At 45.1% G+C, this 1,108,799-nt stretch overlaps 8 protein-coding genes and 1 pseudogene across 16 annotated transcripts in view; 3 read left to right on the top strand and 6 right to left on the bottom strand.

The window, feature by feature from the left end:
* Positions 1 to 35,146: 35,146 nt before the first annotated feature.
* Positions 35,147 to 186,014, bottom strand: LOC138751994 (uncharacterized). Of its 3 annotated transcripts, XM_069915123.1 has the most exons (31): positions 185,954 to 186,014; positions 168,969 to 169,099; positions 164,477 to 164,670; positions 162,583 to 162,692; positions 159,791 to 159,865; positions 144,314 to 155,267; positions 134,412 to 134,630; positions 133,350 to 133,430; positions 130,619 to 130,778; positions 123,575 to 123,800; positions 119,588 to 119,800; positions 118,092 to 118,298; positions 110,906 to 111,087; positions 95,901 to 96,033; positions 91,614 to 91,667; positions 85,635 to 85,754; positions 81,071 to 81,296; positions 78,717 to 78,850; positions 78,378 to 78,575; positions 74,382 to 74,533; positions 65,936 to 66,095; positions 64,474 to 64,582; positions 63,409 to 63,542; positions 58,275 to 58,386; positions 54,095 to 54,321; positions 51,273 to 51,306; positions 50,672 to 50,785; positions 48,969 to 49,144; positions 40,044 to 40,264; positions 39,113 to 39,166; positions 35,147 to 36,962 (listed from the first exon to the last, which is right to left on the bottom strand). In XM_069915123.1, exons 2-31 carry the CDS (start codon positions 169,076 to 169,078, stop codon positions 36,896 to 36,898), a joined length of 15,156 nt encoding a protein of 5,051 aa, XP_069771224.1. In that variant the 5' UTR covers positions 169,079 to 169,099; positions 185,954 to 186,014; the 3' UTR covers positions 35,147 to 36,895. The 3 variants fall into 3 exon arrangements, with proteins under 3 accessions (XP_069771224.1, XP_069771223.1, XP_069771225.1); XM_069915122.1 differs by having other exon boundaries at positions 133,350 to 134,630; XM_069915124.1 differs by lacking the exon at positions 133,350 to 133,430.
* An 83,906-nt stretch (positions 186,015 to 269,920) lies between these two features.
* hsf1 (heat shock transcription factor 1) lies at positions 269,921 to 425,853 on the bottom strand. Of its 4 annotated transcripts, none has more exons than XM_069915120.1 (14): positions 425,776 to 425,853; positions 392,003 to 392,111; positions 361,655 to 361,791; positions 357,336 to 357,460; positions 343,355 to 343,430; positions 335,197 to 335,258; positions 313,959 to 314,055; positions 308,601 to 308,734; positions 303,794 to 303,997; positions 293,646 to 293,729; positions 284,009 to 284,114; positions 276,387 to 276,452; positions 274,206 to 274,269; positions 269,921 to 270,707 (listed from the first exon to the last, which is right to left on the bottom strand). In XM_069915120.1, the coding sequence occupies exons 2-14, from the start codon at positions 392,031 to 392,033 to the stop codon at positions 270,496 to 270,498; spliced, it is 1,398 nt and encodes a 465-aa protein (XP_069771221.1). In that variant the 5' UTR covers positions 392,034 to 392,111; positions 425,776 to 425,853; the 3' UTR covers positions 269,921 to 270,495. The 4 variants fall into 4 exon arrangements, with proteins under 4 accessions (XP_069771221.1, XP_069771222.1, XP_069771219.1 ...); XM_069915121.1 differs by lacking the exon at positions 425,776 to 425,853 and adding an exon at positions 425,440 to 425,712; XM_069915118.1 differs by lacking the exon at positions 425,776 to 425,853 and adding an exon at positions 425,440 to 425,614 and having other exon boundaries at positions 308,601 to 308,731.
* bop1 (BOP1 ribosomal biogenesis factor) lies at positions 425,837 to 698,885 on the top strand. The gene is made up of 16 exons (XM_069915117.1): positions 425,837 to 426,147; positions 471,266 to 471,475; positions 479,153 to 479,287; positions 634,472 to 634,626; positions 636,673 to 636,790; positions 651,074 to 651,175; positions 653,399 to 653,611; positions 658,858 to 659,019; positions 660,572 to 660,652; positions 663,768 to 663,837; positions 667,189 to 667,321; positions 679,315 to 679,495; positions 687,155 to 687,443; positions 688,246 to 688,330; positions 690,221 to 690,328; positions 697,928 to 698,885. The coding sequence occupies exons 1-16, from the start codon at positions 426,061 to 426,063 to the stop codon at positions 698,079 to 698,081; spliced, it is 2,283 nt and encodes a 760-aa protein (XP_069771218.1). The 5' UTR covers positions 425,837 to 426,060; the 3' UTR covers positions 698,082 to 698,885.
* On the bottom strand, positions 542,975 to 563,112 carry scxa (scleraxis bHLH transcription factor a). The gene is made up of 2 exons (XM_069917471.1): positions 562,344 to 563,112; positions 542,975 to 543,446 (listed from the first exon to the last, which is right to left on the bottom strand). The coding sequence occupies exons 1-2, from the start codon at positions 562,833 to 562,835 to the stop codon at positions 543,408 to 543,410; spliced, it is 531 nt and encodes a 176-aa protein (XP_069773572.1). The 5' UTR covers positions 562,836 to 563,112; the 3' UTR covers positions 542,975 to 543,407.
* Positions 698,736 to 843,264, bottom strand: mroh1 (maestro heat-like repeat family member 1). Of its 4 annotated transcripts, none has more exons than XM_069915113.1 (43): positions 843,184 to 843,264; positions 826,384 to 826,604; positions 809,305 to 809,450; positions 808,600 to 808,728; positions 808,009 to 808,171; positions 807,034 to 807,132; positions 806,260 to 806,411; positions 802,669 to 802,809; positions 801,967 to 802,059; positions 798,936 to 799,014; positions 796,601 to 796,714; positions 795,228 to 795,304; positions 786,563 to 786,685; positions 784,086 to 784,196; positions 782,965 to 783,094; positions 780,133 to 780,170; positions 773,182 to 773,323; positions 772,534 to 772,586; positions 771,112 to 771,222; positions 762,756 to 762,875; positions 762,128 to 762,250; positions 761,481 to 761,627; positions 749,327 to 749,353; positions 747,527 to 747,649; positions 743,916 to 743,995; positions 742,666 to 742,801; positions 732,824 to 732,919; positions 731,667 to 731,771; positions 731,301 to 731,436; positions 730,145 to 730,257; positions 725,360 to 725,512; positions 711,235 to 711,389; positions 709,729 to 709,894; positions 709,025 to 709,212; positions 708,114 to 708,251; positions 707,099 to 707,213; positions 706,152 to 706,298; positions 705,529 to 705,717; positions 705,110 to 705,265; positions 704,441 to 704,575; positions 703,131 to 703,233; positions 701,446 to 701,511; positions 698,736 to 699,577 (listed from the first exon to the last, which is right to left on the bottom strand). In XM_069915113.1, the coding sequence occupies exons 2-43, from the start codon at positions 826,403 to 826,405 to the stop codon at positions 699,495 to 699,497; spliced, it is 4,923 nt and encodes a 1,640-aa protein (XP_069771214.1). In that variant the 5' UTR covers positions 826,406 to 826,604; positions 843,184 to 843,264; the 3' UTR covers positions 698,736 to 699,494. The 4 variants fall into 4 exon arrangements, with proteins under 4 accessions (XP_069771214.1, XP_069771215.1, XP_069771216.1 ...); XM_069915114.1 differs by having other exon boundaries at positions 826,384 to 826,607; positions 843,184 to 843,205; XM_069915115.1 differs by lacking the exon at positions 843,184 to 843,264 and adding an exon at positions 827,924 to 828,015.
* LOC138754239 (CLIP-associating protein 1 pseudogene) lies at positions 750,737 to 751,770 on the top strand (annotated as a pseudogene).
* Positions 843,265 to 887,798: 44,534 nt separating the features above from the next.
* On the bottom strand, positions 887,799 to 912,857 carry hgh1 (HGH1 homolog (S. cerevisiae)). The gene is made up of 8 exons (XM_069915112.1): positions 912,785 to 912,857; positions 910,286 to 910,856; positions 900,355 to 900,455; positions 898,982 to 899,080; positions 897,213 to 897,304; positions 895,864 to 895,986; positions 893,540 to 893,733; positions 887,799 to 888,005 (listed from the first exon to the last, which is right to left on the bottom strand). The coding sequence occupies exons 2-8, from the start codon at positions 910,825 to 910,827 to the stop codon at positions 887,852 to 887,854; spliced, it is 1,305 nt and encodes a 434-aa protein (XP_069771213.1). The 5' UTR covers positions 910,828 to 910,856; positions 912,785 to 912,857; the 3' UTR covers positions 887,799 to 887,851.
* A 32,527-nt stretch (positions 912,858 to 945,384) lies between these two features.
* Positions 945,385 to 956,209, top strand: cfap20 (cilia and flagella associated protein 20). The gene is made up of 6 exons (XM_069915111.1): positions 945,385 to 945,513; positions 948,369 to 948,448; positions 950,276 to 950,387; positions 951,690 to 951,878; positions 954,824 to 954,934; positions 956,037 to 956,209. The coding sequence occupies exons 1-6, from the start codon at positions 945,430 to 945,432 to the stop codon at positions 956,037 to 956,039; spliced, it is 579 nt and encodes a 192-aa protein (XP_069771212.1). The 5' UTR covers positions 945,385 to 945,429; the 3' UTR covers positions 956,040 to 956,209.
* Positions 956,210 to 966,645: 10,436 nt separating this feature from the next.
* LOC138751987 (diacylglycerol O-acyltransferase 1-like) overlaps positions 966,646 to 1,108,799 on the bottom strand; it is a 174,960-nt gene continuing 32,806 nt past the window's right edge. The window contains exons 3-17 of the mRNA XM_069915110.1: positions 1,052,584 to 1,052,624; positions 1,041,971 to 1,042,056; positions 1,033,812 to 1,033,864; positions 1,023,515 to 1,023,620; positions 1,019,716 to 1,019,844; positions 1,010,251 to 1,010,322; positions 1,006,691 to 1,006,794; positions 1,002,606 to 1,002,644; positions 997,956 to 997,997; positions 996,147 to 996,191; positions 986,710 to 986,822; positions 980,436 to 980,501; positions 973,195 to 973,282; positions 971,620 to 971,682; positions 966,646 to 969,348 (exon numbers count right to left, since the gene is read on the bottom strand). Coding sequence (XP_069771211.1) covers positions 969,202 to 969,348; positions 971,620 to 971,682; positions 973,195 to 973,282; positions 980,436 to 980,501; positions 986,710 to 986,822; positions 996,147 to 996,191; positions 997,956 to 997,997; positions 1,002,606 to 1,002,644; positions 1,006,691 to 1,006,794; positions 1,010,251 to 1,010,322; positions 1,019,716 to 1,019,844; positions 1,023,515 to 1,023,620; positions 1,033,812 to 1,033,864; positions 1,041,971 to 1,042,056; positions 1,052,584 to 1,052,624 — 1,194 coding nt within the window. The 3' untranslated portion in view covers positions 966,646 to 969,201. The remainder of the gene's footprint in view (positions 969,349 to 971,619; positions 971,683 to 973,194; positions 973,283 to 980,435; positions 980,502 to 986,709; positions 986,823 to 996,146; positions 996,192 to 997,955; positions 997,998 to 1,002,605; positions 1,002,645 to 1,006,690; positions 1,006,795 to 1,010,250; positions 1,010,323 to 1,019,715; positions 1,019,845 to 1,023,514; positions 1,023,621 to 1,033,811; positions 1,033,865 to 1,041,970; positions 1,042,057 to 1,052,583; positions 1,052,625 to 1,108,799) is intronic.

Raw genomic sequence — 1,108,799 nt, 5'->3', positions numbered from 1 at the left:
CATTCCACACTCCCACCGCTCTCTGTGTGAAGAAGTTCCCCCTCTCACATTCCCCCAAATGTTTCCCCTTTCACTCTTAACCCACGTACTCTGGTTTGAATCTCACTCGTCCTCAGTGGAAAAAGCCGACCTACATTTACTCTTTCTATCCCCCAAATAATTTTAAATACCTCGATCTAATCTCCCCTCATTCTTCTTTGCTCCAGGGAATAAAATAGAGCATTACACCACAGCACAGAACAGATCCTTTGGCCCATGATGTTGAGCAGACCCATATATTCCCTTTAAAAAAGGTACTAAACCCTCCTTACCCCGTAACCCTCTATTTTTCTTCCATGCATGAGTCTGTCTAAGAGTCTCTTAAATGCCCCTAATGTTCCAGCCTCCATCATCATCCCTGGTGAGGCATTCCAGGACCCCACAACTCTCTGTGTAAAAAAACTTACCCCTGACATCTCCCCTAAATTTTCCTCCCCTCATTTTGTACTCATGTCCCCTGGGAAACAGATGCTGCCTGTCCACCCTATTGATGCCTCTCAGAATTTTATCAACCTCTATTAAGTCTCCTCTCATCCTTCTATGCTCCAGGGAAAAAGTCCCAACTATTTCACCTTTCCATGTAACTCAGACCCTGATGTCCGGCCAGCACTTCTGCTCTCTTTCTATCTTATTAATCTTGATTTTTGAGATCTTTGTGAACCTGACATTTGTTTCCTTGTCCATCGAGGTTCCAATTAACCCTCAATCTTTCCAAACATCAAGAGAAAGGAACTACATTGAGGGAAGCCCGTGGGGGGGGGGGGTTCCATCAGGGAACATGGACGAGGGTCATTTTCATCATCATGAGACCCTATTTTTGCTGACCTACTGCCAGAACAAACTCCAGGTGGAGATGTTGGCTGCTTCGTGCTGGCATTTCTAGTTTTTTCACAGGGAGGTGCTGGACGGACTCGGCCGGTCTCGCACCGTCCATAGGAGGTAAAGATGTACCACTGACGTTTTGGGCCTGAGCCCTTTCTCACCTTTCACAGAGATGGGACTTGCTGATTAACCCCTGGCCAAGTACAGTGGGGGGAGAGCCCACCGGAGCCAGTAACGGAGCAGCTCCAGGCTGAGTGTTGGGAGATGCTGACACTCGTGTTGGATGCGAAGGATGACTGCAGAGGTGTTGGGAGCTGCTGGGCACTCTCAGCTGAAGGACAGCCTGCCCATGGCATAGCCACATCATCAATTACTTCATTTTCAGGAGTTCTCCACCTGAGAGACTCCCAAGCCCTGTTCGTGGAACAATACAGGGCCTTCAGCCCTCAGTGTTGTGCTGGCCTTTGTAAACCTACACCATCAATCTAACCCTTCCCTCCCTCACACCCACAGCCCTCTATTTTTCTTCCATCCATGTTCCTGTCTAAGAGTTTCTTAAATGTCCCCAATGTTTCAGCCTCCACCACCATCTCTGGCAAGGCTTTCCAGGCCCCCACACCTCTCTGTGTAAAAATCTGATACCTCCGCAAAACTTTCCTCCACTCACCTTAAACAAACGTCCTCTGGTTTTGGCGATTGTCGTTCTGGGAGAAAGGTTCTGCCTGTCCACCCTACCTGTGCCTCCCAGCTCTTTCTGTTGGCTGCTGTGAGCAGGGTTTGGTGCTGGGAGAGCCTCCCCTTGGGAAAACGCTCAGCTCAGTGGATGAAATCTCTTCACCAGGGTACATCACTCGCCCAAGCCCAACAACAACGTGAGCAGTCGTAGTGTCTGAGATACAGCCCAGAGATCAATTCCAGCCAACAATGTCCCCAGCAGGTCCCCGCTACCATCGGTCACTTCCCAGGGCTTTACTAGACCACGTGAGGATGCAGTTTGTGTCAGTTTCAACTGTGCACGGAACATGAGCTACACTCATGTCGTTAGCTGTATACTCCAGCTCTGAACAAATTACCTGTTTTTACTTGGCAGCATAAGTTCAACATCAGGGGTTTGAGGTTTTCTCCCCCACCACCACCACCACTGTGGTTAAGCACAGCAAGAGGAGATTGCAGGTGATTGGTTCCTGGTGACTGTGAATATTGTCGTATCTCAGCTCCTCAAGATCTTCTCAGCTCTGTCAAACAGCAGCAGGTTCACTGGAAAGGAAAATCAAAAATTCCACTCTTTCCCACAGAATCCTAGTCCATTCAGCCCATCTTGTCTCAGCAGAAACCGAGGGGAAGCTCTCCAATTGGCTTGGCTGACATATCGAAGGAGCTTTGCAATTGGTTCAGCGCAAACTCGTCCCCAGTAACTGTCTTAGCACAATCCGTCACCCTCCAGGAGGAGCAATGTATAAACAGGTGTTGGAGGGATATATCAGTATCATCGATATCAATAATGTGGATGGAAATGTGGTCAATTGGATCAGCAAGTTTGCAGATTACACTAAGATTGGAGGTGTTGTGGAGAGCGAGGAAGGTTTTCAAAGGTTCCAGAGGGATCTGGACCAGCTGGAAAAATGGCTGATGGAATTTAATGCAGACAAGTGTGAGGTGTTGCATTTTGGAAGGACAAACCAAGAAAGGACATACATGGTAAATGGTCGGGCACTGAGGAGTGGGGTAGAACAGAGGGATCTGGGAATACAGATATGTAATTCCCTGAAAGTTTTGTCACAGGTGGACAGGGTTGTAGAGAGCTTTTGGCATCTTGGGCTTCATAAATCAAAATGTTGAGTACAGAAGTTGGGATGTTATGTTGAAATTGTATAAGACATTGGTGAGGCCACATTTGGGGTATTGTGTGCAGTTCTGATCACCAAACTACAGGAAAGATATTAATAAAATAGAAAGAGGGCAGAAAAGATTTACTAGGATGTTTCCCGGACTTCAGGAACTGAGTTACAGGGAAAGGTTGAACAAGTTAGGACTTTATTCCCTGGAGTGTAGAAGAATGAGGGGAGATTTGATCGAGGTATTTAAAATTATGAGGGGGACGGACAGAGTAAATGTAAGTTTTTTTTCCACTGAGGGTCGGTGAGATACAGAGGACATGGGTTAAGGGTGAAAGGGGAAAAGTTTAAGGTGAACATTCAGGGGAACTTCTTCACACAGAGAGCGGTGGGGGTGTGGAATGAGCTGCCAGCTGAGGTGGTGAATGTGGGATCAATTTTAACATTTAAGAAGAATTCAGACAGGTGAATAGATAGGAGAGGTATGGGGGACTATGTGTTGGGTGCAGGTCAGTAGATCTAGGCAAAAAAAATGGTTTGGCACAGACTAGAAGGACCACAGAGGTCTGTTTCTGAGCTGTTATGTTCTATGGTTCTGATCAGAGGTAGGTAGGGAGGTCAAACAGGCTTTCATCCAACAGCCTTCATCAGTCAGAGTACTGAGTCTGGAAGTTGGGAGGTCATGTTACAGTTGTATATGACGGTGAAGCTCTGTTTGGAATGTTGAAGGTGCAGAGAAGATTTACGAGGATGTTGCCAGAATTGGGGAGCTCAGCTACAGGGGGAGGTGGAGTTGACTGTGGACATTCCTCGGAGCACAGGAGGATGAGGGGTAATCTCAGAGGCAGACAAGATCAGGGGAGCACACAGAGTCTTTTGGCCAGAGTGGGGGAACCAGTAACCAAAGAGTTAAGGTGAGGAGGAGAAATTTAACAGGTATCTGAGGGGTAACAATTTTTACACCGACGGCAGCGAGTGTGAAACGGGCTGGAGGAGGGGCTGGATCAGGCAGGTGCAACTGCAATGTTTAAGAAGCGTTTGGATACTTACATGGATAGGATGGGTTTAGGGGGATATGGACCAAACACAGTCAGGTGGACACTGGACAGGATGGGCCAAAAGGGCCTGTTTTAAATGCTGGGTGACCCTGTGAGTGTTTCAAAGCAGAGGTGGGGGGAGCAGAGTTGGAGTCGCCAAGACAGTTGGGTCATACGGGGCTATGATTCGACCACATTTGACAAATGCAACACAAAACTGCTGGAGAAACTCAGAAGTAAAAGGCCGTTCACATTTGGGCCCGAGTCTGTCCTCGGCAACCTGCTGAAAACCAGGCACCTGAATTTGTGGGTTCAATATTGCTTTGCCCAAATCACTTTTAATAGCTCTGTAAAACATCGAAAACAACCTTGTACACATTATACAGATCTACGATCTGCTGGTTTCATATTTTCACAAAAAAAACCAACACACACATACACCAATGTTCCCACACACCCTCAGATACCCGCTCGGACACCCCCCCCACCCACTTCTGCCCACCTTTGCCAATAGAATCATCAGTATGTTACCGATTGTACTGGTACAGCCATCTCACCGCTAGGCTTTTACTCCGAAACACGTAATTCCAAGAAATAACTCACAAAGGATTTGCATTCAGGGACAAATTTTCTGGTGGGCCTTTTTAACGTGGATTTAATTTTCTCCAGTTTAATAAGGAAACTGGTATCCTTTATCTGCAGAACATTACAGCACAGAATCAGGCCCCTTCGGCCCTTCTAGTCTGTGCTGTTGAGAAATCATAAAGTTTGACCATGAATCAGAAATATGAGCGAAGCCCCCCCCTGCTGCCAAACCATGTGGCTGAGCTTTCACCTTTTAAATTTAGACATATAGCACGGTAACAGTCCTATGGGCCCATGCCACCCAATTATGCCTGATTGACTTACGCCCCCGGTACGTTTCGACCAGTGGGAGGAAACAGCAGGCCCCAGGGAAACCCACTCAGACACAGGGAGAACGAATGAACGAACTCCTGACAGACAGCGCGGGATTCGAACCCAGGTCCCGATCGCTGCACCGACCACTATGCCAACCAGCACAAACCCTCTCGGAACCAGACAGCCAACAGCCTTGGCCTTTAATGTACTCAGTGACTGACCCTCCATCGACCCCCTCAGCTGCACCGTTCCACATATTTGACATTCCTCTGGATTGAAGAAAGCGTTCTCCCAAAGCGTCAGCTGGACTTCTCCGTCCCTGCTGCGGTCAGGTCAAGCCCCATTGGGATCACATCCTGCAGACAGTAACAACCCGGCCTATAGCACAAACTGCCCTGCCAGCCATTGATCTGGTGATCTTTCAGTAAACTTCAGCCAGAGAGAGTGAATCTGCGGAACTTGCTGCTGATTGGAGCAAGAGAGGTCAGGTGACCTGAGGAGCGGTGGCACTTGGAATTTAAAAAGGGCGAGGCAGATTGGAGGAAGAAGCTGAGTACCCCTATAAAAATAAGTGACTGTAGCGGAGTGGTCATCGTTGGAGTGGACTGAGTCAGCGTGGTAAGGCTTTGGCTCAACAGGGTTCTGCAAGAACAGGCAAGAGGCGAGGGACAGTAAGGAGTTGGGAATTAAGAAGGCCCACCCTTTGCAAGGAACAAAAAGGATTCAACAGGTAGGCACAGGTAAGGGCAGGTTTTAGATACCATACATTTTGTTCCTCTAGTCAACCAGTGGGAATAGCAGCCAAGGCTGGAGAATGTTCCTCTTGCAGAATGTGGGTCAGGGAAGCCAGGAGTATCCCTGACGGCTTCATCTGTGAGAAGTGCATCCAGCTGCAGCTCCTGACAAACTGAGTTAACAAATTGAAGCTGGAGATGATGGACCCCAGGGGGGTGATAGACAGGAGTTACAGGGACAAAGGGATCTGGGAGTTCAGATACATAATTCCCTGAAAGTGGCATCATAGGTGGACAGGTTTGTCAAGGGAGCTTCTGGCATCTTGTCCTTCATAAATCAGAGTATAGGAGTTGGGATGTTATGGTGAGTTTGTATGAGGCATGGGTGAGGCCAAACCAAATTTGGAGTATTGTGTGCAGTTCTGATTGCCAAACTACAGGAAAGATATCGATAAGATTGTGTTACAAACTAACAAGCCTTTTAAATTTTGTTTGGGACTAAAGGGTCTTTGTTAGCACTAACACAGGAACAGCAATGGAACATTCACCAGACAATGGTAAATTCAAAATAACAGTTTTTAAAAAATAACATTTATCTCTAAATTTTACTGTAAACTTAACCCTACTATGTGCAAATGTTAGTGTGTGAGAGTGCATGTGTGAATGTGTGTGTAATTAAAATCCCACTCTGAAAAGTCAATCTTTTAAAGATCAGCATCATTTTAGTCTTGCTTGAAGGCCTTAAATTCTCAGTTTAGAAATAATTATAAAGCATCTTTACTGACAGTGTGGTTATTTTCTTCCACAATGAAGTCACAAACCCAGACAAGGGTTAAACGAAGTGGTAGTACAAAAATGGACCCAGGAGAATTCTGACTTCTTTTCCAAAGAGACTGTGAATTGATTTTCCTTATTTCAAAAGCCACTGATTCTGTGTTCCCCTTTTCTCAGGAGTAACACACAACAGCACCTATTCTGGTCGTTGTAATTCAACCCTGTCTTTCACAGGGTTTTGACTTCTGTACTCTCCAAAACTGAACTCTGTCTCTCATTTTGGTAATAATGTTCCAGTCCATTTCTCATGTCACATGGTTTGTCTTTGAAGCTCAAAAGGTCTTTTCAACCTGAATGTGCTAAAGCATTCAAGTCCACGTCTCTGAGAAGTCTGCTTTCCTCCGAACTAAAATGGCCGTGCGTTTACACAGGTGTTTCTGAACTAATATCTTTTGTTTCCAATATCTCAAGAACTAACACAAATCCTTTTCATCTTCTTGACTCTTATTTCAATCAGCATCTATTTTCATCTCAAACGTGCTTCAGTCTTCTATCTCAAAGAACCATGTGTGTTGAAAATGCTGATGTGTTGTCTTTGTGGCCCTGTAACCACCCAAACTAACTTACTAAGAATACAGATATGATATTTTATCTCTACAATTTGCTAAGACATTTTTATATATGAGAAATATAGTTAACATTAAATTCAAGATGAACACAGATCAGTTACAATTGAAAGAGAGCAGAGAGACTTTACTGTAATGTTGCCGGGTCTTCAGGAGTTGAGTTACCAGGAAAGGTTGAACAAGTTAGGACTTTATACCTTGGAGTGAAGAAGAATGAGGGAAGATTTGATCGAGGTTTACAAAATAATGTAAGTAAGTAATTTATTGTCATTACACAAGAAAACACAATGAAATTTTTTTTTAAACCCATCTAGCGGTACCCACAAATATCACATATAAGGGCAAATAAACAATTAAAAAATAAACAGTCGCATTAAAAACAATACAAAAATACACTAATTGGCTCTGGGATAGAAACTATTCTTGAGTCAGTATGATTTCATGGACCTGTATCGTCTACCCAAGGGCAATACGTCAAACAGATGATGGCCAGGGTGAGTAGAGTCTTGAAGGATTTTGGCTGCTTTCCCAATACAGCAAGATCGAAATAAATAAAGGGAATCCCCATGACCTTCTGGGTCATATTGATCACCCTCTGAAGATCTGTCTTATCTGCTGTTGTACAGCTGGCAAACGGCACAGGAATGTGGTAAATCAGCATGAGATATAACCGGTTACAGCGCAGAAACAGGTCATGTCGGCCCCTCGAGTCCGCACCGGTTCACTTGAACAACTCTACTAGTCCCCCCCCCCCTGCTCTCTGCCCATAACCCTCCAACCCCTTCACCTCCATGGACACATCCAACCTTCTCTTAAATGATAGAAGGGACCCTATACAACTATCTCCTCTGGAAGATCAGTCCATTCTGCCACCCCTCTCTGAGTGAAAAAAGAACCTCTAATATTTCTCCTAAAGTTTTGCCCCCTTACCCTTAACTCATGCCCTCTTGTTCCAACCTCCCCTGCCCTCAAGGGGAAGAGTCAACTCATGTCCAGTTTTATCTATTCCCTTCATAATTTTAAATACCTCTATCAAGTCCCCTCTCAGCCATCTACGTTCCAATGAATAAAGTCCCAGTCTCCTTAATCTTTCCCTGTAATCCAGATGCTGTAAGCCAGGCAACATCCTTGTAAACCTTCTCTGCACCCTCTCCATCTTGTCTATATCCTTTCTATGATTTGGAGACCAGAACTGAGCACAGTACTCCAAACCTGGCCTCACCAATCCCTAAACAGCTGTAGCATCACCTCTCAGCTCATCTACTCTATACAGTGATTTATAAAGGTCAGCATACCATTCGCCTTCTTAACATGGGAATCCACCTTCAGTGAACTCTGTACCATAACTCCAAGATCCTTCTGTTCTACTGCGTACCTCAATGCCCTCCCCTTAACTGCACCCTTCTCTCCTCCTCCTGCCTCCAAGGTGTGATAGAACACTACAGCACAGAAAACAGGCTGTTTGGCCCTTCTAGTCTGTGCCAAAAACATATCACTAGTCTTACTGACCTGCACCCATTCCATAACCCTCCTATTTCGGTTATTTTTTCAAAAATCCAGCACCTCACATTTGTCTACATTAAATTCCATCTGCCATCTTTCAGCCCACTCTTCCAAACAAACCAAATCCTCTGCAATCCAAGAAAACCTTTCTCACTGTCTACCAGTCCCCCTATTTTCGTATCATCCGCATATCTGCTTACCCAGTTAACGACCCCCTCCAAATCATTAATATAAATGATAAACAAGGGACTCAACACCAATCCCTAAGGCACCCCGCTCATCACAGGCTTCCATCCTGACAGACAATTGTCCACCATGATTCTCTGCTTACTATCTCCCAGCCACCTCTGAACCCATCTCACTATTAATCCCTAGTGTCTGAACCTTATTAACCTTCCATGAGGAATTTTATCAAAAGCCTTACGAAAATCCAAATAGATCACATCCACCTCTCTACCTTCATCCACTTTTCTTGTCATCTCTTCAAAAAACTAAACAAGATTCGTCAAACATGACTTTCCCTTCTATGAAGGGTATAGACTGAGTAGGCACTTTCCACTGAGATTAGGAAAGTTAAATAAGAGAGCACATGGCTTTAGGTTGAAAGGGGAAAGGTTTAGGGGGGACATCAGGGGAACTTCTTCACTCAGAGAGTGGTGGGAGTGTGAAATGAGCTACCATCTGACATGGTAAATGTGGGCTCATACTTAAATTTTAAGAATAAATTGGATGTGAGAGATCTGGAGGGTTATGGAATGGGTGCAGGTCAGTAAGACTAGTGATATGTTTTTGGCACAGACTAGAAGGGCCAAATAGCCTGTTTTCTGTGCTGTAGTGTTCTATCACACCTTTGAGGCAGGAGGAGGGGAGAAGGGTGACAGTGAGCAGCAGGAAAGGGAATAGGCAAGCAGTTCAGGACTCCCCTGTGATCATCCTCAATAATTTATACCTCTTTGGATACTGTTGGGGGGAAAACCTATCAGGGACAAGCCACGGCAATCAGGTCTCTGGCACAGAGTCTGGTCCTGTGGCTAGGAAGTGAAGGGAGGAGAAGAGGTGAGCTGTTGAGATAGGATATTCCATAGTTAGGGGGACAGATAAGAGGTTCTGTGGAAGAGATGGAGTATCCCAGATGTACATTGCCTCCCTGGTACCAGGGTTTGAGATATCTCAGATCAACTTCATGGCATTCTCAGGAGGTAAGGTGAGCAGCCAGATGCCGTGGTCCATGAGGGGACCAATGACGTGGGTAGGAAAGGTGAGGAAGTCCTGGAAGGAGAGTTCAGGGACTAGGTGGAAGGTCAGGACCTCCAGGGTAGTGATCTCGGGATTGCTGCCTGTGCCACATGCTAGTGAGGTTAGAAATAGAATAAAGGAGCTTAACATGTGGCTAAGACATATGGAAGGAGGTGCCGTTCATGTAATCATCGTGGTACACAGATGTGACAGTCGTGTCCCAGTCCTGCTCCCCTGACCTGGAACATCTGGTGACCAAGTGTCGCCAATTCTACCTGCCAAGGGAGTTCACCGCCATCATCCTGGTCCAGCGTACATTCCACCCCAGGCTAACGTCAGGTTGGCACTGGAGGGACTGAGCACTGTGATTTACGGCCAAGAGACAGCACATCCTGATGCCTTCCCCATTATTGTGGGGGATTTCAATCAGGCCAACCTGATAAACTGATAGTCTCTGATAAACTACCACCAACGCGTCACAGGCAAGACCAGGGGAGCCAACACACTCGAACACTGCTCCACCACTATGAAGAACACATACTGAGCCATACAATGACCACATTTCAGCAAATCTGATCATCTGGCTGTGCCTCTACTCCTGGCAAACAAGCAGAGACTGAAGACCACAGCACCAGTGGCGGAGACGGCGAAAGTATGGTCAAGGGAGGCGGAGGAGTGTCTGCAGGTCTGCTGTCTATCAGTGGACTGGAGCATATTCAAGAACTCATCCATAGTCTTGCCTCACAACTAGGTGCCACCAACTTCATCAAGATCTGCATGGATGAGTGTGAGCCCACGCACATATACTGAATGTTCCCCAACCAGAAGCCCTGGGTGAATCAGAGAATCTGCAACCTGCTGGGGGTGAGAACAAGGGTGTTTAAGGCCAGGGATCAGGATCTTTATAAGTCCAGGTGTGACCTGCAGATGGGCATCTCTGAAACAAGGTGGAAATTTTGGAGGAAGCTAGAGACAGAGACTGGTACACGCTAGCTATGGCAGGGAGTGCAGGCCATTACGGCTGACAAAGTGAGGGCGAACACTATAGATGGGTGTGATGACCGATGACCTAGAGTGTAACACCTCCTATTCCTGCTTTGAGAAGAAGAACCAACCCGTGCCTATGAGAATCCCTGAAAAGGCCGAGGGCCCTGTTATATCTGTCTCTGAGGGCAACATCAGAACTTCATTCAAGAGGGTGAACCGGGGTGGGGGGTGTCATGATGATGTAGGTGGGTGATGTGAAAATATGCCTCTCCCAGCAGAATTAATTAAAAAATAACTAAAAATTCTTTTTTTTTTTCAAGTTTTCTTAAACTTAAAAACTTCAGGAATTTATTTATAAATTGATATACTATGGCTTCAAGGAAAGGGAAAATCCAAACGTTTATGAAAGCAGTTGCTGAAGAGATCCATACAGCTGAAGAAGTTGGGTCTATCTTGGGCTCAAGTTCCTCCTCCCCCAGGAGGAACCCACGCTATAATGGATGGATCCATAGGACCCTGGTGCCACCTCTCGGGGTGGGGGGGGGGCGGCGGGGAAGATGGCGCTGGGGTCCAGAAGAAGACAGTTGAACTACAGATTTCACAGATCGTGGGCACAACGGAGCAACCTGTTTCTCTATGGGGAACAGCTGAGTCAATCAGGGCTGTGGTTACTAGTGTTGCCCTGTCAGACCCAGCTGTTGATTCCATTGGATATTGAATCAGGAGGCATTTGGAAGTGACTCAGACGGAGAAAAGAATGAAGATCAAGTGAACGAGAATTGAGTAAAATAAAGAGAAAACTACGCAGAATTCTTATTAATAGAATTCTTATTAAAATCATTAATAGAATTCAAAATTGTTACTAGGAAGTCGCCTGTTTTGAAACATTTGATTGAAATACAGAGTGAAATAGATCATGAAGTGGGTAGAAAAGGTTTGATTTCTCGAAATTTTTTTTTGGAGAAAACAGTTGGGGTGAAACTCCCACAGGAGCCGCTGTGATTTTTGTTGGGTAACATTAAAGGGTTAGACCCAAGCTGAGGTTAACCATGTATCAAATTGAATTTTTCCGTTGCTTTAGCCGTTTCTAGGAAGTACTTTGCAATGTACGTTGGTTCGCCAACGTGAGATCCCATCCGCGCATGCGCAGCCATTACATCTGTTGACTTGTGAGGAGCAACACTCGTTTTTTAGCGCGGGAGCAAAAGCGCGGAATCAGTGGAGAATCGCAGTAGATTGATCCCAAAGAAAAACGCTAAATTAGTGGGCCTGCAGGAGCCTTGAGGGAGATCACAAAATGAAATTGAACCCCCCGAACGAGCCCTCCAGAGAAGGAGGGGAGTGGTAAAAATTCTGGGATTGCTGGTGGGAGGGTCCCGGTGAGGGGAGGCCCCAATGTAGCCCTCTGGGGGCAGAGGTGTACTGTAAAAGGTCTGGGACATCCAGCAGGAGGTTCCCAGGTCCCAATGAGGGGCTGGGGCAGAGGCAGGGAGGCAAGAGCCCGATGAAGAAGACCTTCAAGTAGATCCCCCGTAGCGCTTCATTAGCACCAAAAATCTAGCCGGCCTGCCAGGGTGCAGAGTCCCAGCTGAGGAGCAGTGATGCCGATCTACCTCCATTGGGGGTGAGATCAGGTAGCAGTGACCTACCTTTGTTGAAGGTGGGGCTCAAGGCTGGCTGCACTGACCTGGCTTTATGGAAGTCGGGGCCTCAAAAAGTAAACATTGATATCGTTATGCCACTGCATGTGACGATTGGACCTCAGTACATCAAGTGGCAGTGAAGGGGAGTACCCAGCACAAGAGCAGGTAGGGCCTGATTCAAACATAACACATTGCGTAGCGAAGCCGCCCACTTGATGGGCATGAATAACCTGAAAAAGTTCGAGGAAGGAATGGTCTCTGTCCGACTGGAACCCGCTCAATAGGGGTCCAAAAGAAAGGCCTGCCAGAGAGCAGAGGCCTTGACCAACAACGAAATTGTAAGTCGCCTGGAGAAATTGGAGGAACTGGTGACAGCCATGGTGAGCAGGTTTCCTATACCATCAGAGCAGGGGAGGACATTTATGATTATGCATGGGAAGATGATGAAGGGCTGGTAATGGAGGCCGAGTCACCCAAATCCCCATACACTGCTCAGGTCGACCAGGAGAATATACCGGCTATTGCCGCAAAGTTTTTGAAGTACCGAAGAGTATCGGCCAGCCACTAGAGGATGATATTTGTGGGGTCTATGACATAGATTGTGTCGAATGCTTTTCAAGAGACGGTACTAGAAGAATCCATCAAGAGGTACCCCTGCTCTGTTAATTGCCCTCTGTAGGACCATGCGATATGGGACAATTTGAAGGTTCCCACAAGACCTAAAATTGCAAAGACTACAGGGGTCACTGGTTAAAGGTATCATTGCATTCGGACAAACGCTCTCATGCGATTTATCGGAGACCCAACAAGATGGTCTGGGGCTGTTATCCCATGCAAACTACGAACTGAATGCCTTCAGGAAGGAGCAGATCAAGCTCGACCTAAATGTAAGATCCGCTCATTTGCGCAGGCCATCTGACCCTGTAACAAAATTTGTATTTGGTGATGATCTCAGCAAACAGGTGAAAGAATTGAATGAGCAAGCAGAAGGTGGAGGCTGGCGTGGTCAAGAGGTTCAAGAGCGCAGGCAAAAAAACCTGTGACGTTTCACCCCTACCGCAGGTATGTGAGGTATTTAAGCGCGTTATCCGACGCGGTTTCACGCTCCAAGTGGCTACAGCCAGCAGATGGTGTAATATTACCACTGATGCTTCTATTCGGCAGATAGTGAAGGGGTATAACATTGAATTTGATCCACAGAAATCCCCTCCGAGAAGGAGGAAGGGTCTATATACACAGACTGCAACTGACGGAAGCTGTACATGCCCAGATCATGGCGTTTAAAAAAAGTGTTATTGAACATTGTAGCCATAAAAAACATGAGTTTGTATCAAACATCTTCACACGACCTAAAAGAAGTGGCAGCTCTAGAGTGATACTAGATCTTTCGGATTTTAATGAATAAGTCTTATACAGGCATTTAAAAATGGAAAACATTATTCCATGATGGCGCTGCTACATGGCCTCGATAGATTTGCAAGACGCATATTCTTCGGTCGCGATCTGCCCACAGTGCAGGAAATTCTTGAAATTTTCCAGGAAGAGAGAGTTATGGCAGTATAAGACTTTGCCGAATGGGCTGAGCTTGGTGCCCAGGGCATTTACCAAGCTACTGAACCTGGTGTTTGCAAGGCTCAGGAAAGAGGGGCACATGGTAATGGGTTACCTAGTCGATACCCTTATCTCAGGCAGATCATTCGAGGAAAGAGAAAGGGCAGTAGCAGCCACCTTGAGATTAAGCCATGTGGGATTCTTATATATCCCGAGAAATCTGTGCTGGTGGCTACTAAGAGGTTAAAATTCCTCGGCTTCATTATTGATACAGAAGACATGAGACTTACCCTGCTAGAGGATAAAGCAGCAGAGATCAGGACAGCCTGCAGAGGGCTCATGACAGAGATTTGTCTCTCCATAAGAAAGGTGGCCAGGTTGATTGGGAAACTGGTGGCTGATTTCCCAACAGTACAATATGGTTCTCGAAATTATAGGTTCCTGGAAAGGGACAAAATATCAGCTCTGAGAGCAGCCAGGGGACATTTTGACAGGCCCATGAGGCTAACTAGTGAGGCCAACTAGTGAGGCCAGATACAACCTGGTATGATGGATCAACCATATCTCGCGGGCTTATGCGAGGATCGAGCTCTGAAAGGTGGACCTGCAGATCAGGTCAGACACTAGTGGAGAAGGTTGGGGAGCCATGAATCTCTACTGTGGGCAGGTCCAAGCTTAATGCCCAAGTTCTGAGGTTCGTGTCCTGTCTGCCGGATATCCTCCACCAGGTGGGATGGAGTAATGAGAGAACCTTTAATAGGTCCTACAATAAACCTTTAAATTCAGAGGGGTGGAGTTTCACGGCTTCCATCCTACATGCAGCAGATTGAATAAGGCTGCAGAAGGGGTACCCATTGAAATGATTATGGTCTGTCGGACCACCCGGAGGGGATAAGCCACTGAGCTACAAACTCTCATGTTGGTGAACCAATGTACATTGCAAAGAATAATGAAGAGTTAAACAAGTACCTGTGTGAAGTTTGATGATTTGAGTCACGTGCCCACTCTCCCTCCCCTCTCTTCTCTTGTTTATAGATAAAGATGTTTTGGTTGGAATAAACATGTCCAGTCACAGGTTCATGTTAGGGTTGGTTGGTTTAATTTAGCTCATTTAAGTTCAGTGGCTTCTCCCTTCCAGACTGTGAAGGAACGGCTGCGTGTGAGCGGATGGGATCTCGCAAAGACTCACCAACTCCCATTGCTCGAATAATAATTATCAAAATTCGCACAGGTAAATGCTCGTTTATCTTTTCATTACTTGGAAATCAGAAACAGATTTAGGGATGGAGAGATGGCACGCTGAACTACGTGGTGGTATTCCACTTGAGAAAATTTATATAAGTGTCATTTTTTTTGGAAAATATGGAACCCATAGTTCCTGTGGTGCGCTGTTAGACAGAACCAGACACACACAAGGTAAGGACTGTACAACAGGCTTTAATCCACAAAGACTTCCACAAAGCCAGGCTGGCTGTAGCTGCAGCAACTCTGAGTGAGACTTTGGAGGCCGGCACAGGCTTATATCCCGGAGGGTGATTGACACCTGACCGGGTGGGGCTTGATCCATTTAGGTCAACTGATTGACAGCCAGACAGGTGTTGTTCTGTCCCCCTTACACTCCTGCAGGTACAGAGGTTTCCCCCTGTAGTGGGCCGGTGATGTAGCACCACACTTCCAACATGTTGGTGTGAAAATCTGAAAGGCGTCCTGCTGGTAACCTCCCCCCCCCACCCCCCTTGCTCCATTATTACTAGTATTGAGACTTTATGGGATTTTTGACATTCTCCAAATTTTCTTTCTTTTCTTTTGGTATATTCAGAGGGGGAAGGTGGGTGGAGGGGGAAGGGAAGGAGGGAGGGGAGTTTATATATCTTTGACGGCACACCTGGAAGGATGCCAATAATCTGTGCCAACCAACTAGCCGGAGTGTTCATGGACATTTTCAACCACTCATGTGGCAGACAAAGGTTCCCACCAACTTCAAAAGGGCATCAATCATCCTGGTCCCGAAGTAGAGTAGTGCGGGCTGCCTCATTAACTACCACCCACCAGCACTAACTTCTGTGATGAAATGCTCTGAGAGGCTGGTCATGGCCAGAATTAACACATATCTAAGTAAAGGTCTGGACCCACTGCAATTCGCCTGTCATCACAGTCACTCCACAGCAGATGCAATATCGCTGGCTCTCCACTCAGCTCTGGATCACCTCGAAAACAGCAATTCATACATATGAATTCGTTGGATGGGAGGTGTCAGAGAGTAGTGGTAGAAAATTGTTTGTCCAATTGGAGGCCGGTGACTAGTGGAGTTCCTCAGGGTTCGGTCCTGGGTCCACTATTATTTGTTATATATATTAACGATCTGGACGTAGGGGTGGAGAATTGGATAAGCAAGTTTTCGGATGACACAAAGATTGGTGGTGTTGTGGACAGTGAGGTAGATTACCGTAGATTAAAAGGTGATTTAGGAAGGCTGGAGGTGTGGGCTGAGAAATGGCTGATGGAATTTAATACAGATAAGTGTGAGGTGTTACATTTTGGAAAGGCCAATCTAAATAGGTCATATGCATTAAATGGTAGGCTATTGGGGAGTGCAGAGCAACAAAGGGATTTAGGAGTTGTGGTAAATAGTACCCTCAAGGCTGATACTCAGGTAGATGGTGTGGTGAAGAAGGCATTTGGAATGTTGGCCTTCATAAATCGGAGTATTGAATTCAAGAGTAGGGAGGTTATGATGAAATTGCACAAGGCATTGGTGAGGCCAAATTTGGAGTACTGTGTACAGTTTTGGTCACCGAATTATAGGAAAGATATAAACAAAATAGAGAGAGTGCAGAGAAGGTTCACGAGAATGTTGACAGGATTTCAGGGTCTGAGTTACAGGGAAAGGTTGTGAAGACTAGGGCTTTTTTCTCTGGAGCGTAGAAGATTGAGAGGGGATTTGATAGAGGTGTTTAAGATTTTAAAAGGGACAGACAGAGTAAATGTGGATAGGCTTTTTCAATTAATAGTGGGGGAGATTCAAACTAGAGGGCATGGTTTAAGATTGAAGGGGGAAAATTATAAGGGGAACATGAGGGGAAATTTCTTTACGCAGAGGGTGGTGGGGATGTGGAATGAGCTTCCGGCAGACGTGGTTGAGGCGGGATCATTGGTTACATTTAAGGAAAGACTGGATCGTTACATGGATAGGAGGGGACTAGAGGGGTATGGACCGGGTGCTGGTCAGTGGGACTAGGAGGGTGGGGATTTGTTACGGCATGGACTAGTAGGGCCGAACTGGCCTGTTCTGTGCTGTAAGTGGTTATATGGTTATATATGGTTATATGGCTGTTCTTCATCAACTACAGCTCAGCCTTCAACACCATTATTCCCTCAGGGCTGGACAAGAAGCTACATACTCTAGGCTGCTATACTCCTCTCTGCAACTGGTCCCATGACTTTCTCATTGGACAATCACAGTCAGTTCGAATTGGAAACATCTCCTCCTCATTAGTTATCAACACAGGCCAAGAATGCGTGCTTAGCCCACTACTTGTTATTGTTACAGGCTATATTTTATATTATATATGAATGTCTTTAAAAGAGATGGATTGTAGGGGGTTTAGTGTAGGTCACATCACAAACAGACATTATCATTTCACAAAAGTCATCTCCGTTGAAATGCAAGAGCTATACATAAACAGAGACTTCATGTCCACAGTGACTTTACAGAAACTTTGAAGGATGCCTATGGAGACTTCACAAGTAGATGTTAATTGCACTGATGCTGTGGAGTAAATGGGTGATTGTTGTTAAAGCAACAGATGCCCAGGCAGAAACTGATTCTGTCTGGCAGCATTTTGCTATTCGAGGAGGGGGGGTCATGTGGTTTTGCAAACATAGAGAGAGAGAGAGAGAGAGAGAGAGAGAGAGAAAGAAATGTTTCTTTGGAGACAGATAGAGAGAACTGAGTTCTACAGTTGCCTTTGGAGGCTGTAACATGCCAAGCTGGCAGCTTGTTGAAAATCCCATTTTGAAGACAGGTTGAGTTCTGAATTCAGCCTGTTTAAAAAAAAAACTCTAGTAGTCCTTACTACTAGAAATGGCTGGCTAGATTGTTTCTCCAGAAATAAGGGAAACAAGAGGAACTCTGTGGTGACCTGGAAGAAGAGGTGATCATTTGGAAAACCCTGATGGGGCAAATCTCTTCGGCAAGACATTGAAGTGGCTGATTGGAGGAAATCAGTTTGTGTCCAATGAGCAAAAAATTTCTCTCTGAAACCATCAAGTAACTTCCTGAGCGGTAACCATTTAACATTAAGCTCCAGAGCCTGGTGAAAATTCATAAATGTTAAATTCTGTGCACAGTAGAAGAATTGCTTAATGCCAGTGAACTTGGAGAAGTGAGAAGTAAATAATTGGACTATTAAAGCAAAGAACTTTCCTGAACATATGCACATTACATACACGTGCACTCCAAATTTGCGGATGTAATATCTCCAAATTTGCAGATGACACTAAACTAGGAGGGGTTATGTGCACGGAAGAGGGGGTCAGGAAGCTCCAGTGTGATTTGGATAAATTGAGGGTCTGGGCAGATCCATGGCAAATGCACTACAATGTGGATCAATGTGAGGTTATCCACTTTGGTAATACAAACCGGAGGGCAGATTACTATTTGAATGGCAATAGATTAAGAGATGGGGAAGTGCAGAGAGACCTAGGGGTACTTGTACATCAGACTCTGAAGGCGAGCATGCAGGTACAGCAGGCGGTTAAAAAGGCAAATGGTATGTTGGCCTTCATATCAAGAGGGTTTGAGTCTAGGAACAAGGATACCTTATTGCAGCTGTACAGGGCCTTGGTGAGACCCCACCTGGAGTATTGTGTGCAGTTTTGGTCACCTTATCTAAGGAAGGATGTTCTTGCAATGGAGGGAGTGCAGAGGCGATTCACCAGGCTGATACCTGGAATGGCAGGAATGACTGATGAGGAAAGATTGCGCAAATTGGGATTGTACTCGCTGGAGTTTAGAAGATTGAGAAGGGATCTCATAGAGACCTATAAAATTCTGGCAGGACTGGACAGAATGGATGCAGATGGGATGTTTCCATTGATGGGAAAATCCAGAACCCGGGGCCATGGTTTGAGGATAATAGGCAAACCATTTAGGACCGAGATGAGGAGGAATTTCTTGACCCAGAGGGTGGTGAATCTGTGGAGTTCATTGCCACAGAGGGCAGTAGAGGCAGGTTCATTAGATATATTTAAGAGGGAATTAGATCTATTTCTTCAGTATAAGGGTATTAAAGGTTACGGAGAGAAGGCGGGGATGGGGTACTGAACTTTAAGATGAGCCATGATCTCGTTGAATGGCGGAGCAGGCTCGAAGGGCCGAATGACCTCCTCCTGCTCCTATCTTCTATGTTTCTATGAATTAGAAGGGATTTAAGTTAGGTTAATAGCAATAAGTTAAAGTTTGATCCTGTTTTCATGTTTAAAGATAATTAAAAGCAACTTTTGTTTAAGTAACCATTTGTCTTGGTGAATTTTTATTGCTGCTGGGTTTTGGGGTCCTCTGGCCTTTTAACAAAATGGGGGCTCATCTTTTCTGATTGAAATATTTGCAGTTTTGGGATCTTAAACTTAATTGATTTTTCCAAGCTAATTTAAAGCTTGTGTGTGCGGAAAACAGCAGCGAGGGATGTTAGTGGAGCTGCAGAGCCAGACAAAAGAGGAACTGATGGTCATGGCTAAGGAATTAAAGCTGGCAAAAGTCGAGCATTGGATGAAGAAAATACAAACACAGGATTATAGTGAAATATTATATAGGTGAGGGAAAATTTGTTGAGAGAGACTTAGATAATGTTTCAAAGGATTGATCTTTTGAATTGGAATTGGAGAAATTGAAGGTGGAAGCAGAAAGAGAGAAACGGGTTTGAATTGCAGAGACAACAATATGAGACGAAGCAAGCTGAAAAACAAAGACAATATGAGGGAGAAGAGAAGCACCGCTCGTCAGGGAAAATATCCCAGCTCTGCTCTGGCAGGACAGACCAGAAGGCTCGTCTACTGAGGCTACATGGGTGGAGCTGAGGAACGGGAAAGGTATGACCACGCTCATGGGGCTGTATTATAAACCCCGCAATAATCAGCGAGAATTGGAGGAGTATATCTTTAGAGAGAGAGCAGACAGATGCAGGAAACAAAGTTGTGATAGGAGAAGATTTTATCTTTCCACTATTTGAATGGGGCTCCCATACTGTAAAAGGGCTGGATGGCTTGGAGTTTGTCAAATGTGTTCAGGAAAGTTTTCTAAATCAATACATGGGATGTATTCATTTTAATGCGAGGAGCATAGTAAGGAAGCTGGATGAGCTAAAGGTGTGGATTGACACGTGGCATTATGATGTTGTGGCCATTAGCGAGACGTGGTTGAAGGAAGGTTGTGACTGGGAGTTGAATGTTCCAGGATTTCGCTGCTTTAGATGCGACAGAGTTGGTGGATTAAGAGGGGGATGTGTGGCATTACTTGTCAGGGAGGATATTACAGCAGAGCTGAGGCAAGATAGACTGGAGGGCTCATCGAGGGAGGCTGAACAATAAGAAGGGTGAGGTAACTATTATAGCGGTATACTATAGGCCTCCAAATGGGGAAATGGAACTTGAAGAGCAAATGTGCAAGGAAATAGGTGAGATGTACAGTAGGAATAGGGTGGTGTTGGTTGGGGATTTCAATTTTCCAAACATAGATTGGGAAGCACAGTCAGTAAAAGGACAGGATGGCTTAGAGTTTATACAATATGTTCAGGATTGCTTTTTGCAGCAATATGTTGAGGCGCCAACTAGAGGGGAAGCGGTGTTAGATCTGTTGTTTGGGAATGAAATGGAGCAGGTGATGGAGGTGTGCGTTGGCGAGAACTTCAGATCCAGTGATCACAGGTCCATTAGCTTTAACTTAATGATGGAAAGGGATAGGTCGGGTCCGAGGTTGAAGGTTTTCGAGTGGGGGAAGGCCAGATTTGGAGAAATGAGAAGGGTTTTGCAGAGAGTTGTGTGGGCTGATCTTTTTGCCGGAAAGGATGTAGAGGAAATTTGGGGGACATTTAGGGATGAGATTTTGAGAGTACAGGATCTTTATGTTCCAGTCAGGCTGAAGAGGAAGACTAAAGGTTCGTGGTTTTCTGGTGAAATTAAGAAGATGGTTCGGGACAAGAGGGAGGCCTATTCCAAATATAAAAAACAAGGGATTGAGGAGATGTATGGTCATTAATTAGATTACAGGAAGAACCTTAGGAGGGAAATTGGAAAGGCAAAAAGATGGTATGAGGTGTCCATAGTTAATAAGATGAAAGTGAATCCTAAAGGTTTTTACAGATACTTGAACAGTAAAATGAGGGTTAAGGATAGAATAGGTCCACTGGATGATGGGACCAGTGAACTATGTCAGGAACCGTATGAGATGGGAGAAATATTGAACAATATTTTCTCATCCGTATTCACGAGGGAAAGGGAGATTGGGCTCTATGAGATAAGAGGGGCAAAGGGCTTAGTTATGAAAAGGACAGGGATTAGTAAAGTGAGAGGTTTGGAGCTTCTAGGGTCAATTATGGTGGGTAAGTCTCCTGGTCCTGATGGAATTTTTCCCAGGACTTTAAGGGAGGTCAGGGAACAAATAGCGGGGGCACTGACAGTGATTTTTCAAAGATCACTGGAGGAGGGGTTGGTACCACAGGATTGGAGAGTTGCAAATGTAGTTCCGTTGATTAAAGAAGACATTAGATGTCGGCCAAGTAATTATCGGCCAGTAAGTTTAACTTCAGTGGTGGGGAATGCTACGAGATAGATACGCATATCTGGATGGGCAGGGATTGATTAGGGGCACCCAACATGGGTTTGTCAAAGGAAAGACATGTTTGATGAACCTTGTTGAGTTTTTTGAGAAAGCGACAGAAAAGGTGGATGAAAGTAGAGCGGTGGATGTGATCTATTTGGATTTTAGTAAGGCTTTTGAGAAGGTTCCACATGGAAGGTTAATAAGGAAGGTTCAGTTACTAGGAATTAGTAGAGAGATTGTGACATGGGTTCAGAGGTGGCTGGGAGATAGACAGCAGAGAGTTATGGTCTGTCAGGTTGGAAGCCTGTGACAAGCAGGCTGCATCAGGGATCGGTGCTGGGTCCCATTTATATTAATGATTTAGAGGAGGGTGTGGTTAACTGGGTAAGCAAATATGCGGATGATACGAAAATAGGGGGAGTGGTGGATAGTGAGGTAGATTTTCTTGGATTACAGAAGGATTTGGTTTGTTTGGAAAAGTGGGCTGAAAGATGGCAGATGGAATTCAATGTAGACAAGTGTGAGGTGTTGCATTTCGGGAACAATAACCAGAATAGGACATATGCAGTTAAGGGGAGGGCATTGTGGCATGAAGAGGAGCAGAGGGACCTGGGGGTTATGGTAGAGAGTTCATTGAAGGTGGGTTCCCATGTAGACAGGGTGGTTAAGAAGGCGTATGGTATGCTGGCCTTCATAAATCATAGTGTAGAGTATAGGAGCTGGGAGGTGATGCTGCAGCTGTTTAGGGATTGGTGAGGCCAGGTTTGGAGTACTGGGCTCAGTTCTGGTCTCCAAATTATAGAAAGGATATAGATAAGGTGGAGAGGGTGCAGAGAAGGTTTACAAGGATGTTTCCTGGCTTACAGCATCTGGATTACAGGGAGAGATTAAGCAGGCTGGGACTTTATACATTGGAATGTAGACGGCTGAGAGGGGACTTGATAGAGGTATTTAAAATTATGAAAGGAATAGGTAGACTAGACATATAACCATACAACCATTTACAGCACAGAACAGGCCAGTTCGGCCCTACTAGTCCATGCCGTAACAAATCCCCACCCTCCTAGTCCCACTGACCAGCACCCGGTCCATACCCGTCCAGTCCTCTCCTATCCATGTAACAATCCAGTCTTTCCTTAAATGTAACCAATTATCCCGCCTCAACCACGTCTGTCGGAAGCTCATTCCACATCCCCACCACCCTCTGCGTAAAGAAATTTCCCCTCATGTTCCCCTTATAATTTTCCCCCTTCAATCTTAAACCATGTCCTCTAGTTTGAATCTCCCCCTTTCTTAATTGAAAAAGCCTATCCACATTTACTCTGTCTGTCCCTTTCAAAATCTTAAACACCTCTATCAAGTCCCCTCTCAATCTTCTACGCTCCAGAGAAAAAAGCCCCAGTCTGCACAACCTTTCCCTGTAACTCAGACCCTGAAATCCTGTCAACATTCTCGTGAACCTTCTCTGCACTCTCTCTATTTTGTTTATATCTTTCCTATAATTTGGTGACCAAAACTGTACACAGTACTCCAAATTTGGCCTCACCAATGCCTTGTACAATTTCATCATAACCTCCCTACTCTTGAATTCAATACTCCGATTTATGAAGGCCAACATTCCAAATGCCTTCTTCACCACATCTACCTGAGTATCAGCCTTGAGGGTACTATTTACCACAACTCCTAAATCCCTTTGTTGCTCTGCACTCCCCAATTGTCTACCATTTAATGCATATGACCTATTTAGATTTGCCTTTCCAAAATGTAACACCTCACACTTATCTGTATTAAATTCCATCAGCCATTTCTCAGCCCACACCTCCAGCCTTCCTAAATCACCTTTTAATCTACGGTAATCTTCCTCACTGTCCACAACACCACCAATCTTTGTATCATCCGCAAACTTGCTTATCCAATTCTCCACCCCTACTTCCAGATCGTTAATATATATAACAAACAATAGTGGACCCAGGACCGAACCCTGAGGAACTCCACTAGTCACCGGCCTCCAATTGGACAAACAATTTTCTACCACTACTCTCTGACACCTTCCATCCAACCACTGCTGAATCCATTTCACTACCTCCTTATTTATACCTAATGCCTCCACCTTTTTTCCTAACCTCCTGTGGGGAACTTTGTCAAAAGCTTTACTAAAGTCCAAATAGACAACATCCACAGCTTTCCTTTCATCAACCTTTTTTGTGACCCCCTCGAAGTACTCAATCAGGTTTGTCAAGCATGATCTACCCCTGACAAAACCACGCTGATTACTCCCTATCAATCCCTGTACCTCAAAATATTTGTAAATACCATCCCTCAGAACACTTTCCATCAACTTGCCCACCACAGACGTCAGACTCACGGGCCTATAATTCCCAGGTTTACGTTTGGACCCTTTCTTAAACAGCGGAACCACATGCGCCACACTCAAATCCTTTGGCACCACCCCCGTGGCCAGTGACATCCTAAATATCTCTGTTAATGGCCCCACTATCTGTCCACTAGCCTCCCTGAGTGTCCTTGGGAATATTTTGTCCGGTCCCGGAGATTTATCCACCTTTATCTTTTTCAACACAGCCATCACTACCTCCTCGGTTATCCTTATATGCTTCATGACCTCCCCACTATTTTTCTTTACCTCAACTGGTTCAATATTTTTTTCCCTAGTGAATACCGAGGCAAATAAATCATTCAAAATTTCCCCCATTTCCTCAGACTTCTCACTCAGCCTACCCTCGCTATCTACAAGGAGTCCAATTTTATCCCTCACTAATCTTTTACTTTTAATGTACTTATGGAAACACTTTGGATTTATTTTTACTCTGTCTGCCAAAGCCTCTTCGTGCCTTTTTTTGGCCTTTCTAATTTCTTTTTTAAGATTCCTTCTAGACTCCTTGTAGTCCTCCTTCAACTTCTCAGCTCCCTGCTCTTTATACCTCTTGTACACCTACTTTTTTCTCCTAACCAAATTTCCAATATTCCTCAAAAACCAAGCCTCCCTATGACTTCCAGCCATTCCTTTGATCCTCACTGGGACATATCAACTCTGTACTCTCAAAATTTCTTTTTTGAATATCCTCCATTTCTCATTTACACCCTCACCTGAAAATATCCTGACCCACTCAATACACCCCAAATCCCATCTTATTCCTTTGAAATTTGCTCTTCTCCAATCCAGAACCTCAACTTTAGGCCCCTCCTTGCTCTTCCCTAAAACTACCCTAAAACTAACAGAGTTATGATCACTAGACCCAATTGGAACTCCAACATTAATGTCCGATACCTGACCTAGCTCATTGCCTAACAGGAGATCCAGTATTACACCGTCCCGAGTCAGTTCTTCTACTAATTGATTTAGAAAACAATCTTGAACACATTTAATGAACTCTAGCCCATCCAGCCCTCTAACTGTACGGGTATCCCAATCAATGTGAGGGAAGTTAAAATCTCCCATGATCACTACCTTATGATTCTCACACATATACGTTATCTCCATACAAATTTGTTCCTCTAATTTTCTTGGCCCATTTGGTTGTCTGTAATACACCCCTATTAGCACCCTCATGCCTCCTTCACCCCTCAATTCCACCCAAACAGCCTCACTCTTTCCCCTGAGGGCAGGGGAGGTTGGAACAAGAGGCCGTGAGTTAAGGGTAAGGGGGCAAAACTTTAGGAGAAATATTAGAGGTGGCTTTTTCACTTAGTGAGTGGTGGCAGAACGGAATGAACTTCTGAATGAAATAGTTGCAGCAGGGTCCCTTCCATCATTTAAGAGAAGGTTGGATGTGTACGTGGAGGTGAGGGGGTTGGAGGGTTATTGGCGGAGAGTGGGAGGTTTGAGCTAGTGGAGTTGTTCTAGTGAACCTCTGTGGACTCGAAAGGCCGACATGGACTGTTTCCACTCCGTAAATGGTTATCTGGTTATAGAGGTACCAATGAGAGATAATGTAATACTGGATATCCTATTAGGGAACAAGACAGGACAGGTGACAGAAGTATGTGCACACTTTGGATCCAGTGATCATAATGCCATTAGATTCAAGTTAATTATGGAGAAGGATTGGTCTGGGCCTTGGGTTGAGATTCTAAATTGGATGCATGGATGGTGTTAGATTGTTTCTGGCCAGGATGTTCATGGTAAATGGAGGGCCTTCAAAGGTGAAACTTTGAGAGTACAGAGTTTGTTTGTTCCTGTCAGGATTAAAGACAAGGTTCACAGGTAAAGGGCATCTTAGTTATCGAGGGATATTGGGGATCTGGTTTGGGAGGGGCATAACAGGTAAAGGCAACATGGAGCAAATGAGGGTCTTGAGGAGAATAAAAATACAAGAAAAACCTCAGGAAGGCATTAAAAATACATGAGGTTACTTTGGGAGACAATGTGAAGGAAAATCCTCAGGGTTTGTACAGGTATATCAAGAGCAAAAGGGACAAAATTGGTACCATTGACAATCAGAGCGGTCGGCTTTGTATGGAGACAAAAGAGATGGGGGAGATCTTCAATTTTCTTTCCACCAATTTTCACTCAGGAAACTGCAGAGTTGTAGAAAGTCAGGAAAACAAGCAGTGAGGTAATGGAACCTGTACAGAATAAAGAGGAGGAAGTGGTTGATGTCTTAAAGAAATAAGGGGGGATAAATCCCCAGGGCCTGACAAGGTATTCTCTCAGACCTTGAGGGAGGCTGGTGTAGAAATTGCATGGGCTTTGGCAGAAATATTTAAAATGTCATTTGCCATGGGTGAGGTGCCGGAGGGTCACCTTGTTCCTTTCTTTAAAAAAGGCTCCAAATGTAGCCCTGGAAATTATAGGCCGGTGAGCCTGACATCAGTAGTACGTAAATTATTGTAAGGTGTCCTAAGAGATCGGATATACAACTATTTGGATAGCCATGGACTGATTAGGGATAATCAATGTGGGGCTTTGTGCATGGTAGGTCATGTTTAGCCAATAGTCTTTCGAGGTTACCAGGAATGTTTATGAAGGAAAGGCTGTGGATGTTGTCTACATGGACTTTTGTCAGGATTTTGACAAGGTCCCACATGGGAGGTTAGTCAGGAATGTTCATGGTGAAGTAGTGAACTGGATTCGACAATGGCTGGACGGGAGAAACCAGAGAGTAGTGGTGGATGATGCTTCTCAGACTGGAGGCCTGTGACTAGTGATGTGCCTCAGGGATTGGTGCTGGGACCATTGTTGTTTGTTGTCTATATCAATGATCTGGATGATAATGTGGTGAATTGGATCAGCAAGTTTGAAGATGACACTAAGATTGGAGACGTTGTGGACAGCGAGGAAGGTTTTCAAAGTTTGCAGAGGGATCTGGACCAGCTGGAAAAGTGGGATGATAAATGGCCGATGGAATTTAATGCAGACAAGTGTGAGGTGTTGCATTTTGGAAGGACAAACCAAGAAAGGACGTACACGGTAAATGGTTGGGCACTGAGGAGTGGGGTAGAACAGAGGGACCTGGGAATACAGATACATAATTCCCTGAAAGTGGTGTCACAGGTGGATAGGGTTATAAAGAGAGCTTTTTAGCATATTGGCCTAGATAAATCAAAGTATTAAGTGCAGGAGTTGGGATGTTATGGTGAGGTTTTATAAGACATTGGTGAGGGCAAATTTGGAGAATTGTGTGTAATTTTGGTCACCAAACTACAGGAATAATGTCAATAAGATAGAAAGAGTGCAGAGACGATTTACCAGAATGTTGCCCAGACTTCAGGAACTGAATTACAGGGAAAAGTTAATCAGGTTAGGACTTTATCCCCTGGAATGTAGAAAAATGAGGGGAGATTTGAGATAGAGATATTTATAATTTTGAGGGGGACGGACAGAGTAAATGTAGGTCAGCTTTTATCCATTTATGGTAAGTGAGATACAAACCAGAGGACATGGGTTAAGGGTGAAAGGGGAAAGGTTTAGGGGGGTCATGAGAGGGAACATCTTCACACAGAGAGTGGTGCCAGCTGAAGTGGTGAATGTGGGCTCAGTTTTAACATTTAAGTATTATTTAAGAAAAGGTTGGACAGGTCTATGGATGAGAAGAAGATGGAGGGTTATGGGCATTGTGCAAGGAGGTGGAACTAGAGAGGGGTGTTTGGTTCGGTGCGGACTAGAAGGGCCTAATGGCCTGTTTCCGTGCTGTAAATTGTTATGTTATTATTATGTTATTAAGAAGAATTTAGACTGGTACATGGCAAGCAATGGATGAGGAAAATACAAATACAGAGGATTATAGTGAAATATTATATAGGTGAGGGAAAAGTTGTTGAGAAAGACTTAGACAATTTTCCGGAGGATAGATCTTTCGAGTTGCAATTGGAATTGGAGAAATTGAGGGGGTTGGAAGCTGAGAAACAGAGTATGTGAAGGCAGAGGGAGCTGCAAAACAGAGAGGATTATAAAAGACAAAGAAAATATGACGGAAAAGATTGAAGGGGACAGACGGTTACAATTAGAGAAGTTAAAAATTGAGATGGAGGGAGGTAAGACAATTGAGGCTGTAACTCCTGGGGAGAGGTTTTTGACTAATAGAGAGGTAGATCTAGTTCCTCCTTTTGATGAGGGAGATATATATACATATTTTCAGCTTTTTGAAAAGGTTGCTGAGAGCTCAAGGTGGCCAAAAGAAAAATGGCCTCTTATGCTCCAAAGTGTATTGAAGGGAAAAGCACAAATTGCATCCTCTAGTTTGACTACAGAGCAAGTGGCAAATTATGATCCTGTTAAACAAGCAGGATTGAAAGCTTATGGGTTGGTTCCAGAGGCATATAGACAAAAAATTAGGAGTTTGGTGGAAACATGGAATCAATCTTATATGGATTTTGCTCTGGGAAAATCTGTATGTTTTGACCATTGGTGCGCCTCAAAAGGAATAAATAATGATTTTGACAGATTGAGAGAATTGATATTAATTGAGGAAATTAAAAAGTATGTTCCAAATAAGATTAAATTATACCTGGATGAGAGAGATGTGGGTCATGGCAGCAAACAGCGAGGTTAGTGGATGAATTTGCCCTGAGTCACAAAAATACATTTCAGATTAGTAAGCCTGTTCAGAGGGTTAATGTGGAACAGATTAATAAACCCCTGAAATTAAATCTGGGGAGAATGTTAAGGGAAAAGGTGAAGGTAAGGTGGGAAAGGACAGAACTCCTGGATTTGTATGTCATTTTTGTAAGAAACCTGGTCATGTTATTGTGAATCGTTTAGTGTTGAAAAAGAGATGAGAAAAGGAGGTTTTACCAGAAGCCTGTATTCAAACAGTTGAGTTTAAGGAGAACAGATGTTCCAAACCTAGTAAGGATGTTATGGATGTTTTCAAACCTTTTGTGTCAGAGGGCTTGGTTTCAGTAAAGGAGGGAGAATCACAGGTTCCAGTTAAAATTCTTGGAGATACTGGGGCTGCTCAGTCTCTGTTGTTGGAAAATGTTTTAACTCTGGATCAAAGGACTGACACAGGGGAGACAACTTTGATTAAAGGTGTTGGAGGTGAGGTAGAGTCAATATCTCTTCACAACATAGTACTGAATTCAGAATTAGTTAAAGGACCTGTTGTAGTAGGAGTAATTTCAAAGTTACCCATGCAGGGAGACTCATTTTTATTAATGTGGTGGTACACCACCGGCCTACTGCAGGGTCAGCCTCTGTACCTGCAGGAGTGTAAGGGGACAGGACCACACCTGGCTGCTGTCAATCAGTCAGTCTGAATGGATCAAATCCCACCCGGTCAGGTATCAATCACCCTCCGGAACATAAGCCTGTGCCGGCCTCCCGAGGCAGCCACTGCCAGCCTGGCTCTGTGGAAGTCTTTGTGGATTAAAGCCTGTTGTATCTTTGTGTGTGTCTGATACTGGCTATCAGTGCACCACAATTTAATCCACAAAATTTTCCCACGGTGCCTATAGAAAAACGCCTGTGCGCAGGGAGCCTTGAGGTCGACCCACGCCACCCGGAAGCCCAGACACGCTTCGAGATCTGGCAGCACGTGGTCAAGGCAATCATCGAGGCACACGAGGGCGACATCCTGGACTCCGATCGGAAGAGGTTGGACCTACTCTGGTTAAAGCTGGGTTCCCACACCTTCCAGGTAACCAAAGGCTGCTCCGTGTACAAGAAAGCAATGGACACACTCGAGAACTTGTACAAGCCCCCCATGAATGTGGTCTGTGCAAGGTACCTCCTCAACACCCCGAGCTCAGCAACCCAGGGAGACGGCTGAGTCTTACCTGGGACACTTACGAGAGTTGGTCCGACCGTGTCTGGCTGAACCCAGGGTAGGTGTAGAGGAGGTCGAGAGGCTGATCCGGGACGCCTTTGTCCAAGGGCTACGCTCGAGGGCCGTGCAGCAGATGTTGCTGGAAGACAACATCTATGCCCTAACCAGGACTGTGGAAGTGGTCGAAACCCTGGAAGCAGCAGCCCTGCACATCGAAGCCTTTGATTCCCGGTTCCCTCAGGCTCCCTCATGGACCCTCTCACACTGCAGCCCCAGACTGAGCTGGGGAGGAGAATGTCGCTGCGGCAGGCGCCCGGAGCTCCTGTAAGTACTGTGGGTCCTGGTGTGGGTCAGATCGACAATCGCACCAAAACTGCCCAGCTAGGAACCAGTATTGTTCCCGATGCGGCAAGAAAGGACACTTTGCAAAAGAGTGCCTCTAAACCTGCCGGCAGCTCAGTGGCCCTCTATGACCTCCCCACCTCCCCCGCGGACCCCTCCACATGCACATGCTGGGTGGCACCATTGTCCCCGCGGTGACTTCCTCCTTCCCTGACTTCGACTGTGCAACATCCAGCGCCGCCAGCGACTGTCAGAGCGTGTGCCCCGAGCATCTGCACCAGCCCCCGACCTCGCCGGCGCCGCTCACTGAGAACTACAGCGATGTCACTTCCGGCTGATGTAACGACATCACTGCCACAGACTGTGATGACGTCACTTCTCCTGGCGCAGTGGACACAGCTGGGAAAGGAGGCCAGTCATGCAACAGGCCCCCACGTGCCGCCGCCATCTTGGACCAGGCAGAGCCAGACATGGAGAGCACCCGACGACGTTGAGAGTGACGAGGTCAACCCGGGCGATGACCAGGCCACCCTACCGACACTCCCCACACCTCCGGGTGCCATCAGCTGCTGCACACTGCACCCAGCAACCGATGGCAACATGGTCAACACAGTCGATGACCAGGCCGCCCTACCGACGCTCCTCATGCCTCCGGAGGCCATCAGCTGCTGCACACTGCACCCAGCAACCGATGGCAACATGGTCAACACAGTCGATGACCAGGCCACCCTACCGACACTCCCCACACCTCCGGGTGCCATCAGCTGCTGCACACTGCACCCAGCAACCGATGGCAACATGGTCAACACAGTCGATGACCAGGCCGCCCTACCGACGCTCCTCATGCCTCCGGAGGCCATCGGCTACCGCATGCTGCACCTCATGACTGATGTTGACATGGTCAACACGAGCGATGAACAGGCCGTCCTATCGACACTCCCCATCCCTCTGGATAGTGACGACTCCGACTCCGAGACGGTTCTGGCCACCACCATGCTGACCAGGGACATCCTCCACGATCTCGGGCGCTCGATGATGGACATCTGAGTCAATGGGCAGGTAACAAAGTGCCTGTTGGGACAGTGGCAGCATCGAGAGCTTCATTCACCCGCGCATGGCCCACTCCCTAAGGTTAAAGGTTCACCCCACCACCTGCTCGATTGCCCTCGCTGCCAAGGATAAGACTGTTGGTACCCTCGGGCGGTGCTCGGTCGATATAATGGTGGGAGGGGAGACTTACACATGATTCAGGCTCCTAGTCATGTCCAAACTCTGCGCACCACTCCTCCTGGATTTACAGTGTCACCCTTGCCTTCGGGAGCCCCAACCTCCACTCACAATGCACAGCACGCCAACCTACCAGCCCCAGCCAACTTATGGCCTCTCCACTGCACATCACCCCACTGGCACTCTTTCCACATCTTGTGCTAGGCTGCAAGCCGATTGCCACCAGAAGTAGACATTTTTGCGCTGCAGACAGGGAATTCATCAAGGCGGAGGTGCGGCGACTCCTGGCGGAAGGCATTATAGAGCTCAGTGAGAGCCCTTGGAGAGCCCAAGTCCTGGTAGTCAAAGGGGGAAGTAAGCCGAGGATGGTTGTGGATCACAGCCAGACCATTAATCAGTACACCCAGCTGGATGCCTCCCCCCTGCTGAGGATCGCCGATGTGGTCAATGAGATAGCCCGCTACCAGGTTTTCTCCACGATTGACCTGAAGTTGGCATATCACCAAATCCCTATCCACCTGAACGACAAGCCCTGCACCGCCTTTGAGGTGGACGGGGGCCTGTACCAGTTCAGTCGGGTTCCTTTTGGGGTTACGAACTTGATCTCCGTCTTCTAGTGGGAGATGGATCGTATGGTAGACCGGCACAAGCTGTAGGCGACGTTCCCATATCTGGATAACGTCACTATCTACGGCTGTGACCAGCAGGACCACGCTTCTTCCGCCCCCCCCCCCCCCCCAGGCCCACATTGTAAAGGCTACTCGGCCTTTCGAGTGTCTCGGCATGGACTTCAAAGGGCCCCTGCCTTCCACAAACCGAAACGTCTACTTCCTCATGGTAGTGGACGAGTACTCACGCTTCCCTTTCACCATCCCTTGTCCGGACACCTTCACAGCCACCATCATCAGGGCCTTGGGGCAGATTTTCACCATGTTTGACTACCCCGCCTTCATCCACAGCGACCGGGGGACTAGTTTCATGAGCGACGAGCTGCGCCAGAACCTGATGGTGAGGGGCATTGCGACCAGTCGCACGACAAGCTATAATCTGAGAGGCAACGGGCAATTGGAACGTGAGAATGGGGTGGTCTGGAAGGCAGACCTCCTGGTTCTCAGGTCAAAAGGGTAGGCCATTGACTACTGGCAGGACGCTCTGCCCGAGGCGCATCATGCCATTCGGTCACTGCTGTGCACGGCTACCAACGAGACCCCTCATGAACACCTGTTCTCATTCCCCAGGAGGTCGGCGACTGGAATGTCCCTCCCAGTAAGCACATATGGACACACAAGGCCGAACCCCTGGTGGAGCAAGTCTTCCTCCTTCATGCAAACCATAACTACACTTATGTTAGGTTTAGCAGTGGCAGGGAGGACACCGTCTCAACCAGGGACCTGGCACCAGCAGGAGCACCCACTACACAACACCATCCTCCAGCCCAAGATGATGCTGACCAGGCATACATCCCCATTCCCAGGCAGCTATGGGGCATGCAGGGCCTCCTCGACCACTAGGGGCCCGCTTCAGCCTTAGGAGACGAACCCGCCCCCCCACCCATCCAATACAACCCGCATACGTTGACCCCAGCCCCCCTGGCCACCTCTCCGCACGGCACCACACTAGCCACACACACCCCTGCCGCCAGCCCCCCACTTCCCCTCTGACCAGTGACCAGGAGCCAGTCCGACAATGGTCACAGAGTCCCCGGTGGCCGCCGAATCGTCTCAACCTGTAAATATTGTATGTACATAGTGGGTGTGATTTCTTGTTACTGCCCCCCCCCCACCCCCAGGAAAATTTTAAGGAAGGGGGTGAATGTGGTGGTACCCCACTGACCTACTGCAGGGGGCAACCTCTGTACCTGCAGGAGTGTAAAGGGACAGGACAACACCTGACCGGCTGTCAATCAGTCGGCATGAATGGATCAAGCTCCATCCGGTCGGGTGTCAATCACTGTCCGGGATATAAGCCTCCCGAGGCCTCACTCAGAGTTGTTGCAGCCTGACTCTGTGGAAATCTTTGTGTATTAAAGCCTGTGGTACAGTCTTTACCTTGTGTGTGTCTGATTCTGGCTAACAGCGCACCACAATTAGGGAATGATTTGGCAGAGGATAAAGTTGGGTCAGTTTTGAGATTAACAAATCGGCCTAGTAAGGCTGTGATTAGAGAGGATGGTGAGATGTATCCTGCACGTGCTGTAACAAGGTCTATGACGAGGAAAATGATGACAGCTGAAGAAAACCAGTTGATAGACTGGATTTGCCCAGTACTTCTGAAGTACTTTTGAAAGAACAGGGTCATTGTGAGAGTGAGGATTTCTCCTTGTCAAGGAAAGAGTTAATTCAGCAAAAGAAAGTAGATACAGATGTTGGAGGGAGAAAGCAGTAAGTGAACAGGAGACTAAAGAAATGGCTGGTAGATATGACTTGGAAAGTGAATTGATGTTGAAACCTTATCAGAGGTGTCGGCTGTTGACAGAGTGGAGGAAGTGGTGGATCATGAGATTATGGAAACAGAATCTTGTGAGGGTAACCTTAAAGAAACCATGGTTCCTGTGCACCTGACAAACTCAACAACTTTGGAAAATTTGGAGAAAAAGTTAGACCATCTTAAGTCACAAGAGCAGATGCAGATGAAAGAATTACTTTTGAAATATACAAATTTGTTCCCTGATGTTCCAAAAAGGACATCAGTGATTCACCATGATGTCGATGTAGGAGGAGCAAATCCCATAAAACAGCCCCCATATAGAATAAATATTTAGAAGAATAAAATCATGGATCAGGAAGTGGAAAATATGTTGAGGAATGACATTATTCGACCTTCGAACTCAGATTGGAGTTCTACTTGTATTCTGGTACCGAAACCAGATGGAACTGTTAGGTTCTGTACAGATTATAGGAAGGTTAATTCAGTAAATAAAACAGATGCTTATCCTATTCCGAGAATAGATGACTGTATTGATAAACTTACTAAAGTTAGATTTGTTGAAGGGTTACTGGTGTGTGCCTTTAACTGAGAGAGGAAAGAATATTTCAGCTTTTGTAACTCCATCCCATTTCTACGAGTATAATGTGTTACCTTTTGGCAAGAAAAATGCCCCTCCAACATTCCAGAGGGCGATTAGTTCTATAATCCAAGGGTTAACTCGTACAGATGTTATATTGATGACTTGGTCACAAAAATGACACATGGGAAGAACATCTAAGGCAATTGGACAAATTGTTTGCAAGATTATCCAAAGCAAACTTAACTGTTAACTTAGCAAAGAGTCAATTTGCAAATGCTACTGAAACGTACTTGGATCATGTAGTTGGTCATGACAAAGTTGCACCTATTTAAGCTAAGGTGAATGCAATTTCTGAGTTTCCTATTCCCAAGGGCAACAAGGTTTTTAGGAATGGCAGGATATTATAGGAAGTTTTGCAGAAATTTTGCTCTTCCTTTAACCAACCTCTTGAAGAAAGGGGAGAAATTTGTCTGGACTAAAGTTTGTCAGGCAGTGTTAGAAAATTTAAAGGAGATGCTATGCCATTGCCCTGTGTTAAAATCTCCTGATTTTGACAGACCATTTTCTGTAGCAGTGGATGCCAGTGAGGGGGCAGCGGGTGCAGTTTTATTGCAAAAACATCATGAAATTGACCATCCAGTTGCCTACTTTTCAAAAAATTTCAATGTTCATCGAAGGAACTATTCCACTATTGAGAAAGAACTGTTAGCGATCATATTTGCTCTGCAGAATTTGGACGTGTATCTTGGTACCTCTCATGAACCAATTGTGATATTCACTGACCACAAACCTCTGGTGTTTTTCAATAAATTGAAAAATAAAAACAGAAGATTGTTAAATTAGAGTTTGATATTACAAGAATATAATCTGCAAATTAATCATATCAGAGATACAAATAATGTCATAGCAGATTGTTTGTCAAGATGATATAAATGATCATGTATAGAAATATATTCTCTCAACATTGAATTAGTTTATTATAACGTTATATATATTGTGTATGTTATCTCTAGTGATTTTAAAGACAGCTTAGTTATAACTGAATTTTAACTCAAGAGTTAAAATTGTTTGTAGGTGGAAAGTGTGACAGATTTTGTTGTGCTTGTATCGATATGGTTATGAGTTTTGGATCCTCTGGACTTGTAACACTGTTCAAAACCCTGTGGTCCTTACAAGAGGAAACAGCTGGCGAGAGTGTTTCTCCAGAAATAAGGGAAACAAGAGGAACTCTGTGGTGACCTGGAAGAAGAGGTGATCATTTGGAAAACCCATGATGGGGCAAGTTTCTTCGACAAGGCACTGAAGTGGCTGATCGGAGGAAATCAGTTTGTGTGTGTCGAACGAGCAACGAATTTCTCTCTGAAACCAACAAGAACCTTCCTGAACGGTTACCATTTAATGTTAAGGACCAGAGCCTGGTGAAAATTCATAAATGTTACATTCTGTGCACAGTAGAATAATTGCCTGATACCGGTGAACTTGGAGAAGTGAGAAGTGAATGATTGGACTGTGAAACAAAGAACTTTCCTGAACATATACACATTACATACATATGCGCTTACATAAGGGAGTTAAGTTAATAGTATTAGTTTGTTTGATCTTTTTATTATATTTAAAGAAAATTAAAAGCAACTTTTGTTTAAGTAACCATTGTCTTGGTAAATGTCTATTGCTGCTGGGTTTTGGAGTCCTCTGGGGTAGTAACAACAGCAAGCCCACCAAATTCTCCACACCCATGGACTTCAGGTGTGTGTCGAGTTCAGACTGGGAAGACTGCACTCTGCCAGCCATATTTAGTCCCTGACCAACGAGCCATTGTTCATTGGCAGGGTTAGGCCCTCAGGCCAGCCCATCTTCCTGAACATTTCTGACAGGAGAGAGGCAAGAGCAAACACACTGCTGCCCGTTATTGCAGATGCTAGATGGAGGACGGCCATCGGCAGGATGAAGCCCCTAGACAGCAAGGCTAGCACTATTTGCCTTTACCCCAATATCAGAGGAGACATTTGGACTGAAACACAAGGCAAACATGAATGGAAGAGATCTATGCCGGGCATATAGAGGATTAACTCGGTCAGTCTGTAACTTGGTATGTGTCAGTTAATGTCCACGAAACGTTACGTTGTGCGAAGAGGCAGTACTAAGTTGGGGTGGGATCACAGTGTAGCTGTACAAGATACTGAACTTAGGCAAAATTAAACTTTTTAAGTTTTTTTCCACTTTTTAAACATTTATGTCAACACTTTCTTAGCCGATATCACACACCATTTAACAAAGAGGATCACTGTTCTCCACTTCCTCATTGTGTTCCACTGGAAGATTTCCAGGTGGATTAACCTCCACTGATGAGCTGTTGCTCTGCACTGGCTGAAGACCTGGCTGAGGCTCCTCTTGCAGAGATGCTGGCTTCTTCAGCAATAAGTCCTGTGTTGTGTTGTTTGCCTAGTCTGCTTTCTTTTCTTTATATTTACGTTCGGTTACATCCACTATGTCGTGTTCTCTGATCGGGATTTGTTGAACTCTACGGGACCACAGATAACAGACGTACAAGGGGACAGATGTTGCCTGGACGGACACCTGTATACACATCAGAGACTGTCAAAGTCCTCCTCTGCAGAATCGCAGAACTCCTTCTTTAACACCGGGAGCTTCAATCTGCGGAGAGGAAAATTAAACATGCAATCAAATCTTCAGGGTGAAGTATTTACAGTCTCACTGAGACCACAGCATTGCTGATCCCCACTGAGGACTGGATGAAGGTCACTGTTGTAGCTCATCAGTCAAAACTCACCCCTGGGCCAGAGGGAAAGTCCAGCTCCAGAGATCCAACACAAAGTGTACAGTATTGACCCAACGCTGCACTGTAGGAGGGGCAGTACTGAGGGGGGTATCACTCTGGGAGGGGCAGTACGAAGGGGGTCACACTGTGGGAGGGGCAGTACTGAGGGGGGTCACACTGTGGGAGCAGCGATGGGTGTTGGGAGGGTGGAGCAGCCCCAACTGTGCTGAGGCTCGATCACCCTGTGGTGCTGGTCAGGCCCAAAGCTCGACGGGTTTTGTGGGAGCTAGCCCGACAGAACGTGAGCTGCCCTGCGGTGTTTTCGCTGCATCGTTCTGGGATACCCCAAAGCGGTTCCAGTACAGCCTGCTCCTGCACACCTTTCACTTCCTCCCCCTGTCAGTTGTGCAGACTCAGGGTCTGCATCAGGGTGGGGGGGGTCCCCAATGGAGATTCCTGTACACAGAAGTCCTCCCCCTTTACATCGTGGACCTGCAGCGAGCAGTGCCAAGTAACCACTTCCTGAGTCGGTTCACTGACACCTTAACCGCCTGTCACTTCTGTGGGCCGGAGGACACAGGGTTACCACATCTTTGTGGAGTGTGTGAGATTCCAGCCCCTCTTTGCCCTCCTGGAGGGGCTGCTCCTCCAATTCTGGTTGCACTTCAGCCCCTCGATCCTGATCTCCAGGTGCCCAGTATAGAAGGGGGCCGGACGTTCAGCGGATTTCCTTGTGGGGTTGTTGCTGGGTCTGGCCAAATTGGCTATTCATGGGTCGAGACGGTGGGCAGTCGACAGTGACTGCCTGTCTCTCTTTTGGGGTTACATCCGGGCCCATGCAGTGTTGGAGCGGGAGCGTATGGTGTCCGAGGGGACAGTGCCCCCCCCCCCCCAGGGGATTGCATGCATGGCTGATGGTGAAAATCGTGTTTTCATTTGATGTGTAACACTGTGTCATAGAGAGGTGGTCATAATTACTGCTTCTCGTAGCTTCATTGCCACAGTTAATGGTAGTTTCTGGTTTTAGCTGTAGCTCTATGTGTATTTTGTGTTTGTAATGTTGTAGTTGGAATAAAGTTTGTATGTTTAAACAAAAGGGGCAGTGCTGAGGGAATGTCATACATGAGAGTGCCACACACCTGAAGTACAAGCTCTCCGTTGGGATCTCCTCAAGTATTGCATCCAGTTCTGGTCCCCATATTTAAGAAAGGACATACTTGCTATAGAGGGAGTGCAGTGCAGGTTTACAAGATTAGTTCCCAGGATGGCAGAATTGTCATACGTGGATAGGTTAGAAAGACTTGGACTATATGCGATGGAGCTTAGAAGGATGAGGGGAGACATGATTGAGGTATTTAGGATTATCAAAGGGCTTGAAAGGGTGAAATCAGAGCACATATTCCCAATGATGGGGGAGACTAAGACTAGAGGGCATAGTTTAAGAATACAGGGGAGGCCATTTAACACAGAAATGAGAAGAAATTTTTTTACCCAGAGAGTTGTGGGTCTCTCAACACAGGACTTATTGCCACAAAGGGTAGTGGAGGCGGATTCATTGGATAGATTTAAGAGAGAGTTGGATAAGGCTCTTGTGGGCAGGGGAGTTAAGGGTTATGGGGATAAGGCTGGGATTGGTTATTGAAAGAGAAAGATCAGCTACGATCTGATAAATGGCGGTGCTGGCTCGAAGGGCCAATTAGCCTACTCCACCACCTATTGTCTATTATCCCAAGCCAGTGTTGGATCAGGGCAATGGTCCGTTTCTGCAACCTCCAGCAACACCATCGCATCAACATTTGGGATCTTTCTTTCTCCAGTTGCTTCGTACAACAGGGAGTCCATTCCTTGTGGGGAGCTCTGGGACTCAAGGCTCTACATAGACATCCAAGAGAACTCCTCTGGAGTGCTCGACTGCCATCAGCTCTGGTCTGTGGATGGGAGTGTGGGCAATTCCCCCAGCCTGTGGAAGATGAGGGGCAGAGCATTCCTCAGACAGACCCTCCCAGTTTGGTAGATTAACACCTACCTGTATTCACAATCCTGAGAGTGACGGGAAGCTTGCCAATCTCTCTTCTCCTTCCTGTGGGGTGAGAAGACAACAGGGTGAATCCTCAGCAGTGTTCGGGGCAGTCATTCCTCAGCCCAGTGACCCTGCCCTGCACACTACCTGCACAGGATTCTCAGGGTGTGGGGACATCGGGGCACTTCTAAAATACTTGCCAGAAAGCACCAAAAGAGTTTGGGGATTTTTATTTTAACCATGGCTGTCGGATCCCATACCAGATCGTCCACACATCTCAGACCCACCCTCTCTATATGCTGTTGACGCCATGGAGAACAAAAGCACAGAGTTGTTTCAAACTGTTCTCACTGGCCGCCCACCCACCCTATGCCTTTCATAATCTCGTCCTCCCCTATCAAGTCTCCTTTCATCCTTCTACGCTCCAAAGAGAAAAATCCCTTGCATCTTAAGACTTATTTTCTGATTAAGGCAACATCCTGGTGAATCTCCTTTGCCCCCTTTCCACATCCTTCCTGTAATGAGGTGACCAGAACTGGACACAAGTGTGGTCTCACCAGCGATTTGTGGAGATGCAACATGACCCCACTACTCCTGAACCCTATCCCCTTATTAATGAAGCCCAGCATCCCATAGGCCTTCTTAACTCTCCTATCAACCTCTTCAGGATGTATCGATTTGAATCCCAAGATCCCTCTCTCTATCCACGTGACAGAGGGAACTCAGGGGGAAGAAGATTTAGGGTAAAGGGGAGTGCTTGGGGGGAGAGAGTCAGAGTTCAAAGTGGAGAGATCTCAGGGAAGAAGAGGCTTGGAAGAAAGAGCATGGGGGAGAGAGGGGTTCGGGGTAGGTTAGGGTCAGGAGGAAAGCATTGAGAGAGGTGTGAGGACAATGTGGGGCGATGAGGAAGAGCTCTGGGAGGAGGGGTGATACTCACTTTAGTTGAGGAGGCTGTGTTTGTATCTCTTCATTGATCCATGACCTCTGTCCCCAGCTAGAGGGTCCCTGAGGAACAGAGAGGACTCCTGGTGGGTCCATTTCACCCCACTGTCTCTTTCTGCTCGGAGGGAAATTGCCGACAAAGACACAGGAGGAGGAGGAAGAGTCCTCATTCGATCTTGGCCAAACACACGACACCTCCTCCTCTTCATTCGGGTCCTGGAGAAACAGGAGCCAGGTCTGATGAGAGATTTATTCATGGACCTTTGACACACCAACAAGTACTGGATTTGTTCAAGGGCCACCCATCTGTGGAACTTGTTGCTGTGGAAGTGAGGTCGTTGGGTGTATTTAAGGCACAGGTACAGTAAAATCTCCATTATCTGGAAGTTGACCAACCCAAAACTCAAACCAACAGCAAAAATAATGAGGAAATAAATAAATCTAAGGAATAAGACTGGGTGGCTGGACCCCATGGGTGAGCGCAAAGACTTCGTTGGACATGCAGATTTGCCCCACTGAACTAGTGATGTCCCTCAATGCACATGCATTCTATTTGCTTTTGCCAATGACGTGGAGGTGAGTCGGGTTGTCAGTGTGAGGAAGGTGGCCGAGGGCCTGATCCGACACTGCGTGGAGGTGAGTCGGGTTGTCAGCGTGAGGAAGGTGGCCGAGGGCCTGACCCGACACTGCGTGGAGGTGAGTCGGGTTGTCAGCGTGAGGAAGGTGGCCAAGGGCCTGACCCGACACTGCGTGGAGGTGAGTCGGGTTGTCAGCGTGAGGAAGATGGCCGAGGGCCTGACTGGGACACCAGGATGAAGAGCCGGCCAGTGCTGCTCACCGCTGGGTGACTCTCTGAAAGTGTCTCCCTATCCTGCCAGGTAAGAGTCTTTATCTTTATTAGTATTAGGTATGAAGGCTTTATCTCTAAATTTAGAAGGGGGGTTAACTATGACGGTGGCTCAGCTGGTGCAATTGTTAGCGCAAGGCTGTTTCAGTGCCAGAGACCAGGGTTTGAATTTAAATTTAAATTTTGTAAGTTACCAGAATTACTTGATTAAAGTGAACTTTACATAATTAAAAACTGGAATACAAGTTTTTAAAAAAAATGATGTTACATTTTGCACTGTCTTTTAAACATAGAAACATAGAAGATAGGAGTCGAAGTAGGTCATTTGACCCTTCGAGCCTGTTCCGCCATTCAACGAGATCATGGCTCATCTTAAAGTTCAGTCCCCCGTCCCCGCCTTCTCTCCGTAACCTTTAATACCCTTATACTGAAGAAATAGATCTAATTCCCTCTTAAATATATTTAATGAACCTGCCTCTACTGCCCTCTGTGGCAATGAATTCCACAGATTCACCACCCTCTGGGTCAAGAAATTCTTCCTCATCTCGGTCCTAAATGGTTTTCCCATCCTTGGAAACATCCCATCTGCATCCATTCTGTCCAGTCCTGCCAGAATTTTATAGGTCTCTATGAGATCCCCTCTCAATCTTCTAAACTCCAGCGAGTACAATCCCAATTTGCGCAAGCTTTCCTCATAAGTCATTCCTGCCATTCCAGGTCTCAGCCTGGTGAATCGCCTCTGCACTCCCTCCATTGCAAGAACATCCTTCCTTAGATAAGGTGACCAAAACTGCACACAATACTCCAGGTGGGGTCTCACCAAGGCCCTGTACAGCTGCAGTGAGGTATCCTTGTTCCTAGACTCAAACCCTCTTGATATGAAGGCCAACCTACCATTTGCCTTTTGAACCGCCTGCTGTACCTGCATGCTCGCCTTCAGAGACTGATGTACAAGTACCCCTAGGTCTCTCTGCACTTCCCCATCTCTTAATCTATTGCCATTCAAATAGTAATCTGCCCTCCGGTTTGTATGACCAAAGTGGATAACCTCACATTGATCCACATTGTAGTGCATTTGCCACGGATCTGCCCAGTCCCTCAATTTATCCAAATCACACTGGAGCTTCCTGACCCCCTCTTCCGTGCACACAACCCCTCCTAGCTTAGTGTCATCTGCAAATTTGGAGATATTCCATCCAATCCCCTCATCCAGATCATTAATGTAAATTGTGAACAGCTGGGGTCCCAGTACAGATCCCTGTGGTACCCCACTGGTCACCGCCTGCCACTCAGAAAACGAGCCATTTATCCCAACTCTCTGTCTTCTACCTGCCAGCCAGTTCTCAATCCACATCAATACTTTGCCCCCAATCCCATGAGCCTTGATTTTGGAAGCCAGTCGTTTATACAGGACCTTATCGAAGGCCTTTTGGAAGTCCAGGTACACCACATCCACTGGCTCTCCCCCATCTATTTTACCTGTGACCATCTCAAAGAATTCCAATAGATTTGTCAAGCACGATTTACCTTTTGTAAATCCATGTTGACTCCGTCCGATCCCTTCTCTGCTAGTCGTATGCTCCGCTATTACATCCTTAATAATGGATTCCATCATTTTGCCTACTACTGATGTAAGGCTCACCGGCTGATAATTCCCCGCTTTTTCTCTATCCCCCCTTTTTAAATAGTGGGGTAACATTAGCTACCCTCCAATCCATGGGTACTGATCCTGAGTCTATCGAATTCTGGAAAATAATTCTTAAAGCATCTGCTATCTGAATGGCCACTTCCTTGAGTACCCTAGGATGTAGATTATCAGGCCCTAGGGATTTATCTGCCTTCAATCCCATCAATTTCCCCAAGACCATGTCCTTAGAGATACTGATTTCTTTCAGTTCCTCCCTTGCATTAGTCTCTATGTTTCCCAACATCCTTGGGAGGTTATTTGTATCCTCCCTTGTAAAAACGGAACTAAAGTAAGAATTTAATTGGTCTGCCATTTCCTTATTCCCCATTATATATTCCCCTGATTCCGACTGCAAAGGACCTACTCTGGATTTCACCAATCTTTTCCTCTTGACATATCTATAAAAGCTTTTGCAGTCGGTTTTTATATTTGCCACAAGCTTACTTTCGTTATTTATTTTTGCTCTCTTGATTAATCCCTTTGTCCTCCTTTGGTGCATCTTGAATCAATAGATACTTGTCTAAATGAACTTCAATCTGGCCTTTGTCAAAGTTCTGCGTGGTAGTCTGGTCCAATAGGCATCCAGGCCAACCTAATAGAGGTAGAGAGGGATCTTTCTGATTGGAAGTTGGTGACCAGTGGGGTATTGCAGGGATTGGCAAAAGCTACTAAATTAGCTGAAGCAATGGCAGACGGAATATCATCTAGATAAATGCCAGGTGATGTCATTTGGGAAGTAAAATAGGTTAGCTTGTAGACATAAATGGTGGGACCCCAGGAAGAGTTCATGAACATGTCGTGAAATTTGTTGTTTTGCGGCAGCGTCACAGGGCAAACATTGATATAAACCACCTTACAACAATAAATAAAAATAGTGTGTGAAAAGTCAAAGTGAGGCCGTGTCCTTGGTTCATTGATCATTCCGGATTCTGATGGCACAGGAGAAGAACCTGTCCTTGTGCCGCTGGGTGCTCGTCCTGTATCTTTTACCCAATAGTAGCAGAGTGAAGAGGGAGTGGCCTGTGTGGTGGGGGGTCCTTGAGGATAAAGGTTGCTTTCTTGACACCGCCTCTTGTAGATGTCCTCGATGGAGTATGTTCTTGACCTGAGCATTGGCACCTCCATTCCAGTCAGTGATGCAACCAGCCAGAATGTTCTCCACCTGTAGAAGTTTGAATCTTCGGTGACAGACTGAATCTCCTCAAAAGCCTGACATAGTTAATGGACAGAGAGGGGTAGACAGAAATAGCTTCTTCCCACAGGCAGCGAGACTGCTGAATGACTGAATTAACTGCTCACACTAACCTCCGAGACTCTCTTCTTTTTCTCTTTGGCTTGGCTTCGCGGACGAAGATTTATGGAGGGGGTAAATGTCCACGTCAGCTGCAGGCTCGTTTGTGGCTGACAAGTCCGATGCGGGACAGGCAGACACGGTTGCAGCAGTTGCAGGGGAAAATTGGTTTGTTGGGGTTGGGTGTTGGGTTTTTCCTCCTTTGTCTTTTGTCAGTGAGGTGGGCTCTGCGGTCTTCTTCAAAGGAGGTTGCTGCCCACCAAACTGTGAGGCACCAAGATGCACGGTTAGAGGCGATATCAGCCCACTGGCGGTGGTCAATGTGGCAGGCACCAAGAGATTTCTTTAGGCAGTCCTTGTACCTCTTCTTTGATGCACCTCTGTCACGGTGGCCAGTGGAGAGCTCGCCATATAACACGATCTTGGGAAGGCGATGGTCCTCCATTCTGGAAACGTGACCTACCCAGCGCAGTTGGATCTTCAGCAGCGTGGATTCGATGCTGTCGGCCTCTGCCATCTCGAGTACTTCGATGTTAGGTATGAAGTCGCTCCAATGAATGTTGAGGATGGAGTGGAGACAACGCTGGTGGAAGCGTTCTAGGAGCCGTAGGCGATGCCGGTTGAGGACCCATGATTCAGAGTCGAACAGGAGTGTGGGTATGACAACGGGTCCGTATACGCTTATCTTCGTGAGGTTTTTCAGTTGGTTGTTTTTCCAGACTCTTTTGTGTAGACTTCCAAAGGCGCTATTTGCCTTGGCGAGTCTGTTGTCTATCTCGTTGTCGATCCTTGCATCTGATGAAATGGTGCAGCCGAGATAGGTAAACTGGTTGACCGTTTTGAGTTTTGTGTGCCCGATGGAGATGTGGGAGGGGGGGGGCTGGTAGTCATGGTGGGGAGCTGGCTGATGGAGGACCTCAGTTTTCTTCAGGCTGACTTCCAGGCCAAACATTTTGGCAGTTTCCGCAAAACAGGACGTCAAGCGCTGAAGAGCTGGCTCTGAATGGGCAACTAAAGCGGCATCGTCTGCAAAGAGTACTTCACGGACAAGTTTCTCTTGTGTCTTGGTGTGAGCTTGCAGGCGCCTCAGATTGAAGAGACTGCCATCCGTGCGGTACCGGATGTAAACAGCGTCTTCATTGTTGTGGTCTTTCATGGCTTGGTTCAGCATCATGCTGAAGAAGATTGAAAAGAGGGTTGGTGCGAGAACGCAGCCTTGCTTCATGCCATTGTTAATGGAGAAGGGTTCAGAGAGCTCATTGCTGTATCTGACCCGACCTTGTTGGTTTTCGTGCAGTTGGATAACCATGTTGAGGAACTTTGGGGGGCATCCGATGCGCTCTAGTATTTGCCAAAGCCCTTTCCTGCTCACGGTGTCGAAGGCTTTGGTGAAGTCAACAAAGGTGATGTAGGCTCCTTTGTTTTGTTCTCTGCACTTTTCTTGGAGCTGTCTGAGGGCAAAGACCATGTCAGTAGTTCCCCTGTTTGCGCGAAAGCCGCACTGTGATTCTGGGAGAACATTCTCGGTGACACTAGGTTTTATTCTATTTAGGAGAATCCTAGCGAAGATTTTGCCTGCAATGGAGAGCAGCGTGATTCCCCTGTAGTTTGAGCAGTCTGATTTCTCGCCTTTGTTTTTGTACAGGGTGATGATGATGGCATCACGAAGGTCCTGAGGCAGTTTTCCTTGGTCCCAGCAGAGCTTGAAAAACTCATGCAGTTTGGCATGCAGAGTTTTGCCACCAGCCTTCCAGACCTCTGGGGGGGATTCCATCCATACCTGCTCCTTTGCCACTTTTCAGTTGTTCAATTGCCTTATATGTCTCTTCCCGGGTGAGGACCTCATCCAGCTCTAGCCTTAGGGGCTGTTGAGGGAGCTCCCCTCCACGTCCTCCCCCTCCACGTCCTCCCCCTCAAAAGATGCTCACAAACTCAAGCTAGCATGCTGGAACATCAGAACCATGCTAGACAAGGCTGACAGCCACCGACCTGAACGTCGGTCTGCCCTCATTGCACATGAACTCCTCAGACTTGACATCGACATAGCCGCTCTCAGTGAAGTCCGCCTGGCAGATGTAGGCAGCCTCCAAGAACGTGGCGCGGGCTACACACTCTACTGGTCTGGCAAGCCTATGGATGAACGACGCCTATCTGGTGTAGGCTTCATGGTCAAGAACTCCATTGCCTCCAAACTCGAAAACCTCCCGACAGGCCACTCGGACCGGATCATGTCCATGCGACTCCCCCTTCAAAACAAGCGTCGCATCACCCTCATCAGTGTCTATGCTCCAACCCTCCAGGCGGAACCAGCAGAAAAGGACAAGTTCTACACTGACCTGCGCAACCTCATTCAACGCACCCGTACAGCCGACAAGGTTGTCATCTTTGGCGACTTCAACGCTCGCGTCGGCAAAGACTCAGAAACCTGGCCAGGAATCCTGGGCAAGCATGGCGTCGGCAAGTGCAACGACAATGGGCGCCTCCTGTTGGAGCTCTGCGCAGAACAGCGGCTTGTCATTACAAACACCCTTTTTCAGCAGAGGGACAGCCTTAAGACCACCTGGATGCATCCCCGATCCAAACACTGGCACCTCCTGGACTACATCCTGGTGCGAGAAAGTGACAAACAAGATGTGCTCCACACCAGGGTCATGCCTAGCGCGGAATGCCACACTGACCACCGGCTGGTTCGCTGCAAGCTCAACCTTCACTTCAAGCCAAAGTTCAAGAACAGTAAAGCCCCCAGAAAGAGGTTCAATGTTGGAAACTTGCAGTCAGATGAAGTGAGAGGAAATTTCCAGGCAAACCTCCAAGCAAAGCTCGAGGATGCAATCCGCCTCACGAACACATCCCCTGAAACCCTCTGGGATCAGCTGAAGACTACCATACTGCAATCCACTGAAGAGGTACTGGGCTTCTCCTCCAGGAAAAACAAGGACTGGTTCGACAAAAACAGGCAGGAAATCCAGGAGCTGCTGGCAAAGAAGCGAGCTGCCCACCAGGCTCACCTTGCAAAGCTGTCTGGGTGGTTGTGCCGGCATGTTTTTGCACTGAGGACCAGGGAATGCGGATTCCTCAGGTTGTACTTGTACAATCAGATGAAGAAACAGGCATATGGGATACTTTCCTTTGCTAAAGTAGTACAAACAGAGGAGCTGGGATGTCATGCTGCAGTTTTATAAAACTTTAGTCAGGCCTCACCTGGAGTATTGTGAAACAAAAAAGTCTACAGACATCCTGACTGTAGTACATACAGAATGCGGTGTCCACAGAAGAGTTCAAGTTTACTCCTATCCAAATATAAAAGTACAACCTGACCCCACAGCGTTCTCCAGCCCTCAGTGCAAAACACGCATACACCAGACATAACGCACAGACAAATGATACATATGGTGTGTGTGTGTAAAAATAAATATTGTTTAATAATAGTAGCCTCGGAAGGTCAGTGGGAGCAGTTCCTTTGGTCGTTCAGCGTTCTCCCTGCTCGTGGGAAGAAGCTGTTCCTCAGCCTGGTGGGGCTGGCTCTGATCCTCCTGTATCTCTTCCCCGATGGGAGCAGCTGAAAGATGGTGTGTGTGGGGAGGAGGGGGTCCTCAATGATCTTGCGCACCCTCTTCAGACAACAATCCCGATAGATCAGTCAATGGGAGGGGGGGGGTGGGGAGGGAGACTCCAGTGATCCACTCTGCCACTCTTCTGGTCTTGTGAATTGACCCTGATCCATTTCTTTGCAGTAACCGTACCCCACTGTGATGCAGTCGGCCAGGACGCTCTCGAGAGAGCTCCGGTAGAAGGTTGTCATAATGGTGGCCGGTTGCCTCGGCCACTTCAGTCTTCTCAGGAAGTGCAGTCGCCGTTGCGCCTTCTTGACAAGTGAGGAGATGTTGTGTGTCCACGATAGGTCACTAGTTCAATGAATTCCAAGGAACCTTATGCTCTCCACTACAAAGTTGTTGATGTGTACTGGAGGGTGGTTGTCCCTGGGCCTCCTGAAGTCCATGATCGTCTCCTTCGTCTTGTCCACATTGAGATTCAGGTTGTTACTTTCATACCGTTTCACGAGATTTTCCACCTCTTCTCTGTAGTGCAACAGATCGTTGTTGTTGACGAGGTCGACAACTGTTGTGTCATCTGCAAACTTAATGGCACTGTTGGAGCTGGATGTTTTGGGCCTAAGCCCTGTATTTACCTCAATTATTGTGTCTACTCTGGTCACCTCACTTGGGGTTTAATGTAACTCCCCTGGAGAGGGTGCAGAGGAGATTCATCAGGATTAGAGCATCTGATTTATAATGAGAGGCTGGGTCGGTTTTCCCCAGAGTAGAGAAGGCTGAAGGGAGAAGTAGTGGAAGTAAAGACTTTATGAAGGGGCCAGGTAGAGGAGACAGTCTGAATCATTTTACCATGGTGAGATACAAGATGATGCAGGTTTAAGGTGAGATGAAGGTTTCACGGGACCTGAGGGGGAATTTTCACACGCAGAGTGGTTACAATCTGGAACTCACTGCTTGGGGAGGTGGTGGGGCAGTCACTCTCACACACACGTTTCCACTGAGGTTGGAGAGATACAAACTGGAGGACGTGGATTAAGGATGAAAGGGGGAAAAGTTTATAGGAATCATTTTCATGCAGGGAGTTAGGGAAGTGTGGAGCGAGCTGAAGTGGTGAGTGTAGGCTCAATTTTCAAAAAATTTGGACAGGAACATGGATGGGAGAGGTAAAGTCTGAGTGCAGGTCAGTGGAACCAGCAGTTTGGCACAGACCAGAAGGGCTTGTTTTTGCACCGTAGTGTTCTAAGGTTCTAAGCATCTACGCCAGTAATTGAATCATAAACTCCGAGAAGATTCATGGCAGATCAAAGGGATTGGTTTCGAGGAGAGGAGGCTTCTGAACTGGCGATTGTCCAGTTTCCCCTATGCATTGTTGCATTGGATAATAACAATGGAGCCATTTATCTCTCAGTGAGTGGGAGGTGGCGAGAGGTCTAACTTTGTAGTGAAGGACCGTGATACTAGGACCCTACCGGCTCTCAGCCTGGGCACAGCTGGCTCCTGGATATGGCGTGGCAAATGACAGATATGGTGCACCTATTTACCTTGGTCTCCGAGCCCTGGTAAATCACGTGGAGGAAATGCAGTCTCTCCACGGCCTGCACCACCTCAAGGCACCTGAACTCCAGCTGTCCCTGCCATCGCTCTGCCACTGCCTCCATCCACTGGCCAAACATGGCCTGGTCTTCATCCAACAACACCACGTCTGTCCGCTCCTTACCTGGGGGAGGCAAGAATATGTCAGAGCAGAAAGAGCCTCGAGAAAATCCTCGGTGCTTCTGTGGGCAGCAGACAGTCTTGAAAACCTGGGAGACTCTCTGCCCCTATCCCTGGAACCACATGCCCCTATCCCAGGAACCACATGCCCTATCCCAGGAACCACATGTCCTACCCAGGAACCACATGCCCCTATTCCAGGAACCACATGTCCTATCCCAGGAACCACATGCCCCTATCCCAGGAACCACATGTCCTATCCCAGGAACCACATGCCCCTATCCCATGAACCACATGCCCCTATTCCAGTAACCACATGCCCCTATCCCAGGAACCACATGCCCCTATTCCAGGAACCTCATGTCCTATCCCAGGAACCACATGCCCCTATCCCAGGAACCACATGCCCCTATCCCAGGAATCACATGCCCCTATCCCAGGAACCACATGCCCTATCCCAGGAACCACATGTCCTACCCAGGAACCACATGCCCCTATCCCAGGAACCACATGCCCTATCTCAGGAACCACATGCCCCTATCCCAGGAACCATCCCTATCCCAAGAAGTATCCTGCATGATGAATCCCAAGTCCCTTTGCATCTCCAAATTTGAATTTTCTTTCCATCCAAATAATAGTCTGCCCTTATGTTCTTTCTATCACTGTACATGTCCAGAGGGCAGTATGGTTGGTGTAGCGATTAGCTCAATGGCTTCACAGTGTCACTGACCGGGACTGGGGTTTGAACCCCGTGCTGTCTGTAAGGAGTTTGTACGCTCTGCCCGTGTCTGCATGGGTTATCCCCAGGGCCTCCGGTTTTCTCCCACTGTTTGGAATATACTGGGGGTTATAAGTCAATTTGGTGGCACAGACTTGTGGGCTGAAATGGCCTGTTACTGTGCTGGACGTCTAAATTTAAAAAAAAATTAAAAATACACTTTCCAACATTGTATTTCATTTGCCACTTTGCCCATTCTCCTAATCTATCCAAGTCTCTCTGCAGCCTTTTCATTTCCTCATCATTACCTGCCCCACAAACTATCATCTGCAAACGTGGCCACAAAGCCATTTATTCCACAATCTATGTTGTTCATACAATGTAAAAAGAGTGACTCCAACACTGACCCATGTGATGTAGCCTAACGAGAAGAGGATCCTATTAAACCCACTGTTTCCTGCTCCTTCCTCTCTCCATCCTGCATGCCTCAGCCCCATCCTCTTCCTCCCATCTGCTTTTTTTTTCCTTTGGCTTGGCTTCGCGGACGAAGATTTATGGAGGGGGTAAGAGTCCACGTCAGCTGCAGGCTCGTTGGTGGCTGACAAGTCCGATGCGGGACAGGCAGACACGGTTGCAGCGGCTGCAGGGGAAAATTGGTGGGATGGGGTTGGGTGTTTTACCTCTGCTTTACCTCATCAGATTCTCCTCTCCCTCACTGCATCATCTCCACTCCACCCCTACTTCACCTCTCATCTCCGTGCCCTCTCCCTTCCACCCCCCTCCCCACCAACCATTCCCGCCCATTCCACTCACTTTTGTATTTCTTCTTGTAGGTCAAGATGAGGAAGGGTATGCTGGGGCAGAACTCACAGGCGGACAGGCACTGGAATGGAACTGGTTGCTCACAAGGCGTCTGGGTATCTGGGACTGCAAGGAGAGAAGAGTCAGAGCAGGATACTGTTAATCCTCATCCACCAACCTGTATCATCCACCAAACTGCCCCACTGAGTTCTTTCTCTCCTCAGACCACCCCATCTGGTCTCAGACCCATCAAAACACCCCGATCCCAGCATGGTACGTCAGATCTTTCCGGGGAGAGAGCTCCCCTCATCACACCCTACACAGATGAACAGTAATTACATTTAAATTTTTAAAATTAAATTTAGACATACAGCACGGTAACAGGCCATTTCAGCCCACAAGCCCTTGCTGTCCAATTTACACCCCCCTGGTACATTTCGAATGGAGAGAGGAAACCAGAGCCCCCAGGGAAAACCCATCCAAACACGGGGAAAATGTGCAAACTCCCTACAGACAGCACAGGATCTGGACCCAGGTCCCGATCGCAGGCGTTGTAACAGTGTTATGCGAACCGAGCCACCCCAATTTGGCTCATAGTAAAATGGAGACTGACCTTTGTATTTGAGGAGCAGTTTATCCATCAAAATCTAAAGGGAAGAGGTAGAAAAATACAAAGTGACTGAAATGAAAAATATTTCGAATGCTGTCCAAGTTAATTCCACCCACATCACCAGGTCAGGTCCAGCACAGGTCACATCTCAGCTCCACTCAAAGACTGCAGCAAATGGTACATCACAGGAATAGGCCTTTAGCCCACTGTGTAGACTTACCCACGATGCCATTCTAAACTAATGTCATCTCCTGCAATGACTTGGCCAACCACTGAAGTCAGGCTAACCAGCCCGTTCTTTTGCCCCTTTCCCATCTTAAAGAGTGGAGAGATATTTGCAATTTTCCAGTCCTCTGGAACCATTCCAGACTCCAGGGATTCCTGAACACTGTGAATGTGTTCACAATCTCTTCAGCTCACTCTGTCAGAACCCTGGGGTGTAGTCTGTCCGACCCAGGTGATGTCCACCTTCAGCTTCCCAAAAACCATCCAGGTAATGTCTGTCAACTTCTACTAACGTGGCTTCCCCTCCACCATCGTCAACTCAGTCCTCACCCACATCTCCTCCATTTCCCCCTCATCTACCCTGACCCCCTCTGCCCCCATACCTAATAAACACAAGATTCCCCTTGTTCTCACCGACTACCTCACCAGCCTTCACATCCAACACATTATCCTCCAGAATTTCTGGCACTTACAACAAGACCCCACCACCAGTCACATCCTCCCCTCTCTGCCTTCTGTAGGGACCTCTCCCTCCATGACTTCCTCGTGTACTCATCCTTCCCCACCATTATCCCCACCCCGACACCTTCCCGTGGCCCCTGGAAGTGCCACATCTGCGCCCACATGTTCTCCCTCACCACGGTTCAGGGCTCCAAACAGGCCTTTCAAGTGAAGCAAGATTATACTTATGTATCCTTAGGAGCAATCTACTGCATCCAGTGCTCCCTTGTGGCCTTCTCTACATCAGAGAGACTGGGCACAGACTGGGAGATTGTTTCACTGAGCACTTTCGCTCTGTCTGCATCAGTGACAGGGACCTCCCAGTGGCCAACCGTTTCAATTCTGCGTCTCACTCCCATACTCACATGTCTGTCCGTGGCCTCATGTATTATCCCATCAAGACCATCCGTAAATTGATTTTCCAACTGGGCAATCTCCAACCGGATGGCATTAACATTGACTTCTCCGGTTTCTGCTAACCTGCTCCTCTTTCACCCTCCCTTCCCCCTGTCAGCTCTCCACCCCCTTTCCTGTCTAGTCACCTCGCCATCCCTCCTCGCCCTGCTTGCTGCTGTGTCCTCCCTCCCTTCTCCATCTATTACCCCCTGCCTTTCGGACCATGCTCCTCCCTGCATTACCTTTTTGTTCGGACGCGAGCCTGAAACATTGGCTATGTCTCTTTATCTCCTATATAGAGGAAACTATGACCTGCCGAGTTTCTCCAGCGTTGTGTTTTTACCTCAACTACGTTGTCTGCAGATTTTCCTGTTTTATTTCTCCTCAGTAATTATGATTACACTCTCTTCTTCCCTTATCCTCAAATTTCTCTTTCATCACTCATGCCTTCCGCAGTGAAGATTGATGCACAATACCTATTCAGTTCATATTAGTAAATACACAAAATTGCTGGAGAAACTCAGCAGACCCTGTAGCATCCAGAGGAAGCAAACAAATATAGCCAACATTTTGGGCCTGAGCCCTATGAGCAAAAAGCACCTGGATATATTTAGACACAGTAACAAGCTATTCCGGCCACGAGCCCGTGCCCCCATTAACCTACAACCCCCTTGTGTTTCGAATAGTGGGAAGAAACTAGAGCACCTGGAGGAAACCCACACAGATTTGGGGAGAACGTACAAACTTACAGACAGCGCCGGATTCGAACCTTGGTTACTGGTTCTGTAAGAGTGTTGCCCTAACTACTAAACTATCTGAGCTGCCTGTGAAGTTACGAGGAGAGATTAGATTGGCTGGAGCTGTTTGCCCTTCAGTAAAGGAGGCTGAGGTGACCTGATAGCTGATGAGAAAATCTTTGGGGACAGCTATCTGAACGCTTATGACTTTTTAATCGAGGGTGGGGAATCCCAGAACTAGACAGCATGGGATTGAGGGAGGAAGGGAGATCTGAGGGTAGAAAGGGGTTTGTGTCTGGAATGAGCTGTCAGGGGAGGAGGCAGGAATAAAAAGCATCTGGACTGGTACTCGAATGATCAGGGCACAGACAGATGCTGAATTAATGAAGTGGAACAAGTTGGCATGATGGTCAGCATAGACATGGTGGGCCGAATGGCTTGTTCCAATGCCGTACAACACCATCGATTCAGGTGGGTGCCTGGAATGCTTTTCCAGGGATGGTGGTGGAGGCTGAAACATTTGGGGCTTTTAAGAGACTCTTAGACAGACACATGGATAGAAGAAAAATAGAGGGTTACGAGGTAGGGAGGGTTAGTACTTTTAAAGAATACATCATCAAGGGCCAAAGGGGCTGTAGTGTTCTTTTCCTATGTTCCATGTAAAATCTACTCACAGATCATAAGGAGGTCAATGGTCAAACTCCGTCCATTGGCTCACGTGGTCACCTCATCCACAGGTCACATGGGCATCCCCTCCCAGTCACCTCAGGGAGAGCAGCTGTGAGCAAGATGATACCCAAGCACCTTGCAATGAAGGCAGAAGGAATGGGGTAAGATGGGAGAGGGTGGCGGTCAAGACATCTTACAGGGTGGAGAAACGTAAAGATTAGGGAAGGTGGAATGGTCGGGATTGAACGAAGTGGTTTGTCAGCAATAAACAGTAATGGAAAAGGCAACTGCAGGAACCTCGACAGGAGCTGTGGGAGTTACTTCCACATTATTGATCTTCATAATCTTGACTCTCCCTAGGAATTTCTTCAGCTCCTGGAGTGGTGGTGTCCCAGATCCCAGAGGTTTCCTCAGCAACTTGGCTGGTCCTGGTTCTTCATTATCCTCTTCGAACTTGGGCAGAGTGAAGTCAATGTGGGATCTCTGACACACGGCAGTTGTCGTCCTACAGATGTTCACCAGCTCTACACAGAGGAAAGAAATGAGCAATCAGCGACTGCAACAAGGTGTTTCTAGCAGAGAAAATGAAAACGCGAGCAGGAGTCATTTCAAATACATTACACCCTGACAGACCACAGCATACACACATAATACATTTCTTGCACATCACCTAATAATCACACACATTCATAGAAACACCGTAAAACCCCTGGTATCCGGCATCGATAGGGATTGGTAGATGCCAGATAAGTGAATTTTCCACTGGCTTGAGACTGCGTGCTGCGTGGATTGGCAAACTAATGGCTCTCGTCTTTCTGAACGAGTTTCTCATCGGGGACCTTGTCAAGTGCCTTTCTAAGATCCATGTAAACCACACCTACCACCCTACCCTCATCAATTTCTTTTGTAACCTCCTCAAAAAACGCAATTAATCTCATGAGGCACGACCTTCCCTTCACAAAGCCACGCTGACTATCCTTGAGTAGACTGGACTTCTCCAAATGTTCATAGATCCCATCTTTAAGAATCCTCCCCAATAGTTTACACCCCATTGACGTAAGACTCACTGGTCTATAATTCCCAGGATTTTCCCTATTACCTTTTTTAAACAAGGGGACCACATTTGCCATTCTCCAATCCTCCGGCATCTCCCCCGTGGCCAAAAAGGATTCAAAGATCATAGCTACTGCTCCACTTATCTCTTCCCTCCCTTCCCACAATAACCTGGGGTATATCATGTCCGGCCCCGGTTTTGATGTTTTTAGGATGATCCAACACTTCCAATTCTTTAATCTCCACATTGTCCAGCACTCAAGCTTGTTCTATTCCAACCTCACCCTGATCAAGGTCCTTTTCTCTTGTGAATACTGAAGCAATGTATTCATTTAGGACCTCCCCAACCTCCTCCGCCTCCAGATACATGTTGTCTCCTTTATCCTTTAGTGGCCCCACCTTCATTCTTGCCATTCTTCTGTTCCTCACTTACGCATAGAATGCCTTGGGGTTCTCCTTAATCCTACAGCCAAGGCCTTCTCATGCCCCTTTTGAGTTCTCCTAAGTCCTTTCTTAAGCTCCTTCCGGGCTACCACATACTTCTCATGTTCCCTTAGTGTCTCCTGCTTCCTGTATCTAATATATGCTTCCTTCTTCCCCTTGACCAGCTGCCTCACCTGCTTTGTCAACCACAGTTCCTTTTTCCTACCATCTTTTCCCTGTCCCAGTGAGACAAACCCATCCTGAACCCAATCCCTAAACTTCCACCACATTAGATCTCTGCTTTCACCCTTGAACATCTGTTTCCAATTTACTCTCGCTAGTTCCTGCCTCATCCCATTGTAATTAGCCCTTCCCCAATTGAACACTTGCCCATTTTCTCTGCTTTTAACCTTATCCATCGCTGTGCTGAAGCTTAGGGAGTTGTGGTCACTCTCACCTGAATGCTTCCCCACTGAGAGGTCCACCACCTGACCAGACCCAGAGCAAGATCCAGTCCGTCCTCTCCTCTCGTCGGCTGGTCCACAGACTGTGTCAGGAATCCTTCTTGGACACACCTGACAAATTCAGCCCCATCCATCCCTCTTGCAGTCAGGAGGTGCCAGTCAATATTAGGCAAGTTGAAATCACCCATAAATTACAACCCTGTATTTTCCACCATTCCAAAATCTACCTGCTGATCTGCTCCTCGATGTCCTGAGAGTTATTTGGGGGCCTATAGACGACTCCCAGCACAGTGAGAGCTCCCTTCCTATATCTGACACCCACACTGACTCAGGGGACCCTCCCTCTGCAGCATTCTCCCTTTCTAGAGCCGTGATACTATCCCTGATCAGTAACGCTACTCCCCCCACCCTGTCTGTTACCTCCCATCCTATTCCTTTTAAAACCCTAAACCCCGGTACCTGCATCAGCCGATCCTGCCCTTCCTCCAGCCAAGTCTCTGTAATGGCCACAACATCATACTGATCCAGGCTCTAAGTTCAGCCCCTTTATTCCTAATACTCCTAACATTGAAATAGACACATTTCAACCCCTCTAACTGACTACAGTACATTTATGTTTTGTCCTTTAGTACTCTGGTCAAAATTTATGGATCCCCCTTCCCTGTGAGGCAGTGAATTTTTTGTTTCTTCTATACTTCTCTCCTGCCACTACATTAAAAAAAATGATTGCGTGAGGTGAAAAGAAGGCTTTTACTTAAATGGTCTGTCCCCCGCAAGGGGAGGGATGTCCAACTTTTTAATTTAGACGTGCAGCATGGTAACAAGCCATTTCAGCCCACTCGTACATACCAGGGGTGTAGGTTCATGGGTGTAGATTCATGGGCTGAAATGGCCCGTATGTCTAAACTAAAAATTAAAAGGGTCCTTCTCAAGGACCCGAGTCCCTTTGCACCTTTGAATTATGAAGTTTCTTCCTATCCAAATAACAATCTGCCATTTTGCTCCTTCTACCAAAGTGCATGTCCATACACTTTCCAATATATCTCATTTGCCACTGCTTTGCCCGTTCTCCTAATCTCCCTGCAGCCTCTGTTTCTTCATCATGGCCTGACCATAAAACAATTTACAGTACGGAAGGCATCGGCCCTTCTAGTCCGCACCGATTTACGAGAAACTCCACTAGTTCCACCTACCCACTCCCTGTCCATAACCCTCCAACTCCCTCTCATCCAACCTTCTCTTAAATGACAGAATTGACCCTGCTGTAACTACCTCTTCCGGAAGAACATTCTACTCAGCCACCCCTCTCTGAGTGAAGAAGCGTCCTCCTATACTACTCCTAAAGTTTTACCCCTTAACCCTTAACTTATGACCCCTTGTTCCAATCTCCCTACCCTCAGGGGTTAGAGCCTATTCACATCTACTCTGTCTATCCTCTCACAATTGTAAATACCTCCATCAACCTTCTACGCTCCAATGAATAAAGTCCAAGTCGACTCAATTTTTCTCCGTATTCAAGATACTGCAATCCAGGCAACATTTTTGTAAACCTTCCTTGCACCCTCTCTATCTTATTGATATCCTTCCTCTAATTTGGAGACCAGAACTGCACACAATATTCCAAACTTGGCCTCACCAATGCCTTGAACAGTCTCAACATCACCCCCCAGCTCCTTTATTCTATGTTATGATTTATAAAGGCCAGCACACCAAAAGCCTTCTTCACCACCCTATCTACATGGGAATCCACCTTCAAGGAACGATGGACCCTGACCTCCCACTTACTTTTGTGTCTTCTGATATAAATGGATTTAGAGCATAAGACATAAGAGCAGAAATAAGCCATTCAGCCCATCGAGTCTGCTCCACCATTTATACATGAACTGATCCACAGCCACAGCCCACTGCCCGGCCTTCTCCCCAAAACCTTTGATGCCCTGGATAATCAAGAATCTATCAATCTCGACCTTAAATAGATCCAATGGCCTGGCCTCCACAACTGCCTGTGGCCACAAATTCCATAGATTTACTACTCTCTGGCTGAAGAAATTTATCTGCATCTCTGTTCTAAGCAGACACCCTTCAATCCTGAAGTCTAGGCTCTCCCACCAAGAGACACATCTACCATGTCCATGCCTTCCAACATTTGGAATGTTTCAATGAGATCCCCCCCTCATTCTCATTCTGATCAATGAGGGATTCACAGCAAAAGGGCAGGGAAATGGGAAAGGAATGTTAGTCTAGCCTTGAGCCTGTTAAATGCTGAGTCGGCTCAAGGATTGAATGACTCTCTCCTCTTCCCACCTCGCCGATTTATGGGAGGAAGGAGTGGTGGGGATGGTGACAGAGGAGAGGACGTGGGGCGGTGGGTGGGGGGGGGGGGAATACCGCTATGGTGCACAGCCACTCTCCAGGGATGCATCACTGCAAACTCTAATTCTATTTACGCTTTATATTTAGGAATGCCCGACCGTAGAGTCACACAGCACAGAAACAAAGCAATTTTGTCTGCACTGGGACTGTGCCCTTCTACTTACTGGGGATTATTTCATCGATTATCTTTAATGGTTTCAGAAGAGGTTCAAACTGCACCAATAGTTCATTGCAGATTTCATCCAGGAAGAGCTTAAGGCGAGAGTGTATTTCTTGCTAAACAGTAACAAAGAAGGAGAAATCAATGTCATTTCAGTGCAAACCTGTACTCCTTCTTCCCACTACACTGTGGCAGCATTCACCAAACACCTTCCCATCAACTTGAGGACTTGTTAGAAGTGTTTGGTGAAAGTTTTGCCGGTTCAGGAGACCCTGCAATGCCCTGCAGCCAAAACTGCTGTTGTGTTACACTGCAGGAGACACAGTTGCCAACTTGTACACATCATGGTCGTGGCGTAGCACTTAGAGCAACGCTGTTACAGCGCCAGCTATCAGGACTGAGGTTGAAATCCCGCAGTCTGTACGTTCTCCCTGTGTCTGCATGGGTGGGTTGTAGGTTAATTGGGTATAAATGCGGTGGCTCAGACTCATGGGCCCAAATGGTCTGTAACCGTCCTATATGTAGATTAAAATTACAATCTCGAAAAAGCAATTGAATAAGGACAAGCTGGAGCAAAATCCAAGCAGTGTCCTTGAAGAGAGAATGGAGATCCTCTAGTGATAAAGGGTCCCGACCCAAAACGTTGACTGTCTCCGTAGCTGCTTGATCCGATTCACAGGATTCCACCACTTGCAGTTCTTGAGTTTCCCCACAAACAGCTTGTTGCTCTAATGAACTCACAGCCAAGGCAGCAGGAGCATGGACACTCGTGCCCTCATCCCTCCCCACCCATTGCATCCCTGGCATCTTCCCCTGTGCCTGCAGGAGCTGCAACACTTGTGCCCTCACCTCCTCTCTCACCATGGTTTGGGGCCACAAAAAGGCCTTTCATGTGAAGCAATACTTTATTTGTACAGCCAGAGAGAAGTATTGACTGCATCCTTTGAGGCCTCTACGTCGGAGAGACCAGTCACAAACTGGGAGATTGCTTCGCTCAGCACCTCTGCTCCAATCGCAACCACAGTGACCTCCCAGCGGCCAACCATTTCAATTCTGCGTCACAATCTCGTGCTCACACATCTGTCCATGGCCTTGAGTACGGTGACCACCCGCAGATTGGAGGTGTGGTGAGATGTAATGATACCACTAGGTCACCAGGGGGCATCCCAGTGACCTTGTCTATAAAGGAGTCCAGAGCTACCGTCTAGCCTTCCAGGTTGGTCTTGTGGAGAGACGAGACCCTCTTAGTGTCCATATTAGTTTATTAAAGCTGTCTTATACTCGCACCGCTGGTGGGGTTATTGTCAGTACAGGAGGAACAACATCTTATTTTCCATCTGGGCCCCCTCCAGCCAGATGGCATCGTGAGAGATGAGAAAAACTGATATTGCAATATGAACATGAAGAAAATAAAATTGATACCTAAGTAAATGAACGAAGCCAGTACAAACAACATGAGACGTGGATATTAGAAGGCAGGAAGCTGACACTGACTGAGTAAGGTAAGAATTTCCTAGAGAATCAGCAAGTTCACTAACTGAAGGAGAGAAGGACAGACAATTGATGATAGAAGTAGAGTTAGTCTGAACGAGATAAGGGTCTCCAAGCCCCAGATAGAATTAGCAAGGCTTGCATAAATAATTAGAAAACCTTAGACAGTATTAGCCAGTTCTACATATATAATTAGTAAGCCATACACAGATTTATCAAGTTATGCATATTTAATTAGTAAACCTTAGACAGGATGAGCCAACTCTGCAGATGAAGGGACTCTGAGAGTTGGAAAGGTGTGAATGGGGACAAGGGCAAGGTTGTGAATAAGGACAATGGGGATAATGACATGAGAAGACACCGACAGGACACCCCCTGGTCCTCCAAGTCCGCTGAAACAGCACGTAGGCAGGAAGGATTGCCTAATGCCAAACCTCTCCAGCAGGAGGCAGAAGAATGTAAGGGGGGGTTATTCCTATACTGAGATAAACTGTATAAAAGTTGGGTGAGCCCCAGTGTGTGTGTGTATTCCCAGGGTAAGGGGAAGCACCCAACTTTGCATTGTTGTATAATAAATGTTCTTTGTTCTCAATTTTTGTCTCGAGCAATTTCTTTAAAGGTAATTCTGTTTCTAACAGCATGAACATTGATTTCACTGCTTTCCACTAAACCTGCTCGCCTTTTCTTTCCCCTCCCCCCTTTTCCTGCCTTTCCAGTTATTTCACCCACACAACCCCACCATACTCCCTCCCCCTCATTGCTGCTGTCCCCTCCCTCCTGTCTTCACCTATCATCTCCTGCCTTGCCACCTTCCTCCTCCTACTCTTTTGTTCAGACGCTTGCTAGCATTTTCTCAAACTCTGATGAAGGGCTGAAGCCCGAAACGTCGGTTCTGTAGCCTTTGCTACATAAAGGACATTGTTTGGCAGTCACCACTTCATGGATGGGAGAGGTATGGAGGGCTATGGACTGAGTGCAGGTCAGCGGGACTAGGCAGAAAAATGGTTTGGCACAGACTAGAAGTGTTGAAAGGGCCTGTCTGTTTCTGGTTCAGCTGGAAGCTCGTTGCACAATGTCAGCACGGTCTGTGTGAAGAAGTTTCCCCAAATGTTCCCTTTGAATATTTAATTTTTCACCCTTAATCCATGCTTCTAGTTCTTGTCTCACCCAACCTCAGTGGAAAGGCCTGCTTCAGCCAACATTCTGAAGCATCCATCCATCCCTTTCTGCCAACCTTGGTCACACTCTCCTCTCTGCGAACCTTGCTCCTTTATGACTGACAGAGCTTTTCTCTTTGCAGTGATAGTGAGAATATAACTCCAGAGGACAGGAGTTAATCGTGAAAGAGGAAAAGTAAAAGGGGTTGATAGGATAGTTAAGAAGACCTTGGGGATACTGGGCTTCATTAATAGGGGGATTGAATTCAAGAGTTGAGAGGACATGATGCAACTCTACAAATCTCTGGTAAGACAACATTTAAAGTATTACATTCAGTTCTGGTCACCTCAATTATAGGAAGCATGGAGAGAGTGTAGAGGAGATTTACCAAGATGTTGCCTGGATAGGAAAATAAGTCTTATGACACAAGGTTGGCAGAGCTGGGACTTTTCTCTTTGGAACATAGAAGGAGGAGACTTATTAGAGGTCTACCAGATTATGAGAGGCATAGATAGGGTGGACGGCCAGCACCTGTTTCCCAGGACAGGATCAGCCAACACCAGAGAATATTTGTACAAACTAAAAGGAGGGAAGTTTAGGGGAGACATCAGGGTTAATTTTTTTTTTTACACAGAGAGTCCTGGAATTCATTGCCAAGGATGGTGGTGGAAGCTGAAATATTAGGGGCATTTAAGAGACTCTTAGGCACATGGATAGAAGAAAAACAGAGGGTTACGGGTTTAGTATTTTTTTAAGGAATATATGGGTCGGCACAACATCGAGGGCTGAAGGGCCTGTACTGTGCTGTAGTGCTCTTTGTTCTATTAGGGGAAACTACTTCACAGTGGTGGGAGTGTGGAACGAGGTTCCAGCTGAAGTGCTGACTGTGGGCTCAGTTTTAACATTTAAGACGTATTTGGACAGGTACATATGGAGGCCTATGGTCCGGGTGCAGATTAGTGGGACAGCAGAATAATAGTTTGGAAGAGACTAGAAGGGCTGAATGGCCTGTTTTCTGTGCTGCAACATTCTATGGTTCTATCAAGGATGAGAAGTGACTTAACAGAGGTCTACAAGATTATGAGGGGCTTTGATAAGATGGACAGCCAAGATATTTTTCATGGGGTGACAAGAGCAAGTACCAGAGGACAGCAATTTAAGGTGAGTGATGGAAAGTTCAGGGGAGACGCCAGAAGTAGTGTGTTTTCCCTCAGAGATTGGGGGGGGGGGAGGGCGGGTGCCTGGAATGCATTGTCGGGGATTGTGGTGGTGGAGGCTGGTACAATAGAGATATTTAAAAACTCTCAGATAGGCACATGGATGTTAGAAAAATATGTGTGAGGAAGATTTAGATTGTTGTGGAGCAGGTTTACATAAGTCGGCACAACATTGTGGACCAAAGTCCCTGTACGGTCCTGGTATGTTCCATGCTCTGTTTCTCCTATCATTATGACCTGGGAATACAGATACATAATCCCCTGAAATTGGTGTCACTGGTGGACAGGGTTGTAGAGAGAGGTTTTGGCATCTTGGCCTTCATAAATCTAAGTGTTGAGTCCAGGAGTTGGGATGTTTTGGTAAAGTTGTACAAGACATTGGTGAGGCCAAATGTGGAGAATTGTGTGCAGTTTTGGTCACTGAACTACAGGAAAGATATCAATAAGATTGAAAGAGTGAGAGAGGATTTACTAGGATGTTGCCCGGACGTCAGGAACTGAGTTTCAGGGAAAGGTTCAACAAGTTAGGACTTTATTCCCTGGAGAGTAGAAGAATGAGGGGAGGTTTGATGGAGGTACTTAATATTCTGAGGGGGACGGACAGAGTAAATGTAGATTGGCTTTTTCCACTGAGGATGGGTGAGATACAAACCAGAGGTCATGGGTTAAGGGAAAAGTTTAGTGAGGGGGATCCTCTTCACACGGAGAATGTGGAACGAGCTGCCAGCTGAGGTGGTGAATGCGGGCTCAATTTTAACATTGAAGAAGAATTTGGACAGGTACGTGGATGGGAGGGGGATGGAGGGCTATGAACTGGGTTTAGGTCAGGGGGACCTGGCAAAAAAAAGGCTCAGCTCAGACGAGAAGGGCCCTGTTTCTGTGGTTTTATGTTTTGAGAGTGTGGGAGTGTGTTCCAAAAGGCGGAAAGACTGTTTCAGCCCATAGCCACCATCGAATGAACCCCTCAACAGTGCCCTCATACAAGGAGGAGGAAGGGGGAGCAAAATACAGATTCTGTCGTTCCATGAGGGTTGGAAAAGATTGCACTGATTTTTGAAATGATTTTGAGTTTGTAAAAAATCAAAATGGAATATTCAAAAATAGCGGTGATCTCATGCCGGCCCAGCTTCGTGCTAATTGACCTTCCTTTCCATTGTAATGCCACACTCTGTACATTGTGATCTTTATATGGCTGTATGAAGGCTAGAGCCTACTTGCAGAAGAATTCTTCTTGCTGTACCCACTCCAACCCCTCAACCTCCATCCCCTCACCTTTAAGAGGTCGAGCTGGTCTCCGAGTTTCCTGCAAGCGGTAGTGAAGAGCTGTTCCTTCTGGAAATGCATGTGCTGCTCCATGCAGGACTTCATCTGCACAAAACAGCCCGGTCCGGATTCTGACGCACACTCTGGGAGCGATGGGAGAGTTAGGGGATCAGTTGGCTGCTCAGCAACATCTCTCAGCTGCAGCAGATCCGAATCAGATCCACAGTCAATGATCTTCAGTCGGTCTAATGAAAGGTGGCAGCCAATTTAATGGCGTAAGCTCCCACAACCTTCCACCAGTGCAGCCTCACACTGTACAGTGGGATCTCAGCACGGTCCCTCCTGCAGTACCGTGCTCTCTCAACACTGCCTTTCCATGGCCCGGCATTCCTGCACCATCACCCACCCCCCCCTCCCATGGCGTTCCTGCACTGCCACCCCCCCACAGTGTTCCCGCACCACCCTCTCACAGCATTCCTGCACCGACCCCCACAGCAGTCCCACACCGTCCCCCCCTCAGCGTTCCCACACCGTCCCTCCATGCCATTTCTGCACCACCCCCTCCCTCACAGCATTCCTGCACCGTCCCCCCACAGCAGTCCCACACCGTCCCCCCCTCAGCGTTCCCACACCGTCCCTCCATGCCATTTCTGCACCATCCCCTCACAGCATTCCTGCACCATCCCCCCACAGCAGTCCCCCACCCTCGGTGTTCCCACACCGTCCCTCTATGCCATTTCTGCACCACCCCCTCACAGCATTCCTGTACCGTCCCCCCACAGCAGTCCCACACCGTCCCCCCCTCAGCGTTCCCACACCGTCCCTCCATGCCATTTCTGCACCACCCCCTCACAGCATTCCTGCACCATCCCCCCACAGCAGTCCCCCACCCTCAGCATTCCCACACCGTCCCTCCACGGCGTTTCCGCACCACCACCCCCCCCCCCCCCCCCCCCACAGCTTTTCCATGTGTCCTTCTCACAGTGCGGACTTTTTCTCTTTAACCACAGATTCTGCTGGGCTCACTCAGACACTGCGTATTAGTATTTACATGGCTGGTTAGGGACCACTTACTTAAATAGGCGGGCATCATCCCACTCTGCACGGCTGGCGTCAGAATCCTGGAGATGCTTCGCTGCCGTGCTGAGATGACATCCAGAAGCTTGAGGGCAAAGTTCTCCAGCTGAATGTGTGGGGGAGAGACAGGGAGGGGGAGATGATGGGGATGGACGTGTGTGGAAGAGGATGGAGCAGAAATCGGGAGAGGAAGAGATAGAGAGGGAAGAAAAAAATCAGAGATAACAGATCTCAACGGACGGGACCAATACAGAAAATAAACTCAGATGAAAAGCCTGATCTTGCTTCGTAAAAGAAGAATGGGGCAGCCGGTAGAGACACTGCCTTGTTTTCCAGAGCCTCAGGCTTAATCCTCTCTGGTTTCTTCCCACATCCCAGAAACATGCTGGTTAGAAGGTGCCAGTGAATGGGAAAACCTGGGTGAAGTTGGGGGGAATGTGTTCAAAGTTCCGATTTATTGCCCGAGAAAACATGACATCACGTACAATCCTGAGATTTTTTTTTCCCTGTGGGCCAGGCAGATGGTGGTGACAATAAAAGTGGATTAGTGTAGAAGGATGGTTAATATACAGTGTGGATCTATTTCTGTGGTGTACAACTCTACGTCACATTGCTCCAGCACTAACAATTCTATAAGACCTTAAGTCAGAAATAGGCTATTCAGCCCATCATGTCTACCCCTCCATTTAATCATGAGCTGATCCATCATATCACTCAGCTCCACTGCCCTGGGTTCTCCCCATAACCTTTGAACCTAGCAATCTCTGCCTTAACTACACCCAATGACCTGGTCTCCACAACCATCTGTGGTTGAGTGTATGATGATACAAAGGCTGGAGGAGTTTGGATGGAGCTGAATGTTGTTAAAGGTTACAAAGGGATGGTGGCAGAAAAGTGGAAGATGGAGTTCAATCCAGACAAACTAGAAGGCTAAGTACAGGGTTAATGGTTGAGAATGTGGATGTCCAATTCCATAAATCCCTCAAGGTCGCTGTACAGGTTGATAGGATAGTTTAAGAAGGGTTAGGGTTAGCGTTAAACGTACCTGAGTCCTCACAAACACCTGTGAAGCTAAATGTCCCAAATATTATGGTGCCCTGAAATGGGGGAACTATGTATAAAAAGTGCTGTAATTTCTACATGGTCAAACCAAAATGTAAACCAATATCCTTGAATGAAATCTGGGATGTGCACTTTAATGACATGTGAATTGTTTGATTACAAATTTAAAACTGTGGAGCACAGAAACAAATTAAGGAAATAAAAGTGTCTGTCCCAAACATTATGGAGGGCACTGTACCTCCCACCTCTTTTACTTCTCCAGCAGACGCAGCACAATATTCGGGCTGTTCGTGCTCACACGAGCCAACTTGGAAGTGGGAAGCTCTGGACCTGGTGGCTCAGGGGCAGAGGGACGTTGTGCAGGACTGGGGTGGGGCTGCCGACTGTGGTCACTCACCTTGGCACGCACAGCATTGAGCTGCTGGAGCAGAATATAATTGACAGGTTGGGTGTCTCCCTCAATCCATTTCAGTCGCTGCATTAAGTCGTTGAAGAAATACTCCAGTTTCCCCAGAACATCAGCTTTAAATCTGGTCAGATGCTGTGGTATTGACACACTGCGGGGGGAAGGAGGGGGAGCAAGCAGGGGAAGGTGGAGTGAGATGGGAGAGGTCAGGAGGAGGGGGATTGCAGGAAGGGGAGTGGGGATGAGAAGAGTGGGGATGGTGGGGAGGGGTGTTGGGGTGGGAGTGGAGGGGAGGTGGGGGAGAGGAGTGTGGATGGTGGGAGTGGAGGGGAAGAGGGAAATTTGGGTGGGAAGTCGAGGAGTGGGAGGGAGGAGAGTGGTGGGAGGGAATTTGGGGTGGAGAGTGAAGGAGTGGGATGGAGTGGGGGGAGGGGTGTTGGGGTGAGGAGTGAAGGGGAGGAGGAGGGGAGAGGAGTGGGAGAGAGGGGAGGGAAGTAGAGAGTGCAGGGAGAGGAGGGGAAGGGAGCATGGGAGATGGAAGTGATAGAGAGGGAGTGAAGGGTAGAGGGGAGGGGAGTGGGGAGGAGTGGGGGAGAAGGGAGGGGATGGAGAGGGAGGTATGGGTGGGAGTGAAAGGGAGGAGAGGGAAGCATGGGAGAGTGTCAGAGAGAGTGGGGGGAATCCAACGTCAAAGTATGTTCAGGAGGTGAGGGGAGAGGAAATGGGAGGGAAAGTCAAGATGGGTGGTGGAGAGAGAATTGGGAACAAGGGGGGAGGGAAGGAGCAGCAAGTGCAAATGTGAGGAGAAGAAGTGAGAGGGTGGAGGGAGAAGAAGAGGCCAGCAGTTGGAACAGGGAGGGAGAGAGCAGACCAGTTATAGGCTTAACCAAGAAACGAAGCGGACGCTGTGAATGTAATGTACTACACAACCGTGTGGGAAAAACTCAGCAGGCCATGCAGCGTTCTCTATGGCAAAAATACATTTCGGGCCTGAGCCCTTCATCAAGGTATGAGCAAAGAGTAAGCAGGTGTCTGAATAAAATGGTGGGGGGGAGGGGGCATAGCTTCACAGGCAAGAGGTGGATATGGGTGGGAGGCTACAAAAGAAAAAGGCTGAGAAGTGAGAGGTGGAGGGGATGACTCTGTGAACTGGGAGGGAGAAGAAGAGACAGCAGTTGGAACAGGGAGGGAAGGGAGTGGAGAGCTGGAGGAAAGGAGATAGGGAAGCAGAGAGATGGGGGAGAGGCCCAGTGGAAACTGGAGAAGTCGACGTTAATGATGTCTGGTTGGAGAGTACCGAGACGTAATATTAAGTGCCTCTCCTCCAATTTATAGGTTGCTCTGGTTTGGCAGTGATTGAGGGCGGTGGGCAGACGTTGGCACAGGAGTGGGGTACGAAATTGAAATGGTTGGCCACTGGGAGATCCCTGACACTAATGCAGATAGAGTGAAGGTGCTCAGCAAAGCAACATCCTAGTTCGCATCTAGCCTCTCTGATGTCGAGCTGTAGGTGCAGGGGCCTCTCTCCCTTGTCCTCTCTCCTTTCCCACTTATTTCCCCCTCGGTACTTGCCCTTGTGACTGCAAGAAATGCTTCACTTGCGCCCACACCTCCACCTCACCAGCATTTGGGGCCCAAAACAGTCTCTTCCAAGTGAGGCAACCCTGTGAATATGCAGGGTCATCTACTGCATCTGGTGTTCCCATGGTGGCTTTCTCTTCATCGGAGAGACTGGGCACAGTCTGGGAGATAATTTAGTTGAGCTGCAACAGTGGGCATCTCCCAGTGGCTAACCATTTCAATTCCATGCCCCTCTCACACGCCAACATGTCTGTCATTAGCCTCATGCACTGCAAAACCAATCCCACCTGCAAATTGGAGGAAGACTTAATATTCTATCTGGGCACTCTCTAACCAGATGGATCGACATCTCCAGGTTACCGTTAAGCCATTTCCCTGTATCCCTCTGTCTCCTTTCCTCTCAATTCAGCGAGTTATCCTCCACCCCCTATGACTTCCAAGCGTTTTTCTCTTCTGGTTGTATGGGAGAAGCCCAAGAGTGGTACTGGAGGCCTGTGGAAATGGCCACCCACACGTTGCCATCGGATTCATCCCAGTCTCAGGAATCAGTGCTGGGTCCATTCTTGTTTGTCATCTATATCAATGATCTGGATGATAATGTGGTCAATTGAATCAGCAAGTTCAAGATTCCTTTATTGTCATGTAAGAGTACCGAACATGTCATATGACATGAAACTGTCTTCTACCTGCTGTAAGGCAGATTCACCATTAGTATTGCTTGGCGCCCCTTAGTATAAGAGAAAAGAGAAGCAAAAGAGAGTCCCTGCAGAGTCACTGAGTGTCCTTGGATTTGCCTCCAGTGCTCCCGCAGCCTCTGCAGCCACACAGACTCCTGTTCGATCCATCAGCGACCCGAGCTCCAGATCCAAACCTCTGGCACAATCAGGAAGCCTTAAGTGCCTGATACTCATCAGGAGCCCTTCTTGCTGTCAACGCCCTCTTGAGTCCCAGTTCCGATACCTAATTCCCATGAGCTAGTCTCCAGCAGACCACGGCCTGTGTGAGTCCTTCAGCTGCTGAGCCCCTCGCTGCCCTGTGGCGCCCTGCACTGGTCTGCTACCCCCCCTAGAGTCTGCAACCCCTCATGGCTGCCGCCGAGCACAGGCAACGTCATCTTGGGCACAGACCCCGCAGTTGCATGATTTTAGTTTAAAAATACCGTCTGCTCCTCTAAAAGGCCACTTAATGCCTGTATGAAGCTGCCAGCATTCAGTCTATGTGGTTGAACCCTTCGGAACAGCCCAACCATTGGAGCAGTGCTGGAAACGCTGTCATTTTGCACATGACACAAATATTGGAGGCTTTGCGGACAGCGAGAAGGGTTTTCAAAGCTTGGACCAAATGGAAAAATGGGATGAAAAATGGCAAATACAGATAAGTGTGAGGTGCTGCATTTTGGAAAGAGAAACCAAGGTCAGACGTACATAGTAAATGGTCGGACACTGAGGAGTGCGGTAGAACAGAAGGATCTAGGATTACAGATACATAATTCCCTGAAAGTGGCGTCACAGGTGGACAGAGTTGCAAAGAGAGCTTTTGGCATATTGGCCTTCATAAAGTATTGAGTCCAGGAGCTGGGATGTTATGGTAAAGTTGTACAAAACATTGTTGAGGCCACATTCGGAGAATTGTGTGCAGTTTGGTCGGCGGACAGATATCAATAAGATAGAAAGAGAGCAGAAACGATTTGCAACCACACCTCCCGGTAAAAACAACTGAAATAACTCTTAAGATCTGTTACAGGAGACAGAATCAAAGTGTTTGGAAAAAGTAGGGTCCAAGTACAATACAAACAACAGCAACCAAAAGCACTCTACATCGTAGATACCCAGGGACCAGCTCTCTTCGGGAGAAACTGCCGACAACACATTCCCCTAGACTGGCTGGAAATCGGTTCAATACTAAATGTAGACCACACGGACACCTCCCAGCCAGAACTTGATCAAATCCTCAACAACCACACAGTGGTTTTCCAACAAAAATTGGAGAAAATCAAAGGTGTTCGGGCCAAATGCAATTAAAAGATAATGCAGAAGCCAGAAAAATCTCATTTGCTATAAAAGGAAAAATTGAGGCTGAATTGAACAGACTAAAACATGAAGGCATATTAGAACCAATACAATACAGCGATTGGGCAGGGCCCATCGTACCCGTACGAAAAGCAAACGGTGAAATTCACATTTACGGCAATTACAAAGTCTCCATCAAACGGAGGGCAAAAATTTACAAAACTAGATTTGTCACAAGCATATCAACAGATAGAATTGGACAAAAAAAATCAAAAGAATACGTGAGAATCGATCCCCACCTGGGCCTATTCACCTCGACACGGGCCTTACAGAGTTTCAGCAGGCACCTGTGATTTTTCAAGCAGCGATGGCCAAATTACTACATGGACTCTCAGTTGGGTGTTACCGAGGTACGAATGAAAGCACTGACCCAGATGCATGTCTGGTGGCCCTCCATAGACATCGAGACAACAGTAAGAGAATGCCATGCAGCCAAAAATGCCACAAGCCGTAGCTAACCCATGGAAATGGCCACCCACACCTTGCCATCGGATTCATGTAGACTTCGCTGGACCATTCACGGGTGAGACTTTCCTAATAGCTGTGGACGCACACTCCAAATGGCCAGTAGATTCACAGCTGAAAAATACCATAGCAGATCCCACAATTGATTGACTACGAGCTATCTTTGCTACTGAATCAGTTATGGACAATGGGCCTCAATTTACATCAGAGCATTTAAAAAAATTTATGTGTGACAACAAAATAAGACGTACTTTGTCCACACCCTATCACCCCAAGTACCAATGGGGAGGCAGAACATTTTGTACAAATATTCAAAAAAGCGAAGAAAACCATGAAACTTCTAAATGCCTCCTGGACACACAAAATCGCAGATTTCCTATTGGGATACAGAAACACGCCGCATTCTACCACAAAACGCACCCCAGCAGAACTAATGTTTGGCCTCAACCTGCGGACCAGGCTGTCCACAGTTCATCCAGATCTGGGTCTCCAATTGCAAAAAACAGCATCGCCACAGACCTCACCTAGAACATTGGAAGTGGGCAAGAGAGTTCTGGTACATGATTATAGACAATATAAAGAACCATGATGCAGTAGGAGTAATCTTTCAAAAACTGAGCCCCTGCTCATACACTGTTCTAGTCGGGGACAGATTGTGGAAGTGACGCATTGACCAATTACAAGCATTGCCTGACACTAAGGTCCATGAATTGCCTCATGAACTGGAATAGGTGGAATCAGACCTGATGTGGCCTGCCCCGACCATCCCACCCCTCAGACTGAGTGTGTGTGTGGGAGGGGGGGCAGAGACGGTTGCGGAGCCCCGCAGTCGAGTGAGGAGTCCAGTAACTGAAACACGCAGCCAGGAGGGCAGTGAAGATGGGCAGTTGCCACCAATGCGACTATCTACAGGTCCCAAGCAGAGACTGGCACAGCAAACCACACCGAGGCGGTCCAAAAGAGAAAGAAGACCACCTGAACGCTTCAGGGATTATGTACCCTGATCATTATTGAATACTTTCCCTTTTATAATTACTCATGAGATGTATTCTAATTTTCGCTTGTAGTCCTGGGCCCAAGTAATCTTATTAGTTTGAAGGGGCCCAGTCAGCATTTACTGCATGGAGGGGGGGGGGGGTGGAGAGTGTTGGGTATAAACCCGCCCTCTGGATAGCATAACGGCCACTTCATGATGTCACCCTTCCATATATATCACCGTGTGTCAGTAGCCAGGTTAGTCTAATAGAAGTAAAAGATGGGAAACCATTACATCTCCAAGTCTTAATTGTGTGAGTGCAAACACAACACTTATATCATCAATTAAAGAGACTTTTGGATCCAAACAAAACTTAATTTTCAAAATATCTTGTAAAAATTCCTTAACCCGAGACCAAAAAGGTTTAACTTTTTCACATAACCATATTGAATGTAAAAAGGATCCCTCATCCTTCTTACATCGAAAACATAAATCAGAAGAAATCAAATGTTCCGGGGATGAATATCTGACCTATATCGAACATCACTAAATCTTTGTCATGCGATAGTTTTCCAAAGATCTAGATTAAATTCACTCCTAAATCCTTTTCCCATTTTACATTTCAGATATAAATCCTTTCTTTCCACCTTCCCATGTTCAAATTTTTCCTGTAAGAGTCATAAAACAACGATTTAATGTGATAATAACCAAGAAGCGATGGGTTGGTATTTGATATCTTTCTTTCAAATGATTTGATTCATAACAAGTATTTACTGTCTTTTAATCCCTTTCTGATCCGAAATTGTAAGATGATAAATAACCATAACCTGATGCAGAGGAGGATATCTGAATATTTGACCTTGAGTACCCATTTCTTTATTTATCTTATCCCATATTTCTATCAAATAAGATAATATTGGAGACTCATATGGGCACAGCAATTTAGTATTCCATTTATAAACAAATTGATCCCTTCTATTTTCATTAATTCTATTTAATTCTATATCTGCCCAAGTCAACAAACTATCAGAATCAAACATTTTGATAATGAATTTTAACTGAGCAGCTTTATAATGATTTTGAAAATTTGTAAGTGGTAAACCTCCTCGTCTGTATTTCCATTTTAATTTCTGAATGAGTACTGTTGTCATTTTACCCATCCATAAAACTTCCTAACTACTGTATTCATATCTTTTAAAAAATTTTAGGGATTTTACATGGAATAGATTGAAAAATATATCCAAGACTTGGAAATATATTCATTTTAATACAATTCACTCTCCCTATTAAAGTTATTGGTAAGTCTTTCCATCTAACTAAATCATCTTTAATTTTAGAAAACAAGGATAAATAATTTAAAATGATTCATATATCTATCTATTTTAATACCTAATTATATAATTTGGTCTGTCCATTTAAACCATGCTACATCTTTACAAGCTTGTTGAAAATGACCATTGGAGGATGACCAAGTTAGTAAATGTTAGGTACAGACTTATAATTTTATACATCAGTTATCTTTGACCCCGGAATGTTTGAAGAGATATAAGCTGAGTGCTTCAGATTTGTGTTTCCATGTAATGACCAAAAGGGTACATTTTTACACTCAGTATGGTCTTGTGATAAGGTTAGGGTTTTTTGGTGTAGATTAAGAGATTGTCGACAAATCATTTTGAAAATAAAATTTTCTTGAGATCCCAAGATTTTTAAAATCGGTGATATTAGTGAAATGGGTTTAATATATAAATTTCAAATGGCATTTTTGAGATGAGCCTTAGCAGTGACAAGGAAATATATAGCCATTTCATGGAAAGATCAAATGGATCTTATTTTACAAAGATGGCATTTGGAAATTAGATTGTGTATTCCAATGGAAAAAAAATCACTTAGAATTTAAGGGATAAATATTATGTATTTAAAAGGATTTGGAGCCCATACTTGGTTGTCATCGCTGCGGGTGAGGCGGACCATTACTTGAATCCCCCGGATCCAGCTCTGAGGTAGGCCTCGCTTCTTCCAAACTTACCGAGTTTTAAAATCGGTTTCTTCATTGTTTGAGCTCTAGTTTGCTTCATAATTATTTCTGCTTCTGAAAATGCTTTCATAAAACTTTTATACTGTGTAAATGGGCTTTTCTTTAATCTGTTGGGAGATGTCCACCCACGTCTCTTGCCTACGCCATCACTCCACGCCCCCCATGTTGCCAGGACTTGAGGAACTATTATTCTCTGGAGCGTCAGGGAATTTGATAGAGGTAAACAAAATTATGAGGGGTATATATGGAGTAAATTCAAGTAGGCTTTTTCCTCTGAGGGTAGGCGAGATACAAATTAGAGGACACGGGTTAAGGGGGAAAGGGGAAATGTTTAGGGGGAACTTCTTCACACAGTGAGTGGTGGGAGTGTGGAACGAGCTGCCAACTGAGGTGGTGAATGAGGGCTCAATTTTAACACTTAAGAAAAATTTGGATCTGTACGTGAATGGGAGGGGTGCGGTGGCAGAAATTTTATGAAGATTGACACCGTCAGTAAAATAATCTGTAATCTGCTTTGACATTGACACTAAAGATAGTTGATAAACAGCTGTTTTAATACAACATCAATTCAACGAGACATTATTTAGAAGGTAAGCCTTAACCCTAGTCAAGGACACTAACAGTGGTTTATTGACTCCATCTCCTGCATATTAGATAAAACTAAGATTTTAATACATAAAATATAATAAAGCTCATAATGTTGGTTTCACTGGTTTAATCCATGTTGCAATCCTATTTCTGTAACAGCTTGTTTGCCTCTCTGTGCTTATAGAAGTAAACTTCAGAGTCGGACAGCAGTGGAAACTACATTCCATGATATATCATGTGAAATAAAGTCTGTCTAACGATACTCAAGGTCTCCGATCAGTTAATTTCATTCACAATTTGGACTGCATGCAGGCCAGGGGAACTATGGCCTGTTTCTGTGCTGTAATGTTCTATGGTCCTGTGGTCCTTCCCTTGCCACTCTCCTCCACCATTTTATTCAGGAACCTTCCTGTTTTTTTTTTCATTGCTCTTACCTTAACAAAGGGCTCAGGACCATAACACTGGTTATGACCTTTGCCATAAAGAATGCTGAACGACCCGCTGAGTTTCGACAGTTTTGTGAACAGTATTAAGACACCAGTAATGGGAATTTTTTGCCCCATTATTCACCATCCAACTTCATTTTCAACCCCCTCCCTCCAACACTTGTCAGCCAGCCGAGAACTTCCACCCTCCCCCACACGCTATGCTACCTCTCCTACCCCCCCCACCATTCCTCCTTCGCCACCCTTCACCCTTCCCTGCCCTCCACCTATCTATTACCTGAACACTTCGTTCCAGATCACCTGCACGCTGGTGAGCAATGGGTGGCTCAGCTCCTCATTGAAGTCAATGCTTCCACACGCGGAGGAGGAGAAGATCCCATTACGGCTGCAAGTCGCCTTGTAGGTTGGGTATGGGTATCCAATGGGGAGCTGCTCAGAGAAAAAAAAAATGCAAGTGCATAAAACTTAACAGCACAGTACAGGCCTTTCGGCCCATGACGTTGTGCCGACCTATATAAACCTACTCAATAAATTAACCCTTGTAGACCTCTATTTTAAGTCTCCTCTCATCCTTCTTTACTCCAAAGAAAAAAAGACCTATCAATACTAACCTTGCCTCATAAGACACATAACTCCAATCCTTCCTCCTATCAGGTGACTAGAAACAAACATACTCTTCCAAGTATGATTTAAACAGAGGTTTCTAGAGGTGTAACATTACCTCATGCTCTTGAGGTTAGAAAAAAAAGGATAATGTAGCTTAACACGCAGCTAGAGATATGGTGCAGGAGGGCTTCAGGTTTCTGGATCACTGGGCTCTCTTCCAGGGAAGGTGGGACCTGTTCTGACAGGTCAGTGTGTACTTAAATTGGAGGGAAATTTTGGTGGTACTTCTCCAGGGAGGTTTAAACTAGATTTGCAGTTGGATGGGAACCTCAGTGCCAGAGTAGATAAGGAAGTGGAGGACGGAAAAGATTGCACGTAACGTCAGAAGTCAAAGGGTTCTATGTGTTGCAAGAATTATTGTAGGAAAGGTAGAAAAGCTTAGAGAATGGATTGGCACATGGAATTATGACCTTGTGGCCATCAGTGAGATTTGGTTGCAGGAGAGCCAGGAGTGGTAACTCAATGTTCTGGGGTTCCATTGCTTCAGACCCGATAGTACAGGGGGTGATGAAAGGGGGAAGAGTGGCATTGCTCATCAGGGAAAATATTACAGCTGCGCTCAGGCAGGATAGACCAGAGGGCTCATCTACTGAGGCTACGTGGGTGGAGCTGAGGAATGGGAAAAGTATGACCACACTCATTATAGACTGCCCAATAGTCAACGAGAATTAGAGGAGCAAATCTGTAGAGAGATAACAGCCAGCTGCAGGAAACAAAGTTGTGATAGGAGGAGATTTTATCTTTCCACATATTGACTGGGAGTCCCACACTGTAAAAGGGCTGAATGGCTTGGAGTTTGCCAAATGAGTTCAGGAAAGTTTTCTAACTCAATATATAGAGGTACCAACTAGAGAGAATGCAATACTGGATCTCCTATTAGGGAATGAGACAGGACAGGTGACAGAAGTATGTGTTGAGGAACATTTGAGTTCAGTGATCATAATTCCATTAGCTTTAACTAAGTTATGGAGATGGATGGGTCTGGACCTCAGGTTGAAATTCAAAATTGGAGAAAGGCCAATTTTGAGGTTACAAAAAATAATCTAGAATGCGTGGATTAGGATAACTTGTTTTCTGGAAAGGTTGTGTGAGGTAAGTGGAAGACCTTCAAAGGTGAAGTTTTGAGAGTACAGAGTTTGTGTGTTTCTATCAGGATTAAAGACAAGGTTAACAGGCACAGGGAACCTTGGTTTTTGTGGGATATTGGGGATCTGGTTCGGAAGAAGAGAGAGGGTATAACAGGTATGGGGAATATGAAGCAAATGAGAGACTTGAGCAGTATAAAAATATGCATGAAAAAACTCAAGAAAGAAATCAGGAAGGTTAAAAGAAGAGATGAGGTGGCTTTGGCTGACATTGGGAAGGAAAATCCTTAGGGGTTTACAGCTACATTAAGAGCAAAAGGATAGGAAGGGACAAAATTAGTCCCCTTGAAGATCAGAGTGGTCGGCTATGCATGGAGAAAGAAGAGATGGGGGAGATCTTCAATGGGTTTTTTGCGTCAGTATTTACACAGGAAACTGGCAGAGTTGTGGGAAGTCAGGAAAACAAGCAGCGAGGTCATGGAATCTATACAATTTAGAGATGAGGAGGTGCTCGCTGTTTAAAACTAATATGGGTGGACAAATCTCTGGGGCATGACGTGATATTCTCTCAGGCCTTGATGGAGGCTAGTATAGAAATTGCAGGGGTTCTGTCAGAAATATTTAAAATGTCCTTAGCCACAGGTGTGGTGCCAGAGGATTGAAAGGTAGTGGAGCACAATGAATATGATAGCGGTTGCGCCACAGGTAGTTCATGTTACATTGTTTTAAAAAAAGGCTTCCAAAAGTAACTCTGGAAGTTATAGGATGGTGAACCTGACGTCAGTTGTAGGTAAATTCTTGGAAAGTGTTCTTAGGGATCTAGTATACATGTATTTGGATAGCCAGGGACTGATGATGAATAGTGAACATGGCTTTGTGCATGGTAGATCGAGATAACCAATCTTACAATGTGCTTCCACCACATTGTCTGGTATCTCGTTCCATCTTCTCATGTCTCTTCTATTCCCACTCCCTCTCCTTGTAGTTATGCCCCACTGGTCTTAGATTCCTCTTGTCTAGGAAACAGACCATCACTATTCATCTGATTTGTGCACCTCATAATTTTAGAGACCTCTCTCAACCTCTGACACTAAGCACGGGCTGAGTTTTCACACTAACTCAACTTCCTTTATCCTGGCAATAACTTTGTCAACAACTTTGGGTCGCATGGTTTCCATAGAAGTTACAATGCCAGCCATCAGGGCTGGGGTTCATATCCCATGCTACCTGTAAGGAGTTTATACATTCTCCTCACGTCCACATGGGTTTTCCCCGAGGGCTTTGGCTTCCTCCCTCCATTTGAAATGTACTGGGGTGGGGGAGGGGGGTGTTGTAGGTCAATTGGGCGACACTGACCCATGGGCCAAAATGGCCTGTTATTGTATTGCCTTGGGTCTTTTTAATCCTCTTCCTTATAAAAATTGACTGATAATCTGATAATTATAAAAGGTTTGAGAATATAGGCACAGTTTAGAAGGTTCTTTGGATTTCAGAATTTTTCTCTTGACAACCCTATTGAATCTAATCATCTTTTTCAATCTTCTTTGTTCGATTCTGCTTTTAAGGACTGGCATAGATTAGGTATTCAAGGTTTTAAAGAGCTTTTCTTATCCTAAACTATTTTGCTTCCTTGGGAAAATTTAACTTACCAAACACTCTTTTTTTTAGATATTTACAAATTAGGCATTTTGTTCAATCCTTGATTTTCTGCAAATCCCTGAGGCAAACATCCTTGATTTACTTTTTGATTTACAGCTTTCTCATAAAGGTTCAATATCTATTATTTATAATAACTTGTTGGATTTAAGAATAGTCTCGCTAGTTAAGATCAAGAACGATTAGGAACAGGTTTTGAATTTATCATTTTCGGATGTTGTCTGGGACTCTATTTGTAATCTGATTAATACGGCCACCTTTTGTGCACGACATTGTTTGTTGCAATTTAATGTGGTCCATAGAGTCCAAAGTTAAACTATCTCGTTTTTATTCAGATATAAATCTTCTACGTGATAAATGTAAAATTGCTGAGTCTTCTTTGATTCCTTATGTTCTGGACTTGCTCTAGTTTAGAAAAATTTTGGGAAGATATTTTTCAAACATTATTGGTGTTTCTCAAGGTCAAATCAGAACCTTGTCCTTGAATTGTTTGTTCTATTCGGATTATTTCAAGATGAAATCTTATAGACTCCAACTCAAAGTCGAATTTCATGTTTTACTTCTTTTGATAGACATGTCATTCTGATTAAATGAAAGATATTACTCCACCATCACACACACAAGGGCTAAAATGATATATTGTCTTATCGAAGTTAAGAAAAAATTAGATATGCTATTAAAGATTCAAAACTGAACTTTCAAAAGACATGGGGCCCATTTATGGACTACTATTACCATAATCTAAAGAATTAAGGTCATCAAAGTATTTTGCTGTTGTACTGCTCCAGGATGGTGTTACTTGATACCCACGTATCATTTCTTAATCTTGCTTAGCGGTAGGGGTTATATAAAAAAAATCAACTGACCCGAGACCCCCAGCGTAGCACAGTGCTCTCACAGATCCTCATGGCCTTCTTCTTCCCCGTGTTTAGATGCATCCTGATGGTTGTAAAGGAGTTCTCAATATCCCGGCTGCAATCCTCCGCTGCCTGCTGGAATAACTCTCGGACACAGGACAGACAATCCTGCAAGGCCTCCTGTATCTTTGCCTGGTAGTTGGCGTTCTGAGGAGAGATGGTACACAGCCACACTGAAGCATGACTGGGAGCCTTTGCAGTACACCCTGTTTCATCCTCCACTCTCTGTCATGTCAATTGCTCTCCGCTGCCCTCCCCAACTCCTGCCACACCCCTGGGGTTGCGTACCTGGGCTCTACGATTGGTCAGGTAGTTGACAATGTGACTGACGAAGGTAGCCAACTGGCGGATGACCACCTCGGTGCCGAGCGCTTTCCTTGCTAGGGTGATCTGATGGACGAATTTCTGCACTGCAGGAATCTCTGCAGGAAATCAAAGGAATGTAAACTGGCATCAGTCTCCCTGCATCAATATTCCCTATCCAATATTCCCTATCCGGTCATGGGAAAGTGGATACACGGCACTGTTCCGTAGGGTCCTGCTGCACGGTCTTGATGCTGATGGCTCCAGGCAGGCTTTAAACAGCCTGTTAAAGGAACCTACAATTTAAAAATCCTGCAGCCACATGGGAAAGTGGAATCACGGCACTGTTCCGTAGGGTCCTGCTGCACGGTCTTGATGCTGATGGCTCCAGGCAGGCTTTAAGCAGCCTGTTAAAGGAACCTACAGTTTAAAAATCCTGCAGTCACAGAGATCTGTGATCAAGATGGCAGCGCCTGTACTGGGCAGTGGACCAAGAGGGGGTTGCAAACTCTGGGGGAGCCGCAGGGGACCAGAAATGGGAGAACAACCCCTCCCCACCAACTCCACCCCATTGAGAAGGAGAAGCAGAGGAGAAGACCCTTCAGGAAAGGTGACCATGGCAGTGGACCAGCGAGGGGATCAGTGGCTGAAGGTGCCGCATAGGCTGCAGGCAGTTGAAGACCTGTGATCGAAAGACTCGCAAAGGCCACAGGCTGCAGGATGCTGGCTCTTGTGAACCAGGTATCGGAACCGAGATTCGAGAGTGTTTTGAGGGCAAGAAGATGTCCTGAAGGGGCCTCAGGAATTGAAATCTTCCTGATCTTGTGGGTGGTTTGGATCTGGAGCTTGGGTTGTCAATGGATCGAATAGGAGTCTGTGCGGCTGCAGGAGGGCTGGAGGCGAATCCACGGACACTCAGTGACCCTGGACTCTCTTTTGATCCTCTTTCTCTTATTTTCAGGGTTATTGGGCAATGCTCATGGCAACTCTTTGAGTTACAGCAGATAAATGTTGAAGTACATCATGTATATTACATTTTTATGTATTGTTACATGACAATAAAAGGAGCATTGAACTTTGGATGTTCATGTCCAAATGACTTCATATTCAAACTTTTTCCTCCTCATTTCTCCCAGAACTCTCCACAGGCTCTTCTGACCCTGAGCTCAAATGAGCTCCTCCCTCTGTCACCTCATCTGATCTCCACTTCCGCCTCACCCTCTCCCATGTCCACTGTTTATAAAACGTTTCAATTTCCTCAGTCCAGCCTCCAATCCTCAGATTGCCACTCTCCCTTAATTCTGGCCTCCTGGCTACAACCAGGTTCCACAGAAGGGACTCAAGCCCTGGACCTTCCTTCCTAAACATGTCTGTGTGGTGATATGACCACCAGCCAACTGCAGGGGCCGATCTCTGTACCTGCAGGAAGATCACCTAAGGAGCTGACTCCACCTGGCCGGCTATCAATCAGCCGACCTGAATATGGACATGAGCTGGTTCCTCCTGAGCCAGTCACACGGGAGCCACCAAGGCATGAACTGGTGTTCAGACTTTTACTGGAATAAAGCCTGTTGTACAGTCTTTTGAGTTTTGTGTTTGCTCGCTGCTACCTCAGTGCACCACAGTCTGCCTCTCCCTTCTTTCTGAAGATGCCGCTTAAAGCCTCACCCTGCCCAATATTTTCTCGTGTGGCGAGATATCACTATTGAGATCATCTGCAGGGAACGCTGCCGTCGGAGAGCAGCAGGAATCATCAAAGTCCTACGCCACCCAGCACACGCTCTGTTCTCGCTGCTGCCATCAGGAAAAAGGTGTAGATCCCACAAGTCTCGCACCACCAGGTTCAGGAACAGCCGCTCCCCCTCCACCACCAGACCCCTCAACGACAAACTCAATCAGGGACTTGTTTAAGGACCTTTACTTGTGCACCTTATTGATTTCGATTTTTATTTGTTCTCTCTGTCTTGCAGTTTGTTTGCATTCATTATCTGTTTTACATTCCTTGTTTACATTCTTTTTCGCACTGCCAATAAGTGGTCATTCTGCCTCGCCCACAGGAAAAGAATCTTAGTGTTGCCATATGGATGTCCATGTATGTATTCTGACAATAAATCTGAATGCAAGGAGCAGGAGAAAGAATGGTGGGTGGGAGGGGGGGTGGTGGGTAGTGGCAATAGCGATGACAAGGTTAGATCTGAGACTTCGACCTGGACATAAACTCTATTACTCTCCCACAGATGCAGCCTGACTGGCTGAGCCGTTTTGATTTTAAAATTCCTACTGCTCCCCCACCACATAGACGAGGCTCGCTAATGATAACAGGTGCAGGTAGACCCAACCTGTGTCCTCGATGTTATGGAACACCCGTGGAGGGCCGTCGCGTTGCAGCTTGTCTCTCAGCTTCAGGTACTCCGTGGAACTGACTGTGAACACGGGGAGATGTGACTCCAAGCAGGGGTCTGCCATCGAAGGATGCACCTCATCATCTTCGACCCCGTCATCATCAGTCTCATCCTGCTCTTCATCGGAATCTGTATCTTCAGCTCTGGCCTGATTTTTCAGATCCTAAAAAAACCACAACAAGCCAACAATGAGATTATAGTCTTTGAGGGGGGAACAAGCCCAGGGAGCTGGCGGGGAGAGGTTGGAAGGAGGAGTCAACCTAACACCCACTGTACACCTCAGACTATCTAAATTCTTGAAGTCAATCCAACAGGTACTGAAAAGCACAATCATTGCTTTAATGCAGCCATTTCTGCACCGTCTTACAACCATAAAACATAACAGCAAAGAAAACAGGCCCTTTGGTCCTTTAGTCTGTGCTGAACTATTACACTATTTGATCCCACTGATCTGCACCCAGTCCATAGCCTCCCAAATTTTTCTAACTTATTAAAATTGAGCCCACTTCAGCTGGCAGCTTGTTCCACACTCCCACCACTCTGTGTGAAGAGGTTTCCCCTCATGTACCCCCTACACCTTTGCCCTTTCATCTTTAACCCATGTCCTCTGGTTTGTATCTCACCTACCCTCAGTGGAAAAAAGCCTATCGACATTTACTGTCTATCCCCCTTGCAATTTTAAATACCTCTATCAAATCTCCCCTCATTCTTCCATGCCCCAGGGTATAAAGTCCTCATCTGTTCAACCTTTCCCTGTAACTTAGTTCCTGAAATCAGGGCAACATCCTAGTAAATCTTCTCTGCCCTCTTTCTACCTTACTGCTATCTTTCCTGTAGTTCGGTGACCAAAACTGCACACAATCCTCCAAATTTGGCCTCACCAATATCTGATTCAATTTCACCATAACGTGCCAGCTCCTGTACTCAATACTTTGTGAAGGCCAAGATGCCAAAAGTGCTCTTTATCAGCCTAACGGAACCTTTTTCTCTGTAACACTAAATTCTGTTTTTCAGAAATAAAATTTTGCAGCATTGAGACAGGTCTTTTGGCCCAACCTGTCCATGCTGACCAAGTTGTGTATCCAAGCCAATCCCATCTGCCTGTGTTTGGCTCACATCCTCTTCGTACTTATCTTTAAATAGCATACTTATACCTCTCTCCGCCACTTCCTCCAGCAGGTCGAGTCAGAAAAGCTCTTACATTTAAAAAAAAATTATTTACATTTTTAAATTTAGACATACAGCATGGTAACAGGCCCTTTCAACCCACGTGTCTGTGCCATCCAATTTACACCCAATTAACCTACAACCCCTGGTACATTTCGAACGATGGGAGGAAACTGGAGCCCCCGAGGAAATCCCACACAGATACGGGGAGAACGACCAAACGCTGTAAAAGCTTTGTGCTAACTGCTATGTCAACCGTGTCACCCCCTTCAGGTTCCATTTCAATATTTCCCCTTTAACTATCGAACTTTGGTATAGGTTGATTTGGCTGGATAGCACCAAGCACAAGGTTTTCACTATATCTTAACATATATATATATTATATATAAAACATATCATAATTACAGCACGGAAACAGGCCAATTTGGCCCTTCTAGTCCGCACTGGTCCAAGTCCCCTCCTCTAATCCCACTTACCACCACTCTGCCCACATCCCTCCACCTGGGTCCCATCCATATACTTATCCAACTCTTTCTTAAATGACAAAATTGACCCTGCCTCCACCACCTTTCCCGGAAGCCTATTCCACACAGTAACCCCTCTCTGAGTAAAGAAATTCCCCCTCATGTTATTCCTAAACCTTGGCCTGTCAACTCTCAACCCTTGACGTATCCCCCTCTCCTACTCTCAATGGGAAAAGCCTTTCCACATCAACTCTATCTATCCCTCTCATTATCTTAAACACCTCTATCAAATCCCCTCTCAGCCTTCTACATTCCAAGGAATAAAGACCTACTTTGCTCAATCTTTCCTTGTATTCCAGATGCTGAAACCCAGGCAACATTTTTGTAAATCTCTGCACTCTCTCTATCTTGTTAATATCCTTCCTATAAATCGGTGACCAGAACTGCACACCGTACTCTAAATTTGTCCTCACCAATGCCTTGTACAGTTTCATCATTACTTCCCAACTCCTATATTCTATGCACTGATTTATATAGGCAAGCATACTAAAGGCCTTCTTCACCACCCTGTCCACATGCGCTCCTACCTTCAGGGAACAATGCACCGTTATTCCTAGATCTTTCTGCTCCACTGCGTTCTTCAACGCCCTCCCATTTACCATATATACCTTGCTTTGATTATTCTTTCCAAAATATGAAGCACCTCACACTTATCAGCATTAAACTCCATCTGCCATCTTTCTGCCCATTCCTCTAAGCAGTTTAAATCCCTCTGCAATCTTTGAAAACCCTCTTCATCATCCACAGTTCCCCTATTTTAGCATCATCTGCATATTTACTAATCCAATTTACCGCCCCATCCTCCAGATCATTAATGTATATGACAAACAGCAACAGTCCCAATACCGAACCCTGAGGTACACCGCTTGTCACCAGCCTCCATCCTGACAAACTATTATCTACTACTACTCTCTGGCACCTTCCTTCCAGCCACTGGTGAATCCATTTGACTATCTCCAAATTAATACCCAGGGACTTAGCCTTCCTAATTAACCTCCCATGGGGAACCTTATAGAAGGCCTTACTGAGGTCCATATACACAACATCCACTGCTCTACCCTCATCAACATTCCTAGTCACCTCCTCAAAAAATTTAAAAAGATTGGTCAAACATGACCTTCCACGCACAAACCCGTGTTGAGTGTTCCTGATCAGACCCTGTCCCTCCATAAACTTGTATATACAATCTATAAGAACGCTTTCCACCATAGACATCAAACTTACAGGCCGATAATTGCTAGGCTTGTTCCTCGAACCCTTTTTAAACAAAGGAACCACATGCGCAACACACCAATCCTCCGGCACGATACCCGTCTCTAATGACATTTGTAAAATCACTGCCAGAGCCTCCACTATTTCCTCACTAACTTCTCTCAAGGTCCTGGGGAAAATCCTGTCAGGACCTGGAGACTTATCCACCTTTATATGTTTCAAATGCTCCAGTACTACCTCTTTCTTAATTACTATAGTCTCCATATTTACCTCCTTTGCTTCCTTTACCCTCCACAGTTCAATATCCTTCTCTTCAGAAAATACTGAGGAAAAGAAATTGTTCAAGATCTCCCCCATCACTTTTGGCTCCACACACATTTGTCCTTTCTGACTCTCTATTGGACCAATTTTATCTTTCACTTTTGCTATTTACATATTTGTAGAAACCCTTTGGATTTATTTCCACCCTGCTTGCTATAGCCACCTCATACCTTCTTTTAGCTTTTCTAATTTCTTTCTTAAGATTCTTTTTACATTCAATATAGTACCCAAACATCTCTTTTTTTCCCTGTTTCTTATATTTATTGTAGCATTCCCTCTTTTTTCAAACCAAGTTTCCAATATCCCTTGAGAACCACGGCTCTCTCAAACTTTTGACCTAACCTTTCAACCTAACAGGTATATAAAGATTTTGTTCTCTTAAAATCTCTCCTTTAAAAGACCCTCCATTTCTCTATTTCATCCTTCCCAGAAAACAAATTTTCCCAATCCACCCCTTGTAAATCCTTTCGCATCTCCTCAAACCTAACTTTTCCCCACTCAAAAACCTCAACTCTGGGCCCAGACCTATCCTTTTCCATCATTACCTTGAAGCTAATGGCACCATGATCACTGGACCTGAAGTGCTCCCCCACACATACCTCTGTCACCTGACCCATCTCATTCCCCAACAGTCAATCCAACACAGCTCCCTCTCTAGTTGGTACCTCCACGTATTGATGTAAAAAGCTATCCTTTACAAACTCCAACCCATACAGCCCTTTCACGGAATGGGTTTCCCAATCAATATTCGGAAAATTAAAATCTTGATCCACATGACAATTCATTTAAATTCCACAAAGGGGACCCTGTACATCTTGTCCCTCCCAGCAGTCTCTGTAAGATCCTCAGCACCATCCTTCCAAAGGAGCAGTACTCTCTGAGCACCTTCTGGTTGACAGTAGTCCCTTGTGCAACACTTCTTTGACATAGCCTCTATAATTGTGTGGCTCTCTCCCACTACCACCTCCCGAACAGTGTGGGTCTCTCTCTCACCACAACACTTCCCAGTGTGGCTCTCTCTCACTACCGCCTCTCCCACAGTGTGGCTCTCTTCCAGCACCATCTGCCCCCCAGTGTGGCTCTCTCCCACAGTCTGGCTCTCTCCCACAGTAGACATTCCCTTGGCATTGTCTCTCCTGCAGCGAGGTGGATGTTATTGTCGGATCAGATTTTATCGGTCTCTTGCCCTCTGGAATCAGAAACCTCAGGGTCAGTCTTGTGAGTTTCAATGGTTATCCCAGGCTGATAGTGAACAGGGTCTGCACCTTGGCACTCACCTGCAGTCCCCTTTTGAAATTCAGGTAAATCTTTTGCTTGCAGAAGAAATTTCTGGCCTTGATGGAGTTCAACGAGAGTTTGCTTTGGTTCATGCTCACTTCACTGTGGAGTTTAGTTAACTGGGAGAAAGAGAACAAGTTTCGCAACTTCAGATCAAATCCAACGAAACACAACTGAATGAAAGAAAGAACACAAATTCCTCAAACTTCTCCTGCTCCTAATCAATGCCAGGGAATGAGGCCTGTGCCTCCATCAGGTTCTTTCATTGAGATTATGTAGAAAGAGGTAAAACATGAAAGCCTGCAGACGCCGTCATTGAAATAGAAACACGGTGCTGGTGAAGTTCAGCTGGTCAAATAGCATACCTTATATAGCAAAGGTAAAGATCCATAACCAATGTTTCATGCTTGAACCTTCTCCTTGAGCCTCGCACCACCACTGTTTGTCAGCCTGTGCTCCTTCCCCTGCCCCTCCTTCCCACCATTTTGTTCAGGCACCTGCCAACATTTCGCTCAGAACTTGATGAAGGGCTCAAACCTGAAACGTTGGTTACGTACCTTTATCTTTGCTACATAAAGTCCACTGACCTGCTAAGCTCCTCCAGCATTTTCGTGTATTTTCTACAATCGTAGCATCTGCAGAATTCATTATTTCAAAGAATACAAGAAACTGGGCTTTGGCTTTTATTTAACTTGTTCCTGCTGACCAAGTTGTCTAGTTCCATTTGCCTCTGTTCAGCCCATATCCCTTAAAACATTTTCTATCCATGTACTCATTCACATGTCTTTTAAACATTACAACTGCAACCCCCTCTACCACTTGGTCCACAAATCCACCGCTCTCTGTAAAGAAGGTGCCCTTCAGGTCCCTTTCAAATCTTTCTACTCTCACCTTAAACCTTTACCCTCCAGCTTTAGGGTCCCACACCCTGGGAAAAAAAGACAATGATTTATCTTATCTACACCCGCCATAATTTTATATGCCTCTGTATACCTCCAAGGACCTAGATGCCTCCTCTGTATGCCTCCAGGGACATAGATAGAAGGGATGAAGTCCTGAAGAGTTAGGAAAGAAGTTAAAAAGCAGGACCTCAAGGGTGGTAATCTAAGGATTGTTGTCGGTGCCATGCACCATAAAGGGTAAGAACAGGAAGTTGTGGCAGATGAATTGATTTATTTTTGGCATCATCCCAATTGGAGGGTAGGATAGTGGAGACCGAGTACAGAGCTCAACTACTGTCTGACCATTCACCCTTCACTCTGTCCATTATAATGCTAGATAAGCAGACTACCGTGTATTGATGGTGCATTAACTTGTCGCTGTTGGGAAACCAGAATTTTGTAGCTTCGTAAGAGCTCAGATAGTATTGCTCTGTGAGACTTCCTAATATGGGACACACTGAAGGCTTATTTAAGGGGCCAGACAATTGGATATACCAAAGATGTCAAAAAGGGGCATATGAAAAGAGATTAGCAACTTGGAACCGGAAATAGCCCAATTGGAAAAAGATTATCAAAGATCTGGTTTGGAAGAAAAATACAGGAATTTAATTAATAAAATGTTCAAATATAATACAATGCAAGCACGTAGGACAGAAAAGTTGATCTAAGCAGTATCATAAGCTGGGGAAATGCCTATAAAGTCTCTTCTTGGCAGGTGAGGGTGGAAGAGGTCTCAAGAACAATCAATGTGAACCAAACGGGGGAAGCAAGATTTCACATAAACCAAAGGAAACAAACAAAACATTTAAAAAGTTCTAAAAGTTCTATAAAGAGCTGTATGAATCAGAGTTGGGTGTGCGGGGCTGGGGGGGGGGGGGAGGAGGGGGGGCGAGACCCTGCTAAAATAGATGATTTCTTCCTTACATTGGAACTACCAACTTTGGATCAGGAGGATTGAGAGGGGCTGACTGCCCCTTCTCTGGAGAAGAGATTGAAAGAACCCTGAGCTCCTTGTAGGCTGGTAAATCACCAGGGGAGGATGGTTCCCCTGCTGAATTTTATAAAGAGTTCATAGATCTTTTAATGCCCCTTCTTATGAAGGTGGTGGATCAGGTGGCAGAGACACATTCCCTCTTGGAGTCTTTCTCAACAGCAATCATCTCAGTGATTAAAAAAAAAGACAGGGACCCATTGAATCCCTCCTCCTATAGGGCCATTTCATTATTGAATGCAGATTATAAAATCATAAACCAATAGGTTGGTGGAATATTTGCCGAAATTAACAAATCCAGGCCAAGCTGAATTTTAAGATCAGCCACGATCTCGTTGAATGGCGGAGCAGGCTCGAAGGGTCGAATGACCTACCCCTGCTCCTATCTTCTATGTTTCTATGTTTCTATGTTTGTACAAAAGAGGCAATCGGCAGACAATATAGCTAGATTGCTTAATATAGTACATCTGGCAGGAATATTTGGGTCAGCACAACATTGACGGCCAAAGGGCCTGTACTGTGCTCTACTATTTTGCATTCTATGTACTCCAGGGACAAAAGATCCAGTCTCTCCCTATGAAATTTTTTTTAAAAAGTGTAGAAGTTGGCCATTCAGCCCTCAAGCCAGCACCTATCCAGTACCCACAACACCTCTTCATTAATTGGAAGGCACAGCAAGCCCTACACATCCGGCCTCCATCTTGACTACATTTTACAGAAGCGCAATTGGGAATGTCCTGTCTGGCTGCATCATTGTGTGAGAGGGTAGCTGCGAAACATTGGACGAGAAGTCTCAACGTAGGTTCATCAAAACGGCTGAGAAGATCACTGAGGCCTCCCTTTCCTCCATTGACAAAATTCACTGGGAGTCTTACTTAAATAGGGTTCAAAGAATTATTGAGGACCCTTTCCATGTCTTTGATGTACTACCATCAAGAAGGGGGTACAGGACCATCAAAGTCAGAGGTGACAGGTTGGGAAATATCTTCTCCCTGCAGGCTCTGTGACTGATGAACAATATCCTGTAACCGAATAACTCCCAAAATACTTATATATTTATTTTCAATGATATCTTTATGTGTTTATTATGTACTGTGTGTTGTGCTTGGGAGAAATGCTGTTGAATCCATCTAATGAACTGGCCTCAACAGCTTTCTATGGCAGGGAGGGCCACAAGTTCACAACTCTCTGAGTACAGAAATTTCTCCTCTTCTCATGACTCTCTCGGATGAGAAGAGAGTGCGGTCAAGATCGTGAGGGAGAGAAGTTTGGGAAGCTAAATGGTCTAAAGGTAGATAAGTCTCCTGGAATGGATGGAATGCACCCTTGGGTTCTGAAGGAGGTTGCTGTAGAGATTGTGGAGGCATTGGGAACGGTCTTCCAGGAATCAATGGAATCTGGAGGAATGCAAATGTGGCTCTGCTGGTTAAGAAGGGAGCGAGCAAAATTGTAACAGCCTGGATGCCGTACAGTACAGGCCCTTCAGCCCTCGATAAAGTGAAGGGAGGGAAGTTTAGGGGGAAAGTCAAGTGTGAGGTTTTTTTTGCACAGAGAGTAGTGGGTGCCTGGACTACCTTGTCAGGGATGATGGTGGAGGGTGAAACATTATGGGCATTTAAGAGACTCGTTGAGAGGCACACAAGAAAAATTAGGGTTGCCAGGTAGGGAGGGTTCAGTACTTTGGGCACCGGTTATCAGGCCGTGACAAATCTTTGTTATATTCCCAACCTTTGTTGTAAGTGTTTTTAATGTTGTTTGTAATTGTGGTCTGTCGAGTGTGGGGGAAAGGTGGGGGAGGGGAATGGCTCGGACTCAACTGCGAATCTTGTAATTTTTTACTGATTACTGGAAATTGTTTGAGTTTAAAAATGTATATATAAAATAATTTTAAAAAAAGGGAGCAAGGCAGCAGAAAGGAAATTATAGACCTGCAAACTTAGCCACTAAGCCATTTATTCTTCAACCCAAACCATTAGCATACAATGTATAAAGAAGTGGCCCCCAACCCTTGTGGAACACCACTGGTAGCCAACCAGAATAGGGTCCCTTCATTCCCACTCTCTGTTTCCTGCTGTTCAGCCAATGCTCTACCCATGCTGGTATATTTCCCATGATTCCATGGTCTCCCATCTTGTTAAGCAGCCACATGTGTGGCACCTTTTGAAAATCCAAACATGTAACATCCACTGCATGTTCTCTCTATAGCCTGTAGGTGGTTTCCTCAGAAAAATGCAGTAGGGCTTGTCAAGCAAGATGTTCTCTTGAGGAGATCATACTGACTTTGGCTTTTCTTGTCACGCACCCTCCAGGTACTTTGTAACCTCATCCTTGACAATCAACCCAGCATGTTCTCAATGTTTAGCTGGCCTGGAGATTGCCCGGTCGGTTTCTTTCTTCCTCCTTTTTTGATGCCTTGAGCGATTTCAGATAAAAGTCAGTATTCACAAGAGAAAAGGGCCTTGAGCAGGGTGAGGTCAGAATAGAACAGGCCTGTGTGGTGGACGATGAGGAGATTAAGGAAGAGAAAGTGTTGGATCGTCTTAAATACATCATGATTGATGTCCCTGGGGCCAGACGCGATATACCCCAGGCTGCTGTGGGAAGTGAGAGGAGAGATAGATGAAGCAGTAGCCATGATCTTTGAAGCCTCTTTAGCTATAGGGGAGGTGCCAGTGGATTGGGGAATATAGTCCCCTTGTTTAAAAAAGGGTAATAGGGAGATTCCTGGGAATTATAGACTACTAAGTCTTATGTCAGTGTTGTGCAAACTATTGAGGAGGATTCTTTAGGACAGGATTTGTGAGCTCTTCAAGAAGTGCTGTCTACTCAAGGATAATCAGCATGACTTTGTGAAGGGAAGGTAATGCCTCACGAGTCTAAACATAAGTTGATAAAGGTAAGGTGGTAGATGTGGTCTACATGGATTTTAGCAAGGCATTTGACAAGGTTCGCCACGAGAGACTCGTTTAGAAAGTCATGAGCACGGGATCCATGGAACTTGGCTGTTTAGATAAAAAATTGGCTTGCAGGTAGAAAGCAGAGAGTAGTAGTGGAAGGAAAGTGAACTGCCTGAAGAGGTCAATGACGAGGAGAGTACTGCAAGGATCTGTCCTAGGACCCCTGCTTTTTGTGATTTTCATAAATGACCTGGATAAAGAGGTGGAAGGATGGGTAAGTAAATTTGCGGATGATACAAAGGTTGGAGAAGCTGTGGATGGAGCTCAAGTTTGTCGAAGGTTGCAAAAGGATATAGACAGGATGCAGAGATGGGCAGAAAAGTAGCAAATGGAGATCAATCCGGATAAGTGTGAGGCGATGCGTTTTGGAAGGACAAACCAGAAAGCTGAGTACAGGGTTAATGGTCAGTTACTTAAGAGTGTGGATGAATTGAGGGACCTTGGGGTCCAAATTCATACATCCCACCACAATTAAGAGTATTGTGTTGTTCTGGTCACCTCATTATAGGAAGTATGTGGGAGCTATGGAAAGGGTATAGAGGAGATGTACCAGGAAGTTACCTGGATTGGAAAATAAGTCTTATGAGGCAAGGTTGGCAGAGCTGGAACTTTTCTCTTTGGTGCATAGAAAGACGAAGAAGAGGTCTACAAGAATATGAGAGGCTTAGATAGGGTGGAGATTCAATACCCATTTCCCAGGGCAGGATCAGCAAACACCAGAGGACATGAGTACAAAGTGAAGGGAGGGAAGTTTAGGAGAAATGTCAAGGGTAAGTTTTTTTTTACACAGAGAGTAGTGAGCACCTGGAATGCCTTGTCAGGGATAATGGTGGAGGCTGAAACAATAGGGGCATTTAAGAGACCCTCAGACAGGCACATAGATGGAAGGAAAATGAGGGCTACCAGGTAGTACTTTTTTTAAGGACTATATGGTTCAGACAATATCGAGGGCTGAAGGGCCTGTACTGTACTGTACTGTAGTGTTCTATGTTCTAAAAGGAACCATGCTCAAGAGAAGAAAGATTGCAAGAGGCCACAGATTTGTGGTTGAGGCTTGGACAGAAAATCTTGAATAACCACATTACTCACGTTCACTTCCAACTGTTTGATGGCCATTTCCAGCTGTTTGGCCCTTTCTCCATTCTACAAAAGAGACCACAAAAAACGAGATCATTGCCGGAATTCATGTAGGGAAAGAAATGTCCCCAATACCCCTCTCCTTTAGCCTTAGCAAAGCGAAGGAAGAAGTCATCAAATTCAGGAAGTAGGTGAACCATGTGTGCATTCAATATTACTGAGGAGGACCTGGTGGAGGACCTGGTGGAGGACCTGGTGGACCTGGTGGAAGACCTGGTGGAGGACCTGGCGGAAGACCTGGCGGAAGACCTGGCGGAGAGCTTTACATTTCTAGGTGTAAATATCACCGACCATGTTCCTGATCTGACCACATTGACAGTACAGTCAAGAAAGTAGCTCAAATCAGAGCAGAATTCCAGGACTTGAGGAACTGTGTTACAGGCAAAGGTTAAACAGGTTAGGACTTTATTCCCTGCAGTGTAGAAGAATGAAGGAATATTTGATAGAGGTGTTCAAAAATGTGAGGGTGTCGTGTTGGAAGAGTTATCAGGTTCGGTACTTGATTACCATTTCACTTAAGCAATGATGCAGACATTCACCTTGGATCTAGGGTGGACTCCGACAAAAGTGAACCTATACTCGACCCACTCACACACTTGAGTCCACACACCGGTTCCCTTAGCAATGGGGGTGCGGCTCTCTGCAAGTGTTGATCTATCGCAATACTACGGCTCAGCTTCAGTGTAATGTATACTTCCAGCAATAGCCGCAGTAGTGGCCTAGCATAGAGCGATATCCAGAGCTTGGACCACGAGGCAGAGAGGAAGAATGTGCTGTGTGTTCTATGCAGTGCTAATCTGTACTTCTACCCAATAATGACCTTGGGTGATTTAAATTAGCCAACAGCAAGGTGTGCACTAATGGGTGGCCGATGTCCAACCTTGATTGACAGGTGATACGACTTCTGAATAAGTTTCAGTCAGGGAGGACACGTGACCACCCACAATACACAAATTTTAGACAGGCCGCATTTCCTCCACTCACAACAGAGGGGTGTTGATAGAGAAACTGCATTCAGGCTTTGTCCACTGAGGTTAGACGAGATGAGAATTAGGACATGGGTGAAGATGAGACATTCAAAAGGAACATTAGGGAGAACGACTTCATGCAGAGAGTGGGGGAAGTGTGGAACAGGCTGCCAGCTGAAATTGGGCTAAATTTTAATATTTAAGACAACTTTGCATAGGATGGTGGTGTATGGAGAGAAATGGACAGTGGATGGAGAGATATGGACAGTACGACTTGGCAGTAAATGATAATTCAGCACAATCTAGATGGGCAGAAGGGCCCATTTCTGCTCTGTAATGTTCTAAATGTCACCATTTCTTCAGAAGGCTAAAGAAATTTGGCATGTCCCCAATGCCTTTTACCCATTTTAGTTGGTGCACCATATATGAACACCATGTCTGGATACATCATAGCCAGGCATGGGAACTGCTCTGGCCAGTATGGTTAGCAAGCCAACCAGCCTCCCCTCCACTGAATCCATGCACTCTTCCCACTGGATTTCCTCCATAATCTTCCTTCTTCCATCAGGCAGAAGATATACGAGTTTGAAAACACATTCCCCTAGAGTGAAGGACGGCTTCCTTTCCGCTTTCCATTTGATGTTTGTCGTCAAATGCTCCAACGGTGCAGTGATATAGGTCATTTTTCGATTAGACATCTTATATGAGTTCAAAAGATAAAGACAGTGCAGGGTGCTGTTGTAGAGAGAGATCAGTGGGTACAGAGTGAAGGCAGCATAAGTTTTCTTCTCTGAGATTCATTAAGGATACAGTGGGAAGGAAGCTATCCTTGAATTTTGTGGAACATAATCTCATACTTATGTATCTTCCTTCGGGCAGTGAGAATGCAGAATGACCTGAGGAATTGCTCATGCTGACCATCCGAGACGTTCATATTCATGAAGTAATATTTGTTTATTTATTTGTATATATTAATACTTGTCCTGCACAACAGGGAATGTCTGGTCAGAAGGGCTGAAGAGCCTGTACTGTGCTTATAGATTTCTATGTTCTATATGTATTGCCTGTCTGTACGTGTGTAATGTCTAGCTGTGTATCAGCATGTTTTGCCCCAAGGACCGGAGAATGCTGTTTCGTCGGGTGGTACTCATACTCGAAGATGAGAATAAATTGACTTCTTCCTGACTGGGGGGGGGGGTGGGGAGAGTGTGGTCAGGGTGGGATGTCCTTTAATATGTTGGCAGCTTTGCCAAGCAGCAGCAGGAGTTGAAGGGGAGTGGGATGTGATGGTCTCAGCCGTGTTCACAATTCCCTGCGGTTTCTTGCAGTCTTGGGCAGAGCAGTTCCCACCCTGAAGAAGATTTTAAGGGACAGAGATGACATTCCAAATTTCCTCAGACCTCTGGGGATATAGAGAAGCTGGTCTTTGCATTGACATGGGTAGACCAGGTCAGTAAATTTGCAGATGATACAAAGAGTTGTGGAGTTATCAAAGATTAATTAAATTAAATAAATTAAATCAATAAATTAATAAAATAGATCAACTAATAAACTGAATTAATAAATTATTAAATTGAATTAATTAAATTAAATTAAATTAAGATTAAAGGCAGATGGAATTTAAGTTCAAATTTTAATTTTTAAATATTTAAACTTGCCTTATGCTGCCTCTAACATACCAACTAACCTACATTCCCCGTACGTTTTTTGAAGGGTGGGAGGAAACAAGAGCATCCGGAGGAATATATTTTATACAGGAGAAGTTCTGGAAGAAGATACCATAGCGTTTAAGGGGGTTCGAGATAGGCACGTGAATATGTAAGGGACGTGTATCAGGTGCAGGTAGTCTCTCTGGCTGAAGGACCAGTTCCTCTGCTGTAGTCTCTATGCTCTATGTGACAAGAAACACTCATTTCATCATTATCAGGTCATCCGGTGAACTATCAGTGGACAGGGATTGAGACAGAGTAAGAATGAGGGGTTTACACACTCTCAGTATAAGGGCAAAGGAGAAGATGTCTGAGCAAGGGTGGGGGTGAGGGACAACAGTGTCAGTCAGGGTGGGGGTGAGGGAATAGTGTCCAGGCAGGGTGGGGGTGAGGGAACAATGTAAGTCAGGGTGGGGCAGTGGGACAACAGGGTCAGTCAGGTTGATGAAGGCAGATGGACATCTCATACCTGGTCTAACAAGTGAGACAAATCCTACAGTGCAGAGTTACAGAGAGAGATCAGTTTGTTCCGAGCAAAGGCAGTGTAATTATAACTTGCACAAGGATGCTGAAGAAACTCAATAGGTCACGCAGCGTTCTTCCTGGCGCAAAAAATCAACATACTTAACCAACCTTTCGGATCTGAGCCCTTCATCAAGGTATGAGTCTTTATGAAAATGGTGGGAGAGAAGCAGGGAAGGAGCACAGGGCCACAGGCAAGGGATTGGTGGTGGATATGGGTGGGAAAGCACCAGAGAAAAAGGCTGAGAAGTGAGAGGGTGGAGAGAATAGCTCTCTGAATGGAGAGGGAAGGGGTGGAGAGCTGGAGGAATGGGGGCAGAGGATGGCGACAAGAGGGAGGCTGAGAGAGGCCTCATGGAAACTGGGGAAATCGATGTTAATGCCATCCGGTTGGAGAGTGCCCAGACGGAATATTAATTGCTCTTCCGATTTATGGGTGGCCTTGGTTTGGTAGTGCACAAGGGCATGGACGGAGATGTTAGCACAGGGGTGGGGCACAGGATTAAAATGGTTGGCCCTGGGAAATCTCCGCCATTACTGTGGAAAGAGTGAAGGTTCTCAACAAAACGTGCAATTACGTTATTTTGAATCTGATAATGGCAGGAAAGAGATTATTGTTGAATCAGATGGGGTGCGAGATCTCACAGTCAGATATCTTCTTCCTGATGGGAGGGGTTGAACAGAGCATAGGCGGGGTGGAGGTGAGTTGTCAGACTCTTGAACAGACCTCTAAAACGTAAAGCATAATCTCATGTTCTCTCCAAACTTCTTCACTCCTGATGTTAAACTGTATTCTTGTTATACTGTGTAATACAGGGTGCTACTGTTGTGCTATCTGCTTACTTCAGAATGATCCAACTTGCCTGGATAGCGTGAAAAACAAACTTTTTCACTGTATCTGATTGTCATGAACAATTCAAGAAGAGAGGGCAAGGTCTGATGGTTTATGTTGGCTACTGTCCCTATGCTCTCATGCAGAGGCCTTTGATCAACAGTGCACGCAAGATGTTCAGTGTCATTTCTGGGAGAGTCGTGGTTACCTGATTGCTGCGCCGTGCCTTCTCCAGATCTGATGTCCAGTTCTTATGGTCAACCTGCCGCTGTTCAATCTCATTCCTGAGCTTGGCAATCTGCTCTTCCAGAGGGTTGCATTCATCAGACAGAGACAGAGCACTGCAAGGAAGAGAACATGTCACCCAGCACCGAGCTTCACACGGTTCACCTTATCCAGAACCACACCATGTCCCCAAACCTTCATTTACAATCCCTTCACAGCTTCACTCCATCCTTCTGTCTTCGAGTTGAGTGAGAGCAATTTTTTGTATTTATTCATGTTTATGCTTCTGATTGGAACATTTCAGCCAGAGGTGTCAGGCGGATGGTCCTTGGTTCCTCCAGTGGCCTCCAGCATCATAGATGCTGATCTTCAGGCAAATCAATTCCCTCCGTGAAAGATGTTAAGAAATGGCTGAATACATTAAACGCTACAAGGTCATGAGCCCTGACATGCTGGCATCATACCGAAGGCTCGTTCTCCTAGAAACTGCTACACCCTTGGCCAAAGTGTCCTAGTACAGGTACAATGCCATCATTTCCCTGACAATGTGCAAATTTCCATTCACCCTCCCCACCAATTGCTCCCTCCTCCACCTCAGTACCTTCCCATGTGGCTCCAGGAGGTGCCACCCTTGCATCCACACCTTCTACCTCACCACAGTCCGGGGCCCAAAACAGGCCTTTCAAATGAAGCAACATTTCACTTGTGTATCCGTAGGTTTAATTACTGGGGCTCCCTGTTTGGCCTTCTCTACATTGGCGCAGACATGGAGAGCACCTTCGCTCGTCTGCACAAGTGACAGAGATCCCTCAGTGGCCAACCATTTCAGTTCTGCATCACACTCCCATACTCTCATGTTCATGCTCTACCACCAAGACCTGTGTAAATTGAAGGAATAACACCTGATTTTCTGTCTGGGCACTCTCCAGCTGGATGGCATTGACATCGACTTTTCTGGTTTCTGCTAACCTGCTCTCCTCTTCCCCCTCCCTTCCGTTCCCCCTGCCAGCTCTCTATCGTCTTCCTTCTCTATTCACCCAGCCATCCCTCTACCTCTTGCTCGCTGCTGTGCCCTCCCTTCCTTCTCTGCCTATTACCTCCTGCCTTTGCTTTTCTTTTTAAACTATTTTTATTGAGTTATGTACAGTCTTCTAATTATAACATAAATCACATCATATCGCACAAAAATTGTAAATCGGAAGTATAGCCATAATTATTTACTTATCCCACTCCAAAAATCAAATTATAGTAAATTAATAGTTAATACATTCCTCATAATATAGACAAAATTAATGTTGAGTAGAAAATAGATATAATTAAGATTTCCTTATATATATATAAAAAAAGGGATTTTAGATTTCTCAGGTATATTTGTTTTATTCTGTGATTTGATCAATATTAATAATCATCTTTGCCGAGTTTAATTTTACTAATAAAAAAATTTTAAAAAGAAAAAAAAACCCAATAATCCAACCCCTCCCTCTAAACAAGGCTAACTTGTATAAATTATATAGATGTGAATCAAATAACGAATTTCAGATACCAGTCAGGGAGTCTCTGGAGCATCCGTACACCTTAAATTTTCCTGTGATAATAATCCATGAAATGGACCCCTCATCTTATCAAATTCAAACTTTACATCACTGATGTTGTATCTAATTTTTTCCAAACTTAGGTAAGACATGATATCATGTCAGACATGATGTGAGTGGGTGAAGAATTATCTTTCCATTTCCTTGTCTAAGCTATCAGTGAGGTAAAAGCTAAGATTACCTCCTGCCTTTGCGACCACACCTCTCCCCCCCCACCCCCACCGCCACCCTTTTATTCGGATGCCTGCTGACATTTTGTTGTACCTTGATGGAGGGCTCAACACCAAAACATCGGTTCTGTATCTTTATCTTTGCTGTCTAAAGGAAACTTATTTGACCTGCTGAGTTTCTCCAGCCTTGTGTTTTTACCTTAGTGCAAACTTCCACTCATTTGCACCGAGGACTGGAGAACGCTGAGTTGTCAGGTTGTACAGATGACAAAGAACTTGACTTGGACTTTCTCGGCTGTGCCCTGTCCACAAAAAAAACAGGACCAGCCCAACCCTGTAAACGCCATCCCATGAATCTTCTCTTCCTCATCAGCAAGATAACAGAAGGGATCATCGATGGAGCACTTGCCAAGCAACACCCTGTTCAGTTTGGGTTTGGCCAATTTCACTCAGCTCCTGGCTCATCCCAACCTTAGACCAAAGGTGAATGAAACTCTAGGGGTGAGGATATAAATAAGACAAAAAGAGGGCAGAGAAGATTTACCAGGATGTTGCCCGGACATCAAGAACTGAATTACAGGGAAAGGTTAAACAGGTTAGGATTTCATTCCCTGGAGCGTAGAAGAATGAGGGGAGATTTAATTGAGGTATTTAAATTAGAGGGGTCAGACAGAGCAAATGTAGTCAGGCTTTTTCCACTGAGGGTAGGTGAGATATAAACCAGGAGACATGGGTTAAACATAGAACATAGGTTTAGGAGTAGGCCATTTGGCCCTTCAAGGCTTCACCACCATTCATTATGATCATGGCTAATCAGTACCCAGTTCCTGCCTTCTCTCCATACCCCCTAATCCCCTTGGCCACAAGGGCCAAATCTAACCTAGACTTAAATATTGACAGGGAACCAGCCTCAACTACTTCCCGTGGCAAAGAAATCCACACATTTACCACTCTCGGAGAGAAGAAATTTTTCTTCATCTCAGTCCTAAAAAACTTCCCCCTTATCCTTAAACTATGGTCCCTGGTTCTGGTTTTTCCCAGCATTGGAAACAACTTTCCTGCGTCTAGTCTGTCTAAACCCTTCAGAATTTTATAAGGTTCTATAAGATCCCCCCTCAATCTTCTAAATTCCAGAGAATACAAGCCTAGTCTATCCAACCTTTCTTCATATGCGAGCCCCTCCATTCCCGGTATCAGCCTAATGAACTTTCTCTGCACCCCCTCCATGGCGAGGATGTCCTTCCTCAGATAAGGTGACCAAAACTGCACGCAGTACTCCAGGTGTGGTCTCACCAAGGCCCTGTACAGCTGCAGCAGGATTTCCCTACTCCTGGACTCAAATCCTCTCACTATGAATGCCAACATACCATTAGGCCTCCTCACCGCCTACTGCACCTGCACGCCCACTTTCAACGACTGATGCACAGCAACACCCAAGTCTCGCTGCATCTCCCCTTTTCCTAAACAGATAACATTTAAATAATAATCCTCTTTCCTGTTCTTACCTCCAAAGTGGATAACCTCGCATTTATCCACATTAAACTGCATCTGCCACATCCTGGCCCACTCGCCTAACTTCTCCAAATCACCCTGCACTCTCCTAGCGTCCTCCACACAGCTAACCCTGGCACCCAACTTCGTATCGTCTGCAAATTTCGAGATACTGCTATCTATTCCCACATCTAAGTCGTTGATATATATCGTAAACAACTCCGGCCCCAGCACTGAGCCCTGCTAGTGACCCCTCTGGCTGCCATTCTGAAAATAACCCATTTTTTCCTACTCTTTGCTTCCTGTCCCTCAAACAATTCTCTATCCACTTTAATACCATACCTCTTATACCATTAAAAGTGAAAAGGTAAAAGTTTAGGGGAAACATGAGGGGAAACTTCTTCACACAGAGAGTGGTTGGAGTGTGGAATGAGCTGCCAGCTGAAGTGGTGAATACAGGCTCAATTTTAACATTTAAGATGAATTTGGAAAGGTACATGGATGGGAGAGGTATTGAGGGCTATAAACTGGGTACAGGTCAGTGGGACAAGGTTAAAAAAAATGGTTCGGCACAGATTAGAAGGGCCAAAGGCACCTGTTTGTGTGCAGTAACTAAGGAGCCCTGGCTAAATTGGAATCAACAGGAATCAGGGGGAAACCCTTTGCTGGCTGGAATCAGAATGAGAGGAAGATGGTAATGGTAACTGGAGGTCAATCATCTAGGCCACAGGACATCTCTGCAGGAGTCCTTTAGGGTGATGTCCAAAGCCCACCCATGTTCAACTTTTCATGAATGACCTTCCTTCAATCATAAGGTCAAAAATAAGCATGCTTGCTTCTGAACCCTTGCAAGGCTTCAGGCCCTGACATTGTACCTGGAAGGGTACTGAAATCCTGTGACAACCATCTAGCAGGAGTGTTCAAAGACATTTTCATCGTCTCACTCCTACAGTCAGAGGTTCCCACCTGCTTCAAAAGGGCATCAATCATCCTGGTGCCCATGAAGAGTAGAGGGAGCTGCCTCAACAACTATCACCCTGTAGCACTAACATCTACTGTGATTAAATGCTTTGAGAAGTTGGTCATGACCAGAATTAACACATACCTAAGCAAAGGTCTGGACCCACAGCAATTCACCTATTGTCACCCCAGCAGATGCAATATCAGTGGATCTCCACTCAGCTCTGGATCACCTCGAAAGCAGCAACTCGTACTGCTCTTCACCGACTGCAGTTCACTCTTCAACAACATTATTCCCTTTGTGTTGATCAAGAAACTCCAAACCCTGGGCCTCTGTACCCCCCTCTCCAACTAGATCCTTGACTTCTCATTGGAAGTCAATATGAATTGGCAACAATGTCTCCTCCATACTATCAACACAGGTGCACCTCAAGGATTCACTGTACAATGATGACAGTCTGATCAGGCACAATTCCAATGCTATCTACGAATTTGCAGATGACACCATGGTTGTTGGCAGAATCACAGACATCAATGAGGAAGCGTACAGGAGTGAGATAGATCAGCTTGTTGAATGGTGTCACGTCTTGCACTCAATATTGGCAAAAACAAGAGGACTGTGGACTTCAGGAGGCAGTCAGAACACAATCCAGTCCACAACAGGGTTCAGTAGTAGAGGACCAGGAACTTCAAATTCCTGGGTGTCAACATCTCTGAGGACCTGTCCTGGAGCCTCTATGTCGATGCAATCACAAAGAAGGCTCGCCAGTGGCTATACATTGTGAGGTGTTTGAGCAGATTCGATATGTCACCAAAAGACTTTAGAAAACTTCTCAGGTGTACCGTGGAGAGTATTCTGGCTGTTTGTGTCATTGTCTGGAAAGGAGGTTCCAATTCTCAGGACAAAAGAAAACTCCAGAGGGTTGTTAACTCTGCCTGCGACATCACAGGCACCAGACTTCACTCCATTGAGGACATCTACAAGAGGTGGTTTCTTAAGAAAGTAGCCTCTATCATCAGGAACCCAACCACCCAGACCGTGCCCTCTTCACTCTGCTTCCATGGGAAAAAAGTAAAGGAGCCTGTGACAGAGAATTTTGAGGTGGTTTGGGAGGAATTGTTAGAGCAGCTAGCACACAGTCATTTCAAAACAGAATTTTTGCAGGACTTTTGCAGTGTGCTTTTTGCAGAAAGAGTAACCAAGTTGCAGAATACAGCTGGCCTGGGAGAGCACATGGTCTTTGCAGGCAGACTCAGATCAGTTTTGCTCTCAGAGAGGGAGGGAGTGAAACAGAGAGAAACGACACATAAATCAGTTCCAGAGGGACAAAGCTGGCAAACCTTTGGAAGGCTGTCTGGTGAAAGGAGAAGACTAGCTGTCTGCGGTGACCCAAAAGAAAGAGGATCGTCTGGAGAACCCTGAAGGGGAGCAAGTTTCATCAGCAAGACTGATTGAAAAGGAATCAGGTGCGGATGTCTTAGAACAAAAGGACAAAACCAGCAAGAACCCTCCTGAGTGGTAACTATTTGCCTGTTAAGCACCAAAGACTGGTGAACTTTGTTAATGCTAACTTCAAGAATTGCCTGCAACCCGAGATTGGACTGTGATCCAAAGAACTTTTCTAATCTTAAATATATATTACACACACCTGCGCTTAGTATTAGAGGGGGGATTAAGTAGGTTAAATAAGTAGGTTAAGTAATAAGTTAAAGTTTAATTCTGTTTTCTTGTTCAATTATAATTAAAATCTACTTTTGTTTAAATAACCCTGTGATGTGTTGCATATCTTTTACTGCTGGTTTTTGGGGTCCTCTGGAGGGCTCGTCCTTTCGGATTTGAACATTGCGATTTGGAGATTTATTAGTTAATTGGGTTCTTTTTTTGCAAGCTAACTTAACGCTGGTGCTTGGAATAACAGCAACCATGAATGTTGATACATTTTTCTTACAACGTCATGTGTAGAGCTGAAGAGCAAGAGAAAAGAGGTCCGGACTGATGGTTATTTCTAAGGCATTAAAACTGACTGAAGTCGAGCATTGGATGAGGAAACTACAAATTCAGAGGACTCTAGTGAAATATTATACGGGGGAGGGTAAATTTGTTTAGAAGGACAGAAGATTTTCCAGAGGATAGATCTGGTGAGTTGCAATTGGAATTGGAGAATTGAGGGTGGAAGAGGAAAGAGAGAAATGTAATTTTGAGTTGCAGAGACAAAAATATCAGGCAGAGGAAGCTGAAAAATGCAGGAAATATGAGTTCAAGTTTGCTGAAAGACAGTTTAAATTAGAGAGGATGAAATTTGAGAGGGAGGTAAGAAAGCTGAGGCTGTAACTCCTGGGGAGAGGTTTTTGCCTTGTAGAGAGGTAAATCTAGTCCCCCCTTTTGATGATGGAGATATAGATACCTATTTTCAGCTTTTTGAGAGCTCAAAGTGGCCAAAAGAAAAATGGTCTTTAATGCTCCAAAGTGTATTGAAGGGAAAAACAGAACTTGCATCCTCTAGTTTGACTGCAGAGCAAGTGGCAAATTATGATATTGTTAAACAAGCAGGATTGAAAGCTTATGGGTTGGTTCCAGAAGCATATAGACAAAAATTTAGGAGTTGCAATCAATCTTACATGGAATTTGCTCTGAAGAAATCTGTATGTTTTGACCATTAGTGCATTTCAAAAGGAATAAACAATGATTTTGAGAGATTGAGAGAATTGATATTAATAGAGGAAATTAAAAGGTGTGTCCCAAAGGAGATTAAATTATACCTGGATGAGAGAGACATGGGGATGTGACAGCAAACGGCTAGATCAGCAGACAAATCTGCTCTGATTTACAAAAGTACATTCCGGAATAGTAGGCATTTTCAGACAGCTAATGTGGAACAGATTAATAAACCTGTTCATAAGGTTAATGTGGAGTAGGATAGTAGGCTTGAAATTCTTCTTTGGTTTGGCTTCGCGGACGAAGATTTATGGAGGGGGTAAATGTCCACGTCAGCTGCAGGCTCGTTTGTGGCTGATAAGTCAGATGCAGGACAGGCAGACACGGTTGCAGCGGTTGCAGGGGAAAATTTTGTTGGTTGGGGTTGGGTGTTGGGTTTTTCCTCCTTTGTCTTTTGTCAGTGAGGTGGGCTCTGCGGTCTTCTTCAAAGGAGGTTGCTCCCCGCCGAACTGTGAGGCGCCAAGAAGAACGGTTGGAGGCGATATCAGCCCACTGGCGGTGGTCAATGTGGCAGGCACCAAGAGATTTCTTTAGGCAGTCTTTGTACCTCTTCTTTGGTGCACCTCACCACTAGACAGATGAAACCAGCCGGCCAAAATGGCGCCGTCGGGGGTTTTCCCTTCCACCCGGCATGGGGCTCAGATGCCCGCGTTGGGGGACCATGTGACACCTAGGTGACGTCAGCGCCCTCCAGTGCGGTTCTCAGCCACAGGCTGGGAGTATAAGTGCAGCCCAGCAGCCTGCAATAAACTAGTCTGCTCACTGAGCTCAACCCGTCTGGTTGTGTGTGTTCCTTCAGGAGCAGGTGTAGCTGTCCTCTACAATGAATGACCCCGACTGGTTCAAACATCTTTGAACCCATCATGAGCAAGCCTGAGATCAATGCTACAGCCGTGAAACTGCCTGAATTCTGGGTTCAGGAGCCAGAGACCTGGTTCGTCCACGTGGAGGCTCAGTTTCACCTCCGCCAGATTTCATCCGACACGACCAAATTCTACCATGTGGTCGCTGCTCTGGACCAGGCCACTGCCAGACGTGTGTTGCACCTCGTTCAGCACCCACCCGCCAAAGACAAATACGAGACCATCAAGCGAGTGCTTACCGGATCCCTCGGACTATCCAGACACCAGCGTGCCGCTCGGATGCTGTACCTTGACACCCTGGGGGACATGTCCCTGATGGAGCTGATGGAGGAGATGCTTGTGCTCATGGGTGAGTACACCAACTGCCCTCTCTTCGAGCGCATTTTCTCTGACCATATGCCCGGGGACATCCAGCTGCTGCTGGTCCAGGAGAGCTTGACCAACCCGAGGAAGGTCACCCAGAAGGCCCAAGAGCTATGGCTTGCACGATTCCCAGAGGGCTCAGCGGTCCAGCAGGTCACGAGGCACGGGCATGTCCATGCCAAGCCTACCCCTAGCGCTGCAGTAGAGCAGCCGGTCCCTGCAGAGGCCCCCAAGAGCATAACCGAGGCCACAGCATCCGCTCCAGGCCTCTGCTTCTACCACCAGAGCTGGGGAGCCAAGGCTTGGAAGTGTCGTCAGCCCTGCTCGTTCCAGCAAAATGACCAGACCCGGCCGCTGTTAATAGCTGCAGTGGCTGCCAAGGACACAGCCTCCTCTACCTGCAGGACTCAGTCAGCGGCAGGCGGTTCCTTGTTGACACTGGAGCCAAGATCAGCATCATCCCAGCCACGGCCGTAGAGTCCAGGAACCTACCTCGTGGACCTCCCCTTCGTGCGGCCAACGCCACAGAAAAACCGGACGTATGGAGACAAGACAGTCCACTTCCAGATCAGCCAATGAATTTTCGCTTGGTGGTTCACCGTCTTGTCCCTCCCGACTGCCATCCTGGGTGCAGACTTCCTCCTCGCACATGGGCTTCTGGTGGACATTCGAGGTAGGTGCCTGGTAGACGCCGTACCTTCCAGGCCGTTCGCCTCAACGCCTCCCGCTCGGAGCAACTGCAGCCACGATCAGCACGCCCAGAGACAAGTTCCAGCGAATCCTGGACGAGTTCCCGACGCTCCTCAAGCCACAGTTCTCTGCTGCCTCGCTGCGCCATGGGGTGTTCCACCACATCTCCACCCAGGGCCCACCCATTCATGCCAAAGCACGATGGCTCCCGTCTGACAAGCTCCAGATGGCGAAGGAGGAGTTTTTGCTCCTGTTGGAACTGGGGATCATTCGGTGGTCCGACAGCCCATGGACCTCGCCGCTCCACCTGGTCCCGAAAGCCTTCGGCGGCTGGGGTCCTTGGAGAGACTATCGATGGCTCAACGAGGCAACAGTTCCTGACCATTACCCCATCCCTCACATCCAAGACTTTAAGGCCAACCTGCACGGTGCGAGGGTTTTCTCCAAGGTTGACCTAGTGCGCGGATATCACCAGATCCCGGTGCACCCTCAGGACATACCCAAGACGGCCATCATCATCCCCTTTGGCTTATTAGAATTCCTGCGCATGCCATTCGGGCTCAAGAACGCCGCTCAGATCTTCCAGCGCCTCATGGACTCTGTGGGCAGGGACTTGGATTTCATCTTTATTTATTTGGATGACATCCTCGTCGCCAGCAAGGACCAGGCACAACACAAGGCCCACCTACGCGCCCTTTTCTCCTGGCTGGCCAATTTCGTCCTTACCATCAACCCGGCCAAGTGCCAGTTTGGGAAAGAGTCCATGCAGTTCCTGGGCCATACCATCACGGCCGAAGGAGCCATGCCTGCCGCTGCGAAGGTCGCCGCTATCAGAGAGTTCCCAAGCCCGGATAGACTCAAGGGGCTGGAGGAGTTCGCAGGTACGGTCAACTTTTACAACCGCTTCATCCCGGGAGCAGTGCGCATCATCCAGCCGCTATTTGCCCTCATCGCAGCCAAGCACAAAATGCTTGCTTGAAACCCAGAAGCCTGCACCACATTCGAGCCCACCAAGGACGCCCTCACGAAGGCCACCATGCTCGTCCACCCGCATACCAACCTGCATATGGCACTCTCTGTCGATGCCTCTGCCACAGCTGTCGGTGCCGTCCTGGAGCAGCAGGTGAATGGGCATTGGAAGCTGCTGGTATTCTTCAGCCGCTTGCTCTGCCCGCCGGAACGCAAGTATAGTGCCTTTGATTGCGAGTTACTAGGCATGTACCTGGCGGTGTGGCATTTCCGCTGTTTTTTGGAGGAGAGGACTTTTACCATCTTCACCGACCACAAACCCCTCACCCAGGTGCTTGTGATGGCAAAAGATCCCTGGTTGGCCCGTCAGCAGCGTCACCTCTCCTTCGTGTTGGAGTTTACCACCAACATTCAGCACAAGGCGGGGAAGGACAATGTGGTTGCCAATGCACTCATGCGACCAGCCATCTGCACGCTGACTCCCAGCCTTGACTTCGACCTGCTCACCCGGGACCAGAAGTCTGATGAGGAGATGAGAGCCTTCAAGACTGCCATCAACGGCCTGCGGTTCCGAGACCTCCCGACTCTGAGCGGCGAAGGCACCATCCTGTGCAATATCTCCATGGGCACCCTGCGACCAGTGGTTCTGCAGCAGTGGCGCAGGCAGGTCTTCCGTCATATCCACGACCTTTCATATCCGTCCATCAGGTCCACGGTCCAGATGGTGGCAGAACGGTTCATATGGCATGGGCTGCGGAAGCAAATCGTGGGCTGAGCCAGAACATGCACCCATTGCCAGACATCAGGGCGCCCGTACAGGAGTTTGAGCACATCTGGGAACAGTTCAGCCACATTCACGTGGACATCGTCAGGCCCTTACCCATTTCCTGGGGCAACCGTTACCTGTTTACGATGGTGGACCGCAGCACTCGCTGGCCTGAGGCGATCCCGATGCTAGACGCCTCCACCGACTCCTGTTCCCGAGCACTGTTGCATGGTCGGGTCGCTCGGTTCGACATCCCGGGTCACCTCACCAGCGATCAAGGTGTCCACTTCACATCTGCACTCTGGGCACAGCTCGCCAGCAGGTTGGGGATCCAGTTACACCGCACCACGGCCTACCACCCGCAGGCCAATGGACTGGTCGAACGTCTGCACTGCCACCTTAAATCAGCACTCATGGCCCGCCTCACCAGTCCCGACTGGGCAGATGAACTGCCTTGGGAGCTCCTGGGCATCTGGTCCACTCCCAAGGAAGATTTGTAGGCGTCATCAGCTGAGCTGGTCTATGGTGCACCTCTGGCACTACCTGGTGAGTTCGTCAACGCACCTCACAATCCCCAGCACGAACTACTTCCTCACCTCAGGGCACGCTTAGACTTGTTCGAACCCCCACTGCTGCCCAGGCATGGCACCCGCCCGTCTCACGTACCTGGTGAACTGCTTTCGGCGGAGTACATTTCGTCCGGCAGGGCACGACCACGGCACCTCTACAGCAACCGTACGAGGGGCCGTACAGTGTTCCAGCTCTACGTTCACGTTGGACATTGGCGGCAGGTGGGAGCTGTTTACCGTGGACAGGCTGAAGTCAGCGCACCTCGATTCCACCAAGCACGTAGTCATAGCCCAGCCCAAGGAGCGAGACCGTCCGGCGAAAAAGGATTTTGGCGCCAGTTCTGGGGGGGGGATCGGGACTGTGTGGCGGCTCACCACTAGGCAGGCGAACTGGCCCCGCTTGTAAGCCACACGGCGGGGCAGCCGACCAAAATGGCGCCGTCGGGGGTTTTCCCTTCCTCCCAGCATGGGACTCAGAAGCCCGCGTTGGGGGACCACATGATGCCTGCATGACGTCAGCGCCCTCCAGCGTGGTTCTCAGCCAGGTCCGGGCTGGGAGTATAAGTGCAGCCCAGCAGCCTGCAATAAACTAGTCTCCTCACTGAGCTCAACCTGTCTGGCTGTGTGTGTTCCTTCAAGAGCAGTGTAGGCGCCGCTACAAGATGAAGGAAAGGTAGGAAAGGACAGAGCTTCTGCATTAGTATATCATTTTTGTAAGAAACCTGGTCATGTGATTGCGAATTGTCTAGTCTTGAGAAAGAAAAGAGAAAACCAGGTTTTACCAGTTGAAGTTTGTTAATAGAATGATGGCTATTAAGTGGCACCCTAGTTGGGCTAAAGTGGAATTAGCTTGTATTTCTGAACTTGAAATTCATCAGTTTATATATAAATGGAATCCCTGTTTACTACAGGCATTTCATATTAAAACACTTATGGAGTCATAGAAATGTTGTTATTGGTACGAAGGGTAAATGACCAGGTCACATCTCCAGAATGGAGGACCATCCCTTCCCAAGATCGTGTTATATGGCGAGCTCTCCACTGGCCAAAGTGACAGAGGTGCACCAAAGAAAAGGTACAAGGACTGCCTAAAGAAATCTCTTGGTGCCTGCCACATTGACCACCGCCAGTGGGCTGATATCGCCTCAAACCGTGCATCTTGGCGCCTCACAGTTCGGCGGGCAGCAACCTCCTTTGAAGAAGACCGCAGAGCCCACCTCACTGACAAAAGGCAAAGGAGGAAAAACCCAACACCCAACCCCAACCCACCAATTTTCCCCTGCAACCGCTGCAATTGTGTCTGCCTGTCCCGCATCGGACTTGTCAGCCACAATCGAGCCTCCAGCTGACGTGGACCTTTACCCCCTCCATAAATCTTCGTCCGCGAAGCCAAGCCAAAGAAAAAAGAATGGACTGACACGGGGAGACAACTTTCATTAAAGATGTTGGAGGTGAGGTAGAGTCAATATCGCTTCACAAGGTTGCACTAAATTCAGAATTAGTCAAAGGACCTGTTGTAGTAGAAGTAATTCCAAAGTTACCCATGCAGGGTGTCTCACTTTTATTGGGGAATGATTTGGCAGAGGATAAAGTTGGGTCAGTTTTGAGATTAACAAATCGGCCTAGTAAGGCTGTGATTAGAGAGGATGGTGAGATGTATCCTGCACGTGCTGTAACAAGGTCTATGACGAGGAAAATGATGACAGCTGAAGAAAACCAGTTGATAGACTGGATTTGCCCAGTACTTCTGAAGTACTTTTGAAAGAACAGGGTCATTGTGAGAGTGAGGATTTCTCCTTGTCAAGGAAAGAGTTAATTCAGCAAAAGAAAGTAGATGCAGATGTTGGAGGGAGAAAGCAGTAAGTGAACAGAAGACTAAAGAAATGGCTGGTAGATATGACTTGGAAAGTGAATTGATGTTGAAACCTTATCAGAGGTGTCGGCTGTTGACAGAGTGGAGGAAGTGGTGGATCATGAGATTATGGAAACAGAATCTTGTGAGGGTAACCTTAAAGAAACCATGGTTCCTGTGCACCTGACAAACTCAACAACTTTGGAAAATTTGGAGAAAAAGTTAGACCATCTTAAGTCACAAGAGCAGATGCAGATGAAAGAATTACTTTTGAAATATACAAATTTGTTCCCTGATGTTCCAAAAAGGACATCAGTGATTTACCATGATGTAGATGTAGGAGGAGCAAATCCCATAAAACAGCCCCCATATAGAATAAATATTTAGAAGAATAAAATCATGGATCAGGAGGTGGAAAATATGTTGAGGAATGACATTATTCGACCTTCGAACTCAGATTGGAGTTCTACTTGTATTCTGGTACCGAAACCAGATGGAACTGTTAGGTTCTGTACAGATTATAGGAAGGTTAATTCAGTAAATAAAACAGATGCTTATCCTATTCCGAGAATAGATGGCTGTATTGATAAACTTACTAAAGTTGGATTTGTTGAAGGGTTACTGGTGTGTGCCTTTAACTGAGAGAGGAAAGAATATTTCAGCTTTTGTAACTCCATCCCATTTCTACGAGTATAATGTGTTACCTTTTGGCAAGAAAAATGCCCCTCCAACATTCCAGAGGGCGATTAGTTCTATAATCCAAGGGTTAACTCGTACAGATGTTATATTGATGACTTGGTCACAAAAAGTGACACATGGGAAGAACATCTAAGGCAATTGGACAAATTGTTTGCAAGATTATCCAAAGCAAATTTAACTGTTAATTGAGCAAAAAGTCAATTTGCAAATGCCACGGTAACATATTTGGGTTATGTAGTTGGCCATGGCACCTATTCAAGCTAAGGTGAATGCAATTTCTGAGTTTCAGTGAGAAGGTTTTTAGGAATGGCAGGTTGCTCTTCCTTTAACCAACCTTTAGAAGTAAGGGGAGAAATTTGTCTGGATTAAAGATTGTCAGGCAGCGTTAGAAAATTTAAAGGAGATGCTATGTCATTATCCTGTGTTAAAATCTCCTGATTTTGACAGACCATTTTCTGTAGCAGTGGATGCCAGTGAGGGAGCAGCGGGTGCAGTTTTATTGCAAAAACATCATGAAATTGACCATCCAGTTGCCTACTTTTCAAAAAAATTCAATGTTCATCGAAGGAACTATTCCACTATTGAGAAAGAACCATTGTCTATATTTGCTCTGCAGAATTTGGACGTGTATCTTGGTACCTCTCATGAACCAATTGTGATATTCACTGACCACAAACCTCTGGTGTTTTGAATAAAATGAAGAATAAAAACATAAGATTGATAAACTGGAGTTTGATATTACAAGAAGATGATCTGCAAATTAACCATATCAGAGGTGGAAATAATGGGATTTGAACTCTGGCTTCTAGATCCATTGCCAACAGTTCTGGCTGCTAGTCTATCAACAATCACCATTCTACTGCACCTCTTCTGTGCGTTGCAGAACCAAAGCTGATTGAGCCCACTTAATATGCAGATCTAAATGAATTGGTAGGACAGAACATAAGAAATAGGAGCTGAATTTGGTCATCTGGCCCATCGATCCTGCTCCGACATTCAGTAAGACACGGCAGTCCACTTTCCCATGACCCTTAATTTCCCTGTTCTTCATAAAGAAAGGGCCAAAGTGCCTCTTTGCCCACATGCACATCCCATTCCTCTAACTACCACCCTCCCTTCGAGTATTCGTGTTACAAGCTATGCCATCACCCACCTACAGCCCATGTTCAGTGATTGCTTCCAGATGGCTTGGCCCACACCTTACTCCACACTCTCCCCCTTCAAATCCTTCTGGTCCCTCCCTCCCACTTAGTCCTGACTGTTGATCAACAGATGCTTCTGCCCATACCTCATGATCTCCGTGACATTATGTGAGTCTGTCTTGGTGCAGATGAAGGCAATGCAGCCAAATTGACCATCCATCAGCAACTGCCTACGGAGGCTCTCATCCAGCGTCTCCTTGGCTGTCTTATCGTCCACTGCTCGGGTAACGTTGGCCACAATCCACACTGCGTCACACGTCTTCAGGTACTGAGCACAAGAGATGCACAACAGAGTTATGATCAACCGTTAGTCACGACCTGTAGCTCTTACTCCCAAGAGACATTTCAGGTCCTTGACCTTTCACCTCAGAGATGAATGCATAAACAGCTCAACTCTTCACAATAGATTTAAGAAATAGGAGGACACTTAGCCCCTCAAGACAGATCTGCCAAAAAATGAGATTTGCTTCAACATCATTTTTTTCCCCGTCTTCATAGAACATTATAGCTAAGTACAGACCCTTTGGTCCATGATATTGCGCCACCCTATATAACCTACTCAACAAACTAAACCTTCCCTACCTCGCACCCATCAACCTCTCATTTTCCTTCATCCACATGCCTGTCCAAGTCTTTTAGAAGTCCCTATTGTACCAGCCTCCAGCACCACCCCTGGCAATGTATTCCAGACACCCATTACTCTCTGACGTTGTCCTCTTACTTTCTTACTTTCCTCCCCTCATCTTGTACAGATGTTCTCTGGTATTTGCTACTGTTGCTCTAGATAAAAGATACTGGCTATCCACCCTGTCTCTGCCTCTCATAATCTTGTAGACCACGCGCAACCAAGAATGCTACTTCTGTGGAGAGGCACAGCACCCCTGCACCCAATGCCCCGCGAAGCTCCAGATGCAGTACGCGAGGGCACCGAGTGAAGGTCTGCCGGGCTAAAGGGAATCCAAAGAGGGCAACCGCATATGCAACCCCCCCGAATCGTCGTTCAATCCATGCCTGAGTCCTGAAGTGCCGGCCTCAGCCTCTCCATGATGCTCACCGCCAGCATCTTACTGTGTATCGTGGCGAGACCCACCACCGGAAGTAAAGCATTGGTGGAAGCTACAGCAACCATCTTGCTGTGCCTCGAGGTCGACGCCACCTTATCCTTCTTTGGGTCAAGATGGAGGGCGGCCATCTTGCCGCACCAGGTGGTTGATGCCATCTTGTCTGCCCGCGGGCCAAGAGGAGAAAGTTGACATCAGCATAGGGAGCGATGGGGTTTCCAGAGCACTGGCATCAGTCATCCTGGATCAGGCAATACCTCACCAACTGAATAACTTGACAATAGAGGTGAGAGTAAACGGACATTTAACTGATTGCTTGGTAGACACTGGCTCCACTGAATGTTTTATAAATGCTGCGACGGCTCTGCGGTACAACTTAAGAGTGTACTATCGTATTTACCAAGCTTCACAGTTGTACTCTTGCGACAATCCAGGGAATTGTATAGTACATCTAACTGTAAAAGGAGGGGAATTTTATAAGTTCCGATTGTATATACTGAAGGATTTGTGTGCCCCTGTGTTGCTGGGCCTGGACTTCCTGTGCCACCTTAAAACTGTGACCATGGAGTATTCTGGTCCACTTCCTCTATTCACGGTGAGGAACATGGGGTCCTAAAAGCCGGATGCCACACGTGTCCTCTCCACCCTAAATATTGATTCCACTCCCCTCTCCCCAATGTTTCCGAATCTGACTCCCAATTGCAAACTAATAGCTACAAAGAGCAGGCGATACAGTGCGGGGGATCAGGAATTTATTAGAGCCAAGACACAGCGGGTGCTCAAAGAAAATATCATTGAGCCTAGCAACAACCCATGGAGAGCCCAGGCGATAGTCGTGAAAGGGGAAGAAATTTCCAGGCTGCAGACAAACAATTAATCATTTCACACTCCTGGATGCATAACCCCCTCCCTCAAATTTCAGACATGGTAAACGGAATTGTGCAGTATTGAGTGTCTATTCGACCATACCATCTGTAACCGATTCATTCCAAGGACCGCCCCTACACAGCATTTGAGGCAGACAGATGGCTCTTATCAATTCCGGAGGATCCCTTTTGACATGACTAATGAGGTCTTGGTCTTCCAGAGGCAGATGGACAAAATGGTTGATGAGTACAGGTTTAAGGCCACCTTCCTTATCTTGACAGCTTCACTATTTGTGGACACTCTCTGGAAGACCATGACACCAACCTCCAGAGGTTTCTCCACACAGCCAAGGCCCTGAACCTCACATACAACTCCAGTAAGTGCGTGATCCAGACCAAATGTCTGGTGATCCTGGTCTATGTGTTGGAAAATGGCACCAATGGCTCTGACCCCAATCAAATGTGCCCCCTGTTAGATCTCCCAATCCCGAAGACCATGAAGACCTTAAGGAGGTGCCTGGGCTTCTTCCCCTACTAAACCCCCTCTTAAAATTCACCTCCTACCCATTATCGGCTGAAGCCCAGGCAGCTTTCAACTACGTTCAGAGCTACGTTGCACCATGCATGCATTGGACAAGAATGCGCCTTTCTAGATGAAAAACGATGCACCTGACATAGCTCTGGCCACTACCCTTAACCAGGCAGGCAGGCCGGATGCCTCTCTCTATGGCACCCTACAAGGCCACAAGCTTCGGAACCCATCAGTGGAGAAAGAGGCCCAAGCCATTGGAGAGGCCATCAGGCACTGGAGGCACTATCTGGGTGGCAGGAAATTTACACTGCTCAGCATTCACGTTTAATAATGTAAAAAGGGGTGAAATAAAGAATGATACGATTGCTAGGTGGAGGATCGAACTCTCCACCTATAATTATGACATAGCATACAGGCCAGGTCCTCTCAATGAACCTCCAGGTGCCCTGTCAAGAGGATGTTGTGCCTCTGCTCACACCGGCCAATTGCGGTCACTGCCCGATGAGCTTTTCCACCCGGGCATCACTCGTATGGCTCACTTCATCAAGGCACACAACCTGCCCTACTCTGTTGAGGACATCTGGGAAATGACCAGGTCCTGTCAGGTCTGCACGTAGTGCAAGCTACACTTCTACCACCCCGACAATGCGCACCTGATAAAGGCATCTCGCCCTTTTGAACGACTCAGTGTCGATTTCAAGGGTCCTCCTCCCTTCCACCAACGTCATCGACGAGTACTCATGTTTTACGTTCGCCATCCCTTGCCCAGACACCTCCACCACCACAGTCATCAGGGCCTTGCTCTCTATTTTCAAATTGTTCAGGTACCACAGCTATATCCATATCATTTATAAGCGAAGAGATACACCAGTACCTACTCGTAAGGGGCATCGCCTCAAGAAAGACGACTAGCTACAATCCCCGGGAAATGGCCAAGTTGAAAAGGAAAATGTGATGGTATGGAAGGCTGTGAAATTGGCTCTCCGATCTAAAGGCCTTCCAATCCCATGCTGGCAAAAAGTCTCACCCATGGCGTTCCATTCCACAAGGTCGCTCCTCTGCACAGCGACCAACGCAACTCCTCACAAGCTTATGTTTACGTTGCAGAGGAAATCCATGTCTGTGACCATTCACCCCACTCGGCTAATGGCACTGGGGCTAGTCCTGCTGAGAAAGTAAATGACGAGGAGCAGGACAGACCCCTGATCGAGAGGGTGCACCTACTGCACACTAACCCAACGTAGGCCTACGTGGCATACCCTGACAGCAGAGAGGACACCAGCTCAATCAGAGACCTGGCACCCGCCGGAACTGAGGATCCAATGCCTCATCAAGCCAAGAACTACCGAGTACCCTACTCACGGTCCTGGAGGATACTGCTTGGGAAGTGGTTCAATCCACTCCATGACCAGAGCCCTTGAGACCCAGTAACCCTGTACCGCAAGGGGTCCAGGAAGTTCAGGAAGCCCAAAGTCCTGCAGTTATGCGGCAGTTGACCAGAATTACTAGACTGCCTGACAGACTTAACTTGTAAATATTTGTAAACTATTAGCTTTTTTTTTAGTGAATGGTCTCTGGTTTTCATCCACAGGCTCTATTCTGAAGGAAGGTGAATGCAGTGAACTGGAATTCACTGTCTATGTATTGTTCTGATGGCTGGTTTCTCCCTTGGCTCCACCCTCCCCTATGCCTATATAAACCCTGGTTTTCCCGCCTTACCTCAGATTCACTTGAGGACTATTGTGTCTATCGGGCATTGATTGTAAGCAATTAAAAAAGTGTTTGTACTCTACACTTGTCTCTGAGAGCAATCAGTCGTGTTACACATTCCAAAATGCATCATCTCACACTTATCTGGATTGAACTCCATCTGCCACTTCTCTGCCCAACTCTGCATCCTGTCTATATCCTGTTGTAACCTTCTACTACACTCCTCCAACCTTCGTATCATCCGCAAACTTACTGACCCAACCCTTTACTCCTTCGTCCATCATTTATAAAAAAACTCACAAAGGGCAGGGGTCCCAGAACAGATCCCTGCAGATTCAACTAGTCCACTTAGATATCTAAAGTATCCAGAAATTTGACTCTCCGAGTGAAGGAGTTTCTCTACATTTCAGTTCTAAATGGTCTACCCATCACTTTGAGACTAATTCTGGACTCACCAGGGAGAAGAAAAATCCTCCCTACATTTATCATCTTAACCCACTAAAAATTCTTCTAAACTCTAGAAAATTGAGACCAAGCCTTATCAATCTCTTCTCAGCATGTAATGAGTGTATAAGTTCAGAAAAGTTCTTTAATTCACAGTCTAATCTCACTTCTCACTCCTCCAAGTTCACTGGTATCAGGCAAATCTTATTCTGTGCACAAAATTTAACATTTATGAATCTTCACCAGGCTCTGGTGCTTGAAAGGTAAATGGTTACTGCTCAGGAAGGTTCTTGTCAGTTTTCAGAGAGAGATTTGTTGCTCATTGGACGCAAACAGATTATTTCCGATCAGCCACGTCAATGTCTTGCCAAAGAAACTTACCCCATCAGGGTTTTCCAGATGATGACCTCTTTCTTTCAGGTCACCACAGAGTTCCTTTTTGTTTCCTTTATTTCAAGTGAAACATTATACAGCCAACCATCTCCTCTTGTATGGACCACCAGGGCTTTGAACAGGCTGAACTAAGAACTCACAACCCGTCTCCAAAATGGGGGTTTTCCACAAGTTTGCCAGCTTGTCCTGTTCCAGTCCCAGCTGCTGCTGCTGAACCGTAGAACTGATCTCTCTCTCTCTCTCTCTCTCTCTCTCTCTCTCTCTCTCTCTCTTTCCCTCTCTCTCTCTCTCTCTCTCTCTCTCTCTCTCTCTCTCTTTCCCTCTCTCTCTCTCTCTCTCTCTCTCTCTCTCAGAGAAAACCACATGACCCTCTTAGAACAGCCAACTGCACTCAGACAGACTGCAGCACCGGACCCAAACTTCCGAGTCTGTTCATCTGTTGTTTTCCAAAGCAACAATCCTTTACTCCCCACCATGTCCAATTAACACCTACTTGTGAAGTCCTTATAGGCATCCTTCAAAGTTTTTGCAAAGGCACCCGGAGCCTGGACTGTCTGGCTTGAGCAGAGCTCTGGCATTTTAAATGCGATCTGTTTTGAAGTGTTTGTATGTGACCTACACTAAAAATCCTGCCACAATTTATCTCCTTTAAATCATATCTATTTACAATTTAAAATATAACATAATCTGTCACAGTATGCTCTCCTCGTGTCTGCGTAGGTTTCCTCTGGGGGTTCCAGTTTCAACCCACTGTTCAAATTGCATCGGGGTGTAGGCCAATTGGGTGTAATTGTGCAGCCTGTGGGGTGAAAAGGCCTGTTACTGTGCTGTATGTCTAAACTTTAATTTTTTTTTAAATAATTCTCTTCCAAAGTGAATCAACTCTTATTTTCCTACTTCATTTGCCATGTTTGCTCCTCACTTGATCAACTTGTTTATGTCCCCTTTTGAAGCTGTTTCACATTCTCTTCACTACTTCCCATCTGGAGTATGTTATTAACATACTTGGAGATATCACATCAGCCAATCCATGGCCTGTGTATATGTGAAGCCCAAGAATGTGGTATCCTGCTCATCACAGCCTGCCAACCCATTTATTCCTACTCTATTCGATCTGGCTCTACACAACCATATTATTATTTTCTAGGTGTCTTGATACAGTATTCTTTATGACAGATTTGAGGGTTAATGAAATATTTTGCTTTAGAACTCCTTTGGAGTTTTGAAACCATGCACATAATGAGTCAATGAGGTACGATTAAAAGAGTGGTTTACAAACTTTTTCTTTCCACTCACAAACCACCTTAAGCAATCCCTAATCACAGAGCACCTATAGCATAAGGATTACTTAAGGTAGTATGTGAAAAAGTTTGAAAACCACTAGTTTAAATGCTGTCTAATGTCTGCAGAGAGTTCTCCCTGTTTTCTCTCTCCCCCTTTCTTCATCAGTGCCGTGCCATTTACAACCATCTGTAGGAGCCATTGTGAAATGTATATCTTGGTAAGTGGTAACCAGAGAATCCACCATCCTCACAGCCATCTCTTTAAAAACTCTGGGATGCAAATCATCAGGTCCTTGGGAAGTATCAGACTCATTAAGTTTGTCATAACTTTTTTTTCAAAACTTGTCCTATTTTTAAAAATTTCCTCTTTTAACTGGGCTTTTGGTTCACAGCATTGCAGCCCAATGAAACACTGGAGCCTGCCTCATTAAATTAACCTAAGACACAGTTAGATAGATTAATAAATTATACATGAATTAAAGGTTTGAGGAAACAGGTCAGTCCATGTCCAAATCAACCACGTTCTTATTGAATTGGCAGAGAAGGCTTAATCCGTCAGATGGGCTAGGTTCTTATGGAACACTCGTAAAAATACAAAAATGCTGCAGAATCTCAGCAGGGCTCATAGTATCCATAGGAGGTAATGATATATAATTAGCATTTTGGGCCTGAGTCCTCTTCAAGGTACATTGAAGACACTGAGACCTGTTGAGTTCCTCCAGCATTTTTGTATAATTACTGCAATCACAGCATCTGCAGACTTTCTTGTTTCACTGGGGCTAGATGTAAATCACTGCAGTAATCAACAGCAGCTAGTGAGCACGTTCTTCCAGACTGTTCACCTCCCAACAGGCTAACAACCAACCCCCACCCTCTCTCCCAGCTCCCGAGGGCTTGAGGAAGGTTGACATAGGCTCCATCTTCCCAGGTTTTTAACCTAAGCACTCGTAACCACTCTCCGATCCTCAGTCACAGTTGCTCACCTCCTTGGCCACTGAGTTCCTTGCATCGTTGGAATCTCTGACCCCAGGCAGATCGACCAGGACAGCTCCAGTCTGTAGCACTGAAGATTTTGGCACTTGGATGCGTACCCGCTTGACGATAGGCCAGAACTCTCCACCTCTGCTGCTCGAGAAATCGTTGATGCGGGTGTCGATGAAACACTGCACTTTGGAGCGGAATTCACTAGCCTGAAGGTTAGAAAGGGCAGTTTTTTTTTAAAAAGCCCCATAAATCAGGCATATGAGGAAAATGAAGGTGGTGTGGGTCATTACAGTAGGGATTCAAAATATTAATGGAGTAATTGAAGAGAAATAGTTTCAAGAAATTTGGTGACAAAAATATTTCAAAGTTCCAGGTTCAGATTTATTGTCAGAGCCCATACAGACATACCATACAACCCTGAGATTCTTTTTCCTGCGGGCCAGGCAAAATTTCTACTTCTCGGTAATGCAAAGAGTGTACTTAGGAATGGATATGGATACAAGAGCGGAATGGATATGTATACAAGAGAGGAATGGATATGTATACAAGAGTGGAATGGATATGTATACAAGAGAGGAATGGAGATGTATACAAGAGCGGAATGGATATGTATACAAGAGAGGAATGGATATGTATACAAGAGTGGAATGGATATGTATACAAGAGAGGAATGGAGATGTATTCAAGAGAGGAATGGATATGTATACAAGAGAGGAATTGATATGTATACAAGAAAGGAATGTATATGTATACAAGAGAGGAATGGAGATGTATACAAGAGAGGAATAGAGATGTATACAAGAGAGGAATGGAGATGTATACAAGAGAGGAATGGAGATGTATACAAGAGAGGAATTGATATGTATACAAGAAAGGAATGTATATGTATACAAGAGAGGAATGGAGATGTATACAAGAGAGGAATGGAGATGTATACAAGAGAGGAATGGATATGTATACAAGAGAGGAATTGATATGTATACAAGAAAGGAATGTATATGTATACAAGAGAGGAATGGAGATGTATACAAGAGAGGAATGGAGATGTATACAAGAGAGGAATGGAGATGTATACAAGAGAGGAATGGATATGTATACAAGAGAGGAATGGATATGTATACAAGAGAGGAATGGATATGTATTCAAGAGAGAAATGGATATGTATACAAGAGAGAAATATAAATAAGAAGGAAGGAGCAAACAGGAACTGAGTTACTTGGAAAGATTAAAAAGGAGAGGAATTCATTCCCTGGAGCATAGAAGAATTAGGGGAGATTTGTCAGAGGTATTTAAAATTATGAGGGGACAGAATGAGTAAATAGGCTTTTTACACTGAGTGTAATTGAGATACAAACCAGAGGTCATGGGTTAAGTGTGAAAGAAGATAAGTTTAGGGGGAACATGTATTGTGTAGCTTTGAACCTGCTCTTAACAAATCTCCACAAACAAGACCAGAAATCCTGAGTAGGGCAGAAGAGCCTGAGCTGTCACACACCTGCATTTCACAGATGGTTGTGGTTGTTCCCAGGTACTGCGTGACTTCCTGAAGCTGCTTTAGTTCCTGGTACAGGAGAATCTTTCCATAAACTGCCTTGACACGGCTGTAAGCCATGCTGGCCTCAGAACCAGGGTCTGGACGCCGCCGCCTCAGTCGCCCATATTTGTCAGTCATGTCGCTGAGCAGCGAAAGGAGCTCCTTATTCCACTCCTGCATGTAAAAGAATACACAGGTGTGAATGATCAACACCAGCAGGGGTGGCTGACCAACAGGAGAAGAGGCATCTCAGTTTTATTGTCAGAGTACAAACATGACATCACATACAACCCTGAGATTCTTTTACCTGTGGGCCAGGCGGAATTACCACTTACTGATAATGCAAAAAAAAACTGCACACAAAACACACATGTAAACAAGTAAAGAAATGGAAAACAAAATGACTGTGCAATACAAAGAGAATTTTCAAAAAAATCTATGGTGCAAAAGTCTGAGTCCTTGAATGAGTCCCTGATTGAGTTTGTCATCGAGGAGTCTGATGGTGGAGGGGGAGCAGCTGTTCCTGAACCTGGGGTACGAGTCTTGTGGCACCGATACCTCTTTCCTGATGGCAGCAGCGAGAACAGAGCGTGTGCTGGGTGGGGTGGATCCTTGATGATTGCTGCTGCTCTCTGATGGCAGCGTCCCCTGTAGATGTTCTTGATGGTGGAGAGGGTTTTGCCTGTGATGTCCTTGGTTGTGTCCACTACCTTTTGGAGGACTTTATGCTCAGGGGTATTGGTGTCCACACACCAGACCATGATGCAGTGGGTCAGCACCACTTTCCACCACACCTCTGTAGAAATTTGCCAGGGTTTCTGATATCATACCAAACCTCCACAAACTCCTGAGGAAGTAGAGGTGCTGAGGAAGTTTATGTAAGTTGGCACAACATTGATGAGATGAAGGGCTTGTATTGTTCTATGTTCCATATATTTTAAAATAAACCACTGTTGGCTCCTGTAACAGGCCATTTAAAGCCTGTGCAGAGCCAAAAGCAGTCAGACTGGGTGGATGGTCCCCGCAGCACAGCACGGAGTCTTCGTTGATAACTAACGGGCATTAAACAGATGTAATGAAATGGTTCCTGGAGTCAGGATTGAGAAAACTCTCACCCAGAAAGAAAGAATTTTCAAAGTGTGTGTGTGTGTGTGTGTGTGTATATGCGTCTGTGTGTTTCCGTGTGCACCCATATGTGTATGTGCCTGTGTGGGTGGTGTGTTTGTGTGTGTGACTGTCTGTACAAGCTCGTGTGTGTGTGTGTGTGTGTGTGTGTGTGTGTGTGTGTGTGTGTGTGTGTGTGTGTGTGTGTGTGTGTGTGTGTTTGTGTTTGTGTGTGTACACAGGGATATGGAAATGTTGGGGGGGCGGTGGTGCCTAATAGAAACTGAAGAAGTTGGTGTTAATGCTATCAGATGCAGTTGATGAACCATCTTGCAGTAGACATCCGGTTATGGTCTGCATCAGATTAACTGGACTCAGACTTGAGCACCTAGTAGCAGGGCACTCCCAGTGGCATCCCTTTTCAATTTGCAGTCCTATTCCCTTGCCGATAAGTGGTCTCATGCACTGCCCACCCGCAAATAGGAGGAACAAAACATTATACTCTATCTGGGCACCCTCGAAATATATGGCATTAACATTGACTTCTTCAGGTTCTGTTACCTACCCTCCCCACACGCGTTCACTATCCATCCCTATGTCTCCTTTCCATCAGCTCCCCTCTCCTTGTCTCTCTCTCTTTCTTCTAGCTCTGCACGGACAGACTTACCTTCCTTCCCCATCAATTCTTAGCTTTTCCCTCCTATTCATGACCACCTGCCTCCTGGAGAATGTTGGAAACAACCGGCATTTGATCAATGGAGTTTTGCTGTGTTTTTTCATCCTCCTTCCCCTACCTGCCCTTTTACTCGGTAAAAATGATGAAGGGCTCAGGCCTGAAAAATTGGTTACACATCTTTCCTTCTATGAATGCTGCAGGGCCTTTTGAATTTCTCCAGCAATTTTGTGTATTTCCTATGGAACACTGAACACTACAGCACAGTACAGGCCCTTAGGCCCTCAATGTTGTGCCGATCCATACATTCTTTAAAAAAAAAGCCTCCCTACCCCGTAACTCTCTATTTTTCTTCCATCCATGTGCCTGTCTAAGAATCTCTTAAATGCCCCTAATGTTTCACCTTCCATCGCCATCCCCGGCAAGGCATTCCAGGCCCCACAACACTCTGTGTTAAAAAAAACTTACTCCTGATGTCGCCCCCTAAACTTCCCTCCCTTCACTTTGTACAAGTATCCTCTGGTATTTGCTACTCCTGCCCTGGGAAACAGGAGTTGGCTGTCCACACTATCTATACCTCTCAGAATCTTGTGGACCTCTATCAAGTCTCTTCTCAACCTTCTACACTCCACATTGCCACATGTTTTCCAATCCAGGCAACATCCTGGTAAATCTCATCTACACAGATTCCACATCCCGCCTGTAATGAGGCAACCAGAACTGAACACAATACTCCAAATGTGGTCTCACCAGAGATTTGTAGAGTTGTAACATGACCTCTCTACTCCTGAACTCAATCCCCCTATTAATGAAGCCCATAGACCTTTTTAACTTTCCTATCAACCTGACTGGCGACCTGGAGGGATGCATGGTTTGAACCCCAAGGCCCCTCTGTTCATCCATACTCTTAAGTAACTGACCATTAACCCTGTACTCAGCCTTCTGGTTTGTCCTTCAAAAATACATTACATCACATTTATCCGGATTGAACTCCATCTGCCACTTTTCTGCCCATCTCTGCATCCTGCCTGTATCCTCTTGTAACCTTCGACAACCTTCAGCTCCATCCACAACTCCTCCAACCTTTTGTCTTATCCACAAATGTACTGACCCATCTTTCTGCCTCTTCATCCAGGTCATTTATAAAAATTACAAAGAGCAGGAGGGTCCCAGAACAGATCCTAGCGACACTCCACTAGTCACCAACATCCCGGCAGAAAACTTTCCTTCCACTACTACGCTTTGCTTTCTTCCTTCAAGTCAATATTTTATCCACAATTTTTAGACCCAAATCTGCTAACCTTGCCTCACAAGGATTATTTTCCAATCAAGGCAACATTATGGTAAATCTCCTCTGCACCCTCTCCATAGGAGTTAATGGAAAATGTTGGAATCAACCAGCATTTGATCAATGAAGTTTTGCTGTTGTGTTTTTTATCTATAAATGTGATAAAGAGTGAATATGAAATAGAGTGGGTGGGATGCGGGGGGTGTTATAAGACTCTTCATGTCCTGGGATCTTTAGCTTTGCACACTTTCTGGTTTCACACCTGTTCTGGGCATTTTTACATAATGAGCAAGAATAAATATTGGCAAAGACACCACCTTGTTCTTTTTCAGGGTAGGACTATGAAATCTTTCCCTTCCATGCTCAACATCCACTCTAAATTGAGGTACATGCAGTGCCCGGGTTACGAACAAGATCCGTTCCTGGGTTTGTCTAAGATGAATTTGTAGATTAGTTGGAACAGGGACATACGGTTCTTATTTAGTCAAATGTTTGTCTTAATATAGATTGTAGTACATATTTTACCTTTCCATGCAGAGAAAATTACTGGAGTCAATTTCTTGAAGTAGGCACGTGTTAACACCAACTTAAAATGGCGGACAGTGTTCTCCTTACTCAAGCCAATGCACAAGAAGCCACACCTAGTCGTTCGTAAGTATGAATTGTCAGTAAGTCAGGCGTTGGTAACCTAGGTACTGCCTGTACTGGAGATTGGCCCCAGAAACTCCAGCTGAGGCTCAGCTAGCACTTTCAGGGAAGTTTAATAATATCTGTCTTTCTACTTCAAGTGAAAAGCCCCACATATAAAGGGTAGAACATGTTGAGAACCTAAGTGAATATTTCATTTTACATGTAGTTAAGGCAGGCACAGTGCCCAACATACCTCCTCAGAGAAGAACTCGACATCAGCCCTGTAGTGGTCAGACTTGGTGTTGAGCGAGACCTCGACAACTACAGCAGTGCAGGCTCTCATGGCAGATGTGGGCAGGATACCTTCCTCATCCAGCAGGGCATTCAGTAGACTGCTCTTCCCTGAGCCCGTGTCTCCCACCACAGCTATGTAGGTTGGAGGAGGCACAGTCTGTTTCTCCAGTTCCTTAATCTGCTCTCTGTAGACAGGTAGAGTAGTAAGTAAGAATGGGAGCAGATGTCAGTGAAGGTACAGGAGAAGCCACAGGCACCATGGAGATAGTGTAAGTGTTCTAACGAACCTGTGGAGTCTGTCCACTCCTGCACTATTCTGGCATATCTTGGAGTTCCCCAGTATGGATAAAGGGCCATGCCGACCAAGTTATCCACCTGAGCTCCTCCCATTTGTCTGCAGTTGGCCTATATCACTGAAGCATTTATCGTCCTAACTGACCAAATATCTTTTAGATGTCAGAATTGTGTCTGTGCGGTGGTCCACCACCGGCCTATGGTAGGGAGCAACCTCTGTACCTGCAGGAGTGTAAGGGGACAGGACCACACCTGGCTGCTGTCAATCAGTCAGTCTGAATGGATCAAATCCCACCCGGTCAGGTATCAATCACCCTCCGGAACATAAGCCTGCGCCGGCCTCCCGAGGCCTCACTCAGAGTTGCTGCAGCCACAGCCAGCCTGGCTCTGTGGAAGTCTTTGTGGATTAAAGCCTGTTGTACAGTCTTTACCTTGTGTGTGTCCGATTCTGTCTAACAGTGCACCACAATTTAATCCACAAAATTTTCCCACGGCTGCCATGGAAAAACTCCTGTGCACAGGGACCCACGCCACCCGGAAGCCCAGACGCGCTCCGAGATCTGGCAGCACGTGATTGAGGCAATCATCGAGGTACACGAGGGTGACATCCTGGACTTCGATCGGAAGAGGTTGGTCCTACTCCAATCAAAGCTGGGTCCCCGCGCCTTCCAGGTAACCAAAGGCCGCTCCACGTACAAGAGTGCAATGGACACTCTCGAGAACTTGTACAAGCCCCCCCATGAATGTGGTCTGTACAAGGTACCTCCTCAACACCTGAGCCCAGCAACCTGGGGAGATGGCTGAGTCTTACCTGGGACACTTGCGAAAGTTGGCCCGACCGTGTCTGGCTGAACCTGGGGTAGATGAAGAGGAGGTCGAGAGGCTGATCTGGGATACCTTCGTCCGAGGGCTACACTCGAGGGCTATCCGGCAGAAGCTGCCCTAACCAGGACTGTGGAAGTGGTCGAAACCCTGGAAGGCACATCGAAGCCTTCGATTCCAGGTTCCCCCAGGCTCCCTCATGGCCCTCTCATACTGCAGCTGCAGCCCCAGGCCAAGCTGGGGAGGAGAGCATCGCTGCAGCAGGTGCCCGGCGCCCCTGTAAGTACTGTGGGTCAGATCGACCATCGCACCAAAACTGCCCAGCTAGGAACCAGTATTGTTCCCGATCCGGCAAGGAAGGCCACTTTGCAAAAGTGTGCCTCTCTAAACCTGCCGGCAGCTCAGCGGCCCTCTATGACCTCCCCACCTCCCCCGTGGACCCCCTCCACATGCGTGTGCTGGGTGGCGCCATTGTCCCCGCAATGACTTCCCCTTCCCCGACTTTGACTGCGCCACATCTGGCCCCGCCAGCGACCGTTACAGCGTGTGCCACGAGCATCTACACCAGCCCCGCCCTCACCGTCGCCACTCACTGAGAACTACAGCGATGTCACTTCCGGCTCATGGTGTCACGTCACTTCTGGCTGATGTAACGACATCACTGCCGCCGGCCGTGATGATGTCACCCCAGAGCAGCAGACACGGCTGGGGAAGGAGGCCAGCTCCCCACGTTCCGCCGCCATCTTGGACCAGGCAGCACCCAACATGGAGGGCCCCCGACGACATTGAGAACGACGTGGTCAGCCGCCCTAACAACGCTCCCCACGCCTCCGGGTGCCATCAGCTGCCGCACCCAGCAACCGACGGCAACGTGATCAACATGGGTGATGACCAGACCGCCCTACTGACGCTCCCCACACCTCTAGAGGCCATCGGCTACTGCATGCTGCACCTCATGACCGGTCAACGTGGTCAACATGGGCGATGACCAGGCCACCCTATCGACGTTCCCCATCCTTCCAGATAGTGACGACTCTGACTCCGAGATGGTCCTGGCCGCCACCACGATCTCGGGTGCTCGATGATGCGTGTGCGAGTCAACGGGCAGGTAACAAAGTGCCTGTTGGACAGTGGCAGCACCGAGAGCTTCATTTACCCGAGCGTGGTAAAGGTCCACCCCACCACCTGCTCGATCGTCCTCGCCGCCAAGAATAAGACTGTTGGTACCCTCGGGCGCTGCTCGGTTGATGTAATGCCCAAACTCTGTGCACCACTCCTCCAGGGCCTGGATTTCCAGTGCCACCTGCAGAGTGTCACCCTTGCCTTCGGGGGGCCCCAACCCCCACTCACACCAACCTACCAGCCCAGGCCAACCTGTGGCCTCTCCACGCTGCGCATCACCCCACAGGTGCTCTTTCCACATCTTGCACTAGGCTGCAAGCCGATCGCCACCAGAAGTAGGTGCTATTGCATTGCAGACAGGGACTTCATCAAGGTGGAGGTGCGGCGACTCCTGGCGGAAGGCGTTATAGTCCCCAGTATCAGCCCTTGGAGAGTCCAAGTCCTGGTGGTCAAAGGGGGAAGTAAGCCGAGGATGGTCGTGGATTACAGCCAGACCATTAATCGATACACCCAGCTGGATGCCTCCCCCCTGCCGAGGATCATCGACATGGTCAATGAGATAGCCCGCTACCAGGTTTTCTCCACGATTAACCTGAAGTCGGCATATCACCAAATCCCTATCCACCTGAAGGACAAGCCCTACACCGCCTTTGAGGTGGACGGGCACCTGTACCAGTTCTGCCGGGTTCCTTTTGGGGTCACGAACTGGATCTCCGTCTTCCAGTGGGAGATGGATCGCATGGTAGACCGGCACAAGCTGAAGACGACGTTTCCATATCTGGATAACATCACTATCTGTGGCCATGACCAGCAGGACCATGATGCTAACCTGGAAAAATTCCTCCAGGCAGCCGGGGAGCTGAACCTCACTTACAACAAGGAGAAGTGTGTGTTCAGCACCTCCCACCTCGCCATCCTGGGATACATCATGGCCCATGGAGTCGTCGGCCCAGATCCAGAAAGGATGCGCCCATTAATGGAGTTACCCCTCCCCCCATGCTAAAGGACCTCTGCAGGTGCAGTGGGTCCCTTGTTTCTCAGACAAGGTCCGCCCACTGGCCCAAGCCACATCTTTTCCCCTCCCACCTGAGGCGCAGGCAGCCTTCACCCTCATCAGGCAAGACATCGCGGACACCACGATGCAGGCTGTGGATGAGGACTCCCCCTTCCAGGTGGAGAGCGATGCCTCCAAGGTGGCCCCCGCTGCTACCCTCAACCAAGGGGGGGCGCCCCGTCGCCTTCTTCTCCAGGGCCCTCCACGGCTCCGAGCTAGGGCACTCCGCCATTGAAAAGGAGGCCCAGACGATTGTGGAAGCGATCCACCGCTGGCGCAACTACCTGGCCGGCAGGAGATTCACACTCCTCACAGACCAGTGGGCTGTGACGTTCATGTTTAACACTACCCACAAGAGCAAGATCAAGAATGACAAGATCCTGCGCTAGAGAGTCAAGCTGGCAACCTACAGCTACGAATCCTGTACCGCCCCGGGAAGTTAACGAATCCCCTGATGCCCTCTCTCGCACCTCCGTGTCTATGCATGACGACGACAGGCTGCAGGCAGAGCATGAGTCCCTCTGCCATCTAGGCGTCACCCGGTTGCACCATTTCGTTAAGTCCTGAAATCTGCCATACACCATGAGGGACGTCAGGGACATGACCGAGGCCTGTCGGGTCAGTGCGGAGTGTAAACCCCTCTTCTTCTGCCCCCCCCACCCCATGCCCACGTTGTAAAGGCTACTCGCCCTTTCGAGGATCTAGGCGTGGACTTCAAAGGCCCCCTGCCTTCCATGAACCGAAACGTTTACTTCCTCACAGTAGTGGACGAGTACTCACGCTTCCCTTTCGCTATCCATTGCCTGGACACCTCCACAGCCACCGTCATCAGGGCCTTGGGGCAGATTTTCACCATGTTTTGCTACCCCACCTTCATCCACAGCGACCGGGGGTCTAGTTTCATGAGCGACGAGCTGCACCAGTACCTGAAGGCGAGGGGCATCGCGACCAGTCGCATGACATGCTATAACCCGAGAGGCAACGGGCAAGTGGAACGTGAGAATGGGGTGGTCTGGAAGGCAGTCCTCCTGGCTCTCAGGTCAAAACAGTGGGCCTTTGAGTACTGGCAGGACGCCCTGCCCGAGGCGCTCCATGCCATTCGGTCGCTGCTGTGTATGGCGACCAACGACTCCCCTTACGAACGCCTGTTTTCATTCCCCAGGAGGTCGGCGACTGGAATGTCACTCCCAGCATGGCTGATGTTCCCGGGACCGATGCTCCTGCGTAAGCACGTACGGACACACAAGGCCGAAGCCCTGGTCAAGCAGGTCTTCCTCCTAATGCAAACCACAACTATGCCTACGTTAGGTTCGGCAGTGGCAGGGCACCGTCTCAACCATGGACCTGGCACCAGCAGGAGCACCCACCACACCATGCCACCCTCCAACCCAGGACGACGCTGACCGAGCATACACCTCCATCCCCAGGCAGCTATGGGGCACCCAGGGCCTCCTTGACCACCAGGGGCCCGGTTCAGCCTTAGGAGACGAACCCGGCCCCCCACTCATCCAATACGATCCGCATACGTCGACCCCGGGCCCCTTGGCCACCCCTCTGTGCAGCACCACACCAGCCACACACACCCCTGCTGCCAGCCCCCCCACTTCCCCTCTGACCAGTGGCCAGGAGCCAATCCTACGACAGTCACTTAGACCCCGGCAGCCGCCGAATCATCTCAACCTGTAAATATTGTATGTACATAGTGGGTGCGATTCCTTGTTACTGCACCCTGCCTCCCCACCACCCCTGGGACAATTTTAAAGAAATGGATGAATGTGGTGGCACCCCACTGGCCTACTGCAGGGGGCAACCTCTGTACCTGCAGGAGTGTAAGGGGACAGGATAACATCCTGGCCGGCTGTCAATCAGTCGGCGTGAAGGGATCAAGCCCCACCCGGTTGGGTGTCAATCATCGTCCGGGATATAACCCTCCCGAGGCCTCTCTCAGAGTTGTTGCAGCCTGACTCTGTGGAAATCTTTGTGGATTAAAGCCTGTGGTACAGTCTTTACCTTGTGTGTCTGATTCTGTCTCTATACTTCCTGACAGCTCATTCTTAATACTCATCACCTCTGTGTGGAAATGTTGCCCTCTTAAATCTTTTCCCTCACATCTAAACCAATGACTTTTCATCTTCCTGAAAGACTGTGACAATTCATCCTTATCAATCTTCCTTATGAATTCGTATATTTCTATAAAGTCACTCCTCAGCCTACATCACCCAAGTAAAAAATTCCCAGTCTCTCCTTATAACTCAAGTCCTCCAGTTCCAGTAAATACCCTCTTGGATCCCTTTGAAATCCATTCCAATTTAATACCCATAGCAGGCTGACTGGAACTACACAGAATATTCTAAATGTGACCGCAGTCTTGTAGGGCTGCAACACGATGTCCTAACTTATGAATTCAGTGCCCTGACCAAGGAACCAAATCCCTCCTTCACTGCCCCAGTAACTGTGGCCCTAAGACCTCTCTGTTCTGCAACACTCCACTTCGTTCATCCATTTACTGTGTATGTCCAATCCTGATTTGACTTACCAAAATGCAACGTCTCATGCTTATCCGAACAAAACACGATCTTCTATTCCCCAGCCTGCCAATTTAGTTGATCAAATTCCATTGTAATCTTACATAATCTTCCTCAACTTCAGCTATACTAAATTGTAATGTCATTCGCATCCAGAGTTAATATCAACCCAGCATCTATCCCTGTGAAACACCATTGCTCACAGGCACCAATCTGAATATCAACTCACCACCACCATTCTGACTGTCAAGCCAATTTTGTGATCAGGTTACACTTGATCACACGTAATCTAACCTTCCTGACCAGCCCATGTGACACTTAACAAAGGTACTGAATTGGAAAAGTTAGCTGTGTCCCTTCAAGGAGAACAGGCGGAATTTCTTCAGTGTCCTGTTCACCCCACCTGGTGGCGAGCCGCTGGGGACTTGTGATCAAAGGACTCACACCAAGGCTGCGGACTGGCTGAAGGTACCAGGTATCAGAACTGGAATGCGAGAGGGGGCCGAGGGCGGGAAGGGTTCACGAGGGGCTTTGGGCACTGAAAGCTTCCTGATCATGTTGGAGGTTTGGATCTGGAGCTCGGGTTGCCGATGGTTTGACAGCTGCAGCTCAATTGACGACGTGGTTAGTGCAACTCCCTCACCCCGCCAGCGATAGGGACCGCGGGTTGAACCCCGCGCTGTCTGTAAGGAGTTTGTATGTTCTCCCTGTGTCTGCGTGGGTTTTCCCCAGGGACGCCAATTTCCTCCCACCGTTCAAAACGTACCAGGGGTTGTAGGTTAATTGGGTATAAATGGGGTGGCACAGGCTCATGCATCAAAATGGCCCGTTACCGTGCTGCATGTCTAAATATTTAAAACATTTTGAATCCACGGACACTCAGTGACTCTTTAGCTTCTCTTTCTCGAACTGAAAAGGGCACCAGGCAATTTCTGCCGATGGAAAATCTTGACTGTGGCACAGTTAGCACCAGTGGCCATGGTTTGAGTCCAGTGCTGCCTGTTTCTTTGTGGGTTTCCTCTGGGTGCTCCAGCTTCCTCCCAGCCTCCAAAACATATACAAGTTGTATATGTACCAACAGGCTGCCTTGATTCTCCCCACATCCAAGTGACAATTTACAGGGCTGTCCACCCTCTCAAAGCCACTGAGGCAACACAAACGCTCCCCGGTCATTACTGGCACTCACTTCCAATCTGCTACGTGCTCCTCGGCAACACCCTTAGCCTGTAGTGCCTCGGAGATATCCTGCAGCAGGAAGTGGCACTCTCTCAGCTGGCTCCGGATGACTTGGTCTGACGATGCCCAGTGATGCTCTGGTGATTGCAGGAGGAAACGTGCGCTGGGTGCTAGCAAAGCAAATATGAAAGATCAAAGAACTCCTCAGCCACAGATTTTCACTAGTAAAACAGGACAATCTGCAAACACTGTGTGTGAAGTAAAAACTCAAAGCTGGAGAAACTCAGCAGGTCAAACAGTGCACTTTATACAGCAAAGGTAAAGATACATCACCAATGTTTCGGGCTTGAGTCTTTCTCCAAGGTGTGGAAAAATGCAGGCAGGCGCCTAAACAAAATGGAGGGGGAGGGGAAGAGAGGCAGGGGGAGGAGCACAGTCCCATAGACAGGAAGTTAGTAGGTGGATAAAGGAGGGAGGGCATACCAGCAAACGGGGCAGGGGGATGGCTCTGTAAATAAAGAAGGAACCTACTCTCCATTCTCCTTCCCTTTCCTTTCCTTTCTTTCTCCTAGCTCTCTACATCCTTCCCTCTGCGAAAGGAGAGGGAAGTGGGTGGAGAACTAGATGAAAGACAGAGGGAATGGGAAAGGAGGCAGAAGGGTAAATGGCTAGCAGAAACTGGAGAAATTGATGTTAGAAGTTGGAGCGTGCCCAGATGGAATATTAGGTGTTGCTCCTCCAATTTACGGATGGCCTTGGTTTGACAGTGCATGAGGCTACAGGCAGGCATGTCAGCACGGGAGTGGGGCACAGGATTGAAATTGAAACAGTTGGCTACCAGGAGATCCTGGTCACTAACACGGACAGGGCAAAGGTGCTCAGGTTACTAACAGGAGCACTGGATGCACTAGATGACTCCCTCAGATACACAGGTTTCTCTAAGTTTCTCCAGCATTGAGTTTCGACACAAATAAAGTTTTGCTTCACTTGACAGGATTGTTTGGAGCCCCGAATGGTGGTGAGGGGGGGAGGAATGGCTGAAATGTGGCCACAGAAGATGGCAAAGGGGCGATTAATGGGGACGGATGTCACGGAGGGAGCGGTTCCTACAGAAGGCAGAGGGCAAGATGTGTCTGATGGTGGGATCACATGGTAGGAGGAGGAAATCACAGAGGATAATGAGTTGGATGCAGAGGCTGGAGGGGTGATGACAAGGGGTATCCTGTTTTCCGGGAAAATTCTGTTTTGTCAGATTGTATACGTAGTCAGATTATAATAAACTTGAAGGGGCTCTGGCAGAAATATTTAAAATATCCTTAGCCAAGGGTGCAGTGCCAGAGGATTGGATGGAGGGTAGTTCGCGTTGTTCCATTGTTTAAAAAAGGCTCCAAAAGTAACCCTGGAAATTATAGGCCAGTGAGCCTGACGTCAGTAGTAGGTAAATTATCTAAGAGATCAGATATACAATTATTTTGATAGCCAGAAACGAATTATGGATAGTTAACATGACTTTGTGCGTGGTAGGTCACATTGAACCAATCTTACAGAGTTTTTCGAGGAGATTACCAGATGAAGGAAAGGCTGTGGATGTTGTCTACATGGGCTTTAGTAAGGCATGGGATGTTAGTCAGGAAGGTTCAGATGCTTAGTATTTATGGTGAAGTAGTGAACTGGATTCGACAATGACTGGAAGGGAGAAGCCAGAGGGTAGTGGTGGGTGTTTGTTTCTCAGACTGGAGGCCTGTGACTAGATGGAATTTAATGTAGACAAGTGTGAGGTGTTGCACTTTGGAAGGACATACACGGTGAGGGCACTGAGGAGTGGGGTAGAACAGAGGGAATACAGATACATCATTCCCTGAAAATGGTGTCACAGGTAGACAGGGTTGTAAAGAGAGCTTTTGGCATCTTGGCCTTCATAAATCAAAGTATTGAGTACAGGAGTTGGGATGTTATGGTAAAGTTGTCTAAGACCTTGATGAGGCAAAATTTGGAGAATTGTGTACAGTTTTGGTCATTGAACTACTGGAAAGATATCAATAAGATAGAAAGAGTGCAGAGAAGATTTACTAGGATGTTGCCCGGACTTCAGGAACTGAGTTACAGGGAAAGGTTAAACAGGTTAGGACTTTATGCCCTGGAGCGTAGAATGATGGGAAGATCTGATAGAAAATTATGAGGGGTATAGACAGAGTAAATGTAGATAGGTTTTTTCCATCAAGAGTCGGAAATACAAACTAGAGGACATGGATTAAGAGTGAAAGGGGAAAAGTTTAAGGGGAACATGAGAGGGAACATGTTCACAAAGAGAGTAGTGGGGGTATGGAATGAGCTGCCAGCTGAAGTGGTGAATGTGGGCGGAATGTTACCATTTAAGAATTTGGACAGGTTCATGGATGGGAGAAGTATGGAGGGCTATGGACTGGGTGCAGGTCAATGGGACTAGGCAAAAAAAAATGGTTCGGCACAGACAAGAATGGCCAAAGGGGCCTGTTTCACTGCTGTCAAGTTCTATGGTTCTATGGAATGTGGACTTGAAGTCCAGATAATAGTGCGGCTGGAGCTGGGAGAGATTCGTGCGCAACCAGGAACAAGTGAGTGAGAAACAGAGAGAGATCAAAGCAGATCACAGAGGATCTCTGGATGGTATGGAATAGGGGAAGGGAAGTGCGAGTGGAAAGGTAAAATGTCGTCTGGGAACGAAGTCCGGTCACTGTGAAGGAGTCAGCCATTTCTCTTACCCCAAGGCTTGCAGGTTTCCATGCTCTTTTCTCCCTGGTGTTTTGGCAACAGAGACCTTTGTAGACCTTCAACAGTTCCTGCTGAGTGACATTTAGTTTTCACTATCGCTTCACTCCTGGAAGGAGTCCAGCTGGAGCAGGGATCACATTCACTCGGGGATGAGTCGAGTTGGGTTCGGGTGTCCCCATTGCCCTCCCCATGCCTGGGGTGGTGGCTCCCTTTGCTGAAATCCAAGTCTGACCCCAAAGATGAGACACCACAAATGCCGGAGGTGTAGTCCCGAGAACTCTTTTGGTCCAAGTTCCCCTTGGAATACAGGACCTGTTCCACTGCAGCTGTTGGCAATTTCACTTTATTGTCAAAACCACAGGAAAGGGGTTCATTCGGAATGTGAAAAGCCCGGGAATCTGAGTGAAATGGTGGATCCTGGGATATAACAGGTAAGCTTTGATCCCTAGTGTCAGAGAGAAGGCCAGACTCAGACTTGCACCTGGGCTGGGCAGAAGAGCTCTGAGTTGGCTGAGGATGAAGAGCTTCAGTGGGAGTGGAAGATGAATTCCTCAGGGCAGGAAATCTGACACTGGGATTTTCAAGGGGTGAAGGCATGTCATTCCATTCCAAGCTCCTCCAGGAGGTGGCATCTGGAGCAGTCTCTGGCAGTGAAGGGTTGTGGCTGGAAGAAGGGGGAGCCCGAGAGGGTGGGGAAAATCTGGTTGTAGGCGCAATAAGACCATTCCCAACACCAGAAGCAGGGGGAAGGCAGTCAAGTTGGGCCAAGGAGGAGGTGGCTCTTGACCATTGCCCACAGACATGTTCTCCAATCTCCCTGTCGCTCCCATTTTTCTCATTATTGGCCTTCAGCCTGAGTTTATTCTCCCTGTCAACTCTCTCACAACCCATGTAACCTACCCTGGTACCCGATTCACCAATGCCCCTGCTGATCGACAGCAAGAGGCTTGTACGGGCTGGCTGCTGACCCCCTGCCACGTTTGGACAATCAGGTGATGAAAGCCAGCCATGGGGGGAAATCGCCTTGGCAACCCCAGCATCAAGCCTGGTACCTTCCACCATTTGGTGAGTTGGCTGTTCGCTCATGGCAGGTCTTAGAGCACCCTGGGGATCTGTCAACACGGGGGACATGTCGCGGTGCTTGACCAGCATTTCAGGGCAATCCCTGGCCCGTGGCATGCCCATAGGCAGGAAAGGGTCAGGTGAACTACAGTCCACCCCATCAGCAAGACCACAGCCTTTCTCCGTCTTCACATCTTCTGCAAAGGGCACTGTGAAAAAATAAAAGGGAAAACAAGTTCAATGGGAATGAGAAGCGAAAATAAATCTGTGGATTTATTTTTGATTTTTTTTCAAAAATTATACATAGCAACATTCTAAATATACAATATTTTAAAATTTTTCTCACAAACACAACAAACAAAAACAAAACAGTCCCTCCTCCCTTCCATACGTAACAGATCCGTTCACCATCAGAGCTTATTAAGCATGTGGAGTACAGTTGGGGAAACTACGTTTTGTATGTATAATAGTTAGTTTTATACACTTTTTGATCTTTTTTATTACTGTATCTAGGCCCCTACGTGGTCCAGGTGTGGCTGCCAGACCTTTATAAAAGTCTCATATTTCTTTACGTTATATGTGATTTTTGTTTCCCCATAGGTTTACAGCTGTTCATTTCCACAGTCCATCGTGCTATGAGAAGGGAGTCGGACTTCCACGTGATCGTGATACATTTATTTTTGCTACCGCCAGTGCTATTTTTATAAATGAGATTTGATATTTGGTCAATTTGTTATTTCCTTAAAATTACCTGGTAGATAAAGCTCCAGGTCGCCCGTGAAGGCCACTCCTGTTATCCTGGGTAATTTTTCTGCGATTTCTTGCCAAAATGGCCTCACTTTCACGCACGACCACGTGGCATTGAGAAAAGTTCCTGTCTCAGACCCACATCTGAAACACATCTCTGAAATTTCGACTTTTGATCTGTGTAACTTTTATACAGATATAATTGGTGTAAAAAAATTATACTGAACCAGTCCATGTCTGGCATTTATAATTGAAGTCATGGTGTCCTTACACCAATCTGACCAGCTTCTTTCTGAAATCACCGCACCCAAGTCCGACTCCCATCTTTCTTGAAATAAAAACTGAATGTGAAAATGATCAGGTTGGGCAGTATCTGTGGAGAAATAATGTTTCTGCTCCATCTTTTAGAAAAGCTGGAAAACAAATGAATCTTAAGTTGTAGAGAAGGCAAGGAATGGGAGGAGGTGGAGAGAGTGGAGAGCACCAAGTTCCTTGGAATTCACTAAACTAGTGACCTATCGTGGGCACACAACGTCTCCTCACTCGTCAGGAAGCTGAAACAGCGACTACACTTCCTGAGAAGACTGAGGCGGACAAGGCTACCAACTACCATCTATAGGATCTCTATAGAGAGCGTCCTGGCCAGTTGCATCACAGTGTGGTACGGTTGCTGTAGAGTATTTGGTCGGAGGTCACAGGCCGTGCTGCCCAATTTATACCATTACCAGCTCCCATTTTAGTAAAATAGGGATAATATAGACAGGAGGGACTGAATGGTTACAGTTAACATTTGACATTTCTCACAAGTCACAGTCCAGTGATAATTCAAGACATTGGAGAAACTGAGGGAAGGTTTGTCACAGTCAGTTCCTGAATACAATACTTTTGCAAAGACATTGTGATTTTGCAAGGGAGAACCATCCTGACACTGGAGAGGAAACAGGTCTTTGAAAGCAGCTCTTGTGGACAGCCATTTTGGTAGAACTCAGAGGGAAGCGTACTCTGTGAATGACTGGGCCTTTTCGGTGCATTGACCTGTGCCAGGAGGGTCTTTTTGGGAAGCAAAGGGGTTCATTTTGATGGTGACCAACAGGGGTTGGAGAGACGGCTTCATTATAAGTGTGATTAGCAGTGAAGGTCACTTGGAGACACCGGTCCCAGGGTCTTGGAAGCTTCGTGCAGGCCGCCCCGTTCGAGTCTTGCCTACAAAAGGACCAGGAGCGTTATGACCACAGCACATGTGGATGGACATTTCTTTGAAGGCAAACGCAAGAATTCATGAGGTCTGTAGCAGCCACAACTCCAGTTTTCCCATCAGTTCATCATTAATTCTGGGCGTTGTTAATATAAGTCATGATAATGTCAACTACTTTGTAAACGTGTAAGAATACACCTTTCTCACAGTAGTATTTGTAGTGTAATTGTAGTGCATCACTGTGGGGCCTATATATATATATGTGTGTGTGTGTGTGTGTGTGTGTGTGTGTGAACAGTTTCCTGAGATGGTGGAAGGCATCAGTAAGTAAACTCTCTTTGGTTATTTGCATCTTGCATCTCTAGTTATTAAAGAAGCCTCCCAAGTAACACAGAGACATAACAGGCATCAAATTACAAAGGCCTATGCTTCAACACTGAACTTTCTAGATTTTGGCCTGGACTGTAATGGTTTGGGTCTATATCACACACATACTAGACACCTGCGCATAGTTGGGAATGGATTGAGTGTTCAGGATAGTTTAAGAATAAAAAATAAAATTAGTGTTTTAAAATTAAACAGCCTGGCTCAGAGCCAATTGCTTTCATTGCACAGTTCATAATCCAATTAACCTACACCTCCGCTACGTTTCGAACGGTGGGAGGAAACGAAAGACCCTGGTGAAAACCCATGCAGGCACAGGAGAACATACAAACTCTTTACAGAGAGTATGGGATTTTAACCCTGATTCTGATCACTGATGTCGTAAAGGCATTGCGCTAACTACCTCGCCAACATCCCACCCCAAAATGTGCTTTGTCTGGTTGTGTGTCTGCACGTTTTGCACTGAGGACCGGAGAACCCTGATTCCTGGAATGAAGGGATCAGCATATAAGGAACCTTTGACGGCTCTTGGAGTTCAGAAGAATGAGGAGGGTCCTCACAATAAGTATTTTTAAGGCCTGGATAGAGTAGATGAGGCAAAGTTGTTTCCCATGGTAGGGGAGTCAAGCACAAGAGGACACAACTTCAGGATATTGAAAAGTGTCCATTTAAAACAGAGAGGCAGAGGAATTTCTTAGCCAGAGAGTGGTGAACCTCTGGAATTTGCTACTAAGGGTGGCTATGGAGGCCAGGTTGTTGATGTATTTAGGTGTCTGAATAGTGAGGGTATCAAAGGTTATGGGGAGAAGGCAGAGGAGTGGGGCTGTGGAAAAATGGATCAGCTCATGATGGAATGGCAGGGCAGACTCGATGGGCTGAATGGCTCCTATATCTTTCAGACTTATCTGCTGTTTGGTAGATCACGGAAAAGTTGAGGGAGATGATGAGTGATTAGTCAGAGACCTTCCCCTCTCTCCTCACCCAGCCATCCCTCCTCCCTTTGATCACTGCTGTCCCCCCCTCCCTTCTCCACCTATCACCTCCTGCCTTTGAGACCAGACCTCCCCCCACTCTTGTTCGGACGTCTGCCAACATTTTTTCATACCCTGATGAAGGGCCCAGACCAAAACCCATCAGTTATATATCTTTACCTTTGCTACATAAAGGACACTGTTTGACCTGCTGAGTTTCTCCAGTGTTGTGTTTTTACAGTCGATATGGTTTTGCCAAGGGCAGAGTCTATCCGACCAGTTTAAATAAATACTTTGAAGAGGTAATAGTGTATCATTTAGAGCAGTGTAACAAATTAGATTTACATGGAATTTTGCAAGGCCCTCTGATAAAAGTCCCACACTGAGGTACAGGACAAGATGGCAAACTGGATCCAAAACCTGGCTTTGCAAGAGGAGACAAGAAGGTGATGGTAGTTTTTCCAATTGGATGCCTGTGTCTTGTGGGGGTCCACAAGTATTGGTGCTGGTGCCTGGACCTTTTGCCACATTTTTTGGACATGGATGTACGAGGCATAATCAATGGAGTGGAGCTGTTGACAGCATGGAGAGAGGTCTTAGGCTGCAAAGTGATTCTGATGTGTTGGTGAAATGGGCTGGGAAATGGTAGGTGTAGCTTGATCCAGACAAATGTGAAGTGATATATATTTGAAGTAAATCTATCTATACAGCATGGGAACAGGCCATTTCAGCCCATGATTCAGTGCTACTCAATTACACCCAATTGACCTACAACCCCTCCCCACCCACCCCGGGAAAGAAAAATCAGACAGACATGGGGGAGAACATACAAACTCCTTATAGAGAGTGTGGGATTCCATCCTCGGTCCCCATTATTGACGCTCTAACAGCTTTGCGCTAACTGCCATGCCATACTAATGAGGCTAGGATGTACATTAAGAAACGGTATCGTGAACCCCGCACACAGCATCTTTCAGCTGCTCTCGGTGGGGAAGAGATCCAGGAGGATCAGAGCCAGCCCCGCCAGGCTGAGGAACAGCTTCTTCCCGCGGGCAGTGAGAACGACCAAGGGAACTGCTCACACGAAACTCATTTTCATGAAACAATAATTTGTTTATTTTTCTGTACATATGAATACTTGTCCTGCATATGTATTGGTATTATCCAGCATCTACCAATCCCCATACAAGCCAGATACCAAAGGTTTTTAACTGTATATAGACTTTGTCAAGGTCCCGCATGCAAGTTAGTCTGAATCAGATGAGAGCTAATTGGATTCATAACTGGATTTGTGGAAGGAATCAAAGGGTAGTTGTGGAAGGTTGCTTTTCTGATTGGAGGTGTGTTAACAGTGGTGTGCCGCATGGGTCAGTGCTGGGTCCACTGCTGCTTTCATCGATATTAATGATTTTGATGTCAATGTAGTGAATACAACTAGAAAATGTGCAGAAAACGCCAATATAGTAGACCCTGAGGGCCGAAATCTACATTTACAACAGGATCTAGATCAGTTGGGAAGGTGGACCAAGGAGTGGCCAATAGAATTTAACTCTGACAAGTGTGAGATGCTGCACTTTGATAAGTCAAACCACAGTAGGACTTGCACAGTCAGTGGAAGGGCCTAAAGAGAGTTGTAGAACAGTCAGAGCTCGGGATACAGGTGCATAGTCCCATGAAACTGGCAACTCTGGTGGAAAGGGAGGTGAAGAAGGTGTTTGGCATGCAAGCTTTTGTTAGGTGGGTTATTGAGTACTAAAATTTGGACTTCATTTTATCAAGGCGTACTGCGTTGGTGAGACCACACTTTGCAGTTCTGGTCACCCAGCTATAAATTTAAATTTTAACTTTTTAAAAATAAAAAAACATACAGGCTATTTCAGCCCATGAGTCCATGCCACCCAATTAACCTACACCAACAGTGGGAAGAAACTAGAGCCCCCAGGGAAAAAACCCCCGCAGACACGAGGAGAACGTACAAACTCCTTACAGACAGTCCAGGATTCGAACCCCGGTCCTGATTGCTGGCGCTTTAAAGGCGTTGCACTAACCATTACACCAACCGTGCTGCTGTAGGAAGGATATTAATAAGTTGGAAGGGTACCTATGAGATCCACCAGGATGTTGCTGGGTCTGGAGGGCTTGAATTGTAGGGAAAGATTGGATAGGCTGGGTCTTTAGGGCGAAGTAGGCTGATTTTATGGAGGTTTATAAAATTATGAAGGGCATGGATAAAATGAATGCTCACAATCTCTTCCCACTAGAGCCAGAGGGTGAGGGGAGAGATTGAAGAGGGATGTGCGAGGAAACATTTTCACTCAGATGATGATCTGTATCTGGAACAAGCCGCCACAGGAGGCTATAGAAGTGGTAGAACACTAGTTTATTGTGCACTTGGACCAATACGCGCACAGAAAGGGCTGAAACGGGTATTGTTCAAATCAAGGCCAACAGGACTTACCCAGAATGCTAAATGCGTCAGAATGGACAAGAAGGGCCAAAGGGTCTATTCCATGCTGCCTGACTCTAAATGTCCAGATGCCTCGTAAATGTTATTACTGTTCCTGCCTCCATCTCCTCTGGCAACTCATTCCAGATAGCAACTGCTGTGTGAAAAATGCACCCCACAGATTCCTCTTAAATCTCCTCTCTCACCTTAAATCTTCAAATGTCCTTTCTCTCTACTTCATCCTAGTTTTAGAAACAGCTATCCTCGAATAACTTTCAATATCTCATGTTACCTCTCAGCTTCTTTTGCTCCAGCGAAAACAGACCCACTTTATCCAATCTCCAATTTCATAATCTCCCCAAGTCCCGATATTTAATTATATAGTCTTAGGGAGTATTGAGGAACAGAGGAGTCTTTGAGTACTCGTACATAATCTTTGAAGGCGGCAACACAGGGATGGAACGTGATACTGGATACTAGCCTACATTCGTTGGGGTATTAAATACAGAAGTAGGAAAATTATAAAACCTTGATCAGACCTTAACAGGAGTACTGAATGGAGTTCTACATTTACAACAGGATGTCTATTCAGAGAATGAGATGCTGTTTTCTGAGCTTACGCCAAGCTCCATTAGGACTGAGTAAGGAGTCAAAGGTGGTGAGGTCAGCTTCGAGACAGCAAGAGATAGTTCTGGTACCATTACTGTCCATTATACATTGGATATGACAGTAGATATGATTGAAACAAGAAAGGCTGCAGACTCTGTGATTATAGTTAATACATAAAAGTGCTGGAGAAGCTCAGCAGACCGCCCCCCCCCCCCCCCCACCACCCCCCACATCCATAGGAGGCAGAGATATTACATAACTGATGTTCAGGCTTAAGCTCTTCATCAAGGTACGAGCAGAGAACAGGTAGGTGTCTGAATAAAAATGCGGAGGGAGGAAGGAAAGAAAGGGCAGGTGGAGGAGCACAGGCCAACAGCCAAGAGGTCATAGCGGTACATCAATAAGAGGGCAGAAGAGAAAAGCTGAGAATTGATTGGGGGAGGAAGTAGCTCTGTGAATACAGAGCTGGTCGTGGGAAGAGGGATAGGGAAAGAGAGAGAGACAGAGGCAGAATTAGAGAAAAGAATACATAGGGATTGGGAAAGGGAGAGACGGGGTGTGGGTGGGGGAACGGAAACGTAGAGAAATCAATTTTAATGTCAACTGGTTGGAGGATGCCCAGACGGAATATAAAGTGTTCCTCTGTTTTGCAAGTGCATGAGACCATGAACAGACATGTTGGCATGGTAATGGGGAGAGGAATTGAAATGGGTGGCCACTGGAAAATTCCTGCTATTGAAGAGGATAGAATGAAGGTGTTCAATGAGGTAATCTCCCGGTCTGCGTCCAGTCTCTCCGATGTAGAGGAGGCCACACAGAAGGACCAGATGCAGAAGAGATGACCCCTGCAGATTCAGAAGTGTTGCTTCACTGGGAAGGACTGGTGTCTGAAATTACGGAGGAGGGTATGTTGGATGCAGAGGCTGGTGGAGCAGTGGGTGAGGACAAGGGAAATCTTGTTAATGTGTCTAGGGGTGGAGGGAGCCAGGGCAGATGCACAGGAAAAGGTGGATAGAGAAGTAAGGGCTGAGTTGATGGTAGTGGAGGGGAAGCCATGCTGTATGAAGGAGAAGGACATCGCGGATGTTTGTTGAAAGTAAGACAAATAGTCTCAGAGTACAGAATGGTATTCATCAATTGGTAAAATGGGCTGAGCAAAAATAATGCTGATAAGTTAAAACTGGAGCAACACACAAAACACTGGAGGCAACGTCCATGGAAGGCAACAGTCCATCAACTTCTTGGACTGAATTCCTCGACTGTCTATTGCCTTCCACAGGTTCTGCCTTATCCACTGAGTTCCTCCACCATTTTACATGTGGCTCCAGAGATCCAGCAAGTTTCTTGTTTGCCCCCCCCACCCCGAAATCAGAAATGATGCAATTTTTGAGGATTTGCACAAGATGTGGTGGGGCCGAGGGAGCACTGAGGATCCTGGATAAAGCCTTCATTACTCAAGAAACTGAATACAAGAATGTGGGGCTTCCTGGTCCATCTTCACACACAAAAAAACATTGCTTAGGCCCCAGCTAGTCTATGGTGTGCAGTTGTAGTCACCACTGACCAGCAAGGATAGGACTACCCAGGAGAGGCTGTAGAGCAAATTCACATGACATTACCTAGGATGAAGAACTCTAGCTACAGTCCACAGGACCATAAAAGAATCAGAGAGGATCAGTGGGGCCTCCCTTCTTCCCTTCCCACCCCCAATCAATGGGATTTACTGGGATCGTTGTTTAAAGAGGGCTCACAAAATCAGGGAGGACCCCTACCATCCCGCACGCTACATCTTCCACTTACTCCTGTCGGAAAAGAGATACAGGATTATCAGGGATGAGGAACAACTTCTTCCCACAGACAGTACTGAATGACTGCCGAATCAACTCTCCATGCCTCTACTATTTATTATTTTAATATATGTACATATGTACTCGAGTATCTGCATCATTTGTCTGTATGTGTGTTCTGCACCGTGGACCGGAGAATGCTGTTCCATCAAGTTGTACTGGTCGATGTTAATCCCATTCAGTTGCAGGGTGCTCAGATGGAAAATGAGGTGGTATTCTTCTAATTCGCAGGTGGTTTCAGTCTGGCAGTATATGAGACCACAGACAGACATGTCAGTAAGGGAATGGGATGGGGAATTGAAATGGGTGGCCACTGGAAAATCCACATTATTGAAGCAGACAGTGCCAAGGTGTTCAATGAAGTGATCTCACAGTCTGCGCCTACTCTCTCTGGTGAAGAGGAGACCACAACAGAAGCACCGGATGCAGTAGATGACTCCTGCAGATTCACAAGTAAAATATTGCTTCGCTTGGAAGGACTGTTTAGGACCCCAAAAGGTGATGAGGAGGGAGGTGTGGGCGCAAGTAGAGCATCTCCTGTGGTCCCAGGGGTAGGTCCCAAGGGGACGATTGGTGGGGTGGACAAGGGAGTCACAGTGGAAGATGGAGAGGGAAGGAGAGGGGAATACGTGTCTAGTGGTGGGATTACGTAGTAGGTAATGGAAAGTTTGGAAGCCGAGGCTGGTGGGGTGGTAGGTGAGGACAATGGGAATCCTGTCCTTGTTGCATGTGGGAACGGAAGAGGTAAGGGCCGAGTTGATGGTGGTAGAGGGAAAGCCACGTTGTTTGAAGGAGGAGGACATCTCTGATGATCTGGGTGTCCAGGACCACAGCTCATTGAAAGGAGCTGCATAGGGTGGTAAAGAAGGCATATGCTTGGCCTCACTGTGTCGGACACTGAGTATAAAAGTAATGAGATCATGTTGCAATGTATAAAATGTCGTTAGCCCACACTGGGAATATTGTGTATAATTCTGGTCGCCCAATTACAGGGAGGATGTGGAAGATTTAGAAAAGGTACAGAAGAGGTGTTGTCTGGTTGAGAGGGAATGGGGGAGGTTGAACAAATAAGTTGTTTTCCCTGAAGCGTAGGAGGCTGAGGGAGACCTGATAGAGGTGTATAAAATCATGAGAAAAATTATAGAACACTACAGCACAGTACAGGCCCTTCGGCCCTCAATGTTGTACCAACCCATATCGAGTTGACAGTCCAAATCTTTCTTACCAGGGTAAAGGCATCACATGCTAGAGGACATGTTTAAGGTGAGGGGGAAGAGTTTAAGGGAGTTGTGTGGGCAAATATTTTCCACAGAGCCTGGAACAGGCTGCTAGAAGAGGTGGAAGCAGATGCAATCGTTGCATTCATGAGGCTTTTGGATAGACACGTGAATATGAAGGAGAAGAAATTATTAGGTACAAGCATCAGATTTTTTAATTGATTTGGGGATCAGGTTCAACACAAAGAAGTGGGCTGGAAAAGCTTGCTCCCATGCTGCACTGTATCTCTGTCCAGAATCTGCCTTCAATGCCCTTTCGGACAGCGTGTTGAAGCTCACATGGAAAAACATTATCCAACAGATTCCATCCTCCACTCAGCTCTTCAGGGAGACTGAAGTGAGTCCACTACATTCTCATAGCCCAAGATGTTGAGACCTACCGCCCTCCAATCAATAATTCCAAGACTGTTCCTTACCTGAACTAGCTGGGAGGCTCTCTCCTGCTGTTTCGGCGGCCACTTGAGACTCAGGAAAGACTTCACCATGTGCTCGCCTGTCAATATTGAACCTGCTTCTGTGGGCTCCAGCAGCTCTGGACATCTCCAAGTAAGGTTTCTCCATCGATTTGAAGCTTCCCACGCTTTTCCACCTCTCGCTGCAGGTTGGATTCTTTGCCATGGCACTCTGTGATCCCGGGCCTTCATGATTTTTGACTTCCAGCCCAGATAATTGGTTGGCAGGTAAATGGAAGGATTCTGCCATTCCGGATTGATGCTCCCTTGCACTGCGTCCGCTCGATCTGCAGCCCACCATTCCTGCCTTTCCACCAAAGTCTCTACGCTGGTCTGGTCGCGGAGGCCCTGGCAGTTCCAAGAACCGTCTTCCCCCAAGATTCTGCCCCAGCTCCACGCGGTCGCTGTGGGCCACCTGCAGTGCAGTCTCAGCATCCAGCAGACGACTGGGGGATCTCTGCAGCTCTGTACTCTGCCCGAGAGGAGATGCTGATTCTCGACCCGTGAGACTGGTTGGAGTATCGTGGGCCAGAGCTGATGGTTCTGCTATATTAACGCTGTTCATACCTTTGTCTTTATAATCCAGATCGTCGTAGGTAAGAGCTAAATGCTTTGCACATTCCAGCTCAGTGCTGCTATAACTTAGGTTATTATGGTCAAGGAGTTCCTCATTCTCAGGTTCAACCCCATTGTCGCCATCGCTACGAAGAGCAGATGATTCTGCTATTTTGAGCCCAATCTTGCCATCGTTTTGACCTACTATTTTGTGATGGAGAACTGATGGTTCCAAGACATTAATAACTTCAACCTTATTATTGCTCCTGGAATTGAAGGATGTATTGTCAGGTTTAATTTTATTATCAGTGCAAGCCATTTGTGCCACATTAAGACCATCCATGCTATCGCACTGAAGCAGCTTTCTGCAGCCAAGAGCTGTCGGTTGTACGTTCATGACTTTGTAGCACTGATCTTGATTGTGTCCAGGATGGCACAGATCTTCCTGAATTCGACTGGCCTCGGCAAGGTCAGGAGGTTGAATGTCCAGAATCAGGGCAGATGAATCTGAGCTGGATCTGCCATCATGAAGCACTCCTGCCACATCAGCATCCACGACCAAGTCAGCAAGCAGGTGAGCTGGAGAGGAAGAGCTCCTCTCGTCTGTCCTGCCCCCTTCGACACATTCAACTCGGGCAGAGCCACATGGATTCAGTGGTGAATTAGGCATTTCCAATGACAAAGGTTCTCTTCCGCCACAAGCCATCTCCTCAGTTCCACCATCACAAGAGGTGTCTTTCTGTCCCAATCTCTGGCTCTCACCATATGTGTCATCCCCTGGCTGCTCCAAGGATTCAACAATGGAAGGACATTGAGGAAGGAGCAGGGGCCCCATCTCACGTGCACAGAAAGCCTCAGCTTTTTCTGCAGAAACCTTTTCATCGTGAGTAAGCCAAAAGGAGAGACCAAAATCCTCAACTGCAGGTTCCTGGACGTCTCCTGGGGCGATGGCAGATGAGATTTGATCAAGGTGGGTAGAGCTGCTGAGAATTTCTGACTTGGTGTGCCAGCTCCTTTCTTGCATGGTGTCTGATTCTTTGGCAACACCACTGCCCTCTTGCAGAGGGCATGTTTCTGAATCACTATCAACTAGATCTCGCCAACTTGTCTCACTGGATGGGCCTGCTGTCTTTGAGAAGCTGGCACCACCAGGCCCATGGGTACGGGCAAGCCCCTGACCAATCAAACCAGGACTTTCAAGTTGCGCATCCTGTTTCTGATGGGAGGACTCATCGCCTTCCCTTGACTCCTGGCCAAGTTCTGAGATCAAACCCATGGATTGCTGACTAGCAATGGGCTTCACTCTCTGCTGTGACTTATCAACTGCCTTAGCTTTGGACTGGATGCTGAGAGCTTCGAAGAACTTTTTAACTATTATTTCCACCTCATCTTTTCTGTTAACCACTACAAGCTTAGGAACCCAGCGCTTCCAAGGCTGTGTATACTCAGTAAAAAATTGTTGAACCAACCTGCCAATGTAGTTGGCTTGCACTTGCCTCAATTGTTTGGAGAAGGACTGCAGGCTCAATTTTATCCCCTCTGCTGCTCGCAGCCCCACTGCCCTAGTCTGCCGACATGTGCGTGATCTTTTACTGGGTTTTGTGGTCCTGAAATTCGAATCTGCTACTTCACTTAAACGAGGTCTCTTTAAAGTTCGGATACCAGAATGGCTAAGGGCGTCTGATCTCCAGCTGCCTGCCCCGTTCTCCTCCTCTGATTCCGATTCTGAAGGCTGTGCGTTCAGACACTCCAAGCTCAATTGGATATTTGTGGAGTCAGCTCCAAGACCCAGATTGACTTTATTATAATTTTCAACCTTGTTTCTGCTCAGATCTTGGTGAGACACTTCTACTCTTTCCAATTCTACATCACTGTCTACAGATACAGCCATGGGCTTGCCCCAAGAGACCTCAGCGAGGGGTACCTCAGGGAGTGAAGATTCTTTTCCTTCACTGGGTTGAATGACCTTGCCCTGCTGGCTGTCCTGTTCAAACGCACAAACTTCCACACGTTCAGTCCTGGGCTGCCCAACTGCATTAGGAGATCTGCACTTTTCCAAAAGATCTTCATTTTGAATTTCTACTATCGATTGTTGTTGCAAGTTTTTGTCTGTACCTCTCGGGTTATTGGAAAGGTGAGAGCAATGAATTGGTGTCTCAATAGTCCCAATGCTCTCTTTCAAGATATAGGTGGGACTATGACTTGTCGCACACACTTCATTCTTACCTAGCGTCCCCTTTGTGGCTCCTCTGTCTAGTTCCGACTTGATCCCAAATTCCTTACTGCCACTTAATTCCCTCGCATTGAACTCTTCAGCAATACATTGAGGGTCTACTTCAGCTTGTTTGGAGAATCTTGGTCGCTCTAGGAGGTCAGAGTCCCTTGGGAGACCAGGTAGACATGAGTTGCAGTTTTCCTCTGGCCGCCAATCCTCCAATTGCAGGTCTTCAGCTGATTCTCCCACTGGAACTGACGTCACTTTAGAACATCGTGTTTGAGGGCATGGGTCTAGAAGGAGCTCCTTGGTTGCAAGGTTTTGCCCATTGGCTCCCACAGCTGCTAAGGTCTGGCAAAGATTGACACCAGCCCCAGTGGCTGGGTTGGTAATACTAGAGATGGCCATTTCTGTAACAGTCTGGTTGTATGATACTGGCAAATTGGATTCAGTACTGGGTCCGAAACCATCAGCCCTCATACTCAAACCGTCCCCCTGCTCCAACCTGGTGGCTTCATTCTTTGAGTTATCTGGAACCTGGTTGCCCAGGATCCATCCCATGCTCCAGGCTTCTGAAAAGTTGGCCGAGTCATCTCTCTCAGTGGAGTCCTTGTCCACTTCCTGCCCCATCTCATAAGGTGATCTCAGGCCTACAGAAAATATAGTGTTACTCACTAAATTAGTTCTTTCGTCCAAGCCCTTCTGCCCATCCAATCTCTCATCTTCTAAGGCATGAGGCTTTATCAGAGCCAATGGTAGCACTGCCTTGCTGCAGGCCTTGGTGTGTAGCTGTTGATTGTCAGAGACAGGTGATGCCCTAGGTGGCTCTTCCTGTATACCAGCTGTCCAAACCCTTGGCATTTGCAGGGCCTGTACAGGCGATGGTCGGGAATTCCATTCCGGAGCTGGAGACTCTTTTGATGTCTCATGCCTTTCGCCCACAGGTTCCTGATCTTCTGAACCTCTGGGCTTCTCTCCAGCACCACATGTCTTGCAGATGCTTCTTGCATCTCCAGCTTCCTGCACAGTGATGGCAAAAGAAGAATGATCCACTCTCTCCTCTTGGGTATTTGGATCCCCAGGACACGAGCAACTTAATTCTGTTTCCAACACACACCCAGCAACACTGAGGTCACTGGGGTGAACTCGGGCTGACAGCTCATTGCTCCCCACGGATCTTTGCTTGGAGCCACGACCACTTCCACTTTGTTGGCCTTCTGCCCGCTCCTTCCTAGGAGAGGCATCCACTTGTCCGGGACCACTTGCAGAAAGTGCTTCCAATTGGTCTCCACCTTGCAACAAGCTGTGATATTCCAGGTGTCTGACTGCAGCATCACTCAATACTGGTACTGACTCTCCACGCCTCCCTTCATCCTTCTCTGCACCCCAGGATGTGGTTTGGTCTGCCTCCTCTTGGAGCTCAGCCCTCTTCCAATTGGGTGGTTGGTCTCCCACCAGCTCTGCAGAAGTCAGCACTTTAATGCAACCTGATGGGAACTGAGAGCTCTGAGATACTGGCGATTTGTTCACTGCACCTCGGTTGGCCTCTTCAGCACTCGTTGGCCTTTGCTTCATTTGCTTCCTGTATCCTGCTATCAGACAGGCACTGTCCTTAGTCAAAGCTGGCTGATCCCCCTCTTCCCCACACAACTCTCCCATCAGTGTGGCGTCCGTAAGCAACTGCTTTTCTGAAGATAGGAGCCACTCATCGGGAGCTATGTCATCATTCCGCTCGGTATTAGGGCAAGAGGCATCCACCGTTACCTTCTGCTCAGCCATGGTCGGTACAGCAAGGACTGCAGCACCCAGCAAACCCTGGTTCTGCTGGAAACCACTTCCACCTCCATTACATGCAGCCACCAGAACTTCCTTCCCAAAACCTTTCTCCCTTATGTCAACAGGACCCTGCAATAGGGCGGCCCCCTCAGGGACAGTGTAACCCTGTGAGGCAGGGAGGTCAGTTTCCCCCTCAGGGACAGTGTAACCCTGTGGGGCAGGGAGTTCAGTTTCCCCCTCAGGGACAGTGTAACCCTGTGGGGCAGGGAGGTCAGTTTCCCCCTCAGGGACAGTGTAACCCTGTGGGGCAGGGAGGTCAGTTTCCCCCTCAGGGACAGTGTAACCCTGTGAGGCAGGGAGGTCAGTTTCCCCCTCAGGGACAGTGTAACCCTGTGGGGCAGGGAGGTCAGTTTCCCCCTCAGGGACAGTGTAACCCTGTGGGGCAGGGAGGTCAGTTTCCCCCTCAGGGACAGTGTAACCCTGTGAGGCAGGGAGGTCAGTTTCCCCCTCAGGGACAGTGTAACCCTGTGGGGCAGGGAGGTCAGTTTCCCCCTCAGGGACAGTGTAACCCTGTGAGGCAGGGAGGTCAGTTTCCCCCTCAGGGACAGTGTAACCCTGTGGGGCAGGGAGGTCAGTTTCCCCCTCAGGGACAGAGTGACCCTGTGGGGCAGTGATGTCTGTTCCTCCCTCAGGGACAGATTGACCCTGTGGGGCAGTGATGTCTGTTCCTCCCTCAGGGACAGATTGACCCTGTGGGGCAGTGATGTCTGTTTGAAGCCCTGGGGCAGTGATGTCTGTTTCCCCCTCAGAGACAGAGTGATCCTGTGGGCCAGTGATGTCCATTTCCCCCTCAGAGACAGATTGGTCTTGTGAGGCAGTGATAACTGTTTCTCCATCAGAGACAGATTGACCCTGAGGGGCAGTGAAGTCTGTTCCCCCCTCAGGGACACTGTGGCCCCATGAGGCAGTGATGTCTGTTTCCCCCTCAGGGACAGAGTGACCCTGTGGGGCAATGAAGTCTGTTCCCCCCTCAGGGACAGTGTGGCCCTGTGGGGCAGTTATGTCTGGTCCCCCCTCAGGGATAGAGAGACCCCATTGTGCAGTGATGACGGTTCTATGCCCAGGGGCAATGATGTCTGTTTCCCCCGCAGGGACAGTCTGGCCCTGTGGAGCTGTGATGTCTGTTTCCCCCTCAGAGACAGATTGGCCCTGTGGGGCAGTGATAACTGTTTCCCCTTCAGGGACAGATTGAACCTGTGGGGCAGTGAAGTCTGTTCCCCCCTCAGGGACACTGTGGCCCCATGAGGCAGTGATGTCTGTTTCTCCCCCAGGGACAGTGTGGCCCTGTGGGGCAGTGATGACTGTTTCCCCCTCAGGGTCAAAGGGACCCTGTGGGGCAGTGATGTTTGTTTCCCCCTCTGAGACAGATTGACCCTGTGGGGCAGTGAGGTCGGTTCTAAGCCCAGGGGCAATGATGTCTGTTCCCCCCTCTGGGACAATGGGACCCTGTGGGGCAGTGATATTGGTTCCTCTCTCAGGGACAGGACCCAGTGGGCCAGTGTTTTCTGCTCCCCCCTCAGTGACAGTGAGATCCAGTAACATTGGAATCTCTGTTTCTTCCTCAGGGACAGGACCCTGTGGAATAGTGATGTCTGCTCCCCCTTCAGGGATTGAGAGACCCAGTGACATTGAGGTGTCTGTTCCCTCCACAGGGACAAGGGGACCCAGTGACCCTGTGCTGTCTGTTCCCCCCTCAGAGACAGGACCCTTTGGAGCAGTGGTTTCTGTCCCCCCCTCAGGGACAGGGAGACCCAATGACATTGGGGTGGCAGCCGCAGTCAACCAGCCTGTTGGGACGTTCCCCAGTGGCGTCAGTGGGCTTCCTGCAATCTTTGCCTCTTTCACCTGACCACACCCATTATTAAGAAGTGCTGAAGGTAAACTGAATCTTTCAGTCTCTGACATACCCAAGGCAGCAGGATGCATCCACTGGACCAAACATAGTTCTTGGTTTCCTCCCTCTGTAGCTTCACATTTACTGGTCTCCATCACGCAGGAATTACTGCTGAGATCCGTTTTACCTGTGACAGTGAAATCCTCTCTGTGCCCTCCCAACACTGTAGTTCCAGGCACTGTTCTGGTTGTTAGGTTCTGACAGACCAGGTAACTCTCTTCAGCTCGCTCACTCTCAAATGTACTCACACCTTCTCCGTCTTCAGGCATTGCGGGGGAATGGCCTTCCGCATTCTGTCCCATTGGGGGCTCCTCTGTGAGGGATAGTCCTGAATCCTCTCCCAGGCAGACCACGTTCTCTGATCCAGGTGGTCCCATCAGGAACCGTAGACTGCTATCATCTCCCAGGCCAACAGTAACACTGCTTGGAACACTGCATGTAAGCCGTTTCAAGGCTAAATGCTCTCTGTGCCTTTGCTCCCCTGCCCTTTCCGTCCAGGCCTGGCTTGGTCTTTCAGTCTGTGTGGGTGAGCTGGCAGTAGCACTGGTGGGAAGGGACACACACGAGGGTGGAACTCCAGCTACACTAACAGGGGCTGCAGCTGCATCCAGTTTTACAAGAGCTGCAACTGGATCTCCAGCTGGCATTAACAGGTCAACTGCCTCGCCGACTTGCATGCCCGAAGAGTGGAAGGTGACCGTCAAGGCAGAGCTTCCTGGCCACACTCCTCCATCCTCACCTCGATGAGGTTTAGGCTCAACACACTCACTTAGCCAGGGAGGCATGGCCAAAGACTCCGTCTGCTCCAACTCAGAGTGTGCATCCACTCTTCTATAGGGAGAGACTTCATGTTGCAACTCCATATCTGCGCTCACAGCTACAGACGTCGCCAGTAACTTGGGTTCATTGATAACGTCACGCTCCAAAATGGTTGACGAGGTAGTGACTTCCACCTCTGGTGAAGGAACATTCCTTGCCACTCCTTTTGGGTGAAGATTGATAACATCCATCTTCCCACTTACGCATTCCGGCACTAGATCAACTTCCACATTCTTGTCCATTTTGGCAGGATCTCCAAGTTCCTCCGCATCAGCTTTTGGAGAAAGATAGAGCATGGCAGAAGCATCCTTGATATCAGAGTCTCCTTCTGCCACATGAGGGCCGCATTGTTCCACACCTATCCCAATGTCACAGACTTTTTCCATGCGCCCAAGTATTGGAATCATAGACGTCTGGCACATTATCTGTTCCAAAGGTGGCAGTCCACTATCACATCTCAGGCCATCACTTTGCTCACACAAGTCCGGCACCCATGACACACCCATCTCCAGCTCTCCTGACGCACCTGTGTCCATCCCTGATACACTCATCTCCAGCTCTCTGGACACACTCGACTCCATTATTGACACACCTGTCTCCATGCCTGTCACATCCGTCACCATCTCTGACAAACCAGTCACTGGCTCCCCTGACACACCCGTCTCTGGCTCCCCTGATACACCCATTTCCAACTCTGACACACCCATCTGCGGGTCCCCTGACACACCTGTCTGCAGCTCCCCTGATGCACCGGTCTCCAGCTCTCCTGACGTACCGGTCTCCAGCTCTCCCGACGCACCGGTCTCCAGCTCTCCCGACGCACCGGTCTCCAGCTCTCCCGACGCACCGGTCTCCAGCTCTCCTGACACACCTGTCTTCATCCCTGACACATCTATCACCATTTCTGACACACCTGTCTCTGGATCCCCTGACACACCCATCCCCAACTCTGACACACCCATCTGCGGGTCCCCTGACACACCCATCTCCAACTCTCTGGACACACTCGACTCCATTATTGACACACCTGTCTCCATCCCTGACACATCCGTCACCATCTCTGACACATCCATCTGCAGCTCCCCTGACACACCCATCGACAGTTCTCCTGACACACCCGTCTCCATCCCTGACAGACCCATCTCCATCTCTGACACACCCGTCTCCATCCCTGACAGACCCATCTCCATCTCTGACACACCCGTCTCCATCCCTGACACACCCATCTCCATCTCTGACACACCCATCTCCATCCCTGACAGACCTGTTTCTAGCCCCCTTTGGTTAGTCACACATACACAGTGTCCCTCCATGGGTTGTCCAGCTGTACTAATGTGCTCCTGTGCTCCTTCTCGATCTACAAGACCAGATCCCACAGGAGAAGAGCACAGCTTCATGTTGGGCATCACCCATTGATCATTTCCGTTCTTTGCACCTGTGTTTGAAGAGCCAGACATTGAAAAGGTGTTCACTGGAAAGCTGTTGTTGTGCCCGGTCATTTCAACTGCCACCTTTGGCTCAGGTTTGGCCTCCGCCACACAGGTAGAAGAGTCAGCCTTTGGCACAGAATTGTCCAATGTAGAAAATTTGGCCCAAAGTGTATCAGAAACAGTTGGTGGCAATTGCACAGAGGACTTCCCATCTTCCATTGGTTTTCTATCCTGAGAACACCCCACAGAGAGAACCTTCTGTTTGTGTGAAACTTGTGACTCCACCAGGAACCCCAAACCTTCTGTTGTTTCTGAGTGAATCAAATTCCCATCTTTTCCCATCTGTTTTGTGAGCAAGCTTGAAACAGCTTCAGGAAAAGAATTATGAGCCTGTGTCCACAAAGCCAGAATGCTTATGGTTTCCTGTTTATCGCCCACTATAGTGCAGCTATGGGAATGATCTGGCAACTGCTGCTCTCCATTCTCACAGACTGACCTCCCAGCAGGTCGAATATAATCTCCACCTGCAGTTGCCTGAGCTTCATCGAGATGGTCACCATCCAAGCTAGCACCTATAGATTCCCCATTCAAAGCCGTGAACTCTGCATCCACGGTTATAGGGTTTACAGCAACTGTACTCAGAGGAAGCTCCTCCTCCGCCCAGGCAGGATCTGCAAGTAACCTCTGAGGGTCCCCAGGAAACCTTTCACTCTCTTTGTTTCCAATGTATGTGGTTGCAAGTCTACCTTTGAGGGGCAAGTCTTGCCCTGGAACGTCTCTGCCCTGATAAATAACTTGCAGCTTTTTGCTGAGGTTCCCTGAACATTCTGGAGTTTGGGTACGAGGTGATTTGTTGGATGCAGAGTAATGTTGGGCATGAGTGTTCTCTGGAGAATTTCCCATGGCATCATGTTGCCTCTTTCCGAGGGGGGCTAGGGTGACAGTTGCACTGGTATTCTCAACAATTGACCAGGTAGGACAGTCCTGTCCCTGGGCAGCTTTGTAGAATGAGATGGAGCCCATTACCAAATCTCCTCCCCTACTTAGTTGAAGGTGGCAGTCTTCATTTTGGACATGAAGTTCATTCTCCCTCATTTGACAGTTAGATGAAACTGAGTCTCTACAAGCCTCCCTGATAGAAGACCCAGAGTTTTCCAAATCTTGTGTGTCTTGCACTGTGAACTCAGTCAAAGTGTCCTCTCCCTGACAAAGGTTAAACTGCCCAGTGGTATCTAAATCCAGTCGGGGACCTGCAGCTTCTGTGGCCTTGCTCACCTTAGTATCATCTGGCAGTGCGGCATCTACTGCACCAGTATCATTAGGCAGTGCCTTCTTTGTGGCAAATGCCCGTTCCGTTCCCATCACCGGTTCCCCACCGCTGTTTGCAATGTTCATGGTGGTGCCCTGGATCTTCCCCTGAGTTTCATCCTGTGCATCTTGTACAATGTTTGGACAGGATAAGGGGCTGGTACAGATTCCCTCCTGCAGAGTGCTTGCATCTGCAGGTAAGGAGGCTTCTCCCTCATGCTTGCTCCCGTCCCGGTGGCAGCGGGACATGGACAGTGAGGTGAAGTGATGGTTCGCTCCGGCACCACCACCCTGCCCAGAGGGAGATGCTCGTGTCTCCAAGCCTTCTGAGAGCAGCTGACCAGCTTCTCTGGAACTGAGCCTTTCGTCTGAGTTGGCCAGTTGCCTCCTGGATGATTCACCATCCCCTGATGCAGTGGGCTCATTCAGGCGTTCATTCCAAACGGCCAAGAGCTCTGGAGGAAACGGACCACGTCCCTGTGTCTGAGAATGAAGATGCACCCCAACTATAGATCCACTGGTGATGGGGTTAACACCAATCACTGAAATAGGCATGAGGGAAGGCTGTGCCAATGTCACAGGCAAAGGTGCATCAGGATCGGTTGAATCATTACCCTGACTTGCCAATTCCATCCATTCTGGGCTGCAGTGTGCAAATGGAAGCCACTGAACCCCATTCGCAAGTGGTGGATGGTTCTGAACCTCTGTGACTGCGGTGGGCTTTCCCAAGTCATGCAACGCTGTCTTCCCTCCAGTGTCCCCCGTGGAGCTCAGCTGTCCTGGCATCAAGCCTGAAGCTGTTCCCAAAAGTAAGGCAGGAGTGGAAAATCTTGGGAAAGCTGCAGACAAGACCAACGGGGTCTGCATTTGGTAGAAAAAAAGATAGACACATGACCATGGGAGGATTGGAGGGTTATCTATCACACGCGAACAGCAGAGTTTTAGATTGATTTACACATCATGTTCGGCACAGGTGCATGGGTAGAACATGTTCCATACTGTGTCTGAACTCTTGCTATTTCACTTTTAAAAACCTCCTACTTTCCTCCTCTACCTGTAAACATCCTCTCCCAATCAACTTCTCCAAGTTCCTGCCTAATGCCTCCAAGGTTCACCTTGCCCCAATTTAGGACTTTAACTTGTGGACTAGTTCTTCCTCCATAACTATTTTTAAATTTAATTTAGACACACAGCACAGTTGTAGGCCCTTCCAGCCCTCGAGCCCATGCCACCCATTGACCTACAAACCCTGGTGCGTTTTTAAGGGTGGCAGGAAGCCAAAGCACCCAGAGGAAACCTACGCATGAACAGGGAGAACGTACAAACTCCTTACAGACAGTGCCAGGTTTGAATCTGGGTTGCTGCACTAACAACTGCACCAACCATCCCACCCTGTTAAAAGTCACTTGTCCCAAAGTGCTCCCCCACTTACACTTCAGTCTCTTGCCCTATCTGGTTCACTAAGAGGATGTGAGAGATAACAGAATATAGGAAGTAAAGCTAGTATGAATGAAATAAGGAATACTAGACTGGACTAGAGGTAGTCAAGTAAGTGCTGAGTAGGGATGAATTCCGATAAGAGTGTGAGGAAGGGTTCGCAAGTACAATAGAATAAGGGTCTTAGTGATAGAAAGAATTAGCAAGTTCTGATATAGAATTAGTAAGTCCTGGGGGTTGAGATGTGTGAATAAGGGCAAAGGCAGATTCATGAATAAGGACAATGTCATGATGGGACCCAGACAGGATACCCCATGGTCTTAGGGGAGACAGAATTACCAAATGCCAAATCAATCCAGGAAGCAGAAGAATGTTAGGGGGTGGAGGGTACCTCTGCACTGAAATGAACTGTATAAAAGTTGGGTGAGCCCCAGTATGTGTGTGTATTCCCAGGGTAAGGGGAAGCACCCAACTTTGCACTGTTGTACAATACATGTTCTTTGTTCTCAATTTTTGTCTCGAGCGAAATCTGTTTCTCACAAGGATGCCCAGGGTTGCATTCACTCTGGAATATTTCCTTAAAATATTAAATGAGGAAGCTTCCTTGGACATATATAACAAATTCCACCCCATCCAAGCCCTTTCCACTACAGCAGTGGTTTTCAAACTTTTTCTTTTCACTCACATACCAACTTAAGTAATCCCTATGCCATAGGTGCTCTGTGATTAGTGGAAAGGAAAAGTTTGAAAACCAGTTTTAATCGAACCTAATTGACTCATTTCCACGGTTTCATAACTCTAAAGGAAATGGGCCAGTGACAATTTTTCTCAAGCAAAATATTTCAGTAACAATTGGGTCTAGAGCAGTGGTTCTCAACCTTCTTTATCCACTCACATCCCACCTTAAGTAATTCCTTACTAATCCCAGAGCACCTATGGCAGAGGGATTACTTAAGATGGGATGTGAGTGGAAAGAAAAAGGTTGAGAACCACTGCACTAGTCAACATTGGGTAAGTTAAAATCAGCCAGCAAAACTTCTCTGTTATTGTAATAGCTTTCTCCAATCTCCTTACACATCTGTTCCTCCAATTCCTATAGACTATTGGGGAATGGGGAGCTATATAATACAATCGCATCAAAGTGATCCTTCCCTCTTGTTTCTAAGTTCTGCCCATATAGCCTTATTCGCTGGGCCCCAGAATATTGTCTCTAAGTGCTGTTGCTATGGTTTCCCTTGTCAAAAAGGTCATCTTCTCTCTCCTCTCTCTCATGGATCTCTATCAAGTATGTGCCTCTGTATTCTGGCACATTGAGCTGCCGCTCCTGCCCTTCTCCCAGCCATATATAAGAATATAAGAACAGGAGCAGGAGTGGGCCATCCGGCCCGTCGAGCCTGCTCTGCCATTCAATGAGATCATGGCTGATCTGATGATAGGCTCTTCACCCACCTACCTTTTCCCCATATCCCTAACCTTGATGAAGGTCTCAAGCTTGAAGCGTTGGCTATGTATCTTAATCTTTGCTATATATGAAGTATATTGTCTGACCTGCTGAGTTTCTCAAGCCTTGTGTTTTTAATTCAATCACGGTGATTGCAGACTTTCATGTTTTAACAGGATGTAGCCCTGGACTGGAGAATGGGTTGAACTCTTTTTTTGCTTCTCTTTCTCTGACTGTAGGGGGATCCTTCAACAATTTCTGCTGATGGTGAATCTGTCTGCCTTACAGCAGACATAAGTCAATTTGACACTGTTTTTATTACATGACAATCAATCTTGAATCTTGTGCCTTATGAGGCAAGGTTAACAGAGCTAGGACTTTTCTTTTTGGAGCAAAGAATGAGAGATGACCTAATAGAGGTCTACAAGATTATGTGAGGCATAAATAAGGTGGACAGCCAGCACCTTTTTTTTCCCCCAGGGTGAGACTGGCAAACCCCAGAAGACATGGGTACAAGGTGAGAGGAGGAAAGTTTTGGGAAGATGTTGGAGGTAAGTTTTTTTTGTGTGCCTGCAATGCGCATCCAGGAGTGGTGGTGGAGGATGGTACAATGGGGACAATTAAAAGTCTCTTGGGCATATGGTTGAAAGTAAGATGAAGGGTTATGGGTATGAGAGAAGGTTTAGGTTGTTGAGTAGGTTTATATAGTTTGGCACAACTTTGTGGGCCAAAAGGCCTGTACTGAGCTGTAAAGTTCTATTTCACTGCAAGCATGTGAATTTCCTAAGTGCTTTAGCTTCTTGCCAAAGACGTGGTGGCATGGAATTCTTAATAATACAATTTTTTGATACTTCAAATAAGAGCATATCTAAGGGACAAACTGGGGCCTACAATGTTTTTACCAAACTATAGTAATGTGGAGTGCTGGATCCGAAAGGGAAATGCAAAGACATTTACTTCAACGATATATCTCCAAAACAGGGGGTTCACAAGTCCAGGCAGAGATGGGAATCAGACTTAAATGTAAAAATAGGTGAGCAAACCTGGTCTGAAGTATGTCAGGATCGTATGACTAACACGATAAATGTAAGATAGAGATAATTTTTTGCATCAGTTATATCTCACGTCACAGTAACTAAATAAATTAAATTCAGACCTATCAGACTGCTCTTTTAGCTGTGGCGAAGAGGTATGAATCCTTCTACATTCAACTTGGTCATGTTCTAAAGAGAGATCTTTTTGGGTAGATTTAGGACATTTCTTAGAGCAGGTTACAGGAATTCAATTTCCACAAAACCCAGAATTATTTTGACTGGGAAATATTATAGGAATAAGACCTAAACTGTAACGATCCAAACATCAAATGGAATTTGTTAAAATTGTGTTGGCAGTGGGTAGAAAATGTATCGGAGTTACTTGGAAGTCTGATTCACATCATGTTGGAACATGGAAATGCATAGGTGTATTCCCCTTGAGAAGATTATCAAAAACTTAAGAAATAAGTTTTACGACAAGTTTTTACAAGTCTGGCGTCCATATTTACAAATCTCCAGTGTAAATCTTTAGTTGTGCCCTTCCTCGCCCTCGAGACCTGCATTGATCCTCTCCAAAGAAAAATTAAGTAGAATTTGAACTTATAAACAGCACTCTTCAGCAGTCTATTTTCCTTTTACTTTCTTTTCTATTTTTCTATCCTTTTCTTTTTCTCCCTCTTCACTTTTTCTCTGTGTTCTTTCTTGGGGGATTGGGTTATATCCACCACGGAGTAAAGGCTGGAATTATTTTTGAACTCGGACTCTTTAACTTTGTATTTGGACTGCGTGTATGGTCAAAAATTTTAAAAGAAATATTTTAAAAATGTGCTGATAGGTGAATTCTCCTCTATGCATCCCCCCCCCCCGCGCCTACCGCGAATCCCCCCTCAGTATCCATTCCACAATAACCTCAGCGCCCACTGCACATCACCCCCGCGTCCGCGGCACATCCCCCTGCGCCCACTGCAAATCCTCCCTTTTCCACTGCAAATCCCCCCGTGTCCCCTGCACATTACTCGTGTCCACTGTGAATTATCCTTCAGTGACCACTGTGAATCCCCCAATGCCCATTGTGAATCATCCCCCATGTCCACTACAAATCACCCCCTGTATCCACTGCAAAACCCTCCAGTGTCCACAGCATATTACCCCTCAGTATCCACAGCGTATTACCTAGTATCTACTGTGAATTACCTCAGTGTCCACTGTTAACTACCCCTCCATGACCACTATGAATTGCCCCTCATTGTTCACTGTGAATTGCCCTTCAGTTTCCAGAAATGGCAAAACAAATCAAAGGAAATCTTTTTAGGAAGAGCAAATGCCAGAGATAGAGGGATAGCAGGAAAAGTGGAAATAGAACGGATCCGATTGCAGTGGGAGGTCATACGGTCAACAATATGGGTCGCATAGCCTGCGTCACCATCATACATCAGCAGTTTGGTACGGTTTAGCCGAGCTTGACTTCTTACCAGCGGTGTGGTGCAGAGCCTGAGCTCCTGACCTTGTTCCGTGCCTTGTCCTATCTTGCAATCACACAACTCAAACTGAGGAAAAAAAACCACAAGACAATATGATCTGGAGCCACCTTTCAAATCCCAAACTTCACACAAAAAAGGTACAGTATGGTTAGGTTATGGGACTAGCATCAAATTCCGGACTGTTAATCCCGTGGTTTAAATCCTGCTTCATTAGTTGGAAATTTAGATTCAAAACATTAAGTAAATGACCATTCTCTTCAAAGATTACCCTCAATAACAGTAACATGGATAAACTTATTTGGTTCATCAATAATGTTCAAAAGAAGTAAACCTGCCACCCTACCCAGTCTGGTCTATCTGTGATTCAGTTCGTTAGTGAACTGGAAAAGAGAGCTAAGGTATATGGGGACACGGTTAGCATGGTAGTTAGCACAACGCTACTACAACATTAGCAATTAGGACTGGGCTTCGAATCCCACGCTCTCTGTTGGAGTTTGTACTGTTCCGAACCCAGCAGCAATAGATATTCACCGAGACAAATGGTTACTTCAACAAAAGTTGCTTTTAATTAAAACAGAATCACACTTTAACTTATCACTATTGACTTAACTAACCCAACTTAACCCCTTTCTAATTCTAAGCGCACGTGTATGTAATGTGTGTGTAAGTTCAGAAAAGTTCTTTGATTCACAGTCCAATCTCACTTCTCATTCTTCCAAGTTCACTGGTTGCAGCCAATTCTTAGACTGTGCACAGAATTTAACATTTATGAAGTTCACCAGGCTTTAGTGCTCGAAAGGTAAATGGTTACCGCTCAGGAAGGTTCTTATCGATTTTCAAAGAGTGATTTGTTGTTTGCTGGACATCCACAACTGATTCCTTGTAACCTTCAACTTCAGTGTCTTGCTGAAGAAACTTGCCCCTTCAGGGTTCTCCAGATGATAATCTCTTTCTTTCAGGTCACCACATAGTTCCTTTTTGTTTCTCTTATTTCAAGTAAGACATTAGGCAGCCAGATCTCTCCTCTTGGATAAACCACAAGAGCTTTGACCAGGCTGAACTAAGGAATCACAACCCATCTTCCAAATGGGGTTTTCCACAAGCTTGCCAGCTTGTCCTGTTCCAGTCCCAGCTGCTGCTGCTGACAGTAGAGCTGCAAAACTGAATTAAGCCCCTCTCTCTCTCACACACACACACACACACACACACACACACACACAGAGAAAGCCTGTTTGACTCTCTCTGCTTGCAAAACCACATGATCCTCTTAGAACAGCAATTTCCACTCCAGATAGCCTGCAGCTCCGATTTCTTTCATCTGTTGCCTTTTTGTAAACAACAATCCATTAGTGAAGTCTCTTGAACACTCTCCAAAGCTTTTGCAAAGGCTCTTGACGCCTGACTGTCTAGCATGAGCAGAGCTCCAGTATTTTAAATAAGATCTGTTTTTAAAGTGTTTGTATGCGACCTACACTAAAAAAACTGCCCCAATTTACCTACCAAAAACATATTTATAATCTATCACAGTACATTCTCCTCGTGTCTGCATGGTTTTCCTCCGGGTGCTTCGGTTTCTTCCCATGCTTCAAAACGTATGGAGGATTTGTTGATTGGGGTATTTGGGCGGCATGGACTCATGGGTTTTAATGGCCTGTTACCATGCTGTATGCCTAAATTTAAAATAATAACACAGAAGGTGAGGCGCCACAATTCGGTAGGTACACCAAGGCAGGGCCTACACAATGAACGGTAAGGCAATAGAACATTAGAGCACAAAAACATGCTCTTCGGCCCTTCTAGTCTTTGCCTCAATTATTTTTCTGCCTCGTCCCATTGACTTGCACCCAGTCCATAGCCCTCCCATCCACGTACCTACCCAAATTTTTCTTAAATGTTAAAATTGAGCCCACATTCACCACTTCAGCTGGCAGCCCATTCCACTCTCCCACCACTCTCTGTGAAGGAAGAAGTTCCCCCTCATGTTCCCCCTAAACTTTACCCCCTTCACTCTTAACCCCTGTCCTCTAATTTGTATCTCACCTACCCTCAGTGGAAAAAGCCGACCTACATTTACTCTGTCTGTCCCCCCTCCTAATTTTAAATACCTCTATCAAATCTCCCCTCATTCTTCTACGCTCCAGGGAATAAAGTCATATCATAGCTGATGTGTCTTTCCTTTCAACCCCATTCTCCTGCCTTCTCCCCATAACTTTTGAGGCCTATACTAATCAACTTCAGCTTCAAATCTACCCAATGACTTGGGGGGGTGTTGGTTAATTGGGCGGCACGGACCCATGGGTCAAAATGGTGTGATACCCGTGCTGTATGGATAAATATTTAAAAATTAAAATCAACAAGAGCCTTTATAGCTTATTCTGGTTCCAATTTTTAATTTTACAAACCGAGTTGAACCCTTCCAGCAAGGACCATATGCAGGTATGGTCTTTTAAAAACAATTTAGACATGCAGCATGGTAACAGGCCATTATGGCCCATGAGGCCATACCACCCAATTACACCTGACTGACCTATGTCCCAGTACTTTTTGAATGGTGGGAGGAAACTGGAACCCCTAAGGAAAAACCATGCAGACACAGGGAGAACATACAAACTCCTTACAGACAGCGTGGGATTCAAACCCCAATCGCCGGCGCTGTAACAGCATTGTGCTAACCGCTACACCAACCGTGCCGACTTCGGTTCTGTTATGAGCTTGTGAACCCCCAGCTTTATTCCACAGTTTCTGGTTCACAGGACATGATGCTATCTATAAGCCACATTTACCAAGAAGTGAAATTCTGAGTTAGGCTGGCGAATCCTCTTGCCTTGATCCAGACAGGAACTCTGGGGATGCCCAAAGGTTACAGTGTCCCCTTCTCTAAGGATAACATCACCTGGAGATGAAAGGCAGAAGCATGAAGCAAGTCAAACAAATTTCTCTTTTGATTTTCACCCTTCCTGAAAGTACAGTGGATTTGTTGTATGTAAAATTACAAAATCACAAGGTTGCAGACTCCAGGAAGCAATGAACTGGCACAGGGCGCCAGAAACGGGGAGACCACCCCCGCCTGAGAAGGAGAAGCAGGGGAGATGGCCCTACAGGGAAGGTGGCCACAGATTAGAAGCGGAGGGACCTGCGCAGGCTGCAGGCGACTTGCAGTTTGTCGGCTGACGGAGACCGGCTGATGGAGACCAGGTATCGGAGCCAGGATTCAAAAGGGCACTGAGGGCAAGAAGGGCTTCCAAAGGGGCCTCGGGCGCTGAAGACTTCTTGATCACGATGGAGGTTTGGAGCTTCAGTTGTGGATGGATCAAACAGGAATCTGTGGGGCTGCAGGCGCGCTGGAGGAGAAGCTACGGACACTCAGTGACTCAGAAGGGACTCTCTCTCTTCATGTAAGGGGCACTGGGCAACATTAATGGTGACTCATTGCCTGCCTTATGGCAGGCAGAAAGCAATTTCATGTAATACTACAGGGTCTGCACTAATTACACAACAATAAGGGAAACTTGAAAGTACTGAATTTTCATCATTCTTCAGTGGATCTAACAAAACAGGCATTCAGGTTTAAATGTCACATAATACTGAGTTCAGTGAGAAGGCTTTTTCTCCAGTTTGCTTTAAGAGGTTCAAGGAGTTTAAATCATTAGGTCCAAAACTTTTAAAGTCTGCCACCCCCTTGGCATCCAGGCCATATCTTGAACACCTCCCCACATACAACAGCGCTGGTGGGGGGGGGGGGGTCGTGAGAGGAGGTGCTGGGGGGGGGTGGGGGGTGTGGTGATACGACCACCAGTCTACTGCAGGGAGCAATCTCTGTACCTGCAGGAAGACCACCTAAGGGGCTGACTCCATCTGGCTGGCTGTCAATCAGCTGACCTGATTATAGACCTGAGGTAGCCCCTCCTGACCCAGTCACACAAGAGCCACCAAAGCATGAACTGGTATTCAGACTTTTACTGGAATAAAGCCTGTTGTACAGTCTTTAGAGTTATGTGCTTGCTCAGTGGGGGAGTGGAGGGTGGTGAACGGTGGTGCTGGGGGGGGGGGGGAGGGTTGAGCAGCAGCGCTGGGGGGGGTTAGCGGCAGTGCTGAGGGGGGGTTAGCGGCGATGCTGGGGGATGAGTGGTTGTTGCACTGAGGGGGTGGTAGTGACGCCAGTACAACATGGCGGCCACTGAGACCACCCCTTGCGAGAACACCATGTCACCGTTTATTTTGCTCACTACTGCCACCCCGGATCTGGCCAGAAAATTACTGCACTGGCTTCTTCATTAAACTTCGTAGCAAACTGAATAATAACGAGTCTGAAGGTTTGGAACGCCCCCTATTTCCTCACTGCCCCCTTTTGCCTCAGCGTTCCCTTGGATCCTTCCACCATCCACAGGGGTGGCGGCAGCGCCCACTTTGGGAATCACTAGTTTAAATGAAGAACAGTCAGTAAACCTGGCTTGGGTTACGGGCGAGAATGTAATCAAGGGATCTGCAGGATCATCTATACAACAGAAACAGCGGGGTAAAACAAAGGCCTGGGAGTCAGTTACTGGCTGTAGGCTGTAGCACTCAAGGTTCAAAGTGATCATTGAAATGAGATGTGTTTTGTGGAAGAAACCATCTGTAGAAGTGGCAATCTTGTATTATGATATGGACACCACCTGCCGCCGCTGTCTAACGCACCGTCCTGCCTTCGGTCATTGATGTAAACCCCAGTGAAGCTCGAGTCAACCAGCCGGTGCCGGTTGCTTGGGAGAGCACGGATGACACGGGCATGGATCCTCGAAATGCTCCTGTTCTGCACCTCATTGGCAGTGTTCAGGACGTAATCAACCACCTCTCTGTTCCGACCAATCAGGGTGATCCGCTTCTTGAAGCTTCACGGGTGGTGGTGGTGGTGGGTGGGGGGGAAGGGGAAGGGGATTGGAGAGAAACAGAGAATGCATCAGCTCTCACATTATCGACTATCGAGACCTTCACTTCAGTGTCAATTTGAACTAATCCTATCCCATCAACCGCGGCACATATCCTCGTCCACTGTGAAACTTAAAAGTCCGCAGACGCTGCGATTGTGATAAAAACACAAAAATACTGGAGGAACTCAGCCAGTCTTGCACCATCCATTGGAAGTAAAGATACTCAGGAACCTACCTGCATTTTGCTCATATCTTGACAAAGGGCTCAGGCCTGAAACATTGGTTATGAGTCTTTATCTCCTATGCACGCTGCAAGACTTGCTAAGTTTCTCCAGTATTTCTGTTTTCACTTCAGTTTGCTTGCAGGAGCCAGAATCTTCCATCAAACACAGAAACAGGCCTTTCAACCCATCTAGACCATGCCAACCATTATTGTGCCCAGTCCCATCAACATCCACCTGAACCATAGTCCTCCATACCCCTCCCATCCATGTACCTATCCAATCTTCTCTATGTCAAAATCAAGCCCACATTCACCACCTCCACTGGCAGCTCATTTCAAATTCTCACCATCTTCTGAGTTAAAAAGTTCCCCCAAATGTTTCCCTTAAACACCTCAGCATTCAACCTTAATCTATGTATGTCCTCTCATTCTTGTCTCACCTAACCTCACTGGAAAAAGTTGACATTTTCTCTGACAAAACCCCTCATAATTTTGTATACATCTATCACATTTCCCCTCATTCTTCTACACTCCAGGGAATAAACTCCAAACCTGATTAACCTTGTAACTCAGTTCCTCAAGTCCTAGCAATATCCTAGTAAATCTTCTCTGCACTCTTTCTATCTGACTTAGAACCTTAAAATCATAGAACATTCTTTCTTTGGCTTGGCTTCGCGGACGAAGATTTATGGAGGGGTAAAAGTCCACGTCAGCTGCAGGCTCGTTTGTGGCTGACAAGTCCGATGCGGGACAGGCACCTACATTACAGTTCAACAAACAGGCACCTTGGTGATTCTAGTCTGTGCCAAACTATTATTCTTCACTCTCCCACTGACTTACACCCAGCCCATAGCCCTGCCAACCTCTCCCATTCATGTTCGTGTCCAAATTCTTTTTAAATATTAAATTTGAGCCCGCATTCACCACTTCAGCTGGCAGATCATTGCACACTCCAACCACTCTCTTTGTGAAGAAATTTTTCCTCACGTTCCCCCTGAATTTTTCACCTTTCAGCCTTACCCCATGCCTTCTGGTTTGTATCTCACCTACCTTCAGTGTAAAAAGCTTACTCACATTTACTCTGTCCATCCCCCTGATCATTTTAAATACCTTGATTAAATCTCCCCTCATTTAAGTCTTAATTGGTTTAACCTTTTCCTGTAACTCAGTTCCTTAAGTCTAGGCAACATCTTAATAAATCTTCTCTGCCCTCTTTCTATCTTGTTGATATCTTTCCTGTAGTTCGGTGACCAAAACTGCACACAATCCTCCAAATTTGGCCTCACCAAGGTCTTAGACAACTTTACCATAACATCCCAACTCTTGTACTCAATACTTTGATTTATGAAGGGCAATAAGCCAAAAGCTCTCTTTACAACCTTATCTACCCATGACACCACTTTCAGGGAATTATGTATCCGTATTCCCAGATCCCTCTATTCTACCGCACTCCTCGGTGCCCAACCATTCACCATGTACGTCCTACCTTGGTTTGCCCTTCCAAACTGCAACTCCTCACACATGTCTGTATTAAATTCCCTCTGCAATTTTTCAGCCCATGTTTCCATCTGGTCCAGATCCCTCTGCAAGCTTGGAAAACCTTCCTCACTCTCCACAACGCCTCCAATCTTAGTGTCATCTGCAAACTTGCTGATCCAACTTTCCACTTTATCATCCAGATCATTGATATAGATGACAAACAACAATGGTCCCAGCACCAATCCCTGAGGCCCACCACTAGTCACAGGCCTCCAGTCCGAGAATCAATCATCCACCACTACTCTCTGGATTCTCTCATACAGCTAATGTCAAATCCAGTTTACTACTTCACCATGAATACCTGGCATCTGAACCTTCCTGACTAATCTCCCATGCAGGACCTTACTAAAATCCATGTAGACAACATCCACAGCCTTCCCTTCGTCAACTTTCCTGGCAACCGCCTCGTAAAACTCTATAAGAATACCTACCATGCACAAAGCCACATTGACTGTCCCTAATCAGTTTATGGCTATCCAAATAATTGTACATCCAATCTCTTAGAAAATAATTTACCTGCTACTGATGTCAAACTCACCAGCCTATAATTTCCAGAGTTACTTTTGAAGCCTTTTTTAAACAACGGAACAATGTGAGCTCCCCTCCAATCCTCCGGAACCATACTCATAGCTAAGGACATTTTAAATATTTCTGCCAGAACCACTGTAATTTCTACACTAGCCTCCCTTGAGGACCAAGGGAATATCTTGCCAGGCTCTGGGATTTATCCACCCTTATTTGCTTTAAGACAGCAAGCACCACCTCCTCTTTAATCTGTATAGGTTCCATGACCTCACTGCTTGTTTTCCTACTTCCCAAGTCTTTGTGCCAGTTTCCTGATTGAATACTGATGCAAAAAATAAACATTTCAGATCTCCCCTATCTTTTGGCTCCACCCATACATTCTAGATCCTTTCTCATTCCCTTAAAATTGACCTTTCTCCAATTTAGAATCTCAACCCGAGGCCCAGACCCATCCTTCTCCATAATTAACTGGAAACTAATGGCATTGTGGTCTCTGGACCCAAAATGTTCCCCTGCACATACTTTTGTCACCTATTTTCTCATTCCCTAATAGGAGGTCCAGTATTGCACTGTCTCTTGTTGGTACCTCTATATGTTGATTAAGAAAACTTTACTAAACACATTTGACAAACTCCAAGCCATCCAGCCTTTTATAGTTGGGGAGAGCCAGTCAATATATGGAAAGTTAAAATCTCCTCCTATCACAACTTTACCTTTCTACCTATCCTGTATTTGGTGACCAAAACTGCACACAATTTGTCAAAGTTGCCCTCACCAATGTGTTACACAACTTCAACAAAATATCCCCATTCCTGTACTTAATACTTTGATTTCTGAAGGCCAAAAACTGTATAAGATTAGTTGGACATGATCTCTCTCATGCACAAAAGCCATGATAATTATCCCAAATATGGTCTCTTTGGATACCTTTCAAAACTTTACTCACTCCTGATGTCAGGTTCACTGGCTATAATCACTAGATTATTCTTAGAACAAAGGATCTTGGGGGTTCAAGCCCATAGATCGCTTAAGGTTGCCATGCAAGTTGCCTGGGACGCACTACCTCGGAGGACCTTTCCTGGCCCAACATGCTCATGTCATCGTGAAGAAAGCACGTCAGTGCTGCTACCTCTTCAGAGGTTTGCAGAGACTCGGTATGACATTAGAACCCTTGGCAAACTTCTACAAGGTTAAATGTGAAAGGGGGTAAAGTTTAGGGGGAACATGAGAGGGAACTTTTTCACACAGAGAGTGGTGGAACGAGCTGTCAGCTGAAGTGGTGAATGCAGGCTCTATTTTAACATTTAAGAAGAATTTGGACAGGGACGTGGATGGGAGACTTATGGAGGGCTCTTGTCTGGGTGCAGATCAGTGGGACAAGGCAGAAAAATGATTCAGCACGAACTAGAAGAAACAGAGGCCTGTTTTGCAGCTGTAATTTTCTATAGTTCCACCATTCTAGATGTGTGATGGAATGTGTGCTGATTGGCTGCATCATGGCCTGGCAGGGGGGCACCAATACCCGCTGAGTGAAAAGCCCCACAAAGGTAGTAAACACAGCTAGTACATCACAGGCAAAACCCTCCCCACCATCAAGAACAACTATATGGATCACTGCTGTCAAGAGGGCAGTAGCAATCATCAAGGATCCCCACCATCCAGGACAGATTCTGTTCTGGTTGCTGCCATCAAAAAGTAAAGATGTCACAAGACTCAAACCACCGGGTTCAGGAACAGTTGCCACCCCTCCACCATCAGTCTCCTAAACAACAAAGTCAATCAGACTTGTTTAAGGACTCTTCCTTTGCACAGATCCATGATTACTGTTGCACTCCGACGGCAGGGTTCCAGGCATATTTTCTCAATGCTGCGGAAAATTTTGCCTGTGATCTTTCTTCCACACTTTAATATTTTGCTCATTATTGACGGAACAATCCCTCACTCCTCTTTGATCTAGCGGTGCTTTACTTACTCAATGAAGTTGGAGACATCTGGCCGTGAGGGTCTGCGACCTATCCGCCGAAGGTGATACTGAGGAAGGCCATCATTATTTGCCTGATGTGACACCATGGTTCCAGTCATAAGCTGTTAACCCCACAGAATCTACAAAAGAGATTGGTGTCATCAGACCATTCCACATTCAGTTGCAACGTGATTCTGCGTGCCCGATTCATATCCCCGATACCCTAACCCAATGGGAATCAGCATAAAAAATCAAGGTAGGACATACACAGTTAAAGGTAGAGCAGTGAGGAGTGCAGTAGAACAGAGGGATCTGAGAATTCAGACACAATTTCTTGAAAGTGGCATCACAGGTGGATAGGGTAGTAAAGGGAGCTGGCATATTGGCCTTCATAAATCAAAGTATTGAGTATAAGAGTTGGGATGTTATGATAAAATTGTACAAGAGTTGGTGAAAGGGGGCGTGGCGTGAAGGTGTGAGCAAAAGTCATGGGAAAGTGCCTCCTCCCCTGGGAGAATTCATTAATATTTTAAGCCTTGCCTGTACAGTTTGACTACGGCTGCGAGAAAGCCTCCAACAACTAGAAAATTAGTTTTAAAAAGTTACAAGATTTGAAAAAATTGGGCCTACTTCAACAACAGAGCCTCGGACTGGATTTTCTCCTCCTCCACGGGTGACGAGAGTGACGGCAGCACGAAGAAGTTGGCGCTGGCGTCCCGAAGGAGATTGTGGAACTACGTTTACTAGAACAAGAGTGCATGCATGAACTTGCGTGCCTGCGCTGAACGGATCGATTGGAATTGCAATGGGAGACTGAAAAGTCAGCGCAAAGGTTGAATTTCAAGACCTGCCTCCTTTATATCCCGTGGGAAGGTTTATATTGTAAATTGTCAAATTTATTCTGAAGATTGGACTTTGATGATCATTTATGCACCAAATATAGATGATGAAGGGTTTATTAGGGATACATTTATGTATTTAGCAGAGACACACCAAAAAATATTGGTAGGAGGGGATTTTAATTGTGACGTTACCTAATCAAAGCAAATTAAAATTACTGATTTCTAACACTACTGTAAATAAATTTATTTCAGTAATGTATAACTTACTTCAGACCAAGGCCCACAAAATTGGGGTGCATAAATCAAGATTAAAATGGGAAATAGATTTAAATACACAAATAAGTGAAAAGGGTTGGATGGAGTTGTTTAAGAATAATATGGACTAAACTTATTTCAATATAATTTTTTACATCAATTATATATGTCTCCACAAAAATTAAAGATTAAATCCTGCCATATCAGATTTATGTTTTAGATGTAGATCTGAGGTTGGAACATTTTTTCATTCAACTTGGCAACGTCCTAGACAACTTTGCTTAGGGGTAGGTAATTTTTTGGAACAAATGACTGGGGCCAAATTCCCACAGGACCCGATGTTATTTTTATTGAGTAATATTAAGGCTATAAGACCAAAATTAAAATGAATTATTTATCAAATTGAATTTGTGTTAATTGCTTTAGCAGTTTCTAGGAAATGTATAGCAATATCATGGAAATCAGAAATTGATTTAGGTATGGAAAGATGGCACGCAGAACTTCATAGTTGCATACCAGTAGAGAAAAAATACATAATCTGCAAGATAAATATCGTTTTCTGGAAAATATGGAGCCCATATTTACAAATTTTGATTTCATGTACGATTGACTCTTTGAAGACCTCACTTCTTGGTAACCTCCAATAGATTTTATTGTATAAATGTTTTATTTTCATGACATTCTCCAGATTTTCTTTCTTGTTTCCTTTTCTGTGTTTTTTTGAGGGGTGGGGGATGGGAAGGTGGGATTATATGTACGACATGTGAAATAATTTAGAATTGAATGCAACTATTATTGTCATTTAAAAATTTATAAAGTATTAAAAAAGAGGCCAAATTTGGAATATTGTGCGCAGTTTTGGTCACCGAACTACAGGAAAGACTGTAAAGAAGATTTACTGGCATGTTTCCCGGACTTCAGGAACTGAGTTACAGGGACTTTATTGGAACTTTATTAGGACAGTAACTGGAGCATAGAATGAGGGGAGATTTAATAGATGTATTTTAAATGATGAAGGGGACAGACAGAGTAAATAACAAAGTAAGTGTAGAAACACAATGTTGGAGAAACTCAGCAGGTCACAGTGTCCTTTATATATCAAAGGTAAAAATACATAACCCTCATTCCAAGCTTGAGCCCTTCATCAAGATAAACATAAATTTGATACCTCGATGAAAGGCTCAAGCCCGAAACATTGGTTATATGTAAAGGACACTGTGTGACCTGCTGAGTTTTTCCAGCGTTGTGGTTTTACTTCAACTACGGTATCTACTAATTTTTGTGTTTTACTACAGAGTAAACGTGGATCGGCTTGTTCCACTGAGGGTGGGTGAGATACAAGCCAGAGGACATGGGTTAAGAGTGAAAGGGGAAAAGTTTAGGGGGGACGACTTCAGAGAGTGGTGGGGGTGTGGAACAAGCCTCCAGCTGAAGTGGTGAATGCGGACTCAATTTTAATATTTAAGAATAATATGGACAGGTACGTGGGAGAGGTATGGAGGGCTATGGACTGGGTGCAGGTCAGTGGGACGAGACAAAAAAAATGGTTCGGCACAGATTAGAAGGGCCGAAGGGACCTGTTCTGTGCTGAAATGTCTATGGTTCAACATACATCTCCTCCTCTTCCCTCACCCCTACCCCACTCCCCTACCCTTCCTCCCCCTCACCTTCTCCTCCCCTCACCCCTACCCCTCCTCCCTACCCTCTCCCTTACCCTTGCTCTCCCTCATCCCTTCTCCCCTCACCCCTACCCCTCCTCCTTCCCCTACCCCTCCTCCCTCCCCCAGCCCTACCCTTCCTCCCCCTCTTCCCTCACCCTACCCCTCTCCCCTTCCTCCCCTCCTCCTCTTGCTTCGTCTTTCCTCCCCTCCTTTTCCCTCATGCCCTATGTCCCTACCACGCTGAGCAACGCTCACCACTCGATGCGTGCGCCTGCCCCACAGGGCTTCCCGTCCAGTCCCGCTGCTGTGAGGCTGCAGTGCAGGCCATTGCCTTGCTGCCTGGCCGTCCCAAACATTCCTTTTCTAGTGCATGTTCAATGTTTAAAGCAGCAGAACCTCGCTGGGGCCGGTAAGTGTCTCTGACCTGCTCACGATGGGTTAAACTGGTGAACCTTAGTGGCCCTGCACCACCAGTAAAACACGAAAGTCTGCAGACACGGTGATTGAAGTAAAAAAACAACCAGCTGGAGAAACTCAGCAGGTCAAACAGTGTCCTTTATACAGCAAACGAAGATACAGAACCAACGTTTTGAGCTTGAGCTCTTAGAATCATAGAACACTACAGCACAAAAAAACAGGCTATTTAGCCCTTCTAGTCTGAGCCAAAACATCATTCCGCTAGCCCCATTGACTTGCACCTATTCCATAACCCTACAGACCTCACCCATCCATGTATCCAATTTATTTTCAAAACCTGAGCGAGCCTGCATCCACCACATCAGCTGGCCGCTCGTTCCACACTCCCACCACTCTCCAAGTGAAGAAGTTCCCCCTAAACTGTTCCCCTTTCACCCTAAAGATATGTCCTCATATTTATCACTCTAAGTGGAAAGAGCCTACTCCATTTACTCTGTCTATACCCCTCAATTTTGTAAACCTCTATCAAATCTCCCCTTGTTCTATGCTCCAAGGAATAAAGTCCTAAACTGTTCTATCTTTCCCCGTAACTCAACTCCTAAAGACCCGGCAACATCCTAGTAAATTTTCTCTGCACTCTTTCAATCTTACTTATCAAGTCATGGAAAAGTGTTGGCAGGCGCCCAAACAACATTGGAGAGACTGGACGCAGACTGGGAGATTGCTTGGGTGAGCACTTTCGCTCTGTCTGCATCAGTGACAGGCATCTCTCGGTGGCCAACCATTTCAGTTCTGCGCTCCACTCCCAAGCTGACATTTCTCTCTATGACCTCATGCACTGCTAAACTAAGACCACCTGTAAATTGGAGGAACAGCACCTAATATTCTGTCTGAGCACTCTCCAGCCGGATGGCATTCACAGTGAACTCTGGTTTCTGCTAGTCCACTGCCTGTTCTCTCTCTCTTCCCCATCCCTCTGCCTTCTTTCCACCAACTCTCCACCCCCTTCCCCCTCGATTCCCAAAGCCACCCCCCCTCCCCTTGTTTGCTGCTGTGCTCTCCCTCCCATCCACCTAATACCCCCTGCCTGTGGTATTATGCTCCCTTGCCTCCCCCCTTCCTATTTTGTCTGTGTGCCGGTCTACATTTTGTCCATACCTTGATTAAGGGGTCAAGCCTGAACCATTGGTTATGTATCTTTATCTTTGCTCCATAAAGGGCACTTCTTGACCTGCTGAGTTTTCCTCCAGTGTTTTGTTTCAACTTACACCACAGGCTCTTCAGCCCCCAATTTTTTTTAATAACAAAAATATACTTCAGTTACAATAAATTACTTAACAAAAAAAAACCATTTCAAGTCTCTGCCCACCCTTAGTTCATATCCCCACACTTCCATCACTGTGAAAGAAATTGGTGGAACATAGAACTCTACAGCACAGAACTAATCCTTTGGCCTTCAATGTCATGACGACTTATATATTCCTTCCAAAAAAAAGTATTGAACCCTTCCTACCTCAAAATCCTCTATTTTTCTTTCATCCATGTGCACGTCTACAGCCCCTTTTACACTTGCATCCCACTACATTGGCCGTTCAGTGTAGGAATGGCGTGTTCACACTTGACCACTCTTAACCAGGACACCGCAAGAAGCCATCCCTGTGATTAGGACTATTCCTTTTACTGGTGAAGTCATGACACGTCGAGCGATGGTGGACCTGCCCTAAATCCTGATCAAAGTATTATGATCTTATATTTGAACAAAATTAATCATGCCTAAGCTTTTTTTTTTATTTTTTATTTTTCACACCAACTCAGAGAGTGATAGACGTGTGGAATGAGCTTCCGGGAGAAATAGTGGCGGCGGAGTCAATTGTAGGGAGGTGGGACTAGAAAGGGGTGTTTGGTTCGGTGCGGACTAGAAGGGCCTAATGGCCTGTTTCCGTGCTGTAATTGTTATGTTATATATTATGTTATGTTATGTTATAAATCACATTAACCATGGTAATCATGCCTAAGCTTTATGTACAGCACAGTAGGAGCCCTTCAGCCCCTGTTGTTGTTGAGCCGACCTATGTAAACCTTAATAAAGGAGCGTGGGAAAGTCCTAGCAATAAATAGCAATAGCGGACGATTTTTAAACAGCACGGGAAAGTTGGTAGCGCTATCGTGCACGATATATAAAGACTGTGTGGCAGAGAAAGAGCTGTATGCACGGCTGCATGCATGGAGCACTCATGGAGTGGTTTCTCTGCCGGATGGTATTCTGGGAAGTTAGGTCCACCATCGCTTTTTCCCATGGTCTTTATAAATTGTGCGCTATAGCACTACCAACTTTCCCATGCTGTTTGAATATGGTCCGCGAATGCTTTTTCCTCTCTCCATCCCCAACTGTGACTTTCCCACAGCAAAGTTTATACCTTCCTTTTAATCTTTTCTTCCTTCATATTCTTGCACTCATGCAAAAATTTGGGTCATTTCCATCCCAGAATGCAACTGACTGATTGCAACACCGGCGTCTCCACACACCGGGGATTGTACTAGAGGTCGAGGCAGTCTATCCCCAGCATGGGATGACATCATTTCATGCTGGCATTGAGAAGATTTTCCTTTCACTCTAGACCCTTTTTAGGCTGATTGGCCATTAATTCCTGGGACCACTTGCAAGTCTGAAAGGGGCTTGAGAGTCTATTAAATGCCAGTAATGTTTCAGCCTCTACTACAGCCTCTGCAAGGCATTCCAGGCACCCACACTCCCTGATGTCTCCCCTAAATCTTCCTCCCTTCACTTTGTACGCATGTCCTCTGGCGTTAGCTACTCCCACCCTGGGAAAAAGGCGCTGGCCTATCTATGCTTCACATAATCTTGTAGACCTCTATCAAGACACCTCTCATCCTTTGCTCTACTAACATGGAACAATACAGCACAGTACAGGCCCTTCAGCCCTCAATGTTATGCTGACCCATATATCCCTTCCCAAAAAAATTAAACCTTCCCTACCCCATAATCCTCCAGTATTCATTCAACCATGTGTTTAAGAGTTTATTAAATGTCCTCAATGTTTCAGATTCCACCACCATCCCTGGCAAGGCATTCCAGGCCCCCACACCTCTCTGTGTAAAAAACCTACCCCTGATGTCTCCCCTAAACCTCCCTCCCTTCACTTAGTGCACACGTCCTCTGGTGTTTGCTGATCCTGCCCTGGGAAACAAGTACTGACTGTCCACCCTATCTATGGCTCTCATAATCTTGCAGACTTATACCAAGTCTCCTCCCTTCCTTCTACGCTCCAAAGAGAAAAGCACGAGCTCTGTCAATTTTACCTCATAAGACTTGTTTCCTATTGTGAAAGGGATTAGCTGATTTTGCGTCAATATTAATTTTGGTAGTTGATAATTTATTTTATTCCTTTCTACGTGAATCTTCTTCCAAATGTTGAGCAGATGGTGCAGTTCTGGTGAATTCCTATGTTGAACCAATTTTTCATCCCATTTATATAAAATATGTTCGGGAATCTTCTCCCCTATTTTATCTAGTTCTAATCTAGTCCAATCTGGTTTTTCCCTTGTTTGATAAAAATCTGATAGGTATCTTAATTGTGCTGCTCTATAATAATTCTTAAAGTTGTCACAAATAACCTTTCCTTCAGAGAATGGGAGAGAAAAGGGATCAAAAGAATAGAAAATTGTTTTTTGGGAAATAAATTATTATCTTTTGAACAAATGAAGGACAAATATGGAATAACTCACGGTACAATGTTTGCATATCACCTACTGAAAACCTACTTAAAGGACAAATTGAGAAGCAGGCTGAGGTTACCAGAAGGAAGCAGCTTTGAATAGGTGATTACAGACACAAAGATAATTAAAAGATTTATAACCAACATGTACATCAAACTGCAATAGAAAGAGAACGAGGAAACAAGCTATAAACCTAAACAAAAATGGGAACAAGATCTAAACATAAAGATAAAGAATGAAACATGGGAAAAGCTATGCTCCGGAAACATGAGAAATACAATAAACACGAGGTTACGCATGATACAATATAATTGGTTACACAGGCTATATATCACGCCCCAAAAGTTAAATAAATGGGACCCAACAGTATCAGATAGATGTTTTCGCTGTAAGAAGGAAATGGGAACAACACTACATGCAATTTGGGCATGTGAGAAAGTGGAAACGTTTTGGGAAGATCTAAATCAGGTATTAAATAAAATCATAAAAATAACATACCAAAAAATCCAGAGATCTTTCTTCTAAGTAATATAAGAAGTAAAGAATTTGGCCTCAAACTGGATGAAGTGCAAAAAAGATTTATTATGATAGCCTTCGTTGTAACAAAAAAATGTATAATGTCAACCTGGAAATCGGAAGAGAGCCTGAGAGTACAGCAATGGTATTTAGAAATGAATAAATGTATTCCATTGGAAAAAATAACATATAATTTAAGAAATAACATCACAGTATTCGAACAAATATGGGAATCGTACATGGAACACAACAGAGAAATCCTACCACGGACCTCCACCCCCTAAATTGACAGAAGGAGAAGACAACGAAATGAACTGACCCAGTATGTAAAAGTAGATGACACAAATTTCTTGTTTATTTGTATTAAGTGATGACATTGTTTAACGGGTTTAATGTATCATATAGATTGAACTTTGAATAAATGGGGAGGGGGGTGAGGGAGGGAGGGAAGGAGGGGGAAAAAAGGGGAGAAAATGAAACTGTATATATTCAAGAGAAAAATGTCTGTATGTATTTTGGTCAGTATGGTTCATAGTGTGAAAAATAAAAAGTTTTTAAAGAATAAGACTTGTTTCCCAATCCATGCAACATCCTTGTAAATATCCTCTGCAATCTCTCCGTAGCTTCCACATTCTTCCAAACATGGGGTGACCAGAACTGAACACAATACTCCAGGTGTGCTTTCACCAGAGATTTGTAGAGGTGCAACATGGCCTCTACTCCTGAATTCAATCCCCTTATTAATGAATCCCAGCGTCTCACAGGCCTTCTTAACCTGTGCGGCAACCATGAGGGGTGTATGGATTTGCACACCAAGTTCTCTTTGTTCATCCACACTCAAGTAATCGACCATTAATCCTATTCTCAGTCTTCTGGTTCATCTTTCCAAAGTGCATCACCTCACACTTATCCGGATTGAACTCCATCTGCCACTTTTCTGCCCAACTCTGCATCCTGTCTCTATCCTCTTGTAACCTCCGACAACCTTCAGCTCCATCCACAACTCCTCCAACCTTCGTGTCTTCTGCAAACTTACTGACCCATCCTTCCGCCTCTTCATCCTGGTCATTTATAAAAATGACCAAAACAGATCCCTGCGGCCCCTCCACAAGTCACCGCTCTCTAGGCAGAATAATTTCCTTCCACTACTACTCTCTGCTTTCTTCCTACAAGCAGATTTTTTTAATGCTTACATCCCAAGTTCCACAGATCCCATGCCTCATGACTTTCTGGATGAGTTTCTCGTAGAGGACCTTGTCAAATATCTTGCTAAAATCCATGTAGATCACATCAACCCTCCAACCCTCATCATTTATTTTGTTTCCTCCTCAAATAACTCAATTAGGCTCGTGAGGCACGACATTCCATTCACAAAGCCATGCTGACTATCCTTGTGTAGATGGCACTTCTCCAAATGTTCATAGATCCAATCCTTAAGAACCCCTCTCCATTAGTTTGCACACCATTGACGTTAGACTCACCGGTCTATAATTCCCAGGATTCTCTATTACCTTTTTTAAACAAGGGGACTACATTTGTCATTCTCCAATCCTCAAGCATCTCCCTTGCAGTCAAACAGGATTGAAAGACCATAGCTACTACCCCAGCTATCTCTTCTCTACCCCAGCAGCCTGGGGTATATTGCACTTATCAATCTTGATGTTCTTAAGAAGGTCCAACACTTCCTCTTCTTCAATCTCCACATTGTCCAGCACACAGGCCTGTTCTATTTCGACCTCCCCATGATTAAGGTCCTTTTCTCTTGTGAATGTTGATGCAAAGTATTCACTTAGGACCTCCCCAACCTCCTCTGCCTCCGGGCACATGTGGCCTTCATATCCTTTAGCAGCCCACCTTCATTCTTGTCAACCTTGCCTCATAAAACTTATTTTCAATCCAGGCAAATCCTGGTAAATCTCCTCTGCACTCTCTCTATAGCTTTCATATCCTTCCTATAATGTGGTGACCAGAAAATAACACAATACTCTAAGTGTGGTCTCACCAAAGATTTGTGGAGTTATAACATGACCACTTGACTCTTGAACTCAATCCCCTTATTAATGAATCCCATATCCCATAGGCCTTCTTAACTATCCTATCGACCTGTGCGGTGACCTGAGGGATGCATGGATTTGGATCCCAAATTTCCTCTGTTCATCCACACTCCTAAGTAACCAACTGTGACAGAATATGTTGTGTTTTATATTGTATATCTTCTTCTTTGGCTTGGCTTCGCGGACGAAGATTTATGGAGGGGGTAAAAAAGTCCACGTCAGCTGCAGGCTCGTTTGTGGCTGACAAGTCCGATGCGGGACAGGCAGACACGATTGCAGCGGTTGCAAGGGAAAATTGGTGGGTTGGGGTTGGGTGTTGGGTTTTTCCTCCTTTGCCTTTTGTCAGTGAGGTGGGCTCTGCGGTCTTCTTCAAAGGAGGTTGCTGCCCGCCAAACTGTGAGGCGCCAAGATGCACGGTTTGAGGCGTTATCAGCCCACTGGCGGTGGTCAATGTGGCAGGCACCAAGAGATTTCTTTAGGCAGTCCTTGTACCTTTTCTTTGGTGCACCTCTGTCACGGTGGCCAGTGGAGAGCTCGCCATATAACACGATCTTGGGAAGGTGATGGTCCTCCATTCTGGAGACGTGACCCACCCAGCACAGCTGGATCTTCAGCAGCGTGGACTCGATGCTGTCGACCTCTGCCATCTCGAGTACTTTGACGTTAGGGGTGTAAGCGCTCCAATGGATGTTGAGGATGGAGCGGAGACAACGCTGGTGGAAGCGTTCTAGGAGCCGTAGGTGGTGCCGGTAGAGGACCCATGATTCGGAGCCGAACAGGAGTGTGGGTATGACAACGGCTCTGTATACGCTTATCTTTGTGAGGTTTTTCAGTTGGTTGTTTTTCCAGACTCTTTTGTGTAGTCTTCCAAAGGCGCTATTTGCCTTGGCGAGTCTGTTGTCTATCTCATTGTCGATCCTTGCATCTGATGAAATGGTGCAGCCGAGATAGGTAAACTGGTTGACCGTTTTGAGTTTTGTGTGCCCGATGGAGATGTGGGGGGGCTGGTAGTCATGGTGGGGAGCTGGCTGATGGAGGACCTCAGTTTTCTTCAGGCTGACTTCCAGGCCAAACATTTTGGCAGTTTCCGCAAAGCAGGACGTCAAGCGCTGAAGAGCTGGCTCTGAATGGGCAACTAAAGCGGCATCATCTGCAAAGAGTAGTTCACGGACAAGTTTAGATACAGCAATGAGCTCTCTGAACCCTTCTCCATTAACAATGGCGTGAAGCAAGGCTGTGTTCTCGCACCAACCCTCTTTTCAATCTTCTTCAGCACGATGCTGAACCAAGCCATGAAAGACCCCAACAATGAAGATGCTGTTTACATCCGGTACCGCACGGATGGCAGTCTCTTTAATCTGAGGCGCCTGCAAGCTCACACCAAGACACAAGAGATATTGTATATAGATATGATTTATATAGAGATAAAGTGTGGCAGGTTTTTTTTAGTGTAAGTCACAGACCAACACTTCAAAACAGATCTCATTTAAAATCCTGGAGCTCTGCTCAAGCTAGACAGACCGGCTCCAAGAACCTTTGAAAAAGCTTTAGGGAGTGCTCAAGGGACTTTGCTAATGGATTGTTGTTTTGAAAAGCAACAGATGAAAGAACTTGGAGGATTAGGTTCGGAGCCGCAGTCTGTGAGTGGAGGTTGCTGTTCGAAGAGGGTCATGTGGTTTTGCAAGCAGAGAGGGTAAAACAGGCTTTTCTCTGAGAGAAAGAATACAGTTCTGCAATTTTTACAGTTCAGCAGCAGCAACTGGGACTGGAACAGGACAAGCTGGGAAACTAATGGAAAAACCCCATTTTAAAGACAGGTTGTTAGTGCTTAGTTCAGCCTGGTCAAAGCCCTTCTGGTCCATACAAGAGGAGAGGACTGGCTGCCTAATGTTTTACTTGAAATAAGGGAAACAAAAAGGAACTCTGTGGTGACCTGAAAGAAAGAGGTTATCATCTGGAGAACCCTGAGGGGGCAAGTTTCTTCAGCAAGTCACTGACGTGGTTGAATTGGGATCAGCTTTGTGGGTGTCCAGTGAACAACAAATCTACTTCCTGAGCGGTAACCATTTACCTTTCAAGCACCAAAACTTCATAAATGTTAAATTCTGTCCACAGTATAAGAATTATCCTGACACCAGTGAACTTGGAGGAATGAGAAGTGAGATTGGACTGTGAATTAAAGAACTCTTCTAAACTTACATACACGTGCACTTAGAGTTAGAAGGGGGTTAAGTAAGTTAATAGTTTTTTAAATAATTTTTTATTTGATACTTCACTGTGAATTCATCATTAAAATGTACACAGTGACATTTTAATTTTTCCCCCCACCCTCCCCACCCCCATAATGTAAATACGAAGAAAAATAAATAAACAATTAAAGAAATTGTGTCGTCCAAAATTCCATATTTAAGTATTATCGTACTTATCCCTTTAAGAGATGGCGGTCTGAAATTGGCAGTTTCCAATAAACCCTATGTACGGTTCTAATTTTAGATCTAATTCTTTGTCTTTCATATTGTTTAACAGGAAGATATCTTGGTATCTTATTTTTTTGTAATTCTATTTAATATTAAGTTTACATCCTCCCAAAAAGTTTTCACTTTTGTATATGTCGAAATTGCATGTAATCTTGTTCCAATTTCTTGTTTACAATGGAAGCAACTGTCTGATATTGTTGGATTCCACTCTTTTAACTTTTTAGGTGTAACATATAGTCTATGGAGCCAATTGTATTGTATCATACGAAACCAAATATTTATTGTACTACTCATGGTTCCTGTGCATAGTCCTTTCCATGTTTCATTTTTTATTCGTATATTTAAATCTTTTTCCCAACATTGCTTCATTTTCCTTGTATTGCAATTTGCTAATCATGTTTGTAATAAATTATTTTATTATTGCCGTGTCTGTAATTAAGTATTCGTAACAGCTACTCTCAGGTAATCTTAGGCTAGTTCCCAATTTTTCTTTTAAATAAGTTTTCAACTGATAGTATAAAAAATTGTACCATGTGATATTCCGTATTTGTCTTTTAACTGTTCAAATGTTAATAAATTATTTCCCAAAAGGCAATCTTTTATTCTTTTAATTCCTTTTCTCGCCCATTCCTTAAAAAATCAATTGTCCATTGTAAAAGATGTTAATGGGTTTTGCGTCAGTTGGATTTTTGGTTGATAATTTATCATCTTTCGCTCCAGATGTATTCTCTTCCACGTTTTTAATACATGATGTAGTATCGGTGAATTGTGTTGCACCAGTTTCTCATCTCATTTATAGAGTAAATGTTCCGGGACTTTTTCTCCTAATTTGTATAATTCTATCTTGAGCCAATTGGTTTTTCTCCCGTCTGGTAAAATTCTAATCGATATCTAACTGAGCTCCAAGTTTTCACAAAAAAGGACAATTATCTCGTAAATTATATGTTATTTTCTGTAAAGGAATACATGATCTCGTCTCCACATGCCATCGTTGAATATTCAATTTAATACCATTTTTCCATGTAACTGCAAGGCATTTCCTAGCTACTGCTAAAGCCAACCTTATAAAAGCAATTTGAAACTTATCTAATTTTAATTCCAAACTCAATGCTTTAATATGTACCAATAAAAAATATAGGTTCAAATGGTTAAACTTCAACATAACTTCTAAAAATTCCTTAATTTTATTCCAGAAAGGTTTAACCATCTCACATAAACAAACCGAATCTAAAAAAGTTCCAACTTCTTTATGACATCTAAAACATAGATCTGAAGTGACATATTTGAATTTCTTTAATTTCTCTGGAGTCAAGATGAATAAAGTTATAATGAACCAATCTATATCTTACATTCACAATTTTAGTCATACCATCCTCACCTATCGACATCCAGTCATCAGGACATCCTAGCCATTTAGACATCCTAAATCATTTTCTCATTTCTCTCTAGTTTTGTCAACGCCCGGTTTGGGCATTTTGATTTGCAATAAAGTATACATATCCAATATAAAACTTTTCTACCAACATTAGAGAGCAAAATCTCAAATTTAGATCTTCTAGAAAGACTCAAAGTATGTCCAAAATGATCTAATAATACCAAAATATTTAAACTTCACAAGTTGTCTACACAACGAATAATCCATATCAGCTAGAGTCATAATTTCACTCTTCTTCCAATTTTACTTTATAACCAGACAATGCTCCATATTGTTCCAAACATTTATGGAAAGTCTCCGAAGATTGCAGGGGATGTGTTAAATATATCAAAACATCATCTGCAAACAGATTAATCTTATATTCTTCAGAATTTACCTTAATACCTTTATCTTGCCTAATCCTCTGTGCCAAAGGCTCAATAACCAATGCAAACAGAGCTGGTGACAAAGGACAGCCCTGTCTGGTCTGGTCGATCTAGTTAATGTAAAAGGCAAAGACATTTGCCCATTTGTTACCATGCTTGCAGTGGTATTTTTATTTAAAGCCTTAATCCAACCAGTAAAAAGAGGCCCCAAAATTAAACTTTTCCAAATCCTTAAAGAAAAACCCCCATTCTTTCTTCTTTCTTTGGCTTGGCTTCGCGGACGAAGATTTATGGAGAGGTATGTTCACGTCTGCTGAAGGCTCGTTGGTGACTGACAAGTCCGATGCGGGACAGGCAGGCACGGTTGCAGCGGTTGCAAGGGAAAATTGGTGGGTTGGGGTTGGGTGTTGGGTTTTTCCTCCTTTGTCTTTTGACAGTTAGGTGGGCTCTGCAGTCTTCTTCAAAGGAGGTTACTGCCCGCCGAGCTGTGAGGCGCCAAGATGTACGGTTGGAGGTGAGATCAGCCCACTGGCGGTGGCCAAAGGCCTTTTCAGCATCCCAAGAAATTATCATCGGTTGGTCAGATTGCTCCCGAGAAATATTAATGAAAGAAATCAATTTTACGACATTATCTGCTGAATAACGGTTCTTGATAAAACCTGCCTGATCTACATGAACTAAATCAGGTAAATATTTAGCCAGTCTATTGGCCAGAACCTCAGCTACTGTCTTGTAGTCCACATTTAACAAGGAACTGGGTCTTTGAGACCCTGCCTTCAAAGGATCTCTCTCCTTCTTAAGAAAAAGAATCAGGAAAAGAACCAGTTTTCTCTGTCTGATCTAAAATCTCCATCAACAAAAGAACTGCCTTATAAAATTCTGAAGTAATCCTGTCATCTCTGGAGATTTACCACCCGACATAGATTGAAGTGTATCCATTATTTCTTTGGTAGTAAACCAAGCATCCAATTCTTTAACATCCTTATTGTTTAAGGGACAAACCAGATTCATCAACTTGTTTACTCCTCTTCTTGTTGATTATTTGGTGATCGGTCTGCAAAGTGACGAGCTTCTTCTGGGGATCTGAAAACAGTCTATTTTGCCCACCAGGAATGAATGCCTTCAACACTTCTGGATGTCACAACACAAAGTTAAAACCTTTTTTCCCCACAGTACAGTTTTTGCTAAATTAAACTCCTGTCATTTCTTTAAAACCAAAGCTGATATCTGGATTTTAAAAATTCCATTGTACTCCAATGGTTCACTCTTTACATTGCCAGTTCCAATATTTTCTCTCTCGTATAATGTATATTGTTGCATTTTTATTAGAATGGAGCACGGTTTCTGCTTTGCCGCCAATGCTCCGTGGGCTCTGTCAATTTCTATTTCTTCTTGGAGTTCTTCCACTCCCAAGATCTGTGCGATCCATCTTTTTATAAATCCTTTTCTATCTGCCCCTTCCTCACCTTCTTTCAGGCCCACCATTTTTACATTATTAATCTGCTAAAATTCTCTAAAATGTCCATTTTTTGGGCTAATAAATCTTGTATTTTCTTAATCTCCTTATCTCTATTTTCCAGTTTTTCTCTTAACTCATTCACCTCCATTTCCATGACGTCCCCTGGGGCGGTCTCGAACTTTGGCTTGCAGAGACCGAGAAGGAAGTGCCAGCGCGCATGCGCGAGGAGTCGCGCAGTACGCATTATAGCAGGGACGCTGGTGGAGACGGACACAAACAGCGGGATGCTGAAGCGACAATTGGAGAGGCCATAGAGGAGACATCTCTGTCTTCCACATCATCACCTCGCTTTCTCATGTCTACCATAGAATTCTCCATTCTTTGCATTTTTAAATCTGACTCTTGCATAGTTTTTATATAGTATTGAACTCAGTCATTATTGTGTCCATTAGTATCTTTATTTGACTGTCAAAGTATTCTTTATCAATCATCTGCTTCTGTTTTTTCACCTTGTATTTTTTCTTGTAAGTCTTTATCTTCCTCCCCATCTTCTTTCCCTCGCTCCATTTCATGGCTGCGTGTTGCTCCTTCTTCTACTGATGTCTCCTCTATGGCCTCTCCAATTGCCGCTTCAGCATCCCGCTGTTTGTGTCCGTCTCCACCAGCGTCCCTGCTATAATGCGTACTGCGCGACTCCTCGCACATGCGCGCTGGCACTTCCTTCTCGGTCTCTGCAAGCCAAAGTTCGAGACCGCCCCAGGGGACGTCGCCGCCCAGCTGCCCGCTCACCGATCAGGCCATCCTCTTGGGGAGAGCTCCCTGCTCCTGGATACCGATAAGGCCTTCCTCTTTTTTTCTCCAGCGATTTCTTTATCTCTTCTTTGCTTGACATTGTTGACTTTTCCTTCTTTGGTGTCATCTTCAAGTTCTTCTTGTACTTTTTAATCTTGTGATTTTTTTTAATACTTTTCTTCTCTGCCTTGTTTTTTTTAACTTTTTTTTCCAACTTTGTCTGTGGAGGGCTGTTTATTCCCGACCAGACTCTACTCCCGGTTAAGTAAGTTAAAGTTTGATCCTGTTTTCACGTTAAACAAAAGTTGCTTTTAATTACCTTTAAAGTAACCATTTGCCTTGGTGAATTTATATTGCTGCTGGGTTTTTGCGTCCTCTGGGCTCGTAACATTGTAATCAACCTTCTGGGTTGTCCTTCCAAAATGCATCACCTCCCACTTATCCTGACTGAACTCTATCTGCCATCTCTGCATCCCGTCTTTATCCTTTTGTAACTTACAACAACCTTCAGCTCCATCAACAACTCCCCCAACCTCTATCATCCACAAACTTATTGACCCATTGTATGGTTAGTGCAACGCTATCACAGCGCCAGCGATCCTGGTTCAAATCTCCCTGTGTCTGCCTGGGTTTCCTCGCAGCCTCCAAAATGTATTGGAGTGGTGCAGTTAAAAGGTTAATTTTTTAGCAAATCAAACTGCAGGTTCAAAAATAGACAATGTCTTTCCCTATCTCCACCAGTCTGAGCTCCTGCAAATCTGTTTACCAGCAAATCGGAAGTTTCAATGCGCCTAGGCCCTAAGTTCTGGTGTTCCTTCCCTGGCCTCTGCTCCTCTCGATCGCTTTCGCCTCAAACAAGATGCTTTATAATTTTTAACTTTTGGCAACTTTTCTATCTGCTTAAGTGGCACCGAGCCAGTGTTACAATGTTATTCCTGTTAACTCCACTGAACCCACAGTAAATAAGATCGAGTCAGACTTACATTCTAATTCACTCTCCATGCATCTTTCACCTCATTTTCAGCTGCATTCTTTTCCTGTCATAAGCAACGAAACTGAAACTACTTTCAGCTTGCTGTGGGGAACATGAGTCATACAATATCGAACAAGTTCTTCAGCCCAACTAGCCTAGACTGACCATTATGGCATTCTGAGCTAATCCTATTTGCCTGCACTTGGCCTGCATCCCTCCAACTCCTTCTTGTCCTAATGTCTTTGGAACATTACTATTGTACCTGTGTGATAGTACAGATTCTATCACCAAAGTGTATATGTACAGATGGTCGTGTCGGATGACTGTGATTGGTTGAGAGTGTAGCCTCACTTACTGGCAGGTCTTAAAGGGTTGCTCCTAGCCAGACCAGGTCATTCTGGACTGGTCGATCTACTTGTGATACGCCCCAGTCTTCTAGTTAATAAAAGCCTTGGTTTGGATGAACGTCTTTGGTTCTTTCGTCGTGCTCTACAACCTGCTTCTACAGTTTCCTTTGGCAGCTCATTCCAGATATGAATTCATCTCAGTGAAAAAAATGCCCCTCATGTCCCTCCTAAACCTTTCCCCCCCTCATCTTAAACCTATGCCTTCTCGTTCTAGAACCACTTACCCTGAGAGGAAGACTGAACATTCACATTATCCATGCACCTCGTGATTTTATAAACCTCTGCAAGATCCCCCCCTCGGCATCTTTCGCTCAAGGGAATAAAGACCCAGGCTTACCAATTTCCAGTCTTAGCAACATCCTGATGAATCTGCTCTGCGCCCCTTCCAATTTATTGATTGCCTTCCTCTAGTCCACCCCTTTCAAAATATTTGGGAGGTTTCAATGAGATCTCCCCTCATCAGAAACAGAATTTATTGTCACGAACAAGCCTTGAAATTTGGCAGCAGTAATCATAGAGCAAACGTTCATATTATAACCATCTTACAACATTATTATAAAAATTTTAAATAAAATTGCACGAAAAGTAAGGCTGTGTCTTTGGTTCATTGATTATTCAGGAATCTGATGGTAGCGGGGAAGTAGCTGTCCTTGTGCCGTTGAGTGCTTGTCTTTAGGCTCCTGTACCTTTTTGTCAAAGGTAGAAGGGTGAAGAGGGCATGGCCTGCGTGGTGGGTCTTTGAGGATAGAGGCTACTTTATTAAGACACCGCCTGCCTGTGTAGACAACTATATGTTCCTGATGTTTTGGGCCCGAGCCCTTCTTCAAGGATTAAGCAGAATGAGCCGGAAGCAGAGAATCTCAGAATTCAAACAATGGGGGAGGGAACGGTTTAACCACTACTGCATAGCCCATAATATTATTGAAGCCCCAGTAAACCGAAAACGTGCCCTATTCCTCAGTATTATGGACAGCAGGACATTCAATCTCCTTAAAACTTTGCTATCCCCAGAGGACACAGGGACAAAGACATACACCGAGTTATGCACTGCAATGGGGAGCCATTTAATCCCCAGACAACCGGCTATGGCAGAAAGATAACGATTCTATAAAAGGAAACAAATGTCGGGGAGGTAGTTGGTGAATACCTGGCAGCGTCGTGTGAACTGTCCAGGCACTGTCACTTTGAACAGTTACTAACCCAAGCACTTCAAGACAGATTGGTGATGGGGTTGGCAGATTGCCAAGCAAAAATTACTGGCAAGAGATGACAAAGTCACTCTAGAGATTATTTATGGTACTGCCTGCAACTCAGGAATGGCAGACAAAAATTTGGATGTGGGCCAACAAGACCTGCTGGTCGGAAGGTTTTCCCGCCATGGGGGAAATTCAACCATCGTCCAGAAAACTGTTTCTTCAAAAATTCCAAACGCCACCGTTGCCAGGACAGATCAAAGCAAAATGTCCAATTGTGAGAAATGAGTAAAACTGATATGAAAATATGAAAGATGAAGAAAACTAGTCTGGATATATGTGTAATGAATAAAGCCAGTATGAATAGGATAAGGATAGATAATAGAATGTAGGTAGAGGAGAGGAGAGGAGAGGAGAGGAGAGGAGAGGAGAGGAGAGGAGAGGAGAGGAGAGGAGAGAGGAGAAGGACAGAAAAGAAAAGAGTCCGGGGCAGGTAAGAAAACTTTTTAAAAAGTCTCTTACCAGGGTCTGCGGGGAGGAGTCGGCGTCAGAGGCGGCCATTGGTCGAGCCAGCGTACAGGAGAGTGTGACGGGAAGGTAAGGTCTTTTCAAAGACTCTTACTGGGGACAGAGCCTAGCAGTAGGGAGAGGAGAGGAGAGGAGAGGAGAGGAGAGGAGAGGAGAGGAGAGGAGAGGAGAGGAGAGGAGAGGAGAGGAGAGGAGAGGAGAGGAGAGGAGAGAGGAGAAGGACAGAAAAGAAAAGAGTCCGGGGCAGGTAAGAAAACTTTTTAAAAAGTCTCTTACCAGGGTCTGCGGGGAGGAGTTGGCGTCGGAGGCGGCCATTGGTCGAGCCAGCGTACAGGAGAGTGTGACGGGAAGGTAAGGTCTTTTTAAAGACTCTTACTGGGGACAGAGCCTAGCAGTAGGGAGAGGAGAGGAGAGGAGAGGAGAGGAGAGGAGAGGAGAGGAGAGGAGAGGAGAGGAGAGGAGAGGAGAGGAGAGGAGAGGAGAGGAGAGGAGAGAAGGACAGAAAATAAAAGAGTCCGGGGCAGGTAAGAAAACTTTTTTAAAAGTCTCTTACCAGGGTCTGCAGGGAGGAGTCGGCGTCGGAGGCGGCCATTGGTCGATCCAGCGTACAGGAGAGTGTGAAGGGGTTAATTGGTAAAAGGCCAATAAATAAGAGGGACAGCGAGCGGCCCAGCGAGTGAGTGGCCCAGTGAAGGAGTGGGACTTCCAGGCTTTGGCTCATGGCCCAGTGAAGGAGTGGGACTTCCAGGCTTTGGCTCATGGCCCAGTGAAGGAGTGGGACTTCCAGGCTTTGGCTCATCAGGCTTCGGCGAAAGCAGGCGGAGAGAAAGCTAATATAGTCTTTATTACTTCTTCATTGGGGTAAGGGATGAGTGTTAAGGCTGTGTGTTGTCGGGAGTGCCGGATATGGGAGGTCCTGGAGTATTCCAGACTCCCGGATGTCCATATCTGCACTAGGTGTGTCGAGCTTCAGATTGTCAGGGACCGTGTTAGGGAACTAGAGCTGCAGCTCGATGACCTCAGGCTGGTTAGGGAAACAGAGGTAGTCATAGACAGGAGTTACAGCCAGGTGGTCACGCCAGGGCCACGGGAGGATGAAAGGTGGGTAACTGTTAGGAGAGGGACAAAAGAACGTAAGGTGCCAGAGACGAGCCCTGTGAATGTAACCCTCAGCAATAAGTACGCCTCTTTGAGCACTGTTGAGGGGGACATCAAGGTTGGGGGGAGTGACAGTGGCTGTGCCTCCGGCACGAGGTCGGCCCCTGTAGCTCAGAAAGGGAGGGAAAGGAAGAGGAGGGCAATTGTGGTAGGAGACTCCATAGTTAAGAGGACAGATAGGGGATTCTGCGGACGCAGCAAGGAGAACCGGATGGTGGTTTGCCTCCCTGGTGCCAGGGTCCGGGATGTTGCTGCTCGTGTCCTGGATATCCTAAAGTGGGAGGGACAGGAGCCAGAGGTCGTGGTACATGTAGGTACCAATGACATAGAGAGAATTAGAGAAGAGGTCCTAAAAAGTGAGTACAGGCAGTTAGGTAGGGAGTTAAAAAGAAGGACCGCAAAGGGGGTAATCTCTGGATTACTCCCTGTGCCACGTGACAGTGTGAATAGAAATAGAATGAGGTGGAGGATTAACACGTGGCTGAAGGGGTGGAGTAAGGGGCAGGGTTTTAAGTTTCTGGATAACTGGGACCTTTTTTGGGGGAGATGTGACCTGTACAGTAAGGACGGGTTACACTTAAATCCCAGGGGGACCAGAATCCTGGCAGAGATATTTGCTAGGGCTACTCAGGATCCTTTAAACTAGAATGGTTGGGGGGAGGGAACAAAATAGTACAGAGCAGTAAGGAGAAGGTTAGAATGCAAACAAAGAAAGTTTGTAGTAAGTATTTGAATATGGATGGGCAGGTGATAGAGAAGGGAAATGCTCTGGAAGAAGATGAAGGGCAATTGGCAGGAAAAGTAAATAATGTTGTTCTTAAAGATGAGGGAAAACAGGGATTAAAAATTGGGAAATCTCTGAAATTCATCTATTTTAATGCCAGGAGTATTGTAAAAAAGGTGGATGAGCTGAAGGTGTGGATTGATACTTGGAAGTATGATGTGGTAGCGATTAGTGAGACATGGTTGCAGGAGGAATGTAATTGGCAGCTGAATATCCCTGGGTTTCGTTGTTTTAGGTCTGATAGAGTCGGAGGGGCAAGAGGAGGTGGGGTTGCATTGCTTGTCAGGGAAAATATTACAGCGGTGCTTAGGCAGGATAGATTAGAGGGCACATCCACGGAGGCTATTTGGGTGGAACTGAGGAGTGGGAAAGGAGAGGTTACACTTGTAGGGGTGTATTATAGACCACCCGGAGGGGATCGAGACCTAGAGGAGCAAATCTGTAGGGAGATAGTAGATATTTTTGATAAGCACAGGGTTGTAATTATGGGAGATTTTAGTTTTCCACATATAGATTGGGAAACACATTCTGTGAAAGGACTGGATGGGTTAGAGTTTGTGAAATGTGTGCAAGATAGTTTTTTACAACAATATGTAGCGGTGCCGACCAGAGAAGGAGCAGTGTTAGATCTACTGTTGGCAAATGGGATGGGTCAAGTGACAGAGGTTAGTGTTGGCGAGCACTTCGGGTCCAGTGATCATAATGCCATCAGCTTCAATGTCATTATGGAAAGAGAGAAATCAGGGCCAAGGATTGAGGTTTTTGATTGGGGAAAAGCTAGATTTGAGGAGATGCGAAAGGACTTGCAGGGTGTGCATTGGGACAATTTGTTTTATGGGCAGGATGTAGTAGAGAGATGGAAGTCTTTTAAAGATCAGATTTTGAGAGTGCAAAAGCTTTATGTTCCTGTTAGGTTAAAAGGAGGGGCAAAAGGTTTGAGAGAGCCGTGGTTTTCAAGGAATATTGGAAACTTGGTTCGAAGAAAAAGGGAGGCGTACATTAGATATAAGAAGCATGGAGTTAAGGAGATGTTTGAAAGATACATTGAAGGTAAGAGGAATCTTAAGAGAGGAATTAGGAAAGCTAAAAGAAGGTACGAGAAAACTATGGCAAGCAGGGTGAAAACTAATCCAAAAGAGTTCTACAAATATGTTAATGGTAAGAGGAAAGCTAGAGACAAAATTGGTCCCTTAGAAAATCAGAGCGGAAAACTGTGTGTGGAGCCTAGAGAAATGGGGGAGATATTGAACAGTTTTTTTTCTTCGGTATTCACTAAGGAGAAGGATATTGGGAGATGTGAGATAAAAAAAAGCAAATTGGGTAAATATGGGGAATATAGAGATTACAAAAGGTGTAGTTTTAAGGCTTTTGAAGAATATAAAGGTGGATAAGTCTCCGGGACCAGACGGGATCTTCCCCAGGACATTGAGAGAAGTGAGGGAGGAAATAGCAGAGGCTCTGGCGGTAATTTTCCAAATGTCATTAGATATGGGGATAGTGCCGGAGGATTGGCGCATTGCGCATGTGGTTCCGTTATTTAAAAAGGGTTCAAGGAGGAAGCCTGGCAACTATCGGCCTGTAAGTTTGACGTCTGTGGTAGGTAAATTAATGGAGAAAATTCTTAGAGATAGTACTTATAAACATCTGGATAGACAGGGTCTGATCAGGAGCACTCAACATGGATTTGTGGGAGGAAGGTCATGTTTGACCAATCTGATTGAATTTTTTGAAGAGGTGACTAGGAATGTGGATGAGGGTAGCGCAGTGGATGTTGTCTATATGGACTTCAGTAAGGCCTTCAATAAGGTACCACATGGAAGGTTAGTTAGGAAGGTGCAGTCTTTAGGTATAAATTTTGAGATAGTCAAATGGATTGAACATTGGCTGAAAGGGAGAGGCCAGAGAGTGGTAGTGGATAATTGTCTGTCAGGTTGGAGGCCGGTGACCAGTGGTGTGCCTCAAGGATCTGCATTGGGCCCATTGTTGTTCGTTATATACATTAATGATCGAGATGATGGGGTGGTGAATTGGATTAGTAAATATGCAGACGATACTAAGATAGGTGGAATAGTGGATAATGAAGAAGGTTTTCAAGGATTGCAGAGGGATTTGGGCTGCTTAGAAAAGTGGGCTGAAAAATGGCAGATGGAATTTAATGCTGATAAGTGTGAGGTGCTTCATTTTGGTAAGAAGAATCAGAACAGGACATACGTGGTAAATGGGAGAGCATTGAGGAATACAGAAGAGCAGAAAGATTTAGGAGTGACGGTACATCGTTCCCTGAAGGTAGAAACTCACGTGAATGGGTGGTGAAGAAGGCTTTTAGTATGCTGGCCTTTATCAATCATTGCATGGAATATAGGAGTTGGGAGGTGATGTTGAGATTGTAGAAGACGTTGGTGCGGCCTCATTTGGAGTTCTGTGTGCAGTTCTGGTCGCCTAATTATAGGAAGGATATAAACAGAGTGGAGAGAGTGCAGAGAAGGTTGACCAGAATGTTGCCTGGGTTTAAGCATCTGGAGTATGGGGAGAGATTGGACAGATTGGGTGTTTATTCTTTGGAGCGTAGAAGGTTGAGAGGGGATTTGATAGAAGTATTTAAGATTATGAAAGGGATAGACAGAATGGATGTGGATAGACTATTTCCGTTAAGAGGAGGAAAGATTGAAACAAGAGGACATGAGTTAAGAATTAAGGGGCAGAGGTTTAGAGGTAACATGAGGGGGAACTTCTTTACTCAGAGAGTGGTAGCCGTGTGGAATGAGCTTCCGGGAGACATAGTGGCGGCGGAGTCAATTGTATTATTTAAGAAAAGGTTGGACAGGTATATGGATGAGAAGAAGATGGAGGGTTATGGGCATTGTGCAGGGAGGTGGGTCTAGAGAGGGGTGTTTGGTTCGGTGCGGACTAGAAGGGCCTAATGGCCTGTTTCCGTGCTGTAATTGTTATGTTATGTTATGTTAAGAAAGTTAGTTTGAATAAGATAAGGGTCTTAGACAGAATTAGCAAGTTCTGGGAAGGTGTGAATTAGAACAAAGGCAGGTTTGGTGAATAAGGACAATGACATGATGGGACACAGACAGGATACCCCCTGGTCCTCCAAGTTCACAGAAACAGCACGTAGGCAGACAGGATGCCTAATGCCAAACTCATCCAGGAGGCAGAAGAATGTAAGGGGGAGGGACTTCTATACTGAAATAAACTGTATAAAATTTGGGTGAGCCCCAGTGTATGTGTGTATATTCCCAGGGTAAGGGGAAAGCACCCCTTTGCATTGTTGTATAATAAATGTTCTTTATTCTCAATTTTTGTCTCGAGCAAATTCTGTGAAGGTACTTCTGTTTCTCACAGATGGGGGCTCATCCGGGATCCCACTCCCTCCACTGACAGAGTGCCCGACGACGGGGGTAGGTGCACCCCAGCTGATTCAGCTGGACTCACGGACGGCGGGTGACTGGGCAGTGGATGAAGCGAGTGATATCCGAGAAGAAGCATTGAGAACAAACAACGGGAGGTCGTTAAGGAAGCGCGCTAGGAATAGCTACTGGATCCCGGTAAGAGGAATTTTATTTACCTGTTAGTATGGGAGGTGTGAGTAGCAAGGGAAATAGTCCTAAGGAAGGATAGGACAATCAGATAACTAAGCAAAGTCCATTAGGATTAATGCTATCTGATTGGAGTCCGGGGAGAACCCGTGGGAAAGACAAACTGACCATGGTCAGGTATTGCTGTCTGGAATGGGTTAAAAGTCCGATAAAAGGGAATTCGGTATATTGGCCAAAGCTCAGATCCGAGGAGGACTGGATGTGTCAGGCATTGAACATCTGGCTCTATCAAAACCAAAGAGATAATATTGAGAGCAGAGAATATGCAGCCTGTTGGCTCAGTGGATCGGTTGATCAACTGGTTTTGAATGAAAAAGAATGTAAGGACAAGAAGGATGAGGAACCTTTTGTCCCTGAAACACAAGGATGGGATGTGTTACATTCCCTTCCTCCACCTTATGCTCCTCCTATGCCGGCTCCTATCTTTCCCCTCTCTCTTATGCTCTACCCTTCTGCACCTTCCCCTCCTCCCCCACAGCTAAAGAAAGGAGAAGAAAGTAGGGGTGGTATGATGACCTGTTCACAAAGTACTAGATTACCACCTCAATTGACAAGAGAGGGAGGAGACTTTGATTCAAAACAGTGTGAGACCCTCCGGGAGGGAAGGGCAGAACCTTTTGATTCATTTCCCGGAGAGCAGGAATCTAGACATTATAAAGGAGTGGATAAACCAGAAATTAACTGGATGAGACCTTTACGGGAAGTTCCCATGGGAGGGGGGTCTCGGTTTTGTAAATGTGCCCCTGACTAGTACGGAGGTGAGTAATTTTAAGAGAGAATGCTCAAAAAAAAAAGGAAAGGCTAAGATTTTGATGCAGGCAGTCAAGGAAGTCGTGGAGGGACAGCAAGGAAAGGGTAGGGGCAGTGTGCCAGCTCCTGGACATTGGGAGGAGCTCCAGGAGTGAGGAAGTAGAGACCAGAGCAGAGGCAGGGGTAGAGGAGAATTCCGGGGACGACGACCGTTCCCGGGACCCCGTGGTAATCCCGGTAGGAATTGGGAAACAGGAGCATTAGTTTGCTACCATTGTAAAAGGAGGGACATTTTAAGAGAGAATGCCCAATGCGAGCCAGGGAGATGCGACGTTACGCACTGATGTGTTGGAATATAGGGGTTAATTAATCATAGAAAATATGTAGAATATATGCTTATGTACTATTCAGTTTGTATACATGAATTCAGTACTATGTAACAATTTAATATTTACCTCATGGTGAAGGGAAAGAGTAATGTAAGTAAAGGGCAGCCACAGTATGTAGCAAAGTTGGCTGATTACAGTAGGTTTAGAATTGCCTGCTCCCAAAATACAAAAGAGAATATGTATGAAACAATTTAGTAGGAATGTTAAGGCAAAAGGAGGTGTTGATTAGCACAAACAAAAAGAATCCTGACAGAGACTGTCAGAAACAAAGAGAATGGAATCAGTAAGAAGCTAAGACAGAAGGAGGTGTTGAGTAGAACAGAAGAATATGGCCAGATGAGAACAAAGAAATAATTAGAAATATCTGGGGTATGAATTGATTTCTGATCAAAACAACAGGATATTCTGACCTTGAGGATTAAGATGGGAGCTCTACACCCCAGATAACTGCAGAGCAGGAAATTACGTGATAAATCTTATGCAAGAAATCTAGCAAAGGAAGCCAACTTTTGTTCTGTATAAGGTTGAGCTATATAAACTGTAGAGACTGGACAGTTGAGGTCAGTCTTGGGGAATAGCTCACTGTGCAGGTGACCTATGAACTAACGACTGAACCAGAGCTCTGTTAAGCTTTATTCTTATGCTGTGTAATAAACTGATTCTCCTATCACTTCATTTAACGAACACGCTGGTCTCAGACGACACATAGACTAAATTAAGGGTAGGGTAAAGCCAGAGTCTGACAGATGGAAGCAGATTATGAATAGGGGGGGTCACGGTTCTCAGTCAATACACACCGTGGGGCTGGACGGAGAACCATTGGTAAATTTAAGCATAGAACCCCACAGTGACAAGATGACCTTTTTAGTTGATTCTGGGGCAGCCCGGTCTAGTATTTTACAACCACCCGAGGGTGTTAAGATAGAGGGGACGGTGATGATTTCGGGAGTAGGAGGAAGAGACTTTACGGTCCCTGTATTAAGGGATGTAAGAATACAAATGGGAGAAAAGATAATAACAGAGGATATTTTACTAGTTCCCCAAGCTGGAGTTTGTTTGTTAGGACGTGATTTACAGGACCAATTGGCTATCGGTACCAGACCACAGGAATCGGGTATCGGGGTTCAATTGTATGTATTAAGCGAGGAAGATCGGGAACTAATAAATCCTGGAGTATGGGCAGAAAGAGGCAATAGAGGAGTGTTAGATATTCTTCCCCTGCAAGTTACTTTAAAAGATCCTGAGCAAGTAATTAGACGAAAACAGTACTCAATTCCGATGGCTGGCCGAAAGGGGCTGCAGCCAGTAATTGACCAGTTGGTGAAAGATGGTATACTCGAACCTTGTATGTCACCTTTTAATACCCCAATTTTACCTGTCCAAAAACCAGACAGTACCTATCGATTAGTGCAGGACTTGAGGGAGCTGAACAAAATTATTCTCACCCGTCACCCGGTTGTACCTAATCCCTATACGATAATGGGTAAAATCGATCCCCATAGTAAATGGTTTAGTGTGATTGACCTCAAAGATGCTTTTTGGACCTGTCCGTTAGCAACGGAGAGCAGAGACATGTTTGCCTTTGAATGGGAAAATCCTTTTACTGGATGCAAGAATCAATACTGGTGGACGGTCCTTCCCCAGGGCTTTACAGAATCACCAAATTTATTCGGTCAAGTCTTAGAACAAATACTAGATGAGGCTCCTCGGAGAGAGAATTGTCAGTTGATACAATATGTTGATGATTTGTTAATTACGGGAAAAACATATGAATTAGCTAAACAGTATACTGTTGAACTTTTGAATTTTCTGGAGAATAAGGGTCTCAGGGTGAGCGAATCCAAATTACAATTTGTTCAATCAGAAGTTAAATACTTAGGTCATCTGGTAAGTCAGGGAACTAGGAAAATAAGTCCAGAGAGGATACGTGGTATTCTACAGATCCCACCTCCCAAGAATGCCCAAGAACTTAGGAAATTCCTTGGTTTAGTGGGATACTGTAGAATCTGGATTGAAAATTATTCTAGCCTGGTCAGATTTCTCTATGATAAACTCACGATTCTAGGGGGCAAAGCTGTTGTCTGGACAGAGGAAGAGATTAAAGATTTTAACTTGGTGAAACAGCGCCTTATTAGTGCCCCAGTGTTGGCTTTACCCGACCTAAATAAGCCATTTGACCTATATACCAATGCGAAAGGAGGTGTAGCCACCGGAGTACTAACACAAGAGAGGGCAGGCTGTAGACAGCCAGTTGCTTTTCTGTCAAAAGTTTTAGACCCTGTTTGTCGTGGTTGGCCAGAATGTGTGCAAGCCATCGCAGCCACTGCTATTTTAGTTGAGGAAGGACGAAAGATTACGTTTGGTGCCCCGATGATAGTTCACACCCCTCACACAGTCCGCAATATTCTCTTACAACGTGCTGGAAGGTGGCTCACAGATTCTAGAATTTTAAAATATGAAGCGGTCCTAATGGATAGGGATGATTTGACCCTGATTACGAATAAAGAACACAATCCAGCACCTTTCTTGGTTTCTCCAAATTCTGACGATACCATAAATTAGTTAGAGCATGTATGTTTAGAGGTAATAGATTTACAGTCCAAAATTAGAGACGATTTAAGTGATGAGCCTTTACAGGAGGGTGAAAGGTGGTTTATTGATGGATCTTCCCATTGCATTGATGGTACTCGCTATAGCGGGTATAGTGTAGTGGATGGGAAAGAAGGAGTGGTGATTGAAGCCGGTCGCCTTCCCGGTCATTGGTCAGCACAATCTTGTGAATTGTATGCCCTCTGTAGAGCTCTCCAGGGTCTAGAGAACAAGGTGGGCACGATCTACACAGACTCAGAGTACGCTTTTGGTGTAGCGGACACCTTTGGGAAGATCTGGAAAGAGCGGGGAATGATAACTGGAAAAGGACAAAAGTTGATCCATGAAAACTTAATTGTCCAATCTCTAGATGCTCTTACATTACCTGAGGAAATAGCTGTAGTTCATGTACGAAGCCATCGAAGTGGTGACAGTCCTGAAGCACAGGGGAACAGACAGGCAGATGCAGCTGCCAAACAGGCTGCGCTCACGGAGAAAATAGACATGCAGCTGTTACTGCCCACCCCTGGAGTATCCTATTCATTCTATTAAACCTGGTGATTGGGTATATGTAAAAGCATGGCAAGATCACTGTGAGAGATGAGTAAACTTGACATAAAAATATGAAAGATGGGGAAACTAGTACAGACACATGGAGTGATGGATTAAACCAGTATGAACAGGTTAAGCATGGAAATTAGAATGCAGAAAGCAGAGTCAGCCTCTGTAAGATAAGAATCTTCTAGTCCTTTCGACAGGATCAGTGAGCCCACCGTATGAATAAGATAAGGAGAGGTAAGGAATAATAGAATGTAGGAAGTTGAGATAGTCTGGATGAGATAAGGGTCTCCTAGCCCTAGACAGAAGTACCAAGTTCTACATATATAATTAGTAAGCCATACACAGATTTATCAAGTTATGCATATTTAATTAGTAAACCCTAGACAGGATTAGCGAACTCTACATATGAAGGGACTGTGAGAGTTGGAAAGGTGTGAATAAGGACAATGGGGATAATGACATGAGAAGACACCGACAGGATACCCCCTGGTCCTCTAAACAGCACGTAGGCAGGCAGGATTGCCTCTGCCAAACCCATCCAGGGGGCAGAAGAATGTAAGGGGGAGGGTATTCTGATACTGAAATTCACTGTATAAAAGTTGGGTGAGCCCCAGTGTATGTGTGTATTCCCAGGGTAAGGGGAAGCACCCAACTTTGCATTGTTGTAAAATAAATGTTCTTTGTTCTCAATTTTTGTCTCGAGCAATTTCTGTTAAGGTACTTCTATTTCTAACAATCACCAACTAAAACCTGTCTGGGATGGACCTTATTGTGTACTTTTGATTACAGACACTGCCGTGCGAACGAAAGAAAAGGGATGGAGCCACATCCAACGAATTAAACGAGCTGCTGATCCACGGACTAAAGACATTGATAATCTACCCTCCACCGGGCTTGCTGTCCTTCATCCTTCTGATCTGAAAATTACACTACGCTGGGAAAAAGTGCTGTAATGTTGTTTTTACCATTTGCTGTTTGTTTACTTGTTGGTTCCCAATTTTTGGGAAATCACCAAATTACTCACGATGTATTAAGTCCTCCTGGAACAGGGGCAGCAGAGGTGACAATTATTTACCTTTAGAATGTAGACAGGGCGCAGGTATAGAGTATAGTCATAGTGGGGTATGGGTTAATATAGGATCCCAACATGGACCAGGGGAACAGATCGGCCCGAGGGAAGTAGATTTGATTTGTATTTTGGCCTCTACAGGTATTAAAAAGAGGAGTTTTAAAGGGATAGCACAAAGAAGATGGTGGGACAATGACAGACAGAATGTTAGTCAGGATTGTACATGTAGCAGAGATAGAGTGAATACAGATGCTAAGGTTCACAGACAGGCTGTAAGGGGAGTTCCAGTTGTAAACGACGTAAGCTGTTCCAGAACACCACAGCTGCTTGGCATTTAAATCATTTAATCAGACTCCAGGCAGTCTTGGAGATCATCACTGAACAGACAGCGATGGCCCTGAATTTATGGGCTGAAGAAAGACGACAGATACGAGCCACAGTTCAACAAAACCGCCCGGCTCTCGATTCCTCGTTGGCTGCTGAAGGCAGCGTTTGTGAAAGACTGGTTAATGACAATGCTCACAACGGTCAGGCGGTTAAAGACACTTCTTCAGGAGTTCGAAAATCTTCCCACGCCCAGGTTCAGACTTGGCAACCTCGGTCCGGTGTGGGATGGACTAGACTTTTTATTGGTAACTGGAGTCTGATACCCACAGCCCTTATAGCAGCTGGACTCGCTATTCTGGCCATTATGGTGCTCCCCTGCCTAAAGACTTGTGTGCAGTATTTAATTCCACGGACCCCTCGTCAGATCACTAGTACCCAAAGGTTGTATGCTTCCCAAATTCTGTCTGATGATGCTGAGACTGCAGTTCGTTTACTGACCCGCTGGGAAAAAGACCAAGTTTACAAGTAATACATTCCAGTTGAGAATTCATGAAGCGAAGCTAAAATAAAAGTGAGGATTGTGAGAGATAAGTAAAACTGATATGAAAATATGAGAGATGAAGAAAACTAGTCTGGATATATGTGTAATGAATAAAGCCAGTATGAATAGGATAAGGGTAGATAATAGAATGTAGGAAGTAAAGTTAGTCTGAATAAGATAAGGGTCTTCTAGCCTTAGACAGAATTAGCAAGTTCTGCATATAAGGTGTGAATTAGAACAAAGGCAGGTTTGTGAAGGACAATGACATGATGGGACACCGACAGGATACCCCCTGGTCCTCCAAGTTCACAGAAACAGCACGTAGGCAGACAGGATCATGCCAAACTCATCCAGGAGGCAGAAGAATGTAAGGGGGAGGGTACTTCTATACTGAAATCAACTGTATAAAAGTTGGGTGAGCCCCAGTGTGTGTGTGTATTCCCAGGGTAAGGGGAAGCACCCAACTTTGCATTGTTGTATAATAAATGTTCTTTGTTCTCAATTTTTGTTCTCAAAATCTGTGAAGGTAATTCTTTTTCTCACAATTGGGGGCTCATCCGGGATCCCACTGCCTCCACTGACAGAGTGCCCGACGACGAAGGTAGGTGCACCCCGACTGATTCAGCTGGACTCCCAGACGACGGGTGACTGGTCAGTGGATGAAGCGAGTGATATCCGAGAAGAGGCATTGAGAACAAACGACGGGAGAACATTAAGGAAGCGCGCTAGGAATAGCTACTGGATCCCGGTAAGAGGAATTTTATTTACCTGCTAGTATGGGAGGAGTAAGTAGCATGGGAGATAGTTCTAAGGAAGGACGGGAGGATCAGATACCTAAACATAGTCCGTTAGGATTAATCTTATCTGATTGGGGTGCGGGGAAAACCCGTGGAAAGGATAAACAGACCATGGTCAGGTATTGCTGTCAGGAATGGGTTAAGAATCCGATAAAAGGGAATTCGGTATATTGGCCAAAGTTCGGATCCGACGAGGACTGGATGTGTCAGGCATTGAACATCTGGCTCTACCAAAATCAAGGAGGTAATACCGAGAGCAGAGAATATGCAGCCTGTTGGCTCAGTGGATCGTTTGATCAAATGATTTTGAGCGAAAAGGATTGTAAGAACAAGAAGGATGAGGAATCTTCTGCTCCTATCTCCCCCTCTCACCTACGCTTTACCCTTCTTTACCTTCCCCTCCTCCTCCACAGTTAGAGAAAGAAGAAGAAAGTAGGGGTGATATGATGACCCGCTCACAGAGTACAAGATTACCGCCTCATTTGACACGAGAGGGAGGAGACTTTGATTATGAGGGTCATTCAGAACATCATAGAGGGGGCGATAAGCCAGAAATTAACTGGATGAGACCTTTATGAGAGGTTCCCTTGGGAGGGGACGTGGGGGTCTTGGATTCATAAATGTACCTATGACCAGTACGGAGGTGCGCAACTTTAAGAAGAAAATGACCTCTCTGATAGAAGACCCTCAGGGATGTGCAGAACAATTAGATCAATTTTTGGGACCTAATATATATACCTGGGATGAATTAATGTCTATCTTTAAGACTCTGTTTACTTTGGATGAGTGTGGAATGATTCGCCAGGCAGACACGATCTTATGCATTGATGGAGACAGATTATGAATAGGGGGGTCACGGTTCTCAGCCAATACACACCGTGGGGCTGCACGGAGAACCATTGGTAAATTTAAGCATAGGACCCCACGGTGAGGAGATGACTTTTCTAGTAGATTCTGGGGCAGCCCGGTCTAGTATTTTACAACGGCCCGAGGATGTTAAAACAGAAGGGACAGTGCTGGTTTCAGAAGTGGGAGGAAGAGATTTTACGGTCCCTATACTAAAGAATGTAAGGATACAAATGGGAGAAAAGATAATAACAGAGGATATTTTACTAGTTCCCCAAGCTGGAGTTTGCCTGTTGTGACGAGATTTTCAAGACCAATTGGCTATCGGCACCAGACCACAGGGATCAGGTATCGGGGTTCAATTGTATGTACTAACAGAGGAGGATCGGGAACTAATAAATCCTGGAGTATGGGCAAAAAGAGGCAATAGAGGAGGGTTAGATGTTCCTCCCCTGCAAGTTACTTTAAAAGACCCTGATCAAGTAATTAGACGAAAACAGTACTCAATTCCAATGGCTGGCCGAAAGGGGCTGCAGCCAGTAATTGACCAGTTGGTGAAAGATGGTATACTCGAACCTTGTATGTCACCTTTTAATACCCCAATTTTACCTGTCCAAAAACCAGACGGTACCTATCGATTAGTGCAGGACTTGAGGGAGTTAAACAAAATCATTCTCACCCGTTATCCAGTTGTACCTAATCCCTATACAATAATGGGTAAAATCGATCCCCATAGTAAATGGTTTAGTGTAATTGACCTCAAAGATGACTTCTGGACCTGTCCGTTGGCAATAGAGAGTAGGGACATGTTTGCATTTGAGTGGGAGAATCCTTTTACAGGACGGAAAAATCAATACCGGTAGACGGTCCTTCCCCAGGGTTTTACAGAATCCCCAAATTTGTTTGGCCAAGTTTTAGAACAGGTACTAGATGAGGCCCCTCGGAGAGAGAATTGTCAATTAATACAATATGTTGATGATTTATTAATCACGGGAAAAACGTACGAATTAGTTAAACAGTATACTGTTGAACTTTTGAATTTTCTAGGGAATAAGGGTCTCAGGGTGAGTGAATCCAAATTACAATTTGTTCAATCTGAAGTTAAATACTTAGGTCATCTGGTTAGTCAAGGAATTAGGAAGATAAGTCCAGAGAGAACACGCGGTATTTTGCAGGTCTTGCTTCCAAAGAATGCTCAAGAATTTAGGAAATTCCTTGGTTTGGTGGGATACTGTAGAATTTGGATTGAGAATTATTCTAGCCTGGTCAAATTTCTTTACGATAAACTTGTGACTCTAGTGGGTGAAACTGTTGTCTGGACGGAGGAGGAGATTAAAGATCTTAACTTGGTGAAACAGCGTCTTATTAATGCCCCAGTTTTGGCTTTACCCGACCTAAATAAGCCATTTAATCTATATACCGATGCGAAAGACGGAGTGGCCATGGGAGTATTAACTCAAGAGAGGTCAGGCTTTAGACAACCAGTTGCCTTTCTTTCAAAAATTTTAGATCTTGTTTGTCGTGGTTGGCCAGAATGCGTGCAAGCAATTGCAGCCACTGCTATTTTAGTCGAAGAAGGATGAAAGATTACGTTTGGTGCCCCGATGTTAGTTCATACCCCTCACACAGTCCGCAATATTCTCTTACAACGTGCCGGAAGGTGACTTACTGATTCTAGAATTTTAAAATATGAAGCGATTCTCGATTATAAACAAAGAACAGAATCCAGCCGCCTTCTTGGTTTCTCCAGATTCTGATACTGTCCCCATTGATTTAGAACATGTATGTTTAGAAATGATAGATTTACAGACAAAAATTAGAGATGATTTAAGTGATGAACCTTTACGGGAGGGTGAGAGATAGTTTATTGATGGATCTTCCCTCTGCATTGACGGCATTCGGTATAGCGGGTATAGTGTAGTGGATGGGAAGGAAGAAGTAGTGATTGAAGTTGGTCGTCTTCCCGGTCATTGGTTGGCACAATCCTGTGAATTATATGCCCTCTGTAGAGCTCTCCAGGGTTTAGAGCACACATGTCAAACTCTGGCACGCGGGCCAGATTTGGCCCGCGATATAATTATATTTGGCCCGCAGATCATTTCAAAAATGTATTAGAGGTGGCCCGCTGGCCGCCGCGCCAGTATAGCGCATGCACAATAATACTACAAATCCCAGAATGAACTTTAATCTCAGGATAAAACGATCTTCCAATAGTTTCATGTCACAGTGATCAATATATTCCTGGTTAAAAATGATCCTGCACCTGGATACAAGCTCATTAGGCATAAAACTTGAAAGTGTGTAAATCAAAGGATATCTGTACCAATGGAAAAAGGGCATGGCAAATAACCCTGCTAGAGTTCATGCCCACAATCAGTCACCCATTTGATTGTTTCAGGAATCATGTTATTCTCCCACATTCTCAATAGCCCTCAGATTTTACTATTCGACAGCACACTAGCAACATTTGACAAATCCTCGAAAGAGAAATATTATTTATTGAATATTTTATTTCTCATTTGTTAATGCTTCTGGGAAGAGTTTATCCAAAACTATTATTAAACATTTATTTTAATAAGAAAAAGTTTAACATTACATATGTTGAAAGAAGAGAAAACACTCAGATGTTGTTGAAAATTTTCAATAAATATTTAGTTCGGCCCTTGACTTAGTCCAAGTTTTTAATTTTGGCCCTCCGTGAATTTGAGTTTGACACCCCTGGTTTAGAGGGAAAGGTGGGCACAATCTATACCAACTCAAAGTATGCTTTTGGTGTAGTGGACATCTTTGGAAAGATTTGGAAAGAGCGGGGAATGATAACTGGGAAGGGACAAAAGTTGATCCATGAAAACTAAATTGTTCAATCCTTAGATGCTCTTATGTTACCTGAGGAGATAGCTGTAGTTCATGTACGGGGCCATCAAATTATCGACAGTCCTGAAGCACAGGGGAACAGACGGGCAGATGAAACTGCCAAACAGGCTGCGCTCACGGAGAAAATAGACATGCAGCTGTTACTCCCCACCCCACGAGGTTCAAAAGACTCCCATCTTTTCACGGGGAGAGGAGGTTTATATGAAAGACCAGGGAATGCGTCAAACTGCCGATGGGTTGTGGTGGACGGCAGAGGGACGCCAAGTACTGAACAAAGCCTTGGCTCATCAGATTATTGATCAGCTCCACCAGCAGACACATTGGGGAACACAGGCACTTGTTGATGCTTTTGTACGGTCCTTTAATTGCTCGGGAATATACACCATAGCCAAGCAAAGTACTCGGGGATGCTCAATCTGTCAGCGAGTGAATAAGAAAGTCATGCGCCAGGTAATGCCTGGCGGTCGCGATATAGCCGTACGCCCGTTTCAACGAATACAGATTGACTTCACGGAATTACCTAAGTCAGGGGCTTATAAATACCTCCTGGTGATGGTGGATCATTTTACTCGATGGGTTGAGGCTTTCCCCACCCCTAATGATCGTGCTAGCACCATTATCCGGATATTACTAGAGTCTGTTATTCCGCGTTATGGCATTATTCAAACCATTGACTCAGATCGAGGTACACATTTTACCTCTCAGGTACTCCAGGGTGTGTGTAAAATACTGGGAATAGATTGGCAGTTACATACCCCATGGCTCCCCCAGAGTTCAGGCCGTGTTGAATGGATGAATCAGACCCTGAAAAATCAACTCACTCGACTTCATGAGGAAACTGACCTCTCCTGGATTAAATGTTTACCCTTAGCTTTAATTAGGACTCGCACAGCTCCTCGTAAGGACCATGCTGTCTCACCATATGAAATGATGTTTGGTCTTCCTTACATGGGATTCCACACTGATACCCCTATCCCTGAGGCTAATGACCAGTACATATCTAAATATTTACAGGGACTTTCTACTTCTCTCTATGACTTACGACAGAAGGGTTTATTAGCTCAAAACCCACTCCTGGACTATCCTATTCATTCTGTTAAACCTGGTGATTGGGTATATGTAAAAACGTGGCAAGACCATAAACTAAATCGATATGGGACGGCCCTTATTATGTACTTTTGATTACAGACACTGCAGTGCAAACAAAAGAAAAGGGGTGGACTCACATACAACGCATTAAACAAGCTAACCCACGAACTAAAGACGTTGATAATATACCCTCCACCTGGCATGCAGTCTCGCATCCTTCTGGTCTGAAAGTTACGCTACGCCGGGAAAAAGTGCTGTAATGTTATTTTTATTATTTGCTGTGTTGTTTTTCTGCTGGTTCCCAATTTTTGGGAAACCACCCAATTGTACACAATGTATTAAGTCCTCCTGGAATAGGGGCAGCAGAGGTGATAATTACTTGGAGGAATGGACAGGTTTACCTTTAGAATGCAGACGGGGCACAGGTATAGAGTGTATTCACAGTGGGGTACCTTATTTAGAATGGTTTAATTTAAGATCCCAACATGGACCAGGGAAACAGAACTGCCCTAGGGGAGTGGATTGGGTTGGCGTCCCGGCCTCTACAGATATTAAAGAGATGAGTGCTAAAAATATGGTACAAAGAAGATGGTGGGAAAATGATCGGCAGAACATTCGTCAGGGCTATACCTGGAGTCGGGATAAAGGGGGTGTATATGCTAATGCTCGCAGACAAGCTGCTACTCACAGGTTAGGTAACAATAAACGCCCCCCAACTTGGCATCTTGTAAATCATCCTTTGGGTCACGAATACATTTGGAAGGCTAAAGGCCATCACTATAAGGAGAATTCCAGTTGTAAACGGCTCAAGCTGCTCCAGAGTACCACAGCTGTTTGGCATTTAAACCGGGCAGTTTTGGAGATTATCACCAAACAGACAGCGACGGCCTTGGATTTATTGGCTGAAGTACAATGACAGATACGAGCTACAGCTTCTCAAAACCGCCTGGCTCTCGATTACTTGTTGGCTGCTGAGGACGGAGTTTGTGGAAGATCGATTGATGACGACGGTCACAGTGGTCAAGCGGTTGAACTTTTTACTGGTGACTGGAGGTGGATACACACAGCCCTTATAGCAGTTGGACTCATTATTTTAGCCATCATGATACTTCCCTGCCTAATGACTTGTGTGCAGTGTTTAATTCAACGGACCCTTCGTCAGATCCCTACAACCCAAAGGATGTATGTTTCCCGAACTCCGTCTGAAGATGCTGAGATTACAGTTCGTTTGCTGACTCGCTGGGAAAAAGACCAAGTTTCCAGTTGAGAATTTACTAAGCGTAGCTAAAGAAAAAGTGGGGATTGTGAGAGATAACAGAATATAGGAAGTAAAGTTAGTATGAATGAAATAAGGAATACTAGACTGGACTAGAGGAAGAAGTGCTGAGTAGGGATGAATTCCGATAAGAGTGTGAGGAAGGGTTCGCAAGTACAATAGAATAAGGGTCTTAGTGATAGAAAGAATTAGAAAATTCTGCATAATTAGTAACTCCTGGGGGTTGATATGTTTGAATAAGAACAAAGGCAGAAACTGCACGTAGGCAGACAGAATTACCAAATGCCAAATCAATCCAGGAGGCAGAAGAATGTTAGGGCGGGGAGGGCACCTCTACACTGAAATGAACTGTATAAAAGTTGGGTGAGCCCCAGTATGTGTGTGTATTCCCAGGGTAAGGGGAAGCACCCAACTTTGCACTGTTGTACAATAAATGTTCTTTGTTCTCAATTTTTGTCTCGAGCGAAATCTGTGACGGTCCTTCTGTTTCTCACACCATGTAGAAATTACATGTTGAATAAAATGTAGTCTCGGATGGCTGGTATGATCAGTTCCCTTGGTCGCTCAGCATTCTCACTGCCCATGGGGAGGAGCTGTTTCTCATCCTGGTGGGACTGGCTCTGATCCTCCTGGATTTCTTCCCCGACGGGAGCAGCTGAAAATGCTGTGTGCAGGGTGGAAGGGGGTCCTCCATGATTTTGCAAACCCTCTTCAATGATCCTGGTAGATCACGTCCATAGTGGTGAGGTAGGGGAAGACCCCAGTGATTCACTCTGCCACTCTTATGGTCCCACTACTACCAACCTCACCACACTGTGATGCAGCCGACCAGGACGCTCTCGATAGAGCTCCTGTCGAAAGTCGGCAGGATAGTGGCCGGTCGCCTTGCTCACCTTGGCCTTCTCAGAAAGTGCAGTCGCTGTGCCGCCTTCCTGACAAGTGAGGTCACTTAACAATGATGGTTCACTGAAGTCATATACTGGCAGAGAACTGCAGCTGAACTCCCATGTCAAAAATCCTATACTTGAGGGAGGTGAGAGAGGCTCCGAAATTACTGTCTGTATTCATCAGAATGAGGCAGCAGTTTTAGAACCCAGTGGTGTGCTGTGGACACAATCCATGCTTTGTGGACCAAGTATATCAGCGTTCCGTGGAGCTGGACTCCGTGACTAATCCTCAGCACCTGTCAATTGCAAAAAATTGTACTGACGGTTTATTACTGCTTCTCTCAGGGTTTCAACCAATTGGGTTTTTTTTAATTAAAAAACTGCAGATGGAAATCTTTAATAGGAAATGGTGCAATCTCTGCATAAGGAGAAATAAATTTAATCTTTCAGGTCACAATTTTTTTTGGAACTGGGGGAGAGAGAGAGAGAGGAGAGAAAGGGTCCTAAGTTGCAGAGAGGAAGGGGGTGTGTGGGACTAAGATGGGGTTGTACTCATCAGCATGTTCCCTGGATTTGACGACTTCAAGATTCCTTTATTGTCATGTGTAAACATTACAAAACGTGTAATGTTACACAAAGTTGTTTTCTGCAAGGGAAAGGGTCACCATTAGTGTTGCCCGGCGTCCCTCATAGTAAGAGGGGTAGAGAAGAAAAAGAGAGTCCTTGAGTGTCCATGAATTCCCTCTTGCAGCCTCTGCAGCTGGCACAGACCCCTGCTCGATCCAGCGGCCACCCAAGCCCAGATCCGAACTCCTGACACGATCAGGAAGCCTTCAATGTTTGAGGCCCTACAGGAACCCTTCTTGCCCTCAGCACCTTCTTGAATCCTGGTTCTGATCCCATGAGCCAGTCTCCAGTCACCCACAGCCTGCATGAGTCCTTTAGCCTCCGAGCCCTCACTAGTCTGCTGCAGTGGTCTCCTCTGCCTCTCTTTCTGTAATGGAAGATTTAAACTGTTTTTTTTACTTTTGCAACCTTTGCTTCTGCAAGCCTGAGAACCTGCTCGTTTTTTAGAATCAGTAGACATAATCTAATTTACACCATGGGGCCCAGGGATGCATATGAATCAGTAGACATTATCCAACTTCCACCATGAGGCCCAGAGATGCAGTTGTCTTTTGTTGGTCGCAGACTGTCAGGAGACCTTGAAGATAATTAAATCATTTGTTCAAAGAGATAAGATCTGAAGTAAACAACTTTTGGGTAATATAAGCCATGGTCCCACTGCTGAAGTTTGAGACTCTCCAAGAGGTGGCAACATCTCTCAGCAAGAAGAACTTCAAGAGTCCAGCTAATGTCCCAGTCGAGGGAGGTGGAGAAGCTGCTACCGGTGCCCCGACAACCTACAAGTATGCAGTCGTTGCCTCGCTTCGGCAGTTGGGACCAATCCAGGTGTTGATAAGTGTAATTGAGAAGGGCTTGCATATTGTAGTGTGAATTCAGCTTTAAATTTAGTAATAAAGATTTGTATAAACTGAACTGCTCTCGGTGTGTGTGTCTGTTTTCTTTCAGTAGCTCAAACACTGTGACCAATCTAAAACGAACAAAGTGAGAGGTACAAGTTTACCAGGACAATTGGCGTAGTCGGCAGGGTTGGTCTCAAGATGTTTCTCTGAAAAAAAGAGGTGAGCCCTGAGCAGTTCTTGATTCCGGGATGGACTTCCAAAGACGATGGGTTTGGCATGTTGGCCAATACCATGTCTTTGTTGGGACCACCCCTCAGTTGGGATGAGGTTAGATCCATCAAGTGCGCCTCTGGGAGAGCAGGTTGCCACTCTCCTTCGAGAAAGTAAATTTCCTGTTAAAGAGGGGATGCTGACGGACGGTTTTTGGCTGCTGGCCACAGCCTTATGCCGCGCCATTCAGCGTGAAGCAGAATTAGTTCAGCGAGAAGTAGAATCTCAGCATAAGAGAGAGCAACTAGAGGAGGAGGTAGAAGCCCTGCGACAACACTGTTCCATGATGAGCGAGATTGTTCGCACCAGTCAGGATGGGAGGATAAGCACGTCCAAACGATCTGCCATAATATTAAACTCCGGTAGCAGCTCTGTGCAGATAAAGAAAGGCATGGAGTAGAACCCAATCCATATCGTATTCGTGCCATGATAAGGAATGGTGACGATCCTGATGTAATTGAGGATTGGGATGGGAATATCTGGAATGACCATGGTAATAATGCAGATACTCCTCAGCATGTGCCTAACATACTGCCCTCTCCACCCGCTGTTCACACCCGCCCTATAAGGCAGCAGATTTCCCAAACAGACGGAAGGGGGGATGATGTAAGGGAAGAGATTGAAGGGATAGATACCCTGATCTCCCAAGAGGACCCAGGGGAAAATACCCAAACCCCTGCTGATGCTCTATGGCCAACCCCCTCTACGGGATGGCCTCGGAATCATCCCCTAGACTGGGTGGAGGGCCCTGCGGGCCAAAGTGGGAACAGGGGTCGGAAGCCGTCAACGATACGTGACTTCTCTGTAAAAGAGCTGGCTGCCATTGGAGATCGATTTAGGCAAAAGGCAGGAGAAACTCTGGCAGCCTGGCTCCTGCATGTTTGGGAACAAGGAGTGGGTAATGTATATTTAACTCCTGAGGAATTGTTGGGATTAGGAACATTGTCTACTGATATCAGGGTCACTGCTGAGCTGCGGGATAGAGGGAGAGAGATGGATTACTTACTTGCCACTCTAGGCGATGCCCATCACCAGTAGATTGGGATTTACATTTACAGAACAATTTGAGAACCCCAGAGGAGGGTATAGCAGTAATTCGTCAACAGGCCCTGGCCTCTGCCTTGTATGCAGGGTGTTTGAGGCTGTGGATACATGGGGGGAGCCCTGATGAAGAGATATTCACGGCCGGAATGCATACCAGATTGGTTCGTTCCGCCCAACCCACTACACGGGGGCTGGTTCTGTCCGTAACTAGTCCACTAATTGGGCACCCTGTGTCTGAGGCGGTGCACGCCTTATCTGGGTTTAGAGTATTAGAACTGGGAGGTAAAATCCACTCACGTACAGCCCAGGTTAAATCAGACAAGTAGGATGAAAAGAGAGGGGCTGCTACTAATAACGGACCGACAAGAAAGGACCTTTTTCTAACCTTGTAAAGTTAGGCGTACCTAAAAGTGATATTGATGGGAAACCTACCGCGGTTCTTTATGCCCTTTATAAGATGAAGGCAGGGGAACATCATCCCCAGCTGTTGAATCCTCCTGGTCCAGCTGTGCCCTCTGCTCCCCCTGCTACTCCCAGTGAGCCAGCTTCTCTTGCTCCAGTTACCCGTGATGAGATACAACAATTGGTTAAAAAGGATCTTATGGATAATAGTGGCATGTGGGCCTGGAAGCCCCCGAACCCTACATGAGGGTGTGGGCAGGGCCCCCGTGTCTACTCCATTGAGATACGGTGGATATATGGGGACCCACAGCCCTACATACCGTTAACAGTCCATTGGGGTGGGGGTAATGACCACCAATATTTGGCCTTGGTCAATACCGGTGCGGAGCATTCGGTGATTCCGGCTAACCCTGACCTCTGGACTGGACTGACATTTTGAATAGAGGGGATGGGAGGAGCGAACACTCTGGCGAAGGAAATAAAAGTCCGCACCACGGTGGGTGATGGTCCTTCCCCTATATAACTATATAACCACTTACAGCACAGAACAGGCCAGTTTGGCCCTACTAGTCCATGCCGTAGCAAATCCCCACCCTCCTAGTCCCACTGACCAGCACCCGGTCCATACCCCTCTAGACCCCTCCTATCCATGTAACGATCCAGTCTTTCCTTAAATGTAACCAATGATCCCGCCGCGACCACGTCTGCCGGAAGCTCATTCCACATCCCCACCACCCTCTGCGTAAAGAAATTTCCCCTCATGTTCCCCTTATAATTTTCCCCCTTCAATCTTAAACCGTGCCCTCTAGTTTGAATCTCCCCCACTTTTAACTGAAAAAGCCTATCCACATTTACTCTATCTGTCCCTTTTAAAATCTTAAACACCTTGATCAAGTCCCCTCTCAATCTTCTACGCTCCAGAGAAAAAAGCCCCAGTCTGCACAACCTTTCCCTGTAACTCAAACCTTGACATCCTGTCAACATTCTCGTGAACCTTCTCTGCACTCTCTCTATTTTGTTTATATCTTTCCTATAATTTGGTGACCAAAACTGTACACAGTACTCCAAATTTGGCCTCACCAATGCCTTGTACAATTTCATCATGACCTCCCTACTCTTGAATTCAATACTCCGATTTATGAAGGCCAACATTCCAAATGCCTTCTTCACCGCACCATCTACCTGAGTATCAGCTTTGAGGGTACTATTTACCACAACTCCTAAATCCCTTTGTTACTCTGCACTCCTCAATAGCCTACCATTCAATGTATATGACCTATTTAAATTTGCCTTTCCAAAATGTAGCACCTCACATTTATCTGTATTAAATTCCATCAGCCATTTCTCAGCCCACACCCCCAGCCTTCCTAAATCACCTTTTAATCTACGGTAATCTACCTCACTGTCCACAACACCACCAATCTTTGTATCATCCGCAAACTTGCTTATCCAATTCTCTACCCCTACATCCAGATCGTTAATATATATAACAAACAATAGTGGACCCAGGACCGAACCCTGAGGAACTCCACTAGTCACCGGCCTCCAATTGGACAAACAATTTTCTACCACTACTCTCTGACACCTCCCATCCAACCACTGCTGAATCCATTTCACTACCTCCTTATTTATACCTAATTCCTCCACCTTTTTTCCTAACCTCCTGTGGGGAACTTTGTCAAAAGCTTTACTAAAGTCCAAATAGACAACATCCACAGCTTTCCCTTCATCACCCTTTTTTGTAACCCCCCTCGAAGAATTCAATCAGGTTTGTCAAGCACAAGGACAGCTTCTTCTCCACTGCCATCAGATTCCTGAATAATCAATGAACCACAGGCACAGCCTCACTTTGACTTTTCATGCAATATTTTTATTTATTGTTGTATGTGACGCTGCCGCAAAACAACGAATTTCGTGACTTGTTCACGACAATAAATTCTGATTCTGATTGGCCCAAGAAATTCCAGTGAGCCGGTTGTTGGGTCCTTTTACTGGCTGGTTCACACCAGCAGATCACTCAGAAACCAGCTGCCTTCCCAGATCACATTGCCTGATTATCAGAATCTCAGTTTCAAGGCTCCCCTCCCCCCCCACCCCCCAACACCACAGTCGAATGACGCAGTCTTCATCAGACTGTGGCTCATTGTTCCCCGCTGAGTTAATCTCACACTTCAAGAGGACCTGGTTTTGTGTGGAATCCGTGTGGAACATAAGCTGACACCTGACACTGGTATTAGCTGGCAGTGGAGTGAGCTCACACACAAAGCCCACTGTCCCCTGCACTATAAAGAGGCTTCACTCTCTGATGGGAAGCCGATCCGTTACACTTGCTTCAGCTCACAGACTGACACCATGGTATCCAGGTGAGTGCCTCCCACTGACCTTGGGAAGCAGGGACGGAGAGAAACTCTCCACTCTGCGCTGCTTGAGACAAGAACGAGAGGTCATGGGTGAAAGGTGAAATGTTTAAAGGGAACACTCAGTTGAACTTCTTCACGCAGAGAGTGAAGAGAACTGCGGGCTCCATTTTGACATTCAAGAAAAATTGGGTCAGGTACATGGATGGCAGGGGGGCGTGGAGAGATGGTCTGGGAGCAGGTTAATGGGATGAGGCTGAAACAGTTCAACATAGATGAGATGGGCCAAAGGGCCTGTTTCTGTGCTGCAGTGTTCGATGGTTGTCTGGGATCAGCGTCATGAGCTTGAGATTGAAGGAGCGGACTCAATGGGTTGAATGGTCGACTTCTACTCCGGAAAAGCCTCGATACCCATGAGGGGTGGCCCTTCATTCTAAAGCTGAGGCTGTGCAAAGATAAGGGAGGAAGGTTTTCAAACCTTCCATAGGGATCTGGACCAGCTGGAAAAATGGGCTGGAAAATGGCCGATGGAATTTAATGCAGACAAGGGTGAGGTGTTGCAATTTGGAAGGACAAACCAAGAAAGGGCGTAAACGGTAAATGGTCGGGCCTGAGGAGTGGGGTAGAACAGAGGGATCTGGGAATACATAGTTCCCTGAAAGTGGCGTCAGAGGTGGACAGGGTTGTAAAGAGAGGTTTTGGCATCTTGGCCTTTATAAATCTAAGTATTGAGTCCAGGAGTTGGGATGAATCTCCAGAAACAGACCAGGTGCTCCCACAACATTGTGGGAAGGCAGGTGGGAAATGGTTGGGACCATGATAGGCATGCCTGATGACAGGAGAAATTCTGGAGGATGGCAAATGTAATGCTGTTTTTTAAAAAGGGGCTGTACAGATAATCCAGGAAGCTGCAAACCTGTTAGCTTGATGGCAGTGATAGGAAAACTGCTGCAGAGGATTCTGAGAGATTGAATTTATCAACATTTGGATGGCCTAAGGAAAGCCAGCATGGATTTATGTGTGGGAAATTGTGTTTGATCAAATTTATTTTAAAGAGGTAACAAAGAGTGTAGATGAGGGCAAGGAGTTGATGTTATTGGTATGGGATTTTATGTGTGGGAAATTGTGTTTGATCAAATTTATTTTAAAGAGGTAACAAAGAGTGTAGATGAGGGCAAGGAGTTGATGTTATTGGTATGGGATTTTATGTGTGGGAAATTGTGTTTGATCAAATTTATTTTAAAGAGGTAACAAAGAGTGTAGATGAGGGCAAGGAGTTGATGTTATTGGTATGGGATTTTATGTGTGGGAAATTGTGTTTGATCAAATTTATTTTAAAGAGGTAACAAAGAGTGTAGATGAGGGCAAGGAGTTGATGTTATTGGTATGGGATTTCAGTAAAGCGTTTGATATGGTTTCGCACGGAAGGTTGGTGTGGACGGTGGGGGAACATGGGATAGGAAGCCAGCCTGCCAACTGGATAAACAATTGGCTGAGTGATAGGTTCAAGGAGTGGTTGCAGAGGGTGGTGTTTCAGACTGGAGGCCCGTGAGCAGTAGACTGCCTCAGGGTTCAGTAGGGGAACTGCAATGAGGGATGGAGAAGTACAAGGCACTGCATTTGGGTAAACCAGGGCAGTATTTCCGATGTTAACGGCCATGCCCTGAAGAGTGCTGCGGAGCAGAGCAACTGAGGGGTGCAGGTTCTTTAAAGATGGCAGCACAGGATGACAGAGCAGTGGAGAGAGTGTTTGGTAATCTTGCCTCCTGTGCTTGGGACATTGAATACCAGTGTTGGGACATCATGTTGAAGTTATATAAGATGGTGGTTTCCATAGGCAGGAGACTGGGGATAGGAGAGGCCAGAGTAGGGGACTTGAGGAAAATTACTGTCACACAATTGGTGTTTGTGATGAGATTTACTGACCACAGGGCTGTGGAACTGAGCAGAGTAGGAGCTTTCGAAAAGCATTGAAGGGCTATTAAGGTCTAAACGAGATTCTGCAAACACTGTGATTGTAGTTTACACAAAATCAGCAGGTCACACAGCTTCCTTTATATAGCAAAGATAGGCAACATTTCAGGCTGGAGCCCTTTACCAAGGTATGGAAAAATGTTGACAGGTGCCCAATCAAAATAGTGAGGAAAGGGGAAGGGGTGACGTAGGAGCACAGGCCCAAAGGCAAGTCGTCGGTGGATGTGGGTTGGGCGAAATTATTGGGGAAGGGGGATAGCTCTGTGAATGGGAAGAGAAGGGTGTGGGGAGTTGAAGGAAAGAAGGCAGAGGGATGGGGAAGAGAGGGAGAATGGGGAGTGGGTCAACAGAAACCAGAGAAGTTGATGTTAATGCCGTTCGATTGGAAAGAGTTCAGATAGAAAATTAGGTGTTGCTCCTCCAATTTATGAGTGGCCTTGGTGTGGCAGTGCACGACACTGTGGATGGACATGTCGGTGCGGGAAATTGAAGAGGTGGTTGCTGGGAGACCTTCGCCAATGCTGCAGACAGAGTGAAAGTGCTCAGAATGAAAGCCTCCTGGGAGCGCATGACTGATTGGTTGGAGACATTTTGGCAGGACAGTTTGGATCTGGGGCCTCTCCCCACTGTGTGGAATGTGCAGATGTTGTTCTGATTCGTGACTCCAGCATCTACCCACCGTTATAATGAGGCTCTTCTTCTGCAGGTCGGTCCTCTGCTGTGTCCTGTTGGTTCTCCTGGGTCAACGCCAGGCTGCTGCTGGGGATGGTAAAGGACGAGACCAGTCAAGTTACAGAAAAGTGGTGGCCCTCCCCCAGCATCCAACCTTCCCCTATTCCCAACAGCCACATGTAAAACCAGCACCCCTTCCCACTATAGTCCCAAAACACTCCACCCAACACACTTCCAACACCCAACACCCCCTCCACACCCCATCCTAGTACAGTCCCAAAACCCCCCTCCCAACCCCCTCCACACCCCAACTCAGTACAGTCCCAATTACCTCCACTCAACACCTCCAAAACTCATACACCCCAACCCACTGAGTACAGTCCCATTAACCATTCAAAACCTCTCCCTTTACAGCCCACCCACTCCACCCCATCCCAGTCCCAAAAACCCACACCCAACACCCCTCTACTACTAAACACCTTTCCCTACACCCCTCTTAGTCCCAATAACCCCTCCCAACACACCACCACCATCCAACACTCCCCTTCCACATCCACCCCAGTACAGTTCCAATTACCCCCAATCAACACTTCTACCCCAAACCCCACCCCAGTACAATCCCATCAACCTACACCCAATACCGCCCCCCACCTACATCTCTCTTCCACACACCCGACTCCACCACAATCCCAATAACCCCCACCAAAACCTCTCACCCACCTTATTGCCCTCTATCCTATCCAGTCCCAACCCACGACCACCCCTCCCTTGATCTCCAACACCCACTCACATCCCTCCTCCCCTCCCTGGGAATGGGTGGGCAGGATGGGTTGGGAGAGTGTGCATGAAATGAGTTGGGATGGAATGGGAGGGGTAGGAGGATGGATTGGAATGGTTTGGGAATGTAATGGGTCTGGGATGAATGAAGGGTAGAGCAGGATGGACATGGGTAAGGGGGCAAGATGATTTGGAATGGGGTTCGGATGGATAGAAGGGTGGATTGGGAAGGATGGAATGGGAGTGGGTGGAGGGGAACTGGAGGGATGGAATGAAATGGGAAGGGGTGGGGGGAATGGATGTGGACAGTGTGCATGGAATGGGCTTGGATGGAATGGGATTGGGGTAGAATGGGAGGAGTAGGCAGGATGGATTGGAATGGAATGGAAGAGGTTGGGGTTGAATGGGAGGGGTGGGCAGGGTGGATTGGAATGGGATGGGTAGAAATGGGGTTGGGATGGATGAAAGGGTGGCATAGGATGCATTAGGGTAAGGAGGATGGGTTGGAGTAGAGCTTAACAACATCTAATAAAGATGTACTGTTTTTCAAGCTGTTGCAGACGAGGTTCACGAGGTTGATTCCAGAGATGGGGTGGGTGGGGGGGGGGGGCTATCTTTAGGAGGAGAGATTGAGTCAACTGGGTCTGTACTGGCTGGAATTCAGAAGAATGAGAGGGCATCTCATGGAAACAAATAAAATGAGGAAAGGAATAGATAAGATAGATGTAGGAAAGTTGTTTCCACTGGCAGACGAGACTAAAACCAAGGAATAGAGCCTCAAGATTCAGGGGAGCAGATTTAGGATAGAGATGAGGAGAAACTGTTTCTCCCAGAGAGCAGTGAATTGGTGGAATTCTCTGCCCAAGGAAGCCTTAGAGGCTGCCTCAGTGAATGTGTTTATAATGCAGGTAGATAGATTTATACATAGGGGAATTAAAGATTATGGTGGAAAAGGCAGATAGGTGGAGCTGAGTCCACAGCCAGATTGACTCAAAAGTAAACCTGATAATTCTGGGCCTGTGAGCCTGACGTCGGTGGTGGTAAATTAATGGAGAGTTTTCTTAGAGATGGTACATACAATTACTTGGAAAGACAGGGATTGATTAGGAGTAGACAACATAGATTTGTACATAGTAGATCGTACTTAAATCTTACAGTTTTTCGAGGAAGTTACTAAGAAAGTAAATGAGGGGATGGTTGTGGATGTTACCTATAAGGACTTTAGTAAGGCCTTTGACAAGGTTCTGCATAAGAGTTTAGTTAGGAAGGTTCAAGCATTAGGTATTGATGTTGAAGTAGTGAAATGGATTCAACAATGGTTGGATGGGAGATGCCAGAGAGTAGTGGTGGAAAATTGGAGGCCGGTGTTGAGTGGATTTGCCTCAGGGATCAGTACTGGGTCCATTGTTATTTGTCATATATATTAATGATCTAGATGGTAGGGTGGTAAATTGGATCAGTAAGTATGCAGATGATACGAAGATTTGTGGTGCTGTGGACAGTGAAGAAGGTTATCAACACTTACAGTGGGATATAGGACAGTTAGAAGAATGGGCTGAAAGATGGCAGATGGAGTTTAATACTGATAAGTGTGAGGTGCTACATTTTGGTAGGACTAATCAAGAAAGCTTCATAAATCAGAGTATAGAATACAAGAGTTGGGATGTCATGTTGAAATTGTATAAGGCATTGGTGAGGCCAGATTTGGAAATCTGTGTGCAGTTTTGGTCCCCAAATTACAGGAAGGATATAAACAGTATAGAGAGAGTGCAGAGGAGGTTTACAAGAACGTTGCAGGGGTTTCAGGGTTTGAGTTACAGGGAATCCTTTTCCCGAGGTAAAAATGTGTGTTTACGGTGAAGAGGTTGGAAGGTTTAAGGAGCAGGTTTTCCTATTTTTGACAATTTTATTTCATTTCACATGCATTAAAAAAACTTTTACATAATTTTCTTATTCAAAACTAATATAAAATTAATACATAGTGATTTAAAACATCAACCCCTTCCCCTACCCCCCCCCCAAAACCCAATAGAAAAGAAGGGGAAAATGAAAGGAAAAGAGGAAAGAAAACACCTGGATACTAATTATAAAAACTCACTAAAACTATCAAATAAAAATCAAACATATCTTAATTTTCTTGATTTTAGAAGTCGGAAGGTTCAGGTTAGGCGATTACAACCTAATTCCTACAATTTGTAAATATGGTTCCCAAATTTTATCAAAAATTCCAAATTTGTTACATAAATGATATGTAATCTTTTGAAGTGGTGTCCAACTCCCTCTGTCACTCTGGCCACCTGCCCGTTCCCAAATATACATCTGACTTCTAAGTTACTGCCATACACTTCCTAGCTTGGGCTATTTTAACAAATTCTTTTTGATATTTATTTAATTTCAATTCTGTATCAAATTATTTCCAAGTAAAAAAAATTTGGATCTTGAGGTAACTTTGCTTTTGTAACTCTTTCCAAAAATAATTCCATTCGAAGGGATCTTAATTTTGAACATTCCCTCCTAGAGTGTAAAAAAGTACCTATTTCTTTATTACATCTAAAACATTTATCTGAAAAATTAGAATTTAATGCATTTAATTTCTGTGGAATAAGATATAGTTGATGTAGAAAATTATATTGTGCCGTTCTATACAGGATATTAAGGGCAGGTTTTTCTTTGCACAGACTGGAGGTTGCCTGGAACAGGCTGACAGGGGTATTGGTGGAAGCAGATATTCCAGTGGTATTTCAGCGGCCATAAAATGAATACATGACTATGCAGGAAATTGCAGAAATGCTGGAGGAACTCAGCAGGTCTCACAGCGTCCATAGGAGATAAAGAGCTATTACTGACGTTTCGGGCCTGAGCCCTTCGTCAAGGTGTGAGTAAAAAGCAGGCAGGGCTCCTGAATTAAAAAGCTGGGAAGCAGGGAAAAATGGGCGGGGAGAGGATAAAAATCAAGGGTGTTAATTGGATGGGACACAGAAGAGAGGAAAGGTGAAAATTGACAGGGAGAGGGGGGTAGTTTGTCCTTGGAAACAGAGCTGGGGGAAAGGAGACAGAGGGAAAAGGGGGCAGAGAGAGAGAGAGAGAGAGAGAGAGAGAGAGAGAGAGCTGGAGGAAAGGAGTCATAAGGAAAGATTGGGGAGAGGTCAGTTAACTGAAACCGGATAAGTCAACATTAACGCCATCCAGTTGCAGGGGGCCCAGGTGGAAGATGAGGTGTTGTTCCTCCAATTTGAAGGTGGGTTCAGTCTGGCAGTGCACGAGACCATGGACAGACACGTTGGCATAGGAATGGGATGGAGAATTAAAATGGGTGGCCACTGGGAGATTCATGCTATTGGGGTGGACAGAGCCGAGGTGGTCAACGAGGCGATCTCCCAGTCTCTGTCCAGTCTCTCCGATGTAGAGGAGACCACAATGGAAACATCGGATGCAGTAGGTGACCCCTGCAGCTGCCATACCACACTATAATGCAAGCCAGGCAGGACACTCTGTATTATGTTCCTATTGGACATTGATAGGACGGTGGCTGGTAGCCTTGCCCTCCTCAATAGTACTGAGAAGATGTTGTAGGTCCAGGACAGGTTGTCCTTTAAAAGGATGCCAAGGACCTCTGTGCTCCCCACTCTCTGTGACGGAGCCAGTGATATGTAGTGGGGAGAAGTCCTTCGTCCTCCTAAAATCCACAATCATCTCCTTTGTCTTGTCCAAGTTAAGACTCAGGTTGTTACCATTACACTACTGTACAAACCTTTCAGCCTCCTACTATTATAACACAGCTCAGGCTCCTTTGGGCCTCGATGTTGTGCCGAGCCATATATTCAATTAGTTGAAGAACCAACTCGGGACGGTGTAATACTGGATCTCCTGTTAGGGAACGAGCTAGGTCAGGTAGCGGACATTAATGTTGGAGAACCAATTGGGTCTAGTGATCATAATTCTGATAGTTTTCGGGTAGTTTTAGGGAAGAGCAAGGAAGGGCCTAAAGTTGAGGTTCTGGATTGGAGAAGAACAAATTTCGAAGGAATAAGAAGGGATTTGGGGAGTATTGAGTGGGACAGGATATTTTCAGGTAAGGATGTTAATGAAAAATGGAGGATATTCAAAAAAGAAATTTTGAGGGTACAGAGTAGTTATGTCCCAGTGAGGATCAAAGGAAAGGCTGGAAGTCATAGGGAGGCTTGGTTTTCGAGGAATATTGGAAATTTGGTTAGGAGAAAAAGGGAGGTGTACAAGAGGTATAAAGAGCAGGGAGCTGAGAAGTTGAAGGAGGACTACAAGGAGTCTAGAAGGAATCTTAAAAAAGAAATTAGAAAGGCCAAAAAAAGGCATGAAGAGGCTTTGGCTGACAGAGTAAAAATAAATCCAAAGGGTTTCTATAAGTACATTAAAAGTAAAAGATTAGTGAGAGATAAAATTGGACCCCTTGTAGATAGCGAGGGTAGGCTGAGTGAGAAGTCTGAGGAAATGGGGGAAATTTTAAATGATTTCTTTGCCTCGGTATTCACTAGGGAAAAAAAATTGAACCAGTTGAGGTAAAGAAAAATAGTGGGGAGGTCATGAAGCATATAAGGATAACCGAGGAGGAAGTGATGGCTGTGTTGAAAAACATAAAGGTGGATAAATCTCCGGGACTGGACAAAATATTCCCAAGGACACTCAGGGAGGCTAGTGGACAGATAGTGGGGCCATTAACAGAGATATTTAGGATGCCACTGGCCACGGGGGGTAGTGCCAAAGGATTGGAGGGTGGCGCATGTGGTTCCGCTGTTTAAGAAAGGGTCCAAATGTAAACCTGGGAATTATAGGCCCGTGAGTCTGATGTCTGTGGTGGGCAAGTTGATGGAAAGTGTTCTGAGGGATGGTACTTACAAATTTTTGGAGATACAGGGATTGATAGGGAGTAATCAGCATGGTTTTGTCAGGGGTAGATCATGCTTGACAAACCTGATTGAGTTTTTCGAGGGGGTTACAAAAAAGGTTGATGAAGGGAAAGCTGTGGATGTTGTCTATTTGGACTTTAGTAAAGCTTTTGAAAGTTCCCCACAGGAGGTTAGGAAAAAAGGTGGAGGCATTAGGTATAAATGAGGAGGTAGTGAAATGGATTCAGCAATGGTTGGATGAGAGGTGTCAGAGAGTAGTGGTAGAAAATTGTTTGTCCAATTGGAGGCTGGTGACTAGTGGAGTTCCTCAGGGTTCGGTCCTGGGTCCACTATTGTTTGTTATATATATTAACGATCTGGAAGTAGGGGTGGAGAATTGGATAAGCAAGTTTGCGGATGATACAAAGATTGGTGGTGTTGTGGACAGTGAGGTAGAATACCGTAGATTAAAAGGTGATTTAGGAAGGCTGGAGGTGTGGGCTGAGAAATGGCTGATGGAATTTAATACAGATAAGTGTGAGGTGTTACATTTTGGAAAGGCCAATCTAAATAGGTCATATGCATTAAATGGTAGACTATTGAGATGTGCAGAGCAACAAAGGGGTTTAGGAGTTGTGGTAAATAGTTCCCTCAAAGCTGATACTCAGGTAGATGGTGTGGTGAAGAAGGCATTTGGAATGTTGGCCTTCATAAATCGGAGTATTGAATTCAAGAGTAGGGAGGTTATGATGAAATTGTACAAGGCATTGGTGAGGCCAAATTTGGAGTACTGTGTACAGTTTTGGTCACCAAATTATAGGAAAGATATAAACAAAATAGAGAGAGTGCAGAGAAGGTTCACGAGAATGTTGACAGGATTTCAAGGTGTGAGTTACAGGGAAAGGTTGTGCAGACTAGGGCTTTTTCTCTGGAGCATAAAAGATTGAGGGGGGACTTGATAGAGGTGTTTAAGATTTTAAAAGGGACAGACAGAGTAAATGTGGATAGGCTTTTTCAATTAAGAAAGGGGGAGATTCAAACTAGAGGACATGGTTTAAGAATGAAGGGGGAAAATTATAAGGGGAACATGAGGGGAAATTTCTTTACGCAAAGGGTAGTAGGGATGTGGAATGAGCTTCCGACAGACGTGGTTGAGGCGGGATCATTGGTTATATTTAAGGAAAGACTGGATCGTTACATGGATAGGAGGGGACTAGAGGGGTATGGACCGGGTGCTGGTCAGTGGGACTAGGAGGGTGGGGATTTGTTACGGCATGGACTAGTAGGGCCGAACTGGCCTGTTCTGTGCTGTGTTATATGATTATATGGTTAAAGAGACACTAAACCCTCCCCACCTCGTATCCCTCTATTTTTATTTCATTCATGTGCCTGTCTAAGAGTCTCTTAAATGCCCCAAATGTTTCACCAACCCTGACAAGGCATTCTAGGCACCCATTTACCCCTAAGTCTCCCCTAAACTTCCCTCCCTTCACTTTGTACATATGTCCTCTGGTGTTTGCTGATCCTGCCCTGGGCAAAAGGTGCTGGTTGTCATAATCTTGTGGATCTCGATCAAGTCTCCTTTCATCCTTCTGCGCTCCAAAGAGAAAAGTCCCAGCTCTGCTCACCTTGCCTTATGAGACTTGTTTCCCAATCTAGGCAACATCCTGGTAAATCTCTTCTGCACCCTCTCCATAGCTTTCACGTCTTTCCTGTAATGAGGTGACCAGAACTAAATACAATACTTCAAGTGTGGTCTCACCAGAGATTTGTAGTGTTGCAACATGACCTCTCTATTCCTGAATTCAATCCTCGTATTAATGAAGCCCAGCATCCCATAGGCCTTCTTAATTATCCTGTGCAGTGACCTTGACAGATGTATAGATTTGGACCCCAAGGTCCCTCAGTTCATTCACACTCGTAAGTAACCAACCTTTAACCCTGTACTCAACCTTCTGGTTTGTCCTTCCAAATTATATCACCTCACACTGATCCAGATTGAACTCCATCTGCCACTTTTCTGCCCATCTCTGCATCCTGTCTATATCCTCTTGTAACCTTCGACAACCTTCAGCTCCATCCACAACTCCTCCAACCTTCATGTCATCCACAAACTTACTGACCCAACCTTCCGCCTCTTCATCCAGGTCACTTATAAAAATCACAAAGAGCAGGGGGTCCCAGAACAGATCCCTGCAGAACATGATGATTCTGGAGGAGATAAAATTTATTTTTTTTTAAATTTAGACATACAGCATGGTAACAGCCCCTTCCAGCGCACGAGTTCGTGCCACCCAATTTATACCCAATTAATCGAATGGTGGGAGGAAACTGGAGCTCCCGGTGAAAACCCAGGCAGACCCGGGGAGAATGTACAAACTCCTTAGAGAAACCCCAGGATTTGAACCCCAGTCTTGATTGCTGGTGCTGCAAAGGCGTTGCGCTCACCACTACTCCAATCGTGCCGTCCAGATTGAGCTGTCTGGGTTTGTATTTTTAGAGCAGAGGTTCTTGCCCTTTTATCAGCCACAGTAAGTTTTCCTTTCCTTTCTGTGGACCACAGAACCCATGGACCACCAGTGGGTGAGTTGGGGGGTGGGGTGGGGGGTGGTGCTGGAGAACTTGAACCCCTACACAGACAACCTAAGCTTTCTTTTGGTGAGAACATTTTTTGAGAACTGTCCAGATTTTGTCGGCTGAGTTTACGTCTATTATATCAGTAACATTTGTCTCCCACATCACCGTGGGAGCCGTGGACTTCCAGTAGTCCTCAGACCATGGGCTGACAAACACTGTTCTCAAGTTTGGGATAGGGTGGGCCACAATTCAGGAGCTATAGGCTGATTTGAGGAATCCCTGGAGGCTGGAGAATCTCTGGAATTCTCTGGCCTGGAGTCCATGGAGATTCAGTCACCCAAATCAGTCAAAGTTGAGAGGGGTGGGGGGTGGTGTCTGGGCCTTGAGGGAGCTGTGGGAGGTGGTGCTGAGATGGATCAGCCACCCCTGGGTTGTAGGGACTTGATGGAGAGGAAGGAACACTTCATTTGTGAATCTACAGGGGTCATCTACTGCATCTGGTGCTCCCGTTGTGGCCTCCTCCACATTGGAGAGACCGGACGCAAGCTGGGAGATTTGTTTTGTTGAGCACCTTGGCTCTGACCACCACAATAGTGGCGATTTCCCAGTGGACACCCATTTTAATTCCACTCCCCAATCTAGCCCATCGGTCCATGGCCTAATGCACTGCCAAACCAAAGCCATCCCAAATTGGAGGAGTAACACCTAATATTCTGTCTGGGACTCTACAACCAGACAGCATCAACCTTGCCTTGTCCAGTTTCCATTAGGACATTCCCCTGACTCTCTCCCCAATCTCTGTCTTCTTTCCTCCCCATTCAGTGAGCGCCCCCCTTCTCCCTATCACCTCATCTTTTTTTCTCTTCTGCCCTCACCCATATCCACCTCTTCACTGTTGGCCTATACTCCTCCCCCTGCACCTTCCCCCTCTCCCCCACCATTTTGTTCGGGCGCCTGCCTACTTTGCTCGTACTTTGATGAAGGGCTCAAGCCCGATAAGTTGGTGATGCCATAGAGATCGCTGTGTGACCTGCTGAGTTTCTCCAGCACATTTTCTCTTCACTGTCCTCGGAGTGAGGAACCAGGGTCATGACCCACACGTTAATACATTCAGGGAGCATGCAGTGGGATTCAGAGCCAGAATATTGAGGATTAGTTGGGGAGCAGAGGCATAAAAGACGAGTCTATTAGCTCGGATGGAGAGGAAAGCCCACAGGGATCAGGCAGCCAACGGCCTGTCTCTATATAGGATCGGATCTGTCCAGAGAGGGGTGGGAGAGGAAGGAATGAAGAGGGCAACTTACCTGGGTCAGTTCTTGATGAAACTTCTATGGGTTGCAGGTCACGAGAGGCACCACCGGTCAGCTGATTGCTGTGAGTATTGCCTCCATTATCCTCCGTCTTGGGGTTGGGAGAAGGGAACAGCCCTCCAACAGTAGACCAGCCATTCTCAACTTTTCTTTCGGCCCCTTCCCTGTGAAGCCGTCAAGTTTAGTTGGTTTCTTCTGTACTTCTCTCCTACCCTCCTGGGGACCCTCTTTCAGTCTGTGCCCGCCCCCCCTTAAATGTGCCTTATGGTTCCCACTGAGAAGAGACAATCATATCCCATAATCATAAAGCCATAGGGAATAGTAGCGGAGAGCCATTCAGCCCTTCAAACCTGCCCCATCATTCATGGACGACCCAACCTGCACCTCAGTTCCCCGCCCTGTCTGCATTTGCCAGGTATTGAGAATACTGACATGTGCTGCTCTGACATTCTAACTTGGTGCAGCTGAACAGGTAACTTTGTAAAAACAAACAACTAGAAACACCTTCAATTATAAAATAGGAAATGGGGTGGGGGCTGGGGTATATTCCCGGGAGCAGAATTTGATGGTGGATTCCTGGCACGGATTCCCATTGCTGATTACCCGGTAATATTCCCAGGGCGAATTTTTCCCAGAAGATACTGTGGGTTGGATTTATACTGGGACATTTCCTGGTTGATGCCTCGGGATGGGGATGGGGATGGGGTGGTTGGGGGGGGGGAGGTGAGAGTTCTCAGAGAGGATTGCAGGGTCGATTCTGAGGATTAGGTCTGGCAGAGAATTTCAAGGATAGATTCTGGAAGGGTGGGAACTCAGGGGATAGACTGCAGGAGGAGAATTCGGGGATAGATTCCTCTGGAAGTATTCCAAGCATGGATTTCCGGGGATGGATTCCAGGGATGAGTTTCTGGGGGAGGAATCCAGGGGAATGGATTCGAGGGATGGTTTTCAGGGGGGAGAATTCCAGGGAATGGATTTCCAGAGATGGATTCTAGGGATGAATTTCTCGGGGGTTGAATTCCCGGGATGCATTCCCAGACCGTCTGAAGGGGTGTGTAGTATTCTCAGGGGAAGATTTCTGGGGCTGACACATGATGTTTTCTCCCCTGCAGCTTCCTCGGAAGGTTGTCTGAGCTCCTCGGCTGGTAGGAATTCACCTTCGGTGGCACTGGGATATTTGCTGGGAATATAATCACGTCACTCAGTGACAAGATGAGCCCTTCCCCCAGAACTGCAGATGTGCAGAGTCTGATCCCAGCTGGCACTGCTCCCCTTGACCAGGAGAACTCCAGGCTGGAGCCAGGTCTGGGCAGTGAGTGATTTCCCCCAGATCACCCAAGAGTGAAGGGGGTGGGGATTCCCCCCTGGGGTGAGTGTCAGAGTGTGAGTGGGGGAGGAGGAACTGTTCATCTGGAGTTAGGGGTGGAGGAGCTGCAGTGGGAATGAAGGGTGAAGGGTGTAGGGGCATCACCTTGGTCTCAATCTGGGGTTGGTAAGTGAAGGAGGGAGGGACTGTTCACCTGGAGATTGGAAGTGAGGTTTCCACCGGGGTGGGTGTTCAGGTTAGAGTGGGGGGGGGTTGAACTGCCTCTGTTCACCTGGAGTTTGGATGTGGGGTCTCCCCTGGGGTGGGGCAGGGGTAGAACTGCCTCTGCTCACCGGGTTTTCTCTCTGACAGATGTCTCATATGGACACTACATCTACCATGACTTCCTGGGAGGTACGTTGTGCACCTTGTTTAGCATTCTTGAGGACAGGGATCTGCCCAGATACTGGAGGCAGCTGCTCTGGGCTGTGTGCAGGAAGCCTCGGGGGCTGTGCATCAGCAGAACTGCCTGGCACCCACCCACGGACGCATCAGGGAAGATAGTTGGTCCATCCACTCTGTGTTAGATCCTGTACGATTCAGTTTCCCTCTTCTCAATGTTTGTACTCTCCCTTCACCCTTTGTTCACCCCCTCTCTCTCACTGCTCCCTTGAACCCAGAAATTTAATACTCTCTACAACTTATCCCCCTTGCAACCTGGGCTTCACCCTATTCCTCTTTTATTTGAATATTTTATTTTAAAAGACTTAACCAAATATATACAAACAATATAAGACATTTTCTTATCACACAATATAACACCCACATATAATATAATAAATATAAAGTATTTTCCCCTTTCCCCAGTGTGATAGTACAGATCTATCACCAATGTATATAGTATATATAGTTACAGTATCTAGACTGTGCTTACAACGATTGACTGAGAGCTTAGCCATGCCTACTGTCTGGGCCTTAAAGGGTTGTGTCCCTAGCCAGGTCGGATCATTCCGGACTGGTCGGCCACCTGTGAAGAGCTCCTGTCTTTTGCTAATAAAAGCCTTGGTTTGGATCAACAAGTCTTTGGTTCTTTCGACGAGCTCTACAATTCTATTAGCAAAAAGAATTTTTTTTGAAAGGGATGGAGCGTTTAACTCGGCCAGAAAAACTTGACATCGACCCACAGTCAGCTACAGCCTTCAAAGCCTTTAAGTTCTGGCTGCTGAACTTTGAAAACTTCCTGAGATTCATTCAGGTAGAGGAGGATAACCAGCGTCTAACAGCATTGCTGTCTATGGTGTCCTTGAGAGTCTACGAGAACATCCAGAATGAGACCACTTACACCGCAGCCATAAAGGTACTGAAAGGACTGTATAATCAACCGGTGAACAGAGTTCATGCCCGGCTCGTGCTTGCGTCGAGGAAGCAACAGCCCGGCGAGTCCAGCAGGGCATATTTACCAGTATTAAAGGCGTTGGGCAAGGACTGTAACTGTGTGGACAAAACTGCTGCCGAGATCACAAACGATCTCGTCCGGGATGCCTATGTGGCCGGGCTCCGATCGAACGAAGTGAGGCTACGCTTGCTCGAGCAAGGGGTAGAAAAACTAGAGGACGTGGCCCGGATTGCAATCACAATGGAGGATGAAGCCTTAAAGTCCACCGAGCTCTCTAGGGACTGGACCCCTCGTTCTGATGTGAGTAAGTGCCCTTCTACCCTTTCTTCTTCTTCTTTGGCTTGGCTTCGCGGACGAAGATTTATGGAGGGGGTAAAAGTCCACATCAGCTGCAGGCTCGTTGGTGGCTGACAAGTCCGATGCGGGACAGGCAGACACAGTTGCAGCGGTTGTAGGGGAAAATTGGTTGGTTGGGGTTGGGTGTTGGGTTTTTCCTCCTTTGTCTTTTGTCAGTGAGGTGGGCCCTGCGGTCTTCTTCAAAGGAGGTTGCTGCCCGCCGAACTGTGAGGCGCCAAGATGCACGGTTTGAGGCGATATCAGCCCACTGGCGGGGGTCAATGTAGCAGGCACCAAGAGATTTCTTTAGGCAGTCCTTGTACCTCTTCTTTGGTGCACCTCTGTCACGGTGGCCAGTGGAGAGCTCGCCATATAACACGATCTTGGGAAGGCGATGGTCCTCCATTCTGGAGACGTGACCCACCCAGTGCAGCTGGATCTTCAGCACCCAACCACCCCCTGATACTGACGGCCTGTCGGCTGCTGCTACCCTGCCCCGTGCGAACCCGAAATGTTATTTCTGCGGGAGGGACAAGCACAGCAGGACCCAGTGCCCAGCAAGAAAAGCCAGGTGCCAGAAGTGCCTTAAAAACGGCCACTTTGCTGCAGTCTGTAGGTCTAAAATGGCCGCCGGCAAACACAGTGCCTCGTGTGAAGCCCAACCGCCACTATCCCATTCAAACTCTTCTTCCCCAGAGCTCTCGTCCAATGAGAGCAAGGGCTCTCCTGCACGGCAACGGCTGACGTCACGGAGACGCCGAACCCGGAAGGGGCATGTCTAAAATGGCCGCCGGCAAACACAGAGCCTTGTGTGAAGCCCAACCGCCACTATCCCATTCAAACTCTTCTTCCCCAGAGCTCTCGTCCAATGAGAACGAGGGCTCCCCTGCACGGCAACGGCTGACGTCACCGAGACGCCGAACCCGGAAGGGGCAGGTTTAAAATGGCCGCCGGCAAACACAGTGCCTCGTGTGAAGCCCAACCGCCACTATCCCATTCAAACTCTTCTTCCCCAGAGCTCTCGTCCAATGAGAGCGAGGGCTCCCCTGCACAGCAACGGCTGACGTCACGGAGACGCCGAACCCGGAAGGGGCAGGTCTAAAATGGCCGCCGGCAAACACAGTGCCTCGTGTGAAGCCCAACAGCCACTATCCCATTCAAACTCTTCTTCCCCAGAGCTCTCGTCCAATGAGAGCGAAGGCTCCCCTGCACGGCAACGGCTGACGTCACGGAGACGCCGAACCCGGAAGGGGCAGGTCTAAAATGGCCACCGGCAAACAGTGCCTCGTGTGAAGCCCAACCGCCACTATCCCATTCAAACTCTTCTTCCCCAGAGCTCTCGTCCAATGAGAGCGAGGGCTCCCCTGCACGGCAACGGCTGACGTCACGGAGACGCCGAACCCGGAAGGGGCAGGTCTAAAATGGCCGCCGGCAAACAGTGCCTCGTGTGAAGCCCAACCGCCACTATCCAATTCAAACTCTTCTTCCCCAGAGCTCTCGTCCAATGAGAGCGAGGGCACCCCTGCACGGCAACGGCTGACGTCACGGAGACGCCGAACCCGGAAGGGGCAGCCCACCCTCGCAACCATGGTGTTGGCCCGCCTCTCGCCCCCGTGCGGAACACCCGACGCTACCGCCGCCGCTGCTGCCGCCGCCACAGACAGCCCCGGGGCCGCCGCTGCTGCCGCCGCCACAGCCACCCCCGCGGCCAACCAGGTGCTCACCCTAGCGTCCATCGCTGACGACTGCCAGGGCCCGACCGCCGCGACCAACGACCTACCCACCGCCAATCGCGAGCAACTACAAACCCCACTACTTACCATTCACCCGCCGACGCCGCCACAACAGCACTTCCGGGAGGTCCTCCAACCTCCTCCTCGAGCGTTGACTACGTCACCCCGTTGCGTGACGTCATCCCATTGCGTGACATCATCGCGCAAAACTCCCCTGTCAACTGCTTCAATAACACTAAACCAGCAATGCTCTCATCCCCTCACCAGAGCAATGGAACTGATTAAAGTGCATGGACACTACACCAATTGCTTATTTGACTCTGGGTCAACTGACAGTTTTATCCAGCCAGATCTGGCCCTCCGTTGGGGACTTGACATTATCCCCACTACCCAGAGGATCTCATTAGCGACGAGGTCGGAGTCGACTGGATAAAGGGGTTTTGCATCGCCACGCTGGAAGTACAGGGCGTGACGGTCACCCACTTCAAATTATTCGTCCTTCCCCAATTGTGCGCCCCAGTGTTGCTGGGATTAGACTTCCAGTGTCAGTTCCGAACGGTGTCCCTACACTTTGGGGGACCCCACGCCCCCCTCTCGGTCTGCCGTCGCCCCACCCCCGAAGCACCCAAGCAACCCGCCCCGTGTCCCGGGGCCAATCCTGCGGCCTTTCCACACTCCGGATTGCCCCGCCAGCGCTCTTCGCAAACCTCACCCCTGGCTAGAAGCCTGTGGCCACCAAAAGTCGGCAATATAGTTACGAAAACAGGCAATTCATTAGGAGTGAGGTGCATAGATTGCTGGATGAGGGCATCATCGAATCCAGTTCAAGCCCCTGGAGAGCCCAGGTGGTGGTTGTCAAGAATGGGGAAAAACTACGGATGGTGGTCGACTATAGCCAGACCATTAACCGCTTCACGCTCCTGGATGCGTACCCCCTGCCATGCATCACGGATGTGGTGAACCAGATCGCCCAATACCGCATTTTCTCCACTATTGACCTACGTTCGGCCTACCACCAGCTCCCGATCCGCTGCGAGGACCGACCATTCACGGCCTTTGAAGCGAATGGGCGGCTATATCAATTTCTCAGGGTACCATTCGGGGTCACGAATGGTGTCGCGGTCTTCCAGCGGGAAATGGACAGGATGGTGGATCAGAACGGGCTAACCGCTACCTTACCGTATCTGGACAATATCACCATCTGCGGCCACGACGTGCAGGACCACGACGCCCACCTAGACAAATTTCTTCAAACTGCCCGTCGGCTGAACCTGACTTACAATTTGGACAAGTGTGTCTTCCGGACCACACGCCTCGCTATTCTAGGTTGCGTGGTGGAGAACGGGATAGTCATGCCAGATCCTGACTGCATGCGTCCCCTAATGGACTTACCCCGCCCCCCCCATACCCAGAAAGCTCTCAAACGCTGCCTGGGCCTTTTCTCGTATTACACCCAATGGGTTCCACACTACGCCGACAAGGCACGTCCTCTTATCAAGACCACCTTTTTTCCCCTCTCGACCGAAGCCACAGCGGCTTTCGATCGAATCAAATCCGACATCGCTGCTGCGACGCTGCACGCGATCGATGAGTCTGTCCCGTTTCAAGTCGAGAGCGATGCATCCGACTTCGCCCTGGCAGCCACCTTGAACCAGGCCGGTCGGCCTGTAGCCTTCTTCTCCAGAACCCTCCAGGGTCCGGAGAGTAGACACTCCTTGATCGAGAAGGAGGCCCAGGCCATAGTTGAAGCGGTGCGTCGTTGGAGACATTACCTCGCTGGGAGGCGCTTTACACTGTTGACTGATCAACACGCGGTCTCCTTCATGTTCAGCAACACCTAGCGTGGTAAGATAAAAAAAATGACAAAATCGCCAGATGGAGAATCGAACTCTCCAACTTTAACTATGACATCCTGTACCGGCCTGGTAAGCTCAACGACCCGCCTGACGCGCTCTCCAGGGGGACGTGCGCCAGCATACAGATGGACAGACTACGGAAACTCCATGAGGCGCTCTGCTATCCAGGGGTCACTAGGTTTGCTCACTTTGTCAAGGCGCGCAACTTACCCTATCGAGGAGATCCGCTCCATGACCCGAGCCTGTTCGGAGTGCGCTGAATGCAAGCCCCACTTCTTCCGTCCGGATAACTCCCACGTTATCAAAGCCACCCGCCCCTTCGAGCGTCTTAGCGTAGACTTTAAGGGACCCCTACCGTCGACCAACCGTAATACCTACATCCTTACGGCCATCGACGAATACTCCCGCTTCCCATTCGCTGTGGCCTGCCCAGACACCACTGCCACCTCAGTGATACAGGCCCTTCACAGTATTTTCACCATCTTCGGGTACCCCAATTCCATCCACAGTGATAGGGGGTCCTCATTCATGAGTGCAGAGCTGCGACAGTACCTTCTGGAGTGTGGTATTGCTTCAAGCAGGACCACGAGCTATAACCCACGCGGTAACGGCCAGGTCGAGAGGGAGAATGCCACCATATGGAGAGCGGTTACACTGGCTCTCCGGTCTAAAGGTCTCCCCACCTCTCACTGGCAGGAGGTTCTCACTAGTGCCTTACACTCCATCCGCTCCCTCCTATGTACTGCAACAAATGGCACCCCCCACGAAAGGATGTTCCTTTTCCCGAGGAAATCCAAATCAGGAACCACTGTACCGCCATGGCTCACCGTCCCTGGCCCCGTCCTTTTGCGACGCCACGTCCGGCACTTAAAGAACGACCCCTTGGTCGACCGAGTGACTCTACTCCACGTTGAGTTCCCAGACGGGCGGGAGGACACTTTCGGTGCAGGACCTAGCTCAGGACGCGGTAGACCCAGCAAACCCCCCAACCCAACCTTCCCCAACTCCTTATTCTCCAGGCCCCGTGCTGCAACAGAAGGACCAACAGCACCCCAATGACCCGGGCCACCCTCCCGACAACACGATTGGGGAATTGAGCGACGGAGCAGTCGCACCCGACGAGCCTGCTGGCGACACCACTCCAGCGACCCCAATCCCGGCACCACGGCGGTCATGCCGGATGGTCAGACCCCCTGACCGCTACAGTCCTTGACCTACCCCTTCCTTTCATTCTCTCCCTCGTTTTTGTTTTTTTTTTCCCAGGGTCAATTCTCCAAGAAGGGGTGAATGTGATAGTACAGGTCTATCACCAATGTATATAGTGTATATAGTTACAGTATCTAGACTGTGCTTACAGCGATTGGCTGAGAGCTAAGCCACACCTATTGTCTGGGTCTTAAAGGGTTGTGTCCCTAGCCAGGTCGGATCATTCCGGACTGGTCGGCCACCTGTGAAGAGCTCCGGTCTTTTGCTAATAAAAGCCTTGGTTTGGATCAACAAGTCTTTGGTTCTTTCGACGAGCTCTACACCCAGATATTAAAAAATTAAAATTAAAACACAAGTCGTCTGTTCCACAACCTTAATTCAGTCTCTTCTTTATTTGTCTGTCAGGATTTTAATCTTTTTCTTAAGTTGGGGGAGAGGGTATAGATCATCTCTGTGACCACACTTTGATGAACATATCATCCTTCCTTCTCAAGTTGTAAGTGACCTTCTCCAGGGGAATGCAGCCCTGTATCTTCGTACTCCATCGCGTAATACTCAGTTGAGGGTCGGACTTCCATGAAATCACTAAACCGACAAAGCGTTGTCCACAAACTGAATTTGGTGTCTGGACAATCTAAACTGTACTTCACCAATATCTCCCAGAAGGAACAACTCTGGGTCTTGTGGAAACTCCATTCAGTCATTTTTTTTAAGATGCCCCCCAGGTCTACCCAGAAGGATCTCACCTTCGTACATAGCCAGGTGGAGTGAATAAAGGTTCCAACCTCTACACCGCGTCTGAAACAGATCCAAAATTTCTGACTGTGATTTATGTAATTTTTGCGGTGTGAGGTACGACTGCACCAGTATATATCTGGTGTTGACAATCCCTGTCATGCTGTTCAGACACAAGTCTTCCCACCAATTTTCATTAATCGTTGTACCCAAATCCGGCTCCCGTCTCTTCCTCGACCAGTGTAATTCCAGTTTCAGGCCCTCACTTTGGAGTATGAAATACATTCCTATTCCTCTTTGTCCTATCACCCATCTTCTCTGCAACTGCGAAAAAAGTTCTTTTTCCCTGTTCTAACAAATTATCTTCGACTGGCCTCTATCTCTCTCCGCAGATGCTGCCTTACCAGTTGATGTTTTATTTCAGATTTCTACCAATCTGCAGTTTTTTGGCTTTGCTTTCTCCAGTTTCTCTTTCACAAAATTGCCAAAGAGTTACCATCAGTGCTACCCCGCGCCCCCTACAATACGAGAGAAAGAGAAGCAGAAGAGAGTCCCTTCAGAGTCACTGAGTGTCCGTGATTTCGCCTTCAAGGCTCCCACAGGTCCACCGCTATGGTCACCCTTCCTGTAGGGTCATCTCCTCATCAGGGGGTGGGAGGGCAGATGTCCCCCCCCCCCCCCCCCATATCTGGTACCCTGCGCTGGTCCTCTGCTCCCCCCCGGAGTCTGCCACACAGGCGCCACCATCTTGAGTATGGACCTCACAGTGGCAGGATTTTACTTACAAACACCGTCAATTCCTTTAACCGGCTGCTGACAGCCTGTACGGAGCCTCCGGCATTAGGGCCGGGTGGTTGAACCTTTTGGAGCAGCACTGGGTCTCCACTGTCCCGGATCCAGCCCAGTGGCGGCCCTGCCGTTATATCAGCGTATGTGAAAGGGAGGTCATTTCCACTGGGAGGTGAGACAAGTCCTCCAAGGGAGCAGAGATGAGGAGGAAATGTTCCTCCCAGGGAGAAGTGAATCTGTGGAATTCTCTGCTCACTGAAGCAGTAGGGGTTGTATGTTTTGAATGTATTTAATGTACAAGCAGAGGTTTGAAAAATAGAGGATTGTTATGGGAGAACAGGCGGGTAGCTGGAGTTGAGTCCACGACCACATCAGCCATCATCGTACTGAATGGGGGAGCAGACATGATGGGCCGAATGGATGGCTGACTCCTGCTCCTGATGTTCTTATGAGTTGTCAATGCCAGCAGTGGAGGGCGGGTGGGGGGGGGGGGGGAGGCAGAATGTACCAGGGGAGAAATGATGGCAGTCAGACAAGGAGGTGTGATTTTTATTGGGGGGGAGGTTAAGGGATCAGGCAGCGAGTACAGTTTAGGCAGTAACCATGGTGTCTTTTCAACCTGCAGGTCACAGGAAATCTGCACGCTCGTGGAGACGCTGTGAGTAGCAGGGCTGAACCAGACTGTACGATAGAATCAAGACCTTTGGACAGATACATGGAGAGGAAGGGCTCAGCATATGCACCAAACGCAAATGAGACAGGCCAGAATGCCCTTGGTTGGGCCAAATGGCCTGTTCTGTGTTGTGTGACTCAATAAGATTACTGGAGCAGAAGGAGGACATTCAGCCCCTCAAAGTTATGCCCTGGACCTTGTCTCCTCTTCCGACCCAGTTCCCATTGGTCCCCAACTTTCTGATAATCCTTTACAATCCTGCTTTCACAACCCTTTGGGATCAGAATTCCCAAGGTCCCCACCCCCGTGAGGGTTCCAACGTAACTCTGCACACTCTCCCCAGTGGAAGCATCTCAACATCTGCTCTTCCCCCTATGATCTTTCAATGGGACCTCAGAGAGAATGGGAGGTGAATGGGGCAATGTCCGAGCTCACCCTCACCCACTTCCTCCCCTTCCCTTCTGCAAGTGTGGGTTAGGAGGCTCCCCGTGTCTAATGCCTAATCAGCCCCGTCACCACCTTAGTGAAGAACATAAGGGGCAGCACGGTTGGTGTTGTGGTTAGTGCAACGCCTTTACAGCGCCAGCGATCGGGACCAGGGTTCGAATCCCACACTGTCTGCAAGGAGATTGTACGTTCTCCCCGTGTCTGTGTGGTTTTCCCCGAGGGCTCAAGTTTCCTCCCTCCATTCAAAGCGAAGGTTAATTGGGTATAAGTTGGGTGGCCTGTTACTGTGCTGTATGTCTAAATTTAAAATTTTAATTTTAAAGATTACATTAAAGAAACAGAAACATCGAGCCTGCTCTGCAATTCATGGGTGACCTGATGATAGGCTCATCTCCACTGATCTGCCTTTTCCCCATATCCTTTAATTCCCTTATGTAGAAATCTATCCAACTTTCTCTGAAATATATTTACTGAGGTCACCTCCACTGCTTCAATGGGCAGTAAATTTCACAGATTCACCACCCTCTGGGAAAAGCAGTTCCTCCTCATCTCCATCCTGTTCTGGTCTCCCCCGCACATGGAAACAACTTACTGACCTCTATCTAATCTGTGCCTTTCATAATTTTATACCGGGTATCACCCTGGATCTTAATTGTGCCTCTTCCCATGTCCACCAATTAGGGTTTGAGCTCACATGTACAGAGCAGGTCCTGGGTGGGATGCACAGAAGAGGTGGGTGGTGGAGTGACCAGGAAGTCAGGGGCTAAAGGTTGAGCACTTGACGAACTGATCTACAGACCTCATTGCGAAGGGGGTTAACACAAATGGACAGGGTCTCCAAATTCCTGGCTGGTAGAATGTCCACAAGGTTGTTGGATGGGACCTCAAAAGGTTTTTTCTCTTCCTGCAGCTGGAACCTTGGCCATTGATCATCACATCTTAGAAGACGGTAAGACTCACTTCAACATATCACGTAGAAGACAATGTCTTGATCTCACCAACCTTACCTCATCAAGGGTTTTGTTTTGCTCTAACCAGTCATTTTTCTGCAACACAAAACTCTGCACTTCTGTGTTACCTGTTCTGCTAATGTACGGACTAATAAACCAATCCACTAAATGAACACAGTGGGCCGAGCAGCATTTGGGCAGACTATTATCTAAATGGGGAGAAAAATGAAATTACCCAAATGCAAAGGGATCTGGGGGTCCTCGAGCAGGACGGCCTGAAGGTAAACTTGCAGGTTGAGTCGACGGTGAAAAAGGCAAATTCAACACTGGCGTTCAATTCACGAGGAATAGAATATAAATAAGATGTGATGTTAGGGGTCTATAAGGCCCTTGGGAGACCTTGTGGAGTATTGTGAGCAGTTTTGGGCTCCTCATTTCAGAAAGAATGTGCTGACATTGGAGAGAGTTCAGGGGAGGTTCACAAGGATGATCCTGGGAATGAAAGGTTTATCATATGACGAGTGTCTGACAGCTCTTGGCCTGTACTTGTTGGAATTTAGGGGAATGAGGGGGAATCTCACAGAAACATTTCAAATGTGGAGGATTTTCTTCAGCCAGAGAGCTGTGACTCTGTGCAATTTGTTGCCACAAGCGGTTGTGGAGGCTGGGTCACTGGGTGGATTTAAGTCTGAGATTGACAAGTTTTTTTACATCTTATTTAGAAATTTTAAACCACAGTAATAATTACATTAATGAAGTTATACATGTGGTGTATAAATCCACCCCCCCCCCCCACCCTCCCATCTCTCCTCTCCCCAAAACCCCTGGAAAGAAAAAAATAGAAGGAGCGGAGATTACTGAGGGAATAGAGCGTTTATATCATAGCATCTAATATTGGAGGTTACCAAGAAATGAGGTCTATTAAACATAAAACCCCACATTTTGTAAATATGGGTGCCATGTTTTCCAAAATACAAGATATTTGTTTCGTAAACTGTAAGTAATCTTCTCAAATGGTTTACAACTACAAAGTTGTGCTTTTCATCTGTCCGTGCCTAAACCTATTTGTGACTAACCATGATATTGCTATAACATTTTCTAGAATCTGCTGAGGCAATTTGTACAAATTCAATTTGATACATAGTTCATTTTAATTTAGGTCTTATAACCTTAATAGTTTTCAATAAGAATAACATTGGACCCTGTGGGAATTTGACCCCATAATTCATTCCAAAAAAGTTACTGGCTTGCAGCCAAAAATATTTAACTTTAGGGACGCTGCCAAGTAGAATGTGAAAGTAGATCCAATCTCACGTCCATCCCTAAAACATAAATCTGATCCAGCAGGATTCGATCGATTTAATTTGTGTGGAGTCAAGTATAACTGATGCAAAAAATTATATTGAACTAACTTATACCCAACGTTTATAACTGTTGTCATATTATCTCACACAATTCCATCCAAACTTTCTCATTTTTTTGTCTGTTTAGATCTAATTCCCATCTTAATCTCGATTTATGCCCCTTATTTTGGGGGATTTCCTTTGGAGTAAATTATACATTACAGAAATAAATTTACTTACATCACTATTACAAATCAATATTTCCAGTTCTCTCCAGCGAGGTAACGTCAAATGGACATATTTTATCAGTCAAAAATGTATTAACTTGATAATAGCAAAGGAAAGTATTATTAGGCAAATTAAAAGTATTCTTTTTTTAATTTTTTAAAAATTTTTCACACTATGAACCATATTAACTAAAATACACACAAACATTTCCCTCTTGAATATACACAGTGGCATTTTCTCCCCATTTCCCCCTCCCTTCCCTCCCTCCTTCCCACCCCCCCTCCCCACCCACTCAACGTTCAACATATACGATACATTAAACCCATTAAACAATGTCGTCACACAATGAAAATAAACAAGAAATTTGTGTCTTCTACTTTTACACACTGGGTCAGTTCATTTCGTCTTCTTCTCATTCTATCATTTTAGGGGATGGAGGTCTGTGGTAGGCCCTCTCTGTTCTGTTCCATGTACGGTTCCCAAATTTGTTCGAATACTCTGACTTTATTTTTTAAGTTATATGTTATTTTTTCCAATGGAATACATTTATTCATTTCCATGTACCATTGCTGTACTCTCCGGCTCTCTTCTGATTTCCAGATTGACGTTATACATTTTTTTGCTACAGCGAAGGCTATCATAATAAATCTTTTTTGTGCTTCATCCTGTTTGAGGCCTAATTCTTTACTTCTTATATTACTTAGAAGAAAGATCTCTGGATTTTCTGGTATGTTGCTTTTTGTGATTTTATTTAATACCTGGTTTAGATCTTCCCAAAACTTTTCCACTTTCTCACATGTCCAAATTGCATGTTCTGTTGTTCCCGTTTCCTTCTTACAGCAAAAACATCTGTCTGATACTGTTGGGTCCCATTTATTTAACTTTTGGGGCATGATATATAACCTGTGTAACCAATTATATTGTATCATGCGTAACCTCGTGTTTATTGTTTTTCTCATAGTTCCGGAGCATAGCTTTTCCCATGTTTTATTCTTTATCTTTATGTTTAGATCTTTATCCCACTTATGTTTGGATTTATAGCTTATTTCATAATTTTGCTTTTCTTGCAGTTTGATGTACATGTTTGTTATAAATCTTTTAATTATCTTTGTGTCTGTAATCACCTTGTTTGTACCATTCTGTCAATTTCTCCCCTTTCCATAAGAATTTCCTTATTATTCTCTTTAGTTCATTGAACAATTTCTCTGTTAAGGGAATTGGTAATGATTGAAATAGCTATTGTATCCTTGGGAAGATATTCATTTTAATGCAATTTACCCTCCCTATCAGTGTTAGTGGTAAATCTTTCCAATGTTCTAAGTCATCTTGTAATTTCTTCATTAATGGCTGATAATTTAATTTGTATAGATGGCCTAAATTATTATCTAATTTAATACCTATGTCTCAGATTGCTTGTGTTTGCCATTTAAATGGTGATTCTTTTCTAAACTCTGTGTAATCTACATTATTCATTGTCATCGCTTCACTTTTATTTGCATTGTTCTTGTACCCCGATATTTCTCCAAATTCCTTCAATTTCTTATGTAGTTATTTTATTGATATTTCTGGTTCTGTTAAGTATACTATGATGTCATCTGCAAATAGACTGATTTTATATTCCTTCTCTTTTATTTTTATTCCTTTTATTTTATTTTCTGTTCTTATCAGTTCTGCCAATGGTTCTATTGCTAAGGCGAACAGTGAGGGAGATAGTGGACATCCCTGCCTCATTGACCTGCTTAATTTAAATTGGTTCGATACATATCCATTTACTGTTACCTTCGCCAATGGTCCATTATATAATGCTTTAATCCAATTAATATATTTCTCTGGTAGGTTGAACCTCTGTAATACTTTGAATAAATAATTCCATTCTACCCTGTCAAAGGCTTTCTCTGTGTCTAAAGCAACAGCCACTGTTGGCATCTTATTTCCTTGTACTGCATGGATTAAGTTAATGAACTTACAGACATTGTCCATTGTTCATCTTTTCTTAATAAATCCAGTTTGATCTAGTTTTACTATTTTTAGTACACAGTCGGCCAATCTGTTTGCTAATAGTTTTGCTATTATCTTATAATCTGAGTTAAGTAGATATATTGGTCTATACGATGCTGGTGTTAGTGGATACCCGTCTTGGGTATTACTGTAATTATTGCTGTTTTACATGAATCTGCCAAGTTTTGTGTTTCTTCTATCTGGTTCATTACTTCCAGGAGAGGAGGAATTAATAATTCTTTAAATATTTTATAGAATTCTATTGGGAATCCATCCTCTCCAGGCGTTTTATTGTTTGGTAGCTTTTTTAATATATCCTGTATTTCCTCTATTTCAAATGTTTTTATCAATTTGTTTTGCTCCTCTTGCAATTTTGGTAGTTCAATTTTAGCTAGAAACTCATCTATTTTGTCTTCTTTCCCTTCGTTCTCAGTTCGATATAATTGCTCATAGAATTCCTTAAAGTTTTCATTGATCTCTGTTGGGTTATATGTAATTTGTTTGTCCTTTTTCCTTGATGCCAAAACCGTTCTTTTAAGCTTGTTCTGTTTTAAGTTGCCAGGCTAATGTTTTATGCGTTTTTTTCTCTGAGCTTGTAATACTTATGCTTTATTTTCATTATGTTCTTCTCCACCTTATACGTTTATAGTGTTTTGTATTTTATTTTTTTGTCTGCCAATTCTCTTCTTTTTGTTGTATTTTCCCTTGTTGCTAGTTCTTTTTCTGTACTTACTATTTCCCTTTCCAGCTGTTTTATTTCCCGATTGTAGTCCTTCTTCATCTTAGTTACATCGCTTATTATCTGCCCTCTGATGAAGGCTTTCATTGCATCCCATAATATAAATTTGTCTTTCACTGATTCCGTATTTATTTCAAAATACATTTTTAATTGTTTTTCAATAAATTCTCTAAAATCCTGCCTTTTAAGTAGCATGGGGTTTAATCTCCATCTATACATTCTTGGAGGGATGTCCTCTAACTTTATTGTCAATATTAAGGGTGAATGGTCCGATAATATTCTAGCTTTATATTCTGTTTTTCTTACTCTATCTTGCATACGAGCTGATAACAAAAATAGGTCTATTCTTGAGTATGTTTTATGTCTAGCCGAGTAATATGAATATTCCTTTTCTTTTGGGTGTTGTTTCCTCCATATATCCAAAAGTTTCATTTCTTCCATTGATTTAATTATAAATTTGGTTACTTTGTTCTTTCTGTTAATTTTTTTCCCAGTTTTATCCATATTTGAATCCAAATTCAGTTTGAAATCCCCTCCTATTAGTATGTTCCCTTGCATATTAGCTACCTTCAAAAAGATATCTTGCATAAACTTTTGATCTTCTTCGTTAGGTGAATATACATTAAGTAGATTCCAAAACTCCGAATATATCTGACATTTTATCATTACATATCTCCCTGCTGGATCTATTATTTCCTCTTCTATTTTAAATGGCACATTTTTACTAATTAATATAGCTATTCCTCTTGCTTTTGAATTATACGATGGTGCTGTTACATGTCCTACCCAATCTCTCTTTAATTTCTTGTGCTCCAATTCAGTTAAGTGTGTTTCTTGCACAAATGCTATATCAATTTTTTCTTTTTTCAGTAAATTTAGCAGTTTCTTCCTTTTAATTTGGTTATGTATTCCATTAATATTTAAAGTCATATAGTTCAACGTAGCCATTTTATACTTTGTTTATCTTCCCTTTCCGTTTCTCCATCATTACCTTTCCTTCTTATCCATTTCTGTTTTTTTGTTTTGAACCCTTTATAAGACAACATTCCTAAAACATCAAACATTTTCCTTATTCTCCTATTTAAAACTTCTTTAGCCCCAATCTCCACTTCCCCTCCTGAGTTGTCCTTTATCCCTTGTCGGACAACCACATCTCCCCTCTCCATTTGGGTTTGCGAATTCACTCGCAAGTGTCAACTGATTTTGCAGTGACCGTAACACCCCCCCACCCAGCCCCCCCCAGAAAAGATTTCACTTTTCATATGTAACAAAGGTCACTCTTTTAATTCCCTCCTTATTCTCTCTATTCCATTACCTTCCCTTATTAATTCTTGTCTATACTATCTATATTTTCCTCTAAGTACAGATACATTCACGTATGCACATTATACCTATACACTCTTATACCTCTTTACCCACATACATATCAATCGTGATCATTTTTACTCTCATTACACGTCTTCATCCCTCAGTCTATTTTGTAATTGTTCTGCAAATTTTCGTGCTTCTTCTGGATCCGAGAATAGTCTGTTTTGTTGTCCTGGAATAAATATTTTCAATACCGCTGGATGCTTTAGTATAAATTTATACCCTTTCTTCCATAAAATCGCCTTTGCTGTATTGAACTCCTTTCTCTTCTTCAGGAGTTCAAAACTTATATCTGGATAAATGAAGATTTTTTGCCCTTTATACTCCAGTGGTTTGTTGCCCTCTCTTACTTTTTCCATTGTCTTCTCCAGTACCTTTTCTCTTGTAGTATATCTTAGGAATTTTACTAAAACAGATCTTGGTTTTTGTTGTGGTTGTGGTTTAGGGGCCAATGCTCTATGTGCCCTTTCTATTTCCAATTCTTGCTGTAGTTCTGGACATCCTAGGGTCTTAGGGATCCACTCTTTTATAAACTCCCTCATATTCTTGCCTTCTTCATCTTCCTTAAGGCCCACTATCTTTATGTTATTTCTTCTGTTATAATTTTCCATTATATCTATTTTTTGAGCTAACAGTTCTTGTGTCTCTTTAGTTTTTTTATTAGATTCCTCCAATTTCTCTTTTAAGTCTTCTACCTCCATTTCTGCTGCTACTGCCCGCTCTTCCATCTTGTTCATTCTCTTTCCCATTTCTGTTAAGGTCATATCTATTTTATTCATTTTCTCTTCTGTATTGTTTATTCTTCTTCTTAAATCATCAAATTCCTGCGCTTGCCATTCTTTAAATGACTCCATGTATTCTTTAATAAAAGAAAGTAAATCCTTTATCTTGCCTTTCCCTTCTTCTTATATTTCACTGTATTCTTCCTCTTCTTCTTCCTCTGGGTTGGCCATCTGTTGTTTCTTTGTTGCCCTTTTCTTCTCTTCTTTCTTGTTTTCGTTGTCTTCTATGTTCTCCTCTTGCTGCAGGTGTTCTGCAGCTGTCGTTGCCGGCTGTGGAGATCGACTCCCCAGCTGGTCCCCCCTCCCGTCGGTGTGTTTTTTTTCATGCGCATCGCGCATGCGCGACTCCTCGCGCATGCGCGGTTGCGCACTTTTACTCGGCTCAGCGAGCCATTTTTGTAGTCCAATTTCTACCGACCTGAGGGAGCGGGTTTCTCACTCCACCGCGGGCGTCTTCGAGCAGGTAAGGCCTTTTCCTTCATCTTCCATTGTCTTCTCTTCCTCTCTTCTTACCGTTGATTTCAATTTTTCTTTTTTTGTCGCCATCTTCTTTCCACCTTTATACTCACTTTTCTTTAACTTTTATTTCTGTGCCTTTGTGTTTTCCTTTGTTTTTCCCGACTTTTCTGGAGAGGGCTGGAGTTCACCGTCCGGCCACTACTCCATCACGTGACTCCTCCATTCCGTATTTCTTTCAAAGTACATTTTAATTTGGGGCTCAATAAATTCTCTAAATTCCTGCCTCTTAAGTAACATGGAGTTTAATCTCCATCTAAATGTTCTTGGTGGGATGTCCTCCAGTTCTATTGCTAATAACAGGGGTGAATGATCCGATAACAATCTAGCTTTATATTCCGTTTCCCTAACTCTCCCTTGGATATGGGCTGACAACAGGAACAGGTCAATCCTTGAGTATGTTTATGTCTACTCGAATAATATGAGTATTCCTTTTCCTTTGGGTGTTGTCTCCTCCATATATCCAAAAGTTGCATTTCCTGCATTGATTTAACCATAAATTTGGCTACTTTGTTCTTTCTGCTAGTCTTTTGTCCAGTTTTGTCCATCTTTGAGTACAAATTAAGGTTAAAGTCCCCTCCTATCAATATATTCCCCTGCGTTTCTGCAATCTTCAAAAAGATATCTTGCATAAACTTTTGATCCACTTCATTAGGTGCATATACATTGACCAAATTCCAGAATTCTGAATATACCTGACACTTTATCATTACATAGCTCCCTGCTGGATCTATTATTTCCTCCTCTATTTTCATTGGTACATTTTTATTGATTAATATAGCTACTCCTCTGGCTTTTGAATTATATGATGCTGCCGTTACGTGCCCTACCCAGTCTCTCATTAATTTCTTGTGTTCCACTTTAGTTAGATGCGTTTCCTGCACGAATGCTATATCTATTTTTTTCTTTTTTCAGTAAATTTAACAGCCTCTTCCTTTTGATTTGGTTATGTATTCCATTAATATTTATAGTCATATAGTTCAACATGGCCATCTCATACTCTGTTTACACTTCATTTCCGCTTCCTCATCATCACCTTCCCCCTTTTCCCCATTTTCATCTCTCAGTTTTCCTTTTTTGAACGCACTGTATGACAACACTTCTAAAACATAAAATACTTCAACCACTCCCACATCTAAAATTCTCTTAACCCCAAGTGTCGCCCCCCTCCCCTCTCTGAGTTGCCCCTTGCCGGGCAACCACAACTCCCATTCCATTTGGATTGCGAACCCGTTCGCAAGTGTCAACTGATTTCGCAGTGACTTTTATTCTCTCCCACCCAACCCCCTCCAGAAAAGACTTTTATCTTCACATTAAAACAAAGCTCCCCCTCTTTCCTTCTCTTTTTCTTTTTTTAACCCCTCCTCTTTTTTTCCCCCCTCTCCCTTACTTCCCTTTTCTTCCCTCCTTTAGTTCTTATTTGTACATTATTTTTACATCTTTATATGTAGTTTGTCATCGTTCTTCGTTCTTGTTACATCTCTTCATCTCTCTTTCTGTCCTGCAGGCGTTCTGCAAATTCTCGTGCTTTCTCCAGATCCGAGGACAGTCTGTTTTGCTCCCCCGGGATAACTATTTTAAGCACCGCTGGATATCTTAACATAAATTTATAGCCTTTTTTCCTTAGGATCGATTTTGCTGTGTTAAACTCCTTCCTCTTTAGGAGCTCAAAACTTACGTCTGGGTAGAAAAAAAATTGACCTTTGTACTCCAGTGGTTTTTTGTCTTTAATTTTATTCATTGCCTTCTCCAATATATTTTCTCTGTCGTGTATCTCAGAAATTTTACTAAAACGCTTCTTGGTTTTTGCTGTGTCTGTGGTTTTGGGGCTCGTGTTCTGTGTGCCCTTTCTATTTCCATTCCTTCCTGCATTTCTGGCATTCCCAGGACCTTTGGGATCCATTCTTTCATAAATTCTTTCATAGCTTTGCCTTCTTCATCTTCCTTTAGGCCCACTATCTTTATGTTGTTTCGCCTACTATAGTTTTCCATTATATTCATCTTCTGCGCTAACAACTCCTGCGTTTCTTTAACTTTTTTGTCACTTTCTTCCAATTTTCTTTTTAAGTCATTCACTTCCATTTCTACTGCCATTACACGTTCTTCCACATTTTCTAATCCTTTCCCTATTTCTGTTATGTCCAGCTCTATTCTACTCACTTTTTCTTCTGCGCTTTTCATTTCACTAAATTCTAGTGTCAGCCATTTTTTTAATGCTCTCATTTGTTCTTGAAAGTTTTTTAAAATCTATGTACTGTCCATTCATTTTACCTCCTATTCCTCTGTGTAGAGCTTGGTGTTCTCCTTCTTCTTCTTCTGTGTCTGCTCTTGGGTTTGTATCTTCTACTTCTCTTCCTTGTATCTGTGTCTCTTCTGACTTTCTTGTTGAGCTGCTTGCCTCAGTTTGTTGGGGGTTTTTTTTCATGGCTTCTTGCTGCTGGTCCTCTTCTTTTGGTCTGGTTATCTGTTGGGCCTCCTGCTTCTGTTTTTCTTTCTCATCCCTCCCTTTCCCGTTGTTTTCTTTAACTTTCAGCTGGGAGCCCTGCTGTCGGGCCTCTCTCCGCTGTTCGTGTTGTGGAGTTTCACTCCACAGCGGGCCCCCCTCCCATCGGAGTTCTCCTTGTCGTGCGCAGTTGCGCACCTCTGTTTGGCTCCGTGAGCCATTTTTGCAGTTCCACTGTCGGTAGGTCGCAACCCTGCACTGTCTCCACTAACCTCAGGGAGTGGGCTCCTCTGTCCACGGTGGATCCCTGCTTTTTCATGCAGGTAAGACCTTCACTTTTCTCTTCTGGCATCTTTCTTTCTTCTTTTCTTCCCATTGTTTTTGGTTTTTCTTTCTTAGGTGCCATTTTCTCCGCACCTTTATCTTTTATTTGTTGTGATTAGTGTGTCTGGGGCTTTGCTTTTTCTTCACTTTTTTTCTTCTTTTCTGGAGACGGCTGGTATTCTCCTATTCTATCATGTGACTCCTCAATTAAATGTATTTTTCATTCACACAAATGTAATAAATCTTCTCACTTCAAAACAATCCTCCATCCTCTCAATACCCGTCCACATCCAAGTCCTCAAGAATTAATTATCTCTAGAAAATGGAATGTCTGTTTTGACCAAGGGGCATTTTTCATGAAACTAAACCTTTCCAACCTATTTCATCATCAATATTATTCCATAATTCAATCGTGTTTCAAAATAGTTGGTTCCTACTTCCTCCCAACAATTTATTTCTCCATTTATAGATAAAATCCTGTAAATTTTCTAAGTTCTATATTAATCCAAGCAAGAAGTGTACTTAAACTAAACAATACATTAATAAATCTCATTTGAGCAGCTTTATAGTAATTCTTAAAATGGCGAAGTTGTATCCCACCCCAATTCATACGTCCAGGTTAATTTTTCCAAAGAAACCCTCGCCATTTTCCCTTTCCATAAAAACTTCCTAACAATCACATTTCACCCCTTAAAACATTTTTGAGGAATTGAGATGGGGATTGCCTGAAAAAGATATTAAACTCAAAGAAAAATATTAACACAATTTAACTTCCCTACTAAAGTACGAGGCAGGGTATTCCATTAACAGAAATCCTCCGCAGTTTTATTAAATAAAGGTGAATAGTTTAATTTATATATACATTTTTAAAATCATTATCAATTATATTTAATCCTAACATCTAGTCACCTAAATGTAGTGGCCATTTTACACCCTAAACTAAAGGCAGAATTTCACTTTTTTCCCCAATTAACTATATCCAGATACTTCCCCATATTCTTCCAATCTTGCATGTAATTGAGACAGAGTTTATAGGATCAGTCAAATAAACCAAAACATCATGAGCAAATACATTTATTTTATATTCCTCTTGATCAACCTATATACCCTTAATCTTGTCTGCTAAGGGTTCTATGGGGATAATAAAGAAGACTGGTGATAAAGGACAAGCCTGCTGACTCAATCTAGTTATGTAATTGAAAAGAAATCACCACTCTTGCACCAGGAATTTTAATATAAGGCCAATATATAAATATAACCCAATTTATAAATGTCAACCCAAACTTTTCTAATATTTTAAATAAAAAATCCCATTCTAATCTATCAAAAGCCTTCTTTGCATCCAAGGCTTCTGCCACAGTTAAATCTGAGCTAAATGAATTCGGTTAATTAAACTAGCAACATTATCAGCAGATTGCTGCTTTTTGACAAAACCTTTTTGGTCTATATGAATTAAATTTGGTAAATATTTAGCTAATCGAGTTGCTAAAATTTTTGCAACATTTTTATAATCTACATTCAGTAATAATATCGGTCGATAAAATGCTGGATTTAATAAATCCCTATCGAGATTGATAGTTTCTTGATGAGCCAGGGCATCCTGCGGAGAAGGCTGGGCAATGTGAGTGAGAAAATGGATCAGCTCATGATTAAATGGCGAGGCAAATGATGAGTAGCCTATTTCTGCTCTTATGTCTTCATATTAGTGGGAGAAAAGGAATGGTTGATGTTTCAGGCTGGAACTCTTCACCATCTCTTTATCAACAAGTGACCCTTATTCCTCATCTCCCACTGATGCTGCTCGATCCTACTGAATCCTTCCAGCAAACTGTGTTCAGCTCCAGATTTCAGCATTAAGGTGATTAACATAATTAAAGTTCCTTTTAAAGGTAAAGGCTCCACTATTTCCATTTAGAAAGTAACATACATGAAATTCTTTAACCTTGTCTACCATAAGGCTGTCAAAGAGTCGCCACTTTGTCCAGTGCCCCTCATAGAAACCAACAGCACCTGTTGATCCTAGGCGGTCTCCCCTCCAAGTACTGACCAGGCCTGAGCCTGCTTAGCTTCCGAGATCCGACAATCTCAGATGTTTTCAGGCTATCAGGCTTCAATTGTCACATAATGATACATAAAAATATAATTCAACTTCATTCTGCCATCAGGCAAACAAAGAGATACCGTTAGCATTGCCCCTAACAATAAGAGAAAGAGAAGCAAAAAAGAGTCCCTTCAGAGCCACTGAGTGTCCGTGGATTCGCCTCCCGCAGCCTCTACAGCCGCACAGACTCCTGTTTGATCCATCGGCCGCCCGAGCTCCAGGTCCAAACCTCTGACACGATCAGGAACCCTTCTTGCCCTCAGCACTCTCTCCAATCCCAGCTCTGATACCCGGTTCCCATGACCCAGTCTCCAGCAGACCATGCGGGACCTTCGACTGAAAGTCGCCCGCAGCTGTGTGGGTCCCTCAGCTGCTGAGCCCCCTCGCAGGTCCGCCGCCATGGTCACCGTCCCTGCGAGGTTGTCTCCTCACAATGGAGGAGGGGGGTTCTCCCTATTTCTGGTGCCCCCCCAGAGTCCTTGTGGTCAATGCCCAGCACAGACGCCACCATCTTGGCACAGACCCCCGGTTGCAGAATTTAAAAAAGACACCGTTAGCTCCTTTAACAGGGCATTTAAAGCCTGTACGGACCCATTGGCGTGTGCACCAGGCAGTAGGACCCGTCAGAGCAGTGCTGTGTCTCCACTCCCTGCTCTCCTGGGTCCATTACAGTAGCTCTGACAGTGCCACCACTTTTTTGTGTGTCTCCTGCTTTAGAATGTGTTGACTTGCCTGGATAGCTTGCAAAACTAAGCTTTTGACTGTGCGTCAGCACATGTGACAATAAATGAACAATTTAATGCACATTGGAATAGATTACAAAGTGAGAGCTAAACACTCTCCACTGATCAGAGCCGTTGTTGACATGGTTCCAAATAAGCCCATGTATGTGGAGAGTTTCTCTGAATATCCACCTCCAATCACTGAGCTGTCCGTGACACGAGGCGGGATGGCTGTGGTGTGATCGAGGCAGTGGCAAAGAAAGAAGTTATTTCAGGAGGCTGCCGCTGCTGCTAAAGTATTAAAGAATCAGAATTTAGTGTCACGAAATACGTTGTTTTGCGGCAGCGTCACAGAGCAAACATTCACATAAACCACCTTATAAAAATAATGCTTGAAAAGTCAAAGTGAGATCCTTCAGGAATCTGATGGCGGCAGGGAAGAACTTGACCTTGTGCCGCTGAGGGCTCGTCTTCAGGCTCCTGTACCTTTTCCCCGATGGTAGCGGAGTGAAGAGGGCGTGGCCTGGGTGGTGGGGGGTCCTGATGATAGAGGCTGCTTTCTTAAGACACCACCTCTTGTAGATGTCCTTGATGGAGTGAAGTCTGGTGCTTGTGATGTCGCAGGCTGAGTTAACAACTCTTGGAGTTTTTTCTTGTCCTGTGCATTGGCACCTCTGTACCAGGCATTGATGTTTTCCACAGAACACCTGTAGAGGTTTACGAGAGTCTTCAGTGACATATCGAATCTCCTCAACCACCTCACAAGGTATAGCCACTGGTGAGCTGTCTCATATCTCAAGGAACATAATATATGAGCAGGGATGTAATGTTGAGGCGCTATCAGGAACTGGTGGAGCCTCACTTGGAGTTCAGGGAACAGCTTTAGGCCTCCTCATTTAAGAAAGGATGTGCTGACATTGGAGAAGATTCACAACAGTGATTCCTGGAATGAAAGGATTAGCATTTGAGGAATGTTTAATGGCTCTTGGACTGCACTCCTTAGAGTTCAGAAGAATGAAGAGGACCTCAGAGAAGCATTTGGAATGTTGAAAGGCCTGGACAGAGTAGATGTGGCAAAGTTATTTCCCATGGTATGGGAGCCAACTTCAGGATTGAAAGGCACCCATTTAAAACAGAGATGGAGAGCGATTTCTTTCGTCAGGGAGTGGAACTTGCAACCACGGGCAGCTGTGGAGGCCAGGTCGTTGGGTGTATTTAAAGCAGGGATTGATAGATATCTGAATAATCAGGGTATCAAAGGTTACGAGGAGACGGCAGAGGAGTGGGATCGAGTGGGAGAATGAAGCAGCTCATGATGGAATGCTGGATCAGACTTGATGGGCCAAATGGCCTGCTTCTGCTCCTTTATCTCAGGGTCTTATAGACATGATGGACATTCTGGGATATCTCCATCCTGACCTGTGTCCAACCAGAGGTCTGGACGAGGAGACTCCCGACTCTGTTGTCTGTACTTTTGACGGGGCTTGGCTTTCCTGTGTCTTGGCAGCTGGTGTGGTTGGACTGCATCTCACTGCCCACGTGGGTGAGGTCTGTGTGGTGGTACTTTGGCATCCAGCTGCGGGAGGATGGCGATTCCGGACTTCATGCCACTGGTTTGGGACAACATAGAGAAAGAAGGAAGCAGGCTTTGGTGGATAAGGGTCAGAAGGCATCAGGATTAAACAGAGGGACAGGGGTCTGAGATCGAGAGATGTAGAATGGCCTGGTCCTAAACCAAGGGTGGACTGAGGGACCTGATGCTCTGGAGGTTGCCAGGTGCCAGCTTGAGGTCACTGGTATCACCTTCAGGATGGTACCCGATCTCTCTAAAAATCCAACAATGGGGAACACCTATAGGAAGGCATGAGGCCTCGACAAGGGGCTCCTCCACAACCTTCCTCTTGGTGCTAACCCTCACGCCCGGAATTACTCATCGGACCTAGAACCCGTGTTCTCTCAGGAATCGTCCCACACCGTGCGAGTGGTCTCGAGGAGATGCCCTTTGTGCCACTTCGGATTGTGGGGAGGTGGAATGCTCTTGCACACCATCCACTTCCTCGCCTTTGTCTGCTGTCCAGACACGTCATGGTGCTCTGTCCAACACCGGTAGCGAGAGGGATCCTGCTGGACTTCTCTACCTATGGGTAATATAAAGCTGTACTTTGTTATTGGTTTCTTAGTCGATTCACGGACTCAACAGCCGCCTGCCAACTCTACTGCATAGGTAGTGTTTCACCTGTTCAAGGTGTGTCCAAGGTTGCAGTCTCTGCTCGTGGGTTTGAAGGGGTTGCCCCTCAGGTTCTGGCTGCATTTCAGCCCCACGCTCTTGATCATTGTTCATTCGGTAAGGAGGAAGGGTTGGTGGAGGGTTGACCTCGTTAGTCTGGTACTGGGTCTAGCCAAGGTACTGGGCAGCTGAGGGTTCAGCTCAGCCTGACTGCCTGCCCCTCTTCCAAGGTTACCTGCATGCCCGTGTACCCCTGAAGGAGAAGAATTCAGAGCTCACGGTCACCTTGGAGGGTTTCCAAGAGCCTGGGATCCGCAGGGGTTTGACAGTACCATTGGTAGGGATAATTATGCTGTAATTTGAAATTTATGTTCTGAGTCCAGAACCCGAATTGAGGAATACTGCAGTACTTGAAATGTTTGGATTCAAAGAATAATAGAAAGGATCAGGCCCAGAGTGAAGCTCCCTCTACACCGTCCCATCACACATTCCCGGGGTCGGACACAGGGTGAAGCTCCCACCGCACTGTCCCATCACACACTCTTGGGGTCAGACACAGAGTGAAGCTCCCTCCACACTGTCCCATCACACACTCCCAAGGTCAGATACAGGGTGAAGCTCCCTCCATACAGTCCCATCACATACTCTCGGGGTCAGACACAGGGTGAAGCTCCCTCCGCACCATCCCATCACACACTCCCAGGGTCAGACACAGAGTGAATCTCCCTTTACACTGTCCCATCATACACTCTCGGGGTCAGACACAGAGTGAAGCTCCCTCCACATCGTCCCATCACACACTCCCAGGGTAAGAAAGAGTGAAGCTCCCTTCCCACCATCCCATCACACTCTCCAGGGTCAGACACAGAGTGAAGCTCCCTCCCCACTGTCCCATCACACATTCCCGGGGTCAGACACAGAGTGAAGCTCCCTCCGCACCGTCCCGTCACACACTCCCAGGGTCAGACACAGAGTGAAGCTCCCTCCACACTGTCCCGTCACACACTCCCAGGATCAGAGACAGAGTGAATCTCCCTTTACACCATCCCATCACACACTCCCAGGGTCAGAGATAGAGTGAAGCTCCCTCCGGGGCAATTGTGATTCCCACATGGTCTGTATGGGTGAGCTCCTAATGATTTCACATGTGTAATCCAATCTGTTCACCTGAGGGGGAGGAGGTAGAAGCTGTTGGTTGGCGGAGGGAACCAGAAGAATGATGACTAAATGTCCTTGTTATAAATCAGGGGTGGCCAAAACGTGGCTTGCGATCCACATGCGGCTCTTTGACCTTTAATATGTGGCTCGCTGCCGGTCTCCCCTTCACCCGTCCGACTCGCGCTACCAGTCTCACCCCCTCGCCCACCCGACTCCCACTGCCAGTCTCTCCCCCTTTCCTGCCCGACTTGTGCTTCTGGTCTCTTCCCCGCTCTCGTATGACTCACGCTACCGGTCTCATGCCAACCCACCTCGCACTGCCGGTCTTTCCCCCTTGCCCGCCCGACTCGCACTGTCAGTCTCTCCCCCTCACCCTGCCGGTCTCTCCCCCTCGCCCACTCGACTCATGCTGCTGTTCTCTCCCCCTTACCCTCCAGTCTCGCACTGCCGTTCTCTACCCCTCACCTGGCCTACTCGCGTTGCCAGTTTTCCTCACCCACCCAACTCGAGCTGCCAGATTCCCTCGCCTGATGCCGGTCTCTCCACTTCGCCTGCCCGATTCGTGTTGCCAGTCTCCCACCCCCTTGCCCGCCCGACTTGTGTTGCTGGTCTCCCCCCCCTCGCCCGCCCGACTCGCGTCTTTAATAGCCTGATATTTGTAGCATTGTATTTTAGTCATAAAAAATATGATTATAATAAGATTAATAAGAATTATAATAAGAATAAGGTGGAAATTTGATTAAAATATCTCTCTTTTTTTGGTTTATCTTTTTTTACATATTTGTGTCTTTTTGATTATTGAAACTAATACAAATTAACAGTTTAAAAACTGCAGACAGGAATAAATATTATTGTATTTAATATGCATTTCTTAATTTTGTTAATTTTGTGAATTTTGTTCCTGTCCTGTGGCTCTCAAGCATCTGAGGTTTATGTTTTGTGGCTCTTACATTAAGCAAGTTTGGCCACCCCTGTTATAAATCTTTCGTTTTTGTTTCCCTGCAGAAGATTAAGGTCACAAGTACAGAAGGGTAAGTAACGTTTCTAATCTGAATCAGAATTTATTGTCGTGAACATGTCACAAAATTCACCCCTCTGTTGCAGCATTACTGGTGCAAAGGCTGCTCTAAATTACATTCAAAAAATTGTGGTAAAGAACAGAGAGTGGGGGGGGGGGGGGGGGGGTGGTATCTGTGGTTCATTGTCCAGTCAGGAATCTGATGGTGGAGGGGAAGCAGCTGTTTTTCTGCCGCTGGGTGCCGTCTTCAGGCTCCTGGACCTCCTTCCTGATGGTGGCACTGAGAAGAGGACATGGCCTGGGTGGTGGGGACCTTGATGATGGAGGCTGCTTTCTTAAGACACCGCCTCTTCTCGACGCCCTTAATGCTGTGAAGACGAATGTCCAGGATGCAGATTTGGGTGGAAAAGTGGCAGATGGAGTTCAATCGGGACAAGTGTGAGATAATGCATTTTGGAAGGTCAAACCTAAAGGTGGAATACCTGGATAACAGCAGGATTCTTAACAGTTTGGAGAAACAGAGGGACCTTGGATCCAAATCCATAGATCTCTCATGTGCTGGCTTTCATTAGATTAAGTTCAAGAGCCGTGAGGTCACGTTGCAGGTGTACAAGTCTCTAGTGAGACCACACTTGGAATATTGTGTTCAGTTCTGGTCACCTCATTACAGAATGGATGTGGAAGCTCTGGAGAGGGGCAGATTTATCAGGATGTTGCCTGGATTAGAGAACATGATTTATGAAGCAAGGTTGACAGAGCTGGGACTTTTCTCTTTGGAGCAAAGAAGGATGAGAAGAGACTTCATAGATTTATAAGATTGTGAAAGGCAAAGACAGAGTGGACAGACAGTGCATTTTTCCTGGGGTGACAGTAACAGATACCAGAGGACATGTGTTTAAGGTGAGGGGCAGTGCCTGGACTGCATTGCTGGGGGTGGTGGTGAAGGCTGGAAAAATAGGGGTATTTAAAAGAGCCTTAGACAGGCACATGGATACATGAACAATTGCGGGTTATGGGTGCGAAGTAAGGAAGGTTTAGATCGTTGAGTAGATTTATATAGAAGGGCAAAATATTATGGGTGGAGAAGGTCTTGTACTGCGCTGCAATGTTGAACGTTAGGAATGTGTCAGGTAGTCTAGACTACCTCAGGATGTTCCAAGCCTAATACAATCAGTCAGCCGTCCCCAATTAAGCCCAGGATCAGTCTTGTCCTTTTCCAGAACTGTCATGAAAGATACAGTTATGGCCACTATTCTTCACTGAAACCCTGAGCACCTGACCATGTTCATTTCCTGAAACACATCTAACATGGCCCCTTTCCTGCTCAGGCTATCAGCAAACTATTTCAAGAAACTCTGTCCCAGCTGATGCTCTGACATTAAGTCCCAGTCAATATTGGGAACACTGTCACCCTCTACAATCACCTTCTTGCTTTCACATCTTATCAACACCTGCCCACATATTCACAAGACAGAACCAGGCCACTCGGCCCATCGAGTCTGTTCTGTAGATCTACACTAAGCTACTCTACACTAGCTACAATTTCCAGCCTTTCCCCCATATCCCTTGATACCCTCACTAATGAGATACTTGCCTATTTCTTGTTCGTCTCCCTCCCTCTGACCTTTGGGAGGCCTACTGTATAATCCTGTCATCAGGATTGCATCTCTCCTCTTCCGGAACTCTACCAAAATCACCTCACTGGCTGATTCCTCCAGGGGCATCATCTCTGTCACTGTGACCTTCTCCCTGGTCAGTAGTGTAACCTACATCCCTCTACACCACATCGGAACCCTGGGATGTTGAGCTGCCGGTCTTGTCCTTCTCCCTACCAACTCTCTTTCATGGCCACATCACCACACTTCTCTCAACTGTGTTCTTTGTCCATTTCTTGAACATGGTCCTGCTGGACCCAGAACCACTCTCGCAGCAGGTAAGACAAATCTAGAATTCAGTGAGCCCAAAGTTTTTGAAGCTGGATGGAAGGAAATATTAAAAAAAAGGAGGTAGACACATTTTAAATGATTGAGCTGTTTGGGCTGTGGGGAACTGTCAAAGAGATGAGGCTTGGGGTAGGTCCACCATGAATTGTGTGCCAGGCCTGAGGTTCCACTAAACTCATTCCAGCCTGGTTAGTAAAATAAAACCTTACCCAGGAAGTCAGGACCAAAGTGAGAGGCCTCTCTGTGTTAGAAAGGGACCAGGATCAACGTTGATTGGTGCTTCTCATTCTTGTTTCAGAGAGACCTCTTGGAGCATCTCGCGCTGTGAGCTTTTGCTGTTGATGCTTTCACTCGCTGCTCTCTGTAACTGAGCATCATTCAAGCTTCAGTCAACTCTGACGAGAATCACCACAGAGCCCTTGTCATCATCACTTACACTGGCCGCAGCCCCCCCTACAGATAAACACCCAAGGACAGGGAGGCATGGAGTGTGGCTGTCACTGCAAGGTCAGCATTAGTTGTCCACCCCACAAATAGCCGCTGGCTTACTTCCTCACTGTTGGTCTGGGCTCATACTTGGGCCAGACTAGGCAAGGTCAGGTTTTCCCTTCTGAAAGGCATTGGTGGACTATATCTATATATATATATATATATATATATTATATATAAAAGGCAAAGGAGGAAAAACCCAACACCCAACCCCAACCCACCAATTTTCCCCTGCAACCGCTGCAACTGTGTCTGCCTGTCCCGCATCGGACTTGTCAGCCACAAACGAGCCTGCAGCTGACGTGGACTTTTTACCCCCTCCATAAATCGTCCGCGAAGCCAAGCCAAAGATATATCTCTCACTATATAAAAACTGGAGTTTCTGAAATAGACACTCATTTAAGTGGCAGAGGTGGGAATAGAACTCTATTCCCTCGGTTTTTGTTAGATATACAGCACAGTAACAGGCCCTTCTGGCCCATGAGCCCATGCCACCCAAATACACCAATTAACCTATAAACCTCATATGTGGGAGGAAACTGGAGCCCCTGGGGAAGCACAGACAGACACGGGGAGAACGTACAAACTCCTGATAGACAGCGAGGGATTCTAACTTGGGTCTCTGGCACCGTAATAGCGTAGCACTAAGCATGACACTGACTATGCTACCGAGATCACCGGATACCACTGCATCCATTATAAGATACATTCAATAGCAACTCAGAAGGTGTCTTAGCCGCCTGATCACAGACAACAGCAAAGAGCCAGACCGTCTGTGAGCAGCAGACTGAGTGTGAAAGAGTGGAGTAACAGTCTGAGTGATTTTAACTGCGATCGATGCTGTTGAGCTCTGTTGTTGGAGTTAATTAGCATGCCAGTGTTTGGGAACTGTTGACGATTGAGGCTTGCACCATCTACTGGACTCCAATGGTGGAAGTGCAGAGGTTGTCTGTCGGTCTTTACTGCACATATTCCTGCCTCTATCGCACTCTGCTTTAGCAATAAAAGATACTCATGCAACAAAAACATTTCCTTGGTTGGAAGTTCAATTTCCCTGGCTCTGCCTCTGGTTTTAAGGTTATGTCTCAGTCTTACTGCCAGTACCAGGTCCTCAAACGTCCTCGGGGCAAGAGGAAGTAGTGGGTCTCTGCCGCAGTTTCTGAGTCTCTCACTTCCGGAAGGAGTTGGTGACCGGTGCTCTTCCTGACGTAGGCGCCGACTCTCCACCATCGCAGCCTACAGGTACACTTACATCTGACGGTTTGCTCTGGTATTGTTCAGGGCAGAAAGGCTTCTGAATGATGCACAGCACCCAGCGGCAGGCATTCCCTTTTGGCAAGACCTTTAGCGTCTGGGATACAGTTGCCTCCATTCAGATTCAATGCAGTGTTGGCTACCTAACCACAGGAAGGATATCAATAGGATTGAAAGAGTGCAGAGATTTACAAGGATAGTTCCGGGATTTGAAGAACCGAGTTGCAGGGAAAGGTTAGAGGGTAGAAGAATGAGGGGAGATTTGATGGAGGTATTTAAAATTATGAGGGGTATAGATAAGGCAAGCAGGCTTTTTCCGCATTGAGGGGAGGTGTGAAACAAACCAGAGGACATGGGTTAAGGGCGAAAGGGGAAAGGTTTAGAGGGAACAGCATGGGGAACTTGTTCACGTGGTGGTGGGGTATGGAACGCCAACTGAGGAGGTGAATGCATGCTCAATTTTATCATTTAAGAATAATTTGGACAGGTATGGGAGGGATATGGAGGGCTAGGGACTGGGTGCAGGTCAGTGGGACAAGGCAGAATAATAGTTCAGCACAGACTAGAAGGGCCGAGGGGCCGATTTCTGTGATGTAATGTTCTATGGTTCAATCTACCCCCTTCTCCCCCCCCCCAACTGCTGGTTGATGAGAGCATTCTGGCTGTCAGGGTTGACAGACCTGGGGCAAAAACACAGTAGGTCAGGGCCCTTATTTAGGAAAGGTAAAGATACTGATCAGGGGATAACAAGATTTCAGGCCAAGGTCTCCATTAGCTCCGCAACTATTGAGTGGTGAGGGGACTTGGTGGGGCAATCCCCGTGCAGCTGACCCCTGCTCTGCTCAGAATTCAACAAGCACAGTCTCCGAAACCCTCCTTGGGCACAGGCCCCACACAAGTTGAGCCAGAGTTCACTAATTCCCTCCTTTGTTCCACACCAAGGGAGAGAGGATTCTTTGAGGTGTTTGACAAACTTGTTAGGATTCTTTGAGGATATAATGGGTGCGGTGGATAGAGGGGAACAGGTTGATGTTGTCTATTTGGATTTCCAGAAAGCGTTTGATAAGGTGCCGCACAAGAGATTTCTCAGTAAGTTACAGGAAAGTGGAGTCGGGGAAGTCTATTGGCCTGGATTGAAAATTGATTGTCTGACAGGAGGCAGAGAGTTGGGATAAGTGGGAGTTTTTCAGGTTGGCAGAGAGTGGTAAGTGGGGTGCCGCAGGGGTCGGTGTTAGGCCCACAACTGTTCATCATTTACATTGATGACTTGGAGGAGGGGACAAAATGTGGTGGAGCCAAGTTTGCGGATGACACCAAATTGAGTGGAAGAGCAAATTGTAATGAAGATGTGGAGAGTCTGCAGAGGGATAGAGTTAAGCTGGATGAGCGGGCAAAGGTCTGGCAGATGGAGTACAGTGTTAGTCAGTGTGAGGTTATCCACTTTGGCAAGAAAAATAGAAGAGCTGAATATTATTTAAAGGGTGAAAAACTACAGCATGTTGTAGTGCAGAGGGACTTGGGAGGGCTTGTGCATGAATCGCAAAAGGTTAGGTTGCAGGTGCAACAGGTTATTAAGAAGGCAAATGGAATGTTGGCCTTCATCGCTGGAGGAATTGAATTCAGGAGTAGGGAGGTCATGTTGCAACTATATCAGGTACTGGTGAGACCGCACCTGGAGTACTGTGTCCAGTTCTGGTCTCCATATTTGAGGAAGGATATACTGGCTTTGGAGACGGTCCAGAGGAGGTTTACTAGGTTGATCCCTGGGATGAAGGGGTTGACTTATGATGAAAGATTAAATCGTCTAGGATTGTATTCGCTCGAGTTCAGCAGAATGAGAGGAGATCTTATAGAAAAATATAGGATTATGAAGGGTATGGATAGGATAGATGTAGGAAGGTTTTTGGAGCTGGCCGTGGAAACTAAAACGAGAGGACACAGTCTCAAGATTCGGGGGAGTAGATTTAGGACAGAGATGAGGAAAAATAGTTTTTCCCAGAGAGTAGTGAATGTTTGGAATTCTCTAACCAGGGAAGTGGTTGAGGCTGCCTCATTAAACATATTTAAAATTTGGTTAGATCAATTTTTACATGATAGAGGAATTAGGGGATATGGGGAGAAGGCAGGTAGGTGGAGTTAGGTCCTAAATTAGATCAGCCATGATCGTATTGAATGGCGGAGCAGGCTCGATGGGCCGAATGAGGTGATAGAGGAATTAGGGGATATGGGGAGAAGGCAGGTAGGTGGAGTTAGGTCATAAATTCGATCAGCCATGATCGTATTGAATGGCGGAGCAGGCCTGATGGGCCATTTTTGGCCTACTCCTGTTCCTACTCCCTATGTTTTATGTTCCTTCTCTGCTGTAATGGCCTACTGTGGTGGGCAGTTACAGGACCCAAGCGCAGGTCTCTCGAGTTCAAGAGGATTGTCATCTGATTGTACATGTACAATCAATGAGCACATTTCTGGCCCATAGTATACATCTACACACAGTGCACATAAACAGCATATACACAGTGACCAAAATAAATATACTGTACATAAAAACAATTGACAGTTTTCTAGGATTGTTCAAACAAGAAAAAGTGGTTTCCCAGCCCGGCAGTCCTGCTTTTTGTGCTTCTTGAAGGCACTGCTGGTTGGATTGGAAGGGTATTCAACAATTTTCCGACTCCCTCTTCTTGTGAGTCTTTCCTCTTCATATTGGAGTTGTGGGGTGCAGATAATTTAACTGGTTCGAGGACTCAAAGGCTGCCTGTCCTTTCTGTGATCCAGCGCATGTCCTGTGGGCCCATGGAGCTTTCAGTTGCTCTGAGCAGAGAGAGTTTTCCCATTCATCTCTGCTTGCTCTTCGCTTGCAGGCTCCTGGTTTTTGGGAGCCCCATGCAGAAATTAGGAGGTGTTTTGGGAATGGAAGGTCATTCAAGGGCCTGCCTGAGACCTGCTGGAGGGCCTGGCTCTACTTCACCAATCACGGTTTCAGGGAGTGGGCTGTTGGCTAACTGCCCCATATTTCTGAGAGTATAACCAGGCTCTCAGATGTCATCAAGGGTCAACCTTTCCATACATCTCCTCTCATGCATTACCTTGGAATCAACTGGAATCAAACCTTGGAATCTACTGGAAACAAACCTTGGAATCTACTGGAAACAAACCTTGGAATCTATTGGAATCAAACTTTGGAATCTACTGGAAACAAACCTTGGAATCTACTGGAATCAAACCTTGGAATCAGTGAGGATTGGTAAGAACATCTGCTCCACAATCTCCATCAGTAACAGAATACCACAGGGCTGCGTTCTTAGCTCCCTTCTCTACTCACTTTACACCTATGACTGTGTGGCTCGGTACCATAATAACACCATCTACAAGTTCCCTGTCGATACGGCAGTAGTGGGTTCGATAAAAGGGGCGATGAGTCAGCCTACAGGAGGGAGAATGAAAACTTGGCTGAGTGGTGCATCAACAACAACCTCGCACTCAATGTCACCAAAACCAAGGAGCTGATTGTTGACTTTCGGAAGGAAAACTAGAAGGGTACAATCCAGTGATCGTTGGGGGAATCAGAGGTTGAAAGGGAAGTAGATTTAAATTCCTGTGAATCACCATCTTAGAGGACCTTTCCTGGACCCAACACATAATTGGCATTAGCACCTCTACTTCTTCAGAAGTTTGGAATGACATCGAAAACATTGGCAGACTTCTATAGATGTTAGAGGGTGGCACATTGGCATAACGGTTGAAGCAACGCCTTTACAATGCAGCAATCAGTACAGGGGTTCGAATCCCGGGCTGTATGCAAGGACTTTGTACGTTCTTCCCATGTCTGTGTAGGTTTTCTTCAAGGGCTCTGGTTTCTTTCCACTCTTCAAAACATACCAGGAGTGTAGGTTAATGGGGTGTAAATTGGGTGGCATGGACTTATTGGCCAAAATGGCCTGTATTTGTGCTGAATGTCTAAATTAAAATTTATGTGAAGTGTGCTGTCAGGCTGCATCATGACCTGGTATGGGGGCACCAATACCTCTGAACACAAAGCCCCTCATAAGGTAGTGGACACAGCCCAGGGCATAACAGGCAAAACCCTCCCCACTATGGAGTGCATCTACAGGGAACGCTGCCATCAGAAACCAGCAACAATCATCAAGGATCCACCAGCCCCCGCTCTGTTCTCGCTGCTGCCATCAGGAAAGTGGTATCGGTGCCTCAAGACTCGCCCCACCAGGTTCAGGAACAGCTGCTCCCCCTCCACCATCAGACTCCTCAACAACAGGCTCAGAGACTCATTTAAGCACTCTTGCTTTGCACATTATTTATTACTGAATATTTATTTCTCTGTATTGCACAGGTTGTTTACATTTCTTTCTTTGCTTACATTTCTCTCTTTTGTATACGTATCTTTTCGAGTTCAGTTTTACACTACCGATAAGTAGAAATTCTGCCTGGCCCGCAGGAAAAAGAATCTCAGGGTTATATGTAAGTACTCTGACAATAAATTTGAACTTTGGTGGTATTTAAATTTAGACATACAGGATGGTAACAGGCCATTTTGGCTCATGAGTCCATGCCGCCCAATTTACACCCCCAGTATATTTCGAACCATGGGAGGAAACCGGGAAAACCCACACAGCCACGGGGAGAACAAATTCTTTACAGACAGCATGGGATTTGAACCCTGTTCCCGATCAGTGGTGCTGTAAAGATGTTGCGCTAACAGCTACGCCAACCACACACACCAGGAGGATTAATAAGACAGAAATCTTTCACTTCTGTTGGTATCTTTCACTGGATGTCACACAGTTCTCCACAGCTACCTATGTACGGTGCATTAGTTGTGTAAGGGATTGTACATAATTGTACCGTGTCTAATCACTGTTCAGCAAGCAACTTACCATGAAAGATCATCCTCAGAAACATAGAAACAGGCCCTTCGGCCCAACAACAGTCACAGGGAGGACTTGCAAACTCCACACAGGCATCAACAGAGGGCAGAATTGAATCTGGATGTAAGGGGACGGAGGCCATAGCTGCACCATTGTGCAGTGAATGTAGTTGAGGAATAAATACCAACTGTGACCTCAGGAGCACAATTTCCTTTACTCCAAAACTGAGGATTTACTTTACACAACATAAAAAATGTGTCCATTAAGTGCATCTGGCTCTCCACAGAAAAAAAAGAACCTGGCAGCACAGTACAGGCCCTTCGGCCCATGATGTTGTGCTGACTGATCTATACCTACCCCCAAAAAATCCCCCCCTACTTTATAACTCTCTATTTTTCTTTCATCCATGAGCCCGACTAAGTCTCTTAAATGCCTCTATTGTCCCAGCCTCCACCACCACTCCTGGCAATGCATTCCAGGCACCAGAACTTACCCTTGAAGTCTCCCCTAAACTTTCCTCCCTTCTGCACAAACATCCTCTTCCACAGGCCCATCAGCACCCCTTTGATTCTTGCATCACCAACCTACACTAGAGATAATTTGCAGAGGCCAATTAGTAAGGAAAACGTACAAACTCCTACCGACAATGCCTGAGGTCAGGAATGAACTCAGGTCTCAGGAGCTGTGACACTGTGCCAGGATAGACGTCTGGCCATGCAGGCAACGAACCCTTTGAACATCATGTCCGAGCATGAGATGAGCTTGGATGGCAACAAAGGTGTTTTCCTTTGTTATAGATTCCTTACCCATCAGGAACTGGGTACTTGCTGTTCGTGCACAACTCTGCTCAGGCAAGAAGGACAAGCTAGATCCAAAACCGGAGTAGAAGGTCACAGGGTACAATCTTCTATATCAGACCATTTAAAGTCAATAATTATAAATTAGAAGAAATGTCAGGCAGCATGTTATGATTTTTTTTTCCTTTATGAATCGATTATAATATAAAATCATCTTTATTATCCAATAAAACAGTTCCACTTACAATTTATCTACATTTCAAAGTCCCTTCACTCACTAGAGTTCGGGATTTAAAGCATTTAAATACAATATTGAAGCCCGAGTATCTGATAATATATACTTGCCAACCGCCACGGTGTGTGTGTGTGTGTGTGTGTGTGTGTGTGTGTGGGTGTATAGCAGTATGGCCAGCTTGCGAAAACTACCAATGGAAGAATGTGGAGCAGGAACAAATCTGCTGCAGGAACCCATGCGGGCTGCAGTGACTGGAGTCAAGGATCTCACACCAGGCTGGAGACTGGCTGAAGGGGTACTAGGTATCAGAACCAGGATGCAAGAGGGTGCCGAGCTCGCTGGAGGCTTCCTGATTGTGTCAGAGGTGTGCATCTGGAGCTTCGGTTGCTGAGGGTTTGGACTGAAGGCTGCAGGAGCGCTGGAGGCAAGTCCATCGACACTCTGACTCTGGGGGACTGACTTTTGCTTCTCATTCTCTGACTTTAAAGAGCACCGGGCAATTTCTGCTGATAGCGAACCTTTGTCTTACATTAAGGTAAAGAAAATTTCATGTAATCTCACATTTTTGTTTTATGACCCAACAATAAATTGATCTTGAATCAATGGGAGAAAAAGTGCATTCAATGTTTCAAGTTGGAAATGTTGATGTTTACAAGAACACATTAGATTTTAAGAATCTCAAATCACCAGAATAACATTATTAATTTTTGGACTGCAGGAGAATCAAAGACTTCAGGGATCTGTTTGTAAAGTGGAACAGAGGCTGAGACCTGCCCAAGCAAGTCTTCCCCATGTGAGACAGGCTGAAGGGGTCAAACAGCTGACTCCAGATGTTCTCTCACCCCAGGAAATAGGTCCTGACTGTCCACTCTATCTAAGCCTCACGTAATCTTGTAGACCTCTATTAAATTACCTCTCATCCTTCTTCACTCCAAAGAGAAAAGTCCCAGCTTTGTTAACATTTTCCAACCTCTGCACCCTCTCCATAGCTTCGACATCCTTCCTATAATGAGATGATCAGAACTGAACACAATACTCTAAGTGTGGTCTCACCAGAGATTTATAGAACTGCAACATTACCTAATTTGGAGTATCCAGAATAAGGATATAAAATTATATAAAATTGTTAATATTATGGCCCATTCAGGATTGAGATGAGAATATTTTTTTTTAAAAATCTCCAAGTTTATGGCTCACCTCAGACAAATATCTTGGAATTTCCCATTCTGGAGGTTGAGTATTCAAAACAGATCACTAAAGTTTCAGGTGAGGGCATTGATGAAGAAATAAGCGCTGGCAAATGGTCTACTCCAACCTCTTTATTTTGGACCCAGAGAGTGGTGAATCTGTGGAATTTGCTGCCTATTGAAGCAGTGGAGGTCAGTAAGTATATTTAAGACCAAGTTGGATAGATTTTTACATAGCAGGGGAATCAAGGGACATGGGGAAAAGACAGGTCAGTGGAGATGAACCCAACATCGGATCAGCCATGATCTTATTGAATGGCAGAGCTGGCTCGATGGGCCGGATGGCCGACTCCTGCTCCTATTTCTTATGCTGACCCCTGTTGGGTTCATTCTGGAATAAGATCAAAACTACACCTGATCTTCCCAAATCCTACTTAGCTGAAGCAGGATTTCATTTCTCTTGGACTCCAAACCCCTTGCAAAAAAGACTGGGATTTAATGTGCCAGTGAAATTGCTTGATGTACTGACATACCTACTTCTATTTCCTGTGGGTTACCAACAGATAAGCTACCATTGTGGGCTGAAGGGCCTGTTCCTGTGCTGTACTGTTTCGTGTTCTAGACCCTCACAAGTTTCAGAACTGGAACCTGGTGATCAGCACAGCAATGGAATGTCATTCAGAGGAAGAGAGGATCCCCAGTTTGCAAGTGCAGCTGACTAAAGCAGGATGACGGGGGAGAGTTGTTGTCTATTGGCAGAAGGATACTAGAAAGTGACTGAATATTCAAGTCTGACCAAACATGAACTCACATGTAGATTTAACAGCACTGGCGCAACAACTTAGGAGGAAGGGTGGACAGTTGGGGGCGGTAACTCCAATTAACACTGGCAGTCAGGTTATTGGGCATTAATCCAGAAGGCCTGGTGCTGATAGAATGATCCAAACCACATCTTACTTATCCTCATCACTCCCCTCCCTGCACAAGGGAATCCTGATCCCCTCATTGCTCTTAACAAGGATGTTAATTCCCCATGAGGAATTGGGATGCACTGTATATCCATGGGTCAGTGCCAGGGGTCTCCATACTGTCAGAAATAACATCTCATGGATAAGAGTTAAACCATTTGTTTGACCAAATGTTTGGAAAACCAAGTATCTATGGCACTGTGAAATTTAGATTTCAGATCACTGAGAAAGGCTGGATTGAAAAGCTTGCCTCAGTAATTATGACCAGAATTTTTTTGTTTTGTTTGTTACAGAATAAAGCTCCTTTGCACTGTCCCACCAAACATACCTAGAAAAGGGTCAGAATGGAGTAATGCTCCCTCTATGCTCGTCCTGTCACACATCACACACTATTCCATCCCAGCAGCAGAATGCATTACAAATTGGCCGAAACTCAACTTCAGACTCACATACAACTTTAAAGATCAACAACAAAAAGCAATCTGCTGGAGGAACTTGAGGTAAAACAGGAAAGTCTGCAGACACCGTGGTTGAAGTAACAACACGATACTGGAGAAACTCAGCGGGTCAAACAGTGCCCTGTTTGTAGAGTATATGGTTTTTGACCTCTTGAATTTCTCCAGCATTTGTGTTTTTTGCTGGAGGAACTTAGTGGGTCACGCAGGATCAGGGGGGAGAAAAATAACTGATGATGTTTCAGGTCAGAGGACGATTCCTCAAGTCTATTGAGGGGTTCCAGACGGAAACATCAACCATTATTTTCCTCGCATGGATGCTCCTCAACCTGATGAGTTCCTGCAGTGGAACTGGCTCTATATTCCACCATCTACAGTCTCAAATGCCCAACTCTCAGGAATCCCATCCACCAACCTGAAAATGTATTCTTCCACCAATGCACTGTGCAGCCTCTTCACGATGAGCTGCACGGTCTTGCTAAGGCTTCTATGACACCACCTTCCTCTGCCAAGGCCACGAAACGCAGGGGCATGACACCACCACTTTCAGGATCCCCTCAAAAGCACACACCATTTCAGCTGGAGTTTAAATCCTGAAAATCCCAAACATTATAGTATGGGTCTTTAGCCTTATGAACCACAAATACAAGGAGGCAGCTCATCCTCAAGACGAATTAGGGGCCTTCATTAAGCACTGATTTTTTTTTCTCTATAATTTGGGGTGTTGCTGGCAACCACAGGCCATCCAGCTCAGTTCCCAATCACAGTGTTAAAATAATTGGCAACAACTCCAGATATGCTTATCCCACCTGACTGTCCAGGGACTATTAAACATAAGAACATCAGAACTAGGAGCAGGAGTCAGTCAGCCAGCCATCCAGCCCATCAAGCCAGCTCCGCCATTCAATGAGATCTGGTGATCTCATGACAGACTCATCTCCACCCACCTGCCTTTTCCCCAAATCCCTGAATTCCAGAACTTTGTAAAAATCTATCCAACCTTGTTGTAAGTATATTTACTGAGGTCGTCTCCTCTGCTTCAATGGGCAGCGAATTCCACAGATTCACCCCCCTCTGGGAAAAACAGTTCCTCCTCATCTCTGTCCTAAACCTACTCCCCTGAATCTTGAGGCTACGTCCTCTAGTTCTAGTTTCCCCCACCAATGGACACAACTTATCTATATTTTTAATAAATATGTTTCTGTTGACACTGTGGTGTGCTTCTTGCATGTATCCTCAATCCCTCTGCACCCTTGTCCCACACACCCAAAGACCTTCAAATATTTAATTTTTCCATCTTGCTAGTATTAATCACCCACCTCCTCTTCTCACAAGTTCCTATTAAATTTGGGCCCCAATGTAAAGCAGATTTTTCTGTCACCTCAATAAGTCTCATTGCTTGAGGCAGGAAAAGTTTCATACTTTTTATTTTACAGATTTACTAGCAGACTAGAAGTTATGTTCTGGGCTGGCAGCATAAGTTTGCTAAATTAACATTCTGCTGTGACAGTCTGGGGAAAAAGAACAAATTTGTTAAATTCCAATTTCTGGCCCAACACGAAATGAAATAACAGTATGTGGTTCCAAGCTGTAGTAAAATCCCAAATGATTCGTTACCCGCTCCCCTTTCTTGACAGATGTACATACCCAACTGACCTGCAGTCTTTAAGAGAACTTGTCAAGGAGTGCACCAATCCCTAATCATCTAGGAGCTGGGGAAAGCAGCACGGTGTGAGGTGGAGAGGAGAGAAGAGTTAATATCAGTATGCTATACAGCTTTGACATTTTACGTGCTATTGAAACATTTGCAAGAACTACTCTGCAGGTGGCATTTAAATCGTATGCTCCAGAAGCATTTCATTTTTTCGCGACAGAGCTCATGATTTCAGACACAATGCTGTTAGGGCCAAGATTTGAGGATGTCAACATCCAAAGCTCAACATTTCTGACCCCTTATTAAGTACACCAATGGTGAGAGCTCCATGCGTAAACAAAGGGCAGAAGAGCTCACTCGTGCCTCAACCCATCCACATTTCCCCAAGCCTGTGGCAGCCAATAATGAAGCAGGTGATTGAGTTGCATTCCTAAATGGCTTCCAAAACGCTTGGGAAATGTGAAACGGTCGAGGCAGGAGTAAACTCTTCATCAGTAGAGTATGTAAACCGACATCAGGATCTTCTCTACATTGGTGAGAGCAAGAGATTGTGTGACAGCTTTGCTGAACACCTGCCCTCTGTAGGTCCAAGCTAGAACTCCGGCTTGCCAACCTGTCTACTTCTCACCATTCCCACAGACATTTCTGCCTTCGGTGCCCTCCATGGTCAAGGCAAGAACAAACATAAACCTGAGGAACAACACATCATATTCCTTGACAGCCTTAAACCTAATGGCACAAACATCGGTTTTTCTAATTTTAGGCGATCTCCACCTTTCTCTGGTTCCAATGTTTCCATCTCGTGGGTTTTCTCCGAGGGCTCCGGATTCCCCCCTCTGTTCAAATTGTACCGGGGGGGGGGGGGGCTTAGGTTAATGGGGTGTAAATTGGGCGGCACGGACCTGTGGTCTAAAATGGCCTGTTATCGTGCTGTAGGTCTAAATTAAAAAAAAATCTCATCATTAACTGCTACTGTTCTTCCTGTTTTCATCCTCCCTCCCCTTCCACAATGACCCCTCTTCTCACCTTCTATTTTATTCTCACCCCCCCCAACCCCAAATAGACGTATTTACCCCTTCCTACTTTAGTCTCGGTCTCAGTAAAGGTCCTGACCCAAACTGACCATTTCTCTCCACGGATGCTGCCTGTCTTGCTGAGTTTCTCCAGCAGCTCGGTTTGCTCAGGATCTTATTCCAGGCCATCACCACCATCTCTGCATAGCCAGCTCTGGCAGGAACACCAAGCCATCGGCACATCTGACACCGGATTTGTGAAACAGGTGCTCTGAACTCTTCTCATGAGTGGGTGATGGCACAGTTAGCCTAGCAGTTCGCACAAACCTGTTACAGCACCAGTGACCCAGGTTCAAATTCATTCTGTAAGGAGTTTGTATGTGCTCCCCTTGTCTGTGTGGGTTTCCTCCAGGTGCTCCATTTTCCTCCCAACCTCAAAACATACAGGAGTTGTAGCTCAATTGGGCTGCATAGTTTCGTGGGCCAGAAGGGCCTGCTACCGTGTGATATGTCTGAAAAAAAGATTTCCAGGACAGAAAATCTTGAAAAAAAAGTGTGACATTATCAGTGACTTACTCTTTGCCTGGGATTACCTTACATAGAGGAACCACCTCGTAGGTGCTGAGAACTTCGAGAATGTTTGACAGAGGCCAAGCAAAATATAGCGGGAGTGCAAAAGCAACCACCCACCAAGGTTCTCCTGCCGTATGATAAATGGGAAAGCCTGGAGTAGAAGCAAGCCATCTTCAAACTCACAGGGCTGGCCAACGTGCCAGCCAATTGCACAAATATGACTGAGCAAAACAAAAAATTAAACAAAATAGATGATCTGTTTCATTGATATCTGCGTACGTTAAATTTTGGGTGAGACAGTGCAAGAAATGTGCGTTGAAAAATGACCCTGAAGGTCATTCTCACCTACCCAAGCAGGGCTAGCAGCTTATTTGAAAGATTGTACTTCCTCACAAGTGTTGGAGGATCAGCAGAGATTATGCTTTCTAAGGTCTAATAAAGCACATTCAAAATACCATCAGACATGTCCCTTCGCTCCCTTGAACTAATCTAGTTCTGGAAAGAACAGGGAGTTGAGTTCAATGGATGGAACTCATCTCCACTGTTGATAACTTCATGTGTTTGAGAATTAGAAACAGAGATGAGATGTGCCTTGGTTAAAAATTGTTGCAACAGATTCCAACACCGTCCCCATTCCAATTTCTGATTCTTCACAAAACCTTTTTACAAGCTTCCAAAATATAATGTATAAAAAAATAAACCTCCTTTTGACCACAGCTTCACAGGCTTTCGAGTACATCTGCAATATTAATGACTTTTTTAAAAACATTTTTTTAATAATATATGAATCAAAAATACATCTTCAGTAATCTGCAACTGGATTAATGTGTAAATATACAAAAAAAAAACCAAGGACAATGAAGGCAAGGTGGAGACAGGGCTTGGGGAAGGAGGGAGTGGAGAGGAAGGATAGCTCAGAAGTAAATTAAACCCAATAGAAGAATTGTCTCTCTTCACCGAGGTCAAAAATCAAGAGTGGTTTCAGAATTTCCCTCAGATAGGACCTGGTTAAGATGCTATCCATCTTCCCCAGAGGAGGATGGTAGGAGGGGTGGGCAATCTGCAATCAATCATTTTTTGTCCTTAATCACAAGTAACAGGGGGAGAAACGCTATGATACTCTTCTCTGTCATAGTACCTGGGCTGATTTTGTCATGAGAGTATCAGGTTAGTAACACAAACTGGTCGTCAAAATTAAATATTTAAAGATAATGTTTCACTCTTTCATACTGCATCCTTGCCTGAAGCAGAAAGCTGTGGCCCAAACAAGCATTTCAGCAACTGGCATTTCTGGGGGAAGGAGGGTGGAGAAATTTTCTCCTACAGTTAGGAGATGGAAGGGTCCTTTGTGTGCGACAGGTTGGTGCTCGAGAGGAGGGAGAGTGGATCATCGTCTGTGGGGTCCAGGTTCAGGTTCTCTTCTGGTGGAAAGAATGGAGAGTCTCCAGGTTCAAATAAGACGGGGAGGTCTTCTGTGTCGTTGGAGTTGGAGTCGACCAGCAGCAGAGGTGGTGCACTGTACTGGACGACCTGTTTTCCTAGACAAATGGGGCATAAAACAGAAATTACTGCATTGAAGAAGGAGGCATTTCTGGAACAGATGAAGAGAAGGTGGGTAGCAACAGTATGGTGATAAGTGAGAACGTTTGGTGTGGTCACCTGTTACATATCAGTTTGAAGTAAAAGGAAATTGTACCACTGAGAGCATCACTGCAAATAATACTGGTCAACAAAGATTTTACATCCTGAACACTTTTGGGTGTGTTTCTGGATTTGAGCTGCTAGTCACAAAAGGCACCGTAAAATTTTCCTTATTACATCCGGTTTTTATATTTCTGTGATTTCATGTCATATTTTAAGTTTACGTCAAGCACACAAAAACCGTGAAGTGCAACGTGTCATTGAAAATTCATTTTCTGAATTTGCACTTGGACGTCTTCCCGGCTGATCTTGGTGCCGTCAGTGTCTTCCCGGCTGATCTTGGTGCCGTCAGTGTCTTCCCGGCTGATCTTGGTACCGTCAGTGTCTTCCCGGCTGATCTTGGTGCCGTCAGTGTCTTCCCGGCTGATCTTGGTGCCGTCAGTGTCTTCCCGGCTGATCTTGGTGCCGCCAGTGTCTTCCCGGCTGATCTTGGTGCCGTCAGTGTCTTCCCGGCTGATCTTGGTGCCGTCAGTGTCTTCCCGGCTGATCTTGGTGCCGTCAGTGTCTTCCCGGCTGATCTTGGTGCCGTCAGTGTCTTCCCGGCTGATCTTGGTGCCGTCAGTGTCTTCCCGGCTGATCTTGGTGCCGTCAGTGTCTTCCCGGCTGATCTTGGTGCCGTCAGTGTCTTCCCGGCTGATCTTGGTGCCGTCAGTGTCTTCCCGGCTGATCTTGGTGCCGCCAGTGTCTTCCCGGCTGATCTTGGTGCCGCCAGTGTCTTCCCGGCTGATCTTGGTGCCGTCAGTGTCTTCCCGGCTGATCTTGGTGAGGTCAATGATGAACATGGTGAAAGGTTTCACCAGGACATTGTGACCATGGAAAAGCGGGATCAGGGCAACTGGAATCCATCGATGCCGGCCGACCATTGACAGACACTGACACGAGAGGGATCAGGTTCTGAGTACAAATGAAAATCAGCAGGAAAACGTTTTTAGCTCAGTTGACCCAACACAACGTGTCAGCGTCATTACGGGATTAAACCTGCTAAATTCAATAAATGTTCATTTAATGTTTCTCCAACTTCCTATGTTAGACAGCAAATCTGAAATAATCTTTGTGTTGAGCGAGGTTATCGATATTAATCCCCAATTTATTTTCAGGAAGCTTTTGAAAAAAAAATTGTTGTCCAGTGTAATCACCAAGGATGACATGGGCATCTAAAAGCTCTGTTCCCATCCTGGATCACCTTATCTACCATTCTGAGGCAAAAAAAACAGCGTGTCGAAAGAATCAAAGGCTTGTTGATCCAAACCAAGGCTTTTATTAACTAGAAGACTGGAGCTTATCACATGCAGGTCGACCAGTCCAAAATGACCTGGTCTGGCTAGGAGCAACCCTTTAAGACTTGCCAGTGGGCGTGGCTACGCTCTCAGCCAATCACAGTCGTCCTACACGGCCATCTGTACATGTACACATTGGTGATAGAATGTGTACAATCACACTCTTCTCTGATGTTCATCCCTAGAGAAGTGAGGACAGGTGGAGCAGGAAGAGCCCTTGAAGCCCCTTGACCCTTCAGAACAAGATCATGGCCAGATGATATCTGAATTCTATTGATCTTTCTTTGCTTCATTTTCTGATGGTTTCAGTTGAGGGTGACATGTTGATCAGGGCACGGAGACAACTCTAAACACTTAGGAGCTCCGAAGTGAAGTTTCTTCAAGGGACGCAGATCCTGAAGAAGTTCTCCTCCTGACTTGACACCAGCAATCTGCAGACTTTCTTGTTTAACTCTATTCAAGGCAGGCATCTTCTTGAACATTAACTGTTTGGACTCCAGACATTTTTATCATATGGATCCAGACTGGATCCATATGTAAACCTTTACAGTATTAAAGTGCAGTAAGTAATTGGGTATAAAATCAGTCTGGAAACTGGGACACAGAGTATACGAACTCGTTGGTAATCTCGAAACACCAGGTCACAGATTCCAAAGTGTTTTGGGAATCAAGAACATGGGGAAATGTGAAGCAAGGCACCTTGGAGTTCAGAAGAATGAGGGAAGAACTCACTGAAGCATTCTGAATGTATGGAGGTCTGGGCAGAGGAGATGTGGCAAAGTTGTTTCCTGTGGTAAGGGACAAGAGGGTACAACTTCAGGATTGAAGGGCACCAGTTTAAAACAGAGATGGGGAGGAATTTCTTTAGGCAAAGAGTGGTGAACCTCTGAAATTTGCTGCCATGGGTGGCTGTGGAGGCCAGGACATTGGGCATATTTAAGTCAGAGATTGATAGGTATCAGAATAGTCAGGGAGTCAAAGGTTATGGGGAGAAGGCAGGGGAGTGCGGCTGAGTGGGAGAATGGATCAACTTGTGATGGAATGGTGGAGCAGACTCAAGAGGTCAAATACTCTACTTCTGCTCCAATATGAAGTGAAAAACGAAAATCTGCAGATGCATTGATCGAAGTAAAAACACACCAAAATGCTGGAGGAACTCAGCCGGTATTTTCAGCATTCTTAAAAAAGCAAATATATATATTGCTGACATTTTGGGCCTGAGCCCTTCTTCAAGGAATACGCAGAATGAGCCAGAAGCAGGAAATCTCAGAAAGTCTCAGAATTCAGACAATACTAGCTGGGGGAGAAATCCTATATCTTATGACAGTGGGAAGGTAGAATGGACACAAGATATTGTATGGACTGCTCTTGATGTCCTCCCTGATGCATCTCCATACTGTTTCCACCTTCTTCTATAACAAATACTGGTATAATCGAGAAAATCCCATTTAATCCATGCGTTCTTAGCTGGTGTTCATGTTCCACTCAAATCCCTGCTGAGACCTGTAGTGCATTTTTTTTTTTTTTTTTGCTCAGGCAAAAGTCACCGAAGAGGGGAGAAAGGCTTTTAAAAAACATATGGGAAATGCAAACTGAAGAAACGAACCTTGAAAACATCATGCTTGAATTTGGGCCTACAGTTCTAAAGGGTTAGGCTTTGTCCCAAATGCTCAAGGTTTGAATCAGAATTTCTTCAGCTGGAAGTAGATTCTTGTGGGGGGCAAGACTTAAACTTTCAAAATGATAAAAGTAGAAAGAGTGCACTATTGAAAAAGGAAGCCTGTCCAGTAACTCACTCTTAAATCTGTACAAACCAGTAGAGAAGGACCAGTTATTGATCTTACTCTGGATTATGGGAACTCACTGATACACAAATAATATGTCTGGATATTCAAGTTAATCAGTAGTTGTGTAAATCTGTGCAGGTGTAATACTTTGGGAAGGAGAGAGGAAGTCTTGCCCCCCACAAGAAACCACTATCAGTGGAAGAAATCCGGTTTTAAACTTGTGAGCATTTGGAACATGACCTGACCCTAGAATTAGCTGGTTTTACATTACCTGCATCTATTTCTGTCGGTGTCTCTAAACATTTCTGTTCCTGTGAGCCCAATAGATCTTGCATCTGTCAAGGGAATTAGTAAAAAGAAATAAAGATAATAGACAACATTATTTTGAAAAACCCTTAAACACTTCTCCATAAACTGCAACAGCAAAGTGTCTGGGGTGGGTCTACTCCCATTTATATTAAGATAGGGCAAGAATCCTGAAGGATTGTCTTGGGCTGAGGGGGAGGGAAATCGAACTGCTGTTGACTGCAATCTCGAGACACATTATTGAAACAACAGTGCTCAGGTTGCTTGATTGGTAGTGAATGAATGCACAGTATCAGCAGAATGGCCGTAGATCAAAGCCAAATCAGGTATTTGAAAAAGCAAGAAAGACCAGGCATTAGGTACAAGATAGTTTCAGGCAATATTGCTTAGAAAATTATCTCCAAACTTTAGCAACAAACCACAGCTTACATTTATGAAGCCACTTTAACAAAGTAAGAGGTGCTCAACAAACTTTAAAGCATGCCAAAATAAAAGGACATATTTGAATGGGTAACCAAAAGATAGGTCACAGAGATAGGTCTAATGGAATTGTTGGGGGGGGGGGGGGAGGGGGAAACAGTAAAACCCCTGATATCCAGTACCAATGGGGATTGGTAGATGCCGGATGTAAATTTTCCGGTTGCTTGAGATTGCATGTTGTGTGATTAGTGAACTAGGGGCAAGGCACGCTAATTTTAAACCTGTATTTTTACCTCTTTTTTTTGGCCGGTTACTTGAATTCCAGATAACAGGGGTTTTATTGTATTTAGGGCTCTGGGAAATGAAGCACAGATGGACTCAGATTAGGCAGCATCCAAGGAGAGAAATTAACAGTCAATTTCTGTCTGTGGAATGTGCTCGACCTACTAAGTCCCTCCAGCGTCTCACCCTGCTTGCTCACGAATCCAGCATCTGCAGTTCTTGCATTCTTCTGTCCAGCAATTAAGCTCAGAAACATTCAGTAAGTCAAATGTGAAGCAGTGCAAATGATCTGATGGCTGAGGTTAGTCGAGTTTTGGACTGAGGAATTGGCAGGTGAAAGATCAGTGTGAGGCAGCATGCACAGTCTTGATAATGGGACTCCAATGGGCACAAAGATTGGGGCGAATTCAAGTTCAGAGAGTGGAAGGGGTCAATGCTGTAGCTGAATGAAATAAGTCTATAAAGGAGGCGAGGCAGAGACAGGCATAATAGGAGCGGGCAGTCTCGGTCGCAAGGAAAGAATGGCCTGGGTGAGGTGAGATGGCTCAGGCAGCAGAGAGTCCATACATCGCAGACATTCTTTGCTCACTGAAGTATAGTGCGATTAGCATCACACCCCTCTCAAAGGCTCAAAAGCAAAAAGCAAAAAGACAGAAAGAAGGAAATTACAGGGCAGTTATCTTTATGTCGGTCCCAGGGAAAATGTTACAAATTATAGATATTATAGCAGGCCACTTAAAAGTGAATCAATTGAGGTTTCAAAAGGGAAGTCATTTGGATAATTTACTGAAGACCTTTGAAGAAATCTCAAAGAGAAAATGGTGCCCGAAGATCTCCAGAATATTTTCTTTGTGGGCGGCACAGTAGGTGTAGCAGTTAGCACCACACTATTACAGCGTCAGCAATCTGGGTTCCAATCCAGCGCTGCATTTGTACATTCTCTCCATGACTGCATGAATTTTCTCCAGTGTTCTGGTTTCCTCCCACCCTTCAAAATGTACAGGGGCTCTGGGTTCATTGGGGCATTTGGGCTTGACCATGCTATATGTCTAAATGAAAACATTTAAATCATAACTATTTCAGTAATTAAAAGGTTGTGGTGTAGGAGCAAACACATTAAACAGACAAAAAAAATTGACTGATTAAGACAATGGCCTTTAAAAACAGTGGAGCCCAACACAAGATGCTGAATAGTCGACTCCTATTCCTAATTTGTATTTTCATGTCCTGCTGCAATGCTTCACCCACTTTCATCCAAAGTATATGATCAGGAATGAAACAAACACAGACAACGGCAAACATTATGCAGTGAGCAGGGGTGGTCACAGCTCAGCGTTCCAGTGGTGGCCAGAACCCAACACTTTGCACCATCTGCCTGCCCACTTTATCTGCCTTTCCCTTTTTGTATTCGAACAAAGCTTGAACCAAACTACTGATTACTTACTGCAGCAAGGTTACCTTCCACATCTGGCAAATTCAGATCGACAGCGGACAGTGATGGGCTGAACAGCTGCAGATAGGAGAGCAATAGATAATGCTATCAATTAAAGAACACCCAAGATTTGATTCCTACTTTGATTTTCTTTTGTAAATAAAAAATGATTTACAGAAAGTGGACATCATTGACCAAGCCAGCCTGTTTTGCCCTTCCCAAAGTGCCCTTGTGAAGGTTGAACTACAGGCCTTCTGGTCAAGATGACTCCACAGTATTATTGGGGAGAGAGTAATCGGGCATTAAACTCAGTGGCAGCAAGGAACAGCTATGTAGTTTCAAGTCAGGACCAAGATATACAAGTACACAGTTCCCTCAAAGTGATGACATCGGTAGACAGATTGGTAAATGCACACTTGCCTTCATTACTCAGGTGTTGGGGCATCAGGTTACAACTGTGCAATTATGAAGGCCTTGATGTCATTAAATGGAAAAAGGTGCAAAAAAAAAATAAAAAAATTCACAAGGATAGATTTAAAAAAAGTTCATGGGGATTCAGGGCAAACACTTATTTGACTGGAAGAATCTTAAAGGAACATGGATGTCAATTTACAGGCCAATCATCCCCAACCACAGGACAGTGCTGAGTTTTTCAGGGCAGCGTGATATGGCTATAATTTGATTAATGCTACCCTTTAGCCCTTCCGAACAGGGAAAGACATAGAAGCTTAGAAATGTACAAAGTCACCTATATTTCCATTTTGCCTTTTACACCTTAGAGCACACATATCAAACTCAGGCCCGCGGGCCAAATTTGGCCCGTGATATAATTATATTTTGCCTGCAAGATCATATCAAATATGTATTAGAGCTGGCCCGCTGGCTACTGCGCCAGTATAGCGCATGCACAGCTAATACTACAAATCCCAGAACGCTTTGCAAATGCGTTGGCGCCAGCCCGTCAGCCCGCTAATCGCCCCCACCTCCTATGTTTCCCTTCATTAGCATCTGCGACCTGTCGCCTAACTCACACGTAATAAACCCCTTACGAAAAATGGCCAAACGAAAGACAGAAAACAGGACCTTTCAAGACAGGTGGGAGGAAAACTCTGACCCCAGAGTTTGATGAACTTGCATCCAAGAAGAGATGCCAAGTATCTGGTTTAGACCCAGGTGCATCAGAGTAAATCACAGTGGAGCAAGCTAAGCTTGGATTCATATTTTCTTTGGTTCACTTTGGACTGTTCATAGTTGAAAGATTGGATTTTCATTGAAGCAAGTTGTTATTTTTTTGACTTGTTGGCTTATGAAAAAAAATACATTTAAAAGGAGCTTAAAGGCTAGAGAGAAATATTCATTGAATATTTTATTTCTCATTTGTTAATGCTTCTTCTGGAAAGAGTTTAACCAAAACTATTATTAAACATTTATTTTAATAAGAAAAAGTTTAACATTACATATGTTGAAAGAAGAGAAAACATGCAGATGTTGTTGAAAATTTTCAATAAATATTTAGTTTGGCCCATGACTTAGTCCAAGTTTTTAATTTTGGCCCTCTGTGAATTTGAGTTTGACACCCCTGCCTTAGAGAGTCTGCATTTTAATTGCAAACTGCAGCCACTGCTGTCAAATTTTGGAGTGAGATTTGAACCTGTGACCCTCAGAAGAGAGTGCTTATACTGAACTCTAGGAGATTCTTGGTCACTTTGCAAAATTTTGTTCTTGTGCTAATGGCAATGACAGCATTGCCAGAATTTCTAATGCCCTTGAGATATTGGTTAGAATATCCTGTATATTCTGTAGTTGTTGAACGATATGGCAAATTGTCACAATTGTTTTCTCAGTAAGGGACAAAACTGGTCCCCTTGACGATCAGAGTGATCGGCTTTGTATGGAACCAAAAGATGGGAGAGATCTTACATTTTTTCCCCAATCAATATTTACTCAGGAAACAGGCACAGAATCGAGGGAAGTAAGGAAAACAAAGAGTGAGATCATGGAACCTAAACAGATTAAAGAGGAGAAAGTGCAGCTGTTTTAAAGCAAGGGTGGATAAATCCCCAGGGCCTGACAAGATATTGTGACAGAATATGTTGTGTTTATATTGTATGTAGATAGGTTTTTGGGAGATAAATTAGGACAGGTTTTTTTAGTGTAGGTCACATACAAACACTTCAAAACTGGTCTCATTTAAAATACTGGAGCTCTGCTCATGCTAGATAGGCCAACTCCAAATATTTTTACAAAGGCTTTGGGGAGTGCCCAAGAAACTTCGATAGTGGATTGTTGTTTTGAAAAGCAACAGATGAAAGAACTTGGAGAACTCAGCAGTCTGCCTGAGTGCTGCTTGCACTAAGAGGGTCATGTGATTGCAAGCAGAGGGTAAAACAGGCTTTTCTCAGAGAGAGAGAGAGAGAGAGAGAGAGGATCCAGTTCTGCAATTTTTACAGTTCAGCAGCAGCTGCTGGGACTGGAACAGGACAAGCTGGCAAACTTGTGGAAAAACCCAATTTTGAAGACAGGTTGTCAGTGCTTAGTTCAGCTTGATCAAAGCCCTTGTGGTCCATATATGAGGAGAGGACTGGCTATCTAATCTTTCACTTATACAAAAAGGAACTCTGTAGTGACCTGAAAGAAAGAGGTTATCATCTGGAAAACCCAGGTGGGGCAAGTTTCTTTGGCAAGACACTAACGTAGCTGATTAAAAGGGATCAGTTTGTGTCCAGGAACAACAAATCTCTCTCTGAAAACTGACAAGAACCTTCCAGAGCGGTAACTGTTTACCTTTCAAGCACCAAGGCCTTGCGAACTTCATAAATATTAAATTCTGTGCACAGTATAAGAATTGCCAGATACCAGTGAACTTGGAGGACTGAGAAGTAAAATTGGACTGTGAATCAAATAACTTTTCTCAACTTATATACGTATGCGCTTAGAATTATAAGGGGGTTAAGTTAGGTTAGTTAAGTTGTTAAAGTGTGATTCTGTTTTCATGTTTAAAGATAATTAAAAGTAACTTTTGCTTAAGTAACCATTTGTCTTGGTGAATATCTATTGCTGCTGGGTTTTGGGGTCCTCTGGGCTCGTAACAATATTCCCTTAGTCCTTGAGGGAGGCTAGTGGAGAAATTGCAGGGGCTCTGGCAGAAATGTTTAAAATGTCCTTACCCAGAGGGTTGGAAGGTAGTTCACATTGTTCCATTGGTTAAAAAAGGCTCCGAAAGTAACCTTGGAAATTATAGGCTGGTGAGCCTGATGTCAGTAGTAAGTAAATTATTGGAAGATGTTCTGAGAGATCAGATATACAATTATTTGGATATCCATGGACCGATTAGGGATAATCCAAGATGGCTTTGAGCATGTAAGGTCGTGTTTAACCAATTTTAGATTTTTTTGAGGAAAGTTGACGAAAGAAAGGCTACGGATGTTATCTACGTGGTCTTTAGTAAGGCCTCTGACAAGATCTCGCATGGGAGGTTAGTCAGAAAGGTTCAGACGCTAGGTATTCATGGTGAAGTATTGAACTGGATTCGACAATGGCTGGATGGGAGAAGCCAGAGAGTAGTGCTCGATAATCGCTCCTCAGTCTGGAGGCTTGAGACTAGGGATCGGTGCTGGGACCATTGTTGTTTGTCATCTATAATAATGATTTGGATAATAATGTGGTAAATTGGATCAGCAAGTTTGCAGATGACACTAAGATTGGAGGCATTGTGGACAGCAAGGAAGGTTTTCAAAGCTTGCAGAGGGATCTGGACCAGCTGGAAAATGGCCAATGGAATTTAATGCAGACAAGTGTGAGGTGTTGCATTTTGGAAGGACAAACCAAGAAAAAACGTACACGGTGAATGGTCGGGCACTGAGGAGTGGGGTAGAACAGAGGGATCTGGAAATACAGATAGATAATTCCCTGAAGGTGGAGTCAAAGGTGGACAGGGTTGTAAAGAGAGCTTTTGGCACATTTTTGGCCTTCATAAACCAAAGTACTGAGTACAGAAATTGGGATGTTATGGTAAAGTTGTATAAGACATTGGCGAGGTTAAATTTGTAGTATTGTGTGCAGTTTTGGTCATCTAACTACAGAAAAGCTATCAATAAGAAAGAAAGAATACAGAAAAATTTTTCTAGGATGTTGCCTGGACTTCAGGAATTGAAATACAGTGAAAGGTTAAATAGGTTAGGACTTTATTCCCTGGAGTGTAAAAAAAAAGAGGGGAGACTTGATTGAGGTATTTAAAATTGAGTGGGATAGACAGAATAAATGTAGATAGGCTTTTTCCACTGAGGGTAGGTGAGATACAAACCAGAGGACATGAGTTAAAAGTGAAAAGGGGAAAAGTTTAGGGGGAACATCTTCATGTAGAGAGCGGTGGGGGTGTGGAACGAGCTGTCAGCTAAAGTGCTGAATGCAGCTCAATTTTAACATTTAAGAGGAATTTGGACAGGTACTTGGGTGGGAGAGGGATGGAGGGATGTAGACTGGGTGCAGGTCAAGGAGACTAGGCAAAAAAAAAAGGTTCAGCACAGTCTAGAAGGGCCGAAAAGGTCTGTTTCTGTGCTGCAATGTTCTATGGTTCTCAGAGTAGAGGTGTATAACTGGATGACATAGGATGTAGGTGTGGGTGGCACAGTTGGTGTAGCGGTTAGCACCGTGCTATTTCAGTGCTAGCGACCCGGGTTAGAATCTGGTGTCCATAAGGAGTTTGTATGTTCTTCCCATGTCTGCATGGGTTTCCTCTGGGTGCTATATAGAGAATAGAGGGTGTCTGGAATGCATCGTCAGGGTTGGTAGTAGAGGCTGGTACAATAGGGGTAGTTAAAAAAATATTAGGCAGGCATATAAATGAAAGAAAAATAGAGGTTATAAAGTAGGGAAGGTTTAGTTTCTTGAGTAGGTTTATATTGTTTGGCATAACATTGTGAGCTGAAGAGCCTGTCCCGATCACCCTATTTCCTGCACCTGTAATGTATTTGAAAGTCTCCAAAGTGCTTACTAGTATCAGACAACTGGATGATAGTTCATGCCACAGGAAGTAGTTGAGGCTGGTTCCTTGCTAATATTTAAGAGTAGGTTAGATTTGGCTCTTGTGGTTAAGGGGATCAGAGGGCATGGGGAGAAGGCAGGAACCGGGTACTGATCAGCCATGATCATATTGAATGGCGGTGTAGGCTTGAAGGGCCAAATGGCCTCCTCCTGCACCTATTTTCTTTGTTTTTCCATGTTCAAAAAGGGGAGTAACAAAAAGAAAACTACAGGCTGGTGAGTCAGGGACTGATTAGAAGGGGCCAGATCAAATCTCTGAGAGTAAACCTGCAGAAAGAAAATGGCCCCGACTAAGGCCCTGGATATGCTTTCTGAGCCTGTCCAGACCAGCTGGTAGGAGGATTGAGAGGCATCCTCTTCCTGCTACTAACAGAGGTACGTACCTGCTTCATGAAAGACATCATCACCCTCACCCCAGAGTTGTGATGGGCCTAGGTGAACACTCCCTGGTTTTCTCTGCCTCATATCAACTCCAGCCTCAACCCACGCAGCAGGATGCAGATCAGATGGATGGACGGAGCCATGGAAAATAGAACTTCATCCTGATCAGTGCGAGGTCATTCTCTTTGGGAAAGGGACTTTGGGAGAGCTGATGTACACAGGGACCTTAGAATGAACGTTTAAAGCTACATGAAAGTGGTGGCACAGATATATCGGACAATGAAAAAGGCAATTGTAAGGTCAAGGCATTGGGGCATCACATTGCAGTCTTTCTGGTCACCACACCACAGAAAGGATGTGGTTGCGATAGAGAGAGGGATGAAGAGAATCAGCAAGTCAATGCCTGGAATGGAAGGCTGTAGTCATAGGGAGAGATTGGATAGGTTGAGTTTTTTTCTCAATGGAACACAGGAGGCTGAAGACATTTTCTATTCTATGCCATGTTTACTACATTACTTTCCTTATCTAATGGGAAGAATTTGCCATTAGACAGGTCCTCAGAAGTTTATATAATTATAAAGGGGATAGAGAAAATAGATGGATTTTTCCCCCCCAATCTAGAGGACATGAGAACTAATTGGTACAGGCTTAAGGCATGAGGGGAAATTTAAAGGAGTTCAGAGGACTAAACTTTTCCCATGCAGAGGCTGTTGAGTGTGTGGAATGAGGTAATGGAGAAAGATACCATTTGGAGAGGTACTTGAAAAAGAAAGACACAGAGAGTATACTGGCCCACTGCTAACGGGATTAGCATATTAGCATGCACGAGGTGGGTCAGAAAAGCTGTAGATTCCTACGATATTACCACAATCCTGTATTTTGATCTATCCAAGAGCATGTGACATTTGCTTCAAGAACTTTACTGAGCTTGTGAAATGGATGATAAAATATCGAAGCCACTTTAAGACTTGGTTGGTCTGATGGAGTTAGGTTTTGACTGGTTTAGAGTGGGAGAACCTCAGATTCACTACCATTGCACAACTTCAGATAGAGAGATGTCAACAGCATTTCATCAGCTACTCAGAAAACCCAAGGTTTTCAATAATCTGGCGAAGGATAAATCAAAACTCAGATTGGTTGCACTCCTGGCAAAGGCTCGACATGAGTTTCATATCAGTGTAGTTCAATGACCTGCTGAATTCTTGCTGTCCAGAATAGGAAGAATGAGCAACTATTAGAGGATTTTACATATTTCAGAAACGTCACTGGTACGGAAGATTTAAACCATGTTTTTTTACTTTTACAGCCTTTTCTTCTGCAAGGCTGAGAACCTGCTTGTTTTTTAGAATCAGCTGACATAAGCTAAATTCCACCGAGGGGCCAGAGATGCTGTCATCTGACGAAAGGACATCTGTTTACCAAGAACGTTTAATCTTCCTGCTTGCTTTGGTCAGACTGTCAGAGGCCTAGCCTTGATGTAGAATAAACCATTGTATTCAAAGTGATAAGCTGAAAATTATGTTATTTGATTGAAACCTAGCATGCTAGCTTGCTCGCTTATCTTTCTTGCTGTGCTGGGAATAGGTGCTTGGGTAAGCAGTTTTTGGGTAATGTAAGCCATGGTCCCGCTGCTGAAGTTGGAGACTCTCCGAGAGGTGGCAACATCTCTCAGCAAGAAGAAGAACTTCTAGAGTCCAGCCAACGTCCCGGTCGGGAGAGGTGGAGAAGCTGCTACCGGCACCCTGACATCCTACTACAAGTGTGCAGTTGGTGCCTCGCTTCGGCAGTTGGGACCAGTCCAGGCATTGATAAGTATAATTGGGAAGGGCTTGCATAATGTACTTTGAAATCAGCTTTTGAATTTGTAATAAACATTTGTATAAACTGAACTGCTCTCGGTGTGTGTGTCTGTTTTCTTTCGGTAGCTCAAACATTGTGACCAATCTAAAACGAACAAAGTGAGAGGTACAAGTTTACCCAAGACAGTCACAGCACCATAATGGGAAAGATGAGAGCCAATATCTGCCAGCATTGGTCTGGATTATGGGCTTGTGCCTTTGCAGTGACCTCAGTCTGGTTGAGAGAGGTAAAACACAGAGTCACAGCTCAAAACTTCCCCTCTCAGAGAGGTGATGGTGCTGGATGGCTGTGGATTCCACTCTTCCCTCCCCTCCAGCTATCATTAAAATCCCAGAGAGAAACAAACTTACATCTAAAAGTGTGCTGGATTCCATGCTGAAAGATTGTCCCGATAGTAGGTTCTGTAGGTTATCCAGACTGGAATCAATTCGATCCAAGTGGTTGTAGAGATCATTTCTACACACACAAAGAAAAAAAAATTCTTTAATTTAGGATAAATTCTTGACATTTTCCATTCTATGCCAAGTTTACCACATCACTCTCCTCATTTTTAGGATTCCAAGAAGCAAAATAAAAAGGCCTATAAAACTAAAGTAGCAGCCCCGTCCAGCTCATTACACATCTTTCCTTGCAATGTGCTGCAATGGGCCAGTGGCTGAGGGAGAGAGGTCCAAGCTGTATTCCAGGCTGCAAATATCCTTTCTTCCTCAGACTGCTCCTTCTTTATCCATGGTGCAGTCTTCCTTAATTTAGAAAATGCACAATCCTGAGCCGAATAATGGAAACCCAGCAGATGGCAGTAACAGAAAAAAACCCCCAAAACTTTTGGAGGAACACAGCGAGTCAGGCGGCACCCATGAAAAGATATGGATAAATGACTTTTTGATGGATGGAACCAGATGGGGGAAGTTTTGAAAGAGAGGCAGAAGAGTGCGGCTTTGGATACTGTTGGGGGGAACACCCTATCAGGGACGAGTCGTGGGGGTCAGGTCTCTGGCACAGGGGCTGCCCCTGAGGTTCAGAAGGGAAAGAAGGATAAGAATAGGATTCTTGTAGTTGGGGACTCATTAGTCAGAGGGACAGATAGAAGATTTGTGGGACGAGATCGGGGATCCAGGTGGGTCTGTTGCCTCCCTGGTGCCAGGGTCAGGAATATCTCTGATCGAGTACATAGCATTCTGCAAGGGGAAGGAGAACAGCCAGAAGTCGTGGTCCATGTGGGGACCAATGACTTAGTTAGAAGTGGGGATGAGGTCCTGAAACAGGATTATGTAGAATTAGGTACAAAGTTAAAAAACAGGACCTCCAAGGTAGTAATCTCTGGATTGCTGCCCGTGCCACGAGCTAGTGAGGGTAGAAATAGGAGGATGTGGAGGATGAATGCGTGGCTAAAGAGATGGTGCAGGGGGCAAGGGATAAGATTTCTGGATCATTGGGATCTCTTCTGGGGAAGGTCGGACCTGTACAAGAGGGACGGACTCCACTTGAACTGGAGGGGGACCAATGTGCTGGCAAGCAGATTTGCTAGAGCTGTGGGGGAAGGTTTAAACTAGTTTGGCAGGGGGGTGGGGAACAGAGGGTGAGAGCAGTGGCCACCTAGCTAGGAATAAAAAAGATAAGAAAGGTAGGATGGAGATTAGGGTAGAAGGTAAAAAAGAGAATATATGTGAGGGTCATTCTCTGAGATGCATATATTTTAATGCAAGAAGCATAGTGAACAAGGTAGATGAGCTGAGAGCATGGATAGATACTTGGGGTCACGATATTGTGGCAATTAGTGAGACCTGGCTACAGGAGGGGCAGGACTGGCAACTTAATGTTCCAGGATACATTTGTTTTAGATGTGATAGATCAGGGGGTAAAAAAGGAGGAGTTGCTCTGGTTGTTAGGGAGGACATTACTGCTGTGAGGTGGCAGGATGGTATGGAGGGATCGACCAGTGAGGCTGTTTGGGTGGAACTGAGGGGTGGAGGAGGCAAGAGGATGCTAATAGGGGTGTATTACAGACCACCAAATGGGCCAAGGGAATTAGAGGAACAAATTTGTAGGGAGATAACGTATATGTGTGAAAATCATAGGGTAGTGATCATGGGAGATTTTAACTTCCCACACATTGATTGGGATACCCATACGGTTAGAGGGCTGGATGGGCTGGAGTTCGTTAAATGTGTTCAGGATTGTTTTCTAAATCAGTTAGTAGAAGAACCGACTCGGGATGGTGTAATACTGGATCTCCTGTTAGGGAACGAGCTAGGTCAGGTAGCAGACATTAATGTTGGAGAACCAATTGGGTCTAGTGATCATAATTCTGTTAGTTTTAGGGTAGTTCTAAGGAAGAGCAAGGAGAGGCCTAAAGTTGAGGTTCTGGATTGGAAAAGAGCAAATTTCGAAGGAATAAGAAGGGATTTGGGGAGTATTGAGTGGGACAGGATATTTTCAGGTAAGGATGTTAATGAAAAATGGAGGATATTCAAAAAAGAAATTTTGAGGGTACAGAGTAGTTATGTCCCAGTCTGGATCAAAGGAAAGGCTGGAAGTCATAGGGAGGCTTGGTTTTCGAGGAATATTGGAAATTTGGTTAGGAGAAAAAGGGAAGTGTACAAGAGATATAAAGAGCAGGGAGCTGAGAAGTTGAAGGAGGACTACAAGGAGTGTAGAAGGAATCTTAAGAAAGAAATTAGAAAGGCCAAAAAAAGGCATGAAGAGGCTTTGGCTGACAGAGTAAAAATAAATCCAAAGGGTTTCTATAAGTACATTAAAAGTAAAAGATTAGTGAGAGATAAAATTGGACCCCTTGTAGATACCGAGGGTAGGCTGAGTGAGAAGTCTGAGGAAATAGGGGAAATTTTGAATGATTTCTTTGCCTCGGTATTCACAAGGGAAAAAAATGTTGAACGAGTTGAAGTAAAGAAAAATAGTGGGAAGGTCATGAAGCATATAAGGATAACCGAGGAGGTAGTGATGGCTGTGTTAAAAAAGATAAAGGTGGATAAATCTCCCGGACCGGACAAAATATTCCCTAGGACACTCAGGGAGGCTAGTGGACAGTTAGTGGGGCCATTAACAGAGATATTTAGGATGTCACTGGCCACGGGGGTGGTACCAAAGGATTGGAGGGTGGCGCATGTGGTTCCTCTGTTTAAGAAAGGGTCCAAATGCAAACCAGGGAATTATAGGCCTGTAAGTCTGACGTCTGTGGTGGGCAAGTTGATGGGAAGTGTTCTGAGGGATGCTATTTACAAATTTTTGGAGGTACAGGGATTCATAGGGAGTAATCAGCATGGTTTTGTCAGGGGTAGATCATGTTTGACAAACCTGATTGGGTTCTTCGAGGGGGTTACAAAAAAGGTTGATGAAGGGAAAGCTGTGGATGTTGTCTATTTGGACTTTAGTAAAGCTTTTGAAAGTTCCCCACAGGAGGTTAGGAAAAAAGGTGGAGGCATTAGGTATAAATAAGGAGGTAGTGAAATGGATTCAGCAGTGGTTGGATGGGAGGTGTCAGAGAGTAGTGGTAGAAAATTCTTTGTCTAATTGGAGGCCGGTGACTAGTGGAGTTCCTCAGGGTTCGGTCCTGGGTCCACTATTATTTGTTATATATATTAACGATCTGGATGTAGGGGTGGAGAATTGGATAAGCAAGTTTGCGGATGACACAAAGATTGGTGGTGTTGTGGACAGTGAGGTAGATTACCGTAGATTAAAAGGTGATTTAGGAAGGCTGGAGGTGTGGGCTGAGAAATGGCTGATGGAATTTAATACAGATAAATGTGAGGTGCTACATATTGGAAAGGCAAATTTAAGTAGGTCATATACATTGAATGGTAGACAACTGAGGAGTGCAGAGTAACAAAGGGATTTAGGAGTTGTGGTAAATAGTACCCTCAAGGCTGATACTCAGGTAGATGGTGTGGTGAAGAAGGCATTTGGAATGTTGGCCTTCATAAATCGAAGTATTGAATTCAAGAGTAGGGAGGTTAAGATGAAATTGTACAAAGCATTGGTGAGGCCAAGTTTGGAATACTGTGTGCAGTTTTGGTCACCGAATTATAGGAAAGATATAAACCAAATAGAGAGAGTGCAGAGAAGGTTCACGAGAATGTTGACAGGATTTCAGGGTCTGAGTTACAGGGAAAGGTTGTGCAGACTGGGGTTTTTTTCTCTGGAGTGTAGAAGATTGAGAGGGGACTTGATCGAGGTGTTTAAGATTTTAAAAGGGACAGAGTAAATGTGGATAGGCTTTTTCAATTAAGAAAGGGGGAAATTCAAACTAGAGGACATGGTTTAAGATTGAAGGGGGAAAATTATAAGGGGAACATGAGGGGAAATTTCTTTACGCAGAGGGTGGTGGGGATGTGGAATGAGCTTCCGGCAGACGTGGTTGAGGCGCGATCATTGGTTACATTTAAGGAAAGATTGGATTGTTACATGGATAGGAGGGGACTAGAGGGGTATGGACTGGGTGCTGGTCAGTGGGACTAGGAGGGTGGGGATTTGCTACGGCATGGACTAGTAGGGCCGAATTGGCCTGTTCTGTGCTGTAAGTGGTTATATGGTTATATGGAGTGAGTGGTGGAAGCAAATAAAATGGGAAAAAGGCAAATGGAGTCAATAAGGGGAAGGGACAGTAAAGGTAGAGGCAGTTGTTGAAGAAAGGAGATAGGTGGGGCCCTTTAAGGGAGAGATGGTGACCAGATGGGGACAGTATGGAGAGGGATGTATGTGTGGGTGGAAAGTAACAGTGAGGGGGGGGGGGGGGGGGTTAGAAGGAAAGGGGTGCGCGAAAGGACCTTGATGGATGAGGAGAGAGGAAGGGACCATTGGGGAAGTGGGTTACTAGCAATTGGAGAATTCAACGTTTGTGCCATTGAGTTGTAGACCTCACAGAAAGAATACAAATGCTTCTCTTACAAGTTGCACTTGGCTTCACTCTTTCAATGGGGAGAGGGGAGGGAATTAAAATGAGAGAATCAAACATGAAAGTCTGCAGACATTGTGATTGCAGTAAAAATGCAGAATTGCTGGAGTAACTAAGCAGGTATAGCACTGTCCATAAGAGTTAAAGATATATTACCGACATTTTCTTAAAGGAACAAGCAAAGAGCAGCAAGGCATAAGAATAAAGAGACTGACGACTGGTTGCGGGAGGAGCCCAGACCATCAAGAGGTGTTAACACATGGCCGTGGAGGCAAATCTGGGTGAGAACATGGTCGTACAGCTTGAGAGAAGCAGGGAGTGCAGATAGTCAGCAGTGAGAGAGACTGTCACAGGACTCCCTTTGAAGAGAGGAGAACTTCAGAGTAGGCATCCCTTGAAGAGATTTTGCTGTGGATCAAATGAGTGGAATGAACCATGAAAGTCAGCAGAAATTAATATGTCCAGTAATGATGACCTGAGGCTGGAGTGCAAGGACAGGGTGCTGGCAGCAACGGCAGCATCTTTCTTTCCCCTTTTCTAAGTTGACACAAAATCCGATCATGAGAAATAGGCTGAGAATATGGGTTCAATTTAGAAAATGTTTTGGTTATAATAGTTGCTCTCTTGCCAGTTCCATTATAGAGGACCATCAGGCTTTAAGGAATGGCATAAATTAGGTATTAAAAGTTATAATTTTTATTTGAGATAATGTTGCCTCTTCTGAACAATTATCAGCTAAATTTAATCTTCCTAAATGACATTGTTTTTAGATATTAACGTTAGACATTTTGTTCAGTCCAAGCTTTCTGATTTTCCTTGAATCTCAGATACAAATCTTCTTGATTTACTTTTTGACTTAGTCGTTCATGGTGGATTAATATCATGTATTTATAATGACGTACTAGATTTAAGATCATGGGAATGAGATTTGAACATAACATTTTCAGATGAAGATTGGTGCTCTACCTTCAGCTTGATTAAAGATTCCTCATTTGTGCAAGGCATGGTTTTTAATACAATTTAAGGTGGTCCATAGAATATAAAATGTCCAGACTCAAATTCTCTCATTTTCATGCAGATGTTGATCCATTATGTGAGAAGTGTAAATTTTGGAAGCATAATTGATCCATACGCTTTGGGAGTGTTTAGGAAGATTTTGAGACAATATTTTCCAAATTTTATCAATGATTTATAAGGTCAAAATAGAACCATGCCCTTTAATTGCCTTGTTTGGTTTTTCTTGTGAACCAGATATACCTCTGTCCGCATCCTAAGAGAAGGTTTTGGCTTTTATCACGTTGATAGCCAGACGAGCAGTTTTAATGAAATGGAAGTATGACTTCTTCACCTACTAATACAATGGTTACATGATGTAATGTCCTATTTAAGTTTGGAGAAAATTTTATACAACATTTAACATGGAAAGTTTCAATTTGAAAAGGTATGGGGCTCATTCAGAGAAAACATTCATGATTGGAAGATTTAATAAGTTTGGATGCTCGAGAGATTCTCTGTCTTGTGTCTGAAGGTCGCTATTGGGCACTGGTGAAGAATAAGACAGCTATTCGATCTATATCTTTACAATTTTTACAAGGTAACCTTGATTAGAGGGAGGGGATAGACTAGATTTCTTTTCTTTTTTTGTTTAACTTGTTAAAATATGGTTGTCATCAATCATATCATTAAATAAGACAAAATTTACCATTTGTTTAGATCAAGGGATTGTTTAATTTAGTCTTACTTATTTTCTACCCAGAACCATTTTGAAATATATTAGAAGAAAGAGATGGATGGGTAATTACTATAGTGACAGAATTTAATGTTTTAAAAAACTATTGTTAAATAAACAAATATGGATAGGCTTTTGATTTACATCTATATTTAATTTGTGACATGTATATATGTATATATGATCTGTTGTTTGTTTATATTAGAAGACTTGTATGTAGGATTTATATGTTAATCTCAATAAAAATATTTTAAAATGAAAGAAAAAGCAGGTCTTGCAGCACCCACAGGAAGCAAAGAGTAACCAACATTTCAAGCTCGAGCATTGGTTACTCTCTGCTTCCTGTGGATGTGTGATCGGCTGAGTTTCTCCAGCAAGTTTGTTTATTTTACTTGACTCCAGAGTCTGTAAACTTTCTTGTTTAACTCCCATCATGCACCTTTGCCAGTGCAGATTTGTGAGTGCGCATCTAGTGATCGAGTGACAAAAATATGACGTAGAGTGCTTATTATTAAGTAGAAGAGTCGTGTGTGTGTGTGTGTGTGTGTGTGTGTGTGTGTGTGTGTGTGTGTGTGTGTGTGTGTGTGTGTGTGTGTGTGTGTGTGTGTGTGTGGTTCCTTCTGCCTAATGCCATTGAAATCACTGAACATTTTGGCAATAATGTGTCAGAAAAATATATCCTTCTCTTGGATCAATGTCTGGAATTCAGCTTGTCAGTACAGAATTTAAACCAAAATGACCCCAAAGGTCAAAGTCACGCATTAATGAAGTAAAAGGCTGGGGCTGTGCATTTAATGGAGCACTGTGGAGAAACAGAGTCTTGCTCTCAATGTCCTTCCTTTGGTGAATTGCTACCATCCCTGGATTGGGCACTGGTGAAGACGAAGACAGGTAAAATTCAGAGGAAGCAGGATATCTTCTCTCAGCTGCCGAAGAAGAATGAATTGCGCACTCCAAAAAGAAAGCATCTTAACTTTATGCAAGGAAAAATGTGAATGTCAATGAAGTTAATTATATTAGGAGAAAAGAATCAGGATTTATGTCATTCCTGGATGCAGTTTATACAAATGCAAATGAGATCGAAAATGTTGCACTGGCATTAAAAGTGGATTTCATGCTGGACCTCCCCCACCCCCACAGAAACATTGGGGCAGGACTCCTCCGGCAGAAACGTCAGGGTGGGAACCCCCGCCCCAGTGAAAACACCAGGGCAGGCCCCCTCCCCACGGAAACGTCGGCGAGGGGCACCCTTTAGAAACATTGGTGGAGGGTATGCGGGACATCCCACGGAAACATCGGTACAGCAGCGCAAAGCTCAACGAGATAAATGCCGGCACAACTGTGATGAAAGAGGGTTAGCCTGATGCTAGTACAGAGTTAGTGACTGGGGTACGAATCTCACACTGCCTATAAGGAGTTTGTACACGCTCCCTGTGTCTGTGTGGGTCTTCCCTGGGTGCTCCAATTTCCTCCAATCCTTCAAATTGTATGGGAGTTGCAGGGCAGCAAGGGCTTATGGGCTGGAAGAGCCTATTACCATGCTATATGCTTAATTTTTAAAATGGAAAAAAAAGTAATTGGGCTGCATGGATTTAAATGGCTGGAATCGGCTTCGAGCATGCTGTAAATGGAAAAAAAACAAGAAGTACACCAGTCATTCTATAGAGTTGTCAGAATACATACAAAGCACACACTAATCACATCTGGGGAAAAAAACCACAACACAGGAAATACGCTCTTTCTCTTGATAATACACCACCGTGTCTATTAGAGATTGCAGAATATTCTGTACCATATAACCTTAAAGAATCACTGAAGCTAATTATAGATGTCTAGAATTTCCAAATAGATTAGGTCATTGTCTTTTTCTCAGCGTAAGGAAATCTTAAACAGGGTTTAAGGTGAGAGGGGAAAGGTACAAAAGGGACCGGAGAGGCATCTTCTTCACAGAGAGTGGTGGTGTTTGGAACAAGCCACCAGAGAAAGTGGTAGAGGCAGACAATTGTAAAGTTTAAAAGATATTTAGACAGATGATACGGGTAGGAATAGTTTAGAGCAACAGTTTTCAAATTTTTTCTTTCCACTCACATACCATGTTAAGTAATCTCTATGACATAGGCGGTATGTGAGTGGGGAAAAAAAGGGTTGAGAACCATTGCTCTAGACCCAATTGTTACTGAAATATTTTGCTTGAGAAAAATTGTCATTGACCCATTTCCTTTGGAGTTATGAAACTGCACATAACGAGTCAATTAGGTACGATGAACACAGTGGTTTTCAAACTTTTTCTTTCCACTCGCATATTATCTTAAATAATCCCTATACCATAGATGCTCCGTGATTAGAAAGGAATTAAGGTGGTATGTGAGTGGAAAGAAAAAGTTTGAAAACTACTGGTTTAGAGGGATATGGGCCAAATGCAGGCAAATAGGACTAGCTTGGCTAGACAACTTAGACAAGACAGGCCAAAGGGCCTGTTTCCATGCTGTGAAACTATGACTAACAGTATTTAAACTCAGTGATATGATTACAAATTTTATTATCGAGGGTTCCCGTGGAATCTTGACAGAGGAATAGAATGTAACAGCAGGTTTCACTGGTGAAACCTCACGAGTATCGAGAGCAATTTTTGGCTCATCATTTAAGAAGGACGTGCTGCTGTTAGAGAGGGTTTAGAGAAGGTTTGCAAAGATGACTCCAGGAATGAAAGGATTATCATGTGATGGATGCATGATGGCTCTTGGCCTGTACTCGTTGATATTTAGGAGAACGAGCAGGGGCCTCATTAAAACATTCTGAAAGTTGAAAGGCCCTGACAGAGTAGATGTCTGTTTCCCATGGTGGGAGAGTCGAGGACAAAAGAGAACAACTTGAGGATTGAAGGGCGGCCACAGAACAGAGATGCGGAGGGATTTCTTTATCCAAAAGATGGTGAATCTGTGGAATTTGTTGCCACAGAGACAGCGTAGAGGCCAAGTCACTGGGTATATTTAAGGTTATGGGGAGAAGGCCAGGCAGTGGGAAAATGGTTCAGCTTATACTTGAATGGTGATGCAGATTCGATGGGCTGAATGACCTATTTCTGCTCCGATCTCATAATCCTTATGGTGTTATAAAAGCTTACAAGGGTCACTAGTGGGATGAAGAATTGAGGGAGTCTACAAGCTTTAATGTCATTTCTCTTCCTATATCTGCCAGCAGTGTATGATTAAAAAAGCTTAAATCGGTGAAATGAGTGCACTGTCCCCCTTCCTTTTCAATCCCCAGTGCACCCAAGCAAGAGGTTTTCTCCTGAGACACGTTGTGCTTATCTGTGAGACAGCGGTATAATAGAAATGCTAACCCTATCAATGCTCTAGGACGAGTAGAAGAGGGAAGACTGGAGATAACACAATTGACTTCTGACATCTGCTGGGCTTGAATCAAACTGAAAGATAGAAACAGAAGATCATGCGTGGCACTAAACTGCACAGATAACAGCCACCAATTCCCAAACGACATCAACATCCTACATTCAAAAATATTATTTCTCAGTTATAAATATATTTGTAAGATTGTTAGAGTTGTGCAGCATGGATGCAGGACTTTGATGCCCTTTTTTTGTTATATGGGACATACGTATACACACACACACACCCCCCCCACCCCCCCCATGAGCCTGAGCCACCTCAATACACCCATAAGACCAATTAATCTGCTAACCATGTAGGCCTTTGGAACGTGGGAGGAAACCAGGGCACCCGGAGGAAACTTATGCAGTCATGAGGAGAATGTACCAACCTCTTACTGACATTGGTGGTGCTAACTGCTCCACGACCGTGACAGTAATTGTTCATTTCTTTTGCACTACCAATCAGTGGTAATTCTGCCTTGACTGTAGGAATAAGAATCTCAGGGTTGTATGTGATATCATGCAATGTACTCTGATAATCAATCTGAAATCAGAAATCTGAACCTGGACATCACAAGCAAGTGCAGTCTTTAACACCATCCCCTGGTTGGCTCTTCTTCAGCTGCTGCAGTCTGCGCAATACAAATGCTACAAGCACAGATACAGATGGAGGGGTATGCAGTGCTCGGGTCAGTGAGACTAGGGAGAATGATTGGCACAGACTAGAAGGGCTAAATGGCCTGTTTCTGTGCTGAATTGTTTTTGGCTCCAGAGCGTTGGCACTTCATGAGCTGCATATCCCAGATTCAATGTTCAGGAGTCACGCAGTTGAACAAACGGGTTAAGAGGCGTTAAAAGAGCTAGATCACCTTTAAAGACAAGTTGGTACAGAAGATGCACGCCAACCTTGTCAGCAGAACCCATATCTGTTAATGAGTATGTGGGCTGTAAAGATGAAAAACACCCAAGATGGCGGCGCCTATTAATCGGCAGCAGGCCATGAGGAAGGCTGCAGGCTCAGGGGAAGTGGAGGACTGGAGCAGGGCACCAGTGGATGGGAAGACCAACCCTCGTCTGAGAAGGAGAAGCAGGAGGGAGATGACCCATGGGACTGTGACCACGGAGGTGGACTAGTGAGGGGGCTCTGCGCCAGGCTGCCTGTGACTCAAGGTGAAGAACCCAGGAAGCTGCAGGAGACTACTGTCGGGAGACTCGTGTCAGGCTGCAGACTGCTGGAGCCTGGCTCGAACTGGCCAGAGGGGTACCAGGTATCAAAACTGGGATGTGAGGAGGTTCCGAGGGTGACAAAAGGTCCCTGACCATGCCAAAGATTCAGATCTGGACCATGGAAACTAAACAGAAAGTCAAGAGGCTAGAGCTATTAAGAACACCTTCACCACTTGCCCATTACGGGAAAGACAATCAGCAAAGAAGCACGAAAAGAAGCGACACTATCAAAAGTCCTATATTTTATATTAAATGGACTCTGGGTGGCTGCAGAAGCACTGGAGGCAAATCTATGGACACTTATTCACTCGGGTGGGGGGGGGGGGGGTGACGCTCCCTTTTCCTTCTTCTCTGACTGTAAGAAATGTAAGAGATGCCTAGGTAATTTCTGCGGGTGGCGAATCTGTCTGCCTTGCAGCAGGCAAAAGGGGATTTCATGCAATAGGGCCCTGTTTTATTACTATGACAATAAATTGAATCTTAAATCTGGAGGTTTATTTTTGTTTTAGAGAGTTGTGGGTGTCTGGAAAGCATTTCCAGGGATGGTGATGGAGGCTGGGACATTAGGGGCATTTAAGAGATTCTTAGACAGGCACATGGATGGAAGAAATATAGAGGGTTATGAGGTAGGGAGGGGTTAGTTTTTTTTGGATAGGTATAGATGGGCTGGCACAACATCGGGGATTGAAGGGCCTGTACTGTGATGTTACATTCTATGTAACTATCATTTACCTCATCATCTCCCAAATATGTTTGCCACACCCCCCCCCCTCTAAAACTTCCTACCCTTTGCAAATGGCTTTCAAATGTGCAAATGCACGGGTTTTCCCCAGGGGCTCTGGTTTCCTCCCACTGTTTGAAACGCACCGGGGTGTAGGTTAATTGGGTGTAAATTGGGCGGCACAGACTCTTGGGCCGAAATGGTCTGCTACCGTGCTGTATGTCAAATATAATTTAAAAATTAAGAATTAAATTTATAAATGCCTGTCAACAAGCCTCCTCAAGCCGGTTCCCTGTCAATATTTAAGTGTAGGTTAGATTTGGCCCTTGTTGCCAAGGGGATTGGGGTATGGGGAGAAGGCAGGAACCAGGTACTGATTAGCCATGATCATAATGAACGGCAGTGTAGGCTTGAAGGGCCAAATGGCCTACTCCTAAACCTATTTTCTGTTTCTATGTTTTTTACTATATTGTATATCTGGGTGCAGGAAGTCAGAGGGCAGTAGCAGAGTGTTGTTTCTCAACTTGGTGACCTGTGATCAGTGGTGTGCTGCATGGATTGGCGTGGAGTCCACTGTTGATTGACATCTATATTAACAATCTGGATGGCAATTTAGTTAACATGGTAAATTTGTGGATGACGACAAAGTTGATTTCATTGTAACTATTGTAAGGTAAAACATCATGAGATGGGAATGTGTAAGGAGTTACCCTGTACAGGGCTGTAACAAGATGTGAATGCATCCTTGTACTTACAAGATAAGAGAGACATTGATGGATTGAGAGGCAGGAAGCTAGCAGGGAAAGGATAGCAACAGTTTTAGTCATTGGACAAGTAATGATATGATGATGTTCTAAGCACGTATCCAAGGGTATAAAAAATCACCATTTTGCTGATAACGGCAGAATGCATTCTCCGACTAACATGGTTAGTTGCAAGTGTTACAATCCGGTAATAAAGAACAAAGAACCCTGATTTCGACTCAGTCTGGTGTTTGTCTCACTCATTCATGAACAAAGCAGACCTAACACTATTCATAATCTAGGATTACGAAGGGATCTTGATCAACTGGGGTAGTGGGTCAAGAAACAGCAGATGGAATTCATCTCATACAAGTGAGTACCTTATTGCATTTTGGACCACCATACCAGGACAGGACTTAGAATGAATGGTAGAGCCTTAGGGAGTATTACTGAACACAGAAGTATGAGGACACAGGTACATCATTCTCTGAAGGTGCAGACATTGGTGACATGATGGTGAAGGCAGCAGATAGCACTTTTGTTTTCATTGGTCAAAGGTTCCTTACATTGTCTCGTAATAATACGTTAAAAATGTAATATACGTGATGTACTTCAAATTTTGTCTGTCGGAAGGCAAACAAGAGCTGCCACAAGCATTGTCCAGCACCCCGTACAATGAGAAAGAGAAGCAAAAGAGAGCCCCCCCTCAACCAAGTCACCATGTCCAAGAGTTGAATTCACTTCCAGCGCTCCTGCAGCCTCTCAGACTACTATTTCATCCATTTGCAACCTGAGCTCCGGGTCCAAACTTCTGATGCAATCAGGAGCCTTTCTTCCCTCACATAGCCTGCACGAGTCCTTCGACCGCAAGTCACCAACAGCCCACAGCCTGTGTGGGTCCTTCAGCCACTGAGTTCCTCGCTGGTCTGCTGCTGTGGTCACCTTCCTGCAGGGTTGTCTCCCAGGATTCTCCTTCTCAACAGAGGAGGTGGGGGGGGGGGGGGGGGAAGGGGGTGGTGTTAACCCTGTTTCTTGTGCCCTGTGCTCCCTCATAGTCTTCAACCCATCGTGGTATACTGCCTTGCACTGGCATTACCATCTTAAGCACAGATCCATGGTTGCTAGATTTTAAAAGATCAGTTCCTTTAACAGGCTGTTTAAAGCCTGTAAGGACCGCAGGCATTTGGACTGGGCAATAGGACCCTGAAGAGCAGTGTTGTGTCTCTGCTCCACACTCTCCTTGGTCTGCACCAGTGGCAGTACTGCCATTGCAGCAGCTATGCAGTGCTGACATTTTTTAGGACATTAAATACAGACAATGATGGAGGAATAACTAAATTAGCTCAATATTACGAGAGACGCAGAAGAGAAAATAGGAGGGCCTTGTTTCCCTTAGCTGAAGGTCAAAAACTGAGGGGCGCAGATGGCAGGAGTAGAAGAAAAATAGGGAAAGAAGAAAATCAGTTAACTATAAGTTTTAGAGCTCGCTTCTTAAAAAGCTGGTGAAACAAGAATCACTCACCAAATTTAAAAAGCATTGAAACACAAAATTGCAGATGCTGGAACCTTGAGCACACAATGAGTAGCTGCAATGGGCTGGGCAGCATCCATGGAATGAAAACATCAGTCATACATTTGCCTCAGGATCCTTAATTGACACATTTAAAATGTGCCTGCAAGAGTACCTGACAAGCCACAATCTGCAGATTTTGGGATGAAATACCAGGGGGTAAGATTAAGTTGGGCACCTCTTTCTTGACTGGCATAGATATGGACTGAATGGCCCAGTTCTGCATTGTAATTTTTCTGCAACAAATTTCACTGATGTATTTGTCATGTATATACGCCTGCATGCGTATGACATCATCATTCATATACACTGTGTGCTGTGGGGAACCATATTCTATTTGTATTGAACAATGAATGAAGCATCGCTTTTCCGTGGGTAGTGTATTTCTAAATCTAAATACATTTCAGATTGGCGACAAGGATCGAAACGGACCTCCTCTATGCTCCAAATGTTGGAGTGAAGATTTAAAAAGGAAACGCAAGCTCAGTCACAGAGAACAAAGAAGATTCAAAATGGCAGAGACACAGTTTGGAAAATGTGGGGACTCTGAAGAAAACTGGTATGACTGTAGAAAGATTTGATCATCACGTTCTTGCTCATAATATTACTGAGACTGTGCTTTTCCAATCACCTGTTATGGCAGAGAAAGATTTTATTACAGAAAACAGAGAACAGGCAAATCAGTAAGTGAATTATTGACTGAATTACGTAAACTCTCACAAATTGGTGAATTTTTTAAACGAAGCAGTGAGAGATTGATTAGATATGGGTTTAACAGAAGTTTTCTTTCTTTGGCTTGGCTTCGCGGACGAAGATTTATGGAGGGGGTAAAAAGTCCACGTCAGCTGCAGGCTCGTTTGTGGCTGACCAGTCCGATGCGGGACAGGCAGACACGATTGCAGCGGTTGCAAGGGAAAATTGGTTGGTTGGGGTTGGGTGTTGGGTTTTTCCTCCTTTGCCTTTTGTCAGTGAGGTGGGCTCTGCGGTCTTCTTCAAAGGAGGCTGCTGCCCGCCAAACTGTGAGGCGCCAAGATGCACGGTTTGAGGCGTTATCAGCCCACTGGCGGTGGTCAATGTGGCAGGCACCAAGAGATTTCTTTAGGCAGTCCTTGTACCTTTTCTTTGGTGCACCTCTGTCACGGTGGCCAGTGGAGAGCTCGCCATATAATACGATCTTGGGAAGGCGATGGTCCTCCATTCTGGAGACGTGACCCACCCAGTGCAGCTGGATCTTCAGCAGCGTGGACTCGATGCTGTCGACCTCTGCCATCTCGAGTACTTCGACGTTAGGGGTGTAAGCGCTCCAATGGATGTTGAGGATGGAGCGGAGACAACGCTGGTGGAAGCGTTCTAGGAGCCGTAGGTGGTGCCGGTAGAGGACCCATGATTCGGAGCCGAACAGGAGTGTGGGTATGACAACGGCTCTGTATACGCTTATCTTTGTGAGGTAAAAAGAAAGGACCAATATATATGAAAAGCATCCCACCAGAGTAAGAACAGTGGTGAAGGATGAAAGCCCTCGCACTGAAACAAATGACTCGGAGGAAGACAAGACAGTGAAAGTCATGTATGTCCATAGATTAAAGGATAAAAAATTGGAATTCTACGCTGAGGTGAAAATCAACAATGAACCCCTTCAAATGGAGGAGGATACAGGGGCAACAGTTTTGTTAATGCCATTAATTTAAAAAAAAATGACAGCTACCCCACCTCACCATTAAAGGTGCATGGAAAATGCAACGCAAATGTGAAATATACAGAACAAACACCAAAAAGATGACCCTTTCACATCATTAACACCAAGGGGCCGGCATTATTTGGAAGAAATTGGCTATCACCCATTCAACTAGATTGGATGGAAATTGGATCCATAATGAACTTATGCCTGGAAGATAAGGCCAAGCCAAAGCTAGAACCAGTTCTCAAGAAATACCAGATGATTTTCAGAAAAGGCCTGGGAAAAATCCAAGGAGTCCAAGCGAAATTACACCTGAGATCAGATGTTGAACCCAAGTTCTTTAATCCCAGAGTGGTAACGTTTGCAATAAAAGGAAAGATTGAATCGGAACTTAACAGATTGAAAAACGAGGGAATACTGAAAAGGAAAGATTGAATCGGAACTTAACAGATTGAAAAACGAGGGAATACTGGAAAGAATCCAATACAGTGAATGGGCAGCTCCCGTCGTGCCAGTGCAAAAAGCCAATAGAGAAATCCAAATTTGTGGTGATTACAAAGTCACCATTAACCAGGCTTTATTCTGGGCCCTGAACAGGAGAAAGAAATTCACAAAGCTGGATTTATCACAAGCATACCAAGAAGAATTGGATGAAGTCTCAAAGAAATATGTGGCAATCAATAATTACTTGGGGTTATTCACCTCTACCCAAATTCCATATGGACTCTCAGCAGCCCTGGACAAATTATTACATGGCATTAATGTAGGATGTTACCTCGATGACATTATAATTACAGGTCAAGACAACTCCGAGCACCTATCTAACTTAGAAAGAGTCCCAACCCGATTGCAACATGCATCTCTACCTTCTGTAACATATTTAGGTTTTACAATTAACAGTGAAGGGGTCTGAATGGACACTGCTTGTACTGAAGCTCTCTGCAGAGCACCCTACCCAACAAATTGAGCTGAACTGCAGTCGTTTCTGGGTCTGGCTAACCATTATTGGAAGCACATTACAAATATGTCCATGCTGTGCAGCCACTAAACCAATTGTTAAACGACCAGAAATGGTGCTGGAATGAAGAGACTAATAACATAGTGGATCATTTGAAAGAACTGTCAACGTCAAGTCCATCTACGACTCAGAAAAAGAAGTGACCCTTGTGATGGATGCTTCGCCAGTAGGATTAGGAGTGGTGTTGTCACAGGTAACGAGAAAAGGGGAACCGGTGGCTTATACCTCCCAGTCCTTGACGAATTGTAAACATAGTTATGCACAACTAGAAAAAGAAGGGCTTGCCATAATATTTGGTGTCAAACAATTCCATTCATACCTCGATAAAAGAAAGTTTTTCTTAGTTACAGACAACAAACCACTGAATTTGATTCTAGGCCCTAAAAAAAAAGGAAACCAGTGCTAACTGCTACAAAGGTGGCCCAGGACAAATGTGCTGTGTGTAAGAGGGGTTTTTCTTAAAAAAATGAGGGGGGGGTCAGTGGCGGCACTGAGGGGGGGTGTCAGCGGCGGCACTGAGGCGGTGTCAGCGGCGGCACTGAGGGGGGTCAACGGCGGCGCTGAGGGAGGTCAGCGGCGGCGCTGAGGGGGGTCAGCGGCGGCGCTGAGGGGGGTCAGCGGCGGTGCTGAGGGGGGTCAGCGGCGGCGCTGGGAGGGGGTCAGCGGCAGCGCTGAGGGGGGGTCAGCATAGGATTATGATTTGCAACACAAAACAGCTATGCTGATGCCCTATCTCGCTTACCTCTACCGGAAACTGAACAGAAAGAAGAGATAATTAAATGGACGGCGGAGGTGACAGCTATTAATCAAGAACACCTTCACCACTTATCCATTATGGAAAAGACGATCAGCAAAGAAGCACGAAAAGAAGTCCTATATTTCACATTAAATGGGTGGCCAGAGGCCGAAGCCATCTCTGAAGAACTAAAGCCTTATTATACACAACGCCAAGAGATATCAATTGAATAAAGTTTCTTTTTTATTGTGGGGGACCAGGACAATTATTCCTACAAAATGGCAGACAGCCATGTTATCAGAGCTCCACAACAACCACCCAGGGATGGTTCAGATGAAGGTGCTGGCATATTTGCATGTCTGGTTGCCCTCATGCAACCCAAAGTCCTACAAGCTGAAGTGAACCCATGGAAATGGCGATCACGACCATTGTACAGGAGTCACATTGATTTCGCTGGTCATTTTATGGGAGAAAACTTCCTCATTGCTGTCGATACAACTCTAAATAGCTGCTGTATCAAACATGAGAAAAACAACAATAAACCAGACAATTGAAAGACTATGAAGTATATTTGCAACATATGGATAACCTACTGAACTGGTTTCTGATAATGTCCACAGTTTGTATTGGAGGCCTTTAAGGTATTCCTACGCAATGACACTATACGACATTTCTGGTCAGTTCCCTACCACCCAAGCAGAACATTTTGTACAGACTTTCAAAAAGGCCATTAAAACTAAAACTCCTCTACGTATCATGGAGTCACAAAAATGCATATTTCCAATAGGATGTAGAAACATGCTGCATCTGAGAACCAAACAAACACCAGCTGAATTGATGTTTGGACGTAATTTAAGAACAAGAGTTTCCATAGTATATCCTAACATCAGCCTTCGAATAGAACAATCAACGTCTCCAAGTAAACCTACCAGATCTATAGAAGTTGGAGAGCCAGTACTGGTTAGGACTCCCAGGACAATGTGCTGTGGGTAAGAGGGGTTTTTCTTAAAAAAATGAGGGGGGGTGGGTCAGTGGCGGTGCTGAGGGCGGGGTCAGCGGCGGTGCTCGGCGCTGAGGGGGGTCAGCGGCGGCGCTGAGGGGGGGTTAGTGGCGGCGTTGAGGGGGAGGTTAGTGGCGGCGCTGAGGGGGGTTAGAGGCGGCGCTGAGGGGGCTAGTGGCGGTGAGAAGGGTTGGTGGCAGCGGTGCTGAGAGGGGGTGGTTGTTGTGCTGAGCGGGTGGGTAGTGATGCAAATACAACATGGCAGCAACTGAAACCAGCTTTCGCGAGAACACTTTGCCACCATTTATTTTGCTTACTACTGCCATCCTGAGTTTGGGCAGAAAATTACTGCACTGGGTTCTTCATTAAAGTTTGCAGCACACTGAATAATAGCAAGACTGAAGGTTCGGAACGTCCCCTATTTCCTCACCGCCCCAACTGCCCCATTTCCCTTACCACCCATTTGGATCTTTTCACAGCCCATGGGGTGGGGGGGGGGTGGGCGCCCACTTTGGGAATCACTAATCTAGTCCTACATAAGTGTAATTGTAACCCTCACCATTAGAATAGGGGCACCTCGCAGATATCATCGTTTAGTACAAGTGCTGCCCATATGTTTTCTTCACAAAGCATTTATTTTGGGGGGGGGGGGGTGGCGAGTGTTATGTGCATATGATGTCATCACAGTGGGAATGATGACATCACCACTCATATATACTTTGTGCTGCAGGGAACCAGATTAGATCTATATTAAACAATGAATGAAACAGTGTAAACTTAGAATACATAATAGTATTAAATTCAGAGATGGGGAGGAGGGCTTATGAGGAAGCTCGAAGCCTTGGATTTCATCTGTGAACTGGAAACACAGATCCTAGACGGTCCACCCCCATTTGGCTTAAATAGCCAAATAATATCCAAAAATGGAAGGAATTTATATCATGAACCATTAATGCGACTCCCATATTAAAATACAGAATGCATATACAGAGTTAGATGGGAGCCTCTCACCTCCCTCTGACTTTCACAGCTCCTGTATTCTTAATGCCACTAACTGCAGAGGTACAGTTCTACTCCCTTGATGGCCTAACTTATTGGTCATGTATGGTTCAAAGTCTTAGTTACTCGCTAAAGGAGGATCCAAGTTCAGCCTGGTCCAAAAGCCAAACATGTATTCTTCCAGTAAGCATTCCTGGTGACAAGGGAGGAAAAATGAAGTCTGGTTTATTTTTCACCCCTCTCAGAACACACAGCAACTGAAATCTATGTGGTGTTGATACCATGACCCTTCACCAACTGCGCAGAGATTGTTTGCTGAGCCTGCCTTATAAACATTGTGGAGAGGAGAACTGCAGTCAATGAGACCAATTGCTGGGCAGGGAAATGTTTCTTCCATTTTGTCCTTACTTGTCAAGGCATGCCACACTGAGACACTGGTCCTCAGGCTGTGGTTGTGTAGTGGTGGCGTCATTGTCTTCCAGGATGGAATCGATGAAGGTTGATGGAGACAGGGGTTCTTCGGTGCCCGTAGCAACAGGACTGACCACCTCAATGTCTGGCTGACCATTTGGACTTGGAGGCTCTTCTTTAATATGGAGCAGAGGACTAGTTCTGGAAGAGACAAGAGAAGGTTGGGAGAGGAGGAAAAAGAGTCCACTTCAATGCCACATACAAGAGAAGGTCCAGTTTGACTGCCTTTGCACCCTTACCTGCAATTGACAGGACAAGTTAAGAATATTGCTTAAAAAGAACGCTTACAAGAATACAAGAGATCTTTGCTTTTTTTTAAAAAGAGCAGAATGGATTAAAAGGCTGTATCAATATTTTACTCTATAAATCCAGAAAATGATAGACTATGGGTTTTGAATAAATATAATTTGAGACTGATGAAAATACAGAAGAATCAGCAATTTAAGAAACAAGAGTTTTTAAAAAAATGCAGCAAACCTGGATTTAGAACTATAAAACATTACGCCCTTCTAGTCTGTGAAATACTGTTCTGGCTAGTTCTTCTGACCTTCCCCTCTTATGCATGTTCCTGTCCAAATTTTTCTTCAATGTTAAAATTGAGCCCACATCTCCTCGTTCCATATTCCCATCACTCTCTGTGTGAAGAAGTTCCCAATATTCCCCCTAAACCTCTCCCCTTTAACCCTTAACCCATGTCCTCTGGTTCTGATTTCACTGCCTATCATAGCGTTGGATGCAGATTCACAGATTACTTTTAAAAAAAAGAATTGAAAAACAAGAAGAAAGTGAATAAATAATAGAATTATGAATAGTATTTCCAAGCCAGCCACAACACCCTGAATTTGCTTAACCAAAATCACTTCTTAAAGACAACAATTAGCCCTTTAAATCACAAAATTAACACTGCTTGCTATTTAAGATAATTATGTACTGTTACAAGCCCAGAGGACCCCAAAATCCAGCTGCAATAGATATTCACCATGACAAATGGTTACTTCAACAAAAGTTGTTTTTAAATTATCTTTAAACATGAAAATAGAATCACATTTAACTTATCACCTGACTTACTTAACCCCCTTCTAATTCTCAGTGCACGTTTATGTAATGTGTGTGTAAGTTCAGAAAAATTCTTTAGTTCACAGTCCAATCTCACTTCTCATTCCTCCAAGTTCACTGGTTGCAGGCAATTCTTAGACCGTGCACAGAATTTAACATATATAAAGTTCACCAGGCTTTGGTGCTTGAAAGGTAAATGGTTACCGCTCAGGAAGGTTCTTGTCGGTTTTCAGAGAGAGATTTGTTGTTCCTTTTTAATAAGCCATCTCAGTGTCTTGCTGACGAAACTTGCCCCTTCTACCTTTCCACTAATTTTTAGTTCCTTGTATGATGACTTCTTTTGCTTTCCCATTGACCTCTTTCTTTCAGGTCACTACAGAGTTCCTTTTTATTTCTCTTATTCCAAGTGAAACATTAGATAGCCAGTCCTTTCCTCTTGCATGAACCACAAGGGCTTTGACCAGGCTTTCCATAAGCTTGCCAACTTGTCCCGTTCCAGTCCCAGCTGCTGGCTGTAACACTGTACAAGTGATCTCTCTCTCTCTGAGAGAACACCTGTTTGACTCTCTCTGCTTGCAAAACCACATGACCCTCTCAGAACAGCAAGTTCTCCTCCAGACAGTAGTGGTTCTGACATGCTCTTTCATCTGTTGCCTTTTGTAAACAACAATCTATTAGTGAAGTCTCTTGAGCACTCTTCAAAAGCTCTGGAGCCAATACGTCTACCATGGGGCAGTGCTCCAGTTTTTTAAATAAGATCTGTTTTAGTGTTTGTATGTGACCTACTCTAACAAACCTTTCCCAATTTATCTCCCAAAAACATATACTCTGTTACAGTACCATGTCTGCAAGTCTGTAGATTGTAAAACAATGACATATTTCACCCTGGGGTGCCAGTGCCGAGAGGAACTGAGATTATCATGAAAATGGATCATTATTTTTGTTGTGCATCAAGTGTTGATTGGATTGAAGCTCAATGAACAAAGGCCATATGTATCATAAGACATAGCAGTAGAAGTAGGTTATTCAACCCACTGAGTCTGCCCCGCCATTCAATCATGAGATGATAATTTTCCTTACTCAGCCCCATTGCCATCCTTCTCCCCAAAAGCCTTGATGCTCTGGCTAAACAAGAACCTAAACTTGGTCTCCACAACTGCCTGTGGCAACAAATTCCAGATTTACCACCCACTGGTTGAAGAAATTCCTCTGCATCTCTGTTCTAAGTGGATGCCCTTTAATTCTGTAGTTGTGCCTTTTTGTCCTAAACTCTCCCACCATGGGAAACAACCTTTCTACCTCTACTTTATCCATGCAATTCCCCATCATTCTTCTCAATTTCAACAAGTACAGGCCAAGAGTTGTCCTTGTATGACCACCCTTTCCTTGTATGACCACCCTTTCATTCCAAGAATCATCTTAGTGAAGCTTCTTTAAACCCTCTCCCACACCAACACATCCTTTCTTAAATGAGCCCAAATCTGCTCACAATACTCTGAGGTCTCACCAGTGTCTTATAGAGCCTGAACATCATATCCCTGCTGTTCTGCTCTATTTCTCATGAAATGAATGCCAGCATTGCATTTACCTTCACCTCTACCACTCTACCTGCAAGTTTACCTTCAGGCTATCTTGTGCAAGGATGTCCAGGTCCCTTTACATCTGGGCATTTTCAATTTTCTCCCCATTTGAAAAAGTGTGCTAATTTATTTTTTCTACCTTTTGCAGCTCAGTGTTTCTTCTATACAACCTGCTCCTCCACCTACCTTTGGATTATCTGCAATCTTATTAAATGCCTTTGGAAAATCCATATACATATACCCACTGCATCTCCCTTATCCAGCCTGCTGGTCATCTTCTCAAAGAATTCCAATCGGTTTGTCCAGCAAGATTTTCCCTTAAGGAAACCACAAGATCACAAGGTATAAGAGTAGAAGAAGGCACAAACCAATTGGTTGTTGGGTCTGCTCTGCCTTTTAATCATGAGCTGATCCTCATCACTCAGTCCCATTCCCTGGCCTTCTCCCTATAACCCCTGATGCCCTGACTAATCAAATACCTGCCAATTTTTTTCTTAAATACACCCAATGACCTCACTTTCACTACCCCCTAAGAATTTCTCTGCAAATTAATGCCCTTTTATTCTGAAATTGTGGGTCTCTTGTCCTAGACTCACAACAAGGGAAACGACGTTGTGACATCTACTGTCCAGGCCTTTCAGCATTCTAAATGTCTCTGAGGCCCTCCCTCATCCTTCAGTAGTCCAATGAATGCAGACCAAGAGCTGACAAACATTCCTCATGTGCTAACCTTTTCATTCGAGTAAATCTTCTTTGAACCTTCTCCAATGCTAGCACATCCTTTCTCAAATAAGGTGTCCAAAAACTGTACACTTTACTCCAAGTGAGGTCTCACTAGTGCCCTAAAGAGTCTCAACATTACATCCCTGCTCTTGTATGTGATTTCTCTTGAAATGATTTCCAACATCACTCCTGATTCAACCTGGAAGTTAAGCTTTAGGTATCCTGTATCAGGACTCCCAAGTCCCTTTGCACCTACAAATGTTGAATTTTCTCCCCATCTAAATCATACTCTGTCCATCTATTCGTTGAACCAAAGTGCATGACCATCCACTTCCCAACATTGTATTTCATCTGCCATCTCTTTGTCCGTTCTCCTCGTCTATCAAGGTCTTCCCGCAGCCGCCTCTCTATGTCCTCAGCAGCATCAGCTATTTTAGTGATATCCGCAAAGCTATCTAATCCATTATCCAAATCATTTAATGCAAAAAGAAATGACCCCTGCAGAACACCACAAGTAAAAGGCAACCAACATGAATAGGGTCCCCTAATTCCCACTCTGTTTCCTGCCTATTAACCAAAGCTCTACCCATGCTGGTATCCTTCCTGTAAAACCATGGTGGGTTTGACTTATTCTGTCTTGTGTCTCCAAGTACTGAGTGACCTCATTATTTACAAATGACTCCAACATTTTCCAAACCACTGACCAGTCAATAATTTCCTTTCTGCTGCCTCCCTCTGGGACCATGCCAGAATCTATGGATTCCTGAAAGATTATTACCAATAACTCCACAATCTCTACCGCTTCCTCTTTCAGAACCTGAGGGTGCAATCGATCTAGTCTGGGAGATTTATCCACCTTTAGATCATTCAGCTTTCTGAGCACCTTCTCCCTTGAAATAATAACTTCACTCGCTTCCCTTCCTTGATACCCTTCAACATCTGGTTTGCTACTTGTGTCTTCCACAGTAGATCCTGTGCCATCTCCTTGTCTCCCATTATTATTTTTCCAGCGTCATTTTCTTCTGGTCCTATCTTTTATTCTTTATATACTTGAAGTTTTTGTATCCTCATTGATTTTATTTGCCAGCCTACTTTCATACTTCATCTGTTCCCTCCTTAATGAATTTTTTTAGTTATGTTCTACGAGTTTTTAAAAACTTCCCAATATTCTATCTTTCCACTAATTTTTAGTTCCTTGTATGATGACTTCTTTTGCTTTCCCTTTGGCCACAATGGTGACATTTTTCCATTGGAATATTTCCTTTTTTTGGTATGTATGTATCCTGCATCTTCCCCATTTCTTGCAGAAACTCCATCCATTGCTACTCTGCCATCTTCTTCAATGGACAAAGATTCAGACAAACACTTAGTGGTGACACACTTACCTTTCCAGTTTAAGAGATGGGGAGGTTGAAGGGCTGCACTGTGCCAGGTCTGTGATATCTGAAATAATTGGACCAGACAACAAAGGGATGTCTGGTGAATAGCAACTGTTTCCTGGAAAGTTTGCAGAAGTCTGCTGCAATGAAAAGCAGGGACAAGAGTAAATATTCCGAGGACAATTAACAGCAAGCAGAATATCATCTACACTATTTGTCTGCTTCCCATTCCCTTTTCTCAAGTCTTTTAGATAATTTGTCTTTATGTTCTCAAACTTGCTGTTTGAGGGTACAGTTGAGACATGTTTTGTCTGGTGTGATGGTCAGGATGTAGGCACTAGTATATCACTTGCATCAATGGTCCTGTGCTCTGAAGAAAAAAAAACGAAGTGCACAAAGTCAATTTAACTACTTATGCAAGCGTAATCACAAATGGGAGATTTACACAACTGCACTTTGCTTAGAAGTTCATGAGATGCCATGAATGTACAGGAGGCCATTTGTTCCTTCTTCAGCATTCTTGGGACTAAGGATGACATGCAGTCACTTTAGGCCATGGGACATGGGCACAGAAATGGACTATTCAGCCCATCGGGTCTGCCCCACCCTTCAATCAAGAGCTGATCCATTTTCCCACTCAGCCACATGGCCCAGTCTTCTCCCCATAACATTAGTTTGAAGGTAGCTGATGAGATGAATGTGAAACCTGTAGACCCTTTCAAAATAGGGCTGAAGGTGCTCATCAGGATGGGTAGGCATACAGTTTTGGGGCTGACACTTCTTCAGCCACATAATGGGCTCCTGGTAGGCCTCAAAAGGAACAGAGCATCTCAGCACTCCAGATACCCAAATGGTAAAAGGACTTTCAATAATTGGTGGGCATGTTGAACTTTATCAAGGACATATTGAGAACTGCTGACCATTAATAAAAGATTAAGCCTTGCACAAGATGAAGGAGATGATCGTGGACTTCAGGAGGACCAGGAACAACAACCCTCCACTACACATTAACAACTCTGTAGTAGAGAGAATGGAGAGTACCAGGCTCCTTAGAGTTCACTTAACTAGTGACCCATCAACATCTCCTCACTTGTCAGGAAGGCACAACAGTGACTGCACTTCCTGAGAAGACTGAAGTGGATAAGGTGACCGGCCACCATCACAGCAACCTTCTACTGAAGCTCATCACAGTGTGGTATTAGATGCAAATCCACAGGACCATAAGGGTGGCAGGGAGGATTACTGGAGTCTCCCTCCCCTCCATTGACGTGATCAACTGGGATCTTGTCAGAAGAGGCCGTGCAAAATCATGGAGGACTCTTTCCACTCTGCACTCAGCATCTTTCCATTGCTCCCGTCGGAGAAGCAATCCAGGAGGATCAGAGCCAGAACCACCACCCAGGCTGAGGAACAGCTTCTTCCCACAGGCAATGAGAATGCTGAATGACCAAAGGAACTGCTCAGACTAACCCTCCGAGACTGTCATTTGCACAAAACATTATTTATTTATTTTATAAATTTAATACTTGTCCTGCATATGTATTATTTGTCTGTATGTGCATGATGTCTGGTTGTATGTCTGCATATTTTTTGCACTGAGAACCAGAGAATGCTGTTTCATCAGGTTGTACTTGGCCTGTTAAAGGAGCGGAGAGTGTTTTTATTTTAAATCCTGGAACTGCGGGGGGACTGTCCTCAAGATGGCGGTGCCTGTGCTTGCAGTGGCCTTAAGGGGATACAGACTCCAAGGAGCAGCAAAATGGTGCAGGGCACCAAAAATGGGGAGAAGGAAAAGCATAGGAAGCAGCCCTACAGGACGGTAATCGGCAGATGAGGAAGAGACTCAGCAGCTGAAGGACCTACAAATGCAGTGGGCTGATGGCCCCATGAGGTCAAGGACCTGCACACGCTCACGGGAACCAGGTATCGGAGCTGGGATTCGAGAGGGTGCTGAGGCAAGAAGGGCTCCCAAAGGGCCTTGGATACTGAAGACTTCATGATCGTGTCGGAGGTTTGGACCTAGTTAGAACAGGGGTGTGTGCGGCTGTAGGAGCGCTGGAAGTGACACTGCGTGAGTTTGAAGGGACTCTCTTTTGCTTTTCTTTTTCTTACTACTAATAGTGACTCTTTGCTTATGGCGGGCAGAAGGCAATTTCATGTAATAACATAGCATAACATAACATAACAATTACAGCACGGAAACAGGCCATTAGGCCTTTCTAGTCCGCACCGAACCAAACACCCCTTTCTAGTCCCACCTCCCTGCACAATGCCCATAACCCTCCATCTTCTTCTCATCCATAGACCTGTCCAACCTTTTCTTAAATAATACAATTGACTCCGCTGCCACTATTTCTCCCGGAAGATCATTCCACATGGCTACCACTCTCTGAGTAAAGAAGTTCCCCCTCATGTTACCTCTAAACCTCTGCCCCTTAATTCTTAACTCATGTCCTCTTGTTTTAATCTTTCCTCCTCTTAACGGAAATAGTCTATCCACATCCATTCTGTCTATCCCTTTCATAATCTTAAATACTTCTATCAAATCCCCCTCAACCTTCTACGCTCCAAAGAATAAAGACCCAATCTGTCCAATCTCTCCCCATACTCCAGATGCTTAAACCCAGGCAACATTCTGGTAAACCTTCTCTGCACTCTCTCCACTCTGTTTATATCCTTCCTATAATTAGGCGACCAGAACTGCACACAGAACTCCAAATTAGGCCGCACCAACGTCTTATACAATCTCAACATCACCTCCCAACTCCTATATTCCATGCAATGATTGATAAAGGCCAGCATACTAAAAGCCTTCTTCACCACCCTATTCACGTGAGTTTCTACCTTCAGGGAACGATGTACCGTCACTCCTAAATCTTTCTGCTCTTCTGTATTCCTCAATGCTCTCCCATTTACCACATATGTCCTATTCTGATTCTTCTTACCAAAATGAAGCACCTCACACTTATCAGCATTAAATTCCATCTGCCATTTTTCAGCCCACTTTTCTAAGCAGCCCAAATCCCTCTGCAATCCTTGAAAACCTTCTTCATTATCCACTATTCCACCTATCTTAGTATCGTCTGCATATTTACTAATCCAATTCACCACCCCATCATCTAGATCATTAATGTATATAACGAACAACAATGGGCCCAATACAGATCCTTGAGGCACACCACTGGTCACCGGCCTCCAACCTGACAGACAATTATCCACTACCACTCTCTGGCCTCTCCCTTTCAGCCAATGTTCAATCCATTTGACTATCTTAAAATTTATACCTAAAGACTGCACCTTCCTAACTAACCTTCCATGTGGTACCTTATCGAAGGCCTTACTGAAGTCCATATAGACAACATCCACTGCGCTACCCTCATCCACATAATATTACATTTTTTTTTGTTTTATCACATGACAAGAAAAGAATCTTGAATCTTTGTTCCAGAGCAAACCACGAGAAGCTGGAGGGACTTAACAGGTCATGTAGCATCCTTAGAGATATAGTAAATGGTCAGTCAATTTTATCCAGATGCTGAATGACCCCCCTTCTTTGCATGGAGGGCATCTGACTTGCTGAATATCCCAGCTTCTCATTGTTTGCACAAAGATTTCAACATCTTCTCCTGCTTCTTTGCAGTCTGGTGGAAGACATGCGATTGATAGGACTTGCACGCTGGAGTTAACGGAATACGATTCCAAAAGTCTACATCAAGGGGAGATAACATTGGCCACATAATTTCAAATGCTATGATGTATCTGCTGTAAGGGGCCCCAGGCATTAGAATATAGGGGAGCAATGAACTGGCTTCAATCCTGACCGTGGGTAATGTGCAGAGTTTGCACTTGATCCTTGTGGTTACCTGGGTTTTCCTTCCACATTCCAAGCCTATCCTAATTGGTATTATTAGTGTCAGAAGGAAAATCAAGGATTATGAATGAATACAGAAAAATAAGTTGGGGTATGGAATTGATAGGATTACAGATTCACTGGGCTGAATTGCCTTCAACTTTGGAAAGAACTATGACAAATGAATTGTATGGTGGTTTTAGGCCTTGATCAGATAGCCAAAGGAGGAGTTAATACACAGAAGATGATGGGGAATTTAATTATTTACATCTGCCTTCACTGAAGTGGAAATGGATCAGGATTTTCAGGGCGTTTTTCAACATAACTGAAGCCCTCAATATTGTGGGTGTTTTTGTGAACCTTTATTATTCAAGGACATCGTTGTACAGCAGGGACAGGTTGGATCTTTGAGTCAGGTTGGGACAGAAAGGTTTCTTCATTTGCAGCTGCAAGCACAAAGCCCATTCTCCTATTTCTGATTCAGGTACAAATATGGCCCAAAAGACCCATGTACACAAGCATTACCCATGCAATGCAGTAGGTTCGAATGTGCCCTGTGCCAGATTGAACAGTTACCTTTTTGTTTTGTGGATTAATTCTGCACATGCCAACAGGAAGCTAACTTAAAGTGAGCTTCAACATCGCAGGAAGAGATTGAGAAAAGCAATGGTGCCTGTCATTCGCCAGAGATGGATCTGTTGGGTGCCCAATGTTAAACTCACAGCTCAGATGCCATCCCGTGGAAGATGATGGCATGCAAGCCAAGCGTTCCTTCAGGACTTTGACTGAACTTCGCCCCACTTGCCCAATTATTGACACAATCTTTTAACTATGCACTTTATGTGATTGAGCCATTATGGCTAGATTTGAACTGTCTGCAGATCAATATTCTAGCCTCTGGATATAATCTAGTCACGATCACTAACGGTCCCAGTGTTCATTTCAGTCACCAACTTCTTAAACTTTCATTTTTAATTTAGAGATGCAGCAGGGCAACAGATGCTTCTGGCCCGTGATCCCTCCTCACTGCCCAAATACTCCTACATGATCAATACTCACTGCCCAAATACTCCTACATGATCAATACTCACTGCCCAAATACTCCTACATGATCAATACTCACTGCCCAAATACTCCTACATGATCAATACTCACTGCCCAAATACTCCTACATGATCAATACTCACTGCCCAAATACTCCTACATGATCAATACTCACTGCCCAAATACTCCTACATGATCAATACTCACTGCCCAAATACTCCTACATGATCAATACTCACTGCCCAAATACTCCTACATGATCAATACTCACTGCCCAAATACTCCTACATGATCAATTCACCTTCAACCCCAAACATCTTTGGAATTTGGGAGGAAACCTACATGGATGGGGAGAACTTACAAGCAGCACCCAATTTGAACCCAGACTGCTAGAGCTTGGTGCTAATCATTGCAGTAACCTCGCTGCTGACAACAATGCAAGTTCTGCATTAATAAGATGCATTACTTACGGTCAGCGCTACTGATTCCTGCCGGGGTTCCAAGGAGTATGGGCGACTGTACTTTGGCATGGAATGCGTAGAACTACTATCGTTTAACATCAAAGGCCTGGAAGAGAGCACAAATATCAACAAAAGTGAATATTTGAGTCTATCATTCTACTTGTTTTCGTTTACAAAGTACCTGCTCAGCTGCGAGACAAAGTTCTTTTGGTACACATTGTATAATGTTTATGACAATAAACGTCATTATTGAGATTCAAATGTGACACGTACATGCAGGTAAACATCAATTTTGGTGTTCAATTCAAACTAAAGGCAGTCATACAGTGTGGAAGTAGGTCCTTTGCCCAACTTGCCCATGTTGACCAAAATGTCCTACCCATACCAGTCCCATTGCCTGTTCCATCTACGTGTCATTCAATTTTCCTGAGAACGATGCAATAATACTGGAATCATTCCTCCCCTCCAGCAGCCAGTTCCATACACTTACCACCCTTTGTGTAAACATTTTGTCCCTCAGGTTCCTGTTAAATCTCTTTCCCTTCACCTTAAACCTGTGTTTTCTGGCTACTGATTCCCCAACTCTGGAGAAAAGGCTCTCTGTGTTCACCCAATCTAATCCTTTCACGGTTTTGTACATCTCTATGAGATTACCCCTCATCCTCCTGAACACCAAAGAATGAAGCCCTAGCCTGCTCAACCTCTACCTGTAGCTCAAGCCCCCTGACCTGAACCCCGCCCCCCCCACCCCCACTAGTCCTGGCAACATGCACGCAAATCTCTGCATTCTCTCCAGTTTAACAACATCTTTCCTGCACCATGATAATTAAAACTGAACACAATACTCCAAATGGGGCCTCACCAACATCTTCTACCACTGCAAAACGATCTCTCAAGTTCTAACTCAATATACTCAGTGCTGAAGATCAATGTGTCCCCCCAAGCCTTTTTGACAGCCTCAGAAAACTAGGCTCATTGGCCAACAGTTCTCAGGAATTTCCCTGCAACCCTTCTTGAATAGAGGTAGAACATTTGCCACCCTCCAATCTTCTCACATCTCACCTTTACTTATTGCATTTGCTGACATAAATAAAAAATAACTAAATTGTGAAATTAATTTTCACTGCATTGGCTTTGAATGTAGAAAATTTTAAAAAATGAAGTAGCAACGTCGATTCAACAGGGAAAGTTAAATCACTCACAAGCCTGTTCTGACATTCATTCCGCTGAACTGGAGTTCAATTTACCTGCTAGTGGAGGTGGTAGAAGCAGATATAATCGCAAAATTTAAGGGATGAGCACATGGACAGGTAGGGATGGAGATGATGAAAGGAGAGTTTATTGTTACCAACACAACTGCAATGCAAGTTGCACTAAAATACTTATTTGGAGCAGCCAAACAGGTTGCAAGATTCACCAATAATAGTAATAAATTAAATTACCACAACATGCCAAAACAAAAAAGGATAATAAATACAAAAGGATATATAAATAAATATTCAGTTCCATTAGTAAAACTTGGTTGCGGAGGGCAGGACTGGCAGCTCAATGCTCCATTGCTTCTGATGTAATAGAAATGAGGGGGGGGGGGGGGGAGGAATGAAAGGGGAAGGTGTGGCATTGCTCATCAGGGAAAATATCTCAACTGTGCTAATGCAGGACAGACCAGAGGGCTCGTCTACTGAGGCTATATGGGTGGAGCTGAGGAAGGGGAAAGGTACAACCACACTCATGGGATTGTATTATAGACCGCCCAATAGTCAATAGGATCAATTCTGTAGAGAGATAGCAGACAGCTACAGGAAACACAAGGTTGTGATAGGAGGGGATGTTAATTTTCCACATATTGTCTGAGACACCCATACTGTAAAAGGGCTGGATTGCTTGGAGTTATTTTCAGGAAAGTTTTCTAATATATAGAGGTACACAATCCTTTATCTGGAAACCTTGGGGGAAAGTGTGCTCCAAATTTTAGATTTTTCCAGATTTCAGAACAAAAGCCAGTTGCTCCAGATTTAAACCCACCCAAATTGTTCTGCCGCATCGGCCCCTTTCCAGTCGCACTGCCGTCTCTCTCCCCTCCCCTCACCCACCCAAGTCGCGCTGCCATCTCTCCCCCCCCACTCCGCCCACCCGAGTCATGCTGCCATCTTTCCCCCCCGCCCAACCTAGTCACGTCTCTCTATCTCAGCACCAGGGGGAAAAAAATGCCAGTTTTTGGAGCTTTCCGGATTTTAGACGTCCGGATAAAGGATTGTGTACCTGTACCAGCTAGAGAAAATGCAGTACTGGATTTTCTATTAGGGAATGATACAGGACAGGCGACAGAGGTATGTGTACATTTTGGGTCCAGTGATCATAATGCCATTAGTTTCAAGTTAATTTTGGAGAAGGACAGATCTGGGTTTGGGTAGAAATTCTAAATTGGAGAAAGGCTAAGTTTAAGGAAATGAGAAAGGATCTAGAATCTGTGGATTGGGATCAGTTGTTTTCAGGCAAGAATAAATGGAGGACTTTCAAAGGTGAAATTTTGACAGTATAGAGTTTGTGTTCCTGTCAGGATTAAAGGCAAAGTTAGCAGGCATAGTGTGACAGAGTATATAGATATCTCTCTCTCTCTCTCTCTCTCTCTCTCTCTCTCTCTCTCTCTCTATTTATAGCTATATATGTGTTTTTGGGAGATAAATTGGGAAAGGTTTGTTAGAATAGGTCACATACAAACACTTTAAAACAGATCTTATTTAAAATACCGGAGCTCTGCTCCATGGGAGACAGATCGGCTTTTGAAGAGTGCTCAAGAGACTTCAATAATGGATTGTTGTTTGCAAAAGGCAACAGATGAAAGGGTTTGATGGAGATGCTGCTGTCTGGAAGAGAGCTTGCTGTTGTAAGAGGGTCAAGTGGTTTTGCAAGCAGAGAGTCAAACAGACTTTCTCTCAGAGAGAGAGACACACACACACACACACAATCACTTGTACAGTGTTACAGCCAGCAGAAGTAGCTGGGACTGCAACAGGACAAGCTGGAAAGTCAGTTTGGAAGACAGCCTGGTCAAAGCCCTTGTGTTTCATGCTTGAAGAAACGACTGGTTGTCTAATGTTTCACTTGAAATAAGTAAAACAAAAAGGAACTCTGTGGTGACCTGAAAGAAAGAGGTTACCATCTGGAGAACCATGAAGGGGCAAGTTTCGTCAGCAAGACACTGAAGTGACTGATGGAAGTACATCAGTTGTTGATGTCCTGGAACAGCAAATCTCTCTCTGAAAACCGACAAGAACCTTCCTGAGCGGTAACCATTTACTTTTCAAGCAGCAAAGCCTGGTGAACTTTATATATGTTAAATTCTGTGCACAGTATAAGAATTGCCTGCAACCAGTGAACTGTGCAACAGTGAATGAGAAATGAGATTGGACTGTGAACCAAAGAACTTTTCTGAACTAGCACACACATTATACACGTGCGCTGAGAATTAGAAGGGGATTAAGTTAGGTTAAGTAAGTTAATAGTGATAAGTTAAAGTGTGATTCTGTTTTCATGTTTAAGGATGATTAAAAGCAACTTTTGTTTAAGTAACCATTTGTCCTGGTGAATATCTATCGCTGCTGGGTTTGGGGTCCTATGGGCTTGTAACAATAGGGAATCTTGGTTTTCAAGGGATATTAGGATTCTGGTTCGGAAGAAGAGAAAGGTGTAGAGTAGGTATAGGCAACATGGAGCAAATGAGGTACTTGAGGGGTATAAAAATGCAAGAACCACTTCAAGAAAGAAATCACGAAGGCATTAAAAAGAGACACCAAGTTGCTTTGGCAGATAATGTGAAGGAAAATCCTCAGGGTTTCAACAGATATATTAGGAGCAGAAAGACAGTAAGGAACAAAACTTGCCCCTTTGAAGATCAGAGTGGTCGGCTTTGTATGGAGCCAAAAGAGATGGGGGAGATCTTAAATGGTTATTTTTTTCATCAGTATTCAATCAGGATCAGGGACAGAGACATGGGAAGTCAGGCAAACAAGCAAAATGGTCATAGAACCTATACAGATTAAAGAGGAGGAAGTGCTTGCTGTCTTAAAGCAAATAAGGGCAGATAAATCCCCAGGGCTTGACAAGATATTTCCTTGGACCTTGAAGGAGGCTAGTGTAGAAATTGCAGGGGCTCTGACAGAAATATTTAAAACTTCCTCAGCCACGGGAGGATGCCGGAGGATTGCAGGTAGCTCTCGTTGTTCTGCTTTTTTAAAAAAAGGATCCAGAAGTTACCCTGAAAATTATAGGCAGGTGAGCTTGAAGTCAGTAGTAGGTAAATTATTGGAAGATGTTCTAAGAGATCTGAGATAGAATTATTTAGATAGCCAGAAACTGATTGGGATAGTCAATGTGACTTTGTGTCACCTTTAACCAATCTTATTCAGTTTTTCAAGGCGATTACCAAGAAAGTTGACAAAGGAAAGGCTGTTGTCTACAAGGACTTTAGTAAAGCCTCACATGGGAATTTGGTCAGGAAAGTTCAGATACTAAGTATTGATGGTGAAGTAGTGAACTGGATTCGACAATGGCTGGACAGGAGAAGCCAGAGAGCAGTGGTGGATGATTGCTTCTCAGGCTGGAGGCTGGAGGTGTGCTCAGGCATTGGTGCTGGGACCATTGTTATTCATCTTCTATATCAATGATCTGGATGATCATTATAAACATCTGGATAGACAGGGTCTGATCAGGAGCACTCAACATGGATTTGTGGGAGGAAGGTCATGTTTGACCAATCTGATTGAATTTTTTGAAGAGGTGACTAGGAATGTGGATGAGGGTAGCGCAGTGGATGTTGTCTATATGGACTTCAGTAAGGCCTTCGATAAGGTACCACATGGAAGGTTAGTTAGGAAGGTGCAGTCTTTAGGTATAAATTTTAAGATAGTCAAATGGATTGAACATTGGCTGAAAGGGAGAGGCCAGAGAGTGGTAGTGGATAATTGTCTGTCAGGTTGGAGGCCGGTGACCAGTGGTATGCCTCAAGGATCTGTATTGGGCCCATTGTTGTTCGTTATATACATTAATGATCTAGATGATGGGGTGGTGAATTGGATTAGTAAATATGCAGACGATACTAAGATAGGTGGAATAGTGGATAATGAAGAAGGTTTTCAAGGATTGCAGAGGGATTTGGGCTGCTTAGAAAAGTGGGCTGAAAAATGGCAGATGGAATTTAATGCTGATAAGTGTGAGGTGCTTCATTTTGGTAAGAAGAATCAGAATAGGACATATGTGGTAAATGGGAGAGCATTGAGGAATACAGAAGAGCAGAAAGATTTAGGAGTAACGGTACATCGTTCCCTGAAGGTAGAAACTCACGTGAATAGGGTGGTGAAGAAGGCTTTTAGTATGCTGGCCTTTATCAATCATTGCATGGAATATAGGAGTTGGGAGGTGATGTTGAGATTGTATAAGACGTTGGTGCGGCCTCATTTGGAGTTCTGTGTGCAGTTCTGGTCGCCTAATTATAGGAAGGATATAAACAGAGTGGAGAGAGTGCAGAGAAGGTTTACCAGAATGTTGCCTGGGTTTAAGCATCTGGAGTATGGGGAGAGATTGGACAGATTGGGTCTTTATTCTTTGGAGCGTAGAAGGTTGAGAGGGGATTTGATAGAAGTATTTAAGATTATGAAAGGGATAGACAGAGTGGATGTGGATAGACTATTTCCGTTAAGAGGAGGAAAGTTTAAAACAAGAGGACATGAGTTAAGAATTAAGGGGCAGAGGTTTAGAGGTAACATGAGGGGGAACTTCTTTACTCAGAGAGTGGTAGCTGTGTGGAATGATCTTCCGGGAGAAATAGTGGCGGCGGAGTCAATTGTATTATTTAAGAAAAGGTTGGACAGGTATATGGATGAGAAGAAGATGGAGGGTTATGGGCATTGTGCAGGGAGATGGGACTAGAAAGGGGTGTTTGGTTCGGTGCGGACTAGAAGGGCCTAATGGCCTGCTTCCGTGCTGTAATTGTTATGTTATGTTATGATAATGTGGTCAATTGGATCAAGAAGTTTGCAGATGACACTAAGATTGGAGACGTTATGGACAGTGGAGAAGGTTTCCAAAGTTTGCAGAGGGATCTGGACCAGCTGGAAAAATGGGCTGAAAAATGGCCGATGGAAATTTAATGCAGACAAGTGTGAGGTTTGGAAGGACAAACCAAGAAAGGATGTACACTGTGAATGGTAGGGCAGAGTGTGGTAGAACAGAGGGATCTGGGAATACACGTACTCCCTGACTTGCGACCTATGCGACTTGCATCCATTCATACGTACGATCGAAAGTATGTTTAAAAAAAAAAGAAAAAAAATATTAAATTTACATGGTTTATGTTGTATTTGACAAAGTATAACAGGGATACAAAAGCCAAAATATGTGTACTTACCTTGTTAGTCAGCGTCCTGGGGTCCATAGGCTGTGCTTGGCCGCAAGCACATAAGAAATAGGAGCAGGAGTTGGCCATCCAGCACGTAAAGCCTGCTCCATCGTTCAATGAGATCATGGCTGATCTGATCATTGACTTAACTCTACCCACCTACCTTTTCCCCATATCCCTGAATTTCTTTTTTCTAATGTAAAAATTTATCTAACTGAACCTTAAATATCTTTAATGAAGCAGTCTCAACTCAACTGCTTCCATGGGCAGAGAATTCCACAGATTCACTACTCTGGGAAAAAGTTTTTCCTTGTCTCCATCTTAAATCGACTCCCTGAATCTTGAGGCTGTGTCCGCTAGTTCTGGTCTCATCTACCAGTGAAAACAATTTTCCTGCCTATATCTTATCTATTCCTTTCATAATTTTATGTTTCTATAAGATCTCTCATTTTTCTGAATTCGAGTGAGTATAATCCCATGCAATTTAGTCTCTCCTCGTAGGTCAACCCCCTCATCTCCAGGATCAACCTGGTGAACCTCCTCTGGACGGCCTCCAAGGCCAGTCTATCCTTCCTCAAGTATGGAGGCCAGAACTGCACACAGTACTCCAGGTGCGGCCTCATCGGGACCTTGTACAGTTGCAGAATGACCTCCCTGCTCTCGAATCCAATTCCTCCAGTGATGAAGGCCAACATTCCATTTGGCATCTTAATAACTTGTTGAACCTACAACCCAACGTTTTGCGATTCATGCACAAGCTCTCTCAAGTCTGCAGTTTTTCACCATTTAAATAATAATCTGCTCTTCTATTTTTCTTGCCAAAGGGGATGACCTCGCATTTACTAACATTGTACTCCAACTGCCAGAATTTTGCTCACTTACCTAACTTAACTAGATCCTTCTGCAGCCTCTCCACATCCTCTATACAATTTGCTTTTCCACTCAATTTAGTATCAATCGCAAACTTGGCCTCACGACACTCTGTCCCCTTTTCCAAATCCTCAATATAAATGGTGAACGGTTGCGGGCCCAGCCGACCCCTGCGGCACCCCACTTCCCACTGTCTGCCAATCAGAAAAACACCCATTTAACCTGACTTTCTGCCTTCTGTCAGTGAACCAATCCTCAATCCCTGCCAATATACTTCCCCCGACTCCATTCATCTGTATCTTAAGATACAGGATAAGTATCTTGTGTGGCACCTTATCAAATGCCTTCTGGAAATCCAAATATTCAACATCAACCTGTTCCCCTCTATCTACCACACCCATTATATCCTCAAAGAACTCCAGCAAGTTTGTCAAACAAGACCTGCCCATTCTGAATCCATGCTGCACCTGCCTGATGGAACCCTTCATTCTAAATGTCTCATTATTTCATCCTTAATGACAGCGTCAAGCATTTTCCCGACTACAGAGGTTAAGCCAAAAGGTCGATAGTTACCCATCATCTGCCTACATCCCTTTTTAAAAAGTGGCGCGACATTTCTGTCTTCCAATCTGCTGGGACCTGCCTGGAATCCAGAGAAGTATGGTAAATGACTACCAACGCATCAACTATAACTCCCACCATTTCCTTCAGTACCCTGGGATGCATCCCATTGGGAAACGCGGGAAATTGAACTGCATCCAACACAGGTTTTTTTTTCTGGGCCTATGACATCACTTCCTGCCCATGTGACAGAAGCAGTGAAGTACACAAGCCCAGCATGCAAGCCTGGAGTGTCAGTCTTGCACTAGACTCCACAGCGTGTACATCGACTTCCCAGCCTATACGTCAACTCAACAATGTGTACAGCGATTCCACAATGTGTACACTGACATCTATAATAGCTCAGTATAGAATACTTTGCTACGTTGGTGATCCCAATGGTCCCATACGATATTTGGACCCCAACATTGGAAAATTTTTCTTTCATGGATGCCGTGGCTCTGAAACTGCCGACGATATGGACTTCACAACCATGTGTATGGTTTGACCAAGTAGAAGCCAATTCCAGTTGAGGCAGGTAACATCTGATTCCATGCAGAACTACTACGTAGTAAGTGCCCTGATTCAAGAGACGGCCTGCCGAGTTTCCGATTTCTGCCGCAGTCTCCGGAGGTGGGCAAGTAGATGACGCTCAAGAGTCCGCTCATCCATACCTTTGGCCTCTTATGACGTGACCGAGCAGGGTCACCAACGTAGCAAAGTATTCTATACTGAGTTATTATAGTTGTTGGTGTACACATTGTGGAATCGCTGTACACTTTGTCGAGTTGATGTATATGCTGGGAAGTTTACTTCACTTGGACGGCTTGGGATTCAAGACCCCTTCCATGCTCATGAATGAAATGCTGGCACTCGCGGAAGGGCATAGTCTTTCTTGGAGCTGTCACCAGAAGATATCCACATGCTGCTGGTCAATGAGGATTTCAGTGTCAGCCCGTGCTGACATTCTATGGTTGGCTAAGCAAGAAAGCGTGACATCTGAAGGACAGGTCACCAGATCCCGCTCACAGCAGCAGGACCATGCAACATTAGACCAGCAGCAGGGTCGATCAAATCCATTGTCAGACAGCCAGTCAGCCAGCACCCATTGGTGTTTCTACTATCAATGATGGGGCGCAGAAGCTTGCTGCTGCCAACCTCTCTGTGCGCTTCAGGGAAATGCCGGGGCCAGCCATCGTTAATGGCTGCGGCAGCTAGCCATTGAGACAGCCTTTTATAGGTCTGGAATAGACATTCTGGATGGCATTTCTTGGTGGATACAGGGGCTGAGATCAGCATGCTTCCCCCTTTGGGATGTGGCATACATAACAGAAAAGCCAGGACATCATTAAAAGCCACAAACTTCAGTACTAGCCAGACATTTGGCACGTATAGGATACGGTTCAGTGATACTAAATTCCCATGGACGTTCATATTAGCCACGGTCGCACAACCGCTACTGAGAGCTGATTTTCTCAGAGCACATGGCCTGCTGGTTGATCAAGAGGGACGAAGGCTCGTTCATACCAATATTTTCCAGACTTTTGCCTTTCGCGAGGCCAAGCTGCCAGCCCTGCATTTAGGCTACGTGACTCTTTCAGAGAATGAATTCGTCAGGTTGTTGGCAGAATTCCACATAATAATTACGCTGCAATTCTAGGCGATGCCGAAACATGGAGTGCAACACCACATACCAACTGAAGGGCTACCGCTGCATGCCTGAGCTTTCAGGCTCCCTCTAGATAAACTTTATCTGGCCAAAGAGGAGTTTGAAAAGATGGAGGAATGAGTATTCAACAACAGTCCAATAGCTCCTGGGCCTCCCCACTCCACATGGTACCCAAGATTGTAGGCGGATGGAGATCCTGTGGTAATTACCGCAGGTTGAACGAGGTTACCACACTGGATTGCTACCTGGTACCGCATTTACAGGACTTCCATGCAGGGAGCCCACATCTTTTCCAAGATGGACCTGGTTGGGGGTATCATCAGATCCCAGTCCATCCGGATGATGTTTCAAAAACAGCTATTATTACACCCTTTGGGCTTTTTGAATTCAGAAGGATGCCTTTAGAGCACAAGAATGTAGCACAGACTTTCCAACGTTTAATGGACAGAGTGGGACACAATCTCGACTTTACCTTCATATACCTAGACGACATACTTATCACTAGCCGGAGTCGTCAGGAACATCTGTCCCACCTGCGCAAGCTTTTAACTCATTTGAATGAGTTTGGGCTGACCATCAACCTGGCCAAGTGTCAATTTGGGTTAGTGACCATTGACTTTCTGGGCCATAGAATTGACAAACATGGAGCAAAGCCACTACTGGCAAAGGTCGAGGTGATCCGGGCATTCACTAAACCCAGCACAGTTAAAGGCCTCCAGGAGTTTGTTGGAATAATGAACTTTTATCGCCAGTTTCTACCATCGTCGGGTCGCATCATGCGCCCCCTCTTTACCCTGGTGTCAGGCAAGGCAAGGGCTGTCACTTGGGACGAAGAATTGTCAGTAGCATTTGAGAATGCCAAGGATGCACTGGCTAATGCTACATTGCTGGTTCTCCCAAGAATGGATGTCTCCACAGTACTGACAGTGGATGCATCCAGTACGGCAGTAAGAGGTGTAAAATATGGATGAAAATGATTAAACTCACACCATTCTGTGAAAAGTAATGGAATGCAAAGTGTGTAGATAAAAGCTTGAGAGTAGACAGTACTGGCTAGTGGGCCCCTTCTTCTCAGGAGCCTCAAGGATGCAAGGATCTGGTTCAGGCTGGCACCATGACCTAGGGTATTCCATAGCTAGTACTCCACTTGCTTAATAGAGACACGAATATTAACTTAGATGCCCCTAAGGAGGGAATGAACTAATTAACATAACATGCGATGTATGATGAGCGAGGGACTGAGTGATACGTGGATTGATGGAAGGGAGAAGGAGAATGTATTGGGATACTGATTAGAAGAAGGTAGATGAAGGTGGGGTGATGTGAGCGCAGGACTGTACAAAAGAGTGATGATTCTGAACCTCCGGTGTATCTCCAGACCAGAGGCACCCGACTCTGCAGGCTCGAAATAAAGCTGAACCTGTTCTCCAAGACTTTGTCTCCAATGTAGTGATTGTGAACACTTTATATTTCACAAGCTTGGGGGCTTGTCCAGGATCTTCAACACCCACCGCTTGGCGACTGGCTATCAAAGAACGAGAAGGTGCACCCCACTGATTTCAGTGGTCTCCGATTTTCTTGTTTGCTGTCAGCGGTTTGAGCGAGTGATATCCGGACAGGAGACTCTGGAGAACAGGACCTAGGAAAGGTCCGATAGAGGGAGTGGAACAGAATGAAGGGACTCCGGTAGAAGGAGTGGTTCGGTAGGGGCAACTCTCGTGCACGAGACCCAGGTAAGAAAAATTGACTATTAGGTACTACTCGAGCGACCGGGATTCTGTCAGGAGTGAGTGATCTGATATGGGTAATAAGAATATCCGAGAGAAGAAGGGACTCCAGAGAGGAGGTCCCGGGATTGGCATCCAGCCCGATAGTCCATTGGGGCGGATGTTAGGAAACTGGGGTCAGGGAAGGACCCAGGGAAAGACTAAGGAAACTATGGTAAAGTTTTGTTATTACAAATGGCCTCAGACACTGATCCTGGGGTCTTCGGTTTGGTAGCCCAAACTGGGGTCAGATGAAGATTGGATATGTCAGAAATTAATTTATTTGTAAATGAAAGAAGCCCTCCAGACCCGGAGGAGTCAGATTATGCAGCGTGTTGCCGAATTGTTTAAGGTCACTGTGAGAAATGAGGAGGAAGACATACCTCCCTGGGATCCTTTGAAGCACCTGCCCCCGCCTTATGATAATCAGAGGGGAGGGGAGGATCACCAGTAAGCTGGTGATATCCCTCCTGGGAATCATCGATTGGTGAGGGAGCCAGTTGGAAGGGTAGAGGCCAGTGCCCCTGAGCCTGAGGAGGCAAGAGAGGGGCATGGACGGGCCAGAAAAACCCGAGAAAAAGAGAAGGGAAATACTACAGGATGATACAAAATCCTTTCTGTTGGAGAGAAAGGAACAGAAAGATCAAGCCGATTGGCAAATGTTCCCTTTGAGGGAGGTTCCGATAGGAGAAGGGCGTTGGGATTCGTCAGTGTTCCTCTTACCAATACAGAAGCGAGTAACTTTAAAAAGGAGATGAAAAGTCTCTTAGAAGATCAATTCTTGGGACCTAACATTTATACCTGGGGTGAAATGCAATCGATATTAGGAACTTTATTCACTGCAGAAGAAAGACAAATGGTCCGTCAGGCAGGAATGAGAATTTGGGAGAGAGAGCACCCACCCCACCCCGCCTCCGCACCACCCCGGAGACCACCAGGGAGCTGCCGCAGAGGCTAAATTTCCAGACCGGGACAAGCAGCAGGAGGAGGGAAGGAGGAATATGCGGGATTTAAGAGATCTAATAACAAAAGGAATTAGAGAAGGCTGGCCGCTGGGGGGGTACTTGCGATGATGAATTCATTAAAGAGCTCATTGGAAAGTGGCGCCTGTTAGCAGAAGAAAGAAAAGAGAAAGGCTTGCAGGTTGCCAAACACTCTAAAACTGACTGAAGGGGGGGCCAGTAAACCTATGGATGTCCTCCAGAAAGAATGTGCACATAGAAAGGAGCAGGACAGGAAAAATCAGGAAAGGAAAAAAAGCAAAGGGTAGGCAGGAGAAGCCTCCTGCACAGGAGGATAAACAAAGACTACATAGTCAAATGGAAGTCCTAAGGCTGATGGAGGAGGGAGAGACGAGTGACCCTGAGTACTCCTCGGGGACCCCCTAAGGACCACCACTAGCATATCATCTGCCTATATCTAGACCCCTAGCCAGCAATACCCAAAGTATATTCGGATCCTGTTAATGCTCGATCCCAGAGCCATGATAAATCACTGTAACAAAGTGAAGATTTAAAGAAAGTTTGTCTGTGTTAAATTCTAGAAGCTTTTGTTAAAACACGTTTGTTTGCATTTGCACAGTTTAAAAATTCAGCTGTTCTCAGTGAGGACAGAGAGAACTCAGCAGGAAAACATAAGATACCAGCCAGGCAAATTGGCAGGAAGCCCAGAAGAAGAGATAACACAGCCAGTTTGTACAGAATACTACAGAGCAGAGAACGAAGACAGCTAGGTAGGAATACCCTTAAAGGGGCCACGCAAGATACCAATTTGTTTGCAGTTTAAAGTTGAGCACATACCCATGATAAAGATGTGATTTCTTAACTTAATGAGGCAGCAGATAAAGTATCTAAAGGGTTATCAGGATTGGGACCCCCAAAGATTTAGTTCAACATGAGTCTTCCTCATCGAGCCTTATACCTTCCATTTAGGAGATTAGACTCCATCAGAGGGACGCCTCCGATAGAGAAATTGAGTGTTGGAAATGTTCCGGTTGTTATTATGTTGATGTACTTGAGTTTTGGGTAACCCCGGCAGGCAGGGTGTTACTACTGTGGGAAAGTGGGACATTTCAAAGAGGAATGTCCCGAATTAAAGAGGAAAAGGGATGCTCTCCCTCTGATGACTTTTGGGGAGGATTAGTGGGATCAGGGGTTTCTTCCAAGTGGGACCCAACAAAAAGGATGCTGTTTTTCTGGTGGACACAGAGGCCACTAGATCATCGTTAAACATTATACCGGAGGGAGTTAGATTCACTAGTCCACAATTAAAGGTATCAGGGGTAAAAGGGGAAGAGTTTTCTGTACCTATTTTGGAGCTCATTATGATCGGAATGGATCTTGAGGAAGTGATGTGGCAATTATTATACATTCTGGATATTGGAAGTAACCTCCTGGGTTACAACTGGGGTTAGAAAAGAGGGTAAAATATTTGGGATACTTAATAAGTAAGAGTAAAAGGAAAATGAGTTCCGAAAGGATTAAGGGGATATTGGAATTGGTTCTCCCGAAAACAAAGACGGGACTGATAGGTTATTGTCGACTGTGGATAGATTCATATGCACAAAAGACTAGAAACTTATACTTCACCTCTAGGAAACTTCAAGAAACAATGCAGTTAGAAATAACATGGGTTTTCATACCCCATGGCGTCCCCCTTCCTCAGGATGGGTAGAACGAATGAATCAGACATTGTCCAAATTGGTGCTAGAAACAAAGTTACCCTGGACTAAATGCCTGCCTATAGCATTACTGTGAATCCAAACAGCATCTCGAAGGAATGTCGGATTGTCCCCTTATGAGATGCTCTTCGGACTGCCAATTTTGGGAAGAGAAGGGGAATTGCCAACTGTTGAAGTCACTGACAAATTTCTAAGGAACTATGTCTTGGCGCTCGCTTCTTCTTTATTTGATCTTAGGAAAAAGGGTCTGTTGGCCCAGACACCTTGCTCGAAATTGCCGTTCATAACAGACATGGAAGGACGCCAAGCTTCATCCAAGTTGGGAAGGGTCATTTCTAACCCTCCTGACCACTGAGACAGTGATAAGAATGGCAGAAAAAGATGGACACATCACACCAGAGTGAAAGGACCGGTGAGGACCCCTGTTGAGCCGTCAACTTTGCACATACATCCCACCTAAAACCCGCTCAAGATCCAGTTGAAAAGTCATTGATGGTCATTAGAACACGACTTTGAATAGTTTGTGAAACATAAGTTAAATATCTATGTACAACCCTCCTCCTTCAGTAGAAAGAAACATGAGATGGTGATGGATATGCTGAATAGAGTTGGTAAATGGGAACCAGGGTTGGGCTGACGGGGTTCATACCCCAGTAAGGAGAGGATTGGAATCCATTGTCAAGCCCTCAGGGCCAGTAAAGTTCACCATTACCATTCCTGAGAGTTCTAAACCGCAGGTGATACGGTTCGATGCTTGTAGTTCAATAATCGTAGAAGGATCAAAGACTAATCCGAAAATAGTACAGATGGTAGAGTTAGAGGACCTTAGACAGATGATTAAGAGTGAGACAGGATATGGGGATACCAATGCCTGGGTAGAATGGGTAAAATATACGGTGAAGAGTTTAAACAAGAGCAATTGCTATACATTTGCTTCTGGACGGTTCTACCTCTGTTGGGGTGAGGTAAAAACAAACAAGAAATGAGGTGCATGGTGGCTTTGAATCTGGATAGAGAGGCCTGGGGTAAACAGTCCTGCAAATCTGTCCTTGATGTTCCCTCCTCTGAAGAAGAAGGATGTCTGAATTCCGCTGGCATTCTGGGTTGTGTCAGGGAATCACACAGCCTGCATTTCAAGACAAGGAAGACAGTTCACAAAGGACCAAGGAAAGCTACAACTATGCAGAAGAGCACAAGACATGACAGAGGAGAGGGGAGGGAACCACTCAGCCTTGAATGTACCTTGATCGGATCTATGGTGGTTTTACGGAGGCAGGATTCTTAGACCGATTCTTCCTCCCAACTGGAAGGGCACCTGTCCAATCATTCAATTGGCCATTCCCTTCACCTTGGCATTTGAACGGAAGAAGGTAATAGGGATAAAGAAAAGTAAGAAGGAGTTCCTTCAATAACCAAATTTATATTGATTCAATTGGGGTATCAAGGGGAGTACCTAATGAATTTTAGGCATACAATCAGATAGCAGCAGGGTTTGATGCAGTTTAATCAGAAATACATGGTAAAGAAAAAAAAGGGAGAATTGTGAAATATGGATGAAAATGATTAAACTGTGAAAAGTAATGAAATGCAAAGTATGTAGATAAAAGCTTGAGAGTAGACAGTACTGGCTAGTGGGCCCCTTCTTATCAGAAGCACTAAGGATGCAAGGATCTGGTTCAGGCTGGTACAGTGACCCAAGGTAGTTTATAGCAAGTACTGCGCTTGCTTAATAGAGACATGAATATTAACTTAGACGCTCCTAAGGAGGGAATGAACTAATTAACATAACAGGCGATGTATGAAGAAGGAGGAACTGAGTGATACTTGGATAATGTACTAAGATTCTGATTGGAAGAAGGTAAATGAAGGTGGGGTGATGTTGAGTCTAGGACTGTACAAAAGAGTGATGATTCTGAACCTCCGGTGTGTCTCCAGACCAGAGGCACCCGACTCTGCAGACTCGAAATAAAGCTGAACCTGTTCTCCAAGACTTTTTCTCCAGAGTAGTGATTGTGAACACTTTATATTTCACAGAGGGGTGCTTGATGGGAATTGGAAACCATTGGCTTTCTTTAGGAAGCACCTATGACCACCAGAACTCAAGTACAGTGCTTTTGATAGAGATTTGTTGGTACTGTACCTAGCTATCAGACATTTCAGGTATTTTCTAGAAGGCAAGTATTTCATGGCTTTTACCGACTACAAGCCGCTTACAATTTGCCTTCACTAAGGTCCATGGTTGCCTCGTCAACAGAGACATTTATCTTTATAATTCTGAGTTCACGACGGTCATCAAACACATCTCAGGAAAGGCCAATGTAGTGGCAGATACGCTATCTCGCCCGGCCATACAATCCATGCAGACCTTAGCCCAAGGGGTGGACTACGTTGAGTTTGCGAAAGCACAATAGGCAGATGAAGAAATACTGCGTTATGGAATAGTAGATTCGAACCTGCAGCTGGAAGAAATTCCAGTAGACCCAGGTAAGCTCAAGCTCCTGTGTGATGTATCTACAGGTCGTCCTCGCCCAATTGTTCCAGTGGTCTGGAGGCAACAGGTATTTGACGTGGTACCACCTGAACAGCTGTTCAGGTGGTAGCCAACAGACTTGTGTGGCATGAGCTTCAAAAACAGGTCAGCAATTGGGTGAAGACATGCATTCGTTGCCAGACATCCAAAGTCCAGTCACACACAAAAGCCCTACTACAATCTTTTGTGTCGACATATTGGAGGTTTGACCACATTGTAGGTCCCCTGCCAGTGTCACGTGGTTCCCGTTTTCTTCTCACTATAGTGGATCAGGCCACGCGATGGCCAGAGGCAGACATAACTACCGACACCTACGTCAGGGCCATAATTTCTTCCTGGATAGCATGTTTCAGTCTGCCAGCACACACCATGTCTGACAGGGGTGCCAAATTCACGTCAAGTCTGTGGTCAGCAAGGGCCACCTTACTTAGAACCAAGTTGCATCACATAACTGTGTACCACCCACAATCCCACGGAAATGCCCACAGGCATTTGAAATTGGCTCTTATGACATGTCTGCAGGGACCTAACTGGGTTGACGAATTGCCGTGGGTACTCTTGGGGATACGAAAAACACCCAAGGAAGATAAAGGTACCTCATCAGTAGAGCTGGACTATGGCATGCACCAAATGGTTCCAGGAGAATTTGTATCAGACTTATGAGGACAGGAAAAGATTCCCACAGCAGTCCAAAGCAAGCTCTGCAAGAAGCTCAGTTCTTTAGTGCCCATACCGCCATCTCAACACGGTCAGGCCAGGTCCTATATACCTCAGAACTTGCAGGACTTCAAGTAAGTTTTCGTACTTAAAGGAGCACACCATTCCAGCGTCCATATGAGAGTTCCTTCAAGGTACTGAGACGCAATGGTTTGATGTACATTTGGACATTGGAGGTAAAGAGGAAGCTTTTGCAATTGATGACCTCAAACTTGCCCATCTGGATCTGGAAGGACCAGTTGTGCTTCAGTTGTCTTGGCAGAGAGGAAAGCTGCCCAAAAAAAAAGACAAGACTTTTGCCAGTTCTGGGGGTGGGGTGGGGGGGTGGGGGGTGGGGGGGAAGGTCATGTGGCAACCCACTTACCAGCAAGCGAACTGACTCCCAAAATGGCAGATGTGCTGTGGTAAACGTGGGAAATTGACCTGCATTCAACGTAGGTTTTTAGCTGGACTGATGATGTCACTTCCTGCCCATGTGACAGAAGCAGTGAAGTATACAAGCCCAGCATGCAAGCCTGGAGGTGTCAGTCTTACACTAGACTCCACAGCGTCTAAATCGACTTGCTTGCCAGCGTATACATCAATTCAACAACATATACAGCAATTTCACAATGTGTACACTGACGTCTATGGTAGCTCAGTATAGAATACTTCGCTACAATATATTCTTTAATATTTATCACCACATCTTCTGCCTTGAGGTATAATGTGGTAATTTACTTTCTACTTTTGTAGTGGAATCATACATACCTAGGTGGCTACAGTAAGCAAGGATTTTGGTGCAACTCAACTATACACTGCACTTGGGTTTACGACAATAAACTCTCATCTCATAAATCTAGTTTTTCTCCATTTCCTTCAGGGCTAGTTTCAATCTTAGAATGCCCTATTTGTCCATGGTGACAAGGTCATCTGTCCCAGTTGCTCCAAACCAATCCTATCCAAATACTGTCTTTTAAATGTCCCATTTTGTACCCGCCCCTGCAGCTCATTCCAAATTGCTACTACCCTCGAGTAACAAAGGTGTTCTTTAGGTCCCTTTTAAATCTTTCCCCTCTCATTCTCAACCTTTAACTGGGGGTTAAAAAAAAGACAGTGAACATTCAACAGGAAGACCCACTGACAGTCAGACAGCTAGAGAGGTGTGCGAGATAAGGCAGCCGCTTCCATGTGCAGTCTGACTGAAAAAAGCTGTCTGTTCTTCCCATCACAGCAGAACAATGCACGTCACAGAAACAGAGAAATACAATGCTCTGAGATACAAACTCAATGGGTGCTCACTTCAGGCAAGCTGCCAATAAAGCAGTCAACTTGCAAAAACAAAGGTGTGAACTTAAATACACAAGTGGTAGAATATTTATCACTGCAGGTCAGAGTCTAGAGACAATTTTGGCGGTCAGCATGTTGATCCCACACGATTATAGAATCTGGAATGTTTATGAAGGCAGTAATTTAAGACCATAAGATATAGGAGCAGAAATAAGCTATACAGATCATCGTCTGTCCCACTATTTAATCCTGAGCTGATCCATTTTCCCACTCAGCCCCACTGCCCGGCCCTCTCCTCATGACAAGAACCTATCAGTCTCTACCTGAAATACACCCATTGACCTGGCCTCCACAACCGCCTGTGGCAACAAACTCCACAGATTCACCACCTTCGGGCTAAAGAAATTCCTCGGCATCTCTGTTCGAAGCAGGCGCTCTTTAATCTTGAAGTAGTGTCTTCTTGTCTTAGACTCTCCCAACATGGGAAACAACCTTTCGACATCTACTCTGTCTACGCCTTTCAACATTCAAGATTTAATAGAAGTTGCCTAATTATAAAGGGATTTGACCAGGAAAATAGAAAACTTTCAAATGGAAGGATAAGCATCAATGATGGGAGAACTAAGTGGAAAAAAAATTTTTTTCTTTCTGACAAAAGATTAGAACATATCACAGTGCAAGGCCTTCAGTCCATGATATTGTACCGACTCATATACACCAACAAAACACACACTAAATCCTTCATACCTCATAACCCTCTCTTTTTCTTTCATTAATGTGCCTGTCTAAGAATCTCTTAAATGCCCCTATTGTTCCAGCCTCCACTACCACCGTTGGCAAGGCATTCCAGGCACCCACACCTGTGTGTAAAAAAAAATATTGCCCCTGATGCCTCCCCTAAACTTTCCTCCCTTCACTTTGTACAGATATCCACTGGAGTTTTCTACTACCACCCTGGGAAAAAGATGCTATCTTCTATGTCTCTCATAATCTTGTAGACCTCTATTAAGTCACCTCTCATCCTTATTCGATCTAAAGAGAAAAGCCCTGGCTGTGTTAACCTTACTTCATAAGCCTGATTTTCCAATCCAGGCAACATCCTGGTAAATCTCCTCACCATAGCTTCCACATCCATCCTGTAAGGAGCGAAGAGAACTGAACACAATAAGCTAAGTGTGGTCTCACTAGAGATTGGAAGAGCTGCAGTATTACCTCACGACACCCAAACTCAATTTCACAGCATACCGTAGCCTTCTCAACTGTCCTATCAACCTGCATAGGAACCTTAAGAGATCCATGGATTTGGATCTCAAGGTCCCTCTGATCTTCTGTACTGTTAAGTATCCTACCATTAACCATGTACTCTTCCTTCGAGTTTGACCTACCAAAATGCAGCATTTAACACTTATCCGGATTGAATTTTATCACTTTTCCGGCCAACTCTGCATCATCCTGTTGTAATCAATGCCAGTCTTCAGCTCCATCCACAACACCTCCAACCTTGGAATCATCTGCAAACTTACTGACCGATCCCTCTGCTTCTTCATCCAAGGACATTTATAAAAATCACACAAAGCAGAAGCACCAGAAAAGATCCCTGGAGACTACAAGCAAGTCAATTCTATACCCACACAGCCAACATTCCAAGGATCCTATGCCTCATGACTTGCTGTACGAGCCTCCCATGGGAAACCTTGTCAAATGCACACTACCTCTCCCACCCTAGCTTCATCAATTTCTTTAGTTACCTCCTCAAAGAACTCAATGAGGCTCATGAGACAGGACCTTCCCTTCACAAAGCCCTGCTGACTATCCTGGAGTACAATGGACTTCTCCAAATGCTCACAGATCCTATCCTTTATAATCCACTTCAATAATTCCCAAACCCCAGATGTAAGACTCACCTTATTACCTTTTTTTAAACAAGGGGACCACATTTGCCATTCTCCATTCCTCTGGCACCTCCCCTGTAGCCAAAGAAGATTCAAAGATCATAGCTAAAGCCCCAGCTATCTCTTCTCTCACTTCCAACAACAGCCTGGGGTATATCACGTCTGGCCTGTTCTACTTCGACCTCACTCTGATCAAGGTCCTTTTCTCTCGTGAATTCTGAAGGAAAGTATTCATTTAGGACCTCCCCAACCTCCTCCGCCTCCAGACACGTTGCCTCCTTTACCCTTTAGTGGCCCTCACCTTGATTCTAGTTATCCTTCTGTTCTGAAGGGCTCAGATCTGAAAAGTCAACTGCCTTTTACTTCCTATGGATTCTGCTGAGTTTTTCCAGCACTTTTGTGTATTGAACCAGACCCCAGCATCTGTAGATTTTCTTGTTTCCATGTCCCAGCTTTCAGAGACTATCAACAAGCACACGTACTCCATGCTCCCATTTACCGGGGCTGGTTTTATAACCAAGTGTTTGTATTGTAGTTTACCCATGGACCCAGTCAGGAATATATATTATGAAAGGTTAAAAATGACCAGTATCATAAGGGTTAATAAACACAGAATGGCTATTTCTCTTTGCAACTACATTGCTATTGTGTTTAAATTTTTTGTCAAGTGCACTGAGGTAATAGAAGAAAGCTTGCTCTGTCTCAACAGCTTTGTCAACCCATGTGCAGCATAGACTTGCATCTATATCAGGGAAGCCCTTTTCTAACATTCAATCATGGCAAGCAAGTTAATGTGTCAATTCCTTTCACCCTTAAGCTGTTGATCAACAATGAACAATAGACATGCTCAGACTTACATTTTCCTCTTCATACCGATGACTCTGTTGGACTGCACAAGTGAAATTAGAAACTGGATTAGCTGTAAAAGGAAAAAAAAAGAAAAATATTTAAAATTCTCTGCAAAAATAAGCATCATTCCAAATCACAGCCATTCAGTGCCTTCAAACAGATCCCTGCTCAGTCCCAGGCTCAAATGAATCCTGTTCCTGACACAGACCCATCTCCTCCCTTGGCTCCAATCTTACATTCTCCTTCAATTGTAGATCTATGCACATGGTCATTTTAAAGGATTCAATGGAAAATGACGTTGGACCAATTTACAGCCACCTATTCCCAGCCCCCCCCCCCCCCCAACCAAGAAGAAAAGAAAAACAAAAATCACCTAGTGCTACCCCATACCCCATTCATTTACAATTGACCACTGCTTGGGCCAATCAACTCACCCCATTAACCAACCCACTTATAAATCAGGTTATCACGCTGAGTAATAAAACCTTAAATGCCATCTGTTTAACAAGAGTGCCTCAGGTGGTAACTAACACTATTATCTAGCCTATATCTGGTCTTTTTGTTGCAACTCACCATCACAGCCATTCTGTCCCATTGAAAAGACCCTATTTTCTCAGTTGCAGATATCCCATTCCATACATGAAAATGCACAACCCTCATTGGGTGCAATGCTTTCCTCCAAATTAACATTCCCTGCAAATTCCCCAAAACATTCCGCTATTCAGCAAAGTCATGCCATGCAAGCTAGCATGTCTGTTAGACCAATTCCATCTTTCTCTTTGGATCCAACCCTCCTGCTGAAGCCAACCCTGACATCGCAACCCAACGCACCACCCCAACCCAAACATTTAAATATAGGAGTGGAAGGTGAACCTGCGCCACACACCCTCAGCTGAAGTCACGGGACAGCCGCCTTGATAATGGAGAGTCCGCTGGGAAGTGCCATTAGCAACATGGTCTAAAAATTAGAAATTTCACACATTAATCAAAAGGATGTTAGCTGATAAGCTGATGTTTTCATTTATGGGATCTGCGCATCACTGGCAGGGCTGGCATTTATTGCCTGTCCTCAGTTTCCTTCAAGGTGCTTGTTGTGAGCCACCTCTATGGACCACTGTAGACCATATCACATGATACATCCACAGCAATGATCCATCAGGAATTCCAGAAAGGAGATCCAATAACCATGATGGAACAGTGATGTTGTCAGAATGGTGTACAACTTGGCAGGAACTTGCAGGTCATGAGCCCACCGCTTTTATGCTTCTAGGTGATGCACTGTTGATTATTCCACTGCAATTTGCAGATAATGGCCACTATAGTTAATTTGCAAGTCAAGGAGGGGATCACTGTTTGGAGTGCAAATTAAGCAGTTTGTTTTATTCTGGGTAGTGCCCAGTTGCAGTCCTTTTGGTGTGGCACTGACTCAGTTAAGTGTAGAGAAAGGGTGCAGAAGGTTCACGTTTCTATTACTGAATTACTCTGCAATTCAAACAAACACCTGAACATTAAACGGATCACCTTCTCCAATATCACCGTCGCACTTCTTCATCCCAAGATTAATAGTGCGAATGAAATCACCCAGCAGATCTTCCACAGCAAGGAACTGGTCCCATGACTTCAGGCAATTTAATCAGTGAGTTATCATTTGAGTATACACCAGCAATTTGGCACTAAATATGAAACTGAGAACCTATCATTACTTCTGATAGAATTCCATATTCTAAGAGCATCCTAGAACAATGTCAACCTTCTTTTGGACATCTGCCTGGACATTTTCTCATTCCCTAAAGAGGAAACAACTCACCTCGCAATCCCTTGATTGATCCAATTTTCCACACTAGCCAGCCTAACGTGCAGCAATCCTGGAGACTCCTCCAAGCTGCCTAACACAAGGAGGAAGCTGCCGATTCTGCTCAGCAAGATATTGCCAAATAACCAATGTTGGTCAAGAAAAGCAGCGTTCTCGACCTTGATACACCTCCATCTTACTTACCTGGCCATTCAGTTAAAAAGCCAGTTTCAAACATTACAGTCACTGGCCATCTCAAAAGTGCTGTAGACACTGCTGGATACATGCTACGTGAACAATGAAGAGGACAAACTCAATTGTCTTCACCAAAAACACGTCGACATTTTATTTTTCAGCATCCATCTTCTTCCCAGAGGTCTCCCGAGCCACATCCCTGCCTCTCCCATTCGCTCTAGTCCCGCAGCATCCATCTTCTTCCCAGAGGTCTCCCGAGCCACATCCCTGCCTCTCCCATTCGCTCTAGTCCCGCAGCATCCATCTTCTTCCCAGAGGTCTCCCTTGCCACATCCCTGCCTCTCCCATTCGCTCTAGTCCCGCAGCATCCATCTTCTTCCCAGAGGTCTCCCTAGCCACATCCCTGCCTCTCCCATTCGCTCTAGTCCTGCAGCATCCATCTTCTTCCCAGAGGTCTCCCTAGCCACATCCCTGCCTCTCCCATTCGCTCTAGTCCCGCAGGTGACTGTGACGCACCCTTTCTCTCTTCCTGCTGAGCCCTGAGCATGTGCGTGAACCACTATGCTGTTTCTGCTCCACGTTCTGGCCCGTGCATGTGAATTACATTTCCCGAGCATCACACAGATGCATCTCCAGCAGCAAATGGCCCTACTCAAGGCTCACATAAATATGTGGCCGCAACAGTGATAAGAAATGACTCTCCCGCCAGCCTTTCATCACCTTCCTGAAGGTAATTGACAAACCTTGACCCTGCATTTCTAGAAGCTCATGAGATTATGGATTCAAAGAGCTTGGCAAAGGGAAATGGTCAGTATAACTCCAAACCCAATCACTCAATGTCCCTCCAATTTTCTTGCCAAATTGCAAATGGCAACAAAATTGGAGGGACATTTGAGCCAATAGATAGAAAAAGGGCAGAGAAGATTTACTTGGATGTTGACCGGACTTCAGGAACTGAGTTACAGGGAAAGGTTAAACAGGTTAGGACTTTATTCCTTGGAGTGTCGAAGAATGAGGGGAGATTTGATCGAGGTATTTAAAATTATGAGGGGGACAGACAGAGTAAATGTAGATGGGCTTTTTCCACTGAGGGTCGATGAGATACAAACCAGAGGTCAAGAGTGGATTAAGAGTGAAAGAGAAATATTTAGGATGAACTTCTTCACACAGAGAGTGTTGGAAGTGTGGAACGAGCTGACACCTGAGAAGGTGAATGCAGGCTCATTTTAAAAATTTAAGAAGAATCTGGACAGGTACATGAATGGGAAAGGTATGGAGGGCTATGGACTGGTTGCAGGTCAGTGAGACAAGGCAAAAAAAAAAAAATGGTTTGAAACAGACTAGAAGGGCCAAAGGGGACTGTTTCTGTGCTGTAGTTTTCTAATGGTGTTATGGTAATTTTAATTAAATCAAGATTTCAACTCTTAATATACGAAGGATACTTTCATCAGATTAACACACTAGGTCCATTAATAGTGTTGGCAGTCCTGCCAAATCCCAGATTCTCAGTCGCAGTAAAATGAGGCAAATTGGTTCATCTGTTACTTGCTGCCTTGCCAGCCTGCATTACAAGCAAAATAGTTGGCTTCAGTCCATAAATTGATGGCCCCTTGCTCAGCAGTGCACCCAAATGAACCATCCCCTCTCTGCACTGACATTTTTGCCATCTTCCATTGCTATATAGCAACAACTGAAGTTATTGGCCTCACAAAGGTGGTTCTGACCCAGTTCTTAATGTGAAAATGATCAGTGAATAGCAGAAAATGGAGAGTTGGAGGTTTCAGACCCATCGATGTGAAAGAATGGAGATATATTTTCAATTCAAGAAGGATAAACTGCAGACAGGTTTCCTTTATGCTCTTTCCCTTGACTTTAATGGTGGTCGATTTCTGAGGAATGTATTTGGAGGGGTCTTGCTCGTTAGGTTGCACCCCATGGAGCTGATGTAAATCTGGGACACAGCATTGCTTGTCCTAACTGTTTCGTGACAGTGACGAGGAGAGGTCTTTGTAGAGCTTCATGAAAAGCGGAGAGGTCTTTGTAGAGCTTCATGAAAAGTTAACCTAGCTGATTCTGCCCATCTATCTTCAGATACCTTCTGTGGTCTGGACATGTCCTGGCAAATTGCCTCTTTGTTGGGCAGATACTCAATGATTTACTGGTCCTGAAATAGCATGGTTAGAAATATACTTTGTTCTGGGTCAGATTCATACAGATAGTGCATTGTCTGGCCCCTTAGTTTTTGCTGTTTCTGATCGAGATTCAAGGTTCCTTTTATTGTTTTGTAATCATACACAAAAATGGAACGTGCTTGATATATTTCAAATTTTGTCTGCTGTGGCACAAACAAGAGTCGACACTGAGTGTCCGTCGATTCACCTCCATCGCTCCCGCAGCCTCTGCAATTGCACAAACTCCTGTTCGATCCATTGGCAATCCAAGCTCCAGATGCAAACCTCTGCCACAATCAGGAAGCCTTCAGCTCCCAAGGCCTTTCGGGAGCCCTTCTTGTCCTCAGGCCCCTCTCGAATCCCAGCTCCGATACCTGGTTCCCAGTCTCCGGCAGCCTACAGTCTGCGTGGGTCCCTCAACTGCAAGTCACCAACAGCCCGCAGTCTGTACCTGTACATACCATGTTACTGTCACATGGTTATTAAAGATGTGAATCTTGCTGCATCCTGCAGAATGATCCCATATCTTTAAGATTTTACATGGCAGGATATTGCAGCTTTAAAATCAGCCCAATAATTGTGGGATCACAGCTCTCTGGTGTGATGGTGATGAGCTTGCAGGTAGCTGTGCTTCCTTGATGTACATTTAGTGCGGATTGGACCAGGTTCTTCTGCATTCATTGAATAAGGTTGATTTCTTGGTTTTCTAGTTGCAACACTGTAAGGAATAGGTTGTGGTCAGGTTACAAGTTATAACACAGTTCTGTGGCTGTTCAGATTTGAAGTGCTTAGGTGGTTTTAGAATGATAGAATTAGAGGGAAAGTAGGCTGTGATCTTCAGAAGGAAAATGTAACCGTAATTAGAAGTAAAACACGAAAGTCTGCAGGCACTGTGGTTTAAGTAAAAACACAATGCTGGAGAAACTCAGCAGGTCAGTGGACTTTATAGAGCAAAGTTAAAAGTCCATAACCAATGTTTCGAACTTGATCCCTTCATCAAGGTATCAAATTGTTACCTGTAGAGACATGAGATTAAGCATATGGAACAAGTAGACTGCTCAAGACGAGATCAAGTTCCAGTTTTATTCACATCTTGCCTCCACTGCAATCACAAAACGGTGCCCTTCAAGACTCTGTATTCATGAGAGTGGCCCAGTCATCCTTGCTGGCACACAAAGAAGCCTGTTCCATCTACAGAATCCCCACGATTCTCCCACATTGATTCTTCAGCTGAATAAAGCATGTTAACTGAAAATAAGCAGGAGTCATCCTTCCAGGTGTTTGAAACTTTGTGGGGTCCAAAGGTGAGGTGAATACACCTTTGTCATAAAACAGTGCTGTCACGTGAAGATGTCATTAATATTGCTTTGGATTGGATATCGAGATTGATACGGGTGGTTGAAGTTCCATGGTCAATTGCATTCCTCAATCACATTCCATGGGCAAAGTGAGATGGAACAGCAGTTCCATTTAGCGTGCACCTCAGCTGATCTTAATCCTGTCTTGAGTCAATTTCAGAATTCAACTTTGCACGACGAATCCTTTAGCGTAGTCACCATTTCTACTGCCTGCCATGCTACCTTCAGCAGATTACTTTAGAAAGAAACAAACCAGATGGGATTAGCTGGTGCTGAGCCAAGAGGCCCAAGTACAAGGTATGGTAAACAAAAACCAAAAGAATTTAATGGTTGAAATCTGAAATAACTGCAGGATACAGTTAATTTTGCATCAGAATTGGAAAAGCAGAGACACCAAGCGAGTTTGAAGTTGCAGATTTAAGTGGTTAAGATGAACAACAAAGGGAATTGGGGGAGGCCAGGATTGCTGTGGGGATGGCTTATAGAGGCCATCTGATTGAAAGATTAAGTGGAGGCACTTAGACAGAAAAAAAGCACAAGGGGTGTAAAATGAGGTCAATTCAAAAGTCACAGTAGCAAAGAACACGAAGAGGTTCAAAATGCAAGGTGTGTAGCGTTTGCTCAGCAAGTCGGGCGGTGCTAATTGAGAGAGAAATACTGAGCTGATGGCGCAGATGGATGGCAGACAGTAGAAATAGCCAGTTTTCTACAAAATGGTCATGCAAAGACAGTAACTTGTCCAGATGCAAGATTAAATGCAAGATTCAAGCTTAGGCTGGACATTGCTATAATAGTGGAGCAGGAGGCCAAGATAGATAGAAAAACATTAAAGTCTGCAGGTATCCGTGGTTGAAGTAAAAACACAACACTGAAGAATCTCAGCAGGTCAAACACTGTCCTTTATATAGCAAAGATAAAGATACATAACCACCCAACTATTTGGGCTTGAGCCCTTCATAAGGTATCTTGATGAAGGCAGGAGTAGAAATGCAATGGTATATAAAAGCAGCAGGCAACAGATTCTACAGTGCAGACTGAACAATGAAATCTGCAGGGATTCTCCAATGTAGAGAAGACCACCTTGTGAAAACTAAATTTTAAATCATTTTTTAAATTGTAACTTAGAGGTAACAGGCCGTTCCGGCTCCTGAGCCTGTGCCACCTAAATACCCCAATTAACTTATATTTTGGGGGGGTGGGGGGGGGGTGGGGGGGAGTCAGAGAAACCTGGACCAGCCGGAGCCTGGGGAAACCCATGCAGACACAAGAGAACCTACAAACTCTTTACAGACCGCGCTAGATTTGAACCTAGGTCGCTGGCACTGTAAAAGTGCTATACTAACTGATTAAAAAATACACCAGATGAGAAGTGCATGTGAATTGCTAGTGTGGAACTTTGTGGAATTTTGAAATTGTAAAGTGGAGGATGGTGGAATGGAAGGTAAGGACTTGGGAATGATACCCTTCTTGATCCAGGAAGAGAGGGGGCAAAAGTAGAGATGTGGTAAATCAAGGGCTCGAGCATCAGATATACTAGAGGGGCAGATATTTCAGTACTTGCTTCTGTGGAAGGTCTTTTAATTAGAGCAAATCACTTCCCATTACTAAGGAATCCAAACAATCCTTCCAATTCGGTGTCATGTATTCAGTGTTCACAATGTAAATTCCTCTACACTGAATAGCCATACTTAAAATGGGCGACTGCTTAACAGAGCACCTACTTTCAGTCCCTAGAGCAACAGAGCTCCACGTTTCCTTTCATAAAAGGTTTCAGCTCAAAACACTGAGCATTCTTTTCCTCCCACTGATGTTGCTTGGACCAATGAGTTCTGTCAGCAGACTGTGTTTAGCTACTCACATTCCTCTGTTTGGTTTCTCACTTTCTAACTGCCTTCATCTCATAGCTTTGGTTCCATTTTTCTCTCCAAACACCCCAATAAAGCCACCAACCAAATGACTTCTGCTACATGTTCCAATGGAAATCCTCACCTTACCTAAGAAATTGCCCTATCCTTTCACCCCACGTTATCCACACCCCATTTTCAAAAAAATTCTTGCTTTTCCAGTTCTGATAGAAGACCATCAACCCAAAACCTTAACTCAGTTTCTCATTCCCCTGCCTGCTACCTACCCTGCTGTGTGCTTCCAGCATTTTCTGCTTTACAAAAAAAAAATGATGATGAGTATTAAATAATTCATTCCTTTTGTCAAGGAGCAAAATACCCAGACACTGTGTTTGGAATGGGTTGAGGAAATCCCACATAAAGAAAAGTAGTTCAGTCAGTTATATTAGTGAGACAAGGTCACAGATTGGTGAAATAAACTAAATTCCATACAGTGCTTTTGGCCACAAACTGCAGGATATGTAAGAAACTTCTATGCAAGGCCCAATTGAGAATATACAATTTTCAAGCATTTTTTTTGCATTAATTGCAATTGTGAATATTTATCTATCCATACTTTTTTTAGGTCTTGGCATAATTTATTTGTGGTAATTAATATTTTTTAATTGTAATTGGTGTATCTTGCGTACCTCTCTGGTTGCAGCAAGTAGGAACTTTGGTGCATCTGTACATTGTTCTTGTGTATATGACAATAAACTCTCGTACTCGTCCATTCTGCCCAAAACAATCTTTTCAATCCCCCTCACCTTATTCACAACTTTCTGCTGCTGTGTGTGCTTCTGTCGCAGACTGGCCACCTCACGCCACAATGCTTCATTTTCACTGTAAATGCCAAGGAAGATGAACATTAATAATGCTAGACCATCACAAACTTGATGGCTTTGCACAATCTAAGAGAGCAATTCCGACAGTATACACCAAAAATGGTGATGAGAGGCACCCAACTCAGGCATTTCATTCATGGATAACTAGGATGGTATCAGTTTCATGTGGCTTTTTGTAACTACCTTATATCCTTGAAGCACTGGTTAAACAGAACAATGGAAGGATTGCAGTCATTTGAATTAAAATGAGCCCAGGACCGATCAGTAATATCCATACATGGAAAAGCGATTCGTCTTTACTGCTATATTGACTTTGAATTCATAAGAACACAAGAAATAGGAGCAAGAATAATGCTGGAAAACAACAGAGGACCCAGTCAGCCGCATCGTCAAAGGAAAGCAGTTCTGCTTGGCTATTCATTCTTGTCATCATCTATTATTGTTCCACCATGGGATTATTTTCCAGGACTAAGGGAACTGAGGGGGTTGGGAAGGCATGTACAAAATAATCAGTCACACAGCACAGAATCAGCCCCTTCCACTCACAGATCCACACCGAACACCATGTATCTATCTATCCGAATCCCATTTACCAGCACTTGGTTCATTACCTTGGCATTCCTTATTTGAATGAACTTAATAATAGTGGAATTATTATTAACTGTGGAAGCACAGTTGTCCAAGCCTTTTTTTCAATATTTTATTTTTGATTTTCCAAGACTCACACAAATCCAATCTTTCTCAACATTATATATTGCATTCAGAGGCCCTTTTACACCCGCCCACCCCTCTCCCTTCCCTCCCATACTCTAATACCCCAAGGAAAAGATTATGTAAATTAAACAAACACAAAAACCCCCCCCCGAAAATATATAGTCACAGACCCTTAAAGAAACCCAATATAAACCCAAAGTAACATCAAATAAAATGAAAAAGACAAAAACAAGAGCATGTCATCTGTGCCATGACCCACTTAATTTATCTCAGTCATTCCACTACTCGTACTGATATTTACCTTCTATTTAGCTGGGGTGTAACTCTATCTGTGTACCTAGATGTTGCAGATAACGCTGCCATACCCTAACGAATGTGTCGTATTTCCTCCTTAAATTGAAGGTGATTTTCTCTAAGGGAAATCTACACTGTATTCCATCGTGTAATATTTAGTTGGGAGTTGGATTTCTTTTTTTTTAAAATTTTTTATTTTTCACACCATAAATCACATTAGCCATGATACACACTTTTTCCTTTTCACACATATACAGTGACATTTTCTCCCCCCCATCCCTCCTCCCAACCCACCCCCCCCACTCCCATCCATTTAAGGTATACAATCTAGGTTACATTAAACCAGTCAGACAATGTTGTCATTCAACAAAAATACACCAGAAATTCTACTGAGTCCATTCTTTTCTTTCCTTCTCCTTCCATCAACTTAGGTAATGATTGTCCCCGGTAGGTTTTCGCTATTGTATTTAATGTAAGGCTCCCATATTTGTTCGAATATTTCAATATTATTTCTTAAACTATATGTTATTTTTTCTAATGGAATACATTTATTCATTTCTATATACCATTGTTGTATTTTCAGATTATCTTCCAATTTCCAGGTTGACATAATACATTTTTTTGCTACGGCTAGAGCTATCTTAAAAAATATTTTTTGTGCATCCTCCAAATCAATTCCAAATTCTTTGTTCTTTATGTTACTTAGGAGAAAGATCTCTGGATTCTTTGGTATATTGTTTTCTGTTATTTTATTTAATATCTGATTGAGATCTTCCCAAAATTTTTCTACTTTCTCACATGTCCAGATTGCATGAATTGTTGTTCCCATTTCTTTTTTACATCTAAAACATCTATCAGATACTGTTGGGTCCCATTTATTTAACTTTTGAGCTGTAATGTATAGTCTGTGTAACCAGTTATATTGTATCATACGTAGCCTCGTATTTATTGTATTTCTCATCATTCCAGAACATAATTTCTCCCATGTTACCTTTTTTATCTTTATATTTAAATCTTGTTCCCATTTTTGTTTAGTTTTACCATTTGTTTCCTCATTTTCCTTTTCTTGCAGTTTAATATACATATTTGTTATAAATCTTTTGATTAACATTGTATCTGTAATCACATATTAAAGGTTACTTCCCTCTGGCAAACTCAAATTGCTTCCTAATTTATCCTTCAAGTAGGATCTCAATTGGTAATATGCCAGCGCTGTATCTCCAGTTATATTGTACTTATCTCTCATTTGTTCAAAGGATAAGAATCTACTTCCTGAAAAACAATTTTCTATTCTTTTAATCCCTTTTTTTCCCCATTCTCTAAAGGAAAGGTTATCTATTGTAAAAGGGAATAACTTATTTTGCGTCAATATTAGTTTTGGTAATTGATAATTTGTTTTATTTCTTTCTACATGAATCTTCTTCCAAATATTGAGGAGATGATGTAATACTGGAGAAGTTCTATGTTGTACCAATTTTTCATCTCATTTATATAATATGTGTTCAGGTATCTTTTCCCCTATTTTATCTAATTCTAATCTCGTCCAGTCTGGTTTTTCCCTTGTTTGATAAAAATCTGATAGGTATCTTAATTGTGCGGCTCTATCATAATTTTTAAAGTTTGGCAATTGTAAGCCTCCTTGTTTATACCATTCTGTTAATTTATCTAGTGCTATCCTCGGTTTCCCCCCCTTTCCATAAAAATTTCCTTATTATTTTCTTTAACTCTGAAGAATTTTTCTGTCAGTTGTATTGGCAATGCCTGAAATAAGTATAATATCCTTGGGAAAATGTTCATTTTAATACAGTTTATCCTTCCTATTAGTGTTAGTGGTAAATCTTTCCAATGCTCTAAATCGTCCTGTAATTTTTTCATTAGTGGATAATAATTGAGTTTATATAGTTGGCCGAGATTTTTGTTTATTTGTACACCTAGGTATCTTATTGCCTGCATTTGCCATCTAAATGGAGATTCCTTCTTAAATTTTGAGAAGTCCGCATTATTCATAGGCATTGCTTCACTTTTATTTACGTTTATCTTGTAACCCGACACTTCTCCATATTCCTTCAATTTCTTATATAATTCTTTTATTGATAGTTCTGGTTCTGTTAAGTACACTATAACATCATCCGCAAATAGACTGATTTTATATTCCTTGTCTTTTATTTTTATTCCTTTTATATTATTATCTATTCTTATCAATTCTGCTAGTGGTTCTATAGCTAACGCAAACAATAAAGGTGATAGTGGGCATCCCTGCCGCGTTGACTTGCTTAAGTTAAATTGCTTTGATACATGTCCATTTACTGTCACTTTCGCTAACGGTCCCTTATATAATGCTTTAATCCAATTAATATACTTCTCCGGTAAACTGAATTTTTGCAATACTTTGAACAAATAATTCCATTCTACTCTGTCAAAGGCCTTCTCTGCGTCTAAAGCAACTGCTACTGCAGGTGCTTTATTTCCTTCTACTGCATGAATTAAGTTAATAAATTTACAAATATTGTCTGTTGTGCGTCTTTTTTTGATAAATCCAGTTTGGTCTAAATTTACCATTTTCGGTACATGCTCTGCTAATCTGTTTGCTAATAGTTTAGCTATTATCTTATAATCTGTGTTTAGTAAAGATATTGGTCTATATGACGCTGGTGAGAGTGGATCTTTCCCTTGTTTTAGTATTACTGTAATTATTGCTGTTTTACATGAATCTGGTAAGCTTTGTGTTTCATCAATCTGGTTGATTACATCCAGGAGGGGCGGAATTAATAAGTCTTTAAATGTTTTGTAGAATTCTATTGGGAATCCATCCTCCCCTGGTGTCTTATTATTTGGTAATTTTTTTATTATCTCTTGTATTTCTACTATTCCAAATGGTTCTGTTAATTTATTTTGTTCCTCTATTTGTAGTTTTGGTAGTTCAATTTTAGTCAGAAATTCATCTATTTTCCCTTCTTTCCCTTCGTTTTCAGTTCGGTATAATTGTTCATAGAATTCTCTAAAGTTTTCCTTAATTTCTTTTGGATTATATGTGATTTGTTTGTCTTTTTTCCTTGATGCCAATACCATTTTCTTAGCTTGTTCTGTCTTAAGCTGCCATGCTAGAATTTTGTGCGTTTTTTCACCAAGTTCATAATATTTCTGTTTTGTCTTCATTATGTTCTTCTCCACCTTATATGTTTGTAGTGTTTCATATTTTATTTTTTTATCCGCCAATTCTCTTCTTTTAGTTGTATCTTCCTTCATTGCTAATTCTTTTTCTATATTTACTATTTCCCTTTCCAACTGCTCTGTTTCCTGATTATAGTCCTTCTTCATCTTGGTTACATAACTTATTATTTGCCCTCTAATGAATGCTTTCATTGCATCCCATAGTATAAACTTATCTTCCACTGATTCCATATTTATTTCAAAATACATTTTTATTTGTTTTTCAATAAATTCTCTAAAATCCTGCCTTTTAAGTAACATGGGGTTTAATCTCCATCTATACATTCTTGGAGGGATGTCCTCTAGCTTTACTGACAATATTAAGGGTGAATGGTCCAATAGTATTCTAGCTTTATATTCTGTTTTTCTTACTCTATCTTGCATACGAGCTGATAACAAAAATAGGTCTATTCTTGAGTATGTTTTATGTCTAGCCGAGTAATATGAATATTCCTTTTCTTTTGGGTGTTGTTTCCTCCATATATCCAAAAGTTGCATTTCTTCCATTGATTTAATTATAAATTTGGTTACTTTGTTCTTTCTGTTAATTTTTTTCCCAGTTTTATCCATATTTAAATCCAAATTCAGGTTGAAATCCCCTCCTATTTAATATGTTCCCTTGCGTATTTGCTACCTTCAAAAAAATATCTTGCATAAACTTTTGATTTTCTTCGTTAGGTGAATATACATTGAGTAGATTCCAAAACTCCGAATATATCTGACATTTTATCATTACATATCTCCCTGCTGGATCTATTATTTCCTCTTCTATTTTAATTGGCACATTTTTACTAATTAATATAGCCACTCCTCTTGCTTTTGAATTATACGATGCTGCTGTTACATGTCCTACCCAATCTCTCTTTAATTTCTTGTGCTCCAATTCAGTTAAGTGTGTTTCTTGCACAAATGCTATATCAATTTTTTCTTTTTTCAGTAAATTTAGCAGTTTCTTCCTTTTAATTTGGTTATGTATTCCATTAATATTCAAAGTCATATAGTTCAACGTAGCCATTTTATACTTTGTTTATCTTCCCTTTCCGTTTTTCTATCATTACCTTTCCTCCTTTTCCATTTCTGTTGTCTTATTTTAAACCCTTTATAAGACAACATTCCTAAAACATCAAACATTTTCCTTATTCTCCTATTTAAAACTTCTTTAGCCCCAATCTCCCCTTCCCATCCTGTGTTGTCCTTTAACCCTTGTCGGACAACAACATCTCCCCTCTCCATTTGGGTTTGTGAATTCACTCGCAAGCGTCAGCTGATTTTGCAGTGACCGCAACTCCCCCCCACCCAGCCCCCCTCGGAAAAGATTTCACTTTTCATATGTAACAAAGGTCACTCTTTTAGTTCCCTCCTTATTCCCTCTATTCCATTTCCTTCCCTTATTAATTCTTGTCTATACTATCTATATTTTCCTCTAAATACGGATACATTCACGTATGCACGTTATACATATACACACTTATACCTCTTTACCCACATACATATAAATCGTGGTCATTTTTACTCTTATTACACGTCTTCATCCCTCAGTCTATTTTGTAATTGTTCTGCAAATTTTCGTGCTTCTTCTGGATCCGAGAATAGTCTGTTTTGTTGTCCTGGAATAAATATTTTCAATACAGCTGGATGCTTCAGTATAAATTTATACCCTTTCTTCCATAAAATCGCCTTTGCTGTATTGAACTCCTTTCTCTTCTTCAGGAGTTCAAAACTTATATCTGGATAAATGAAGATTTTTTGCCCTTTGTACTCCAGTGGCTTGTTGCCCTCTCTTACTTTTTCCATTGTCTTCTCCAGTACCTTTTCTCTTGTAGTATATCTTAGGAATTTTACTAAAATAGATCTTGGTTTTTGTTGTGGTTGTGGTTTAAAGGTCAATGCTCTATGTGCCCTTTCTATTTCCATTTTTTGCTGTAGTTCTGGACATCCTAGGATCCTGGGGATCCAGTCTTTTATAAACTCTCTCATATTCTTGCCTTCTTCATCTTCCTTAAGGCCCACTATCTTTATGTTATTTCTTCTGTTATCTTTTTTTTTTCTTTGGCTTGGCTTCGCGGACGAAGATTTATGGAGGGGTTAAAAGTCCACGTCAGCTGCAGGCTCGTTTGTGGCTGACAAGTCCGATGCGGGACAGGCAGACATGGTTGCAGCGGTTGCAGGGGAAAATTGGTTGGTTGGGGTTGGGTGTTGGGTTTTTCCTCCTTTGCCTTTTGTCAGTGAGGTGGGCTCTGCGGTCTTCTTCAAAGGAGGTTGCTGCCCGCCAAACTGTGAGGCGCCAAGATGCAAGGTTTGAGGTGTTATCAGCCCACTGGCGGTGGTCAATGTGGCAGGCACCAAGAGATTTCTTTAGGCAGTCCTTGTACATTTTCTTTGGTGCACCTCTGTCACGGTGGCCAGTGGAGAGCTCGCCATATAACATGATCTTGGGAAGGCGATGGTCCTCCATTCTGGAGACGTGACCCATCCAGCGCAGCTGGATCTTCAGCAGCGTGGACTCGATGCTGTCGACCTCTGCCATCTCGAGTACTTCGACGTTAGGGATGAAAGCGCTCCAATGGATGTTGAGGATGGAGCGGAGACAACGCTGGTGGAAGTGTTCTAGGAGCCGTAGGTGATGCCGGTAGAGGACCCATGATTCGGAGCCGAACAGGAGTGTGGGTATGACAACGGCTCTGTATACGCTTATCTTTGTGAGGTTTTTCAGTTGGTTGTTTTTCCAGACTCTTTTGTGTAGTCTTCCAAAGGCGCTATTTGCCTTGGCGAGTCTGTTGTCTATCTCATTGTCGATCCTTGCATCTGATGAAATGGTGCAGCCGAGATAGGTAAACTGGTTGCCCGATGGAGATGTGGGGGGGCTGGTAGTCATGGTGTGGAGCTGGCTGATGGAGGACCTCAGTTTTCTTCAGGCTGACTTCCAGGCCAAACATTTTGGCAGTTTCCGCAAAGCAGGACGTCAAGCGCTGAAGAGCTGGCTCTGAATGGGCAACTAAAGCGGCATCGTCTGCAAAGAGTAGTTCACGGACAAGTTTCTCTTGTGTCTTGGTGTGAGCTTGCAGGCGCCTCAGATTGAAGAGACTGCCATCCGTGCGGTACCGGATGTAAACAGCGTCTTCATTGTTGGGGTCTTTCATGGCTTGGTTCAGCATCGTGCTGAAGAAGATTGAAAAGAGGGTTGGTGCGAGAACACAGCCTTGCTTCACGCCATTGTTAATGGAGAAGGGTTCAGAGAGCTCATTGCTGTATCTGGCCATTCTTTAAATGACTCCATGTATTCTTTAATAAGAGAAAGTATATCCTTTGTCTTGCCTTTCCCTTCTTCTTCTATTTCACTGTACTCTTCCTCTTCCTCTTCTTCTTCCTCTGGGTTGGCCACCTGCTGCTTCTTTGTTGCCCTTCTCTTCTCTTCTTTCTTGTTTCCATTGTCTTCTGTGTTCTCCTCTTGCTGCAGGTGTTCTGCAGCTGTCGTTGCCGGCTGTGGAGATCGACTCCCCAGCTGGTCACCCCTCCCGTCGGTGTGTTTTTTTTCATGCGCGGTTGCGCACTTTTACTCGGCTCAGCGAGCCATTTTTGTAGTCCGGTTTCTACCGACCTGAGGGAGTGGGTTTCTCACTCCACCGCGGGCCTCTTCGAGCAGGTAAGGCCTTTTCCTTCATCTTCCGTTGTCTTCTCTTCCTCTCTTCTTACCATTGGTTTCGACTTTTCTTTTTTCGTCGCCATCTTCTTTGCACCTTTATACTCACTTTTCTTTAACTTTTATTTCTGTGCCTTTGTGTTTTCCTTTGTTTTTTCCGACTTTTCTGGAGAGGGCTGGAGTTCACCGTCCGGCCACTACTCCATCACGTGACTCCTCCCGGGAGTTGGATTTCCATGTGACCGCTATTCACTACCTGGCTACCAAGGTGACTTCACAAACTGAATTTGATAAATGGACAGTTTACATGCATTATACATGCATCTTTTTTGGCTTGGCTTCGCGGACGAGGATTTATGGAGGGGTAATGTCCACATCAGCTGCAGGCTCGTTTAGTTACTGATAAGTCCAATGCGGGACAGGCAGACACGGTTGCAGCGGTTGCAGGGGAAAATTGGTGGGTTGGGGTTGGGTGTTGGGTTTTTCCTCCTTTGTCTTTTGTCAGTGAGGTGGGCTCTGCGGTCTTCTTCAAAGGGTTACTGCCTGCCGAACTGTGAGGCGCCAAGATGCACGGTTTGAGGCGATATCAGCCCACTGGCGGTGGTCAATGTGGCAGGCACCAAGAGATTTCTTTAGGCAGTCCTTGTACCTCTTCTTTGGTGCACCTCTGTCTCGGTGGCCAGTGGAGAGCTCGCCATAGAACATGATCTTGGGAAGGTGATGTTCCTCCATTCTGGAGACGTGACCTACCCAGCGCAGTTGGATCTTCAGCAGCGTGGATTCGATGCTGTCGGCCTCTGCCATCTCGAGTACTTCGATGTTGGTGATGAAGTCGCTCCAATGAATGTTGAGGATGGAGTGGAGACAACGCTGGTGGAAGTGTTCTAGGAGTATTAGGTGATGCCGGTAGAGGACCCGTGTTTCAGAGCCGAACAGGAGTGTGGGTATGACAATGGCTCTGTATACGCTAAATTTGTGAGGTTTTTCAGTTGGTTGTTTTTCCAGACTCTTTTGTGTAGTCTTCCAAAGGCACTATTTGCCTTGGCAAGTCTGTTGTCTATCTCGTTGTTGATCCTTGCATCCGATGAAATGGTGCAGCCGAGATAGGTAAACTGGTTGCCCGATGGAGATGTGGGGGGGCTGGTAGTCATGGTGGGGAGCTGGCTGATGGAGGACCTCAGTTTTCTTCAGGCTGACTTCCAGGCCAAACATTTTGGCAGTTTCCGCAAAAAAGGACGTTAAGCGCTGAAGAGCTGGCTCTGAATGGGCAACTAAAGCGCGCATCATTTGCAAAGAGTAGTTCACGGACGAGTTGCTCTTGTGTCTTGGTGTGAGATTGCAGGCGCCTCAGATTGAAGAGACTGCCATCCGTGCGGTACTGGATGTAAACAGCATCTTCATTGTTGAGGTCTTTGATGGCTTGTTTCAGCATCATGCTGAAGAAGATTGAAAAGAGGGTTGGTGCGAGAACGCAGCCTTGCTTCACGCCATTGATAATGGAGAAGGGTTCAGAGAGCTCATTGCTATATCTGACCTGACCTTGTTTGTTTTTGTGCAGTTGGATAACCATGTTGAGGAACTTTGGGGGGCATCCGAGGCGCTCTCGTATTTGCCAAAGCCCTTTCCTACTCACAGTGTCGAAGGCTTTGGTGAGGTCAACAAAGGTGTTGTAGAGTCCTTTGTTTTGTTCTCTGCACTTTTCTTGGAGCTGTCTGAGGGCAAAGACCATGTCAGTAGTTCCTCTGTTTTGGTTTGGACAAAGTAGTTCCTCTCCCACCCAGCCCCAAAATCAGAGCCACAACAAAAACCAAGATCCATTCTAGTAAAATTCCTGAGATATATGACAAGAGAAAATATATTGGAGAAGGCAATGAAAAAAATGAGAGAAGACAAAAAGCCACTGGAATACAAAGTGGAGAAGAACATAATGAAGACAAAACAGAAGTATTATGAGCTAGGAGAAAAAAACGCACAAAATACTAGCTTGGCAGCTTAAGACAGAACAAACTAAAAGAACGGCATTGGCATCAAGGAAAAAGGACAAAGAAATTACATATAACCCAACGATCAATGAAAACTTCAAGGAATTCAATGAGCAATTATATCGAACTGAGAACGAAGGGAAAGAAGACAAAATAGATGAGTTTCTAGCTAAAATTGAACTACCAACATTTGAGGAAGAGGAGCAAAATAAATTAATAAAATCATTTGAAATAGAGGAAACATAGGATATATTAAAAAAACTACCGAACAATAAAACGCCGGGAGAGGACGGACTCCCAATAGAATTCTATAAAACATTTAAAGACTTATTAATTCCTCCTCTCCTGGAAGTAATGAACCAGATTGAAAAACACAAAACATGTCAGATTCATGCAAAACAGCAATAATTACAGTAATACCAAAGACGGGGAAAGATCCACTAACACCAGCATCGTATCGACCAATATCTCTACTTAACATAGAGTATAAGACAATAGCTAAACTATTAGCAAACAGATTGGCTGACTGTACCAAAAATAGTAAAACTAGATCAAACTGGATTTATTAAGAAAAGACGAACAACGGACAATATCTGTCAGTTCATTATCTTAATCCATGCAGTACAAGGAAACAAGATGACGCTGGTAAGCACAAGTTTCTCATAGACATGGGTGCTGAGGTCAACTTGCACCCACCAACCTATTTTGAAAAGACACATTAGCAACAACACCTAGTTCTTCAAGCAGCAAATGGGACTACCATTCCCAGCTTTGGCACACGACAGGTCACGAATGGGATAGGAGGGGCGACATTCCATTGGAATTGCAGCTTGGCTTCCGTTGCACAGCCCATTTTAGGTGCAGATTTTTTTAAGGTCCCATGACTTGCTAGTAGATGTGAAGCGAAGGAAATTGTTTCATGCCATCATTTTTCAAACATGCCTGTTGGTATGCAGCAAAGTGAGAGTTTCCCAACTCGGGGTACATACCCTGCACAAAGATGTCTATCCTGCCCTGCTCGACGAATTTCCTGGTATTCTCCCTCTTAACTTCGATACCTCCAAAACAGCCCATGGTGTGTCCCATTACATAGACACTTCAGACCCGCCGATTTATGCCAGGGCTTGTCGTCTTCCACCTGAAAATCTGAGGCATGCAAGGCCAGAATTTACTCCAATGGAGGAATTAGGTATCATTCGGCGTTCCAACAGTCCTTGGGCATTGCCGTTACACACGGTACCCATGAAAACAGGTGGATGGAGATCCCGTGGCGATTACCATAGGCTCAATAATATAACTACACCCAACAGATACCCGATCCCTCATATACAAGATTTCGCTGCCCATCTGCACAATTGCCGTGTTTTCTCCAAAGTTGATCTTGTCAAGGGATACCATCAGATCCCAGTCCATAAGGATGACATTCCTAAAACAGCGATTATTGCCCCTTTCAGGTTTTTAAAATTTCTTAGGATGCCATTTGAGTTGAAGAACGCTGCTCAAACCTTCCAAAGGCTTATCGACGCTTTGGGTAGGGATTTAGAGTTTGCTTCCATCTACTTGGATGACATCCTCATAGCCAGTCCGACTGAGCAGGATCACCACCTGCATTTACGCTGCCTGTTCCGACGGCTGGAGGAATTCGGTCTTACCATCAACCCTAGCAAATGTCAATTTGGCAAGTCCACCATCGACTTCCTGGGACACAGGATCATGGCCAATGTTGTCTTTCCTTTATCTAGCAAGGTAGAGGCAGTCCGTGCTTTTAAGAAACCTACCACGGTTAAGGGCCTGCAGAAATTCTTGGGCATGATCAACTTCTATCACCAGTTCATTCCAGCAGCTGTAAAGTCTAAATAAAACAGTCTTGTGTTGACTCACCTGGTATATGAGTATTGCTTTAGTAGCTCTACAGAAGTAGCTGCTACAATCTAACATTAATTGTATTGGTTACACTCTCCTGGCACAATCTTGACCAGGCCTCATCATGAATTTGTATAATTAAATCTACCCCCCCTTTTAAATGATGATATTGAAGGCAAAGTTGTGTGAATGGTGGCGATACTTTCGTAACCAGGTTTGTTCTTTCCCTTTTCTAACTTTTCTGTATTTTTGTTTCTACCTTTTTTTCTTTTTAATTTAGGGATTATTATTTGGAGGGGAGTGGATTGGGGGGTTTATTGGGGTGTACAACTGATTTAAATATATGACTGTCATTATCTGTATTTGGATACTAACACATGTACGAAAATTTAAATAAAATTTTCAAACATCCTTAGGAAATGCAGGCACTGCTGTGCTTTCCTAACAAATGAGGTGTTGTGTGTCCAGGGTAGGTCATCCTTTATACAGACACCAAGTAATTTTGTGCTGTCCTCTCTCCACAATGGACACATTGATGTGTAATAGATAATGCTTGAGCTTCATCCTCGAAGTCCACAAACATCTTCGCGTTGTCCATGTTGAGATTCTAACCTCCTCTGCAACTGGACTCATCATGGCTGATGATGAGGTCAACAACCGTTGTATCATCTGTAAACTTGATTTTCTCTTATGTAGTCACGAGTCAGCAGGCTAAGCACCTAGCCCTGAGGTGTGCCTTTGCTCACCACGATGGGACTTGAGATCTTGCAATCAACCTGGACAGACTGTGGTCTTTCAATCAAGAAGTCCAGAATCCAGTTGCAGAGACAGGTGTCAAGTCGTAGCGAGGACAGTTTATTCACCAGCCTTCAAGGAGCGAGCATGTTGACGGCCAGGCTAAAGTCAATGAATGACAGTTTGGCATATGAGGCTTTCTTTGTGTGACAGTTTTTCCTCATCAAACCGTGTATAGGTGTTCAACCTGTTGGGAAGGGAAGCCATTGTCGCTAACCTGCAGGGTTGACTTGTAGTCAGTTATGGTTTGAAGACCCTACCACGTAAGCCTCATGTGGCTGGTGTCACACCGGTGTCTACCCCACCAACGCCTCTTAAGATGCAGGATTCTTTTATTGTCATGTAATAAAACAGATATAAAATTAATGAGGTTACCTTTAGTAGGCAGTAAGGCAGCCAACAATTCACCATCAGTATAAATTGCCCACCGCCCCTTACAGTCAGAGAAAGAGAAGGAAAAGAGTCCCTTCAGAGATACTGAGTGTCCGTGGATTTATCTCCAGTGCTCCTGTTCAATCCATCAGCATCCCAAGCTCCAGACCCAAACCTCCAAGACAATCAGGAAGACCAGAGCCCTTGGCATGCTCACCTATCCCGGTTCCGATATCTGGTACCCTTTCAGCCAGTTGCCATCAGCTTGCATGTTTTCCTCCCCTTGAGTTGCCAACAGCCCACCATCTGTATGTTCTTCAGCTGCAGAGCCTCTTATCGGTCCATTGCCATGGTCAACGTCCTGTAGGTTATTTTCCTCTACTTCTTCTTAAACAGGGGTTGTTCTCCCCGTTTTCCGGTGCCCTGTACCAGTCCTCTGCTTCCCTGGAGTCTGTAACCTCCAAACAGAGGCTGCATCTTGGGCACAGCCCTGCGGTCGCAAGATTTTAAAATAAACCACCATTTGCTTCTTTAGCAGGCCATTTAAAGCCTGTACGGAGCTGTTGGCAGTAGGAATGGGTGGTCGAACCCTGTGGAGGAGCAGGTCCGTACCACCGGCAGTGCTGCCATTACAGCAGCTCTGGCTGTTTTATAAACTTCTGTCAGGTCACCCATCAGCCTCTGATGCAACAGAGAAAATTCTTCAAGCTTGTCCTTAAAGATACTTCTCGTAGATACTCTCAAAGTCAAGCAATATTTTGGCAAACTTGAGCATCTTTTCCAGTGGGTCCAAATCCTTCTTGTAAAATGGTAACCAGAACTGGACACAATGCTCCAAATGGAAGTTTCGTATGGCTGTGTCATGACCTTTAGATTCAATGCTCTGACAAATGCAGGCAATCATACCATCTACCTTTACTATTCTACTCATTTGTTTTGCCATTTTCAGGAAGCTGTGGGCTTGCATCCCAAGATCCCTCTGCAAATTTATGCTTAAATAGGTCATGCCATTTAATCTTGTTTAGTCACTTACTGTTTCATGGTTATTAGCTTGGAGTCCAGGTTTTCTTGCTTCCCTTTCATAATTTGGACATCATTTAGAATTTTACTGACATCATCTGAACGGACTTTCAGCTCTTCAGGCTTTACAGTTGATATCTGCAAGTTTTAAAACAAGACAACATTAACAGGAGACAACGCTGGCAAACCATAAAGCCACTCCAGGGAATGTTCCAGCAATTAGTTCAAAGAAATGATACATTTGATAAACAATGATTTTCCACCATATTCATTAATCCAGTCGCCTCATCACTGGAAGCGTGTGGAGGCACGAGGTAAGAGAAGTGGTTGGACAAATTTGCGTTGTTTTCTCTGGTGCATCAGAGGTTTGTGAGGTGTGGGGGAATCTGATAAAGGCTTAAACAATTATTACAGGCAGTTAGAATCAATTTCCCAGGGTAGAAATATAATATACTGCAATGCAGAACAGTACAGCACAGGAACAGTCCTCTCAGCCCACAATGCCCAAATTAAACTAAAACTCTGCTGCTTGCACTTGGTATCCCTCCATTCCCTTCATATTTGCATATTGGGGGGATGAGGTTTAGCAGAAATTGGAGAAGTCATTATCGATGCTGTCTGGTTGGAAGACTCCTGAGACCGAATACAAGATGTTGTTCCTCCAATTTACAAGTTGCCTTGATCTTTCTTGGAGTCCAGGTTTTCTGTCTCTCTTTCATGATGTGGAAATCATTTAGAATTTTACTGAGGTCATGGATAGACATGCCAGTGTGGCAATGCTGTGTGGAATGAAAATGGTTGACCACTAGGAAGGAGGACCTTGCTATTACAACGGAGAAGGCGAAGATGCTCAATGAAATTACCTCCCAGCCTGTGTCCAGTTTTCCAATGTAAAGGAGGCCACTTTGGGAACACCAGATACAGTAAATGGCTGCTACAGATTCACAAGTGATGCTTTGCTCCTACTCTCCAGATGAAAAAAAACTCCATGTTGGTCTGATCTTTCCCTGCAACTCATACCTTCTAAAACAGGAGAGATCTTTTCTGTATCTATTCCTAAGCCTCCTGTAATGGGACGACCAGAGTTGCACTCAGTATTCCAAGTGTGGTCTAACCCAAGTTTTAGATAACTGCTGCACGATTACTTCCTACTTTTATACTCATTGCACTACCATAGCCTTCGACGCCATCATATTTACTTGTGTGGCCACTTTCTATCAGTTGTGGACCTGGAAATCCAGATCCCTTTGCACAGCAATATCTTTAAGAGCCCATCCCGTAACTGCATATATTCCCCTTACATTTGACCTTCCAAAGTACAGGACTTCCCACTTAATCAGAATAAATGCCATCTCCCATTCCTCTGTCCACATATGCAACTGATCTATATCCTGCCACATCCCGTCCACAACTCTACCAATCTTTGTATCATCTGAAAACTTACTAACCCATCTACCTATATTTTCATCCAAGTAATTTATAGATCAGTGGCCACAACATCATAGTTCAAGTACTGATCAAAGCTCCAATGTTATCTGCCTCAACTCTGTGTATTCAACCATCAGTGTCTGTCTATCCATGGCCTCATGTACTATCCCACCAAGACCAACCTTAAATTAGAGGAACTACAACTGATTTCCATCTGGGCACTCTCCAGCTGGATGGCATTAATATCGACGTTTCCATTTTTTGCTTACCTGCTTTCCTTTTCTTCTCCCAGTCAGCTTTCCACTTCCTTCCCTCTCTATTCAATTAGCCCTCCCTCCTCCTCTTGCTTGCTGCTGTGCCCTCCCTTCCTTCTCCATCTATTACTTTCCTTTTATTCAGACACCTGTCGACACTTTTCCAAACCTTGAAGGGCTCAAGTCGAAATGTCATTCATGCATTTTTACCTTTGCTTTATAAAGGACACTGTTTGACCTGCTGAGTTTCTCCAGCATTTTTTTTACTTTAACCATAGTGACTGCAGACTTTTGTGCTTTGCTAAGGAATGGAAGATGCAGTTCAGCTCAGAAGTGAGTTTCACATGGGTAAATCAAACCAGTTTTTGGCAGGACTGCAAAGAGTCTCTCTTCTTTCTCTTTGGCTTGGCTTCACGGATGAAGATTTATGGAGGGGGTAAAAAGTCCACGTCAGCTGCAGGCTCGTTTGTGGCTGACAAGTCCGATGCGGGACAGGCAGACACGATTGCAGCGGTTGCAAGGGAAAATTGGTTGGTTGGGGTTGGGTGTTGGGTTTTTCCTCCTTTGCCTTTTGTCAGTGAGGTGGGCTCTGCGGTCTTCTTCAAAGGAGGTTGCTGCCCGCCAAACTGTGAGGCGCCAAGATGCACGGTTTGAGGCGTTATCAGCCCACTGGCGGTGGTCAATGTGGCAGGCACCAAGAGATTTCTTTAGGCAGTCCTTGTACCTTTTCTTTGGTGCACCTCTGTCACGGTGGCCAGTGGAGAGCTCGCCATATAACACGATCTTGGGAAGGCGATGGTCCTCCATTCTGGAGACGTGACCCATCCAGCGCAGCTGGATCTTCAGCAGCGTGGACTCGATGCTGTCGACCTCTGCCATCTCGAGTACTTCGACGTTAGGGGTGTAAGCGCTCCAATGGATGTTGAGGATGGAGCGGAGACAACGCTGGTGGAAGCGTTCTAGGAGCCGTAGGTGGTGCCGGTAGAGGACCCATGATTCGGAGCCGAACAGGAGTGTGGGTATGACAACGGCTCTGTATACGCTTATCTTTGTGAGGTTTTTCAGTTGGTTGTTTTTCCAGACTCTTTTGTGTAGTCTTCCAAAGGCGCTATTTGCCTTGGCGAGTCTGTTGTCTATCTCATTGTCGATCCTTGCATCTGATGAAATGGTGCAGCCGAGATAGGTAAACTGGTTGACCGTTTTGAGTTTTGTGTGCCCGATGGAGATGTGGGGGGGCTGGTAGTCATGGTGGGGAGCTGGCTGATGGAGGACCTCAGTTTTCTTCAGGCTGACTTCCAGGCCAAACATTTTGGCAGTTTCCGCAAAGCAGGACGTCATCTCTGAAGAGCTGGCTCTGAATGGGCAACTAAAGCGGCATCGTCTGCAAAGAGTAGTTCACGGACAAGTTTCTCTTGTGTCTTGGTGTGAGCTTGCAGGCGCCTCAGATTGAAGAGACTGCCATCCGTGCGGTACCGGATGTAAACAGCGTCTTCATTGTTGGGGTCTTTCATGGCTTGGTTCAGCATCATGCTGAAGAAGATTGAAAAGAGGGTTGGTGCGAGAACACAGCCTTGCTTCACGCCATTGTTAATGGAGAAGGGTTCAGAGAGCTCATTGCTGTATCTGACCCGACCTTGTTGGTTTTCGTGCAGTTGGAGTATTATGGAATAAAAGGACCTACGGGGCAGGAGCACTGCACTTTATAAAGATAGCAGCACAGGCAGAGAATGCAAAGATAATGTCTGGCAAACTTCCCTTCATCAGTGGGCAGAAACTACAGAAACCTGAAGTCCAGCACCAAGTTCAAGATCAGTTTTTCCCAAGAGCTATCAGGATCTTGAACCTTCCTTATATTAATCACAGACTTTTCAGATACCACAGCCTGTACTATTGTAAAGTTACCTTTTCAGAATAATTTTGAACTTTTTTTGTATTTTCTCTTTTTAAGCAAACTTTTGTAATTGTTTTCGTTGTTTTGGTAGTTTCATTAACAAATTATCTATTAGGCTGCAGCAAGAAGATCTGTGCTTTTGTACAATGTAAATGATAATAAGCTTAGTATCATTCAAGTGATGGACATCATGTTGAAATAATACAAAACGCTGGTGAAGCCACACTTGCAATATTGTGTGCCATTTTGTTCACCTAACTATAGGAAGGATAACATAAAGTGAAAAGGGCACAGAAGAGATTTATGAAGTTATTGCTAGGATTAGAGAAAACTAGGCTCATTTTTCTAAGGGCATAGGAGGTTACAAACAGATTTTATTGAGGCCTGTAAAATTATGAAAGGCATTTATAAAGTGAACAGTGAATCTAGGAAACAGAGGAGGAAAATCTAAGAGAAGGCAGACTACAAGGTGAGGGGAGGGGGGTGGGAAGATTTAGAAGAGCGTGATGGGACAGTTCTTCACTCAGAAGGTGGTGGGCTCATGAAATGAGCTGCCAGACAAAGTGGTGGAGGCAGGTATGTTAACTTCCTTTAAAGAACATTTAGATAATAATATGGAGGGGAAGGGACTTGAGGAGTAGAGGCCTAATACAGGCAAGGAGGAGGACAAATTGTTCAAAATGGAGAAGCTTTACTGCGATGTAGAACTCAATGATTTTAAGGAGAAATAAAATGGAACAAAACTTAATTTGCACTCACATTTGTCACCTTTCGCTTGATATTTTCCAGCAAGTGCTCCTGTCCCCGGATGAAGTACACATGTTGAAACTCTGTATCATCCTTTTCTGGTTTCACAAGTCCACCTTGCTCAATATTCACAACTTTACGGAAACCATCTACAGATAATAACAATAACATCAGAATTAATGATCAAGTCCTCAATTCACCTACACCCACCAAGTGCTGAGAATAATAGTAAAAAAAAATAAGCAAAAAAGGCAGTAGCAAAAAGAAAAAAAATGCATGTAATTTATTTTGGCATAAAGATGACCCTTGAAGCACCCCAAAAAAAAACCCAATAACTAAAACAAGGTAGTCTTATGGGCCAGATACAAAAACATGACCGTGACTTTTTACTCAAAATACCACTCCATAGAACACTGCAGCACAGAAAAACAGGCCATTCTAGTCTGTGCCAAAAACATCATACCCCTACTCCCACTGACCTGCACCCATTCTATAACCCTCCAGACCTCTCTCATCCATGTATCTATCCAATTTATTCTTAAAACTTAAGAATGAGCCCACATTTACCATGTCAGATGGCGGCTTGTTCCACACTCCCACCACTCTCGAGTGAAAAAGTTCCCCCTAAACCAGTGGCTCTCAACCTTTTTCTTTCCATTCACATACCACTTTAAGTAATCCCTATGCCATCAATACTCTGTGATTAGTATGGGATTGCTTAAGGTGGTATGTGGGTGGGAAGGGAAGGTTGAGAATTACTGCTCTAGACCCAATTGTTACTGAAATATTTTGCTTGAGAAAAATGGCCATTGGCCCATTTCCTTTGGAGTTATGAGACTGTGCACATAATGAGTGAATGAGGTACGATTAAAACAGTGGTTTTCAAAGGTTTTCTTTCCACCCACATACCACCTCAAGCAATCCCTTATTAATGACAGAGAACCTATGGCATAAGGAATATTTAAAGTGGGATGTGATCCGAAAGAAATCGGTTGAGAACCACTGCCTTAAAGCTTTCACCCTAAAGCCATGTCCTCTTGTATTTCTCTCTCCTAATCTAAGTGGAAAGAGTCTACTTGCATTTACTCTATCTATACCTCTCACAATTTTGTGAACCTCTATCAAATCTCCCCTCATTCTTCTACACTCCAAGGAATAAAGTCCTAACCTGTGTTACGGAGTCCAGAGGACCCCAAAAACCAGCAACAATAGGTATGCACCACAACACAGGGTTACTTAAACAAAAGTAGTTCTTAATTATAATTGAACAAGAAAACAGAATTAAACTTATTACTTAACCTACCTAACCTACTTAATCCCCCCTCTAATACTAAGCGCAGGTGTCTGTAATATATATTTAAGAGAGGAAAAGTTCTTTGGATCACAGTCCAATCTCACTGGTTGCAGGCCATTCTTGTACTGTGCACAGAAGTCAACATTAACAACGTTCACCAGTCTTTGGTGGTTAACAAGCAAATGATTACCACTCAGGAGGATTCTTGCTGGTTTTCAGAGAGAGATTCCTCTTCCAGGACATCCACAACTCATTCCTTCTTAATCAGTCTTGCTGACGAAACTTGCCCCCCTTCAGGGTTCTCCAGATGATCCTCCTTCTTTCAGCCAGCCTTCTCCTTTGACCAGACAGTCTTCCAAAAGTTTGCCAGCTTTGTCCCTCTGGAACTGATTTTTGTCTCCTCCCCCTCAGTTTTCACACCCCCCCTCCCCACCCGTGAGAGCAAAATTGTTCTGTCCCTGCCTGCAAAAATCACATGCTCTCCCAGGGAAGCTGTATGTCGATATTTTGTGGCTCTTTTGCAAAAAGCACCCTGCAAAAGTCCTCAAATTCTGTGTTTTAAAATGTTTGTGTGCAACCTGATCTAACAATTCCTCCCAAACCACCTCTAAATACTCTGTCACACCTGTTTAATCCTTCCCTGTAACTCAACTCCTGAAGACCCAGCAACATCCTAGTAAATCTTCTCTACACTCTTTCAATCTTATTGATAACCAGAACTGCCTCATCAATGTCACCAATAACATCCCAACACCTGCACTCAATACTTTGGTTTATGAAGGTCAAGATGTCTAAAGCTCTCTTCACACCCGTCTACCAGTGATGCCATTTTCATGGAATTATGTATCTTAATTCCCAGACCCCTTTGTTCCTTGGCACTCCTTAGTGCCCTATTATTTGCTTGATTTATCCTTCCAAAATGCACACATCACACTTTTCTGCATTAAATTCCATCTGCCACTTTCTTGCACATTTTTCCAGTTGGACCAGATCCCTCTCCAAGCTTTGAAAGCCTTTCTCGCTGTTGTTACGGGCCCAAAAAACCCCAAAACCCAGCAGCAAAAGAAATTCATCAAGACAAATGGTTATTTAAATAAAAATTACTTCATTTTCTTTAAACATGAAAAGAGGATCAAACTTAACTTATTACTATTAACCTAACTTAACCCCCTTCTAATTCTAAACACACATATATATGAAATGTGTGTAAGTTCAGAAAAGTTCTTTGATTCACAGTCCAATCTCACTTCTCATTCTTCCAAGTTCACTGGTATCAGGGCAATTCTTAGACTGTGCACAGAATTTAACATTTACGAAGTTCGCCAGGCTTTGGTGCTTGAAAGGAAAATGGTTACTGCTCAGGAAGGTTCTTGTCGGTTTTCAAAGGGAGATTTGTTGTTCGCTGGACACCCACAAAGCTGATCCCAAATCAGCCACGTCAGTGTCTTACCGAAGAAACTTGCACCATCAGGGTTTTCCAGATGATGACCTCTTTCTTTCAGGTCACCACAGAGTTCCTTTTCTGTTTCCCTTATCTCAGGCGAAACACCACACAACCAGCCATCTCTTCTTGAATGGACCACAAGGGTTTTTAATAGGCTGAAGTCAGAACTCACAAACGGTCTTCCAAAATGGGGTTTTCCACAAGTTTGCCAGCTTGTCCTGTTCCAGTCCCAGCTGCTGCTGCTGAACTGTAGAACTGAATTCTCTCGCTCTCTCTGATAGACCACATGACCCTTTTAGAACAGCAAACTGCATTCAGATGGACTGCAGCACTGGACCCATCTTCTGAGGCCATTTATCTGTTGTTTTCCAAAACAATAATCCATTACTCCACAGCAGGTCCAATTAGCATCTACTTGTGAAGTCTCTATAGGCATCCTTCAAAGGCACTTGGTGCCTTGACTTGAGCCAAGCTCTTGCATTTTAAATGAAAAAAGAAATGCTGGATAAATTCAGCAGGTCAAACAGTGCCTTAATGTAGCAAAGGTAAAGATACATCATCAACGTTTTGGCCTTGAGCCCTTCATAAGGCACTTATGTATCTACAATACTCCGCCTACAGAAATTCAGAACCGTTAATTGAGTGGAAATCCCTATGCATCTAATCAGAGACCCAGCTTACCCACTCGGGAAGCGGTTGATGAAGGGGTTCACTAACCACCATACACTCGATCAACAGCAGTCGTCTGAGCTCAGCAAGGATGGTGGAGGAAAATGCTTTCGGCCGTCTCAAAGGTCTCTGGAGGTGCCTGGTCAAGTGACTTAATATTTGTACCACTTTTGTATCAGACGTTGTTGTTGTCCGTTGTGTTCTGCACAATATATGTGAGATCAATAAGGAACACTTCTTGCCTGATTGGAACACTAATATCAGGGTGCACCAGGCAATCCAGGAGGCGATTATATCTCTTCTATAAGCAATTAAGCTAGTAAATGACTGCTCGTAGTAAATTTATATAGTGCACTTGTCAAAGATTAGTAGTGAACAGGAGACATTTAAATGAAAATAAAAACTTTTAATTCAACTGTACTTAACTATTTACAAGTGTGCAATAAAACTAGACATCAATAACAACGTGCAAAGTTGCATCACTCAAGCAGCTGGAGGAGGATGAGAGTGATTGAAGTTACTCATTTGCCTCATCTGAGTGTTGCATAAAGTCATTCTCCTGTGGTGCCTGATAGAAATACTGGCTGTGGGTTGATGAGTGTGGTACTGTCATATGAGAGTTTGTGGCAGTGCAACAGGAAGGAGGTTGATGCTGTCGAGCAGAGGATGACATCAGAGTCATCTTCACCCTCATAAGTGAGGCCTGGTTCAACGTTTCCTGTTGGAGATTTTTGAATATTTGTCCAAACCCAGTCATCTCCTCTGACCAGGTACGTCACATGCTGCCATCTCCGCCTCCTGTGCCGCTCTCTTCATTCGCTCCTCACGAACCCTCTGCACCTCTTGCCCAATACACTCCCTCTCCACATCATCTCGGTCCATTGAGTGCAACGTCTCCCTCATTTCCTGGATCACCACCTGTGCCTTGATAGGTTTCTGTCTCTTAGGTGGCTGATACCCTGGAAAGCAACGGAGCACGAGCTTTATGGGCAGACATACTTACAAAGCACAGGACAAAATTTGTTGATCACAAGAAGAAATACGTTTTTACCAGGTTGCTCTTGAGGCGCAGGTCCCGTATCGTTGGACTTGGTTTCCATGCCACTCAGGACCTCGGCATCAAAACTGCTGCTGGAGGAGGGAGATGCAGCTGAAACCACCTCAGGGTATGGTGGATCCTCCATGATGCTCTGTAGTGTTACTGAGTGTGCTCAATGGCTTATGCCCCAAATAGCAAAGGCACAATTCAAAATATGGCCAGTCCAATTGCCCCTTGCCACTGTGGTCATTTACCTGATGGTACTTCCTATGCAGGCACCTAAGCTCGCTAATGACCTGGGACTTGTCCTGAGCAAAGCCCCCGTCTCTCATTTTTTGATAGACCCGATCCATCTGTCACCGTGCCCGTAATATGGCAGTTTATTTTGTTCTTTTCAAGGATGGCAAGCCTAACCCAAACTATCATATCCACAAATCTGAAATAAAAGCAACATTCTCCAATACTCAGCAGAATATGCGACACATTATGGAAAGGAAAGTAGAATCTATGTTTCAGGTGGATGATTTTTGTAAGAAATAGGAGCTGTCGAACAACTTGAATGGTTTACACTCCATTCCCTTTGTAACAAGAGTAAAAGAAGAAAGTCTCTAGACACCATCACTGAATAAAAAAACAATGCTGGAGAAACGCAGCATTTTATTTAGCACTTTATTTAGCAAAAATAAAGATAAATAGCCAATGTTTCGGGCTTGAGACCTTTATCGAGGTGTGAACAAAATGTGGGCGAATGCTTGAGCACAAAACAAAAACAAACACCATTCTGCTCAGGCAGTAATTTTGTTCAGACCTTGGTGTATCTTTATCTTTGCAATATAAAGCTCACTGTTTGACCGTAACATTTCTTGGCGTGCCTACGATGTATTTTGCAGTCAGATTATTCTTTACTCAGGTTTTCTCTCCCATCTTTGACTCAATAAACCTGCAAATTTGGTGACTTTTGTCCAAATAAGACCCGACTGGACCCAGGAATTAATTTCAGGAACTCCATAAAAAGCTTCTTCAGAAAACTGATTCCCACACGTCTCATTTCTATGTCTGATATTTTTTCCAATACATCCATCAAAACAAAATGCAGTTTTCATTCTCCAAGCTGAGTGCAAAGATAAACCAAAGGCAGCTGAACTGCTCTTTCAGAAGTTGGGACCTTGTGCACCTACAAAGCACCTTTTATTTTTTATTTGCAACAGGAATCTACAGTTTCTTTTCAGGCGTTTGAAATCAATTCTTAGTGTAGCAGATTAAGAATGCGAAGGGCAGGATTGAAGTTGCATGGTGAAGTTAATGGTGAAGTGGAAATTAGCATTTGTTTACTGTCATACATCCAAGTACAATGTATATATGCAGCATTATTGACTTGATAAGGCCAAACAGCCACTAAAAAAAACCAACGATGCTCAAGGGCAACACTGTTGGCGTAGCGGTTAGCAATCGGGACCGGACTGGGATTCAAATCCTGTGTTGTCTGAAGAGTTTGTATGTTCTCCCCATATCTGCATGGGTTTTCTGCATGGGTTCCAGTTTCCTCCCACCGTTTGAAACTTATGGGGGGGAGAAGGTGTAGGTTAATTGGGCAGCATGTACTCGTGGGCCAAAATGGCCTCTTACTCCAGTACCGAAAGAGGCAATAAATACAAAAGGTAAAAAATATTCGCAGTGACAATTCATGTAAGAAAAAATGTTCAGTAAATGGAATAGTGCAGTTAAATAAGAAAGTCTGCAGATGCTGTGATTGTAGTTTAATACAAAACAAAATGCTGGAGGAACAGCAAGCCACACAGCGCTCATGGGAAGCAAATAGATATATAACCAACATTTCGGGCTTGAGCCATTCATCAAGCTATGAACAAAAAGCAGGCAGGGCTGGCATAGGTGAATGTGGGTGAGAGAGCAGAATAGAAAAAGGTTGGCATGTAGCAGCTGCTACAACACAGAAAACACACCACTGAACTCAGTGGGGTTTCCAGTAGAACAGTTTATTTGAATTTTGCGCACGTCCCTTTAAGGCCAACGGGAGTTCCGCCCTGCACAGCGGTGAGGTCATCACATAGCCCGGGGTGCAAGCTGTGGCCTAAGCCACGAGGCAATGAGCAAGCTCCGTCAGTGCCATCTTCTGCAGCTGCCCCGCCAGTGCGGCAGTACGTGGGGCCGGTTCGCTCACAGAGAAGAGCGCCGCAACACAATCCCCCCTCCCCAGGACCAGCTTATGCGTCCCACCGCTTGGGCAGCTGGCCCCTCCATTTAGGCTGGGCCGTCTGCACAGACTGGTTTAAGTCTGCGTGTGCTGCCTTTAGTCGGTCGACTGTGAAAAGTTCCTCCCTGTCCCCTAATGTCCAGAGTAAAGGCCTTTCCCGATCGATGGAGGACATTGTACGGGCCCTCATACGGGCGCTGCGGGGGGGGGGGGGGGGGGGGGTCGGGTGCGGACCACACCAGACAAACACGAACTCCACTGAGTCCAGCTCTTTGGGAACATTTGCCGGGTGCTTGCCGCAGTGGGGATGCTAACGGAGGTCTTACCTCCAAGTTCAGCTCCTGTTCCGAAGAACTCCCCTGAGAGTGACAGCGGTTCACCGTAGACGAGTTCTGCGGACGAAGCCTGGAGGTCTTCTTTCAGAGCCGTTCAAATGCCAAGTAGGACCCACGGCAACTGGTCTGTCCAGTTGGGTCCTCTCAGCCATGCCAATGAGAGCCGCCTTGAGGTGTCGATGGAAACGTTCTACGAGTCCATTCACTTGGGGATGATAGGCCGGGGTGTGGTGGAGTTTGATCCCCAAGCAGTTTGCCAGATGCGCCCAGAGGGCGGAGGTGAACTGGGCACCCCTGTCGCTGGTCATGTGGGTTGGAATGCCAAAATTGGTGACCCAGTTCGCGAGCAGAGCTCTAGTGCAGGACTCAGCGGAAGTGTCCCTGATGGGGATGGTTTCCGGCCACCTCGTCGTCCGGTCGACCACAGTCAGGAGTAGCGGGCGTCCCTGGACTCCGGTAGGAGGCCCACTATGTCGACGTGGATACGGTGAAGCCTCCTGGCTGGAGGGTCGAAGTGCTGTATCGGGGGTCTGACATGGAGCTAATTGGGCGTAGTTCATGCCAGGGGACAAGTTGTGGATGGTCAGTCTGGAAAGCACGTTGGCAACGACATTGTCCTTACTTGTCCGAGATGTAGGAAAGATGTCGCTGCTGGTGCACCGACCAGGGATCCTTAGCCACGGTGAGAGCCTGAGCAAGCGGTTTGTGGTCCGTGAAGGCTGTGAACGGTCTGTCCTCCAGGAAGTAGTGGAAGTGCCTGATCGAGAGGTACAAGGCCAGGAGTTCCCTGTCGAACGCATTGTACTTTGGGTGATCGGAGGTGCAGGCTGAAGAACGCCGGGAGCTCCACTGCCCATTGAACTCACCCGATAGCCATGGCGGACGCGTCCACTGGGCGTCGGGTTGTGGGTAGGCCAGTTGCGTGGAACCCACAAGGGCGGCCTTGGTCTGCGCAAAGGCTGTCTCGGCCGCTTTCGTCTTTTGTTTAGTGGAGATCAGGGTGAACAGTGGGCGCAATATGCGTGCAGCCCCAGGATGAAACGGTGGTAGAAGTTGATCATCCCGGTAAACTCTTGTAAGCCTTTGAGGGTGTCTGGCCTGGGGAACTGTTATATGGCCTTGACCTTGCCTAGCGACTGTGCTGCCCCTTCCACGGTTATAGTATGGCCCAAGAACTGTAGCGACTCCTTCTCAAACTGACATTTGGTCACGTTGACGGTGAGGCTGAATTCAGCAGGCGGGCGAACAGTGTGCGGAGGTGGTTCTTGTGCTCATTGTGACCTCGACGAGTGATGAGGATGTTGTTGAGATAGATGAACACAAAGTCCAAGTTTCTGCCCACTGCATCCATGAGCCACTGGAAGGCTTGGGCTGCGTTCTTCAGGCCAAAAGGCATCCGAAGGAATTCCAAAAGGCCAAAATGGAAATTATATAATAAATTGATTGTGTTTGTTAATGTTTATGGTCTGAATGTTGATGAACTGGATTCTTTGAACTTTTTTTTCCATCTTTGCCTGGTCTGAGCCTTTACTCATTGGTGATGGGAGGAGACTTTAATTGCTGGTTAGACCCGGTTTTGGACCACTCGATTTCAAAATCAGCCATTTTGAATAGATCGGCTTTATTCATTCAATCTTTTACTTAAAATATGGTATTATTGATGTCTGGCGATTTTTCATAAAAGATAGGGAGTATTTGTTCTTTTTTAAAAAAATACATTTTTGCAGTTTGATTATTTTTTAAATTGACAATCAATAATGCTAATTCGATCTGCTGCGGCTGTCCAAGAAGGGGGCCTGGAGCTTCATGGACCACCTTCCCTTGGCTGGCCTGTGCTTTCCGGGGCTGCTGTTCACTTCACCCGGTGAGATGGCTGACCATAGCAGCCCCCGCCGGCAACGCAACAATCGTGTTTGTAGTACACTCCAATGGTATGATCGATTGCTTGCTTTGAGGGGAGTGTGGGGCCTCTGTGATCAGGCTCCATGCTGAGCCTTTGTTCGATCAGCATGGCTCCTCGAACAAATTGAATGAGATGCGGGTGGCAGTGATTGAACATTCAATTTGTTCAGGACGCCAGGCTCGTTGAACAAAGGTTCAGCATGGAGCCTGATTACCAGCGCTCACCTTAACACAAGTGATCAATCGTTTGCTCCATGTAACAGTGGGCCCCATCTGTTGCCTGGCTTCTCTCTCCCTCTGTCGCGCACCCATGGGTCCCAGTGCGCCTGTCAATCATTCGGCATTTGCAAGTATGATGGATGTCTGCCAAGCTGCCTGTCTCCCCTCTGGCGAGCCTTGCTGTACTAACATTGGCTGTGCATTATCTCTACTGTTAAGGACACTCCCCATGGATATTACTGTATATGCATCTATTGTCTTTCATTATTGTACCATGAATTTCTGCTAATAAAAGCCATGATTATTGTTTGACCACATCGTCTTTGTCTACTTCATCAACTGGCACTTCAGCATGGTGGGAGGGATATGGCCTGAACCTCGGCGTGCGGGAGGATGTGTTGGTGCTGTTGCTCGTTTGCGAGGAGGCTTCAGTGAGTGACAGATTATGTCGTGTTTGTATTGTATATAGATATGTTTTTGGGAGATAAATTGGGGCAGGTTTTTTTATTGTAGGTCACATACAAACACTTCAAAACAGATTTCATTGAAAATACTGGAGCTCCGCTCAAGCGAGACAGGGCAGCTCCTAGGGGCCTTTGCAACAAGTTTGGGGAGTGACCAAGAGACTTCACTAATGGATTGTTGTTTTGAAAAACAACAAATGAAAGAACTTGGAGGAGTAGTTTGGAACCACAGGCTGTCTGGAGTATAGCTTGCTGTTCTAAGAGGGTCATGTGGTTTTGCAAGCAGAGAGAGTAAAACAGACTTTTTCTCAGGGAGAGGAAGATTAGTTTTGCAGCGCTACAGTCAACAGCAGCTGGGTCTGGAACAGGACAAACTGGAAAGCTTGTGGAAAGACCCATCTGAAAGCCCTTGTGGTTCATACAAGACAAGAGAACTGACTGCCTAATGTTTCACTTGAAATAAATGAAACAAAAAGGAACTCTGTGGTGACCCGAAAGAAAGAGGTTATCATCTGGAGAGCACTGATGGGGAAAGTTTCTTCAGCAAGACACTGATGTGGCTGATTAAAAGGGATCAGTTTGTGTCCAGTGAACAACAAATCTCTCTCGGAAAACCGACAAGAACCTTCCTGAGCAGTAACCATTTACCATTCAAGCACCAAAGCCTGGTGAACTTCATAAATGTTAAATTCTGTGCACAGTATAAGAATTGCCTGAAACCTGTAAACTTGGAGGAATAAAAAGCGAGACTGGATTGTGAATCAAACTTTTCTAAACTTACATGTGCGCTTAGAATTAGAAGGGAGTTAATTTAGGTTAGTTAAGTTATTAGGGATAAGTTAAAGTTTTATCCTGTTTTTATGTTTAAAGATAATTAAAAACAACTTTTGTTTAAGTAACGATTTGTCTTGGTGACTATCTATTGCTGCTGGGTTTTGGGGTCCTCTGGGCTCGTAACAGGTATCTTGCCCATGCAAGGCAGGAGGGTTTCCATCAAGGGGAGTGAAGGCACACACACACACACACACAATCAATCTACAAGAGGAACCCGTTTGCGAACTTAACCATAAGTACATTAAAACAAACTTTTCCTAAAATTTCCCACTAAAATGGGTGTCTGTGTGCGCCAGTGGGTCCTATATGCTGTCAAATAGGATAGTCATTTCTGAACATGCTCCTAATGTTCTTATCTTTAAATTTCCCTGGTCTTCCCTATATAAATGGATATTGGTATTTTAATTCAGCCTTACTATCTGTAAAAGTTTTTTTTTAAAGTTCTTAGAGGAACAAATTACTTTCCTTTTTGGAAAAAAATGCTGTGGAAGAGACTTCCAGTTTTGTTGTCTGGGATACTTTCAAGACTTTTATTATGAGGCAAATTATTTCTTATACTGTAAGTATTAAGAAAAAGGTCAATAAAGAGAAAACTGATTTGGCTAACCAACTGAAATAATTAGATCAAAAGTATGCTCTGGCTCCAGACCCCTGCTTTAGATAAACAGTGTGTTGAAATTAAAACTAAATATGATCTTCTTCTCAAGTATCCTATTGAAAGCAACTTTTGAAAGGTAAAAGTCAATTTATAGTCATGGAGATAAAACAGGTAAACTACTGGCTAATCAATCAAAAACTTTAGTAGCCAAATGACAAATTTAAAAAATTCGCAAAGCTAATGGTGGAATGACAACTTGTGGTGGCATGCCATTAGGCAGGGGAACCGGCCCCGCATGTCATGCATGCGGCAGGGCAGCCAGCCAAAATGGAGCTGTCGGGGGTTTCTCCGAAGCCTGTGCTCTGCGGCCCACGTGAAGCCCGGCGACGTCAGGGCCCCCGATGTGGTTCTCAGCCAGGTCTGGGCTAGGAGCATAAGACCAGCCAGGCAGACCTGAATAAACAAGTTTTTGCTCACTGAACTCAACCCATTGGGTTGTGTGATCAGTCAGTAGCAGAGTAGCTGCCGCTACAAACTGATCATTTAGAAATAAATGATACTTTAAAGTAATTTTATTCTGAACTTTATAGTTCCAATTCTCTGAAGGATAATATTGTAATGAATAATTTTTTGGATCAATCAAATATTCCTTTACTTTCTGCAGTTGGATCAACCTATTTTGTCTGAGGAAATTGCTGAGGCTGTATGTTCATAACATTCTGGGAAGTCAGCAGGTCCTGATGGATTTTTTTTGTAGAATTTTATAAAGCTTTTATCCCATTACTTACACCTCACCTATGATCTGTTTTTTTCTGATTCTTTTAAACCAGACAAGCTGCCACAGTCTTTTCATGAAGCTTCTACCTCGCTTATTCTTAAAAAGAATAAAAACCTAGTCAACTGCTCTTTATACAGGCCAATTTCTTTACTCAACATTGATACTAAAATTTTATCCAAAGTTTTGGCTCATAGACTTGAGCATATTTTGCCATTTATTATATTGATCAGACTGGATTGATTAAAAATCAGTATTCCCATTTCAGTATACACCATTTATTAAATATTATATACTCTCTGTCTAAGGAGATTTCAGAATGTGTGATATCTCCGGTTGAGTTCTTACTAATTTTCAGAATTCTAAACCATTTAAACTCCAGTGTGGAAACAGACAAGAATGTCCTTCAAGTCCATTGCTTTTTGACCTGGTTTTTGATCCTTAGCTGCCACTTTCCGAGATTTTAAGGAAGGGAACTGCCCACAACGTTTTCCTTTATGTTAATGATTTATTGCTTTCATTTCTAACCTGGAGACCTCATTGCCTTTCTATGCTTTCTTTCCTTTCCCATTTTACATAAAAATGAACTCTTTCCTTTGAATAATTTTGCACCAATAAATACTAACCTTCCCTTTAAAATTGTAAGCAATCAATTTACTTACTTGGGTGTAACAACACTAAGAATTATAAATACCTATTTAATGAAAATTTTCTCAATTTAATAAAATACGTGAGTGAATGAATATCTGACCTAAATTTATATACCTTTCTTTTTGTGATTCCCTTGACTCAATCTTATATATGGAAGAACAAATGCCCACACCTAAAAATTTAAAAATAATGGAGGTTTAGCCCGAACAAACTTTAGGTTCTATTACTGGGCAGTCAACATATGAAACCTTACATTTTGGTCATATATTAACAGTGAAGGCTTCCAATATGGGTCTCTTTAGAATCCAATTCTGTTACAACATTGTCTATTATTTCTCTTCTCGGATCCTCACTTCCCTTAACTTTAAATAAATTAACTGACAATCCAGTAGTTAAGCATACTTTGAGGATCTGGATACAGCTTAGAAAACATTTTGGTTTATTGAGATTTTCTCTTTCTAGTCCTATTTTTTCTAATTATTTCTTTAAACCTTCCATGATTGACGTAGCTTTTAAAGAATGGTATAGATTGGCACTAAATGTTTTAAAGATCTATTTATTGAAGGGAGTCTTGCTTCTTTTGAATAACTGTCAGTTAAATATAGCTCACCAAATACTCATTTTTTTCATTATTTTCAGATTAGAGATTTTTTACGATCTCAATTACATACATTTCCCATGAGTATTGATAAGATTTTAATAGATGTAATTTTTCATACGCAACCTTTCTTTTTACATTGGTTCACTATATAACATTTATGACATGTTGTTGGGAATAAGAGGGCCTCTTTTGGATAAAATTAAAGAAAAGCCTGGAAACAGGACCTACAGTTTTCAATCTCTGAAGAGACTCGAAAGGTAATTTTAAAATTGGTTAATGCCTCATCTTTATGTGCTCACTACTCTCTCCTATAATTTAGTCAATAGGGCCCACATGTCCAAATTCAAACAATTTCAGTTTTATGTGGATGTATCTCCTTGTTGTGATAGATGCAACAATGGAAATGCTTTATTAATTCAGATATTTTGGACATGTTAGAATATTGGGAAATACTGGAAGGAAGTATTTTAAAATGTGTCTGCACTGTTTTAAAGAAAGTTTTTTGCCAAATCCTTTAGCTGCCTTGTTTGGTATTGTTGGAGAGAGAGGCACAACTTTAACAGCATCAAATTTGCATTTATTAGCTTTTATTTCTCATGGCTAGGCGGGCAGTGTTGCTTAGATGGAATGATGCTGCTCCGCCTACTCATGTTCAATATCATGTTTAAACTTAGAGAAGATTCAATGCTCAATTTCGAATTTGAATTTAAATTTTCCAAACGCTGTGGGGAGCTTTTTTGAATTACTTTCAAAATATTTGCTTTAGTACTAATGCAGAAGTGCTGGCTAATAAAGTCATTTATTACTATGACAAGGATTTTTTTTCTTTCTTTGCCAAACAGCTTCGCTTTTGGTTGTGGGATTAGATTTTCTTTGTATAAAAAATATAATTATACTATACTTTGATTGATTAAGAATGTGTGGTACTGCAGATGAAATAGCATGATTTGAGTGTAGTGTATTCTGTATTTTTATTTTTTGACTTTTAATATGTATTCTTATGTACTCTGTATGTAGAGTACATGAGACCAGATGGAACTAAGGTGGGGGTGGGGGAGAGAGAAGAGCGAGCAGAAGAATCCAGTTTGGAGATGGGGGTGGAAACAAAGAATGGGGGTGGGGGGGGAAGGTGAGAAGTGAATTGGTAAGGTGCTGAGTAGGAAAGAGGACAAAAAGGGGTGGGAGGGGAAGAGCAGAAGGATGCGGGAGAAGGGGTCAATCACCTTTGAAATTAGTAAATTCTATGCTCACATGGAATAAGGGGTGTTATTCCTCAAGTTTACGTTGTGCCTCACTCTGGTAGGGGCAAAGGCCCACAGGACAGGTAAGTCAATGTGGGAATGGAAAGGGTAGCTGAAATAGCATGCAACCAGGAGCTCAGGATGGCCATTCCAGACAGAGTGTCAATGCTCTGCAAAACGGTCTCCAAGTCTGATGTGAAGAAAGTTATGCCAGGAGCACTGAATGCAGTAGATGAAGTTGGAGAAGGTGAAAGGTAATGGAGAGGTGGGTAGGAAAAGCAGGTAAGGGAGTCATAGAGGATATGATCCCTTCAGTAGGTGGAAAGTGATGGGAATAGGCAGGCATAGGAAACCTTGATTTTCAAGAGATATTGGGGATCTGGTTCGAAAGAGAGAGGTGTATAACAGGTATAGGCAACGGAGCAAATGAGGTACTCGAAGAGCATAAAAATACAAGAAAAACCTCAAGAAAGAAATAAGAAAGACTAAAAGGCACAAGGTTGCTTTGTTAGACAATGTGAAGGAAGATCCTAAGGGTTTCTACAGGCATATTAAGAGCAAAAGGATAGTAAGGGACAAAATTTGACCCCTTGAAGATCAGAGTGGTTACTTTGTATGGAAAAAAAAGATGGGGGTGAATCTTAAATGCTTCCCCCCCCACCCATCAGTATTCACTCAAGGAGCATGGTTCCAAAAATTTACATTTCTCACATAATGAATCAATATCAGAATAAAAGCAAAATAGTTTAAGTTTTGAGATATGTGCTCTATGCATCACTTTAAACTGCAATGAACAATGTCACACACAGAATTCATTTATCAAATTTAAAACAATATCCCAGTCTTCGTCTGTGAGTGACGACCAAATCATGTTTCCAATCATTCTTAATCTTAGCTAATGAAGCTATTCTCAAATCTGTCAAATAAAATATTGATATTGAGCCTCTATGAGAAAATTTAAAATCAGAAAATAAATCAAGAATGTTTGTTTCAGAAATCCATGGAAAAGCAGAAAGTTTAGACTGAACAAAATGTCTAATTTGTAGATACCTGAAAAAAAAATTTAAATTTTACCCTCAATTGTTCAAAAGAGGCAAAATTGTCTTGAATAAAAAGATCTTTCAAATTTTTAATACACCACTCCCTAAAACATCTGACAAAGAAGGTAGAGACAAAGATAGTTAGCTGTAATGGGACTAGCAAGAGAGAAACTATGAATTCCAAGATGTTTTCTAAATTGTTGTGGCCATATTCTCAATGCATGTCCTATTATCGGTTTACTTGTTAACTTAGAAAAAGAAAAAGGTAAAGAGGAGCCGAGGACCTGCTAACATTGATGTATTTTTAGAAAATTTGCTCTACTTCATTTCAGAGGCTAATTTCAGCATTTATCTCATTGATAGCTATATGGGCAACTCCTCTATTCATGGTTAAAAGAAGTAATAGTCTTCCTGTTTAAAAAAAATTAGATACAACATTCAAGAACCAAAAATGAATTTTTACAAGACGTGGGACCCGTTTATGAAGTATTACCATAATTTAACAAATTAGGGTGTTTGGATGCTCCCTGAAGAGAGCTGTCTGGCTTCCAAATGTTGTCTTTCAATTTCCTAGATATACCTACTTTAGATATACAAGCAAACTTTGTTTAGAGCGAGGGATTTGATTAATTTAGGGAGATCTTTTTTTTCTTTTGAAATATACAATTTTTATATGTATTATTTATGTATTATTGGAGAAGTACAAGTTGTTTTGTCTTTTATTAATCTATGTATCAGATCAATATTTGTGTATTTTATTAAACTCAATAAAGAGAAAAAATATTAATTCAGGCAGAGTTGTGGGAAGACAAGCAAATCTATACAGGTTAAAGAGGAGAAAGTGCTTACTGCCTTAAAGCAAATAAGGGTGGATAAATCCCCTGACAAGATATTCCCTCAGACCTTGAGAGAGGTGTGACAGATTGTCGATATGCTTTTGGGAGATAAATTGGGGCAGGTTTTCAGTGTAGGTCACATACAAACACTTTAAAGCAGATTTTATTTAAAATACTGGAGCTCTGCTCTTGCTAGACAGGTTGGCTCCAAGAGCCTTTGCAAAAGCTTTGGAGAGTGCTCAAGATACTTCAATAATGGATTGTTGTTTACAAAAAGGCATCAGATGAAAGAACGTGTTGGAGCTCCAGGCTGCCTGGAGTGGAAATTGCTGTTCTAAGAAGGTCATGTGATTTTGCAAGCAGGGAGAGTCAAACAGGCTTTCTCTGTGTGTGTGTGTGTGTGTGTGTGTGTGTGTGTGTGTGTGTGTGTGTGTGTGTGTGTGTGTGTGTGTGTGTGTGTGTGTGTGTGTGTGTGAGCGCGAGAGAGAGAGAGCGCGAGAGAGAGAGAGCGCGAGAGAGAGAGCGCGAGAGAGAGAGCGCGAGAGAGCGCGAGCGAGAGCGTTCAGTTCTGCAGTTTTACAGTCAGCAGCAGCAGCTGGGACTGGAATAGGACAAGCTGGCAAGCTTGTGGAAAACCCCATTTGGAAGAAGGGTTGTGAGTGCTTAGTTCAGCCTGGTCAAAGCCCCTGTGGTTCATGTAAGAGGAGAGGACTGGTTTTCTAATATTTCACTTGAAATAAGTGAAACAAAAAGGAACTCTGTGTGACCTGAAAGAAAGAGGTTATCATCTGGAGAACCCTGATGGGGCAAGTTTCTTCGGCAAGACACTGAAGTGGCTGGTTACAAGGAATCAGTTGTGGGTGTCCAGCAAACAACAAATCTCTCTCGGAAAACCAACAAGAACCTTCCTGAATGGTAACCATTTACCTTTCAAGCACCAAAGACTGGTGAACTTCATAAATGTTAAATTCTGTGAACAGTATAAGAATTGCCTGCAACCAGTAAACTTGGTGGAATGAGAAGTGAGATTGGACTATTAATCAAAGAATTTTTCTGAACTTACATACTCATTACATACACGTGTGCTTAGAATTAGAATGAGGTTGTTAGGTTAGTTAATAGTAATAAGTTAAAGTTTGATCCTGTTTTCATGTTTAAAGATAATTAAAATCAATTTTTGTTTAAGTAACCATTTGTCTTGGTGAATATCTATTGCTGCTGGGTTTTGGGGTCCTCTGGGCTCATCAAACAGGCTAGTGTAGAAATTGCAGGAGTTCTGGTAGAAATATTTAAAATGACCTTTGACATGGGAGTGGTGCTGAAGGATTGGACGGAAGCTCACATTGTTCCGTTATTTAAAAAAGGCTCCGAAAGTAACCCTGGAAATTATAGGCCGGTGAGCATGATGTTAGTAGTAGTTAAGTTACTGGTATGCCTCAGGGATCAGTGCTAAGACAATTGTTGTTTGTTTTCTTGTATCAATGATCTGGATGATAATGTGGTAAATTAGTTTGCAGATTGGAGGCGTTGTGGATGGCTACGAAGGTTTTCAAAGGTTGCAGATGGGTCTGAACCAGCTGGACAAATGGGCAGAAACATGACATGGAATTTAGTGTAGACAAGTGTGAGGTGTTGCATTTTGGAAGGACAAACCAAGAAAGGGCGTACACAGTGAATGGTCAGGCCCTGAGGAGTGCAGTAGAACAGAGGGATCTGGGAATACAGATGCACAATTCCCTGAAAGTGACATCACAGGTGGATAGGGTTGTGAGGAGAGCTTTTGGCATATTGGGCTTCATAAGTCAAAGTATTGAGTACAGGAGTTGGGATGTCATGGTAAAGTTGTATAAGACATTGGAGCATTAGACAAGAAATTCAGAATATTGTGTGCAGCTTTGGTCACCTATCTACAAGAAAGATATCAATAAGATGATTTACTTGGATGTTGCCCAGACTTCAGGAACTGAGTTACAGAGACAGGTTAAAAAGATTAAGACTTTACTCCCTGGAGCATAGAAGAATGAGAGAGGTATTTAAAATTATGAGGGGGATAGAGAAAATGTAGGTCAGCTTTTTCCACTGAGGGTAGGCGAGATACAAACTAGAAGACATAGGTTAAGGGTGAAAGGGGAAATGTTTAGGGAGAACTTCTTCACACAGAGTGGTGAGAATGTACCACAAGTTGTCAATGTGGGCTCAGTTTTAACATTTAAGAAGAATTTGGTGGGGAGTGCCACGTGATGACATGGGGTTAGTAACGAAATCCCTAATCTCCCCAAAATAGTCTTTTTTAAAAAGGGAGGGGGAAAAAAGAAAAAAAAACGAAAAGTTCAAAAAGGACAGTACAAGAAAACATTGGAAGAGTTGAAGAAAAGAACAGAATGCCACCAAAGAAAGAAAAATTTGTTAGTACAGCATCGGAACTGGAAAAAGAAAAGGACAAAATGAGAGAAATAAGGCCTTCCTCAAAGGAGGAGCCTGGAGCTGTCCAGAAGCTGGTCCTCCGCAGTGAACGTCAGGGAACTGGGGCACCTTTACTCAAGGTCTCCAGCGACAATGGCTGCTAACTGAAGAGGAACATCTACTGCGCAGGCGTGAGGAATCGCATGTGCGTAGGGAAGGAAAAAAAAGGAGGCACTTTTTCAAAAGTATCCAGAAGCTGACAGCTCCGGGGGTGAACCTAGTGAAGAATTAATAGAGGTAGAAGCTGAATCAGACTCAGAACAAGGATTCAGAGAAGTTGGTAAGGAAAATTTTCTACTGGCTTCAGAGGTCAAAATGTATATGGGCAGTTTGCAACAGATTTTGGAAGAATCACTGCAACAGACTATTAAAGTTATATCTGATAGTGATGGAGACAAGGGATGTGACCAGCCAGATGCAGAGTACCTTAAAGCAAGTGGATAAGAAACTAGAAGTTATGGAAGAAAGAATAAAAGGAAATAAATTTGTAATACAGCTATTAAAAGATCAAGTAAAAAATTTGAACAATTTAATCAGAAGATGGATACTTTGGAAAACTACAGCAGAAGAAATAACATTAAAATTGTGGGGCTGAGAGAAGGTGATGAACATCTGCATATGAAGAAATTTTTACAAAGTTGGATACCACAAGTATTGGGAATGGAAGAATTTAAAGGAGACATTGAAATCGAGAGAGCACACAGAGCTTTAAGACCAAAACCACAAGAAAGTCAAAACCTTCATCCAATATTGGTTAATTTCCTTTGCTACAAGGTGAGAGAGTGTTGGAACTAGCAGCAAAACAAGCCCTAATGATCTAAAATGAAAGCAAGATTTTTTTTCTAAACGGATACAATATTTGAACTGTTGACAAAGAGAAAGGAATTGAATGTCGTTAAAAATGTATTGTGGAAGAAGAGCTATGCATTTGTTTTGAGATATCCTGCTGTATTAAAAATTTTCCTTTATGATAAGCATGCATTATTTTCAGATCCCAATGAAGCCAAAGTTTTTGCTGAATCTTTGCCTGCTAAGGTGGGAAGTAAGGGATAAAGAGGTTTATTGATTAGTCTGATGGTAAAGCTAGAAGATTAATATGTTTATTTGACTTTTCTTAAAATTATAAAGGTAGAGAGTTAAGACAAGATTAATAGGTAGTTAAGTAAATGACAAGACATATGTTGAGGCTAGTTATCACAAGATTCAGGGGAGCAAAGGGAATATTTGCTGGCTGCCACCGAATCGTGTGCGGTTGTAGGTTTGGCTACTACTCCCAAAGATTAAGGGAGATAACGAGGGTACTTTGATAGATGTATTTAAAATTATGAGGGGGAACAGAGAAAATGTAGGTCGGCTTTTTCCACCGAGGGTAGGCAAGATACAAACTAGAAGACATAGGTTAAGGGTGAAAGGGGAAATGTTTAGGGAGAACTTCTTATCGTCTTTTTTTGGGTTTTCTATCTTTTCTTGTTTCCTACCTTTTCTATTTTCTACACATTTATTTGTACAATAGACCCAATAAATTGTAATGCCTTTGTTATGTTAGAGGGGGATTTGAAAGATGAAGGCTGGATGAAGGGGATTAATTTGATTAATTTGATTAACTTTATGAGTTTTAATGTCAATAGGATACAAAATCAAATAAAATGGAAAATAAATATTGGTATTTATGAAAAACAATATAGATATAGCTTTTTTACAAGAAACACATTTAATGAAGAAGGAATTAGATAAATTACAAAGAAATTGGGTAGTGGAGGCTTCATTCAATTCAAAGGCTCGAGGAGTTGCAATATTGATAAATAAAAATGTTAAATATAGAAAAAAGATCCAGCAGGAAGGTAGGTTTTGGTAGAATGTCAAATATACTCCGAAAATTAGACCTTGCAGAATTTATATGCTCCAAATGTAGAAGATAATAAATTTATGCAAGATGTTTTTATGAAACTGTCAAATGGCAATGGTAAGATTTTGATGGAAGAATATTTTAATTTGACATTAAATTTGAAAATGGACAGATTGGGAAAATACATAGGAGATAGTAAAGTGTCTAAAGAAGTAATAAATTAATGGTAGATAATGGATTGATAGATATTTGGAGAAAAATGCATATGAATGATAGAGATTATTCATTTTATTTCTTTCGCCATACGACATATTCACGAATTGAAAGGTTTTACTGACAGTTCAAGTTCAATCCAGAGTTTAACAGGTGGAATATTTGGTACACACTATCTTGGATCATTCTCCTTTATTATTGTCAATAGTATGTGAAGAAGAAAAAGGTAGTGGATATAGGTGGAGATTAAATAAAATCTTGTTGAAAAGGAAAGATTTTTAGTCTTTAAAAAAAAAATGGAATATAATAAAGATTCAGTAAAGAATAAATTTGTTATATGGGATACTCTAAAGGCATATTTAAGGACAAATAATTAGTTATATGGTAAAATTAAAAAAGGAATATTAAAAAAAAGTAAATCAATTAGAAAAAGAAATAACTGATTTAGTCCAAATGAGGAAAAGAAGAAATTAATAGAAACAAAAAAGGTTAAGCTGAATATAATACAAATGTACAGAGTTGAAATAGACATTATGTAAACTAAACAGAGGTATTATGAACTGGGAGAAAGAGCTCATAAGGTAGTTGCCATGGCAGTTAAACAAAGAACAAGTTTCTAGGACTATAATAGTAATGAAAGACAAAAAATGGCCAGATGGTTTATAAGTTGAAGGAAATAAATTAAAATTTTAGAATTTTATGAGAAATTGTAAAAGTCTGAGTTAAAACAAGATGAAATTAAAATTGAATATTTGCAACAAATTGAATTACCAAATTTGTGTGAAGAGAAGAAAGAATCATCTAATTCCTTTGCAGTAGATGATATATACAAGGTTCTGAAAGCATTGCAAAATAATAAAGCGCCAGGAGAAGATGGTTTCCCAGTGGAATTTTATACAGAATTTAAGGAATTGTTGGTGCCAATTTTTAAAGGGATATTAGACCAAATGAGAGAAGTTGGCATTGAAAGACCCTCTACAAGCAGCTTCATATAGACCAATATCTTTGTTAAATGCAGATTATAAAATTTTATCCAAATTGTGGGCCAATCGTTTGGTTAAGATACTTCCAAAACTAATCCATATGGACCAGACGGGGTTTATTACAAAATGAAAGACAGCTGATATAGTGAGATTTTTTAAGTTTGATAAATGTAGCTCAAAAAAGGAAAGTGCCAGCAGTAGTAGTTACTTCAGATGCAGAAAAAGTGTTTGATAGATTAGAATGGAACTTTTTATTTAAGGAGTTATGCAAGTTTGGATTTCCTGAGATCTTTATAAAAGGAATAAAAGTAGTGTATAATGAACCAAAGGCGAAAGTAGTAGTAAATGATTAGATTAGAAAGGTCTTCTGGGCCGGGCTGCCCGCTTTCACCATTTCTATTTGCATTGGCAATAGAACTGTTAGCTGTAATGATAAAGAGATGAGGAAATTACTAGTTTTGAGATAGGAGATAAAGTTAATAAAATTAGTCTTTTAACAGATGATGTTATAGCATATTTGACTAAATCAGAAATCTCATTGAATAGATTAAATGAAAGATTAATAGAATATGTATCAGGATACAAGGTTAATGTGGATAAAAGTGAAATGATACAGATGGTTATTACAAACTATACACAATGTAAAAAGTTGGTAAAATTTAAATGACAAAATGATGTGGTTAAATATTTGGGGATAATAGTAAGGAAACAATTGAATAATTTGTATAAATTGAATTATTTACCACTTTTAAAAAGATTAGATGAAGATTTAAAAAGATGGAAGGAATTATCAATAATGTTAATAGGGGATGTGAATTGTGTTAAAATGAATATTTTTCCTAGAATTCAATACTTATTTCAAACATTACCAATTCAAGTGCCTGGAATGGTTTTTAGACGATTAAATAAGAGTATTAGAGAGTTTTTATGGAGAGGAAAATCGGCAAGAAAAAGTTAACATGGAAAGAAGATCAAGGAAGTTTAAGATAACTAAATTTTATAAATTATTTTAAGGCAGCTCAATTGGGATTTTTGTCTTCTTGGTATCAAAGAGAGGAAAAAGTACTGTAGGTATATATTGAGTTGAATAATATAGGTGAAGAAAGTCCAGAGCAAATACTGTATAAATGGAACTATAAAATTTTTAAAGGTAGAAAAGAAATACCAATTTTAAAACATTTGTTTGGAATATGGAATGGGATACATGTAGAAAGAGGTATAAGAAATGTATAGCTAAAATGTAGAAAATGGAAAAATAGAAGAATTATTTAATGAAATAAAAGATTATCTCCCATTAGAAAAAAAATTACTTATAATATGAAAGACGACTATGACATCTTTTGTCAAATATGGGAGCTTATATGAGATTTATGAATATAGATTAATCCAGACCTTCTAATCCAACTTCGCCCTTTGAAAATATGGAATTTATATCAAGAAGTATATTATGGTATTATAAACATAATTAGAAGTATTACTAGGAATGTGTTCTTTCTTTTTCTTTTTCTATCTGTAGGGGTTAGGGAAGGTGGGAGGTAGGGTGAAAAATTGAAAATTATTTAGTATCTATTGTGTAATATATTGCAAGATAATCTGAAATGTATGTAAGATACTAATAAATAAAACTTTCAAAAAAGAATTTGGTCAGGTGCATGGATGGGAGAGGTATGGAGGTCAGTGGGACTGGGCAAAAAAGGTCCGGCACAGACTAGAAGGGCCAAAAAGGCCTGTTTCTGTGCTGTAATGTTCTATGGTTTTATGATCAGTTGCAACTGGCAGAAATGACGATGTCAACATGCTAAATGTGGAGGCTGGTGGGGTGAAAAGCGAGGACAAGAGAAACTTTATCCCCATTCTATTTCTTTGGGGAAGGGAGAGGGTAAGAGCAGAACTCTGAAAGATGGAGGAATTGCAAGAGATAGCTCTATTAATTACAGTAGAGGAGAAACTGTGTTGCTTGAAAAAAAGAGGATGTCCTGGAATGGAAGGCCCTATCTTGAAAGCAGATGTGGCAAAGGCTGAAAAACAGGGAGAAAGGGATGACAGGAGACCAGGTGGGAGAAGCTGTAATTGAGGTAGTTGTGAGAGTCAGTGGGATTGTATATAGTTTTTCCTCTGAGATGGAGACAGAAGTGTCAGGAAATTCCAAGTGAATTTCAGATCAGGGTGATTAACACCAAAGTTGATAAAATGGAAATGTTCTGCATTGGTGCAGGAACCAGCTCCAATGCAGTCATTAAAATAATGGAAGAAAAGTTGGGGATAGTACTGGGGTAGGTTTGGAACATATCCAACAAAAAGGCAGACATAGAGTGCCTATGGCTACACCTTTGGTTTGAAGGAGATGGGAGGAGGCATCAATAGATGGCTTTTTTTTGAATTCTTTATTTATTGCACTATGAACCATATCAACCAATAGATTTACAGATGCATCTCTTTAAATATTCAGTGGCATTTTCTCTTTTTCCCCCATCCCTCTCTTCCTCCCTTCCCACCCCCTCTAAAAACCATAAATATTGAACATATAAAATACAATAAAACAATATCAAAAGGAATACAAACAAAAAAGACACATCATCTACTTATTAAATCTGATCGTGTTTATCTTCTTATCATTTTAGGTGGTGGAGGTCCAAGGCCTGCTCTTTCTGCCATGTTCCATATATGGTTCCCAGGTTTTTTCAAATATTGTAACTTTGTTTTTTTAAATTATATGTGACTTTTTTTTTCCCAATGGGATACACTTAAACTTGGTTATATATTCCATTAATGTTTATAGACATTTAGTCCAACGTGGCCATCTTATATCTTTATTTTCACTTCTTTTCTGCCTCTTCACCACCTCCATCCCCTTTTTTTCCCATTACTGTTTTTTTTTTAAGTTTTCCTTTTTAATCTCAATATATGACAATGCACTTAAGACATGAAATACCCCAACAATCCCCACAAGCAATAACCCTTTAAACCCAAATGAACCTCCCCTCCTTGGATTGCCCCTTGAAGGCAACCACAACTCCCCTTTCCATTCAGTTTGCGAACTTACTCGCAAGCGTCAACCGATTTCGCAGTGACCATTATTCTCCCCACCCCCCCAGAGAACATTATTTTCCTATATATATAACAAAGCTCTCTCTTTTTTTGCCCCCTCTTCCCCTTCTCTTATCCATCTTTAAATCTTTATATAAACATTATCTTTACATATATTTTGACATTTTTGTACATTTTCTTGCCAGTCTTCCTTGTCACTCCTCCTCCTCGCTTCTCCTGTCCTGCAAATGTTCAGCAAATTCTTGGGCTTTCTTTGGGTCCAAGAACAGTCTATTCCATTCTCCAGGAATGAATACTTTGAGTACCGCTGGATGTCTTAATATAAAGTTATACCCTTTCTTCCATAAGATTGTTTTCTCCATGTTGAATTCTTTCCTCTTCCTTAAAAGTTTGAAGATTATGTCCGGGTAAAAAAATATTTTTTGTCCCTTATATTCCAACGACTATTGTCTTCTCTAATCTTTCTTGCCTGCTCCAGTATGTTTTCTCTTGTCGTATATCTTAGAAGTTTTACCAATATGGATCTCGATTTTTGATGCGGTGGCAGTTTTGGTGCTAATGCTCTCTGCGCCCTTTTGATTTCTATTTCTTCATGTGAATCTGTCATTTTCAGTACCTTCGGGATCCATCCTTTTATAAATTCATTCATATCGGACACTTCTTTGCCTTCTTTCAGGCCCACAATTTTTATGTTGTTTCGCCTACTGTAGTTTTCCAATACGTCAATTTTTTGTGACAATAAATCTTGTGTCTCTTAATTTTTTTTTGTTGCTCTCTTCCAACTTCCCTCTTAAATCATTTATTTCCATTTCTACAGCAGCTTCTCATTCCTCCACATTTTCTACTCCCTTCCCTATTTAAGCCATGACCAACTCTAAGTTTTTCATTCTGTCTTCAGCTCTTTTCATTTTTCTTTTGATTGAACTAAATTCTAATGATGGCCATTCTTTTAATGACTTCATTTGTTCTTCAAAAAAGGTTTTATCTAAACTTTGTCCTTCTATTTTACCTCCTTCTTTCCTTTGCAATTCTTGGTCTTCTTCGGTGTCTGTATCTATAGGCTTTTTCAGGTGGATTCTGCCCTTTAAATTGCTGTTCAGGTGGCAGCATTTAAAGCGCAACGCTGGCCACCTGAAAGGACAGCTGCGCCAGGATGGGCATTTGAGTGCATTCCGGGTCCTGTCCCTTGGGCTGTCAATTCAAGATGGCTGGCTGTCAGCTGGGACAGCCAGCACAGGCTATCAGCGCAGGGACATTCAGCACGGGACATCCCCACACTGATCCCGCTGCCAGCTCTCTCCACACTCACGAAGGCTGGAGCGGCCGGCGGGGGAGAAGGAGGCTGGAGCGGCCGGCGGGGGAGAAGGAGGCTGGAGCGGCCGGCGGGGGAGAAGGAGGCTGGAGCGGCCGGCGGGGGAGAAGGAGGCTGGAGCGGCCGGCGGGGGAGAAGGAGGCTGGAGCGGCCGGCGGGGGAGAAGGAGGCTGGAGCGGCCGGCGGGGGAGAAGGAGGCTGGAGCGGCCGGCGGGGGAGAAGGAGGCTGGAGCGGCCGGCGGGGGAGAAGGAGGCTGGAGCGGCCGGCGGGGGAGAAGGAGGCTGGAGCGGCCGGCGGGGGAGAAGGAGGCTGGAGCGGCCGGCGGGGGAGAAGGAGGCTGGAGCGGCCGGCGGGGGAGAAGGAGGCTGGAGCGGCCGGCGGGGGAGAAGGAGGCTGGAGCGGCCGGCGGGGGAGAAGGAGGCTGGAGCGGCCGGCGGGGAAGAAGGAGGCTGGAGCGGCCGGCGGGGGAGAAGGAGGCTGGAGCGGCCGGCGGGGGAGAAGGAGGCTGGAGCGGCCGGCGGGGGAGAAGGAGGCTGGAGCGGCCGGCGGGGGAGAAGGAGGCTGGAGCGGCCGGCGGGGGAGAAGGAGGCTGGAGCGGCCGGCGGGGGAGAAGGAGGCTGGAGCGGCCGGCGGGGGAGAAGGAGGCTGGAGCGGCCGGCGGGGGAGTAAGGTGCTCAAGTTGGGTACCGGCCTTGTTTCGGCCAGCCCCCTTCTCTCCAGCCAGCCGCTCTAGTCCTGCAGTCCCCACACTGACAGCCCAGCCCCCTTCTCCCCTGCCGGCCACTCTAGCCCCTCAGTTCCCACGCTGACCGCCCAGCCAGCTGCCCCTGCCCCAACGTCCTGCATCGGGGTAAGGGGCAGCTGGGAGAGGAGCTGTCAGGTGCTCGCCAGCTGACTGTCATCCCAAATGCAGCCGCTGCTGGGGCCGACCCGCTGCTGGGGCCGACCCGCTGCTGGGGCCGACCCGCTGCTGGGGCCGACCCGCTGCTGGGGCCGACCCGCTGCTGGGGCCGACCCGCTGCTGGGGCCGACCCGCTGCTGGGGCCGACCCGCTGCTGGGGCCGACCCGCTGCTGGGGCCGACCCGCTGCTGGGGCCGACCCGCTGCTGGGGCCGACCCGCTGCTGGGGCCGACCCGCTGCTGGGGCCGACCCGCTGCTGGGGCCGACCCGCTGCTGGGGCCGACCCGCTGCTGGGGCCGACCCGCTGCTGGGGCCGACCCGCTGCTGGGGCCGACCCGCTGCTGGGGCCGACCCGCTGCTGGGGCCGACCCGCTGCTGGGGCCGACCCGCTGCTGGGGCCGACCCGCTGCTGGGGCCGACCCGCTGCTGGGGCCGACCCGCTGCTGGGGCCGACCCGCTGCTGGGGCCGACCCGCTGCTGGGGCCGACCCGCTGCTGGGGCCGACCCGCTGCTGGGGCCGACCCGCTGCTGGGGCCGACCCGCTGCTGGGGCCGACCCGCTGCTGGGGCCGACCCGCTGCTGGGGCCGACCCGCTGCTGGGGCCGACCCGCTGCTGGGGCCGACCCGCTGCTGGGGCCGACCCGCTGCTGGGGCCGACCCGCTGCTGGGGCCGACCCGCTGCTGGGGCCGACCCGCTGCTGGGGCCGACCCGCTGCTGGGGCCGACCCGCTGCTGGGGCCGACCCGCTGCTGGGGCCGACCCGCTGCTGGGGCCGACCCGCTGCTGGGGCCGACCCGCTGCTGGGGCCGACCCGCTGCTGGGGCCGACCCGCTGCTGGGGCCGACCCGCTGCTGGGGCCGACCCGCTGCTGGGGCCGACCCGCTGCTGGGGCCGACCCGCTGCTGGGGCCGACCCGCTGCTGGGGCCGACCCGCTGCTGGGGCCGACCCGCTGCTGGGGCCGACCCGCTGCTGGGGCCGACCCGCTGCTGGGGCCGACCCGCTGCTGGGGCCGACCCGCTGCTGGGGCCGACCCGCTGCTGGGGCCGACCCGCTGCTGGGGCCGACCCGCTGCTGGGGCCGACCCGCTGCTGGGGCCTCCCTGCCGCAGGTCATCCCCCTGCTGGTCACCCCGTTGCCGCTCACACTCTTCCAGCCCTTCATTCTCTTTCTCATCATTCTTCTTTCTTGCTTACTTCCCCTAGCTGAATGCCCTGATACTGGGGGTCTCTCAACTGGCCGCTCCTCAGCTGAGTCCCACTCCCGCCGGCGTTAACCTTTTACTTGCGCACTGTGCACGCACAACTCTTCGCGCAGGCGCAGTTGAACACCTCTTCTTGGCTCTGAGAGCCATTTTTGAAGTCCGCCAGTCGGGAAGACACCGCTTCTCTGGGGACTCACCAACACCGGAGATCGGCCACTCCTTTCCATGGTGGATCTCTGCTCTGGCGTGCAGGTAAGGCCTTCTTTCTTCTCCAGTGATTTTCCTACTTCCCTTGTCTCTGTTAATTTTACTTTCTCTCTTTTGGGTGCCATCTTCTGTCTCTTCTCTGTAACTTTCTTTCTTTTTCTGTATTTTATGCTTATTGAGTTCTGTTTTTTCAAACTTTTTTTTTTCTTTTCTCTGGAGAGGGCTGGTTCCACTCGACCAGCCGCTACTCCATCATGCGACTCCCCCATCAATAGATGTTATTAAGGGTAAAAACAAGTTCTGCAAGGTGGATGAGAGCTTTGGTTGAGGGAAACCGGTTAGAACATTCAGGAAAAGGAGGGCTTTGAGATTTCCAGATGTGGGGGATGGAGGTGTCCAGAGAATGGATGTCAATGGTGAAGATGAGACAGTGGGGAGAAGGTAATTGGAAACCATCAAAGTGGTGATGGTATCCTCAATGTCTTTGGAAAAAGACTGGACAAGAGGAGAAGATGAGATATAAGGAGTCAAGGCTAGTGGGGCAAGAGCAGGCAGGAGAAATGGGCCTGCAAGGACAATCCTGTTTGTGGATCTTGGGCATGAGGTAGAAATAGAAAATATAGTGTTGGGGCACGATTAGGTTGGAGGCTGTAGAAAGATCTCCTGATGCAATGAGATTAGTGACAGTGTGGGAGGTAGTGGCCTGATGTTTGTTGATGGAGTCATGGTGCAGAAAGTGATATCGGAGAACTGCTATCTGGCATCTGCAAGGTTGTGACCAGTGCGCCAGACAACCCCATCATTTGCTATGTCTATGAACTCCTAATGTCTGGAGTTGGTGTGATGAAAGTCAAGTGCTATGCGTTCGGAGAGGGTGAGATTAAAGTGGGTGAGGGGAGTGCAGATGACAGGGCTGTTGATGTCGTGTGGGTAATTAGAAATAAAAAAAGTCAGAGGGTAAACAAGAGTATGCCAAGAGGAAGGAGAATGGTGGAGATCCAAGGAGTCATTAGTACAGGAGAGATACTCCTCAATAAAGATGTAGGCACAGAGGAATAGGATGTCATGGCAGGTCTGGAACGCATTGAGATATGCATACAGGGGGACAAATGTGATACCCTCCGCTGATGGAGAGCACTCAACGTTGGAGAGGGGGTGATGATAAAGACCGAGCAGGGACTGGAATTAAACAAGAAATTTGTAGGTGCTGTGGTCAAATGCAGTGCACAAATGGGCTGGAGAAATTCAGCAAGTCACAGAGGAAGTCAAAGCATTTGAGGGACTGTGTGGGATGAGGAGGAAAGTGGAAGACCAGGCTCAGGGAAGTGGGGGAGCTTTGGGGAAAGAGAGGAGAGGGATAGGATGGCACTGAGGCAGGACAGTGAGAGGCACAAGGACACTAAAAGGTGATACGTCTGCTGATATACTGGAGAGGGGCAGGTTGGGAGGGACAGTCAAAGACCTGCTAGGCGATTGCTTTCTGTATCCACATGAATTTTTAAACTTTAGATCTGTGCCACCCTCGTACATTTCGAATGGTGGGAGGAATCCAGAGCCCCCCCAGGGAAAACCCACGTAGACATGGAGAGAATGTACTAATTCTTTAGACAGTGTGAGATTCGAACCCCTGACTCGATTGCTGGCACTGTAAGGACGCTGCACTCACCGCTAGGCCCTCTGTGAAGCCCAATCAATGAGTTTGATCACTTTTTGGCACGTGGGAGGAAACATTTAAAAAAGGAGTGGAGGCATTCTTAAAAGGGCTTTTCTGCAGTTAGCTGCGTCAGGGTTTCAGAGTCTTTGCTCAAATCAGTGCTGTGCTCTGTGACAGAAGGGATCAATGATTATTCAAGCAAGATGTGCACATGATCAAGTTGAGCACAAGGAAAGACAACAAGGAAAAATTGGACGGGATGTTTTACTAACCAGGGTCACTTCTTATCTACTGTAAATTCCACTCTGCCAAATGCACACCTTGACTCCCACAAAAAAACCATTAAGCATAGAATTTGCCAGCTGTCATCACTTACACATATTGAGCTGCCGCACAAAGCTCGCCATGTTGTTGTGTTTGAAGTATTTTGGAAGCACTTCTTTAGCAAACCGACCTTGGTCAAAGACGTGGAAACTGTTGCCATTCTGTGGAGACCAAAGGAAAGTATGAGTAAAAGAGGCAAACCCTGACTGGTTAATCTATTAAAAAGTATTAACTGCAAATTTTCCAAACTACATGCAAATGGATCATGTTCTAAGTTATAGCCAATGAACCAGAACAAGATTAGCGAGGGTAACAGATATTCCATCTGATATTGTAAATAAGAATATCATAACATTTAATATTAATTATTTCCCCCTCTGGAAATGCTGTTTGACCTGCTGAACATTTCTAGCCTCCCCGTTTCTGTTTTAGACATCTCTTCAACTGCATTCATGTTCAGTAAGCCGACAAGATGTAGATGACAAATTCTACTGACCAGGTTCCAAGTGTATTGCAAAGAACAGTTTCTATAATCACAAAATAAATCATTCAACAATTTAAAAGCAATTTCAGTTTTGGAATCTGAAGCTGTAGATGCTTCTCGTAATAAACAAGCCACAAGAAAATAAATCCAAAGGTCAGATTCAATTTAAGAAACAACTTGCTCTTGAGCAGCCATTCTCAACAGGATCCATATGGCTCCCCTGAGAGCCACAGCATTTAAGGGGGAGCATGGACTGAAATCCTTAATAGGGAGGGCTGAAGGTGTAAAGGGGGTGGGGGCATGGAAAATTAATGGATTAAACATTTTTTGGGAAAGGAAAAGACTTTGCTGCTAAGCTTTGCTGTATGGTTGCCAAGCAATGCAAGATTTTTTTCAAGATTGGAGTCATTTGGTGACAGCCTAGAATGATGGAAGAGATGCTATTTGCCAGAAGGATTAAAAAAGATATTGAGGGACTGACTGTTTTCAGAAGAATTACATAAATGAGAAATGTATTCCATTTGAGAACATAGTTGGACAATGGATGGACAATACAGAGGGTTCATCACATGCCTGAAAAATGTTATCCGCTTATACCTTCAGTAGAGGCAGGTTCATTAAATATATTTAAGAGGGAATTAGATCTATTTCTTCAGAATAAGGGTATTAAAGGTTACGGAGAGAAGGCGGGGACGGGGTACTGAACTTTAAGATCAGCCATGATCTCGTTGAATGGCGGAGCAGGCTCGAAGGGTCGAATGACCTACTCCTGCTCCTATCTTCCATGTTTTACTGTTCATTGCGCCATTCATAGGGAGCATTTAGTGGCTTAAAAACTTAGAACATTTAGATGCTTTGCTTTCAATTGTCATAAAGACTGTAAACTTTACAAAATCACATCCCCTGCCAGACCATCTATTGCAACAGCTGTGTGAAGAAAATGATGAATATTTCCCAATGTTGATGTTGCATATTGTGGTGAGATTGACTTTCCAAAGGGAAGAGTCTTAACTGTTTTTTTGCACTCAGGAACACTACGGTTTCCTTTCTTTCTCATAATGATGGAGAAAAACTCGTTGATGCAAAGGTGGAAATATTTTATTGGCAGATAGCTTTGACAATGGTCAATTTATCAAAAAGACCTTACAGAGTCAGCACCCTACCCTCATTAATAGGAAGAAAGCCATTTTTTTTCCTTAAGAAGCTCAGTCTATTGGAGAAATGTTACAATTTCCAAATCTGAACATGAACGCAGAGGCACTGAAGGGTGATGACATTACTGTTCATGTGAAACAACTGAAGCAAAGACAGTTCTGCAGAAAGATTTAATGACCCGTTAAACCTCAATATCTTGTATTGGATATTAGATCTATTTGAGGAATAACCCACCAATAACGATGCAGAAATTCAAGAGAGTTTAATTGATCTTCAGGGTAATATAATTGCATGACACAAGTTCAATCAATTTACAGAAGATTTTTGAGTTAAGAGTGATCTGCAGAATAGATTTCCAAAACTATGGGAAAAGGCCAAAATATTTTTCATTGCCTTTTCCACAACATAGTTAGTTGAATGTGGATTCTGCAAGGATGTTTCCTTGACAAAATCCAAGAACAAACTTGATATCACACAAGAGGTGACCTTTGGCTGTCACTGTCTAATTTGGAGCTTGACATCAAAAATCTTGTACAGGAACATCAAGCTCAAGGATCTCACTAAAATTTTCACTTCATATGATTTGTTTTAAAATTATTTTTATTAAAGTTTTCACATTGAGGTTCCCAAAAGACTCGTTGTGCTCCAGAAATCTGTAAAATGTTTTTGGAATAAGTATGTTTGTATTTTTTTCATTGCCACATGTTCAGTAAGAATAACTTTTACTATTTCTTTGTTCTGGAATCACAAGGGTAACACAGTTAACCTGGTAGTTAGCACAAGGCCTTTAAAGCGCCAGCCATCGGGACTGTGGTACAAATCCCATGCTGTAAGAAATTTGTACGTTCTCCTTGTGTGTGTGAGGGCTTACCCCAGGTGGTCCAGTTTCCTCCCATCATTCCAAACGTAGTTCATTGGGTGTAATTGAGCTGCATGGGCTCATGGGCTGAAATAGCCTGTTATCATGTTCCCGCCGTTTTTGCTGATTGACTGAATCAGCCATAGGAATAACAATAGCAGGCAGGAACATCCATGCATATGAAGGCCCTTCTTCCCCACCCTGTTTCTGCTGAGTTAGCTGGGCAACTTGACCCTCGCCATTTTAGGGCTGTTGGTCTGATGCTGTCCCAGCTTCTACCCCTGCCGGTTCCTTGTCCTGGGAGTCGCTTTAGTGACCTCTGTCCGCATCTGCTGCCGCGCGATGTGCCGGTCTGATCTCCACAATTGTGGGCCGCCACAATGTACAGTATTGACAACATGCTGTCAGAAGTTCTGTTCACCATTTCTAAACCACTGACGAGGGACTTGAATGTGCTTGGTGAAACAAAAATTGAAAATTAAACTAGTTTAACTGCTGTTGAGCAAAACTACATACTGTGAAATTTAAAAAAATAAACACCCTGCATATGGAGGTCACCAATCTAAATTTTTAGATTATCAAAGCTCATCAATTTATTAATGTCCTTGGACCCAATGACAGTCCAGGAGCAGAGGGAACTTGCTCAATACCTGGGCACTGCACTGTAGTTCGCTGTCAGCAATATGTGGACACTGCTATGCTGTCAGAAAGATGACATTATTTCCAATCAGAATCATGGAATTATACCACATGGAAACAGACTGTTTGGTCCAACTCCTTCATGCTAACCAAAGTGTTTTACCTTATTCGCCTGCATTTGGCACAAATCCCTCAAAACCTTTCCTGTTCATGTACCTGCCAAATGTCTTTTAGGTTTAAATTGCTCCCACATTTATCACCGACCCAGGCAGCTTGTTCCATGTACTCACCAACTTCTATGGGGAAAGTTTGCTTCTTTAAATCTTTCCCCTTTTGCCTTCAACCTTTTCCCTCTGCTTTTATACTTCCCTATGCAGTGACTGTGATCACCCACCCTATCCATGCACCTAATAATTTACTAAACCTCTACAATCACCCTTCATCCTCCCATGTTCCAGAAAAAACATCCCAACCCCTCCAGTCTCCTTATAATTCAAGCCCTTCAGTCCCAGCACGAGTAACATCCTCATTAATTTTTCTGCACCTTGTCTAATCTCACATCCAGAATTGCACACAACCAAAAATGCAATCTCATCACATCTTTTACAGCTGATGATACCCCAACGTTTGCATCCAGTGCCCCAACTGAAGAACGCCATACACACAGTGGCAGATTAACTATCACCTGCGCCACTAGGCTGAGCTTTAGTAAGCCACCCCCCCCCACCTTGCCCCTACCCCACCCTTTGTTGAATAAAGTGATATTAAGTTACATTAAATAACTATGACAAGTAAAGTTACCAGGGCTTCGGACAATGCAGAAACACACAGTATGGAGATCCAACCAATAGCACACATGAGTAGGAAGGAGGGCACCCTGCCACTACCCTCCAAAGCCCAGAGTGATAACTCCATGGAAGTGAAGGCAGGCAGGGTGATGAAGATCAGGGCAGTGATCAACTTGGGAATGGGTTATTGCAAGGCCAACTACACTACACTGGGTTTCCCCCGTCCTTAGTGCAGGGCAGACCCATGCAGATGAGCACCAAACCAAGCAACAACCACCAGGAGAACTTCATGGGAGAAGCCATGCCAGAGCTCACGCTGAAGCTGGTCACCCTGCTGAGGGTGGACTGGGATGGAGGCTCTCTTGGCTCACATCTTCCACAGGGCCATGAGGATCATCTCCGAGGAGCACATCACACCGTGATGGTTGCAGACCAGCAGCAGGGAGATAGCCGAGATGCTCTTTGAGACTTTCAGCACCCCCACCATGCACATCGCCTACCAGTCTGTCCTCTTGCTCTAATCTTATGGCTGCACTAACGTGGCGGAGAGTGATCATGGTGTCACACACGGCGCCTATGCACGAAGGCTACATCATGCTCCATGTGACCAATGACGGTCAGGGCTGACTACAGCGGCGCTGACCTCAATGACTACCACCTGAAGCTGATCAATGAAGGAGTCACGTGATGGAGTAGTGGCTGGTAGGGGAATACTAGATCTCTCCAGAAAAGAAGAAAAAATGTGAAGGAAAAGCAAAGCCCCAGATACACAAAACACAACAAATAAAAGATAAAGGTGTGGAGAAAAGAAAGAAAATGGCACCTAAGAAAGAAAAACCAAAAACAATGAGAAAAAAAAGGAAAGATGCCGGAAGAGAAAGGAGAAGGCCTTACCTGCATGAAGAGGCAGGGACCCGCCATGGACAGAGGAGCCTGCTCCCCGAGGTTAGTGGAGACCCCGCAGGGTCACGACCTCCTGACCGCGGGACTGCAAAAATGGCTCACTGAGCCAAACAGAGGCGCACAACTGCACATACGCAGAAAAGGAGAACACCGACGGGAGGTGGGGGGGGGCAGCTGTGGAGTGAACCTACACAGCACAAACAGCTGAGAGATGCTCGACAGCTGGGCTCCCAGCTGGAAGAAAAGGAAAGCAATGGGAAAGGGAGGGATGAGAAAGAAAAACAGAAGCAGGAGGCCCAACAGATAACCAGCCCAAAAGAAGAGGACCAGCAGCAAGAAGCCATGAAAAAAAACCCCCAACAAACTGAGGCAAGCAGCTCAACAAGAAAGTCAGAAGAGACATAGATACAAGGAAGAGAAGTAGAAGATACAAACCCAAGAGCAGACACAGAAGAACGCCAAGCTCTGCACAGAGGAATAGGAGGTAAAATGAATGGACAGTACATAGATTTTTAAAAATTTCAAAAACAAATGAAAGCATTAAAAAAATGGTTGACACCAGAATTTAGTGAAATGAAAAGAAAAATGAAAGTACAGAAGAAAAAGTGAGTAGAATAGAGCTGGTCATGACAGATGTAGGGAAAGGATTAGAAAATGTGGACAACTTAAAAAGAAAATTGGAAGAAAGCGACAAAAAAGTTAAAGAAACGCAGGAGCTGTTAGCTCAGAAGATGGATATAATGGAAAACTATAGTAGGCGAAACAACATAAAGATAGTGGGCCTAAAAGAAGATGAAGAAGGCAAAGATATGAAAGAATTTATGAAAGAATGGATCCCAAAGGTCCTGGGAATGCCAGAAATGCAGGAAGGAATGGAAATAGAAAGGGCACACAGAACACTAGCCCCAAAACCACAGACACAACAAAAACCAAGAAGCGTTTTAGTAAAATTTCTGAGATACACGACAGAGAAAATATATTGGAGAAGGCAATGAATAAAATTAAAGACAAAAAACCACTGGAGTACAAAGGTCAATTTTTTTTTCTACCCAGACATAAGTTTTGAGCTCCTAAAGAAGAGGAAGGAGTTTAACACAGCAAAATCGATCCCAAGGAAAAAAGGCTATAAATTTATGTTAAGATATCCAGCGGTGCTTAAAATAGTTATCCCGGGGGAGCAAAACAGACTGTCCTCGGATCTGGAGAAAGCACGAGAATTTGCAGAACGCCTGCAGGACAGAAAGAGAGATGAAGAGATGTAACAAGAACGAAGAACGACGACAAACTACATATAAAGATGTAAAAATAATGTACAAATAAGAACTAAAGGAGGGAAGAAAAGGGAAGTAAGGGAGAAGGGGGAAAAAAAGAGGAGGGGTTAAAAAAAGAAAAAGAGAAGGAAAGAGGGGGAGCTTTGTTTTAATGTGAAGATAAAAGTCTTTTCTGGAGGGGGTTGGGTGGGAGAGAATAAAAGTCACTGCGAAATCAGTTGACACTTGCGAACGGGTTCGCAATCCAAATGGAAAGGGGAGTTGTGGTTGCCCGGCAAGGGGCAACTCAGAGAGGGGAGGGGGGCGACACTTGGGGTGAAGAGAATTTTAGATGTGGGAGTGGTTGAAGTATTTTATGTTTTAGAAGTGTTGTCATACAGTGCGTTCAAAAAAGGAAATCAAAAGGAAGAGGCTATTAAATTTACTGAAAAAAGAAAAAATAAATATAGCATTCATGCAGGAAACACATCTAACTAAAGTGGAACATAATAAATGAAGGAGAGACTGGGTAGGGCACGAAACGGCAGCATCATATAATTCAAAAGCCAGAGGAGTAGCTATATTAATCAATAAAAATGTACCAATCAAAATAGAGGAGGAAATAATAGATCCAGCAGGGAGCTATGTAATGATAAAGTGTCAGGTATATTCAGAATTCTGGAATTTGGTCAATGTATATGCACCTAATGAAGAGAATCAAAAGTTTATGCAAGATATTTTTTTGAAGATTGTAGATACGCAGGGGAATATATTGATAGGAGCGGACTTTAACCTTAATTTGTACTCAAAGATGGATAAAACTGGACAAAAGACTAGCAGAAAGAACAAAGTAACCAAATTTATGGTTAAATCAATGCAGGAAATGCACCTTTTGGATATATGGAGGAGACAACACCCAAAGGAGAAGGAATACTCATATTATTCAAGTAGACATAAAACATACTCAAGGATTGACCTGTTCCTGTTGTCAGCCCACATCCAAGGGAGAGTTAGGAAAACGGAATATAAAGCTAGATTGTTATCGGATCATTCACCCCTGTTATTAGCAATAGAGCTGGAGGACATCCCACCGAGAACGTATAGTTGGAGATTAAACTCAATGCTACTTAAAAGACAGGAATTTAGAGAATTTATTGAGCCCCAAATTAAAATGTACTTGGAAATAAATACGGAATCAGTGAAAGACAAATTTATATTATGGGATGCAATGAAAGCCTTCATTAGAGGGCAGATAATAAGTTATGTAACTAAGATGAAGAAGACTACAATCGGGAAATAAAACAGCTGGAAAGGGAAATAGTAAGTACAGAAAAAGAACTAGTAACAAGGGAAAATACAACAAAAAGAAGAGAATTGGAAGACAAAAAAATAAAATACAAAACACTGCAAACGTATAAGGTGGAGAAGAACATAATGAAAATAAAGCATAAGTATTATGAGCTAGGAGAAAAAAAAACACACAAAATACTAGCCTGGCAGCTTAAAACAGAACAAGCTAAAAGAACGGCATTGGCATCAAAGAAAAAGGACAAACAAATTACATATAACCCAACAGAGATCAATGAAAACTTCAAGGAATTCTACGAGCAATTACACCGAACTGAGAACGAAGGGAAAGAAGACAAAATAGATGAGTTTCTAGTTAAAATTGAACTACCAAAATTGCAAGAGGAGCAAAACAAATTGATAAAACCATTTGAAATAGAGGAAATACAGGATATATTAAAAAAGCTACCAAACAATAAAACGCCTGGAGAGGACGGACACCCAATAGAATTCTATAAAACATTTAAAGAGTTATTAATTCCTCCTCTCCTGGAAGTAATGAACCAGATAGAAGAAACACAAACCTTGCCAGATTCATGCAAAATAGCAATAATTACAGTAATACCCAAGACGGGGAAAGATCCACTAACACCAGCATCGTATAGACCAATATAGCTACTTAACTCAGATTATAAGATAATAGCAAAACTATTAGCAAACAGATTGGCCGACTGTGTACCAAAAATAGTAAAACTAGATCAAACTGGATTTATTAAGAAAAGACGAACAACAGACAATGTATGCAAGTTCGTTAACTTAATCCATGCAGTACAAGGAAATAACACGCCAACAGTGACTGTTGCTTTAGACGCAGAGAAAGCCTTTGACAGGGTAGAATGGAATTATTTATTCAAAGTATTACAGAGGCTCAACCTACCAGAGAAATATATTAATTGGATCAAAGCATTATATAAGGGACCATTGGCAGTAAATGGATATATATCAAACCAATTTAAATTAAGCAGGTCAACGAGGCAGGGATGTCCATTATCTCCCTCACTGTTCGCTTTAGCAATAGAACCATTGGCAGAACTGATAAGAACAGAAAATAAAATAAAAGGGATAAAAATAAAAGAGAAGAAATATAAAATCAGTTTATTTGCAGATGACATCATAGTATACTTAACAGAACCAGAATTATCAATAAAATAACTACATAAGAAATTGAAGGAATTTGGAGAAATATCGTGGTACGAGATCAACACAAATAAAAGTGAAGCGATGCCAATGAATAATGCGGATTGTACAGAATTTTAAAAATAATCACCATTTAAATCGCAAACACAAGCAATCCGATACCTAGGTATTAGATTAGATAATAATTTAGGCCATCTATACAAATTAAATTATCAGCCATTAATGAAGAAATTACAAGATGACTTAGAACATTGGAAAGATTTACCACTAACACTGATAGGGAGGGTAAATTGCATTAAAATGACTATCTTCCCAAGGATACAATACCTATTTCAATCGTTACCAATTCCCTTAACAGAGAAATTCTTCAATGAACTAAAGAGAATAATAAGGAAATTCTTATGGAAAGGGGAGAAACTGAGGATAGTGCTAGATAAATTAACAGAATGGTACAAACAAGGTGGCTTACAGCTACCAAACTTTAAAAATTATTATAGAACAGCACAATTAAGATATCAGATTTTTATCAAACAAGGGAAAAACCAGATTGGACCAAGATTCTTCTTTGGCTTGGCTTCGCGGACGAAGATTTATGGAGGGGGTAAAAAGTCCACGTCAGCTGCAGGCTCGTTTGTGGCTGACCAGTCCGATGCGGGACAGGCAGACACGATTGCAGCGGTTGCAAGGGAAAATTGGTTGGTTGGGGTTGGGTGTTGGGTTTTTCCTCCTTTGCCTTTTGTCAGTGAGGTGGGCTCTGCGGTCTTCTTCAAAGGAGGCTGCTGCCCGCCAAACTGTGAGGCGCCAAGATGCACGGTTTGAGGCGTTATCAGCCCACTGGCGGTGGTCAATGTGGCAGGCACCAAGAGATTTCTTTAGGCAGTCCTTGTACCTTTTCTTTGGTGCACCTCTGTCACGGTGGCCAGTGGAGAGCTCGCCATATAATACGATCTTGGGAAGGCGATGGTCCTCCATTCTGGAGACGTGACCCATCCAGCGCAGCTGGATCTTCAGCAGCGTGGACTCGATGCTGTCGACCTCTGCCATCTCGAGTACCTCGACGTTAGGGGTGTGAGCGCTCCAATGGATGTTGAGGATGGAGCGGAGACAACGCTGGTGGAAGCGTTCTAGGAGCCGTAGGTGGTGCCGGTAGATGGACTAGATAAAATAGGGGAGAAGGTACCTGAACATATACTTTATAAGTGGGGTGAAAAACTGGTGCAATATAGAAGTTCACCAATACTGCACCATGTACTCAACATTTGGAAGAAGATTCACGTAGAAAGGAAAAAAAAAAAACAAATTACCAACTACCAAAATTATTATTGACGCAAATTCAACTAATCCCTTTCACAATAGATAACCTTTCTTTAGAGAATGGGAGAGAAAAAGGATCAAAAGAATAGAAAATTGTATTTTTGGAAATAATTTATTAACATTTGAACAAATGAAGTACAAATATGGTATAACTCACGGTACAATGTTTGCATATCATCAACTGAAAACCTACTTAAAGGACAAATTGGGAAGCAGGCTGAGATTACCAGAAGGAAGCAGCTTTGAATATGTGATTACAGACACAAAGATAATTAAAAGAGTTATAACAAACGTTTACATCAAGCTGCAATAGAAAGAAAATGTGAAATGAGCTATAAACCCAAACAAAAGTGGGAAAAAGATCTAAACATAAAGATATAAAATGAAACATGGGAAAAGCTATGCTCCGGAACCATGAGAAATACAATAAACACGAGGTTACACATGATACAAAATAATTGGTTACACAGGCTATATATCACACCGCAAAAGTTAAATAAATGGAACCCAAAAGTATCAGACAGATGTTTTCGCTGTAAGAAGAAAACGGGAACAACAGTACAGCCAATTTGGGCATGTGAGAAAGTGGAAAAGTTTTGGGAAGATCTAAACCAGGTATTAAATAAAATCATAAAAAGCAACATACCAGAAAATCCAGAGATCTTTCTTCTAAGTAAGAAATAGGCTTCAAACTGAATAAAGCGCAAAAAAGATTTATTATGATAGCCTTAGCTGTAGCAAAAAAATGTATAATGGCAACTTGGAAATCAGAAGAGAGCCTGAGAGTACAGCAATGGTACATAGAAATGAATAAATGTATTCCACTGGAAAAAATGACATATAATTTAAGAAATAACATCACAGTATTCAAACAAATTTGGGAACCGTACATGGAACACAACAGAGAGGGCAGACCTCCATCCCCTTAAATGATAGAATAATTATCATGAACTGAACTGAGCCAGATGACTCAATTTTCTTGTTTATTTTCATTGTGTGATGACATTGTTTAATGGGTTTATTGTATTGCATATGTTGAACGTTTAATGGGTTTGGAGGGGGGTGGGAGGGAAGGGAGGTGGAAAAAAGGGGAGAAAATGACACTGTGTATAGTCAAGAGGGAAATGTTTGTATGTATTTTGGTTAATATGGTTCATAGTGTGAAAAATAAAAAAAATCACCGAGAGGGGGCTCCACTTCATGAAATAATCCTACACCTCAGTCAACTTCAAGGAGGATCTCAGCTTGGATCTGAATGCGTACTTGGAGGAGTACAAGCGGCCTGATGGCTACATCATAATACTGGGCATGGAGAGGTTCTACTGCCTGGAGGCACTCAGTCCGAACCCTCCCTATGGCCTACAGCACACAGGATGGCGTCGGGAGTTCCGGTGTTGGCCAAGGGGAGGGCTTGGGAACTCCAGTGACCGGAGCTCCCGACATCTGACTCCAAACCCTCGGCCTACTACACACGCACACCGGACAGGTATCGGGAGCTCTGGTGTAGCCGCTGAATTCAGTGGCGCCTGTTTTTGTACTGTGAGATGCAGTGCGGGAGAGGGCCATGGGGTAAAGGGTGCTGCCGGGCTGAAAAGGCAGGGGGAGCGGTCGACCCCTCCTACTTCCCCCCAGTTATACCCCTGCTTGGCCGGTGCCAAGTGAACGCAAAGCGGCTGAAGGGAAATGGAGATCTGGCTGGGTCCAGGTTTGGGCCTGAGCACAGCCGTAGTTTGTGGATATCACGTGTTTTCACCCAGCAGTTGCGAGCAAAGGAGACAACGAGCGCAAGCTGCCAGTTGTGTGTGGGCCTACGGACTCAGAGACACACTGGCGTAATAAGGAAATGCATCGCAAAGGTGTTTCTAAAAATCTTAAACACCCAGTGCAGCCAAAGATGGGCCAGTGACAGGGCTGCCTCTAGCTCAGGTGCATTTCGCACAATCTGGCAGGTTTAACAAATAAATATTGGAGAAATCCTGGCAGAGCCCCTGGGGAAACCTCACGCAATCACGGGGAAAACAGACAAACTCCTTGCAGACAGAACAAGGTTCCAACCCCTGTTCCGATTGCTGGCGCTGTAGTCTGCCTGGGGTTAATGAACATTCTTTTAATAAAATGGCATAGATACAAGAGGTCAAATTTATGCTTCTAGAAGTTTACTGAGTTGGCTGAAGCCTAGGTGCTCGGGCCTCAGGCCTCTAGGCTTCAGCCTAATGGTTAATCCGGCACTGAATACAACTTTTTCATAGTGTCATCTGAGTAGATCACCACTTTCAGGAAACTTGTGTACTTCACTCAAGGCCCTGATGTTCAACGTGCACAACCAGCTTCGTTTGACTCAGCAAAATGCCAACGTTCCATCTATCATTACTTGTCCCACCTTCCCACTTAAGTAAGATCCTTTTGTAACTTTACACAAACTACTTCATTGTCCACAGTACCAATTATTGTGACGTTTATACACTTACGAATAGTTTTAAGAGAATGACAAAATTATATCCAGCTAATCCTTGTGGATTGGCACTTCTCACAACATCCTCAGATACATTTGGTTAGAGCCCAGACATTTATCCACCTTTATGCACCTCACAACTACTAACACCTCTTTAATGATCTTTTCTTTCCTGAGCTTTACAGCTTCCACAACCTTTTCCCAGTAAATAGAAAAAGAAAACAAAAAGTATTAATTTAAGACCCCATCCATCTCCCACGGCCTCACACATAAGCCGCTTTCAAGTGCATTCTCCGCCAAGATTGCGCCTGCAGAAGCGGATTCAGTCATTCAGGTGGCAGCGCTGAAAGTGCAGCACTGGCCATCTGAAAGGGACAGCTGCAAGGGAGGCGCCTCGGAGTGCACTCTGCTCCCGTCCCTTCGGACTGTCAGGGTTGGGGCGGCGGGCTGTCAGAGCTGGGGTGATTGGTGTGGGCTTTCCCCACACTGATCACACTGCCTTGCTCTCTCCCGACAGTCCTGTGTCAGTCCCCACACTGCTCTGCTCTCTCCCCATAGCCCCGTGTTGGTTCCCACACCAATCCCACTGCTCTGCTCTCTCCCCTTAGGCCCATGTCAGTCCCCTCACTGATCCCACTACTCTGCTCTCTCCTCATAGCCCCGTGTTGGACCCCATACTGATCCCACTGCTCTGCTCTCTCCCCATAGCCCCGTGTCGGTTCCCACACTAATCCCACTGCTCTGCCTATGCCTGCCGGCTCAGCATCCCGCACCTGCCGCCCCAGCACTGACAGCCCACACCCTCTGCCCCACAGCGTGGGGACCGTCACAGGGCTGTAGGGAGAGCACTGGCCAGTTGGATCAGTGTGGGGACTGACATGGGGCTATGGGGAGAGAACAGAGCAGTGGAGCAGTGGGATCAGTGTGGGGACTGATACAGGGCTGTGGGGAGAGCATGGGGCTATGGGGAAAGCTCAGGCCAGAGGGATCAGTGTGGGGACTGTTACGGGGCTATGCGGAGAGACCAGAGCAGAGGGATCAGTGTGGGAATCGACATGGGGTGGTGGGGAGAGAGCGGGGAAGTAGGATCAGTATGGGGACAGCCCGCACTGTCCGCCCCAGCCCCAACAGCCCGTGCCAGCTGATTGTCATCCCCTCAGCAGCTGCTTTCAGGCGGCTGCATTCAGGTTCCGGGGGATCTCAGTGCTCCAGCAATTATCCCTCCCATAGGAGGGTTACAAAGATTGCTTCGCAGGCACCTCCTGCACTTTCAAGTGGCCTCCCGACAGCTGCATATGGGCATAATATGCAGCTTTACATTGGGGAATTTTGGCCACCTGAAAATGCCTATAGACAAACATACTGTTCCTTAATGGGACCTATTCCCTAATTACCCTATGGTTCTATGTATCCACATAGAATCGTTTGTGTTTCTCCTGCACTTAATCTGTCAAAGACAGGTCATGTTCTCCTATGGTCCTCCTGAAGTGTACTCTTACATTCCTTATACTCGAGGGATTTACTTGATCCCAGCCACTTTTAAGTGACATATGTCTCCCTTTTCCTGACCACAGCATCAAACTCCCACGTCAATGAGAGATGCCTAATCCCAGCTTTACTGCTCATTCTAACGAGAATGAGTTGGCCCTATATCACTTTTAAAAGCCTTCCACTTGCAAGATGTTTCTTTATTTGTTAACAGCCTCTCCCAATCAACTTTTTCAACTTCCTGTCTAATGCCATCAAAATTAGCCATGCCTCAGTTTAGGAGTTTAACTTGTGGACTAATTCTATTTTTACATAATTTTTAAAAACGTCATAGAATTATAATCACCAAAGTGTTTCCAAAGCAGATACATCAGCTACTTGCCCACCCTCATTTTGTAAAAAGAGGACAAGTGCTGCCCCCTTTCTGAATACATACATAATGCAAAAAGTATACCAGACCACAACTATATCTGATAAGAGAAGCGAACCACTTGTCCTCTGATGTCAAAGGCTTTATTATTTCCATCAGTTGCATTTTCCTAGTTTGAGACGAGTTTGATACCCACTCTTGTTGCCAGGTGAAAGAAAGAAAAAAAAAATCAGACATTGATTACCTTGCAGTGATTTGACTTGCCTCAACACCCAAAACCCCTTCTACTTTCAAGGAAGTCCAACATTGTCCCTGTGCTGAAGAAGTCATCGGAGTCCTGCCTCAGTGACTACCGCCCTACCGTACTCACATCCATCATCATGAAGTGCTTCGAGAGACTCTCATGGGACACATCAAGCTCCCGCTGCCCCTATCACTGGACCCCCTGCAGTTCGCCTACCAACTGCTCTACAGACGATGCAATCCCCACCGCCCTCTATCTAGCTCTTACCCACCTGGAAAATAAGGACTTACTTGTATGTTTGAATGGTGTTTATTGACTTCATTTTTTTTGTCATTCAACACAATCATACCTCAGTACCTGAGTCTGCTGGGTCTAAACCCCTCCCTCTGCAATTGGATTCTCAACTTCCTGACAGGGAGACCTCAGGCAGTCCAAGATCAGTAGCAGGACCTCCAAGACGATCACACAGAGCACGGGGGACCCCTCCAGAGCTATGTGCTTAGGCCATTGCAGTTCACTGTGCTGACCCGTGACTGTGCAGCTGAACACAGCTCGAACCATGTCATCAAGTTCACTGATGACACGACTGTGATGGGCCTGATCAATGAGAATGAGGAGTCAGGGTACAGAGATGAGGTGCAGTTCCTAACAGACTGGTGCAGAGCCAACAACCAGTACCGAATGGTAATAAAACAAAAGAGATGGTTGTTGACTTCAGGAGGGCCTAGGGGGACCATGCTCCCCTGACCAGTGACGGCTCAACCGTTGAGGTCATCAAGAGTACTTGGCGGAGAATCTCACCTCGTCCCTTAACAACAGATCCATAGCCAAGAAAGCCCAGCAGCGCCTCTACTTCCTGAGAAGGCTGAGGCAAGTTTGTCTTCCACACTCCATCCTCACTATGTCCTACAGAGAATGTATTGAGAGCAACTTACATAACTGCATCACTGCCTGGTTTGGTAGTTGTTCCTCCTTGGACCTTAAGACCATGCAGAGGCTAGTGAAGCCAGTGGAAAAGATCATTGGGGGCTTTATTCCTACCATGAAGGACATCTACAACACTCGATGCAGGCAAAAGATAATAAACACTTTGAAAGACTCCACACACCCCTCATATAAACTGTTCTCTCTTCTGCCATCTGGTAGGAGGCACTATAGCATTCGGGCCCTTAAGTATAGATTGGGCAACAGTTTTTACCCCCAAGCCATTAGGCTCCAGAATTCCCAGAACATAAGTGGATAGTGTACAGTGGTCTTTAAGTGTATACATCTTAATATTTTAATGTGTTTAACTCCTAATATAACTTATATTTATGTAAATCTGCTCTGTGGTCCTGCAGAAACGCTATCTTGACTTCACCATGCGAGCATGGTATAAACGATAAATAAAGGTGACTTGACATCAAAGTGTGATGGAACCTACATCCAATAAATTCAACCAGCTTAATACAAAAAAAACGTAATTGATATGATATCTGTCTCGTTAAACTATTCCCTTTTTTTAAGCTGGTGCAGCTTTTGCCATCTTTAAAAACCATTTAAATTCCCAGCAAAGGCAATATGACTTTTGAAACTTACGATTTTAACTACCTCATGAGGGTGGGGGAAGAAGAAAACAGTTTGAGATGGTCACCAAACACATGTAACCAAAGGTCCATTAATTTTAGTCTTGATAAAGAAATCCAGTCTACAATCTTCTAAAAAAAATGGTTCCGTCCAAGTGTAACAACCTATTATTAACCTTGCCAACTCCTTTTGTCAAAATGGAGTTTCATTTTTATGACCCATTTTGAGCAACTCCTAATGACACTTCCCTTTATCTCCGCAATAAACAAGGGAGAGTGGAGATGCTGAAAAATTCTGAAGGAGCATCTAGAGGAGGCAAAAGTGGTGATGCTGTCTTCAGAACAGGAGACAAGACGGCACCAAGATCAGCCAGGGCTGAACTCTCCCATGCAATCAATCCAAAAGGGTGGGTACACACAGAAGATCCATAAACAATTGTGACACCATCAACATGATGCACATATTGGCAAGGGATCAAGACCTAAAGACAATAGCTTCTTTTCCACTGGCACCCCATCCCAGGGATTAACTGGGAATTTACTGGGACAGGGTCCAGTGGAAAAGAATCACTATCTGAGTGCAGGCGTCAAATGACGTCATTTCACACCGGGGATTAATTGCCTCTACTGCTATTCATACCCCTGGCGTTTGCTGACGCCGGCATGCTGATAAAGCCAGTGGAAAAAGGGATAGCAGAAAGTCACCCATTTCCAGTTGAAGGTAGAACACTCCAATCCCCAGGGATGAGTGTGTTCAGTGGAAAAGCAATTAGTGTCCTAGTTAAGGGTGGCCCAGTGGAAACCACACAAAGGGCTTCCTATCCCGGGACACTGCACAGCCATTCAACTGGGATGCCATTGGAAAAGGGACTAATGACACCTCCTTTCCGGACAGTGTGAACATCTATGCACAGTTCAAGGAGAAGAACAAGTTGACCACAAAGAAAGCTCAGTGTCTCCCTGATCAACAGGCCCCCTGCATAGCTGTGGCCGACATAAGAACATATCCAAGGTGAACTCAAACAAGGCAGCGGGACTAGAAAATACACCTGGTCGGGTAGCGAAAGACAGCGCAGACCAACTGACAGATCCTTACAGATATCTTCAACGTATTATAGCAGCAATCCACATCCCCATGGATTTCAAGACAGCCACCACCATCTCAGACCAAAGAGGGCGACAGTAACAGGCCTCAATGACTACTGCCCCATGGCATTGACATCCACCATTATGAAATGCTTCAAGTGTCTGGTGATGGAATGCATCAAAGTGCACCTCCCAGAGACCCTGCACTCATTTCAATTCATCTACAGATGAAACTGTTCCACTGATGATGCCATAGCCTTGTCCATCCAGTCTGTCCTGACCCGCCTGGAGAACGACAGTGAGAAGCTGCCCTCTGGACTTCCCACAGACTTTTCTGGTTGGCAGCAGAATGTCAAGCACCGTCATGCTGACTACTTGTGTGCTCAGCCCACTCCTGTTCACGCTACTGGCCTATGACGGCATTGCCAGATCCAGCTACAATAGAGTCATCAAGTTTGTAGATGACAAGGACAATGGTTGACCTCATCAGCCACAAAGATGCGTCACATTACAGAGAAGAGGTGGAAAATCTTGCAACATGGTGCGAGAATAACAACCTGAGTCTCAAAGTGTACAAGACAAAGGAGATGATTGAGAACAACCAACCTCACTACAATTTTAATAACTTAGTAGTGGAGAGTAGAGAACACCAAGTTATTCAGAGTCCACAAGAAGTGAATTATCCGGTACACACATCTCCTCACTTGTTAGGAAGGCACAACAGTGACTGACTGCACTTCCTGAGAAGACTGTAGCAGGCAAGGCTACCGACCACCATCCTGTCAACTTTCTACAGGAGCTCTATTGAGAGTGTCTCGGCCAACTGCATCACAGTGTGGTTACTGTTGCTGCGGAGCATGGTTAATCCACAGGACCATAAAAGTGGCAGAGATGATAACTGGGGTCTCCCTCCCCCACCCCCGACATGATCTACCAGGATCATTGTTTAAAGAGTGATCGAAAATCGTTGAGGACCCCTACCACCCAGCTCACAGCATCTTTTAGCTATTTTCATTGGGAAATAGGTTCAGGAGAATCAGAGTCAGAACCACCAGGCTGAGAAACAGCTTCTTCCCACAGGCAGCAGGACTGTTGAATGACCGAATGAATTGCTCACACAAACCCTCCATGACTCTACAATCTATTAAACACTATTTATGTATTGCACTGCACGTGTATCATTTAGGTCTGGAATTGCGTGCTTTCTTCGAAGGATGGGAGAAACACTGTTTCGTCGCATTGTGCTCGGGATGATAATAAACATGAACTTTGGGCTAAACGTCTTTAAGAAAGAAGAGGGCATGGAACTGGAGGTAGGAAGCTGTAGATGATGAGCAAATGGAGAGGGTGGGGAATGGGAGAAAAGGAGAGAAGGGTATGGAAGTTGGAGTGGGGTCAGTTGAAAAAACAAGTGGGGGAGGAGGGGGAGGGGGGAAGGTTACCAGAAACTGGAGGTTGATGTTGATGCCATCTGGTTGGAGACTGCCAAGACAGAATACAAGGTGCTAATGTAATGGAAAATTCACCAACGAGTGTAGCTCCAACAACTGAAGCTAGACAAAAATCTAGGTGAAAGTAGCTCATCTGACTTGGATCCCATCCACCAGAAGAAATATTTATTCCCTTGGTTGTGGTATGGTAAATCTGCAAAAGTGCATTGTAATTATTTATCCAGACTACTAGTGGTGCCACTCAAATTTATAACCTCAACCACCAAGGACAAGGGCAGCAGGCACATAGAAGCAGATTCCCCTCCAAGTGGCATATCACATTGAATGGATAATTTTTCCTCATTTAAAAAAAAAATTTGGACATATGAGCCATTTTGGCCCATGAGCCCGGCCCGCTCAATTACAGCAAGGGGAGAACGTACAAACTGGGGGGAGTCACGTGATGGAGTAGTGGCCGGACGGTGAACTCCAGCCCTCTACAGAAAAGTCAGAAAAAACAAAGGAAAACACAAAGGCACAAAAATAAAAATTAAAGAAAAGTGAGTATAAAGGTGGAAAGAAGATGGCGACGAAAAAAGAAAAATCGAAACCAACGGTAAGAAGAGAGGAAGAGAAGACAATGGAAGAAGAAGGAGAAGGCCTTACCTGTTCGAAGAGGCCCGCGGTGGAGAGAGAAACCCGCTCCCTCAGGTCGGTAGAAAGTGGACTACAAAAATGGCTCGCTGAGCCGAGTAAAAGTGCGCAGCCGCGCGTGCAAAAAAACACACCGACGGGAGGGGGGACCAGCTGGGGAGTCGATCTCCACAGCCGGCAACGACAGCTGCAGAACACCTGCAGCAAGAGGAGAACATAGAAGACAACGAAAACAAGAAAGAAGAGAAGAAAAGGGCAACAAAGAAACAACAGATGGCCAACCCAGAGGAAGAAGAGGAGGAAGAGTACAGTGAAATAGAAGAAGAAGGGAAAGGCAAGATAAAGGATATACTTTCTCTTATTAAAGAATACATGGAGTCATTTAAAGAATGGCAAGCGCAAGAATTTAATGATTTAAGAAGAAGAATAAACAATACAGAAGAGAAAATGAATAAAATAGATATGACCTTAACAGAAATGGGAAAGAAAATGGACAAGATGAAAGAGCGGGAAGCAGCAGTAGAAATGGAGGTAGAGGACTTAAAAAAGAAATTAGAGGAATCTAATAAAAAAGTTATAGAGACACAAGAACTGTTAGCTCAGAAAATAGATATAATGGAAAATTATAACAGAAGAAATAACATAAAGATAGTGGGCCTTAAGGAAGATGAAGAAGGCAAGAATATGAGAGAGTTTATAAAAGATTGGATCCCTAGGATCCTAGGATGTCCAGAACTACAGCAAGAAATGGAAATAGAAAGGGCACATAGAGCATTGGCCTTTAAACCACAACCACAACAAAAGCCAAGATCTGTTTTAGTAAAATTCCTAAGATATACTACAAGAGAAAAGGTACTGGAGAAGACAATGGAAAAAGTAAGAGAGGGCAACAAGCCACTGGAGTACAAAGGGCAAAAAATCTTCATTTATCCAGATATAAGTTTTGAACTCCTGAAGAAGAGAAAGGAGTTCAATACAGCAAAGGCGATTTTATGGAAGAAAGGGTATAAATATATACTAAAGCATCCAGCGGTATTGAAAATATTTATTCCACGACAACAAAACAGACTATTCTCGGATCCAGAGGAAGCACGAAAATTTGCAGAACAATTACAAAATAGACTGAGGGATGAAGACGTGTAACGAGAGTACAAAAGACTGAGAACTAAAAAGACACATAAGTTTTGAACTCCTGAAGAAGAGAAAGGAGTTCAATACATCGAAAACGATCTTATGGAAAAAAAAAACTATTCTCGGATCCAGAGGAAGCAAGGAAATTTGCAGAACAACTACAAAACAAACAGAGAGATGAAGACATGTAATAAGAGTAAAAATGACCACGATTTATACGTATGTGGGTAAAGAGGTATATGTGTGTATATGTATAATGTGCATACATGAATGTATCCGTATTTAGAGGAAAATATAGATAGTATAGACAAGAATTAATAAGGGAAGGAAAAGGAATAGAGGGAATAAGGAGGGAATTAAAAGAGTGACCTTTGTCACATATGAAAAGTGAAATCTTTTCTGGGGGGGGCTGGGTGGAGAGGAGTTGCGGTCACTGCAAAATCAGCTGACGCTTGCGAGTGAATTCGCAAATCCAAATGGAGAGGGGAGATGTGGTTGTCCGACAAGGGATAATGGACAACTCAGGAGGGGAAGGGGAGATTGGGGCTAAAGAAGTTTTAAATAGGAGAATAAGGAAAATGTTTGATGTTTTAGGAATGTTGTCTTATAAAGGGTTCAAAACAAGAAAACAGAAATGGATAAGAAGGAAAAGTAATGATGGAGAAACGGAAAGGGAAGATAAACAAAGTATAAAATGGCTACGTTGAACTATATGACTTTAAATATTAATGGAATACATAACCAAATTAAAAGGAAGAAACTGCTAAATTTACTGAAAAAAGAAAAAAATTGATATAGCATTTGTGCAAGAAACACATTTAACTGAATTGGAGCACAAGAAATTAAAGAGAGATTGGGTAGGACACGTAACAGCAGCGTCGTATAATTCAAAAGCAAGAGGAGTAGCTATATTAATTAGTAAAAATGTGCCATTTAAAATAGAAGAGGAAATAATAGATCCAGCAGGGAGATATGTAATGATAAAATGTCAGATATATTTGGAGTTTTGGAATCTACTCAATGTATATTCACCTAACGAAGAAGATCAAAAGTTTATGCAAGATATTTTTTTGAAGGTAGCAGATATGCAAGGGAACATATTAATAGGAGGGGATTTCAACCTGAATTTGGATTCAAATATGGACAAAACTGGGAAAAAAATTAACAGAAAGAACAAAGTAACCAAATTTATAATTAAATCGATGGAAGAAATGCAACTTTTGGATATATGGAGGAAACAACACCCAAAGGAAAAGGAATATTCATATTACTCGGCTAGACATAAAACATACTCAAGAATAGACCTATTTTTGTTATCAGCTCGTATGCAAGATAGAGTAAGAAAAACAGAATATAAAGCTAGAATACTATCGGACCATTCACCCTTAATATTGACAGTAAAGTTAGAGGACATCCCTCCAAGAATGTATAGATGGAGATTAAACCCCATATTACTTAAAAGGCAGGATTTAATAGAGAATTTATTGAAAAACAAATAAAAATGTATTTTGAAATAAATACGGAATCAGTGGAAGATAAGTTTATACTATGGGATGCAATGAAAGCATTCATTAGAGGGCAAATAATAAGTTATGTAACCAAGATGAAGAAGGACTATAATCAGGAAACAGAGCAGTTGGAAAGGGAAATAGTAAATATAGAAAAAGAATTAGCAATGAAGGAAGATACAACTAAAAGAAGAGAATTGGCGGATAAAAAAATAAAATATGAAACACTACAAGCATATAAGGTGGAGAAGAATATAATGAAGACAAAACAGAAATATTATGAACTAAGTGAAAAAACGCACAAAATCCTAGCATGGCAGCTTAAGACAGAACAAGCTAAGAAAATGGTATTGGCATCAAGGAAAAAAGACAAACAAATTACATATAATCCAAAAGAAATTAAGGAAAACTTTAGAGAATTCTATGAACAATTATACCGAACTGAAAACGAAGGGAAAGAAGGGAAAATAGATGAATTTCTGACTAAAATTGAACTACCAAAACTACAAATAGAGGAACAAAATAAATTAACAGAGCCATTTGGAATAGTAGAAATACAAGAGATAATAAAAAAAATTACCAAATAATAAGACACCAGGAGAGGATGGATTCCCAATAGAATTCTACAAAACATTTAAAGACATTAATTCCGCCCCTCCTGGAAGTAATCAACCAGATTGATGAAACACAAAGCTTACCAGATTCATGTAAAACAGCAATAATTACAGTAATACTAAAGCAAGGGAAAGATCCACTCTCACCAGCGTCATATAGACCAATATCTTTACTTAACACAGATTATAAGATAATATCTAAACTATTAGCAAACAGATTAGCAGAGTATGTACCGAAAATGGTAAATTTAGACCAAACTGGATTTATCAAAAAAAGACGCACAACAGACAATATTTGTAAATTTATTAACTTAATTCATGCAGTAGAAGGGAATAAAGCACCTACAGTAGCAGTTGCTTTAGACGCAGAGAAGGCCTTTGACAGAGTAGAATGGAATTATTTGTTCAAAGTATTGCAAAAATTCAGTTTACCGGAGAAGTATATTAATTGGATTAAAGCATTATATAAGGGACCGTTAGCGAAAGTGACAGTAAATGGACATGTATCAAAGCAATTTAACTTAAGCAGGTCAACACGGCAGGGATGCCCACTATCACCTTTATTGTTTGCGTTAGCTATAGAACCACTAGCAGAATTGATAAGAACAGATAATAATATAAAAGGAATAAAAATAAAAGACAAGGAATATAAAATCAGTTTATTTGCAGATGATGTTATAGTGTACTTAACAGAACCAGAACTATCAATAAAAGAATTATATAAGAAATTGAAGGAATATGGAGAAGTGTCGGGTTACAAGATAAACATAAATAAAAGGGAGAACGTACAAACTCCTTACAGATAGTGCAGGATTCAAATCCTGGCCCTGATCGCTGACGCTGTAACAGTGTTATGCTAACCATGCCTCCCACTTTTAGGCTGAAATAGAACCCTTTTCCCAAAACTTTGGTTCTAGACACCTCAGCCAGGGAAAACATTTGTCCACCAACCATCCTGTAAAGCCCTAGTTCATACCAATGGATGGCAACTGCATCAAATTTATGGAAACAAACAATATTTCTGGCATATTACTGAAGCACGCTGAATAAACTTATCTAATCTACTGGGCCCAACAATGAGGGATGGAAAAAGTAACAGCTGTGGTTCCAGCATCCAGCATGTCAGAATTATGAGACAATGCGTGTGATGACGGATATAGATGATGCTTGTAAATGTATTGACATACCCATGGAAGAATTCTACAATACTCTTAGCAGGGGTGTGGTGTTGAGGAAATCAGGAAGCAAATCATCAACACTCATTGAACTGTAGTCACAGCATTTATGTCTCTTGCTCTCACAGTATTTTCATGCCTTCCAAAATAAGTGGAGTTTCTAGTCAACTTAAATCAGACACTTCAAAAGATGTCAAAATCTTGTTTCTGACATGAATCCATATTAAACATCCTCTATATTCAGAAACTCAACTGCAACTTCTTAAATCACAATGGACATCAATCTATAGGTTCCAGTTAGTTCTTCTCATTTAAAAAATATTATTCCTTTTCTTCAGTTGATGTTTTTGTTTCGAGTTCTTGACGTTTCCAAGAAACATTTCAGCTTTCCTACAACATCAAAATGACAGATCATGGAATTATTTCCTTATTTATTATGAGTCAACCTCACCAAGCTCAAACATGTCTTTGATACCACCTATACCTCCACTCCCTAACCTACACTTTCCCTCCCAACACTTATATAGAACAAGCAAATATATCCAAGGTACAGCTCGAGATACCAACTATGAACCAATTTTTTCTTCTGCGTATAGAGTAATGTGGTACCTTGTTCAAAGTCCTGTTCTTCATCATACAATATTGAGCTGTTGTCTCAGCGGGCAATTTACTCTCAGAAAGCATCACAACCAAGTGCTTTCTTTTAACCTTTATCTGAGCTTCACTTGAAATAATGATGTACACTTTCAGCCAGATCCACATCAGGAGCAAGGACACAAATAGCTCTCTTTTAATACAAAAGACAAAACACTGACTGTACATCATTCAACTGTATACAGCAACACTAATAAATTTTATGTGGACGAATATATAGAGGGTCAGCAAGTTTGTAGATGTTTGGAGTCGTGGATAGTGTTGAAGGTTGCCATAGGTTACAACAGAATATAGACAGGCTGCAGAGTTGGGAAGAAAAGTGGCAGATGGAGTTCAAGCTGGATAAGTGTGAGGTGATGCATTTTGGAAGGTCAGAGTCCATGGTTAATGATAGGATACTTTTTTTTTTAAAAAGTTTTCATTTTTTCTTATAAATGTATATAGTAAATATCACAATATTTTATGGTAGGATACTTAACACTGTGAAAGAACAGAAGAGCCTTGGAGTTCAAATCCACAGAACTTTCACGGTTACTGTGCAGGTTGATAGGTATGCTGGCTTTATTAGTTGGGGATTGAGTTCAGGAGTCATGAAGTGTTGTTGCAGCACTGGTCGAACCACACATGGAATATTGGTTCAGTTCTGGTCGCCTCATTAAAAGATGGATGTGGAAGCTATGGAGAGAGTGCAGAGGAGATTTACTAGGATGTTGCATAGATTGGAAAATGTTTTGTGTGGCAAGGTCAGCATAGCTGGGGTTTTTCTCTTTCAAGGGAAGATGAGAAGTGAGTTAATGGAGGTCTCCAAGATTACGAGGTCAACAGCCAGCTCATTTTTCCTAGGGCAGGAGCAGCAAACACCCGAGGACATCTGAACAAAGTGAAGGGAGCAAGATTTAGGGTGTTTTTTTTTTAAAGTTGCGGGAGCTTGGAATGCATTGCCAGGAGTAGGGGGGTGGAGAATGGAACAATAGAGGCATTTAAGAGACCCTGAGACAGGCACATGGATGAAAGAAAAATAGGTTATTATAGGGAGGGTTTAGTTTTTTTTGGGTAGAGTGTAACCACATGCTACTTGGAAGAAAGACACACACACGTCTAGTCAGGTTAAGCTTTGCTTTATTTGGGGCTCAGGCCTGACTTTTATACTCCTCGCTTTCCCACCGTTCCCCCCTTCTGCTGATGCAATGGCCTGCATAACAAAACTGGGTTTCCCAGCATGGGTACTTTCTTGCATCACAATCCTTTCTTCCCCACAAGCTGTCCCTGTCCATTGGCTGTGCAGCGTTAGGGCCAGTGCCGCTGCGCAGTCTGCTGGCTTTTAGTTGTGCTCACCGCCCAGAGCATCGGCCTGGTCGCTGCCGCAATGGGCCGCCACAAGAGAATATATATTGGCACAACATTATGGGCCAAAGGGCCTGTATTGTAATGTTCTATGTTCCATATCCAAATCAGCATAAACATGGAAATTGAAGATACTGTTCAGATTTATTTCTTTAATCAACTTTGGAATTAAGATTGATATTTATTATAAATTGGACTACTAAAGTTTCTAGAACACGGAGTCCATGTTTGATTTGATCACGTATGCAGATGTTCCAAAGTGAATGAGTGAAATGTAAGTCAAAGGTAATGATGTTCAATTTGTCATACATCAAATCCAGTCACTTTGCTTAATCATGCAAAAAAAATTAAAAACATTGGGCGTGAAAAATTAGTGAACTGGAACCTTTTTTCACTCTTGCTTGGATCATATCACTCAAATGCTGACAGTCCGAGCGGCAACTCTGATTCACACCCCAGTAATAATCTTCCCAAAAATAGCAGTATAAATAATTTACATCAGATGTCATAACCTGTTAATATTTCCAGCTCACTATCTTGTTCCATCAGTGTTCTATTTGTAACTGTCCTGAAACCAGCTCAATAGGGATCAGTCGTCTATTTATTCAATTAAAAGGCATCACAGGAGAGGCACCAATCAGCCCGCACCAGCTCTTCTTTTGGCGATGCATCTAGTCCCACTTCCCAAATCCTCTTGCATAGCCCCAAGAATGATCTTGTGCCCATCCAATTACTTTAAAAAAAAAGTTATGAACATTTTCCATCACCTTTGCAGGGAATGAGTTCCAGATCATCAAAACTCTGCACAAGTTTGTCCTCATGACCCCAAAGTTCCCACCAACCTGACATTTGCTGATTTTGAATCTGCACCCTGCTTTTCAGACTGGCAACAGAAATTTTGCTCGCTGAGGGTCTTAATTTGAACAGGGAAGGTGAGCTCTCGCAGGATTATGGCCCAATCTCCTGGGGATTTCCCTTTATTTCCAAGGCATGCTGATCAATTCAATGTGTTCCTTCCATAAGATTGTAGCCTCAACAGGACCTGCTCTGAGTGAAAGTAACTCAAGTCCTCAGCAGAAGACTTCCCTTTCTAAAATTAACCCAAAAATTTGAAAATAAGTGACTTTTTCTGATTTAAAGTATTCTGATCAAATGTCTTTTAGTCCTGGAGCATCAGCTACCTTGCTAACTTGAGAGCCCAGCCCAAGATCCATCTTATCCACATGTAGTAGTTTATCCTGGACTGGAATAAAGTTCAAAGATTATTGTCATTTCTTGGTTATGGAGCTGTTGTTAAGGGACGAGGGTTCAAATGGGAATGTACTCAATGGAGGGAGGGGGAAGCAAAGGGCTTGACTTATAAATGGAGTTTCAAATCACTAAAGAAAAAGACGAATTTCCCATTCTAATACATAAACATTAGAATGTGGCACGAAATTAATTAATGTATAGGAAAAAAGTAGGGATATCAATAAAAGCACCATTGTGTAAAAATGTGTCATTGCCTATGAACATGGGCACAGAATATTAAATTCATGGTATGATAAAAGTACAAGATATATTAAGGTCTGTATTGGGAGAGGTCATGGCTGTCACATGTCGGCACTACTCCCTACCTAGTCGGAGAACACATCAGCTGCCAATCAAGCTCCTGTTCCACCCCACCTATCAACACACACCTTGCTGTTGGGCCATATTAATTACCTAGCCTACACCCTCCAGCCTGCCTGTACTTGATCTCAGATCACTCATCAGCTGCCATAATTAGATTAGCCTGCCTGGCACTGAGCCATTGGCCCCCCCCCAATCACCTGGGTTGGACTCCCCAGCACTATAAAAGGTGCAATGAGTTGTTTTCTCACTGGAGTCAGAAGATTCTAAGCACACATTCCACTCTGGAGATGCAATAAAAGTCCAAAAATCAGAATGCCAGAAATCCAGACCACCTGAGAATGCAGACTTCTCGAAAACTCTCGAACTTTTAAAATTTAGCAGGCTTTCGTGAGCATGCATGCATAAGTGCCACAGATGCACAGAAGAGACAGAAATGAACAAATTTTTTTTTTTGCACTTTGTATTTTATATCAAAAAATATTTCATCAATATACTATCAAAATTTATCCATTCATCTCTTTATTCTCCTTAAATTTGATTTTTAAAAGTACTGCCCGAGAATCCGGACCAACCCAATCCCCAAGCAGTTTGGATTTTAGGACTTAAAGCCAACACATCAACTTTGTGCTGCATTTTCAGATTATACCATCTGTTGGGTGAGATGCGAAACAAAAATCATTGTCTGCTTTCTCAAGTGGAAGTTAAAAATCCCTGCCATTGTCATTTTGAGCAGCAGGTGAGTTCTTAAGCAATGCCTGACATATTCATCTTTTAATCAATGCCCAGAACTGAACATTTTCTGTTCCGATCAAAGTCACGAGGGAGTGCGGCAAAATTTAACCTGGGATGGCAGGAATGCTGCATGAAGAAAAACTGAATAGAATTGGGTGATACTCTTTGGAATTTGCAAGAAAGACAGGGGATCTCAAACAAAATTCTGACAAGCCTACAGGTTAAGGGAAGGAAAAAATGTTCTTAATATTAGGAAAGTCCTGAACAAAGGGGTCACAGTCGGGTAAACTATGTAGGACTGAGAGGAGGAGAAACTTTTTCAGTCAGAGTTGTGACCTTGGGGAACCCATCACAGGAAGCTGTTGAGGGTAGGTTGCTAGATATATTTAAAAGGATGTTGAATGTAACCTGATTGGCTAAAAAGATCAAGGGTTACAGAGACAAAGCAGGAATAGGTACTAAGGTTGTGTGAGCAGCCATGATCTTGTTGAATGGTTGTGAAGGCTACAAGGGCTGAACAGCCCACTCCTGCACATATTTTTGATTATTCTATGATTTTTACATTTTTGTTTGAGGCACCAGCTTTGAGCAAATGTAAAATCTGAAGAAACCAAGAAAACCTTTGTCTGGAAAGTGTCAACAACATCTTTTATGGATGACAGAAACAGCAAGTAATGACTGTCCACTTTTCTTTGGACTTGCGAGAATTCATTGTGAATCAAGCTGTTCAAAATATCATCGGATATAAAGAATAATAAGTGAAAATAAGCAAAGATCAAGTAGAAAGAGAACTAAAAGATGCTGGACAGATTATAGTTTGAAGATCTAATCATTAATTACTCTAATGTGATTGTCCATTCAAATTTTACTTTTAAATCTGGTTCGATTCTGACAACTAAAAATAAATTTTGCTCTAAAAAGGTTGGAAAGAAAGGAGAAATTAATATTTATGAAATTCAACCAAATTGTTCAATTTAGGACTGGAATGTTAACAAAATGCATAATGACTACTATCTAAGAGAGGCATGAGAAAAATGAACACTTGAGGAAATTTAGGACAGGTTCCCATAAAAATTCAGTTCAAGGGCAAGCACATCACAAAAGGCAGAAACATCCTAAGTTCAGCACTTTAATCTCGTCAATCATACTATATTCTTGGCAGAGGTCGCGGCCATTCAGCTCAAATCAACACCACCAAACAATCAATTAGTCCCATTCCCTTCCTGGAAGCACTCACTGACAATGGGCGACTGCCCATTTTGTTCATACCTTGATGAAGGGCTCAAGCCTGAAACATTGGTAATGACTCTTTATCTTTGCTTAAATAAAGTACACTGTTTGACCTACTGAGTTTCTCTAACTTTGTGTTTTCACTGCAATCATAGTGTCTGCAGACACTATTTTACTCCTATCAAATCAGGATTTAAATGCATTTGGAAAGTAAATCGAGATAGTCAGCATGGGCGGTCCTGCATCACAAAAATCATTGAGTTTTTGAGGATGTAACAAAAAATGATTGATGAGTGAAGTGTTGTGGATGTTGTCTACCTGGATTTTTGGGAAGCACATGACAAGGACCCTTATGATAGACTGGTCCAGAGCATTTAGTCACCCGATTCTTGGTAAGTTGGACCCAAAACTGGCTTGGTCAGAAAAGGCAGAGGTTAGTGGAAGAGGGACGTTTACACTTCGTAGGACGAAAATGTGGGTGGTCTAACTAGCAGGCTTGTAGGTGACATAATAATTGGCAGTGTTGTGGATAAGAATGAAAGTGTGTTTGGCAGCAGCCTCGAGGGGGGGGTTGCAGACTCTGGGGATGCAGAAGAATGGCACAGGGCACCAGAGAATGGGGAGACCACCTCACCATTTGAGAAGCAGAGGAGACAACCAACCAATGAGGGGCTTTGCAGCTGAAGAACACACAGGTGGTGTTTGATGACTCGAGGCGAGGAATCCACACAGTCTGCGTGCCGCTGACAACTGCAGCCAAGAGACTCACATCAGGCTGGAGACTGGCTGAAAGGGTAATAGGTTTTGGAACTGGGATGTGAGAAGGTGCCAAGGGTGCTGAAGGGTTCCTAATTGTGTCAGAGGTTTTGATCTGGAGCTTGGACTGCCAATGGTTTGGACGAAGTCTGTGAAGGCTTTGGAGGTAAATCCATCGACACATGGTGGGGGTGGGAGAAACACACTCTCTTGCTTCTCTTTCTTTGACTGTATATGGCGCCGGACAATTTCTGCTGATGGTGACTCTTTACTTTATGGTAGATGAAAGTCAAGTCTGTATAGTATTACACCTGTTTTATTACATGACAATAAAGGAATCCTGAATCATCAATCAGCTTGAAATATAGAGAAAAAGGAGATGGAGTTTAATCCAGACAACTACAGCGTAATGCAATTTGGGAGGTCAAAAGCAAGAGGACATTGTACAGCAAGTGGCAGGAACCTTCATAACATTGATGTACTTGGACATATTGGGGTGCAAGACCATAGCCACTTTAAAATGGAAAAGGAGGTGCCTTCAGCCAGGATGTTGAGTGTAAAAGTTGGCGACTCCTGTTGCAGCTTTATAAAACTTTGGTCGACCATAGTTGGACGGTGGTATGAAATTTTGGTTGACACTACAGCAAAGATGTGGAGGCATTTGAAGTGAGTGCTGAAGACAAACAGGAGGATGGTGCTTGTACATTAGCCACAAGCAGAGTTTAAACAAATTTAATTCAATTGCTTTCTTTGGAGTATCAAAGGCTGAGGTGTGACCCGATAGAAATATATATGTAAAAATTATGAGAGGTGTAGGAGAGCTATATAGAATCTTTTTTTTCTCAAGGTGGAAGTGTCAAATCCGAGATGGCATAGGTTTAAGGCAAGAAGAGGAAAGTATAAAGGGGATTTATGAGGCTTTTTTTAAAAATGTACACGAGTGATGAGTGCTTCAAACTCATTGCCATGGAAGGTGGTGGTAGCAACATTTAAGAGGCACTTCTATAGAAACATAAACAGGAAGAGAATGGAAGGATAAAGACAATGAGCAGACCTATGGGATTAGGTTAAACTGGCAGCATGTTTGCTACTTACATGATGGGCTCAAAGGCCTGTTCACATGCTGTACTGTTCTATACTTTAATCATTCTCTCTGAAAATAATTTTCACATCTCCCCACCGTTTCTTGCCCTTCACTTTGAAAATATGTCCTCAAGGATTATACCCTCTGCACATTCTTGTGGGCTGAAAGGGCCAGTCACAGCGTTGTAGGTCTAAAAAAATTTAATTTTTAGAAAGTCTTTGATTGGCATTATAGTCTTATATACCTATCAACTCTTCTCTTAACTCCTTGTCCCAATGAAAATAACCGTAGCTTCTCAATTTAGCACAAATAGATTGCTTTAATCAATCAGGAATGGTGGATGAAGGACAGAAAGGAGTTGATAAGAATGGGAAAGGGATACTAATGTGGGATTAATGTAAGTGGGTGACTGACAGAATTGATGAGCTGATGGCACAGTTTCCATTCTGTTATCAAAGACTCCATCTTATGACAAGCATGAGGGACAGAAGGCACACTTGCCACTTTTTGCACAATAAGTTGCAAAAGTTGAGACAAAGACAATGGTTAGCAAATGGCTGGGGAGAAACTCCCTTCTCCCATTCCAAATGTAAACAGCTCTTTACAACACAGCAGGGCCACTGAGCTGTGTGCCATTGCATTGCCCTTTTGAAGAGTGCTGGCTGCAAATCAGTTCACTCATGTTTTTTTTCCCTCCTCTGTTGTTCACAAGAGAGAAAGGAAACTGATTCGTGTTGGGACACGTCAAGAACAGGACCAGGTCATTTAAGCTTGTTTCACCGTTCATGAAACCAAACATTGACGTGACCAATTAGCCCTGGATTCATGGGCATAACTAAGGTTATTTTTTTTTCTTTGGCTTGGCTTCGCGGACGAAGATTTATGGAGGGGGTAAAAAGGTTATACATCCACCTAATAAAACTGAATGAAAGTTTCACACCAATTTTACAGGAATTAAAGTGTAACAACAGCAAACACGATCATAAAATTTTTAAAGTTAAACACGAAAGCCTGCAATCACCAGGGGTGAAGTAAAAACACGATGCTGGAGAAACTTAATAGGTCAGACAGTGTACTTTAGGTAGCAAAGAAAATGATACATAACCAACAGTTTAGGCTTGAGCCCCTCATCAAGGTATTAAAAAAATATTTACACTGACAAAACAACTATCAGCAGATCAGTGCCTTTTTCCCAGGGCAGGAATAGCAAACACCAGAGGTCAAAGAGAAGGAGGGACATTTAGGGGAGACATCAGGGTTAAGTTTTTTTTAAAGTTGTGGATTCCTGGAATGCCTTGTCAGGGATGATGATGTAGGCTGGAACATTAGCGGCATTCAAGAGACTCTTAGGCAGGCACATGGATAAAAGAAAAATAGAGAGTTATGAAGTTGAGAGAGTTTAGTTTTTTTTTTAGTTCGTAGAGCTCGTCGAAAGAACCAACGACTTGTTGATCCAAACCAAGGCTTTTATTAGTTAGCAAAAGACAGGAGCTCTACACAGGTGGCCGACCAGTCCGGAATGATCCGACCTGACTAGGGACACAACCCTTTAAGGCCCAGACAGTAGGCGTGGCTTAGCTCTCAGTCAATCGCTGTAAGCACAGTCTAGATACTGTAACTATATACACTATGTACATTGGTGATAGTGAGAGATCTGTACTATCACAGAGTTGAAACAACATCAAGGGCCGAATGGCCTGTACCGCACTTAAATGTTCTAGATCCACCTGCTCAACTGATGAGCAATCCCCGAGGCCTTGAACCCCCTTCTGTTCTTAATCCTAAACCCTGGCAAATTTCTAGTGGTGTGGCGGAAAGCGCGCTGACCGGCTGCATCGCGGCCTGGTAATGGAATCACCGATACCACCCCCCCCCCACCCCACCCGAGAGCGTGGAGCCCTGCAAAAGGTAGTGGACACGGCCCAGGACATCACAGGCAAAACCCTCCCCGCTATAGAGAACATCTACTGGGGGGGGGGGAACGCAGCAGCAGCCATCGAGGGTCCAACCCCAGCGCACGCGGTGTTCTCGCTGCTGCCATCAGGCAAGAGGTCAAGGGGCCACAAGACTCGCCCCCCCCCCTCACCCCCACACCAGCTGGCCTCCCCCTCAGGCAGGGACTGCCCTCAGGACTCGGGTGCACTTTAGGTCTTGTGTGTCCCCGCATCGTCCGCCTTCCTTTCATTGCCCCACCAGTCAGTAGTAATTCTGCTCGGCCCCCCCAGGAGAACCTCCGCGCTGCATGTGCACCCCCCCCCCCCAGCAGGTTCAGGAACAGCTGATCTCCCCCTCAGGCAGGGACTCCCCTCAGGACTCGGGTGCACTTTAGGTCTTGTGTGTCCCCGCATCGTCCGCCTTCCTTTCATTGCCCCACCAGTCAGTAGTAATTCTGCTCGGCTCCCCCAGGAGAACCTGCATGTGATGTACGTTCCCAGACGATAAATGGGAATCGCCGGCCCTTCCCCAGCCTCCCCCGACTTACTGCGTTCCAGCAGATGAGCTCGTTGGTGTTGGGGTCTTCGATTAAAGTCCACAGCTTGGTGAGGAAGGCGGGCACGTTGGTGCCGTGCGGGTCCATCCGGATGCCGGGGGAGGGGGGAGGCCCGGGGCCTGCAGCCCGGGGCCGGGGTCGGGGGGTTGGGGGGGGGGGGGAAGGAGGCGCCCACCAGGCCACTGACCACGCCGCCGCCCGACCTCGGAGCCCTCGGCGCAGGACGAGGAGGAAGGAGTGCGGGACCGCGCTCAGGCCGCCATCTCAGCCCCTCAGTCCGGCAGCGGCCCCGCCCCGCCCCTCCGCGCCGCCCCTCATGGACTTCACCTCAGATTATGCTCAGAACCTTCCCTTTATTTATTCTACATCGAAAATGCGTCGATTTCTTCGAGCCGCGGGGCTCCGGACGCCCCTTTCATTAAAATGAGAAAAACCCACCTTGACCTTTGACCCGCTGCCCCGATCCACGCCACCAAAATACACGGTTTTTGCGGGTCTCCGTCCGAATCTGCGACATGATGTCGGGGATATGTTTATGTGAAGAAACTAAGCGTATTTATTAGCGGCGTTCACCTCTGACCTCTCCACCGGCCTCGCCGCTCCTCTAGTAAGATGGCGGCGGAGAGCACGTTGGCGGCGGGGCGAAGCTGCAGCAAAGGCGGGGGGAGCAAGAGGCCGGTCCCCGGGCTCCAGGATCAGGTGGGTCGGGGGCCGCAGGGAGACCTCGGGCACGAAGCGGCCGAACACGCGTTCGGGTCGCCTGGTTTCGGAGGGTTAAAGGCAGTCCAACCCGATGGACTCGCCGGGGGGGGGGTGACGGGGGGGGAGAGGGGGGGGAGAGGGGAGGGGGGGGGTGACGAGGGGAGGGGGGGGTGACGGGGGGAGGGGGGGGTGACGGGGGGAGGGGGGGGTGACGGGGGGAGGGGGGGGGATGGGGGGCTGGGAGAGGTTATAAAAGGAGACGATAACATTGTTGGGGGAATTCTGCAGCTCACCTGTATCCATGAATGATCAGTCCATACTTGGGCTTTGAACCCCTTATAAAGCCTATAAGCCTCAATATGCCTGAACTAAGAAGCTAAGCAAGCTCAGGAGCCCCCAGTTGCCTGTAGGTCTCTGTGAGGGGATCACTGGGTGCCTGTAGGTCTCTGTGAGGGGATCACTGGGTGCCTGTAGGTCTCTGTGAGGGGATCACTGGGTGCCTGTAGGTCTCTGTGAGGGGATCACCGGGTACCTGTAGGTCTCTGTGAGGGGATCACTGGGTGCCTGTAGGTCTCTGTGAGGGGATCACTGGGTGCCTGTAGGTCTCTGTGAGGGGATCACCGGGTACCTGTAGGTCTCTGTGAGGGGATCACTGGGTGCCTGTAGGTCTCTGTGAGGGGATCACTGGGTGCCTGTAGGTCTCTGTGAGGGGATCACCGGGTACCTGTAGGTCTCTGTGAGGGGATCACTGGGTGCCTGTAGGTCTCTGTGAGGGGATCACTGGGTGCCTGTAGGTCTCTGTGAGGGGATCACTGGGTGCCTGTAGGTCTCTGTGAGGGGATCACTGGGTGCCTGTAGGTCTCTGTGAGGGGATCACCGGGTACCTGTAGGTCTCTGTGAGGGGATCACTGGGTGCCTGTAGGTCTCTGTGAGGGGATCACTGGGTGCCTGTAGGTCTCTGTGAGGGGATCACCGGGTACCTGTAGGTCTCTGTGAGGGGATCACTGGGTGCCTGTAGGTCTCTGTGAGGGGATCACTGGGTGCCTGTAGGTCTCTGTGAGGGGATCACCGGGTACCTGTAGGTCTCTGTGAGGGGATCACTGGGTGCCTGTAGGTCTCTGTGAGGGGATCACTGGGTGCCTGTAGGTCTCTGTGAGGGGATCACTGGGTGCCTGTAGGTCTCTGTGAGGGGATCACTGGGTGCCTGTAGGTCTCTGTGAGGGGATCACCGGGTACCTGTAGGTCTCTGTGAGGGGATCACTGGGTGCCTGTAGGTCTCTGTGAGGGGATCACTGGGTGCCTGTAGGTCTCTGTGAGGGGATCACCGGGTACCTGTAGGTCTCTGTGAGGGGATCACTGGGTGCCTGTAGGTCTCTGTGAGGGGATCACTGGGTGCCTGTAGGTCTCTGTGAGGGGATCACCGGGTACCTGTAGGTCTCTGTGAGGGGATCACTGGGTGCCTGTAGGTCTCTGTGAGGGGATCACTGGGTGCCTGTAGGTCTCTGTGAGGGGATCACTGGGTGCCTGTAGGTCTCTGTGAGGGGATCACTGGGTGCCTGTAGGTCTCTGTGAGGGGATCACCGGGTACCTGTAGGTCTCTGTGAGGGGATCACTGGGTGCCTGTAGGTCTCTGTGAGGGGATCACTGGGTGCCTGTAGGTCTCTGTGAGGGGATCACCGGGTACCTGTAGGTCTCTGTGAGGGGATCACTGGGTGCCTGTAGGTCTCTGTGAGGGGATCACTGGGTGCCTGTAGGTCTCTGTGAGGGGATCACCGGGTACCTGTAGGTCTCTGTGAGGGGATCACTGGGTGCCTGTAGGTCTCTGTGAGGGGATCACTGGGTGCCTGTAGGTCTCTGTGAGGGGATCACTGGGTGCCTGTAGGTCTCTGTGAGGGGATCACTGGGTGCCTGTAGGTCTCTGTGAGGGGATCACCGGGTACCTGTAGGTCTCTGTGAGGGGATCACTGGGTGCCTGTAGGTCTCTGTGAGGGGATCACTGGGTGCCTGTAGGTCTCTGTGAGGGGATCACCGGGTACCTGTAGGTCTCTGTGAGGGGATCACTGGGTGCCTGTAGGTCTCTGTGAGGGGATCACTGGGTGCCTGTAGGTCTCTGTGAGGGGATCACCGGGTACCTGTAGGTCTCTGTGAGGGGATCACTGGGTGCCTGTAGGTCTCTGTGAGGGGATCACTGGGTGCCTGTAGGTCTCTGTGAGGGGATCACCGGGTACCTGTAGGTCTCTGTGAGGGGATCACTGGGTGCCTGTAGGTCTCTGTGAGGGGATCACCGGGTGCCTGTAGGTCTCTGTGAGGGGATCACCGGGTGCCTGTAGGTCTCTGTGAGGGGATCACCGGGTGCCTGTAGGTCTCTGTGAGGGGATCACCGGGTGCCTGTAGGTCTCTGTGAGGGAATCACCGGGTGCCTGTAGGTCTCTGTGAGGGGATCACTGGGTGCCTGTAGGTCTCTGTGAGGGGATCACCGGGTGCCTGTAGGTCTCTGTGATGGGATCACCGGGTGCCTGTAGGTCTCTGTGAGGGGATCACTGGGTGCCTGTAGGTCTCTGTGAGGGGATCACTGGGTGCCTGTAGGTCTCTGTGAGGGGATCACCGGGTGCCTGTAGGTCTCTGTGAGGGGATCACCGGGTGCCTGTAGGTCTCTGTGAGGGAATCACCGGGTGCCTGTAGGTCTCTGTGAGGGGATCACTGGGTGCCTGTAAGTCTCTGTGAGGGGATCACCGGGTGCCTGTAGGTCACTGTGAGGGGATCACCGGGTGCCTGTAGGTCTCTGTGAGGGGATCACCGGGTGCCTGTAGGTCTCTGTGAGGGGATCACCGGGTGCCTGTAGGTCTCTGTGAGGGGATCACTGGGTGCCTGTAGGTCTCTGTGAGGGAATCACCGGGTGCCTGTAGGTCTCTGTGAGGGGATCACCGGGTGCCTGTAGGTCTCTGTGAGGGGATCACCGGGTGCCTGTAGGTCTCTGTGAGGGGATCACTGGGTGCCTGTAGGTCTCTGTGAGGGGATCACCGGGTGCCTGTAGGTCTCTGTGAGGGGATCACCGGGTGCCTGTAGGTCTCTGTGAGGGCATCACTGGGTGCCTGTAGGTCTCTGTGAGGGGATCACCGGGTGCCTGTAGGTCTCTGTGAGGGGATCACCGGGTGCCTGTAGGTCTCTGTGAGGGGATCACCGGGTGCCTGTAGGTCTCTGTGAGGGGATCACCGGGTGCCTGTAGGTCTCTGTGAGGGAATCACCGGGTGCCTGTAGGTCTCTGTGAGGGGATCACTGGGTGCCTGTAGGTCTCTGTGAGGGGATCACCGGGTGCCTGTAGGTCTCTGTGATGGGATCACCGGGTGCCTGTAGGTCTCTGTGAGGGGATCACTGGGTGCCTGTAGGTCTCTGTGAGGGGATCACTGGGTGCCTGTAGGTCTCTGTGAGGGGATCACCGGGTACCTGTAGGTCTCTGTGAGGGGATCACTTGGTGCCTGTAGGTCTCTGTGAGGGGATCACTGGGTGCCTGTAGGTCTCTGTGAGGGGATCACTGGGTGCCTGTAGGTCTCTGTGAGGGGATCACTGGGTGCCTGTAGGTCTCTGTGAGGGGATCACTGGGTGCCTGTAGGTCTCTGTGAGGGGATCACTGGGTGCCTGTAGGTCTCTGTGAGGGGATCACTGGGTGCCTGTAGGTCTCTGTGAGGGGATCACCGGGTACCTGTAGGTCTCTGTGAGGGGATCACTGGGTGCCTGTAGGTCTCTGTGAGGGGATCACTGGGTGCCTGTAGGTCTCTGTGAGGGGATCACCGGGTACCTGTAGGTCTCTGTGAGGGGATCACTGGGTGCCTGTAGGTCTCTGTGAGGGGATCACTGGGTGCCTGTAGGTCTCTGTGAGGGGATCACTGGGTGCCTGTAGGTCTCTGTGAGGGGATCACTGGGTGCCTGTAGGTCTCTGTGAGGGGATCACCGGGTACCTGTAGGTCTCTGTGAGGGGATCACTGGGTGCCTGTAGGTCTCTGTGAGGGGATCACTGGGTGCCTGTAGGTCTCTGTGAGGGGATCACCGGGTACCTGTAGGTCTCTGTGAGGGGATCACTGGGTGCCTGTAGGTCTCTGTGAGGGGATCACTGGGTGCCTGTAGGTCTCTGTGAGGGGATCACCGGGTACCTGTAGGTCTCTGTGAGGGGATCACTGGGTGCCTGTAGGTCTCTGTGAGGGGATCACTGGGTGCCTGTAGGTCTCTGTGAGGGGATCACCGGGTACCTGTAGGTCTCTGTGAGGGGATCACTGGGTGCCTGTAGGTCTCTGTGAGGGGATCACCGGGTGCCTGTAGGTCTCTGTGAGGGGATCACCGGGTGCCTGTAGGTCTCTGTGAGGGGATCACCGGGTGCCTGTAGGTCTCTGTGAGGGGATCACCGGGTGCCTGTAGGTCTCTGTGAGGGGATCACCGGGTGCCTGTAGGTCTCTGTGAGGGAATCACCGGGTGCCTGTAGGTCTCTGTGAGGGGATCACTGGGTGCCTGTAGGTCTCTGTGAGGGGATCACCGGGTGCCTGTAGGTCTCTGTGATGGGATCACCGGGTGCCTGTAGGTCTCTGTGAGGGGATCACTGGGTGCCTGTAGGTCTCTGTGAGGGGATCACTGGGTGCCTGTAGGTCTCTGTGAGGGGATCACCGGGTGCCTGTAGGTCTCTGTGAGGGGATCACCGGGTGCCTGTAGGTCTCTGTGAGGGGATCACCGGGTGCCTGTAGGTCTCTGTGAGGGGATCACTGGGTGCCTGTAAGTCTCTGTGAGGGGATCACCGGGTGCCTGTAGGTCACTGTGAGGGGATCACCGGGTGCCTGTAGGTCTCTGTGAGGGGATCACCGGGTGCCTGTAGGTCTCTGTGAGGGGATCACCGGGTGCCTGTAGGTCTCTGTGAGGGGATCACTGGGTGCCTGTAGGTCTCTGTGAGGGAATCACCGGGTGCCTGTAGGTCTCTGTGAGGGGATCACCGGGTGCCTGTAGGTCTCTGTGAGGGGATCACCGGGTGCCTGTAGGTCTCTGTGAGGGGATCACTGGGTGCCTGTAGGTCTCTGTGAGGGGATCACCGGGTGCCTGTAGGTCTCTGTGAGGGGATCACCGGGTGCCTGTAGGTCTCTGTGAGGGCATCACTGGGTGCCTGTAGGTCTCTGTGAGGGGATCACCGGGTGCCTGTAGGTCTCTGTGAGGGGATCACCGGGTGCCTGTAGGTCTCTGTGAGGGGATCACCGGGTGCCTGTAGGTCTCTGTGAGGGGATCACCGGGTGCCTGTAGGTCTCTGTGAGGGAATCACCGGGTGCCTGTAGGTCTCTGTGAGGGGATCACTGGGTGCCTGTAGGTCTCTGTGAGGGGATCACCGGGTGCCTGTAGGTCTCTGTGAGGGGATCACCGGGTGCCTGTAGGTCTCTGTGAGGGGATCACTGGGTGCCTGTAGGTCTCTGTGAGGGGATCACTGGGTGCCTGTAGGTCTCTGTGAGGGGATCACCGGGTGCCTGTAGGTCTCTGTGAGGGGATCACCGGGTGCCTGTAGGTCTCTGTGAGGGAATCACCGGGTGCCTGTAGGTCTCTGTGAGGGGATCACTGGGTGCCTGTAAGTCTCTGTGAGGGGATCACCGGGTGCCTGTAGGTCACTGTGAGGGGATCACCGGGTGCCTGTAGGTCTCTGTGAGGGGATCACCGGGTGCCTGTAGGTCTCTGTGAGGGGATCACCGGGTGCCTGTAGGTCTCTGTGAGGGGATCACTGGGTGCCTGTAGGTCTCTGTGAGGGAATCACCGGGTGCCTGTAGGTCTCTGTGAGGGGATCACCGGGTGCCTGTAGGTCTCTGTGAGGGGATCACCGGGTGCCTGTAGGTCTCTGTGAGGGGATCACTGGGTGCCTGTAGGTCTCTGTGAGGGGATCACCGGGTGCCTGTAGGTCTCTGTGAGGGGATCACCGGGTGCCTGTAGGTCTCTGTGAGGGCATCACTGGGTGCCTGTAGGTCTCTGTGAGGGGATCACCGGGTGCCTGTAGGTCTCTGTGAGGGGATCACCGGGTGCCTGTAGGTCTCTGTGAGGGAATCACCGGGTGCCTGTAGGTCTCTGTGAGGAGATCACCGGGTGCCTGTAGGTCTCTGTGAGGAGATCACCGGGTGCCTGTAGGTCTCTGTGAGGAGATCACCGGGTGCCTGTAGGTCTCTGTGAGGGGATCACCGGGTGCCTGTAGGTCTCTGTGAGGGGATCACCGGGTGCCTGTAGGTCTCTGTGAGGGGATCACCGGGTGCCTGTAGGTCTCTGTGAGGGGATCACCGGGTGCCTGTAGGTCTCTGTGAGGGGATCACCGGGTGCCTGTAGGTCTCTGTGAGGCGATCACCGGGTGCCTGTAGGTCTCTGTGAGGGGATCACCGGGTGGTTGTAGGTCTCTCAGGGCTTCACCGGGTGGTTGTAGGTCTCTGTGAGGGGATCACCGGGTGCCTGTAGGTCTCTGTGAGGGGATCACTGGGTGCCTCTAGGTCTCTGTGAGGGGATCACCGGGTGCCTCTAGGTCTCTGTGAGGGGATCACTGGGTGCCTGCAGGTCTCTGTGAGGGGATCACCGGGTGCCTGTAGGTCTCTGTGAGGGGATCACCGGGTGCCTGTAGGTCTCTGTGAGGGAATCACCGGGTGCCTGTAGGTCTCTGTGAGGGGATCACCGGGTGCCTGTAGGTCTCTGTGAGGGGATCACCGGGTGCCTGTAGGTCTCTGTGAGGGAATCACCGGGTGCCTGTAGGTCTCTGTGAGGGGATCACCGGGTGCCTGTAGGTCTCTGTGAGGGGATCACCGGGTGCCTGTAGGTCTCTGTGAGGGAATCACCGGGTGCCTGTAGGTCTCTGTGAGGGGATCACCGGGTGCCTGTAGGTCTCTGTGAGGGAATCACCGGGTGCCTGTAGGTCTCTGTGAGGGGATCACCGGGTGCCTGTAGGTCTCTGTGAGGGGATCACCGGGTGGTTGTAGGTCTCTGTGAGGGGATCACCGGGTGGTTGTAGGTCTCTCAGGGCTTCACCGGGTGTCTGTAGGTCTCTGTGAGGGGATCACAGGGTGCCTGTAGGTGTCTGTGAGGGGATCACTGGGTGCCTGTAGGTGTCTGTGAGGGGATCACCGGGTGCCTGTAGGTCTCTGTGAGGGGATCACCGGGTGCCTGTAGGTCTCTGTGAGGGGATCACTGGGTGCCTGTAGGTCTCTGTGGGGGGATCACTGGGTGCCTGTAGGTCTCTGTGAGGGGATCACTGGGTACCTGTAGGTCTCTGTGAGGGGATCACTGGGTGCCTGTAGGTCTCTGTGAGGGGATCACCGGGTGCCTGTAGGTCTCTGTGAGGGGATCACTGGGTGCCTGTAGGTCTCTGTGAGGGGATCACCGGGTTACATTCTAAGTATTCTGTGATAATAATGGAACCTTTACTGACATTGTACCTCGATGAAGGGGTCAAATCAGAAACGTTGATTGACCTTATAAGGGTCAGACTTCTTCCAATAATTATTTGCCAGTCACGATTCCAGCGTCTGTTGCTTGGGTGTTTCTCACTTTTTAAAGTTGGACCTGTGGAACATCCAGGGAGATGATTGGTGTGCAGTTCTGAGAAACTGGAAGCAATGGTTCAAGATCATGGAATTAAAGGGAAATCATTTAATCCCCAAGGAACTGTGTGATAGAATTGTATTAAATTTAGGATACAGACGGTGGCTCTTGGGGAAAGAAAAGTTGTACTGCATGATTCCATTTTCCAGCCCTAGATCCATATCTCTGGTCTTCCAGTACTTTTCCCTCAGGGTAAGAGAGTCTAAAACTAGAGGGCATATGTTATGGGTGATGTTAGAATAGTTATGGGTAAAATGTGTCTTCAAAAGAGATTGTGTGGGTTTAGTGTAGGTTATACTTTACAAACAGAGTAACACTTCACGAAAGACATCTCATTTAAAATGCAAGAACTTTGCTGAGGCTAGATGTTGCAGCTCCAGTTGGCTTTGCAGAAACAATGAAGAATGTGATCTATTGTGTATGGCAATGAAGTCCAGGCTCAGACATTCTGATAAGATCTTTCAAAGATTGGGTTTGGAGCCTGGTAAGAATTCGTATGGTTTTTACAAGCAGAGAAAGGAGGAAAAAACAAAAAATTGATTCTCTTTTGGGGGGAGAGAGAGAGAGAGAGAGAAAGAAGTCAGTTCAGTAGCAGTTGAGGCTACAAAATGGCAACCTGGCAGGCTTGTTGAAAAACCCCATTTTGAAAATGGGTTCTGACTTCAGCCTGTTCCAAGCCCTTGTCGTCCTTACAAGGGGAAATGGCTGGCTAGAGTGTTTCTCCTGAAATAAGGGAATGAGGAACTCTGGTAACCTGGAAGAAGAGGTTATAATTTGGAAGGCCCATGATGGGGCAAGTTTCTTTGGCAAGACACTGAAATGACTGATTGGAGGAAATCAGTTTGTGTCTGTGTGTCTAACAAGCAACAAATTTCTCTCTGAAACCAACAAGAACCTTCTTGAGTGGTAACCATTTAACTTTAAGCACCAGAGCCTGCTGGAAATTCATAAATGTTAAATTCTGTGCATAATATAAGAATTGCCTGATACTGGTGAACTTGGAAAAGTGATTGTACAGTGAAACAGAGAACTTTCCTGAATATATACACATTACCTAGACGTGCGCTTAGAATTAGAAGTCCAACTAATAAGTTAATAGTAATAAGTTAAAGATTGATCCTGTTATTATTGCTTAAAGAAAATTAAAAGCAACTTTTACAAGCCCAAAGGACCCCAAAACCCAGCAGTAGTCACCAAAAGAAATGGTTACTTAAACAAAAGTTGCTTTTAATTATCTTTAAGCGTGAAAACAGGATCAAACTTAACTAACCTAACTTAAACCCCTTCTCATTCTAAATACACGTGTATGTAATGTGTGAGTAAGTTTAGAAAAGTTCTTTGATTCACAGTCCAATCTCACTTCTCATTCCTCCAAGTTGACTAGTTGCAGGTAATTTTTCTTCTGTGCACAGAATTTAGCATTTATGAAGTTCACCAGGCTTTGGTGAACCACTCAGGAAGGTTCTTGTTGGTTTTCAGAGAGAGATTTGTTGTTCGCTGGACACCCACAACAGATTCCTTCCGATCAGCCACTTCAGTGTCTTGCCGAAGAAACTTGCCCATCAGGGTTTTTCAGATTATACCTTTCTCTTTTAGGTCATCACAGAGTTACTTTTTGTTTCTCATATTTCAAGTGAAATATTAGGCAGCCAGACCTCTCCTCTTGTATGGACCACAATGGCTTTGACCAGGCTGAACTAAGCGCACAACCCGTCTTCAAAATGGGGTTTTTCCACAAGCTTGTCCCGTTCCAGTCCCAGCTGTTGCTGCTAATTGTAAAACTGCAGAACTGATTTCTCCCTCTCCCTCTCCCTCTCCCTCTCTCTCTCTCTCTCTCTCTCTCTCTCTCTCTCTCTCTGAGAAAAGCCTGTTTGACTCCCTTTCTGCTTGTGAAGAACTACATGACCCTCTTGGAACAGCAAACAGCACTCCCAGACAGCCTGTGGCTCTGAACCTATTAGCCTACTCCTCCAAGTTCATTCATCAGTTCCTTTTCAAAACAATCCATTGGTGAAGTCTCTTGAGCATTCTCCAAAGCTTTTGCAAAGGCTCTTGGAGCCGGTCTGTCTCATATGAGCAGAGCTCCAGTATTTTAAATGAGATCTGTTTTGAACTGTTTGTATGTGACCTACACTAAAGAAATCCTGCCCCAACTTATCTCCCAAAAAACATCTATAATCTGTCACACTGGGTTTGGAGTCCTCTGGACTCATAACACTGATGAACGGGCCAAGATTTAAAAGATTCAAGATTATCTTATAGTCATTGTAATAAAACAGAAAATATGATATTACATGAAATTTCCTTTCGTCTGCCATAAGGGAAAGATCTGCAGAAATTGCTCAGTGTTCATTTCAACCAGAGAAAGAGAACTAAAAGAGGGACCCCCCCGTCCAGAGCCACTGAATGTCCATAACTTCAGCACTACCACAGCTTCCGCAAACCACACAGAATTCAGTCCATACCATGCAACCTGGGCTCCAGATGCATCCTTCGGATGATTAGGATACCTCCAGTGACCTTGAGACCCTTTTGCATCTTGGTTCCGATACCTGGTACCACTTCAGCTCATCTCCTGATGCGAGTCTTTTGACCTCAGTTGCCAGCAGCTTGTGGCCTATGTGGGTCCTTTGCCTCGAGTCACCAACTGTGTCTGTGTGTTCTTCAGCCTCAGTCCCTCACTGGTCTACTGTCGTCGTCACTGCCTCGTGGTCATCTTCTCTGATTCTCCTTCTCAAACTGGGGGTGGTCTCCCCTTCTTCTGGTACCCTGTGCCAATCCTTTGCTTCCACAGAGTCTGCAACCTCTTGTGCCTGCCTCCTAATGATGGCACTGCCTCCTTGAGCTCAGACACTGGTCGCGGGATTTTAAAGTAAACCACCTTTGGCTCCTTTAACAAGATGCTTAAAGCCTGCATTGAGCCGACGGCAGTCAGGCTGGGCGGTTGGACCACCATTTAAGAAAGGATGTGCAGATGTTGGAGAGGGTTCAAAAGAGGTTCATTCCGATGATTCCAGGAATGAAAGGGTTATCATATGAAGAGTGTTTGACAGCTCTTGGCCTGTACTCATTGGAATTTTGGAAGAATGAGAGGGGATCTCATTGAAACATTTTGAATGTTGAAAAGCATGGACAGAGTAGGTTAGGAGAGTCCAGGACAAGAGGGCACAACTTCAGGATCGAAGAGTGCCTGCTAAGAACAGAGATGCGAGGGAATTTCTTCAGGCAGATTATGGTAAATCAGTGGAGTTTGTTGCCACAGGTGGTTGTGGAGGCCAGATTAAGGCACAGATTGGTGCTTGATCATTGATAGTCCTTCGCTTTGATGAAGACGTGTTGTGGTTGCTCAGGTGACTTTGCAGTTCCAGTATGGAAGAGCAGAGAATAGAACAATGGGGGCACTAGAAGTCCGTTTTTGAAATAATTGTGGTTGCTGCTCTGTGACGCCGTTCATGGTTTTCCATCCGTTTTTGGCAGCGCCTGCCTTCAAAACTGATATAGGCTTCATTGCACAGGGGTCTCCAGCAGGATTGAGTCAGCAGCACAGCTTCTAGTTCTCTTGGCTGGATGTCACAGTAGTGTAGGGTTTCCTTCAGTGTCTTTATTGTGCTTGCGTGGACAACTTCGAGGTCACGTTCCGGTCTTTAGTTCTCTATAGAGCAGCTGACAAGGCATTCGGTGGTCGTCCATTCTGATGATGTGTCCCATCCACCTGCAGCTGGGCTCTGATAATCAGGTACTTGATTAACTAGGGTATCAAAAGTTATGGGGAGAAGGCCGGGTAATGGGGTTGAGTGGGGAAAATGGATCAGCTCATGATTTAAGTGGTGGGGCAGACTTGATGGGCTGAATTGCCTATTTCTGTTCCATGTCTAATCGTCTTCAACTACTTCTCTGAGAGTGGTAATTCTCTGGACGTCTCACCTCCTGAGGGTGGTGGCCAGCTCATTAGATGTATTGAACGTGAAGGTAAATACTGGAAAGATGTAGCAAGTGATGGTTAGGGGGAACCGGCACAGAAGAGGAGTTGAAGTCAGCATACATAAGGAGTCCCCAAATCTTTTAGACCATCAACCCCTTCATCGCATACTTGATCCCTCATTGACCCCCAGGCATGGAATCCTGGCATTAGATGGGGGTGCGGGGGATGGAGCTACAAAAGGTATAAATAACATTCTTTCTTTTGTGTTTAGACCGTCCTCCCGTTCACTCTCAATATTCAAAGGCTGAAGCCAAATATAATGTGGCAGCCATCCAAGGCCCGCTCTCGCGAGAAGTTGGCCACCACTGCCATAAATGCTAATTTCTGTGATTTTCCACTGAAAAAGTTCAATTGACACACCCGCCCCTGGTGTAATCAATTTCCTTTCAACCCCCTGGCATTTATTGACCCCCTTGGATAGTCCCCTAAACCTCCAGGCGTTGATATCAACCCTTTGGAGACCCTAGCATAGATTGACCATGTTCATATTGAATGGTGGCTACCTACTCCAATTTACTCATGTTCTTGATACCATTGGAAATGTCTTGGAATGAACCCATTGTTTCTCATCTAGATGGCTACTATCTTGTTGCTTTCAATGTATTAGCCCTCTTCTGTGCACGCCATGACGCTGAACTCTTCTGTTGCCTCCATCTCCATGCCCACTTCCACCCCCCACCCCACTCAAGACCCTTCAAGAAACATCAGTACATCTCTGGAGATAAGCTTTCTACAGATTTTTATTTTTACAAGCCGACTAACTCCCACAACTACACATCACACCCAGTCCCCTGCAAGGATTCTATTCCCTTCTCTCAATTTCTCAGTCTTCTTGTTTAGATAATCCAAAATGTCTTCCAAAAATGTGGCTTCCCCTCCACTGCTCAGCCCTTACCTACATCTCCTCCATTTCCAGCTCATCTGGACTGGACACCTCTGCCCCTAAATGCAATAAAAATAGGATTTCCCTTCTCACCTATCACCCTACCAGCCTCCACATCCAACACATCCTCATTAATTTCAGTGCCACACTTGCACCCACACCTCCTCCATCGCCACGATTCTAGGCCCTAAACAATCTTTCCAAGTGAAGCAACACTTCACTTGTGTATCTGCAAGTATCATCTAGTGCATCCAATGCTCCTGTTGGGGCCTTCTCTACATTGGAGAGACTGGATCGCTTCAATGAGCACCTTTGCTCTGTCTGCATCAGTGACAGGTATCTCCCAGTGGTCAATTATTTAAATTCTGCTCCCCAGTCCTGTGCTGACGTGTCTTTCCACGGCCTCGTGTACTGTCAAGCCAAGACCACTTGTAAATTTTCCGTCTCAGCACTCTCCATAATGTAGATTGCTTTAGTTTCTGCTCCCCTACTCCCTCTCCTCCATCCCTCTATCTTCTTTCCTCCAGCTCTCCACCCCCTTTCTCTCCTTTCGCAGAGCCATCCTCATCCCCCGTTGGCTATCCTCCCTCTCTTATCCACCTATTTCTTCCTGCCTGTGGGACTGTGCTCCTCCCCTTTCCCCTCTCATCCTCACCATTTGTTTGGACGCTGGCCCACATTTCGTCCATGCCTTGATGAGGGACTCAAGCCAGAAACGTTGGTTGTGTATTTTTATCTTTGCTGTATAAAGTACACTGTATGACATTTCCCAGCATTGTGCTTTTACTTTATTAAACCTCTGAGATCTTTCGTCTTAGTAAAGTAAGTTAACTTCCCGATTTATAATTGCTGCTTAGTTAAGTTGAGAAAATGTTGCATTGGCTATATCTCATCTCCTGCCAGTCTGGATCCAGCTTGTAATTGTGTTTATTTACTAGTTTTAATGGCTACTGATGAATTCTCAAAACAATTCTAGATTTTGTATTCTGTGATTAATAAATCCTGGAAATTCACTCCTTACAATTACTATGTTCAAAAGACATTTGAACAGACACCTAGATAGTAAGGGTTTGGAAGGACATGGGCCAAATGCAGGCACATTGGTTGGCATGGACAAGTAGGGTCAAATTGTTTATGACTCTAAGAGTTAATCATGCTTTCCTAAAATTAACTTTACCAACCATTAACAACCTTGCTTCCGGCAACCTCCAACTGTCTGTTATTCTATTGTGGTGACTTTATTAAGCCTCTGATGTTATGGGTTCTAATTTGTCAAAGAGAGATGGGAGGTGAGGACCAAGATAAAGAGGTAATGCCAAGCCAACTAGTGGGTCTAAAGGTAGACGAGTCCTGATGAAATGCAAAGTACTGAAAGAAATGGCAGAAGTTACAGTGGAGACATTTGTGACTATTTACTATATTCTCTAGACTCCTGGCAAGACATGGCAGATTGTAAAATGACAAACGCATATGACTGTTTTGAAAAGTACGTGGGCAGAAGGCAGGTAGCTATAGGCCATTTAGCGAAAAATACTTGAAGCGCTCATGAAGGAAGAAAGCAAATTGTGCAGAGGATGTGGAGAGTCTGCAGTGAAATATACAGTATAATCCCCATTATTCTGTACTTACAGGGATTGCAAGCGCCAGAAATGCAAATTTTCTGGTTGACTGAGGCTCACTTTTGATGTGTAACTAATGCACCTGCATTAAGAATACACTGTTTAAAAGAGAAAAGACAGTGCAAAATATAAAGTAATTAAAAAAAAAATCAGTATTAGAGTCTTTAAGTAATTCCTGAAACTTACAAATTTTAAATTGAAATTTGAGCCCCAGTCGCTGGCGCTGTAACACCATTGCGCTAACTGAGCTGCCGTCATAAGACGGCCACACCACCCCCCCCCCCCCACTTAAGTTTACCTGCCAAATACAGGTCGAATACCCCGCATCTCTAGATCCGAAAACCAAACTTTTTTTTACTGCTGACATGAATCATAAGTGGAAAAAAATTCAACACCTGACTTGCCCATGTGGGTTTCTGATGCTCTGTTGGCACCAGTTTGATTACAATAACAGTTGGAAAAAAAATACAATCTTTTTATCTGGCGAGAAGAAGCCAAACAGATCTGGGTCCAAGTCTTTAGCGTAGGCTGCAGCTGGAGCAACCCCATTCTCAACACTGAGTGTTATGCTGTCCGTGTTGAAGAAGTCACCTTTGGCTTCTGGGCAGGAGCAGGGATCGGCAATGGTGGGGTGGCAGAAGTCAAAAAACATTGTTAATGAGGCAAGTGTGTGATGGGCCCAAAGGACCCCAAAGCCCAGCAGCAATATTCACCAAGACAAATGGTTACTTAAACAAAAGTTGCTTTTAATTATCTTTAAACGTGAAAACAGGATCACACTTTAACTTATCACTATTAATTTACTTAACCTAACTTAACCCTTTTCTAATTCTAAATGCATGTGTATATAATGTGTATAAGTTCAGGAAAGTTCTTTGATTCACAGTCCAATCTCACTTCTCACTCCTCCAAGTTTGCTGGTTGCAGGCAATTCTTATGCTGTGCGCAGAACCACTCAGGAATGTTCAGAGAGAGATTTGTTGCTCATTGGACACAAACTGATTCCTTCCGATCAGCCATTTCAGTGTTTTGCCGAAGAAACTTGCCCCTCAGGGTTTTCCAGATGATGACCTCTTTCTTTCAGGTCACCACGAGTTCCTTTTCTGTTTCTCTTATCTCAGACGAAACATTATACAGCCAGCCATCTCGTCCTGTATCGACCACAAGGGCTGACCTCAGAACTCACAACCCGTTTTCAAAATGGGGTTTCAAACAAGTTGCCAGTTTGCCATGCTGCAGAAACCAGTTCTCTCTCTCTCTCTCTCTCTCTCTCTCTCTTTTTTCTCTGTCTTTTAGAGAAAGCCCATTTGGTCTCTGCTCTCTCTCTCTCCACTTGCAAAACCACATGATCTTCTTAGAACAGCAAACAGCATTAGACAGACCGTGGCGCTGGACCTAATCTTCTGAGTCTGTTCATCTATTGCTTTCCAAAACAATAATCCATTACTCCAAAGCATATCCAATTAACACCTACTTGTGAAGTCCAGCAAAGCAGTTTCCATTGTCTTTACAAAGACACTGGGAGTCTGGACTGTCTGGCTTGAGCAGAGCTCTGGCATTTTAAATGAGATCTGTGTTATGAAGTGTTTGTTTGTGACCTACACTTTAAAAAACCCCACAGTTTATCTCCTTTATCTATATACAATATAAAATATAACATAATCTGGTTGACAGAGGAAACATTTAAAAATAGCCTTTGAGGAGAATTTCTAGTGTTCGGTGCTTCATTTATCTTTTATAAGCAGAGATCATTTTTTTTGTTAATTACTAGCATTATTTCATGTGAATTTTTCCACTTGGGCATCAAAAGCCTGCTGATGTTTAACCTCTGATGCAGGTATTTTGACACAACTGTGCTGCTTAGTTCTATTGTTCCGAAAAACGTCTGGTCCCAACCGTTTCAGAAACAGGATACTGTACCTTGTATAATAAAGTTAAAGACTTAACAGGCAGGGATAGAGAGACATTTTGGGGGAGTTGCCAGAGTGGTACCCGCTGGCTCTTCAAACTGGATGCTGCCATTTTATTCAAACACAACTTCATTGAACCAAGAGATCCACAATCTGTTGAAGGTAAAATTTGTGGCATTCAGATCTGAAGATTCAGAAATAAACAGACCAGTTACAATCTTGAACCAGGTTGAGGTCACACACAGATGCTCAACAACTGTGGCAGGGCTTGAACGCCATCCCATCCTGTAAGACAGTCATTCTCAAACTTTATTTGGCTATGCCCCCCTTCGGAATCTGCTCACTTTATGGGTCCCCTTCCCTGTGAAGCAGTCAAGTTTTGGTTTCTTCCGTACTTCTCTCCTATATTACTTGATGTTGGGAAAAAAAACGACGTAAATGTGCATAAGGCCCCTATTAAGAATAGCTGCTAGAAAGCAAAACGAGGAACTATAATGCATCTCTTCTATACGAGATAAATGCCTTCTTGAAGAAGGGCTCCGGCCCGAAATGTTGGTAACATCTAGCTCCTATGGATGCTGTGATACCTACCAAGTTCCTCTAGTATTTACTCATGTACATGTGTCAGCTCCTGCTAACTTTGCTCCTAGTTTCTGAGGCAGATGTGGACAACCTCAGGAAGGTGAATCCTAAACAAGTATCTCACCCAGATGGTGTATCTGACCATGCCCTGAAAACCTCTGTGCAAACCAACTGGCTAGAGATTTTTGTGGACATTTGCAACCTCTCTCTATAGCAGAGGTGCTCATCAGTTTCAAAGGGACATCCATTATACCAATTCCCATGAAAAGCAAGGTGACATGATCAACCAGTATTGATTGGGTGATGGCACTTGTATCTACTGTGATGAATTACTTTGAGAAGTTGTTTATGGAACAGATCAACTCCTGTCACAGGAAGGACCTGGACCCACTTTAATTTGCCTGTTCTCAGAACAGTTGAACAGCAGATGCCATTTTGCTGGCCCTTCACTCTGCATTAGATCACCTGGGTTACAGAAATGCTTTATCTTGATGAAGCACTCAGGCCCAAAAGGAGGGTTATATATCTATCTCCTAAGAATGCTGTGAAACCGGTTGAGTTCCTTCAGCATTTGTGTTTTTACTACAAGAACACCTTCGTCAGGCGGTTGCTTGTTGACTGCAGGTGTGTTTAACACTATCATACCAGCAAAACCTGTGACCAAACTAAGGGATCTTGGACTCTGTTCATCCCTCTGCAACTGGATCCTATAAACCCCAATCAATTTGGATCACAATGTCACTAGGGTTCGAATTCTGTGCTGTCTGTCAAGAGTTTGTATGTTCTCCCTGTGTCTGTATGAGTTTTCTCTGGGGGCTCCGGTTTCTTCCCACTGTTTGTAACATACTGAGTGGGGAGGGGGTGTTATAGGTTAATTGGGCAGCATGGGCTTGTGGGTCGAAATGACCTCCCACTGTGTCTAAATTTTAAAATAAAAGTAATTTACGTTTAAAGTTTTTTTTTAAATTAAATTATAATTTTTATATTTTAAATTTTTAAAAAATCCTAGTTATGTGAAAGACCAGGGAATTGTGATCTCACTATCAACGAAATACTCCCCAGTTGAGAGGTCAGTCACCTGACCAGGTTCATTACCCAGTACTTGATCTCGTACAGCCTCTCCACTAGTCTGTTGTCCACGTAATGTACTATGTCAGAAATCTTTCTTGAGCACATTTGACAAATTCTGCTCTATCTTTCCCTCTTGCATTAATGAGGTGCCAGTCAATATTTGGGAAGTTGAGGTTTCCCGTAACAACAACCCTATTATTTTTGCTCTATTCCAAAATCTGCCTACTTAAACTGTTCTTCAGTGTTACAAGGGCTATTTGGGGATCTATAGACTGCTTCCAATAGTGATCTCTCCCTTCCTATTTCTGACTTCAACCCATTCAGAAGAGAAACTCTCCACAGGATCCTCCCTTTCTGCAGTTGTGGTACTATCCCTGATTAGTAATGCTACTGTTACTGATCTTCCACCCCCCCCCCCATACACTTGATCTTAGCCAAAAGACTGAGAAGCGATTGCCCCTCCCACCCCCCCTCCACTTTAACCTCCCATCCTATCCCTTTTTAAAACATCTAAACCCTGGTACCTACATAGCAAATCCTGCCCTTGTGTCAGCCAAGTCAATGTAATGGCCACAATGGTGTAATTCCATTTCAGCGCCAGCGATCAGGACTGGGGTTCGAGTCCCACACTGTCTGTAAGGAGTTTGTACTCTCTCCCTGTGTCTGTGTGGGTTTTCCTTGAGGCTCTGGTTTCCTCCCATCGATAGACACTAATAGGTCAGTTGGTTGTAATTGGCGATGCAAGCTTGTGGGCTGAAATGGCCTGTTACCAAGCTGTATGTCTAAATTTAATTTAAATTTAAATAAACACATTTCAAACCCTCCAACTAACTACTTTTATGCTCCCTCCATTGTCTGTCCTTCCTTACAAACTCATTACACCTTGCATCAACATTTCCACATACTCTGCCCTGTCATCTGTATCTGGTGCTCCCACTGCAGATAGTGTTATTGTCGTACTGAGCCATAGGTGTAAAACAAGTTGGGAAAAGGGTTAGGTCCGCAGCCTGTGGTGCTCCAATGCTGGTGGAGAAGATATTCTTGCTCATCCACACTAATTGGGGTCTGACAGTGAGGAAATCCAAGATGCAATCACACAGTCGTGTATTGAGACCCAGGTCTCAAATTTAAGGAGATGATGAGGTTGAAAGCTGAACTGTAGTCAATAAAGAGCATCTTGATGAATGCATCTTTGCTGTCCAGGTGTTCCAGGGTTTTGTGAAGAGCCATTGAGGTGGCATCTCTTGTCGACCTGTTGCTGCAATAGGCAAAATACAGATCCATGTCGCCATTCAGACAGGATCTGATGTACTTCAATACCAACCTCTTAAAACACTTCATCACTGTGGATAGGAGTTCCATTGGTTGTCATTTAGGCAGTTTGACAGCCCACCTTGTCCACACCAATCCTGAGCCTATCTATGATCGTCCTATTTGTCTTTATTAGGCCCATATCCCTCTATGCATTTTCTATCCAAGGTACCTGTCCAAATGCCTTCTAAATTATGCCATTTTATCTGTCTCCATCACTTGCTTTGGCATCTTTTACCATGTGAGGAAAAATTTCTCAGATCCACTCACACTAAATCTGCCCTACAGAGTTAGACTCCCCTGTCCTGTTAAAATGATTCTGACTATTTATTCATTCTGTACTCCTGGTAATTTTGCAAACCTCTATAAGGTCACCTATGTTTTGGTGAGGATAAACCCAGACTATTCAATCGTTCCCTGTAAGTAGTTCAAGTTTATTATCTGACTGTAAATATAACCAGATGAAACAGTGCATCTTTGGGCCACAGGGCATACAAAATACACATCACATAATATCGCATACATATATCAGATCATTTAAAATGAATATCAATTAAAAATATTTTGCAACAATTTACTCAGTTACAGAGTCAATTCATCGATTTCACAGCCAGTGGGAAGAAGTTATTTCCCATCCTGATTTTGATGCTGCTATATCTCCTCCTTGTGATGTGAGATACACTTTATACCAGCCCATGAAACATGATTAGCATCAACTGGAATACAATACATTAAACACGTACAATAAAAAAAAACACACACATAAGACGGCAATATTCTAAAATAAATTGTTTTTAAAAATTACTGATTCTGAAATACAAGAGATGGGTAAAGGATACTGTGCATTGATGAATAGGGTTCTCAATAATTCTTTCAGCCCTATTACAGAGCAATACTCCTGGTAAATGTCATCAGTGGAGGAAAGAGAGACCCCAGTGACGATCCTCTGTATTGATTTGCAGCTACCGTACCATGTAGTGATGCCACCAGTCAGGACGCACTGAATTATGCTTCTATAAAATGTCAAGGTGGGGGTTGGGGCCTTGCACTCATCAACCTCTTTAGGGAATGTTGGCTCTGCTATACTTTCCTGACTAATGAGGAGGTGTGGGTCCAGGAGAGGTGGTCTGTTGGAACTTTGTGCTCTCCATGATGGAACCATTCACGTGTAATTGAGAGTGGCCGATCTTCATCCTCCTGAAATTAACAAACATTTCCTTTGTCTTGTCAACGTTGAGACTTCGGTTATTGTTTTTAAGATGTAGGAGTGGAATTAGGTCATTCGGCCCGTAGAGACTGTTCTTCCATTCCACACGGCTGATTTATAATCCTCTTAACCCCATCTCACTCTTTCTTCCCTGGATTCCGTTCCTGATCAAAAACATATCTACCTCCACCTTCAATATCCCAAAGATTTGGCCTCCACTGTCTTTTGCAGCAAAAAGTTTCACAAATTTACCACTTTCTGGGTAAAGAATTCCTCTTCATCTCTGTTCTAAAGGGATGTTTTTGTATTCTAAGGCTGTGCCCTCTGGTCCCAGACTTCCCCAACAATGTCGTCAAGTTTGCAGACGACATGACAGTCGTTGGCCTCATCAGCAACAACGATGAGTTGCACTTCGGAGAAGAGGTGGAAAATCCCATGAAATGGTGCGAAAGTAACAACCTGAGTGTCAACAAGGACAAGACGAAGGAGAAGATTGTAGACTTCAAGAGGATCAGGAATGACCATCCTCCACTCCCCATCAACAACTCTGTAGTAGAGAGAGAGGAGAGCACAGAGTTCCTTGTATTATGAGTTCCTGTTTCATTTAGTGTGAGTATCTCTTTAAGGGCTAGCATAGGCTGAAACCATTCACATCTTTGGAGAGACTGGGTGGCATCAGCTAGTACAGGCTGTACCAAAATTCATTACTTTGAAGAGAAGAAAGGACATTGGGTGCTTTTTCCAGGGAAGGTGGTGAGAGAGTCCTGTGTGTGGAACACTAAAAGAATAACATCTTAATGACCAGCAGCCATCTCATCAAACACTGAGCAGGAATGACTCAGTGTGATAATGGGCAATTCGGCTGATTCTCCGTGTCAGGGGAATTATTGAACCCCACCCCACCATGACCAAAGGAAAGGTCACTTTGATTGACCTGTACTTGGGTTTGGAAGCAGGAGAATTGCTGCATTGGATTGTAACCAAAGTAATGGTTGTTTCATTTGACCTGTACCTGGATTTTGGAAGCATTGTGGAAGTTGTGCATTTTGTTTCCTCGACGCAAGGAGTTGTGACAAATGTTCATATGAAAGGATATTTCTCTGGAAGAAACTCGACGAGGATTTGTGAGTTTTCGGCAGTCCAGTCACTCAGTTTTTACCATCTCCTTCGTGATTACTTCTGTGCATCAGTTAACAGTCTGCATTTTGACAATGGAATTTCTAAGACTGAACTTTGGAATGACTTTGCAAAATTGTGACCAAGTTGTATTGGTTTGGGTATCACCTTCTCACCCACATGCACTTTTGATTTGACTAATGTGTTATATTAGTAGTTACTAATGAATATAGTGTTTTGAAAGATAAATATGGCACCACCTTGGTGAATTTCCATTGCTGTTGATCTGCGACGTATCACTTGGAGTTCACTTAACTAGTGACCTATCGTGGACACTCAACATCTCCTCACTTGTCAGGAGGTGCAACAGCAACTGCACTTCCTGAGAAGACTAAAGAGGGGCAAGACTACCGGCCTCCATTACATCATCCTTCTATAGGAGCTGTATGGAGTGTTGCGTCTGGTTGTGTGTCTGTGTGTTTTGTATAGAGGACCGGAGAATTCTGTTTCGTCGGTTGTACTTCTGCAATCAGATGACAATAAACTTGACTATCTTATTGATATCTTTCCTGGCCGCAACTGCACACCGCCCCATCGACATGATCTACTGGGATTGTTGTTTGAAGAGAGTGTGCAAAATCGCTGAGGACCCTTTCCACCCTGCACACAGCATTTTTCAGCTGCTCCTGTCAGGGTAGAGATCCAGGAGGATCAGAACCAGCACCACCAGGCTGGGGAACAGCTTCTTCCCACGGGCAGTGAGAATGCTGAACGACCAAAGGAACTGCTCACACTGGCCATCCGAGACTGTCATTTGTAGAAAACATTTATTTATTATTTTTATAGATGAAACACTTAACCATGGAATGCTACAGCACAAAACAGGCCATTTGGCCCTTCTAGCCTGCACTGACCATTATTCCACTATTCCCATTGACCTGCTCCCAATCCTTGCATTTATCCAATCTATTCTTAAAACTTAAGATCGAGCCGCATTCACCACATCAGATGGAAGCCCATTCCACACTCCCATCACCCTCTGAATGAAGAATTTTCCCCTAACGTTCCCCATAAACTTTCCCCTATCGGCTTAAAATTGTGACCTCCCATATTTATCTCTCCCATTCTAGTTGGAAAAAGCCTACTCACATCCACTTTGTCTATACCTCTCATAATCTTGTAAACCTCAAACAAATCTCCCCATCTTCTCTTTTTATTCAATATTTTTATCCATAGATAAATAACAAAAAAGTAATTTGTAGGGAGATAGCGTATATGTGTGAAAATCATAGGGTAGTGATCATGGGAGATTTTAACTTCCCACACATTGATTGGGATACCCATACGGTTAGAGGGCTGGATGGGCTGGAGTTTGTTAAATGTGTTCAGGGTTGTTTTCTAAATCAGTTAGTAGAAGAACCGACTCGGGATGGTGTAATACTGGATCTCCTGTTAGGGAACGAGCTAGGTCAGATAGCGGACATTAATGTTGGAGAACCAATTGGGTCTAGTGATCATCATCCTGTTAGTTTTAGGGTAGTTTTAAGGAAGAGCAAGGAGGGGCCTAAAGTTGAGGTTCTGGATTGGAAAAGAGCAAATTTCGAAGGAATAAGAAGGGATTTGGGGAGTATTGAGTGGGACAGGATATTTTCAGGTAAGGATGTTAATGAAAAATGGAGGATATTCAAAAAAGAAATTTTGAGGGTACAGAGTAGTTATGTCCCAGTCTGGATCAAAGGAAAGGCTGGAAGTCATAGGGAGGCTTGGTTTTCAAGGAATATTGGAAATTTGGTTAGGAGAAAGAGGGAGGTGTACAAGAGGTATAAAGAGCAGGGAGCTGAGAAGTTGAAGGAGGACTACAAGGAGTGTAGAAGGAATCTTAAGAAAGAAATTAGAAAGGCCAAAAAAAAGGCATGAAGAGGCTTTGGCTGAGAGAGTAGAAATAAATCCAAAGGGTTTCTATAAGTACATTAAAAGTAAAAGATTAGTGAGAGATAAAATTGGACCCCTTGTAGATAGCGAGGGTAGGCTGAGTGAGAAGTCTGAGGAAATGGGGGAAATTTTAAATGATTTCTTTGCCTCAGTATTCACTAGGGAAAAAAATGTTGAACCAGTTGAAGTAAAGAAAAATAGTGGGGAGGTCATGAAGCATATAAGGATAACCGAGGAGGTAGTGATGGCTGTGTTAAAAAAGATAAAGGTGGATAAATCTCCTAGACCGGACAAAATATTCCCTAGGACACTCAGGGAGGCGAGTGGACAGTTAGTGGGGCCATTAACAGAGATATTTAGGATGTCACTAAAGGATTGGAGGGTGGCGCATGTGGTTCCTCTGTTTAAGAAAGGGTCCAAATGCAAACCTGGGAATTATAGGCCTGTAAGTCTGACGTCTGTGGTGGGCAAGTTGATGGAAAGTGTTCTGAGGGATGCTATTTACAAATTTTTGGAGGTACAAGGATTGATAGGGAGTAATCATGCTTGACAAACCTGATTGAGTTCTTCGAGGGGGTTACAAAAAAGGTTGATGAAGGGAAAGCTGTGGATGTTGTCTATTCGGACTTTAGTAAAGCTTTTGACAAAGTTCCCCACAGGAGGTTAGGAAAAAAGGTGGAGGCATTAGATATAAATAAGGAGGTAGTGGAATGGATTCAGCCATGGTTGGATGGGAGGTGTCAGAGAGTAGTGGTAGAAAATTGTTTGTCCAATTGGAGGCCGGTGACAAGTGGAGTTCCTCAGGGTTCGGTCCTGGGTCCACTATTATTTGTTATATATATTAACGATCTGGATGTAGAGGTAGAGAATTGGATAAGCAAGTTTTCGGATGACACAAAGATTGGTGGTGTTGTGGACAGTGAGGTAGATTACCGTAGATTAAAAGGTGATTTAGGAAGGCTGGAGGTGTGGGCTGAGAAATGGCTGATGGAATTTAATACAGATAAATGTGAGGTGCTACATTTTGGAAAGGCAAATTTAAATAGGTCATATACATTGAATGGTAGACAATTGAGGAGTGCAGAGTAACAAAGGGATTTAGGAGTTATGGTAAATAGTACCCTCAAGGCTGATACTCAGGTAGATGGTGTGGTGAAAAAGCCATTTGGAATGTTGGCCTTCATAAATCGGAGTATTGAATTCAAGAGTAGGGAGGTTATGATGAAATTGTACAAGGCATTGGTGAGGCCAAATTTGGAGTACTGTGTACAGTTTTGGTCACCAAATTATAGGAAAGATATAAACAAAATAGAGAGAGTGCAGAGAAGGTTCACGAGAATGTTGACAGGATTTCAAGGTTTGAGTTACAGGGAAAGGTTATGCAGACTGGGGCTTTTTTCTCTGGAGCATAGAAGATTGAGAGGGGACTTGATAGAGGTGTTTAAGATTTTACAAGGGACAGACAGAGTAAATGTGGATAGGCTTTTTCAATTAAGAAAGGGGGAGATTCAAACTAGAGGACATGGTTTAAGATTGAAGGGGGAAAATTATAAGGGGAACATGAGGGGAAATTTCTTTACGCAGAGGGTGGTGGGGATGTGGAATGAGCTTCCGGCAGACGTGGTCGAGGCGGGATCATTGGTTACATTTAAGGAAAGACTGGATCGTTACATGGATAGGAGGCGACTAGAGGGGTATGGACCGGGTGCTGGTCAGTGGGACTAGGAGGGTGGGGATTTGCTACGGCATGGACTAGTAGGGCCAAACTGGCCTGTTCTGTGCTGTAAGTGGTTATATGGTAAATAAATAAATATTTTCCCTCCTTCTTCTTCGCTCCAAGGGATAAAATCCTCACCTGTTTAATCTTTCCCTGTAACTCAACTGCTGAAGACCCGGCAACATCCTAGTAAATCTTCTCTACACTCTTTCAATCTTATGGATATCCTTCCTGTAGCCAGGTGACCAGAACTGTACACAATATTCCAAATTTGGCCTCACCAATGTCTTAAATAACTTCAACATAACATCCCAACTGCTATACTCAATATTTTGATTTATAATTGTTAAGATGCCAAAAACATTCTTTACAACCCTGTCCACCTTCAGGGAACAATGAACCTGTATCCTCAGATCTCTTTGCTCCTCTACACTCCTCAGTGCCCTGCCTTTTACTGTCCGATTCTCCCAGCTGGTCCAGATCCCTCTGCAAGCTTTGAAAATCTTCCTCGCTGTCCACAACGTCTCCAATCTTAGCGTCATCAGCAAACTTGCTGATCCAATTGACCACATTATCATCCAGCTCTTTAATATAGACAACAAACAGCACAGATCCCTGAGGCCCACCACTCATCACAGGCCTCCAGTCTGAGAAGCAACCATCCACTACCACTTTCTGTTTTCTCCCACACAGCCAATTTCGAATCCAGTTTACAAGCTCTACATGGATACCTAGTGTCTTTACTTTCTGAACTAACATTCCATGTGGGACCATGTCAAAGACTTTAATAAAGTCCTTCATCTATCTTCTTGGTAACTTCTCAAAACTCTACAAGATTCGTTAAATATGACCTACAATGCACAAAGCCATGCTGACTGTCCTTAATCAGCCCTGGTTTATTTTTTTTTAAACAGCAGGATAAAATGAGCTATCCTCCAATCCTCTGGCACCTCACTCGTGGCTGTGGACATTTTGAATATATCTGCCAGGGCCCCTGCAATTTCTAACCAGTCTCCTTCAAGGATTGAGGGAATATCATATTCTGCCCGGGGGATTTATCTACTTTTATTGTAAAGCAGCAATCACCTCCTCCTCCTTAATCTCCATATGTACCATGACCCTTCTGTTTGTTTCCCACCCTCCCTTGTACACTGTGCCAGTTTCCTGAGTAAATACTGATGTAAAAAACTGTACAAGATCTCCCTTATTATGTGAAGCTCCACACATAGTTGACCACTCTGATCCTCTAGGGCACGGGTGTCAAACTCCAATTCACAGAGGGCCAAAATTAAAATCTTGGACTAAGTCGAGGGCCGAACTAAATATTTATTGAAAAATTTCAACAACATCTGCGTGTTTTCTCTTCTTTCAACATATGTAATGTTAAACTTTTTATTATTAAAATAAATGTTTAACAATAGTTTTGGTTAAACTCTTTCCAGAAGAAGCATTAACAAATGAGAAATAAAATATTTAATAAATAATATTTCTCTATAGCCTTTAAGCTCCTTTTAAATATTTTTTTTCACAAGCCAACCAGTCCAAAAAAAAAACAACTTTCTTCAATGACAAACAGGTTTGTCTTTTAAAATGATGAACATATTGTCTGCCTCCCACCTGTCTTGAAAGGTCCTGTTTTCTGTCTTTCGTTTGGCCATTTTTCGTAAGGGGTTTATTACGTGTGAGTTTGGCGACAGGTCGCAGATGCTAATGAAGGGAAACATAGGAGGTGGGGGCGATTAGCGGGCTGATGGGCCGGCGCCAATGCATTTGCAAAGCATTCTGGGATTTGTAGTATTAGCTGTGCATGCGCTATACTGGTGCGGCGGCCAGCGGGCCAGCTCTAATACATATTTGATATGATCTTGCGGGCCAAATATAATTATATCACAGGCCAAATTTGGCCCGCGGGCCTGAGTTTGACGTGTGTGCTCTAGGGGACCAATTTTAGTCCCTTGTTATCCTTTTACTCTTAATATATTTGTTGAAACCCTTCTTCAGGTTTACCTTCACATTAACTGCCAAAGCAACCTTATGTTTTTTTTTGCCTTCCTGATTTCATTCTTGAGTATTTTCTTACATATTCTGTATTCTTCAAGTACTTCATTTGTTCCTTGTTGCCTATACTTCTTAACCAGATTGCCAATATCCTTGAAAACTTGTCCTGCATATGTATTGTTTGTCTGTATGAGTGTTATGTCTGGTTGTGTGTCTGTGTGTTTTGCACCGAGGACCGGAGAATTCTGTTTCGTCGGTTGTACTTCTGCAATCAGGTGACAATAAATTTGACTATCTTATTGATATCTTTCCCATATAGTAGTTAGGGGACCAATGTTTTTTAGAACTTGACCATAACATCCCAACTCCTATGCTCAATACTTTGATTTATGAAGGCCAATATGCCATAAGCTCTCTTTATAATCCTATCCACCTGTGATGCCACTTTCACAGAATTATGTATCTACTCCCAGATCTCTCTGTTCTGCAGCACTGCTCAGTGCCCTACCATTTACTGTGTAATCCATTTGCAAGATCTATGCCCACACACCAATTGGATGAAGTCTTTTTAAGGATTGGCAAAGGTAGTTGAAGAAGGTAGGGCAGCGGGTGTATTCTACGTGGACTTTAGTAAGGCATTCATCAACATCCTTCCTGGTAGGCTGACTGAGAAGGTGTGGATGTGCAGGATGCATAGTGAGTTGATAGTTTGATTATGGTATTGGTTGGTTCATAGAAGACCAAGGAGGGTGATGTATGGCCATTATTCGGGCTGTAGGCCTGTGACCAGTGGTGTTCCGCAAGGATCTGTACTTTTGTGGGTTTGTGTACTTGAGCTGATGAGTAAATTGAATATCCCCTTTTCCATAAGTTTTGATTTTTTTAAATTATTTGGTTTGTAGCTATTGTATATGAAAATGTCAAATACTAGAGACTATAGATTCACAAACTACATCGGACCTGATTTGTTTCTGATACAAAGATAAATAACTTAGATGAAAAAGTAGATGGGTGGGTTGGTAAGTTTGCAGATGATGCAAAGATTGGTGAGTTGTGGTCAGTGTAGAGGGTTATCAAAGAATACAACAGGGTATGTATGTCAGTTACAGATATGAGGAGAGAAATATGAGGTGCTGCTCTTTGGGAGGTCAAATGTAATAAGAATGGTAGGGCTCTTCAAAGTATTGATGTGTAAAAGGATCTGGGTTCAGGACAATAGTTCTTAGAAAATAGGGTGTTTTTTAAAAAAAAGTCATGGTGGGCTTGACTGCATTGTGCGGTGCATGGAGTACAAAAGTCAGGATGTTTTGTAACTATTTAAAACTTTGGTTTGAACACACTTGGAATACAGTGATCACCCCATTGCAGGAAGGATGATGCCTGATTTAGAGGATATGAATTGTAGGGAGAGATTGGATAAACGGATTTTTTTCTGGATTGTAGGAAGTTTAGGAGAGACCTGATAGAGTGTACAATATCATAACAGGAATTGATAGGTCAGAATCTTTTACCCAGGGTAAAACCATCACATACCAAAGGACATGCATTTAAGGTGAGAAGGAGGAAGTTTAAGGATTTGCAGGGAAAATATTTTACACAGATTAGTGGGTGTCTAGAATATGCTGCCAAGGGTAGTGGTGGAAGCAGATATATTGGTAGCATGTGAGAGGCTTCTAGATATTCACACAAACATGAATGGGCTGGAGGGATAGTTATGAAGTGCAAGCAGATTGGTTTGGACATAATGCATGGCACAGACATGTGGTCTGAAGGGCCCGTTGCTGAGCTGTTCCCTGGAGGAATATGTCTGCTCATAGGAACTCCTGCAGATCATTAGAAAGGCCAAAATGGGCTATGAAATGTCTTTATCAAGCAGGATTACCACCTTTTCTGTCTACTTGCATGGTCACTTGATGAACTGTGGACCTGGACCCCTAGATCCCTCTGCACATCAATGCTTTTCAGTGCTCTACCTTTAACTGTATGCATTTCCCTTTCATTTGACCTTGTGATGTAATATTTGTAGATATATTTGGGAGATGAATTGGTAAAATTAGAGAAGGTTACATACATACACACATTTTAAAACAGATCTTATTTGAAATACTGAAGAATTCATATTCAGTGACTTTACAGAAACTACGGAGAATGCTATGCACATTTCACATGTAGCTGCTAATTGAAATGATGTCATGAAATGAATAGTCTGGAGACAGGTCGTCTATGTTGAACATTTTTACAAGACTTCTGACCTTTCTGCAAAGTGCTCACTCAAAGGTAACTCATGGGTTCTTGTTTACCTAAAAATAACATGGGAGCAGAAGACTAACTCTTATTGTTTGCTGGAGAAGGAGGGAGGTTTTGGCAAGTGGCTGGCAGTTTGAATCTGAGAGAGAGAGAGAGAGAGAGAGAGACTGAACAATCACAGCTGAAACAAGCAGGAGAAGCTTGTTGGAACTGAAACAGAAGCTCCAGAGTGGCGGATGGCTGGAAGTGCTATCTGTCTGATGTTTCTCTTAGAATAACAAGAACAGAAAGAAACTCTGTGGTCGCCTGAAACAAAGAGGTTACCATCTGGAGAACCCTGATGGGGCAAGTTCCATCAGCAAGACATTGAGGTGACTAATGGTGGTACCTCAGTTGTGGAAATCCTGGAACAACAAATCTCTCTCTCTGCAAACCTACGAGAACCTTCCTGAGCGGTAAACATTTATCTTTCACGCACCAAAGCCTGGTGAACTTTATACATGTTAAATTCTGTGCACAGTCTAAGAATTGCCTGCAACCAGTGAACCTGGAGGAGTGAGGTGAGATTGAACAGTGAACCCAAGAACTTTTCTTAAATTTACACACACATTACATACACGTGCGCTTAGAATTAGAAGGGGGTTAAGTTGGGTTAGTTAATAGTGATAAGTTAAAGTGTGATTCTGTTTTCATGTTTAAAGATAATTTAAAACAACTTTTGTTAAAGTAACCATTTGTCATGGTGAATATTGCTGCTGGGTTTTGTTGTCCTTTGGGCTCATAACATCCTCCTAAAATACAACAGCTCCCAGTTATCCACATTAAACTTTATCTGCCATTTCTCTTCCCATATCTGGAACTGATCTATGTACTGCCATATCCTTCAATAATCCTGTACACTCTCTATAACTCCACCAAACATTTGTATCATCTGCAAACTTACTAATCCACCACCTACTTTTTCATCCAAGTCATTTATGTATCTCACAAACAATAGGGCCACAGGTATCCATTCAGAATAACAGCTGTCTGCTGTGGACCAGAAAATTTAGTATCCAGACTATCAACTCCCCATTAATCCCATGCATTTGCGCTTCCTTAATCAGCTTAGCATGAGGGTCATTGACAAAGCTCATTAAACTTTACATGTGCTTTATTTTCATTTTGACTAGGTTCATGACTTCTCTAGTTATCAAATGTTCTATAACCTTTCCCATCCCTGTCTTTCCTCCTTACTGGAACATAGTGCTAAAAACAGGATGCTGGGGAAACTCAACAATGTACCTTGTATAGCAAAGATAAAGCTACACAACCAACATTTTGGTAATGCTGGAGAAACTCAGCTGGTCAAATAGTGTACTTTATGTAGCAAAGATACACGGTTGCTTCACTTGGAGGGATTGTTTGGGGCCCCGAATGATGGTGAGGGAGGAGGTGTGAGCACAATTGTGGCAGTTCCTGCAGTCACAGGGTGAGGTACCAAGGAGGTGATTGGTGGGGAATGGAGAAGTGGACGAGGGAATCATGGATGGAATGGTCCCCTTGGAAGGAGAAGAGGGGAAGATGTGTCTAGTGGTGGGTTCACATTGAGGTGTTGGAAATTGTGAAGGATAATATGTTGGGATGCTCCTGTCATGTGGAACATACTGGTCCTGAACTCTAATTAGCAGGTCCTTGAACTACTACCACCTGCCAGTCGGGGGCTTGCCTTATAACAGTGCTTCCAATCAACTTGCCCTAGCTTCTGCTCAATAATGTCATAATTTTCCCTTCCACAATTATTTTTTTTCCCCATGAGATCCAGACTTGTTCATTACTGTATTACAAGCTCCTGTTTATTTTAGTGAGTGTCACTTTGGGGGACGGTGCAGGCTGCAACCATTCACAGTTTTCACAACATTTATTGCATGGCACCAACAGGTCCAAGCTATAAATAAAGTTGATGCTCTCAACTAAGAAAAAAAGAACAATGGTTGTTTATTCAAGAAAAACAGAGGGTGAGAGAGTCATGTGATTGGGACACTTGAAGAAATAGATTTCATTATTGATTAGGCAGCCATCTGAAAACCAAGGTGGAATGACTCTCTGTGAAATGGACAATTCTCCCGATTCTCCTTGTTGGGAATTATTGAACTACCATGACCATTGTAGTGGTCGTTTTGATTGACCCATACCTGGGTCAAGGAAACAGGAGAATTCCTGCATTGGACTGTGACTATTGTGGTGGTCATTTTGACTGACCCATGCCTGCGTTTTGGAAGCATTGTGGAAGTCACACGTTTCGTTTCCCCTGCACAAGGAAGAGGGGGATTGTGACAACCATTGAAAGGACATTTTTCTGGAAGCAACTCAACAAGGATTGGTGAGTTTTCAGCAGTCCAGTCTCTCTCACCTCCTTTGTAATTACTTTTGAGCATCAGTTTAAACGTATGAGTTTCAACATGGGGTTTCTAAGACTGAACTTTGGGAATGACTTTCCAGAATTGTGCCTAAGCTGTAATGGTTTGGGTATTCCACAGAGAGAGAGACACACAGACACACACATATATTCGTGCAAAGTGGGAGGAGGTTTAAGTAAGATGTTATATTATTAGTAATTATTAATAAATATGTTGTTTTAAAAATAACAGTTTTTGGTGAATTCTGCTGGCCTGCGACGTAACAACTGTCTTAAAATTTGAGGAATTGAGATCACTGTTGCCAAAATGGTGTTCAGCACAGTTGACTTTGCAGTTAGTGCAATGCCTTTACAGCACCAGTGATTGTGACTTAGAGTTCTAATCCTGTAAGGAGATTTCCCAGTGTTTGCGTAGATTTTCCTTGGGGGCTCCGGTTTCCTCCCACCATTCGAAATGTATCGGGGGTGTGAGTTAATTGGGTGGCACAGACTCATGGGCTGAAATGTTCTGTTACCATGCTGTATGTCTAGATTTAAAATTTAAAATGCTCTCTCTTGGAACTTTGATCACTCAGCCAGGCTCATTTCCCAGTACCAGGTCTAGTATATCCACCTTTCTGTTTACGCTATCTGCACATTGTTTTAAGAAACCTTCCTGGACGCACTTGCATCTGTATCATCTTGGCCTCTCGCACTGAAGACATCCTCATCAGTATTGGGGAAATTAAAGTTTTCCACTGTGACAACCCTGTTTTTTTTTTAAATCTTACCATTTTCTGTCTATTCCTATCAGATTGATTATAATTTCTTATTTTTAATCTCTATCCACACTGACTCAATGGATGAAGCCTCTGTTGTGTACTCTCCTCTAAGCAGTGATGCTCTTTCTGATTAGTAATGCAATCCCTTTACATCCTTATCTATCCTGTCTAAACCATCCAGGAACATTGAATTGCCAGTCTTGCCGTCCCTGTAATGGTCACGCCATCCTAATTTAAATGCCTCCCCCTCCCCCTCCCCCTCCCCCTCCCCCTCCCCCTCCCCCTCCCCCCCTACCCCTCCCCCCCTCCCACTCCCCCTCCCCCTCCCCCTCCCCTCCTCCTCCCCCCTCCTCCTCCCCCCTCCTCCTCCCCCCTCCTCCTCCCCCCCTCCTCCTCCCCCCCTCCTCCTCCTCCCCCCCTCCTCCTCCCCCCTCCTCCTCCCCCCCTCCTCCTCCCCCCCTCCTCCTCCCCCCCTCCTCCTCCCCCCCTCCTCCTCCCCCCTCCTCCTCCCCCCTCCTCCTCCCCTCCTCCTCCCCTCCTCCCCCCCTCCTCCCCCCCTCCTCTCCCCCTCCTCCCCCCCCTCCTCCCCCCCCTCCTCCCCCCCTCCTCCCCCCCTCCTCCCCCCCTCCTCCCCCCCTCCTCCCCCCCCTCCTCCCCCCCTCCTCCCCCCCTCCTCCCCCCCTCCTCCCCCCCTCCTCCCCCCCTCCTCCCCCCCTCCTCCCCCCCTCCTCCCCCCTTCCTCCCCCCTTCCTCCCCCCCTTCCTCCCCCCCTTCCTCCCCCCCTTCCTCCCCCCCTCCTCCCCCCCCTCCTCCCCCCCTCCTCCCCCCCTCCTCCCCCCCCTCCTCCCCCCCTCCTCCTCCCCCCTCCTCCTCCCCCCTCCTCCTCCCCCCTCCTCCTCCCCCCCTCCTCCTCCCCCCCCTCCTCCTCCCCTCCTCCTCCTCCTCTCCTTCTCCTCTCCTTCTCCTCCTCTCCTTCTCCTCCTCTCCTTCTCCTCCTCTCCTTCTCCTCCTCTCCTTCTCCTCCTCTCCTTCTCCTCCTCTCCTTCTCCTCCTCTCCTTCTCCTCCTCTCCTTCTCCTCCTCTCCTTCTCCTCCTCTCCTTCTCCTCCTCTCCTTCTCCTTCTCCTCCTCTCCTTCTCCTCCTCTCCTTCTCCTCCTCTCCTTCTCCTTCTCCTCCTCTCCTTCTCCTCCTCTCCTTCTCCTCCTCTCCTTCTCCTTCTCCTCCTCTCCTTCTCCTCCTCTCCTTCTCCTCCTCTCCTTCTCCTCCTCTCCTTCTCCTCCTCTCCTTCTCCTCCTCTCCTTCTCCTCCTCTCCTTCTCCTCCTCTCCTCCCTCCCTTCCTCCCTCTCCCCCTCCTCCTCCCCCTCCCCCCTCCTTGCTGGTTACTGCCAATTAATCCAAAAAAATGTCAGAAAGTGATTTCACTGGACTTTCATCTGTTAGCTCCACATCATTCACTCTTCCTTTCATTTTTCAGTGCATTTTCTTACGCCCACATGTACCTGGGACTCAAAGATGTCCAAAGCACATTTTCTTTTAAAATTCATGGCCAATATTTCTATGGAGTGTATATAATGCTTGTATCTCGTTTTTTCTTTCAATTTAGGTGGCCATTGGGTCCATTGAGTCTGTACTACTTTGTGAAGCATTCCCATCTGTCCTATCAGCAAGCATTGATAATTTAATCATATTAAATGGTTTGATGGGCTTTAAAGGCTGGATGACCTACTCCTGCTCCTATTGTCTGTGTTCCCTCATTCTACAAATCTCTGGCGAGACCATTCTTAGAGTATTGTGTTCTGGTCACTTCATTATAGGAAGGATGTGGAAGCTATGGAGAGGGTGCAGAGGAGATTGACCAGGATGTTGGGTGGATTGGGAAACCAACCTTATGAGGCAAGGTTAGCAAAGCTGGGACTTTTCACTTTGGAGTGTAGAAGGATGAGAGGAGACTTGATAGAGGTCTACAAGATTTTGAGAGGCATAGATAGGGTGAACAGCAAACACCAGAGGATATGTGTACAAAGTTAAGGGAGAGAAGTTTAGGGGAGACATCATGGGAATTTTTTTTTAATATAAACATGGAGACTTGTGGGTGCCTGTAATGCCTTGCTGGGGATGGTGGGGGCAATTAGGAGACTCTTAGACGGACAGATGGATGAAAGAAAAATAGAGGGTTATGGGGTAGGGAGGGAGGGTTTAGTACTTTTTAAGGAAGGAATTTATGGGTCGGCACAACATTGAGGGCCGAAGGGCCTGTATTGTGTCTATTGTTCTGAGTGTCCGGGTGACACTCATGATGACCTTCCCTGCCTTATAGCAGGTAGAAGGGATTTTCAAGTAATATTACATGTTCTGTACTATCACAACATGAAAGGAATCGGAAATCTTGAATCTTCTCTTTATTCCCTATAACCTAATCTGTCCCATTGGCAATTTGGATCACTGAAACATAGCTTGCCACTTCTCAGCCATTTGGGATCTCTTGCTACCAGATTCACTGTACATTCATCCCATTGTCACTTGGCTATCTGATATATTCTGAAAGGTTCTACTTTTGTGGATTTGTCCCCTTGAACTAATCAGTTAATTGAATATCCCTTTTTTTTAAAAGGAAACAACTACAATAAAATCCCTGTTATCAGCAATTCAAGCAACTGACAAAAAAAACGCAGTAAATGAATAGGTATAAAATACAGTTTAAAATTGACATACCTCACTGTTAGTCCAAGCAACATGCAATCTTGAGCAGCTGAAAAATTCACTTATCTACCAATCCTTTAGGTGCCGGATACCAGGTTTTTTTTTACTGTATTTGGTTTACAGCTTTTGTAGGTGGAATTGTCATACTAGAGCACAGATTTAAGACTGAAGAGGGAAAGTTTAAAAATTATGAAGCACATTTCCGGGGAGGTGGTAGAAACAGATGTGATTGCTGTGTTTGGGAGCCATTTAAACAGACACATGAATAAGCAGGAAATCGGGATATGGATCATGTGCAGGAAGATGGGATTAGTTAGATTGGGGTTGTGGTCAGCACGGATGTCGTGGGCTGAGGGCTTGTTCCCATGCTGTGGTGCTGTATGTTTTATGAGGCTTTATTCATTCAAAAAATTGAGTGTGCAGAAAAAATTGGGAAAGAAATCCCTCCTGTGAAGGAAGGCTTTGTAGTAAGGTTGGAACTCACAGACTTGACTTTGTGTTTGACACCACCATTTACTGAGAACAGTTTCTTCCTGCCTTTGGCTCCTGTGTGAGTGATATTCACAGGTCACGTTTTCTTAAAATTAAGCTTTTTCCTTTTAGAATATTTTCATTAAAGTTTAACATACAAAATCCTCTAATAAAGCAAATAGGTCGTGTCATATCCATGTCACAAATTAATATTAATGTAAATCAAAAAACCTATCCATATTTGTTTATTTAACTATATTTCTTAAAAATAATTCTGGATAGAAAATGAGTAGAATTACATTAGACAATCCCTTGGTCTAAACAAAGGGTAAATTCTGTCTAATTTAATGGTATGATCTATGACAACCATAATGAAACCCATATTAGCAGTTAATCTAAAAAAGAATAAAAAGAAAAAAGAAACCAAAAGTGTCTAAAATTAAATCCCCTTCCTCTAAACCAAGTTACCTTGTATAAAAGGATGTAAAGAGATGGATCAAATAGCGACCTTTAGAAACTAGAAAGGGAATCACCAGAACATCCATACTTCTTAAATCTTCCATAGTTTTCTATGAATACGTCCCATATTTGTTCAAATTGAAACCTTCTATCTTTAATACTGTGTTGTAGCGGCAGCTCCTCTGCTCCTGAAGGAACACACACAACCAGATGGGTTGAGCTCAGTGAGCAGACTAGTTTATTGCAGGCTGCTGGGCTGCATGTATACTCCCAGCGCGGACCTGGCTGAGAACCGCGCTGACGTCACCCGGGTGTCACGTGGTCCCCAGCGCGGGCTTCTGAGCCCCGTGCTGGGAGGAAGGGAAAGCCACCAACGGTGCCATTTTGGCCGGCTGCCCCGCCGCGTGGCTTACAAGCAGGGCCGGTTCGCCTGCCTAGCGGTGAGCCGCCACGCAGCCCCCCTCAGAACTGGCACCAATGTCCTTTTTCGCCGGGCGGCCTCGCTTCTTGGGCTGGACTACGACCACTGGCTCGGTGAGATTGAGGTGCGCTGGCTTCAGCCTGTCCATGGTAAACAGCTCCCACCTGTTGCCAATGTCTAGCGTGAACGTAGAGCTGGAATGCTGTACAACCCTGTACGGCCCCTCGTACAGTCGCTACAGAGGTGCCGCAGTTGGGCCCCACCAAACGAAAACTTACTCCGCGGAAAGCAGTTCGCCAGGAACTTGAGACGGGCGGGTGCCATTCCTGGACGGCGGTAGGGGTTCGAACGAGTCCAAGTGTGCCCTGGGGCGAGGAAGTAGTTCGTGCGGCGACTGCTGGGGATAGTGAGGTGCGTTGACAAACTCACCAGGTAGTGCCAGCGGCGCAGTGTAGACCAGCTCAGCTGATGACACCTGCAGATCTTCCTTGGGAGTGGAGCAGATGCCCAGGAGCACCCAAGGCAGTTCGTCCGCCCAGTCGGGAGCTGTGAGGCGGGCCACGAATGCCGACTTAAGGTGCCAGTGCAGACGTTCGACCAGTCCATTGGCCTGCGGGTGGTAGGCCGAGGTGCGGTGTAGCTGGATCCCCAACCTGTTGGCAAGCTGTGCCCAGAGCGCAGATGTGAACTGGGCGCCCCGATCGCTGGTGAGGTGACCTGGGACGCCGAACTGGGAGACCCAACCATGCAACAGTGCTCGGGAGCAAGAGTCGGTGGTGGAGGCTTCTGGCATCGGGATCGCCTCGGGCCAGCAAATGGTGCGGTCCACCATTGTAAACAGGTAACGGTTGCCCCGGGAAACGGGTAAGGGCCCGACAATGTCCACATGAATGTGGCTGAACCGTTCCTGGATGTGCTCAAACTCCTGTACGGGCGTCCTGATATGCCCATGCACCTTGGACATTGGCAATGGGTGCATGTTCTGGCCCAGACCGTGGACCTGATGAACAGATGTGAAAGGTCGTGGATGTGACGGAAGACCTGCCTGGGCCACTGCTGGGAAACCACTGGTCGCAGGGTGCCCATGGAGATGTTGCACAGGATGGTGCTTTCGCCGCTCGGAGTCGGGAAGTATCGGAACTGCAGGCCCATGATGGTGGTCTTGAAGGCCCTCGTCTCCTCATCAAACTTCTGGTCCAAGGTGAGCTGGTCGAAGTCGAGGCCGGGCGTCAGCGCGCAGATGGCCCGGTCGCGAGAGTGCATCGGCAACCACATTGTCCTTCCCCGCCTTGTGCCGAATGTCGGTGGTAAATTCCGACACGAAGGAGAGATGACGCTGCCGGTGGGCCGACCAGGGATCCTTTGCCATCACGAGCACCTGGGTGAGAGATTTGTGGTCGGTGTAGATGGTAAATGTCCTTCCCTCCAAAAAATAGCGGAAATGCCTTACCGCCAGGTACATGGCCAGTAACTCGCGGTCGAAGGCACTCAAATGGCTCCCTGCGGGAAAGGAGACCGAGTGCAAGAAGTGTTTGCTACCTCCAGTTACTATTTCAAGTGTTGGGTTACAGTGTTTGTGCCAGAAGAGCTGATGTGGTAGGAATTTTACCTCAGCTGTCATACACTGAAGGCTTTCTGCCAAATGTAAAATTAAGAGAGTATTTCAGGATAAAGTTCTATGCTAGCTTCAGAATACATATTTGTGCATTGAATGGATTTTGCATGTCTGTTCTGGCTCAGTGGGCTGCATTCCTGACTCCTGACTTTTTTTGGGGTTCAAATCCCAATCCAGAAACCTGAGCAGATGAAACCATATTGACTCCCTGTCCCTCAATTAGAGGGTCTCTCTCTCTCTCCACAACCTCTTCCTCCCCTAGTGTGAGGGTCTCTCTCTTCCCCCACCCCCATATCAGTGAGGATCTCTTTCCCCCCCCCCCCCAGTGTGAGGGGTATCCCTCCCCACTCATCTCGGTGCGAGGGTCTCCCTCCCCCCTTCACCTCGATGCGAGGGTCTTCCGCCCCCTCACGGTGCGAGGCTCTTCCTCCCCCCCTCGGTGTGAGGGTCTCCCTCCCCCCTCATCTCGGTGCGAGGGTCTCCCTCCCCACTTCACCTCGATGCGAGGGTCTTCCCTCCCCCTCACGGTGCGAGGCTCTTCCTTCCCCCCCCTCGGTGTGAGGGTCTCCCTCCCCCTCACCTCGGTGCAAGGGTCTCCCTCCCCCTCACGGTGCGAGGGTCTCCCTCCCCCTCACCTCGGTGCGAGGGTCTCCCTCCCCCTCAGCTCGGTGCGAGGGTCTCCCTCCCCCTCAGCTCGGTGCGAGGGTCTCCCTCCCCCTCAGCTCGGTGCGAGGGTCTCCCTCCCCCTCAGCTCGGTGCGAGGGTCTCCCACCCCCTCAGCTCGGTGCGAGGGTCTCCCTCCCCCTCAGCTCGGTGCGAGGGTCTCCCTCCCCCTCAGCTCGGTGCGAGGGTCTCCCTCCCCCTCAGCTCGGTGCGAGGGTCTCCCTCCCCCTCAGCTCGGTGCGAGGGTCTCCCTCCCCCTCAGCTCGGTGCGAGGGTCTCCCTCCCCCTCAGCTCGGTGCGAGGGTCTCCCTCCCCCTCAGCTCGGTGCGAGGGTCTCCCTCCCCCTCAGCTCGGTGCGAGGGTCTCCCTCCCCCTCAGCTCGGTGCGAGGGTCTCCCTCCCCCTCAGCTCGGTGCGAGGGTCTCCCTCCCCCTCAGCTCGGTGCGAGGGTCTCCCTCCCCCTCAGCTCGGTGCGAGGGTCTCCCTCCCCCTCAGCTCGGTGCGAGGGTCTCCCTCCCCCTCAGCTCGGTGCGAGGGTCTCCCTCCCCCTCACCTCGGTGCGAGGGTCTCCCTCCCCCTCACCTCGGTGCGAGGGTCTCCCTCCCCCTCACCTCGGTGCGAGGGTCTCTCTTCTCCCTGAAGTTAAGGGTCCTCTTTCAAACGAGGGCTGATGGCGGGCTCCTCAACCTCCCAAGGCTGAGAGCAATATCCAAAGTCAAATACATTGTGGTGCACGAGCTGCAGTTTACTGATGGCTACGCACTGGTTACCCACCCGCTTAAAGACTTGCAGGAAAGCACCATTCGCTTTCCCAGTGCTGCTACGGATTGACAATCAGCCTGAAAGAAAACCGAAAGTTTTGTGCCAACTGGCCCCTGGCTCAAGCCATGATGATCCAACTGTCCTCATGAATGACACTCGTTTCAATGCTGCCAACAAGTTTTACTACCTGGGCAGCAGCATAGACGCAGAGACTGAGTGAAGAACCAGAAAGGCCCTCCGTTGCCTTTGGTTGCTGAAAGATGTGGTGAGTCACCAAGCACCAGGTGTTGTATCAGCCTTGCTACATGGATGTGTGACACTGCCCATATCAGTCAGTCGCTTGGCTCAGCTTGACCAGCTGTGTTCTCTGATGAAGATCATCTAGCGAGACACGGGCTCCAATATTGAGGTCCTTTCTTGAGCTGGATTGTCAGCAGTTTCCACCTTCGGGATGTCAGCTCAACTGCGCCAGGCAGGACATGTTGTCAGACTGCCCAAGGACATCTTGTACGACCAACTGTCCAGTGGTATCTGTAACGACTACGGTACAAGGATGTTCTGCGCAGGAGCCTCCAGAAAGCTGACATTGTCCCGTCATCCGGTGAAAGCTCGCTTGCCGTCAGAAAAAGTGTGGACGCTGCTGAGTGAAAGCGCAGAGTCAACAGAGGAAGGGTGCAGGAAGCGCCACAACAAAGCTTCTGCCCCTGTTGCCCCTCCAGGCCTCCCCTGCCAAGTCTGTGGTAAGCAGGACCTGTCAAGGATCAGCCTGTGCAGCCCCTCCAGGTCACGCCTATCCAACCCCTCAAAGTGACTGAAAGGAGCCATCTCCATCCTAGAGGATGGATAGCCAGAAGAAGAAGAAAAGTCCATTTAGTTTCTTTCATCTTTGTTCCTTTTGAAATCTCTGCTGGACGCTTCCAAATATTCCCCCACCCTTTGTTACATGTGTGCTTACTTGAGATGTGGTTGTCCGACAAGGGATAAAGGACAACTCAGGAGGTGAAGGGGAGATTGGGGATAAATAAGATAGAAATAGGAGAATAAGGAAAATGTTGGATGTTGTAGGAATGTTGTCTTATAAAGAGTTGAAAATAAGAAAACAGAAATGGAAAAGGAGGAAAGGTAATGATGGAAAAATGGAAAGAGAAGATAAACAAAATATAAAAGGGCTATGCTGAACTATATGTCTTTAAATATTAATGGAATACATAACCAAATTAAAAGGAAGAAACTACTAAATTTAAATGAATAAATGTATTCCATTAGAAAAAATAACATATAGGTTAAAAAATAATATTGAAGTATTCGAACAAGTATAGGAGCCTTACATTAAATACAATAGCGAAAACCTACCGGGGACAAACATTACCTAAGTTGATGGAAGGAGAAGAGAAGAAAAGAATGGACTCAGTAGAATTTCTGGTGTAATTTTGTTGAATGACAACATTGTCTGACTGGCTTAATGCAACCTAGATTGTATACCTAAAATGGATGAGGGGGGGGGGGGGGGGGGGGGAGAAAAAGTCACTGTATATGTGTGAAAAAGAAATAGTGTATATCATGGCTAATGTGATTTATGGTGTGAAAAATAAAAAATTTAAAAAAAAAACAAAACACAAGAAGTTTGATTCCCATGGTTGTTTTTTTGTAGCAGAAATGTCAATTTTCTAATTTCACTATCATTCTTTTCTGGAAATATTTTCCTATCGTTGTATTGCCCCATGACAACTCCTCTCCCTCTTGCTGTAGTTAGTTCATGGCTTTTCAATGTGACTCTTTCCCCTTTTGTAACTTGGATCTTCTAATCTTGTATGCTGCTGCAGTCACAATTCCCAAAGGTTCTCTCCTCTTTCAGCCAGTCTTTCTGGTCTGTTTCCTTACTCTTCAACCGGATCTGGCAACACCTTCGCCCACTCACATACTTGTGTTGACATTTTAGGGATTTCATTCTCATTTCTCCATTTACCGTCTCTCTGCCCAATCCATCTCTCCAGAACAAAAATTCTTCTCCCTGTTTAAGATGCAACATTGTCATGTGATACAGAAATTGTAATATCACATAAGATTTTCTTGTACCTGCTGTAAGGCCACGAGTCGCCATCAGTATTGCCCGCCACCACTTACACTATGAGAGTCTCTTCAGAGGTGCTGAGTACCCGTAGATTCACCTGCAGTCTCTGCTGCAGCAGGACAGACATCTGTTTGATCCATCAGAAACTTGAGTTCCAGATCCAAACTTCCAATATGATCAGGAAATCACAGGCCCTTCTTGCCCTCGGCACCCTCTCAAATTCTGGTTCCCACGAGCCAGTTTCCAGCAGTGTTTGTGGGTCCTTCAGCCGCTTATCCTCTCGCTGGTCAGTTGCCATGGTCACCGTCCTGTAAGGTCGTCTCCTCTGCTTCTCCTACTCAACTTGGGGAGTTCTCACCGTTTCTGGTGCCCTGTGCCAGTCCACTGCTCCCCAGGCGTCCGCAACCCCTCAAGGCCGCTGCTCCGCACAGGCACTGCCATCTTGGGAACAGACCCCTCAGTTTCAGGATTATAATTAAAAACACTGTCGCTCCTTTTAACAGGCCCATTTAAATCTTATACGGAGTGGTTGATAAACAGACTGAGTGGTTGGGCCCTGCAGAGCAGCGCACTCTGTTACCATCTCCAGCAGCTCTGCTATTCTGGCAGTGCCACCATTTTTTTTAAATTTTGTCTTGATTGATCACTCATGTTTTGTTCATAATTTAAAAGTCTAATCTCAGGTCCTTGTGCCTATTCTCCCTCTGGAGGACTGCTGTAACCATGCCTGTTTCCTCTTTTGAACCATTGATCAATACACCATAGAAACAGGCCCTTCAGCCCTTCTAGTCTGTGCTAACTTATTCTACCTTGGCCCACTGACCTTCCCCCCTGACCCCTCCATACCCCTCCAATCCATGTGCCTGTCCAAATTCTTCTTAAATTCAAAATTGAGCCCACATTCACCACTTTGGCTGATAGCTCCCCCTAAACTTTTCCCCCTGAACCCATGTCCTCCAGTGCACTCTTGTAATACTTGTTAAATCTGAGTCCTTCAGTAAAACAAATTTGTGAATGGAGAATCTCATTTTTCTTGTGTTCTTTGAAAGAGTGGCCAGAGGATTAGATGAAGGGGAACCGGAGGATGTGATGTGCTTAAGATTCTCAGAGGAGATCGCTCAAAAATAAGGTTTCTCAGAGGAGGTTGGTCGACAAGTACACAACATGTGGAATTGGGGGGCAGCAGACAAGGATTGAGAACTGGTTAACAGAGAGCAAGGACTGAGAATAAATAAATCGGCACTTCCAACAGGATTCCACAACCAGATACATCTTCATCCTCTCCTCCCCTCTCTGCCTTTGTTAGGGTCTACTTCCTTCTTGGCTCCCTGGTGCACATTTCACACCCCACTCCCAGCACTTTTCCCTGTGACTGCAGGAGGTCCCACACTGCGCCCACACCTCCTCCCTCGTCACACTCCAGGCCCCCAAACAGGCCTTTCAATGCTTCATTTGTGAATCTGCAGGATTGATTTACTGCATCCGATACTTCCTTTGATGCTTTCTCTCCATCAGAGAAACTGGACGTAGACTGGGAGATCACTTTAGACACTTTCAGGTGGCCAATTTGCCCGCTTGTAAAGCCGCATATTTTGGCAAAATGCGGCTATGGGAAGGCCACGTGAATGTGCCGGAGGCGCCTGCAAGGCGAGTTGGGTAACCCTCCTCCGAGAGGGATAATCCCCGCAGCACAGTGGCCTCCCCAGCCATCTGAATGCAGTCGCCTAAAAGCAGTTGCATTCAGATGACAGTCAGCTGGCCAGAGCCTGACAGCTCCTCTCCCAGTCCCCACGCGGTGGGGCGTCTGGAGCGGGCTGTCCACTGACATGACTGATTACGGGAGTGGGGAGAAGGGGGCTGGAGCGGCCAGCGGGGGAGAAGGGGACTGGCCAAAACAGTGCTGGTACTCGACGAGTACTCCCTTCTCTCCCGCCAGCTGCTCCAGCCTCCTCCCCCACAGGCCACTCCAGCCCCCATACTCACCCGCTGGTGCTCCAGCCTCCTCCCCCGCCAGCCGCTCCAGCCCCCATAATCACCTGCTGGTGCTCCAGTCTCCTCCCTCTCTGGCCGAACCAGCTCCCATACTCACCCACCGGCCGCTCCAGCCTCCCTCCCCTGCTGGCCGCTCCAGCCCCCATACACGCCCGCTGGTGCTCCAGCCTCCCCCCCCCCCCCCCCGCCAGCCGCACCAGCTCCCGTACTCACCCACAGGCCGCTCCAGCTCCCATACTCACCCACCGGCCGCTCCAGTCCCATGAGTGGGGCAGCAGGATCAGTGTGGGGACGTCCCCGCACTGACAGCCCGCGCCGGCTGCTCCACAGTGTGGGGACGTCCCTGCACTGACAGATCGCGCCGTCTGCTCCACAGTGTGGGGATTGAATTCGTGAGTGGGGAGAGAGTGGGGCCAATATGCGGCTGTCGGGAGGCCACTTTGAAAGCGCAGGAGGCGCCTGAGAGGCAAACTTTGTAACCCTCCTCCAGGAGGGATAATCACCGGAGCTCTGAGGTCACCCCCAACACATGAATGTAGCTGCCTGAAAGTGGCTGCTAAGGGGATGACTGTCAGCTGGTGTGCGCCTGACAGCACCCCTCCCAGCTGCCCCTCCCCCCCGGCGCAGGACGGCAGGGAAGGGGCAGCCGGCATGGGCTGTCAGCATGGGGGCATACCGCTCTCTCCCAACAGCCCGATATGAGTCCCCAAACTGCGTTCTCTGGTCCTTGGTGCAAAACATGAAGACCCACAACCAGACATAACACACATACTTCCTGTTCTTGCCAACTCACCTCCGTGAGCTGGTTTGTTGTTTCTACAACAATGGCAACATATTGTAATCTCATCTGAGTCTCTTCCTTTATTTATATCTTGGGTTTCCCCTCTCCACTCTCCTACCCAATTTCTCCTTATGCTTTGAGTTCTTTTGCATCTGAGTACCTTTCTATGCTTGTTGTCACTGTGTGTTGGATGAGGTGGCTGAATTGGGAGCAGACTCGCTGACTGAATGCTTGATGTTCGCTTGTCACTTCCCGATGGTGTCCTGCCTTGGATGTTGGGTGCTTGTGGAGTCCAGTGGAATAGTGGTTGGAGATCTCTTTTGATCCAGAGATTCATCAGGTGATAATTGAGTTCCCATTATAGTAGCTATTGACAGAACATGGTTTATTGAGTGGCTGTTGATAATTGGTGGGTGGTAAGACAAGGAAGTGCTATTCTGGGAGCCAAGACTGAGAGATGCAATGCTGCTGTGTTGTACCTGCTAATAGCTGACCAGTCAGTTTAGGATTTGGTGTCCCAGCTGTTTTCTTTAAATTGTATCAGGGCGGATTATCATAGTCTCCTGGACTATTAAGGAAGCTCCCGAATTTCTGCAGATTTCTGGGAAAAGTTTTTTTAGGAACAGTGAATGCTCTCCCATTAAAGTGATGAACATTAACTAGTTTGTAATTGACCTATCAATGTCATTTTGACACCACTTGAAACTTTGGACCAAGACCAACAGAGCTGTGTCATTGAGGAGCATCCATATAATGGCTGAGATGTCGTAGAAACATTTTAAGCTCTGATTTGTGGTAACAAATGACCTGCAAATTTAATTTCAATATTTTTTTTCCGTATGATCATATTTGATAGCTTCCCATCTTTGAAAATCCAGCACTTGATGAGGATGAAGGTGACTTGTCTGACAGTGAGGAGAGCCTTTTCTCTGGTTTGGAGGATTCGGGGAGTGACAGCAGTGAAGAGGCTGAGGATAAGCACGAGGAGGAAAAGACTGATGAAGACGATGACAGTGGAGTTGAAGAGAAGAGTCCGAAAGACAAGCCAAGCAAGCGGGATATCCCGGTGAGTTAGAGAATCAGCAGAGCTACTGCCCTGGGAAATGTTTTGAACCTATCGACTTTCTTTTCTGTGACCTTTTATGTTTGTTGAGAATAGGAAGTTGGTTTCGTCCGAATCCATTAAACCAGTCAGTATTCTTTCCAACACTCAAACATCTCATCTGCATCGACTGTTACCCAGATTTAGGAAAGAAAACTACTCTAAGCATTATTGCTGCTTGTACATTAAAAGTCAAACTATAAAAACCATAAGAAATAGGAGCAGTAATAGGCTATTCAGCCCATTGAGTCTGCCCCACCACTCATTCTCGCACTCAGCCCCACTATAAGAGTTAAAATGGTTTGCAAATTTGTAAACAATTCTGTTTGTGGCTTTCAAGATGTTGTTTACATTATTTTTGTGGTCTCCTAGCAACATCGTGGAGCCAAGGTCTTGGCCATGTTAGAGATTACATGTTCTTAGTTTAGTTCCTTTGTTCTAAAAATTAGTAAGGAATTAGAATGTTCTGATAACTTTTATTGATGGCCTAATGATGTTTTAGCACCATCTACCAAAGTTTAATGGCTTGTAACAATGTATAACAACTGATAATGTTAATAACGTTTGATAAACTTTGGAAAACTTAACTCAACTTTAGTATGGATTTGTTTGAACGAGTCATAGACAACAACAATGTTCTGATATCCTCCATGCAATTATAAAAAAATTGTCGCTACAATTTTAATCAATATAAGGTGAAATTGAATACAATTGTTGGAAATTGGATTTGGATTTTGGACTGGATGAATTGGGCTCTGTTTAGAGCATTTCAAACTTAAGGAGAGATGATTGTCAACCGCATCACCAAGGCCATTGAAAAAGCAGTAAGCCTGTGTGTTTATTTCAAGTTGGAACACAGTTTGGAAAAACTGCTGCTTGTCCTTTGAGAACTGTTTTGGTTTTGGTTTTGGAGTAATTGTTGTGCACGTTTGATGTCTGAGTGTGACAGTTGGCTGAATGGATAATATGGCAGCCACCATTGAAGCTGGTGCCCTTAAGAAGCTCGGTGTCGAGAAGATGAAGGTCACAGATCTTAAAGAAGAATTACGACTTCGGAGATTAGATTCCAGTGGAGCCAAAACTACTCTTCAAGCAAAACTGAATGAGGCAATAGAAAGAGAGAAGGTAATAGCTTCTGTTACCTTAAATCCCACAGAATTACAGCAAAAAAAATCAATAGAAATTAAGGAAAGCACATGGAAATAGCTGAAGTTGTCCCACAAGATGGTGGTGAGGAGGATGGTCAATCCAAAGTCAGATATTAAGACCACCTGTGAAATAGAGGATGATATGTGACCAGGTGATAGTACATCAAATACAGGTAGCAGGAGAAGCAAGAGGAGTTCTCGAGCAAGCACCAGGGTTTCAAGTACTGCATCTACATGTGTAAAAGTTGGAGCTGACGTGGCCGCTCTTGAAGCAGAACGAGAATGGCTTAAGCATAAATGTGCCTTAGAAGAACTAGAGGAAGAGAAGAAGAATGGCTGTGAAGAGAAGAGGAGCTGAAACAGGAGCAACTGGAAGGAAGAAGAAAGAATAGCTGATAATGAGTCCAAGTTGAGGGTACGAGAAGACTCAGAGGCATCTGGTGCTTGATCTAAATTATCCAAAGCATCTAACGTTTTGGAGTCCTTCCTTGAGGAAGGACAACAGAAAAAAAAAAATTTAATACCAAAGAAGAGGCAGTGTTATGGTTACGAGATGTGTATGGTCCCAAACAAGCCAGGTTATGGCAAGGTGGTGCCAAATCGTAAACCCAAATAACGATCCTGGTGGACAGAGATGTGAGTCTCAAGCCATCTTATGAAACAGAATGCTACCCACTCCCGACAGGTAACAGAAATCCGGGTGAACAAAGCAACTTACACCCAGGCATGAGAAGGCAAGATGAAATGGCTGCATCATTAATTTAGTTACAATCTCTCTCTTCTTTGCCCAAGAGAAGGATTCCAGTTTTTGATGGTGACCCCACTTCCTTTTTAAGCATTTGTGAAAAACTTTGAATGTAGTATTGAAATTAAAAAGCAAAATTGGAAGGATTGTGGACAACCACAAGAACTTGTAAAGAGTTGCCATGATATGGCCCCTAACAAAGGATTCGAAAATGCTAAGTTTTTACAAAAGAAGTATTTTGGCAACAAGCATAAAATTGCTACAGCTTATGTACAGAAGGCTCTTTCATGGTCATCAATAAGACTGGATGACACAAAGGCTTTACAAGCTTGCGCCCTCTTTGCAAAAGGATGTTGCAATGTCATTTCGAAGATCGGCCATCTGCAAGAGCTTGACCTATCTACTCATGAGCAAATCATTTAAAATAAATTACCCTACCGGATGAAATAACTATGTAGAAGTTCAGTTGTTGAATACCAGAAAAGATGTCATGAAACGACAACTTTTAAGGATTTGGTGGTGTTCATTGAAGGGCAAGTGGACCTTGTCACAGGTCCAGTATATGGAAATATCAAAGGCGCTCAAGGCACTGAAGGTCCAAGTAAAGAAGTTGAGAGGTACAAATCATACGGATAAAGAAGTTAAGGAAATGGAACGTATGCCTGCTGTGAAGAAATGTTTGTTCTGTAATGACAAGCATGCTCGGTATAAGTGCACAGTTGAAAAAGAAGACGCGTCGTGAGAAAATGGCTTTTTTGAAGGAAAATGTTGTATGTTTTGACTGTGTGTTAAGGACACATTAGCAAAAACTGCAAAAACCAACTCAGCTGTAACACGTAGTCAAAAGCATCCCAAGATGCTATATTATCTTCCAGGAATAGAAGAATACGGAAAAGGAACAAACAGCAAGAAAAGAAGCAACTGCAAACCATGCTGAACCCTCAGTATTGACAAAGAAGAACAACTGCAAACTTTTAATAGTATCTGTGCAAGTCAAGGCCAAGAAAAGAAGTGCAATAGTGCATACCCATGCATTACTTGACTCGGGTAGAATGCTTCGTTTTGCACTGAGGGGCTATTGAATATGCTTAATCTTAAAGGAAGAAAGTTAAAAATTCTATTGAGAACTATAGGTCAAGTTAAACACATTGAAACCAACGTTGCTTTGGGCTTAGAGATTGCTGGACTGGATAGTAATGATTTTTGTGAACTTTTAGGCATATACGCTCAGAAAACTATCCCTGTGCATAAAGGAAACATCCCACATCAAATGACATTGAACCGTAGACGCATTTTAAAAATGTTTATTTATACAAAATCAACTCCGAATTGCTGATTGGTTCAGATGTACCAAAAGCTATCTTAAGGAGCATGGGTAACGGACCTTATGCTGTCAAAACAATGCTTGGTTGGACAATTAATGGACTATTTGAAGAAAAAGACATTAACGTAACATAACATAACAATTACAGCACGGAAACAGGCCATTAGGCCCTTCTAGTCCGCTCCAAACCAAACACCCCTTTCTAGTCCCACCTCCCTGCACAATGCCCATAACCCTCCATCTTCTTCTCATCCATATACCTGAGTCAGTTACAAGTGTCAACAAAATATAGCTTGATAGGCTGTGGGAGCCGCAGTTCAAGAATGACTTTCCTGAGTGCCTCAGGGACAACCAAAAACCTTCAAAGGAAGACTTGGAATTGGTGACAAAAACTGCCAAGCTGGTTAATGATCATTATTGCCTTGGATTATCTTTGAAGAAAGGGGAAATATTTTTGCCTGATAATAGAAGCATTGTCAAGCAACGTACACTGAATTTATAGAGAAGATTCAAGAAAGATTCTTCCTTTCATTCAGACTACATCAAATTGCTTCTCTGACATGATGTTTAAAGGTTATACAGAGAAAGGACCACATAATCTCTTGGAACATATTGATGACAAAAAAAAAAGTATTTACCACACCATGGGATTTTGCATTCACAGAAGAAAAAACTTTGAGTGGTGTTTGATTGACGAGCACCCTTCTGGGGAGTTGCACTAAACTCTTACAGGGTCCTGATTTGACCAGTACGTTGATAGGAGTCTTAACTAGATTCCGTAAAGAACCTGTCATCTTCACTGCAAACATTGGAGTTATGTTCCATCAAGTGAAGGTACCGAATGAAGACCGTGACTTGTTTTGATTCCTTTGGTGGCCTGATGGAGATCAGAACATAGTGGAATACAGGGCATCTATTTGGAGTGACTTTATCTCCAAGTTATGTGAATTTTGCCCTTAGAAAGTACGCTGAGGATAATATAACCATTTACAGCACATAAAGAGGCCAGTTTGGCCCTACTACTCCGTGCCGAACATCTTTTCCCACCTAGTCCCATTGACCCGCATTTGGCCCATAATCCTCCACACCTCTCCCGTCCATATACCTATCCAACCTTTCCTTGAATATTAACATCGACCTCGCTTCCACCACCAATGCCGGAAGTCCATTCCATACCCCCCCCCCCCCACCCTCTGCGTGAAGAAATTCCCCCTTATGTTTCCCTTAAACTTTTCCCCTTTTTCTCTCAATCCAGGCCCTCTTGTTTGAATCTCCTCCACTCTCAATGGAAAAAGCCTATCCACATTGACTCTATCTGTCCATCTTATAATTTTGAATACCTCTATCAAATCAGCCCTAAACCATCTACACTCCAGGGAATAAAGTCCCAGACTGCTCAACCTTTCCCTGTAACTCAAACCTTGAAACCCCGGCCACATTCTTGTAAACCTCCTCTGCACTCTCTCTATACTGTTTATATCCTTCCTGTAATTCGGTGACCAAAACTACACACAATATTCCAAATTTGGCCTCACTAATGCCTTATACAATTTCAACATAACATCCTAGCTCCTGTATTCTATACTCTGATTTATTAAGCCAACATACGAAATGCCTGCTTCACCACTCGATCCACATATAATTCAACTTTCAGAGAATTATGTAGCATGACTCCTAAATCCTTTTGTTTCATTGCGCTCCTCAATTGTCTACCATTTAACGTGTCTGTCCTATTTTGATTAGTCCTACCAAAATGTAGCCTCTCTCATTTATCAGTATTAAACTCCATCTGCCCATTCTTCTAATTGTCCTGTAAGCTTTGATAATCTTCCTCACTGTCCACAACACCACCAAGCTTTGTATCATCTGCAAATTTACTAATCCAATTTGCCACCCTATCATCTAGATGGTTAATATATATATGACAAACAGCAGTGGACCCAGTACTGATCCCTGAGGCAAATCCACTCGCCACCGGCCTCCAATTTGACAAACAATTTTTCACCACTACTCTCTCACATCTCCCATCCAACCATTGTTGAATTCATGTCACTACTTCATCATTAATACCTAATGCTTCCACCTTCTTTACTAACCTCTTATAGGGAATTTTATCAAAACCCTTACTAAAGTCCAAATAGACAACATCCACCGCCTTCCTCTCATCAACCTTTTTAGTAACCTCCTTGAAAAACTCTAAGATTTGTTAGACAATATCTACCATGTACAAAACCATCCTGTCTTTCCAAATAGTTGTATATACAGGTACACGATCCTTTATCCAGACATCTAAAATCTGGTAAGCTCCAAAAGCCGGCAAGTGGGGAGAGGCGGCAGCATGAGTCAGGCACCGAGGGACCGGCAGTGGGGGGAGGCGGCTGAGGGACCGGCAGTAGGGGGAGGCGGCTGAGGGACCGGCGGTGGGGGGAGGCGGATACTGGCCAAGTATCTTTACATCTCTGATTTGATTCATGAAGAGGTGGGCCATAGTGGTCGCAACCATATTATCCAATCTACACCAAAAATATTGGATTCCTGGTGCCACTGGGTCAATCAGAAAAATTATATGAAAATGTGTGGTTTGTCAGCATGCAAATGCCACTCCTGGGCAACAGCAGATAGCAGATTTGCCCATGCAGAGAGTCTTTGGATGAACCTCTATTTACATATGTTGGAGTGTAGCTAGCTGCTACAAGCTATGGCTCTACGGAGTCTATAGCGCAGGAGAGGATATAGCTGCATGCAGGTTAGCTCAGAAAGAATGACACGAACCCCAGTTGGGTGTAGTTAACACTGAGCTTTCTTGGGCTCACAGCCTTGCTTTTATTCTCAAACTGAGGCGAGTGGTCAAAACCCTCTCAGCACCGATTGGTATGTTTGTGATCCGCTTTCTCTGATAGGTCAGTTAAGATCTTTTGGTTGTGGCCAATTGGAGGGCAACGTTGTGGGCCTCGTGCAGCCTGTTGGATCGTCTCATTCGTCCTTCATTTTGTGAGGCCCAGTGGGGGAGCTGCGAAGGGCCGGCACAGGAGTTGATTATTTTGAAGTAAAGTGTGGAAAGAGTCAAGAAATGCTATGATCTTATTTTCACATGTTTAGCCGTAAGAGCAATTCACATTAAAGTGGCATCATCACTTGACACAGACTCCTTCATTAATGCCCTTCAGCATTTTAATGCTAGGTGTGGTCAAGTAAAAGAGGTACGATTTGACAATGGTACTAACTTTGTAGAGGCTCAACACAAATTAAAGAAAACGCTTATGGACTGGAATCAGATTCATGATGTAATTAATACTCTAGAAAGGATTTAATTGGATCTTCCATCCCCCTTCCTGCTCACACCATGGAGATGTATGGGAAAGATTGATTAGATCAGTGTGAAAGGTTCTTAATTCCATCCTAGAGGGTCAAAATCTTAATGAAGAGGGTCTTCGGACAGTTCTATGTGAAGTTGAAGCTATCCTAAGACTTCAACAGATCCAAATAATCTTGAAACACTTACCCCAAATCACCTTTTGCCTTTGTTGCCACTGGGGCAGTTTCAGGTGGAAAACTGGTGCTGTTTAATATAGGATTTGTTCTGTTGCAGGAACGATAGAAATGGTTTAAAATCGGGCACAATTTCATGGCTGGGGATGTTGTGATCATAATGGACCATTCAGCATCTCAAAATTCCTGGTTGATGGGGAAGATTGTGGATACCATCCAGGTCAAAAGAAGATTTGTATGTCAAGTTTGGATCAAGGCTAAAACTGTCTTTCTCAACAGACCATAACCTTTGAATGCCCTGGTTAATCAAGAAGCTATCATTCTCTTCCTTAAATACACCAACGACTTGACCTCCACAACTGCCTGTCACAACAAATTCCATAGACTCACCACCCTCTGGCTGAAGAAATTCCTCCACTTCTCCGTTCTCAGTGGACAACCTTCAATCCTGAAGTTGTGCCCTCTTGTCCTAGACTCTCCCACCGTGGGAAACAACCTTTCTACATCTCGACCACACCTTTCACTTTGCTCCCCATTTATAAAATAGTCCGCCCGTTTATTTCTTCTTCCAAAGTGCGTGACCGTACACTTTCTGACGTTGTATTTAATTTGCCACTTCTCTGCCCAGTCTCCTAATCTGTCCACGTCCTTCTACAGCCTCCCTGTTTCTTCAACACAACTTGTTCCTCCACCTACCTTCGCATCATCATAAATTGGGATCCACTGTGAAGAAGGCTGTTCTCCTCCATCTGATCCAAATCATCCCACCCTCCCGATTTTTGAATTTAATTGTCTGGGCTAGTTCACAGGGTGATATTTGACAGAGATGACATATCTGCAAATTTGTCAGATGCATGAAGTAGCCTTGGATCCCACGAGCACATTAATTGCAGCCTCTTATTAGTTTTCCTGTGTTTTGTGGCTCTCTTTACCAGATCAGTAAAGTTGCCAGGAAAGAGGAAGGTGAAAGCTGTGGAAAGTTGGCAGAGTCGGACAACATTTTGCAGCCAGAGAATCCCAGGGTGATCCCACTAAAAGACGAGTACGAAGTGGACACTTCGGATGAAGAGGTACAGAGAGGCAGAGTTTCTCACTTGTGTTTTTAACCTTTTGTGTTTCTGATTGTTGATGTTGATGTTTCAGCTCTGGTCACTTGTATAAGGTCTGAGGTAATCCATTTGTCAAAACTTCAGAGTTCCCTGCATCAGCAGAAAGCTTCCAATTTTAAAACATAGGCTGGAGAATCACAGTCTCCGTCTTTGCTCTCCCCATCCTGCTAAGTTTTCTCCTTCTTTAAGTTGCAGTTTTTACTTTTACCTGGTACCTTGTTCAAGTAGTCATCCTTAATTCCTATAAAAACACACCGAAATGCTGGTGGAACTCAGCTGGTCTTTTCAGGATACATACAAAGAATTTGCTTATTTCTTGAAGAAAGGCTGAGGCCCAAAACTTTGGAATTTATGAGCTTATTCTTTGAGGAAGGGCTCAGGCCTGAAACATTGGCAACATATCTTTGTCTCCTGTGGATGCTGAAAAGACCGGCTGAGTTCCTCCAGCATTTCTGTGTGTTTTTACAACACTCACAGTGTCTGCAGAATTTGTTTTTCATTCTTAATTCCTGGACTTGGGTGGTGTGGTTATCCTGTGCCTTTATTCTGCACCCTTCTTGGAGAAATGGGGCCTTCAGTTCAGGGAGTTGAATGCAAACTTCAGACTTCCAATCCAGGACAAATGGAAACATTGAAACTGGACCCAATGCCTTGGTTCCCCTGTGCATGATCTGACGTGAACTGTGCAATTCATATCAAAGAGATTACTGTCTGATCGTATACAGCATTGGTGCAAATTTGAGGTTATTGACTTCCACAAACATCTCAGCATCTTGTGTTGAGTTATTAAACATTAAACATAATTATTATCACCAAATAATGTCAGAAATGTCTACTTAAGATGAACATCTCGGGCACTTTATTGCCCATATTTGTGGCATAACTTTAGACCAAAAATCAGAAGGAATTTTTAGAAGACAATATGAAATCGTTTTTGCCAAATCCCATGCCTCCATTCATGAAATTATTTTCTTCCGTCACTGAGTGAAATTGGAGTCCAACCATCCTTCTCATGTGGACTTGAAGGATCTTATGGCACCAGTTATTTATTAGAAAGGGTGTTCTCTGGTTCCTGGCCAATATTTTCATCTGAACCAGCATCAGCTCCTGGTCACATTGCTTGTGGGAGCTGACTGCTTAAATTGGCTGTCACGTTTCTGATATTACAATAGTGACTTTGCTTCGCTTCATGTATTAAAAATCTGGCTGGGTAGCTCTTGTAAAGTATTCTAATGCTCAAAGCAGCAAATAGGAGGAGAACATGTTCGTGGTGCTTTTTGCTGATGGAGGAATGTTGGCTGTGAATGAATTTCTGGAAATGATGCAATATAATCTCTAATGACCACCTGAACAGCAAGATGGTTGGGGCCTCCTTAGAAAGAATGCTTCTCTGACAAGGTAGCATTCCTCTATGTTAGCGCGGATCATGAGAAGTTGCAGTGTAGAACAAAACCTTCTTACAAGGAGGGAAAGTGCTGGGAGTAGAATTCTCATATTTGTGGTTTCCATTTGGAAGTTTATGGACAGCAAATCCTGTATGTTACCATAAAATCACTAATTTAAGTTTTGTATATGTTGAAAAGAAAAGGTACAAGGACTGCCTAAAGAAATCTCTTGGTGCCTGCCACATTGACCACCGCCAGTGGGCTGATATCGCCTCAAACCGTGCATCTTGGCGCCTCACAGTTTGGCGGGCAGCAACCTCCTTTGAAGAAGACCGCAGAGCCCACCTCACTGACAAAAGGCAAAGGAGGAAAAACCCAACACCCAACCCCAACCCACCAATTTTCCCCTGCAACCGCTGCAACCGTGTCTGCCTGTCCCGCATCGGACTTGTCAGCCACAAACGAGCCTGCAGCTGACGTGGACTTTTTACCACCTCCATAAATCTTCGTCCGCGAAGCCAAGCCAAAGAAGATATGTTGAAAAGAAGAAGTGTCGGTTTGTTAGAACATGAGAAATAGGAGCAAAAGTAGGCCATCTGGCTTTTTGTGCCTGCTTTGTCATTCAATTAGATAGATCTGGCCCTGGATTCAGTTCTGCTTAACCTGCCCATTCCCCATAACCCTTGATTATTGAAAAATTTATCGATCTATGTCTTAAATATATTTAATGAAATAGATTCATCTGCTTCATTGGATAGAGAATTCAACAACTTTTGCTCTCTGGGGGACAGAGGTATATAGGTTCTTGATTGGGAAGGGAATCAAGGGTTTGGACGAGAAGGTAGGAGAATGTATTGAAAATAATAATTAGACATAATGGAATGGCGGGGCAGACTCGATGGGCCAAATGGCCTAAACGCTTCTCTGCTTTATGGTCTTGTCATGAAGGATCTCCATCACCTTGGGCCCAATCTCTTCTTGCTGTTATCTTCAGGCAGAAAGTCGAGAATCCTGAAGTCCAGCACCTTTTAGGTTTTAAGAAGCTATCACGATCTTGTACGACCCGAACCCTAACTATAAACTACTGTGGGATCGCCAAAAGATATCTGCACTATTGAAACATTACCTTTTTTTTTTCTTGCACCAACTGCAGCTATGAATAGTTTCTTTGAAATTAAACATTAAACATTAAAACATTACAGTACTGTACAGGCCCTTCAGCCCTCCATGTTGTGCCAAACCGTATAAAAGTGCTAATCCCTCCTTACCCTATAACATTCTCCTTTCATCCCTTTGCCTATCTAATAGTCTTTTATAGGCCTCTAATATTTCAGCCTCCACCACCACTCGTGGCAAGGCATTCCAGGCCTCAACAACTCTCTGTGTGTGTTTAAAAAAAAAAACTTCCCCCTGATGTCTCTCTTTTGCTTCCCTCTCTTAATCTTATACATATGTCCTCTTGTGGTTGTTGTTCCCACCCTAGGGAACAGGTATTGGTTGTCCAACCTATCTATGCCTCTCATAATTTCATAGACCTTGATCAAGTCCCCTCTCATCCTTCTACGCTCCAAAGAGAAAAATCCCAGCTTTGCCAACCTTGCCTCATAAGACATGCCCTCCAATCCAGGCAATCCTATAAATCTCCTCTGCACCCTTTCCATAGCCTCCATATTCCTCATATAATGAGGTGACGAGAACTGGACACAATACTCCAAATGTGGTCTCATCAGAGACGTCTAAAGCTGCAACATGACTTCTCTACTCTGATACACAATCCCCCTATTAATGAAGCCCAGAATCCCATAGGCTTTTTAACTCCCCTATCAACCTGAACAACTCCCTTGAGGGATGTATGGACATGAATCTCAAGATCCCTCTGTTCATCCACGTTCCTAATTAACTGACTGTTAACGCTGTATTCAGCTTTTAGATTTGTCCTGCCAAATGCATCACCTCACACTTGTCTGGATTGAACTCCATTTGCCATTTTTCTGCCCCACACTGCATCCTTGCAACCTCTGACAACCTTCAGCTCCATCGACAATTCCTTCAATCTTCGTGTCATCCGCAAACTTACTCACCCAACTTTCTGTGTCATCATCCAGATCATTTATAAAAATCACAAAGAGCAAGGGACTGTTCCCTGTGGCCCTCCACTAGTCATTGGCCTCCATGCAGAGAGCCTCCCTTCCACTACTCCTCTCTCTTTCTTCTTCCTGCAAGCCAATTTTTATATCCAGACAGCCAAGGTTCCACTGATCCCATTCCTCTTGACCTTCCGGATGAGCCTCTCATTGAGGACCTTATCAAACGCATTATTGAAATCCATATAGATCACGTCTACTGCCCAATCCTCATCAATTTCTTTCATCACTTCCTCAAAGAATTCAGTTAGGCTCGTGAGGCATGAGATTCCCTTTACAAAGTCATGGTGACTATTCTTGAGTAAATTCTACCTCTCCAATTGCTGGTAGATCCGATCTTTAAGAAGCCTCTCCAATAGTTTACATACCATTGAAGTGAGACTCACCAGTTTATAATTCCCACGACTTTCATTACAGGTACACAATCCTTTACCCGGAACCCTTGGAGGACAATGTGTTCCAAATTTCGGATTTTTCTGGATTTCGGAAAGCCCACCCAAATTGTGCTACCGTACCACCCCCACCCCCTTCCAGTCGCCTGTCCATCTCCCCCAACCGCGGTCCCTCAGCTGTCTCCCCAACTGCCAGTCCCTCAGCCTCCCCCCCTCCACCCTACCGCTGGTCCCTCGGCCACCTCCCTCCCTCCTCACCGCCGGTCCCTCAGCCGCCTCCTCCTACTGCTGGTCCCTCGGCTACCTCCCCCCACCGCCGGTCCCCCCTTGCTGGATTTTGGAGCTTTCCGGATTTTAGATGTCCGGATAAAGGATCGTGTACCTGTATTACCTTTTTTAAACAAAGGGACTACATTTGCCATTTTCCAATCCTCTGGCACCTCCCCTGTAGTCAAAGAGGATCCAAAGACCATAGTTAATGCTCCCACAATTTCTTCTCTTACCTCCCACAGTAACCTAGGGTATATCTCATCCGGCCCTGGAGACTTATCAATCTTAATGCTATTTAAAAGATTTAACACTTCCTCTTCCATAATCACCACATTGTCTAGCACATATTCCTCTCAACTTAATCCTGATTAAGGGCTTTTCTCTTGTAAATACTGACCTGAAATATTCATTCAGAACCTTCCCTACCTCTTCTATTACCTCTTTTATCTTTTAGTAGCCCTACCTTCACTTTCATCTTCTTTCTATTGTTTTTACATGCGCATAGAACACCTTGAGATTATCCTTAGTACTACCTTGCAAGTCGTTTTCATGCCTCCTTCGAGCTCACCTAATTTCCTTCTTAAACTCTTCCTGGCTTCTATATATTTCTCCTTGCTTCCTATGTCTAACATAGACTTGCTTCTTCCTCTTATCTTCTTCCTCACTTATCCTTTATAATCTCTTTTCTCCCTTGGTTAATTGTGGTAATTTATACTGTTGTAGTTGGTGTATCTTTTGCACAGATGTGCCTGCAGTTATAACTTTGGAACTCTTATACATGCTGTATGTATACGAAAATAAACTCGTCATCTGTGCAGAGACCAATATTGCAATGATTGATTTGTTCAAATGCACAAGGGTTGTTTATGGTTGATAAATCTTCTCTCTTCTTAATCATGGAGCAGGGGATGTTTCTCTCTTTTGGGTGAACATTCTATAGAACATTTTGTGGTGACTGCCCGCTATGGAAATGTTGCGAGGGCTGATGTGCACTTCTGCTGGGGTGACAAATCCAGCTGTATTTTGGTGCTGCACACCTCCAAAATGCTTCTTAAATCTTGAAGGCTTTGCTGATGGTAACTGTACTCAGCCCCAGGACTAGCTTGGTTGCTCTCTAAACCTTGAGCAGAGATTTTTGGAGTACTTGTCACTGGCTGCATCCTGGCTGAGGAGCATTGACACCAGTGTAGTGGGCGACTCCAAAAGGTGGCTGCCCACGGCCGCTGTGTGTCTTTCATTCCTGAGTGCTGATGTGTTTGTTCCCAACATCTGGTTTTGCTGCAGACTTGCTGGGAGATTGTGTGCTTGTCATGTTTCGGGTAAGGTTTCTCTGGGGACTGATGTCAGCAGTTAACGCTGCTGGATTAGGTGTTCCTTTTGTACTGAGTCTCCTTGGGACTCGTGTTGCTGATCTGTCCCCTGCCAGAGTTGAGGGTGTCTGCAGATTTTGAATCTGTTTAGTCTGGTTTCCCATTGGTAAATTCCAAACCCCCTCCTCCTACCTTCAGTTAGCTCTCTGTTATGGTTTGAACAGACTCTGTGATTTCTGTCAGGAAGTTGACTGCTGCCTAAAGATCCACAATTTTAAAAACTCTCTTATTCTGCCTTTATGTTAAATAAACACTTGTATAAATTTCTCTCTCCCGTACAAAGTTATTCGGAATGCTGTTTCCAAAATTGATGGTCTTGTTGCTAAAATGAATTCCATTGATCTGTAACTGAATGGCAAAACCGAATTGTGTCGGGCAATTCCACAGGGCAAGGCCACGCGATCCGTCTGGTCTTTGCCATCTTTTCTTAAGTAATGCAGGGAAACCTTGTGACTCCATGCCATGTTTTTGAGCTTGGATAATTCCATATCAGGATGTGTCAAAGGCTGATGACTTGTGGTTTGAATTGGCAATTGCCCTTAATAAGTTTGGAGTCCTCTCCAGATCATCCAGGCTGCAATGTAAAACCAGTACAGTGACGGCTATAATATTAGACTAGAATTATGATGGTGACAGGTGGTTGTACATCACAGAAACTGGTTGAATCTGGTTTTCTGGTCTTGGATACATCTGTCTTGTGGAAAATATTTCTACTAATTACCCCTTCTACTCTCTTATATTTTTGTATACCTCTATCAGGTTTCCCTCCCCTCTCCCTCAGCCTCCTATTTTTCGGGGAAAACAAACCCAGTTTATCCCACTTTAAATTCAAATTTAGACATACATCAATCCCTTTCTGCCCATGAGCCCGTGCCATCCAATTTCACCCAATTGATCGCCAACTCCGGTACATTTTGAAGGATAGGTGGAAACCGGAGCACCCAAAGGAAATGGACACAGACACGGGGAGTACATACAAACTCCTTACAGATAGCGCCGGATTCTAACCCAAGTTGCTGGCGCTTTACCAGCTACGCTAACAGTGCTGCCCTCCCTCTTCATAAATGAAATATTTCTCCAGGCAGCAACCTGGTGAATCTCTTCTACATCCTTAACAGTGCAATCATATCCTTGATCTAATGGCCCACAGGGCTTGGGAATAGAATATTTTTTTTTCAAGTTGAAGTTTATTTATCATTTGATTGTAACAGAACAACCCGACGAAACAGCGTTCTCTGGTTCTCGGTGCAAACATACATACAGACAAATGATACATGTATACAGAACATACAGGAATATACATGTCTTGTATACATATATGGTATTAAAAATAAATATTATTAATAAATAGTAGAGTTTTGAGGGTTTGCATGAGCAGTTCAACAGTCGGTCATTCAGTATTCTCACTGCCTGTGGGAAGAAACTGTTCCTCAACCTGATGGTTTTCTAGCTGTAATGCCTCTGGATCTTTTTCTCAGTGGGAGTAGCTAGAAGATGCTGTGTGAATTAAACAATGATCCCAGAAGCTCAGTCAATGGGGGAGGGTGGGAGGGAGACCTCAGTGATCTTCTCTGCTGGTCTTAAGGTCCTGTAGATTGACCTCTGATCTGATGCTCAGTAACTATAGCACACGATGCTTCAGCCTGCCAGGATGCTTTCGAGTAGAAAGTTGAGAGGATGGGGGCTGGTAGCCTTGCCTGCCTCAGCCTTCTAAGGAAGTGCAATTGCTGTGGTGCCTTCCTGACAAGTGAGGACTTACCATGTGTCCAGGATAGATTACTTCTTAAGTGGACTCCAAAGTACTCTGTACTCTCCACCTTCTCCATATCGAGCTGTTGATGTGTAGTGGAGTGTAGTCATCTCTGGTCCTCCTGAAGTCCACGATCATCTCCTTTGTCTTGTCCACGTTGAGACTCAGGTTGTTATTCCTGCACCATTTCATGAAATTTTCCATTTCTTCCCTGCAGTGCAACTCATCTTTGTTGCTGATGAGGTAAACTACTGTTGTGTCATCTGCAAACTTGAATGCTTTTTAAAATTGAATTAAATTGCATATTAATTACTCTTGGATAAGCTCTGTAAACAGACCCATTGAAGGTGGAAATTAGCTGCCCAAAGCTGGTATGAATAATTCAATATGTGAAATCACATTCAGGAGAATCAAGGCATCTCGAGAGTGGTAGGTGTCAGGAACACCTTGTTGGAAATTACTGGAAGCATGTATAGAGGACCTCTTGGGGTGAAGTGGGGAGTCAGGGTTAGAGGGGCCATGGAAACAAGATCTATGGCTCATATTGCCCACCCTGTGAGTCCTTGTGTTTGGGCTTAGCAGAAAAATAATGGAACAGAGGAAATATTAGCATCAGCACGTGTTCTGTAGGCTCAACAATAATTTTTCACTTGGAGTTCTCTTTCCTCTTCCTACTTCTGGTTTGTCTATAGACAGGATGCAGAGTTGGGCAGAAAAGTAGCAGATGGAGTTCAATCTGGATAAGTGTGAGGTGATGGAAGGACAAACCAGAAGGCTGAGTACAGGTTAATAGTCGGTTACTTAAGAGTGTGGATGAACAGAAGGACCTTGGGGTTCAAATTCATACATCCCTCAAGGTCACTGCACAGGTTGATAGGATAGTTAAGAAGGTCTATGGGATGCTGGGCTTCAATAATTGAGGGATTGCGTTCAAGAGTCAAGAGGTCATGTTGCAACTCTACGAATCTCTGGTAAGACCACACTTAAGAGTATTGTGTTCAGTTCTGGTCACCTCATTATAGGAAGGATGTGGAAGCTGTGGAGAGGGTGCAGAACAGATTTACCAGGATGTTGCCTAGATTGGAAAACAAATCTTATGGGGCAAGACTTTTCTCTTTGGAACGTAGAAGGATGAGAGGAAACTTGACAGAGGTCCACAAGATTAGAAGAGGCATAGATAGGGTGGATAGCCAGCACCTGATTCCCAGAGCAGGAATAGCAAACACCAGAGGACATGTGTACAAAGTGAGGGGAGATATCAGGGATGAGTTTTTTTTTAGTTTTTTTTTTTTACAGAGACAGTTTTGGGTGGCTGGAATGCCTTGCCAGGGATGGTGGTGGAGGCTAAAACATTATGGGTATTTAAGAGACAGGCACATGGATGAAAGAAAAATAGAGGGTTATGGGGTAGGGAGGGTTTAGTACTTTTTTCCTCAGGAATATATGGGTTGACACAACATCGAGGATCAAAGGGCCTGTACTGTGCTGTAGTGTTCTATATTCTATGTTCATTCACATCACCACTTGTCAGAGGTACAGAATTCAGCCATTCGTCCCATTGAGTCTGCTCCATCATTCAAATGGCTGATGTAATTTTTTTTCTCTGAACACCTGTAACCTTACAATCAAGAACTGATCAATCTTTGCTTTAAATTTACCCAATGACTTGGCCTCTGTAGTCGTCTACAGGAACATATTCCACAGATTTACCACCCTCAGGCTGAAGAAATTTCTCCTAATCGCCATTCTGAAGGGATGTTCTTTTATTCTAAGTTTGTTCCCTCCAGTCCCTGACTCTCCTAGTTCTTCACATCTACCCTACTCTAGCCTTTTCAAATCTGGTAGGTTTCAATGAGATCCCCACTTATCCTTTTAAAGATAGACCCAGAGCCATCAAACATTCCTCGTTCATTAACCTTCTCATTTAGAGGAGCCCTCTCCTAAATCTTTGGACCCTCTCCAATGCCAGCATATCCTTCTTTAGATATGGGCCCAAAAACAGCTCATAATACTCCAAATGTTGTCTAACCAATGCCTTATGGTTAGCGTGAAGCTATTACCGTGCCAGCTACCTGGATTCGAATCCTGCGCTGTCTGTGAGGAGACTGGACATTCCTCTACAGTTTCCTCCTACCCGTCAAACCTACTGGGTTGTAGGTTAATTTGAGTGAAATTTGGGGGTGGGGGGGGTATGTGTTTAAATATCAGGAGTCTGTTTCTTCAGTGTTGTCTATAAAATTTTTAAGTTTAAATTTATAAAACCTCAGCGTCTTTGTTTTTAGATTCTAGCTTCCTTGAAGTGAATATTAGCATCCATCTGCCACTTCTTTGCCAATTCTGCCAACCAGCTTATCTCCAAGTCCTTCTGCAGACTCCCTGCCCCTCCACCTATCTTCATGCCATCTTGGTGCAAATAATCACTTCCTGGATCAGCTGCCAGGGGAAGCATAAATGATAGAATCATTCAACTGGCTTCTGAGTAGATGCATAAATATGCAGAAAATGGAGGGGTATGGATCGGGTGCAAGCAGGAGAGTTTTAATTTAATTTGGACATCGTTCTCAGCACAGACTGTGGGTCAAAGAGCCTGTTCCTTCATTGTGCTGTCCTATGTTCTTTTTCATAAGTCATTCAACAGCCCTTTGGAGGGAAAATTGTTCTGCCAGATTCTTTGAACCTTAACTTCAGAATTCTTCAGCTCCTGCCCACTGGCATTTGAGCCCTTTCAACACAATCCAGATTTGAAGGGAAGGTAAAGCCACTTGACCACAGCTGGTGATACTGTTCATCAACCTGGTATTTTTAATGCCTCTCCATCTAGAAACGGGTTGTTTACTTAAATGGAACATGCCGTGTGTCTTGGAAGAAAGAGAGAAGCTGGTTGGGAGGAATTACTTCATGCCGCAAATACGAGGGATAGACGTGAACCCTAGCCAGATTCTGTCAGTGTTTCAGACTTGATGTAAAATAAATAAACAAATTGTCATGGAACAAAGTAGCAAGTTATTAAACCAAATAAGACTGAGATTTTTAAAAAAATTTAACTAACGAGGTTATAATTGCAAAGGATCATTTCCTCCTTTAAACCTGTATAACTTCAACTGCTTCTTCATCTTCCAGCCTCTGTTCTGTCTGATATGGAAACATCATGGGAAGATCAAACTTGAGGTTGTGTGCGTTGACAACCCTTTCAGTCAGGAACCTTTCAGCTGAGCAGTGAGAATTTCTCCTTTAAGTGAGTCCAGCTGGCCTTGTCCATCGGGGGATTGGTGTGCAGGATCTTGTCTGTCCAAACTCTCCACAAAGCTCCTATCCCTGGAGGAGACAATTGACTGTTACTTTTCCTTTTTGAAAGCTTTGCCTGTGTAGTGTTTGCTCTACTGGATAGCCATCTGTTCCTTTTGAGGCTGGAACAGTTCCTCCTAAAGTTACATTTGTTGGTTTCTTCGGCTGTCCAACAGCTCCCTGGACCCCTCATTGTTTTCAGCACAGATAACTTATCCACTTCCACTCTGTTGCTCCAGAGGACTCTTTGAGTCATTTTATCGGATCTGTGGAGTAATTCTTGAGAACAGACTACTGGATGAACAAATATTTTGTGGAGCCAATAATCTGAGCAATGGGAGGAAATCAAAGGCTCCTGGGGAAAATTGTTGTTGGCTGGACAGGCTAATTGGCTATGTGAACAATATGATCTCCTTGACCACTTGTGAACAGCTTTAGGCTTCCACATGAGAGGTTGGGAGCAATGGGATTCATTTCGGAGAGGGTAGCTTCCTTTGACTCAAAACTCTTGAAAGGCGCAGAATTTTAAACACCGCTGCATTTCTGTAGCATGGCCCAAAAAATGCTTTGGAAGTACATAATTGAATGTATAAATTGGTTTGCGATATACATTCACAGTCTGGAAGAGGGGACAGTGTGTCGTGTTTCTAAGTTTGCTGATGACATGAAACTGAGTAGAAAAACAAATTGTGCAGAGGATATTGAGAGCCTGCAGATGAGTAGTTAAGGGTCTGGCAAATGGAGTACATGTGAGGTTATCCACTTAGGCAGGAAAATCCAATTGCAGCATGCTGTCATGCAGGAGGACTTGGGAATGCCTATGCATGAATCACAAAAGGTTGGTTTGCAGATGTAGCAGGCTATCAAGAAGGCAAATGGAACGTTGGGCTTCATTACTCGAAGGATTGGGTTTAGGAGCAGGGAGGCTTTGCTGCAACTTACAAGGTACTGGTGAGGCTGCATCTAGAGCAGGGATGGCCAACTTTTTAATTTGGACATAGAGCACAGTAGCAGATGGAATTTAATGCTGATAAGTGTGAGGTGCTTCATTTTGGTAAGAAGAATCAGAATAGGACATACGTGGTAAATGGGAGAGCATTGAGGAATACAGAAGAGCAGAAAGATTTAGGAGTAACGGTACATCGTTCCCTGAAGGTAGAAACTCACGTGAATAGGGTGGTGAAGAAGGCTTTTAGTATGCTGGCCTTTATCAATCATTGCATGGAATATAGGAGTTGGGAGGTGATGTTGAGATTGTATAAGACGTTGGTGCGGCCTAATTTGGAGTTCTGTGTGCAGTTCTGGTCGCCTAATTATAGGAAGGATATAAACAGAGTGGAGAGAGTGTAGAGAAGGTTTACCAGAATGTTACCTGGGTTTAAGCATCTAGAGTATAGGGAGAGATTGGACAGATTAGGTCTTTATTCTTTGGAGCGTAGAAGGTTGAGAGGGGTTTTGATAGAAGTATTTAAGATTATGAAAGGGATAGACAGAATGGATGTGGATAGACTATTTCCGTTAAGAGGAGGAAAGTTTAAAACAAGAGGACATGAGTTAAGAATTAAGGGGCAGAGGTTTAGAGGTAACATGAGGGGGAACTTCTTTACTCAGAGAGTGGTAGCCGTGTGGAATGATCTTCCGGGAGAAATAGTGGCGGCGGAGTCAATTGTATTATTTAAGAAAAGGTTGGACAGGTATATGGATGAGAAGAAGATGGAGGGTTATGGGCATTGTGCAGGGAGGTGGGACTAGAAAAGGGTGTTTGGTTCGGTGCGGACTAGAAGGGCCTAATGGCCTGTTTCCGTGCTGTAATTGTTATGTTAGTAACAGGCCACTTTGCCCCATGAATATGTACTGGTTAATTGGGCAGCACGGACACATGGGCTGAAATGGCCGTGTTGTATGTCTAAATTAAAAATTAAAAGGTTGGCCGCCCCTGATCTAGAGTACTGCATGCCGTACTAGTCTTCTTACTTGAGAAAGGATGTACTGGCTTTGGAGGCAGTGCAGAGGAGTGTCACCAGGTTGAATCATCTGGAACTGTACTCGCTGGAATTTAGGGGAATGAGAGGGGATATAGAAACTTCTATAATTATGAGAGGCATAGATAAGTAGGTAAGATGTTTCCATTGGTGGAGGAGACCAGAACTAAGGAACATAGCCTCAAGGTTCAAGGTAGTAGATTTAATATTAATTTAGACATGCAGCACGGTAACAGGCCATTTCAGCCCATCAGTCCGTGCCACCCAATTGACCCTACAACCCTCGATATGTTTTGAAGTGTGGGAGGAAACCGGAGCCCCCGGGGAAAACCCACACAGGCAGAACGTACAAACTCCTTACAGACAGCGCCAGATTTGAATCCCAGCCCCGATCACTGGCGCTGTAAAGACATTGTGCTAACTGCCACGCTAAGCTGTGCTGCCCCTAACGGAGATGAGGTGGATCTGCTTTTCCCAGAGGGTTGTGAAATTGTGGATTTTTCTGCCCATTGAAGCAGTGGAGGCGACCTCGGTAAATATATTAAGACCAGGATGGATAGATTTTTACATAGTAGGGGAATTAAAGGATATGGGGAAAAGGCAGGTAGGTGGAGATGAGACTACCATCAGATCAGAGAGAAGAACAACAAAATGCTGGAGGAACTCAGCGAGTATTTTCAGAATCCATAAAAAGCAAAGATATATTGTCGATGTTTCAGGCCTGAGCCTTTCTTCAAGGAGTAAGCAGAATGAGCCAGAAACAGGAGATCTCAAGAGTCTCGGAATGATCTCATTGAATGGTGGAGCAGGCTTGATGGGCCGGATGTCCTGCTCCTGCTACTATTTCTTGTGTTCTATGAAGAAGCATAATTCTGAAGCATGATTGCATGTATGCAAGATCCCATATTCAGCCCTGGCACGGACAGGATATTGTGATATTCATGGGGGTGGGGGGGGACAGACGGACATCAAAGGAAAGGCTATGGATGTTGTCTACATGGACTTTAGTAAAGCTTTTGATAAGGTCCCACATGGGAGGTTAATTCAGCAGGTTATGACACTAGGTATTCATGGAGAGGTTGTAAACTGGTTTCAAAATTTGTTGTGGGGGAGAAGACGGAGTGGTAGTGAATGGTTGCTTCCAAGAATGGAGGCTTGTGCTGAGTGGTGTGCCTCAGGGATCTGTTTTGGGGCCATTGTTGTTTGTTATCTATATCAATGATCTGGATGATAATGTGGTAAATTGGATCAGCAAATTTGCAGATGACACTAAGATTGGAGGCGTTGTGGAGAGCAAGGAAGGCTTTCAAAGCTTGCAGGGGATCTGGACCAGCTGGGAGAATGGGCCAATAAATGGATGATGGAGTTCAATGTATGAGGTGATGCATTTTGAAAGGGCAAACCAAGATAGGAGATGCACAGTAAATGGTCGGACACTGAGAAGTGCGGAGGAGCAAAGAAATCTGAGGATACAGGTGCATTGTTCCCTGAAGGTGGCATCGCAGGTTGTAAAGAAAGGTTTTTGCATCTTAGCCTTTATAAGTCAAAGTATTTAGTATAGGATTTGGGATGTTATATTGAAGTTGTTTAGGATATTGGTAAGGCCAAATTTGGAAGATTAAACAGGTTAAGGCTTTATTCTTTAGAGCAAAGAAGAATGAGGGGAGATTTGTGAGAGGTTTACAAGATTATGAGGGGTATAGACAGAGTGGATGTGAGTAGGCTTTTTGCCACTTAGATTGGGGGGGGATAAATACGAGAGGTCATAGTTTTAAGCTGAAAGGGGAAAGGTTTAGGGGGAACATTAGGGGAAAGTTCTTCATTCAGAGAATGTTGGGAGTGTGGAATGGGCTGCCATTTGATGTGGTGAATGCGGACTCGATCTTGAGTTTTGAGAATAAATTGGATCGATACATGGATGTGAGAGGTCTGGAAGGTTATGGAATGGGAGCAGGTCAATGGGGCTAGCAGAGTATAATGGTTGGCACAGTCTAGAAGGGCAGAATGGCCTGTTTTCTGTGCTGTAGCATTCTATAGTTCTACTTGTGTTTTTCATCATTACCCATTGTCAGACAAGACCTTACTTTAAAGATATCGCCTCTGAAATTGAGATCAATACTTGAGCACCTGCTTGGGATGGCTTCAGGAACATCATTGGTGCTACACTGGTCTCTATTCCTTGGAGTGGATCAAGAGCCCAGGCATATGTCCAAGCCATGTTGACGGAAAAGGGTGCAGTGTGTATGCAAAATGGGGGCCCCATTTGCCATGCCCCTGCCCATTTCAGAATCTAATTCCACTCACCCCCACTAACCTCCACCAGCCTTACCAGTCCCTCTGAGATAATCCTGGAAACTTTCAAAGCTACATTGAGCCTGTGCCTCTTTAAAGGTCTTAACGGAAGGAAGGCTTTGCTGCCGAATGATCATTCCATGTGTCTGAAGTCAGTGAGTGACGAGACATTGAGGAATAGAATGCTGGCAGCCGTCCCTCTTGCACTTCCTGTCAATCCCTGCTGCCGGTAGCCTGCAGTCTCAGAGCTGATGGAAGTTCAGATGCACAGTAGCTGCAGGGCTCTCCTGGAATAGCCATCAGGCTTCAGCAGCTTTCACTGACAGCAGCTGCCTGTTTCATTTGGGCTGGGGTGTGTGCATGGGGAGAGGAGGGGGTTGCCTGTTGACCCGGTCTCATGCCGAAAGGTAGGTCGTACTAGCCTTGGGGTCAAGCACCAGCATTCTGGACAGCAGCAGGCCAAAGGCATCTGTAAATTAATTGCAAAGCCTCTAATCACTTCAACTCATCTGTTTAATCCACCTTGTGATAAGGCTCATCTGTTGCCAGGAAGCAGTATCTTCTGCCCTTTTTCCTTCCTCTGCAAAGTCCAGGGCCTGAAACATTCGCAAATAGTGATTTCTTTGTTTTCACCTTATGCATGACTTCTGGGCTGCTTTTTACCGGAGGAACTGAATTCAGGTTAGTTGAGTAACTGCATTGTGCGCAAATAATAACTTTTGTGGGTTTTTTTGCCCTTTCACTTGATCCCAGGTAGATGTACCGACGGGTTAGTGCAGTGTTCTCCCCTCTTTCAGGCGTCCGTCCACCTGTGGAACTGAAAAGATGCACCAGAGGCAGTTGCTGCAACATCCATTATGGACACAAGAGGGAGCTGCTGCAGCACAAGTTGCATCGCCCTCCACTGTGAGTGTTGCAGCTCCTGTGGTCTAGGGTGACTGCTTCAAGCAGAGGACAGACGACAAACAGGTGGTCCCCACCCCACCTGTCTTTTTGATCGCCCCCTCATTGCCTAGAATGTGGTTCAGACACTGTCTCTGAGAATAACAGTAGGCCGTGCATTCCATTACAGTCTGCACGATTCAGTGAAATTGTAACTCATGAGAATTCTCACTACATTTAATTGACTTGTTTCTTATTTCCATAATGAGCCTAATATTTGTCATTATAAATCAAGGGGTATTTATAATGACAAATATAAATGCCAAGCGCCGACAACCTATTCTTATTGAAACTCTGCTCCCACATATGCAGTTAAACCCTGGCTTAGCCGCTGCTTCTATAGCTATCCTTCAACGCAAGTCACAAGGTTCCCATCCTCAATTGGCATTCTTGCTCATTTCCAGCCTTCTCTTCCTCTTTTTGATTTCCAATGTAATTATTTTCCTCTAATCTTTAAATAACAGTCCAGCTGCCTTTCTGTTAGCATGCTCTGGCAAGGCCCATGACAACTCTTTGCCTTGTGGCAGACAAGTTGAAGTATATCCTGTATATTACACTTATGTAGAATTACATGACACTAAAAAGAAACTTCATTGCAATGAGTTTAAAAGGATGGGGGAGGGGTATCTTATTTGAAACCAAATTATAAAAGTTATAGATAAAAGCAACAGGTGAAATTAGGACTAGGTGATATAGCCTAAAGATTCAGGGGAGTAAATTTAAGACTGAGATGAGGAGGAACTGCTTCTCCAGAGGTTAATGATTCTGTGAATTCTCTGCCCAAGGAAGCAGTAGACCACTGTTTTAATCATACCTAATTGACTCTTTATGTGCACGGTTTCAGAACTCCAAAGGAAATGGGCCGATGGCAATTTATCTCAAGCCAAATATATTAGTAACAATCGGGTCTAGAGCAGTGATTCTCTACCTTCCCGTCCCACTCACAGACCACTTCAGCAATCCCTTACTAATCACAGAGCACTGATGGCACAGGGATTACTTAAAGTGCAAAAATATGAATAATCTTCAGGAAATAATAGGGGGCCACAGGGTTAATGTGACGGAAGGACTGGGGAAAATCAGTGTAAGTTATGAGGTTGTGTTGGATAAATGGATTAAAGGCAGACAAGTCCCCAGGGCCAGATGGTCTGCATCCCAGAGTGCAAAAGGAAGTAGCCCATGAAGTAGTGGATGCATTGTTGATAATTTTTCAAATCTCTTCAGATTCTGGAGTAGTTCCTGAGGACTGGAGGGTGGCTAATGTAACTCCACTTTTTAAAAAGGGAGGGAAAGAGAAATCAGGGAATTATAGACGGGTTAGCTTGACATCGGTGGTGGGGAAAATGTTAGAGTCAGTTATTAAAGATGTGATTGCGGCACATCTGGAAAGTGGTGAATTCATTGGTCAGGGCAGCATGGTTTTATGAAGGGAAAATCGTGTCTGACTAATCTTACTGAATTTTTTGAGGATGTAACTAGTAGAGTGGATAGGGAAGAACCAGTGGATGTGGTTTACCTGGATTTTCAGAAGGCTTTTGATAAGGTCCCCCACAAGAGATTACTATACAAACTTAAGGCACACGGTATTGGGAATATGGTATTGAGGCAGATAGAGAATTGGTTGACAGATGGGAAGCAAAGAGTAGGAATAAACGGGTACTTTTCGGAATGACAGTCATTTACTAGTGGGGTACCACAAGGTTCAGTGCTAGGACCCCAGTTATTTACGATATATATTAATGATTTAGATGAGGAAATGATTCGGAGCCGAACAGGAGTGTGGGTATGACAACGGCTCTGTATACGCTTATCTTTGTGAGGTTTTTCAGTTGGTTGTTTTTCCAGACTCTTTTGTGTAGTCTTCCAAAGGCGCTATTTGCCTTGGCGAGTCTGTTGTCTATCTCATTGTCGATCCTTGCATCTGATGAAATGGTGCAGCCGAGATAGGTAAACTGGTTGACCGTTTTGAGTTTTGTGTGCCCGATGGAGATGTGGGGGGGCTGGTAGTCATGGTGGGGAGCTGGCTGATGGAGGACCTCAGTTTTCTTCAGGCTGACTTCCAGGCCAAACATTTTGGCAGTTTCCGCAAAGCAGGACGTCAAGCGCTGAAGAGCTGGCTCTGAATGGGCAACTAAAGCGGCATCGTCTGCAAAGAGTAGTTCACGGACAAGTTTCTCTTGTGTCTTGGTGTGAGCTTGCAGGCGCCTCAGATTGAAGAGACTGCCATCCGTGCGGTACCGGATGTAAACAGCGTCTTCATTGTTGGGGTCTTTCATGGCTTGGTTCAGCATCATGCTGAAGAAGATTGAAAAGAGGGTTGGTGCGAGAACACAGCCTTGCTTCACGCCATTGTTAATGGAGAAGGGTTCAGAGAGCTCATTGCTGTATCTGACCCGACCTTGTTGGTTTTCGTGCAGTTGGATAATCATGTTGAGGAACGCAGACGACACGAAGCTGGGTGGCATTGTAAGCTGTGTAGAGGCTGTTAAGAGTGTGCAGGATGACTCGGACAGGTTGGGTGAGTGGGCAAATGCATGGCAGATGCAATATAATGTGGATAAGTGTGTGCTTATCCACTTTGGAGGAAAGAATGGGAGGGCTGAGTACTATCTTAATGGTATCCAATTAGGAAAAGGGGAGATGCCAAGAGACCTGGGTGTCGCTGTGCATCAGTCATTAAAAGTGGGCTGGCAGGTGCAGCAAGCAGTAAAAAAGGCAAATGGTATGTTGGCGTTCATATGAAGAGGATTCGAGTTCAAAAGCAGAGAGGTGTTGATGCAGTTGTATAGGGCCTTGGTGAGACCTCTCCTGGAGTACTGTGTTCAGTTTTGGTCTCCTTACCTGAGGAAGGACATCATTGCCATGGAGAGAATGCAGAAAAGGTTGACCAGATTGATACCAGGGATAGCGGGACTTGCATATGAAGAAAAGCTAGAACGACTGGGCTTGTACTCACTGGAGTTTAGACGATTAAGAGGAGAATTAATAGAAACTTTCAAAATTCTTAAGGGATTTGACAGACTAGATGCAGGAAGATTGTTCCCAAAGTTGAGCAAGTCTAGAACCAGGGGTCACAGTTTAAGGATAAAGGGGAAGTCCTTTAGGACTAAGATGAGGAAGAATTTTTTCACTGAGGGTGGTGAATTTATGGAATTCTCTGCCACAGGAAGTGATTGAGGCCGGTTCCATAGCTATATTTAAGAAAGAGTTAGATTTAGTACTTGTGACTAGGGGATCAGGGGGTATGGAGAGAGATCTGGAACAGGGTACTGAGTGGATGATCAGCCATGATGAAAATGAATGGCGGTGTAGGCTTGAAGGGCCAAATGGCCTACTCCTACATCTATTTTCTATGTTTATATGTGAATGGAAAGAAAAAGGTTGAGAACCACTGTAGTAGACGTTACTACAATGAATGTATTTGGGGGACAGATTTTTGAAGACTAATGAAATTAAGGGTTATGGGAAACAGGCAGGTAAGTGGAGCCAAGTCCGTGGCCTCAATGTTATTGGATGGTGGACCAGGCTCGACAGGTCAAATGGTTTACTCCTCCTATTTCTTGTGTTCTTGTGAGACAAAAGGAGTCTGTACGGATGAAGATTTATGGAGGGGTAAATGTCCACGTCAGCTGCAGGCTCGTTTGTGGCTGACAAGTCCGATGCGGGACAGGAAGACATGGTTGCAGCGGTTGCAGGGGAAAATTGGTTGGTTGGGGTTGGGTGTTGGGTTTTTCCTCCTTTGTCTTTTGTCAGTGAGGTGGGCTCTGCGGTCTTCTTCAAAGGAGGTTGCTGCCCGCCGAACTGTGAGGCGCCAAGATGCACGGGTTGAGGCGACATCAGCCCACTGGCGGTGGTCAATGTGGCAGGCACCAAGAGATTTCTTTAGGCAGTCCTTGTACCTCTTCTTTGGTGCACCTCTGACACGATGGCCAGTGGAGACCTCGCCATATAACACGATCTTGGGGAGGCGACGGTCCTCCATTCTGGAGACGTGACCTACCCAGCGCAGTTGGATCTTCAACAGCGTGGATTCGATGCTGTCGGCCTCTGCCATCTCGAGTACTTCGACGTTAAGGATGAAGTCGCTCCAATGAATGTTGAGGATGAGTGGAGACAACGCTGGTGAAGCGTTCTAGGAGTCGTAGGTGATGCCGGTAGAGGACCCATGATTCGGAGCCGAACAGGAGTGTGGGTATGACAACGGCTCTGTATACGCTTATCTTTGTGAGGTTTTTCAGTTGGTTGTTTTTCCAGACTCTTTCGTGTAGTCTTCCAAAAGCGCTATTTGCCTTGGCGAGTCTGTTGTCTATCTCATTGTCGATCCTTGCATCCGATGAAATGGTGCAGCCGAGATAGGTATACTGGTTGATTGTTTTGAGTTTTGTGTGCCCGATGGAGATGTGGGGGGGCTGGTAGTCATGGTGGGGAGCTGGCTGATGGAGGACTCACTGACAAAAGACAAAGGAGGAAAACCCCAACCCCAACCAACCAATTTTCCCCTGCAACCACTGTAACCGTGTCTGCCTGTCCCGCATCGGACTTGTCAGCCACAAACGAGCCTGCAGCTGACGTGGACATTTACCCCTCCATAAATCTTCGTCCAAGAAGCCAAGCCAAAGAAGAATTGTGCAATTTTTCAACCTTAGTTGAGGTGTTAAACAAAGTCCCCATTTCTCCATCAGGAGAAGCTGAGAGATTCTGTGGCACTGCATTTTTGAAGAGCTGGTTAGTTGGGCAGTATCTGCAAGTCTTGGTGTTCTTGAGAGTCACTATCGGAGGATCTTTCCTGGACCCAACCCACAAATGGCATCGCAAAGAAAGAACATCTGCGCCTCTACTTCCTCAGGAGTTTGTGTAGGTTCAGCATGACATTGGAAACCCTGGCGACAAATTTCTACAGATGTGAAGTGTGCTGACTGGCTGCATCACTGCTGGTATGGGGACACAAATTCCCCTGAGTGTAAAGCCCTGCAAAGATGGTGGAACACAGCCTTGGACATCATGGGTAAACCCTCTCCACCATTATGAACATCGACAGGGAATACTACTGTTGGAGAGAAGCAGCAATCATCAAGGATCCACACCACCCACCACATACTCTGTTCTCGCTGCTACTATCAGGAAAGAGGTGTAGGGGCCACGAGACTCGCACCATCAGATTCAGGGAGCAGGTGCTATGCCTCCACCATCAGACTCCTCAATAACAAACTCAATCAGGGACTTATTTAAGGACTCTTACCGTTTCATTTTATTTGAATTTTTTCTTTGTGTTGCACAGTCAAATTTGTTTATATTTTCTTATTTGTTTATATGTGTGCATGGAGTCAGATTTTTTTGCACTGCTAATAAATGGTAATTCTGCCTTGCCCACAGGAAATAAGAATCTCAGGGTTGTAAGTGATGTCATGTATGTACTCTGACAATCAATCGGAAATCGGAATCCTTCAATCAGTGTCCCTCAAATGGCTGATACTCTCATAATTATATTGCTCTTGCAGTTAGAACCACATTCCTTGATAGGTTCAGAGCTGGTGAAAAGTGCGATAAAAGTCTCTGGTCTTTTTTTCTGCTGCTAGGGATTTTTCTGCAACAGATGCATGTGTTTTAATCGGTAAAATCATCCCAACTTGGGAATGTTTCTATCATGGATTGAAATGAACATGAAAAATTAATTAATTATTTTGCCCCATAAGGTGACAGTTTAAACAATGATCCATTCCAGCAGCTACCTTAATTTTGTAAAATGACCCCTCTGGGGTCCATTTATCAGCACTCCGCCTTACCAGTTCAGGTGCTCGTCTAGGTACTTTTTAAATGGCATAGAGTCCTTCCTTCCATTACCCATTTGGGTTGTATCTTCCTGATTTAAACCTAGGTGAAGAAGCAATGCCTCAGATCTTCTCCAAAATTCCTATCCGTAAAATCCATTCCCACTGGAGATGGACACCTTTAATATCGGTGAAAGTTTGTTCCATCACATTAATCACACTGGTGCCTGGAAATGAAGATCCAGGTAAAACATGATCTTGCTGCTGGTGTCCAGTGCTATACATTCTGAATGCCACACTTCTATTTATTCTGAGTTTCTTTCATCTTATTATTTAATGACAGATGGACTTTGTTTCACTTTCACGCTTTGGAGGAAGTCTTCAGGCCAAGAAGATCTGTTGGTTTCATTTTGTTCCTGGATGAGCACCTCCTCAGTTTAAATATTTCTAAGTCGCTCCTTGCTTGTTCCTTCCTGTCCCTGTAACCTGCAGATAATGCAAAAATAGGTGGAGGGGCAAGTCGTCATGAGGCTGTATAGATAAGGAGAATGTGCAAAGAGAAATACAATGTTGGAAAGTGTACAGTCATGCATTTTTGTAGAAGGAATAAAAGAGCAGAGTATTATTTGGATGGGGAGAAAATTCAACATTCGGAGGAGCAAAGGGACTTGAGTGTCCTCGTGAAGGGTACACTAAAAATGAACCAGGTTGAGTCTGTGGTGAAGAACGCAAATGCAATGCTGGCGTATTCTATTTAGAGGAATAGAATACAGGAGCAACGATATGATGGTGAGAGGCATTATCAGGAACTGGTCGGGTCTTGCTTTGGAGTTCAGGGGACAGTTTTGGGCACCTTATTTAAGAAAGGATGTGCTGGCTTTGGAGTGGGATCGGAGAAGGTTCACAAGAATGATTCCTGGAATGAAGGGATTAGCATTTGAGGAACATTTGGACTGCACTTCTTGGAGTTCAGAAGTATAAAGGGAGACCTCTCAGAAGCATTTCGAAAGTTGAAAGGCCTGGACAAAGTAGATGTGGCAAAGTTGTTCCCTGTGGAAATACAGAGATACAAGGGACTTTGTTTCGCCCAGGAGTGGTGAACCTCCAGAATTTGCTTCCTCAAGGGCTGCATTGGAGGCCAGATCATTGTATTTAAGACCAAAATCGATAGGTATCTGGATAACCAGGACATCATTAAAGGGAGAAGGTATGGGAGGGGGGCTGAGTGGGAGAATAGATCAGCTCTTGATGGAATGGCAGGGCAGACTCAACGGGCCAAATGGCTTACTTGCGTGAGTAGTCTCACCAGAAGGACTAGCAGTTTAGAAGGTGATTGTCGAGGGCAGTTATGACGGTCAGCTCACGTTAACCATGTGTGAGGAATAGCCAGATCCTGAACTATGAAAAATAGCTCCAGTAACAAGGACCTTGGAGCTTGCAGTTTTCTCATTCTGTTTCTGGACATCCCACTTTCTTGCTCTCCCATTGGCCGATGGGCCTTCACCTGTTGAGACCCAAAACTTCATCATTTCCTCGTCTGATCCCATTCCTCCTTTCCTTTTTAAAACCTCCCTGTGTCAACATGTAGCTTTATCAAAAATTATGTGAAGTCATTGAGATCCAGTCATTTGTGGAATTCCACAGAAGGGTTAGTCCGGTTTTTAATTTAGATCCACAATATTTTTTGTGGTATTTCCTTGGGATATCAAGGGAGCTGAGGTTTGAGTTTCCCTTGAATAAGAAGTGTTCCTGACTGTGGAAGTAGTAAGTTTGGCCCTGGGTTCTGCCCGTGTGACCAGGAGATGTCAGAGGCTTTCCTTTTGTTTTCCCTTCCCTGGAAGTGTTGAGTGATCTTTTTCTTGCTGAGATGAATTTTGACTGAGATGAGGAGATGGTTTGTTTTGGCAGCCTCCTGTTGCACACTCCTGATGTAACGACCAGCCGGAGCAACAAAGAAGGGGGCTGGGGGGTGGGGGGTGTGGGTGGAAGGGTGGGAGGGTGGGAGGAAGCTACACACAGGTGCGAGCCCAGGCAGTTACTGACTGACAGCCAAGCCACCTGTTGCTCTGGCTGCGTATTTGTGTGCGTGTTTTCTTAAATGCTTCCTTTCATCCGGCTTTCCAGTGCTCCCAGTCAGGCCACGTGTGTCCCATCAGTTTCTCTGATTGAAACCAACTGGAACTGAGTGGCTGAGACTGTTCTTGAGGGGCGCCTCCGGGATTGGGGAAGGGGGTGGGTGGGGGGGGGGAATGTGCTGCAGCTAGACTTGGGAACGCCACAGGAAAAGAGAGTAGGAGATTTCAGTGGAATTAACATAACGGCTGTCACTGGAGAGTGCGTGTCTCGGGCTGAGTTAAGTGCCAAAATGATTCCGATTACACTGCTGTTTAAACAGTGTCTGATCCCCAATTAGCTTGTCTAATAGCTGCTCAGGAATCTCCATCCATTCTTGTTTTGACTGCACGGTAAGCTTTTTTTTCCCCTTCTCTCAAGTCCTAGATTGATGGTCCAGTCTGATGGTGGGGGGGGGGGGGGGGGTGCGGGGATGCACTCTGGGCGCAATGGCACTCTCACCACACGGCGGGTGCTCTTCTCTCCGAGGAAAAACACCTCCTCCCAATGACTCATCAGCTTGGGTAGCATCCTGCAACTGGATTCCTGCACCTATTTAGCAGAGCAGGTATTTAATGGTGATTAGTATAATAATGGGATCATTCCCCCTTTGGGAGAATGTGGGGTTGGATCTTGTCTTCTGCACCCTTGCAGCTGTAAAAACATTAAACTGTGCTTGCCTCGACCCAAGTGACATCCCAAAGCTCCTCCGAGCCAGCACTTTCAAGTACCTTTGAGTCATGTAAAGCACTGCAAGATCCCACAAGAGGCAATAAAGAATGCCCAGATGCATGGCAATGATGTTGCTTGAGTGAAAATGTTTTCGAAGCTGGTGGGGAGTTTCACAGCTCATCAAGTCCACACCATTCCAGTCAAGTGTATTGTCATCTGATTTTATGAGTACAACCCTATGAAACGGCGTTCTCCAGTCCTCAGTGCAAAACACGCAGGCACAACAGACACACAGACAATCCATATGCAAGACATTTATTCATCTAAACAAATAAATAAATATTGTTTCATGAATATGAGAGTCTCGGATGGTTAGTTAGAGCACCTTTACCCCTCCAGACTTTACCAGTCACTTACAAAGGCCATTTAATCAAACCACTTGGAGGGTGTGAGAATCGAAAGGCCAACATGGCCTGTTTCCACTCCGTAAATGGTTATATGGTTATACTGGGGAAAGAGATAGGGGGGATCCCATGTGGTCACAGGGAGAGTGTATAAACTCCTCACAAATAGTTCTGAAAATCGGGATTGAACGCCGATCGTTGGAACTGTAAATAGCTGCCCCGAAAACACTGATGAACACCTGTATCATCCATCTATATCTGTCTACCCACAGAATGATGGACGGCAGCAGAACCTAGCTCAATAATGTCAAGAACAATCCAGTTTACTGAATGTCATTAGATATGGGGATAGTGCCGGAGGATTGGCGCATTGCGCATGTGGTTCCGTTATTTAAAAAGGGTTCAAGGAGGAAGCCTGGCAACTATCGGCCTGTAAGTTTGACATCTGTGGTAGGTAAATTAATGGAGAAAGTTCTTAGAGATAGTACTTAAAAACATCTGGATAGACAGGGTCTGATCAGGAGCACTCAACATGGATTTGTGGGAGGAAGGTCATGTTTGACCAATCTGATTGAATTTTTTGAAGAGGTGACTAGGAATGTGGATGAGGGTAGCGCAGTGGATGTTGTCTATATGGACTTCAGTAAGGCTTTCGATAAGGTACCACATGGAAGGTTAGTTAAGAAGGTGCAGTCTTTAGGTATAAATTTTGAGATAGTCAAATGGATTGAACATTGGCTGAAAGGGAGAGGCCAGAGAGTGGTAGTGGAAAATTGTCTGTCAGGTTGGAGGCCGGTGACCAGTGGTGTGCCTCAAGGATCTGTATTGGGCCCATTGTTGTTCGTTATATACATTAATGATCTAGATGATGGGGTGGTGAATTGGATTAGTAAATATGCAGACGATACTAAGATAGGTGGAATAGTGGATAATGAAGAAGGTTTTCAAGGATTGCAGAGGGATTTGGGCTGCTTAGAAAAGTGGGCTGAAAAATGGCAGATGGAATTTAATGCTGATAAGTGTGAGGTGCTTCATTTTGGTAAGAAGAATCAGAACAGGACATACGTGGTAAATGGGAGAGCATTGAGGAATACAGAAGAGCAGAAAGATTTAGGAGTGACGGTACATCGTTCCCTGAAGGTAGAAACTCACGTGAATAGGGTGGTGAAGAAGGCTTTTAGTATGCTGGCCTTTATCAATCATTGCATGGAATATAGGAGTTGGGAGGTGATGTTGAGATTGTATAAGACGTTGGTGCGGCCTCATTTGGAGTTCTGTGTGCAGTTCTGGTCGCCTAATTATAGGAAGGATATAAACAGAGTGGAGAGAGTGCAGAGAAGGTTTACCAGAATGTTACCTGGGTTTAAGCATCTAGAGTATAGGGAGAGATTGGACACATTAGGTCTTTATTCTTTGGAGCGTAGAAGGTTGAGAGGGGATTTGATAGAAGTATTTAAGATTATGAAAGGGATAGACAGACTGGATGTGGATAGACTATTTCCGTTAAGAGGAGGAAAGATTAAAACAAGAGGACATGAGTTAAGAATTAAGGGGCAGAGGTTTAGAGGTAACATGAGGGGGAACTTCTTTACTCAGAGAGTGGTAGCCGTGTGGAATGAGCTTCCGGGAGAAATAGTGGCGGCGGAGTCAATTGTATTATTTAAGAAAAGGTTGGACAGGTATATGGATGAGAAGAAGATGGAGGGTGATGGGCATTGTGCAAGGAGTTGGGACTAGAAAGGAGTGTTTGGTTCGGTGCGGACTAGAAGGGCCTAATGGCCTGTTTCCGTGCTGTAAATTGTTATGTTAAGTGCAGTGACCGGATTTACTTAACTGGTTGTTTGCCATCATCTGTTGGAGCATTGGGTACAAAAGCAGGAAAATCACACTGCAGCTCTTTAAAACTTTGGTTGGGTCACACACGCAATTCTGGACACCTCATTACAGGAAGGATGCGGAGAATTTGGAAAGGGTACAGAAAGTATTTACCAGGATGTTGGAGTATTGAGAGGACATGAGATTGGGCAAACTTGAGTTGATCTCTCTGGAGCTGTTTAAAATTATGATAGGGTGAATAGTCAGACTCTTTTCCCCAGGGTAAAAGCGTCACACACTAGAGATGTGTTCATGAACGGAGGTGGCGGAAGATTAAGGAAGAGACGAGGGGCATTTGTTTTTACAGTGTTGGATAGGTTGAATGGGCTGCCAAGATTAATGACAGAAGCAGATACAATCGTAGTACTTGAAAGGCTTTTGGATAGACACCTGAATATGAGGAGAATGGAGTCCTATCTATCATGTGCAGGCAGTGTGTTTTAAATTTTCTTAGACATACAGCACGGTAATATAGGCCCTTCCCTCCCACGATCCCGTGCCGCCCAAATTAACCTTCAACCCCTGGGCGTTTTGAAAGGTGGGAGGAAACTCATGCAGATCACGGAGAGGGCATATATGGTCCTTAATCAGAGTCGCTGGCCCTGTAATAGCATTGTGCTAACCATAACACCTTAAGTTGAATTTAGACAGTGTTCTGCGCAGACACGAGGGCCAAGGGACCTCTTCCTGTGCTGTACTCTTACGATTATTTAATGAAGAGTTTTCCTACTCATGCTCAATGGCTACAAGACGATATGTCATGTTTAAATTTAGAAAAGATTAAATGCTTAATTTCTGATTTGAATTTAAAGTTTCAAACACTTGTGGAGACCCTTTTTGAATTACTTTCAAAATCTTTGATTTGGAACTAATGCGGAGGTGTTGACTTATAAGGAAATTTACCATCCAGCTTCATTTTTGATAGTGGGCATAGATTTTTTAATAATAAAATATTCCAAAAATATAAAATATTACTATAATATCTTTCTCCTTCTTTGGCTTGGCTTCGCGGACGAAGATTTATGGAGGGGGTAAAAGTCCACGTCAGCTGCAGGCTCGTTTGTGGCTGACAAGTCCGATGCGGGACAGGCAGACGCGGTTGCAGCGGCTGCAGGGGAAAATTGGTTGGTTGGGGTTGGGTGTTCGGTTTAAGTATTTTTAGTATGCTGGCCTTTATCAATCATTGCATGGAATATAGGAGTTGGGAGGTGATGTTGAGATTGTATAAGACGTTGGTGCAGCCTCATTTGGAGTTCTGTGTGCAGTTCTGGTCGCCTAATTATAGGAAGGATATAAAAAGAGTGGAGAGAGTGCAGAGAAGGTTTACCAGAATGTTACCTGGGTTTAAGCATCTAGAGTATAGGGAGAGATTGGACAGATTAGGTCTTTATTCTTTGGAGCGTAGAAGGTTGAGAGGGGATTTGATAGAAGTATTTAAGATTATGAAAGGGATAGACAGAGTGGATGTGGATAGACTATTTCCGTTAAGAGGAGGAAAGATTAAAACAAGAAGACATGCATAATATAACTTGTTTGAGAATGCGGGGTTCCTTGGATGAAATGGCATGGTCTAAGTGTAATGCATTATTTTTTGACCTTTAATATTTATCTCTATGTGCTCTATGTTTTTCAATGTGGAATTTCAATAAAAATATTGAAAAAGAAAAAAGTTTTTGGCTTCGGACATGAGATTTGAACTTGTCTCCAGACCAGTGGTACGTGTTTTCAGGACGCTTGTCTCGTTATCAAACCACAGTTGTGTATCCAAGAATGATCTCCATTTCATCTCCTCTTTCCCACTTTGATTCTTTTCAATCTGCTTGAACCACTCTCGATTTGAATTTTTCAGGAGACAGCCCTTTCTCCTGCCCCCAGATAGAAGGGGGCAGGATAGAAGGGGAGTTCTATCAGTTCTGCTGGCCAATATTTTTCTTTCTGTGCGAAACATTAGCTTCCTTGTTTTCTGCATGTTTTGTTTTTATTTACACACTGACAAAAGGCAAAGGAGGAAAAACCCAACACCCAACCCCAACCAACCAATTTTCCCCTGCAACCGCTGCAACCGTGTCTGCCTGTTCCGCATCGGACTTGTCAGCCACAAACGAGCCTGCAGCTGACGTGGACTATTACCCCCTCCGTAAATCTTCGTCCGCGAAGCCAAGCCAAAGAAAGAAGACACAGTAGAAACCAATTCCAGCCATTTAAACTTGTGATGCCCAATTACACCCAAACTAGCTGACAACCCCCCCCCCCCCCCCCCGTACATTTTGGAGGGTGGGAGGAAACGGGAGCACCCAGGGAAAACCCAGCAGTCATAAGTAAACGTACAAACTCCTCACGGACAGCGCCGGATATGAACCCAGGTCGCTGGCACTGTAATAGCTGTTCTTGCATGTCTAAAAGGCTTTATTATGTAAAAGGTGTTTTGGGCGAATGGGGTTATAGGCATTTTGGCTCTGTCTATAATTGAGTTTGTGCCCAAGTTGCTGTTGATGAGCGTGAATCTGATCTCTGGCTGTTCATGAACCGTACACCTCAGCAGCCAGAGTCCACAGGGCAGTCAAGAATCCTGGGCCAAGGTGAAGTTCAGTGGATGGTATAATTGCACAAAGCACTTGCTGGCCTGGAGGCACAGCCTTCAGTAATTGAAGTATAATAAAAGGGAAACTGGCAAGAAGCCTAAAACAACTGGAGGGAGTCGCTACTGGAGTTCTCATCTCGCTGGCAGTGAAAATTGAAGCTGTTCTCCACTTGCCTTAAGTATGCAGCCTCAGATGAAAGACATAACGTGCGAGGAATGGACAGGTGGTAGGGGTTAGTTGTTGGGCAGGAAGTAGTTAAAATAAAATGATGTGGCTGGGGGTAAGTGGAATGAAAAGGTAGGGGGAATAAAAATCAGTGGCTTATTGAGGCAAAGTATGCAATTTGTCAAAGAGGATGCAGCCTGGAGACTGCTTGACAGAACGATACACTAATCATGGTGCTTTTACCACAGGATTTGCAAGAATTGTTCCCCAGCATGGTACTTCATTGAACTGCTTTTAATCGGAACAATACTTCATAATGGATTGTGGAACACCCCAAGTTGCTGCACCGTTAAAAGTAGTTTTCTGAAACGCGGTGGCAGTTTGTGCACAGCAAGCTCCCACAGAAACACCAATGGTGGAAATGACCTGGCAGTGTTGTGTTCAGAGCATTTTATTCATGGAGTTCATGCAGTTTTTTGATTTTTTTTTTCCCTCCTTATGTGCTCGCCCTTGTCCTGTGCAGTTTCCTAATTTGGAGGGGCAAAGGCACATTTTGGGTGACTTGCATGCCTGTGGTTCCTGTATATTACGCTCAGAAATTCCATTCTCCTCAAATCAAAGTTCAGATTTGTTGTTAGAGTGCATACTCGACATCACATACAAGCTTGAGATTCTTCTTCCTGTGGGCCAGGCAGAATTTCTACTTATTCGTATTGCAAATTGTACACAAGGAAAACGTGTATACAAAAGAGAGAAATGTGAACAAACCAACTGCAAATACAGAAAAAAAAATATTTACGGTAATAAATACTCTGCAAAAGTAAGTCCTTAAATGGGTCTCTGAGCTTGTCATCGATGGTGGTGGGATAGCAGCTGTGCCTGAACTCGGCGGTATGAGTCTTGTGGCACCTATACCTCTTTCCTGACAGATGAGAATCGAGGATGACCTGAGTGGTGTGAATCCTCGATCATTGCTGCTGCTTTCTGAGAGCAACGCATCTTGTAGATGGGGAGAGATTTGCCTGTAATGTATTGGGCTGTGTCCACTACCTTTTTGCAGGGCTTTCCGTCCGCTCAGCTGTGGAAGCAGGCACAGAAAAGAGAGAAGTATACTGCAGGACCAGCGCTTCACTTAAATAATCCCCTTTTAATGGTTCTCCGACATTCTGCTGGATCGCCTTCTTATGAAATTCATCTATTATTAATGTGGCATTGCTTTGGGCAGGCCATGGGGTCTTCTGTTTTTATGGCACTCTTAGTCATTTAAGTCTGGACCAGAGTTGGTATTTGCAGGAGACTTCAAAACACACAAATGCTGGAGGAAGTCAGCAGGTCTCCACAGGCCTGAGCTCTTCTAAGTATGAATAAAAAGCAGGCAGGCACCCACATTTAAAGGCTTGGGAAGGAAGAGTGGGTGGGGAGAGGGGTCAGTCAAAAGGTGTTAATTGGATATTGATGGATCACTGGAGAAAGAAAGGGTTAGAATTGGCTGAGGGAGGGGGTGTTGTTTAGGGCTCTATGGAAACAGAGCTTGGGGTTAGAAGACAGGGAAGAGAGAGAGAGAAGCAGAGCTCAAGGAAAGATGGGGGGGGGAGGGCTAATGGAAACCGAAGAAGTCAATATTAACGCCATCCGGTTGGAGGATGCCCACTTTCTTTAACTCCTTCCTGTCAATGTTAACGCCATCTGGTTGGAGGATGCCCACTTTCTTTAACTCCTTCCTGTCAATGTTAACGCCATCTGGTTGGAGGATGCCCACTTTCTTTAACTCCTTCCTGTCAATGTTAACTCCATCCGGTTGGAGGATGCCCACTTTCTTTAACTCTTTCCTCTATTAGAAGGATGGATATTAGGATGTCTGCTGACGACAGCATTCAACTCTTTTTAATGACACAGCTCACACGTGAGCTGAATGTTGTCGCTGATTTGCCAGGCAACATGCTGTCCAACTCTTAACTGCACCAGCAACTGATGGAGGAGAAATTTGTGATGAACAGTGTGCTCAACGAGAAATGGGATCAGAAATGGTTTTGCTGCTTAGCAAGCTGGATGCACTTGGAGTAGGGGCACAAAGGGGCAGGGTGGGATCGGGAGCAGGGATAGGACATAACAGCATATACAGGCCCTTCAGCCCACAATATTGTACAGATCCATATAAACCTACTCAATGATCGAAACTTCCCTATCTCACACCCATAGCCCTTGATCTTTCTTTCATCTGTGCCTGTTTGAGTCTTTTGAATGTCCCTATTGCACCAGCCTCCACCACCAACCGTGGCAACATATTCCAAGCACCCACTGCTTTGTTTAAAAAAAAATCTGCCTCTGACCTTTCTCCTAAACTTTCCTCCTCTCACCTTAAACACACGTCATTCTTCGCATCCATCAGGAAGGAATAGGATCTAATGTGGATTTACTTTGACTTTTGCAGTCTATTGTTGTCTGGTTCTGCTCCTGTGTGCATGACCTGATCAAAACTGCTGTCTTCCTCACCCGGGGAGTTCCTGGGCTTGACTGATGGGGCGATGGAGAAATGTCATGCTGCTCTTTTTTTTTTGTGATTGCCTTCTCCTCCCTCTCAACCCCCCACCAACATATTTCCAGGATGGTTTGTGTTCGATGTTTTTTTCATCTTGTCCTGAAGTCCTCCTATAACCATCCTGGCGGCTCCTCAGCACCTCCCAGCCCAGAACATGCAATTGTAGCTTTTGTGTGAGCAGGGCCGGGTTGTTTGCTACTGTAATGTTATTTTCAAGCTGATTCTCATTCAGGATGGAGAGACGTGTAATGACTTACAGTTACTGCTATATCACTTGACCAGTTGGCTCCAGGTGCAGGCTGACACAAGACGTTTAACTGCCTCAAAGGAAGGCCGTTGACAGTTGTTTTTCTTGGGAAAAGTAAACCTCCATAAATCAGTTGTGGGGCTGTGTGGTTCGGCAGTGGCTTTTCCCCCACTGTACACCGCAGAGACCAGTGTACTGTACTGCAATTGGAACCCTATCTGCTGTTCAATATAGAACACTGTGCTGCCACCAAGAGCAATCCTCCTTCGTGGATGGCACAGAGATGAAGGGTCTGACGCTGGTTCAGCATTGTAAACCACGTCGGACTCTCCCCTCCTCCTGGCTCCTCAACCCCTGCTATCGTACTTACATGTTATTCATGTTTAGAGATACTGGGTGCTGTGTTGACTGAAATTTAAATCCCTCAACGACATAAGAAATGCTGCATTCAGGCAGAGTTTTTATTGTGTCTTCCAGAAATTTCCCAAGGGTTCAATGAACTTGCACAAAGTGCAATAACTTTGCATACAGTAACACCCCACCAAAAGCAGGAAGGTGATAGCCGAATTGCTTTGACACTTGTTCTGCTTGAAGGGGAGGACTTGTCTTCAAAGAGTAATTTCTAACTTCCGTCGACTTGCTCATCAGGAGAATACTGCCGGTTATGCTCAATTGTACTTCGTCACCATGTCCTTAACCCTTCGCTGTCTTTGATGCAGTCACAGTTGTACAGCACTGAAACAGGCCCTTTGGCCCAGTTTGCCCACGTGAACCAGGATACCCATTCTTTTCATCTGTGGTTGTACAAAACGTTGGTTAGGCTGGACTTTGCGTATTCTGTACGGTTCTGATCAGTACACAACGGGAAGGATGGGGAGAGAGTGCAGAATAAATTCACCAGGATGTTGCCTGGAATGGGAGACTGCGCTGTCAGATTTGGTTCAAATGGAAACATTATGTTTGTGGATGACACAACAGTAATTGGTCTCATCGTCAACAATGATGAGTCAGCCTACAGAGAGGAGGTTGGGAGGCTCACAGTGTATATCGTGAGTAATTTTGGGCTTCGTTTTTAAAGAAGGATGTTTTGGCATTGGAGAGGGTCCAGAGGAGGTTTGCAAGGATGATAATCGGAGTGAAAGGGTTTTCAGATGAGAAGCGTTTGAAAGCTCTGGGTTTGCACTTGCTGGAGTTTAGAAGGATGAAGGGGTGGGGGGGAGATCTCATTGAAACCTATTGAACATTGAAAGGACTGGAGAGAGTGGATGTTTTCAAAGGTGGGGAAGTCTGAAACCAGATGGCACAGCCTTAGAATACAGAAACATCCCTTTAGAACAGAGATGAGGAGGAATTTCTTCACCCAGAGCGTAGTAAATTGGTGAAAATTGTTGCTGCAGAAGACTGTGAAGGCCCAGTCATTGGGATATTGAAGGCAGAGGTAGATATGTTTTTGATCAAGGAGAGAAGGCCTGAGAATGGGATTGAAGAGGATTGTAAATCAGCCGTGTGGAATGGCAGAGCAGCCTCGATGGACCTAATGGTCTAATTCCGCTCCTATCTTCTGGCTTGTAAAATTATGCGAGAACAACCCAAGTCTCAACATTGACAAGACAAAGGAAATGATTTTCTCTCAGAGAGTGGTGGCAGAATGGAATGATCTTCCAAAAGAGATAGTGCGGCAGGGTCCCTTCTGTCATTTAAGAGAAGGTTGGGTGTGTACATGGATGTGAGAGGTTGGAGGGTTATGGGCGGAGAGCAGGAGGGGGAAGCTAGTGGAGTTGTTCAAGTGAACCGGCGTGGACAGTTATATGGTTATGGTTATATTGTGGACTCCAGGTTTGTACGCAGCTTGCCTTGAGTTGAAACATTAAAGTCTACAGACCCTGTGATTGTAGTAAAAACAGCAAGTTGGAGAAACTCAGCAGGTCACACAGCATATTTTAATAAATTTAAAAAAGGATATATAACTGATATTTCAGGCTTGAGCCCTTCATCAAGATATGATCAATATGTACGCAGGTGCTTGCATAAAGGCACCTTGAAGAGTTTATGGATTCACTTTAGTCACTCTTTGTGGGATCAGGTTTCCTATTTTTAGCACATGATGGGAAAGATGTTGAGTTTGCATTTCCCTTTTGAATTTAGTGGGACCTACCTAATCAGTGGACCTGAGTTTCAAGCTGACTTCTTTGGGATCATCTTCTCTCTAATACAGTCAAACTCCTGATATCTGGCACCTATGGGGATTGGTTGATGCCAGATAAGTGAGTTTTCCGGTTGCTTGAGACTCACCCTTACAATGCCTAATACACCTCCATTGAGAATAAACAGTTTAAAAGACAAAAATACTACACTGCTCACACTGAACAAACTTCACTTGCATGAAATATAAACCTTAAAGAATTTTACTTTATTTTCAGTCACATTCTATGAAAAACATTTAACCGTTGTCGCATCTGCCCTCCACAGAGCCGCCTGAAAGATGAACAATAACATTATAGATAATTAAACCCTCCCCGTCCCTCATAAAGCTATACCTTTATAATATAATAATATACCTGTACTAATAAAGATTAAAAACTAACTAAGCAGGGATAAGGAGACACTTTAAGAGAGTCACCCCAATGGCAAATGGAATCGATCAGCATTTCATCCTGGGCAACAGCATTTTATTTAAACACAACTTTATTCAAACAGCAGCTCCGAGCATAGCATGGCCAAGGCTCTCCGCTGGCTGAATGTTTGTTCCCTTCTTCTCCAAAGGTTTATCTGTTACTTCAGAGAACATTTACTATCACTATTTTAAACTTTTATTTAAATTTTTATTTCTTCTTATTGATCATCATGTCTGTTTGTTTATTTATTTATTTTCCTCTTTTCTGCCGGTTCCTTAAGAATGCCTGTTGCTTGAAGTTTGGTTAACAGGGGTTTTACTGTACTGTATTTATTTGTTCATATTTAAATGGCAGGGCAAGCTTGAAGGGACTGATGCTTGTATTTCTTTGTGTTCTTAATCTTAAAAGCTTCTCAGCAATCTACCAGTCTCTATCTCTTGAGATAGAGTTGAGATCGTTTGATAGTTTTAATTTTTTAAAATTAAATTAGACGCAAGGCACGGTAACAGGCCTACCTGGCCCAAGAGCCTGTTCTACTCAGTTAACCTCTTACATTTTGAAAGGTGGGAGGCTAAGTGGTGCACCAACAAAAAACTCGCACTCCATGTCACCAAAACCAAGGAGTTGATTGTTGACTTCAGGAAGGAAAAACCAGAGCTGGGGGATCATTGGGGGATCAGAGGTGGAGAGGGTGAGCAAATTTAAGTTCGGGGGGGCGGTGTCACTATCTTGCAGGATCTTTCCTGAACCTAACACACTGGGGCAACGTGAAGAATCAACATCAGCACCTTTACATCCTCAGAAATTTGCGGAGGTTTGGTGTCACATTGGAAATTTTGGCAAATTTCTACAGATGTGTGGTGGAAAGTGCACTGATCAGCAGCGTCATGGTCTGGAATGGGAACACCAATACCCTCGACCGTATAGCCCTGCAAAAGGTGGTGGACACACTCCAGGACATCACAGACAAAATCCTCTCCTTCAAGAACATCTACAAGGAACGCTGCCATCAGCGAGCAGCAGCAATCATCAAAGACCCACACCACCCAGCACCCGCTCTGTTCTCGCTGCTGTCTTCAGGAAAGAGGTCTTGGTGCCACGAGACTTGCACCACCATGTTCAGGAACAGCTGCTCTCCCTTCACCATCAGACTCCTCAAATACAAACTCAATCAGGGACTCGTTTAAGGGCTCTTACTTTTGCACCTTATTGATTTTTTTTCTCTCTCCATTGCTCAGTCAGTTTGTTTACCTGTGTACGTTGAGTACCGTTTTTCTGTACTACCAATGAGTGATGTGTCTGGCTTGCCTGCAGGAAAAAGCATTTCAGGGTTGTATGTGATGTCATGTATATCCTGATGATAAATGTGAAACTGAAATTCGCACAGACACGGGGAGAACTTACAGACAGCGCTGGATTCGAACTCAGGTCACTGTAATAGCGCTCCACTAACCGTACCGGTTTTGGAGTCATCCCAATAAAATCTTTCTTGCAGTTTTTCCTCATAGCCCAATATTCTTCGAATCGCTTATGGATGAGAATTATGCCAGGTGAAATTGTTTGGTTTGTTTATTGGCATATTTACCATACTGTGGGGAAACATCACTTTGCTTGCTATCTAGAAGTAACCTGTCTTTCAGTACAACAGGCTATGTAAAATAGCACAGAAGTGCTGAGTACTGTGTAACAGGGAAAATGGTGCAACATGTTCTTCAACTAAGTTCTTATTTTGCAGTGGAGAGTTGGTGCAATTACTGGTCTGTTAGCCCAGAGACCTCGACCAGCAATCTAGCAAAATTCCTCGTTCCTCTATAGAATTATAATTGTTAATTTTCTATTCTCTTTCTAAACAAAATCTCAGTAACGATTACTGCATTGGATAGTCTGGTCATTAATGTCCTTAAAAACAGTCTGGTTCACTAATGTCCTTTAAGGAAGGAATTTGCTAATTCAGGCCGGGATGGGCTATATTTGACTCTCCACCCACCAACTAGCCACAGGGAAAGTAGAGATGTCCATGAAATATTGCCTTTTCCAGCAATCCCCCAGATCAGTGGTTCTCATACTTTTTATTCCGCTCCTTCTCACCACAGATCACCTCAGGTGGTATGTGAGTGGGAAAGATGGTTAAGAACCACTGCCCCAGATCTGTAAAATTAATTTTTGCTCTCCAGAAATGTGAACATGCACTTTGCTTGCTTTTTAGTGGCCTTATTAACCTGTGTTATTACTCATGGTACTGACCAGAGATTGATCTTTTTGTTTCTAACCAAGCTGTGTGCAATCTTTATATATTCCTGCACTTAATTGTAAAGAATTTAGTTTTGGGTACTCTTGAACTTCTTTCTCAGATTGGAGGAATGAGAGGAAAAATAATTTTTCAGTCAATTTTTGGATTGTGCTATGATCTGTTTTGAACTCCAGAGGGTTGTTTACTCTGCCTGCAACATCACAGGCACCAGACTTCACTCCATCGAGGGCATCTACATGAAACAGTGTCTTAAAAAGCAGCCTCTGTCCTCAAAGACCCCCCCCACCACCACCTAGGCCACTCTCTTTTCACTCTGCTACCACCATGAAAGTGCAGGAGCCTAAAGACGAGCACCCAGCGGCACAAGGACAGTTTCTACCCTGCTGCCATCAGATTCCTGAATAATCAATAAACCAAAGGCACTGCCTGACTTTTTGTGGCCTGTTATTTTATATTTTCATAGTAATGTTGTAAGATGATTATAATATGAATGTTTGGGCTCTGACGCTGCCCCAAAACACCGAATTTCGTGACTTGTTCATGACCATAAATTCTGGTCCTGATTCTGATCTTGTAATGAATTATGAAGTGTGGTCCCAGTGCCATTCTCGTAGAACACGGCATTCCACCTTGAACCTGAATGTTATTGATGGCTCTGGTTTTGGCATTCCTGTCAAATCCAGATTCACCAAGTACAAAGTTTAAATGTAGTGTTTTTCCTTATTGTTACATTGTGAATTCTGAAGCAAGTAAAACTACCGACCACCATTAAGTCAACCTTCTGCAGGAGTTCTATCGAGAGCTCAATCCACAGGGCCATAAGAGTGGCAGAGAGGATCACTGGAGACTCCCTTACTCCCTTCCGTTAACATGATTTACCAGGGTCGTTGTCTGAAGAGGGCGCGCAAAATCATGGAGGACCCCTTCCACCCTGCACACGGCATCTTCCAGCTGCTCCCGTCGGGGAAGAGATCCAGGAGGATCAGAGCCAGCACCACCAGGCCGAGGAACAGCTTCTTCCCACGGGCAGTGAGAACGCTGAACGACCAAAGGAACAGCTCACACTCACCCTCCGACACTCTCATATTCATGAAACAATATTTATTTATTTTATTGGTGAAATATCGTCCTGTATATGTATTGTTATGTGTGTTGTGTCTGTGTGTTTTGCACCAAGGACCGGAGAATGCTCTTTCATCAGGTTGTACTTGTGCAATCAGATGATAATAGAGTTGACTTGCTTTGGTAAAATGCTCTGAAGTAGTTTTGCTAAGGGGAGCAAAATGTGTGAGGTGAAAAGGGTGGTTCTGATGCAGGCAGAATGGTAGCATACATTGCAGAAATGTGTACTTGGTGTGGGAGTGGTGGGATAATTTTGGTATGTATCAGTGTAAGTTTGGATATGGGATAGATGCAAGTCTGCGTGGTATATCTTTGGCCTGCTGACTGATTTCAAGCCTGTCACAGGGAAATGTGGCTGATTGTGACCCAGGAGTGCTGACTTCTCCAAGAAATAAAATGCTGGGATTACCCTGGCAGAACGGAAGTGGTATGGAAATGTGCAGGAGGCCAAGTTGTGTGTTTGTGGTGGGTCACCAGTGCCAACATTGAATCTGGTGTATTATGTAAATAGCAGTTCTGACCTGGAGCAATCGTCAACAGTAGTTGGGGAAAAGTGGCAGAATTTGTACATAGGACATTCTTGGGCACCTGAATGGACTTCACAAGGTTGAACCTCTGTGACCACATTTAATACAGGCTCATACAAGTAACATTGAGATGATTGCTAATTTATTTTTTTTAATCAACGAATTAAAACAACTGTGCTGAGTCTTCAAGCTTGGAGGGTAAGGAGCTCGTGGACCTCTTTATCTTCCCAATTTGTAGGTTTTGCAAAAGAGTCTCTTGGAGTTTGCCAAGGTGGAATAACGGAAGAATTCAGCCACTGAAGTTGGAATTCGAGGGCCAAACCCATCGGGACCATTGCCTGAAGAAGGCGCACAAAATCAGTGACCCGGTGTGGACTCGAAAGGCCAACATGGCCTGTTTCCGCTCCGTCAATGGTTATATGGTTATATGGTTAATGGAAATTTCAAGGTTCCTTTTATGGTCAAGTAATAATATATTAAAAATGTAATGTGCATGTTATACCTTAACTTTGGCCCATGCAGACAAGAATTCAGCATTTAGTGTCAACTGGAGCTCATTACAGTACAAAAGAAAGAGAAACAAAAGAGTCTCTTCAGAGCAGAGTTACTGAGTGTCTGTGGGTTCACCTCCAGCGTCTCCGCAGCTGTTCACACTCCTATTCGATTCATCGACAACCCAAGCTCCAGATCCAAACCTCAGATACGACCAGGAAGTCTTCAGCGCCTGACGCCCTTCGGGAGCCCTTCTTGCTCTCGGCTCCATCTCAAATCTTGACTCTGTTACTTGGTTCCCATGAGCCAGTGTACAGCATGTTGGGCAAAGCTTGTATGTGCAGAGTGCTTTGCCTCGTCTTTCACCCAACTGAAAGGCAGACAAGCCTTTGATTTAATGTTTCATCCCAAAAAATTTGTGTGGCAGTTCCCTTCTCTGATTCAGATTGGCTGTGAAGATTGATCCCAGGACCTACATTTTCTGGGAAGGAGTCCTACCAGCAGAGCCAAGTTGGCAGGGAAGCAAGTGAGCTCTGATTTAGTGCAACTTGCTCTTCCTGTACTTTATTTCAATCCCCCCCCACTCCCCCCCACACCCCAGGATTAAACACAGCCAATTTATTGACCCCAGCTGCCCTTTGGCTCTTTTGCAGCTTCTTGGTTGAATCTGTAAGGTGAACCGTCTGCTGGGGTAATCAATCAAATATGTACTTGGCACTTGCTGCACACTTGGAGAAAGCAGTGTGATGTGAAGTTAGGGTTTGCAGTACAATTGGAAGGGCAGTTGTTGGGGGGGGGGTTGCAGGGAAGAGAAGAGAGCAAAACAAAATATAGCCCTCGAGGGAGAAGGGAGGAAGGAAGAAGGAACGAGAGTGTGGTTGCATTGTGGAGCATGGGGCCTGCAAGGCAGCAGACACTGCCGTCATTGTGAGCTGAGCGGGGAGAGGAGGAGGGTGAGGAACGGGAAACTCTCTCTGCTCTCCAGAGAAAGTGGACAGGAACCGGGAAAGTGAAAAAATTCCAGAGGTGGGGAATGTCTTCCTCTTTCTCCAGACAGCCGCCGGGCACAGCGCCAGCTCCTGTACCTGCAGCTCGGATTGAGCGCAGACTGCCGGCCCTCGGCTGGGGAGCAGTCTTGCCAAGTGCAGGCAGATGTGGGCTTGCAGTGCATTAACTCTTTCGTGGTCTAACAATAACATACTGGTGCAAGCAATCTCCTGAAAATCCTGTGGTTAAGTCCAGAGCAATCTCTTACTTTAAGAATGCTTCCTGCTAATTTGTCACACTCCATAGAAGGTTATCCTTTTTTTGGTGTTTCCTCCCTCTTTGCCTCATCTAATAGATAGAAATGAGAATTGCTGTGACGAACTCTTGCCACAGAGAGCGAATGATGTAAAATGTGTTACCATGCTGAGAAGCACTGAGAGAAGAAGCAAGTTAGATGTGGGAGAAGGGATGAACAATGTGGGAAGAGAATCCACACTGACTGAGAGCATTTGGCTGAATGGCTTGATTCTCCACGCACATTCTCCATAATATATGTAATGTTTTGTAATTAGTGGTCAGAACGTGGCAGGCACTCCATTACAGTGACAGGCTTCGACCTTTCCATTTTTGACTGAAGGCACTGATGCAATTTGGCAAACAATACATCAGTGCTGTCAATCATTATCAAAGCGTTGTCAGATGCTCCTTTGTGGCTGGGCTTAAATTCTGGAGCTCCCTATCCCGGAGTAACGTTAGAGCACCTACTATAGAACATTATAGCACAGTGCAGGCTCTTTGGCGCATGATACCGTGCTGACCTATGTAAACCTGCACAACAAATTAATCCTTCTGTATCTCACATCCATAACCCTCTATGGTTCTTCCATCCATGTGCCTGTCTAAGAGTCCTTAGCATGTCCCTATTGTACCAGCCTCCACCCCCACCCCCGGCAATGCATTCCAAGCACCCACCGCTGTGCAAAAAAAAGACTCCTTCTGATATCTCCCCAAAACTTCCCTCTGCTCATCCTCTTGTAAATGTTTTTGTTGTCCCAGGAAAGGTGCTGGTTGTTTACCCATATAAGCCCCTGATAATCTTGACCACCTCTATTAAGTCACCTCTTGTCCTTTGTTGCTCTGAAGGAGGAATATAGGAATTCAGGAAGGTGCTCACCAATAGGGGGATAGGCAATCAATGTTGGTCTTGTTAGCAACATCCAGATCCCAAGACCTAATAAATGTTTTAAAGTAATTTTACTATTAATTCTGTGTTTGTGAATACAGTGAGATCCTCAAGTGTTGAAGGAGGCTTAAGTACTGTGAAATAACTAGATCTTGCAACCACATGAGTGTAGGTTCTTCACCTGCACTCCCTTCCCTCTCTGGCTGCAGACATACATCTTTCTGTTAGTGTTCTGGTTCAGCTCGGGTAATGCAGCATAGGTGAGAGTTCCAACTGAAACACGAAAGTCTGCATCCGCTGAGATTGTCGCCAAAATGCACAGAATGTAGGAGGAACTCGGCCAGTCTCGCAGCATCCATAGGAGATAAAGATAAACTTCTGACGTTTTGGGCCTGAGCCCTTATTCAAGGTATAAGCAAAAAGCAAGCAAGAATCTTAATTAAAAAGGAGAGATTAAGGGAGATTGGGAAGTGGAGGAGTCCAGATGTAACAACCAGAAGGTGTTAATTGGATATAATAAGAGGAAAGGTGAGAATTGATTTTTGGCTCTGTGAAAGGCGACAGAGAAAAGGGAAGGAGTTGGGGGGCGAAGATGAGGGAGGGGTGGTTAACGGAAGTTGATGTTAATGCCATCCGGTTGGAGGGTGCCCAGTCAGAAGATGAGGTGTAGTTCCTCCAGCTTGTGGGTGGTCACAATCTAGTAAAGCATGAGACCATGGGCAGACATGTCAGCAAGGGAGTGGGATGGGGAATTAAAATGGGAGATCCACACTATTGTGGCAGATAGAGCTGAGATGCTCAGTGAAGTGATCTCCCAGTCCACGCCCAGTCTCTCCAATGTAGAGGAGACCTCCTATGGATGTTCCGAGACAGAAATCCTCCAGCATTTCTCTGTGTTATTATTGGATCTTCCACATGGATCATTAATTCTGAACCAACCTTCCTGATTGGTCAGCGTGATCCTGGACTATATTCCAATCAACAAATTCAAGTGGACCCCCACGGTTATATAAAACGTGGCCAGATTTCCATCAGGGCATGAAAAGGACAGAACAGATTTTCTATTTTATCTTGATTGTTCAGAATGCATTCTCCTGTGGCCAGCCGTTAAGATTTAATTGGCCGTATTGTGCCTTGGTAGCACGACTACTGTATCTGTTTCCACTGATTTTTTCAGCTGATATATAAAACAGATCCCCCTCTTTAACGAGGAACCATGATTCTGTGGAAAGTTGCACAACTCCAGATGGCTGCCGTGATAGATTCTGGTCCCATGCACATTGCCAGGAGTCCTTCCCTTTGCTCGCCAAGCCACTGGGTTTGTTCTGGTTAGGAATCTCTCGCCTCTCTCTATAATCTGAGCATTCTTTACCCATTCCTGTGAATGTGTAAAGGACTACAGTGAATGTGATGGTGGGGTGAAGGCTGCTGCAGCTAATCAGACTTCAGATTTATTGTCAGCCTACATACATGGCATCACATATAGCCTTGAGATTCTTTTTTTCCACGGACAAGGTAGAATTACCACTTATTGGTAGTACAAAAAAAATGTATACAGAGTATGCATAAAGAACTGAAAACAGATCATAAAAGTAAACAAATTGTGCAATACGGAGAGAATTTTCTAAAAATTCCGTCTCAGGCTGCCTGGAATCACAAATTGAAGTCATTCAACCTGTCTTTCTACTGTTGGCTCATTAAAAATTCCTTTGACCATTCCTGAGTGAGGTCTACATCTCGGGTATCTGTGCAACTCTTCATTTAAAAATATTTGAACTGTTCTGCTACTTTTTCCTGTGAGAGTGGTTGGTGCTGACAATAAATATGTGCAGAATTTTGAATCTCCTAAATGGGCCCTTCATTCTTGTGCCTCCTCTCACCATCTTGAAAGGAATAAACAGAGTAGATGTAGGAAGGTTATTTCCCATGGTGAGAGAGTCAAGAGGACACAACATCAAGATTGAAGAGAGATGTGGGGGAATTTCTTCAGTGGTGAATCTCTGAAGTCCATTGTGGAGGTCAAGCCATTGGGTGTATTTAAGGCAGTGATTGATCAGTTCTTGATTAGCCAGGGCACCAAAGGTTTTGGGGAGGAGGCTGTGGGAAAATGGATCATCTTCTGATGGGCAGGGCAGACTTGATGGGCTAAATGGCCTATTTCTGTTCCTGAGTCTTATGAAATTATGGAGAAAGATTGGATATGCTGGGACTTTATTCCGTAGAGGGTCAGAAGCTGAGGTGATGTTATGTACGTTTATAAAATCGTGAGGGGCATGAATATGATGGATGTGCAGTCCTTTTCCCAGGGAAGATGATTTTTCATCTAGAGCACACATGTCAAACTCTGGCCTGCGGGCCAAATTTGGCCCGCGATATAATTATATTTGACCCGCAAGATCATTTCAAAAATGTATTAGAGGTGGCCCGCCCTGCAGCGAGAGCCGATGCTGTTTTTTGGTCATGTCGCCCCCACCATCCTCCCCCTTCATTGCACATCCTTCCCCATTGTAACACGAGAAATTGTAACTCGAGAAGTCTGTCGATGTCATCAGCCGGCAAGCCCGTTGGAAGGCTCCCCGCACAACCAGTCACTTCTCCCACCTGTCGAGCGGTGCGGCGGATGGGCGAGCGCCTGTGATTTCCTGTCGGCGCAACGGGCATGGCAGGCTGCGCACGGCCCCCGGGCAGCGCAAGCCCCGCGCGACTGGCACCGGACGGCCCTTCCACAGTGCGAGCGCACTTCTCCCGGTCGCCACGGCCTTCAGCGCTTGCACCTGCGCGGACCCCAGGGACGGCTGGTTCGGCCCTGCACATGAAGAGAGAGATGGTGGCTGTCTGCAAAGGCTGATCGGCAGCGTGCTGGGCCTGAGTGGGTGGGTAAGCAGGGGTGGGCAGAGGGTGTAGGTGAGGAGTAATGGGCAGGGGAAGTTATGGTGGTGCGAGGGGCAGTTAGAGGGAGGGATGAGTAGAAGGAGGGGTGGATAGGGAAGAGGTAAAAGGGGAGGGGCAGGGCGAGTAGGGGAGGGGTGATTAGAGGGTGAGAGACGGGTAGAGGGAGGAACAGGTTGAGGGGAGAGGCAGTAGAGGGGTGTGCATAGGATGGGGTGGGTAGAGGCAGAGCGAGTGGAGTGAGGGGTGAGTAGAGGTTGGGTAAAGGACTGGTCAGGTAGAGGGATGGTGAGTCGAGGGTGAATAGAGGCCTAGAGCCTGAGGAGTGAGCAGGAAATGCTGAGTCCTGATGCAGGCCAAAATGGACACAGCCTGTGAATGCTGACCACATCTCCACAGGGACCAAATAGGTTTCCCTCAGGTCAAGCAAAGGGTGAACTTGAGCTACCTACTCCTGACCTGTAACATTATCCTCCTAAAGTTATATCCTAAAGTTTAACATTACATATGTTGAAAGAAGAGAAAACATGCAGATGTTGTTGAAAATTTTCAATAAATATTTAGTTCGGCCCTCAACTTAGTCCAAGTTTTTAATTTTGGCCTTCCGTGAATTTGAGTTTGACACCCCTGATCTAGAGGGCACCATTTTAAGGTGAGGGGGTAGATTTAAGAGGGACTTAAGGGGCAACATTTTCACTGAGGATGGTCTGTATCTGGAATGAGCTGCCAGAGGAAGTTACATTTACATCATTCTAAAGACATTTGGATAGATTTTCAGATAGAAGTAAAACAATAAAGTCTGCAGACACTGTGATTGAAGTAAAAACTCAAAACTGGAGAAACTCAGCTGGTGAAACAGTGAACTTTATGCAAGCAAAGATACAAAACCAATGTTTCGGTCTTGAGCTCTTCATCAAGGTATGATTTACAGATTGGGAGGATATGGACCAAATGCAGGCAAATGGGACTGGCCCAGAAAGCCAAAATGGCCAAAGTTGGGCCGAAGAGCCTATTCTATGTTTTATTATTCTATGATAGGTTACCGGGGAAATTAATTTGTGAATTGATTTGTTCCGTAACTGGCATAGACTCGATGGGCTGAATGGTCTCCTATGTCCTCAGGAAATTATGGCAATCATTTCTGAACATGGTCTCTTGCTGCAGAATAGTCTGAACATTTCCAATTTTTCCTGATTACTGCGGTTTCTGAAGCCTGGCAAAGAACAGCCAAATGGATCACCTCTGCATTCCCTCTAAGGCTCTTGCTTGTTCCCTGTAATGTAATGCCCAGAACACTCCACATTTTACTGCTGATTTAAAAGTTATTTATTAGGTTCTACCCAACCCTCTGTTTTCCTTTGTATTCTAACATAATTTTTAGCCACATGATCATCTTGTACACAGACATCATCCGCATTTCTAAGTAGTGATTATTATCTAGCTTCTCCATATTTCTCCTTCCAAAATCTGTTTCTTGGCATTTCTCTGCATGCTCTCCTGTTACTGGTGGAATCCTGCAGTCTTTAAGTATTTTCAACATTGCCAATATTCCAAGCTATGTATGAGCCATAAATTTTTTAATGCTGTTTCCAAAGTGTAAATTGTTTATAAAAAGAATTAATAACCTTTTGGGCCTAAAATTGACCTTGGAGAATATCACTTCTAAATCTGAAAAGTCACTGAGCCAATCTTGCATCTGTACCACCATTCCTTTTAAGATAACGGTCTTAAAAGGAATATGATGGAAGAAAAGAAAAATGCAATTTAAATTGTGCATTAATGTTCAGAGATATTTTTATACAAGAACCACCAAGTTAGCATGCCGGTAATTAGGAAGGCAAATGAAATGGAGCACAAAGAAGGTTCACTGGATTGGTTCTAGGGATGCGTGGCTTGTCTTGAGGGTGGAATGAGTATGGAATGGGTGAACGCACAGTCGTTTTCCCAAAATAGGGGAATCGAAAACCAGAGGTCATGGGTATAAAAGGTGATGGGAGAGAGATTTATTAGGAATCTAAGGAGTAGCAATTTTTACACAGATGGTGGTGGGTGCATGGAACAGGCAGGTAGAGGGATTAGTCGAGGCATTAACTACTGCAGCGATGAAGAAACATTTGGATGGAGACATGGATAGGACAGATTTAGAGGGATATGGGCCAAACGCAGGCAGGTGGGACAGAATGGTCTGTTTCCACGCTGTGTGACTCTAGAAGCAGCTTTGGTTTCTGCTTTCTGTAATGCATCAGGTTGAGAGGTTAACATTAAAACACAGGTTGTGATGGGATTTAACAGATGAAATGCTCTGAAGATGTTTTTCCTAATAGGGGAATTAATAACTAGGATATGGTCCCAGCATAAGAACTTGACCATTTAAAATTTAAGGAAATAATTTATTTTGAATTTTGGAATTATCCACAGTTGTGACCACGGCGACTGAGTAGATTCAAATTTGATAAAGAGGATATTGGAACGTAGGTGGAGCAAGGATTATGGGAATGAGGCAGAAAATAGAGGTGATCTCATGATCACTTTAGCTGCAGGTTTATTGAATGATGGAAAGGGAGCGAAGGACTCTGACCCAACTGCTCCTCCTAAATTCTTAATTTCTTGATTTCCGTCTTATTTAGTGCCACGGCACTTTGTTAAATGCCACTTGCAGAACAAACAGGACCAATTTGATTAGTTGTCCATGTGAACTCATGGAACCTTTAACAAAATCTGAATTCTATTTCTTTGATTAATCGTGGTCTTTCCAAATGAAAGTTGTTCTTTGATGCTGGTGTGCAATCACTTCCTTACACTATTCAAGTCAAGTTTATTGTCACCTGATTGCACAAGAAGTACAACCCAACGAAACAGCGTCCTCTGGTCCTCATACAGACACACAACCAGACATAACGCACATACAAACAGTACATTTGTAGGACAAGCATTTCATCTATATGTATAAATATTGATGAATACAGAAGAGCAGAAAGATTTAGGAGTAACGGTACATTGTTCCCTGAAGGTAGAAACTCACGTGAATAGGGTGGTGAAGAAGGCTTTTAGTATGCTGGCCTTTATCAATCATTGCATGGAATATAGGAGTTGGGAGGTGATGTTGAGATTGTAGAAGACGTTGGTGCGGCCTCATTTGGAGTTCTGTGTGCAGTTCTGGTCGCCTAATTATAGGAAGGATATAAACAGAGTGGAAAGAGTGCAGAGAAGGTTTACCAGAATGTTACCCGGGTTTAAGCATCTAGAGTATAGGGAGAGATTGGACAGATTAGGTCTTTATTCTTTGGAGCGTAGAAGGTTGAGAGGGGATTTGATAGAAGTATTTAAGATTATGAAAGGGATAGACAGAGTGGATGTGGATAGACTATTTCCGTTAAGAGGAGGAAAGATTAAAACAAGAGGACATGAGTTAAGAATTAAGGGGCAGAGGTTTAGAGGTAACATGAGGGGGAACTTCTTTACTCAGAGAGTGGTAGCCGTGTGGAATGAGCTTCCGGGAGAAATAGTGGCGGCGGAGTCAATTGTATTATTTAAGAAAAGGTTGGACAGGTATATGGATGAGAAGAAGATGGAGGGTTATGGGCATTGTGCAGGGAGGTGGGACTAGAAAGGGGTGTTTGGTTCGGTGCAGACTAGAAGGGCCTAATGGCCTGTTTCCGTGCTGTAATTGTTATGTTATATTGTTTTGTACGTAGTAGAGTTTCGGAAGGTGAGTGGGAGCAGTTCCTTGGGTCCTTCAGCATTCTCACTGCCTGTGACAATAGACAATAGGAGCTGGAGTAGGCCCGTCGAGCCAGCACCGCCATTTTACAGATCATGGCTGATCCCTACCATCAGTACCCCTTTCCAGCCTTATCCCCATAACCCTTAACCCTTGCCCACTAGAGTCTTATCTAACTCTCTTTTGAACATAATCAGCGAATCCGCCTCTACCACCCTCTGTGGCAGAGCATTCCACAGATTCACACTTCTCTGGGTAAAAAAATGTTTTCTCATCTCCGTCCTAAAGGGCCTACTCTGTATTCTTAAACTATGCCCTCTAGTCCTCGTCTCCCCCAGCATTGGGAACAAGTAATCCGACTTCACCCCTGTCTATCCCCCTGATGATTTTGTATACCTCAACCATGTCCCCCCTCATCCTTCTAAACTCCATCGGATACAAGTCCAGTTTTTCTAGCCTTTCAGCATATGTCAACCCCGCCATCCCTGGAACTAACCTTGTAAATCTGCTCTGCACATCCTCTATAGCTAGTATGTCCTTCCTCAAAATTGGAGACCAGAACTGGACACAATACTCCAGGTGGGGTCTCACCAGGGCCCTGCAGAACTGCAGAAGAGCGTCTCTGTTCCTATACTCCAATCCCCTCTTTATGAAAGCCAACATGCCATTTTCCTTCTTCACAGCTTTCTGAACGTGCATGTTAGCCTTCAGTGACCGGTGAACAAGTACACCCAGATCCATTTGCTCCTTCCCATTCCCTAGCCTGTCTCCATTTAAATAATACTCAGCTTTCCTATTATTGCCCCCAAAATGGATAACCTCACATTTGCACACATTGAACGTCATCTTCCATTCAGTAGCCCACACCCCCAACCTGTCCAAGTCCCTCTGCATTTTCCTGACATCCTCCTCACACCCCACACCGCCACCTCGTTTAGTGTCATCTGCAAATTTGCTCATGTTATTAATAATCCCCTCATCCAAATCATTTACATAAATTACAAACAACTGAGGACCCAATACCGATTCCTGCGGCAATCCACTCGTCACATCCTGCCATCCTGGAAAAGACCCGCTTACCCCAACCCTTTGTTTCCTATTTCTTAACCTGTGGAAAGAAGCTGTTCCTCAACCTGATGGTGCTGGCTCTGATCCTCCTGGATCCTCCTGGATCTCTTCCCCAATGGGAGCCGCTGAAAGATGCTGTGCGCAGGGTGGAGGGGGTCCTCCATGATTTTGCACGCCCTCTTCAGACATCGATCACGTCGATGGGGGGCAGGGAGACTCCAGCGACGTGACTGAGTGACCTTCAGTTTCCTGGTATATCATGCTTTCTCCTCTCAGCAATGATTGAACTTCAGCAGCCCTCAGACGGTGCTCCCAGTTCTGCAGCATTAAAACCCTGTGATTGATGCCACAACTCTTACTTGTTTTCCTTATTCTCTTCATACACCTGAAGTTTTTCATCCTTGGAATTGCTCCATCTTTTCTCCACCAAATCATTTACAAGCTTCTCGACTTTAAGGAAATTGCACATACAAAATTGTCCTGTGAGACTAATAGTTTATAAATGGTTTATAAATTTGAGACGCATAAGTTGTTTATAAATTTGGAGCCAGAGAGAGGAGGTTCCACCTGCTTTCCTGTAACCCCTTGATGGGCCTAATGGTGTTTGGCCAGTGTTCTTCAGGAATTGTATTATGATCAGCATTTACTGTGTCTTTCGTTCTCTTTTTTTTCTGTGGAAGTGCAGGTTGAACACCTCGCTGCAAGATTCTTTCATAAATGATCCCACAGCAACTGCTTTCAAAGCCTACGCTGGCATTTGTGATTGGAAGAGTTTTCTGAGAATGCTGGTGTTTGACAGTAGACAGTCTCTCTGTAATTTATCTCTATGCTGTAGGAAATGGTTATGGGACATAGCGAGGCCTGGACTCCATTGTGAATCTGTGATCCAGTAACACATGTCAAAGCGCATGATGCAATGAACTGAGGTGCCGGAGGAAATTTTGGATTGATGAGTGCAGTTACTAACCTAATGTGCTGTTCAACTAATATCATGATGGATCCCGAATACACGTCTTACTGAACTCTCCAGGATCTGTTTGTAATGAACTTTCACACATTTACCAATAATTGATTCTTATTTAACTTCCACCCCATTACTACTGTTAATAACTGGGTGACAGCAGGCCATTAGCAGCCTCAAATAGTCTTCAGTCCAGACTATTCACCCAAAACATGGGTGTGCCTTTAATACTTGCTTTCCGGATGTTTGGAAATTAGTTGTGTCCAAATCGTTGTTGCGTGCAGCCCTTGGCTCCTGATCCTCCCCTCTCCTTCTGTGACTCAGTCGTCCACTCCTCCCTTCCTACCAATCGCCCCATTGGCACCTACCTCTGTGACCACATGAGATGCTCCACTTGCACCCACACCTCCTCCCTTACCAGCATTCAGGGCCCCAAACAGTGAAGTAACATTTCACTTGTGAATCTGCAGGGGTCGTCTACTGCATCCAGGGCTCCTATTGTGGTCTCCTCTGCATTGGAAAGACTGGGCACAGACTGGGAGATCGCTTGAGGAGTCCTTCTTCATAGTATGATTAAAACACAGGCAGGCATCTGAATTTAAAGACAGATTTGTATGTATATCTTTGCCTCCAGTGGACGCTGTGAAACCAGCAATTATTTTACTTAACACATCAAACCATTTAATGATATTTGAATGCCTTGATCAAATTTGATTGGAGAGGCTCAGATTCTCAAGTCTCCTGATTTAGTGGGCCATTTTATTATCACTTATTCAAAGCCCTTCACATGAGTGTGATGCCGGGAGATGGGCATGTCTTGGGGGAAAAAAATCCAATGTGACTGAAAAAATTTGCCTCTATAATTTCAGTGAGAGTGAAGGGAATCCCACGGCAGTGTTTCACTTCCAAACTGCAGAAGTATTTCATTAGCTGTCATTTACTTTGAGATGCTGTGAAAGACGCTCTATAAATACTTGGCTGAACACCTTCGCTCGGTCTGTATCAATGTCGGGGATCTCTCAGTGGCCAACCATTTCAATTCCCCACCCCTCTCCCATGCCGACCTGTCTGTCCGTTGCCAAACCAGGACCACCTGCCAATTGGAGGAGCAATGTCTAACGTTCAGTCTGGGTACTCTCCAAATGGATGCCATTAACATCAACTTCTCCGTTTCTGTGAGACCACTCCCTGTCCTCCCTTCTCCCCTGTCCCTTTGACTCCTTTCCTCCAGCTCTCCACCCCTTTCCCTCTCTATTCATAGAGCCATCACCCCTCCGCCTGTTTTCTCTCGCGCTCTCCCTCCCTTATCCCCTTCTTACCTGTGCTCCTCTGCCTGCCTCCCCTCCATCCTCCACATTTTTATTTGGGCACCTGCCTACATTTTTATTTCATAGCTTGATCTCAGGCCTGAAACGTTGGTTGTTTATCTTTGCTATTTCAAGTTTGCTGTGTGACCTGCTGAGTTCCCTCAGCGTGATGTTTTCACTCTACAAATGCAAGTCGGCTTTATGAAACTCATGGGTGCAGCTGGTGTGGGCTTGGCTGTTTGCAGTAGTGATATTAGTGAGAACATTCCTGAATGATTAAGCAGGCAGCGTATTTTCTGTGGTGCCATGTGAGTGTGTTAATTCGTCCATATTACCATATACAGCACAGAACAGGCCAGTTTGGCCCTACGAGTTGTTAGGTCTGCTTTGTTCATGAATGAGTGAGACAAACACCAGGCTGAGTCGAAATCAGGGTTCTTTGTTCTTTATTACCGGATTGTAACACTTGCGACCAACCAGGTTAGTCGGAGAATGCATTCTGCCGTTATCAGCAAAATGGTGATTTTTTATACCCTTGGATATGTGCTTAGAACATCATCATATCATTACTTGTCCAATGACTAAAACTGTTGCTATCCTTTCCCTGCTAGCTTCCTGCCTCTCAATCCATCAATGTCTCTCTTATCTTGTAAGTACAAGGATGCATTCACATCTTGTTACAGCCCTGTACATTCCCATCTCATGATGTTTTACCTAACAGGAGTACAAGGACACCTCCCCTTCTTGTTACTGCCCTGTACAGGGTAACTCCCTACACATTCCCATCTCATGATGTTTTACCTTACAGAGTCCATGCCAGAACAAATCCCCACCCTCCAATCCTCTCCCCTCCATGTAATTATCCAATCTTTCCTTAAATGTAAATAACATCCCTGCTTCAACCACCTCTGCCGGAAGCTTATTCCACATCCCAACCACCCTTTGCGTGAAGCAATTTCCCCTCATATTCCCCTTATAATTTTCCCCTTGCAGTCTCAAACCATGGCCTCTGGTTTGATCGTGTTTGGTTTGCACTCTGAGGCTACGTGGACTGAGCACCTTGTACTATCAGAGGCTGATTGTAATAGTGAAGAATATTATCAATCTTCTTCGAATAATACATCAGTTGTATTGTAAAGTATTAGTTCCAGTTTTGTTTAAAGATCTGGTCACACAAAGCTCAGTCAGGTTGGCAGTGATAACTTCAAAATCTCAGCTGTATGAAGATGACACCTCAGGTTGATGCGTCTAACACAGTGAAGGGTGAGCCTGATTCTGTCAGGTAGTGGTCCTGGGATGATGGTGTGTTGGGAGTAGCACTCTTCAGAAAGAGTTCCATTTTTATCGTAAATATTAAACTAAGACTACTCTGTCAGGGGAATATAATAGATATGGCAGTGGACCAGAGATGGGCTCAGCAGCTGAAGGACTCGCACAAGCTGCGGGCGGTTGCTGGCTTGCAGTCGAAGGATTCCAGCAGGTTGCAGGCAACTTATGGTTGAAGGGCCTGCACAGGCTGCGGGGATGCTGGAGACTACCTCTTAGGAAGCAGGTGTCGGAAGCGAGATGAGGGCGAGAAGGACTTCCAAAGGACCTCTGACGCTGAAAGCTTCCGGATCATTTTGAATATCTGGATCTGGAGCTCGGGTTGCTGATGGTATGAACTGGAGTCGATGCAGCTGTACAGGGTGCAGGGGGACTGGAGACAAATCCAAGGGCACTCAGCGACTTTGAAGGGACTCTCATTTGCGTCTCTTTCTCCTGTTGTTAGGGGCGCCAGGCAATGTTCATGGTGACCCTTTAGCCCTTTTTATAGAGAAAAAAATAAGCAAGTGTAAAGGTGAATATTCTCTGCCCTTACTTCACTTAACTCACTTTCATAAAACCTCCATGTGTGGATCCAGCACGTGAACTCCGATCTGCTCTAAGGGTGGTCTCAGAGGTAGAACAAAAAAGGCAATGCCGCTGAATGTGGCTGCTTAGGGGCAGCTGAATCTCTTTTTGTTTTAATATGGGATCAAATGGCTGTCTTCGTTGCCCACAATACCCCATAGCAGGAACCGCTCTGCGTTTCCCAGAGCGGTTCCAGCTGCGTGGGGGTTATTGGGTAACAAAGACGGCCATTGCTCAGCGTGTACGTTTGACCTCACAGCGCACCACTTTCCCTGCCTCCCTCAGCTCCAGATGATGGCTCCCGATGCCGCTCTCCATAAACCAACACTGGATCAGTCTTATATGCTTTCTCCATAAGATAGTCCACCTTTTTTTCCTCGTTGAGCCGACTTTAATATGGCGTCGCTCCATAAAAAGTGCTTTTGTTTGCCTTATAGCAGACAAAGGTTGAGGTATACAATGCATACAGTATTACATTTTAATGTATTATTACGAGACTATAAAAGGAACCGTTGAAACTTCAGATCCCATCGATCTAGAATATTTACCACTCTTACTATCAGCAGAAAAATTTTTGTTATTTTTATTTTCTTTTTGACATCTGGGCCTATATTTGTTGTGGCATTTTCCTACAATAGGGCAATGATTTCACTAGGAAAAAGATGTAAAAAAAATTGGCTGTAAAGTGCTCTGGGACTTACTAATGTTGAAAAAGGCAGTACTCAAACAAATTCTTCCTTGCTTTAAGTGATGTTATGGTCTTGGCCTCAATAATCTGTGGTAAACCATTCCATGTTCCAAGAACCCTGTCTCCTTGCTTCCTTTTTAGCAATGCCGCTCACTTGCCGTCTGAGTCTGAGGGATGAGTCTGAGTGGTTTTGTTTTGATTGAAGATTCATTCGATGAGCAAACTTTTAGTCATGGTAAGAAAGACATGAGTAATGCATACTTTTCGGTCCCATGTTCCTTATCTAATCTCGCTGGCTTTCAAGTACCATTCATACAAAACCAATCTAAATTGAAATCTCAAATGAAAATATCCACAGCTCAAATAGCAGCAGCCAGGATGGAGCTTTTCAATAAAAACCTGTTGAGATCATTATTGCTGTTGATATTATCTCTCCAATTACCTTACTTTGGGACCTTCCTGCTGTTGTGAGCCTTGAAATTTCCACAGAGTTCCAGACCAACTGCATAAAGAAATTGGGGTTTGGAAATGAGAAGGTTGGTTGGGGTGGGGGGGGTGGTTGAGGGGGGAATCACTGAGCAGCCAAGGGTTGTCAGCTGGGCCAGGAGGTCAAATCTCAGTCTTGACAGTTTCTTGTCCTCATTCCACCAATGAGCCGCAGGTTGTACTTTCCACAGGGATTTACTTGGGGGACTATAGCCTGTGGGAATGCGTTCAGGGTGTTCAGAGAGAGAACTGTTGGCCAAAGTTTCAGGAAAGGAGTGCTGTGGGTATGGGTTGCCTACAGGGTCAGCTCAGGTTGCCAGTATGCCATTCCTGATTAATTAAGTCCAGATCCGTGACCAAAAGTCAGACAATAGATCTTTTTTCACAAAGCTGTGTATTCCCAAAGTCAGATAGCTTGTTGAAGGAACAGGGGATTGAGACCACTTTTGACTTGATGTGTGTGTCCAAGTTGATATGTCTCAGAATGTAACACATCCTAATGTGGTATCATGGTTAGGACCATGAAGGAACCTGAACTCCTACAATCTGCATTCTCCAAGGAACTGAAATGGCATTTGTCTGTCAACTTCTTGTGGTGAGGGACCAAGCCCTTTGAACACATTCATTTATATACTTCATTTAGTACATAATGATCTCCAGAACACTGACTCTTTAAATTTACTTGAAAATTATATACAGGATATTTATTCATGCTTTGATTATGTGGTGTTTATTGTCATTTGTTGTACAATGTACGTGTGCGCCAAAATTCTTGCTCGCGGCAGCTGAACAGGTACTTCCTTGAAATAAAACTACAATCTTATACATTAAAAAGAGGTAGTAAATACAACAGGTAGATAGATAAATATTCAGTTGCCATGATGCAAGAAAGAAAACGTAGCTTTACAAAAGTGGGGGGGGGGAGGTGGCCTTTACCATGTCTTCTCGAGTCGTCATTGGGTGGGAGGTTAGGGCCTGTGATGGACCTGGCTATGTTTGCTACCAACTGCTACTTTTCGAGTTCCTGGGCAATTGAAATACCAGTCAGTTTACTTTCCACAGTGCACCTGTCTAAATTTGATGCAACATGCCGAATCTCCTGAGACTTCTGAGCTTTATGGTACAGTATGCAATTTTATTCTCCACACGTGCTGTGTATCAGGAAGTGGGTTTGCACTTTGTGTAATTTGGTCTCTACTGGCGATGTGTTGCAAGAGATTGGATTGAGACACCAAGCAAAGATTGTAAGGATTAGGTCAAATGTGGTGGACCTGTACCTCAGTAGTTGAGCTATTATTAAAGCCAGCAATGGCTGGAGCCACTCAGCAGATCAGGCAGCTTCTGAGGAAAGAGATCTATGGTTGAAGTTTCAGGTCAATAAATCTTCATCAGAACTGGGGAAGTGCAAACACAGGTTAATTTTCAATTGCAAAGTGGATGGGGGAGGGATAGAACAAAGGGAATAATGAGAGGTGGTCAGGATTTCCCTGGTGATTCCTCAGTTTTCTATTTTTCTGTACTTTCTGCTTTTATTTAAGGTTTACAGCATACGTCAGAATTTTTTAAAAATCTTTGTTGGCTCTGAGGCATGGAAATGTCTCAACAGTGCAAAATAAAATTTAAAAGCAATTTGAAAATCCTCTCTGCCAGAGGTCTTAAATGGAAACATAGAAATTAGAAGACAGTACTTTTCAAGTCATTGTTCTTGGTTTTTTTTTTACATTTTTGTGTAGTAAAAATGGCATTTTCATTAAACTTCCAATTTCATGGATGGGACTTGGCTGCCTTTATTTTATTCGTGCCTGTGCCTTGCATGACATGAATGTTTGTGTACTCTCAGCCATTTTTAATGATGACTTTACACTCTGCTCTTGAAGACAGCTTGGTTGCCAAAGTGTCAGCGAGACCATTTCAGAGTTTCCACAGTGTTGTGCATCTGGCCAAGGGTGTCATGACCAGATAGATACCCCAAAAGGTATCTGAGCCAGACACAAGAGTTTTCCTCTACATTTCCAGACATAGTACAGACTGGGCAACTGGTTTGCAGAGCATCTGCATTGTGTTGTCATCGACCATCCCAATCTCCTGGTTGTGCCTTTTCAACTCTCCTTTCTATTCATGATTCTTTTCTTGTAATGATTATAAAATGCACAAAGTTTGTTGGCCCTATAAAGGCACAAAAAGAGACACCAATGAGACCCCAACAGTAGCCACATCTCCAATCCTCTCTGTTTCTTGCAGGGTAAGTTCCTCTGTGACTCTCTGGTCTGTTCTTTCCTCCCCAGCCGTCCTTCTCCCCCTCAGGAACTTCCCACTCAAACGGCAGAATGTGCAAACCGTCCCTTTGTCTCCCACCGCACCTCCATTCGAAGCCACAAACAGATCTCACAGGTGAGGTAGCACCATGTCTAACCTACTGTACTTCATTCAGGGTTCTCACTGTAGCCTCATCCATATCGGTGAGGTCAAAGGCAGATTGGGTGATGCTTCACCACAGACCTGTGTTCCTTCTGTAGGTCTATGCTAGAACTCCTGCTTGCCAGCCATTTTAATGCCCCTCACTGATCCCACACAGGCATGTCTGTCTTCAGGCTGGGTGAGGTATAAACTTGACTAACAGCACATCACATTCCTCCTGGACCAGTGCCATGAAAATTGAATCTTGCGTTTTAGGTAAGGCTCGCGTCTGTCTTGTTTCCATCTCTTCTTTACCTGTTCTTGCCTTTCTTTATAACTCCCCCTCCCCCTAATCTCCTTCCCAGTTGTCTCATCCTCTACCTGCCACTCCACCTCTCCCAACTTCTGTCCAGTACCCTATCACCACTAGGCCCCTCTTTTTGTTCCCTTTTATATACTTGCTATTGCCTCTTCCCACTTCAGCCTTGATTAATTGACCCAAAACATTGACAGACCAATTCTACCCAAGGATATTGCCTGATCCATTGAGTTCCTCCAGCTTCTCTTTGTTCACTCAAGTTGCTCAAGCAGTGTGGTTTTTTTTGCTTGGTGAGCCAGATGGTTTTTTACTACAATCTAGTAGTTTCTTGTAATAATTTCTGATATGAACTTTCCATTCCAGATTTATTTAATTAAATGAATTGAAAGCTGCCATGGTGGGATTTGAACTTGTGACACCGGATCCTGAATTCAGACAGTGGATAAGTTGTGGCAAATTGCAAACTTGGCATATTTTTTCACTGAAATAAAAATGCAGAAAATGGGAGAAATGTTCTATACTTCAGGCAGCGGCTATGAAGGTAGAAATGGTGTTAATGTATCAGGTTGGAACTTTGTCACAGGGCAGGGGTCTCTGTTTCAACTGGAATGGACTGTTATTCATTAGCCTGGGTTTAATTCCTTGCCCCAGCTATGGAGATTCAAAGTCTGGCAGGGCCATTTTTGGTCTCTCTGATGCTATAGGTTTGTAGACCACCTTAAACTTGGGCTTACTTCCTTGTAATATCAGTGTTGATCGCTGCTAAGTAGACCAGTATGTTATCCTTGTATAGCTTTGATGTGAAGTACACGTTGGCTGCATTTGGTCATTGTGTTCTTTGGTGGGTTTAACTGATTAGTTGGATTCCAGCTGATACTACTTCAGTTTTCTTGCGCACTTGTGGAGTTCCCTCTTTCTTGCAGGAAACATGGTGTGAACACTTTGGCATTTGTCTGGGAAAGTGTATTTAACAACTCTTTGACTCTCGGTCTTCACTGATTGAGGGTGGCTGAGATCTTCCAGGAGCTGCAAGTCACACATGTTAGCCATTCCAGCTCTCTTTTCTCCTTCCTGCATCCCTCATTTGATGAATGCATTGGCCCCAGCTGGTAAGCTCTAATTCAACACCAGTTTGTTTTTGGGAAAGAATTGGGCACCGGCTTCTTATTGACCGGCTGCATCATGGTCTGAGATGGGTCATTGGGGGTATTTGAGGCAGAAATTTGATAGGTTTGTGATTAGCCAGGGCATCAAAGGTTATGGGGAGAAGGCAGGGCAGTGGGGCTGGGTGGGAAAATGGTTCAGCTTATAATTGAATGGTGAACTCAATGGGCTGAATAGCCTATTTCTTCTCCTATATCTTCTGGTCTTCTGGAGATGCATTGAAAAGCTTTCTTTTGTCGCTCTCGAGTCAAGTCAACTTCTGCGGGGTGTAGTATACAATGGGTCAAAGGCTGAAAGGTATAGAGAACAGTTAAAGTCCAGTGATGTGAAAATGGCAGGGTGGCATGAAAATGACGGCGCTGCCAGAGCTGCTCTCATGGCAGCACTGCTGCTGGGTGCAGACCCGCAGAGAGCAGGGAGTGGAGGCACAGCATCCCCCTGGGGTCCAACAGCCCAGTCGAATGCTGTCACGTCCATACAATCTTTAAATGGCTTGTTAATGGAGCCGACTGTGGTTTTATTTAAAAGTTCTCTGACCCCGGGGTTTGTGCCCAAGATAGTAGTGCCTGTGATGGGCAGCAGCTATGAGGGGTTGCAGACTCCAGGAAGCATAGGACTGACATAGGCACCAGAAAAAGGGAACACCCCACTTGAGAAGGATAAGCAGAGTAGACGACTCACAGCAAGCCAGTGAGGGACTCTGCAGCTGAAGAACACAAACTGTTAGTGACTCGAAATGAGAAACCTGTGCAGGCTGTGGGCTGCTTGCTTCTGCAGTTGAAGGATTCGCACCATGCGGCGGACAGCTGGAGATTGGCTCAAGACTGGCTGAAGGGGTGGCAGGTGCTGATGGTTTCCCGATCGTGTTGGGAGTTCAGATCTGGAGCTTGGGACGCTGATGGTTTTTTCTGTGTGGCTGTAGGAGCTGTGAGAGCGCTAGCGGTGAATCCACGGACCCTCAGTGACTGAGAGGACTCTCTTTGCATCTCTTTCCATGACTGTTGGAGGAGCTTCAGGCAGTTTCTGCCGATGGTGAATCTGATTGCTTTACGGCAGATGAAAGGAAATTCTGTATAATATTGCACTGTTTTTATTACATGACAAAAAGGAACCTTGAAAACAGTGCAATAGCATCCACTTTTATGAATGGGAGGTCCATTTAGGAGTCTGATAATTGCAGGAAAGAAGCTGTCCTTGAATCTTGAGCTTTGTGTTTTCTAGCCACAATTGAAGGAGAGAGCAGAGATCATGATTGGAGTGGGATGGGCCCTTTACTCTGTGAGCAGCGTATGGAGAAAAATAGAGTGACAGCAGTGCAAAGTTAGATGTAGAAACACAAAAGCTGCAGATAGTGGAATCTTGAGCAGACAAAGAGAGGCAGCATCCATGGGTAGAAATGGCCAGCCAACCTTTCAGGCTGGAGCCTTTATTAAGATTATAACAAGACTTTATCAAGGATGGATTAGATTAGCATGAAGTGTTGCATTTTGGGAGGTCAAGTACAAGAGGAAAGTTTACAATAAATGGCAAGACCCATTGCATCGGGTATGGAGGCATCTTGGGGTACAAGACCATTCTGGAAGTGTCAGCACAGGTAGATTGGGTGGTTTAAAAAAAAAAGGCATATAGAATGCTTGTCTGTGTCAGTCAGGAAGTCATGTTGTCGCTGTATAATTGGGATTTTGTGTGCATTTTCAGTCACAGTATTGCAGGATGGATGTGAAGACTTTGGAGAGTGTGCGGAAGAGGTTTACAGTGTTGCCTGCATTGGTGTGTATCAGCTACAAGGAGAGTTGGATCTCTGCATTGATTTCTCTGGAGAGTTAGAGGTGACCTGAGAGACGAATGTAAAATGTAACAGGCATCGATTGGATAGATGGCCAGAGTCCTGGAACAGCATGGAAACAGGGCCCTTGTGACTCTTCCTGACTGACTAAATTGCCTTCTGAGCTAGTCTAATTTGCCTGCGCTTGGCCTTAATCCCTCTAATCTTCACTTGTTCTCAATAAAAGACTATGCCTATTCACCTTATCTATACTAGAACTGCGCACAATAATTTTCCTCCACCCACAGATATAACAAGGATAGGTTTCCCCCTTGTCCTTACCCGCCATCCCATCCCACCAGCCTCTGCGTTCAACATATTCTCTGCAACAATTTGGCCCAACGCTGTCCTGTTTGTCCAAGGAATTCCCAATGTGGCCTTTCCAACTTCTTGTGCAGCAGTAACATGATGCCCAACTCGTATTCAATTCCTTGACTAATGATGTCAGGTGAGTCAAGCACCTTCTTGTCCCTGTTCTTCCCCCCCCCCCCCCCCCCCCCCCCAAGTGTGGAAATGCCAAATACTAGAGGGCACAGCTTTAAGGTGAGAGGGGGAAGGTTTGAAGGATATTTACAGAGTAGTATATGCCTTGAAATGAAAGTGTTGTTAGGGTAGGTAGATGGTGGATGTCAATATAATAGCCACGTTTAAGAAGAATTTAGACAGCTCTGTGAACAGGCAGGAAAAGAAGGTTTTGGACGGTGCACAGGCGGATATTTAGTTTAAATTGGCCCATTATATCTGCGCCAACCATGATGCCAGAGGGCCTGTTCTGTTCTGTATTGTTACATGTAGGGTTGTTGGTGTGTTGATTGCATCTAGCTAATTAGCCTGCCCCATTGACCACCACCAGTGGGCTGATATCGCCTCAAACCGTGCATCTTGGTGCCTCACAGTTCGGCGGGCAGCAACCTCCTTTGAAGAAGACCGCAGAGCCCACCTCACTGACAAAAGGCAAAGGAGGAAAAACCCAACACCCAACCCCAACCCACCAATTTTCCCCTGCAGCCGCTGCAACCGTGTCTGCCTGTCCCGCATCGGACTTGTCAGCCACAAACGAGCCTGCAGCTGACGTGGACATTTACCCCCTCCATAAATCTTCGTCCGCGAAGCCAAGCCAAAGAAGAATTAGCAGAGTCGAAGTTGGGTCTGCAGAACTGTATGTGGCTCATTACCATCAAGTGAGGTGCTGCCCACCATCCCGTGGGGGCTGATGGGAGAAACATTCAGCAAAGCATTGAGCAAATCTGTTAAAACACCGCACATAGATCAAGCCACGAGAGTGGCAGGCAGTCCCAACTGAGCTGGTGGGGTTTATTTTAAGTAGTTTCTCACTTTTGATTTACAGATTTGTTTTTTAATTTTCTTCAGAGTTTTTCAATTTGAGTGGAGTGGATCCAAAGTAAGCCTTTTGTATTCACTGAGAGGAGACGGAATTTCAGTCCTCTTCAATGCTCCATTTCTTTGTAAGTTGACTTGCTTCTCGTCTTTTCCCAGGCCAGCACATAGATAGTCTGCCGTCTTTTCTCCACCCTCAAGAGGCTTGCAACTAAATTATGTTACGAGTTTTATTTCTTGCACTTTACGCTAATGTTTCCATTCAAAACAAAACTTTGGCCTGTAACACTGTGAATATTGCTCTTCACCAACGGGGGCGAGGGGTGGGTAAAGGGTAAAGCAGCAGCTGCTTTTTTTGCTCCTGGAGCGCTTATAATTGAATAAACCTTCAAATTCTTGCAAGGGGTTTTGGATTTGCTGTCAACAGTTGCCATTCAAAATCATGGTATCTGCACACAAGATTGGGATTTGCAATGGTTGTGAAGATTGAGGTCCTGGTCAATCACTCTCTCTGGAGTGAGTCACAGAAAACTATTCCCCAACTCTTGTCACCATCCATCGTTGAACTAACAGTAAACTGCATTCAGCAGTTTATCACAGTTACAATATTGGCTTTTGAGGGCTTCATTGAAAGAAGACACGAGCTGAATGCAGGGTTTCTTAAATTTTTTTTCCTGCACTGTGTTGTTCTTGGGTGAGTTTGCGCTAGTTAGGATTTTGCTTCTCTTCCCAGCCCTCCCCGCACCCCCACCACATTAAGATTAAGTTTTTCCCTCTGTTGCTATATTTCAAGCAATGGGGTCTCCAATCTTTTGTGCTTCTTAAAATCTTTGTGTGTGTGTGTGAGAGAGAATATATGGTCGTTACCTAATTTTACACATGCTAACTGTTGACGTTTATATGACTTTATTCATATTTAGGTATCTGTGCCCTCCTATTCATGATTTGCGGTTTTCTCTTTTTAATGAGACCGTTAATTTATATTGTGCCTCAGGGCATCCCAAAGTGTTTTGAAGGCATTGAAGTGCCGTCACTATTGCAGTGTGGGAGCCAGTCAATGAACAGTACATTCCACAATAACGATCAAATAATCTACTTTGGTAATGTTGATTGTAGAATAAGTGTTGGCAAGGACACTAATTTTTCATATTTATTGCTGCACACTAACCGTAGAATCTAGGAAGTTAGCCAGCAAAATCAGTGAAAACTGAAAATGGAAAAAGCGCTCACTCCAGGATATTGAGGGAGAAGGTGAAAACTGATACATTCTTCAGCCCAAAGCATCCAGAAGAAAGTGATGCCTTGACCAAGACCAGCTTGTGTTGCTCTTTTAAACAGGGCGATCAATCCAACAGCTCTCAAAACTATTTTCAGATGACAAAGAGAAGACTTGAGCTTTGTCCGTAATTGCATTTTTCTGTCCGTTTGAGGCATGGGGGCATTGTGGACAAGGTCAATGTTTGTCTTCATTGAAGGTGGTGTGAAGGCCATTTCAAATGGTAGCTCAGAGTCAAACCTGCAGACCAGTGAGAATGAAACATGAAGGTCTGTGATTGTAGTAAAAACACATGGAAATGCTGGAGGAACTCAGCCAGTCTTTTCAGCATCCATAGGAGACAAAGATATATTCCCAACATTTTGGGCCTGAAACGCTTATTCCTTGAAGAAGGGCTCAGGCCCGAAACGTCGGCAATATATCCTTGTCTCCTATGGATGCTGAAAAGACCGGCTGAGTTCCTCCAGCATTTTGGTGTGTTTTTAGACCAGTGAGAATGGCAAGTTTCCTCCTCTCAGTGAACCAGATGGGTTTTTACGACATTTTAATTGTTTCTAGTCATCGTTATTGCCTCTAGCTTTTTTTTTACAGATTTATTTAATGAAGTGAATTTAAATTGTCCAGCTGGTGAGGTTGAATTTGAACTCTTGTCTCTGGATTCCTTGTCCAGGATCATCATACACTCCGAATGCGACCCTCATGTGGAGCCAGAGTGGTGGGGAGACCAGACTGGGATCAGTGCTTTCCAGAAACATTGCTGACAATTTGCCATTTTGTGATTCATTTAATTGAGGTGGCCATTTGAATTTTCTGATACTGAACTCCTAACTGCTGAGTCTCCGGGGTGTGGCCAGGACCACAGCCGAACCCCTTGACAAGAAACCAACCGTGACATGTTGAGTTTTTTTATTTTATGTACAAAATTGAATTTTTATATTACATTTATTACATTACAAACCAGTATATGATAGCGAAGTTAATTGTGTAGTGAGTGTTCCAGTTTAATGCTTAAAGCCACTTTTTTGTAGTTTTGTCACTTTGTTTTTGAATTTTCTCCCTGGTGTCAGCCTCCAGCAGCAACTCAACAGTGTTTATTTTTAAAAAAGCAGCTTGACTGTATGATCAAATCGCTGTGTTCTGGCATCTTGGTCAAGGAACAGATTGGGGGTGCTTATCTAGCACTGAGCCCTTTGCAGCACCCCCTAGATGTGTGAGGAGAGTCCGGCACAGCCCAAGGGTAAAGAAAGGTTTTGTTCAACATCAATTTGCTGCAAATTTTTAGAACTGTCTTCACCGCTCCTTTATTTTCTCCCATCCTCGGATGCAAGGTTGATTGGTCTTCCTTTGAGTCTGCTGTGCTCATCCAGCATCTCGGGCTGCGCTGCACATTCCATTGTTAACTTCGGATGGTGCTCTTTCTGTCACGATCTTTGTTCTGTAGAAAGAAAGGAACTTGATTTTGAGTTTCCTGTTTAACTTGATTTTGAGTTTGTTCTCCATTACCTTCTGCAACTCTACCTTCTACCTTTCTAGAGCTGCTCCTCAGCTGTGAGGGGTTAACCACAAAACTGAGTTACAATAACTCTATCCACCCACCCATGATTTTTTGCAGCAACTTGATGAAATCTCCTTTTGCCTCTTGGTGTCTAGTGGAGATTCAGTGGCGATTTTTTTTAACTCGGGGAAACTTGCACTTGATTGTATATGGGGTGCAAGCAGAAAGTTTCTAGTGAAGGAAGAGTGCGCTCTTGAGAGAATGAGAGTTTCCCTGAGTTGTTCCAATTGACTTAAGAATCGTTACCCAGGAGCTTGTTTCTGTTCAAAAATTGAAATGTAATTCCCCCTCGCCCTTCCTTTGATATTGTCCTTCCATGAATGTGACCAACCAGGCCATCGTATTGTGAGGTTCTCAAACCTATCTGGAAACTTTCAAATGAATCAGGTTGCCCCGAAATATGAATATACGCAAGATGGAAAAAATCCTGTTATTTACCAAGTGGATGGGTGTTGACACAGGGTTACCTCTGCATGCTATCTCCACCTTTCCCTCTGTTCTCACTTTTCCTTTCCTTTGTTTAATTCACTTTCCTGTCTCTCCTCTGTTCCCGGATTTAATATTTTTCGATCTCCCGCCACCTTCACCCGAGTAATTTGATGGAGACATTTGACAGCTCAGGAAGCTGAGGCTGGAAAAACCACACAGTGAAAACTCCTATCGCACCTCTTCAGCTTTCAGACATGTGCGATGCGTTAGTTTGATTTGTGACTGCACCGAACACTAGGGCTGGAAATCTTTTTCTTGCTCGTGCCGAGACTCAAGAGAACTTAATTTAAAAACAAGAGCTTCTGGTTTCATTCCTCCCCCATCCTAACTGGATTTTATTCTTTTGTGCTAAGTCTGAGATTCCAGACTGATTGTTTTCTCAATCGTATGCCTTCCGCACGCCCACCCTGCTCCTGTTGAACCTGCACCTCCTCAACTCCTTCCCTGACATTCAGGGACAATTAATGCACTGTACTGTAGTTCCCCATCACTGCTTGACAGAGACTAAGTTCTAGTGTTAACTGTTGGAAGGGACAGGTTTTATCCTTGGGATAGTGTTCACTCTTTGGGAAGGCCTGTGGGCTGACTGCAAAGGGTGCTTTTTGCAAGATTCTTCTTTTGCAACACTCTGAGCCTCGAACCAGAGTGCTGGTATAGATTCTGACCCACTTGTGCGCCCGTCCAGATTAGCTAAGCTGGCATTCCTTTCAAGAGGAATAGAATATAAGAGAAGGGATGTGATGTTGAGGCTTTATAAGGGACTGATGAGACCTCACTTGGAGGATTGTGAGCTGTTTTGGGATCTCATTTAAGAAAGGATGTGCTGATGTTGGAGAGGGTTCAGAGAAGGTTCACCAGGATGATTTTGGGAATGAAAGGGTTATCGTATGAGGAGTGTTTGATGGCTCTTGGCCCGTTCTTGTTGAAATTTAGGAGAATTGGTGGGGGGGGGGGGGGGGGCGAATCTTAAACATTTCAAATATTGAAAGGGTTGGACAGAGTAAATGTAAAAATTTGTTTTCTATGGTGGGAGAAGAAGGCACGGTTTTAGGATTGAAGAGCTTCTGCTCAGAAAAGATGCAGAGGAATTTCTTTAGCCAGAGGATGGTAAATCTGTGGAATGTATTACCACGGGTTGTTGTGGAGGTCAACTCATTGGGTGTATTTAAGGCAGTAAATATTTAAGGGTATTAATATAGGGAGAAGGTTTTGGACAATGGGGCTGAATTGGAAAATGGATCCACTCTTGATTAAATGGTGGGGCAGACTCGATGGACTGAAAAGCCTATTTTTGCTCCTAGGTCTTATGGTCTTATTGATACTAAAGTCAGCAGTGTCTTTGTGCTGTTTAACATCCAGTTATTGATCTTTTCTCTAGAACAAAGCAATATGCTTTGGACTTGCTATGATAAATGCATCCAGATATTGCAAGCGGACTTTCTGTTGTCCCTGTGGGAAGGTTTAGTTACACTGCGGTGATGCAAAGTATTATTTTGATAACAGACTCCAGGGTTTTGCAAGCAGGATCTTGATATTATAGCAATAAATTGTAGATTACTCCTTAATAACTGGGTGAGTTATCTTTTTGAAATGAAATGGTTCCTTTCATCTTTAAGCATTTCATGAGTATTGGCTTACAAGTGATCATGAGAAGGATAACTGGTCCACTCTTTTTCTGGTGGGTCTGGTAATTCAGACTACCCCCTCAAAACCTCCACTTGCTTTCATTCCTCCTAAAATTCAAACATCCATGCTCTGGTTCAATTCTACAGAGGAATGTCAGGATTGTCCTGAATTAACTCCCAAATCCTTCCTGAGGTATCTGAGTGAAAGATTGTTGCATGGGATCAGGGCTGTTGACTGACTGGGACTGAGTGTCAGTATCCTGGGGTACACCAGCTCTATGAAAGGGCATTGCTTTTATGCAGCCATGGAACACAATAAATAAGTTACGGTAAAGTTGGCACTACCAACTTCAGCATCAGCTAATCTGTGTGGGTGCACAACTGGGCTTTCATGGCGACCCTCTGGTAAAAGGCTCACAGAGTCTTGCAAAAAGAAAGTGCAGCCTTTGGAGTCAACCCACAGGCTTTCCCAAAGAGCTAAAGCTATTCTAAGGACAAAACCTGCCCCTCTCAATGTAAAACACTAAAACCTAGTCTCTGTCAAGCAGTGAATGGGACAGGCAACACTTCACATGGAAAGCTACGTTACAGTAACAAAGCTGGTTAATTGACTGTCTTTGTGGATGACCAGAGGCTTTTCCCCAGGGTTGAAATGGCGAACACATGGAGCATAGTTTTAAGTTGCTTGGGAATAAGTACAGGAAGGATGTAAGAGATAAGTTCTTCACACGTGGAATGCGTTGCCGGCAACACTGGTGGAAGCAGGTACAATAGAATCTTTTAAGACATAAAGATAGATACACAGAACATCTTGGTTACACCATAGGGAAATTGTAGGCAATTATTATTTTGTTGGTACAACACTGTGGGTCGAAGGGCCTACCTATATTGTAGATTTCTGTCCTAGGAATACTTGGCTTTACTTGTGGCCATAGCTGTAAGTTCATGTTCTTCCACAATAGGTTGTGGAAATGAGTTTAATGTATCTAGTGATTTGTGGGTTGTAACCTGGAGAAATGAACCACAAGAAGCTGTCATGGCTATAGATTTAAAGACACAAATGATTCCCAAATTTCCTTCAGCTGGGGGAGCTGCCATCTGAAGCAAGTCTGGAATACTCGTGGCTTCCAATGCCACATTATAAGTTTGCCTTTTAATTGCTTCCAAGTAGCCTGGGCTGTTCAGTAAAGTCTACCTTGCTAGCATAGCTTGCATCTCAGGTCCAAATTTACTGATCGTGTGCCACATAGGAATGTGTCAAAATGTTGTACCAATCTGACTCCCTGCCTGCCTCAGGAACACTGAAGCTAATTTATGTTGCAGCCCTTTTACCTTGAGGAGCTCATTCCCGAGGTTGGGGTGTTATATTCTTTCTCCGCAGATGCTTTTTTCCGAGGTTGAGGCCTCATCAGCAATTCGACCGAAGCATTTGTGTGTCACAAGGATCCGAATCCACTTCATGGTTTGCTCAGAACAAACAGCTGACAGACTAACACCTTGTGTCCATCTTTCATCGCCAGCTGCCTGCTTGGGAACGACACTTTATATTCTGATTAAAATCTTACATTTATATGTTTTATTTTGGAAAAAAATCATACTTTTCTGTGAGTTCCACTTGAGTGTGTGCCAGCTTTATCTCTTGAGTCTAAGTGTAGTCCCTGTGCCTCTGAGCCAGTCTTGCCCTCAGTGTCTCTGTTGTGTCTGAGTTTTGCAGAGGTCAAGAATTGACTGAAGGGCAGGTGTGAGAATCCTACCTTGCAATCAGCACTGTTTGATTTGCCTACTAAATGCCTGCCTCCAGCGAAAAGCTGTGTGGGAACACTTGCCAAATATTTGGTTCAAATTGCTCACCGTGTCATTCAGTTGGTTGCAGGGGCGAACAGTGCTGCCAGTGTTTTTATTGTGGCCAATAATACATGCCTTGTGTCTGGTGTCGGGTAAATCCAAGTGACTTACAAAGGGGCCAGGTGGGGAAGTGGAGAGAAGAAAAGGTGATGAAGGGTGGTCTTTACCTCATCCGAAATGTACTTTTTAATATTTTACACATATATATATTGAATTGGAGGATGTGGACAGATCATGATAGTTTTTCCATGGAAGAAATTAATTCTACTCAAGTCCCTATTGCCTCTGTGCAAGAATAATTTGGGTAGTCCTACCTCTGCCCTCTGCTCACAGCCCTGCACAATATTTCCTTTCAGATACTTATCCAGCTCCTTCTGAACTTGAATTGGTTGTTGCCATGTGCCCCAAGACACAGTGAAAAACTTTGTTTTGTGTGCTTTCCAGACAAGTGAACCCATAAATACAGCAGGCAGTGCAATAATAAAACAAGGTGCAGGCTATAGTGTTACTAGAATAAAGTACAAGGTCCAGAGAAAAGTATCGTTAAACAATAATATATTTTGCAAGTGAGCGATTCATTCTGGAGACTGATAACAGCAGGAAAGAAGTTATCCTTGTATCTGGAATTTCATGCTTCTAAACTCATGTTTCTTCTACTTGATAGAAGTGGGGAGAGGAGTGTGACCCTGGTAGAATGCAGCCATTCTCAACAAGGGCCACAGAACATTTAAGTAAAAGCCCTTGTTTTCACCTTGCTTCACACAAACATTTTACATTTCTTTTATTATGTAGCCGGTGGGAGAGGAATACGACAGAAGCTAACTAAACCTGACTGCTTCACAGGGAAGGAGGACCCATAATCTTTGAGCAGAATCCTAAGAGGGCCATGGCCGGAAAAAAGAAAGGTTGCTTGAATATATTAGCAACTTACATGAGGCAGTGGAAGCTAAAGATGAGAGGAGGTTGGTTTATGTGATGGCCTGAGCAGTGTTCACACATCAATGTATTCTTGTGGCCTGTGTTAGAGCGCAACACTCGTACCAAATTGAGCTGCAGAAGGACAGGATACTGAACCCTAACCCGAATACTGTAATTACAATTTGCCTCCTCTTCTGCCACGACAGTACTTCTCCACCCAACCACTGTGTTTAATTTTTTTTTAAACCCTCCTGTCACTTTTGGTTCTTTAATTAACTTTCATTCAATGTCCTCTTTTTTGACTCCTTTGTGGTTAGAGTAGCGGTTAGCGGATTGCAGTTACAGCACCAGTGATCAGGGCTGGGATTTGAATTCTACGCTCTCTGTAAGGAATTTGTCCATTCTCCCTGTGTCTGCGAGGATTTCCTCTGGGTGCTCCAGTTTTCTCCCACCGTTCCAAACGTATGATGGGGCGGGGGGGGGAGTTAGGTAAATTCAGTGTAATTGGGTGGCATAGGCTCATGGGCCAAAAGGGCATGTCTAAATTTAAACTTGTGTCTAAATTTGCCAATGGGAACAATCTCTCTATCTCATTTCTGACCATAGCTTCATTTTTTTTTTAATTGCGTCCACTGAACTGAAGTTCCTCATCACTGAAATAATTTCTACAGCACTCTAAAATCATGACATTGGAGCAGAATAGGGTCTTTTGGCCCATCAAGTCCATCATGGCTGATTTACTATCCTTTTCAACACCTCTCTCTTGCTTCTCCCTGTAACCCTTGATTCACTTCCTCATCAAGAGCCTATATACCCAGCTTAAATATGCCAAAAGGCCCTCTCCAAAGCCCTTGCATCTTTCCCACAACTGGGCACAATGTTCCAGGCAAGTAAGGTGACATCCTTTCACCCACTTTCTGCCTCTATAAACCCATATCTCCTAATGTTTACTCAACTTGCCCTGCCATTAAACCAAGAGTTTTGTTTTGTCCCATTTTAAATTGTCATCTAGATTTTGTCTTTTCACGTTCTTTCTACAAAAATGTAAGATTTCACAATTTCACCATTAAATCTCATCATGCCTTCGAGCTGACCACTTCATCAGCCTCTGTCTTTCCCTCTCCTTTTTTCTCCCCCTATTCTCTCTCTCCCCGTTTTCTCTCCCTCCCCGTTTGCGCTCTCCCTCCCTCTCCATTTGCGCTCTCCTTTTTTCGTCCCCTCCTTTTTCTCTCTCTGTCTCCCTTTTTGTCTCTCTTTCTCTCTTCCCCTCCCCCCGCCCCCAACTTCGCCTGCTGGTTCACTGAATATCCACATTTTGATATCTGCACGTTTGACCATCGTGCCCTCTGCACCCCAGTTCTAATTGTTCATATATTTTGAGACAAGCATCAACCCTCTGAGCAATAGGGAACTCCACCATGCAATAATCTCCAATTAGGTAAACAGTCTTTTTATGACCACTCTGTTTTGCCTGTTACTTGCCTGTGGCAGCACAGATAGTGCAGTGGTTAATGCATCACTACTACAACACCAGCACCCCGGGTTTGTATACTGTGCAGTCTGTAAGGAGTTTGTACATTCTCCCCACCCATGTCTGCTTGGGCTTCCTCCGGGTGCTCTGGTTTCCTCTCATCTTTCAAAGCAGGTTAATTGGAGTATTTGACTGGTGCGGGTTCATTGTCCAGAAGGGCCGGTTACCGTGCTGTATGTCTAAATTTAAATTGTAGCCAATTTTCTACCAATATTGCTGCAGCTGCTTTTATTCCATGTGGACGTTGCTTGTATGTATCTTGCAACAACCAACAGATTTATCATTAACATTCACAAGACTTTTCAAATTTACGTAGTTAAGCAGTTTATGGTAAACTCTCTAATGGCTGTGGTGGAACGTCAATTTTTGTTCTGAATCAATAGTCCCAGATACTAGTAAACTGATTGAATCGCTGCTACCATCCGTAAAAGATAATTGGGCGTGTCTGTCACTGTTGTGGTCTAGCTTGTGTCCTCTTCCTTGCCTTTAAATTTTATTGCTTGTGCAGGTGTGTTCTCAATTACACCCACTCTTTCCTGGCAATAACTTTTGTTTTTCTCCCCTCTTCCTCAAGTATAATTATTCTTGTGTTCTCCGAAAATGATATCTGGCCCTCAATCTTTTAAAGCTGAAGAGATCAGTGGACTACAGTTAAATTAAATATGAACGCCTGTTAAAAAATCAAGATGTAGTGCTAAGGTGTGTTTGAACTTTTACACATAAAAGTAGCTGCATGGAACATAGCATATAGAACAGTACAGCACATGATTAATCCCCCATGATATCTGTGACAAACATGATTCCAAAAGTACAAAATACAAATGACATACTTCATTGGTCTTTAGCCACGACCAAAATAAATCCTGTGTATTAATTAGGTTGCTTTTAGATTGGTGAAGGCGGTGGGAGAGGGGAGGAGAGGCAATGATGAGTGCACAATTAGTGAAGCGGTTAGCGCAAAGCTATTACAGCGCCACCAGCCCAGGTTTGAATCACCGCTGTCTGTAAGGAGTTTGTACGTTCTCCCAGTATCTACGCGGGTTTTCCCCCGGGTACTCCAGTTTCCTCCCACCCTTCAAAGCACATGGAGATTGTAGGTAGATTAGTACATTTGGGTGGCATGGCCTCGTGGGCCAGAAGGACTCGTAACCATGCCATACGTCTGATTTAAAAAAAATAATTTAAAACCTCATCAAGGAACTGATTTTTTTGCTACAAATATTGGCTGAAAATTGTGAAATGCTACACTATCTTGACGGGAGATAATGGGGATTTTCTTCCCTCGATGTGGTTTATGTGATGCAGAAACTTTTATTCTTTACAACAGGTTGATTTGGCTGGGCGGTTTTCTACCCAAAGTCCTCCACCTATAAATCTGATAGGACAAGGGCACGGATTTCTTTCTTCGCAAGGCATTAAGTGAGCCATTAGATTTTTACAGCGACCTTGGCTGTTTTTTTTTTACCATCACTAAATAGATTGTTAAAATATTTTGGATAACTGAGGTGGAGGTTAAGCTTTCATTCTCTCGCTTACTGATCAAGTAATGGAATTATTATTCTCCCAAACAGATAAGCTCGGTAGAGACAATGCTGGAAGTAGAGCACATAAATTACTGGAACTGCACAACAAATTGGTCAGCACGTTGGTCTTCATTAAGACCATCAGATATAGGAGCAGAGTGAGTCATTTGGCCTGTTGAGTCAGCTCCACCATACCATTATGAGCTGAACCATTCTCCCACTCAGCCTGATTCTCCTGCCTTCTCTCCATAGCCTTTGATACCCTGACTATTCGGATACTTATCAATCTCTACTGAAACACACCCAACGACCCGTCCTCCATAGCCACCCATGGTAGCAAATTCCAGAGGCCAAAGAAATCCCTCCACATCACTTTTAAGTGGGCACCTTTCAATCCTGAAGTTGTCCTAGACTCTTCCCCCATGGGAAACACCTCCTCTGTCCAGCAGGGTTTTCCACATTCAAAATGCTTCTACAAGCACCCCCTCATGCTTCTGAACTCCAAGGAGAGCAGTCCAAGAGTGGTCAAACGTTCCTGACTGAAACGTATAAAATTTCATAGCTGTAGCTTAACCCTTTCAGTTGCAGATTTTACTGCTCCCAGTTTTGATGAGAGTTGTCACATTATACTTGGAAGACCGAGAAAGGGCCTTCTCCAAGCAACCCAGTAGGATGCTTTTAACATTCGTGCAGCTGGGTATGCAGCACCAATTATGGCCCTATAGAGTTACAATGAAAGGTAATTTATCTCCAAGGAAGGGCAGCCATGATGACACTGTTGTGGGGCTAATTCAGGAGCCTGATGGCTGAGGGGAAGAAACTTTCTTTCAGCCTGTTGGAGCAGGCTTTTGCATACTTGGGCCTTTTCCCTGATAGGAGAAGGGAGATGAGTACGTGTTGAGGGAGTAACGGTTCCTTCAAGCTGTTGGCTGTCTTTCCTGAGCAGTGGGAGAAGTGGATGGAGTCCATGATGGGTGTAAGGGGGTTGGTTGGGTTTGCAGCTTACTTTTGTTCCAGGTGATGGCTTACTGCTGCTCTGTGCAGTTTGCAAAGGTTCAAAGGGAAAGGCTAACCCACTTAATTCTTCCAACTATCAATAAATACCATATATATTCATGTAGTCCTTGAAATTGTGTAGTCGTTGATCCCACTTTTTTTGTCCCAAAAATCCCATGTTTTCATATGGCCACAGGAATCTCAGGGTTGTATGTGATGTCATGTATGTATTCTGACAATATATCTGAAATTTGACCCGTGTAAAAGTTGACTCCTCCCCCCACTTTTTTTGTGGCCCTGACTGCAGTTCCCCCCCACCCCCCACCCTGGCCGCCTGCCCATTGGAGCTCCCAAAGCCTTGAGCAATGCAGGAACTTAACACAGTCAAAGATATGAATCATGTAAAAGTCGAGGCACCCCCCCCTCCAATTTGAACCAAAAAATTGGACGATTACATGATTATATATGGTATGTCTTGTCTATTTAGAGGTAAACAAGAAAATTTACACATTAGCTATATTTTTCAGTTTGATTTGTCTAAGGTACACTTTGGGTGAGGGGAGGTTTAACTTCAATTACTAGTTCTCAACAGCCTGCTTTATCCTTGACATCTCGGCCGAATAGAGACTTTTATCTTACCCCCAGGTTGGAGAACTTGAGTTGAGAAGGATTATGAGCCCAGACAATCTCACAACTCAGATGGCTTTGTTTAAAATTTGATGAGCATTGAACTCCATGTGCTGTGCTAGGTGTCCTCAAGAACTCCTCACTTTGTGTCACTTCCCTACTTTCCATCTACTGTTTTGAGTTCTGAATCTCTCTTCTTATTTTATGAAGAAATCTGGGAGTGACAGAGTTTCTCCATGGTTTATTAAATGTCTGCCTTGTACTCTTGGCTTCAATCCAGATGATGTGGTGATGATCACACCTTTAAATCACCCGCAAAAATGGGTCAGAGCGATAAGAGTTGGTTTGAAACTTTGCAATAAAACCCAAGTTTCTGCAGAAAGGCAGAATATGGGTAATTCAGCGCCTTCATTATTTTGGGGGACTGATTGTAAAGGTAAAGGTTCCATTCTTGTCACATAATATTACATTTAGAATGTAACATACATGAAATTCTTTAACTTTTGTCTCCTGTAAGGCGGGCAGACTGAGTCGCCACTTTGTCCAGCGCCCCTCACAGAAATCTACAGCCCCTGGTGTTCCGAGCAGTCATCCCTCCAAGCACTGACCAGGCCTGCGCCTGCTTAGCTTCCAAGATCAGACAATCGCAGGCTGTCAGGTGCTGTTGTGTATTCACACTGCACAATCCCACAGTTGATTATCATTTTGTAGGCTACCCAGTATCTGTAGTAAGGCATGTGATTGTATCTCAAACTCTTATCTAATGCTTCAACATTAAAGAATCCTTTTTTTAAAGCAAGCACAAAATGGATACTTGCATAAGTTGCCAATCCCTTCCTGGGTTGGAGGAGGTTTACTAATTCAGCACATTTTTTTCAGCGTTTTATCTCCTACAAAACCATTTCAGTTTACGGCACAAATGATCCATCATGGCACCTATGTTGGGTGATCTTCTTGTTGCTGGTTGTCTGTTTTGTGGCTGAACTAGCCGTGATTTACTAAGCATTTGTAAAAGCACTCTTTCAACTAGCTTGCACCATTCAAGAAAGAGTCTTGAAAACTAATGGTAGGAATTTGACAACGTTTAATAGTGAAATTTTACTTTATCTTGACATTTTTTAAAATCTATCACTTCCATTCAACATGTAACAGGAGATAATGGATGATGGAATAATTGCTTAGTTGTATTGAGGGCAAAGGGAGTGAGAAAAGGATCTGCTTTATTTTTGTAAGATCTCAAGGAGTAGGTTATTCAGCTCTCACGTCTGCCCCGCCATTTAATCATGAGCTGATCCATTCTCCTGCTGAGTCCCTCTGCCTGGCCTTAACCCCATAAACTTTGATACCCTGACTAATCAAGAACCTATCAATCGCTGCCTTAAATACACCCAATGATCTGGCCTCCACAACCGCCTGTGACAACAAATTCCACAGATTCACCACCCTCTGGCTGAATAAATTCCTCCGCATCTCGGTTCTAAGTGGACATCCTTCGATCCTGAAGATGTGCCCTCTTGTCCGAGACTCTCCCACCATGGGAAACATTTCTACATCTACTCTATGGAAAGCAAGTTTTTCTCTTGTTTTCCCAGTGTCCTGAGGGCTCAAGAAGGAGCCTGGGCAATGAAATATAACATAATAAATAAAATCAGATAAGGTGAGAGCTAGCGTGCAGTGACAAAGAGGAGTGTGCTCTTAGGATATGCTCTTTACTTGTTTGAATAGGCAACAAAATTCTAGAGGCTGTCCTTCTTCCAGTTGTGCAGAATAATGTGAGGGAAAATAGATAGGTAGTGAGGAGAAACAATGCGATTACCAGAGCTGCTACTATTAAATCAAAGCTCATCCAGTGATTTCTATGGTATGTTGGCCTTCATGTCAAGAGGGTTTGAGTCTAGGAACAAGGATCCCTTACTGCAGCTGTACAGGGCCTTGGTGAGACCCCACCTGAAGTATTGTGTGCAGTTTTGGTCACCTTATCTAAGGAAGGATGTTCTTGCAATGGAGGGAGTGCAAAGGCGATTCACCAGGCTGATACCTGGAAGGGCAGGAATGACTTATGAGGAAAGATTGCGCAAATTGGGATTGTACTCGCTGGAGTTTAGAAGATTGAGAGGGGATCTCATAGAGACGTATAAAATTCTGGCAGGACTGGACAGAATGGATGCAGATGGGATGTTTCCAAGGATGGGAAAATCCAGAACCCGGGGCCATGGTTTGAGGATAATAGGCAAACCATTTAGGACCGAGATGAGGAGGAATTTCTTGACCCAGAGGGTGGTGAATCTGTGGAATTCATTGCCACAGAGGGCAGTAGAGGCAGGTTCATTCAATCTATTTAAGAGGGAATTAGATCTATTCCTTCAGTATAAGGGTATTAAAGGTTACGGAGAGAAGGCGGGGACAGGGTACTGAACTTTAAGATCAGCCATGATCTCGTTAAATGACGGAGCAGGCTCGAAGGGTCGAATGACCTACTCCTGCTCCTATTTTCTATGTTTCTACCACTTCCTGCTGCCCCTCTCTTACCTATCCATCTGTCTCCTTTCCTCCAATTCTCCACTTCCTGCCCTCTATTCATAGAGCTATCCCTTCCTCCCCCCCATGTTTTATCGTGCCCTCCCTCCCTTATCCACCTCTTGTCCATGGGCCTTTAATTTCCCCCACCCCCCACCTCCATTTTATTCAGGGGCCTGTCAACATTTTGCTCATGCCTTAATAACAAGGCTCAGGCCCGAAACAGTTGTTTCTGTATCTTTCTTTTCCTTTATAAATACACTATTTGACCCACTGAGTTTCTCCAGCATTTATTTTTACTTCAATCTCTATGTCTGCAGACTTTCGTGTTTCACTCATCCAGTGACTTAGGCCATCTGTCACCTGCTGTTTAGATTTGAAATTGGCTTTCTGATCAAAACTCTTGAAGAGGGTACAAATGACTGGCTGTTGTCATCAGGAGTGAGGTGAAATGGTGTAAAATTATCGATGTACTTCATTGATACTATCCAATGTCGAATGACTGCAGAGCAAGCTTTGTCTCTGCTGTTCTTAAAGGTTTGGTTAAATTCATCTACTTCAGCAGTTTGGATGAGGTGGGCGAAAAAGTGAGCATTGCCTTTTCAGCACCTCCTTCAACAGGACAAAGTGAGAGTTCACCATTGAAGCTTGTCGAATTCTCGTCCTTGGTTTTTGAGTCTCTTTCCAAGACAATAAGTGAAAGCTTGAATTGATTCTGGGGACCATGGATCCGAGGTGAGGTCATGATTTGCTTCAGTCTCAACTGCTTATATCGGCTGACTACATCAGGTGAACTCACCGAGTCCTTTGCCCACTGACGGGGAATCAATTTTAAGTGAAGGGGAGAGATTTAATGGATACCTGAGGGGCATCCTTTTACACAGAGGGTGGTGAGTGTATGGAACAAGCTGCCAGAGGAGGTGGTTGAGACAGGTACTGTTGCGACATTTAAGGAACATTTGGAAGCATCGATTTGGAGGGATATAAGCCAAACACGAGAGTAATTCTTTTGATCCACAAGTTCAAGTTGGGCCAAGGGACCTGTGTCGGAGCTCTGTGACTGATTCTATTCTTTGAATTTGCGCAAGTGCAGATTGATTCCTGCATGACCATTTTCTTGTATGAGGAGAGATTAAGCAAGAGTTGGCCGATTAAACCTTATTAAACTCTATAAATCCAACTGTCCAGGATCAATCTTGACCTTGTGCTGTGTGAATTTTCCCCTTGTGCTCTGGTTCCCCCTTGCCACCCCAAGGTGAGCAAATTGGTCAGTTAATTGGCTGCTGTAAATTGCCCTGAGTGGAGAATCGGTGTGGAGTTGATGGGTATGTGAGCAAGAAATGGTTACGATGGGGTGTGGGTAAGACTGAGGGGAATGTTGGGAGCTGGAGCATAGATGTGATGGGTTGAAATATCTCTTGTAACCTTTTTTAAAATGTCTCAGAAGAAAATATAAGAAATTAATAACATTTCTAAAGAGCTTTAAGAAGATCAATGTGGTGTTTCCTTTGACTGTGAAGTCAAGAACTTGCTATCTCAATCCTGGATGGCTGGCCTCTTAAAATAAGATGAGGGTGATGTGTCTGTAGAATTTTCTTCTCAATTGGAAACTCAGTTTCAGCAAACATAAAACTAGAGAACATTATAAGCACAGAAAACAGGTCCTTCTAGTCTGTGTCAAACTTTTTTTTTTGCCTAGTCCTACTGACCTGCACCCAGTCCATCTCCCTCCCTACCCCTCCCATCCACGGACCCATCCAGAATCTTCTTAAAATATTAAAATTGAGCCCTCATTCACCACTTCATTCCACACTCCCACCATAGAACGTTACACCACAGAAACAGGCCCCTTCTTGTCTGTGCCTAGTCCTATTGACCTTCACCTGTTCCTAACCCTCCATCCCTCTCCCATCCATGTACCTGTCTAAATTCTTCTTAAATGTTAAAATTGAGCCCACATTCATCAACTCAGCTGGCAGCTTGTTCCACACCCCCACCACTCTCTGTGTGAAGACGTTCCCCCTCATGTTCTTCCTAAACATTTCCTCTTTTACTCTTAACCCATGTCATCTGGTTTGTATCTCACCTACCCTCAGTGAAAAGCCTATCTACGTTTACTGTGTTTATGCCCCTCATAATTTTTAACACTTCTATCAAATCTCCCCTCATTCTTCTGCACTCCAAAGAATAAAGTCCTCATCTGTTTAACCTTTCCCTGTAACTCAATTCCTGAAGTCAGGACAACATCTGAGTAGATCTCTGCACTCTTTCTACCTTATTGCTATCTTTCCTTTCGTTCGTTGAAGAAATTCCCCATAATCCATGTCCTCTGGTTTGTATCTTACCTAAACTCGGTAGAAAAAGCCTACTTGCATCTCCTGTGAATAAGGGCTCAGGCCTGAAACATCTCTTATATATCTTTACCTTCTATGGTCACTGTGAGACCAGCTGAGATCCTCCAGCATTTCTGTGTTTTTACTAGAATCTCAGCGGCTGCAGACTTTCGTGTTTCACTTTATCTGTACCCCTCCTAATTTTAAATACCTTGATCAAATCTCCCCTCATTCTCCTACGCTCCAGGGAATAAAGTCCAAACCTGTTTAATCTTTCCCTGTAACTAAGATGCTCAAGACCCGGCAACGGCAACATCCAGCAGAGAATGAGGATTTTTGGCAACGGGGTTAATGTATGAAAGCAATCCTGAAGTCAAAGTACTGAATGACAACGTAGGGACAAAGCATTGATTGGCCTCGTGATGCTTTTGTTGCATTGACATGGGAGTAAATTTGACTTGTGCCTTGGTGTCACATTGGTCGTCTTATTTTATCGGCAGGGTGTTTATGCTGCAACTGTACAGGATACTGGTGAGGCTGCATCTGGAGTACTGCATGGAATTCTGGTCTCCTTACTTGAGAAAGGATTTACTGGCCTCGGAGACTGCAGAGGAGCTTCAGTAGATTGATTCCAGAGATGAGGAGGGTTAGTCTATGAGGAGAGAATGAATTGTCCTGGGACTATACTTGCTAGAGTTTAGAAGAATTAGAGGGGATCTTATGGAAACATTTAAAATATGAAAGACATAGATAGAGGTTGCTTTTTTTTTTAATCCATTGATAGGTGAGATGAGAACTAAGGAGCATAGCCTCAAAATTCAGGGGAGTCGATTGAAGGTGGAGATGAGAATGAACTGGTTTTCCTAGAGAGGGGTGAATCTATGGAGTTATCTGCCCATGGACATAGTGAAGGCTACTTCAGAAAACATTTAAGACAAGACTGGATATATTTTTGCATAGTAGGAGAATTAAGGGATATGGAAAAAAGGCAGATAGGTGGAGATGAGCCTAACATGAAATGAACCATGATCTTAAATCAATCGATGGCCACTCCTGCTTCGATTTCTTATGTAAAGCTCTCGAAGGTGATACAAGTGAGTTCTCTCTGCTGAGCGCTTCTCTTTTGCAGAAGAGCTGGTGAATTAGGGGCTTCTTCAGCCAGTAATTGTGAAAACCGCTTTGATATAGAATTTTGTTGTGTGGAAGCGGGTCTTTTTTTCTTGTAATAATGACCATTCTTTGAAGGCGCTTCACTGGATGTAGAGCAGTTTTAAAAGGGACACGAGAGATGTTGGATAAGTGCCAGTCTGACATTTTTATAGAATGAAACGTGAATCCATAGAGGGTAAAAGGGTTCATTTGGTTTGTTGTGACTGGGCTGGTACTTTTTTTTTAAAAAAAAGCTATTTAGTTCTGTCTCACCACAGCCTTTCCAAAAGGCAATATTTTTCCTTTGGGAAGTTTACTAAATTATCTGTTTATTACCTTTTTAGCCTGTGCGTTTCGGATCATCAGTTTGTATCAAAAGGGGAATTTCATACTCAAAGCAAAAACTTCGACCCCTTTGAACTATGCAGAGTGTTTTTATTCTTTGTTTTGAATCCTGCAAGCCTTGCTGTGAAATACCATACAAGTTGTGTCTGTTTCTATTTGTTTAAGTGCAGAAGTTCCATGTCCTTCTAACATGATATTGAGGACCTCTGACTGTAGATGGACCTGGCAGTTCAGATCTATTGATAACAAGTTCTGTTAATAAGATCCCAAGCAGCAGAATGGAGTGTTTTTGCCCTAGCTATATTTGAATCATTCAGATGGTCAGAAAGTGAAGGATATCCTGTGTGGGTAGGAGTACTTTCATTCACCTTTTTTAACTGCAGCATAAAGTGATGAGGAAAATTGCTCCTTTTCCGTCTATTTGGGCCGGCACAGTTACCATAGTAGTTCGCGCATCGGGACTGGCGTATGAATCTAGCGCGGTCTGAAATGAGTTTATACATTCTCTCTGTGTCTGCGTGGGTTTCCTTCCTCCAGGGGCTCCGATTTCCTCCTGTCCTTGAATGTACCAGGGGTTGTAGGTCAATTGGGTGTAATAGGGCGGCACGGGCTCATGGACCGAAAGGGCCTGTTACATTGCTGTAAGTTTAAATTTTAAAAATTAAATTTAAAGATTTTAATATTTTTAATAGAATGTCTTTGTCTGAAATTTAAATCTGATAATAATCTGCAAAAAAAATTTTTTAATTGAGCACGCTATTGCTTTTGAGAAGCATCCTCGAGAAATCGGGGTATGCTTCAACCCAATTAATTGCCTTTAAAACCCAACAGATGTTGGAATGTGGTGCAGGAAACAAACTGCTGGAAGAACTCTGTGGGTTGAACAGCCTCAGTGGAGGTAAAGAGACAGTTGACTTTTTGTATAAAGTCCATGAATCGACCCCATTTTTGAGGTGAAATGCAGTCATCATTTGGTGGAAAAAACACGTACCAAGGGTTGATAGCAAGAACCCATGAATTTCGGAGGATATGAACTCAATGCAAAAAAAAAACCAGTCCAATTAATGTGTTTTTGATGGTGTCTTATGTAATTTGACGGTGAAACGAAGATTGGAGAACTCTGCTTTTAATCTTTGAATTTTTAATCTTTGCATCCATTTAAACGGGCCTTCTGGTTTAAATGTTTTTCTCAAGAAATGGCTGCTAACAATGCAGATCCCTTTGGGCTGCACTGAAGGATGTTTGTGGCCTCGCTAAGTTAAAGATGGTGGTTCAAAATCCATCCATTGCCCGGGAGGGAAGCTGATGTATTTTGCTTGTGCACAAAGTGGGCACGCGGTAGACGTGCTTTATGCTTAAAATTTCTTTGTGGTTTATACACAGCAGGCCCAAAGGGATTGTGCATCCTTCTCAGCCGCAGAACTCAACCAGACATTTTTCTTGTTGATTTGAAACCCGAGGAAAGGCAGATCAAAAAGCTTGTGAGGAAAGTTAAATTAAAGTAGGACCCCGATCAATAAAAAATATTCTTCTAAGTGATCTCAAACATTGAGTTTTGAGTCTCTCTAAGTTGCATGTTGTCGGTGTAAATAAAAATGTTTGCATTTCTCACACGATTGTCTCTTTCAGAATACTTTATAGCCAATAAGATACTTTGGGGTATAGCTGATGTTGCAATGGAGGAAACGTGGCAATAATTTGTGCACAGAAATCTCCTATTGTGACGATGGTCTGTTTTAGAAACATTGATTGAAGAAATGGTTAAATTTAAATTAAATTTTAATTTTGACATACAGCACGGAAACAGGCCCTTTCAGCCCATGAGCCCGTCTCTCCCAATTACACCCAATTGACCTTCAACTCCCGGTGTGATTTGAAGGGTGGGGAAAAAAACCGGAGCACCAAGAGGAAACCCACGCAGACACAGGGGGAACGTACAGACTCCTTACAGCGTGAGATTTGAACCCCTGGTCCCAATTGCTGGCGCTGCTCTAGCATTGCGCTAACCGCCATACTAACCGTGCTATCCTTCATCTCTTTGGAAAGAGTACTGTAGGATATTTTAGAAGAACACACTGAGTTTTATAGCTTCTTTTAGCCTGCTGATCTATAATCTCAGCCTGGACTTTCATGCTTGAATTACCAGATTGGGACATCAACTCAAAAAGCTCTATCTCAGACAAGAGTACTGACCCGCAGCTGATAGCTGCACAAATCCTTGGACAGCTTTGCTCCAACACAGCAGTAAAACTTCATCACACTTCAGAGAATTAATTTCTTTGCTTACCATGTCTGTGGGAATACTACCACAGCACACTCCTAGATGCACGTGAATTAAGTACTCGTGTACCATTAGATTTGCACTAAAGCCGATGTTTTGGATTTTGTTGAAGGTCGGGCCAGGCTTAGGGCTGCTTCTTGCACCTTGCACTTTGTTCAGAATTGTTTGTTGCCTGAAGTGCTTGTCTGTGTAGAAGGATGGTAGTGTGAGTTGCTGTAGAGTTAATTTGTGTACCTCTGATGGAGACTGCGAGACCAGCTGAGTTCCTCCAGCTTTCTGTGTGTTTTTACTTATGAGATGGAAAACCGCTTAAATTATTTGGAGATTTGGGACAGAGATGCTTAAAGTTTTGTGGTTGAGATTCATTGGAAATTCTCTTTTGTGCTACTTTAGCCTTAACGTAAACTCCAAGTTCTGCAGTACAGGTTGAAATTTTACACATCTGGGAAAAATAAACACAATGAGTTTCAAAGGTAGCCCTGCGTGTTATTTGTGTGGGAGATTGGATGCAGACAGAGGGAACCTGGGTACAGGTTAGAGGTAGACTAGAGCCGACAGGTTTCACATGCCCACGAGAGTGAGGAAAGTTTGTACCTACCATCCTTCTTTGGTTGCTCAGACAGAAAGTGCAGATCTGTTTGGGCTGGCTATTCTCGGACTCAGTGACCCTGGTGCCAGGGTAGTAGCTGGACGTGCTCGTATGGCAGGGTTGTCCATCGCCAGCTTCTCCCAGCAGCAGCACGTTTCCCAGGTGCGAGATGTAACTTGAAGCCAGTCGCAGCGTCTCTATTTTGGAGAGTTTCCTATCAGCGGGCTCGGTGGGGATGAGGGTCCGGAGGGCTGTGAAAGCCGTGTTCACACTGTTGGTCCTGTCTCTCTCTCTGGCATTTGCAGCTTGTCTCTGCCTAATGACTCCTGGCACCCTGACTTTCCTTTTCCTCTTTCCTCCTCCACCACCGTAAGGTCCTAGGCTGAAAGATGTCTCTGAGCCCGAGCTCTCACTGTCGAGTTCCTCATCTCCTTCTGACAGCATGCCGATCTCCGGGTAGAGGCAACGGCTGGGCACCGATCTCAGCATGGCAAAAGACATTAGTGCTCAAGCAGGATTTATTCACCCGGAGTGTCTCCCCAGCAGCTTTCCTTTTCTGTCCCTCAAAACCCAAAGGTTTAGATCCAATAAAATAAGAGACAATTTTCAAAAATTCATATTTGGGTCACTGTCAGACCCTCTTCCCCTACCAAGATAAATTTTTTTCCACTTTAATTTGGTTATTTCTTTTTGTCTACCTCTTACCTTTTTCTCCCTTTCTCTCTTTCTAGCCCTCCCTCTATATTTCTATTTCTCTGTCTCTATTTCTCTTTTGCTCTCTCTTTCTCTCTCTCCTTTTACCTCTATATCTTTCTCTCTTTATATCTTTCTCCAAGTGTTTCAGGCTTCGCTGAGATCAGGTTTTTATAAGTTGGAGGCGGGATTCAGTCGGGGGCGTTCTAGGGAGATCTCTGTGAAACACTTCTTTCTCTTTTTAACCCTTTACCTGGGCTTTTCTCAGCCCTGGGGCATTTCACGTGTTTGTAGTTGCTGGCCGTGCCAGGGATGTAGTAAACCAGCATCTTATATCTTGATCAGAGCCTGAGGATTTGGTTTAAATCCATTTTTGCAGTTTGAAAACTTCAGCTTGTGGTTCAAAAAGCTTAAGTTGATTCACAGAACTGGATGAGTTACTTCTTCAGAGCTGTATTTTCCACAAGATGTCTGGTTTAATTCCCGATATTTTTTAAAAATGTTACTTCCAGTATAAACGTATCTATAATCAAGTAACACACAGTCCATTCCCATTCCTGCTTCCTTTACCCTTCAATATCCCACACGTAGCCCTTTTTACAAAGAGATCCCACAATAGTGTACTGCCGTAAAGAAGACCAGTCATTAAGCCAGCTTTGCTTTTTGACACTGAACCAACAACGCCAGTATAACGTTATTCAGCACTTTGATTACCTCCACTGCTGACTTGAAGGTGGGACTATAATGAGCCCCCCAATTCCATGTTCATGCAATAAAGGCACAATATTCCCACCTTGAAGGGGCTGTGTAAAAGGAGCTAATTCTAGCCTTCACTTGTCACCTAAATATCCCAACTGGTCTCTTGCTCACTTCAAACCCTTCAATGTTTTTTCTTGCACTAATTGCAACTGTGAATATTTATCGATCTAACCTTTTATCCTTTCTCTTTTTTTGTTCTGCATATTGTGGCAGTATAGAACATAGAGCATCGAACTTTACAGCACAGTACAGGCCTTCAGCCCACAGTTTTGTGCTTACCCATGTAAACCTACTCAATAAACTAGACCTTCCATTCCTCATAACCCTCTATTTTTATTTTCATGTGCCTGTCAAATTCTTATTAGTGTCCAAATTGTACCAGCCTCCACCACCACCATCTAGGCATCCAGCACTCTGTATGGAAAAAATGCCTCCCCTAAACTTTCCTACTCTCACCTTATGCGCGTCCTCTGGTGTTTGCTTCTTTCACCCTGGGAAAAAGGTACTGGCCGTCCACCCTCTTATAATCTTGCAGCCCTCTATGAAGTCACCTCTCATCCTTAATGCAATGCATTGTAGTAATGCCGTTGGTGCATTTTATGTTCTTGTGTGGCTGCAGCAAGGAAGAATTTCAGTGCATCTGTGTGTCCTTGCGTGCAAAACAATAAATTCTCATCTCTTCAAATCAATCAAATAAGAATATCTCTGTTTTCATATTGGATATTCATCCATTCCTTGCATTGACAATTCTTTCCAATGAAAGGTTATGGCTCTGTTTTATCAATGGTTTAACATTAAATTTAATATCGAGGCTCCAGCAGAAATTCATAAATCCAAACATTTGCAGAGAAGTGAGATGCAGGCAATAAGTCATTAAGTTATTGGTCAGAAATGGTACCACACGGATCCTGCACTGACCTGTAGTTCACCAGATGATCATATTATGTTGGGGGGGGGGGAAACAGAGGATGTTCTTATGTTGAGTTCTTCTGTTAATTAGGATTAAAATGCTTCAAATCTTTCTTGGAGAAAGTCTGAAGCGTGCATTCTAAAACTAATTCTACCAACTCTATGACGGGTCAGTGCATGTCAGTACCTTTTTGCCACTGTCCGAGCAGACATCCAGGACCTAGATTGGTTTGAAGAGGTTCATTTGGACTCAGTTTTATTTGGCTCTTTTTCAAGCTTGCTTTTTCCTTGGTTCAAGGGGTTTAAAATTTGAAGGTTGTCATTTGGTTCCTTGTTCCCTTCTGGTTTACTCTGCAATATAACCTTTATTTTTGTTTTAAATGTGACTCATCCACACCATTCTCAAAGACTAGCTGAATCCCATGCTCTGTCCACTAACTACAAGTCAAATCAGGACTAGTCTGTTGTACTAGAGACTGCATGCTGTAATCTAGAGCAAACAAAAATAAACCATGGGAGGAACTCAGCTGGCCAGACAGCATCTGTGGAGGCAGAGCGATTATTGCAGTTTGGATCATGTTCCGATGCAAGGTCTTGGCCTGAAATGTCAACCATCACAGATGGCATAAAGAAGGCATTGGCAGATAATGTGAAGGTAAATCCGAAGGGTTTCTACAAGTATATTAAGTGTTAGAGGATAACAAGGAACCAAATTGGTCCCCTACAAAATCAGTGGTCAACTACATGTGGAGCCTCATGAAGTGAGAGAGATAAATAGTATTTTTGTATCAGTGTTTACTCAGGAAACTGGTGTAGTTCACACCGATGGAAGGGAAAGAAATGGAAGGGTCATGAAACCTATGGAGATTGAGGAGGAGAAGGTGATTGCTGTCTTACAGCAAATAAAGGTAGACAAATCCCCTGGGTCAGATATGATATTCTCTCTGACCTTGAAGGAGACAAGTTGAAATTGGAGGGGCCCTGACAGATATATTCAAAATGTTCTTAGCCACAGGAGAGGTGCAGGAGGATTAGAGGGTCGTTCGTGTTGTCCCACTGTTTAAGAAAGGCTGCAAAAGTAAACCAGGTAACTATAGGCCAGTGAGCCTGACATCAGTAGCAGGTAAATTATTGGAAGGAGTTCTGAGAAATGGGTAATATAGGTATTTGGACAGCATGGCCTGATTAAGGACAGTCAGCATGGCTTTGTGCACGGTAGGTCATGTTTAACAAATCTTGTAGTGTTTTTTGAGGAAGTTACCAAGAAGGTAGATGAGGAAAAAGATCTGGATGTTGTCTACATGGACTTTAGTAAGGCCTTCAGTAGCTGGTTGCTTCTCATACTGGAGGCCTATGACAAATGGTGGGCCTCAGGGATCTGTGTTGGGACTATTGTTGCTTGTTGTTTATATCAATGATCTGGATGATAATGTGGTAAATTGGATCAGAAAGTTTGCAGATGACACTAAGATTGGAGGTGTTGTGGAGAGTGAGGAAGGTTTTCAAAGCTTGCAGAGGGATCTTGTCCAACTGGGAGAATGGGCCAGTAAATGGATGATGGAGTTTAATGCAGACAAGTGTGAGGTGTTGCACTTTGGAAGAGTAAATCTAGTCCCTCCAAGGCGAGGCAAAGATGGGAGTTGGATTTGGGAACAACAATTCCTGAACGATGCTGGTCTGACCTTTGCTGAGACAGCATGAAGGTGGTTATTAACGCCAGATATAGACTGATGCAATACAATTTTTATGCATTCAATGAGTGAGGGGTAGAATTAGGGGACATTTTGAAAAAAAAATCACAGTGGTGGAATATCCGCAGGACACAGCCTTATTCCTGCTAGGGGACATTACGGATGTGTGTCCAAGATCATCTAAACATCAAATTCAATTAGTGAAGGTCGCCAGGAAATGCATGATGGTTACCTGGAAATCTGACTCTCAGCTAAGCACCGTACAATGGAACACGGAGATGCAGACGCAGAGCCTTTCTCAACAGGAACAAGCCCTGAAACACTGAGAACGAGGAAACAACTTGGAAATCCTGCTGGCTCCCCCCGCCCCTTTTATTTTCCCCTTCTTTCCCTCCTTATATATTTGCATTATTATTTCTAACAATTGATTTTTATGTTTTTGCTTGGGTTGAATGGGAGGGAGGGTGAACAACGGGGGTGGGGAGGAGGAAAAGGGAGGACTAAGCAAACAAAGATCTGTAAAAGGGGATGATCGTTCCCCTATAACACTTGGTTAATTAATACGAGTCTGTAAAACTATAAATAAAATGTTCATAAAAAAAGGAAGGACATACCCTGTAAATGGTAGGGCACTTAAATGTGTGGAGGAGCAGAGAGATCTGGGAATATGGATACATTGTACCCTGAAAGAGGCGTCGCAAGTGCACAGGGTCGTAAAGAAAGCTTTTGGTATCTTAGCCTTTTTAAATCAAAGTATTGAATATAGGAGTTGGGATGTTGTGTTGAAGTTATATAAGACATTGGTGAGGCCAAATTTGGAATATTGTGTGGAGTTCTGGTCACCTGGCTACAGGAAGGATATCCATAAGATTGAAAGAGTGCAGAGAAGATTTACTAGGATGTTGATGGGTCTTCAAGGGTTGAGTTATCTTCCTCCTAAGTAACATAAAAAACAAAGAATTTGGAATTGATTTGGATGGTGCACAAAAAAGATTTGTTAAGATAGCTCTAGCCGTAGCAAAAAAATGTATTATGTCAGCCTGGAAATTGGAAGATAATTTGAAAATACAATGGTATATAGAAATGAATAAATGTATTCCATTAGAAAAAATAACATATAGTTTAAGAAATAATATTGAAATATTTGAACAAATATGGGAGCCATACATGAAACATAATAGAGAAAACCTACCGGGGACATTCACTACCTAAATTAACGAAAGGAGAAGGAAATGAAAAAAATTGACTCAGTGGAATTTCTTGTTTATTTTTATTCAATGACAACATTGTTTGACTGGTTTAATGTATCTTAGATTTTGTACTTTAAATGGATGGGGGGGGAGGTAGGGAGGGTGGGATGGGAGGAGGGAGGGGGGGAGAAAATGGCACTATATATTTGAAAAGGAAAATGTATGTATCATGGTCAATGTGGTTTATGGTGTGAAAAATAAAAAATTTAAAAAAAAAAGGGTTGAGTTACAGGGAAAGATTAAACAGGCTAAGACTTTATTCCTTGGAACGAAGAAGAATGAGGGGAAATTTGATAGAGGTTTACAAAATTATGAGGGGTATAGACAGAGTAAATGCAAATAGGCTCTTTCCACTGAGATTAGGAGAGATAAATACGAGAGGACGTGGCTTTAGGGTGAAAGGGGAAAGGTTTGGGGGAACTTCTTCATTCAGAGAGTGGTGGGAGTGTGGAACTCCCATCTGATGTGGTGGGAATGGACGATATTGAGTTTTAAGAATAAATTGGATCGATACATGGATGGGAGGAGTCTGGAGGGTTATGGAATGGGAGCAGGCTATTGGGACTAGCCGAACAATGGTCGGCACAGACTAGAGGGGCCGAATACCCTGTTTTCTGTCCTGAAGCATTTTATGGTTATATGTTCCTTGACCCTGCTGAGTTGCTCCAGTGGATTGTTTGACACTGGTCTAGCCATTTTCAGTGGTGGCTCTGCTGTCCCTCAAGGGGTAAAAGTCTAGTTTTCCTTTCACCTCACGTGACATAAATATTTTTTGTTTTTTACATAGTTGGTAGGAGAGAAGTTTATTAACTTGACTGCTTCACAGGAAAGAGCCCATAACTTTTGAGCAGAATACAAAAGGGGGTAAAGTTGAAGAAAGATTGAGAATGGCTCCTCTCATCCATTCTACTGTTGCCTCAAGCTGGGTTCGAATCAGGGCAGTCCTTGCCTGATAGTTCCTGGTCAAGTGCCAGCTTTTTCCAATGATGCTCATGGATGAAGCACAGAATTTCCAGAAAAAGGGTATTGGAGAGCAGAAGCACCTGTTATCAAGGTGTTGGTAGAATGATACGGGCAGAGATCCAAAGGCACTCACTGTTGGATTCTGATTCCACGCCCAAATTTGTACCTGCTCAAATGATCGCTCGCTGGCATTGCCAAAGAGGCTTGTAATCAGGGATCATTTGGGACTTGGGGAATGATGGTCAGGGGAGTATGGAAATCAGCAGCGTGCTGCTTTCGCGTTGAATTTGCAAAACAATGGAGACCTTGCATCTGGGAAAGTCATTGGAATATATGAAAGGGTAAGCATTTGATTTGATATCCACACTGGGAGCTGGACAGTATGGAGCTGTCTCTCTCTTTACCATTTTGATATTGTAACAGCATGATGTTATTCCGTGGCTGTCTGTCACTTCAAAAGATGCATAAAATTGAACAAAACTTCTTTAACCTCTGCACTTCATTTGAAGTGCCTCTCTGGTGGGTCATGCAAGCTGACCTGAAACAGTGTGTTTGAAAGGACCAGGTTTTGGTGGATTCTGCTTCAGCACCTGCCCTCGTTACAGTTCACCATAGTTCCCCTTGGGGGGCTACTCTCTGTTTAAATAGGCTCAAGAGGCTGAGATGCAGGCCTTCTTCCTCTAAAGCTCAGTTTCCACATTTGATCTCGTGATTTATGTCTTCCTTGGCCGTCTTTATCTCCACTCCCAAATCTCCTATTTTATCTCTGTTCAATTTTATATGCTGTGACAGTGCTTGCCAGGATATTTAGTTACTCCATATGAAGGCTGTTACCACTAATTCATAATTATGCAAATACATGCCATTAATAAGAAGGCGAATTATGCAAATACATGCCATTAATAAGAAGGCGAAGGCAATGTTGGCATTCATTTCTCGAGGAATGGTATACAAGAGCAGGGATGTCATGTTGAGACTCTATAAAGCAATGATGAGACCTCATTTGGAGTACTGTGTACAGTTTTGAGTGCTGTATTTTAAAATAGAAGGGCTGGAGTTGGAGCGAGTTCAGAGTATTTACTAGAATGGTACCAGGAATGAAAAGGTTAACATGAGGAGCAATTGTCAGTTCTTGGACTGCCCTTATTGGATTACAGGATGAGGAGGGACCTCAAATGCTAAAAGGTCTGGACACAGTAGATGTAACAAGAATATTTCCCGTGGTAGGGGATTCTAGATGATGGGGGCATCATTTCAAGATTAAAAAGGCGTCAATTTTAAACAGAGATGTGGAAAAAATTCTTTAGCCGGAGGGAGATGAATCTGTGGAAATTGTTGCCACAGACTGCTCTGGAAGCGAGGTGGTTGACGTGTGTTTGATTAGTCAGGGCATCAAGGGTTACGGTGAGAAAGCTGGGGAGTGGGGCTGAGTGGGAGGACGGATCAGCTCATGGTTCGAATGGCGGAGCAGACTGGATGGCCCAGAGGGCCTACTTCTGCTCCTATATTTTGTGATGTTGTGCATATTTAAGCTCCCTAAGATAACCAGCACAACCAATTGGAAGGCAGAATACAATGTTAATAGGAGGGGTCTGAGCGGTATGGACGAACTGAGAGGTCCTCGGGGCCATGTCCATAGGACACTCAAAGCTGTTGCACAGGTTGATAACATTCCTATGAAGGCCAATAGAATGTTGGCCTTCATTAACTGTGGAATCAAATTCAAGACCCAAGAGGTAATGTTGCAGCTATGACAGACCTTGGTTAGACCCCACTTGGAATATTGTGCTAATATCTGGTCACTTTACCACAGGAAAGATGTGGAGAGTTAGCAGAGGAGATCTACAAGGAAGTTGCCTGGATTGAAGAGAAGTTGAGTGAACTTGGTCTTTACCCCGTGGAACGATGGAGAATGAAGGGTGATCTGATAAGGGTGTACAAGATAATGAGAGGCTTTGATCGTGTGGATGACTAGAGGCTTCATCCCTGGGCTGAAATGGCTCACACAAGGGGACGTAGTTTTAAGGTGCTCGGGAGTAAGTGCAGGAGGATGCAAGAGGCAAGTTTTTCCATACAGAGAGTGGAGAGTGCATGGAATTCCCTGGTGCTGGAGGCAGGTACAATCGGATCCTTTAAGAAGCTATAAGGTGGGTACATGGAACTGAGAAAAATGGAGGGTTTTGCAGAAAGGAAATTCTAGTCAGTTATTAGAGTAGGTTATTAGGTTGGCACAACGCTGTGGGCTGAAAGGCTTGTACAGTACTGAAGATTTCTATGCTTGATGTTCTAATTTGCACCCATTGCAAACATAAATGAAAACATTGAGTTCTGGGTTGTCAGTCAATCTTCTAGGTCAGCAGAGGATTTACAGCCAATAGAAGGAAACTTAGCAGTGGATTGATGGCAGTGACCTTGTCCCCATCAACAAGGGTGGCAGGTCCCCATCAACAAGGGTGGCAGGTCCCCATGCTCAGTTTTCTCTCTGGATCATTGGAATTGTTTATTGTCACATGTACTGAGATATAGTGAAAAACTTTGTTTTGCGTGCCATCCAGGCAAGTCCGTGTAAGAATAGAAATATAGTGTCGTAATAAAACAAATGTGCGGAGAAGGCAGCAGTTCAGGGTATATTGTTAAAAAGTACTGTTAAACAGTGCAAGGCATCATCCTTTATGAATTGGGTTGGGGGCGGGGGGGGGTGGGGCAGGCACAAGAGTCCAGTAACTGCAGGAAAGAAACTCTCCTTGAATCGGGTGGTTCAAGCTTTCAGAGTTGTGTATATTTGCCTGAAACATGACACATGACTATAATTGCACAGTCCATTTGTTTATATTTCTCTCTTTTGTATACACTTCTTTTCCTGGATACAGTTTTTTTGCATTACCGATAAGTTCTGTCTGGCCCACAGGACAAAGGTTCTCGGGGTTGTATGTAATGTGAACTTTGACAGATGGAGCTAGAAGAGAATTTGACTGGGGTGGGATGTGTCCTTTAATTTGTTGGTTGCTTTCCTGAGGCAGCACAAGAATGGATGGAGGGAAGTGTGACAGCCTGCGCTACATTCTCAACGCTCTGCAGTTGCTTCCCATCCCGGACTGTGATGTGTTTGGACAGGAGACCCTTCATTCAACATTACATCTGTAAAAATTGATAAGGGACACTGGAAATATGCCAAATTTCTTCAGGGTCCACTTTCTTAGGTCGTGTCAACGGAATGCCCTGACTTGACCACATAACTCATTGTTGCGTAAATAATAGCCCATCGAGCCTGGGCCATCATTCAATAAGATCACGGCCTATCTGGCCATGGAATCAGCTCTGCTCATCCACCTGTCCCCCAAAACCTTGATTTCCTGATGATGGAAAAGTCTATTAATTGGTATCTTAAATGCATTCAATGATGCAGCCTCCACTGCTTCCTTGGGCCGAGAATTACACAGATTCCCTCCTTTCTGGGAGAAGCTGGTGCTCCTCATCTTTGTTACTGCAGTCAGTTTAGGCAGAAGCAGGTTCACTTATTATATGAATCGGGAAGATGACCCAATATTATCCTAAAGCAAGACTGAAGATTTTTTAAAATGTCTGAGTAGATTAATTTCTTTACACGGACACGCCTGGCATTGGTCTTCTCACCTGGGCTGTGTTGGTTCTGACCTAAGGTCCTCACAGATGCCCAACAGCAGGCTTTGGATTAGCCAGTCAAGCCCTACTTAGAGATGAGGCTCCTCAAGGGGACCTTGTTGAATGATTGCAGAGTGATATCGCCTTTCAACCACATGGGTGCTGATTCATTTTGTCAACAGGAAAAATAGATTTCTTTGCATCAGGGATATTCAATGCATGCATAGGACAGGAAAAGGCAACAGGGAGTTGTGAACTCGGCCAGTGCCATCATGGGCACAAGTCTTCACTCCATGAAAAACATCTACAAGAGGCGGTGTCTCAAAAAAGCAGCCTCTATCCTTAACGAACCTCACCACCAGGCCATGCCCTCTTCTCACTGCCACTATCAGGAAGAGGGTACAGGATCCTGAAGATGAACACCCTAGAGTACAAAAACAGCTCTTCCCCATGCCATCAAATTTCTGAATGGACAATGAACCTCAGACACTACCTCACTTTCTCTTATTAATATTAATTTTTTTTTTAATAATGTAATTTATAGTTATTTTTGAACACAAAAGAATAAATTTCGTGACACATGTTCATGATAATAAACTCTGATTTTGCTCTCCAAGATGGAGAAACTCCTCATAATTCAGACCTGGACATCTAGGATGAGAGGCTGAACAGGCGTCCCAACGACTTCCAAAATTTTGTTCTAAGCTGTTGGCTAAACATTCACACTTTCGTCCTCTGCTGAACACAGAATTTCCATAGGAGATTAACTTTAAGCGATATTGCAGGCCTTTCTTTTGGAATATGTTAGAAGTAGCTTCCTGAATACTTTCAGTACTGTCTTTGCTCGGGCTATGGCTTCTTTAAACTGTCTCCATGCACCATGCTGACTCATCTGTCTCTGTTGAAGTAGAAGGGAGACTGATCCTGCTCTTCCCCCGAAGCTAAATGCTACAGTTTGGCCAGATCCAATAGAATGAAAGCAGCTGGAGCCATTTCTGGAGCCAAATTTACTGGTGGACAAACTTAATGACTTAAAAATAATCAACATTGCTTGCCCATGATGCTTCAATGTGAAACTTGCAAAGACAACAATTTGTCCCATTTAGCTAGTGACCTGTCATGGACACACTTGTCAGGAAGGCGGAGTAGCAACTGCACTTCCTGAGGAGACAAGCGGTTAAGCTACTGGCCACCATCCTGTCAACTGTCTACAGAAGCTCTATTGAGAGTGACCTGGCCAACTGCATTACAGTATGGTATGGTTGCTGTGGAATAGAGCAATAAGTCCACAAGACCATAAGAGCGGGAGAGAGGATCACTGAGGTCTTCCCCCGCCCCCCCCAATCAACATGATCTACTAGGATCGTTTTAAGAGAGCTCATAAAATCGTTGCGTACCCCTACCACCCTGCACACAGCATCTTACAGTTATGCCTAGTCAGGAAACAGATACAGGAGTATCACAGCCAGAACCACTAAGCTGAGAAACAGCCGACCAACCAACGAGCTGCTCATACTAACCCCCTGAGACTCTACTATTTATCAAACAATATTTGTTTTTACATACATTGTGCATGTGTATCATGTGAGTTATGTCAGGACGGGAGTTTGCAAGTTTTTGCACTGAGGACCGGAGAATGCTATTGCGTTGGGTTGTACTTGTACAATTAAATGATAATAAACTTGAACTTGATATTTGTTGATTCTCAGGTGGTCACTGCCTGGCTTGCCTTTCTGGCTGCTTCATTGTGCATTTGTGTTAGTGTGCATTTGCCTGAAGGGAGTTGAGATGCAGTGGCACATACCACTCTGTCATATATTTAATGATGTATTTAAAAAGCTAGTTGAAATTAAATCAGAAGCAAAAAGCCCTGCATCTCTAAAGCCATTTAAGATTGAGTCATTCACTTATTCTTGGTACCACTGTACAAGTTATCCTTTAGCCCTTCAATAGTTTAGTCTGTGCTGCCTTGAAGATATTAATTAAGGATTTGTAGTAGGCTCTGCAATTTTCTTTCCATAGGGTGACACAGTTAGCGCAACATTATTACAGCGCCAGTGATCTGGGTTCGAATCCAGCGCTCTCTGTATGGAGTTTGTACATTCTCCCCGTGTCTGCGTGGGTTTCCTCCAGCTGCTCCAATTCCTCCTACCCTTCAAAAAGTATGGGGGTTGTAGGTTAATTGGGGTAATTTGGTAATCCAGGCACGTGGGCCAGAAGGGCCTGTTACCGTGCTTAAATTTAAAAATTTTAGTGTTTTCATCATTGTAAAATATGTAATATTTCATGGATTATGGTGCACAAGGTCCCTCTCCTTAAATAACTAAATTTCTCCAGTTGTTGGTACTTAGGATCATCCAATTCCATTGCAGTGGATACATGATCTGATGGAAGTCTTACAGCACAGAAACAGGCACATGGACCCAGCTTCTTCATGCCAAACAATGTGACCTCTTGCATTTATCCCAGTTGCCTGCATTAGGCCCAACGACTCCCAAAACAAAAGAGATGGTTGTCAACTTCAGGAGGGCTGGTGGGTGGGGGGGGGGCACCACACTCTGCTGACCATTGATGGCTCGACCTTGAGGTCGTCAAGAATATCAAGTTCCTTGGAGTGCACTTGGAGGAGAATCTCACCTGGTCCCTTAACACCAGCTCCATAGCCAAGAAAGCCCAGCAACCCCTCTACTTCCTGCAAAAGCTGAAGAAAGTTAATCTCCCACCCTCCATCCTCACTACATTCTACAGTGGATGTATCGAGAGCATCCTGTGCAACTGCATCACCGTCTGGTTTGGAAGCTGTACCACCTTGGACTGCAAGACCCTTCAGAGGATAGAGAAGTTAGCAAAAAAGATCATTAAGGACTCTCTTCCTACCATGAAGGGCTTCTACAAAACTCAATGCAGGCAAAAGGCAATAAACATTGCGAAGGACTCCACACACCCCTCATGTAAACTGTTCTCCCTTCTGCCATCTGGTAGGAGGTACCGTAGCACTCAGGTCCTTGCGTCCAGATTGGGCAACAGTTTTCTTCCCCCAAGCCTTTAGGCTCCTGAATTCCAGAACATATGTGGATAGTGTACTGTGGACTTTTTGCTGTACATGTCTTAATATTTTAACGCATTTAACTTCTATTCTAACTTATATTTATGTAAATCTGCCCCATGGTCCTGGAGAAATGGTATCTTGTTTTTACCCTGCAAGCATGGTATGAACAATAAATAAAGGTGACGACCATCTATGCAATTGTTTCTTGAAGGAAGCTAATGTACCTACCTCCACCACTTTGACAGCTCGTTCCATAAGCCGCTATAATTTGAGTGAAGAAGTGTCCATTCACATCCCTTCTAAGTCCTAATCCTCTCACCTTATGGTTATGCCTCATCTTAGATCTCTCACTCTCAGGAACTGGCTGTCACTTTTCACCTTATCTTTACCCTTTGTGAATTTATAGACCTCAATAAGAAACTTTTTCAATCTCCTACCCTCTAAGGAAAACTCTCATGTTAATTCAATCTCCCTCATCCTGGTAGCAACTTCATAAACCTCATCATTAGTTTTGCTAGGGGCAGCATGGCTGGGTAGCAGTTAGCGCAATGCCTTTACAGCGATTGCGACCAGGGTTTGAATCCTGCGCTGAATGTAAGGAGTTTGTATGTTCTCCCCATGGGCTCCAATTTCCTCCAAAACGTATCGGGGTGAAGGTTAATTGAGTATAAATTGGACGTGCGCTGAAATGGCCTATAACCATGCCGAATGTCTAAATTTTTTTAATTCGAGTGTCAGTGGCATCTTGGATAACTTCAAAAAATTGTTCCCACACTTGTATTCAATGAAGGGAAGTGTCCAAAACGCTCTCTGCACTATATGTGCTGCTGTCTTTGTACCTGCTCACCTTGGCTCCTCTGTTCCACAACCCACTCTCTGCCATTATCAAAGCAGTTACTCTAGATCCCAATTGTTAATCAAGGTAGCCTTCCTCACTTTCCATGTTATCAGTAAACTTGCTCACCTTGCCACAAACTTCCTTATCAAAATCACTTGTATAAATTACAAAAAGGAAGAATCCTAATACTGAGTGCAGAGGCACTCCACTGGTCACAGACCTTTCGACTGAAAAACCTGCCCTTTCCAACCACTCCTATCACTGACCCAATTATTTGTATCTAATTGACTAGTCCCTTAATTGGCCTCCTATCTCCTGTGCCCTTACCTTCCAGACTTTAACAAGCACTTTACTAAAATATACTTAAGTAACATCAACTGCCTTGTCCTCATCTACCCTCTTTCTCATCTCTTCAAAAAATTCTATCAAGTTTGCGAGAGACGATTTCCCAAGCACCACTCCAGGTTGGTTCTCCTTAATTTTCCCCTGGCCATCCAAATGTTGATAGATTCTAACCTCTCCAGAAGTTTCCCTTCCAATAATATCAGAGTGTGGCGGCGCACATCTCTGCAAGCAAACCGGCCCCATTTGTACTGCCACGCTGGCAGGGCAGCTGCAGAAGATGGCACCGTCATGGCTTGCTCAAGCCACAGTTCGCGCCCCGGGCCACGTTTTGACATCACCGCTGCACGGGGCGGAACTCCCATTGGCCTTAAAGGGGCGCGTGCAAATTTCAAATAAACAGTTCTACTGGAAACCCCACCGAGTTCAGTGGTGTGTTTTCTGTGCGTAGCAGCCGCTACATGAGTAACAATATCACATTTGTCATCCTCCAGTTCTTCAGAACTTGTGCTGTCCTCAGCAATGTCCATCCATCAAGGCCAAAACTTATGCTGTCCTCAGCAATGTCTGTCCGTCAAGGCCTGAACTTGTGCTGTCCTCAGCAATGTCCGTCCATCAAGGCCTGAACGTACTGTCCTCAGCAATGTCCGTCCATCAAGGCCAGAGCTTGTGCTGTCCTCAGCAATATCCGTCCATCAAGGCCAGAACTTATGCTGTCCTCAGCAATGTCCGTCCATCAAGGCCTGAACTTGTGCTGTCCTCAGCAATGTCCGTCCTTCAAGGCCTGAACTTGTGCTGTCCTCAGCAATGTCCGTCCATCAAGGCCAGAACTTGTGCTGTCCTCAGCAATGTCCGTCCATCGAGGCCAGAACTTGTGCTGTCCTCAGCAATGTCCGTCCATCAAGGCCAGAACTTGTGCTGTCCTCAGCAATGTCCGTCCATCATGGCCAGAACTTGTGCTGTCCTCAGCAATGTCTGTCCATCAAGGCCTGAACAATTTCCTTCCTGCCTTCCTACAATGTTCTGGGATGCACATGGTCTGGTCCAGAGATTTATCCACCTTGATACAATTTCAGTCAGCAAACCCCTCTTCACTACATGCAGGCAATGCCCTAGACCACCTTCAGTGACCTGTCTCCCCTCACGCTCTACTTATCCTGCTCCACAATAAACGTATTCACAAAGTATTCATTTAAGATCTTCCCCAACTGCACTAGATGCCCATCCTGATCCGAAAGTGAGACCCTTTTTTTTCCTATGTGACCATTTTGTTCTTAATATTGCTAATAAATTGCGACCAGGAGCCTGAATATGAACACCCAATGATACAAAAACAGCTCCTTCCCCTCTGTAATCAGATTTCTGAATGGATAAGGAACCACAGTCACGACCTCTCTTTTTCTCTTCATTATTTATTTTTAAATAGTGTGCATATGTATGGAAATGTAATTTATAGTAATTTTACACCTGTAAAGCACAATCTGCTGCCACAAAACAACACATTTCGTGACATATCTTCATGCCAATAATCCTGATTTTGATTCTAAAATATTTTTGGATTCTTCTTTACATTGTCTGCCAAGGGCATCTCAAGATCTCATTTTCTCTCTCTCTCGTTACCTCTCTCTCTTCACTGTGCCCCTCGATTCCCTCGAACAAATTTGTACATTTCCTTTCTCATCTGTGCCTCTATAATCGCTTGTTCACCAGGGTTCCTTTACCCGATGGTCCTCCATTCTGGAGACGTGACCTACCCAGCGCAGTTGAATCTTCAGCCAGTAAATGGAATTCATAAGCTAATACAAATGTGTATAACTGAGTTGTGTCTCTATGCCTCCACACTGCCCTTGCACGTCATCATTTTCCACGCTGGTAATTGTGAGATTGTGTTGTCATTGCTCCAAATAGTTTATTGTTCCTTAATTGTGGGCAGTGAGTACCTGTGCCTGAAATCCAAATGTTCCTTTTGTGCCACAGATTTATCTTCTCACCATTAACACCATTATTTGGGCACTTTCCTGCTTTTTGCTAATATCTTAAGTAGGGCTCAGGCCCAAAATGTTGGTGATGTATTTTTACCTCCTGTGGATGCTGCGAGATCTGCTGGTTTCCACTCACTTTTTTGTGTTTTTAACATTAACACTTGAGATATGCACAATTTGGCTTTTGGGGAAGATTGGTAAAGAAATGTATGGCTCTTTTTTGCTGTTTTGTGAATGTGATCTAAATTTGATCCTATGTATAGTTTCACTCTCTGCCATTATCAAAGCAATTCCTCATCTAATCTAGATCCAACTTGTTAATCAAGTTAACTCTCCTTGTTATCAGTTAACTTGCTCACTGATGGTAGCAAAACCAAGGAGATGATTGTGGACTGCAGGAGGGAAATTAGGAGAACACCATCCAGTTCTCATGGAGAGAGTCAGTCATGGAGAGGGTGAAGAACTTAATATTCCTGCGTGTCAACATCTCCGAAGAATGGGGGCGTGGCCTTGGGACAAGACTGAGCTTTCTGAAAAGTTTTTAAAAGATGCTCAAAAGTACTTTTTTGAGTTTTTCTACTTATATTGATAACTAACAAAGATGACTTGAAAAAAATTGAAACCAAAGTCAGAAGAAGCTCCGAGTTCACCTGCAACATCAACTGATAGTCCAAAGGGAACTTCCTCAACTTCAGGAACTTCTACTCGAGAATTACAGGCAATCCCATCAGGGATGGAAGCCTTCGGAACGCAGTTTTCAAAAGTTGAAGGAGTGATGAAAAATTTAGCTGAGTCAATCACCGACTTAATGGAACGAATGAGACTTGGGAAAGCACGATAAGAAAGTGGAAGAACTGCTTGGCCAAGCAAACAGTGGGTGATTGATAAACAAATGCTCCTTGATAACACTGATCATATAAAGAACTTTAACAGACAAAATAATACACGAATAATTGGTATAAAAGAAAGTGCGGAAGGAAGAGATGTGGTTAAATTCTTTGAATACTGGATTCCTGATGTACTTCGAGCTGAATCACTTGGTGGAGAAGTACGCATTGAGAGAGCTCATTGACCCTTCAGACCTAGAAGAAATGAGGATTATGTGTCTTCAACCAATCCTTGTGAGGCTGTTGAGCTTCAGCGATCTTAAGAGCAATATTTGAGTACTCTAAAACGTATAATGTCCCGCTGAAATGGGATGGACAAGAGGTCACTTTTTTCTAAGATTTCAGCACAGCAGTCGTACAGAAAAGAAAATAATTCGACATGGTCAAGCGGCAGTGCCGGGTGAAGAATCTCAGGTACTCCGTGGTTTACCCGATGATTTTACGGGTGGAGGTGTCGGAAGGCAACTAGTGGTTTTTCAAGACAAAGCAAGGGGCAGAAGAATTTGTTTGTGGACTTTAAGAAGAAAAATGACTTTGAAAGAGAACTTTATGAAGATTGTATTTTTGTGGACTGAGTAAAGATTTTTTTGAGTCGTCTGATATTTATTTAGGAAAGTCATTCTTATCGATACTTCATGGAGAGCTCAGGGAAATGTTGAACAAAGTGACAGCAGGGTGTAGACTCCAGTCTAAGGGGGGGGTAATGACATCAGGAGGGAAGTTTGTTTAAAGATGGCGCTTTAGAGTGGGGTTCTTCCTCTTCATCCCTGGAGGTTCTCATGGGCTTTTTCCATGGGCTTCTAGGGGTTTACGACACTGTCAGAGCGGAAGCTTTGCACATTTTTTCAAAAGTGAAGAGACCACAAGATTGTTTAATTATTTACTGTAACTGTATTACTGTGCAATATTTGTCTGTAAATCAATATGGATAAGACATTAAAGTTTATAAGTTTTAACATTAACAGTTTAAATGGAACGATCAAAAGAAAGAGGGTTTTTGGCTCACTTGAAAAAAATTAAAGGCAGATGTGGGCTTTTTACAGGAAACACGTCTTACTATGGTGGAACATGAAAAGTTAAAAAGAGGATGGGTGGGGCAGGTTTTTTCTTCGTTGTTCAATTCTAAGGCAACAAGGTCGGGTCAGATACAGCAATGAGCTCTCTGAACCCTTCTCCATTAACAATGGCGTGAAGCAAGGCTGTGTTCTCGCACCAACCCTCTTTTCAATCTTCTTCAGCATGATGCTGAACCAAACCATGAAAGACCCCAACAATGAAGACGCTGTTTACATCCGGTACCGCACGGATGGCAGTCTCTTCAATCTGAGGCGCCTGCAAGCTCACACCAAGACACAAGAGAAACTTGTCCGTGAACTACTCTTTGCAGACGATGCCGCTTTAGTTGCCCATTCAGAGCCAGCTCTTCAGCGCTTGACGTCCTGCTTTGCGGAAACTGCCAAAATGTTTGGCCTGGAAGTCAGCCTGAAGAAAACTGAGGTCCTCCATCAGCCAGCTCCCCACCATGACTACCAGCCCCCCCACATCTCCATCGGGCACACAAAACTCAAAACGGTCAACCAGTTTACCTATCTCGGCTGCACCATTTCATCAGATGCAAGGATCGACAATGAGATAGACAACAGACTCGCCAAGGCAAATAGCGCCTTTGGAAGACTACACAAAAGAGTCTGGAAAAACAACCAACTGAAAAACCTCACAAAGATAAGCGTATACAGAGCCGTTGTCATACCCACACTCCTGTTCGGCTCCGAATCATGGGTCCTCTAGAATCATAGGTCCTCCTAGAACGCTTCCACCAGCGTTGTCTCCGCTCCATCCTCAACATCCATTGGAGCGCTTACACCCCTAACGTCAAAGTACTCAAGATGGCAGAGGTCGACAGCATCGAGTCCACGCTGCTGAAGATCCAGCTGCGCTGGATGGGTCACGTCTCCAGAATGGAGGACCATCGCCTTCCCAAGATCGTGTTATATGGCGAGCTCTCCACTGGCCACCGTGACAGAGGTGCACCAAAGAAAAGGTACAAGGACTGCCCAAAGAAATCTCTTGGTGCCTGCCACATTGACCACCGCCAGTGGGCTGATAACGCCTCAAACCGTGCATCTTGGCGCCTCACAGTTTGGCGGGCAGCAACCTCCTTTGAAGAAGACCGCAGAGCCCACCTCACTGACAAAAGGCAAAGGAGGAAAAACCCAACACCCAACCCCAACCAACCAATTTTCCCTTGCAACCGCTGCAATCGTGTCTGCTGTAAGGTAAAACATCATGAGATGGGAATGTGTAGGGAGTTACCCTGTACAGGGCAGTAACAAGAAGGGGAGGTGTCCTTGTACTCCTGTTAGGTAAAACATCATGAGATGGGACCGGAGAAGGAGTCACCCAGTACTAAGGAGTAACAGAATGCATCCTTGTACTTACAAGATAAGAGAGACATTGATGGATTGAGAGGCAGGAAGCTAGCAGGGAAAGGATAGCAACAGTTTAAGAGAGACATTGATGGATTGAGAGGCAGGAAGCTAGCAGGGAAAGGATAGCAACAGTTTTAGTCATTGGACAAGTAATGATATGATGATGTTCTAAGCATGTATCCAAGGGTATAAAAAATCACCATTTTGCTGATAACGGCAGAATGCATTCTCCGACTAACTTTGTTAGTCGCAAGTGTTACAATCCGGTAATAAAGAACAAAGAACCCTGATTTCGACTCAGCCTGGTGTTTGTCTCACTCATTCATGAACAAAGCAGACCTAACACTGCCTGTCCCGCATCGGACTTGTCAGCCACAAACGAGCCTGCAGCTGACGTGGACTTTTTACCCCCTCCATAAATCTTCGTCCGCGAAGCCAAGCCAAAGAAGAGTTCTAAGGCAAAAGGGTTTGCAATTTTAATAAGTAAAAATGTTCTGGTTATTGTAGAGAATATAACAAAAGATCCAGCAGGTAGATATGTGATGGTAAATTGTAAGATTTATTCAGAATCATGGACGTTTATGAATATTTATGTGCCAAACTACAATTTGGTTATGTATTCCATTAATATTTAAAGTCATATAGTTCAATGTAGCCATTTTATACTTTGTTTATCTTCCCTTTCCATTTCTCCATCATTACTTTTCCTTCTTATCCATTTCTGTTTTCTTGTTTTGAACCCTTTATAAGACAACATTCCTAAAACATCAAACATTTTCCTTATTCTCCTATTTAAAACTTCTTTAGCCCCAATCTCCCCTTCCCCTCCTGAGTTGTCCTTTATCCCTTGTCGGACAACCACATCTCCCCTCTCCATTTGGATTTGCGAATTCACTCGCAAGCGTCAGCTGATTTTGCAGTGACCGCTATTCCCCCCCACCCAGCCCCCCCAGAAAAGATTTCACTTTTCATATGTAACAAAGGTCACTCTTTTAATTCCCTCCTTATTCCCTCTATTCCATTTCCTTCCCTTATTAATTCTTGTCTATACTATCTATATTTTTCTCTAAATACGGATACATTCACGTATGCACATTATACATCTACACACATATACCTCTTTACCCACATACATATAAATCGTGGTCATTTTTACTCTTATTACATGTCTTCATCTCTCTGTTTGTTTTGTAGTTGTTCTGCAAATTTCCTTGCTTCCTCTGGATCAGAGAATAGTTTTTTTCCATAAGATCGTTTTCGATGTATTGAACTCCTTCCTCTTTTTCAGGAGTTCAAAACTTATGTGTCTTTTTAGTTCGCAGTCTTTTGTACTCTCGTTACACGTCTTCATCTCTCAGTCTATTTTGTAATTGTTCTGCAAATTTTCGTGCTTCCTCTGGATCCGAGAATAGTCTGTTTTGCTGTCCTGGAATAAATATTTTCAATACCGCTGGATGCTTTAGTATAAATTTATACCCTTTCTTCCATAAAATCGCCTTTGCTGTATTGAACTCCTTTCTCTTCTTCAGGAGTTCAAAACTTATATCTGGATAAATGAAGATTTTTTGCCCTTTGTACTCCAGTGGCTTGTTGCCCTCTCTTACTTTTTCCATTGTTTTCTCCAGTACCTTTTCTCTTGTAGTATATCTTAGGAATTTTACTAAAATAGATCTTGGCTTTTGTTGTGGTTGTGGTTTAAAGGCCAATGCTCTATGTGCCCTTTCTATTTCCATTCTTGCTGTAGTTCTGGACATCCAAGTATCCTGGGGATCCAATCTTTTATAAACTCTCTCATATTCTTGCCTTCTTCATCTTCCTTAAGGCCCACTATCTTTGTGTTATTTCTTCTGTTATAATTTTCCATTATATCTATTTTCTGAGCTAACAGTTCTTGTGTCTCTTTAACTTTTTTATTAGATTCCTCTAATTTCTTTTTTAAGTCCTCTACCTCCATTTCTACTGCTGCTTCTCGTTCTTCCACCTTGTCCATTCTTTTTCCCATTTCTGATAAGGTCATATCTATTTTATTCATTTTCTCTTCTGTATTGTTTATTCTTCTTCTTAAATCATTAAATTCTTGCGCTTGCCATTCTTTAAATGACTCCATGTATTCTTTAATAAGAGAAAGTATATCCTTTGTCTTGCCTTTTCCTCCTTCTTCTTCTATTTCACTGTACTCTTCCTCTTCCTCTTCTTCTTCCTCTGGGTTGGCCAACTGTTGTTTCTTTGTTGTCCTTTTCTTCTCTTCTTTCTTGTTTTCGTTGTCTTCTATGTTCTCCTCTTGCTGCAGCTGTTCTGCAGCTGTCATTGCCGGCTGTGCAGATCGACTCCCCAGCTGGTCCCCCCTCCCGTCGGTGTGTTTTTTTGCATGCTCAATTGCGCACTTTTACTCGGCTCAGCAAGCCATTTTTGTAGTCCACTTTCTACCGACCTGAGGGAGCGGGTTTCTCTCTCCACCGCGGGCCTCTTCGAGCAGGTAAGGCCTTCTCCTTCTTCTTCCGTTGTCTTCTCTTCCTCTCTTCTTACCGTTGGTTTCGATTTTTCTTTTTTCGTCGCCATCTTCTTTCCACCTTTATACTCACTTTACTTTAATTTTTATTTTTGTGCCTTTGTGTTTTCCTTTGTTTTTTCCGACTTTTCTGGAGAGGGCTGGAGTTCACCGTCCGGCCCTACTCCATCATGTGACTCCTTGTGCCAAACTACAATGATGAAGCCTTTATGAAGGATATAATTTTGAAAGCTGCTGAGGGGAGACAAAATATTTTGATAGGAGATTTTAATTTCTGTCTGGATCCAATATTGGAGAAATCTGTAAGAACAGAAACTATAAGAAACTAGGACTAAGGCTGCTAAAATGAAATTATCTAATATGAAAGATCTAAATTTTGATTGATATTTGGAGACAGTTTAACCGAACAGAGAGAGACTATTCTTTCTACTCAAGGGTACATGATTCACATACACGAATCTATTTATTTTTACTGTCAGATGGACTAAAAGATAAGGTGATGAAGTCAGAATATTTATCGAGGCTACTCATCGCTTATGTGACCATTTCAATAGCAGAGAAACAGGGAGGTTTGAAAACCATAACGTTAAAGTGGGAGGATTTTAAACAATTTATTAGGCGACAAATAGAGATCTCTGTGAATCAAATTTGGGATTAATGGATAACAGCTTTTTAATATGGGTTACAATTAAGGCTTTTTTGAGAGGTCAAATTATTTCATTTACATAAGATGTGAAGAGGGAATATAATGCAGAATTAAATAATTTGGAAAGAGATATTAGAACTAGGAAAAGAAAATCAGAACAAGTAAAAAGGATAAATGAACAATGGAAAACAAAACAAATGTTATAATACCTTACAAACGTATAGAGTGGAAAAAAGCAATACTTAAGACTAGGCAGAAATATGTACTGGGGGAATGGGCTCATAAGGTGCTGGCATGGTAATTAAAAGTGAAAGAGATAGCAAGGGCGATAAATGGAATACAGAAGGATGCCAATGTAGTTACATACAGTTAGAAATAAATAAATGATGCCTTCCAGCAATACTACACTGAGCTTTATAAATTCTGGGAGGATGAAAACAAAGTATGCAAGTTCTTAGAAGGGGTTTAACTTTCTAGATTGGATGAAAATATGGTAGAGTATCTGGTTATAAGGTTAAGATGGACAAAAGTGATATAATGTCCTTAATAAACCATGATTATGAAAGATGTAAAAGAGGCAATAGGTATAAATGGAAATCAGATGGAATTGAATATTTATGAGTCGTGTAAACACAATAATTTACAAAATCTGTATCAGCTGAATATCTTCCTCTGCTTAGTAAAGTAGAACAGGACGTACAAGAATGCAAAGGTTTGCCGCTAACACTAATAGGAAGAATGAGTTGTGTAAAGATGAAAGTGACGCCAAGACTTCGATACTTGCTCCAATCGTTGCCTAGAGCTTCACCCAACCATCAATAAGACAATTCCTATGGAAAAACAAAGTGCCCAGAATTGCATTGGAAAAACTAACCTGGGATTAGAAATTAAGAGGGCTGAGACTTCCAGATTTTAAAAAAAATTATCTGGCTGCACAGTTGAGATTTTTAGCATCTTTTATTGAAGGGAATTCACCAAACTTGGTTCATATGGGGCTACATTCTATGAATGAAGTAACAGCTAAAGACTTTACTTATAAATGGAGCATTACATCAATAAAAAGGAAGGCCAAGTAATCCCTGTCTTGGTGAAAATACGGCAGGAAATTAATGAAAGTATTGGAAAAAAAAGTGGGTATTTTGCAGAGCTCCTTAATGTAATAATATATCGTTACCTATGAATATGGGTAACAGAATTCTAAACATATGGTTAAAAAAGGGTATACCTTGTAGAGCGGACTGTTATAAAGATGGTGTTTTTATGCCATTTGAACAAGTGAGACAGAACTATGGTGTACCTAATGGAACATTTCTATATTTTCTTCAGCTGAGAGCTTCCTTGAGGGAATGATGGGGACAAGCATTGACTCCTCTGGGAGTTGGTGAAATGGAACGAATGCTTTGGATGGGTAATAGGCCCAAATTTATTACTAGAATATATTTTGCTCTTCAGTTAGAAAGTGTTAAACCTGGTCTGCAGAGATCAAGGGAAAGGTGGGAGTCTGACTTAGGTGTTGCAATATCAGAATCAACCTGGTCTGAATGGTATGTGGATAGTGTAACTTCAACTATTAATGCAAGATATGGGTTGGTTCACTATAATTTTTTTTACAACAGCTATATCTCACACCACTGAAGTTGCATGAATCTAAGCCAGAGATACCAGAACTGTGTTTTAGATGTGAAATGGAGGAAGGAACATTCTTTCATTCAACTTGGTCATGTGTGAAGGCCAGACCTTTTTGGCAAGAAATTTCTGAAGTATTAACAAGAATTACAAGGGTGACCTTCCCAGGTGATCTAGAACTTTATTTGTTTGGCAATTTTATAGACATAAGTAATGATCTTACAGAATTTCAAATTTCATTTGTTAAAATTGCACTAGCAGTGGTCAAAAAATGTATTGCAATCACATGGAAGTCAGACACTCCAGTTACCTTAGTGAGGTGAACAGGAGAAATGGATAATTGTATACCAATGTAAAAAATAACATACAATTTAAGGAACAAATATGATACGTTTCTTAAAATATGGCGACTATATTTGAACTATGTTGGTGCCCGACTAATAATCCTGCTAAATTCAAAAGTGATCTCTCCCTGGATCTTGAAGTAAATTTAAACTGTGAGCTCTGACGGTGTATGAAGAGATATCTAAAAAAGGTGGGGGGGGGGGAGGGGTGGGGCAGAAGGGGATAGAGTTAGGATTTTTGTATGTTTTTTTCTTCATAACAAATATAAATATGTATATTTTTTAATTGAAATGTTATAATTTTTATGAAAAATAGGTATTTATTAAAAAAACATCTTTGACGATCTATCCTCCTCCATGTCGATGGAATCTCGGAGACTCGTCAGTGGCTATACTTTGTGACGAGATTCAGTAGGTCACTGATGACTCAAACATCTTGCAAGTGTACCGTGGAGAACCTCACTCTCTGATACTGAGGTGCCAATGCTCAGGACAAGAAAAAACCTCCTGAAGGTTGTTAAATCGGCCTAGAACAGCTTCCCCCGCCCCCCTCCCCACCGCGGCCATCAGAATCCTGCATGAACAATGAACCACAGACGCTGCCTTACTTTGAGTTTTTCTTTTTCTTGCACGATTTTAATGTATTTTTTAGGTGGTTTTATAGAAATGTTTGCATTATGAGGGCTGCTTGTGTAAAACACCATATTCCTGACAATAAATTCTGATTCATAGTCTATATAAAGCTTCTGTTGCTCTAAGTATTGACTCTACTTCATCCACTTTGTAGCAAAGTGTTCAATGTTTTAACAGCCCTCTGTGAAATTAGGTTTGTTTTAACCTCATTGACCAGTCCAGGACCATTTTAAATTGATGACGGGTCAGCGTTCATTATCAAAACCAAGTATAAAATGCATTACCCATTTTACCTTCAAATTCACTGCTGTTGTTTGATTAGTTTCTAATTTCCTCTCAAACATCTCTTCTACTGTCATAATTCAGCAAGAATGTGCTGTTGTTTGTTTAAATTTTCAGCAATACTGGGCTCAGGGGCCCTCTTGGCACCTTTTAAAATCCCTTTAACCTGTTCTAGCAAGCTCTATGTGCAGATTTTTACCCCTCTATTTCCTTCCTACTTCAGTTACTATGTCCATCCATTCTGCTGATATCTTTAACACTTAGTCTTTCCTCTAATCATCAATGCTCAGCAATAAGCACACTGTTTTTCCGCCGTCTACTACCTTTCAGCACCATTTCTCCGTAAATATCACTTACACTTGGCCATGACAGAATCTAGTATTTCTCTGCAGTTTATTGTTGGGGTTTCTTTGAACAGATTATCTGAATTTAATTCTGTCATTTTTGTGATCCCACGATTGGAAAGTAATCCTTGGAGCCTTTCCTTCAGAGTTTTGGAAGTGGGATAAGCTTGATTTTACACTAAATAACTTCCCTCAGCTCCCTAAAAAGGCTCTCCTTCTGTTCTGTGAACTGTTTTGCTCTTTGAGTACGTGTGTTTGAAGCTCTCTTACACACGGCCTGCACTAATCGCAAGTGCAGATGTTAGGTGAAGTTAAACCAATATTATTTCTTCACTGCCTTGCGCAGAGAAAACTGTAGCTAATCATGGGGCCTTCTGGAGACGATTGCGCTTTTCCTTTAAGTTCGTGTCAATTTAAGACCAAGTATTTGTGGAAAATGTATTGCCGGTAAACGTGCTCATGGAAGAATTACAGGGAAATGAAATCCAAATTGGGTTTGTTTGTCAGGTGAAGAGTAGGAAGTGGTTCTGCTTGAAGGTTCTTTTTCTATATTTCTAATGGTTGTATAATCATTGTTTGGCAAGGTTCATTGTGTAATTGCCATGGAAAGGTAGAGACTTTCTGTGGAGGAATGAGTGTCAGATCAGATTTATTGCCATGAACACGTGCCATGCAATTTGTTGTTTTGTGGTCACATTATTGTGCATTATAGGAGCAAAAATTGCTATAAATTTCATTTCCGTATATATACTACTGTATATAAAAATAAATAGTGCAAAAGAGGAGGAAAAAAGTGAGGTAGTGTCTGGGGTTCATTGTCTGTTCAGAAATCTGATGGCAGAGGGGAGGAAGCTGTTTTTTTACCACTGGGTGCTTGTCTTCAGGCTCCTGCACCTCCTTCCTGATGGTAGCGGTGAGAAGAGGGCCTAGCCTGGGTGGTGGGGGTCCTTGATGATAGAGGCTGCTTTCTTGAGACACCGTCTCCTCCAGATATCCTTCATGAGTTCACAATTCTCTGTCCTGCCCTGTGCATTGGCACCTCTGTACCAGACAGTGATGCAACTGGTCAGAATGTTCTCCACGATCCACCTGTAGACATTTGTAAGAATCTTTGGTGACGTCTCCTCAAGCTTCCAACAAAATATAGCCACTGGCAAGCCTTCTTCATGGTTGCATCGGCATGAAGGCCCCAGGGTAGATCTTTGGAGATGTTGACACCCTTTGCACCGCTGACCCCTCAATGAGGACCCTTCCTGATGTCCACATTCAGTCCTTAGTTTTGCTAACTTTGCTAAAGATGTTGTTGTGACACCACACAACTAGGTGATCTATCTCATTCCTGTACACTTTCTCACTGCAGTGTGTGGTTCTACCAACAACTGTGGTGTCATTTGTAGATGGCATTTGATTTGTGCCCAACCACACAGTGATGGGTCTAGATAGAATGGAACAGTGGGCTAAGCACGCACCCTTGAGGTATTTGAGTGGGGGGGGGGGGGCAGGGGGTGTGTGTGTGCACTTTTGTAACAAATGCAGTGTATTTTATAGAGAAGGAAAACCAGTCATTAACCTCAGCCTGCAATTTGCAAGCACTTGCAATTGGCCTTTGATTGACCGGAGGAGTTTACGAGCAATTGTGTTTAAATGTACTTGCCTTTATTAAGCCGCTGAATTTGTACGTCTTTCAAGGACAGAGCAACTAAAGAAGCCAGGAATTTTCCCTACTGTTTATCCTGCAATTATTAAGACCTGCTTCTTGGATACATAATATTCTGGAATGCAGGGACCAGAATTGAGTTGCTGCTATTTACTGCCTACTTCCATAACTTTGATTTCATCGACACAGGAGTGCGATTATGTGTCTTGTGTTATTGCAAAAATTGCATTGGTATAAGATCTTGCCAATGACCCCCGGATTGAGACTGTCTGCCTGACTTCTGTGCTCACTTTCCTGCTGTGCATTACCATGCAGATTTGCAAAGGCTCTGGTTGTCATTCTGCTTCAGTTGATCATGATCCTCCAGTGAGAGTGTGGCTGCTTGGCAGAGATTTCCTCGACTTTCCACAGCTCACCCTGTCTCGCTGTGAAAGCATATTTTTGGAACCTTTCCAACATGCTTGAACTCCAGAAGGGCACTGAGGTTCAAGCAATAATTTGGTATATTACTGCCACACTGGCTTTGTTTTCTCCATTCACTCAATCTCACTGCCAGTTTCGTCCGATTTCCATTTCTGCCCCTTTGCTATTCTCTGGCTGCCTGTTTCCAGATTAAGCAAGTGCATAATTATGATTTGCGGAAGCAACAAGTTCCTTGTTTTAGGGATTATTGTAATTACTGGTTCATTCTGGGCTGAGCCCCTCAAATTGAGCCACTCGCTGCTTAAGTTTGCTTTATCAAAATTCTTTGAAAGCGACAAAATGATCACAATTTGGTCATCTTGCTCTGAGGCACCAGGAACCGGAGAACGCTGTTTTGTCTAGGTGTACTTGTGTCGACTACCAACCAGTAAATTTGACTTGAGTATGGATCAGTCTGTAAAATTACAATGCTGTGGCCGTTACAGCGACTTGGCTTTCCCAAGTGCAGGCAGGATTGGTTGAATAAGTTCTGGGGCTTAGATGTTTCAAAAGGGACAGGGAGGGAAGTAAATGAGGAAGGGGTGGTATTGCTAATCAGGGATAATATCACAGCTGCAGAAAAGGGAGGTTGTCATGAGGGATTGCCTCTTTGTGAGTGGAAGTCCGAAACATGAAGGGAAACAATCATTCTACTGGGAGCAGTCTCCAGACCTTCAGTAGCCACCGGACCACCAAGCAGATCAAAGGTGCAAAAATCATGGTTGTTGTCTCGAGAGACCTCAACTTCCCCAAAAAATGCTGGCACCACCTTAGTGCAAAAGTGTTGGCTGGAGGCCGAATTTGTGAGATGAGTCCAAGAAGGATTCCTCACACATGTGGAGAGGCCCATACTGAATCTGTACAGGGTGCGAGCCTTGTCAGGTGACAGACCTCTGGGAGGGGGAACATTTCAGACAGTGACCACAGCTCCTTGACCTTTCTCAAAAGGATAGGAGCAGGTGATATGAGAATGTATTTCATTGGAGGGAGGAGGGCTAATTACATGCTATTTTCCAGGAAATTGGGAACAAATGTTCTCAGGAAAATGCACAGCAAGAATGTGCAGGATAGTTTGGGACTACTTGCTTGGCATTCTGGATAGATTTGTCACAGTGAGACAGGGAAGGGATGGTAGAGTAAAGGAACTGTGGTTGACAAGAGGTGGAACAGTTAGTCAAGAGGAAGAAGGAAGCATTCTTAAGATTTTGGAGGCAAAAATCTGACAGTGCTCTTGAGAATTGTGTGATAGCCAGGAAGGGACTTAAAAATGAACGTGAGAAGGCCTTGCTTGGCAAGTGGGATTAGGATAAACCTCAAGGCTTTCTGCATGTACCTATAGAACAGGGGAATGGTGGGAGCGAGGGTCAGTAGGGATAAAGGTGGGGGGTACGTGCCTGGAGGCGGAGAAGGTGGGGAAAGGGTTCAGAATGAATACTTTGCTTCAGTGATCATCAGAAATCAAGATTTGGTGAATGTGAGGTCAATGTAGAACAGGCAATTGCTCTGTAGTATGTTGAGGTTAAGAAGGAGATAGGGTTAGAGATTCTGAAAAGCACTTGGATAGATAAGTCCCCAAGGCTGGGTGGGATTTACCCAAGGTTACAACAGGAAAAGGTCATTGAAGACGATGGTTGCACCTCCCTGGCTACAGGATTGGAGGATGGCAAATGATGTAAATTGGAGAATCCTGGGAATTAGACCACTGTCTTGCATCAGTGGTGGGAAAATTATGGGAGAGGATTCTTGAGGTCAAGATTTACGAGGATTTGGAGAAACTGTCTTCTGAGGGGCTTAGACCATAGTTAGAATAACATACTGATAACTCACGCTTTCAGAAAAGTGTGCTAGCAGTGGAGAGGGTGCTGAGATTTACTGAGATGTTGCTGGGGCGGGAGAATTAGTGTTCTGAGGAGATTTAGCTAGGCTGGGGTTGTTTTCTTTGGAACAGAGGAGGCTGAGGGAAAACTTGATGGCGAGGCCCAGCCTGGGTGAACAGGAAGGACTTATTTCCCTTGTCAGGGAAGTAAATTTTAAGGGGAAATTAGATTTATTTCTTCTTATATTACTTCAATGCGGAATTCACAAAAATTTATTTCAGTAAATTCTGAAATGCTTTTTCTTTGTGAAAAGGCCAAAATGTTGTCACCTGAGCCTGCACCTGCCCTTATGTATATATCTAATGTCCATGCTCTAGGCTAGGACTCAATATTTGTGTGCCCTCTGAACTTTCTTACCCACGCTAGAGGCTTTGTACCGTAACCACCTCCTCTTGTGCCTTGCTGCTTGATCTAGGATGGCTGAGTGGAGAGGAATCTCTGTGGATCGAAGTAATTTGTCATTTACCCTTAGGATGGCTGTTGAAATTGATGTACATTGTTGGCACTAAATCATTTTCTGGTGTAAGAAGGGTGGTGAAACAGGACTTTGAACAGTGGCTTGTGCTGCTAGTTGGTCGTGGCGTGCGAGTAGGATTGCGTGGTGACTGGTCCGAGATGGTCCCTGTTGTGTGGGTCTGTAGAGATGGAATGTGACAAAGGAAAAGGTGTGGTGTAATGCGGTGGCTCTTATGGTAGCCCAGACTTGCATTGCTGCAGTTCATACTGTCACATTTTGTTCATAAAGCCTTTTAAATTAATTTTTTAAAATGTAAACCAACATGGCCTGTTTCCGCTCCGTATATGGTTATATGGTAAACGTACATGCCTTTCCGTTCCATGAGCCTGTGCCCTCCAAATACACCAATTAACCTTCAACCCGCAGATGTTGTGAAGGGTGGGAGGAAATAAGAGGTACCCACAGCAAACCCATGCAGACACAGACTCTTTACAGGCAGCGCTGGATTTGAACCTGGGTCACTGGCGCTGTTATGCCATTGCGCTAACTGTGCCGCCCCTTTTAGTTTGTAAGCGTGAGTGAGCCATAGGGGTTCTGCTTGCGTACCACATTCAGAGCTGTAAGTCTGATCCTCCTTGCCAAGTAGGTCGAGATCAGTGTTGTGTACTCATCCTGCTGCAGACTGAGCTTTGGGCTCCCCATTTCCTCACCGTAATTCATTTGGTGCAGAATGGAGTTCAGGTTCAAGTTATGGGTAGATGCGCCAAGATGCAGTGATGGATGTTGTATCAAAGGCAATCCAAGCTTTGGATCTTGAGCAGTTCCTTTATGCCTCCACACTTGCTCTGCCATCACTCTGATACGTTAATTTGATCTCATATGTCCACAGTCTTCTACTCTGTGCTGAACCATTTTATTTTGCCTAGTCCCACTGACCTGCACATAGTTCATAGCCCTCCATACCTCTCTCATCCACATATTGTCCAAATTCCTGTTAAATGTTCAAATTGAGCCCGCATTCACCACCTGGCCATTGTTTCTGTAGCTAACTAGTAGTTTGTATCTTCCATTGTATCTTCTGTACACATGAGACCAAGATTAACCTGTGTCAGAGTGATGGCAAAAGCTAAGTGAAGAAACGTAATGGAACTGTCCCAAGATCCGAAGCATTCCACCTTTATCATGGCTTGCCTCTTGCAGTGTAGCCTCTCATCTTTTGTTCACGAAGTCTTCTGCAGACAGAAGTCATTGACACATCCACACTTGCTTCCTGAAGAGTGTTTCTGATCTGTTGGGCATATGCTCAGGAATTTTTCTTCATTGTGATGAGAATTCTCTGTTATCAGCAGTGGCGATCTTCCTTGTAATACCAGTCCCTTTGCGATTACTGAGCTCACCAGTACGCTCTTCCGTAATGATGTTTCAAACTATTGAGTGGGACAGGATATTTTCAGGTAAGGATGTTAATGAAAAATGGAGGATATTCAAAAAAGAAATTTTGAGGGTACAGAGTAGAAATGTCCCAGTGTGGATCAAAGGAAAGGCTGGAGGTCATAGGGAGGCTTGGTTTTCGAGGAATATTGGAAATTTGGTTAGGAGAAAAAGGGAGGTGTACAAGAGGTATAAAGAGCAGGGAGCTGAGAAGTTGAAGGAGGACTACAAGGAGTGTAGAAGAAATCTTAAGAAAGAAATTAGAAAGGCCAAAAAAAGGCATGAAGAGGCTTTGGCAGACAGAGTAAAAATAAATCCAAAGGGTTTCTATAAGTACATTAAAAGTAAAAGATTAGTGAGAGATAAAATTGGACCCCTTGTAGATAGCAAGGGTAGGCTGAGTGAGAAGACTGAGGAAATGGGGGAAATTTTGAATGATTTCTTTGCCTCAGTATTCACTAGGGAAAAGAATGTTGAACCAGTTGAAGTAAAGAAAAATATTGGGGAGGTCATGAAGCAAATAAGGATAACCGAGGAGGTAGTGATGGCTGTGTTAAAAAAGATAAAGGTGGATAAATCTCCCGGACCGGACAAAATATTCCCTAGGACACTCAGGGAGGCTAGTGGACAGTTAGTGGGGCCATTCACAGAGATATTTAGGATGTCACTGGCCACGGGGGTGGTACCAAAGGATTGGAGGGTGGTGCATGTGGTTCCTCTGTTTAAGAAAGGGTCCAAATACTAACCTGGGAATTATAGGCCTTTAAGTCTGACATCTGTGGTGGGCAAGTTGATGGAAAGTGTTCTGAGGGACGGTATTACAAATTTTTGGAGGTACAGGGATTGATAGGGAGTAATCAGCATGGTTTTGTCAGGGGTAGATCATGCTTGACAAACCTGATTGAATTCTTCGAGGGGGTTACAAAAAAGGTTGATGAAGGGAAAGCTGTGGATGTTGTCTATTTGGACTTTAGTAAAGCTTTTGACAAAGTTCCCCACAGGAGGTTAGGAAAAAAGGTGGAGGCATTAGGTATAAATAAGGAGGTAGTGAAATGGATTCAGCAATGGTTGGATGGGAGGTGTCAGAGAGTAGTGGTAGAAAATTGTTTGTCCAATTGGAGGCCGGTGACTAGTGAAGTTCCTCAGGGATCGGTCCTGGGTCCACTATTGTTTGTTATATATATTAACGATCTGGAAGTAGGGGTGGAGAATTGGATAAGCAAGTTTGCGGATGACACAAAGATAGGTGGTGTTGTGGACAGTGAGGTAGATTACCGTAGATTAAAAGGTGATTTAGGAAGGCTGGAGGTGTGGGCTGAGAAATGGCTGATGGAATTTAATACAGATAAATGTGAGGTGCTACATTTTGGAAAGGCAAATTTAAATAGGTCATATACATTGAATGGTAGACAATTGAGGAGTGCAGAGCAACAAAGGGATTTAGGAGTTGTGGTAAATAGTACCCTCAAAGCTGATACTCAGGTAGATGGTGTGGTGAAGAAGGCATTTGGAATGATTGCCTTCATAAATCGGAGTATTGAATTCAAGAGTAGGGAGGTCATGATGAACTTGTACAAGGCATTGGTGAGGCCAAATTTGGAGTACTGTGTACAGTTTTGGTCACCAAATTATAGGAAAGATATAAACAAAATAGAGAGAGTGCAGAGAAGGTTCACGAGAATGTTGACAGGATGTCAAGGTTTGAGTTACAGGGAAAGGTTGTGCAGACTAGGGCTTTTTTCTCTGGAGCGTAGAAGATTGAGGGGCGACTTAATAGAGGTGTTTAAGATTTTAAAAGGGACAGACAGAGTAAATGTGGATAGGCTTTTTCAATTAATAGTGGGGGAGATTCAAACTAGAGGGCATGGTTTAAGATTGAAGGGGGAATATTATAAGGGGAACATGAGGGGAAATTTCTTTACGCAGAGGGTGGTGGGGATGTGGAATGAGCTTCCGACAGATGTGGTCGAGGCGGGATCATTGGTTACATTTAAGGAAAGACTGGATCGTTACATGGATAGGAGGGGACTAGAGGGGTATGGACCGGGTGCTGGTCAGTGGGACTAGGAGGGTGGGGATTTGTTACGGCATGGACTAGTAGGGCCGAACTGGCCTGTTCTGTGCTGTAAGTGGTTATATGGTTATACTGTTAATTTTGTAAATTTGAAGGTTTGGGTGATGTCTCTTTCTGTTTTATTCTTGTTTTACTGCCTTGTAATGGCTTCTTTGACTTATATTGACACAACTCTGGTCCTCGTGCTGAAAAATAGCTACTACAGACTCCAAAGGTTGTCAAAAGCTTAGAAGCAAGCCTAGCTCTCTTATACCTGCACCAATGAAGCAATTAAACATACCTGAATACTCTCAAAAAACTGCAAAGCCAAATGTCCCAAACATAATAATTCCCCGAAATGAGGGGACTGTGTATAAAAAGTGCTGTAATTTCTACAGGGTCAAACCAAAATGTATACAAATTACCTTGAATAAAATCTGGAATGTGCACTTTAATTACATGTGAATTGTTTGGTTACAAATTTAAAACTGGGAGCACAGGGACAAATGTGGAAAAAAAATGCCTTTGTCCCAAACATTATGGAGGGCTCTGTAAGTCCCTGATTGAGTTTTTAATTGAGAAGTCTGATGATGGAGGGGTAGCAGCTATTCCTGAACCTGGTGGTGTGAGTCTTGTGGCACCGATGTCAATCAAGGCTGTTTCTCCATGCCATCTCTCTCTCTCTCTCTGTGCTCTCTCTCTCTCTCTCTCTCTCTCTCTCTCTCTCTCTCTCTCTCTCTCTCTCTGTGCTCTCTCTCTCTGTGCTCTCTCTCTCTCTCTGTGCTCTCTCTCTCTCTCTCTCTCTGTGCTCTCTCTCTCTCTCTGTGCTCTCTCTCTCTCTCTCTGTGCTCTCTCTCTCTCTCCCTCTCTCTCGCACACACGCACACAACAGGAGCATGACAGAAGTTGCTCATCTCTTGCAAGTGGGATGGATAGTAAATACTGTGGTGTCACCTAGCGAACTGCTAGAAACTTGGTTGGGGAAGTACGTTTTCCGGTTGCTTATTGCATCTTACTCTTCCTAATATACCTGCATTAAGAATGAACAGTTTAAAAGATGTTTAAAAACTACACTGTAATTGCTGCAGTTCAGCCTGCCCAATACAGTCTTTAAAAAAAAAGAGAAAAAATACAAAGATTTTTTTTAAAAAAGACTTGGGCGACTCTTACTAAGCAGGGATAGGGAGACATTTTAAGAGAGTGTATTGGGAACGCTTGTGTCTGTCATGTGACAGCACTGCCCCCTACCTAGTTGGAAGACACACCAGCTGGCAATCAAAGTTTGGTTCCACCCCACCTATTAGTGTACACCTTGTTGTTTGTACCATGTAAATTACCTGGATTGCGCTCTCTAGCCTACCTGTACTTGGCCTTGGGCCATTGGTTGTTGTAATTGGATAATGCTCCTGGTACTAAGCCATTGGACTCTGTTAATGAACTGAGCTGGACCCTCCAGCACTATAAAGGTGCCATGTGTTCTCTCTTTGCCAGTTTGGGACCACCCTTCTTCACTCCAGGCCTAGAAATGTGGAAGGGTGCTGGAGTAACTGTTGGTAAGATGTGCACTGTTAAAAAGGTTTTGGGAGTGTTTAATTAGTGTCCCTTGTAGCGTAGAGCCTTGACTGCACTGAGTCAAGGGGTGGTGGGGAATTGTAGTGATTTTTCCTTGATCATTGTGTATTTTGTTCCCACGTTATTTTTCCCTATGTTTGTTATTAATTGTCCACTATTACTTTCCCATGGTTGCTGTAAACTGTGTGTTTGCTGCATCTGTTACCATTTCCCACATTTGCCCTCTGTAAATAAAATCCTTCCCCATCAAAACTGTGTCCAGAGTCCTTGCCTTTGAGACCTACCAAGCATGTTTCCTCACAACAGTCACCCCAATGGCGAGCGGCATCAACAGCTCTTCATCCTGGGCGACACCATTGCTATTTCACACAACTTTATTCAAACAGCTGCTATGAGCAAAGCACGCCCAAGGCCCTCCTCTGGCTGAATATTTGCTCCCATCCTCACCAAATATTTTTGTTTTATTTCAGAGAACATTTATTTTTACAAATTTAAACCAGCATTTTGTTGCCTATTATTTTATTCTTAATTTTTTTTAATGTATTTCGTTTCCTTGATTTTTTTTTGTCAGCTGTTTGAATTTTGGATATCGGGGTTTTACAGTACAAAGAAATAGAGGTTTTCAAAGAGCCTTTGAATTTTGCTCAGCATTCTGGCTGCCCTCCTGGTCTCCCATCTCTGTTTATCCTGTAGCTGTGCTTTAGAAACTGAGACTGAATCAAGGAGAGATGCAGTATGGAAATAATCCCATTAATCCATCAAGTCGGGCAATGTGCAACTCAGTTCATTCTCCTCATTACACAAATGCAAATTTCTCTCTCCCACCCCCCCCCCCCCCCAATATATTTGTATTTATCCAATTCACTTCTGTATATTTCTCTTGAATTTTCCTTGTGCACTTTTCAGAAAGTGTTCCAAACTTGCAACGCTTAAGGAAAGTGCCCTTCTTTCAGTACATTTATGCCAATTGCCATCGGGATGCTCTGATTCTTTTTCACTGATTGAGAAGCTGTGTTTCAGGGCTATGTAAAGTTGCCCCTTACATATTGTGGCGGATGAGACAATCATTTCCCTTCTTGTATGCGTGTACTGAATGTGCAAACTTTGCCCATTCAAATCTCTTTGTAATTCAGCTCTGAAGAATATTACACAGAGTAGATGAAGGTGCAGGAAAGGAGTAAGGATCACATTGTCGTGGGGGCAGTGCTCTTTGTGAATTGAGGCTGAGGCAAAAGTGTGGCTTTCAGTGAAAGGAGCTTGAACTGGAACTTTGAAATGTTGACGATGTAAACGTCCAGATCAGGAAAAGCCAGAGAAGGTGTTTGCATGGAATTGGAACTGCGTAGCTGTTTGTGAATGTGTGGCATGCACTTGGCGAGTATTGAGAGCTAATTGAGATGTGGAATGTTAAAATAATGGATGAATATAGGTGTTGACCATGAATGATCGAAAGAATATTGAGAGAATAGGGCAGCACAGTTAGTGTAACAGCGCCAACCCTCTGGGTTCGAATCATTTGCTGACTGTAAGGAGTTTGTATGTTCTCCCTTGACTGCATGGGTTTCCTCCAGGTATTCTAATTTCCTCCCACGTTCCAAAAACATACAGTTCAGTAGGTAAATTGGGCAACGTGGGATTGCGGGCTGGAAGGACGTGTTACCATGCCATATCTCTAAATTTAAAAATAGGTAATTGAATGCATATAAGTCTAGCCAAGAACACGGTTCCAGTGTTACTCTTTTTTGCTTTTAAGTGATTCGTAAGCTAAGTGGATAATACCGTATATTTTGGCGTACAAATGGACCCCCATTTATCGGGCTGTTTGGGCCTCCCAGGAACAACCCAAAAAATTTTAAAACACCCCAGTCACAAGTAACAAATCTGTAAGTTGAGTAAGTTTTTTTTAAAAAAAATCCTCGGCCTACAAGACGGCAACAGCCCACAGAGCTGGAGCACCGACAATGTGCTCCAGGCGGGAGCAGAAACCTCGGCCTACCAGGCAGCAGCGGCGATGGCCCACAGAGCTGGAGCGCCGACAATGTGCTCCAGGCGGGGGCAGAAACCTCGGCCTACCAGGCAGCAGCGGCGATGGCCCACAGAGCTGGAGCGCCGACAATGTGCTCCAGGCGGGAGCAGAAATCTCGGCCTACCAGGCAGCAGCGGCGATGGCCCACAGAGCAGGAGCGCCGACAATGTGCTCCAGGTGGGAGCAGAAACCTCGGCCTACTAGAGATCAGCGACGATGGCCCACAGAGCTGGAGCGCCGACAATGTGCTCCAGGCGGGAGCAGAAATCTCGGCCTACCAGGCAGCAGCGGCGATGGCCCACAGAGCAGGAGCGCCGACAATGTGCTCCAGGCGGGAGCAGAAACCTCGGCCTACCAGGCAGCAGCGGCGATGGCCCACAGAGCTGGAGCGCCGACAATGTGCTCCAGGCGGGAGCAGAAACCTCGGCCTACCAGGCAGCAGCGGCGATGGCCCACAGAGCTGGAGCGCCGACAATGTGCTCCAGGCGGGAGCAGAAATCTCGGCCTACCAGGCAGCAGCGGCGATGGCTCATGGAGCTGGAGCACTGACGTTCTCCAGGTGGGAGCAGAATCCTTGGCCTACCAGTCAGCAGCGTCGATGGCCCACAGAGCTGGAGCACCGACATTGTGCTCCCGGCAGGAGCAGGAACCTCAACCTAACAGGCAGGAACAGAGTAGGGTTAGGGTTAGGCGATACCCAGCGGTGGGGAGGTGCTTCCAGCCACAACTTATACGCCGAATTGGCAACAATCTGGCTTTTTCGATGAATTTACGGTCTCAAAAGTATATCTGATGAACAAGTTGTGCCTCCCACCTTTTGAAATTTTTTTTTAGGGTTTCACGACTCGACTTATACACCACAATATATGGCATTTGCTTTTCAATTAAAGGTATAATTGCAAATAGGATTAAAGTAGGAAAAATATTTTAAAAAGTCATAACTCAGAGCTGTTTATGTGAATGCAGGAATCATTCACAACACATGTTTAGTACAAATGAAGTAGGTGCAATCAACAAATTTGCAGATGACCTGAAAATTAGTATCACGTATCATTTATTTATTGCAGTTAACACCATTGCAACATTAAAACCGAGATAACATTCCCCTGACCCATTACAAAAACTGTTTAATGATACAATTCAGCATACAATCAGTTTTCAGAAATCAGACAAGGAGACAGGTTACAGCTAGATGTTATAAAAATGTCCAGCAGTCTTAGGCAAAGAAGAACGTTCCCCGAGCATGAGGGGTCACTGTGGGCTCTGTCTGTGCAGCTTTCAACAGGTCAGGTAACTCACCCCTCCACTGATGTAAAGTTCACCAACGGCAGGGAACCCAACAACCGCCCAGTCATAAGTTCACGTGGCCTGAGCCCTCCAGCAGCATCCCTCCCGTGAGGCCCAGACATCGCTGCCTCAAGTCCTCCATTCATCCACGAGGCCTAGCCATGTGTCTGCCGACCTACGAGCCTGGCTCAGCTCCGCAACACTCGTCACACCGGATGCCCTCTCCGACCCCGCCGCTTGTCCTTTCCACTCAGCCCGACAAAAGTCACCTCTGACAACGCTTCGAAGAGCTGAAGAACTGCCAGCCTCCAGTGGTGCAAGCGGCTCGGCCTCCTCCTCTCTGCCATGTCTGAATCTCCATACCTCCATAGGGTGAATTCCACAGCCCTGCAGCATCCGCTAGAGTCCCCTCTCCTTCAATCTCTCCCACTGGCAACTCCCTGCAGCCCAATGTCCATTTTCATCCGATTAAAAGTTGTTCATGGTTCCAAACATCTAAGTTCTTGCAGCAACCGTGATCACGAGTACCCGCTGCAGACAAGTCCATGCCGCCATTTTCAGAGCTGTTGACAGTGAAGAGGTTAGTCATTGGTCGCAAAATGCGTTGATCAATGGTAGAATGGGCAGAAGGTAAAGACTCCATTATTGTCACATAATACTACATTTATGTAACATAAGTGAAAAATTTTTAAGTTTTGTCTCCCGTAAGACAGACAGAGAATCGCACTTTGTCCAGCGCCCCTCACATAAACCTTCAGCACCTGGTGATCCTAGGCGGTCTCCCCTCCAAGTACTGACCAGTCCTGTGCTTGTTTAGATCAGACAATCCCAGACATATTCAGGCTATTAGGAGCTGTGAACAATGGTAGATGGAATTTACTCCTGATGAGTGGGATGTGATAAACTTTGGGAGAACTAATAAGGCTATGATTTGCACATTGAATTGTAGGGCCCTGAAAAATGGATGAACAGAGAGAGTAAGAGGAGCAAAAAGATCTTGGTGTTCGTCCTGAAGGTGGCAGCGCAGGCAAATAAGATCAGTGAAGAAGGTGCATGGTGCAAGATTTGCTAACATTAGAGTGAGGTTATGATACAACTTTGGAAAACATTGGTTTGTTTCTGTTGGAATGTATGGTTCTGGTTGCACAGTGACCTGTTCTTGGCAGTGTGGAAGAACAGAGGGACCTTGGGTCCAAATCCATCGATCTCTCAAGGTCGTCATGCAGTTTGATAGGGTAGTTATGAAGGCTTATGGTATGCTGGCCTTCATTAGAGGGGGATTGAGTTCATGAGTCCTCTACGTTTTAGTCGCAGGTTTGACCACACTTGGAATGTTGTGTTCAGTTCTTGTTGCCGCATTACAGGAAGAATGCAGAGGAGATTTACCTGGATGCAGATTAGATAGGAGAACCGTGTCTTATGAGGCAAGGTTAACAGAACTTTGGCTTTTATCTTTGGACCGAAGAAATATGAGAGGTAACAGAGACTTAATAGAGATTTTCAAGTTTACGAGATTAAATGGTACATAGAAATAAATAAATGTATTCCACTGGAAAAAATAACATATAATTTAAGAAATAACATCACAATATTCGAACAAATATGGGAACCGTACATGGAACACAACAGAGAAATCCTACCACGGACCTCCACCCCCTAAAATGACAGAAGGAGAAGACAACGAAATGAACTGACCCAGTATGTAAAAGTAGATGACACAAATTCCTTGCTTATTTGTATTAAGTGATGACATTGTTTAACGGGTTTAATGTATCATATAGATTGAACTTTGAATAAATAGGAAGGGGGGTGAGGGAGGGAGGGGGAAAAAGGGGAGAAAATGACATTGTATATTCAAGAGAAAAATGTCTGTATGTATTTTGGTCAATATGGTTCATAGTGTGAAAAATAAAAATTTTTAAAAAGTTTATGAGATACATAGATAGGGTGGACAACTGGTACCCTTTTCCTGGTGCGAGAGAAGTAAACACCATCTGTATAAGGTGAGGGGAGGAATGTTTAGGGTAAGTTTTCTTTTATAACACAGAGAGGAGTGGGTACTTGGAATGCATTTTCAGGGATACAGGTGGGGGTTGGTTCAATAAGGTATTTTAAATGACTCTTAGACAGTCGTGTGGATGCAGGAAAAATAGAGGGTTAAGGGTGTGAGGTAGGGAAGGTTTAGTTTGTTGAGTAGGTTTATATAGAGCAGCACAACATCATAGGATGAAGGGCCTGTACTGTGATGGAATGTTCTATTTTCTAATAGTGGGTCCCTGGAAAGTCTTGTGAAGCAGGGAGACCAAGGACTGCAGGTTCATAAGTGCATTGTGGTGTAAAAGGCATTTAGCACGGTTAAATTCATCGGTACAGGAAATGGGCTTGTGTTACAACTGCACAAGATGTTAGTGTGACCACACTTGTTGGATTGTGCGCAGATTTGATCACCCAACTTCAGGAAAAGATGCTAAGCTCGAAAAGGTTCACGAGAACGTCAGTGGGACTAACAGGCTTGAGTTAGGAGAGGCTTGATAGTCTGGGACATTTCTCCCTGGAGCGGTGAGGAACCTTGGAGGGAGATACTTGGATTATGAGTGGCAGAGATAAGATAAATAGTCACACTTTTTTCCCCCAGTGGAAGAGAGTCCGAGACTTGAGGGCATAAATTTCGGGTGAGAGGGAAAACATTTAAAACAGACTTGAGTGCTTCTTTTTTGCACACCAGGTGGTAGCTATGTGGAACAAGCTCCCAGAAAAAGTGGTAGAAGCAGGTAGAACAGCAGAGTTTAAAAGACATTTAACTTAATTCACTGGTTGGGAAGATTTTGAGGGATATGGGCTAAATGCAGGTAATTGGGACTATCTGAGTACACCACTTGATCATTGTACCCAAAGGGCCTGCTGCCATACTGAAAAACTCTTGAGATTAGCCAGGCCATCAAAGGTTGTGGGGAGAAGGCCGGCCAGTGGGGCTGAGTGGGGAAATGGATCAGCTCAGGATTGAATGGCAGGGCAGACTCGATGGGCTGAGTAGCCTATTTCTGCTCCTGTGTCTTAAGAAGGATGTGATGTCTCTCGAGGATATTCACCAGGAAGTGCCTTAAAGAAGACGCTGAAGCACCAAAGTCTCCAAACGCTATGATTGTGGCCAAAACACAGAAGTGCTGTCGGAACTCAGCAGCGTTCGTAGGATGCTGCAAGACCTGCTGAGTTCCTCTGGCACTTCTGTGTCAATTACAAAGAGAAACTGGTTGCAAACCTAATATCCGTAATCAAAGTTACGATAGGTTTTGTGGAAGGTGTCTAAAACTAGTGGGCAGAGGTTTAGAATGATGTTTTAAGGGGTTCTGGGGAAGATCTTTTTCCCTCAGTTGGAGCAGGTGTTGGAGGGTAGGACCTTTCATAGCATTTAAAAAGCAGTTGGGACAAGCGGCTGAATTGCCATGATACAGTGGGCTACAGGGATTGCTATAGACAAGTGCTTCATGATTAGGATGGACAGGGAGGGCCAAAGGATCTTTTTGTGAAAAGTGTCTTTTTAACAAAGACAGATGAATTAGTGGCATGAATAGGGAAGGTAGAGTGAATGTTGTATTCGTTATACAGGCATGGTTATAGGATGACCAAAGCAGGAGACAAAAATGTCCTCCGAAGTTGACGTATTTGAAAGATAGCCAAATGGAAAAGGAGGAAGGTTTTTTTTTGGTGGGGAAAATGTCAGTGAGATGGGGGCCTTGTCATTGGTGGATGATAGCTTTGATAGATCTTCACACAGAGAGTGGAGGGAGTGTGGAATGAGCTGCCATCTGAAATGGTGATTGCAGGCTCAACTTTGACATTTAAGAAAAACTTGGACAGATATATAGATGGTAGGCGTATGGAGGGGATGGACTGGGTGCAGGGCAGTGGGTCTAGGCAGAATACTAGTTTGGCACAGTCTAGAAGGGCCTTTTTTCTAAGCTGTAATGTTCTATGGTACTATAACAAAAGTTACCAATGTTGAGGAATGCCATGGGGCATGCTGAAAGGCTGAATTTGTTGTTCAATTTAGGAATAAAGGTGGCTGATAACAAATATACACAGCCCCAGTAATCAAAGAGGAAGGGGGTGTGATTGAGGTCCTTATCTGGATCAGTCAAATAAGCTCTTCTTCTTCTTCTGGCAATCCATCCCATAGAATGATGTTGGTTCCTTTCAGTCAGTTTGTGGGGTTTGATCTGAAAAAGATCCTCAGAAAGCAAAAGCCTGTGCATGAATGGATTTAGGTGAGATGGGGTTGCCCAGGTCCAGACCCTCGACATCCCCTCCCAGATTCAGCAGCACGGTGAGGTCCAAGATGGCTGGGAGAAGTTCTGTTGCAGTGAATGGCCAGACCCAACTTCGATGCCCTTTCCGCACTTCATGGCATGTGTTTGCTAGATGGCCGTTGAGAGGGTTCATCTGCCCTTTATTAGGTCTTGTTTTTTTTGTCCTGCAGGGTGTCTAGCCACCTCCGCACCAGGCAAGCCTGGTGGGGGAGCCAGTTTAGTCGCTGACCATGCGACAGGAAGTACTGGGTTACAGGGTATCAGTCACACTCCGAGGAGCGACCTGACCTGAAGTCGAATAGACAAACCCAATCCGAAAGAGCATTTGATGAATACATTCAAGATGGGTTCCAGAACAATACATTATGGCAGCAGACTATTTTGGATTTGGTAATGGGAAAATGAGACTGAATTAATTAGTAATCTCAGTAAAAGGCCCTCTGGGAAAGAGTAATCTTACTGTGATGTAATTTCACATTCAAGTTAGAGTGATAAATTTAACAACAAAACTCGAATCTTAAGTAAGGCAATTACTTCGGTATGAGGGAGACTTGGCTAAGACGGATTGGAAAATTAGATTAAAAGGTATGGTCGATCAGCAGCGGTACATGTTTAAAGAGTTATTTTAAAATTCTCAACTAATGCATATTCCATTGAGAAATAAAGACTGGAGAAAAATGATCCATCCATGGCTAACTGAAAAAAGGTTAATGATATTACAGTGAAAGAAAATGCTTCTAAAGTTGTAAAGAATAGTAGTGGGTTTGAGCACTGGGTGGATTTTAGAAACTAGAAATGATAGAGGGGAAAAGTAGAGGACGAGCATTGGCTGCAAATAAAAATAAAGGCCAGGATTTACGGCAGTGAACGTGCAGGGAGAGGCTGAGACATGGAATTAATCATAAGGAATGGGGAAATGGCAGAGATGTTAACCAAAAGATTTTTTTATAGCGGTCTTCATAATGGTGACAAAAGGAGCATTCCTAAAGTAGTAAGTAACCCAGGAGCAAGAGAGAGTGGAAAACTTGAAATGATTACAGTAATGACACTGAAAGACAAGAAAGGGACCAACTGATTGGACGAGGGCTGACCCTTGGACTTGATGGGCTGTGGCCTCGTGCTTCGGAAGATGCAGGGAATTGGGATTCTTTGGTTGTCCTCTTCCAAAATTCCCCAGATTCTGTGAAGTTTCCATTGGATTGGAAGGAGGGAGGGAGGACATATGCCAGTAAACTTGACATCAGTTGTCGGAAAATCGCCTGACACTGTTATTAAGGAAGTGTTCAAAGAGGGTGAACCACAGACCCTGCCTCACATTTTTCTCTTCTTTCACATTAATTATTTATTTTTAACTAGTGTATTTACAGAAATGTAATTTGTTAGCCATTTTTGCACCTGAAATGTACAATACTGCTGCCACAACACAGCAAATTTCATGCCAATAAATATGATAGAGAGAATGAGGCCTCATACGCCAGACTTCAGCTCAGCATACAACAGGATCATCCCTCAGAGGTTGGTGCATAAACTGTTCTTCCTACTCTCTGCAACTGGATTCTGGACTTCTTGACCGAGAGACCACACTCCATCTGGGTTGGTGCAAAATCTCAAGTCCCATCACTGGGACACGTCAGGGCTGTGTGCTCAGCCTGCGCCAGGTTCACCTCAAACAGATTAATCACATTTGCGGATGATACAACAGTAGTAGTTGGCCACATCTGCAAAAATAACAAATCAGCTTACAGAGAGGATGTCGGATGGCTCATAAAATGATACAAGAACAACAGCCTGAGCCTTGACATGGACAAGACAAAGGGGGTGATTGTGGACTCTAGGAGGACGATGGTCAACCACTCTCCACTAATGGTTCCGTCACGGAGAGCGCAAAGTTCCTTGGTGGGCATATAAAGCTTGAGCCATCCTAGACACACAACCCCACCTCATTAGTCAGCAATGCCTGCACTTCCCAAGAACATTGAGGAGGCCAAGGCTATTAGCCCCCATCTTGACAACATTTTTCAGTAGCACGTTTGAGAGTGTCCTGTCCGGCTACAATGTGTAGTATGATAGCTGCAGAGCATCGGTCCAGAAGTCAATCCAGAGGATCAGCAATACTCCTGTGGTCTCATTTACCAGGAGTGTTGCATAAATAGGGTTCAAATAATTGTAGAAGACCCTTTCCATCTAGCACTCAGTATCTTTGACCCACCACCATCAAGAAGGAGGTGCAGAAACATCAAAGTCAAGACTGCCAGGAAGGGGAATAGCTTCTTCCCGCAGGCTTTGAGATTGACGGACAGAATCCTGTAACTGAGTAAATCATCTAAAGTATTTATATATATTTAACTTGTACCTTTATGTATATACGATTATTATGTGCAGTGTATTGGATGGGTGTGCCCACCTCACTGACAAAAGGCAAAGGAGGAAAAACCCAACACCCAACCCCAACCCACCAATTTTCCGCTGCAACCGTGTCTGCCTGTCCCGCATCGGACTTGTCAGCCACAAACGAGCCTGCAGCTGACGTGGACTTTTACTCCCTCCATAAATCTTTGTCCGCGAAGCCAAGCCAAAGAAGGAGAAAGAAAATTGGATGGGTGTGCACCATGGTCCAGAGACATGCTGTTTCATCTGGTTGTGTATATTGACATTCAAATGTTAATGAACCTGAAAACTGCCTTTGGATAAGGACTAAAAGGGCAGCGGGTAATGTACTGGAGGACCGGAGAGATTCACTGGTGTTCAAGTTGCCAAGTGTGCCTTGGTTTTCTAAGAATGCAAGCACTGGTGGAAAAGTTAAGTTTTGAGGAACATAAAATTTGCAAAGTGGCCAAATAAATAAAAATGAGGCAAAGGGGGTATTATCATTGAGTTATATAAGACAAGAAACTAGTTGTGGCATTACTGCTGAGGGGGAAGGTTTCCTGTGGTCGACCTAATCTCTGGCACTCAGGTTGTATGTTGATATGGAACTGCTGTGGGTGCTGTGTATGGGTTTTCAGAGACACCTGCCATTTTCTATTTTCCTCATTTCTTCCAAACTTCTTGTCAGCTCGATATAGTTTGTCAAGTTGTCAAAGATCACCAAAAATTGAAGATATCAACACTGGCTGTGGTGTTGCCCAAGTGACTGGGCGTCTAGACTACCTCGGTGTCAATTAGGAGAAAGGTATCTCAACATTTTATTGATTTCTTTCCAGGTGTTTGAGGGGAAAAGTCTGTGTGGTGGTGATTATTTTTCAGCCTGACTCTCCAGTTAATGCAACCCAGATATTCCACCTGCCTTTAATAAGAGCCGGGGTTTGGAAACAACAGACCCACACTTGTCACACTCTGTAGAGTTTCACTGAGTCTTGAGATTTTTGGCTGAGGAAAACTTTGATGGGGAGGGAGGGGGTGAGATGAGGGGGTAGGTTGTGGCACAGTTTACTTTAGAGTTCTGGATTAAATGTCTGGATGCAGGAAATTGTGTATAGTTTACAATTTATAAGATCCTAAAAACCATATTTTGAATCTCTTCTCTTTGGCTTGGCTTCGCGGACGAAGATTTATGGAGGGGGTAAAATATTTTGAATAAAATATCGACAATAACCAACAATGTTCAGTCAAACAATTAACCTTACCTGTCCTTGCTTTTTAAAAGTGGGCCAACTGTGTTAATTAGTTGTCGAAAACCGTGTTTTTCCCCACCCCCCCCCCCCCCCCCCCCCCCCCACTGCCTTCATTTTTTTCCCACTAACAACATGATAGAAGCTGATTCCGGCCATTTAAACCCATGCTGCCAAATTACACTCAAATTAACCTACGTTTTAACCATATAACCATAACCATATAACAGTTTATAGCATGGAATGAAGAGTAGGAAGAGACCAGAGCACCCAGGGAAATCCCACAAAGTAATTGGGAGAACGAATCTGTAAGAAACTCCTTACAGATGGCGGTGGATTCTAACCCAGGTCACACCAGGTCGTGAAACCTGGTGTTTTGTGGCAGCGTCATAGTCCAAACGTTCACATTACAACCATCTTACAACGTGACTTTAAAAATACAATAGTAGTGGAAAAGTAAGGCAGTCTGGTTCATTGATTATTCAGGAATCTGATGGCATCGGGGAGTGCTTGTCTTTAGGCTCCTGTACCTTTTCTCCAATGGTAGCAGACTGAAGAGGGCATGTCCTGGGTGGGGGGGGGGGAGTGGTCTTTGAGGATAGAAGCTGCTTTTTTAAGACACCATCTCATGTAGATGTCCTCAGTGGAGTGAAGTCTGGTGCCAGTGATGTCGCCGGCTGAGTTAACAACTCTCTGGAGTTTATTCTTGACTTGAGAGTTGGCGCCTCCATACCAGACAGTGATGCAATTAAGAAAGTAAGTGGGATGTTGGCCTTTCAGTACACTGCCAGGCACACCATCAGGGCCTGAAGCCTTGTGAGAGCTAACCTCTTGAAAGATATTCTGATGTTGGCCTCTGTGACAGATGCCTAAACCTTGGAGATGGTAGCCCCTTTCACACTTGCATCCCACTAAATTGGCTGTTCAGTGTCCTGGGATAGGAATGGTGTTTTTGCTGTTCACACTTGACCACTCCTAACTGGGACACTGCATGTGTTCACACTTGCAAGGAGCTATCCCCAGGGTTAGGATTGTTCTCCCTTCTTCCAGTTACATTGTGACACATCGAGCGATGGTGGACCTTCCCTAAATCCTGATCGATGTATTAGGATCTTATATTTGAACAAAATTAATGAGGCCTAATTATAACATAATTACAGAATAAGCCCTTCAGCTCCTCTTGTTCTGCCGACCTATATAAATCTTTATAAGGGACTGTGGGAAAGTGCCAGCAATAAATAGCAATAGCGGACAATTTTTAAACAGGACGGGAAAGTTGGTAGCGCTATAGTGTTCAATTTGTATAGCATGGGAGAGTTGGCAGCGTTATCAAGTACAATCTATAAATACCGTGGGGGGAAAAATGATGGTAGACCTGCCCTCCCAGAATGCCGTGTGGCAGAGAAAGGGCTGTATGCCGGGCTGCAGCAACGGAACATTTATGGAGGGATTCCGGGAAGTGAGGTCCACCATTGTTTTTTCCCACAGTCTTCATAAACTGTGTGCAATAGCGCTACCCACTTTCCCGCGTTGTTTAAAAATTGTCTCCTATTGCTTTTTATTTCCTCTCACTCTTCCCCTCTGCGACTTTCCCATGGCAAAGTTTATTAGCATTTTAATCTTTTCTTCCTTCACGTTCCTGCACTCACGCAAAAACTTGGGTCATTTCAATCCCACAATGCAATTACCCATTTCTCACTTGCCTGATTGCAACGCCGGCATCTGCAGACATGCATAGGGGTCGAGGCTATTAATCCTCAGCATGAGATGATGTCATCTAATGCCGGCATTGAGCTGATTTTGCCTTCACACCAGACACTTTAAAAGTCGATTGGCGGTTAATACCTGGGATCATTTGCAAGTGTGAAAGGGGTTAGTGAGTCAGTTAATCCTGCAGGGGGTTAGTTTTCATTTTGGTTACTGACAGTAGAAACAGCTTTGAGGTATAAAATGGTCTTGAAGGTCATATGGAGTTCAAAAGGTTGAGATCATGGGAAGACTTTGGAATGGTACAATATCTTGCTTTCAACATAGCAGCTGAGAGCATAGGTATCCTCCATAGAGATTGCAGGTAGGTAGGTAGTATTCCTTGGGGGTATGAATGAAAGTACAAAAGAGAACTGATCATTGTAACTGATCTGTGGTGCTGGATATCGTAAGGGAGCAGTGTGGCGGATTATGTTATGTTTTAAGGAGATAGATTGTGGAGTTTTTTTAAGTGTAGGTAACACACAAACACTTCAAAACAGAACTCATTTAAAATGCCAGAGCTCTGCTCAAGCCAGACAGTCCAGGCTCCTGGTGCCTTTGCAAAAACTTTGAAGGATGCCTATAAGGACTTCACGAGTAGGTGTTAATTGGACATGCTGGGAAGTAATGGATTATTGTTTTGGAAAGCTACAGATGAACAAACTCGGAAGATTAGGTACGGTGCTGCAGTCTGTCTGAATGCAGTTTGCTGTTCTAAGAGAGTCATGTGGTTTAGCAAACAGAGAGAGGGAAAACAGGCTTTTCTCTGCAAGAGAGAGAGAGAGAGAATTCAGTTCTACAGTTCAGCACCAGCAGATGGGACTGGAATAGGACAAGCTGGCAAGCTTGTGGAAAAACCCCATTTTGGAAGACGGGTTATGAGTTTTGACTTCAGCCTGTTCAAAGCCCTTGTCGTCCATACAAGGGGAGATGGCTGGCTGTATAATGTTTCACGAAATAAGGGAAACAAAAAGGAACTCTGTGGTGACCTGAAAGAAAGAGGTTATCATCTGGAAAACCTAAATTGGACAAGTTTCTTCAGCAAGACACTGACGTGGCTGATTGGAAGGTATCAGTTTGTGTCTAATGAGCAACAAACCCCTCTCTGAAAACCAGCAAGAACCTTCCTCAGTGGTAACCATTTATTTTTCAAGCACCAAAGCCTGGTGAAGATTCATAAATGTTAAATTCTGTGCACAGTCTAAGAATTCCCTGATACCAGTGAACTTGGAGGAGTGAGAAGTGAGATTGAACTGTGAATCAAGTAACTTTTCTGAACTTATACACTCATTACATACAGGTGCGCTTAGAATTAGAAGGGGATTTAGTTAGGTTAAATTAATAGCAACAAGTTAAAGTTTGATCCTGTTTTCATGTTTAAAGATAATTAAAAGTAACTTTTGTTTAAGTAACCATTTGTCTTGGTGAATTTCTATTGCTGTTGGGTTTTGGGGTCCTCTGGGCCCATAACAGCAGAAATAGCCCTTTTGGCCAGTCAAGTCCATTCTGCCATTTCATCATGAGCTGATCCATTTTCCCACTTAGCCCAACTCCCTTATTAATTGACACTTTGAGCCAAACCCCCTTCATCGCCTGACAAACCGAGTTAGAGAACTGGAGCTGGATGAACTCCGGATCATTCAGGAGACAGAGAGAGTGATTTAGAGGAGTTTCAGAGAGACAGTCACCCCCAAACATCAGGAGGCAGGTAGCTGGGTGACAGTCAAGAGAGGAGAGGGGAATAGATAGAGAGTACCTATGTGGCCATTCCCGTCAACATGAGAAATCCATTTTGGATATTGTGGGGACAACCTACCAGGGCCTAGTTGTAGTGGTCACGTCTCTGGTACCAAGACTGGACCCTCAGCTCAAAAAGGAAGGAGGGAAAAGAAGAGAGCAATAGTGATAGGGGATTCCATAGTTAGGGGGAAAGATAAGAGGTTGTGTGGGAGAGATCAAGAACCCCAGATGGTCTGTTCCCTTCCAGATGCCAGGGTCCGCGATATCTCAGATCAAGATCTCGAAATTCTCAGGAGGGAGGGTGAGCAGCCAGATGTTGTGGTCAATTAGGGCTCAATGATGTGAGTTGGAAGGATGAGGAGGACCTGCAAAGAGAATTTAAGGAGTTAGGTGCAAAGTTGAAGGACAGGACATCCAGGGTTGCAATCTCAGGAGTGCTACCCATGCCAGTGAGGCAAGAGAGAGGGAGTTAATGTAGCCAAATACATGGCTAAAGGGATGGTACAGGAGGGAGGGCTTCATGTTTCTGGACAATTAGGCTCTGTTCCAGGGGAGGTGGGAGCTGTTCTGATGGGATGATGTGCACATGAATTGGAGGAGAGCTAACATGCTTGCGAGTAGGTTTACTAGCGCTGCTTCGGGGTGGGGGGGGGGGGTTAAACTAGATTGGCAGGGGGTGAGAACCAGAGTGTTAGAGTAGTTGGTGAGGTGAGGATAAAGGTCATGTGAGGACTGCATGTGTAGACAGAAATCAAAGGTTTGTACGTGATAGAAATGTTCTCAGGTGTATTTATTTCAATGCAAGGAGTATTTTTGGAAATGTAGACGAGCTTAAGGGCATTAATTGGCATGTGGGATTATGACATTATTGCTATTAGTGAGACAGGAAGAGTAGGATTTGCAGCTCAATGTTCCAGGGCTCCGTTGTTTCAGACGTGAAAGAGGGTGAGAGGTGAAAGGGGTAGCAGTGGCATTGTTTGTCAGGGAAAATACCTCGGCTGTGCGAAGTTAGGATAGCCAGGAGGGTTTGTCTACAGGAGCCATATGGGCGGAGTTGAGGAACAAGAAAGGTGTGACCCCACTGATAGGATTGTATAATAGATCACCCAATAGTCAGAGAGAATTGGAAGAGCAAATCTATAGAGAGACAGCAGATCGATGTAAGGAACAGATAGTTGTGATAGGAGGTGATTTTAACTTTCCACATATTGACTGGATGGCTTGGAGTTTGTCAAATGTATTCAGGAAAGTTTTCTAAATCAATAAATAGAGGTATCAATAAGAGTGGATGCAATTCTTGATCTCCTATCAGGGAACCAGACAGATCAGGTGACAAAAGTATGGGTTCGCAAACATTTTGGGTCCAGTGACCATAATGTCATTAGTTTCAAGTTAATTAGGTCTGGTCCTTGAGTTGAGATTCTAAATTGGAGAAAGGCCAATTTTGTGGAAACGAGAAAAGATCCTGGAAGAGTGGATTGGGATAAATTGTTTTCTAGCAAAGATGTGTTTAGTAAGTGAGAGGCCTTCAAAAGTGAAATTTGCATGTTCCTGTCAGGATTAAAGGCAAAGTTAATAGGCAGAGGGAACCTTGATTTTAAGGGATTGGCAATCTGGTTAAGAAGAAGAGGGGTGTATAGCAGGTGTAGGCAACAAGGAGCTAATGAGGTACTAATACTTAAGGAAATCAGGAAGGCAAAAAGAAGACACAAGGTTGCTTTGTCAAATAATGTGAAGGTAAACGTAAAGGGTTTCCATAAGTACGTTAAGAGTAAAAGGATAGAAAGGGACAAAATTGGTCCCCTAGAAGATCAGAGTGGTCGTCTGTGTGTGGGACCTCACAAGATGGGGGAGATCGGATTTTTTGCATCATTATTTACTTAAGAAACTGGTATCGTTTATAAGGAAGGAAGGGAAACAAGCATAAATGTCATGGAACAGATAGAGATTAAAAAGGAGGAGTTGAAGGTGCTTGGTGCCTTACAGCAAATAAAGGTAGATAAATCACCTGAGCCTGACATGATAGTCGCATGGTAGATAGTTTACAAATTGCAGGTGCCCTGGGAGAAATATTTAAAATGTCCTTAGCCGTGGGTGAGGTGCCAGAGGATTGGAGGGTAGCTCATGTTGTTCCATTGTTTCAAAAATGTTCGAAAAGTAAACCAAGAAATTGCAGGCCAGTGAGCCTGATGTCAGTAGTAGGTAAATTATTAGAGGATGCTCTGAGAGTTTGGTTATCAATGTATTATGATCTTCTATTTGAACAGAAGAAATCATGCCTAAATTATAACATAATTAAGTTTAATGTTCAGCACGGTATGAGCTGTTCAGCCCTTGTTGTTTTATAAGAGACCACAGGAAAGAGCCAGCAATAAATAGCAATAACGGACAATTTTTTAAACAGCATGGGAAAGTTGGTAGCGCTATCATGCACAATTTCTAAAGACGGAAAGTAAAAGCACTGGTGGACCTGCCCTCCTAGAATGCTGTGCAGTCAAGAAAGGGCTGTATGCACAGAGCATTCATGGAGGGGTTTCTCTGTCACACAGCATTCTGGGAAGTCAGGTCCACCATCACTTTTTTTCCATGGTCTTTATAAATTGCGCGCAATAGCGCTACCAATTTTCCAACGCTGTTTAAAAATTATCTCCTGTTGCTATTTATTTCCTCTCTCTTGCTGCGACTTTTGCCACGGCAAAGTTTATATCTTCATTTTAATCTTTTCTTCCTTCACGATCCTGCACTCGCGCAAAAACTTGGGTCATTTCTCTCCTAGAATGCAATTGCCGTCCTGCACTTGTCTGATTGCAATGCTGGCATCTGCAGATGCTGGGGATTGCATTAGGGTTTGAGGCAGTCTATCCCTGGCATGAGATGACAATTTTCATTCCACACTAGACCCTTTTTTAGGCTGATTGGCAGGTAATTCCTGGAACTACTTGCAAGTGTGAAAGGGGCTTCTGATTGAGTTTGTCGTTGAGGAGTCTGATGGTGGAGGGGGAGCATCCGTTCCTGAACCTGGTGGGTGCGAGTCTTGTGGCACCTGTACCTCTTCCCCGATGGCAGCAGTGAGAACAGAGCTGGGTGGTGATGATAGTCGAGGCCTTGGCATGTCTTCTTCATGGTTGCCTTGATGTGCTGGCTCCGGGAGAGGTCCTCCAATACGTGGACTCACAGGAACCTGAAGGTAGTAATGCTCTCCACTACTGCCCTGTCGATTAAGACTGGTTCTTAGCCCCTCAGCCTCCCCTCACTAATGTCCACAATAAGCTCCTCACTTGTGCTGCTGACATTGAGAGCAAGATTGTTGTTCTGGCACCACCCAACCAAATTCTTTATCTCCATCCTATATTCTGATGCATCATTTCCCATTAGTACACAGTGGTGTCATCAACAAATTCGTTCTCAATGAAGCGATCTCTCACTGTTTCCGACGTAGAGGAGGCCACAACTGGAGTACCGGATACCGTAGATGACTAGCGGTTCATCCATAGGACCATAAGAGTGGCAGAGAGGATCACTAGAGTTCCCCCCCCCCCCCCCCCTCCAAAATCACCATGATCTGTCAGTGTCGTTGTCTGAAGAGGGCGTACAAAATCATTGAGTACTCCTTCCACCCCGCACACAGCATCTTTCAGCTGCTCCTGTCTGGGAAGAGACTCAGGAGTATTAGAGCCAGTACCACCAAGCAGAGAAACAGCTTTTTCCCACTGATAGTGGGTAGGTTGAAAGACCAAAGGAACTGCTCACACTAACCCTCTGAGGCCCTCATATTTACGAGGCAATATTGATTTATTTGTATATACAGGGTATTAATACTTGACGTGTATGGTTTGTATATATGCGTGTTTTGTCTGGTGTGTTTGTGTATTTTGCATCGCGGACCAGAGAACATTTTCATCAGGTTGTACTTGTGCAATCACATGACAATAAACTTGACCTGAAATTTATAGATTTCGCTGGATGAGATAGGGACAGCAATGAGTAATTGAGTTATTGCCACGTCTTTACAGTCTTTACAGTCCAGGGTTTGAATCCCACACTCTGTAAGGAGTTCGTACATTCTCCCCGTGTTTGAGGGTTTTCTCCGGGAGCTCCGGTTTCCTCCCTCTATTCAAAATGTTCTGGGGGTGTAGGTTAATGGGGTGTAAATTGGAGGGCATGGACTCTTGGGCGAAAATGGCCTGTTACCATGATGTCTAAATTAAAATTTAAAATAAATCTAGAGCTCAAAAATTTACGCACTTTTTTTTTATTCATGGGGTTAAAGTGAGAGAGTCCATGGTGTGGCAGCTCTGTGACACAGTGCGGTCCTTTAAAACATTTTCCGCTTCACTGTCAGCAATGGTTTGACAGCCATACAGACCTCTGGGGGTGGTCTACCGCAGGGAACAGTACTTTAATGACATCACTTGTATGTCAAAATCTTCTCCTTATGCAGGGTTCAAGTGAGCATTGGAAACTCTATTTCTCTCTCCTATTTGGTTATGTGCCAAGTATTGGGGTCATATTCATGAGGGTGGGTGCAGGAATTGCCCAGGGTGCAAGAATGGGGAATAAAAGACCACATGTACCATAATTAAAAGATATTTGGTTGAGGTCATTGCCTAACAAAGGACTATGAATCATTCCTGACTTTTAGCACGGCATTCCTTTAGCTAACTATTCTCATCGCATTCTTCCTCTATAGTTCGGCTCCAGTTCTTTTTTTTCCCCTCTGTTTTTTAAGCAGCGGTTACAGATGGAAAACTGGATGAGATGTGTTAATGGTGCAGGGGGCTGGCCGTGGATCAGTGGAAGTTGACGGCACTTGGCGGGGTGCAGGTATGGCCCATCGCAGCACAGCTCTGGTACGGAGTGGGAGGTGACCAATTGGCATGGTGTCCTTCCCTTTCCCAGCAGGTGAAAGCCTCAGCGTGCTGCTTGAAGATTGGCCTGGTGGTGATGGGTGGCGAGATGTCTATGAATAGAAAGTTACACAGCTGTCAAATTTTTAACTCCTTGCAGCTTTTTGGGTATGATGCTGTGATTGCAGTAAATACACAAAAGTGATGGATAAACTCAGCAGGTCCCACACCACCCATAAGAGGCAAAGATATATAACCAATGTTTCGGGCCTGAGCCCTTCGTCAAGGCACAAACAAAAAGCAGCCAGGCACCTAATTAAGTAGGGAGAGGAGGGAAGAAGGGGCAGGGGAAGTAGCACAGGCCAACAGCTAAGAGCCATAGGTGGACACAGGTAGGAGGGCATGAGAGAAAAGCTGAGAACTGAGTAGCTCTGTGAATGCAGAGCTGGAGGGAAAGAGAGACGTAGGGAATGGGAGGTGGGGAGCCTAATGGAAATCGGAGCTCGATGTTAATGCCTTCTGGATGGAGGGTGCGCATGCTCCAAATTCCATGTGGTCTCAGACAGTGAATGAGACCATGCGCAGACATGTCAACAAGAGAATGGGGTGGGGAATTGAAACAGGTGGCCATTGGGCGGTCCCCAATGGGAGGTTGGTGTGGACGGTGGGGGCACGTGGGATAGGAAGCCAGCCTCCCAACTGGATAAGCAATTGACTGAGTGATAGGATCAAGGAGCGGTTGCAGAGGGTGGTGTTTCAGACTGGAGGCCCGTGAGGAGTAGACTGCCTCAGGGTTCAGAAGTGGAATCCTTGCTTTTAGTAATGTGCCTAAATGGTTTGAATGCAGATGTTTGTGGCCAAAGGAGAATAAGTTTGCCGATGACAACGAAGCTTACCCAGGTTTGCCACGGGATCGAGATCAGATGGGGAACTGCACTGAGGGATGGAGAAGTACAAGGCACTGCATTTGGGTAGACCAGGGCAGTATTTCCTCTGTTAATAGCCGTGCCCTGAAGAGTACTGCGGAGCAGAGTGACTGAGGGGGTGCAGGTTAGGGTTAGGGGTTTAAAGATGGCAGCACAGGACGACAGAGCAGTGGAGAGAGTGCTTGGTAATCTTGCCTCCTGTGCTCGGGACATTGAATACCAGTGTTGGGACATCATGTTACAGTTGTACAAGATGTCACTCAGAAGAAGAAGAAGAAGAATATTATTGATTTGGAATTGTAAAAGTACAGAAGAGATTTACAAAGTTGTTGCCAGGATTAGGGAGGTTGAGTTAGCATGAAAGATTGGAAAAATTCTGCCAGTTTTCCTGAGAGTGTAGGAAGTTGAGAGGATTTTATTGAGGCCTATAAAAATCATGAGGGTCCTAGATATGGTAAATTGTGACAGTTCCCCAGAATGGGAGAATCCAAAACGAGAGGGCATGGGGGGGGGCATTTAGAAGGGAGGTGAAGGGACAGTTCTTCACTCAGAGGGTGGTGGGCACATGGAAACAAAGTGATGGAGGCAGGGACATTAGATTCTTTTAAGGAACACTGCATGAATGGAAGGGCTCTGGGCCTAATGTGGGCAAGTGGGACTAAAGCAGGAGGGCTCTTTGTTTGGCACGGGCCTATGGGCCTGTTTAGACCCTAAGATTATAGGAGCAGAAGTGGGCCATTCAGCCCATCAACTCTGCTCTGCCATTCCATCACGAGCTGATTCATTCTCCCCCTCAGCCCCACTCTTCTGCCTTCTCCCTATAACCTTTGATATCCTGACTATTCAGATACCTATCACTCTCTGCCTTAATACACCCAATGACAATCCACAGCTGTTTGTAGTAACAAATTCCAGAGGTTCACCGCTCTGGCTAAAGAAATCCCTCCGTATCTCTGTTTTAAATCGGCGCCTTTCAATCCTGAAGTTGCGCCCTCTTGTCCTTGACTCCCCTACCATGGGAAACAACTGCCACATCTACTCTGTCCAAGCATTCTAAGTGCTTCAGTGAATTCCCCTCATTCTTCTGAACTCCAAGGAGTACAGGCCAAGAGCCGTTAAACATTCCTCATGTGCTTATCCTTTAATTCCAGGAATCATTCTTGTGAATCTTCTCTGAATCCTCTCTTATGCCAACACCTCCTTTCTTAAATAAGGAGGTCAAAATTGTACTCTACTTTCCAAGTGGGTCCTCACCAGTACCTTAAAACCTCAACCTCGCATCCTGCTCTTGCATCCTTTTCCTCTAGATCACACATGTCAAACTCTGGCCCGCGATATAATTATATTTGGCCCGCAAGATCATTTCAAAAATGTATTAGAGGTGGCCCGCCCTGCAGCGAGAGCCGATGCTGTTTTTTGGTCATGTCACCCCCACCATCCTCCCCCTTCATTGCACATCCTTCCCCATTGTAACACGAGAAATTGTAACACAAGAAGTCTTTCGATGTCATCAGCCGGCAAGCCAGTTGGAAGGCTCCCCGCACAACCAGTCACTTCTCCCACCTGTCGAGCGGTGCGGCGGATGGGCGAGCGCCTGTGATTTCCTGTCGGCGCAACGGGCATGGCAGGCTGCGCACGGCCCCCGGGCAGCACGAGCCCCGCGCGACTGGCACCGGACGGCCCTTCCACAGCGCAAGCGCACTTCTCCCGGTCGCCACCGCCTTCAGTGCTTGCACCCGCGCAGACCCCCCAGGGACGGCTGGTTCGGCCCTGCACGTGAAGAGAGAGAGGGTGGCTGTCCGCAAAGGCTGATCGACAGCGCGCTGGGCCTGAGTGGGTGGGTAAGCAGGGGTGGGCAGAGGGTGTAGGTGAGGAGTAATGGGCAGGGGAAGTTATGGTGGTGCGAGGGGCAGTTAGAGGGAGGGATGAGTAGAAGGAGGGGTGGATAGGGAAGAGGTAAAAGGGGAGGGGCAGGGCGAGTAGGGGAGGGGTGATTAGAGGGTGAGAGACGGGTAAAGGGAGGAACAGGTTGAGGGGAGAGGCAGTAGAGGGGTGTGCATAGGATGGGGTGGGAAGAGGCAGAGCGAGTGGAGTGAGGGGTGAGTAGAGGTTGGGTAAAGGACTGGTCAGGTAGAGGGATGGTGGGTCGAAGGTGAATAGAGGCCTAGAGCCTGAGGAGTGAGCAGGAAATGCTGAGTCCTGTTGCAGGCCAAAATGGACACAGCCTGTGAATGCCGACTACATCTCCACAGGGACCAAATAGGTTTCCCTCAGGTCAAGCAAAGGGTGAACTTGAGCTACCTACTCCTGACCTGTAACATTATCCTCCTAAAGTTATATCCTAAAGTTTAACATTACATATGTTGAAAGAAGAGAAAACATGCAGATGTTGTTGAAAATTTTCAATAAATATTTAGTTCGGCCCTCAACTTAGTCCAAGTTTTTAATTTTGGCTTTCCGTGAATTTGAGTTTGACACCCCTGACCTAGATATACTGTAAATGCCAACATTGCATTCACCTTCTTCACCACCGTCTCACCTGGAGATTCACCTTTAGGGTATCTTGCACATGGACTCCCAAGTCCATTTGCACCTCTCAAAATGTTTAATTTTCTCCCCTTCCAAAGAATAGTGAACCTTTGTAATGCCTTCCAACAAAGAGCGTGACCATATACACTTTCCAACTTTCATTTGCCACTTCATTGCCAATCCAGTGTACTAGGACTATATAACCCTATGGCAGCAAGCCAAAAGGTCCTCTGTTATGTGACCTATTTTTAGAGATCTTGCCGTCGGCGAATCTATCAGTACAGTCATGGGTGAAGAAGATGTATAGTAGGGGGTTCAGTACACAGCCTGTATGGCCCTGTTGTTGTGGAGTAGGGGCCACACCAAATGTAGCCTGTAGGATAGAGTCATGGATACAATTGCAGAAAAGGGTGCTGAGCCACAGGTTCTGGAGCTTGGGAATGAGTTGGTGGTGTTGAAGGTGGATCAATATTCAATATGTCATCATCCGATGTAGGTGTCCTGTCGTCCGGGTGTGCCAGACCTGAGTTAACCATGTTATACTGGTGCAATACAGCATTGTTGGAGGTACAGTCTTGAATGAAAAGTTAAACCCAGTTCCTGGTTGCCCTTTCCAAAATTGCTATGGCACAGCTTGAAAGGGCCTGGTGTTCTGGCTATTATTTACCCATTGTTAATTTTAATGTTTTTAATATTGAATGTTGAGCTGAAGTTGCCTCCTGAGTGCCTACATTAGGGAAGCATGGCAAGCATGCTCCAGTGACATGGGTTTGAATCCTGCAAGGACACACTGCATCACCCCAAAAAGCCTGCGCCGTCAATCAAAATGTGATCAGAAAGTGTTTTCACAGAAAAATATTGTCATCTACTTGAGATGATTTTGGCACGTCCCCTTCATTATTCTTTCTAAAAGTCCTTGACAGTCATTAATCAACCAAAGGATTGGTAAATCTTTAAATAACTTCTCCTGACACACTTCGGAATATATTAAAAGCTTTCTAAGCACTGAATTTTGTATTATAATTTTTAAGCAAAGATTATTAAATAACATTAGAATATGTGTTAGTTTTGGGGGCACGGTTTGTGTAACAGTTAACAAAATGCTGTGACAGCGCCAGTGATCAGGACAGGTTTGAATCCTGTGCTGTCTGAACGGTGTTTGTACGTTCTCCTCGTGTCTGCGTGGGTTTTCCACCGGGGACTCCGGTTTCCTCCCAACGTTTGAAGCGTACAGGGGGGTGTAATTTCGCAGCACAGGCCGTGGGCCGAAATGGCCAGTTACCACGTTCTGTGCTACATTTTCTTTTAAATTAATTCTTCATAGGAGCTGTTTCCTCTCTATTCTTCAGTAGTAGCACACCTGGATGAGGAGATCTGCATTCTCCAGCCTTGCTTCCTTCTGGATTCAAAGCTGGACAATTTTCACATCATTTGTCCTCCAGTTCCTTGTGCATTTGTATCGATCCTGCTGAGCTGCCATCAGTGCTCCTGTGCCCGAGAATTTTATCCCCCCCCCCCCCCCCCCCACACTTTCTCTTGAGTATGGTGATCTCTGCTCCAATTTTGATTGGATACACCAATGCCTTTTCAGTTACCCACTTGTTTCCTGTATTTAAGAAGGGTTTCGAACTAAAATGAGGGTCATTCTTTTTCCCCCACTGATGTTGCTCGTTCCACTGAGTTTTATTTTACAGCGTGGTAGAAGCCGATTCCAGTCATTGAAATCCCTGCTGCCCCATTAACCTACCAACACCGTACATATCGGGAACCCTAGGAGCACCCAGGGAAAACCAGCACAAGTCATGGAGTACAAATAGCGTCTGATTCGAACCTGGGCTGTTGGCACTATAGTAATGTTGACCTCCAGTGGATTGTTTTTGCTTCAGATTCCAGCATTGCATTTTCTTCTGTGTATCCTCTTGTCCTGTTGGCTCTAGTTACACAGGTTCTCATTTCTTGGCCACTGGAACTCTCAACCACATATCAGAGACTCTGAGGTGACGGTCTGTTTTGAATCTCTCTATTCACTGCACTCTAATTCTACATTTATTGAATGGAAATGAAAAGTGAAATCAAACCATTGACGTAAGGTCACATTGACCTCTGACAGTTTTATCGTGCAATGAAAAAACTGAAAACCAAGCTACATTCAGAAGAAAATAGGCTTAATGGGCTCTTTGAAGACTAGGAGGGTGGTTGCAGGCCTCAAAGATTCAGGAAGATAGTTCCTGGTGGCAAAGAAGGTGGGCAGTGACTGTCCCCAGGTAAGTGAGATGGACTATAGTTGAGATGCATTGCTAGGAATTGTGGAGCTGGTGATGGTTGGCAAAGATATCACTGCAAGGACCTGTGTGGCACTTGGGAATCTGCTATCTGCTTGGATGATCGGGGTCTGGGAAGGTGGAAATGTTTAAATGGCACCCACTCTTTTACTGATCTTCTTTTAACACAAAAATTTATAATAGGTCTTCTCACTCTCTCTCTCCCCCTCCCCTTCTCTGTCTGCTACATCTCTCTCTCTCTCTCTTTCTCTCTCTCTCCATCTCGGTCTGCCTCTCTCTCTCCATCTCTGCCTCCCACTCTCTCTCTCCATCTCTGCCTGCCACTCTCTCTCCATCTCTGCCTGCCACTCTCTCTCTCCATCTCTGCCTGCCACTCTCTCTCTCTCCATCTCTGCCTGCCACTCTCTCTCTCTCTCTCCATCTCTGCCTGCCATTCTCTCTCTCCATCTCTGCCTGCCACTCTCTCTCTCCATCTCTGCCTGCTACTCTCTCTCTCCATCTCTGCCTGCCACTCTCTCTCTCTCCATCTCTGCCTCCCACTCTCTCTCTCCATCTCTGCCTGCCACTCTCTCTCTCCATCTCTGCCTGCCACTCACTCTCCATCTCTGCCTGCCACTCTCTCTCTCCATCTCTGCCTGCCACTCTCTCTCTCTCTCTCCATCTCTGCCTCCCACTCTCTCTCTCCATCTCTGTCTGCCACTCTCTCTCTCTCCATCTCTGCCTGCCACTCTCTCTCCATCTCTGCCTGCCACTCTCTCTCCATCTCTGCCTGCCACTCTCTCTCTCTCCATCTCTGCCTGTCATTCTCTCTCTCTCTCCATCTCTGCCTGCCATTCTCTCTCTCCATCTCTGCCTGCCACTCTCTCTCCATCTCTGTCTGCCACTCTCTCTCTCTCCATCTCTGCCTGCCACTCTCTCTCCATCTCTGCCTGCCACTCTCTCTCCATCTCTGCCTGCCACTCTCTCTCTCTCCATCTCTGTCTCCCACTGTCTCTCTCTCTCCATCTCTGCCTGCCACTCTCTCTCCATCTCTGCCTGTCATTCTCTCTCTCCATCTCTGCTTGCCACTCTTGCCATGCTGCATGTCTGAACTAAACCAAGGACTTGTTCCATGCTGAATGACTACGACTATCCCATCACTCCTTGCTCCATCCCTTTGAGTTCTTCCCTTCTCCCTGTCTTGTCTTGTGCTTGCTTTCAGCATTAGGATGGTGACACTAACCTGCATTTCATGGTGACCGTCATTTTTAGATGCTGGGTAAAGTTTGTTCCTCATAAAAGCACAGGGATGCTGAAAGAACTCAGCTGGTCTCGCAGTGTCCGTAAAAGGAAATGGTATATTAGCGACGTTTCAGATCTTCTTCAATATGTTTATTTTTTACCTCCTATGGACGCTGCGAGACTGGCTGAGTTCCTCCAGTATCTCTGTGTTTTTACTACGATCGCAGCATCTGCAGACTTTCATGTTTTATCTTAAAGTTTCATTCCTCCCACAGGAAATACCAAGTTAGTGAATGGTGTTTGTTTATAGTTGATCAGCAGGTTAGCTATTACTGCCAGGGATGCAAAGGGGGAGTGTAACCTTACACTGGAATTACTGGTGAGCTCTCCACTGGCCACCGTGACAGAGGTGCACCAAAGAAGGGGTACAAGGACTGCCTAAAGAAATCTCTTGATGCCTGCCCCATTGACCACCGCCAGAGGGCTGATCTCGCCTCCAACCGTGCATCTTGGCGCCTCACAGTTCGGCGGGCAGCAACCTCCTTTGAAGAAGACCGCAGAGCCCACCTCACTGACAAAAGACAAAGGAGGAAAAACCCAACACCCAACCCCAACCCACCAATTTTCCGCTGCAGCCGTGTCTGCCTGTCCCGCATCGGACTTGTCAGCACAATCGAGCCTGCAGCTGACGTGGACTTTTACCCCCTCCATAAATCTTCGTCCGCGAAGCCAAGCCAAAGAAAGAAGACAAGACAAGGTCTCTTGGATTTTGTTCCTGCTTCCTTGAGCTATTTTCCTCCAGTAGTTCCTGCTCTGTTGATGTCATTGATGAATGGCTGAGTCTGTGAATCACATCTGACTCCCATTCTGCTCTGGGGTGTGTGCTGATGGTGACTGGTTGGTTTTTCCCACCTGCTCTGCCCGTAGGAAAGATCTTTCAGCTGGCTGCCATGATTCAAACGTTACTCACTCTGCCCACAACCTCTTATTCCCTCCCTCTGCCATGCGCATACACGCACACACAACCATGGTGTCCTTGCAGAGATTTAAACCAAAAAGTTGCATATTTATTGTTCGAGTACATGCATGTCATCACATACAACCCTGAGATTCTTCTTCCTGCAGTCCAGGCAGAATTACCACTGTCTGGTATTGCAAAAAAAAACTACACTCTGTACACATGTAAACAAATTTAAAAAAGTAAACAAACTGCAATACAGAGAGTAAAAAAAATAAAGTACGAGTCCTTTTTTTTTTTTTTTAAATTTTTTATTTTTCACACCATAAATCACAATAGCCATGATATACACTTTTTCTTTAAGTACGAGTCCTTAAAGGAGACCCTGATTGAGTTTGTTGCTGAGGGGTCTGATGGTGGAGGGGGAACAGCTGTTCCTGAACCTGGTGGTGTGCATCTTGGGACACCACCTCTTTCCTGATGGTAGCAGCGAGGACAGAGCGTGGGCTGGGTGGTGTGGATCCTTGATGATTGCTGCTGCTCTCCAACGGCAGTGTTTCCCATAGATGATCTCAATGGTGGGGAGGTTTTGCCTGTGATGTCCTGGGCTGTGTCCACTACCTTTTGCAGGGCTTTATGCTCAGGAGTATCGGTGTTTCCATACCAGACTTTGATGCAGCCGGTCAGCACATTTTCCACCAGACATCAACACCATCCACCAGTTTACACTGCTATTTCACTTCAACACTAACTGAATGTTTCTCATTTTGAAGTATGAATATTTAACCCTTGAGGCAGATTGTCAGTTATCTCATTGTTATTTGTGGGATCTTCCTTTGCCCACATTGGCTTTTCCTGAATTATAGCATGCACCTTACCGACTCTCAAAATACTGGAAATCAAAGGTCTTTCTTGTTGGTTTGTACTCAGTGCTGGAGCTTAGGGGATGGTTTGCTGTGGAAGGTGACAGAAGGGCAGAGGAGGAATGTTTGGTGAGAAGGTGCCGTTCATGACCTAGAACATTTACATCACGGAGAACAGGCCCTTTGGCCCCTCTAGACTTGCTGAACTCTTTATTCTACCACTGACCTGCACCCAGCTGTATACTTGTCCAAATTTTTCTTAAATTAAAATTGAGCCTGTATTCTCCACTTCAGCTGGTAGCTTGTTCTGTACTCCCACCACTCTCTGTGTGAAGAAATTCCCCCTAAACTTCTCCCCTTTCATCCTTAACCTACGTCCTCAGGTTTTTATCTCACCTACCCTCAGTGGAAAAAGCCGACTTGGTTTCACTTTGTCTATAACCATCAAAATTTTAAATCCCTCTATCAAATCTTCCCTCATTCCTCTTTGCTCCAGGAGATAAAATCCTAACCTGTTTAACCTTTCCCTGTAACTCGGTTCCTGAAGTCCTGGCAACATCCGAGTAAATCTTCTCTGTACTCTTTCTCTCTTACTGATAACTTTTCTGTAATTAGCTGATCAAAATACGCACGCTATTGCTCTTTGTACATGTTCACACTTCATTAAAAATGTGGAGACTTTTATCTTGGAAATAGAAGAGAAGTGCTAGATATATTGCGAGGTGGAGCTGGAGAGGTTTCATTCAGGTTTGTGATTTCCAAGCATATACGATGCCTCAACAAGTAGCTGATCACGGGTGATTTGATGGGCTTGAACTGTGTAAAGGTGTCTGGTAAACCACATTACGACAGTCAGTTCACATGTCTCAAGTCACAAAATTTGTTGCCTTGTGGTCTCCAAGTAGTGGGAGAAACAAAATCTGCCAAGACCATGGTGAGATTCCTTGCTGTCCCTCATGAGGAGAGATAAATGTCTGTGATGTCTATGGTCCCAATTTCTGCGCACCGCCACGCTTCCCCTCCCCCTACTGCACGTGTGCTTAGACACACACGCAAAACCTTGGTGCCTCGGAGGGATAGATTGCACGCCAGATTTGCGGCGCATTGGGCTGCGGTGCGTGCAGTGCATTAGGTGAGGGTTATGGTTCATGGGTCAAGCAGCCGGCTGTGAAACCTACTGCTTTATCACGATGGCGTTATGTTTTCTGTAGTCGCTGAGATTTCCTTTCCTCAATGATTTCTTTTCCCTGAATAAACAGATTATATTTCCTTTCCAACCAGCCCCCGGACCTAAAACCATGCACACTTCGCTGTAGCAGCTGTTGATTGCTGCTTCGTGAGTTTATTGTGCCAATATGGGCGACCTCTGTCTCGCGGCCAGTGGGTTACAAAAATCTGCCTGTGCAGAATTCACAAATCACAACCTAAACATTTATCTTTTTTTATGATTTAAATTTTATTGAGTTCTTTTAAAAAAATATTCCCCAAACCCTGGAGTCAGTGTTAAAGTTTATGTAAATCATAACTTACAAAACATAAAATAGAAACAAACATGGCAGCAAAAAATATCAATATAATAACCATATGTGTCTATTTAGACCTCTCATGACAGAAAAAGAGCTGCCGTTCATTAAAATGTTTCACCTCTATACCCACCGCTATTCCCCCACCTCCCAGAGAACCAAGATATTTGCCCTATTTTGGTGTATCAATGTCCAATTTATCGAACTGTTTGCAAGACGTGCGTTCAAACGCTGCCACTTTGGCCATTTCTGAGACCCACTCCTGAAATGATGGTCCCCCAAATTCTTCCAAAACCTAAACATTTTTTCTGATGCTGAATTGAACTCGTGCTCATGGAATTTTTGTAGAAAAATAACACATCTCTTTTTCTTGATGCATGCACGGATGATTTTAATTTTTTTAATTTTAAATTTAGACATTCAGATCGGTAACAGGCCCCTTCGGCCCACAAGTCCATGCTGCTCAATTACACCCAATTAACCTGCAACCCCCTGTAGGTTTAGAATGGTGGGAGTAAACTGGAACCTCTGGGGAAAACCCACACAGACACAGGGAGAACGTACAAACTCCTTACAGACAGTGCAGGATTGCCCCCCCACCCTCCGGTCCCAATCTCAAGCGCTGTAAAGGCACTGTAAAGCCACCTCCTTCAGAACCAATCCGGGAGATTTATCTGTCTTTATTTTAGTCCATTCATCTTACTAAATACTAGTAATTTTGACTGTACTTATTTCTATTTCCTGAGACCTCTTGACTATCCCCACTTTCAGTTGGCCACAATACCCGACCGTAAAGCAGCCTTATGTACTCCTATGCAGCTGTCGGGTGGCCAGGAGGTTTACCTACCTAACCCTTCTCCTGTAGGTATAACATCCTGCTCCAAGAATCCCCCGTTGCACCTGAAAGCAGCTCAGGCAAAGCAGCTAACTGCTTTAAGGTGCCTAGCAGCAGGCGGGCTGTTGACAGTCAGCTGGAAACCCGCTGACAACCACCCTCCCTGCTGGTGACACCTACCCTCCCTGCTGCCGACACCTACCCTCCCCGCTGCCTAACAGTCCCTCGGCATGGGACTACGAGGCTGGGGCGGCGGACGGGGGAGTACGGGGCTGGGGCGGCGGACGGGGGAGCACGGGGCTGGGGCAGCCGGTGTGGGACTACGGGGCTTATACACGCACACAAAATCCCACTAAATTTAAAAGGTGAGAGCTTTCGAAGAGTCAGGATTCTCGGGGCCGGCCGCCCCAGCCTTGTACTGCCCCGCAGACCACCCCAGCTCCATACTCTCCCGCTGGCCGCCCCTGCCCCGTTCTCCTCCGCCGGCCACCCCAGCCCTGCTGTCCCGCGCTGGGGAGCTGTCTGGCAGCAGGGAGAGGGCTTTCCGGCAGCGGGGAGACAAGCTGTCAGACGGCTGCCCAGACTCAGGAGCCAGCGTTTGCTCTGTGGCCACTCTCCCTGCTTCAGACCTTTCAGATTGCAGAACACCTCCTTCAGCGCTGCCACCTGGACATTCTCCAGGTACTTCCTCCTGAAAGCAGCTTCAGGTATATGGCTATTGTCTTCTTCAGTGAAGATTGATGCAAAGTACTAATTCTGTTCCTCTTCCTTCTCTTTGTTACCCATTATAATTTCTCCAGCATCATTTTCAATCAGTCCTATATCTACCCATGTTATGACCACTACTTCCCAAGGGTTCCATTACCTTTAATTCCCTAATCATCTCAGGTTCATTAAGCCCACCAGTTTTGGACTGGGTGATGTGTATCAACAAGCTGCTCCAAATAGCCATCCCGTAGGCATTCTACAAACTCTCTCTCCTGAGATCCAGTACCTTCCTGACTTTCCCAATTGCCTTTTAAAATCCCCCATAATTATTTTAACATTTTCCTTCTGACATGCTTTTTCTATCTCCAGCTGTAACTCTTAGTCCACTTTGTGGCTGCTATTTGGAGGCCTGTATAACTGCCAGTAGGGTCCTTTCACCCTCTCAGAAGGTTAGTGTGAGCAGTTCCTTTGGTCATTCAGCATCTCACTGACTGTGGGAAGAAGATGTTCCTCAGCCTAGTGGTTCTGGCTCTGATCCTCCTCTACCCTGACGGGAGCAGCTGAAAAGGTGCTGTGTGCAGGGTGGAAGCGGTCCTCAATGATTTTACAAGCCCTCTTCAGACAACGATCCTTTTAGATCACATTGATGGAGGAGAGGTAGTCTCCAGTGATCCTCTCTGCCACTCTTATGGTCCTGTGGATTGACCTCCAATCCATTTCTCTGCAGCAACTGTACCATATGGGGATACAGCCAACCATAGAGGCAAAGAGCTCCTATAGAAGGTTGACATAATGGTAGCCGATAGCCTTGCTCGCCTCAGTCTTCTCAGGAAGTGCAGTTGATGTTGCACCTCCTGACAAGTGAGGAGATGTTGAGTGTCCACAAAAGGTCTCTAGTTAAGTGAACCCCAAGGAACTTGGTGCTCTCCACTGTCTTTACTGCAGAGTCATTGATGTGTAGTGGAGGGTAGTTGTTCTTGGTCCTGAAGTCCATGTTCATCTCCTTCGTCTTGTCCATGCAGAGAATCAGGTTGTTACCTGCACCATATCATGAGATTTTCCACCTCTTTTCTCCAACCTGTTGACTCTGGGCTCTTCTCACTGACATGGCCTGACCTGCTGAGTATTTCCAGCATGTTTTAGATTTCCAACATCTGCAGTTTTTTTTTAATTTTAGTTATCTTTTAGACTTACCTTAAAGCACCAACTGTGTTTTTATGAGAATCCAAGCAGCTTTTCAGTCACATGTAGCGATTTATTTTTAATTTAACTCAAATTACCCAACTGATGTGGAATTTTAATTGCAATCTTCTGGATTATAAAGCCAGGCATTGGATAACCAGTTAAGTAACATCAGTCTGTCAACTACTAAAATCCTCCTCGAGTATAAAACCCTCTGTAAATGTGGCAGTTCAAGTGGTGTGTTGGCCTCATCCTGGCTCCACGCAAGTCCTGGCTCTGTGCTGGACAACTTGGTTTTAAAAATTCACATTTATGCATTCTAATCCTCCAAGGGATTGTTACTCCCAAGTGCCACCGCTGAGGGTATGGAGATAAGAAATTACTGCATTCTGTCGAATTCGTTATCACGGATGGCTATGGGTGTATTTAAAGCAGTTTGATGGGCTGTTGATTAATCAGGATGTCAAAAGGTATTGGGGAGAAGACCCCAATGGGGGTAAGTAGAAAAATACATTAGAAATGATTTGAATGGCAGAGTAGCGATGGGTCCAATGGCCGATGTCTTAAAGTTCAAAGTTCAGATTTATTGCCATATATAGTCATATAGTACATAAATGACATCACATACAACCCTGAGATTCTTATTTCTGCGGGCCAGGCAGAATTTCTACTTAAAGGTAAAGGTTCCATTATTGGAACATACATGAAATGTAACATACATGAAATTCTTTAAATGTTATCTACATTAAGGCAGACAGAGAGTCGCCATTTTGTCCAGCGCCTCTCACAGAAATGAGGCCCCAGCGAGGAATGAACTCACAACCTCTGGTTTACAAGATGAGTACTCTAACCACTGAGCTATCAGAGACCGCTCAATAATGTAAAAAAACTATACTCAAAAAGATGTGTAAATTTTTTTTAAGTTTTGTCATACAGCACAGTGACAGGCCCTTTCGGCCCACGAGTCCGTGCCACCCAATTAACCTACAACCCGGGTACGTTTCAGATGGTGGGAGGAAACCCACGCAGACACGGGGAGAATGTACAAACCCCTTTCGGACTGCGCAGGATTCAAACCCCGGCCCCGATCGCTGTCGCTGTAACAGTGTTGTGCTAACTGTGGTGTAGAAGAGAGAAATGTAAACAAAGTGCAAATAAACTGACTGTTCAATACAGAAACTAAATATTCAGTAATAAATAATGTGCAGAGTCCGTCAATGAGTGTCTAATCGGGCTTGTTGTTGAGGAGTGATGATAAACGGTTCCATTCTTGTCACATAATGCTACATTTAGAATGTTACATACATGAAATTCTTTAACTTTTATAATCCTGTTGAGATGAATTGGAGGAAGGATAGCAATGAACTATATCTCCCTTGAGAACATCAGCTTAAGGAATACCCAAAATATCTTGGTGCAGAGCACCTGTGGTAGCTGACAATTTGAGATAGGGCCCGATTGAAGGTATGGCCATTGATGCTGAGCTGCTCTGAGAGCTGACACACAATGGCAACCGAGGGTGGTGGGTGTATGGAACAGGTTTCTGGAGTAGAGGGTTGAGGTGGGTACCATTGCAATGTTTGAGAAACATTATGATAGATACACAAATGTTCTGGTTTGAGGCAGACACTCTCAACCTTTTGGTTTGGCTATGGACCCCTTAGGTCTCTGCTCAAAGTTTTTGGGCCCCCTTCCCTGTGAAGCAATCAAGTTTACTTAAGACTAGGAGCAGAAATAGGCCATTCAGCCCATTGGGTCTACCCTGCCATTCAATCATGAGCTGATCTGTTTTCCTACTCTGCCCCACTGCCCGGCCTTCTCCCCATAACCTTTGACGCCCTGGCTAATCAAGAACCAATCAATCTTTGCCTTAAATGCACCCAATGACCTGGTATCTACAACCATCCGTGGCAACAAATTCCACAAATTCACTACCCTCTGGGTAAAGAAATTCCTCCTCATCTCTGTTCCTTTCAAACCTGGGTGTGTCCTCCTGTCCTCGACCCTCCCACCATATGAAACAACCTTTCTGCATCTTCTCTGTCCAGGCCTTTCAACATTCAAACTGTTTCAATGAGATATCCCCCCCACCCCCACCCCATTCCCCTAAATTCCAACGAGTACAGGTCAAGAGCTGTCAAAGGTTCCTCTATAATAATCTTTTAATTCCCCAAATTGTCTTTGTGAACTTCTCGCCTACCGACTACATAAAAACCATGAACAAAATTTAATGATTTCAGTCCATTCCCACCCACCCCCCTCCCCCGCCAGCCCTTTTAAATGTGGTGGAACTCCCGGGAATTGGGCAAGGTGCAGACAGGTGGGACAGGAAGGGCCTTTTTGTCAGTGTGGGCAATTTGGACTGAAGGGTCTGTGTGACTGGCTCTAAAACGGCAGAGAAAGGAGTATTTCTACATTGCTAGACTAAGCTCAATTTCCAATGCCTTTGCCCTCTGCATTCAGTGTTGTTGCGATTCAGTTCCTGCCAATTGCGTCCGAATCGTAGGCACCCTTGAAATCAGCGGTGAAGAGCAAAACTACACAGTCCTTTGCTGAGGTGCATCTTGTTCAGATTGCAGGGGCAGCTGATTTCAGCTCTTGTATTTTGTGTCACATGTTAACTGCATCACATTTAGTGTAGGGTTTAGCGCAACGCTATTACAGTGCCGGCGATCCATGTTCAAATCTAGCGCTGTACATTCTCTCTGTCTCCATGTTTTTCCTCTGGGTGCTCCAGTTTCCTCCTACCCTCCAAAACATACGGTTAATTTGGGTGAAATTGGGCGGCACAGGTTCGAATGGCTGGAATCGGCTTCTACCATGTTGTAAATAATTTTTTTTTAATTAAAATTTATTCCACCAGAAATCTGTTTTCTTTGTTTTCGTAGTGCTGTGTTATTAACTTTTGAGTATTGGAAATCCATCTGACAATGGTCAGGGGTTTTCCTGAGAGTAATTCAACTCAGGTTGCGTGTTATTAAAAGTTGAGCATTCAGCCGCGCTCCTGGAATAATTAGGTAGTTAAAAATACTTTACCTTTGGCATGTAGTAGACTTTTCACTGGAGTTAAAGCCTGCAGCCTGGAAGGGACCCTGGCTGTTGGCTTGAGTGAGTGCTCAGGGGAGACAAGTGTGATGGGGTATATTGGGGGGTGGGTGATCAGTAACCAGGTCAGTTTTCTTGACCTGCCTTATATATAAAAAAAGGAGAAATTGCTTTCAGCAGTGGAAGGGTGGGATGATTGGCCAAAGAGTTGGAGGAAATCAGCGGTGAAATCCGAAATGTCCCTGCACAAAGCTGGTTGTGACCTGGATCACGGCGGGGTGAAGTGCCGCACAAAGCAGATTCCGCCTCTCCGAGGGGAATTGGATGAATGTTGGGGAAGAGTTGCATGGAATGGGGCAGTGAGCGTGGGATTCTGTCAGCTATGTGGAGCTTTTGTACACGTTGAGAGCAAGATTCATCAGTGCCGAATCTGAGATTCCACAGCCACTGTTCATGTTGTACTAGCGGTGAGTGCTTGATGGAATAATGAACAGAGCTCTGTGCTTCCTTGAAGTTCAAGTATCATCATTAGTAACTGATATAGGTTTATTTGCGTGAAATTAAATTTCAGATTTATTGTCACTACATACATGAGATCACTTAGAACCCTCAGATTTTTGTTCCTGTGAACGAGGCAGAATTACCACTTTGGTAGAGCAAAAATTGTACACATGTAAACAATAAAGAAAAGTAAACATTCTGCAATACAGAGAAGAAAAATAATAAAATGCACAAGTAAGAGTCCTTAAATGAGTCCCTGATTGAGTTTGTTGTTGAGGAGTCTGATGGTGGAGGGGGAGCAGCTGTTCCTGAACCTGGTGGTGCGAGTCTTGTGGCACCGATACCTCGTTCCTAATGGCAGCAACGATAACAGAGCATGTTCCGGGTGGTATGGATCCTTGATGATTGCTGCTCTTCTCTGACAGCAGTGTTCCCCGTAGATGTTCTCGATGGTGGGAAGGGTTTTGCCTGTGATGACTTGGACTGTGTCCACTACCTTTTAGGGACTTTACGCTCAGAGGTATTGGTGTCCCCCGTTACCAGACAGACCATGATGCAGCCAGTCAGCACACTTACCACCTACCTCTGTAGAAATTAGTCAGGGTTTCTGATGTCATGCCAAACCTCTGCAAACTCCCGAGGAAGTAGAGATGCTGACGTGCATTCTTTTCTCTACCCACCATTTTGGTAGGATATCCGGAATACTGTGGGGAATATCCCGATGGAATGGTACAAAGACTACCCACACGTGGGGTATGACCTCGATGGAAAGAAAATCTACAAACCAATCCGAAACAAAGATGAACTGGATGAATTTCTGGAGAAAATGGAGAATCCTGATTACTGGTATGGAAAACTGTGTTTAACCTCCCAGTCCAGCGTCTGGGTGTACTAAAAATATAAAAAACGGTAAACCGATGGAAATCTCTGTTTATTTAGATGACGGCTGATCTTTCAGCTCTGCATACTTCCCTCATTTGCCCTTGATTCTCTTAATATGCAAAGAAAATCTATCAATCTGTCAGATATTCTCAGACCATAGGGCTCTCGGGTAGAGGGATAAAGAAATTTCTTTTCATCTCTCTCCTGAGAAGACAACCGTGTATTGAGAGACTGTAACAACTATTGTCGACAGCCCGGGCAAAGGAAACATCAACTCTGCACCTACTCTGTCAAACCCCGTACGCTTCAGTGAGATAGAACATGGAACACTACAGCACAGTACAGGCCCTTTGGCCCAAAATATTGTGCCAACCCAATATATTCCATCTCTACCTCATACCCCTCTATTTTTCTTTCATCCATGTGCCCAGAAGTCTCTTAAGTGTCCCCAATGTTCCAGCCTCTACCACCATCCCTGGCAAAGGCATCCAGGGACCCATAACTCTCTTTGTAAAAAAAAAGTACCCCTGATATCTCCCCTAAACTTTCCTCCCTTCATTTTGTGTGGATGCCCTCTGTTGTTTGCTACTCCTGCCCTGGGGGAAAAGGCAGAGGCTGTCTACCTTATGTATGCCTTTCTGAATCTTGTAGACGTCTGTTAAGTCATCTCTCATCCTTCTACGCTCCAAAGAGAAAAGTCCCAGCTCTGCTAACCTTGCCTCATAAGACTTGTTTTCTAACCCAGGCAACATCCTAGCAAATCTCTGCACCCTCTCCATAGCTTTCAGATCCTTCCGATAATGAGACAACCAGAACTGAACACAAGTGTGGTCTCACCAGAGATTTGTAGAGTTGCCACATGACCTCTCTACTCCTGAATTCAATCCCCCAATTAATGGAGTCCAACATCCAATAGGCGTCTTACTATCCTATCACCTGTGCAGCATCCTTGAGAGATATATGGATTTGGACCCTCTGTTCTTCCACACTGTTAAGTATCTGTCCATTAACCCAGTACTCAGCCTTCAGGTTTGGCCTTCCAAAAAGCAACACCTCACACTTACCCAGATTGAATTTCAGCCCAATTCTGCATCCTGTCTTTATCCTTTCGTAACCTACGACAACCTTCAACATTGTACACAACTTCTCAACCTTCGTATCATCTGCAAACATACTGACTCACCCTTCTACTTCTTCGTCTAGCTCATTTTTAAGAAATACAAAGAGCAGGTGTCCCAGAATAAATCCTTGTGCAACTTGTAAGGTAAAACATCATGAGATGGGAATGTGTAAGGAGTTACCCTGTACAGGGCTGTAACAAGATGTGAATGCATCCTTGTACTTACAAGATAAGAGAGACATTGATGGATTGAGAGGCAGGAAGCTAGCAGGGAAAGGATAGCAACAGTTTTAGTCATTGGACAAGTAATGATATGATGATGTTCTAAGCATGTATCCAAAGGTATAAAAAAATCACCATTTTGCTGATAACGGCAGAATGCATTCTCCGACTAACATGGTTAGTTGCAAGTGTTACAATCCGGTAATAAAGAACAAAGAACCCTGATTTCGACTCAGTCTGGTGTTTGTCTCACTCATTCATGAACAAAGCAGACCTAACAAACTCGACTAGTCACTGACCTCCAAGCAGAATATTTTCTGTCCATGGCTACTCTCTGCTTCCTGCATGCAAGCCAATTTTTTATCCACAGAGCCAAGGTTCCATGAATCCCACGCCTCATGACTTTCTGAATGACTCTCTTATGGGGAACCTTGTCAAATGAAATCCATATCCATCTCCTGTCATTCTTCTACAAGCACTCAGTTAAATTGTTCATCAGTTCATCTCAAAGCTTTGAGCCTCAAAGTATTGATAGGTGTCCAGAGGAAAAATGAAAGTTTAGCTGTTGGCTGTGATTGTACATTGCATTTGTGTGTAGACCCACCCTCCTTTAAATGTGGTCTGAGTTGCTGCCAATCTTTTCCACCCTCGCTGCTTCTTGTCCACAGGCGAACTATTCCGGATAAGATGACCGGCACTGATATTCTCCTTACGGATGAACAGATAGACCTCATTCACAGGATTCAGAAAGGACAGTATGGAGTTGCCAACTTTGATCCACATCAGGTAAGAATCGGTGGAAATAATATCATAAATGAAATGAGCTGCTTCCTGCCTGGGTATCAGAACCGAGGACAGAGTCTCATGTCGATTAGGTCATTGGTTCAAACCTTGCATGGTCTTGCTCAATAGCTTTCAATCTCTTAAAACACATTACAGTGGGTCTCCAAAGATAGATGGTTGTATCGGGGTAATGAAATTGACACGGTGTAACGACAGAAAATTAAAGGATTTTTGAGAGATCTGGAGAAACAGGAAAGTGGGTAGAAAAAGTAAACAAGCAGACTTTTTTTAATGGGGAGAAAATTGAGCGTTCCCAGGTGCAAAGGGATTTGGGAGTCTCATATAGGATACCCTGAAGGTAAACTTGCAGGTGGTGAAGAAGGCAAATGCAATGCTGGCATTCATTTCAAGAGGATGTGATGTTAAGAATTTATAAGTCCCTGGTGAGACTTCACTTGGAATATTGTGAGCAGTTTTGGGCTCCTCATTCAGAAAGGATGTGCTGTTATTGGAGAGGGTTCAGAGGAGGTTCACAAGGATGATTCCAGGAATGAAAGGGTTATTATATGAGGACCATTTGACAGCTCTTGCCCTGTATTCATTGGAATTTAGGAGATAAAGGGGTGGATTTCACTGAAATATTTTGAATGTTGAAAGGCACGGACAGAGTAGACATAGAAAGGAGAGTCCAGGACAAGAAGGCACAACTTCAGGGTTGAACGGTGTCCACTAAGAAATTTGTTCGGCAGATGATGATAAATCTCTTGTCATAGGTAGTTGTTAAGGCAACGTCATTGGGTGAACTTAAGGCAGAGGTTGATAGATTCTTGATTTGCCAGGACATCTAAGGTTATGGGGAGAAGGCTGGGCAGTGGGGCTGAGTGGGAAAATGGATCAGCTCATGATTGAATGGTGGGGTAGGATCAATGGGCTGAATAACCTATTTCTGCTTCTCTGTCTTACGGTCTTAGCCTCCCCGCAGACCTTCAGTGGTAGCAAGACTGGTTGATGAAGGATTTAAATATTTTAAATTGAGACATACAGCATGGTTTACCTTCCCTCTTGCTCATGAGCCCATGCCACCCAATTAACCTACAACCACAGTACATTTTTGAACACCTGGAAGAAACCCATGCAGACACGGGGAGAGTGTAGAAATTCCTTACAGACAGCATCGGATTTGAACCCGGGTTAATGGCATTTAGTGTTGCACTAAACATACCAACCTTAATTCCAATATGAAGGCATTTGGGATGCTTCCCTTTTACTGAGGAGCCACTGAATCAGGGGGATGTGTTGAAAATGCATACACAACTAGTTAGGTTGCATTGCAGGTTCTTTGTATACTTCTGGTCACCATATTACAGAAAAGATGTGATTGTACTGGATGGAGAGGGTGCAGAAGAGATTTAGGATATTGTCAGGTCTGGAAAATTATAGCAGCGAGGTAAGATTGGATAAGTTCAGGTTGTTTTCTTTGGAACAGAGGAGACCGAGGGGAGACTTAATTAAGGTGTATAAAATCAAGAGGCCCAGATAGAATAAGCAAGAAGGACATTTTCCTCAGGGACGTCAGAAACCGGGAAAGTAATTGATAGAAGGATCTAAAAGGTGAAAGGAAAAGGGATCTAAAAAGCGTGGGTTGGGCCAGATTCTTTCTTAGCATAGATGTGCTCAGTAAGTGGAAGGCCTTCAAAGGTGAAATTTTGAGACTACTGAGTTTGGATGTTCCTGTGAGAATTAAAGGCAAATTTAACAGGCATAAGGGATCTCAGTTTTCAAGGGATATATTGATGATCTGGTTAAGAAGAGACAGGTGTATAGCAGATATAGGCAACAGGGAGCAAATGATTAATATTTTTAAAAATGCAGGAAAATAATCAAAGGGCTAAATGCAGCCATGAGGTTGCTTTGGCAGACTAGGTGAATGAAGATCCTAAGGGCTTCTACAGGTCTATTAAGATCGAAAGGATAGTAAAGGATAAAATTGGTCCTCCTGAAGATCAGAGGGTTTGGCTATGTATGGAGCCAGAGGAGATGGTGAGATCTTATTTCTGTATTTACTCAGGAAACAGGGAAATGAGGCAAACAAATAGTGAAGTCATGGCCCATATACAGATTAAAGAGGAGGAGGTTCTTGCTGATTTAAAGCGAATAAAGGTGGTTAAATTCCCAGGGCCTGACCATGTATTCCCTTGGACCTTGCGGGAGGCTAGTGCTAAAATTACAGGGCTCCTGGCAGATATAGTGCCCTCCATAATGTTTGGGACACTTTTTTCCTGTATTTGCCACTGTGCTCCTCGGTTTTGAATTTGAAATCAAACAATTCACATGTAATTAAAGCGCACATTCCAGATTTAATCAAGGTTATTGATGTACGTTTTAGTTTGACCCTGTAGAAATTTCAGCACTTTTTATACATAGTTCCCCCAATTCAGGGCACCATAATGTTTGGGACATTTGGCTTCACAGATGTTTGTGAGTACTCAGGTATGTTTAATTGCTTCATTGGTGCAGGTATAAGAGAGCTAGGCTTGCTTCTAAGCTTTTGATCACCTTTGGAGTCTGTAGTTGCCAATTTTCAACACGAGGACTAGAGTTGTGTCAATATAAGTCAAAGAAGCCATTTGTGAGGCTGAAAAACAAAACAGTAAGAAACATCGCCCAAACCTTAGAATTACCAAAATAAACTGTTTGGAATATCATTAAGATAAAACAGTGTAGTGGTGAGCTGAAAAATCGTAAAGGGACTGGTATTCCAAGGAAGGCCTGCTCTGCTGCTAACAGATGAATTCTAATCAAAAGGAAGAAAAATCCCAACCGCCTGCCCAACAGATCAGCAGCACTTTTCATGTGGTAGGTGTGGATGCGTCGATGACTGCTGTCCACAGGAGATTTCACGAACAGAAGAAATACAGAGGCTACGTTTGCCACTATTCCGTCACAAAAAAAGGATGGCCAGATTACAATTTGACAAGAAGTTTTTCTCTTTAAAATATTTTTATTGCTATTTCTACAATAAAAATTGAACATCAAGATTATGAAATGTGCTACAGGACTAGGAAAAAAGGTTACAATGGTTATCATATCCACAAATTCAGAGCGCGATCATCTTTTGAACTACAACCCCCCCTGTAAAGGTTTAATATCTCTTAATTACGACAAATTGGCTGATCTAAGACGAGCCCCATTAATTAAAATCAAGAATACCTGGGAGCAAAATTTATGCCTTTCATGGTCCAGTGAGGTTTGGAATTCGATTTTTAAACTGAGTAACACTGCATCCCTTTGTGCATGGCATTGTCTGCTGCAATTCAAAGTGGTTCATTGAGCACATATAACTAAAGTTAAGTTGTCTTGTTTTTATTTGGACGTAAATCCCCGATGTGACAAATGTAAAGCATGTGGATGCCTCTTTAATTCACATGTTCTGGATCTTCCCCGGAAGGAAATCTTTCAAACATTATCAGTAATTTTCAATTTAAAACTGGAACCTAACCAGCTCTTTAATTACATGTAAATTGTTTGGTTTAAACAATTCAGTGTCACATTCTATCTTTTTCTACATTGACGGCCAGATGTGCAATTTTGATTAGATGGAAAGATAGTACTCCACCTACACATGCACAATGGCTAAGGGATATTATATCTTGTTTAAATCTGGAAAAAATTAGATATGCTATCATTGATTCAAATATTAAATTTCAAACGATATGGGGCTTGTCACCGTAAGAATTATTTATTTTGTTATATTTATTGTCATGAGTGTGCTCCTTGAGCTTCTGAATACAGGAAGTATTTAAAAGAGCCTGCAGAATTCTGTAAAAAAAAGGTCTTTTGGGCCGATGAGCTCAAGATTAAACTGCATCAGAGTGCTGGCAAGAGCAAAGTGTGGAGGTGTAAAGGAACTGCTCAAGATCTAAAGCACACCACCTTTGTCATGGTTTGCATCTTGCAGTGTAGCCCTCATGAAGTCTTCTGCAGACGGTAGTCATTGGTACATCCACACCCGCCTCCTGAGGAGTGGTTCTCATCTGTTGGACATACATTTGGGGGGTTTTTTCAGTATGATGATAATTCTGCCTTCAGCAGTGGAGGTCTTCCGAGAAATGTGATTACTGAGCTCACCAGTACACTCTTTCTCCTTAATGATGTTCCAAAGAGTTGATTTTGGTCATTATAAGATATGGACGATGTCTCTTGCTTGTATTCAGCGTTGTAATGGCTTCTTTAACTTTTATTACCAAACTACATCGAATCCACGCTGCTGAAGACCCAACTGCGCTGGGTAGGTCACGTCTCCAGAATGGAGGACCATCGCCTCCCCAAGATCGTGTTCTATGGCGAGCTCTCCACTGGCCATCGTGTCAGAGGTGCACCAAAGAAGAGGTACAAGGACTGCTTAAAGAAATCTCTTGGTGCCTGCCACATTGACCACCGCCAGTGGGCTGATCTCGCCTCAAACCGTGCATCTTGGCGCCTCACAGTTCGGCGGGCAGCAACCCTTTGAAGAAGACCGCAGAGCCCACCTCACTGACAAAAGACAAAGGAGGAAAAACCCAACACCCAACCCCAACTCACCAATTTTCCCTTGCAACCGCTGCAACCGTGTCTGCCTGTCCCGCATCGGACTTGTCAGCCACCAACAAGCCTGCAGCTGACGTGGACATTACCCCTCCATAAATCTTCGTCCGCGAAGCCAAGCCAAAGAAAGAACAGTCTCCAAAGGTGGTCAAAAGCTTAGAAGCAAGCCGAGCTCCCTTATACCTTCACCAATGAAGCAATGAAACATACCTGAGTACTCCTGAAGCCAAATGTCCCAAACATTATGGTGCCCTGAAATGAGGGGACAACGTGCTGCAATTTCTACACAGTCAAAACCAAAATGAATTCAAACAACCGTGATTAAATCTGAAATTACGTGAATTGCTTGGTTAAAGATTTGGAGCACAGTGGCAAATAAAAGAAAAAAGGGCCTTTGTCCCAAACATCATGGAGGGCACTGTACATTTAAAATGCCCTTAGCCGCAGGTGAGATTCCAAAGGATTGGCGGTGGCCTGTGTTGATCCTCCTCTGAATCCTCTCTAACGTCAGCACATCCTTTCTTAAATGAGGATCTCAAAGGTGCTCCCAATACTCCACAAGTTCCCACCAGTGCCTTATAAAGCCTCAACATTACATCCCCCTTTAAATCTTTCTCTTCTCACCTTATCCAATGCCATTTACTGTTAGACTCCCCTACCCTGAGAAAAATACTAACCAATCACCTTATTTATGCCCCTCCACTATTAGAACCCCCCTCCTCCACAACCCCTGTCTCCTCAGCTTCCTACATTTCTGGGAAAGATGCCACAGTCTGTCTGGCAATTTATTTAATATTTTTCCACAAGTTAGTTACAAATTGCAGTTCCACTCATGAAATTTACCCAGGACAGAGGCAGCATTCGTTAGAAACAGGAACCACCCTTCAAACTGTACGATTTCAGAACCTGTGCTCCCTTTCAGTCCTTCTCTTGGACCAGTTTTACACAGCATAGAATTTGGAGAATTTTCTCATTTCGGACCTGATGCTTGGTGCAATGGTACTTGTGCCGATTTCTGCAGTACAAATGTCTGCCACTAGAGGCTGTTGGAGAGCTGTGGAAGTATAAGCCGTGTCCCGAATACTTGCTGCACTTTTTAGTCACGAGCCCTGAGCTTTGGGAACAGGAGCGAGAGTTTTCACAGTACTGGAGAAACCCAGCAGGTCATACAGCATCTGCAGCAAATAAAAAGCAGTTGACATCTCTGGCCAGAGCCCTTCCTCAGCAGAGAAGTGTCGACTGCATTTTACTTCCTATGGATGTTGCGGGACCTGCTGAGTTTCTCCGGCACTTTTGTGGATTGCTCTTGACCCCAGCATCTGCAAGTTTTCTTGCTTGCCTCCATGTCATTGTACAGGGGCTTTCCTCTCTCACGTTTACTCCTGACTTTCCTTATCTAAAAGGGACTGCACAGTTAGCACAACGCTGCTACAGCACCAGCGATTGGGACCAGGGTTCAAATCTCACGCTGTCTGTAAAGAGTTTGTACATTCTTCCTGTGTCTGCGTGAATTTTTCCTGAGGGCTCAGGTCTCCTCCCAGTGTTCAAAAAACTTGCCAGGGTGTAGGTCAATTAGGGAGTATGGACTTGTGGGCTTGAGGGCCTGTAACCTTGCTGTGTGTCTAAATTTTATTTAAAAATTTAAATCACTATCTATATTCTTCCCCCCCACCCCCCGGCCACTCTCGCTGTTGGTCCTCCTCCCTGTATTATTAACTGGAGTTTCAGATAGGTAGCTGTCTTGCCTTAATGAAACAGTACTTGAGGTAGATTTGTCTGTTGAGAACACAACCCATGGGCTGGGGAATTAAAATGGATGGCCACTGGGAAAGTGGACAGAGATGAGGTGATCAATGAAACGATCTCCAAGCCTGTGTCCATCTACATTCCTTGACCACCTTATCTTCAGGAATGTACAATTTTAGATTTCAGATTTATTGTTGGAGTACATACATGACATCACATCCAACCCTAAGGGTCTTTTTCCTGGGGACGAGGCAGAATTACCATTGGGAAGGCAAAAAAAAAACTACACAGTGTATACATGTAAATGGATCAAGAAATTTAAACAAATTCTGCAATACAGAGAGAATTTTTTAAAAAATCAATAAAGTGCACAAGTAAGAGTCCTTAAATGAGTCCCTGTTTGAGTTTGTTGTTGAGGAGTCCGATGGTGGAGGGGGAGCAGCTGTTCCTGAACCTGGTGGGGCGAGTCTTGTGGCACCTACACCTCTTTCCTGATGGCAGCAGTGAAAACAGAGCGTGTGCTGGGAGGTGTGGATCCTTCATGATTGCTGCTGCTCTCTGATGGCAGCATTTCCTGTAGATGGAGATGGGGAGGGTTTTGCCTGTGATGTCCTGGGCTGTGTCCACCAACTTTTGCAGGGCTTTACACTCAGGGGTATCGGTGTCCCCACACCAGACCATAATACAGCCAGTCAGTATACTTTCCACCACAAACTGTAGAAATTTTCTGGGGTTTCTGAAACCATCACGAACTTCTGTAGAAGTAGAGGCACTGACATGCTTTCTTCACAATGCTATTAGTGTGTTGGGTTCAGTTAAGATCCTCCAAGATTATGCTTTACATCTCCACTTGCCACTGGCATGGAAAAACGGCCAACATATTAAAAGACTCACCCCAGCCCAGCCACGCTGTCTACCCCCGCTGGGAAGAAGCTCATGCACCATCAGGTTCAAGGACAGTTTCTTTCCTGCCATCAAACTTCACTCTTGGAAAATAATATTGCCTTCACTCTATTGTAGCTGAGATCTCTGTGCATGCTATAGCATTTCCTCTCCTCTACATCGGAGAGACTGGACAAAGACCGGGAAATCGCTTCATCGAGCATCTCGGCTCTGTTCGCCACAACATTGGAGATCTCCACTGGCCATCTATTTCAGTTCCCCACCCCATTCCCACGAAAACATGTCTGTCCACAGTCTCATGCACTGCCTGACTGAGACCACCTGCAAATTGGAGGAATGAGACCTTATCTTCCATCTGGGCCCCCCCTCCAACCATTTAGCATTAACGTCAACTTCTCTGGTTTCAGTTAGTTTCCCACCTCCCCAACTATCCTTATTTCTCCTTTCCTCCAGTTCTGAGTCTCTCTCTCTTCCCCCCTTCTCTCCCTCTCTCTCTCTTATTTCTTCTTTTCTCCAGATCGTTCGCAGAGCCACCCCCCTCCACTGATCAATTCTCACCTTTCCTCTCTTGTCCTCCTATCCATGTCCATTTGTCCCCTTTGTGTTGGTCTGTGTTCCTCCCTTTGCCCTTTCTTTCCTTCTCCCAGCCTTTTTATTCATACACCTGCCTGCGTTTTTCTTATACCTTGAAGAAGGCTCAGGCTTGAAACAGGTGGTATCACTTTACCTCCCACGGACACTGTAGGGCCTACTGAGTTCCTCCAGCATGTTTGTGTTTTCACTACAATCACAGCGTTTGGACACTTGTGTTTCACAAAGTATGTACGACACCTTCAGAAGTTGCGGGGTACAATGTGAGAACAGCGAACAAAGTCTCTTGTTGTTAGTGTCAGCTAGGCTAAAGCACAGAACATTGGTGTTATAGGACATTTCCTGTGGAGATCTACGAAGATGTTGCCTGGATGTGGGCGTTTTAAGGAAGGGAAGGTTGGATCGGCTGAATTGATAAATTCCCAATCAGACTCCCCTTCTCCAAAGCTGAGAATAAATTTTGAGGACTGAATGAATTGATTTTTTTAGATTTCAGGACACAAGCCCGTACTGCCCAATTACACCCAATTAACCTACACCCCCCGATAAGTTTCAAACGGTGGGAGGAAACCGGAGCCCTTGGCGGAAACCCACACAGACACGGAAGAACATACGAACTTCTTATAGACAGTGCCAGATTCGAACCCCCGGTCCCGATCACTGGCGCTGTAATAGCGTTGGAAAGGGAAGAGCTCGTTTTGCTTCAGAGAGGGCAACGAATAGAGGAGAAAATGAATCTTCTCACCCAATGGGAGGAGGGGGTTGGGGGTTTGGAGTTTGTAGTGTAGACAGAAGATTTCATTAAATTTAGAATGTGCAAGAATTAAGAAAGCTGCAGAACCAAGGGAGGGGTGGATAAAGCTACAAAACCCTTCCTTAATTTCTGAGCGTACAAAACTTCTGAACTTAAAGAGTTACTCTAACAACATTTTTTTAATAGTCTCCTAACTTGGGCTGAAGTTCAAAATTTCCATCCAAAGAATTTACACTGAATTCCTCTGAACATACTTCATCCCCGTGAATGTGGTCTGCTTTTTCAAAAACACTCAGGTTGGCCTGAGATGGTGAAATCTGTCTAACCAAAAGCCCCAGGGGAGAGACAAAATGTCTTGAGGTAGGTGACCTTTGAAAGGAATTTTCCCCCCAGTGTTTATTAGAGTAAAGGATGTCAGTGCTGGCAGTAGATATTTCTTCAATTCCCTCCCCCAATCCCTTTTTTTTGTATGCAGTCTTGAGGATGCAAAACGCAGGCTGAGAATGTATGCAACTGTCCTTGTTCGATGCTCCCACCTTATGCATCCACCAATCCATAAGATGCAGGAGCAGAATGAGGCCACTCGGCCCTTCACCATGGCTAATTTACTATCCTTTGTAACCCATTCTCCTGTCTTCACCACACAATCCTCAGGGAGGCAACAGAAAGGAAATTATGAGCCTGTACAAATGTCAAATGGGAAGATGTTGGAGATGATTATCAAGGGTGAGTTATGGAGTACTTGGAGGCACATGACAAGATAGGCCAAAGCCAGCAGGGTTTGCCTAAGGGAAAATCTTGCTTAACAAACCTATTGGAATTCTTTGAGGAAGTTTCAAGCAGGAAAGATGCAGTGGATGTCGTGTATTTGGATTTTAAGAAGGCCTTTGACAAGGTACTCTCAAAATTTCACCTTGGAAGGTCTTCCACTATGCCTGCGAACCTTTCCTTTAATCCTGACAGGAACATACAACTCTGTACTCCCAAAATTTCATCTTTGAAGGTTTTCCACTTACCTCGCACATCTTCGCCTGAAAAAAAATTTATCCCAATCCAAGCATTCTAGATTCTTTCTCATTTTCTCAAAATTGGCCTTTCTCCAATTTAGAATCTCAACCTGAGGTCCAGACCTATCCTTCTCCATAATTAAACTTGAAACTAATGGCATTATGATCACTGGACACAAAATGTTCCCTACACATACTTCTGTCACCTTTCCTGTCTCGTTTCCTAATAAGAGATCCAGTGTGGCACTCTCTCTAGTTGGTACCTCTAAATCAGGGGTGGCCAAACTTGCTTAACATAAGAGCTGCCTACCGTAAACTTCAGATGTTTGAGAGCTGTAGCAATTACGCGATCGCAAGCCACACCCACCAACACTATCGTTAGCCCCTTTCAGGTGGTCATAATTCTACCTGAAAGCGGAGAACCGGTCCCCAAAGTGTACTTACTCAACCCACCCCGGGGAGGTATATTCTCCGCTTCTGAGCAGTCCCCCTAGGTATCTGAAAGCAGCAGCCTGAGAGCAGCTAGCAGCTTTCAGGTGCCTAGCAGGGGGGCCGGACTGATGACAATCAACCAGGCGGCCCAACTCCCCATGCCTGACAGCCCCCCTCCCCGCTGCCCGGCAACCCAACTACCCGCTGCCTGACAGCCCCCCGGTGCGGGACTACGGGGTTGGGTGGCCGGCACGGGACTATGGGGCTTGGGCGGCCAGTGCAGGACTATGGGGCTGGGGCAGCCAGCGCAGGATTATGGGGCTGGGGCAGCCGGTGCGGGACATCGGCCGCCCCAGCGTCCCGTGCTGGCTGCCCCAGCCCCAGGAGCTGGCCTTTGCTCCGCGGCATCTCTCCCTGCTGTGGACCTTTCAGGTGGCAGAACAGCGCCTTCAGCGCTGCCACCTGAAACGTCTGCACCCATACCCATAGCTGGCTCCGGAGCCACATTTCCCAGGCAAAACTACCTGAAAGGGGCTCTATTCAATGGCATGTAAGGTATTGCCGCGAGCTGCACATTACACGGCAAAGAGCCTCATGTGGCTCGCAAGCCGCAGTTTGGCCACCACTGCTCCATATATTGATTTAGAAAACTTTCCTGAACATATTTGACAAACTCCAAGCCATCCAGCCGTTTACAGTATGGGAGCCCCAGTCCATATGTGGAAAATTTAAATCCCCTCCTATCGCAACGTTATGTTTGCTACAGCTGTCTGGTATCTCTCTACAGAATTACGCCTCCAATTCTTGCTGACTATTGGGTGGTCATACCTTTCCCGTTCCTCAGCTCCATCCATGTAACCTCAGTAGATGAGCCCTCTGGTCTATCCTCCCTGAGCATAGCTGTGATATTTTCCCTGACGAGCAATGCCTCTCCTCCCCCTTTCAAAGCCCCCCCCCCACCCCATTCTATTGCGTCAAAAGTAACGGAAGCCTAGAACATTGAGCTGCCAGTCCTGTCCCTTCAGCAACCAAGTTTCACTAATGGCCACAATTTCATAATTCCACGTGCCAATCCACGCTCTAAGCTCATCTGCCTTTCCTATAATACTCCTTGCATTGAAATAGATGCACTTTCAAAAATTTCCACCACATTACAACCAGTTGATTTCTAACCATGCATGTAATTTTCACACCATCGTTTCCCTCCTCCACTCCTCTATCTGCTCTGGTACTCTGGTTCCCCTCCCCCTGAAAATCTAGCTTAAACTCTCTGGAGCAGCACTAGCAAGGATATTAGTTCCCCTCCAGTTCAGATGCAAACAGTCCAGTCGGAACAGGTCCCACCTTCCCTTGAAGAGAGCCCAGTGATTCAGAAATTTGAACCCCTCCCTCCTACACCCTGTCTTTAGCCACATGTTAAACTTCAATATCCTCCTATTTCTAACCTCACTACCACGTGGCACAGGTAGCAATCCCGAGATCAACACCCTGGAGGTCAAGTCCTTCAACCTAGCACCTAACTCCCCGAATTCTCCTTTCAGGACCTTTTCACCTTTCCTACCCATGTCATTGTTTCCTATATGGACCATGACATCTGGCGACTCACCCTCTCTCCTGAGAATGCTGTGAACAACATACCATCAGAACGTCTTATTTGTCCCTCTAACTATGGAATCCCCTATCACTACAGGTCACCTCTTCTCTTCCCTTCTTAGCCACTGGACCAGACTGAGCCAGAGACCTGATCGCTGAGCTTGTCCCAACAGTATCCAAAATGGTATTCTTGCTATTGAGGAGAATGGCCACAGGGTGCCCTGCACTGCCTGCCTGTTCCCTTTCCCTCTCCTAACTTGTCTACCCTCCTCCTGCCTCCTAGGTCTGATGGTGTCCATGTAACTCCTGTCTGTCACCCCCTCTGCCTCCCGAATGATCCAGAGTTCATCCATCTCCAGCTTCATTTCCTTAACTCAGTTTGTCAGGGGCTGCAACTGGATGCACTTCTCGCAGATGAAGTTGTCAAGGCTACTGTTGGCTTCCTTGACGACGCACATTCTGCAAGAGGACCATTCCCCTGCCATGGCTGCCATTCCCACTGTCTATAACTAGAGTAAATGTATATGATATATACAGCCTGCCCTGAGATTCCTGCTGAATCTTTTTTGTTCCTCGAATAGGGTGCCCCTTACTTACTTCAACTCCTGCACCACCACCTCAGGCTCTTCTCGCAGAAGCCACTTGACCCAAAGCCTTTCCGCTCTGACTCAATCCTCTCTAATGATGACCACTCCCTCACTACACAGTCCATCAATTTTGTAGTGATGTTTGGGTCACCTGCCCTTCAACTGTTGAACTTGATTGCACTTTGGTAGAAAAAATAAGTGGGCAGACTATTTTCTAAATGGCAGGAAAGTGAAAATACCCAGACGCAGAGGGACCTGGGAGCCTCATGCAGGATTGCCTGAGGGTAAACTTGCAGGTTGAGTCGGTAGTGAATGCTGGCATTCAATTCAAGGGGAATCAAATCTAAGAGCAGGGATGTGATGTTGAGGCTTTATAATGCCCTGGGGAGACCTCACTTGGAGGATTGTGAGCAGTTTGGGGCTCCTCATTTAAGAAAGGATGTGCTGATGTTGGAGAGGGTTCAGAGGAGGTTCATGAGGGTGATTCGAGGAATGAAAGGGTTATCGTATGAGGAGTATTTGACAGCTCTTGGCCTGAACTCATTTAAGGACTCTAATTTGTGCACTTTATTGATTTTCTTTTTATTCTCTCTGTATTGCACAGTCAATTTACAGTTCTTTGTTTACATTTTATGCTGTGTACAGTTTTTTGCACTACCAATTAGAGGTAATTCAGGCGCGCCTGCAAGAAAAAGGAATCTTGTGATGTCATGTATGAACTCTGACAATAAATCTGAAATCTACTCGCTGGAATTTAGGAGAATGAGGGGTGATCTCATTGAAGCATTTCAAATGTTGAAAGGCGTCTACAGAGTAGACGTAGAAAGTTTGTTTTTCATGATGGGAGAGTCTCAGACAAAGGTTGTACATCTTCAGGATTGAAGAGCATTCCACTTAGAGGAATTTCTTTAGCCAGAAGGTGGTGAATCTGTGGAATATGTTGCCACAGATGGTTATAGAGGCCAGGTCTTTGCATGTATTTAAAGCAGAGATTGATAGGTTTGTGATTATCCAGGGTATCAGGTTATGGGCAAAAGGCTGAGTAGTGGGGCTGAGTGGGTGAATGGATCAGCTCATGATTTAATGGTGGAGCACACTCGATGGGCTGAAGAGCCTACTTCTGCGTTTATGTCATCGTCTTATTGTGTAACTTTGAGCAGAAGAGATACTGATTGGTCAGGAGATGTACCCTGATAAACGTAGAACACCTTTTACACCTATTGATCGAAAGTTAACCACATCTTTTCTGAAGAGAAGGCGGCTGAGGGGTGAGCTGAGCACTCAAGCTAACGAGAGGCATGGATTTGATAGATAGTCAAAATCTCTTTCCCCCCAGTTGCAGTATCAGAAACAAGAGGGCATAGGTTTGAGGTGAAAGGAAAGGGTTTTAAAAGTGAACTGTGGCAAGTTTTGGTTTTACACACGGAGTTGGTGATATCTGGAAAGAGCTGTCAGAGGAAGTGGTGGAATCGGATGCAGTCACCATGTGTTTATTTACAACGCATAGAATAATTCCACCCTTACATTTTGGAGTGTAGGAAGAAACCGGAACACCCAGGGAAAACCCATGCAGAAACTTCTTACAGACAGCACCAGATTTGAACCCAGGTCACTGGTGCTGGTAATATCAATCTGCTAACTGCTCCGCTAACCTGCCATTTAAGAGGCATTTTGTAAGATGCTTGAATAGGCATGGTATAGTTGGATAATAAGCTAATGCACACAAATGGGATTGATGTGGATGGCAAAAAGAAGGGCTGAAGGGCCTGTTTCTGTGCAGTACTTCATTCTTAGTTCATTCTCACTCAGTCTAATCCCCCCCCCCCCCTCTCCATCCCAGATATTTCCACCTGAACCTTTCTCTCACTTCCCAGATTCTTTCGCTGATAAATCTGATTTGGATCCACTTTTGGCATGTATTAATTCTGTAGACTCTCAGAGCTACTCAGCATGGAATGAGACCCTTCACCCCAACTCAGCCATGCTGGCCATGCCTGCGTGTAGAAGACAAAGTGCATAAAAGTTACCATGTTATAAAGGAGAGGAGGTCTGAACAGTTTCAAGCTAATGTCTCTCTCTCTCTCTTCAGCCTTCCATTGATTTCTTTACACATGAGACGATGATCCACCCCGTGACCAATCACCCGGCTCACAAACGCAGCTTCATTCCATCACTCATTGAGAAGAAGAAGGTAAGTCCCAGCAACTTTATTTTAGCCCCAAAATAAGGGCAGCAATTTTTAAACACTTTCCTCCCTCCCTATCTTCCATCATCCAAAGGAGCAGGAATGGAACTGCAATTGTCGTTGGGCAGTGCTCCTGGTACCCTACCATTGTTAGAGGTTCACGGATCTTCCTGGGGAGCTCATCTGCAGCTTGAACAATGACAGCAGCCATCCTTCTAGTCGTAGACTGAATGTTCCAAATCATGGTTAATTTCTTGGACATGTTGTAGGCCAGCTGTTCTCAACAGGGGCCAAACGCCCCCCCCCCCCCCCCCCCCCCCCAGGGGAGCTCAGCACATTTAGGTTGGGGGGGGTGGGGAAGATGCATTGGGGCTAGGAGAGAAGTACAGAAGAAGCCAACGAAATGACTGCTTCACAGGGAAAGGGGGCCCGTAAATTTTATGCAGATTCGTAAGGGGGCCATGGCCAGATAAAAGGTTGACAATGGCTGTTGTAGGGAGTGAAACAATTATTGCCCATCCTTTACTGAATCCATGCAGGGAGTGCATGAAACTCGGCCGTGTTGGTGTGTGTCTGGATCCAGGAATAGGAACGGACCAGGCACAGATCGCCAGATTCCTTCCCTTGCAATGACAAGTAATCCATCAAGGTTTCTACAAACATTCAAATAAGATCACGGCAAGGTTTTATTTTTCAAAATCTTTGAATTATTAGCCCTGTAATATAACATGCACTACCAGGACCGCGATCTCTCATTCAAACCTGTGTGAGGAAGTGAGATTTGAGCTGTTGGAATCTTCCAGCTCTACCAAAGTGTAGTGTTCAATCGTCATACTCCCCAACCACTCTTTGTTCCACCCACTTTGCAATGGGTTGCATCCTGTGTGGCTTGATGCAATTTCGGTCGTGTGCTAATCAGCTGTTTTGTCCTGGAGTTAAAACTGCAGCAAGCACGGTTGTAACCTTCCTCTGGAGATTGAGGTCATGCCATTTCCTGGCTTCTCGCTTTTGTGCATTTGGCAGCTTTTTTTTTCTACAACGGTAGCCTTGCTTTGTTCATCCTCTGGCCCACGTGGTTTGAGAGGATCCCCCCCCCCCTCCCCTCTGTCCGAGCTTCAGCTCAGCTTTGGCATGCGAGTCCAATCTTCATGTAGCCTGAAGGCATAAAGAGTTGTGGGACTGAATCCAGACCTGGGTCAGAATGACCTTGAAGGGCATTTCGAACCAGTCAGGACTTGGGTTCTTTATTGTTTTTTTTTATTGGCAATCCACGTGTTAAATTATATTTTTTTAATTACAGCACGTTAGAAGCCAATTCTGGCCATTTAATCCTGCGAACACACAAACGCTAACCACGCCATGTTGTCATATCTTGCGGTCCTTGAGATGTACCATGCACTCACAATGCTTGTGTGGAACGAGATTTCCTGGATTATGACCCATATTATTATTGGAAATATTTTGAGCAAGGAAATATTCTACTTCTGTAGCTCATGGTTCACCTAGAATATTTATTTAAACCCGTACCATCTAAATTAGCCTACAACTCCAAGCAATTTGGAGGGTGGGAAGAAACTGGAGCACCCAGAGGAAACCCATGCAGACCTGGGGGAACGTACAAACACTAACCATGCCATGTTGTGATGACCAATGTCATACCTTGCCAGAGGTGGGATTTGAAATCTGGTGATAAGCCCAGTATGAAGCTGGCCCATCTATGGAAGGGATGGGGAATTTAATGGTTACAGTAGCCTGAGAATTTGGAGCTCTCTGATTTTAAAAGCAGGGCTATATTTTAGCACATATAACCATATACAGGCCAGTTTGGCCCTAATAGTCCATGCCGGAACAAGTCCCCACCTTCCTAGTCCCACTGACCAGCACCTGGTCCATACCCCTCCAATCCTCTCCCCTCCATGTAATTATCCAGTCTTTGGCATGAGAATATGTAGCCTTAAATTTTAAATTTAATTTATTTTTAAATTTAAATTCTCACATATAGAAAGGTAACGACCTTCCAGCCCACGAGCTCATGCCGCCTAATTATACCAAATTAACCTACAACATTTCGAAGGGTGGTGGAAACCCACATAGAGAACGTACAAACTTACGGACAGTGCCAAATTTGAGCCTGGATCGCTGGTGCTGTAACGGCTTGGCGCTAACAATTTTGCTAACCATGTCACCCTTCGCTGTTTTTTACTCTACTCTTTCCCCTTCATGTTGCAGGTGTCCAAGCTTGTACATGCAATAAAAATGGGCTGGATTAAACCACGCAGGCCACGAGACGACAAGCCACAGTACTATGACCTGTGGGCAAAGGAAGATCCCAATGCAGTCCTTGGTCGACATAAAATGCACATCCCTGCGCCAAAGCTGAAACTCCCAGGGCACGAGGAGTCTTATAACCCCCCACCAGAATATTTACTGACGGAGGAAGAGGTGAGGAACTTCTATCCAATTGCTGGATTCCATCTATCTGGAAAATAACTGGGAACATTAATTGATTAACATTTTCTCATTGCCGTGATCTCTGGATTTGGGCAACATGAAGAATTTTACTCCATTTCATATTTGATCTTTATCACATTTCAAAACAACAGCAAAACCTCATCGATCCAAATCTCCTTTATCAAAAATTGTCCATTAACTCCTGTGGAGAGGGTGCAGAGGAGATTTACCAGGATGTTGCCTGGATTGGAAACTAGTCTTATGAGGCCAGGTTAGCAGAGCTGGGACTTCTCTCTTTGGAGCGTAGAAGGATGAGAGGAGACTTGATAGAGGTCTACAAGATTATGAGAGGCATAAACAGGGTGGACGGCCAGCACCTGTTTCCCAGGGTAGGAACAGCAAACACCAGAGGATGTGTACAAAATTAAGGGAGGGAAGCTTAGGGGGGACGTCAGGGAAAGTATTTTATACAGAGAATTGTGGGTGCCTGGAATGCCTTGCCAGGGATGGTGGTGGAGGCTGGTACAATAGGGGCATGTAAAAGATTCTTAGACAGGCACATGGATGGAAGGAAAATAGAGGGTAATGGGGTAGGGAGGCTTTAATATTTTTTAGGAATAAAAAAACATCGGGGGCCGAAGGACCTGTACTGTGCTGTAAAGTTCTATTGCACACCTCTGTTCTGAGCCCTGATGCAATAGCTCCTTCAGGTCCTTGGAGGTGGTGAATTGGCAGGAAGGCATCCAGTGTTCCCACCAATCCCATGAGGATTCATTGCCACAGAGGGTAGTAGAGGCAGGTTCATTAAATATATTTAAGAGGGAATTAGATCTATTTCTTCAGTATAAGGGTATTAAAGGTTACAGAGAGAAGGCGGGGGCGGGGTACTGAATTTTAAGATCAGCCATGATCTCGTTGAATGGCGGAGCAGCCTCGAAGGGTCGAATGACCTACTCCAGCTCCTATCTTCTATGTTTCTATGACACACAGACCTTGGGCATTCACACCACTTTGAAACAAGTTGTCTTGAGTCGCCCCACACTCATTCAAAAGTTTGCACGTTTGGATGAGTGTGTGACTCCCAGATGAAAAAAGACAGACAAACAGAAAATAGATGATGACCATCACTTTTCTTTTAAATCATTCATTCAAGGGATATGGACTTCATAGGCTGAACCAGCATATAATTGGCCATCCCTACTTGAGAAGGTGGTGAGGAGCCGCCACCTTGAACCGCGGCGGTCTTTGACATGTGCACACACCCACAATGTTGGTGCAGAGAGAGTTCCAGTATTATTTGAAATATTCTGCTCCTGTAGCTGATGTTCTTATTCACCTCAAATATTTATTTCTTGGAAGATTGTTCAGCCCATTATGTCCCTGCTGTTAGGGAAAAAATTACACTCCCCAATCCCATCTTCCAGCTCCTGGCCAAATAAGATCAGATTTACATGATACAGCCCATCTAGTCTGCTCCACCATTCTGATGTATCCTTCCATTCTCCTCATAATTTATGATGCCTTACTAATCAAGAACTTGTCCAGCTATGCTTTATTGTCTTAGCTTTCACAGCCGTCTGTGGCAATTAATTCCACAGATTTGCCACCCTGTGGTTAAAGACATTTCTTTTCATCTCATCTCTAAATGAATGTCCTTTAATTTTGAAGCAGTGCCCTCTCATCTAAAACTCTCCCACTACTGGAAACTTCCTCTCCATTTCCACTTTACCCAGCCCTTTTTGTTACATTTTGATTGAACCCACCCCCAATCCTTCAAACCTCCAGCAACTACAGGCCCAGAGCCATCAAATGCTGCTCGTGTATTAACTCACTCATCACTGGAATCTTTCTCGTAACCCTTCTCTGGACCCTCTCCTGCGCCAGCACATCCTTCCTTGGATACGAGGCCGAAAACTGCTCACGATACTCAAATGTAGTCTGACCAAAGCCTTGAAAAGCTTAACCATTACATCTTTGCCTTTACTTTCTAGTCCTCTCAAAATGAACGCTAGCATTTCATTCGCCTTCCTTACTGCCGACCTGCGTTAACCTTGCAGGAATTCTGCACAAACTCTCAGGTCCCTTTGGACCTCTGCTTTCTAAATTCATTCCCCATTTAGAAAATAATCTTACTTTATTTTTCACCAATGTGCATGACCATACACTCCATTCCCTATGCTCCATTCACTTCTTTGCCCATTGTCTCAACCTGTCCAAGTCCCTCTACCGTCTCCCTGCTTCCTCAACATTTGCTGCCCCTTCAGCTGACTTCATATTGACTGCAAACTTGGCCACAAAGCCCTCAATTCAATCATCTAAATTGTTTACCTACAGTACGTAAGGTACGGACCTAACATTGACCCCTGCGGAACACCATTAGTCACCAGCAGCTGCCTCTAGTCCCACTCTTTGCCTCCTGCCGGACAGCCAATCATCTCTCCACACAGGTACCTTTCCCATAATCCCATGGGCTCCTTCCTTGTTGAGCAGACTTGCATGAAGCACGTTGTCAAAGGCCTTCTGAAAATCCAAGTGTCAAGCAAATCCTGCTACAGATTGCCGATCTCGGGTGCACAACAGTTAAAATCACTGGAAAGAGAAACTGGCTATAAATAGGGTTAATGCAAGCAGACTTTTTCCACTGGGGTGAGACAAGGGTTGAGGGTGAAAGTTGAGATGTTTAGGGGAAAATTCTTCATGCAAAGAGCGGTGGGAGTGTGGAACGAGCTGTCAGCTGAAGTGGTGAATGCAGAGTCATTTGACATTTAAGAAAGATTTGGACAGATACATGGACGGGAGGGGTATGGAGGGATATGGACTGGGTGCAAGTCAGTGGGACTAGATTGATAAATACTTTGGCACAGACTAGATGGGCTGAAGGGCCTGTTTCAGTGCTGTGGTTAATATTCCAGGTTGAAACCCCTTCATCGGATCTGTGACCTGAAATGTAGCCTGGTTTCTCGTTTGACTGCTGTTGGACTGTCCTTGTAGTTCAGAAAAATGAGGGGGATCTTCAAAGGAGCATTTTGATTGAAAGGCCTTGACAGAGTAAATGGGGCAAAGTGATTTCCTACAGTGGGATTGTCTAGGGACAAGGGGGCACAACTTCAGGATGGAAGAGCGCCAATTTAAAACTCAGATGCGGAGGAAATTCTTTAGCCAGAGAATGGTGGGGCTCTGGAATTTGCTGCCAAGGGCAACTGTGGGGGCCAAGTAGTTGGATGTATTTAAGGCAGAGATCGATAGGTCTCTGAACTGTCAAGGTATGAGAGGTTATGAGGAGAAAGCAGGGGAGTGGGGTTGATTGGGAGAATGGATCAACTCATGGTGGAAAGGTAGTGCAGACTCAATGGGCCAAATGGCCACTTCTGCTCATTTGTGATGGTACTTGACTGGTTGTGTCCTTCCAGCAATTTTGTTTTTCCGGGTTTCCAGCTTAAGCAAGTTTAATATTTATTTTCCAAACGTGAAAATCTGAGGAGGATTTCTGCTAGAAATCCAGGTTCCAGACTCCCAGTAGCTTCTGGATGAAGAATGTTTCCCTCCTTTTCCCTCTGTCAATGACTTGAAATCTCTGCCCCCGGCTGTTCCCACTCCTGCTGGAAATATTCCGATTTACTTTATCTAAGCCCATAATTTAATACATCACAGCTAAGTGTGCCACTATTTCAAGGGATAGAACACCAGCCTCTCTAATATTTCCTGATGGTTGCGATTTTCCTCACTACCTGTTCTGGAGTGAAGGAAGGTGAGGGGGGTGGTGGGGGGCCTAAAAGTCTGTAGACGCTGGGATCCAGAACAATACACAGACATCATTAGGTCAAGCAGCATCCATTATTGACATGTAATAGTCCAGAAAATTTAATACTGCATGAAATTGCCTTCTGCCTGCTGTAAGGCAAACAAAAGCCCCTTTCACACTGCCAAGTACATGTGGGTTGACTGGGTAATTTAGCGGGTCCATACCCGGTAATCGCATGGTGGGAAACATCCCAATCAGGCAGGGTGAATCAAAATCAACCAGGCTCTGACTCTTGGTGTCAGAGCCCAGCCGAGTTAACTTGTTAATCGCTCTGTGGCGCTGTGAATGGACTACTTGAATTTCTGGGTACCATTATTGCCTGCATGCTTGTGTCAGTCTGTCAGAGTGCAGCCGGCCACACTGTGAAATATAACTGTGCAGTCAACGTGACTGTCAGAGCATGGCCATCCATGCTGTGTAATATAACTGGCAGTTGACGTGGGTGCCAGAGCCCGGCCGTCCGTGCTGTGAAATATAACTGGCAGTCGACGTGGGGGTCAGAGCGAGACCATCCGTGCTGTGTAATATAACTGGCAGTTGATGTGGGGGTCAGAGCGAGGCCATCCGTGCTGTGAAATATGACTGGCAGTCGACGTGGGTGCCAGAGCGCGGCCGTCCCTGCTATGAAATATAACTGTGCAGTTGATGTGGGTGTCAGAGTGAGGCCAGCGGGGCTGTTAACATGTACCTGTTCTTTAAATCATCGCAAGATTCATGCCTAATACAATGTAATGCTATGTAAATAGTTGTAAATTGTTCAGGGAATAATGGCAAGATGGTCTATGGGTTTGTCCTAAGTTTGAACTGTCTGAAGCCCTATTGTGATAGATTTTCCCAGTCTTTTATACATTGAGCATATATGTGCTTTATTCCCACTACGATTTCACTGCCCTGCGAGTATGTAATACATCACTCATGACGTCACCTCAATACATCACTCATGACGTCACCTCAGGAGGCAGGAACACCGCCCCCCCCCCCCCCCACCTCAAATCCCTGTTTCCCGATGTACCAGGTAAATGACAGTGCAGTGGGAAAGTCTCCCTGGGCACAGCATGCCCAGAAGGTTTACGCGGTTCCTATGAGGATTGGCAGTATGAAAGGGGCTAAGTCACGATTAGTGTCGCCCGGTGCCCCTCGTATCCACGTGCTTGTCTAAGAGTCTTTTAAATGTCCCTATTGTACCAGCTTCCACCACCACTCGTGGCAATGCATTCCAGCACCCACTACTACTCTGAGAAATTATCCTACCTCTGACATCTCCCCCAAACAATCCTCCGCTCATAGAACATTACGCCACAGTGCACGCCCTTTGGCCCACAATGTTGCGCTGACCCATCAAGCAGATGGCTTCTGGTATTGGCCACAGCTGCTCTGGGAAGCAGAAAGGGGATTGGGTGTCTTTCCATTCACCGACTCTTCTTTCCATTTGCAGAGACTGGCCTGGGAACAGCAGGAGCCCGAGGAACGCAAGCTCAACTTCTTGCCACAGAAATTTGGGTCTCTGCGCGCTGTGCCAGCTTTTTCACGCTTCATCCATGAACGTTTTGAGCGGTGCCTTGACCTCTACCTCTGTCCACGGCAGCGGAAGATGAGGGTACGTCCACTCTTGGGGGTGCCTGCGGCTGCACGTTGAAAGGCATTAACAGAGCTTTTGCTGCTTCGATACTTTTTATTTATTTAGACTAGCAGCACGGTAACAGGCCCTTCTGGCCCACGAGCCCGCATCGCCCAATCACACCCAATTGACCTACCAATAAGTTTTTTGAGGGGTGGGAGGACATACAAACTCCTTACAGACAGCACGGGATTTGAACCCTGGTTCCTTTCACCAGCGCTAATCGTCTGGGTATGTGCATAATATCACATATAACCCTGAGATTCCTTTTTCCTATGGGCGAAGCAGAATGACTACTTACAGGTCTTTCTTTGGCTTGGCTTCGCGGACGAAGATTTATGGAGGGGGTAAAAAGTCCACGTCAGCTGCAGGCTCGTTTGTGGCTGACAAGTCCGATGCGGGACAGGCAGACACGATTGCAGCGGTTGCAAGGGAAAATTGGTGGGTTGGGGTTGGGTGTTGGGTTTTTCCTCCTTTGACTTTTGTCAGTGAGGTGGGCTCTGCGGTCTTCTTCAAAGGAGGTTGCTGCCCGCCAAACTGTGAGGCGCCAAGATGCACGGTTTGAGGCGTTATCAGCCCACTGGCGGTGGTCAATGTGGCAGGCACCAAGAGATTTCTTTAGGCAGTCCTTGTACCTTTTCTTTGGTGCACCTCTGACACGGTGGCCAGTGGAGAGCTCGCCATATAACACGATCTTGGGAAGGCGATGGTCCTCCATTCTGGAGACGTGACCCACCCAGCGCAGCTGGATCTTCAGCAGCGTGGACTCGATGCTGTCGACTTACAGGTATTGCAAAAAAAACTGTATACAGCGAACACATGTAAACAAATAAAGAATTGTAAACAGCCCTTCTTACCGATCCCCCAAAAAACCCCCAAAAAAGCCTCAGTGAGGGCCATCACGGCAGCTGCCTTTAAGGTTTATTTGTCACATTACACCTGGGACAGCGAGAAAGATTTTTCTGTGAACAGACAATCAAGTTATATCTAACCTACATCCATGCAAATAAAAACATTTACAGAAGATAGTGTTGCAAAGGACAGGAATGCTGAGTACAGGGTTAATGGTCAGTTAAGGAACAGAGGGACCTTGGGATCCAAATCCATACCTCCCTCAAGGTCACTGTGCAGGTTGATAGGATAGTTAAGAAGGCCTATGGGATGTTGGGCTTCATTAATAGAGGGATTGAGTTCAAGAATCGATAGGTCATGTTGCAACTTTACAAATCTACATCAGATTTACCAGGATGTTACCTGGATTAGAAAAAAGAGGCAAGGTTAGCAGAGCTGGGACTGGCTGTTCATTCTATTTCTGCCTTTCTTAATCTTGCAGACTTGCTGTCACCCTTCCACACTCCAAAGAAAAGAGATCTACAAGATATGAGAGGTATAGATAGGGTGGACAGCAAGCACCTGTTTCCCAGGGCTGGAACCTCAAACACTTCCATGTGAACTCTCTGGTGAGTCCACACCTAGTGAGACATCTCCTGGTTGTCAGAGTGAATAATAATCAACTTGGTTTCCCTTGTAGGTGAATGTGAACCCAGAGGATCTGATACCAAAACTTCCCAAGTCAAAGGATCTACAGCCATTCCCAACCACTCAAGCACTGGTGAGTGTCGTCCTGGGGGGGGTCTGCTGAATGAAGGAGGAGGAAATCTCACGGTGGGGATATAGATGGCGGATTCCAGAATGTGGAGGAAAACCATGAACTGGGACAGGCAGCATCTGTGGGGACAAAGGGGCAATGGCCATTTCAGATGGAGATCCTGCTTCAGGACTGAGTGTGTGGCGTGGCAGTCCACAACCAGTGGGCCGTGGCCACAGTGTGTCCTCATGCAGGCCATGAAGACTTCCCAACTCACTGAGGTCAGGCTGGGGCTGAGGCCATGTCTTGGTCCTCCCAGGGTGACCAATCTGCCACTGAGGTCACCTGACCGTCTCTCATCCCTCCCAGTCCCTGAGGTGGGGTGGCAATTATCTGTTGACATGGCACATGTGTGGATGATGTGTCAGTACAGTTGCCCTCAGTATAAGCAGCTTGGTTCTTAGTACTCAGTCACAGTTCCTGTCAGACCTCCACACAAAACAGATTCAGAAGTGTGTGTTTCTGTCTTCTTACTATACTTCAGTCAAGACTGAGGAGGCTCCTGTTTATAAGGTAAGACACATGATATAATTCTCCTCTAAAATAGGATGTAAATTATTTTTGCAAAAGTTTTCATCGAAGATTTACCCTGGACAGCATTGCAGGATATGTTACAAGTTTACTTGGCTATTGAGTACAAATTCCCCTGTCAAATTATACAGCGCAAAAGAGGATTTGCTGATTTATCTAGCAGCGTAAAAGAACAGATGATCACAGAAATCAAGGATGCTACATTTTGGATTGTTCTCAGTTGAGTGGATGAATCTACAGATGTTTCATCTTGTTCCCAGCTTCTTGCCTTTGTTCAGTATGAGAAGGGGGAATCCATCAAAGAAGAAATATTATTTTGCTGTTCAATCCACCTGGCCCACTTGGAGAACGACGCCTGATATGCCAGGCTGCTGTTCATTGACCAGCTTGGCATTTAATACACTCATTGCCCAGAGGGAGGTGGAGAAGCTGTCCTCACTGGGACTCAAGACCCCTCTCTCTAACTGGATCCTGGACTTCCTAATGGATAGACCACAGTCTGACCGGGTCAGTAGCAGGATATTGCGCACCGTCACATTGAGCACTGGCGCACCTCAGGGCTCTGTGTTCAGCCCACTTCTGTTCACGTCGCAACCCATGACAGCATCGCCAGATCCAGCTCCAACAGGGTGATCAAGTTTGCAGATGACATGACAGTCGTTGGCCTTGTCAGCAACAACGATCTGTCACTCGACAGAGAAGAGGTGGAAAATCTCGTGAAATGGGGCAAGAGGAACAACCTGAGTCTCAACTTGGACAAGACAAAGGAGATGATCATGGACTTCAGGAGGACCAGGAATGACCACCCTCCACTACACATCAAGAACCCTGTAGTAGAGAGAGTGGAGAGCACCAAGTTCCTTGGAGTTAACTTAACCAGTGACCCATCATGGACACCCAACATCTCCTTACTTGTCTGGAAGGTGAAACAGCAATCGCACTTCCTGAGAAGACTGAAGCAGGCAAGGCTACCGGCCACCATTAAGTCAACCTTCTACAGAAGCTCTATCGAGAGCGTCCTAGCTGGCTGCATCATAGCGTGGTACAGTTGCTGCAGAGAAATGGATCGGAGGTCAATCCACAGGACTATAGGAGTGGCAGAGAGGATCACTGGGGTCTCCCTCACCCCCAATAATGTGATCTACCATGATTGTTGTCTGAAGAGAGCACACAAAATCATTGAGGATCCCTTCCACCCCTCACCCAGCATCTTTTATTTGCTCCCATCAGGGAAGAGATCCAGGAGGATCAGAGCCAGCACCACCAGGCTGAGGAACAGCTTCTTCCCACGGGCAGCGAGAAGGCTGAACGATAAAAGGAACTGCTCCCACTGACCCTCCGAGACTCTCATATGTACAAACAATATTTATTTATTTCTATAGATGAAATACTTATCCTGCATATGTATTATTTCTCTGTATTGGTTGGGTCTGCACGTTTTGCACCAAGAACCAGAAAACACTGTTTCATCGGGTTGTACTCATGCAGTCAGATGACAATAAACTTGACTTGTCTTAACTTGAAATACCAGAGCCATGGTTGTGATAGAAAAGGTGTCAGTTTGTTTTGATCGTGAGGGTCTGAACTGGCGCAATCTGCGTGGTGTGTGCACCGACGGTGCAAAAAATGGCTTCCAAACTCTAGTACCAGAACGATCTCCAAAAGTTGTTGCTGTTTGCTGTATGTTCCATCTGCACAATCTTGCTTCAAAAACCCTTCCATCTCTTTCAATCAATGTACCTTCATCTTCCGCTGCCGTGGACAGAGGTAGAGATCAATGTTGATGCTGAAGCCAACTACCATGTATGTCTAGAATGTAAATGAGCCCTGTCCACCTCGGGCTCCCAGCAGGAGTGGGGACGTCAGCCTCCCAGCAGGGACATGGCGGTCTACTACCTGTATGGTATTTTTTAAAATTCAATTGTCTGTGCGGATGGACGTAAGTCGCATAGTACCTGTTTGTCCAAATTTAAAAATAATAATTTAATAAACCTCTGTAATGTTCCCCCACCCCACCGCCCACCTCAGCCTCCTGCGCTCCAGGGGGAAAGAGTCCCAGCCCAGATGATGGTCTGTTACAGGAATGTGGGATGCTCCAGGCCAGTGAGATTGGCCCTCCATATCTGGAGCAGTTAACCATGGCCAACAGTGTGTGGTGGGGGTGAACAGGTCCGACGCATAACCTATTTGTTCCCTCCAATTCAGCACCTCCTTTCTGAAGGCAGCACGGTTGGAATAGCGATTAGTATAACGCTGTTACGCCAGCAATCAGGGCCGGGGTTTGAATCCCGCGCTGTGTGTGATGGGTTTGTACAATCTCCCCATGTCTAGTGGGTTTCTTCTCACCATTCAAATAGTACCAGGAGTTGTAGGTCAATTGGGTGTAATTGGACGGCATGGACTCATTGGCCAAAAGGGCCTAATACCATTAAAAAAACTAATTTAAAATGTGAATCAGGAAAAATGCATTTTGGGAGTTGATACTGAGATGCCTGTTTGTTGATTGGTCCTGTCCCTGCCTCTGCTGACCCTTCCCTCTGTTTTACAGGTCTACTCGGGACACACGAACTTGGTGCGATGCATCACCGTCTCTCCCACCGGCCAGTGGCTGGCATCAGGTAAGCTGCTCATTCCTCTCCTCTCTGCAATAGTGCTGGGGGGAATTCGCTGTGCTAAAAGGGAAGCTGGAACGTTTCTGTGGTGGCTGCTGCTCTGACCAACAGCTTTCCAGCCGCTGAGATCATCCTGCAAGGCGCTGAGGAAATGTGCCTTATTCGCCCCGCTTGGGTACAGGTGGTGTACATCTGTAACTGGAGAAGGGTCCTGACTGGAGCAGGTGAAATTGTCATCAAAACTGTCACAAAGTCCGCAAGAAAACACTATTTGTTTACTAGTAATTATCCCATCAATCGCTCTGGGTCTTTAATCTGTTCTTTGCTGCAATATTCACCCCCAACCCCATTCCACCTTTTTTTTGTTGTTGCTTGGGTCAGTTGGGTGGGTTGGTTTCTAGTCATCAGATGTACTAGCGGGCATGATGCCCACCAGCACATACTGGTGGGTGAGATAACTGGAAATGACTCAATAGATTTGGTGTAAGGGAGGAGAGTGCAGGTTGGTGAAGGCAGTGGGATCTGGAATATCCACCTCTAAATGAGTACAGATGACGTTTGCTGTGTTAGAATTCAGCCTGCAGTCATTTTGCACTTCCCGTTTCCAATTCAGATGATAGAACCATAGAGCATAGAAACAGGCCCCTTCGCCCCTTCTAGCCTGTGCTGAACTATATTTCTTCCCAGTCCCTCTACCTGCACCTGGTCCATATTCCCTCCACACCTCTCCCATCCACATACCAGTCCAAATTCTACTTAAATGTTAAAATTGAGCCTGCATTCATCATTTCAGCTGGCAGCTTGTTCCACACCCCCACCACTAAGTTCCCCCTAAACTTTTCTCCTTTCACCCTTAACCCAAGTTCTCTGGTTTGTATCTCACCCACCCTCAGTGGAAAAAGCCTGTCTACATTTACTCTGTCTGTCCCCCTCATAATTTTAAATACCTCTATCAAATCTTCCCTCATTCTTCTACACTCCAGGGAATAAAGTCCTAACCTGTTCCCCTGTTCCCAGTTCCTGAACTCCAGGCAATATCCTAGTAAATCTTCTCTGCACCCTTTCTATCTTACAGTATATACTCATGTAGTAGTTGAGTTCTTTGGATCAATATTTTTTCAGGTCAAATTTGTTTGGGGGGGTGTGTCAACTTTTGACCAAGGTATCTGTTGTTCAAGGCGTCGCAAGCTTGGCCAGGTGTCCGGCGGTAAGTCTGCGTTCAGGGCATCATTAGCTCCAATGGGCAGGCGTCTGGGGTCAAGGAGAGAGACTGTGGCCCAGGTGTCGTTAGCCCTGGTCTTTGGGAGGCCTGAGCGAGAGTCCTCGGTCGGGGTGTCGGGAGCTCTCTGGTGGGCAGGCGGTCAGGGTAAGAATTCACATTTGGGGTTGTGGGAGCTCAGATGGGCAAGCAGTTGGGGTAATGATCCATGGTTGGGGGGGTCAGGAGCTTGGATGGCGGGCGGCTAAGGCATGGGTTCATAGTCAGGAGCTTGGATGAGCAGGTACCCAGGGCCAGGATTCATGGTTGAGCCATCAGGAGCTCAGATGGGTAGGGGGCCGGGGTGAGGGTTCACGTTTGGGCCATTGGGAGCCCAGATAGGTGGGCAGTTGAGGTGAGGGTTCATGGTTATGTCATCAGGAGCTTGGATAGGCGGGCGATCAGGTTGGGGGTTCACGGTCAGGTCATCAGGAACTTGGATAGGCAGGTGGTCGGGGGTGAGGGTTCACGGTCAGGCCAATGGGAGCTTGGATGGGCGGGCGCTGGGGCTAGGAGAGAGTCTGTGGCTGGGACTTTGGGAGCTCTGATGGGTGGCAGCTGAGGCGAGGTTTTGTGGTCAGGGCATTGGAATATCAGATGAGCAGGCGGCTGTGGTGATGGTTTGCTGTCGGGGCAATGAGATATCAGATAGGTGGGCTGCTGTGGTGGGGGTTTGCAGTCGGGCTATCAGGACTTGGATGGGTGGGCAGCTGGGGTGAGGTTTCACGGTCAGAGCATCGGGATATCAGATGGGCAGTTGGCCATGGTGAGGGTTTGCAGTCGGGGCGTCAGGAGCTCGGATGGGCAGGCGGCCAGGGTGAGGTTTCATGTCAGAGCATCAGGATATCGGATGGATGGGTGGCCAGGATAAGGGTTCGGTGTCTGGAGCTCAGATAGGACTGCAGCCGGGGTGAGGATTCACCGTCAGGGCGTTTGGAGCTCGGATGGGCGGGAGGCCGGGTGTAGGAGAGAATCTGTGGCTAGGATGTTTGGAGCTCAAATGGGTGGGCGGCTGGGGTGAAGTTTTATGGTCGGGGCATTGGGATAGCGGATGGGCTGGCGGCTGTGTCGAGGGTTCACTATCGGGGCATCAGGAGCTCAGATGGGCGGGCGGGAGGTACCAAATATGGTGGGGTCAACTTTTACATGGATCATATGGAAAACATGCGATTTTTGGGCCAGAAAAATTGGGGTCGACTATTGCACGAGTATATGTGGTAGTGACCTGTCGTGGACACTCAACATCTCCTCCCTTGTCAGGAGGTGCAACAGCAACTACACTTCCTGAGAAGACTGAAGTGGGCAAAGCGACCGTCCACCATTATGTCAACCATTTTTTAAATTTAAATTTAGACATACAGCATGGTTACAGGCCCTTTCGGCTCTTGAGCCCATGCCACCCAATTACACCTAAATGACCTACAACCCTCAGTAAGTTTTAAACGGTAGGAGGAAACTGGAGCCCCTAGGGAAAACCCATGCAGACATGGGGAGAACGTACTGACTCCTTACAGACAGCCTGGGATTCGAACCCCAGTCCAATTGCTGGCGCTGTAAAGACGTTGTGCTAACCGCCATGCCAAGCGTGCTGCTCTTTCTAGAGGAGCTCTATCGAGAGCATCCTGGCCGGCTGCATCACAGTGTGGGTATGGTTACAGCAGAGAAATGGATCGGGGGATCAATCCACAGGATCATAAGAGAGGCAGAGAGGATCCCTGGGGTCTTCCTCCCCACCATCGACATGATCTACTGGGATCATTGTCTGAAGAGGGCGGGCAAAATCATTGAGGACCCCGTCCACCGTGCACACGGCATCTTTCCGCTGCTCCCGTCGGGGAAGTGATCCAGGAGGATCAGAACCAGAACCACCAGGCTGAGGAACAGCTTCTTCCCACGGGCAGTGAGAATGCTCACACTCACCCTCCGAGACTCTCACATTCATGAAACAATATTTATTTATTACTCGAGATGAAATCTTGGTCCTGCATGTGTATTGTTCGTCTATATGTCTAGTTGTGTATCTGCATCTTTTGTTGGGTTGTACTTGTGCAATTAGATGACCATAAACTTGACTTGACCATCTCACTCCTGCCCTACAGGCTCGGATGACCACACCGTTCGCTTCTGGGAGGTTTCCACAGCCCGTTGCTTGAAGACCATTCAGGTGGAAGGGGCAGTAAAGAGCATCGCTTGGAACCCCAACCCTATCCACTGTCTCGTAGCACTAACTGTGTAAGTACTGACGTGACTTCCGGAGGTTCGGGCACACTAGATCAAACAACAAAGTTACAGAGCACATCTAACTGTAGAGTTCACAGTGGCTGGTGTTAGCAATAACATTCCCCTGTTGCTGAAGCTGGGGTAATGAGCCCTGATCAAGGGTTACTGTGGATTGAGTGATATTGTGAGCTGTTTACCCTACATCTAACTCTGTAAAAGTTTACATTAATCCTGGGACAGGACAGGGAGCTCGAGTCTCCATCCAATCAGTGTTTTTTTTAAATTATTTAGGGCACGGTTTAAGCCGACGCTGGCCATTTAAACCCATGCCGCCCAATTACACCCAAATTCTATTTTGGAAGATGGGAGGAAACCAGAGCATCATGGGGGAAACGTACAAACTCCTTGCAGGTAGCGTGAGGTTTGAACCCAGGTTTGCTGGCACTGTTACAGCATCGTGTTACAGCACACTGGGAGTGTGTGCATGGTATTGATAGGATGGTGGAGAGGGAACTTTGTTAGAAGGAGATTCAAGGCAGAGAGGAGGAGGAACTGATTCTCCCAGAGAGCAGTGAATCTGTGGAATTCTCTATATCATTAAATATATCTAAAACATGGTTTCTTGAACAGTTGGGAAATAAAGTGTTCTGCGAACTGGGTGGATAAGTGGAACAGTGTCCACAGCCAGATCAGCCATGATCTCACTGAAATGGGGATCAGGCTCGATGGGCCAGATGGCCGACTCCCTGTTCCTATTTCTCATGTTTTTCTTAACTTAAATTTTTTTAAATTTTGCACGGTAACAGGCCATTTTGGCCCATGAGTTCTGCCTTAAATACGCCCAACGACCTGGCCTCCACAACCCCTCGGTAGCAAATTCCAGAGGTTCCTCGCTCTCTGGCTAAAGAAATTCCTCTGCACCTCCATTTTAAATGGGTATCCTTCAATCCTGAAGTTGTGCCCTCTTGTCCTCGACTCCCCTACCATAGGAAACAACTTTGCCACATCTACTCTGTCTAGGCCTTTCAACGAACGTGCAAAATGCTTTTATGAGATTTCCCCCCCCCCCCCCCCCCACCACCTCATCTTCTGAACTCCAAAGAGTACAGTCCAAGACCCATCATATGCTAATCTCTTCATTCCAGGAATCATTCTTGTGAATCCTCGCTGAACCCTCTCCAAATGCCAGGACATCCTTTCTTAAAGGAGGAGCCCAAAACTGCTCCCAACACTCCGAGCGGCCTTCCCAGTGCCTTATAGAGCCTCAAATTCACATCCCTGCTCTTGTATTTTATTCCTCTAAATATGAATGCCAACATGACATTTGCCGCCTTGCAAAGGCTACCAACGAATCACCGTGCTCGAGCACCATTCTGCACGAAAGAAAGAAAACTGGGGAATGGTTAGCGATAAACAAGAAAGACTGCCAGATGTTGGGGTAAAGTGCAGTGCACAAGGGTGCTTGAGAAACATGGCAAGTCATGGTTGGCACGACACTATCACAGCGCTGCGACAGAGTATATAGGGGTTCTCTGGGCTCGTAACAGTGCCAAGGACATGGGTTTGAATGCGCCACTATCTGTAAGCAATATGTTCGTTCTCCCTGTGACTGCATGGGTTTCCTTCTACCCTTTAAAAACACACAGTTAATCAGTCACTTGGGTGTTAGTTAGGCAAGCACGGGCTCGTGGGCCAGAGGGGCCTGTAACTGCTCAGAATGAAAAATGTAAACATTTAAATAGGCCTCACTTTCTGAATGTATATATAAAAAGTTGCCCTTAGGGTATCTGTTTAAATCTCCTCCAACTTTGCCTTTGTGGGGGTAAAAAGACTGACCATTCACCTTATCGATGCCCCGTGTGATTTTGTACACCTCCTATGCCTGCAGAAAGAAGGGGGTAGGAGTAGATTCCTGGAGGTCAGTTCTGCAGGGATCTGTTCTGGGACCCCTGCTCTTTCTGATTTTTATAAATGACCTGGACAAAGAAATGGAAGGATGGGTCAATAAATTTGTGGGTGGAACAAAGATTGGAGGGGTTGTGCATCATGTAGAAGGTTGTCGTAGGTTACAACAGGATAGGGACAGGATGCAGTGTTGGGTGGAGAAGTGGCAGATGGAGTTCATTCGGGTAAGTGTGAAGCAATGCATTTGGACGGTCAAACAGAGTACATGGTTAATGACAGGACTGTTAACAGTTTGGGAGAACTGAGGGATATTGGGATCAAAATGTATAGATCTCTCAAGGTTGGTGCACTGGCTGATGGAGTAGTTAAGAAGGCTTATGGAGTGCTGGCCTTCATTAGTCGGGGGATTAAGTTCAAGTGACGCATGTGAAAAGGCATCCAAGACATCACCAACCACTGGACTACACCATTTGCCTGTTCTGGTGATGCCTCCCTCCCAGATGCACTGAACAACTTCTACAGATGCTTTGAGGCGATAAACGACATGGCAGCGAAGAAGACCCCTCCACCCCCACCCCCGCAGTTGTCGACGTGAAGAGAGAGCTAAGTCAATCCACGGAAAGCTGCTGGACTGGATAACATTCCCAGCAGAGTTTTCAGGGGATGTGTGGCTCAGCTGGCAGATGTTCTCACCAACATTCCTGAGAAGTGCCGTGGTCCCAACGTGCTTCAAAGCCGCCACCATTGTCCCTGTGCTGAAGAGATCGTCTGTGTCCTGCCTCAGTAACTACCACCCTGTCACACTCACATCCATTATCATGGGGCACATCAAGCACCTGCTGCCCCCGTTACTGGACCCCCTGCAGTTCGCATACAGATCCAACTGCTCCATGGATGATGCCATCGCCAACGGCCTCCATCTAGCCCTCACCCATCTGGAAAATAAGGACTCGATTGTTCGAATGCTGTTTATTGACTTCAGCTCAGCATTCAACACAATAATAGCCCAGAACCTGATAAAGAATTTGAGCCTCCTGGGTCCAAACACCTCCCTCTTCAATTGGATTCTTGACTTCCTGTTAGGGAGACCTCAGGCAGTCCAGATCAGTAACAGTGCCTCCAAGACCATCACACTGAGCACGGGGTTCCAATCAGGGCTGCCTGCTTAGTCCACTGCTGTTCACACTGTTGACCCATGACTTTGCAGCTAAACACAGCTCGAACTATATCAAGTTCGCTGATGACACGACCGTGGTAGACCTTATTAGTAAGAATGATGAGTCGGTGTACAGACTTGAGGTGCAGTCCCTAACGGACTGGTGACCAGCAACCATCTGTATCTGACATTAATAAAACAAAAGAGATGGTTTCGACTTCAGGCGGCCTTGGGGAGACCACACTCTGCTGACCATTGACTGCTCGACCATTGAGGTTGTCAAGAGTATCAAGTTTCTTGGAGTGCACTTGGTGGAGAATCTCACCTGATCCCATAACACCTGCTCTGTAGCCAAGAAAGTCCAGCAGTGCCTCTTCTTTCTGCAAAGGCTCCCACCCTCCATCCTCACTACATTCTACAGAGGATGTATCGAGAGCATCCTGTGTAACTGCATCACCATCTGGTTTGGAAGCTGTACCTCCTCGGACCACAAGACCCTGCAGAGGATAGTGAAGTCAATGGAAAAGACCATTGGGGACTCTCTTCCTACCATGAAGGACAGTTACAACCCTCAATGCAGGCGAAAGGCAATAAACTTTGTGAAGGTCTCCACACATAAACGGTTTTCCCTTCTGCCATCTGGTAGGAGGCATCATGGCACTCGGGCCCTCACGTCCAGATTGGGCAACAGTTTTTTCCCCAAGCCATCAGGCTCCTGAATTCCCAGAACACAAGTGGATAGTGGACCATGGACTTTTACTGTATACATCTTAATATTTTAATGTGTTTAACTTCTATTCTAATTTATATTTATGGAAATCTGCTCATGGTCCTGGAAAAATGCTATCTTGTCTTCACCATGCGAGCATGGGATGAACGATAAATAAAGGTTACAACTATAAACTCTTAAAGTATTGTGTTCAGTTCTGGTCACTTCATTGCAGGAAGGATGTGGAAGATTTGGAGAGGGTGCAGGGAAGATTTACCAGGATGTGTCTTCTGAGGCAAGGTTAACAGAGAACAAGGCTGTTCTCCTTGGAGCAAAGAAGGATGAGAGGTGTCTTAATAGAAGTCTACAAGATTATGAGGCCTAGATAGGGTGGACAGCCAGCACTTTTTTCCCAGGGCGACAGTAGCAAACACCAGTGGACAGGTGAGGAAAGTTTTGGGGCAATGTAATGGCTAAGTTTGTTTTTACATAGAGAGCAGAGGGTGCCTGGAATGCATTGCCCAGGGTGCTGGTGGAGGCTGGTACGATAGGGACATTAAAACTACTCTGAGACAGGCATACGAATGCAAGAAAATAGAGGTAGGAAAGGGTTAAATGGGTCAGTACAACATTGTGGGCCAAATGGCCTGTACTGTGCTGGAATGTTGTAACTCAAGCTTTCCAGTCCTGGTAACATGAAAGCAATATTTGGAAGGAAGCACTCAAAGTTCAACATTCAGGAGGGAGTCACGTGATGGAGTAGTGGCCGGACGGTGAACTCCAGCCCTCTCCAGAAAAGTCGGAAAAAACAAAGGAAAACACAAAGGCACAGAAATAAAAGTTAAAGAAAAGTGAATATAAAGGTGGAAAGAAGATGGCGACAAAAAAAGAAAAATCGAAAGCAACGGTAAGAAGAGAGGAAGAGAAGACAACGGAGGAAGAAGGAGAAGGCCTTACCTGTTGGAAGAGGCCCGCGGTGGAGAGAGAAACCCGCTCCCTCAGGTCGGTAGAAACTGGACAACAAAAATGGCTCGTTGAGCCGAGTAAAAGTGCGCAACCGCGCATGCGCGACTCCTCACGCATGCGCGGTGCGCATGAAAAAAAAACACACCGACGGGAGGGGTGATCAGCTGGGGAGTCGATCTCCACAGCCGGCAACGACAGCTGCAGAACACCTGCAGCAAGAGGAGAACACAGAAGACAATGGAAACAAGAAAAAAGAGAAGAAAAGGGCATCAAAGAAACAACAGATGGCCAACCCAGAGGAAGAAGAGGAGGAAGAGTACAGTGAAATAGAAGAAGAAGGGAAAGGCAAGATAAAGGATACATGGAGTCATTTAAAGAATGGCAAGCGCAAGAATTTAATGATTTAAGAAGAAGAATAAACAATACAGAAGAGAAAATAAATAAAACGGATATGACCTTAACAGAAATGGGAAAGAAAATGGACAAGATGGAAGAGCGGGCAGTAGCAGCAGAAATGGAGGTAGAAGACTTAAAAAAGAAATTGGAGGAATCTAATAAAAAAACTAAAGAGACACAAGAACTGTTAGCTCAGAAAATAGATATAATGGAAAATTATAACAGAAGAAATAACATAAAGATAGTGGGCCTTAAGGAAGATAAAGAAGGCAAGAATATGAGAGAGTTTATAAAAGATTGGATCCCTAGGATCCTAGGATGTCCAGAACTACAGCAAGAAATGGAAATAGAAAGGGCACATAGAGCATTGGCCTTTAAACCACAACCACAACAAAAACCAAGATCTGTTTTAGTAAAATTCCTAAGATATACGACAAGAGAAAAGGTACTGGAGAAGACAATGGAAAAAGTAAGAGAGGGCAACAAGCCACTGGAGTACAAAGGGCAAAAAATCTTCATTTATCCAGATATAAGTTTTGAACTCCTGAAGAAGAGAAAGGAGTTCAATACAGCAAAGGCGATTTTATGGAAGAAAGGGTATAAATTTATACTAAAGCATCCAGCGGTATTGAAAATATTTATTCCAGGACAACAAAACAGACTATTCTCGGATCCAGAAGAAGCACGAAAATTTGCAGAACAATTACAAAATAGACTGAGGGATGAAGACGTGTAATGAGAGTAAAAATGATCACGATTGATATGTATGTGGGTAAAGAGGTATAAGTGTGTATATGTATAATGTGCATACGTGAATGTATCCGTATTTAGAGGAAAATATAGATAGTATAGACAAGAATTAATAAGGGAAGGAAATGGAATAGAGGGAATAAGGAGGGAACTAAAAGAGTGACCTTTGTTACATATGAAAAGTGAACTCTTTTCTGGGGGGGGCTGGGTGGGAAGGAGTTACGGTCACTGCAAAATCAGCTGACGCTTGCGAGTGAATTCGCAAACCCAAATGGAGAGGGGAGATGTAGTTGTCCAACAAGGGATAAAGGACAACTCAGGAGGGGAAGGGGAGATTGGGGCTAAAGAAGTTTTAAATAGGAGAATAAGGAAAATGTTTGATGTTTTAGGAATGTTGTCTTATAAAGGGTTTAAAACAAGAAAACAGAAATGGATAAGAAGGAAAAGTAATGATGGAGAAACGGAAAGGGAAGATAAACAAAGTATAAAATGGCTACGCTGAACTATATGACTTTGAATATTAATGGAATACATAACCAAATTAAAAGGAAGAAACTGCTAAATTTACTGAAAAAAGAAAAAATTGATATAGCATTTGTGCAAGAAACACACTTAACTGAATTGGAACACAAGATATTAAAGAGAGATTGGGTAGGACATGTAACAGCAGCTTCGTATAATTCAAAAGCAAGAGGAGTGGCTATATTAATTAGTAAAAATGTGCCATTTAAAATAGAAGAGGAAATAATAGATCCAGCAGGGAGATATGTAATGATAAAATGTCAGATATATTCAGAGTTTTGGAATCTACTCAATGTATATTCACCTAAGGAAGAAGATCAAAAGTTTATGCAAGATATCTTTTTGAAGGTAGCAAATACACAAGGGAACATATTAATAGGAGGGGATTTCAACCTGAATTTGGATTCAAATATGGATAAAACTGGGAAAAAAATTAACAGAAAGAACAAAGTAACCAAATTTATAATTAAATCAATGGAAGAAATGCAACTTTTGGATATATGGAGGAAACAACACCCATAAGAAAAGGAATATTCATATTACTCGGCTAGACATAAAACATACTCAAGAATAGACCTATTTTTGTTATCAGCTAGTATGCAAGATAGAGTAAGAAAAACAGAATATAAAGCTAGAATATTGTCGGACCATTCACCCTTAATATTGACAGTAAAGCTAGAGGACATCCCTCCAAGAATGTATAGATGGAGATTAAACCCCATGTTACTTAAAAGGCAGGATTTTAGAGAATTTATTGAAAAACAAATAAAAATGTATTTTGAAATAAATACGGAATCAGTGGAAGATAAGTTTATACTATGGGACGCAATGAAAGCGTTCATCAGAGGGCAAATAATAAGTTATGTAACCAAGATGAAGAAGGACTATAATCAGGAAATAGAGCAGTTGGAAAGGGAAATAGTAAATATAGAAAAAGAATTAGCAATGAAGGAAGATACAACTAAAAGAAGAGAATTGGCGGATAAAAAAATAAAATATGAAACACTACAAACATATAAGGTGGAGAAGAATATAATGAAGACAAAACAGAAATATTATGAACTAAGTGAAAAAACGCACAAAATCCTAGCATGGCAGCTTAAGACAGAGCAAGCTAAGAAAATGGTTTTGGCATCAAGGAAAAAAGACAAACAAATCACATATAATCCAAAGGAGATCAAGGAAAACTTTAGAGAATTCTATGAACAATTATACCAAACTGAAAACGAAGGGAAAGAAGGGAAAGTAGATGAATTTCTGACTAAAATTGAACTACCAAAACTACAAATAGAGGAACAAAATAAATTAACAGAACCATTTAGAATAGTAGAAATACAAGAGATAATAAAAAAATTACCAAATAATAAGACACCAGGAGAGGACGGATTTCCAATAGAATTCTACAAAACATTTAAAGACTTATTAATAATTAACCAGATTGATGAAACACAAAGCTTACCAGATTCATGTAAAACAGCAATAATTACAGTAATACTAAAGCAATGGAAAGATCCACTCTTACCAGCGTCATATAGACCAATATCTTTACTAAACACAGATTATAAGATAATAGCTAAACTATTAGCAAACAGATTAGCAGAGCATGTACCGAAAATGGTAAATTTAGACCAAACTGGATTTATCAAAAAAAGACGCACAACAGACAATATTTGTAAATTTATTAACTTAATTCATGCAGTAGAAGGAAATAAAGCACCTACAGTAGCAGTTGCTTTAGACGCAGAGAAGGCCTGTGACAGAGTAGAATGGAATTATTTGTTCAAAGTATTGCAAAAATTCAGTTTACCGGAGAAGTATATTAACTGGATTAAAGCATTATATAAGGGACCGTTAGCGAAAGTGACAATAAATGGACATGTATCAAAGCAATTTAACTTAAGCAGGTCAACGCGGCAGGGATGCCCACTATCACCTTTATTGTTTGCGTTAGCTATAGAACCACTAGCAGAATTGATAAGAATAGATAATAATATAAAAGGAATAAAAATAAAAGACAAGGAATATAAAATCAGTCTATTTGCGGATGATGTTATAGTGTACTTAACAGAACCAGAACTATCAATAAAAGAATTATATAAGAAATTGAAGGAATATGGAGAAGTGTCGGGTTACAAGATAAACGTAAATAAAAGTGAAGCAATGCCTATGAATAATGCGGACTTCTCAAAATTTAAGAAGGAATCTCCATTTAGATGGCAAATGCAGGCAATAAGATACCTAGGTGTACAAATAAACAAAAATCTCGTCCAACTATATAAACTCAATTATTATCCACTAATGAAAAAATTACAGGACGATTTAGAGCATTGGAAAGATTTACCACTAACACTAATAGGAAGGATAAACTGTATTAAAATGAACATTTTTCCAAGGATATTATATTTATTTCAGGCATTGCCAATACAACTGACAGAAAAATTCTTCAAGGAGTTAAAGAAAATAATAAGGAAATTTTTATGGAGAGGGGGGAAAACGAGGATAGCACTAGATAAATTAACAGAATGGTATAAACAAGGAGGCTTACAACTGCCAAACTTTAAAAATTATTATAGAGCCGCACAATTAAGATACCTATCAGATTTTTATCAAACAAGGGGAAAACCAGACTGGACGACATTAGAATTAGATAAAATAGGGGAAAAGATACCTGAACACATATTATATAAATGGGATGAAAAATTGGTACAACATAGAAGTTCTCCAGTATTACATCATCTCAATATTTGGAAGAAGATTCATGTAGAAAGAAATAAAACAAATTATCAATTCTTCTTTGGCTTGGCTTCGCGGACGAAGATTTATGGAGGGGGTAAAAAGTCCACGTCAGCTGCAGGGTCGTTTGTGGCTGACAAGTCCGATGCGGGACAGGCAGACACGATTGCAGCGGTTGCAGGGGAAAATTGGTGGGTTGGGGTTGGGTGTTGGGTTTTTCCTCCTTTGCCTTTTGTCAGTGAGGTAGGCTCTGCGGTCTTCTTCAAAGGAGGTTGCTGCCCGCCAAACTGTGAGGCGCCAAGATGCACGGTTTGAGGCGATATCAGCCCACTGGCGGTGGTCAATGTGGCAGGCACCAAGAGATTTCTTTAGGCAGTCCTTGTACCTTTTCTTTGGTGCACCTCTGTCACGGTGGCCAGTGGAGAGCTCGCCATATAACACAATCTTGGGAAGGCGATGGTCCTCCATTCTGGAGACGTGACCCATCCAGCGCAGCTGGATCTTCAGCAGCGTGGACTCGATGCTGTCGACCTCTGCCATCTCGAGTACTTCGACGTTAGGGATGTAAGCGCTCCAATGGATGTTGAGGATGGAGCGGAGACAACGCTGGTGGAAGCGTTCTAGGAGCCGTAGGTGGTGCCGGTAGAGGACCCATGATTCGGAGCCGAACAGGAGTGTGGGTATGACAACGGCTCTGTATACGCTTATCTTTGTGAGGTTTTTCAGTTGGTTGTTTTTCCAGACTCTTTTGTGTAGTCTTCCAAAGGCGCTATTTGCCTTGGCGAGTCTGTTGTCTATCTCATTGTCGATCCTTGCATCTGATGAAACGGTGCAGCCGAGATAGGTAAACTGGTTGACCGTTTTGAGTTTTGTGTGCCCGATGGAGATGTGGGGGGGCTGGTAATCATGGTGGGGAGCTGGCTGATGGAGGACCTCAGTTTTCTTCAGGCTGCCTTCCAGGCCAAACATTTTGGCAGTTTCCGCAAAGCAGGACGTCAAGCGCTGAAGAGCTGGCTCTGAATGGGCAACTAAAGCGGCATCGTCTGCAAAGAGTAGTTCACGCACAAGTTTCTCTTGTGTCTTGGTGTGAGCTTGCAGGCGCCTCAGATTGAAGAGACTGCCATCCGTGCGGTACCGGATATAAACAGCGTCTTCATTGTTGGGGTCTTTCAGTTCAATTACCAAAACTAATATTGACGCAAAACAAGTTACTCTCTTTTACAATAGATAACCTTTCCTTTAGAGAATGGGAAAAAAAAGGGATTAAAAGAATAGAAAATTGTTTTTCAGGAAATAGATTCTTATCCTTTGAACAAATGAAAGATAAGTACAATATAACTGGAGATACAGCGCTGGCATATTACCAATTGAGATCCTACTTGAAGGATAAATTAGGAAGCAGTTTGAGTTTGCCAGAGGCAAGTAACCTTGAATATGTGATTACAGATACAATGATAATCAAAAGATTTATAACAAATATGTATATTAAACTGCAAGAAAAGGAGAATGAGGAAACAAATGGTAAAACTAAGCAAAAATGGGAACAAGATTTAAATATAAAGATAAAAAAGGAAACATGGGAGAAATTATGTTCTGGAACGATGAGAAATACAATAAATACGAGGTTACGTATGATACAATATAACTGGATACACAGGCTATACATTACACCGCAAAAGTTAAATAAATGGGAACAACAATTCATGCAATCTGGACATGTGAGAAAGTAGAAAAATTTTGGGAAGATCTCAACCAGATATTAAATAAAATAACAGAAAACAATATACCAAAGAATCCAGAGATCTTTCTCCTAAGTAACATAAAAAACAAAGAATTTGGAATTGATTTGGAGGATGCACAAAAAAGATTTGTTAAGATAGCTCTAGCAGTAGCAAAAAAATGTATTATGTCAACCTGGAAATTGGAAGATAATTTGAAAATACAACAATGGTATATAGAAATGAATAAATGTATTCCATTAGAAAAAATAACATATAGTTTAAGAAATAATATTGAAATATTTGAACAAATATGGGAGCCTTACATTAAATACAATAGCGAAAACCTACCGGGGACAATCATTACCTAAGTTGATGGAAGGAGAAGGAAAGAAAAGAATGGACTCAGTAGAATTTCTGGTGTTTTTTTTTGTTGAGTGACAACATTGTCTGACTGGTTTAATGTATCCTAGATTGTATACCTTAAATGGATGGGAGGGGGGGGTGGGGGGGGGTGGGTTGGGAGGAGGGGGGGGGGGGGGGGAGAAAATGTCACTGTATATGTGTGAAAAGGAAAAAGTGTGTATCATGGCTAATGTGATTTATGGTGTGAAAAATAAAAAAAATAAAAAAAAGTTCAACATTTAGATTTATTGCATGACATCACATGTAGATGTTGTCTATGGTTGGGTGAGCTTTGCCTGTGATGTATTGGGCTGTGTCTGCCACCTTTGGCAGGGCTTTCTGCTCAGAGGTATTGGTGAACCCCCATGATGCAGACTTTGCCCTTCACATCTGCAGAAGTTTGCCAGGGTTTCCAATGTCATACCGAACCTCCGCTACCTCCTGAGGAAGGAGAGGAGCTGACGTGCTTTCTTCACAATGACATTAGTATGTTGGGCCCAGGAAAGGTCCTCTGAGATAGTGTTGAGGGGCAGGCAGAAGGGACAGAATCCTCTGCTGCAGGACTGAAGATATCGGAGGTAGAATTGAAACATTAGTTACTGGATGCTGCGCTTCTCCAGCACGTTGATGCATTGCACTCGTCCCCACATGTTGGCGGGGCAGAGCTGTGCGTCACGAAGCTGGGGAAGTAGTCCCACTGGGTCTGGATGGAGGGTCTGAGTGTTGTTTGGTGTTTGCTTTGCAGGGAGCAGTCCATTGTCATTGTCAATCCCTGTCTCGGTGACAAGTTGCTGTACAACGCCACAGACCAGCTGATAGCGTCATTTGAGAAGCCAGAGGAGGGAGCTCCCCAAACCGTGGAATGGACGGCTGCTGAGGGAGAGGCATTTGACACCGGATTCCGTCTCATCATCAAGCACAACAAGGTCTTCCACTAAACTCACCTTTCGCTCTCGTCCCGTTTCCACCTCTTCCCAGCGTGACCCCGGTCTCCTTCCCCATCTTCTGAACAGAAGAACCAGGATTAGGCCATCCAGCCTGTCAAGTCTACTCCGCCATTCAATGAGATTGCAGCTGATCTCTCCGTGGACTCAGCTCAACTTACCTGCCCGTTCCCCACAACCTCTAATTCCCCAAATGTGCAAAAATCTACCCATGTCTTACGTGTGTTCAATGAGGCAGCCTTTGGTCCTTCCTTGGGCAGAGAATTCCACGATTCCCTACCCTCTGGGAGAAGCAATTTAAAGATGAGTAGGCCTCATCTATCTTAAAAGTAAAGGGTGGCTTGGTTGGCGTAGCAATTAGCGCAATGCTGTTACAGCGCCAGCGATCAGGACTGGGGTTTAAATCCTGCGCTGTCTGTAAGGCGTTTGTATGTTCTCCCCAGGAGCTTTGGTTTCCTCCCACCATTTGAAAAGTACCAGGGTTGTAAGTGAATTGGGTGTAATTTGGCACCTTGGGCTCATGGGCCAAGAGGGCCTGTTATCGTGCTGTATGTCTGTCTAATGATGCTGGGACTATTGTTTGTCGTCTATATCAATGATCTGGATGATAACGTGGTCAATTGGATCAGCAAGTTTGCAGATGACATTAAGATTGGATATGTTGTGGACAGTGGGGGAGGTTTTCAAAGCTTGCAGAGGGATCTGGACCAGCTGGAAACATGGGCTGGAAAATGGCCGATGGAATTTAATTCAGACAAGTGTGAGGTGTTGCATTTTGGAAGGACAAACCAAGAAAAGACGTACACGGTGAATGGTCGGGCACTGAGGAGTGGGGTAGAACAGGGGGATCTGGGAATACAGAGATAATTCCCTGAAGGTGGAGTCACAGGTGGACAGGGTTGTAAAGAGAGCTTTTGGCACATTGGCCTTCATAAATCAAAGTGTTGAGTACAGGAGTTGGGTTGTTATGGTCAAGTTGTACAAGACATTGGTGAGGCCAAATTTGGAGGATTGCGTGCAGATTTGGTCACCGAACTACAGAAAAGATATCAATAAGATAGAAAGAGGGCAGAGAAGATTTACTAGGATGTTACCTGGACTTCAGGATCTGAGTTACAGGGAAAGGTTAAACAGGTTAGGACTTTATTCCCTGGAACGTAGAAGAATGAGGGGAGATTTGATAGAGGTATTTAAAATTACGAGGGGGGACAGACAGAGTAAATGTAGGTCGGCTTTTTCCACTGAGGGTGGGTGAGATACAAACCAGAGAAAATGGGTTAAGGGTGAAAGGGGAAATGTTTAGGGGAAATTGAGGGGTGTGGAGAATGTTGGGAGTGTGGGATGAGCTGCCAACCGAAATGGTGAATGCAGGCTCAATTTTAATATTTATGAAGGATTTGGACAGGAACATGAATGGGAGAGGGATGGAGGGCTATGGACAGAGGGCAGGTCGGTGGGACTAGACAAAAAAAAAGCTTCTGCACACAGAAGAAGGCTTTTAGTATGCTGGCCTTTATCAATCATTGCATGGAATATAGGAGTTGGGAGGTGATGTTGAGATTGTATAAGACGTTGGTGCAGCCTCATTTGGAGTTCTGTGTGCAGTTCTGGTCGCCTAATTATAGGAAGGATATAAACAGAGTGGAGAGAGTGCAGAGAAGGTTTACCAGAATGTTACCTGGGTTTAAGCATCTAGAGTATAGGGAGAGATTGGACAGATTAGGTCTTTATTCTTTGGAGCGTAGAAGGTTGAGAGGGGTTTTGATAGAGGTATTTAAGATTATGAAAGGGATAGACAGAGTGGATGTGGATAGACTATTTCCGTTAAGAGGAGGAAAGATTAAAACAAGGGGACATGAGTTAAGAATTAAGGGGCAGAGGTTTAGAGGTAACATGAGGGGGAACTTCTTTACTCAGAGAGTGGTAGCCATGTGGAATGAGCTTCCGGGAGAAATAGTGGCGGCGGAGTCAATTGTATTATTTAAGAAAAGGTTGGACAGGTCTATGGATGAGAAGAAGATGGAGGGTTATGGGCATTGTGCAGGGAGGTGGGTCTAGAGAGGGGTGTTTGGTTCGGTGCGGACTAGAAGGGCCTAATGGCCTGTTTCCGTGCTGTAATTGTTATGTTATGTTATGTTACTAGAAGAGCCAAAGGACGGTTTTTGTGCTGGTAATGTTCTATGGCTCTAAAGGAGACCAAAACTGTTCAGTAGTTCAGTAGTTCAAGAAGGCCTGTTGATTCAAGATTCCTTTTTTGTCATGTAATAGTCCAGAACATTATGTCCCACACAATGATGCAGTCAGACAGGATACTCACGATTGTGCTCCTGTGGAATGTTGTCAGATAGGTGCCAGAAGCCTTGCCCTCCTCAACTTCCTTAGGGAAATCTGAGCCTTAGCAGTAGACTACTCCCAGACTGACTCTCACTGTGCACCCACCCCCAACGCAACTGGATTTTTGACTTCTTCATCGAAAGTCAAAATCACTATGAATTGGAAACACCGTCTCCTCCTCACTGATTATCAACCCAGGTGTACCCCAAGGATGCGTGCTTAGCCCACTGCTCTACTCGCTATAATCCCATGTCTGTGTGGACAGGCACAATTCCAATGCTTGCTAACAAATTTGCCGATGACTCCATGATTGACAGCAGAAATGGCAAATGACAATGAGGAAGTGGACAGGAGGGGAATAGATCAGTGCAGTGAAATGGAATTCACTGTCTGTATTGTTCAGATGGCTGGATCCTCCCTCCCCTACCCCGATATAAACCCTAGTTTTCCCGCCTTACCTCAGATTCACCTGGGGACTATTGTGTCTAACTGCCATTGATTGTAAGCTATTAAAAGCATGTTCGATCTCCTCACAAGTCAGTGGGCGCAATCAGTCATATTACAATTTTTTAATTAAAAATCAATAATAGATAATACATGCAAAATACAATTTTATCCCATAATACCCCCTCGCCCCCATTCCACCCCATCACCCCCCTACTAATCTACCCCAAAAAGAAGAAAAAAGAGAGAAATGGAGGAGAATAGTTAAAATAATACATTTAAATGTGTCATGGTTGGGGACCACACCACCCATACGTGGGAAAATATTTCAAGAATTGGTACGCATCCAATCCATATACGGACTCCAGACTTTCACAAAGAAAAAATAATTACTTTGCAAATTATACGTCATCTTCTCTAAAGGGATACATGACCTCATCTCCGTATGCCATCGTTGAATTCAACTGAGTATCATTCTTCCAAGTAACTGCTAAACGTTTCCTAGCTACTGCTAAAGCCAACCTCAAAAAAGGAATCTGAAATTTATCTAATTTCAATTTGAAACACAACAATTTCATATCACCCAATAAAAATGTTTTAGGGTCTAAATTAATTTTAAATTTAAACATAACTTCCAAATTTTCTTTAATTTTAGTCCAAAAAGGTTTAACTGTCTCACATAACCAAACCAAATGTAAGAAGGTTCCTACTTCCTTACGACATCTAAAACACAAATCTGAAGTGATATATTTAAATTTCTTTAAAATCTCAGGAGTTAAGTATAATTGATGAATAAAATTATAATGAACTCCTCTATATCGCACATTCACAATCTTGGTCAGAGTGCTTTCACATATTGACATCCAATCTTCCAGGGGGATATCTATCCCCAGATCTCTCTCCCATTTCATTCTTGTTTTATCTACATCTGGCTTAAATGATTTAGCCTGCAATAAATTATACATATTTGATATAAAACCCTTCTTAGTTCCATCAGAAATTAAAATCTCAAATTTAGATTTTCTCGGAAGACACAATGTACATCCAAAATTTTCTAACAATAAATCTTTAACTTGGTCATAAGTAAAAAAGGTACACGAAGGTACATTATACTTCTCTCTCAATGGTTGAAAGGAAATAAAATGTCCTGCTTCATAACAATCTTCTACTAATTTCACACCTTTTTGTTCCCATAATCTCAATAATTGATTATTAACTGTAAATGGTAAAAGTTTATTTTGAAATAAAGGCATCTTAGCTAAAATTCTTCCTTCCGCCCCAAGCTGTTCATTTTTAATCATCCATAACGCAAGCAAATGCTTCAACACCGGTAGATTATAACTACGTAATAACTGAGAATTCCATCAATAAATAAATTGATCCATCCTCTTTTCACTAGTCTGATCTAATTCAATCGTTGCCCAAATCAAAGGAGTATCCACTTTAAACGTCCTATTTATAAATTTTAATTGAGCCAATCATAATAATATTGAAAATTAGGTCATTGTAAACCACCCAATGTTTATTTCCATGTTAATTTTTGTAATGAAACTCTCACCATTTTATCTTTCCACAAAAACTTTCTTATCAAAGAATTAATATCTTTAAAAAAACTTGTAAGGTACCTTGCATGGAAGAGATTGGAACAAATCAATACTGAATTCGAGGAAAAACATTCATCATTATACAATTGACCCTTCCTATTAACGTTATGAGTAGATCTTTCCATCTATTTAAATCATTTTTAATTTTAGCCAATAATGGTAAATAATTCAACGCAAATAGATCATAATTATTATCAATAATGATATCCAAATATTTAATATAGTCAGACCATCTAAACTTCACAATACATAACAAATAATCCATCTCTGTGAATGGCATAATTTCACTCTTCTCCCAGTTCACCTTATAAACCAGATAACGCTCCATACTGTTGCAAACGTTCATGTGAATTCACCAAAGATCATAAAGGATGAGTTAAATATATCAACACATCATCTGCAAATAAATTTATTTTATACTCATTAGAATTCACTTTAATCCCTGTTATCGTATTATCTTGCCTAATCATCTGAGCCAAAGGTTCAATAACCAACGCAAACAAGGCTGATGACAAAGGACATCCCTGTCTAGCTGATCTAGTTAATGTAAAAGGTGAAGATATCTGTCCATTTGTCACTACTCTCGCTGTTGGATTTTTATACAAAGCCTTAACCCAACCAATAAAAAGAGGTCCAAATTTAAATGTTTCCAAAATTTTAAACAGAAAACCCCACTCAACTCTATCAAAAGCCTTTCCAGCATCCAAAGAAATTACCATCGGTAGGTCGAGTTGCTGCCGTGAAGTATTAATTAAAGAAATCAATTTTACTATATTATCTGCTGAATAACGGTTCTTGATAAAGCCTGCCTGGTCCATGTGGATTATATCAGGTAAATATTTTGCTAATTTATTGGCCAAGACCTTGACCACCATCTTATAGTAAGGCTTTTGATAAGATTCCACATGGAAGGTTAATAAGGAAGGTTCAGTCACTAGGGATTAGTAGAGAGATTGTGACATGGGTTCAGAGATGGCTGGGAGATAGACAGCAGAGAGTCATGGTGGACAACTGTCTGTCAGGTTGGAAGCCTGACAAGCGGGGTCTCTCAGGGATCGGTGCTGGGTTCCTTGTTGTTTATCATTTATATTAATGATTTAGAGGAGGGTGTGGTTAACTGGGTAAGCAAATATGCAGACGATACGAAAATAGGGGGAGTGGTAGATAGTGAGGAAAGTTTTCTTGGATTACAGAAGGATTTGGTTTGTTTGGAAGAGTGGGCTGAAAGATGGCAGATGGAATTCAATGTAGACAAGTGTGAGGTGTTGCATTTCAGTAAATATAACCAGAAATAGGACATATGCAGTTAAGGGGAGGGCATTGAGGCATGAAGAGGAGCAGAGCGACCTGGGGGTTATGGTAGAGAGTTCATTGAAGGTGGATTCCCATGTAGACAGGGTGGTTAAGAAGGCATATGGTATGCTGGCCTTCATAAATCATAGTGTAGAGTATAGGAGCTGGGAGGTGATGCTGCAGCTGTTTAGGGATTGGTGAGGCCAGGTTTGGAGTACTGGGCTCAGTTCTGGTCTCCAAATTATAGAAAGGATATAGATAAGGTGGAGAGGGTGCAGAGAAGGTTTACAAGGATGTTGCCTGTCTTACAGCATCTGGATTACAGGGAGAGATTAAGCAGGCTGGGACTTTATACATTGGAACGTAGACGGCTGAGAGGGTCTTGATAGAGGTATTTAAAATTATGAAAGGAATAGATAGACTAGACACAAACAGACTCTTTCCCCTGAGGGCAGGGGAGGTTGGAACAAGAGGGCATGAGTTAAGGGTAAGGGGGCAAGTGAACCGGTGCGGACTCGAAGGGCCAAATGGCCTGTTTCCATGCTGTAAACGGTTATATGGTTACATTGAACAAAGAAATAGGTCTCTATGATCCCACATTTAAAGGATCTCTATCCTTGTTAGGAATCACTGTAATAACTGGTTTAGAGAATGAGTCCTGGTAGAGACCCAAAACATCCATCAGCAAAGGAATTAAAAGATCCTGAAATTCCTGATAAAATGCAGAAGTAAAACCATCATCACCAGAGGATTTATCACGTGACATATCTCGAAGTGCCTCCGTTAACTCACTAACAGTAAAACTAGCATCTTCGTCTTTAATATCCCCATCATTTAAAGTAGGCAAATTTTAGCCAGCTAAAAAGTCATCAATAGCCACCTCATCCTGTCCCACTTCAGATGTGCACAACTTTTCGTAGAACCTCAGGAATTCATCATTGATTTCCTGAGGTTTATAAGTAATTTTCGATTGATGTCTAATAGCATTTATTGTCCTAGATACTTGTTCTGTTTTCAACTGCCATGCTATTCAAAGCGTCTTTTTACTCCTCACAAGTCTCTGGGTGCAATCAGTCGTGTTACAATCAACTCGTTGAGTGGTGTAACACCAAAAACCTTCCACTCAAATATTAGCAAAACCAAGGAGATGAATGTGGACTTCAGGGGAACACAATCCAGTCCTCATAAAGGTTAGGGTTGGTTATAGGGGGATAGGGTGGAAGGAGGGCTATTATATGGAGGGGGGGGGGGTGGGGTAGTATGATATACACCATTTTTTTTCTTGATTATATGTATTATCTACTTTTTGATTATATGTGTCATGGTTCAATATTTCAAATAATAAAATATTCCCCAAAAAAAGGACACCATGGTGGAGAAGGTCAAGAACTTAAAATTCCTGGGTGTCATCATCTCTGAGGATCTGTCCTGAAGCCTCCACGTCGATGCAATCACGAAGACTCGCTGGCAGTTATACTTTGTGAGGTGTTTGAGAAGATTCAGTACATCACCAAAGACCCTTGCAAATTTCTACAGGTATCCCATGGAGAGCATTCTGGCTGGGTGGATCACTGTCTGGGATGGAGGTGCCAACACTCAGGACAAGAAAAAACTCCAGAGGGGTGTTAACTCAGCCTGCGACATCACGGGCACCAGACTTCAATCCATCGAGGACATCTACAAGAGGTGTCTCAGGAAAGCAGCCTCTATCCTCAAGGACCCCCCCACACCATCCAAGACTATGCCCTCTTCACTCTGCTACCAACAGGAAAAAGCTGTCCTTGTGAATGTTCAGAAGATGCTTCTTCCTCACCCCACTTCCCACAGCTTCACTTTGACTTTTCATGCATTATTTTTATTTATTGTTGTAAGGTGGTTTATATGAATGTTTGCTCTGTGACGCTATCACAAAACAATGAATTTTGTGACATGTTCAAGTCAATAAATTCTGATTCTCTCTCACCAGCTGGTGAAGCAGGTGACCTGGCATGGCAAGGGCGATTATTTTGCCTCGGTTATTCCAGAGAACGGCAATGCACAGGTCCTCATCCACCAGCTGAGTAAACGTCGGAGTCAGAACCCCTTCCGCCGGAACAAAGGCATGGTGCAGTGTGTCCGCTTCCACCCCATCAGGCCCTTCTTCTTTGTGGCCACGCAGAGATACGTCCGGGTCTACAACCTCCTCAAGCAGGAGCTCACCAAGAAACTGATGGCCAGCTGCAAGTGGGTGTCGAGCATGGCCATACACCCTGGGGGTAAGTGCGATGGCAGCGGCCACTGTTCCTCGTGCCCCTGACCTGCACCCCCAGAGAAACTGGCAGCCCCCCCCATAGATCCAACTGGAATCCCCACCGTGGCACGGCTTTGGTGCTGCCATTGCCCGTGTCCAGCAACGGTCCTTTGTCAGCACACCTTTGTTAGAAAGCAGAGGAGCGCCGGGAGCAGAGCCCAGCGGAGAGCACGGTATCAAAGGCTAAAAGATGAAGGGAAGGAGTTTTAAAGGGGATTGGGTGGTACCTGGAAATGAGTGGGGTGAGGAGGTGGTGGAATCAGATGCAATTGCTACAATGAGAGACATTCGGACAGGCAGTTGAACAGATGGGAGGACGTGGACCCAAAAAGCCGGCAAATGGCAGCAGGATAGATGGGCAGAAAGGATGTGGTGGACCACAGGGCCCTGTACAACTCTGAATAGTAGGATCATCCCGAGAGCCCGAATGGCTGTCTGATTTGGCTTTCCTCCAGCTGTCTGTGAAGAGTTTGTACATTCTCCATGTGTCTGCATGGGTTTCCTCTGGGGCTCAGGTTTCCTCCCACCCTCCAAAACGTCCCGGGGGTAAAGGTTAATTGGGTGTATTTAGGCGGCATGGGCTTGTGATCTGGAAGGGCCTGTTACCGTGCTGTATATTTAAATATAATTTAAAGTTTAATTAAAATCCTTCGTGGCCTCGGCTGGACAGAACCTCTTTACCTCTGGCTGCTGGGCTTCCCCAAGTGAGTTGTGAGCTTTCCCAGCCTGTGTGCTGAGGGTTAACTGCTGGTGTTGAATGTTCACAGGTGATAACGTGATCTGTGGAAGTTATGACAGTCGTTTGGCCTGGTTTGACTTGGATCTCTCCACCAAGCCTTACAAAGTGCTCAGGTCAGTAAAAGAGAGTCCCTTCAGAGACAGTGTCCATGGATTCGCCTCCAGCGCTCCTGTGGCCCCACAGACTCCCTGTTCGATCCATCGGCAACCAAAGCTCCAGATCCAAACCACCCACACGATCAGGAAGCCTTCAGCGCCTGAGGCTCCTCGGGACCCCTTCTTGCTGTCAGCGCCCTCTCGAATCTTGGTTCCGATACCTGGTTCCGTCTCCAGCAGCCCGTGCGTTTCTCCCGACCACAAGTCTCCCACAGCCTGCGTGGGTCCTTCAGCCGCTGAGCCCCTCCCTGGTCCGCTGCCATGGTCACCTTTCTTGTAGGCTCGTCTCTGCTTCTCCTTCTCAACGGGGGATGTTTTCTCCATTTCTGGTGCCCTGCGCTGGTCCACTGCACCCTTGCGTCTGCAACTCCTCGTGGCTGCTGAGAACAGGCGCTGCCATCTTGGGCACAAGATTTTAAGTAAAAACACTGTCGGCTCCTTTGTACAGAGCTGTCAGCAATAGGACCCTGCAGAGCAGTGCTGTGTCTCCACTCCCTGCTCTTCTCTGGTCCGCACCTCTGGAACTCCAGAAGTGCATACTGTCATTTTGCAAATAACAAGTTTGTCATATACATGCTACAATGTTCATAGGCACCAAAATTCTTGCTGCAGCCAAACTGAGTCACACAGCTTGAAAACAGGCCCTTTGGCCTAACTTGTCCACGCTGACCAGAGCTTGTCCCACCTGCCTCCCACTCAACCCATCCTATCCAATTTTCATTAAATGCTGCGCCCTCTTCCAGCAGCCCCAACCTGCTCAACCTCCTCCCATAGCTCAGACCCCCCTCCGAGTCCTGGCAACATCCACGTAAATCTTCTCCCGCTTGATGACATCTTTCCCGCAAAAAGGTGCCCAAAACACGACACTTTGAATGAGGCTTCACCAACGTGTCGCACCACTGCAGCGTGACCTCCCAACGTCTGTACTCAATGGTCTGAAGGAGTCCCATGTGCCTAAAGTGTTTCTGACCTCCCTGCCTACCTGTGACACCACTTAGAGCCATAGAACACGAAGGTACAGAAACAGGCCCTTTTGGCCCTTCTAGTCTGTGCCCCTACTATCATTCCAATAAAAACACAGAAGTGCTCAACAGATCTCACGGCATCCATTCAAAGGTGACATAACTGATATTTCAGGCCTGAGCCCTTCTTCAAGGTATGAGCTCCTCCAGCATTTCTGAGTTTTAATGACTGCAGACTTTTGTGTTCAAACCATTTTTCTGCCTCGTCCCACTGACCTGCACCCAGTCCATAGCCCTCCATACCCCTCCCATCCATGGACCTGTCCAAATTCTTCTTAAATGTTAAAAATGAGCCCACATTCACCATCTCAACTGATAGCTCGTTCCACACCCCCACCGCTCTCTGTGTGAAGAGGTTCCCCCTAATATTCCTACTGAACTTTTCCCCTTTCACCCTTAACCCATGTCCTCTGGTTTGTATCTCACCCTTTGTGGTGTCAGAACAGTCCCTTCTTAGTGTAACAAGGAGAGATTCAAGAGCCCTGATAGGAAAGTAGCTGTTCTTGAACCTAGAGGTGCTGGTCGTCAGGCTTCTGTACCTTCAGCCCAAAGGTGGTCGTGAGAAGAGGCTGTGGCCATGGTGGTGGGAGTCCTTTATGATGTTGGCTGCCTTCTTGAAGCTCTGTGCGGCCAATAATGGTGGTGCCAGCAGCGAATTTCATCAGGTTTAAAATGAGAGCTTATTGCTGAGAGCTGGTGACTTGCATCTTGCAGATCAATCCTTGGGTGATCTCAGCAGTTGGGTAAAGATGCTTCACACCCATCCCTCGGATTCGACAGGCGCTATTCCTGCATTTGATTTAGTTAATTTTTGTCTTGTTTACAGGCACCACAAGAGAGCTCTGCGGGGTGTGGCGTTCCACAGACATTATCCACTGTTTGCCTCCGCATCTGATGATGGAACAGTGATTGTCTGCCATGGAATGGTGTACAGGTTTGTGTCTCAGCCTTGTGCTTCTCTTCCTTCTGTGTGTGTGTGTGTGCATGCATGCGTGTCTGTGTACGTGTGCACACGTGTTTGCTTGAAGGTCTCTTCCCCCCACCCAGCCTTTCAGTCAAGTGTCAGTCAAACACAGGGAAGAGCCCCGAGTCCATGTCCTAGAAGAACCTGGTCCAGGTGGGTTGGGGTTGAGAACTGAACAATATAAAGTGTAGAGGCAATCCCGTGAAAGGTACAGGACAGGTAACAGGTTGAATTTTAACATTTAAGAAAAATTTAGCCAGATACATGGATGGGAAGGGTGTGGGTGGATATGGTCTGGGTGCAGGTCAGTGGGAGAATAATAGATCAGCATAGACTGGAAGGGCCGAAGAGTCTGTTTACTATACTGTAATGCTCTATGAGACAGGAGGCAGCAGTGAGATACACTCTTGTCACCAGCAGCTAGTGGTGGGATGGGGTGGTACTGAAACCGGATAATTTGTCACCGCTCGCCCCTGTCCTCAGACAGGTGAATGGTGCCAGGAGAATGGGGGAAGCGGAGATTAGACCTAGTAGCCAGGGTAAACGACGGTGGTGTGGAGACTGGGCCAATAATCCCACTCGTGTCAAAAGCCAGCCACATTTGATGGGCCATTTGTCCTACTTCTGCTTCTAGATCAAGTGCCCATGAGTTGGGGTTTTAAAGGTAACTCTGGCTCAATGGTAATAGTGGATGTTGTTTGAAAGGCTGCCAAGTTCAAGTTTTGTTCCTAGTAAAAGGTCACAGGATGGCAGGGGCTAATGTCTGTGTGGGAATGGTGACTAATAGTGAGCCCCTCAGACTGGAGAGAGGTGGGATGGCATGGGAAATTTACAGCAGACAATTGACCAAAGGGCCTGTTTGCATCTTGTCTGACTGAGGGCCATTGAGAGGGCAATTAGTGGTACTGTTCCCCAAAGTAGGGGAATCTAAGATCAAGAGGGCAGAACTATAAGATGAGGGGGGGCTGGGATGTAGGGGAGGGGGGAGTTCTTCACTCAGAGGGTGCTGGGCACATGGAACCAGAGGGAGGGGTGTCAGCTTCCTTCAAGGAAATCTTGGAGAACTCTATGGAGGGGATGGGTCTGGCCAAATGTGGCAGGTGGGGCTAAAGCAGAACATATTGTCGGCATGGACAAGCTGGGGCCTGTGGGACTCTGTGATGAATTGTGTGGTGAGGGATCCCTCTTTCCGTTTATACTGCGGACATGCTCAGAGTTTATGCATGACAGCAGGTTCACTGATGGGGCAGGGATGGTGGTGAAATGGGCAAACTGATGGCCATGGAACGTGACAGCACACAGACAGGATCAGCCCATCTTCCATTCACAGGTGGAAAGAGAAATGGTGACGATTGACAATTTTTTAAAAAATTTAGACATACAGCATGGTAACAGGCCCTTCCGGCCTGCGATTCCCTGCTGCTCAAATGTTCCAATTAATCTACACCCCCTGTACATTTTCAGTGGGTGGGAGGAAACCAGATCAACGGGAGGAATCCCACGTAGGTCACAGGAGAGCATACAAACTCCTTACAGTCAGCGCCAGATTCGAACCTTGGTCGTTGTAACAGCATTGCGCCAACCTCAACGGACGAAATTCGTCTGTACCTAAATCTTTCTATTGAAAAGCCTTGTCCTGTCACATACAAAGATGTACGTGATTCTGGTGCAGCAGGTCGTGCCGATGCCCCAGTTCAGGCAACCCGTCTAATCCTGACTTCTGGTACAGTGTGTGGGGAGTTTGCACATACACTGCATCCCATAAAAAAAGAGGTTGGGGTTGAGTGTAACACACAGCCATGCTGGAGAAACTCAGCAGGTTGTGCAGCATCAACAGGCAGGTACCTGACTAACATGGTGGGGTGGGAGTCTTGAAGGCCAACAGGGATAATTTCTGGGAAGAGGAGAAGGAAGGGATGGGATGGGGGGGGGCTGATTTCTGGTGGGTGAATTTGTCCTCTTGTAAAATTCTGCTCGTGCAGGTAAGTAGCAAATGAATCAAAGGGCATCTGTGTATAGTTGTTGGGGGTGGGGAACTGTGACTGGTGGCGATTACATTGTCAGAAGTTGCTGTGCACCCAGGACCTGTATCAAACGCATGTTCTGATCCCCTGAGCTGCATCTATTGTAGCAAATCAGACAAAACCAAGCTCCCCTAAGAAGAGCTCAGGCCCAAAACATCAGTGATATATCTTTACCTCCTGTGGACACTGTGAAACTGGCTTAGTTTCTCCAGCATCTCCGTGTGTTCAAAACCAAGCTCCAAAATAGTGCCTGTTTCTGAGCTTGCCTCTCCTCAGCCCCTGATCTTTCCTTTATCCTGTGGGTCTGGGAGGGCAATGTGTCGATGTGCATAACTTCATTACAAGGGGAGGGGAGAGGAACTAGTGACAAACCAGAAACCTATTGGAGAGGATCTCTGAGCATTTGGAGAAGTCCAGTCTACTCAAGGATAGTCAGCATGGCTTTGTGAAGGGACGGTCGTGCCTCATGAGCTTAGTTGAGTTTTTTTAGGAGGTAACAAAATAAATTGTTGAGGGATTGAGGTAGATGTGGTCTACATGGATTTTTGTAAGGCATTTGGGACTAAAGAAGATCACTTAAATCAGTACGGACTAGAGGGGCCAAGATGGCCTGTTTCTGTAATTGTTATATGGTTATTTGACGAAATCCCCACAAGACTCATTTAGAAAGGTTTGAGGCACGGGATCAGTAGGACCTTGGCTGTGCAGATTAAAAATGGGCTTGCAGGAAGAAAGCAGAGAATAGTAGTGGAAGGAAATTATTCAGCCTGGAGGTCGGTGACTAGTGGAGTTTCATTTCTGGGACCCCTGCTCTTTGTGATTTTTATAAATGACCTGGATGAAGAGGTGGAAGGATGGGTCAGTAAGTTTGCAGATAACACAAAGGTTGAGGAGTAGTGGATGGTGTTGAAGGTTGTCAAAGGTTACAAAGGAATATAGACGGATGCAGAGTTGGGTAGATGGAGTTCAATCTGGAGTAAATAGAGTAAATAGAAATCAAGTGTGAGGTGATGCATTTTGGAAGGACAAATCAGGAGGCTGAGTGCAGGGTTAATGGTTGCAGTGTGGAGGAACAGAGGGACCGTGGGGTCCAAATCCATACATCCTTCACAGTGATAGGATAGATAAGAAGACCTATGGGATGCTGGGCTTCGTTAATACAGGGATTGAGTTCAGGAGTAGAGAGGTCATGTTGCAACTCTACAGATCTTTGGTTAGACCAGTGGTTCTCAACCTTTTTCTTTCCACTTAAATACCACTTTTAAGTAATCCTATGCCATTGGTGCTCTGTGATTAGTAAGGGATTGCTTAAGTTGGTATGTGGGTTGAAAGAAAAAGTTTGAAATCCGCTGTTTTAATCGTCCCTAATTGACTCATGTGCACGGTTTCAGAACTCCAAAGAAAATTGGTCAATGACAATTTTTCTCAAGCAAAATATTTCAGTAACAATTGGGTTTAGAGCAGTGATTCTCAACTTTTCCTTCCCACTCACCTCATTACAGGAAGGATGTGGATGGAAGCTATGGAGAGGGTGCAGAAGAGATTTACCAGGATGTTGCCTGGATTGGGAAACAAGTCTCATGAGGCAAGGTTAGCAGAGCTGGGACTTTTCTCTCTGGAGTGAAGGGTGAGAGGAGACTTAATAGGTCTCTAAGATTCTGAGAGACAGAGATATCCGAGGGTACAGGTCTATAGGAAAGATTGGCAGGAGGGTAGAGGTGGGGAGGGGGGGGGCTCTGATGATGTAATGACATTAAATCAATAGAAAGAAGGGACATAAGGTCTAAAGTGGTAGAATCAGAATGGGTTGAATTAAGAAATGCAAAGAGTATAAAGATTACATTAGAAGTTATATACAGGCCCACAAAGGTATCACAAAGAGAATTATCAAAATAATTATGGGAGATTTTAACATGGCAGGGGATTGGGAAGGACAGGAATTTACTGGATCACAGGAGAGAGAGTTTGTAGAAAACCTAAGAGATGGATTTTTTGAACAGCTTGTTGAGAAGCCCACCAGGGGATCTGCAGTTCTGGATTGGGTCATGTGCAATGAACCCGAGGTCGTTAGGGAGTTAAAGGTCTTAGAACCTCTGGGAAGCAGAGATCATAACGTGGTTGAATTTAATTTCAAATATGAAAAGGAAAAAATGTTATTGGATGTATCAATTTTTCAGTGGATTAAAGGAAATTATGGTGGTATGAGGAAAGAACTGACTCAGGTCGACTAGAAAAGGAAACTAGTTGGATGAACAGAGCAGGATTGGAAGATATTTTTGCAAATATAAAAGGCATCCAGGATAGATCTATTCCAAGGAAAAGAAAATTAGTCAAAGGAAAGATGGGACCAATGTGGCTAACAAAAGAAGTGAAGGCCAAGATAAAGCAAAGGGGAGGGCACACAAGGAAGCTAAAACTAGTGGGGAATCAAAGGACTGGGATTCCTTTTAAAAACTTACAGAAATAAATAAATGAAAGGAGATTGGCAAACAATATAAAAAAAGAATAGAGAGACATGTGTTGACATAGAACCGATAGGAAACGATGCTGTGGAAATTATAATGGGCCACAAATATATAGCAGAAGAATTAAATCAATTACGTCAGTATTCACTGTGGAAGACATTAGTAATATCCCTGACAGAGAGAGGCTTCAGGGAGTAGAGTTGGATACAGTTATTTACTAGAGATATTCTGCTAGGTAAATAGAATGGAGTAAATAGAATGGATTAAAGACAGATAAAGGAAAAAATCTCAGGTAGGATAGAGAAAGGAGAGGCTGTGGACATTATATATTTGGATTATCAAAAGGCTTTTGATAAGGTGCCACATGTTAGGCTGAGAAATAAGATGAGGGCCCATGGATTGGAGGGTTGCAAATGTAATTCCGTTGTTTAAAAAAGGCACAAGGTGCAGGCCAAGTAAATTTGACTTCGGAGGTGGGGAAAGTTATGGAGGATATTCTTAGAGATAGTATGTACGAATATCTGGATAGGCAGGGATTGATCAGGGGCACCCAGCATGGGTTTGTGAAGGGCAAGTCATGTTTGACAAATCTTGTTGAATTTTTTGAAGAGATGACAAGAAAAGTGGATGTGATCTATTTGGATTTTAGTAAGGCTTTTGATAAGGTTCCGCATGTAAGGTTAGTAAAGAAGGTTCAGTCACTAGGGATTAATAGATAGTGAGATGGGTTCAGGGGTGGCTGGAAGATAGACAGCAGAGAGTCATGATGGACAACTGTCTGTCAGGTTGGAAGCCCGTGACGAGCGTGGTGCCTCAGGGATCAGTGCTGGGTCCCATTTATATTAATGATTTGGAGGAGGGGATAGTTCTGGATAACAAATATGCAGACGATACGAAAATAGGGGGAGTGGTAGATAGTGAGGAAAGTTTTCTTGGATTACAGAAGGATTTGGTTTGTTTGGAAGAGTGGGCTGAAAGATGGCAGATGGAATTCAATGTAGACAAGTGTGAGGTGTTGCATTTCGGTAAAAATAACCAGAATAGGACATATACAGTTAAGGGGAGGGCACTGAGGCTCGCAGAGGAGCAGAGGGACCTGGGGGTTATGGTACAGAATTCACTGAAGTTGGATTCCCATGTAGACAGGGTGGTTAAGAAGGCGTATGGTATGCTGACCTTCATAAATCATAGTGTAGAGTATAGGAGCTGGGAGGTGATGCTGCAGCTGTTTAAGGCAATGGTGAGGCCAGGTTTGGAGTATTGTGTTCAGTTCTGGTCTCCAAATTATAGAAAGGATATAGATAAGGTGGAGAGGGTGCAGAGAAGGTTTACAAGGATGTTTCCTGGCTTACAGCATCTGGATTACAGGGAGAGATTAAGGAGACTGGAACTTTATTCATTGGAATGTAGACAGCTGAGAGGGAACTTGATAGAGGTATTTAAAATTATGAAGGGAATAGATAGACTAGACATAAACAGACTCTTTCCCCTGAGGGCAGGGGAGGTTAGAATAAGGGGGCAAAACTTTAGGAGAAATGTTAGAGAATGCTTCTTCACTCAGAGAGGAGTGGCAGAATGGAATTATCTTCCAGAGGAGATAGTTGCAGGAGGGTCCCTTCTGTCATTTAAGAGAAGGTTGGATGTGTCCATGGATATGACGGGGTTGGAGGGTTATGGGCGGAGAGTGGGAGGGGAGCGCTAGTGGAGTTGTTCTAGTGAACCAGTGAGGACTCAAAGGGCCGATATGGCCTGTTCCCAAACTGTAAACGGCTATATGGTTATATGGAATTACTGGGACACGATGAGGACTGGATAGAAAATTAGCTGATAGACAGAAAGCAAAGGGTTGAAATTAAAGGATCCCATTCAGGATGGGTGCCTGTAACTAGTGGTTTTCCGCAGGGTTCATTCTTGGGGCCGCTGCTGTTTACAATTTACAATGATGATGTGGATTGTGGAACGAATAGTTTTGTGGCCATATTTGTGGATGACACTGAGATGGGTGGCGGAGCAGGAACTGTTGAAGAAACTGTAAAATTGCAGAGGGATCTCGACAGATTGGGAGACTGGGCAATAATATGGCAGATGAAGTAGTGTTTGGTTCTACATTTTGGCCGTGGAAATAAACAGGCAGAGAACTATCTGGATGGGGAGAAAATTCAATCCTCGGAGGTGCAGAGAGACCCGGGCGTCCTCGTGCAGAGTAATGTAAAAGTTAATGTCCAGGTGGGATTGGTAGTGAGTGAGGCGAATTCTATGCTAGCATTCATTTCAAGAGGAATAATGTATAAGGGTAGAGAGGTGTTAATGAGACTCTATGGGGCAATGGTGAGACCCCATTGAGAGTACTGTGTACAGTTTTGGGCCCCCTATCTTAGAAAGGATGTGATGTTGTTGGAGAGGGTGCAGAGGAGATTTACTAGGATGATTCCTGGAATACAGGGGCTAACGTACGAAGAGTGTTTGGCAGCTCTTGGGTTGTATTCATTGGAGTAGAGGAGAATGAGGGGGGGATCTCATAGAGACATTTTGAATATTGAAAGGTTTTGACAGAGTGAATGTGGATGTTTCCCTTGATGGTGAATTGAGGACAAGGGGTTATAGTCTTAAAATTAGAAGTTATCCAATGAAAACAGAGAGGAGGAAGAACTTCTTTAGTCAGAGGGTCATGGATCTGTGGAACTCACTGCCGCACAAAGCAGTGGAGACCAGATCTCTGGGAGTATTTAAACAGGAAATGGACAGTATCTCTTTTCTTCTGCTCCTTCATCTTGTGATAAGGTTGTCAGCCAACACTTTTTTCCCAGGGGATCTCTCTTCAAAGAGAAGAAAGTTTAGGGGAGACATCAGGGTAAGTTTTTTTTACACGGAGTTGTGGGGGCCTGGAATGCCTTGCCAGGGGTGGAGGCTGGAACTCTTAGACAGGCAAACAGATGAACGTAAAGTAGAGGGTTACGGGTAGGGGGGGGTTTAGTATTTTTTTGGTAGGAATATATGGGTCAACATAACATTGAGGGCTGAAGGGCCTGGACTGTGCTGTAAAGCTCTGTTCTCAATGTGTTCTTTCCTGTTGGTTGCAGCGATCTGCTCCAAAACCCACTGATCGCGCCTGTGAAGCTGTTGAGGGGCCACCAAATCACCCAGGATCTGGGGGTTCTGGACGTCACTTTCCATCCCAGCCAGCCCTGGCTCTTCTCAGCTGGAGCAGATGGCACCATCCGCCTCTTCACCTAGTGTAGCCCTCTGCTTCATGCATCCTGGAGGTGGTCAGAGCTGGATGGACTGAACCTCTCATGGCTCCACCCCAGAGGCGGGGGGAGTGACAGGACCTGGGGAAGGGTCCAGCCTGAGGAGAGAGCCCCAACCCAAGGGAAGGTGGGCTCAGACCCATTATCATTGCAGCCTTTTTCTGACGACGCAGCCAGCTTTATTCTACTGCCCTTCCAGACATGAGGACATGGACAACATTTCTCTGGCGGTCTTCAGGACCATAACGTCACACGTGGTGCAGTGAGACGCTGCCAAAACATGGTTGTGATTAAATTACCCTCAATAAATCCACTGAAATGTTTCCGTTAAACACGTCGTCAAACTCCCTGCCTGTCTAAATAAACAAGAGTCTGTGGTGGATTCCAACTTGCCTGGGCCTTTGAGGTTGGAAGATTTTACAGTAACCGGACTCCGCCTGCAAATCCCTTCCACCCCCCCAAGGCCATTTGGTCCCACTGCAACCAGTGCTTGAAAGAGCTCGTCATCCCGGTCACGGACCAGAGCACTGCCATCTGTGTCCATCAACTGGTCCGTCCCAGCCCTCGGAGCAGTGTCCTTGCTGTTGGACGTCCCAACCCTGCAGTAACCTCAGCTGAGGAGAGAATGAGCCATGCACCATTTGTGAAATTAATATATTTAGAGCAGATAAACATTTTAAATCTTTGTATAATTGTCCCACGATTTTCTCTTTGATGCTGCAACCAGCCGTTCAGTGTATTGTTATTTCTGGCAGATTTAACCATTAAAAACTACCCTGGGTAACCTGAAGGCGTCTAATTTATAGCAGAGTCCTGGGCCCAGACCCAGAGCCGCTGTAACAAAGGGAGTAGCCAGTAAGGCTGCAGTTTGCACTGACCACGGGTGTCCCTGGTGGTCGAGCCTTGGGAATGGGCAGCAGTCACAGCCCACAAGGACGTTATACCAGGTGACAGTCACAGAGATGTCAACCTCAGAGCAAGTGGTGTTAACAAGGTTGGACTGGCAGTGTAGGAGAGTGTTCTGATGCAGAGGACACCAGTGTCCCAGGGACCAACCATAGCCCACATCACACCTCGGTCCCTCTCACAAGAGGAAAGAGCAGTGAGACTCCCACTCAGCCCCACCCTCGTGGCAGGGGATTGGGGCAGAGAGTGAGTGGGGAGCTGCTGCCGGCTGACACATTGACTGAGGTGATCCAAAGCCCATCTTACAAGCAAGAGTTGACCAGCCATCACCCTGTCCAACAGCTTGGGCACCAAGGGAACTGGGTGCAATTATCAGAGTGGGGTCATTCTCATACTTCACTGGTGTCCGCTCTGGCTCACACTTGGTTTCCCTCTTCCAGCCAGTCATCCATTTCCACCTACAGGCAGGGGGTGTCAGCCTCGGCCCATCCGATCAGAGCTCGTGCAGGAGGCTGAGTGCCTCAGCTGCCTTTATCCGGACACCAGGCACCGCATCCCGCAGGAGCATGACGATGGCTAGGAGAAAGGGAGAGTGGTCTCACACACCCGCCAACAGATCTAGCACAGCAAGTGTTCAGCCCACCCTCCTGCCCCTGAAAGTGTGTGTGATATGACGGTACGGAGGGAGCTTTGCTGTGTCTGACCCCAGGAGTGTGTGGTGGGACGGTGTGGAGGGAGCTTCATTCAGTATCTGACCCCAGGACCCCAATAGGCATGGTGGACACGGTCAGACTGCTGAGCACATTCACATGTAAACCATAACCTGTACAAGCCTAGACGAGAGGCCCCTCCACCAGCACTGACTGCAGCCCAGCAACAACCACACTCTGTCATATCCACCAGCACATTCCTGACCCTTCAAAGCCAGCTCCGAAAGCAGGAACCCTCTTCTTCAACACTGGAGTTCCCCTCAACCACACCTCCAACAGGGAACAGGGTCATCTCAGCCACAGTAGGTCACATCCTGACACAAGTCCCAAGAGAAGTTGTTTCCTGTGGTGGGTGACTTGAGGTCAAGAGGGTACACCTTCAGGATTGAAGGACAGCCACTTAGAACAGAGGATCTCCTGGTGATTTGTGGAATTTGTTGCCACAGGTGGTTAGAGCCATAAAACATTACAGCACAGAAACAGGCCTCTTCAGCCCTTCTAGTCTGTGCCAAACTATTATTCTCCCTCGTCCCACTGACCTGCACCCAGTCCATAGCCCTCCATACCCCTCCCATCTATGGACCTGTCCAAATTCTTCTTAAATGTTAAAATTGAGCCCACATTCACCACTTCAGCTGGCAGCTCGTTCCACACCCCCACCACTCTCTGTGTGAAGAAGTTCCCCCTCACATTCCCTCTAAACCTTTCCCCTTTTACCCTTAACCCATCTTTCCTCATCATTTTAAATACCTCCATCAAGTCTCCCCTCATTCTTCTACACTCCAGGGGATAAAGTCCTAACCTGTTGAACCTTTCCCTGTAACTCCATTCCTGAAGTCCGGGCAACATCCTAGTAAATCTTCTCTGCCCTCTTTCTATCTTATTGATATCTTTCCTGTAGTTCAGTGACCAAAACTGCACACAATTCTCCAAATTTGGCCTCTCCAATGTCTTGTACAACTTTACCATAACATCCCAACTCTTGGACTCAATACTTTGATTTATGAAGGCCAAGATGCCAAAAGCTCTCTTTACAACCCTGTCCACCTGTGACACCACTTTCAGGGAATTCTGCATCTGTATCTGTATCTGTATTCCCAGGTCCCTCTGTTCTACCCCACTCCTCAGTGCCCGACCATTTACCGTGTACGTCCTTTCTTGGTTTGTCCTTCCAAAATGCAACACCTCACCCTTGTCTGCATTAAATTCCATCGGCCATTTTCCAGCCCATGTTTCCAGCTGTGATCCCTCTGCAAACTTCGAAAGTCTTCTTCACTGTCCACAACGCCTCAAATCTTAGTGTCGTCTGCAAACTTGCTGATCCAATTTACCACATTATCATCCACATTGTCCACCACCACTCTCTGGCTTCTCCAATCTAGCCATTATTGAATCCAATTCACTACTTCATTCAGGAAGAGAGCCCAGTGATCCAGAAACCTGAAGCCCTCCCTCCTGCACCAGGTCTTTAGCCACATGTTAAGTTGCATTATCCTCCTATTTCTAACCTCACTACCACGTGGCACAGGTAGGAATCCTGAGATCAGTACCCTGCATGTCCTGTCTTTCAGCCTAGTTGTGGAAGCCAAGTCATTGGGTGGGTTCTTAATTAGCCAGGGATGAAAGGTTATGGGGAGAAACCGGGCAGTGGAGCTGAGTGGGAGAATGGATCAGCTCACGACTGAATGGCCCATTTCTGCTCCATGTCTTATGGAAAATATCTGCATCTCTCACCTCCGCACACGTGCTCCAGGGAAACTGATTGAAGCTCAATCTGGGACAGATTTCCCAGGAGAAATCCTGGAAATAAACAAATATCAACTGCAGTTTACAGACATTCCGCCTCTTCCTGGGCATCCGTTCCCATACATCCACACCCCTCGCTCCGAGGACTGAGTTACTGACTGGAATCTAATCGGGGGCTTGGTTTGCACGGCAAGAGTCTAATTATGGGGTTCAGACACTGAATGTTCAATAGACACAAAATAAAATTGATATATAAAACCCTGAATCCCTTGTAGGAGTGTTTATTGTCATATACACAATACAGAATTCTTGCTTCAGTTACACTACTGAACTGATTCCAGCCAGTAACTCATTCTGATAACCCTCCAACCCCTCGAGCTTCCATCTGAAACAAAAACCCCACCTATACGTCAACCACGCAAACACCTCTTGGTTTGAGCTTCAGCCTCCCTGTGGACAGGGTGACTGCTTTGATGCTCCATCCGCATTTTAACTGCCTCCTCATTCCCACACTGAGCTCTCCGTCCTTGGCCTCTCCACTGCAAGGCTGAAGTCCCACACAAACTCGAGGAGCAGTACCTCGTCTACAGCCCAATGGTGTGAACTTTGAACTCTCCAATCTCCGAAAACCATTTCTCCCCCTGATCCACTCACATCCTCACACACTCACCCCTTCCATCTGCCCACACACCCCACCCTTTAGAACATTACAGCCCAGTCCAGGCCCTTCTGACTCATTTATTCCTACCTAAAAAAATATTTCTAAACCCTACCTCGTAACCCTGTTTTTCTTCTGTCCACGTCTATGTCTTTTTCTTTGGCTTGGCTTCGCGGACGAAGATTTATGGAGGGGGTAAAAAGTCCACGTCAGCTGCAGGCTCGTTTGTGGCTGACAAGTCCGATGCGGGACAGGCAGACACGGTTGCAGCGGTTCTTAAATGCCCGCAATATTCCAGCCTCCACCACTATCCCTGGCAAAGGCATTCCAGACCCCCACAACTCTGCATAAAAACGTCTCCCCTAAACGTCCCTCCCTTCACTTTGTAGGGACGTCTTCTGGTGTTTGCTGATCCTGCCCTGGGAAACAGGCAATGGCTGTCCATCCTGTTTATGCCTTTCAGAGACTCTATAAAGTCTCCTCTTGACCTTCAGAATAAAGAGAAAAGTCCCAGCTCTGCTAACCTTTCCTTATAAGACTTGTTTTCCAATCCAGGCAACATCCTGGTAAATCTCTGCCCCCTTTTCATAGCTTCCACGTCCTTCCTATAACGAGGTGACCAGAAATGAACACGTTCTAAGTGTGGACTCACCAGAGATTGACCCCTCGACTCTTGAACTCAAACCCCCTATTAATGAAGCCAAACATCCCATAGACCTTATCTATCCTATCAACTTGCGCTGTGACCTAGAAGGACGCATGGATTTGGACCCCAAGGTCCCTCTGTTCATCCACACTCTTAACCGACCATTAACCCTGTGCTCAGCCTTCTGGTTTGTCCTTCCAAAATGCATCACCTCACAGTTATCTGGATTGAATTCCATTTGCCACCTCTCCGCCCAACTCTGCATCCTATCTGTAGCCTCCTGCAACCTTCGACACTATCCACCACTCCAACCTTCGTGTCATCTGCAAACTTACTGACCCATCCTTCTGTCTCTGATCTGGTTCTTACCTGTGAACATGGCAGCGTTTCCCCGAATCTCAGGCCTTGTGCTCTTGAAGAACGAGACACTGCCCATGATGTAGAAGTTAATTTTCTCTGGAAAATCGATGATCTGTGGAGGAAAACACAGCAAATGGTACCAGTAGTTCAAGCAACTTCCTGAGAGCCTGTGACTAGGGCCCAAATGGTCACTGGTTCATTGAAATCTCCAGATGAAGGTTAAACAGGTCACATCTGCACATCCTAGAGTTTCGAGGTTTCATCCATTAAAGAATGTGAGATCCTTGGGGAACTCGACAGGTCGATACTGGAAAAGTCTTCAAAGATGTATAGTAAACCCCCCCCACCGGTATCTGGCACCTGTGGGGATAGGTAGATTCCGGATACGTGAATTTTCTGGTTGCTGGAGATTGTGTGTGTAGAGAACTGACTGCTGGAAGGGGGAGCAATTTTAAACTTTACCTATTTATTTTCCCCAATTTTTTTTGCCGGTTGGTTGAGATTACTGGTTGCTTGAATTTATAACAGGGATTTTAATGAAATTACAATATTAGGGGATGGGTATTTTAGACCAAGATTGGTAGAAATTTCTTCCCATGGAGAACCCCTGAAATTCTTTGCCTCAACACGTGGAGGCTGGAGAATTAGATGTAGAATCACAGGTCCAGAAGGCCATTCAGCCTCTCAAATCTAGCCCCCCATTCATAAGACCATGTCTGATCATGTGAGCTCAATCGCGCTCGCTCTCTCTCCCGCTCCACCCCCAATCCCTTCAACTACAATGTTCACATCCAATTCCCATCTGAATCTAACGAACTGGCCTCGATAACTTTCTACAGGAGAGTTCCACAAGCTCATAACTCACTGAATGAAGAGGTTTCTCCCCTTCTCAGTCCCAAAGTATTCTATTTTTGAATGGTTTATGGGCACGTACACCTGAGATCCCCGTGTGATGCAGGCAGCTCATGAGGAACTGTCGACTCCAGCCCCGCACCAGCCACAACCAGTAACAGATTAACCACGGCTATGGCACCGTTTCACCATAACACAAGTAGAACAGCAGACACCGTGGTTGAAGTAAAAACACAAAATGCTGGAGAAACTCAGCAAGTCGAACAAGTGTTCTTCATGTAGCAAAGGTAAAAATACAGAACCGACATTTCGGGCTGGAGCCCGTCATCAAGGTAACATGTCTGGGGACAGTGAGAGGAGGAAGGGGTGAGAAGGAGGAGGAAGGGGTGGCCAGAGGGATGGGGCGGGGGCAGAAGGAGAGGAGGCAGAACCAAGCCAGGCCGGATGCCAGTGAACAGAGAACGCACCATATTTTTGGCCAGGTCATTGATGAACTCCCCGTAGTAAAGGGTGGCCTCCTCCAGTAGGTGCTTCCGAAACATGGCGCTGATGTTCTCTGAGCCCATCAGAGGACCAATCGCACGCAAAGCAAATTTACAGGCCTGTGGAGACACGGGGAGGAGTGGGAATGAGCAGCAAAGCTCCCAAATGCAGTATCTGCTGTGTGCAGTCAGTAACAAAATACTCAGGTCACCCCCATCTCCATCATGTGTCTCACCATGACAGAATTAAACTCCCTCCACACCGTCCCATCACACACTCCCGGGGTCAGACACACAGTGAAGCTCTCTCCGCACTGTCCCATCACACACTCCCGGGGTCAGACACAGAGTGAAACTTCCTTCATACAGTCCCATCACACACATGGAGTTAGACACAGAGTTAAGCTCCCTCCACACCGTCCCATCACACATTCCCGGGGTCAGACACAGAGAGAATCTCCCTTCGCACCGTCCCATCACACACTCCCGGGGTCAGACACAGAGTGAAGCTCCCTCTACACTGTCCCATCACACAATCCAGGGTCAGACACAGAGTGAAACTCTCTCCCCACCATCCTATCACACACTCCAGGGTCAGACACAGAGTGAAGCTCCCTCCCCTCATCCCCCTCCCCCGCTTATATCCCCACACACCTTCACCACGTCCTGGTTGCTGTCATGGAGATGAAGGAGGAGGCTGACCAGGCTGGAGTGGACCTGCTCCATAAAGTCTTGCTTCGACTTCCCGTCTCCGAACCGGGACAGGTTTCCAAACACAGTGAATGCTGCAGCGCGCACCTCGTCCCTATCCTGTGGAGAGAGGCCAGGGTCAGGGCTCGCAATAATGGGTCAGCTCCCGTCCCAATATGTCAGGGCCCAAGGTGAAGGTCAGGGCCCAGGGTGAGGGGTCAGAGAAATTGGCAATGGAGAGGTGAGGGAAGGGGAGAGGGGTTCCTACGCCTGGTCTCAGTGCTGCCAGTGACCCTAGCCCTGCTCTTGGTTTTGCCGCAACCCCAGCCCGGGTCTTAGTGCTGTTGGTGACACCAACCCTACACCTCCTCTCCCTGACCCACCTTCTCAAAGAAGGGCCGGACGCGGAGAACGATGTTGATGAGAATAGGTTCAACATCAGCCTCCTGCAGGTGCCCCAGGAGCTGGGACAGGCCCGACATGGCCTCCAGCGTTATGTGGTCATGGGGATCGTCCTTCTCATCCACCCCAGTGATCATCGCCGACAACAGCTTGGTGGAAAACTGGTGCACCTGGAACAAGCAGGGTCTGGTCAGAGCCCCCACCACCCCGAAACCCTCTACCCTCTCCCTCAATGCCCCGAGACCCTCACCCCTCATTCCCAAGACCCTCACCCCTCACTCCCACCACCCCAGACCTTTACCCCTCTCCCCACTGTCCTGATTCCCATCCCACCCACCCCCTTCACTGTCTCAGCTTCTCCTCAACTGACCTCGACCTTCCCCATCCCCACTCTCTCCCTCCCCATCCACTCCCCTCTGCCACCACTTGCCCCACACACTCCCACCACTCTCATACCCCCATGAACTCCCCCTTCACCACAATGATCTTCACCCCTCCCTCACCCTCCCACCCCTTACCCCCTACACTCCCCCATCCTCACACTCCACCCCCCCCCCCACATTGACATATTCCCCAACCCCTCTCCCACACCCCTCTCCCATACCTGTGCAGCTGCCCCGAGGGGGGTGTTTCCGAGCCCCCGGACGGAGAGTTGGCGCACGAGAGGGGAGGGGTCGACCAGGCTCTGCAGCAGACCCCCGACCAAGGCGCTGGTCAGTAACAGGTCACTGCTCACCCGTTGGGCCAACAGCTGTGGGTGAGAATTCAGAGGTCAGCCAGACAATGCAGCAGGGTCACCAGGGAAGGAGTGGATAGGGGGGGAGAGGAGGGAGGATAAGAGGGGTACGGAGGGGAGATGGGGATGGAGGGGTGATGATGAAGGGAAGAGGTGATGGGGAAGGAGAGGAGGAGTGAAGGGGAGGGTGGAGTGATAGGGAGTGACAGAGGAGTGACGGGGAGGGGAGGGGTGATGGGGAGTGAGCCGGAGGGGTGACGGAGAAGGGAAGGAGTGACGAGAAGGGGTGAGGGGGAGCGGACGGAGGGGTAACTGGGAGTTTTGGAGGGGTGATGGGGAGGGGAGGGGTGATGTTGAAGGGGAGAGGTGATGGGGGAGGGAGCTGGAGGGGTGACGGTGAAGGGAAGGGGTGACAGGCAGGGGGTCAGAAGAGTGACCAGGAGAGGACGGAGGGGTGAGAGGGAGCGGACAGAGGGGTAACAGTGAGCAGACGGAGCGGTGACGGGGAGGGGACAGAGGGGTGATGGGGAGGGAACAGAGGTGTGACGGGGAGGGAATAGAGGGGTGACGGGGAGAGGGTCGGAAGGGTGACGGGAATGGATGGATGGGTGAAGGGGAAGAGAAAGGTGAGGGGAGGGGACAGAGGGGCGATAGTGAAGGGGAGGGGTGTCAGGGAGGGGGACCAAGGGTTGACGGTTCACCCTATGTTGCCCTCCATGACAGCCCTCATCCACAGCCCTCTCCACCACCCCCCGAACCATGGCCCCAGGGTATCTGTGGACCCCAGAGGGAGGGCATGATGCAGAGACTCTCACCTCACCGAAGAAGGCAGCCACAGTGACTCGGTGCCCCTCGTAGGGTCCAACCAGCGCTGGCTCTAACCGTCCCACAACACCACCCAGGTGTGTTGTGCTGGTGCCAGCTACTGCCCTGTGGCAGAGAGAAACCCCTCACAGTTAGATCCCGTAACAGAGAGACCCCACATGGTTTGATCCCGCAACAGAGAGAGACGCTTTACAGTTAGACCCCGCGGTAGAGAGAGACCCTTCACGGTTAGACCCCACGATAGATAGGAACCCTCACAGTTAGAACCTGCGGCAGAGTGAGACTCCTCAAGATTACACCCTGCATTAGACCCCGTGGCAGAGAACCCCCTCACAGTTAGAACTAATGCAGGACCCAAGGACAAACCAAGATACACAGTAAACAGTCAGGCACTGAGGAGTGGGGTAGAACAGAGGGATCCGGGAATACAGATACAGAATTCCCTGAAAGTGGTGTCACAGGTGGACAGGGTTGTAAAGAGAGCTTTTGCCATATTGGCCTTCATAAATCAAAGTATTGAGTTCAGGAGTTGGGATGTTATGATAAAGTTGTATACGACATTGGTGAGGCCAAATTTGGAGTATTGTGTGCAGTTTTGGTCACCGAACTACTGAAAACTAAGATAGAAAGAGGGCAGAGAAGATTTATAGGATGTTGCCTGGACTCCAGGAACTGAGTTACAGGGAAAGGTTAAACAGATTAAGACTTTATTCCCTGGAGTGTAGAAGAAAGAGGAGAGATTTGATAGAGGTATTTAAAATTATGAGGGGGCTGGGCACTGGTGTGGGGGAGCAAGGGAGCCAGGACTGGGGGAGTTGGGGGTGGGAGTCAAGGGACCAGAGTCTGCAGGGTGGGCGTGGGTGTGGGGACCGGGTACTGAAAGGAGCTGGTGGGCCAAGGGGACCGCGTGTGTGTGTTGGGGGGGGGGGGATGCGATGGTGTTGGGCACTGGGGCACTGGGGGTGTGGGAGGCAGGGGGAACTGTAGAGGGGACCGGGGATTGACCTTGCCAGGACAGCCACACCCTGATGATGGTTGTCGGGGCTCTGCATCAACTCCCAGCCGCCCTCATCCCTCATCATACGCAGTAGCTCCTCGTTCCCGCTCTGAACGAGCATCGTCCGCAGGGCATCCACTGAGCAGCTGCAAGGCAAAGGGTCAGCAATCCGTTATCCTGTGGAGGGGAGATGGGGGAGGGGGGGGTGGGGGAGATGGGGAGAGAGAGAGAGAGAGAGAGATGGGGAGAAGAGAGAGAGGGAGACGGGGAGAGAGAGACAAGGAGACGGAGTGAGAGAGAGATGGAGAGAGAGAGAGAGAAGAGAAGAGAGAGACAGGGAGACGGAGTGAGAGAGATGGAGAGAGAGAGAGACGAGAAGAGCGAGGGAGACGGAGTGAGAGAGAGATGGAGTGAGAGAGAGATGGAGAGAGAGAAAGACGAGAAGAGAGAGACAGGGAGACGGAGTGAGAGAGAGATGGAGAAAGAGAGAGAGAGACGAGAAGAGAGAGACAGGGAGACGGAGTGAGAGAGAGATGGAGAGAGAGAGAGACGAGAAGAGAGAGACAGGGAGACGGAGTGAGAGAGAGAGAGACGAGAAGAGAGAGACAGGGAGACGGAGTGAGAGAGAGAGAGACGAGAAGAGAGAGACAGGGAGACGGAGTGAGAGAGAGATGGAGAGAGAGAGAGAGACGGAAAGTCAGGGAGGGAGAGAGAGAAAGACGAATGGGAGGAGAGAGAGACGGGAAGAGAGAGAGTAACGGGGAGAGAGAGAGAGACGGGGTGAGACTGATGGGGAGAGAGAGATAGAAAGAGGGAGAGATGGGCGGGGGCGAGACAGGGGGAAGAGACCAAGGGGAGAGGAGGGGGTGGGAAATAGATGGGGGCAAGGGGGAAGAGAGAGCAATCTCAAGGTCATTACCCGCAGACATCCAGGGTCCGGTGCTGCCGGCTGGGACTGGACCCCCGAGTGTGGGGGTCTCTCGGGGGCCGGACCCCCAGTGTGCAGCCCACCCTCAGCAGCAGGGAGCTGAAGAGCAGTGGGTGCAGGAGGGTGACGGTCAAGCTCGACGCTGGCGAAGAGAGCAGCTCCGTCACGGCGCAGGTGATCTGTGGAAGGTTCCAGAACAGTGCAAATTGAGGCACCCCGTGATCCCCCACGACCCTGACCTCCCACGAACCCGATGCCCAGTGATCTCCCCGCGACCCTGACACCCCACAACCCTGACCCCCACCCCCCAACAGAGGGAGAGACAAGGGGATGGGAGGGGTTAGGGGCAGAGGTGAGGGGTGGGGTTGATGGGGACGTGCCAATGGTGGGGGAGTGGTGAGTTGGTGGGAGTAAGGGGAAGGTGAGAGTTGGGGGTGATGGGGAGGGGTGAGGAGGGTGGGAGTGAGGGGTGGGGCTGATGGGGACATGCTGGTGGTGGGGGGTATGGGTAATGGGTGATGATGTGGGGGAGGTGGAGGTGAGGGGTGTGGGAGGACGTTAGGGAATGAGGGAGAGAAGTGAGGAATGGGGGTGATGGGGACGAGCAGGTGGTGTGGAAGGGTGAAGAGGGGCGATGGGCACTTGTGGTGGGAAGGGTGGGGGTGAAGCAAGGTGGGTGGGGGAACGGGACTCACGGCCAGAGGCTGCATGGTGGCCTGTCGAACCACAGCTTTGCGCAGCAGCGACTCTCGGTGCTCCTCGTACGGCAGCAGCTTGTCCAGTCTGTCGATCAGTAGTTCCAGAACATTCCGCGCCAGGCCCGTGTCCACTGCCAGTGCCCTCCACATCTCTCCTGTGGGCCTGACGAAGTGGAGAAGATCATAGAACACTACAGCCCAGGTTCTTCAGCCCTTCATGTTTTGCTGACCCATACATTCCTACCAAAAATTACTAACCCCTCCCAACCCTGTAACCCTCTATTTTTCTTCCATCCATGTGTCTAAGAGTCTCTGAAATTCCACTAACATTTCAATCTCCACCACCATCCCTGGCGAGGCATTCCAGGCCCCCACAACTCTGTGTAAAAAAACTTACCCCTGACATCTCCCCTAAACTTCCCTCCCTTCACTGTGTACATGTCCTCTGGTGTTTGCTAATCCTGCCCTGGGAAACAGATGCTGGCCGCCCACCCTATCCACGCCTCTCAGAATCCTGTAGACCTCTATCAAGTCTCCTCTCAACCTTCTACGCTCCAAAGAGTGAAGTCCAAGCTCTGCAAACCTTGCCTCCTAAGGCTTGTTTTCCAATCCAGGCAACATCCTGGTAAATCTCCTCTGCCCCCTCTCCACAGCTTCCACATCCTTCCTGTAATGAGGAGACCAGAAATGAATGCAATACTCTGGTTTGTCCTTCCCAAATGCATCACCTCATAATTATCTGGATTGAACGCCATCTGCCACTTCTCTGCCCAACTCTGCAACCTGTCTGTATCCTCTTGTAACCTCCGACAACCTTCAGTTCCATCCAGTGCACCTGGATGAAAGATTGAAGTCTGGTGTTGGTTCTGGATCTTTCTCTTTGCTGCATCAAGGACACTGTTTGACCTGCTGAGTTTCTCCAGCGTCGTGTCTCAACCTCCCAGTAGCCACCCATTTCAATTCCACACTAAACATCTGCACCTACATTTCTGTTCATGATCTTAGGCACTGCCAAACCAAGTCTATCTGCACATTGGAACACTTAATAATCTATCTAGCATTGCACAACCAGATTAACCAGTTTTTGGTCAACCCCTCCCCAAGTCTCTCTTTCCCTATCCCTGTCTCTTTTCCTCCAGTTCCCCAAGCCCCTTCCCTCCCTGTTCAGAGCCATCCCGCCTCCCACCACCTCAGCTTTTTTCTCTTTTACCCTCCCTCCTGTATCCACTTATGACCTCTGACCTCTCACCTTTTTATTCAGGGTGCCTGCCTGTCTTTCCTTAGACCTCGACAAAGAGCCCTGACCCGAGACGTCGGTTACCCTTCACGTCTTGTGGACGCTGCGTATCCCGCTGAGTTTCTCCAGCACATTTGTGTATTCACTTGACCCCAGGGTATGCAGACTTCTTGGTTTAGTTCACCCCCTCGTCCCCCACACCCTTCCACAATTACCCCCACCATGGACCCGGCATCCCTCTAGCCCCGAGCTCCCCCAGTGCCTACCTGTCGAAGGGAAGCGGTTGGGCCAGCAGGTAGGAGATCACGGATTCCAGGTTCTGGGATGCCAGCAGGGAGATGGTCTGCAGGACGGAGCCCTTCACCTTTTCCTGGGTGATGGACACCAGCTGGGTATGGAGGAGTGACAACAGTTTGGGGACCTGTTGGAGAGGGTCGGGGGGAGAATGGTCAGAGTCAAGGTGTCCCTCTCCACCCCACACTGTCCCACACCCCTTCCCCACCACAACTCCGGGACCTGTTGGAGTAGTAAGGGTCAGAATCGAGCTGTCCCTCTCCACACTGAGTCCACCCAGCCCTACACACCTCCCCCCCACTAATCCCCCTATTTCTCAATACCCACCCCAACTTCCCTCACAAGCACACTACAGACCAGCATCTTCCCCCGTCCCCCAAGTCCCCAGCCCCCAGAAATAGCCTCTGTCTTTCCATATATTTAGACACAAGACACAGTAACCGGCCTTTCCGGCCCATGAGCCCGTGCCACCCACCGGTATGTTTTGAACGGTGGGAGGAACCATAGGTCCCAGGATAAACCTATGTGGACACGAGGAAAATGTAGAACAAGGCAGAGCACTACAGGTCCTTCGGCCATATATTCCTAACTAAAAAAAGTCCCTACCCTGTAACCTTCTATTTTTATTCCATTCATGTGTCTCAAATGCCCCCAATGTTTCAGCTTCCACCACCCTCCCTGATTCCACACACTCACAACTTACAAACTCCTTACAGACAGTGCCGGATTCAAACCGCAGGTCGCTGGCGATGCACCAGCACGGCACAAACCATACCGCACTTGACCTAGATGTTGTAGATGCTGGTACAATTCAAGAGGCATTTGGACATATGGAAATTAGGAGATGGGCCAAATGCAGGCAGATGGGACTTGATCAGTTGGTTAGCATGGACTTTGGGTTGAAGGGCCTTGTGCTGTGACCCCAGCTCATTAAACACATTTCGCTGGTAGTGATTGGTTTTAGGATGCCAGTTCTGAAAGGCGCTACACAAATGCAAGTGCTTCTACGTCCCAAAAGCTGTCAAACATCAGCCCCACCCGAAACCCTTGGTCCTCCAACCCCTCAGTTCCACAAGATCAGAGATGTGTGTTCCACCCCTGCACTGGCTGATAAACAATCCACTTCAGGTACTTCAATGGCCCACCATTCCCACTTTCATAATCCAGATGGCTCGGCTGTGACCGATACAGTGTCCACAAACACACCAATAAACACCTTGGCCCAGAGTCCCCAACCACACCAATACACACCTTGGCCCAGAGACCCCAACCACACTGATTAACACCTTGGCCCAGTGTCCCCAACCACACCAATACACACCTTGGCCCAGAGTCCCCAACCACTCTGATTAACACCTTGGCCCAGAGTCCCCAACCACACTGAATAACACCTTGGCCCAGAGTCCCCAACCACACTGATTAACACCTTGGCCCAGAGACCCCAACCACACTGATTAACACCTTGGCCCAGAGTCCCCAACCACACCGATAAACACCTTGGCCCAGAGTCCCCAACCACACCAATACACACCTTGGCCCAGAGTCCCCAACCACACCGATAAACACCTTGGCCCAGAGTCCCCAACCACACCAATACACACCTTTGCCCAGAGACCCCAAACACACTGATTAACACCTTGGCCCAGAGTCCCCAACCACACCAATAAACACCATGGCCCAGAGTCCCCAACCACACCAATACACACCTTGGCCCAGAGTCCCCAACCACACCAATAAACACCTTGGCCCAGAGTCCCCAACCACACCAATACACACCTTGGCCCAGAGCCTCCAACCAGACTGATACACAACCTGGCCCAGAGTCTCCAATCACACCGATACACAACTTGGCCCAGAGTCCCCAACCACAGTGATACACACCTTGGCCCAGAGTCCCCAAACACACCAATACACATCTTGGCCCAGAGTCACCAACCACACAGATACATACCTTGGCCCAGAGTCCCCAACCACAGTGATACACACCTTGGCCCAGAGTCCCCAACCACACCAATAAACACCTTGGCCCAGAGTCCCCAACCACACCAATACACACCTTGGCCCAGAGTCTCCAACCGCACTGATACACAACTTGGCCCAGAGTCTCCAACCACAGTGATACACACCTTGGCCCAGAGTCCCCAACCACACCAATAAACACCTTGGCCCAGAGTCCCCAACCACACTGATACACACCTTGGCCCAGAGTCCCCAACCACACCGATAAACACCTTGGCCCAGAGTCCACAACCATGCTGATACACACCTTGGCCCAGAGTCCCCAACCACACCGATACACAACTTGGCCCAGAGACCCCAACCACATCGATACACAACTTGGCCCAGAGTCCCCAACCACACCGATACACACCTTGGCCCAGAGTCTCCAATCACACCGATACACAACTTGGCCCAGAGTCTCCAACCACACCGATACACAACTTAGCCCAGAGTCCCCAACCACACTGATACACACCTTGGCCCAGAGTCCCCAACCACACCGATAAACACCTTGGCCCAGAGTCCACAACCATGCTGATACACACCTTGGCCCAGAGTCCCCAACCACACCGATACACAACTTGGCCCAGAGACCCCAACCACATCGATACACAACTTGGCCCAGAGTCCCCAACCACACCGATACACAACTTGGCCCAGAGACCCCAACCACATCGATACACACCTTGGCCCAGAGTCTCCAATCACACCGATACACAACTTGGCCCAGAGTCTCCAACCACACCGATACACAACTTAGCCCAGAGTCCCCAACCACAGTGATACACACCTTGGCCTAGAGACCCCAACCACACCAATACACATCTTGGCCCAGAGTCCCCAACCTCAGTGATACACACTTTGGCCCAGAGTCCCCAACCACACCGATAAACACCTTGGCCCAGAGTCCCCAACCACACTGATAAATACCTTGGCCCAGAGTCCCCAACCTCACCGATATACACCTTGGCCCTGAGACCCCAACCACACTGATAAACACCTTGGCCCAGAGTCCCCAACATCACCGATCTACACCCACGACTGTGTGGCCAGGTACATTTCCAGTGCCATTTACAAGTTTGCCGATGATGCCAGGGTTGTCGGCAGAATCAGAAGCGTCAATGAAGAAGTGTACAGGAAGTGTGTAGATCAGCGGTTTGGGTGGCACCACAACAACAACCTCAACGTTAGTAAAACTGAAGAGCTGATTGTGGACTTAAGGAGGGGTAAATCAAGAGAACACATACCAGTCCTCATCGAGGAGTCAGCGGTGGAGAGGCAAGGACCTTAACATTCCTGGGTGTCAGCATCTCTGAAGATCTGTCCTGGAGCCTCCAAGCTGATAAATATACCAAGATTCTCCAGCAGCTATATTTCATTAGGAGCTGAGATCTTCTATGGCATCAAAGACTCTTGCTATTTCTACAGGTGGACTGTGGAGAGCATTCTGACTGGTTGCATCACTGGCTGGTACAGAGGTGCCAATGCAGAAGGACAGGAAAAGGCCACAGAGGGTTATGAACATGGCCAGCGCCATCACAGGCACGAAGGACCAGGCGGTGTCTCAGGAAAGCAGCCTCTATCCTCAAGGACCCCCATCACCCAGGCCGTGTCCTCTTCACTCTACTACCGTCAGGAAGGTGGTGCAGGAGCCTGAAGACGAACACCCAGCAACACAGGGACAGCTTCTTCCCCATCGGATTTCTGAGTGGACAATGAACAGACACCACCTCACCTCCTCTTTTTTTGCACTAGTTTTTTTTAATCTCGTATTTACAGACTTGTAATTTTCCACCTTGTTCTGCACAATCCTGCTGCCACAAAACAACAAATTTAATGAAACACATTCATGGCTATAAACATGATAGTGACCCACTGAAAACGTCAATCAATTCTACTGACCCCAAATTCCATGGGGACACTGAGCCAGAGAAATGGAGCAGCACCACCACCTGCTGCCTGAAGGTCATACTGCAGCAAGGCTTTCACTGTATGCTGGAGAAACTGAGCAGTCTTGCACCATCCATAGGAGGTAAAGATATATAAAATTTACTCAGACAGCACGGTAACAGGCCCTTCCACCCCAAGAGCCCATGCCCCCTAATTACATCCAAATGACTTACACTCTTGGAACGTTTTGAAGGGTGGGAGGAAACCCAGGCAGATGTGGGGTGAACATACCAACTCCTTACAGACAGCACCGGCTTCGAACCGGGGTCACTGGCATTGTAACAGTGTTATGCTAAACCGTGCCACTCCATTCAGCCCTTCCTCCAGTGAGGCAGTGTCTGTGGTTCATTGACCATTCAAAAATCTGATGGGCGGAGTGAGGGGGGGGTGGGGAAGAAGCAGTTTTTGTACCACTGGGTGTTCATCTTCAGGCTCCTGTACCCCTTTCCTGATGGTAGCAGTGAGAAGAGGGCATGGCCTGGGAGGTGAGGGTCCTTGTAGAGAGAGTTTCCTTTCTTGAGACACCGCCACTCGTAGATGGAGTGAAGACTGATGTCCGTGGTGGCGCTGGCCGAGTTCACAACTTTCTGTATTGACACCTCCATACCAGGCAGTGATGCAGTCAGAATGCTCTCCACAGTACACCTGTAGAGGTTTGCAAGAGTGTTTTGGTGATGTACCGAATCTCCTCAAACTCTTCACAAAGTGTAACCTCTGGCGAGCTTCTTCATGATTGCATCAACATGGAGGCTCCAGGACAAGTCTTCAGATATTGACAGCCAAGAGTTAAGGTTCTTGACCCTCCCCATGGCTGATGTCTCATTGAGGACTGGTTCCTGTTCTCCTGATTACCCTCTCCTGAAGTCCATAATCAGCTCCTTGGTTTTGCTAACGTTGATGCAAGGTTGTGACACCACTCAACCAGCTGATCTATCTCACTCCTGTACATTTCTTCATTGCCATCTCTAATTCTGTTGAGAAATTTGTAAATAGCATTTAAATTGTGCCTGGCCACAGTCTCGGGTGTACACTTCTATGTTTTTTACTACAATCACAGCATCTGCAGACTTTGATGTCACACACCCAAGGCTTTCGTTGTCAGCTGACATCCCCAAGTTCGGGTTTATCGTCTGACTTGTACCTGTACACCCAAATGAAGCAGAGTTTGTCTAGACTAGGGCTGGGTAACCTATGGCCCATGATCCAAATTTATCCGGCCTGCAACCCAATGCAAAAATACCACATGCACCTGGCCCACTTAATACAAATAGCGTTTAAAAAAAGTCAAATTCATGTTTCGTCAAATTTGCATCGCGGCGAGTCGGTCCTGTCAAATTTGCATCGCGGCGAGTCGGTCCTGTCAAATTTTCATCGTGGCGAGTCGGTCCCGTCAAATTTGCATCGCGGCGAGTCGGTCCCGTCAAATTTGCATCGCGTCGAGTCGGTCACGTCAAATTTGCATCGCGTCGAGTCGGTCCCGTCAAATTTGCATCGCGTCGAGTCGGTCCCGTCCAATTTGCATCGCGTCGAGTCAATCCCGTCAAATTTGCATCGCGACGAGTCGGTCCCATCAAATTTGCATCGCGTCGAGTCGGTCCCGTCAAATTTGCATCGCGTCGAGTCGGTCCGTTTGGCAGCACGGTCCCTGGCTTCCGACTGTAATTGGGACCGACAAGTTGGTCGTAACTTGGAGTCCTCGGGCTGCCACCGGGAGCAGGGTCACTGTATACAGTACTTTTTATACAAAATATGTACTAGTACAGTAGTTTTAATAAAGATCTTTTTTTAAATCGGTCGTACGTGCGGATGGACGTAACTCGCATAGGTCAGAAGTCGAGGACACGAGGGAGCAACTGTTCTCAAAAATGAACAAATATGTCAAATGCCCATTTCGATGATGTCTTGATGTTGGCATCAACAACCAAGTCACCCAAGGTTAAGAAGAAGAGGAGTGTACAGCAGGTATAGGCATCAAGGAGCTAATGGGGTACTAGAAGCGAATAGAAAATGCAAGAAAATACTTTAGGAGGAAATCAGGAAGGCAAAAAGACATGACGTTGCTTTGGCAGATAATGTGAAGGTAAACTGCCTCAGGACCTTCGTGATGCCATCATCATCACCCTGTACAAAAACAAAGGCGAGAAATCAGACTGCTCAAACTACAGGGGAATCACGCTGCTCTCCATTGCAGGCAAAATCTTCGCTAGGATTCTACTAAATAGAATAATACCTAGTCTCGCCGAAAATGTTCTCCCAGAATCAGTGCGGCTTTCGCGCAAACAGAGGAACTACTGACATGGTCTTTGCCCTCAGACAGCTCCAAGAAAAGTGCAGAGAACAAAACAAAGGACTCTACATCACCTTTGTTGACCTCACCAAAGCCTTTGACACCGTGAGCAGGAAAGGGCTTTGGCAAATACTAGAGCGCATCGGATGCCTCCCAAAGTTCCTCAACATGGTTATCCAACTGCACGAAAACCAACAAGGTCGGGTCAGATACAGCAATGAGCTCTCTGAACCCTTCTCCATTAACAATGGCATGAAGCAAGGCTGTGTTCTCGCACCAACCCTCTTTTCAATCTTCTTCAGCATGATGCTGAACCAAGCCATGAAAGACCCCAACAATGAAGACGCTGTTTACATCCGGTACCGCACGGATGGCAGTCTCTTCAATCTGAGGCGCCTGCAAGCTCACACCAAGACACAAAAGAAACTTGTCCGTGAACTACTCTTTGCAGACGATGCCGCTTTAGTTGCCCATTCAGAGCCAGCTCTTCAGCGCTTGACGTCCTGTTTTGCGGAAACTGCCAAAATGTTTGGCCTGGAAACTGAGGTCCTCCATCAGCCAGCTCCCCACCATGACTACCAGCCCCCCCACATCTCCATCGGGCACACAAAACTCAAAACGGTCAACCAGAGTACCTATCTCGGCTGCACTAATTCATCAGATGCAATGATTGACAACGAGATAGACAACAGACTCGCCAAGGCAAATAGCGCCTTTGGAAGACTACACAAAAGAGTCTGGAAAAACAACCAACTGAAAAACCTCACAAAGATAAGCGTATACAGAGCCTTTGTCATACCCACACTCTTGTTCGGCTCCGAATCATGGATCCTCTACCGGCATCACCTACGGCTCCTAGAACGCTTCCACCAGCGTTGTCTCCGCTCCATCCTCAACATTCATTGGAGCGACTTCATCCCTAACATCGAAGTACTCGAGATGACAGAGGCCGACAGCATCGAGTCCACGCTGCTGAAGATCCAGCTGCGCTGGGTGGGTCACGTCTCCAGAATGGAGGACCATTGCCTTCCCAAGATCATGTTATATGGCGAGCTCTCCACTGGCCACCGTTACAGAGGTGCACCAAAGAAGAGGTACAAGGACTCCCTAAAGAAATCTCTTGGTGTCTGCCACATTGACCACCGCCAGTGGGCTGATCTCGCCTCAAACCGTGCATCTTGGCGCCTCACAGTTCGGCGGGCAGCAACCTCCTTCGAAGAAGACCACTGACAAAAGACAAAGGAGGAAAAACCCAACACCCAACCTCAACCAACCAATTTTCCCCTGCAACCGCTGCAACTGTGTCTGCCTGTCCCACATCGGACTTGTCAGCCACAATCGAGCCTGCAGCTGACGTGGACATTTACCCCCTCCATAAATCTTCGTCCGCGAAGCCAAGCCAAAGAAACCCGAAGGGTTTCTACAAGTATTTTAAGACAAAAATTAGTCCCCTAGATGTTCAGGGGGGGGGGGGTCTCATAGAGACATTTCAAATATTGAAAGGCTTTGACAGAGTGAATGCAACTCGATCTTGAATTTTAAGAATAAATTGGATAGATACGTGGATGGGAGAGTCTGGAGGGTTCTGGAATGGGAGCAGGTCATTGGGATTAGCAGAATAATGGTCGGCGTAAACTAGAAGGGCCAAATGGCCTGTTTCTGTTCTGTAGCATTCTATGGAATACAATTAATCTCGTTGCTTGAATTTTTTCTGTGGATTGTTTTTTGATAAATTTTCGTCAGTTCTGCATTGTACATTACATACTTTGTTCATTACGTACTTTGTTCATTACGTACTTTGTTCATTATGTACTTTGTTCATTACGTACTTTGTACATTACATACTTTGTACATTACGTACTTTGTTCATTACGTACTTTGTACATTACGTACTTTGTACATTACGTACTTTGTTCATTACGTACTTTGTTCATTACGTACTTTGTGCATTACGTACTTTGCTCATTACGTATTTTGTTCATTACGTACTTTGTGCATTACGTATTTTGCTCATTACGTACTTTGTTCGTTACGTACTTTGTTCGTTACGTACTTTGTTCGTTACGTACTTTGTTCGTTACGTACTTTGTTCGTTACGTACTTTTTTCGTTACGTACTTTGTTCGTTTCGTACTTTGTTCGTTTCGTACTTTGTTCATTACGTACTTTGTTCATTACTTACTTTGTTCATTACGTACTTTGTTCATTACTTACTTTGTTCATTACATACTTTGTTCATTACGTACTTTGTTCATTACATACTTTGTTCATTACGTACTTTGTTCATTACATACTTTGTTCATTACATACTTTGTTCATTACGTACTTTGTTCATTACGTACTTTGTTCATTACGTACTTTGTTCATTACATACTTTGTTCATTACGTACAATGAGCAGAGGCAATTGAAAATTTAAATTACATTTATGGTAGAATCAGTGTCGCCTGCCATTCAGCAACTGACACACCATCTGGTCCACGCATGGTAAAAGGTTGCCCACCCCCAGTCTAGACCACATAGGCACATACAACACATACCACAAACATTCACAGATACATAAAATTCCCAAAGGGAGCAGTGAGAAGAGAGTGGTGGGGGTCCTTTATCACGTTGGCTGCCTTCTTGAGGTAGCATCTCATGGACTGGAGGTCAGTCCTGTGACTGATGTGGGTTTGCAACTTTCTGGGGTCCTGGCCCCTCGAACGTAGAGAAGCTCACTTTAGGCAGACGTGTCTGCTTTGCAATGGAGGGAATAATCTGCAGGGGGACCAGGAGAGAGGATCGATAGGGTTGCTTTGCAAGGAGACAGCACAGATATGATGGGCCAAATGGCAGACAGCAGCAATTCTGATTTCCAATGAAGTTCCAGCTTGTGGTAGCAAGTGGAATCTCCTCCTTGTCCAGGGTGATGAAGTTCACTTGTCACTAAACACCTTGTGCAGTGAGAAGTAAAACACGAAAGTCTACACACACCGTGGTTGAAGTAAAAACACAACACTGGAGAAACCCCACCAGGTCAAACAGTGACCTTTATATAGTTATGGTAAAGATACAGAACCAACGATCCCAATTTGACAATACCACCCTCCTATATGCCCCTCCTTACCTTCTAATTTAGGCCTTGACTAAAGATAAACAGGAAGAAGAGAATCTTTGCCTGAATTGGAAAATTCTCCGCTCATACCATTGGGCTGTCGAGCGCCCAGGTGGAGCGCTGGTTGTTGTTCCTTTAATTTACACTGGGTCTCTCTCTGGCAGTGGAGACGGCCCACTACCGACAGATCAGTATGGGAAGGGCAGTTGAAATGGCCAACAGCTTCCCAAGCACCTTCTCTCCGCTGATCGCGACTCCCTCCCCCCAACCCGACATCCTTGAACGTACATTGCTAGGGTTTTACACAGTGAAGACTCTTGCAAAATACTAATAATAACAATTACAGCACGGAAACAGGCCATTAGGCCCTTCTAGTCCGCACCGAACCAAACACCCCTTTCTAATCCCACCTCCCTGCACAATGCCCATAACCCTCCATCTTCCTCTCATCCATATACCTGTCCAACCTTTTCTTAAATAATACAATTGACTCCGCCGCCACTATTTCTCCCGGAAGATCATTCCACACAGCTACCACTCTCTGAGTAAAGAAGTTCCCCCTCATGTTACCTCTAAACCTCTGCCCCTTAATTCTTAACTCATGTCCTCTTGTTTTAATCTTTCCTCCTCTTAACGGAAATAGTCTATCCACATCCACTCTGTCTATCCCTTTCATAATCTTAAATACTTCTATCAAATCCCCTCTCAACCTTCTACGCTCCAAAGAATAAAGACCCAATCTGTCCAATCTCTCCCCATACTCCAGATGCTTAAACCCAGGCAACATTCTGGTAAACCTTCTCTGCACTCTCTCCACTCTGTTTATATCCTTCCTATAATTAGGCGACCAGAACTGCACACAGAACTCCAAATTAGGCCGCACCAACGTCTTATACAATCTCAACATCACCTCCCAACTCCTATATTCCATGCAATGATTGATAAAGGCCAGCATACTAAAAGCCTTCTTCACCACCCTATTCACGTGAGTTTCTACCTTCAGGGAACGATGTACCGTCACTCCTAAATCTTTCTGCTCTTCTGTATTCCTCAATGCTCTCCCATTTACCACATATGTCCTATTCTGATTCTTCTTACCAAAATGAAGCACCTCACACTTATCAGCATTAAATTCCATCTGCCATTTTTCAGCCCACTTTTCTAAGCAGCCCAAATCCCTCTGCAATCCTAGAAAACCTTCTTCATTATCCACTATTCCACCTATCTTAGTATCGTCTGCATATTTACTAATCCAATTCACCACCCCATCATCTAGATCATTAATGTATATAACGAACAACAATGGGCCCAATACAGATCCTTGAGGCACACCACTGGTCACCGGCCTCCAACCTGACAGACAATTATCCACTACCACTCTCTGGCCTCTCCCTTTCAGCCAATGTTCAATCCATTTGACTATCTCAAAATTTATACCTAAAGACTGCACCTTCCTAACTAACCTTCCATGTGGTACCTTATCGAAGGCCTTACTGAAGTCCATATAGACAACATCCACTGCGCTACCCTCATCCACATTCCTAGTCACCTCTTCAAAAAATTCAATCAGATTGGTCAAACATGACCTTCCTCCCACAAATCCATGTTGAGTACTCCTGATCAGACCCTGTCTATCCAGATGTTTATAAGTACTATCTCTAAGAATTTTCTCCATTAATTTACCTACCACAGACGTCAAACTTACAGGCCGATAGTTGCCAGGCTTCCTCCTTGAACCCTTTTTAAATAACGGAACCACATGCGCAATGCGCCAATCCTCCGGCACTATCCCCATATCTAATGACATTCGAAAAATTACCGCCAGAGCCTCTGCTATTTCCTCCTTCACTTCTCTCAATGTCCTGGGGAAGATCCCGTCTGGTCCTGGAGACTTATCCACCTTTATATTCTTCAAAAGCCTTAAAACTACACCTTTTGTAATCTCTATATTCCCCATATTTACCCAATTTGCTTTTTTTATCCCACATCTCCCAATATCCTTCTCCTTAGTGAATACCGAAGAAAAGAAACTGTTCAATATCTCCCCCATTTCTCTAGGTTCCACACACAGTTTTCCACTCTGATTTTCTAAGGGACCAATTTTGTCTCTAGCTTTCCTCTTACCATTAACATATTTGTAGAACTCTTTTGGATTTGTTTTCACCCTGCTTGCCATAGTTTTCTCGTACCTTCTTTTAGCTTTCCTAATTCCTCTCTTAAGATTCCTCTTACATTCAATGTATCTTTCAAACATCTCCTTAACTCCATGCTTCTTATATCTAATGTACGCCTCCCTTTTTCTTCGAACCAAGTTTCCAATATTCCTTGAAAACCACGGCTCTCTCAAACCTTTTGCCCCTCCTTTTAACCTAACAGGAACATAAAGCTTTTGCACTCTCAAAATCTGATCTTTAAAAGACTTCCATCTCTCTACTACATCCTGCCCATAAAACAAATTGTCCCAATGCACACCCTGCAAGTCCTTTCGCATCTCCTCAAATCTAGCTTTTCCCCAATCAAAAACCTCAATCCTTGGCCCTGATTTCTCTCTTTCCATAATGACATTGAAGCTGATGGCATTATGATCACTGGACCCGAAGTGCTCGCCAACACTAACCTCCGTCACTTGACCCATCCCATTTGCCAACAGTAGATCTAACACTGCTCCTTCTCTGGTCGGCACCTCTACATATTGTTGTAAAAAACTATCTTGCACACATTTCACAAACTCTAACCCATCCATTCCTTTCACAGAATGTGTTTCCCAATCTATATGTGGAAAATTAAAATCTCCCATAATTACAACCCTGTGCTTATCACAAATATCTACTATCTCCCTACAGATTTGCTCCTCTAGGCCTCGGTCCCCTCCGGGTGGTCTATAATACACCCCTACAAGTGTAACCTCTCCTTTCCTACTCCTCAGTTCCACCCAAATAGCCTCCGTGGATGTGCCCTCTAATCTATCCTTCCAAGGCACCGCTGTAATATTTTCCCTGACAAGCAATGCAACCCCACCTCCTCTTGCCCCTCCGACTCTATCACACCTAAAACAACGAAACCCAGGGATATTCAGTTGCCAATCACATCCCTCCTGCAACCATGTCTCACTAATCGCTACCACATCATACTTCCAAGTATCAATCCACACCTTCAGCTCATCCACCTTTTTTACAATACTCCTGGCATTAAAATATATGAATTTCAGGGATTTCCCATTTTTTAATCCCTGTTTTCCCTCATCTTTAAGAACAACATTATTTACTTTTCCTGCCAATTGCCCTTCATCTTCTTCCAGAGCATTTCCCTTCTCTATCACCTGCCCATCCATATTCAAATACTTACTACAAACTTTCATTGTTTTCATTCTAACCTTCTCCTTACTGCTCTGTACTATTTTGTTCCCTCCCCCCAACCATTCTAGTTTAAAGGATCCTGAGTAGCCCTAGCAAATACCTCTGCCAGGATTCTGGTCCCCCTGGGATTTAAGTGTAACCCGTCCTTACTATACAGGTCACATCTCCCCCAAAAAAGGTCCCAGTTATCCAGAAACTTAAAACCCTGCCCCTTACTCCACCCCTTCAGCCACGTGTTAATCCTCCACCTCATTCAGTTCCTCTGCCATCTCCTCGTCTCCCAGTACAACTTCTCCAGCATCATTTTCTATCGGCCTTTTATCGACCTTCACCTCTTTAAATATATTTTTTTAAAAGCTTCCTTTCAAAGTTCAGCTTTTCCTTCCTCGTGACCCTTTTTAGTTGCCTTCTGCAAGCTTTTAAAAGCTTCCCAGCCTCTATCTTCCCACTAATTTTGCCTCCTTGGACACCCTTTCAATTGTGTCCGTTTTCCATTCGAATATTTCTGTCTTTGGAATATTCCTGATGTGCACCTTCCTGATTTCTCCCTGAAACTCCAGCCGTTGCTGCTCTGCCGTCCTCCCAGCGACTCTGCCCAGTTCCCCTGTTGTACCTCTATAGTCCATGAACCCCAGCTCAGATATTCAAAACAGGATCTTTCCCCCCCCCTCCCCCAATGTTTTGAATCTCCCCATATTACCCTCACACCACCCCAGGGTTTTCACTGATGTAATTTAGAATGGCTTTTTTTCCCGCAGGAACCACTAATATTCATCGGTCTTTTTACACTTGTGTGCATTACACAAAAGTTCAGGAGAAACTCAGCAGGTCACACAGCATCCGTAGGAAGCGAAGGGTAACCAACGTTTCGGGCCTGAGCCCTTCGTCAGATCCGAATTGTTGGTTCCCCTTCAGGTTCTGCACGACCTGCTGAGTTTCTCCAGCACAGACTCGCGAGAGCTCGTACAACCAGAGTAAGAGATCACCACCCGTTTTCTCCAGCACGTCTCGTGTCTTGTATTCAACTCCAGCGCCTGCAGACTTTCTCGTTTAGCCTTGCGGGAAGCACGGTTAACGTAATGCTATTACGGCACCAGCGACCCGGGTTCGAATACGGCACTATCCGTGAGGAGTTCACATGTTCTCCCTGGGTTTTTTTTCCCTCCGGGTGCTCCGCTTTCCTCCCACCTTTCAAAAAGGTACGGGGATTTGTAGGTTAATTGGGGTGTTTGAATGGCTTGGGCCTGTTACTGTAAATTAAAATTAAATGTTTCTCTCATGTGGTAATTTACTTCACGCTTTCGTTGGTGTGTCTGACCAACCTGCATGGCACAGCAAGTAGGAATTTCAGCATACCCGTGCACTGCACTCACGTACACAACAACGGACTGACGCCACCGGTCACTGACCTGCTCACTTAAGCTGCTGCCTCTAATCCTGACGAGGGTGTTGATGACGACGGAGGCAGCGCTGGAGCAGTTGGGGTGAGGATCGAGCAGACCCTCAAAGAGCAGGAGGAGCAGAGGGTGCAGCTGTCCCTGCGGAAGGCACTTCGCAATCACCTGGGGACAAGGCAGCAGTCAGAACCAGAGGGAGGTACCACACGGAAACAGGCCATTCGGCCCATGATCATTTGAGACGTCTCCACACAACCCCCATCCCCCCTACATAGGACCTGTATCCCTCTATACATTCCCCAACCCGGCCATCTACTTCAGCATTGTAACCGTTTCCACCTCCACCACCTGACCTGGCAGCTGGCTCCGCGGTGTTGGTCAGAGCACACTGAGAGTATTGTGTTCAGCTCTGGTAACCTCATGACAGGAGGATGTGGAAGCCATGGAGAGGGGGAAGAGGAGATTCACCAGGATGTGGCCTGGATTGGAGAACGCATCTTATAACATAACATAACATAACAATTACAGCACGGAAACAGGCCATTAGGCCCTTCTAGTCTGCACCGAACCAAACACCCCTTTCTAGCCCCACCTCCCTGCACAATGCCCATAACCCTCCATCTTCCTCTCATCCATATACCTGTCCAACCTTTTCTTAAATAATACAATTGACTCCGCCGCCACTATTTCTCCCGGAAGATGATTCCACACGGCTACCACTCTCTGAGTAAAGAAGTTCCCCCTCATGTTACCTCTAAACCTCTGCCCCTTAATTCTTAACTCATGTCCTCTTGTTTTAATCTTTCCTCCTCTTAACGGAAATAGTCTATCCACATCCACTCTGTCTATCCCTTTCATAATCTTAAATACTTCTATCAAATCCCCTCTCAACCTTCTACGCTCCAAAGAATAAAGACCTAATCTGTCCAATCTCTCCCTATACTCTAGATGCTTAAACCCAGGTAACATTCTGGTAAACCTTCTCTGCACTCTCTCCACTCTGTTTATAACCTTCCTATAATTAGGCGACCAGAACTGCACACAGAACTCCAAATGAGGCCGCACCAACGCCTTATACAATCTCAACATCACCTCCCAACTCCTATATTCCATGCAATGATTGATAAAGGCCAGCATACTAAAAGCCTTCTTCACCACCCTATTCACGTGAGTTTCTACCTTCAGGGAACGATGTACCGTTACTCCTAAATCTTTCTGCTCTTCTGTATTCCTCAATGCTCTCCCATTTACCACGTATGTCCTATTCTGATTCTTCTTACCAAAATGAAGCACCTCACACTTATCAGCGTTAAATTCCATCTGCCATTTTTTCAGCCCACTTTTCTAAGCAGCCCAAATCCCTCTGCAATCCTTGAAAACCTTCTTCATTATCCACTATTCCACCTATCTTAGTATCGTCTGCATATTTACTAATCCAATTCACCACCCCATCATCTAGATCATTAATGTATATAACGAACAACAATGGGCCCAATACAGATCCTTGAGGCACACCACTGGTCACCGGCCTCCAACCTGACAGACAATTATCCACTACCACTCTCTGGCCTCTCCCTTTCAGCCAATGTTCAATCCATTTGACTATCTCAAAATTTATACCTAAAGACTGCACCTTCCTAACTAACCTTCCATGTGGTACCTTATCGAAGGCCTTACTGAAGTCCATATAGACAACATCCACTGCGCTACCCTCATCCACATTCCACATTCCTAGTCACCTCTTCAAAAAATTCAATCAGATTGAATTATGAAGGAAGGCTTTCATCTTTGGAGAGAAGGATGAGAGGTGACTTACAGAGGTCTACAAGATTATGTGAAGCATAGACAGGGTTGGACGGCCAGTACCTATTTCCCGGGACCAGAGAACATCTGTACGAGGTGAGGGGAGGGAAGTTCAGAGGGAACGTCAGGGGTAAGTTTTTTTTACACCAAGGGTGGTGGGAGCCTGGAATACATTGTCAGGGTTGGTGATGGAGGCTGATACTTTAGGGGCATTTAAGAGACTCTCAGTCATGCACATGGTTGAAAGAACAATAGAGGATGCTGAGTGTGAGGGAGGAAGGGCTTAGATTGTTGAGGAATAAACAAAAATGCTGAAGTATTCTTTATTTAACAAAGAGAATAAAACCCATGTTTCGGGCCTGGCCCTTCATCAAGGTCTGCAGACTTTGTCGAACTTGGATTGTTGTGGAGTAGGTTGGCTCAACACTGGGGGTTGAAGGATCTGTACTGTGCTGGAATGTTCTATATACTCTCTGTCCTCTGGGTGGGAAACTTCCCTTTCACCTTAAACGTGTGGCATCCAGTTTACTCTGGATGTTCCTGCCCCTCTCTCCCCCATCCACCTGCCCCACTCTCCCCCATCCACCTGCCCCCATCTCCCCATCCACCTGCCCCCCTCCCCCACATCCACCTGCCCCCCTCTCCCCCATCCACCTGTCCCCTCTCCCCATCCACCTGCCCCCCCTTCCCCATCCACCTGACCCCCCTTCCCCATCCACCTGCCCCCCTTCCCCATCCACCTGCCCCCTCTCCCCCATCCACCTGCTCCCCTCTCCCCATCCACCTGCCCCCCTCTCCCCATTCACCTGCCCCCTCTCCACATCTACCTACCCGCCTCTCCCCATCCACCTGCCCCCCTCTCCCCATCCACCTGCCCCCTATCCCCCATCCTCCTGCCCCCCTCCCACATCTACCTGCCCATACCCCATCCACCTGCCCCCTCTCCCCATCCACCTGCCCCCCTCTCCCCCATCCACCTGCTCCCCTCTCCCCATCCACCTGCCCCCTCTCCCCCATCCACATGCCCTCCTCTCCTCCATCCACCTTCCCCCCTCCCCATCCACCTGCTCCCCTCTCCCCATCCATCTGCCCCCCTCTTCCCCATCCACCTGCTCCCCATCCACCTGACCCCCTTCCCCATCCACCTGCCCCCCTCCCCATCCACCTGCTCCCCTCTCCCCATCCATCTGCCCCCCTCTCCCCATCCACCTGCTCCCCATCCACCTGACCCCCCTCCCCATCCACCTGCCCCCGCTCCCCCATCCACCTGCTCCCCATCCACCTGACCCCCTTCCCCATCCACCTGCCCCCCTCCCCATCCACCTGCTCCCCTCTCCCCATCCATCTGCCCCCCTCTCCCCATCCACCTGCTCCCCATCCACCTGACCCCCCTCCCCATCCACCTGCCCCCGCTCCCCCATCCACCTGCTCCCCATCCACCTGACCCCCCTCTCCCCATCCACCTGCACCCCTCTCGCACATCCACCTGCCCCTTCTCCCCATCCACCTGCCCCCATCTCCCCCATCCACCTGCCCCCCTCTCCCCATCCACCTGCCCCCCTCCCCATCCACCTGCCCCACTCTCCCCATCCACCTGCCCCCCTCCCCATCCACCTGCCCCACTCTCCCCATCCACCTGCCCCCCTCCCCATCCACCTGCCCCACTCTCCCCATCCACCTGCCCCCCTCCCCATCCACCTGCCCCTCTCCCCATCCACCTGCCCCTCTCCCCATCCACCTGCCCCACTCTCCCCATCCACCTGCCCCCTCTCCCCCATCCACCTGACCCCTCTCCCCCTTCCACCTGACCCCCTTCCACCTGCCCCCCTCCCACATCCACCTGCCCCTCTCCCCATCCACCTGCCCCCTCTCCCCATCCACCTGCCCCCCTCTCCCCCATCCACCTGCCCCCTCTCCCCCATCCACCTGCCCCACTCTCCCCCATCCACCTGCCCCCCTCTCCCCATCCACCTGCCCCCACTCCCCATCCACCTGCCCCCATCTCCCCCATCCACCTGCCCCCCTCTCCCCATCCACCTGCCCCCCTCCCCATCCACCTGCCCCACTCTCCCCATCCACCTGCCCCCCTCCCCATCCACCTGCCCCACTCTCCCCATCCACCTGCCCCCGCTCCCATATCCACCTGCCCCCCTCTCCCCATCCACCTGCCCCACTCTCCCCATCCACCTGCCCCCTCTCCCTCATCCACCTGCCCCCGCTCCCATATCCACCTGACCCCCTCTCCCCCATCCACCTGACCCCTCTCCCCCTTCCACCTGACCCCCTTCCACCTTCCCCCCTCCCACATCCACCTGCCCCTCTCCCCATCCACCTGCCCCCTTTCCCCATCCACCTGCCCCCCTCTCCCCCATCCACCTGCCCCCTCTCCCCCATCCACCTGCCCCACTCTCCCCCATCCACCTGCCCCCTCTCCCCATCCACCTGCCCCCACTCCCCATCCACCTGCCCCCCCCTCCCCATCCACCTGCTCCCCTCTCCCCATCCACCTGCTCCCCTCTCCCCCATCCACCTGCCCCCTCTCCCCATCCACCTGCCCCCTCTCCCCATCCACCTGCCCTCCTCTCCCCCAACCAGCTGCCCCCCTCTCGCACATCCACCTGCTCCCCTCTTCCCCATCTACCTGTCCCACTCTCGCACATCCACCTGCCCCCCTCTCCCCCATCCACCTGCCCCCTCTCCCCATCCACCTGCCCCCCTCTCGCACATCCACCTGCCCCCCTCTCCCCCATCCACCTGCCCCCTCTCCCCATCCACCTGCCCCCCTCTCGCACATCCACCTGCTCCCCTCTTCCCCATCTACCTGTCCCACTCTCTCCCAAATACATCTGCCCCTTTTCTCCTCCATCCACCTGCCCTACTCTCTCCCAAATCCACCTGCCTCCATCCACCATCCCCCCCTCTCCCCGCCATCCACATACGCTGTTCTCCGCAGGGACCAGGTGCCAACTAGGACAGCAAACCAGCTGGACTCACCTGGCCTATGTCAGAGCAGGCACGGTAGAGGGACTGACTGTCCGTCCGGTCCAGGATATGGTAGAGGGTTCGAAGCTGGTCCACCGACTCATCCCGGTGGTCATGGGCGAAGCCTGTGGAGATGGCACTCAGTGTGGGTGGCTGACCCCCACGTCGGGACCACCGTGCCCAGTTATCCACGCCACCAGGTACCCCCACATACCCAGGTACCCCCTGACCCCATCCCCCACATACCCCCGGGTATCCCCTCTCCCTACCTACAGGTACTGCCCACACACCCCCTCCCTCAGCATCCCCCAACTGCAGGTATCCACAACCCCCTATCCCAGTTATCCACTTCCCCCCGGTATCCCTGATCCCGATATCCATCATACCTTCTCTCCCTTCTCCACCCCCTGTTATCCCACCTCTACAGTATCCCCTCAACCCTGGGGATGCTGACCATACATCTTCTCCAGCCCCTCCTCTGTCATCCCTCCCCCTCGCTCACCCACTGCTTAACTTCACCCCTCCCCACCCTTCTCCCTCCATCCTCCTATTGTCACCCTGACCCCTCCCTTTACCTGACACTCCCCCTCACCCCAACCTCTCTCTCCCCTCCCGCAACCCCTCTCCCACCCTCCACACCACTTCTCCCCAGCTTCTCTCTCCCCCTCACACACCCTCTCCTCAGCCTCTCTATCCCCCTGCATTCCCTCTCCCACTCTTTCCTCCCGCATCCCCTCTCCCACCCTCCACAACCCCATTTCCACATCCTCTACCACCTCTTCTCCAGTCTCTACCCTTGCATCCCCTCTACAACCCCTTCTTCCCAGCCTCCTCCCACCGCATCCTCTATCCCACCCCCTTCACACGACCTCCCCCCACTACAGTCCCTCTCCCTAGCCACTCCCCTTGCACCCCCCTCCTCAACCCCTCCCACTCCCTCTCCATAGACATTCGCCCTCCATCCCATCTTTCAACCTCCACATCCCCTTTCCACAGCACCCCCACTTCCATCTTTCCCACATCCTCTTCCCCATATCCCCTCTCCCTCCCCAAACCCCAGCCCATGTCCCTCTCCTTCCCTTTGACCTGCTTATCCCCTTTCCCCAGTCGCCAACACTGCCCCCCCATCACCCCCCACCATCCTGGCCTCCTGACGCCCCTTACTCACCAGCGTAGCGCTGCTGGATACAGAGGAGGGTGAGCAGAGAGTCCAGGGCAGCTCGGCGCACCGACTCCACAGGATCCGTACACCGGGGTACCAGCCGTCCAATCAACAAACCCAGGTTGTGGAAAGTCACCATCGTCTGTGGGGGAGGGGGGGAGTGGGGGAAAGAGAGTGGGAGAGGGAGAAAAAGAGGGGGAGGTGAGGGGGAGGGGAGAGATAGGTCAGGGATATTGTCCTCACTGAAGGATGGAGATCAGGGAGCAGTGTGGGTAACGCTATGGTCGGGGGAAGGGGGGTAATGACAGGGGTTTCCATGCCCTCACCAGGGTTTGGGGCGAGTGAAGGGAGGGGTAGGGATCGGTAACTCACCCGGACGTTGAGCTTCTCCAGGTAGAAGGCCAGGACCTTGGAGGCGGTGACAACAGATCGCTCCCGATTGGCAGCCTTGGGGGAGGTGATCCAGCCCTCGAGATGCTGCGGGGAGAGGAAGGGGGAGGGCGAGAGCAATGGATGGGAGAGGAGGGGACATGGGAGGGGAGGAGTGGTAGAGAAAGAGAGATAAGAGGAGGGGAGAGCATGAGAGTCGGACAGGAAAAGATAAGAGGAGGGGGGAGAAGAGAACAAGAGGGAGGGTGTGGAAAGGAGGATTAGGGAAAGCAGGGATAGGAAGGGGGAGGGAGAAGGGGAGGGAGAAGGGGGAGGGTGGTGAGAGGTGAGAAGGAGGGGAGGAAGGGAGGGGGAGTCATGGCAGGGTGAGGAGATGGATGGACGGAGACTAGAACATTATAAAGATCCACACTATCCAGCACATGCTGTTCGCGCTGCTGCCATCAGGAAAGAGGTATAGGTGCCCCAAGACTTGCACCACCAGGTTCAGGAACAGCGGCTCCTCCTCCACCATCAGACTCCTCAACGACAAACTCAATCAGGGACACATTTAAGGGCTCTTACTTGTGCACTTTATGGATTTTCTTTGTTCTCCCTGTATTGCACAGTTTGTTTACATTTCTTTATTTGATTATGTGTACATTGAGTCAGGTTTTTTTATTAATTCTGACTTATCTGCAGGGAAAAGTATCTCAGGGTTGTATGTGATGTCAGGTATGTACTCTGACAATAAATCTGAAATCTGAGTTTTAGTTCACAAACACCGGCCCCCATCTGCTCCAGCCTACCCATTCATATAGCCCCATACAGTGGGACAGTGAGCAATGGGGGAAGAGGAAGATTCTGACAATGGGGGAAGGGGGTGGTGGGGAGGATCGGGGTCTTTTCTGTGAAGACCGGGGGCAAGGGGACAGTCCCGTCATGATCCATGCCTATCCCTACCCCCCACAGTGATGTGGTCCCTTGGCCCCAGCACCACTGTGATGGGCTGAAAGATCCACCACAGTCTCTGACAGTGCCGAGGTTGGATGTTCACCAGGATTGACCATCTCCAAAACACCAGCATGGATCTGGGACAGGTTCAGAGGCCTGTGGTGTGGGTGCATTCCACCCCCCCCCCCTCACCCTCCCCTCAATACCTTGAACACCATCGCGAGGCCATCAGGGCAGAGGTCTTGGATGAGGATTTGCTTCAGGAGATCTTGCAGGGCCGACAGCGTCTCCATATACAAGACCTAAGGACAACAGACAGGGAAAGCCTTTGCTTCGTCACCAGCTGGGACAGACCTGAGAGGTAGTCACCGCTACCACGGATTTAAAACAGAGATGCTGGATGAACCCAGCAAGTCTCACAGTGTCCGTCTGAGGTAAAGATATATTCAGTGCCCTCCATAATGTTTGGGAGATTTGGCTTCACGGGTGTTTGTCAGTACTCAGGTATGTTGAATTGCTTTATTGGTGCCGATATAAGAGAGCTTGTTTATAAGCTTTTGGTCACTTTTGGAGTCTGTAGTTGCCATTTTTCAACATGAGTTATGCCCAATGAAATTCAAAGAAGCCATTATGAGGCTGAAAAACAAGAATAAAACTGAAAGAGACATCGTTCAAACCTAAGGATTACCAAAATCAACAGTTTGGAGCATCACTAAGAACAAAGAGTGTACAGGTGAGCTCAGTATTCCAAGGAAGACCTCCACTACTGATGGCAGAGAATTCTCAACATAATGAAGAAAAATCCCCAAACATCTGCCTGACAGATCAGAAACTCTCTTCAGGAGGCAGGAGCAGATGTGTTAATGACGACTGTCTGCAGAAGACTTCGTGAACAGAAATACAGAGGCTGCACTGCAAGATGCAAACCACTGGTTAGCGACAGAAACAGGACGGCCAGATTATAGTTTGCCCAGAAGTATTTAAAAGAGCCCGCAGAATTCTGAAAAAGGATCTTGTGGACAGATGAGACCAAGATTAATCTGTGTCAGAGCAATGGCAAGAGCAGAGTGTGGAGGCGTAAAAGAACTGCCCAAGATCCAAGACATTCCACCTCATCTGTGAAACGTGGTGGGGGTCGTAGACCGCGTCGAAAGAACCAAAGACTTGTTGATCCAAACCAAGGCTTTTATTAACTAAAAGACTGGAGCATATCACATGTAGGTCGGGAAAGAGAAATCAGGGAATTATAGACGGGTTAGCTTGACATCGGGGTTCAGGATGTTAGAGTCAGTTATTAAAGATGTGATTGGGGCACATCTGGAAAGTGGTGAATTAATTGGTCAGAGCAGCATGGTTTTATGAAGGGAAAATCGTGTCTGACTAATCTTACTGAATTTTTTGAGGATGTAACTAGTAGAGTGGATAGGGGAGAACCAGTAGATGTGGTTTACCTGGATTTTTAGAAGGCTTTTGATAAGGTCCCACACAGGAGATTACTATACAAACTTAAGGCACACAGTATAGGGGATATGGTATTGAGGTAGATAGAGAATTGGTTGACAGATAGGAAGCAAAGAGTAGGAATGAACAGGTACTTTTCGGAATGGCAGTCAGTTACTAGTGGGGTACCACAAGGCTCAGTGCTAGGACCCCAGTTATTTACGATATATATTAATGATTTAGATGAGGAAATAGAAAACGTTTCCAAGTTTGCAGACGACACAAAACTGGGTGGCATTGTAAGCTGTGTAGAGGCTATTAAGAGTGTGCAGGGTGACTCGGACAGGTTGGGTGAGTGGGCAAATGCATGGCAGATGCAATATAATGTGGATAAGTGTGTGGTTATCCACTTTGGAGGAAAGAATGGGAGGGCTGAGTACTATCTTAATGGTATCCAATTAGGAAAAGGGGAGATGCCAAGAGTCCTGGGTGTCGCAATGCATCAGTCATTAAAAGTGGGCTGGCAGGTGCAGCAAGCAGTAAAAAAGGCGAATGGTATGTTGGCGTTCATATCAAGAGGATTCAAGTTCAGAAGCAGAGAGGTATTGATGCAGTTGTATAGGGCCTTGGTGAGACCTCTCCTGGAGTATTGTGTTCAGTTTTGGTCTCCTTATCTGAGGAAGGACATCATTGCCATGGAGAGAATGCAGAAAAGGTTGACCAGATTGATACCAGGGATGGCGGGACTTGCATATGAAGAAAGGCTAGAACGACTGGGCTTGTACTCGCTGGAGTTTAGACAATTAAGAGGAGATTTAATAGAAACGTTCAAAATATTTAAGGGATTTGACAGGCTTAAGTTTAAGGATAAAGGGGAAGTCCTTTAGGACTGAGATGAGGAAGAATTTTTTCACTCAGAAGGTGGTGAATTTATGGAATTCTCTGCCATAGGAAGTGATTGAGGCCGGTTCCATAGCTATATTTAAGAGAGAGTTCGATTTAGTACTTGTGACTAGGGGGATCGGGGGTATGGAGAGAGAGCTGGAACAGGGTACTGAGTAGATGATCAGCCATGATCAAAATGAATGGCGGTGTAGGCTTGAAGGGCCAAATGGCCTACTCCTGCACCTATTTTCTATGTTTCTATGTTAGGTCGACCAGTCCAGAATGACCTGGTCTGGCTTGGAGCAACCCTTTAAGACCTGCCAGTAGGTGTGGCTACACTCAGTCAATCACAGTCATCCTACACTACAATCTGTATAAAGACACATTGGTGATAGAATCTGTACTATCACAGGGGTGTCATGGCCTGGGCATCTACAGCTGCCACAGGTACTGGAGCATGTATCTTCATCGACGATGTAACTGCTGATGGTCCGAGCAAAATGAATCTGATGTGTATGGAAACATCTTAACTGCTCAAGTTCGAGCAAATGCCTCCGAACTCAACAGTCAGTGCTTCATCCTACAGCAAGACAATGGGCCCAAACAGGCTGCTAAAGCAACAAAGTTTATAAAAGCTAAAAATTCTTGAATGGCCAAATCGGTCACCTGATCTAAATCCAATTGAGCACGCCTTTCATGTGCTGAAGAGAAAATTTAAGGGGTCAAGCCCCTGAAACAAGCAGGAGCTGGAGATGGCTGCAGTAGAGGCCTGGCAGAGCATCACCAGAGAAGATACTCAGCACCTGGGGATGTCCATGAATCACAGACGTCAAGGAGTCATTGCCTGCAAGGGATATGCAACAAGGCACTAAACATGACAACTTTAATATATTGTAATTATCATTGCTATGTCCCAAACATTATGGTGCCCTGAAATGAGGGAACTATGTATAAAAAATGCTGTAATTTCTACATGGTCAAACCAAAACATATAAAAATAACCTTGAACAAAATCTGGAACGTGCACTTTAATCACATGTGAATTGTTTGATGACAAATTTAAAACTGTGGACCACAGGAGCAAATACAGGAAAAAGTCTTTGTCCTAAATATTATGAAGGGCCCTGTAGGAGTCCACGTGGCAAGGATGTTTCCCATGGTAGGGGATTCTTGGCATAATTTCAAGATAAAAGGGCGTCAATTTGAAACAGAGATAGGGAAAATTTCTTTAGTCAGAGGATCCCGAATGGGGTGAGGGGGTGGTTCACGGAAACCAGAGAAGTCAATGTTTTTTTTTGTTTTTTTTTAAATTTTTTATTTTTCACACCATAAATCACGTTAGCCATGATATACACTTTTTCTTTTTCACACATATACAGTGACTTTTTCTCCCCCCCCCACTCCCTCCTCCCAAGCCACCCCCCCACCCCCCCCTCATCCATTTTAGGTATACAATCTAGGTTGCATTAAGCCAGTCAGACAATGTTGTCATTCAACAAAAATACACCAGAAATTCTACTGAGTCCATTCTTTTCTTCTCTTCTCCTTCCATCAACTTAGGTAATGTTTGTTCCCGGTAGGTTTTCGCTATTGTATTTAATGTAAGGCTCCCATACTTGTTCGAATATTTCAATATTATTTCTTAAACTATATGTTATTTTTTCTAATGGAATACATTTATTCATTTCTATATACCATTGTTGTATTTTCAAATTATCTTCCAATTTCCAGGTTGACATAATACATTTTTTTGCTACGGCTAGGGCTATCTTAACAAATCTTTTTTGTGCATCCTCCAAGTCAATTCCAAATTCTTTATTTTTTATGTTACTTAGGAGAAAGAACTCTGGATTCTTTGGTATATTGTTTTCTGTTATTTTATTTAATATCTGATTGAGATCATCCCAGAATTTTTCTACTTTCTCACATGTCCAGATTGCATGAATTGTTGTTCCTATTTCTTTTTTACATCGAAAACATCTATCAGATACTGTTGGGTCCCATTTATTTAACTTTTGCGGTGTAATGTATAGTCTGTGTAACCAATTATATTGTATCATACGTAGCCTCGTATTTATTGTATTTCTCATCGTTCCAGAACATAATTTCTCCCATGTTTCCTTTTTTATCTTTATATTTAAATCTTGTTCCCATTTTTGTTTAGTTTTACCATTTGTTTCCTCATTCTCCTTTTCTTGCAGTTTAATATACATATTTGTTATAAATCTTTTGATTAACATTGTATCTGTAATCACATATTCAAGGTTACTTCCCTCTGGTAAACTCAAATTGCTTCCTAATTTATCTTTCAAGTAGGATCTCAGTTGGTAATATGCCAGCGCTGTATCTCCAGTTATATTGTACTTATCTCTCATTTGTTCAAAGGATAAGAATCTACTTCCTAAAAAACAATTTTCTATTCTTTTAATCCCTTTTTTTTCCCATTTTCTAAAGGAAAGGTTGTCTATTGTAAAAGGGTGTAGCTTATTTTGCGTCAATATTAGTTTTGGTAAATGATAATTTGTTTTATTTCTTTCTACATGAATCTTTTTCCAAATATTGAGGAAATGGTGTAATACTGGAGAAGTTCTATGTTGTACCAATTTTTCGTCCCATTTATATAATATGTGTTCAGGTATCTTTTCCCCTATTTTATCTAATTCTAATCTCGTCCAGTCTGGTTTTTCCCTTGTTTGATAAAAATCTGATAGGTATCTTAATTGTGCGGCTCTATAATAATTTTTGAAGTTTGGCAGTTGTAAGCCTCCTTGTTTGTACCATTCTGTTAATTTATCTAGTGCTATCCTCGGTTTCCCCCCTCTCCATAAAAATTTCCTTATTATTTTCTTTAACTCTTTGAAGAATTTTTCTGTCAGTTGTATTGGCAATGCCTGAAATAAGTATAGTATCCTTGGAAAAATGTTCATTTTAATACAGTTTATCCTTCCTATCAGTGTTAGTGGTAGCTCTTTCCAATGCTCTAAATCGTCCTGTAATTTTTTCATTAGTGGATTGTAATTGAGTTTATATAATTGGCCTAGATTTTTGTTTATTTGTACACCTAGGTATCTTATTGCCTGCGTTTGCCATCTGAATGGGGATTCCTTCTTAAATTTTGAGAAATCCGCGTTATTCATAGGCATTGCTTCACTTTTATTTACGTTTATCTTGTATCCCGACACTTCTCCATATTCCTTCAATTTCTTATATAATTCTTTTATTGATAGTTCTGGTTCTGTTAAGTACACTATCACATCATCCGCAAATAGACTGATTTTATATTCCCTGTCTTTTATTTTTATTCCTTTTATATTATTATCTATTCTTATTAATTCTGCTAGTGGTTCTATAGCTAGCGCAAACAATAACGGTGATAGTGGGCATCCCTGCCGCGTTGACCTGCTTAAGTTAAATTGCTTTGATACATGTCCATTTACTGTCACTTTCGCTAACGGTCCCTTATATAATGCTTTAATCCAGTTAATATACTTCTCCGGTAAACTGAATTTTTGCAATACTTTGAACAAATAATTCCATTCTACTCTGTCAAAGGCCTTCTCTGCGTCTAAAGCAACTGCTACTGTAGGTGCTTTATTTCCTTCTACTGCATGAATTAAGTTAATAAATTTACAAATATTGTCTGTTGTGCGTCTTTTTTTGATAAATCCAGTTTGGTCTAAATTTACCATTTTCGGTACCTGTTCTGCTAATCTGTTTGCTAATAGTTTAGCTATTATCTTATAATCTGTGTTTAGCAAAGATATTGGTCTATATGACGCTGGTGAGAGTGGATCTTTCCTTTGTTTTAGTATTACTGTAATTATTGCTGTTTTACATGAATCTGGTAAGCTTTGTGTTTCATCAATCTGGTTGATTACATCCAGGAGGGGCGGAATTAATAAGTCTTTAAATGTTTTGTAGAATTCTATCCTCTCCTGGTGTCTTATTATTTGGTAATTTTTTTATTATCTCTTGTATTTCTACTGTTCCAAATGGTTCTGTTAATTTATTTTGTTCCTCTATTTGTAGTTTTGGTAGTTCAATTTTAGTCAAAAATTCATCTATTTTCCCTTCTTTCCCTTCGTTTTCAGTTCGGTATAATTGTTCATAGAATTCTCTAAAGCTTTCCTTAATTTCTTTTGGATTATATGTAATTTGTTTGTCTTTTTTCCTTGATGCCAATACCATTTTCTTAGCTTGTTCTGTCTTAAGCTGCCATGCTAGGATTTTGTGCGTCTTTTCACCTAGTTCATAATATTTCTGTTTTGTCTTCATTATATTCTTCTCTACCTTATATGTTTGTAATGTTTCATATTTTATTTTTTTTATCTGCCAATTCTCTTCTTTTAGTTGTATCTTCCTTCATTGCTAATTTTTTTTCTATATTTACTATTTGCCTTTCCAACTACTCTGTTTCCTGATTATAGTCCTTCTTCATCTTGGTTACATAACTTATTATTTGTCCTCTAATGAATGCTTTCATTGCGTCCCATAGTATAAACTTATCTTCCACTGATTCCGTATTTACTTCAAAATACATTTTTAATTGTTTTTCAATAAATTCTCTAAAATCCTGTCTTTTAAGTAGCATGGGGTTTAATCTCCATCTATACATTCTTGGAGGGATGTCCTCTAGCTTTACTGTCAGTATTAAGGGTGAATGGTCCGATAGCATTCTAGCTTTATATTCTGTTTTTCTTACTCTATCCTGCATACGAGCTGATAACAAAAATAGGTCTATTCTTGAGTATGTTTTATGTCTAGTCGAGTAGTATGAGTATTCCTTTTCTTTTGGGTTTTGTTTCCTCCATATGTCCACAAGTTACATTTCTTGCATTGATTTAATTATAAATTTGGTTACTTTGTTCTTCCTGTTAATTTTTTTCCCCGTTTTATCCATATTTGAATCCAAATTCAGATTGAAATCCCCTCCTATTAGTATGTTCCCTTGCGTATTAGCTACTTTCAAAAAGATATCTTGCATAAACTTTTGATCTTCTTCGTTAGGTGAATATATATTAAGTAGATTCCAATGCTCCGAATATATCTGACATTTTATCATAACATATCTCCCTGCTGGATCTATTATTTCCTCTTCTATTTTAAATGGCACATTTTTGCTAATTAATATAGCCACTCCTCTTGCTTTTGAATTATACGATGCTGCTGTTACATGTCCTACCCAATCTCTCTTTAATTTCTTGTGCTCCCATTCAGTTAAATGTGTTTCTTGGACAAATGCTATATCTATTTTTTCCTTTTTCAGTAAATTTAGTAGTTTCTTCCTTTTAATTTGGTTATGTATTCCATTAATATTTAAAGTCATATAGTTCAGCGTAGCCATTTTATATTTTGTTTATCTTCTCTTTCCGTTTTTCCATCATTACCTTTCCTCCTTTTCCATTTCTGTTTTCTTATTTTCAACTCTTTACAAGACAACATTCCTACAACATCCAACATTTTCCTTATTCTCCTATTTCTATCTTCTTTATCCCCAATCTCCCCTTCCCCTCCTGAGTTGTCGGACAACCACATCTCCCCTCTCCATTTGGATTTGCGAATCCACTCGCAAGCGTCAACTGATTTTGCAGTGACCGCTATTTTCCCCCACCCAGCCCCCCCCAGAAAAGATTTCACTTTTCATATGTCACAAAGGTCACTCTTTTAATTCCCTCCTTATTCTCTCTATTCCATTACCTTCCCTTATTAATTCTTGTCTATACTATCTATATTTTCCTCTAATTACAGATACATTCACGTATGCACATTGTCTCTATTCACTCTTGTACCTCTTTACCCGCATACATATCAATCGTGGTCATTTTTACCCTCATTACCCGTCTTCATCCCTCAGTCTATTTTTGTAATTGTTCTGCAAATTTTCATGCTTCTTCTGGATCCGAGAATAGTCTGTTTTGTTGTCCTGGAATAAATATTTTCAATACCGCAGGATGCTTCAGTATAAATTTATACCCTTCCATAAAATCGCCTTTGCTGTATTGAACTCTTTTCTCTTCTTTAGGAGTTCAAAACTTATATCTGGATAAATGAAGATTTTTTGCCCTTTGTACTCCAGTGGCTTGTTGCCCTCTCTTACTTTTTCCATTGTCTTCTCCAGTACCTTTTCTCTTGTAGTATATCTTAGGAATTTTACTACAATAGATCTTGGTTTTTGTTGTGGTTGTGGTTTAGAGGCCAATTCTCTATGTGCCCTTTCTATTTCCATTTCTTGCTGTAGTTCTGGACATCCTAGGGTCTTAGGGATCCAATCTTTTATAAACTCTCTCATATTCTTGCCTTCTTCATCTTCCTTAAGGCCCACTATCTTTGTGTTATTTCTTCTGTTATAATTTTCCATTATATCTATTTTTTGAGCTAACAGTTCTTGTGTCTCTTTAGTTTTTTTATTAGATTCCTCCAATTTCTCTTTTAAGTCTTCTACCTCCATTTCTGCTGCTACTGCTCGCTCTTCCATCTTGTCCATTTTCTTTCCCATTTCTGTTAAGGTCATATCTATTTTATTCACTTTCTCTTCTGTGTTGTTTATTCTTCTTCTTAAATCATTGAATTCCTGTGTTTGCCATTCTTTAAATGACTCCATGTATCCTCTAACAAGAGAAAGTATATCCTTTACCTTGCCTTTCCCTTTATCTATTTCACTGTATTCTTCCTCTTCTTCTTCCTCTGGGTTGGCCATCTGTTGTTTCTTTGATGCCCTTTCCTCCTCTTCTTTCTTGTTTCCATTGTCTTCTGTGGTCTCTTCTTGCTGCAGGTGTTCTGCAGCTGTCGTTGCCGGCTGTGGAGATCGACTCCCCAGCTGGTCCCCCCTCCCGTCGGTGTGTTTTTTTTCATGCGCGGTTGCACACTTTTACTCGGCTCTGCGAGTCATTGTTGTAGTTCTTTTTCTACCAACCTGAGGATGCGGGCTCCTCTCTCCACAGCGGGCTTCTTCGGACAGGTAAGGCCTTCACCTTTTTCCTCCGTTGTCTTCTCTTCCTCTCTTCTTTCTGTTGATTTTGATTTTTCTTTTTTTGTCTCCATCTTCTTTCCACCTTTATACTCACTTTTCTTTAACTTTTATTTCTGTGCCTTTGTATTTTCTCTTGTTTTTCCCAACTTTTCTGGAGAGGGCTGGAGTTCTCCGTCCGGCCACTACTCCATCACGTGACTCCTCCGAGAAGTCAATGTTAATGCCATCTGGTTGGAAGGGGCCCAGACGGAAGATGAGGTATTGTTCCTCCAGTTTGCAGATGGGCTCAGTCTGGCAGTGCACGAGACCACGGAGAGAGCAAGGGAATGGGACGGGGAATTGAAATGGGTGGCCACTGGGAGGTCCACACTATTGCGGCGGACAGAGCCGAGAGGCTCAACAAAGCGACCTCCCGATCTGTGCCCAGTCTCTCCCATGTAGAGGAGACCACAACAGGAACACCAGATGCAGTGGACGACCCCTGCAGATTCACAGGAGAAATGTTGCTTCCCTTGGAAGGATTGTTTGGGGCTCCAAATGGTGGTGAGGGAGGAGGTGTGGGCGCAGGTGGAGTATTTCCTGTGGTCACTGGGATAGGTCCCAAGGGGGCGATTGGTGGGGAGGGAGGAGTGGATGAGGGAATCACGGAGGGAGGAGTGGATGAGGGAATCACGGAGGGAGAGGTCCCTGCAGAAGGCTCCTCAAGTACTGCCCCCATTTCATCACCACCCACACCCCAGTCCCATTCCTCACCTCCCTCTCCTTCAGCTCTACCGCAGACTCGTCCTTGTCCTGGTCGGTCGCTAGAGGTGGGAGTCCAAACACACCGTTGATGGAGACTTTGATCAGTTCGAAGATCTCCACCGGGCCCAGAGGGAGCTCCAGCTTACTGTGTCATGTCAAGGAGCGGAGCGAGGTGACTGAGAGAGGGAGTGGGGGGGGGGGGCAGAGAGCAGGGGTCAAGGGGTCAGAGAACAGGGGTGGGGGAGCCAGTGAGCGGGGGTAGGGGGGGCAGTGAGGGCGTGAGTGGGGCAGTGAGCAGGGGTGAGGGGACAGTGTGGGGGTGAGGGCAGTGAGTGGGGATGGGGGCAGTGAGTGAGAGTGGGGGACAGTGAGTGGAGGTAGTGGGCAGTGTGGGGGTAAGGGGTCACAGCGAGGGGGTTTGGAGTCACAGTGAGGGGGTAAGGGGTTCACAGCAAGGGAGTAAAGAGTCACAGAGAGGGGGTTGGGAGTCACAGCGAGGGGGTTGGGAGTCACAGAGAGGGGGTTGGGAGTCACATCAGGGGGGTAGGGAGTTACAGCGAGGGGGTAAGGGGTCACAGTGAAGGGGTAAGGAGTCACAGGGAGGGGGTAGGGGTCACAGAGTGGTGGTATAGGGTCACAGCGAGGGAGTAAGGAGTCATAACGAGGGGTAAGGAGTCACAGTGATGGGGTAAGGAGTCACAGTGAGGGGGTAAGGAATCACAGTGAGGGGGTAAGGAGTCACAGTGAGGGGGTAAGGAGTAACCGCGAGGGGGTAAAGAGTCACAGTGAGGGGGTAAGGAGTCACAGTGAACGGGTAAAGAGCGAGGGGATAAAGGGTCAGAGTAAGGGGGTAGGTGACAAAGGGGTGAGGGTTGGGTGGGCACAGGGATTGAAATCACTTGACAGCTCCTCCCACACAACTAAACTCCTCCATCGTCCCCTGCTTTCCTCTGCCCCTTCCCCCTCACCACACACACGCCCCTCCTCCTCCTCTCCCCCCAACCACCCCACCCACTCATCCTCCCTCTCCATTCCTCCCCTCCTGCCCGTCCCTTATTCCTCCCGCTCTCCCAACACCACACCCCACCTGCCCACTCCATCCATTCCCTCCCACTCACTCCTCCTCTCCTCCCCACTCACCTCCTCCTGCTCCTCTCCCCTCTCTTGCACTTATCCCCTCACCCCCTCCCACCTCACCTCCCCTTTTCCCACCATCCCTCATCGCACCACTCCCCACCCCCAGCTGCTGGGCAGGATACAGTAGGTGGGTGCAGGTGGTGATAGCGTGCAACCGGATTGGGGTCCTTAGCTCGTCTGTCGGCTCTGCACGGATCCAATCCTGGCTCCAGGAGAAGATGAGGGAGAGGTTTACAACTCCACCAGGTGATCCACTCAACCCCAGCACCATCCCCAGCACGAAGTCCGCGATAATATGGAAGCACGGTCCCAGCACCATCTACAGCATGCAGTCCAGGATGTACAGAAACACAGTCCCAGTGCCATCCACAACATGCAGTCCAGGATGTACAGAAACACAGTCCCAGCACCATCCATAGCATGCAGTCCAGGATGTACAGAAACACAGTCCCAGTGCCATCCACAACATGCAGTCCAGGATGTACAGAAACACAGTCCCAGTGCCATCCACAACATGCAGTCCAGGATGTACAGAAACACAGTCCCAGTGCCATCCACAACATGCAGTCCAGGATGTACAGAAACACAGTCCCAGCGCCATCCATAGCATGCAGTCCAGGATGTACAGAAACACAGTCCCAGTGCCATCCACAACATGCAGAAAAAGGATGTACAGAAACACAGTCCCAGTGCCATCCACAACATGCAGTCCAGGATGTACAGAAACACAGTCCCAGTGCCATCCATAGCATGCAGTCCAGGATGTTCAGAAACACAGTCCCAACACCATCCATAGCATGCAGTCCAGGATGTACAGAAACACAGTCCCAGTGCCATCCACAACATGCAGTCCAGGATGTACAGAAACACAGTCCCAGCACCATCCATAGCATGCAGTCCAGGATGTACAGAAACACAGTCCCAGTGCCATCCACAACATGCAGTCCAGGATGTACAGAAACACAGTCCCAGCACCATCCATAGCATGCAGTCCAGGATGTACAGAAACACAGTCCCAGTGCCATCCACAACATGCAGTCCAGGATGTACAGAAACACAGTCCCAGTGCCATCCATAGCATGCAGTCCAGGATGTTCAGAAACACAGTCCCAACACCATCCATAGCATGCAGTCCAGGATGTACAGAAACACAGTCCCAGTGCCATCCACAACATGCAGTCCAGGATGTTCAGAAACACAGTCCCAGCACCATCTACAGCATGCAGTCCAGGATGTACAGAAACACAGTCCCAGTGCCATCCACAACATGCAGTCCAGGATGTACAGAAACACAGTCCCAGCACCATCCATAGCATGCAGTCCAGGATGTACAGAAACACAGTCCCAGTGCCATCCACAACATGCAGTCCAGGATGTACAGAAACACAGTCCCAGTGCCATCCACAACATGCAGTCCAGGATGTACAGAAACACAGTCCCAGTGCCATCCACAACATGCAGTCCAGGATGTACAGAAACACAGTCCCAGCGCCATCCATAGCATGCAGTCCAGGATGTACAGAAACACAGTCCCAGTGCCATCCACAACATGCAGAAAAAGGATGTACAGAAACACAGTCCCAGTGCCATCCACAACATGCAGTCCAGGATGTACAGAAACACAGTCCCAGTGCCATCCATAGCATGCAGTCCAGGATGTTCAGAAACACAGTCCCAACACCATCCATAGCATGCAGTCCAGGATGTACAGAAACACAGTCCCAGTGCCATCCACAACATGCAGTCCAGGATGTACAGAACACGGTCTCATAATAAATGTTAGATTTAGCTTAGTTCAATATAATCCCCTATCAACTATACTTAACACCTCAAAAATTGCATCAAATGAAATCAGAATTATTTTGTAAAATTTGATTTGTTTTTAAACAATCGTGGTGTCACCTTTGAAAACACAATCATTTTTAACGTGTTACACATACTTTTAGTACAAATCGATTCTGAGATTCAAGTTTAATATCAATTCACTTGTAATTCCACTCCCCCCCCAAAAAAAACATCAAAATAAAACAAAACAATTAAAGAAATAAAATATAGTAAAGGAAAGGAAAATTTCGTGTCCTGTTGGTCTCTCTAATCTATTCCCACTGCTGTTGGTCTTTGTCTATTTTGTCCAATTTTTAAATCTGTGAGCTTTTCTTATGACTGGGAACATTATGTTCAGTACTGGTCGGCTCATTACAGTTAAGGATCTGGAAGCCATGGAGAGGGTGCAGAGATTTACCAGGTTTATGTAGCTTAACATGGGTGACACAGTTAGCATGGCGGTTGGCGCAACGCTGTTAGAGCGTCAGCGATCAGGACAGGGCTTCGAATCCCACACTGCCTATAAGGAATTTGTACATTCTCCCTATGTCTGTGTGGCTTTTCCCCGAGGACTCCGGTTTCCTCCCACCATTCAAAACATACCGGGAGTCGTAGGATAATTGGGTGCGATGGGGCAGCATGGGCTTAAGGGCCGAAAGGGCCTGTTACTGTGCTGTATGTATGAAAGATGTCACAACATCATGGGCCACAGGGCCTGGACTGTGCTGTAATGTTCTATGGTCTATGAGACACACAGGTGTCTGTGGACGCTGGAATCTGAAGCTAAGCACAATCCACTGGAGGAGCATCACTGAGAGAAAAATAATGGGTGACGTTTCAGGCCAAAATCTTTATTGAGACTCGTGCAGGGCACCAGAAACAGGGTGAACAATCCCTGCTGAGAAGGAGAAGCAGAGGAAATGACCCTACAGGACGGTGACCAAAGCAGCGGCTGAAGGTCCCACACAGGCTGCGGGTTGCTGGAGACTGGCTTGTGGGAATCAGGAGGTGCTGAGGGCAAGAAGGACCTCGGGCCCCAAGGATTCCTGGTCGTAATGGTGGTTTGGATCTGCAGCTCAGGTTGCCGATGGATCGAACAGGGGTCTGTGCAGCTACACCTGCAGGAGTGTTGGAGGAAAATCCATGGACCCTCTGTCTCTGAGGGGACTCCTTTGCTTCTTTTTAATAGCATAAGACATAGGAGCAGAAATGGGCCATGCAACCCATCGAGACTGCCCCACCATTCAATTATGAGCTGATCCATTTCCCCTCACCCCAGCCTTCTCCCCATAACCATTGATGTCCTGGCTAATCAAGGTCTTATCAAACTCTGCCTTAAATACAACAAATGATCTGGCTTCCACAACCACCACCCACAGATTCACCACCTTCTGGCTGAAGAAATTCCCCTGCTTTTCTGTTCTGTGGCTGCCCTTCAATCCTCAAGTTGTTACCTCTTGTCTTCAACTCTCCATCCTGGGAAACAATCTTTCTACATCGACCCTGTCCACACTTTTCAACATTTGAAATGTTTCAATGAGATCCCCCCTCATTCTCCTAAATTCCAACAAATATAGGCCAAGAGCCGTCAAACTCTCCTCATATCATCACCCCATCCTTGTGAACCCTCTGAAATGTCAGAACATCCTTTCTTCAATGAAGAGCCCAAAACTGCTCACAATCCTCCAAGTGAGGTCTCTCCAGGGCCTTATAAAGCCTCAACATCACATCCCTGCTCTTAGATTCGATTCCTCTGCATTGCATTTGCCTTCTTCACCACCAACTCAACCTGCAGGTTTACTTTCAGGCTGTCCTGCAGGAGGTCTCCCAGGTTCCTTTGCACCTGGGTATTCTGTGCAGTGTAATGCACACCCAGCACTGATATCTGACCTGGGTTTGAACCTCTCACCTGCAAGAAGAGAAGCAGCTCTCCTTTTTGGGTGAAGATGTAGGGATGGGTCTTCTTGTTGGCGTGGATGGCTCTGGCGATCAGGGTGAGGGTTTTCATCAGACTCAGCTTGATGGTCAGGTCCTGGGGAAGGAGAAAAGTCACGGGACAGGCAACAGCGAGATCAGGAGCACAGGCAAGAAAGCCGGCAGCAAGTGGGTTAGTGCAGACTGAAGAGCAAGGGTTACCATTCGGAAACGATGAGAAAAAAACACTCCGGGTGGGCAGATGGAGGAAATGGTCGCATGGGTCGGGGGCAGAGACAGGTCTCACACGTCAGCCACCTCACGTGGCAGTGGGGAAGGGTACCCCTCGGAACTGGCAGATCAACTCACGCCCTCAGCCTGCAATCAATCTCATCCCACATCAGTCAGATAGAAGGGGTGTCAAGGAGATTCCTTAGGATGTGGCCAGGATTGAGTTACAGGGAGAGGTTAGACAGGCAGGGTCTTTATACCCGAGAGCTGAGAGTTGACCTAACAGAGGTTCCCAAAATTACAAGGACACAAGTAAAGTGAGTGTTCGGTCTATTTCCCAGAGGAGACGATTCTAGAGCCATAGGGCACAGGCTTGAGGGGAGAGATTTAAGGCAGAGATTGATAGGTATCAGAATAGTCAGGATATCAAAGCTTATGGGGAGAAGGGCTAAGTGGGAGAATGGATCAGCTCATGATGGAATGGTTGAGCAGATATGATGGTCTATTTAGGAGGGATCTCAAGAGCAACATTTTCTACTCAGGGGGTTGTCTGTATCTGGAACGAGCTGCCAGAGGAAGTTATAGAAGTGGATAAAATTACAGTGTTCAAAAGATATTAGGACCGGTTTTTGGATGGGAAGGCTGTCCAAGGGAGATGGACCAAATGCAGGCAAATGGGACTGGCTCAGAATTTCCACTCCAGACAGCAGAGGAGGGCTGGGCCGATGGGGCTGTTCCATGCCATGACTCAATGCTGCATGGCTCTAGAGCAAGAAAAATACCCAGTTCAATCTTGGTGAGTGCTGTGGTCACTTGGGATCAGAACAATGCAGTCGGGTAAGCAGCATGGATTCAGAAAATTACTGGGCGGGCTGCCTGGCCCTGACAGGCTGGCAGGGGCCAATGCAAGAGCCATTGGCAGAGAATGCAGGCAGAGGCAGAGGGGCCGGTGGACGATAAAGAGCCCGTCCTGGCAGGTTGACCCTCTCATGCATCCAGGAGGCGCTGAAAGGTCTCCTCCCTGATTCGGTGTGCCTGGTACCCTGCCTTCCTCTAGCACTGAATCAGGGACGACTGAGATCAGCACCAATGCATTCTTGGGAAGTTACAATAAGAAAGTCTGCAGGCACCGTGATTGAAATAAAAACACAAGGCTGGAGAAATTCAGCTGGTCAGTGTACTTTATATACCAAAAATAAATAAAGATGAAGGGCTCAAGCCTGTAAGGTTAGCTATGTGTCTTTATCTTTGCTACATAAAGTGTGACCAGCTGGGTTTCTCCAGCCTTATGTTTTTACAAATGTGTCCTTGCCTGCTGCTGGTTTCCAGAACGTTCAGCCCAGTCCTCGTTTCAACACGGGGAATGATGCATACAGGTTGGAGAGAGGGCGATGGGAAAGGACAGGCAGCACGAAGCCAGTGGCCCTGGTGATCACACAATGATAGAGAGCAGAGGTTCAGACAGAGCGGTTAGCAGGGCTGTGAATGAGAGGAAGGTTCAACTCCTCCAGAGGGGAGAAGAGAGGACAAACCGCCAGCGCTGGACCCGAGGGTCACACTGTACCTTGGTCTCAACTTTAATGCCCAGAACCTATGAGACAAGTGAGAGGAAATCAGCAAATCCCTTGGTTAAAGCACCAAGCAACAGTCCACACTCAAGGCAATGGAGGCAACGAACAAACCATCAGGGCAGGGACAATGTTACTGAGTGAGGCTCCCTCCGCACCATCCCGTCACACACTCGCGGGGACAGGCACAGAGTAAAGCTCCCTCAGCACCGTCCCATCACACACTCTCCCTCAGCACCATCTCAGCACCCACTTAAAAGGTCAGGCACAGAGTGAAGCTCCCTCCTCATTAAATCCATGCTACCTTTGGTACACTTTGGATAGTGTAGCAGTTAGCACAATGTTACTACAGTGCTAGCGACCCAGTTGTAAAGGTTAAGACCTTGTGTTTTTTCACTCTTAGTTAACTTTGTGCCTATCTCTTTAACAGAGCTATTGTTTGTAGTGTTACCATGGTGATTATGATGTTATACGTGGTAATATCCACACAGACTAATGGCTTGCTCATTACTATTCAACCAGATATGAAGGAAGTGTGAGCACGAGAAAGTTTTCTTTTAATTGTGTTTTACTTTAAATACTTTTTTTTTGTCTCTTTCAATATCATTATGTATCTCTTTAAAGTTTAGGCTTTATATACGTTTTATATATCTATCATACAGCAAATGCTTTGTTACTCATCATTATGAAAGTCTTAATGTTATGCAAAATGTTTATTCGTTTTATCAATGAATTAAAGCTACATAAAGTAACATGCACAGAGTTGAATTTGTTGGATTAAAGAGTTTGTAATTTGGAATGTTGTAGCTCATGCTTTTGAAAGATGATACTTTGAAATTAGGATATATTAGAATAAGGAAAGTGTCGTCTATATTGTGATTCAAAGATAGATATATTTAATTGTGAACTTTGGAAGATAGGTTTTTAAAATATGTCTAAAGAATTAATAACATAATTTAAAGCAAGAGGAATCTACACTAATAATAATAGAATAATCCAGTTTTTAATGGAGTGTAGCCGACCGCTACAAAGAAACACACACACAGTGTGTCAGGTTAAGCTCACTCCTTTATTAGGGCTGGAAAGGCTGCTTTTATACTGTTCAAGTTCCCGCCATTTTTGCTGATTGACTGAGTCAGCTACATGAATAATAATAGCGGGAGGGAACGGCCATGCATATGAATGCCATTCTTCTCCAGTCTGTTTCTGCTGAGTTAGCTGGGCAGCTTGACTAATGCCATTTTAGGGCTGTTGGTCTGATGCTGCCCCAGCTTCTACCTCCGCTGGTTCGTTGTTCTGGGAGTCGCTTTAGCGATCTCTGTCTGCATCTGCTGCCGCGCGATGTGCCAGTCTGATCTCCGCAATTGCGGGCCGCCACAGGAGATCCATTACAATATCAGGCGTTCATGAAATCTTTTGAACATCTTCCCCCTCTCCATCCAACTGCTCTCAAAACACACATGGTGCATTGTATTTGTTCCTTGTATACGTTCACCATCGCTGCTCAATAACCTTCAAGTGGATTGACGGCCTCTAGTAGGATAAATATAGCTGTTTCCTAGGCTTATTGCTCTACTGTACTGTAACCGTGGCCCTGCATCGAGTATTTCTTGACCCAGGTACTGCAGAAAGACATGGGACGTCGGCCACAAATTGCTCAAGAGCTTATAGAAGGACCTCACAGATCGACAGAAATCCTATGATCTTGAACATGATCAATCAATGCTTGATAGAATGATTGATGCCCTTGGAGCTGGTTGGGTAAACTCCAGTAACTTTAAGGTTGCTTTGTTTGGTATAGAAATTTTATCCACCCTTATTTCATGTCTTCAGGATCACTTTAAAACCCACATCGGTACAGTGTTACCCAGTCTAATTGACCAGTTAGGAGATGCAAAGGATCAAGTGCAAGAACAAGATCAGAGCCTCTTATTGAAGATCATGGAACTGTCTGCTACCCCTCAGTATGTTTGGGAATGAATGTTGGGAGGATTTAAACACAAAAACCTCTGAACTAGGGAAGGAATTCTCCTTTGCCTTTATTAGTACATTAAACTCTGAGCAAAATCGTACCCCATATTTGTAATTTATTAGGAGATCCAAACAGTCAGGTCCGTGATGCAGCATTAAATAGTTTAGTAGAAATTTAGAAACATTTCGGAGAACGGGTCCATGCTGAATCTTCACAAAAAGGGGCTACCACAGTCGAGGTTGAATGTAATTTATGCAAAAATTGATGAAGTTCAGAAATCTGGAAATATGATCCTTTCTTCTGCCACCTGACCAAAATTTTTACGATGAAGAATCTGTGGATGGTCACAGGCCATCGTCCGCTCGCTCCACATCTTCAAAAACTCAAGGTTCACGACGTCCTTTTGGCATGGGTACAAGTCGTAGATCAGGAAAGTACAGCAGCCAAGGAAGTTGCAGGTACTCTTGATGAGGATGATTTTATCCGAGCATTTGAAGAAGTTCCGACAGTTCAGATTTATTGCAAACAGAGACCTTGAAGAATCCTTCCACAAAATTGAAAGTAATACTAAAAATGCCAAAGATCACCTTTGGACAGGTGAAGGAGTTACTCAAAAGTTGCCAATATATGAATTCAGAACGAGACTTTAAAAGGGCAAAAGAATTATTGCATTGTAGCAGTACGCTGGTGAGGGAGGGGGGCGGGGGGTGGAATGGACAAAACCAGCACTAACAGCTCCAAACTCATGATAGCTAGACACAACAGGCTAGAAACTTCCCACTACAGCATAGTGACTCAGCAACACCCGTAGGTCTACTGAGAAGCCCTGGCCTACTCACTGTGAATGTCATGCGGTAGTACCTACTCCAGATGTCATGACACCAGGTCACCTGTTGTTTGTCTGTACAGCATGTCAATAAATGTCTTTTACTCTTCTCTGGCTGAAACCTGAGATGTGGTCTCATTATTCATCTTATTTCAACTTGATGGCATTTGTCCATAACTTACATCTGCCACAGTATCCTCATTATGGCAATGAACATAAAATCTCAAGGGTCCTCAGGACAAGATTCTTTCTTGGCCAACAATAAAATCAAAGGATTTTACAAGCATATCCACTCTTTCTGAGAGGATGTTGTAACGCAATGGGAAATAGTGTACAAGAGCTGAATTTGCTTGCTAATTTATCGATCTTATAAACAAATTGCCTTATAAGCTGAAGGGTTCATGGAGAACCAAAGTTGCAGAGCTTAAAATGCTTCCTGGAAGGGATGCCACTTTTGAGGATGCTGTACAATTTTTGGAAAGGCAAGTGCATGTTAACACTATACCACTATTTGGAAATATTAAGGATGCTTCAATAGTTCCTAAAGATGTAAAGAAGTCTAAGTCATTGTCTCAACAGAAACCAAAGGCAAGTACCTTTTTTACTGCTGTGTCAGATGCAAGCACAGGAAAGAACAAGGTAACAAAGGAAAAGGAAGATCAGACAGTTCAGGAAAGCTGTTTATATTGTAAAGATAAGCATGCTTTAGAAAAATGTTCACAATTTGAGAAAAAGGTGTTTGAGGGAATATGCTTCAGTTGCTTGTGCAAAGGACAGATCAGCAAAACTTGTAATAAGTGTCTCAGTTGTGATATATGCAGATTATAGCATCCCAAGTTACTGCATGCTCAACGAAGTAAAGTTGAGAAGAAAGTCAAACAATCTGAATTCAAGACTAATGAGATAGTCAAAAGAGAGCAAGGAGAAGGTTAGATTGCAAACAGAGAAAGCTTGTAGACCGTGTTTGAGGGTGGAAAGGCAGGTGATAGAGAAGGGAGATGCTCTGTACGAAGATGGAGGGGAGATGATAGAAAAAGAACATAATAGTTTGTAAAGATAGGGACGAATAGAGAGTAAGAAGTGGGAAATCTCTGAAATACATATATTTTAATGCTAGGAGCGTTGTGAGGAAGGTGGATGAGCTGAGGGTGTGGATCGACACTTGGCAGTAAGACGTGGTAGCAATTAGTGAAACATGGTTGCAGGGAGGGTTGTGATTAGCAGCTAACTCTTCCAGGAATTTGTTGCTTTAGGTGTGATAGAATCGGAGGGGCAAGAGGGGGTGGTGTTGCATTGCTTGTCAGAGAAAATATTACAGCGGTGCTTAGGCAGGATAGATTGGAGGGCTTGTCAAGGGAGGCTATTTGGGTGGAATTGAGGAATGGGAAAGGGGTAGTTACATTTATAGGGGTGTATTATAGACTACCTAATGGGGAACGAGAACTAGAGGAAAACATTTGTAGGGAGATAGCAGATATTTGTAATAAGTACAGGGTTGTGATTGTTGAAGATTTTAATGTTCCAAATATAGATTAGGAAACCCTTTTCTGTGAAAGGGCTGGATGGATTGGAGTTTGTAAAATGTGTCCAGGATTACAGCAATACGTAGAGGTACCGACTAGAGAAAGAGCATTGTTGGGGAATGAGATAAGTAATGGAGGCATGTGTTGGGGAGCACTTCGTGCCATTAGCTTAAATGTAATTATGGAAAGGGATAGGGTTGAGGTTTTTGATTGGGGAAAAGGCAGATTTGAAGAAATGTGAAAGGATTTACAAGGAGTGGATTGGGACGATTTTTTTTATGGGCAGGATGCAGTAGAGAAATGGAGGTCTTTTAAAAGTGAGATTTTGAGGGTACAAAATCTTGATGTTTCTGTTAGGTTAAAAGATGGGGTCAAAAGTTTGAGAGAGCCATGGATACTGAAAACTTGGTTCGAAAAAAGATGGAGACCTACAATAAATATAAAAAACAAGGGAAAAAGATGTTCGGAAAATACATTGAATGTAAAAAGAATCTTAAGAAAGAAATTAGAAAAGCTAAAAGAAGGTGGCTATAGCAAACAGGGTGAAAATAAATCCAAAATGTTTGTATAAATATGTTAATAGCAAAAGGAGAGTGAGGGATAAAATGGGTCCCTTAGAGAATCAGAGCCGACAACTGTGTGTGGAGCCAAAAGAGAGGGGGGAGATCTTGAACAATTTCTTTTCTTTGGTATTCACCAAGGAGAAGGATACTGAATTGTGTGGGGTAAAGGATCGGTCTAAGACCCGTGGGGGGGGGGGGGAGGAGGGAGTAAAAAAGTAACGTTGATGGAAACAGAAGAACTGGGAGAAGGAGCAATGGAAGAATTTGAAGGGCCAAGTTCAAAAGAAGAATTTTAATTTAGTGAACAAGAAGAAATGCAAGAAAAACTTGTTGCAGCTCAGGGTAGGCATTTACCTAAACATAAAGACTATTAAGAGCAACATTTTCAAGCAAGGTCTCAGCAGATTTCTTTGGCTTTCAAATGTGATGTAGGACATCGCAACTGTTAAAGCTGATGTTGCAAAATACGCAAAGGTTGTGGATAAAGTACAAGAGAAGGTTAAGAAAATGGAAGATAAGCTGGAGGATTGTGTTTGCGATACTGATCCGTGTGAACACAAGTTGAATACATACGATGATTCTTTAACTGGATGGAGGATAGAGAAAAGTGATTTACTGAAGAAAATTGACTCATTGGAAAATCAGAGGCAGGAATAATGTGAAGATAGTGGGTTTGCCAGAAGATTTTGAAGGCTCCGAACCAGTAAAATTCTTTCAGAAATGGATATCTGATGTCTTAGGTTCAGATTTGTTTCCGAATGGATTGGAATTGGATAAGGCCCATAGAGAACTCAGAAAGAAACCACCTCAATCTGTTTTGGTCAGGTGTTTACAACTTCAGGATAGAGAACTGATATTAAGATTGGCAGTTCAAAATGCCCGACAACATGGAGGCCCGTTGATGGTTCAGAACAGAGGAGTCTTTTTTTAAGTGCATCTTAATCAAAATATTATTAAAAGACGTACAGAATTCAACTCGGCGAAAGCAGTCCTCTGGCAGAAGAGTTACAAATTTGCTTTTAAATTTTATGCTGCTTTAAAAGTTTTTTTATGGGGAATATGAATCTCGGTTTTTTCAGGATGATGGCAATGCATTGACTTTTGCTAATTCTTTGCTCGATCTTAAAAAAAGGTCGGTCTTCGTCCTCACAAGTGCAGAAACTGAATGGAGTTGATAATGGTGTTCAGAAGGAGAAAAAGAAGAAAATACAAAAAGATTGATTGGAGGAGATGCAAAATAAGGAATCTAGTGATTCTGAAGAGATCTTGATTGATGATAAACAAGTGAATAAAGACTTGGAAGAAGCTTTTCAGACCTGAACTTTTTGTTTAGATATTTTTGTTATTTCTGTTCAGGAAAGATGCAAAATCTCATTGTAGTTCAACCAACACCATCGCTCACTTAATGACTTAGGCTGCTACCCGTGTTGTAAGGGGAGTAGTACTTTTAGTACTTAAGGGGGGGGAAGGGGTGAGAGGGATTTTCTTATATATTGTTTTGGGTATGTTTTTTTTTCTTTTTTTATTATTTTGAGGAGATTTGGATTAATTTTATAATTTTTATGTGGATAGAGATCCTGCTGCACAGATTGGGATCTTTATGAAATTAGATGGCCAATTTAAAATTTGCTACATTTAATGTGAATGGGCTCAATAATCCAATTAAACGTAAGAGAGTGTTAACTTTTAATTTCTTAAGTTGATATTGCATTTTTGCAAGAAACTCATTTAACTGAAATTGAACATTAAAAGTTAAAAAGAAACTGGGTGGGTCAAGTTTTCTATTCTTCTTTAAATTCTAAAGCTAGAGGGGTGGCAATTTTAGTTCATAAAAATTTGCCATTTATTTTGCAATCACTATATGAGTCAATAGAGATAATTCTGTTAGTAAATTGTAAAATTTATTCTGAATCTTGGACTTTGGCAAATATTTATGCACTAAATGTGGATGATTAGATGTTTTTTTCAGGATTTTTTACTTAATTTATCACATTCTCATGATGAAATTATGATAGGGGGTGATTTTAATTGTTGTTTGGATCCTTTAGTGGATAAATCTGGTAAGGTGATGCCGAGAACAAAGATGGCTAAAAAATTATTATTTTTGATGAAGGAATTTAATTTGATTGATATATGGAGGAAATTAAACCAGAAAGATAGGGATTATTCTTTTTATTCAGCTCAGTGTGATACTTATCCTAGAATTGATTTTTTTTATTATTGGGTCAGCTATTGGACAATGAATACAAGTCTAGAATTTTTCACAGTAGTTCCAATTCCCGGCCTTTTCCCCATATCCCTTGATGCCCTCACTAATGAGATACTTGTCTATTTCTTGTTTAAATACTTCCAGTGATCTGGCTTCCACTGCTGTATGCGACAGCGAGTTCCACAGATCCATGACCTTCTGGCACAAGAAGTTCTTACTAATCTCTGTTTTATATGGATAACCTCTAATTTTCAGACTATGACCCCCCCTGTCCTCGATTCACGCACCAAGGGAAACATCTTACCCGCATCCACCCTATCTAAACCTTTCAAAATACGAAATGCCTCTATGAGATCTCCTCTCATTCTCCTATACTCCAATGAATACTATCCAAGAGCTGCCAAATGCTCCTTGTACGTTAGCCCTTGCATTTTGGGAATCATCCTAGTGAATCTCCTCTGAACCCTCTCCAACAACATCACATCCTTTCTAAGATAGGGAGCCCAAAACTGCACACAGTTCTCCAAATGAGGTCTCACCAGTGCCCCATAGACCCTCATAAACATCTCTTTACTCTTGTACACTAGTCCTCTTGAAATGAATGCCAACATTCACTAACAATTTCACCTGGTCATTAACCTTTAGGTTTCCCTGCACGAGGACACCCAGGTCCCTTTGCACATTCGAGGTCTGAATTTTCACCCCATCCATATAGTAATCTACCTGTTTGTTTTCACTGCCAAAGTGTACAACTGTACATTTCTCTATGCTAAATCTCCTCTGCCATAATTTTGCCCAGTCTCCCAATCTGTCTATATCCTTCTGCAACTTTACGGATTCTACTACACTTCCTACTTCACCACCTATCTTGGTGTCATCCGCAATTTTGGCCACAAAACCTTTCTTACCACAATCCAAATCATTAATATAAATTGTAAACAGCAGCAGCCCCAATACTGACCCCTGCGGAAAACCACTAGTTACAGGCAGCCATCCAGAATGGGAACCCTTAATTTAAACCCTTGGCATCCTGCCTATCAGCCACTTTTCTATCCAGTTTAATAACTTCCCTGTATGTAATTCCATGGGCCCTCAACTTATTTAGCAGCCTAATATGCAGCACCTTATCGAAAGCCTTTTGATGATCTAAATAGATAATATCCACAGTCTCACCTCTGTCTATCCTATGTTAGAGAAAGATATAAATGTTTTGGAAAAAGAGTTACAGAGGAATCCATTTGATAAAGAGAAAAAAAGTACAATTAGATTCTAAGAAATTGAAATATAATACATTACAAACTTATAGAATTGAACGTTTATTGCAAAGATCTAAACAAAAATATTATGAATTTGGGGAAAAGGCGCATAAGGTTTTGGCATGGCAAATGAAATCTGAGCAAGTATCTAGAACAATAAAGGCAGTTAGAAAAAAATTCAAAATTTCTTATAAATCCCAGGATATTAATGAGGAGTTTAAGGGAATTTTGTTTTTAAATTATATACTTAGAAGAGCAGCAAGATCAAAGTAAAATAGATGGAATTTTAAATAAATTACATTTATCTATTTTGAATGATTGAATTAAGGAACAATTGGAGAAGCCCATAGATTCTAGAGATTATGTTAGTTCTTAATTCAATGCCAAATGGTAAATCTCAAGGAGAGGATGGTTTTACTGTGGAATTTTATAAGAAATTTCAAAATTATTACTTCCATTGTTTGTTGAAGTTTTATAGCAGGCTAGAGATATACAATCTTTACCAGAATCTTTTTCACAAGCTATTATAACAGTAATTCTTAAAAAAGAAAAGGACCCTTTGAATCTTGGGTCTTATAGGCCAATTTCATTATTAAATGTCGATTATAAGCTTTTGATGAAGATTTTGGCCAATAAGTTGGTGCTATTTTTTTACCAAGGTTGATTCATATTGATCAAGCAAGTTTTATTAAGGGTAGATATTCTGCTGATAATGTAACTAAATCAATTAGTTTAATTAATATTTCACAGGAGAAATTCAACACACAATGGTCTTATCATTAGATGCCGAAAAGGCATTTGATAGGGTGGAATGGTGTTTTTTTATTTAAAGTGTTGAAAAATTTTGGTTTGGACCAATATTTATAAGTTGGATTAAGCCAATATATAAACAACCAAAAGATAGAGTTATGACAAATAGGTTTTTATCTGATTCTTTTAATTTTATAGAGATCTACTAGACAAGGGTTGCCCTCTGTCACCAGCATTATTTGCATTGGGGATTGAACCTTTAGCACAATTAATAAGGCAGAAAAGGGATATAAAAGGTATTACAACAGGATTGGATGAATTTAAGATTAGTTTGTTTGCAGATTGTATGTTAACAGGAGTCATTGAAAGTTTTACAGGAAATGTTAATATAATATGGAGATTTATCGGGAGATAAAGTGAATTGGAATAAAAGTGAACTTATGCCATTGTCTGAAGCTGATTATTCTGTTTGTAAAGGAGAAGTACATTTTAAACAGACTGATCAAATTAAATATTTAGATATTAAAATAGATAGACATATAAATTTATATGCTTTAAATTATTTGCCCTTATTTTCTATAATTAAAGAGGATCTAATTAAATGGAAAGACATGGACTTGCTGATAACTTTAGCTGGTAGAGTGAATTGTATAAAAGTGAATGTATTTCCTTGACTTCAGTATTTTTTTAAACTATTTCCTGTAATATTCCAAAAATGTTTTTTAAAGATTTGTATACAGTAGTTAGGAAATTTTTATGGAAGGGTAAATTGGCAAGGTTTCTGTTCATAAGTTAACCTGGAAATATGAATTAGGAGGAATTACAACTTCAATTTTTTTAAATTACTATAAGGCCGCTCAGTTAAAATTTATTCATAGAATGTTTGATCTGGATAGTCCTTTGACTTGGGCGGATGTAGAATTAAACAGCATTAGGGAGGATAGAAGGGATCAATTTGTTTATAAATGGAATGTTAAATTGTTAAGTTCTTATAAGTCGCCAATTTTATCTCATTTGATGGATATTTGGGATGGGATAAATAAATAAATTAGTACACAAGGTGAAATATCTAGATATATTCCTTTGTATCAGAATAAACTTTTTCCCTTTTATGATTTTTAATTACCTCCTTAAGATTTGGGATCAGAAAGGGATTTAAATAGTAAATAATTGCTATGAATTAGGCTGATGTCTTTCATTTGAAAGAATGAAAGAAAGATATCAAATACCAATTCAGACTCTTTTTTGTTATTATCAAATTAAATCAATGTTGTACGATTTCTTTGGGAAGAATTTATTTCTTCCAAAAGAGTTGAAATTTGAAATGATGGTTCGTGATGGAGGGAAGAAAGGATTTATTTCTGAAATGAATAAATTATTGCAACCGAAAATGTCTAAAATTAATCTGCATAAATCAAGGCTCAAATGTGAGAAAGATTTGGGAGTTGATTTGGATAGGGACCATTGGAAAACTATTTGTAATGATAGTGTAACAAAAATTATAAATGTCCGGTATAGACTTATAACTTATAATTTTATACATAATTATATTTAACTCCAGAGTGTTTAAAAAGATATAATTTGATTCTTTCTGATTTGTGTTTTCAATACAATGGTCAGAAAGGTACATTTTTACATTCAGTATGGTCTTGTGATAAGGTTAAACTATTTTGGCCTCTTGTTAAGGATTGTTTACAGAATATTTTGAAAATTAAAACTTTCTTTTGACTCAAAATTTTTTTTGATTGGTAATATAAGTGGACTTTGTTTGGTATATAAATTGGATAAATTTCAAATAGCTTTTCTGAGACTGGCATTAGCAGCGGTGAGGAAATGTATAGCAAGTTCGTGGAAAGATCAGATAGAACCTAGTTTACAGAGATGGCATTCGGAATTAAGGTCCTGTAATCGGTTGGAAAAGATAACGTGTAATTTGAGAGATAAATATTATATTTTTAGAAAGATTTGGAGCCCACATCTGGATTATATTAATTGGAAGATTTGAAGATTTTGATCTGGATTTCCTTATTCCACGATGTATTAATTTTTGTTTTGGTTTTCTCCTTTTTTTCTTATTTAGGGGTTAATTGGGGTATATGGGGTAGAGATGGGAGGAGGGGTGTGTATTATTGTTGGGGTTCGAAGGGATTTTTTGGTTTGTGTTTTAAATATATATAAAGCATGTTAAATTTAAGGATATATTGGTGTAATCATGGTTGCTTATATTTTTTTAAAAAGCTACATAAAGTAACAGCCATGGAGTTGAATTTGTTGGTGTGACAAGAGTATATAGATATGCTTTTGGGAGTTAAATTGGGAAAGGTAGATGACACTTTCCAATCTCTCGTATTTCCCAATTTCAAAACGTGTCACCTTCTGAGAAACGTAAGCTTTGATATTCCGAATTACAATCTTATCATTCCAATAAACCAAACTTCGTACTTTCAGCTTTATGTAGCCTTTAATTAGTTGATATAAACATTTTGCAGAACTTTGCATCAAGATTTTCATAACATTCTGTATAATGATATCATTCTTGATACAGTTAAACCAAAATTAAGATGATTAAAATAAAACGATTAATATGATAAGAGACGATAAGATGAATTCAAAGTATTTTGATGCTTATGCCTCCTCCATAGTTCTTCGAAGACTAAATGCAAGCTCCCCGTTTGCCCGAAAATTGCAACATATGATGTCATGGTAACCATGGTAACACTACAAATAACAATTTTCCTTAAAGGGATAGTTATAAAATTAACTAACATGAGGTTTTAAACTTAACATCCAGTTTCATCCCTGTATTTGGGCAATGCGGGTTCATGGGTTGGAAGGGCCTGTAATCATGTTGAATCACTAAAATTAAATGAATTTAAATATACCTGACGATTGGAATAATTGCATATGGTACCCGGGGCCCTGGTGGGACTTATTTTGAGGGAAAAGAGAATGGGGAGGTCCCTGCGATGGTGTCTGCTGCCTCAGTCACCAACCAGTGAGGTGTGGCATTGGATTGGGGACTGGGAGGTTGGGGCAAACTCCCGACCTTACCTTGGTGTTGAAGTGGCTCAGAACCGGCTTGACCACGTCCTTCTCAACCCTGGCCAAGATCTGGTCAGCTGGAGCATGCAATGTCAGGTACCCGTAACACAGGATCAGTGTGCTCCTCGCCCTCTCCACGTCTATGTCTGACTTGTCCTGGGGAGAGACCATGACTCAGTTACCAGCCCCATCGGCTCAGTTGTGGCTCAGACACCAGGCACCATAGGCTGTGTTCCAGTTACAGGCATCACAGGCCCATCGTGCCTCGATTACTGGCACCACCAGTCTAGCCCCGGTTTCCAGCACCAGCATGACCCTGTCAATGGCACCTCTGGCCCAACCGCGGCTCAGACACTGACACCACAGGCCCAGGCTTTCCCCCCCCCACCAGTTACCAGCACTCAGGTTCAATCATGCCTCCACGTTACCAGCACGTGGGTTTCACCGCGGGAGGTCAGTGGGGTTCATTGGGAGGGTCAGTGGGATTCACCACGGCAGTGTTAATCGCGGGGGATCTGTGGGGTTCACAGCAGAGGGTCAGTGGGGTTCACCGTGGGGGTCAGGTCAATAGGGGAGTGGGGATCTTTCTGGGGGTGAGTTCATTGGGGGGTGGGGTTCATAACGGGGTGGGGAGAGGGACATCCAGCAGCTCCTACCTTGAGTATGTGGAAGAGACTTGGAGACTTCTTGAAGACATCTGACCTGCCGTAGTCGTCCAGTTTGGACAGGGTGATGTCCAGGTGGGTGGTGGCACAAAAACCCACTCCAACCGCAACGCCCTGCCACACCAAGGGAGTCATTAGTCCAGTCAGGAGCAGAGGGGTAGGGGGGTGGTGGGCAGCAGAGCAGTGGGTCGAGGGAAGCGGGGCAAGGCCCAGTGACAGAGTTGGAGGTACAGTTGGGCGGGGAGCAGCAACGGAATGTGGAGAGCAGCGACAGGGCAGTGGGTGGGGGCAGCGGGTGAGGGGGCGATGACGGGGGGCGGCAATGAAAGGGAAATTGCCACATGGTCAAGGATGTAGGGGCAGGATGATAGAGGCAGGAGAGAGGGGAGAGCCGGTCGAGGGGAAATGCAACACAGAGCTCCTCACCCCCTCCCCCACAGAGGGGTGCTCCCTCAGACCCCCCACATAGTGGTTCTTCTTCACACCCCCCTCTTCTCCACCACGGTTGGTTGAACCCTCACCCCCAACCCCACGTATGGTCGACCCCTCAACCATCCCCTCCTGGGTTGGTTGCCTCTTCATCCCCTCACCCCTGCCCCACAAACGGGCACCTTCTCACCTCCCTCTCCAGGGCATCAGCATGCTGCACCCTCTGCAGCAGTTCCCTCAGCTGCTTCCTCACCACGTCGACATTGTTCATCTGCCGCAACACCACACCAGCACACTTGTACAGGAACCCCTGCCAATGACAGCCGTTACTGAACCCCGACACACAGGCCAGACACGTAAATCAGCCCCAGCAAGGACACCTCCCCCCTCCGCCCCTTCCTGGCAAAGCCACGTTCCCTCGTCCCGGCAGGGCCACGTTCCCTTGTCCCGGAAAGGTCATGACCCCTCAGAAGGGACATATTCCCCCATCGTGGCAGGCAGTCGTGGAGGCCAGGACATTGGGTGTTTTTAAGGCAGAGATTGATAGGTTTGTAATTAGCCAGGGCATCAAAGGTTATCAGAAGAAGACCGGGCAGTGGGGCTGGGTGGGGAAATGGATCAGCTCATGATTGAATGGTGGGGCAGACTTGATGGGCTGAATGGCCTATTTCTGCTCCTATGTCTTATGGATACCATCAACGATTCCCAGATCTCTATCACTTGGTGTAAAATAAAACACTCTCTCAGATCAAATATCCTTCCACTCAACTCAAACCTTGGGAAGAATCTCCCCACCTCTCTCACACTCTGCATCCACCGCCTCTTGTGGGTTCCATAAACACAACAACCTCAGCTCTGTCTTATATGGTGGCATAATATTTTTTATACGGAGACCCCTGTAAATCTGCTGAGGGGAAGAGCTGGGTTTTTCAATTTAAAATCTTAAATTTATAACACAGTACAAGCCAATTCCAGCCATTTCAACTGATGCTGCCAAATTTCACACAAATTAACCTATGCTTTGAAGGGTGGGAGGAAACCACCCCACCCCGGGGAAACCCACGCACACAAGAGGAGAACAACTCCTTCTGGACAGCATGGGAATCGAACTCCATCCCGATCACTGGCGCTGTAACGGCGTTCCGCTGCCAACTATGCTATGATTCAAGTGAAGCCAAATGCGTCAGTATTTACAAGAGAAAAGCCATGTGGTGATTACGGAAGAGGAAGTGTTAGATCTTCTAAATAACATTAAGATTGAGAAGTCCCCAGGGTCGGATGAGATATACCCTAGGTTGCTGTGGGAGGTAAGAGAAGAAATTTTGAGAGCATTAACTATGGTCATTGGATCCTCTTTGACCACAGGGGAGGTGCCAGAGGATCGGAAAATGACAAATGTAGTCCCTTTGTTTAAAAAAAGGTAATAATGAGAATCCTGGGAATTATAGACCATTGAGTCACACATCAGTGGAGTGTAAACTATTGGAGAGGATTCTTAAAGATCGGATCTACCAGCATTTGGAGAGGTAGAATTTACTCAAGAATAGTCAGCATGGCTTTGTAAAGGGAATGTCGTGCCTCATGAGCCTAATTCTTTGAGGAAGTGATGAATGAAATTGATGAGGATTGGTGGTAGATGTGGTCTATATGGATTTCAGTAAGGCGTTTAAGGTCCCCCGTGAGAGGCTCATCCGGAAGGTCAAGAGACATGGGATCAGTGGATCCTTGGCTGTCTTGATAAAACATTGGCTTGCAGGAAGAAGAGAGAGAGAGGAGTAGTGGAAGGGAGGTTCACTGCATGGAGGCCAGTGACTAGTGGAGGGCCACAGGGATCAGATCTCGGTCCCTTGCTCTTTGTGATTTTTATAAATGATCTGGATGATGACACAGAAAGTTGGGTGAGTAAGTTTGCGGATGACACAAAGATTGGAGGAATTGTCGATGAAGCTGAAGGTTGTCAGAGGTTGCAAAAGAACATAGACAGGATGCAGTGTTGGGCAGAAAAATGGCAAATGGAGTTCAATCCAGACAAGTGTGAGGTGATGCATTTAGCAGGACAAATCTAAAAGCTGAGTACAGTCAGTTAATTAGGAGTTTGTTCTTGAGGAGTCTGATGGTGGAGGGGGAGCAGCTGTTCCTGAACCTGGTGGGGCGAGTCTTTAGGTTTCTTCAGGTGGATTCTCCCCTAAGAATGCACCTGAAGAAGAGGAAGCGGCCCTTTGATTTGCCATTCAGGTGGCAGCGCTAAAACCACAGCGCTGGCCACCTGAAGGGACAGCTGCACTGTCATCTGAGCGCACTCCGGATCCTGACCCTTGGGCTGTCAGATATGGGATGGCTGGCTGTCAGCTGGGAGAGCCAGCGAGGGCTATCAGCACGGGGATGTCCCGCTCACAGCCCGATATCGCTGTGGGTGGGACGTCCCTGCGCTAACAGCCTGCGCCGGCCGCCCCACAGCGTGGAGACTGATTTCAGGAGTGGGGAGAGAGCAGGGCAGTGGGATCAGTGCAGGGACGACCCACGTCAGCCACCCCACAGTGTGGGGATTGATATCGGGCTGTGGGCGGGACGTCCCCATACTAACAGCCCACTTCGGCTGCATTCAGACGGCTGGGGAGGTCACTGTGCTGCTGTGGCAATTATCCCTCGGAGGAAGGTAACAAAGTTCGCCTCGCAGGTGCCTCCTGCGCATTCACGTGGCCTCCCGACGGCCGCATATTACCAAAATATGCAGCTTTACAAGCGGGGCAATTGGCCACCTGAAAGTGCCTTGTGGCACTGATACACGTCTATTAAGTCACCTCTCATCCTTCATCATTTCAAAGAGAAAAGCCACAATATTGCTTCACGTGACGTACGATAACCCAGGCCACATTCTGGTGAATCTCTTCCCCGCGCCAAAGTATCTACATCTTTCCCATGATTGGAATACAAATTGGATTTCCTGGTGTGACAGAGTATTTAGAGGTGGTTTGGGAGAAATTGCTAGAGCAGCTTGTGCACGCTCATTTCAAAACACAGAATTTTGGCAGGACTTTTGCAGGGTGCTTTTTGCAGAAAGAGCACCAAGGTGCAGGATCCCGCTGGCAAAATGATCTTTCATTTTGATCTTCCCAGGCAGACTCAGAACAGTTTGGCTCTCAGAGGGGGAGGGAGTGAAACAGAGAGGAGAGACACAGAAATCAATTCCAGAGGGACAAGCTGGCATATTTTGGAAGGCTGTCTAGTCAAAGGAGAAGACTAGCTGTCTGCGGTGACCCGAAAGAAAGAGGATCATCTGGAGAACCCTGAAGGGGGCAAGTTTCGTCAGCAAGACTGATTGAGAAGGAATCAGTTGTGGATGTCCTGGAAAAGGAAACTCTCTCTGAAAACTAGCAAGAACCCTCCTGAGTGGTAATCATTTGCCTGTTGAACACCAAAGACTGGTGAACTTAGTTAATGCTAACTTCTGTACATAGTGCAAGAATTGCCTGCAACCCGTGAGATTGGATGTGAACCAAAGAACCTTTCTAATCTTAAATATACGTTACACACACCTGCGCTTAGTATTAGAGGGGTGATTAAGCTGGTAAAGTAATAAGTTAAAATTTAATTCTGTTTTCTTGTTCAATTATAATTTAAAACTACTTTTGTTTAAGTAACCCTGTGTTGTGGAGCATATCTATTGTTGCTGGTTTTAGGGTCCTCTGGGCTCGTAATACTGGAATCCAACAGGTCACAAAATTGAGTGAATCCAGGCAGTTAAGGGAAAGGTGGAGACCATAATTGTCTTCATCAGTCAGGCCATGTATAAAGGGCCCAGCCTAATTCAAATGGCGTCGACAAATTTGCCAACGACACCATGGTCGTCGGCAGAATCACAGATGGCAATGAGGAAGCATACAGGAGTCACAGCCACCTTGTACTCAATGTTAGCAAAACTAAGGAGCTGATTATGGATTTCATGAGGGAGAAATGAGGGGAACACAAGCCAGTCCTCATCAAAGGGTCAGCAGTGGAGAGAGTTGAGAACTCTCTCTGGGGCAATCATGAAGAAGGCCCGCCAGCAGCTATTCTTTGTGAGGTGCTTGAGGAGATTTGGTACGTTACCAAGGACTCTTGTAAATTTCTACAGATGTCCTGCTGACAGCATTTTGAGCGGTTGCATCACTGTCTGGTACCGAGGTGCCAATGCACAGCACAGGAAAAGATGACAGAGAGTTGTTAACTCAGCCAGCGCCATCATAGACACCAGTCTTCACTCCCTCGAGGACATCTACAAGAAAGCAGCCTCTATTCTTAAGGATCCTCACTACCAGGCCATGCCCTCTCTTCACTCTGCTACCATCAGGAAGGAGGTACAGGAACCTGAAGACAAACATCCAATGTTACTAAAACAGCTTCTTCCCCTCCGCTATCGGATTTCTGAATGGACAATGAACCACAGACACCCCCTCACTTTCTCCTCTTTGGCACTAATTTTTTTCTCAACGTATAATTTATAGCAATATCTGCATCTGTGATGTTGCCGCAAAACAACACCTTCACAACAATAAATTCTGATTCTGATGTTGACATGTCCTGTTGTGGCCGTATCTGGGTGTCACATTACAGGAAGGATGAGGGGTTTTGGTCAGAGGTAGTTTACCAGGATGTTGCCTGAATTAGAATGTATTATCTGTGAGGAGGGTCCAGGTCCAGAGATCTCTCAAGGATGCTGTGCAGCTTGAAAAAGTAGTTAAGAAGGCTTATGGTATGCTGGCCTTCATTCATCAGGGGATTGAGTCTGAGTCGTGAGGTCATGTTGCAGCTCTATAACCATATAACCATATACAGCACAGAACAGGCCAGTTTGGCCCTACTAATCCATGCCGGAACAAATCCCCACCCTCCTAGTCCCACTGACCAGCACCTGCTTAGACCACATTTGGAATATTATGTTCAGTTCTGGTCACCTCATTAGAGGAAGGATGTGGAAGCTTTGGAGAGGGTGCAGAGGAGATTTACCAGGATGTTGCCTGGATTGGGGAACGTGTCTTGAGGCAAATTTAACAGCTAGGGCTTTTCACTTTGGAGGGAAGGATGAGAGGTGATTTAAAAGATGATGAGAATCTCAGATATGGTGGACAGCCAGCACCTTTAACCTGGGTTGAAAGTAGCAAACACCAGAGGACATATCGTGACAGAATATATAGAAATATTTTTGGGAGATAGAGTAGGTTACATACAAACACTTTAAAACAGATCTTACTGGAGAATTCATATCCAGAGTATTTTTACAGAAACTTTGGAAGAATACCTATGGAAACTTCCCAAGTAGGTGTTAATTGGACTGACGTTGTGGAACGAATGGACTATTGTCTTAAAGCAACAGCAGAGACGTGATGGCTTTTCACGAGAGAGCTCAGAGAGAGGTCACTGATGGGTCCTTGTTTACCTAAAAACAACAGATGAACCAGAAGACTGACTCCTATTGTTTGATGGAGAAGGTCAGGGGGATTTTGCAAGCAGAGGGAGAAAGCAGACTCTGACTGAGGGTCAGAGTGTGTGAGAGAGAGAGAGAGAGAGAGAGAGAGAGAGAGAGAGAGAGAGAGAGAGAAAGCTGGGACAAGCAGCAGAAGCTTGCTGGAACTGAAATAGAAGTTCCAGAGTAGAAAATTTTTCACTTGTAATAAGGGGAATAGAAAGGAACTCTGTGGTAACCTGAAAGAAAGAGGTTATCATCTGGAGAACCCTGATGGGCCAAGTTTCATCAGCGAGGCATTGAGGTGACTAATGGTGGTACCTCAGTTGTGGAAATCCTGGAACCGCACATCTCTCTCTCTCTGCAAACCTACAAGAACCTTCCTGAGCGGTAAACATTTACCTTTCAAGCACCAAAGCCTGGTGAACTTTATACAAGTTAAATTCTGTGCACAGTATAGGAATTGCCTGCAACCAGTGAACTTGAAGGAATGGGGTGAGATTGGGCTGTGAACCAAAGAACTTTTCTAAACTTACCACACACATTACACACGTGTGCGCTTAAAATTAGAAGGGGATTAGGTCAGGTTTAAGTTAAGTAAGTTAATAATAATATACATTAAAGTTTGTTTCTATTTTCATGTTTAAAGATAATTAAAAGCAATTTTGTTTAAGTAACCATTTACCTTGGTTAATATCTACTGCTGCTGGGTTTTGGGGTCCTTTGGGCTCGTAACAATATATACAAGATGAGGGGTGGAAGATTTAGTGGAAATATCAAAAGTAAGCTGTTCTTTTTACACAAAGAATGGTGGATGCCTGGAATGTATTGCCTGGGGTGGACGCTGGTACAATAGGGGCAGGGGGTTAAGAGTGGGAAGGGATAGATTGTTGTGGAGTAGGTTCACACAGGTCAGCACATAATGGGCCGAAGGGCCTTACTTTGCTGGAATGTTCTGTTTTAACAACCCTGCTAAATATCTCTGCACCCTCTCCATCTTGACAACATCCTTCCTGCAACATGTTCACCAAAACTGAACGCAATCCTCCAATAATCTGACAGAAATATTTAAAATGTCCTTGGTCACGGGAGTGATGCCAGAGGATTGGAGAGGAGCTCACATTGTTCCTTGTTTAACAAAAGCTCCAAAAGTAACCCTGAAAATTACAGGCTGGTGAGCCTGACGTCAGTAGTAGGTAAATTATTGGAAGGTGTTCTAAGAGATCGGATAGACAACTATTTGGATAGCCAGAAACTGATTAGGGATAATCAACATGGCTTTGTGTGCGGTAGGTGTGTTTAACCAATCTTATAGAGAGTTTCAAGGAGATGACCAGGAAAGTTGATAAAGGAAAGGCTGTGGATGTTGTCTACATGGTCTTTAGTAAGGCCTTTGACAAGGTCCCACATGGGAGGTTAATCAGGAAGGTTCAGACGCTAGGTATTCATGGTGAAGTAGTGAACTGGATTCTACAATGGCTGGGTGGGAGAAACTTGAGAGTAGTGGTGAATGATGCTTCTCAGACTGGAGGCCTGTGACTAGTGTTGTTGTCTCATTGTTGTTTGTATCTATATCGATGATCTGGATGATAATGTGGTCAATTGGATCAGAAAGTTTACAGGTGACACTAACATTGAAGGTGCTGTGGACAGCGAAGAAGGTTTTCAAGGCTTGCAGAGGGATCTGAACCAGCTAGAAAAATGGGCTGTAAAATAGCAGATGGAATTTAATGCAGACAAGTGTGAGGTGTTGCATTTTGGAAGGACAAACCAAGAAAGGACGTACACGGTAAATGGTTGGGCACTGAGGAGTGGGGTAGAACAGAGGGATCTTGGAATACAAATATATAATTCCCTGAAAGTGGCGTCACAGGTGGACAGGGTTGTAACGAGAGCTTTTGGCATCTTGGTCTTCATAAATCGAAGTATTGAGTCCAGGAGTTGGGATGTTATGGTAAAGTTGTATAAGACATTGGTGAGGCCAAATTTGGAGTATTGTGTGTCATTTTGGTCACCGAACTACAGGAAAGATATCAATATGATAGAAAGAGTAAAGAGAAGATTTATAAGGTTGTTGCCCGGACTTCAGAAACTGAGTTACAGGGAAAAGTTAAACAGGTTAAGACTTTATCTCCTGGAATGTAGAAAAATGAAGGGAGATTTGATCGAGGTATTTAAAATGAGTAAATGTAGGTCGGCTTTTTCCACTGAGGGTAGGTGAGATATAAACCAAGCACATGGGTTAAGAGTGAAAGGGGAAAGGATTAGGAGGAACTTTTAAGAGTGGTGGAAGGATGGATCGAGCTGCTATCTGAACTGACAAATGTTTACATTTAAGAGGAATTGGTTGGGAGAGGTATGGAGGTCATTGGGAGTAGGTAAAAAAAAAATGGTTCAGCACAGACTAGAAGGGCCAAAGTAGCCTGTTTCTGTGCTGTAGTGTTCTCTGGTTCTAAATGGGGCCTCATCATGGGTGGCTTAAGGGTTAGCGCAATGCCATTTACATCACCAGTGATCAGGACCGGGTTTCGAATCCTTCATTTTTCTGTAAGGAGTTTGTACGTTCTCCACATGTCTGTGTGGGTTTTTCCCAGGGGCTCAGGTTTCCTCCCACCATTCAAAATGTAACAGGGGTGCAGGTTAATTGGGTGTAAATTGGGCAACACAGACTCGTGTAGAAATGGCCTGTTACAGCGCTGTATATCTAAATTTTAAAAATATAAATTAAAATCAACGTCTTTCCCAACCGCAACACAATGACTCCCAGTTCTCTGAGGCAAGGCTACTGTGTTGAAAGAACCGACCGTCCGTTCTAACTGTGATGTCATTTTCAATGTTCAAGCTGTGACATCATTGTGTGGTGGCGGGGGTGGGGGGGGGGGCAGGCTTATCCTGTCTTGGGACGGGTAGGAAGGCCAATCCTGTCTTCGGATGGGAGGAGAGATGATCCTGTCTTGGAATGTGGAGCAGAGCTGATCCCATCTTCTTGAGACAGAGTTCCAGGTGGTGCGGCGGATGTGATGCTGGTCTGACGTAGGGGTCAGTTTAAACCCCGATTTGGTGGGGGGGTGGGGGATGTAGATCGGAGCCAGGCTACACTCACCTTCTCGTGCGGGAGGCCGTTGTACTGGGGGAGTTGTCGAATCATCTCCTGGCTCAGCTGGCAGATCCAGGTCTCATCGAGGCAAATTGCATCCAGGCTCTGAGACAGCAACTGTGGGGGCAGAGGAGGCAAGAAATGGCTGAAAATGGGGTGAGGATGGACCAGAGAGCAACATAGGTATGGAGGAAGGGGGGAGAGAGCAGGGGCAAAAGGGGGAACAGGAGGCAGAGGAGGGAGCTGAGGAGGGAATGAGGGCCCCAGGGAGCAACACAACTACTAGGGGGGAAGGGCAAGAGCAAGGGGGGAACAGGAGGCAGAGAAGGGGGCCAAGGGAATGAGCAGAAGGGGTCCTGGAAGCCACACAGGTACAGGGAGATGGAGGGGTAGGGACCGGGGGGAGGGGTAGGGGAATGAGGAGGTGCGGGAGCTCAGGGAGCAACACAGGGATAGGGAAATGGGGAGATTGGGCGGGTGGGGGTGGAATGGATTGAACAATAGTGTTGGGCCCCTGGTAGTAACACAGGAATGGAAGAAGGGGCAAGGAGAGGAGGCAGGGGTAAGGGGGGGAGGCAGAAGGGGGCAGGGAATTTGGAATAATGTGTGCCGTTTTGATCACAGAATAAAAGAAAGGATATAAACAGAATAGAGAGAGTGCAGAGGAGGTTTACGAGAATGTTCCCAGGGTTTCAGGGTTTGAGTTACAGGGAAAGGTTGAGCAGGTTGGGACTTCATTCCCTGGAGCATAGAAGATTGAGGGCTGATTTGATAGAAGCATTTAAAATTATGAGGGGGACAGATAGAGTCAATGTGGATGGCTTTTTCCATTGAGAGTGGGGGAGATTCAAACAAGAGGACCTGGATTGAGATTGAAGAGGGAAAGTTTAGGGGGAAATTTCTTCACTCAGAGAGTGGTGGGAGTGTGGAATGAGCTTCCGACCAAAGTGGTAGATGCGGACTTGATTTTAGGTGTACAGACGAGAGAGGTGTGGAGGGTTTTGGGACAGGTGTGGGTCAATGGGACCAGGTTGGAGAAGGTGTTCGGCATGGACTAGAAGGGCCGAACTGTTCTGTAATGGTTATATGGGGTGAGGAGGGGAGGTAGAAGGAGAGCAGGGGTGAGACGGGGTGAGGAGGGGATGCAGGGGCGATAAGGGACAAAAATGGGAGGTGGGTGGGTGGGTGAGAGGAAGCAGAGTGGGGAGGAGAGATGAGGGTTATGGCGGGTTGGGAGAGGAGGAGCGGGGAGGGGAAAACTGGGTTGAGGCAGGGTGAGGAGGGGCGAGGAGAACCAGAGAGGGTAGAGGAGGGTGTGGCAGGGAGAGAAGGGGCATGGCGGGGAGGGGCAAGGAGGAGAGGTACGAGGACATTTGGCTCAGAACCACGCCATCCCTCTTGGTCACTGCAGAATCCAGTGCAGCTCACCAGCAGCAGTTTGTCCTCCCACTGTCGCTGGGCTAAGGATTCCTCGGAATTCTCTGCGGGAAGAAATGGGACAGGGTTGAGAAGTTGGCTGGAGGTTCCAGTGATGTACAAGGGCCTCATCCAGTCCGTGGCTAATCTCTCCTCTCAGCACCAGGACTACTCCAGGATCAACAATCTCTGCATCGTCACATCACATCCCCACTAAGCACAAATATTTAACAATCCTTTGATAAATTTTTTAAATGTATGTTTAATTCAATTAATTTAGAATATAGCATGGCAACAGGCCCTTTTGGTCCATGTGGCAGTGCCAGCCATAGACCCCAATTGATCAATTAACCCCATGCATTTTCGGAGTGTGGGAGGGAACCAGAGCACTCGGAAGAAACTCAGAAATGCTGGAGGAACTGAGCCGGTCTCACAGCATCCATAGGAGGTAAAGATATATGACCGACGTTTCAGGCCTGAGCCCTTCATCAATTAAGCTATAGAGAGAGTGCAAAGATTTACCGGGATGTTACCTGGATTGGGAAACAGACAGAGGTGTTAAGTGGATTTACAGGCACAGGGAGACAACTTGGGACGAGATGGGCGGAACGACACTGGCAGTGATGTGCCCAGAGGTGATGAGGCCTGGGGCTCTCTTACCTTCCAAGCACTGAATGAGGGGGGGCAGCTGCTTGTCCCAGGTGTCTGCCAGCCGGGGGTGGACGATGGAAGCTGCCACGTGGAGAAGCCTCAGGGCAGGGGGACCTCGACCACGTCCCCGGTAAGGAAACGATGACACGACCTGGGAAAGGCAAACAGGAACTCGCGTTATGGCATGGCCTGCTACAGTTGGAACAAACCCAGCGAATTGCCAGTCTGTTGGGAGCCGGGCCAGAATCATACAGCAGGGGAGCAGCCAGTCTGGGCTGAACATGGTATCCAAATCACAATAAACTCTGCTCACTGCACCTGATCCCTGTCCCTCCACCCCCTGAATGTTCCTGAGTCCATCTCAAAGCATCTGAAACACCACTGTTGTTTCTGATTCCTTCACTATTCCTGACAGCCTGTTCCAGACACCCACCACTCTCTGTGAGTGAAATACTTGTTGAATAGCTGAGTTTTTTGGACCAATATTTCAGGTCACATTTGGGAGGTGGGGAGGGATGGGAGGGGGGGTCGACTTTTACACAGGTCATATTTTTGACCTGGTAAGTACCTGCTCAGATGGCCAGGACTAGGTGGTAAATCTGCGTTCAGGACATTGGGAATTTGCATGGGTAGACGGCCAGAGCAAGGATCCACGGCTTGGTCATTGGGAGTTAGTTGGTTGGGTAGCCAGGGTGAGGATCCAGGATCTGGGGGTCAGGAGCTCAGATGGGTGGGTGGCTGGGGAAAAGATCCGCAGCTGGGGCATCAGGAATTTGAATAGGTGGGCGACCGGAACATCAGGAGCTTGGATGTGTGGGCGATTGGGGCATCAGGAGCTCAGATGGACGGGACTGGTTGGGATGTCTGCATTCGGGGTGTCGGGAGCTCAGATGGGCGGGACTAGGTGGTAAGTCCACGTTCAGGGTATTGGGACCCTGGATGGGCAGGCCGCCAGGGCCAAAAATAGAGGGGACGACTTTTACACGGGATTGACTATTACACGAATATATGCAATATTTGCCACACATATGTCCTTTAACCACCCACCCTCCGCAACTTAAACACACGTCCTCTAGTGCAGACATCCTGAACCATTTTTTGGCCAAGGACTCTGCTCAAAGTTTACAGGCCCCCTTCCCTGTGAAGCAGTCGCTTAATTGGTTTCTTCCAGACTTCTCTCCGACCGACGACATATAGAATATTTTAAGATCTCACTTCGTGGTCTCCTTTAATTGTGCTGTGTCCCCCAGCGGAGTTGTAGAGTCCCCGTTGAGAGTGGCTGCTTTTCATGTGACATGCTTTTACCCTGGGGAGGGAAAAGATACTGACTGCCCACCCTATCAATGACTCCCATAACATCATAAACCTCTCTTGGGTTTCGCCTCAGCCCCCGACTCTCCGGAGAAAACATCACAATTTTGTCCAAACCATCCCCATAACTTATACCCTCCAAACCAAGTGGCATCCTGAGAAACCACTTCTCACAGTCCAGGACATCACAGGCAAAACCCTCCACACCATTGAGAACATCTATGGGGAACGCTGCCATCGGAGAGCAGCAGCAGTCATCAAGGATCCACATCACCCAGCACAGGCTCTGTTCTCGCTACTGCCATCAGGAAAGAGGTATAGGTGCCCCAAGACTCGCACCACCAGCTGCTCCCCCTCCACCACCAGACTCCTCAACAACAAACTCAATCAGGAACTCGGTTAAGGACTCTTACTTGTGCACTTTATTAATTTTCTTTGTTCTCCCTGTTTTGCAGTCAGTTTGTTAATGTTCATGGCAAAGTTGAGGAGAGGAGCAACAAATGACAGAGAGGTGGGTCGTTTATGATTAAAACAGTGGTTCTCAACCTTTTTCCTTCCACTCACATCCCTCTTTAAGTAATCCCTGTGCCATCAGTGCTCTGTGATTAGTAAGGGATTGCTTAAGGTGGGATGTAAGTGGGAAGGGAAGGTTGAGAATCACTGCTCTGGACCCAATTGTTACTGAAATATTTTGCTTGAGAAAACTTGTCTTTGGCTCATTTCCTTTGGATTTCTGAAACCGTGCACATAACGAGTCAATGAGGGACGATTAAAACAGTGGTTTTCAACCTTTTTCTTTCCACTCACATTCCACCTTAAGCAATCCCTTACTAATCACAGAGCACCGATGGCATGGGGATTACTTAAAATGGTCTGTGAGTGGAAAGAAAAAGGTTGAGAACCACTGGGTTAAAAAGAGTTAGAAAGACAACTAAAGGGTTAAGCAGAGTGTTGATTTGTGGGAGGGAGTGGCAGAGGGTAGGAGTGGAGCTCTGAGGCTTTGGCTCAAGAGGCTGAGAAAGAGGTAGCTTGCTAGCTACCAGAGAGGTAAGGCCAGGTGAGGAGGTTTAAATCCTTTAATTAAACTTAGATAATGGAGTCAGCTAGGGCAGAGGGTTGCAGGATGTGGGAAATACTTGTCCCTGTTGACTACACCTACAAAAGGTGTATCCAACCACAGGTCCTGACAACCCGAGTTCGAGAACCGAAGCTGAAGTTGGATGAACTGAGGATCATAAGGTCGGCAGAGGCAGTTATAGACAGGAGTTCCAGGGAGGTAGAGACCCCTAATGTTCAAGAGACAGGAAGGTGGGTGACTGTCAGGAGAGGGAAGGGGAAGATACAGACTGTGCAGGGTACCCCTGTGGCTGTTCCCATCAACAATAGGTTGATACCGTTGGTGGGGATAATCTGCCAGGGACAAGTCGAAGTGGTCATGTCTCTGGAACAGAGGCTGGCCCTCTGGCTTGGAAGAGAAGGGGAGAAGAGGAGAGCAATGATGACTGAAGATTTGTTGGTTAGACGAGTGGAAAGGGGATTGGGGCTCCAGTATGGTATGTCAGGTGGATCAAGGATGTCTCTCATTGAGTTCATAGCATTCTGGAGGGGGATGGTGAGCAGCTGAATGTCGTGGTCCCTGTGTCTGCGTGGCATTCCTTAGGTTTCCTCCCACCTTTCAAAACATATGAGAGTTGTAGGCTAATTGGGTGGCATAGGCTCATGAGCTGGAAGGGCCTGTTACCATGAAGTACATCTAAATTTAACATTTTAAAAACCAGGTACCAAGGAGGGAGACTCTGTCACCGCTGGACCAGACAGGAAGTGCGGCTACGGGGCCGCAGGAGGCGGTGGTATCGGAGGAAGTGGCTGGATCCGCGGACATTTGGTGTCTCTAGAGGGACTCTCTTTGGCTTCTCTTTCTCATATGGAGGACAGGGTGCCTCTATGAGTGGCCTTACAGGGCAAAGGAAAATGCATCTTGTGATCGTGACAATCAATGGGACCCTCAACCTTCACACCACTGCCCTCCTCACACGTTCATCAGGAGACCACGATTGTCTGCTGTACCCCAAGTATGGTCTCACCAGCGCTGTGCACAAGATGCAAGACTTCACTCCATTCACCCTCCAGCCCTTTCAATGAACAGAGACAATTCCTGCAGTACAGGCCCTTCAGCCCACAATGTTGTGCCAACCTGTCTACACCTACTCCACAACAATCTAACCCTCTATTTTTCTTGCATCCTTTTAAATGTCCCTATTGTACCAGCCATAACTACCACCCCTGGCAAGGCATTGCAGGCACCCACCACATTCTGTTTTTTTTTTAAACTTACCCCTGGATATCTTCCTTAAACTTCCCTCCCTTCATTTTGTACACATCCTCTGGTGTTTGCTATTCCTGCCCTAGGAAATAGGCCGTCCACCATAGCTATGCCTCTCATAATCTTGTAGACCTCTATCAAGTCTCCTCTCATCCTTCTAGGCTCCAAAAAGTCCCAGCTCTGCTAACCTTGCCTCATAAGACTTGTTCTCCAATCCAAGCAACATCCTGGTAAATCTCCTCTGCACCCTCTCCAAAGCTTCCACACCCTTCCTGTAATGAGGCGACCAGAACTGAACATAATATTCCAAGTGTGGCCTCACTGAAGATTTATAGAGCTGCAAATTACCTCACAACTCGAACTCAATCCCCTGACTAATGAAGGCCTTAACTACCCTACCAACCTGCTCTGCAACCTTGAGAGGTTTACACCCTCTGTTCTTCCACACTGTAAGAATCCTGCCATTAACTATATACTCTGCCTTCAGGTTTGACCTTCCAAAATGCATCCCTTCACATTTATCTGGATTGAATTCCACCTGCCACTTTTCTGCCCAACTCTCCATCCTGTTTAGATCCTGTTGTAACCTACGACAACCTCCTACATTATCATTTGCAAACTTACTGACCCATCCCACTACTTCTTTGTCCAGGTCATTTACAAAATTCACAAAGGGGTCCCAAAACTGATCCCTGCAGAGCTCCACTGGTCACTGGCCTCCAAGCACAATGCGTTCCAAATACTATGTTGACCTCACATTGAACAAGGTCCCGATCTCTGGTGAATAATGAAGCAAAGTATTCATTTAGGACCTCCCCAACCTCCTCTTCTATCCTTAAGCGGCCTTACCTTCATTCTCCTCATCCCTTTGTTCTTCAGGTATGCATAGAACACCTTGGGGTTCTCCTTAATCCTTCTCATGCTACCTTCAAACTCTCAGGTCCTTTATTAAAAGTTCCTTCCTGGCTACCATATAATTCTCATGAGCCCTTCTGGTCTTTTGCTTCCTTCTTCCTCTTAACTAGCTCTCTCACCTCCTTTGTCAACCATGGTTTGACATTCCTTTCATTTTCTGACTTACTTCTAACTTACAAGCTCTGATATGCAAGAATACCCGGACACGTATGCTCCATATCATCCTTCTCTGCTACTCTGTTTAAAGTTGAGCTTTTCTCTAACAGAACAGGATATTAGTAAGCTGTAAAGGCTTCAGGAAAGATTCACAGGGACATTAACAGATTTGGAGGACTTGAGTTATAAGGAGAGACCATCACAGGGAAAACTCTCCCCACTTTCAAGAACATCTACAGGGAGTGCTGCCGTTGGAGAGCAAGGATCCACATTGCCCAGCACACGCCCTGTTCTCGCTGCTACCATCAGGAAAGAGGTTCAGTGCCACAAGACTCGCACCACCGGGTTCAGGAACAGCTGCTCCCCCTCCACCATCAGACTCCTCAACAACAAACTCAATCAAGGACTCATTTAAGGGCTCTGACGTGCACCTCCCCACATTCACCACTCTCTTGATAGAAGCAGTTCCTCCCCATCTCCGTCCTAAATCCTCTTCCCTGAACTCTGAGGCTGTCCTGGAGTTCTAGTCTCACCTGCCAGTGGAAACAGCCTCCCTGTCTCTATCTTATCTCTTTCACAATTTCATGGGGTTTTTTTTGTACACTTCCCGCTGCACTAGGTCACCTGGATAGCAAGCAAAACAAAGCTTTTTAAATTAAGTTTACATTTTTAAATTTTGACACAGCACGGTAACAAGCCCTTCTGATCCACGAGCCCATGCAACCCAAATACCTTAATTTATCTATAACCACCCATAATTTTTGAAGGGTGGAAGGAAACCCAGGCAGGTCACTGGGAGAACGTACAAACTCCTGACAGGCAGTGCCATATTAGAACCGTGGTCACTGGCTGTGTAGTAGTGTTGCGTTATCCACTAAGCTAACTGTGCCGGTCCACGACAGTACATTTCACTGTATCTCGGTACACATGACAATAAACAAAATATAAAAAAAATAAAGTTGTCCTAACTTTGTTCAAGGGAAAAAGTGGAAAATCAAGGATGTTATGGGCCAGCGAGCGTCTCGTCAGTGGTAGGGAAGCTATGGGTGAGGGTAGGGCATGTGCATGTTTAGAAAGGCATGGTCAGGTTCAGGAGAATAAACGTGACTTTGTAAGGGGCAGGTCATGTCTTCCCAATTTGAGTTTTTTGAGGAGGTTGAGCAGAGCAGGGAATGTTGGCTGTATGGACTGGGAGGTCAGTGTGAGGGTTAAAGAGAAGCACAACAGGATTCCACCGGTTTGGCTGAGCTTTATACAACACTACCTGGCCCACATTGTGTGGAGTTGAGGCCAACATGCAAGATGACTGCAGAGAGACATTTAATTTTAAACTAGGAACAGAAATTATTGCCAAGGGAAGATCAGAGAGGCTGAGATGCTTCACCTTGGGACTATAAGACAATGGAGCAGAAATAGGCCATTCAGCTCATCGAGTCTGCCCTGCCATTTAATGATCTGATCCATTTCCCCTCTCAGCCCCATTGGCCCGGCCTTCTCCCCACAACTTTTGATGCCCTGGCTAATCAAGAGCCAATTAATCTCTGTCTTAAATATGCCCAATGACCCAGCCTCCACCATCATCTGTGGCAACAAATTCCACAGATTCCCCATCCTCTTGCTAAAGAAAGTCCTTTGCATCTCTGACCTGAGTGGACGCCCTTCAATACTGAAATTGTAAACAGAAAAGGCTGGGGGAATTCTTAATCCAGGTCTGTCAAAGTTAGGATGAATTTCATGGGAAATTACAGGAAGGACCTCAGTGGAGTGAAAGAGTCAAACTGCATAAGAAACAGATCCTTCGGGCCAACTCACCCACGCCAGCCGAGAGGAAGTCCCATTTCCCTGTGCATGGTCCATAACCCTCTAAACAGTCTCTTTCCACGAGGAATTATCCCCCACCTCCACCACCCTCTGCAGGAGAGCCAAAGGCCAGGGGCAAAAGTATTAAAGGAGGGATGAGGGAAGTATTCCCAACCCCCACCAGAAAGGGTGGGAGTCTAGATGTCATGACCTGAAAGGGTGGAAGAGGCAGGTGTCCTCATGGCAATTAAACAATAGTCCAGTATGTGATCTGCTGGGTCAGGACCCAGCATGGGAGAACAGGTTCAGGTTGTGCCGACCAAAGTATAAATGGTTGCCTGGCATGAGGTAAATTGCTTGTTATTCTAAATCCACAACAGTTCATTCTTCCTTGCGTTATTGCCCTCTCCCTCCAGGAACAAGAGGTCCCCTCACACTGAGAGAAGACAACTCACCAAAAGGCGCGTCAGCAAGGCTTGCGGTGTTGGTAGATCTAGGGGGAGGAAGCAGAGAAAGGTGAAAGGCCATTTTGAACGAAAGAATTTGATAGCCTTCCCTCTGTTGACAATTTCACAGTTTCCCAGTACCTCTTCAATACAGACAGTCTCCGGTCTGCTGATCAATCGCTGCCTCTTGTTCAAAGGCAGGCCTTTCTCCAAAACAAGAAGCCCTCCACTCTATTTACCATGTGTCCAATGAGGGATCCTCAGTGGAGAGGGTCAAGAACTTCAAATTCCTGGGTGTCAACATCTCTGGGGATCTATCCTGGGGCCTCCATCTTGATGCAATCACGAAGAAAGCTCATCAGCAGCTTTACTTTGTGAGGACAATGAAGAGATTTGGCATCTCACCAAAGACTTGCAAATTTCTACAGGTGGTGTACCGTGAGGAACATAATGACCGGTTGCGTCACTGTCGGGTTTGGAGGTGCCAATGCACAGGACAGGAAAAGGCCACAGAGCGTTATGACCTCGGCCAGCGCCATCACGGGCATCAGTCTTCACTCCAGCAAGGACATCTACAAAGAGGCAGTGTCTTAAGAAAGGAGCCTCTATCCCCAAGGACCCTCACCACCCAGGCCATGCCCTCGTCACACTGCTGCCATTGAGAAGGAGGCACAGGAACCTGAAGATGAACTCCCAGACAGCTTCTTCCCCTCTGCCATCAGATTTCGGAATGGACAGTGAACCACAGACACTATCTCCCTTTCTCTCTTCTTTTGCACTAAACTTTTTTTATTTTCTCAACCTAACTTATTGCTTTGATATTTGCAACTGTAATGGATATTTGCACCATGGTTCTACTGCAAAACAATGTATTTCATAACACTAAAATTCTAATGTCCGTTGAATGGGAGCCTCGAAGAAATGCAGGTCCCAGCTCGTGATCAAAGCAGGACTGCATGAGTCAGACACAAAGGTCACTCACACCCAGGGACAAAGGATTAGATATAGAGTAAAGCTCCTTCTGTACTGTCATGTCACACGCCCCCCAGCGCAGAACCAGCCCAAATTAAACACAGTTTAATTTAGGCAATCACATTCGGCACCGACTTAACTATATAACAAGTACAGTACAGAGACAGGCCATCTCGGCCCCTCTAGTCCGCATCGATTTAAGAGAACTCCACTAGTTCAATGGGACCTCACGTGGTCCCAGGGCAGCACAACTTAGATACAGAGCCAAGAAAATAAGAAAGAGGAGCAGGCGTCGGCCATCTGGCCCGCTGAATCTGCTCCGCCATTCAATAGGATCTTGGCCCGTTGAATCTGCTCCGCCATTCAATAGGATCTTGGCCCGTTGAATCTGCTCCGCCATTCAATAGGATCTTGGCCCTGCACACAGCTCCACCTGCCTGCCTTTTAATGGTGTCTTAAATATATTCATAAGACATGACAGCACAGTACAGGCCCTTCAGTCCTTGATGTTGTGCCAACCGATATAGTCCTACCAAAATAATTCTAAAACCTCCTTACCCCTATTTTTCATCCATCCATGCATCTGTCTCAGTCTTTTAAATGCCCTGATGTTTCAGCCTCCACCACCACCCCTGGCAAGGCATTCCAGGCACCAACACCTCTATGTTTTAAAAACTTCCCTCCCTTCACTTTGTACATATGTGTCCTCTTGTGTTTGTTAGTCCTAGATCTGGGAAACAGGTGCTGGCTGTCCCCCTTATCAACGCCTCTCATAATCTTGTCGACCTCTATTAAGTCTCCTGTCATCCTTCTTTGCGGCAAAGAGAGAAGTCCCTTCTTTGTGTACCTTGTCTCATTCAATTCAATGAGGCAGCTACTACTGCTTTCTTGGGCAGAGTAATGGAAGATTCTAACCTATTTTTTAACCTGTTTTTTCTTAATTTCCAGCTCTTGGTTCTGCAGAGCTGAGAACCTTTTTTTTAAAACTTGCAGCTCTGGGTTCTGCAAGGCTGAGAACCTGCTTGTGTTTTAGAATCAGCAGACATAAGCTAAATTCCACCGAGGGGCCAGAGGTGCTGTTATCTGAAGAAAGGACATCTGTGTACCGAGAACATTTAATCTTCATGCTTGTTTTGGTCACAGACTGTCAGAGGCCTAGCCTTGATGTAGAATAAACCATTGTATTCAAAGTGATAAGCTGAAAATTATGTTATTCGTTAGAAGCCTAGCATGCTAGCTTGCTCGCTTATCTTTCTTGTTGTGCTGGGAATAGGTGCTTGGGTAAGCAGTTTTTGGGTAATATAAGCCATGGTCCCGCTGCTGAAGTTTGAGACTCTCCGAGAGGTGGCAACATCTCTCAGCAAGAAGAACTTCTGGAGTCCAGCCAACGTCCCAGTCAGGGGAGGTGGAGAAGCAGCTATCGGCGCCCTGACAATCTACTACAAGTGTGCAGTCGTTGCCTCGCTTCGGCAGTTGGGACCAGTCCAAGCGTTGATAAGTATAGTTGGGAAGGGCTTGCATATTGTACTTTGAAATCAGCTTTTGAATTTGTAATAAACATTTGTATAATCTGAACTGCTCTCGGCGTGTGTGTCTATTTTCTTTCGGTAGCTCGAACACTGTGACCAATCTAAAACGAACAAAGTGAGAGGTACAAGTTTACCCAAGACAGGCAGAAAATTCCAGACTTACTACCCTCTGAGAGTAGTTCCTCCCCTTCACCGACAATCTACCCCCTGAACCTCCCACCACATTGTCCAACAACCAATCTGCAAGGAAGCCTGAGGTCAGATGCATGGGATATCTGTGAGGGATGGAACCAAACCAAGCAGTGGGATGGTTCGATGCAGCCCACCAAACATTACTGACCTCTTCCCTCATAGCTCAGTTGGACAGGGTTGCAGTTGGCTGCCAGGTGACCCAAGCTGGAGCAGACTGGCCCCAGAGCATTCAGGTACTGCAGGGGCATCACAAACTCCAGGAGGTACGGCCACAGAACCTGTAAGGAGGCAAGGCCTGGATGTGAGCACACCAGAGTTCAGCCCATCCACAGGGCAGTACCAGAGGACAGAGCAAGTCACAACTCCCCCAATTCGGGCGGTATGGGCTCAGTGGGGAGCCGGTTTCCAATCAGGCAGACCGAAACTTGGCGTACCTGGCTCAGATCATCACACCCCCCCCCCTCTCTGTTGCACATCTCCCTCCCCTCCGTTCTACCCCCCGTCATGCACCCCCTTCCCTCACGCCATTCCCCATCACACACCTCCCCCTCCGTCATATCGCCCCACTCCCCTCCATCAAACACTGCCTCCCCTCCATCACCCACCCCATTGCCTCCGTCACGCGCCCCTCCCCTCCGTCACGCACCCCCTCCCCTCCATCACGCACCCATCACATACCCTCCCCACCATCACACACACCCTCCCCTCCATCACACACACCCTCCCCTCCATCACACACACCCTCCCCTCCATTACACACCCCTCTATCATACACGTACCTCCCCTCCGTTACGTACCCCCACATCTGTCACACCCCTCCATCACACCCCACTCCCTCCCTGTGTAGGTCTATGTTGATTGGTAAAACATTGTGGGCCAAAAGGGCCTGTTCGGTGCCGGATTGTTCAGGTGCAAATGAATGAATATCTGAAGGACGAGGAACAGGGGTCACGGAGCTGAGTGAATGCAAGAGATGCTGGAGGAACTCGGCCGGACTTGTTGCGTACCATAAGAGGTGAAGATAGATTACCAATGTTTCGGGCCAAAGCCTTTCCTCAAGGCCCCTCCTATGGACGCCGAGAGACCAGCTGAGTTCCTCCAGCATCTCTGTGTTTTGACTACAATCACAATGTCTGCAGACTATCGTGCTTCACTTCAGCATCCTCCTGCCTTCCTGTCCATTTACTCTATCACTGAGGGATCTCCCAGAACACCCCAGGGGCGTCGAGGACGAGATGGACGCTGGAGCGGCGCGCGCAGCAGACTGACCTCCTGCATCGGTTTCACAGTGGTGCTCAGCAGGGTGAGGATGTTGTCACACATGTCACGCAGATTCTCCTCCGTCACCTCCTCCGGGTCGTACGTCCGGGGCTTAGGAGTCTGTGGAGGCACCAGGAGCCGGGTCACGTCAAGCAGAGTGGTGGGGGGGGTGGAAGGAGGCAGAAACGGCAGGGTCAAGATGGGGGAAGGAGGGAACAGCGAACGTATTGGGTGTCACCCACAGAAAGAGACTGCACGATATTCGAACTGCCAGGGTCAGCGGCTCTTCTATGCCTTTCACCAACTGTGAATATTGATTTTTTTTAATCTTTTATATGGAATGATAATGATAATAAGTTTAATGTCAATACGTTAGACCATAAGAGATAGGAGCAGAAATAGGGTATACAGCCCATCAAATCAGGCCCCCCCCTTATTTAATCATGATCTAATCCATTTCCCCACTGCCCGGCCTTCTCCCCATAACATTTGATGCCCTGGTTGATCGAGGACCTATCAAACTCAGCCTCCACAACTGCCTATGACAACAAATTCCACAGATTCACCACCCTCTGGCTGAAGAAATTCCTCTGCATCTCCATTCTGAGTGGACACCCTTCAATCCTGAAGTTGTGCCCTCTTGCCCTAGACTATCGCACCATGGGAAACAACTTTTCTACATCTACTCATGCCTCTCAATATTCTAAATGCTTCAATGGTATTTCCCCCGCCCCACCACCCCCAATTCTCCTCAATTCCAGGGAGCACAGGCCAAGAGCTGTCAAATGCTCCACATGTGACGACCCTTTCATTCCAATTCATCCTTGTGAACCTCCTCTGAACCCTCTCCAACACCAGCACTACCTTTCTTAAATGAGGAGCCCAAGTGAGGAACACAGGCACCAAAATTCTAATTTGCTGCAGCCAAATGGGTACTGAAAACTATAATAGAATTAAATTAAAAGAGACAAAAAAAAATTGTCAACTTCTTCACGCAGAGAGTGGTGGGTGTGGAACGAACTGAAATGGTGAATGCAGCCTCGATTTTAAGAAACATTTGGTTAGGTACATGGATGGGAGGGGTATGTAAGGATATGGTCTGGGTGCAGGTCAGTGGGGCTAGGCAGATGGCATAGTCTAGATGGGATGAATGGCCTGTTTCTGTGTACAGCACAGAACTATAGTTCTAAATACAAATGATAATATTTACAGTTATCCTGCTATTATGCAGACAGTTCTTTTGTGGTGTTGGAGCAGTCCCTGATTTGTGACAAGTGGAGGTTCAAGAAGCTGAAAGCTGTTGGAAAGAAACTGTTCTTGAAGCTGGAGGTGCTGGACTTCAGCAAGAGGTTGCAGCCAGTAATGGAGTTTCTTTATGACGTTGGTAAACATCTCTTGTCCTACAGGGGTAATTTAATGGATTCAAACAAGAGGACATGGTTATAGATTGAAGGGGGAAAAGTTTAGGAAAAATATGAGGGGAAATTTCTTCTCTCAGAGGGAGGTGGGTGCGTGGATTGAGCTTCCGGCCAAAGTGTTAAATACGGGGTCAATTTTAATTTTTAAGCAAAAGTTGGATAGGTATATGGATGAGAGGGGTACAGAAAGTTATGGGGTGGGTGCGGGTCATTGGTCTAGGTGGGACGTGTTCTGCATGGCCTGTTTCTGTCCTGTCATTGTTATATGGTTACTACAGTTGTTGCCTTTACAAACGTCCCTGTTCAGCTGCAGCAAGTAAGAATTTCGGAGTCTATGTACATTCTACAATGTGTATGACAATCAACTCATCTGCCTCTCTCTCACTCTTTAGAGAGGAAGCATAAAGAGGTATCGTTAACAAGGGAAGAGGGACCTAATGTTCAAGTTTTCTCCTGCCTCTTGTGTGCATTTGCCCCTGGGCTTCACAAGATGAGGACGCCAGTATGAGACATGCAGAGCGCGCAGCCTCTGGTCTGGGGAGCAGAGCGCGCAGCCTCTGGTCTGGGGAGCAGAGCGCGCAGCCTCTGGTCTGGGGAGCAGAGCGCGCAGCCTCTGGTCTGGGGAGCAGAGCGCGCAGCCTCTGGTCTGGGGAGCAGAGCGCGCAGCCTCTGGTCTGGGGAGCAGAGCGCGCAGCCTCTGGTCTGGGGAGCAGAGCGCGCATCCTCTGGTCTGGGGAGCAGAGAGCGCAGCCTCTGGTCTGGGGAGCAGAGAGCGCAGCCTCTGGTCTGGGGAGCAGAGAGCACATGAGATACCCAGAGGGTCACTAGCAGAGGGAGGAGTTGGTGCAGCGATTCGAGGACATCTCCAGAGAGTCTGAGCTGACAGGATCGCCCCAACTCTCACCACTGAGGCCACCACCCTGCTGAGTTTTATTCTAACACCAGGGGTGTTCTACATTTCACCCTTGAGGCTTCCTCCTCAGGACCCCTCTCAGACAGAGTGTTCCCTGCATGCACCCCGGCTTCCGGTAGGGGCTCCGTACACCGTCGGGGAGCTGTCGGCCGTACCTCTGGATTGCAGGGCAGAGAACAGTGCCGAATGATGAACTCCACCATCATATCGCCTCCCTCCAGCTGCAGGTACTCATGGTGAGCCATGGTACTGATAACCTGGGCCAGCATCCACTTCACCTGCCGAGACACAGACTGGTTACCAGTGGGAAGGAGAAGGGAGATATTTCAGAATGTCCCAGAGGGCAGGTGGGGAAGGAGGGTCCATCGGAAGATCCCAGAGGGTAGGTGGATAGGGGAAAGTACATCTGAACGTGTAAAGGTTAAAACCTTGTGATTTTGCTTTTTGTTAATTTTGTGCCTCTCCCTTTAAGAAAAATTGTTGTTTGTAGTGTGACCATAGTTACAATGATGTCATATGTCATCATATCCGAGAGGACCGAGAATTTGTATCTCATTCTTCAAAGAATCATGACATAGAAGTGAGCTCGAGATACTTTTCTTTGAGTTCATCTTATTTTATTTTTTTTTATATCTGTTTAAAGTTACTATCGTCATATCATTATGCAGTTTATTTTGTTACTCATCATTATGAAAATCTCAATGTGAAGTTATGCAAAATGTTTATTTGTTTATCAATTATTAAAGCTACTTACAGCTGCAACTACAAAGTTTGATTTATTGGATTAATAAGATAGTAATTTGGAATACTTTCGCTCATGTTTCCTAGAAGATGACACGTTTTGAAATTGGAAAATACTAGAACTTGGAAAGTGTCATCTATATTCTTATTCAAAGAAAAGTTATGATTGTGAACTTTGGAAGAAAGCTGAATCCTATTCTGGTAAATGATGTATTGAGAGTAGGAGGAAGATTGGAAAAAGCAATAATGCCAGAAGAAGTGAAATATACAATTATATTAGCGAAGGAATTTCAGGCTTCTGAATTGATTCTTCGACATATTCAGGAAAAAACACATCATGGTTTTAACAGAAATATTAGATACTTGGTGCTTCAACATTGATCAAAAGAATTATATCAAAATGTGTTAATTGTTGACATGCAAATCCTAAACCTGGACAACAACAGATGGTGGATTTACCACAAGACAGAGTTTTACCTGATAAACCCCCATTTACATAGGTGGGAGTTGATTATTTTGGTCCTTTGCACGTAAAACAAGGAAGAAGTGTTGAAAAATTATACGGAGCTATTTTTACTTGTTTGACTACGAGAGCAATTCATATTGAAGTGGCGTCAGCTTGATACAGATTCTTTTATCAATGTTCTTCAACGTTCTATCACCAGACGTGGTCAAGTAAAAGAATTACATTCTAATAATGGATCCAACTTTACAGGAGATTAACTAGAGTTACGAAAAGCAATTCAAAATTGGAATCAACATTAAATTCATGATGTATTACTTCAAAGGGAAAATAATTGGATATTTAACCCACCCACAGGATCACATCATGGAGGTGTGTGGGAAAGAATGATTAGATCAATCAAGAAAATTCTTAATTCCATTTTGAATGGTCAAATACTGAATGATGACAATTTTCAGACAGTATTGTGTGAGACTGAAGCTATTTTAGATAGTTGTCCAATAATGAAAATTTCTGTCGATTCAAATGACATCGAGGCACTGACACCAAATCATCTCTTACTTCTTAAATGTAAACCTTTAATCCCTCCGGGTCAATTTCAGAAAGAAGATATTTATGCAAGATGCAATTGGAGATGAGCATACTTTATTGCGGATATACTTTGGAAAAGATGGATTAAAGAATATCTTTCGTATTAAAAGAGAGACAAAAATGGTCTAAAGCTAAACGCAATGTGGGGAGGAGTCACGTGATGGAGTAGTGGCTGGTAGGAGAATACCAGCCCTCTCCAGAAAAGAAGAAATAAAATAAAGAAAATACAATGTTCAAGAAACACAAAACATAACAAATAAAAGATAAAACTGTAGAGGAAAGAAAGAAAATGGCACCCAAGGAAAAAGTAAAAACAACAGGAAAAAAAGAAGAAAAGACGCCAGGAGAGAAAGGAGAAGGCCTTACCTGCACGAAGAAACAGGGAGCCATGGTGGAGAAGAGAGCCCGTTCTCCAAGGTTGGTGACGACCCCGCAGAGACGAGACCTCCCGACCGCTGGACTGCAAAAATGGCTCTCTGAGCCAAACAAAAGTGCACAACTACGCACACTAAGGAAAAAGAGAACACCGACGGGAGCGGGGCCCAGCTGAGGAGCGAGCAAACACAGCATGACCAGCTGAGGGAAGCCCGACGCCAGGGCTCTCAGCTGGAAGAGGAAAGCGACAAGAGAGTGATAGGAAAGAAGGGAAGCAACAGGAGGCCCAACAGATGACTAGCCCAGAAGAAGAGGTCGAACAGCAAGAAGCCCAGCAAAGTGAGGCAAGCAGCTCAACATGAAAGTCAGAAGAGACACAGATACAAGGAAGAGAAATAGAAGATACAAACACAGGTCCAGACACAGAAGAAGAGGAGGAAGACCAAGCTCCACACAGAGGAATAGAAGGTAAAATAGATGGACAGAATATAGATTAAAAAAATTTTCAAGAACAAATGAGAGCATTAAAAGAATGGTTGACATTAGAATTTAGTGAAATTAAAAGAAAAATGAAAAGTACAGAAGAAAAAGTGAGTGGAATAGAGCTGGTCATGACAGAAATAGGGAAAAGATTAGAAAACGTGGAAGAACGAGAAATGGCTGTAGAAATGGAAGTGAACGACTTAAGAAAATTGGAAGAAAGTGATAAAAAAGTTAAAGAGACACAAGAGTTGTTAGCTCAGAAAATTGATATGATGGAAAATTATAGTAGGCGAAACAACATAAAAATAGTGGGTCTGAAGGAGAGTGAAGAAGGCACAGATATGAAGGAATTTATAAAAGAATGGATCCCAAAGGTCCTGGGAATGCCAGAAATACAGGAAGGAATGGAAATAGAAAGGGCACACAGAACATTAGCCCCAAAACCACAGATACATCAAAAACCAAGATCCGTTTTAGTAAAATTTCTGAGATACACGACAAGAGAAAATATACTGGAGAGGGCAATGAATAAAATTAGAGAAGACAATAAACCATTGGAATACAAGGGTCAAAAAATATTTTTTTACCCAGACATAAGTTTTGAGCTCCTAAAGAGGAAGGAGTTTAATACAGCAAAATCAATCCTATGGAAAAAAAGGTTATAAATTTATGTTAAGACATCCAGCTGTGCTTAAAATATTTATCCCGGGGGAGCAAAACAGACTGTTCTCAGATCGGGAGGAAGCACGAGAATTTGCAGAACGTCTGCAGGACAGAATGAGAGATGAAGAGATGTAACAAGAACGAAGAATGACGATAAAATACATATAAAGATGTAAAAATAATGTATAAGTAAGAACTAAAGAAGGGGAAGAAAAGGGAAGGAAGGGAGAAGGGGGAAAAAAAGAGAAAAAAGAGGGAGAGCTTTGTTATATGTGAAGAAAAAAAGAGGGTTGGGTGGGAGAGAATAACAGTCACTGCAAAATCAGTTGACGCTTGCGAGCGGGTTCGCAATCCAAAAGGAGGGGAGTTGTGGTTGGCCGGCAAGGGATAAGGGGCAACTCAGAGGGGGGGGGGGAAACTTTGGGGTTAAGGGAATATTAGATGTGGGAGTGGTTGAAGTATTTTATGTTTTAAAAGTGTTCAATACATTGAGTTCAAAAAGGGAAAACTGAGAGATGAAAATGGGGAAAAGGGGGATGGTGTATGCAAGATATGAGATGGCCATGTTGAACTATATGATTATAAATATTAATGGAATACATAACCAAATTAAACAAAAAAGGCTATTTAAATTTCCCAAAAAAAGAAAAAAATAGACATAGCATTTGTGCAGGAAACGCATCTAACTGAAGTGGAACATAATAAATTAAAGAGAGACTGGGTAGGGCACGTAATGGCAGCATCATATAATTCAAACGCTAGAGGTGTAGCTATATTAATTAATAAAAATGTTCCAATCAAAATAGAGGAGGAAATAATAGATCCAGCAGGGAGGTATGTAATGATAAAGTGTCAGATATATTCAGAATTCTGGAATTTGATCAATATATATGCACCTAATGAAGTGGATCAAAAGTTTATGCAAGATATTTTTTTGAAGATTGTAGATATGCAGGGGAATATATTGATAGGAGGGTATTATAACCTTAATTTGGATCTAATGTTGGACAAAACTGGACAAAAGGCTAGCAAAAAGACTACCAAATTTATTGTTAAATCAATGCAGGAAATGAAACTTATGGATATATGGAGGAAGCAGCACCCAAGGGAGAAGGAATACTCATATTATTCGAGTAGGCATAAAACATACTCAAAGATTGATATGTTTTTGTTGTCGGCCCATATTCAAGGAAGAGTTAGGAAAACTGAATATAAAGCTAGATTGCTATCTGATCATTCACGCCTGTTATTAGCAATAGAACTGGAGGACATCCCACCAAGAACATATAGATGGAGGTTAAACTCCATGCTACTTAGAGAATTTATTGAACACCAAATTAAAATGTACTTTGAAATAAATACGGAATCAGTGAAAGACAAATTTATATTATGGGATGCAATGAAAGCCTTCATCAGAGGGCAGATAATAAGCGATGTAACTAAGATGAAGAAGGACTACAATCGGGAAATAGAACAGTTGGAAAGGGAGATAGTAAGTACAGAAAAAGAATGAGCAACAAGGGAAGATACAACAAAAAGAAGAGAATTGGCGGACAAAAAAAATAAAATACGAAACATTACAAACGTATAAGGTGGAGAAGAACATAATGAAAATAAAGCAAAATAATTATGAGCTAGGAGAAAAAACACACAAAATATTACCCTGGCAGCTTAAAACAGAACAAGCTAAAAGAACTGTATTGGCATCAACGAAAAAGGACAGACAAATTACATATAATCCACTGGAGATTAATGAGAACTTTAAGGAATTTTATGAACAATTACACCAAACTGAGAATGAGGGGGAAAATGATAAAATAGAAGAGATTTTAGCTAAAACTGAACTGCCGAAATTGCAAGAAAAGGAGCAAAACAAACTGATAAAACCATTTCAAATAGAGGAAGTACAGGATATATTAAAAAAGCTGCCGAACAATAAAACGCTTGGAGAGGATGGATTCCCAATAGAATTCTACAAAACATTTAAAGAGTTATTAATTCCTCCTCTCCTGGAAGTAATGAACCAGGTAGAAGAAACACAAAACTTGCCACATTCATGTAAGACAGCAATAATTACAGTAATACCAAAGACGGGGAAGGATCCACTAACACCAGCATCATATAGACCAATATCTCTACTTAATTCAGATTATAAGATAATAGCAAAATTATTACCAAACAGATTGGCTGACTGTGTACCAAAAACCAACAAGATCAAACTGGATTTATTAAGAAAAGACGAACAGCAGATAATGTCTGTAAATTTATTAATTTAATTCATGCAGTTCAAGGAAAGAAGAAGCCAACAGTGGCTGTAGCTTTATACGCAGAAAAAGCCTTTGACAGGGTAGAATGGAATTATTTATTCAAAGTACTACAGAGGTTCAATCTACTAGAAAAATATATTAATTGGATTAAACCATTATATAATGGACCATTGTCGAAGGTAACAGTAAATGGATATGTATCGAACCAAATTAAATTAAGTAGGACAACTAGGCAGGGATGTCCACTATCTCCCTCACTGTTCGCTTTAGCAATAGAACCATTGGCAGAACTGATAAGAACAGAAAATAAAATCAAAGGGATAAAAATAAAGGAGGAGTATAAAATCAGTTTATTTGCAGATGACATCATGTATACTTAACAGAACCAGAAATATCAATAAAAGAACTACATAAGAAATTGAAGGAATATGGAGAAATATCGGGGTACAAGATCAACACAAATAAAAGTGAAGCGATGCCAATGAATAATGCAGATTGTACAGAATTTTAAAAATAATCACCATTTCAATGGCAAACACAAGCAATCCGATACCTAGGTATTAGGTTAGATAATAATTAAAGCCACCTGTACAAATTAAATTATCAGCCACTAATAAAGAAATTGCAGGAAGACTTAGAACATTGGAAAGAATTACTGCTAACGTTGATAGGGAGGGTGAACTGCATTAAAATGAATGTCTTCCCAAAGATACAATACTTATTTCAATCGTTACCAACTCCCTTAACAGAGAAATTTTTTAATGAACTAAAGAGAATAATAAGGAAATTTTTGTGGAAAGGGGGGAAACCGAGGACAGTGTTAGATAAATTAACAGAGAGGTACAACCAAGGTGGTTTGCAGTTACCAAACTTTAAAAATTATTATAGAGCAGCACAATTAAGGTATTTATCAGATTTTTATCAGACAAGGGAAAAACAAGATTGAACTAAGATAGAGCTAGATAAAATAGGGGAGAAGGTACCGGAACTACCAAAATTATAATTGACACAAAATCAACTGATCCCCTTCACAATAGATAACCTTTCCTTTAGAGAATGGGAGAGAAAAGGAATTAAAAGAATAGAAAATTGTTTTTTGGGAAATAATTTATTAACATTTGAACAAATGAAGTACAAATATGGAATAACTCATGGTACAATGTTTGCATACCATCAACTGAAAACCTACTTAAAGGACAAATTGGGAAGCAGACTGAGATTACCAGAAGGAAGCAGCTTTGAATATGTGATTACAGACACAATGATAATAAAAAGATGTACATCAAGCTGCAAGAGAAGGAAAATTATGAAATAAGCTATAAACCCCCAAAAAAAGTGGGAAAAAGATTTAAATATAAAGATAAAAAATGAAACATGGGAAAAGTTATGATCTGGAACTATGAAGAATATAATAAACACAAGGTTACGTATGATACAATATAATTGGTTACACAGGTTATATATCATGCCCCAAAAGTTAAATAAAAGGGACACAACATTATCAGATAGATGTTTTCGCTGTAAGAAGGAAACGGGAACAACAGTACATGCAATTTGGGCATGTGAGAAAGTGGAAAAGTTTTGGGAAGATCTAAATCATGTATTAAATAAAATCACACAAAGCAATATACCAAAAAATCCAGAGATCTTTCTCCTAAGTAATATAAGAAGTAAAGAATTAGGCCTCAAACTGGATGAAGCGCAAAAAAGATTTATTATGATAGCCTTCGCTGTAGCAAAAAAATGTATAATGTCAACTTGGAAATTGGAAGAGAGCCTGAGAGAACAGCAATGGTTCATAGAAATGAATAAATGTATTCCATTGGAAAAAATAACATATAATTTAAAAAATAAAGTCACATTATTTGAACAAATTTGGGAACCGTACATGGAACAGAACAGAGAGGGCTTGCCTCGGACCTCCACCCCCTAAAATGATAAGAAGATAAAATGACTTGATCCAGTGTGTAAAAGTAGATGACACAATTTTCTTGTTTATTTTCATTGTGTGATGACATTGTTTAATGGGTTTATTGTAATGTATATGTTGAATGTTTAATGGGTTTGGAGGGGGGTGGGAAAGGGGGAGGGAAGGTAGGGGGAAAAAAGGGGAGAAAATGCCACTGTGTATATTTAAGAGGGAAATGTTTGTATATATTTTGATTGATATGGTTCACAGTGTGAAAAATAAAAAAAATTTTTAAAAAGCTAAATGCAATGTTGTATGCGGAGACATTGTAATTATCATGGATGATTCTGTACCCAAGAAATTCTTGGTTGCTGGGGATAATCGTGGATACAGTTCCAGACAAGAAAGGTTTTGTTCGGTAAGCGCGGATTAAAACCAAGAATGGTTACTTCAATCGACCTATTTCTAAAATCTGTCTTTTACAAGAAGCAGAAAGTTTTGATTTCTAATCTTATATTTACCTTTGTATCTGTAATAGTAATTATCAAATATTAGTCATTAATGTCTACTATAATAATTAGGGGCTGAAGGTCAAGGATAAAACCTTGTGTTTTTAATTTGCAGTTAATTTTACGACTATCCCTTTAAGAAAAATTATTGTTTGTAGTGTTACTACATATGACATCATATGTCATCATATTTGAGAGGACCAGGAGTTTGTATCTCATTCTTTGAAGATTCTTGAGATGCAAGCTTGAGATACTTTTCTTTGAATTCATCTTATTTTGTTTATTTATTTTATATCTGCTTAAAGTCAAATAACATTTATCATTATACAGTTTGCTTTGTTACTCAACGTTATGAAAATCTCAATGCGAAGTTATGCAAAATGTTTATTCATTTTATCAAAGAATTAAAGCTACTTAAAGCTGCAACTACGTGGTTTGATTTATTGGATTAATAAGATATTAATTTGGACTATCGATGCTCACGTTTTGAAATTGGGAAATATTGGAACTTGGAAAGTGTTGTCTATAAAACATCCCAGAAGGCAGGTAAGGAGGAGAGGGTCCATCAGAATGTCCCAGAAGACAGGTGAGGAGGGCCAGGACCAACCACGTGGTTTAATATCAGAGCAGTGGATATGGAAGTCTAGAGTGTTCTGTCCAACCCCAGAACTCTGACGGACGAGGCCAGGAGATCCTACACTGGGCACAGTCATCTATGTAGTTTGGGCCCCTGATGCGATCTCTGGACATTGGATAAATGGGTCTCCTGTCTCAGGGGAGGTATGTGATCTCCAGGGTGACAGGAGGGGCATAAGATACCTTGTAGGAATTGTTGTCCTGAATCATGAGTTTCAAGCCCGACAGAATCAGCAGTTTCTTGTTCTCCAGTTGAGTTGCTGTGGAGATGGGAACAAGAGACATTCAACCCACCACCTCTCAACAAACCCTCTGCCCTCTCCTCCTCCATCTGAGCTGGTTCGCTAGAGAACCAGAGGCCTGCAAGACTATAGATCACTAGAGCACAGAAGCAGGCCCTTCAGCCCCTCTAGTCTGTGCTGAATTATTATTCTACCTCGTCCCACTGACCAATAACCTTCCATACCCCTCCTGTCCATGTACCTGTCCAAATTTGTCTTAAATGTTAAAACTGAACCCACATTCACCACTTCAGCTGGCAGCTCGTTCCACACCCCCACCACTCTATCTGTGAAGAATCTGCCCCTCATGATCCCCCTAAACTTTTCCCCTTTCACTCTTAACCCATATCCTCTGGTTTGTACCTCACCTACCCTCAGTGGAAAAAGCCTACTTATGTTGTCCCTGCCCACCTTACAATAATCCCTCTTCAGTTGACCACAGGTGGGGGCTGCCTTGCTGGATGGCAATCAAGCCACAGAGACAGGCCCACTGACCACCATGCTAGCCGATCACTGGCTCCTTCCTCCAGACGTCTCACCTCACTCGGGTGACCTTACAACCCACCGACGAGTCACTTACTCCCTACAAGCCCCTGCCCCAAAACAAACTGCTCCTCGCCTGCCCCAGGTACAAATCACCAAGGATTTGTGAGAGGAACCAGAGACACTCACAGAGAGAGCAGGCAAATTTCACAAAGACAGCACAAAGGTCAAACTTGAGTCCTTGTACTTGCGGAGCACCTTCCTCAGCACTCACTCTGCATATAGACCCCCCCACTTCAGCATAAAGACCCCACTCCCTCCCTCATTACCACCTGCATGGTGCTCCCTCATTACCCCCAGGGAGGAGCTCCCTCATTACCACTCCCCCAGTGAGGAACACCCTTATTACCCCTTCACTGGCAAGAAGCTCCCTCATTACCCCTCCCCTGGCCAGGTGCTCCCTAATTATCACCCCCCCAGTGAGATGCTCCCTCATTACCCCTCCCCAGCTTGGAGCTCACTCATTACAACTCCTTGGTGAGGTGCTCCCTCATTATCCCCCTCACAGCAAGGAGCTCCCTCATTACCCCTCCCCTGGTGAGGTGCTCCCTCGTTACCTCTCCCCCAGCAAGATGCTCCCTCATTACCCCTTCCCCAACGAGGTGCCCCCTCGTTATCCCCCTTCCCAGCGAGGAGCTCCTTCGTTACCCCAACACGGTGAAGTTTACCCCCCCCCCATGGTTCCTTCATGTTCCCATCCCAACCACCCCCACCGGCCAGCTATGGACATACAGGCTGAGTTGACGAGGTGCTTCACCACAGACAGTGCTCCGATCCGGACCCTCTCATTGTGGACCTCTAGCTTCTGCAGCAGGAAGGCGATGAGTCTGTCCGTGTAGGGGAAGGCTGCAGGGAGACAGGTCATTGTTACCGTCAGGGACCGCCTTCACTGACATGGACCTCTGTCACTCCACCATGGACCACCGACCCCCTTTACCAACCACAGACCACGATGCTACGGATCACGATATCACGATCAGTATCACGGACCACCATCACCCCCCCCTCTCCCGGTGGGTCACCCTCACCCCACCACAGGCTCCCATCACCCCACCACAGGTCCTTGGCACCCCTCCAGGGACCATGGTCACCATCCAAGGACCACCAACACCCTCCACAGACCACCGTCACCCTCCACGGACCACCAACACCCCACCACGACCCACCAGTCCACCGACTCCACCCTGGACCCCCTTCACCAACCACAGATCACCGTCACTGCGCTATGGGTCACTGTCAGCATCATGGACCACCCTCACCCCCCGGGTCACCTTCACCCCTCTACAGGCTCCCATCACTTTGCTACAGGCTACCAGCACCCCAGCAGGGACCACCGTCACTTTCCACGGATGGGATCAGGCGCACTGGGAGATTAGTAGAGGTATCTGGGCGGGAGCCCATCTGTATCTCCGCAGTAATCCACCAGAGAACACAGAGCATATTTACAAGCGGATGTAAATACAAGGAATGGGGATCTAAGAACTGGGGGCACTGGATTAAGGCGAGAGGGGAAAGACCAGAGTGATCAGGGCGTCAACTTTCTCCCCCAGACGGCAGTCCTTATGCAGAATGCGCTGCCAGGGGAAGGTGTAGAAATGGGTGCTATTACAATAGTCAAACAATTGGACGGATTTGTGGATAGGAAGGATATGGTAGATGATACGAAAGTGGAGGAGCAGGTTGTGCTGAGGAAACAGGTAGGCCGCAGAAGATCTGACTTAAAACAGATTAGGAGAATGGGCAGAGAAGTGGCAAATGTCGGAAAGTGCACAGTCATGCCCTTTAGTGGAAAATATAAACGGGCAGATCATTTTTTAAATGGGGAGGAAATTGAAAATACCCAGACACAGAGGGACCTGGGAGTCCTCGTGCAGAACAGCCTAATGAATCAGTGGCGAAAAGAAGGCAAATGCAATGTTGCCGTTCATTTCAAGAGGAATAGAAAGAGGAGCAGAAGGTGGAGAATCTGTGGAATTCGCTGGCCAGCGAAGCAGTGGAGGTGACCTCAGTAAATATATTTAAGACAAGGTTGGATAGATTTTTACCTAGTTGGGGAATTAAGGGATATGGAGAAAAGCCAGGTCAGTGGAGATGAGCCGATCATCAGATCAGCCATGATCTCATCGATTGGCGGAGCAGGCTCGACGGGCCGGATGGCCGACTCCTGCTCCTATCTTTTATGTTCTTACAAGAGGGATGTGAGGCTTCATAGGGCCCTGGTGAGACCTCACTTGGAGTATTGTGAGCAGTTTTAGGCTCCTCATTTAATAAAGGATACGTTGACATTGGAGAGGGTCCAGAGGAGGTTCACTCGGATGATTCCAGGAATGAAAGGGTTATCATTTGAGGTGAGTTTAACAGCTCTTCACCTGTATTCTTTGGAATTTAGGAGGAGTGAGGGGAGATCTCATTCCAACACTTTGAATGTTGAAAGGTGTGTACAGAGTAGATGTAGAAAGGCTATTTTTCTCGGTGGGAGAGTCGAGGACAAGAGAGCACAGCTTCAGGATTGAAGGGCATTCACTCTGAACAGAGATGTGGAGGAATTTTTTCAGTTAGAGGGAGGTGAATCTGTGGAATTTGTTGTCACAGATGGTTGTAGAGGCCGGGTCTTTGGGTGTATTTAAGGCAGAGATTGATAGGCTCTTGATTAGCTAGGGCATCAAAGGTTATAGGGAAAAGGCTGGGCAGTGGGAAAAGAATCAGCTCGTGATTAAATGGCAGGGCAGAATCAATGGGCTGAATGGCCTATTTCTGCTCCTATGTCTTATGGTCTTATATGAACCAAATGCAAGCATTAGAGATTCAGCCACAATGCCCTGCTTCGTGTTTTGTGATGCCATAGTTCTAATAGATGTTGGATATTCAGGGAGTCAGGTGTGTGAAGATGGTACAGGGAGACAAGGCAGAAGATCAGGTACCACCTCAGGGAGTGATGGAGCAGCAGTTACGAGGATTCCTGTGCTTTAGCATCAACCACGATCACATGGTCAATGTACCATGGGGGTGGCCCTCGCTCCCTTACCCCGTGGACAATCCCCTTCAGAGACAGGAAGGAGTCCCTTACCCAAGACCGTGAAGCAGCGGAGTAGCTCATTATGATTTTTGATAGCCAGGTGGTTGTTATAATCCAAGGGAGCACAAACCTGTGAAGCAAACGAAAGGATGTCAGAGTCATCCACAGAGGATGGCACAGCAGGGACAGCCACTGCCCCTCAGGTCCAAAGACAATTGCTTCCCTCCCCTTTTCCCTGTGACCACACAGTTTGCCCCCCACCGAACACTCCACCTAACCCCCCGCATCCCAAATATGTGTTGTGGGTTCAATCGTCTCAGGCATGGGACGAGCGGGAGAGCCCAGGGGAGTTGACGAGAACATGGTGAGAATAAAGAAATTGGATTAGTGAGAACAAGAGGCTGATGGTGTGGACTCGAAGGGTCACTACAGGAAGGAAGAGATGGGAAAAGGTGCTGAAGGGTTTTGTGGGTCACTTCTACAGATGTGCTGACCGGCTGCATCATGGTCTGGTATGGGGTCACCAATACATCTGACAAGAAAGCCCTGCAAAAGGTAGTGGACACAGCCCAGGACATCACAGGCAGAACTCCCCACCATCAAAAACATCTACAGGGAACGCTGTCATGGGACAGTAGCAGCACATGCTCTGTTCTCACTGCTGCCATCAGGAAAGAAGTGTCACAAGACCCGCACCACCAGGTTCAGGAACACCAGTGACCTCTCCACCATCAGACTCACCACCATTAGGAACGGCATAGTGGTCAGCGTAACGCCTTTACAGCACCAGTGATCGGGACCTGGGTTCGAATCCCGCGCTGTCTGTAAGGAGTTTGTACGTTCTCCCCGTGTCTGCGTGTTTTCCTACGGAGACTCCGGTTTCCTCCCACTGTTCAAAACGTACCGGGGTGTAGGCTAATTGGGTGTAAATTGGGAAGCAAGGATACATGGGCCGAAAGGACCTGTACTGTGTTGTGTGCCTAAATTTAAAAAATTTTAAATAAACTCAATCAGGGACTCATTCAAAGACTTTTATTTTGCACATTATTTATAACTGATTTTTTTCTGCATTGCAGTTTTTTAAATTTCTTTTTAAATTTATAAATTTAAATGTTTAAATTGTTTAGACATACAGTACGGTAACAGGCCCTTTCTGCCCATGAGCCCGTGCCGCCCAATTACACCCAATTGACCTCCACCCCCCGGAACATTTCGAACAGTGGGAAGAAACCTGAGCCCTGGGGAAAACCCACGCAGACACGAGGAAAACGTACAAACTCCTTACAGCGCGGGATTCGAACCCACGGTCCCCAATACTGGTGCCGTAACAGCGTTGCGCTGACCGCTACGCCAACAGTGTTGCCCTTTCTTTATTTACATTTATATCTTTGAGTACTGTTTATATCAGCCATTCTCAATTGAAGCCAAACAGTGCCCTGGGGCCCACAGCACATTTAAGACGGGGGGGTGGGGTGGGCCATGGACTGAAATCATTTTTTTAATGCTGTCAGTAGAGAAAAGTGTGGAAGAATCCAACTAAACTTGACTGCTTTACAGGTCCATAAACCTTGAGCAGAGTCCTAAGGGGACCAAAGCCAACTAAAAGGTTGAGAATGACTAGTGTTCTTTTCTTTGGCTTGGCTTCGTGGACGAAGATTTATGGAGGGGTAAACGTCCACGTCAGCTGCAGGCTCGTTTGTGGCTGACAAGTCAGATGCGGGACAGGCAGACACGGTTGCAGCGGTTGCAGGGGAAAATTGGTGGGTTGGGGTAGGGTGCTGGGTTTTTCCTCCTTTGTCTTTTGTTAGTGAGATGGGCTCTGCGGTCTTCTTCAAAGGAGGTTGCTGCCCGCCGAACTGTGAGGCGCCAAGATGAACGGTTTGAGGCGATATCAGCTCACTGGCGGTGGTCAATGGGGCAGGCAACAAGAGATTTCTTTAGGCAGTCCTGTACCTCTTCTTTGGTGCACCTTTGTCACGGTGGCCAGTGGACACTATTGATAACTGACTGGCTGCAGGAAAAAGGAATCTCAGGGTTGTATGTGATGTCATGTATGCACTCCATCAATAAATCCAAACTTGAACTTGAGTGGAGAATCATCAGGCTGTAACTGTTTTCTCTTGGATTCAGAGACCAAAGGGATATTGGTCTAACCCAGAAGAATTTCTCTTTGACAGCAGCAGATAAGATGAAAAAGGTGTTTGGGACTCTTAACACATCTATACAGGATACCTATATAAGGTCTTCCACAGGCAGTTGTGGAGACCAGATCATTGAATGTATTTAAGGTAGAGATTGATAGGTTCTTGATTAGCCAGGACATCAAAGGTTATGGGGAGAAGGCCAGGCAGTGGGGCTGAGTGGAAAAATGGATCAGCTCAGGATTGAATAGCAGGGCAGAATCGATGGGCTGAATAAGCTATTTCTGCTCTTATGTCTTATGGTCTGTGGACTAAGGTGTTGGTGAGATCACACTTGGAGTTCTGTGTGCAATTCTAGTCTCCCAGCTGTCAGAAGGATGAGATTCACCGGTGTGTTGCCAGGACTGGAAGGTTGACTTATAGGAAGAAGTTGGATCATAGAACCATAGAACGTTACAGCACAGAAACAGGCCCTTTGGCCCTTCTAGTGTGTGCCGAACCAATTTTATGTCTACTCCCACTGACCTCCATACCTCTCCCATCCATGTATCTGTCCTAATTTGTCTTAAATGTTAAAATTGAGCCCGCATTCACCACTTCAGCTGGCAGCTTGTTCCACACCCCCACCACTCTCTGTAGGAAGAAGTTCCCCTCATGTTCCCCCTAAACTTTTCCCCTTTCACCCTTAACCCATGTCCTCTGATTTGTTCCTCACTACCATCAATGGACTTTGAAGGGAGGTGAGGTCCGCAACTCAACCACGAGATGGGGAAGGAACCCAGGACACATATTGTCTGTACGTGGAAGTGTACTGAAAGAGATGTGGCCTGCGAAGCTACACACCCATGTTACCTAGGGGGTGAGCTCCCACTCCCCCACGTTACCCAGGGGTGAACACCCACTCCCCCACGTTACCCAGGGGTCACGCCCCACCCACTTACCTGGAGATGTAGGCCATTGAGCAGACTGTCGATCTGTGTCTCCAGCACTCGGCTCCCTGACTCCACAGCAGCATCCAGCACCTGGCACAGGCTCTGTCGGTTGACCCACAGTTAGTCCGTGCAGAGACCCCCCCCCCCATCCTGAGACATCCCACCACTGCTCAGTTTCACCCCACACCCCTCACCCTGCCTGACAAGCCCCACGGTCCCTGCACCCTGCATACCACCAACACCACCACCACATGCTCCCTCAACCTCCCCTAGACCTACTGCCCCCACACACTTCCAACACCCCACACTCTCCCCACATCCTCCTTGATCCTCCCCACAGTCTCACATCTTGCCCACACCCCTAGATCTTTCCCATACCCAATCCTCTCCACATACTATACACCCCTTAGATGCTCTGAATGCCCCCCACTCCAGTCCGTCCTCACAGCCCCCCAGATACCCCATGGTCCCCCAGACACTCCCCATGCTCCAGTGTCCGCACCCCTCAGACAGACCCCACTCCCACCTCTGCACTATCCTCACCTCCGAACTTCAGCGTCTCCACCTACCCAAAGACCCAACTCAACCCACACCTCGCTAAGGGGAGAGGAAAAGGCGGTTGAGGGATAAGAGGATGAAGGAGAGGGTGGGAAGGAGGAGTTGAGGCCTCATTGGGTTGGGTAGGGGAGGCGGGAGGGGACTGGCCCTGACCTGAGTGATATGGAACTGCTCCGTGTGCTTCCGATAGAGATTCAGGATGCCAGGAATCAGCCTGGGAAGCTGCTCCTCCAGCTTGTCGGGAGGCATCAGGTGTGACATCTGGCCGACTGCTTCTACAACGCTGATCCGCAGCTACCGAGACAAACACATCCCCAGATCAGGAGCCCGTCTGCGGGGAACACAGAGTCCATCGACTGGGACACAACCAACACAGACCAGGGACAGATCTAAGTTCCCCACCACTCCATGTCCTCTCTCCATTCAACCACATATTGCACCAACAGTTCCGTTCCCTGAGAGCAGCCATGCAGGTAGACAAAGATCACGAGGGGTATAGAGAGTAAACGCAAGCAGGCTCTTCCCAATGACGATGGATGAGACAAGAACGAGAGGACGTGGCTTAAGGGTGATAGGTGAAATGTTTAAGGGGAACATAAGAGGATCTGATTGTGGACTTCAGGAAGGGAAATCAGGAGAACACGAACCAATTCTCATCCGGGGTCAGCAGTAGAAAGATTTAAGAACTTCAAATTCCTGGGCATAAACAACCCTGAAGATCTGTCCTGGAGCCCTCATGTCAAGGCAATCCAGAAGGCTCACCAGCGGCTATACTTTGTGAGGAGTTTGAGGAGATTCGTTACATCACCAAAGATTCTTTCACATTTCTACAGGTGTACCGTGGAGAGCATTCAGACTGGTTGCATCACTCTCTGGTAAGGAGGTCCCAATGAACAGGAAAAGGCTACAGAGGGTTATAAACTCGGCCAGTGCTACCATTGGTTCCAGTCTTCACTTCATGAAATTATTTCTTTAAGAGATAGTGTCCCAAGAAAGCAGCCTCCAGGACCCTCACCAGGGCCAGGCCCTCTTCTCACTGCTCCCATCAGGAAGGAGGTCCAGGAGCCTGAAGGTGAACACCCAACGGTACAAGGACAGCTTCTTCCCCTCCGCCATCAGATTTCAAAACAGACAATGAACGACAGACACCCCCTTGCTTTCTCTTCTTCTGCAGCAATCTATTTATTTATTGACTTCATTGGGGCGTTTTTTTCATGTAATTTATAGCAATATTTTCACCTGTGACGCTGCTACAAAAAAACAAATTTTGTGACTTGTTCATCAAAATAAATTGTTCCTGAACTTCAGAACGAACTACCAGCTGAAGGGATGAATGCGGGCTCAATTTGGACAGGTATATGGATGGGAGGGGTGTGGAGGGCTATGGGCTGGGTTCGGAACAATAGTTTGGCACAGAGAAGAAGGGCCAAAGGGACAGCTTCTGTGTTGTGGTGTTCTAGGGTGGTAAAGGAAGGGGCTGGCGTGCCTTCATCGACCAAGACACGGAGCTTGAAAACTGGGAGGGTCGCGTTACAGCCAGTTGGATATTGTGTACAATTCTGATCACCGCACTCCATGAAAGATGTGATGAGATGATGAAACCAGAGAGGTTGCAGAGTGGATGTGGCCAGGATTGGAGGGCTTGTGTATTAGGAGAGATTTAATGGGCTGTGAATGCCTTTCCTGAGGCAAAAGTGGCATGAGAGCAGGAAGAGAGGCGGAGATAACACAGGGAGTCTGGGCAGGGGTTGTAAAACCACAGGGAACAGGTCTAAGGTGAGAGGAGGGAGATTTAAATGCAGGTGACACAAAGGTTGGAGGTGTAGAGGTTGTTGAAGGATACAGGATACGGAAAGGATGCAGAGTTGGGCGGAGAAGTGGCAAATGGAGTTCAATCCCGATAAGAGTGAGGTGAAGCATTTTGGAAGGGCAAACTTGAAGGCAAAATACATAGTTAATGGAAGATTTCCTAATAGTGTGTAAAAATAGAGGGACTTTGGGGTTCAAAGCCACAGATCTCTTAAGGTTGTCGCACAGGTTAAATGTTTAGCTATTACATGGAAATCTGTCTCGGTTTTAGGTATGAAAATATGGCATAATGAAATGAAAGCCTGTATTCCTTTAGAAAAGATTACATATAATTTAAAAGATAAATATATTTTATTTACTAAAGTTTGGAGCCCTTATTTAAAAACTATTGGTGTTGGAATTTGACCTCTCGGTCTGCTCCCATAGGTGCAATCATTCCTGCACCCAAAAAGTTTAAATGTGATCGTAGGTTATGATCTTTTTTCATTCTTTGTAGGTGGGTAAGGGAGGAGGAAGGATATTAGTAATATATATATATATATACATATATATATATATATATATATATATATAAATATATGGCGAGCTCTCCACTGGCCACCGAGACAGGTGCACCAAAGAAGAGGTACAAGGAATGCCTAAAGTAATCTCTTGGTGCCTGCCACATCGACCACCGCCAGTAGGCTGATCTCACCTCCAACCGTGCATCTTGGCGCCTCACAGTTCGGCGGGCAGCAACCTCCTTTGAAGAAGACCGCAGAGCCCACCTCACTGACAAAAGACAAAGGAGGAAAAACCCAACACCCAACCCCGACCAACCAATTTTCCCCTGCAGCCGCTGCAACCATGTCTGCCTGTCCCGCATCGGACTTGTCAGCCACAAACGAGCCTGCAGCTGACGTGGACATTTACCCCCTCCATAAATCTTCGTCCGCGAAGCCAAGCCAAAGATATAAATTACTAATCACATTATGTATGTATTAATATGTAGTAACTAATGTTATGTTATGTGATTTTAAATAAAAATTTTTTAAAAGTTGCCATGCAGGTTGATAGGGTAGTTAAGAAGGCTTATGCTGGCCTTCATTAATTCTCAATGAGAATTGTGGAGAATTGAGTTTCAGAGCCGCGAGGCAATGATGCCGCTCCATAAAACACTGTTTCGACCACAATTGGAATATTGTGGTCGCCTCATTACAGGAAGGATGTGGCAGCTTTGGAGAAGGTGTAGAGGATTGATAGTAAAAACACAGAAATGCTGGAGAAACTGAGCGAGTCTCGCAGCATCCACAGGAGGTAAAGAAATATAACCAACATTTCAGGCCCGAGACTCTGGTCATACATCCTTACCTCCAGCATTTCTGTGTTTTTATTACAATCACAGCGTGGATGAAACTTGGATTGGAGAAGGTTGACAGAGCGAGGGCTTTTCTCTTTGGAGCGGAGAAGGATGAGAGGTGACATAATGGAGGTCTATGATTATGAGAGGCATCCCACCACACAGTCCTGAGTTAAAAAGAATGAAGCTCTCTCTACAACATCCCATCACACACTCTCTTTTCCTCAGCTGTCTGCCCCAACCTCTCTGGGCCCCTCTCCCCAGTACAAAGGCAATTAACCCTTCCCTCTAGTCTCAATAAAGAGCCACAACCCAAATGATTGATTAACCGTTTCTACCGTGGATGCAGCCTGACCTGCTGAGTTCCTCCAGCAATTCCTTGTCAGCTCAAGGTCCCAGGGTCTGTAACTCATATCCCAGGTTATGGCAGAGGAGGGGATTGCACCCTTTGAGTTCATACTGCCTCGATGTTCCAGCCCTCTCTCGTGTCCCAGCTTAAATTCCCACAAGCCACCAGCTCCGCTTGGAAGAGTTCCCATCAGGCTGGGAACAAGGAGGAATTTGAGATGGATGGTCCAGTCAACAGACCCACCCACCTTGGGGTCTTTGTTCTGCAGCCAGGCATTGAAGAGAACATCATAGGACGCGTAGATCTCGGCAGAGAAGGTGTCCTTCCTCACCGTTGGGTCCGGCGCCTTATCCAGGTTCGCCAGGTACTCCAGGATGCTCTCACTGAAGTGGCCCAGAGCTATTAGGGCAAACAGACAGCAGGTAGAAGCATTAAAGGCAAAACCATCAATGGGGAGAGACCTGGATCAGGAGAAGGCCACAATAAAGGCTTGACAAATCCTTCTCCAAGTCAAATACACAAACATGCTGGTGAAACTCAGGTATCCCATCATGCACTCCCAGGGCCAGACAGAGTGAAGCTCCCTCCGCACCATCCCATCACACACTCCTGGGGTCAGACTCAAGAGTGAAACTCCCTCTGCACCATCCCATCACATACTCCCGGGGTCAGACACAGAGTGAAGTTCCCTCTGCACCATCCCATCACACACTCCTGGGGTCAGACTCAAGAGTGAAACTCCCTCTGCACCATCCCATCACATACTCCCAGGGTCAGACACAGAGTGAAGCTCCCACTATACCATTCCATCACACACTCTCGGGGTCAGACACAGAATGAAGCTCCCTCTACACCATCCCATCACACACTCTCGGGGTCAGACACAGAATGAAGCTCCCTCCGCACCATCCCATCTCATACTCCCAGGGTCAGACACAGAGTGAACCTCCCTCCACTCCATCCCATCACTCACTCCCAGGGTCAGACACAGTGAATCTCCCTCCGCATGTCCCTCACTTACCTGTGGTGAAGGCCAATTTCATGGAATCTTGCTTTGCCATTGGCAACATGGGCAGCATGGTTGCCAGGATGGCAGTGAGGAAGGGCACCATGCCGTACACTGGGAAACAAACCGTGAGCAGGTTAGCACAGAGCAGTGGGTGTGGGGGAGAGGGGGCACATTGGGGGTTTGAAAGGGGCGATGGGAGGGGAGCAGATGAGGAGACATGGGACGGCGGGATTGGGACCTGGGTGTGGAGAGGATGAGGGGTCCGGGTGTGGAGGAGGGGATGAGGGGTCCGGGTGTGGAGGAAGGGATGAGGGGGTCCAGGTGTGGTGGGGACAAGGGATCCACGTGTAGAGGAGGGGATGAAGGATCTGGGTGTGGAGGAGGGGATAAGGGGGGGCCAGGTGTAAAGAGGATGAGGGGGCGGGTGTGAAGGGGATGAGGGGGTCCGGGTGAGAAGGGGATGAGGGGGGTCTGGTGTGAAGGGGATGAGGGGGGCCGGGTGTGGAGGAGATGGGGTCTGGGTATGGAGGGGTTGAGGGGGTCCCATTGTGGAAGAGATAAGGGATTCCGGGTGTGGAGGGGATGAAAAGTCCGGGTGTGGAGGGGGGCCAGGAGACGAGGAGGGGATGAGGGGTCCGGGTGTGGAGGGGGGAAAGGTATGAAGGGGATGAGGGGGGGCCGGGTGTGGAGGGAATGGGGGGGCGGGAGTGGAGGGGATGAGGGGGGCCGGGTGTGGAGGGGATGAGGGTGGCCGGGTGTGGAGGGGATGAGGGGGTCTGGGTGTGGTGGGGATGAAGGGTCCGGGTGTCGAGGAAGGGATGAGGGGTCCGGGTGTGGAGGGGGGGCAGGTATGAAGAGGATGAGGGGGGCCGGGTGTGGAGGGAATGAGGGGGGCCAGGAGTGATGGGGATGAGGGGGGCCAGGAGTGAAGGGGATGAAGGAAAGGGGTCAGGAACACTGCCAGGTTGCATCCTGCTCCTGCCTTACCATTGGCGGTAGCCAGGGTGCCAAGAGTGATGACCACGTAGATGTGGGGGAGGATACCGGGCTGAAACTTGTGCAGAACCTCCTCCATCACCTCATTGATGAAGCTACAGCCCAGGGCCACGAGCAGCCGGCTGGCTGCCCCTTGCCACTGTGGCAAGACGTCCTGCACACAGAGGGATGGGTCGTCAGTACCTCCCCCACCCACCCTACCTTTCTCTCCCCCGCGACACCCCAACTTCCCCCGTCCTCACTCACCCTCTGCTACCAATACTTCAGCCTCCCTACCATCTCCCGCCGACACCTCACGCTCACTCCCCCATCACTGGCACCCACCCTCCCCAGCCCTCACTCACCCTTTACTGCCCACACCTCGTATTCCTCTACCCTCCCCTGCCGACACCCCACCCTACCTTTCCCTGCGCCAATGACACCCCACCCTCCTCCACCAGCACCCCCCTCCACCTCCATTACCCTGCACTCCCCCGACGATATCTTCGTCCTCTCCCACCCTCCCCTGCTCTCCACCACCGGCACCACACTCTCCCCCATCCTTCCCCGCTGACACCCCAGGGGGGGAGGGGAACACGACACCTTGCTGCGGGTCAGCTCCGCCGAGGCGAGGGCGATGACCTTCCGGGCCACGTCCAACTCCAGCTTCCCGACTTCCTTCACGATGGTCTCCATGCAGCGCAACACAACGGCACGGTGGACCGCCGACAGCTGGGGGCACAGCAAGCCGCAGAGTTACCGGAGGAGGGGAATCACTACAGGGTCATGGGGAGAGGGGGGTCATTGGGGTGCAAGAGAGGGGGTCACCACAAAGGCAGGGGGGTCTCCACAGGATCACCATGGGGTGACCGGAGGAAAGGGGACACGGTGGGAGGGGATGTCCCAAAGACACATGGGGGAGGGGTTCACATCAGTTGGGGGGTAGACAGTGGAGGGGAACCAAACGAGGGGGAGCGGTACTAGGCAAAGCCCACCTTCCTAAAGTTGACAGATACCGGGAGTGGGGGGAAGGGTACTGGTGGACGGGGGAGAGAGGGGAGGGGTACTGGTGGTGAGGGGGAAGCAGGGAAGGGGTACCAATGGGGCAGGGGAAGCAGGGCGAGGGTAGCAGGGGAGCAGGGGATGGGTAGCAGTGGGGCAGGGGAGTGGGCGATAGATACCAGTTGGGTAGCAGAATTGGAAAAGGGGCATCAGTGGGGCAGGGAAAGTGGGGTGGGGGAAGCAGGGCATGGGAAGCGGTGGACAGGGGAGTGTGTAAAGGGTGCCAGGATGGCCCACCCTCCTTACCTTGGTCTGCTGGGTGAGATAGCGGTGGCAGGCCTGCAGCACCAGGCCAGGGTTATGGCTGCCCAATATCTGTAGTGATCGTGCAATCTCCCTCCCCACCGCCTCATCTTTGTCCAGAGCAGCGTCAATCAGGGCCACAGAGAATGCTATGGAACACAGGAAGGTCAGCGCGAGGGCAGCGTGAATACCCTGCTAACACCTCAAATCCTCTCCCCCTCCATACCCTTCTCTCCCTCCACGCCTCCCTCTCCCCCTACCCTTTCTGCCCCTCTCTCTCCCCCTGCTCCACCCTTCCCTGCCCCCTTTTTTCCCTGTACTCTCTCCTGCCTCTGTTTGCCCCACACTCTTCCCTGCCCCCCTCCCCCTGTTCCACTCTGCCCCACACACTTCCCTACTCCACCTCCCCACAATCCGACTCCCCCAGAACCAATTTCCACACCTCTCTACTCTCCCTTTCCTCAACCCCACTCTCCCACCACCCCTCCTTCTCATCACCCCACTCCCCCACTAGGTAGATTTTTGCACACTCGGGGAATTCAGGGGAACAGGCGTGTAAGTGAAGCTGAGTCCACAGCTGGATTGGCCTGATCTCATTGAATGGTGGACCAGGCACAACAGGCTGAATGGCTGACTCCAGTTCCTGTGTCTTTAAGAACTTAGCTGCCAGTTCACAGTGGAAGGTCACTTAAAGAGATTTGCTTTGGAAACTGATAAGGACAATCTCTTCTATTGCAAAACACTTCATCAACCCATGTAACATAGGTTGATGCTTTTTGGACATCAAACCTAACCATCAGATGTGGGACATTGTGAATCTGTACCATTGTAACTACTTAGTGGAAATCAGTATATAAATATTAATGACTCCCCATTGAAATTGTTCATTTCTGACTTAACAAGGAATATAACAATTGGACAGTTCTCAAGAATGAGCCCTCATGGTTCTTGGGACCAACAGTCTACCCTCCTTTGGGACTCAATACCATTGGAGAGGATTTGTTCACATCCTACAGCATCCATTCTCAACCTTTTGTCTTTTAGTTATAGCCCATTAGGGATCTGATCAAAGTTTACGGGCCCCCTTCCCTGTGAAGCAGTCAGTCTTGGTCGGCTTCTTCCCAACTTCTCTCCTACCGACTGCATAAAAAACTTTAAAATATTTTTTGATTTCAGTCCGTGACCCCACGTAAATGTGCTGTGAACCCGGTTGAGAATGGCTGCTCTGGGGGAGTCACGTGATGGAGTAGTGGCCGGACGGTGAACTCCAGCCCTCTCCAGAAAAGTCAAAAAAAACAAAGGAAAACACAAAGGCACAGAAATAAAAGTTAAAGAAAAGTGAGTATAAAGGTGGAAAGAAGATGGCGACAAAAAAGAAAAATCAAAACCAACGGTAAGAAGAGAGGAAGAGAAGACAACGGAGGAAGAAGGAGAAGGCCTTACCTGTTCGAAGAGGCCCGCGGTGGAGAGAGAAACCCGCTCCCTCAGGTCGGTAGAAAGTGGACTACAAAAATGGCTCGCTGAGCCGAGGAAAAGTGCGCAACCGCGCATGAAAAAAAACACACCGACGGGAGGGGTGACCAGCTGGGGAGTCGATCTCCACAGCCGGCAATGACAGCTGCAGAACAGCTGCAGCAAGAGGAGAACACAGAAGACAACGAAAACAAGAAAGAAGAGAAGAAAAGGGCAACAAAGAAACAACAGATGGCCAACCCAGAGGAAGAAGAAGAGGAAGAGTACAGTGAAATAGAAGAAGAAGGGAAAGGCAAGATAAAGGATATACTTTCTCTTATTAAAGGATACATGGAGTCATTTAAAGAATGGCAAGCGCAAGAATTTAGTGATTTAAGAAGAATAAACAACACAGAAGAGAAAATGAATAAAATAGATATGACCTTAACAGAAATGGGAAAAAGAATGGACAAGGTGCAAGAATGAGAAGCAGCAGTAGAAATGGAGGTGGAGGACTTAAAAAAGAAATTAGAGGAATCTAATAAAAAAGTTATAGAGACACAAGAACTGTTAGCTCAGAAAATAGATATAATGGAAAATTATAACAGAAGAAATAACATGAAGATAGTGGGCCTTAAGGAAGATGAAGAAGGCAAGAATATGAGAGAGTTTATAAAAGATTGGATCCCTAGGATCCAAGGATGTCCAGAACTACAGCAAGAAATGGAAATAGAAAGGGCACATAGAGCATTGGCCTTTAAACCACAACCACAACAAAAACCAAGATCTATTTTAGTAAAATTCCTAAGATATACTACAAGAGAAAAGGTACTGGAGAAGACAATGGAAAAAGTAAGAGAGGGCAACAAGCCACTGGAGTACAAAGGGCAAAAAATCTTCATTTATCCAGATATAAGTTTTGAACTCCTAAAGAAGAGAAAGGAGTTCAATACAGCAAAGGCGATTTTATGGAAGAAAGGGTATAAATTTATACTAAAGCATCCACCGGTATTGAAAATATTTATTCCAGGACAACAAAACAGACTATTCTCGGATCCAGAAGAAGCACGAAAATTTGCAGAACAATTACAAAATAGACTGAGGGATGAAGACGTGTAATGAGAGTAAAAATGACCACGATTTATATGTATGTGGGTTATGAGGTATATGTGTGTATATGTATAATGTGCATACGTGAATGTATCCGTATTTAGAGGAAAATATAGATAGTATAGACAAGAATTAATAAGGGAAGGAAATGGAATAGAGGGAATAAGGAGGGAACTAAAAGAGTGACCTTTGTTACATATGAAAAGTGAAATCTTTTCTGGGGGGGGCTGGGTGGGGGGGAGTTGCGGTCACTGCAAAATCAGCTGACGCTTGCGAGTGAATTCACAAACCTAAATGGAGAGGGGAGATGTAGTTGTCCGACAAGGGATAAAGGACAACTCAGGAGGGGAAGGGGAGATTGGGGCTAAAGAAGTTTTAAATAGGAGAATAAGGAAAATGTTTGATGTTTTAGGAATGTTGTCTTATAAAGGGTTTAAAACAAGAAAACAGAAATGGATAAGAAGGAAAGGTAATGATGGAGAAACGGAAAGGGAAGATAAACAAAGTATAAAATGGCTACGCTGAACTATATGACTTTGAATATTAATGGAATACATAACCAAATTAAAAGGAAGAAACTGCTAAATTTACTGAAAACAGAAAAAATTGATATAGCATTTGTGCAAGAAACACACTTAACTGAATTGGAGCACAAGAAATTAAAGAGAGATTGGGTAGGACATGTAACAGCAGCATCGTATAATTCAAAAGCAACAGGAGTGGCTATATTAATTAGTAAAAATGTGCCATTTAAAATAGAAGAGGAAATAATAGATCCAGCAGGGAGATATGTAATGATAAAATGTCAGATATATTCGGAGTTTTGGAATCTACTCAATGTATATTCACCTTACGAAGAAGATCAGAAGTTTATGCGAGATATCTTTTTGAAGGTAGCAAATGCGCAAGGGAACATATTAATAGGAGGGGATTTCAACCTGAATTTGGATTCAAATATGGATAAAACTGGGAAAAAAAATACTATCGGACCATTCACCCTTAATATTGACAGTAAAGCTAGAGATCATCCCTCCAAGAATGTATAGATGGAGATTAAACCCCATGTTACTTAAAAGGCAGGATTTTAGAGAATTTATTGAAAAACAAATTAAAATGTATTTTGAAATAAATACGGAATCAGTGGAAGATAAGTTTATACTATGGGACGCAATGAAAGCATTCATTAGAGGGCAAATAATAAGTTATGTAACCAAGATGAAGAAGGACTATAATCAGGAAACAGAGCAGTTGGAAAGGGAAATAGTAAATATAGAAAAAAAATTAGCAATGAAGGAAGATACAACTAAAAGAAGAGAATTGGCGGATAAAAAAATAAAATATGAAACACTACAAACATATAAGGTGGAGAAAAATATAATGAAGACAAAACAGAAATATTATGAACTGGGTGAAAAAACACACAAAATCCTAGCATGGCAGCTTAAGACAGAACAAGCTAAGAAAATGGTATTGGCATCAAGGAAAAAAGACAAACAAATTACATATAATCCAAAAGAAATTAAGGAAAACTTTAGAGAATTCTATGAACAATTATACCGAACTGAAAAAGAAGGGAAAGAAGGGAAAATAGATGAATTTCTGACTAAAATTGAACTACCAAAACAACAAATAGAGGAACAAAATAAATTAACAGAACCATTTGGAATAGTAGAAATACAAGAGATAATAAAAAAATTACCAAATAATAAGACACCAGGAGAGGATGGATTCCCAATAGAATTCTACAAAACATTTAAAGACTTATTAATTCCGTCCCTCCTGGATGTAATCAACCAGATTGATGAAACACAAAGCTTACCAGATTCATGTAAAACAGCAATAATTACAGTAATTCTAAAGCAAGGGAAAGATCCACTCTCACCAGCGTCATATAGACCAATATCTTTACTAAACACAGATTATAACATAATAGCTAAACAATTAGCAAACAGATTAGCAGAGCATGTACCGAAAATGGTAAATTTAGACCAAACTGGATTTATCAAAAAAAGACGCACAACAGACAATATTTGTAAATTGATTAACTTAATTCATGCAGTAGAAGGAAATAAAGCACCTACAGTAGCAGTTGCTTTAGACGCAGAGAAGGCCTTTGACAGAGTAGAATGGAATTATTTGTTCAAAGTATTGCAAAAATTCAGTTTACCGGAGAAGTATATTAATTGGATTAAAGCATTATATAAGGGACCGTTAGCGAAAGTGACAGTAAATGGACATGTATCAAAGCAATTTAACTTAAGCAGGTCAACGCGGCAGGGATGCCCACTATCACCTTTATTGTTTGCGTTAGCTATAGAACCACTAGCAGAATTGATAAGAATAGATAATAATATAAAAGGAATAAAAATAAAAGACAAGGAATATAAAATCAGTCTATTTGCGGATGATGTTATAGTGTACTTAACAGAACCAGAACTATCAATAAAAGAATTATATAAGAAAATGAAGGAATATGGAGAAGTGTCGGGTTACAAGATAAACGTAAATAAAAGTGAAGTAATGCCTATGAATAATGCGGACTTCTCAAAATTTAAGAAGGAATCTCCATTTAGATGGCAAATGCAGGCAATAAGATACCTAGGTGTACAAATAAACAAAAATCTCGGCCAACTATATAAACTTAATTATTATCCACTAATGAAAAAATTACAGGACGATTTAGAGCATTGGAAAGATTTGCCACTAACACTAATAGGAAGGATAAACTGTATTAAAATGAACATTTTTCCAAGGATATTATACTTATTTCAGGCATTGCCAATACAACTGACAGAAAAATTCTTCAAGGAGTTGAAGAAAATAATAAGGAAATTTTTATGGAGAGGGCGGAAACCGAGGATAGCACTAGATAAATTAACAGAATGGTATAAACAAGGAGGCTTACAATTGCCAAACTTCAAAAATTATTATAGAGCCGTACAATTAAGATACCTATCAGATTTTTATCAAACAAGGGAAAAACCAGACTGGACGAGATTAGAATTAGATAAAATAGGGGAAAAGATACCTGAACACATATTATATAAATGGGATGAAAAATTGGTACAACATAGAAGTTCTCCAGTATTACATCATCTCCTCAATATTTGGAAGAAGATTCATGTAGAAAGAAATAAAACAAATTATCAATTACCAAAACTAATATTGACGCAAAACAAGTTACTCCCTTTTACAATAGATAACCTTTCCTTTAGAGAATGGGAAAAAAAAGGGATTAAAAGAATAGAAAATTGTTTTTCAGGAAATAGATTCTTATCCTTTGAACAAATGAAAGATAAGTACAATATAACTCAAGATACAGCGCTGGCATATTACCAATTGAGATCCTACTTGAAGGACAAATTAGGAAGCAGTTTGAGTTTGCCAGAGGCAAGTAACCTTGAATATGTGATTACAGATACAATGATAATCAAAAGATTTATAACAAATATGTATATTAAACTGCAAGAAAAGGAGAATGAGGAAACAAATGGTAAAACTAAACAAAAATGGGAACAAGATTTAAATATAAAGATAAAAAAGGAAACATGGGAGAAATTATGTTCTGGAACGATGAGAAATACAATAAATACGAGGCTACGTATGATACAATATAACTGGATACACAGGCTATACATTACACCTCAAAAGTTAAATAAATGGGACCCAACAGTATCTGATAGATGTTTTCGATGTAAAAAAGAAATGGGAACAACAATTCATGCAATCTGGACATGTGAGAAAGTAGAAAAATTTTGGGAAGATCTCAATCAGATATTAAATAAAATAACAGAAAACAATATACCAAAGAATCCAGAGATCTTTCTCCTAAGTAACATAAAAAACAAAGAATTTGGAATTGATTTGGAGGATGCACAAAAAAGATTTGTTAAGATAGCTCTAGCCGTAGCAAAAAAATGTATTATGTCAACCTGGAAATCGGAAGATAATTTGAAAATACAACAATGGTATATAGAAATGAATAAATGTATTCCATTAGAAAAAATAACATATAGTTTAAGAAATAATATTGAAATATTCGAACAAATATGGGAGCCTTACATTAAATACAATAGCGAAAACCTACCGGGGACAATCATTACCTAAGTTGATGGAAGGAGAAGGAAAGAAAAGAATGGACTCAGTAGAATTTCTGGTGTATTTTTGTTGAGTGACAACATTGTCTGACTGGTTTAATGTATCCTAGATTGTATACCTTAAATGGATGGGAGGGGGGGTGGGGGGGTGGGTTGGGAGGAGGGAGGTGGGGGGGAGAAAATGTCACTGTATATGTGTGAAAAGGAAAAAGTGTGTATCATGGCTAATGTGATTTATGGTGTGAAAAATAAAAAAATAAAAAAGAGAATGGCTGCTCTATATAATTGGAGCAAAACACCTTCACTCCTACATTGAATTGTTCTTGCTCTGGTCGGTTTTTCCACTTCAAGGGTGGTGGGTGCATGGAACAAGCTGCCAGAGGAAGTGATAGTTGGTACAATTACAAGGTTTGGACAGGGACTTGGACAGAAAAGGTTCAGAGGGATATGGGCCAAATGGTGGGCACCTTGGTTGGCATGGACATTATACGGATTGATGACTCTGTGCCTCCTTCACATGCAACGTGAACTCTTAGAAAGGAGTGAAACACAAAAGTCTGCAGACGCAGAGGTTGAAGTAAAAACACAAACCGGGAGAAACACACCAGGTCAAACAGTGCATAGTAAAGGTAAAGATACATAATCAACATTTTGGACTTGAGCTCAACAAGGTATGAAAAAATGTAGACAGGCACCTGAATAAAATTGTGGAGGGGAGGGACAGTACGGTCCCGCGGGCAGGAGGTAATAGATGGAGATGGGAGGGAGGGAGGGGACACCAGCAAACAGAAGGAGGGATGATGGCTCTATGCATGGAGAGAGAGAGAAAAGGAAAAAAGAAATAGTGTATATCATGGCTAATGCGATTTATGGTGTGAAAAATAAAAAATTTAAAAAAAAAAGAGAGAGAGAGAAAAGGGAGAATGTTCCTAATACTCCTTGCATTATAGCAAACACATTTCAACCCATTGAGCAAACTCCATTTGTCTTTCATCCGCTGCCTGTCTTTCCTCATACATAGCCTCCCTCTACAGACCATCTAACCTTTCACCAACTGGTTCATCCTTCTAGTTCCCTTCCCTCAACATGGACCAAAGTACCTGGTCTTGTGCTGAAGTAAAACACGAAAGTCTGCAGATACCATGGTTGAAGTAAAAACACAAAGCTGGAGAAATTCGGCAGTTGAAACAGTATCTTTCATAATCAATATTTCAGCCTTGAGCCCCTCGTCATATTGGGTAAGTATCTTTATCTTTGCGATATTAAGTATCTGCTGAATTTCTTCAGCAATATGATTTTACTATGAACTCTTTGGAGTTGTGGACAAAAACACCCAGGACCCTTCGAATAGCAAGTAAAAACAATGAAGGAACTCAGCAGGTCTCAAAGTGTCCATAGGAGGTAAAGATACACAGCTGGCGTTTCGGGCCTGAGCTCTTCTTCAAGGCAGCCAGAATCAGGTTTATTGTCATGTGAAATCTGCAGTTTTGAGGCAGCAGTATTGTGCATTACAGATGCAAAAATGGCTATAAATTACTTCTGTAAATGCACTAGCTCAAAAATAAATTAGTGCAACAGAGAAAAAAAGTTGAGGTGGTGCCTGTGGTCCATTCATAAATCTAATGGTGGAGGGGAAGGAGCTGTTGGGAGAAGCAGAAAGAAGCCTTCTCTCCAGCCTTTTAATTCCGAAGGGCTCAGGCCTGAAATGCCAGTTATATCTCTTTACCTCACATGGACCCTGCGAGTTCCTCCGGCATTTCTGCATTTTTACTATAATCACAGCATTTACAGACTTTCGTGTTACACTCCTTTGAAAATCAAAATCTCACCGTTCAAAATAGATTGCAGTAACTTCCTCCAAAACTGTCCTAGTGATGTGTAAACTGCTGAGACACAGATTAAACTATAGTTCCAAACAAAAGGTTATTCTCAGAGCATGGAAACAGGCCCTTCAGCCCATTGGAACTAGACACACCCTCAGCCACCACTCATCTATCATCAAGAGCCCCAACGACTCCTCCTACATTCTTACTGCAGCCAATCAGACCCACCATATTTTCAAGGTAATTATGGATAAGGATGGCTCTGGACTGTGGGTTGAGATTGTGGAAATGATCTAGAACGCGTGGATTGGGTTCAGTGGAAGGTCTTCAAAGGTGAGATTTTGCGAGTACAGAGTTTGTATGTTCCTGCCAGGATTAAAGGCAAGGTTAGAAGGCACAGGGAACATTGGTTTTTAAAGGGATGCAGTATGGGGAACCTGGTTAAGAAGAGTGACAAGCAAAGTAAATATAGGCAACAAGGAGTAAATGAGGAACTCGAAGACTATAAACAAAAATGCACAAAAAAACTTGAGGGAAACCAGGAAGGCTAGAAGAAGACATGAGGTTGCTTTGACAGACAACGTGAAGGAAAATTTTAAGGGCCTCACAGGTATATTAAGAGGAAAAGGACAGTAAAGGACAAAATTGGTCCCCTTGAAAATCAGAGTGGTCGGCTTTGTATGGAGCCAGAAGAGGTGGGAGAGATCTTCAATAAGTTGTTTTGCATCTGTATTTACTCAGGAATCTGGCACAAAGGAAATGGAACTGATGCAGATTAAAGAGAAGGAGATGCTTGCTGTCTTAAAGCAAATAAAAGTGGATAAATCCCCAGGGCCTGAAAATATATTCCCTCAGACCTTGAAGGAGGATAGTGCAGAAATTGCAGGGGGTTTTTTTTTAATATTTTTTATCGAGTTTAACATAAAAATCCTACATACAAAATCTTCTAAATGAAACAGAGAGCAGGTCCCATCATGTACATGTCACAAATTAAATATAAATAAATCAAAAACCTATCCATATTTGTTTATTTAACAATATTTCCTTAAAAATAATTCTGGATAGAAAATAAGTAAAACTACATTAGAAGATCTAAACAAAGGGTAAATTCTGTCTAATTTAATGATATGATTAATGACAACCATATTTAACAAGTTAATCTAATAAAAAGAAAAAAACATAATAAAAACCAAACTAAATCTAATCTATCCCCTCCCTCTAATCAAGGTCACCTTGTAAAACTTGTAAAGATATGAGTTGAATAGCAACCTTCAGACACTTGAGAAATTTCAGGACTTCTAGCAGATATAAATGCCCTCAAGCCACAGGTGAGGCCCTGGAGGATAGGGAAGCCTAAAAGCCTGAATATGCCTGAGATTGTCTGATCTCAGAAGCTAAACAGGCTCAGGCCTGGTCAGTACTTGGGAGGGGACACCGCGTAGGAACACCAGGCGCTGTAGGTTTCTGGACAAAGTGGCGACTCTCTGCCTGCCTTAGGGTAGACAAAAGTTAAAGAATTTCATGTATGTTACATTCTAAACGTAGATTACGTGACAAGAATGGAACCTTTACCTTTATATTGTTCTGTAATTTATAAGGCAACAAAAATAACCCAGTGAGCCTGATTATCAGTTGTAGGTAAATGATTGGAAGGTGTTCTAAGAGATTTACAATTATTTGGATAGCAAGAAACTGGTATGGAGTAGTCAACATGGCTTTGTGTGTGATAGGGTCATGATTAACAGATCTTCCAGAGATTTTCAAAGAGGTTACCAGGAAAGTTGATAAAGGAAAGACTGTGGAAGTTGCCTACTTTAGTTAGGCCTTTGACAAGGTCCCACCATGGGAGGTTCAGACACTCAGTATTCATGATGAGGTAGTCAACTGGGTTCGACGTTGGTAATGCGGTAAAGTGGTGGTTGATGATGCTTCTCAGACTGGAGGCCTATGATTAGTGGTGTGCCGCAGGGATTGGTGCTGAGACCATTGCTGTTTATCATCTATATCAACAATCTGGATGACACTAAGATTGGAGGCGTTGTGGACAGTGAAGGTTTTCAAAGGTTGCAGAGGGATCTGGACCAGCTGGAAAAATGGGCTGGAAAATGGCTGATGGAATTTAATGCAGACAAATGTGAGGATAAACCATGAAAGGACGTACACAGTAAATGGTCGGACACTGAGGAGTGCGGTAGAACAGAGGGATCTGGGAATACAGATACAGAGTTCCCTGAAAGTGGCATCACAGGTGGACAGGGTTGCAAAGAGAGCTTTTGGCATATCAGCCTAAGTATTGAGTACAGGAGGTGGGATGTTATGGTATAAAGTTGTTTAAGACACTGGTGGGGGCAAATTTGGAGGAAAGTGTGCACTTTTGGTCACCTAACTACAGAAAAAGTATCAATAAAATTGAAAGAGTGGAGAGGAGATTTACTTAAGAATGGAGGGCTGTGGACTGGGTGCAGGTCAGTGGGATGAGGCAGAATAGCTCAGCACAGACTAGCAGGACCGAAAGGCCTGTTTTCTGTGTTGTAATGTTCTATGCACAGGTACATGTATCGGAGGGGTATGAAGGGGTATGGGAACGAGGCAGAATAATAGTTGAGCACAGACTAGAAGGGTCAAAGGGCGTGTTTCTATTCAGTAATGTTCCATGGAGCAGTGAGAAAGTTTGTTTGGTGAGCAGTCCAGCCAGATGATGACAACAATAACACATTGTCATATCCAGAGGTACTGTGATACATAGGAGCAGAAGTAGGCCATTCAGCCCAGCAAGTCTGCTCCATTTTCCCACTCAGCCCCACTGCCCGGCTTCTCCCCATAAAACCTTTGATCCCCTGGCTGGTCAAGAACCTATCAATCTCTGCCTTAAATACATCCAATGACCTTGCTTCCACAACTGCCTGTGGCAACAAATTCACCATTCTCTGGCTGAAGAAATTCCTATTCTTCTATTCTAAATGGACGCCCTTTAATCTGAAGTTTTGCCCTCTTGTCCTAAACTCTCCCACCATGGGAAACAACCTTTCTACTCTGTCTATGCCTTTCACATTCAAAATGTTTCAATGATATTTGCCCCCCCCCCCACCCCCAATTCTCCTAAATTCCAATGAATACAGGCCAAGAGCTGTCAAACATTCTTCATACTGTGGTGGCCCTTCGCAGCTCCCCCATGGGGCCTCACAAAATAAAGGGTGAATGCGACGATCCAGCAGGCTGCACGAGGCCCACAACGTTGCCCTCTAATTGGCCACAAAAGAGCTTAACTGACCTATCGGGGAAAACAAATCACAAACATACCATATGCTGAGAGGGTTTTGACCACGTCCCTCAGTCTCCTGTGCTATAGGCTTTGCATAGCCATGGCTTGTAACAGCTACTACAATATAACCCTTTCCTTCCTTGAATCATCCTTGTGAACATCCTATAAACCTCCAACATCAGCATATCCTTTCTGAAATGAGGAACCCCAAATTGCTCACAATACTTCGTGAGATCTCACCAATGCCTTATAAAGCCTCAACATCTCATCCCTGCTCTTATATTCTCTTCCTCTTGAAATGAATGCCAGTGACTCAAGCTTCAAGTTTACCTTCAGGCTATCCTGCACGAGGTTTCCCAGGTCCCTTTGCACCTGGGGACTTCCAATTTTATCTCAATTCTAAAAATATTCCGCCTGTTTATTTTTTCGACCACATCTCTGCCCATTCTCCTAATCTGCCTAAGTCCTTCTGCTGCCTCCCAGTTTCCTCCACACTACCTGCTCCTCCAATGAACTTTGTATCATCTGCAAACTTGGCCACCAAGCCTTTCATTCCATAATCTAAATCATTAATATACAACATAAAACGAAGTGGTGCCAACACCAACCCCTCTGGAACACCACAAGCAACTGGCAGCCATAATCCCTGAAATCCAACTCTCTGCTTTACCAATCAGACAATGCTTGACCCACACTGGTGGATTTTTCCTGTTACACCATGGGCTCTTATCTTGTTATGTAGCCTCATGCGTGGCACCTTGTGAAAGGCCTTCTGAAAATCCAAATACACAACATCCACTGCATCTCCCTTATCCAACCTGCCTGTCACCTCCTCAAATAATTCCAATAGGTTTGTCAAGCAAGATTTCCCTTCAGGAAACCATGCTGCTTTGGCCAATCCTGTCAGGTTCTCCATAACCTCATCCTTTCCAATCGACTCCAACATCTTCCCAACCAGTGATGTCAGGCTAACCGGTCTACAAAATCCTTTCTGCTGCCTCCTCCACTTCTTGAATGGCAGGGTGACATCTGAGATTTTTCAGTCCTCCGGGACCATGCCAGAATCTATTGATTCCTGAAAGATCATTACCAATGTTTCCCCAATCTCTCCCTCTTTCAAGACACAAGGGTGCAATCCATCTGGTCCGGGAGACATCCATCCAAGACCACTCAGCTTTCTGAGTCCCTTCTCCCTTGCAATAGTAACTGCACTCACTTCCCTTCCCTTATACCCTTTGACATCTGGCACATGGCTAGTGTCTTCCACAGTGAGGTCTGATGAAAATACTCATTTAGTTCCTCTACCATCTCCTTGTCTCCCATTATTATTTCTCCAGCATCATTTTCCAGTGGTCCTAGATCTACTCTCACCTCTTTATATACTTGAAGAAGCTTTTTGTATCCTCTTTGATATTATTTGCTGGCCTACTTTCATCCTCATCTTTTCTTTCCTTATCCTTCCTGCAATGAGGCAACCAGAACTGAGCACAATATTCCAAGAATCAGAATTTAATGACATGAACAAGTTGCAATTCTTTTTGCGGCAGTATCACAGAGCAAACATTTATATAAACCACCTTACAAAAATAGTGCATGGTGTTACGAGGCCAGAGGATCCCAAAACCCAACAGCAATAGATATTCACCAAGACAAATGGTTACTTAAACAAAAGTTGCTTTTAATTATCTTTAAACATGAAAACAGGATCACACTTTAACTTATCTCTATCAACTTAACTAACCTAACTTAACCCCCTTCTAATTCTAAGTGCATGTGTATGTAATGTGCGTGTAAGTTCAGAAAAGTTCTTTGATTCACAGTCCAATTTCACTTCTCATTCCTCCAAGTTCACTGGTTGCAGGAAATTCTTAGACTGTGCATAAAATTTAACATTTATAAAGTTCACCAGGCTTTGGTGCTTGAAAGGTAAATGGTTACCGCTCAGGAAGGTTCTTGTTGGTTTTCAGAGATTTGTTGCACATTGGACAGCCAGAACTGATTCCTTTTTTTCATCAGCCACTTCAGTGTCTTGCCGAAGAAACTTGCTCAGGGTTCTCCAGATGATAACCTCTTTCTTTCAGGTCACCACAGAGTTCCTTTTTGTTTCACTTATTTCAAGTGAAACATTAGACAGCCAATCCTCTCCTCTTGAATGAACGACAAGGGCTTTGACCAGGCTGAATTAAGCACTCACAACCCATCTTCAAAATGGGGTTTTCCACAAGCTTGCCAGCTTGTCCTGTTCCAGTCCCAGTTGCTGCTGCTGAACTGTAACTCTGTAGAACTGATCTCTCTCTCTCTCTATTTCACACACAAACACACACACAGAAAGCCTGTTTGACTCTCTCTGCTTGCAAAACCACATGACCCTCTTAGAACAGCAAGTTCCCCTCCAGGCAATCTGCGGCTCCGACAAGTTATTTCACCTGTTGCCTTTTTGTAAACAACAATCCATTAGTGAAGTCTCTTGGGCACTCTCCAAAGATTTTGCAAAGGCTGATGGTCCCGACATGTCTAGCATGAGCAGAGCTCCAGTATTTTAAATACCATCTGTTTTAAAGTGTTTGTATGTGACCTACACTAAAAAACCTGCTCTAGTTTACCTCCCAAAAACATATCTATATTCTGTCACAATGGAAAGTCAAAGTAAGGCAGTGTGTTTGGTTCATTGATTATTCAGGAACCTGATGGCAGTGGGGAAAAAGCTGTCCTTGTGCCGCTGGATGCTCATCTTTAGGCATCTGTACCTTTTCCCTGATGGTAGCAGAGTGAAGAAGGCATGGCCTGGGTGGTGGTGGGGGGGTCCTTGTGGATAGAGGCTGCTTTAACACACCATCTCTTGTAGATTCCTCGATGGAGTGAAGATTGGTGCCCATGATGTTGCAGGCTGAGTTTACAACCCTCTGGATTTTTTCTTGTCCTAATTGTTGGCCCCTCTCTACTAGACAATGATGCAACCAGTAACGCATGTGTGGCATAACCAGAGTTTTATATAGCTGCAACATTACTCCAAGGCTCTTGAACTCAATCTCCCAACTAACCAAGGCCAGCATACAATAAGCCTTCATAACTACCCTATCAAACTGGGCAGGAAACTTGAGAGATCTATGAATTAGGACCCCAAGGTCCCTCAGTTTTTCCACACTGTTAAGACTCTGCCTTCAAGTTCAACCTTCCAAAATGCATCACTTCACACTTATCCGAATTAAACTCCATCTGCCACTTCTCTGCCCAACTCTGTATCGTGTTTAGATCCTGTTGTAACCTATGACCACCTTCTACACTAACCTCAACACCTGCAACTTTCATGTACAGAAGTAGAAGAATGTACAGATGCACCGCAATTCTTGCTGCAACCACACAGGTATGCAAATCGTGTACATTGTCTCCACAAATGCCAAGATATAAAATCAGATAATAAATCTCAATAGATAAATAGTCAGTGTTGCACTTTGTGCAAGAAAAAAAGCAACATTTCAGCAGTACACACTGAAGTTTTCTAGAGTAGATTACGGTTGGAGGACACTAAAATGCCAGCACATTTTCCCAACTGCACCCAGTGACAACGGTACAAACTCTACCCTTGGTAACACCAGCACTCTCCCCTTTCGCTCCCAGTGATTACCAGCACACCGCCAAACTCCCCCGACTGCTCCCAGTGACATCGGCACACTCCCCGACCACTCCCGGTGACACCAGCACACACCCCCAGCCACTCCCAGTGATACCAGGACACTCCCCCGACCACTCCTGGTGACATTGGCAACCTCCCCTGACCACTCCTGGTGACACTGGCACACGACTGACCATTCCCAGTGACCAGCACACTCCCCCGATCACTCCCAGTGACACCGGCACACACCCCCAGCCACTCCCAGTGACCAGCACACTCCCTTGATCACTCCCAGTGACACCAGCACACTCTCCCGATCGCTCCCGGTGACACCAGCACACTCCCCTAGCCACTCCCAATGACGCCAGCACACTCCCCCGACCACTCCCGGTGACACCATCACACACACCCCAGCCACTCCCAGTGATACCAGGACACTCCCACGACCACTTCTGGTGACACTGGCAACCTCCCCTGACCACTCCTGGTGACACCGGCACACTCCCTCAACCACTCCCGGTGACACCAGCACACTCCCCAGAACACACCCGGTGACACCGGCACACTAACCCAAACACGCCCAGTGACACCAGCACACTCCCCAGAACACTCCCGGTGACACCGGCACACTCCCTCAACCACTCCTGGTGACACCAGCACACTCCCCAGAACACTCCCGGTGACACCGGCACACTCCCCCGAACACTCCCAGTGACACCAGCACACTTCCCCGATCGCCCCTGGTGACACCGGCACACTCCCCCAACCACTCCCGGTGACACTGGTACACTTCCCCGATCGCTCCTGGTGACACCGGCACACTCCTCCAACCACTCCCGGTGACACCAACACACTCCCCCAACCACTCCCGGTGACACCAGCACACTCCCCCGAACACTCCCGCTGACACCAGCACACTCCCCCGAAAACTCCCGGTGACACCAGCACACTCACCCGAACACTCCCGGTGACACCAGCACACTCCCCCAAACACTCCCAGTGACACCAGCACACTCCCCCGAACACTCCCGGTGACACTGGCACACTCCCCCAACCACTCCCAGTGACACCGGCACACTTCCCCGATCGGCCCTGGTGACACCGGCACACTCCCCCGAACACTCCCGGTGACACCAGCACACTCCCCCGAACACTCCCGGTGACACCAGCACACTCACTCGAACACTCCCGGTGACACCAGCACACTTCCTCGATCGCCCCTGGTGACACCGGCACACTCCCCCAACCACTCCCGGTGACACTGGTACACTTCCCCGATCGCTCCTGGTGACACCGGCACACTCCTCCAACCACTCCCGGTGACACCAGCACACTCCCCCAACCACTCCCGGTGACACCAGCACACTCCCCCGAACACTCCCGGTGACACCAGCACACTCCCCCGAACACTCCCGGTGACACTGGCACACTCCCCCAACCACTCCCAGTGACACCGGCACACTTCCCCGATCGGCCCTTGGTGACACCGGCACACTCCCCCGAACACTCCCGGTGACAGCAGCACACTCCCCCGAACACTCCCGGTGACACCAGCACACTCCCTCGAACACTCCCGGTGACACCAGCACACTCCCCCGAACACTCCCGGTGACACCGGCACACTCCCACGACCACTCCCGGTGACACCGGCACACTCCCCCAACCACTCCCGGTGACAATGGCACACTTCCCCGATCGCTACTGGTGACCAGCCCATTCACTCACCTTCTATGTAATTGCTGCCCATTCTGTTATCTCATCACCTCCTCCAGGCTTCCTTCCCGATTCTCCCACTCTGGGTTCTGCTTCCTGTCGTAGTGACTCGTAACTTCTGCTTCACCTTCCCAGCACCAACTCTCCTCCCTCGGTTACTTGGAACAGCAAGGTTCAGGCAGATCCACAGACTGGGCGTTCACGTGTGCCGGGACCCACATTTCCAGTCACCTCTGCTGAAAGGGTGAAAAGAGCTCTCACAGTGATCTGATTCTAACCAACCCATCCACTCTCCTGGAACCCACAGCCTCCCCTCACCTGCCTCTGCCTGCCCTGCCGCCCAGGTTCACAGCCCCTGAGATTCAACTCTGCACGTGATCTACCTCACCACCCGTGGCTGACACTCCCCCCACTTTTCCCCAGTGAGGGTCCCTGCTCATTCCCATCTGCTCTGCTCTGACACCTCCAGGGATCAGCAGTACTCCCCTTCCTCTGGTGTGTACCATCTCTTCCCCCCTCCCCGCCCCAAACACCCCAGCCTCATGGCCCCAATACAGTCAGTCAGCAGATCCTTTCCTCTGACGCTCAGTTCTTGTGCTTGCAGACGGATCTGAACCAGCCGAAGAACTGGGCAGAAAATAATTATAGGAGCGTCACTGGAAGAGGAGCAAAAGACTTGGGAAGGCTGTGAGTGTTGGGAACCAGCTTGAGGGTGAGAGCATTTAAAAAGGGAGCAGAGGGCAAGTTAAGGATTAAAAAGAACTGTGATTTGGGGGAGGAGTAATGAGGATAAGGGGCAGTGACAAATAAAAAGATGGGTAGCTCAAGCAGAGCGGCCAGTGTGTGTGTGTGTGGCCCAGTATAGGAGCGGGACTTAGAGGCTTTGGCTCATGGGGCTTCGGATGAGCTTGTTCCAGCAAGGTAAGGCCAGGTAAGATCTTTGTATTTAACTATTAATGTAAGATACAGACTGGTGCAACATTATTTCTTGCATCAGCTGTACCTCACGCCACAAAAGTTGACCAAATTTAAACCAGAAATTTCAGATCAATGTTTTAGATGTGGCAGTGAGGTCAGAACCTTTCTACATTCAACCTGGTCGTGTCCCAAAATAAGAACTTTCTGGGTAGATCTGGGTGATCTTCTAGAACAAATTATTGGGAAACAATTTCCACAGATCCCAGAATTATTTTTGTTTGGAATTATTAAAGACGCAAGACTTACAAAGAAGCTGACAAAACATTAATTACAATTCATTAAGATCACATTGGCAGTGGCCAGGAAAGGTATAGCGGTCACCTGGAAGTTTGATCCCTGTTTGGGACTGGCCTGTTAGAATGCGGAAATCCAAAACAGTGTCCCCCTGGAGAAAATCACCTCTTTTTTAAATTTTTTTTTTATTTTTCACACCATAAACCACATTGACCATGATACATACATTTTCCTTTTCAAATATATAGTGTCGTTTTCTTCCCCCCCTCTCCCTCCTCCCATCCCACCCTCCCTACCTCCCCCCCCATTCATTTAAAGTACAAAATCTAAGATACATTACCTCATCTGAAGAATAAGTACGACGTATTTATGGATATTTGGCAGCCATGTCTACGACATGTAGGGATTAACCTTCCCTCCTCGCCTTAGCCCCCATCCCTGATCCAGAAAAGTCAAATAAATTTTAGGCCTGAGAGATTGGTGAAGGTGCCTGACAGACCTTTCTCCTCTTCTTATTTTTGTTGGTATTCTATCCTACTCTTATACCCATCCGATCTTTTGTTTTCTCTCTTTTTCTAAGGGAAGGAGAAAGGGGTGGGGTGGGGGCGTTATTTACAATTATAGTCAACAAGAAGGATTGCTGTTAAATACATTGGTTAAGGTGGATTTATTTGACTTATAAATTCTAAAAATAAAATATTCAAAAGATCTTTGTATTTAAATTTATTTTCTTTGGCTTGGCTTCGCGGATGAAGATTTATGGAGGGGTAATGTCCACGTCAGCTGCAGGCTCGTTTGTGGCTGACAAGTCCGATGCGGGACAGGCAGACACGGTTGCAGTGGTTGCAGGGGAAAATTGGTTGGTTGGGGTTAGGTGTTGGGTTTTTCCTCCTTTGTCTTTTGACAGTGAGGTGGACTCTGTGGTCTTCTTCAAAGGAGATTGCTGCCCCCCAAACTGTGAGGCGCCAAGATGCACGATTTGAGGCGATATTAGCCCACTGGCGATGGTCAATGTGGCAGGCACCGAGAGCTTTCTTTAGGCAGTCCTTGTACCTCTTCTTTGGTGCACCTCTGTGGAGTAGGTAATGGAGTAAGCTCGGGCAGTGATGCACTCCAAGTGCAGCATGGGGGATATCTGGGACAGCACAATTTTCCCTGATGACTACATCTGAAAGAGGAGTTTCCAGCTGCAGCTCCTGGGTGACTCTGTTAGGGAGCTGGAGCCAGAGGAGCAGATGAGCAGGCAGATTTTGGAATGGTGCAGGACATACAGGCTGGCAGGAGGTGACTGCAAGAGGGATAGATGGGGCTGAATTTGTCAGGTGTGTTCAAGAAGGATTCCTGACAGAGTAGGTGGACCAGCCAACGAGAGGAGAGGCCATATTGTATCTGGTTCTGGGAAATGAACCAAGTCAGGTGCCGGACCTTTCAGTGGGGCAGCATTTCGGTGAGAGTGACCACAACCTTCTGAGCTTTAGCATAGCGATGGATAAGGATAAAAGCAGAGAAAATGGGAAAGTAATTTGGGAAGGACTAATTATGATGGGATGAGCCAGGATTATTCAGGAGGCAGAGATAATGATAGAGAGAAGCTTCAGGGAGACAGTCACCCCTAAAGGTCAGGAGGCAGGCAGCTGGGTGACTGTTAGGAGAGGGAAGGGGGAGAAGAAGACAGACCAAGAGCACCCCTGTGGCCATTCCTCTCAACAATAAATACTGTTTTGGATACTTTTTTTTGGGGGGGGGAACAATCGATCAGGAATAAGTCATGGTGGTCACGTCTCTGGCACAGAGGCTGGTCCCTTGGCTCGGAAGGGAAGGGGGGAGAAGAGGGGAGCAATGGTGATTGGGGATTCGCTGGTTAGGCGAGTGGATAGGAGGTTCTGTGAATGTGATCAAGGTTACAGGATGGTACGTTGCCTCAAGGATGTCTCTGATTGAGTTCATAGCATTCTGGAGGGGGAGGGGGAGCAGCCAGATCTCATGGTCCATGTGGGGACTATAGATAGGAGTAGTGATGAGGACCTGAAGTGGGAATATAGGGAGTTAAGAAAAAAGTTAAAAAGCAGGACCTCAAAAGTGGTGATCTCAGGACTGCTGCCTGTACCACACGCCCATGTGGGCAGGAACAGGAAGTTGTGGCAGATGAATGTGTGACTGAAGAGTTGATGCAGGAGGCAAGGGTTCAGATTTGTAGATCATTGGGATCTCTTCTGGGGAAGGTCTGACCTCTACAAAAAAGGTCGAGCTGCACCTGAACTGGAGAGGGACCAATAGCTTGGCAGCCAAGTTTGCTGGAGCTGTTGGGGAGGGTTTAAACTTGTTTTGCGGGGGGTGGAACCAGAATTTGACAGCAGAGAATAGGGCAGAAGGTCAAAAGCCTGATGCTAGATGCTCTGAGTTGGTGAGGAAGGACAGGCAAGGCAGGAAGCATAAAGGTAGCCAGTTAGAAGGGTTTGAAATGTGTCTATTTCAACGCTAGGAGTATTAGGAAAAAAGGAGATGAATTTAGAACATGGATCAGTATGTGGAACTACGATGTAGTGGCTATTACATCTTATGATGTACCTCAGGAGGATTGGGAAGTCGTGTGTCTAGATGGGTTGACTAAATTACTTAAGATATAGTTCGGTTAATTATAATTTTTTACATCAGTTGTATTTGACCCCTGAGAAATTGAAAAGATATGGATTTAGTAATTTGGATTTATGTTTTAGATGTGGATTATACATGCAGTTTGTGCATGTGACAAAGTTCAACCATTTTGGGAAAAAATTGGAGTATTTTTTGAAAAATTATTTAAGATTAAATTGCCATTAGACCCAGAAATTGTTTTGCTGGGTTATACTGCATCTTTGACTAGTTTGGGGTTAACAAGTTTCAGATAGCTTTTGTTCATTTAGCGCTGGCGGTAGTACGGAAATGTATTGCGATTACTTGGAAAGATAATGTCGAAGTAAATATAGCTCGTTGGCAGAATGAATTGAGGTCTTGTATTTATATGGAGAAAATAACATAATTTACATGATAATTATTCTTTTTTTGTTCAGATGTGGTCACCTTATTTTGAATGTATGGGTTTAAAAATATCTTAAATCTTTTTAAGATATTACACAGTTTATGTATGTAATTAATTGATAATATGTTCCTTTTTGCTCCCCTTGCAGGGCTTGCTGAGGGTGGGTTTTTTAGTTTATTTTGTTATAATTTTTAAGTATTATTTTTTATGTATTTTGAAAATCTTAAATAAAGTTTTTTTAAAAAGGATAGTCAGCAGGGCTTTGTGAAGGGAAGGTCGTGCCTCACGAGCCTAATTGAGTTTTTTTTGAGGAGGTAACAAAAGAAATTGATGAGGGTCGGGTGATAGATATGGTCTAAATGGATTTTAGCAAGGCATTTGACAAGATCCCCAGGAGAGACTCGTTCAGAAGGTCATTAGCTTGCAGGTAGAAAAGAATAGCAGTGGAAGGACAGTATTCTGCCTGGAGGTCAGTGACTAGTGGAGTACCTCAAGGATCTGTTCTAGGATCCCCTGCTCTTTGTGATTTTTATAAATGACGGATGAAGAGACAGAAGGATGGGTCAGTAAGATTTCGGATGACGCAAAGGCTGGAGGTGTTGTGGATAGAGCTGAAAGGGTTGAAGGTCACAGGATGCAGATTTGGACAGAGAATTGGCAGATGGGTTCAATCGGATAAGTGTGAGATGATGCATTTTGGAAGGGCAAACCAGAAGGCTGTGTGCAGGGTTAATGGTCAGTTACTTAAGAGTGTGGATGAACAGAGGGACCTTTGGATCCAAATCCATGCATCCCTCAAGATCTCCACACAGGTTGATAGAATAGTTAAGAAGGCCCATGAAGAGGAGGATTGAGTTCCAGAACAGAGGTCATGTTGCAACTCTACAAATCTCTGGTGAGGCCTTACTTAGTTCAGTTCTGGTCACCTCATTATAGGAAGGATCTGGAAGCTCTAGAGAGGGTACAGAGAAGATTTGCCCCAGGATGTTACCTGGATTGGAAAATAAGTCTTTATGAGGCAAGGTTAACAGAGCTGGGACTTTTCCCTTTGGAGCATCGAACTAAGGAGCCGCTTATTGACTTCAGGAAAACCAGGGGGAAATCAAAGGTGGGGAGGTTGAGCAAATTTAAGATCTTGGGAGTCATACCTTGGAGGATCTTTCCTGAACCCTACAGAAGGCAGCAGCAGCGATCGTCAAAGGCCCACCCCACCCAGCACACGCTCTGTCCTCGCTGCTGCCATCAGGAAAGAGGTATCATTGCCACAAGACTCGCCCCACCAGGTTCAGGAACAGCTGCTCCCCCTCCACCATCAGACTCCTCAACAACAAACTCCTCTATTTCCATTTCCTTTCTAATCCTACAGTTTGTTTTCTCTGCCTCATCTCTTTCTCTCTTCCTTCTTTTCTGATTTCTCTCATTTCTTTCTCTTCTTCTGATTCTTTCTGGCTCAAGTTACTTACAACCTTCAGCCTCTCTTTTTAGTTCACGGAGCCTTCTCGACCCAACGTCTCTCTCCAATGACACTTCATCATCGCTGGGTTCAGGTAAGCTCCTGCTTTTTTCTTGGGTCCTCACATCCACCTTTGTCATTTCTTCTATATTTCCTTGTCCTTCTCGTGGTTCTCAGGTCTTTTTTAAGGGTTTCCCCGTGACCACCGGCGTTCCTGATTTCTCCCTTGCTGTTTGCAGGATTTTTTTTCTTTTTGTAAGTGAGTTCCCATCTCAGCTTTCATTTAGCGCTTCGAGTCCAGGGTGTTGCCACTTCCCGGAAGGCTCTTGGCGGTTGCCCAACATGCTCTTCCTGAACTTCTTTGTTTTCTTTCTGGTGAGTTATTTTTCTTTCCTTTACGGGGCCCCCTCAGTTAACGGCTGTTCTGGTTGCGCAGGACCATTACCTTCACCTGCCACCATCCCTGTCAACGTCTTTTTCTTCATCCATTATTATTTCAGCTGTTTCTTTTTCCTCTTCCAACTCTTTCTGAACATACCTTGGGTCAGTCCCTCCTTGTTACCTTCACCCATCCCTCTCACTAGATCCTTCTTACAACCAGAGCGGGGGGGAGGGGTCTGTTCCAACTCTGCCGTTATCTTTGGCCCCTAAGCAGGTCCAAGCAAGATTGACCTCCACATTTCATCCACTCCCTCTAGCTTTGTTGACAACTCTTTTTCCCATTATTTTAACTTCTCTTTGTTTTTAACGCTTATTCCAATAACTTTCAGGTCATCTTTCCCTATCTTTTTTAACGTTCTATCTCTGGAGCTCTGAAGTTACCCTATTACTTCACGGCCACAATTTTGGAACACCCTCTATGACAAACTTAATCAGGGACTCATTTAAGGACTCTTACATGTGCACTTCATTGATTTTCTTTTGTTCTCTCTGTATTGCACAGTCAGTTTGTCTACATTCATTATCTGTTCTAGTTCTTTATTTGTTTACGCTGTGTACAGAATATTTTGTACTACCAGTAGTAATTCTGCAGCACCTGCAGGAAAAAGAATCTCAGGGAATTATAGATAGGGTGGTTTCCCAGGTCAGGAGTAGCAAACACCAGAGGACATGTGTACAAAGTGAAGGGAGGGAAGTTTAGGGGAGACATAAAGGTAAGTGCGTTGTTTTTACACAGAGAGTTGTGGGGGGCCTGGAATGTCTTGCCAGGGATGGTGGTGGAGGATGAAACACTGGGGGCATTTAAGAGATTCTTAGACAGATTTGGCGGGCAGCAACCTCCTTTGAAGAAGACCGCAGAGCCCACCTCACTGACAAAAGGCAAAGGAGGAAAAACCCAACACCCAACCCCAACCCCAACCCACCAATTTTCCCCTGCAACCGTGTCTGCCTGTCCCGCATCGGACTTGTCAGCCACAAACGAGCCTGCAGCTGACGTGGACTTTTTACCCCCTCCATAAATCTTCGTCCGCGAAGCCAAGCCAAAGAAGAAGAGACAGATACATTGATGGAAGAAAAATAGAGGGTTCCAGGGTAGAGAGGGTTTAGTATTTTTTTAAGGAATATTTGGGTCGGCACAACATCAAGGCCTGAAAGTGTCTGTAGTGTTCTATGTTCTAATGTTCTAAAACTGGCAGATGGAACAATGCAGACAAGTGTGAGGTGTTGGATTTTGGAAGGAAAAACCAAGAAAGTAAGTACATAAGAAGAAAATGGTCAGGCACTGAGGAGTGCGGTAGAACAGAGGGATCTGGGAATACAGATACAGGGTTCCCTGAAAGTGGCATCACAGATGGACAGGGTTGTAAAGAGAGTTTTTGGCATCTTGGCCTTCATAAATCAAGGTATTGAGTACAGGAGTTGGGATGTTACAGTAAGAGTTGTATGAGGCCAAATTTGGAGAATTGGGTCATCGAACTGCAGGAAAGACACCAGTTAGATAGAAAGAGTGCAGAGAAGATGTTGCCAGGACTTAAGGAATTAAATTAAATGGAAAGGTTAAACAGGTTTGGAGTTTATTGGAATGAGGGGAGATTTGATAGAGGTATTTAAAATTATGAGGGGTATAGTTAGAGTAAATATAAATAGGCTTCTTCACTGAGGGTGGTTGAGATACAAACCAGGGAACATGGGTTAAGGGTGAAAGGGGAGAAATTTAGGGGGACCTTCTTCACACAGAGTGTGGAACGAGCTGCCAGCTGAAGTGAGGAATGCAGGCTCAATTCTAACATAAAAGAAAACTTTGGACAGGAACATGGATGGATGTCAGTGGGACTCAGCAGAATAACACAGACTGGAAGGGCCTGTTTTACTGTGCAGAGATGTTTTACGGCCCTGGTCTTCCTTACTCTTATTCCCTCTGAAATTTTCCATCGCTGGATCTTTCTCTGCCCACCCTCTGGTTCAAAGTTTCTCCCAATTTGAGTCTCTCAAATTCTCAGTTTCTGCTCCCTTCGGTCTATCACTAACTAATCTATCTGTCTTGCTGTCCTGACACACAGTAACCTTCAATCCCTCCCATATCTATCGATCACAGTAGTTTTCAACCTTTTTCTTTCCACCAACAAACCACTTTAAATAATCCCTGTGCCATCGGTGCTCTGTGATTATTAAGGGATTGCTTAAGGTCGTATTTGAGTGGGAAAGAAAAGTTTGAAAACCAGTGGTCTCATGCGATGGATCGTGTGTCTGTTCCCCACTCTTTCTCTTTTGTTCACATCAACCCTCAACTTCCCCTACCCCTTTCACCGTTTCCACCACATTACCACCCCTTTCTATCCTTCCCTCCCTACTCTGCCCCCTGACCCTAATGGACCCTACCCCACCCCCTGACCCAATCAGACTCTACCACACTCCCTGACCCAACCCCGCTCCCTGACCCTAACGGACCCTACCCCACTCCCTGACCCGACCCTTCTCCCTGACCCGACCCTTCTCCCTGACCCTAGCGGACCCTACCCCACACCCTGACCCGACCCCTCTCCTGACCCTAACGGACCCTACCCCACTCTCTGACCCAACCCTTCTCCCTGACCCTAACGGACCCTACCACACACCCTGACCCGAATCCTCTCCATGACCCTAACGGACCCTACCCCGCCCCCTGACCCGATCAGACTCTACCCCGCTCCCTGACCCAACCCGTCTCCCTGACCCTAATGGACCCAACCTCACACCCTGACCCTACCCTTCTCCCTAACCCTAATGGGCCCTACTCCACCCCCTGACCCTATCAGACTCTCCCCCACTCCCCGACCCTACCCTTCTCCCTGACCCTAATGAACCTTACCCCGTCCCCTGACCCTATCAGACTCTACCGTTCTCCCTGACCCTAATGGACATTACCCCGCACCCTGACCCTCATATACATTACCCTACACCCTGACCGAACCCTTCTCCCTAACCCTAATGGGCCCTACTCAATCGCCTGACCCTATCAGACTCTACCCCACTCCCTGACCCTACCCTTCACCCTGACAAGAATGGACATTACACCGCCCCCTGCCCCTATCAGACTCTACCCCACACCCTGACCCGACCTTCTCCCTGACCCTAATGGACCCAACCCAACATCCTGACCCTACCCTGCTCCCTAACACTAATGGGCCATACTCCACCCCCTGACCCTATCAGACACTACACCACACCCTGACCCTACCCTTCTCCCTGACCCTAAGGGACCTGATCCCACAACCTAACCCTACCCTTCTCGCTAACCCTAATGGGCCCTACACCACACCCTGACTCTAATGGACATTACACCGCCCCCTGACCCTATCCGAACCCCGCTCCCTGACCCAACCCTTCCCCCTAACCCTAAAGGGCACTACTTCACTCCCTGACCCTATCAGACTCTACACCACATCCTAACGCCATCCTTCTCCCTGACCCTAATGGACTCTACCCCACACCCTGACCCTAATGGACCCTACCTTCTCCCTGACCCTAATGGACTCTACCCCACCCCCTGACCCTAATGGACCCTACCCTCTCCCCTTGACCCTAATGGACCCTACCCCACCCCCTGACCCTAATGGGCCCTACCCTTCTCCCTGACCCTAATGGACTTTACCCCACCCTCTGACCCTAATGGACCCTACCCTCTCCCCTTGACCCTAATGGGCCCTTCCCCACCCCCTGACCCTAATAGGCCCTACCCTTCTCCCTCACCCTAATGGACCCTACCCCACCGCCTGACCCTAATGGACCCTACCCCACCGCCTGACCCTAATGGACCCTACCCCACACCCTGACGCTACTCTTCTCCCTGACCCTAATGGACCCTACCCTTCTCCCTGACCCTAATGGCCTCTACCCCACCCCCTGACCCTAATGGACCCTAACCTCTCCCCTTGACCCTAATGGGCCATACCCCACCCCCTGACCCTAATGGGCCCTACCCTTCTCCCTGACCCTAATGGACTCTACCCCACGCCCTGACCCTAATGGACCCTACCCTCTCCCCTTGACCATAATGGGCCCTACCCCACCCCCTGACCCTAATGGGCCCTACCCTTCTCCCTGACCCTAATGGACCCTACCGAACCCCCTGACCCTAATGGACCCTACCCCACACCCTGACGCTACTCTTCTCCCTGACCCTAATGGACCCTACACTTCTCCCTGACCCTAATGGACTCTACCCCACCCCCTGACCCTAATGGACCCTACCCACTCCCCTTGACCCTAATGGGCCCTACCCCACCCCCTGACCCAAATGGGCCCTACCCTTCTCCCTGACCCTAATGGACTCTACCCCACCCCCTGACTCTAATGGACCCTAGCCTCTCCCCTTGACCCTAATGGGCCCTACCCCACCCCCTGACCCTAATGGGCCCTAGCCCTCTCCCTGACCCTAATGGACCCTACCCCACCCCCTGACCCTAATGGACCCTACCCCACACCCTGACGCTACTCTTCTCCCTGACCCTAATGGACCCTACCCTTCTCCCTGACCCTATTGGGCTCTACCCTCTCCCCTTGACCCTAATGGGCCCTACCCACCCCCTGACCCTAATGGGCCCTACCCCACCCCCTGACCCTAATGGGCCCTACCCCACCCCCTGACCCTATCAGACTCTACCCCACCCCCTGACCCTATCAGACTCTACCCCACCCCCTGACCCTATCAGACTCTACCCCACCCCCTGACCCTATCAGACTACCCCACCCCCCGACCCTAATGGGCCCTACCCCACCCCCTGACCCTAATGGACCCTACCCCACTCCCTGACCCTATCAGACTCTACCCCACCCCCTGACCCTAATGGGCCCTACCCCACCCCCTGACCCTATCAGACTCTACCCCATCCCCTGACCCTATCAGACTCTACCCCACCCCCTGACCCTAATGGGCCCTACCCCACCCCCTGACCCTAATGGGCCCTACCCCAACCCCTGACCCTAATGGACCCTACCCCACTCCCTGAACCTATCGGACTCTACCCCACCCACTGACCCTAATGGGCCCTACCCCATCCCCTGACCCTATCAGACTCTACCCCACCCCCTGACCCTAATGGGCCCTACCCCACCCCCTGACCCTAATGGGCCCTACCCCACCCCCTGACCCTAATGGGCCCTACCCCACCCCCTGACCCTAATGGGCCCTACCCCACCCCCTGACCCTAATGGGCCCTACCCGGTATCTCCCTGACCCTAATGGACTCTACCCCACCCCATGACCCTAATGGACCCTAGCATCTCCCCTTGACCCTAATGGGCCCTACCCCACCCCCTGACCCTAATGGGCCCTACCCCTCGCCCTGACCCTAATGGACCCTACCCCACCCCCTGACCCTAATGGACCCTACCCCACACCCTGACGCTACTCTTCTCCCTGACCCTAATGGACCCTACCCTTCTCCCTGACCCTATTGGACTCTACCCTCTCCCCTTGAACCTAATGGGCCCTACCCCACCCCCTGACCCTAATGGACCCTACCCCACACACTGACCCCAATGGGCCCTACCCCACCCCCTGACCCTATCAGACTCTACCCCACCCCCTGACCCTATCAGACTCTACCCCACCCCCTGACCCTAATGGGCCCTACCCCAACCCCTGACCCTAATGGGCCCTACCCCACCCACTGACCCTAATGGGCCCTACCCCACCCCCTGACCCTAATGGGCCCTACCCCACCCCCTGACCCTAATGGGCCCTACCCCACACCCTGACCCTAATGGACCATACCCTTCTCCCTGACCCTAATGGACTCTACCCCACCCCCTGACCCTAATGGACCCTACCCTCTCCTCTTGACCCTAATGGACCCTACCCCACCTCCTGACCCTGATGGACCCTACCCCACACCCTGACGCTACTTTTCTACCTGACCCTAATGGACCCTAACCCACCCCCTGACCCTAATGGACCCTACCCTTCTCCCTGACCTTAATGGACTCTACCCCACCCCCTGACCCTAATGGACCCTACCCTCTCCCCTTGACCCTAATGGGCCCTACCCCACCCCCTGACCCTAATGGGCCCTACCCTTCTCCCTGACCCTAATGGACTTTACCCCACCCCCTGACCCTAATGGACCCTACCCTCTCCCCTTGACCCTAATGGGCCCTACCCCACCCCCTGACCCTAATAGGCCCTACACTTCTCCCTGACCCTAATGGACCCTACCCCACCGCCTGATCCTAATGGACCCTACCCCACCGCCTGACCCTAATGGACCCTACCCCACACCCTGACGCTACTCTTCTCCCTGACCCTAATGGACCCTACCCTTCTCCCTGACCCTAATGGCCTCTACCCCACCCCCTGACCCTAATGGACCATAACCTCTCCCCTTGAGCCTAATGGGCCCTACCCCACCCCCTGACCCTAATGGGCCCTACCCTTCTCCCTGACCCTAATGGACTCTACCCCACCCCCTGACCCTAATGGACCCTACCCTCTCCCCTTGACCATAATGGGCACAACCCCACCCCCTGACCCTAATGGGCCCTACCCTTCTCCCTGACCCTAATGGACCCTACCCCACACCCTGACCCTAATGGACCCTACCCCACACCCTGACGCTACTCTTCTCCCTGACCCTAATGGACCCTACACTTCTCCCTGACCCTAATGGACTCTACCCCACCCCCTGACCCTAATGGGCCCTACCCCTCTCCCTGACCCTAATGGGCCCTACCCCACCCCCTGACCCTAATGGGCCCTACCCCACCCCCTGACCCTAATGGGCCCTACCCCCACCCCCTGACCCTAATGGGCCCTACCCCCACCCCCTGACCCTAATGGGCCCTACCCCCACCCCCTGACCCTAATGGGCCCTACCCCCACCCCCTGACCCTAATGGGCCCTACCCCCACCCCCTGACCCTAATGGGCCCTACCCCCACCCCCTGTCCCTAATGGGCCCTACCCCCACCCCCTGACCCTAATGGGCCCTACCCCCACCCCCTGACCCTAATGGGCCCTACCCCACCCCCTGACCCTAATGGGCCCTACCCCACCCCCTGACCCTAATGGGCCCTACCCCACCCCCTGACCCTAATGGGCCCTACCCCACCCCCTGACCCTAATGGGCCCTACCCCTCCCCCTGACCCTAATGGCCCCTACCCCACCCCCTGACCCTAATGGCCCCTACCCCACCCCCTGACCCTAATGGCCCCTACCCCCACCCCCTGACCCTAATGGGCCCTACCCCCACCCCTGACCCTAATGGGCCCTACCCCCACCCCTGACCCTAATGGGCCCTACCCCACCCCCTGACCCTAATGGGCCCTACCCCACCCCCTGACCCTAACGGGCCCTACCCCACCCCCTGACCCTAACGGGCCCTACCCCACCCCCTGACCCTAACGGGCCCTACCCCACCCCCTGACCCTAACGGGCCCTACCCCACCCCCTGACCCTAACGGGCCCTACCCCACCCCCTGACCCTAACGGGCCCTACCCCCCCCCCTGACCCTAACGGGCCCTAACCCCCCCCTGACCCTAACGGGCCCTACCCCGCCCCCTGACCCTAACGGGCCCTACCCCGCCCCCTGACCCTAACGGGCCCTACCCCGCCCCCTGACCCTAACGGGCCCTACCCCGCCCCCTGACCCTAACGGCCCCTACCCCGCCCCCTGACCCTAACGGCCCCTACCCCGCCCCCTGACCCTAACGGCCCCTACCCCGCCCCCTGACCCTAACGGCCCCTACCCCGCCCCCTGACCCTAACGGCCCCTACCCCTCCCCCTGACCCTAACGGCCCCTACCCCACCCCCTGACCCTAACGGCCCCTACCCCACCCCCTGACCCTAACGGCCCCTACCCCACCCCCTGACCCTAACGGCCCCTACCCCCACCCCCTGACCCTAACGGGCCCTACCCCCACCCCCTGACCCTAACGGGCCCTGCCCCACCCCCTGACCCTAACGGCCCCTGCCCCACCCCCTGACCCTAACGGCCCCTGCCCCACCCCCTGACCCTAACGGCCCCTGCCCCACCCCCTGACCCTAACGGCCCCTGCCCCACCCCCTGACCCTAACGGCCCCTGCCCCACCCCCTGACCCTAACGGCCCCTGCCCCACCCCCTGACCCTAACGGCCCCTGCCCCACCCCCTGACCCTAACGGCCCCTGCCCCACCCCCTGACCCTAACGGCCCCTGCCCCACCCCCTGACCCTAACGGCCCCTGCCCCACCCCCTGACCCTAACGGCCCCTGCCCCACCCCCTGACCCTAACGGCCCCTGCCCCACCCCCTGACCCTAACGGCCCCTGCCCCACCCCCTGACCCTAACGGCCCCTGCCCCACCCCCTGTCCCTAACGGCCCCTGCCCCACCCCCTGACCCTAACGGCCCCTGCCCCACCCCCTGACCCTAACGGCCCCTGCCCCACCCCCTGACCCTAACGGCCCCTGCCCCACCCCCTGACCCTAACGGCCCCTGCCCCACCCCCTGACCCTAACGGCCCCTGCCCCACCCCCTGACCCTAACGGGCCCTGCCCCACCCCCTGACCCTAACGGGCCCTGCCCCACCCCCTGACCCTAACGGGCCCTGCCCCACCCCCTGACCCTAACGGGCCCTGCCCCACCCCCTGACCCTAACGGGCCCTGCCCCACCCCCTGACCCTAACGGGCCCTGCCCCACCCCCTGACCCTAACGGGCCCTGCCCCACCCCCTGACCCTAACGGGCCCTACCCCACCCCCTGACCCTAACGGGCCCTACCCCACCCCCTGACCCTAACGGGCCCTACCCCACCCCCTGACCCTAACGGGCCCTACCCCTCTCCCTGACCCTAACGGGCCCTACCCCACCCCCTGACCCTAACGGGCCCTACCCCACCCCCTGACCCTAACGGGCCCTACCCCTCTCCCTGACCCTAATGGGCCCTACCCCACCCCCTGACCCTAATGGGCCCTACCCCCACCCCCTGACCCTAATGGGCCCTACCCCACCCCCTGACCCTAATGGGCCCTACCCCACCCCCTGACCCTAATGGACCCTACCCCACCCCCTGACCCTAATGGGCCCTACCCCACCCCCTGACCCTAATGGGCCCTACCCCACCCCCTGACCCTAATGGGCCCTACCCCACCCCCTGACCCTAATGGGCCCTACCCCACCCCCTGACCCTAATGGACCCTACCCCACCCCCTGACCCTAATGGGCCCTACCCCACCCCCTGACCCTAATGGGCCCTACCCCACCCCCTGACCCTAATGGGCCCTACCCCTCTCCCTGACCCTAATGGGCCCTACCCCACCCACTGACCCTAATGGGCCCTACCCCACCCCCTGACCCTAATGGGCCCTACCCCTCTCACTGACCCTAATGGGCCCTACCCCTCTCACTGACCCTAATGGGCCCTACCCCACCCCCTGACCCTAATGGGCCCTACTCCACCCCCTGACCCTAATGGGCCCTACCCCACCCCCTGACCCTAATGGGCCCTACCCCACCCCCTGACCCTAATGGGCCCTACCCCTCTCCCTGACCCTAATGGGCCCTACCCCACCCCCTGACCCTAATGGGCCCTACCCCACCCCCTGACCCTAATGGGCCCTACCCCTCTCCCTGACCCTAATGGGCCCTACCCCACCCCCTGACCCTAATGGGCCCTACCCCCACCCCCTGACCCTAATGGGCCCTTCCCCACCCCCTGACCCTAATGGGCCCTACCCCCACCCCCTGACCCTAATGGGCCCTACCCCCACCCCCTGACCCTAATGGACCCTACCCCACCCCCTGACCCTAATGGGCCCTACCCCACCCCCTGACCCTAATGGGCCCTACCCCACCCCCTGACCCTAATGGGCCCTACCCCACCCCCTGACCCTAATGGACCCTACCCCACCCCCTGACCCTAATGGGCCCTACCCCACCCCCTGACCCTAATGGGCCCTACCCCACCCCCTGACCCTAATGGGCCCTACCCCTCTCCCTGACCCTAATGGGCCCTACCCCACCCACTGACCCTAATGGGCCCTACCCCTCTCACTGACCCTAATGGGCCCTACCCCTCTCACTGACCCTAATGGGCCCTACCCCACCCCCTGACCCTAATGGGCCCTACCCCACCCCCTGACCCTAATGGACCCTACCCCACCCCCTGACCCTAATGGGCCCTACCCCACCCCCTGACCCTAATGGGCCCTACCCCTCTCACTGACCCTAATGGGCCCTACCCATCTCCCTGACCCTAATGGGCCCTACCCCACCCCCTGACCCTAATGGGCCCTACCCCACCCCCTGACCCTAATGGACCCTACCCCACCCCCTGACCCTAATGGGCCCTACCCCTCTCACTGACCCTAATGGGCCCTACCCCTCTCACTGACCCTAATGGGCCCTACCCCACCCCCTGACCCTAATGGGCCCTACCCCACCCCCTGACCCTAATGGACCCTACCCCACCCCCTGACCCTAATGGGCCCTACCCCACCCCCTGACCCTAATGGGCCCTACCCCACCCCCTGACCCTAATGGGCCCTACCCCACCCCCTGACCCTCTCCCCCTCCATGCCGAAACCCCGCCCACCTCCACCAATTCTCCCCTACCCCTCCCACTCCCCCCTCCCCATCTCTTCCACCCGCCCTCGTATCCCCGCCATTCACTTCGCCTCCTCTTTTTCCCTCCACCCTCCTCCCTCCCCTCAGGGCCCAACCAACCCCTCACCTGCAAGTCCCTCGATCGTCCGCTCACATCCTGCTCCGAGTGATCACGTGATCCAGGGCGTCATGTGTCCGGTCACGGAATCCAGGCACCGCTCCCGCGTCTGCGCCTGCAGCTCCCATGCGCCTGGCCGCCGCCATCTTTGATGCTGGCGGGAGAGTGTCCAGCCACCTAGTGGGGTGGAAGTGCAATGTTCCTCGTTCCCCCGGCACCCCCGCCCCCTGACCCTAATTGACCCGACCCCGCTCCCTGACCCTACCCTTTTCCCTAAACCTAATGGAGGCTACTCTGCCCCCTAACCCTAACAGACCCTACCCCGCTCCCTGACCCTAACAGACCCTACCTCGCCCCCTGACCCTATCAGACTCTACCCCGCTCCCTGACCCTAACAGACCCTACCTCGCCCCCTGACCCTATCAGACTCTACCCCGCTCCCTGACCCTAACAGACCCTACCTCGCCCCCTGACCCTATCAGACTCTACCCCGCTTCCTGACCCTAACGGACCCTACCTCGCCCCCTGACCCTATCAGACTCTACCCCGCTCCCTGACCCTAACAGACCCTACCTCGCCCCCTGACCCTATCAGACTCTACCCCGCTTCCTGACCCTAACGGACCCTACCTCGCCCCCTGACCCTATCAGACTCTACCCCCCTCCCTGACCCTAACAGACCCTACCTCGCCCCCTGACCCTATCAGACTCTACCCCGCTTCCTGACCCTAACGGACCCTACCTCGCCCCCTGACCCTATCAGACTCTACCCCGCTTCCTGACCCTAACGGACCCTACCTCGCCCCCTGACCCTATCAGACTCTACCCCGCTCCCTGACCCTAACAGACCCTACCTCGCCCCCTGACCCTATCAGACTCTACCCCCCTCCCTGACCCTAACAGACCCTACCTCGCCCCCTGACCCTATCAGACTCTACCCCGCTCCCTGACCCTAACAGACCCTACCTCGCCCCCTGACCCTATCAGACTCTACCCCGCTCCCTGACCCTAACAGACCCTACCTCGCCCCCTGACCCTATCAGACTCTACCCCGCTCCCTGACCCTAACAGACCCTACCTTGCCCCCTGACCCTATCAGACTCTACCCCCCTCCCTGACCCTAACGGACCCTACCTCGCCCCCTGACCCTATCAGACTCTACCTCGCCCCCTGACCCTATTGTGAGAAGTGCCTTTGCGTTCACAAAATATGCTCGAGACTAAAGTTGAGAACAAAGAACATTTATTTATATTTACAACATTGCAAGGTTGGGTACTCTCCCCTTACCTTGGGAAAGTACCCCAAAGGTGGGAAGCCTCTGTGTTTTTATATGATTTTTACTTCACCTCCCCTTACATTTATCTTACGTTTGTCCTTCTTGGATTGGTTTGGCACTTTTCCCTATTCGTCTGACTCTTGACTGACTCCAATTTTCTCTTACCCCGTGCTCACACCTCCTTTCCCCACCCCCTATTAAACAAGCTCTTTGTGCGTGCATATTTCTATGTCTGCTTAAATTCCTCTGTTATCTTGTTTACTCTGTTCTGCTTTTTCATGCGCCATTTTACACAAAGAACATTTTAGCTTTTTCCTTGCTTTTTTCTTTCTACCTTCTATAACTGTTTCAGAACTCCTACCATTAAAATAATAACTGTTTCTAAACTCCTACAATCCACCCCTTCAAAAGAGCTACGCTTTCAAACCTGTCGAAATAATAGAGGTTTTTCAAACCTGTCGAAATAATAGAGGTTTCTTTTTCCCATCGTTTCAGAAGGTTCTCTGCTGCTTCAGCACAATCCTGTTGTTGCAGAACCATGATGGGACTGATTCGTCGAACGGCTCGTCTAACCAAACACTGGACGCAAGGAAGGATGCAAGGGATCAGTATTAAGGCAAGAAGTATAAAGGCAATGAAGATAAGTGCTGAATGTATCCATGACCAGGAGCCACTAAACCATTTAGACAACCATGAGCCAACGGCTGGGTGCCATGTTTGCACAGGCACATGGGAGAGTTTCCGTATACCTGAAGAGATATCTTTAATAGCTTGTCCATTATTATCAATTGTAAGGCAGCAATTGGAGAGATTCAGCTTGCCACACACACCACCTTCTGCAGCCAATAAATAGACTAGGGCGAGGCGGTTCTGATAAACGGCTGTTCCTCTGCCAACAAACCTAAGCCAGTAGCTGTCTGGTTAGTAATTATTTCTAGGACAGCCTGCAAACAGATTAGACAATTAAGCATGTAGATTGGAGTTTGGTACCCCCATGAACCATCCCGTGCCCACAAGGCTGGCCCATAGTGTCAGAAATAAAACTTCTCACACATGAGTCTCTTTAAAACTGATGACACGACAAGCTTTATTTACAAGTCTGCAGAGTTGGACTCAACTGGCTTCTCACCAGTTAAGCCCCGATACATACAGTGCATTGATTTTTATACCCTTGTTGTTTGCCCTTCCCCTTCTTATTAATACTGTTTTAATTGGTTAGTATTGCAAAAGCATTCTAAGTACAACTGCATTTTTAATTATCACGTTCGTTACGTACGCTGCGAACTCTACATACACTAAATTCTGTTTCTCACCCTTCTTATCAATCCTTTGTCTCCTGCATGTCTCTCACTATGACCATGAAAAGATAGGTTTAAAAAAACATATTCAGCAGATCCTTTTGTCCTTGGCTGCTAGTAAGCTCCCTGTCCGTTCTGGCTTCCCTTTTTATGATTAATCATCACATTTTAACTTAAGTCATTTTAACCTAAATTCTCTATATAACAATCCACCCCTTTCTCTCTTTAAAATGTGTGTAATATATATATAGATATGAATGGGGATTTTAACCTGGGGAAGAGAAACGTTTCATGATACATTAATCTCGTGCTGAAGTAAAATTATAACGGGGTCTCCCAGTCCCCCTGGTTGCATAGCCTGTTGTACCATGGAAATCACCAGGCTGCGTAGACAGGGAATAATACAGGGCAAAATAAGTAGGAGGAATAAAATACCTCCGATGACCCACAAGAAGGTACGCCACCAGGTTCCCCCAAACCATTTGTCCATCCAATTTAATTGTGCAAAAGGATGCCAGGTTTGAACCGGTACATGGGACAAAGTACGAATATTATCAGCGATTTTTCGAATGGCTTGGCCATTATCATCAATCTGTAAGCAGCAGTTAGTCAAATTAAGCTTTCCACATACACCTCCTTCCGTGGCTAGGAGATAGTCTAGGGCCAGATGGTTCTGATATATAGCAGAGCGCATTTGACCTTGCTGGGATGCAAGTAATTGCAGGGCTAGAGCTGTTTGATTTGTAACAATTTCAAGGACTGCTTGTAAGCGAATAATGCGATTTAACATGTAAATAGGAGTACGATAACCCCAGGATCCATCTTGAGCCCATGTAGCGGGACCATAATATTGAATTATGCGTTCTGGAGGCCAATCATCTCCCCATTGTCCCAAATGTACCGTGCTAGAGCGGGGCTGACGGTGTAATGTATCAAAAACCTTCACGCCTAATTTATGACCGTGATCGTGGGGTAGGAGGAAAAATTCTGGGCGGATTATTCCTAGGAAACAAGTTCCACTCCACTGTGAGGGAAGACGAGTATAAGCTTTATTACCACATACCCAGAATAATCCATTTGGGGATACTCCATACCCCCTTTCCCAAACTCTTTTAAGAACGGGGTTTGATTGGTATGGTCCTGTGATGGTGGAACTGGTACAATTCCAAAACTGAATACTGCTATTAGACAGGGGTAGGCAATTAGTTTTAAAAACAGTGGATAAGAACCAAGTCAGGGGTTTAGGAAACCAAGTGAAAATACCAGGCGAAATGCGAATCCATACAGCCTTGCAGGGACTTTCTCCTACTGGGTATTTTCCGGCTCGTGAGAGACAATAAAAACCAGAGGGGACGTTAGAGAGAGACCAAGTTTCTCTTGATCTCGTTCGGTTAGTTGTCCAAATTCGGGAAATCATGGTCAATGAATTGAGGGGCTCCCCCCACCAAGGCCATTGCTCTGACATCCGTGGACCCCCGCAGACCCAACAATTGGTTACATTAAAAGTTCCTGCAATTTTAGTTGCAAGATCTACAAAAAGGTTATCTCCCCCAACTGCATTACCGAAACTTACATGGTTATTTGGATGGACTCGAACTAAGTCCGGCTGTCTTAAAGGGGCAGGCATTTTCGAGTGTGGAGTGGAACTTTTCATTGGAACAGTACGCTGGTGTATGCAAAACCAGAGTCCATCAGGGCATGGTGGGCCTGAGTCACCCTTCCAACCGTTAAGAGGGAAAGGAGTGGTATTAGGAATCTGTATATAATGACCCATATTATTTCCTTCTTTTTCCACACAAGGGGTATATGGATGTTGGGTGGTATTTTCTGCCCAGCATTTCTCAGGAACTGAGGTATGGGAAATGAAATTACCTTCCTTTCTTCCCCAAATGTGGTCCTGAAACAGGACCACTGTGTCTCTGCATTTCTTACATTTCACACCTGATAAAGACATAGGCAAACTAAGAAAAATCAAAGAACATAACAATAACATTGTGAATCAAGTCTTTCTGCGAAATCGTAAAGTAAGAGGTTTTTCTCCAGGAACACAAGTCCAGTCTGAGTTCGTATCAGGGTCCTGAGGCGCCTCTACAGGTCCCTTAAATCTGGATGCGTGCGTCCACCTCTTCTCTCTTGTTCGTGCTGCAGCCTCTGTAGTTAAGAGAACTTGGTATGGACCTTCCCACTGGGGCTGGAGTTTTTCAGTTTTCCAGGTCTTGATGAGAATCCAGTCTCCTGGTTCCACTTTGTGTAAAGAAAAGTCTAAAGGCGGTGTTTGTGCCAATAGTCCTCTCTTTCGTAAATCTGCAAGAGAGCGTGACAGTGCCTGTAAATAGTTCCTAACAAATATATCCCCTTCCCCCAAGGTGGGACACCCCTCAACTGTACTCCAGAAGGGAAGCCCAAACATCATTTCATAAGGGGACAACCCTACATCTTTTTGTGGGGCAGTACGAATTCTCAATAAAGCCAGGGGCAGACACTTTTTCCAAGGCATTTTAGTTTCCACCATTAATTTTGTCAATTGCATTTTTAGGGTTCCATTCATACGTTCAACCCTCCCTGAGCTTTGTGGATGCCAAGGGGTATGTAATTTCCAAGAGACCTGTAATGCATTACAAATCAATTGCTGGATTTTTGAAGAAAAATGTGGACCCCTGTCTGAGTCTATAGAATCCATTATACCATATCTGGGGATTATCTGCTCTAGGAGGAGGCGAGCTACTGTAGAGGCTGTAGCATTTACTGTTGGGAAGGCTTCCACCCATCGGGTAAAGTGATCTATTATCACCAACAGATATTTCCATCTTTGGACTTGAGGTAATTCTGTGAAGTCGATCTGGATACATTGAAAAGGGCGTATGGCTAATGGTTGACCTCCCATGGTCCCTGTCCTCATTACCTTCTTATTAATTTTTGTGCATAGGTGACAATTCTGCACCTCCTGTTGGGCCAAGGTGTAGATTCCCTTACACACATATTCTCGAAGCACTGTGTCACATAAGGCTTGGGTGCCCCAGTGGCTCTGATGATGCAGGTGTTTTAAAATATTGCGAGTTATTTCTTTATTTAGAACCATTCTTCCATCTGGTGTCTTCCATGTTCCATCAGGCAGCTGGCTTGCGCCCAGCTGAGCCATGTCCTTTTCTTCCTTAGCAGTGAAAATGGGAGCCTTCTTTATGCCTTGTCTTATTGGGATTAAGGTCAGCAAACGGACTTCTTGTTGCATGGCTGCCCTTTTGGCTTCTTCATCAGCCAGTCTGTTTCCAATTGCTGTCGGGGTATCTCCCCTCTGATGGCCTGGTATGTAGACCACTGCTATTTCCTGGGGTAATGTCAGGGCTTCTAAAGTCAGAGTAATCATCTGTTCGTGTGCCAATTCCTTTCCTCTTGATGTAATTAGACCACGCTCCTTCCAGATCTTACCAAAGGTATGCACTACCCCGTATGCGTATTTGGAATCAGTGTAAATCGTTCCAATTTTCTTTGCCAGTATTCTGAGGGCTCTCTGCAAGGCGTATAGTTCACAGGACTGTGCTGACCAGCTTCCGGGTAGTCTCGTGGATTCTACTACTTTCCAAGTATTTCCTTCTATTATAGCATACCCACTTCTTCTCATTCCGTCAACACATCTGGCAGAGCCGTCAATGTAGAATTCATATCCTTCTCCCAGCGGAGTATCGCAAAGGTCTTCTCGGGTCTTGGTCTGAAGATCTGTCAACTCGACACAGTCGTGCTCCACCTCTCTCTCTGTTTCACTGCCGTATAAAAACTGAGCTGGGTTGCAGCTATTAATCTTTGCAAACTGTAGATCTTCTCCGACCATTAAAATGGTTTCATACTTTAATATGCGAGAATCAGTCAGCCATCGATGGGCAGTTTGTGTTAATAAAACACTCACAGAATGGGAGGTGTACACAGTCATCTTTCCTCCAAAAGTAAGTTTACGTGCTTCCTCTACCAACAGAGCAGCAGCCGCTACTCCCTGGATACACGTCGGCCATCCACGAGACACTGGGTCCATCATTTTGGAAAGGAAAGCCACTGGGTGTCGCTGACCGCCTTTTTCCTGTGTTAAAACTCCCACAGCTGTTCCTTGGTTATGAGTGACAAATAGCTGGAAGGGCTGTTTTAAAGAGGGCAGAGTGAGTACTGGGGCTCGTGTCAGGCGATGCTTCAAGTCCTCGAACCATCCCTCCTCCTCCTGGGTCCATTTCAATGGATATTCATTTTCATTTGTCAGTTTTTCATACATAAACTTCACCAAAGCTGAGTAGTCCTCTATCCATAACCTACAGTAACCTAAGAGTCCCAGGAATTGTCTTATTTCCTTCTTATTACGGGGTAACGGCATTCTAGTGATTCCCGCAATCCGTTCAGGGGTAATCCGTTTCTGTCCTTTACTTATCTGGTGTCCCAGATATACCACAGTTCTCTCAACGAACTGTAACTTGTTCCTGGACACCCGTAGACCCTTTTTCCCAAGATAATTCAAGAGTCTAATTGTATCTTCCCTCATTTCTTGTTCCTTGGGTCCTGATAATAGTAAATCGTCCACATACTGCATTAGTTGGGAATCATCAGATTGTGGATAGTCCACCAGGATTTGTTCTAGCATTTGTCCAAACAGGTTTGGAGATTCAGTGAACCCTTGGGGCAATACAGTCCACCGAAGCTGTCTCCGTCTGCCTGTCCATGGATTTTCCCATTCAAACGCAAACATATCTCTACTTTCCTCTTCTAATGGACATGTCCAGAAGGCATCCTTCAAGTCGATAACACTAAACCACTCATGGTCTGGGGGAATCCGACTCATAATAGTATAGGGATTAGGCACCACTGGGTGGCGGGTCTGAACAATAGCATTCAAACTTCTTAGATCCTGAACTAGGCGATAGGATCCATCTGACTTTTTCACTGGGAGTATAGGGGTGTTATAAGGTGACATGCATTCTTCTAATAGTCCGTCTCGTATTAGAGTCTCAATTACCGGCTGTAGCCCTTTTCTCCCTTCCAAAGAAATAGGATACTGACGTTTCCTTACCGGCTGATGACCTGGTATTAATGTGACATGTAAAGGTGGGATGTCCAGACCTCCTCGATTTCCCTCCTTATACCAGACTCTCTCGTCAATCTGCCGTTCATCCTCTTCCTTTAGAGCACAGAGGTGGACTCGCACTTCTCCGTCCACAGGGAGAGCACCCAAACCTAGGAGAGCCTGTAAGTCCCTTCCTAGGAGGTTAAATCCAGCCGACGGTAACAACAAGAGGTCTTGTACCCCTTCTCTTTCTTCCAGTTTCACTGTTACTTGGGGAATTATTGATACCATTCTGGGAGCCCCTTCTATCCCAGAAATTGTCAAATTACTTTTTACAGGCTCAGTTCCGATTGGCACAGTTATTACACTACTTCGTTCCACTCCTGTGTCCACCATAAACACCACCTCTTCTCCCTGGGGACCAATTTTTAGTTTTACCAGGGGTTCCCTCTTATATTTGGTCCCTAACATTTGGAACCCCTGACACCCCTAATCTTCTTCCATAAGTTCGAGGGCACGCAATTCCCTCTTGTATCGGGGGCATTCCCTCTTAAAGTGTCCTTCCTCATTGCAGTAATAGCACTTAACGAACCTCCGGGGTCTTCCCTCTCTTGGATATCTTGGATTGTTTAGAGGAAGGTTTTGTTTTCTTTCCCCTCTGGATTCGGCATTCATCTGTCGGATAGTCTGTACCATAACCTTTGTCGCCTTCTTTTGATCTTCTTCTTCTCTCTGCACATATACTTTTTGCGCCTTTTTTAACAGGTCACTTAGGGGTTTTTCACTCCAGTCCTCCTCCTTTTCTAGTTTCTTTCTAATGTCCTGCCATGATTTGGAAACAAATTCAATTCGAATAAGCTGTTCACCCATTGGTGTACTAGGGTCCACGCCCGCATACTGTTGGACATTCTTTCTCACCCTCTCCAAAAAATCAGTAGGGGACTCATCTTTCCCCTGGTGGTTCCCAAATGCCTTGGTGAAATTGTGACCCTTTGGCACAGCCTCCCGTATCCCTTTAATTGTCCACTCTCTATATTGTCTCATACTTGCCAATCCCTCGGGTGTTCGTTTGTCCCACCTGGGTTCATTTAAGGGATATTTTTGTTCATGGGGTCTGGGGTCCCCAGGTTGTTCATATTCCCACATGAGGAGGGCAGCCCGTCGAATCATCTGCCTCTCCTGGGGTGAGAATAATGTTCCCATTATTGCCTGCATCTCTTCCCACGTATATGTGTTTGGTCCCAGGAATTGGTCGAGCTGTTCAGCCAGTCCTATAGGATCTTCCAATAACTTTTTCATTTCTTTCTTAAATCCCCGCACCTCTGTACTAGTTAGGGGAACATTCACATATCCCGTTCCCCCTCCCGGTCCTCCCATAGGAACTTCCCTCAGGGGATTTAGGCTTACTGAAAACTTTGATGGTCCTGGACCAGTCTGGGATCTTGTCCAGGGTCGGTTTACCGGTGGAAGTTTAGGGTCCGACTCCCTTAATTCATTCTTTTTTTCCCGGCCCCTTTCGGGGCAATCAGATTCATCACCTTTCCCCTCCAGTAATGAGCTTTCCTCAGGCGCAGTAGGCACCGGGGGAATATAAGGAGGGGGAAGGTTGTCCAGAGGTTCCCACTTCTTTTCTCCCGCTACCCTCAATTTAAAACATTTTGTTAAGGATCCTGGCCAGGGAACCCAACAAAATGCATACGCTGACTCTTCTTGATTCACCTTTGGTCTCGAATTTACATATATGTTTAATGCTTGTCTAACCCAATCCTCATCAGATCCAAATTTCGGCCACCAGACCGAGGAACCTTTAATAGGTTGTTTCGACCAAAGGAGACAATATTGGACCATCTTTTTCTTGTTTTTGTCTCGATATCTTTTACTATCCCAATTTTCAAACATTCTCCCCAAAGGGCTGTCAAGGGGAACTCCCAGGAATTGTCCTGAATTTTCAGACGAGCCCTTAGATTTTGATCCTCCCATTTTCCCACCTAGATCTGTTTATCGTTGCTGAGGACCCTCTCGTTCTGGACCCTACTCCCTTCTTCTCAGACGCCTCGTCGGAGGTACTGTCCCTCCTTCGGTTACCACTGAGGTTTCCCTGGGGTTGACCCCTCTCTTCTCGGCACTTCGTCGGAGGTGCTGTCCCTCCTTCGGTTACCGCCGAGGTTTCCCTGGGGTCTATCCTAGAGTCCCACGACAGGGTCCTCACGCCACGACAAAAGCTCTATACCTGATCTATTATGTTAGGTTTTTTTTATCCAAACAGGTGTATCCCGTTACACCTGTTACCCAATCCCCACACCACAATCGTAAGTCGTCACTTACCGGTGTCTTCCCGGGGATTTAACCGTCACCCTTCTCCTCTCCGTCTTGTCGTGTCACCTTGTCCGGATACCACTCGCTCAAGCCGCCCGAAGCGACGAGCAAGGGACTAGGAGCCGCTGAACTCAGCGGGGTGCACCGCCTCTGATGTCCCTCTTCTCGCCTCCCCTCACAGCCGGAGTGTAGATCCCGGACGAGCCCCCATTTGTCAGAAATAAAACTTCTCACACATGAGTCTCTTTAAAACTGATGACACGACAAGCTTTATTTACAAGTCTGCAGAGTTGGACTCAACTGGCTTCTCACCAGTTAAGCCCCGATACATACAGTGCATTGATTTTTATACCCTTATTGTTTGCCCTTCCCCTTCTTATTAATACTGTTTTAATTGGTTAGTATTGCAAAAGCATTCTAAGTACAACTGCATTTTTAATTATCACGTTCGTTACGTACGCTGTGAACTCTACATACACTAAATTCTGTTTCTCACCCTTCTTATCAATCCTTTGTCTCCTGCATGTCTCTCACTATGACCATGAAAAGATATGTTTAAAAAAACATATCCAGCTGAACCTTTTGTCCTTGGCTGCTAGTAAGCTCCCTGTCCGTTCTGGCTTCCCTTTTTATGATTAATCATCACATTTTAACTTAAGTCATTTTAACCTAAATTCTCTATATAACAATAGTATGAAATTATGCATTCAGGGGGCCAGTCATCTCCCCATTTGCCGATCTCAGCCGAACGGCGTTGTATGGGGGCCATCGGAATCTGGAGGAAGAAGATGGAAATGTGGTTGAATCATACCAATACAACAAGTCCCACTCCAGTCAGGTTCAAGGTATGTATAAGCCATATTCCCACAAATCCAATATAAGCCATCGGGTGCATAGCCGGAAGGACTAGAATCTTCCCAGAAGGATGTCAGCGCAGGAATGGCCTGATAAGGGTTGAAACCAGTGCAATTCCAAAACTCAACGTCGGCAAGGTCAGATGTGTCATTAATGGGAACCGAGGGTACACAAGGAACATCTGATCGATTAGAAAGGGACAGGAAGCCAGTAGGCGGGGTTGGAACCCAATTTCCACTGTGATATTTTTCCAGCGCCAGCAAGCCAAATCGCCCTTTGGGTACCTGCCGTGTTCTTTTACCAAGCACTTAAAGCCTTGTGGATGATTTTCCAACTTCCAAAACTCACGGGATCGACCAGAAGTGCTAGTGGAAAGATTGGAGGCAAGAAGTGTACGATCATCTAATGGCTCACCTCTCCATGGCCAAGTTCCATCCCGGGTTGGGCCGCTACAAATCCAACAGTTATGAACACCAAGCTCCTGGACGGTAAGTTGATGTAAATCAACCCATAGGTTATCTCCAAGTCTATGCCTATTGGCTTGTATTCTTGCCCTCTTGTATAAGTTCTTTTGAGACTCGTGTGGCGAAACGGTGATCATGTTGGTACCACTATACTTAGAACCTGCCCGCAGTGAAATCATTTCCTTCACTAGAGGGTCTCCCGGTTTGCCTAATTTGGAGGCACAGAAGGGTCCCGGGGGGGGGGGGGGGGGGCAGGACAGGAAGAATCTATTTCTTGACCTACCTAGGGGAGAACCCTCTCCTAGACTTAGAAAAATGGTATATGTCTCGGAGGCAAAAGAACAATTGTCGTTCTTTCTTGGGACGACACAACCTTCCTTCATCCTCGTCCACTTCTCAAAATACTTAATCTCCCTAAGCTCAACATCATTACCCGAAGTGCTGCCCCTCTTCCAAAAGGACTTAACACAATGGAGCAAGATGGAGTGGAGGCGAAAGCAATGGGGAAAATAAAGAAAAATACAAACAAGGACATTATTATTATACACAAATCAAATTTTTCGTCGCAGGGTGAGCTTGAGGTCGCTAGGATGTCGCTCCGACTGCCAATATGAGCCTTCTAGGTCAGTGGAGATATTCTCGAGGGGCTGGTGATAACGTTTCACCCTCTGGACATGAGTCCACCCTTTTTCCACGCGTTCGTACAGCAGTATCTGTAACTAGAAGGACACAAAAAGGACCATCCCAGGTTGGCGTCAACTTAACATCTTTCCAACTCTTTATCAATACCCAGTCACCAGGTTGAATGGTATGTATGGGGAATTCCAAAGGCGCCGTCTGCGCCAGAATCCCCCTTCTTCTCAGATCAGCCAATGTGGCGGAAAGTTCCTGCAGATACTTAGATATAAATTGATCATTTGCCTCCGGTATTGGGAGGTCTGCATGGGAGCCCAGATAGGGAAGGCCGAACATCATTTCATACGGGGATACGGCAATATCATGACGGGGAGCGGTATGAATACGAATCAAAGCCAGGGGTAAACATTTAAGCCAGGAGAGACCGGTCTCAGCACACAGGCGGGTGAGCTGAAGTTTACTCCCATGGATGCCTCCTTTACGACCTCATCTGCCTGTCTATTACCTCGGGCTTCGGGGCTTTCCCTTACCTGATGTCCCCGGACATGGACCACGGCCACCTCTTTAGGCAGCATTAAAGCATCCAAACATTTGATTATTAAATTTTCATGGACTAATTTTTGGCCCTTTCCTGTAATAAACCCCCGTTCCTTACAAATTTTTCCAAAGGTGTGTACAACTCCAAAAGCATATTTAGAATCTGTGTAAATTGTTCCTACGTTCCCCTGTAACCCTTGGAGGGCTCGACACAGCACATATAATTCGCATGTCTGAGCCGACCAGAGACCGGGGAGGCGACCAGCTTCGATAACAGAACCATCTTTTCCATCCACTATGCCATATCCACTGTAATGGGTTCCGTCTATACAACGAGAAGAACCGTCTATAAAGCATCTCTCTCCCTCACATAGAGGCTCATCCCCTAGATCACTCTGGATCTTAGTCTGCATATCTATTACTTCCAGACATTCATGTTCTAACTGGTCAGAAGTTGCCTCAATTGGTGGAGAGACTAAGAAGGCTGCTGGATTCTGGTCCCGATTAGTAACCAGCGTCAAGTCATCTTGGTCCATCAAAATTGCCTCATATTTTAGAATTCTCGAATCAGTCAACCACCTCCCTGCACGCTATAACAGAATAGTTCGGACGGTGTGCAGGGTGTGGACAGTCATGGGTGCGCCAAAGGTAATCTTATGACCCTCTTCTACCAGAACAGCGGCGGCAGCAATAGCCTGGACACACTCCGGCCATCCGCGGCAAACTGGGTCCAATACTTTGGACAAAAACGCCACTGGTTGCCGGAGCCCCATTCGCTCCTGGGTCAATACACCCGTAGCTGCCCCATCCTTTGCATTAGTAAATGAGTCAAATGGTTTATTCAAATCAGGTCATGCCAACACTGGAGCCTTGGGGAGACAACTCTTTGTCCTCTTAAATCCCTCCATTTCTTCCTCTGTCCAGACAACAAGAGAATTATTGAGGAGTCACGTGATGGAGTAGTGGCCGGTCGGGGAACTCCAGCCCTCTCCCGAAAAGTTAAAAAAAGATAGAGAAAGAGCAAAGGCACAAACATAAAAACCAAAACAAAGTGAAAGTAAAAGTGTGGAGAAAACGGCAGCGAAGAACGAAAAACCAAAAACAACGGGAAGAAGAGAAGAAGACATCGGAAGAAGAAGGCGAAGGCCTTACCTGCCGAAGAGGCCCGCCGCGGAGAGAGAAGCCCTCTCCCGCAGGTCAGTGGAGGTCCCGGGCTCGGGACTACAAAAATGGCTCGCAGAACCGAGTAAAAGTGCGCAACCGTGCTTGCGCGACTCCTCGCATGAAAAAAAACACACTGACGGGAGGGGGGAACATCTGCGGAGTCGATCTCCACAGCTGAGAGAGACACCTGCAGCACAGCAGCAGGTGCAGAACACAGACAATAACAAGAACAAGAAAGAAGAGGGTAAAAAGAAAACAAGGAAACAACAGATGGTCAACCCAGAGTGAGAAGAAGAAGAAGAACAGAAAGAAGTGGAAGAAGAAGAGAAAGGCAAGACAATGGATGTATGTTTTTTTAAAGAATATATGGAATCAGTGAAAGAATGGCAATTACAAGAATTTAATGAGATAAAAAGAAAAATTAAGAATGCAGAAGAAAGAATGAATAAAATGGAAGTGGCCATATCAGAATTGGCGAAAAGAGTGGAAAATATGGAAAAACGAGAAACATTTGTAGATATGGAAGTAAAAGACTTAAAAGAGAAATTAGAAGAATCTAATAAAAAAGCTAAAGAAGCACAGGAGCTGTTAGCTCAGAAGATAGATATAATAGAAAACTATAATAGAAGAAATAATATAAAGATAGTAGGCCTTAAGGAAGATGAAGAAGGCAAGAATATGAGAGAATTTATAAAAGATTGGATCCCCAGGGTCCTGGGAAGACCAGAATTACAGGAAGAAATGGAAATAGAGAGGGCACATAGAACTTTAGCCCCGAAACCACAACCGGGCAAAAACCAAGATCCATTTTAGTAAAATTCTTAAGATATACAACAAGAAAAAATATATTGGAGAAAGCAATGAAGAAAGTAAGAGAGGACAAAAAGCCACTGGAATATAAAGGTCAAAAAAATTTTTTCTATCACCCTGTACAAAAACAAAGGCGAGAAATCAGACTGCTCAAACTACAGGGGAATCACGTTGCTCTCCATTGCAGGCAAAATCTTCGCTAGGATTCGATTAAATAGAATAATACCGAGTGTCGCCGAGAATATTCTCCCAGAATCACAGTGCGGCTTTCGCGCAAACAGAGGAACTACTGACATGGTCTTTGCCCTCAGACAGCTCCAAGAAAAGTGCAGAGAACAAAACAAAGGACTCTACATCACCTTTGTTGACCTCACCAAAGCCTTCGACACCGTGAGCAGGAAAGGGCTTTGGCAAATACTAGAGCGCATCGGATGTCCCCCAAAGTTCCTCAATATGATTATCCAACTGCACGAAAACCAACAAGGTCGGGTCAGATACAGCAATGAGCTCTCTGAACCCTTCTCCATTAACAATGGCGTGAAGCAAGGCTGTGTTCTCGCACCAACCCTCTTTTCAATCTTCTTCAGCATGATGCTGAACCAAGCCATGAAAGACCCCAACAATGAAGACGCTGTTTACATCCGGTACCGCACGGATGGCAGTCTCTTCAATCTGAGGCGCCTGCAAGCTCACACCAAGACACAAGAGAAACTTGTCCGTGAACTACTCTTTGCAGACGATGCCGCTTTAGTTGCCCATTCAGAGCCAGCTCTTCAGCGCTTGACGTCCTGCTTTGCGGAAACTGCCAAAATGTTTGGCCTGGAAGTCAGCCTGAAGAAAACTGAGGTCCTCCATCAGCCAGCTCCCCACCATGACTACCAGCCCCCCCACATCTCCATCGGGCACACAAAACTCAAAACGGTCAACCAGTTTACCTATCTCGGCTGCACCATTTCATCAGATGCAAGGATCGACAATGAGATAGACAACAGACTCGCCAAGGCAAATAGCGCCTTTGGAAGACTACACAAAAGAGTCTGGAAAAACAACCAACTGAAAAACCTCACAAAGATAAGCGTATACAGAGCCGTTGTCATACCCACACTCCTGTTCGGCTCCGAATCATGGGTCATCTACCGGCACCACCTACGGCTCCTAGAACGCTTCCACCAGCGTTGTCTCCGCTCCATCCTCAACATCCATTGGAGCGCTTACACCCCTAACGTCGAAGTACTCGAGATGGCAGAGGTCGACAGCATCGAGTCCACGCTGCTGAAGATCCAGCTGCGCTGGATGGGTCACGTCTCCAGAATGGAGGACCATCGCCTTCCCAAGATCCTGTTATATGGCGAGCTCTCCACTGGCCACCGTGACAGAGGTGCACCAAAGAAAAGGTACAAGGACTGCCTAAAGAAATCTCTTGGTGCCTGCCACATTGACCACCGCCAGTGGGCTGATAACGCCTCAAACCGTGCATCTTGGCGCCTCACAGTTTGGCGGGCAGCAACCTCCTTTGAAGAAGACCGCAGAGCCCACCTCACTGACAAAAGGCAAAGGAGGAAAAACCCAACACCCAACCCCAACCAACCAATTTTCCCTTGCAACCGCTGCAACCGTGTCTGCCTGTCCCGCATAGGACTTGTCAGCCACAAACGAGCCTGCAGCTGACGTGGACTTTCTACCCCCTCCATAAATCTTCATCCGCGAAGCCAAGCCAAAGATATGGAATCAGTGAAAGAATGGCAATTACAAGAATTTGATGAGATAAAAAGAATTAAGAATGCAGAAGAAAGAATGAATAAAATGGAAGTGGCCATATCAGAATTGGCAAAAAGAGTGGAAAATATGGAAAAACGAGAAACATTTGTAGATATGGAAGTAAAAGACTTAAGAGAGAAATTAGAAGAATCTAATAAAAAAGCTAAAGAAGCACAGGAGCTGTTAGCTCAGAAGATAGATACGATAGAAAATTATAATAGAAGAAATAATATAAAGATAGTGGGCCTTAAGGAAGATGAAGAAGGCAAGAATATGAGAGAATTTATAAAAGATTGGATCCCCAGGGTCCTGGGAAGACCAGAATTACAGGAAGAAATGGAAATAGAGAGGGCACATAGAACTTTAGCGCCGAAACCACAACCGGGCAAAAACCAAGATCCATTTTAGTAAAATTCTTAAGATATACAACAAGAGAAAATATATTGGAGAAAGCAATGAAGAAAGTAAGAGAAGACAAAAAGCCACTGGAATATAAAGGTCAAAAAATTTTTTTCTATCCAGACATAAGTTTTGAACTCCTGAAGAAGAGGAAGGAGTTCAATACAGAGAAAAAATATCTTATGGAAAAAAGGATATTTTTTTCTTTTCTTTGGCTTGGCTTCGCGGACGAAGATTTATGGAGGGGGGAAAAAGTCCACGTCAGCTGCAGGCTCGTTTGTGGCTGACCAGTCCGATGCGGGACAGGCAGACACGATTGCAGCGGTTGCAAGGGAAAATTGGTTGGTTGGGGTTGGGTGTTGGGTTTTTCCTCCTTTGCCTTTTGTCAGTGAGGTGGGCTCTGCGGTCTTCTTCAAAGGAGGCTGCTGCCCGCCAAACTGTGAGGCGCCAAGATGCACGGTTTGAGGCGTTATCAGCCCACTGGCGGTGGTCAATGTGGCAGGCACCAAGAGATTTCTTTAGGCAGTCCTTGTACCTTTTCTTTGGTGCACCTCTGTCACGGTGGCCAGTGGAGAGCTCGCCATATAATATGATCTTGGGAAGGCGATGGTCCTCCATTCTGGAGACGTGACCCATCCAGCGCAGCTGGATCTTCAGCAGCGTGGACTCGATGCTGTCAACCTCTGCTATCTCGAGTACCTCGACGTTAGGGGTGTGAGCGCTCCAATGGATGTTGAGGATGGAGCGGAGACAACGCTGGTGGAAGCGTTCTAGGAGCCGTAGGTGGTGCCGGTAGATGACCCATGATTCGGAGCCGAACAGGAGTGTGGGTATGACAACGGCTCTGTATACGCTTATCTTTGTGAGGTTTTTCAGTTGGTTGTTTTTCCAGACTCTTTTGTGTAGTCTTCCAAAGGCGCTATTTGCCTTGGCGAGTCTGTTGTCCATCTCATTGTCGATCCTTGCATCTGATGAAATGGTGCAGCCGAGATAGGTAAACTGGTTGACCGTTTTGAGTTTTGTGTGCCCGATGGAGATGTGGGGGGGCTGGTAGTCATGGTGGGGAGCTGGCTGATGGAGGACCTCAGTTTTCTTCAGGCTGACTTCCAGGCCAAACATTTTGGCAGTTTCCGCAAAGCAGGACGTCAAGCGCTGAAGAGCTGGCTCTGAATGGGCAACTAAAGCGGCATCATCTGCAAAGAGTAGTTCACGGACAAGTTTCTCTTGTGTCTTGGTGTGAGCTTGCAGGCGCCTCAGATTGAAGAGACTGCCATCCGTGCGGTACCGGATGTAAACAGCGTCTTCATTGTTGGGGTCTTTCATGGCTTGGTTCAGCATCATGCTGAAGAAGATTGAAAAGAGGGTTGGTGCGAGAACACAGCCTTGCTTCACGCCATTGTTAATGGAGAAGGGTTCAGAGAGCTCATTGCTGTAACTGACCCGACCTTGTTGGTTTTCGTGCAGTTGGATAATCATGTTGAGGAACTTTGGGGGACATCCGATGCGCTCTAGTATTTGCCAAAGCCCTTTCCTGCTCACGGTGTCGAAGGCTTTGGTGAGGTCAACAAAGGTGATGTAGAGTCCTTTGTTTTGTTCTCTGCACTTTTCTTGGAGCTGTCTGAGGGTAAAGACCATGTCAGTGGTTCCTCTCTTTGCGCGAAAGCCGCACTGTGATTCTGGGAGAATATTCTCAGCGACACTAGGTATTATTCTATTTAGTAGAATCCTAGCGAAGATTTTGCCTGCAATGGAGAGCAACGTTTATGTTAAGGTACCCAGCGGTACTTAAAATAGTTATTCCAGGGCAACAAAACAGACTATTCTCGGATCCAGAGGAAGCAAGGAAATTTGCAGAACAACTACAAAACAAGCAGAGAGATGAAGACATGTAATAAGAGTAAAAATGACCACGAACTATATGTATGTGGGTAAAGGGGTATATGTGTGTATATATATAGTGTGTATACATGAATGTATCTGTATTTAGAGGAAAATATAGAGTATAGACAAGAATTAATAAGGGAGGGAAATGGAATAGAGGGAATAAGGAGGGAATTAAAAGAGTGACCTTTGTTACATATGAAAATTGAAATTTTTTCTGGGGGGGCTGGGTGGGGAGGAGTTACGGTCACTGCAAAATCAGCTGACGTTTGCGAGTGAATTCGCAAATCCAAATGGAGAGGGGAGATGTGGTTGTCCGACAAGGGATAAAGGGCAACTCAGGAGGGGGAGGGGAGAATGGGGTTAAAGAAGTTTTAAATAGGAGAATAAGGAAAATGTTTGATGTTTTAGAAATGTTGTCTTATAAAGTGTTCAAAACAAGAAAGCAGAAATGGATAAGAAGGAAAGGTGATGATGGAGAAACGGAAAGAGAAGATAAACAAAGTATAAAATGGCTACGTTGAACTATATGACTTTAAATATTAATGGAATACATAACCAAATTAAAAGGAAGAAACTGCTAAATTTACTGAAAAAAGAAAAAAATTGATATAGCATTTGTGCAAGAAACACATTTAACTGAATTGGAGCACAAGAAATTAAAGAGAGATTGGGTAGGACATGTAACAGCAGCGTCGTATAATTCAAAAGCAAGAGGAGTAGCTATATTAATTAGTAAAAATGTGCCAATTAAAATAGAAGAGGAAATAATAGATCCAGCAGGGAGATATGTAATGATAAAATGTCAGATATATTCGGAGTTTTGGAATCTACTCCATGTATATTCACCTAACGAAGAAGATCAAAAGTTTATGCAAGATATTTTTTTGAAGATAGCAGATACGCGAGGGAACATATTAATAGGAGGGGATTTGAACCTGAATTTGGATTCAAATATGGACAAAACTGGGAAAAAAATTAACAGAAAGAACAAAGTAACCAAATTTATAATTAAATCGATGGAAGAAATGCAACTTTTGGATATATGGAGGAAACAACACCCAAATGAAAAGGAATATTCATATTACTCGGGTAGACATAAAACATACTCAAGAATAGACCTATTTTTGTTATCAGCTCGTATGCAAGATAGAGTAAGAAAAACAAAATGTAAAGCTAGAATATTATCGGACCATTCACCCTTAATATTGACAATAAAGTTAGAGGACATCCCTCCAATAATGTATAGATGGAGATTAAACTCCATGCTACTCAAAAGGCAGGATTTTAGAGAATTCATTGAAAGACAAATTAAAATGTATTTTGAAATAAATACAGAATCAGTGAAAAATAAGTTTATACTATGGGACGCAATGAAAGCGTTCATTAGAGGGCAAATAATAAGTTATGTAACCAAGATGAAGAAGGACTACAATCAGGAAACAGAGCAATTGGAAAGGGAAATAATAAATATAGAAAAAGAATTAGCAATGAAGGAAGATACAACTAAAAGAAGAGAATTGGCAGATAAAAAAATAAAACATGAAACACTACAAACATATAAGGTGGAGAAGAACATAATGAAGACAAAACAGAAATATTATGAACTAGGGGAAAAAACGCATAAAATTCTAGCATGGCAGCTTAAGACAGAACAAGCTAAGAAAATGGTATTGGCATCAAGGAAAAAAGACAAACAAATCACATATAATCCAAAGGAGATCAAGGAAAACTTTAGAGAATTCTATGAACAATTATACAAAACTGAAAATGAAGGGAAAGAAGGGAAAATAGATGAATTTCTAACTAAAATTGAACTACCAAAATTACAAATAGAGGAACAAAATAAATTAACAGAACCATTTGAAATAGTAGAAATACAAGAGATAATTAAAAAATTACCAAATAATAAAACACCAGGAGAGGATGGATTCCCAATAGAATTCTATAAAACATTTAAAGATTTATTAATTCCTCCCTTCCTGGAAGTAATCAACCAGATTGATAAAACACAAAGCTTACCAGATTCATGTAAAACAGCAATAATTACAGTAATAATAAAGCAAGGGAAAGATCCACTCGCACCCACGTCATATAGACCAATATCATTACTTAACACAGATTATAAGATAATAGCTAAACTATTAGCAAACAGATTAGCAGAGTATGTACCGAAAATGGTAAATCTAGACCAAACTGGATTTATTAAAAAAAGATGCACTACAGACAATATTTGTAAATTTATTAACTTAATTCATGCAGTAGAAGGGAGTAAAGCACCAACAGTAGCAGTTGCTTTAGACGCAGAGAAGGCCTTTGACAGAGTAGAATGGAATTATTTATTCAAAGAATTGCAAAAATTCAGTTTACCAGAGAAGTATATTAATTGGATTAAAGCATTATATAAGGGGCCATTGGCGAAAGTGACAGTAAATGGATATATATCAAAGCAATTTAATATAAGCAGGTCAACACGGCACGGATGCCCACTATCACCCTTATTGTTCGCGTTAGCTATAGAACCACTAGGAGAATTGATAAGAACAGAAAATAATATAAAAAGGATAAAAATAAAAGACAAGGAATATAAAATCAGTTTATTTGCGGATGATGTTATAGTATACTTAACAGAACCAGAACTATCAATAAAAGAATTATATAAGAAATTGAAGGAATATGGAGAAGTGTCGGGTTACAAGATTAACGTAAATAAAAGTGAAGCAATGCCAATGAATAATGTGGATTTCTCAAAATTTAAGAAGGAATCACCATTCAGATGGCAAATGCAAGCAATAAGATACCTAGGTATACAAATAAATAAAAATCTCGGCCATCTATATAAACTCAATTATTATCCACTAATGAAAAAATTACAGGACGATTTAGAGCATTGGAAAGATTTACCATTAACACTAATAGGAAGAATAAACTGTATTAAAATGAATATTTTTCCAAGGATATTATACTTATTTCAGGCATTGCCAATACACTTGACAGAGAAATTCTTCAAGGAGTTAAAGAAAATAATAAGGAAATTTTTATGGAAAGGGGGGAAACCGAGGATAGCACTAGATAAATTAACAGAATGGTATAAACAAGGAGGCTTACAACTGCCAAACTTTAAAAATTATTATAGAGACGCACAATTAAGATACCTATCAGATTTTTATCAAACAAGGGAAAAGCCAGATTGGACTAGATTAGAATTAGATAAAATAGGGGAAAGAATACCTGAACACATATTATATAAATGGGATGAAAAATTGGTACAACATAGAAGTTCTCCAGTATTACATCATCTACTCAATATTTGGAAGAAGATTCATGTAGAAAGAAATAAAACAAATTATCAATTACCAAAACTAATATTGATGCAGAACATGTTACTCCCTTTTACAATAGATAACCTTTCCTTTAGAGAATGGGAGAAAAAGGGATTAAAAGAATAGAAAATTGTTTTTCAGGAAATAGATTATTATCCTTTGAACAAATGAAAGATAAATACAATATAACTCAAGATACAGTGCTGGCATATTACCAATTGAGATCCTACTTGAAGGACAAATTAGGAAGGAGTCTGAGTTTACCAGAGGGAAGTAACTTTGAATATGTGATTACGGATACAATGTTAATCAAAAGATTTATAACAAATATGTATATTAAACTGCAAGAAAAGGAGAATGAGGAAACAAATGGTAAAACTAAACAAAAATGGGAACAAGATTTAAATATAAAGATAAAAAAGGAAACATGGGAGAAGTTATGTTCTGGAACGATGAGAAATACAATAAATACGAGGTTACGTATGATACAATATAACTGGATACACAGGCTATACATTACACCTCAAAAGTTAAATAAATGGGACCCAACAGTATCTGATAGATGTTTTCGATGTAAAAAAGAAATGGGAACAACAATTCATGCAATCTGGACATGTGAGAAAGTAGAAAAATTTTGGGAAGATCTTAATCAGATATTAAATAAAATAACAGAAAACAATATCCCAAAGAATCCAGAGATCTTTCTCCTAAGTAACATAAAAAACAAAGAATTTGGAATTGATTTGGAGGATGCACAAAAAAGATTTGTTAAGATAGCTCTAGCCGTAGCAAAAAAATGTATTATGTCAACCTGGAAATCGGAAGATAATTTGAAAATACAACAATGATATATAGAAATGAATAAATGTATTCCATTAGAAAAAATAACATATAGTTTAAGAAATAATATTGAAATATTTGAACATGAAATACAATAGAGAAAACCTACCGGGGACATTCACTACCTAAATTAACGAAAGGAGAAGGAAATGAAAGGAATTGACTCAGTGGAATTTCCTGTTTATTTTTATTGAATGACATTGTTAGACTGGTTTAATGTATCCTAGATTTTGTACTTTAAATGGATGGGGGGGGGGGGGGGGGGAGGTAGGGAGGGTGGGATGGGAGGAGGGAGGGGGGGGAGAAAATGACACTGTATATATTTGAAAAGGAAAATGTATGTATCATGGTCAATGTGGTTTATGGTGTGAAAAATAAAAATTTTTTAAAAAAAATTGGATTCTTGGGGCACTCATGACAACAATACCAAATCATTTTCTTTTTATTTTTCCCGCGGGTCCTTCCCACACCCCAATTCATCAGTTGCCTCCCCAATGGGCTTCCCGGGGGAATTCTATCAATCAGTCCTGTACTCGGACCTTTCCTTTTGCTCCCTCCCCCACCCATGGTGGAAAAATAGATTTTACCTGGCTGTTGAGTCTTCCCAGCACGTCATTTATACGGCTGTCCCGTTGTTTGTTCTCAATGCTTCTTCTCGGATATCACTCACTACGTCCACTGGCCGGACACTCGATGGCCAGGAGTTCGGCTAAATCAGCCGGGGTGCACCGACCCCTCTTCAGACAAGCGCCAGTCAGTGGAAGGAGTGTGATCCCGGACGAGTCCCCAAGTTGCGAGAAGTGCCTTTGCGTTCACAAAATATGCTCGAGACAAAAGTTGAGAACAAAGAACATTTATTTATATTTACAACTTTGCAAGGTTGGGTACTCTCCCCTTACCTCGGGAAAGTACCCCGAGGGCGGGAACCTCTTTGTTTTTATACGATTTTCACTTCACCTCCCCTTACATTTGTCTTACGTTTGTCCTTCTTGGATTGGTTTGGCACTTTTCCCGATTCGTCTGACTCTTGACTGACTACAACTTTCTCTTATCCCGTGCTCACACCTCCTTTCCCCACCCCCTATTAAACTTTTTGTGTGTGCGTGCATATTTCTATGTCTGCTTAAATTCCTCTGTTATCTTGTTTACTTTGTTCTGCTTTTTCATGCGCCATTTTACACAAAGAACATTTTAGCTTTTTCCTTGCTTTTTTTTTCTTTCTACCTTCTATAACTGTTTCAGAACTCGTCTTCTTTGGCTTGGCTTCGCGGACGAAGATTTATGGAGGGGGGTAAATGTCCACATCAGCTGCAGGCTCGTTTGTGGCTGACAAGTCCGATGCGGGACAGGCAGACACGGTTGCAGCGGTTGCAGGGGAAAATTGGTTGGTTGGGGTTGGGTGTTGGGTTTTTCCTCCTTTGTCTTTTGTCAGTGAGGTGGACTCTGCGGTCTTCTTCAAAGGAGGTTGCTGCCCACCAAACTGTGAGGCACCAAGATGCACGGTTAGAGGCGATATCAGCCCACTGGCGGTGGTCAATGTGGCAGGCACCAAGAGATTTCTTTAGGCAGTCCTTGTACCTCTTCTTTAATGCACCTCTGTCACGGTGGCCAGTGGAGAGCTCGCCATATAACACGATCTTGGGAGGGCGATGGTCCTCCATTCTGGAGACGTGACCTACCCAGCACAGTTTGATCTTCAGCAGCGTGGACCCGATGCTGTCGACCTCTGCCATCTCGAGTACTTCGATGTTAGGGATGAAAGCGCTCCAATTAATGTTGAGGATGGAGCGGAGACAACGCTGGTGGAAGCGTTCTAGGAGCCGTAGGTGATGCCGGTAGAGGACCCATGATTCGGAGCCGAACAGGAGTGTGGGTATGACAATGGCTCTGTATACGCTTATCTTTGAGAGGTTTTTCAGTTGGTTGTTTTTCCAGACTCTTTTGTGTAGTCTTCCAAAGGCGCTATTTGCCTTGGCGAGTCTATTGTCTATCTCGTTGTCGATCCTTGCATCTGATGAAATGGTGCAGCCGAGATAGGTAAACTGGTTGACCGTTTTGAGTTTTGTGTGCCCGATGGAGATGTGGGGGGGCTGGTAGTCATGGTGCGGAGCTAGCTGATGGAGGACCTCAGTTTTCTTCAGGCTGACTTCCAGGCCAAACATTTTGGTAGTTTCCGCAAAACAGGACGTCAAGCGCTGAAGAGCTGGCTCTGAATGGGCAACTAAAGCGGCATCGTCTGCAAAGAGTAGTTCACGGACAAGTTTCTCTTGTGTCTTGGTGTGAGCTTGCAGGTGCCTCAGATTGAAGAGACTGCCATCCTTGCGGTACCAGATGTAAACAGCGTCTTCATTGTTGAGGTCTTTCATGGCTTGGTTCAGCATCATGCTGAAGAAGATTGAAAAGAGGGTTGGTGCGAGAACACAGCCTTGCTTCACACCATTGTTAATGGAGAAGGGTTCAGAGAGCTCATTGCTGTATCTGACCCGACCTTGTTGGTTTTCGTGCAGTTGGATAATCATGTTGAGGAACTTTGGGGGGCATCCGATGCGCTCTAGTATTTGCCAAAGCCCTTTCCTGCTCACGGTGTCGAAGGCTTTGGTGAGGTCAACAAAGGTGATGTAGAGTCCTTTGTTTTGTTCTCTGCACTTTTCTTGGAGCTGTCTGAGGGCAAAGACCATGTCAGTAGTTTCTCTGTTTGCGCGAAAGCCGCACTGTGATTCTGGGAGAATATTCTCGGTGACACTAGGTATTATTCTTCCAATCTCTTTTCAGTGCCAACCGCTCAGTCCAAGAATCCGCCCTGCTCCAGCTCCCTCAACAGCCCCGAAGGCTAGAGCTGGATGAGGTCCTCACTCAGGATGAGACATATAAGGCAATTGAACAACTGAAAAGTGGCAAAGCAGCAGGTATGGATGGAATCCCCCCAGAGGTCTGGAAGGCTGGCGGCAAAACTCTGCATGTCAAACTGCATGAGTTTTTCAAGCTTTGTTGGGACCAAGAAAAAATGCCTCAGGACCTTCGTGATGCCACCATCATCACCCTGTACAAAAACAAAGGCGAGAAATCAGACTGCTCAAACTACAGGGGAATCACGCTGCTCTCCATTGCAGGCAAAATCTTCGCTAGGTTCTCCTAAATAGAATAATACCTAGTGTCGCCGAGAATATTCAGAACTCCTACCCTTAAAATAATAACTGTTTCTAAACTCCTACACTATCGGTCCCTGCCCTGAACCCAACAGGCCCTACTCTGCTCCCTGATCCTAACAGCCCTAAAATACCACAGTTGCAGAAATAACTAAACATAAAAATAGTGGGAGAGAAGGGAGACACTGAGGGGAAGAACCCTATGGATTTCTTCCAAAGCTGGATCGTTGAAGTGCTGGGAAAAGCTATATTGGGTGAATGTGAAGAGGGCACTTACCCATTCCAAAACCGGGCCCCAGGCAGAAACCCCGTTCGGTCCTGGTGAAGCTGCTACATTACCAGGACAGGGAAAAATCTATTAGGAGTGTGAGAAACAGAAGTACCTTCACAGATTTCGCTCGAGACAAAAATTGAGAACAAAGAACATTTATTGTACAACAATGCAAAGTTGGGTGCTTCCCCTTACCCTGGGAATACACACATACACTGGGGCTCACCCAACTTTTATACAGTTCATTTCAGTGTAGTGGTACCCTCTCCCGCCTAACATTCTTCTGCTTCCTGGATTGGTTTGGCATTTGGTAATTCTGTCTGCCTAAGTGCATCTGTAAACTTGAAAGACCATGGGGTATCCTGTCTGGGTCCCATCATGTCATTGTCCTTATTCATGAATCTGCCTTTGCCCTTATTCACACATCTCAACCCCCAGGACTTACTAATTCTATATCAGAACTTGCTAATTCTTTCTATCACTAAGACCCTTATTCTATTGTACTTGCGAACCCTTCCTCACACTCTTATCGGAATTCATCCCTACTCAGCACTTCTTCCTCTAGTCCAGTCTAGTATTCCTTATTTCATTCATACTAACTTTACTTCCTATATTCTGTTATCTCTCACAATCCCCACTTTTTCTTTAGCTACGCTTAGTAAATTCTCAACTGGAAACTTGGTCTTTTTCCCAGCGAGTCAGCAAACGAACTGTAATCTCAGCATCTTCAGACGGAGTTCGGGAAACATACATCCTTTGGGTTGTCGTGATCTGACGAAGGGTCCGTTGAATTAAACACTGCACACAAGTTATTAGGCAGGGAAGTATCACGATGGCTAAAATAATGAGTCCAATTGCTATAAGGGCTGTGTGTATCCACCTCCAGTCACCAGTAAAAAGTTCAACCGCTTGACCACTGTGACCGTCGTCATCAATCGATCTTCCACAAACTCCGTCCTCAGCAGCCAACAAGTAATCGAGAGCCAGGCGGTTTTGAGAAGCTGTAGCTCGTATCTGTCATTGTACTTCAGCCAATAAATCCAAGGCCGTCGCTGTCTGTTTGGTGATAATCTCCAAAACTGCCCGGTTTAAATGCCAAACAGCTGTGGTACTCTGGAGCAGCTTGAGCCGTTTACAACTGGAATCCTCCTTATAGTGATGGCCTTTAGCCTTCCAAATGTATTCGTGACCCAAAGGATGATTTACAAGATGCCAAGTTGGGGGGGCGTTTATTGTTACCTAACCTGTGAGTAGCAGTTTGTCTGCGAGCATTAGCATATATACCCCCTTTATCCCTACTCCAGGTATAGCCCTAACTAATGTTCTGCCGACCATTTTCCCACCATCTTCTTTGTACCATATGTTTAGCACTCATCTCTTCAATATCTGTAGAGGCCGGGACGCCAACCCAATCCACTCCCCTAGGGCAGTTCTGTTTCCCTGGTCCATGTTGGGATCCTAAATTAAACCATTCTAAATAAGGTACCCCACTATGAATACACTCTATACCTGTGCCCCGTCTGCATTCTAAAGGTAAACCTGTCCATTCCTCCAAGTAATTATCACCTCTGCTGCCCCTATTCCAGGAGGACTTAATACATTGTGTACAATTGGGTGGTTTCCCAAAAATTGGGAACCAGCAGAAAAACAACACAGCAAATAATAAAAATAACATTACAGCACTTTTTCCCGGCGTAGCGTAACTTTCAGACCAGAAGGATGCGAGACTGCATGCCAGGTGGAGGGTATATTATCAACGTCTTTAGTTCGTGGGTTAGCTTGTTTAATGCGTTGTATGTGAGTCCACCCCTTTTCTTTTGTTTGCACTGCAGTGTCTGTAATCAGAAGTACACAATAGGGGCCGTCCCATATCGATTTAGTTTATGGTCTTGCCACGTTTTTACATATACCCAATCACCAGGTTTAACAGAATGAATAGGATAGTCCAGGGGTGGGTTTTGAGCTAATAAACCCTTCTGTCGTAAGTCATAGAGAGAAGTAGAAAGTCCCTGTAAATATTTAGATATGTACTGGTCATTAGCCCCAGGGGTAGGGGTATCAGTGTGGAATCCCATGTAAGGAAGACCAAACATCATTTCACATGGTGAGACAGCAAGGTCCTTACGAGGAGCTCTGCGAGTCCTAATTAAAGCTAAGGGTAAGCATTTAATCCAGGAGAGGCCAGTTTCCTCATGAAGTCGAGTGAGTTGATTTTTCAGGGTCTGATTCATCCATTCAACACGGCCTGAACTCTGGGGGAGCCATGGGGTATGTAACTGCCAATCTATTCCCAGGATTTTACACACACCCTGGAGTACCTGAGAGGTAAAATGTGTACTTCGATCTGAGTCAATGGTTTGAATAATGCCATAACGCGGAATAACAGACTCTAATAATATCCGGATAACGGTACTAGCACGATCATTAGGGGTCGGGAAAGCCTCAACCCATCGAGTAAAATGATCCACCATCACCAGGAGGTATTTATAAGCCCCTGACTTAGGTAATTCTGTGAAGTCAATCTGTATTCGTTGAAACGGGCGTATGGCTATATCGTGACCGCCAGGCATTACCTGGCGCATGACTTTCTTATTCACTCGCTGAGAGATTGAGCACCCCCGAGTACTTTGCTTGGCTATGGTGTATATTCCTGAGCAATTAAAGGACCGTACAAAAGCATCAACAAGTGCCTGTGTTCCCCAATGTGTCTGCTGGTGGAGCTGATCAATAATCTGAATGAGCCAAGGCTTTGTTCAGCACTTGGCATCCCTCTGCCGTCCACCACAATCCATTGGCAGTTTGACGCATTCCCTGGTCTTTCACATAAACCTCCTCTTTTCGTGAAAAGATGGGAGTCTTTTGAACCTCGTGGGGTGGGGAGTAACAGCTGCATGTCTATTTTCTCCGTGAGCGCAGCCTGTTTGGCAGTTTCATCTGCCCGTCTGTTCTCCTTTGCTTCAGGACTGTCGATAATTTGATGGCCCCGTACATGAACTACAGCTATCTCCTCAGGTAACATAAGAGCATCTAAGGATTGAACAATTAAGTTTTCATGGATCAACTTTTGTCCCTTCCCAGTTATCATTCCCTGCTCTTTCCAAATCTTTCCAAAGGTGTCCACTACACCAAAAGTATACTTTGAGTTGGTATAGATTGTGCCCACCTTTCCCTCTAAACCCTGGAGAGCTCTACAGAGGGCATATAATTCACAGGATTGTGCCAACCAATGACCGGGAAGACGACCAACTTCAATCACTACTCCTTCCTTCCCATCCATTACACTATACCCGCTATACCGAATGCCATCAATGCAGCGGGAAGATCCATCAATAAACCATCTTTCACCCTCCCGTAAAGGTTCATCACTTAAATCATCTCTAATTTTTGTTTGTAAATCGATCACTTCTAAACATACATGTTCTAAATCAATGGGGACAGTATCAGAATCTGGAGAAACCAAGAAGGCGGCTGGATTCTGTTCTTTGTTTATAATCAGGGTCAAATCATCCCTATCCATGAGAATCGCTTCATACTTTAAAATTCTAGAATCAGTAAGCCACCTTATTGGGGTATTAAAAGGTGACATACAAGGTTTGAGTATACCATCTTTCACCAATTGGTCAATTACTGGCTGCAGCTCCTTTCGGCCAGCCATCGGAATTGGGTACTGTTTTCGTCTAATTACTTGCTCAGGGTCTTTTAAAGTAACTTGCAGGGGAGGAACATCTAACTCTCCTCTATTGACTCTTTTTGCCCATACTCTAGGATTTATTCGTTCCCGATCTTCCTCGTTTAATACATAAAATTGAACCCCGATACCCGATTCCTGTGGTCTGGTACCGATAGCCAATTGGTCCTGTAAATCACGTCCCATCAAGCAAACTTCAGCTTGGGGAACTAGTAAAATATCCTCTGTTATTATCTTTTCTCCCATTTGTATTCTTACATCCCTTAATACAGGGACCGTAAAATCTCTTCCTCCTCCTCCCGAAATCATCACCGTCCCCTCTATCTTAACACCCTCGGGTGGTTGTAAAATACTAGACCGGGCTGCCCCAGAATCTACTAAAAAGGTCATCTTGTCACTGTGGGGTTCTATGCTTAAATTTACCAATGGTTCTCCGTCCAGCCCCACGGTGTGTATTGACTGAGAACCGTGACCCCCCTATTCATAATCTGCCTCCATCAATGCATAAGATCGCATCTCCCTGGCTCGCATTGGGCATTCCCTCTTAAAGTGTCCCTCCTTTTTACAATAATAGCAAACTAATGCTCCTGTTTCCCAATTTCTACCAGGGTCTCCCTGGGGTCCCAGGAATGGTCGTCGTCCCCGGAATTCTCCTCTACCTCTGCCTCTGCTCTGGTCTCTACTTCCCTACTCCTGGCGCTCCTCCCAACGTCCAGGAGCTGGCACACAGCTCCTAACATTTCCCTGCTGTCCCTCCACAACTTCCTTGACTGCCAAGGGTTCTGCCCTTCCCTCCCGAAGGGTCTCACACTGTTCTGAATGGCCCTCATAATCAAAGTCTCCTCAGTCTCGTGTCAATTGAGGCGGTAATCTTGTACTCTGTGAGCGGGTCATCATATCACCCCTACTTTCTTCTTCTTTCTCTAATTGTGGAGGAGGAGGGGAAGGTAAAGAAGGGTAAAGCGTAGGTGAGAGGGGGAGATAGGAGCAGAAGATTCCTCATCCTTCTTGTTCTTACATTCTTTTTCGCTCAAAATCATTTGATCAAACGATCCACTGAGCCAACAGGCTGCATATTCTCTGCTCTCGGTATTACCTCCTTGATTTTGGTAGAGCCAGATGTTCAATGCCTGACATATCCAGTCCTCGTCGGATCTGAACTTTGGCCAATATACCGAACTCCCTTTTATCGGATTCTTAACCCATTCCTGACAGCAATACCTGACCGTAGATTGTTTATCTTTCCCAAGGGTTTTCCCCGCACCCCAATCAGATAAGATTAATCCTAACGGACTATGTTTAGGTTTCTGATCTTCTCATCCTTTTTTAGGACTGTTTCCCTTGGTACTTACTCCTCCCATACTAGCAGGTAAATAAAATTCCTCTTACCGGGATCCAGTAGCTATTCCTAGCGCGCTTCCTTAACGTCCTCCCATCGTTTGTTCTCAATGCCTCTTCTCGGATATCACTCGCATCGTCCACTGACCAGTCACCCGTCGTCCAAGAGTCCAGGTGAATCAGCCGGGGTGCACCTACCCCCGTCGTCGGGCACTCTGTCAGTGGAGGGAGTGGGATCCTGGACAATCCCCCAATTGTGAGAAACAGAATTACCTTCACAGATTTCGCTCGAGACAAAAATTGAGAACAAAGAACATTTATTGTACAACAGTGCAAAGTTGGGTGCTTCCCCTTACCCTGGGAATACACACACATACTGGGGCTCACCCAACTTTTATACAGTTCATTTCAGTGTAGTGGTACCCTCTCCCGCCTAACATTCTTCTGCCTCCTGGATTGATTTGGCATTTGGTAATTCTGTCTGCCTAAGTGCATCTGTAAACTTGAAAGACCATGGGGTATCCTGTCTGGGTCCCATCATGTCATTGTCCTTATTCATGAATCTGCCTTTGCCCTTATTCACACATCTCAACCCCCAGGACTTACTAATTCTATATGCAGAACTTGCTAATTCTTTCTTTCACTATAAGACCCTTATTCTATTGTACTTGCGAACCCTTCCTCACACTCTTATCGGAATTCATCCCTACTCAGCACTTCTTCCTCTAGTCCAGTCTAGTATTCCTTATTTCATTCATACTAACTTTACTTCCTATATTCTATTATCTCTCACAGGAGCAGCATGGGCTGGTGCAAGAATGGGGGGGGGGGGGGGTTTGTTGGGAATTATGGAAATAAAGGGGTATAAGGTATTCTTCTTTTAAAGCATAGAAAGGAGTTTGAGCCAGTCAAAAGGCTGGTGAAGCAGAAAGGATACGAGCACATCCTTAGATATCCAGCCAGCCTGAAAGTGGTATTGCCGGGGTGGGGGGGGGGAAGGAAATCTTTGGCGGAGCTGGGAAAGGCATAGCAGTTTGCTGAGGAATTACCTGCACTTGGTGTGGGAAGGGGGTGGGTGGAAGAAGAGCAAGAATAAGAATGGAAACTAATGTATGACACTGCAAATATGGTAATTACGGATAAATATTGGGTTTATAAAAATCCATGTGAAATGAGAAGGGGAAAAGGGAACTGGGAGAGCTCTGGGGTGGGGGTGTCCGAGTAACAGAGGGAAATGGCGACAGTGTGGGAGAAGTGGTCATCGGTGGGGGGGGGGGGTGGAGGATGGGGGGGGTGGCAGGACAAGGGTGTATTGTAAGGGGATTTTGTGTTACTTTTGCCTTTTTACCTTTTTCTCTTTATTGTTGAATTTTTTTTCTTTTATCTTTCCTTTTCGGGTTCATGTCTTGTTTTTCCCAGGGTTTGTCGCCAGCCAGGCAGGCTGGAGCGGACAGCTGAAGGAAAAAGGTTGGAGGAACGGCGGATATGGGGCAGTGGAGGTATGGGGGAAACTCAGGTCTGGGAGTCTCCGGGGGCAATGGCTAAGAGTATAAAGTACGTTAGTTTCAACGCTAATGGCTTGAATGTGTCGGTGAAGAGGAAAAGAGGTCTTGGCACACATTACAAAAAAAGGAGTGGTTCTGGCCTTTCTCCAATAAACATATTTTACAGAGCAGGAACACCAAAAACTAAAAAGAGGATGGGTTGGCCAGGTAATAGCCTCCTCGTTTGGCTCAAATGCAAGGGGGGTGGTGGGTGGAAATTCTGATAGGGAAGAGTGTTCCATTGAGAGTGCAGGACATAACTACAGTCAGAGCAGGAAGATTTGTAATGGTGCACTGTTAAATATATTCAGAATCCTGGACTTTAGTAAATGTCCAAAAGTTCATACACATTTTCCTGGGATTAGCAGAAGGAAAACATTATGTTTGGGGAGATTTTAATTTTTGTCTGGATCCTCTCTTAGATAAGTCAACAAAGAAATTTACTAAAACAAAGGTGGCGAGGGCTACCATTGGCTGTATGAAGGAGCTGAACTTGATAGACATGTGTAGGTGGAAACATCTGAGGGAGAGGGATTATTCCTTCTACTCAAGGCAGCATGACTCCTGCTCTTGAATAGATAGATTTTTTCCTGGCTTCAGCCCATGTAGAGGGTAGGATCAGGGAGGCTGAGTACACAGCAAGACCTCTCAGATCACTCCCCTGACATTAAGAATAGAAATGTCAAATAAGCAGGATACAGCATACAGATGCCACGTTAATACGTTACTGTTACAGAAGCCGGTGTTTTGTAGTTTTATAAGAGTGCAGATAGACATGTTCTGTGAGACCAACTGAACCTCTACTCCAGATAAATTCCTCCTATGGGACACCCTCAAAGCATATTTGAGAGGTCAAATAATTGGATACACCAAAACAGTAAAAAAAGAATATATGAGGGAGGTGGATGAATTAGAACCGGAAACTACTCATCTAGAAAAGGATTTCCAAAAATCGGGTTCAGAGGACCTTTAAGGGCTCTAGCAAATAAATAAAACTGAAATATAAAATGCTCCAAAAGTAAAATATTTAAAAGGCCATAATGCAGTTAAAACAGAAATACTATGAATTGGGAGAGAGAACCCACAAAGCCTTTTTGGCAGTTGAGGACAGAACAGACCTCAAGGAAGATCAATGCAGTACAAACTGGGAATGGCATGATCACCCATAAACCAAAAGAGATTAATGAGACCTTCAGGGAATTCTGAGGGTTTATATAAATCAGAATTGACAGGGAGATAAAGCCAGTGGGTTTATATCTAAATTAGAGTTACCAAATTTAGACCCAAAGAACAGGAAGGGCTAGATCATCCCTTTACTGAGGAAGGGATAGGGAAAGCATTGAATTCGCTGCAGATTAACAAGTCTCCAGGGAAGGATGGGTTTCCACCTGAGTTTTATAAGGAATTTAAAGATTATTGATGCCTTTTTTATTGTAAGTGGTAGACCAGGCGATGGAGACCCATACCCTCCCAGGATCTTTTTTGACAGAAATTATTATGATGATTTTTTTTAAAAGTCAAAGATCTGCTAACAACATCTTCTTATAGACCCATTTCACTGTTAATCACAGATTATAAGATACTAGCTAAAGCCCTGGCAAATAGATTGGTAAAACATTTGCTGAAGCTTAATAAATAAAGATTAAGTGGGCTTTGTGCAAAAGAGAAAAGCAGCGGTAAACATTGACAGGCTGTTGAGTATAATGCATCTGGCACAAACAAGAAACGAGAGAGATTTAGCTGTGGCCTTGGATGCAGAAAAAGCATTTGACAGATCGGAGTGGGATTTTCTATTCAAAGTGCTGGAAAAGTTGGGGTTAGGCCAACTTTTATAAATTGGATTAGGGCACTGTACCATGCACCCAATGCCAAAGTCATGACCAATGAACAAATTTCTCCAGCTTTCCCACTTACAAGATCAAGTAGACAAGAGTGCCCCTGTCTCCTTCCCAGTTCGTACGAGCCATGGAGCCACTGGCTGAAGCCATTTGCCAGGATCGAGACATCAAGAGTTTTAGAGCAGGCCAGGAAGAACATAAAATCCATTTATTTGCCGATGACGTATTGATATATCTGACAGACCCAGCAAACTCATTGTTCAAACTCCACTCTACTCTGGAGGACTATGGGGAGATCTCTGGATATAATATTAATTGATCAATTGAGACAAGAGCGAAACTATGCCACTTACTAAAGGGTAATTACAGTCAATGTCAAGAAAAGAGTTATTTAAAGTGCCACAAAACAGGATCAAATATTTAGGAGTCAGGTTAGACAATAACTTGAATAATTTATATCAACTAAATTATACTCCCTTGCTTGAGAGAATTGAAAAGGACTTAAATAGGTTGATGTCCCTACCCATAACATTAGTGGGCAGGGTCAACTGTGTTAAAATTAATGTGTTGCCAAGACTGCAGTAACTCTTCCAGACACTGCCCATGGCACTGCCCCAGGGATTCTTCCAAAATGTTCACTAACGAGTAAAGACATTTGTGTGGAACAGAAAGGTAGCCAGGGTTTCTATGGATAAATTGACCTAGGATTACAGTCTGGGCAGATTACGAGTGCCAGACTTCAAGAAATACTATTGGGCAGCCCAGTCGAGATACATCACCTCACTCTTTGAGGGGGAGGTGAACCATCCTGGACACAAATTGATCTGCACAGGGTAGGTGAGAAGGTAGCAGAGCACATTTTTAAATGGAACGCAAAATTGTTATCTGGGAAAACAGACAGCCCTATACTAAAACAAATTATCTTCATTTGGAATAAAATTAACCAATATCTAGGAACCAAAGTGGGGCTGTCCCCCAAAACACCCTTAACACCAAATAGATTAATATGGTAGGTAACAAGATCCTGGACACCTGGTGTTGTAATGGCGTCAGGTGCGTAGAGGACTATTACGAGCAGGGGCAGCTAATGTCGTTTGAACAACTCAGGCATTAGTATGATTTATCAAATAAGTTGCTCCACTGCTACCTTCAGATATGATCTTTTCTACAGGACAAATTAGGTCCAACCATGGCCCTACCAGAGTGCAGTGATATAGGGGCCCTGAGTTGAAGGGGGAACACCCAGAAATTCATCTCAGCAATGTATTTCTTGCTCCAAGCGGAAGGACCTAAACCAGGCCTCCACAAATCAAGGCAGAGGTGGGAGTCGGACTTGGGAATAACAGTTGATGACCAGTGCTTGGTCCGACCTGTGTTGGACCAGCATGACTGTGGTCATCAACACACGGTACAGGTTGGTGCAGTACAATTTTCTCCACCATCTGTGCCTGACAGTGTAAAAATTGAACAGATCTAAACCAGAATTGTCAGACCAATGCTTTAGAGCTTGGTGCACGCAATCTGGACACATACCAAGGTGAGACTCTTCTGGGTGGAACTAGGCTAAGTCCTAGAAAAAAATAATCGGTAAAGAATTCTCACAGGACCCAGAGTTGCTCCTGTTGGGAAACATTACGGACGTAAGCCTCATGATGAACCTGCCCAAATTTCAAATCCAATCTGTAATGATCGGATTGTCAGTGGCCAGGAAGTGCATAGCGGTTACCTGGAAATCCGACTCCTGCCTGAGCATTACTCGCGGGAACACGGAAATGCAAAGCTGTGTTCCCTGGAGATAATTACTTAAAAGTATAACACTTTTTAAAAAATTTGACACCATGCCTAATTCCATAGGAGAACAATTATAGTGTGGACCCTCGCGCCTCACTGCCCTACCTCCCCCATCTAGCCCTCAATCGGTGGGTCCCTCCCATCCCAACCAGGAAGAGGCAAGAGAAGAAAACAGCCTGAGCACTGGCCGCCCATGAAACCCTGATATGTGTTTCACACCCCTGTTGAGAGTGTCTTGAATGTCCTATCTGTGGTTAGTTAAGTGTAAAAGGACAGGGGGTGTGGGGGACGGAAAGAGCTTGAACTCCCTTGAATAAAGCGGATAATTGTAAACTGTAGACAATGCTAATACCGTTAACATTGACAGTGATAACGTTGATAACTGAGCTAAAATTTGGAAAATCATAAATATTCAAAAAATAAAGAATTTATCACGTTTGTGCGAAAGGAGACAGAAAGGAAAGATGAGGGGAAGAAGTGGGAGGGGTGGGTTTAACGAAAGCCAGAGTAGTCAATGTTAATGCCATCTGGTTGGACGATCGATAAACATTCAGATACAGAGGTGGGGTGGGAGGTGGATAGAACAGAAGGTCTCTGCACTTGGGAGAATCCAACAGAGACTGAATAAAGGTTCAAAGTTCCATTTATTGGCACGTAATAAATCATAAAAATGTCTTGTAAAATGTAAGACAGTCACCATGAGCATTTCCTGGTGCCCATGTCGATAGGAGAAAGAGAAGCAAAAGAGAGACCCTTCACTGAGGGTCCGTGGATTCCCCTCCAGCGCCCCCGGAGCCACAGACTCCTGTTTGATCCGTCGGCCATCCCGAGCTCCAGATTCGAACCTCCGACACGATCAGGAAGTCTTCAGCGCCCAAGGCCCTTGGGGAGCCCTTCTCGCCCTCTCGAATCCCGGCTCCGATATCTGGTTCCCATGAACCAGTCTCCAGCAGCTCGTATGGGTCCTTCACCTGCTAAACCCCCTCGCTGGTCTGCCACCATGGTCACCTTCCTGTAGGGTCATTCTCTTCTGCTTCTCCTTCTCAATGGGTTTTCTGGTGCTCTGGGCTGGACGGCTGGTCCCCGGAGTCTGCAACCCTCAGTGGCCTCTGCCAAACACAAGCGCTGCCATCTTGGGCACAGACCCCGCGGTTGCAGGATTTTAGAAAAATGCACCATTGGCTCCTTTAACAGGCCGATTAAAGCCTGTACGGAGCCGTTGACATTAGGACCAGATGGTAGGACCCTGCGGAGCAGCACTGTGCCTCCGCTCCCTGCTCTTGTGGGTCCGCACCAACAACCTTCACCTCCCCTCCCCTGTGCTCTCCTCACAGGAACCCTGGGTAGGGGATTCCACTCATGCCAGGAACCGTCTGGTCTGCCCCAGGTTTCGGCCTGGCCCACAAGAATGGCCTGCTGAGCACCTTCTGCGGATCCAAGCCTTTGTGGCCTCCCGAGATCCTCCAGAGCCCAAGGTACAGAGGGGAGCAGAGCATGGAAGAGCAAGTCTCCTCGTGACAGGTTCTGGGCCCTGGCTTCCTGTCGACCTCCCTCCCTCGCCATCTAATCCGCATTCCCTCAGTATCCTGTTGCCTCTCCTGTGGGATCTTCCTGTTCCTTTTTACCTCAAGATGTGTGCAAATATGTAAATAATAATAAAATATGTAAATAATAATAATGGGTGGTACAGTGTAATGGAAGATTCTAACCTGTTTTTTTAAACTTGCAGCTCTGGGTTCTGCAAGGCTGAGAACCTGCTTGTGTTTTAGAATCAGCTGACATAAGCTAAATTCCACCAAGGGGCCAGAGATGCTGTTATCTGACGAAAGGACATCTGTGTACCAAGAACGTTTAATCTTCCTTCTTGTTTTGGTCACAGACTGGCAGAGGCCTAGCCTTGATGTAGAATAAACCATTGTATTCAAAGTGATAAGCTGAAAATTATGTTATTCGTTAGAAGCCTAGCATGCTAGCTTGCTTGCTTATCTTTCTTGCTGTGCTGGGAATAGGTACTTGGGTAAGCAGTTTTTGGGTAATATAAGCCATGGTCCCGCTGCTGAAGTTGGAGACTCTCCGAGAGGTGGCAACATCTCTCAGCAAGAAGAAGAAGAACTTCTGGAGTCCAGCCAACGTCCCGGTCAGGGGAGGTGGAGAAGCTGCTACCGGCGCCCTGACAACCTACTACAAGTGTGCAGTCGTTGCCTCGCTTCGGCAGTTGGGACCAGTCCAAGCGTTGATCAGTATAGTTGGGAAGGGCTTGTATATTGTAGTGTGAAATCAGCTTTTGAATTTGTAATAAACATTTGTATAAACTGAACTGCTCTCAGTGTGTGTGTCTATTTTCTTTCGGTAGCTTAAACACTGTGACCAATCTAAAACGAACAAAATGAGAGGTATAAGTTTACCCAAGACATACGGTTCGTGTAGCAGCTAGCTCAGTAATACCCATGCCATCGGTGCTCTGTGATTAGTAAGGGATTGCTTAAGGTGGGATGTGAGTGGGAAGGGAAGGTTGAGAATCACTGCTCGAGACCCAATTGTTACTGAAATATTTTGCTTGAGAAAAATTGTCACTGGTCCATTTCCTTTGGAGTTCTGAAATCATCGAGCACCTCTGATATAGGGATTACTTAAGTTGGTCTGTAAGTTGAAAGAAAAAGGTTGAAAGCCACTGAATAAGTTCAACATTATTGATATACTTTCAATAACTTCAAAAAACTGGAAGTTACCAGACGACAGGCCTTTATTCCCCTACGACTGAACTTGCACTTGTGTTGCTGGCCCAATTCCAGGGTTCATACTGGAGGACGGACTTGGGCGTAACCACCTCTACTAGGGAATTCCAGGGCCAGAGTCACATGGTTAGTCAGCAAGGAGGTGGGCCAGCCATACACACAGAGACAGTACAAATGGAACAAATAGCATTTCTGTGGTATCACCATAGCTATTACACAGCGCCAGCAACCCTGGGTTCAAAGAAGTTTGTACCTTCTCCCCGTGTCTGCATGGGTTTTCACTGGGGCTCCGGTTTCCTCCCACCGTTTGAAGCATACCAGGGTGTAGGTTAATTGGGTGAATATCTATATTTAATATTCTGAATGAAAGATGCTCAATGTTAAAATTCTTATGTCTCTGCTCCATTTCATGAGTGAATTTAGGCCATTCAGCCCATTGAATCTGCACTACCATGGCTGATTTACTATCCTTTTCATCCCCATTCTCCTACCTTCTCCCCATAATCCTTGATCCCCTTCCTGATCAAGATCCTTTCTACCTCCACAGCTGTCCGCGGCAACAAATTCCACAGATTCTCTCCCACCCCCACACCGGGTGAAGAAATTCCTCCTCCTCCTCTCTCTTCCAAAGGGACATTTTTGTATTCTGAGGCTGTGCCCTCTGTCCCAGACTCTCCCCATCACTGGAAAAATCCTCTCCACATCCACTCTCTCCAGGCCTATCAGTATTCGATTGGCCTCAATGAGATCCACCCCCACCCTTTCATCCTTCTAAACTCCAGCAAGTTCAATCCCAGAGGTGTCAAACACTCCTCATGTAATAACCATTTCACTCCAGTGATCATTCTCCTCTGGATCCTCTCCAATGCCAACACATCCTTCCTTCAATATGGAGCCAAAAACTCAGTTTTCCATGGGTAATCTAACCAATGCCTCATAAAGCCTCAACATTACATCCTTGCTTTAAATTCTCCTTCGCTTTGCCTTCCTTACCACTGACTCTACCTGCTGGACAAAGATGTAGAGGGATGGGTCAGTAAGTTTGATACGAAGGTTGGAGGTGTTGGGGATGGAGCTAAAGGTTGTCATAGGTCACAACAGGATACAGACAGGATGGAGAGTTGGGTGAAGTGGCAGAAGGAGTTCCATCTGATTAAGTGTGAAGTGATGCATCTTAGAAGGTCTCATTTGAAGCCAAAGTTAATGGTTGGTTAGTGTGGAAAAACAGAGAGAGCCTGGGGTCCAAGTACATTGATTTCCCAAAGTTGCCATGGCCGCGGTCACGTACTTACCTGCATTAGGAGCCGGTACCAGTCACTATTGATGACATAAGCGATGCGACGCGGGGGGGGGGGGGGTGTAATAGGGCGTATACGCGTCAGTCTATGGGTGATGGATCTTGGGTGCAGGAGGAGAGTGAGAGGGTCAGGATCACCCATGTGGCGGTGAACCAATGAGGAGGTCAGAGGGGTTTAACTGGTGCTTGGGGAGTTAAAGAATGCAATGTTGTGTTGTCCACACAGGTTGTTCCTCTCGTCCCATTTCACGAGATTTTCCACCTCTTCTCTGTCGAGCGACTCATCGTTGTGGCTGATGAGGTCAACGACTGTCGTGTCATCTGCGAACTTGATGGGCAGTTGTGGGTCAGTAGTGTGACCAGGAGCGGGCTGAGCACACAGCTCTGAGGTGCACCAGTGCCCAGCGTAGCAGTGTTCGATATTCTGCTACCGAATCGGACAGACTATGCTCTGTAGATAGAGAGATGAATGTGAAGGGGATGGAAGGACATCAGGTGCAAACAACTGAGACTTAGTTTGATTTGAACTTCGTGTTCAACACAGATAGGTGGGCTGAAGGACCTGTTCCTGTTCTATGATGTATACAAGGCCTTTCACTATAAATCCGTATATGTGACTATTCAATTCAATCATCTATGGGCACCTGACTAAAGCTATCAGGTGAAGAGATGGGGTTGGAAATGGCCACAGACCAACCATGATCATTTAGACATACAGCATGGTAACAGGCCATTCCACCCCACAAGTCTGTGTCACCCAATTACACCCCACTAACCTACATCCTCGGTACAGTTTTGAAGGGTGGGAGGAATCTGAAGTCCCCGGAGAAAACCAATCAGTCAAGGGGAGAACGTACAAACACATTATACAGCACAGGATTCAAACCAAGGTCCGCTCCTGATTGCTGGCGCTGTAAAGGCATTGCGCCAACTGCTATGCCAACATAAGCCATAAAGCAGTAATAGTCTATTCAGCCCATCGAGTCTGCCCCACCATATTATAATGTGTTGTAATGTTCTATTAGCCAGGACATTAAAGGTTATGGGGAGAAGGCCAGGTAGTGGGGAAAATGGATAAGCTCAAGATTGAATGGCGGGGCAGAATTGGGCTGAATAGCCTATTTCTACTCCTATGTCTTATGGTCTGTGGTCTAAGGAGTCCAATGGCAGCCAGCTCTTTTACAGAGAAGTCACGTATCATTGAATGCTTCCGACCCCTGATCCCACTTGGAGTTCTGTCTGGAGTCCTGGTCTCCCAGCTGTCAGAAGGATATCAACAAGTTGGGAGAAGCGTAGAGGAGATTCACCGGGGTGTTGCCAAGACAGGAGGGTTGAGTTATAGGGGAGAGTTTGGATAATCAAATCATAGAATGTTACAGCACAGAACAGGCCCTTTGGCCCTTCTAGTCTGTGCCAAACATTTTTTCTGCCTAGTCCCAGACCTGCACCCAGTCCATATCCCTCCATACCTCTCCCATCCATGTACCTGTCCAAATTTGTCTTAAATGTTAAAATTGAGCCTGCATTCACTTCAACTGGCAGCTCGTTCCACACTCCCACTGCTCTCCGTGTGAAGAAGATCCCCCCAAACATTTCCCCCCCCCAAGAACCAATCGCTTCCTTAAATGACCCAGCCTCCTCAACCGCATGTGGCAACAAATTCCACAGATTCATCACTCTCTGGCGGAAGAAATTCCTCCACGTCTCTGTCCTAAGTGGATGCCCTTCAATCCTGACTGTTGACCAGGCCTAAGGATCCACATAATCTCCTGCCCCAGACCTCGAGGGGAATTTCAGCCTCTCGACTGTGAAGGGAATGGATGAGTGATGGGGGAATGCGGATTTGAGGGCAATCCTGAGGCAGGTCCATGAAGACAGAAGTCTGCCTGCTCTGTGTAATCCAGGAAGGGAAATATCAGAGACCAACTGAGCATTGAACCCACCTTGCACCCTTCTGATCCAAGGTTCCTTTTATTGTCACGTAATAATACATAAAAAAGTAACATTACTGTACATGATATATTCAACGTTTTGTCTGCTGTACGGCAAAGAGTCACCGTGAGCATTGCCTGGCACCACTAACAATAAAAGCAAAAGTTCCTTCAGAGACACTGAGTGTCCGTGAATTTGCCTCCTGCGCTCCCACAGCTGCACAAACTGTCGATCCATCGACAACCGGAGCTCCAGATCCAAATCTCCAATATGATCAGGAAGCTTTCAGCGCCCAAGGCCCCTTCGGGAGCATTTCTCATTCTCAGCACCTCCTCGAATCCCGGTTCCCATGATCCAGCCTTCACCAGGAAGGTGAAGGAAACCACGGGGCCAGGGAGGGAAATTCTTTGCTTGGAACGGATTGGGCCTTCAGATTATGAATGCTCTTGATGTGGGTGGCCCTGTTGCTGGTTCCTGACCTCTTTCCGTTCCTCTCTGCGCAAGCCTGCCAGGATCTCATCGGGAAGTTGCCCCGGTGGGCTCCCTCATCTTGCCTCACCATCAGCGAGTTCCTCACTCAACCCTGGATGCTGCCGCGTGCCTCCGCCCTCTTCCGGAAGTTCCGCATCTTCTCGGCTAAGTGTCCGCCAAGGAAGCAGGAGTGAGAAACAGCTGGCAAAGGTTAGTGCAACGGAGGCACAGTGGCAGAGACCATGGTTTGATCCCCACCTCTGTCTTCTGTCTGAGTGGAGTTTCCATGCTCATCCTATGGGCAGGGATGCCAATTTGAATTGAACTTTCTATCTCTCTATTTATTTAATGTTTGAATTTAAATTTGGACATACACGACAATAATAGGCCCTTTTGGATATCGTCCATTTACACCCAATTGACCTACAACCCCCAGAAATTTTGAACGGTGGGAGGAAACTGGAGTCCACAGGGAAAACCCACACAGACATGTAGAGATGTACAAACTCCTTACAGACAGCGCAGGATTCGAACCCTGGTCCTGATCGCTGGTGCTGTAACAGCGTCAAGCCAAGTCCCGTGGTGTGAAATTATCCTAGACTATGACCGAGTGGGAGAATCTGGGTGCGGAGTGACATGGGATTCATGTAGGATCAGTAGGATGGCACAGAAGGACCTGTTTCTGTGTTCTTTCACTCTCTCCCCACCACATAGCCTCTCCTAACCATCCATCAACTCCAGACTCCTTGGGTTTGTACCTCAATCCTGCCTGGGATCAGAATCCCTTCCTGCCTCACTCTTCACTTTCAAAGAAATTGTTACCTCATTCTGCACCCTTACCTATTTCCATAAGATATAGGACCAGAAGTGGGCCATTTGGCCCATCAAGTCTGCTCTGCTATCCCATCATGAGCTGATCCATTCTCCCACTCAGCCCCACTCCCCGGCCTTCTCCCCATAACCTTTGATATCCTGACTATTCAGATACCTATTGATCTCTGCCTTAAATACACCCAAAAACTTGGTCTGCACAGTTGCCTGTGGTAGCAAATTCCAGAGGTTCACCCCTCTCCATCTAAAGAAATCTGTTTTAAATGGGCGCCCTTCAATCCTGAAGTTGTGCCCTCTTGTCAGGCTCATCTTAGGCATCTCCCATGCAATGACAAGGCAGTCATTGCTCTTGTGCCAGCGTTACCTTCAGCACACTCCCCTCCAACAACACCCTCCCCTCCCCTCCCCTCCACTCCCATGGGAAAGAACTTTGTCACATCTACTCCATCCAGACTCGTCAACATTCGAAATGCTTCTATGAGGTTGTTCCCCCCATTTTTCTGAACTCCGAGCTGTGCAGTCCTGTATTGGAGGGGAGGTGGAGGGTGTCAGAGGGAGAGGGGTCAGTACAGGAGAGGTGGGTCAGAGGGGAGGGGAGGGAGTTGAAGGGGAAGGGGAGGAATCAGAGAGAAGGGGGTGTCAGAGGGGGGCATCAGGAGAAGGAGGTGTCAGGGAAGGGGGGATCAGAGAGAAGGGGGTGTCAGAGGGAAAGGTGTCTGGGGAGAGGTGTCAGGGGTAGGGGAAGTGTCAGGAGGGGGGAGGGAATGTGACAGGAGGTGTTGGCAAGGGGATGTAGAAGGGGAGAGGAGGTATTGGGAGTGTCGGGGAAGGGGGTGTCAGAGGGGAGAGGGGATGTCGGAGGGGAGGGGGTTACATGTCCCCTGTCTCAGCCTTGCCCCGGCATGGCCAGCCCGACAGAACCACCTCTTGGGAGGGCACTGCCCAGCCATTTGGGACAGCTCTTCACCTGTGTTCCCTGGCAACAACAAAACCCTCTTCCCCCAGGGGCTGCAGGTGTCGGCCTAGCCCCCTGGAGACGTCCAAGTCCATCCACCCTATCCCATCGTCTGAACCGCTTCTAGGGTCCACTGGTATCTCCCGATTCTTGTAGCAAGGGACGTTGACAAATAATGGCAACCAATTGGTGCTCAGCGTTCAAAGCTTCATTCACAGATATAAATCCTAGTTAGTTAGAAGATTGTCACAAGTCACAACAGGATGCAGAATGGGCAGAGAAGTGGCAGATGGAGTTCAATCCAGATACGTCTGGGGTGATGCATTTTGGAAGATCAAACTTGATGGTAGAGAACATGGTTGATGGCAGGATTCTTAATGGTGTGGAAGAACAGAGGGACCTTGGGGTTCAAAGGTATAGCACAGTTAGTGTAGCTGTTACAATGGCAATGATCGAGACAGGGATTCGAATCCGCGCTGTCTGTAAGGAGTTTGCACAATATCCCCAAAGGCCCTGGTTTCCTCCCGCCATTCAAAAACGTACCGGGGTGTTGTAGGTCGATTGAGTGTAAATGAGGCAGCATGAGCTCGTGGTCCGAAAGGGCCTGTTTCCGTGCTGCATGTCTAAATTAAATTCATAGATTTCTCAAGGTTGCCATACAGGTTGATAGGGTAGTTAAGGAGGCCTTTGGAATGCTGGACTTCATTAATAGGGGGATTGAGTTCAAGAGTTGTGACGTAATGTTGCAGCTCCAAGAGGAGTCACGCGATGGAGTAGTGGCCGGACGGTGAACTCCAGCCCTCTCCAGAAAAGTCGGGAAAAACAAGAGAAAACACAAAGGCACAGAAATAAAAGTTACAGAAAAGTGAGTATAAAGGTGGAAAGAAGATGGCGACAAAAAAAGAAAAGTCGAAAGCAACGGTAAGAAGAGAGGAAGAGAAGACAAAGGAGGAAAAAGGTGAAGGCCTTACCTGTCCGAAGAGGCCCGCTGCGGAGAGAGAAACCCGCTCCCTCAGGTCGGTAAATAATGGACTACAAAAATGGCTCGCAGAGCCGAGCAAAAGTGCGCAACCGCGCATGCGCGAAGTTTCGCGCATGCGCGATGCGAATGAAAAAAAACACACCGACGGGAGGGGGGACCAGCTGGGGAGTCGATCTCCACAGCCGGCAACGACAGCTGCAGAACACCTGCAGCAAGAAGAGACCACAGAAGACAATAGAAACAAGATAGAAGAGGAGGAAAGGGCAACAAAGAAACAACAGATGGTCAACCCAGAGGAAGAAGAAGAGGAAGAGTATGGTGAAATAGAAGAAGAAAAGATAGGCAAGGTAAAGGATATACTTGCTCTTATTAAAGGATACATGGAGTCATTTAAAGAATGGCAAACACAGGAATTTAAGGATTTAAGAAAAAGAATAAACAACACAGAGGAGAAAATAATTAAAATGGAGATGACCTTAACAGAAATGGGAAAAAAAATGGACAAGATGGAAGAGCGGGCAGTAGCAGCAGAAATGGAGGTAGAAGACTTAAAAAAGAAATTGGAGAAATCTAATAAAAAAACTAAAGAGACACAAGAACTACTAGCTCAAAAAATAGATACAATGGAAAACCATAACAGAAGAAATAACATAAAGATAGTGGGCCTTAAGGAAGATGAAGAAGGCAAGAATATGAGGGAGTTTATAAAAGAGTGGATCCCTAAGACCCTAGGATGTCCAGAACTACAGCATGAAATGGAAATAGAAAGGGCACATAGAGTATTGGCCTCTAAACCACAACCACAACAAAAACCAAGATCTATTGTAGTAAAATTCCTAAGATATACTACAAGAGAAAAGGTACTGGAGAAGACAATGGAAAAAGTAAGAGAGGGCAACAAACCACTGGAGTATAAAGGGCAAAAAATCTTCATTTATCCAGATATAAGTTTTGAACTCCTAAAGAAGAGAAAAGAGTTCAATACAGCAAAGGCGATTTTATGGAAGAAAGGGTATAAATTTATACTAAAGCATCCAGCGGTATTGAAAATATTTATTCCAGGACAGCAAAACAGACTATTCTCGGATCCAGAAGAAGCACGAAAATTTGCAGAACAATTACAAAAATAGACTGAGGGAGGAAGACGGGTAATGAGAGTTAAAATGATCACGACTGATATGTATGTGGGTAAAGACAAAAATAGACTGAGGGATGAAGACGGGTAGAGTAAAAATGATCACGATTGATATGTATGCAGGTAAAGAGGTATAAGAGTGAATAGAGACAATGAGCATACATGAATGTATCTGTACTTAGAGGAAAATATAGATAGTATAGACAAGAATTAATAAGGGAAGGTAATGGAATAGAGAGAATAAGGAGGGAATTAAAAGAGGGACCTTTGTGACATATGAAAAGTGAAATCTTTTCTGGGGGAGGCGGGGTGGGGGGAAATAGCGGTCACTGCACAATCAGTTGACGCTTGCGAGTGGATTCGCAAATCCAAATGGAGAGGGGAGATGTGGTTGTCCGACAAGGGATAAAGGACAACTCAGGAGGTGAAGGGGAGATTGGGGATAAATAAGATAGAAATAGGAGAATAAGGAAAATGTTAGATGTTGTAGGAATGTTGTCTTATAAAGAGTTGAAAATAAGAAAACAGAAATGGAAAAGGAGGAAAGGTAATGATGGAAAAACGGAAAGAGAAGATAAACAAAATATAAAAGGGCTACGCTGAACTATATGTCTTTAAATATTAATGGAATACATAACCAAATTAAAAGGAAGAAACTACCAAATTTAAATGAATAAATGTATTCCATTAGAAAAAATAACATATTGGTTAAGAAATAATATTGAAATATTCGAACAAGTATAGGAGCCTTACATTAAATACAATAGCGAAAACCTACCGGGGACAAACATTACCTAAGTTGATGGAAGGAGAAGGAAAGAAAAAAATGGACTCAGTAGAATTTCTGGTGTAATTTTGTTGAATGACAACATTGTCTGACTGGCTTAATGCAACCTAGATTGTATACCTAAAATGGATGAGAGGGGGGGGTGGGGGGGTGGTTTGGGAGGAAAGGGGGGGGGGAGAAAAAGTCACTGTATATGTGTGAAAAGAAATAGTGTATATCATGGCTAATGTGATTTATGGTGTGAAAAATAAAAAAATTTAAAAAAAAAAAAATGTTGCAGCTCCACAAATCTCTGGTGAGACCACACTTGAAATATTGTGTTCAGTCTGGTCACCTCATTACCAGAAGGATGTGGAAGCTGTGGAGAGGGTGCAGAGGAGATTTACCAGGATGTTTGGAGAACCTGTCTCATGAGGCAAGGTTAGCAGAGCCGGGACTTTATTCTTTGGAACAAAGGATGAGCGGAGACTCGATAGAGAGGCAATAGATAGACAGCCAGCACCTTTTTCCCAGGGCAAGAGTAGCAAATGCCAGAGCACATCTGTTTAAGATGAAGGAATGAAAGTTTAGGGAGGCGTTAGAGGTAAGAATTTTTTTAATTTTTTTTTTAAAACACACACAAGAGATTGGCGGGTGTCTGGAATTCATTGCTGGCGGTGATGGTGGAGGCTGGTACAATATATAAAAGTCTTAGACAGGCATGTGGAGGAGGAAAGATGAAAGGTTACAGGTGTAAGGTAGGGAAGGTTTAGACCAGTGGCTTTTCAACCTTCCCTTCCCACTCACATAGAAACATAGAAGATAGGAACAGGAGTAGGTCATTCGGCCCTTCGAGCCCGCTCCGCCATTCAATGAGATCATGGCTGATCTTAAAGTTCAGTACCCCGTCCCCGCATTCTCTCCGTAACCCCTAATTCCCTTATACTGAAGAAATATATCTAATTCCCTCTTAAATATATTCAATGAACCTGCCTCTACTGCCCTCTGTGGCAATGAATTCCACAGATTCACCACCCTCTGGGTAAAGAAATTCCTCCTCATCTCGGTTCTAAATGGTTTGCCTATTATCCTCAAACCATGGTCCCGGGTTCTGGACTCCCCCACCATTGGAAACATCCCTTCCGCATCCATTCTGTCCAATCCTGCCAGAATTTTATGTCTCTATGAGATCCCCTCTCAATCTTTTAAACTCCAGCGAGTACAATCCCAATTTGCGCAATCTCTCCTCATAAGTCATTCCTGCCATTCCAGGTCTCAGCCTGGTGAATCACCTCTGCACTCCCTCCATTGCAAGAACATCCTTCCTTAGATAAGGTGACCAAAACTGCACACAATACTCCAGATGGGGTCTCACCAAGGCCCTGTACAGCTGCAGTAAGGTATCCTTGTTCCTAGACTCAAACCCTCTTGATATGAAGGCCAACATACCATTTGCCTTTTTAACCGCCTGCTGTACCTGCATGCTCGCCTTCAGAGACTGGTGTACAAGTACCCCTAGGTCTCTCTGCACTTCCCCATCTCCCAATCTATTGCCATTCAAATAGTAATCTGAATCCCCTTCAGTAATCCCTTACTAATCACAGAGCACCGATGGCATAGGAAATACTTAAGGTGGGATGTGAGTGGAAAGAAAAAGGTCGAGAACCACTGATTTAGATGGTTGAGGAGGTTCATATAGGTCAGAACATCATGGGCCGAAGGGCCTGTACTGTGCTGGAATGTTCTATGTTCTAGAGCAGAAAGAAGATAGAAAAAGTGTGGTAGTTTCCACTGCCTCAAGATTGAGTGGTGTGATGGATAGGATCGAAGTGCTGGGCCAAAAGGCCTGGATGTTAAAGGACATGTGGGAGGCCTGTCGAGCCTTCTCCACCATTCAATTTATAAATGATTGGGGCCGTGGACTCAGCTCCAATGACCTGCCCATTCCCTGGAACACTTAATGTATATACTCGTGTAAAAGATATTAAGAGCTTTTAAGACCATTTTTAATGTTGACTTTACGGAGCTGACAGGGCCTTGGGATTTGAAGCAAAGGGATTGAAGGCAGGCGAGCTTGGAGATTATTTTACTTATATCGGTCTGCATTCAACAGAATAGAGGGATTCTGGCACCTCTTCGATGGAAATATCCTAACTTCAGGTGCGGGGGTGTGGGGGGAGGAATGAAGCTGGAACACAAAGAGCTGAAACCCTGCTGAACATCGAGGTCCTCTACCCAACAGTGCCCCCTCGCAAGAAACCACAGAGTTGTAAATGCAGTTCAGGCCATCTCACTAGCCAACAACCCTCCATCTGCACCTCTCGGTCTCTTGGAACAGCAACCAACATACTGAAGGGCCCATCCCACCCCGCCCACACTCTCTTCTCGCCTTTCTTTCTTTCATGAGCTCACAAACTTCCAGATCCATGGGCAGTTTCGCTTCTGCTGTAATCAAACTCCTGAATGAACCTCACATCAGTAAACTAACACTGTCTTTGCTCTGTTCTAACACGAGGTGAGCAGTTGAACTGCTGACACAACAAACTTTGTCCCTGAACCTCCTTATTATATTTTAAATTTAGACATACAGCAGGGTAACGGCCTACGAGCCCAGGGGAAATCCACACAGACACAGAGAGAAGGATACAGACTCCATACAGGCTGTGCCTGATTTGAAACCGGGTTGCTGGTTCGGTAAGTGCTAACTGCTTCGTCAACTGTGCTACCCCTACATCTCAATAAAGTCCAGGCTCATGCGCGGTTTCTTTCTTGCTGTGATCAGACGATTAAAGGGTCCCTCACTGATAAAAGATGATGCCCCTGCACTGTATAACAGTACCTTCTTCCACCATCTGCACTTTCTCCAAGTAATGGTGTACCCCAGTTTTGTTTTATTGCAGTATAAGTACGAGTTGACTTGGCTGGATAGCACACAAAATAAAGTCCGATATGGTATCTCAGTGCCGGTGATTTTCAATTTAAAACGTGTTTTCAATTAAAGCCCGTGAGTGGACCAGAGCAGGCTCTGCAGACAGCGGAGGCCTTGGTTACCTCTGCAAACTCTCTGGGCACTCCCCGTGCATTCCCGGCCTGCCCTCCTCGCTGCCCTCCAGCCTCCCCTCCTCCTGCCTCAACCTCCTCTCCTCCTCCTCATCCTGCTGCCTCAGCCTCTTCTCCACATCCTCGGGAATGGCCACCTCCAGCAGGTTCTCCATACCATGTTTGGGCTCGTCAGAGATCAGCACCTGGGTCGGGAAGCAAAGCGCCCAGAGTGTTAAACAGGGTTACCAAGGAAGGCCGTTTCCCACTGCTGTCTGCTCCCCCTCACCCCCACCCCCCCACCACTGAGTCCCAAACAATGTCCTGGACACCAGTTCCAAATCTAAGGCGACCACAGCACCGATTCCCTCTGGCAGCGTGTTGCTCCCATGTCTCTGCTCCCCCCTCCTCTTCCCACAAGATCATGATGCTCCCTCCACACCAATTCCCCCACCTTCGGCAGGATGGCACTCCCTTAGCAGCAGAGCTCTGCCGATGGAAACAGGACCCCTTCCATCCACGCACCTGTCCAAATTCTTTTTAAATGTTAAAACTGGGCTCGCACTCACCACCTCAGCTGGTAGCTCATTCCACTCTACCACCACTCTCTGTGTGAAGTTCCCCCTAAACCTTTCCCCTGTCACCCTTAGCCCATGTCCTCTGGTTTGTATCTCACCCACCCTCAGTGGAAAAAGCCAATATAGAACAAGACAGCAAGTACAGGCCCTTCAGCCCTCAATGTTCTACTGATCCATATATTCCTTACTTAAAAAAGTACTAAACCCTCCCTACCCTGAAAGCCTCTATTTTTCTTTCACCCTGTCTAAAAGTCTCCTATATGGCCCCAATATTTCAGCCTCCACCACCATTCCCAGCAAGTCATTCCAGGCACCCACAACTCTTGTGTACAAAAACTTACCCCCGAGTCTCCCCATAACTTCACATTGTACATATAACCTCTGGTGTTTGCCACTCTCGCCCTGGGAAAAAGGCACTGGCTGTCCACCCTATCGAGGTCTCTCATAATCTTGTAGACCTCTATCAAGTCTCCTCTCATCCTTCTACGCTCCAGAGAAAAGTCCCAGCTCTGCTAATCTGACCTCATTTCCCCTATCTATACCCCTCATAATTTTGAACATCTCCATCAAATAGAAATTTCTCTTCATTCTCTGATATTTCAGGGAATACAGTCCTAATCGATACAACCTTTCCCTAAAACTCAGCTGCTCAAGCCCCAGGAACATCCTTGTCAATACTCTCTGCACTCTTTCAATCTATCTTTCCTGTGGTGTTTCCATCCACGTTGGAACGAGTTCCTCAGCCCAATTTATCCATGCTGACCCAGTTGACATTCCTGGCTCGTCTCATTGACCTGCATTTGACCATAAGACATAGGAGCAGAAATAGGCTACTCAGCCCATCGCGTTTGCCCCACCATTTAATCATGAGTTGATCCATTTCCCACTCATTCCCACTGCCGGGTCTTCTCCCTATAACCCTTTGGTGCCCTAGCTGATCAAGAACATCAATCTCTGCCTTAAATACACCCAATGACCTGGCCTCTACAACCCTCTGTGACAACAAATTCCACAGATTCACCATCCTCTGACTGAAGAAATTCCTCCGTATCTGATCTAAGTTGACGCCCTTCAATCCTGAAGTTATGCCCTCTTGTCCCAGACTCTCCCACCATAGGAAACAACCTTTCTACATCTACTCTGTCCACACCTTTCAACGTTTGAAAATTTAAGTTTTAAATTTAGACATACAGAATAGTAAAAGGCCCTTCTGGACCATGAGCCTGTGCCACCCAATTGAACCGGAGCCTTCGGGAAAACCCACGCAGACAAGGGGAGAACGTACAAACTCCTTACAGACAGTGCGGATTTGAAACCGGGTCACTGGCGGTGCAATAGCGATACAACTGACCACGCCGCCCGATGTTTCAATAAGATTCCTCCACATTTTCCCAAATTCAAACTAGTACAGGTCAAGAGCTGTCAAACATCCTCGTATATCACCTTCATTCCAGAAACTTTCTTTGTGAACCTCCTCTGAATCCTTCCGATACAGAAATTCAAACTCCTTTGAGTGTTGTGGACATTGGATTCTCCTCTGTAACCACATTGGGAAGGGTGCAGAGCTTCCCGAAATGTGGCCCTGGGATAGAGCATTCCAGTGACAGCCCCACACACTGGGTTGGTTTTCCTCAGTGGCAGGAGGCTGAAGGAGTATCTGAGACAGGTATACAAAATTACAGGGGACATAGATAGGGAAAACACTGGGGTGGCAGTTGCCATGGTGACTGTGTGGGGTATAAGATGGCAACCACTCACCTCGATGAGCTTCTGGCAGGCGGCGGCAACAGCCGGCTCCTTCTCCCACTTGTGCATCTCCCGCAAGATAACATAGGCATTCTTTTCTCTCACCACCTCACGCCCGCTCTTGGTCGCCATGAGCTACAGCAGGGACACAACAGAGATTAATGGGCGAAATCGGAGTCACATGTCTAATTTCGTAGAGTGTAGGCTGGGTGGGGGTGGGTTGTTTCACACACCACCAGGGTCAGACACTGAAGCTTCATCCACACCGTCCCATCACACACTCCCGGGGTTAGACACAGAGTGAAGCTCCTTCCACACCTTCCCATCAAACACTCCCATGGTCAGTCACAGAGTGAAGCTCCCTCCTCACCATCCCATCACACATTCCTGGGGTCAGACACAGAGTGAAGGTCCCTCCACACCGTCCCATCACACATTCCCGGGGTCAGACACAGAGTGAAGGTCCCTCCACACCGTCCCATCACTCACTCCCAGGGTCAGACACAGAGTGTAGGTCCCTCCACACCATCCCATCACTCACTCCCAGGGTTGGCAGAGAGTGAATCTCCCGCAACAATTTAATTATCCCTCTTAAGATATCGATCAATCAGTTCTAACTGAAGTGAATGATTGAGCTCTTGAAGCTTTCCAGTACAGTGACTTTTCACTGCAGCAGCCCTTTCCAGACATGGACCACTATCAGCATGAAGAGGTGGCCCATCACATCTCACCTAACTCTCTCACCTTCTACCTGCGCTCTCTAGTTCTACAACTAGGGCGGCATGGATCACGTAACGGTTTGACAGCAGCCAGGGTTCGATTCCCGCACTGCTGGTAAAGAGTTTGTACATTCTCCCCTCTCCTGGCTTTTTTCCGGGGGGGGGGGGGTTCAGTTTCCTCCCATCATTTGAAATGTACTGGGAGGTTGTCGGTCAATTGGGTGTAATTGGGAGTCACAGTCTCTCATGGACCAGAAGGGCCTGTTACCGTGCTGTGTGACTAAATTTAAACTATCTACCTTAGGAAATGGGCTGTGACCATTCACTTTATCTGCGGCCCTGATGATTTTATATACCCCCTCCCAAGACTTCTTCACTTCAGCGAATAAAGATGCAGCCTCCAATCTTTCCCAATAATTCAAGCCCCCTGACCTGTCAACATCCTGATGAATCTCCACTGCACCCCTTCCAACTTACGAAGACTTTCCTACAGCAACTACATACAGTGGTCTCACCAAAGCCTTTTATAGATGCATTATGAGGTACCCCCTTTGCACTTGACCCCCACCCAATGAAGGCCAGCGTGCCTTCACCCCTCTGGGATGTCCTGTGGCTGCGCAGGACCACCCCGCCAACACCCACCAAGTTGATGGCCTCCAGCAACATCCGCCGAATATCTGGGTCCTTCTCACGCTGCTTGTCCTCTGGGAGGTATTGCAGGTCCACAGGGAGCCCTGGGTCAGGGGGCAGAAAGAGGGCAAAAGTCAGGGACACACCACAGCCACCATCACTCCTTGCAGCGGAGGTGCGTAGCGAAGATCGAGCTCGATCAGGAAAGGTAGTCCAGCGGAGGGTTCTCTGGGGCAACAGACTGGCCGAACACCGGTCTCGATTAGAGGCCCGAGGATCCTGTGAACAGAAGGTCTTTGTAGGAAAGGTGGGGGGGGGTTGGGAAAGAGATCGGCTGGAGGGGGTTAAATGAAATCAGAGGTCAATGCTGAATGGAGACTGGCAGATAGAATATTGAGTGCTGTTCCTCCAATTTGCTGGTGGTCTCAGTCTGGCAGTGCACTAGACCATGGAGAGTCTTGTCAGCAAGGGAATGGGACGGGGAATTGAAATGGGTGGCCCCTGGGAGATTCTCATCTTCTGTCTGGGCACCCTCCAAACGGGTGGAATTAACCGACTTCTCTGGCTTTCGTTAACTACCCCCTTCTCTTCCCATGTCGCCTTTCCCAAGCTCCATCTGTCTCTCTCTCCCTGTCACCTTTCACAATCACTTCTCGCCTCTCCCCTTATCATATCCAGTTAACGCCTTTTGTTGGTCTGGACTCCTCCTCCAGCCATCTCTGCCTCTATTCTGAGAATTCCTCTTCTTCTTTGAAGAAGGGCTTAGGCCCGAAACATCAGTGATATATCTTTCCATTCTATGGATGCTGTGAGACCAGCTGAGTTCCTCCAGTATTTCTGAGTGTTTCACTATGTTAGGTGTGGTTTCTCCAATTTGTGGGTGGCTTTGGTTTGGCAGTGCACGAGGCAACGGTGTGAGAGTGGTGTGTGAAATAGTTGGCCAGTGAAAGGTCCCCGTTATTGCAATGGACAGAGCGAAGGTGCTCAACAAAGTGATCTCCTAGTCTGAGTCCAGTCTCTCCGATGTAGAGGCCATAGTGGGAGAAGTGGATGCAGTCCTGTGGATATAGAGGTTAATGTGACCTTTCTGTCTGGAACCTGGTGGGATTGTGAGTTGTTGAGGGTCACGTGACCTCTTCGACTGGGACCTTGTCAGAAGTCACATCACCTGCCAATCAAGGTTGGACTCCTCTCACCCATTACTGCACACCTGACTATTGGCCCCTTTGGGTTGTACTGCTTGTGTGCGTGTGTAAACAGTTACCACTATTGGTCGTGTTAAGCCCAATGTGGGTTGTACGTGTGTGTGTGTGTGTGTGTGTGTTTGTGTGTAAACAGTTCCTAGTATCAGTCGTGTTAAGCCCAATGTGACTGTGTTGTACTGTGTGTGTATGTTAGAGTAAACAGTTACTGGTATTGGTCATGTTAAGCCCGATGTGACTGGGTTGTCTTAGAACCCACCAAACCTTTCCTTTCCCACACAACTCCCAAGTGTTGCTTCATCCACCTGCTAGCCTGTGCTCCTCCCCCTGCCCCTTCCTTTCTCCTGCCCCCTGCCCTCCTTTTCATTCAGAAGCCCGTTTGTTTCTCTAGGTTCCTGATGGAGGGCTCAGACCCAGAACGTTGGCTGCCCCTCACATTCTGCGTATGCTGCGTGACCTGCTAAGTTTCCCCAGCACTGGATTGTGATGGTTAAGGTAAGGGGTGGAGCAGCTGGTGTGGCCGGCTGCTGGTTTCGGTGTTGACATGGATGGGACGTCTTGACTTCCCTCGCTCCCTACCTTCTGTTTCCTCTTCGCTGAGCTCCTCTGGACCAGCCAACGGCAGCAGCAAGTAGGGAAGGATGTCAACGTCGCTGCTGAGCAGCCATTCGTGATGCGCTGCATGTGGGGTGGGGGGAAGAGAGGTGTTTACAGCACAGTGCAGTGAGGACATGGTGCTCAGCGGGCACCATTATCCCAGGCAAGGGAGCCTCAACCATCAACCCCAGCCGCACAAAAATATTCCCAGCATTCCCCGGGGCAGAGAGGCACGGCCCCCTCCCACCTGTTCTGCTTGGAAGCTACTTCACCTCCACTTGATCCCTTGGGGAGCTCCCTACTCCTCCCTACTTTCTCTCCTCCTGCCTTCCCCTCATCTACCACCTGTTCTCCTGGAGAGCTCCCAAACCTCAACCTGCTCTTGTGGGGAGCTCCCTCACACTTCCACCTGCTCTCCTGGAGAGCCCTCTGACCTCCCATTTGTTCTTCCAGGGAGCTCCTTCACACTCCCTCACCTCCCACCTGCTCTGCTAGGAGCTCCCTGTCCTCCTGCCTCAGCTCCCAACCACTCCAAAGGAGCTCTCACCTGCTCTCCTGGGGAGCTTCCTCACCCACCTCCCCTCCCGAGGAGCTCCATCAACTCCACTTAATCTCCTGGGGAGCTCCCTCACCCCCCCACCCCCCAGCCTGCACTCCAAGGGAGCTCAATCACCCTTCACCTGCTCTCCTGAGGAGTTCCCTCACCACTACCAGCTCTCCTGGGGAGCTCCCTCAACACCTGCTCACCTGGGGAGTTCCCTCACCTCCATCTGCTCTCCTGGGGAGCTCCCTCACCTCCCATCTACCCACCCAGTGAACCTCCGCACCTCCCCACCGGGGAGCTCCCTCACCCCCAAAGCCTATACTTGCTCCTGGAACATTCCCTCCACACCCAGACCCATTTTCCTGGAATGTTCCCTCCCCACCGAGTCCCGTCCTCCCAGAACATTCCCTCTACATTTGGACCCATTCTCCCAGGATGTTCCCTACCCACCCAAAGCCATTCTTACGCAACATTCCCCCCCCACCACCCAGACCAAACATTCAGTTTCCACTCCTGGGCAGATCCTGGTTACAGCTTCCATAAACACAATTCAAGCTGGCGCCCACGCTGTCCTGCACCAGAATGCCACAGTTAGGTCCGAGCTCACTGTGAGCCCTGCTCATGGGCCCCAGACTGAAACCACTCACCCTGCGACAATTTACCAGTCTCCAGCAAACCCTGGTTCATGACCCTAGTGTCAACGGGAACACTTTTATCGACTCAGCCACTATCCTTTGCGGTTTTCAGAAAAGAATATGTGGTTGTGCATTTAGATCAGGTGCCAATATCGGGGGAAAGAGGACACACTCACCATAGTCGAAGCAGCAGTTCCGCAGGGTACCCACAACACCACCTCGCTGCACGGCAGACCCCTCGTATTGGGTGTACGGGAGTAATCGCTGCACAACGCACCTGTGAAGGAAACAACATTTGGAGAGAATAGTAACACATACTCTGAGTGCATAAACATACACGTACTCTCCCAGCTCTGAGTACACTGGCCAATGGCTAGAGAATGCCATCACACACTCCAGGGGTCAGAACACAGAGTGAAGGTACCTCCGCTCCATCCCATCACACACTCCCGGGGTCAGACACAGTGAAGCTCCCTCCACACCATCCCATCACACACTCCCGGGGGTCAGACACAGAGTGAAGCTCCCAACACACCATCCCATCACACACTCCCGGGGTCAGACACAGTGAAGCTCCCTCCACACCATCCCATCACACACTCCCGGGGGTCAGACACAGAGTGAAGCTCCCTCCACACCATCCCATCACACACTCCTGGGGTCAGACACAGAGTGAAGCTCCCTCCGCACCATCCCATCACACACTCCCGGGGGTCAAGACACAGAGTGAAGCTCCCTCCGCACCATACCATCTCACACTCCTGGGGTCAGACAGAGAGAAGCTCCCTCCACACCATCCCATCACACACTCCCGGGAGTCAGACACAGAGTGAAGCTCCCTCCGCACCGTCCCATCACACACTCTTGGGGTCAGACACAGAGTGAAGCTCCCTCCGCACCATCCCATCACACACTCCCGGGGGTCAAGACACAGAGTGAAGCTCCCTCCGCACCATCCCATCTCACACTCCTGGGGTCAGACACAGTGAAGCTCCGACCACACCATCCCATCACACACTCGCGGGGGTCAAGACACAGAGTGAAGCTCCCTCCACACCAACCCATCATGCACTCCCGGAGTCAGACACAGAGTGAAGCTCCCTCCACACAATCCCATCACACACTCCTGGGGTCAGACACAGAGTGAAGATCCCTTTGCACCGTCCCATCACACACTCCCGGAGTCAGACACAGAGTGAAGATCCCTCCGCACCATCCCTTCCCATCACACACTCCTGGGGTCAGACACAGAGTGAAGCTTCCTCCGCATCATCTCATCACACACTCCTGGCGTTAGACACAGTGAAGTTCCCTCCACACCATCCCATCACACATTCCCGGCGTCAGACAGAGTGAAGCTCCCTCCGCACCATCCCATCACACACTCCCGGTGTCAGACATAGAGTGAAGCTCCATCCACACCAACCCATCACACATTCCCGGAATCAGACACAGAGTGAAGCTCTCTCCACACTATCCCATCACACACCCCTGGGGTAAGACACAGATTGCAGCTTCCTCCGCTCCATCCCTTCACACACTCCCGGGGTCAGACACACAGTGAAGCTCGCTCCACACTATCCCATCACACATTCCCGGAATCAGACACAGAGTGAAGCTCTCTCCACACTATCCCATCACACACCCCTGGGGTAAGACACTAATTGCAGCTTCCTCCGCTCCATCCCTTCACACACTCCCGGGGTCAGACACACAGTGAAGTTCCCTCCACACCATCCCATCACACATTCCCGGGGTCAGACTCAGAGTGAAGTTTCCTCCGCACCATCTCATCACACACTCCCGGGGTCAGAAACAGTGAAGCTCCCTCCGCACCGTCCCATCACACACTCCTGGGGTCAGACACAGAGTGAAGCTCCCTCCGCACAATCCCATCACACACTCCCGGGGGTCAAGACTCAGAGTGAAGCTCCCTCCGCACCATCCCATCTCACACTCCTGGGGTCAGACACAGTGAAGCTCCCTCCACACCATCCCATGCTCCCATGGGTCAAGACGCAGAGTTAAGCTCCCTCCACACCATTCCATCACACACTCCTGGGGTCAGACACAGAGTGAAGCTTCCTCGCTCCATCCCATCACACACGCCCGGGGTCAGACACACAGTGAAGCTCCCTCCACACGATCCCTTCACACACTCCCAGGATCAGACACAGAGTGAAGCTCCCTCCACATCATCCCATCACACATTCCCGGGGTCAGACATATCGTGAAGATGCCTTCGCACCGTCCCATCACACACTCCCGGGGTCAGACACAGAGTGAAGATCCATTTGCACCGTCCCACCACACACTCCCGAGGTCAGACACAGAGTGAAGATCCCTTTGCACTGTCCCATCACACACTCCCGAGGTCAGACACAGAGTGAAGATCCCTTTGCACTGTCCCATCACACACTCCCGGGGTCAGACACAGAGTGAAGCTCCCTCCACACCGTCCCATCACACACTCCCGGGTCAGACACAGAATGAGCTCCCTTCACACCATCCCATCACACACTCCCGGAGTCAGACACAGAGTGAAGCTCCCTCCGCACCATCCCATCCCATCTCACACTCCCGGGGGTCAGACACAGAGTGAAGCTCCCTCCACACCATCCCATCACACACTCCTGGGGTCAGACACAGAGTGAAGCTCCCTCCGCACCATCCCATCATACACTCCCGGGGGTCAAGACACAGAGTGAAGCTCCCTCCGCACCATACCATCTCACACTCCTGGGGTCAGACACAGAGAAGCTCCCTCCACACCATCCCATCACACACTCCCGGGAGTCAGACACAGAGTGAAGCTCCCTCCGCACCGTCCCATCACACACTCCTGGGGTCAGACACAGAGTGAAGCTCCCTCCGCACCATCCCATCCCATCTCACACTCCTGGGGTCAGACACAGAGTAAAGCTTCCTCCGCATCATCTCATCACACACTCCTGGGGTCAGACACAGTGAAGCTCCGACCACATCATCCCATCACACACTCGCGGGGGTCAAAACACAGAGTGAAGATCCCTCAGCACCATCCCTTCACACACTCCTGGGGTCAACACAGTGAAGTTCCCGCCACACCATCCCATCACACATTCCCGGCATCAGACAGAGTGAAGATGCCTTCGCACCGTCCCATCACACACTCCTGGGGTCAGACACAGTGAAGCTCCCTCCACACCATCCCATCACACACTCCCAGGATCAGACACAGAGTGAATCTCCCTCCACACCATCCCATTACGCACTCCCGGAGTCAGACACAGAGTGAAGCTCCCTCCGCACCGTCCCATCACACACTCCTGGAGTCAGACACAGAGTGAAGCTCCCTCCGCACCATCCCATCACACACTCCCGGGGGTCAAGACACAGAGTGAAGCTCCCTCCGCACCAACCCATCTCACACTCCTGGTGTCAGACACAGTGAAGCTCCGACCACACCATCCCATCACACACTCGCGGGGGTCAAGACACAGAGTGAAGCTCCCTCCACACCAACCCATCATGCACTCCCGGAGTCAGACACAGAGTGAAGCTCCCTCCACACAATCCCATCACACACTCCTGGGGTCAGACACAGAGTGAAGAACCCTTTGCACCGTCCCATCACACACTCCCGGGGTCAGACACAGAGTGAAGATCCCATTGCACCGTCCCATCACACACTCCCGGGGTCAGACACAGAGTGAAGCTCCCTCCACACCGTCCCATCACACACTACCAGGTCAGACACAGAATGAAGCTCCCTTCACAACATCCCATCACACACTCCCTGAGTCAGACACAGAGTGAAGCTCCCTCCGCACCATCCCTTCCCATCACACACTCCTGGGGTCAGACACAGAGTGAAGCTTCCTCCGCATCATCTCATCACACACTCCTGGCGTTAGACACAGTGAAGTTCCCTCCACACCATCCCATCACACATTCCCGGCGTCAGACAGAGTGAAGCTCCCTCCGCACCATCCCATCACACACTCCCGGTGTCAGACACAGAGTGAAGCTCCATCCACACCAACCCATCACACATTCCCGGAATCAGACACAGAGTGAAGCTCTCTCCACACTATCCCATCACACACCCCTGGGGTAAGACACAGATTGCAGCTTCCTCCGCTCCATCCCTTCACACACTCCCGGGGTCAGACACACAGTGAAGCTCGCTCCACACTATCCCATCACACATTCCCGGAATCAGACACAGAGTGAAGCTCTCTCCACACTATCCCATCACACACCCCTGGGGTAAGACACAGATTGCAGCTTCCTCCGCTCCATCCCTTCACACACTCCCGGGGTCAGACACACAGTGAAGTTCCCTCCACACCATCCCATCACACATTCCCGGGGTCAGACTCAGAGTGAAGTTTCCTCCGCACCATCTCATCACACACTCCCGGGGTCAGAAACAGTGAAGCTCCCTCCGCACCATCCCATCACACATTCCCGGCGTCAGACAGAGCGAAGCTCCCTCCGCACCATCCCATCACACACTCCCGGGGTCAGACACAGAGTGAAGCTCCCTCCACACCAACCCATCACACATTCCCGGAATCAGACACAGAGTGAAGCTCTCTCCACACTATCCCATCACACACCCCTGGGGTAGGACACAGATTGCAGCTTCCTCCGCTCCATCCCTTCACACACTCCCGGGGTCAGACTCAGAGTGAAGTTTCCTCCGCACCATCCCATCACACACTCCCGGGGGTCAAGACACAGAGTGAAGCTCCCTCTGCACCGTCCCATCACACATTTACAGCATTCAGGTTTGAAACAGAGTGTAGTGCCAGCAGAGGTGACCACTTTATTGGAGTTTCTTTTCCAGAGGCAGGATTTGAAGCCAGAACGGGTGACATTGAAAGTGCCAGTGGAGCCCAGTGGTCAATTAACTGCTGCCAATAACATGAAGGAAAGCTCAAGTGGAGCGGCCATTGTGATTGGCCCAGAGAGCGAGTGGTACTTGGAGGCTTTGCTCGAGAGATGCTTTGGGGGGGGGGGGGGGAGAGGAAGTGTCGAGGCTTTGGTTCACGTGGCTAAGTTCAGTTTGAAGTTCCTTCCTTATCGCTGAGAATGCCAAATGAATGGCAGGCGGCCAGGGCAGAGGTGCATTCCACCTCGGACGCGGGAAACAAGACACCCAACCACTCTTCCTGATGAGTTCACCTGTGAGGACACTGTTGGGGGGGAGGGAAGGGACCTAGCATGGAAAAGACGCAGGAGCCAGATCTTTGCCACAGGTTCTGGCTCCGAGTCGCAGAAGGGGAGAGGAGGAGAGCACTAGTGATAGGGGTTCATTGGTTTGGAAAACAGACAAAAAATTGTTTTTAATGTAGAGATTCAGCACAGTAAACAGGCCTTTCTGGCTCATGAGCCCGTGCTGCCCCAAATACTCCAATGAACCTACAAACCCCCGTGTGTTTTAGGAGGGTGGGAGGATACTAGAGCACCCGAAGGAAACACCATGCAGACATGGGGAGAACATTCAAACTCCTTATAGGCAATGCTGGATTCGAACCCACATCACAGGCGCTGTAACAGCATTGTTCTAACCACTACACTAACCCGGAAGGAATTCTATGGAAGAGATCGAGCCTCTTGGATGATATGGAGTACATGGTTAATGGCAGGATTCTTATCAGTGTGGAAAAACACAGAGACCTTGGGATCCAGGTCCAAAGATCCTTCAAGGTTGCTGCGCAGGTGGCTAGGGTGATTGAGAAGTCACAAGGTGTGCTGGCCGTCATTAGTCAGGGGAGTGACTTCAAGAACCGCGAGGTAATGATGCAGCTCAAACTCCGGTTGGACCACAATTGAAATATTGTCTCATTATAGGAAGTAGTTGTCTTCAAGGAGTTTGACCAAGATATTGCCTGGACAGGTAACACCGAGTGGTTCTGCCTGTGACGCTCTAGTTGATGTCCTACCTTGTCCAAATTATATATATTTTTAAGTAAGCCCTTTCCGAGCTTCAGCACCTACTAAGGTGCTTACAAGTGTCAAGGAAGACCTGGGCCATGGCAGGGGGAAGCACAGTGGCACAGCCATTAAACAAGGAAGTCTGCAGGTGCTGGGGTTGAATGCAGTGTGAAACTCAGCGGGCCACGCAACGTCTATAAAGAGTAACCGATGTTTTGTGCCTGAGCCCTACGTATGAGCAAAAGGCAGGCAGGCGTCTGAATAAAAAGGGGAAGGGAGGAGAAGAAGGGGAAGGAGCAGAGGTGGGAAAGTAGAAGAGAAAATAACTGGGAGACAGGGAAGCTCTCAGAGTGGGAAGGGAACGTCGCAGAGAGCTGGAGGACACAGGAATAGGGAAAGAGAGAGAGACAGGGAGGGGTTTAACAAAACTGAAGAAGCCGATGTTAATGCCGTCTGGTTGGAGCATGTCCAGACAAAATAGTAAATTTGTATTTTACATTTTAAAATTTTAAAATTTAGACATACAGCACAGTAACAGGCCATTTCGGCCCACGAGCCAATGCTCCCCAATTACACCCAACTGACCTACAACCCCCCTGTAAGTTTTGAATGGTGGGAGGAAACTGGAGCCTCCAGAGGAAACGCACACAGACATGCAGAAAATGTACAAACTCCTTTCAGTTAGGAGTTGTTCTTCCAATTTGAGGGTCAGAGCGTGAGGCCATGGACAGACATGTCGGTGTGGGAATGGGCCATGAAATTGAAATGGTTGGCCACTGGGAGGTCCTTGCATCGGACTGAGCAGAGGTGGTCAACGAAGTGAGTCTGCGTCGAGTCTCTCCGATGTCGAGGCGGCCACAAAGGGAGCACCGGATGCAGGAGACGACCCCTGCAGATTCACAAGTGAAATGCTGCTTCACTTGGAAGGAGTGTTCTGGGCCCCTGAATGGTGGTGAGGGAGGAAGTGGGGGTGCAAGTGAAGCATCTCCCGCAGTCACGGGGAAGGAGGCGAGGGGGTGATTAGTGGGAATGAATGAGGTCGAGGGTTTCGCAGAAGGAGGGATCCCTGCGGAAACCAGAGAAGGCATCTGCTCCTAGGCCTCAACCTAGGAGCAGATGTGATAGGGGGAGAAGAATTGAGAGAAAGGAATAGAATCCTTTCAGGGGAAAGGGTGTGAAGAAGGGTAGACGAGGTAACGGTGGGAGATGGTGCATTTGCAGAAAGCCTGAAGAGTGTTTGTCCCTCGAGATGAAGACAGGAGATCAAGTGGCTATACTAGATTTGGTCTGTCACCAAAGACTCTCAAAAACCTCTGCAGGCGTACCACAGAGTCCATTCTGGCTGACTGCATCGCTGGCTGGTATGGAGGCGCCAAGACTCAGGACAAGAAAAAGCTCCAGAGAGTTGTTACCTCGGCCTGTGACATTAAGCGCACCAACTCACTCCATCAAAGACATCTACAAGAAGCAGTGCATTAAAAAAGCAGCCTCTATCCTCAAGGAACCCCCACCACCCAGACCATGCCCTCTTCACTCTGCTACCATCGGGAAAAAGGTAGAGGAGCCTAAAGACGAACACCCAGTGGCACAAGAACAGGTTCTTCTTCCCCTCCGCCATCAGATTCCTGAATGATCAATGAACCACAGATATTGCCTCACTTTAACTTTTCGTACACTATTTTTATAAGGTAGTTTATCTGAATATTTGCTCTGTGATGCTGCCGCAAAACAACAAATTTCATGACTTGATCATGACAATAAATTCAGATTCGGTTACCAGAGATGGACCGAGTGAATTTGAGATTGGGGTGAAGGTTAGCAGCAAAGTGGACAAAGTTGACAAGCTCTTTGTGACTGCATGAGGCAGCAGCGAAGTAACTGTCAATGTAGCGGAGCAAGAGTTGCGGGGCCTTGCTCTTGTAGGCTTGTAGCATGGATTGCTCCATGTAGCCAACAAAAAGGCAGACACAGCTGGGTTCCATGGCTACCCTTTTGACTTGGAGAAAGTGGGATGACCCAAGGAAGTTATTAAAGACCATTATGCCAGCTGCTGGAGGGGGACTGGTTGGGACTGCAGTTAAGAAATGCAGGGCTTTGAGGCCTTTGGCATAGGGGATGGAGGTTTAATGATTGGACATCTATGGTGAAAATGAGAGAGTCGTCAACTTCTCCAGTTGCCATTAACATCCTCCCTGAGTCTCTCTTTTCCCCCCATCTCCTTTCCTCCATCTCCCCACCCCTTCCCTCACAATTCAGAGCTTCCCCCTCTCCTAATACCTCTCAGTTTCTTCTTTATCCTACTCGTATCCATCTATTACCTCTTACCTGTTGGCCTGTCCTCACCCTCCCCCTTCCTCCCTCCTCCCCTTCCTCACATCCTCTCCTGCCCCTTCCTCTCATCCTCCCCTTCCTCCCTCCTCTCCTCTACTTCCTCTCATCCTCCCCTGCCCTTCCTCCCTCCTCTCCCCCCTTCCTCTCCCTCCTCTCATCCTCCCTCTGCCCCTTCCCCTCCCTCCCTCCTCTCCTCTCACCACCTTTTCATCCAATTGCTTGCCCGCTTTTTTCTCCTATCTTGCTGGAGGGACCAGGCCCAAAACGTTGGTTCTCCTTTCTTCCCTCTGGATGCTGCGTGACCTGCTGAGTTTCTCCAGCACGTTTGCATATCATGTTGGCACAGCAGCCACCACCTTCCAGCCCCAGGGTTGTGAGTTCAACTCTGGCCTCCTGTGCTGGTTTGTGTGAAGTCACCAGGATTATGATCAACAGCACGGAGCGATTGCTTGTGATGGATTCCCATCCACCCAGATAGAACAATACGGTACAGGCCCACAATGTTGTGACGCCCGATGTAAACCTATTCAACAAACTAACCCTTCCCTCCCTCACAACCCCTCCATTTTTCTTACATCCACATGCCTGTCTAAGAGTCTTCTAAATGTCCCTACTGTTCCAGCCTCCACCAACACACCCAGCAATGCATTCCAGGCATCCACTCCTCTCAGTGTAAAAACAAAACTTATCCCTGGCGTCACCCCTAAACTTCCCTCCCCTCCCGCTCAGTGCATGAGGTATTTTGTGACAAATAAAACTTAAACACGTAGGCTGGTAGACCGATTGGCTACTGTAAACGACAGTGTAGGGCAGCCATTCTCAATGGGGCTCACAGACTGAAACCCTTAATAAGGAGCCCAAGGTATACAGGGGATTGGAGAAGTTCAGAAGAAACCATCTACACTTGACTGACTGCCTCACAGGGAAAGGGGCCCATAACTTTGAGCAGAGTCCGAAGGGGCCACAGCCAAAAACAAATGGTTGAGAATGGCTGGTGTGTAGAGTGTGGTGGGGCAGTAGAATCTAGGGGTGGTCGATGAGAATGCAGGAAGAAATGGTTGCAGGATCAACAAGAGAGAAGATTTACTAGCATGTTGTCTGGACTTCAGGAACTGAAAGGTTAAACAGGTTAGGATTTTATCCCCCAGAGCATAGAAGAATGAGGGGAGATTTGATAGAAGTATTTAACATTATGAGGGGGACAAACAAGAGTAAATGTAAATGGGTGTTTTCTACTGAGGGTGGGTGAGATACAAACCAGAGGACACGGTTTAAGGGTGAAAGGGACTAAGTTTAGGGGAAACCTCTTCACACAGAGAGTGGTGGGAGCTGAAGTGGTGAATACAAGCTCAATTTTAACATTTAAGAAGAATTCAGACAGGTACGTGGATGGGAGATGTATGAAGGGCTATGGACTGGGTACAGGTCAGTGGGACAAGGCAGAATAATAGTTCAGCAGAGACGAGAAGGACCTATTTCTGCGCTGAAATGTTCTATGGTTCTAAATTTTTTTAAAGTTAATTTTTTCAAAATTAGACACATAGCCCATTCGGCCCACATGTCTGTGCCACCCAATTAACCTACACCCCGGAACACTTTGAACGGTAGGAGGAAATTGGAACCCCCGGTGAAAACCCATGCAGACACAGAGAGAAGGTACAAACTCCTTACAGACAGCACAGGATTCAAACACCGGTCCCGATCGCTGGTGCTGTAACAGCTTTGGACTAACTGCTAGGCCAACCATCCAACCCTTAGCAAGGAACGAGATAGCTCTATGAGTCAGGAGAGACTCAATGGTCAGAATGGCCTCTAATCACAGGAAAATATGGTTCATGAAAAGCTGCAAACCTGTCTTTATCCAGTATGAACTGCCTGGCTTCGGGTAACTGGGTCAGGTTTGACAGCAGGGGACCCAGGTAGTAGAGGGGTACCTTCTTGTTATAACCGTCCGTGCAGAAGATCTCCACGATCTTGGCCAAGCCCACACCCTGGTTCTGAATGCCGCGGAACACTTCTCTGCAGGTGTCCACCCTCCGTGAGAGGTTCGATAGGATGGAGCAGATCCGGTCCGAGAAGTCGTACTCGGGGTCACAGAGATCCCTCAAGAGCGAAGAGAACGGGTCGCCATCGCGCACCAGGGCCTCGTGGACATTCTCGTCTGCGGACAGGTTGACGAGGGCGCAGTAGCATTTCTCCGCTATGGCCCGGGCAGGGTCCTGGGTGAGGGTCAGGAGGGCCTTCAGGATGCCCACATTCCGTGCCAGGAAGCTTCGGCCGTCCGTGCTCCCGGTTAGACCCAGCACGTATTCAGCGGCCTGGCCCTTCACGTCCGGCCGGGTGTCCAGAGTCAGGAAGCCCAAGAGCTCGTGGGCCTGCTCATCGTCCAGCATGGCGGAGTTACCCCGTCAGAGCGGTCCGCCTAAGGCAGAGGGAGAGGCACAATGAGGGCAAGGGCAAGAAAATACACACCGAAATCGGGTGGCATGGTTAGTGCAACACTGTTACAGAGCCAACGATAGGGACTGGGGTTTGAATACTGTGCTGTCAGTAAGGAGCTTGTATGTATGTTTTCCCATATCTGCTCCAGTTTCCTCCCACCCAGGGTGTAGGTCAATTGGGCGAAACAGGCTCGTGGACCAAAAGGGCTTGTTACCGTCAAAATTTAAATTTAAGAACTAAGGCAGTCTTTCAGTACGAAATGAGACAAAGATCTATCGCCAATGTTTTGGGCCTGAGCCCTTCTTCAAGGAATAAGCAGAATGAACCAGAAACATTCTCAGAATTCAGACAGCACCGGCTGGGGGTGGAATCCAAACCAACAAAAGGTGTTAATTGGATATGATAAGGGAAGAGGTGAGGAATTTTTTTTTTAATGTCTGTGTGAAAGGAGACAGGGAAAAGAGGGAGACAGAGCTTGGTGGAGTGAGGGGGCAGGGGGTGTTAAGGGAAACTGAAGAAGTCGATGTAAGTACCATCCGGTTGGAGGGTGCGCAGATGGAGATGAGGTGTTGTTCCTCCAATTTACAGCCAGTCTTAGTCTGGCAGTGGACAAGACCCATGGACAGACACGTCAGCAATGGGAATGGGGAAATTAAATAGGTGGCCACTGGGAGATGTGGTGAGGAGCCAGGTAGGGGGTGAGCGGGGGTCATTCCCGAGGGGTGCCGGGACATGAAGCAGGCAGTTGGTCAGGGAGGTGGACGTGGCAGTTGGGTTCACGGGACCAAGTGATGTGACGTGATACACGAGTGGCGGTGCTGTGGGGAGGAGGCATCAGGTTGGTGTGGGGGGGGGGGGTGACATAGGGCCACCTGACACTGGGGTGGGAGGTACAGGACAAGGTGGAGAATGAGGGTGTGGGGGAGGGTCAAGAAGGGAAGATAAGCTCATGGGGTCAGGGTGAGGGAAAGGGGGGGAGGAAAGGGTGGGGGAGAGGGATCAGAATAATTGGGGGATCAGGGCAGAGGGGGAGAGGGTCAGGGCAGAGGCGGAGAGGGTCAGGGCAGAGGGGGAGAGGGTCAGGGCAGAGGGGGAGAGGGTCAGGGCAGAGGGGGAGAGGGTCAGGGCAGAGGGGGAGAGGGTCAGGGCAGAGGGGAAGAGGGTCAGGGCAGAGGGGGAGAGGGTCAAGGGAGGGGGAGAGGGTCAGGGGAGGAGGGAGAGGGCCAGGGGAGGGGTAGAGGGTCAGGGGAGGGGGGAGAGGGTCAGGGTGGGGGGGAGGGACGGGGTGGTCAAGGAGGGGGATCAGGGGTCAGGGTGAGGGAAAGGGGATCATGGTGGGAGGAAGGGGAGGGGGAGGAGAAAAGGGTGGGGGAGAGGGATCAGAGTAATTGGGGGTTCGGGGCAGGGGGGTCAGGATGGAGAAGGGGGAATCAGAGTGGGGGGGATCAGAGTGGGGGGGATCAGAGTGGGGGGGATCAGAGTGGGGGGGATCAGAGAGGGGGGGTCAGAGTGGGGGGGGTCAGAGTGGGGGGGGTCAGAGTGGGGGGGGTCAGAGTGGGGGGGGTCAGAGTGGAGGGGGGGTCAGAGTGGGGGGGTGTCAGAGTGGGGGGGTGTCAGAGTGGGGGGGAGGTCAGAGTGGGGGGGATCAGAGTGGGGGGGATCAGAGAGGGGGGGTCAGAGTGGGGGGGTCAGAGTGGGGGGTCAGAGTGGGGGGGTCAGGGGTTAGGATGGGCAAGGGGAGGGGTCCTCCACTGCCAAAGCCGAACCCCTAATCTGCCCCTCTTGATTCTCCATCCCCCCTCCCTCCCCTCCCCCCCCTCCCTCCCCCCCCTCCCCCCCCCTCCCTCCCCTCCTCTCCCCCTCTCCCCTCCCCTCCCCCCCCCCTCCCTCCTTACCCTCCCTCCTTACCCTCTCAACCACCACGCGCGACTGGCAGGAAATCCCGCCCACCCGCGTTGATTGATAGCTTCCTTCGTCCATGGGCTCGTGCAGCGCCTGTCGGGGAAGAGCCCGGATGTGGCCGCAATGCCCGCTGGGGGTTGTAGTGTTTGTAGTTGACGTCACGGTGAGATGATCCATGGGGAAGGTGACAGCGGACCGGCCCATTCCCCTCACCCTGGGGGAGTGGGGTTGGGGGAGGGGCATGGGAGGGGGTGGTGGGGGGGGGGGCTGGGGATGGGAGGTGGGGAAGGGATGGGAGGGGGTGTAAAGGGGAAGGGGTGAGGGTCTATTGGAAGGGGAGGGAAGGGGGTGAAGGAGGCACATGGGGAGGAGTGAGGATGGTGAGGGAGGGGCAGTGGAGAGGGGTGGATGGAGGAGGTGAGTATGAGGCAGATGAAAGGGGAGGCGAAGGGGCAGTGAGGGAGGGGAGGAATGGGCAGGGATGTGCAAGGGCGAGGGGTCAAGGGACGGGCATGAGGAAGGTGGGTGAGGGAGGGGGTGGTAGGTGAGGCGAGGTTGGGATGTGAGGGAGAGTGGGGCGGAGGGGTGGTGAGGTCAGGGATGGATAAGAGAGGAGGGCGAGGGGTTCAAGGGACGGGCATGAGGATGGTGGGTGAGGGAGGGAGTGGTAGGAGAGGCGAGGTTGGGGTGTGAGGGAGAGTGGGGCGGAGGGGCGGTGATGTCAGGGATGGATAAGAGAGGAGGGCAAGGGGTCAAGGGACGGGCATGAGGAAGGTGGGTGACGGAGGGGGTGGTAGGTGAGGCGAGGTTGGGATGTGAGGGAGAGTGATAGAGAGTGGGGCAGAGGGGTGGTGAGGTCAGGGATGGATAAGAGAGGAGGGCGAGGGGTCAAGGGATGGGCATGAGGATGGTGGGTGAGGGAGGGAGTGGTAGGAGAGGCGAGGTTGGGGTGTGAGGGAGAGTGGGGCAGAGGGGTGGTGAGATCAGGGATGGATAAGAGAGGAGGGCGAGGGGTTCAAGGGACGGGCATGAGGATGGTGGGTGAGGGAGGGAGTGGTAGGAGAGGCGAGGTTGGGGTGTGAGGGAGAGTGGGGCGGAGGGGCGGTGATGTCAGGGATGGATAAGAGAGGAGGGCAAGGGGTCAAGGGACGGGCATGAGGAAGGTGGGTGACGGAGGGGGTGGTAGGTGAGGCGAGGTTGGGATGTGAGGGAGAGTGATAGAGAGTGGGGCAGAGGGGTGGTGAGGTCAGGGATGGATAAGAGAGGAGGGCGAGGGGTCAAGGGATGGGCATGAGGATGGTGGGTGAGGGAGGGAGTGGTAGGAGAGGCGAGGTTGGGGTATGAGGGAGAGTGATGGAGAAGGGGGCGGAGGGGTGGTGAGATCAGGGATGGATAAGAGAGGAGGGCGAGGGGTCAAGGGACGGGCATGAGGATGGTGGTTGAGGGAGGGGGTGGTAGCTGAGGCGATGTTGGGGTGTGAGGGAGAGTGAGGGAGAGTGGGGTGGAGGGGCGGTGAGGTCAGGGATGGATAAGAGAGGAGGATGAGGGGTCAAGGGATGGGCATGAGGAAGGTGGGTGAGGGAGGGGGTGGTAGCTGAGGCGATGTTGGGGTGTGAGGGAGAGTGAGGGAGAGTGGGGCGGAGGGGCGGTGAGGTCAGGGATGGATAAGAAAGGAGGGTGAGGGGTCAAGGGACGGGCATGAGGAAGGTGGGTGAGGGAGTGGGTGGTAGGTGAGGAGGTTGAGGTGTGAGGGAGAGTGGGGCGGAGGGGTGGTGAGGTCAGGGATGGATAAGAGAGGAGGGCGAGGGGTCAAGGGACGGGCATGAGAAAGGGATGAGAGGTAGGGTTGAGGAAGGGGCAGTGAGGAAGTGCCTGGGAGGTCTTGTGAGGAAGCTCTAATTCAGGGAGGGGTAAAGAGGGAGCACTAAGTCACAGGAAGTGTGGTGAGAGAGCTCCACATCAAGGGAACGGTAATAGTGGTGAGGGAGATCTCCACAATGGGAGGGACTGCAAAGTTATGCAGGTAGATTGAATGACTAGGGGAATAGAACACTAAATCACAGTGCAGGCCCTTCAGCCCTTGATGTTGTGCTGACCCATAAGAGGTGAGTGTGAGTGGAGTGGCTTTTGTGGTGGAGCCTGGTGTGAACAGGATTGGACTGGAACTGGGACTGAACCGTGACAGGACCGTGACTGAACGGACATTTCCCATGTTCAATGCCACCATTTGTCATGTTGTTACCGTTTTGTTCATCAATGTGAAACCGGAGTGCGGTGATGTTTAACTCGCTGTCTAGATAGCACGAAGAACCAAGATTTTTATGGTTTCTCTATAGATGCAGCAATTATCAATTCTATTCACGTTGGATAGCATAGTAGTTCAGAGCCTGCACCACCAGGCTGAGGAACAGCTTCTTCCCACAGGCAGTAAGAACGCTGAACGACCAAAAGAGTGGCTCACACTCACCCTCCAACCCTCTCATATTCATGAAACATTTTTATAGATATAACACCTATCTGGTGTATGTATTGTTTGTCTGTATGTTCGTTATATCTGGTATTTGCACTGAGGACCAGAGAACACTGTTTTGTCGAGTTGTAATTGTACAACCAGATGACAATAAATTTGACTTGATAAAGGTGAAGAAAAGCTTAGAAGCAAGCCTAGCTCTCTTATACCTGCACCAATGAAGCAATTAAACATACCCGAGAACTCACAAACACCTGTGAAGGAGGGAGTCACGTGATGGAGTAGTGGCCGGACGGTGAACTCCAGCCCTCTCCAGAAAAGTTGGAAAAAACAAAGGAAAACACAAAGGCACAGAAATAAAAATTAAAGTAAAGTGAGTATAAAGGTGGAAAGAAGATGGCGACGAAAAAAGAAAAATCGAAACCAACGGTAAGAAGAGAGGAAGAGAAGACAACGGAAGAAGAAGGAAAAGGCCTTACCTGCTCGAAGACGCCTGCGGTGGAGAGAGAAACCCACTCCCTCAGGTTGGTAGAAACCGGACTACAAAAATGGCTCGCTGAGCCGAGTAAAAGTGCGCAACCGCGCATGAAAAAAAACACACCGACGGGAGGGGGGACCAGCTGGGGAGTCGATCTCCACAGCCGGCAACGACAGCTGCAGAGCACCTGCAGCAAGAGGAGAACACAGAAGACAATGGAAACAAGAAAAAAGAGAAGAAAAGGACAACAAAGAAACAACAGTTGGCCAACCCAGAGGAAGAAGAAGAGGAAGAGTACAGTGAAATAGAAGAAGAAGGGAAAGGCAAGATAAAGGATATACTTTCTCTTATTAAAGAATACATGGAGTCATTAAAAGAATGGCAAGCACAGGAATTTGATGATTTAAGAAGAAGAATAAACAACACAGAAGAGAAAATGAATAAAATAGATATGACCTTATCAGAAATGGTAAAAAGAATGGACAAGGTGCAGGAACGAGAAGCAGCAGTAGAAATGGAGGTGGAGGACTTAAAAAAGAAATTAGAGGAATCTAATAAAAAAGTTAAAGAAACACAAGAACTGTTAGCTCAGAAAATAGATATAATGGAAAATTATAACAGAAGAAATAACATAAAGATAGTGGGCCTTAAGGAAGATGAAGAAGGCAAGAATATGAGAGAGTTTATAAAAGATTGGATCCCTAGGATCCAAGAATGTCCAGAACTACAGCAAGAAATGGAAATAGAAAGGGCACATAGAGCATTGACCTTTAAACCACAACCACAACAAAAACCAAGATCTATTTTAGTAAAATTCCTAAGATATACTACAAGAGAAAAGGTACTGGAGAAGACAATGGAAAAAGTAAGAGAGGGCAACAAGCCACTGGAGTATAAAGGGCAAAAAATCTTCATTTATCCAGATATAAGTTTTGAACTCCTAAAGAAGAGAAAGGAGTTCAATACAGCAAAGGCAATTTTATGGAAGAAAGGGTATAAATTTATACTAAAGCATCCAGCTGTATTGAAAATATTTATTCCAGGACAACAAAACAGACTATTCTCGGATCCAGAAGAAGCACGAAAATTTGCAGAACAATTACAAAATAGACTAAGAGATGAAGACGTGTAATAAGAGTAAAAATGACCACGATTTATATGTATGTGGGTAAAGAAGTATAAATGTGTATATGTATAATGTGCATACGTGAATGTATCTGTATTTAGAGGAAAATCTAGATAGTATAGACAAGAATTAATAAGGGAAGGAAATGGAATAGAGGGAATAAGGAGGGAACTAAAAGAGTGACCTTTGTTACATATGAAAAGTGAAATCTTTTCTGGGGGGGGCTGGGTGGGGGGGAGTTGCGGTCACTGCAAAATCAGCTGACGCTTGCGAGTGAATTCGCAAACCCAAATGGAGAGGGGAGATGTCGTTGTCCGACAAGGGATAAAGGACAACACAGGAGGGGAAGGGGAGATTGGGGCTAAAGAAGTTTTAAATAGGAGAATAAGGAAAATGTTTGATGTTCTACGAATGTTGTCTTATAAAGGGTTTAAAATAAGAAAACAGAAATGGAAAAGGAGGAAAGGTAATGATGGAAAAACGGAAAGGGAAGATAAACAAAGTATAAAATGGCTACGTTGAACTATATGACTTTGAATATTAATGGAACACATAACCAAATTAAAAGAAAGAAACTGCTAAATTTACTGAAAAAAGAAAAAATTGATATAGCATTTGTGCAAGAAACACACTTAACTGAATTGGAGCACAAGAAATTAAAGAGAGATTGGGTAGGACATGTAACAGCAGCATCGTATAATTCAAAAGCAAGAGGAGTGGCTATATTAATTAGTAAAAATGTGCCATTTAAAATAGAAGAGGAAATAATAGATCCAGCAGGGAGATATGTATTGATAAAATGTCAGATATATTCAGAGTTTTGGAATCTACTCAATGTATATTCACCTAACGAAGAAGATCATAAGTTTATGCAAGATATCTTTTTGAAGGTAGCAAATACGCAAGGGAACATATTAATAGGAGGGGATTTCAACCTGAATTTGGATTTAAATATGGATAAAACTGGGAAAAAAATTAACAGAAAGAACAAAGTAACCAAAATTATAATTAAATCAATGGAAGAAATGCAACTTTTGGATATATGGAGGAAACAACACCCAAAAGAAAAGGAATATTCATATTACTCGGCTAGACATAAAACATACTCAAGAATAGACCTATTTTTGTTATCAGCTAGTATGCAAGATAGAGTAAGAAAAACAGAATATAAAGCTAGAATACTATTGGACCATTCACCCTTAATATTGACAGTAAAGCTAGAGGACATCCTTCCAAGAATGTATAGATGGAGATTAAACCCCATGTTACTTAAAAGGCAGGATTTTAGAGAATTTATTGAAAAACAAATAAAAATGTATTTTGAAATAAATACGGAATCAGTGGAAGATAAGTTTATACTATGGGATGCAATGAAAGCGTTCATTAGAGGGCAAATAATAAGTTATGTAACCAAGATGAAGAAGGACTATAATCAGGAAACAGAGCAGTTGGAAAGGGAAATAGTAAATATAGAAAAAGAATTAGCAATGAAGGAAGATACAACTAAAAGAAGAGAATTGGTGGATAAAAAAATAAAATATGAAACACTACAAACATATAAGGTGGAGAAGAATATAATGAAGACAAAACAGAAATATTATGAACTGGGTGAAAAAACGCACAAAATCCTAGCATGGCAGCTTAAGACAGAACAAGCTAAGAAAATGGTATTGGCATCAAGGAAAAAAGACAAACAAATTACATATAATCCAAAAGAAATTAAGGAAAACTTTAGAGAATTCTATGAACAATTATACCGAACTGAAAATGAAGGGAAAGAAGGGAAAATAGATGAATTTCTGACTAAAATTAAACTACCAAAACTACAAATAGAGGAACAAAATAAATTAACAGAACCATTTGGAATAGTAGAAATACAAGAGATAATAAAAAAATTACCAAATAATAAGTCACCAGGAGAGGATGGATTCCCAATAGAATTCTACAAAACATTTAAAGACTTATTAATTCCGTCCCTCCTGGATGTAATCAACCAGATTGATGAAACACAAAGCTTACCAGATTCATGTAAAACAGCAATAATTACAGTAATACTAAAACAAGGGAAAGATCCACTCTCACCAGCGTCATATAGACCAATATCTTTACTAAACACAGATTATAAGATAATAGCTAAACTATTAGCAAACAGATTAGCAAAGCATGTACCGAAAATGGTAAATTTAGACCAAACTGGATTTATCAAAAAAAGACGCACAACAGACAATATTTGTAAATTTATTAACTTAATTCATGCAGTAGAAGGAAATAAAGCACCTGCAGTAGCAGTTGCTTTAGACGCAGAGAAGGCCTTTGACAGAGTAGAATGGAATTATTTGTTCAAAGTATTGCAAAAATTCAGTTTACCGGAGAAGTATATTAATTGGATTAAAGCATTATATAAGGGACTGTTAGCGAAAGTGACAGTAAATGGACATGTATCAAAGCAATTTAACTTAAGCAGGTCAACGCGGCAGGGATGCCCACTATCACCTTTATTGTTTGCATTAGCTATAGAACCACTAGCAGAACTGATAAGAATAGACAATAATATAAAAGGAATAAAAATAAAAGACAAGGAATATAAAATCAGTCTATTTGCGGATGATGTTATAGTGTACTTAACAGAACCAGAACTATCAATAAAAGAATTATATAAGAAATTGAAGGAATATGGAGAAGTGTCGGGTTACAAGATAAACGTAAATAAAAGTGAAGCAATGCCTATGAATAATGCGGACTTCTCAAAATTTAAGAAGGAATCTCCATTTAGATGGCAAATGCAGGCAATAAGATACCTAGGTGTACAAATAAACAAAAATCTCGGCCAACTATATAAACTCAATTATTATCCACTAATGAAAAAATTACAGGACGATTTAGAGCATTGGAAAGTGTTACCACTAACACTAATAGGAAGGATAAACTGTATTAAAATGAACATTTTTCCAAGGATATTATACTTATTTCAGGCATTGCCAATACAACTGACAGAAAAATTCTTCAAAGAGTTAAAGAAAATAATAAGGAAATTTTTATGGAGAGGGGGTTTACCGAGGATAGCACTAGATAAATTAACAGAATGGTATAAACAAGGAGGCTTACAATTGCCAAACTTTAAAAATTATTATAGAGCCGCACAATTAAGATACCTATCAGATTTTTATCAAACAAGGGAAAAACCAGATTGGATGAGATTAGAATTAGATAAAATAGGGGAAAAGATACCTGAACACATATTATATAAATGGGATGAAAAATTGGTACAACATAGAACTTCTCCAGTATTACATCATCTCCTCAATATTTGGAAGAAGCTTCATGTAGAAAGAAATAAAACAAACTATCAATTACCAAAACTAATATTGATGCAAAATAAGTTACTCCCTTTTACAATAGATAACCTTTCCTTTAGAGAATGGGAAAAAAAGGGGATTAAAAGAATAGAAAATTGTTTTTCAGGAAGTAGATTCTTATCCTTTGAACAAATGAGAGATATGTACAATATAACTGGAGATACAGCGCTGGCATATTACCAATTGAGATCCTACTTGAAGGATAAATTAGGAAGCAGTTTGAGTTTGCCAGAGGGAAGTAACCTTGAATATGTGATTACAGATACAATGTTAATCAAAAGATTTATAACAAATATGTATATTAAACTGCAAGAAAAGGAGAATGAGGAAACAAATGGTAAAACTAAACAAAAATGGGAACAAGATTTAAATATAAAGATAAAAAAGGAAACATGGGAGAAATTATGTTCTGGAACGATGAGAAATACAATAAATACGAGGCTACGTATGATACAATATAACTGGATACACAGACTATACATTACACCTCAAAAGTTAAATAAATGGGACCCAACAGTATCTGATAGATGTTTTCGATGTAAAAAAGAAATGGGAACAACAATTCATGCAATCTGGACATGTGAGAAAGTAGAAAAATTTTGGGAAGATCTTAATCAGATATTAAATAAAATAACAGAAAACAATATACCAAAGAATCCAGAGATCTTTCTCCTAAGTAACATAAAAAACAAAGAATTTGGAATTGATTTGGAGGATGCACAAAGAAGATTTGTTAAGATAGCTCTAGCCGTAGCAAAAAAATGTATTATGTCAACCTGGAAATTGGAAGATAATCTGAAAATACAACAATGGTATATAGAAATGAATAAATGTATTCCATTAGAAAAAATTACATATAGTTTAAGAAATAATATCAAAATATTTGAACAAATATGGGAGCCTTACATTAAATACAATAGCGAAAACCTACCGGGGACAATCATTACCTAAGTTGATGGAAGGAGAAGGAAAGAAAAGAATGGACTCAGTAGAATTTCTGGTGTATTTTTGTTGAATGACAACATTGTCTGACTGGTTTAATGTAAGATGGGAGGGGGGGTGGGGGGGGTGGGTTGGGAGGTGGGAGGGTGGGGGGAGAAAATGTCACTGTATATGTGTGAAAAGGAAAAAGTTTGTATCATGGCTAATGTGATTTATGGTGTGAAAAAAAAATGTAAAAAAAAACCTGTGAAGCCAAAGGTCCCGAACATTAAGGTGCCCTGAATTGGGGGGACTATGTATAAAAAGTGCTGTAATTTCTACATAGTCAAATCAAAACATATACAAATAACCTTGAATAAATCTGGAATGTGCACTTTAATCACATGAGTTGTTTGATTACAAAGTTAAAACTGGAGCATCGGGGCAAAGGAAGGAAAAATATATCTTTCAAACATTATGGAGGGCACTGTAATTATAAAAATGTTTACTGTCAATTTTTATATTTTGCGCTAACCTTTTCTAATAGTCCACCTTCCCTCTCTTTATTGCTTGTGATGTTTCTTCTATTGTAATAAAGAAACTTGGGTCCTTTTGTATTAATTATATATTATCACCACCAGCGTTGTCTCCGCTCCATCCTCAACATCCATTGGAGCGCTTTCATCCCTAACATCGAAGTACTCGAGATGGCAGAGGTCGACAGCATCGAGTCCACGCTGCTGAAGATCCAGCTGCGCTGGGTGGGTCACGTCTCCAGAATGGAGGACCATCGCCTTCCCAAGATCGTGTTATATGGCGAGCTCTCCACTGGCCACCGTGACAGAGGTGCACCAAAGAAAAGGTACAAGGACTGCCTAAAGAAATCTCTTGGTGCCTGCCACATTGACCACCGCCAGTGGACTGATATCGCCTCCAACCGTGCATCTTGGCGCCTCACAGTTCGGCGGGCAGCAACCTCCTTTGAAGAAGACCGCAGGGCCCACCTCACTGACAAAAGACAAAGGAGGAAAACCCAACACCCAACCCCAACCCACCAATTTTCCCTTGCAACCGCTGCAACTGTGCCTGCCTGTCCCGCATCGAACTTGTCAGTCACAAACGAGCCTGCAGCTGTCGTGGACATTACCCCCTCCATAAATCTTCGTCCGCGAAGCCAAGCCAAAGAATATATTATCAATAACTCACGACCTCATGGGATATCTCTTTGCATCTCACCCGAGGTGGAACGTTTGCCTCCAACTCCCTCTTGTGGTCAGGAGGATCACTAATTCCCCATCATCACATCCCCTTTTCTTAAGATGTTCAATCTAGCAACATTACACAGTAATACAGTGTTCATTTCAATTTAAGGTTAAACACAAACATAGACAGCACAAACCTTTTAAGCATGGAGATCTTTTCCTTTTAGAGATTTAGTCTGTCAGGTGCTTCGATAACGCGTGTGGATTTTCTCAGCCTGTGCATATGTCAGCTCAGCTGGTCCACTACTGTCTAGCCCTGGTGGTGTTTCCTCTGTTGCTGTGCAGGCTGGATCTTCTGCATTTGTCTGTTGGCACAGTGTCACTTGTATTTTCAGCAGGCTCTTTCAATTCCTCCTCAGTATTTGACAGTGTAGGATCTTGGATTAACTTCCTTCAGAATATAGAACAATACAGCACAGTACAGGCCTTTGATGTGGTCCTGACCCATATATTCCTTCCTAAAAAAGATGAAAAGTACTATACCCTCCCGATCTCATAACCATCTTTCATCCATGTGTCTGGTTATTTTTGTTCTTTTTAAAATATTTATATTAATTTATTAAAGAACATACAAACAAAAAGAATTTAATTCAATATGATAGTATGGACAGTTACATAAACTAAATAAGACATTCTGTATATCACTAACACACATAAATTGTAAATCATATCCATAATTCATATTCTTAAATAGTATATACTTTTTTTGGGGAAAAAAAACTAATATTATTAAATAAAAGGAAAAAAAAGTACAAAAGAAAAATTCTGGCCCGTACATAACTGCATTGCCAGATACTCTATATATCTGGTACAAAAATAAAAATGGTTAAAAAAAATAATATAAGGAACATTGAAAAGATACAAGTCAAACAATTTAATTACATTGGAGTAAAATTATAAACTAAGAAAGAGAGTCATAAATTACCCCCATAATGTCTGGAATCTTGTATCTGAATTATTAATTGAATAGCAAATCTTTTCCATATTCAAACAGGTCATGATGTCACACAACCATTGATCATGAGTAGGTGGGGAAACATCCTTCCGTTAAGAAACATCGCGCGCATCGCCAGAAGAAAGGGAAAAGTGATAGCGCAACTCTGAACCAGAGATAAAGAAGAATCGTTTCCTCCTGTTGTACTGAAAAAAGGCCACCAAAGGATTTGGTGTTAAATCTATATTGAAATTTGTTTGATAATGTGCGGAAAACCTCTTTCCAGTAATTTTCTGGACTAGCACAAGTCCAGAACATAGGAATTAATGACGCTTCTCCGCTCTTACACCTGTCCCACTAGGGAGTCACATCGGAGCCTTAGAAAAATTTGCTCTATCTACCACTTTGATTTGTAACAGATAATGTTGAGCACGTAATGAAGAGCTATTAACCAAATGAAGAATTCCACATCCGATATAGCACATTCAAATTCTGTTACAAAGCATTTTTTTTTTTATTTTAAGTAAGAAAGTCTGATTTAAACAACAATTTCTCATAAATAATAGCTATTAAATGCATTAAGCTAAAAAAAAAAACCTCACCTACAAACTTTGATTCAGACTCTCTTGGGAAATTAGAAATTTGTGATTCAAGAAAATGCCAGACTTGCAAATTTCCAAAGAACTCTGAGATTTGGGCAGGTCAGATTTAGCAGTAATCTGTACAAATGATGCAGAATGTCCATCAATGAACAGATCCTTAAAGGTCTTCTCCATACCATGTCTGAAAAATATCATCACGTAAAGAGGGTTGAAAAAGTGATTGAGGAATCACTAGGGCTTGGGCTTGAGGAAGAAACACTATGGAATGCAAAATGTTTTCTAAATTGTATCCAAATTCTCATAGAATATTTAACAATTGGATTATTGGAAGTGAAGAGCCCAGAAGTGTTGAATTAGAAATTTTTTTTGTGGGGTAAATTCAGCTCCATAATATCCATAATGGATGGTCAGAATGATTCTGAAAGAAGGACCAATATATTAGACTTTGTAAAGTGACGGTCCAGTAGTAGAATGTAAAATTAGGTGGAGCCATTCCACCACCTCTCATAGATCTCTGTAGAAGAACTTTATTAAAGTGACGATACTTACCCTTCCATATGTAAGAAGATGTGGCAGAGTCAAGTTAGTCAAAAAATGATTTAGGAACAAATATTGGAACAGATTGAAAAAGATATAAAAATTTAGACAAAATATTAAGTTTGATAGAAATTTATATGGTCGACGAATGATAGACAAAGGTGGCCAATGGGTCAGGGAATGTTTCTTTCATCCATATTTTTCTATCATCTATATGCCGGTCTATGAGTCTCTTAAACGCCCCCAAGGCATTCCAGGAATCCACACCTCTCTGTGTAAAAAACACTTAGCCCTGGCGTCTGCCCTAAACTTCCCTCCCTTCATTTTGTACACGTATCCTCAGGTGTTTGCTGATCCTGCCCTGGGAAACAGGTGCTGCCTGTCCACCCTATTTATGTTTCACAGAATCCTGTAGACCTCTATTAAGTCTCCTCTCATCCTTCTACACTTCAAAGTGAAAAGTTCTAGCTCTGCCAATCTTGCCTCATTAGACTTGTTTCCCAATCCAGGCAACATCCTGGTAAATCTCCTCTGCCCCCTCTCCACAGCTTCCACATCCTTCCTATAATGAGGTAACCAGAACTGAACACAATATTCGAAGTGTGGTCTCACCAGATTTGTAGTGTTGTAACATGACCTCTCTACTGAACTCAATCCCACTATTAATGAAGCCCAGCATCCCATCAGCCGCCTTAACTATCCTATCAACCTGTGCAGCCACCTTGAGGGATGTATGGATTTGAACCACAAGGACCTTTTGTTCATTCACACTCTTAAGTAACTGACCATTGACCCTGTTCTTGGGGGGGATGGGGGAGTGGTGACGTGATGGAGTAGCAACTGGTTGGGTGAAACCAGCGCTCCCCAGAGAAAAACTTAAAAAGTGGCAAAGAAACAAAGTTGTTCAAAAAGAAAATACAGGAAACAGGACATAAACATTGAAAGAAAGAGTCACAATGAACAGCAAAGAAGAACTGAAGAAATCGCTGGAAAAAGGCCTTAACTGTACACCAGAACTGGGAGCTCTCCAGGGTACCTTAGCCCGCTCTGCGAAACCAGCAGTTGAGCAATGTTGGGGCGAGAGGGCGCAGGGTGGGCTCCAACGATGGCTGATTGAAAAGGAAAGGGGAATGCCACTCCTTGCCCATGTGCAGAACACAGTACAGTGTTCTGAAGAGACTAGTCATCAGTGGCGAGCTCCTGTCAGCCCAACGATGAGCAAAGCAGGAGAAATGGCCTTGGAAACAGACTCTGCATCAAGTGAGGAGACGGAGCATGAGGTAGAAGATGGGGAGGTGACAAGGAAGATCCAGAATAAAATTAAAGGTAAAAGCCAAAAACAAACAGTAGATATAAAGTACTTTGACAATCAGATGAGAGCGTTGATGGAAACATTAATGTCAGAAATCAGAGTTAATAGAGAACGTGCTAGAGGCAGGTATTAAAATTCAACATATGGAAAATGTAACCAGGACATGACGAAACAACGTGAAGATGTAAAAGAGAGAGTGAAAGGTGTGAAAATGGACATGACTGTCCTAAAGGGAAAAACAGAAGAAAGGAGTGAAGAGGTCACAAAGACACAAGATTTACTGGCCCTGAAAATTGACATCCTTGAAAATGTTAGTAGGTGTAATAATATTAAAATAGTGGGCCTGAAAGAAGGTGTGGAAGGTACGGACATAAAAGGATTTCTAAAACAATGGATCCCACAAGTTCTGGAGACAGAAAGACTCCAGGAGGAAATAGAAATTGAAAGAGCTCACAGAGCTTTGCACTGAAGCCGTGGACTCACAGCAAAGACCATGTTCCATCTTGGTCAAGTTATTAAGGTGTCCAACAAGGGAAAAAATATTAGGGCTGGCAGCCAGAAGAACAAAATAAATTAAAGGTCCATTGGAACACAATGGGAATAAGATATTTTTCTACCCAGGTATAAGTTTTGAACTTTTAAAGAAACACAAGGAATTTAACCCAATTAAAGACACGTTATGGAGAAAAGGTTATAATTTTGTCTTGTGACATCCAACAGTGTTAAAAATATTTATCCCGGGCAGACAAAACAGACTGTTTGATGACCCAAGAAAATCTCGAGACTTTGTTGAACAACTGACAAATATTCAGATATAAAGAAGAGAGTGATGGACAGAATGAAGAGACAGTTAAAGACAATAAAGAAAGTAAATATGTTTGGAGGTTAACCAGTTGATTAATAGTTGGATTATATGAGAGCTTTGTCTAAGTGTTTAGAAAATAAGTTATAAATTCTCTGGTGGAGGGCTTGGTCTGGGGAGGGATGGTCTGCTGCAGCCCATAATGTTAAGGCTGTTGTGGTTGACCTGCAGGTTAGCAAGAGCAACTCAATAAGGGAGGGGGGGGGGAAATTATATGTTATATATTAAATTTTGAAATGTGGTGGGAGAAAGGGAGTTGGAGGGTCCGAGAGGGTGGTATGTAAAAAACACTGGGTAACAGCATGAAAACGTTGAAGTTTATGACTATAAATATCAATGGAATACATAACCAAATCAAGAGAGAAAGGTTATTGACATTACTAAAAAAGGAAAAAAATAGATATTGCATTTGTACAGGAAACTAATCTAACAGAAGAAGAACATCATAAATTTAAGAGAGATTGGGTGGGTCATGTGGTAGCATCATCTTACAACTCAAAGGTTCGGGGTGGGGGGGGGGCTATCTTAATTAATACAAATGTGCCTATTAAAATAGAAAAAGTAGTTACAGACCCGACTGGGAGGCACATTATGATAATATGCCAGATCTACTTGGAATCCCGGAATTTATTCAATGTATAGGCACCTAAATTTCCTGCAGAAATTTATGCAGGATAGTTTTTTTTTACAATTACCAGATACACAAGGACATATTTTATTGGGTGGAGGTTTTAATTATAGCTTGGATCCAGTTATAAAACTGGAAAAAAAATACAAAAAAGAGTAAAGCAACTAAATTTATAGGAAGTTCCATGCAAGATGTGAAGATACCAGGTTCAGTTTTTCACAGGCTGTTAAACCTAGTATGCCCTGTACATCCTTTGGTACCACGATGAATGCTAGCATGTGCTCTTTGTCCTTGTGTTTCACTTTGACCATGCACTGGTATATCAGTACCTGAATATCTTGTCATCTTCACTTTTTTCCATACATCTTTGGAATGGGTCTAATTTTCTTAAAAATTAGTCTCTGCTAGTACATTAATTTGTGCTCCATTATCCAATTTAACTGAAATGTATATGTCATTCACTTTTAATCTCAACATCCAGTCTCTGTTTTCTTTCTTGTTTTCAGTCACAACATCTACATAGAATTCCTCTATCTCCCTTTCATCTACTGCACGAGCCTTGCTTTGTTGCACTTGGTTCCTACAGCAACGGGCATAATGGTTGCTTTTGTTGCACATCTTGCATGTTAACCATCTGCTGGACACTTTTTTGGTAGATGTGTACTGCATTGATGACATGGTTTTTGATTGTGCTTTTCATATTTGTTCACTGGCCAATGCCTCTCTTTCCACTTTTTTTTTAATTTAATTTTTTATTTTTCACACCATAAACCACATTGACCATGATACATACATTTTCCTTTTCAAATATATACAGTGTCATTTTCTCCCCCCCCCTTCCTCCCATCACACCCTCCCTACCTCCCCCCCCATCCTTTTAAAGTACAAAATCTAAGATACATTAACATAACATAACATAACATAACAATTACAGCATGGAAACAGGCCATTAGGCCCTTCTAGTCTGCACCGAACCAAACACCCCTTTCTAATCCCACCTCCCTGCACAATGCCCATAACCCTCCATCTTCTTCTCATCCATATACCTGTCCAACCTTTTCTTAAATAATACAATTGACTCCGCCGCCACTATTTCTCCCGGAAGATCATTCCACACAGTTACCACTCTCTGAGTAAAGAAGTTCCCCCTCATGTTACCTCTAAACCTCTGCCCCTTAATTCTTAACTCATGTCCTCTTGTTTTAAACTTTCCTCCTCTTAACGGAAATAGTCTATCCACATCCATTCTGTCTATCCCTTTCATAATCTTAAATACTTCTATCAAATCCCCTCTCAACCTTCTACGCTCCAAAGAATAAAGACCCAATCTGTCCAATCTCTCCCCATACTCCAGATGCTTAAACCCAGGCAACATTCTGGTAAACCTTCTCTGCACTCTCTCCACTCTGTTTATATCCTTCCTATAATTAGGCGACCAGAACTGCACACAGAACTCCAAATTAGGCCGCACCAACGACTTATACAATCTCAACATCACCTCCCAACTCCTATATTCCATGCAATGATTGATAAAGGCCAGCATACTAAAAGCCTTCTTCACCACCCTATTCACGTGAGTTTCTACCTTCAGGGAACGATGTACCGTCACTCCTAAATCTTTCTGCTCTTCTGTATTCCTCAATGCTCTCCCATTTACCACATATGTCCTATTCTGATTCTTCTTACCAAAATGAAGCACCTCACACTTATCAGCATTAAATTCCATCTGCCATTTTTCAGCCCACTTTTCTAAGCAACCCAAATCCCTCTGCAATCCTTGAAAACCTTCTTCATTATCCACTATTCCACCTATCTTAGTATCGTCTGCATATTTACTAATCCAATTCACCACCCCATCATCTAGATCATTAATGTATATAACGAACAACAATGGGCCCAATACAGATCCTTGAGGCACACCACTGGTCACCAGCCTCCAACCTGACAGACAATTATCCACTACCACTCTCTGGCCTCTCCCTTTCAGCCAATGTTCAATCCATTTGACTATCTCAAAATTTATACCTAAAGACTGCACCTTCCTAACTAACCTTCCATGTGGAACCTTATCGAAGGCCTTACTGAAGTCCATATAGACAACATCCACTGCGCTACCCTCATCCACATTCCTAGTCACCTCTTCAAAAAATTCAATCAGATTGGTCAAACATGACCTTCCTCCCACAAATCCATGTTGAGTGCTCCTGATCAGACCCTGTCTATCCAGATGTTTATAAGTACTATCTCTAAGAATTTTCTCCATTAATTTACCTACCACAGATGTCAAACTTACAGGCCGATAGTTGCCAGGCTTCCTCCTTGAACCCTTTTTAAATAACGAAACCACATGCGCAATGCGCCAATCCTCCGGCACTATCCCCATATCTAATGACATTTGAAAAATTACCGCCAGAGCCTCTGCTATTTCCTCCTTCACTTCTCTCAATGTCCTGGGGAAGATCCCGTCTGGTCCCGGAGACTTATCCACCTTTATATTCTTCAAAAGCCTTAAAACTACACCTTTTGTAATCTCGATATTCCCCATATTTACCCAATTTGCTTTTTTTATCCCACATCTCCCAATATCCTTCTACTTAGTGAATACCGAAGAAAAGAAACTGTTCAATATCTCCCCCATTTCTCTAGGTTCCACACACAGTTTTCCACTCTGATTTTCTAAGGGACCAATTTTGTCTCTAGCTTTCCTCTTACCATTAACATATTTGTAGAACTCTTTTGGATTAGTTTTCACCCTGCTTGCCATAGTTTTCTCGTACCTTCTTTTAGCTTTCCTAATTCCTCTCTTAAGATTCCTCTTACATTCAATGTATCTTTCAAACATCTCCTTAACTCCATGCTTCTTATATCTAATGTACGCCTCCCTTTTCCTTCGAACCAAGTTTCCAATATTCCTTGAAAACCACGGCTCTCTCAAACCTTTTGCCCCTCCTTTTAACCTAACAGGAACATAAAGCTTTTGCACTCTCAAAATCTGATCTTTAAAAGACTTCCATCTCTCTACTACATCCTGCCCATAAAACAAATTGTCCCAATGCACACCCTGCAAGTCCTTTCGCATCTCCTCAAATCTAGTTTTTCCCCAATCAAAAACCTCAATCCTTGGCCCTGATTTCTCTCTTTCCATAATGACATTGAAGCTGATGGCATTATGATCACTGGACCAGTCAAACAATGTTGTCATTGAATAAAAATAAACAAGAAATTCCACCGAGTCATTTCTTTTCATTTCCTTCTCCTTTCGTTAATTTAGGTAGTGAATGTCCCCGGTAGGTTTTCTCTATTGTATTTCATGTAAGGCTCCCATATTTGTTCAAATATTTCGATATTATTTCTTTTTTTTTCGAAATTTATTTATAGTATCTCCATGCATTCATTTCAAATTGACTTAGTATAATATTACATAATAGATACTAAATAATTTTCAAATTTTCACCCCCCCCCCACCTCCCCTAACCCCTTAGGAAACCACCTTGTGGTGGTTAATTCCCAAAAACCCAAATGGGTGTGGTATAAACCACAAGTGGCATATGACTTTCGGGAGCAGGAGTACCACTCCCTCTCCCCCCCAGGCAGACAAAATACACATATAAACCGAAAAATCATCATTTCTTATATCCATAAAACCCCGGTCCATCAATTTAACCAATCTTATTCATAAACTCTTTTTTTTTGAAAATCCAAACTTGATATTAAATTTTGCACCCTTTCCACCCTCCCAACACTGAGTTAAACATTGTTTACAATCAATAAAAGTTTTTTTTTAAAATTTTTTTTTCAAGTCTTCCTGAATTTCATCCACTGAATTAAAACACCTCTGAACATCCCAGTTCAATACCGAATCTTCCATTCTTCTCAGTCTCAAGTTGAATTTGTAGCTTACTTTCAAAAAAAGTTTTTTTCAAATCTTTTAAAATTTTCTTGAACATAATTCCTTCGGTCTTGATCTTCTAAAGCATCAATGTTATTCATAAGTTCTTTCTTCCGTGTTTCCCAATTTAATACCAAATTTTCCACTTTGTCAATCTTCTCAATGTTAAGTTGAAATTATTGTTTATTTTCAAGAAAAACTTATTCAAAATTTTTAACTCTTCTTGGACATTGCTCCTTCGACTTTAATTTTATAAATCATCAATCTTGTTCATAGTTTCTTTCTACTGAATTTCCAAATTTAATAATAAAGTTTCATTTTTTCCAATTTTCTCAATATTAAACTGATCTTGTTGTTTAGTTTAAAAAAAACCTTTTCAAAACTATTAAAATCTGTTTGCAATGTATGCATACTCACAGATAATAAATTCACTCTTCCAATATTCCATCCAAAAAAAAATCACTGATAAACCTGATTGCAGGTCAAGGAGTTCCATATATATGTTTATCTTCAGAAAATATTTCAAATATTTCAAATCAACATTCGTCGCCATCTTTCAAAAAGGAGTCCGAAATCAACTTTAATAAGTTCTGTTCTTGAGAAAATTCCAGCACCAACTCCGGCTCTGTCTGGGAAAATAGGTCAAATTTCTTCCAAAGTCAAAGAATGTAATTTTGTTCTGTATTTATAGATAATAAATTCATCCTTCCGATATTCCATCCAAAAAAAATCACTAATAAACTTTAATGTTATCTGGATTTTTAAAACTCACGGGCAACCAATGCCAATTACTGCAATTTATCTTCATGAAACATTTCAAATCAATATTCATCATCATCTTTCAGAGGGGTGTCCAAGACCAGCTTATCCGACAGTCCAATTAATGAGCTCCGTTCTTAAGAAAATTCCAGCCTTGACTCCATGGTTCTGTCTGGGCAAGTAGGCCGAGTTTCTTCCAAAGTCGGAGAGTGTAGTTTTGTTCTGTATTTGAACTCTATTTTCCTTAATCTTTGTTGCCATTTTAAACATCTTTCAGAGGGGTGTCCAAGGCCAGCTTATCCGACAGTCCAATTAATGAGCTCCGTTCTTAAGAAAATTCCAGCCTTGACTCCGTGGTTCTGTCTGGGCAAGTAGGCCGAGTTTCTTCCATAGTCGGAGAGTGTAGTTTTGTTCTGTATTTGAACTCTATTTTCCTTAATCTTTGTTGCCATTTTAAACTAAAAACAATTGATAAACAAAACAAAGACTTTTAACAGAAAATAAATATTCTTAAAAAGGGTATTTATATAACTGCCTGGGGGAGACCGGGAATGCACGTCCGCTCCCTACGCCATCTTGCCTCGCCCCCTCGATATTATTTCTTAAACTATATGTTATTTTTTCTAATGGAATACATTTATTCATTTCTATATACCAATGTTGTATTTTCAAATTATCTTCCAATTTCCAGGTTGACATAATACATTTTTTTGCTATGGCTAGAGCTATCTTAACAAATCTTTTTTGTGCACCATCCAAATCAATTCCAAATTCTTTGTTTTTTATGTTACTTAGGAGAAAGATCTCTGGATTCTTTGGTATATTGTTTTCTGTTATTTTATTTAATATCTGATTAAGATCTTCCCAAAATTTTTCTACTTTCTCAAATGTCCAGATTGCATGAATTGTTGTTCCCATTTCTTTTTTACATCGAAAACATCTATCAGATACTGTTGGGTCCCATTTATTTAACTTTTGAGGTGTAATGTATAGTCTGTGTATCCAGTTATATTGTATCATACGTAACCTCGTATTTATTGTATTTCTCATTGTTCCAGAACATAATTTCTCCCATGTTTCCTTTTTTATCTTTATATTTAAATCTTGTTCCCATTTTTGTTTAGTTTTACCATTTGTTTCCTCATTCTCCTTTTCTTGCAGTTTAATATACATATTTGTTACAAATCTTTTGATTATCATTGTATCTGTAATCACATATTCAAAGTTACTTCCCTCTGGTAAACTCAGACTGCTTCCTAATTTGTCCTTCAAATAGGATCTCAATTGGTAATATGCCAGCACTGTATCTTGAGTTATATTGTATTTATATTTCATTTGTTCAAAGGATAATAATCTATTTCCTGAAAAACAATTTTCTATTCTTTTCATCCCTTTTTTCTCCCATTCTCTAAAGGAAAGGTTATCTATTGTAAAATGGAGTAACTTATTTTGCATCAATATTAGTTTTGGTAATTGGTAATTTGTTTTATTCCTTTCTACATGAATCTTTTTCCAAATATTGAGTAGATGATGTAATACTGGAGAACTCCTACGTTCTACCAATTTTTCGTCCCATTTATATAATATGTGTTCAGGTATCTTTTCCCCTATTTTATCTAATTCTAACCTAGTCCAATCTGGCTTTTCCCTTGTTTGATAAAAATCTGATAGGTATCTTAATTGTGCGTCTCTATAATAATTTTTAAAGTTTGGCAGTTGTAAGCCTCCTTGTTTATACCATTCTGTTAATTTATCTAGTGCTATCCTCGGTTTCCCCCCCTTTCCATAAAATTTTCTTTATTATTTTCTTTAACTCCTTGAAGAATTTCTCTGTCAGTTGTATTGGCAATGCCTGAAATTCTTTTATTGATAGTTCTGGTTCTGTTAAGTATACTATAACATCATCCGCAAATAAACTGATTTTATATTCCTTGTCTTTTATTTTTATCCCTTTTATATTATTTTCTGTTCTTATCAATTCTATAGCTAACGCGAACAATAAGGGTGATAGTGGGCATCCCTGCCGTGTTGACCTGCTTAAGTTAAATTGCTTTGATATATATCCATTTACTGTCACTTTCGCCAATGGCCCCTTATATAATGCTTTAATCCAATTAATATACTTCTCTGGTAAACTGAATTTTTGCAATACTTTGAATAAATAATTCCATTCTACTCTGTCAAAGGCCTTCTCTGCGTCTAAAGCAAATGCTACTGTTGGCGCTCTACTCCCTTCTACTGCATGAATTAAGTTAATAAATTTACAAATATTGTCTGTTGTACGTCTTTTTTTAATAAATCCAGTTTGGTCTAGATTTACCATTTTAGGTACATACTCTGCTAATCTGTTTGCTAATAGTGTAGCTATTATCTTACAATCTGTGTTAAGTAATGATATTGGTCTATATGACGCTGGTGCAAGTGGATCTTTCCCTTGCTATAGTATTACTGTAATTATTGCTGTTTTACATGAATCTGGTAAGCTTTGTGTTTTATCAATCTGGTTGATTACTTCCAGGAGGGGAGGAATTAATAAGTCTTTAAATGTTTTATAGAATTCTATTGGGAATCCATCCTCTCCTGGTGTTTTATTCTTTGGTAATTTTTTAATTATCTCTTGTATTTCTACTATTTCAAATGGTTCTGTTAATTTATTTTATTCCTCTATTTGTAATTTTGGTAGTTCAATTTTGGTTAAAAATTCATCTATTTTCCCTTCTTTCCCTTCGTTTTCAGTTTGGTATAATTGTTCATAGAATTCTCTAAAGTTTTCCTTGATCTCCGTTGGATTATATGTGATTTGTTTGTCTTTTTTCCTTGATGCCAATACCATTTTCTTAGCTTGTTCTGTCTTAAGCTGCCATGCTAGAATTTTGTGCGTTTTTCCCCCTAATTCATAATATTTCTGTTTTGTCTTCATTATGTTCTTCTCCACCTTATAAGTTTGTAGTGTTTCATATTTTATTTTTTTATCTGCCAATTCTCTTCTTTTAGTTGTATCTTCCTTCATTGCTAATTCTTTTTCTATATTTACTATTTCCCTTTCCAACTGCTCTGTTTCCTGATTATAGTCCCTCTTCATCTTGGTTACATAACTTATTATTTGCCCTCTAATGAACGCTTTCATTGCATCCCATAGGATAAACTTATCTTTCACTGATTCCGTATTTATTTCAAAGTACATTTTAATTTGCCTTTCAATGAATTCTCTAAAATCCTGCCTTTTAAGTAGCATGGAGTTTAATCTCCATCTATACATTCTTGGAGGGATGTCCTCTAACTCTATTGTCAATATCAAGGGTGAATGGTCCGATAATATTCTAGCTTTATATTCTGTTTTTCTTACTCTATCTTACATACGAGCTGATAACAAAAATAGGTCTATTCTTGTGTATGTTTTATGTCTACCAGAGTAATATGAATATTCCTTTTCATTTGGGTGTTGCTTCCTCCATATATCCAAAAGTTGCATTTCTTCCATCGATTTAATTATAAATTTGGTTACTTTGTTCTTTCTGTTAATTTTTTTCCCAGTTTTGTCCATATTTGAATCCAAATTCAGGTTGAAATCCCCTCCTATTAATATGTTCCCTTGCGTATCTGCTATCTTCAAAAAAATATCTTGCATAAACTTTTGATCTTCTTCGTTAGGTGAATATACATTGAGTAGATTCCAAAACTCCAAATATATCTGACATTTTATCATTACATATCTCCCTGCTGGATCTATTATTTCTTCTTCTATTTTAATTGGCACATTTTTACTAATTAATATAGCTACACCTCTTGCTTTTGAATTATACGACGCTGCTGTTACATGTCCTACCCAATCTCTCTTTAATTTCTTGTGCTCCAATTCAGTTAAATGTGTTTCTTGCACAAATGCTATATCAATTTTCAGTAAATTTAGCAGTTTCTTCCTTTTAATTTGGTTATGTATTCCATTAATATTTAAAGTCATATAGTTCAGCGTAGCCATTTCATATTTTGTTTATCTTCCCTTTCCGTTTCTCCATCATCACCTTTCCTTCTTATCCATTTCTGCTTTCTTGTTTTGAACACTTTATAAGACAACATTTCTAAAACATCAAACATTTTCCTTATTCTCCTATTTAAAACTTCTTTAACCCCATTCTCCCCTCCCCCTCCTGAGTTGCCCTTTATCCCTTGTCGGGCCACCACAACTCCCCTCTATATTTGGATTTGCGAATTCACTCGCAAACGTCAACTGATTTTGTAGTGACCATAACTCCTTCCCACCCAGCCCCCCCAGAAAAGATTTCACTTTTCATATGTAACAAAGGTCACTCTTTTAATTCCCTCCTTATTCCCTCTATTCCCTTTCCCTCCCTTATTAATTCTTATCTATACTCTATACATTTTCCTCTAAATACAGATATATTCATGTATACACACTATATATATATATATATATATATATATACAGATATATATATATATATATCTATATATATATATTCTTTTCTTTTCTTTCTTTGGCTTGGCTTCGCGGACGAAGATTTATGGAGGGGGTAAAAAAGTCCACGTCAGCTGCAGGCTCGTTTGTGGCTGACCAGTCCGATGCGGGACAGGCAGACACGATTGCAGCGGTTGCAAGGGAAAATTGGTTGGTTGGGGTTGGGTGTTGGGTTTTTCCTCCTTTGCCTTTTGTCAGTGAGGTGGGCTCTGCGGTCTTCTTCAAAGGAGGCTGCTGCCCGCCAAACTGTGAGGCGCCAAGATGCACGGTTTGAGGCGTTATCAGCCCACTGGCGGTGGTCAATGTGGCAGGCACCAAGAGATTTCTTTAGGCAGTCCTTGTACCTTTTCTTTGGTGCACCTCTGTCACGGTGGCCAGTGGAGAGCTCGCCATATAATACGATCTTGGGAAGGCGATGGTCCTCCATTCTGGAGACGTGACCCATCCAGCGCAGCTGGATCTTCAGCAGCGTGGACTCGATGCTGTCGACCTCTGCCATCTCGAGTACCTCGACGTTAGGGGTGTGAGCGCTCCAATGGATGTTGAGGATGGAGCGGAGACAACGCTGGTGGAAGCGTTCTAGGAGCCGTAGGTGGTGCCGGTAGAGGACCCATGATTCGGAGCCGAACAGGAGTGTGGGTATGACAACGGCTCTGTATACGCTTATCTTTGTGAGGTTTTTCAGTTGGTTGTTTTTCCAGACTCTTTTGTGTAGTCTTCCAAAGGCGCTATTTGCCTTGGCGAGTCTGTTGTCTATCTCATTGTCGATCCTTGCATCTGATGAAATGGTGCAGCCGAGATAGGTAAACTGGTTGACCGTTTTGAGTTTTGTGTGCCCGATGGAGATGTGGGGGGGCTGGTAGTCATGGTGGGGAGCTGGCTGATGGAGGACCTCAGTTTTCTTCAGGCTGACTTCCAGGCCAAACATTTTGGCAGTTTCCGCAAAGCAGGACGTCAAGCGCTGAAGAGCTGGCTCTGAATGGGCAACTAAAGCGGCATCATCTGCAAAGAGTAGTTCACGGACAAGTTTCTCTTGTGTCTTGGTGTGAGCTTGCAGGCGCCTCAGATTGAAGAGACTGCCATCCGTGCGGTACCGGATGTAAACAGCGTCTTCATTGTTGGGGTCTTTCATGGCTTGGTTCAGCATCATGCTGAAGAAGATTGAAAAGAGGGTTGGTGCCAGAACACAGCCTTGCTTCACGCCATTGTTAATGGAGAAGGGTTCAGAGAGCTCATTGCTGTATCTGACCCGACCTTGTTGGTTTTCGTGCAGTTGGATAATCATGTTGAGGAACTTTGGGGGACATCCGATGCGCTCTAGTATTTGCCAAAGCCCTTTCCTGCTCACGGTGTCGAAGGCTTTGGTGAGGTCAACAAAGGTGATGTAGAGTCCTTTGTTTTGTTCTCTGCACTTTTCTTGGAGCTGTCTGAGGGCAAAGACCATGTCAGTGGTTCCTCTGTTTGCGCGAAAGCCGCACTGTGATTCTGGGAGAATATTCTCAGCGACACTAGGTATTATTCTATTTAGTAGAATCCTAGCGAAGATTTTGCCTGCAATGGAGAGCAACGTGATTCCCCTGTAGTTTGAGCAGTCTGATTTCTCGCCTTTGTTTTTGTACAGGGTGATGATGGTGGCATCACGAAGATCCTGAGGCAGTTTACCTTGGTCCCAACAAAGCTTGAAAAACTCATGCAGTTTGGCATGCAGAGTTTTGCCGCCAGCCTTCCAGACTTCTGGGGGGATTCCATCCATACCTGCTGCTTTGCCACTTTTCAGTTGTTCGATTGCCTTATATGTCTCATCCAGGGTGGGAACCTCATCCAGCTCTAGCCTTAGGGGCTGTTGAGGGAGCTGGAGCAGGGCGGAATCTTGGACTGAGCGGTTGGTACTGAAAAGAGATTGGAAGTGTTCTGACCATCGATTGAGGATGGAGATCTTGTCGCTGAGGAGGACTTTGCCGTCTGAGCTGCGCAGCGGGCTTTGGACTTGGGGTGAGGGGCCATACACAGCCTTTAGAGCCTCGTAGAAACCCCTGAAGTCGCCAATGTCCGCGCTGAGCTGTGTTCGTTTGGCGAGGCTAGTCCACCACTCATTTTGGATCTCCCGGAGTTTGCGCTGAAGATGGCTGCATGCGCGACGGAAGGCTTGTTTCTTCTCTGGACAGGACGGCTTTGTAAGGTGAGCCTGGTGGGCAGCTCGCTTCTTTGCCAGCAGCTCCTGGATTTCCTGGCTGTTTTCGTCAAACCAGTCCTTGTTTTTCCTGGAGGAGAAGCCCAGTACCTCTTCAGTGGATTGCAGTATGGTAGCCTTCAACTGATCCCAGAGGGTTTCAGGGGACGGGTCCGTGAGGCAGGTTGCAACGTCGAGCTTTGCTTTGAGGTTTGCCTGGAAGTTTCCTCTCGCTTCGTCTGACTGCAGTTTTCCAACATTGAACCTCTTTCTGGGGGGTTATACACACATATATATAGATTGTGGTAATTTTTACTCTCATTACATGTCTTCATCTCTCTGCTTGTTTTGTAGTTGTTCTGCAAATTTCCTTGCTTCCTCTGGATCCGAGAATAGTCTGTTTTGCTGCCCTGGAATAACTATTTTAAGTACCGCTGGGTACTTTAACATAAATTCATATCCTTTTTTCCATAAGATCGTTTTTGCTGTATTGAACTCCTTCCTCTTCTTCAGGAGTTCAAAACTTATGTCTGGATAGAAAAGAATTTTTTGACCTTTGTATTCCAGTGGCTTTTTGTCTTCTCTTACTTTCTTCATTGCTTTCTCCAATATATTTTCTCTTGTTGTATATCTTAAGAATTTTACTAAAATGGATCTTGGTTTTTGCTGCGGTTGTGGTTTCGGGGCTAATGTTCTATGTGCCCTCTCTATTTCCATTTCTTCCTGTAATTCTGGTCTTCCCAGGACCCTGGGGATCCAATCTTTTATAAATTCTCTCATATTCTTCCCTTCTTCATCTTCCTTAAGGCCCACTATCTTTATATTATTTCTTCTATTATAGTTATCCATTATATCTATCTTCTGAGCTAACAGTTCATGTGCCTCTTTAACTTTTTTATTAGATTCTTCTAATTTCTCTTTTAATTCCTCTACTTCCATTTCTACAACTATTTCTCGTTCTTCCATATTTTCCACTCTTTTTCCTATCTCTGACATGGTCATTTCCTTTTTGTTCATTTTTTATTCTGCATTCTTAATTTTTCTTTTTATCTCATTAAATTCTTGTAATTGCCATTCTTTCACTGATTCCATATATTCTTTAAAAAAAGATACATCCATTGTCTTGCCTTTCTCTTCTTCTTCCACTTCTTTCTGTTCTTCTTCTTCTTCTTCCTCTGGCTTGACCATCTGTTGTTTCCTTGTTTTCTTTTTACCCTCTTCTTTCTTGTTCTCGTTATTGTCTGTGTTCTCTTCCTGATGCTGTGCTGCAGGTGTCTCTCTCAGCTATGGAGATCGACTCCCGTCAGTGTGTTTTTTTTCATGCGCATCGCGCATGCGCGAGGAGTCGCGTATGCGCGGTTGCGCCCTTTTACTCGGCTCTGCGAGCCATTTTTGTAGTCCCGAGCTCGGGACCTCCACTGACCTGTGGGAGCGGGCCTCTATCTCCGCGGCGGGCCTCTTCGGACAGGTAAGGCCTTCACCTTCTTCTTCCGACGTTCTTTCTTCTTCTCTTCTTCCCATTGTTTTCAACTTTTTTCTCTTCGCTGCCATTTTCTTCTCACCTTTATTTTTACTTTGTTTTAAATTTTAATCTTGTACCTTTGTGTTTTGTGCGGTTTTTAAAAACTTTTTGGGAGAGGGCTGGAATTCCCTGACCGGCCACTACTCCATCACGTGACTCCTGCCTCTCTTTCCACTTTGATGGGCTTTTTGTTAAATGGTTTATGTCTGTTCTTGTTCATTGCATCCACGTGTCAGCTAGTTTCACTGAACAGCTCTTTTCCCTGTGTTTTTACAGTTTCTGTAGCTCTACAGAGTGCTATGGCTTTTTCAAGGTCTAGATTTTGCTCTTTTAGCAGTCTTTCCCTTAGACTATTATCTGGAATACCACACACAAGTCTGTCTTTCATCAGCGAGTTCGTTGGTCCACCAAATTGACATGTTTTGCTTCTGTTTCTCAATCACATACTGATCAATACTTTCTTCTGTTTTCTGTAGACATTAAAAATTTGTGCCTCTCAAACGTCACATTACGGTTAGGCATGCGGTATGCCTCAAACTGTTCCATTATTTTTTTCAGTTTCATTTTGTCTCCTTCAGCAGCAATTGTGAAGTTATTATTACATGTCCAGGGCTTCATCACCCACGACATGTAAGAAAACTGACGCTTTCACTTTATCACTTTTCTAGTCAGCTCAGACTGTCACTAAATACAATCCAAAACATTGTTTAAATCTGTTCCAATTTTCAGCCACATTACCAGTCAGCTGAATGGCAATAGATTAAGAGATGGGGAAGTGCAGAGAGACCTAGGGGTACTTGTACACTAGTCTCTGAAGGCAAGCATGCAAATACAGCAGGCGGTTAAAAAGGCAAATGATATGTTGGCCTTCATATCAAGAGGGTTTGAGTCTAGGAACAAGGATACCTTACTGCAGCTGTACAGGGCCTTGGTGAGACCCCACCTGGAGTATTGTGTGCAGTTTTGGTCACCTTATCTAAGGAAGGATGTTCTTGCAATGGAGGAAGTGCAGAGGCGATTCACTAGGCTGATACCTGGAATGGCAGGAATGACTTATAATGAAGATTGCACAAATTGGGATTGTACTCGCTGGAGTTTAGAAGATTGAGAGGGGATCTCATAGAGACCTATAAAATTCTGGCATGACTGGACAGAATGGATGCAGATGGGATGTTTCCTAGGATGGGAAAATCCAGAACCCGGAGCCATGGTTTGAGGATAATAGGCAAACCATTTAGGACCGAGATGAGAAGGAATTTCTTGACCCAGAGGGTGGTGAATCTGTGGAATTCATTGCCACAGAGGGCAGTAGAGGCAGGTTCATTAAATCTATTTAAGAGGGAATTAGATCTATTTCTTCAGTATAAGGGTATTAAAGGTTACGGAGAGAAGGCGGGGAAGGGGTACTGAACTTTAAGATCAGCCATGATCTCGTTGAATGGCAGAGCAGGCTCGAAGGGTCGAATGACCTACTTCGACTCCTATCTTCTATGTTTCTATGTTTAAAAGACAGTGCAAAATGTAACATCATTTTTTTAAAAAACTTGTATTCCAGTTTTTAATTATGTAAAGTTCACTTTAATCAAGTAATTCTGGTAACTTACAAAATTTAAATTTAAATTCAAACCCTGGTCTCTGGCACTGTAACAGCCTTGCGCTAACAATTGCACTAGCTGAGCCACCGTCATAGTTAACCCCCCTTCTAAATTTAGAGATAAAGCCTTCATACCTAATACTAATAAAGATAAAGACTCTTACCTGGCAGGATAGGGAGACACTTTCAGAGAGTCACCCAGCGGTGAGCAGCACTGGCCGGCTCTTCATCCTGGTGTCCCAGTCAGGCCCTCGGCCATCTTCCTCACGCTGACAACCCGACTCACCTCCACGCAGTGTCGGGTCAGGCCCTCGGCCACCTTCCTCACACTGACAACCCGACTCACCTCCACGTCATTGGCAAAAGCAAATAGAATGCATGTGCATTGAGGGACATCACTAGTTCAGTGGGGCAAATCTGCATGTCCAACGAAGTCTTTGCGCTCACCCATGGGGTCCAGCCACCCAGTCTTATTCCTTAGATTTATTTATTACCTCATTATTTTTGCTGTTGGTTTGAGTTTCGGGTTGGTCAATTTCCAGATAATGGAGATTTTACTGTACCTGTGCCTTAAATACACCCAACGACCTCACTTCCACAGCAACAAGTTCCACAGATGGGTGGCCCTTGAACAAATCTAGTACTTGTTGGTGTGTCAAAGGCCCATGAATAAATCTCTCATCAGACCTGGCTCCTGTTTCTCCAGGACCCGAATGAAGAGGAGGAGGTGTCGTGTGTTTGGCCAAGATCGAATGAGGACTCTTCCTCCTCCTCCTGTGTCTTTGTCGGCAATTTCCCTCTGAGCAGAAAGAGACAGTGGGGTGAAATGGACCCACCAGGAGTCCTCCCTGTTCCTCAGGGACCCTCTAGCTGGGGACAGAGGTCATGGATCAATGAAGAGATACAAACACAGCCTCCTCAACTAAAGTGAGTATCACCCCTCCTCCCAGAATTCTTCCTCATCGCCCCACATTGTCCTCACACCTCTCTCAATGCTTTCCTCCTGACCCTAACCTACCCCAACCCCTCTCTCCCCCATGCTCTTTCTTCCAAGCCTCTTCTTCCCTGAGATCTCTCCACTTTGAACTCTGACTCTCTCCCCCAAGCACTCCCCTTTACCCTAAATCTCCTTCCCCCTGAGTTCCCTCTGTCACGTGGATAGAGAGAGGGATCTTGGGATTCAAATCGATACATCCTGAAGAGGTTGATAGGAGAGTTAAGAAGGCCTATGGGATGCTGGGCTTCATTAATAACTTTACTTTAAAGTTGTTGGAAACAGCACTATGAGGCTGCAAGTCTCCATTACAGATCTTGCCTACTAAGAGTCAGGCCCTTGGTGGCAGCCAAGTCTAATCAAACAGTAAGACATTGCTAGTTGCATTGCAACCATGATCACTATTATTACAGAGGGTTGGGGAGAAAATGGAAAAAGTCACTTCGTACAAAGTTTGTGTAAATATTGTTAGAGATTGGTAATATTGTGACATATTAAATAAAAAAAATAATTAAAACTCCTGTTCTCAGCCTTCTGGGTTGTCCTTCCAAAATGGATCACCTCAAACTTATCGGGATTGAACTCAATCTGCCACTTTTCTGCCCAAATCTGCATCCTGTCTATATTCTCTTGTAACCTTCAACTACCATCAACTCCATCCACTACTCCTCCAACCTTTGTGCCATTTTGCAAACTTACTGACCTCTTCAACCAGGTCATTTTATCTTCATTGCCCTGATATTTCACTCACAGATCAAATTGGCCTTTTGTCTGTGTCCAACTTGAAAGGAATATCTTCTCAATTTGCCTGCAATGCCACCGTCCACTGTTCCTGCTCAACTCTGTTCATGTCTGGCTGTTCAGTGTCTGTTGGTTTGAAACCTTCTTGTGCTACCATACCCATGAAGATTGCAACACTGAGGGCAGTTTCTTCTATAATGTGCACACTTTCACTTCTGTTTTGTTTCCATTTGGAAAAAAAACATTGCTTTGCTCAGTGATTCTGTCCTTTGCACTTGTTATGGACTTTTCCATAGGCTGGGCATTTTTTTTTAGTGCACGTTGAGTGCCACATTGTTTGCAGTAGAATGTCTCTCCATCGATTTGTTGTTTCCTATATCTTGTTCTCTGTTTATGTGCTTGTCCAGATACTGTGGCTACGACCGTGCCTTCGTTTTCACAGGCCCTTGCATTCGCACTGAACTTTTTCGCATGCTTCAGATCTAATTCACTGGTGTGGCATATCTTCACAGATCCAGCTAAGGTAACTTCCGTCTCTCTCTCTCACTTTATTGTCAATAATTCCAAACACAAGTTGGTCACGACTCATTGAATCTTGCAGCAATCCATTGAACGTTTCATTTTTAAAAATATCTCAAAAACCTTGTCGAACTTGCCCTGGACTTCTGCCTCGTCAAAAACAAATGTATTGAAAACCTCTCGTGCTTGAGGTCCTGCGAGGGTAAGTAGCAGTGCAATCTTCCATGCATCCAGTTTGCTATTGAGTCCAATGGCTTGCAGGTACAGCATGAATCGTTGTTTGAACAACCTCCACTTGTGGTCGATGTTCCCAGTCCAATTTACAGTTTCAGGAGTCTTCACACTCTCCATGGTTCCTGCTGATACTGACTCCTGGTACCATGTGATGTTTCTTTTATTGTAATAAAGAAACTTGGGTTCTTTGTATTACTTTTATTTTATTAACAACTCATGACCTCGTGCGACATTCATTTAGCATCTAACCCGAGGCAGAATATTAGTCTCCACCTCCCTCTAGTGGTTAGGAGGATCACTAACACAGCTCAGATTCTATTTAGCTTTTTGAAGCTTTCCCATTCTTCTAGTTTCTCACTGCTCTTGGCAACTGTATGCCTGAGCTTTTAGTTTGATGCCTTTCTTGATCTCTTTCATTATCCAAGGTTGACTGCCCCTCCCTAACTGACCCTGCTTTTAACTGGAATATACTTTTGTTGAGCACTGTGAAAACTCTCTTTGAAAGCCCTCCACTGTTCATTAACCATCCCTCCATATAGACTCGGATTTCAGGCCCACCCCCCCCTTGCCCCATGACACCACCCCCTCCCCGTGGCCCCGTCCTGGCCCCATCCTGCCCTGATACCCCATGCCACCCTGATGCCCCATTCCACCTTGATGTCCATGCCCAGCCCTGACTAGCCCTGGTGCCCCGTCCCACCCTGATGCCCAGTCTCAGCCCTGACTCGCCCCAATGACCCATTCCTCCCGGTGCCCTGATGTCCCAACCCACCCTGATGCCCTGTCCCCCCCCCTTCTCCTGCACACCAGCACGTGGCCACATGCAAATAAGGGAATGAATAGGAAAAGCTCGTGATTGGCCAACCCCATCTCCAAGTCTCGCCAGCCAATGGGAAAGCTCACTCTGCAGCACCATCCAATCACATGGCCCTATAACTTTTAGCCCCGCCCCGCCCCCACGTTTGGCTAATGAGGGGCGAGGAATTCCGCAGCCAGCGCGATGATAGGACGGGGGGGGAACCAATGGCTGAGGGGCCGGTTGCGTCACCCGTGGCAACAGCGGGTCCAAACAAGCCGGCAGGCGGGGTCACTCTGGCAACGGAGCCTCGAGGCCGGCGGAGCGGCGGCGGGAGGCGGGAGCCCGGGGGCAGCGAGCGGCGGCGGCGGCGGAACCTTCCTCCCGCGGAACGTTTGTTCGGGGAGCGGCGGCGTGGGGGGGGGGGGGCGGGGGGCCCGGACGGGGACGGGGGGCGGGGGCTGCGCCATGTTCAAGAACACGTTCCAGAGCGGCTTCCTCTCCATCCTGTACAGTATCGGCAGCAAACCGCTACAGATCTGGGACAAGAAGGTGGGGGGGGCACGGGGGGGGCGGGGGAGGGGAGAGGGGGCGGGGAGGGGAGGGGGCGGGGGAGGGGAGGGGGCGGGGGAGGGGAGGGGGCGGGGGAGGGGAGGGGGCGGGGGAGGGGAGGGGGCGGGGGAGGGGAGGGGGCGGGGGAGGGAGGGGGCGGGGGAGGGGAGGGGGCGGGGAGGGGAGGGGGCGGGGGAGGGGAGGGGGCGGGGGAGGGGGAGGGGGCGGGGAGGGGGGGGCGGGGGAGGGGAGGGGGGAGGGGAGGGGGGGGAGAGGGGGCGGGGCAGGGGAGGCGGGGCGGGGAGGGGAGGGGGAGGCGGGGCAGGGAGGGGAGGGGGCGGGGGAGGGGGGAGGGGAGGGGGGGAGGGGAGGGGGGGGAGAGGGGGCGGGGCAGGGGGGAGGGGAAGGGGTGGGGGAGGGGAGGGGGGGCACGGGGGGCGGGGGAGTGGAGAGGGGGCGGGCGGGGGGGCGGGGGGAGGGGAGGGGGGAGGGGGGGAGGGGAGGGGGGAGAGGGGGCGGGGCAGGGAGGCACGGGGGGGCGGGGGGAGTGGAGAGAGGGATGGGGAGGGGGGGTGGGGGAGAGGGGGTGGGGGGATGGGGTGGGGGAGGGAGGGGGTACGGGGGAGAGGGGGCACGGCAGGGGGCACGGGGGAGGGCGGGGGGCAGTGGAGAAGTGGTGGGGGAGGGGGTGGGGGGGCACGGGGGAGGGTACAGGGGAGAGGGGGAGGGGGATGGGGTGGGGGAGGGGGGACGGGGTGGGGTGAGGGTACAGGGGAGAGGGGTGGGAGGGCGGTGAGGGGGTGGCCGGGGAGAGGGCAGCAGAAGCAAGGTAGGGGAAAAAGGAGGGGGTGAAGGAGAGGAAGGAGGGAGGGGTGAGAGGGGCGAGGGAAGGGGGATGGGAGAAGGGAGGGGGAGTGGGAGTAGGTTGGGGGGGAGGAAGAGGGCAAGACCAATCTGAGGGTGGAGGGGGAGAGGGAGTGTGGTGATGTGTTATACATATGTATAAAACTGAGATGGCTGAATTTGGACATTGACTAAATTATAGGAGAGAGTAGTGAGCACATAAAGATGAGACATTAACCAATTTTAAAATTACATTTCGAGTCTCTTCAGAGATTGAAAACTGTAGGTCCTGTTTCCAGGCTTTTCTTTAATTTTATCCAAAAGAGGCCCTCTTATTCCCAACAACATGTCATAAATGTTATATAGTGAACCAATGTAAAAAGAAAGGTTGCGTATGAAAAATTACATCTATTAAAATCTTATCAATACTCATGGGAAATGTATGTAATTGAGATCGTAAAAAATCTCTAATCTGAAAATAATGAAAAAAATGAGTATTTGGTGAGCTATATTTAACTGACAGTTATTCAAAAGAAGCAAGACTCCCTTCAATAAATAGATCTTTAAAACATTTAGTGCCAATCTATACCATTCTTTAAAAGCTACGTCAATCATGGAAGGTTTAAAGAAATAATTAGAAAAAATAGGACTAGAAAGAGAAAATCTCAATAAACCAAAATGTTTTCTAAGCTGTATCCAGATCCTCAAAGTATGCTTAACTACTGGATTGTCAGTTAATTTATTTAAAGTTAAGGGAAGTGAGGATCTGAGAAGAGAAATAATAGACAATGTTGTAACAGAATTGGATTCTAAAGAGATCCATATTGGAAGCCTTCACTGTTAATATATGACCAAAATGTAAGGTTTCATATGTTGACTGCCCAGTAATAGAACCTAAAGTTTGTTCGGGCTAAACCTCCATTATTTTTAAATTTTTAGGCGTGGCATTTGTTCTTCCATATATAAGATTGAGTCAAGGGAAACACAAAAAGAAAGGTATATAAATTTAGGTCAGATATTCATTTTAATAGAGTTGATTCGACCAACCAACAATAAAGGGGCGACAGTTTGATGACACCTGTCTCACGTATTTTATTAAATTGAGAAAATTTTCATTAAATAGGTATTTATAATTCTTAGTGTTGTTACACCCAAGTAAGTAAATTGATTGCTTACAATTTTAAAGGGAAGGTTAGTATTTATTGGTGCAAAATTATTCAAAGGAAAGAGTTCATTTTTATGTAAAATGGGAAAGGAAAGAAAGCATAGAAAGGCAATGAGGTCTCCAGGTTAGAAATGAAAGCAATAAATCATTAACATAAAGGAAAACGTTGTGGGCAGTTCCCTTCCTTAAAATCTCGGAAAGTGGCAGCTAAGGATCAAAAACCAGGTCAAAAAGCAATGGACTTGAAGGATATTCTTGTCTGGTTCCACACTGGAGTTTAAATGGTTTAGAATTCTGAAAATTAGGCAGAAGGGGATAAATATAGTAATTTAATCATCAGCCTCTAATAGCTAAATATTTACTAAATTCTCACTTGGGATGTTGCACAAAGAGTGTTCACCCCAGGCCGTGTTTAGCATTTCCCTGTAACTCAGTTCCTGAAGTCCGGGCAACATCCTAGTAAATCTTCTTTGCCCTCTTTCTATCTTATTGATATCTTTCCTATAGTACGGTGATGAAAACTGCACACAATCCTCCAAATTTGGCCTCACCAATGTCTTATACAACTTGACCATAACATCCCAGCTCCTATATTCAATACTTTGATATATGAAGGCCAAGATGCCAAAAGTTCTCTTTACAACCCTGTCCACCTGTGATGCCACTTTCAGGGAATTACATATCTGTATTCACAGATCCCTCTGTTCTACTCCACTCCTCAGTGCCTGACCATTAACCGTATACATCCTTTCTTGGTTTGTCCTTCCAAAAATCAACACATCACACTCGTCTGCATTAAGTTCCATTTGCATTTTTCATGTACTTCTCCATTGCTGTTTGATTCGAGGTGAGGAATGGCCACATCAAGAGAATTACAGACAATGACATTCAATCCCTGGTGCTGGAGGTCGAGGGGACCAACGTGAGGTGAGTAACAGCATCCACCGCTGTGACTGTCTCTAGGACTGTCTCTAGGCCTTGGGCAGACTAGACCTTGGCAGTGGTGACGGCGGGGGGGGGGGGGTGAATTTTTCTCCCTGATCTCATTTTGTTGGCACTGGATAGGCTGGGGCTTTTGTGTCTGGGCCACAGAGGGTCGGGGGGGGGGGGGGGGGTGGGGTGGGGAAGAAATCTTGTTGTTTACAACACCATGGAGGACATGGATAAGGTGAATGGTCCACCTTCGTCCCAGGGTAGGGGAGTGTGAACATTGAGAGCATAGGTGTCAGGTGAGAAAGGACAGATTTCTTTACGTCAGAGGGTAGTGGTGGAACAAGCTGCCAGAGGGGATGGTAGAGTGGGGGATTATTGTAATCTTTTAAAGATGTTTAGGCAGGGACATGGAAAGGAGGTTAAACCATGGAACAGCACAGAACACGGGCCCTTTGGCCCTTCAAGTCTGTGATGAACTATTATACTGCCTGGTCCCACTGACCTGCACCCAGTCCAAATTCCCCCATCCATGTACCTCTCCAAATTTTTCACAAATGCTAAAATTGAGCATGCATTCACCTCTTTCAGCTGGCAGCTCGTTCCACACTCCCACCACTCTCTGTGTGAAGAAGTTCTCCCTAATATTCCCCATAAACGCTTCATAATTTTGTTTACCTCTGTCAAATCTCCCCTTATTCCTCTACACTCCAGGGAATAAAGTCCTAACCTGTTGAATCTTTCTGTATAAGCTCAGTTCTTGAAGTCCGGACAACATCCTAGTAAATCTTCTCTGTACTCTTTCTATCTTACTGTTATCCTTCCTGTAGTTAGGTGACCAAAACTGCTCACAATACTCCAGATTTGGCCTCACCAACATCTTTTACAACTTTACCCTAACATCCCAACTCCTATACTCAATACTTTGATTTATGAAGGCCAAGATGCCAAAAGCTCTCTACAACCCTATCCACCTGTGACACCACTTTCAGGGAATTATGTATCTGTATTCCCAAATCCTTCTATTCTACTGCACTCCTCAGTGCCCAAACATTTACCGTGTACGTCCTTTCTTGGTTTGTCCTTCCAAAATGCAACACCTCACACTTGTCTGCATTAAATTCCATCGGCCTTTTTTCAGCCCATGTTTCCAGCTGGTTCAGATCCCTCTGCAAGCTTTGAAAATCTTCACTGTCCACAATGCCTCCAATCTTACTGCAAACTTGCTGATCCAATTCACCACATTATCATCCAGATCATTGTTATAGATGACAAACAACAATGGTCCCAGCCCTGATCCCTGAGGCCCAACACTAGTCACAGGCCTCCAGTCTGAGAAACAACCACCCAACACTACTCTCTGGCTTCTTCTCTCATACAGCCATTATTGAATTCAGTTCACTACTTCACCATGAATATCTAGCGTCTGAACCTTCCTGACTAGCCTTGCATGTGGGACCTTGTTAAAGGCCTTACTAAGGTCCATGAAGATAAATATAACATCCACAGCCTTTCCTTCATAAACATTCCTGGTAACCTCGAAAAACTTGATAAGATTGAGTTACAAGTGAATGGGACCAGTATGGGTAGACAACCTGGATAAGTAGGGCCAAAGGACCTGTTTCTGTGCTGTGGGACTATCTGACCTGCTCTGAGCACCTGTTGGGGTTGGGCTCAGGGAAGAGCAGCGTGTCTGGGGGAAGAATTGGGAGAGGGGTACCCAGTTTGTCTCCTCTGGCGAGGGTGGGAGTCTGGGCAGTCAGGGGCTTCCCGCGCAGGGTACCAGCTTGAATTGGGGCAAACTGTGTCTGCAACCCCTGGCAGCACCACGTACATCACGTGCCCGGCAGATCCAAAGAAGACCCTGGGCATCAAGCTGCCGTTCCTTGTGATGATCATCAAGAACTTGAAGAAATACTTCACCTTTGAGGTGCAGGTGAGTAGGAACCTGGGGGTCCCTGGGATTAGTGGGGGAACTGTGCCCCTATGGAAAAATGGCATCCTCTCCCTCATTTCCAGGCTGGGGGTGGGGGGTTTACAGGAGGCACCACTGCCCAGATCCCCATTGCTGCTCTGAAGGGTGACCTCTCCAAACATCTCCCTGCAGGAGTGGGGTCCTCGGGAAGTTGGGAGCACTGGAAGAGATAATGAGGATGGAGGGGGGATAAACAAGGACCCCCCCCCCCCATCAGTCCAGATCACCCTCTGACCCCATCCCTGCTCTGTAACTTGGCCTCTCTCACCCCTAATCTATAACTGTACCTTTCTCTGTTCTCTGCCTGCCCCTCCACACCCCTGATCTGTCCTCTGGTTTTATTTTCTTCTTTCGTCACCCCCCCACTCCCCACCCCAATGAGTATGTAAAGTGCCTCTGCCAGGGAGAGGAAGTACGTGACTGTGGAAGATTCTGTCTCTCTTCCCTCTGTCTCCTTTCCCCCAGCTCTGTTTCCACGGAGCCCCAAACAACTCCCCTCCCTGAGTGTTTTCTCACCTTTCCTCTGTCCTGTGTCCCATCCATATCCAATTAACACTTGTGTTAATCACTGACAGACTATTAGAGTCCAGGCCTTTCAGCCCAAATTGTCATGGTGAGCCATGCAAACCTACTCCACAACAATTTAAATCTTCCCTCCCTCAAAACCCATCACCATTTTTCTTCCATCCATGTGTCTGTCCTAGAGATTTATTAAATGTCCCTATTGTCCCACCATTCCAGGCAATGCATTCCAGGCATCCACTGTTGTCTTTGTTTTTACAAAAAACTCGCCCCTGATGTCTTCCCTACACTTTTACAGACGTCCTCTGGGAAATGGGTGCTGGCTGTCCACCCTGTCTACACCTCCTACTCTGCCCCTTGTACTCTCTGCCCTCTCTCCCCTATGGATGTTCCTTAATCCATCCCTTCCCCCTGCTCCCCTCGCTATTGTTCCCGATTGCGCCCAACTCCCATCAGTCAGGATCATCTCCTGCCCCTCCCCAGCCGTAGATCCTGATTGCTCCCTGACTCCCCTCTGTCAATCTTGATCGTCTCCTGCCCCCCGTTAGGTTCCGATTGCCCCCTGCAACTCCTGTCATTCCTGATCGCCTCCTACCCATTGTAGTTGCCCCTGTGATCTACTCATCAGGCTGTCCCCTTCTCCACCTGCCCTGATCCCCCACTGTACCCTCTCCTCCACCTGCCCTGATCCCACTCCTCCCTGCGCTGTTGCGGCCTGAAGCCACCACTGTCCTCACGCAGGTTCTGGATGACAAGAATGTGCGCCGGCGTTTCCGGGCAAGTAACTACCAGAGCACGACGCGGGTGAAGCCCTTCATCTGCACCATGCCCATGAGGCTGGATGACGGCTGGAACCAGATCCAGTTCAACCTGTCGGACTTTACACGGAGAGCCTACGGCACCAACTACATCGAGACGCTGCGGGTACAGGTAAGGCCAACTCAAACCAGGGCTTGGGGTCTGTGTGAGGGGAGAACACCCTATTGGTGACTGGGTATAGGGAGCTTGGTTCTCACGGAGACAGTATACACTTGTGTCTGGTCTTGGTGCCCTGACAGATCAATCTTGAATCATTACCCTACAGTTAGTCACCAAGCATGGAAACAGGCCACTCGGCCCAACCTGCCCATTCCAGCCAAATTTAAAAAAGACATACAGCACGGTAACAGGCCCTTTAGGCCCACAAGCCCGTGCCACCCAATTACACCCAATCAACCTACAACCCTCCAGTACATTTTGAAGGGTGAGAGGAAAGTGGAGCACCTGGAGCAAACCCATGCAGATACGGGAAGTATGCACAAACTCCTTACAGATAGCGCCAGATTTGAACCTGGGTCGCTGGCACTGTAACAGCGTTGTGTTCGCAGCTTCGCTAACTGTGCCACCTGTCCCACCCACGCCAGTCCCACCTGCCTCCATTTGGCCCGCATCCCTCTCAACCCATCCTATCCATGTTTCCATCCAAATGTTTCTTAAACATTGCAATAGTCCCTGCATTCCCCCCCCCCCCACCCCCCACCTCGGCATCCTGTTCCACATACTCACCAACTTCTGTACATATCCAAAAAAAAATTACCCCTCAAGTTCCTGTTAAATCTCTCCCCCTCCCTTTAAACCCATGTCCTCTGGTTCCCTTACTCTGGGCAAGAGTATCGGAGCAGTTCTCTCTTCATTTTGTACATATTTTAGAGTGGGTTTGTGATAAATAAGCTCTAGAAACACAGATTGAAAGCTACAGTGTTCAGTCTGTGTTCAGAACGTCCCCCGTTGTGAGGACATTGTGAGTACATGGTGCTGCTGTTGTGTAAGAGTGCAGGGAACTAGGGTACCCTCTGTGGACCTTGAATATAATGTGCTCCTAATGATCCAAGGACTGTATTAACCTGACACCTCAATCTGAGATGGGTTGACTGAGGGCAGTTTGCAGTGGGGTGAATCGTGGCATGCCCAAGTTTACAATGGGACCAAACCAGATGGGCGAAGTAAATGGAATTTAATTTCGCTACATGTAAGGTGTTGCACTCTGTACATATAAAGAGGAGAATTTTGAATGGTGGGGCCCTGGAGAGTATGGCAGAACCAAGTGATCTAAGGGTGCAGGTGCACAGTCCCCCGAAATCGACGGCTCAAAGGGACTGGTAGTACGCTCAGTGGCCAGGGTGAGGTATCCCATGCTGACACGTCTGTCCATGGGCTCATGAACTGTCCTACCAAGACCACCTGTAAGTTGGAGGAACAGCACCTAATTTTCCATCTGGGTACTCTCCATCCGGATGACATTAACATCGACTTCTCTGGTTTTTGCTAGCCTGCTCTCTTCTCCCTCCCCAACCCTCTGCCTCCTTTCCTCCAACTCTCCACCCTCTTCCCTATAGTCACAGAACCATCCACCTCTCCCCGTTTGCTGGCGTGCCCTCTCTCCTGTGACCTCCTGCCTGCAGGCCTGTGCTCCCTCAGCCCCTCCCCCCACCATTTTGTTCAGGTATCTGCCCATGCTGTGCGTGCGCACCTGGGCACAAATGTGCGCACATCGATTCACTTGGAGTATGCGCAAACAGACAGACCGTTCGGGCATGTGCATCTGCGTGCAGCTTAAAGGGAACGCTATGTAGTCATGCCTTGATGAAGGGCTCAAGCCTAAAATTTTGTTCCTGTATCTTTGCTACATAAAGGACTGTTTGACCTGTGCCGAGTTTCTCCATCATTGTGTTCTTACTGTAGAAGAGTTGAGGGACTCGTGATGCAACTTGAGTTACAGGGAAAGGTTGTGCAGACTGGGGCTTTTATCTCTGGAGCGTAGAAGATTGAGAGGGGACTTGATCGAGGTGTTTAAGATTTTAAAAGGGACAGACAGAGTAAATGTGGATAGGCTTTTTAAATTAAGAGTGGGGGAGATTCAAACTAGAGGGCATGGTTTAACATTGAAGGGGGAAAATTATAAGGGGAACATGAGGGGAAATTTCTTTACGCAAAGGGTGGTGGGGATGTGGAATGAGCTTCCGATGGATGTGGTCGAGGCAGGATCATTGGTTACATTTAAGGAAAGACTGGATCATTACATGGATAGGAGGGGACTAGAGGGGTATGGACCGGATGCTGCTCAGTGGCACTAGGAGGGTGGGGATTTGTTACAGCATGGACCAGTAGGGCCGAACTTGGCTGTTCTGTGCTGTAAGTGGTTATATGATAACTTGGAGTACTCACGCAGTTCCACCCATCCAGATGTAGGAAGGACATCAATAGTTGGAAGGGGTGCAGAGGAGATTCACCGGGGTGTTACTGGGACTGGAGGGATAGGGAGAGAGGTTGGATCAGTTGTGTTTATTTCCTGGTGTATAGGAGGCTGAGGGGTGATCTTCAGAAGTTTATAAAATCACGGGGGCATGGACTTTTGAAGGGTGTAAGAGGGGGAACTTCTTCACACAGAGAGTAGTGGGGGTGTGGAACGAGCTGCCACTCAGGTGGTGAGTGCAGGCTCAATTTTGACATTTAATAACTATCTGGACAGGCACGTGGATTGGGTGCAGGTCAGGGGGAACTAGGCAGAAAAATCCTTTGGCACAGACTAGATGAATTGAAGGGCCTGCTTCTGTATTGTAGTGTACTTTGGATAAATATATTTTTCCCAGGCAGATGATTCTAGAACTAGAGGGCATAGGTTTAAAGTGAGGGGGAGAGATTTAAGAAGAACCTGAGGGGAGGAACGAGCTGCTGAGGAAGCTCTGGGAGTGGGTACAACTGCATCATTCAAAAGGCATTTTGACATACGCACAGGTGAATGTGATGAGCCCAGAACACCAGCTGGGCTAGCATGACTGAGTTGGGCTGCAGAGGGACTCTGGTGATGCTCAATGAGTTGCATGTTTGTTTTCCAGATCCACGCCAACTGTCGGATCAGGCGGGTGTACTTCTCTGACAGGCTATACTCAGAGGATGAGCTCCCTGCGGAGTTCAAGCTCTATCTACCCGTACAGAACAAGGCCAAGGTGAGTGAGGGGGGAACCCTGCTCCACGTGCACAGCCGAGCCTGGTCAAGGTGGTACGAGGGACGGAGGCACAGGGTGAAGACATGAGGCCCCCCCGTATTGGTGGAGAAATGATTGGTTGTGGTCGGTGCTCACTTTGACTTACCAATGGTAGAGTCTGTCCAGAGAATCTGCCTGGATCATCTCCTAGCCCACTCCTGAAGGGATGGAAGTTCTCAGAAGGCATGGGGTGGATGAGAATGATCCTGGCAAAAGCAGCAAGAATGCAAATTCCCCTCCCTAAGTCATGAGCTCCTTTCAGAGGGGTGCCTGAAAAACCTTGGCACCTACCCCTGTGACCGCAGGAGATGCTCCATTTGCACCCACACGTCCTCCCTCACCACCATTCAGGGCCCCAAAAGCTCCTTCCAAGTGAAACACTTGCGAATCTGCAGGGATCATCTACTGTATCCAGTGCTCCCGTTGTGATCCCCTCTACATCAGAGAGACTGGATGCAGACTAGGAGATCGACTCGTCGAGCACCTCAGCTCTGTCCACTGCAGTGGTAATAATTCTGTGTCCCACTCCCACACTGACGTGTGTCTATGGCCTTGTGCACTGTCAAACCGAGGCCACCTGAAAATGGGAGGAATACCTAATATTCTGTCTGGGCACTGTCCAACCAGACGGCATTAACGTTGACCTCCAGTTTCTGTTAGGTCTCCCACTTCACCGCCGTCTCTCTGCTTCCCCATCCCTCTGTCTCCGTTCCTCCAGCTCTTCACTCTCCACTCAGAGCCATCCCCTCCACCTCTCCCTTCTCAGCCTTTTTCTCTTGCACCCTCCCTCCCATATCCATTTATGACCTCTTGCCTGTGACCCTGTGCTCCTCTCGCTACCCCTCCACCCCCCCCCCCCCCCCATTTTATTCAGCCGCCTTCCTACTCTGCTCATACTTGACGAAGGGCTCAGGCCCAAAATGTTGTTTGTTTGTCTTTGCCATAGAGAACGCTGTGTGACCTGCTGAGTTTCTCCAGCATCTACTATGGTGCAGGTGGCAGAAGGGGTAAGGAGGGTGGAAATACCAGGGACTGGGAGCTATAACATTGCCGTTTCTTCCAGTGAGCAGAATGAAGCCTGTCGGAGAGTTGGGTTCCGTCGCACTCCCTCTAGCGCCATTCCATGATGGAGAAACACTTTGGAAAGTGAATGCTTTGTTTATAAACCTAATGTTTAAACAGTGATTTGCCGTTAATATCGAATCTTTTATTACCAATAAAAATAGTCACGATGGAGCAGGGCAGAGTTTCATTGGGCTAGAGGGGAACATGGACCTGGAATGGTCTAGACAGGGGAGGGGGGGGTGGGTATTGTCTTTCCTGGGGCCCAGCACTGTGTGGGGTGAGTGAGAGTGGGGGAAACCGTTCCCGAGGAAAACAGTGTTCTCTCTGTACTCCAGGCTTGTACCAATCTCAGATGCTGCGATTGGTTTGTATCTGATCCTGTCTGCGTAACTGAGCACACTCATGTAATAGTTGATCCCGTGTAATATTGGCTCCTTTTTTTAGCCCCAAAATTGCGTTTTCCTTATGACCCATGTAAACGTCGACCCGCCCCCTATTTTTGGCCCCTCCTGCCCAGCCACGTACCCCCACCCGCACCTCTCAACTGCGTATCCTTGCCTCGGCCACCCATCCATTCGTGCTCCCAGTGCCCTGACTGGATCCTTGGCTGCCTGCCCCCTGGAGCCCCCGGTTCCCCAATCATGTCCCCTCACCCTGGCTGTCCACCCATCTGAGCTCCTGACACCCAAAGCAAGGTACCACCGGCCCTGTTCAGCCGAGCACCCAACACCTTGAATGACGCACTCAAAGTAAAAGTCGATCGCCCCCCCCCCCCCCAAATTGACCCAAAAAATTGGTTCTGAGTATATACAGTGGGGTAAGTGGGGATTGGAATCATGACAGAAGCACGAGAGGCTGCAGAATTCCTCCCTTGCTTTTGAACATGACCAATCTCTCGGCAGAAAGTTGTGAAAAGTACTGTACCTTGACTCGAAGGAGCTCAATCCCAGCGTCTCCATTCTAACCAGGTTATAAAACATTCGTCCAGATCATTCTTTAACAATGTCATTTACCAATTTATTTTTTGGTTTTGATTTGCAACTTCGTGAGAGAGTAGCACAGGTTAGGCTTAAAAACTGGTGCTGTTCAGGACCTGCAGAGAGAAACAGGTTTTTAAAAAAACTTTTATTTAAAACTTTTACAACTTAAAATCAATAGCAACAACAGAAAAATAAAGGTTTATATACAATATAGTAAATCAGAGAGAAACAGGTTGAAGAAAGTTAGAAGAGAAATGAATGTGAAGGGAAAGAAGGCACTGAGTGAAGAACATGACCAAGGCGCGATCAAAGCTTCCTGGAGCTGTTTCTGGGTGTGGAGCAGTTTGGGACTGAGCTGAAGGTGAAGTCACATGGCGATAGGGAGTTGAAAAAAGCTTGTGGTATGTTGGCTTTTTATTTTATTGTTGGCATTGGTGAGGACAAACATGGAGTATTGAGTACAGTTTTCCAAAGTATAGGAAAGATATCAACAAATTGGAGAGAGTGCAGAGAAGATTTGCTAGAATGGTTACAGGGTCTAAGTTATAGGGGAAAGGTTAAAAAAGTTAGGTCTTTATTCTTTGGAGCTTAGAAGGTTGAAAGAGGATTTGTTTAGGTATTTAAAATTATTAGGGATATAGATAGAGTTGACATGGAGAAGCTTTTTCCTTTAAGAAAGTGGGAGATACAAACAAGAGGACATGAGCTGAAAGTTATGGGGCAAAAGTTTAGAGGAAATATGAGGGGGGGGGGCACTTCTTTACTCAGAGCGGGGTGGGTGTGTGGAATGAACTTCCAGACGATGTGGTGGAGGCAGGCTCAATGTTAGCATTTAAGAAATTGGATAAGTATATGGACGGGAAAGGAATGGAAGGTTACGGGTTGAATGTAGGTCAGTGGGGTTCGGTGGGAGAAAGTGTTCGGCATGGACTCGAAGGGCCAAGTTGGCCTGTTTCTGTGCTGTAATTGTTATATGGTTTATTTAAAATATGGTAGAAGCCTATTTTGGCCATTTAAATGGACTTCCCAAATTCACCCTGTAACGGATTTGTGTTAATCTTTAAAGTTAAAATCTTTAGTTATATATATTTCTTAGTAAAGTAAATTATAGAGTTAAATCTATTTCTAGTTAGGGAATTAGGGGCTGCATACAGAGTCACTCACAGGTCACATCACATTCGCAGAAACATTGCAATAAGAAAAAGAGTTCGTTCTGGAATGAGAAGTAATGGAACTGAAGTGGGTCTTAATTGATTCAAGAACAATAGAGTGTTTGATTTATTAAAAACTGAAGTATTCAAGTGCTCAAGAAGAACTGCTGAAGGAGGCCATCTGTTTAAACAAAAACAGGTTTTTGCTTGTGGTCATCAGGCTTTGTAAACCACTTTACCTGCTTGAACGGAGGTGTGGCCACGTTTTTATAAAGTGGTTTTGCAGAAATGAAACCAAAAGTGTGGTGATGTTGTGTCACATGATGTCAGAGATCTTTCTACTGAATGAAAAACTACATCCTGGAAAGAAAGAATTGGGGCAGTAGTCACTGGAAAGAGAGGGAGATGTTCTTTATTATAGAAGATATACAACATGTGGCACTTCCCACTGCCCTTTGTAGAAAAAAAGAGGAAGCCTCATTTGTGTCCAGAAGATGGTCACTCCTGTTTGAAGAATATCTCTCTGAAAGACAGCTGATCAAGAGACTTGTGAATTTAAAGAGATCTGAAGACAATGTTTAAAATTGCTTCATAATTACTTCTGAACTACGATTTTAAAAGATCCTTAAGGTCACAAGATGTTTGAAACTAGACTTCTTCAGAATCAAGCTTAAACGGTAATCGTTTGAATTTAATCACACACACACATACATTTGCAGAGTGGGGTTTTAAGATATAGTTAAGTTTAGAGATGAGTAAGAAATGTTATTAATAGTTTAATAAAAACTATTATTTTGAATTTCCCATTGGTGAATTTTCCATTGCTGTTCCTTTGTTAGTATTAATAATAAAAGACAGAGGAGGTAAAACCCAACCCCCAACCCCAACCCACCAATTTTCCCCTGCAACCGTGTCTGCCTGTCCCGCATCGGACTTGTCAGCCACCAACGAGCCTGCAGCTGACGTGGACATTACCCCTCCACATATCTTCGTCCGCGAAGCCAAGCCAAAGAAGAAACTAATAAGATTTTATTAGTTCATAACAACCCAAATTATCCGACAACCCTGACTGTTTTGAATAGTGGGAACAAACCGGAGTACCTGGAGGAAACCCACGCAGGCTGACGGATTTGAACCGGGCTGCTGGCACTGTTAGAGCCTCATGCTAACCGGCGGCAGCAGCTGAATTCATTGCTCAGAAAATCCTGTGTACCATTCCAGATCACACAGGGCAGATTCCTGCACAGACCGCTGTTGCAGGGTTTCTCCCCTCGTTCTCCCCTCGTCCCCTGCCCTGCTGGCTAGACCCTGGTAGTCCGATCAGGCATCTGGAGGTGAGGAGGGGTTCAGAGTGGAGGGCTGCGTGTGGGAGTCCTTCCCCTTTATAGTGGGGACTGGGGTGGAGGATTATGAACATCCACAGCTTCTGCTGTCTCTAGGGGCAGGAGGGTCCACGATTATACAGAGAGCATAGGTCACAAGACCTTAGGCTCTGAAGCCCCCACGTTCCAGCTCCCACTGCCTGTTTCTGGCCTTGGCCAAGTTAACCTTCACAGGGCTGGGCAATGGGGCACCTGTGCCCAGATTTGTTCAAGGCCCATCAGTGGAAATGGCAATGCGGCCACTGGTGCAGACCTGGGAGAGTAGAGGGACAGCACTGCTCCATTCTTTGTCTGCCCTATAGCAGACAGAAGGCAATTTTGTGTAAAATCACTATTACATGACAATAAAAGAACCTTGAATGATTGTGGGGGGGTGGGGGGGGGGGGGGGGGGGGGGGAGTTCCCACTGATCACCCAATGGTTCCATTTGAAACATTTTACAGAATGCAGATAGTTTAAAATAGTTGTTCACACCTGATCTAATTTGATAAATAGCACTTCACCACAAAGGCCAAAAGAATTAAATTTTTTTTTTTTATAAAATAGACACCAAGAGGTGGACTCGGGACTGAAAGGTTGATAACATATCTTTACCTCCTGTGCAGGCTGTGAGACCAGAGTTCCTCTGGCATTCCTGTGTTTTTTTAAAACACATGAAGCTCCTCCTACATAATGCTCTGGGTCACACACACAGTGAAACTCCCTCTAACCTGTCCCATCACACACACTCCCAGGGTTACACACACTGCCACGTCGTAACATCACCCATTCCCAGGGTCACATCAAATGAAGTTCCCTCTACCCTGACTCATCACACACTCCCGGGGTCAGACACAGAGTGAAGCTCCCTCCATTTCATCCCATCACACACTCCCGGGGTCAGACACAGAGTGAAGCTCCCTCCACACCATCCCATCACACACTCCCGGGGTCAGACACAGAATGAAGCTCCCTCCACACCATCCCATCACACACTCCAGGGTCAGACACAGAGTGGACCTGCCTCCGCACTGTCCCATCACACACTCCAGGGTCAGACACAGAATGAAGCTCCCTCCACACCATCCCATCACACACTCCAGGGTCAGACACAGAGTGGACCTGCCTCCGCACCGTCCCATCACACACTCCAGGGTCAGACACAGAGTGGACCTGCCTCCGCACCGTCCCATCACACACCCCCAGGGCTGGGATAGTGCAGATTAGATGCAGAGGGAAGCTTTCTAAAGCTGGAATTAAAAAAAAAAGTCCAAACCTTTTGTGGCACTAACACTCGCCCTGTCCTTATCAGGAATTGCTCATTTTATTGACACTGTTGTAGCGGGCCAAGCAGTGGTGGCCTGGGGTGGGCCGAATCACCACAGAATACTTACCAGGGAAGATGACGTGGGCTCCCTGTCATCCTGGGGCAGAAGCTTGTGCTGTCAGAGTGCGTCACGGACGTGTTGTGATGCACCTCTGGTTTCAGGTGTCCAGACTGGAAGTGACTGACAAAGAGGGCAGGATGCAAGATTAAATGCATTCCACAGGTCTCTCTAACTAGTGTGTATTTATTGAGCAGCACTGCCGTGGCAGACACTACATTGGTGAGTCCGACAAGAGGACACCAAATTTTGGTGTGGAATCAGCATCCTGTATTCTGCTGAGGAAGGAAGGGGTTAAAAACCAGTGAGAGTAAAAGCGAGATTTTGCAGCATTCTAATAAGGCGGGTATGGCAATTCAAAAGGTAAAATTAGTACGATGACTAACTAGGAATTTACTCTGAACCAATCAACAAGCAGGTCTGATAAGAGGCTGTCAATCTTATGTAGCAATGGAATTTGTACTTAGTAGTAATTGCATTGGGTAAGAATATATTGTGTAAACTTTTGATTGGGCCAAATGTAGCCTGGCCCATGTGTACACTGAACGAAGGCAAGCTGTAAAACACGGGGTCTGTCTCTGCCAGCTTCTATAGAGAGTGCATCTTTGTGAGGCCTTGTGCAGATAGCTCACAATTCTGCAGAATAAAGTAGTCTGACCGGGATGAAAGTTTGGGTAAAGTCATTTCGTGAAGTCCACCGAACGAACCAGAATCACACTGTTACTGCTGAGAAGGTATCTTGATAACTTGCCAGCGGACCAGAAGGATATCCGATTCTATTGGTTTTTACTAGACATGCTGGAGATCAGCAAGCATGAGCGGGGTATTCGGGTCCTGAATATGCAGGGGTTGGGAGACAGGAGCCCCTCAGACCTTATGATGGAGATGGTCATGCTCACTAATGGCCACATTGACTGTCTCCTGTTTGAGACACTGTTTCTGTCCAAGCTCCTGGGATGTCTTCTCAGCTATCACCAAAATGGACTTTAGTGACCCATTGACAGTCACCCAGGAGGCTAAGAGGCTGTATGGCACGCCCCAGCAGAGCGTGGTGTACATGCAGCCGATATATTTGGCAGGCACTGTTCCAGTACCTTGTATGCCTCTTGTGACAGTACCTGGGGGCACTTCCTGAGGTGGCTGCACAACTGGATAGGAGAGACTGGTGTTTCTATCACCACCGCTGGGGGAGAAATGCCCAAAGGTGTGTGCCTCCATGAGCTTACCCTGCCATCAGGTCAGAGGAGTCAATGGGAAATGATGTGGCTGGCCGTCATTACTGGCCACAGCAGCTAGCGCTTGAACTGGCCTTCTTTCTTTGTGTGACTGCCCTGACCCGAGAGAATTTCTGATTGCCGGTCCAATCACGTGCACGTCAATCTCGTTGGCCCCTACCAGTAATCAGGGATATGAGGTCGACTATTTTACCTGAAGCCGTTCCTCTCCCCGCCAGTGATACCGAAACCTGTGCCTGGGCGATCCTCAACCTCATCACCTCGCATCGTGGGGCTCAGTTTACATCATCCTTGTGGACTGTTTTGGTGGATTTCTGTACATGCCAAATTACATCATACCACGGCCTATCACCCACAGTCGAACGGGTTGGTTGAACGTTTCCACAGGCACCTTAAGTCCGCCTTGAAAGCCAGACTCATGGGCCTCAATTGGATGGATCATTTGCCTTGGGTATTGTTGGAGATACCAACAATACTGCACTGAAGGAAGATTTGCCCTGCTTCATTGATGGAAATGGTTTATGATGCCCCTCTTGACTATCCCAGGTGACCTGGACTTCAAGCAGCCAGGTGCGAATTCTGATAACATAACATAACAATTACAGCACGGAAACAGGCCATTAGGCCCTTCTAGTCTGCACCGAACCAAACACCCCTTTCTAGTCCCACCTCCCTGCACAATGCCCATAACCCTCCATCTTCTTCTCATCCATATACCTGTCCAACCTTTTCTTAAATAATACAATTGACTCCGCCACCACTATTTCTCCCGGAAGATCATTCCACACGGCTACCACTCTCTGAGTAAAGAAGTTCCCCCTCATGTTACGTCTAAACCTCTGCCCCTTAATTCTTAACTCATGTCCTCTTGTTTCAATCTCTCCTCCTCTTAACGGAAATAGTCTATCCACATCCATTCTGTCTATCCCTTTCATAATCTTAAATACCTCTATCAAATCCCCTCTCAACCTTCTACGCTCCAAAGAATAAAGACCTAATCTGCCCAATCTCTCCCTGTACTCTAGATGCTTAAACCCAGGTAACATTCTGGTAAACCTTCTCTGCACTCTCTCCACTCTGTTTATATCCTTCCTATAATTAGGCGACCAGAACTGCACACAGAACTCCAAATGAGGCCGCACCAACGCCTTATACAATCTCAACATCACCTCCCAACTCCTATATTCCATGCAATGATTGATAAAGGCCAGCATACTAAAAGCCTTCTTCACCATCCTATTCACATGAGTTTCTACCTTCAGGGAATGATGTACCGTTACTCCTAAATCTTTCTGCTCTTCTGCATTCCTCAATGCTCTCCCATTTACCACGTATGTCCTGTTCTGATTCTTCTTACCAAAATGAAGCACCTCACACTTATCAGCATTAAATTCCATCTGCCATTTTTCAGCCCACTTTTCTAAGCAGCCCAAATCCCTCTGCAATCCTTGAAAACCTTCTTCATTATCCACTATTCCACCTATCTTAGTATCGTCTGCATATTTACTAATCTAATTCACCACCCCATCATCTAGATCATTAATGTATATAACGAACAACAATGGGCCCAATACAGATCCTTGAGGCACACCACTGGTCACCGGCCTCCAACCTGACAGACAATTATCCACTACCACTCTCTGGTCTCTCCCTTTCAGCCAATGTTCAATCCATTTGACTATCTTAAAATTTATACCTAAAGACTGCACCTTCCTAACTAACCTTCCATGTGGTACCTTATCGAAGGCCTTACTGAAGTCCATATAGACAACATCCACTGCGCTACCCTCATCCACATTCCTAGTCACCTCTTCAAAAAATTCAATCAGATTGGTCAAACATGACCTTCTTCCCACAAATCCATGTTGAGTGCTCCTGATCAGATCCTGTCTATCCAGATGTTTATAAGTACTATCTCTAAGAATTTTCTCCATTAATTTACCTACCACAGACGTCAAACTTACAGGCCGATAGTTGCCAGGCTTCCTCCTTGAACCCTTTTTAAATAACGGAACCACATGCGCAATGCGCCAATCCTCCGGCACTATCCCCATATCTAATGACATTTGGAAAATTACCGCCAGAGCCTCTGCTATTTCCTCCCTCACTTCTCTCAATGTCCTGGGGAAGATCCCGTCTGGTCCCGGAGACTTATCCACCTTTATATTCTTCAAAAGCCTTAAAACTACACCTTTTGTAATCTCGATATTCCCCATATTTACCCAATTTGCTTTTTTTATCTCACATATCCAAAATATCCTTCTCCTTGGTGAATACCGAAGAAAAGAAACTGTTCAATATCTCCCCCATTTCTCTAGGCTCCACACACAGTTTTCCGCTCTGATTTTCTAAGGGACCAATTTTGTCTCTAGCTTTCCTCTTACCATTAACATATTTGTAGAACTCTTTTGGATTAGTTTTCACCCTGCTTGCCATAGTTTTCTCGTACCTTCTTTTAGCTTTCCTAATTCCTCTCTTAAGATTCCTCTTACATTCAATGTATCTTTCAAACATCTCCTTAACTCCATGCTTCTTATATCTAATGTACGCCTCCCTTTTTCTTCGAACCAAGTTTCCAATATTCCTTGAAAACCACGGCTCTCTCAAACCTTTTGCCCCTCCTTTTAACCTAACAGGAACATAAAGCTTTTGCACTCTCAAAATCTGATCTTTAAAAGACTTCCATCTCTCTACTACATCCTGCCTATAAAACAAATTGTCCCAATGCACACCCTGTAAGTCCTTTTGCATCTCCTCAAATCTAGCTTTTCCCCAATCAAAAACCTCAACCCTTGGCCCTGACTTCTCTCTTTCCATAATGACATTGAAGCTGATGGCATTATGATCACTGGACCCGAAGTGCTCGCCAACACTAACCTCTGTCACTTGACCCATCCCATTTGCCAACAGTAGATCTAACACTGCTCCTTCTCTGATCGGCACCTCTACATATTGTTGTAAAAACTATCTTGCACACATTTCACAAACTCTAACCCATCCAGTCCTTTCACAGAATGTGTTTCCCAATCTATATGTGGAAAATTAAAATCTCCCATAATTACAACCCTGTGCTTATCACAAATATCTACTATCTCCCTACAGATTTGCTCCTCTAGATCTCGGTCCCCTCCGGGTGGTCTATAATACACCCCTACAAGTGTAACCTCTCCTTTCCTACTCCTCAGTTCCACCCAAATAGCCTCCGTGGATGTGCCCTCTAATCTATCCTTCCTAGGCACCGCTGCAATATTTTCTCTGACAAGCAATGCAACCCCACCTCCTCTAGCCCCTCCGACTCTATCAGACCTAAAACAACGAAACCCAGGGATATTCAGCTGCCAATCACATCCCTCCTGCAACCATGTCTCACTAATCGCTACCACAACATACTTCCAAGTATCAATCCACACCTTCAGCTCATCCACCTTTTTTACAATACTCCTGGCATTAAAATAGATGAATTTCAGAGATTTGCCAATTTTTAATCCCTGTTTTCCCTCATCTTTAAGAACAACATTATTTACTTTTCCTGCCAATTGCCCTTCATCTTCTTCCAGAGCATTTCCCTTCTCTATCACCTGCCCATCCATATTCAAATACTTACTACAAACTTCCTTTGTTTGCATTCTAACCTTCTCCTTACTGCTCTGTACTATTTTGTTCCCTCCCCCCAACCATTCTAGTTTAAAGGATCCTGAGTAGCCCTAGCAAATATCTCTGCCAGGATTCTGGTCCCCCTGGAATTTAAGTGTAACCCGTCCTTACTGTACAGTTGGATGTCCTGATGACGACTTCAGAACTGGGTGGCTGCATGAAACCCTCCTCTGGCGAGACACCAAGGTGATCTGCCTTCCCATGTTCTAAAGGACCCATGTTTGGCAGAGCATGTGTTTGTCTGTTGGCGAGGATGGCACTCCACTACAAAGGCCAAATGAGGGACTTTTCAAGGTTTTGCGTCACGAGGGTGTGGTGTTCACCTTGGACATCGGTGGGAAAACAAACTTGTTCATAGTGGACCATTTGAAGCCCGCACACTTGGGATTAGTGTTACCTGTGCCTTATCCAACCTTAAGCCGCAGAGGTTGCCCTCCCAAGTCTGATGCATAGCAGGTGCATGTTTAAACGATGATTCTGGGAGGGGGTGGTGTAGCGGGCTGCGGAATAATTACTAGGGAAGATGGCGCAGGCTCCCTGTTGATTTGGGGCAGAAGCCCGCGCTGTCTGAGTACATCATGGGTGTATCGTGACGTCACTTCTGGTCTGGGTGTCCAAACTGGAAGAGACTTAAAAAGAGGGCGGGATGCAAGATTAAAGGCATTCCACTGGTATCTCTGACTAGGGTGCATTTATTGAGTAGCTCTGCCACGGCAGACGCTACATTGTTGTCCTGTGGAAAATTATTACACCAACACCACGACTCCTGAACAGATCCATGGCCAACGTGCAATATTTGAACGGCAAATGATCCTTCCGAACAAAATGTACCTCCCGGAACTTTAATGAAAAGATTCTTTATTAAAATCATTTGTCCTGGTGGGAATGGTTGCCTGTGGCCAGCTGTGGAGACACAACCAGCCTGGTCTGGCCGACCTTGCTTCCATTTTGCCTCCTCTTTTCATTCCATGATTTCCAGCGAGCATTTCTACATGATTAGAGTACAAATTATATTTTTTAAAAATCCAAAAGCCTTGGCACAGACAGACTGAGATGAATGTTGGATTAAACCATTCCATGCAGAACACATTCGATGCAAATGCAGACAGTCAGGATGCTGGAGTGAGGTAACGATAAGGGAGCTGGAGGAGATGGCTGATCAACACTGCATGAGATGGGGCACAGGACATGGGTGCACCCATCAAAATACATCCTCTTCCAAAAGGGCCTGGATATTTTTACACCTCAGGTGTGTATCAAGTTTTGTCTCTGAATGACTAAACTGTTCTGAATGGAGGGTGTTGGACTCTGTTGACATGAGATAGTTAGAGTCTGTGAATAGCATTGAACCTGTTGGTGAAAGGGGCTCATAGCAGACTGGACTCTGGAAACAGTGCTAACATGCCCCAGTTATCCGAGGGATCTGCAGCCTCATGCTGCTCTCTGGGGAAAAAGGCGTTCTGTGTTCCTGTGTAAACAAGGACCTGAGTTAATGGGCAGTGGTTCAGCAGGGCAGGTTGGAGGGGCGCGGGGGTTGGGAATGGCACTGCCCAAGGAGGTGAAACAACACCAAGGAGGGGCGTGGGCTAAAGATTTAGGCTGGAGGTCAGCAGGTTTCCTCTCCACACCCCCAACCCACTCTCAGCTGATTAGGCAGATTGGACCCTGGTGCTGGTCAGATGGTCACACCCCGAGGCTGAGACTCTGCCTGCCACTGGCTCAGTGAACACTGCCACACTGATTGCCAAAACGCAAGATCACAATCCCACCAAGGCAGGCACCCATCGCTAGCCCTGAGGAGCTAACGCATGCATCAGGGCAGTGCTGGACAGAACACTTGGTCCGGGAACAGTCCCGAGACTCATTAGGGCTTACAATCAACAGTTGCAAGTTAGGCACTTGGTGGAATACAACAATTGGTGGGAAATTTGTGGGGAAGGGCTGTTGCTTCAGTTTGTTGCAGCCCTTCTGGTTTCAGAAGCCACACTGATCGAGGGTTACAATGACCTTGTGACTGTACAGGTCTAGCCGGAGCACTCCAGCAGCTTCAACGTGCCTGAGTCGAGGTGGAAGTGTGCTTTAACACGAATTGCTTCACAATTCCTGAGGAGTCACTGGTACCAGAGGGATGGAGATGTCCTAGGCTAGGGTTCACTGTGTAAAACCCCCAGCAAGACTGCGGGCACTTTCCAGACGTCGAAAGATGGGGTCAAAAAATGCTCTCCCACAACCACTTTATATTTCCCCCCCCTCCCATTTTGCAGTGTTGCATTAATATTCTGTGCTAATTGCATTAACAGGGTAGTGGGCACAGAGCATAACCATGGGGAAAGGTTTGTACTGAAGTGGGAGAAGATGCTCATGGGGAGATCCCTCCTGCAGCCCAGGGCCAGATGGTAGTTTGGGTACTCGGAGTCTTGGACGTGGCCGGATCCCTGCAGGATGCACAAAAAAAGGTTTCCTCCCTGCTTTAGAAACACAAATGTCAGCGCCATATATCGGTGGAAGAGGATTGTTTCTGTGTTGTGAGGAGGTGGGGTGGGGGGGGGGGGTGAAACCAGTTAACTTGGCGGGGAATGGATCGGATAACTTTTGGCTTCTGATGAATCTCCAAGAACCAACTGAGTTCTATGTCTGTGGGGCCTGGTGACTCAACCCCACATTCACCCTACAGCATGAGGAGAACCTGTGTGATTGTCAGCACTGACTGAACAAGCGGGTCACAGGCCAACATCATTCACCACCCAACTAACATGGTTTCTAGACAAGCCTCCTAACTCCGGGGGAGGGGTGTGGAAAGAGGGTCCCAGTCCCAATCCGGTGCTGGTTATCCTGTGTGGGGGTCCTGGAATGCCTGTGGGAACCACTGGCCCAGTACAGCAACAGCGTGAGTGGGGGAAGTCTCCCCTTCCCCACCCTCCTGCTCTGGATTTGGGCTGAGGGACCAGAACTAGAACAGAGTAAGGGGCAGGGGCTGGGCTGGCTCTCTCACCAGCAGGAGGCACCGCTGGGAGAGCAACGTCTGGAGGGGAAAGCATATCACACACCCCGACCACTAGTGCTCACTGGGGGAAGGGAAAACACACAGCAGACAGATTGAAAAAAAAACACCCAACCCTCCCCTCCCTTCAATCTCCACTCTCGCTGCACCCATAAGTTCCAGGGTCCAGTCCCAGAACTCCTGTCGTCTTCGCTGCCCTCAGACCTGGATCCCCTCCACAGCATTAAAGGGCTCAGCTTTGAGTCCCACAAACATTCCCTTTAAGGCATCAAACTTCCACCCATGGTTTAAAAAAAACAAAAAAGACGACGATTCTCCAAAGAAGTTTCCGATTCCAAGACAAGCCAAGGTGGGGGAGGAGGAGGCGGCAGTGGCTGACTGCCCTGTGGGTTCCAGTCACAGACTTCCCTCGTGGTTCAGGATGTAGTAGTCGTGCACGTACATCAGCACCGCCACTGGCTGCCCAATAATCAAGGATAACCACACCGCTGCGTTGCCGTAGTTCCCACTCAAGAACTTCCCCACCAGCCAGGCCAGAGGCACCTGCATGGGAAACAGCGAGTTTATTATCATCCCATTGTACTGCTACATCCCGACGAAACAGCGTTCTCCGGTCCCCGGTGCAAAGACACGCAGGCATGCAACCAGACATAACTCAGAGAGACAATTTGAAAGTCTGGTTCGTATTTTTTAGATTCACGATGTACATAATGGAATTCTGCAGGAATCTGTCCCAGGACCCCTGCTCCTTGTCATTTTTATAAATGACCTGGATGAAGAGGCAGAAGGATGGGTCAGTAAGTTTGCGGATGATACAAAGATTGGAGGAGTTGTGGATAGTGTGAAGGGATGCAGAAGGATATAGACAGGATGCAGAGTTGGGCAGAATGATTGCAGATGGAGTTTAATCCAGATAAGTGTGAGGTGATGCATTTTGGAAGGGCAAACCAGAAGACTGAGTACAGGGTTAATGGTTGGTTACTTAACGTGTGGAAGAACAGAGGGACCTTGGGGTCCAAATCCATATAACCCTCAAAGTCGCCACACAGATTGATAGGATAGATAAGATGCCTATGGGATATTGGGCTTCATCAATAGGGGAATTGAGTTCAGGAGTAGAGAGGTCATGTTGCAACTCCACAAATCACTGCATCCCTTAACCATTTCCACATTGAAAGCTTCACCCAAGACTACAAGAAACTGCAGAGTTATGAACATGGCTCAGACCATCACACAATCCCTCTCTCCTCTCCATCCTCAACTCCCGGTGCCTTGGAAAAGCAGCCAACATGGCTCAGACCATCACACAATCCCTCTCTCCTCTCCATCCTCAACTCCCGGTGCCTTGGAAAAGCAGCCAACATGGCTCAGACCATCACACAATCCCTCTCTCCTCTCCATCCTCAACTCCCGGTGCCTTGGAAAAGCAGCCAACATGGCTCAGACCATCACACAATCCCTCTCTCCTCTCCATCCTCAACTCCCGGTGCCTTGGAAAAGCAGCCAACATATTGAAAGACATCCCACCCCGGCCACAAGGTCTTCTCTTTCCCCCTGTCAGGAAGATTCTCAAGTGTGAGATCATGGACCCCAGGTTCATGGACAGTTTTTCCTTGCTGTTACCAATCTCCAAATGAACTACAAAATAGGAAATTGACGCTGCCTTTGCTCCACACTGATGAACTCTTTCTGTAACTCTTCACTCCTGCACTTTATCTACTTGAATGAGATGTCTACTGGTCTGTTCAGAGAACATCCTCCATCACTGCATCTGGGTACAGTGACAATCAACACGACTTCCCTACCCTGGTGGAAAAAAGACCACGGCTACTCACCTTATCCAAGGTCCTCATGATTTTATAAATCTTCATCACTCACTCACTGTTTCTACACAAAGCCCTGGAACCCTGGACAATAAAGATCCATTCATCAGGATGCTCTTTATCGACTACAGTTCGGCATTTAACACCATCATCCCTCAAAACTAATCACTAAACGCCAAGACCTGGAACTCAACACTCTACTGTATAAATGGATCCTGGATTTCCTCACCTCCAGACCTCAATCAGTGAGGATTGGTAAGAACATCTCCTCCACAATCTCCATCAGTACAGGAGCACCAAAGGACTGCGTTCTTAGCTCCCTGTTCTACTCACTTTGAACCTAAGATTGTGTGGTTCGGTACAACAATAACTCCATCTACAAATTTGCCGACAATGTCACGGTAGTGGCTTGTATAAAGGATGGGGATGAGTCAGCTTATAGGATGGAGATTGAAAACTTGGCTGAATGATGAACCAACAACAAATTCGCACTTGAATGTCACCAAAACTAAGGAGCTGATTGTTAACTTCAAGAAAGGAAAGCCAGAGGTGTGCGATCCAGTGATCATTAGGGGATCAGAGGTGGAGAGTGTGAACAGATTTAATGATGGGAGTCATTACCCCGGAGGATCTTTCCTGGACTGAACACACCAATGGCACTGAGGAAAAAGCATGACAGCGCCTCTATTTTGTCAGGAGTTTGCAGGTTTGGTAATATCACCAGAAACCCTGGCAAATTTCTAGAGGTCCGGTAGAAAGTGTGCTAACCCTCTATTATTTTTCATTCATGTGCCTAAGAGTCTCTTAAATGCTCCTAGTGTTTCAGCCTCCACCACCAATCCCCCTCCCAATGAAGCCCAGCATCCCATAGGCCTTCTTAACTATCTATCAATCTGTGGGCTACATCACCAATTTCCATGTCATCTCCACAGTCCCCAGGACACATCGAAGGCACTGGAGCATATAACTGCTGCCCCGGACAGTCACTCACCTGCGCCATCATGCCCATGAATGCCCAGAGGCGGAACATCTTCAGAGGGACGCTGACCAAGTACTGGAGGAGCAAGACAGCCCAGTGAGTACCCCAAATGGAACAGAGAGGGAACGAACGCACGAGCCCCAGGATCAGCACCGGCTGGTAAAGGCTAACCCTTGACCTCAGTTGTCACTTTGCTGCACCAACGCCACTTGGAAACCAAGGTTCACATCCCCCTGCAGGCTACATCCTCCTTATATCCCACCCAGCAGTGAATACAAGCAACAGGACCAGGAGTCGGCCATCCAGCCCATCGAGCCTGCTCTGCCATTCAATAAGATCACGGTTAATCTTGCCGTTATCTCCACAGTTCCCCATAACCTTTTAATTCCCCGACTCAGTTGAGGCAGCCTCAACTACTCTGCTGGGCAGAGAATGCCACAGATTCACCACTCAGGGAGAAACAGCTCCAATCATCTCTGTCTTAAATTGTCTTCAGTGAAGCTTGAGCCTACATCTCCTAGTTCTTGTCTCACCTGCCAGTGGAAACAACCTCCCTGCTTCTATTTAATTCATAATTTTATATGTTTCTATAAGATCCTCCTCTTCTTTGCAAACTTCAATGAGAACTGTCCCTGGCTATTTAATCTCTCTCTGGGGGCACCACGGTTAGCGTAGAGTTTAATGCTACACTGTAACAACACCAGTGATTGGGGTTCGAATCCAGTGCTGTATGCAAGGAGTTAGTACGTTCTCCCCATGTCTTCATGGGTTTCCTCTGAATGCTCAGGTTTCCTTCCACCGTTCATTGTGGGTGCAGGTCAATTGGGTGACATGGGCTGGAGGGCCGAAAGGGCTGTATGTGCTGTACGTTTAAATTTAAAATTTAACGGTCACCTCCAGAATCAACCTGGTGAATCTCCTCCGCACCGCCTCCAAGGACAGTACATCCTTCCTCAAGTAAGGAGACCAGAACTACACATAGTAACCACCCTTTCGTGATTCATGCACAAGCACGTCCCAGGTTTTACAGCATAACCGCATGCTACAATTGCTTTCCATTTAAATAATAATCCAATCTATGATTTTCCCTTCCAAGGTGGATGAGTGGAGACCCGACAGATACAGGCGATTCTGATCCCTGCCTATTCTTTACTCATACCTTGAAGAAGGGCTCAGATCTAAATTGTCAGTTATATATCTTTTCCTCCTATGGACATTGTGAGACACGGCTGAGGTCCTCCAGCATTTCTGAATGTTTTTATTAAAAAGACGTGAAACACTGGCACCCCAGGAGGTAGGAGAGTGAAGTGGGGTCTGCTCCTTTCAGACGAGAAGGGATTAAGGATACTCCAACAGCAGTGGGTCATAAGCCACCAACCACTGATGCTTTACTGTATTATGTTTGACCTGATATCAGTGTTTATTCTCTTAACTGGATGTAAATGCTGCCTCAGTGCTCATTTGAGGAGCAGGGGAATTCCCTCAGGGTCCTGGATAACTGCACACATTGTTCGGCCCTGTACCACCCAGAACCTGTGCAGAGCTGGGAGGCAGCACCCAGAGGAGATGAATGAGCAATATTCTGACCTCATGAAAGAATGCAGAAGCAAGGAAGACTGCTGTCTGAGCCATTCTCTTGTTCACTCCCTTCTTCAGCATGGGCTTGTAGAAGTGTCTGCGGAGACAAACCAGCAGTATTTGACCAGAAGATAGAGGAGCCCATCGAGCTTGCCCCGTCATTCAATCGTGAACTGATCCATTTCCCCACTTAGACCCACTGGCCGACCTTCTCCCCATATCCTTTGACCCTTCAATCTTGAAGTTGTGCCCTCTTGCCCTAGACTCTCCCACCATGGGAAACAACCTTTCTACATCTACTCTGTCCATGTTTTCTCATTCCAAATGTTTCAGTGAGATTGTCCCTTATTCTCCTAAATTCCAACGAGTACAGGCCAAGAGCCATCAAATGTTCTTCATATGATAACCCCTTCGTTCTCAGAATCATCTTTGTGAACCTCCCTGAACCCTCTGAAACGTCAGAACATCTTTTCTTCAATGAAGAGCCCAAACCTGCTCACAATCCTTCATGTGAGGTCTCCCCAGGGCCTTATAAAGCTTCAACATCACATCCCTGCTCTTAGATTCGATTCCTCCTGAAATGAATGCCAGCTTTGCATTTGTCTTCTTCACCACCAACTCAACGTGTATGAGGACCTCAGATGCCTTTGCATCTGAAAGTTTCAATTTTCTCCCAATTTATAAAATAGTCTGCCCGTTTATTTCTTCTACCAAAGTGCTCGACAGTACACTTTCTGACATTGTATTTCATTTGGCACCCCTCTGCCCATTCTCCTAACCTGTCTGAGTCCTTCTGCAGCCTCCCTGTTTCTTAAACACTGCCTGCTCCTCCACCTACCTTTGTATCATCGGCAAACTTGACCACAAAGCATTCCATTCCATAATCCAAATCATTAATATACAACATAAAAAGAAGCGGCCCCATCACTGATCCCTGTGGAACACAACCACCAACCTGCAGCCAACCAGAATATTATCCCTGTTCAGATGCTCCCTCAATCCCAACCACCAGTACCACCCAGACTTGTGCCTGGATGGTTCTGAAGAATCCTTGTGGGAATCACAGTGAAACATAGAATCCTACAGGAGCATGCAGGCGCACAGACATCACACTACTGTTGCTGTGTTAGCCAGATTTCTGAATTTATACATTCTGCAGGGGATCGAATGCATCCCACTCGAATCAAAAACCCTCACTTATTCCTCAGGTACATCCTCGATCCTCTGGGTCTCTCTACATGATACGATTTTATCGTTATTCTGCCTCATCACACTGCTATATGGTTCTATTTGGAATCTTTCTCCTCAGGTAAAAATCTCAAATACAGTAAAACCTCTGGTATCCAGCACCTATGGGGATTGGTAGATGCTGGATTAGTGTATTTTCTGGTTGCCTGAGACTTATTCTTACAATGCTTAATACCCTGCATTAAATATAAACAGTTTAAAAGACAAAAATACTACACTGTACTTACACTTCCATGAATATATAAACATTAAAGCATTTCACTTTATTTTCAGTCAGATTCTTTGTAAACATTTAACTATTGCTGCATCTGCAGGTTCCTCCCCTTCCACGGAGCCACCCGAAAGACAAAAAAATAACATTATAGGTAATTACCCCCCCCCTCCCCCCCCCAACCACTTCCCTAAATTTACAGATGAAGCCTCTGACCAGGGTGACATCAACCAGCTCTTCATCCTGGGCGACCCCATCGCTGTTTCACACAACTTTCTTCAAACAGGTGCTCCGAGCGAAGTCTGACCAAGGCACTACACTGGCTGAACATTTGCTCCCATCTTCACCAAAGTTTTAAGTATTATTTCAGAGAACATTTCTTTTACAAATTTAAACTTACAGAATTTTTTTAAACCTATTATTTTGTTCTCACTTATTTTAAATTTTGTTTCTGGTATCCAGAATTCAAGCAAACGGCAGCCGGTTGTTTGAGGCTGCTGGTTGCTTGAATTCTGGATACCAGAACAATTTAGATGAGGAGGAGAAAGTTGAAGAGAGATGTGAAGGGCATCTTTGATTCCCCCCACCCCTCACCCACACAGAATGCCTGGAACAAGCTCCGGGGATAGTAGATCGCAGAAGGTAGGGTTCGAGAGACTTCTAGCTAGACACATGAAAATGGAGGGAACTGAGAGTCATGGATCATGTATAGGCAGAGCAGATTTAATTTAATTTGGTTAAAAAGGAAAATCTTCAAACGCTGTGATTGTATTTTAAACAAAAGTGCTGGAGAAACTTAGCAGGTCACATTGCATCCCTTATGTAGCAAAGATACATAACCAACATTTCGGTCCTGAGTCCTTCAGGTACGAGCTAACAACAGGCATGGTGGGAAGAGGGACAGGGGGAAGAGCACACGGCCACGAGCAGGAGGTCACAGGTAGGAGGGCACATTAGAAAAAAAGCTGGGAATTGATAGGGGAAGGGGAATAGCTCTCTGAATGGAGAGCGTAGGAGGAGGGAGATGGAGGGTGGTGGAAGTCAGAGGGGAAGGTGGAGGGTTGGGAGATCAGAGGGTGGAGGTGGGGGGCAGAGGAGGTCAGAGGGTGGAAGTGGGGGGCAGAGGAGGTCAGAGGGTGGAGGTGGGGGGCAGAGGAGGTCAGAGGGTGGAGGTGGGGAAAAAGGAGGTCAGAGGGCGGAGGAGGGGGGCAAGGGAAATCACAGGAAGGGCAAGGGTGGGAGATGAGATGGTCTAGGGGCCTGGGGATTTAATTTGGTATTGGGTTTAGTATAGATATCATGGACTAAAGGCCCTGCTCCTGTACACAATGTTCTCTGTTCAACCACCAGCCCCCTTGCCTACAGAGAGTGAGGAGGTCCACGTTGGAGCAGAAACCAGGCACAGACTGGTTGGACCGATCAGTCTCTGAACTCCACGCTTCTCATGTCCCACTGTATTGGTGTATTTTCTAAGACTTTTGCAAATTTATGCAAGGATTTTCTAACCACTCCCAAACACTAAAAAGGCTTCATAAATCTTTGATGATGTCAGATTAAAGACCATCAGGCATAATGAACGAGGGCTGACGTCTCATTGGAGCCAGTGGAGCTGAGGGAGTAGAGTGACAGTGGGGGAAACAGGTTCTTCAGCCCAACCTGCCCCCCATGCCGACCAAAATGTCCTACCTGCCTGCATTTGGTCCAGATCACTCTAAACCAGCCAATCTCAATGGGGGCAAAGTGGCCTCCCACCATCACCCCTCCCCCCACCAACCCTTGGGCCACAGCACATTTAAGGGAGGGCAGAAACTAAAATCATAACATATTTTTGATGTTTTTTGTGTAGTCGGTAGGAGAAAAGTACAAAAGAACTCAACTGTAGCTCAGAAAGGTAGGGAAAAGAAGAGGAGGGCAATAGTGGTAGGGGTCTCCATAGTTAAGAGGACAGATAGGGGATTCTGTGGACGCAGCAAGGAGAACCGGATGGTGGTTTGCCTCCCTGGTGCCAGGGTCCGGGATGTTGCTGCTCGTGTCCCGGATATCCTAAAGTGGGAGGGACAGGAGCCAGAGGTCGTGGTACATGTAGGTACCAATGACATAGGGAGGAATAGAGAAGAGGTCCTAAAAAGTGAGTAAAGGCAGTTAGGTAGGGAATTAAAAATAAGGACCGCAAAGGGGGTATCTCTGGATTACTCCCTGTGCCACGTGACAGTGAGAATAGAAATAGAATGAGGTGGAGGATTAACACGTGGCTGAAGGGGTGGAGTAAGGGGCAGGGTTTCAAGTTTCTGGATCACTGGGATCTTTTTTGGGGAAGATGTGACCTGTACAGTAAGGACAAGTTACACTTAAATCCCAGGGGGACCAGAATCCTGGCAGGGGTATTTGCTAGGGCTACTCAGGATCCTTTAAACTAGAATGGTTGGGGGGAGGGAGCAAAATAGTACAGAGCAGTAAGGAGAAGGTTAGAATGCAAACAAAGGAAGTTTGTAGTAAGTATCTGAATATGGATGGGCAGGTGATAGAGAAAGGAAATGCTCTGGAAGAAGATGAAGGGCAATTGGCAGGAAAAGGAAATAATGTTGTTATTAAAGATGAGGGAAACTTGAAATTCATATATTTTAATGCCAGGAGTATTGTAAAAAAGGGGATGAGCTGAAGGTGTGGATTGATACTTGGAAGTATGATGTGGTAGCGATTAGTGAGACATGGTTGCAGGAGGGATGTGATTGGCAGCTGAATATCCCTGGGTTTCGTTGCTTTAGGTGTGATAGAGTCGGAGGGGCAAGAGGAGGTGGTGTTGCATTGCTTGTCAGGGAGAATATTACAGCGGTGCTTAGGCAGGATAGATTAGAGGGCTTGTCCACAGAGGCTATTTGGGTGGAACTGAGGAGTGGGAAAGGAGAGGTTACACTTGTAGGGGTGTATTATAGACCACCCGGAGGGGACCGAGACCTAGAGGAGCAAATCTGTAGGGAGATAGTGGATATTTGTGATAAGCACAGGGTTGTAATTATGGGAGATTTTAATTTTCCACATATAGATTGGGAAACACATTCTGTGAAAGGGCTGGATGGGTTAGAGTTTGTGAAATGTGTGCAAGATAGTTTTTTACAACAATATGTAGAGGTGCCGACCAGAGAAGGAGCAGTGTTAGATCTACTGTTGGCAAATGGGATGGGTCAAGTGACGGAGGTTAGTGTTGGCGAGCACTTCGGGTCCAGTGATCATAATGCCATCAGCTTCAAACCAAGGGTTGAGGTTTTTGATTGGGGAAAAGCTAGATTTGAGGAGATGCGAAAGGACTTACAGGGTGTGCATTGGGACAATTTGTTTTATAGGCAGGATGTAGTAGAGAGATGGAAGTCTTTTAAAGATCAGATTTTGCGAGTGCAAAAGCTTTATGTTCCTGTTAGGTTAAAAGGAGGGGCAAAAGGTTTGAGAGAGCCGTGGTTTTCAAGGAATATTGGAAACTTGGTTCGAAGAAAAAGGGAGGTGTACATTAGGTATAAGAAGCATGGAATTAAGCAGATGTTTGAAAAATACATTGAATGTAAGAGGAATCTTAAGAGAGGAATTAGGAAAGCTAAAAGAAGGTACGAGGAGACTATAGCAAGCAGGGTGATAATTAATCCAAAAGGGTTCTACAAATATGTTAATGGTAAAAGGAAAGCGAGAGACAAAATTGGTCCCTTAGAGAATCAGAGCGGAAAACTGTGTGTGGAGCCTAGAGAAATGGGGGAGGTATTGAACAGTTTCTTTTCTTCGGTATTCACCAAGGAGAAGGATATTGGGATATGTGAGATAAAAAAAGCAAATTGGGTAAATATGGAGAATATAGTGATTACGAAAGATGTAGTGTTAGGGCTTTTGAGGAATATAAAGGTGGATAAGTCTCCGGGACCAGACGGGATCTTCCCCAGGACATTGAGAGAAGTAAAGGAGGAAATAGCAGAGGATCTGACAGTAATTTTCCAAATGTCATTAGAGATGGGGATAGTACCGGAGGATTGGCGTATTGCGCATGTGGTTCCGTTATTTAAAAAGGGTTCAAGGAGGAAGCCTGGCAATTATCAGCCTGTAAGTTTGATGTCTGTGGTAGGTAAATTAATGGAGAAAGTTCTTAGAGATAGTACTTATAAATATCTGGATAGACAGGATCTGATCAGGAGCACTCAACACGGATTTGTGGGCGGAAGGTCCTGTTTGACCAATCTGATTGAATTTTTTGAAGAGGTGACTAGGAATGTGGATGAGGGTAGCACGGTGGATGTTGTCTATATGGACTTCAGTAAGGCCTTCGATAAGGTACCACAAGGAAGGTTAGTTAGGAAGGTGCAGTGTTTAGGTATAAATTTTGAGATAGTCAAATGGATTGAACATTGGCTGAAGGGGAGAGGCCAAGGAGTGGTAGTGGATAACTGTCTGTCAGGTTGGAGGCCGGTGACCAGTGGTGTGCCTCAGGGATCTGTATTGGGCCCATTGTTGTTCGTTATATACATTAATGATCTAGATGACGGGGTGGTGAATTGGATTAGTAAATATGCAGACGATACTAAGATAGGTGGAATAGTGGATAATGAAGAAGGTTTTCAAGGATTGCAGAGGGATTTGGGTTGCTTAGAAAAGTGGGCTGAAAAATGGCAGATGGAATTTAATGCTGATAAGTGTGAGGTGCTTCATTTTGGTAAGAAGAATCAGAACAGGACATACGTGGTAAATGGGAGAGCATTGATGAATAAAGAAGAGCAGAAAGATTTAGGAGTAACGGTACATCGTTCCCCTTAAGGTAGAAACTCACGTGAATAGGGTGGTGAAGAAGGCTTTTAGTATGCTGGCCTTTATCAATCATTGCATGGAATATAGGAGTTGGGAGGTGATGTTGAGATTGTATAAGACGTTGGTGCAGCCTAATTTAGAGTTCTGTGTGCAGTTCTGGTCGCCTAATTATAAGAAGGATATAAACAGAGTGGAGAGAGTGCAGAGAAGGTTTACCAGAATGTTACCTGGGTTTAAGCATCTAGAGTATAGGGAGAGATTGGGCAGATTAGGTCTTTATTCTTTGGAGCGTAGAAGGTTGAGAGGGGATTTGATAGAGCTATTTATGATTATGAAAGGGATAGACAGACTGGATGTGGATAGACTATTTCCGTTAAGAGTAGGAGAGATTGAAACAAGAGGACATGAGTTAAGAGTTAAGGGGCAGAGGTTTAGAGGTAACATGAGGGGGAACTTCTTTACTCAGAGAGTGGTAGCCGTGTGGAATGAGCTTCCGGGAGAAATAGTGGCGGCAGAGTCAATTTTATTATTTAAGAAAAAGTTGGACAGGTATATGGATGAGAATAAGGTGGAGGGTTATGGTCATTGTGCAGGTAGGTGGGACTAGAGAGGAATGTTTGGTTCGGTACTGACTAGAAGGGCCTAATGGCCTGTTTCCGTGCTGTAATTGTTATATATGTTTGTTATATATTATATATGTTTTGAACTTGAGTGCTTCAGAGGGGGCCCATAAACATTGAGCAGAATCTTCAGGGGTCATAGACAAAGAAGAAAGGTTGAGAATGATTGGTCTAAACCCATCCTACCCTTGTGCTGTCCAAATATTTCCAAAACATCACCATAGTACCTGCCTTAAGCACCTCCTGCGACAGTCCGGTCCATTCACCCACCAACCTCTGGATAAAGGTGTTAGCCCTCAGGTCCTAATGAATCTTATCAGCCCCACTTTAAACCTACGTCCTTTGATTCTCGAATTCCCTCAGTGTGCAGTACAGGAAGCGGTCGTTCTCACCTGCTGCACCATTTATGGACAGGAATATTCCAATTCTTCCAGAAGTACGTCACGGTTTCTGAATTCCTAGGGCAGGAGCAGATGAAAACAGGTCAGTGCCAGTATTGCAAACCTGCCACTGTATCTGGGAGTAAAAACAATGCTAGGAGAAACTCAGATATGTAATATATTTATAGAGCAAGGATAACGATACATAACCAACATTTTGGGTTTGAGCCCTTCATCAAGGTACAAGCAAAATGTAGCAGGTGCCTGAATAAAATAGTGCCGGAGGATGGGCAGAATGAGGCACACAAACAGGAGTTAATAGGTAGATAAGGGAGGGAGGGCACACCAACAGGTGGGGGGATAGAGAGGGAAGAAGGTGGGGAGTTGGAGGAAAGGAGCCAGAGGGAGCACAGGCAGTGGTGTAGCAGAAACCATCCAGTTGGAGTGCCCAGAAGGAACATTAGGTGTTCATCCTCCAATTTACGGGTGGCCTCGGTTTACCTGGGCACGAGGCCACGGACAGACACGTAGGCGCGGGAGTTGGGAACTGAATTGGCCACAGGGAGATCCCTCTGCCTGATGCCACCAAGGCAAAGGAGCTCAGCGAAGCGATCTCTATATCCGGGAGCTGAAGCTCTCCCACCCTCCCTCTTCCAACCAGTCCAGGTGTCTGAGGTGGTTGAACCAACCACATTGATGCACTGGTGGAGCTTCTTCTGTTTGACAACCAGCCTCTGCACAGAACTGGGACGGTTCTGGTTGGACAATCTGACATCATCAAAGGTTGTGGTACCTCAAGGGAATGTGATCATAGCTCGGAACAGGCCCTTCAGCCCAACTTGGCCCTTGGTGACTGCAGGCATTCCAAGCTCATCACATTTGGATTTGGTCCATATAAACCTTATTTATATGGGGCGGCACGGTGGATACCACAACACTTTCGCTGCTGTCTGTAAGGAGTTTGTACATTCTCCTTGTGTCTGTGTGGGTTTCCTCCGAGTGCTCCGGTTTCCTCCCCTCTTTCAAAACATGTAGGATAATTGGGATATTTGGCCGGTACTGGCTTGTGGGACAGAAGGGCCAGTTGCCGTGCTGTACGTCTGAATGCCTTGTGAACATTGTAATTGTCCCCACTAAAATGGCAAACAGGGCCAAATCCATCACTGGCTCCAACCTCCTACCAACTGAAGGCATCACAGAACAATTACAGCACAGAAACAGGCCACCTCGACCCCTCTAGTCTGTGCCAAACACTTTTCCTTGCCTAGTTCCATTGACCTGCACTCAGTCCATAGCCCTCTCCCATCCATTTATCTGTCCAAATTCTTCTTAAATGTTAACATTGAGCCTGCATTCACCACCTCAACTGGCAGCTCATTTCACACTCCCAGCACTTTCTGTGTGAAGTTCCCTTTCATATTCCTCCAAAATGATTTCCCTTTCACTCTTAACCCATGTCCTCTGTTTTGAATCTCACTTGTCCTCAGTGGAAAAAGCCTATCCGCATTTAATCTGTCTGTCCCCCTCATAATTTTAAATACCTCGATCAAACCACCCCTCATTCTTCTACACTCCAGGAAATAATGTCCAAACTTGTTGAATCTTTCCCTGTAATTCAGTCCCTGAAGTCCTGGCAGCATCCTAGTAATTCATCTCTGCACTTTCTTTATCTTATTGATATCTTTCCTTTAGTTAGGTTACCAAAAATGCACACAATACTCCAAATTTGGCCTCATCAATGTCTTATACAACTTTTACCATAAATACTCAATACTTTTACATATGAAGGTCAATATGCCAAAAGCTTTCTTTATAACCCTGTCCACTTGCGATGCCACCTTCAGGGAATTATGTATCTGTATTCCCAGATCCCTCTGTTCTACCTCATTCCTCAGTGCCCGACCATTTTCCGTTTATGTCCTTTCTTGGTTTGTCCTTCCAAAATGCAACACCTCACACTTGTCTGCATTAAATTCCATCGGCCATTTTTCAACCCACTTTACCAGCTGGACCAGATCCTTCCTCAAGCTTTGAAAGCCTTCGCTGTCCACAATGCCTCCAATCTTAGTATTATCTGCAAATTACAATGGACCCAGTACTGATCCCTGAGGCACACCACGAGTCACAGGCTTCCAATCTGAGAAGCAACCATCCACCAGTACTCACCAGCTTCTCTTGTCCAGCCATTGTCAAATCCAGTTCACTACTTCACCATGAATACCTCATGTTTGAACCTTCCTGACTAACCTCCCTTGCGGAACCTTGTTAAAGGCCTTACTAAAGTCCATGTAGACATCATCCACATCCTTTCCTGTTCCTACTTCCTATGTTCCTCCACATTAGCATATATCTCCCATTGGACACTCATTTCAATTCCCCATTCCTTTCCAACATGTCTGTCCATGGCCTCATGCACTGCCAGACTGAGATTGCCTGCAAATTGGAGGAACAACACCTCATCTTCGGCTGGGCACCCTCCAACTGGATGGCATTAACATGGACTTCTCTGGCTTTCATTAAACCAACCCCCACCTACCCCCGTCTTCTCTCCATTCCTGTCTCCTTTTGCACAGACATGATAAATTCTTACCTTGTCTCTTTAATCATATCCAATTAACACCTTTTGAGGTCTTGTTTCTGGGTTATTCTGCTTATTCCTTGAAGAAGGGCTCAAACCCGAAATGACAGCAATACAACTTTGTCTCCACACGTGCTGAAAAGGCTAGCTGAGTTCCTCCAGCATTTGGGAGTGTTTTTACTTAACGTGTTACTGAAAGGTCAAACAAAACCCTTGCTCTCAATGTCATTAAGGGGTCAGCAGTGAAGAGGGTAAAGAAGTTCAAATTCCTGGGTGTCATCACCTCTGAAGATCTGTCCTGAAGCCTCCATTTTGATGCAATCATGAAGCAGGCTCAGCAATAGTATATTTTGGAGGAGTTTGAGGAGATTTGATATGTCAGCAAAGACTCTTGCAAAGTTCTACAGTTGTACCGTGGAGAGCATTCTGACTGGTCACATCACTGTCTGGTACGGAGGTGCTAATGAACAGGAAAGGAAAAGACTACAGAGAGTTGTAAACTCGGTCAGTGCCATCACGGGCATCAGTCTTCACTCTAACGAGGACGCTGACAAGGTGTGATGTCTCAAAAAAGCAGCTTTTATCATCAAGGACCCTGACCACCCAGGCCATGCCCCCTTCACTCTGCTACCATCCGGAAGGCGGCACAAGAGCCTGAAGACGAACACTCAACGATACAAAAACAGTTTCTTTCCCTCTGCAATCAGGAAAATGAACACTACTTGACTTTGTCAACTTTTTGCACTAATTTATTTATTTTAAAATGTAATTTACAGTAATATTTGCCTGTAACGCTCCTGTAAATCAACAAATTTTGTGACAAGTTATTCATCTAAACTGAAATTTATTAACTTTCTCTACTGTGGCAAATTGTGGGGTTCGTAAACTTTACTGTTTGGCTGCAAAAAGCAAGAATTTCCCTGCATCTGCACATTGCACTTGTACATTATGACAATGAATTCACACTGATGCCTTGAGGAGTTACGGACTCTGGGAAAGCAGAGGACTGGTGCACCAGAAAACGGGGAGACCAACCCCCATCTGAGAAGGATAAGCAGAGGAGACATCTCATGGAACAGTGACCACAGTGGTGGATCAGTGAAGGCTTCTGTGGCTAAAGAAACACACAGGCTGTTGGTGACTCGAGACGAGGAATCCATGCAGGCTGTGCGGGCTGCTGGACACTGCAGTCAAGGGATTTGCACCAGGTTGCGGGCTGTTGGAGACTGGCTTGAGATTGGCTATGGGGCACCAGGTATTGGAACTGGGATGCGAGAGGGTGCCGAGGGCGCTGAAGGATTTCTAATCGTATCAGGTTCGGATCTAAGCTCAGGTTGCCGATGGTTTGGACTGGACATTGTGCGGCTGTGGAAGCTGTAGGAGCACAGGAGGCGAATCCATGGTGTGACAGATTATGTTATATTTTATATTGTATATAGATATGTTTTAAAGGAGATAGATTGTGGTAGGGTTTTCAGTGTGGGTCACATACAAACACTTCAAAACAGATCTCATTTAAAATGCCAGAGCTCTGGACACTCGGTGACTCTGGGGGGGAACTCACTTTCTCGATAAGAGGCACTACAGGCAATTTCTGCCAGAGGCGAATCTGTCTGCCTTACAGCAGACCATATATAACCATATATAACCACTTACAGCACAGAACAGGCCAGTTCGGCCCTACTAGTCCATGCCGTAACAAATCCCCACCCTCCTAGTCCCACTGACCAGCACCCGGTCCATACCCCTCTAGTCGCCTCCTATCCATGTAACGATCCAGTCTTTCCTTAAATGTAACCAATGATCCCGCCTCGACCACGTCTGCCGGAAGCTCATTCCACATCCCCACCACCCTCTGCGTAAAGAAATTTCCCCTCATGTTCCCCTTATAATTTTCCCCCTTCAATCTTAAACCATGTCCTCTAGTTTGAATCTCCCCCTTTCTTAATTGAAAAAGCCTATCCACATTTACTCTGTCTGTCCCTTTTAAAATCTTAAACACCTCTATCAAGTCCCCTCTCAATCTTCTATGCTCCAGAGAAAAAAGCCCCAGTCTGCATAACCTTTCCCTGTAACTCAAACCTTGAAATCCTGTCAACATTCTCGTGAACCTTCTCTGCACTCTCTCTATTTTGTTTATATCTTTCCTATAATTTGGTGACCAAAACTGTACACAGTACTCCAAATTTGGCCTCACCAATGCCTTGTACAATTTCATCATGACCTCCCTACTCTTGAATTCAATGCTCCGATTTATGAAGGCCAACATTCCAAATGCCTTCTTCACCACACCATCTACCTGAGTATCAGCCTTGAGGGTACTATTTACCATAACTCCTAAATCCCTTTGTTGCTCTGCACTCCTCAATTGTCTACCATTCAATGTATATGACCTATTTAAATTTGCCTTTCCAAAATGTAGCACCTCACATTTATCTGTATTAAATTCCATCAGCCATTTCTCAGCCCACACCTCCAGTCTTCCTAAATCACCTTTTAATCTACGGTAATCTTCCTCACTGTCCACAACACCACCAATCTTTGTATCATCCGCAAACTTGCTTATCCAATTCTCCACCCCTACTTCCAGATCGTTAATATATATAACAAACAATAGTGGACCCAGGACCGATCCCTGAGGAACTCCACTAGTCACCGGCCTCCAAATGGACAAAGAATTTTCTACCACTGCTCTCTGACATCTCCCATCTAACCACTGCTGAATCCAAAAGGTCATTTTGTGTAATATGACACTTTTTATTACATGACAATAAATTAAATCTTAAATCTTTAGCTTCCTCTGGCAGCCAGTTCCAGATACAGACCACCTTCTGAGTGAAAACGTTGCCTTCTTACATCTCTCCCCTTTCACCTTAAGGCTGTGCCCTCCAGTTCTGGATCTGTCTACCCTGGGGAAATGTGGACAATGCACCAGAATGCCAAACTTCACACCCTTGGACAAGTCAAAAGGATCAAACCAGAGTTTGGAGTGGGAAGGGAACAAGAGGAGCGGAATTGGGAATTGTGACAAAGGTGCGGAGGTGAGAACGGATGGAGTGAGGGGGTCAAGGATCAACAACCAAGGTTCTGGAGTGTGCACATTTGGGCGAAGATTAGTGGGGTCTCCCTTTCCTCTATTGAGGACATTCACTGGGAGCATGGCTTAAATAGGGTTCATAAAATTATTGAGGACCCTTTCCATCCAGCCAATAGTATCTTTGACCCTCTACCATAAGGAAGGAGGTGCAAGAGCATCAAAATCAAGCCTGTCAGGCTGGGAAATAGCTTCTTTCTGCAAGCTGTGAGAATGATGAACAGTATCCTGTAACCGAATAAATCATTCCAAAATAGTTATACATACTAAAAGCCCCTGGTATCTGGAACCTATGGGGATTAGTAGATGCTGGTTAAATTAATTCGCCCCCGCCCCCCGGTTGCTTGAATTCTGGATAACAGGGGTTTTACTGTATATCTTTATGTCTTGATGTAATTTTTGCCGTGTGTTACGTGTGTATGTGTCCATCGTGGCTCGGAGAAATGCTGTTTTGGTTGGTTGTACGTGGACAATCAGCTGATAATGAACCCAAACAGGAGATAGACTGGAGAACACAGCTGACAATGAAGGCAGACAGTTGGGTGACTGAGGAGATGCCACCCGATGTGTCTACCAAGGGCTTCATCTCCTACTGCTGAGGACTCCTTCCTTACCACCAGTCCCTGTAGAACTCCCGATCCCCGAACTGCATCAGCTCTGCCAGGAAGTTCATGGAGGAATGGAAGAACCAGTAGAAGAAGATGAGCCAGATGAAGTGGTTAGGAACCTGGAAAAGGTGAGGAACGATGGGATCAGTCCACAGCATCCCGGGTGCACTTCCATTTCAGTTGAGGGTCATGGCCACTGTCGACACCAACACTGGTCCACTCAGGAGGACCTCTGCTGCTTCAAAGCATCGGGCACCGTGTCATCAACTTCATTTCATATTTTTTTAACTGATTGAGCTGCATTTCTTGCAAGCTCTTTTATCTCACATGCCCATGCTCACAGTCCTCCTGTCACCAAGATACATAAGAAATAGCAGCAGGAGGAAGTCATCTTGCCCCTGAGCCTGCTCCACCATTCAATAAGATTATGACTGTTCTGGCCATGGATGAAGCTCCACTTATCCGCCTGTTCTTCTCTACTCTAGAGGCAACTTACAACAGGTAGATGAATGCCTGCATCTGTGTGTGTGTGTCTGTGTGCATGTGTGTCTGGGCATGTCTGTGCACGGGTGCCTCTGGGCGTGGGCGCCCCTCTGTGTGCGTTTGTCTCGCTGTGTGCCTGCATGTGTGAAACCAGAGCACCCCCACATGTTGGAGACCACAATCATATTTCTGGTCACTGGAGCAAGGCGACTTGCAGCCCTGGGTACTGCTTACAATCAAAGCTCGACTGCTTAACAGCAAAGAGCTCAATTTTAAGCTCATCCTGGACGTGGGGATTCGAACTAAACCATAGCCCCCGGGGCCCAACAAGGCGCCCGGCTTTGGATTTGGCTGTGTGGGGTTAGGTTGGATGCATGCTCCAGTAAAACATAGATGGGAATGTCCCATGTCAGCCCACTGAACACTGACCATGTCTGGATGATTATTGATCATTATGCCCTGAGGATAGTTGGGAAGGAGTGGGCTTGGTTGGCAAGTTCAGCTTTTGCAGGTAGTAAGCACTAGTGGCGATGGGGTGGGATTCCCAGCCAAAGGTTGTGCACTGTGGATATATTACTTCTATACACGGGGAGGAAAATAAAACTATTCAAGTGACCCAGGTCTGCACACCTACGACCATAGAATGCTACAGCACAGAAAAACAGGTCATCGCCACTTCTGCTCCATTACTCACCATTATTCTGCACCCATTCTATAACCCTCCAGACCTTTCCCATCCATGTATCTATCCAATTTATTCTTAAAACTTAAGATCGAGCCCGCATTCACCATGTCAGATGGCAGCTCACTCCACACTCCCACCACTCGCTCAGTGAAGATTCCCCTCATATTTCCCTTAAACCTTTCCCCTTTCACCCTAAAGCTATGTCCTCTCGCAACTATCTTCCCCAATCGAAATGGGAAAAGCCTACTCACATCCACTCTGTCTATATCTCTCGTAATCTTGAAAACCTCTATCAAATCTCCCCTCATTCTTCTTCGCTCCAAGGAATAAAGTCCCAACCTGTTTAATCTTTCCCTGCAACTCAACTCCTGAAGACATGGCAACATCCTAGTAAATCTTCTCTGCACTCTTTCAACCTTATTGATACTCTTCCTATAGCCAGGTGACCAGAACTGCACACAATATTCCAAATTTGGCCTCACCAAAGTCTTAAACAACCTCAACATAACATCCCAACTCCTAGACTCAATACTTTGATTTATAAAGGCTAAGATGCCAAAACTTTATTTACAACCCTGTCCACCTGCAACACCACCTTCAGGGAACAATGTACTTGTATTCCCAATTTCTTTGCTCCTCCCCACTCCTCAGTTCCCGACCATTTACTGTACACGTCCTACCTTGGTTTGTCCTTCCAAAATGCAACAGCTCACACTTCTCTTCATTAAACTCCATCTGCCATTTTTTGGCCCATTCTCCTAGTTGGTCCAGATCCCTCTGCAAGCTTTGAAAATCTTCCTCACTGTCCACAATGCCCCCTATCTTTGATTCATCAGCAAACGTATTGACTCAATTTACCACATTATCATCCAGATCATTGATATATAGACAACAAACAACAATGGTGCCAACACAGATACCTGAGGGCACACCACTAGTCACAGGCCTCCAGTTTGAGAAGCAACCATCCATTACCACTCTCTATTTTCTCTCACACAGCCAATTTTGAATCCAGTTTACAACCTCTCTATGGATACCTAGTGTCATAACCTTCTGAACTAACCTCCCGTGCGGGACCTTGTCAAAGACTTGACTAAAGTCCATGTAGACAACATCTACAGCCTTTCCTTCATCTACCTTCTTGGTCACTTCCTTGAAAAACTCTACAAGATTTGTTAAATATGTCCTACCATGCACAAAACCATGCTGACTGTCCATAATCAGCCCATGGCTGTCCAGATAGCTATAAATTCTATCTCTCAGAACTCTTTCCAATAATTTACCGGCCTTTAATTACCTGGTTTACTTTTGGAGCCTATTTTAAACAACAGGACAACATGGAGCTACCCTCCCATCCTCCGGCACCTCACCTGTGGCTAAGAACACTTTGAAAATATCTGCCAGGGCTGCTGTAATTTCTACACTAGTCTCCCTCAAGGTTCTTCACCTTCACATTCTGGTAACCATCCTCTCAAATAAGCATTTGCTTTAAACTGGTTCTTCCAATCAGGCATCAGGATTACAATATCAGAGCATGGAAACAGGCCCCTCTGCCCAACTTGGTTTACCAGAATGATTCCTGGAATCAAGGGATTAGCATATGAGGAATGCTTGATGGCTCTTGGAGTTCAGAAGAATAAGGGGGACAATGTGGAAGCATTTTGGATGTTGAACGGTTTGGACAAAATGGATATGGCAAAGTTGTTTCCCATGGTAGGGGAATTTAGGACAAAAGGGGAAAACTTAGGATTAACGGGTGCCCATTTGAAACAGAGAATAAAGGGTAAATCTCATTGAAACATTTCGAATGTTGAAAGGCATGGACAGAGTAGATGTGGATTGCTTTCCATGGTGGGAGAGTCTAGGACAAGAGGGCACAACTTCAGGATAAAAGTATGTCCGCTTAGAACAGAGATGAAGAGAAATTTCTTCTGCCAGAGGGTGGTGAACTTCTGGAATTTGGTGTCATGGGCGGCTGTGGAGGCCAGATCAAATGGGTGCATAAGGAAGAGATCGATATATATCTGAATAGTGCGGGTATCAAAGGTTGTGGGATAAAGGCAAGGGAGTGGAAGTGAGTGGGAGAATGGATCAGCTCATGATGGAAAAGTGGAGTAGACTCAATGGACTGAACGGTCTACTTCTGCTCCATGCTGACCAAGTTGTCTACCTGAGCTCGCCCCATTTGCCCATGTTTGGTCCTTGTCCCTCTAAACCTTTCCTATCCAGGGAAATGCCCAAATCTCTTAGCCTTTGTAATAGTACCCACCTCTACCACTTCCTCTTGCAGCTCACTCCACAAGCTGGATGAAGGTGCCCTGAACTTCCCTCTGCTCTACAGCACTCCCCAGGGCCTTACCCAAGGGGAAGGTGAAACATTCTCACAGTGAATCTGCATGGTGCTCAGTGTGAACCCAGGCTGGCTGTGACCATGCTGCAATGCAGGAGGTGGACATGGCTTCAACTCTGACCTTGGCTGCTGTCTGTGTGGAGTTTCAGGCATGCCCTGCCAGTGTGTGGGTATCCACCAAAGATGTGAGTTAAAAAGGAAAGTGACTGCTGTAAATTAATCTTCAAAGTAACTCAATGATAAAAGAATCAAGAGGAAAGTTGGTGGGCATGCGAGGGAGAATAAACTAAAGGCAAATAGAGATGAGGATTGATACTGTGGGGATGGTGACACTTTTGGGGGTCAATATGGATCTGAAAAGCTACTTGGACCCCTTCTGCATCGTAAATCATTTTATCATACATTAATTTATCTATTCATTTATCCATACCACTCTTCTCCATGGACCTGTCCAAATTTTTCCATAAATGTTAAAATTGAGCCTGTTCACCATTTCAGCTGGCAGCTCGCCCCCCCACAGTCTCACTGCTCTCTACATGAAGAAGATCCCCCTCATGTTGGGTTCCTCTTAAACTTTTCCTCTTTCCTCCATAATCCATGTCCTCTGGATTGTATCTCACGTAACCTTAATAGAAAAGGTCTATTTGCATATACTCTATCTGTATCCATCATAATTTTGTATACTCCTGGAACCATAGAACACTACAGAACAGAAACAGGCCCCTTCGGTCCCTCTAGTCCCTCTAGTCTGTACTGAATCAATTTTCTTTTGTCTAGTCTGACTGACCTGCATCCAGTCCATAGTCCTCCATACCTCTCCAATCCATTAACCTGTCCAAATTCCTCTTAAATGATAAAATTGAGCCCACATTCACCACTTCAGCTGTCAGCTCATTCCACACCCCCACCACTCTCTGTGTGAAGAAGTTCCCTCTCATTTTCCCCCTAAACTTTTCCCCTTTCACTCAACCCACGTCCTCTGGTTTGCATCTCATCTACCTTCAGTGGAAAAAGTCTACCTACATTTACTGTCTATCCCCCTCAATTTTAAATACCTCTATCAAATCTCCTCTCATTCTTCTACGCTCCAGGGAAGAAAGTCCTCACCTGTTTAACTTTTCCCTGTAACTCAGTCCCTGAAGTCCGAGCAACATCCTAGTAAATCTTCTCTGCACTCTTTCTATCTTATTGATATCTTTCCTTAGTTAGGTGTCTTCTAAAATGCAATAACTCACACTTGTCTGCATTAAATTCCATCTGCCATTTTACCAGTTGTTTCCAGTTACCTCCACAAGCATTGATAGCCTTCCCCACTGTCCACAACACCTGCAATCTTTGTGTCATCTACAAATTTGCTGATCCAATTTACCACATTATCATTTAGATCATTGATATAGATGACAAACAGCAATGGTCCCAGCACCGATCCCTGGGCACACCACTAGTCATAGGCCTCCAGTCTGAGAAGCAATCATCCATGACTACTCTCTCATTTCTCCCTTCCAACAATCATTGAATCCAGTTCAATACTTCACCATGAATACCTAGCATCTGAACCTTCCTAACTGACCTCCCATGTGGGACCTTGTCAAAGGGTTACTAAAGTCCACGTAGGCAACAGCCACAGCCTTTGTAAACTTTCCTGGAAACCTCCACAAGAACTCTTAAGATTAGTTAAACACGACCTACCATGCACAAAGCCATGTCTTAGAACACATTTCAATAATTTACCTACTACTGATGACAGGCTCATCAGCCTATAATTTCCAGACTTACTTTTTGAGCCTTTTTAAAACAACAAAACAACGTGAGCTCCCCTCCCATCCTCCAGCACCTCACCCATGGCGAAGGACATTTTAAATATTTCTGCCAGAGCCCCTGCAGTTTCTAAACTAGCCTCCCTCAAGGTCTGAGGGAATATCTTGTCAGGCCCTGGGGATTTATCTACCCTTATCTGCTTTAAGACAGCAACCACTTCCTCCTCTTTAATCTGTTTTGGTTCCATGACCACTGCATTTTTCCTTACTTCCCATGAATTCCCTGTTTCTTGAGCGAATACTGACAAAAAAAAACTATTTAAGATCTCCCCCATTTCTTCTGTCTCCATACAAAGCCGAACACTCTGATTGTCAAAGGGGACCAATTTCGTCCCTGACTGTCCTTTTGCTCTTCATATACCTGTAGAAACTCTTAAGATTTTCCTTCACATTGTCACCAAAACAACCTCGCGTCTTTTTTTGCCTTCCTAATTTCTATTTTGAGGCTTTTCTTGCATTTCTTATGCTCCTCAAGCTCCATGTTGCCTGTACCTGCTGTACACATCTCTCTTCTTCCAAACCAGATCCCCAATATGCAATGAAAACCAAGGTTCCCTCTGCCTCCTAACCTTGGTTCAGAAAGCTGTGAAGAAGGCAATGGCACGTTGGCTTTCATAAAGAGGGGATTGGAGTATAGGAACAGAGACGCCCTTCTGCAGTTGTACTCCTACCTGGAGTATTGCGTCCAGTTTTGGTCTCCAATTTTGAGGAAGGACATACTAGCTATAGAGGGTGTGCAGCGCAGATTTACAAGGTTAGTTCCAGGGATGGCGGGGTTGACATATGCTGAAAGGCTAGAAAAACTGGACTTGTATCCATTGGAGTTTAGAAGGATGAGGGGGGACATGATTGAGGTCTACAAAATCATCAGGGGGATAGACAAGGTGAAGTATGATTACTTGTTCCCAATGATGGGGGAGACGAGGACTAGAGGGCATAGTTTAAGAATACAGGGTAGGCCCTTTAGGACGGAGATGAGAAAACATTTTTTTACCCAGAGAAGTGTGAATCTGTGGAATGCTCTGCCACAGAGGGTGGTAGAGGCAGATTCGCTGATTATGTTCAAAAGAGAGTTAGATAAGACTCTAGTGGACAAAGGAGTTAAGGGTTATGGGGATAAGGCTGGAAAGGGGTACTGATGGTAGTGATCAGCCATGATCTGTAAAATGGCGGTGCTGGCTCGACGGGCCGAAGGGCCTACTCCAGCTCCTATTGTCTATTGTCTATAATTCTGACAGGAACATACAAATTCTGTACTCTCAAAATTTCACCTTTGCAAGTCCTCCACATACCTCACACATCTTTGCCTGAAAACAACTTATCCCAATCCATGCATCCTGCATTCTTTCTCATTCCTCAAAATTAACCTTTTCCAATTTAGAAACTAATGGTATTATGATCACGGGACCAAAAATGTTCCCCTAGACATACCTGTCCTGTCTCATTCCCTAAAAGGAGATCCAGTATTGCACTCTCTCCCATTGGTACCTTTATATACTGATTTAGAAAACTTTCCTGAACACATTTGACAAACTCTGAGCCATCCAGCCCTTTTACAATATGGGAGTCCCAGTCAGTATGTGGAAAATTTAAATCTCCTACTATCACTACCTTATGTTTCCTGCAGCTGTCTGCTATCTCTCTACAGATTTACTCCTTCAATTCTCATTGACTCTTGGGTGGGTCTATAATACAACCGCATGTGTGTGGTCATACCTTTCCACTTCCTCAGTTCTACCCATTTAGCCTCAGTAGATGACCCTTCTGGTCTGTCCTGCCTGAACACAGCTGTGATATATTCCATGACAAGCTTTGCCACTCCTCCCCCTTTAACCCCCCCCACACCAATTCTATCGTGTCTAAAGCAATGGAAGCTGGAACATTGAGCTGCCAGTCCTGCCCCTCTTGCAACCAAGTTTCACTAATGGCCATTATGTCTCTATTCCACACGCCAATCCACGCTTTAAGCTCATCTGCCTTTCCTTCAATATTCCTTGCATTAAAATAGATGCACTTTCAAAAATTTCCACCACGTACAACCAGCTGATTTCTAATAATGCATGTAATTTTCACACCATCTTTTCCCTTCTCCACTCCTCTATCTGCTCTGGCATCTGGTTCCCATCCCCCTACAAATCTCGTTTAAACCCACTGCAGCAGTGGGTTTATCCCCCTCCAGTTCTGATGCAAAATGTCCCATCGGAACGGTCCCACCTTCTCTGGAAGAGTCCAATGATATAGAAACCTGAAGCCCTCCCTCCTGCATCATGTCTTTATCCATGTGTTAAGCTACTTTATCCTCTTATTTCTAACCTCACCAGCACATGGCACAGGTAGCAGTCCTGAGATCACTACCCTGGAGGTCCAATCCTTCACCCTAGCCCCTAACTCCCTGAACTCTCCTTCCAGGACCTCCTCACCTTTCCTACTCATGTCATTGGTCACTATATGGACCACAGCATCTGTCTGCTCACCCTCCCTCCTGAGAATGCCATGAACTCGATCTGAGATATCTCAGACCTTGGCACCAGGGAGGCAACGTACCATCCGGGAAACTCGATCTCTTTCCACAGAACCTCTGATCTTTTCTCCTAACTATGGAATCCCCTATCATTACAGCTCGCCTCTTCTCCTCCCTTCCCTTACTTAGCTACAGGACCAGACTCTGTGACAGAGACCTGATTGCTGTTACTTGTGCCAGGTAGGTCATCATCCCAACAGTATCCAAAATGGTATACTTGTTGAGGAGAACAGCCATTCCTATCGAATCTTCTATGCTCCAGGGAATAAAGCTCTAATTTGTTTAACCTTTTCCTGTATCTCAGTTCTGGAAGTCTGGCAACATCCTAGTGAATCTTCTCTGCCCTCTTTCAATTTCATTGATATCTTTCCTGTAGGTAGGTGACTAAAACTGCACACATTACTCCAAATTTGGCCTCACCAATGTCTTATACAACTTGACCATAACATCCCAATTCCTGCACTCAATACTTTGATTTATGAAGCCAAAAGCTCTCTTTACCACCCTGTCCACCCATGCCGCCATCTTCAGGGAATTTAGTATCTGTATTCCCGGGTCCTTCTGTCCTATTTGAGTTAGAGTTGGGACAGAGATCTGGGCCTGAACCGGTAACTTGGTTTGTCTTTCCATGCACACTGCCTGGCCTGCTTCCAGTGTTTGTGTTTTATTTTGGATTTCCAGCATCTGCAGATTTTCTGATTTCCAAGATTTGACGATGGTTGATGCTGAATTAAGTACACAAGTCTGTTCATGGCCCCCAGCCTAATAACCCTGCGACATCAGGAGGGGAGGGAATCACGTTGCGGTCACCGCCAGTGTAAAATAAATAAATGCACTCACTGTCTGGCATGGATATGCCAATGCACAAGACGGGAAGAGGCAGCAGAGAACTCGGCTAGTGACATGATAGGAATCAGTCTTTACTCCGTTAGGGGGCAACACTGGTATGTAACCCGGGTTCGAATCTGGCACCGTCTGTAAGGAGTTTGTATATTCTCCCCACGTCTGCGTGGGTTTCGTCTGGGTGCTCCAATTTCCTCCAACCCTTCAAAAATTACCGGGGTTGTCGGTCAATTGGTCAGCACAGGCTAAAGGGCCTGGTATCGTGCTGTATGTCTTCATTAAATTAAATCTACAAGAGGTGGTGCCTCAAGAAAAGAGCCTCTATCCTCCAAGACCTCACCACCCAGGCTGTGCCCTCTTCACACTGCTACCTACCATCAGGAAGGAGGTGCAGGAGCCTGAAGACAAGCACCCAACGACACAAGAACAGCTTCTTCCCCTCCGCCATCAGATTTCTGAGCGGACTGCGAACCACTTTTTGCATCTATTTATTTACTTAAAAGAATGTAATTTACAGCAATTTCTGCACCTGTGATTCTGCCGCAAACAACAATTTTCATGACATGTTTATGAGAATAAATTCTGATTGTGAAATGCCAGGTTGTAGGATGAGGACTAGGACAAAGCTGATGCAGTCTCTCGTGCCATCCACCATTCCCCTCCCCAACTCCAACCCGACTCAGATTCGACACTCAACTCAATCAGAGGAGTGAAAGGCTTTTCCAAAGAAAGAAAACAACTTACTGCAAGTTTCAGAAGGCGCTCGATCATCCTGGAGTAGTCCATATCCTGAAAACAAGACGCATTAAGCCTTGTCACAAACGAAAAGGAAATAAACGAATGTTGACAACACCATTCAATGCGAGCATAGAGAAGAAACGAAAGATGTCTGCACTGGGTTTGTGCACAAATTGAAGAAAAATGAAGGAGAAAAAGTCATGACATTGAACGAACGTTCATTAAACGTCCACGATACACCCTGAACATGGGTGGCATGGTTAGCGCAACACTAATGCAGTATCCGTGACCCGGGTTTGAATCTGGCGCTGTTTGTAAGGAGATTATACTTTCTCTCTATCTCTGTGTGGGTTTCCTCTGGGTGCACCGGTTTCCTTTCACATTCTAAAGACGAACGGGGTTAATAAGTCATGTGGGTAAATTTGGGCAATGCAGGCTTGAGTGTCAGAAGGGGCTGTTACCATGCCGTATGTCTAATATAGAACATTAAGGGCCCTAGGGCCACAATGTAGAGCCAACCTACCCCCAAAAAAACTAAATCCCTCCTGACCTCATCACCCTCTATTTGTCTTTCAACCATGTGCCTGTCTAAGTATCTCTTAAATGCCCCTAATGTCTCAGCCTCCACCACCATATAACATAACATAACAATTACAGCACGGAAACAGGCCATTAGGCCCTTCTAGTCCGCACCGAACCAAACACCCCTTTCTAGTCCCACCTCCCTGCACAAAGAAGATCATATAACATAACTGGCAATGCATTCCAGGCCCCTACAACTCTGAGTAAAAAAAAACTTACACCTGATGTCTCCCTGAAACTTTCCACCCGCCACTTTGTACAGACGTCATCTGGTGTTTGCTATTCCTGCTCTGGGAAAAAGGTGCTGGCTCTCCACCTTATCTTAGCCTCTCACAATCTCTTAGGCCTTTATTGAGTCACCTTTCGCTCCAAAGAGAAAAACCCTAGCTCTCCTAACCTTGCCTCATAATATAAAATTCACAGAATCAGGAGATCTTCACATCGTTTTATGGTCGGCAGGGCACTTAAAAATGGGAGTGAAATATGCTCAAACCTATTTAAGGGCAGGTTTAGTCTGTGTCTAACCCATGCTGTCCTTGACCCTGATGGGATGGTACAGAGCTACTTCGAAGCTAATGAGGCCAGATCATGATTGTGCCACAGAGAACAATCTGCTTGTTGCAGTGGGTGGAAAAAACAAGTTCCATTATAACTGAGCAAGAGAAACAATTTGGAATCTAATCACAGCCTGCTGCAGAATTAACCTTGGTTCATTAAAGAACTATTTGGAATGAAAAGGTCAATAATGATAACTGAGGGTAATTAATTAATTTTTCTAATTTAGACATACAGCACGGAAACAAGGCCTTCTGGCCCACGAGCCTGTGCCACTCAAATACAGTCAATTGACCAACAACCCCTGGTATGTTTTGAAGGGTGGGAGAAAACCCATGCAGACACAGGGAGAATGTACAAATTTCTTACAGACAGTGATGGATTCAAACATTGGTCCTGGTCACAGGCTCTGTAAACAGCATTGGACTAACCGAACCACCCAAATCTTCAGCTATTCAGTTCATTGGTGCACTCAGGGAAGGAAATCTGCTGTCATATATGGTCTAGACTAGGTTTGGCTCGAGACCCACTACTTCATGCTGGATTCAGAACTGCCCATGAAATGGAGCAAATCAGCAAGGGTAATACTTGCCCACAAAACTCCTGTCTTTTACTTGAATCAAGATATTGCAGTGAAGGCTAAAAACTAGAATAAGAGGCTTGTTATCAGTTACTTACCCTGAATGGTTTCATGGAATTCTGTATGGCTGGCACCATCCACTAGTGAAACAAAAAGAAAAACTGTCTCAGTATTTTTTTATGTAAGGCATTCGACACAGCTATAGGACATCTCTGAGCACAGGGGAGCCCCAAACCTACCTGAAGTAGTCGCAGAAGTAGAGGCTTTATAAGGCACTGGTGAGACCTCACTTGGAGTATTGTGAGCAGTTTTGGGCTCCTTATTTAAGAAAGGATGTGCTGACATTGGAGAGGGTTCAGAGAAGGTTCACAAGGATGATTCTGGTATGAAAGGGTTCTCATATGAGGAGCACTTGACAGCTCTTGGGTTGTACTTATTGAAATTTGAAAGAACAAGGGAGGGATCTCATTGAAACACTTCCAATGTTGGAAGGGATGGGCAGAGTAGATGTAGAAAGGTTGTTCCCCACTGTGGGAGAGTCTAGGACAAGAGGGCACAACTTCAGGATTGAAGTCTGTCCACTTAGAACAGAGATGCAGAGGAACTGCTTCAGCCAGAGGGTGGTGAATCTGTGGAGTTTGTTGCCACGGGCGGTTGTGGAGGCCAGCTCATTGGGTGTATTTAAGGCAGAGATTGATAGGATTAGTCAAGGCATCAAAAGTTATGGGGAGAAGGCCAAGCAGTGGGGCTGACAGGGAAAATGGATCAACTCATGGTTAAATGGCGGGACAGATTCAATGGTCTGAATAGCCTATTTCTGCTCCGATGTCTTATGGTCTAAACAGGAAATGGCCAAACATGGACCCTCCATTATTCAATGAAAGTCATGGCCAGTGTACTTTCAGCTGTGTAGGTTAATGTTATTTTCAGTGTGGAATGAAGGTATTCAAAATGTAGTTTTGGTAGGTGCGATATTCTTTTTGAACGGGATTTTTTCAATTTGCCGGAATGCAACCCCATGGTAAGTTGAGGAGCCACGTGTTCATGTACAATTATAATGATTAAAAATTAAAACCATATGCCACGAGAGAGAAGGAAGCTAATTAATATAACAGGATAAATACTTTCCTGCACTCATCCCTTACACTCAGGAAGTGAGCCCTTGAATAAACTCCAAAGTGTGTAGGAAGAACTCAGTGGTTTGAACAGCACTGGTTTCTCAAGCAGGCTGCCTTTTTTGCTCCAGATTCCAACATCTGCAGATTCTTGTGTCTCAAGTCCCAAAGACTGACTGACAACCCGAGTTTTGAAGCTCTCATCCCTGGTTCTAGACATTGCAACTAAACAAGAAAAGTTGAGAGCAAGGCACAAACGTGCTGGGTAAACTCAGCAGGTCACCCACCATCCATAGGAAATGAAGGGTAACCAATGTTTTGGGCCTGGATCCGTGACCTGCTGAATTTCTCCAGGTTGGCGTATTGTTCTGGATACTGCAGCCAGGGCAGACATCTTCCCCACATCTACCCTATCGAACCCAGTTAAAAAAATGTTTCACTGAGTTCTTCTGAACTGGAGAACTGGAGTAGGTTAATTGGGCGGCAGGGACACGTGGGGTGAAATGCAGGTCATGTAGCATTCATAGGAAGTTGAAGATAAGCAACATTTTGGGTCTGGGCCCTTTGTCGGAAATCCGGAAAAACAGCAGTGCAATACTGCCTGACGTAGGCCATGAATCACTGCACCAAGATGTTTCTTGTTCTTCAATTCTCTTGCAATATGGACCAAATTTGGTGGCCTCACAAATCTCCGTGAAGCCTTCCCCACTAACCCACGTCCTCTGATATTTGAAATTGGGAAAAAGACAATCTACGCTTCTCATGCTCTAGAGAAAGCAAGCAGAGGGGAAGCCACATTTTCTGAAGAAGGAGGGACGTCCTGGAATGGAAAGCCTCGCCCCTGGGAGCGGATGTGCGGAGACAGGGCAGGAGTAGGCTTATATGGGAGTTGGTGGGTTGATGGAAGATGTCTGAAGGTAGCTTGACTCCTGAAATGGAGACAGAGAGATCAACAAAGGGGAGAGGGTTACCAGAGATGGCCCAAGTGAATCTGAGGTCAAGGTGAAAGTTGGCAGCAAAGAGGATAAAGTTGATGAACTCATCATAGACGCAGGAGGCAGCACCAATGTAGTCATCGACATAACGGAGAAAGAGTTGAGGAGCCTTACTGCTTAGATTGTTCCACATGACCATCATAAAAACAGGCCTAGATGGGAATGATTAAGAATTCATTTCTTTCTGCCTTAAATATATTCAAAGACTCTGCCTCCATTGTCTTCAGTGTCAGAGAAAATAAGGTCATTAGATAAGGTCAATAGTCATTGATCTTTTCTCAAGGTAAGGGTATCCTAAACCAATTAAATTTAAGGTGAGAGGGATCTGAGGGGGCCATTTCTTCAGAGTGTGTTATGGCTTCTGCCAGAGGAAGTGGTGCAAGTGAGTTTGAAAGACACTTAGATGGGAATATGGACAGGGATTGAGAGGGATATGGGCCGAAATCAGGCCTAAGGGACGATTTCAGGTAGGCTGGCCAGTTCGTGGACATGGACTCCTTGGGCTGAAGAGCCCGTTTCCATGCACTCGAAATAAATGACAAGACTTGGAAGGAAAAGAAGCCTCATTTGTCTAAACTATGACCTCCAGTTCCATAAGAAGAACCATCAGCCTCATCGGAATCTGTCAGGATCTTATTTTCAAATGTCATCACTCATTCTTCCAACTTCAGTGAACTGAAGCCCAAGACTATCTAACCCATCCTTTCAATCGGCTTGAAATTGTCCTGTGTGGGTCAAAGGACTCACGCGGGATCCGGGCTGCCGGACACTGGCGTAGTCATCTGATTTCACAAGTACGACTTGACGAAACAGCGTTCTCTGGTCCTCAGTATAAAACACGCAGACACACAACCAGACATAAGACACGTATAGGCAAGCAATGCATACGCAAGACAAGTATTCATATATATAAATAAATAAGCATTGTTTCATGAATATGAGACGTCTCAGATGGTTAGTACGAATCGAGATTCAAGAGGGTGCTGAGGGCAAGAAGGACGTCAGGCATTAAAGGCTTCCTAATCATGTTGGAGGTTTAGACCTGGAGCTCAGGTTACTGAAGGTTTGAATAGGAGTCTGTGAGGCTGCGAGAGCGTTGGAGTTGAATGCATGGACACGCTGATTCTGAAGGGGCTCTCTTTTGCTTCTCTTTCCCATTACTGTAAGGGGCGCCAGGCAACACTAACGGTGATTCTGCCTTGAACAAAAGTTAAAGTATTTCATGTTTGTAACAAATTTAATGTATTGTTACAAGACAATAAAAGGAACCTGGAAATAAGATTACACCCACTCCAGGATAGATCTCTCAAGTAGATTATGGATCCAAATCCAAAGGTAGTACTTGAAAAAGGGTTGATTCTTTTGATTCCAGGGAAAATTTGATCTCTGATGCTAAAGTTAAACCAAATCACCCAGTCACCAACTCAGCAATGATTGTGGGTCATTGCTGTGTACCATTTGGCATAAGAGATGGCAGATGCTGGAATCTTGAGCAGAGGAGATGACCCCACAGGATGGTGAGCAGCGAAGTGGACCAGTGAGGTGCTCAGTGGCCTAGGAACCCGCACAGGCTGTGGGTGATGTGTGGTTGGGGGACCCGCGCGGGATGCTGGAGACTAGCTCATGGGAACCAAGTATCAGACCAAGATTTGACGGGGTGCTGAGGGCAAGAAGGGGCCTCGGGGACTGACGATTTCCTGACCGCGTCAGAGGTTTGGATATGAAGCTCGGGTCGCTGATGCATCGAACAGGGGTCTGTGCAATTGCAGAGGCTACAGGAGCGCTGGAGGCAAATCCACAGACACTCAGTGACTTTGAAGGGACTCTCTTTGGCTTCTCTTTCTCTCTTACTGTAAGGGATGCTGGGCAACATTAATGGTGACTCTGCATTACAGCAGGCAGAAAGAAATTTTGTGTAATACTGTGTTCTGTAATATTATAAGACAAAAAGGGAATCTTGAAATCTGCTGCAATGGTTCAAACTGCATCCAGGGACAGTTGACATTTCAGGTTGAAACCCCCTGCTTCACTGCGGCTGGTGTGGAATGGAAACACTCAGTGGAAACACAGAAAATCCACTGGGATGAGGTTCGAATAATAAAAAATAAGACCATAAGACATAAGAGTAGAAATAGGCCATTCAGCCCATCAAATCTTCCCCACCATTCAATCATGAGGTGATCCATTTTTCCACTCAGCCCCACTCCTGGCCTTCTCCCCATAACTTTTGATGTCCTGGCGAAACAAGAACCTATCAATCTCTGCCTTAAATACACCCAACGATCCAGCTGCCACAACCACCCGTGGCAACAAAGAAAAAAAACTCAAAGGATTAATTCAAATGTCAACTGTCCCTGGCTGCCATGGTGATGAGATACACGGCTGAGTTCACTTTCTTGCCCCAGGAAGATCTGACGAACACTTACAGGCCAGCAGGATCCCATCGAAGAACAGGAGGAGCCAGGGATTCTCGGCCATTCACCTACTGAATTAATCCCACTTACAGGCTAGCAGGGTCCCAGTGAAGAACAGGAGTAGCCAGGGATTCTCGGCCATTCACCTACTGAATTAATCCCACTTACAGGCTAGCAGGGTCCCAGTGAAGAACAGGAGGAGCCAGGGATTCTCGGCCACTCACCTGCTGAATTAATCCCACTTGCAACTGGATGAGGAAAATCTGGAAGGAAAACAAAGCAGGTATGAAACAGGAACAGGGTGAAAGGAAAACTGAACAGCAATGCTGGAAAGCTAATCCACAGCACAGGAACAGGAGGTCATTCCACCTAAACTGGTACCCACAGAACGTTACAACACAGAAAACAGGCCCTTCTAGACTTTGCAGAATACTGCCTCGTCCCACTGACCTGCACCTAGTTCATAGCCCTCCATACCTCTCCCCTCCATGTACCTGTCCAAATTCTTCTTAATGGTAAAATGGAGCCCTTACTCACCTCTTCAGCTGGCAGCTCGTTCCACACTCTCACCACTCTCTGAGTGAAGTTGTTCCCCTTAAACCTTTCCCCTTTCACCCTTAACCCATGTTCTCTGGTTTGTATCTCACCCACCCTCAGTGGAAAAAGCCTAATTGTATTTGATCTATCTATACCCATCATAATTTTAAATACCTCTATCAAATCTCCCCTCGTTCTTCTATGTTCCAGGGAATAAAGTCCTAACCTGTTTAACCTTTCCCCATAATTCAGCTCCTCAAGTCTGGGCAACATCCTAGTAAATTTCCTACTATCTTATTGATGTCCTTGCAGTTCGGTGACCAAAACTGCACACAAGACTCCAAATTTGGCCTCACCTATTTCTTATACAACTTTACCATAACACCCCAACTCCTGTACTCAAGACTTTGACTTACAATATGAAGGCCAATGTGCCAAAAGCTCTGTTTTTAACCCAATCTACCCGAGCTCCACTGCTGCATTTACACTGTCCAAGTGTCCACTTCAGGAACTCTGGCCTGGAGTTCAAGATCCCCAACATCATTTTGTGTTAACTTTACATGGCCTCGATTCAATTAGAAGATGGTTCTCCCTTATGCTGGATACTGAAAATAAAAACATTATATCAAGCAAACATTTGCATATGACCTGAAACATTAACTTTGTTTTTCTCTCTCTACAGATTCTGGCTGTAACGATGAGTATTTCAGCAGTCTTTGCTTTTATTTCTGATAAGATATTTTCATTAGTTTAATAATTATACAGCTCAAAAGACAGCCTCCTCATCCTTCTAAACTACAATGAATATAGTCCAAGGTGACTCGATCTTTCCTCAGAATCTAACCCCCTCATTTCTGGAATCTGCTTGGTGAACCTCCTCCACAGGTTCAAATATTCCATCTCCAGTACCTGCATACTCACCAGCCTCTCTCTCGTTCTTTTTAAAAAAATTTATAGCATGGTGGAAGCTGATTAATTAACCTGTAACACCGTACATTTTCCTTTCCCTTAAAGAAAAAAATAAGTGAAAAAAAAAATAACTTGCTGCATAAACTCATCGACTCAGGCACTGGAGACAAAGCAATGGTGGACAGTTTAGGTCAGGACACAAGTCCTGATGTGGGGTCCCGACCTGAAACACTGACCATCTCTTTGCCCCCTCAGATGCCGCCTGTCCTGCTGTTTATTTTGCTCCACATGCCAGTGTCTATGGACTCATGTCTCTACTTACAGTCCTCTACTTTAATTTTAATACTACAGCATGGTAATAGGCCCTTCCAGGCCTTGAAGCCCAACCCTGTACGTTGTGAGGGTGGGAGGAAACAGGAGCACCCAGAGAAAACTCACGCAGCTCACAGGTAGGACATATAAACGCCTTTCAGACAGCACTGGATTAGAACCTGGGATGCTGGCGCTGTAATGGTGTTGCACTAACTGCTTCGATAACTGTGCACTCACTGCTACGTTTTTAACGTGCACTCACGCTAAGGTAACCGCACACTCTCCGCTAACGTAACCGCACATTCACCGCTAAGGTAACCGCACACTCTCCGCTAAGCTAACCGCACACTCTCCGCTCAGGTAACCGCACATTCTCCGCTCAGGTAACCGCACATTCACCGCTAAGGTAACCGCACACTCTCCGCTCAGGTAACCGCACATTCACCGATAAGCTAACCGCACACTCTCCGCTGAGCTAACCGCACACTCTCCGCTGAGCTAACCGCACACTCTCCGCTGAGCTAACCGCACACTCTCCGCTGAGCTAACCGCACACTCTCCGCTGAGCTAACCGCACACTCTCCGCTAAGGTAACCGCACACTCTCCGCTGAGCTAACCGCACACTCTCCGCTGAGCTAACCGCACACTCTCCGCTGAGCTAACCGCACACTCTCCGCTGAGCTAACCGCACACTCTCCGCTGAGCTAACCGCACACTCTCCGCTGAGCTAACCGCACACTCTCCGCTGAGCTAACCGCACACTCTCCGCTGAGCTAACCGCACACTCTCCGCTGAGCTAACCGCACACTCTCCGCTGAGCTAACCGCACACTCTCCGCTGAGCTAACCGCACACTCTCCGCTGAGCTAACCGCACACTCTCCGCTGAGCTAACCGCACACTCTCCGCTGAGCTAACCGCACACTCTCCGCTGAGCTAACCGCACACTCTCCGCTGAGCTAACCGCACACTCTCCGCTGAGCTAACCGCACACTCTCCGCTGAGCTAACCGCACACTCTCCGCTGAGCTAACCGCACACTCTCCGCTGAGCTAACCGCACACTCTCCGCTGAGCTAACCGCACACTCTCCGCTGAGCTAACCGCACACTCTCCGCTGAGCTAACCGCACACTCTCCGCTAAGTTAACCGCACACTCTCCGCTAAGTTAACCGCACACTCTCCGCTAAGCTAACCGCACACTCACCGCTAAGCTAACCGCACACTCTCCGCTAAGGTAACCGCACACTCTCCGCTGAGCTAACCGCACACTCTCCGCTAAGGTTTCCGCACACTCTCCGCTAAGCTAACCGCACACTCTCCGCTGAGCTAACCGCACACTCTCCGCTGAGCTAACCGCACACTCTCCGCTGAGCTAACCGCACACTCTCCGCTGAGCTAACCGCACACTCTCCGCTGAGCTAAACGCACACTCTCCACTGAGCTAACCGCACACTCTCCGCTAAGTTAACCGCACACTCTCCGCTAAGCTAACCGCACACTCACCGCTAAGCTAACCGCACACTCTCCGCTAAGGTAACCGCACACTCTCCGCTGAGCTAACCGCACACTCTCCGCTAAGGTTTCCGCACACTCTCCGCTAAGCTAACCGCACACTCTCCGCTGAGCTAACCGCACACTCTCCGCTGAGCTATCCGCACACTCTCCGCTGAGCTAACCGCACACTCTCCGCTGAGCTAACCGCACACTCTCCGCTGAGCTAACCGCACACTCTCCGCTAAGGTTTCCGCACACTCTCCGCTCAGCTAACCGCACACTCTCCGCTGAGCTAACCGCACACTCTCCGCTGAGCTATCCGCACACTCTCCGCTGAGCTAACCGCACACTCTCCGCTGAGCTAACCGCACACTCTCCGCTAAGCTAACCACATACTCATTATTATGCTAACTGATCCACGGATCAGACAGGAAGAAATTCTTCATCAGCTGCTTGTGTCCTTGGGTTGGAGACAGCAGCAAGGAATTCCAAATTCTAGGAACTGGGCAGGGGGTGGGCAGAAAGTAAGAATATGGAACCGGACCATGGCATTTACAAAGGAATTAACTTCATTAGTAAATTACCACTTTGGATTAGGTCCAGGATGGACAGGTTCTGTCATATACCATAGAACAGGCCTTTCAGCCCAACACCCCCATGCTCACCAAGTGGGCACTTTGGGCCTGTCCTAGTTGGCCTGCATTTGGTCCATATCCTTCTCACCCCAATGTCTTTCGAACATTATTATCCCAGCTTTTTCAGATTCCTCTGACAGCTCATCCTGATACAGATCACCTCCTGTGTGGAAAAAGTTGTCCCTCAGGTGCCTCTCACCTTAAAACCCATGCCTATTATTTCCTGAATCATTTAATCTGTGAGGATTTGCTTCCTTTGTGTTCCTCATGACTTTATAAAACCCTCAATCTCCTCCGTCATTATTCACTAGCCCAGAGGGGTCATATTTAAGAGGCCTTGAAGAACGTCAGGAGTGTATGTGATGTCATGCATGTACTCTGACAATAAACCTGAACTTTGAACTACGTCCAAAGTTGCTCACCATTTCAAACATTCTCCTCAGTAGGAACCGCTTGCGAATGCGGGGTGACCGGGGAAAATTAAGCTCGTAGCACAGGGTGGGCGCCAGCAGGAAGTAATACATGTCTGGAACAATATGGAAACAAACAAAAAAAAAAATCACTGATGGAAGAAAATTAAAGTGATGGATGAAACAAAACACACGCAGTTGGGACTGAGGCCCTTCTGCCCATTATGCCTGTGTTGGCTTGGAGAGTGCTCTCAAAACTATCTCCTTTATTTCCCCCACTTTCAGCAATGTTCTTTCAAGTATCTGTCCAATCGCTTTTAAAGAATCACCAATTAAATCAGCTTGTGTCATCCTTTAGGTAGAAACAGAATCAGGTTTATTGTCATGAACACGTGTTACAATAGTTGTTGCTTTGCAGTAACTGTGCATTACGGGTGAAAAAAATGCTATAAATTAGTTTCATAAATGTGCTTTAAAAAAAAATTAGTGCAAAAGAAGGGAAAAAAGTGAGGTCGTGTCTGTGGTTCATTGTCTGTTCAGAAATCTGATGGCAGAGGGGAAGAACCTGATTTTGTAACATTGGATGTTTGTCTTCATGTTCCTGTACATGGGTGGTGAGGGTTCTTGACGACAGCGGCTACTTTCTTTAGACATCGCTTCTTAAAGATGTCCTTAATGGAGTGAAGACTGATGCCCATGATGGTGCTGGCTGAGTTCATTTATATAGAAGACTATAGCCCGACACAGGCTCTTCAGCTCTGATGATGTGCCATCCTATATATTCCAACCAAAAATTCTATACCCTTCCTACCTCATAACCCTCAATTTTTCTTTCATCCACATGCCTGTCTAAAACCCTCTACTCTTCCAGCCTCCACCACCTTCCCCAGCGAGGCATTCCAGGCCCCTACCACTCTCTGTGTGTAAAAACACTTACCCTTGACGTCTCCCCTAAACTTCCCTCCCTTCACTTTGTACAGATCATAGCAACTCTTTGATCTAGAATATATTTTAGATATTGCCCCCAATTCCTACCCACCTTCCTTGACTAAACCATCCATCAGCAGAAAAATTCCTCCTCATCAATGCTTATTAACACCTTGAGCTCAGAGAAGGAGCTATATACAAAATTGCAGATCAATTCTTTAATATTCCCTTGGAAAAGAGCAGGGTGGCCAAAATTTGTGAAAGTGGTAAGTTTTCATCTCAGCTTTTCCCAAACCTCCACCCAAAAGGGCAGCCCGGTTACAGTGCCAGTGACTTTTGTTCGAATCTGGCGTCCTCTGTAATGAGTTCGTACATGACTGCATGGATTTCCTCCCACCCATCAAAACGTACGGGGGTTGTAGGTTTATTGTGCAGCATGGGTTCATGGGCTGGAAAGGCCTGTTACTGTGCTGTATGTCTAAATTTAAAATTAGAAACAAAGTTTTTTCCCCCCTGTTGGTGGATAAACTACAACTTGAAGGAAACAAGAAGTCAAAAAGGGGTGCAGATTCTTGCAGTCTTGCCAGCAGAGGGCAGAACAGGCTTACTTGTTGCCCCCAACTCTCACAACGGACTCCAGTACTAATTAGCCCAGCCCATCTGCTTCGAAAGTTGGGCCGGAAGGCAAACATTAGCCAATCAACCGGGAACATCAAGAAACATTGCAAGACTGGGTTTGACTCCCTCCGAAGAGGAGGTTTCAAGGTGACTGTTTAAATATATTGTAAGAGCAAATCAAGGACAAGCAGCTTCTTCTCTGTGCCAAAGGTACAGAGGTGAAGGGTGGGGGGAGGGAGAAGCTACTGATTCACTGATCCTGCTGCACTATTAACAGGCATGGAGCGTTTTTGAGTGCCATGGGACTTACTGCAAGCTGCTCCTATTCATTACATTTATTCAACTCTCTATCTTTATTATAGTACTATGGCACTCCCTGTTACAGAAGATAGAGATAGCATGCAAACCAAATTTTGTCACTGTATTGTGGTACACATGACAATAAACAATTTAGTTTAAAAAAAAAGATCTCTTTCCTTGAGAAGGTTACTATTGAATCAGAAGTAAAATCAAAACACTGGAGAAACTCAGCAGTTCAAAGTGGCCTTTATATTGCAAAGATAAAGATACATCACCAATGTTTCAAGCTTTGCTACATAAAGGGCACTGTTTGACCTCCTGAATTGTGTTTTTACTTCAACCATGGAGTCTGCAGACTTTCTGGTTTTACTTCTACTATTGAAATAGGATTGAGGCGGAAATAGAACATTGAACACAGAAATCTACAGCACAGTATAAACCCTTTGGCCCATAGTGTTGTACCAAACAATAACCTACTCAACTGACGAGAATTTCCTATTGCACAACCCCAAGAGCCAGTCTCCAGCAGCCCACAATCTGCATGGGTCCTTCAACTACAAATCGCCAGGAGCCTATGTGTGTCCTTCGATTGCAAGTCACCAACCACCCGCAGCCTCAGTGGGTCCTTCAGCCACTGAGTCCCTTGCTGGTCTGCTGCCATGGGCACCTTCCCTGTAGTCATCTCCCATGCCACTCAATGGTTGGAAAGGAGGGGGGGGGGGAAGTTGTTCTCCCTGTTTCTGTCGCCCTGTGCCAGTTCGCTGCTCCCCCAGAGTGTGGTCACTGCTCAGCACAGACACCACCATTTTGGGTGTAGATCTCCGTGGTTGCAAGATTTAAAAAAAAAAACACCGATGGCTCCTTTAACAGGCCATTTAAAGCCTGTACTGAACCATCGGCATATCATGACCGGGCAGTAGACCCCTGCTCAGCAGCACTGTGTCTCAGGTCCCCGCTCTCTCGACTCTTTTGGAGTCCCAACTGGTGTCACTCATTTGATATCACAGTAGGAATTGGGAATCTGCTGGGCCTTTAGAAGAAAGGAAGAGGTGGAATACACGGTTCCAGCTGTTGACGATCCACAGAATCTGAAGGACATGCATCTGCAGTCTCTTGTGTCTGCTGTCGTGAGAGTATCATGGGAGTATCAAACAGCAGCATTCACATGGTGTAAAAGTCAAACTAACTTAGGATTGTATGTAGAAATGGAAAATAAAAATGGCACAGAAAAGATATAGGTAGGTAAGTTGTTCCCATTGGTGGGGCAGACTAGAACACCCTCCAGAGGACACACCCTCAAGATTCAGGGTATTAGGGTTTAGGACGGAGATGAGGAGGAACTGCTTTTCCCAGAGGTGATAAATCTATGGAATTTGCTTCCCATTGAAGCAGTGGAGGCGATCTCAGTAAATATATTTAAGGTTGGAGAGATTTTTACACAGTAGGAGAATTAAGGGACATGGGGAAAAGGCAGGTAGGTGGAGATGAGCCTGTCATCAGATTAGCCATGATCCCATTGAATGGCGGAGCAGCCTCGATGGGCTGGATGGTCGACTCCTGCTCCTATTATGTTCTTATGTAAATACTGAAATCCTCAACTGGTCAACCTATATCTGAGGAAGAGATAGAGAGTTAATTTTCAGGCCGATGACCCTTCTTCGGAACATATTTCAGAAGCAAACAATGGGTCAGAACCATAACTCACAAGTGCCATAAAAACTCCTCACCTCTGTACGTCAGGTTTCCTGGATACATAACTGCTGACTGTACTAGTTCACCATTTTCCTTCAACCCAGGAGCTGCAAAGAGAATCCAATTTATTGCATGTGGCAAACAAACTTCGTTAACATCAGTAAAAGGATCAAACAATCCTGCGGTGGGAGAATATTTCTGTAAATCTCATTCAGACTTTGCAACTGAGAGTCTAGTCATGGAGCCTCACCACATGGAACATGTGACCCATCCATGTGGCCATTCTGGCCTAGTCCCATTCTATGAACACAAGAGCAGAAGCAGGCCATTCAGCCCATTGAGTCTTTTCCACTATTCCATCATGAGCTGATCCATTCTCCCTCTCAGCCCCACTCCCCGGCCTTCTCCCCACAACCTTTGATATCCTAACTCTTCAGATACCTATTTAAATGACATGGATGAAAGAGTATTGTTACGAGCCCAAAGGACCCCAAAGCCCAGCAGCAATAGATACTCGCCACGACAAATGGTTACTTAAACAAAGGTTGTTTTTAATTATCTTTAAACATGAAAACAGAATCAAACTTTAACTTATCTCTATTTTTAACTTACTTAACTTAACCCCCTTCTAATTCTAAGCGCACGTGTATGTAATGTGTGTGTAAATTTAAGAAAGTTCTTTGGTTCACTGTTCAATCTCACTTCTCCTTCTTCCGATTTCTCTGGTTGCAGGCAATTCTTACACTGTGCACAGAATTTAACATGTATAAAGTTCACCAGCCTTTGGCGCTTGAAAGGTAAATGGTTATCGCTCAGGAAGGTTCTTGTAGGTTTTGTAGAGAGAGATTTGTTGTTCCAGGATTTCCACAACTGAGGTACCACCATTAGTCACCTCAATGTCTCGCTGATGAAACTTACCCCATCAGGGTTCTCCAGATAATAACCTCTTTCTTCCAGGCTAACACAGAGTTCCTTTCTGTTCCTCTTATTTCAAGAGAAACACTAGACAGCTCATTTTCTCCTCTTGCATGAACCACAAGTGTAGGCCGACCTCCACTCTAGAGCTAATGTTTCAGTTCCAACAACTTTCTCCTGGCTGACACTGTTCAGTCTCCCTCTCCCTCTGAGACAGACACTCAGACTCTCAAACTGCCAGAAAGCCTGTGTGACTCTCTCTCTCTCGCAAAAAACACCTGACCTTCTCCAGCAAACAACAGAAGTCAGGCTTCTGGTTCATCTGTTGTTTTTAGGTAAACATCAACCCATCAGTGACCTTTCTGTGATCACTCCAAAACTCTGCAAGTAGCTATCAATAGACATCATGTCTCCTGCTTGTAGCTTTGAAGATAATAGTCCATTTATTTCCACAGTTTCTGTAAAGTTCCTCATAATATGAATTCTCCAGTATTTTCAAATAAAATCTGTTTTAAAGTGTGTGTATGTAACCTACTCTATCTTTATAAATTTACCTCCTAAAAATATTCCTAAATATTCTGTCACATTAGGTGGGTGAGTTAGTAACTTTGCTGTAACAATATGATTCGTGGAGTTGCAGGCAGTGCAGAGCAGCTATTTTCAAGGGCTTTGGCCCCCTTAGGACCCCTCCAAATTTTTGGGCCCCCTTCCCTATGAACCTGTGAACCAGTCAAGCTTTGGTTTCTTCTTTACTTCTCTCTGACCAACTACATAAAAAGCATAAAAATATTTTATGATTTTACTCCGTGGCTCCCCTTAAATGTGCTGTGACCCCTGGGGTGGGGGGTGCTGTATAGGCCTTGAGAAAGGCTGGTACAGAGGGCTATCAAAGAACACAACAGGATTTAGATCAGAGACAGATATGGGCAAAAAATGAGTTTAATCTGGACAAGTGGGTGAATAAATGCAAGGGAACATATACAGTTAATGGCAGGACTTTTAAAAGCAGTGATGCGCAGAGGGATCTGGGGTTTAAGGTCCATACATAGAAGATAGGAGCAGGAGTTGGTCATTCGACCCTTCGAGCCTGCTTCGCCATTCAACGAGATCATGGCTGATCTTAAAGTTCAGTACCCTGTCCCCGCCTTCTCTCCGTAACCTTTAATACCCTTATACTGAAGAAATAGATCTAATTCCCTCTTAAATAGATTTAATGAACCTGCCTCTACTGCCCTCTGTGGCAATGAATTCCACAGATTCACCACCCTCTGGGTCAAGAAATTCCTCCTCATCTCAGTCCTAAATGGTTTGCCTATTATCCTCAAACCATGGCCCCGGGTTCTGGATTTTCCCATCAATGTAAACATTCCATCTGCATCCATTCTGTCCAGTCCTGCCAGAATTTTATAGGTCTCTATGAGATCCCCTCTCAATCTTCTAAACTCCAGCGAGTACAATCCCAATTTGCGCAATCTTTCCTCATAAGCCATTCCTGCCCTTCCAGGTATCAGCCTGGTGAATCGCCTCTGCACTCCCTCCATTGCAAGAACATCCTTCCTTAGATAAGGTGACCAAAACTGCACACAATACTCCAGGTGGGGTCTTACCAAGGCCCTGTACAGCTGCAGTAAGGTATCCTTGTTCCTAGACTCAAACCCTCTTGATAGGAAGGCCAACCTACCATTTGCCTTTTTAACCGCCTGCTGTACCTGCATGTTCGCCTTCAGAGACTGGTGCACAAGAACCCCTAGGTCTCTCTGCACTTCCCCATCTCCCAATCTATTGCCATTCAAATAGTCATCTGCCCTCTGGTTTGTATGACCAAAGTGGATAACCTCACATTGATCCACATTTGCCATGGATCTGCCCAGTCCCTCAATTGATCCAAATCACACTGGAGCTCCCTGACCCCCTCTTCCGTGCACACAACCCCTCCTAGCTTAGTGTCATCTGCAAATTTGGAGATATTCCATCCAATCCCCTCATCCAGATCATGAATGTAAATTGTGAACATCTCGTCCCTTCTTGAATAGTGGAGTGACATTTGCGATTTGGCTGTCCTCTGGGACCATACCATTATCTATGGATTCCTGAAATATCAATGTCCATGCAACTACAATCTCTACCGCAATTTCTTTCAGAATGCAATCCACCTGGTCCAGGAGACTTATCCACCCTTAGACCATTCAGCTTTCTGAGTTCCTTCTCACTTCCCTTCCCTGATACAAAGTATGCATTTAGCTCCTCTGTCATCTCATTATTTCTCCAGTGTCATTTTCTAGTGGTCCTATTGTGACAGAGTATTTAGAGGTGGTTTGGAAGGAATTGCTAGAACAGGTTGCACACAAACATTTTAAAACACCGAATTTTTTCAGGACTTTTGCAGGGTGCTTTTTGCAAAAGAGCAACAAAGTAGCAACATTCAGCAGTTGGCCTGGGAGAGCGTGTGATCTTTGCAGGCAGGGAGGACAGTTTTGCTCTCAGAGAGGGAGGGAATGAAACAGAAAGAAGGAGTCACACAAATCAGTTCCAGAGGGACAAACTGGCAAACTTTGGAAGGCTGCCTGGTCAAAGGAGAAGACTGGCGGTCTGAAAGGTGACCTGAAAGAAAGCGGATCATCTGGAGAACCCTGAAGGAGGCAAGTTTCGTCAGCAAGACTGATTGAGAAGGGATCAGTTGCGGACGTCCTGGAAAAGGAAACTCTCTCTGAAAACTAGCAAGAACCCTCCTGAGTGGTAACCATTTGCCTGTTGAACACCAAAGTCTGGTGAACTTTGTTAATGTTGACTTCTGTACACAGTACAAGAATGGCCTGCAACCAGTGAGATTGGACTGTGATCCAAAGAACTTTTCTAAGCCTAAATACACATTACACACACCTGCGCTTAGTATTAGAGGGGGGATTAAGTAGGTTAGGTAGGTTAAGTAATAAGTTAAAGTTTAATTCTGTTTTCTTGTTCAATTATAATTAAGAACTACTTTTGTTTAAGTAACCCTGTGTTGTGGTGCGTATCTATTGTTGCTGGTTTTTGGGGTTCTCTGGACTCCATAACATTATCTACTCTCACCTCTCTTTTATTCCTAATAAACTTGAAGATTTTTGTATCCTCTTTGATATTATTTGCTGGCATACTTTCATACTGCAACTTTTCTCACCTTTGAGACCTTTTGTTTCCTTCTGCGCGTTTAAAAACGTCCCACCCCCCCGATCTTCCCACTAATTCTTGCTTCCTTGTATTCCCTCTCTTTTGCTTTTATGTTGGTTTTGATTTCCCTTGTCAGCCACTCTTGCATTTTCCATTCGGATATTTCCTATCTTTTGGTCTATATCTCTCCTGCCCTCTCCTCAGAGAATTCCCATCTCCTATTGCTCTACTGTCTTCCCGACTAGTTCCCTCTTCCAATCAACTTTCGCCAGTTCCTCATGAATACCAATGTAATTCCTTTACTCCACTGAAATTTCCACACATCTCATTTTAGTTTCTCCTCATTAAATCTCAAATTGAACGCCTTCATTTTGTGATCACTGCCCCCCCAAGGTTCTCATCACCCCCACTGCATGACACAACATCCAATCCAGTACAGCTTGTTGATGAGCTCCAAAAAGCCGTCTCTTGGCATTCTACAAATTCACTCTCTTGAGGCCCAGCCCCAACTCGATTTTCCCAATCTTCTTTTTCTTTGGCTTGGCTTCGCAGACGAAGATTTATGCAGGGGTATGTCCACATCTGCTGCAGGCTCGTTTGTGGCTGACAAGTCCGATGCGGGACAGGCAGGCACGGTTGCAGCGGTTGCAAGGGAAAATTGGTGGGTTGGGGGTGGGTGTTGGGTTTTTCCTCCTTTGCCTTTTGTCAGTGAGGTGGGCTCTGCGGTCTTCTTCAAAGGAGGTTGCTGCCCGCCGAACTGTGAGGCGCCAAGATGCACGGTTGGAGGCGAGATCAGCCCACTGGCGGTGGTCAATGTGGCGGGCACCAAGAGATTTCTTTAGGCAGTCCTTGTACCTCTTCTTTGGTGCACCTCTGTCTCAGTGGCCAGTGGAGAGCTCGCCATGTAACACGATCTTGGGAAGGTGATGGTCCTCCATTCTGGAGATGTGACCTACCCAGCGCAGTTGGATCTTCAGCAGTGTGGATTCAATGCTGTCGGCCTCTGCCATCTCAAGTACTTCGATGTTGGTGATGAAATCATTCCAATGAATGTTGAGGATGGAGCGGAGACAGCGCTGGTGGAAGCGTTCTAGGAGCCGTAGGTGATATCGGTAGAGGACCCATGATTCGGAGCCGAACAGGAGTGTGGGTATGACAACGGCTCTGTATACGCTGATCTTTGTGTGTTTCTTCAGGTGGTTGTTTTTCCAGACTCTTTTGTGTAGTCTTCCAAAGGCGCTATTTGCCTTGGCGAGTCTGTTGTCTATCTCTTTGTCGATCCTTGCATCAGATGAAATGGTGCAGCTGAGGTAGGTAAACCCGTTTTGAGTTCTGTGTGCCCGATGGAGAGGTGGGGGGGGCTGGTAGTCATGGTGGGAGCTGGCTGATGGAGGACCTCAGTTTTCTTCAGGCTGACTTCCAGGCCAAACATTTTGGCAGTTTCCGCAAAACAGGACGTCATGCGCTGGAGAGCTGGCTCTGAATGGGCAACTAAAGCGGCATCGCCTGTAAAGAGTAGTTCACGGACAAATTGCTCTTGCGTGTTAAATCCCCCATGACGACCGTAACTTTGCCCTTCTGTCAAGCCTTTTCTATTTGCTGTTGTGATTTGTTCTCCACGTACTTATCCTCTACATCGGAGAGATGGTGCAGACTGGTAGATCTCTTCACTGAGCACCTTGGCGCTGTGGATATCCCGGTGGCCACCCATTTAAATTCCCCATCCATTCCCTTTCTGACCTGTCTGTCCATGGTCTCATGCACTGTCAGACTGAGATCACCCACAAATCACAAATTGGAGGAACACACCTCATCTTTCGTCTGGACGCCCTCCAACTGGATGGCATCGATACCGACATCTCCTGTTTCTGTTAAACCTCCCCTCCCCATCTTCGTCCCCCCCACTTTCCTCTTGTTCTCTCTCTCTCTCTCTCTTCCCTTTTCCCTCTGTCTTGTTTCACAGATCCAGAATAAATTCTAACCTTTCCTCTTATCATATCCAATTAACATCTTTTGTTTGTTGGTCTAGACTCCTCCTCCCATTCTTATCTCCAAGTCTTTATTCAGGCATCTGCCTGCTTTCTGCTTATACCTTGAAGAAGGACTCAGGCCAGAAATGTTGATGTCTTTACCTCCTATGGATGATGTAAGACTGGTGCATTCCTAACCTTTCCCTGTTACTCAGTTCCTTAAGTCCCAACAATATTCTCATAAATCTTTTCTGCACTGTTCCAATCTTATTGATATATCTCCTGTGGCAAGGTGATTTGAAAGAGGTATTTAAAATTATGAAGGGAATAGACGGAGTAAGTGTAGGTAAGGGTAAGTGAGATAAAACCAGACGACATGGCTTCAGGGTGAAAGGGGAAAAGTTTAGGGGGAACATGAGGGGAAACTTCTTCACACAGAGAGTGGTGGGGGTGTGGAACGAGCTGCCAGCTGAAGTGGTGAATGCAGGCTCACTTTTAACATTTAAGAAGAATTTGGATGGGTGCGTGGATGTGAGGGGTATGGAGGACTATGGACTGGGTGCAAGTCAGTGGGCAAAGACATAGTTCGGCACAGAATTAAAGGGCCTGTGGTGTGCTGTAATGCTCTACATTTCTATGTTTCTAACTCTTCAAACAGGCTCATGGAAAAACACTAGCATTAATTTTAGAACTAACCAGGGAGAAAAGAGAAATTCCTGAGATTGGGGGACAGATACAATCATCACAAGTTCATTCCATTCAATTATAAAATGAATCAAGAACTGAAAATGGTGGGAATACTCAGCATGTAGTTAGCACCTATAAAGAGAGAAAGTGTTGATGTTTCCAGTCACGTGCCCTGAGGTACAGTGAAAAGCTTTGTTTTGTGTGTTATTCAGGCAAGTCAATCTGCACACAAGTGAAGGGCATCATGGGGATTGCAATGCTATTGTAAATGGGATTTACAACCTTCAACAATACCAACGAGGGAGGGAGATATAAAATTCCAGTGCTCAACGTCAATCACCAGCTTCCAATCGCAACATCAAACCCTCACCATCAGCTTCTGCCTCCTGCATCAGAGGTAAGGACACTCTGCCACTCAACAGGGGAGCAAATCAAGCAGGATGGTTCCTTAAATGAAGCCTGCATAGACATAATGCCCAAATGGTATGATGATTGTGGGAAAGTCCTCGGACTGATGTTCAGGGCTAGGGACTGATTGGTGCAGCCAACATGGGTCATTTTTGCACAGAGGGCGGTGCAGTTAGTGCATTGCTGCTCCAATGACCTGGGTTCAGATCCAGCATACATTCTCCCTGTGATCACGTGGGTTTCCTCTGGATCCTCAGGTTTCCTTCGTGCAATGAGGTGTCCATAACAGAAAACAATACTCCAAGTGTGGTTGAACCAGAGTTTTATAGAACTGCGACATTATCTCATTGGTTGAATTCAATCCCCTGACAAATGAAGGCCAACACACCATACACCTTCTTAACTACCCTGTAAACTTGCATGACAACCTTGAGAGATCTATAGACTTCAACCCCAAGATCCCTTTGTTTCTCCACACTCAAGAATCCTGCATTAACCACATACTCCACCTTTAAGTTCAACCTTCTTAAACAAGGGCGTCATGGTAAGCGTAGCGGTTAGCGCAACATTGTTACAGCACCAGCGATCACGATCTGGATTGGCATCCCACGTTGTCTATAAGGAGATTGTACGCTCTCCCTGTCTCTGGGTGCTTCAGTTTCCTCTTACCCTTCAAAAAGCACCAACACCCCTGAAATCTTCCTGGTAAAATTTGATCCATCCTGAGGGCTTTACAAATCCAAATGTTTTTAAATAGATCCAGCATTTCCTCTTTCTTAACCATGATATGCACAAGCGCGCCCTGTTCTCCTCTGACCTCACATTCTCCAAGGTCCACTGACCTCACATTCTCCAAGGTCCATCTGCTTGGTGAACACAAGCAAAGTATTTATCAAGCACTCCAACCTGAGGGTACATGTTCCCCTTTTTTCTCTAAGTGGTCCTACCCTCACTCTCATCTTCCTTCCGTTATTCACGTACTTGTAGAACATCTTTGGGTTTTCCTTCATCCCACTTGCCAAGGCCTTCTTGTGACCCTTCTAGCTCTCCCAAGTTCTTTTTAAAGTTATTTCCTGGCTAATATACAATTCTCATGACCCCTTCCTGAAGATGCTTGCATTTGCATACTTCCTTCTTCCTCTTGGCTACCTGTCCCACCTCTTCGTCAACAATGACTTTTTCATCCTACCATCTCTTTCCTGTCTCAGTGAGACAAACTGATCCAGAACCCCTCGCAAGTCCTCCCTAAGCATCCTCCACCTTTCTGCTTTGTATTTGCAGTAGCTTCATCGCTACAGACCATCTCACAGAGCTTGAGAGTGAGTTTATAAAGCAGGATGAGCAATGGAACATTGATCAAATTCTGTGATGCTGCTGGAAGGATAAACATTGATGGTGCGGATGCTCAGGTCCCATTCTGTAATAGTTCCAGGGTCTTTTATGTTGACCCGATAATGAGTTCATTGTCATATACAGTGTACAATGTACATATGCACTGAAATTCTGCATTTAAAAAAAACCTGGGGGCGGCACAGTTAGCGCAGCAGTTAGTGCCACGCTATGACTGCGCCAGTGACTCGGGTTTTGAATCTGGTTGCTGTCTGCAGGGAGTTTGTACCATCCCCCACCCGAGTCTGCATGGGCTTCCTCCGGGCGCTCCAGTTTCCTCCCACCCTTCAAAATGCATGGGGGGGGGTTGAAGGTTAATTGGGATATTTGGGCAGCAAAAGTTCGTAGGCCTGAAGGACCCTGTTACTATGCTGTATGTCTACATTTTTTAAATACATAATACACAAGAAAGGTAGTCAGGAAACAAACCTGTTGTACCCAAGTATGGGTTGATTTGCTTGGATAGCATGCAAAACAAACTTCTCACTGCATTCTGAATTTCAATTCCATTTCAGTCTGTGCCTTTATTAGCTCCTCACCCAAAATGAGAGACCTTTTACCATGTGGCTTTTCCTTGCAATTTTCACAGATGCTCATTTTATGTTTTCTTTCATCAAGTCCCTTGAGTGGGGATCACGTTTTGACACCTCATTAAATCCACAGAAAGAACCAATTTAGTGCCTGCCACTGGATACTAACGAGTTTGGACTTGAGATTCTATAATTTCCACTCAATCTGCTGTTAAGAATTTAATATAGTTTTTAAATTATAAATAAAGAAAGACCATTAGGAAAAAAAAAATGAGTAGCTTGCTTCACAGAAAGGAACAGTCAGTCATAATTGGATGTTGAATCACGGGAATGAGAAAGTTGTGGCTGTGCCGATCAATGTTTGAAGCAGTTAGAACTGCTCGACCCGCTGGGTTCCTGGGCATCCAAATGTCAAGAGAACCGCTGGATAAAATGAAATCCATCCCTCTCTCACCTGACAAAGATCTCGACAGCATCTTCACTTTGGCCTTGCTCTGTTCTCTGCTCCATTTGTTTACGTCCTTGTACGAGTAAAGCTTGAGGAAGAGGATGGTGTAGCACATCAGGGCCAGCACAGCGCCAACTGTGGAAGAAAGAGGTAGATTCAGCTCGCAGATACGGAGGCCCCAGACCATGGGCACCTACGCATTGCCTCCAAACATTCTAATGTCAAGACTAGGCAGAGTCACCAGGACAATGAAGAAACATGCTTCTCAAGGTGTGACTGGGTTCACAGTCTGAACATGGTGCAGCTGCAAATCTCAATGTGTTAGATGGCCTTTCTAAGGGCGCCATGGTTAGAGTAGCGGCTTGCCCAACACTCTTGGCACCAGCAATCGGGACAGGAGTTCAAATCCCACATTGTCTGTGAGGAGTTTTTACATTGCCCCGTGTCTGCGCGAGTTTTCTAAGGGCGCCATAGTTAGAGTAGCAGCTTGGCCAGCACTCTTGGCGCCAGCAATCAGGACAGGAGTTCAAATCCCAAGTTGTCTGTGAGGAGTTTTTACATTGCCCGTGTCTGCACGATTTTTTTAAGGGCGGCACGGTTAGAGTAGCGGCTTGCCCAACGCTCTTGGCGCCAGCAATCGGGACAGGAGTTCAAATCCCACGTTGTCTGTGTACGTTCAAAACGTACCAGGGGTTGTAGGTCAATGGGTGTAATTGGGCAGCACGAACTCGTGAGCCGAAAGGGCCTGTTATCGTGTTGTGTATCTAAATTTAAATTCGTGGATTCGCACTGTCCAAAGTACTGGAAATAGTTCAATAATGCTTTTAAAACTGAAGAAAGAATGAGGAACATTGTCCCACACTAGATTCTGTTGCTCAAGTAAATAAACAGAAATACAATAACCAGCCTCAGATTCAGTTTTACAGCAAAACATCCATACCAACCATCTTGCAAATTCATGGACACTCAGTGTCTCTGAAGGGACTCTCTTTTGCTTCTCTTTATCTGATTATAAGGGCTGCCGGGCAATTTCTGCTGATGGCAAATTTTTGCCTTATATCAGACTAAATGAAATCTTGTGGAATATTACATCTGTTTTATTACATGACAATAAAAAAATTTTGAATCTTGAAATTGTTGCAATTGTACCTGTCCCTGCCACCTCCTCTGGGAGCTCATTCCTCTGTCACCCTGTGTTGTCACTCAATATTCTCCCCCTCACTTTCAATTTTGACCTTTAGATTTCATTAACCTGACTATTAACCTTCTCCAAGGCACTCATGCTTTTATATACCTTTGCAAGGTTACAGCTTGGCCTGCAATCTCCAGGGAGAAAAGTCACAGACTGTTCTGTCTCTCCTTGTGACTCACGCCCATCAGTCCTGGTAACATTCTCTTGAATCTTTTCTGTATCCTTTCCAGTTTAATGACGGCTTGGAATATCTTAGAGCAGTCATTCTCAATGGAGGCCCAAGAACCCCTATGGACACCACAGCACATTTAAGTAAAAGCTTTCTTTTCTTTTCACCTCATGCAACCTAATTTTTTTTCCATATTTTTCGTATAGTCATTAGGAGAGAAGTATGCATTACAGTGTATATTATATTTTATATTATAAATTAATATGTCTTTAAAAGAGATGGATTGTGGGGGATTTAGTGTCGGTCTCGTCACAAACAGACATTATCATTTCACAAAAGTCATCTCCGTTGAAATGCAAGAGCTATACATAAGCAGAGACTTCATGTCCACAGTGACTTTACAGAAACTTTGAAGGATGCCTATGGAGACTTCAGAAGTAGATGTTAATTGGACTGTTGCTGTGGAGTAAATGGGCGATTGCCTTTAAAGCAGCAGATGCCCACTAAGAGGGGTTATGTGGCTTTGCAAACAGAGAGAGAGAGAGTTCTGCAGTGGTTTTTGGAGGCTGTAACATGGCAAGCTTGTTAAAATCCTATTTTGAAGACGGGTTGTGAGTTCTGAGTTCAGCCTGTTAAAAAACCCTTGTAGTCCTTACAAGAGGAAATGGCTGGCTAGAGTGTTTCTCTTAAAATAAGGAAAACAAGAGGAACTCTGTGGTGACCTGGAAGAAGAGGTGATCATTTGGAAAACACAAGATGGGGCAAGTTTCTTCGGCGAGACACTGAAATGACTGATTGGAGGAAATCAGTTTGTGTGTGTCCAACGAGCAACAAATTTCTCTCTGAAACCAACTAGAACCTTCTTGAGCGGTAACCATTTATTTTTAAGCACCAAAGCCTAGTGAAATTTCATAAATGTTAAATTCTGTGTACAGTAGAAAAATTGTCTGATACCAGTGAATTTGGAGAAGTGAGAAGTGAATGATTGGACTATTAAAGCAAAGAACTTTCCTGAACATATACACATTACATACACGTGCACTTAGAATTAGAAGGGGGTTAGGTTAATAGTAATGAATTAAAGATTGATCCTGTTTTTATGTTTAAAGAAAATTAAAAGCAACTTTTAAGTAACCATTTGTCTTGGTGAATTTCTATTGCTGCTGGGTTTTGGGGTCCTCTGGACTTGTAACAAATGGAAGAAACCAATACTTAATGGCTTCACAGGGAAGGGGGCCCACAAACATTGGGCAGAGCCTTGGGGCCTGATCTGGAAAAAGGTCAAGAATGACTTCATTAGAGGATGAACCCTGAATGCTTTAATTTGCCAATTTAACAGAAGAATATAAGAAAAAGGAGCAGGAGAGAGCCATCTTACTTGTTGAGCCTGGTCCACCATTCAATAAGATCATTGCTGAACTGGCCATGGACAGCTCCACCTACCCAAAACTCTTAATCACATTATGCAAAAATCTGCCTGAAATAGGTTGAATGAGGTAGCCTCTATTGCTTCCTTGCGCAGATAATTCCACAGATTCAGAACTCTCTGGGAGAAGAAAGATCCCCCTCATCTGTCTTAACATTTTGGTCTCTGTGTCCTGCTTTTCAGGGACAGGTTTTATATTGATTTTTAATCTTTCATACTGTAGTTTACCCATGGACCAAGTCTGGAGTATATATTATGAAAGTATTAAAATGGCAAAAGTCTAAAGGGTTAAATCTACTCCCCCAAATCTTGAGGATATGTCCCCTTGTTCTAATCTTGCCCGTCGACGAATAAAACCTCCCTGCTTCCATCTATTATTCTTTATATAATTTTATGTGCTTCCATAAGATTCCCCCTCATCCTCAATTCCAGAGTATATTTAAAATTTTTAAATTTAGACAAACAGCATGGTAACAGGCATTTCAGCCCATGAGCCCTTGCCACCAATTTACAGCCCATTAACCTGCACCCCTGGTACTTTTTGAATGGTGGGAGGAAACTGGAGCTTCTGGAGAAAACCCATGCAGACATGGGGAGAACATACAAACTCCTCACAGACAGCACGGGATTCGAACCTAGGTCCCAATCGCTAGCGCTGTAAAGGCATTGCGCTAACTGCTATTCCAACTGTGCCACCCCAAGTCCCAGGTGACTCAATCCTTCCTTATAGGCTAACCCTTTATCTGCAGAACAACCAGGTGAACCTCCTCTGCACTGCCTTCAAAGTCAGTGTATCCTTCCTCAAGTAAAGAGACCAGAACTGCACACAGTTCGCCAGGTGCGGCCTCACCAGCTCCCTGTACAGTTGCAGGACCTCCTTGCCCTTAAATTCCATCCCTCCAGCAATGAAGGCCAATGTCCCATTTTCCTTCTTGAAGGGATGTTGGCACATGGAAAGTAAAGCAAAGATAGACAACCCAATCCCCTTTCTGCCCCAACTCTCATTACATGCACTCACCTGGAGTTACTGAGCGGACAGTTAACAACACGGCAGGAGGGAATGTAAGAATGGTGATCAGGTCAATGGTGTGCAAGATGAGCCCAAATTTCTCAGAATAAGTACCCTGTGGGGAAAAGTTAAAACAGATTAAAACTCAATGAGAAACATTTTTTAAAAAACCATATGACTTAGGAACAGAAATAGGCCATTCAGCATTTAATCATGAGCTGATTTATTTTCACGCAGCCCCACTGCCCGGCCTTCTCCCCATACCTTTGATGTCCCGGCTAATCAGAAGAGGTTGTGTGTCAAGAATACATCTCATTGTATCATGGGGTGGCACGGTTAGCCCAACGGTTAGTGCAATGTTGTTGCAGTGCCAGTGATGGGGATTGGAATTTGCCGCTGTCTGTAAAAGTTTGTGCATTCTTCTCAAGTTTGCATGGGTTTTCCCTGGGGGCTCCATTTTCCTTTCACTGTTCAAAATGTACAGGGGTTCTTGGCTAATTGGGTGGTACGGGCTCGTAGGTCGAAAGGGCCTGTAACCGTGTTACATATCTAAATTAATAAATTAAATTGAGCATTCAGTTACCCCTGTATAGCAGCAGGGCACACGACAATGACTTCCTCCTGACAGGAAGAAGATTCACGAGTGTGAGATCACGTACCCCCAGAGTCAAGATCAGTAAGACCCCTGACCGAACCTCACTGTGCTACAGTAATTTGCCAGGGCTCTGTGTGAACGGATCACTCTCTGTAACTGTGCATTTTCTGCTGTGTTTTGCCTGCTTTATCACATCTGGGATGTCTCACTAGACCGCTTGCAAAACAAACTTTCATTGTACCTCAGAACATGTAACAAATTTGAGCTCAAATCCTGGATTTTTAAGTTGGGGATAAAGATTGCCGAGTGGCACCAGATATAAATACAATGTCAGAAGAGCATGCATGTCAAGAATATCAGATCAGATTTATTGTCAGAGTACATACTTGACGACACATTCTTATTGAATGGCGGAGCAGGCTCGATGGGCCATTTTTGGCCTACTCCTGTTCCTAATCCCTATGTTCCTAACGCTGAGATTCTTTTTCCTGCTGGCCAGGCCGAATTATCACTTATTGTTAGTGAACAAAAACTGTGCACAACATACACACTTACACAAATAATGAAATATAAACAAACTGACTGTGTAATACAGAGAGAATTTTTAAAAAATCAATAAAGTGCACAAGTCAGGGTCCTTAAATAAGGTCCTAACTGAGTTTTTTGTTGAGGAGTCTGATGGTGGAGGGGGAGCAGCTGTTTCTGAACCTGGGGGTGCGAGTCTTGTGGCATCGATACCTCTTTCCTGATGGCAGCAGCGAGAACAGAGCATGTGCTGGGTGGGGTGGATCCTCGATGATTGCTGCTGCTCTCCGACGGCAGCATTCCCCGCAGATGTTCTCGATGGTGGGGAGGGTTTTTACCTGTGATGTTCTGGGCTGTGTCCAGGAATGAGCTTCCAAGATAGTGACTCCCAAGAACTTAAATTTTCTCACCCTCTCCTATCCTCCAAAGATTATTGGATTATACACCTCTGGTTTTCCTTTCCTGAAGTCAACCATCAATGAGAACATATGTCATCACATTTTAGGCACAGCCTTTAATCCGTGATGAGGAAAGGTAGACCTGAAGGGGAACTACCAGCTAAATAATTACTCTTATTATAAAATGATGCATTTTCACTCGGCTGCTGATCCAATCTGTGAAATGGGACGACGAGTTAGGCTTGGGATTTTTAGTATCGATGTGGATATCTCCAGCTGTGTCCATGCTCTAACTTCAAAACAACAAGTTAGTCCTTCTTTTGAACATCAGCAACTGTGCAAATGATGAACAACACAAGGGCCAGGTTGTATCGTGGAGTGTATCAGCTGTGGCTGGCGAGGAGAAACTCGATCAAACAGCAGCTCCCAATGGTTGAATGTTTCTTGCTCTGGGTTAAGCATCATCAGATTCATCAAATTCTATTTCACAGCTGAACAGTTCTTCCGATTCACAGTAAACAAAAATTTTTGGAGGAACTCAGCAGGTCAGACAGCATCTGTGTGGAGATAGTTTTGTTACCCTTTTTATAAATTCAAGAGCCTGTCTACTTTTCGCTCATACCTTGAAGAAAGGCTCGGGCTCGAAACCTCAGTTATGCATCTTTACCTCCTATGAACACTGTGAGACAGTTGAGTTCCTCCAGCAATTTTGTGTTTTTACTCCAAACAATGTCTGTAAACTTTGGTGTTTTTACTCCATGGATAGATGTAGTCAGTTAATGTTCCTGGTATGAACCTTTTATCAAGGCAGTTTAATTCCAGTACTATCCTACACATTACACTACTGCAAGGCATCTGTCTGCTCTACTGCAACATCACATTTGTTTTGGACCAAATTGATTGTGAATACTTGCCTATCCTTATCTATTGCTTTCCATGGACCTGCTGAGTTCCTCCAACACTTTTATGCATTGTTTCAGTTCAACAGGATCTGTAGACGCCTCCTTTACCACCAAGATTTCTTCTGCTCCATCTTCTAATCCTATCCAGAAGTGCATGCTTTTGCTGCTGTGGGGATCAGATGGCCTGAACAGTCCATGCTGAATTGGCTCAGGTTGAACAGGATAAACAGGTCCTCCTGGCCCTAGGTGCTTGAGAGTGTCAATGGACAGAGTGGAACTGTACTTTTTTTGGAATATTTTATTTTTGATTTTGTTCAAAAATTATACATAGCAACATTCTAAATATACAATATTTTAAACTTTTTCTCACAAACACAACAAACAAAAACAAAACAGTCCCTCCCTCCCTTCCATACGTTCACCATCAGAGCTTATTAAGCATGTGGAGTACAGTTGGGGAAACTACGTTTTGGATGTATAATAGTTAGTTTTATACACTTTTTGATCCTTTTTATTACTGTATCTAGGCCCCTACGTGGTCCAGGTGTGGCTGCCAGATCTTTATAAAAGTCTCATATTTCTTTACGTTATATGTGATTTTTTTTCCCCCATAGGTTTACAGCTGTTCATTTCCACAGTCCATCGTGCTATGAGAAGGGAGTCGGATTTCCATGTGATCGTGATACATTTATTTTTGCTACCGCCAGTGCTATTTTTATAAATGAGATTTGATATTCGGTCAATTTGTTATTTCCTTAAAATTACCTGGTAGATAAAGCTCCAGGTCGCCCGTGAAGGCCACTCCTGTTATCCTGGGTAATTTTTCTGCGATTTCTTGCCAAAATGGCCTCACTTTCACGCACGACCACGTGGCATTGAGAAAAGTTCCTGTCTCAGACCCACATCTGAAACACATCTCTGAAATTTTGACTTTTGATCTGTGTAACTTTTATACAGATATAATTGGTGTAAAAAAATTATACTGAACCAGTCCATGTCTGGCATTTATAATTGAAGTCATGGTGTCCTTACATCAATCTGACCAGCTTCTTTCTGAAATCACCACACCCAAGTCTGACTCCCATCTTTCCCTTGACCTCTTCAACCCTCTGGAGAGCATAGCTCATTTTTGTTATAAATTTGGATGTATTCCCCATCCAACTGTTCATTCAGTTTCACTAATTTCAGGTGGGGTCAACATTGATCCCCAACTTTCTCTTAAGAACGATCTAAACTGGAGAAAACAGAAGAAGGTCCCATTGGCTACTCCGTATTTGTGCTTTAATTATTCAAAGGACATAACAGTTCCTTCCGTGTAACAGTCCTTAATATATCTTGTACCTTTGTCATACCACGAATTTAATATTCTGTTGCCCATGTTCAAAGACAATAACACATTTTTACACAATGGGCCTTTTATTGATATCCCTACTTTTTTTCCTACACTGTGACGGTGTGAGCATTGTAAGAAAGCTCAGTCACCACGTTGAGGGTCGTTAACAGCTGCTTTATTTGAATCTAGCACGTGCCCCTTTAAGGGCAGCGTTGGTTCGGTCACCACGCTGCCTGGGGCGCGCACCAAGCGGGAGGTTTGACTGAGGAAGAAACCCCCAACGGCGCCATCTTCCCAGGGCTGCCCCGCCACGTGGCATTACAAGTGGGGCCGGTTCACCCTGAGCGAGTGCGCCGCCACACAACCCCCCACCAAGAACCGGCTTCGTGTCCCGCGGCTTGGGCGGGCGGTCCCTTCGCTTGGGCCTGGCCATCTGCACCAGCTGTGATAAGTCCAGGCGGTCCACCAAGCCCAGGCAGTCCACCGTAAACAGTTCCTCCCTCCCCCGAACGTCCAGTGTGAAGGTTCCGCCGGACCAGTGCAAGACCTTGTATGGCCCCTTGTACGGGCGCTGCAGGGTGCCCCCCCTGCGGTCCCCTCCGCACGAAAACGAATTGGGCAGAGTCGAGTTCCTTGGGGAGGTGGACTGGCCAGGTGCCGTGGCAGGATGGAGGTGGGGGAGCCAGGGAGGGCAGTCTCCTGCAGAGCTCTGCCAGCAAGTTTGTGTCTGTATTTGAGCTCCGGTGGGCGCAGCTGTTTGCTGAAAAAGGTCAGCGGGCGCCATTGTCCGTCGAGCCACTGTTCCAGGACTACTCCCCCCCACCCCCACTGCTGTAGCTGAGGCGTCCGCGGAGAGTGCCATGTGCGCCTCTGGCCGTGGATGTACCAGCAGCGTTGCGCTGACCAGCGCCTCCTTTGTTGTCACGAACGCATTGTCCGCCTCTTCCAGCCAGGCCAGGGTTTTTTCTTTGGGGGCCATGAGCACGAACAATGGGCACATGGTGTGAGCGGCCCCGAGGATGAGCCAATGGTAAAAATTCACCATCCCCAAGAACTCCTGCAGGCCTTTCAGGGTGGAGGGCTTGGGGAAGTGTTGGACGGCTGCCACCTTCTCCAGCGCTGGGGCAGCCGAAATGGTGTGCCCCAAGAACTGGGGGGACTCTCTGACGAACTGGCATTTGTCTGCGTTGACTATGAGGCTGAAATCTGCCAGCCGGGCAAAGAGGATGCGGAGGTGGGCTTTGTGCTCTTCACGGTTGCGACTGGCCATCAGTATATCGTCCAAGTAGATGAACACAAAGTTCAAATCCTTTCCCACTGTGTCCATTCCGCTGGATTGTTTGGGCAGCGTTCTTTAGACCGAAGGGCATGTGGAGGAACTTGAAGTGGCCGAAGGGGGTGTTGATGGCAGTCTTATCCACGTCATCTGGATGCACCGGGATCTGATGGTATCCTCACACAAGGTCCACTTTGGAGAAAATCCGTGCTCCGAGCAGGTTGGCGGAGAAGTCTTGTTTGTGGGGCACTGAGTACCTGTTGGGAGTGGTTGCATCGTCAAACCGAAGGCAGTCCCTGCAGAGTCTCCAGCCCCCAGATGATTTCAGGACCATGTGGAGCGGTGATACCCAGGCACTGTCCAAGCGCTGGACTATTCTCAGCTTCTGAAGCCTGGAGAACTCCTCTTTTGCCTGCTGGAGTTTTTCGGGCAGCAGCCGTCTGGGCCTAGCGTGGCGATGTGATGGAACACCCCATGCTGGGGCAGGGCAGCGTTGGAGAGCAGCTTCAAGATGGTGGGGAACTCTTCCCTAGCGACGGCTATGACAATGATTTCGGGCCTGCAAGCGTCTGCGGAGTCCAACCGTATGGAGTGGAACATGCAGGCGTTGACCAGCCTCTTGCCCTTCATGTTGACCAGGAGACTGAGAGCCCTCAGGAAGTTGGCCCCTAAAAGCGTGGTCAGGACGAACCTTCAGTGGAATTTCTCCCTCCCAATCTGCCGTAGGTCCAGATGGTGGAGCCATTAGCCACCGTCAGGGTTGGACTGCGAGATCAGGTGTGAGTCTCTAAGGCCGTGGTGGGGGGGGGAGGGAAGTGCACTCAACTAAGCCCATGTCCACCAGGAAGTGGCGGCTGGTGGATCTGTCCGAAACATGAAGGAGTCTGTTCACGTGGCCAGCAGTCGCAGCCATCAACGGTGGCTGGCTTGGCCGTTTCCCTGAAACCCGCAGAGATGCCGGCACTTACGGGTTTGCGCTTTCCAGTGCTGGTGGTAGAAACACCAGGTCGACTGCCACTCCTCCGGCTTGGTCTTGGGGGCGGCCTGCGGGCAGCTGGGTCCCGGTCGTGTTACCTGGTTGAGGGATGCCTCTTTCTCCCTCTTCGTTTGCCAGAGGGCGTCCACGCAGCCACTGCCTTTCGTGGGTCTGAGAAGTCCTCATCTGTAAGGTGCAGTCGGATGTCCTCCGGCATCTGCTCCAGGAATATCTGGCGGAAGAGAAAACACGGCTTGTGGTCTTCCGCCAGGGCTAGCATCTCGTCCATCAGCGCCGAGGGACTATGGTCCCCAAGCCCATCCAGGTGTAGCAGCCTGGAAGCCCGTTGCTGGGGAGTGAGCCCAAAAGTTCCCAGCAGCAGATCCTTGAGGGGGGTATACTTGCTCACAGCCGGCGGGGGTGGTGGATGAGGTTGTCCACCCTTGGTGCCGTGTCTTGGTCCAGCGCGCTCATGACGTGGTAAAAATTCGTGGCGTCTGCGGAGATGTTGCGAAGCTGGAATTGCACTTACGCTTGCCCGAACCACATTCTCGGGTGGTGGGTCAAAAAGGGGGGAAGCTTGATAAAGACAGAGTTAACCTCTGCCGAGTCCAGCAAAACGTCTGGGCTCATCGGGGTCACCACTGTGGCGGTGTGAGCAGTGTAAGAAGCACAGCCACCACGCTGAGCGTCGTTAATGACTTTTTATTTGAATCTGGTGCGTGCCCCTTTAAGGGTAGTGCTGGTTCGGTCATCACATGCGTGATGACGTCACCACGCTGCCTGGGGCGCGCACCGCGCGGGAGGTTTGACTGAGGAAGAAACTCCTGATAGCACCATCTTCCCAGGGTTGCTCCACCATGTGGCGTTACAAGCGGGGCCAGTTTGCCCTGAGCAAGTGTGCCTCCACAATATATTCATTAATTTCTTAGAATGGGGTTATCCGGCTTTTTCTTTAGTGATTTGAAAGTCCATTTATAAATAAAGTCCTTTGCTTCCCCCTCCCTCCATTGAGTACATTCTCATTTGAACCCAAGACAGGTGGTGGGGGGTTGTCTTCAGTGAAGAAGGCTGCGAGAAATCTATCTTGTGTAATTAGGAAATTTTTTAAAAAATCTGGTAGCCTAGATCCTCCCATGTCAGTTTTTCCAATGCAATTCTTGGTTCCTTATTATTTCATAGGAACTGTCTAATATGGTTGTTTAGTAGTTTTAAAAAGTTTTTAGGTAACAGAATAGGCAGTGATTGAAAAAGGTATTGATGTCTTGGCATCATTTTCATTTTGACACAATTAATCCTTCCCACCAAAGTAATCAGTAAGTATCACTATTTCTGCAGGTCTCTTTCTATCTTCCCAACAAGAGGAACGTAATTTAGTTTGTACCAATTTTACAAGTTATTGCCAGTTGCTATTGCAAGATATTTTATTCCATCTGTCTTCCATTTAAATTGACTTCCTTTTTGGTATCTTTCATAATCAAAATTTGTTAATGACATCATCTCACTTTTATCCATATTTATTTTATAGCCTAATATTCTTTCACATTTTTCTAGTGTAATTTTTCCCAAGATTTAGCTGGTTCTCATTGGTACAATAGCACATCATTGGGGAATAGACTGATTTTGTGTTCTTCTTGCCCGATTTTGAAGCACTTTATATCTGGATCCCTTCTTATTATCTCTTCCTTATTATTTTAGTTCAATAACTAAAAATAAAAAGCATTAGGGACGGGGGCATTCCTGACTGCTCGATCTACTCAAGGGAGCACCGCTGACATCTGATTATTTGTTATTATTTTAGCTTGTGGTTTATAATATATAGTTTTTATCCAAATTTATAAATATTCTGCCTATACCAAAAACTTTCCAGTGTTTTAAAATAAAAAGGGACATTCCAAACGGTTGAATGCTTTTTCTGCATCCAGGGAGACTGTAATACTTGGATTTCATTCAGATTTAGCCATGTGTATTATATTAAATAATCTTCCTAGAATATTTGAGGAATATCTTCCTTTAACAAACCCTGCTTGGTCCATATGGATCAGTTTTGTCCTAACCTATTAGCCAATGCTTTCACTAACATCTTGTAATCTGCATTTAACAGGGAAATTGGTCAGTATGACGTATTTTTTGTGGGTCCCTATTCTTTTTTGGTAACACTGTAATAATTGCAGTTGAGAATGACTCTGGGAGGGCCTGTGTTTCCACAGCTTGGTCCAGGACATCGATTAAAATGGGCATTAAAATTCTTTGAATTGTCTATAAAACTCAGATGGAAATCCATCCTCTCCCAGTGATTTATTAGCTTGTAGGGTGCCCAGGGCCTTTTCGATTTCTTCCTTTGTGAAAGGAGTATCTAATTCTATCCTTTCTTTCTCTTCCAGACATGGAAGATTGACATTCAGCAAAAATTTTTCCATTACGTTCTCATCTCCTAGTAATTCTGATTTGAATAGTTTTGTGTAATATTGTCTAAAAGTGTTGTTAATTTCTTTTTGCTTATATGCTAGAGTGTCTGTCTCTGTTTTTACAGTGTTTATAATTCTTGATGACTCCTGTTTTAATCTGCCAAGCTAAAACTTTGTGTGTCTGCTCATCCAACTCATAGTATTGTTGTTTAGTTTTTAATATAGCCATTTCTGTTTTATATGTACTGTATTATATCTTAGCTTTTTATTCTCCAGTGAACTGTATTCTTCTTGTAGTCCTATTCTCTGACTTTTTTCTAATTCTTTAATATTCCTCTCCAACTGTTTATTTCTGCCATATGTTTCCTCTTAAGATTATTTGTATGAGATATCATTTGTCCCCTTAAATATGCTTTAAGTGTATCCCATATCAGAAAACTATTATTAGTAGACGGCAGATTTGTTTCACAAAATATTTCTATCTGTCTCTTTATAAATTTGCAGAAGTCTGTTCGTTTAAGCAATGAGATGCCATCTGTATACATTCTCTTGCTTTTCCATTGTTGCTATAGTTAATATTAATGGAGAGTGGTCTGATAGAAACCTCGCTAGATATTGTTTTTATCACTCTACTTTTTAACTGGGCAAACATTAAAAATAAGTCAATCCTTGTCTATGAGTGGTGCACCCTTGAGTAAAAAGAGCAGTCTTTCTCTGTGGAATTTAATTGGCTCCATCCATTGATAAGATATAGATCTTTCATATATGAAATTGTGCGTTTTTTTTGCTCTTTCATCCTCATTATTGCTCCTGCCGAATTACCAAGCTGAAATTAAAGTCTCCTCCAACTAATATATTTTGTCTTCCCTCTACTGTTTTTAAGATATCCTTCATAAAGGTTACATCGTCATAATGTGGGGCATAAATATCCATGTTTCTCCATAAGTTTTACGGTGTGCCATTACATACCTTCCAGCTTGATCGATCAAGGTATCTTCTATTAACACTGGTGTATTTTTATTAATTAGAATAGCCACCCCTCTTGCCTTGGAACCAAAGGAAGATGATATTATTTGTCCCACCCATCCTCTTTTTAATTTATCATGTTCCAATTTGGTAAGATGTGTTTCCTGAAAAAAGATTATATCCACTCTTAATTTCTTTAAATATGCCAAGACCCTCTTCCACTTCACCGTCCCCTTTATCCCATTAATATTAAGACTAATAAGCTTTAGTGTTTTATCCATACAATTTTTCACACAAACATTGTATGACAATAGTATCTTCCCAATTTTATAAATACTGTTGCAACAGTTCCCTATTAAAAGACATTTCCAACACATACAATTCCTCTTTATGAAACACACACACATATCCCTATCAATAGTACCCAGAACCCCTCTAAAAAAGCCCATGGGTTCTTCCAAAGAAGAAATCCTCCCTTTGGTGCCATCTTTTAAAATCACTCCTCTCCCGGCACTATCTCCCCTCCAAGTCGGAGTTCCCACCTGGCTGCTGAGTGGAACTACAGTGGAAACCTTTCGGAGAGACAGGGTAAAGTAAATGACAATTTTTCCAAGGACCACAGGGGAGTGGGTTGACAACAGAAATGAGGAAAATGTCCTGTCCCTGAAGCTGCTAAAAGAACGTAATCCAAAAGTCCAGCTTGACAAGTCGGATTCTCCCATAGGAGTCAAACAGCACGGAACAGGTCCTTAAGCCCATATTGCCCATGTCAAGCAAGTTGTGCCAATCCCATGGGCTGCAATGGTCCATATGCTTCTAAACGCTTCCTGTCCAAATGTCTTTTGAATGCAAAATTGTGCCAGCAAACCTCACCAACATTAATGTACAACCAAGAAAACTCCCAGAAGTAGGAAAGGATTCACTCACCAAGGCCAATTTCCTCTCAATATGTAGTGTCAAAATTACAAAAGCATTGGAGGCTAGGGAAGTGAAAAGAAAATCTGTTAAAACACAACAGATGCCAGAGAAAGAATGATACAAACTATCCATAATATTGAGCCTCAAAACAACTGTTCATATTATACAGATTTATGTTATGTCTTCCTCTTTTTAACAGAAAAACCAACAAACATATACATCAGATCCACCTCAGATTTATTATCAGAGTACATACGTGATGTCACATACAATCCCGAGATTCTTTTTCCTACTGGTGAGGAAAAAATTACCACTAAAAGGTAGAGCAAAAAACTGTACATAATGTACACATGTAAACAAATCGACTGTGCAATACGGAAAGAAAAAAAAATCAATAAAGTGCACAAGTAAGAGTCCTTAAATGAGTCCCTGATTGAGTTTGTTGTTGAGAATTCTGATGGTGGAGGGGGAGCAGCTGTTCCTGAACCTGGTGGTATGAGACATGGGGCAAGCATACCCCTTTCCTGATAGTAGCAGTGAGAACAGGTGTGTGCTGGACAATGCGGATCCTTGATGATTACTGCTGCCCTTCACTACAATGAGAATGTTCTCGATGGTGGGGAGGGTTTTACACACGATGTCCCAGCCTGTGTCCACTACATTGTGCAAGGCTTTATACTCAGAGGTATTAGTGTCCCCCATACCAGACTGTTTTGCAGCAGATTTTCAGCAGATTTTCCACCACCAGGGTTTCCGATGTCACGCCAAACCTTCGCAAACTCCTGAGAAAGTAGAGGTGCTGATGTGTTTATTTCATGATGACATTGGTGTGTTGGGTCCAGGAAAGATCTCAGTGACTCCTCTCCATCTCTGATCCCCAAATGATAATCTCTGGCTTTTCTTTCCTGAAGTCAACAATCAACTCCTTGGCCTTGGTGACATTGAGTGTGAGATTATTGTTGGTGCATGGGTATAAAAGTAAATAAATATTCTCCCTAAACAACTGGAACATTAGAAAAAGCAACAAAAAGGTTTAAAAAAAATCACATGCACAGAACCGCCCCCACTCCCTGACCATCTTCGCTCATTTGCTGACAGTATGATCAGAATATTACCAATTATTCTAATTACATTCATCAAACATTTATTCTGATGGCACTTGTAATTCAGAGAAATAAGGCATAAAGGGTTGACATTTATGGAAAAAATTCACTTTGGATTCTCTTAATACGTATTTATTTTTTTACAATTTAAGGAAGAAAATTATGTCTTTAATCCATTGTGAAATAGAGGGACACCTACAAGACTTCCAATGTAATAAAATTAGATGACTTCTCTACATCGGAGAGACCAGACGCAGACTGGGAGATCATATAACCATATAACAACCACTTACAGCACAGAACAGGCCAGTTCGGCCCTACTAGTCCATGCCGTAACAAATCCCCACCCTCCTAGTCCATACCCCTCCAGTCCTCTCCTCTCCATGTAACTATCCAGTCTTTCCTTAAATGTAACCAATGATCCCGCCTCAACCATGTCTGCCGGAAGCTTACTCCACATCCCTACCACCCTTTGCGTAAAGAAATTTCCCCTCATGTTCCCCTTATAATTTTCCCCCTTCAATCTTAAACCATGCCCTCTAGTTTGAATCTCCCCAACTCTTAATTGAAAAAGCCTATCCACATTTACTCTGTCTGTCCCTTTTAAAATCTTAAACACCTCTATCAAGTCCCCCCTCAATCTTCTACGCTCCAGAGAAAAAAGCCCTAGTCTGCACAACCTTTCCCTGTAACTCAAACCTTGACATCCTGTCAACATTCTCGTGAACCTTCTCTGCACTCTCTCTATTTTGTTTATATCTTTCCTATAATTTGGTGACCAAAACTGTACACAGTACTCCAAATTTGGCCTCACCAATGCCTTGTACAATTTCATCATGACCTCCCTACTCTTGAATTCAATACTCCGATTTATGAAGGCCAACATTCCAAATGCCTTCTTCATCACACCATCTACCTGAGTATCAGCCTTGAGGGCACTATTTACCATAACTCCTAAATCCCTTTGTTACTCTGCACTCCTCAATTGTCTACCATTCAATGTATATGACCTATTTAAATTTGCCTTTCCAAAATGTAGCACCTCACATTTATCTGTATTAAATTCCATTAGCCATTTCTCAGCCCACACCTCCAGCCTTCCTAAATCACCTTTTAATCTATGGTAATCTTCCTCACTGTCCACAACACAACCAATCTTTGTATCATCCGCAAACTTGCTTATCCAATTCTCCACCCCTACTTCCAGATCATTAATATATATAACAAATAATAGTGGACCCAGGACCGATCCCTGAGGAACTCCACTAGTCACCGGCCTCTAAATGGACAAACAATTTTCTACCACTACTCTCTGACACCTCTCATCCAACCATTGCTGAATCCATTTCACTACCTCCTTATTTATACCTAATGCCTCCACCCTTTTTTCCTAACCTCCTGTGGGGAACTTTGTCAAAAGCTTTACTAAAGACTAAATAGACAACATCCACAGCTTTCCCTTCATCAATCTTTTTTGTAACCCCCTCGAAAAACTCAATCAGGTTTGTCAAGCATGATCTACCCCTGACAAAACCATGCTGATTACTCCCTAGCAATCCCTGTACCTCCAAATATTTGCAAATACCATCCCTCAGAACACTTTCCATAAACTTGCCCACCACAGATGTCTGACTGAAAGGCCTATAATTCCCAGGTTAGTATTTGGACCCTTTCTTAAACAGAGGAACCACATGCGCCACCCTCCAATCCTTTGGTACCACCCCCGTGGCCAGTGACATCCTAAATATCTCTGTGAATGGCCCCACTAACTGTCCACTAGCCTCCCTGAGTGTCCTAGAGAATATTTTGTCCGGTCCGGGAGATTTATCCACCTTTATCTTTTTTAACACAGCCATCACTACCTCCTCGGTTATCCTTATATGCTTCATGACCTCCCCAATATTTTTCTTTACTTCAACTGGTTCAACATTTTTTTCCCTAGTGAATACCGAGGCAAAGAAATCATTCAAAATTTCCCCCATTTCCTCAGACTTCTCACTCAGCCTACCCTCACTATCTACAAGGGGTCCAATTTTATCCCTCACTAATCTTTTACTTTTAATGTACCTATAGAAACCCTTTCGATTTATTTTTACTCTGTCTGCCAAAGCCTCTTCGTGCCTTTTTTTGGCCTTTCTAATTCCTTTCTTAAGATTCCTTCTACACTCCTTGTCGTCCTCCTTTAAATTCTCAGTTCCCTGCTCTTTATACCTCTTATACACCTCCCTTTTTCTCCTAACCAAATTTCCAATATTCCTCGAAAGCCAAGCCTCCCTATGACTTCCAGCCTTTCCTTTGATCCTCACTGGGACATAGCTACTCTGTACCCTCAAAATTTCTTTTTTGAATATCCTCCATTTTTCATTTACATCCTTACCTGAAAATATCCTGTCCCACTCAATACTCCCCAAATCCCTTCTTATTCCTTCAAAATTTGCTCCTTTCCAATCCAGAACCTCAACTTTAGGACCCTCCTTGCTCTTCCCTAAAACTACCCTAAAACTAACAGAATTATGATCACTAGACCCAATTTGTTCTCCAACATTAATGTCCGATACCTGACCTAGCTCGTTCCCTAACAGGAGATCCAGTATTACACCGTCCTGAGTCGGTTCTTCTACTAATTGATTTAGAAAACAATCTTGAACACATTTAACGAACTCTAGTCCATCCAGCCCTCTAACTGTATGGGTATCCCAATCAATATGAGGGAAGTTAAAATCTCCCATGATCACTACCCTATGATTTTCACACATATACGTTATCTCCCTACAAATTTGTTCCTCTAATTTTCTTGGCTCATTTGGTGGTCTGTAATACACCCCTATTAGCACCCTCATGCCTCCTTCACCCCTCAATTCCACCCAAACAGCCTCACTGGACGATCCCTCCAGACCATCCTGCCACCTCACGGCAATAATGTCATCCTTAACAAGCAGAGCAACTCCTCCCCCCTTTTTTTACCCCCTGATCTATCACATCTAAAACAAATGTATCCTGGAATATTAATATTAAGGAGGTAGTGAAATGGATTCAGCAATAGTTGGATGGGAGGAGTCAGAGAGTAGTGGTAGAAAATTGTTTGTCCAATTGGAGGCCGGTGACTAGTGGAGTTCCTCAGGGATCGGTCCTGGGTCCACTTTTGTTTGTTATATATATTAATGATCTGGAAGTAGGGGTGGAGAATTGGTTAAGCAAGTTTGCGGATAATACAAAGATTGGTGGTGTTGTGGACAGTGAGGAAGATTACCGAAGATTAAGAGGTGATTTAGGAAGGCTGGAGGTGTGGGCTGAGAAATGGCTGATGGAATTTAATACTGATAAGTGTGAGGTGTTACATTTTGGAAAGGCAAATCTAAATAGGTCATATGCATTAAATGGTAGACAATTGAGGAGTGCAGAGCAACAAAGGGATTTAGGAGTTGTGGTAAATAGTACCCTCAAGGCTGATACTCAGGTAGATGGTGTGGTGAAGAAGGCATTTGGAATGATGGCCTTCATAAATCGGAGTATTGAATTCAAGAGTAGGGAGGTCATGATGAAATTGTACAAGGCATTGGTGAGGCCAAATTTGGAGTACTGTGTACAGTTTTGGTCACCAAATTATAGGAAAGATATAAACAAAATAGAGAGAGTGCAGAGAAGGTTCACGAGAATGTTGACAGGATTTCAGGGTCTGAGTTCCAGGGAAAGGTTGTGCAGACTGGGGCTTTTTTCTCTGGAGTGTAGAAGATTGAGAGGGGACTTGATAGAGGTGTTTAAGATTTTAAAAGGGACAGACAGAGTAAACGTGGATAGGCTTTTTCAATTAAGAGTGGGGGAGATTCAAACTAGAGGACATGGTTTAAGATTGAAGGGGGAAAATTATAAGGGGAACATGAGGGGAAATTTCTTTACGCAGAGGGTGGTGGGGATGTGGAATGAGCTTCCGGCAGACGTGGTTGAGGCGCGATCATTGGTTACATTTAAGGAAAGACTGGATCGTTACATGGATAGGAGGGGACTAGAGGGGTATGGACCGGGTGCTGGTCAGTGGGACTAGGAGGGTGGGGATTTGTTACGGCATGGACTAGTAGGGCCGAACTGGCCTGTTCTGTGCTGTAAGTGGTTATATGGTCCTGCCCCTCCTGTAGCCAGGTCTCACTAATTGCCACAATATCATGACCCCAAGTATCTGTCCATGCTCACTATGCTTCTTGCATTAAAATATATGCGTTTCAGAGAATGACCCTCACATATATTCTCTTCTACCTTCTACCCTAATCTCCATCCTACCTTTGTTATCGTTATTATTCCTATCTAGGTGGCCATGCTCCCTTGACTCAGGGTTGGAGGAGGCAGTGAGTCAGCGCCTGGTGTTGGGTGAGAGGAGGAGGAGCCAGGAGTTAATTGGGGTTAATTGGTCAGGGTTAATAAAAGGAGTAGAAAGGGAGGGAGTGGCCAGCGAGGAGCTGAGAAGGAGCTCCTTGTGTGGAAAGGTACCTTTGAAACAACATATTTATAGTAAGAAAGGAGGAAATGGAGTCAGTTGGGGTAGTTAAGTGCTCCAGTTGTGGGATGTGGGAAGTCGGAGACAGCACAGCTGTTCCTGACGACTACACCTGCAAAAGGTGCATACAATTGCATATAATGAGTGACCGTGTTAGGGAGCTTGAGCTGCAATTGGATGAACTGAGGATCATAAGGGAAGCAGAGGCAGTGATGGAGAAGAGTTACAGGGAGACAGTCACCCCTAGAAGGCAGGAGTCAGGGAATTGGGTGACTGTGAGGAAAGGAGGGAGAGTGCCTGTGCAGAGTACCCCTGTGGAAGTGCCCCTCAGCAACATGTATTCTGCATTGGAGATGGGGGAATAGGGGGGACGAGTCATGGGGGTCAGGTCTCTGGCACAGGGCTGCCCCTGAGGTTCAGAAGGGAAGGAGAGATAAGAACAGGATACTTGTAGTTGGGGACTCATTAGTCAGAGGGACAGATAGAAGGTTTGTGGGACGAGATCAGGGATCCAGGTTGGTCTGTTGCCTCCCTGGTGCCAGGGTCAGGGATATCTCTGATCGAGTACATAGCATTCTGCAAGGGGAAGGAGAACAGCCAGAAGTCGTGGTCCATGTGGGGAACAATGACTTAGCTAGAAGTGGGGATGAGGTCCTGAAACAGGATGATGTGGAATTAGGTAGGAAGTTAAAAAACAGGACCTCCAAGGTAGTAATTTCTGGATTGCGGCCGGTGCCACGAGCTAGTGAGGGTAGAAATAGGAGGATGTGGAGGATGAACGTGTGGCTAAAGAGATGGTGCAGGAGGCAAGGGATAAGATTTCTGGATCATTGGGATCTCTTCTGGGGGAGGTCGGACCTGTACAAGAGGGACGGACTCCACTTGAACTGGAGGGGGACCAATGTGCTGGCAAGCAGATTTGCTAGAGCTGTGGGGGAAGGTTTAAATTAGTTTGGCAGGGGGGTGGGGAACAGACTGTGAGAGCAGTGAGAGAGATCGCTTCGCTGAACACCTTAGCTCCATCCTCATCAGCGGCAGTAATCTCCCAGTGGCCAACCAGTTCAATTGCGCGGCCACACCCATGCTGACATATCTGTCTGTGATCTCATGTACTGCCCCACCAAGACCACCCGTAAATTGGAGGAACAACACAATATTCTGTCTGGACACTACAACAGATGGCATTAACTTAGTCTTCTCTGGTTTCCTCTCCATTCTCCCTCCCTTTCCGTTTGTCTTCTTTCCTTCAGATCTCTGCCTCCTTCTCTCTCCATTCACAGAGCTATCCCTCCTCCCCTTGTTTGCTGGTGTGCCTTCCCTATTACCTCCTGACTGTTTGACTGTGCTCCTCCCCCTACCCATCCTCCCCACTATTTTATTCAGGTGCCTGCTGACATTTTTGTTCATACCTTGATGAAGGGCTCAAGCCTGGAACATTTTTGCACTATAAAATACATCGTTTGATCTGCTGTGTTTTTCACCAAATTGTTTTTACTGCTATATAATTTGACACTTAGCTAATAAAGAAATAAACACTATTTTGCGTTTCTGTAGTGAATTTGGGTACATGCCAGAGATTCCAAATTTTAATCAACGGGAAGGGTTGCAAATTAACGTTGAATATTTTGCATAATGTGCTAAAGATTTGCCCCAGAACACCTGTATTTTAGGGCACCAATAAAAGATGTAATTTAGCTGGCATAGGGAGCCATAGTAGCGAAGTATTCTATACTGAGCGACGAAAGACATCGAGTTGATGTATACACGGGGAAGTTGAAGTACACGTTTTGGAGTTTAGTGCAAGATGGTTACCTCCAGGCTTGTACCCTGGGCTTATATACATCACTATGTCTGTCACATGGCAAGCAAGTGATAGATACCATCAGTGATATCGTCAGCCCAGATTTAAAAACCTGTATTGGACGCAGGTCAATTTCCCGTGTTTTTTTATAGCACGTCTGCCATTTTGGGAGCTGGTTTGCTTGCTGGTAAGGCCACACCTTTACATTTGTCCTCTACTTCTAGATGAATGGCGGACAATTTAGATTTAGACAAACTAGTGATTTAAAATCGTGCACTCTGACAGTAATACCATCACACCTTTCAGTCAATAAATATTATTGGTCACAATATTAAAGTAGTAACAAGAATTCTTGCAGCAGAACTGAAGGGTACAATGTACATTTAATGATAGCTTTACAATTTTAACATGCAAAAGAGGATTTCAAGTGGGAATTTAAACGAGCTGAAGATGTCATGGGACTAGTTCAAAATGAGAGCATCGGAAGCGGGAAAGGAAGGTATTCTGAACACTTTCACCTGCGAGGTTAAGAGTCGCAGAATAAAAGTTACCAGTGAAGAAGGTTACGCGGATAATTTGGGAGATAACTGATCACCTCAGCATCCAAGAATTTCACAGATATCTGATCTAATGTGTCAGGAGCTGTCAGTACAGTATTCCTGTGGGCAAACTAAAAGCAAACAACTTTAATTTAACCTGCCACTGGAGTGTTGGAAACCACAGGGAATGGAAGAGGTTCAGAAGAACAAAATACTTCCCAGTGAGGGATACCCACCAATAATGAGGCACAAAGCAGGCCAACTATAGGGATCCTTCAGAAAAAGGGAGATGACTTGGATTGGATCCACTAAAATACCATACCTGCAAATGAAAGAGAATAATACATTGAGACAATTTAACATGGATTTTCTGTATTATCATTAACACGACTTCATTAAACTCTGAAAAAGTACCATCTTCTCCCTCGCCAAAAATAACACAAAGGTAAGAAGAATCAGAACAGGACATACGTGGTAAATGGGAGAGCATTGATGAATACAGAAGAGCAGAAGGATTTAGGGTAACGGTACATCGTTCCCTGAAGGTAGAAACTCACGTGAATAGGGTGGTGAAGAAGGCTTTTAGTATGCTGGCCTTTATCAATCATTGCATGGAATATAGGAGTTGGGAGGTGATGTTGAGATTGTATAAGACGTTGGTGCGGCCTCATTTGGAGTTCTGTGTGCAGTTCTGGTCGCCTAATTATAGGAAGGATATAAACAGAGTGGAGAGAGTGCAGAGAAGGTTTACCAGAATGTTACCTGGGTTTAAGCATCTAGAGTATAGGGAGAGATTGGACAGATTAGGTCTTTATTCTTTGGAGCGTAGAAGGTTGAGAGGGGATTTGATAGAAGTATTTAAGATTATGAAAGGGATAGACAGAGTGGATGTGGATAGACTATTTCCGTTAAGAGGAGGAAAGATTAAAACAAGAGGACATGAGTTAAGAATTAAGGGGCAGAGGTTTAGAGGTAACATGAGGGGGAACTTCTTTACTCAGAGAGTGGTAGCGGTGTGGAATGAGCTTCCGGGAGAAATAGTGGCGGCGGAGTCAATTGTATTATTTAAGAAAGGGTTGGACAGGTATATGGATGAGAAGAAGATGGAGGGTTATGGGCACTGTGCAGGGAGGTGGGACTAGAGAGGGGTGTTTGGTTCGGTGCAGACTAGAAGGGCCTAATGGCCTGTTTCCGTGCTGTAATTGTTATGCTATGTTGTTATGTTATAACTAGAAAGAAGAGGGTTATGGACTGCTATTGTGCAGTAGGTTTACATCTCCAAAGGGTCTGTAAAAACACAGAAATGCTGGACGAACTCAGCAGGTCTTGCAGCATCGAGTGGAGGAAAAGTAAAGACAAGTTTTTTTTGTCATCTGATTGTACAAGTACAACCTGACGGAACAGCATTCTCTGTTCCTTGGTGCAAACCACGTAGGCACACAACCAGACATAACAGACAAACAGTACATATGTACTGAAAGACCCCAACAATGAAGACGCTGTTTACATCCGGTACCGCACGGATGGCAGTCTCTTCAATCTGAGGCGCCTGCAAGCTCACACCAAGACACAAGAGAAACTTGTCCGTGAACTACTCTTTGCAGATGATGCCGCTTTAGTTGCCCATTCAGAGCCAGCTCTTCAGCGCTTGACGTCCTGCTTTGCGGAAACGGCCAAAATGTTTGGCCTGGAAGTCAGCCTGAAGAAAACTGAGGTCCTCCATCAGCCAGCTCCCCACCATGACTACCAGCCCCCCCACATCTCCATCGGGCACACAAAACTCAAAACGGTCAACCAGTTTACCTATCTCGGCTGCACCATTTCATCAGATGCAAGGATCGACAATGAGATAGACAACAGACTCGCCAAGGCAAATAGCGCCTTTGGAAGACTACACAAAAGAGTCTGGAAAAACAACCAACTGAAAAACCTCACAAAGATAAGCGTATACAGAGCCGTTGTCATACCCACACTCCTGTTCGGCTCCGAATCATGGGTCCTCTACCGGCACCACCTACGGCTCCTAGAACGCTTCCACCAGCGTTGTCTCCGCTCCATCCTCAACATCCATTGGAGCGCTCACACCCCTAACGTCGAGGTACTCGAGATGGCAGAGGTCGACAGCATCGAGTCCACGCTGCTGAAGACCCAGCTGCGCTGGATGGGTCACGTCTCCAGAATGGAGGACCATCGCCTTCCCAAGATCGTATTATATGGCGAGCTCTCCACTGGCCACCGTGACAGAGGTGCACCAAAGAAAAGGTACAAGGACTGCCTAAAGAAATCTCTTGGTGCCTGCCACATTGACCACTGCCAGTGGGCTGATAACGCCTCAAACCGTGCATCTTGGCGCCTCACAGTTTGGCGGGCAGCAGCCTCCTTTGAAGAAGACCGCAGAGCCCACCTCACTGACAAAAGGCAAAGGAGGAAAAACCCAACACCCAACCCCAACCAACCAATTTTCCCTTGCAACCGCTGCAATCGTGTCTGCCTGTCCCGCATCGGACTGGTCAGCCACAAACGAGACTGCAGCTGACGTGGACTTTTTACCCCCTCCATAAATCTTCGTCCGCGAAGCCAAGCCAAAGAAAGACATATGTAGGACAAGTATTCATCTAAAAAACAATATTGTTTCATATATATGAGAGCGTTGGATGATTATTGTGAGCAGTTCCTGTGGTTATTTATCATCCTCACTGTTCCTCAGCCTGGTGGTCCTGGCTCTGATCCTCCTGGATCTCTTCCCTGATGGGAGCAGCTGAAATATGTTGTGTGCAGAGTGGAAGGGGTCCTCAATGATTTTTTTCATCCTCTTTAGATCACATCAATGGGGCGGGGGGGTGAAGGGGAAGGGATACTCCAATGACCCTCTGTGCCACTCTTATGGTCCTGTGGATTGATCTCCGATTTATTTCTCTGCAGACACTATAATGTAGCCGACCAGGATGATCTCAATAGAGCTCCTATTGACATAATGGTGGCCGGTAGCCTTTCCCCGCTTCAGTCTTCTCAGAAAATGCAGTCACTTTGCACCTTCCTGACAAGTGAGGAGACATTGAGTGTCCACGAAAGGTCACTAGTTAAGTGAACTCCAAGAAACTTGGTGCTCTCCACTATAGTGTTGTGGATGTGAAGTGGAGGGTCCTCCTGAAGTCCACGATCATTTCCTTCGTCTTGTCACATTGAGACTCAGGTTGCTACTCTGCCCCATTTCACGAACTTTTCCACCCTTTCTCTGTCGAGCAACACATCGTTGTTGCTGGTGAGGCCGATGACTGTCGTGTTATCTGCAAACTTGATGACACTGTTGGAGCTGGATCTGGTGATGTCGTCGTGGGTCAGTAGTGTGAAGATACAGTGGGTTGAAGTTCTTGAAAAAGGGTTCAGGCCTGAATCGTTGGTTATATCTTTACCTCCTATGGACGCTGCAAGGCCTGCTGAGCTCCTCCAGCAGTTTTGTGTTTTTACTACAATCACAGCAACTGCAGACTTTCGTGTTACACCCCGAAGGGCCCGTGCTGTGCTGTAACATTCTGCTTTCTGTCAGACTTTGTTTAGTTCACACTTGAAAATCCCCTTCATCTGCCAGAGCCCTTCTCCAGATTGCTGCTCTACTGGACATAGCAAGATCATCTCCAGAGCAGCTCAGTTTCAATTACATTGGTACAGGCTTATGGTGGAGATGCCCAAAGGCCAGGACCATACATCAAAGAAACCAATGTAGATCCCACCAGAATCATTTGAGAATTCCGTATTTAACTGATTGAAAAAAATGGAATATATTAGTAGCTGCAGAGCAAAGTGGAGGGGGGGAGGGGCGGGATGAGAAGGGAAGAAGCAATTGAGGAAAGAGAGTGGCAGAAGAGTGAAAGAGAAGGAAGGTAAAGATGATCCAGATTGGGAGGGGCTTAGGAGGACAAAAAACGGGGAGGGGGGGTTGGGGTAGAGATGAGGAAGGATACCAGAGTGGAGGAGGAGAGGAAGGGCCAGGGTGGGGGGAGGAGGAGAGGAAGGGCCAGGGTGGGGGGAGGAGGAGAAAACAAAATTTCCCCACCAAATTCCCTTTAAAACTCCTTCCACTTGTCTTCAACCTAGATCTTGATTTTGATAACACTACAATGGGATAAAACTCCTGATTATCTATCCTACCTATGCCTCTTGTAATTTTATTTTAGAATTACAATTTTATAATTTGACTCTATTGTCAGCCTCAGACTTTGTTCCAGGGAAAACAAGCCCTCTCCCTGTAGCTGAAGAGCCCAGTCCAGGCCACATCCTGGTGAGTTTCCTCTGCACTCTCCCCGGTGCAACCACATCCTTCCTACAGTGCAATGACCAGAAGTGCCCACAATATTCCAAATGCAGTCAAACCAGTGTTTTGTAAAATTGTATAATAACCTCTCAATTCTTGTATTCTATGCCCTGAACTCACTTTGCAGGACCCTGTCACCCTTCTCACCCTCATCGTTTGTCCCAACGTGGACCACAGCATTTGGCTGCTCAACTTCTTGTGAATTCAATCCGAGACATTCCAGACCCTTGCACCTGGGAGGCAATGTATCATCCTGGAGACTTGATCTCATCCATACAACCCCTGACCTGTTCTCTAATCACTGAATCCCCTGTCACTACAGTTTGCCTCTTCTCCTTTCTGACCCAAAGTGTCAAACTCATGCCGGAGACCTGACTGCTGTGGCTCTAGGTCAAACACGAAAGTCTGCAGACACCGTGGTTGAAGTAAAATCACAATATTGGAGAAACTCAGCAGGTAAAACAGCATTCTTTATGTGGCAAAGATAAAGATACGAAACCAATGTTTTAGGCTTGAGCCCCTCATCAAGGAATGAAAAAATGTTGGCAGGTGCCCAAACATAATGGTGGGACAGAATATTAAGTTTTGTTCCTCTAATTTATGGGTGGTCTTGGTTTGACAGTATGAGGCCACGGACAGATATGTCAGCATGGGAATGGGACACAGAATTGAAGTGGTTGGCCAGTAGGAGATTCCCATCACTGATGTGGACAAAGCGAAGGTGTTCAGCAAAGCGATCTCCCAGTCTGCATCCAGTCTCTCCGATGAAGAGAAGGTTACAACATGAGCACCAGATGCAGTAGATAATTCCCGCAAAGTATTCCTTCACTTGAAAGGACTGTTTGGGGCCTGGAATGGTGGTAGGGAGGACGTGTGGCACATCCTGCAGCTGCAGGGGAAAGTGTCAAGAGGGCAATTGGTGGGAACGGATGAGAAGATGAGAGTAATGGAGGGAGTGGTCCCTGCGGAAGGCAGAGAGGGGTGGAGAGGGGAAGATGTGTCTGATGCAGCATAATGTGTTGTATGTAGGCATCCCCTATCAACAGTGTTATGGAGGAGAACAGTCAAAGGGGTACCCTGTACTGACTGCCTATTCCCTTTCCCCCTCCCAATGGTCACCTCGCTACCTGTCACTGAGTTGTCACTGCCTCTAGTCCATCATCGCCCCCAATTCTAACTGTATTTTCTCAAATCACTGAATCTTGCTTCTGTACCACTGTACCCTATATTCTGCAAGTTGCTGTAACACTGCAGTCTGAACTTCTTTTTATTAGCGCACTACCTGCTGTACTCAAGTATGAGTCGACTTTCCTGGATAACAAAGCTTTTCACTGTATCTCAGTACATATGACATTAAACGATTTAACTCGATATTACAGAAACAAAAACCAGTCAGACTGTATCTGTGGAGACTGAAGGTCCCTGACCAGAAAGTCATTGATCAGAAATATAAGCCATGTTTCTCTCTCCACAGATGCTGCCTGACAGGCTGAGCAATTCTGTTTTTATTTCAGATTTTAATTATCTTTTTCAATGCTATTTTCAAAGGCTCAAATCCCAACTCAACCGCAACTGCCCTTTTCTAGTCTCATGTTCTCAACTGAAGTAAAACTCAGACACCATGATTGAAATAAAAACACAATGCTGGAGAAACTCAGCTGGTCCAAGAGTGTACTTTATATACCAAAGATAAAGATACATATCCAATCTTTTGGGCTTGAGCACTTTGCCTTGATGAAGGACTCAATCCCGAAATGTTGGTTATGTATCCTTACCTTTGCTATATAAAGTTGTTTGACTGGCTGAGTTTCTCCAGCATCGTGTTTTTACCCATACTCAACTAACATCTCCTCCTTCATCACTTCCCCGACTGTTTATCCTACAGCACATCAGGAACTCTCTGCCGTAAGAGGAGACGGAGTCAGATGCAGGCACAATGTCTAAGAGATATTTGGACAAGGTGGATGAAGGTGAAATTTATAAGGATGTGGAGACCCAATGCAGGCAAATGGGAATAGTGTGGATGGGTACAGAGATCAGCATGGATGTGATGGTATGTTGTGAGAATTTCAGCCTCCATTACTCCCAAGCCCATGCCTCTGGGTGTAAAAGCTTTCCATCATTCTGTTCCAAATGTCCTAACCTTTATCCTCCGAATTTGATAGTTGCCATGTATCGAACTACAGTGAGAAGATTACGTTTTGCATGCATACAGGAGGCTCGCAATGAGTCCTTCTGGTACTGGGCATTGAGAAGCTGAGATCAAGGATAACCCCCTCAAACAACAAAGGGGGGAGTAACGAAAAGGTGCCACAGTGGTGTAAATAAGAATGAATGTAACAATGTACAGTGATGGAAATGTAAGGATTGGAAACTAATGATGGGAAGAGATTTTGAATTCTGAAATTTCCTTTTGTAAATCATTCAATGTGAATATAGTCTACTTTTGGTTAAAAAATGTCACCACACTCAGTCAATTAATTTACAAAACAAAATTCACATTAATCTTCTTACTTGTGGAGGTTTTATCACGACAAAGACCTTAAGATATAGGGAGGGCAGTGAGAGGCCATTCAGCCCATTCAATCACGAGCTGATCTATTTTCCCACTCAGACCCACTGCCCGGCCTTCTCCCTATAACCTTTGAAGCCCTGGCTTATCAAGAACCTATCAATCTGTGCCTTAATATAACACCCAATGTCCTGGCCTCCACAACTGCATTTAACTTCAACACAACGTGAACATCGGGTTTAAAATTTAAATAAAAATAACATCGGCTTCTGACAGGAATCTGGCACAACACTGGCTTCAGTCACAGTCCTAGTAAGAGCAGCCACTGTAACCCATCCTGGTGTGATGGATTATGTTATATTTTATATTGTATATAGATATGTTTTAAAGGAGATAAAATGTGGGGTTTTTTTTAGTGTCGGTCACAAACACACACAAACACTTCACCACACAGATCTCATTTAAAATGCAAGAGCTTGGCTCAAGCCAGACAGTCCAGGCTCTGGGTGCCTTTGCAAAAACTTTGAAGAAGGCCTATAAGGACTTCACAAGTAGGTGTAATGGATTATTGTTTTGGAAAGCAACAGATGAACAGACTTGGAAGATTGGGTCCGGTGCCGCAGTCTGTCTAAATGCATCATGTGGTTTTCTCTGACACACAGAGAGAAAGAGAGAGAGAGAGAGAGAGAGAGAGAGAGAGAGAGAGAGAGAGAGAGAGAGAGAGAGAAAGAAAGAGAGAGAGAGAAAGAGAGAGAGAGAGAGAATTCCATTCTACAGTTCAGCAGCAGCTGGGACTGGAACAGGACAAGCTGACAAGCTTGTGGAAAAGCCCCATTTTGAAGACTGGTTGTGAGTTCTTAGTTCAGCCTGGTCGAAGCCCTTGTGGTCCATACAAGAGGAAATGGCTGGCTACTTCATGTTTCACTTGAAATAAGGGAAACAAAAAGGAACTCTGTGGTGATGTGAAAGAAAACTCTGATGGGGCAAGTTTCTTCGACAAGACACTGAAGCAGCTGATCGGAAGGAATCAGTTGTGTGTGTCCAACGAGCAACAAATCTCTCTCTGGAAACCAACAAGAATCTTCCTGAGCAGTAACCATTTATCTTTCATAATTCATAAATGTTAAATTCTGTGCACAGTATAAGAATTGCCTGATACCGGTGAACTTGGAGGAATGAGAAGTGAGATTGGACTGTGAATCAAAGAACTTTTCTGAACTTAAACACACATTAGAATTAGAAGGGGGGTTGTTAATAGTAATAAATTAAAGTTTGATCCTGCTTTCATGTTTAAAGATATTAAAAGCAACTTTTGTTTAAAAAAGTAACCATTTGTCTTAGTGAATTTCTATTGCTGCTGGGTTTTGGGGTCCTCTGGACTGTGGTCAGGTTCTCGCTCTCCATCATCGTGGTCTCCCTTGTCTGCCAAAGTCGCTCCACTTGCACTCTGCGGCCGCCCCGATTCCGATGACACCACTGATTTAAGGGTTAAATTTCTTTCCAGCTACCCACTTATTCCCCTCTTATTTTGTACACCTCCAACCACAAGGAAGGCTTGCCAGCGATGATACTTTGTGAGGTGTTTCAGGAGACTCTCGTAAACTTCTGCAGGTGGTCCGTGGAGAGCATCCTGTCTGGTCGCATCAGTGTCTAGTACGGAGGTGCCAATGCTCAGGACAAGAACTCCAGAGGGCTGTTAACTCAGCCTGTGACATGATGGGCACCAGTCTTCACTCAATCAAGGATATTTACTGTACAAGAGGCAGTGTCTTAGGAAAGCAGCCTCTATCCTCAAGGACCCCCACCACCCAGGCCATGCCCTCTTCACATTCTTCTTTGGCTTGGCTTCGCGGACGAAGATTTATGGAGGGGGTAAAAAGTCCACGTCAGCTGCAGGCTCGTTTGTGGCTGACAAGTCCGATGCGGGACAGGCAGACACGATTGCAGCGGTTGCAAGGGAAAATTGGTTAGTTGGGGTTGGGTGTTGGGTTTTTCCTCCTTTGCCTTTTGTCAGTGAGGTGGGCTCTGCGGTCTTCTTCAAAGGAGGTTGCTGCCCGCCAAACTGTGAGGCGCCAAGATGCACGGTTTGAGGCGTTATCAGCCCACTGGCGGTGGTCAATGTGGCAGGCACCAAGAGATTTCTTTAGGCAGTCCTTGTACCTTTTCTTTGGTGCACCTCTGTCACGGTGGCCAGTGGAGAGCTCGCCATATAACACGATCTTGGGAAGGCGATGGTCCTCCATTCTGGAGACGTGACCCATCCAGCGCAGCTGGATCTTCAGCAGCGTGGACTCGATGCTGTCGACCTCTGCCATCTCGAGTACTTCGACGTTAGGGGTGTAAGCGCTCCAATGGATGTTGAGGATGGAGCGGAGACAACGCTGGTGGAAGCGTTCTAGGAGCCGTAGGTGGTGCCGGTAGAGGACCCATGATTCGGAGCCGAACAGGAGTGTGGGTATGACAACGGCTCTGTATACGCTTATCTTTGTGAGGTTTTTCAGTTGGTTGTTTTTCCAGACTCTTTTGTGTAGTCTTCCAAAGGCGCTATTTGCCTTGGCGAGTCTGTTGTCTATCTCATTGTCGATCCTTGCATCTGATGAAATGGTGCAGCCGAGATAGGTAAACTGGTTGACCGTTTTGAGTTTTGTGTGCCCGATGGAGATGTGGAGATGGAGACATTGCTACCATTGGGGAAAAAGGTACAGGAATCTGAAAATAAGCAGTCAGTGGCACAAGGACAGCTTCTTCCCCTCTGCCATCAGATGCCTGAATGAACAATGAGCCAAAGACATTGCCTTACTTTGACATTTTCTTGCACTATTTTTTATTTATCTCTGCAATCTGTTGCCTCTCCAGTCCCTCCTTATAGCACCTATCCTGAACTTCATCCTTTCCACTCTCTCCAGGGTATTAATTATGCCCTCACCACAGTGTGGTGGACAGCAATGCTCACAACACTCTGGCAGAAGCCTGAAGCTAAAGTCACTGTAATCGTTAATTTTCCTCTTACTGGGGCCTCTGGAACCATTTTGCCTGATTGTGAAATAAATTGCCTGGTTATGGTTTACACTGGATAGGCCTCATGTCTGGGGCTGCACTGAGCATTGACTACTGGCATACAGTCTGCACAACACCCCAGTTCTTGGACTGACTAATTCACCACAGATGTTTTACATGTCCCCAACGTTGTCACACTGATATACTGATGGATAAGTGTGAAGTGTTGCATTTTGGAAAGGCAAATCTAAGTAGGTCGCATATATTGAATGGTAGACAATTGAGGAGTGCAGAGCAACAAAGGGATTTAGGAGTTGTGGTAAATAATACCCTCAAGGCTGATACTCAGGGAGATGGTGTGGTGAAGAAGGCATTTGGAATGTTGGCCTTCATAAATCGGAGTATTGAATTCAAGAGTAGGGAGGTTAAGATGAAATTGTACAAAGCATTGGTGAGGCCAAATTTGGAGTACTGAGTGCAGTTTTGGTCACCGAATTATAGGAAAGATATAAACAAAATAGAGAGAGTGCAGAGAAGGTTCACGAGAATGTTGACAGGATTTCAGGGTCTGAGTTACAGGGAAAGGTTGAGCAGCCTGGAGCTTTTTTCTCTGGAGCGTAAAAGATTGAGGGGGGATTTGATGGAGGGGTTCAAGATTTTAAAAGGGACAGAGAGAGTCAACGTGGATAGACTTTTTCAATTAAGAGTGGGGGATATTCAAACCAGAGGCCATGGTTTGAGAATGCAGGGGGAAAATTATAAAGGGAACATGAGGGGTAATTTCTTCACGCAAAGGGTGGTTGGGATGCGGAATAAGCTTCCGGCAGAGGTGGTTGAAGCAAGGACGTTATTTACATTTAAGGAAAGACTGGATAATTACATGGAGGGGAGAGGATTGGAGGGGTATGGACCAGGTGCTGGTCAGTGGGACTAGGAGGGTGGGGATTTGTTCCAGCATGGACTAGTAGGGCCAAACTGGCCTGTTCTGTGCTGTATATGGTTATATGGTTAACAAAAGTGATACTTACTTAATAAGATTTTCCAGGAAAAGACGCGCGTTGCTCAAAATCTGCAATAAAATTAAACATTGGTTAGATAATTCGATGGTTAATTTGGTTGCGAGTCTTCATTGATGGTACGTCAGCATCAAAATCCATGTCCAATCATTTCTACAGACTTCCAATATAAGTAATGGCCAATGTAATGAAAAATCAGATTTTAATTGACTGTTCTCAGTGGAACCACAAGAATCGAGCGTTATCAAATCAAATCAAATAGCTTTTTATTGTCATTGTACAAGTTATACAACGAGATTTATGACAGCAGTACAAGGTTACCAATGCAGCGACGCAACCACAGGCAGCACCACAGAAGTTAAATAAAAAATTTAATGTACAGTGCCGTATATGTCCTTTATGTGAATGGCGGGGGGGTGTCGGCTGTATGTATAATAGATGTGGAGGACAGAGAGGGGAATTTGTGGATATGTGTGTTCAGTATAATGACAGCCTGGGGGAAAAATCTGTTTCTGAGTCTGTTTGTTCTTGTCTTGATTGTTATGGAGAACTGTACAAGAAAAAGAGTTGAGGCCAACACTGATAAGGCCATGAGATATAGGAGCAGAAATAGCCTATTCAGCCCATCAAGTCTGCTCTGCCATTCAATCATGAGCTGATCCATTTTCCCCACAGCCCAGTCTTATAACCATATAACAATTAGAGCACAGAAATAGGCCAGTTGAGCCCTACTAGTCCATGCCAAAAATCTGCTCCCACCTAGTCCCATGATCCGCATATGGCCCATAACCCTTCACCCAAAACCTTTGATGACCTGGCTAATCAAGAACCTATCAATCTCTGCCTTAAATATACACAATAACAACTGCCTGTGGCAACAAATTCCACAGATTCAACACCCCCCCACAGCTGAAGAAATTCCTCTGCATCTCTGTTCTAAGCAGATGCCCTTCGATCCTGTTGTGACCTATTGTCCTGGACTCTCCCACCATGAGAAACAACCTTTCTACATCTACTCTATCCGTGCCTTTCAACATTAGAAATGTTTCAATGCGATCCCCCTCATTCTACTAAATTCCAGTGAGTACAGACTAAGAGCCGTCAAATGCTCCTCATATAACCCTTTCATTCCCAGATTCATCCTTGTGAACCACCTCTGAACCCTCTTCAGAGGAGGGTTCTTAAACGAGGAGCCCAAAACTACTCACAATACTCCAAGTCCACCATTATTGTATTGAACAGTAGAGCAGTCTATTCCTGCACCTATTTTCTTGCGTTGTGGGTTTGCAATCTGATTGGTGAATCATGGAGAAGGCTTACCTGTATGTGCCTCTGGCCTATCAGCACTGATCCAAGCATTTCAATGCTTGATGTAATTAGCGTGGTCTCTAACTTGGGCTGCGTGTATCACAGACCCAAGAAAACCCAGTGATCTTCAAACTGCACCGTAGCTGTCTTACTTAATCACAGTATGCAAGCTTAGCTCTTATCCGTGGAACTCCATGTGCTTTAAAGGTGGTGGCAAGTATGTGCGTGGCATGAATATTTATATTTAATGCCTTTGCCATGAAGACAGGAGAAGCATCATTCAGGAGCACCAACTCTACCAGACTCGATCCTCTACAAATCTAGATTGAATTGTTTATTGCCATGTGCATTATTGCTTCATAAACTAAAAATGCCTCTGTACTGTTACAGCAATTTAAAGACTACAGGGCATAGTATTACAAAATGAAGAAGGCATTCATTTCAAGAGGAGTAGGATATAAGAGCAGGGATGTGATGTTGAGGCTTTATAAGACACTGGTGAGACCTCACGGGGTATTGTGAGCAGTTTGGGCTCCTCATTAAAGAAAGATTGTGCTGACGTTGGAGAGAGTTCAAAGGACGTTCACAAAGGACTATCATATGAGGAGTGTTTGATGGCTCTTGGCCTGCATTCATTGCAATTTAGGAGAATGAGGGGTGAATCTCATGGAAACTTTTCAAATGTTGAAAGGCATGGACAGAGTAGATGTAGAAAGGTTGTTTCCCATGCTAGGACAAGAGGCCACAACTTCAGGATTGAAGGGGCATCTGCTTAGAACGGAGATGAGGAAACATTTCTTCAGCCAGATGGTGGCAAATCTGTGGAATTTACTGCTACAGATGGTGGTGGAGGCCAGATTATTGGATGCATTTTCAGATTCAGATTTATTATCAGAGTTCATACATGACATTACATACAACCCTGACATTCTTTTTTTCCTAGAAGTGAAGCAGAATTATCGTGGCAAAGATGGATAGGTTCTTATTTAGCCATGGAATCAAAGGTTATGGGGAGAAGGCTGAGTGGGAAATGGATCAGCTCATGGTTGAATGGTGGAGCAGACTTAATGGGCTGAATAGCCTGTTTCTGCTCCTATTTCTTATGCTGTTATGGTATGGAGAAAACTACAGTTAAAGAGTTCAGGAGCCTCATCTTTCATGAATGAGAAGTTTACTTAAACTGTCCTTGAATCTGGAAATTTACGTTTTCCATAAGTACACAAGAAATAGGAGCAGGAGTCGGCCATCCGGCCCATCGAGCCTGCTCCGCCATTCAATGAGATCATGGCTGATCTGATGACAGGCTCATCTCCACCTACCTGCCTTTTCCACATATTCTTTCATTTCCCCACTATGTGAAAATCTATCCAACCTTGTCTTAAATATATTTACTGAGGTCACCTGCACTGCTTCCATGGGCAGCGAATTCCAGATTCACCACCTTCTGGTAAAAGCAGTTCCTCCTCATCTCCGGCCTAAATAATATTGCTCTGAATCTCAACACAATGTTTCCTATTTCTAATCACCCCTACCAATGAAAAGGACTTACCTTTATCTTATCTATGCCTTTCATACATAATTTAATGTTTTCTATAAGATCCCCTCTCATTTTCTAAATTCCAGTGAGTCCAAGATGACTCAATCTATCCTCATAGGCTAACCCCCCTCATCATTGTGTTCAAGTTCATGCATCTTCTGCTGGCTGGAAGTGGGGAGCAGAGAGTGTGACCAGGGTGGGATGAGTCTTTTAATAGGGCAGGAGCTTTCCTGAGACAGCACAAGAGGGTAGATGAAGAGGAGTTTGGTTCACGTGATGGCTTGAGCACAAAAGTTCAAAGCTTGCTGCTCCACAGCGTCTAGAAAAGGAGTGAAAACCAAACATCAGCTCTGCCGTGCATGAGTGCAGAAAATCGGAACTACTATTCAGAATGATTGGAAATGACTCATTTTGCCAAATGAGTCGGTTATGTTCACATTCAATCCCAACCTCAACTCTCTCCTCCCTCCCTCACCAGTTTGGGGCCCTAAACAGTCCTTTCAAGTCAAGCAACACTTCACTTCAGTATCTGCAGGAATTATCTACTGCATCCCGTGCTCCCATTGTGGCCTTCTCCACGTCGGAGAAAATGGGTGATCGCTTTTCTGAGCACCTTCGCTCCATCTGCATCAGTGACAGGGATCTCCCAGTGGCCAACTATTTCAGTTCTGTGCCCCACTCCCATACTCATATGTCTATCCATGGCCTCACATACTATCCCACCAAGACCACGTGTAAATTGGGGGAGCAATACCTGATTTTCCATCTGGGAACTCTCCAATCGGATGGCATTAACATCGGTTTCTGCTAGTCTACTCTCCATTCTCTCTCCCTTCCCTTTCCTCTTGTATCTTCTTTCCTTTAGCTCTCCATTCACAGAACCATCTCTTCCTCCTCCTGCTTGCTGGTGTGGCCTCCCTTCCTCATCCACCTCCTGCCTTTGAGACCGTGGTCCTCCCCCAATTTGTTTAGGCGCCTGCTTACGTTTTTCCACACATTGATGATGGGCTCAAGCTCGAAATGTTGGTTATGTAACCTTTATCTTTGGTATATAATGTACACTGTTTGACCTACTGAGTTTCTCCAGCATTATGTTTTTACCCCAACGTTAACACACCCTCAATTCCAGCCTCTCACTCAGTTAGTATGGAAAAGGTAAATGGACATTGATTCTCCTCACCCGGGGACAAGACCACAACTAGAAAACATAAGATTTAAGAGAGGGAAGAGTTAGAAAGGGACCCAAAGAGAACTTTTTCACCCAGGGGTGGACATGTGGAATGAGCTGCCAAAGGGGATGGTAGAGGAGTTTACAATTGTAATATTTAAGACATTTAGACAGGTATATGGCTAGAAAGAATCAGAGGGAAATAGGTCGAATGCAGACAAGAGGGACATGCTTGGGGAGATGACAGCTGGCGAGGACAAATAGGGCCGAAGGGCCTCTCTCTGATCCTTACGGTCATATATTCTATCATCTTTACCGTGAATGACTTTATATTGGACTACCAAGTAGAGCACAAATCAACGCAAGGTTTGGGCCAAAATATATTCAATTCCATGTCATACAATACTGCCAGAATACACATTGTGAGGGGAGCCACTGTGCATCTCAAGATGGTTGGAAGGAGGAACAGGAAGGAAAAAGAAAATTTCAAAACTTCTAAATGTCACAGAACCAATCTTTCAGCAACTGAACCAATAATCCTTCAACTGCTTTATTCAAATCATAATAAAATCCTTTAATTCCCCCCAAACAATTATTTTTTGCGGGGGAAATATTCTGACGAACAGAAATCCAAGCACAATTGTTTGGGGGACTCCTCAGCTAACACAACTCCAAGTTTATTTGTCACTTTATACCTGCTACAGTGAGAAGGGTTCTTCCACAGGTCAACACGGAAGTTTTCAAATGCTATGATTATGGTAAAAACATAGAGAAATGCTGAAGGAACTCAGCGGGTCTTGCATCGTCTACAGGAGGTATAACTGTCGTACAATTGTACAAAGTAGAAGGGCAAGAACACAATTTGAGAGTATGGAGTTACGACAAAGTATTTTTGCGCTCTTAAAATGATGTACCTTAACTGACAATGCAATGGCCTTGCTCAGTCATACAAAACTTCACAAAACTATGCAGGGCGATATGTCAGGGTAATTCAACCCACTGCTTTTTGAAGCTGGTATACTGGTTGATTTCTTCCTGCAGCAACTGCTAAAGCAGAGAGTAAGGCAAGGACACTGAGCCTCCCTTTGGCTGGGATGAAAGGCAGGAACTAGGCGGGAGGAACATTGCTGCGAAGGAACATTATTGGGATATTTATAGCTCTGTTCATTTTTCTCTAGGGAAAGGTGGGCAAAGAAACCCTGTGTTTGTTACAACACCATCTAAGCTTCTTCATGATTAACAGCAAAGCGCTTTCAGACTCATTGAAAGGATTTTTTGAAATTGCACACTTGCCTTTTGACCCTCCCACAAAATTGATGGTTTAGGGCTGTATTATGAGATGCCTGACAGCAAATTTCCCAGCTTCTCAATCAGCCTGGGCCCTTTATTCCCTATAGAGCATAGAGGTCGAGAGGTGGCCTCACAGGTTCATTAAATCATGAAGGGAATGGTAAAGTAAATGCTCAGTCTTTTTCCCCAGAATTAATCATTCCAGAACTTGAGGGCACAGGTGAGAGGGGAGGGAGAGATTTAAGAGAGTCCTGAGGGGAAGCAGTTTCACTCAAAGGATGGAACGTATCTAAACTGAGCTGCCAGAGGAAACTAGAAGCAGGCACAATTCTTGATTTTCACAACATTTGGACGGAAATATGGAGAGGAAGGCCTTAGAAGGATATTGACCAAATGCAGGCAAATGGGACGAGCTCAGAATGCCAACTTGGTCAGCATGGATGAGTTCGGCTAAGGGCCTGTTCTACAGAACTCTGGGGATTGGTGAAAGGTACGCACTGAAATTCTACTCCAAACTAGCCTTGTGAATGAAAGTGCTGCATTTAGCTCAGTAGTCCAGAGGTAGAATGGAAGCGACCAAAATGCAAAATAACAACCTGAGTCTCAATGTGGACAAGACAAAGGAGATGATTGTGGACTTCAGTAGGATTAGGGACAGCCACCCTACACTAAGCACCAATAGCTCTGTAGTGGAGAGAATAGAGAACATCAAGTTCTTTGGTGTCCACTTAAACAGTGACATATCATGAACACACATCATCTCCTCACTGGTCAGGAAGGTGCAACAGTGACTGCACTTCCTGAGAAGACTATGACAGGCAAAGATATTGCCACCATTCGGTCAACTTTCTCTACTAGGAGCTTGATCAAGACCATTGTGGTTGGCCTAATCAGTGTGGTACAGTTGCTGCAGCAAATTGGATCAGAGGTCAATCCACAGGACCATAAGAGTGGAAGAGAGGATCACTAGGGTCTCCCTAGCCCCACCACCCCTCCAACCTCATTGATGTGATCTATCGGGATCATTGTCTGAAGAGGGCTCACAAGATCATGAAGGACCCCTTCTACCCTGCATATGAAACCCTCGAACATGACAGCACAGAAAATGGCCTCTTTAGCTCTTCTAGTCCGCGCTGAATCTTTTTTTTGCCTGTCCCACTGACCTGCACCCAGTCCATAGCCTCCATACCTCTCCCATCTATGTACTTGTCTGAATTCTTTTTAAATGTTAAAATTGAGCCCACATTCACCACCTCAGCTGGCACCTCATTCCACACTCCCATCACTCTCTCTGTGAAGAAGTTTCCCCTCACGTTCTCCCTAAACCTTTCCCTTTTCACTCCTAAACCATGTCCTCTGATTTGTATCTCACCTTGTGACATGAATGTGCTATCTGGTAAGCATCTGGTAAACAGAGCAATAAAGTCGGAAGTGATTCTTCATTGAAACTAAAGACAATGGTGTTTACTGAGATGGCATCTGTTGAAACAAGCTGGCTTTTGCTTCAATGACCTATGTACACACAAAGCCATCTGCTTGTGACCTGAGCAGACAAATTGGAACCATCAACTCATACTTTTGGAAGAGGTGAAACATCAAACAGAACCAGGAGTGATGTCATGTCAAGTGATTATGCCTCCAAGAAGGCATCTTTAATATTGCACCAGTCACCAAATGAAGTCAGAACTGCAGTAGTCTTCAATGGGAGAGGTACTGTTGTGTTGTATTCTCCTTATCATGGGAGGTACACAGAATCAGTGATTTTGAAGAAAGAGTCACTTCACTGTCTCTTTGTCACAAGAGGGCAGTTCTGTCACATCCACTTTTAAAAGGACACACGTAACCCATGCCTGGGTGCAAAATCAATATGCAAAGTTCCGTAACCTCCATGAAAGAGAGGGAAATCATTCGTAAAAAGTAACAATTCTCTGAAAACAACTCTACAAAAAGCTGTCAGTTTTGAGAAACAGAGTAAACATTATGAGTTTCATCATGTAAGGTAAAACATCATGAGATGGGAATGTGTAAGGAGTTACCCTGTACAGGGCTGTAACAAGATGTGAATGCATCCTTGTACTTACAAGATAAGAGAGACATTGATGGATTGAGAGGCAGGAAGCTAGCAGGGAAAGGATAGCAACAGTTTTAGTCATTGGACAAGTAATGATATGATGATGTTCTAAGCACGTATCCAAGGGTATAAAAAATCACCATTTTGCTGATAACGGCAGAATGCATTCTCCGACTAACATGGTTAGTTGCAAGTGTTACAATCCGGTAATAAAGAACAAAGAACCCTGATTTCGACTCAGTCTGGTGTTTGTCTCACTCATTCATGAACAAAGCAGACCTAACAATCACAAAAGATTTCTGAGATTGAACTTTAAAATAATTTCTTCAGAATTATGCCCAAACTGTAATGGTTTGGGTTCCCCCCACCATCCCCATAAACACTCGTACATTTGCACATAGTGGGGTTAAGTTAGAGTAAAGTAAAAAGTGTTATGTTATTATAGTTAATAATAAAAATTATTATTCTTTTTAAAATACCATCGTCTTAGTGAATTTCTATTGCTGCTGGTCTATGTCGTAACAACCTACCCTTAGTGGAAAAAGCCTACCTACATTTACTCTATCCCCCTCATAATTTTAAATACTTCTATCAAATTTCCCCTTATTCTTCTACGCTTCAGAGAATGAAGTTCTAACCTGTTTGACCTTTCCCTGTAACTCAGTTCCGGAAGTCTAGGCAACATCCTAGTAAATCTTCTCTCCACTATATTTTCATCTTTCCTGTTGTCAGCTGACCAAACTGCACACAAAACTCCAAATGTGGCCTCACCACTGACTTATACAGCTTTACCATAACATCCCAGTTCCTTCACTCAATACAGTCGTCTCCCCTTATCTGCGCATTCAATTTCAGAGGGTTTCAGTTACCCATGGTCCAAAAAATGTTAAATGGAAAATTCCAGAAATAAACAATTCCTAGTTTTCAATTGCACATCTTACAGAGCAGTGTGATGAAATCTCACTCTGTCCCGCCCAGGATGTTACGAAATATCCATCCCGGTTATCAAATCGACTGTCGTTTTATCACAGTACCTGTGTTCAAATACCCCTTTTAAAAAATATTGTTTTAATTGATCTATTTTATTATTGTTATTGTTAATCTCTTATTGTGGATAATTTATAAATTCAACTTTTTTATTGGTATGTATATCTAGGAAAAAACTATCTGCGGTTTGAGGCATGTGCTGGAGGTACTGGAACATATCGCCTGCAGATAAGATGGGACTACTGTACTTTGATTTATGAAGGCCAAGATGCCAAAAGCTCTCTTTACAACCCTGTCCACCTATGACACCATTATCAGGGAATTCTGTATCTGTATTCCCAGGTCCCTCTGTTCTACCCCACTCCTCGGTGCCTTTCCATTCACCGTGGACAAATCATTTCTTGGTTTATCCTTCCAAAATGCAACACCTCACACTTGTCTGCCTTAAATTCCATCGGCCATTTTCCAGCCCACGTTTCCATCTGGTCCAGATCCCTCTGCAAGCTTTGAAAATCTTCTTCACTGTCCACAACGCCTCCAATCTTAGCGTCATCTGCCAACTTGCTGATCCAATTGACCACATTTTCATCCAGATCATTGATATCGATGCAAACAATAATGGTCCCAGCGAGCACCAATTCCCAAGGCCCACCACTAGTCACAAGGTTCCAGTCTGAGAAGCAATCATCCACCACTACTCTCTGGCTTCTCCCGCTCAGCCATTGAATCCAGTTCACTGCTTCATTGTCAGAAGTTATTGACATGAACAAGTCATGAAATTCGGTGTTTGGCGGCAGCGTCATAGAGCAAACATTCATATTATAACCATCTTGTGACATTACTATTAAAAAAATAAAAATAATAGTGTGTGGCGGCGCACATCGTCATGGCAAACTGGACCCACTTGTATCGCCACGTGGTGGGGCAGCCATGGGGATGACGTCGTCAGAGGTTTCTCTCTGACATCCCTTCCAGCGGCCACCTTGGGCAGCGATTATGATGTCACCAAGCACCAGGTGATTGAGCTCCTGCTGCCCTTAAAGGGGCGTGTTGAATTTGGATAAAAACAGTCGTTAAAGACCCTCAACGTGGTGGCTGTGTTTCTTCCACTGCTCACTCCGCCACAAGTGCACAAAATGTAAGTGTCTTTGGTTCACTGTCCTTGTGGCATTAGGCTCCTGTACCTTTTTTTCCCGACGGCAGCAGAGTGAAGAGGGCATGTTTTGGGTGGTGGGGGTCTTTGAGGATAGAGGCTGCTTTTTAAAGACTCCACCTCATGTCGATGTCCTCGATGGAGTGAAGTCTAGTGCTAGTGATGTCGCTGGCCAAATTAACAACCCTCTGGATTTTTTTCTGGGAGTTTGTACTTCCATACCAGGCAGTGATGCCACCAGCCAGAATGCTCTCCAAGAAACACCTGTAGAAGTTTACAAGTCTTCGGTGACATACTGAATCTCCTCAGACACCTCACAAAGTCTAGCAGTGGAAGAGCCTTAGTTGTGATTGCATCAACGTGGAGGCTCCAGGACAGATCCTCAGAGCTGTTGACAACCAGGAATTTGAAGTTCTTGACCCTCCCCACTACTGAACCCTTGATAAGGACTGGGTCACGTTCCCTTGACTTCCTTCTGAAATCCACAATCATCTCTTTGGTTTTATTGACATGAAGTGCAAGGTTGTTGTCATTACACCATTCAACGAGCTGATCTATTTTCCTCCTCTACGCTTCTTCATTGACGTTTGTGATTCTGCCAACAACTGTGGTGTCATCGGCAACCTTGTAAATGGCATTGGAATTGTGCCTGGCCACACAGTCATCCGCGTATAACGAGTAGAGCAGAGGGCTAAGCAGACATCCTTGGGGTATGCCTGTGTTGATAATCAGTGAGGAGGAGACGTTGTTTCCAATTCATACTGACTGTGGAGGGTCTTCCGATGAGAAAGTCAAGGATCCAGTTGTAGAGGGAGGTACAGAGGCCAAGAATTTGTAGCTTCTTGACCAGCACTGAGGGAATAATGGTATTGAAGGCTGTAGTCGATGAAGAGCAGCCGTATGTATGAATTGCTGTTTTCGAGGTGATCCAGAGCCTAGTGGAGAGCCAGCAATATTGCATCTACTGTGGAGCGATGGTGACGATAGGCAATTGCAGTAGGTCCAGATTCACCATGACTACCTAGCATCTGAACCTTCCAGACTAACATCCCACACAGGTTCTTGTCAAAGTCCTTACTAAAGTTCATGTAGACAACATCCACAGACTTCCTTCATTAACGTTCCTGGTAACCTTGTGAAAAAACTATAATATTGGTTAAACATGACCTACTACGCACAAAGCCATATTGATTATCCCTAATCAGTCCCTAGCTATCTAAATAATTGTACATCCGATCTCTTAGAACAACCTCCAATAACTTACCTACTAATAACATCAGGCTCACCGGCCTATAATTTCCAGGCGGACTTTTCAAGCTTTTTTTTTAGACAACGGAACAATATGAGCTACCCTCCAATCCTCTGGCAACACACCCTGGCTAAAGACAGAGGATAGTCTTTGGCTTGGCTTCGCGGACGAAGATTTATGGAGGGGGTAAATGTCCACGTCAGCTGCAGGCTCGTTGGTGGCTGACAAGTCCGATGCGGGACAGGCATAGTGAAGTGGATAGTGAAGTCAGCAGAAAAGATCACTGGAGGCTCTCTTCCTACTATGAAGGACATTTACAACAATCAATGCAGACAAAAGGTAATAAACATTGTGAAGGACTCCACACACCCCTCATGTAAACTGTTCTCCCTTCTTTCATCTGGTAGGAGGTACCATAGCACTCAGGCCATTATATCCAGATTGGGCAACAGTATTTTCTCCCAAGCCATCAGGCTCCTGAATTCCAAGAATATATGTGGATAGTGTACTGTGGACTTTTGCTGTATGTCTTAATATTTCAATGTGTTTAACTTCTATTCTAACTTATATTTATGCAAATTTGTTCCATGGTCCAAGAGAAACACTATCTTGTCTTTACAGTGCGAGTATGGTTTGAACAATAAATAAAGATGACTTGAAATATTTTGGCCAGAGCCCCTGCAATTTCTACACGAGCCTCCCTCAAGGTCCAAGGGAAAATCTTGTCAGACTCTGGAAATTTATCTGATTTCAGGCAGCAAGCACTTCCTTCTCTTTAATCTGTATAGGTACCATGACCTCACTGCTTTTTTTTCCCCTTAATTCCTTTGACTCTGTGCCCATTTCCTGAGTGAATACTGATGAATTAAAAAAACAAAATCTCCCCACCTCTTTTGGCTCCATACAAAGCCAACCACTCTGATCTTCAAGGGGTCCAATTTTGTCCCTTTTGCTCTTAATGTACCTGTAGAAACCCTTAGGATTTTCCTTTACATTGTCTGCCAAAGCAACCTCATTTCTTCTTTTAGCCATCCTGATTTCTTTCTTGAGGTTCTTCTTGCATTTTTTTATGCTCCCCAAGTACCTCATTTACTCCATGTTGCCTGTACCAACTATAGGCCTCTCGTCTTCTGACCCAGATACCCAATATCCCTCGAAAACCAAGGTTCCCTCTGCCTACTAGCTTTGCCTTTAATCCTGACAGGAAAATACAAACTCTGTACTCAAAATTTCACTTTTGAAGGTCTACTACTTACTTCGCACGTCCTGGCCCGAAAAAACAACGTCCCAATTCACGCGTTCTAGATCCTTTCTCGTTCTTTTTTTTCCAATCTTTTTATTAAGTTTCAGATTAATAAACATAAAAATGATACAGAGAGATTGGGATTGCATTAACATCAGTTAACATATACAAACACCGACATCGAGCAATCTCTTAAAGGCCAAACATGAAAAGAAACAAATTTTATTATAAAAATATAACCCCTAGCTAATAAACAAAAGCTGGGCGACCATGTTTCAACAGTTAAACAATTATTTATAATTCCGCTCCTCTACACTCACAAAAAATGTGTTGAAAAGAATTCGGAAAGGATCAACTTAAATGTTGTATCATGGGCTCCATGTTTCTTAAAATTTAACCAAAAGGTCAACAGTATCACTTCTCATTTTTTTCTAAATTTAAACACACGATAGTTTGGGAAAACCTGTGAAATGCAGAAGGTAGTTTAGGGTCTTTCCATTTGAGTAGAATGGATTTCCTGGCTATTAAAGCAACATGACAAGCTGAAGCAGGGAAGTGGCCAGAGTCTGCTCTCTCTCTCTCTACAGATTTGCTCCTTCAATTCTCATTGACTATTGGGTGGTCTATAATAAACCTCATGAGTGTGGTCGTACCTTCCCAGTTCCTCAGCTCCACTCATATAGCCTCAGTTGATGAAGCCTATGGTCTGTCCTGACTAAGTACATCTGTGATATTCTGCTCACGCCTGACGAGCAAAGCCACTTCTCCCCCTTTCAATGCCCCCCCCACCCCCCCCACATTCTATCATGTCTAAAGCAACGGAAGCCTGGAACTTTGAGCTGCCAGTCCTGCCCTTCCTGCAACCAAGTTTCACTAATGGCCAATGGCCAATCATCTGGAAACCTGAACCCCTCCCTCCTGCATCATGTCTTTACCCATGTGTTAAGCTGCATTATCCTCCTATTTCTAATCTCACTAGCACGTGGCATGGGTAGCAGTCCTGAAATCACTACCCTGGAGGCCCTGTCCTTCAACCTAGCCCTAAACTCCATGAACTCTTTTTGCAGAACCTCCTCACCTTTCCTACCCATGTCATTGGTCACTATATGGACCACAACATCTGGCTGCTCACCTTACCTCCTGAGAATGCCATGAACTCAATCTGAGATATCTCGGATCTTGGCACCAGGGAGGCAATGCACCATCTGGGATACTCGATCTCCTCCACAGAACCTCTGATCTGTCCCTCTAATTATGGAATCACCTATCATTACAGCTCACCTTTTCTCCTCCCTTCCCTTCTTTGCCACAGGACCAGACAATGCCAGAAACCTGATCACTGTGGCTTGTCCCTGGTAGGTTGTCCCCCACAACAGTATCCAAAATGGTATGCTTGTTGTCCAGGGGAACCCTGCACTTCCTGCCTATTCCCTTTCGACCTCCTGTCTGTCACCCTCCTCCTGCCCCCTAGGTGTGATGGTGTCCTTGTAACTCCCATCACTGCCTTTGCCTCCTGCATGATCTGGAGTTCATCCAACTCCAATTCCTCAACTCGGCTTGTAAGGAGCTGCAACTGGATGCACTTCTCACAGATGAAGTCATCAGGGATGCTACTGGCTTCCCTGACAACCCACATTCTGCAAGAGGCGCATTCCCCTGCCTTAGCTTCCATTCCCACTGTTTTTTGACTGAGGAACAAAATATATGATAGCTAAAACCTTTCCCTAACTGCCTACTTGCTGAATCTTTTTTGTTTCTCAAAAGGGTGGCCCTTTCTTACTTTAATTCCTACTATCCCTCACCTTTTACTTGTTCTCACCAAAGCTGTTGAGTCAAAGCCTCACCACTCCGACAATGACCACTCCGACAATGACCGCTCCCTCGATGACCACTCCAACAATGACTGCTCTGACAATGACCGCTCGCTTGATGACCACACTGACAATGACCGCTCGCTCGATGACCACTCCGACAATGATCGCTCCCTCGATGACCACTCCGACAATGATCACTCCCTCGATGACCACTCCAACAATGACCACTCCCTCAATGACCACTCCGACAATGATCGCTCCCTCGATGACCACTCCGACAATGACCGCTCCCTCGATGACCACTCCGACAATGATCGCTCCCTCGATGACCACTCTGACAATGACCGTTCCCTCGATGACCACTCCGACAATGATCGCTCCCTCGATGACCACTCCGACAATGACCGCTCCCTCGATGACCACTCCGACAATGATCGCTCCCTCGATGACCGCTCTGACAATGACCGTTCCCTCGATGACCACTCCGACAATGATCGCTCCCTCGATGACCACTCTGACAATGACCGTTCCCTCGATGACCACTCCGACAATGATCGCTCCCTCGATGACCACTCCGACAATGACCGCTCCCTCGATGACCACTCCGACAATGACCGCTCCCTCGATGACACACCGACAATGATCGCTCCCTCGATGACCACTCCGACAATGATCGCTCCCTCGATGACCACTCCGACAATGACCACTCCCTCGATGACCACTCCGACAATGATCACTCCCTCGATGATCAGTCCACAACACAGTCCTCACTTTTACAGTGATACTCAGCTTCTTCCTCTAATCAGCTTCCAGCTGCTACCCCTTTTTAAATTCTAACTGCCACTGCTCCTCAGGTCACCCGATTCCTCTTGCTCCAATCAGCTTCTTCCTCCATTCTTGGGAGGGCTTGTGCATGAATCGCAAAACGTTGGTTTGCAGGTGCAACAGGCTATCAAGAAGGCAAATGGAATGTTGGCCTACATTCCTGGAGGGATGGAAGTTAAGAGCAGGGAAGCTGCAACTGCATGTGGTCATGGTGAGGCAGCATCTGGTCTCCTTACTTGACGAAGAATGTACTAGCTTTGAAGGCGGTGCAGAGATGAAAGAATTGGACTATGAAAAGAAATTGGGTCGCCTGGGACTATACTTGCTGGAATTTAGAAGAATGAGGAGGACCTTATAGAAGCATATAAAATTATGAAAGGCATAGATAAGTTAGAGATAGGTAAGTTGTTTCCATTGAACTAGGGGACATGGTCTCAAGATTCCGGGTGGTAGATTTAGGACAACGATGAGGAGGATTGGCTTTCCCCAGAGGGTGACAAATCTGTGGATTCGCTATCCATTGAAGCAGTGGAAGTGACCTCAGTAAAGGCAAGGCTGGATAGACTTTTCTTTGGCTTGGCTTCGCGGACGAAGATTTATGGAGGGGGTAAATGTCCACGTCAGCTGCAGGCTCGTTTGTGGCTGACAAGTCCGATGCGGGACAGGCAGACACGGTTGCAGTGGTTGCAGGGGAAAATTAGTGGGTTGGGGTTGGGTGTTGGGTTTTTCCTCCTTTGCGTTTTGTCAGTGAGGTGGGCTCTGCGGTCTTCTTCAAAGGAGGTTGCTGCCCGCCAAACTGTGAGGCGCCAAGATGCACGGTTTGAGGCGATATCAGCCCACTGGCGGTGGTCAATGTGGCAGGCACCAAGAGATTTCTTTAGGCAGTCCTTGTACCTTTTCTTTGGTGCACCTCTGTCACGGTGGCCAGTGGAGAGCTCGCCATATAACACGATCTTGGGAAGGCAATGGTTCTCCATTCTGGAGACATGACCCACCCAGCGCAGCTGGATCTTCAGCAGCGTGGACTCGATGCTGTCGACCTCTGCCCATCTCGAGTACTTCGACGTTAGGGATGAAAGCGCTCCAATGGATGTTGAGGATGGAGCGGAGACAACGCTGGTGGAAGCGTTCTAGGAGCCGTAGGTGATGCCGGTAGAGGACCCATGATTCGGAGCCGAACAGGAGTGTGGGTATGACAACGGCTCTGTATACGCTTATCTTTGTGAGGTTTTTCAGTTGGTTGTTTTTCCAGACTCTTTTGTGTAGTTTTCCAAAGGCGCCATTTGCCTTGGCGAGTCTGTTGTCTATCTCGTTGTCAATCCTTGCATCTGATGAAATGGTGCAGCCGAGATTGACTGGTTGACTGTTTTGAGTTTTGAGTGCCCGATGGAGATCTGGGGGGGCTGGTAGTCATGGTGGGGAGCTGGCTGATGGAGGACCTCCGTTTCCTTCAGGCTGACTTCCAGGCCAAACATTTTGGCAGTTTCCGCAAAGCAGGACGTCAAGCGCTGAAGAGCTGGCTCTGAATGGGCAACTAAAGCGGCATCGTCTGCAAAGAGTAGTTCACGGACAAGTTTCTCTTGTGTCTTGGTGTGAGCTTGCAGGCGCCTCAGATTGAAGAGACTGCCATCCGTGCGGTACCGGATGTAAACAGCGTCTTCATTGTTGAGGTCTTTCATGGCTTGGTTCAGCATCATGCTGAAGAAGATTGAAAAGAGGGTTGGTGCGAGAACACAGCCTTGCTTAATGGAGAAGGGTTCAGAGAGCTCATTGCTGTATCTGACCCGACCTTGTTGGTTTTCGTGCAGTTGGAAAAACATGTTGAGGAACTTTGGGGGGCATCCGAGGCGCTCTAGTATTTGCCAAAGCCCTTTCCTGCTCACGGTGCCGAAGGCTTTGGTGAGGTCAACAAAGGTGATGTAGAGTCCTTTGTTTTGTTCTCTGCACTTTTCTTGGAGCTGTCTGAGGGCAAAGACCATGTCAGTAGTTCCTCTGTTTGCGCGAAAGCCGCACTGTAATTCTAGGAGAATATTCTCGGCGACACTAGGTATTGGAAATTGAGGATGTGGGGAAAAGACGGGTAGGTGGAGATGAGCCTATCACCAGATCAGCCATGATCTCATTGAATGGCGGAGCAGGTTCGATGGGCTGGGTGGCTGACTCCAGCTTCTATATCTCAAGTTCTTATGTTAAGTACATCTTAGGTCACTGATTTTGAAAGATTATCAAATGGAATTGTTTACTTTGTTCCCTCTGCCCATACCCTGGCGACCAGTACGGCATCTACAGCATTTTCTGTTTTCACTTTCTCTGACCAGTGTGATTTGCTGGACTGATTCAAAAACCGGATGAAAGTCATCCCCTGTTGTTGGGTGACAGACAGTACAAAAAAAAATGTTGGATTCATCCCATCACACTCACCTCAGTTGATAAAAGAGTTACCCAGTTTAATGCTGCATTTCAGTAGGTGGACATGAAAAGTCTGATTGCAGAACCATCCAAACTGCAAATTTGAGGACTGTTAGCTGAAAGGAGCATCCTTCTCAAGTCTGGCTTACAGAAGTTAGTCATAAATAAAGAAGTCTGTACCAAGGCCTCCACGTTGATGCAATCATGAAGACTCACCAGCGGCTATACATTGTGAGGAGTTTGAGAAGAGTCAGTATGTCACTAAAAACTCTGGAACATTTCTACAAGGATACCATGGAGAGTATTCTGACTGGTTGCACTACTATCTGGTATGGAGGTGCCAATGTACAGGACAGGAAAAGACTACAGAGAGTTATGAACTTGGCCAGCGCCATCACAGGCATCAGTCTTCAGTCCATCGAGGACATCTACAAGGGGCAAAGTCTCAAGAAAGCAGCCTTTATCCTCCAGGACACTCACCATCCAGGCCATGCCCTCTTCACACTGCTACCATTAGGAAGGAGGTACAGGAGCCTGAAGACAAACACCGAACAGTGCAAAAACAGCTTCTTCCCCACCGCCATCAGATTTCACAATGGTCAATGAACCACAGACACCCCCTCAATGTTTCTCTTCCTTTGCACCAATTTATTTATTTCTTCAAATGTAATGTGTAGCAATATTTGCACCTGTAATGCTGCGACAAAACAATGAATTTTGTGACTTGTTCATGACAATAAATTGTGATTCTGTTGAAGCGGTGACCTTAATTAAACAGATCTACAACAGACTTGGGTCCGTGGAGGTTGGTGTCATTGCCCCACTACATTTTACCTTCAATTTCTGCAAATAACATCAGCTCAAATTTTTTTTTAATATCCTCAGTAACCCATCACTTACTAATTTCATAATCACCATCAATTATTAATTTAGCAATCAGTGATAACAAATCTGGGCATTGCCCTTTACTCTGAGAATCTTTTTTTCTCAAAGAATGGAGCAAGTTGAACAATATGCAAGGAGTTAATTCTCCAAATGTTTTGCAAAATAACACAGGATATCTCTCTTGACTCAACTTCTGCAGCTTTCATATCTGACAAAGATAATCTGAACAAAACCTCAAAGCTGTGGACAAACACCATCAATACTCTTTCTGTCAACCCGTCTGGCTCACTGGCAGAAGAGATTAAAATACTTTTACCCTTTCTCCCACGTCTCCAGCAAAACACTATTAGTTCTGTACTGCAGGCCAAATCACTTGCAAGAAGTTGACTCGAGGAACCAATTCAAGGATGCTCCTGAAGCTTCTTTGAAAAGGTGTAACGTGCCACTCAAAATGGAAGGGCAGCACCACGGACAAACTCCTTTGCAACAGCCACATCTCCGAAGCTCTTGCAGAATTAAAGAGTGGAACCTTTTAACCCTGCAAATTGGGCGGCACAATTAGTGGAACAGTTAGTGCAATGCTATGACAACACCAGCAACCCGGGACAAATGCAACACTGTCCGTAAGGAGTTTTATGTTCTCCCCATGTCTATGCGGGTTTCCTCTGGGTTCTCCTCTTTCCTCCCACCATTCAAAAGAGATTGTTGGTTAATTGAGCGGCACAGGCTCTTAGGATGGAAGGCCCTGTCACTGTGCTATATACCTAATTTTAAAGGGCTCTCATCTGAAACACTGAATATCCATTTTGCTCCATGGATGCTGCCTGACTGGCTTCTCTTTGTTCAGATCCTCCAGCAGAGCTATTAACCCCCAAGCTAACAAAACACTCACCGACTCCCAACCTGGGTGTGCTCCGGAGTTCAAGTTTAATGACATGTATCGAGATGCATTTTCTAAGCATACAACAGTTTCTGCCCTTCAGCCCAAGACGTGGTGCCGACATACCCAACAAACAAAACCTTCCCGACTTCACACCCATAGGCTTCCATTTTTCCTGCATCCATGTGCCTATCTAAGAAATTTTTAAATGCCCCTATTGTACCAGCCTCCACCACCACCCCTGACAATGCATTCCAGGTATTCACTAAACTCTAAGGGGGAAATAAAACCTACCCTGACGTCTCCCCTAAACTTTCCTGCCCTCACCATGTACCGATGTCCTCTGATATTTGCCACTGTCATGAGGAAAGATGTGCTGGCTGCCCACCCGATCAATGCCTCTTAATTTTATAGACCTCTATTAAATCACCCCTTATCTTTCTTCATTCCAAAGAGAAAAGCCCTAGCTCTGCTAACCTTACCTCAGAAGGCACGTTCTCTAATCCAAGCAATATCCTGGTAAATCTCCTCTGCACCCTCTCCTTAGCTTCTGCATCTTTCCTGTAATGAGGTGCCCAGAACTGAACACAATATTCTAAGTGCCATCTCTCCAGAGATTTGTGGAGCTGCAACATTACCTCGTGACTCCTGAACGTAATCCCCCAACTAATGAAGTCCAGCTGTCCTATCAACCTGCGCAATAACCTTGCGAGATCTATGGATTTGGACCCCAAGATCCCTTTGTTCTTCCGCAGTTAACAATCCTGCGTCTTCCAGTTGGCTGTGAGGGAGTTGGTACAAGGATCATTTGGTTTCAGTCCATTTAAATTAGTATTTGGACAGGAGGTGAGAGGGCCTTTAATGTTGTTAAAAGAATAGTGGGCAAATGAGGATATGCATTTGAATTTGTTAGATTATGTTAAAAAGTTCAAAGATAATTTACAGAAGGTCTGTAAGATAGCTAAGGAGAATTTTAAAATGGCTCAAGGTGATATGAAGGTTTTCTCTTCTTTCTCTTTGGCTTGGCTTCGCGGACGAAGATTTATGGAGGGGTAAAGTCCACGTCATCTGCAGGCTCGTTTGTGGCTGACAAGTCCGATGCGGGACAGGCAGACACGGTTGAGGAAATCTCATGAGAGAATCTTTAAACCAGGGGATAAAATGTTAATTCTTTTTCCAACAATTTCCAATCCTCTTAGAGCAAAATTTTCAAGTTAGCCAGAAGCAACTTACACCAGAGGTATTAGTTATTGACAAATTGATGCGGTTATGGATCATGAAATTACACAAGCTAATTCTTGTGAAAATAATTTTAAAGAGATTATTATTCCAGCTCGTTTACATGATTCAAGTATATTGGAAAATTGAGATAAGAAGCTGGCTCATTTGAAACCTCAAGAAAAGTAACAAATGAAACAGTTAATTATAAAATTCAGAGATTTATTTTCAGGTGTGCCACAGTGAACTCCCTTCACTTGCCATGATATTGATGGTGGAGATGTAAAACACATCAAACAGCATCTAACTAGAATGAATGTTGAGTGTAAACAGGTCGATCAAGAGATTGAGTACATGTTAAAGAATAATATTCTTTACATCACCACAGAGTTCCTTTTTGTTTCTCTCATTCCAAGTGAAATATTAGACAGCTAGTCCTCTCCTCTTATATGAACCACAAGGTTTTTGACCAGGCTGAACTAAGTACTCACAATGACGTTCTACCTCAGATTGGAGCTCACCCTGTGTTCTGGTGCCTCAGTCAGATGAGACAGTAAGATTCTGCACTGATTATAGAAAAGTTAATGCAGTGACAAGGACAGATGGTTGTCCTATCCCTAGCATGAATGATTGTGCGGATAAGATTGGAAAACCTAAATATCTTACAAAGGTAGATTTATTAAAAGGTTACTGGTGTGTTCCTTTAACTGAAAGATGAAGGGATATTTCAGCCTTTGTAACCCATTTGGGTTTATATGAGTAGAATGTTTTGCCATTTGGGATGAAGAATGCTCCAGGAACATTTCAGAGGATGATGAATTCTGTAACCCAAGATTTAAAATATACAGATGCTTGTATTGATGACTTGGTTACAGGGAATGACACATGGGAAGAATACATTTCTGCATCAGAAAAAATTGCTTGATAAACCTTTGAAAGCCAATCTTACTGTTAATTTAGCCATGCTCAGGTGATTTATCTTGGTTATGTTGCTGGCCAGGGAAAACTGGAGCATGTTTAGGTTAAAGTGCAAACAATTTCTGAATTTCTTATGCCCATGGGTAAGAAAGCTGTTAGGAGATTTTTAGGAATGGTTGGATATTATAGGAAATTCTGTAACAACTTTGCTGACATTGCCCTTCCCCTGACTAATCTTTTAAAGAAGAGTGAAAAGTTTACTTGGACAGCCATTTGTCAGGAAGCATTTGACAAACAAAGACATGCTATGTCATAAACCTGTACTTAAATCACCTGATTTTGAGAAGCCATTTGTTTTAGCAGTTGATGAGTGGCTTACTTATCTAAGAAAGTCAATAAACATCGTTAGAATTATTTTACTTTTGAGAAGGAATTATTGTCCCTTGTATTAGCTCTGCAACATTTTGCACTGCTATGGGACCAATTATTGTTTATACTGACCATAATGCGTTGGCGTTTTTCAGTAAAATTAAAAATAAAAATAGACAATTATTGAACTGGAGTTTATTTTGCAAGAATACTGTGACAGAATATAGATATGTTTTTGGGAGATAAATTGGGGCAGGGTTTTTAGTGTCGGTCACATACAAACACTTCAAAACAGATCTTATTTAAAATACTGGAGCTCTGCTCATGCTAGACATATTGGGGCCAACAATCTTTGCTAAAGCTTTGGAGAGTGCCCAAGAGTTTTCACTAATGGATTGTTGTTTACAAAAAAGCAACAGATGAAAGAGCTTGTCGGAGCTGCATTCTGTCTGGAGTGGAACTTGCTGTTCTAGGAGGGTCATGTGGTTTTGCAACCAGAGAGAGTCAAACAGGCTTTGTGTGTGTGTGTGTGTGTGTGTGTGTGTGTGTGTGTGTGTGTGTGTGTGTGTGTGTGTGTGTGTGAGAGTGAGATAGAGAGTCAGAGATCAGTAAAAACAGTTTTACTGTCAGAAGCAGCAACTGGAACAGGACAAGCTGGCAAACTTGTGAAAAACACCATTTGGAAGATGGATTGTGAGTACTTAGTTCAGCCTGGTCAAAAACCTTGTGGTTCATATAAGAGGAGAGGACTAGCTGTCTAATATTTCACTTGGAATGAGAGAAACAAAAAGGAACTCTGTGGTGATGTAAAAGAAAGAGGTTATCATCTGGAGAACCCCAAGGGGGCAGGTTTCTTCAACAAGACACTGAAGTGGCTGATTTAAAAAAGGAATCAGTTGTGCGTGTCAGCATACAACAAATCTCTCTCTGAAAACCGACAAGAACCTTCTTGAGTGGTATCCATTTACCTTTCAAGCACCAAAGCCTAGTGAACTTTATAAATGTTAAATTCTGTGCACAGTCTAAGAATTGCCTGCAACCAGTGAATTTGGAGGAATGAGAAGTGAGAATGGACTCTGAATCAAAGAACTTTTCTGAACTTGCACACACATTATGTACACATGCGCTTAGAATTAGAAGAGGGTTAAGTTAGATTAGTTAAGTCAATAGTGATAAGTTAAAGTGTGATTCCGTTTTCATGTTTAAAGATACTTAAAAGCAACTTTTGTTTAAGTGACCATTACTCTTGGTGAATCTCTATTGCTGCTGGGGTTTGGGGTCCTCTGGGCTCGTAACACTACGACTTGGTAATAACACATATTAGAGTGCAGGATAATGTAATTTCTGATTACCTTTCATGATGTTAGATTCACAATGTTTTATATTAGAATGTAATATTTACAAGAAAAATTGTAGATTGAAGTTTTTAGAAAATGTTTTAAGATCTGTTTTAATATTCATCCTTAGTTTAACATTAAAACTATATTTTTATCTCGATATGGTTTAATAAGTTAGTTTATAGTGGTCAGGGAAACAAAGACAACACATTAGCATTTCAACAGACACACATAGTTCTTTGCAGCTGGTAGTCGGCTTCAATGCCTGCTGATTACAGTTGAAGCCGAGAGAAGAAAGGATTTGTGATGGTTCTTGAGATTCTGAAAACAATAGATGTTATCTCAGAACACCTGTGTAAGAGCACAGCTATTTTGCGTCCATGTGGGCAGACATCATGGAGGCATAAGTGGACAGGTGCTTTTAGAGCAAATGTGTGAAAAGACATGAACTTTAAAGACAAAAATGCTATCACATATCATGTGACAAGAGATTTGCCAGAAATATATTATTGAAATGGGAGACAAAGAGTTTAATTTAAGGAAACTTGCCGTCCTGTTAAGATGCAGGTCTGACCAGCAGCAATATTTCCTGCGGAGGGGGAAAAAAGCTGCCCATGTTACTCTTGAAATAGGGGAACATGGAATAAAGTGACTTTGAAATAAGTAAGCCCACTTCCAACTATCTCTAAGATCAAGAGGGCAGTTTCAGTGCTTGGAACACAGATTCCAAAAGTCTTCATTCAAGAGAAGCAAACAAAATCCAGAACTCTTAGGCAAATTAAGAGGGAGTTTATAAAATCAATGAGGTGAAGGAAAATTTCTCTGAAGGACAACTCATCAAAAGAATTGTGAGTTTGAAGAGGGCTGAAGATATGATGTTCAAAAGCACTTTATCATTATTTCTGAACTGAAAATTAAAAATTTAAGATATTCAAGCAAGACTAAAATAATGCTGAAGTTTTAAAATGGACTTTTCAGAGTTTTGGACTTTAACACACACATATTTACATTTGCGCATATTTTGGGGGGGGGGGTTTAAATTTAGAGTTTCAGTTAGAGATAAGTAAGAAATGTCATGTTATTATAGTTAAATAAAAACTATTATTTTGAATTTACTAGTGTCTGGTGAATTTTTGCTATTGGTGTTCCTTTGTTAGTGTGAACAAAGTCTCTAACAAAATTGAGAGGGTTGTTAGTCCGCAATAGGAAGTTGAAATCTCCCATTACAACTTTTATATTTTTGCCCTCTTTTAACTCCCTTTTTATCCCCTATAAAACATCTAAACCCTGGAACCTGCATCAGCCAATCCTGGCCTTTCATCTGACAAGGCTTTGTAATGACCACAACATAATAATTCCACATATCGATCCATCTCCCTTATTCCTAATACTTCTTGTATTGAAGTAAGCACATTTCAATCCTTCCAACTGACTACCTTTATGCTCCCTCCATTTCCTCACAATCTCACTACACATTGCATCAATTATTCCACCTTCTGCTCTATTCTCTGCCCTATCATTCTGGCTCCCATCTTCCTGCCAAACTATTTTAAACCTTCCCCAACTACTCTAGAAAACCCCTCCTTCCAGTTCAGGTAACTTGTTCTTTTTGTACTGATCATATTTCTCTAGAAAAGATCAGAGGCAGCTGGAAATATAGATGGAGTTGAGGGAAATGCCTGTGGTGGCCCAAGCCATGTTGCAAAAGATCTGTGAGGCTTAATTAATATTGAGGCAAATCAGTTAGCAGGCTTCCAGAAGCATACAATGAATGCTTGATATGTTAGCTATCCAATCCATAGTACTGCTAGCAATACCCAGGAACCTCTGGATCAGCCCCAACTCCTTTTATTGGAGTCACCTAATGATGTAATCAGATAGGGTTAGCACGAGGCTATTACAGCAGGCAGCGTCCTGGGTTCGAATCCAGTACTGTCTGCAAGGAATCTGTACATTCTCCTCGTGTCTGCATTGTAGGTCAATTGGGTGTAAAAGGGTGGCTCAGGCTCGTGGGCCAAAAGGGCCTTTTACCATGCTATATGTCTAAATTTAAATTTATTCATGTTTGCCAGAGGAACCTTTATTCAAAAAGATTGGAAACCACTGTACTGATGGGCTACAGAGCTTCTGCTGCAAGCATAGGAAAGATATCAAAAGACTGAAAGATTGAAGAGGAGATTAACTGGATGTTGCCCAGACTTCAGGAACTGAGTTTCAGGGAAAAGTTATACAGGTTAGGACTTAATTCCTTGGAGTGTAAGAATGAGGGGAGATTTGATCAAAGTATTTAAAATTATGACAGGGATAGACAGAGTAAATGCAGACAGGCTTTTTCCACCGAGGGTAGGTGCGATACAAACCAGATGACATGGGTTAAAGGTGAAATGGGAAAGGTTTAGAGAAAACAAGAAGGGGATCTTCTTCACGCAGACAGTGGTGGGAGTGTGGAATGAACTGCCAGCTGCTGTAGTGAATGCGGGCTCAATTTTAATTTTTAAGAAGAATTTGGACAGGTACATGGATTGGAGGGGTAATGGAGGGCTATGGGTGAGGTGCAGGTCAGTGGGACTAGGGAGAATAAGAGGTCGACACAGACCAGGAGGGCCAAAAGGCCTATTTCTGTGCTATATAGTTCTATGGTCATTAGCCTTGGCTTTGGTGGTGGACCATCAAATAAGAAATTCCATTCAAATCCTCCCAGGGCAAATACAAAAACTACCATCCACGAGGAAAGGCATGTGGCAGCTTGACTTCACACTGAACTTTCCAGGAGTGGGATGGAGGCTATTGCAAAAGACCTGTGTTCATTTGGAAGGGTGGGGGGGGGGGGGGTGCGATCAGGAGGAGTCATCATGATTTTGTATGAGAGAGATCAGGCTTCATCAATCTGGTCGATTTTTGCAGAGGTAGCTGAGAAAAATGATGAGGGCAGTACTGAGGAAATGGATTTTAGCACGAGTATTGACAAGGTCCTTGGTAAGCTGGTCCAGAAGGCTGACGGCATCTAACATGTGATGAGAAGGTGCAGCCGTAACTAGCTGGTTAATAGGAGGCAGAGGGTAGTGGTGGATGGGGAATTATGTCAAGCTTCTACAGGAGTTCTATTGCGATTGTCCTGGCATCACAGTGTGGGGTGCTTGCTGCAGAGAAATGGATTGGAGGTCAATCCACAGGACCATAAGACCGGCAGAAAGGATCAATAGAGTCTCCCTTCCTCCCTTCGACACACACCAACCCAGCCCATTGACATGATCTTCTGGGATCGTTGTCTGAAGAGGGTGTGTAAAACCATTGAGGACCCTTTCCGCCCTGCACACATCTTTCAGCTGCTCCCATTGGATATGAGATCCAGGAGGATCAGAGCCAGCACCTCCAGGCTGAGGAACAGCTTCTTCCCACGGGCAGTGAGAACGCTGAACAACCAAAGGAACTGCTCACACTAACCCCCAAGACTTTCATATTGATGAAACAATATTTATTTATTTGTCCTGCATAAGTATTGTCTGTCTCTGTGTAAATACGTTATGTCTGGTTGTGTGCCAGCATGTTTTGCATCGAGGACTGGAGAACACGGTTTTGTCGGGTTGTACTTGTAGAAACATGACAATAAACTTGTCTTGATTTTCTGACTGGAAGTTGAGAACTAGTGGTGTACCACAGGGACCTTGAACTTTGATAGGAATGTTGGTGGTCTGACTAGGTTTGCAGATGACATGAAAATTGATGGGACTTGCAGACAGCGGAGCTCATCTCAGGATATAGTGTGACGTAGATCAGCTGAAAGTTGGATGGAGCAGTAACAGATGAAATTTAATTAATGTGAGGAGATGCACTTTGAGAAGTCATATTTAACATTAGGGACCTTGGGATTCAAATTTATAGCTCCCTGAAAGCAGCGATACAGGTGGAGAGGATAATGAAGGTAACTCGCGTGCTTGTCTTCACAGGCTGGGGCACTGAGTACAAGAGTTTGAACGTCATGTTGCAGTGGTACAAAACATTGGTTTGACTGAATCTCGAGAGAAAATTTGTAGAATGTCTACGAGATGGCTTTTTGGATCAGCTTGTTGATGAGCCCACTAGGGGATCGACTGTACTAGATTGGGTGTTAAGTAATTAGAGCTTAGGGAAAAGGAACCTTTGGGGGGCAGTGATAACAATATAATAGAGTTTAATTGAGATGTAACAAAAATGATGGATATGTTGGAATTTCAGTGGAGTAAAGGGATTTACAGTAGCGCAAGATAGGAACTGGCCAAAGTAGTTGGAAGGGAGCACTAGTTGGGAGGATGGCAGAACAGAAATGGATGGAGTTTCTACAAGAAACGAGGAAGGTACAGGATAGAAACAGATTTTAAAAATAAGAACTATTTGAATGAATAAATGTCACAACTGTGACTGACAAGGGAAGCCAAAGGCAACTTAAAAGCAAAACAGAGGGCATACAAGCAAGCAAAAATGAGTGGGAAGATAGAGGATTGGGAAATTTTTAAAATTTGCATAAGTCAACTAAATACTCATAAGGAGGGAAAAGATGAAGTATGAAAGTAGGCTAGCAAATAATATCAAAGAAGATACAAAAAGCTTCTTCGTATTAAAACAGAAGATAGATATAGGACCACGAGAAAATAATGCTGGAGAAATAATTAATGGGAGGCAAGGAGATGGCAGAGGAACTAAATGAGTATTTTACATCGGTCTTCACTAGCAGTTTGTCAGATGTCCAAGGTATCAGGGAAAGGAAATGAATCAAGAGAAAAGGTGCGCAGAAACTGAATGGTCTAAAGGTGGATAAGTCTCTTATTATTGACGCAAAATCAACTAATCCCTTTCACAATATATAACCTGTCCTTTCGAGAATGGGAGAGAAAAAGGATCAAAAGAATAGAAAATTGTATTTTGGGAAATAATTTATTAACATTTGAACAAATGAAGTACAAATATGGAATAACTCACGGTACAATGTTTGCATACCATCAACTGAAAACCTACTTGAAGGACAAATTCGGAAGCAGACTGAGATTACCAGAAGGAAGCAGCTTTGAATATGTGATAATTAATAATGATAATTAAAAGATTTATAACAAACATGTACATCAAGGTGCAAGAGAAAAAGAATGATGAAATAAGCTGTAAACCCAAACAAAAGTGGGAACAAGATCTAAACATAAAGATAAAAAATGAAATATGGGAAAAGTTATGCTCCGGAACTATGAGAAATACAATAAACACAAGGTTACGCATGATACAATATAATTGGTTACACAGGCTATATATCACACCCCAAAAGTTAAATAAATGGGACCCAACAGTATCAGACAGATGTTTTCGCTGCAAGAAGGAAACGGGAACAACAGTACAGACAATTTGGGCATGTGAGAAAGTGGAAATGTTTTGGGAAGATCTAAACCAGGTATTAAATAAAATCACAAAAAGCAACATCCCAAAAAATCCAGAGATCTTTCTTCTAAGTAATATAAGAAGTAAAGAATTAGGCCTCAAACTGGATGAAGCACAAAAAAGATTTATTATGATAGCCTTAGCTGTAGCAAAAAAATGTATAATGTCAATCTGGAAATCAGAAGAGAGCCTGAGAGTACAGCAATGGTACATGGAAATGAATAAATGTATTCCATTGGAAAAAATAGAATATAATTTAAAAAATAAAGTCAAATTATTCGAACAAATTTGGGAACCGTACATGGAACACAACAGAGAGGGTTTACCCCCTAAAATGATAGAATGAGAAGACGACGAAATGAACTGAGCCAGTGTGTAAAAGTAGATGATACAATTTTCTTATTTATTTTCATTGTGTGATGACATTGTTTAACGGGTTTATTGTAATGTATATGTTGAACATTTAGTGGGTAGGTTGGGGGGTGAGAAGGAGGGAGGGAAGGGAGGGGGAAAAAGGGGAGAAAATGACACTGAGTATATTCAAGAGGGAAATGTTTGTGTATATTTTGGTTAATATGGTTCATAGTGTGAAAAATCATTTTTTTTTTAAAAAAAGGTGCATAAGTCTCTCTGACCAGATGGATTGCACCCTCAGGTTCTGAAAGAAGTAGCAGTAGAGATTGTGCAGGCTTTGGGAATAATCTTTCAGGAATTAAATTATGACATGGTTCTGGAGGACTGGAAAATTACAAATATCACTTCACTATTCGAGAAAGCAGAGGGTGCAGTAAGCAAATAATAGAATGGTTATCCTGATATCAGTAGTTGGAAAGACGTTGGAGTCATTAGTCAAGGATGAGATTACAGAATACTTAGAGGCACATGACATAATTGGCCAAAGTCAGCATGGTTTCCTGAAGAGATAATCTTGCTTGACAAACCTTTGAAGCGACAAGCAGGTTAAATAAAGGAGTGGCAGTGGATGCTATATATTTGGATTTTCAGAAGACTACTGACAAAGTGCCGTACACAAGGCTATCTAACAAGTTCTTTGGCTTGGCTTCGCGGACAGAGTCCATGATATAACAGGAAATATACTATCATGGGTTAAGTATTGTCTGATTGGCAGGAAGCTGAGAGTTGGAATACAGGGATCATATTCTGGTTGGCTGCTAGCGGTGTTCTACAGGGGTTGATGTCAGGCCGCTTCTTTCTATGTTGCAGATCAATAGAATATATTATAGAATGAATGGATTCGTGGCCAGGTTTACAGATGATACGAAGGTAGGTGTAGGAGCAGGAAGTGTTGAGGATGCAGAAAGACTTAGATTAGGAGAATGGGCAGAGAAGTGGCAAATGGAATATACTGTTGGAAAGTGTGGAAGTCTCAGATGCAAAGGGACCTGGGAGTCCTCGTGCAGGACGGCCTGAAGTTAGACTTGCAGGTTGAGTCAGTGGTGAAGAAGTCAAATGCAATGTATTCATTTCAAGAGGAATGGAACACCAGAGATGTAATATTGAGACTCTATAAGACGCTGGCAATACCTCACTTGGAGAGTGTTGTGTGCGGTTTTGGGCTCCTCATTTCAGGAGAGAGAATGTGCTCACATTAGAGGGGGATCAAAGAAGGTTCACATGGATGAAAGGGTTTTTATTTTTCACACCATAAACCACATTGACCATGATACATACATTTTCCTTTTCACACATATACAGTGCCATTTTCTCCCCCCTCCTCCTCCCATCCCACCCTCCCTACCTCCCCCCTCCCGTCCATTTAAAGTACAAAATCTAAGATACATTATTAAACCAGTCAAACAATGTTGTCATTGAATAAAAATAAACAAGAAATTCCACTGAGTCAATTCTTTTCATTTCCTTCTCCTTTCGTTAATTTAGGTAGTGAATGTCCCCGGTAGGTTTTCTCTATTGTATTTCATGTTCAAATATTTCAATATTATTTCTTAAACTATATGTTATTTTTTCTAATGGAATACATTTATTCATTTCTAAATACCATTGTTGTATTTTCAAATTATCTTCCGATTTCCAGGTTTCCAGGTTGACATTGCTACGGCTAGAGCTATCTTAACAAATCTTTTTTGTGCATCCTCCAAATCAAGTCCAAATTCTTTGTTTTTTATGTTACTTAGGAGGAAGATCTCTGGGTTTTTTGGTATATTGTTTTCTGTAATTTTATTTAATATTTGGTTTAGATCTTCCCAAAATTTTTCTTCTTTCTCACATGTCCAGATTGCATGAATTGTTGTTCCCATTTCTTTTTTACATCGAAAACATCTGTCAGATACTGTTGGGTCCCATTTATTTAACTTTGGAGGTGTAATGTATAGCCTGTGTATCCAGTTATATTGTATCATACGTAACCTCGTATTTATTGTATTTCTCATCGTTCCAGAACACAACTTCTCCCATGTTTCCTTTTTTATCTTTATATTTAAATCTTGTTCCCATTTTTGTTTAGTTTTACCATTTGTTTCCTCATTCTCCTTTTCTTGGAGTTTAATATACATATTTGTTATAAATCTTTTGATTGTCATTGTATCTGTAATCACATATTCAAAGTTACTTCCCTCTGGTAACCTCAGACTGCTTCCTAATTTGTCCTTCAAGTAGGATCTCAATTGGTAATATGCCAGCACTGTATCTTGAGTTATATTGTATTTATCTTTCATTTGTTCAAAGGATAATAATCTATTTCCTGAAAAACAATTTTCTATTCTTTTGATCCCTTTTTTCTCCCATTCTCTAAAGGAAAGGTTATCTATTGAAAAAGGGAGTAACTTGTTTTGCGTCAATATTAGTTTTGGTAATTGATAATTTGTTTTATTTCTTTCTACATGAATCTTCTTCCAAATATTGAGTAGATGATGTAATACTGGAGAACTTCTATATTGTACCAATTTTTCATCCCATTTATATAATATGTGTTCAGAAAAATTTGAGGAATGTTTGATGGTTCTTGGCCTGTATTTGTTCGAATTTAGGATCTCAATTAAACTTTTCTAATGTTGAAAGATGTGGACAGAGTAGATGTAGAAAGGTTGTTTCCCATCGTAGGAATGTCTAGGACAAGAGGGCACAACTTTAGGATTGAAGGACGTCCACTTAGAACAGAGATATGGAGAAATTTTGTGAACCAGAGGGTGGTGAATCTGTGGTCACATGCAGCTGTGGAGACCAAATCATTTGGTGTATTGAGATTGATTGGTTCCTGATGAGCCAGGGCATCAAAGGTTCTGGGGAGAAGGTCAGGGAGGGAAAATGGATCAGGCAATGATTGAATGGTGGGGCTGACATAATGGGTTGAATAGCCCATTTTTGCTCCTCTGTCTTATGGACTGTGTCCAGTTCTGGTAACCATGCGGGAGGAAGCATTAGAAAGAGTGCAGCAGCGATTCACCAGGATGTTGCCTGGAAGGAAGGAAGGAAGGAGGAATGTAGTCCATGCAGCCGAAACACTGGTCCATTCTGTGACAGAGTAGGGAGGAGTCTTTCTCTGCTGCAACTAGTTTGCCACACTAGTGAAGGACCTGGAACAGTTTCCACTAAGACAAAGCAGCTTCAATTGAGGAAGAGAAAAATTAAAGGAAGTAAAGGCTGGTGCAATCAGCTGTGATTTGCGCAATTCAGTGAGCAATACATTTGTTTGTCTCACTCCCAAAGTAATGATTCATCAGCTGCAGCACACCAATGTGGATCTGCAAGTTCATACTTAACCTTGATCTGTTCATAAATTAGCCAAGTCTCAGTTACAGCATCAAACCACCCCCCACCCTCCACATTAGGTGTATGGAAGAACTGCATTAGTCATAGCCAGCTGTTACGTGCAGATCGCACGTTTGGAGGAGGAGGACACACTGTATCAGATGAGTTTACAATTTCATACCTGGCTCATTTCCTGCAACAATGATCCCAACAACTGTGGGCTAGTAGGAGGTGACCAGATGGGTTCTTTAGAGGAAGATGTCTCAGGTTTTCCCTGGCAAATTTCTGCAGATGTGTGTGACCGGCTACATCACGGTCTGGTATGGGGACACCAATACCCCCGAGTGAAAGGATTTGCAAAAGGTAGAACCATGGAACATTACAGCACAGAAACTGGCCCCTTCGGCCTCTCTAGTCTGTGCAGAACCATTTTTTTTGTGGCCTAGTCTCACTGATCTGCACCCAGTCCATGGCCATCCACATCTCTCATCGATGTACCTGTCCAAATTCTTATTAAATTTTAAAATTGAGCCCCAATTCATCACCTCAGCTGGCAGCTCGTTGCACACCCCCACAACTCTCTATGTGAAGAAGTCTGGAAAAGTCTGTTTGAAGATCATTAAAAGCAACTTTTGTTTAAGTAACCATTTGTCTTGGTGAATTTCTAATGCTGCTGGGTTTTGGGGTCCTCTGGGCCCATCACAGTGGATTGACAATGGCCGACATTTACAAAATCTGTTGATGAGCCAGAACAATTGATTATTCCACTCAAGCAAAAAAACGAGAACAGGGTGGATTCCTCTATTGTGGCAAATGTGGCCAAATTAGAATTTGTGCTACATTCACTACATTCAAGAGGAATACACACAAATTATCCATTTTAAAAAAGTAGCAGATCGAAACACTGGAATCGATTTGGAATACCCCAGCTATGGGGTGAATTTGGAATGTGAAAAATCGAATACGAGAGTAAGCTTGATCTTTTAATGCTTCTAAGGCTTTTAAGGCTTGTAGTTAAAACAAAATGCTTGACAAACTCAGCAGGTCAAATGGTGCCCTTTTTCTTCTTCTCTCTTCTTTGGCTTGGCTTCGCGGATGAAGATTTATGGAGGGGGTAAAAGTCCACGTCAGCTGCAGGCTCGTTTGTGGCTGACCAGTCCGATGCGGGACAGGCAGACACGGTTGCAGCGGCTGCAGGGGAAAATTGGTTGGTTGGGGTTGGGTGTTGGGTTTTTCCTCCTTTGCCTTTTGTCAGTGAGGTGGGCTCTGCGGTCTTCTTCAAAGGAGGTTGCTGCCCGCCAAATTGTGAGGCGCCAAGATGCACGGTTTGAGGCAATATCAGCCCACTGGCAGATTTCTTTAGGCAGTCCTTGTACCTTTTCTTTGGTGCACCTCTGTCACGGTGGCCAGTGGAGAGCTCGCCATATAACACGATCTTGGGAAGGCGATGGTCCTCCATTCTGGAGACGTGACCCACCCAGCGCAGCTGGATCTTCAGCAGCGTGGACTGGATGCTGTCGACCTCTGCCATCTCGAGTACTTCGACGTTAGGGATGAAAGCGCTCCAATGGATGTTGAGGATGGAGCGGAGACAACGCTGGTGGAAGCGTTCTAGGAGCCGTAGGTGATGCCGGTAGAGGACCCATGATTCGGAGCCGAACAGGAGTGTGGGTATGACAACGGATCTTTTTTACAGCAAAGATAAAGATACATATACCAATGTTTCAGGTTTGAACCCTTCAGCAACAGGTGCCCGAACAAAAAGGTGGGGTTGGGAAGGGAAAGAGGAGGAGCACAGTCCCACAGGCAGGAGGTAATAGGTGGATAAGGGAGGCAGGGCACACCAGCAAACAGTGGGAGGAGAAATTACTCTGTGAATGGTGAGGGAAGGGGGTGGATAGCTGGAGGAAAAAAAACAAGGGGAAAAGGAAGGGAGGGAGAATGAAGAGTAGGCTAGCAGAAACTGGAGATGTTTGGGCACCTGCCTACATTTTTCATATCTTGATGAAGGGCTGAACCTTGAAACACTGGATATGTATCTTTACCTTAACTATAGAAAGGACACTGTTTGGCCTGCTGAGTTTCTCCAGCATTGGGTTTATACTTCAACCACAGTGTCTGCAGACTTTCGTGTTATTCAACTTATATTGAAAGGTGGAGCAGGCTTGAATGGCTGAGTGACTTGCTCTTGTTCTTGGTTTCTATTTAAACCTTTATAATCACTTTCAATAATTTTTTATACAAAGACAAAGAAGACCAGCTGACTTTTCAAAAATCAAAAGTTAAAAAAATGGCATTTCTAATATTTTTCAACCAAGGTGTACACTCTCATATATTTTGATAGTATATTTCATCTGACATGAATTGGGCAATTTGCATCACTTATTAATATTCCCCAAATCATCCCTGCACCCACCTCACAGCCACACTCCTAGTTTTGTGCCATCAGCCAAATGTATTTGAGCCCTCCTCCAAAGCACTGATTTCGAGAGAACAGCCAAGCCTCAGCACCAATATGAGTGAAACATGAAAATCTGCTGTGATTGCAGTTTAAAAAAAAACAGAAATACATTACTGGAGGAATTCAGCAGATCTCTCCATGTCCATAGGAGGTTAAAAAAAAAAATTACTGAGGTTTTGGGCCTGAGCCCTTCTTCAGAGTATGAAGGCCCTTGAAGATGAGCGCAGGCCTGAAATGGAGATGTATCTTTACCTCCTATGGGGGCTGCAAGACCTGCTCAGTTCCTCCAGCATCTCAGCTTTAACCCATAGAAACATAGAAGATAGGAGCAGGAGTAGGTCATTCGACCCTCGAGCCTGCTCCGCCATTCAACGAGATCATGGCTGATCTTAAAGTTCAGTACCCCGTCCCCGCCTTCTCTCCGTAACCTTTAATACCCTCATACTGAAGAAATATATCTAATTCCCTCTTAAATAGATTTAATGAATCTGCCTCTACTGCCCTCTGTGGCAATGAATTCCACAGATTCACTACCCTCTGGGTAAAGAAATTCCTCCTCATCTCGGTCCTAAATGGTTTGCCTATTATCCTCAAACCATGGCCCCGGGTTCTGGATTTTCCCATCCTTGGAAACATCCCATCTGCATCCATTCTGTCCAGTCCTGCCAGAATTTTATATGTCTCTATGAGATCCCCTCTCAATCTTCTAAACTCCAGGGAGTACAATCCCAATTTGCGCAATCTTTCCAGCACTAATATCTTATGTTGACAGCTTCCCAGACAAGGAATGAGCCATTTACTCTACTCTGTTGGCTAACCAATCATCAGTCCACATCAGTATACTACCCATTGAATAACTGGAAGCTTTTCAAATTTCCCAGTGCACTAACTTTCACTGGTTTCCTTTACCTCTCCTGCGTGCTGCAATCACAGAAATGCTACAGAATATGATATCCCTTTCATAAATCCATAAAACAGCAACTGCACTTCCTTAGAAGGCTGAGGCAGGCAAGGCTACTAGCCACTACTCCATCACCTTCTACAGGAGCTCCATCGAGAGGATCCTGGCCAGCTGCATCACAGTGGGGTACGATTGCTGTAGAACAGCAGTTTTCAAATGTTTTCTTTCCACTCATTTACTAATCCCTATGCCATCGGGGCTCTGTGATTAGTAAGGGATTACTTCAGGTGGTATGTGAGTGGGGAAAAAAAAGTTGTGAACCACTGCTCTAGACCTAACTGTTAGGTAAATGCTTTGCCTGAGAAAAATTGTCATTGGCCCAGTTCCTTTGGAGTTATGAAACCGTGCACATAACGAGTCAATGAGGTACGATTAAAACAGTGGTTTTCAAACTTTTTATTTCCACTCACAGACCACCTTAAGTAATCCCTTACTAATCACAGAGCACCGATGGCATACGGAATACTTAAAAGTGATACGTGAGTGGAAAGAAAAAGTTTGAAAACCATTACTGTAGAGCATCAGATCAGAGTCAATCCACAGGACCATAAAAGCGGCAGAGAGTCTCCCTCACCCTCATCAAAGTGATTTACCAGGATCGCTGTCTAAGGAGGGCTTTCAAAAATCAGTGAGAACCCCTAACACCCTGCATGCTGCATCTTCCAGCTACTCCCATCGGGGAAGAGATACAGAAGTATTACAGACAGAACCACCAGGCTGAGAAACAGCTTCTTCCCATATACAGTGAGACTGTTGAATGATTTAAAACAACGGTGACTCTATTTATTGATAATATTTATTTTATATGTACTGTGTATATGCATTGTTTGTATATGCGTTATGACCTAACTGGACATATTCTAACTTTCACTATTCTGCACCGTGAACCAGAGAATGCTATTTCATTGGGATGTACTGGTACAATCAGATGAAAAATGATACTCCGGCCAGTCCAATTATTACTTCAGGCCCCAAATATTGATTGCCTTGTGCTTTCCATGGATGCAGTGTGATCCCAGTTTCTCCAGCACTTTTACCTCGTGCCATAACTTCAAATGGCGCATTTACTACTTCTTTTGTATTAACTGTGTAGCGACTGCTGTGGCAACGCTACGAAATGAAGAGACGTCCACGGAGTACGAGGGTGAACCAAAATCTGACTTTATTATTTGAATTCACCACACTGTCCCATGGGGAATGCCCACTTCTGGTGAAGTATGTGCCGGCTTCCGGAAGTGACATCAGGATCTCGCTGCATCACTCCTCAGCCAGCGGTGCACCACACAGAAGCTCGCATGTGGCGTCAACCGCGGGCTTTTTCTCGGTAGTGAAGGAGGGCCTGTGCCATCTTGGGATGGCCAAATGTTGCGGCGATTTGGCCCACATCCACCCACGTGGTCGCTTGGCCCGCTACAACTGGACAATAAAGATTTTGCTTCCTGAACACCTTTGGGTGTATTTTATGGATTTGAGCTGCTGATCATTAAAATCACCTTAAAACTTTCCTAAACGATATAATCTATTTTTGTAATTTCCTGTCATGTTTTAAATCTACTTCAAGCAAACAAAACCATGGACGTGTCATTGAAAATTCACTTCCTGCATTTGCCCTTGCTGATCTTGGTGCAGTCGGTGTCAAATATGGTGAAAGGTTTCACCAGGACATTGCGACCATGGTATCAGGGCAACTGGAAACCGACTATTGTTGGACACTGACACAAGAAGCATCAGATACTGAGTACAAACGAAAATCAGTAGCAAAACATTTTAGGTGAGTTGAATTAACACAATGTGTCAGCTTCATTATGCAATTAAACATGTTACATTCGATAGAAGTTCCTTTAACATTTCTCCAACTTCCTACATGATGCAGCAAAACTGAAATTACCTTTGTTTACAGCTTGAAATTGTCTCTCATAATCCTCAATTTTATTTCAGGAAGCAAACCTTTTTGAAAAAGTTGCTGTCCCGTGTAATTATTCCAACAATAGATTTTCACGAGAAACATGCCAAGAGCTAACATGCCACCAAAATCCTGGCTCCGTAACCAGAAGAATAATCAGATTTGCATTTACAAAATCTACTTCCAATTCCCAAAGCAGCTTTCCCCAAAGAGAAATTTTCCCTTCGATCAAAGGAGCAAAATGTCAGGGCAACACTCAAGAGGACTTACGACAGAAAACAAAATCTAAAAACTCCTACAGTGCAACTTCCTTGGCCCTTCAAACTCTGGCTTGTGTTCACAACTCCCTCTCAGTGCCAGCAATCCCAGGCTTGAAACCACCACATCTGCATCAACAGAGGTAAAAACAGTTCCCACGGTGAGATTTGATGGGGAATAGATAGGCAGCCAACCCATTGAATCACTGGCAGAAAACCCTTCTATTGTCTTCTCATTATGTCTGGTCAAGGGGCTTTGGTGAGTGGCATACAAACAGCAAGCTGTGTGAGATTTAAAACGCCTTCAAATCTTCGCTGGTTAGCCCAAGCTTTTTTGATTTAGAAGTGTAACTGAGAAAACCTGTTTGGCTTGGCTGAAACTAACTCAATCATCACACATTGCAACATTTTGTGGACTTGAAGACTCTTGCAGCAATTTTGACTGTTTATCCAGTAAAAAAAAATCATCCAGTTGGAGTGAAATCAAAAGTTTGCAGACACTGTGAAAGTGATAAAAACACAAACGCTGGAGATACACAGCAGGTCTTGCAGCGTCAATAGGAGGAAAAGATATAGAACCAACATCAGGGCCAAAACGTCGGTTATATATCTTTATCTTCTATGGATACTGCGAGTCCAAATGGGTTCATCCAGCATTTCTGTGAAACCATACATTTGGAGATGATTACAAGTCTGGTTTTTCTTCAGTTCCATATCAATTCTGTTTCCACTATTTCATTTCAGCATTTCCCCATGAAGTTACAAGATGGAAACAGTCCAGACACAATCATATAAAAAAATAGACTGCAATGCTACAAAGACATGAAGTAATTTGGCTTTTAGCACTCCATTTTCTCAGTATTTTTCTGATTCACTTTTGTAAGTTGCTATTAAACTCTCTTTTGTTAGCCTGTCATGTACATTCCAGATTCTATCCACTTGATGTGCCCAAAAATTCTCCTTTCAGCCAAGATGTTTTGTTTGTTTGATAAAATATGTCCTGCCACTGGCTCTCAGACCTGTTAATGAGGAGACACCATTGAAATCCTTCAAATTTTTATATCCCATTGAAGAATACCAATTAATGATAAGCCCCACTCCTGTGTCAACGTGTCTGTCCAAACCACTGCCAAGCCAAGGCTACCCATAAATTGGAGGAGCAACACCTAATATTCCATCTGGGCTCTCTTCTACTGGATGGCACTTACATCGACGTCCATTTTCCGTTCTTTCTTCTTTGGCTTGGCTTCGCGGACGAAGATTAATGGAGGGGGTAAAAGTCCACGTCAGCTGCAGGCTAGTTTGTGGCTGACAAGTCCGATGTGGGACAGGCAGACACGGTTGCAGCGGCTGCAGGGGAAAATTGGTTGGTTGGGGTTGGGTGTTGGGTTTTTCCTCCTTTGCCTTTTGTCAGTGAGGTGGTCTCTGCGGTCTTCTTCAAAGGAGGTTGCTGCCCGCCAAACTGTGAGGCGCCAAGATGCACGATTTGAGGCGAGATCAGCCCACTGGCGGGGGTCAATGTGGCAGGCACCAAGAGATTTCTTTAGGCAGTCCTTGTACCTTTTCTTTGGTGCACCTCTGTCACGGTGGCCAGTGGAGAGCTCGCCATATAACACGATCTTGGGAAAGCGATGGTCCTCCATTCTGGAGACGTGACCCACCCAGCGCAGCTGGATCTTCAGCAGCATGGACTCGATGCTGTCGACCTCTGCCATCTCGAGTACTTCGACGGTAGGGATGAAAGCGCTCCAATGGATGTTGAGGATGGAGCGGAGACAACGCTGGTGGAAGCGTTCTAGGAGCCGTAGGTGATGCCGGTAGAGGACCCATGATTCGGAGCCGAACAGGAGTGTGGGTATGACAACGGCTCTGTATACACTTATCTTTGTGAGGTTTTTCAGTTGGTTGTTTTTCCAGACTCTTTTGTGTAGTCTTCCAAAGGCGCTATTTGCCTTGGCGAGTCTGTTGTCTATCTCATTGTCGATCCTTGCATCTGATGAAATGGTGCAGCCGAGATAGGTAAACTGGTTGACCTTTTGAGTTTTGTGTGTTCTCGCACCAACCCTCTTTTCAATCTTCTTCAGCATGATGCTGAACCAAGCCATGAAAGACCCCAACAATGAAGACGCTGTTTACATCCGGTACCGCACGGATGGCAGTCTCTTCAATCTGAGGCGCCTGCAAGCTCACACCAAGACACAAGAGAAACTTGTCCGTGAACTACTCTTTGCAGACGATGCCGCTTTAGTTGCCCATTCAGAGCCAGCTCTTCAGCGCTTGACGTCCTGCTTTGCGGAAACTGCCAAAATGTTTGGCCTGGAAGTCAGCCTGAAGAAAACTGAGGTCCTCCATCAGCCAGCTCCCCACCATGACTACCAGCCCCCCCACATCTCCATTTTCCGTTAGGCCACTCCTATCTTCCTCTCTTCCCCATCCCTCTGCTTCCTTTCCTCCATCTCTCCATTCAGAGAGTCATCCCCTTCTCCTATCACTGCCACCATAGCATAAGATTTTGAAGCAGAACTAGGGCCACTGGCTCATCAAGTCTGCCCTGGCCACTCTAATAACGAGCTGCTCCATTCCTCCCACTCACCCCTACTTCCCAGTCTTCTCCCTATAACCCTTGATGCACTCACTACCTGTCAATCTCTGCCTTAAATACACGCAACGACATCGCTTTCACAGCCACCTGTGGCAACGTTCCACAGACTCACAGCCCTCTGACTAAAAAGATTTTTTTGCATCTGTTTTAAATTGATGCCCTTTTACCCTGAAATTATGCCCTCTTGTCCTAGACTCCCCTTCCATGGGAAAGATCCTTGCCACATCTACTCTGTCCAGGCCTTTCAGCATTTGAAGTGCCTCTATGATGTCCCCCCTCATCCATCTGCACTCCAATGAGTGCAGTCCAAGAGTCGACAATTATTCGTTGTCAATCTTCTCAGAACCCTCTCCAACCCCAGCATGACCATTCTCAAATAAGGTGTACACAAACTGGACACAGTACTCCAAGTGAGGTCTCACCAGTGCTGTATAGGGTCTCATCATTCCATCCCTGATCTTGTATGCTCTCCCTCTAGAAATGAATGCCAACATTGCATTCGCCTTCTTCCCCACCAAATCAACCTGGAGGTCAACCTTAAAGGTATTCTGCACGAGACTCCCAAGTCTCTTTGCACCTCTGAATTTTGAATTTTCTCCCATCTAAATAATAGTCTGCCCTTTTATTTCTTCTACCAAAGTGCATGACAAGTACATTTCATATCCACCTATGAGGACTTGCCTCAGGGCCTGTGCTCCACTCGCTGCCCCTCTCTTCCCCCCCCACCATTTAATTCAGATGTCTGCCTGCTTTTTGCTCATACCTTGATGAAGGGCTCAGGCCCGAAACGTTGGTTATGTATCATTATCTTTGCTGCATAAAGAACGCAGTGTGACCTGCTGAGTTTCTCCAACATTTTTGTGTTAAAAAAAATAAAACCAACTTCTTTCCACAGAACCACAATTAGGGAGCTGTGGCCTTGTGGCATCTTACAGTAAAAACAAAGGTATCATCTAATGGTCTCGTGATCCAACTTTAAACCTTAGCAGAATTTAAAAAAAATTAACAGAAATAAATTGAAATAAAAAAATAGCACGTCAAGTCTCGTTTATTGTCATCTGATTATACAAGTACAACCTGACGAAACAGAGTTCTCCGGTCCTTGGTGCAAAACACAGAGACACACAACTAGAATTAACACACACTCAGACAAACAAGACTCCACAAGTTGGGGGGAGGGGGAGAGACAGGGAGGACACAGGCCCTCAGGTAGATATGAAAAACAATATTGTACGGTCATGCACTTTGGTAGAAGAAATAGATGGGCAGACCATTATTTAGGAGTCCATAAGACTTCCACCACCAGGTTCAGGAACAGCTGCTCCCCCTCCTCCATCAGACTCCTCAACGACACACTCAATTAGGGACTCATTTAAGGACTTTGACTTGTGCACTTTATTGATTTTTTTAAATTCTCTCTGTTTTGCAGTTTGTTTACACATTATCTGTTTACAATTCTTTAGTTGTTTAGTCTTTTTGAACTACCAATGAGTGGTAATTCTGCCTCACCTACAGAAAAAGAATCTCAGGGTTGTATGCGATGTCATGTATGCACTCTGACAAGAAATCTGAATGTGAAACAGTACATATGCAGGATAAGTATTCTGTCTATACAAATAAATATCACTTCATAAATATGAGAGTCTCGGATGGCTAGTGTGAGCAGTTCCTTTGGCCGTTCAGCGTTCTCACTGCCCCTGGAAAGAAGCTGATCCTCAGCCTGGGGGTGCTGGCTTTGATACTCCTGGGACCGATGAAGTTAGTAATCTCTAAAAAAAAATCCATCAAGTTTTGAGGAAGAAAAATTGCTGCACTTATCCAATGTGGTCTTTATGTGGTCCCAGGCCCGCAACAATATAGTTATCTCTTAAATACAATCTGACAGCGAGTGCACTTGCCACATCAACTTTACAGCTTCACCCACAAAAAAACTCCAGGGCTTGTACCTAACTGGAGTGAACTGTCCCACTGGACACTCAAGTTGCAGAATGACCTCATACAACATAATGGCACATCCACCTTGATTTTTGCTTATATCCAGATTTATCACGGACATCTACACTCAGAAGGAAGTGGCTCTGAGAAACACTCCGTCATGACTCATGACATCAGGTCACAGAGGCAGGAAACTACTAAACTCCCACTTCAGCTGTGGATATGAAAGAGGTACAGGTGCCACAGGACTTGTACCTCCAGGTTCACAAATAGTTGCTACCCCTCAACCATCAGACTCCTGAGCAACAGATTCAGAGACTCATTTAAGGACTTTACTTTGTTCATTATTTATTACTGGATATTTATATTTCTGTATTTGAAGTATGTTTTTAATTACAGTTCTTTCTTCGAGTGAACAACATACAATTACCAACAATTAGAATTTCGCCTGACCCACAGGAATAAGAACCTCTTGGGTGTATGTGATACCATGTACTGGGCCAATAAATTAAAAATTTAAATTTAGAAAAAATTATACATACAGGCCCTTCCAGCCCACAAGCCTGTGGCACCCTATTACACCCAATTAACCTACAGCCCAATATATTGTGAAGGGTGGGAGGAAACTGGAGCACTAGGGGCAAACACTCATGAAAACACAGGAAGAACATACAAACTCCTCACAGGCAGCGCTGGATTCAAACTCAGGTAGCTGGCACTGTGATAACATCGTGGTAATGTGACAGATTATGTTGTGTTTGTATTGTATATAGATATGCTTTTGGGATTTAAATTGGGGCATGTTTTTTTTAAGTGTAGGTCACATACAAACACTTCAAAACAGATCTCATTTAAATTACTGGAGCTCTCTCAAGTCAGACAGGGCAGCTCCTGGGGGCCTTTGCAAAAACTTGGGCAGTGCCCAAGAGACTTCACTAATGGATTGTTGTTTACAAAAAGGCAACAGATGAAAGAACTTGTTGGAGCCGCATTCTGTCTGAAGGGGAACTTGCTGTTCTTAGAGGGTCATGTGGTTTTGCAAGCAGAGAGAGTCAAACAGGCTTTTTTTGTGAGTGTGTGTGAGTGAGAGAGAAAAAAATCATTTCTGCAGTTTTACAGTTAGCAGCAGCAGCTGGGACTGGAACAGGACAAGCTGGCAAACTTGTGGAAAACCCCATTTTGAAGATAGGTTGTGAGTGCTTAGTTCAGCCTGGTCGAAGCCCTTGTGGTCCATACAAGAGGAGAGGACTGGTTGCCTAATGTTTCACTTGAAATAAGAGAAACAGAAAGGAACTCTGTGGTGACCTGAAAGAAAGAGGTTATCATCTGGAGAACCCTGAGAGGGCAAGTTTCTTCAGCAAGACACTGATGTGGCTGATTGAAAGGAATCAGTTTGTGTCCAGGAACAACAAATCTCTCTCTGAAAACTGACAAGAGCCTTCCTTAGCGGTAACCATTTACCTTTCAAACGCCAAAGCCTGGTGAACTTTATAAATGTTAAATTCTCTGCACCGTACAAGAATTGCCTGCAACCAGTGAACTTGGAGGAGTGAGAAGTTAGATTGGACTGTGAATCAAAGAATATTTCTGAACTTACATACACATTACATACACGTGTGCTTAGAATTAGAAGGGGGTTAAGTTAGGATAAGCCAATAGTGATAAGTTCGAGTGTGATTCTGTTTTCATGTTTAAAGATAATTAAAAGCAACTTTTGTTTAAGTAACCATTTGTCTTGGTGAATATCTATTGCTGCTGGGTTTTAGGGTCCTTTGGGCTTGTAACACTATATTGCTAACTGTGCCATGACAGTGCCTCCGCGTTGAACAGCATTTGAAAGAAGCTTATCTAGGACTCAGAACACACCTTTAATGGGAACTTCAATGCCTATCACCAGGAGATTTGAGGGGCAAGTCGCAGATAACAAGGGGTCAATTTCACACAAAGAGTCAAAGACATGTGGAAGGAGCTGCCAGAGGTAGACAGGTACATATAAAGAAAAGGGGTAAAGGATAAAGGGCCAAGTACAGACAAACGGGATTGGCATAGATTGACTTAAGATGGATGTGTTGGGCCAAAGGGCCCAGTTCTGTGTTGTACAAATCTGTGAGTGGCTCGATTGCTATTTGACCTGGACATGTTCTGAATTGCATAACTAGAGCTGTGAATAGAGCTTGAAACTAAATAGTAGGGGGATGAGAATTTAAACTCAGTTAACATGGAGACAAATGTGAGAAGAGCAGTGAACAAGGGATTGAAAGTGTTATATTCAAATGTACGCAGTGTGGGAAATGAGGTGGACAAACTAAAAGCGGAGTTAGAAATTGGCACACTGTGGGTGTAATGGAGATGTGGCTGGAGAAGGATCACAGCTGGGAGCTAAAAATCCAAGGATATATCCAATCAAAAAGATAGGCAGGTGGGTGGCTCAGTTGGTAAATTATGAAATCTCTGGTGAGATTTAGAGTATTGTGTTCAGTTCTGGTCACCTCATGATAGGAAGGATGTGGAAGCTAATGGAGAGGGTGCAGTGGAAATTTACCAGGATGTTGCCTGGATTGGGAAACAAGTCTTATGATGCAAGGTTAGCCTCAAGTGAAGGAGGATGAGAGGAGACTTAATAGAGGTCCACAAGATTCTGAGAGGCATAGATAAGCAGGACAGCAAGTGCAGGAGTAGCAAAGACCAGGGGATGTCTCTATAAAGTGAAGGGAGGAAAGTTGAGAGGAGACATCAGGGTTGTTTTTTTTTTAAATAAACAAAGAATTGTGGGTGCCTGGAATAGCGGTGGAGGCTAAAATATTAAGGGTATTTAAGAGTCTCTTAGACAGGCGGATAGACGAAAGAAAAATAGAGGGTTATGAAATAGGGAGGGTTCAGTTTTTTTGATAAGAATATATAGTCGGCACAACATCAAGGGCTGAAGGGCCTGTAATATGCTGTCGTGTTCTATGATACAGAATATTTTTGGAGAGAGTTGAGAAATTGCAAGGGTAAAAATACCCTGATGAGTTACATTTAGGCCTCCAAATAGCAGCCAGGATGTCGGGTGTAAATTACAACAGGAATTAGAGAAGGTGTATAAGAAAGGCAAAGCTATGGTGGTCATGGAGACTTTAACGTGCAGGTTAGTGCCAGATCACAAGATAAGGAATTTGAGAAATATCCACAAGATGTCTTTTTGGAGCAACTTGTGGTTGAGCCCACGGGAGAAAAGGTAATTCTGGATTGATGCTGGTCCTGGCCCGAGACATTGACAGTTCATTTTTCTCCCTGAATGTGTCCTATCCTACTGAGTCCCTCCTGTCTCTATTTGTTTTCAAGTTCCTCCATAATTTCCACAATGACAAGTTTCTGCAAGCTGGCAGATGGGACTTCAGCCAAGAAAATTAGTCAGGTTCAGTAAGCAAGGATGAGGGTTTCAGCAGATAAACTGAAGCAAGGGCGAGTTATCTGAGTAATGGCCAAGGAACCTCAAGGTCAAAGGCTCGTCTTTAGGTCGCTTCCAAAGGGAGGCATAGAATTGGTGGTAAGACATGGGAATTCAATGGATGAAAAATATTACCTAGAGCCACAAGAGACTGCTCTTCCCATGATACATTTACCATACAGATCCCCAAATATTTTTTTTAAATACAATCTGATCCAATTTTATTTTTCTAATTAATTCAATTTGCTTTTGAAATAATTACCACTGGTCTGCTTCCACCACCTCCTTAGGATACAGGTGGGAGGGGAGAAAAGAAAAATAGGGGAGAAATGATGGAGGGTGAGGAGCTGGAGGAAAGGAGACAGAGGGATGGGCAAAGAGAGAGTTTAAATGAAACTGGAGAACCAGCTGGTTGGAGATTGCCCACATGTAAGGTGTTGGCATGGAGGTGTTGTTCCTCCAATTGTGGGTCACATCGGTTTGGCAGTGCATGAGGCCATGGATGGACATATCAGTGTGAGTCTGTGTGTGGAATCAAAATGGTTGGCCACTGGGAGGTCTCTGTTATTGCAATGTGCAGAGCAAAGATGCTCTATGAAACCATCCTCCACTCTGCTTCCAGTTTCTCTGATGCAGAGGAGCCCCCAATGGGAGCATGATGCAGTAGATGACCCCTGCAGATTCGTAAGTGAAGTGTTGCCTCACTTGCACAGACGGTTTGGGGCCCTGAATGGTGGTGAGGGAGGAGGTGTGTGAGTATGTGTGGCATTTCTTGTGGTCACAGAGATAGGTACTGGGAGGGCAATTAGCAGGAAGGGAGGAGTGGATGAGGGAGTCCCAGAGGGAGCAGTTTCTGAGAAGAGCAGAAAGGGGATGATGCGTCTGGAGGTGGGATCATGTTGCTGATGGCAGAATCGTGGAGGACAACATGTTGGACGTGGCTGGTGGGTGATATCCGAGGGTAGGGGAATCCTGACCTTGTGTCTCAGGGCGGAGGGGACTAGGGCAGATGTGTGGGTGAGGGCTGAGATAATGGCAGTGGAGGGGAAGCCACATTTTATGAAAAAGGAAGTCATCTCAGATGATCTGGAATGGAAAGCCTCAAACTGGGAGAAGATGTGACAGAGGAATTGAGAGAAAGGAATCCAATCCTTACAGCAGGCAGGATGGGAAGAGGTATTGTCGAGATAATTGTGGGAATTGGTAGGTTTGCAAAAAATGGTTATTCTAGAAAGGGAGAGTCCTGCCAGAGATGGGCCAAATGAATGTGGGTTGGGGTGAAAGTTAGCAACAAGGTGGATAGAGGTGACAAATTCATGGTGGGTGCAGGAGACAACATCAAGAAAGTCATCAATGGTAGTGGAGGGAGAGTTGGGGTCTTTCCTGTATAGGCTTGTAGCATGAATTGCTCCACCTAGCCAGCAAAAAAGGAACCCGTAGCTGGGGGCCCATGGCTACATGGCCCATGGCAGTACCCATGGCTACCTCTTTGGCTTGGATTGAAGGTGAGAATTAGTTAAAATCGCAGCTTTTGCAGACTTTCCTGTTTAACCCCATTCAGCAGGTTTCTGCCCCTTTCCCCATCTCACTTCTCAGCTTCTTTCTCTTCTACCCTCCCACCTGCGCCCACCTACAACTCTTGCCTGCTCTTCCCCACCTTTTTAATTCATGTGTTCAGCAGGAAAGTCTGCAAACACTGCAATTGTAGCGCAAACGTACTGAAGAAACAGCAGGTCACGCTGTTTTCCTTATACCTGCTGAAGGGAGTCGGGCTCAAAGCTTTGGTTACCCTTTATACCTGCTGAAGGGAGCTGGGCTCAAAGCTTTGGTTACCCTTTATGGCTACTGCATGTTCTGCTGAGTTTCTCCTGCACGCTTGCATGGTTAGTGTAAGGGGTGGCAAGGTTAGCATATAATGCCTAACGCAATGCTATTACAGCGCCAGGGATGCAGCTTGAATCCGTCACTGTCTGTAAGGAGTTTGTACATTCTCCACGTTTCCTTGAGTTTCCACTGGGTGCTACGGTTTCCTCCCACCCTTCGAAATGTATGGGGATTGTAGGTTAATTGGGATATTTGGGTGGCGCAGGCTCATGGGCCCGAAGGGCCTGTTACTGCTCTCCATGTCTAAATTTATGTATTGCTCCAGCTGCCCACATCTCCAAACTCAACTGGCTCCACCCCCCCCCCCCTCCCCTCCCTGCCTCATCTCTTTGTACTGGCCATCTCTCCTCAACACTTTGTCCTGATGCAGTGACTTGACTTGACCTGCCTCCTCAGATCCTGCCTGTTCCACCAAGATAGTCCAGCAGTAAAACACAGAAGTCTGCAGACCCTATGACAATGTTGGAGAAGCTCAGCAGTGGGCTTTATATAGCAAAGATAAAGATACATAACTAACATATCAGGCTTGAGCCCTTCATCAAGGTATAAGCAAGATGTGGACAGGCGCCCGAAGAAAATTTATGGGAGATGGGGTAAGGGAAGGAGCACAGTCCCATGGGTAGGTGGTAATAGGTAGATAAGGGATAGAGGGCACACCAGCCAATAAGGGAAGGGGGGGATGGCTTTGTGAATGGAGACGGAAGGGGTGGAGAATAGGCTCACAGAAATCGGAGAAGTTGATATTATTGCCATCCAGTTGGAGAGTGTCAGACATAAAATTAAGTGTTGCTCTACCAATTTATGGGTGGTTGGGTTTGACAGTACGAGGTCATGGACAGACATGTTAGCATGGGAGTGGGGCACAGAATTGAAATGGTTGGTCACTGGGAGATCCCTGTCACTGATGTGGACAGAGTGAAGGTGTTCAGCGAAGTGATCTCCCAGTCTGTATCCAGGCTCTCCAATGTAGAGAAGATCACAACAGGAGCACCGGATGCAGATGACTCCCGTAGAAACACGTGAAGTGTTGTTTCACTTGAAAGGACAGTTTGTGGCCCAGAATGGTGGTGAGGGAGGACGTGTGGGCGCAGGTGTGGCACTTCCTGGGGCTGCAGGGGAAAATGACAAGGGGATGATCACTAGGAAGGGATGAGGGAGTCATGAAGGCAGCAGTCCCTATGGAAGGAGGAGAGAGGAAGACGTGTCTGGTGGTGGGATCATGTTGTAGGTGGCAGAAATGATAGAGGATAATGTGTTGGATGCAGAAGCTGATGGGGTGGTTGGTGAAGACAAAGGGAATCCTGTGTTGGTTGTGTCTGGGGGACATATGGGGTCAGGATGGATGAAGGAGAAATAGAGGAGATGTGGAACCTCTTGCACAAGCGAATGCTAATTTATTCTCAGAACTGCCCTCCAGTCAGTTATCCTGGGCAAGGTGAAGCAGCCTGTTCCCTCAACCATTGCAAATGCTTCCCACATCGAAGAGTTTTATTTTAGAAATGGAACAGTTTATAAATAACGAGTTGAAACAAGTGCTGTCTGCTGCACTTCAGGAAGGTGAAAAATTTTATTCTAAATTAGCCCACATCTTAGACTCTCCTGCTTGCTTTGTGTGGAGTAGATGTCTACAACTCAAAATTAGGGGTCACATCTGATTAACAATCTCGGAGATTTAAAAAAAAATTAACCAATAGAAACCATGATAGAAAATGATCAGGTAATATCTGATGAAATGTCATCTCCTTCATACGTTAACTGTATCTCTCCACAGACACTGACCGATTTGCCAAGTATTTCATGTGTTGCCTATTTACGTTTCATCCGGTGCTGTCATTTATACACTCTCCCTGTGTCTGCATGTGTATCTTCTGACAATTGGGGTTTGTAGGTTAATTTGTAGGTTATTTGGGTGGACCAGAAATGCCTGTTACCATGCTGTATCTCTAAACTTAAATTAATAATTAAAGGTTTCTAGTATCTGTAGTTTTCTTGCTCATCAGCAAATTTATTCTGGAGGGAAAGACAAAAAAAAACACACTGCCATCAATACTTTCATTGTTTACATATTCATCCAACCTTGGGGTTCAAGATTATCACATTATACCTGGCACAGGGAGAAGGTTACTTTTCCAAGCAGTGCAGCATATCAATTCTAACATGCACAGAGCCCAAGAAAAAGTATAACAGCTGCAATTTATGAATAGAGAGGAATTGCTAGGAGCATTTCACAAAATATTCCCCGGCTTCTGTGTGACCTGTTACATACTAGACCAGCAGCGATAGAAATTCACCAATAATAACTATTAATAATATAAAATCTTACTCTAAACTTACCTCTAAATTAACCCCACTATGTGAAAATATGTGTAGCAAAACCAAAACCATTACAGTTCACACATAATTCTGAAGAGATGATTTTAAAGTTCAGGCAGTTTTGTTTTTAAATTCAGATTCTTTAAATTGTTGCTCAAAAGTAATTATAGAATAGTTGTGAGGCATCAGACTTCTCAAAACTCACAAAATTCTTCTAGAGTAGTTTTCAGAGAATTGTTTCTTCATATGAATGATTTCCCCCTCTTGCATGGAGGTTACAGTACTGGTGTTTTCTTCCACGATGATTTCACAAACTCAGGTACAAGTCTGACGAAGTAACCATTACAATAGTTACAATTTAGAAACAAGAATGATCTTGCTTTCTTTTGCCCAGTCACAAGTGGCTATTTAAAATGCCACTGCAGCACTCATCTCTCTCTTGACCAAGAGAAACAGTGGCTATTCTTTCCAAATCCATTGCAAATCCATGTTCCTCCATTGACAAAGAGAATATCACAAGATCACAAGATGAAGGAACAGAAGCAAGCTACTAGGCCCATTGAGTCTGTTCTGTAAAACTACATTAAGCTACTCGACACTAGTTCCAATTTCCGCCCTTTTCTCCATATCCCTTGATGCACTCACTAATATAACGAACAGTTCCTCTTGGACAGGAGACTACTGCCTTTTCTGACCTCAGATGTTTCTTGGTGCAATATTAAAACGCAGCTATTGAAGTGTCTTTAATCACGTGACATGACCTCACCACTGATTTTGTTTAATTTCTCCAAAAGCACGAATCGTGGCAGATGGTCTTTTGCCTGTTTATACAAATGATCAAACAAAGACCTGCTTGTTTGACTCAAGTGTTTTCCTGAGTGTTTGAAGTTTGTCTCTTCCAAAAGCATATGAGCTAATGTAGTTCTAAGTCATCTGCACAGTTCGACCAGCAGAATGACTGTGGACACACACACATGCTCCTCCTGAGCAAAAACTATTGTTCCAGCAATTTTAATGAACAATTTCTGGTTTTATGGCTGTGTACACAGCTTCAGTCAACAATGTTTTAACAGACATTTTGACTTTCAAAATGGTTTATGTGTGTAAGGATCTGCGTCTGTGAATGTGACCCTGTCCATTCATAAATCTTTACTAAGACATATTTCACTAAAGATATATAAACAATTCGGTCATACCTGTATCCCAAGCAAAGTGCTCTGGCAAAGTCCAATTTAATTAACCCAAATTATCCACTATTAAACAGGAGTGCCTCAATCAACAAATATTAGATTCAGCCAAAGAGACAAGTGAAACCTCATTGGATAAGACATGGAAGAAGCCAAATTCAGTATAGCAAGTGTAGCCTTGATCACCTATCTACAGGAAAGATATCAATACAATTGAAAGGGTGCAGAGAAGATTTACAAGAATGCTACTTGGTCTTGAGAGCTGAATTACAAGGTTAAAAAAGTTAGGACTTGATTCCCTCGAGTGTCAGAGAAAGAAGGAGATTTGATAGAAGTATACAAGATGAGAGGTATAGATAGAGTAAATGGAAGCAGGCTTTTTCTCCCACTGAGGTTGGGTGACACAAGAACTAGACGACATGGATTAAGGGTGAAAGTGGAATCATTTCAAGGAAACATTGAGGGGAACTTTGTAACGCAGAGTGTGGAACAAACTGCCAGCAAAAATGGTGATTCACTTTAGACATTTCAACCAACACATGGATGGGAGGGGTATGGAGGGCTGTGGTCTGGGTGCAGGTCATTGGGTCGAGAGTGAATAATAGTTTGGCACAGACTAGATGGGCTGAAGGGCCCAGTCCTGTTTCATTAACTAATTTTTAGTGAAATGGAGCACATAAACCAAGTGTACAATGGGATTAACTCTGCTTTTCTTATTCTAAAAAACATTTTCTTTGATTTTTGTAGGATGATATTCTAATTTCTGAGTACTGCAGTGTTCTATGGATCTATAGAACATACGTTGTGTATAGTTAGTGATCGCCGTGTGGTTCATTATGTACGATTGTGTTTGTGTTTAATCAGATGCCTTGGACTTTCAATTCAAAAAAAATCCAATGGCTCTTAACTATTGGGCAGCACACCTTTCCAGCACCAGTGATGAAGACCAGGGTACAAACCCCATGCTGAATTGTCCCCCCCACCCACTATGTCTATGTGGATTTTCCCCGGAAGCTCTGGTTCCTTCCCACTACTCAAACCATACCAGGGGTGTAGGTTAATTGGATGCAAATTGGGCAGCACGGATTCATGGACTGAAATGGCCTGTTACCATGCTGGATGTGTAAATTTTAAAAAATTCAAATGGTTACCCGAAGGTCATTCCAGAGCAGGAAGACTGGAGATTGGGAGGCTGGCAGTGAAGCACATTTCCAGCTCGAAGTCAGAAGGAAAGAGCAGAAAACTTTTTGTTTGGGGTTTAGATTTCCGATTGTCTGAACGATTAGTAAATTATATTTTCAAATGAAAGTGATCTAAAAATGGTTGGCGGCATTCCATTTCTGAAAGTGAAACAAACTTTGGTACCTTCAAGCAAAATGTAAATTTGGCAAGCAGAATGCAAGTCACTTTTAATTTCTAGGTAATTTTTTAAATTGAGTTGACCTTCAGAACTTACGTGGTCAAATTAGAATATCATCCTACAAAAAAACCAAGAAAATGTTTGCTTGTAGAACAAAAAAATCCCAAAAAAGCAGAGTTAATCCCATTGTACATTTTGCTTCTCTGCTCCATTTCACTTGAAATTAGTTAATGAAACAATTATTACAAGAATCAGTAATGCTTGGCTTCTCATATTATAAGCCATGTGTGCAGCGCTATAAATGCAGATCTATTCTGCAGGAGTGAAACACGAAAGCCTGCAGTTGCAGTGATTGAAGTGAAAACACAACGCTGGTGAAACTCAGGAGGTTAAACAGTGTACATTATGCAACAAAGATAAAGATTCATCATCACTGTTTCAGACTCCAGCCCTTCAGCATTTTGTTCATGCCTTGAACAGGGAAGGAGAGCACAAAAAAAAACAGGGGGAGGGGAATGGGTCTGTGCATGGAGAAAGGGGTAAAGAAGTGGAGGAAAGGAGACAGAGGGATAAGGAAGAAAGAGGAAATGGGGGAAATTTTGAATGATTTCTTTGCCTCACTAGGGAAAAAAATGTTGAACCAGTCATGAAGCATATAAGGATAACCGAGGAGGTAGTTAGTGATGGCTGTGTTAAAAAGATAAAGGTGGATAAATCTCCCGGACCGGACAAAATATTCCCTAGGACACTCAGGGAGGCTTGTGGACAGTTAGTGGGGCCATTAACAGAGATATTTAGGATGCCACTGGCCACGGGGGTGGTACCAAAGGATTGGAGGGTGGCGCATATGGTTCCTCTGTTTAAGAAAGGGTCCAAATGCAAACTTGGGAATTATAGGCCTTTCAGTCAGACATCTGTGGTGGGCAAGTTGATGGAAAGTGTTCTGAGGGATGCTATTTACAAATTTGTGGAGGTACAGGGATTGATAGGGAGTAATCAGCATGGTTTTGTCAGGGGTAGATCATGCTTGACAAACCTGATTGATTTTTTCGAAGGGGTTACAAAAAAGGTTGATGAAGGGAAAGCTGTGGATGTTGTCTATTTGGACTTTAGTAAAGCTTTTGACAAAGTTCCCCACAGGAGGTTAGGAAAAAAGGTGGAGGCATTAGGTATAAATAAAGAGGTAGTGAAATGGATTCAGCAGTGGTTGGATGGGAGGTGTCAGAGAGTAGTGGTAGATAATTGTTTGTCCAATTGGAGGCCGGTGACTAGTGGAGTTCCTCAGGGTTCGGTCCTGGGTCCACTATTATTTGTTATATATATTAATGATCTGGACGTAGGGGTGGAGAATTGGATCAGCAAGTTTGCGGATGATACAAAGATTGGTGGTGTTGTGGACAGTGAGGAAGATTACCGTAGATTAAAAGGTGATTTAGGAAGGCTGGAGGTGTGGGCTGAGAAATGGCTGATGGAATTTAATACAGATAAATGTGAGGTGCTACATTTTGGAAAGGCAAATTTAAATAGGTCATATACATTGAATGGTAGACAATTGAGGAGTGCAGAGCAACAAAGGGATTTAGGAGTTGTGGTAAATAGTTCCCTCAAGGCTGATAATCAGGTAGATGGTGTGGTGAAGAAGGCATTTGGAATGTTGGCCTTCATAAATCGGAGTATTGAATTCAAGAGTAGGGAGGTTATGATGAAATTGTACAAGGCATTGGTGAGGCCAAATTTGGAGTACTGTGTACAGTTTTGGTCACCAAGTTATAGAAAAGATATAAACCAAATAGAGAGAGTGCAGAGAAGGTTCACGAGAATGTTGACAGGATTTCAGGGTCTGAGTTACAGGGAAAGTGCAGACTGGGGCTTTTTTCTCTGGAGCGTAGAAGATTGAGAGGGGACTTGATAGAGATGTTTAAGATTTTAAAAGGGACAGACAGAGTAAATGTGGATAGGCTTTTTCAATTAAGAAAGGGGGAGATTCAAACTAGAGGACATGGTTTAAGATTGAAGGGGGAAAATTATAAGGGGAACATGAGGGGAAATTTCTTTACGCAGAGGGTGGTGGGGATGTGGAATGAGCTTCCGGCAGACGTGGTCGAGGCGGGATCATTGGTTACATTTAAGGAAAGACTGGATCGTTACATGGATAGGAGGCGACTAGAGAGGTATGGACCGGGTGCTGGTCAGTGGGACTAGGAGGGTGGGGATTTGTTACGGCATGGACTAGTAGGGCCGAACTGGCCTGTTCTGTGCTGTAAGTGGTTATATGGTTATAGGTCCCGCTGAAACCAGAGAAGTCTATGTTAATGCCATCCTGTCGGAGTGTGTCCAGATGGAATATTAGGTGTTGCTCCTCCAATTTACGGGTGGCCTTGGTATGGCAGTACATAAGGCCATGGGCAGATGTGTCAGCATGGGAGAGGGGGGACCACTGGGTGATCCCTGTCATTGATATGGACAGAGCAAAGGTGCTCAGCGACGTGAACTCCCAGTCAATGTCAGACTCTCCGATGTAGAGATGGCCACAACTGGAGTATCTTATCTGCCTAATAACTTACCGATCTATTTTCTCTTGCCTGTCCTTATCCCACCATTATCTTGTTCGGGCACCTGCCTACATTTTGCTCATACCTCATTGAAGGGCTCAAGCCCGAAATATGGGTTATGTGTTGCTATCTTAGCTTCTCCTCAATTTCCGATGGGGTTACATTCTGGCAAACCCATCGCAAGTCGAAAACATCACCTACCATTTTTTATAATTAAATTTTGAATACAAATATTCTACATGGAAAAAAATCCTTAAATGAATATAGCTGAAAGCACACTGGACATAAAGGATGTTTGAAGCATTGAACGAAAATTAATTGCTGGAGCAACAAGGTCAATTTCACTCTCTCTTCTGATGATGTTCAAGAACATGCTGCCATCACCCAGCATCGTGAGAAAGTAGTGCACTGCATATTGCAAGTTCAGGAACAGATCGGAATTCAAAATTGAAAGGACGTATTCAAACCATTGTAACTTTGAAAAATCGGACCATTGGAAGTAGGGGAGCACCTCTATAAAGTCTGTTGATTGACCTGCTGAGTTTCTCCAGCATTGCGTTCTTACTTCTATCCTGCAGGATCAGCTTATCACTGTAAGTGGAGGGATTGCAACTAAGAACATGGCAGGATTTTAGAAAGTCCACTGCTTCTTTCAACCAAAATTACTCCTTGTACAAGGAGCACACTGAGCTGCTGCCCTTCACGAAGAACATTTTAACAATGTTTTTAGGGGAAAACACAATCTGCAGAGAATTGGATCATGAGAGGCAGAAGAAACAGCAGGTCAGGCAGCATCTGTGGATAGAAATGCTCAGTGTTTCAGGTAGGGACCTTTGATTGACTCGACAGATGCTGCCTGATCCATTAAATTCTTCCAGTGGCTTGAAGTTTGCCAGAACAGCAATCTTGATCTCAGGTCACCAAAACCAAAAAGAGTTGAGCATTGAAGGAGAGGCCGAGAGACCGTACACCTATCCACACTGATGGAGCAGACATGGAGAGACTTAGAACCTCAAAGTTCCTGCATCCATGTTTCAGAAGCCTTTTCCTGGAGCCAGCACATCAAGGCAACAGTGAAAAGGGCATACCAATGCCTCTACTTTCTGAGGAGTCTGAGGAGATTTGACATGTCATTGAATAATCTATCCAACTTCTCCACGTGCATTGTGGAAAGTATACTGACAGGTTTCATCACAGATTGGTTGGGAAATTTGACTGACCAGGAAAATAGAGGTAACAAACATAGCCAGATCTATTGCAGGCTCTGAGAGCCAATCTATTAAATTCATCTACGTGAGATATTGTCTCAAGAAGCTAGCAAACGTCACAAAGGACCCTCATTATTCTCATCACCTCTTGAAGACCAACTCCTCCCGGTTCAAGAACAGTTTCTTTCCAACAGCTTTCAGGTTCTTATCACACAAATCAGGGACTGAGAGAAATTTGGACAGGTATGTGGATGGGAGAGGTATGGAGGGCTACAGACTAGGTTCAGGTCAGTGGGACTAGTCAAAAAAATGGTTTGGCACAGTCTAGAAGGGCCAAAGGGGCCTGTTTCTGTGCTTTAGTGGTCTATGGCTCAATGACGTGCATTAT

The sequence above is a fragment of the Narcine bancroftii genome, chromosome 1, assembly GCF_036971445.1.
Source record: "Narcine bancroftii isolate sNarBan1 chromosome 1, sNarBan1.hap1, whole genome shotgun sequence".
NCBI classification, from domain to species: domain Eukaryota; kingdom Metazoa; phylum Chordata; class Chondrichthyes; order Torpediniformes; family Narcinidae; genus Narcine; species Narcine bancroftii.
The sequence above is the reverse complement of the archived record's forward strand: the minus strand, read 5'-3'. Positions and strand labels throughout refer to the sequence as shown.

What these genes read in the sequence shown, in the direction of transcription:
- LOC138751994 (XM_069915122.1), bottom strand. Translation starts at nt 169,078, where the DNA reads ATGACTGGAACCATGGTGTCACATCAGGCAAATAATGATGGCCTTCCT. An exon ending in AGGCACGGCGCAGCAATCAG is followed by an intron (nt 91,668 to 95,900) that starts GTAACCACGACT and finishes TCTCTTTTGTAG; the next exon opens with AATGGAGAAAGGGCCAAACA. An exon ending in ACTGCTCCTCAAATACAAAG is followed by an intron (nt 50,786 to 51,272) that starts GTCAGTCTCCAT and finishes CTCTCCTTGCAG; the next exon opens with TCCCAGATACCCAGACGCCT.
- hsf1 (XM_069915121.1), bottom strand. Translation starts at nt 425,535, where the DNA reads ATGGACCCGCACGGCACCAACGTGCCCGCCTTCCTCACCAAGCTGTGG. An exon ending in AAGCTAATAACCATGAAACA is followed by an intron (nt 343,431 to 357,335) that starts GTAAGTGACTAA and finishes TGGCATTTACAG; the next exon opens with TGAAAATGAAGCATTGTGGC. An exon ending in CCATCTCTTAAACTGGAAAG is followed by an intron (nt 303,998 to 308,600) that starts GTAAGTGTGTCA and finishes TGTCTCTTCCAG; the next exon opens with AACTAGTCCTCTGCTCCATA.
- bop1 (XM_069915117.1), top strand. Translation starts at nt 426,061, where the DNA reads ATGGCGGCGGAGAGCACGTTGGCGGCGGGGCGAAGCTGCAGCAAAGGC. An exon ending in ATTTACTGACGGAGGAAGAG is followed by an intron (nt 653,612 to 658,857) that starts GTGAGGAACTTC and finishes TTCCATTTGCAG; the next exon opens with AGACTGGCCTGGGAACAGCA. An exon ending in TGCCATGGAATGGTGTACAG is followed by an intron (nt 690,329 to 697,927) that starts GTTTGTGTCTCA and finishes TGTTGGTTGCAG; the next exon opens with CGATCTGCTCCAAAACCCAC.
- scxa (XM_069917471.1), bottom strand. Translation starts at nt 562,835, where the DNA reads ATGTCTTTTGCCATGCTGAGATCGGTGCCCAGCCGTTGCCTCTACCCG. An exon ending in TGAGCAACCAAAGAAGGATG is followed by an intron (nt 543,447 to 562,343) that starts GTAGGTACAAAC and finishes TTCTTTCTACAG; the next exon opens with AACAAAGATCGTGACAGAAA.
- mroh1 (XM_069915113.1), bottom strand. Translation starts at nt 826,405, where the DNA reads ATGGGCAGCAATTACATAGAAG. An exon ending in AAACGCTGCCATGTTCACAG is followed by an intron (nt 701,512 to 703,130) that starts GTAAGAACCAGA and finishes GTTTATTTCCAG; the next exon opens with GATTTCTCCTGGGAAATCTG. An exon ending in CCTGGAGCACGTGTGCGGAG is followed by an intron (nt 699,578 to 701,445) that starts GTGAGAGATGCA and finishes CCTTTCTCCTAG; the next exon opens with CCATCGTCATGCTCCTGCGG.
- hgh1 (XM_069915112.1), bottom strand. Translation starts at nt 910,827, where the DNA reads ATGCTGGACGATGAGCAGGCCCACGAGCTCTTGGGCTTCCTGACTCTG. An exon ending in GAACTGCTGCTTCGACTATG is followed by an intron (nt 899,081 to 900,354) that starts GTGAGTGTGTCC and finishes CCCCACATGCAG; the next exon opens with CGCATCACGAATGGCTGCTC. An exon ending in CCTGCCAGAAGCTCATCGAG is followed by an intron (nt 893,734 to 895,863) that starts GTGAGTGGTTGC and finishes TTCCCGACCCAG; the next exon opens with GTGCTGATCTCTGACGAGCC.
- cfap20 (XM_069915111.1), top strand. Translation starts at nt 945,430, where the DNA reads ATGTTCAAGAACACGTTCCAGAGCGGCTTCCTCTCCATCCTGTACAGT. An exon ending in ACTTCACCTTTGAGGTGCAG is followed by an intron (nt 950,388 to 951,689) that starts GTGAGTAGGAAC and finishes GTCCTCACGCAG; the next exon opens with GTTCTGGATGACAAGAATGT. An exon ending in TCGAGACGCTGCGGGTACAG is followed by an intron (nt 951,879 to 954,823) that starts GTAAGGCCAACT and finishes TTTGTTTTCCAG; the next exon opens with ATCCACGCCAACTGTCGGAT.